The sequence below is a fragment of the Prionailurus bengalensis genome, chromosome B2, assembly GCF_016509475.1.
Source record: "Prionailurus bengalensis isolate Pbe53 chromosome B2, Fcat_Pben_1.1_paternal_pri, whole genome shotgun sequence".
In the NCBI taxonomy this organism is placed as follows: Eukaryota; Metazoa; Chordata; class Mammalia; order Carnivora; family Felidae; genus Prionailurus; species Prionailurus bengalensis.
The window spans coordinates 8,242,269-9,395,701 of record NC_057349.1 but is presented as its reverse complement, the minus strand read 5'-3'; the positions used below and the strand labels follow the sequence as shown (position 1 = coordinate 9,395,701).

General features: G+C 42.1%; 3 protein-coding genes and 1 pseudogene across 8 annotated transcripts; 2 read left to right on the top strand and 2 right to left on the bottom strand.

Moving 5' to 3' along the window:
- Positions 1–13,239: 13,239 nt before the first annotated feature.
- Positions 13,240–118,444, bottom strand: MBOAT1 (membrane bound O-acyltransferase domain containing 1). 4 transcript variants are annotated; one of them, XM_043590717.1, is made up of 13 exons: positions 118,154–118,444; positions 59,660–59,805; positions 58,379–58,456; positions 52,654–52,749; positions 39,665–39,720; positions 37,158–37,212; positions 35,492–35,675; positions 32,927–33,119; positions 27,452–27,555; positions 24,516–24,580; positions 21,676–21,808; positions 19,376–19,527; positions 13,240–14,414 (listed from the first exon to the last, which is right to left on the bottom strand). In XM_043590717.1, exons 1-13 carry the CDS (start codon positions 118,247–118,249, stop codon positions 14,288–14,290), a joined length of 1,485 nt encoding a protein of 494 aa, XP_043446652.1. In that variant the 5' UTR covers positions 118,250–118,444; the 3' UTR covers positions 13,240–14,287. The 4 variants fall into 4 exon arrangements, with proteins under 4 accessions (XP_043446652.1, XP_043446656.1, XP_043446654.1 ...); XM_043590721.1 differs by lacking the exon at positions 118,154–118,444 and adding an exon at positions 103,229–103,402; XM_043590719.1 differs by lacking the exon at positions 118,154–118,444 and adding an exon at positions 60,768–60,998.
- A 182,185-nt stretch (positions 118,445–300,629) lies between these two features.
- Positions 300,630–376,750, top strand: E2F3 (E2F transcription factor 3). Its single transcript, XM_043590716.1, has 7 exons — positions 300,630–300,911; positions 363,350–363,461; positions 365,024–365,225; positions 366,726–366,884; positions 369,863–369,977; positions 371,681–371,816; positions 373,096–376,750. The coding sequence occupies exons 1-7, from the start codon at positions 300,894–300,896 to the stop codon at positions 373,356–373,358; spliced, it is 1,005 nt and encodes a 334-aa protein (XP_043446651.1). The 5' UTR covers positions 300,630–300,893; the 3' UTR covers positions 373,359–376,750.
- Positions 376,751–416,202: 39,452 nt separating this feature from the next.
- Positions 416,203–1,075,463, top strand: CDKAL1 (CDK5 regulatory subunit associated protein 1 like 1). Of its 3 annotated transcripts, none has more exons than XM_043590714.1 (16): positions 416,203–416,309; positions 417,117–417,160; positions 435,910–436,084; positions 437,445–437,557; positions 529,469–529,553; positions 593,067–593,163; positions 609,600–609,648; positions 643,916–644,036; positions 723,003–723,106; positions 817,727–817,893; positions 851,607–851,752; positions 912,576–912,756; positions 953,979–954,041; positions 1,039,679–1,039,762; positions 1,042,671–1,042,835; positions 1,074,351–1,075,463. In XM_043590714.1, exons 3-16 carry the CDS (start codon positions 435,915–435,917, stop codon positions 1,074,534–1,074,536), a joined length of 1,731 nt encoding a protein of 576 aa, XP_043446649.1. In that variant the 5' UTR covers positions 416,203–416,309; positions 417,117–417,160; positions 435,910–435,914; the 3' UTR covers positions 1,074,537–1,075,463. The 3 variants fall into 3 exon arrangements, with proteins under 3 accessions (XP_043446649.1, XP_043446650.1, XP_043446648.1); XM_043590713.1 differs by having other exon boundaries at positions 416,227–416,332; XM_043590715.1 differs by lacking the exon at positions 417,117–417,160 and having other exon boundaries at positions 416,217–416,309.
- LOC122489186 lies at positions 612,234–615,372 on the bottom strand (annotated as a pseudogene).
- Positions 1,075,464–1,153,433: the final 77,970 nt, after the last annotated feature.

The window sequence follows — 1,153,433 nt, the reverse complement described above, 5'->3', positions numbered from 1 at the left end:
GTTTACTAACTCCCTAAGTGTCCAGTTCCAATACTGTATTTGGAAACCACTGGACCAGGTGAATGATAGAGTTACCTTCAACTTTAAAATTCCTGGTCTCTCTGAAAACAGAGGTGCTTCTGCACTTGTGAGATGGATTTGGAAGATCCACTAACTAGCTGGGCGATCTTGGGCAAGTTACTTCAAGTCTCTGAGCTTTGGCTTCCACATTTGCAAAAAAGAGAATGAGAATACCAAGTTCTTGGAACTGTAGGAGGTGACATTAGATGGGATGGGAACCCACAGTAGTGCTAGCTTTCATCTTCCTAGCATCTGGTAGGCAAACTTGCAGAAATTTAGGAATTAGACAAAAGCTTAGGTGGGATGAGCTTTCTCTTTGTCAATACATCTTCTCCCGGGCCTCATGAGGTCATTTACTGAGTGTGGGACCTTTACCAAATATCCTTCCAGATGGGGACTAGATACCCCACTACTGCTCTGGACAACTGTGAAAGTACAGCCTGCTGCCCTGGGTGGTCACTGCATTAACAAGTACTGATATGCTGCAAGGTCAACATCTAATTTCAGGACAAGGGCAAGCTCGATTCTGACAGACAGGACAGGACTCCTGGACATGAGGCTGGAAAACAGCAATGTTGCTGTGCTGGGCGGCCATCAGGCACCATGAAATGATGTGCTCCAAACTTATAGGAAAACAAGGGTGGAAGGCAACCAATCACTGAATAATTGTGGATGCTGGGGTTTTCCTGGACACTCTTACCTGCAGCCTTTTTTACCTGCCATACCTAACAGAGTACCAAGCCCATAGCAGACATAATAATAGTTAAGAAATTAAGTGAATGCTAGGACACCTGGGTGGCTCAGTTGATTGAACTTCTGACTCTTGATTTTGGCTCAGGTCATGATCCCAGAGTCATGGGATCGAAACCCATGTCGGGTTCCATGCTCAGGATGGAGCCTACTTAAGATTCTCTCTCTTTCTCCCTCTCCCTCAGCCCCTCTCCCCTGCTCACACTCTCTCTCACTCCCTCGTAAAAAAAAAAAAAAAGAGAGAAAAAGGAAAGAAGTGAACGTGTTCATTAATGGATCAGACAGATGGATGGATGAGGGATTTTAGGCTATGTAAACTGCCTGAGTGGTTATTTCACGTAACAGACTTTCTGAATCCCCTGAGAACACAAACCTTTATTTCAAAAACTCGTTCTGAAAACCAGAAAATATGTTTCCCAGTGTAAAAGGGACTCCATCAAAACTGTCAGTTGCAATGATGCATTAAACTAATTCATTCGATACTTCATTCATTCAACAAACTTACTAAATCATTACATAGCAGGCATTATGCCAAGTGCTGAAGGCAAAAAGAGAAATAAAATGTGGTACCTTGAAGGGGCTGAGCACCTGGTCATTTTTTTTTTTTTTTTTTTTTTACTTCCTATGTGGTTCTGTGCAGCCAGGGTGGACAAATATTGCCTGGGATAGCTGTCTTCCCAGAGCCTGCATAATAATGGAGGGTGCACCCACACCAGTTCTCAGACCACCTGCCAACCCCTCTTTCCTCCTCCCCATTTCCCAGTCTTCCCAATTTCCATCTTTTTCTCCCTTAAACTGTAAAAATGTCACTGAATTATTTATTGCTTTTTGCAACTATTGAATAATGGTTACCTTAAAGAGAAAAAGAACCCCCCCCCAAAAAAAAAAAACATTTTAGACTTGGCTTTTTGAAAAACAAACTATGAAATGGATTTTTTTTAATTTTAATTCCAGTGTAGTTAACATACAGTGTTATATCAGTTTCAGGTGTATAGTATAGTGATTCAACAATTCCATACGTTACTTAGTGCTCATCATGATCAGTGTCTTTTTTAATTCCCTTCACCTATTTCACCCATCTCTCCACTCACCTCCCATCTGGCAACCATCAGTTTATTCTCTCTAGTGAAGAGTCTGTTCCCTGGGTTATCTCTTTCCTTTGTTCATTTGTTTCTTAAGTTCCACATACGAATGAAATCATATAGTATTTGTCTTTCTCTGACCTATTTCACTTAGCATTATACACTCTAGATCCGTCCATGGTATTACAAATGGCAAGATTTTACTATTTTTATAGCTGGATAATATTCCATTGTATAAACATACTACATCTTCTTTATCCATTCATCAATTGATGTACACTTGGGCTGCTTCCATAATTTGGTTATTGTAAATAATGCTGCTATAAACATAGGGGAGCATGTATCCCTTTGAATTAGTGTCCCTGTATTCTTTGAGTAAATACCCAGTAATGCCATTGCTGGATTGTAAGGTAGTTCTATTTTTAATTTTTTGAAGAACCGCCATACTGTTTTCCACAGTAGCTGTACCAGTTTGCATTCCCACCAACAGTTCATGAGGGTTCCTTTATCTCCATATCCTCATCAACTCTTATTTCCTGTGTTTCATCAGGACTAAAATCTGTCAGATTTTAGCCATTCTGATAGGCGTGAAGTGATATCTTATTGTGGCTTTGATTTGCTTTTCCCTGATGATGAACGATGTTGAGCATATTTTTGTATGTCTGTTAGCTATCTGGATGTCTTCTTTGGAGAAATGTCCGTTCATGTGTTCTTCCCATTTTAAATTGGATTATTTGCTTTTTGGGTGTTGAGTTGTATCAGTTTTTTATATATGTTGGATATTAACCCTTTGTTGGATATGTCATTTGAAAAGATCTTCCATTCAGTAGGTTGCCTTTTAGTTTTGTTGATTGTTCCCTTTGCTATGCAAAATATTTTTATTTTGATGTAGTCCCAATAGATTGTTTTTGCATTGGTGGTTCAGTGGTAGAATTCTCACCTGCCAATAGATTGTTTTTGCTTTTGTTTCTCTTCCCTCAGGAGACATATCTAGAAAGATGTTGATACAGCCAGCATCAGAGAAATCATTGCCTGTGTTCTCTTCTAGGATTTTTATGGTTTCAGGTCTCACACACACAAAAAAAACTGGAAGTATCACAATCCCAAATTTCAAGTTATATTACAAAGCTGTAGTAACCAAAACAATGTGGTGCTGACACAGAAATAGACACACAATGTGTAATGGAACAGAATCAAAAGTCCAGAAATACCCCCACAAATATACGGTCAATTAATCTTTGACAAAGGAGGCAAGAATACGCAATGGGAAGAAAGACAGTATCTTCAAGAAATGGTGCTGGGAAACTGTATAGCAACATGAAATAGAATCAAACCTGACTACTTTCTTACACCATATACAAAAATAAACCTGAATTACTCGGCAATCAAAAAGAATGAAATCTTGCCATTTGCAACTACATGGATGGAACTGGAGGGTATTATGCTAAGTGAAATTAGTCAGCCAGAGAAAGACAAAAATCATATGACTTCACTCATATGAGGACTTTAAGAGAAAAAACAGATGAACATAAGGGAAGGGAAACAAAAATAATATAAAAACAGGAAGGGGGACAAAACAGAAGAGACTCATAAATATAGAGAACAAACTGAGGGTTACGGGAGGGGTTTTGGGAGGGGGGATGGGCTAAATGGGTAAGGGGCACTAAGGAATCTACTCCTGAAATCATTGTTGCACTATATACTAACTAATTTGGATATAAATTTTAAAAAATAAAATTAAAAAAATACTTAAAATGTATGTCTTTTAAACTGAAAGCTCATTGATCCAAAACTGTTTAATGTATTTTTAGGACAACTTGGATCTATAAGGCAATAGAAATAGTTCCAACTTTCCATCTAAACTTTGGTCCTAAATTGAAACTTTTTCTATGTATGAATCGTTCTCATGGGGAAAATGCTGCTATTCACCCTTCTAGGAGTTGTCTTTTTAGTACAAGAACACCTCAGAGATATTTCAGATTTAGTTCTAGACCACTGCAATAAATACTCTAGTATCTATTGCAAATATTGCAATAAAGTGAGTCAAATGAATTTTTTTGGTTTCCCAGTGCATATAAAAGTTACATCTACATTATGCTGTCATCTATTAAGTGTGCAATATTATGTAAAAAAAAAAAAGAATGCATACCCCTTAATTAAAAATATTTTATTGCTTAAAAATGCTAACCATCATCTGACCTTTCAGCAAGTCTTAATCTTTTTGCTGGTGGAGGGTCCTGCCTCAATGTCTTTGGCTCTGGACCGATCAAGGTGGTGGTTGCTGAGGTCAGAGTGGCTGTGGCAATTTCTTAAAATTAGTCATCAGTTAAGACTGCTGCATAGATTGCTTTTTCATGAACACTTTCTCTGTAGCTTGAGATGCTGCCTCATGGCATCTCACCCACAGTAGAACTTCTTTCAAAATCAGGGTCAATCCTCTCAGAACCTACACCAGGCGTAGATTTCATTTCAAGAAATCAAATTCGTTGCTCCATCCCAAGAAGCCAACTCTCTGTCCATTCAAGTTTTATCATGAGATCGCAGCAAGTTTATCACATTTTCAGGCTCCGCTTCTAACTCTAGTTCTCTTCATGTTTCCACCACATCTGCAGTTACCTCCTCTACAGAAGTCTCAAACCCCTCAAGGTCATCCATGAGGGTTGGGATCAACTGCTTCTGAACTCCTGTTCATACTGATTGTTTTGATCACATCTCATGAATCACAAGGGTTCTTCATGGTGAGTCCTTTCCAGGTGGGGTTTTTTTTTTTTTAACTGATTAATTTTTTGTTGAAGTATAGGTGGCATAAAATGTTACATTAGTTTTCACAAATGTAACATAGTGATTCAACAAGTGTATACAGTATACAATGCTCACCACCAGTGTAGCTACCCTCTGTCACCATACAATGTTATTACCATTGACTCTACTCCCTGTGCTGTATCTTTCTTATCTCCATGGTTTATTCATTCCATAACTGGAAACCTGTGTCTCCCACTTACCATCACTCATTTTGCTTATCCCCCCACCTGTTCCATTCCTAAAACCTTAAGTTTATTCTCTGTACTTATGGGTTCTTTTCTGATTTTTGTTTTGCTTTTTAGATTCCCACATAAGTAAAATCATATAGCATTTGTTTTTTTCTGACTTATTTCACGCAACATATACTCTGTATACATAGCCATCCATGTTGTTGTAAATGGCAAGAGTTCACTCATTTTTATGACCAAGTCAGATTCCATTGTATATATTCATCCATTCAGGGTATATAGCCATATTTTATCCATTCATCTATTGATGGGCATTTGGGTTGCTCCCATATCTTGGCTTTTGTAAATAATAGGGGTGTACATCCTTTTTTTTACGTTAGTGTTTTCATTTTCCTTGGGTAAATACCCAAAAGTGGAATTACTAGATCATATGGTATTTTTATTTTTAATTTTTTGAGGAATCCCAATGGCTGCAGCAATTTACATTCCTACCAACAGTGTACAAGGGTTCTTTTCTCTCCTCATTCTTGCCAACACTTGTCATTTCTTGCTTTTTTTATTCTAGTCATTCTAACTTGTGTAAGATGCTATCTCATTGTTGTTTTGATTTGCATTTCCCTGGTGACTAGTGATGTTGAGCAGCTTTTCATATGTCTGCAGGCCAGCTATAAATATTCTTTGGAAAAACGTCTACTTGGGTCCTCTGCCCATTTTTAAATCAGATTATTTGGGGTTTGGGGTATTGATTTGTATAATGTTTTAATATAATTTGGATATTAACCTCATCAAATATATCATTTGCAAATATCTTCTCCCATTCCGTTGGTTGTCTTTTTGGGTTTTTGATGGTTCCTTTGCTGTGCAAAAGCTTTTTGTTTTCATGTAGTTCCAATAGTTTATTTTTGCTTTTGTTTTGCTTTCCTGAGAAGACATAGGTAGAAAAATGGTCTAAGGCTGAAATCAAAGAAATTACTGCCTATGTTTTCTTCTAAGAGTTTTAGATTTTCAGGTTTCACACTAGGTCTTTAATCATTTTGAGTTCATTTTTGTGTGTAAGAAAGTGGTCCAGTTTTCATTCTTTTGCAGGTAGCTGTTCATTTTTCCCACCACAATTTACTGAAGAGACTGTCCTTTCCCTATTGTATATTTTTGCCTCCTTTGTTATTGATAATATAAGCATGAATTTATTTCTGGCTGTCTATTCTGTTTCATTGATCTGTGTATTTGTTTTTCTGCCAGTAAAATCTGGACTATGATGCTTCCAGCTTTTTTCTTCTTTCTCAAGATTGCTTTGACTATTTGGAGTCTTTTGTGGTTCCATACAAGTTTTAGTATTGTTTTTCCTAGTTCTATGAGAAATGCTGTTGATACAGTGACTCCATAGATTGCTTTGGGCAGTATAGACATTTTAACAATACTAGTTCTTCTAATCCATGAACATGGTATATATTTTTATTTGCTTGTATCAACTTTCATTTACTTAATCAGTGTCTTATAGTTTTTAGAGTATAGGTCTTTCACCACCTTCATTAAGTTTCTTCCTAGATATTTTATTCTTTTTGGTGCAATTACAAATGGAATTGTTTTCTTAATTTCCCTTTCTCCTACTTCATTATTAGTGTAATGAGATGCAACAGATTTCTTTATGTTAATTTTATATCCTGCAACTTTACTGAATTCATTTATTCCAACAGTCTTCAGATGGAGTCTTAGGGTGTTCTAAGTGTAGTATCATGTCATCTGCAAATAGTGGCCATTAGTAACATTTTTCTTACTAACTGATATGACTTACATTTCCTTTTCATCTCTGATTGCTGTGAATGTAACTTCCAGTACTGTGTCGAATAAAAATAGTGAAAGTAGTAGACCTTTTTCCATTGTTTCTGATCTTAGGTGAAAGACTGTTTTTCACCACTATGATGTTAGCTGTGGGTTTTTGTATATGGCCTTTATTATGTTGAGGTATGTTCCCTCTAAACCCACTTTAGTGAGAGTTTCTAACATGAATGGTTGTTGCATTTAGTTAAATGCTTTTTCATTGATTATATTTTTATCCTTCATTTTGTTAATATTGTGCATCACGTTGTTTTGCAAATGTTTAGTCACGCTTGCATCACAAGAGGTGAATAATCCATTGAATGTGGCTTGCTAATATTCTGTTGAGAATTTTTGCATCTATGTTCATAAGGGATATTGGTCTACAGTTCTTTTTTTTGGTTGTGTCTTTGTCTAGTTTTGATATTGGGGTAATGCTGGCCTCAAAGAATGTATTTGGAAACTTTCTTCCATCTTCTATTTTTTTGGAATAGCTTGAGGAGAATAAGTATTACATCTTCTTTATTAAAAACATTTTTTTAATGTTTTATTTATGGTTGACAGAGAGACAGAGCATGAGCGGGGGAGGGGAAGAGAGTGAGGGAGACACACAATCCAAAGCAGGCTCCAGGCTCTGAGCTGTCAGCACAGAGCCCAATGCAGGGCTTGAACTCACAGACCATGAGATCATGACCTGAGCCAAAGTCGGACACTCAACCGACTGAGCCACCCAGGGGCCCCTAAATCTTCTTTAAATACTTGGTATAACTCACCTGTGATGCCATCTGGTCCTGGACTTTTGTTTGTTGGGAGTTTTTAGGTTACTGACTTAATATGGTTATGACTAACTGGTCTGTTCCAATTTTCCATTTCTTCCTGATTCAGTTTTGGAAGATTGTATATTTCTAGAAATTTATCTGTTTCTTCTACATTGTTCAATTTGTTGGCATATCATTTTCCTTACCAGTTTCTTAAAATCCTTTTTACTTCTGTAGTGTCAGCTGTCATTTCTTTTGTATCTGAATTTATTTGGGTCCTCTCTCTTTTTTTTTCTTGATGAGTCTGGCTAAAGGTTTATCTATTTTAAGCTTATTTATTTTTGAGAGAGAGAGAGCACAAGCAGGAGAGGGACACAGAGAGGAGACAGAGAATCACAAGTAGGCTGTGCGCTGTCAGCACAGAGCCCAACATGGGGCTCAAACTCATGAACCCGTAAAAGCATGACCTGAGCTCAAATCAAGACACTTAACCAACTGAGAAGCCCAGGCACCCCTTTTCTTGTTCCTTGAGGTAGGCCTGTATCACTATAAATTTCCTTTTTAAAATGGCATTTGCTGTGTCTCAGATTTTGGCCATTGTGTTTTCATTGACCCATTGGTTGTTCAGTAGCATGTTGTTTAGACTCTACATGTTTGTATTTTTTTTCAGTTTTTTCCCATGATTGATTTCTAGTCCAATCCCATTGTGGTCCGAAAAGAGGAATACGATGTCAATCTTTCAAAATTTATCAAGGCTTGTTTTGTGGCATAACATGTGATCTGTCCTGGAGAATGTTGCATGTGCACTTGAAAAGAACGTGTATTCTGTTGGTATTTGGGGGATGGAACATTCATACATATCTGTTAAGTCCATGTGGTCTGTTTCATTCAAAGATACTATTGTTTTTTTTATTTTCTGCCTGGATGATCTATCCACTGATTTAAGTGAGGTGTTAAAGTCCCTGTCAGTTTCTCCCTTTCTGTCTATTAATATTTGCTTTATGTATTTAGGTGTTCCAATGTTTTGTACATAGATATTCACAATTGTTATATCCTCTTATTGGACTGATCCCTTTATCATTACATAATGTCCTTCATGGTCCCTCATTACAGACTTTGTTTTAAAGTCCATTTTTTCTGATATAAATATTGCTACATTGGTTTTTTACTTTGTGTCTTTAAATCTGAAGTGAGTCTCTTCTAGGCAACATATAGAAGGTCTTGTTTTTCTATCCATTTATTCACCCTATGTCTTTTAAGTGAACCATTTAGGCCATTTACATTTAAAGTAGTGTCTTTTAAGTGGACCATTTAGGCCATTTACATTTAAAGTAATTATTGATAGATATGTACTTGCTACATTTTGTTCACTCTTTGATTTTTTTGTAGTTTTTCTAAGTTTCTTGCTCTCTCCTTATGACTGCTGACTTTCTGTAGGTGTTATGTTTTTACTACTTTCTCTGTATTTTTTGTATATATATTCTAGGGTACCATGTGGTTCACATGTAACATCCTAAGTACATAGCAATCTATATTAAGTTGATAGTCCCTTTCTCACTCCCCACTCTACATTTTATGTATATGTTGTTCCATTTTACATCTTTTTATTTATAATTTTCTCCTAATTATGTCCTTTTATTTTCCATTTAAAGACATACCTTTAACATTTCACCTAAGGCCAGTTGAGTTGTGATGAACATTTAAAATTGCTGTCTGTCTCAGAAACTCTACCTCTCCTTCAATTCTGAATAACTTTGCCAGGTAGAGTATTCTTGGTTGTAGGTAGGGTTGTTGTTGTTTTTTTCCCTTTCAGATAGGCTTGGATTGTTCTGGGATGCTTTGTGACTGTATTACCTTGGTGAGATGGCTAAAGCTGTAGTTTGTGTGGACTAGGGGTGTCCTGGTATGTACCATGCTGGGGCCACCTTGGTGGGATGGCTGGGGCTGGTGTGGGCTAGGTGCCTGGGGCTCACTGAGGCAGTAGGCTGGTTAGGGTGGTCTAGAACGCTGCTCCTACCCATGCTATCAGGGTGGAGAAGGAAAGTTAACCAAGGTGCTCATCAGCCTCTGTGACCTCAAGAAAGTTCCATCAGCTCCCCTTCCATTTGGCAGTGTTCTAGGGCTAGCTCCTTTATATTCTAGTTGATCCTTCAAGCCATGGCTTTTTTTTCTGTGCCGAAGGGTATCTGCGGCTGGTATGAACTAGGCACCCAGGGCTCACTGAGGTGGCTGGCCAGTTGTGGTGCCCAGAACCTTCCCTCCATCTACACTATCATGGTACATGGTAAACATAAACCACAGTGCTCCCCAGCCCCTCTAACCTGGATAGAGTTCCAGAAGATCTGCTGTTTGGAAAAGGTCTAGGGCTGGATCTCCTCCATTCTAGTTGATCCTTCAAGCCATGGCTTTTTTTCTGTGCCCCAGAGCATCTGGGGCTGGTGTGGGCTAGGGTCCCAGGGCTTTGAGTCGGCGGGCCAGCTATGGTACCAGAACCCTGTTGTCATCTGCACTATCAAGAGGGAAGGAAAACAGTAGTGCCGGGTGGCTCTCTCAGTTAAGCATCTGACTCTCGATTTTGGCTCAGGTCCTGATCTCACAGTTCATGAGTTTGAGCCCCGCGTCGGGCCCCTCACTGGCAGTGCAGAGCCTGTTTGGGATTCTCTCCCTCTGCCTCTCTCTTGCTCATGCTTGCTTGCTCACTTGCTCTCAAAAATAAACTTATTTAAAAAACTTAAAAAAAAAAAAAAAAGGAAGGCGAACATAAACCAAGGTATTCGTCAGCCCCTGCAACCCGGAGAAAGTTCCAGAAACTCGCCAGCCATTTGCAGGGTTCTAGAGCAGTTCCTTTATATTCTTATTCTAGTTGCCCTTTTAAACCATGGCTTTTTTTTCTGTGCCCCACATCCCATCAGATGAATCTGCTCACGATCCCTCAATACTATTCCTCCCCACTGCTGTCTGCACCATTGGGGATGGGGGGTTCCCTTCATTGCCATGTCTCCCATCTCTCTTGCTGTTCTCTACATGGCTTCTCTTTACCTGTGCAAAACCTGCTTAGCCCCTAGTTCTTCTTCAGGAGGAACTACTCTGTAAATAGGTGTAGATTTGCTGTATCCATGGAGGAGGGGAGGAAGGGGGTCTTCCTAGGTCACCATCTTGGACGAGAACCCCAGAAAGTTTTCAGTTCACTTTGCCTGGATCCTTCAGAAGAATCATTATCTATAGCAGCTATACCTTAGCGGATGTATTAATAAAACGTAAAAATCAAAATTACCCCTTAATCCATGGGCTACAGAATGGATGTTGCGTCAGCAGGCATGAAAACACCATTCATCTCTGTCCATCTCTATCAGAACTCTTGGGTGACCAGGGGCACTGTCAATGAGCAGTAATATTTTGAAAGGGATCGTTTTTTCCCCAAGCACTAGGTCTCAACTGTGGGCCTAAAAAATTCAGGAAACCATGTTGTAAACAGATGTGCTGTCATTCAGACTCTGTTCTTCCATTTATAGAGGGCAGGCAGAGTAGATCTAGCGTCATTCTTAAGGGACCTAGCATTGGCTTCAGCTTGAAGTCACCCACTGCATTAGCCCCTAACAAGAGCCAGCCGTGCTTTGAAGCCATGCATTGACTTCTCTCCAGCTCTGAAAGCCTTACATGGCATCTTCTTCCAGTAAAAGACTGTTTAGCATAGCCACCTTCATTAACTACCTCAGCTAGAACTTCTGGAGAACTTGCCGAAGCTTCTACATCAGCACCTGCTGCTTCACCGTGAACTTTGATGTCATGGAGATGGCTTCTTCCCTTAAACCTCACGAACCAACCTCTCCTAGCTTCAAACTTTCCTTCTGTAGCTCCTCACCTCTTTCAGCCTTCATAGAACTGGAGAGAGTTAGGGCCTTGCTCTGGATGAAGCTTTGATGTAAGGGATGCTGTGGCTGGTTTGGTTTATCCAGACCACTAAAACTGTCTCCATACTGGCAACCGGGCTCTTTTGCTTTGTTATCATTCCTGTTTCACCGGAGTAACACTTTGAATTTCCTGCAAGAACTTTTTTCTTTGAAACACAGCTTGGCTGTTTGACGCAAGGGGCCTAGCTTTTAGCCTGTTTTCAACATGCCTTTCTCACCATGTCTAATCGTTTCTAGTTTTTGATTTAAAGTGATAGATGTGTGATTATTGCTCTCACTTGAACACTCAGAGGCCATTGTGGGGTGATTAATGGGCCTAGTTTCAATATTGTGTCTCAGGAATAGGGAGGCCTGAGGAGAGGGGGAGTTGGGGGAACAACTGGTTGGTGGAGAGGTCCGAACACACACAGTTCTCAATTAAGTTTGTTGTCTTATATGGGTGTGCTTCATGGCACCCTAAAACAGTCACAATAGTAACATCAAAGATCACCATAAGAAATATAAAATAACAAAGATGTTTGGAATATTGTGAGAATCACCAAGCTGAGACAGACACGAAGTAAGCAAATGGTGTTGGAGAAATGTTGCCAACAGACTTGCTCAACATAGAGTTGCCATTAATCTTCAAATCGTAAAAACAACAACAAAAAACGAGTATCTGCAAAGCACAATAAAGTGCCTGCACTGAATAAAGTCCCACAATAAGAAAAATGTGCCTAAGAGTCCAGCACTGTCTGACATAAGGCCTCGATGAGCCCAGATTCCAAAGGCCTCACTTTGACTCCATTCTGTAATGAATACTTGATTCTCAGCAAACACTGGAGGGACCAAATGGTCCAAGTTTGCCCACGACTGAGGGGTCAGTAAAGTCACTGGTACAACAGGATGGTCACCCTGGTGATCAACCCTCCTCTTGTTACCAAAATTCTTCTCTCAGAAATGAAGATATTTAGATACAGTGAAACTTGAATATAAATCATATTGCCAAGTTCAAAGACTTTACTGTAATATGGATTACTCCAAAGACTTTGGGCCCACGGTGACCTATATCATTTTTACTGGTGTGCATTTTTCTTGGTCTTGCACCTCTAAATGTTCCTGTTGGAAAAAGACTCTGATAGATTGTAAGTACCCATATCCCCTCTCCCCTAACATTCCTTGTGGACCAGCAAGGTGGTATTGCCCCAAGGTTACCTGGTTAAATTGGGGTGAGCCTCAAACACCGGCCAAAATGTGCTATTTCTTAACTTCCATTATCTTACATATAAGGCCTAGAGTTTAGGTTCTAGTATTCTCCATGAACACCATACAAACTCTTCAAGGGACAAGCACATCATTTCACATTTCATTGCCCTAAGCAGCAGCAGGGTACCTCCTGGAAATTACAAACTGTCCAAAGCTTTGGAATTTGGATTTTAATCTCTGCTCCTTCACTAACTCTGTGGCTGTGGGGGCACTTAGCAAACCTCCCCCTGATTCTCTGTTTCCTCGTCTGGGAAAGGGGGTTAATCCTACCTGCAAAGTTGGGAATGAAGATAGGAAATCAAACCAAAAACCAAAACCTTCCAAGTACCTGATGTAGAGGACAAACTGAACAGGTCATAAAAGGTCAAATTTTAAACAAGTAAAAACTGGAACTTTGTGCATTTGTTAAAACTTGAGAAAAACCTGAACTGTGTGCATTTGTTAAAACTTAGAGAAACACACAAATATAAGGCACGTGCTTCAGAAGGCTGAGTCACCCCTCACAGAAACAAAAAGCAATCATTCCATTCAGGAATGCTTCCTTTATATAGAAACACAGCATTCATTTGGTAAAAAACCAATTGGGGGCCATGTGATTGGAACAAATTCTCTCACTGTTACTTTAGGGTACACTGTTATAACATATAATTTATTATTATCAGTTTCATCATTTTGCACATTTAATACCATGTTTCTTTCTCCCACATAGAATATTATCCAATAGAAGTCCCCGAAAGGAACCACAGCACATTCATAACAAGGATAGAAAACGGTCCTCCATTTCTGCTCTCCGATACGATGATTCAACTAAAATCGTCAAATTTAATCAACCGCAAAACCAGAAAAGTGAAAATCAGCTGGTGTGTGTATCATAACCAAGATCATGAACACCTCCACGAAATGAGGTGAGAAAAATGCTGCTTCTTAACAAGCTTCTACGGAACTTTACTTTTTTAAAACAAATTACTTATTTAGAAGGCTTATTTATTCTGCCTTTGATGGTACAAACATTTGGGTGTTTTCTCAGGGCCATCCCTGGGCAAACAGATGGCGTGTGTGAAATGGAAAACAGTAGCCCTTCCTAGACTCCTGGAGTACAGGAGACTGATTTCCAATCTTGGCTCAGCTTAGAAGGAAAAAAGGGAAGAGTTCTATCTCTTGGGGAAAAAAATGCAGCCTACTTTAGGGCATGCCTGACTTTCCATCCACTCAAGTGTTCACGGCAAGTCCTCCTGGTTCTTTCGTGCCGGCTCCTTCTCCTCCGTGGTCTTCTGAGTGTCGTCACTGTGGTCAAAGGGTCTGGGGCTTCCCAAGGAACAACCATATCTGGGTATATTCTGGAAGATCAGCTCTGTCAGCAACCACCTTCTGCCTTCCGGAGCAGATGTATGGGCTCCCGTGGCTGGAAATGGTGCCAGAGAAGCAAAGACCCAGCAGCCCAGACTGCACGGTCTCTGGCACATTCTGCACATACCTCCACACCACTCAAATGTCCCAGGAAATACTAAATCAATTGGACATGGCTGACTTAAAAAGGCTTGATAAAAATTCTCCCTGCACTTAAAAAAAAAATGCACGTAAACATTGCTTCTAAGTCACTGGAGAACCCTTGAGCCTTTTGGTCTCAACTTTCCGATGTTTTGCAGTTTTACAAGCTCAGCTTTTTCTTGGAGGTATCAATCTTTTTTCTTCTTATTAACGGAGTTCAGAGTCTGAGGCTGCCTCTGAATATGAGCATGGGGTTTGACTGGCAGAAATAGTATTATCAGAAGACTTATGATGTGTAAATAAAAGTACATGGACCTAAAATAAAACACAAAAATTATATTTCGCACAAGGATGCAAATGGGAAAAGTCACATGGGTGTGATTACGTCACCTGCAGGCCAGCAAGTGAAGGCACAATTTTGGGCAGTAGCCAACCCGTCTGTATTCCAGTTTGCCTTGATCCACCCCAAGGTGGGGGGGAGGGGGCTCCTTCGGTAGGTGAGCAGGCCAGGGATGGACCAAAAGCATAGAACTGAACACAGCAAACCCATCAGCCCATCTACAGATAGATACACAGTACTGTCCCCCTGCCCTGATCAGACTAAGAGCATTAATCCCGTAACAGCCAGAAACCCCTAATGATTTGAAATCTAAGAACACACAGGACCCAATTCAAACCCTATACTCTGTTCCCTAGACACAAACGCACCTTACACTTTAACTGATATGCTCAAGTGTAAAGAGTTGTTCTTGTGTGTGTTAGGAGCCAGATGAATCCAGATTTTCAAAACCTGCTCTATAACTCTGAAAATCGCTTTCACCCAAACTAGTAAAAACAAGTGCTGCTTTTTCAGTCCGTGCATTTCTATTGTGTAAACGTGGCATTCAGCACACTGAGCACAATGTAGACAATAAATATCTGTAAATGCAAGTAATTAGAAACAGCTCACATTTCTACAACTGTTCTATAGCCTTTTGGAAAGGCTGAACTTAAACGTTCTCCAATGCTTCTGGAAGATCAAAGGAAAATAATGTCAAGAAACCCAGAACGGATTCATGTATCCTTCTCAGACACGTTGGAATCAGGTTAATTCACATATCCCCTAAATAAGTTTCCCTGAAAGCATCTACAGAATAGTCAAGAGTTCTAACAGAAGCAAATACATCTTCACTTATTCTTTCAATAAGCATTTACTGCTTAGGATGTACAAAGCATTAAACCAGGACCTAAAAAAAGGCAAAGCCCTTCCTTCCTTCAGGGGAATGGGGAACAACAGGACTATAGGAGTGAGGGTACCACAGATACCTCCCTCCCACCTTAGCTGGAGGACTTGGTCCAAAAGCCCCAAGTAGATGTCTGAAACTGTGAACAGTACTGAAACCTATATATACTGTTTCTCCCTATACAGACCTATGATAGTTTAATTCATAAATTAGGCAAAGTAAGAAATTAATAGAACTACAACCATGTACTTTAATAAAAGTCATGAGAATATGGTCTCTCCTCTCTCAAAATACAGTACAATAGTACTGTACTCACCCTTGTGATGATGGGAGGTGATAAAATTAGTAACATTAGGCTACTACTGACCTTTTGATCACACATCAGGAGGCGGATCATTTGCTCCCAGAGAGTAATTGTGGGTAACTGAAACCATGTAAAGCAAAACCGGGGATAAGGTGGCTCCTATAATTTAACCAGCCCCGGGCAAGTAAACAATTAGTTTATTGTCTAAACCAGGACACTGAGAGTGAAAAAGAGTTCTATAGATAGACACACTGGCTCAACAGGCACTCCAGCCACGCTTTGTTCTTGCAATTTCTTTAATCTTTCACATGTGGCCGTATCTACACTGGAACAGTTATGTTAGATTAAAGCCAATTATTTTGGAAGTCAAAAGGAAAATATTTCAATCCCCTCCCAAAGTTTAGTGACCTATTCTGCCATTCCATATTTTTCTAAAATTTTAAGAAACACTTCATGTCTTTATTATGGAAAACCTCAACATTTGTTGAGCACCCTAGTTCCGAACCAGGTACCCCAGATACACCGATGAATGAGGCATAGTCCTCACTCTCAAGGAGATGCTATCTGCAAAAGATGTCTCTACCTGGCATCCTTACACACTGAATTTAAGAAAGTGTCACTGGGGCACCTGGGTGGCTCAGTCGGTTAAGCGTCCGACTTCAGCTCAGGTCACAATCTCGCGGTCCGTGAGTTCGAGCCCCGCGTCGGGCTCTGGGCTGATGGCTCAGAGCCTGGAGCCTGCTTCCGATTCTGTGTCTCCCTCTTTCTCTGACCCTCCCCCGTTCATGCTCTTTTTCTGTCTCAAAAATAAAATTAAAAAAAATTTAAAAAAAGTGTCACTACTGGGGCACCTGGGTGGCTCAGTCAGTCAAGCGTCGGACTTCGGCTCAGGTCATGATCTTGCAGTTCATGGGTTCGAGCCCCTGTGCTGACAGCTTGGAGCCTGCTTCAGATTCTGTGTCTCCTTCTCTGTCTGCCCCTCCACTGCTTGCTCTATGTCTCTCTCTCAATAAGTAAATGTTAAATATTTTTTAAGTGTCTTCTACTTAAAGACAAGTTCGTGGATAAGGATTTGCCTTTCAAAAGGAGTTCCCAAAAAGGTCGAGCCATGGACCAAAGGTGCCCCAACCTTCCAATTCATGTATTGAAGCCCTAACTTCCCAAGGGATGGTATTTGGAGAAGTGGAGCTTTGGGAGGTAATCTGGTTGGGGGGTGGGCCCCGTGATGGGATTAGTACCTTTATAGGAAGATAAAGTGAAACCAGAGTGTGAGCTGCCTCTCCCTGTGTGGCTCTGCCACCCTGTGAGGACACGGAGAGAAGGCAGCTTCCGTAAACTAGGAAGATAGCACTCACCAGAAACCAAATCTGCCAGCACCTTGATCTTGGGACTTCCCGGCCTCCGCAACGAGGGAAATGTTTGTGGCAGAACTCACTCGGGCTATATTTAGTCATAGTATCCTGAGCTCAGACAGGTTCTTTCATAATACATTTAAGTGTTTACTTGGGATTCACAACTTAAAGATTAGATGGGAATTTAAAGCTGAGATGGGAAGTCACCATAGATTGAAAACCGACTAGACCTAAAAATAAAGCACATCTGAAATTTAAATGTTAAGCAGTGATGGAAGTGCGGGGAAGTGATTTGCATACAACTGCCATTCATTGCCAGTCACCGAAATTAGCCCCAAGTGAGGAACAGAGCTGGAATGCAACCAGACCCACCTCCGCTAAAAAAACAAAACAAAACAAAAAAAAAACCAAAAAAAAAAACCAAAAAAAACCCGCACATTCAATTTTCATTTCTTTCATCAGATTCAGTGATTCTCTTAAGAGATGCTGAAAACACTTTGTGAGATGCAGTCTATGATAGCCGTTGGCAACACGTGGCTGTTACAATTCAAATTAATTAAAAGTAGATAAAATTGAAAATTCAGTTCCTCAGTCACCGCAGCCACATTGCAAATGCTCAACGGCCACAGGTGCCGATGACTAACACACCGGATAGCATTTCTATCCTGTAGAAACTTCTGGACAGAGCTGATCTGGGCAGGGAATTATTGTTTTTGTAAATACGTGGAAATCTACTTGGGTGATCTGGCTTGGTAGCTATTTGCTTCTCTTCCTCTAGAGCCCCTGAGTGTAGGAATCAGCACACTTTAGTCGGTTAAACGCACGTTACCTCCAACACATCGCTATTTAGCATGATCTCCAACCAGTAACATTCTGCCCGAATAGCTTGTAAAGACATTTTTCGTGACTGCGCTACTGTTCTTGCTATAAAGGAACTCCAGGTCTGAAACTCAGGTCGAGGTGTGTGAGTTTTGTTCAATCACCCTCTCTGAGCTTCCACTTCCTCTTACGACAAACAGGGATACTGATAGCTACTCTCTCCCCTCAGCTCACCGCTATTTACCATGGATTCTCGGTTCTGCCAACACTCAGGTCATTTGGGGCTTCAGTGCCCAGAACCTCCTCCTAGCACAGGGGGCCTTTTCAGTGCTGTTCCCTGTGTCTGGAGCACAGTCCCTAGGGTGCTCCACCTGGACCATCACCCTCACATCCCCACACACACTATGTTTCGCTGCCCCCCATGCAGCCTCCAGGTCTTAGCTCGAACGCCATTGTCACCCAAAAGCTACCCTTGATGTCCGGTCTGAGTCCGATTCCTGTTACGTGCCCTCCTAAGTCTCGGTACCGATGAGGGAGCATTAAGGCAAGCTGAGGGCAAAGTGCAAGCCAGCACCCCCGCCCCCGCCCCGCCCCCAGGTGGGATATGTGCCATATTCCTCAGACACTCCTGGCCGCCCAAGGACCAAGGAAAGGAAACAAGCAGTTAATAGAGATCCCAGTCATGCGGGACGGGAGTCCCCCTCAGTTCACAAATATCGTAAGATGGCCTTTTTTTTGTAATTTATTATCAACAGACTCCTCTCCAGTTATCTCTAGACTCCGTTTCCTGGAGCCCCTGGTATCACCTTCCTCTCCATAGGGATATGGGGAACAAAGGCAAGAAAGAAATAGCAGGTAAAATTAAATTTCTTTACAACCTGCAGCCCATTGATAAATACTTGAGGCAAATACGGAGTCGAACATTTCCTCCAGGAACCCCCTCCCATCCTAACGTAAATGCCTTACTAGAGGAAAAACAACCTTTGCTTCACAATAGCAAGGCCTCAGGTATCCTAGGAGTCCTCTTTAGCAGACCAAAGGCCTTCTGGAGGCCTCCTTTTGACTCTACCTCCCCCAACTCCAGGGTATATAACTAGTCACTCTTCACAACCCCAGTAGAGCTGTTCCTGCCCACCAGTCCTGTCCATGTGCTTTGATAAAATCACATCTTGCAGCAAAGACATCATCAACAATTCTTTCTTGGCCATCAGCTACCAACCCCCACCAGTCCAAAACCTCATCAGTATCATTCACTCTGAGTACACTCTTAATGCCTGCTGCCTCTATCAAGCTATCCCCTCCATGGCACCAGGAAGGATTTCTTTGATTTTTCTCACCATTTTATCCCTCACTTCTAGGACAGTGCCCAGCAACCAGAAGGTATTAAATGGTTTTGAGCTGAACGCAGACATTCCTGCTGTAAGTTGACACATATTTCACATTTTGGCAGTTTCCTCCACTTAAGATACGTGGAAGCCATATTTAGAAATTCTTAATACTGATGGATTCAATTTGCCAACTCCCAAGCCAAACGCAGACAAGTTTATGAAGCGGCAATGGAGAACGACAGAAACTTACTTGTATAAGCTGATGGTTGGTTCAACTGCTAACATAACGAAGGGAGCAACGGTGTAGGACACGGCCAGCTGAGTGACCGCCCAGGTGACCACATCATATGCAACCTTGAGGGCTTTCGAGGAAAGGAAGTAATGTCTGTAGTTGTTCCTCATCTGCAAGCCAAGGAAGGCAGAGCCAGGGATAAAAAAATAAAAACAGTTTTTATTCCATGCATGGGGGGCAGTATACCTTGGGAACACAGGTGATCAAAAATGCCATTATGATTTTTATTATTGTAAAAACGTATTTATGTCCACTGTTGACAAGTGTTCAAAGAACTAAGCAAAAAAGAATTTTATCTTTTGATATCTCCCAGCGAAAAGCACTGTTTATAACCTTGGCACATATCCTCCCAAGCCTCTCGCTATGCATACACATCCACATTTATATTTTCACTGATGGCACGGATTTATTTTCTAGGCTATTTTTTTTTTTTAGGATTCTATCGAAAACCATATTCCATGCTGAAAATATTAATCTGTGATATAATATGGAAGAGCTAACTTTTCCATAATTAATTTGTAGGTCTTTTAATAAATGGGACTATATTTGCCTCCAGAAAGACATGTAATTCCCAGATCCAAGAACCAAAGGCACAGCTGGGACAGTGACTGGCTTACAGGTAGCTTAGCCCCAAAGCAGGAGAGGCTTCCTGGGGGCCTCTGGGTAAGCTAAAGACTCCTTCTTGGCGAGTTCAAGACAGTCAGAGCTCCACCCCCTGGGGAGCGTAAGCAGTATCAGAAAGCAAACTCCTGAGTTCCTTCTCCTGGGAATACTGTTCTATCAACCCTCTCTACCCCCTACCTACCTCATTTGTGAAAAATGTGTCCAGGCCACCCAAAAGAAAGGCTTTCCATAAATCAATGCTTTGATACCAGTTGAAATCACAGAGCTAAAGGCATTTTCAGGAATAATACTTTGGATATATAAACGAGCACAATTCCGGTCTTTGTTTTAGCTTGTCCTGGCCATCTGTTCTGTGCTTTTATAATGTAAGGGGTATGTGAATGGGAGAAAAGACACGGCGTTCCTTGTTTTCCACTTACAGATATGTGGCATATAGACGTTACTACTCATGCTGATTAGTGCACTTTTAAAATAATCAATTATTCTTGTTCACACGCATATTCCAACCCACATTCATCGAACTAAAACAGGTATTCTGCAGGGAAAGGACTCTTGCTCACTGCGGGATTCCAGTGCCTGAAACACTCACAGGATATATGAATTAAAGAAAGCATGAATAGCTATGCTGGGGCTCCTGAATTCACATCCAAAATACAGTTTAACAAATGTCATTAAAAATCCATGGCACCAGGGGCACCTGGGTGGCTCAGTCGGTTGAGCATCTGACTTCAGCTCAGGTCACGATCTCACAGTTCATGGGTTCGAGCCCCGCGTCGGGCTCTGTGCCGACAGCTGGGTGCCTGGAGCCTGCTTCGGATTCTGTGTCTCCCTCTCTCTCTGCCCCTCCCCTGTTCATGCTCTGTCTCCGTCTCAAGAATAAATAAACATTAAAAAAATTTTTTTTCTTTTTAATCCCTGGCACCTAAATATGGAAGGCCACAATCATTATCAAAGGTTGCGATTAAATCAAATGCAAAACTCTACTGCACAATCAGCACACCCTGATTTACAATTACTCACATACGTGTTCATTTCGTTCTTTACGGGCAGGCAGGGTTTGTGTTTCTTTAGCAGACTACTCTACAACCAGCACAGAGTAGGAACAGTCCAGGATGAACTGGAGGCTACCCAAACACATTCACAAAGAATTTCACACAAACTAACTTAATCGGATCAGGCATGAGCATGTGAAAAGTTAGAGTGATCTCTAACAACACAACTTTACTGGCTGCACAGACTTGGTGGATTGTTTCTCAGCTTACGGTAATGAAATGAGAAAATGAGTTGGGTACAAGCAGAACGAAGCCTGTGGGGCCTCAATTACGAAGGCATCGTAATTGGGAGACCGCTTAATGATTAAAAATGTTTTCATCTCTTAAGGTACGAAACATTCATTACTCCTAAAATTCCTTGTTTTGCAAATACCATCTATAAATAACAGAAAAAGAGTTAATCACTTGGTGGCCAAAAATTCCTATATATTGACGTATTTCTCTAAGAGGAAGACTTCTGTTGTGTGGTGAGTTTTCAAAGTATCGCTCCCATCTCCCCCACCTACTTCTGAGACCGGAAGGTAACACACATACGGGCATCAGATTATTGGGGAAAAGATCCTACAACCAAAGGAAGCTTACCGTTCTGGCTGCTACTGTGACAAGGGTTCCAGTTAAGAAGGTAAAATAGTATCCAGGGTAGACACCATGCCACAAGGCAGACAGGACAAAGGTTAGCACCGTGGGGTACCAGGGAACCCGCTCATAGCACACTCTATGAAGAGAGGAAGGTACAACAAAGCCATCAGTCAGAGGAGCAGAAACGTCTAACTACACTTGGGCCTTCAGACCACACAGAAATCATCTGACCCATGACGGATGGCGAACATGCCTACCCCTATCAGGGCTTTTCAATGCAATGCCAGCTGCCTGAGCTCCGTTTCCTGAATGCTACCAGACAGGGAATTCGTAGTCCAATCGTCTGGGGAGTAGAATAGGAAGTTTTAATTTTTAAATTTTTTTCAACGTTTTTTATTTATTTTTGGGACAGAGAGAGACAGAGCATGAACGGGGGAGGGGCAGAGAGAGAGGGAGACACAGAATCGGAAGCAGGCTCCAGGCTCTGAGCCATCAGCCCAGAGCCCGACGCGGGGCTAGAACTCACAGACTGCAAGATCGTGACCTGGCTGAAGTCGGACGCTTAACCGACTGCGCCACCCAGGCGCCCCGAATAGGAAGTTTTAAACTGCACGGAACTCAATGATCTGGGCCCCGTCATACGAGATCTAATAAAAGTCCAAGCGGTCACTCCACCCAGCAAGAGCTCCTGCCTCATAGAAGCACACTCCACCAGTGCCCTGATCTACCGGGAACACTTATGGATCAGTGCCACCGGCACTAGAACTTTTCAGATCAGGATAGCGTCTTTCGAAGTGGGTATCTTCCTTCGGTCAAAATGAATCCCAACCTGGCCTCCGTGCCATCTACCCAGCCAACGCTGCAAACCTTTTCATCTCTCTTGGCAAGGACTCCAGCACAAAATCAAGGTGTCGGTTACATGACTTTTCAGCACTTCCAGTGTCCCTTTGGATTTCAATCCACGAATTCGCTTTAAAGAGGGACACTGAGAGGACTTAGAAACTGTCAGCAAATACCCTGGAGATCTCGGACTTCTTGGTTGATTAAAACAAAGTGATGAGGGGCGCCTGGGTGGCTCAGTCGGTTAAGCGTCCAACTTCGGCTCAGGTCATGATCTCGCGGTTCGTGAGTTCAAGCCCCGCGTCGGGCTCTGGGCTGACAGCTCAGAGCCTGGAGCCTGCTTCACATTCTGTGTCTCCCTCTCTCTCTCTGACCCTCCCCGTTCATGCTCTGTCTCTCTCTGTCTCAAAAATAAATAAAAACGTTAAAAAAAAAAACAAAGTGATGGGGACTTTCTCCCAAATCCAATCTATAAATCGCCAGTGGCAGTATAAGGAAACCACTATGTGCTTTACTAAACAATAGAACCCCCCCCAAAAATAAAATAGAAATTCAAACAGTTAACACCAATCCAGCTCTGTATGGATTGTCAAACGCAACAGAAGTGAACCCAAACTAAGGACTATGGCTTCCTTGTCACACAAAGAAAGAGAATGCATTTGGGGAAAGAGACACAGAACCTATGTTTCTTTGAAATGGGCTAGTCTTCACAGGTATTTTTTTCTTACCCTCTGTATCTTTTTGTATGAATAAGATACTTTGTTTTCTAAAATGATTTTTTAATATTTGTTACATTTTTTATGTGCTCATTATGTATGTTCAGTCATCTTAGAACATAAATTCCCAATGGAGATATTGGGATTACCTGACATACAGAAATAGAGGTTTAGGGGCACCTGGGTGGCTCAGGTGGTTGAGCATCCGACTCTTGATTTCAGCTCAGGTCATGATCTCGCGGTTCATGGGATCAAGCCCTGTGTCACGTTCTGTGCTGACAGTGCGGAGCCTGCTTGGGACTCTCTTTCCCTCTCTCTCCCTCTCTCTCTGTCCCTCCCCAACTCGTACTCTGTCTCTCTCTCAAAATAAATAAACATTAGAACAAAAAAAGAAATAGAGGTTTATGCTCAATTTACTGGTAAAATTAATAGCAGCAGTAAGTACAAATTCCCAAAATTTGCATGTTCAGGTCAATTCTCAGATGGTGCTGCTTGAGTTTACTTTGGAGTGTTACCGTATATTGTCTCTTACCCCGATGTTGGGACCTACGAAAAATGCTATGTTATCGGAAACAGAATCTACAGCTTGATAGTTTCACACTCTTCTTGCACTCACACGATCGGAGTATTCGCTAGCTAGAGTTTTTTGCTTCAAGGATAGCACGTTACTAATTCCATATTAAGTAACGTTTCCAGTTTTGGAACGTGTGGGGAAATAAACGACAGAGAAATATGAACAAAAATGTGAGGTTAAAAAAACATAAATCTTCAAGGTGCCATCAAGCTGTTAATGCTAGGGATGAATGGAGATCTTCAGTGGTTTGATGCTGACATTGACCTTCCTTGACCTAATCTCCTATAGGTAAGAGGCAGCAAAACACAGAGGTTTAAGAGCCTGGCTCTGGAGAGAGTCTCTTTGGGCTCTTATCAAGTACTCATTAGCTGTGTGACTTTAAGCAAGTGTCCTAACCTCTCTGTCTCACTTTCCACATCTGTAAAGTGGAGATAACCACCATCTCCTATGGAACTGCCCTGAGAACTGCACGAGTGGCTGCTGGACAAGAAGGGCACTATTAGGTGTCTGATACACTAAAATAACCATGCTACGCCGTGACCCTCTCACATTATCTCCACTTTTCCATTTACAGGGCAGAGATGTTAATACAAAACAAAAGTGTCAGATGACCCGTTACTCCCGGCAGACTACTGCTCATCTGGCGACGCCCATCTAAACACATCCCAGTGCCACGAGCAATGAGGTCATTTTTTTTTTTTTATTTTTCTTACCGCTTCAGCCAAGTAGCTGTCTGAATATTCCAGTTTTCTAAGTACATTTTGAAACTTGTGGCAGTCTAGAAAGAAGAAAATAACACCTATCATTAGCTTCAAAAATTCCCCAAGTAATGGAAAGTCCTCCCCAGAATTTCCCTGGCGGCAGATTAGATGTGCATAGAGACGACTCCATCCAGAGAAGATCAGTGGTTCCATCCTACACAGTACAATTTCCTGGTGCTTAGACAGTTCGCTTTGCACTAAAACTTGGCTTGCAAAGTCTTCATTTCCCTCAAAACTTATTTTCAAATTATAGGAAAATTGAAGGAATGTCTTACAGGTTTTTCTCCCACTCTGGTTAAAAAAAAATTTTTTTAAGTCATCTGAGTTTAAAAACAAAACACTCTAAAGGGGGATTTGCCATAGGAAAAGTTTCATCATGTCGATTTAGGCTTTTCTGGAGACAACCTAAATTTAACTGTCATCTTTCCCTATGTGGCCATCGATACACTAGGTCAGTCTTGTGAAGTGATTCTGCCAAGAGCTGCACAGGTTCAAGGGCTTCCAGCTGGATTTAGAATAGGGAGAGATTTCACGCATGAAGGAGTCTCCATACAAAAAAAGAAAACAAACATCACCCAACTGGCAACGACACAGGTGCCAAGGAGAGAGATTCCAAAATACTCCATCAATTGGGTTTTCTCATTAAAAAAAAAAGAAAGAGGGGCGCCTGGGTGGCGCAGTCGGTTAAGCGTCCGACTTCAGCCAGGTCACGATCTCATGGTCCGTGAGTTCGAGCCCCGCGTCGGGCTCTGGGCTGATGGCTCAGAGCCTGGAGCCTGTTTCCGATTCTGTGTCTCCCTCTCTCTCTGCCCCTCCCCCGTTCATGCTCTGTCTCTCTCTGTCCCAAAAATAAATAAACATTGAAAAAAAAATTAAAAAAAAAAAAAAAAGAAAGAAAGAAAGAAAAAAGTCGTATCAAAGGCTGGTAGTAGAAAGCATGAAGCAAACTTACAAGAACCAGAATTCTTGGGGTGCCTGGGTAGCTCAGTTGGGTAAGTGTCTCTTGATCTCAGTTTAGGGCTTGATCTCAGAGTTGTGAGTTCAAGCCCCACATCATGATGCCTACTTTAAAACAAAACAAAAAACCAGAATTCCTAATAAAGGCAGAGTATAAGTGGCACTTTTTTTCTACGCCAGCCCTAAGGACATCTTGGGCCATACATTGGCCTAATGTAGTATGTTTGGAGGGAAGGTGAGAGATGGTAGGTAGATAGATTAGACAGAAAGATAATTAAATACATAAGTAGATACTATAACTTTTTAATTCAAAGCCCTAAGGGGTTTTATTTATGTTGTCTTTGGCTAATACAACGCTATATGTACAGCTTCGAAGTGCCTTAACTAAATCAGACTTCCTTGGGTTTCTTCAGCTCTTTGCTCTAGATCAACTCTACTGAGAATGCAAACTTCGGCTTTCTGGTTTTCTAATAAAGATGTGACTTAACAACTTAGCGCTTCACCCTGACCACACACCCACAACAGGAGGGCTGTGTTTTGGGCATACGGCTGAGGGGACTGGTGAGCAGGCCAAAGGGAGCTGCTATAAAGGACGTGCACCCGTAGCACCCCAAGGCAACCAGCAGTGATCTGAGATTTTTGAGGAAGCCAAGAACTTGAGTGGGAAAAGGGAATGAAGTCCCGATGCGACTCTCTCGGACGTCATCTGTATAGAAATGGGAAGCTTGGAGATGATCTACGCTGCTTTTCCAAGCATGACAAAGGTCGTACTGGAGGCTGCTGCTTGTCCATTAAGAGGAAGAGAAGCCTCGGGCATTAAGAAGGTGGAGAACATCGGCCATGTCCCCTTTTGTCCTGGTGTCCACCTAACAGGGAGCAGGCGGTCAGTCTCCACATCCCTGGTTTCTTGCTCTACATGCACATCCTCTTCTGCTCAGACTCTCCCGTGGCACCCTGCCTGCCCTGTGGTGGGTGGGAAACCAGAACCGACAGCAAATATGAGTCACCCGGCTAGAGGACCAACCCTTCTGTAGGTCGAGAACCGAGCCCTTACTCCCACTCAGCAGCCAGGAGGAAAGGCTGCTCTGACCGCTCACACAATGCCAGGAAAACCAGGAATCTCATGGCCCCAACAAGACCACCTCTGAAGATAAGGACATGTCGAGAACCGAACCGTGATCCAAGAACAGAGCCAGGGAAAGACCAAAAACAAACAAACAAACAACAACAAAAACCCACGCTGATTCGAGTGGCCTAAAAGCCACGTGCCATGACAACGCTTCTTAAAAGCAAATGTATTAGAAATGTTTCAAAAGGAACCACAGAGAATGCCTGCCATACAACAACCTAAACGCAGGAACTTCCAGTCTGTATTCTTGACTGAAGAAAGCAGAATGTGAAATGAGAGAAAATGACATCTGTACTTTCTGGTAGAAAGAACAGGACTGTAAACAACAAAACGATTTTCCTGGTTCCTTTTCAGATTTCTACACGTCATTCCTTGAGCCATGCACACTGTCAAGAAAGTAGGTTATCTTAAAAAAAAAAAAAAAAAGGTCCAAGGGGCTGCTCGACTTAGAATTCCCTGATCCCTGGGGCGCCTGGGTGGCGCAGTCGGTGAAGCGTCCGACTTCAGCCAGGTCACGATCTCGCGGTCTGTGAGTTCGAGCCCCGCGTCAGGCTCTGGGCTGATGGCTCAGAGCCTGGAGCCTGTTTCCGATTCTGTGTCTCCCTCTCTCTCTGCCCCTCCCCCGTTCATGCTCTGTCTCTCTCTGTCCCCCAAAAAATAAATAAACGTTGAAAAAAAAAAAAAAAAGAATTCCCTGATCCCTCGGACACTCTGAGGAAGAACTTCCAGGGACACCACACTCAAAGCAAATCATTTGCTCTATTTGCGACGGAAGCTTGATGCAAAAGCATAATAGACTCACCTCAATTTTCCAGATGTTTAGGTTAGAAAGCAGATCCCAACAGAAATTTCCATTCTTATCCACTCCGCTGAACCCAAAGCCCGCTGCATTATTCACCGCATCAGCTATGGTTTTTAAAACAACACATTAGGATATGGAACAAAAGTCACGTTGCTGCTTTATAAGATATTAAATGTCTGTCTAGCTTTAAGATTGAGAGAGAGGCAATGGTCTCTCCTTTGGGAAAGAAACCAACACAATTTAAAGGACCTGGTACCTTCATAAATCACAGAAACATCAGTGGTTCTTTGGTGGCCTTAACATTCACGGACTCATTTTTATTCATTCGCTAGCATTTAGTGAGCACCTGCGAATAATAAGAAGGCACTAGACGCTCACAGAACACAAAATGGAAGTAAAAGAGAAATGAATCAGAACAAAGCAGCAAGGATTTAGTGACCAACTTGATAGAAGGCGAGACAGGGAAGAAGGTAAACACACATCTAAGCTCAGAAGCAGAGGCCAGAAGAAACCGAGGACCCAGGGGACTCAGGCCCGAGAGTTGTCATTCAAGATGGCACAACGTGAACTGACCGCGTTAGTTCTGAAAGAGAAACCGGAGCTCATTCTGGACACATTCAGGGTGACGTGCCAGTAGGTTTCAGCCAGAGCTGCTGAGATACAGTTAGAAAAGCTCAGAACACAAGACAAAGAGCTGAGACAGAGAGACATGAATCTGGGGCCAGCAGCCACGGAGACCACACGTGGACCCCATTACCAAAGCGTCCTACCCACAAAGTCAGTCTGAGAAAACGCCCGTTTCCATCTTTATTTCACTTCACTGAACTGTAAGAAGATGTCCCCCTGCAGTGAGTGCAACATTTCTGATTCCTTAATTATGCAATTTTGTAATCAGATAGAGACCTGATGAAATCAACGTAGATGCCGACCAAGAGGCTGGTTTTCTCTTTTCACTTAGTTCAATTCTGTCAGACTATTTTCTTTAAAAAAAGAAACTTCAACACCCCGCCCCCCAAAATAATAGTCCAGATAAAAAATGGGCAGAAGACACAGATATTTCTCCAAAGACAACATCTAGATGGCCAACAGACACATGGAAAGATGCTCAACATCACTCATCAGGGAAATGCAAATCAACACTATAATGAAATATCTATCACCTTATTACTTGTCAGAGCGGTTAAAAAACACAACAAACACCAAGAGTTGGCAAGGATGTGGAGAAAAAGGAATCCTCATAGACTCCTGGTGGGAATGCAAACTGGTGCAGCCACTGTGGAAAACAGTATGGAGGTTGCTTAAAAAGTTTTTAAAAAGGCCTACCCTATGATCCAGTAATTTCAATACTGAGTATTTACCCAAAAAATACAAGAATACTGCTTCAAAGAGATACAGCATTATTTACCATAGCCAAACTATGGACACAGTCCCAGTATTCATCATTGATGAATGGATAAAGATGTGATATGTGTGTGTGTCTGTATACACACATACACACAATGGAATATGATTTATCCATAAAAATGAAACCTTGCCATTTGTAACAATATGGATAGAACTAGAGAGTATCATGCTAAGTGAAATAAGTCAGAGAAAGACAAGTACCATATGACTTCGCTCATATGTAACAAAACAAATGAGCAAAGGGGGGAAAAACACAAACCAAGAAACATACTCTTACTTAACTCTAGAGAACAAACTGATGGTTACCAGAAGGGAGGTGCATAGGGGGATGGGTGAAAAAGGGTCTGGAGATTAAGGAGGGCACTTGCTGATGTATGGAAGTGTGGAATCACTATCACACACCTGAAACCAAATACAACACCGTATGTTAACTCTACTGAAGTTAAAATAAAAAATAAGTCACAGTGCCGTCTTAAGATCTGGGGAGATCTTAGAAAAATCTTTCTTGTAGCTCCACTCATTCTTTTCTATAGGAGTTCGGGGCCAGCTCCAGAGTGACTTCTGAAGAGTTACTCTAAAGAAAAACAGCCCATTCTGGGTTCGTCTCCTTTCCTTTGGGCAGGGCTGATGACTGCTTTACCACCTCCAGGTTGGTCCTCTAGCCGGGTGACTGTGTTTGGCCTCACTGGGAAACGATCTGGCTTCTTTTAGAAGGAGGGAAGAGAAGTACTGAGCGCTGATAGGTCACTCTCCCAAGCTGACTGGATGGATACTCAGCAGACAAGGAGAAGAACAACAAAGCAAGGGTGTGCCAGTTAAGAAACGACTGGGTGTGCCAGTTTAAACGGGCGGGAAGACACTGAACGACAAGACAAAGAGAAGAGGGGCAGTTGGGGTCGGTGTTGGAGACTAAAACAAGGGCTGGGACCCGCAAGGCAGCCCCTCACTCAGTTCCTCCGCCCCCTCCGGTCTCATCTAAAACGCAGATTAACAACTTCTTCTCTTTCTGGTTCTCGCTACCTTTCCAGGATTGTAGAAAGCTCTCTCTCTACAGGTGTTCTCAGTCAGTGTTCCCAGCGGTGCGAAGATAGTGGCAAGGGTGAGCTCCGAAGGCAGAGCCCCTGGCTTCCTGCCCCCCCCATCGAGCAACACCCTGAGCGTATGGCCTCAGGAGAGTTGTCTGACATCTAGACACCCATTCCCTTGGGAGGAAATTGGGTAGAAGAATGGTATCGAGTTTAAAGCCATGTGGAAAGAATTAAACAAGATATGAGTGAGCACAAAGCACGGTGCCTTGCCTGTGGGCGCTCAAGAAATGTTAGCTGTTATCACAGTGTCCGTCTTGCCCAGGCTTAGTGATGCTAACATTCTCATCACGCAGGTGGTCAACAATGCCAGACTCCGAATGCTAGAAGGAATTCTGATCCCACAGCCTGAGCAGCTACGAGCCACCCCGCCAAGACAAATGAAGGACCAGAAATAGCGACTCTCGGATGCTACGTCTCTACAGAGGATGGGGGGACCTACCGGGTCCCCCTAGTGCATTCCGCCTCCTCTTAACCGAAGACTTGTTTTTGTCTCCAAGCGGAGGTGGGTGCTAAATTCACCAGCCCCAAACTGGCTTTACTTGTATTGCCTACTGTATGATCATAGATAAGTTGGATACCCATATTTTGGAGGTCGTGATCCTTGGAACACAGCCTGGGCTGAAGTTGAGTCTCGCTAATTAGTACTAATTAGCAAGGGAAAAACAACCAGGATCGTACATGAAGTCCAAAGAAAACAGCTTTAATTTATTTCACTGTAAACAGTAACGAGAAAACGAGGCTAACACGGTGCAGCTCAGCTGAGATCCATCAAGAGGCCAGCTTTAAGGATTAAATTTATAATCACGTATAATTAGTGCATCAATTATATGTAAATGACGTTTTAAGGAGCTGGATAAAACAATTATTTGGTAAAGCAATTTAAGCATTCCCTGTTACATTCTTCATTGCTTTTTTATTCGTAACACAAAGGTTAATTTCAGACCAGCCCAAGCAATCTAAACTAACAAGGTTCAAATTGAGGCCATACAAATTAATGAAGTGTTTCTACTGAAGCTATCAAAACCAGATAAAAGGAAGAGGGTATAGAAAAGAGCCAAGTCCAAAGAAAAAGCTGCCCACGGGAAAGACTACTTCTATACTCCCAGTATCTGGGGCACTCCCGAAAGGGCAGAATGACACCAGACACCCCGTTCCCTAGAACCCCCTCCCCACCCACAGCCCCACCAGCACAACCCACCTCGTGTTAGACTTTCCCCTATGAGGCCACGGACTGGCCTTTCTTTCCTCCTAAAGCAGGAGCTCATTTAGTCCAGAAGCCAGCCCGTAAGCCCTAGGATACAGAATACAGGAGAGGGAAAAGTAGGGAGGGGAGAGAGAAAAGGAAAGTAAGTGAACAAGCAGAAGGCAGAAGAGGGCGTGAAAGAGTATTAGCTCTTCCTCTCTCACTCATTCTCTTACACGCCCACGTGCACACACACACACACACACACACAGACACACCCGCAGGCTAGAGCAGAGTGAAGACATTAAGTAATTCACGTAGAAAACTAAGCCTGGTACTCCGAGCAGGGTTCACCATAGTATGCGTCACGCCTACCTACAAGAAATTCTCCTTCTCAAGCAACCAAACGACTACAGAAAGAGGAATAGGACTTTTGAAGCCCCAGCCCATATTCCTCGTCCCCTCTGTACTCCTCGCCTGGGGACAGCTCTCTCTGTGTCCTGCCTGGATGGGGTGCACAATTCTGTGCCCACACAACGTAACCATCTTGACCACAGACCAGGGCTCTTGTCCCCCCTTTGCGTTCCCCCGAGCACAGCACCCGGTCCTCGACAAAAACTCCCTGATGTAACCAAATAGGACAGACACAATTTCCCATGCTGCAAACTTGTTTAAGAGCCTTAAGTCAGATCTTTCTGGCCAAGTATTACATCAATACTGCACCGGACTGAACTTATCCCTGAACATCTCGACCTATGAAAATCATGTAGACCAGGGGCCGGGGAGAGGGAGGAATGAGGAGAATATTACTTTTTCTAACGGGTACAGCATTCCTGTTTGGGGTGACGGAAAACGTCCTGGAGACAGATGGTGGTGATGGGCGCCCAACACCGTGTATTTACTTAAGTCCAGTCTATTGGACGCATAGAGATGGTTAAAATCATAAATTCTACGCTATGTCTATTTTACCACAAAAAATAAAAATTCAGTAGCTACCAGCTTTAATTTGGAGATAAAAACTTGGGAGCATGAAATGAGAAAAAAGGAACTCAATTAAGTGCTATGCCTTCACCACGGAATATGGGCGAAGCACCAGGCACTGAGTTTAATCATCTGTTTCGCTTAATAAACCAAATCACCGCTCCCTGACATCAAGCCCCAGGTCACCCTCAGCTAAGAAGTCAAATTTCCCTTCCTGAAAGGGTTCCAAATGTGAACTAGACACAGCTGCCGTGCCTTATCAAAATCCCTTACCACGCCTGGTAAGTAAATAGGACTCACGGCCCACTCCAGCAAAGCTTTAAACTTTTCCAGTCTAAAATTGTTTGAAAGGAAAGACAGAAAAATCAAAGTAAGTTGAATTTTCTACCTTAAAAAAAAAAAAAACACTTGAAAAAAATCTTAACCAACCATTAAAGCAGCATAACCTCAATCAGCACGTGCATCGGTATATTATTCAAGCATGTATCCTGTATTATGTACAACCCAGAAAAATGGCCCGATGACCAGCTCATTCTGGAATTTTCCCCTAACTTTCCGCTGTACTGAAGGCCAGTTCTGACTGGTGGAGGAAGCTTCCAGATTTGGACATCTGTTAATAGCATTGAGTTTAAACGAGAGGCAGGATTGCTTTTCTCTTATCACGGGTGATTGAGTTTATGGATGGCAGGAGACAGAAGTGCTGCGCGATAAAATACAAAATGATACTGGCTCAGCCACCCCCATTACGTATTGAACTCTGTTTTGATTAGGTGATCCCAAATGCTGTTCTGTCATGCAGGGCCATTCCATCGAACATACCTAATGTCCAGGCAAAGTAATACTTGGGCTTCGAGGCTTGCATGACGATATACAAGTAGCACAGTCGAGTCAGAAAGTTCGCTTTATGAACAAACCAGTCATCAACCAGGCAGGTGACAGGGAAGGTCTTCGTGAGTGTCAAAAACAGAAGGAGAGACACCAAGGTCATGTACAACTTGCGGATCACAGCTCCCTGAAACAGTGGAAAAGGATCGGTGTAACCATTCAAGATTCCAGTATGAAGAAAAACAATTTGAGCAAGGGCACATTAAGAACAAAGCTGTTCCAAGAGCCGCTTTGGCAATAGGCCCTAGAAGGAGAGGCACGCCTAGGACACAAATTGGATGCTGGGCATATGGGCTACAAGTGAAGAAAGAACATACCTCTGACCCTTGAGGATTGAATGTATCTAAAATGGAAGACCATGATTACCAGCACATTCTACCAATAAAAAGTAGGCATCTTATTACCCAAAACATAAGGGAAATAACATTATAGGGTGGCAGTCTTCCATCAGAAAGAACCATTTCGCTTGTCTTCTACTTCTGTCACCAGCAGAGCCGAGGAAATGGGTTTCAGTCACCACAAGGACAGAGGCTTAGGTAGGAAGGATTCTGTGCCAGTTTTCAAGGGCCTGAGCCAGGACGTGAGCAGGTAATGGAAAGCTTTAGGAAGCCTTCCAGGATGGTTTACATGTGGTCTGCTCTGGCCCTGAGATGTGCTAGTGGTTTTTTGGCTTTTTTGACGTTTATGTATTTTTGAGAGACGGAGAGCATGAGTGAGGGAGGGGCAGAGAGAGAGGGAGACCCAGAATCCGAAGCGGGCTCCAGGCTCTGGGCTGTCAGCACAGAGCCCGATGCAGGGCTCAAACTCAAAAACCGTGAGATCATGACCTGAGCCGAAGTCGGTCGCTTAACCTACTGAGCCACACAGGGGCCCCATGATGTGCTAGTGTTCTAAATGCCTCTGGACCAAGTGATTTCTGTTCAGTTTCCCTGACATTCCAGGCAATGTCAGTGAACACCAATAGGATTCTGGTTCCCAACTTAAAAAAAAAAAAACAAAAGGGGGCCACTTTCTCTTTGTAATATGGGGACAGCAGGACGGCAACAGCACCTCCCTCAGCTTGAGGGTTAGGTGAGTGAGCGTCTGCAAGGCATCCAACGGCACCTGGCTCCCAGTCGAGTGCACGCCACGCTTAGCCACGATGATGCCAACACACTGGGGAAGCACCAGCTCGTGAGGGCCACCCTCTCCCACCGATGTGTCTTCAGCCAAAATACCACCTCCCTGCTTCATGCTCTCCGTGCACAAACATGCAAGAGGCTCCCTGGAGAGTGATGTTAAGACTCTCTGAGAATATTCTCTACGAGCACGTGCAACATAAAAGCAGTACTGTGCCAGACCCTGCCAAGAAACACCCGCGGGCACCCTGATGTCTCGTGGCCACGGTGACCTCACTGCTATGTTGTTTCGATGCCGCAGCGAGAGCAGAGACAGTGGACGGACCATAAACTGTCAAAGACCCGACAGCACCGAAACTCTCTGAAAACGCATGCTCCAGAAGTCACTTAAATTTTCAAATAATTAACTTTGCCTAGGTTGTAACATTTACAAAATATTTAACTCCAATCTCCCGGTTTTCTCCTCTTTCCAATGTTCCCTATTCCTTCAGCTAATTACAAACGTCCCTTAAATACAGGCCATGTGATCTGAATAAATGCAGCGTTTTTGTAAAGTTCAAGAAGCGATCCTATTGTTGACCACTTTGAAATGAGCAAAATACAAATTAAAATGAAAGTATTTAAAAAAAAAATTTTTTTAACGTTCTATTTATTTTTGAGACAGAGAGAGACAGAGCATGAACAGGGTGGGGCAGAGAGAGAGGGAGACACAGAATCGGAAGCAGGCTCCAGGCTCTGAGCCATCAGCCCAGAGCCCAACATGGGGCTCGAACTCATGGACCGCGAGATTGCTGAAGTCGGACGCTTAACCGACTGAGCCACCCAGGTGCCCCTGAAAGTATTTTTTAAAAAGCCATCTTAAACTCTCTCGAAGTCAATAAAACCAAGCTTTAAGCGTGCCCACGTAAAACTGGTTTCCCACATAAGAAGTGGGCTCTGAAATAAAAATCGCATTTATTCTGGTTCCCACCCCTTCCCATCCCCCCTTTCCCGATATTATCTTTGGGCTGGATATGAATTTCTATCCCTAAAGACAAAACACTCATAAATCCGAACGTGTTAACTAGCACAGGGCCGAGCACACTGTAAGCATTAAATATTGGCTGACTGACTAATGGACGAATTGCCTTAATATTTCCAGCCAATGAGCTCCTCTGTGCAATAAACATGTGGTGTTCCAACATGGAAAACCGCTGTAAATAAATACCAATACCGGTATTTTCAGTGCATAGGGGTGGTGGGGGGGGGGGGTTATTGGCCACGCTTTTTGGTGAACTGTTTGGCTTTTTAATTAGAACAATTACCAGTGAGAGTCAGCCCTGGAAGCAGAGCTCTATTTTTCTGGAGCTCTGCGTAAACACTCTCGGCACTAAAAACTTACAGTGGGAGAAGGCTCTGGCAGGCTCTGGAAACCTCTCTGCTTCCAGTTCACTTCCAGCAACTTCATGTGCGTATGTCTCCCCTCAATAAAGGCTATGTAATCCTTGAAATTGTTGCAAGGGCCAGCTATGACACTCATGAAGTTGAGAAGATAGCTTAAGTATTGCAAAAAGGAGGGCTTTACCCTGTGAAAATAAACAACAAGTTGAAGTCTTCGGTCTCTGGATTTTTCTTTTAGATCCGCAAGCAGGCCAATCCTAAACACAGGGGTTGTCTTTGTAGATTACCAGACGTGAGGTGGTCTTTCTGGGTTCCGTTTCTCTAAAAATCCACCCAAGCTAGAAACCTGGTTTGAAAGGGCAGGTTAAATCGGGGAGTGGCTGGGGGAAGGCGCAGCGCTCCGTGGCGCCCTCTGCTGGCCGGCTGCGGCTATGGACATGGAGGGTGAGGTCCAGGGTAAAGGAGGCTCTGAGGCTGGGAAATGTGCTTTCTCATCACCCTTGGTCGCCTAACAAGAGAAGAAGGAAGGTAATAAACATCAGGCAGGGTGGGAACCTGACCTAATGTTAGCTGCTCGAGATGCACTGAAATGGGAAAACTCCCTCCCGACTGCCAAAATAAATACAAAACAAATGATGGGTGGAACCAGTTTCCACTAGAAGAGGACACACAAAACCACCCCTGTGCAGCCTCTTGTCTGCTCTGGCATCCAGGCACGAGGTCCTGAACAACAGACAGAAGTAGCGGCAGGGAACAATTCTGTAGAGACCAGTTCTGGGTAGTGTTTTAATGGCATTTAAAAGGGCACGATGGTATTGTGGGGACAAGGCTCCCTAAAATGCCCCTGGTAACCCGTCACTGGAATATACCCTACAGCACCTATGCCCTCATAACACTGACCAGAGAGTTGGATTCATCAGTCTCTTGCAATGGGTCTCCATTTCTTCCAAGTCCCAATCCCTTCGTGTGAAAATGGGGCACTCCGTCTCCTGACCACCCAGGACCCTCTCTTCCTTACCCTGCCTCCTACAAGTCTCTGGCAGGAACCCTCCACCACCATGGCTGCACCACCTTCCCCGACGTGCTACGCCACGGGCTCTTTCCACTCCCCAACAATGCTACTCTCCTCCGTCAGTCTCCCTTCCTCTCCAACACCCACACCAGCCACAATCTGTCTTCAGCCTGCTTCCTGCCACCTGCCTCCCATCCCCCGGCCCCCAGTCCTCTCTGTCCAGCCCTTTGAGTCCGTTTCGTGCCAGCATTTAATCCTACTGACGGGCACCGACAACTCTTTCTTGAGGACCCTCTGACACAGGCCCCGTAAAAATAACTCGGTAATAACGGACATAACAACCTCCGTGAAGGAGAATCTTGCGAAACAAACAAAACTACAGATCCATTTACTCTCCGGCCCAGCAGCCCCGCTTCCGGGAATCTGTCCCACCATTATACCCAAACTTGTTTAAAATGACCAAGGAACAGGGTCATGCATCACTGACTTGTAAAAGCCACAGACTGACAGACAACCCCAAGTATCCATCAACAGCAGATTCATTAAACAGACAGTATTACCTCCATATAATGCAGTGAATATGCAGACACTGAAAAGAGGGGGATTTCTGGACACTGATACACCAAGGCCTAGAGAACATACTGTGAAAACTTACTTCACAGCAAGTCGATGTTGCTCAGCAGAGAGGTCTTCAGCTCTTCGACCTAATCCTATAAAAAAGAAAAAAGTTAGAAAGAAGATGTGTGAAGCAGAGAACTCATTCTAAAAGAGGCTTACAAAATTCATTTGAAGAAAGTGATTTATGTCATATTTCACTAATGTTGCTTCAGAAATCATAAAAGGGTCCTCCTCTTCCTTTTTTTTTTTTTTTTTTTTTTAATGTCCCGGATTCAAGAGCTACCCACAAATATGTGTGTGAGGAGGAAAGTCTCTATATGTTCTTGTGAAGAGGGGAGGATTCAGGGACTACTATTGAATCTGCAGTCTGTCATGGATCCCAGAGAAGCCCCACATCTCCTCCACTCCTTGCCAAAGTGCCTCTGGTTTCACCGGTACACGAGAGAGAGAAGCCGGCCTTTGCTGCCCGCACCAGCTTAAGTACCTCCCTGAGTGCACTGGGTGCAGACACCCAGTATTGGCTGAGAACATGGGTGTGGAATGGGGAAAGGAACAGGGGACTTTCCTCTTCCAAAAAACAGGAAATGGAAGCCTGAATGCGGGGAAAACACAGAAGAATTATCAGGTGATTATTCTTTTAAAACTCATCCAGGGGCGCCTGGGTGAGTCAAGTCGGTTAAGCATCCAACTTCGGCTCAGGTCACGGTCCCACGGTTCATGGGTTGGAGCCCTGCGTCGGGCTCTGCGCTGACAGCTCAGAGCCTGGAGCCTGCTTTAGATTCTGTGCCTCCCTCTCTCTTTGCCCTTCCCCTGCTCGTGTTCTGTCTCTGTCTCTCTCAAAAATAAATAAACATTACGAAGAACTTTTAGTAAAATAAAATTCTTCCATGCCAGAAAATCACCTTAGTGCTTCTCATAAAATTTAGATGTTAACTTATACTCAAACTGAAGTGTCATAAGTTGACTTTAAAACTGTATATTCAACTAAGACTGATTATGACCACCGATCACAGAGGCAATTCAGACACATGTCTAAAGGCAGGCAGAGTGTTTCTGAATTTTACTTGTTGCTCCCACGCACAAGAAAAAAAGAAACGGCAAACAAACATCTTGCTGCATATAAGGGTTGTTCCAGAAAATCGGGTATACTGAGAATGCTTTAAGTAGTAAATGTAGGCAAAAAGCCTATTAAAAAAAACAAAAAGGCAGTATTTAAAAAAAAAAAAATCACACTTTCTTCTAAGATCTCAACAATACATCTCTGGCAATCCTAGAAATTAAATTGATTTTAGTTATTGGTTTATGGTGCTAATATTAGTCTATAACCACTACCAAGTGGACTTTTAGGTACAAAAACATTCAGCAACTCACCCCCGTTTGCCCAGGACTTACCCAGTTTGGGTCCTAAAAGTCTCATGTCCTGGGAAAGCACTCAGTCCTGGGCAAACCAGGACAGATGGTCTCCCTAGAAAGACCCCATCCTTGGTATGAAATTACCCAGTTCTCTACACAGTGATTAAATTGCCAAGTATGAACTCGGAATACCCAGGGTCAAAATGAAATTAAATCGGTTCCCAAGCTTTAAAGAAAAATAAGACTAGCTGACAGAGATTGTAAATCTACTCAACCTGTTGGCACATAAAGAAGCTTCAACCGTCCGAAAGCGTTTGCCAGAGCAGTACAAATCCGTAGAATATACTTTTACTAATTGTACCTGACACCTCTTAAGCCCATATTAAAATCTTCCACCCGGCTGAAAGTGCTGTACTCATCCCCTGGAACCAGGTTTTAATCATGTAAATCACACTTTCTTGGCCATTTGCAGGAAGGGCATGAGCAAAGAAAATGTTCAGTTTTATACAATCAGAAGGTTCTTCCTTCTTCTAGGACAAGGGTCACGCTAATCTCATTAGATAATTTTCCAAGCCAAGCAAAAACAAAAACACTAAGCTAACAAAACAAATCCAGCATGAAAAACGATTAGCCAAGGGCACCTGGGTGGCTCAGTTGGTTGAGCGCCCGACTTTGGTTCAGCTCATGATCTTACGGGTTTGTGAGTTCGAGCTCTGCGTCGGGCTCTGTGCTGACGGCTCAGAACCTGGAGCCTGTTTCGGGTTCTGTGTCTCCCCCTCTCTCTGCCCGCCTCACCCCCCACTCACTCTCGCTCTCTCTCAAAAATTAAATAAACATTTTTTTAAAAAGATTAATCAGCCAATACTATTTTTTATTACCTTATGAGCACCTCAGATTAAACCAAAGAAAAAATCAACAGATTTAGAAATGAAGGGCAGAGCGCACCATACATTTAAAATGTGGTATAAGCAAACAAACAAAAAAAACCCTTCTCGGTATAAAGACTTCAGCAAATGTAGACGGCAGATTCAGCAGGAAAAGTGGTAAATAATAGCCGAGAAAGTAAAAAGCTTTGATTAAAGAAGCTTGCAAATTTCTAACAAGTTATAATAAGACCTGGACTGTGGATATAGTCTAAACGAAGGTCTCTGTCAGGCTCACTCTCAGAACCAAAAGGAGAGTTCTTCTCACCATCATGAACTTGGAATGCCAAGGTCGTGATCTTCTGTGTGACAATCATCAGAGGCCTAAAAGGAAGACAGAAGATAATCCATTGGCAGAGGGCCACTAGAAGAAACTTTCATTCTATTTCCCTGAATGGTGGTGTTTTATCCTGAAGGTTATTCAATAAAATACGAACGCACTGGATATGAAGAACACATTTTTATTTCCTTTCCAAATCACTTTAAGTAAGTAGATACAACAACACGGAACGAGATCACACCAGAAAGCCTCTCTTGCACTGTTACTCAAAGCCTAGAATTCCAGTACCGGCACCGACTACGTTGTCTGGAACTCGTTAAAAATGCAGACTCGTACACTTCGTTCCGGAACCAGAGAATGGAAACCTGCATCTTACCAAGATCTCCAGGGAACTCAGATGCACAGTAACATATGAGCAGCATCAGTTTGGGGGATACCTAAATCCAGTGCCCTGCTTCCGCCTGGATGAGGTACATATTCTGGCTTCTTCATTCTAGTATCTTCTGCCATGTGTTGTTCTAGTAAAGGCAATTCTTGCACGTACTTTTTCCGTAGTAAAAGATTCATTTGTAAAACGCAGCCACCTGTCCATAAACCGTTTAGTGACCAAAAATAACACCAATCCTAATCTGAAAAAAGACCTCAAACAAAAACTTGCCTAAGAAGTGGCGTCATGTCAACAAGGATGCCAAGATAATTCAATAGAGGCAAGAACAATTTTCTTAATTAGTGATGGCACAACTAGTCACATAAAAAAAAGATACAAAAGTAATTAAAACTGCATCGAATACCTAAATGCAGGCTAAAACCATAAATCTCTTAGAAGGAAACACAGACATAAATCTTTATGACCTTAGATTGGGTGATGGTTTCTTTTTTTTTTAATAATTTTTTGAGACAGAGAGAGAGAGAGAGAGACAGAGCGTGAGCAGGGGACGGGCAGAGAGAGAGGGAGACAGAATCCAAAACGGGTGCCAGGCTCCAGCTGTCAGCACAGAGCCTGGCGCGAGGCTCAAACTATGAACCAGGAAATCATGACCTGAGCCGAAGTCAGATGCTTAACCGACTGGGCCACCCAGGTGCCCCTGGGTGATGGTGTCTTAAATGCAACGCCAATAACCTGTAACTTCACAGGTAACAAAAGAAAATTATAGATTAAATGGGTATCATTAAAACTTAAAATCCTGTGCTTCAAATGACACACACCATCAAGAAAGTGAGAAGATAGTTCACAGAATGTTTTGACTACATGCGTAAATCACACATCTGATAAGGGACTTGGCACTAGAATATATAAAGAACTCTTACAACTCAATAAGAATAAGACAGTAATATAATTTAAAAATGGCCAAAGGATCTGCATGGACATTTCTCTAGAAAGGATATACAAATGGTAAGAAGTTGCTCTGGCCGAGGTATAAGCAGATGAAAAGATGCTGAACAATAATCAGCCATCAAAGAAATGCAAATCAAATCATGTACCCCTTCTCAACCACCAGGATGACTAGAATCAAAAAGACAGATAACAAGTATTGGCCAGGAGTTGGAGAACCCTCATACACTGCCAGTGGGAATATTAAATGGTACCTGCTACTTTATTTTTTATTTTTAATGTTTATTTATTTTTGAGACAGAGACAGAGTGTGAGCAGGGGAGGGGCCGAGTGAGAGGGAGACAGACTCTGAAGCAGGCTGCAGGCTCTGAGCTGTCAGCACAGAGCCCGATGCGGGGCTCGAACTCACAAACCATGAGATCATGGCCTGAACCAAGGTCGGACGCTTAACTGACTGAGCCACCCAGGCGCCCTGGTATAAGCTACTTGAGACAGTCTGGCAGTTTCTCAAAAGGTTAAACGTAGAAGCGCCATATAACCAAGCAATCCCACGCCTAGGAACATACCCATGAAAAATAAAAATACACTTACACAAAAACTTGGGCACACATGTTCAGAGCGACATTATTCGTAATAGCCCAAAGGGAAATAACCCAAATGTCCACCAACTGATGAATGAGTAAATGAAATGTGGTATGTCTACACAATAGAGTATTATTCAGCAATAAAAACAGTGAAGTCCTGACACATGCTATAATACAAATGGTCCTTAAAAACATTATGCTAAATGAAAGAAGCCAGACACAAAAGTCATATATTGCACGGTTCCACTGACATGAAATACCTAGGACAGGCAAATCCATAGAGAAAGGAAGTGTTGCCCAAGGCTGGGGCAGTTGGGAGGAAATGAGGACTGAGGGCTAATGCATACCGGTGTCTCTGGGAGGGTGATGAAAATGTCATATAATTAATTATGGTAACGGTTGCACTCTGTAAGTCTACTCTGTGAATACATTCAAAATCACTCAATTGTATTCTTCAAATGTTTTTTTAATCTTTAATTTTCTAAAGTTTATTTATTTATTTTGGAGAAGGTGTGCATGGGCGGGGCAGAGAGAGAGAGGCAGAAAGAGAGAATCCCAAGCAGGCTCCACACTGTCAGCGCTGGGCTCAGACTCAAATGGTGAGATCGTGACCTGAGCTGAAATCAAGAGTCGGACGCTTAACTGACCGAGCCAGGCAGGCATCCCTGAATCGTACTCTTGAAATGAGTGAACTGTAGGATATGTGAATTAGATCTCACCAAGAGGAAGTGGAGTTAGAATCCTCCCACATACTCACTCTTCTATGCATGTAAGGAGGCGTGCCATATGCTCTTGCTCAGAAGCCTTCCTGTCTCAACATTTTTCATTGATCCATTTATTTAAACTTATGAGTAGATGAGATGCCAAATTCAGAATGCCCAAGTTATGAGATTTGAGAGTCAAATCCGTAAAGTTACTGACTTAAAAGATGAAACTCAAATACCATCCATGTTGTATTTCAGTCAAAACCCAAAATAGTCCAAGACATGTCTGATGATGATTGGAACTCATGCTTACTTTTTGCAAAAATGCAAAACGCGGCACACACGAGCAACTACAAGTACAGGAAGGACGCAAAAAGGCTCCTTGATGCAGCCAACGAACTTCTGCAGAACAACGAGGCCTTAAAACTTGAGTTGTACTCGGATTTTCCACCGCTGAGAAGTGCGCCTTGTGCTGGGGTTTGCACGCACTCACCAGTAGCAGGCGCTGCCCTTGCATCCATGGGAACCATCCGGTCAACCTGAAATCAAGGTTTGAGTCCAGCGTGGTGGAGGCAGGGCCATTTCTCTTTTGTCCGATAACATTTTTCATGATTAAGAAATAAAAAAGATAAACAGGCCAACTTCTGGGGAAGATGCTAAAATAGGAGGATCCTAAGCTCACCTCATCCCATGGATACAGCCAGACAACAGCCACATCGGTGTAGAGGACCCAAACAAGGACCTGAAGACTGACAGAACTGGGTCACCACAGCTAAACGGAGAGAAGAGGCCACACTGAAAAGAGTAGGAAGTGTGCAAACACGGCTGGGAACCAAACTGACCCATGAGACTATCTGTGGGAAGGAGGGTCACTGCGAGCATGGAGAAGAGCGGACCCCACACCAGACACCGGGAAAATAAATCCCCCTCACATTCTGCTTTGAAAACCACAGTGGCTTAACGCCAGCAGTCCTTAAAACCAGCGGCACGTAACACCTAGAACCTTAAAAACCGGCAGGCTCAGCTCTGGGACAGCTGGAGCTTGATAGGAAACGGAGTCCTGGACCCTAAAGAGACAGCATGACAAACAGGCGTGCTGAGATACAGCACAGAAGCAGCAATTTGAAAAATACCTGGGGTATACTGTGGTATACAGGAAGGAGATTTACTAATCTCAGAGCGTGTGCTGGAGAGGCAGGGATCTTTAGGAGTCTTCTCCAAACACAAAACAGCTGGCGGGCGCCATTTCTCTCCCCTACATCCCTGCCTAAATAGGACACCGGTGGGAACCGGCTCAAATACTCTCCAATTAGCTTGGTAATACCGCACAACCCCCACTCTCCTGCCCCATCTAATCTGCCCTTGGCAGGAGTCCATCCAAAGCAGCCCCACAAGCTGGCATTGTGCAAGCAACTGCCACAGGGGCCAGCGCCACTCTAAGTGACTCCTGCCTTGGGGAGGCAGGTAGAAGAAGATAACCAGACACACCAGTTAGACTCTGGCCCCAGCAGTGGGCTGGGGCAGACATCGGGTCTGACTGCAGACCCCACACACCAACTAGAGCCTGTCAGGGGACAAAACAGGAAGAGCACCCTGCAGTTCAGTGTGACCACAGCTCTGAAAAATTCCTGGTCTGACCCGACTCAAGCCTGAGGTAGCCCAACTGGCCCATTAGACACATAGGGACCAAATCCTGCCCACAACGGGCAAAGAGAGCCATTGCAGACAACTGGTCTGAAGGCAAATGCAGCTCAGTCACAACAATAGGGTGCACTCAACACACAGAGGAAGCAAAACCATAAAGCACCAGGTTCTGGTGAACATGGGACACTGCACTGTAGGGCACTAAGGGACCCATTCTTCATAATGCCACCGCTTTCAACAGCAGGAGACACTGCTGACTTTCCTAGCACAGAGAAACAGACACAGAGAGTTAGACAAAATGAGACAGAGGACTATGTTCCAAATGAAAGAACAGGACAAAAATCACAGCAAGAGAGCCAAATGAAACAGAGGTAAGTAATATGCCTGAGAGAGAACTTAAAGTAATGTTCATAAAGATACTCATGGGACTGGAGAAAAGAGTGGAGGATCTCAGTGATATGTTCAACAAAGAGAAAACATAGAAATGAGCCAATCAGAGATAAAGAACTCAGTAACTAAAATTTATACAGGAAGGAATAAATAGTAGACTAGACTAGAGAAAGCAGAAGAATGGGTCAGTGAACTGGAGGACAGAGTAATGGAAGCAATCAAGCTGAACAGGAGAGAGAAAAAAGAATAATAAAAAATAAGAATAGACTAAGGGAACTCAGTGACACCATAAAACATAAAAACACTCACATTATAGGGGTCCTGGAAGGAGAAGAAAGAGAAGAGGGGGAAGAAAATTTATGTCAAGAAATACTGGGTGAAAACTTTCCTAATCTGGGAAAGGAAACAGAACTCCAAATCCAGGAAGCCAGAGAGCACCACCCAAAAATCAACCCAAGGAGGTCCACACCAAGACATTAAAAATTAAAATGGAAAAACATAGTGGTAAAGAGAAACATTTTACAACAGCAAAAGAAAATTATTACATACACAGAAACCCCACAAGGCTATCAACAGATTTTTCAGCAGAAACTTTGCAGGCCAGAAGGGAGTAGTACAATATATTCAAATGCTGCAAGGAAAAAATCTGCGGTTCAAAATACTCCATCCAGCAAGGTTATCATTCATAATAGAAGGAGAGATAAATAATTCCACAGATAACATCAATAAAATTGATAAACCATTAGCCAGACTCATCAAAAAAGAAAGAGAATTCAAATAAACAAAATCAGAATTGAATGAGAAGAAATAACAACCAACACCACAGAAATACAAAGGACTATAACAGAATATTATGAAAAATCATATGTCAACAAAATGGACAACTTAGAAGAAATGGATAAATTACTAGAAACATACAACCTCCCAAAAATGAATCAGGAAGAAATAGGAATTTTGAACAGACCACTTACCAACAATAAAATTGAATCTCAAGTCCAGGACCAGACAGCTTCATAGGTTAATTCCACCAAAGATTTAAAGAAGAGTTAATACCTATTATTCTCAAATAATCCAAAAAAATACAAGAGGAAAGAAAACTTCCAAATTTCTTCTATGAGGCCTGCACTACCTTGATACCAAAATCAGATAAAGTCACTACAAACAAAGAAAAAAAAAAAAGACACTACAAAAAAAAAAGAGAACTACAGGCCAATATCTCTGATAAACACAGATGCAAAAAGCCTCAACAAAATATTAGCAAACTACATCCAACAACATGTTAAAAAAATCATTTACCACAATCAAGTGGCATTTATTCCCAGAATGCAAGGGTAGTTCAATACTCACAAATCCATCAGATCAATAAGAGGATAAAAATCATGTGATCATTTCAAGATGCAGAAAAAACATTTCACAGAGTACTATATCCATTCATGATAAAAAACTCTTAAACAAAGTAGGCTAAGAGGGAACGTACCTCAACATAATAAAGGCCACATATAAAAAACCCACAACTAACATCATATTCAATGGTGAAAAACTGAGTTTTCCCCCTAAGATCAGGAACAAGCCATGGATGTCCACAAAAGGGTCCTACCACTTTTATTCAACATAATACAGAAGGTCCCAGTCACAGCAATCAGACAAAAAAAAAAAGAAAAAAAGGAATAAAAGGCATATAAACCAGTAACCAAGATGTAAAACTTCCACTATTTGCATATGTCATGATACCATATATAGAAAACTTGAAAGAGTCTACCAAAAAACTATTTGAACTGATAAGGAAATTCAGGAAGATCGCAGGATCCAAAATCAATGTACAGAAATCCGTTGCATTTCTATACACTAATAATGAAGTAGCAGAAAGAAAATTTAAAAATACAATTCCATTTACAACTGCACCAAAAATAACAGAATACCTAGGAAGAAATTAACCAAGGAGGTGAAAGACCTGTGCTTTGTAAACTATAAAATATTAATGAAAGAAATTGAAGACAACAGAAACAAATGGAAAAATATTCCATGCTCACAGATTGGAAAAACAAATATTGGTAAAATGTCTATACTATCCAAAGCAATCCAGAGATTTACTGTACTCCCTATCAAAATACCAACATTTTCACAGAACTAGAATAAAGAATCTAAAATTTGTGTGGAACCACAAAAGGACCTAAATTTCAAAAAGAAATCTTGAAAAAAGAAAAAGCTGGAGGTATCACTATTCTAGACTTCAAGTTATATTACTAAGCTGTAATAATCAAAATAGTACGGTACTGCCACAAAAATAGACACATATTTCAATAGAACACAAAGGAGCCCAGAAGAAACCCGCAATTTTATGTTCAATTAATCTTTGAGAAAAGAAGAAAGAATATGCAATGGGAAAAAGTCTCTTCAGCAACTGGTGTTGGGAAAACTGGAGAGCTACATCCAAAAGAATGACACTGGACCATTTTCTCACATCATACACAAAAATAAACTCAAAATGGATTAAAGACCTAAATATGAGACCCAAAACCATCAAAATCCTAGAAGAGAGTACAGGCAGTAATTTCTGTGACATTTTTCTAGACAGGTCTCCTGAGGCAAGGGAAACAAAAGCAAAAATAAACTAGTGGGACTATATCAAAATAAAAAGCTTCTTCACAGCGAAGGAAACCATCACCCAAACTAAAAGACAACCTACAGAATGGCAGAGAATATTTTCAAATGACATATCCAATAAAGGGTTAATATCCAAAACGTATAAAGAACGGATACAACGCCACACCCAAAAAACAAATAACCCAATTAAAAATGGGCAAAAGACACGAACAGACATTTCTCCACAGAAGACGTGCAGATGGCCAACAGACACATAAAATGATGCTCAAAATCACTCATCATCAGGGAAATGCAAATCAAAGCCACAATGAAATATCACTTCACACTTATGAACATGGCTAAAATCCAAAACACAAGAAATAACAAGTGTTGCCGAGGATGTGAAAAAAAAAGGAACCCTAGTGCACTATCGGTGGGAATGCAAACTGGTGCAGCCACTGTGGAAAATCATATGGAGGTTCCTCAAAAAGTGAAAAGTAAAATTACCTTATGATCCAGGAATTCAACTACTAGGTATTTAACCAAGGAATGTAAAAACACTAATTCAAAACAATATATGCACCCCTGTTTATTGCAGAATTATTTACCATGGCCAAAATATTAAAGCAGCCCAGCGTCCATCAATAGATGAATGAATAAAGAAGATGTGGTATGTACATATACATGCAATGGAATATTGCTCAGCTAGAAGAACGAATGAAATCTTGCCATTTGCAACAACATGGATGGATCTAGGGAGTATAATGCTAAGTGAAATAAGTCAGTCAGAAAAAGACAAATACCGTATGACCTCACTCCTATTTGGACTTTAAGAAAGAAAACAAACGAACAAAAACTTAAAAAGAGACAAACAAAAAACAGACCCTTAAGTACAAAGAACAAACTGATGGTTATCAGAGGGAGGTGGGTGTGGGGACGGGTAAAATAGGCGAAGGAAATTAAGACTATACTAATCATGATGAGCCCAGAGTAATGTATAAAATTATTGATTCAGTATACTGTACACCTGAAACTAATATGACACTCTACGTTAATTATACTGAAATTTTAAAAGTCAACAGAAGGAAAAATTTATGCATGTATAAGGAAAGAAAATCACTTTTTTTTCTGATTATGGTTCCAATTTGGAGACAGACATATAGGGAAAAATGAATAAGGGAAAACAGGCAGATGGAGATGTGATTAGGGTAGAAAGAACAATGCCACTCCCTCCAACACACACACACACACACGCGCACGCACACACACACACACACACACACACACACACACACAGAAAATCAGTGACTTCCTACAAACTCCGGGCAATTTACCAGAAGTGGTACCCATTCATCCATGTCTATTTTCCATATCAACTCCCACCAGAAAATAACCTGTCTTCTAAAACATTAAACAGAAACTCAATTTTGAACAACATTCCAATAAAACCTACCTAGTTTACCTCACTCTTTGGAGCTAGGGTGGTTAAGTTCTCTGTCCTGGTAAAACTGAGATGGGGCAATGATATAAAGTTGGCTGGCCAGGATCACGCCAGATCTGACATTCAAGGATCTTATTTCCTCCAACAGGTAATTTTAGATCCAAAAGAGTATATTTTGCATTTTCATTACTCTTTTCTTTATAATAAAAGTCCTCTTTTATTGTAACATTGTAATATTGTAATACTAATATATTAGGAAAGCAAAGAGTCAGGCAAGCCTAAGTTAGACAGGGTGGGAGAATAGGAATATGACAAACTTTCAATCAACGGCAACCTAGGCTGGGACTGCCATCTTGTACAACCAGGGGCTCCAAATGCAACGTGAACTATGCAACTAGTAGCCTTAACTCAGCAGCTGAGGAGCACAGGAGGCTCAGACAGTACTCCCTCATCTCTGTTGCTTCTGCCCCACTGGTAACCCCCACTCCCTGGATTACCAAAGAAGGAGGTGATGGTATGACAACTTCAGTAGAATGTTACCAAACTCCTATCAACTCTTCCAGCATCAGGAAGAATATGGAGGGCTCCAGAAGTCACAGCAAACAAAACAGATGGTTCCATCAGCTCCCCAGGACTACAACCAAGGGTAGCGGGAACTCTTCTCCACTTAGTTCAAAGTTCACCGAGTATCTGTTGGGAACCATCCAGTGGTCAATCAGAGTAGAATAGGCTTACCCTTCACATTAATCTTTCCAAAGTTGTAATCTCCACACTCTCGCACTCAACAATAACAGAATCATCAGTTCTCCATTCTAATAGGCACCCACCAAATATACTTACTTGGTAGAATTTATACTCATGTCTGGGAATTAAATTCCAAGTGACTATACTAGTTATCAAAGAGCTGACAGAAGCCTGAAGAAGCACGAAATAAGCAAATCTCCCTGCAGACATCACTTCTTTGCCCATATTATAAAACCCAATTATTTGCACATACTGAGTTGGTCAGGTGGAGGGGCCAGGACGTCATAAACCAAGAGAAGAAAACATTTCCCAGACAAATGATCATCTCTAGCAGCAAGGGGTGCAGACAAGTGATATTTCTATTATGCCCCAGTAAGGTAAAAGGAACACAAAGGCTATTGTTCTACTCCTCTAGACCATTTCACCATAATATGCATGCATATGCATACTTGCAAATATATTTAAGTATTATTTATGATTTCTCATTATAATCATATAAAAGAATAAAACAATTATTAAAATCACGAATAAAGACCTCCCAACAGAACTACTGTCTCAGCATTTTGATTATTTCCTTCCAGGCCTTAGTACGCATGTCCACGTTCATAAAAATGGGAATCTTTTTTTTTCTTTTATTTTTGAATGTTTATTTTTATTTTGAGAAAGAGCACCAGCAGGGGAGGGGCAGAGAGGGGAAGACAGAATCCCAAGCAGGCTCCATGCTGTTAGCACAGAACCCGAGGTGGGGCTTGATCCCATGAACTGTGAGACCATGACCTGAGCCAAAACCAAGAGTCAGATGCTTAACTGACTGAGCGACCCAGTCAGGGACTGAGCGCCCCTAAAAGTGGGAGTCTTAAGTCACGTATTAGTTTTGTGGATTTGATCTTCCATTGTATTGTAAGCATTTTCCAGTGTCCTTAAACATTCTTTGAAGACAACATTTTCAGTGGACACGTATTAGTACCATGATTTAATCATTCACCTCTTTTGGACCATTTAGGATGCTAACAGCTTTTCACTATTGACAACAGCTGAACACCCTTAGGAATACATTTGATTTCCTTAAGGTGATTCAATTCCTAGGAATTTCTCCTATCATAGAATATGAGCTTAAAAAAAAAATTCCTGCTTGAAATTTTATGGCTAAATTGCCTTCCAGAAGGGGACGGTACCAATTTGTACTCCCACTATCAGTGTATAAGCGTTCTTGTTTCAGACTGTTCTCAAAAACACACGGGCAACTCAAATTGCCAACATGATGGGAGAGCAATTAGCTGCCTGAATCAGCCGAGCCTGCAAAGAGGAAATGAGGGTTCTTCTTTCTGCTTCCCTCAGAAATATCAATTTGTACCCTTCTGGGAGCAAGACAGAAGAATGAGCTCACTTCCACACACTTCAAAGGAATCAAGTACCCGCTTTATTACCAGCCAACTGTTGAGCGTCCTGCAGGGGAACAGTAAATGTTCTGGTATTTTTAACAGCCCACATTCACAGAGAAAACACAAGGATATTCGCCACTAATAAAAGCGTGTCGTCTGTGGTATCCTCGCCATTAACAACAGTCCAGCCCACAAAAACCTGATTACTTTCAGAAAGTCAAATAAAATGCCACGCCCCAGAATAATTTAAAGTATGAGTTTAGCTGTTACTCCCAAGTTAAAAACATATATATGTTGTTTGGCACAAATGCTGATCTCCTCTAATCCCACTCAATTCCTGTCTGTGCTCTTATCCTAAAGACGTTTATAGGGGTGCCTGAGTGTCTCAGTTAAGGTGTCAGCTCAGGTCATGATCTCACAGTCCCTGGGTTCAAGCCCCGGGTCGGGCTCTGACAGTGTGGAGCCTGTTTGGGATTCTCTGTCTCCCTCTCTCTCTGCCCCTCTTCTACTCATGGCCATGCACTTACACTCCCTCTCTCTCTCTCTCCCCAAAAAAAAAAAAAAATTAAACAAAGACGTAATAAAGTATGTTAAGCTCTTCAGTTTGGAAGCATGCTACAAAGGGAACAGCTATCTCGTTAGGCTGTTTTAAAACACCAGGTTCAACTTCAAGACAGAACTTTAGGAGCACCTGGGTGGCTCAGTCAGTTGAGCATCCGACTTCGGCTCAGGTCATGATCTCACGGTTCACGGGTTCGAGCCCTGCATCGGGCTCTGTGCTGACAGCTCAGAGCCTGGAGCCTGCTTCGGCTTGTGTCTCCCTCTCTCTGCCCCTTCCCCGCTCATGTGCTCTCTCGCTCTCTCCCTCTCTCTCAAAAATAAACATTAAAATAAATTAAAAATTACGTTTAATGCTGTAACTTCCTGGCTGTATCATTATCTTTGTTGCTCCCGTATTTTCCACATGTTGCTAACGTGTCATTAAAAAGTAAAAAGTTGTGAACTTGTTTCAGAAAAACTCAACAACAACCGTGCTCCACAACATACAGGGAGGGAAATGCAGAAAGGAGACAAGTCAGAGAGAAACGTAAAATCCCAGGAACCCAAGGATAAGAAGAACCAATGCACGAAAGACCAAACCACAGTCACAGAAACTTCAGGACACCGGTCTTTGTGGCCAAAACCAACACTTCTGGCTTCCCGAGCCTCTTCAAGGTGGGACAGTTAAGTCGCAAAATTTGCAAAGTTCGCAGAACTGAGCTGTGAGTTGCAACACCTTTATTTCACTACCTCCCCTCCAATAACTCATGAAAGGAAGTGCAATTCAACCGGAGGGGAGACCCCAGGCTCTGCCTGACCTCACGCTGCTGCAGAGAACAGACCCAAATTCCCCAGGAAGGAACATGGTGAATATATAATGTGTTAGGAGGAATCACCCTGCTTCAGTGTCCGTTCCTCAAGATTCATAAACAGCTGTTCCTAAACAAACAGCGACAGAGTATAGAATTTTCACTTATCTGCCCACAGTCATCACCAGGTGACCATCAGGAGAGGGGTGGCCCAGCAGGTTAAGGCCAAGAAAAAACTTTTGCAGCCCAGCATGGAGACCCTTGCTGTGCTGGGTATTACCTTCAAGTCACTAGAAGCCTAGGGAATCTGGGGGAAGGGTCAGGACGGGAACCATTTATCAGCTGGGAGCGAAAATTTTCTGTATTATTAATTAGTAGGAGATAAACACCAAGTCCATGTTAAGAGCATTGTACCAGAGGACTGGAAACGTTTCCTTTAAAGAGGAAGACAGTAAATACTGTAGGCTTTGCAGGCGACATGGTTTTGTCATGACTATGCAACTCCACCGCTGTAGTGCAAGAGAGGCCAGAGACAACACGTAATGACCCGGTGCCCAGTTGTGTTCCTTTGGGACTCTATAGAAACAAGCGGCAGGACAGACATGGCCCACGGGCCATCGGCTGCCACCCCAACCTTACAACACAGCAGGGCCAACAGTCCTGCAGAGCAATCAAACCTTCAGCCCCAACCTCATTAGCACAGTCTTACCAACCGACTGAACCAGCCACCAAGGAGTCTCCTGTGCAGCCTTGATCTTTACAGACCCCGAGAGACGGAGTGCAAGTCTGCAGTTGGGCCCCCCCCCCAAATTAATACACTTACCCAGAAAAGTCTGTAGTGAGAATTCCATAGTGGAAGATGTATATCCGGCTGATGTGGCATATTGTAAGGTATCCCATTGCTACAAAGAAGGAGTATCTGAAAGCAGAAGAGAGAAGATCGGATGATTATGCGTGGCAGTAACACTATCGGCTTTCTCCTCTTCCTCTCCCTCCTTCCCCACATATCGTCAGTCACAATGTCCTCTCTGCTTGGACTGTAACCCAGCTGATCCCCTCCGCTCACTTTTGCATTTCTGCCTGGGACCCTTCATCTTTTCTCACCTGCACACAGCACCATGGAGTCACCAGGAGGGCTTTACAAATTGCCAATGCCTGGGCCTCACCCCTGCTATTCTGGCTTAACTGGTACAGGATACACCCAGCAGGTGTAATTTCATCGTGCAGCCAGAGCTGCGAAGCAAGAACCTGCAAGATCTTGCGCTCAGATTCTCCTCCTCAGAAACCATCGTGCCTACACAACGATCTTTGTAAAATACAAACCGAACCAGCATTATGCCGCCGACCCCTCCCTTCCTGAAATACTTTGTTCTCTTGGCTTCTCTTCTCCGTGATTGCTTCCCGCCTCTCTGGTTAATGCTTCCAAGGTTCTTGCTCAGCTTGTCTTCCTCCACTTACTCCTTAGGTGTGAGCATTCCCAGTGCCCTGCTGGGCACACCCCTGCCCAAGCCTGAGGCTTCAGTTACCACACACCAAGATCACGGCCTGGCTTCCTTCCGACACCTGCCATGACCACCGGGGTACGAACCAGCAACACAAAGACAGACAGACACACACACACACACAAACACACACACACACACACGTGCATCATTCAGAACATTCATCAATTTGTAATCACACATATGTGACATTAAAGAACAAAAATTCAACTGAGTAAACTTTGAAGATCGAATTATCTTTATTAAGCGATTTGTTGACCTGGCTGCACCCCACTTAGCAAATAGAGGGGTGCTCCGAGGAGTTGCACAAAATGGAAGGTTTTTACAGGAAGGAGGGTGGCACAGGGAGGTGACTAGGAAAAGAAGGGATTGTTTCAGGCAAGGCCACTTTCCCTTAGGAGGAAGGGTCTCCTCACGCAGATGACCTCATGTTCCCTTTGGGGGATGGAGAGGGCCCATGGGATAGACTCCAGAGGCCATTAGTGCTGACCAGAAAATTCCTGGCTGACTGGTTAAGACTTACATTTCTGGGGGAGTTTGAAACTGCCCTAAGCCCTAGTTTGGTGAGTTGGCCTACGTGACTCCATTTTGGGTCTGTGGTCTTCTTTTTCATAATGATCATCAAATTAACTGTTGTCTCCCTTACTAGACCATGAAGGCAAGAACTTCTTGTGTGTTTCACTCACAAGAGTGGCCTCCTGGGTGCTAGGTGAACAAAAACCAAATAAATATTATTTGTCTTAAAAGTCTCCAATGGCTCCCACTGTCCAGTCACATCAAAACTCCTAAACGCAGCAGGCGATGTGCTCCTGGACGGAGCTCTACCTTTCCCTCGTGGACTCCTCTCTGAGCACATCCCACGTCCACTTATGCTCAGACGACACCGGCCACTCTCTCTCCACAATTACAGCTTGCATTTCCAGGCCAGATGTCTTCTGCACACCCCTTCCTCTGCCTGCAACTGCCTCCTCCGTCTTCCAGCCTACCTAGGAACTGTCTAATTACCAGGTAAGGCCAAGCTCCGGGTCAGTCCCCCACACACCGGCTTGCTCCACCCCTCCCCTCCTACCCCCAGCACAATTCACTGTTCCGCTCCTGGTATATCTCCAGTGCTCCATGCCAACCTCATCATTATGATGCTGAAATTATATGCATGTGTCTGTTACGCCAACTCACCATGACCTGGAGCACCCCAACCCTTGGCCATAGAGGGGGTTTGTGTATGGTTAGCTGAAAGGCACTGAAAGGAGCACATTCAACATTTTAAATGGTGCAGGAGCCCATCAGAAACAGACATAAATTTAGAAGGTATAACACTGAAACATGGGTCATAAAACAGAGATGAAGCATATTCTCAAATTATATTGAAATTCACGAGTTCATGTTAAAATAACTCATGGAGACCGAATGGTGAGGGAAGAATCATAAAAATGCACTTGGTAGCAAGAGAGAGCCAGCTAGTGGGCGTGAAGCAGTTCTGTAAACTCTAAAGCACTACATAACTTTACGTTCTCTTTGCAAACAAAGACGTCCTGACACAAAATAAGACTTTCCCTGCCTCGGGTTCATCCTTAACCCTTTCCCAAACAGAAAGACGATGAACAAAGCAGGACTGAGAGAAAACAACTCCCTGAAGGGCTGAGCAGAAGCAGAATGGTGCTAGTTAGGCCCTTCTGCCTCCAGCCTCTGTGTTCTCTCTCCAGCCAGTTCGTGAAGGTCAAGGCAAAAGCACGAGGCAGATACAAAAGACAAATTCTCCCACGGCCCTCTTGAATGCAACCATACCTGCTTCCTCTTTCTCCTTCACAAGAGCTAGACCCATACCTTCCCCTGCCCCCCAGCCCAGCGAAGAAAGGGACTTCAGCTCAGTAGTTATAACAAGTACTGTGTCCCGAGACAACAGCACAATGCATTCATGCTCTGGACGCACCTGAAAAATCTAAGGAATCCAGGAGTGGTAGAGAGACTACGCATCATGTTCTGGAGACAGACCAACAGGACTTCAAAGCCCAGCAATGGCAAAGCTAATGTGGGAAGTTTAAATACTAGCTATTTTTTGAAGGAAGGATGTGGCAGAGACTGGGGCATGAGTGATGGTAACATTCCCCTGCTGACCTGGGTGGTGGTAACATGGATGTATTCATTTATGAAAATTCCCTATCTGTATACCTATTTACCTCTCTGAGCATTCATTTCTTCAACCTGTGGGGAGGGGGGGAGTCTGTATCCCAATTAATTGTCCTAGAGAGAATATATTTGTAATAATGACGTGAAGTATTAAATATATTACATGATATACTAAGTAAGAGTTTATAGATTCAAAATAATGAAACAGAACTATTTTCTGTAATGTTTTTGTTCTTATTTATGAGAGAGAGAGCGAGAGCATGAGCAGGGGAGGGGCAAAGGGGGGGAGGGCACGGACAGAGGATCAGAAGCAGGCTGTGCACTGATAGCAGGGAGCCCGACGCGGGGCTCAAACTCACAAACTGTGAGATCATGGCCTGAGCCGAAGTCGGACGCTCAACCGACTGAGCCACCCAGACACCCTGAAACATATCTACTTAAAAGAGCATGGCTTGGCACCTGGCACAAAGCAGGTACCCCAAAATTGGCAACTTATCATCATGTTCTCACAGAGGCGGTCTATCCTAGGAGATACAAACTATATTCTGCTCCAGTCGGTCTGGATATGATCAATTAACACCTGTGATTTCTGCCCAACACAGTGGCCTAGGAAGGAAACAGTTGGCACCCCAAGAAATCTGTAGACAAAGAGAAAACAGTATGTCTAGAAATCGGTTAACTCCCCATAGCGGCAAAGCCTGACCTTCCCCGACTCTCCCCAGCCATGTGACAGAACTCTTGTAACTGGCTCGGCAAGGGGAAGAAAACGATTCACAAAGAATCACGAAACCCTGATCCTGAAGAAACCTTAAGTTCAAACTATCACACACGCCACATTTTATAGGTGGGAAATCTGATGTACAGAGAGGCTGCATGACCCTTCTGAACTCACACTGCCAGAGAGAGCCAGATTTCCAGTCTCATGTTCTTTCCCTGCATCAATAGGAAGCAATTTCCCTCCGTCAGGAACCATGAACCACTCCCTCCTTCCGCAGTCCTGGCAAAGAAAGAGCTTGTGCTGGAGTCCTTTTTGGTCTTATGACCCGGGCCTCTGCTACCACAATATTACTGTGGTGGGACAGACACAGCCTGTCCGTAAACTGCTCGGCTCAGCCAAGGCTGGAGTGTTCCATTCCTGGCCAGAGGCTGACACTGGGCCCCGCACAGAACAAGCATGTGCATGCAGGTTCTTGACTCTCTGAAAAATGGTCCACACCGATCGGGATCACACGAGTGTGGAGAGAGCTGACAAATCACAATTTGTAAGGTAGTTAAAAATATGCTACAGAGATATACCCAATTCTTACTAACTGTTGAATGGCTTCCAAACTCAAGTTTGGGGAAAGCCAAACATTTTCACCGCCCACTGACAACGGCATTTTGTCATAATATGGAGCATTCCCAAAGCCCATTCTTACCAAATCAGAAATACAGATTTCCTATTTCCCTTCTGAAGGAGTGACACTATCCCTTTCAAGGAGGGCATTCAGAAGGAAGAGGATGGCCATTCAATTTTTCAGAACTCATCCAGACACTAAGTTGGGTGAAAATAAAATTTTAAAGCATACAAAAGTATTTTCCCTTAAAATTTTTTTCCCTCGGAAACAGGAAATTTATCGTAAGTAATTTACAAGATTATACATTAAAAAGTGAAATTTCAATGATTTGCAGAAGGAAAACTATTGTGCTAATAGTCTTATTAATCAGAGTTTTCAGGGAGCCTGGGTGGCTCACTTGGTTGAGCCTCTAGGGCTCAGAGACTCTTGATTTCAGCTCAGATCACGATCTCAGGCTCATGAGATCGAGCCCTGTGTTGGGCTCTACACTGGGCTCTATGCTGGGCATGGAACTTGCTTAAGATTCTCTCTCCCTCTCCCTCTGCCCCACCCCCACTTGCACATGAACTCTCTCTCTCTCTCTCTATTCTCTCTCTAAAAAAAAAAATCAAAGAGCTTTCTGAAACTAAAATAAGGCATCTGCTTTTTCAGGGAAGCCATCAGAAAAGAACTTACAACAGGACAAATGTCTTTTCAAAGGTATTCATTCATTCCGTAAATATTTATTGAGACTTTACTTGTGACAGATACTGTTCTAGGCTCTGTGGACACAACAGTGGACTGTGTTTTCACGTTTCAGTGTTACAGAAAGACAGAACGAATGCTGGGGTTTCACAAAGACCACAGGAAACACAGACAATGCTAAACAGATACCCAGGTGTCTGAATCGATTATCCAAGCACGTTGCCTTCAAGGCAGAATTAAGTTACTTCTCTACTTTCAAGTCAAAATATCACAGTAAGAATATTTCTTCCTCTTTTGACCGTTTTAGTATACATATTTGAAGTACACAAAGTTTTGACACGGGTCCACGCCTGGAAAGCCACAGCCAAATTCAAGATAACAGACATATCCGTCACCCCCCAAGTGTCTTCCTGCCTCTCCGATCCCTGTCACATCTCCCTGTGCCGCCCCACCCCGGGGAGCCTCTGATCTGTTCTCTGTCACTTCAGATTAGTCTGCATTTTCAAGAATAGAAATGTGTGTGGCTTTTCTAGAAATGTGTGTTCCTTCAGCACATTTACTTTGAAGATTCATCCATATCATCGTGTGCTATTAATCCTTCGTTCCCTTTTCCTGCTGAGTAGTATTCCACTGCGGTGACCATCTGGGCGGTTTCCAATTTGTGGCTACCATACAGCTGCTTCTCTTCTGACACGAGGGGCTTGCCACCCTTTTCACAAAGCTTCCTCTGACTGCTCCCAGCACTTAGGGCCCCCATGTCTCCTTCTGATATCCCAGAGAACTTAGGATACGCCACTTGTGACGGGCACGTGGGGCAAGTGCCCCTTGACCCTAGAAACACATTTCACAGGTCATGGGAAAAAACCTCACCTTGCACGGCTCACTCCCAGAATCTTACCTGTGAATAGTGGATACGCTTGCCGTGACCATGATCCCGTAGCACATTAACACCAGCACAAAAAGATGCACAGAGTACCTTTAAGACATCAGGGAGAGAGAAGGAGGAGCGTTGAGTATATTCCAAATGAACATGCCTACTGGACACGCACACTGTGCTCCGCCTATGCCCCCACCAGAAAGCACACGATCTGCTAAGTCATGTTTATGCAACAGAAAATACATCAAAGAGTTTTGCTCTGTGTGATTAAGGTACTAGACTAGATCTTGAAGCAGCAGGAGGAAGTCATGACACAGTCTGTCACCTGTGGTGCCAGTAATGTCAGGATCCATAAATGGAAGGCTTGCACTTTGGCACACATACAACTGAGAGTCCAGAAGAGTTCTTTCTCTCTTTAGAACTTTTTTTTTTTTTTAATTTTAAAGCACCAGGACCAAAACTGATCCTCACCAGATACCAAGACTTTTACCTGGTAGTTGATTCAACATACTCATCATCTTTTCTCAAATTTTTACTGAAGGAAGAACAGCAGTATTATAGTATCCTGAATGAATTCACAAAAGTCCTTAAGTTGTATTTCTCGAAATGTTGGTTCCTAAAACTCTTTCCCCGAGAAGTGCCACTCCCAGGGTACTTGGCCAGCTTATCTGGTAGAGAAAAGAGCCATCCGCAGGCTCTCGCTGTTGAGCAACGACTCACACTTCCTAAGACCAGCACTAAAATTCTTCTTCTACTTTACGCACAGGACTAACATCAATCATTATTGTCATGCAAGAAAAACACCAATATCTACAACAGGTAAGAAAGGTTCCTCATCCGGAAAATGAAACCTCATAGCATTCCACTTGCTTGACCCAGGGTAACATCAATGGAAGCACAATTTCTAGAAAAAATTCACCGAACTGACTTCTAATGGATAGTTTATTGGTTCTAGGTTCTTTACAATAAATGAGATTCCTAGAATATACAATAGTAGTGTGTGTGTATGTGTGTGTGTATACACATGTATATGTGTATGTGTATGTATATATATGTATGTGTATATATATATGTGTGCATATATATATGCGTGTTTATATATATGTGTGTATATATATGCGTGTGTTTATATATGTATATATGTGTATATATATATATGTATATATTAAAAAACAATAGGAGTATATATATATTTTTTTTACAATAGGAGTATATATTTCATTTCCTGCCCGGGAAATGCCAAGAATGTTGCCCCAACACACCCAAATGATAAATACTAGAATTTCTGAGGCTCATACTCACCAGCCAAAACAAAAGATGACAAAATAGATGCCAAAAATGGTGGCAAATGCGTGCCGGACATCGGGACTGGTTTTACCAGGACTTAAGTAGATGCGGAACCAGAAAGCGGCGAACAGGGCAAAGAGCTGACATGCTACAAAATTCACCTGTTTGGGGGGAAGAGAGAGAGAGAGACTCAAAACCTTTATTTATCCTTCTGCCTGTGTGCGAATTCTCTCCGGTCTTTTTGGATTTCCGCATCTGGGTGCATCTGCAACTTGGACTTTTTCCTCAGCACAGTGTTTGTTTAGAAAAGGTTCAGGAGACTGACCGGGTAACCAGGCCCTCATCTGATGTGAGAAGTGAGAAACCTGAGTTTCGTTCTCAAATTTTTTTTCATTTTTTATATACATATAATTTGTCAAGTTAGCTACCATACCATATAGTGTATACAGTAGGCTCTTGATTCTGGGGGTAGATTTCACGTCTAATTTTTCAAGACTAGCCAAGCTTGCTTTCTCACCCACAACACAGAGGGCTTTTCAATGTAGAGGGCCTGTGAGGTCAGTTTGCCGGGTCTCTTTCCACCGCATCCCCAGCGCTATCCTAAGATAAAGCACGTGTTCTGTAAGAGGCACAAATGAACTAAATCCGTGACGCGTCCCTCATGAAATACCTGAGAAACTAAAGGCTTCTCTCCAAAGTCATCATCAACTGTTTGACTCTAATTTTTCTCATTTTAACTTAACACCAAATGAAAAAAATAAAATAAAAACACATGAACACCAAATGAACAAGAGGACAGCTCAAGTTCAAGGACTGGCACTAAAAAGCCACACACAAAAAAGAAACACCCCCACCTTACACTTCCAACGCCACCCTATCCAATTATTTAAAATAGGCAACAAATTTCCTTAGAAAAGTCTCATTCATCTATCTCTCAAAAATATAAAATAACTCCCTGATACCCCGGGGAAAGACCGGCTGATGTAACACAAAACCCAAATGCATCAAGTGATGTAACCATTAATTACAACAGGAAGAGCGGTTCAAACTTTTCAGAGTGTTCGGAGGGAAAACTTAGCTTCTAGAAGACACTTAACGGAAAAGGGATCGAGGATATAAATACCTGAATAGAGCCTCAAATTCAGCCTCCACAGTTTCTCACACGACAAAAAACTGTAGCTGCTGGTGAAATTCATTAGGGCTGTCTCTCGGCGGGGGCGGAGGCAGCAACATTAGCTCCTCCTGAGCTCACTTTGTTTTCCCGATAAAAACCAAGACGACTTGGGGCCCCTGGTAATTCACAGGAAGACTTTTCAGAGAATCTTCTCTTTCGTTTTTGAAAACTGTGCTGAGTTTCCCCTCTGTTTGGAGACCACTCTTCGCGGACCTTTCCAAACACCGATCCCCACTACTGCCTGCCCTGGCTTTCTACCCTGGAAGACAGAGAGGAGGTGAACTGTGATTCTGGTCTGCATGATGCAGTCCTATCATTTCGTGTAGCCTAAATATGCCACCGCCAACTCTCTCTCTCTCACACACACACAATGGAGAGAAGAATAATCACCTTAGTGAGGGTCCAAATGTAAAAGAATTGGCAACTGGAAAGTCAAAGTTATGATCATCTGTAGGTGATCAATCACACGTTCTTTCATACTCTCGGCCACAGCAGAATACGGTCCCCCAGGCAGCAGAGCAGCTCAGGGGAAATTGGTTCCATTCCTTGAGGTTTGCCGGTAATTACCGAGCACCCCTGCACGTGAGGAATGATCCAAAGGGTAGATCGTGTTCTCACGTGCAGACCCGGGACCAGCAGCCGCAGCTGGAAAACCATCAGAAATGCAAATTCTCGGGGCACCTGGGTGGCTCAGCCGGTCCAGCGTCCAACTTAGGCTCAGGTCATGATCTCGGAAAAATTTTTTAGAAAAGAAATGCAAACTCTCGTGCCCCACCTGAGACTTAACTAAATTAGACCTTCCCAAGGTGGGTCCAGCAATCTGTGCTTTAACAGCCCCCCAAGAAATGGGGGTGCACAGTCACTTTGAGAAGCCCTGGGATACAGGAGAAAGGAGGCACGCTGCCTGCCTAGCAGACCTTATACTCTGAGAAAGGAACACAAGAACCCACAAGTAATTGTAAAGTAACATTAACATGGCTCGAAGTTAGTACATGATTATTATTCTCTTACGTTACACCCTCTTTAGATCCGAAGTAAATAATGAGAAGTTTCACAGTTAAGGAGGGATGAGACTCAGGCTGACAACTAGGAAAAAAACTGTTGAACTAGGTAAAAACTGAGGCGCGGGAGCAGTTAAAGACATGAAAAATACTGCTGCCTGGGGCACCTGGGTGGCTCAGTTAAGTGTCAGGCTTCGGCTCAGGTCATGATCTTGCGGTTCGTGAGTCTGATTGAGCCCCGCGTCGGGCTCTGTACTGACAGTGTGGAGCCTGCTTAGGATTCTCTCTCTCTTTCTTCCTCTCTTTCTCTCAAAATAAATTAAAAAACGTTAAAAAAAATACTGCTGCCTGGATCCTATCCCCAACCATTCTGACATAACTGGCCTGACATCAGGACTTTCCAAGGCGTTCAGGTGGTTCTGATATTCAGGCAAGATGGAAAGCACCTGGTTTAGAAGTATAATAAGAAAGACCCTCAGAGGCACCCAGGAGGAACTAGACTTTCTCATAAAGAAGAAAAGCACAAATAAACGAGAAGGAGATTGGTGAAGGTCGTGCGGCAGGGATGAGACAACAGATTTAAGCTCAATGGTCGTCACTCAGCCGGCCCAGGCATCCTCAGCCTCCTGAGAGTCTCATCAGCTTGGCTTGTCTTAAGGAAGGTGGGTCCTTCTAACCCACCTCCAAGGAAGAATAAGGCTCACTGTGGGGAAACTACCTCTGATCTCGTCACCCTCGTGATCGATAAGGAGGAAACAAAGACTCACTGGGCCACTGAAGCAATCTGCCCTTTTTCAGCCACCATGATCTCATGTGTAACGAACTGAATATCCTAGTTCTGACTCTCGGGTGTCAGCTGGGTGAGCTTTGGTAATTCATTGATTAATTCTACAAACATTGACTGGCTGATGCTCTGTGCCAGATACTGGGTACAGCGGGCAAGATATTGTCACTACCAGCAAGTTAAGAAAAGAAGACGTACATGCTCTGGGTTTCAATTGCTTTTTTCGGGGGGCGGAGGGGGGTTCCAAAACATGTGCTTTGGGAGACCTAGTCTGTAACGGTCTCTGATTCTAATCTAACTCAAATCCTTTCCCTTAACTGGTAGTGGTTAATGCCTAAATGCAAGACCCTTGGGACTAAAAGCTTCCTCCTACACACAGACACAACCCACACCCCCATCCTCTTCCCGGGAGTGAGTCATGGATGGCTGGATGAATGTTCCCTGGCAAACTGTTCCAAGGCAAAAGTGGAAACACACACACACACACACACACACACACACACACACACACACACACAGCAACACCACTCAGTTCTCGCAGGAGGCTCCTAGCAGGATTGCTTTTCAGCCACCAGATGTACATCTTAAAAGGCACAAGCTGAACCACAGTTAGCCACCTCTTCACATCCATTAGGATGGCTATTTTAAAAACAAAATAATAAGTGTTGGCAAGAATCAGGAGAAATCAGAACCCTTGTATGCTGCTGGTAAGAATGTAAGATGGTACAGCCACTGTGGAAAACAATATGGCGGTTCAAAAAATTAAAAATATAAGTACATATGATCCAGCCATCCCACTTCTGGGTATTTACCCAAAAGAACTGAAAAAAGGGTCTTGAAGAAAGATCTCTCCACCCACGTTTGTAGCAGCTTTATTCACAATAGCCAAAAGGTGGAAGCAACCCAAGTGTCTACCAATAGATGAATGGATTAAAAAAAAATGTGGCAAATAAATACAGTGGGATATTATTCAGCCTTAAAATGGGGGAAATTCTGGCATATGCTACAACATGGATGAACTTCAAGGGCATTATGCTAAGTGAATAAGTCAGTCACAAAAGGACAACTATTCTATGATTCCACTTAAATGAGGTACCTAGAATACAGTAGTTAAATTCATAGAGACTCAAAGTAGGACAGTGATTTCCAGAGACTGAGGGGTAGAGGGAACCGGCTTATTATTTAGTGGATACAGAGTTTCAGTTTTGCAAGATGAAAAGAGTTCTGGAGATGGGTGGTGGCATGGTTGCACAACAACGTGAATGTTCTCAATGCCACTGAACTATCCTATATGCTTAAAAATGGTTAAAATGGTTGTGTCTCCCTCTCTCTCTGCCCCTCCCCAACTCTCACTTTGTCTCACTCTCTCTCTCAAAAATAAATACACGTAAAAGGAAATGTTTTTAATGGTTAAAATGGAAAATTTCATATTTTGTGTATTTTATCACAATTTTTTTTTTAAGTATAGGCGGAAGCATGACACCAATTTCTTTGCATTTGCTACTTCTGCGGCCAACGGTGACAGGCTGCCATGACAACAGTTCTTACAGGAACAGAATGAGATCTTGGCTCCTTTCCTCTCTATAGGGCCAACAAAATTGGAGGCATTGTTTTTCAGAAATGCATCCCAAAGTGGATTGTATTTGATGTATAGGATCTGCTTCCAAATAACCTTGAAGGGATGGGTAGAGTGGACTGAGTAGAAATCAGTGCTTCTCAACTGGGGACGACTTGCCCCCCTCCCGGGAGACATTTTTGGTTGTTATAACCAGAAATGGTGGTGGGGGAATGCTCCTGCTATCTACTGGGTAGAGGCCAGGAATACCGCAAAACATCCTAAAAGGCAGAGGACAGCCTCCCACAACAAAGAATTTCCCGGCCCAAAATGTCCGTGGAGCCGCTATGAACAAATCATGGTATAGACGAAACAAGATTGGCCATGAGTTGAAAACTGAGTGCTGGGCACATGAAAGAGGTCATTCTACTAATCTCTCCACTTGTGTGTATGTTTGAACTTTTCCATAATAAACCGGTTTTAAAAATTACACAACTCTGGAAAGCAAATCACTGGCCTGGGATCATACAGATATTAAACTTTGGTGACTACAAGCAGCTGAAACTGAGAAGGCCTCTTTATCCAAACTGGAGAAACACTAAGTTAATAAAGTAATATACATAAGTACAGAAACAAACTAAAACAATAAAGGGATCACATCTTCCTAAATGGGGGGGGGGGGGGAATAAAGCCTTTTAGGAAATGCAAACCCCCGTTAAGAAGAGAATCAAATTACAATTACAAGAGAACAAAAGACCTACCTTCAATAATAATAATCAAATGCAGTACTTGATCCCATCCCACAACCAAGAATGGACTTTGTGGTTCCAAGAGTCTACACCAGAGCCAGAATACCCTGCTACACGACCAGGATCCACCACTTACTGGTTGAAGAGTTACACCAGCTTGCTGCATTTTGGCTCTTAGCTCATGTGACAGGGGTAGGAACAGTGGTACCATTTGACAGGATTGTTGGGACAAAAGAATATATAAGACTATTTGAAACAGTGCCTGGCACTGATAAGCACTTACTATTAATATCATTCTAGATCTACTAAGTTAACATGCAGACTGTGGGTAGAATAACCCTAACACCGTAACTACTGTTGAGCTATTAAGAGCCGGCGTCCCCAGTCTCCTCCCTGCTGCCTTTGTACCGATTCCCTTTCCCACCCAACGTTCAGGCAGCCGCCAGAATTTTCCATGTGTCCTTTCTTCCACAGGGAGAGGCAATGCAGCTTCTGACAAAGAGCCAATCTCTGGGTTTTCCAGCTCCCAAGTGGGGTTTTATAAACTAAAAGCAGAGATCAATCTGAATAAATCAAAGCGGTCTACCAATGTTGAAAAGATAGGTTTTTTTTTTCTTTTTAAAATTCTAAAAACTTGTCTTTATATAGATCAAGAGCAAAATGGAAGAATTTAAAGCACGAAGTTTCTACTACAATCGTGGAGGGAAGAAAAGTTCTTAATGATGAAAGGGTTATTTTTCTGCCCAAAAAAAGGAGATCGAGTTTGGCCAGTGCGTTGAAGGAGGGATTCAGCGGAGCGGGACTAGCAACTTGACATGGGGTGGGAGTGGCGGGGGGGGGGGGGGGGGGGGGGTTGACAGCAGAGGCGGTGGGACCTCAAAACTTGATGGGATCCTGGAGAAGTCCGGAGGAATGACACAGGTTATCACTGTTGGAGATTGGCTGTCTGGCTTCCCAGGATGCAGCCCTGGGAGATGGGCCAGCATTGCTTCCAGAAGGCCCAGAGGGTGATGAAATACATGGGTCCAGGGCATCTCTCAGGCCCCCCTCCCAGGCTCCAGAACAGCAGAGAGGCCAGCTGAGAACTGGTAGGCCCGAGAAGGTCTTGCGGTTGCATTCAGGAGAATGTTGAGTGTGAACCTGCCACCAGGAGCCATGGAAGATGCTGCAGCAAACAGCAGATAAACCAGCAGCAAGAGCCTAATGCCCAAGACCACAGGGAGGGGCTCCACTCAAGCAGAAGCCAGCAAGACCCCAACGGCACAGGGACCCGAGGCCCTCACCCAGGCTACAGAGGTCTGTAGACCCCTCAGGGCTTACCTGCTTCCCAGCCGTAGAGGGAGACAAACCTCTACCATAACCGGCCCAAACAGAAGGAAGCCGCTTATAACTGGCAATGTAGCGCGAAAGCTAAATTAAGTTTAGTAGGGACAAACTTAAAAGTTACAGTTTTTGCACATCTATCTCTGGCTGAAAATTTTCAGCCCGTCATTATCACCACGATTAGAGATGTGCACAAAAAATCTCCACAAAAAAATATTTAACTCTGTGTTAACTTCTCGAAGCAAGAAGAAGGGACCTAAAAGTTCAACAAAATTAGTAAAGACATTGGTTAACACATGAACAACTCAAGGACACACCCTGAATTATAATCCTTTTTGAAACGACTGTGGTACTATTTGCCGTAAGCCACACTTCCAACCGAATGGAAATCTTTTCGTTGGATGACAAAAAAGCAGAATGCTAAAAAAAAAAATGTTAAGGCATTATTTACAAGACAGAATGACATAAGATTTACCTAATCCTAGGACAAGAGGATAGTAATTAATGGTAAACCTATGCAACAGAACAGTATTCCAGGGATGCCTCGGTCGGTTAAGCCACATCATGACTTAGGCTCAAGTCATGATCTCGCGGGTCATGAGGTTGAGACTTACATCAGGGCCTGTACTGATGGCTCAGAGCCTGGAGCCTGCTTCAGATTCTGTGTCTCCCTCTCTCTCTGCCCCTCCCCGGTTCATGCGCACATTCTCTCTCTCTCTCTCTCCCTCTCTCTCTCTCTCTCTCTCTCAAAAAGAAATAAACATTTAAAAAATAATAATAAAATAAAAAAAAATAAAAGTGTATGTATGCCTACACCTGTGTTAAAAAAAAAACAACAGTGGCATTAGGAAAAAGGCAAACATAACACGCGAGATGGAATTCGGAGGTTTTGTCAGGGTGACGGGAATCTGAGCAAATTTTTTGCAAAAATTCTTTTACAATTTATAGTTGTAAATTCCACGTGGAATTTCTCACACACACCACACACACACGCGCGCGCGCACACGAGCACAATCATGGCAATCTAGGAAACTCTAAAAAACCTGTATTTAATTCGACTTATGCTAGCCTCAAGGCTGCATTTATTAGCACCTACCACAGCTAACTTTTAGGAAGGAGTTAGGCATAAATAAAAAAAAAAAAATTAACCTGTAAAAAGTTTCCTCTTAAAGAAAAACATGTCTTACAGGCAGTAAAATGTCAAGGGTAACAGTGTGGACAGCCAAAGAGAATAGAAATTATGTCCCATGATGCTCTTGAATAAACCCTTCACATTTAGAAGGAACATGTGCGGATGTCTTGACTTTGGGGCTGGCGTACCCCCTCCCGAGCAGAAAAGAAAGCTGTGCTTTCATCTGTGATACACAACAATATGCTGTGCACAATTAGAGTATTGTGTGGGTCCTATGCCTAAGGAAACAGCAGAGCACAGCGGTTTTGATCAGACTCTCAAAACGCAAGCCTGGCGTACCTCACGTTAACAAGAGCTCGGTTTCCACGGCTCTTGCAAGATTTCAAAGTCACGACAAGCAAATAAAACACATGCCCAAGGCTGTGATTCCCTATTTCACCAAAGCACAGTGAAACCGTACTGCAATGTTCAAGCGCACGTCTTCAATCTTTCTGCTGTAACGTGCTGCTGGAAAGGGGGTTTATTTGGGGATTTCTGTGCCTCGGTCTTCATATTCTTGCAACGAGCAACGAACTCTGCCAGGGGCGAGAAAGCACTGCCTTCCTCCTAATGAAGAGATGTAAGCAGTCTATTTTTAACAAACAGCAAATATTAACGGTCCAAAATTATTTCCTCCATGACAGTGGCTCAGCAATGAGGTGCAGGCGACTGTCCAGGCCTGGAATGTTTCTCTCAGCAACAGTGCCTTATATGTTCCCAGACAAAACCGATCTAATTAAACAATTCCTTATTTAAAGGCAAGCCATTCCCTCCTCCACAAACAGTGCTCTTTTGCATTGCCTCCTACGAATAAATGTGGCTGGGGGAGACTACAAGAAATGCTATTCCCTTCTGCACCACGGAACAAAAAGTGTTTGTGCCACACTCTTCAGCTACTTTGCACTTTCAAAGAGAGCCTTGTTACACTTCTGTTCCAACCTCCTTGGAATGTCAACAAGAAATGCTTTTTTTTTTTCTTACTTGTTTTTTAATGTTTATTTATTTTTGAGAGAGAGAGACAGGGCGTGAGCAGGAGAGGGGCAGAGAGAGAGGGAGACACAGAATCGGAAGCAGGGTCCATCCAGGCTCTGAGCTGTCAGCATAGAGTCCGACACGGGGCTGGAACCCACAGACCAAGAGACCATGACCTGTGTCCAAGTGGGACACTTAACTGACTGAGCCACCCAGGCGCCCCATAACATACAAGTTTTAAGTAATAATAATAGGGATGTATTGTGCATGTATATTTACTGAGCTCAACAAAACCCTGGCTGTTACTCTACATGCTTCACATCCATTACCGCATTTAGTCTTCTCAAAGAGCCTCACTGTCCCACTGAGGAACCTCAGACACAAGGCGAAGGGCCCCAGAGCCGTCAACCGCTGGGCAGCACCACGACTGGTTTAGAGACACTCAGCCGGGGGCGCCTACATGGCTCAGTCCATTAAGCATCTGACTTCGGCTCAGGTCATGATCTCGCGTTTGTGAGTTCGAGCCCTGCGTCAGGCTCTGTGCTGACAGCTCAGAGCCTGGAACCTGCTTCGGATTCTGGGTCTCCCTCTCTCTCTGCCCCCTCCCCTGCTCACGCTCTGTCTCTCTCTCTCACTCACTCTCTCTCTCTCTCAAAAATGAATAAAACATTTAAAAAAATATTTAGAGATGCTCAGCCATTGCCTACGATTGTCTCTCAAGATCTCGATCTTGTAGGGTGGTGGGGCTGGGGGTAGGGGCGGACCTGAATCAGGCTGCCAGGCTCAACATCCTGTCCAACAACTGTTCTCTGAGGCTCACCCAGACCTTTTCTCTGGAGTTTGTATACTCACATCAGAAGCTTCCTTCCCTCAGTTCAGAGTATGTCATCCAGTTCCTCTGGAGTGAGATAATGCCTCTATTAATTCTCAGGGGGAAAAAATCCTGCATTTTGGTTAGTTTAGACTTGTGGCTACCCTATGCTGTAAATATCATGTCATGTATTAGTTATGATTTAGAATGAAAACCCTTTAAAAATGAATTCCAGAAGATACAAGGGCAAAAAAAATGTTTATGCTGTTTAGCCATGGCAGACTGAAACCTTAAAATATGTGGGTGACATGTTTTATAAGGATCTGCCTCCAGCTTGCCTCCCAGCCCACAAATCATTTCCTTCTAATCCTCGGCCAAGGAGGCAGGGAAGACTGAATAGAATCTGGGACCATTTGAGGAGTGCTGAAAACACTGTCCACAAACACCCACCCGTGTCCTCTGGAGATGTGATCTCCCCACAAAAACCACCTCCATCGTTAGCCACTTGAAAGCGACAACAAAGGGGTTCCTGGGTGGCTCGCCACAAAGCGTCCAACTTTGGCTCAGGTCAGGGTCTTGCGGTTTATGGGTTCAAGCCCCACACTGGGCTCTCTGCTGTCAGCACAGAGCCCACTTCAAATCCTCTGCGTGTCCTCTCTCTCTGCCCTTCCCCTGCTTGCTTGTTCTCTCTCTCTCTCAAAAATAAATATTTATTAAAATAAAAGAAAGTGACAATAATAACACAATAATAATAACTAACAGCAGGACGCGTACATCACAGGCACTGCTCTAGGTCCTTCTGAGTAACTTCTTCAACATTCACAACTCTCTGAGGCTCTTCGAGGCATTCATTTTAGAAAAGAGGAAATTAAGTCGCAGAGAGGTTAAGAAATTTTCCCAAACGTCACATACCTCCCGGATCCTGCTTCCAGAGCCCATCTGCTTAGCCAACCATGCATGATTCATCTAAATCTTCACCTGTAATTCCAACATCTCATTCTCCAGGCAAGGAAAGGTGGAGACCAGAGATTGGCAGTGACTTGGCCGGGGTCACACAGCCACGGAATGTCAGAGCTGGGACGAGAACTAAGGTGTCTTGACCCTGGTCCAGTGCACCTGCCTGCAATCCTTTACCAGCCGTGGATGCGGGATGGAAGTAAGACAGGATGCAGGTCAGAGAGGACCATGCCAGGGTGAGGTCTGAGGGAGGAGTCCCAGACGGCCAGCAGGAGGAAGGGACACACACGGCAGGAGAAAGCACCACCACACAAGGAAGTGCAAGGTTTGGGGCGACTTTATCACCTTTGGTTTTCTTCTTATTAAGATATAATTGACATGTAACATATTAGTTTCCGGTGTACAAAAGAATGACATCTGTATATGTTATGAAATGATTACAATAAGTCCAGTTAATACCCATCACCACACATAATTACACACTTTTTTTGGTGATAACTTTTTTATAAGTTTGTTGTGAGAGACAGAGAGAGAGAGAAAGAGCAGGGGAGGAGCAGAGAGAGAGGGAGAGAGAATCTCAAGCAGGCACTGCATCGCAACACAGAGCCTAACGTGGAGCTTGAACTCACGAACTGTGAGATCATGACCCAAACCGAAATCAAGAGTGAGCACTGAACCGACCGAGCCACCCAGGCACCACTTTTGGCGTTAAGAGCTTTTAAGATCTATCTCTTAGCAACTTTCAAATACACAATACAGTACTGTTAACTACAGTCACCACGCTGGGTATTACATTCCCATGACTTACTTCTTTTATAACTGGTAAGTATGTACCTTTTAACACCTACACCCATTATGCCCAAGCCCCAGCCCCCACTTCTGGCCACCACCAATCTGTTCTCTGTTTCTATGAGTTCTGGGGTTTTTTTAGATTCCGCGTATAAGTGAGATCACATGGTATTTGTCCTTCATCTTATTTCATTTAGCATAAAACCCTCAAAGTCCATTCATATTGTCACAAATGGCAAGTTTCCTTTTTTTCCTGAAGTTTACTGATTTATTTTGAGAGAGAGAGAGAAAGTGTGAGGGAGAGACGGGCAGGGAGAGAGGGTGAGAGAAAGAATCCCAAGCAGGCTCCACGATGTCAGCACAGAGCCCAACATGGGGCTCAACCCCATGAAATGTGAGATCGTGACCTGAACCAAAGTCAGATGCCCAACTGAATAGGCCACCCAGGTGCTCCTATTTTCCTTTTTTATGGCTGAATAATATTCCATTGCATGCACACACACACACACACACACACACACACACAATTTTTTTTTAGTTTATTTATTTTTAAGAGAGAGCACAAGCAGACTCCACACAGAGAGCAGAGAGAGAAGAGAGAGAATCCCAAGCAGACTCCACACTGTCACCACAGAGCCCAGTGCAGGGCTTGAAATCACAAACCATGAAATCATAACCTGAGCCAAAACCAAGAGTCAAATGCTTAACCAACTGGGCCACCCAGGCGCCCCCACACACACTTTATCTATTCAACCACCAGTGGACATTGAGGTTCCTTCTACGTACTGGCTACAGAAAATGCTGCTACAACGAATATAGGGGGGGCACGTATCTTTTCCAGTTAAGAGTTTTCATTTCTTTTGGATAAATACCCAGAAGGGGAATTGCTAGTTCTATTTCTAATTTTTTGAGGAAGGTGCATACTGTTTTCCCCAGTGTCTGCACCAATTTACATTCCCACCAGTAAGGCACAAGGGTTCCCTTGTCTCCACAGCCTTGCCAACACTTATTATCTCTTATCCTTTTGATTCTAGCCATTATGACAGGTGTGAGGTAGTATCTCATTGTGCTTCTGATTTGCATTTCCCTGATAATCAATGATGTCAAACACCTTTTCATGTGTCTGTTGGCCACCTGTAGGTCTTCTTTGGAAAAATGTTTATTTCGGCTCCTCTGCCGAATTTTTAATCAGACTGTTTCTTGCTATTGCGTTGTATGTGTTCTTTATACATTTGGGATACTAACCCCTCATGAGATTTGCGGTTTGTAAATATCTTCTATTCCACAGGCTGCCTTTCGTTTTGTTGTGCAGCTTTTTAGTTTGTTATAGTCCTACTTATTTATTTTTGCTTTTGTTGCCTTTGCTTTGGGTCTCAAATCCAAAAGATCATTGCCAGACCTACGTCAAGGAGCTAACTGCCTACGTTTTCTTCCAGGAGTTCTATGGTTTCAGGTCTTAGAGTCAAGTCTTTAATCCATTTTGAGTTAATTTTTGTGTATGGTGAAAGCTAGTGGTCAAGTTTCATTCTTTTGCATGTGGCTGTCCAGTTTTCCCCCACCATCTATTGAAAAAACTGTCCTTACCCATTACATACTTTTGACTCCTTTGTTATACGTTAATTGACCATATCCGCAAGTGTTTATTTCTGGGCTCTGTAGTCTGTCCCATTATTCTGTTTTATACCAATACAACAGTATTTATGATTACTACAGCTTTGTAATATGCTTTGAAATCAGGAAGCATGATGCCTCAAGCTTTGTTCTTCTTACTCAAGATTGCTTTCACTATTCAGGCTCTTTTGCCGCTCCGTACAAATTTTAAGACTGTTCGATTTCTGTGGAAAATGCCATTGACATTTTGATAGGGATTGTACTAAATTTGCAGGTTGCTTTGGGTAGTATGGGCATTTTAACAATATTCATTTTTCTAATCCATGAACATAGAATATCTTTCCATTTACTTATGTCCTCTTCAGTCTTTCTCATCAGTGTCTTACAGTTTTCAATGTACAGGTCTTTAACTTCTTTGGTTAAATATATTCCTAAGTATTGTAAATGATATAATTATGGAATTATAAATGAATTATTTTAATAGATCTTTCTGCTAGCTCATTTTTTGTGTACAGTAATATAACAGATTTTCGTACACTGATCTCATATCTTGCAACTTACTGAATTTGTGTACTAGTTCTAAGTTTTTTGGTTCAGTCTTTAGGGTTTCCTATATATGATGTCATGTCATCTGCAAATAGAGACAGTTTTACTTTGTTCTTTCCAATTCTAATGCCTTTGTATCTTTTTCTTGCCTAATTGCTTTAGCTAGGACTTCCAGTACTATGTTGAGTAAAAGTAGTGAGAGTGGGTACCCCTTGCTTTGTTCCTGACTTAAGAGGAAAAGCTTTTACCTCTTTGTCACTGAACATGATATTAACTGTGGTGTTATTATATTAAATAGCCTTTATTATTCTGAGGAATGTTCTCTCTATACCTACTTTGTCAATTTTATCATAAATGGATATTGAATTTTGTCAAATGCTCCTTCTGCATCTATCAAGATGACCATATGATTTTTATCCTTCATTTCGTTAACATGTTGATTGGTTTGCAGATGGTGAACCGTCCCTGCATCCCTGGGATGAATCTTACATGATCACGGTGTCTGATTTTTGTCATATTGTTGAATTGGGTTTGCTAATATTTGTTGAAGATGTTTGCATCTCTGTTCACCAAGAATACTGGCCTATAGTTTTCTTTTCTTGTGGTGTCCTTGTCTGGTTTTGGTTTCAGGGTAACGCCGGCCTCATGACATGAGTTTGGAAGTGTTCTCGCCTTTCTTTTTTTTTTTGGAAGAACGTAAGAAGAACTGTTATTAATTCTCCTTTTCAATGTTCAGTAGAATTCACCAGTGAAACCATCTGGTCTGGGACTTTTATTTGTGGGAAGGCTTTTGGTTACTGATTTTGGTTATGGCTTTATAATCTCGACCAGGGCCTGGGTATAGACAGAGATCACCACCAGAAGCAGGTATGGGGGGGGGGGGCGGGGTGTACATGTATAACATACATTCAATATATAATCTACGTAAGTGTGTTTATATGTACACGTGTGTGTGCACGTGCGTGTGTGTGTGTGTAATTTTTCACGTGACCCAAATCACCCAGCTGGGTCTGCAGCTGCCTTCTCTCAACTGGGTTCCAGAGTGAAAAGTAACCTCCACTAAGAGTCTCCCACCACCTACAAGGTTATAGGACACAATAACAACATCTGCTTCACAAGATTGTAACGGGCACTAAATAAGAGGTGAAAGAACCTTGTGTATTAGGTGAGCTACAAACTGTCCGGCCAGCTAACGAACTGCCACACAGACCACTTGCTGCTGTCTGCCCACGACTCAACTACCGCACAAGACCCCTCTTCAGTCAGTGACTCTCAACACTAAACACTGGAATCAACCAGGGAGCGATTTTTTTTTTTAATTTTTTTTTCAACGTTTATTTATTTTTGGGACAGAAAGAGACAGAGCATGAACGGGGGAGGGTCAGAGAGAGGGAGACACAGAATCGGAAACAGGCTCCAGGCTCTGAGCCATCAGCCCAGAGCCTGACGCGGGGCTTGAACTCACAGACCGCGAGATCATGACCTGGCTGAAGTCGGACGCTTAACCGACTGCGCCACCCAGGCGCCCCGGGAGCGATTTTTTAAAAAACAAAAAATAGAAAGGACTGATTCTAAGGCCCCACTCTGACTCTGGGGCGACAGGTGTGGGGGAAGGCCAGTCATTTTAGTTTTTTTAAGGTTCCTGGCTGATTCTAATGTGTCGCCCAGGTCTGAGAATGAATCACAGCTTGAACTTACCATATTGCTCACAGGGAGGGAACAAGCAGTTTAATAAGCGTACTTTAGGGGCACCTGGCTGACTCTGTCCGTTAAGCATCTGACTTCAGCTCAGGTCATGATCTCACGGCTCGTGAGTTGGAGCCTCACGTCTGGCTCTGTGCTGACAGCTCGGTGCAGCCTGAAGCCCGCTTCAGATTCTGTGCCTCCCTCTCTCTCTCTACCCCTCCCCAGCTCGCACTCTGTCTCTCTCTCAAAAATAAATAAACATTTTTTAAAGTTTTTTTAAATAAAAATAAGTGTATTTTAGAGTAACCAAAGATTTAAAATCAGGCATAAAATAGACAAGAAAATTTTAGGCTATTAACAATTATCTGGTGCAAGCTTCTCATTTGGTGGATAAGGAAACTGGCTCATGGGGGGAAGAAATGGGGGGACTATGGCTGGAGGTTCCTAACTCTCTAGGCAGATCTCCTTCCGCCTTATAAATGGATTCAGAACCCCATGCCCTGTGCGACTTATGACATCCTTATTGATACGTCATTGACCTATGCGCTGGCTGACTAACTCTGCCTATGTTTTGGCTCCTGGCACTCACCACCCCATCACAGAAGAGCTTTCTCAACTGGCAAAAGAACTACTCAAAAGGTCCAGCGCACTGTATACCTCACTCTTCTCGGAAGGTTTAAAAATGAACAGGAAAACCAACTGGTTCATACAAAAGGAATGAAAGGCATCCAAACGAATCAAACTACTATCCTCCATTGTGAGGACTCAATGAAACACATCAAAAGAGCTTTAGATCCTTCTTCCAGGCATCCAGCAAAACTACACCTGAATGAAGTCAACTGAAAGATGTCATGGTGGTTCCTTTTCATCCAATTTTATATTCCTATAAAAATTAACAAATGCTCATTTTAACAACTGAAAGATACAGAAATATACAGTGAGAAAAGTTCATGGTCCCCCCATCCCCAAGCTTCTACACACAACACCCACCATTCTCCATTTTTTAACACTTTTTTCTATATTTATAAAGCATACTCATACACATTGGTTTCTCCTTTTGTTTAATACAATCGTGACATAAAAATTACCCTGTAACTCAATGTTTCATTTCACAAAATACCATCGACATCTTTCCAAGTCCATTCACGTTGAGCTAGTATGTACTTTTCAAAGCTGCGTGATATTCTATAACATGAGTTGGAGTGAGAATGTTTTCTATTTTCCACAGAATGACTTCCATAGAAATAAGATGATTTCCACAGAATGATTTCCACAGAAGTAAGATAATTTCCACTCCATTCCCTCAGAGGGAAAATATGAAAGGTCTCCACCCTGACCGGCTCAGTCCCTCCTCCCCCGGGAAGAAGGAATGACTTAGCCACCTGCTGAATTTGAGAAGAGACACTGAGCATGGCTAGTCAGGCCTTCTGGGATCTCTCTGTGGGGGCAGGTCTGCATTTAGAAAGAGCCTTTCCTGCTCTATGCTCTCTGCCTTGTCCTTCCCCGGGGGTCTTGTATGGTTGCCCCGCTCCCAGTGATTGCGGGGGGGGGGGGGGGGGGGGGGGTAAGTCAGTCAAGGGTAAAGAGATAGGGAATCTGTTGTGGTTAATCAGCTTTATCATTAATAAAGATAATATTCTGATCTCCCTCTGGCTGTCTCTTGGGTTTTCTTTCCAAGTTGGTCCACATCCAGGAGGGAAGCAAAGGGTCTTCTTAAGCTTTCCAAAACTTCAATATTATGTACGTGACATAATTTCCTCAAGCACTTTCCAACTTCCAAGTGGTTTCCAGGGTTTTTTGGGGGTTTTTTGGGGGGGCGGGGGGAGGGGGGCACTGCAAATAGCACCATAAAAAAAAAGTCCTTGTACATATACTTTATGTACTGGGTATTTTATGTTTGTAAGATAAATTCCCAGGAGTTCAGTCAAGTGGCATATTTATTTAAAATTTTAATAAAGATGACCAGAGATTTTCTCTAAAAGTTGAAGCCATGTTTTACTCCCACCATCATATATGTGTATGTGTCCTTCACCCCTCACCCTTGGCAGCCAGCACTGAATGCTGTCAATCTGTTTAATTTTTTCAATCAGATGGAAAAACACTGGTATCGTGGTAACTCAATTTACACTTTCCTGACTACTAGTTCAGCACCTTTTCATTTATTATTGATCTTTGGCCAATGACTTTATTGGCCAACAGATTAACATTTTTAAGTTATTTGCTATAAAAAGGGAGAGTACAGATGAATTCATACAGATGAATTAAGCACACAGATTTAATCAATAGTGACGAGAGCCAGAACAGAGTTATAAAGAGCACAAGCTGTGAAGTCAGACTGCTGGAGACAGATCCCACCCTAACTCTAACCTCTACCTGGACCACCTTAGCCAAGTTACTTAACCTGTGTCTTAAATTCTTCCAAAAACTAAGGATGATAATACAGATACCCTCATACAATTAAGTGAGTTAATACATGTGAAGTGATTTTGCACAATGCCTGTCCAGCATGAAATGCTCAGTGTGTACTAATCATTTTTTTTTCCCATCAAGCTGTTTTCAAACAGTAGCAAGGAGAAAAGCTCAAACGTACTAATTATAGCTGACCAATTTCTCTACACATCCTTTAGTAGAAAGCATATAAATGATGAAACACCCCCACCCAAAAAATCGCTGCTGGCCTATGAAATGCATAATATGCTCCTATATAGTCAAAGACCTTTCCCAGATGAAAAGGACAATTAGCCCATTCTTTTGGGGCGCCTGGGTGGCCCAGTCAGTTAAACATCCCACTTCGGCTCAGGTCACGATCTCACAGTTCGTGGGTTCCAGCCCCGCCATCGGGCCCTGTGCTGACGGCTTGGAGCCTGGAGCCTGCTTCGGATTCTGTGTCTCCCTCTCTCTCTGCCCCACCCCTGCTCATGCTCTGTCTCTCTCTCTCTCTCTCTCTCAATCTCTCTCTCTCTCAAAAAAAAAAGAATCAAATTTACATTTTTTTTCAAATTTCATTATTTATTTTAAAATTCTTAGGCATACATTCAAAATAGAATTAAGAGACATAAGCCCAATCAGCATGAAGCATGAGTCAATCATAGGATACCATCGTGTCACCTTTCTTAGAAAACAGTAACTGGGGGCGCCTGGGTGGCGCAGTCGGTTAAGCGTCCGACTTCAGCCAGGTCACGATCTCGCGGTCCGGGAGTTCGAGCCCCGCGTCGGGCTCTGGGCTGATGGCTCGGAGCCTGGAGCCTGTTTCCGATTCTGTGTCTCCCTCTCTCTCTGCCCCTCCCCCGTTCGTGCTCTGTCTCTCTCTGTCCCAAAAATAAATAAACGTTGAAAAAAAAATTTAAAAAAAAAAAAAAAAGAAAACAGTAACTGTACCCACACGCATGCACGCGTACACGCACATGTTGCATTTGGTTGTTTCACGTCACTAAGGAGGCAGTAAGTACAAATAGCATCAGTGTTTTCCCAGTGGGCAAAGTGGGGAGGTTAAATAAGGTTATTTAACGCGAGAGAAGGAAACAGATTCCCAACTTGCCTCTCTCCCCAACAACCTATGTTGCCTCCTACACACACACAAAAAAATCTGACTTGAACAACTTCTTTCCTGGTGGACTTAAGTAACAACTTTACCACTCTAAAGACGATACCCTCCATAGACATGGACACTTTGCTGTCACCCATAATATTACTTGCTATTTAAGATGCTACTCTGAGCGACATCTATGGGGACAATGGAAAATGCAGAACCAGGACTGTATGTATTTTCTTATGCAATACCCTAGGGTGTGACCAATTATCTGAGCGTGTTATGCAATTCTCCAAAGTCGCACGACAGAATTAATTTTTTTCATTTAGTTTACACCGAAAATAGAAGACATCACCATTTACCTTTTACAAAACAGAGACCTTGTGGGGCCACAGGGGATACGACACAGATATCACAATTCCAAGAGTGGAGAGCCGCAAGGGCTGCTGGCCCTTGTATAACGGGGGACCGTGATAAGAGGAAAATCTGTGATTTTGCCTGGTCCCCAGGAATGAAGCTATTTTCAGCTCCTATTATGTAATCATGTTCTCTAGAATATGTGTTTGTAACAAAAGGGAAACTTCGATGTGGACTGAGACTCAAAGAAACCATGCATCCTACTTAAAAAACAACAGCAATACCTAAGCCTACTCAACAGCAAACTATACACAGTTTTCAAAGGTAGGAAACAAATCGCCAGCTGTAAGTTAAAAAATATTTTTCAAGTAGTCAGCAAGCTTTTTTTTTTTTTTTTGGTGCCTATTAATTCTTCCACCTATACATTCATAGAAGTAAAGGAGGGGAAAGGGAATTTATTTTAAAAATTAAACTCCAAAGAATCCTTAAAATCACCCTCCAATTGTAACCTCCCCATCATGCCATAAACCAGGCCATATCCCTAACACTCCACAACTGCTTGCCCAAGTCACCACCATGTCCTTGTTTGTCAAAGCCAAGGAACCACATCCAGTCTTTGTCTACCTGGAGTACATTTGGCACTTGTACTTTATGGCCTCTCTTCTTTTTTTATTTATTTTTTTATTTTTTTCAATGTTTGTTTATTTTTGAGAGACGGAGAGACAGAGTGCAAGCTGGGGAGGGGCAGAGAGAGAGGGAGACACAGAATCCGAAGCAGGCTCCAGGCTCTGAGCTGTCAGCACAGAGCATGACGTGGGGCTCGAACCCACAAACCACAAGATCATGACCTGAGCTGAGGTCGGAGGCTCAACTGACTGAGCCACCCACATGCCCCTCTATGCTCTTTCTTCTTGACTCCCTACCACCACATTCTCTTGGTTGTCTGTACCTTTCTGATCACTCCTTACCTCCTTCCTGAGAGCTGCTCCCCTGTTGCCCATTCCTGCTAAAATGGTGCCCTTCCGGGGGCCATCCCAGGCCAGCTTTTCTTCTCATGCCACATTATATGCCAAGGGGCCGCTCTCATTCCTGTGCCTCCAATACCAGCTGATGACTTCCAAATCTTTTTCTCCCGCCCAGATGTGCCCCCTGAAATCACAACCATCCCACACCTACTGGAATCAATGCTTAGATAAGCCACAAACACCTAAATTTCCGTAAGCTCCCAACAGAGCTCATCACCTGCCCCCTCCATCAATTCCTCTTGCTAGGTCTCTGATCTAAGGGTGGGACCCTTCGACCACCCAACTGTTCAGGCCAGAAACCAGAGAACTCCACCTCTCTCTTGCATACCCTCCAAATAGAATCAATCTCCTCACTCTATTAATTCTACCTCATAAATCTATCTTTAATCCATTCGTTCCCCTCTCCACATCCACCTTAATTCAGACTACCATTCATTTCACCTGGACAACTTCAACAGCCATTTACTAATCTCCCTGCCTCTGACCTTGCCCAATTCTCCCTCCCCTCCTCCTCAGTCCTTCGGATCTCAGCTTAGAGGTCACCTCCTCCAGAAAGCCTTCCCTTCTGCTGCTCCCACGGCACCTTCAGCTTCTGCAATCACATCACTCCTCGTGCTCTGTTATTACTGGACCAATAGCTTCGAGAAGGCCACATCTATCCTTTTGATCAATGTACACACAGCGCCTGCTATATATTAGGTTCTCTATAGTGCAATGAATGAATGAATGAATGGCATGCTAAGGGCAAGGAGTTAAGTGGTCAGCATGTCAGGAGAATAAGAAAAGGTGGGTAAAGAAACGCAGGGCAGAGAAGAGGTAAGAGAAGGCTCTGGAGACTATGTTTACTCTTTATTCTATAAGGAACATAGTTTCAGACCTCTGCTAGGCATTCAGAAAATGTTTACTGAAAGACATTTTCAGATGCAAGAACAGACTGTTTTGGAGCCTTCAAGGATTCCAAGTGTTACTTCTTTAAATAATCGAAGTTATTTCATGTACAGCGATTTAGATGTGATTGATACAATCCACACCCAATGGTCTCTCCCGAATCTAACCTTCACCCCCAACTGCAATGGGAAACAATGCAGTTAAACCTCTTAATCCAAACCCAGCAGCATCACCGACAGCAGGAAACTCTTTTACATTCTTTCACACAAGAAAAACAAAAGAGAAGATAATAAATATGCTGTGGTCTCAACTACTACGAAAAACTGATTCCTAAAGATGGCTGTTCTACCTACGAAAATCGAAGAAATGTCTATGGCCTTGCCTTCTCCACTTTTGCTCTTACTACCAAACAGAACGTGAAGTCAGCCTTATTCACCTTTCTAAATCTTAGTTAGCAAGTGCCCTCTGCGCCTAAGTTTCAGTTCCAAAAAAAGTCAAAGGCAAACGACAATAAAAAGTCCTGTAAACACCTAAGTGTAAAATACACATATGCATATATGACCTTGATATATGCATACAGATCATCAGTAGTGTATTAAACAAACATTTCAACATAAAAAGATACATAAAAACATAGGAGGGGGCAGGCAAAAAGGGCAGAAATATATGAACACGGTTTAGCTTCCTCAGAGGGACTCTGAAGAAAACACACGTTCCTCCCCACGTCACACAAAATTGGAACTTTAGAGTCTCTGAGTATAGAAAGCTAGTATTTTCTAGACCTCGGCTCCCACAGGAGCAAAATACTTCTGAAAGTTCATCTAAAATTTAAATCTTAAAATTCCATAAAATAATCACGGAGACTGAAACAGGTTTTTACAACATACTACGACTTAATGGAAACATGTCACCCGAAATGATTAATGACTGATTTTGGAAAATATCTGAAAGAGTCAAAATACATTTGGCTGTTCACAAACAGGAGGACACGAGGGAGATTTAAAACTCCGCTTGACTTAGAAAGAGACAGACCAGAGATCAGACAACTGTTGAAGTCTAAGTACTCTGCACAGAGCTAGGCAGCGCCAGTAAATATTTTGGAAATCCTGGGTTTAAAATACAGAGAAATGATAAAGACAAAAATGTTGGGGAAAGGAAATAAATAAGAAGGGAAAAGACACAAAGGATACCGTAACAGTCGCTTCTTACGATGCCACTACAGAACTCGGATGAGATATCAGAATCGACGGCACAATTGAGACTCTGGACCAAAATCTCTAATTGTTCTTCCAATAGAATGTGAGGGTCTCGTGGACAGAAACCTACTGCCTTGTTACCCCTTGGATCCTGGCACCCAGTACAGTGCCTGGCACGTAAGTATTTAATCTCTGTAGAATACGTGAATGGAAAAATACATAAAGAAGAAAACTGAAATAAATCTAAGGGAGAAAGGGGGACTGCTCAGCTGCAACAGGCATCGCTCGGTGGCACCCACAACTGGGGGCTCCAAAGAACGATCCCAGCTAGTTCCTGTTGCTTTACGGTAGGTCACGTGCTATTTGGGTAACGGCAAAATTATATCCGGGCTTTACTGACTGGAAGACTGTTTCTTTTTTTTTTTTTTTTCTCTAGAGTTGAAAAGCCAAGACAATTCTACCCTGGTGCTCTTACCATTCCAGCCACCTCTTCTCAATGCCCAAGGGACAGCCCTCCGCAAACACAGCGTGGACCAGACAGAGGTGAAGCCTCTGCCTTCCTCATCCCGTGGGCCAAGCTCCAGAGGCTGCCTGGCTGACCCCAATGACCTTGAGCCAGGCATTACTGGGGCCTCAATGAACTCTGATGAAAAGCGCGACTAATAGTAACTGTTGGGTTTTCTGTAAAGGTTTATATGTTTTACATAAAATACAGGGTTTGAAGGAACCTTTAAAAATGATAACACACTGGGGCGTGTGGGTGGCTCAGTCAGTTAAGCGTCCGACTTCGGCTCCGGTCATGATCTTGTGGTTCATGGGTTTGAGCCCCGCGTCGGGCTCTGTGCTGACAGCTCGGAGCCTGGAGCCCGGATTCTGTGTCTCCCTCTCTGTCTCTGCCCCTCTCCCACTTGAGCTCTGTCTCTCTCTCTGTCTCAACAATAAATGTTAAAAAAAATACATTTTAAAAAATGCTAGCACACTAACTGAACAAATCTGTGATGGCACTAACTGCAACTCTTACGGTACATTCCAGATCCATCGTGGTCCAAGGAATACGTACATGTGTGTGCAGCACGCCTGGATGTCAGGGGACCATGTCCTCCAGGTGGTGGGGTTACACTTGCTCTTGTCACAGATAAAAGGTGACCTTCAGGATACAGTGCAAAGCTGGTGGGTATGTGTGGAGACAAACGAAGACACCAGAGGGGGAAGTGGGGAAAATAAAGTATCAGGCGCCTGGTGCCCAGGCCACCAATCTATAGACACTCCAGACAGCCACTGCTGTGGCTGGACTCGCGCACAGCACAACTACACTGCTGCGGGCAGCCTGGTGAATCGGGCTCAGGAAGGAAGAGCTCCTTCTCATGAGTCGCTTCAAGAAATCACGGGTACCTGCAAACAGTTCCACTCACAGGACCCACACAGAATAAAAATAATATCAAGGGCACCGGGGTGGCTCAGTCAAACATCTGACTCTTGATCTCGGCTCAGGTCACGATCTCACAGTTGGTGGGATCAAGCCCCGCGTCAGGCTCCTTGCTGACAGTGTAGAGCCTGCTTGGGATCCTGTCTCTCCCTCTGTCTCTCTGTCCCTCCCCCTGCTTGCACGCACTCTCTCTCTCCAAATAAATAAACTTTAAAAAATTAAAATAAAATAAAAGTCCTTGAATTTCCATTTTCCTGTCTGACATGATGGGTGCATGGCAGGAAAGAGGTGGTAATATCCAAGAGAGGCAAATTAGTTCACCCTGGATAGATTATTTACTAAGACAGTCGAGAGAGTTATAGCAAAACCACTGGCTGTTGAGTTCTGAAACACAGAAGGAAGACTTCCATAGGCAAGCAGGGGAAACAGAGTATCAAAACACCTTCCCCTCCCCTAACAGCCGGCTCCCTTTAAGAGGCCCCAAAACACTTTTCCTTAATTAATGAAAGTAATATAGTGAGAAAGGCCCAAGGCGAGAAACTATCTTTAGCACAAGACACTGTTTGTTTCCTCTTAAGTGGAGAATTTTAAGTTTAGGCTCTTCCATGAAATTTTTATTTTCCTTTATAAAAGAAAGTCTAGAAAAAAATACTACCTGCTGGAAAATACATATTCACTTGCAACACATTTTAAGCAGCCCTACAGCACTGTAAGGGTTGTCTGCAAAGAGTTCTTCGGAACTGGGTTGTGAGGGCATGTGAGTTTTTGGTTTTGTTTTAGGATTAATACGCTGCAGTGTTGGGGCACGTGGGTGGCTCAGCTGGTTCAATGTCCGCCTTCGGCTCAGGTCATCATCTCACGGTTCATGGGCTCGAGCCCCGCCTCGGGCTCTGTGCTGACTGCTCGGAGCCTGGAGCCCGCTTTAGATTCTGTGTCTCCCTCTCTCTGACCCTCCCCCAATCACACTCGCTCTCTCTCTCTCTCTCAAGTATAAATAAACATTTAAAAAATTGCTGTTAAGTAAAAAATTTTTTCAAAACTATGCTGCAGTACTGTGGTAGAAAGCACAGCCAAGATCCAAATTTTGGACTCACACACTGCTTACTACTGTCTTCATCTACGTAATAGACATAACCCTACCACTTAGGGTAATTGTGAGGTTTTAATGAATTAATATATGTAAAAATCAATACTTAGAATAGCTCTGACAAAAGCTATCTAAGGACTAAGGGCTTATTATTAATTATTTTTACTTCAGAAATAGCTTTATTTATTTATTTTTTTAGAAACAGGTAATTTTTTCAAAGGTGAGGATTTAAACAGAAAATACAACCTGAAGGACATGAGAGCTTTTACTATCAGCCTTTACTCCATTTCAAAGATGATAAGGAGGCCTGGCCTCATAATTACTAATTTTAAAAATGGGCTGAACTGGACAGTTTAACCAAGTTATTTCATACATATTAGAAACACTAAAAAATTTTTAACCGTCGAACCTGCCATCAAGAATTACCTGCCCACAGTCACCATCCAGATGAAAACACTAATAAAGACCCGAACAGCTGGTCTTTCAACAATTAAAAAGTCACCTTTCTCCAGGGCGGCTGGCCTCTGAACTTCAGGAACTTAAATATTTTCTCCCGCTTCATTATTTTAAGTGGCAAACAGTATCCCTGCCTTGGGATACTCTAAAAACCAATACATCTACTTAAATTTCTTTGTTAATGTTTGTTTATTTTGAGGAGAAAGAGACAGAGCATGAGCAGGGGGAGGGGAAGAGAGAGAGGGAGACACAGAATCCCAAGCAGGCTCCAGGCTCCGAGCTGTCAGCACAGAGCCAGACGCAGGGCTTGAACTCACCAACCATGACCTGAGCTGAAGTCGGATGCTTAAGAGACTGAGCCACCCAGAAGCTCCCAAATACATCTATTTAAAAAAATCCACCACGCTATGTAGATATGGACAATAAAGGAACCACAATGGTTTTTCACAAAACTTGGCAAATGTTTCTAAATACCCTAAAATGCCTGCTATCGCTAAAACTTCACATTTTCTCATTTTTGTTTTGTTCCCTCCAAGTGCAACTGACCTCCCCCCACCTCTACCATGCCACCTCACTTCCCTCCTTCCCTTCCCTCTGATACCAGATTGTCTAAGTCCCTGATGGCAGGAATGACAGCTGGGCAGATTAGCTGGCATGGAGTGCCACTCAGGAGACTCATGTCCTGCCAGCACACAGTTAAGCATTAAAGGGATTCTATCTCAATATGGAGGGAAATGTCCTCTGGGTTTTATGTATAACCTCCCAGTCCTATAGAGTATATACTTTAGTTTTTGCAATGGTGTAAACTTTAAAAAGGAAATCTACTCACTTTGCAACCCCATTAAGCCAAGATGCCACTTCCTTTCACCTGTTGTGGTTTTTCTGTTCTGTTTCCCATGTGAATTGCACCATTCCACACTACAAGGCAGAAGTTACTGCCTGTTGCCACCAGTTCTCGAGGGTATAAATTCTATGGGGAAGAGGAGGCTGAAGGGTACCCACGCATAATGAAACAGGGAAGTTCCTAAAATCTGTACATAACGTGCACACAGTCATGACTTGCTTATTCGATGAATCGACTTCTAGGCCACCTCAAATGACACCATCTGCCTCTAGAGAAAAAGCTGGTCTTGCTCTGGCTACCTACTACTATGAAGAGTCCATCGCTGCAATCTTTAGCAAGTAGCTAATGCCACAAAAACATGCCAGGGTTAGAAAAGCATCACAGAATTCTGGGAAGTAAGTATTTAAAACTTAATAGTCATTTTAGATGTGATGGCCCTTCCAAGTGCACCTGGCATCAGAGTCAGGTTGTCCATTCCCCAACCCTGGGCTGAACGCTGCCTAGCTCTGTGACAGGTTCAACGTGGGATACAGCAACATCTGTTACCTGTGGAACATCAGGCAACTCCTGTCATCACTGAGGACCTAATAAGGTTTCTAACTGGTGCCATCGGGAGGTCATATCAATGATCCATGAGTTCCCTTCTAACTCAGAAATTCTTTTTTTTTTTAGGATCTAACTCAGAAATTCTTATAAACATTAATAGTGCCTTGGCTGTGACCAAATGACTTAGCCAAAGAGAGCAGGCAGATTGGCACCTGCCAGTTAATGATTAACTGATTTACTTCATGTGAACTCACTGGTAACCACACAAGACAGCATGGGAAATTCATAAATGGTACTGGGTGGTGCAAGGTTATCCCACCAGCCACTCTTCCTCCAAGTTCAGCTCACCAAACATACACTGGGTGTCCAGTTGGTAAAAGACACCTGCCAAGAGTTGGATTAAAAAAAAAATTATTATAGATACATAGATATAGATACAGATATAGATATAGATACAGATATAGATACAGATATAGACATAGATAGATATAGGATCTCACCCTCCCTCTGGCAGTCATGGCAATCGGCTCATGCTGGCCAACTGCACCCACCACAGCGTGTGATGTGGCCAAAGTATCTGTGGATGGGTCATCTCTGCTAGTAGACTGTGTCCTCCTTGAACAAAGGAGCCCTACCCAGTTGACCTCTGCATTGCCCAGAAAACACACTCCTTGGGCTGTCTCAACAAACCTCCGAGGTAAAGTGATGTCCTCCAACCCACTTCAGTTTTCCCCCATAGTCCTCTCCCAACCACATCCCACTACCCTTGGTCTCCCCATCTCCCCAGATGACCTGTCCATCATTCCCCACACGGCCCTGCAATATTCCATCTTTGTTCACTCCCATCATCTCTCTGAGACACCCCAGCACACACTCTCTGACACACCCTCAGGGGCAGCTCCCTAACCTCTTCCTGCTCCAATGAACACCACTGGCTGTGGATTGTGTACACCCCACTCTCCCACCGTCACAGAATCGGCTCCTCTAGTTTTTTGGCTAACGAAACTCAAGAGTTGTCTGTACTTGGTGTATCTGCCAACAAAATTCCACCCTGAATTGTCTTAAACATGGTGTGAATTTCTGGCCTTTAAATATGGCATCCACTCTCCCTCCTACCATTTAACAAATACCAATTATTTGGGTTGGTTTTTTTTCCCATTTCAAAACATAGAGTATATCCATGGACAAGTGAATTTAATGAAAACTTCATTTAATAAATGGCATCTCTTATGTAAACTCATAAAAGGTTTTCAAATTAGAGGTATAGAAAGGCTTCATTAGAACTTTTTTTTTTTTTTTTTGCAGTGAAGAAAGGTAATTTATTGGTATGGCACCACCCAGGAGAATGGGGAGCTAATGCTCAAAAGTCCCAGAATCCCTGATGGCTTGCAAGTGAGGGTTTTGGTTTTTTTTTGTTTTCTTTTTGGTTTTGTTTTTTTGCGGTTGTGGTGGTTGTTGTCTCTCATCATGATAAGTGTACTCTTTACTCCCCATCCCCTATTTCATCCATCCCCCTACCCACCTCCCCTCTGGTAACCATCAGTTTGTTCTCTAAAGAGTCTGTTTCTTGGTTTGTCCCTTTTTTTTCCTTTGCTCATTTTTTTTGTTTCTTAAATTCTACCTAAGAGTGAAACCATAGGGTATTTGTCTTTCTCTGACTGACTTATTTCACTGAGCAGAATACTCTCTAGCTCCATACATGTTGTTGCAAATGGCAAGATTTCATTCTTTTTTATGGCTACGTAACATTCCATTATATATATGTCACTTGTTTTTTGTTTTTTTTGTTTTTTTTAGAGAGAGCAAGCAGAGGAGAAGGGCAGAGGGAGAGAGAGAATCTGAAGCAGGCGACACACTTAGTGCGGAGCCCAGAGCACAATCCCACGACCCTGGGATCATGTCCTGAGCTGAAATCAAGAGTCAGATGCTCAACTGACTGAGCCACCCAGGCACATAAATTAATTATTCCATTAATTTATGTGTCCATTTTTATGACAGTACCACACTGTTTTAATTACTACCATTTTGTAATACAACTTGAAATCTGGAATTGTGATACCTCCAGTTGTGTTTTTCTTTTTCAAGATTGCTTGAAGGTCTTTCAAGGTCTTTTTTCATTCCACACAAAATTTCCAATTGCTTGTTCTAGTTCTGTGAAGAATGCTGTTGGCATTTTGATAGGGATTCCATTAAATGTGTAGGCTGCTTTGAGTAGTATAGACATTTTAACAATATTTGTTCTTCCAACCCATGAGCATGGAATGTCTTTCCATTTCTTTGCATCATCTTGAATTTTTTACATCAGTGTTTTATAGTTTTCAGAGTAGACATCTTTCACCTCTTTGGCTTATTCCTATGTATCTTTTCTGACCATAATGCTATGAAACTAGAAATCAACCCCAAGAAAAATTCTGGAAAGAGCACAAATACATGGAGGTTAAATAATATGCTACTAAACAATGGATGGGTCAACCAAGAAATCACAGAAGAAATAAAAAATTACATGGAAACAAATGAAAATCAAAACACACCAGTCCAAAATCTTTGGGATGCAGCAAACGTGGTTCTAAGAGGGAAGTTTATAGCAATACAGGCCTACCTCAAGAAGCAAGAAAAATCTCAAACAACCTTACATCTAAAGGAGCTACAAAAAGAATAAACAAAACCAAGCCCAGCAAAAGGAAGGAAAAAGTAAGGATCAGAGCAGAAAGAAATGATACAGAAACTAAAAAAATAACAGAGTAGATCGATGAAACCAGGAGATGGTTCTTGGAAAAGATCAACAAAATTGATAAATCTCTATCCAGACTCATCAAAAGAGAGAGAGAGAGACTGCGCACAACAGAGGACCCAAATAAACAAAACTGCTAATGAAAGAGAAGAAATAACAACCAACACCACAGAAATACAAACAAATGTAACAGAATATTATGAAAACCTATATACCAACAAATTGGACAACTTAGAAGAAATGGATAAATTCCTAGGAACATATAACCTACCAAAACTAAAGCAGGAAGAATAGAAAATTCTAACATACCCATTACCAGCAATGAAATTGAGTCAGTTATCAAAAAAACTCCCAAAATACAAAAGTCCAGGACCAAATGGCTTCACAGGTAAATTTTACTAAACATTTAAAGAGTAAATACTTATTCTTCTCAAACTGTTCCAAAAAATAAAAGAGGAAAGAAAACTCCCAAATTGATTTTATGAGGCCAACATTACCCTAATACCAAAACTAGACAAAGACGCCACACAAAAAAAGAGAACTACGGGACGGTATCTCTCATAAATATAGACACAAAAATCCTCAATAAGATATCAGGAAACCAAATCCAACAATGCATTTTAAAAAACCATACACCACAATCAAGTGGAATTTGTTCCTGGGATACGAGGATGGTTTAATATTTGCAAAACAATCAACGTGATACATCACATCAATAAGAGAAGGGATAAAAGCCATTTATCAATCACTCCAATAGATTCAGAAACAGCATTTGACAAAGCTCCTGAGCAAAGTAGGTTTAGAGAGAACTTATCTCAACATAATAAAAGCCATACATGAAAAACCCACAGCAAACATCATACTCAATGGTGAAAAACTGAGTCTTTCCTCTGACATCAGGAACAAGGCTACTCTCACCACTTTTACTCAACATGGTGTTGGAAGTCCTAACCATAGCAATCAGACAACAGAAAGAAATAAAAGGCATCCAGACTGGTAAGGAAGACGTAAAACGGTCACTATTTGCAAATGACATACTATTATATATAGAAAACCCTAAAGACTCCACCAAAAAAACTATTAGAATTGATAAATGAACTCAGTAAGATCACAGATATGAAATCAATGTACAGAAACCTGTCACACGCCCACACGCTAATAATGAAACAGCAGAAAGAGAAATTACGAAAACAATCCCGCTTACAGGTACACCGAAAACGATAAAATATCTGGAACTTAAAATTTAAGAATTAAAGTTTAATGTAGCCAAAACTGAGTTTAATGAGACCTATAATTAAAAGAGAATAAAGTAGCAAATGATTACCTTGGGCCAATCAGCTTTAGGCAGTGCTAACAGCATGCTAAAAATAGAAACCAGGTGGATTTATTAACCTTGCCTCTTGCCTACCTGTCAGCCGCCAAAGTACTTGCCTGTTGGGGGCATTTCCCACCTGGGTGGCTGCTGCAGATGAATTATGAGTGACACTCTGGCGACAAAAGAGGCCTCCCTGGCCACTGTTGTGGTGACGCCTTCCTCAAGTTCCGCCAAAGACAAGTGTTGTCAGAGCCTCCAAAAAGGGAGAGGACCGTCTCAGCTAGAGGAGGCATAATATTCTGGCCCGTGTCAAATGCCCACCATGCAACCTCTCCTTTCCTCTTCTTTTTAAAATGTATTTTCCTGGGGCACCCGGATGGCTCAGTCAGTTGAGCATCCAACTCTTGATTTTGGCTCAGATCATAATCCCAGGGTCATGGGATCAAGCCCCACATCTGGCTCCGTGCTGAGTATGGAACCTGCTTGAGATTCTCTCTCTCTCTCTCTCTCTCTCCTCTCTCTGCCCCTCTCCCCTGCTTTTGTTCTCTCTCTCTCTCTCAAAAAAAAACCAATAATAAATAACTAAATAAAATGTATTTCTTATCGCCTCCCTTCTGTCCTCTCCTTCTTCCCACCCCACTTATTCTACTTTCTCTTTCTGGCCTTCTCTCTCCATCTAGTCCTCCTCTCTTGCACGCTAAAGTGGATCCAGACATTTATTCAATTGAACAAATAATCCCACAGAGCTTGTGTGGGTTCAGGCATTGCGCTACATGCCACACTTGGTAGGAAAACAGCAAGCGCCTTGGCCCCCGCCTTCTTGAGAAAGGGGTGAAGCGAGGCCAACAGACAACTCAAGCGAGAGGCATCGCTGATCCTCACACATGGGAGACACAAACCTTATGAGCATCAGAGAGAGCTCACATCTGCATGGGAACGAGAAGTTAAAGAAGCAGTCATGCTAAGAGGACACTGAGCATGTAGAGCACAATTAAAGGGCACAGGTACATATATTTACCATCTCGTGCCTTGGATTACTAGGAGATTATTTTTCAGCCACAGTGAATTTAAGGAAGGGATAGCAGCACACGCAACTTCTCACAAACAAGTTGGTGTGATAGGATATAGCCTAGATTTTGAGTCAAAGGGACGTGGATTTAAGTCCCTGCTCTCTTCCACAGACCTGGGTGACCCTGAACAAATTACTCCAATTCCTCAGTCATAAGACGGTAGTATCGACCTACTTTTAGGGTTGCTACAAGAATTTGAGTATTTACTCAAACCAAAGGTTATTCAAACCTTTCCAGGCCAATAACCTTTCCCCCTGGGCCCACACATAATCAAAGACTTTTCCTTGCTAGAACACTGGGCAGAAACCCTCTCCATTTTCTCCTCCCCTCACTCAGTCTGCCCAAGGGAGGGTATGATTGACACTAGGGGGACCTTTGCTTCCTAGAAGGGAGGGAGCAGTGCCTTCAGAGTCTGGACTCTCTCCTGAGATGCCTTCCTGAAGGCTGCTCAGTCTTCCACTCCTCTTCCCACCATGGGGCAAGCCCCCCAGGCAGCTGCTCAACCTGCCACTGGGATAGATCAGCTCAATCCAGTTTTGTGGGAGCTTTTCGTTAGCCCCAGAGCCATACTGACATCTCCAGTTTAGCTTTCCCGGTATCAAAGCTGATATCCAGCAGCCTGAGACCTAGGAGTATTTCTCAATTGATTCACAGCCCATAGGAAGGGGTGAAAATGGAACGAACCCTCACATCCCAACCGTTATTGTAACTCTGGAACATAATGGAGAAGTTATCATTGATGGAGGAAAAACTCAGAAAACACAATGGAAAGGACTGGTGCGACATTTACCAAAACAAGTTGACATACAGCACTCTTCAGTCGTTGAAAGTCCCCTGGCCTTATCATTCGCTCCTCTCCAGAGAGGTGAGGCTATGACTACAGCCAAAGAGAATTCCCTGTCCTCGCTCCCCTTCGTTACTCTCTCACTCAAGGTATCTGGCAGGCAGCCCTGTCCTTGAGGCTGGAATGTAACTAAAATAAACGATAATTTAATCCACGGTACTATGACCTACCCGGAAAAGATAATGTGTTTACAGAAAGGGGAGGTCTGCAAGGATTCTACTAAACAACAAAAGAAAAAGAAAAAAATTTTTGAGTACGTGAATATGCTATGGGTGAACAGGTACCACAACTAGGTGGCCGAGGTACCAAGTATGATGCAACTGGGTCCATCTGACTAACATGGCTCGATCACCATGACCATGATGCCCACCCAACTGACTCCCTTTACTTCTGATTATACTTGCCATTTGTAGGAAAAGTTTCCTACATGGGATGTGAATGGAATGACTACCCAACATCAGGATTTCTGCCCTGCGTGTCAATTGTATTAGCCACAGTGAACGGATAAAAAGGTATTCTGTTTGGTTGGCGTCCATCCCTGAGTCCCATCAAGTCTAAGTGCCCCAACAAAAATCAAGACTCTAGACTAACTAGCAAAGTTAAGAACAGGACCCTGAAGAGCTATGACTCCACCAAGTTATTGCTGTTCCCCAAAAGGCTTGCCACCGGCTCCAAAACCTTTGCCATTACTTGCCCTAAAATGGAAAGGTACTTTAGGAACGCCGGGGGTCTCCAGCCAGTAACTCACAGCAAGATGTGCAGGAAGAGGGCCACCGGTGAGGGCATGCTAGGGGGCTGTTCAGGTGCTGGCACTGACAGGAAGTCCAGCCTGGCCGGCAAAAGCCGGGCCTGATGATCACAGCATCCCCGGTCATCCTGCAGACGGTCATCTTGCAGGGACAGGAGGAGGATGGGACACTGTCTGCAGTGAAGCCATCCACAAGAAGTGGACAGAGACTAGCTAGCAGCAACCCAGGGTTAGAAGCCCATGCTGGCAGAAAGGCAGACAAGGCAATGCCCCCCCTGGAAAGCAGGACCCTTGTCACTTAGCCAAGGCTGATGGCCGGGCCTCAATCGCTAGATGGTAAGCAGCCCCCATGTGTCTGTAATTATTTGTTTGTGGGCCCATATTCTGGCTAAGTTTGAGTTCTCTACAGGCAAAGAGGAAGTTTTACTCATCTTTGTAAACCTAGCACCTAGGACAGTGCCCAACAGAGAAAGAGCGGTAACCTGCCCAAGGCATCCCAGGCAGTTAATCCCAGCTCAGTCCTGGCTCCCTGCCTTCACCTGCTGCTTCACATCAATAAGTGATTGGGAGGAAGGAAATGGGGGTGAGAGGGCTGGCATTCGCTGGAAGCTTCAGCACCCACAGGTACTCTATCTTCACCACCCCTCCCTGCCCCCAGAACAAGAGTCAAAAGCTTTTCCATGTGATTGAAGACAAAATCAGCTTTTCTTGATTTGCATATAAGTGAGACCATACAGTATTCGTCTTTGTCTGACTCATCTCCCCTAGCAGAGTGTCCTCAACATTCATCCACGTTGTCACAAATGGCAGGATTTCCTTCTCTTTTGGGGGGATAATATTCCACTGTATGTATCTTTACAGTGGAATATATATATATATATATATATATATATACACATGTATGTGTGTGTGTGTGTGTATGTGTGTATATATATATATATATAATCATTATCCATTCATCCATCAATGGACACCTTGGTTGTTTCCATGTCTTGGCTATTATGAATAACGCCACAATGAACATGGGGGTGCAGTTATCTCTTCCAGACAGTGGTTTGATTTCCTCTGTGTATATACTTGGAAAAGGGATTGCTGGATCACAGAGTAGTTCTACTTTTAGGATTCTGAGAAATCTCCATACTGCTCTCCACAGTGGCTGCACAAGCAGGTAGTCCATTTTCAGTGGTGCTTCCGGTCCCATTCCTATTGTCCTCACCCTCCAGTCCTAAGCACTTAAAAACCCATGTGCGCTGATTTTTGTCACCATTCCTAAAACCCAGGGTGAGGGAATGAGAAACAGAATGTGAGGCTAAGGAGGGGAGGGGAGGGGAGGGGAGGGGAGGGGAGGGGAGGGGAGGGGAGGGGAGGGGAGGGGAGGGGGGAGTAAAGGAGGAGGGAAGACAGAGAGGGAGGGAGGCAGGCTGTAGTGGGACTATGTGGAAAGATAAGAGCTTGATGTTTGGAATAAGTTTACTGCACAAGCTCTTCCCCGGCTGGCCACTGGCCTGAATCAGGACTCACAGACACCAGCCTAAACTCCCACGGCTTTGAGGCAGGGCCCTGGGGCAGCCCTTGAAGAAGGAGCACAAACAAGAATATTCTATCAAAGGCACATCGTAAAGGGGTTTAAACTCTAACTGGGTCTGGGACTTAAGAAAACCACATGAGAAAAAAGTCACTGACTTCTGAAAGTACATAAACTAACCAGAAATTGAGAAGAAAACCACAGAGACTAGAGTTATTCCCAATGATCGATTTCTAGTTAATGAACGAGTTCCACATTTGGAAATGTGGAAAGAAAAGGAGAAGCCATTCAGCTTTAAGCAAAACCTTGCGACGTGTAAACATGGTTATAAAACTATTTACCAAGTTGTTTGGAAACACTGACTTCAAACTTAAACATCTTCCGGATAAAAATAACCTATGTTTATTCCTCTGAAACATCTCTGGCCATCACAATTTGCTCATTTCAGATATCAACCATAAAGTCCTCCCAAGGACATAAGACAGGATTCCTAGGGCGTCTGGAATGTTTCAACATCAGCAACTCCATTTGCAATAACCATTTAATTCAAAGGCCTAGCCTTCTTATCGTGGGCACATCTTATTAATTCTGAAGTCGCGAACAAGGTAGTAAGCATGCCACAGGGGAAATTGGAGACATTGGTATGAGACAACCAGTTCTGGCACTAGCTAGCTGGGTGTCCTTGGGCAAGTGATCTAATCTCAATGAGCCTAGCTCTGGTCTACCAAATGAGGACGGGAATAAGATTGTCATTAGGATAATTCTGAAAATCCCATGACAAAATTATATGTAACATATTTTTTGCACACGGCCAAATGGCTCCTCCATGCACACTTAATGGGGAGTGTTCTCCAGGTTGAGTCTCTGCTCTGGGGTCCTGCAGAGCACCCCTCTCCTTCTCACTTCTCCTGTGAAAACAGTTCCAGATTCCTATTTTTACAAATTTAAAATAACGTACAAAACCAGAAGAGACTCAGCAACCTCCATCTCCAACGCAGACGAGAAGAAAGAAAAGAGAGTCACATCACTAAGAGGGAGACTCCTGGATTAATTCATACAAAGCAATAAGCAGAAGCAGAATCATTTCCATTGGTCAGGGCAAGAAAGGAAGAAACTTAACAGAACGCTGGTTTTCTTCCTACATTTAAAAGTGAAATGGGAACACCATATGGAGCATAAGAGGCCACCCTGAGAACCTGAAGAACACCCAGAGAAAAAGGACGCGGGGGGTATTCAGACACGCCTTGGAGTTGAGTTGGAAGGAGACATGGCAGGCTAAGAACAGTAAACACATGCATACCCGCACACACGAAGGCTGGCTCTGCCTGAGAAATAGTAAGTTGCCCGATCACCAGGGGAGACTGAAATTCCCAAGTGCGCAAAACTTCACAAGTCCCTCAAGAAGCCAATGCTCAGACGAGCCTTCACACAGTACTCAAGGCTATTTACGCTCTGGAAAGTCACGCTTCCTCCTCAAGGCAGCCAGCATATCCCCAGCAGCTCCTGAACGGTACATGGAATCTTTAAATTCCTAAGAGTCCCAGACAAGGACTTCTTAGGAAATTCTGACTCCGAAGGATCAAGGGTGGGACCCAGGCATCCCTGGGTTTCAAAAGCCACCCAGATGGTTCTGATGGTGACTGCTGGTTAGGAAAGAGTGCCGTAGACCACGGACACTCTGGACCACCGCGGATGCCTTACGCCTGTTGGATGTGCCTTTCGGACACACTGAGCCCAATCCCAACCTTTTGAAGCTCCCATCCACTTCACTCTTTCTGAACAATAAACACCGATAAATTAGTTTCCACATTTTCACCCAAAATCCAAAGCCAAGGCTATTCAGCAGGAGCACCCCACCTTCTTCCCATCTCCACGCTGAAGCGAGTCAAGTCCATCCCTACCTCCTGGGTGGAGGGCGGACCTTCTCTCGGGGTCCTCAGCTGACCAGGGGTTTGACCTCATCCCTCCCGACATTCAGTCCACTCTGCACCACCACGTCTGTCAGCTTCTTCTCCCCAGGTTTCAACTTCACTGCTGTCTTCAAACAAGGACAACTCCCCTCTGTCTTAAAAAACAAAACCAAACTCCCCTTGATCCTTCCCGCCATTGTTTCTTGTCTCTCTTCTTCAAAGTCCCCAGATTTCTCTCTTGAGTGATCTACACAGACATCCATTTGCTCCCACCTCGGACCCCTGTAACACCCTCCCTCGCCCCTCCCCCATCTCCAAGCTACTCGGCTCAATTACCTTTTCCTGGCTCCCCAATGTGCACGGTGCTCAGCAGGATCACTCGCCAGGGCAAACTGGGTCTCTGTGGTCTCAGGTCACCCCCTCTGCCCGCCCCCAAGTTCACACCTTTTCTGGCTTCATCTGCCCCCAGATGCCAGTGATCTCCAAACCTCCAACTTCTCAGCTCTGATGGCTCACAGCTCGCTTTCCCTTCAGGACATGTCCATTTTGAAATCCTGCTCTCATCTCAACGTGGCCCAAGCAGAAGTCACATTGTAAGTCAACCTCTATTTCCAGTTTCCTCATTCCTGTCAAAAGTAGTCCCATTTGCCAAGATACTCAAAACTCCAAGTGCATAACAGCCCCGTCTTCTTCCTCTTCTGACATCTTCCTCTGCAACCCTATTGGGTTCACAACTGGGTGAGCCACAAAGTAACCGCCACATCACCCGTCATCTTGCACAACTACGTCATCCCTATGGGTCTTGAAGCTCTTTCCTTTTATAGATTTTAAATGCCAAAATACTAGGGCTGTTAAAACACACACACACACACACAGATGTAAAATTTTAAAGTTTCCTTCACCCTTCCCAATAATCTGGATGATTATTGTGAGGGTCAAGGCCACTGGGATGAGACCACTAGCTACATTTTGGTAACTATCATTCCAGAACTAAAGACAGAGAGAGAAAGAAAGAGCATATTGATTTTTTTTTAATTTAAATGGGAGATGGAATCATAATATACATGCTGTTCAGCAACTTGCTTTTACTCAGTGTGATAGATATCTTTCAATCTGCCTTCCTTCTAATATTTGTATATGGTTCCATTAAATAGCATAATTTAATCTGTTCCTCTACTGCTTAACATTTAGAGATCTTATGATTTTTTTTTTTAATTTTATTTTAAAAAGAGAGAGAACACAAGTGGGAGAGAGGGTAAGAGCTGGAGAAAGGAAGAGAGAGAGAGAAAGAGAGTCTCGGGCAGGCTCCACACTCGGCACAGTGCCTGACACGGAGCTCTAACCCACGACCCTGTGATCATGACCTTGAGCCAAAATCAAGGTTCAGATGCTCAACCAACTGAGCCCCAGACATCCTGGGCTCTCATGATCTTTAAATGCCTACTGAGAAACTTTGCTCCTCAAACCACTGACTTATTTGGCAATTAATACTAAAACAAGAATCACGTGGAGTGGCAGCTGGACATGAAACAGAACTCAGGACATGCGTGTAGGGACGTCAGGAAAGGAAGGGTGTAGTTCCTGAAGACAGGCACCATCATCATACAGCCTCTGCTTGAATCCTGCCAGGGATGGGGACTCGTGAACTCCACTGGTCATCAATTCTTTTATCTACGCAACTCACAGCAATAAGGAATTTTTGATGAATTGAAACCCACCTCCCTAAAGCTTCTGTCCCATGAGTTTAACTCTGCTAAGGACACAGAATAACTATATTCTTCAAATATCTGAAAACTGCTATCCTATCATTCCTAAGGCTTTTAACTTAAATACCCCTTCTTCCTCAACAATCCTCATATGAATTAGCTTCCTGCTCACCTTCCGTCAGCTATGCCTCAGTTTTCCAGTGTCCTTCTTAAAAGCTAACAGCCTTGGGGAGCTGTGACTACACCACACAGCGTGATCTGCTGTGACCACCTGCTCTTGTACAGGAGAGCAAGACGTGTCTCCTGGGTCACTGTACCCCACTGCACAAGCCAAATGGGGCAGCTGCAAAATTGCTTTGTATTCTATCTAGTTCATTCCCAGATTTACCAAATATTCCCCTAATGATTCCTGCTTTGAGGCTGTGCTCCATACCCTTAGACATAAAATACAAGAGTGGATAAAAGTCCAGGGTTGGAACCCTAAATTCCTGGGTCAAAATCCATGGGATCTTACACAAGTCACATACCCTTCCGTTTTTTTCCGGGAAAATATTATCTACCACATAGGGTTGCGGTGTGGCTTACACGAGATCATTCGTGCCGAGTGTTTAGCACAGCATATAGGAAGCACTCACTGTAAAAAGTTTTATTTAACGCTAGATAAGCATGACGACCAGAAGCTGAAAGGAGAAATAATGCCATAAGTTGGAGTAAGTATACCTATGGCCCACACTCCCTCGGGAATCAAGCTGCATTTTCCTTTCTATCAGAAGAGAAAGAACTTGTATCTTTTATATACCCAGCTGTCTGATAAATAAGCAAAAAAACTGTGTCTCACTGTCTGCTTTAGAAGACAGCTGATTTTCTTAATATTCCCACATGCAAAGCCATGCTGGTAGCTGTGAACACACCCCAACTAACAACCCCAGCATTTTCAGATGATAAGTAATGTTTACCTGATAAGAAGTTCTTTCACACTTCCTAGGTACACGAAACCTACTCACATATCAGCTTAGATCTCACGGTCAAAAAAAAAAAAAAAAAAAAGCTTTCCTTCCACCCGTCACCGTATCTTTACTCACTCCTCCCTCTGCCCCATCTTTTCTGCCTTGAAGTACCCTAAATTCCTTCCTCCCCAGCACCTGCAACGGCAGGTCTTTTCTTCCATTCACCAGATATTAGCCGAACACCACCCACACCCATCTCGCTGAAGTTCTGTGCTGTGACACTGGCATCCCTATTAGATTCAGAAGTGTGATGGAGCTGGCGATGGGGAAATGACAGCAAATGACACCTACCTGTTTCCTGACCGGTCTGCAAACCCGTTCCCAGGGGATCACCTACCTCACCTGATATTCACAACAACCCCTCACTGTAGATATTATTGGCTTGTTTTACAAACCAGGAATCAGGCTCAGAACGTCTAAATAGCTTGTCCAATACGTGTCTAATAAATACTGGCTCTCAGCTTAGAACCCAGCTCCCCCACCTGCTATTCCACCTTTGTTTCTACTCCCCTAGAGCCAGGTGAGTTCACAGGACAGATCTCAGAGGGAACCCCAAACGTCAATTGCACAGCGTGTGTCTAAACTCCAGTCTCCTTTTATACAGCTAGCATTCCATCGTTCCTTATAAGATTTTTGCATGGATTCTTGTGGCTTCATCGATATGTGCTGTTTGCATGGAGAAGTGAGTAGCAGAACAGCATTTCCAAGCAGGAACTATCTCAGTGAGCAATGGGTGAGTGCATGGAGAGCTTGGTTTGGGGTGGTTCTATTGTCTGATGTTACAAGAGAAATATTTATCTTATGAAACAACTATTCATTCGCTAAAGTCACCTGATTTGGAGCCTGAGGAGTCAGGATGAACCAAAAATCCATCCCACCTTTACTGAAAGTGACTTAGACACATGCAAAGATGTTCATAAATCGAACCTTACAGTAAAAAGTAATTCTAAAGCACGAACATGGACCAGCAGAACTGCACGTTTTCTTTCCATGTTTCTGACTAGGAAATTTTCTAAAAACATACTGGTCCCAACTTCCATTTCTGACAATATGAGGAGTTCAACGTTCGCAGTGACAGCACAACTAACAATCCTACTTTAAATACAAAAAGCATCCGGGTGGGGGGATGGGTAAAAAAGGTGAAGGGGATTAAGGGTACACTTATGATGAGCACCGAGAAATGTACAGAACTGGTGAATCACTATACTGCACACCTGAAACGAATACAACACTGTATATTAGTAAGTAAAAAAAATGAAAAGCTGGGGTACCCGGGTGGCTCAGCTGGTTAAGCCCCCAACTCTTGACTTCAGCTCAGGTCATGATCTCACAGTTCATGGGATGGAGTCCCGAATAGGGCTCTGTGCTGACAGCAGATTCTCTCTCTCCTTCTCTCTCTGCCCCTCCCCCACACTTTCTTTCTCTCTCTCTCTCTCTCTCTCTCTCTCTCTCTCTCTCCCTCCTTCTCCCTCTCTGTTTCTTCCTAACTCTCAAAATAAATAAAAACTTTTAAAAAGCCTGATTTTTTTTAATGTTTATTTATTTTTGATAGAGAGCGTGAACAAGCAGGGGAGGGGCACAGAGAGCGGGGGACAGAGGATCTGAAGCGGGCTCTACGCTGACAGCTTCAAGGCTGATAGTAGTGAGCCCAACGCGGGGCTTGAACCCACAAATCACGAAATCGTGACCTGAGCTGAAGCTGGATGCCCGACTGACTGAGCTACCCAGGCACCCCGAAAAAACGCATCAGTTTTTAAATAGACCTTATTTTTTTAGAACAGTTTTAGATTTACACAAAATTACAAAGACAGTACAGAGAGATCCCACACACCCTGCAGTTTCCCCTTACATCTTACATCGTATGGCAATTTGCCACAGTTAACGAACCAATGCTGACACACTAGTATTAACTAAAATACATACTTCATTCAGATTCCCTTAGTTTTTACATAATGCTCGTTTTCTGTCCCAGGATCCCATCCAGGAAACCACATGACATTTCATTGTCACGTCTCCTTAGGCTCCTCTTGGTTATGACAGTTTCTCAAACTTTCCTTGTTTTTGATGACCTTGACACTTTGAGGAGTACTAGTCTGGTATTTTGTGAACTCCCCCAACTCATGTTTGTCTGAGGTTTTTCTCATAATTAGAAGAGGGTTATGGGTTTTGGAAAGGAAGATCGCAGAAATAAAGTGTCACTTTCCCCACACTGTATTAAGGGGAACATACTACCAGTAAAATTATCACTGTGGATCCTGACCTTTGTCACATGGCTGAGGTCATGTTTGTTAGGTTCCTGCACTGTACATTTACTCTGCCCCACCTTCCCTTTCTACACCATCCTTTTGGAAGGAAGTCACAACGCACAGCCCACACTTGCAGAGTGGAAAGTTACACCACCCAGTATCATCTGGAATTCTTCCGCAAGGAAGAATTCTTCTGCAAGGAGATTTGTCTATTTTCCCCCATGTATTCACTTATTCAATTATTTTATGTCAGTAGGAACTCACTGATGCTCATTCTATACTTTGGCTTATCATCGATAGATGATAGACCTATAACTTCTACTTCTTGATACTCCTACAATTGAAGCCTTCTTTACTTTGTTGCTCAAATCTTTCCACCTCTAGTCATTCGGACCTCTTTCAGTGGGCTCCTATGTCAATTTGACACATTCTCACCACGAGCTTTTATTCTGGTTTTGGAGAAAAGTACCAGAAACCAACATGTGGGTACAGGTGTCCTCACCGCTAATGGAGTGTCACTGCCTGCAGACCCTTTCAGCTGAAAGCACAAGGAACTATGTGTATACACTAACTCTGGAATATACACACATCTATAAATACTCCTACGTGCAGCCATCTATATTTGTTAAGCTAAACATGAGCTCATATTGCCACGCTTGATCATTTTCATGCACAGCTGAACTGGTGGGAAAATTCCTCAGAAGCCAGAAATGCAAGAAAGCAGAAATCAGACGTGTAGGATATCTGGCATGTGCTCCAGACAGTCCAGAGCTTGGGCACCAGAGACCAGGCAGGCAGGCTGAGAACGGAGAGACGGGAGGAAGAACTGGAGACTCGGCAAAAGGTGAAGACGCGTCTTGAAGTCAGGACTGCTCCGTAAGTCCTGAAAGGCAACGGCTAACTAGGGAAAACCGCCCTCCCCACAGCCAAGACAGTGGGGTGTGTGTTCATAGGGGTGCGACTCTCGATGGAGAGCCGAAACGTGCAAAGACTCCCATGAGAATGAGAGTTTGGAGGCCTAAATTTACATGCCCTGTATGGCCAAAAAAAAAAAAAAAAAAAGTCCAAAGCAGAAAGTACAATTTAAGTGAGCCTGGATTGGGAATACTCCCAGGTGTCCCGGCAGAAGGGGAACCCAAATGTTTTTTAAAAGGGCTGCACTCTAAATCCGGGTCTCAAAATATTCCCACAGTTAAAGTACAACAGGGCAACGACGCATGAGCACCCAATCAAAAATCACCAAAGACCCTTGAAAAGTGAAGAAGCCAATCACAAAGACACATATTATATGACTCCATTTACAGGAAACAGCCAGGATAGGTCAGTCTATAGAGAGAGAATGTAGGTTAGGGGTTGCCAGGGACTGGGAGGGGCAGACACGGAGAGGCAGGATTTAGGAAGAAACAGGAACTGCTAATGACATGGGCCTTTCTCTGGGGTGGGGGACAGAAATGTTCCAAAATTAGCTTGTGACAATGGTTACACAACTCTGTGACTATACTAAAAAACATTTTGAACCGTATACGTTAAATGAGGGAACTGTAAGGTACAGGACCCTGGAATAAAAAGAGCGCGTGAATGGAAAATTTGGTGAAATTCAAAAACTCTGGAATTTATTTAATAGTTATATATTCGTGTTGGCTTTTTGTCATTTTGACAGATGTACCACGTACGATGTTGACGCTGGGGAAAACTGGGTGAGGCATACATAAAAACGCCCTGTGCTATCGTTACAACTTTTCTATAAATCTAAAATTATTCCAAAACGGTAAGTTTTTTTTTTTTTAATTACCAAAGAATGTGACCCATCTATTACGAAGCAAAGGGCCATCTTTAAAAGATGTGCAAGTCTTTTCTTAAAATACTGCTAAGACCTTGGTACCTTTCACTTGAGTTTATGAGGGCTGATTACAAAATAATCCAACAAAGGCCACCGCATTCAAGGCCTTTGTGGGGAAACGAGGTGCCTTAGTGGTACACCCCACTTATCGTCACCTACCCTGCATTTTAAGGTCTTCACTGATGGCCCTCCATGATCTGTGGCTTTGGCTATCCTTAGTCACTTTTTCACCTGAGGTTATTTCCTTCTGTGTAGCAAACTTCACGTGATTGTCAAGTTCAATTGTTCTTAGAACCATTTTCGTTGCTCTTTTCTACCTTCTCCAATTCTTCTGGAAACTGCAACAGAGGACCAAAGCTAGACACGCATTAGTCTAATAAAAGTTTCAAGGCTGCCAAGTACACAAGCTCTGGCTTTCCAGCTCTCATGCAAACTTATAAGGGGTCAGTTTCGAAATAGTTTCATAGCCTACTACCTGCCTTAAAATTCTCTCCGCGGTTTCAGCTCTCAAAGGGGCACACTCATAATTCCTCATTCGTTGGTATGAAGAAATTGAGCCCCAACCTAAATCCTGAGGAAATGATTTTTAGTTTACGGCCACATTCTGCCCTTCCTTTAACCTAAGATAGCAGAACTGGCAATCAGATAAAGATATGTCTAAAGATGCTCTAAATGCTTCAGTAGAAAGATAAACACCACGTAAGTCAACTTCAGTTTTGCAGCTTAGTAAAGCGAACTATAAAACTGAGGTAAATGTTAGCTCAATGAGGCTGAGATTACAAAAATAAATGTGAAATAGTCTACCACTATACTCTTTTGTAAACTCCACCATTACATTAAAAACAAAAAATTAAAAATCATTTTGTCCTTTCCTCCACATAAACGGACTCTCGGAATATAGTTTCATAGAAATGTTGGTTTTCTCCCCTTCCGTGAAATAATCTGCAGGCAAATGAACATGCATTGTTTGGAGAAGAATGGAGAAGGGAAGAAAAACAGCTCAACAAGCCCTATTAGACAAGAAATAGCCACGCTGCTTTACATGATCTTTTTTCTAGAGTAAAGCACCCCAATTCCTAAATTCTGATTTTACACTAAAAAAGGGGTGCAGTGGTCAGGGTCAGGCCACCCCAAGATGGGGCCACTTTGGCATAAAGACTGTTTTGACTTAAAAGCAATCCAAACTGCAGATGCAGAAAAATCTCCTTCCCTCCCCCTCCACTGTGTAAATTTACATTGGAAAAGACAGCTAGTATGAGAAAGAGAGCTATGAACAGAGATTCCTCTTTACTGAAGAAATGTATTTGCATAGCAGGACAACCTTTGTTTTCTAAACATCTCCTCACCTTCCTGCTAATGGTCATCCTCCCCTTTGTATCTCCAGATCTTACCCCTCTCCTTAGCTCAGGAGGTCAGAAAATAAGCTTTATGTGGCCTGAGTGTCTTCGGAATTTTCATGTCTGTGCGGATTCCTCATACATATGCTATTAGATTTGATTTTCTCCCGTTAATCTGTCTCATGTCAATTTCATTCTTAGTCCAGCTAGAAGGACTCTGAAAGTCATAGAAAATTTCCTCCACCTCAACAGATGAAAGAAGAGAGATGATTCCAGAACCCCAAAGGCTAACTCAATTCAGCCAACATTCACCAAAAGGCACACATTACATTTGCAGAAATAAAAAAGTAAAATATACATGTAGAATCCTATTACCTACAGCCACCAAAAAGTGGAAATTAAAGAGTCTTGGTTTGTGGGCTTTATCTTCAAAAAGTGTTTCTTTACAGGGCACCTGGGTGGCTCACTCAGCTGAGTGTCTGACTTCGGCTCAGGTCACGATCTCACTGTTCATGAGTTCGAGCCCCATGTCGGGCCCTGTACCGACAGCTCAGAGCCTGGGGCCGGCTTCAGATTCTGTGTCGCTCTCTCTCCTTACCCCTCCCCCACTTGCACTCTGTCTGTCTCTCTTTCAAAAATAAATAAACATTAAAAAAAATTTTTTTAATAAAAAATTTTAAAAAACAAAAAACAAGCCTTCCTTGCTATTATTGAAGATTCTGGAAAAACAGAATTTTAGGGCTGAACAGGTTTTCAGCAGATGGGCATACCAAGAGTTCTGAAGAGGTACAGCTGACACCAGTTAGAGACAGAGCCATTTTCATCCCTGGGACTTGAGGATTGCAGGGGTCTTTAATATTCTTATACCTCAGTCCAGAGTGGATTTCTCTCCATGTGAGGGGAAACTGGAAACAAACCCCAATTTCTCTCCCCACCATGTGTGCTACTGGAAAGGGACCTCGGTGCTCCCCATTGTTAAGCAGAAGAGAGCAGACCCAAATTGGGAGTCACTTATGCTAAGCCCCAATCGGCAAAGACTTAATACCTAGCCTAGCTGTAGTTTTGATTACCCAGGAACGTAAAAAAATTTTTTTAAGTTTATTTATTTCAAGAAAGAGAGAAAGCGAGCAAGCAGGGGAGGAGCAGAGAGAGAGGGAGAGTGAGAATCCCAAGCAGGTTCTGCACTATCAGCACAGACCCCAACGCGAGGCTCAAACTCATGGGGCTTGAACTCATGAACCATGAGATCATGACCTGAGCTGAAATTCAGTCAGGTACTTAGCTGACCAAGCCACCCAAGCGCCCCCCGCCCCCAGGAATATAAGCTTTAACTAATCAGCTCAGAATTACCTGGTCAGCACCAATGCAATAATCCCACCAGAGAGACTGTTCAAGTCCCCTTAGGAAGGGGACCTTGCCTGGAACAATGCATTCTTTGCTAATAATTTCCTTTTTCCGCACCCTTTTTGCATTTAAAAGTCTTCCCTTGGGTAGCCAGTTGCGTGACTCTTGATATCAGCTCAGGTCATAATCTCACAGTTCACGGTGTCAAGCCCCCTGTTGGGCTCTGCACAGCCTGCTTGGGATTCTTTCTCTCCCCCTCTGTCTCTCCTCTCTCTCTCTCAAAATAAATACGTAAACATTTAAAAAATGTTTCCTTTTCTACAGCTTGTCGGAGCTCCTTCCAATTGCTAAATGGGGTGCTGCCCAATTCATGAAAGGCTGCATAAAGCCAATTTGATCTTTAAGTTTACCCAGTTGAATGTGTGCTGTTTAATACCACAGTCCTCGGGAATGAGAACATAGGAGGGGGCGCCAGCGTGGGAAGCCCCGTCCCCGACCTCCTCTCCCACCATGACTGGCACCCCATGCTCTTGCTAAGGGCCAAGGCAGTTCCTGGAAACAGAAACAGAACTCTCAGAAAAGGCGGAAAGCAAGTCGAATGTCACAGGAGCTCTGTATATACAGATACAAATCACTCCTAGGAGACACTGCTAAGTTAAAAAAAAAAAAAAAAAAAGGCAAGGAGTGGAAGAACTGTCTACTCTCAGAAAAACAGACAGAGATTCTGCACACACGTATGCACAGCCCATCTCTGAAAGGACGTCACTGGCTGCCAGTGGGGAGGCGATCTGGGCAGCTGCAAAGGGGCAGGGGGAGTGTGGGACGGGACCCTTCATTATATCCTCTTTTCTGCCTTGTGCTTTTGATACTAAGCATATAAGCTACCTAGGCAGAAAACTAATTTTTTTTACTGTACTTTTACAATATAAAAACCACAGGGGCGCCTAGGTGGCTCAACTGGTTAAGCGTCCGACTTCGGCTCAGGTCATGATCTCACAGTTTGTGGGTTCGAGCCCCGCGTCGCGTTCTGTGCTGACAGCTCAGAGCCTGGAGCGTGCTTCGGATTCTGGGTCTCCCTCTGCCCCTCCCCCGCTCATGCTCTGTCTCTGTCTCTAAAAATCAACATTTAAAAAAATTTAAAAATGAAGTAACATAAAAGCCACAAAATTAATTTCAAATAACTTTTAAAATTTAAACAAATAAATAAAATTAAATAAAAACAAAGGGTAAAACATAATGCCAGAAAAAAAACACAAAAAAAAAACAAAGCAGTTTTAACTCTATGACATTCATAATGAAACCACTTCATGAAATTTCACAGAAGGACTTTTGAATTTAGCCAAAGTTCCTCTAGACCTAGTTCCTCTAGGCCTTAGCAACCTTCTGTTGTCTACCTTTGCTGACAAATTAGAGCTACAGAATGATGAATGCGACAAATCAGGGGCTGGGAGGAGATGAACTACAGTCTTTGTGATTTTAATTACTTGTTTGACCTCAGAATTTAGAACCACGGGGACAAAAACTGTTCAAAGGTTACCCCTCCCTCGATCTTTCTCACGTTAGACCTGAGTTCTGTGCTGGTGTTTGGTAAACAAGCCTGCGAATGGACTCTTTGTAATAATAAGATGGTTGGGAAACCCCCAGCACTATCAGCCCAGAAATCTGAATTCAACACTTAAAACCGCTTTCATGCTGTTATGGGCTTTGAAAACCAATTTGGAGTCCGATTGATTACTAACGCATAAAAGACGAACCGCTGACAACTTGAGGAAGTTGTAACCACAGCCCCACTGTTACAAGGAACTGGATATCTGATTCACCAAGGGCACGTCTTCGGGAGAACCAGAAAGCACATTACAAAGAGGTCAAAGAGTTCATCGTGGGGGAGATGGTCACATTTCTTAAGCCCAAAGGGACAGAGGTCTTTTCATAAAGCACATTTTTCAGCTGTACAAACTACCTGAAGGTAACTTTTCCCACCGAGTATTACACTGATCCTTGGCAAAATTGCTAGAAATAGCCATTAATACGACCACAGCAAGTTTCTCCTTTATCTTGTTTACTGAAAGGGTTGACTTACTTAAAATAGAAAGCTTCTGGAAGGCACACAACCAAGTTCTGTTATTAAATTACACATACTGAATTCCTTTTACAAGTTGCTACTACAAAACATAATTCCAGATTGTCTCTCCTTAGAATCTTTTTCAGAAACCTTTCTTTATAAATGTGATTCGGAGGCCATGCTGCAAAACACTTGGGTATAGGGCATCTTTTACACACGACACCTGATTGTAGGCTGCTGCGGGAAACTTCCACATTTTGCCCACACAAATCTGAGAAAACGGGCCCAAAACTGATATTAATAATCCCAAGGAATGCATACCTCAACCCCACATAATACAACTGGGAATGGAGAATTTAAACAAGCCAAGGCTAATTTCAAACTATCAGCAACCGGGCCCTTCATTAACTTTCCAATCAGATATCAGGCCTACGAATCTGAAATGCAGGTTCCAAGTAACAAACAGACCTAACCAGTTGGTAAAAAGAGCTGGCTCCCAAGTCCCACTGAATTTACTCATTCGTTCCGATGCAAGAACGTAAATAAAATTCCGGTTCAACAAACATTTATGAAGTTCCTGCATTGTACTCAGCACACCGAGATGACGAAGGTTCACCCTCAGTCACTGCCCACGAAGAATGCTGGTCTTTTCTCCAATCGAGTCTCAGTAGCTTTGCTCAAACAGCTTCCTCTTCCTGGAAGATTCTGCAGGGCCCATCTGGCCCCAGCCCAGCACATTCCCCTTCTCGTCCTAAGGCCGCAGCTCACAGGGCGGCTGCAGAGGCCTGGTGGCCCCCGGGTAGTGGCACGTGCAGGGACTCCCTGAAGCATGCAGCACGTTGTATTACAAGGGTTCACATGCAATACAGTGGTTGAACAAGCGCGTATGGGTTTGTCGCTGGATTAAGGTACACCCTAACCAATCTCCGCAGCCCCATTCCAACCCAGTTATTTGGCCTCCCACAGTCAGGCAGGGCAGAAAGACCAATTAATATCTAAGACGTAAGGTAAGCCCCGCAATATGGTATGCAAAATCCCGGGGAGAAACAGAAAAAACGAAGGGACCTGTTTGCCCCTGGAGCGGAGGGAGACAGCAAGGCCAAGGTTACAGAGAGCAGGTGGAGATGAAACAGGAAATGAGAACTGGGAAGAGGACGAGGTTCAGACAGAGAAGGAAGAGTGTAGGCGGAAGCTGGCAGGTGCGAAAGGCACACGGCATTTGAGGCATAGGAAATAAACAGTCCCCTGGGATGACAGCACGGTGCACAGGGAAGCAAGTGGTGGCTGCCATACTTCCTGGAAGCACAACAATCAGACAGTCCTGGGCTCAAGTCCTGCCTCTGCCCCTTTCCAGCCTCTGGGCTGCCGGCAAGGCACTAAAGCCCCGTAGGCCCACTGCTTACATTGAAATTTGCGGCATAAATTTCAATGCTGTCACACCCGTTAAATGAGATAATGTACGCAGAGCAGCTGACTGAAGGCCTGAGAGCACATGCACTCAATATAGAGAGCCGCCGGTATCATTAAGCCAGAAAGGTAAACTGAGGCCAAGCTGGGAAGAATCCACTCTTGTTCCATGACAGAAAGGTTAAAGCTCCAGAACCCACTGGGCCTCTGCTTAAAATGGCAGGAAGTATGTGGTCACGCCTGCACATTCTCTGTCCTCTCTTCAATTATTGTCAAGTTAAGCCACCAGATTGCGACACCAGTCAGCATTTTCCAGACGGGCCAGCCTACCTCCTGGACTCACCCAGAGTCCCCCCAGATGGAGACGGCTCATTCTCTTACTCTGTGTGCACAGGCTCCCTCAGGGCCACGCCATGGGGCAGTCCCCAACTCCACCAGCCCTGCCCTCTCGACTCTATGGAATTCACAGCCTTGCCCTCAACACATCTTATCGCTTGGTATTCGCACACTGTTTCTGCAAGTTGAGCAATCTCTTCGGAACCACAAAGGAACTTTCCACCACGTTTCTGTGCAGCCCCAGGAAACACTGCACTCCATGGTCAAGGTCGGTCACTGGCCACAGGCTTATCAGGACTCCGGGACCCCAGGGGCCCACGCCCACTGCCCAGAACCCTGCCATTCATTCTGATTCCCATGCCCAGCCACCAAGCTCCCCTTTGTCAACTTGCAGCCATGTGCCGCTCGGACTTCCTCCTCCTCCGTGACTCATCGTCCCATGCAGACCTCCTTCCCTCTGCCGACCTCCTCAAAGCCCTCCCTCTGCTCTACCCCAAACCCCAAACTGCCTTCCCAGCTCTCTCCCTTCCCTCCCAGCCTTGGTGGAGAACTATGTGCCAACAGGTGAGCAGAGACAGGAGCATCACTACTTTTCCAAATTCCCCTCCCCTTTGCTGCCTCAGCCCACTTCTCTTCCACCATCCTTCTAGAAAAGCTGTGCTCCCTCCAGACTCAGCCCAAACTCCTCCTTTTATGAAGTGAGATGGTACGTTGGTGGGATTGAGCCCCATGTCAGGCTCTGCACTGGCAGCACAGAGTCTGCTTGGGATTCTCTCTCCTCTGTCTGCCCCTCCCCTGCTCGCACATGCGTGCATGCTGTCTCTCTCTCTCTCTCTCTCTCAAAATAAACAAACAAAAAAATGAAGTGAGATCATGCACGCAGAGCAGCTGACTGAGTGCCTGACAGAGGGTGGGTCTACCCTCTCCGGTCTAGCCATATGCTCTCGGAATCTACCAGCCTAGAGAGCTCAGTTACTGCCCAGCCTTTTCCTCCGCCTCCGGCTCACGTCCCAAGTCTACCTGCTTCAAACTTTGGGAGGAAGTCTGCCAGATCCCCCCCCCCAAGTCCACGGGGGTGGCTGGCTAAACCCAACTGTCACCCCTACCATACAACCATACCCGGACTGTCATCACTGCCCCGAACAGCTTCTCTAGGAATCTTCCACTCACTAGGCCAGCCCCCACCTGCCTCCTTTCCTCGGCACCTACCCCTCAGTCCCTCCAAAACTCTGGGTGTGTCCCCTCCCTCTCCCATCACTTCCAAGTACTTGTCGGCATCTTTCAACACCCCTTCTTCTTAACTGCCTAGCAACCCTCTCTGCAAACGCCCAACGGTTTTACTTCTGCTCCTAGAAGGAGCTGCTCGAAGACAAAAATCGCATATTGGCACAAACTCGTGCCTCTCAAAATTTGTGGTTTTCAGCCCGTCGATTACACTCAGCAGCCCGTTAAATGGACCGTGCACACCCCCTTCTCCACATCCCAGAAAGACAACGCTACGCCTTCTCCCATCCTCAAAGGCCCGCCCTCCTCCGTCCCTGCAACCTGCGGCCGTAGGACTCCTGCCCTGCTCCATGAAATTAAAATCTTCCCACACCTCATGTCCGTCACTGTCTTCCCTTTGATGGTAGCACTGGTGCCCAGCTTCAGCTGGCCGGAGAATCACCTGGGGAGCCCCTCCCCCCCAACATTTGACTCACCAGTTGGGGCCGGATTCCTGAAACGCACATGTCAGTAGATTCTGAAGAATGTCCAGGCATCAAATTTTACGGTAAACCCGTCTCTGACAAGGATCTACAAATTCCAATCCTCGGCCAATCCCAGCCCACTGCCCGTTTTCTGTGTGGCCTGCCGGCTAAAACAACGTTTTTTCTCTTTTTTAAGGATTGAAAATAATCGAAAGAAGAAAATTTCCAGACACGTGAAAAATTATACAAAACTCCAATTTAAAACTTTTTTTAAACATTTATTAATTTTTGAGAGACAGGGACAGAACAGGGGGGAGAGAGAGAGACAGCGAGAGAGAGAATGAATCCGAAGCAGGCTCCAGGCTCTGACTTGTCAGCACGGAGCCCGACATGGGGCTCAGGCTCATGAGTTACGACATCATGACCTGAGCCGAAGTTGGACACTTAACCGACTGAGCCACCCAGGTGCCCTCGAAACTCCAGTTTACAAGTATCCGTAAATGAAGTTTCCTGACAATGCGGCTACACCCAATTATGGATTCACTATGTATTGTTATTTATTCTACTTTCATGCAATGGCAGAGCTGAGTAGATGTGATGGGCTGCAGGGCCTGAGGCTGAAGATACTGACCGCGTGGCCCTTTATAGAAAACGTCCGCAGAGCTCCAGTCTGTAGGACGAGGTACAGACACGCCAGAGCCCATCGGCTGCCTCGTGACGTGACCCCTGCTCTCTTCCCCAGCCTGGACCCTGCGGTCCACTCACAACCTGCAGCCCACAACCCACTTCAGCGGGTTCTCAGCTCCCAGAACTGAGCGATTTCACTCGTCCACACCTATGCGTGTGTTCTTTCTACCCACTTTGCCTGCTAAACTCCTCCTCATCCTGCAAGACCGAACACGTGCTACTCCTCACCTGCCAGAGGCTGACAACCACGCCTTGTCCCCTCGCAAAGAATAGATCTTCCCCTCCACTCTGCTTGATTAATTGGGATCCCAGTGTGCCGTGCGGAGCAGTGGTTCTCAGACTTCGGGGTGCCTCAGCGCCCCAGGGAGCTCATTAAACCACCCAGGGCTGTGCCTGTCCCCCGAGCAGCAGATGGGGACACTAGGCAGAGAACGGACATTACTTTTTATTTTCTCGTTTATTTTTGAGACAGAGACAGCATGAGTGGGGGAAGGGCAGAGAGAGAGAGAAGCGGACAGAGGGTCCGAAGCAGGCTCTGCACTGACAGCAGCAAGCCTGGGGCTCCGACTCACGAACCGTGAGACCACGACCCGAGCCAAAGTCGGACGCTCAGTGGACTGAGCCACCCAGGCGCTCCTGAGAATGTACATTTCTCACCAGTTTCCAGGCTGATACCGTTGGTCCAGGTCACTGCACATGAGCAACACCGGTTGACGTATGTGTCCCTGCCTCACCCAACAAGATTTTTGAGGATGGGCCCTATTTTATTGCTGTTTGAATCATCACAGCCCAACAAACCCCGAGGAATTCTTGGGGAACACGGGAGAAACTCAATACTTGTTGTCTGCAGTCTAACCAAATTATTTTCCTCCTGTTTGCCAATCATTTTCGACATCAGAAGAAGGGGGTATCAAGGGGAGTGCAGACCTGACTTTGCAGGAACTACTGAGGCCCAAAAAGAAAACTAAAGTAGCACTCTGCAGGGCTGATGTTCTCTGGCCTGCCATATGCCCACACCCATCCTGAGCTGGGATGAACTGGAAAGTCCCAAGGTGAAGAGCAGATTGTTCAAGTTAGAAACCCAAGGGTACAGCCTGGAGGCGGCATCAGTGGGGGGTGTGGAGGGGGTGGGCCAAGCAAAGGACCCTTCTCCCAACAAAGGCTGATCTGCTGTCCACTTGGTTGTAAACCATGTTAAAGGTAAATAGTAACTTCTACAGGAATCCAACATCTCCTATGGCTTTGCCTTCTCTGTTCCACCAGGGCACCATCTACAAACTTCTGTCAGCACCTGCACAAGTCAGTGAGTACACAGTACTTGTATACTTACATGGGTCCTTTGTCTCCTCTACTGGTGTGCAAGCCCTTCCAGGACAGGGGCCTTGATGCTTTTTAGCCTTGTATTTGTACCACCTGGCCAGGTACCAGGCACTAACAGCATTAAATAAATATTTAATTGGTTTAATACTGACTATGGAATGTGAGCTGAGCTTTTAACCAAGGGCAAGATCTAGATAAGAAGAGACTTGCAGGTTGGGCTTTCCAAGATTGGACAAGGGAAACAACCGGTGACTAAAAGCTCCAGGCAAGTAAAGAAACCTCGAACCTCGCGGTCAGAGGCCCCGGTGGAATAATCGAAACTCACTACTGGAATCACCATTCATCAAGAATGCCAGGTCTTTAGAGCTGGTCTTCATTCACCCAGCCTTTTAAACTATAACACAAGCTTATGTTAATTGTCCTAAACCTTTCCTGCTTCAATCTCAAGATCATTTCCTGGATTCTTATGTCCTGGTCTATTTTTCCCTTGACCCTTTTTCTGATTAGGTTGGGGTTTGGGAGGGGAATGAAAGCCAGGCAAGGACTTCTAATTCAACAAAGAATTGCTACTTTATGCAAAAGTATACAAAGTCTGGTAGGACAATCGATAAAAACAGCCTTGGCCCCCAGAGCTCCCCACCACCAGAATGGAAATTCCTTATAGTCAGGAAACCATTTCTTGCTCAGCTTTCAAAACTCCTTTCAAAACAGGCGTTTTAACAATTAACAACATTGATATCCAATGCATCACGCAATTAACAACATTGATATCCATCCATCATGGTGGTTAAATCAGTCTTACAAACTGTGACAGTTATGTTTAGTTTAGGGGCACCTGGGTGTCTCAGTTGGTTAAGCATCCGACTCTTGACTTTGGCTCAGGTCATGATCTCTGGTTCTTGAGTTCAAGCCCCACATCAGGGGGAGGGGGGAGGTGACAGCATTGAGTCTGCTTGGAATTTTCTCTCTCTCTGTCTCTTTCTCTCTCTCAAAAAATAAATAAATAAGCATTTAGAAAGAAAGAAAGAAAGAAAGAAAGAAAGAAAGAAAGAAAGAAAGAAAGAAAGAAAGAAGGAAAGAAAGGAAAGCCACCCTTAGTTTAAAGGCAGATCAGGTCACATTCCACAACGAAAACCAAGTGAAAAGGAAACAAGCAGATGACTTAAAAAATAAGACAAATACTCATCCTTTGTTCCCTGATTCACTCTAAATGAGGAAGAAAAGTTCTTACCTAATTTATCCCGGGCAAGTGAAGCTTTATATCTAAATAATCCTACTAGCTGTCGGCGCTCCACACTTGCTATACACAGCGACCCACTGTTTTAGAAATCCAATTTTCACACACTCACCTGTGACACACCTGTGGAGGGTCCTACATCATCATCCATTTCCTACCCTCTGCATCTGAATTCTTCTGTACTCTACTTGTTTCTAATTAAGTAAGATGATTTTACATTTAACATCTCGAGGAAGATGTCAGACTAGTAAAGTCCCTGGAAATTAAAATAATAGACGTTTCCTCACGATTGATCGCCCGCAAGCTTCCCTGGGGAGTTAACAGAACAGATAAATGAAAGAACCAAATGAAAAATGAGTTCTTCACTCGCGCAGTAGAATGCTCAACAGATATTTTAGGTTTTTTGCAAGTAATAAAATACCTGACACAGGGACACCCAGAAGCCAAAGACATTCTCAGATGTACGTTCAATGCAGAAATTACGAATACAAGCGTGAAATGCTATGAAATGCTAACACGGGGAGGGGGGAAGAGTCAACGTCTTCAGATGGCCTATAAGGAGCTATTTAAGTAACACAAGGGACATGTTTTGTCACCTCTAGCATATTGCAGGCCAATAAAAAGCCACTCTCCGGTGGGACAGAAGCAAACATTTATTGAGGACTATTCTCTTATTCCTGGATTGTCCTCCACCTCTGGCTCTACCTTTCTCTTCCAAGTTCTGTGCCCAGAGTGGAGCCCCTGCAGACCGCATCACCCAGGCACCCCAGGCCGTCACCCTTAGATGTGATCTGACCACTGCGGAGATGGGCAAGAGACGGAAGGACTGTGGGTGGAGGGAAGGAAGGCTGAGGCTCTCTCTCTCTCTGCTTCCGCCTGCGGGGGTGGATACAGCTCTCACTGGGCAACAGTAACAACACATCCTCCCCCTTCCCCTTCTGCATCCAGGTCTTAGTACCTGAACCTCCGCCAGTGGGTCCCTTAATGCTGCCCACATCCCTCCATGTAGTTCATTAAAGTGTCTCCACCGCAACCCACTGAGTTGAGTTTCCTGCCAGGACCCTGTGTGAATGAAGGACCTTCCTGATGTAGAGCATGTTATATCTGCCTAAACTTTCTCCACTCTAAAATGCAGATTTTTTTTTTTTAAAGAGAGAGAGAGCGCACAAGCAGGAGAGAAGGGCAGAGAGAGAGAGAGAGAGAGAGAAAGAAAGAGAGAGAATCCTAAACAGGCTCCATTCTCAGCAGAGAGCCCAACACGTGGGACTCAATCCCATGGGCCTGACATCATGACCTGAGCTGATCTCAAGAGTCACACAGTCAACTGACTGAGCCCCCCGGGTGCCCCCAGAATGCAGAACATATTGCCATTTCCCCTTTTACCCATGGGGGCATTTGGAGCTCTAGGCGGCTGAATGCCAGCCAGCAGTCACAGAAGCACTCACAAAAGAAGTCTGCTGGCAGAGTAGGTCAAGTCTGACATCTAAGACCTTAAAAAGGCCTTGAAAGGGTGAGGGAGAGGGGTGCCCGGGTGGCTCAGTCGGTTAAGGCCCGGACTTCAGCTCAGGTCATGATCTCACACTCCGTGAGTTCGAGCCCCGCGTCTGGCTCAGTGCTGACAGCTCAGGGCCTGGAGCCTGCTTCGGGTTCTGTGTGTGTGTCTCACTCTCTGCCCCTCCCCCACTCCCTCTCTCTCTCTCTCTCTCTCTCTCTCTCTCGTGCGCTCTCTCTTAAAAATAAATTAAAAATAAACATTAGAAAGTGTGAGGGAGAAAAACACACCAAGCTTCCAAATTCTCAAGCCACAACTTAGCCTCAAACCACATTATTTATGGTTTGCGATTTTCATCAGGCCTTAAATAAGTGAGCTGGGGCATTGCCCTATATGTAGTTCTTCCAGCAAGAGTCACTCAGATGTGACCCTGCTGGAAGGTGGCGGGGCCATCCAAAGATCAAAGACATCATGGGGTGGGGGGTGGGGGGTCCTTCCTTGCCCATGGCCCACTTTTCTTTTTCAGTTTATCCCAGAAATCCCCTTCTCCCAGCCTTAAACATCCTCAAGCCTCTTTTATTCTTGTTTATAAATTAAAAACAGGGTTCCTCTGACAAACCCAGGAGGCTGGGGATGGAGGCAGATGAGTTAAAAAGCACCTAATATCGTACCAGCACCTCTCAGTCATAACTTGTCAGGGTTCCTTAACTATCCCTTTCCATACGAAAATGCTCCCCAGATTCCTCTCTCTAGCAATGCCAAATAACTTAAAACAGAAAATGCAACTAAAATAAATTCTGACGGGGGTTGGGGCTGGGGCTGAAGGGTAAGTACAAAACACATTCCGCTTAAGGAAAGTCAGCTATGAGTTATATAGCAGTTTCAGGGCAAAAGAATCTGTTAGTATCTCTGCCTTTGCCTAAGTCCCTGGGACTCTCCCATCTTCATTACAAATCGAAGACTGATTTACAAAAGCACAAGTTAGCATCTAATACCGCCCCCGATTTGTTAACTTTCTGGATTTTGCAACTGATGAGAAGGCAAATGGCCACAGGAGGTGGAGCTCTGAATCAGATCTTTGGAGGCAGCCAGGTAGAAGGGTGGCTCAGTAAACAGTATGTGAATAAGGCAAATGTCCAGGTCTCACTTCCTCATTGCAGAAGGAATGTGAGTGGAGAGGGCAGCAGGTATACTCCCGTTTGAAGAAGAAAAAAAAAAAAAAAGAAGAAGGGGAAATAAAAAAAAAAAGATCAGTAGTGAAAAGCAGAGGAAGAAACCTGGGGCAAACCTCGGTATGAAACTAAACTAAGGTGAATGGGCGGTCCCCCAACACACTTCATTCCACTTAAATCAACATATATTTACTGACTCTCCACGAAAGACACGGCAGATCTAGCCTGCAGCACCTGCAGACACAAGAAAATGAGTAAGGCAGCCTCAACCCTCAGGCAGATTTCCTACGAGGAATTATATTGTTCTTTATTGCCATTTTCAGTTTTAACGGTAGCAGACAGTTCCTGGACAGTCCAAGTAACTTCTCTGAGCCTCTCTTCTCCCACTATCCTAACTCACTCGGGAGCCTAGAACCTCAAGAATGAACCCATTGGATAAACTGGAGCCCCTTGGGAAACCATGGCAATCTTGTGTAACTCCTCCCTTTCCGATGGACATCACACCTGGCACAAAATAACTGTCCCTCTGATCAGGCAAGTCTCACCACCCAAGTCTAAAACCCAGGTGTCTGTTCAAGCAACAGGCTGCAGAAACAGACCAATCCGGCTTATCTTTTAAGGACAGAAATCTAAATTAAAAATAATCAAGCTTCGACTACACGGATGGGAAAAAAACAAAACAAAACAAACACCTGATTCATTTATCAGAATACCTTAGAACTTCGTGACAGGAAACGAGGCAACCCAAAACCTCAAGAAGAAAAAATATATGTAGCATCTGAACCCGTCTTTCAGGGTATACCGATTTTTTTCACACTTCGAGGACAAAAACGTTGTCAGTAAAAAAGCCCACCTGTCGAGTCTGTGGCTGTGAAATCTGCTATAGGGGCTGGGGGTGGGGGGGAGGACCGTCGGTGGCTAACGGGTGCCCGCAGCCCGCACCCCCCGCGGTGGCCCGGGAGGAGGGTCCCTCGCTGCGCCCACGCCCCGGCCGCCCGTTACCTGGTCCAGCGGGATGCCCAGGAGCTCGCTGAGCGGGTGCAGGCAGGTGGAGCCCGTGGTGCGGTACGAGAGGCTGGACGGCGGCTCCGCTGCCATCCTGCATCTTCGGGAGGCGGCTGCCCCGGCCCCAGCCCGCGCCACCCCGCTCCCCGTCCCGCAGCCCGAGCGCTCGCGGGCCGCTGCCCCAGGCGCGCGCGCGCGCACGGCCGCCTCGCCCGCGGGGACCGAGCCACCAGGCCGGGGGCCGCGCGAACTCCCGGGGCGCAACCTCGGCGTTGGCGCGGCGGCCCCGGGGCGCGGTGGGAGGGCCGCGCCGGGCGCGCTCCGCTTCCCGCTGCCCTCCTCTCGGCGCTCATTGGCCCGGCCGCCCGGGACGGCCCCGGGAGGAGGGAGGGACGGAGGGAAAGTGGGGAAGCGGAGCGCGGCCCCGAGCGCCGCCCGGCCCGCCCACCGGGCCAGAGCCCGGGCCGACCCGGGCGAGGGAGAGCGACGCCGGCGGGCGCCGCCGCCCTGCCCTGCGGCCGCTGGCGGGCAGCCCCGGGGGCGGGAGGCGCCCGTCCGCTTCCTTCTCCCGAGCTCGCCGGCCTGCCTCCCCGCGCCCCGCAGAGATCTCCATCCCGGCCACCCGGGCGGGCGCCTCTCCCCGGGGAGCGCCCCGCGCCCCACCCTGTTTTGGTCTCGCTGCAGCCTCGGCTTCCTCCCCGCCCCCCTCCCAGTCCGCGCGCTGGCTAACATTTCCTGCGCTTTCCTTTGGAGCCTTCTCGTTCCCAGTCCTTGCTGCAAAGGGTTAATCTGCTAGGGGCTGGAGGCCCAAGGAGACACCACCCCCCGCCCCTCCCCCCCACCGGGCTGCAAACCAGCGCCCCGGAACCCAGGCTCCCTCTCTTCTCGTTCCTCTGCGCGAGACCCCGAGCCGTGTCACATCAGCAAATGGAGGGATCCTTTCCCCCCCATCCCTTTGGCTGGGGAATTCTTTTACCTCTGTAAGAAGCGGTGCTTCTGTTACGTTAGTGCATTCTGATACACGTTTTCACGCACGTGTTCTCAAAAGGGAGACACTTCGTCTCTGTCCCCAGAGGGAGCCAAACGTATCACGGGCACTCAGAGAATGGTTTCAGTTGATTAATCGGTTTGGAGAGTCCGGAAAGCCTTGAACTGCTGTATGCCGGCTGATGAAGCAAGCTTTACAGGAAAGCAGCGCTCTGAGCTGATGGGCATAATAAATCCAGGGAAAAGGGAGCTGATGCGGACCCCCAGGATACACGGGGAAACCAAGCCCAAACTTCTGCATCAGCAGTTTACCTGGGAGTTGTTACTGAGCCAAGGAGAATCCAAACGGGCGGGCAGGGACGTTCAGGCAGACGTAATATTGTTGTCAATGTGGCCTCCATCTTCAAATTCACCCGCAGGCCTGCCTGACAGACACTGGCAACAACTTCTCCCCAGCTGAGCCCTCACGCTTGCGTTCTCCAGGGGTTTAATCACCAAAGAGCCACCCCAAACTTTGTAATGCCACGCCAGAGTTTCTCAACCTATGATCCCCCATTCAGGGGTGGGAAAAAAAAAAAAGTCTCTACCTCCACTCCCCTGCCCCACGGAGATGTTATAGGAGGTCATTAACAGCAGATGACAATCTCTGCTTTATTCACACCACACCCACATTCACACTCACAGAGGCACTAGGCTAGACAGGTTCAACGGATATCACACGGTTCTGGAAACTGACCAGAACTGAAGCTGTGTTCCTCTTACCCTGAGCAGGATGACAGCCTAAGGGAGGTGGTTGAGGGCAGAAGGGGCTTGGAAGCCTGTTTAAAAAATAAAAATAAGTAAAATCAATAAAATCAATACTTAGATGTGAACTCCCAGGAAGGAAGAGGAGGCCAGTTTGGGTGGTATTTATGAAGCGAGTACTCAGACCACTCATAATCTTCTACAAACAAATCCATGCTCCTCAAGTTCAGAAAATGGGTCTTTGCACTGGCATAGATTTAAAAAGAAGAGTAGGGGTGCTGGGGTGGCTCAGTCGGTTAAGCAGCCGACTTGGGCTCAGGTCATGATCTCACAGTCTGTGAGTTCGAGCCCCATGCTGGGCTCTGTGCTGACAGCTCAGAGCCTGGAGCCTGCTTCGGATTCTGTGTCTCCCTCTCTCTGCCCCTCCCCCGCTCACACTCTGTCTCTCTCAAAAATAAATAAAATTTAAAAATTTTAATAAAAAATTAAAATAAAATGACAAGAGTAGGCATCTACAGATTTTCTTCTGCTCAGCAAAACACAGGTTATAATCTAGTCTAAAATTTTCCCTTAAAAATGCAGTAACTATGCTCAGATCTTGAAAACAAAATGTTACAGGACTTAAATCTTAACAGTTCTATTCTAGTGATACTGTAGTACAATTAATGCTAAAAGAACGATCAGGTGCAATATCAAGAGAATGGAATAGCTCCATGATTGATTAATCAAACAGGCTACTAAAGAATGGACTATAATTCTAAGACGTATGAGAGATTCACCATAGACACGTCACTCCCCTTTCCTTCCCATTTATCTCTGTTCACATCCTCTGTCAACTGTAGATTTGTAATAATTATTATTTGATATATTAGCTACAACTTTACAAAAGTTGTTTCGTTTATCAGTGACAATAGCCCATGTGGCAGTTACTATAATCAATATTTTACAGAGGAGAAAACTGGAGTTTATTTTTCTTTAATATTTATTTTTTGGGGGAGAGAGAGAGAGAGAGTCTGAGCACGGGAGGGGCAGAGAGAGAGGGAGACCCAGAATCCTAAGCAGGCTCCAGGCTCCGAGCTGTCAGCACAGAGCCCAATGTGGGGCTTGAATTCATGGGCTGCGAGATCACGATCTGAGTCAGCGTCAGACGCTTAACTGACAGAGCCACCCAGGTGCCCCGAGAAAACTGGAGTTTAGAAAGTTAAGCATCATAGTTGTGTTAAGGGAGGTTAAGCCAAAAAAAAAAAAAAAAAAAAAAAAGTCTATCTGATCCAGAACCTGGGCTTTCAGTCATTATCCACATTGCCTTCTCTAAAACAAAGCATTTCTCTATCAAGAGGCCCGCCCACACATGTGACACGGGCCTGTCATTCCTGTGGACAGAAATTACCTTTACTGTTCAAAAATGAGATGGCAGGGGTGGTGCCACAGGCAGTCAGCCTTGCCTGTGTTCTGTCTGCAGAAGAATGAGTCTCGATGTCGAGATCACTTGTTTAATCTCCCATACAGAGCCATGCTCAAATGGTGAAGGCCAGACAAAAAGACCTGGAAATCTTTCTGGCATGTTTCAGGAAGGCAGCATGATACTATGGACTGATAGAAACTCAAGACCAGTCACATGAGTGGCCAGAACCAACCAATGCTTCTCAAACAACAAAACTGAATTCAAACAGTCCTCATGGGGCACCTGGGTGGCTCAGTCGGTTAAGTATCCACTCTTGATTTCAGCGAGGGTCATGATCTCATGGTTCATGAGTTCAAGCTCCACATCAGGTTCTGCACTGACAGCACAGAGCCTGCTTGGGATTCTCTCTCTCCCTCTCTCTCTCTGCCCCTCCCCCTGCTCTCTCTCTCTCTCTCTCTCTCTCTCCCCCTCAAAATAAATAAATAAAACTTAAAAAAAAAAGAAATTAGTCACTGATAACTGAATGCAGAAATAAAGCCTGCTGACAAAACTCCATCAGCTAAAAATACTCAGAACGATATTTATAAACATGATTTTGTACGACTTCTAAATGTCAGGACTGGAGCCTAAAACCTAGAGGAGGCACAGATTAATTAACAAACTAATTAACTCTTCTCAGCTGAAGCTTCCCTTTTACGAGCTGACATTTTATTTTTAACTTTAGTCTTTTGGGAATGAGAGCTTCCCCAAATGTATCCCTGCATACTTAAGTGGACTTAGCGATCACAACTGAATTTTTATTGGTGAGTCGGGCATTACGGTGAATAAGAACCCATTCCAAAATGCAGCAATGTCTCTGAGTCCAATGACGCATCAAGGGTTTGTCCTCGCCCTACATTATACCCAAAGAAGTAAACTTTCTCAATTATTGTGTCTACTTTCTACTTTTTCAGTCTTCTCTTCTGCTCTCATATTCTGGTTGTCGCTGCCTCAACCTGCCATTTTGATTCTCCTGTGATCTTGTGAACTCCATAGATTGCCTTCACGAGGCTTTGGCTGAGTGCCAAAGGAGTTCTTGAAGAAGTGAAGTATTTCAATTTTAAGCAAACCCATACTGTCTATCTTGGATATTCAAAGTCTTCCCCCCCCCCCCCACCTTATTTCCTGCTTCTTTGGCTATGTTCCAAATACTCCTGCCAAAGAAGTGTTCTAAGAATGATAAAGTGTGATTGAAGACAATACTTGAGGCTATCTGGTTATGGTAATGCTGTCAGGATTCTCTGGTTGGCTGCAGTAATAAATAAATAAATACATACATACATAAATACATAAATGAATGAATGAATGAATAAATAAATAACTAAATGCCAGGTAGGACCTAGCCCAATGGCTGGAGCCCTTGGGTGTGCTGAGATGCTTGGCTCCCACTCTCTCCATCCCCCACCTCAGCCTCACTGTGGGTGTCGCTGCTCAGGCTACTGTCATCTCAGGCCTCAGCGAACTCCACAGCATTAACCCAGTCCTTCTGTTCATCTTGGAGACCATTTGGAATCTCCCTCAACTCTTGAATTTTTCACCTTCCTCTTCCCCTTTCTGTTCTGTGCCTGGCCCAATGATAGTGCCAAGCATAACCATATTTTGGAATGAGCAGATAGATGGTTCCCTGGCAGTCAGTGCAGCCAGCGGGACTCATGACTATCTCTTTTCTTCCAGTTGAAGTCCTCATGACCCAGCTTGTTGTTTGGAGCCTCTGAAGCCTTCGGTCAGCACATTAGGCTGGCCAGCCCTAAATGCTGACAGTACAGTGAAGTCTGTTATTTATAGAACCGAAGTAGGTATTTGCCCCTGTCCCCCTAGTTCTATTCCTGTACTCCTAATGTGCCATTTCTGCAACTTTAATTTATTTCTAAACATTTTCCCATCATTATTGGTCACTTCTCACAGAATAGCCTGTAAAACAAGCTTAGATTTTCGCAAAAATATACTAGTAGGCCATCAAGTCAATTGTCAGTCTCCAAGAAAGGGACACCAAGCTTAGTTGACCACAGGATATCTTTTGTGTACAAGATGCAATCTTCCATATTAGCACTCCCCAGATTCACGTGGGAAACAGTGCTTTCTCTTGTGAAGACTGACTCAACATTCAGCAACTATGTATTCAGGAGCCATTATTTATTTATTTTTTTTATTTTTATTTTTATTTTTTTTTTTAACGTTTATTTATTTTTGAGACAGAGAGAGACAGAGCATGAACGGGGGAGGGTCAGAGAGAGGGAGACACAGAATCCGAAACAGGCTCCAGGCTCTGAGCTGTCAGCACAGAACCCAACGCGGGGCTCAAACTCACGGACCGCGAGATCATGACCTGAGCCGAAGTCGGCCGCTTTACCGACTGAGCCACCCAGGCGCCCCAAGGAGCCATTATTTATAAAGCACTATTCTAGGTGCTTGGAATACACATCAACTACACACAGACAAAAATCACTGCCCCCAATAGAGCTTACATTCTAGCAGGGGAAGACATAAAAAATATTTAAAAAATAATATGAATATGCCAGAAGATGATGAGTACATAGAATAAGAGTAGAGCAGGGTAAACAGAGTCTACACATTGACGTATTTAATGGGGTGGTCAAGGTAGGCCACGTTGAGAAAGTCACATCTGAACAAAGATTTGAAGGAATCTAAGGATTTCTGGGCACAGAACATTCCAGAAAGAGGAACTGTCTAGAGCAAAGACACTAAGATACGAATAGGCCTTGCAGGGTGGAGAAACATCAGGCTGGCCAGGAACTCTGGAGCAGAGTGAGTGAAAGGAGAGAGAGAAAGGAGATGGGCCAGCACAGTGTGGGGAACAGGCTATGGGGACCTTGGAGGCCATTATCACAACTTCTGCTGTTTCTTTGTTGCAATGGGGAGCCATTGCAGGGATTTGAGCAGAGGAGTGTCTATACTCTTTAAATAACCATTCCTGGGGTGCCTGGGTGGCTCAGTCAATTGAGCATCCAACTTTGTCTCAGGTCATGATCTCACGATTCGTGAGTTGGAGCCCCGCGTCGGGCCCTGTGCTGACAGCTCAGAGCCTGGAGCCTGTTTTGGATTCTGTGTCTCCCTCCCTCTCTCTCTCTCTGTTGCTCCCCGGTTCGCTCTCTGTCTCTCAAAAAATGAGTGAACCCTACTCATTAAAAAAAAAAAATTTAAATAACCATTCCCTTTTCCCCCTCCCTCTAGCCCTTGGTAATCACCATTCTACTTTCTATTTCTGTGAATTTGACTGCTTTAGGTATCTCATACGAGTGCAATCACACCATGTTTGTCTTTTGGTTACTGGCTTATTTCACATGGCATAATGTCCTCAATATTCATGCATGTAATAGCATGTGACAAGATTTCCTTCCTTCTTAAGGCTGAACAATATTCTATTGTATGTAAAGACCACATTTTTCTTTTCATCCATAAGTGGACACCTGTTTCCTTTGCTATCGTGAATAGCGCTGCTGTGGAAGTGGGCATGCAAATACTCTGAGATCCTACTTTCAATTCTTTAGTGTATATACCCAGAAGTAGAGTTGCTGGATCATGTAATAATTCTATGCTTAATTTTTTGAGGAACCATCATACTGTATTCCATAGTAGTTGGGCCACCTTACATTCCCACCAACAATGCACAAGGCTTCCACTTTCTACACGTCCTCGCCAACACTTGTTACTTTCTGTAGGGTTTTTTTTTAATGTTTTTATTTAGTTTCGAGAGAATGCAAGTTCGGGAGGGGCACGGGGTGGGGGGCAGACAGAGGATCTGAACCAGGCTCTGTGCCAACAACGGTGAGCCTGATGTGGGGCTTGAATTCATGAACCACGAGATCATAACCTAAGGCCGAAGTCAGATGCTTAACCGACTGAGCCACCCAGGTGCCCCAGTAGTTGTTTTTTTTTTTTTTAACGTTTATTTATTTTTGAGACAGAGAGAGACAGAGCATGAACAGGGGAGGGTCAGAGAGAGGGAGACACAGAATCTGAAACAGGCTCCAGGCTCTGAGCTGTCAGCACAGAGCCCGACGCGGGGCCCGAACCCACGGACTTCGAGATCATGACCTGAGCCGAGGTCGGCCGCCCAACCGACTGAGCCACCCAGGCGCCCCTGTAGTTTTTTTTTTTTTAATAGTAGTCATCCTAATGGGTATAAGATGATAGCTCGTTGTGGCCTTGATTTGCATTTCTCTGATGATGAGTGATGTTGAGCATCTTTTCATGTGGTTGTTGGCCATCTGTGTATCATCTTTACAGAAATGGCTGTTCAAGTCCTTTGCCCATTTTTAAGTCAGGTTATTTGCTTTTCTCATTGTTGAATTATAGGTGTTCTTTATCTACTCTGGATATTAACCCCTTCCTTTTCAGATATATGATTTGCAGTTATTTTCTCCCATTCCATAGGTTGCTTTTTCACTCTGTCGATTGTGTCCTTTGATGCACATAAGTGTTTAAGTTTGATGTGGTTCCACTCATCTCTTTTTACTTTGTTGCATGTGCTTTGGGTGTTATATCCAAGAAATCATTGCCAAGTTCACTGTCATTAAGTTTTTACCTTATGTCTCCTTCTAGGAGTTTTTCAGTTTTATGTTTCAGTCTGTAATTCATTTTGAATTAATTTTTGGTTATGGTGTCAGATAAGGGTCCAGTTTCATTCTTTTGCATGTGACTATCTAGTTTTCCCAACACCATTTGTTGAAGAGACTGCCATTTCCCCACTGAGTGGTCTTGACACCCATGTGGAAGATCATTTGATCATATATGCAAGGGTTTATCCAAATCCCTTTATTTTGAATGTAAAATACTGAATTTTCTCTTTGCTTACCAAGTTCTTTAAAATCTAGACCATAAAGGGGCTTAATTATTTTCCTACATAAAGATAGTTCTCTCTCTGAGATGAATTCTCCTGCCAGCTATGAAAATGTTATGTTCTTTCCCACTGTCACACTGTGTGAACCAGACTACCATCATCTTGGACAAATCTACCATGATGGCCTTTCTGTGACCTGAAAACTTCTTGAGCGCAGCGCCCCTCACCCCACATTCTTTCCTTTTGTTTAACCACATCCTTAAGCGCTCCCTAGGGGCAAAATGTCCTCCATCCACCTCGGAGATACACTATGACATGCACCTGTTCTCAAACATTCTCCTCCTGGATGCTCCCCGCATGTATTTCCAGCCTCTAGGGCTATAAAAGTAGGTCGAGCAGGGGTGGTCTTGCGAAGATCTACTCCTGTTGCACAGCCCAAGACATACTTCTGTCCGTAAGTCCCCTTAAAAAACCATTTCTCGGGGCGCCTGGGTGGCGCAGTTGGTTAAGCGTCCGACTTCAGCCAGGTCACGATCTCGCGGTCCGGGAGTTCGAGCCCCGCGTCAGGCTCTGGGCTGATGGCTCGGAGCCTGGAGCCTGTTTCCGATTCTGTGTCTCCCTCTCTCTCTGCCCCTTCCCCGTTCATGCTCTGTCTCTCTCTGTCCCAATAAATAAATAAAAAACGTTGAAAAAAAAATTAAAAAAAAAAACATTTCTCACAAAGCTGGACTTATTGACTTTGTCCTTCAGTCTTCCAGCTCCTTTGGAGGTCATTTTGCACATATCTCCCGTTCAGGGAACACACGCCTATTGATGGCAGGCAGGCCAGGTCTGAGGACCCGGGGGCGGGGGGGGGGGGTCCCACAGGACCAACCAAGAGGGTCCTTGGCTTCGCACAGGATGGAAATCAAGCACGAGCCAGAAGGAGGCAAAAGAGTTTGTTGAAGGAATAGAGAGAATACAGGTACAAAGAGAGTGGGAGACTCATAAAGGAAAGAAGGGAGTCTTATCTTTGTTTGGGGTCTGGGTGTTTTTCCTGAGGACAGTGATCTGGTGTCTGTATCACCTCAGGCATCCAGGAACCAGAGGCCCAGGGGGCCTTTGTCCTTGGAGTCAGGGTACCTCGGAGTGAAGACGTCCAGTGTCAGTGGTCTAGAATATGCATATGATGGCTTCATCCAGTCATTCTCACCTGATCCTTCTTTAGATGTCATCTGTTTTAAAGACATCATTAACTCCTTGCCCCTTATAAGGAGGACATACACTATTTGCATTATGAGGCATATTTAAAGTGGGGTAGGGGTGCAGGTCCTAGCAAAAATGGAAGCAGAAAAAGGAGCCAAAAGCAGATTTTTATGGAGTCCTTCAGCTTCCTTGTGTCACTATGAACCCAATCTTCCTGGGCTGCAGTTTCCCTGTGTTTGGGGTGGGGGTGGGGGGGTGGCGGGGGGGAGGAGGGAAATAAAACTGCCTGAAAACATGGTAGATTTCCAAAACTACATTTATAGAAAGATATATCGAATGTATAAATGTAATTATATATATATATATATATATAATTTAAATAAAAATAGTCAAGTAAAGCAGGTATGCACGTTCCCTCAACCCATTTTAAGAAACAGAACATCAGGAATACCATCAACACTGCTCTTCAAATGGAGACGCAACCCCCCCACCCTTCGCCTTACCCCTCCACCCCCACTCAGGTACATAAGGAGTTTCTGGGGGTACTTAAGCACCTACCAGTTTCAGGAAGTCTATTTCTCGATACCCAAATCCCATATATACTCTTCCTAAAGCCAATTTTCCTGAGAACTCTTGAGTTCACAATAATCCTTCCACGTGACCAGAGCACCCGTGGCAAATCTCACAGTGGACCACCGTCCAGGGGTGTGAACCCTCTCATTCCAGATAGCCAGGTCTCCTGAAGGATTAAGCAAGGTACTGTAAACCCACAGAGCTTGTGTTGTTTCCCATTTTGTACGTATGTCTGTTAAGAGTAAAGCATACATTTTAGAAATGAGTATTTTAGCTCCTGTGGAGATGTGCTGAAACCAGATCTATGACGGTAATAAGGAAGGGGAAGAAGCAATGGTGATTTTTACCTCTTTCTTCCCTGACCCATTTTCAAAGAATGGGGAAAGGTCCCAGGAGGCCAAAACAAAGAGAACATGGACGAGCAACATTCAACACTAAAAACTTGGGCTTTTTTTTTTTTCATATTTAAAAAATAAGCATTTATTTTCAGCTATTCTCAATATTCTCTCCTAGGCTGTGTCATTTGTTGGAAATAAAAACATGTGGATCAGCTGAAGAAGTAGAATGATTCTGATTCTTTTCAATGTAACTGGAATGTTTTCTAGGACTGCCAAAATTTTCAGGATAACTCTGGGAAAGATCCAAAGATAAAACTTTTATATAATTTTGTTCCATTTTGGTATGTGGTACTGAATGCAGTAATTAAAATCTATTTTAATGATTATATTATTAATTTCCTCCTCTTATTTCATCCCATAAAATGCCTATAATTTTTTATCTCCTGTTTTTTTTTGTAGCAACCTTTACAGCCAACATAGGGCTCAAACTCACCACCCTGAGATCAAGGGTCACATAATCCACTGACTGAGCCTGGCAGGTGTTCCTCTATCTTCTATTCATAAAAATTTTTTTAATTTTTTTAAATATTTATTTATTTTTGAGAGAGAGACAGAGTGTGAGCAGGGGAGGAACAGAGAGAGAGGGAGACCCAGAATCTGAAGCAGGCTCCAGGCTCTGAGCTGTCAGCACAGAGCCTGATGCGGGATTCGAACTCACGAACCGTGAGATCATGACCTGAGCTGAAGTCGGACGCTCAACCGACTGAGCCACCCAGGCGCCCCAATTAATAAAAATTTTTAAATAAATGAACTGGTGGTCCTACCAGCTCTTACCAGTATAAACCCTTGTCTTCACTAAAAGCATAGAAATAAGATCAGGATTCTTATAAACAGATGTATTTCTAGGAAATTTCGCTTTTTATATTAAATGATTATCAATATTTATAACACACTTGAGTTTGATCAAGTGTATAGTAACAATTGTAAAACATAACTCCATCTAGAAGAATTTTTTATCTTAGAGCCTTATAATGTCAGGAAATTAGATGCATGTCAAGAATTACCTTTATATGCGTTTTGTTTGGGAAAATCTGAAAGGTAATCAGCAGAGGACTTTCAAGCATACAAATGTATCAGGACAAAGGTTTGTGAAAGAAATAGAGGAGAAATAGGATTCGAAGAGACAAAAGGGAAGATTTACACCTTTTTTTAATGTTAAGAGTTTGTTCACGTGTGTTTGAAACCGTTGGTTGGTGACAATATCAAATTATTACCATTTTATATTCCACTGAGTACTTTTAAAAGCAAGATATAGCAGTTTTATTTTAAAACGTCACTGTTTACCACATGCTCTTTGCAACTCTCTCAACTTATAATGGAAAACTTTTGACGTTCACTTTAAAATGTAGGAGTAAATGCATGGTTTTTCAAAATTCTTTTCGGAAAAAAGTGAACAAAATATTTGAAAGCCAATGCCTTAAGAAGCCCCGTGTGCCCCCTTCTCAGTGCATCACAAAGGTAACAATTATTTGAATTTTATTTGTTTTAGTTTTATAGCTTTATCTTTTTTTAAAAAAATTTTTTTAAAGTTTATTTTTGAGAGAGAGAGAGACAGAGCACAAGCGGGGAAGGGGCAGAGAGAGAGGGGGACACAGAATCCGAAGCAGGTTCCAGGCTCTGAGCTGTCAGCCCAGAGCCTGATGCAGGGCCTGAACTCACAGACTGCGAGATCATGACCTGAGCAGAAGTTGGACGCTCAACCAACTGAGCCATCCAGGCACCCCTATAGCTTTATGATTATTATTTTTTAATTTGAGTATAGTTGACACACACTTAGTTCCAGGGGTAAAACGGGTGATTCCACAACTCTGTATGTTTTCTGCTGCACTTGTAAATCTTTCTTCCTTCCTTCCTTCCTTCTTTCCTTCTCTCTTTTAAGTAGGCTCCTCACTCAGCACAGAGCTCAATGCAGGGCTTGCACTCACGACCCTGAGACCGTGACTCACTCAAGACCTGAGCTGAGATCAAGAATTGGACGCTTAACCCACTGAGCCACCCAGGTGCCCTGCAAATTTTCCTTTTTTACATTACCTGCCCTGTTTGCTGCAATTTACTCTTGGAATTGATTCATCATCTGACAAATGGCAACCTTTAAAATTTTTATTATTAATTTGATTTATTTGTATGAAGATTCTTTTGAGTTTTCTATATAGATAATCACATCATCTTCCTAAAAAAGTTACAGTGTTTTCCTCCTTTCTTAGCGTGCTATTTCTATTTTTCATTATCCTATTGAGCAGGCTAGAACATCCCGGTACCTGCATATGGGGTTTGATAAGACAAAGTCCTCCATGAAGTGCCTTTGGGGGGTAGTTAACACATCAAGATGACACAGTAGGACAGGACATATGACATATGATGGGATAGTTCGTATAAAGTATATGGAAACTACACGAGGCCACATTTAATTCCTTCTTAGTAGAGTCTAGGTCCTGCTAAGCGCATACCATTGCAGCAGAAAAGTGTAAATTATATTCTGCTGACTTAAGTCAATTATATAAATTCACAAAGTCTTAAGGCAGGTAGAATGTTGTTTTTGATGTGAGCGCTTTAAAAAACCAACAACCATTTTACCCATACATTTATTCAATGTATATCATAACACTCTTACCCAACATTGTCTCAGATCACGCAGATATAATGAAGCACAGATCGACACAGTCTACTCTCAGTCATCAACTGGAGGAGGGAGAGGAACTGTGCTTAAACAGTGAAAACATGGGGCACGCCTGGGTGGCTCAGTCGGTTGAGCATCCGATTCTTGGTTTCGGCTCAGGTCGTGATCTCAAGGTTCCAAGGATCAAGCCCTGTGTTGGGCTCTGAGCTGACAGCAAGGAACCTGCTTGGGCTTCTCTTTCTCTCTCTCTCTCTGCCCCACCCCCACTCACATGTGCACGTGATCTCTCTCTCAAAATAAATAAATGAACTTAAGAAAAAAAAACAGCAAAAACACTGTGTCAACTGATTCTTCTAAGAAAATAACCAACATATGGGGTTCACATGTAGCCCACAACAGACAAAGTGGAAAAAACACATTGTCTAAAAATGTTGCTCATGTTGAGTTAAAACCTGCCTTTCTGAAACTCTTAACCACTATTCCTAGTTCTGCCAAAGGAAAGAAAATGATAAAATATATTTTCTTCCAACTGACCTCAGTTAAGGTCTGTGTAAAGTTCCCCTCTGCCCCCCCCTCCTCCTCTAAGCCTTTACTTTCTTGGCTAAACTTCCATTCCTTCAATAATGTTGTGATTTTAAGATCTCAACCTATCCTAGCCCCCTTCCTCCTGAGACCGTGTTCTTTGTCCCTGTGTTATTTAAAACCCATTTCGCAAAACTGAAAATAATCTTCTAAGTGAGACATGGCCAGTTCAGTGTAGATGGGACCTATCATCAGCTTTTTCTAGGGGTTAATAATATCCCTGCCGTATAGAAGTAAATTTACATTTCATTTGGTTCCTCAGTATAGAACTAAGACTTAATATTATGTATTTCAGGAAACCAGATCTCAACTAAATATGAGTAAGAATGTCCACTAAGATCCTTTTCCATGCAAATAGCCGTAGGCCCTGTGTCCCAATCCTATACCGATCAACTGGCTTTTTTAAATCATATTTTCATTTGTTTCTTTTAGTTGCAAGGGCCAGAAATCTCATTTCAAGTATCCTTTCTCAATGAAAACACACAAACAAAAAACAGGTCAGAGATTTATTGTCTCACATAACTAATTAGTCAGATAACTGAGAAAAATCTAACAGTAGTCGCCCGGCAGACACATCTAGATCTAGGGTCTCCGTGTTTTCAGGACTGCTCTTCTGCATTGTCTAAGCTTTGCTTTTCTCTAGGACGGCTCCAATTCTTGGGCAAAGTTCCCTTAAGATGGCAAGATGGACATCCTCTCGGTAACCCCAGTGATTCTGTCCTAACAGTAATCCCAGGACTGAGTCTCACCGGCTCCGGAAGAGTCACTTGGTCTCCCCTGCACCCAGCAACGAATGCACCACTCTGATTGGCCAGGCCTGTACCACGTGCACATCCGTGGAGTTGAGGCTGCATTCACTGCACTCAACACAGATTGAAAGTGGAGGTTAGGGGGTGGGGTGGGGTGGGGTGGGAGGAGAAAAAAAAAGTGGGAAGAGTAATTTTCCGAGCAAAAAAATTAGGCTTCTCTTACCAAAAGAAGGGACAATGGATATCAGACTCTTAATAAAAACAAATGCCCACTTTAGCTCTAAACTTCAGATGTATTTATCCCTGTTAAGTTGAACTCATTTTTGTCATTCTCAAATTCATGTCTCTTCACCAACTAGCTGCCCAGGTTTGGTTTAATTACTCAACTCCTTTGAGTTAATTTGTTGATTGCAAAATGAGGGAGAGGAGGAGGTGACAAAAATCACTGAAACTAATTCCCTCATTTCCTGAGACCTATGTTAAGTGACTGGAGGAAAACAACACTTTAAAATGTATTGTGGGGGGGCGCCTGGGTGGCGCAGTCGGTTAAGCGTCCGACTTCAGCCAGGTCACGATCTCGCGGTCCGGGAGTTCGAGCCCCGCGTCGGGCTCTGGGCTGATGGCTCAGAGCCTGGAGCCTGTTTCCGATTCTGTGTCTCCCTCTCTCTCTGCCCCTCCCCCGTTCATGCTCTGTCTCTCTCTGTCTCAAAATAAATAAACGTTAAAAAAAAAAAGAAAAAATTTAAAAAAGAAAAAAAAATTTTAAATGTATTGTGGGGAGAGGGGGCACCTGGGTGACTCAGCCGGTTGAGCGTCCGACTACGGCTCAGGTCATGATCTCCCGGTCTGTGAGTTCAAGCCCCGAGTTGGGCTCTGTGCTGACAGCTCAGAGCCTGGAGCCTGCTTCGGATTCTGTGTCTCCCTCTCTCTCTACCCCTCCCCGCTTGTGCTCTGTCTCTCTCTGTCTCTGTCTCTCTCTCTCTCTCAAAAATAAATAAACATTAAAGAAATTTTAAAAAATAAATAAATAAAATAAAATGTACTGTCAGGGTGTCTGGGTGGCTCGGTGGATTAAGTGTCCGGCATCAGCTCAGGTCATGATCTTGCGGTCCGTGGGTTCGAGCCCCGCGTCAGGCTCTGTGCTGACAGCTCAGAGCCTGGAGCCTGCTTTGGATTCTGTGTCTCCCTCTCTCTCTCCCTCCCCCCCCAAAAGTAAATAAGCATTAAAAAAACTTTTTTTTTAATTTTTTTTTCAACGTTTATTTATTTTTGGGACAGAGAGAGACAGAGCATGAACGGAGGAGGGGTAGAGAGAGAGGGAGACACAGAATCGGAAACAGGCTCCAGGCTCTGAGCCATCAGCCCAGAGCCCGACGCGGGGCTCGAACTCCCGGACCGCGAGATCGTGACCTGGCTGAAGTCGGACGCTTAACCGACTGCGCCACCCAGGCGCCCCAAAAAACTTTTTTAATAAATAAAATATATTGTCAAATGAAAGCAACGATAAAATTAAAATTCCTGTGGCTATACGGTTTGTCAAATATGCTGGCTCCCTAGGAATCCCTAAATTAAATTCCAAAAATCTTCATCAACTGTCTACTATCAATTAATCAGCAAGTACTCCTCTGAATGCAAAAAGGCTCTTGGGATACGTTCAAGAGAGGAATTCTGATTTCATAATTGCAAATGATTGCCAAAAGAGGTAGAGATGGGAGGTGGCGGGTGCAGTGGGGGGGGGGGTTGGTCTAAAGAAATGGTTTCAATTGCAGGCTCTATTTAACTCAAATTTTGTAAACGATATTCAGGAAAGGTGAATGAAGGAAGCAACCAAGCACAAACAAAATCTGACATTGACCTGTAAGAGGTAACAGGAAGTCCAAAATCCAGAATCATTTGAGGCCTGCCCTGTGAGACATGGCGTGGGGTGGAGAAGGAAAACATGGGCCCTTGGATTCAGACAGAACTGGAGGCAAAGACCAGCTTTGTACTTACTATTTGCTGGTTTCAGGCATTTGAGCAACTTGCTGACCTATCTATTTCCTTATCTGTAAAATGGATATAATGATCTTTTTCTCAAGAGAATGGGATTATATCAAATAAAGCTGCTGGCACCAAGAATCCCTCAGTAGGTTTCCCTTCTTTGTCCAACAGGCCTGACCTTAAGAACACTGTTACCAATCGCTTGTCCGAATTCATGGAGACATTCACTTGATATCACAAAGGACATGAAATGAAAAGAATAGGAACTGGATGAAAGTCGGAGGCCAGAAAGGTTTCTCACTACCTTGCTATGTGATCTTTGGCATTTGTTAAACATTTGAATCTGTTTCCCCACTTGTAAAAGCATCGTTTAAACCGGTGGTCACTCAAGGGTGCCATGATTAGATGTGCAAGTGGTGAACTCCACCTAGGGCTGCTTTGAAGGGGGCGCCCTTCACTTGGGAGACATCCCGGATCCTTCAGACATGGTGAACAATTTTGTGAACCGTGGCAACAAAGTGCCTAGTGCTACCAAACTGGCACATTGTCGTGACGATTTTCCAACCGAGGAAAGTAAAGTACAAACCTTGAAAAGAGGTAGTCTTTTTTCCCATTTGCACAAAAGCACTTTATAGGCTAGCAGGGTTCGTGTGGCTATTTATTCCAATTAACTCCAAAGACAGACTAAAACTAGTACATAGAAACCGGGGAGACGACTGTAACAACAATCGTTTGGAAGACAAAATGAGTGGAGTGAGCTCTCTGTCACTCAGGGTATTCAGGAAAAGGCTGACTCACCATGAATGATCTACCAGAAATCCTTAGATCAAGTACAAGCTACGAACGAGCATTTCTATAGGAAAGAGAATTCACGTTCACTAAGCATCAGCTATGTGTGGGTACTGTGCCCCAAGTACACATACTGTTGTCTCACTAAAGCCTGATGAGAGTCCTTCAAAGTTTGTGTCATTATGCCTGTTTTGAAGATGAGGAGGTCACGTAGCTTGCCGAAATTCTACAAAACTCCTAAGTGGCGATAAAGAAACTGTCAGATTCTATTAGTTTTCTATCGCGGCTGTAACAAATTACCCTAAGCTTTGTGGCTTTGAGCAACAGATATCTTTATCTTACAATTCTGGAGTTCAGAAGTCCAAAATGAGTTTCACCCAGCTAAAATGAGAATGTCAGCAGGGCGGCCCTCCTTTCTGGAGACTCCAGAACATCTACCTGCTTGCCTTTTCCATCTTTTAGAAGCTTCTCACATTGGCCGTGATCCGTGGGTCCCCTCCGTCTTCAAAGTCAGCAATGGCCGGTCAGGTCTTTTTGACATCTGGTCACTCTGACACTGACGCTTTTGCCTCTGTATGTCGAGGGATCCTTGTGAGTATATCAAGCCCACCCGACTAATACTTTTCAGCACACCCGACTAATAACCTTAATTCCAGCTGCAATCTTAATTCACAGGTTCTGGGAGTTAGGATGTGCACCTAATATCCTAGGTTTGGGGAGGCCATTATTCTATCTGTACAGACTCCCAAGCCCATGCTCTTTCCTTTACATTATACCTCTTCCTGCTGTTATCTGTAACATCCTTCTCCATTCTCTCTTTTTTTAAATAAACTCTACCCCCAACGTGGGGCTCAAACTCACCATCCCGAGATCAAGAATCGCGTGCTCTACCGACTCAGCCAGCCAGGCGCCCCCATCCTTCTCAAATCTCAACGAAGCTTATGGAAAATAGGGTGAAAAAAAAAAAATAGAAGACGCGGTCCCTGCTCTTCAGGAGCTTCCGGTGAAGTTGGGACAAGACCGACTTGCATAAAGTGCAACGGCCAGTTTGGGCCTGTGAGTGACAAAGCCCACAGCTGTAACTCAGTTTCCCAAATCTCTGGCCGTGGAAGTCCCTGTGCTGCTGTTTAGTCCCGTCACGGCTGTGCTCATAAAAACAACTCTCTAAATGTCTCGAAGGTAAATGGCGAGGGCATGGAACTGATTCTGGGGCTGGGCAGCACAGAGAAAGGGATGTCCCATCACTGCTGAGGAAGTGGCAGGGGGGAGCCACAGAGGCAGGTGGAGGGGGCGGCAGAAGAGGAGGAGCAGAAGAGGCAGAACAACACATGTGTCGGGGAAGAACCATCTCTTAGTGGGGACGCCTTCTGGGCCGGCCAGAACCTGGAGCCCCTCTAGTGACATTTCAGACAAGAAGCCGGCTTCCGTCTCATTCGTTGTGAGGGTGGCAAGTCCAGAAGAGGGGGGACATCCATGAGCACCGAAGCGGTCCGCCACACTCTCAGTGAAGTCGTGAGAAGTGAGAAAGGAGGATTGTTAGGGCAGCTGAGAGAACAGAGAAGTTTCCATAGGACAAGCAGCTGGAGAGAGAATGGGCAGCCAGGAGAGACTCTCACCACTGTCTTCCGTAAAGGAGGACATGCGGTGACATATGGTAGAGGTCCTCAAAGCCACAGGACGTGCAGGACACATTATCAGACCGGGGCTACTTCAATGGAAGATTCGGGAGAAAGGCGCTGTGAACCGAGCCAATACGAATATGTTGTGACTTAAGATGATATAAACTGCAGAGAAGCACTTTTAAATAAAACTTCAAAGAAGTTTTGTTTTCCAGGTAAACATTTGGGCCTACACTACCACCTACCTCATAAATAATTACGTTTCTTTAAAAAAAGAAAAAAAAAAAAAAGAACAACAACGCGGACTTGAGGTCTTTGTGTCAGAAAGGCTGGAATTGGGGACCAGGCATCTTGGTCTTGAACAAGGTTCTCTGCGGGCGTGAAAGTGAGGCCTGTGCTGGCAGGTGGCCTCGTTTCCTTGGCCGTGAGAGAGAGTCACCAGCAGGGGAAGGTAATGAACTGGGGCAAGAGGAAGGAACCGTGAAGAAAAAGACTTCTGTTTGCCCTCCTGGGGCCACTGCAGAAAGCAGCCTGGAGAAATGGATGTGTTGTCACAAACATCAACTTTCCCCAACTGTTTTCACACCCAAACTCTGGTGGTGCCAGCTACGCGGTAAGCTGTTGGAGGTAGACAAAGGGCTGTAATGTGCTCTGAAATGGTATTACTTTAATATTTCTGTCATTTCTATCGGTACGAATACGTATTCATTGTAGGGGTGGCTAGAACCTTTAAAGAGAGCAGATATCCCCTCAAGCATATATTCACTAGTCACCGGTGGCCGCTCTAAATTATAGGGAGATTGTAAGAAATGTAATAACGGCGATGCTCACTGGACACAGCTAAAACGTTTTTCGGTTAAAATAACAAAAACATGGTGGCTCAGTCGGTTAAGCGTCCCACTCTTGATTTCAGCTCAGGTCATGATCTCACGGTTTGTGGGTTCAGGCCCCACATCGGGCTCTGTGCTGACAGTTCAGAGCCTGAAGCCTGCTCGGATTCTCTGTCTCCCTCTCTCTGCCCCTCCCCCACTCATGCTCTGTCTCTCAAAAAGTGAATAAAGGTTAAAATAAATAAATAAAATCCTTTAAACCTTCAACACGTCTTCTCATCACCACCCGCATGGAGGGAAGACTTTCACATTCTTACACTGCACCACGCCTGTCTCGAGTATTTGCCTCAAGCAGGTATAGCCACAGCAGCACCAAAGTCTTGTGTGTGTGTGTGTGTGTGTTGAAACCAAGTGAGAATGCTGTGGCCAGAGAGCAATTCTTTCCATTCTTTGGAGCTTCATCAAGATTAGTTGAGATACTTTTTCAAACCGAGGCTTCCACCTCCTTGGATGAGCGTTTATTCATATTATTTATTTATTTATTTTGAGATAGAGAAAAAGAGAGCCTGAGTGGAGGAGGGGCAGAGGGAGAGAGAGAGAGAGAGAGAGAGAGGGAGAATCTTGAGCAGGCTCCACGTTCAAGGCAGAGGCTGATGCTACTCTGACACGGGGCTCCATCCCACGACCACGAGATCATGACCTGAGCCAAAATCAGAGTCAGATGCTTAACCGACTGAGCCACCAAGGCGCCCCAAGGATGGGCACTTAATAGAGACTACTGTACCAGGCCACTAAGTGATTCCTATTTCTCATTTCACTGCTGTACATTTCATTTCATGATCCATTTCCTTCGAAGATCCCACCTATTCTTCAAACTTTTAAGCCAATGCTTGCTTGAGTTACACACTGTCCAAGAATAATTTTTGTTTAGATGTGTCTAGCTTTAAACCAAAGTTCACAACCTTGGCTATGCATCAGAATCACCTGGCCGGGGTGGCGGGGGGGGGGGGGGGTTGGTGTGGGTGTCGCTTTTATAAATTACTGAGGCCAGGGCTCTATTAAAGACGAAGTGAATCAAAATTTCCTGAGGTGATCTCTAGGAAGACATAAACAAGCTTATTCTAAAACTTATATGGAGGGGCGCCTGGGTGGCTCAGCAGCTTTATCATCCAACTCGTGATGTCAGCTCATGGTTGGTTTGTGAGTTCAAGCTCCACATCCGGCTCTGCCCTGACAGTGCAGAGCTTGCTTGGGACTCTGTCTCCCTCTCTCTCTCTCTCTCTGTACCTCCCCTGCTCACTCTCTATCTCTCGCTCAAAAAATAAATAAAAATGAACCTTAAAAATAAAATGTACACGGGAAAGGCAAAGGCCCTAGAATAAGACAATTTTGGAAAAGAAGAATAAAATGGTAGGACTCACTCTACCTGATATTAACGCTTCCACAGCTACAGTAATCGATCAGTGTGGTGCTGATGCAGGGATGGGGAACAGAAAAGAAAACCTAGAAAATAGGCCCACATAAATATGCCCAACTGGTTTTTGACAAAGATGTTAGAACCACTCAGTTGAGAAAGGACAGCCTTTTCAAGAAACGGTGTTGTAGCAGCTGGACGTGCATAGGCAGAAAACAAATCTCAGGCTACATGTCATACCTAATACACAAACTAACTCGAGATCCATCACAGATGTAAATATAAAATACAAAACTATACAACTTTTAGCAAAAAAAAAAAAAAAAAAAAAAACAAGACCAGAATCTCTTTAGGACCTAGGTCTCAGTGAAGAATTCTTAGAGTTGATGCCAAAAGCATGATCCATAAAGGAAAAATTGAAAAATTGGGTCTCATCGAAATCTAAAACTTTTACTCTGTGAAAGACACACATGGGAGAATAAAAAGACAAGCTACAGAGTGAGAGACAATATTTGCAAGCCACAGATCTGACAAAGGAGTTGTTTCTAGAAGGTACAAAGAACTCTCAAAAATTCGTGATAAAATTTAAATTTGAATTTAACAATCCACATTAAAAAGTGGGCAAAAGCCATGAAGGGACATTTCGCCCAAGAAGATATAAAGGTAGTGAATAAGCACATGAAAGGATGTTCAGTATCATTAGTGATTAGGGAACTGCAACTTAAAAAATTTTTTTTTCAACATTTATTTATTTTGGGGACAGAGAGAGACAGAGCATGAACGGGGGAGGAGCCAAGAAAGAGGGAGACACAGAATCGGAAACAGGCTCCAGGCTCCGAGCCATCAGCCCAGAGCCCGACGCGGGGCTCGAACTCACGCGAGATCACTCGAGATCTCCCGAGATCGTGAACTCCCGGACCGCGAGATCTTGACCTTGCTGAAGTCGACGCTTAACCGACTGCGCCACCCAGGCGACCCGGGAACTGCAACTTAAAACCATAAAATTGTGCTACACACTTATCAGAATGGCTAAAAAGAAAAAAAATAGCGACACCACCAAATGCTGGCAAGGATGGGGAGAATCTGGATTACTCATACATTGCTGGTGGAAATGTACAGCCACTCTGGAAGAGCGTTGGCAGCTTCTTATAAAACTAAACACACACTTGTCAAATGACCCAGCAATGCCACATTTGGTCATTTGTGCCAGAGAAATGAAAATCAAGCTCCACACAAAAACCTGTTACGTGAATGTTTACGGCAGCTTTATTCGTAACAGGCCCAAACTGGAAACTACCCAAATACACCCTCCATGGGTGAGCAGTTAAATAAACCGGGGTACATCCATTCCATGGACCGCTAGGGAACAAATGTTGATACGTGCAACAGTTTATATGATTCTCAAGGGAATTATGCTCATCTCAAGATGTTACGTACTGTATGATCCCATTTACATAACATTCTTGAAATACCAAATTATAGGAATAGAGAACAGATCAGTGGTTGCCAGATGTTGGGGGGGGGGGCGGGGAGTGGGGCTTGTAGGGACGGCACAGTTCTGTATGTTGATTGTGGTGGTGGTCACATGAATCTACACCTGTGGTAAAACTGCATAAATACATACACACACACACACACACACACACACGCGCGTGTGTAAACCTGAAATCTGAATATAGTCTGCAGAGTGACATTTTCTCGGAATTGATATTGTTCTACGGTGATGCAAGATAATCACTGGGGGACGCCGGGTGAAGGGCACCTGGGGCTTCCCTGTACTTTTTTTTATTTTTTGTGCAGTTTCTTTTATTTTTGTGCAGTTTCTTGTGACTTTATAATTATTTCAAAGTGAAGCTTGGAAGCAAAAAATACATAAAAGCACACTAATAAAATACTGATGCCTGGGCCCTGTCCCAGACCAATTAGATAAAAAAATCTCCTGGGGTGGGACAGTACATCAAAATTTTTAAACCCACTCCAGATGATTCTAATGGGTGTTCAGGGCTGAACCATCACTTAAAGCAAGCACAGATTTCAAAAATATGTAAATTAGAAGGTGATAACTTGCTTTATAAAGAATATTTGCTCTAAAATACAAAACTGGGGACACCTGGGTGGCTCAGTCAGTTGAGCATCCAACTCATGATTTCAGCTCAGGTCATGGGATCAAGCCCCATGTCTCAGCTCTGTGCTGAGTGTGGAGCCTGCTTAAGACTTCCTCTCCTTTTCCTTCTCCTTATGACCCTCCCTTTCTCGTGCTCTCTCTCTCCCATCTCTCTCTCTAAAATACAAATTTTTTAATCAATTAAAAAAATAAAAGATACAAATAAATTAAAAAACAAAATTGACCAACCGTGAGTCCTGTAAATCACTCAGGAAGTCCAATTTGCACATTACCTTTTAGGAACACATCTATCTATTGTTCAGGCTGAACACGTGCCCGGTGATAAGGAAATACTGCCATAAAGACAAATGAGTAGTTTTAAATAGATATGTCTCTGCAAGTGAGTGTTGTCCTTAGTGGTCATCTTTGGAAGCATCACCATTATGATGGCAGTACTCCAAACAGGATTAGAATCTGTTTGCTCTAAAGCCCCAGACCATGCCTACCATTCACAGAGCCTGGGGCAAGAGTTTAAGTTGAGACGCACATATCGTATGGCTAAATAATTAAAACTTATAAATCAAACTTACGGTTGAATAAAGTAGGTCCCATCCTTCTCACTTGACAAATATACCTTCATAATAAAAGGCGGGGGGGTGGGGGGAACACTATGTGAAAGTTTTGGATTTTGTATGGCTGGAAGTCAGCAAAATATCAAAGGCAACTGAGTTTAATTATTATTTCATAAGCTTGGATATTTTGCTGATGGGTTGGCAAACTTGGACGGGTAAAACATTAAAACATATAATTTATAAATTATTTATTTCAGAACATTTCTTTTTCTTCCTATCAGTAAAAATCACTGGTTATGTTGTACTAATCAAGATTTGCACATCATTTGTGCTGTATTGATGGTAACAACTTAAAAGATTAAAAAACGAAGTGAATTTGCAATCGAGGTATATGTAATTTAAATGCATTTTCATAAAAATGTAAAGTAACAAATTTAAAAACTAAAGTTATTTATATATATACTTTCCAAAGAAGTCATTTTTTCCCCAAACTTTTAAAATCATCTTTTGATATAAACGGCAGATTACAAATTATAATTAGCGAATACTAAAATTTAAAGCAAATATTTGAAGTTGCAATTTTTTTTTGAGATTTTCATTAAACGTTATTAAATATTTCTAAAAATAAAGCTACTCACAGTGTTAGTCTTCAATGTCCATTTGTAGCTACTATCAAACATTAGAATCATACTTCACACACGTTACATCGAGACCTACACATACATTTAAAAGTAACACGGGGCACCTGGATGGCACAGTCAGTCAAGCGTCCAACTCTCGATTTCGGCTCAGGTCATAATCTCAGGGTTGCGGGATCAAGCCCCACACTGGGCTCTGCACCGGGTGTGCAGCCTGCTTAAGATTCTCTCTCTCCCTCTACCCCTGCCCTGCTTGTGTGCATGCGCTCTCTCTATAAAAACAAAGAAAGAAAAATAAAAAAAATAAAAGTAACATGAATCGCTTAATACTTAATATTGCAAAATCATTCTCAGGCACCATGAACTGCCTCCTCGATCACAAGTAGTAACATGAAGACATGGGTGAAATAGACAGACGCTAACTGGGAGATGATACTTCCTGGAGTAAGAAACCATTGCATTCAGCTCTCCAAGACAACGCATTGGACTCGCTTATTGATCTCTGTTTTCTTGTATTGAGCACATCCCCTGCTCCAAACCCGCTGTCTCCAGAGCAGTGCAGGCAGCAGTATAAACCCACAGCATTGGCGTTTGTCTTTGGTTTCAAAGACATCAAGGGTATTGCACAGAAATTGTCCAGAAGTACTTCCCTGGGGCCAGAACAAAATAACTCGTGAGGGCAGATGCTTTAAGGATGTGAGTTGTACTGCACTGTGCTTGCTCTAGACCCCGAGTGATCGACGGTCCACCTGCTCTTTTCTTTTTTAATGCGTGTGTCATCTATGCAGGGCCCTCTAAGTCATGGGCCAATATCGGGACACTCCCTTACCCGGGACTAAGGGCAGTATGGCACCCATCGCATAATATAAATCTCACTTTATTGTTTTTAATCTCAATTGTGCGTGTGACCCATATGATTACCAAACTTAGTTACCATTCTGGGCTCAAAGTAATTTTTACTCTAAAAATTACGCCTGCCCACAAACAGTGGTCTTTTACCATGGAAAGATTTCCAAAGAATATGCCAGAGACTCAAAAGGAGAATCCCAAACAGTTTGAACAAGGGGAAGCGTCCCTGGAAAATCGGTGTAAATCCTCAAGGTAAAGTGTCACAAAATTAAAATAGGGGTGCATTTATTATTACACACCACGCACGCGTAATCTGAAAACCTTATCTTGAAAGCTCACAAGTGCCCAGCCACTGCCTTGCAAAAACCGGATGAGGCTCAGAAAGCTTTGGAGGAGACAGGGAGGTCTGAAGGTTATTACAAACTGGGGCTTGAGGATAAAGAGAAGGAAACAGAGCTCTGAGAGATCTAACCACAGACACAAAGCCCATCAGAGAGGCATTCAGAAGCAGGGGAGGGGATTTGTATGGTGATGGCTTGGGGTGACCAAGTGCCCTCACTGAGAGACGGACAAGCAGGTCAGACGAATGGACCACAGCCTGAGGTGTCCACGCATGCTAGAAAACAGCCCTCTCAGGAGAAGGCAAACACGAGGACAAGATAGATTACATCCAAGTTGGCAGAGACTAGGGCTGAGCTCACCGGGAGGCTGACAGTCACGCTGGAAAAGACGACTGATTCAGAAGCCGAGCTGAAATGCACCACAGAGTCGTGTCTAAATGCAGAATGCCAGGCCAGACTTAACCCCACCTCCTTCCAGCACTCAGCTGCCCTCTGCAGACTTCCCCTGAGCCTACACGCCCAACACTGCTCTTTCAAGCGAAGGCTGACCTTTACCTGGAAGGCTGCTTTCTTCTCTGCCTCTGGTCCCAAATTGTCTGTGCCGCCCTCCTCAGAGATCCCAGCTGGGGTCTGGGCCGAACACGCCTGGGAATAACATGTAAGGGAATGTGAGCAGCAGAGAAGTGTCTTTAAAAACACGTGATGTGCACATTTTGCAGTTACCTTTATTGACGTTCTGTGTAAAACGTTCCAGATCATTCTACAGCTCTTAAACTGTATCTAAGCACTTCTTCAATTTAAGAAGGTAACTTTCCAGCCCTAATGCATGCTGGCACCTCTCTCCTTATCAGAGCCGAACATAGAAATTCCATTGTTTCATACCAAGCACCACCCAAACCAGGAAGATGATTCCAGAAGGAGTCTGCACACCTCAGAAAGAAAATCCCCAGGCTTACAGCATCTGAGGGCACGTTTTTAAATTGTTGGTTATCCTCCAGAATCACTGTCACCTCCAAGTGACTCAGCCAAAAGCAATCCACATAGTCTCAACTTCCTGGAGCCTTATTTGTTTAGTTTGAATTGTATTCATTCTTCGGTTCACATCACATCAAAGGCCAGACAGTCTGCCTGCATTATTTAGAAGGGGGCAAGCCCAGTTTCTGCCAGTGCACCAGCCAAGAACCTCTGGCCCAGAGCTTTACTGCATGAGAATAAGAGTCACCAAACTTGGCTGCGATAACAGTATCGTTCTTCAGCAGGTGATCTGAATAGATAAAACAAAATAGAACATAATTTTAAATGGTAATGTAGGTTCAGGAGACACTGGGTTAAATCAAGTTAAAAAAAATTTTTTTTTCAGGGAGCCTGGATGGCTCAGTCAGTTAGACCTCTGAATTTGGCTGAGGTCATGATCTCATAGCTCGTGGGTTCAAGCCCTACATCAGGCCCTGTGCTGATGGCTCAGAGCCCGGAGCCTGCTTTGGATTCTGTGACTCCCTCTCTCTCTGCCCCTCCCCAACTTGCACTCTGTCTCTCTCTCTCTCTCTCAAAATAAATAAAAATTAAAAAAAATTTTTTTCTTACCACATATTGCAATGCTTTCATTTTTTTAAATTTTTTTAAGTTTATTTATTTTGAGAGAGGGAGTGAGTGCATGCAAGCAGGGGAGGGGCAGAGAGAGAGAGGGGGAGAGAGAGAGAACCCCAAGCAGGCTCCACGCTGTCAGCACAGAGCCTGACATGGGGCTCGAACTCATGGACCGTGAGATGATGACCCGGGCAGAAATCAAGAATCAGATGCTTAACCAACTGAGCCACCTGGGTGCCCCTGCAATGCTTTCAATATGCTAAGTTACATTGTGAATCTCCAATAAAGAAATAAAATACTCATCACCTCCAAAACTTATTGGACCACAAACGCTTTTTTTTTCTTTTAGAAACACCTGCTTCATATTCTCTGGAACTCACTTTCGGAAGTGCTTCTCAATAGTCGTACGATGGAGACAACACACGTGCATTTTGTTTCACGTAACCGCTTTTTCATTTTTCTCTGCCTCAGCAAATTGCAATGACCGTTCGCTGTGAAATTGGTGATCTACCTCTTTCCAATATGCTTTTCAGCCCTGTTCCAGTTTTAACACTAGCTTCTATGGCTCTACTCCATTTTGCATCAGTACTATGTCTTCATTTTATTTCATTTTATTTTTTTAAGGGGAGGGGGAGAGGGAGAGAATCTTAAGCAGATTCTCTTCTCTAGCAACATGGAGCCCCACGCCAGGTTCGATCCCACAACCCTGAGATCATGACCTGAGCCAAAAATCAGAGTCAGACGCTTAACTGACTGAGCCACCCAGGTGCCCCAATGCCTTCATTTTACACTTAAAAGTCTTCCACACTTAAAGATCTGCTTCTTAAGAGTCTCAATGTTTAATAGAGGGTGTAAGATTTATACACAAGTAACTATAACATCGACTGCGAGAAAAAAATGATTTAAAGATATTGTAATTAAGATAATAATATTTGAAGGTACTGACCAATTATGATTCACTTAAGCATCACTGTAACTTGGGCTTTCTGCATAAAATATTCAAATAAACACATTGCAGTGTTACACTGTACAGGTAAAAAGGAATTCAGCTTGACTCCATCCACTGACCAATTAGATAGGTGATGTATTTATGTTAACATTAGATGATACATACTCACACAATGCATGCACAACACCACAACGGTAACCTATGTAATGCAATGTTTAAAGTGAAATACAGATCTGCCAAAAATGGTAGACTTGCATTTAATAGGAAAATAGTTTATACTGCTTCAGTTTTTTACGGTAAAATGAAACTTAATTAAAATTCATTCTGGCTTAGGTCGCCTGAGTGGCTTAGTCAGTTAAGCATCCGACTTTGGCTCAGGTCATCATCTCACCGTTTGTGGGTTTGAGTCCCACATTGGGCTTCGTGCTGACAGCTCAGAGCCTGGAGCCTGCTTCGGATTCTCTCTCTCTCTGTCTCTCTGTCTCTCTCAAAAATAAATAAGATTTAAAAATTTTAAAAAATTCATTCTGGCTGGCTCAGTCAGAAGAACATGAGATTCTTGATCTCAGGGTCATGAGTTTGAGCCTGTACATTGGGTGTAGAGATTACTTAAATAAATAAAACTCAAAAAAAAAAAGGATGACAAATACACTTCCTCCATTACACTGACCTTATGCCACGTACACACCAGCTAGTAAATGCCGTATCGGGTGGCAGGTAAAGGGGGGCTTCTCGAAAGATAAGGGAGACCTGCACACCTGAGGCGACGCTTGTACACTGATGTGGATGGAGAGTGGGTTCCACACAATGATGCACAGTGTCCCCAAATGTCCCCAAGGAGATATGAGGACATAGGATCCAGAGGGACCAACTTGGAGAAGAGGAGGGACATCTTACTCCAGCCCTGAAGCTGCCACTATGGTCTTCTGCTATGTTTCCATATACCCCACCCCCATCTCTAAAGAAAGTCCTTAGGGCACCTGGGTGGCTCAGTCGGTTAAGCGTCCAACTTCGGCTCATAGTTCATGAGTTCGAGCCCCATGTCGGGCTGTGTGCTGACAGCTCAGAGCCTAGAGCCTGCTTCGGATTTTGTGTCTCCCTCTCTCCCTGTCCCTCCCCTGCTTGTACTCTATTCTCTCTCTCTCTCTCTCTCTCAAAAATAAATAACATTAAAAAAAATTTTAAGAAAGTACATAAAGTAAGATTAAAGTCTCCAAGGATGAGCATGAAGAAAGGGGAGGCAGTCTGGGTTATTTTAAGAGATCATAACCTATGACAGCAGACAGATCGGGGTTCAAATCCTGTCTCTACTGTGGACCAAGTGACTGTTGTCAGGTTACTTGAACTTCTTAGCCTATTTCCTCATAATCAAAACACGGAAGAAACTCTGTATCTTAAAGAAAGGTGTGAGTTAAATAAAATAATGCACACAAGGAAGGAAATGCTTAGCATAGTAACTATCTCATTAGAAGCACCCAGTGTTCGGATATCAAGAACACTCCTCACCTAGATTACAAATTTCGCTGAAACTATACCTGACAGCTATGAGGACACCCAAGCCTGGCCCACAATAAATCGTATTCAGCAGAATCAACTCACAGAATACTAGTGTTGGGCTGAGAACATCCTGGAAGATTTGGACACTTTCTGACGTGCTTTCCCTCGACCACCATGTTTTTAGGCAAGGCCGTCTTCAGCTCAGTCTCCTGCCCTCACCTAAACCACACTATGAGACAGAAGAAGGCAGTTATAAGCAAAAGAGGGTCAGGGATCCCAGTTTAGGATCCTACAGGGCTTCCTTCCCTGTATCTCTGAAAACCTAAACTCGACATGAAATTTCACACAGTAAATGAGAGGTCTGGCGGGTGGGACACCTTTCCGAGACCCTTGGAAAGGCATTCTTTGGTTCCCTCAGAAGGGGCCCAGCAACTCCCAGCAGTGAGGAAACCCACTCTGAGGGCGGGGGAGGACCCCCATCTTTCTCTGCCCCGCCCCCACCGCGTGCCTGCCCACAGCACTGCCACCAGCAGCAGAGGCCTTCCTGCCTCTCCAAATTTTCCACTCCCACTGGCCGCTTTCCTTACCTCCACTAAGTGGTGGGAAGTTCTAGTCACTCTCCGGTGTCACTTCTGTGGTGTGGTATCCCCAGCGGTGACTCAAAACGCCCCTATCAGAGTGGGTGTGCGGAACGATCTGGTGACTTATAAAAATGATCACGTCTTCCTAAAGCCCGTGGGCAGGGGCTTTATCCTGAGACGTTCCCAACAGACAATAAAAGAGGGAGAGCAAAATACCGGGCTCTTCGTCACCACGATCGTCATTGTTCTCATCTCCCCCACGTTTACTTCGGATGTTTCGGAAGCAATATAATATCGCAGATGCGGCTGAAGTCCTCTGCGTGCCTTTTCTCGAAGTTGTGGTTATTATGATTATTCTTTTAACTTAGACACGAGGCTGTGAGCACAGTGATAATACATCTGAAGAAGGCCTTCAAAAGTAACAATTTTCTTCTCATGTTGCTACCGGCTTTAACCTAGTTGGTCTTAGAGCCTATTTCCCTTCTCACTCGTAGTGCATTTCTTTTTCATTGTTCCAAGAAACTCAAAACCAGAATCAGAATTCTCCAGGGTGTTGGGTTGTGAACAACAACAACAAAAACATCTAAAATTGCTTTGAAATTCTGACCTGCCTTCAGTCTAAGTAATTTACGTTTAAAACGCGCAAAGACGTCATGAAGATCGAATTTCACCAGATATTTGATTCTATATTTTATGTTCCCATAGGACAGCCATTTAGAGCTGTAAATATCCCTGCAAAAACAGTGTGGCCCTGGGGCACCTGGGTGGCTCAGTCAGTTAGTTGAGCGTGCGACTTCGGCTCAGGTCACAATCTCATGGTTGGTGAGTTCGAGCCCTGCATCGGGCTCTGTGCTGACACCTCAGAGCCTAGACCCTGCCTGGGTTTTGTGTCTCCCTCTCTCACTCTGCCCCTCCCCTGCTCGCGCTCTCTCTCTCTCTCAAAAATAAATAAACATTAAAATTTTTTTTTAAAAAAACAGGGTGGCCCTTGCTCAATTGAATGTCTTCCTATTCAACTAACTTTTCATTCATTTCCATAAAAATTTGAATGTTTACTTATGTACCAATTCATTCAGATTTACATAACGCAAGGCGCAAGCTCAGCAAATGTAATAACTATATATTTTTAGTTATTCATTACATTTTAGTTAGCTTATAAAAATTTTTGCAGGTGAGAAGCCTGGACCAGAAATTCAAAAGCTTTTTTGTTATTTTCCAAGGGCCCATTTGGAAAATCCAATTTTCCTCATCTTTCCTGCTCATTAATTCAAATTAGTCTTTGATAAAGCGCTACCCCCATTCTCAAAGAAGAAAACCTCCAGGAGCATGTGCTCTTTCCCCCCACCTACAGGCCAAAAAGTGAAACAGCTCATGATCTTTGCAAGTTATTTTTTCTCCCCAGAACTCTTAAACCTCTTAAACTGTACTAAATTCTCTTATTTTCTTCCAATACAGGAGTGCCTGTAACACTTTGTACTCCTGGTCATTTCTTATGACATTCTATCTTCTACGACAGTTACTTGTGAGCAAGTGCTATACCCCCTTTTAGGCTCTGGCTATCTTACGGGGCAGGTCTGATTGTCACCCATTGATCTTTCATAGCACTCACTCCGTGTTTTTACACAGAGAAGAATGAATGAAGAAACAAATGACCACGGAGGCAAACTTATCAACTTGGGGCCAGATTGTCATTCATCCCCCTCGGGTCTTGGTTATACAAGCAAAGACGGCAATTGTAAGAAAATGCTCCCTGGCAGCACGGGGTGCAGAAAGGTGGTGGAAGGTATGGCGGGAGTATGGGACAAATGTGACCTTGGGGATCAGAGTCTGGCTTTTCCAAACCCTAGTCAGGAAATCATTGGCCAAGTGGCATTTTCTCTTAGCCTCGTTCTCTCTTTCTCTAAAGATAACAATACCTACCTCACAAAGATGTGTGAGTATCAAGCGGCATAGCACAAGAGAAAGTGCCTTGCTCTCGTAATCAATCAGTAGTAACCACCATGATCGTTCCTGGGGAGGGCGCTTGCCCGTGGAAAGACGGAAGATTGAGACTCCAGGTCTGATTCCTCCACAGGCTGAGTATGTCATTCACCCTCTCTGAGATTCCCTTTTCTCATTAGTCAGATCGAAAAGTTGTATGTATAATCTGTGAGGTCTCTCCCGGCTCTGAGACTTAGAAAATACATATTTGACATATGAACTCATTATCATGCTATATCTGAGTTAAGGAACTCCATAATTCCCTTTTTTAAGAAAAATAGCAGCATCGTTGACAAGTTTATAGTAACTACAACTTCTAAGTTTTGTTTCCCCATGAGAAAATTAAGGATCTGACTTAACAAAAACAAACTTACCCATTCAGAAAACAGTACTTAATTGTCTTTATATACGACACCACCATCCATTAAGCATATTTTTGCTTCAAAATGAATGGATGAGTAATGCCTTAGTGGGTGTTTGCCAAAAGTTCCATGAATAATAATACATATTCACTACTAGGTTGGATGCTCTATAGACAGCCAGCTTAGCCTTTTCTTTTTCTCCCCAAATTGGATTTGAGTCACTTACATGATTCATACCTTGAAAAAAACAGGTTGAACCTGAAATTGCCCCAGCAGGAAATGATCTAAGTAAGGAGCACAGTACAAATGGAAGGGAGATGTCCCCCTCCAGAAAAAAAGAAAAGAAGATAGTTCTTCTTATCACTTGCTAGTTCCCAAGATGAAATGAGAAAATGCCAGCAAGTAGCTTTATTCTCATCTCTCTGATTACATTAGTAGAAACAGTAAAATCGGATGCGAAGTCCAGAGTAACTAAATCCCCAGGATCCACGGGGCACATTTTTTTTAGGCATGGCTGGCCTCCCCACTCCACCCTCAGTTGAGTCATTCAACAGGAGATAAGCCCAGGGGGATGAGTTGACATTCTGTGGGCAAAAAGGCACATACCAGGATTCGGGGAGATCCAGACCACGTCTTGACCCACAAAGAAACACTGATGTCAGACAGGGTGATACCAAGGGCAACAGCTAAGAGAACCATTGGATGAAGGTCAAGGTGATACGGGGCGAGCAGGCCTGCTGGCATCCTTCACAAGGAGGAGCACAATGTATGGGCGACATTGAGGAGGGAGGCCTGACATAAGGAGTCGATGGGTTTGCTTGTTGCAGAAAGTTTGCCAAGTTGAAGAAATATCCTGAAAGGTAAGAGGATGGTTTCAGTTCCCTGCTTCCAATATCCTCTCTGCAGCCCAAACTTCCAGTAACATCTGGCAGCCACTTTGGCTATTTTCCTGTGGATGATGGCATAGCCCGTGTTTGTCCAGAAGCTTATAAATACAATTATTCTAGGGAGGTAGACAAGACACTCTGGGAGAGAACACTGTTAAATAGGAGTGGGGTGGTCTCAGCCTTCGTCAAGTGCAAAGAAGTAGCCTAGTACTCACCCTATGATGTGGGCCAGATAGGCTCCTATCCTGGATCCCATACTTTAGAGCGTCCACTCTTGCTCTTCTCTAGACATGCCCTCCCTTCACGGCCAAAGGGATATACCAAACGGGTACCCGTGACCTCTCATCTAGATAACACTCCAGGTACCCAAGATCCTGGAATTCCCTTAGGACCCTGAGCCCCCCTTCCAGGGCCTGTACCGGCCTCTTCTCTGGGTCTGGCCCAAAGGTGGAAACCCCACTCCTAGCCCTGCAGGTGGCCATGGCCAGCTACTGGGGAGGTGGCAGAGGGCGGATAGAGCTTGTAAGTGCAAGGCGAGGGTGTCCACATGCGCCATGTTCCACAAAGCCCTGCCGTCCAGGATGGAGCTGCTGGTGGGAAGAGAAGAGGGGTGGCCCGGGAGAGGGCCTGGCCCGGGAGTTGTGGGCATACAATACTAAGTGGTCCAAGAATTCTACATTTGACCTTGCCTTCTGATCATGAAAGTACACTTGTCGATATAGAAGGATAGAACATACTTTGTTTAGCAAGTTGTTAGCCTGGCTTATCACTTCCAGCCCTATGGCATGTGGGCCTCTATTTGTATGCTTTTCTGGGCCCTGCAAATGTTGGAAGTGGGGTGAGTACAACATGTATTTCAATCCAAGGTAGATTACTTATTGCTTTTATGATAACAAGAGCAGTATGACTTTGGTCACTGGTGGAGGGTTGTTTTGTGTGTGTGTGTGTGTGGTTTTTTTTTGATACATATCAATTTTTCAGTCTGTCAAAGAGATTGCTGTGTTCTATATCCTAGAGTAATTTTTAGCCTCATGTCAATAAATCTTGACAACACCAGAATTTGAGGCTATAGTTTTTAGTGCAAAGGAAAATTAAGGCGTCAGGTTGGATTATGGTTTCAAGAAGTTACTCCAGTGACGGCTGCTCATTTTATTTAAATCTGTAAACATTTTTTTCCTAAGAGTCTTTATAAAAGGAACTCATGAAATCTGAGTGTTTAGCAAATTAATTAATTGTCTGTATTTTGATTTATTTTAGAGAGAGCCCTATCAGAATATTTAAACATCTTTAATTTTTTTTTTAATTTTTTTTTCAACGTTTATTTATTTTTGGGACAGAGAGAGACAGAGCATGAACGGGGGAGGGGCAGAGAGAGAGGGAGACAGAATCGGAAACAGGCTCCAGGCTCCGAGCCATCAGCCCAGAGCCTGACGTGGGGCTCGAATTCACGGACCGTGAGATCGTGACCTGGCTGAAGTCGGACGCTTAACCGACTGCGCCACCCAGGCGCCCCAAACATCTTTAATTTTAAAAAAATGTTTAGTAGATCTACGTTGGGCTGTCAGGCTCACTTGCCTTGCTGCCTTGAGAATCATAAAAATACCAAATAGACGCTGAAGTCTTGTCAAATGCATCCTGACACAGTACAGAATTCTGGTTTATAGTCTGTTTCTAACACCGTTTAAGGTGCTTAGTTGCCAGGAAACCTTGTTATCACAGGATCCTGCCTGTGCTCCCGTCCCAACAGCAATCTTGGGCAAAGGCATCCTTGTCAATGTCAGCAACCATGAATACAGATGTTTCAAAAGTCTTTGTAAAAAGGGGGTAGAATATATTTGACTTTTCTTAGTTGCATCATCATATTATTTGGGCTTTGTACATTCCATTAATGATTTGAAACAAATATTAAATTCCATCGTCTTATTGGTTTGATCATACCAAGTATGATGGTAAAAGAACATCCTAAAAAGAACACAAGTTCAGGGGCGCCTGGGTGGCGCAGTCGGTTAAGCGTCCGACTTCAGCCAGGTCACTATCTCGCGGTCCGTGAGTTCGAGCCCCGCGTCGGGCTCTGGGCTGATGGCTCAGAGCCTGGAGCCTGTTTCCGATTCTGTGTCTCCCTCTCTCTCTGCCCCTCCCCCGTTCATGCTCTGTCTCTCTCTGTCCCAAAAATAAAAAAATTAAAAAAATAAAAAAACGTTGAAAAAAAAGAACACAAGTTCACTCACTATCCAGAGGAGATGCTTTAAGGACAATTCCTTTCCAGTAACAAACATCCACAGCCCAATCCAAAGTCTTCGGACGGAGGGGACAGATCCCCGCTCGCTTGTCCCCTTCCAGAGGAGTGCATGTACCCTCGGTAAATCATTCCATTCAGGCTGTTCTTCATTGGCCTCAGGTGCTACGTTGCTTTTATTCTCTCTGCAGCCTCCCTTGGCTGCTAGTTGCCTTGCCTCACCAGTGTCATGGCAAGCTGGCACTTACTTCCTGACTGATGGAACACAGTCATCACTGTCACAGCAGCACAACAGACGCTTCCCTGACAATGACATTTCTCACCCTGACCCTGCCGGCCGTCACTGATTCCACCACCACTGCCTCTGTTTGTTCTCTCACCATATTAGTTATGTGGAGAAGCTGGGAAAAGCAGGAATATCTGGGCTCTAGACTCCCTGTTGCCCAGTGCAGATCCTTGACATGACTCTTTCTCTGGAGCAGAAGGAGTCAAGGCAGCTGTCTATCTATCCTTCTACACAGATGGGCTGGACGCTTCCATTCACTTTCTCTGATCGGGAAGCTACATATTATCCTCTCCTTCAGGATGGGTTGGTATTTTTTTTAGCATCTTCAAGTCCCTTACCATGAGACTTGTCTTTATCTCCTTATTTCTTGTCCACAAGGGCAAGGGACTTGCGCACCCACGAGGGTGGGGATCATCTCTCTCTTGCCAACTATTATGTTTCTAGCACCTGTTCCTGCCACATGATAAATACCCTTTACATGTTCCTTAAACCAAACTGAACCTGAAAGGCTTAAAGCAAAAACTGTGCAGGTACCTTTCAACACTACAGTGTCTGCCCACTGACTGTCTTCCCCAGGCTTCTGCCATCTTCCCAGCCCAACCGCCCCAAGTGATGATCAAAGAAAACCTCTTATCACCCAGGTCTTCAGGCTCAGCCTGCCAAGGCATATGCAGCTTGTTCTGGGAGGCTGGGTTGTATTTAGTCTTCGTGCCTGAGATTTTAAAACAGCTACTCTCAGGGTGTGACTAGGAGAGGAAAGGAAAGCATGTTCTGTTTGGATTCCCAAGGGACACGGCACACCCTCCCTGCTGGGGAAGCCAGCCTTCCCATTGTAAGGGTTTCAGCCTTTAAACTACGGTCCCACTGCATCTACTCACCTGATTTGGTTGGCCGGTAAAAACAGAACCAGGAGAGACAGGGTTACTACAGAAATGGTATAGAAGAACAAAACACAGGAGAAGTATGCTTCCACGCTCGTTCTTAACTCTTATTCCAATGAAGACATAATTAACTACGCTATAACTTTATTATCCTCTAACAGAGGATAATTCTAACTTTCCTTCTGACATTTGGCATTTATAGGTAATACTACTCAGAAAAATTCTTATCTGGGCATAAGATACGACTCTACCCACCAAGGCAAGCCCAGCCATCCCGCCACTCTAAGGAGATATAGACAGGTCCTTGTTTGGGGCCACAACTGCCATTGGCCAAATCATCATGATTGTTTATAAATTAGCCTCTTTGACAAAGAGCCTCTGTGGGTCAGGCTGCCCCCTCCTAACAACCTCAGGCTCAGCCTTGCCTACGGGGCTTAGAAACCAACAAGTTGCACCATGTAAAAGATTTCGTAAGAGGGTACTTCGAGTTTTTCTTTTGCGATTCAACTTGATGTACTATAGTTCACAAGAAGGAAACTAATGATATTTCCTCACTGACAATTCATTTCGATATAATTCAGCGTTGTGATGAAGCCAGAGAAAATGGATGAGATTCTACTGAGATGGATGGAAAGACAGGGACCCTCAGGTTGTGGTTCCACCAATATTTCCAGAGTATATGGCTGGCCTGATGCTAGGTGGTAAGAATATAAAATCACACAGATCGTAAGAAGACATGCACCCTGGTCTCCAGTGGCTAATAGTTTAATGTGGGGAAAAGGCTCGAGTAAGCCAGCAAGTACAGCAAGTTTATCTGGCAAATGTTCTGACAGAGCTACATTTGGGTAGAGACGAATAGTCGCGGCACAAAAAAAGACATCCAATCAGATGGGGAGGTGGTGTCAGGAAATACTTCCAACATAAAAAACAATTTTTTTTAAAGGGGGGGCACCTGGGTGGCTCAGTCGGTTGAGCGTCCGACTTCGGCTCGGGTCATGATCTCGCGGTCCGTGGGTTCGAGCCCCGCGTCGGGCTCCGTGCTGACGGCTCAGAGCCTGGAGCCTGCTTCGGATTCTGTGTCTCCCTCTCTCTCTCTCTGCCCCTCCCCTATTCGTGCTCGCTCAGTCTCTCTCTCGCTCTCTCTCTCTCTCTCTCGAAAATGCATAAATATTAAAACAATATTAAAAAAGGGAATACTTCCAAGATTTATGCTTAAACTGAATCTTGAAGGCCAAGTATGATATGGAGAAAGTGAGGGAGGAAGGAGAGAGCAAGGGCATTCTGGGGAGAGGCCCCTGTACATGCAAAGGCACGGAGGTACAGAAGCTTGGATATGTCTTCAGAACTGCAAATACGGCTAGAGAAATGGGCAGGTTGGGGATGCTGGAAGGTGGGACTAAGGACATGTCTGAAACTGGACCATGAAGGACAAGTAGATTAAGCTCAGTTTAGAGGATCGCAGATTGGATTAAGCTGCCCATTGTACTATAGACGCCAAAGAGGACAGAGAACATATCCTCCTTGTGTACTTCTGTTTCCTCAGTGCCTGGTACATGGTAGACTCAACACATGTGTGTTGAATAATTAGATTAATTAATTAAATAAATCCTATCACTGGGAAGGGAATATATTTTTATCAATGAGAAGAATAACTTGTTTATAGTAGCATATAGTTACTGATGAATGAAGACAAATGATTTAAAATAGAAAAGAGGGGCGCCTGGGTGGCTCAGTCGGTTAAGCGTCCGACTTCGGCTCAGGTCATGATCTCGTGGTTTGTGGGTTCGAGCCCCATGTCGGGCTCTGTGCTGACAGCTTGGAGCCTGGAGCCTGCTTCAGATTCTGTGTCTCCCTCTCTTTCTGCTCCTCCCCTGCTCACGCTCTGTCTCTGTCTCTCAATAATAAATAACCGTTAAAAAAAATATTTTTAAGTAAATAAAATACGAAAGAGACATTAAAGATAAACAATTTTTTTCTTTTTTAAAAGATGAACAAAATTGACCAACCTTTAGCCAGACACACCAAGAAAAAAAAGAGAGAGAATGCAAATAAAGAAAATGAGAAATGAACGAGAGGACATTACAACTGATACCTCAGAAACACAAAGGATAAGAGACTACCATAAAACAATTATATGCCAAAAAATTGGATGACCTAAAAGAAATGGATAAATTCTTAGAAATATACAATCTTTCAAGACTGAATGATGAAGAAATAGAAAATCTGAAGAGGCAATAACTAGTAAGGACATTGAATCAGTAATCCAAAAGACGCCCAACAAACAAAAGTCTAGGACCACTGGTAAATTCTACCAAACATTTAAGGAGGATGAAAACCAGCTCTTCTCAAACTCCTTCCAAAAACTGAGGAAGACAGAACACTTCAGAATTCATTTTACAAGGCCAGCATTATGACCTTAGCCGGCCGGTCAGGAAATGTTTCTTGCCACCAGCTCCAATGAGTCTGTCACCTGGGTCCTCTCCATCTCCCAAAGAAAGATGAGGTCATCTGCATGATAAGACACCTTGCTTTTGGCCTAGCAAACAGCCTTCTCTGGAACAATCCTTTTCTTGTACTGATAACCTTCTTGCGCCTGTGCCCTGTCTATAAGAACCTTCCATTGTGTACAACTCCTTGGGGTCCCTCTCTACTTGCTAGACGGGGTGCTGCCCGATTCAGGAATCATTTAATAAAGCCCGTTAGATCATCAAACTTACTTGTTTGAATTTTGTTATTTCACTGATTTAGTGGCAGTGACGGCATTGGAAGCAAACTTCTAAGCAGCATTGGGGACAATGAGAAACACAAGAATGGTACCTGCACACTCTGAGTGCCCTGTCTTTCTCACACTTTCTGGGGACTAGTCTTAAGCTCCTCTCGGTCTGAATTCTCCTTTTTGGCATTTGAGCTCCCAATCTCATTGGCTTTCCTTTACAGAGTAGGTCAGCTTAAGCCTCAGTAAAGTCCCATGGGAATTGGTGGTGGTGCGTGTAGGGTCTACTTGGGTCAGGATGCAGTGCTGCTAATATATTAAGGTGCATAACTGTTTGTCTTGTTTTTGTTTCTTTGTTTTTTAAAATTTTTTGTAGCATTTATTTTCAAGAGACAGAGAGAGACAGAGCATGAGCGGGGCAGGGACAGAGAGAGAGAGAGGGAGACACAGAATCCGAAGCAGGCTCCAGGCTCTGTGCTGTCAGCACAGAACTGGATTGGGGCTCAAACCCATGAGCCATGAAATCATGACCTGAGCTGAAGTCAGACGCTTAACCAATGGAGCCACCCAGGCGCCCCATCGTTTCTTTGTGTTTTTAAAGTAGGCTTCACGCCCAGTGCAGAGCCCAATGCGGGGCTTGAACTCACGACCCTGAGATCAACACCTGAGCTGAGATCAAGAGTTGGACATCCAACCGACTGAGCCACCCAGGCGCCCCTGTGTGTCTTGTTTTGTGTAAATGACAGGCTATTGCTAGCAGGATCTCGGAAGCCAAAAAGCACAAAATCCGTAGGCACAGATCAAGCATTTAAAGGCTGTTATGGTGCTCCCCACCTCAAGAAGATTCCTGTGATAGGATAAATTGGTCACACACCAGGTTAGATTGATACTCCTTCACCTGCCAAACTCAAGAAAACTTCTTTACAGGGTACACTGTAATATGTGCACATCCCCAATCATGAGGCATACCCCTTTTAGGTTATTCGTTGAGCTTGGAGAAACCCAAAGCCTTAGCTAATGGTATCTTTAAGTTCTAAACAGTCAGCACACAGCTTTCCAGCACACCTACTTATTTTATGTCTAAGAACCCAAATCCCTGAAGTTAAATATCTTTAGCGATAGAAAAGAAATTATTAAAAATAACCTAGAATTACAGTGGCCATTATAGGGAATGTTCCAATTAGACAAGATTGTTCATTTAAGAAGTGCACTTAAAAGCGAAGGCTCTTAAATAAACAGAATGAGATGCCTACCTTAATTTGTATGCAGAAACTCCCAAAAAGCTTCCAGATGCCAAAATAGTCTCATCGAAAGATTCATAACAAAAGGCTAATGAAAGAATTAAAACATAAGAGGTACCTAAGACAAAAGGCTCTAAGACTGCTGGGTCCCAACTCCCCTCCATCCTTCTTGCCTGAGTACTCGGCGTACTTTCTGTCTGAAATGCCTTTCCACTTGGAAGAGACAATTGACCTTTTAAAATAAAATCACCTGACGTTACACGTGACCCTCCTCAGATATCTTTCCCTCCCTAGTCAAAAACTAACTAAGGGCCATAGTTAATTCCTTAAACCTAAGGAGAATCCTCAAAAGTTTCTTTAAAGATAGATTACCGCCTGAGCCCAAATGAGAAAGATAAATAAAAATTCACGTCATTGCTGGGGCATCTGGGTGGCTCAGTTGGTTAAGCGTCTGGCTCTTGATTCAGCTCAAGTCATGATCTCAGAGTTCATGGGATCAAGCCCAGGATAAGGCTCATGGAGCCTGCTTGGGATTCTCTCTCTCCCTTGCTCTCTGCCCCTCCCCCACTCACTCACTCTCTCAGAATAAACTTTAAAAAAATTCACATTATTCCTTCCTTTCCAAATCAAGACCCAATGGCTATTGATCTTTTTCTCTTGGGAATAGCTGTTTCTTCATTGCTCATCTTGTTGTACATTCTGAGAACATGGCTTGGCTTTCTGCCTGCCTCGGTTCTTTCTTTGGCTCTCTTTGGGAGTGGTTCTAGATCTTATAAAAATAGTATCTTTTACACCCTCTTTGAGGATGCCTCTTGGGTCCATGAGGTTGTTATATACTGCCAGAAATCTTTACTGTTTGTCCCAGCTAAAACCTAACAAGATATTTTTAAAAGAGTTCAAAACTCTGTAATCAAAAATCTGGCCATTTTAAAAGCTGACATTCAGAGCCTGATAAAAACAATTTTAGGCCTCTTCCCCCAAACTAAGTGTACCCAGAAAAAAAGAAGACTTTCTCATTGGAAGATGGATATATGAGTCATTTGATATGTTTCAGGCAACGGCCCAATTTTTTGAGAAACTAAAAACAGCCATCCATGTTTTAAAAATCTAGTCTTTACAGGACCAGAGGTGTAGTTACAAAAATAAGTCAAAGACCAATCCTCTTTACCAATTCCAAAACCTCCCTTACATATCTCAAAAACTTATAAACATTGTAAAAATTCTGTCCTTAAGAGAACAAAAGTCCTTCTAGAAAGTGCTTGCTTGGGGTGCCTGGGTGGCTCAGTCGGTTGAGTGTCTGACTTCGGCTCAGGTCATGATCTCGCGGTCTGTGAGTTCGAGCCCCACGTCGGGCTCTGTGCTGACAGCTCAGAGCCTGGAGCCTGTTTCAGATTCTGTGTCTCCCTCTCTCTGACCCTCCCCCATTCATGCTCTGTCTCAAAAATAAATAAACGTTAAAAAAAAAATTTTTTAGAAAGTGCTTGCTTTTCCTCCCCCTCCCCCCCCCATGCCTTTATAATGTAAATATACATACAGTGTTTTGCCAGCGTTTGGTCATCTACAGGAATTCTTTATCTAGCCCGTCTTTTTAAAATTCAAATTCCCGGGAGATAAATCTTATCAAGTAAAAAAAGGGGGGAAAGGCTTTTTAAAACTTGACCTGCCAAGAAAAAATACAAATCTTAAATGTTTTTGCACATTTTTTTAAAAGCATTAGCCATCTAGATCAATAACCTTAACTTATTCCATCTACAGAAAAACAAACTCAGATTTGGCATTCATAACTCGTAAATTCTGTACCTATTTCATGGCAGTAATTTTAAAATAGAAGCACAGAAGTAAAATAGAAGTATTTTTAAAATAAGGGGCACCTGGCTGGCGCAGTTGGTAAAGCACACAACTTTTGATCTTGTTGTTGTAAGTTCAAGTCCCACGGTGGGCACAGAGACTACTTTAAAAATAAAATCTTTTAGTAAACAAACACATAAAATAGAAGCTATAAATTCTGCACCTATCTGTATGTGTGTCTATGTGTGTAAATGTGTTTTCACCTCTGGATAGTATTGCTAAAATTAATTTTGAAAAGCATTCTATTTAGTTGGTTTCATGGCAAATGCTTGTAAGGATTGGGCATTCAAAAACTCAAAAAGATACAAACTAACCCAACTGCTTGTCAAATTCATGTGATCTGGAAAAATATTTGATACAAAAGCTAGCTTGAGATTGACGGTTTAATCAAAATGTTGGTGGGGGGAGAATCTCATCTGTTCTTCAAGACTCTTCTAGCTGAACTTAGAATCACATTGACATGAGACAGATTTACAGGAGAAAATAAAAATTAATAGTGTATGTCCAGGAAATCCACACAGACATGGATATTCTGAAAACAGGCAACAAGGCTTATGTGAGATAAAGAGAGGATTATGGGGTCCGAGGATACAAAGGGGAGAAAGACCACTAGCAAGAAGGTAAAAGCAGGTGTTTGGAAAACAAAGGTGCCATATTATGCAGATAAGTTTCTTAGGTAAAGAAGAATCTTTGTTAATAGCTCTCTACCTAGGAAAGCAGGTAGTTGAAGAAGAGGTAAGAACTCCTTCTGAACTTACAGGTTTTGACTGCTTCTAACTCAAAGTGATCTTTATGCCAAAGTGGTCCATCTTGGGGCTGCCTGCCCTTGGCCCCTACACAAATAAATATGCCTTTAGAGTTATTGACACTAAATATAAAGCTTTCATTCTACGTGAGTTTACTAGCCAAATAAGTTTCTGTTATCTCTTACATGATTTATCAACAAAAAATAATAGCTTAGAATGATGACTTTGTTTCATGTTTAATAAAGTTTTCCTAAGTAACCTAACAATAGTTGTCAAAAACAAGTACATTAAAAAACAAAGTTGTAGGTAAATTTTCCAAAGTGTGTAGAGGCCAAGGGTAGACCACTTCAAGATGGGCCACTTTGGCATGAACAATACTTTGAGTTAAAAGCAGTCAAAACCCGGGGCGCCTGGGTGGCGCAGTCGGTTAAGCGTCCGACTTCAGCCAGGTCACGATCTCGCGGTCTGTGAGTTCGAGCCTCGCGTCAGGCTCTGGGCTGATGGCTCAGAGCCTGGAGCCTGTTTCCGATTCTGTGTCTCCCTCTCTCTCTGCCCCTCCCCCGTTCATGCTCTGTCTCTCTCTGTCCCAAAAATAAATAAACGTTAAAAAAAAAAAAAAGCAGTCAAAACCCAGCAGATTCAGGAAGAGTTCTTTATCTCCACCATCAACTGCCTGCCTGTACCAGAAAAAGAGATATTAACAGAGACTCTTCTTTAAGAAACTTACCTGCATAGCAGCACAACGTTTTGTTTTCCAAATTCTTTTCACCTTCCTCCTCATGGTCCTCCTTCCCTGTGTATCCTCAGACTCCTACTCCTCTCTCTGGCCCAAGATGTCCTATTAGCCTCATGTTGCCTGACTTTAATGTTTCATATCTATGTAGAGTCTCCACATGCAGGAAACTAAATTTGATTTTCTCCTGTAAATCTGTCTCATGTCAATTTGATTCTGAGTACAGCTAGAAGGACCTTAAACGGAAGGTACAATTTCTTCCTCCCCAACACTAGTTTTCCCAAATCTTTTTAGTAACGTAAAATCTTAGAAGTTTTGCTAAGTTAAATAATGAGTTGAGTTAAATTCATTAAATATCGAAATCATTTCCAAATAAGACAGAATACTAGAAGACTAATTACTAAATATAGGTTGATCTACTTTGGGCTTCTTATTACAGAGAAACTAAAACTATTTGGATATGCTAATGTTACAATAAAATAAATTAAAAAGACATATGCCTCTAAATATTTTTACATGCATTCTTAAATTTGCAATTTTAAAAAATATTGATATAACAGACTGTTCCCAATTGCTTGGTTTTCCCTAGAAATCAAGATTACTAAGGGTTAAAAATTCTAATTAATATGTAATCAAAACTACTAAAAGTAGTAAGAGAAATATCTCCATATGCCAGGAAAATGAGAAATGATAGATGTAGAATAATAGTAACAACAATTTTGCCTTAAAATAAAGCTGGCTTAAAGTGAAAACAGGGCACCTGGGTGGTTCAGTCAGTTGAGCATCCAACTCTTGATTTCAATGTGAGTCATGAGCCCAAGGTCATGAGCCCGAGGTCACCTGGTTTCTCACCATTAAGTATGATGCTAGCTAGGGGAACCTGGATGGCTCAGTCAGTTAAGCGTCCGACTTTGGCTCAGGTCATGATCTCACAGTTCATGGGATGAAGCCCCGCATCGGGCTTTGTGCTGACAGCATGGAGCCTGCTTGAGATTCTCTCTCTCTTTCTCTTTCTCTCTCTCTCTCTCCCCCCCTCTGCCCTTCTCACTTGTTCATGCCCTCTCTTAAAAAAAAAAAAAAAGTGAAAACAGAGGACAAAATCAGAATATAGAAAAAAAATTTGAGATTTATAAAAAATGTTTTAAATTGTAATGTTTGGTCGAGCTGGCTAAAATTAAAGTAAGTTTTAATATCCAAATGAAGCTGGTGCAAATGTTAGCTAGGGTGTACTCAAATCAGAGGGCTGAAAAAATTATGAGCAGAAGGGAGGAGGAGGAAGAGACAGAGGCAGGGAAAGAATGTGCTTTCTTTGGCAAAACCAGCATTTCCCATCAAGGAGATGCCCAGTGAGGCTGGTTCATCGGATAGTGCCTCGCTAGGTGTGTCTTGCCTGGCAGCCCCTTAGGTGAGCCCGTGTGACTCAGTTTGGAGCTGGGGACCCGTGCAGAAGCCCCCCTGAGTCGTCCTGAAGTTACTTTAGCTCAGTATAATACTAAGTTTCTGCTCCTTTGGGCTGGGCTTTCTGCCATTCTTTGAACAGGTGATGTACGCACTGGCATGTTGACACATAGGCATGTCCAATTGAGCTGAAGTGCCCAAGTAATAGAATATGTGTCACTTCCTAAATATAGATGCGAGCCCCCATCCTTGATACACCGAATAAAAGCTGCGAGGGCTAACTTTGTGGGGAGACAGTGTTTTGAGAGCCATCTCCTGTCTTCCTACTTGTAATAAGTAATAAAAAGTTCTTTGCTTCCAACATTTCCTTGGGTTGTGTTCAATTTAAACCACCCTAAGCAGCCAATTCCTTGAGTTCAGTCGACAAAATTCAAGTTTGGTGTTCTCTTTGTTAAAAGAACAAAGTTTTCTTGGACGTTTGGTCTGCTTTTACTAAGGTTATATAAGTTTCTTTATCTTTTAAATATTAATTTTTATAATGATCTATGATCCTATTTAGATAAGTGATTTAAAACCTTTTCTGATATTTTCGACAAACTTCCCAAAATCAAATCCTAACAACAACAAAATGTCTTTTGCATCTGGAATATTCCAAAAGATTTGTTAAACTAGTTAGGCTTATTTGATATGTAAATTACATTGAAAATATTATCAAAGAAATAATATTAAGCCTTTTAAATGTTTTTTTTAATTTTTAAAAATGTTTATTTATTTTGAGAGAGAGAGAGAGAGAGCATACACATGAGCAGGGGAGGAGCAGAGAGAGAGGGAGAGAGAGAATCCCAAGCAGACTCTAGACTATCAGTGGGGGAGCCTGCCGTGAGATCGTGACCTGAGCCAAAATCAAGAGTCAGACACTGAACCGACTGAGCCACCTAGGCGCCTTTCTATTAAACCTTTTTCAAATTATATTTGTAAAATCATGGTACATATACACAAAGTCTATTCCGCTTCTACAAAAAACTGGCTTCTCATTAGCAGACTTTTGTTATCCTAAAACCACTGTGACACGGCAACAGTCCATTTCGGGGAAAAAAATAATATAGACAAATATTGGTTGTAAGTTCAATAAACAGAGCCGTGAGAAGCCCGAGATCATCACTTGGTTCTTCTTGGCTCCCTGACAAACCTCATTTATTGGTCTTTGCATTCCTTCCCTCACCAGAGTACACTTAAGACGACTCCAACTATGAATAGACATTGGTGTAGAGACGTCTACGAAATTTTAACACCTGCATCTGAACTTAATTAAACTGCCATTTAGTATGAGTTGTTAATATGTTCCTGTTATTGTACATGCATTTTCTGGATGGGTTAAAGCCTTTCCTTGTCATTAGGTAGGTTGATGTCCTCACAGTAAAAAAAAAAAAAAGAAAGAAAAGAAACAAAGAAAGAAAAGAAAAGAAAAGATCGAAAATATTGTTTCCCAGTTGGGGTGTACTTTCTACCATCCCCAGTGATCAAGGCAGCACACCCACCCCACTGGATAAGTCATGTGAGTCTTAACAAAAACCTTGCAAAACTCTTGTAATTCTAACGGTATACAACCTTCTGCTGATCCGTTATTGTCCCCTGCTAGCATGATGAGCTACTATAGGTCTCTAAGGTTTTATGCTCAAGGTTGTCACCAACAGGTTAAGAAGCCTTCTCGGATCCTAATTCAAAGGAATCTGTCGGTCACAGTCTAGAGCCTGGTGACTAGTATTCTAAACTATCATCAGAGATGGCACTAAAAGGGAGCTTACAATGTGCTCCTGACCACTGACACTGGCTGCAGAACTAAAAGATGCTGGAAGCTTCCAAATTTAACTGACAAGGGAGAGAAGTGACTGACATGGAGGTAGCCTGCTTCTGTCAAGATGCCAGATCAAGACTTTATCCTTTAACTCACCATAAAATCCTTTCTCCTTTTCCTTTTCTTTACTCTGACATTTGCCTAGAAGGATGGCTTCCTCATCTCCTAGGCCACTGCTAAGCAGAGGTAACCTCTTTTATTTCAGGCTAGGAAAAATTCTAATTGTGTCTCTTAACTTTTCACAAGCAAAATAAGACATCTCATTGGTCCCTCCCCTAAATTCCCATTGTAGAGTTAAAAGGGACACTTCTTTGGGCAGGTCCCTGTTTCCCTGGTTAGGGATAAATATAAATGAAGCTCTGATCAGTTAATTCTTAAAATCATTACAAACTAAAGCAACAGCAGCCCAATGAAAGTCCTTAGACTCTCTGGCCAAAGTTGTTCTTGGTAATAGAATGTCTCTTGATTATCTGTTTTTTTAATGTTTTAATGCTTAGTTATTTTTCAGAGAGAGACAGAGTGCGAGTAGGAGAGGGGCAGGGAGAGAGGGAGAGACAGAATCCAAAGCAGGGTCCAGGCTCTGAGCCATCAGCACAGAGCCCAATGCAAGGCTCACACCCACAAAACACGAGACCATGACCTGAGCCGAAGTCAGACACTTAACCAACTGAGCCACCCAGGCACCCCATGATTATCTTTTAACTGAGCAAGGAGGTGTCTGTTCTGTGCCTGACACCACGTGCTATGCCTAGATTAATGCTTCTGGGGAAGTTAAAATCCAATTACATAAGAACAACCTGCTTGGTTTTAAAAAGTGACTCCTTCCAGGAGGCATTTCTTTGACTTATCTGATTTTGAAAGGTTTAAGTCTTGGGGACCATGGCTCTAAAGTGCACTCCAAAAAAAAAATAAAATAAAATAAATAAATAAATAAATAAATAAAGTGCACTCCAAATATTTGAAGTTATCCTGCTTAAAGTAATCATAATAATCTCCCTGGTGCATTGTATTCTCTCAAAAGCTTTAAATGCAATTTTAGTCACTAACCCCCAAGCAAGTGATCTCCCTAAGACTGAAACATCAAAAGAATGAAAAAATAATAATGATAATAATAATAATAATAACCAACTTAAAGAATGTGAGCCAGAAGCCATGACTTATGAATATCACAGAAGCTAAGTAAAAACCCATAGATACCACAGAAAGGAACAACAAAACCGAACTAGAGTGGTATCTGAGAGTGGTCTTAATGCTTTAAAATTTGATCACATCTCTCAGTTAAGCTGAGAATCTGGTCAAAAGGAGGGAATTGTTAAGAAAGAAAGAAAGAAAGAAAGAAAGAAAGAAAGAAAGCAAGCAAGCAAGCTGTGGGCCAAATTGGTGTCACTTAGACTGAGTCCCAAACATCGACTTAACACCCAATGTAACTACAGTTTCAACCACCCCCACCCCCCCAAGAAATGTGTCCTTAACTGGTCAGGCAGGAAACTTGTCTTTCCATCAGCACCGATGAGTCTGTCACCTGGGTCCTCTCCATCCCCCAAAGAAAGATGAAGTCATCTGCATGATAAGACACCTTGCTTTCCCCCCCCCCCCCCCCCCCCCCCGAGCAAATAGCTTTCTCTGGAACAATCCTTTTCTTGTCCCCACCCCTGTCTATAAAAACCTTCCATTGCGTACAACACCTTGGGGTCCCTCTCTACTTGCTAGATGGGGTGCCACTTGATTCATGAATCATTTAATAAAGCCAATTAGATCTTCAAATTTACTTGTTTGAATTTTGTTCTTTAGCAGCAGTTAGTCAAGAAAAGAAATAAAAGGCATCGGAATTGGAAAGAAGGAAGTAAAACTGTCTCTATTTGTAGATGACAAAATATTTTATACAGAAAACCCTGAAGACTCTGTCAAAAAACTATTAGGACTAATAAATGAATTCAGTAAAGTCGCAGGGAACAAAATCAACATACAAAAATCAGTTGCATTTCTATACGCTAACAATGAACTATCAGAAAGAAAAGTTAAAAAAAAATCCCATTTACAATTGCATCAAAAAGAATAAAATACTTAGGAATACATTTAGTCAAAGAGGTGAAAGATCTGTACACTGAAAACTCTAAGATATTGATGAAAGAAATTAAAGAAGAGGCAAATAAACGGAAAGATATTCCATGCTAATGGATTAGAAGGACGAATATTGTTAAAATGGGCATACTACTCAAAGCAATGGACAGACTTGATGCAATCCCTATCAAAATTCCAATGGCATTTTTCACAGGAATAGAGCAAACACCGTTAAAGTTTGCATGGAGCCACAAAAGACCCTGAGTAGCCAAAGCAACCTTGAGGAAGACAAGCAAAGCTGGAGACATCATCCTTCCTGACTTCAAACTATATTACAAAACTATAATAATCACGGTAGTATGGCATTATATGACTTCACTCGTGTGTAGAATCTAAAAAACGAATAAACCAACAAAAAGCAGCATCAGACCTGTAAATATAAAGAAAATTGATGGTAGCCAGAGGGAAAGGGAGCAGGGGTATGGGCAAAATGGGTGAAGGGGAGTGGGAGATACAGGCTTCCGGAAATGGAATGAATAATCCCTAGAATGAAGAGGCGCAGCAGAGGGAATCTAGTCAGTGATGTTGTAACAGCTGTATGTCGATACAGGTTGCTACACGTGTGGGGAGCACAGCATGATGTATAAACTTGCTGCATGTTTATAAGCTGTACATCGGAAACTAATAACGTTGTGAGTCAAAAAAAATTAGAATATAAAACAGAAATAAAAGGATTAACAGAGACACCTGGGTGGCTCAGCTGATTGAGCATCTGACTTCGGCTCAGGTCATGACCTCATGGTTGGTGCGTTCGAGCCCCACATTGGGCTGACAGTGCAGAGCCTGCTTAAGGTTCTCTGTCTCCCTTTCTCTCTCCCCCCTCCCCTGCTCACGCTTGCCCTCCCCCCTCAAAAATAAATATACATTTTTAAAATTTTTTTAAAGAAAAAAGGAATAACAAAACATTTCTATGAGATTTCAAAAAAAAAACCAACAGTATGGTATTGGCATAAAATAGACACATAAATCAATAGAATAGAATCAGGAGCCCAGCAAAAAAAATCTACATACATATGGTCAATTAATCTATGACAAAGGAGACAGGAATATTCAATGGTGAAAGGACAGTCTCTCCCACAAATGGTGTTGGGAAAACTGGGCAGCTACATGCGAAAGAATGAAACCGGACCACTTAAACCATACACAAAAATTAACTCAGAATAAAGATTTAACCACAAAAGGTGAAATCAAAACTCTTAGAAAAAAGCATAGGCAATAAGCTCCCTGACATAGGTTTTGGTGATGATTGTTTTGGATTTGAGACCAAAAGCAAAGTCAACAAAAGCAAAAACAAAACAAACAAACAAACAAAAAAACAAGTGGGACTACAGCAAACTTAAAAAAGTCTTCCTTCATACCACGACATAATAATAGGCCCTCTTTAGGGATTACTCTGTTCTTGACTGATTTAACTGCCTTCAGCAACTAATTACAGACCCTAAATGCTGAGAGGTTTATCTGATTCATATATCTCTCATTTAAAAGTATATGAAGAATTACTTGAAAACTCATGACTACAAATGCAACAAAAAGATTAGTTGAGAATAATGAAGCCATACCATGGAATTATTAACTATAGACATATAAATAGATAGACATATAGATAGATAGATAGATAGATGATAGATAGATAGATAGATAGATAGATAGAGTCAAATACATATAATCCCTTCCCAATTGTAATTTGCTCCCACACAAAGTTTTAATGCATGGAGATTTATTTATTTATGAACACATTTTCAACTAAGATAATTTTATTTCCAGTGTTAAAATGTGTATTAAAAGTTGTGATTCCTAGGGCACCCGGCTGGCTCAATCAGTGGAGCATGTGACTCTTGATCTCAGGGTTGTGAGTTTGAGCACCACGCTAGGTGTAGAGATTACTTAAAAAAAAAATCTTGGGGCGCCTGGGTGGCGCAGTCGGTTAAGTGTCTGACTTCAGCCAGGTCACGATCTCGCGGTCCGTGAGTTCGAGCCCCGCGTCAGGCTCTGGGCTGATGGCTCAGAGCCTGGAGCCTGCTTCCGATTCTGTGTCTCCCTCTCTCTCTCTGCCTCTCCCCCGTTCATGCTCTGTCTCTCTCTGTCCCAAAAATAAATAAACGTTGAAAAAAAAAATTAAAAAAAAATCTTAAAAAAAAATGATTCCCTCTATCAAGGAAGCTTACAAAGAGAGAATTAAAGGCAGAGAAAAGAAAAAGGAAATAAAATGAGTGACACCGAGCATAATACCTGGTATAGAGAAGAACAACAAACAGTGTTTGCTGAGTTGGACCAAGATTTGTTGGACATAAAGATTTGTGTGATGAAATGAAGAAAAACATTAAGAAAGAAGAAAGAGAGAAAGAAAGAAAGAAAGAAAGAAAGAAAGAAAGAGAAAGAAAAGGTTAAGGAAAAGTGAACACACTATTAGGCTTTAGAAATGTATTGTTAGGAATGAGAACTCTGATGGGTAAAAGAGTGTCTGATGGCAAATTGATTAACATGAAGCCAAGCCACCAAGGGCAAGAGGAGCCATTGTTTCAACATGGAGGGAGGCTGTTCAGAATTATGGACCCAACCAGGTCAAGTAAGCTAAGCAAAGGTCACACAGCTTTGTCCACTGTGGGCTTTCAAGTGAGGCTTTATCTCTGATAAAGGACTCTACAGTAAGTTTATTTATTTGAGATAAGAGGTATTGGATCATAAAAGAAGGAAGTGAGGAAAACACTCAGATTTGGAAGCCTGGAAAGACCCAGGGAAGCCTCAGAGCCCCACTGAGCATCTTCTAGTGAGCAAGGTAATGAACAGAAAACAACTTCACAGACCTCGTGGTCTATAAAGGGCATGGAAGATATTATGAAAGGTGCCCTTGTTTAGTGAGTTGTCTTTATGGTTTTATTGTGTTAGTAATAGTGACAACTAAGCATTCACATTCCAGGCTTGTGTTAAGGGTTTTACATATCAGTCATGTAATCCTGTCAACAAACCTATGGAGTTGGTCCTATTATTTTTTTCATTTTATAAACAAGGAACCTCATGCATACAAAGATGGCTTGGCCAGTAAATGGTGGAGTAGCCATTTGAACCTAGTCGTCTGACTACACGTGCACACTCACATACTCCAGGGTGGGGTTCTCATGGTAAATGACCATCCCTCCTGAAAGGTTGTGTGACTGTCAGAGACTCGACGTAAGGGCTGTCTAACGGAAACACATCCGTGGTCACGTCTGTGCTAAGCCACTATCTGGTACAGAAACTATTCACTCTCACCCAAACAAGAGAACATGATCCAAGCTGGGTCAACAGAGAGCCCACCTCCCAACTACAGTGACAGTCCAGGAGGTAGGAGTCAGAATCCAATCTGGACAGTCTGAGCTCTTTCCTAGGATCTTTCCAACTGCAATCCAGTGATGAAAGACATCTCTGGTTACCAATCTTTCAGGATGTGACTCTGGCACCTGCTGAAGGCCACTGTTCCTACTAAATAAAGAATGCCCATTGTCATCAGCAGAGAAGGAAGCTTAAGTGGAGAAGATCAGAGAGAGACAGAGAGAGAGAGAGGAAGAATGCACTGGGTTCTTCAGATAGGTCACTCTGTTCAACCTTATTTGGGTTCATTTTCTGTCACTTGTTGCTCCAGGTGTCCTACCTGAACACTCATTCCTCATTATCCAACTCCATCCACCTCCGTCCGGGTTCTTGGTCAGCCGCTGAGGTGCTTCTGAACCCCACACAGACCACAGGCTATGCCAATCCACATCCCGTGCTGATTCTCATCTGTCTACACCACACTATCTGCATTCTGATCCCTGTATCGGAGAGGAGATTCCACTCACTTGTACCTGCTGTTTTCAAAGTTTGGCCTTTCCAGCACACATGTTTTGTATTCATATGGCCCTATCTCTAGATATCCCCATTTGAATCGCCACCGCACAAGGCCAAGGAAATGGGGAAGGGCAGGACATGCTCCAAAACTTGGGTGCTTTTTCTTTCCAATGATGAAAAGCCTTAGTCCTTGTCTTTAAGCAGAAAATGAGTATGTTACAAGTAAAAGGTAGCAGGGAAAATGTTTCCCTGGCAGTGTGTCCCTCTCTGATTGATAGTCTCTGATTGTCATAGCTGGGGTTAAAAACTAGCTACCTTCTTCAGAATTTTGTTTTTTAACTCTTCTGTTTCCACCACTTGGGAGCCACAGTGTGAATAAATATTTCACCTACAACACACGATTGATTAGCATATAAGCAGGTCTTCTTACCCTCAGTTTATGTGCTGGTAGACAACACTCTCTCTCAACATATACACAAAAATCAAGGTCTCGAAAGTATAAATTAGTGAGTCGAAGACAACAACCAAGAAAAGTTGAAGCTTAACTTACCAGTATTATTTCTCACTGTAGTTTTGAACTAAGAGCTAAATCTTAGATGTCAGCCAAGTTCCATCTCATTCGGTTTTGACTCTTTCTTGTATGACTTTGAACACAGTGGCCTTCTCATAATGGAGACCATGTCTTTAGCTCAAGGTGCAGGGTTCTCCACAGGAACACAGCAAGCTCCCAGTCCTTCCCACTCCTGGGGGCTCTGAGGACAAGCCTGCCCAGCAGTCTGGAGAGTGATTCCATTTTCTGGGTGATCCAGGAGAAAAACCTCTTCTAATAACTTAGTTAAGCTCTAAGTCAAGCAGTCTTTAGTGAGAGCCACCTTCAGGACCTTCAGGAAGGAAACTAATGCCAGTGGCAACAGAGGAGGCCAATGTCATGAGGGTTAGCTGCATGAAAAGCTTTAAGTAAAATTGCACAATGGGAGAGATTTATCTACCCTCTTCTCTTCCTTCTGGTCTCTTCTCCACTCCACCTATTTTATTCTAATATCACCAGTTATGGCACCCCTAGACCTGCCATTCATTCATTCCTACATGTTCATATTTATTCACTCGATAAGCACATATCTTGGGTACCCACTACGTACTAGGTGCTGTTGTAGGCAGTGATGATATAGCAGTGAATAAACAAAGTTCCTGACCCTTATGGAGCTTAGATCCTGGCCTTCAGGGAGCTTATATCCTAGTGGTGGTAGATGGGAAGACAAATACATAACAGATCAAATGTTGACTAGTGCTGTGGAGAAGTATAACTAGGTTAAGGGCGACAGCGGGTAAGTCTGTGTGTGCTATTTTTAACTTTATTTTGACTTATTTATTATTTATATTCTTAAATTTCATTTTTGGTTAGAGGAGGTCCTACTGAAAATGGGATATTTGGGCAGAGATACAACAGAAGTGAGAGGGCAAGCCATGTGGATACGGGGTCCTGGGGTAGGAAGTCTTGGCCAGAGGAAATCACAGAAGCAAAGACTGTAAGGCAGGAGAGTGCTTGGAATATTGTGGAAACAGCAGGGAATCAGTGTGGCTGTGGTCCCACGGGTGGGGGGGAGAGATGGGAGAGGAGGAGCAGGTCAGATCCTGATGGCAGGGGGGGAGAGTTTCAGCTCTCTTTGTTTGAGATGGTAGTTGCCCGAGGATTCTGAGCAGAAGAGTGACAGGAGGTGACATCCGCTTTAGCAGAATCACCTGGTCTGTGGTGTTGAGGAGAGACAGAAGCGCCCAGAGACAGGAGCCAGGAGATCAGGGGGAGGTCGCTACCTAATCCAGGCACAAGACGGAGATCATGTTGAAGATCTTGAGAAGTAGTCAGATTTTGGTTACATTTTGAAGGTAGAGCCCATGGGATGGGCTAATGGAGGAGAGAACCATGCATGCATTATTCTGGTGAGATAATAATTACTATGGAGGAGGTTTACAGCACACAGAAGAACCATGAGAGAATTTGTGCCTAGATCTTGCTAACGTATTAAGTTCTACACTGGGATAGAAACTCTACTTAACACTGTGACCTAAACTTCTAGGGAATGGCCTGGTATGTAAAAGGTGCTCAATAAACGTATATTGAATTGAATTCAGTTGAGGAAGTCAGGAAAGGCTTCGGAGGAGAACGTTTTTGAACCGAGACTGAAAGAATAAAGGAGGTTTGTAGGTGACGCATGTGCCATGGGCTAAATTTATTAACAATCCTGACACCTCTCCCCTCTCCCAAATTAAAATCATCTCTCTCTACGTAGTATAAATTTGGGGAAGGGGCAGAGGATTTAAATCACAGATCTCAAAAAAATTAAGTACGTATCCAAGAAAGCGTTAAGAGAAGATGGCAGAATATATTTTTTACCTCGGGTTTAGGAAGAAGTCCATGGACAAAACCCAAAGTCATAACCATAAAGAAGAAAGTAATCTCTTGGGTATATGGAACAAAATGGCCAAAGGGAAAAGATATTTAGACTCTAACTGAAAAGGGATATATAAAGATGTCTAATAAATCAATGAGAAAGAAATAACTACATATAAAACGAGCAAAGGATATACCATGTCAGTACCCAAGAAGGAATTCCAAATGGTAAATAAATAGGGACAGATGCTCAGTTATTGGTCCTCAGGCAGATGCAAATTTATACAGCGCCATTTCCCACCCATCAGACAGGCAAACATTAGTTTGGTCGTACCAAGTTTTGGCAACAACCCCCAACAGCAGAGACTCATGATTCGTTACTGATAGTGTGCCACGGGAATTCTGGAACCCAGTTTGGCAAAATCTCTCATAAAGCCGAATAAGTCACCCCTGTGCTCCAGCACTCATATAACCTTAGAGAAATTCTACAAAGATTTGCACAAGGAGACACGACCCATAATGCTGGTAACAGTATTAAGAAAAAAATGAATCTGACATGCCCGGAATATCCAATAGTTAAATGTGTAAATAAACTGTAGAGTTTCTAGGGGCGCCCGGGTGGCGCAGTCGGTTAAGCGTCCGACGTCAGCCAGGTCACGATCTCGCGGTCCGGGAGTTCGAGCCCCGCGTCGGGCTCTGGGCTGATGGCTCGGAGCCTGGAGCCTGCTTCCGATTCTGTGTCTCCCTCTCTCTCTGTCCCTCCCCCGTTCAGTCTCTGTCTCAAAAATAAAAAATAAATAAATAAACTGTAGAGTTTCTATTTACAGGAGGGTAGCCATCTAGATGTTCTAAAAAGTCATCGCACTGAAAAACACTCAGATACTGGGTCGATTACCAAAAATACTTTTTAAATGCACTGCTAAGTCGTGAAACCTAAAAGTAATCTCCGGCCCCCGCCCCCATCCCAGAAAATAAAATGCACAAGTTTCTGAAACTGGAGAAGTATGAGAATACAAAAGTTGGGACTTGCTTGGGGACAAACGTTAATTCCAGAAATGTAAAGCTTTGAGGATCGGCCAACAGCCAGCAGCCTCGGGCCCAGGATGCTAGGCCACGGTCTCTCAAAGGTAGCTTGAAGGGTTCTGAACCTGGGACCCTCCACACAAATAAATCTGGGACCTTGAGCAGTCCCTGCGCTCTGTGAAAGTGCAGACCAGAAGAAACACTACTCATAGCAAGGAGAGTCGACAAGAAAATCTATCTCCTAAGAAAAAGGGGGAAAAAACAAAAACAAACCCTCCCATAAGCTTATCTACATGCAGATCTGGGCTTTTCATTTAAATATTTGTACAGATGCTAAATCACAAGTTGAAGAATGAAAGGAACTGGTCCCAGGTTATACTACCACCCCAAATCAAACTAAACAAATGCAGATCCTCTTGGAAGGAAAACATCCTCCTACCAAGCCTCCCCAAATTCCCACAGATTAATTTCGGTCAAATATGAGTTCAGAGTCAAAATGCATGAAACACCTGAGGGAGGGAACCCCACAAACAAGAGTCAGTGGAAACAACAAACGAGGGGCGCCTGGGTGGCTCAGTCAGTTAAGCGTCCGAGTTCGGCTCAGGTCATGATCTCGTGGTTCATGGGTTCAAGCCCCAAGTAGGGCTCTGTGCTGACAGCTCAGAGCCTGGAACCTGCTTCGGATTCTGTGTCTCCCTCTCTCTCTGCCCCTCCCCTGCTCACATTCTGTCTCTCTCTCAAAAGTAAATAAACATTAAAAAAATATATAAACAACAACATGGATATGTCTTAAAACAATATGCTAAATGAAATAAACCAGACTGAAGGACTCCATACAGTTTGATTCCGTTTATATAATATCCGGGAAAGAGCAAAAGAAGAAGGACACATCAGTGTTTGCAGAGAATGTGAATGAAGGGAAGAAATTTAACTGCAAAGAGGACTAAGGAATTCTTGGAGATGATGAAAACATTCTATACCTAGATTGTGGATGGCTGATGAATTATGCATATTTGCCAAAATCCATAGAACTTCATTTTTTAAAATTCTTTTTAACATTTATTTATTTTTGAGAAACAGAGAGAGACAGAGTGTGAGCGGGGGAGGAGCAGAGAGAGAGGGAGACACAGAATCCGAAGCGGGTTCCAGGCTCTGAGCGGTCAGCACAGAGCCCGACACGGGGCTCGAAGCCATGAACTGTGAGATCATGACCTGAGCTGAAATCAAGAGTCAGACACTTAACTGAGCCACCCAGGCACCCCACCTAAATTCATAGAACTTTAAATATAAAAAGGGTTTTATTGCATTTATATATTATATATAATATTATATATATTATATTATATTATATTATATTACATTATATTATATTATATTATACCTGACTTTATTTTTTTAATGTTTATAGAAGGTGGAGAAAACATCCAGAGATAAAAGACAGATCACTGTAAAGGAATTAAAATTATGCTGATGGCAGACTTCTTAACAACAGGAAAATCCAGAAGACCGTGGGGAAAAAAAATGCTCAGAGAAAATAACTGTCAGCTAGAATTATGTATTACCCCCTAAAAAAATATGTTTTGCAACTGAAGGTAAAATAATTTTCAGATTTAAAAAGTACCACATGATGTGGTATATATATATATACAATAGGATATTACTCAGTGATCAAAAAGAATGAAATGTTGCCATTTTCAACAATGTGGATGGAACTAGAGAGCATTATACTAAACGAAAGAAGTCAGAGAAAAATAAATATCATATGATTTCATTCATATGTGGAATTTTTTTTTTTTCAACGTTTTTTATTTATTTTTGGGACAGAGAGAGACAGAGCATGAACGGGGGAGGGGCAGAGAGAGAGGAAGACACAGAATCGGAAACAGGCTCCAGGCTCTGAGCCATCAGCCCAGAGCCTGACGCGGGGCTCGAACTCCCGGACCGCGAGATCGTGACCTGGCTGAAGTCGGACGCCCAACCGACTGCGCCACCCAGGCGCCCCTCATATGTGGAATTTAAGAAGCAAAACAGATGAACATGAAGGAGGGAAGGAAAAATAAGATAAAAATGACACATTCCCTGCACAAAAGACAGAGGGAGATTCTTAAATATAGAGAACAACGCGAGGGTTGCTGGAGGAGAGGTGGGTGGGGGATGGGCTAGATGGGTGATGGGCATTTAGGAGGGCACTTGTGGGGATGCGTACTGGGTGTTACATGTAAGTTTTGAATTACTAAATTCTACTCCTGAAGTCATTATTACATTCTATGTTAACTAACTTGGGTTTAAATAAAGTTTAAAAATTAAAAATAATACAATAAAATGTTAAAATAAAATAAAAATAAATAAATAAAAAGTACTAGAAGGAATTGAGAGATACATGTGAGCAACTCCGCAGGCTGACGCCCCCCCCCCCCACCCAGCCAGCAAAATTCGTTGTTTTTTTTTTAAACTAACCATTTAAAATCTCTAGAAATGGACCAAAGAGGTACAGCAACAAACAAACAAACAAAGACAAAAAAAAAAAAAACCCATATACTCAAGAAAAGCTACTAGAATTCAGAAAGAACCGTGAGATTCTATGGTATTTGAACACAGCCTCCTTAACCTATCCCAGCTCAGCAAGATGGGAACTCCCCTCCAGACCTGCGCCACCAAGCACATGGAGCTCACTCTTGCCCCAGCCCCCAGCCAGAGGGCTCCCCTCCCAGGGGAACAGGATGTCAGCGTGTCTCATGCTGTCCCCAGCTATGTGTAACTGAAGCAAAGTTCTAGACAAAAATGATTGAGAAGTGAGGCTCTCTTCTTCTACCCAAACCCGGTTTGCGGGGTGGAGGCCCCACGCTGGGCGTAGCGCTGCTGAGAATACTGGGACCCCGGTTGCCTTTGACTCAGCTCTTAAGGCAGCAATTCCATGCCGGGACGAGCTAACGACACTTGGGGCTACCGTCCCCCCCTCCACCACCAAGAAGTCAGTTCTCAAAATGGGAGCGTCACTCCGAGAGAGGCAAGCCATTGCCGCCAACCCTTTTATCCAGAGCCAGCCTCAGAGATTTGCAGAGAAGCAGGCCATAAAACAGATAGCTCTTAATCTCTTCCTAAAGGTACTGCGGGGGGGGGGGGGGGGGGGGGGTGACGGTGGGGGTGGTCCGGAGCCAACGACCAAGAAAGAATTCTTGAAGACACGTTTTTGCAAAAAGAGGTTTTCTTAAAGCACAGGGACAGAACCCGTGGGCAGAACGGGCTGCACTGGGGTTGTGCAGAGTGACTGGTTATATACTATGGAGGTGGGGGAGGTAAAGTCAAATGGGAGGCCTCCAGAAGGACTTTGATCTGCTAAAGGGGACTCCAAAGATACCTGAGGCCTTGCTGTTGTCACCCTAAGGTTGTCTCTCCCTCTAGCAAGGCATTAACATTAAGATAGTAGGCACTTCTAGAGAAACATTTTGCTCTGCCTGCCTCAGTATCCGTCCACGGGCTGCAGGTTATAAGGAAATTTAATTTTACCTGCCATTTCCTTTTTGTTTTTGTTCCCCAGATCACTCTGGAGGGGTGATGTTGGGGTTCCAGGAAACTGAGTCTACAGGTTTCTGGAGACTAGGCTTTCGATAAGATTACCTTTTTCTTGTAACTTACTAAGATATTTGCAAACTGATAGAGACTCCTGTTCTGTATGACTGTGATCTCTATCAGTTAACCATTTGTTTCCTTTCCTTTCCTTTGTTTCTGGGCAGCCAGCAGTGCCTGAGGAATATCACACATATCCCATGGGGTAGGGGCTGTGCTAGCTTGTACTTTGTCCTCAGCCTGCCTTATGCTCCTTCATCAAAACTATCAGAACTAATAAATGAATTAAGTAAAGTTACAGGACACAAAATTAATATACAGAAATTGATTGTGTTTCTATACACCAATAATGAGCTATCAGAAAGACATTAAGTGGGGCACCAGGTGGCTCAGTCGGTTGAGCGTCTGACTCTTGATTTCGGCTCGGGTCATGATCTCTCAGTTTGTGGGTTCAAGCCCCACACTGGGCTTCATGCTGACAGTGTGGAGCCTGCTTAGGCTTCTCTCTCTCTTCTTCTCTCTCTCTCTCTGCCCCTCTTCTGCTTACTCTCACTCTTTCTCAAAATAAATACATAAACTTAAAAAAAATGATCAATAGGTAAAAAGATACACACACACACACACACACACACACATACATACATACTGTGGAATACTACTCAGCCTTAAAATAGAATGAAATCTTGCCATTTGCAATAACATGGATAGACCTAGAAGGTATTATGCTAAGTGAAATAAGTCAGGCAGAGAAAGACAGATAGTATATATGGAATCTAAACAACAAAACCAAAAACTAAACAAAACAGAAATAGACTCATAGATACAGGAAACAAACCTTTGGCTACCAGACTGGGAAGGTGTTGAGGGATGGGCAAAATAGGTTAACGGGGTTAAGAGGTATACACTTTCAGTTATAAAATAAGTAAGTCATAGGGATGAAAAGTATAACATAGCAAATATAGTCAATAATATCATAATAACTTTGTATGGTCAAGGATGGTAACAAGACTTATTGTGGGGATCATTTCATAACGTATAAAATATTGAATCAAAACACTACCAACATACACAAAAAAACCCAAGTCCAACTGGTTTCCCCAATGAAATCTATCAAACATTTAAATAATTAATATCAATTCTTCACTGTTTTCCGAAAAAAAAAAATAGAAAAGAAGGGAAGATTTCCCAACACATTGTATGAATCCATTATTAACCTGATACCAAAACGAGGCAAAATATCAAAAGGAAAGAAAACTAAAGACCACTGTGATGCCATGATTTTGAATTTAAAAATCCTCAACAAAATACTAGCAAACCAGATCCAACAATATACAGAATGAGTGATTCACCATGGTCAAGTAGGATTTATCCTAAGAATGTAAAGTTGGTTTAACATCTAAAAATCAGTTAATGTGATACATCATATCAATTGAAAAAAAAAAAAAGAAACACAAGATCATCTTAATAGATGCAAAAAAAGCATATGACAAAATTCAACACAATATCAGAATTAGGGGGAAAAACTCAATAAATTAGGAAAATAAGAGAACTTTCTATACCTAATAAAGGGCATCTATGAAAAACTCAGCTAAAATTACACTTAATAATGAAAAACTAGGCTTTCCTTCTAAGATCAAGAACAGGACCAGGATGTCTGTCCTCACCACTCTACTCAATACAGTGCTGGAAGTTCTGTATTATTATCTATTTTGAAGCGGGGGAGAGGGGCAGAGAGGGAAGGAGAGAGAGAATCCCAAGGAGGCTCCACACTGTCAGCACAAGAGCCCAAAGCAGGGCTTGATCTCACAACTCATGAGATCATAACCTGAGCCGAAATCAAGAGTCAGACGCTTAACCAACTGAGCCACCCAAGCGCTCCAAATTCATCATTTAAAAAAATTCTTTTATTTACTTTTTTATTTTTTGAAAGAGAGAGAGAGGTGGGGAGAGGCAAAGAGAGAGGAAGGGAGAGAATCCCATGACCCTGAAATCCCATGACACAGGGCTCAATCCCATGACCCTGAAATCATGACCTGAGCCAAAATCAAGAGTCAGACACTTAGCCAACTGAGCCACCCAGGTATCCTGTACTGGAAGTTTTAGCTAGAAGGTCTACCTAGTTCCAGGTAAGAAAAAGAAAAGGCATCCAGATTTGAAAAGAAGACGTAAAATGATCTCTTTTGGAAGATGATATGATATTGTATATAAAATCCTAATGACTGCACTAAAACCATATTGGAGCTAATAAATGAGTTCAGCAACGTGCATAATACATGATTAATATAAAAAGTCAACTGTATTTGTATGTTATTGCAATAAATAATCGGAAAACTTAATTAAGGAAACAATTCCACTTACAATGGCATCAAAAAGAATAAAACACTTAGGAATAAATTTAATAGAAGAAGTGTAATACTATATTCTGAAAAGTACAAAACATGGTTGAAAAAAATTTTTAAAGATCTAAATAAACGGAAGAACACCTGATGTTCATGGATCGGAAGACATAATATTGCTAAGACGACAACCCTCCCCAAGTTGATCTATAGAGTCAATGCAATTTCTAATAGAATTCCACCAAACTTGAATTCATAAGTTGATTCTAAAATTTGTATGGGACTATACATCACCCAGAATGGCCAAAACAATCTTGAAAACGAACCATAAAGTTCAAAGCCTCACACTTACTGATTTCATAACTTAATCAAAGCAATGATAATTGATACCATTTTTACAGCATAAGAATAGACATAGAAATTGATAGAATAGGGGTGCCTGGGTGGCTTAGTCGGTTGACAGTCTGACTTCAGCCCAGGTCATGATCTCACAGCTTGTGAGTTCGAGCCCCATGTCGGGCTCTGTGCTGACAGCTCAGAGCCTGGAGCCTGCTTCTGCTTCTGTGTCTCCCTCTCTCTCTGCCCCTAACCCACTCTTATTCTGTCTCTGTCTCTCTCAAAAATAAATAAACATTAAAAAAATTTAAAAAAATCTAAAAAAAAAAAGAAAAGAAATTGATAGAATAGAACTGAGAATTCAGAAATGAAACCATGCAACTATTGCCAACAGATTTTCAACAAGGGCACCAAGACCATTCAATGGGGAAAGAATATTCTTGTTAGCAAATGATGCTGGGACTACTGGATAGCCACATGCAAAGGAATGAAGTTGGACCTTTATCTCACAATATACATAAAAATTAACTCAGAATGAATCAAAGACCTAAATGTAAGAGCTATGACTGTAAAATTCTTAGAAGAAAATATAGGAGTAAGTCTTCATAACCTTGGATTTGGCAAAGGATTCTTATATAGGACACAAAAAACGTGAGCAACAAAGAAAAAAATAGGGTAAATTGGAGTTCAAAAAAAGTAAAAAACATTTGTGTTTTGAAGGACACTATCAAGGAACTGAAAAAACAATCCACAGATGAGAAAAAATATTTGAAAATCATATATCTGACAAGGATTGTTTACCTATAATATATCAAGAATAGTTAACAAGCCAATTTAAAATTGGGTGAAGGACCTAAATAGACATTTCTCCAACAAAGATACACACGTGGCCAGTAAGTTCATGATGAGACACTCAACATCATTACTCATCGAGGAAATGCAAATCAAAATGACAATGAGATACCACTCACAACCACTAGGGGGACTAGAATCAAAAAGTCAGTAACACATGTTGGTGAGGTTGTAAAGAAATTAGAACCCTCATTCACTACTGGTAGTGTGTAGTTATTTTGGAAAACAGTCTGCCAATTTCTCAAGTATTTAAATGTAGAGGTATCATGTGACCCAGCGATTCCACTCCAAAGGATATACCCAAGAGAAATGAAAACATGCCACATGAAAACTTGTACACAAATGTTCATAGCAGCATTATTCATAATAGCCCAAAATTAGAGAGAACCCAAATGTCAATCAACTGATGAGTGGATAAACAGAATATAGTATACCTTTAGAATGGAATATCGTTTGGTCATAAAGTGGAATGATGTGCCGATATATGCTATAATATGGATGACCCTTGAAAACGTTTAGTTAAAGAACCCAAATACAAGATGCCACATATTGTGTGATTCTATTTAGATGAAATGTCCAGAATAGGCAAATCCAAAGAGATGGAAAATAGATTAGTGGTTGCCAAGGGCTGAGAGAAAAGAAAAATGGGAATTGTATCCATTTCATAACAAATTACCACAAACTGGCTGGCTGAAAAGCCACATAAATGTATTCTCTCACAGTTCTAGAGGCTAGAAGTCAGAAATCTAAGGAGCCATACTCCCTCTAAAGACTCTAGGGAAGGATCCCTCCTTGCCTCTTTCTAGCTTCTGGTGGCTGCAGGCAATTGGGGGCATTCCTTGGCTTGTAGCTGCATCCTGTAAGGTGCCACCACCTCCACATGGCTTTCTTCTCTGTGTTCATCCCTATGTGCCTTCTCCTCTTCTTAGAAGGTCACTAGTATTGGATCTAGGATCCATGCTAACTCAGTATGACCTCATCTGAACGAATTATATGTGCAAAGATTTTATCTCCAAATACGGTTGCATGCTGAGGTTCCAGGTAGACATGAATTTTAAGGAACACCATTCAACCCATGATAGGGAGTGCCTGCTAACAGGTACAAGTTTTCTTTTTGAAAATGCCCTAAAATTGACCGTAGTGTTGGCTGCATGTATTTGTAAGTATATTAAAAACTACTTAATTATATACTTTAAATGGGAGAGCTATATGGCCCATGAATTATATCTCAAAAAAATGTATATCTAAAAAGCAAAAAGAATTGATTCACCAAACTTTCAGTAAAGGAACTTCTTTTTTTTTAATGTTAATGTTTATTTACTTTTGAAAGAAAGAGACAGAGCGTGAGAGGGAGAGGGGCAGAGAGAGAGGGAGACACAGAATCTTAAGTAGGCTCCAGGCTCTGAGCTGTCAGCACAGAGCCCAACGTAGGATTTGAACCCACGAGCTGTGAGATCATGACCTCAGCCAAAGTTGGATGCCCAACCAACTGATCTACCCAGGCACCCCTCAGTAAAGAAACTTCTAAAAGATGTGCAGAAAGAAGGAAAGTGATCCCAGAAGGAAGATCTGAGATGTAAGAAGGGACAGTTAACTTGAGCTGGAAGTTAAGTCCCTGAAGATCACGGACTTTATTTTCTTCACTGCCTTAGTCCCTAGACTTATGGTAGACCCTATATTCCCTAGAGCTAAGAATATGTGTTAGATAAATGGTTGTCGAACAAATTAGTAAATAGGGGCATAAATTAAAATAAACATTTTCATTAAATAACAACATCAAATTTTTATAATTAAAACAAATAACCAGTTCTCGGAAGATGGAAGAGTAGGAGGATCCTGAACTCATCTCCTCTCATGGACACAATGGGATAACAGCCACATCGGGGCAACTAACTTTGGAAATACCTAAAGACTGGTGGAAGAGACTTTCTACAGTTAATCAGAGAGGCCACATTGAAAAGGGGGCAGAGGGGCGCCTGGGTGGCGCAGTCGGTTAAGCGTCCGACTTCGGCCAGGTCACGATCTCGCGGTCCGTGAGTTCGAGCCCCGCGTCAGGCTCTGGGCTGATGGCTCAGAGCCTGGAGTCTGTTTCCGATTCTGTGTCTCCTTCTCTCTCTGCCCCTCCCCCGTTCATGCTCTGTCTCTCTCTGTCCCAAAAATAAATAAACGTTGAAAAAAAAAATTTAAAAAAAAAAAAAAAAAAAAGAAAAGGGGGCAGAGATGTGGTTAGGAACCAAATCCCTGGCAAGACTAACCACAAATGGGAGGAACACCACAAGCACAGAGAAGTAAGAGTATCACACCCCATATCAGGAACCCCAGGAACAGAGGACCTGTACTGGGAAGATGAGTCCCCACGTGTTTCGGCTTTGAAAACCTTCAGGGCTTCACTCCTTAACTTCACAAATTTTTATAATCCGTGGGGCTTAACTCCAGCTACTTTAAAAATCAGTGGGCTTACATTCAGGAGAGCTGAAGGCAATAGGAAACTAAATCCCTGCCCTTAAAAATACAGCATAGAGGGGCATCTGGGTGGCTCGGTCAGCTAAGCATCTAACTTCAGCTCAGGTCGTGATCTCATGGATCATGAACTTGAGCCCCATGTCGGGCTCTATGCTAACAGCTCAGAGCCTGGAGCCTGCTTCAGATTCTGTGTCTCCCTTTCCCTCCACCCCTCCCCCACTCACATTCTGTCTGTCTCTCTCTCACAAATAAATAAACATTAAAAAAAAATTTAATACAGCATAGAAGCAGCAGTTTGCAGAACACCTGGGGAATACGAGATGGGGATTTATTTACTAATCTCAGAACATGTGCTGGAGGAACAGGGATCTTTAGGAGACTTCTCCAATAACAAAAGAGCTCATAGGTACCATTTCTCCCCTAACCCCACCCCCAGCCTAGCTCGCCAGACACTTGTGGGAGCCAGAACAAACACTCTCCACCTATCCTGCTAACATCACATGCCCCACTGCTGTGTTCGCCCGTGGATCCACCCCATCGAAGTCACCCCGCTCTGTAGGTATCCCTCCAAAGCGACTCCTGCGCAGCATAGGCTTTAAGCAATGTCACTAGGGACCAGTGCCACTGCAATGTGACTCCTGCCCCGGCAAGAGGGGAAGATAGCCACACATCCCACTGTGCCCACAGTCCCAGCAGCTAACCTTATAGATGCCAGTACAGACAAGGTGCCTTACCAATCAGTGTGACTGCAGCCCTAGTAGACAGACTGGGGGCAAGCATCTGATCTGACTGCCAGGCCTGCTCACCAGTGAAAGTCTCTGGGTGGACAAGGCAGGCCCGTGTGACTGCAGTCCTGGCAGATGGGCTGAGAGCAGGCATCTGGTCTGACTGTTAACACCACCTAACTACAAGCCCATGGGCCCAAATAGGTCCCTAAACACCACAGGGACCAACCCCTACCCGGTGCTCCTACAACAGGCAAAGTGAGCCATTACAGCTGAGTGAACTAAAGGCAAACACAGTCACAACAGTAGGGTGCATACAACACACATAGGAGATACCCCTGAAGCACCGGGTTCTGGTGAACGGGGAACATTGTGCTATCAGGCAACACAAGACCTCTTCTTCATAAGGCCACTACTTGAGATGTAGCTGACTTTCCTAATACATAGGAGATGTAGCTCACTTTCCCAGTACACAGAAACAAACACAGAGAATTTGACAAAATGAGGAGACAGAGGACTATGTCCCAAAAGAAAGGACAGGGCAAAACCACAGCAAAAGAGCTAACTGAAATGGAGATAAGCAATATGCTTGGTAAAGAATTCAAAGTAATTACCATAAAGATGCTCACTGGACTTGCAAAGAGAAGAGGTCCTCAGTGAGACGTTCAACAAAGATATAAAATATAAAAAAAAGGACCAGTCAGAGATGAAGCACTCGAAAACTGAAATAAACAACACCATAGAGGGAGTCACAGCAAATTAGAGGATACAGAAGAACAGGTCTGCAATCTGGAAGATGGGACAATGGAAAGCAATCAAGCTGAAGAACAAAAAGAAAAAAAGACCAACAAAAATGAAGAATCGGTTAAGAGAACTCAGGGACACAATCAAGCATGATAACATTTGCATTGTAAGGATCCCAAAAGGAGAAGAGAGAGGAAGAGAGCAGAAAATGTATCTGAAGAAATAACAACGGAAAAGTTCCCTAATCTGGGGAAGGAAACAGACATCCTGACCTAGCAGGCACATAGATTCCCCCAACAAAATTAACACAAGGAGACCCACGCGAAGACATATAATTACTAAAATGGCAAAAAGTTATGAGAATTTTTTAAGTAGCAAGAGAAAAGAAAACAGTTATATGCAAGGGAAATCCCATAAGGCTGCTGCTTTTTCAGCAGTCGCTTTGCAGGCCAGAAGGAAGTGATATGATACATTCCAAGTGCTGAAAGGGAAAAACCTGCAACCAAGGTTATCATTCAGACTGGGAGAGAGAAAGAGTTTCTCAAACAAAAACTAAAGGAGTTTATCACCACTAATTCAGCCTTTCAAGAAATGTTAAAGGGAATTCTTAGAGTGGAAAGAAAAGGCCATAATCAGGAATAAGAAAATTATGAAGGAAGAAAATTCATAGGCAAATGCAAACCTATAATAAAAGTAGTTGATTAAGCACCTATAAAACCAGTATGGAGGTTTTAAAAAAGCAAGAAAATCAATTACATTCACATACACACACACACACACACACACATCTCCCTTAGTCAAGAGATTTCCAAGATAAAAGGATATAAAGTATAACATCATGTACATAAAATGTGAGGAAGGAAGTAAAAATTCGGTGCTTTTACAAGGGGTTCAAACTTACCCATCAACTTCATATAGACTGCTATGCACAGAAGACATTATATATGAACCTAATGGTAACCACAAATCAAAAACCTATAATGGATTAAAAAAATAAAGAGAAAGAGAGAAAGGAATCTAGTCACAACACTAAAGAAAGCCATCAAACCACAAGGGAAATGAGCAAGAGGAGAAAGAAATAGAGAAAAACTACAAAAACAATAGTTTTTACCATTGTAACAAAATGGCAATAAGTATATACCTATCAATAATTGCTTTAAATGCAAATGAACTAAATGCTCCAATCAAAAGACACAGGGTGGCCAAATGGATAAAAAAAAGCAAGACCCATCTATATACTTCCTACAAGAGACTCAATCCAGGCCTAAAGTCACATGCAGATTGAAAGTGAAGGAATGGAAAAGCATTTACCATGCAAATGGAAGCAAAAATAAAGCTGGGGTAGCAATACTTATATTGGAGAAAATAGACTTTAAAACAAAGACTATAACAAGAAACAAAGTAGAACACTACATAATGATAAAGGGAACAATCCAACAAGAGAATATAACAAATGTTAAGTATATATGCACCCAGCATGGAAGCACCTAAATATATAAAGCAACTATTAACAGATGAAAAGAAAGAAATTGATTGTAATACAATAATAGTAGGGGACTTGGCACCCCACTTACATCAATGGATGGATCATCCAGACAGAAAATTGAAAGGGAACAGGTTTGAATGACACATTAGACCAGATGGACCTAACAGATATATACAGAACACTGCATCCAAAAACAGCAGAATACACATTCTTTTCAAGTGCACATGGAACATTCTCCAGAATAGATCACATGTTAGGCTAAAAAACAAGCCTCTGTGAATTCAAAAAGACTGAAATCAGGTCACACATCTTTTCTGACCACAATGGTATGAAACTAGACATCAATTACAGGAAAAATTCTGGAAAGATCACAAATACACGGAGGCCAAATAACATTCTGATAAATAATGAATGAGTCAACCAAGAAATCAAAGAGGAGATAAAAAAAGATACAGGGAGACAAATGAAAATGAAAACACAATGGACCTGGGGCACCTGGGTGGCTCAGTCGGCTAGGCATCCAACTCTTGAGTTAGGCTCAGGTCATGATCTCATGGTTGTGAGATTGAGCCCCGGGTTGGGCACGATGCTGGATGTGGAACCTGCTTGAGATTCTCTCTCTCCCTCTCCCTTTGTCCCACCCAACTTGTACACACATGCTCTCGCTCTCTCTCTCTCTCAAAAAAAAAGTAAATAAATAAAGAAAAGAAAACACAATGGTTCAAAATCTTCAGGATGCAGCAAAAGCAGTTCTAAGAGGGAAGTTTATAGCAATATAGGCCTACCTCAAAAAGGAAGAAAATCTCAAATAAACAACCTAACCATACACCTAACGGAGTTAGAAAAAGCAGAAAAAACAAAACCCAAAGATAGTAGAAGGAAGAAAATGATAAACATTAGAGCAGAAATACATGAAATAGAAACTGAAAAAACAGTAAGACAGATCAATGAAACTGGGAGCTTGTTCTTTGAAAAGATCAACAAAATTGATAAACCTTTAGCCAGACTCACTAAGAAAAAAAAGAGAGAGGACTCAAATAAAATCAGAAATGAAAAAGGAGAAATAACTACCAACATCACAGAAATACAAAATATTTTAAGAGAATATATTTTTAAATGTTTATTTATTTATTTAGAGAGACAGCATGAGCAGAAGAGGGGCAAAGAGATACGGACAGAGACAATCCCAAGTAGAATCCACACTCTCAGTGCAGAGCCTGATGTGGAGCTCAATCCCATGAACCAGGACATCATGACCTGAGCCAAAAACAAGAGTCAGACACTTAACCGACTGAGACACCCAGGTGCCCGTTAAGAGAATATTATGAAAAATTACAAGCCAAAAAATTGGACAGCCTAGAAAAAAATGAATAAATTCCTAGAAATATATAATCTTCTAAAACTGAACCAAGAAGAAATCAAAATTTTGAACAAACCGATTACCAGCAATGAAATTGAATCAGTTAACAAAAAAAACCCTCCCAACCAACGAAAGCCTAGGACCAGATGGCTTCACAAGCGAATTCTACCAAATGAATCCTACCAAACATTTAAAGAAGAGTTAATACCTATTCTTCTCAAACTATTCCAAAGAAGAGAAGAGGAAGGAAAGCTTCCAAATTCATTGAAGCCAGCATTACTGTCACACTAACACCAGATAAAGACACTACAGAGCAATATCTCTGATGAATACAGATGCAAAAATCCTCAACAAAATATGAGCAAACTGAATTCAACAATACATTAAAAAAAATCATCCACCACAATCAAGTGGGATTTATTTCCAGGATGCAAGCGTGGCTTAAGAGTCTCAAATCAATCAACATGAAACATCACATTAACAAGAGAAAGGATAAAAACCATACTGTCATATCAATAGATACGGAAAAAGTACTTGACAAAGTACAACATCCATTCATGATAAAGACTCTCAACAAACTAGGTTTAGAAGGCATGAACCTCAACATGATAGAGGCCACACGTGAAAAAAACCACAGCTAATATCATGCTCAATGGTGAAAAACAGAGCTTTTCCTTGAAGATCATCAGCAAGGACGTCCACTCTCACCACCTGTATTTAACAGGGTACTGAAAGTCCTATCATAGCAATCAGACAACAAAAAAGCAATAAAAGGCATCCAAATCCATGAGGAAGAAGTCAAACTTGCAGATGACATGATTTTTATATAGAAAACCCTAATGATTCCACCAAAAAAACTGCTAGAACTGATAAACGAATTCAGTAAAGTTGCAGGATACAAAGTCAATGTACAGAAATCTGTTGCATTTCTATACATCAATAATGAAGGAGCAGAAAGAGAAATTAAGAAAACAATCTCATTTATAATTGCACCAAAAAGAATAAAATACCTAGGAAGAAACTTAACCAAGGAGGTGAAAGATCTGTTCTCCAAACACTATAAAATATTGATGAAAGAAATTGAAAATGACACAAACAAATGGAAATCTATTCCATGCACATGGATTGAAAGAACAAATATAGTTAAAATGTCCATACTACCCAAAGCAATCTATAGATTTAATGCAACCCCTATCAAAATACCACCAACGTCTTACACAGAGCTAGAACAAACAGTCCTGAAGATTTGCGTGGAACCACAAAAGACCCCGAATAGCCAAGGCAATCTTGAGAAAAAACAAAGCTGGAGGTATCATAACCGCAGATTTCAAGATACACTACAAACTGTAGTCATCAAAACAGTATGGTACCGGCACAAAAGCAGACACACGGGTCAACAGAACAGAATAGAGAGCCCCAAAATAAACCCATGCATATCTGGTCAATTAACCTATAGCAAAGGAGCCAAAAACATACAAGGGAAAGACAGTTTCTTCAATAAATGACTCTGGGAAAACAGGGCAGCAACATACAAAAGAATGAAACTGGACAACTTTCTTACACCACGCATAAAAATAAACTCAAAATGAATTAAAGACCTACATGTGAGGCCTGAAACCATAAAACTCCTAGAAGGAAGCATAGGTAGTAATGTCTTTTACATCAGCTATAGAAACATGTTTCTAGATCTGTCTTCTCAGGTAAGGGAAACAAAAGCAAAATTAAACTATTGGGAATACACAAAAACGAAAAGCTTCTGTACAGTGAAGGAAATCACCAACAGAACAAAAAGGCAACCTACTGAATGAGAAAAGATATTTGCAAATGACATCTCTGATAAAGGGTTAACATTCAAAAAATATAAGGAACAGATACAACTCGACACCCAAAAACCAAACAATCCAATTTAAAAATGGGGCAGAAGACACGAAGAGACATTTGTCCAAAGAAGACATACACATGGCCAACAGACACATGGAAAGATGCTCAACATCACTCATCATCCAGGAGATGCAAGTCAAAACCACAACAACATATCACCTCATACCCGTCAGAATGGCTAAAATCAAAACGCAAGACACAACAAGTGTTGGCAAGGATACAGAGAAAAAGGAACCTCATGTACTATCGGTGGGAACAGAAACTGGTACAGCTGCTGCGGAGAACAGGAGGTGCCTTAAAAAATTTAAAATAGAATTGTCATATGATTCAGTAATTCCACTATCAGGTGTTTACTCAAAGAATACAAAAACCCTAACTCAAAAAGATCTATGCACGCCTACATTTATTGCAGCATTACTTAAAATAGCCAAGTTATGTAACAAATTAAGTAACCCGCGTGTCCATCGATAGACGGCTGGATAAAGAAAATGTGGGGTACAAATACAATGGAATATCATTACTCGGCCAAAAAAAAAAAAAAAAAAAAAAAAAAAAAAAAAAAAAAAGAATGGGCTCTTGCCATTTGCAACAACATGGATGGAGCTGGAAGGTATAATGCTAAGTGAAATAAGGCCGAGAAAGACAAATACCATATGATTTCACTCACATGTGGAACTTAAGAAACAAAACAAATGGACGAACAAAGAAGAAAAGACACAAACAAAACATCAGACTCTTAACGATTGGAATAGACTGTTAGTCGCCAGAGGGCATGGGGCAGTGGGTGAAATCGGGAAGGGGATTAAGAGTACACTTTAAGGGGCGCCTGGGTGGCGCAGTCGGTTAAGCGTCCGACTTCAGCCAGGTTACGATCTCGCGGTCCGTGAGTTCGAGCCCCGCGTCAGGCTCTGGGCTGATGGCTCAGAGCCTGGAGCCTGTTTCCGATTCTGTGTCTCCCTCTCTCTCTGCCCCTCCCCCATTCATGCTCTGTCTCTCTCTGTCCCAAAAAATAAACGTTGAAAAAAAAAAAAATTAAAAAAAAAAAAAAAAAAGAGTACACTTTAAGTGGTGAGCCCAGAGTAAGGCACAGAATTGCTGACTCATTATATCGTACCCTTGAAACTAATATAACACATACGTTAACTACACTTCAATAAAAAACAAATAAACAAGATAAAACATAGAGTAAAAAAAAAAGCACATAAGCTGAGAGTGTGTTCAGAGAGCAATGAAATGTTCTGGAATTTTTCAGGCATAGGCTGAAGACATTAATTTTGGACTTTGTAAATTAAATATGCACGAAACTATTTCAAAAGGAACAATTAAGAGATAAAGAGGGTATAACTCCTAGCTAATTGAGCAAAAACTTGGGAAAAAAGAGAAAGGGATGGTCAATTAATCCAGTAGAATTCTGGAAAGGAGGCGAGTACATAGAATGCGCGACAATTAGAAAGCAAAATAAATGAGTCGACAGGAAAAAAAATCCAAATACATCAGAAATAGATGTAAATAGATAAAATCTTCCATTTAGCTATTTTTTAATGTTTATTTATTTTTGAGACAAAGAGAGAGCATGAGCAGGGGAGGGGCAGAGAGAGAGGGAGACACAGATCTGAAGGAGGCTCCAGGCTCTGAGCTGTCAGCACAGAGCCTGACACGGGGCACAAACTCAAGAACCACGAGATCATGACCTGAGCTGAAGTCGGACACAACCGACTGAGCCACCCAGGCACCCTGACAAAATCTTCCATTTAGAAGACATTATTACAGCAGCTTGGAAACAAACCCAGCTAAACTCTACTTAAAGATACACATCTTAAAGATGTATATATAGAAAAAAAAAATGCATATAAATGCACACACCTTTAACCCAAACCCTAAAAACCCTAAAACCAAATGTGTTTCCAAATTCAGGTTAGTTTTAATTTCAGAAATCCGTATCGGTCATAGCTTATATTTTACATTACACTCTCATTGGGGTTTGAGGTATCGCCTCTTAATCACACACAGTAGTATTCCGAAGGAAACATAAATGCTCACACTAAGAGAATAAGACGATAAATAGCTTCACATCAGCATAGAACAGATTTTGCTGTCAAAGGAATCACAAGAAAAACTTGTTTTCCGAGCTCTTTGGTTTTCAGAAGGGCAGATACGTAATTACAGATTTAAACCAAGCACATTTTAGCTCGAAGAACTCTCATACCTGTGGCAATGTTGAACAAAACAGGCTCCAGGGGCAAACAACATTATTAGGGCAACCAAACAAGGATCTTTTTTAAAGCTTCAGTGTACCAGGAAGATGTAACAATCCTAAATATGTGTACACTTACTGAGACAGCCTCCAAACATAAAGACAAATGGGCAGTACAATAAGGGCGATTTGTTGTACGCCTCAAATAATTCTCAATTTATTATACCCTGTCTATCCAGTATTTTAGTGTGTGTCTTGTCCCAACCGGATTACAATAAATCAGGACTGAGTGGGTGTTTTCATGGAGGAATGACTTCCCAGTTGAAAGGCGCTAAGTGAGGCCCTGTATGCTCATGACCTCCTTTGACCCTACAACATGGGGCTTGGTGTCTCCCTGTGGCAACAAGGGAGATGGAAGAATTTGCCCAAAGCCATATTGCTAAGTACCAGAGTTTGGAGTCAAACTTAGTTCTGCTGGACTCCGAAGACGCAGGACCTTTTCAGTGTATCATGAAATAAGCCCGAGGCATTGTCCCTTCATTTATTGGCGTTAAAACGGCAGCCATGACATAGGAGAATTAAAATCGGGACAAGGGATCTCTATATACTATCTGTTACCATTTTCCGGGAGGCATATTCTCAAGCATCCATGCGTGAGAGACACAAGGATTTGCACAATCTTCATCCTCCTGCTTCTCCCCAAATCTTGCCCTTTTCTCCCTGACCTTAGGACATCTTTGAAACGAGAACTCGCAATCCCAAGACATCCTGAAATTTCTCAGCATGACATTCATATCATGCTTTTAACAAAAAAAAAAAAAAAAAAAAAAAAGCGAATTGTTTGGGTAAAGGACGAACTAATAATTTAAAATGTAGAGACTTTTTAAACCGATTTCACATGTTTTTCTACTCTCATTCACCAATTCCCCTCCATAAAATGGAGAAACTAATCATAACTAAAATCGGTCACAGTAGCAGCCGTTGGCATACAAACACACAGTGAAAATAAAGGCTAGAAATAAAAACGGCGTGTTTGCCCTTATGGTTAAAGAACACCAGAGACCAACCGACAATTACCAGGGATAGAGATCACAGAACAATCGCGACAAAACTCCCCTCATGGCTCACATGAACGGACGGAGACGTGCAAACTCACCGTCCACCGCAAGAGGGCGCGCGTCCAAAGGGAGTGAAAGGTCATCCTGCCCTAAATCCGCACCGGAAGAGTAAATCCCTGTCCAAAGGGGTTAGGAATATTTTTATAACCGGGGCCTGCTGCCAGAGTTGATAAAGCAAGGATCCAAATTAGGAGTTTCCTCCAATACTACCATTGTGTTGTCAATTGCATTTCTATAATGAATTCTATATAAAGAATGGTAAATGCGCCTGTCTGTATGGTAAAACAGAAACCAAATGAATTGTTCCCATAGAACAGTTCCAGTAAGTGTCAGCATTAAGTGAATCTCACTTTTGGCGGACTTGGCCAAAAACTGGCGGGTAAAGAGGATTCAGCCTGCACTTCCCCTTTATAAAGGAAGGAAGGAAGGAAGGAAGGAAGGAAGGAAGGAAGGAAGGAAGGGGGGAATGTATGGATTTAAACCTTGTATCGCTTATAAACCACGGAAGAGTGAAAACCTTGAGTTCAAATTCCAGTTTTATTATCTTTCGAAAGTATGCACGGCAGCTGTCTCGGCCTGTCTCTCTGTATCACTGGTACAGGGTGTCGCTCGGATATCTCAGTCCTTCAAACGGCTTCAACTGTCAACTCCGCCCTGCAGATCTGATCTGTCTACCAAGAACCTGCAACACGGCCAGGTACTCACCAGTGAGGAGGCGGTGTGAGTGTTCATGGGCCAGATGCAGGCTTTGGGGGCAGGCAGTTCGGTGTTTGGACACCGGCTCCACCTCTTACTGGCTATATGGAACCTTGGGCTAGTCTTGGAATCTGCCTGAGCCTCTGTTTCCTTATCTGTAAAACGGGAATGATAATAGGACCTACCCCAGAGGGTTAAGTCTTCAGTGAAATAAATAACGTAAACCAGGTGGTAAAGTGCTTAGTCCCAGCATGTGCTCTGTACATGTTCATTATTATACTTTATTTATTCACAGATATTTACTGAACACCTACGGTGTACCAGGTACCATTCTAGATGCTCGGGATGCATCCGTGAGCAAAACGGGAATAATCCCTTCCGCTGTGGGCTTGCATTCTAGCAAGGAAAGGCAGACAGCAAACAACAGACATCCCAAGTAAACAACGGATGCTAGAAGGCGAGAGCTAATACGTGCTAAGAAAAAGAAAAGAAGTAAGCAGAAAACCAGTTACCGTTTTAAACAGGGTGGTCAAGGTAGGCCTCATTTAGAGGTGCGGCTTAAGTAAAGAATTGGAGGGGGTGTGGCAGATACCCTGGAACTATGGGGGCGGGATGGGGCGGGGCGGCAGGGCGGAGGAGTTCAGGCAAATGAAACAGCCAGTTCAAAGGTTCGGCTGCAGAAATACGCCTGGCTTATTCCAGAACAGCAAAGAAGCCCGGGGCTAGCTGGAGCAGGAAGAACATCCGCACCCCCAAATGGCCCGTTCTCACATCAAGCTACACGAGGTCCAAAGCAAAACTCAGACTCTAACATTCGTCCAAGATCATAACTTGGAAGTCATTTTTTATGCCTTCTCCCCTACATTCCTTACGTGCTATTATTTTTTTTTTAATTTATTTATTTTGGTGTCTTTAGATTTACCCTTTTCTTTCCATCTCTTGCTGTCCTAACACAGAGAAAGGTTACAGCTTGGCCTTAAGACTAAAAAATGTATGGTGCCCTTCTTTGTAAGTTGCAAAGGTCTGTGAAATGTTACGAAGCTGGGGGGGGGGCGGGTTCTCGATTTTAGGTGTCCCTGCTCTGTCCCTCAGCACGTGTTTAAGCTGCCTGGCCGTATCCACAACTGCCTTGCACCTGTCTGAATACTTACCACCCACTTTACTTCTAGGTTAGTTCAGTTTCTTTTTTTTTTTTTTTAATTTTTTTTTTTTTAACGTTTATTTATTTTTGGGACAGAGAGAGAGAGAGCATGAACGGGGGAGGGGCAGAGAGAGAGGGAGACACAGAATCGGAAACAGGCTCCAGGCTCTGAGCCATCAGCCCAGAGCCTGACGTGGGGCTCGGACTCACGGACCGCGAGATCGTGACCTGGCTGAAGTCGGACACTTAACCGACTGCGCCACCCAGGCGCCCCAGGTTAGTTCAGTTTCTTAACTAGTCTCCCCCTTCAGTATCTACTAGCTATAATCTGTACAGTGCAAAACTTTCTGATTGACCTTTCTAAGATGTTACATTCATTAGTCATCTCTATACTTAAGGACTCATAATGACCATTTATTACTTACCAGATAAAGTCTAAATTGCAATGCCTGTCCTCCTAATTATAAACAACTTGACATCAGAAACTTAGTTTTAAACTTCTATTGTAGTCCAAGAAATGCTTAGCATGGTGAGTGATACATTACTGAATTGATTGGAAAAGAAAGGGAAAATTGAAAGAAAAGATAAAAAAGCGAACTTTACATAGTGCCAAATTCTTTCAGTTCTGAGGGCCATATCGTGTGTGTGTGAGTGTGTGTGTGTGTGTGTGTGTGTTTTAATCAGGTTCCTTGAGGTATAATCTACATACAGAAAGACTTACTCCTTAACGCGTATATTCTCTGAGTTTTGACAGATGCATATGGTTGTGTAACTACCATTGCAGTCAAGATCTAGAATGGTTAGAGAGCACTCTAAAACATTCCCTTGCACCTTTGTGTTCAACCCTTCCCTCTGCCCCCGGAAATTATTGATCTGTTTCTCTCTTGTTCCTATACTTCTCTCCTTTTCCGCATGACACATAAATGGATTCATCCAGCTTCTTTCACTTAGCATAATGTAATTTGAAATTCACCATGTAATTTGAAATTCACCATGTTGTTATGTCGTTGCATGTATCAATAATTTGTTCCTTTTTCCATGGTATGGATGGACCACAGGTTGTTTATCCATCTACCAGCTGAAGAACATTTAGATCGTTTCCAGTTTGGGGCAATTATGAATAAAGTTGATATAATTGTACAGGTTTTTGTGTGAGCATTTGTGTTCATTTTTTTCTTGGAAAATACACAGAAGCAAACCCGTCGGCGTGGGGTACGCTTACTTTTTAAAGAAACACCAAACCGTTTTCCAAAGTGGCTGTAACCATTTTTCATTCCCACTAGCACTCCAGGACGGTTCTAGGTGTTCCAGACTCTCATCAGCACTTGGTATTGTCAGTTTTTTTATTTATCATTATTTTATCAAGTCTAACAGGTATATTTCACAGTGGTTTTAATTTGCATTTCCCTAATGACAATGTGCTTGCTTGCCATCTGTATATTTGGTGAAATGTCTATTCGAATCTTTTGTTCTGTTTTTTAAAGGATTTTTTTTTCAACGTTTATTTATTTTTGGGACAGAGAGAGACAGAGCATGAACGGGGGAGGGGCAGAGAGAGAGGGAGACACAGAATCGGAAACAGGCTCCAGGCTCTGAGCCATCAGCCCAGAGCCTGACGCGGGGCTCGAACTCACGGACCGCGAGATCGTGACCTGGCTGAAGTCGGACGCTTAACCGACTGCGCCACCCAGGCGCCCCACTTTTGTTCTGTTTTTAATTGCTTTGTTTTCTTGTTACTGACTTTCGAGAAATCATTGTCATTCTGGATACAAGTCTTCTAACAAATATATGTTTTGCAAATATTTTCTCCTAGTCTGTAGTTTGTCTTTTTTTTTTTTTTAATGTTTTAATGTTATTTATTTTTGAGAGGGAGAGAAAGAGAGAGAGGGTCAGGGGCAGAGAGAAGGAGACAGAGAACCTGAAGAAGGCATCGAGCTATCAGCACAGAGCCGGATGCAGGGCTCCAACTCACAAGCCGTGAGATCAGGACCTGAGGTGAAGTCTGATGCTTAACTGACTGAACCACCCAGGCGCCCCTGTGGTTTGTCTTTTTAAAAACTGCGTACAATGGAACTCATATTGGTGTACAATTCTGAGTTTTAACACATGCACAGATTCTTGTAACCACCTCCACAAACAGGATACAGAACATTCCAATACCCAAAAAAATCCCTCATGTTCTCCCTTTGGGCAGACCCTCTCCCCAACCCAATCTCTGGCAACCTGTTTCTGTTCTATAGTTTTGCTTTTTTCAGTATCTCGAATAAATGAAATCTTATAGCATATAATCTTCTGGGCCTGGTTCTTTCACATAGTATAATGCCGAACAGTAGTCTGTTACACGGATGTACCACAGTTTATCTACCCGTTTGCCCACTCAAGGACATTTAAGTTGTTTCCAGTTTTTGGTAATAAGGATTTTTGGAAAATAAATTCAATGCTTATGATGAATAAACACAAAATATCAGACACTCTTGAAGACAACAGATTGAAGCAACATTGTTAAGTTTGAGAAAATCAGCGAAGAAGGGTTATCAGCAAAGTGGACACAGAGACCATCATGGGACCAACTCAGGATAATGTACCCTCGGGGAACGAGGGGAACCCAAAGTCTGCCCGAGGAGCAAGGTGAACCAGAAGAACAGTCCAGGTCGGGGCACCTGGGTGGCTCAGTCGGTTAAGTGTCCAACTTGGGATCAGGTCATGATCTCGGAGTTCGTAGGTTCAAGCCCCGCGTCGGGCTCTGTGCTGACAGCTCAGAGCCTGGAGCCTGCTTCAAATTCTTTGTCTCCCTCTCTCTCTACCCCTCCCCCACTCATGCTCTGTCTCTCTCTGTCTCAAGAATAAATAAATGTGTGTGTGGGGGGTGATGGGTATTGAGGAGGGCACCTTTTGGGATGAGCACTGGGTGTTGTATGGAAACCAATTTGACAATAAATTTCATTTAAAAAAGTTTTTACTATAGACAGAAAATAAATAAATAAATAAATAAATAAATAAATAAATGTAAAAAAACAAATTTAAAAAAAAATCCAGGAAAATAGTCCAGGTCAACACAGGACCCTGGCTTGCAGTTAAATGATGCAAGAGAACTATTGGTAACATTATGAAGCTACAATTACATTAAACATTTTCTCAGAGTTTTATAATTTCTCTTCCCTACTTCTCAGAAAGCATTAGAACAATAATGAGAGGTCTGTGCCAGAACAGCTAAAACCTAAATAGGAAAGAAAGTTCAGGGGGCGCCCGGGTGGCCTAGTCTATTAAGCGTCAGGTTCAGTTCATCTCACGGCTGTGAGTTCGAGCCCCGCGTCAGGCTCTGTGCTGACAGCTCAGAGCCTGGAGCCGGCTTCAGATTCCGTCTCCAGTCTCTCTGTGCCCCTACCCCACCCACAGTCTGTCTCTCTCCGTCTCAAAAGTAAATAAACATTTTTTAAAAACGATGTTAAAAAAAAAAGAAAGTTCAGAAGCCTGTTGAGGAAGAGAACAAGGAAAAAGTCCAGCTGAGAACCTAAAAAAAAGATGCTTTTTTTGTTCTCTGAGCTTCCCCTATATATTCCAGGGGTGGGGAGAGAGGAGATAATTTTAATTTTTTGGTTGTTAGTTGGAGGAAATTCAGTTTTTTTTGAGAGGAAAACTTTTTCCTGTCACTCAGGAAATTCTCAGATAAATTGGTCACATAATTTTTTTATTTTCATTTTTTTTACATTTATTTGTTTTTGAGAAACAGTGAGACAAAATGTGAGCAGGGGAGGGGCATAGAGAGAAGGAGACACAGAAGCCGAAGCAGGCCCCAGGCTCCGAGCTGTCAGCACAGAGCCCGACGCGGGGCTCGAACCTACGAACTGTGAGATCATGACCTGAGCTGAAGTTGGAAGCCCAACCAACTGAGCCACCCAGGTGCCCCTCGCATAATTTCTGATATACAAGACCCATAAGAAACACTGAATAACATCATCAAAACAACAGTTTTGCGAGAGATGTGAAATTTTCTTCAGAGGAAAGTGCCTCCCATCTACCTTCAGCGTAATCTGTCGGACCACAGCAGGTAGGAAATTTTGATGCATTCACATCTAGTTTCTCAAACGTGGTCGGTGCTTTCACCTGGATCAAAATCTGTTAGGGCTGGGGCGCCTGGGTGGCTCAGTTGATTAAGCGTCCAACTTCCGCTCAGATCATGATCTTGTGGTTCGCGAGTTCAAGCCCCGTGTCGGGCTCTGTGCTGACAGCTCAGAACCTGGAGCCTGGAGCCGGCTTCGGATTCTGTGTCTCCCTCTCTCTGCCCCTCCCCGACTCATACTCTGTCTCTCTCTGTCTGTCTCTCTCAAAAATAAATAAACATTAAAAAAACAAAATCGCCTGGTGCTATTTGACACGTGCAGATCCCTAAGCCCTATCTCAGACCAACTAAATCAAAACTGGGAGGACAGGGCCCAGGAACCTGGGACGTGAAAGTCTGAGAAACATTTGTAGAGAAAAGTACGGCTGCTTTTAGGCCAGGCAAGACTGCAGAAACAGCAACGGAGAGATTTAAGAAAATGAATAATTAACATGTCCTTCAAACTGCTTCTCTGGATATTAATTGCTTCCGCTGTGCTTTTTGGCAACCAATTAAGAGCGGAGATCTTCGGTAAGTGCCCGGGGTGCACACCTTCTCTTTATTGACTAGACCTTTCTAATTGAAATACTTTGAAGTGTGTTTCCCTGCAAAAGAAGTTGCACGGCGACTCCTCTCTGTAAAAACTCTTGGTAAGCATATTAATAAAGAAAAGATGTTGATCACATTGTCGTTTCCATTGGTCCAATCTGCTTGAAGCGTGTTAGCGCTCTGTTAGTGTCTGCACCGTCCATCACAAATGAGACATAAACACAGACCAGGAGGTCCTTGGCTTGGAAACACCTTGCCTGCCGCTCTAGTTTACATGTGCCTGAAAGTCATAAACTGCAGTTCCTAAAAATACTCTCAGGTCTAGATTGTGCTCCCACAGTCAGGGGAGGTGACCGAAGTGTTAGACTATGTTTCATGAATCTCCTTATTGTTATTTCAGGAAACCACTAGAGGATTTGACCATTTTCTCTTTAAAAGCAGCATAAATAGAAGAGGCTAACCGGCGAGACGTAAGTGGAAGTTTCAAGGCAAAAAACATATTGCATTTATCTTTTAATCCCACTTATGCTTAAATCTAACATGTCCCCAGAGATCCGGATATACATATACTTCCTAGGAGAAGATGCCAGCCCGTGTAACAATACCCACGGTCGCTATCTGTGCCTGGCAGCAAATAGCATTTGTTAGGGCCTCGTGGGCATGTGTGAAACCCTGGATTGTTTACAAAGCCTCTACAAGAGTTTACATTTTAGGGGGGAAAAAAATAACACCAGATTAACATTGAAAGATGTGTTCAAATAACTTGGATTTCTAAAACCCAACAGAACAGTAGGACGAATACTTCCATCGAAAACACGATATGGAACCTCCAATCCATAAAATTTAAAAACACCGTTTTGCCTATCAGAATGCACAAAGAAAATCAATAACCACCACCGTTGTTTGCTTTGGAAAGATGGGAGAAACAGAACAGATGAACGTTATAGTTGATTTACTGATTATATTTAACTTTCACTTCTGTTTAACCCAATCCTTTTGGTCTCGTGGGCTGAAAATTTCTGATTGTAAGTTTCTCATTCAAGACCACCCGTCCCTCCTGTCACCCATCCCACCTTCAACTCTCAAGGAATGTATTTCCTAGAGGAACTTTATGATCTACGCTCTCATTTCTGCACTGTACATGGTATTATGTATACATTCAAATACATACTTTGTGATGATTGCCCTTAAAGAGCTTTGGTTTGGCCGGTTACCCTAACACTTTGCATGATTCCTTTCCAATCGTGCAGTTGATAATAGTTTGCAAGTCCCCTCAGCGTTCCCCAATTTTTAAACATTAAATCTTTTAGACTCATTCTGGGCCATTTCCTTTTCTAGTCCTTGACTCTTTCTCGAAATGACCCCTTTTAGTTCAGCCAAATGTAAACAAAATGGAATTTTAGCTCTGCTCTTACAAGAGCTGTGTTTAGACTATGATTTGCTTCAGGCCAATGCTTTTCAAAGGGAAGATTTTGATCTCCGGGAATCCTTGAAGGTGAAAGATGCCAGGGATCGGGAAGGCGGATTTTAAAATGTATATATTTATCATTCATAACTTATGTGAGGGAAGAGAAAAGGATTTAGATGCAAGTAAAAAGCATCTAAGCATGGTGGGCCAGTTGCGTAATTCAAAAACGCAAAATTGCCTTATAACTCATTAAAGTGTTTATTTATATGCCCATCTTTTTTCAAAATGGATGTGATTAAATGATTCCATTTATATGAAATGTCTAAAATAAGCAAATCCATTGAGACAGAATGTAGACTGGTGGTTGGCTGGGGCCAGGAGGTGGGGGTGGGGAGAAGTAGGGAATGGCTGCTAATGCTACCGGGTTTCTTTTTGGGGCAATGAAAACATTCTAAAATTAGATGATGGTGATGGTTACACAATTCTGGGCATATACTAAAAAACCACTGAATTGTACACTTCAGAAGGCTTAGTTTTATGGTTATGTGCATAATATCCCAAGAAAGCTGTTATTTTTAAAAACAGATTTACATAGTTCCCTTCCATCAACTAGAAGATGATAAACAATCCAGTAGAAAATGGGCAAAGGATGTCCTGGAAGGTCACCTAAGAGGAAACACAATTAGACAAGCAAGTATGAAAACAGAGTATCACCAGTGCTTGGGGAAAACGCAAAACAAAACAACAATGGGATATTTCAGCCCATTATGTTCGCAGAAATGGAAACCATTCCCGGTGAGAGCAGGAGGTAAGAGTGAGAATCTCATACAGAGCTGGCAGGGACATAAATTGTTACAACACTTTGGAAGGCAATTGGACAACCTCTCAAAGCTAAGAATAAGCATAGCCCCGTGGTTCCATTTCTCGGTGCCCTCTCATGCACCAGGGCAAAGATATATATGCACAGGGACATCCATTAGCATTGTCTGTAATAGGGAAGAATGGAAACAATTCAAATACCTATCAATAAAGGGGTTGAGAATTAACCTATAGTGCATATATATGGGATACTGTATAGCACCAAGTAAGTAGATTGGATTCACCGGAGGGGTGGGGGAATGCATTTACAAAACACATGCACAGGATTTGTCTGAAGGGAGGAGGAATAAGAAAAATAAGACTGAGCTAAGGGTTTTATGCACAGAATGAGGTTTGGCTCACCTGCGAGCACTGGGTCACATCTGACTCGTTTACACACCAATGCAAAAAGGGAAATCTGATCAATTACAGAATTAGACTGTGATGGAAAAATATACATACAACTATTCCTGACGCTAAAATCGGAGAGAAATTTCCTCCAGGGTTTTCAGGAAAAGGCCACCACATAAAGTGGGTAATAAGCAATGTCCTCACTGTCATTGTCTTGTCAATGGAACTGTCATTTCCGCAAAGACAAATCCCAGTGCTGCAATCTCCCAGTGTCTGGCTTTATCGGAAGACTCGTCTTTGAGAGCGGGGAATCGAAACTGGGGTGCTGAAGTATTCTGCTCAGCCAGCCCGGTGGTCAAAATTTTAAACCTGAATGACTTCGGTGGGACATACACTCCTTAGAACAGCACCACTGAAGAGAACTTTCTACAATGATGAAAATGTTCTATATCTGCCTTGTGCAGTATGTTAGCCAATAGTCACATGTGGCTACCTACTGCGTTCATGAAATGTGGCTAGTTTGATGAAGGATCTGACTTTAAATTTTATTTCATTTAACAAGTTTTGATTTAAATAGTCATGCAGTGATCCTACTGCCCAGGACTGTACAAGAGGAGCTCTGGAAAGCCACGCCCCCCACTCTGTCTATTAAGCTCCCACACTCAGCATCAGGAAGTTGTGTTATGTGGCCCCTGGGGGTGTTTTCGTTTGTAACTCGTGTTTCAAAGCACTGTGTCTCGAGGAAAGGACAGATTATAATTTTATTGTATGTCCACCTTTGTTCATTTATTCAATAAATACTCTTTCCACTGGGAGGTAGGTAGTAGGTCCGTGTCAGACACAGCATCTACCGTGTCAAGGGCAAGAGTGAGGTAGGACAGCGCTTAAGGATGGCCACGCATATGGTAGGCAAGGCAAGGTCCGGGGGAGCACACAGGATGGAGGTGTTAGAAACCTAACCTGAACTTGGTGGGCTGAGAAGTGTAAGTCCTCAGGGGAATTAACAATAAGCACAAGTCAGCTGGGGTCGGAGGTCAGTTCTCAGAAGAGGAAACCACGCGGCCTGTTGCAAGGATTCAAAGAAGTTCGCTAGAAGTCAGAAGGTGGATGTGGGGACTTTGAGAGTTGGGCGAGGACTACACCGTGTGGGATGTTTGAGCCACGTTCACCTGATTTCGGACTTGGTCCTGGTGGCGGTAGAAAACCACTGAGAAACGTTAAGGAGAGGTGGAGGTTCCCATCCTCCGCCATTGAAAGAGACCCACAGAAATTACTCCATGATCCTGCAACTCCACCTCTGGGCGTCGACCCAAAAGAATCAAAAGCAGCGGCTTGAAGAGATCTTCATCCACCCACGTTCACAGCAGCACCATTCACGCATGTCCGCCAACGGACGAATGGATGAACAAACGCTATACACGTGCAGTGGAATATTATTCAGCCTTAAAAAGGAGGGCAGGTGTGAGACGTGCCACTACATGGAGGAACCTTGAAGACATTACTGCTAAGCGACCACGTCAGAGACAAAAAGACAGATGTTATCCAATTCTCCTTATATTAGGGACCCAGCATGGTCAGATTCACAAAGACAGAAAGTTGAATGCTGGGGAGGAGAGAATGGAGGGTCAGTGTTCAACAGGGACTCATGAGTATTTAATGAGTTTCAGCTTGAGAAGATGCAAATGTGCCAGAGACGGATGGCGGTGATGGCGGCACAGCAGTGTGACAGTGTATAAGGCCACTGACCTGGACACTTAGAAGTGGTTAAAATAGTAAATTTTAGATTATGTGAATTCTACCACAATAAGAAAAATGAAACAAATCCTCCAAAGCTATGCAAAAGCTTACTAACTGATCTCGCTGTGACCATTCTTGATCCTTTACAGTTAATTTTCTACACAGCAAAGGTTATTTTGAAACCTCAGTGTGGGGGCGCCTGGGTGACTCAGTCGGTTAAGCGTCCGACTTCAGCTCAGGTCACGATCTCGCGGTCCGTGAGTTCGAGCCCCGCGTTGGGCTCTGGGCTGATGGCTCAGAGCCTGGAGCCTGCTTCCGATTCTGTGTCTGCCTCTCTCTCTCTGCCCCTCCCCTGTTCATGCTCTGTCTCTCTCTGTCTCAAAAATAAATAAACGTTAAAAAAAAAAAAAAAGAAACCTCAGTGTGGGCACCATGTTCCCTCCCTTTCCCCCCCACCGCTCCCCCCCCCCCCCCAGAAATTTTTCAGTGGCCAGTCAGGTCTCTAGTAATTTGGTCCCTTGTCACCGCCGGGGCCTCATGTCCACTCTGCCCCTGTTTCTCTCCACTGACACTCCACTGGCTTCCTTACTGCTCTTTGAATTCACCAAGCAAGCCCCTCCCCCCCTCCTCCCAGGGCTTTCTCACTCTGGAACATTCTTTCCCCTGACAATCACCTAGTTTGCTTTTTCACTTCGTTCCCACCCATTATCACCCTGCAAGTATCTTCCTTGACCACCCTATCTAAAGACATTCCTCTCATGATTTTCTTTTCAGCACTCACCCCATCCATCGCTTTAGTAATATATCCATTTGTCCATTTACTTACAGACTGCCTCTTCTGTAATGTAAGTTCCACAAAGGCGAAGACTTTATTTTGTACACTACCGAATCCCAGGGACTGGAACAGTGACAGTCCTGTAGAAAACATTCAATAAATATTTGCCGAGTGAAAGAATAATTACATTTGCGTTGGAGGAAGATCATGTGAATGGCTCGCAAGGCTAGGACAAACCAGCTGGGTGACTGCTGTGGCAATCACATGAGAGGTCAAGTTGGCCAGGATGGTGGCAGTGGGGGCAGAGAGAGGTTTAGGGACACGGATACGCAGAAGAGAGAATCAAGAGGCTGAATGGAGAGTTCATTCACTGAGCTAGAAAACTCAGGAGGAGCAGGTCTGCATGAGAAGTAGGTACCATTCTCAACCACGGAGGCAGTGCCTGGGTGGCTCAGCCAGCTAAGCATCCTATTCTTCGATTCTGTTCAGGTCATGATCTCACAGTTTTGTGAGTTCAAGCCCTCTGTCAGGTTCAGAACTGAGAGTGTGGAGCCTGCCTGGAATTCTCTCTCTCTCTCTCTCTCTCTCTCTCTCTCTCTCTCTCTCTCTCTCTCTCTTCTTCCCCAATTCATGCAGTCTCTGTCCCTCTCTAAATAAATAAACAAAATTTTTAAATAAAAGCAAATAAAATAAAGAAATTCCTGCAGCGGATTATCCCCTAAGAGACGCTCGGGGGTCAGCTACGTACGTTCAGCAGAGAGATCTAAGCTAGAAATGTCATTTCAGCACTTCTTAAGTAAAATTTTGTGCAAACTGGCTCAATTTTAATCGATGATATCCAAACCATAAGCCGTATATTCTGTACTCCATCTGATTAGTCAATTAACGTTCAGCCTTCAGGGGAACCTCATTTTCCTTCATATTTAAAACAAAGATTGCGGAATCCAGCGTCATCGTTTCCCGTATGTGGAAATAAAACCCCACAGACACTACTGACTTGCCTACGGTCACACAGTTGGACAGTGGCAGAGTCAGAAGTAGACTGGATCTCCGCCTCTGCTGCGTCAGTTGTTCGTAATTATGCACAACTGTTTTGATTTCTGTTTTGGTCTATCCTTGGAAGGACTCCTTCAGAATCTCTCATCACAGGAAGACAAATGCCATATGATTTCACGCATATGTGGAATGTAAGAAACAAAACAAACGAAGAAAGAGAAAAAGAGACAAAAAACCAAACCCTTCACGGCAGAGAACGTACGGGGAAGGGGGGGGGGATGGTGACACAGGTGAAGGGGATTAAGAGAACCCTTATCAGGATGAGCACCGGGTAATGTCTAGAAGTGTTCAATCGCTGTATTGTACACCTGAAGCTAATACAACATTGTATGTCAATTACACTGGCATAAAAATATAAACAAATAAAATGCGCAAAAAACCCTGCTCATCATGTCTGCACTGAAAAGAACAAAGCTATCTGGATAGCCCCCAGGCACACTTTACTCCACCCAGCGAAGCTATTGACAGACACTGAGTTTTCTCTTTTTCACAGTTCAGCACAGTTTACCTCCCGGTTAAACATGTGGTAGAACTGCTTGAGAATAAAGATTTGATCTCAAGAATTCACATCCCAAAAAAGTATAGCCATTTGTGCCTCTAGATATAAGGTCCAGGCTTTCATGCCACCCACAGACTCCCCTTGAATGAGTTTATTTCATGGAAAAGCATTATTAGATGGTGTCCCCAAGGACCAAAATTTAGCAGCCAATCCCTACAATGCAAATCTTACATTAGAGGCAGAATAAGGTATCACATCAATGGTGATAGTCAACCAGCCAAAGCTGGTTGTTTTTCTCGCCATTCTAGCAACTAACTGTGGCAGATTCATGGAATGGGTACCCCAACCCTTCCCAACGTCTTCTCCTTGTCCCCTCTGGCTATACATCCTTCCTTGCAGCTGGAGGCATCCGAATGACCCAGTTCAGACCCAAGAAGCAGAAGCAGAAGCCTTCCCAGGCAGCTGCTGGAAAGCTGGCATGCCCCAGTTCCCCGTCTCCTTTCCCGCCGAGGGGCAAGATGGCACACTATAGCCATTGCCTTGCGTTTATGAAGGAAGGGGCCAAGGGCACCACCCTGGGCAGACCCTGTCGTGTCTAACTGCTGAACCAAACCCACCAGCTCCACATTACTTATTGCGTGACAAAATCATTCTTTTTCTGTTTAAGCCACAGTAGATGTATTTTCTGTTTCCCACATCTAAGTGCAATCGTAGCCAAAATACCAATGAAATAACTCAACTTAAAAGGATTGGGGGACGGGATGGGACAGATCAGAATATTTGTAGGTAGAGCCCAGTTATATTATAATTTATATATTGTGTAAAGATATAATATTTGTGAAGCCTCCAGTTTTATATGTTTTTATATACATATTTTATATATATAATATTTATGGCTGGGGCTGTGTTTTTTTATATATATAAAATAGTCCTCAGCACCGCCTCTCCCAACTGGGAACTACTTGTATAAGTTTTTTCTTAATCAGTTCAGTTTTGTAGCCACAATCTATGAGAAAAAAAAAAAAAAAACGAATACACTCATGATAAAGACCTTCAACAAAGTAGGTTTAGAGGAAACATACCTCAACATAACAAAGCCCACAATGAAAAGCCCACAGGTAACATCCTACTCAATGGGGAAAAACTGAGAGTTTCTCCCCTAAGGTCAGGAGTAAGACAAGGATGTCCACTTTCATCACTTTTGTTCAACATAGTTTTGGAAGTCCTAGCCACAGAAATCAGACAAGAAAGAGAAACAAAAGGCATCCAAATTGGTAAGGGAGAAGTACAATTTTCAGTATTTGCAGATGACATGATACTATACATAGAAAACCCTAATTCCTCCACCAAAAAACTACTAGAACTGATAAATGAATTTAGTAAAGTCACAGGATACAAAATTAATGCACAGAAATCTGTTGCATTTCTACACTCTAATAATGAATTAGCAGAAAGGGAAATTAAGAAAACAATCTCACTTAAAATTGAACCAAAAACAATAAAATACTTAGAAAGAAACTTAACCAAGGAAGTGAAAGACCTGTACTCTGAAAGCTGTAAAACACTGATTAAAGAAATTGAAGATGAGGGGCACCTGGGTGGTTCAGTTGGTTAAGTGTCCAACTTCAGCTCAGGTGATAATCCCACGGTTCGTGAGTTCGAGCCCCGCGTGGGGCTCTGTGCTGACAGCTCAGAGCCTGGAGCCTGCTTCGGATTCTGTGTCTGCCTCTCTCTCTGCCCCTCCCTTGCTCGCACTCTGTGTGTGTGTGTTTCTCTCTCTCAAAAACAAATAAACATTAAAAAATTTTTTTAAAAAGAAATGAAGATGACACAAACAAATGGAAAGATATTCAATGCTCACAGATTGGAAGAGTAAATATTGTTAAAATGTCCATACCACCCAAAGCCATCTATACATTTTATGCAATCTCTATCAAAATACCAATAGAATTCTTCACAGAGCTAGAAAAAATAATCTTAAAATTTGTATGGAACCACTAAAGACCCCAAATAGCCAAAGCAATCTTGAAAAAGGAGAGCAAGGCTAGAGGTATCACAATCCCAGATATCAAGATATAGCTGTAGTAATCAAAACGCCATGGTACTGGTACAAAAATAGACACATAGATCAATGGAATAGAATAGTAGAGCCAGAAATAAACCCACAATTATATGGTCAATTAATCTTTGACAAAGCAAGAAAGAATATGCAATGAGAAAAAGTCTCTTCAACAAATCGGGTTGGGAAAACTGGACAGCTCCATGCAAAAGAATGAAACTGGACCACTTTCTTACAATATATACAAAAATAAACTCAAAATTGATTAAAGACCTAAATGTGAGACCTGAAACCATACAAATCCTAGAAGAGAGCATAGGCAGTAAGTTTTTTGACACTGGCTACAGCAACTTCTTTCTAGATGTCTCCTGAGGCAAGGGAAACAAAAGCGAAAAGAAACTATTGGAACTACATCAAAATAAAAACTTGTGCACAGGGAAGAGAATAGTCAACAAAACTGAAAGGCAACCTAGAGAATGGGAGAAGATATTTACAAATGGCATATCCAATAAAGGGTTAGTATCCAAAACATATCTAAAGAATTGATAAACTCAACACTCAGAAATGAAATAATCCAATTTAAAAATGGGCAGAAGACATGAATAGATAGTTCTCCAAAGAAGGCATCCAGATGGCCAACAGACACATGAAAAGATGCTCAACATCACTCGTCATCAGGGATATACAAATCAAAACTACGGTGAGATCTCTCCCTATGCCAGTTGGAATGGCTAAAATAAAAAACACAAGAAACAACAGGTGGTGGTGAGAACTCGGAGAAAAAGGAACCCTCGTGCACTGTTGGTAGGAATGCAAACTGATGCAGCCACTGTGGAAAACAGTAGGGAAGTTACTCCAAAAGTTCAGAATAGAACTACCCTATGAGCCACTAATTGCACTACTAGATATTTATCCAAAAAATATGAAAATATTAATTCAAAGGGATACATGTACCCCTATTATCATAGCACTATGTATAATAGGCAAATTATGGAAGCATCCCAAGTGTCCATCAACAGATGAATGGATAAAGAAGATGTGGTGGTGGCACAAAAACAGACACATAGACCAATGGAATAGAATAGAAACCCCAGAACTAGACCCACAAACGTATGGCCAACTCATCTTTGACAAAGCAGGAAAGAACATCCAATGGAAAAAAGACAGCCTCTTTAACAAATGGTGCTGGGAGAACTGGACAGCAACATGCAGAAGGTTGAAACCAGACCACTTTCTCACACCATTCACAAAAATAAACTCAAAATGGATAAAGGACCTAAATGTAAGACAGGAAACCATCAAAACCTTAGAGGAGAAAGCAGGAAAAGACCTCTCTGACCTCAGCCGTAGCAATCTCTTACTCGACACATCCCCAAAGGCAAGGGAATTAAAAGCAAAAGTGAATTACTGGGACCTTATGAAGATAAAAAGCTTCTGCACAGCAAAGGAAACAACCAACAAAACTAAAAAGCAACCAATGGAATGGGAAAAGATATTCGCAAATGACATATCAGACAAAGGGCTAGTATCCAAAATCTATAAAGAGCTCACCAAACTCCACACCCGAAAAACAAATAACCCAGTGAAGAAATGGGCAGAAAACATGAATAGACACTTCTCTAAAGAAGACATCCGGATGGCCAACAGGCACATGAAAAGATGTTCAGCGTCGCTCCTTATCAGGGAAATACAAATCAAAACCACACTCAGGTATCACCTCACGCCAGTCAGAGTGGCCAAAATGAACAAATCAGGAGACTATAGATGCTGGAGAGGATGTGGAGAAACGGGAACCCTCTTGCACTGTTGGTAGGAATGCAAATTGGTGCAGCTGCTCTGGAAAGCAGTGTGGAGGTTCCTCAGAAAATTAAAAATAGACCTACCCTATGACCCAGCAATAGCACTGCTAGGAATTTATCCAAGGGATACAGGAGTACTGATGCATAGGGCCACTTGTACCCCAATGTTCATAGCAGCACTCTCAACAATAGCCAAATTATGGAAAGAGCCTAAATGTCCATCAACTGATGAATGGATAAAGAAATTGTGGTTTATATACACAATGGAATATTACGTGGCAATGAGAAAAAATGAAATATGGCCTTTTGTAGCAACGTGGATGGAACTGGAGAGTGTGATGCTAAGTGAAATAAGCCATACAGAGAAAGACAGATACCATATGGTTTCACTCTTATGTGGATCCTGAGAAACTTAACAGGAACCCATGGGGGAGGGGAAGGAAAAAAAAAAAAAGAGGTTAGAATGGGAGAGAGCCAAAGCATAAGAGACTGTTAAAAACTGAGAACAAACTGAGGGTTGATGGGGGGTGGGAGGGAGGGTAGGGTGGGTGATGGGTATTGAGGAGGGCACCTTTTAGGATGAGCACTGGATGTTGTATGGAAACCAATTTGTCAATAAATTTCATAAAAAAAAAAAAACTGAGAACAAACTGAGGGTTGATGGGGGGTGGGAGGGAGGAGAGGGTGGGTGATGGGTATTGAGGAGGGCACCTTTTGGGATGAGCACTGGGTGTTGTATGGAAACCAATTTGTCAATAAATTTCATAAAAAAAACCAATTAATTAAAAAAATAATAAATAAAATAAAATAAAATAAAAATAAATAAAAATGTCAGATGTAGGCTTGGGAAAAAAAAAAGAAGATGTGGTGGGGGGGGTGGCGTGGTGTGGGAAGGTGGTGGAATATTAGTCAGCCATAAAAAAGAAAGGGATCTTGCCATTTGCAACAGCATAGATCGATCTAAAGGGCATAGTGCTAAATGAAATAAGCCAGTCAGAGAACGATAAATACCACATGATTTCACTCATATATGGAATTTAAGAAACAAAACAAAAGAACAAAGAGACCAACAAAAAAGCCGACTCATAACCATAGAAAACAAACCAATGGTTCCCAGAAGGGAGGCGGGTAGGGGGATGGGTGAAATAGAGGAAGGGGATTAAGAGTACACTTATCACGATGAGCACGGAGCTGTGTATCGCATTTTGAATCACTATATTGTACCCCTGAAATTAATGCAACACTGCATGTTAACGATACTGGAATTAAAACAAACAAACAAGAAAAAGAATGACATCAAAAATAAAAGGAAAAAAAAATCCTAGAACGTTGGTATACAAAGACAACTTCCATACACATGAAAACTCTTCTAATTCGGTGAGCTCCGAATATCACCAAAAGATGGCAGAAAATATCCTAGGAGCATGAAATCATACAAAGCACGAGAGACTCTCGTAGAGAATTTTGTGAAGCTCCATAGGGCTGCACCCCCCGTGACTAAGTGCTGAGGAGATTAGGGGAAATCTGCTTAGTCCAACCAGGACTCAGGCTCCACTCCTGTCCTCACACGACCCTGTAACAGCCCATTTCCTCGTCTGTGCGGTATGTGAAGGCCTCAGCTGACTAAGCAATTGCAAGCGCTGGGCTCTGTTGCTATTAGTGCCTTGGCCACATCCCTGTAAACCATCTGCTGGCTTCGCCTGCATCCATCACTCTGCAAAGATCACGGTGCAGTCTGTGCTGCCACGCCGAGGCCAAAGCTCCCTGATGGACAACGTGAGTCAATTCAGAAGTCGAGATCTTGCCAACGACAGGTTGCCTCTCAGATCATCTGCGGTTTTCCTCCCAGTCTTACAAATAACGTTGATAGAGGGCCTTTGAAATCCGGGGGCATTTCCTCAGTTCTCCCAACTTTGCAGGAAACCGGGGCAGATGTCTGAACAATATTTTGTCATCCTTCTCAAATTTACCACGAGCCCAGGAAACACTGTGAAATGGGTGAGGCTGGCTTTCTCTGACTCTCTGTCCCTGTGAGAACATCCCTTACCACCCCCAGAGCTTCCTCTTCTCCCAGCTGCCACCTGGTGACGCTCCGCCTTGCCCAGAACCACCCTCTGGAAGGTCTATAGGCATGGGTTCCCCAGTCATCTCCCACATTGGGGAATGGGACACCTCACGAATAAGCTAGGCTAGACTTAAGGTTTTATAAAGTCCACGCACTGGTCCTTTAATAACCAAGCTGAACCCAAAGGAACAAACCCGGTGATATTATTTGGGGCACCAGTGATGGGCTGCTGGAAGAGGCGGTACGTGGCAACCCCAGCCCCAAGCAAGCTTAGACCCAGCTCGCCTCCATTAGGGAACCCCTGCGTTCTCGCTCTTCTGAGACGTTTTGATTACTCCAACACTTGAAAATAACAAGAATCTAATCTGTACATGTTTTGTTTGTCCTCTTTCTACTATCTGCTATTTCTTAAATCATCTCTGTTTGTTGATCACACAAGTCAGAAAATGGTGTCTGGGGCACCTGGGTGGCTCAGTCGGTTAAGCGTCCGACTTCGGCTCAGGTCATGATCTCATGATTTGTGAGTTTGAGCCCCGCGTGGGGCTCTGGGCTGACAGCTCGGAGCCTGGAGTCTGCTTCGGATTCTGTCTCACTCTGTCTGCCCCTCCCCTGCTTGCACTCTGTCTCTCTCATTGTCTCAAAAATATATAAACATTTAAAAAAAGAAAGAGGAAAGGGAAGGGGAGGGGAGGGGAGGGGAGGGGAGGGGAGGGGAGGGGAGGGGAGGGAAGGGAAGAAGAAAGAAAGGAAGAAAGAAAATGGTGTCCATGTGCTCTTGATAGAAATCAGAGAAGCTAGTTAAACCGGTTGACCTGTGCCATACCACCATAACCACACGTGGGAATACTTTTTGTCAAAACAAGCCAGAAAAGCAGCCTGTTGGGTCACTTTCCTTCAGATCAATGGTTCTCTCCAGTGGTCGCTCAAGGTCATCCAGCTGGTCTCTCAGAGCATGGATTTTCTCTACTATGACCTAGTCTGTATTTTTGTTTCATGAATGAATTTCTTTGTCTCTTTGGCCTAATACAAATGAAATAAGGAACACCTGGTTCTTTTCTCACTGCATGCCTCACTCGACTCCCCCACCAATTCTGCAAATTACTTTTTTTTCAGTGGTTCTTGGAGGCTGGCAGAGTAAGCAATCTGTTGTGCCTCTGCCCTGTTGCAGTGGCTTCTGAAGGAAAAAAAAAAAAAGCATGACAATGACAACAGCAATGTTCTGAGTACTTCAGCCCGGGGTCATAACTAATCTCAAAAAGTCCTTATAATCACAATCACCTCCCATACCTTCTGCTAGATCTTTTGGGTCCTTTAAAGGAGCCTCTAAAATCATGGGAAGTGTATTCCAAGTAATTTAAGAAAATAAACTTTACACCTTTGCAAAAATAGCCCGTTGGGAATTACTGGTGTCAATTTCCAACCCCCCACAGACTGCCTGGTGTGAATTTCACCTGTGGCTTGTTAGTGCCCTGGGGCTTGATTAAGGGCAGCCTGAGAAGTAAACAGAAGGCTTGCAGAAATATAATTAGAAGGGAACCCCTTGTCCCAGGAGTGTTTTTCTATTCCTTCCTTGCTCTCTGTACAATGGACTCCAAGCCTAAAACTGCTGCTTCTTAGAAGAAACCCACCAAAGAATGGGCAAATGCACTCTTGTCTGTGATGCAAATCGGGTCCATGCTGTTTGATCCTATGGGATAAAAACAAACCAGTGGGGGAACAAAATGCATTACCCGGCCTGCTCTGTCATGGATGGAAGGCTGCATTTTAGAGGCCCTTCTATCAGGTGGTGGCCCTTCAGTCTTGCTGTGTGCCCTTCTCTCCCCCTGTGTTTTCCTGGTGAGACTTCAGAGGAGGTCTCTGCTCTTCCAAGCACAGTGATCACCTCACGCATCAGGGGTGCCAGCGAGGACTGGCCCCAGAGCCATGTCACTATGTCTGTGTCACACCACTTGCTTGTGCCTGTAAGACTCACTTGGAAATCTGCAAGGGGGAATCTCTGTTTCTTTCTCTGTCTTTATCACAGCCTCTTTTCCTATTCTGTTGCCGATGCTGTCTCTCTAGTTCTGCTAACTTCCATCAGGCTGCCAATTCCTTCCCACAAAGCCATATGGAATTACAACCCAATGCCGCACAGTTGGGATGTGGGGACCTACTTGTCTCATGCATCCTGTCTGTACTTTGATAAAATGCGAATCTTTGAACATCATGAAATGATGATTACCTTTTAGTGTTACATGTTCAAAGGTCAAAAGAAGTATGGAGGGAGAATCTGATCCAGTTTCTTTTTTTAAACTGTAGGCTTCCAATCAAACTAATGGGATCGCATAGTGACTTCGTGTAAGGAGTAATTTTGCATTTATTGCCTGCTAATCCAGAGGGAAAAAAATAGGGGGAAGGCAGTGCTAGAACACAGCAAATTCTCTCAGGCTTACCACGTTCCTGCAGTGACTACTTTGTTAGGTAAATGATGTCCCCAAATGCTTTAGGGATCAGAAAGGACAAAAATGGATCAGTCAAAAAATATCACTCCCCTGCCAACAGTTTTCCTTTGACTTCTGGAGGGAACTGGACCCGGTATTGATTTCGTGACACATTTTTTTAAAGCTAGGATCAAATCATTGCTGCTCACAGAATGTTTGAGAAGTAATACAAAATATCTAACAGTATAATATTTAGAGGCAGTGTTGTCTGGTAGAAAGAGCAGACCAGTGGGGCTGTCGACTGACGTGGGTTCAAATCCTGCCTTGGTTGTCCACCAGCTCTGCGAACATTTTCTCGTGTGGAAAAAGAAGAACAAGAGAATGTTTGTGAGATGAAAATGGCTCTGTGTACGTAAAAGAGGCTAGCCTAAATAGTAGGGTCCCCGACTTGGGACCAGAGCCTGGCACTGTTATTTACCAGCTACGTGACTTTGAGCAGATTGCATAACCTCTCTTAGCTTAAGTGATACTATGCTACATACCTTATATGGCTGCTGTAGGATTAAATTAGACTCTGTACAGGGGTCAGCAAACCTTTTTTAAAAAAGCAAGATAGTAAATATTTTCGACTCTGAGGACCGTATGGTCTTTGTCACAAATACTTAACTCTGCCTTTGTGGCACAAGATGTTTAAATGAATGGGTATAGCCCTGTTGCCCTAAAATTTAGCTCACAAAAACAAATAATGAGCAAGATTGGTCCAGAAGCCCTAATTTGTCAGTTCCTGATGATAAATGATAACATTCTAATAAGGAACACAAACTTTGTAAAAAAAAAAAAAAATCTCTTTTTGAGTAATCTCAGAGCACCCGGGTGGCTCAGTCGGTTGAGTGTTCGACTTTGGCTCAGGTCACGATCCTATGGTTCGTGGGTTCGAGCCCCACATCGGGCTCTGCGCTGACAGTGCAGAGCTTGCTTGAGATTCACTCTCGCTCCCTCTCTCTCTGCCCCTCCCCTGTTCATGCTCCCTCTCTCTCCCTCAAAATAAATAAACACACTTTAAAAATTTTTTTCAAAAATAAAAGTAATCTCTACACCCAACGTGGGGCTTGAACTCACAACTTTGAGATCAAGAGTCGCATGCTTTACTGAGTGAGCTAGCCAGGTGCCTCAGAAACATAATCTTTTCAAATGAAGGTAATTGATACTAGATGAGAGCTGAAGGAAAATATTGAAGATTCCGATCTTTCCCGCAACATCAGTGTGTTTTTATACAATTACTCCACATTAGATATCCCTATGAATTCGATAAGCAATAGTGCAGGTCATTTCTTCTGACAAAATCCTTAAAACACATACACACAGGGTTGCCTGGGTGGCTCAGTCGGTTCAGCAGCTGACTTCAGGTCAGGTCATGATCTCGCAGTCTGTGAGTTTGAGCCCCATGTCAGGCTCTGTGCTGGCAGCTCAGAGCCTGGAGCCTGCTGCCTGCTTCGGATTCTGTGTCTCCCCTCTGTCTATTCCCCTCCCCACTCATGCTCTGTCTCTGTTTCTCAAAAATGAATAAAACGTTAAAAAATTAAAAACACACATGCACAGTTACAATTTCTGGGGTAAAAAGAAAAATATGGCAATAACAAAAACAAAAAAGACAAACTTCCAAAACTACAAGCAAGTCTAAATTGAAAAAAAATTTTTTTTAATGTTTATTTATTTTTGAGAGAGACAGACAGAATGTGAGTGGGTTAGGGACAGAGAGAGAGGGGAACACAGAACCCGAAGCAGGCTCCAGACTCTGAGCTGTCAGCACAGAGCCCGACGCAGGGCTCGAAGTCACGAGCTGTGAGATCATGACCTGAGCCGAAGTCGGATGCTCAACTGACTGAGCCACCCAGGCGCCCCTCAAATCTAAATGTTTTAACAACAAAAATCAAATAAGAAGAATGACAAAACTGAAGGGGAAGGCAAAATCACAGAAGACAAATTATGCACAATGGTGGGACCGGCGATACTCCCCAAAGATTCCAAGATGAGAAGAAATCATCTGATACTAATGAGGCTAAGAGAGACAAAGAAGAGCGAGGCTCATAAGTAAATGCTGACACAACAAGACAGCTCCATGAATTGGTAAAGAATAGAATTAATGGAACATTGATGGTCCACAGAGAAAACAAAAATCACAGCTAAATAATACAGCAATTGATAAGAATAAAAAATAAAGGGCAAAGCTAAAATAAAGACTAAGATCCAACTTAATAGTAAAAAAAAACCACTAAATAGACAAGACCATAATGGAAACCACTGTGTGTCAGACACGGCTAGTCACCAATCCCTTGTGAGCCTTGAGGGAATCATGAGAAAGCCATATGCTGGGAGTAGAAGGAAAAGAGACAGAACCTGGGTACTTACTGGGAACCATGACTGAGGACATTATAGAGCTGACAGACCATCCCAGGACTGCCTGCCTCCATGCTTCTCAGCACACGAGGAAAATAAACTATATTTGGTTATGCCAGTGGAGTTCAGTCTCTTTTACGTGCAACTGAATATAACCCCTAACTGATGTTCATATATTATCATATCTAGGATGCCATAGAGTGTAAGACGCACCATTATTTTGTGCACAGCTTACTAAGAAAAAAATATTGCCAACTATACTATAACACAATGCTGTGACAGCCCTATTAGATATGTGAATTGTTCATACCTCTCTTTCCTGCTTTGAAATCTCTTTCACCTGTTCTGAAGGATTTTCCAGCCTTTCCTGCTTATGCATTCCATTATAAAAGGAATGATAAGTGATCCTTTTACACATAACTCAGTGACTAACCCAAGGCTACTTGTGGGTATCTTCTTTTCTGTTGTCCCACAAAGCACTTGGTTGATGCTTTTCAAGGCCACTGTGTATGGTTGTGTGGTCTTTGCTTTGCACAAAAATACCTGACCAAGTGGGGTAAAGGAAGGCCGAATCTAGCCCAAGCTCTAATATTCTGGCACGTGGCTCCCACTAAAACAAGAGAGAAAAACCTATTGCCTGGAGAGGGGCCTTTTTCTGATTGGCACAAAAGTTCAGTGTGTATTCACTGCAGCCTTTGAACTGGGGATATGGTAGAAAAAAGGAGAGACATGGTTCCTGACTTCCCAGCTCTTGAAGTCTTGTGAAGAAGAAGGACAGCAAACAATGATGTGTGAAGATGGGGGTGAAGGAGAATATCCAAGCTCTGGGAGCACAGGACAGGGCCTAGAATGGGTTCAGATTTAAACAGCCATCAACTTAACACGGACTGCCATATGCAGAAGAGGTTTTACACACAGCTGATAATAACCACAAACCAAAAACCACTAATAAACATGCAAAGAACAAAGAGAAAGAATCCAAATATACCACTAAAGAAAATCAACAAAGCATGAAAGAAAGACAAGAAAGGATTGGAGAATATCTCTAGAAACAACCAAAATACAAGTAATAAAATGGTAATAAATACGTATCTATCAATAATTACTGTGAATGTAAATGGAGTAAACACTCCAATCAAAAGACATAGGGTGTCAGAATGGGTAGAAAACCAAGGTCCTTCTATATGTTGCCTATAAGAGACTCAGTTTACCCCTAAAGACACCTGCAGATTCAAAGTAAGGAGATGGAGAAGCATTTATCATGCACATGGATGTCAAAAGAAAGTCAGAGTAGCTGTACTTTAAAACAAAGACCATAAAAAGAAAAAAAGAAGGGAACTATATAATAAAATAAATATTATATAAAAAAAATAAAATACAACACAACAAGAAGATATGACAGTTGTAAATATTATGCCACCAACATGGGAGCATCCAAATCTATAAAACAATTAAGAACAAACATAAAGAAACTAATAGATAATTATACAACAATAATAGGGCACTTTAATACCCTACTTACATCAATGGACAGATGTTATAAATAGAAAATCAGAAAGGAAACCTTGGCCTTGAATGGTACACTGGATCAGATGTACTTAACAGATATATTCAGAAAATTTCACCCTAAAAGAGCAGAATATACATTCTTTTCAAGTGCACGTGGGACATTCTCCAGAATGTTCTCCATTCTCCAGAAGAGATCACATAATAGGCCACAAAACAGGCCTCAACAAATACAAGAAGATTGAAGTTATCCCATGCACCTTTTCTGACCACAATACTATGAAACTAGGAATCAACCACAAGAAAAAGTCTGGAAAGACTACAAATACATGGAGGTTACGTAACACAATGAATGGGTCAACCAGAAAATAAAAAGAGAAATTAAAAAGGGGCACCTGGCTGGCTCAGTCATTAGAGCATGTTGCTCTTGATCTTGGAGTTGAGAGTTCAGACCCCACATTGGGCCTGGAGCCTACTTCAAAAAGGGAGGGGGGATAAAAATACACGGAAACAAATGAAAATGAAAACAGAAAAGTCTAAAACGTTTAGGATATAGCAAAAACAGTCCTAAGAGGGGGGTACATAGATACAGGCTCACCTCAAGAAGCAAGAGAAATCTCAAATAGACAACCTAATGTACACCTAAAGGAGTCAGAAAAAGAACACCAAACAAGGCCTAAAGCCAGCAGAGGAAGGAAATAATAAAGATTAGAGCAGAAATAAGTGATATAGATGTTAAAACAAAACAAAACAAAAACACAACCAATAGAACAGATCAATGAAACCAGGAGCTGGTCCTTTGAAAAAATTAATAATATTGATAAACCTCTAACCAGACTTATCAAAAAGAAAAGAGAAAGGACCCAAATAAATAAAATCACAAATGAGAGAGGAGAAATAACATACACCACAGGAATACCAGCAATTATAAGAGAATATTATGGAAAACTATATGCCAACAAATTGTACAATCTAGAAGAACAGGTAAATTCCTAGAAACACGTAAACTTCCAAAACTGAAACAGGAAGAAATACAAAACTTGAACAGACCGATAACCAGCAATGAAATTGAATCAGTAATCAAAAAACTCTAAAAAGGTGGGGCGGGGAGGGGGCAACCTGGGTGGCTCAGTCAGTTCAGTGTCTGACTTCCGCTCAGGTCATGATCTCGTGGTTCATGAGCTCAAGCCCGGCGTTGGGCTCTGTACTGACAGCATGAAGCCTGGAGCCTGCTTCAGTTTCTGTGTCTCCCTTTCTCTCTGCCCCTCTTCTCTCTCTCTCTCTCTCTCTCTCTCTCTCTCTCTCTCTCAAAAATAGACATAAAAAATATATAAAAGAAAAAAGTCCAGGACCAGATGGCTTCATAGGTGAATTCTACCAAACATTTAAAGGAGTTAATAACTCTTCTTCTCAAACTATTCCAAAATAATAGAAGGAGAAGGAAAACTTCCAAATTCATTCTATGAGGCCAGCATTACCCTGATACCAAAACCAGATAAAGACACCATAAAAAAAGGGAACTACAGACCAATATCCCTGATGAACATAGAAGCAAAAATCCTCAACAAAATACTAGCAAACTGAATCCAACAATACTTTGAAAAAAAAAATCATTCACCGCAATCAACTGGGATTTCTTCCTGGTTTGCAAGGGTGGTTCAATATTTACAAATCAATCAACATGGTGTGTTGCATTAATAAAAGAAAGGATAAGAACCATAGATCATTTCAATAGATACAGAAAAAGCATTTGACAAAGTGCAACATGCATTCATGATAAAAACCCTCAGTAATGTAGGTTTAGAAGGAACATACCTCAACATAACAAAGCCCATATATGGAAAAGCCACAGCTAGTATCACCCTCAATGGGGAAAACTGAGCTTTTCCTCTACAATCAGGAACAAGTTAGGGTTGCCCACTTTCACCACTGTTATTTAACATGGTACTAGAAGTCCTAGCCACAGCAATCAGACAAGAAAAGAAATAAAAGAAAAGAAATAAAAGGCATCCATATTAGAAAAGAAGAAGTCAAACTTCCGCTATTTGCTGATGACATGATACTCTCTGTAGAAACCTGAAAGACTACCAAGAAGTGTGAGAACTGATACACAAGTTCGGTACGGTTGCAGGATACAAAAGCAATGTACGGAAATCTGTTGCATTTCTATACCAATAACGAAGCAGCAATAATGTAAATGAAACCATTTACAATTGCACCAAAAATGATAAGATAACTAGGAATAAGCCTAACCAAAGAGGTAAAGACCTCTATACTCTGAAAACTAGAAAACACTGATGAAAGAAATTGAAAATTACACAAACGGAAATACATTCCATGCTCATGGATTGTAAGAAAAATATAGACATTATAGACATTATTAAAATGTCTATAGTACCCAAAGCAATCTACACGTTTAATGCAATCCCTATCAACATACCGATAGCATTTTTCACAGAGCTAGAACAATCCTAAAATTTGTATGAAACCACAAAAGACCCTGAATAGCCAAAGCAATCTTGAAAAAGCAAAGCAAAGCTGGAGGCATCACAATTCCAGCCTTCAAGTTGTATTACAAAGGTGTAGTAACCAAAACAGTATGGTACTGACACAGAAATAGACTCACAGATCAATGCAACAGAATAGAAAACCCAGAAATGAACCCACATTTATATGGTCAATTAATCTTTGACAAAGCAGGGAAGAATGTCCAATGGGAAAAAGACAGTCTCTTCAACAAACGGTGTCGGGAAAACTGGACAGCAACATGCAAAAGAATGAAACTTACAACATACACAAAAATAATCTCAAAATGGATTAAAGACCTAAATGTGGGACGTGAAACCATAAAAATCTTAGAAGAGAACACAGGCAGTAACTCCTTTGACGTCAACTGTAGCAATGTCTTACCAGATATGTCTCCTGAAACATGGGAAACAAAAACAAAAATAAACTATTGGGACTACATCAAAATAAAAAGTTTGTACACAGCGGAGGAAACAGTCAACGAAACTGAAAGGCAACCTAGCAAATAGGAGAAGATATTTGCAAATGGCATATCCAATAAAGGGCTAGTATCCTAAATATATAAAGAACTGATACAACTCAACACCCAAAAAATGAATAATCCGATTTAAACATGGGCAGAAGACATGAACAGACATTGTCCCAAAGAAGACATCCAGATGGCCAACAGACACATAAAAGATGCTCAACGTCACTCATCAAGAGAGAAATACAAATCAAACCACAATGAGGTATCACCTCATACCTGTCAAAATGGCTAAAATGAAAAACACAAGAAACAACAGGTGGTGGCGAGGATGCAGGAAAAAGAAACCCTCTTGCACTGTTGGTGGCAATGTAAGCTGGTGCAGCCACTCTGGAAAACAGTATGGACTTTCCTTAAAAAGTCAAAAATAGAACTACCCTACGATTCAGCAATTGCACTAGTAGGTATTTCCCACAGACTACAGAAATCCTGATTCAAAGGGAGACATGCATCCTGATGTTTAAAAAAATGTTTTTAATGTTTATTATTTATTCTTGAGAGAGTTAGAGAGACAGAGCACGAGCAGAGGAGGGGCAGAGAGAGAGGGAGACACAGAGTCTGAAGCAGGCTCCAGGCTCTGAGCTGTCAGCACAGAGCTCAATGCGAGGCTTGAACTCGTGAACCACAAGACATGACCTGAGCCAAAAATCGGACACTCAACTGACTGAGCTACCCAGGCGCCCTACACCCTGATGTTTATAGAAGCATTATTTACAATAGCCAAACCATGGAGGTGGCCCAAGTGTCCATTGATAGATGAATGGATTTAAGTAGGAGAATGGCACAAACAGATTTGTGTTTCAGAAGGCACCGTGGCTACACTGTGGGTAATGGATAGTCCATGTTAGTTAGGAACCTGTCGCACAGCCCAAGTATGACATGACAGTGGTGTGGACAGGATTAGTAGCAGAGGGGGTGGAGAAAAGTGAATACACCTGAGAAATATTTAGAAGGTACAGATGGCAAAGTAATGTTAGGTTGGCTTCTGGAGACAAAGAGGCAGAGTACCAGCTGACAAGAGAAGTGGGTAGATGGTCACATCATCTACCAAAGTAGGGAAGAGGAGTAGGCATGATTCAGGGACACAATATTTCCATTTCGTACATGGTGAGTTTGAGGGACCCACGATGCCCAAGGAGACCCATGAGAGCTTCCCACTTCTCAGCTGCCCACCTCCCACCATACTCCGCTCACCCATTTGTCTCCCTTCCTTGTTGCCTTTACTCCTGAGCTTGACGCCTGCCTGCTTGGTCTCCAATTCCCATCAGAGGAAGCATATAAAGTTTTTAAAAAAGAAGCATAAGAAACAAGAAGGATTGATATTGTAATCCTCCCTAGCAAAGACATTTAGCAATTTAACATCAGAGTCTTAAGGCATCCGCTTAAGTTGGATTATGTCCCCTGGACCAGAGGTTCTCCAAAATGATGGTTGGTATTCCTCTTGTAGCAGCTGATCAAAGTCCATCTCCAGGGGGATCTTTCTCAGAAGATGGCAAGAGAGAGAAGCACTGAAAGATGAATTCTAACTTCTTTCCTTAGAGCCACCAGGGGTCCCACTTACCCGGGTAGATATACCACCACATAATGGAATTAGATCCATGATTGTTACATGGTGTTGAGTTGTGGAACCCTTGTCTAAGGAATCCTTTGGTCTAGAAATGGAACCTGAGATGGAGATTCTTGTGTGAATGGTTTGTGGAGGAAGTGGTCCTGGGGCAGAGGAGTGGGGGAAGCAAGATAAGGCAGGGTGCAAACACTGAATAAGTCATGGTCGCAGCTGGACTCTGGCTTCAGCCTCATCCCCAGGGAGCCCAGGGGCCAATCTACACTTCAGAGTCCAGCACCGGCTAGGCAAGTGGCCAGCCTTTTGTATCCTATCAGTTGGCCATTGGCTGAGGGCTGCTGAGTGGCTCCAGGCAGCCCCATGCTGAGGGCAACTCTGCGGACAAGAGGGCAGCTGTGGGTCAGAAGCAGCCTAGGTTCACAGGCGCTGGGGGATGGGTGCACCAGGCCTGGAAAAGAGAATGTAGACAGAGAACCGATGGCTTTCTTCAAATAAAATCTTACCCAGAAGCCTGATAGATGTAAGGGAAAACACACACACACACACACACACAGCTGAAAGATGGCACCTTCACAGAAAACTTTCTGACTTCTTATCACCCCCAGGAAAGAAAGCTCACCTGTTTGTACGAGAAACTTACAGAAGTAAACACCATGTTAAATAATTAATGTCTAAAAATGTTAGAAAAGTAACCAAATTAGATAAGATCATCATCACCATCATCATCACCTCAAGAAGATACAGAGTTCAAAGCACACTTTTTAAAACCCTATGAATGGGGGCGCCAGGGTGGCTCAGTCGGTTAGGCGTCTGCTTTTGGCTCAGGTCATGATCTCACGGTCCATGAGTTCAAGCCCCGCGTTGGACTCTGTGCTGATGGCTCGGAGCCTGGAGCCTGTTTCGGATTCTGTGTCTCCCTCTCTCTCTGACCCTCCCCCGTTCATGCTCTGTCTCTCTCTGTCTCAAAAATAAACATTAAGGGGCGCCTGGGTGGCACAGTTGGTTAAGCGTCCGACTTCAGCCAGGTCACGATCTCGCGGTCCGTGAGTTCGAGCCCCGCGTCGGGCTCTGGGCTGATGGCTCGGAGCCTGGAGCCTGTTCCCGATTCTGTGTCTCCCTCTCTCTCTGCCCCTCCCCCGTTCATGCTCTGCCTCTCTCTGTCCCAAAAATAAATAAACGTTGAAAAAAAAATTAAAAATAAATAAATAAAAAAAAATAAAATAAACATTAAAAAATTAAAAAAAATAAAACCCTATGAATGAAAGCAAAAAAGAATAGCAAAAACAAAAATACATTTTACAAGGAGATACAAAAAAAAAAAGGAGTAAAACTACCTGAGTTATTGGACTCAATGAATATGGAGTTAAAGATTTGTTGAATTGAACACACGGAACTGAATAGCCTCCCCAAAACATCATAAACTGGATGTTTAACTTGTTAAATTCATATGTTGTAGTCCCAACACCCAGGACCTCAGAATGGCACCTTATTCGGAGGCAGGATCTTTAGAGAGGTAACAAGTTAAAATGAAGGTTAGGATGAGTCCTAATCCAATCTGACTGGTGTCCTTATAAAGAGGAGAAAGTTGAACCCAGATGCACACGCAGAAGGAAGACAATCTGAAGAGACGCGGGGAGAAGACAGACATCTACAAGCCAGGGAGAGAGGCATGGAACAGATTCTCCCTACAGTCCTCAGAAGAAATCAACCCCACCGACACTCTGATCCTGGACTTAAGCTTCCAAAACTGTGAGATAATACATTTCTCTTGTTCAAGGCATGCAGCCTTTGGGACTTTGTAATGGCGGCTCCAGGAAACCAATACCTCTTAAGGAACATGCTTGGGGCAGTACCACAGAAGGGGTTGACATGGTTTGCCTGTTTGATCGTAAGTAAGAGTGGCTATCTCATTGTCCGATTTCAAAGTGAAACGAATAAAGTCGTTATATAATAATAAAAGGTGTCATTAGCAACAAAAGCCTTAGAACACCAGAACACCATGCAAGGAAAAAAACAGGCAGAAATTAGAATTGTACTTTGAAATGTCAATGTTCTGCATGACAAATTAGTAGGACCTGGATTTAATGAAGAAAGTATGGAGTTGATGAGTATAATAAATTAGGTGGAATTAACACACATGTGGAACCATAGAAGAAGTTAATACATTTTTTCCAGTGTAAGGGGTCATCAGAAATATCAGTCAAAGAAGGCACAAAAAATTTCATTACGTGAAGAAAAAAAGAGGGGTGCCTGGCTGGCCCAGTTGGAAGAATGTGCAGCTCTTGATTTCAGGATCATGAGTCCGAGACCCAAGCTGGGTGTAGAGATTACTTAAAAAAAAGGAAGATATTTTTACATACTACATTCCCAAAATAAAAAGGAGTGCAATTTGAAATAAAGGCAATAGAAGAATTGATTCAAATTTTATTTTTTTTATTTATAAACATTTTAATGTTCATTTACTTTTAAGAGAGAGACAGAGAAGGACAGAGTACAAGCAGGGGAAGTGCAGATAGAGAGGGAGACACAGAATCCGAAGCAGGCTCCAGGCTCCGAGCTGTCAGCACAGAGCCCCATGCGGGGCTCGAACTCACGGACCGCGAGATCGTGACCTGAGCCAAAATCAGATACTCAACCGACTGAGCCACCCAGGCGTCCTGAATTGATTGAAATTTTAAACTAATCTCTTAAATAATAACCTACGTCAGATGAAATCTACTACATAATTCCAATATATATATTTTATTTTTTAATGTTTACTTGTTTATTCTTGAGGGAGAGCATGGGCATGAGGAGGAGAGGGACAGAGAGACAGACAGAGAATCCCAAGCAGGCTCCGCACTGTCAGCACAGAGCCTGATGCAGGGCTGAACCCAAGAACCGCAAGATCATGACCTGAGCCGAAATCAAGAGTCGGATGCTTAACCGACTGAGCCACCCAGGTGTCCCTCCAATGTATTTTAAACAATATATTCTCACTGTATAATACACACACATGATCAACAATATATAAAGTTGTACATACAGCTGACAATTATGTAAAATATACACAAGTAACTGCATCAAAATAATCATAGTTGTCTTTGGTTTCTGGGACTGAGCTGTAATTTTTCTTATTTTATTAATTTTCTAAATTATCTGCTTTTTTTTTTTATTTAAAAAAAAATTTTTTTTTTCAACGTTTATTTATTTTTGGGACAGAGAGAGACAGAGCATGAACGGGGGAGGGGCAGAGAGAGAGGGAGACACAGAATCGGAAACAGGCTCCAGGCTCTGAGCCATCAGCCCAGAGTCCGACGCGGGGCTCGAACTCACAGACCGCGAGATCGTGACCTGGCTGAAGTCGGACGCTTAACCGACTGCGCCACCCAGGCGCCCCAAATTATCTGCTTTTTAAAAAGAAAAAAATCATGAAGAGAAACTAAAGAAATGGAGAACTAATAAACTAAGCATAAATAAGGCAGAAAAGGAGCTGTAAAATCAATAATAGGTTTGCTGACAATTTTTGAGAAGTATTAATCATCGAAATAAGAGGAAAACCCACACTAGCAATATTCAGCGTGAGAAAAAAGCAATTACAATATGAGCCAAAGTTTTTTTTTTATTTCACTGAAATGGAAGAATATTCTTTTCAACTATATGTTAAAATACTTGATAGCCAAAATGAAATGGACGAGTTTTCTAAAAATATAAAATATATAAGCAAAGAGAACTAGCAAGAATGTAGGCTTTCAATCCCATTGGCACAGGCTCCTGGAGAACATCTCAAAAGGTTTCCCCAGAACCTCTTTAAGAAGAGGTCTACGGGGGACGCCTGGGTGGCTCAGTCGGTTGAGCGTCCGACTTCGGCTCAGGTCATGAACCGGTTTGTGAGTTCGAGCCCCGCTTCGGGCCCTGTGCTGACAGCTCAGAGCCTGGAGCCTGCTTCAGATTCTGTGTGTGTGTGTGTGTGTGTGTCTGACCCTCCCCCACTCTCACACTCTGTTTCTCTCTCCTTCAAAAATAAATAATTTTTATTTTTATTATATATATAATAAATATATAATATATTTATTAAATATATATTAAAATAAATATAATATATATAATATATATAATAAATAAATTTATTATTTTTTATTATTTATAAATAAATAAAAAAATTTTTTTTAAAAAGAAGAGGTCTACAGGCACCAATTTTCTGTTATTCCACCTTTGGGTGAAAAATTAGTGAGAGGAGATGATTTATTATACCAGACTTATTATGGTTGAGGGGAAAAAGGCCGCCAGAACTATCTAGAAAAAAAAATAGGAAAAGCTGTTACAACATAATGAAAACAAAGGAGGAGAAAAGTCACCTGGCTTTGCCAGTCTTTCAACCAACAATTAATTCTATCACGTGTTGTTTCAAAAAACCAAAAAAGACAATACATCTCTGAACTGATTTCATAAGTTCAACATGGATTTGTTTCCCTAGCCGAAGGCCAATATCAAAGAAGAAAATTATAATTATCAGCATAGGTGCAAAGGAAGAAAGGGAGAAAAGAGGAAAGAAATGGAGGGGAAGAGTGGAAGGGAGGCGACAAGGGAGGAAGTGAAGGTAGGAAGGAAGAAAGAAATGAGGTCATTCCCAGCATCTAAAGACACATTGTCACCAATGAACAAGGTTTATTGACACGGCTGCAAGGTTAACATGACACATAGAACACTATCGAGGTGATTCATTGTATTAACAGCAAAGAATAAGGATCACATAACAGTATAAATAGATACAAATCTGATTAAATATAAAATATTTTCTTGGGGCGCCTGGGTGGCTCAGTCGGTTAAGCGTCTGACTCCCAGTTTCAGCTCAGGTCATGATCTAGTGGTTTCATGAGTTGGAGCCCCGAGGCGAACTCTGTGCTGACAGTGGGGAGCCTGCTTGGGATTCTCTCTCTCCCTCTTTCTCTACCCTCCCCCAGCTCATGCTGTCTCTGCCTCTCTCAAAATAAATACATACAACTTAAAAGATACCATAAAATAAAATAAAATATTTTCTCAGTTAAAGGGAATTTTTCTTAATTTGATAGATCGCATATTTAAAGTTGACGGTAACTATCACACCTAATGCAGAACATTAGAAACGTTCAGCTTAAAAATAGGAATATGCCAAATTTCCCTTTGTCATGAATCTTACTTTATACTGTACTAGACAAGCTGTCCATCACTGTTTTGTTTTGTTTTATTTTAAGTTTATTTACTTACTTTGAGACAGAGAGGGAGCACGGGAGGGGCAGAGAGAGAGGGAGAGAGAGAGTCCTAAGCAGGCTCTGCACTGCCAGGACAGAGCCCGATGCAGGGCTCAAACTCACTAGCGGTGAGACCATGACCTGAGCTGAAATCAAGGGTCGGACGCTTAACCGACTGAGCCACCCAGGCGCCCCAATTGTTATTTTAAATAAAATCAAAGAGATGCAAATATAGAAAAAGGAAAAAATAATATATTACTTTTTATGAAATAAGTATGAGCCTCATGAAGAAGCAGGTTATGGTGAAGATCCGTACATATTAATCAAATTGTCATGAATTAGTGACATACCTTAAAAAAACAAGGAATGGAGTAGATGTAGCAGGCGTTCGCTCTAAAAACCAGAAAATAATGATGACCGAAAAGAACACAAAACAGGAAAGGAGTCATTATTTAATGAATATTATTGGCACAACTAGATATCAATACAAAAATTATGTGAATGACGACCTCTGGTGTACAATGTAATAAAGCCTATTTTAAAAAATTAACCTGGGGTGCCTGGGCAGCTCAGTTGGTTGAACATCCAACTCTTGATTTGAGCTCAGGTCATGGTCCCAGGGTTGCGGATTGAGCCCCACATTGGGCTCCATTCGAAGCATGGAACCTGCTTAAGATTCTCTCTTTCTCTCTGCCCCTCCCCACCACGTGCACTGTCATGCTATCTCTTTCTCTCGCTCTTGCTCGCTCTCAAAAACAAAAACACAAAAAAACAAAAAACTTAACCCATGAGAGTTTGATAGCTATGGAGGGTTGGTACTCACTATTTGCAATCAAAGATAAGGTATCTGAAGAGATGAACAAATGGCCTGAAAAAATCTAGCAAAACAATACATACAAAATTCACGGGCTTACCATTCGTTATGGAAATCAAAATTCAAATAACTCTAGGATCCACCTTTTAAATTAGCTAAAATTGATCTATAAATAAAAATCTGGTACATCAGAACGATATGCAGAAAGGGATACTAACAACGGCTGGTAAGCTATACAGTGGCATTTCCAGAAAGCAATCTGACAACATTTAAAAGCATTATGAAATTGTTTTGCATGTTGACAAAATAGTCATGACTTGGAAATATGGCCTCATTTCCCTCAACCCCCCAAATATTTTTTTTAATTTTTTTTAACGTTTATTTATTTTTCAGACAGAGAGAGACAGAGCATGAATGGGGGAGGGACAGAGAGAGAGGGAGACACAGAATCGGAAGCAGGCTCCAGGCTCTGAGCCATCAGCCCAGAGCCCGACGCGGGGCTCGAACTCACGGACCGCGAGATCGTGACCTGAGCCGAAGTCGGACGCTTAACCGACTGAGCCACCCAGGCGCCCCTCAGCCCCCCAAATTTTAAAAATAATAATTTATTTACGAATGTTCATGACAGCACTTTACATTTTTTTCATGTTTATTTATTTTTGAGAGACAGAGAGTGAGCAGGGGAAGGGCAGAGAGAGAGAGGGAGACACAGAATCCTAGGCAGGCTCCATGCTGTCAGCACAGAGTCCGAAACAGGGCTTGAACCCACAAACCGTGAGATCATGGAAGCCAGACGCTTAACAGACTGAGCCACCCAGGCGCCCCTGTAACAGCACTGTAATAACAAGATATTCCCAACAGCCTGAATGCTCCACAGTAGGGAGATGGTCAAGCAGAGGCTGGTCAATGCTATGGGGGTCACCTCCTTTCTCTTGCAAGCCCCTCTCTCCAGGAATGACCACACCACCCCACAGTAACCCAAGAGAGAAAACTAAGACTTCTTTCTTTACTTTATTCCAGCTCTTCCCCCACGTAGAAGCCTCCTAACTGGTCTCTGCCTCCAGTGCCCTCCTCCTCCAACTCATTTTCCTCAGTGGTGCCAGGGTACTGACTCTGAAACTTGAATCTACTCCTCCCTCTCCACAATTGCCCATAAAAATAAAATCCAGGGGCACCTGGGTGGCTCAGTCGGTTAAGCATCCGACTTCAGCTCAGGTCATGATCTCACGGTCCGTGAGTTCGAGCCCCGCGTAGGCTTTGTGCTGACAGCTCAGAGCCTGGAGCCTGCTTCGGATTCTGGGTCTCCCTCTCTCTCTGCTCTTCCCCTGCTCATGCTCTGTCTCTCTCTCTCCTTCAAAAATAAATAAAAACGTTAAAATTTTTTTTAAAAAATAAAAATAAAAAAAATAAAATCCAAACAGCATAGCAACCAAAGACCAAGATCTCACCCTACCTACCAGTGTCTTTCTTCCCTTGCACACACTGCATTCTCTAACCATCGGGATGATTTTCGGTTCGAGTCCATCACGCTGTGGACAACCCTGTGCCCCTTTGCCTAGAATGCCCTCCCCGACCCTCCTGGGAGACACTCCTCATCCGTTAACTTTAATTTAAATTTCCCTACAAGCCCTTCCTGATATAGCAGGAAACGCATGCGCTTCAGCTCAGATATGTAAAAATCCTATGTTTATCTTCTCTGTATTCCATTATTTCTGCTAATGACAGGAGCAGTAGAGTGGAAGCACCCAACTTGCCAATGAAAGGTAATGCAGTCTCTTTAGGTTTCAAACCAATGCCTTCATGGGGCGCCTGGGTGGCTCAGTCGGTTAAGCATCCAGCTTCAGCTCAGGTCATGATCTCACAGTTTAAGTTCGAGCCCCGCATCGAGCCTGCTTCAGATTCTGTGTCTCCCTCTCTCTCTGCCCTGCCCCCCCCATGCCACGCTCTGTCTTTCTCTCTCTCAAATATAAATAAACATTAAAAAAAAATAAAAAATAAATAAAGCCAATGCTTTCAGGAAGATATGGAAGGTTCCAACTCCTCATCAGACGATTTCTTTCCTTTCAGAGGAATTCATACAACCCCCAGCACTTGCCAAGATGGCACCTGCATGCAAGGAAATATGGGAGGTGACATACCTCCGTCTCCTCCCTACATGTGCTGAGACGTCACTCGCCTCAGTAGGCTTCTGGATGTACTGAACTGGTAGCTGCTGAGATATGGCTTGTCCCATTTGGTTTTTTGGATGCTATGAGGATACCAGCTGCAGAAATCCTTGACCTCTGGCATTGTCCCCATGTTCTGAAGCCGCCTCATTCTCAGCCCAGGGGACCTTATCAGTTCCTTGGATTTGGGGCCCTTTTAACAGCCTTTCTCTGAGGCACGTGAAGTGTCTGGGTGTCCTCGGTGCCATGTGCGGTTTGCGGGCCCCTGGCCACTGTCTCACCCTCATAAATTTAGACCCATCCTCTGCCAATGCTCTTCTATTGTTCTTGCGCCATATTGGACGTGACGGTGTGATGAACTGCCCCCAAAGAAACAAGGAATCTGCCCCAATATTCGCGGTTGCCACAATACTGCCTGGCTATCCCGACACCCTTTGCCATCTCTGAAGACAGAGTCCAACACTCACCGCTAAACTTTTGTCCTCCTCCTCTCCTCAGTGCCTTCTCTTAATGCCGGAATGCGTTTCTAATTCCCCTTCCTGACTTACAGGAGTTGTCTACACCAGTGCTTCTCAAAAGTTGGTGTGACTATAAATCACCTGGGGATGCTATTAAAATGCAGATTCCAGTTCAATGGTTCTGGAACAGGGCCCGAGAGTCAGCATTTCCAACAAACTCCCGAGTAACGCCAGCCAGGCTAGCCGATGGACGACCACTCTTGGAGAAGCAAGTCTGATCAATCATCAATCACTGGATTGGATGTGCTTCCCCCACACCACTCCCCTGGGACAACAATAGCAGACAAGGTACAGGCAGAGAAAATAGGTGAGCAACGGGGAAAGAAGTCGGGGGGTATCTCACAGGTTCTCTCTCAGTCACGCTGACGGCCACCGCTGTTTCCTCTCCCACCTGAACCCACTGCTTCTCCAAGACTCATATGCTATCCACACTTCAGCCATGACTTCTGTATTTGATTATATGTGTTTCTCCCTAACTGCACTATAATTTTCTTGAAAGTGTACAGCAGAATTCCCAAACTGGTGGTGACAGGCTGCATATGGCCCCACAGATGTTTTGTTTTACCATTACAGTGTTTTTAAAATATAGGAGTCGGTTGCCAAATGCAAAGCGCCGATTCTCAACCCCAACTGCACGCCACAATCTCCTGGGAACACTTTCCAAAAAACGTCACTGCCTGAGTCCTACCCTCTTAGCGATTCTGCTCTAATTGGCCTGGGAAGGGTCTGAGACGTCAGAATCTATGTTTAAAGTGCCTTTGATTCTAGAACCGTTTGAGAGTCACAGAATTATTGCAGATAGTACTAAGTATCCTCTTACACCACACAGCCCGTTTTCCCTCTTATTGTCTTACATTTCTGGGGTACGATTGTTACAATTAATGAACCGCATTAATCCAGTATTACTATCGAATGCCGTGCGTTATTCAGACTTCCCTCGTTTTTTCCCTAGTGATTGTTTTCTGTCCCGGGACCTCATCCAGGTTACCATGTCACATTTAGTTGTCATGTCTCCTTAGGCTCCCCTTGGTCATCGTGGTTGCTCAGACTTACCTTGGTCTTGGTAATCTTGCCAGTCCTGAGGAGTACTGGTCAGGTATTTGTAGAATGCTCCTCACTTGGGATCTGTTTGATGTTTTTCTAATGATTAGGCTAGAGTGCTTTATGTTAAGATTTCTGGGTTATTCTAATGTCTAGTTAGTGTTTAAAAAAATCATTGATTTTGAGGCTCCTGGGTGGCTCAGTCGGTTGAGGTCGGCTCAGGTCATGATCTCACAGCTCATGAGTTCAAGCCCCATGTCGGGCCCTGTGCTGACAGCTTGGAGCCTGGAGCCTGCTTCAGATTCTTTCTCCTTCCCCCCCCTTTGCCCCTCCCCCACTTATACTCTGTCTCTCTCTCCCCCTCCCTCTCAAATATAAGCAAACATTAAAAAAATTTTTTTAAATAATTGATTTTAAGAATGTGAAGAGTCCTGGGGCCCCTGAGTGGCTCAGTCGGTCAAGCGGCGGACTCCTGATTTCAGCTTAGATCATGATCTCGTGGTTCGTGAGGTCAAGCCCCACATCGGGCTCCATGCTGACAGTGCGTGAAGCCTGCTTGGGATTCTCTCTTTCCCTCTCTCTCTTCCCCTCCCCCCACTCGCACTTGCTGTCTCTCCAAATACACAAACTTTAAAAAATTAAAAAAAAAAAAAAAAAAAAGAACGTGAAGGATTCACATGAAAGCTTAAATTCTGGCTTTTGACATGTGGAAGGTGTGAAAACTGCAGTTCTTCCCAGAAACAAACAACCGGCAGTGAGAAGGCATTGCCAGCACCCACCAGCTCGCCACAACCCGCTTCCCTCTTGTCAGCCCCAGCCTAAAGCTTAACTTCATGTCTTCTGCAGGGCACCTAGTGCAAGGCTGACACAAAGCATGCCCTGAATAATGCTGATCAAGTAAATAAGTAAATGAGCAAGTTCCTAAAGGAGAAGACACGCACACAGTCACCGAACATGGCAAATTTGTGGATTATACGACCAGCTGACACTATTGGGGCAAATATTGCCCACTGATTTACTCAACATTTGTTCTAACCTCCTTACAGGAAGGATTTTTATAGGAAGTGAGACTCCCTCACGGGACAGTAATCCGGGCATTCTCACTTTGCCAAACTTGCAAGGAGGAAAGAGGTCACAGAAGGAGCCTACCCAGGGAGAGGGATTTTTTTTTTTTTTTCTGGCAAGCAGAGCGGTGGAGACATTTGGTTATGCCGAGACCCGGAGCATCCTGATTGGTGCAGAGACAGAGCGGTCTGGGGGTCTCGAAGCAGCAGCCAGCTAAGCAGGCCAGTCCTGCAGTGTGGCTCTGGGACTTGTTCCCTACGCACGGCCTCCTCAAGCCCGATTTTTCATCCTCCCAAGAATGTCTCCACAAATCTACGGGATGAAGTCCGTGATCTTCTTTTACTTGGTTTGATACAATAATTGGTCAGAGACTGCTAATTGCCTAGCCAGTATTCATTGTCTTCTTCACCAACTCCTACATTTGGGAAGTGTAAATACGTCATGCTTTAAAAACATATGTTCTATTATCGCCACGTTCCCTTGCAGAACGAATGGCCAAGGACATTAAATGGAAAGCTTGGCCCAGGGTTTTCGGGAAAGCTCTTTCAAGGCGTCTCCTCGGCTGGCAAGTACTCCTCCGTCCTCTGTCCATCCTCCGACTTACACGTGATCTTTTTAGCACCCGCAGGCTCTTGTGAAGGTGGAAGCCACATGCTAAGGGTGGCAGAGAAGAAAGCCAGGAGGATGCCAGATATCGATGCCGTTGTGGAGCTATCTCAGCCCTTGACCACCCACCTCCAGCCTTCTTATTCTGGGAAAGACAAACAAAATTGTCTCACTTAAAATATTGTTTGTGGGGGTCCCAGCTCCTACGAGTTTAAAGCAGTTCCTTAGTAATATAAATATAACAGAATGGAATATCCAGCCAGAAATTAAATGTTTTGAGGGCTGTAGCTCTAGGGAAAGGGGTACTGAAAAGTCACCTTGGCCTTTTCATGTGCCCAGTCTAATCTCTTTTGAGCCACCAAAGTATCTCTCTCCACCTTCAGAGCCCGTTGAAGATCTCCAGATGCATAGGTGGGTTGCCAAGCTAAGAAGGTGAAGGATAGCCCTAGAATCTGGCAAAGGGATTCCAATCAGCCCTTACACATTTTTCCAAATCCAGACAGAGCCCTGGGGGAGACACTGAGAAAGGGAAGCCAGTGAGGGTTCCGGATTCATTTGCTCACACAGTGCTTCCTAAAGATTCATGGTGCATCTACCTTACGCCATGGAACCGTCTAGGCATTGAGAGCAAGCAGTGAATGAAAGATCATGTCTCTGTCCTCAAGGAGTATGCACTCTAGTCGGGCCTCTGCGAGGAAGCTGAGCTGTGCCACAGAATCAGCTGAGAGCAGGTGCAGGTGACAGCAGAGAAGCAGAGAAGAAATCTGCTACCTGACCTCAGCCAGGGAAAGTGGGAAAGTGGGTCTCTCCCAAGCCAGCCATCATGCTATATAGTCTACCCTCCCTGCTGGGATCCCAGCTGGACACGTGGCCCATCAGTTTCCCTGTTACCATAGAGGTCACGGAGAAGAATTTACTCTGGGGAAAATAGCCCTCGTACTTGGGGAATGGAAAAGGGTAAGTTGGGGCCCACTGAACTTGAAGAAGGAAAAGCAGAGGTCTGGTTAGAAATTTACAAAACCTGGGTTTTTAGGGGTGCCTTGGTGGCTCAGTCGGTTGAGCATCTGACTCTTGGTTTCGGCACAGGTCATGACCTCACAGTTTGTGGGATCGAGCCCTGCGTTGGGCTCTGCGCAATCAGCCCAGAGCTTGCTTGGGATCCTCTCTCTCTCTCTCCCTCTCTCTCTGCCCCCCCGCTCACGCTGTCTTTCTCAAAATAAATACATAAACTTTTCTTAACAAAATGTAAAAAGTTAAATTAAAAAAAAAACTTTAAAAATCTTGGCTTTTAGAGACAGGATTCAAACAATACACATAATGATTCTAACCATTTATTTCGTCATGAATGTGGAATGGGGCAAGCAGTGTGCCAGGTCCCGTCCAGTCTTCACAGGAACCACACAGAGTGAGCTATTATCTTTCTTTAAGACTGTGATGAACGTTCACAGAAGTTAATGATCTTGATTGGGTGTGGTAAGAAATCAAAATAGATCCGTCTGACTCCAAGGTCACATTCTCTCCGCTTCACCGTTCTGCCTCCTCCACGCCAGCCTCGCAAAGACGGACGTCGTGTCCTAGAGAACATCGCCAGTCCTTATCAAGCAAATCTTGCAAATCTAAAACGCAGCTACAGAAGTCGTTCCGCAGGAACTGTTGCCGAAGGGTGCAGTAGACTGTCCAGCTTGCAGGAGGGCACAACGGCTGGATGGATCCAGGAATTCACTGGTTTTCAGTAGTATGTCCAAGATTATATCCAGCCATAAGAAATGTTTGACAGCTCAGTAAGTCATGCTTTATTGTTAGCGGTCGTCATTTACATGACATATTCTTGCCTTGGGTGGGGGGGGCTTAATGCCAATTACCGCTTCCCTAAAGAAAGAAAAATATTTTCTCTTGTCATTTTCAACAGCACAGCCTTTCACTTGCCCATAGGGTCTTCGGCAATCTCCAGCATTTCCCTTAAGGGAAATGCACAGACTAGGGGAAAGTGGAGAAAAAAGGAGTCGCCAGAAATTCTTTCCAGACCACTGGACCCTCCTAGAACTAATTAGCTTGAGGCATGCAGGAAGAGAGAATGAATGTCTTATGGTCAGTAGGAGTGTAGGCTAGTCACCAACTGTTCCCCTCCCCAGGGCGCGGGAACATCCTCCCCAGGCAGAATCAGCTGCTCCCTCTGCTGTACCCCCCACGCTGGGAATGTGACTCTAAATTTGCACTAACCATAGGTGTGCAGCCTCAGTATCAGGCGTGATGTCTTTTCATTTATGGCCCTGTATCAAAATTCTTTCAGTGTTGGTGGCAAAGGACATAAAAACTAATCCAAACTGGCTTAAGCCAAGGAGGAGTTAAAGAAAAAGGAAACCATTGGCTCATAAAATGGGAAAGTTCAGGGTTAGTGCCAAACTGATTTGGCCCGAATCCAGAGGTTCTAATGATATCTTCAGAATTCCATTTTTCTCCATCTTAGCGCTGCCTCCCACGATGTAGGTTGGGTGCTCTGTGGTGGGTCCTGGCAATTCCAGCTGACTTCATTCTTGCTGCTAGAAATCCCAGGAGAAAAATGTCTTCCCAGTGCTTCCCTCTTAAGTTCTGGGTTTTTTTCTGATTGGAGGAACCTGAGTGACTCAGCCATCTCTGAACCAATCACTAGCCATGGGGACTCAGTGTGGTGATTGGCCAGCCCTGAGGCACCTGCTCTGTGCCCAGAGGTGGGGGTAGAGACTCTCTAAACCATGTGGCCTGAGCAGGGAATGGCTCCCTGAAAGAAATTCATAAGGTTATTACCAGAAGAAAAAGTGGATTGGATAGTAAGTGGCCAGAATAACACAGGATCCTCACTGCCTAACACGGCACTTGGCACATAGAAGAGCTCAGAAGTCTTTACTCAATTTATTGTTGAAGGAGCGGGTGCTGCCTGGGGCAGACTTGGGCTTGGAGCAGTGCCCCGCCTCCGGCACCCCGTGGTATTGGTGAGTGATGCCCGTCTTGGATTTCTTTTCCCTTGGCTCCTCTCCTCTGAGGTCTGACTCAAGCCCAGTAAGATGCACATGATCCCTGATAATTTCCCCTATCTCCACAACACACCTTCTATTTTCCAATCCTGACCAGTCTACCCTCTTTCCACCGAGGTAGAGCTCTTTACAAGGCAAAGCCCATTGCCTGGTCCACACAACTCAACTGGACCTGAGCTGTCCTGAGTGAGTCACTAATGGGGATGGGTGCACTGCCCAGGATGGAGGACAGGAAGTAAAAAAAAAAAAAAAAAATGCCAGACCTGAAATTTTATCTTCTAGATGCCCCACTCCATCCTTTATCCCAGCAGTTCACGGCCTCTTTTCCATAGTTTATCTGGCTGATATCCCGAGAGTAGGACCAGTGATTTTTCAAGATGGCAGCAGTTTGTGTTTCAATAGTTACAGCTGCACTGAGAAAGTTTCATCTTAGAGTACTTTACTAATTGACCAAAAAATATCATGCCCTGGAAACAGGAAGTCAGTAGCTACGCCCTGTAGAGCGTCTGTGAGAAGACACTTATTTCTAGGCTGCTGTGGTTTTGCAGGCAGGGTTCCACTACTCCCTCCAAAACTTGCAGCTGAATGAATCTCCTTATATTATAAAACTCATATGCCAAGTTAGCGTAACAGGATGCTAGCAATCCTCTGTATTTTCCTACAATAATTAATGTTTCCTACCTTCCTAATCAATGCACTCGTTGAAATTTTTACACCATGGGGCACCTGGGTGGCTCAGTCTCAAGAGCGTCCAACTGTTGATTTCAGTTCAGGTCATGATCTCACAGTTCGTAAGATCAAGCCCCCCATTGGGCTCTGTATTCACAGCACAGAGCCCACTTGGGATTCTCTCCCTCCCTCTCTCTGCCCCTCCCCCACTCACTGTCTCCCTCTCTCTCTCTCAAAATAAACAAGTAAACTTTAAAAACCCTTTACATTGTATATGGGGTGCCTGGGTGGCTCAGTCGGTTAAGCGTCCGACTTCGGCTCAGGTCATGATCTCGCGGTCCGTGAGTTCGAGCCCCACGTCGGGCTCTGTGCTGACAGCTCGGAGCCTGGAGCCTGCTTCGGATTCTGTATCTCCCTCTCTCTCTGACCCTCCCCCGTTCATGCTCTTTCTGTCTCTGTCTCAAAAATAAATAAACATTAAAAAAATAAATAAAAAGTAAAAAACCCTTTACATTGTATATAACAATGATTGATCGTTATCATAAAAAGTGTGCTCTGCAAGATAAAATATCCAATTTCCTATTTTCACCACCCGTACCCTTTTAAATAAACTTGAAATTGAACACACTAAAGGTAGACATGTATTCCAGTTCAGGCAACATGCACGAACCTTGGAATAACTAATAAACTTTTGATTTCTTTTTTTTTTTAAATTTTTTTTAACATTTATTTATTTTTGAGACAGAGAGAGACAGAGCACGAACAGGGGAGGGGCAGAGAGAGAGGGAGACACAGAATCCGAAACAGGCTCCAGGCTCTGAGCTGTCAGCACAGAGCCCGACGAGGGGCTCGAACCCAAGATGTCACAAGCTGTGAGATCATGACCTGAGCCGAAGTCGGACGTCCAACCGACCAAGCCACCCAGGCGCCCCTAAACTTTTGATTTCTTATGCATTACAAATAAGAACCTGAAGAAGACAGTGGGGGAAGTATTTACCTAAGATAGGGAAATTTGAAGAGTGCCTGATGATCTGTCTTAGAATGTGACTTCAGCACACCGTAGTCAGAGGCCACTGGAGGTGAAATATGGCGTAGCTTCTAATAACAGATGTATTCCATGTCTGTACAGTGCGTTTCATCAGAGCATTTTGTAACCCTTATCTCTGTCATCTTTATAACCACAAGGGGAGTTAAGTAGGCGGTCAGTGACTCCATTTTACAGATAAAGAAATTGAGGTACAGAATAATCGGGTTTCTCAAAGTCACATACATCAGAGAAAATGCTGGAAGTGAAGTCCACTTTTAATTCTCAGCCAGTCCAGAATTTCGCCTATTCGTACTTAGAGAAGCTAAGACTCACCCAGCTTGGTTATTAACCTTTATTCTACACACTGTCGCTCTTTGTGTCTTCCTTGAACTCCTGTTGTTTCCTTCCCGGATGTCAATTCTCTTCCTGACACCAGAATTCTGTTTTCCTGATCCTTCGTTGTCTCTCAGTATCAATCGGTTTCCTGTTTGTGTTTCTGAAGCTCATGAGTGCATTTATATTACTAGCTAAAAGACATGAGCCAAAATTCTTGTGACATACATTGAAATGCAGTTAAGTGGGTAAGTGTAGCACAAAATGTTGCAAAATCAAAACACAAAGGTTTATGGGTGCCCGGAGCACAGGTTTGATGCGAGTCAGCACTGTACCTACCCTACCTCGATGTAAGCCTAACTTTGAGAAATTTTGTTTTCAGCCAGTGTTAAATAGCTATTAATTTCCCAGGAGTGTAACTTCCCTTAGGGGTTATAGTGAAACGTCTTTACAGTACTCTGTCACGGTGAGGCAAGAGAGAAGTTGAATCTTGGGGTTTTAGATACGCTTTTGACAGGCAATGAGTAAAATGTTCACAGTGATGCCTACGGCTTGCACTAAATACCACAAATTCTTTCTTGATCATACCATTTGTTCTTAAACATATCACAACTTCCAAGAGGGCAAGCATTTCTCTTTTTTTTTTAAGTTTATGTATTTATTTTTGAGGGACAGAGCGAGCGAGCAGAGGGGATGGGCCGAGGGAGAGGGAGAGAGAGAATCCCAAGAATCCTGCACTGTCAGTGCAGGGGCACAAACTCACGAACAGTGAGATCATGACCCAAGCCAAAATCAAGAGTTGGATGCTTAACCAACGGAGCCGCCCAGGTGCCCCTGGAAGATTTCTCTAGCATTAATCGCCTTCTAGGATGTAGAGTCTTCTCAGTGCTGTCTCCCTAGTCAAAAATGTATCATGAAAATCAAGTTCTGAGAATAAAGAATCAATATTTGATTAAACCTTTGATAAGAAAGTACAGCATGTTGCTTAGGAGAAAGAGAGGGTGCTTCATAAACACGTGGATTCAGAGCTTAGCTCTGCTGCCTTAAGAAAGTCACTTGGTTTCCTGCGCCCGTCTCCTCACCTAGGAAGCGGTGCTGATGATAACCACTTCCTGGCGTCCAAGCTGAAACAAGATGAGGTATGGCAAGGGCTTATATTCAACGAATAGCAACTATTTGAAGGTATGTTTAGAAACAAATAAGGCTGGGGCGCCTGGCTGGCTCAGTCAGCAGACCATGCAACTCTTGATCTGTGGGTTGTGAGTTCAAACCCCATGTTGACTGTAAAGAATACTTAAAGGGGCGCCTGGGTGGCGCAGTCGGTTAAGCGCCCGACTTCAGCCAGGTCACGATCTCGCGGTCCGGGAGTTCGAGCCCCGCGTCAGGCTCTGGGCTGATGGCTCGGAGCCTGGAGCCTGTTTCGGATTCTGTGTCTCCCTCTCTCTCTGCCCCTCCCCCGTTCATGCTCTGTCTCTCTCTGTCCCAAAAATAAATAATAACGTTGAAAAAAAAATTTTTTTAAAGAATACTTAAAAATAAAAAAAAGGGGGCACCTGGTGGCTCAGTTGGTTGAGTGTCTCTTGATTTCGTTTCAGCCTGCATTGGGCTCTGTGCTGACAAGTGAGGACCCTGCTTGGGAACTTCTCTCTCTCTCTCTCTCTCTCTCTCTCTCTCTCTCCCCTTCCCTCCCACTTTATCTGCTCCTCCCTACCTCAAAATAAATAAATAAACTTTATAAATAAATAAATAAATACATAAGGTTATTAATGGCCCGTGTGTGAGTATTCAAGGCGATTTGTCGATGATGATTGGTGACAAAGGGACCTCTGCAAAGTGCTCTGTTCATATACATTGGTATATATCAGGCACTAAGTAGCAAGTGTCCGTTTCTAATTTGAATGAGTACAGACAGTCTGGTTCTCTAGTCTGCATGTGGTAGATCTTTATGCTTCTGTAAGAAATGAGAGAATTGATTTCCTATCTTCGCAAAGAGGAGGGAGACAGAGTGCCTTCTACACCCTCCGGGGTCACAGAAAGGTGGTGGTGTATCTTTGAAGATTAGAGAACTGCACTGGTCACCTTTTTTTAAATGGAAACTCTTTGTAGGTGGGATGGAATTCAACTTAACTATTTTTGCAAGTGATCTAATCTGAAGCTCCAGGGTTAAACTGCACACATGCACACAAACACACACACACAGACACACACACACACACACACACACCCCTCTAAACACTGAACTAGCATTGAAGCTTATTTTTTTTAAGTTCATTTATTTATTTTGAGAGAAAACGAGAGGAGGAGGAGCAGAGAGAGAGAGAGAGACAGAATCCCAAGCTGGCTCCTCACTGTCCGTGTGGAGCCAGATGCGGGGCTCAAACTCACAAACCCATGAAATCATGACCTGAGCTGAAATTGAGTTGGGCACTTAACTGACTGAGCCACCCAGGTGCCCTAGTGTGGACGCTTGTTATGTGTCATTTGATAGCACTGTGGCCTCAGACAGCTGAGCCACAGGGGTGTGGACACAAATGTATCCAAAATGTATTTGGGTGTACATGAGGGCAAAACAAGTCAACTAGTATATATTAAACAACAACTTTGATCACGGTATTGAGTTGGATGTGGTTGGAAATGCATTAGAAGGGTCTAAATTACACCCATCTTTTAAGGCCTGACTCAATTACCGTGGCCTCTAAAAGCCAACCAACAGAAGAAGATCTTTCCCTTCTCTGACTGTCCATTCTATGTATTGTTTACCAAAAGATTTCATGCTTTTCGTGGCCATAACTCTACCGAGGACAAAAACCCAGCAGAAGCCAAAGTGGAAACCAGATCTAAGCGGAGGGACTCTGGTAAAGTCCTTGTCTGTCTCACGTACTTGGTAGTTCACTGACATACATTCATTGTCTTTTTTTTTTTTCCTGATTCTTGAACATTAGTTACTAGATTACAAATTCCTACAGGGCAGAGATTCAGATGAGAGACAAGAGAAACAATGAGGGCTGGGAGTCAGGAGATGGAGGTTCTGGAGCCAGCACGGCCACCAGCCAGAACTTGCATACGAGCCCGCTCAGCGTGCTGAGCCTGCAAAGGCCAAGCTAGGCCATATATGAGAAGTGTGACGTAATTCCCAGGTTCTCCCGAGGCTCCTGCTTTACACTGGCTGTAGACCAGTTAAATTATTTTTAGGACCCTTTCACTCTCAAAGTCTCCCAATTTGGATGATCAGTCATATGACCTCTTTACATATAAGGCACTTTCCTTCCGTCCTTCCTTCCTTCCTTGCTTCCTTCTTTCCTTTCTTTCTTTGTTTTTTCTGTTTTGTTTTTACTGAAGCACTTTATGTTCCTTACCCAGCGACGCTTTGCTGAGGCCTAATGTTCTCACACGACAGTAGAAAACCAAAACTTGTTGTCATCTCTTAAAGAATTGAGAACTATGTACAAAAAAAAAAAAAACAACCATGCATCGATTAAAAGGATGATAAACTTGCCGTTGTAAATGCAAACCGTGTTCCAACTCAAGGCAACTAACAACCCACGGTGTTCTAGAAGGAAAACATTGAGTAAGAAAGGAAAGTGGGTCCTAAGGCTCGGAAATTCCCAGCCCCGTCAGACCAGCAAGACAACTGGTTTAGGACTCTTGTCCAGTCTCTAGAGAAATCCTGAAATAGCTCTTATACATTAATACCCCGCATGGATCAGAACCTGATGGTCTTGCAGATTCTCAAACCAGTGGATTTCTCTTCCATACACATGTTCTCAGCCTCACCCATGAAGCGACTGAGACACATGTACCAAGGGTTTAAATCCAAGATATGCACGAGGTATTGAACATACATCAGGGAAGCAGTGAACTTGGATACAAGGTCAAGATCAGCAACAAGCTCTACCATCCGGAGCCGATATCAGACACAAACTTCAAGGACAAATGTCTTTTCAAAGGCTTATTCCAGGTATAAGGCCACTTGTTGATTCATGATTCTGTTCTGTGCTTACCCCGCCCACTCACCCCCACCCTAGGACCCAGCACAGGGCTAAGGACACAATAAGAACTCAATAGACATTGAATTAGGTCGGCATAAAACACACTTATGAACCTAAAGGAACTCCTGAATCCTGAGTTGATGTACACTATGAATTCAGGAGATGATGTACACATATGAAGCCTCTGGAAGTCTCTAGAAGCCCGTGTGTGGAGCTGTGCCCCGTGCTGCAGGCAGTCGGTCCCTTCATAGCAACTGGATTTTAAATATCAGAGCCGGGGAGAGAGGCCAAGTGAGGAACGGCCAGGACCAGACAGCAGACAGACTGGTGCGTGGAACACACGATCGGGGCAACAGGGGTGACAAGGCAGGGAGTGTCAGGGAGGCAGGGGCTGGGCCTGGCTGGGTGTCTGGCCAGCTGGCAGTGCTCCGAGGGGGTGGGGGGCATTCGGCAGCACTCCAAGCAGGCAGTTGGTGTTAGCGAGGTCCGTATGTGGACGGACTGACAGCAGTGAGGGCAGCGTGGTAGGGAAAGCCAGGTGTTGGGTCCTGGCAAGCCCAGGCAGTCTGTAGCTCTAGAGAAAGGGGGTCTTGGGGCAAGAACAGGGCACAGCAGTGTAGGTGGGGACTCTCTGAACGTCGGGGGAAAGTGGGCACTATAATTTGGGCTGATTTGGCTACTGGGCATGCTAGAAGCTCCATGGTGGGTGAGCACTGGAAGAATGAGCTGAAAACTGGCAATAGCCAAGCAAGAGGGATTAATGTGGTTTTGGGCATGGCCCCAAGGAGAAGAACTGGCTGTCCGAACCACAAACTAGGGTCTGACATGGGTTGGTTATAGTGTTCAAATCTGCCAGCAGGAGGCTGATCCCCACCTCCTCTGATAGGCAGAAGCCAGGGAAAAACACGGGGGCAAATCCCACAAATTATGGTAGATCACCGGGGCATGGACGTCGTCCCCAGCCGTGGTTACGGTAGGTGAAGCTGAAGGCAGAGACTGGGAATCGTGTGACATCTTAGAGAGTGAATCCAAAACAGGGTCACAAAACAGGAGTTTGACTGAGAATAGGTTTTAAGTTAAAGAGCCCAATGGGAGTGATTTCACTCATATGTGGAATTTAAGCCACAAAACAAATGAACAGAAGGAAAGGGAAGCAAAAATAATATAAAACAGGGAGGCAGACAAAACCTAAGAGACTCTTAACATAGAGAATGAACTGAGGGTTGCTAGGGGGGTTGTGGGTGGAGGGATGGGCTAAATAGGCAAGGGTCATTACGGAGGACACTTGTTGGGATGAGCCCTGGGTGTTATATGTAGGGGATGAATCACTGGATTCTACTCCTGAAATCATTACTACACTCTATGCTAACTAACTTGGGTGTAAATTTAAAAAATAAATACGTTAAATAAACAAATAAACAAACAAACAAACAAATAAATAAATAGCAAGCCCCATGGGAGATCACGAAATTATGGGAAAAAGACGTGAAAAGTGGGAAGTCGGGCACACAGCACATCTCTCATAGCAATTTCATGCCACAGTGCAAGTCCCTATGGTAGCTTTACCTGGAGCAGTCCCAATGTGCACTGACATACACGTGCTGGAGCCATTTAAAAAGGAGCTGATGGCTCAGGCAACAACCATCTCCAGGTAGAGATCATGAATGCAGTCAAGCCGGAGGCTTCATGGGTCACAAGACTACATCTAGCAGCTGGAAGGAACAGGTGCAGCCTTGGGGGGCAGGAGGTAGGCAAGCTCTTGGGGCAGGATGTAAGGGTCTCAGTGAAGTAGACTGGGGTCACAGTGAACTTCAGTCCCAGGAATAAAAATCAGGGTCGAGGACAGAAGCAGACAAGGCACACGCACGCGAGGCAAGAAGGGAAGCTTGAGCGTGTTGGACCTACCCAAGCCCTACCAAATATCGGCCAGCATGGCAAGAATGTGTGGTGGTGGAATCTGATGTATACTCTGGACTCGGACTCATGGGGGTCTTAATCTTGATCCCACCACTTGCTGGCCATGAGATCGTCAGCTAGTTAATTAAGATCTCTGAGTTGTGGTTGCCTCATCGTTAAGATGGGGATGACAACATGCACTTAGCACAGTCGTGAAGATTAATGACGTAATGTATATGAAGCACCACGCTCTCTCGGTGCCTACCACCATTACAGATGCTCCATAAACAGAACTATTACTACCATTAAGACTCAATCCAAACCACACCTATAGGGAGGAAGGCAAATAGAAATTTAATACGCTGCCAGGCTGGCCCGGATTACCAAAGGGAATGGGTGCTGCTCAGCCTGCAGGTTTAAGAGCTGGATGGTGTTGAGAAAGGCAGGAAAGAGGAATGGGCTTGGTCCTATGGAAAAAGTGAGGACTCGATTTCTAAAAACAGGAGTTCAGGGGCACCTGGATGTCTGACAGTTGGGGGAGGGTCTGACTCGATTTCAGCTCAGGTCATGATCTCTCACAGTTCTTGACTTGGAGCCCTGCATCAGGCTCAGCAAAGACTGTGCAGAGCCTGGTTGGCCTGCTCTCTCTCCTTCTCTTTCTGTCCCTCCGCTGCTCGTTCTTGTGCTCTCTCTCTCTCAAAATAATAAATAAACTTTTTAAAAAAAGAGTTCAGGTTCAGAGAAGGACCAACTATGAGGTGTTGACTTACTGGCCTCAATTTCCAGCTCAAGAAACACTGAGCCTACAAGCAGGGTCCAAACAATCCTTGCAGAAAGAAGGAAGGGACGTGGGATTAGGCAACCAAGCAGCTCACTACGCTGAGAACCCCCGGATGCTGTCATCCAAAAAATATCCCCTCTCCTGAATGCAGGATCAATGGTACCTAAAATTCCACCATTACATGTTTTTTTCTTTGAATTGAATATCCTTCTCCCCAGGCATAACTGTTGAAAATGTAAGCATTGCAGGGGGCGCCCGTGTGGCTCAGTCAGTTGGGCGTCCGACTTTGGCTCAGGTCATGATCCTGCAGTTCGTGAGTTCGAGCCCCACATCGGGCTCTGTGCTGACAGCTCAGAGCCCGGAGCCTGCTTTGGATTCTGTCTGTCTGTCTGTCTCTCTCTCTCTGTATCTCTCTCTCAAAAATAAAAAAGAAAGAAAAATAAACCAAGCATTGCAGGACTTGGAGCCCATTGGGTCACTCATAATTCATATACACAGGCCTCCACCTGCTGAGAGCCTGCAACTCCCCCAGGGACTCACGTGGGCACTGGCCTTCCCCAGACATGGGGCATCTGTGGCAGCCGGCATGAGGAAAGGAGAGGGAGCATTTTTAGGACTATGAAGCCTTGGGAATGAACCAGGAAAAGGTGGGAGCTTACACAGTGTTTGTCTTCTTCTTTCTGCTGACATGGGGGTTTCACGGGAGCTAGTTTATACATCCAGTTCTTTCCGTGGAACCGAGGATTCTAAGCAGGAAGCATGGGGACTACAGGCATCTAGGGAAGATAGTCTAGAAGGGTAGGAAGAAGGACACTGCATGCACAATTTCCTCTTCCTGGGGCCCAAAGCCCTGGGACCTTCTTCCTTCGGTCTCCAGACTTCCCCAGAAGAAGCTAGTACCCGCACGCGTTGGACATAAGGCTGGCTAATGCAGCTTTGAACTTTGAACTTAGGCACCAATAGTACATTGGAAAGGTATGTGTGTGACTGGCTTGCAAAGTGTTTGACCAGCGCTGTGGGATGTATGGCGGCCCCTAGCTGACTGGGGCTCCCGAGCCCTTAAAATGTGGCTGGTCTGAACTGAGACGTGCCATTGGTTTGATTTGAAGGGCTCATGACAAAAGGGAAAAAGAATGTAAAATGTCTCTTTGATATTTTGGGCGTTGGTTACATGTCAGAATGATAAGACTTGGGATATGTTGGGTTAAATAAAACAGATTATTAAAAGTAATTCCCACTGGGACACCTGGGTGGCTTAGTCGGTTAAGCATCTGACTCTCGATTTCAGCTCAGATCATGGCCTCACGGGTCATGAGTTTGAGCCCTGCCTCGGGCTCTGTGCTGGTAGTGCAGGGCCTGCTTGGGATTCTCTCTCTCCCTTTCTCTCTGTTCCTCCCAGCTTGTGCTCTCTTTCTCTCTCTCTCTCTCTCTCTCTTTCTCAAAATGAATAAACAAAAACATTAAATAAATTTTTAAAAGTGTCCTTCAAAGAGAATGCTTCTTCTCCCTTGCCGGACTTAAAAAAATTTTTTTTCAACATTTATTTATTTTTGGGACAGAGAGAGACAGAGCATGAACGGGGGAGGGGCAGAGAGAGAGGGAGACACAGAATCGGAAACAGGCTCCAGGCTCTGAGCCATCAGCCCAGAGCCTGACGCGGGGCTCGAACTCACGGACCGCGAGATCGTGACCTGGCTGAAGTCGGACGCTTAACCGACTGCGCCACCCAGGCGCCCCTGGACTTTAAAACATAATAATAAATTTAAAAAAATAAAAATAAAATTCATTCCACTTAATCTTTTTTACTTCGTAATATGACTACTAAGCATTTTCGATTCCGTATGTGGCTCACAGCATATTCCTATTGGACGGTGCTGTTTTAAGCAAATTGATGGGTCCATTTGTTCAAAGAATCCCAGCTCCTGAAGGTCCAGCCACCCCCACTGTGGTTTGTCAACTGGCTGGGGACCTGACCTCTGGCTGATCACAGAGGAGTCAACTTCTGTGCTGAGAGGGAGGGTGATGGCTTTAGGCGAAGACAATTGAACATTCCCTTCATCCCTCATGGGATCTGTTAGGGAACTCTCGTCTCTCTTCTTCCCAGACACGTATCCTCACTTCGGCAGTAGAGAAGCTCTCCTCGTCCTTCCCCACCCCCGTCGCCACCTTATGGTTCCTCCCTTTGTCGAGAGCCAGAAACTCTTAACTCCCTGTGTTCTTCCCCAGCTGGCACCATGGAGGGATGGGGTCTCTGTGAAAGCTTCTTGAGCTTTTCTGTCTTAGTGAGCTCTGAACTCCGTGTTGAGATCCTCTCCTCTAGATCAAGACACCTGTTAGGGCTCTACCTCTGACAGTAGAAAGTTCGTCCCTTAGTAAGGACACAGCTGCACCTCTCTCTGTAGTCACTCAGTGCATATTTGTATGACATCTACACGCCCAGCACTGAAGAGAAGAGCTAACAGAACCGACATCTGGCTCTGTCTGCCACATTTGATGAGCCCCTGGCTCCTTCCTTCTGGGAAAAACTTGCTTCACGTGGCCCCTACACATGACTTTATCTTATTTCTTCCCCTTTTTACTGTCCAGTCCTTCATCCTCTTAACTAGCTCCTAGCGGCCCTGATCTCTGAGTATTGGCATCCCCTCAGTCTGCAGGCCTTGTCTTTTTAATTGTCACCAAGTCCCCACGTTCTCGCTCTGTTCCAATGGCTATAAATATAATCTGTGCACTGACAACAGCCCCTCTTCGTGACTTGGCCTGGTCCTAACCTCTCACTTGGACCCCAGACTGCCATATCTGTCTCTCTCTTCAACATTTCCACTTGGATGTCTCATGGGCATCCCCAGTATCACATACCCAAAGCTAAATTCTGGTTTCTCCTCCAAAATCTGCTCCAACTCAGAATAGGGAGAGAATGCATCCTTCCAGTTGTTCAGGTTACAAGAACATTGGAATCGTCCTCGACTCCACTTCCTCTCACATCCCACTCCTAGTGTGGCATCGAACCCTATCAGCTGTACCTCAAAATATGCCCACGTTCTGACCATCCTCCTCATCTCAGCCCTACCCCTTGGGTCGAACCACTGTCTTCGTATATGCGGGATTCTTGCACCAGTTTCCTCATGGGCCCCCCCCCCCTTCTGTTCTCCTTGCCTTTCCAGGCTGTCTATTCTCAAGTCAGAAGCCAGGGCAACCCTTGAAACATGTAAGCTGTAGCAGATGGTTCCAGTGCTCAGAGCCCTTCAACAACTTCCATCTCTCTCCAAGAATTTATTGCATCTGCCAGGCCAACCACGTTCTGCCCTGCTGTCTCCGGTGCGGCCACGGCTTTCCTTAAGCACCTGGGCCAAACGGCTCCCATTTCTGAGTCTTTGCATTTGTTCTTGTCAGAAAACTCTTCTCCCAGACATCTGCCTGGCTTGCTCCCTTACTCTCCTCAGGTTTCCGCTCAGATGTCACCTTCTCCAGGAAGCCTTCCCTGACCACCTCGTTAAAAGCAACACTCTATTGGGATGAGCACTGGGTGTTGTATGGAACTGATGAACCATTAGCCCAAAAACCAAGAGCACAATTTACACTCTGTATGTTAGCCAATTTGACAGTAAATTATATTTTAAAAAATAATAAATAAATACATAAATAAAGAGACAAACTATATCCAAAAATAAATTAGGGGCGCCTGGGTGGCTCAGTCGGTTCAGCATCCGACTTTGGCTCAAGTCAAGATCTCGCAGTTTATGAGTTCGAGCCCCGCGACAGCTCGGAGCCTGGAGCCTGCTTCGGATTCTGTGTCTCCCTCTCTCTCTGCCCCTCCCCTGCTCATGGCTCTGTCTCTCTTTGTCTCAAAATTAAATAAAACATTTTAAATAAATAAATAAATAAATAAATAAATAAATAAATACATACATACAAGAAAAAGCAGTGCTCTGCACCAGGCTGTTATATACCCTCATCCTGCTCACTTTTTTCTCTGTAGTGCTCATCACCACCTGGTACGTTGTATATTCACTTGCCCATTTATTACATGCCTCCCCCAGGAACGGGAGCTCTGTTACAATAACGATGGCACCTTTTCATTCATTGCTGTCTCCCAGCACCCGGTACGGCCCCCGACACATTGCGAGTGCTCAACAAATACTTGTTGAGTACGTGAAATCAGAGAAATGGTTTTCCTTCAAGAAGATTAGAAGATTACGAGACAGCCACTAAATAAGTGCCAGAGTAAATACATGTCATTGCAAACGGTAACGAGTGCTTCGAGGAAGCTAGCTGGCCCAATGATGGAGGACCTACTTTAAATAGGGTGGCCAGAGAGGATCTTCTGGAAAACAATGACGTTGAGGGCAGGATTAGAAGGATGAGGTAGGACCAGCCCTGCCCATGTTGGGAAGACCATTTGGAAAAACAAACAACAAACAACAAACAACAAAACAAAAAACAAAAACACCCAGCACATCCAAAGATCCTGAAGCAGCACCGAGCTTGACATCTTCAAGGAAAGGGGGCCGGTGGGTGGGTAGTGAGAAAAATGATAAGAAGTGATCTTGAAGAGGCATCCAGAGGCCAAATCCTACACGACCTGGTGGGCTGTGGTGGGGATTCGATCTTACTCACGGTTTTTTTCTGAGGCCCAACATGTTAGTAACATGTGGAGGGCAATGTCTGAGGTGGCGTCCAGAGATGGCATTTAGGCACCTAGACCATTAAGTGAAGCTTCTGCATGAGGCTTCTCAGTTAGGAATGGAGTGGCCTTTGCAAGGAGAGAGCAGACCGGTCCTCCAACAGCAGGCTTCTCCCTCTACCAGAAGCAGCCCTCAGCTGCTCCAGCTCTTGTTATCTCATCCCTCTTTGATTACGAAGCCAGTCTGAGTGCCCACTATGACAAAATACGGGGGACATTTCCAGTCCCATCGGCCTTGTCTCCATTCTCTTCCCTACATCCTCACACCTGCCCCGGGCCTTTGCCCATGCTGTTTCCCTGGAAAGAAATACCCCGTGCCTCATCTGCGTAGCCAAAACCCAGCTCTACTCCTAAAACAACCACGAGGTCAGATTTATAAGCCAGAGTCATGATTTTAAAATTACTTTGTTGATTACTGCAGTAGGCTGAATAAAGCCTGCATCCCCCAAAAAGATACCCGCACCCTAATCTCCAGAACGTGTGGCTGTTACTGTAGGTGGCAAAAAAGAAGATCTCTGCACGCGTATGAAATTAAGGATCTTGACATGGGGACATTATCCTGGACAATTGGGATGGGTCCTAAATGCAACCACACGTATCCTTATGAGACAGAAGCAGAGGGTGAAAACACACACACAGAAAAGGGGAAGGCGGTGTGATCGTGGAGCCAGAGACGGGAGCGATACAGCTCCCAGCCAAGGAGCAGCAGCCTCCAGAAGCCAGAAGAGGCAAGATTCACCCCTACAGCCTCCGGAGAGACAGGGGCCCAGCTGACACCTGACCCGGTGACGCTGATCTCCGACTTCCGGGTCTCCGGAACTGTGACAAAATAAACTTTAGTTGCTTTAAACTCTCACGTTTATGGCAATTTGCTACAACAGCCACGGGAAATTAGTACGTTTGCCTTGCTCTCTTCACCTGGGCCTCTTGTCCCTCAGGCCCTCACCGCTTCCCGGTTGGTTATTTCTGGTGAATCGCTACGGACCCCTGTCCGCCTACGCCTCTTGCTGCTATACCCACGCATATTGATGGCAGACGACTTCACAGGTCTGTGGAGCTGTTTTCTTCTTCCTGCCCCCTTCATCCTAAAGCCACATGATCAAGCCAGCCAGTCGCCAGGAACATCTCCAGGGCGACCGTCTCGGCAGGCCCGGGCTAGCTGGGAGGCTAGTTCAGTAACCCGCAAGTGAGGTGATGGGGTGTGGGCGAGTGGGTGGCTGGAGCCAGTGAGCTTGTTTTGTTTTTTGTTTAACTTTGACAATGCCAGGTGCCGGCGAAGAGGTAACAGCCAAAGTCTCTGGGCATGATTGTCTTGTCCCCAAGGCTCTGGGGACCTCAAATGAGAGGTGGGAGCCAACAAGACCCAATGGCGAATGGCTCCAGGGGGTTGAAGAAAACAGAAACACCAGGTTTTACACTTAAATCGCTGGGGAACTGAATAGTAGTGCTATACAGCAGGACGGGGGAAATTAGGAAGCAACGTACGTTTTGGAGAGAAAATTATTAATTATTTATTCAAAACGTTGGGCCTTCGGCAGGTGCAAATGACCACAGGAAGGTCGTCTCCTGTGGAAAGTCCCTTCCCCAACTCCGGTGTTACTCTTCCACCCCCCTCACGTCTGTGAGCTCCTGAAGGGAGGAGATCATGCCTTACTGTATCTCCAGCACCAAACACACACCAGTAGATGCTAAATACATCCATTTTAAAGGAATTAATGAATGGAATTGGACTCAGAGAAGAGGTGCAGGCTGGAGAGGACAAGCTTGGAGGATGCAGGCCGCTTTCAGAGGTGAGAGTTGAAGCCTTGAGAAATAGTACAACTGAGGCGGGTGGCCGTCCGATCTGCCGTCGGTTGGATGCCACGATAATAGGAGGCAGTGCTAGAGAAGGACAGTCAAAACACTGTTTTTTGTTTTTTTTTTTTAAATTTTTTTTTTTCAACGTTTATTTATTTTTGGGACAGAGAGAGACAGAGCATGAACGGGGTAGGGGCAGAGAGAGAGGGAGACACAGAATCGGAAACAGGCTCCAAGCCATCAGCCCAGAGCCCGACGCGGGGCTCGAACTCCCGGACCGCGAGATCGTGACCTGGCTGAAGTCGGATGCTCAACCGACTGCGCCACCCAGGCGCCCCTCAAAACACTGTTTTTAAGATTTTATCTTGAGGGGCGCCTGGGTGGCGCAGTCGGTTGAGCATCCGACTTCAGCCAGGTCACGATCTCGCGGTCCGTGGGTTTGAGCCCCGCGTCGGGCTCTGGGCTGATGGCTCAGAGCCTGGAGCCTGCTTCCGATTCTGTGTCTCCCTCTCTCTCTGCCCCTCCCCCGTTCATGCTCTGTCTCTCTCTGTCCCAAAAATAAATAAACGTTGAAAAAAAAAACAACTTAAAAAAAAAAAAGATTTTATCTTGAAGCGATCTCTGCACCCAGCGTGGGGCTCAAACTCACAACCCCAAGATCAAGAGTCACGTGCTCTACGGACCGAGCCAGCCAGGCGCCCCTGGTAAAGCACAACTTTAATCTTTGGCCTAACATTCAGGTGTCAGAGATCATGATGATCAAATAAGGAAGAAGACAGGAGTCTGAGACATTGCCATCCATCCAGGGCTTTCACAAAATGAAAAGTAATTTTTCATTTGCCAGTCAGTTCAAGGTTCACTCACCCTTATCACAGTTGTCACGCAGCATTATAATAGGCATCAGTCAGGGACATAAAGGTATTCTGCGTGTGACGTGTCTGACTTCTGGGTACTGGTAATTATATTTTATGCCATATCAAAGATCTGGTCTACAAGGAATATACTTTTTTGTTGGGTATCGCTACTCTTAAAAAGCTGCTAAAAGCGTGGAGCGTGCTTCAGAATGCATTTCGGGGCACCTGGGTGGCTCAGTCAGTTAAATGTCCACCTCCTGATTTCGGCTCAGGTCATGATCTCACGGTTCATGAGTTCAAGCCCGGCATCGGGCTCTGAGCTGACAGCACTGAACATGCTTGGGATCCTCTCTCCTCCTCTCTCTATGCCCCTCCCCTGCTCTCTTTCTCTCTCTCTCAAAAATAAATAAACTTAAAAAAAAATGCATCTCAAGTATGATTGTAGAAGGCTGCCCCTTAAATTTCCAGCAAGATCTTTGTTTTACTTCCTGCCAGCATCAGGATATGGGGGTCAAGTTCTTCTGAATGCCAAGAGATAGATAATAATCCTGGCTGTTTTTTAGACACTGCTCTTACCTTCATAGCCTGGACCTGTAATTGAATTACCCTGGGAATTTTATGACATATTGATTGAACCTAATTAAGTCAAGGACCTGCTCTCTATTATCTGCCTTTGCAGCCTCTACACAGAACTATTCGATTCAAACAACATTTACTAAGCTACTAAGTACAAAGCCATGTGCTGAGTCTCTGCTAGACACAGAGATAAATAAGACAGAGTCCCTGTCATCCCCAGTCCTGGAGCAGTTAGCGTTTATATACAGATACTCTTGCACAGGAAAACTAAGATAAATACTGTAGAAGAAATGTGGAGAGCCATCACGACATTTACCATTAATTATTGGGTTGAGATGGTAAAGATCCAAACTATTTGTTTGAAATAGTATTGCCTCTATCTACAGATTGGCAAACACTTGTTCTTAAAACAGGCCATAAGGAATACTGACTCACCTGGTCTTCTGTACTTCAGTTACTTCCTTCATAATTAACCCTGACACGTCCTCCTGGAAAGCGTCATTCCTCCGCTTCTGGATCCCTCGTCTGAACGTACACATTCATCACCCCAGCGGGGGTTATCTCCTAGGGAAATGCAGGAACGTCTTTAGGAGGACCCTGGGTAGCCTTCCTTCCTTTACTTACAGAATCCCTGGTGCACATCCTGATTCCTTGATGTCCGGTCTGACTGCTATGGTTCAGCATTCCCGTGTGTGGCTCTCCCAGCACCTTAGCGAAGACTGTGTGGTGCTGAGCTAACACCTGCCCAGCTCCTTCTTCAGGAGACAGACTACTGTTCTTACATGCCTGCACCATGGCCGCGGCTATAAGCCAGGCGTTCAAGAACTGGATGAAATCACCTTTTCAAACAGACATCAATCTACCCTCACTTTAGAGAGAAAATTATGTTTAAGGAAAATCATAGCCATGTTTGTAGAATACCGTTTTACATAATCCTGTCAAATAACTTCCAGGTAAATGGCACCTGGTTCGATACATATTTCTATGTGTGTATCTGTGTGTGCATATCTTAATGCCTATATGTATATAATATTATATATATTCGATGTGTGTATGTAAACTTGTAATTTTAAACTTCATGGTTATTTTCAGAAGCTGCACCCGCAATTAGAGCCAAATCCAATCCAAGTAGGCAGTAAGTGCTTTGATTGCATCACACAGACTTCCAGACTTCAACTGTATGTGTGGTTAATTTAAAAAGAAATTACCATGCTTTTCTCCACATATTAGCCTGAACAAGTCACTTACCCTAAATCTGAGATACTTTTGCAAAATGGCAAATCTGCCCTTCTGAATCTTCAAAGTGGTTATGAGTAACAAATAGAATGATGTTGGGAAAACCACTTTACATGAAACAAGGCAGTCAGGATGATTATTAGTCAAAAGTATCTTCTGGACCTCTGGGTCTTTCCTTTGCTGTCTGGCAGCCACCAGGCAATTTAGCTATTGTTGATACTGAGGGTGGACTTCTTTGTGTCTTTCCGTTAAAACAACTCATGGTCTTGGACCCCAAACATCTCAGTCTGTAAGTTATTCTACTCAGGAAATTCTAGAACCTGTCATTTCTTTTTTTTAAAAAAATTTTTTTTCAACGTTTATTTATTTTTGGGACAGAGAGAGACAGAGCATGAACGGGGGAGGGGCAGAGAGAGAGGGAGACACAGAATCAGAAACAGGCTCCAGGCTCTGAGCCATCAGCCCAGAGCCCCACGCGGGGCTCGAACTCACGGACCGCGAGATCGTGACCTGGCTGAAGTCGGACGCTTAACCGACTGCGCCACCCAGGCGCCCCAAAACCTGTCATTTCTTCAAGAAGGGTTTTATTAAATGTTCCCCTGTGCCCGGCATAGCAATAGACCTTGGAGATGCTAAGACAGATAATTCACAGTCCCTGCATATAAAGGGCTTGGAACATAGCCGAAAGAAACAAATGAATGAATGCAGTAAAAATTTTATAGGTGCCATATAGAAGCCTGCACAGAGAACAAAGAGCAGAGAGGAGGGAGTAGTTGAATCTGGCGTGGGCGGGAGTGTGACAGACCTTGCTGACTGCCTACCTAACAGTCGTGCCTTCCCCTCCCCACACCAGCTTCCACTAAATAGACTTGAAAGTCAAATGCTCTCTTTCTCACCCTCCCTACCAACTAAGCGCACATGTGACCTAGATGGGTTCAAAGAGATAAACTGCACCTTTGCCAGGTGGTTTCTGTGAAAGTGTTGCTTTCTTAATAAAAGGGTTCGTGGTAGATTGTATTTTTCAAAGACGGCCACAATATCTCCCACCCAGTGTGCTCTTCTTAATAACACGACTGTAAAACGCCTCCCATTAAGAGACAGAATCAATGTCCTCCACCCTTGACCCTGGAATGAGTTTATTTTTAGTCTTAGCCAACAGGGTGCAGTGGGAATGGCACTGTGACATATGAGGGTAGATCATGAAAATGCTATGCGTTTCCACCTATTCTTTTGGTATACGTGCTTCTGGAAGCCAGCAGCCATGCCGTGTGGAAGCCCAAGCTAGCCTCTGACAAGAGACCTCACGGAGAGACTGTGTCTAGATGTTCTGATGACAGCACCATGGAGGTCCCAGCCAACAGCACCAACCACGAGACACAGGAGGCAGGACATCTCTCAGTGACGGCCCATGACTGAATCGAGACTTCAAGTGTTCCCAGCTGAGACTTCAGACATTGTGGAGTGGGACAATCTTTCCCCATCTAGCATTCCTCTTTCTCCCTTCTTCCAGCCTTGATTCTAGGAGCTGAGCAGGGTGGGAGTAGGGGAAATCTTACAACCATGTGATAAAAGCATGATGTTGAGCGTGACGTTGTTGATCTGTTAAACCAACACCTGCAACTGTCTATCTCCAGACCTCCTAGAACGTGAGAAAAGTTAACACACCCTTGTGGGTCTAGGACACCGAATGCCAGATTCTCTGTTACTTGTAGTTAGAAGCACCCCTAACTTACACATGTGATCCCTGCTGGTAAGATCTGGTGGGTTCGTGGGAGATTAAAATTTGATTTAAAAATGCGGATGTCTATCTAATCAGAATAAAAGTAGACATAGCAATTGTAGCCTGGCCTTCTGAGAAGTTTGGCTGTGAAGGAAACAAGGGAAATGAATTGGTGGCTACGGGGAGCCTATGGGCAAATTTTATAGTCCATAAGGAAATACCTAGTAAAGCCATAGAGATTAAAAGCAGGAAACAGGGGCACCTGGGTGGCTCAGTCAGGTAAGCGTCTGACTTTGGCTCAGGTCATGAACTCACAGCTTGTGAGTTCGAGCCCCACGTCAGGTTCTGTGCTGACAGCTCAGAGCCTGGAGCCGGCATCGGATTCTGTGTCTCCCTCTCTCTCTGCCCCTCCCCCGCTCATGCGCTCGCTTGCTCTCTCTCAAAAATAAACATTAAAGGGGGCGCCTGGGTGGCACAGTCGGTTGAGCGTCCGACTTCGGCTCAGGTCACGATCTCGCGGCCCGTGAGTTCGAGCCCCGTGTCAAGCTCTGGGCTGATGGCTCAGAGCCTGGAGCCTGTCTCCGATTCTGTGTCTCCCTCTCTCTCTGCCCCTCCCCCGCTCATGCTCTGTCTCTCTCTGTCCCAAAAATAAATAAATGTTGAAAAAAAAAATTAAAAAAAAAAAACATTAAAAAATTCTTTTAAAAAGAAGTTAAGAGAATAATGTCAGCAATGATTGTTACAGTTCAACCCTGTTCTCGCCCTCTCTGTCTTCAGCTAATCTCAAAGACTCTCTTGGGAATTTTTAAAACAGAGCTGGCTTCACGGGTGTGCAACCTATAGATTCACAAGGGCCTCATGCTTAGAAGGTCTCCATGTTTGACTTAATGCTCTACAGTTTCTGTGTTGAAAGTCTTAATACATTTTGAACAAGGGGACTTGTTTTCATTTTGCACTGATTCCTGCAAATACATAGACGATCCTGCCTAAGAAAGTTTTCTGTTCCCGGGGCGCCTGGGTGGCTCAGTCGGTTGAGCGTCCGACTTCGGCTCAGGTCACGGTCTCGCGGTTTGTGGGTTCGAGCTCCGCATCGGGCTCCGTGCTGACAGCTCCGAGCCTGGAGCTTACTTCCGATTCTGTGTCTCCCCCTCTCTCTGCCCCTCCCATGCTCATGCTCTATCTCTCACTGTCTCTCAATAATAAATAAACGTCTAAAAATTTTTTTCTTTTAAATAAAAAAAAGTTTTCTGTTTCCATTACCCACTCATATGCAGTGCTAAGAAACAACTCGGACTTTTATTACCCATGGATCTTTAAGGGCAGTATATTCTGTTTTTATGCAACATGGACACATCCTCAGACGGCTATCAAGTCAGTGGTCTTTTCCAGGTGGGGAATTTTCCAGCCCCGTGGAATCCGCAGAGACTCCTACAGATCCTTATTAAAACCCTGCCAATTCAGGTCCAGGGGCCCTCCGCCCAGCACCTGCACCAACACGGTTAAATGTGCTAGCAGACCTGGGAAGCAATTCCTCAAGAACTATACCACCTGTCACCCAGATGACCGGGCGGTTTAGTGGCCCACGGCGGACTAATACCTTCCATATGACCCGCTGAAGTATTCCTTCTGCGGCAATTATGAATCCTCTCGTTCCTCCTCCCATCTACCCCGGAACTACAACTGTACCTGTAGAATAAACTCCGGGTCAATCTTGGGGACACACTTCATGGAGCAAAGGCTTGGTATGAAGTCTCTAAACACTGCAGCCAGTTAAAGGGGCTCCTCTACAGATGGCATGACCTTCGTTGCCACACTCTATCTTCAACCTGAGTGTAGTTGACATGTAATGTTACATTAATTGCAAGTGTATAATACAGTGATTCAACAATTCTAGACATCATGCCATGCTTGCCACAAGGGTAGCTCCCATCTGGCATGTTACAACGTCATTGACTATAATGCTGTTACAACGTCATTGACTATATTCCCTACGCTGTATCTTTTATTCCCATCACTTATTCATTCCACAGCTGGAAGCCTGTATCTCCCACTCCCCTTCACCCATTTTGCCCATCCCCCCACCTACCTCCAGTAGGTAGGCAACCTCCAGTAGGTAGCCTCCAGATGGCTGTGGCAACCATCCGTTTGTTCTCTGTATTTAATGGCCTGATTCTGTCGTCTGTTTATTCGTTTGTTTTGTTTTTTAGATTACACATGTAAGTGCACCTGTAAGGTACTTGTCTTTCTCTGCCTGACTTCTATTTCGCTTAGTGTAGTACCCTCTAGGTCCATCCATGTTGTCATAAATGGCCAGGTCTCATTCATTTCTATGGCTGAGTAATATTCTATCGACGGACACTTGGGCCACTTTCATACCCTAGCTAACGCAAATAATGCTGCTGCAAACACAGGAGTGCAGGTATCCTTTTGAATTAGTGCTTCTATTTTCTTTGGGTAAATACCCAGTAGTGCCTATCATGTTCCTATTTTGAATTTTTTGAGGAACTTCCATACTGTTTCCCACAGTGGCTGTAGCAATTTGCATTCCTACCAATAGCGCACAGGTGTTCCCGCCATACTCTTTATATTTTCTCTCTCTAGCCACCCAGAGCACTTCAGGATGTCTCCCTGGGGTCATGGATAGCTAAAAAGAGTCAAGCAAGTGATTCGATCAACTCTCACTGCTGTGGATTACCAAAACCCCATTCTCTCTTTCCTGTCTACACCGAGACTGTCAGAACCTGGGACTTCAGCCACTGCTCCTCACAGATACTCCGTGAAGTGGGGCCAAAGGGACAACAGAATGTTCTGTGAAGCTGTCATTTTCAAGCCATCAGGTATGTGCCACATCTCTAGGTCGAGAATTCCGGAGGCAGAGTTCGCTCCCTTTATAGATACAGTCATGGCGACCGGGTTTCCAATCAGCTGAGTGGCGGGCCTACCACAAAACCCAGGCAATTTCTTAAAAACCAGGAATGGGAGCAGGGGTTCTGTTGGTTACAGTCAGGGTTCGGGGACGTAGCGAGAGGGCCTGCAATGGGTGCCCGTGAAGGTGTCCATGGCCGTGTCACCCCAGAAATAAAGCAGCAGACTACTCCCAAGTGCCCTCATCCTCCACCACTGGGTGGTTGGGGAGCTGGGGACACACACCACCTGACCGGACCCTAACTGGCTCAGGGACTGGTTGCGGGGAGGCACACAGTCCCTTCTGGCAGGCAGAGGTGGGTGCTGCTGACAGACGGGGCCGGTGAAGGCGGGAGCTGACCTCCTCTCCCCTTACCTCTCCTGTGCTGAGAGAAAAGGCCAGGACGAATTTATGTTTCCACTTTTATTAGCAGGGCTCAGTAACCATTAAAAAAAAACAAATCTAAGCATTTGTTTTTAATTACAAATGGAGAAGTACTTAGCAGGAAAGCAGAAAGCAGAAAATGGAATTTTATCCACCCAGAGGAAAAGCTGGTAAAACACACACACACACACACACACACACACACACTTGGGTATTTGATATATATCTGTGTATCTTCAGGACCTATTTCTGTGTCCACGACTGAGAGGCCCCGTGGTTCAGTGCCTGCATATCACAGCAGCCTGACATAATTTCAGCCCGAATACCTTGAAGAGGCATGTGGCCCCAGGCAGACTTTTCCAAATCCCATTGTCCTTTCCACCCACCATCCCACAGGCAACAACGGCTTACCTCTCCTTTCTCAAAACCCTGCACAAAATATCCTCCCAGCCCCAACCACCATGCCTCCCGACTTTCTCCCCCTTTTCTTTCCCTCTCAGCTCCCATCGCAGAAGCCCAAGAAGCTTCGTCTGGCAAGGCAGGTCCTTCCACAGAGAATGAGGGAGAAGGGAAAGAGACCTAGAGGCCACGGTGAGAATTCTTTGCAGGGGACGACAGGGAAAGGCTGAGATTGTAGACACCGGTAACCATTAGCTTGTCTTACATGTGCAAGTCCAAAAAAATGCATGGTTTTCTACATCAGCAATATTCTAAAATGTAATAATTTTGAACAGCTTCCTGGTATTCCATGGTATAAATAAGCTATAATTTCTTTAACTGAGCCGCTAGTAGTTTATATGCAACTTTCACATAAGGTCTGTGATAAATTTCACTGTTGCTTAAATCTTTACATATATCCTCAATTACTGACTGAGGATAAGTCTCTAAAAGTAGGGATTCTGATGCATTAGTTAGGATATTTCGGGCCACATGTGTCACATGCTGTGACTTAATTAACATACATGTATTTTTATCTGGGATAAAGTCAGAGCTGGTATGGTGATTTTGCTCTGTGATGTCAAGGACCCGAGTTCTTTCTATCTTGTGGCTTTGTCTTCCCTAGACAGTGCTCTTGTCCATATGATCTGTATTCCGGACAGCAGGACAGAAAAAGGGGGTGGACGGGGAAGCAAGAGACCTTACATCTGTCCTTTTGCAGCTCAATCTGGAGGTCACCACATCACCTCTGCTCTCAACCCACTAGCCAGAACTTAATCACATGCTCATTCTTAGCTGTGGGGGAAGCTGGGAATATAATCTTTATTCTGAGTAGCCCAGCTAAAAATTTTATTACCATGGAAGAAGGCATTAATGAGCATACATATTTTTAAGGGTTTTGATATATGCTACCTTATCGGTCTGCAGAAAGACCATAGCAATTTATATCACCCTTGCCAACACAGGACATTTTAAAATACCTCACCAAATTAATAACTGAAGAAAATGATCGTTGTGCTGTTTTATTTTGCATTTTCTTAATTCCTGGTGAGGTCTGCGCCATTTTTTCCTGTTGAAATACATCTCAAAAGTGGCTTCAGCAACTTATCCTAAATGCAGAGCGAAGAGGGAAGCCCAGATTTCAAGATTATAGAGTCTCAGTAGGGCACGCCAGCTTGCACCCATCTTCCAGGTCTGTTTTGTTGCAGACAATTCCAATCCTGGTTCTCAGGGGTGGTCCTTTTTTTTCTTTTTTTTCCCACCAGGTATGGACCTACTGTTGCCAAGTAGGTCTGCCCTTGGGTTTTATTATTTCAAAGACTTTCATGGCGCAGGGAGGCGGCCCCTTTGAAGCTAAGGGGGAATTGGGGGGGAATTACTCCACTTGAAAGGATTGTTCCTTCTGGGAATTCTAGTTAAACTGAGTTCACTGTTACCTTTGTTCATTTGGTGTTACAGCTCACCCAGGAACCCCAGTCCTAACTCAGTCTAGATAACCTGTTTCGGGGCCACAAAAACTCTTTGCTGGGTCTGGGAGAGGTTCGCTGTATCTGTCAGATTATGCTGAGGTAATAAACAGTCCCAAATTTCACTGGCTTAAAACAACAAAGTTTTTTTCATGTTTACATTCCTGTCTATCTTGGGTCAGTGTGGGGAACTGTGTTCCAAATCACCCTTATTATGGGACCCGGGCTACCAGAATGTAGCCTGTGTACAATGTATACAATCTGGAACATGGCCGGTCACTAACGTAGAAATTCACGCACTTGTTCATAAAGACTTTCTCAGGAGTGACATACGTTACTTCTGCTCATATCTTATGGGCCGAAGCAAGTCACATGGCTGCTTTTGACTGCAAGGGGGAGGGAAGTACAATTCTACCATGTGCTCTAAAGGCAGAGAACCAGAAATACTGGGGAGTGGCACTAATGACCACTGGACTCCTGCTCCCATGGAAGTGGGGGGTGGGGAGTGTACTTCCAGAGTTACCTTGGGTGGCTCCCTAAAGGGGTCTGTTTCCCATGGTCCTTCTGAACCTGTAGTCTTCTTAAAGACAAATCTTGCCCTACTTGGTTTGGATCCCCAGCAACTGGCACATCTCTTGACACATGGCAATTTCTCAACAAATATTTATTGAACGGGGAATGAGAGGGAACACTATGCCTGGAATAGCTTTTATATTAAAAGTACTGGAGAGCATCAGGCCAAAATGCTAGGGAGGGAGGCCCATTGCTTGGGGACATGAAAGGAGCCAGAAATAACATGTTCATGTATAACTAGGAGGTGTGGATGAAATGGTGGGCGGCTAGCCAGAATGCAAGGATATTGACCCGCCTTTCTCACCATCACACACCCAAGCCCGTATCACCTTGACTCACCCACTCCCAGTGTGTCCGAGTCCGCGTGTATATCAGCTTAAGTTCCAATTATCACACAACACCAAGTGTGTCCACACAAACATGCACACACCTCCACCCAGCACTAGCTGATTATAAATGTCCTGTTCATTCTTAAAAGAAGCTTGGTAATAATCACAACCAGCTTGAAAGAAGCAAGAATGAAAAGCCAAAAAAGTTTCCATGACTTAACTCTTCGTGGGCAAGAGGACAAAAACAAATTCGCTATGTTTTCTCTCATTAATCTTGTAAACTAAACAAGCAATACGTGTTGCGTTAGTAAAAAATAATTTTGTTGCAAGCCCCCGAATCAATTCAGGCTAACTTAAACCAAAGACAAAATGAACAGAAGAAACTGCATACCCCTAAAAGCAAAGTAACTCCTAAAGCCTCAAGAAAGACAGAAGCTGAGAAGCCTGGGTGGCTTGGTCAGTTGAGCGTACAACTTTGGCTCAGATCGTGATCTTACGGTTCATGAGTTGGAGCCCACGCCCGGCTCGCTGCTGGCAGCATGGAGCCCACTTCAGATCCTCTGTGCCTTCCCCCACTCACACTCTGTCTCTCAAAAATAAACAAACATCAAAAAAAAAAAAAAGAAAGAAATGCAGAAACCAAAGTTCCAAAGACTCTTTTTTTAAACCTTGCCAACAGATGATACAACTCCACAAACCATCCTATGTACCTGTGTGGAGATTCAGATGCCAGGAGAGTATCTGACTGGCCAAGTTCGGATGATATATATCCACTTTTACCCTGGGTGGGCTGGGGAAGGGCCAGTAGGAAGGGAGCAGGTCTTAGTTCCCAGGACGTCCAAAATCACATGGACTGAAGGCAGGGAAGTTACCCGAAGGGATGGACACTGATGAGTACAAAAATAATAGATGCTTATGGCATGTGCTTATATTTTTTATGTAAAAAATTTTTAAGTAGAAATGTATTCCCATTACAATTCATATTCTGGTATATAGCCTTCCAGACATTTAGCTAATCATATAGAATTTTTTCCTTGCAAAAACTAAGCCATACTGTGTACCCTACCATGCAATTTGCCTTTTTATCCTACTTAAAATACCTTGTGGGAGCCCCTGGGTGGCTCAGTCAATTGAGCGTCTGACTTTAGCTCAGGTCATGATCTCGCAGTTCATTAGTTCGAGCTCCGTGTTGGGCTTTGCGCTGACAGTGTGGAGCCTGGAGCCTGCTTCAGATTCTCTCTCTCCCTGCTCCTCCCCTGCTCATGCTCTCTCTCTCTCTTTCTCTCTCAAAAGTAAATAAACATTAAAAAAAAAATACCTGGTGAAAACTTTATATAAATAGTGACAAGATTGAAATATAACTTTTAATTCAGAGAAAGGAGATTCAAATGAATTGTAACCAAAGATAGTGACCAGTAAACTAGTTAATCAATGTTAGAGTAGGAATTTTGAAGTCATGATTCCTAGACTTCGTGTCCTACCCATGAACAACTACTATCAGGATATCTGATTTTTTATCTCACCATCGGTATATCTATCTGCATACATACCTATCCATTAGCTAGTTACCTACTTATTTAACTTACACATTAAGTTATGCTCCAGTAACAAACAATGCTGAAATCTCAGTGGCTTCTTAAGTGTATTTCTCTATCCTGCTACATGTCTGGTGCAGGTTGGGGACACTCTGCTTATCCACGCACTTGGGACCCAGGGTGACAAAAGCCCATTTCAACCCAGCAGTAGAACAGAATACCACAAAGCACACCCCATTTCCCAACGCTTCGCCCAGAAGTGACACATCTTCTCACTTCTGCTCACAACTCATTGGCCAATGCAAGTCTCACGGCCAAACTATCACCAAGGCAGCGATCCTACTATGCGCCCTTACCATGTCTCCAGAAGAGCTAGAATATTTGTGAGTGGCAAGTAGCAAAGATGACCCTTGGCCTCTTTGAGTTTATAAACAATCTAGTAGTCAAAATTGGGCTGGGATGGAGAATAAAATCTTTCCCGATTTGCAAATCCTTTAAGAGGATCAAATGCTTTAACCATATTACTCTGAGTTTGCATCATAAACCATTTCCCTTTCTATCCTAAACTATATTTCGTCTCTCCCTCTAATCCTCTGTTCATAGAACATCAAACAAAACAGAAAGTAAAGACGTCGACAGCTGGTGCTGGTAACTCCCGCGGAAGACGATTTTGTGCTATGTTAAAAAGCCCAATGGTATTAATTCTAGGTAATCTAAAACAAAATAGGAGTAGTTTTGATTGCTTAAACTGTTTTTAAAACTATCCTAAGGAATTTAATATTAATATGAGAGCACTATTATCAGTGAGTCAGACCAGGAGACTATTACGAAAATAATACTGGTAATAATATATACCTTTGAGCCAGTTTATTTCAAGTGTTGCCTAGTGAATATAGTAACTGATTAAATGTTTGAGATCTTTTTATTTTTTTTAAATGTTTATTGTTTATTCTTTAAAGAGAGAAAGAACCAGCACGGGGGAGGGGCAGAGAGAGAGAATCCTGAGTCAGGGCCCCATCTCACGAACGGGGAGGTCATGACCTGAGTGGAAATCGAGAGTCAGACACTCAACCCACTAAGCCACCCAGGTGCCCCATGAGATCTTTTTAAACAAGTAATAGATTATATAGATTATGGGAAACTGTAGGGGCACCTGGGTGGCTCAGTTGGGTGGGCATCTGACGTCAGTTCAGGTCCTGACCTCACGGTTCATGGCTTCGAGCCCCGCATCGGGCTCTGTGCTGACAGCTCAGAGCCTGGAGCCTGCTTTGGATTCTGTGTCCCTTTCTCTCGGACCCTCCCCAACTTGTGCACACACTTGCTCTCTCTCTCTCTCTCTCTCAAAAACAAATAAATATTAAAAAAAATTTTTTTTAGGTTTATAGGAAACTGTATCCGGAGCCACATTGCATGGTGGGACTCAGCTATATCATTCGGTTACTTTTATTGATGGGTCCCAAGGGGCTGTAGCCCGGGGGGAAGAAAGATGGCATAGGGTATCACCGGAGGCTCACCTGAGCCAAGGACAAGTTGGGGACAGCTGGAACCGAGTGTACAGTCATCTGACTTAGGATCTCATCGTCTCACTGGTAAAGGTGCAGCAGACGTGGAGGGAGTGACAAGGGAGAGATGACAGGACTCCAGGGACAGCGGTCGGCAGAGCAGAGGACTCCCTGAGGCCCAGGGAAAAGCGTATGAGGACCCGGGCATGGAAGGATCTCTGCCCATGGAGTAGCGGAGGAGGATGTGTTCTAGGGAACAAGCTAGAAAGCCCGACCGAAGAACCGAAGTTCATTGCAGAGGAAACTCTTAGCTGGGGGTTGGGGGCTGGGGTTTAGCTTCCTGGTGCTGTCTTCCGCTCACTGAACAGACAGGGAAGGTGCAAATGTCCTGTGCCACACACACTCTCTTCCACAGACAAGTTCTCCCAGTCCTAAAAATGGAGGGGACAAGGGTGAGGGAAGCGGCATGGACCGGGCTAAACTGGATTCAGAAAAACGCCGCCAGTCCCGCTACTGTTTAGTCCATCCCCCTGTTGGAGCCCAGAGGGTGTACGTTTGGTGATATAAATGCAAGTTTTCATCAAGTCAGCAAGTATTTTCTCAGTTTAATATAACAAGCAAATTGGTTAAGAGTCACAATTTTTTTATTGCATCCAATAAATCAGATTTTTTTTTGTAATTACAAAAGCAGTACATGCAAATTGCAGAAATTTTTGGAAAAGCAGAAAATGCCAAAGAAAAAATTTTAAGGGCTCATAATCTCACTGCTGGGAGATAGTTACCGTTAATATTTAATATGTTTCCCTCTTGTCTTTGTCTATGCAATTTTTAGCAACTTAGACTTTTTTAAACATTTTCGATTAAATTTATATACAAAATGAATCCTACGTTTATCACTTTAAATTTAAATATGGACACTTACCCTGTACTAAAAATACTGGCACTGTCACATGATCTTTGTGGTTCACCAACATTTGTTTATTCTTTTTCCTATTGTGAGTCATTAAGTTTATTTCTAGGGGCGCCTGGGTGGCTCAGTCAGTTAAGCATCCAACTTCGACTCAGGTCATGATCTCATGGCTCGTGGGTTTCAAGCCCTGCGTCGGGCTCTGTGCTGACAGCTCAGCTCGGAGCCTGCAGCCTGCTTTGGATCGTCTCTCCCTCTCTCTCTGCCCCTCCCCTGCTCGCACTCTGTCTCTGTCTCTCTCAAAAATAAACATTTAGGGGCGCCTGGGTGGCTCAGTTGGTTAAGCATCTGACTTTAGCTCAGGTCATGATCTCAAGGTTCATGGGTTTGAGCCCCACGTTGGGCTCTGTGCTGACAGCTCAGAGCCTGGAGCCTGCTTCGGATTCTGTGTCTCCCTCTCTCTCTCTTCCCCTCTCTCACTCATGCTCTGTTTCTCTCTCTCAAAAATGAATCAACATTTAAAAAAATTTTAAAAATAATAAACATTTCTTAAAAAGTTTATTGCTAATATTTCATTATTGTAAATTATACTGAAATATATATATATATATATTTGCACACAAAACTTTGTTCACATTTCGAGTGATTTCATTAAGATAAATTCCTCGGAGGTAAAATCTGGGTCATAGACATAAACACTGAGGCAGTTCTGACTCATGATTCCCCCAGGCTCTCTGGCACTCTTCCCATGGAGCGCTGGGGTCTATTTCCCTTCTCCTTGGATCTGAACAGACTTGTGACAACACGAACCAACAGACTGAGCAGAACTGATGCTGTGTGACCTCTGAACTTCGATGGCCACAGCACTCGCATTTGGAGCCCTGAGCCACCACAGTGACAACCAGACGACCACAAGGCCACCAAGCCGAGAGGAGGCCAACCCACGTGGAGGCCCAGAAAGGCACCCCCGGAGACAGTCCTAAGGCCAGTCCAGGCACCAGACTTGGGACTGAACACACCTTCAGAAGATTCCAGCTGCCCAGCTTTCAAGCATCACCTGCTGAGGCTGCACAAGTCACAAAACAGACTATCCATCACTACATTTTTTTTTTAAATGTTTATTTTTGAGAAAGAGAGAAAGAGAGAGAGAGAGACAGAGTGTGAGCCAGGGAGGGCAGAGAGAAGGAGTCACAGAATCTGAAGAGGCTCCAGGCTCTGAGCTGTCAGCACAGAGCCCGACGCGGGGCTTGGACTCACGAACGACGAGATCATGACCTGAGCCGAAGTCAGCTGCTGAACCGACTGAGCCACCCAGGAGCCCCGTTTTGTTTTAATAATAAAATGGTGTGTTAAGCCAAGTTTCTGGGTAAGTTTTCATGCAGCAATAGTAACTAGAACAAACATTTTCAGGGTTCTAGATCTATCCTGTCAGACTGTTTTCCGGGCCTCTTGGCACACCGTGGCCTCCCACCCAGATCTTACGAGAGCTCCCAGCTCACCGCACATTATCCACACTGACTGTTCACCTCTTGTTTTGTCTTTTAATTTTTGAAATGCTTATTCATTTTTGAGAGAGAGAGAGACACAGAGTGTGAGTGGGCGAGAGGCAGAGAGAGAGGGAGACACAGAATCTGAAGCAGGCTCCAGGCTCTGAGCTGTCAGCACAGAGCCCGACGCGGGGCTCGAACCCACAAACCGTGAAATCATGACCTGAGCCAAAGTCAACACGTAACCAAGAGAGCCACCCAGGCGCCCCTCTTGTTTGTTTTTAAATTGTTACTATGGAAAACGAATATGCACAATAGTGAGAAAACGGTATGCAAACCAAACGCCCATGTGCCCATCACACAGCTTCAGTGCTTCCCACTTTTATTTCAACTCTTACCCTTCCCACTCCTATCTCTACCAGCAGAGCGGTTATATTTCTACTTCACTCTTCCTCAATTAAAGTATATTTGCTCCCTTGGTCACTGAAGACCATTGCTGGAAATAGCTCAGTGAGACAATCAACGACAGAGCAGAAAAGGTCAGAGCTACTGCATATACCAAAGAGTTACCATGAGCGAGGCACCATTTCGTTGAATTTCCTTTTTTTTAAGTTTATTTATTTCTTTAAATAATCTCCATGCCGAACACGGGGCTCAAACTCAACGACCCTGAGATCAAGAGCCATGTGCTCTACCCACTGAGCCAGCCAGGCGCCGGAGTTGGGCACTGTTTTAAAACCCATCACCTATAATCACTCATTTAAGCTTCACAGAAACTCTAACAGGTAAGAGGAATCATCATCATCCCATCTTACAGATGAGGAAACAGAGGCACAGGAAATTAAATGACTTGCTCCAGGCTGCACAGCTAGCTACAAAGGGGTAGAGACAGAAGTGGAACCCGGGCAGTGCTTCTCCAAAGCAGGCTCTCATCACTGCTCTTGAGAGAGACTAACTTCTGCGACTGATTAGAGCCAGTCAGTTCGTACGGCATAAAATGATTCTCTGCTCCACCATTACCCCGGTTACCGGAGAGAGATTTGAAAGCTGGAGATAATACATGCTGCCATTTGACCAGATGGCTCAGACCAGACGGGTTGCTGGTTTACGTGTAGGGCCCCGGAAAGAAAAAGCCAGGCCAAAAAAGAGACAAATGTGGCATAGCCTAACAAGGTCAAGGTTCCTACTGCATATGGAGTAGGTCTTGTTCATATTAAAAGGGAAAAATACGACTTCTGGATTACCATGGAGCATGAGGCTGCCTCAGAGATCATTCCTCAGGAAATCATCGGAAAAAAAATAACAGACATTCACGAGCAGCAGTCAAATGAGGGAAGAAGCATGTTCCGATACCATAAACCTCAAAAAGGTGGTCCAGGAAGGACACAAGACATGGGAGCCAAGCATGCCGGCATCTTGGGAGGCTTGCTGACCTCCCCCCAGCTCCTTCTTGCAGGGGTCACGAAATGCTAAGCACTGGCATCAACACTCAAATCTGCAAAGAGCCGGTCTGTGTGGTTATCTTTATCTTTTCTGATTGCAGGGAAAGAAACTCGCTGCTGGGGAGAAATTGGGTGAGACATTCCACTGGAAAGCCACGGATGGGAAAGCTTCAAGGGCCACCTTCTGAATTGCAGAAGGGATCCCAGGCCTGTGGAAACGGAGTCCAGCAGGTGGAATGAACTCTCTGAAATAGCAACACGCACAGAGCTCGGGGTTTCTGATGAAGAGGGCCCACAGCCGCAGCTGAGCCCCCCTACCATGCCCACGGGGCGCAGAAAAATAGGAAACACCCAGCCTGCCAATTATAGCACTTTGGGGAAAACAAACTGGTCTCAGATAAGGTGGGAAGGCAGTCACGAAGTCACCCACACTCCATCAGAGCAAATAGGGGGTTTGACGGAGCTGCCCGAACTTGAGCAAGATGAAAAGAATCAGCCCTGGCAAGGAGGCACCGGTGCCTGCGGGGCTGGGGGTGGAAAACAACAGAATCTGATAAAAGACACACACCACAGCCTGCATGAACGCTTAACTCCAGGAAAAGAAAGAATCTCCCTTACCAAAGTCTCAAGGACAAGACAGAACTGCCCAGCGATCCACAAGAGAAGACCACAGACAACAGGGATAGAAAGAAAAGAGCAAGTGATAGGACACCCGTGTGAGACATCCTCTTAAGGCTCAGCTCAGGACGGCTGAGACCACATTCCTTTGTGTGGTTCAAGCTCCAGCCTTAGGAACCTGGCTGAACCCTTCCGAGAGAAGGCAGCTATTTGAGTGCCACTGTAAATAGGTACCAGGTTCTTTTAATGGATTAAATCGTTTAATCCTTAGAGCAACCCTATGGGATAGACACTACTATCACCCCATTTTACAGCTAGGGAAACTTCGCCCAAAGGCACACAGCTAGCAAGATGGTCGGGATCCAGATTCTGTCCTCTTATCTATCGTACTATTCACCATCGTTTACTCAAAGAAAGAAAAAAAAAAAGTTTTACTCTTCCTCTAGATCTGGAGAAGCCCATTTTGTTTACCAGGTAGAACTCACCACAGGCTGCCCTGCCTGGAAGAAGAATTCTTTGATTTTCCTCTCCACTCCCAGAGTAGCTGGGAAGGAGCAAGGGGCCTGCCATGTGGTCACATTTTTTTTTGCGCTAACCTTACTTGACATGTAAATAACCAGTTGAAATTAACCTGATTTCTATTAAGTGTTCAGCTCCGTCTCTTAGGTAAGTGAAAATCCCTTCACCAACAGGTTTGGCTTCCTAGGCTGTAGACTACACCCATACATAAAACACCCACACGGGCACACACAGCTTGCAGCAGTGTTTTAACACAGATACAATTATGACTCACAAACAAGCATGGCTGGAGCATAAAGCACTCAACCAGAAGTTACATAAGCATGGATGTCATTAGATGTCATTCTATTAGAGCACAGTAACATGATGCATCATGGACTGGAGATTCAATTAACAGAAGGCAGAATAGGCCATTTATTGTAATGAATTCCTGAAGGGGGGATCCGTCTTGTAATCACTAGTTTACTGTGGGGAGTGTAATATTCCACCAATTAACCATAAGCTCAATAATAAGCCCAAATATTGCTTCCAGAGAGCCATCTGGTCTACAAACCAGTGATTTAGAAGCTTTCTATCTGGACTCAGTGTCTTGTGTTCTAGAGCTGGCTACCCTTAAATAATTCACACATGTGAAGGATGATGGATTTTTTTTTTTTGATAGTTCCAAGAAAGTGCCTAAGTTGTATCAAACTCCGGAAAGAAAGGCAAAGACAGGACGTTCAGCTCAGGAACTGGAGGGAAACATGAACCATCTACAGCATGCAGGGCAGCAAAAGCATTTGGCCCAAATGTGACATTCTTCTTCCTATTTAGGCCCTCTATCTTATTTGCTTCTTGATCCTTTTCTAAATTTTTAATGGAAGCATGTACAGAAAACATGTAAGAAGAGGAAGGGTAGAAGTTGATTATGGTCCTACCACCAATGACTTATGACGTATAAATATGTATTGTTATTATGATTATGTATTATTAATATGATTGCTTTATCCATGGCACACCCACCTGCTGGTTCATGTAAAGGTGTTAAGTATGAAGATAAAAAGGTGGGGAGTCCAAGTGCCCTCATAGGGAGGGTAGTGGCTGCAAGCTATATGGGCACAGGTAGAACTCCCTCCCCAAAGCATGTAGGCTTGGTGCAAGAAATGATCTCCCGTCCTGGGAGCCTCTGGGGCCATCCCTGAGGCAGCCTTGAGTGTTTAGATTTAATTTAGAGCAAGTCAGTAAGAACTACTACTATTTAGAAACATGATGGGTCTATAAGCACGTTAGGCGTGCACGTGTTTAGGGGACAGAAGATGGAGGTACACCCGATTGCCAAACTCACCATTTCACTATCTTGTTTAAAACTGTACAACTGCTGCCCATCATCCAGGGACACTATGGGACCCTAAGTGCCCAGCGATGGAGAAATGGGTAAAGAAGATGTGGTACGTACGCACAATGGAGTATTACTTAGCCATGAAAGAGAAGGAAATCTTGCCATTTGTGACAACATGGATGGATCTAGAGGGCGTTATGTTAAGTGCAGTGTCAGAGACAGATAAAGACCATTGATCTCACATGTGGAATCCAAAGAACCAAGAACAAAACCAAAACACAAGCACAGTGATACAGAGAACAGAAAGCAGGGGCGGGGGTGGGGGGGGTGGAGGCAAAATGGTGAAGCAGGTGAAAAGGTAGAAACTTCCAATTATAACGTAAATAAGTCATGAGGATGTAGTACAGTGTGGTGACCATAGTTACCGCATTGCACTTTTGAAAGGTGCTGAGAGAGTAGATCATAAAAGTTACATCACAAGAAAAAAGTGTAACTACGTACGGTGACCGATGTTAACGAGGCTTACGTCGCAATCACTTATGTTTTACACCTGAAACTAATGTTATAGGTCAATTATATCTCAGTGAAAAAAATGGCCTATTTGCTGCCCATCATCCATTAGATACAATTTATATGGGCCCTCCATCATCCAACCTCTGCCTTCCTCTTCAATACGGCCTTAGCGCCGACTTCCCCAAACTCAACAATGAACTTCATGAGGTTCCAATCACACTATTTTATTTCTCTGTATCTCTGCTCTTGCCCCGTTCCTAAACCCAGCCTCGCCCAACTATCTCAAACCCAAACTTTAGGACTCATCTCCACCTTGCTTTCCCCCAAAAAACTTATCTGATCCTTCCAGACTAGATTCCCACCCCCCCCCCCCCCGCCCCGCCCCAGTACCTTGTACACTGTAGGGTTTTTTAAATCATGCAGGTAAAATACTCAGAATAGGGCCTGGCATATAGTAATCACACCAGCGTATGCTATGCAGCTACCCCATCACATCCCATACTGTATCAGAAGCACCTGTTTTTATTTCTGTTAGCTACTGATCTCCTTGAAGACTGACAGGATACCTTTTATTTGCCCATCTGGGTCCACTCTACCTTTCTCCTTCCCGCTCGGCTCCAGGAGGCTGGCATATACACTTCACCAAGTGGCTTCCTCCCCGACTGGCTTCCGAGTGATTGGAAAAGGGCACCGTAGGGTAAGGAGAGTGAGGTCAAGGTATTGATTCCCCAGCTCCCTCCTTGCTAGATTGCCATCAGCTGACTAATGGCTTCAGGACTGACTTCAGCCCTTGACTGAAGACCACAACGTCAGGAAGCATCTCTACATAGCTTGCTAGTCCTTCTTGTTCTCCCATGTTCCAGCAGCCATACCTCCCCGCCTCACCCATGTCAGGGCTCAGGATACACATTCCCACTATCACCAGCCTCAGGGGTCTACGCTATCCCATGTGGTTTCCCTAAACTCTGACTACGTTCTCCTCAAATGACCCAATTTGAAGCTCCGTCTATCTTCTGCTGGGGTCCTAACTGCTACGAGGACAGATTCTTATGTGTCTCCGGAGCCTCACATCCAGCACAGCGCTTGGCATACAGAAGGTGCCCAATAATGGTTAAATGCATGAATGTGTCATCTTGGCAGTGTGCCAAAGTCAGGCCCAGCTATGTCTGAGATAACAGAATGTGGTGGTAATTAGCTGAACCTAGGCTCACGGGGAGAGAGAAGGAGGTGCTTCCAAAAGCACAGGTAGGGAGGAGTCTCATCAGACTGACTCATACATAATTGATTAGGACTAGAGAAAAGAGAATAGGGTCTGAATCTTCCTGGTGAATCTAAAACGGAAGTTTGCCTTTGGAATGTGAAGAAGAAACAATTGATGTGAAAGATAAGATATGGAAGATACAAAAAGAATTGTCAGGGGGGCGCCTGGGTGGCTCCGTCAGTTAACTATCCGACTCTTGATCTCTGCTCAGGTCATGATCTCAAGAGGCCGTGAGACTGAGCCCCGAGGGCTCTGTGCAGACAGCACGGAGCCTGCTTGGGATTCTCTCTCTCTCTCCCTCTCTCTCTGCCCTTCCCTGTTCATGCTCTCGCTCTCTGTCTAGCAAAATAAATAAATAAACTCTTAAAAAGAAAAAAGAACTGTCAATTAACAAGGAAAGTGGAGTTGACGTTAGGGGTTTTTTTGTTTGTTTTTGGGTTTTTTTTTTTTTTTTTGCATCTTCACATATTTATGTCAGGGCAATAATTCTCTGACTTGGATGCACGAATGGAATTCAAATAAGCATTGTACTGAGACTTCCCACGTGTCAGGCATTGTGGTAGGATCTGGAGTCCTAGGAATGATTGAGACACGATGTCTATCCTTGCAGAGAGAGGAAGATGAACACACAACCAGGTCTTTAAGGCCACCTGGGAAGCATCATAGTCTGTGGAGAGTGCAGACAGACACAGGAAGGGTTACCCAACCCAGTCTGGAGGAGACAATGTGAAAGAAATCCAGAAAGACGTCCTGAGGAGGTGAGCTCTGAGAGGCGTCCTGAAAGACAGCCAGGTGAAGAAGGGCAGCCTAGATTAGGGTGTAATTACAGCCAGCAGATGACAGTGTCAAAGGGGTGAGAAGCCCAGGACACACACACTGACACCAAGCCCGAGATTCAAACACTACGGCCTCTTTGGAAACTGTTGTGTTTCACCATAGTTTTCATTACAAAAGATAGCATCAAACCACTTTATAAATAATCCAAAGAAACCAAAAGAAGCTTTCAGAGTGAAAATAGTCTGCTTTTGCCTTACTATCAACCCCCCTGTTCTTCAGAGGTAAATCCCACTAGCGTGTAGAATAACATTTTGGTATATTAATCAGTGTGGTTCTGTCCTCAGTACTCGCTGTTGATATTTCTGATGGTTTTTTTTTTCAGGTTTTTTTTTCACTTTTTTAGTCATACTCCCGACATACACACACCATTAAAGCAAGACTATGAGGCAGGGGCATTACAGGAATCAAGATGGCACATGGCCCAAGCTGTGAATTCCAAAGACCTGTACTGAAAGTATGCTTGGGAACCCCAATTCTTGATGGTATGTATCAACATCAAAGCCCTGGCATATTTGCAGCATAAACAGCAGCCTGGAAATCGAATGCATGAGGAAGCCAAGTTCTTCGCCACCAGAGATAGCTAGGAAGTGGAGTAACGGAAGGGACGTGACATGACAGAGGGTCTGTGTGAGTCAAGATGAGGGCAGGACAAGAAGCAACGCCTCATACAAGAGGAGAGTCCACCCTCCTCCCTAGTGAGCAGCAGAGCCACCGGGGACCAAGGCAAAGTCTGCAGAGGGCCATTTGAGTAAGCAGAGCCAAGGAACACTTTAGTTGCTCTTCGGGTTGTCCTCCGGCAGGGACTGTCTATAAACAGCAGCCAGTTGGACAGCCATCAACTGTCCAGCGGATATGGTGGCTGTTCATGCCTTAGAACCTTGCTCTTTCCAGAGGTTCAGGTCATTTATAGACCCCCAAGATGGAGCCAGGATACATAAGAAGTGTTGATGTGGTAAAGCAATCCTCTGCATCCACACTGGGTGGCCTGAAGACAGCCAGCTCGAGACCTCTTTACCGCCTGGCAGAGGTGACCACAGCCCAGTAGACATTTGTACACAGGTGCAGATTATTGTTCAACACCCATTGGTCATACTATGTAGACTATTCCATGACTTAATAGTTTTAACTTTCAGCACCTGGACCAGTTTGGGCAAAGTAAGTCCCCAATAAATATTTGTTGAATAAATGGGCAATCTAGGAGTGATCTTTCCATGTAGAAGGTACAGACTTCCATTATGCTTTTTAAATGGCTGCACAGTACTCTACGACATGAGGCAATCTATTTAACTATTTTCCCACTGAAAAACATTCTGGAAAGTATTTCTGTAGGTTAGATACAAAGTACAACTGCTGAGCCAAGTACATAGATTTTTTGATAGATATTGCCAAACTGTCCTCCAGTAAGGATATACCAATTTATACTCAGCAAAGTTAAATGATATGATAGCAAATGTTGACTGAGAGTTTACGTTACCCAAGGCAACTTCCCAAATATTCTGCATGGGTTGCTTAGGTTATTCTTTAAAACAGCCCTTTAAGATAGGTATTTTTTGTCATCATTTCACATTTTAGTTAGAAATGGAAGCATAGAGAAGTCAAGCAACTTGACCGAAGCCATGGATTAGTGGACTGGACTCCAGAGCATATGTCCTTAACCATGTGCCTCTCTCAGGAAGGGTATCTGTTTTCCCACATCCTCAGTGATAATAGGGGATTATGCACTCTGTCCATCTCTTATGAGATAATGTGGGTGAACATACGGGATGAGCTCAAACGTGGACGTAAAGGATAAAAGATTAGAGAGTTGATTCCATGTGGTTACTCCTCTAGTAGACCCAATTTTTACTATTTTTGTGACTAAACAAAAAGTTCTAATGTTCTTGCTGACAGCGTGAGAGTATCAGAGAGGGATCTGAGCAGCAGACAGCAGAATCCACGCTAGCTTATTTCAACAGAAATGGATTTATCATTTGCTATCTGGGCTTACAGAATTTCCAAGAAGACCAGAACCGAGTTTGGTGGCCACACGGCCAGGAACAACGCCACTGCGAGAGATACCCAACCACACTAGGCGCCTGTCTGATGCCAGGAAACCTCTTTTCTGCTGCCTGGAGCAAGGGGCATGACGCAGGTGTGTTGGCAAGTCCTGAAAAATCAATCTCCACTGTGGGACCCTAGCTCCCCGTGGGCTGCCGCCTCATGTTGTTCACCCCACCTTCCGAGTCTCTCGTGGACGCTACTTGCAGAGGAGCCTGGGAATGGATCGTCAGCTTGCTAGCTTCTGAGGTATAATCCAGAAGGGTTTGGAGTCCTACACAAATGGCAGATCCTGCTACGAGCACACGTACTTTTTCTCCCTAAGCATTCAATGAAGTTTTGCCCTCTGTGAATAAGGGGCGGGGGAGGTGATCTATAAATATCTTTATTTTTCCTGTATTTTCACTTTTGCAATTTGTCCTGAACATGAGGGCAAGGCCATGAGTGGCTCCAGATGGGAAGAGAACAAAGAGTGGAAGTGGACCAGTGAAGATTTAACATCCTCAAAAGAAGATCATCGATCGCCTATTAATATAGATGTAACAATGGTGGCTGTTAGTGGCATTCATCCTCTCCCCACCCCCCAGAACTGACTTCTGTGCACTCTCCACCATCCCTCCTGTCTGCACGGCTACTATAGGACCTTTCTGATTCATGCATTCTCCTTAGGAGTCTTTCACAACTACATTTCCCCCACCAAATGGGACTGATCTAGGGATGGGCACCTGACCCAAACTAAGACAATGAGTGCCTTGACTGGTAGCTTTGAATTTGTGACTCAATTTGTGGAACCCAGAAGATATGTAACTGAAGTGCCATTGGCAGACCTGTCTCTTGCATGTAGAGGAGGAAGCCAGTCTGCACTGAAAGAAATGAAGCCAACCCAAATGAGGAAAGATGGTCAGACAGAGAGTTCCAGGAGGGTTTGAGCTTCTGGTTCAAGTGCTTCCTGAGACTCAACTGCATTACGGCCTTCTTGTGACTTCCCATATCTGACCAAGTTTAAGACACCATCGGTTAAGAGATGCACCACCTTGTTCGCATGTATTTTATGTAAATACACTTGCAATCAAACCATAATGTGCTATCAAGTGTTAGACTCATCTTATTTCAGAGATATTTTTAAAAATTGTAATGCAAATTTTAGAATCAATGAAATAGTTATTCAACTCTTCCTTGGAGTCTAAGCAAATTCAAGTTGGCTTGCTTGAGTTACAATCACAACTAATATATTATGGACTTACATAAGTGAGTGTAAGGCAAAGATAAGTTCTGACCCGGGAACATGAAAAGGATATGGAAGTAAGTATTTCTTAAGGGAAAACTTATTTCATGCAAGCATCATAAAGAGCATAAATTACCCTGGAAGTAATTGCGATCACCGGTGTCTTCGATGTCCTCATCTGCTCCTCCCGTGTTACTTAGAAGCACCGTAGTGACCCATCTTGAGGTGAAGAATGACTTACAGTAACAACACTTTCAAGCAAGTCAATGAAGGTGTTTTCCTATAATTATTATTCATAGATACAATTTTGAATATTGGTTAATATACGTGAGCATCTTCTCAACGTAAAAGTTAGAAAGTCCTCAGAACGATCCTCCTAATAGAATTAAATTGTTTTGTAACAACTAGTGATGAATGAGTGATTCAAACTGAAGAAAGCTTTGAAACTCCACAAATAAGCAAACTCTTCTTTGGTAACAAAACAATTTGGAAACTCAGATTTACCTTCATCAGTGCAGGTCAAAGAGGTCCTCTCTGAAGGCTAGGGAAATTTACAAACTATTAAAGATGGTTGCCCCGCCAAAAGGAATTTCTGGAGCTAAAAGAGAATTCATTCTTACAGATCCAACTGTCCCGTAGCCCACTTTTACTTTAAATTTGGCTTGTGGTGTTGCTGCAGCCGTAGTGTGAGCTGTGAACTTGCACAGTGTGCCAGATGGCAGTGGGGAGCCCATTAGGTATGCATCACACATCCCGATCAAAACTGAAAGAAATTATGCTCAGATTGAGGAGAGACACTCGAGAGTAAGGCAATGATTAGAATTTTCTGTATTTTTACAGAAGATTTCACATAATCATTGTCCATAAATAAACTCATTCTTATGATCCTGCAGACCCAAATCTGGGATAACTTCCAGAGGAGCTCCTCTCGTGGTTTGGGTCAGAACGTGCACGTCCTCATGATATTCATTAGAGAACGCCATAGAACTGATGCCCTTTCAAGGTTATCTCGAAGAGTCTGAGACTCAGAGTGGAGGCTAATGCATTAAATGTTGTGCCTTTCAGAGGAGGGCTGTTCTTTGATAGGTACTGGAGAGGAAATAGAGGAATTCAGTTACAAAGGAAGCTTATTAGAATCTTTGAGAGAACAGGCTTGATGAAAATAAATGGGAAATGCAGTGCACAAATACTGCTGATAGGAAAAGTCTAAGTAGTATTTTGAAAGGGGCTGAGGGACCCAAAGCGTATAAAATAACATTATCTGATTGTAAAGTTTATCATCTCTGAAATAAGATCTAAGATTGTGTTTGTCGCTGAACAAAATCATGAGATTGTACCATAATCATACATTCCCAGTTATCTGCGGAGTAGAAGACATTTATATTAGGGCTTGTTCTGATGTACTCTCGGGAGAAAAGAGCTTCCTTTTTGTTGCTTAAGGAGAGACCATCACTGTCAATACGTCCATGGAAGCCAGTCCCAGCTCTGCCCTGAGTTGCCTTTTTGGCAAGGAGTAAACAAATACGTTTTTCTAGTTCTCGGTTTCCCCATCTATAAAATAAGGGGGGGGGGGAATTCTCGTCTGTCCCCACCCACTGGGATGCTGTGAAAACAAATGTCAGAAAGAGACATTTCAAAGGGGGAAATCTCTGTCTCAGATGAAGGGAAGAAAAACAATTCTTTTCTGCCCTATCCCCAAATTTTCTGCGAATGCTAGACTAAATAGTGTGAGTCTAACAGTCTTTGGAGTCCAGAATCATCTCTGAGGGGAACCTGGAGGGCTGCAGACAAGCGGCTGCAATAGCAAAAGCACGGAAAATAGTGTTGGTGCCTAAGGTGAACGTGGCCCTCCAGTTGTGAGGGATAGGGGGTGTGTAGACTCCCTGTTCTTGTGAAGCATGCGGTCTAGTGCCCAAGGGAGCCCTGGAACTGCACTTTCCAAACCTGCCTCTGCATCAGGATCACCTAGGAAGCTTCCCCCAAAACACCCAGATCTGCCTCTCCCCAGGTCTAGTGAATTAAAGCCTCTGGAATGGAGACGGTAGACTGGCAGAGGTGATTGGAAGACATCGCTGGGCTTCCCATTTGAACTTGACTCAAGGGTGGCTCTGCCATTATTTATGTTCAGCAAGATGTTGCTTGAACAGAGAATTCAACTTCTAAAGCAAAACAAAGCAAAACAAAACAAAAAAACCCTTTGATTTAAAAAAAACCATAGGTCTGATGTGTTTCCTCAGAAGCAGGAAATTATTTCCAGAGTTTCTTTCGTCCATTCAACAAATACTTATTGCACGCCCGTTGTGGCCCTAGGGTCTCATAACAGTCTACACCCATTTCCAACGTGGGGGAAAAGGAGTTCAGCCCCCACCCCGTCCCTACTTCAGATGCCCATGGCGAGCCCAGCTTGTTACCTGTGCTTCTGACCAACCAGCTTATATATACATTGGAAGTTCCAATGACACCCTCCTCGGGTCTCATTAATTTGTTAGAGTACCTGACAAACTCAAGGAAACATTTTACCTACTAGAATACTGGTTTATTATAAAAGGGTGCAACTCAGGAACAGCCAAACAGAAGAGATACTTAGGGGAAGGTGTGGGGAAAGGGCACAGAGCGTCCATTCCATCTCCAGACCCAGCATTCTCCCCACATCACATCTCCATGGGCTCACCAACCCAGAAGCTCTTTGGTTTTCTACGAATGCTTCACTACTTAGTCATAACCGATGAAATCATTGGCCATTGGTGACTGATTCGACCTCCAACACTTCTCCCCACCCCAAGGTCAGGGGGTGAGACTGAATAGGAGCTCTGCACCAGAAATGGGGACGAAGACCAAATATATATTTCTCATTATAAAGAAAAGGACAAAGTCCCAGTTCTTCTGAAGCTATCATCAACATAAACTGAATATCCAGGCCCGCAGGTTGTGTTTTTCTAGGTTTTATTCTTTAACTGAACCAGATGTTCTTCTCAATTCTACACATTCTTTCTTACGCCACCCCCTTCCACCACCCTTTCTTCCCTCCAGAAAGTCATTTCTATTTATTTGCAAACACAGATTTTAACGTCTGCTCATCTGAAGTATATTAGTCCCTGCATATCTCTGCCATTGGTTCTGAACCAGGCAGTGCATAAAGCAAGTACGTCTGCATAACATGTGCTTGTTCCCTGGCTTTATTTCCTTCTGTTTTATATTCGATATGACAGGTCAGAAATATGTCTCAGAGCAGGATGTTTATATGTACATACCTTAAGTAGATATGATTTGATGGGCGATGTGGACGTAATCAATCAATCGACAAATATTTACGGAGACATTCCTGAATGTATAAAACAATGTCCTCATTCCCAAGAAGCATATCGAGCTTCCTGTGAGGGGCAACTCTGAAATTATAGCAGAGACCTACCCTCTCCCTGCAGTCATCTGAAAAAAGAAGGAAGGATTTTAAAGGTGAAGGGCAGATTATCTCCTCTTGTAGCCCAAAGCCAAAATGATGACTGCCACATAGTGAATAGTTCGACATCAGTGTGTGTGTGTGTGTGTGTGTGTGTGTGTGTGTGTGTGTGTGTTGCAAGAACAGAACTAGTGGGTTCCTAGAGGGATAAACTCTTCACTGCTCCTGGTGGATATCTCACCAGCTTTGGGCAGGATGAAAGTGGTTAGCTCTAGATAAAATCAATAAAAGGGAAGGCCGTCCTCTGTCCTTTTCACCTTTGTTTTTCCTGCTCCCTCTCAGCTGGGCTTTCTCATTAGCACTGACTCCCATCTTCCTGGTCCCAGAACACTGTTACTCAAGGCCCCACTGTGCATCCTCCCTCCTTACCAGGATATGAAGGTAGTATTTGTACCCACCCCCACCTCCACTCATCTATAGGGTGGTTCTACTTGCTCCTTGGTGGATGGACCTTTATTCCTACTTGTTCCAGAGCATCACTCCTAAAGCTGGCTAGCCCAAGGGAGAAGATGACCTTCCTATAGAGAGGAGGACCACTGTCCAAGTAAGAATGCGGTCCAGGTAAGAATGCTGTCCATCTAAGGACATTATCTACATAAGGACATTGTCCACATAACAAGTCTACTGGTTTCCCCAACAACATTCCAAGCTCTTATTATTGTACTTTCTTTACCACCAAATTTAGCCTCTCCAATCCAGATTCTTTGAAATTGCTGGTAAATTTTAGCAGATCAAGTAAATGATTCCATGCAAACCAGCCAATGGGACAAGAGTCACAGAGAATTTAAACACTCATCTTTTGTCTTAGGTGTCTGAATTATTACAGTCTCTAAAGACAATCTCCCCTCCTTTGTTCTCTAGCGCTAAGAAATGACTCTAAGGGGAGGAATTTTAGGTTAGGGTAGTAAGGATAGAAGATATATTAAAATTAGAAGGACCTTCACCTCATACTATTACATATAGGTCATCCCCAGCACAAAACTAGCTCAATGAAAAAAATTCAGCCACCTTCTTAAAGGTTTCTTCTGCAAGGAGAGAAAAAAATGCTTCAAGCAGCATTCATGTTTTCTAAATTTTCTACCAGAGTTTAAGTTGGAAAGGTTCTCATACAACAATAATGTGTAACTGTTTCTCTGTATGTTTCCAACAAAATAACTTCAGAGTTAAAAAAAAATTTATAATAGAATCTTGAGGGATATAACTTCAGGGATTAAATATTGACTATTTGCTCTTAAACCAAGGACATATTGTTTTTCTTTGACCTCTTAAATCCTCATTGAGTAACCAAAAGATAAAAATCGTAGTATTTCTGGCATTTCAGAAAAGCTTCTGTTTTGTTTTGAGCAACTTAAGATATAAACAGAAAATGTCATTCTGACCAAAAGCCTATGATCATTTTTTTATGAAGAAGTTGTTAGCAAAGGCATATACCTATGGTATGTAGAATTTACCTGGTATATTGGTGTCCTGGGACTGCTGTATCTTCATGGCTTAAAAACAACAGAAATTTATTGTCTCACAGATGCTAAAGGTCTGGGATCAAGGTATTGTTGGGACTGTGGTCTTTCTTAAAACAGTAGGGAAATCCTTCCTTATCTCTTCTAGCTTCTGGTAGTTTCTTGGCAATCTTTGGCATTTCTTGGCTTGTAGCTACATAGTCCAATCTGTGCTTTCATCGTCAGATGACATTTTCCCTGTGTCTCTGTGTTTTCATATGACCATCTTCTTATATGACCACCAGTCATATTGAATTAAGGGCCCACTCTACTCCTGTGTGACCTCTTTTTTAGGGGGACACAATTTAACCCACAACACTTGGAATCTGTAATTTTGTTTGAGAATGACTTGGAAACCCGGTATTGTTTTCTGGGGAAACTGGCTACTTTGAAAGTGGTCCACTTTCAGAGCTGTGTGGATAGGCCACTGGGCTCCCCTTTAGAGTGGCATGGGTTTCAGAAGGATCCTTGAATCAAGAGTGTGAACATCTGAGTCAGAAACTCAGCTTAGCCATCTAGCACGTATGAGACTATGCTTGACATTATATCTCTGTAATCCTCTGTGTTAGAGAGGGTAAAAATACCTAGGTTTTTCAGAAGATTAAAGACGCCAATGTATTACAGAGGGCAAAAGCACCTAGTCTAGCTGTGTATTGTAAACACATATATTTTAAAAATTCTTAAACAAAGTATGTACCCATATATTACTTGTAAAGTTAAAATATTTTAATGTAAAAGCATAAGGCTTTATAATCTATGAAGTACTCACAAATTCAGATGTTTTTACATTTGATAAATCATATCCAATGTCTTAAAATCTTTAACATTCCATCCAAAGTGCCTGCCACTCATCTTAGATTCCGTTTGTGCAAATTAGTGGCATTTCAGGCAACTGTCCATCACACTGCTGTGGTTCCACATTCTACCTCTTTCTTTTCTTCCTCTTGCCTTCTACCTTTTACATTTGCTGTTCTTTTACTTTTCTTGTTTGTTTCTCTGAGGGCTTCTTCTCCACCCAAGGGCATTCCCAAAAGCACCAGGATGCTCTAATCCACCTGCCCACATACAAGAACATGTACCGTACAAGAACAGGACTAGTGAGTACCTAGGGGGATAAACTTTCACTTTTCATCATGGATATCCCTCCAGTTTGGGGCAGGATGAAAGCAAGGTCAACTTTAGGCAATACTAAATGAAGGGAAAGATGGCCCTATGAGTTTCCAAGTATTAAAAGCAAAGACTTAACTAAAAAAGGCTTGCTGGACAGGCCTGAGTCACAGTGCCACCCCTCGAGTGGGGGTAAAGGGGCTCAGCTTCAACTAAATCACAAGGTTCCTGGCAGCAGGCAAAACAGCAGATGCTTTCTGTATATCTATACGTGAGTGTCACACACATATAAACCCACATACATCATTTATCCAGCAGACATTTACTGAGCAAGTACAGCGTGCTAAGTACCGAGAGACAAGGTTAACTAAAGAAAAATATCTGCTCTGAAGACGTCCACAGTTTCATGGAAGAGAAAAAAAAAACCAATAAGAAAGTAATAGATTACCATCATAATTCACATGCTGTGGAAAAGAGGAGACATCTACATCTGCCTGGGTAGCCTGGTCTAATTCACTATGATATCTTACTCAGATCAGAGGTTGGCCAACTTATCCTGTGAAGGGCCAGATACATATGTTCAGCTTCATGGGTTCAACTGTGTTGCAATGACTCAACTCTGCCCTTGTAACCCAAAAGCAGCCATAGACGATATGTAAACCAATGGGCTTGACTATGCTCTCATAAAACTTTATTAACAAAAACCAAGCTTTGAATTTGATTTACTTTTTCATGTGTCGTGGGATACACTCTTCTTTGGATGTTTCTTCAACCATTCAAAAGTGTAAAAAGGATAAAAATCATTCTTAGATCACAGGGTGTATAAAAACAGACCATGGGCCAGATTTGACCTGGCACATGGTGCGCTGACCTAGATTATTGCCATAGTCCCGGCCCCTCCAACACATTCCTCATTCTGCGGCCAGGAGTCCTTCTTAGACCAGATCTTATCACGTCATACATTGTCTCAATGACTTCTCGTTGCCTTTAGGATAAATTCCAAATGTCTCCATACTGGTTTATAAGGTACTCCACAATCCCCTGCTGAACCACTTTCATTTTTTTCAAGAGGCCATGCATTCATGTTCCCTGCTCCCATGCTATATTACCTGAGCAATTCCTATTCATTCCTCTATTTCCTCCTCCAGGAAGCCTTCCCTAAATTCTCGCTAAGCCCAGGTGAGGTGTCCTTCTGCAGTGCTTTAAGAGCCTCAGGTATTGCCTCACATCACGGCACTTATTATGTATGATTATTAAATATAGCTATCACTATGTCATTATTACTATTCCCTACTTGCGAGTCTCTGTCTTAAGCTTGATCAAGACAACCAACCTCTAAGTTTATCTGCTTCTCACTTACAGCCGCAGTTTCTAAATTGGAGTCTGACACAAAGTACATGCTCAGTAAACACTCTCCGGATGAATGAAAAATATTGCAGGGGGCGGGGGATATGATCTGAGGAATCTACACGGAGGAGGTGTTCCCTGAGCTGAGCCTTAAAAGATGAGTAACTGTAGAATTTTGACAGACAGTGATGGGCATTTTCAAGCAGAGTAACAGCTGTAGCAGTAACAGAAGTGGGAGAGACCATCTGAGGAACTTCAGGCAGTTTGGTATGGCTGGAGTCTTGTTGCCTGTCGGAAAATGATGGGAAGTGAGACGGGAGAGAGAACCTGAGAAACTGTAGGCTAAGATCAGGAATTCAGTCTTAATTCCTCAGGTCACGGGGAGTCTCAAAAAGACAAAGTTTGTCAGATTGATGTTTTAGCAACTTCACTTAGATCTCATTGCCCAGTAGATAGTCTAGATCCAATTAAAGTGTCTGAGAGAAAGTAGACAAGATCATTTTGGCAGCAGACCTGGCTGGAGTTTGATGCCAATTTCACATTACGAAATAAATTCAGATTCTGCAGCAACAGTTCACAAAAGAAATAAAGACACGCAAATCAAGGATATGTTCGTGAAAACACAGGGGAAGTTTCATACTTGAAACTCAGGAAAAATGGCCAAGTCGGAAATACAGAATTAGAAAAAGTCACAGCCTCTAAGTATATGTCATCTGGTTCACTAGCCCACATGTGCCTTTTTTTTTTTTTTTAACATTTATTTATTTTTGAGAGACAGAGAGAGACAGAGTGCAAGCAGGGGCGGGCAGAGAGACAGGGAGACCCAGAATCTGAAGCAGGCTCCAGGCTCTGAGCAAGCTGTCAGCCCAGAGCCTGACGCGGGGCTTGAACTCACGAACCATGAGATCATGACCAGAGTGCAAGTCAGACGCTTAACTGACTGAGCCACCCTGGTGTCCCCACATGTGCCTATTTAAATTTACTAAATGGATGAAGGGGGTCAGAAGGTAAACATTTCCAGGTATAAAAGAAATAAGCCATGGGGATGTAATCTATGGCATGGTGACTATGGTTAATAGCACTGTGTTGCAAAAAATAGATCAATCTTAAAAATTCAACTTAATTAATATATTTTCTAAATTTACATGCTAGTTAGCATATAGTGCAACAATGATTTCAGGAGTAGATTCCTTAATGCCCCTTTCCTGTTTAGCCCATCCCCCCCACTCCCTCCAGTAACCCTGTTTGTTCTCCATACTTAAGAGTCTCTTATGTTTTGTCCTCCTCCGTTTTTATATTATTTTTGCTTCCCTTCCCTTATGTTCATCTGTTCTGTGTCTTAAAGTCCTCATATGAGTGAAGTCATAAGATTTTTGTCTTTCTCTGGCTAATTCCACTTAGCATAATACCCTCCAGTTCCATCCACGTAGTTGCAAATGGCAAGATTTCATTCTTTTTGATTGCCGAGTGATACTCCATTGTATATATACACCACATCTTCTTTATCCATTCATCCATCAATGGACATTTGGGCTCTTTCCATACTTTGGCTATTGTTGATAGTGCTGCTATAAACATGGGGGTGGATGTGCCCCTTCAAAACAGCACACCTGTATCCCTTGGATAAATATCTAGTAGTGCAATTTTTGGGTCGTAGGGTAGTTCTATTTTTAATGTTTTGAGGAACCTCCATACTATTTTCCAGAGTGGCTGCACCAGTTTGCATTCCCACCAACAATGCAAAAGAGATCCTCTTTCTCTGAATCCTCAACATCTGCTGTTGCCTGAGTTGTTAATGTTAGTCATTCTGACAGGTGTCAGGTGGTATCTCATTGTGATTTTGATTTGTATTTATGTGATGCTGAGTAATGCTAAGCATTTTTTCATGTGCCGGTTGGCCATCTGGATGTCTTCCTTGGAGAAGTGTCTATTCATGTCTTTTGCCCATTTCTTTACTGGATTATTTGTTTTTCGGGTGTTGGGTTTGATAAGCTCTTTGTAGATTTTGGATACTAACCCTTTATCTGATATGTCATTTGCAAATATCTTCTCCCATTACATTGGTTGCCTTTTAGTTTTGCTGACTGTTTCCTTCACTGTGCAGAAGCTTTTTATTTTGATGAGGTCCCAGTAGTTCATTTTTGCTTTTGTTTCCCTTGCCTCCGGAGACATGTTGAGTAAGAAGTTGCTGCAGCCAAGGTCAAAGAGTTTTTTGCCTGCTTTTTCCTCCAGGATTTTGATGGCTTCCTGTCTTACATTTAGGTCTTTCATCCATTTTGAGTTTATCTTTGTGTCTGGTGTAAGAAAGTGGTCCAGGTTCATTCTTCTGCATGTTGCTGTCCAGTTTTCCCAGCACCACTTGCTGAAGAGACTGTCTTTATTCCATTGGATATTCTTTCCTGCTTTGTCAAAGATTAGTTGGTCAAATGTTTGTGGGTCCATTTCTGGGATCGCTATTCTGTTCCATTGATCTGAGTGTCTGTTTTTATGCCAGTACCATACTGTCTTGATGATTACAGCTTTGTAATACAGCTTGAAGTCCGGGATTGTGATGCCTCCTGCTTTGGTTTTCTTTTTCAAGATTGCTTGGCTATTCGGTGTCTTTTATGGTTCCATACAAATTTTAGGATTGTTTGCTCTAGCTCTGTGAGGAATGCTGGTGTTATTTTGATAGGGATTGCATTGAATATGTATATTGCTTTGGGTAGTATTCACATTTTAACAATATTTGTTCTTCCTATCCAGGAGCATGGAATATTTTTTCCTTTTTGTGTGTGTCTTCTTCAATTTCTTTCATAAGCTTTCTATAGTTTTCAGTATATAGACTTTTCACCTCTTTGGTTAAAAATTCAATTTATTGATCATAGTAAGCTACATTTCCTACAATCATTAGCCACATGTAGCTAATGGCTACTGTATCTGACAGTACAGAATTATAGAACATTCCCATTATTGCAGAAGGTTCTATTGAACAACACCATCTAGACTGTGTTGAAATTACAGTTAAAGTCAAGACTGTTCAGGAAGTTCCTCAAAAAGTTAACCATAGAACAGCCCTAGTACCTAGAAATTCCACTACTGGTTATGTACCCCAGAGAACTGAAATCACGGACTTGAACAGATATGTGTAGGCTAACATCACAGCAACATTATTTACCATATCTAAGAGGTAGAAGTAACCCCGGAGTCCATCAATAGACAAATGGATGAACAAAATGTGGTATATACATTCAATGGAGTATCATTCATCCATAAAAAGGAACAAAACTTTGATATCTTGTACAACATGGATGGACTTCGAAACATGTGAAGGGAAATAAACAAGACACAGGACAAACGTTGTATATACTACTTGTACGTGGTACCTAGATTAGTCAAATTCGCAAAGGCCGAAAGTAGCATGGTGACTACCAGGGACTGAGGGAAGGAGGGGGGGGGATGGGGATGATTATTTAATGGGTACAGAGTTTCTGTTGGGGATAATTAAGAACTTTCCGGTATATATAGTCACAATGGTGACACAACATCGTATGTGTTTGATGCCACTGAACTGTCCACTTACAAGTGGTTAAAATAATAAATACTGTGTTATATCTATTTTACTATAATAATTATTTTAAAAGTATCATCCAGGGAGAATGTATAGAACAGGAGGAGGAGAAAGCTGAAAAGAGATTTTTAAGAGAATAAGTAAGAAAATGAAACCATCGAAGAGTCCCACAAAGTCAGGAGGGTCGAATGGGAAACCAGAGGGAATGCTGTCCAGGAAACCAAGGCGGAAAAGAAAAAGCAATTTTCTAGCCACGCACCCATTTGTGATGTGCTACAAACAACATTCCCTATCTAAAGCCCCACAAGAAAGAGGTACAACCAGACTACCATGTATGCAGAGGCAGCTTGTATTCCTCTGCCTCCTCCTGTTCTAGATCTCATGGGAGTCACTGCCTAAGTAAAATTAAGTATCTTGACTCCACTTCTCCCTCTCAGCTCATGTTTTCAAGTTCTAGCTGATAACCTGGAAAGAAAACAGCTCATAACTTTCCTTACCCTTAACGCTTACAGAAATGTGTGCTTGCATGGCATTGTTTTCATGACAATCCAATGTGGTGGAGTCAAAATAAATTTGATTAAAAGGAAAGGTAAGAGGGGGGCACAGGGCGCCCGGGTGGCTCAGTCGGTTGAGCGTCCAACTCTTGATTTTGGCTCAGGTCACGATCCCAGGGTCATGGGATCAATCCCTGTGTCGGGCTCTACGCTGAGCATGGAGCCTAAGATTCTCTCTCTCCCTCTGCCCCTCTCCCCTGCTTGCTCTCTCTTTTTCCTCACGTAACAATAATAAAAAAGGGGGGGGGAAGTAAGGGTGTTTACCCAGAGAATACAAAAAAAACCCACCTAATTCAAAGGGACACATACAAGGGCGCCTGGGTGGCTCAGTCGGTTAAGCATCCGACTTCGGCTCAGGTCATGATCTCACAGTTCGTGAGTTCAAGCCCCATGTCGGGCTCTGTGCTGACAGCTCAGAGCCTGGAGCCTGCTTCACATTCTGTGTCTCCCTCTGTCTCTGCCCCTTTCCTGCTCATGCTGTGTCTCTCTCTGTCTCAAAAATAAATAAACATTAAAAAAATTAAAAAAAAAAACAAAGGGACACATACACTTTTATGTTTACCACAGTATTATTTACAACAGCCAAACTATAGAAGCAGTCCAAGTGTCCATCAGTAGATGAACGGATAAAGAAGGGGTGTTATTACGCACAATGGAATATTAGTCAGCCATAAAAAATGAAATCTTGCCTTTTGCAACAACATGGATGGAACTAGACAGTATTATGCTAAGCAAAATAAATCAGTGAAAGAAAGACAAATACCACGTGATTTCACTCATACGTGCAATTGAAGAAACAAAGGAGCAAAAGTGCAAGAAAGTGAAAGCGAGAGACAAACAAGAAACAGACTGTTAACGATACAGAACAAACTGACGGTTACCAGAAGGGAGGGGATGGGGGGGGGATGGGCGAGGTAGGTGATGGGGATGGTTGCGTTACCGTATTGTACGCCTGAAACTCCTATAACGCTACGTGTTAACCCAGCAAAATTAAAATTAAACCCTAGAAAAAAAGGAAAGGTAAACCTGAAGATGGTGATGCAGCAGCATTACTCTTCAATCTCTCTTTACCCTCGCATGAAAACAGAAAGGACACCTAGATAGGAAAACCAGAAACCCACGAGCGATGTCGATGACAAAATTTGGTGACGGAGCAACGCCGTGAGTCTCAAAATACAAACGAGTGGGAACAAACCACCAACAGCAGTTAGGAGCTGCGTGGTACCAGCACCTGCGTCTGAGAGAGAAGGAGAGAACAGAGTAGTGCCTGAGGCCCCAAACCAGGAGAAGCCCCCAAAGAGCCAGGAGACCTTCACGGGGCTGCGGGCGGGGTGACATGGCAATGGCAGCTACCCCCCCAGGAGCAGCTGAGAGCAAGAACGCTGGTAGGAAGGTCCGGAGGGACCGGAGCCGGCTGGCCTCCCCATCTCAGGGCTCCCCTCTGAAGATAGGAGACCCTGAGCCGGGGATGCTGGGATCAGATCAAAACCGACCAGGACAGGGACAAGACAGAAGAAGGAAAGGGAAGGTCTAGGCTACGGGTGGAGGAAATCTCGGGAAGTGAGCCGCCATTGTCACGACAACCATCGAAGACGAGCTCTGTGAAGAGGGACAAGCGTATCCGAACCCTTCTCATTCTTCAAGACGAGAAAGCGATTTTCACATACAGAAAAGCATGGAGGACAAATATCGCGGGAGTGAAAGAAAATGAGGAGAGCGGATGATCGCCAAGATCACAGAACAAGGGACAAAATGACATCGTGTGCCTCGGGTTTGCCAGAGGAATCAAACCTGAGTCTGGCCGGTACTGCGGATCCAGCTGCAAATCTGCAGGAAATGCAGGAGACAGAGGAACACGGTTAACGGCACCAGGAGTGTGCCTTCTGCCAAATTCAGGTCCTGACGTCTAACGGCCCAAACTCTTTGAAAGAGTTCCTGGAGCTGCTGTACAACAAATGACCACACGCTAGGTGGCTTAGAACAACAGGAATCTATTCTCTCCTAGTCCTGGAGCCCAGAAAGCTAAAATCAAGATGCCAGCAGGGCTGTTTCCTTCCGAAAGTTCCTGACGCAGAATCTGCTTCATGTCCCTCTCCTAGCTTCTGGTGACTGCAGGCAACCCTTGGTGTGCCTTGTTTGTGGGCCCGTCACTTCATTCTCTGCCTCCTGCTTCCATTTCTCCTCTCCTCTTGTAAAATAACGGACATTGGATTTAGGGCTCATCCTAACCCAAGGTCATCTCATCTTGAGATCTTTACCGTAATTATTCTGTGAAGGCCGTTTTTCTAAACAAGGTCAGAGGTCTAACTCGAAGGTTCCAGTGGACATAGGGAGGGACCCCCATTCAACTCACTACATGCTTCAAGGTAAACTGTAAGGAAAATAAAAGGATAGAAAATGAACCATAGATTAAAAGAAACTTAGGGGTGCCCGGATGGCTCAGTTAGCTAAGCGTCTGACTCTTGGTTTCGGCTCAGGTCATGATCTCACAGTTTCGTGAGTGCAAGCCCCGTGTCGGGCTCTGTGCGGACAGTGTGGGGCCTGCTTGGGCTTCTCTCTCTCTCTCTCTCTCTCTCTCTCTCTCTCTCTCTCTCTCTCTTTCTCTGCCCCTCCCCCACTCGCACTCTCTCAAAAATAAATAAATAACCTTTAAACAATAATAACAAAAGAGACTTTAAAAACATACCAACATTTTTTTAAATGGACAAGATGAAACTACAGTTCCTAAAGATGCATATTTGGGTGACAAAACTTTGAAAAAAACAAACAAACAGGGAAGTGAAGACTAAAAACATCAAGCTAATGGTTACTTTTGGTGGGAGGCAAGGGGCTGTGACATGAATGGGACTTCAGATCAAGTTCCAGTTCGTGACCTGGGTGGTGGTTACAAGGGTGTTCACCTGATAGTAACTCATTAATCCACACATTTGTGTTGTCTGGTTTCTGTGTCTGTACTTTTTGTTTCAATAAAAATCTGTATTGAAGAGGCAAGGAAACACACACACCTTTGAGATCATACCTTTCTTTTCCACTCATCTAATTTGTCTCCATAGCATTACTTGTTAAGTGACCAGGCAGAGCTTTTGTAAGAGGCAATTTGCAATCACAGTACAGTCTAAATAAATGCTTATGCTAACAATGGTAACATTAGCTACTCAAAAGATACTACCTACAAGGGAATTTTCTATGCCACAGTTGCCTAAGAAGCCAGTTTATAGGGCAGAGATTGCTAGGTCATGGATGGATGCCCGTGTGGCTTTCTCCAAGTGCGTTCAGTGGACCACCTGCATCACAATGGTCGTATTTGTAAGGCACATCCCTGGACTCCAATCAGAGATACAGACTCAGTAGAGGGGATTGACGACCATGGTCTGTGCCTGAAGTTCATCCTAGATTTATTTAAAAATGCAAAAATTCTATCCAAACAGTACCTTCCTGCACAAAGAGCTGAAGACAAGAAACTACACAGGTATCTAAGCCACAATCTATAATAAGTATAATGGTCAATTTTCTAGGATAAGCACCTAGAAATTTTGTTATTAGTGTTTGATGTGGTAATGGCTTCAGGACACGTTCCTCTTCCTAACCAGGAAGATAAAAACAGAGAAGCTTATTTCTCTATGGGCAACTACCTGAATTGCACTACAAGAACCTTAAATTCTTAAACTAATCTTCTCCAGACCCTAAAATTTAAAGCCATACACTCTAAATCCAATGTGGTAACCAGACTTGCTTGAACTGGAATTAGAGGCACAATTTCATTTATTTTTTTTCTTTTTAATTTTTTTTAGTGTTTATTTCTGAGAGAGAGTGTGAGGGGGAGAGGAGCAGAGAGAGAGAGAGGGAGACAGAATCCAAAGCAGGCTGCAGGCTCTGAGCCATCAGCATAGAGCCCAGCGTGGGGCTCAAACCCACCAGCCACAAGATCATGACCTGAGCTGAAGTTGGACGCTTAACCAAATGAGCCACCCAGGCGCCCCAAAGAGGCACAATTTTAAATGTTAGATGTTCCAAAGATTTTCTGGGCTTACGATCAGTTTCTTTAATTTCCTGAACCTACAATTTTTTATCTGAAGACTTAATAGTGAATTGCCACAAAACTGTTTAATACGACTGTTTCCTGGATATCATATATATCGATCTTATGGATGTTGGCAAAATTGTATTTTGAAATTGAAAATGAAGACTTTTGGGACACCCGGGTGGCTCAGTCAGTTAAGCGTCTAACCGGCTCAGGTCATGGTCTCATGGTTCATGAGTTCGAGCCCCGCATTGGGCTCTCTGCTGTCAGTGTGGAGGCTGGAGCCTGCTTCAGATTCTCTGTCTCCGTCTCTCTCTGCCCCTCCCCCACTCGTGCTTTCTCTCTCTCTCAAAAATAAACATTAAAAATTTTTTTTAATTTTTTTCAATGTTTATTTACTTTTGAGACAGAGACAGAGCATGAACAGAGAGGGTCAGAGAGAGGGAGACACAGAATCTGAAACAGGCTCCAGGCTCAGAGCTGTCAGCACAGAGCCCGACTCGGGCCTGGAACTCATGGACTGTGAGATCATGACCTGAGCTGAAGTCGGATGCTTAACCGACTGAGCCACCCAGGCGCCCCAAAAAATTTTTAAATAAAAAAGAAAACAAAGACTTTTAGAAAAGATTGTAACATCAAACTTTATATATAAAGTACCAGCGTGTGTGTGTGTGTGTGTGTGTGCACATACGCGTGAATGAATAGGAATTTAGTGCTCGTTATATTAACTGGCAGGATGAGAAGGGCCACGAAGATGACAAACACCCAACAAGGCATTTAGACACAAGAATGGCAACTCCAGCTGTAGCTAGAAAAGGAAATAATGGAAAGAAGTCCAAAGTCATACAGCTGACTCTGGTTCTCCATCTCTAGGGCTTGAAGAGATTACCTGGAGGGTCTTGTTAGATAAGATTCTTGGGCTCTGCCTCAAAGGACTCTGACTCCTTAGGTGTGGGTAGAGCTCAGGAATCTGCATTTTTATAAACTCCTTAGGTTAAGTCTGGAACAAGTCATACTTTGAAAGATCTTCAACGGGGGTTACAGCCCAGGCTGACACTTAGTGTCACTGGTGTCCAGCAAGGAACGGTATCTTAGTGGCACCACAAAACAACGTGAGTAGCAGCTAAGAGGTTTGAGACTCAGGTAGGCAGGCTAACAGACTGCATTAGTTCCCCAGGGCTGCCATAATAAATTACCAAGCTGGGTAGCTCAAAACAGTAGAAACGTATTCTATCCCAGGTCTAGAGGCCAGCAGTCCACAATCTACAGGTTGGGCGCGGGGGGCTGCTCCCTCCAGGGGCTCTGTGGGAGATGCTACCCCTTGCCTCTTCCAGCTGCTGGTGGCGGGCGGCATTTCTTGACTTTCATTCCAACCCCTGCCTCCGTCTTCACAAAGCCTCTCCTCCTCTCCTTTCCTCTGGGCGTCTCTTGTAAGGATACAGGTCATTGGATTTAGGGCTCACCCACATCATTCGGAACGCTCTTACCTTGAGATTCTTGACTCAATTACATCTGTAAAGATCCCTTTTTCCAAATAAGCTCACAATACAGGTTCCAGAGATTAGGATAAAGACGTGTTTTTGGTTTTGGTTTTGTTTTGGGGGGCCACCATTCAACCAGCTACCCAGGCCAACTCTGCAACAACCAGCTGTTGGGGGCGACCGTCAGAGCAAGAGGAAGGCGAGAGCTGTCTGGCTCTTGTGCTGGATGAGCCTAACCTTCAAGGGAAGGTCAGGAAGGCTCAGACTTCGGAACCAGCCAGAAGTTAGCCACTAACAGATGAAGTGGGTAGTGGGATGAGCGGCGGAGCTCACTTTATTTTATTACCCGGAACTTCTGAGTCAGGATGCTGTAATCCCTACTAATCAGGACACGACCGTGCTCCCACTCTGGGACAAAGCCACGCTGCCGCAGCATGTGGATGTCCAGGGACAACAGGAAGATTGGAGGCTGGGAGTCAGACTGGACGACACAGAACTGCAAACCGCACCATTAAGTAGAAGCATAAATAGCTACCACTTACTGAGCACCTGGTATATGCCTGGCACTTCACATTTATTATCGCCTCTTTTCATCGCGACCTTGTAATATGGGTCCTGCAATAGGGGTTCCCACTTACCATAGGAGAAAACAGGCTTTTAAAGATTAAAGTTATAGAACCAGTAAGTGGCAGAGCTATAATTTAACCCCACATCACTCTGGCTCCAAAGCCCATTATCTTTCTATGAAAACATGCTGCCTCTCCGCAAATCAATAGACCTACCTCTAATTTTCGCGTCTCGTTTTCCAACACCTTCTCTTCTCTCTTCGGACCCTTCTCTCTACCACTTCATCCTGGGGTTCACCCCATGTTGCCATGTCAAAACGTTTGTTTTCTACCAAATGCCCTGCATTAAAAAATATAACTTGGCTAATGTAGAATAAGTATTTCAAGGCTTTCTAAATGAGAATCACAGGTGTGGCTCTGGATTGGGAACGTTTGCTCCTTTGTGATTGGGCTGTATTCATCTTGGCGTGACCACCCGTGGGGAGCTCTAGCAGGGATTTTGGCGCTCAGTTCCAAATCCGGGGCTTGTCTCTAATCTTAGAACTGCGGGTCCCCTCTTTCCCACCACCGAATGCGTGCCACCAGTGACGTTTTACAGGTGGTATTATCTGAGTAGTTACAGCACTGGATTCCTCAGCAGGGACCCACAGTGGAAAGCTACAATGATGGAACAAGGTCGAGGAAGCTGCTGATAACACTACGCCTCTCGTCCAACCAGGAACTGATGCCCTTCGAGTACCACCTAATCTGCCCTAAAGGTTTTATGAAGTTTTATGAAAGAGCATCCATGGATGTTTGAGTACTAGGCCGTGTCCTCCACTAGCTTGCCTCCTTGCGCACCTGAGCCAGGGGCAAGCTTTAACAGTACTTTTTAGCTCATTCTGTTTCAACCTAGGTAACAGGACTGAAAGTTTTAAGAAAGTCCTAGCCTGGACTGACAGATCTAGTCAGGCCTTTCCTAAGACTGAGTATGTGAGTTTCTGTAAATTCTTATTATTAATAACAATAATAAAGTTTTGCAGATGGGCTTTAAGGATCTCGGCCCTCATCACCCCCTGAACGCCAGCTTAGCAGCTATTTTGTACAATTCTCAGCGACTGGAATCCTAAACGATGACTAACTGACGGGTACACCTTTCCCCACAATCCTGCAGGCGTTCCTTTTCCTGTCCTGTCTCACAGAAGCAGTCTTCAATTTTAAGACCCAAGAATAGTTGGCATCAGTACAGAAGTCCGTTTGACAGTAACTTAATAGACTTCTGGTGACAAATTCTAGTTTACTAAAAAAAAAAAAAAAAAAAAAAAAAAAGAAAGAAAGAAAGAAAGAAAAGAAAAAAAAAAAAAGAAAGAGAGGGAAGAAAAAGAAAAATCTTTTAAAATGTTTCCGAATAGGTCTGTGTCGTTGCGTTTGCTTTTAGTCAGAGAACTTGGTACGAAACCGAGATTGTAAAGCGCTTGGTGGTGCCTGGGCGTGCAGCGTTTGCTGGGAGCAAGACGTCATCGTGGGAAGCGTGTACTTCTTCGGATTACTGCTTGGCGGATTAGAAACCTGCAGATCAGTCCCAGGTTAGCCTTGATTAACTGCCCTGGGTGCTTCTGGGCCAGTGGGGGGCGGGGAAGGGAAGGGGGGTGTCTGCCGGACTCAAAACCCATACTCATGGTAAGCTTTCGCTCAAAACATTTCAGAGTTTAATTTTTACTTAAACCCAGTCCCGGCTAATAATGAAGCTACCAGGAATCATCTGGAATGCTAACTAAACTGGTGCCCGCAGTCACGTCAGTCGAACCTTCTGCCCCCACGATCCCTGTCTGCCCACATGCTTCTGTCTATCAGGCTGGGCCTCGGGATCAGCTCTCGCGGCGGCATTGGTTGGATTTCAGGAAAAGAGAAACCCACGATTTAAAGGGCTCAGTTCCCACCTGCCAGGCATCGTCCGCATGGTCCAACTTGCCTTTGGAACATATTTGGGAGAATCTCCAGCTTTCGTTCATCTATTACACTGACTGGCCAAAGGGAAGAGAATTCCCGCAAGTGTCCCCTTGGTCACCTTGACAATTTCTAAAAGCGAAACTTGCGCTCCAGACCGGATTGACACTGAGTCTGCGGGGCGCTGAGCGCCTGCCCAGGTCAGCAGCCCCCGCCCGGCGTGCGGGCGGGGACCGGGCGGAGCTTGGACAAGGCGTGGCCTTCCGTGGGAGAGAAGGAAAGGCTTTTGCCCCACCTCCTAAAGACCCTGCTCTCCCTTAGCCAATCAAGGAGGTCTATGCAAATGAGGCCCCTGTCGCCCCGGTAACCGTGATGCAAGACAGCCAATGGAAACCAGCCAGCCGCGGCCCTGCGCCACGATTGGGACTTAAGTAAGGGGCTAGAGGCCCAATGGGCTGTGGGAACGGTCCTCGGCGGGTTGAAGGGCGGGGATATGCAAATATGGTTTGAAAAGCCGGCGGGAAATCTGAGTTTCGCGGGAGGACCTTGGCGCGTAAACCGTATCCCTTCATTCATTGTCAGCAGCAGCTTCCTGGAGCCATTTTTCAGCTGCCGGCCGCAGCACCCGGGCTGCCGCCGCCGCCTCGCAATCCGTTGCATCGGCCGCCCCCGACGCCTCCATCCCCCCTCGGGGCCCGATATCCGTGCGGCCGGGACCCTCCTCTCTCCAGAGCCCCGATTATTTTTGGCCCCCGGTGCCCGTGCGGTGCGGAAAAATAAAAAGAAACGAGACAGAAGGGGCTCGGAAGCGCCGGGCGGGGAGGAGAGAAGGAGGAGAGACTTGGAAACTCCGACTGCAAATAATAAAAGAAATTGAAAACAATACATTAATATACCATAGCAATAAAAAGAGCAGGAGCGAGAGATGAGAAAGGGGATCCAGCCCGCCCTGGAGCAGTACCTGGTGACCGCCGGGGGTGGGGAGGGGGCGGCTGTCGTCGCCGCCGCCGCCGCAGCAGCCTCCATGGACAAAAGGGCACTGCTAGCCAGCCCCGGCTTCCCCGCCGCCGCCGCCGCTGCCGCCCCGGGCGCGTACATCCAGATCCTCACCACGAACACTTCCACCACCTCCTGTTCCTCTTCCCTCCAAAGCGGCGCCGTCGCCGCCGGCCCCCTCCTCCCCAGTGCCCCCGGCGCGGAGCAGACGGCCGGCAGCCTCCTCTACACCACGCCGCACGGACCCTCCAGCAGAGCCGGGCTGCTGCAGCAGCCACCAGCGCTGGGACGCGGCGGCGGCGGCGGCGGCGGCCCTCCGGTAATGCCCTCCGGTTCCCACCGTCCCCAGCCCGGGCGGGAGGTGGGCTCGCACCGCGCGGGGTGGTGGGCGCGCTGCGGGCCGCCCCGGGACGGCGCAGGGCCGAGCGTCGCGGGCCTCGGCGGCCGCCCCTCCAACGGGGCTTTATTGTTAGCCTCGTGCACTGCCCCCCTGCGCCCGGAGGTCGGGGGGCTCCGCCAGGCGCGCGGGGCAGCGGGGATCGCCTTGGCGCGGACCACGTCAAACACTCCGAAACTTTTCGCGGTCCCCCCTTCTTTTCCTGCACTTTTCCCTACCCCCACCCTCCCTTCCCCTCCAACTCGAAGCTTCCTCTTTCTCGGGCGTAGGAAGGGGTCACGCCCCGGATGGAGAAGGGGGTGGGGGGGGAGGGAGTAGTGAACTGGGGAGTGGGGGACTCTGGGGGCTGGAAACCGGGGGGACAGTTGGGGTGATCGCCCCACCCCCTCCGCCGGCCTCAGAGGCCCGCTGGCGGCCGGGGGTCCCTGAGGCGTGCTCGGGGCGCAGGGGCTCTGCCAGGCTGCGCTTGACACATTTTGGGATCTGGAACTCCCGGCAACAAAGGGGTGGGGGAGGCGGAGAGGGGCGGCGGGGGAGGTGGGGCTGGAAGCTGGGTGCGAGCTGGGGCGTGGGCTGTCTGGGCGCGAGGGACCCGCGGGCAGGCGACCCGGCCTGGGCGCATCCTGGCGGTGGCAGCGGCGGCGCCCGCGTGGCCCGAGCGCCCGGGCCTTCCTCGCCGGGCCCCGGGCCTGCCCTTGACCCGCCTCTCCCCTTGCCCCTTCCTTCCCCGCCCTGTCCCCCTCCCCGCCCCCCGGCGACGGAGGGCGGGGGCAGCCGTGTTCCCGTCCCGCCGGCTGGGTCTGTCCCTCTCCCCGGGACCCGCCGGTGACGTTTCGCACACGTGCGCGGAGGACGCGCCTGTGACTGGGGAGGAGGCGGCGGCGGGAGGGGGCGCTGGAGGGGGAGAGGGGGGCACCCACTTCCTCCTGCTCGCCGGCTCCCTGGCCTGGGACGGTCCCGGCGCCCTCGCACCCGCCCCCGGCGCGGCCACCCTCCCTCTGCTCTCCCTCACCCCCCCCCCTCACCACGGGCGCCCGCCCTCGCCCGGCGCCGCCGGTCTGCTCGGCCCTCCGGGCCCCCTCTCCAGCCGGCCCCCCCACCTCCCCCGGAGCCAGGCTGGTTTCGGAAATGCCCTTACAGCAGCAGGTTAGTGACCGGGACGGCTCGGGGGCTGCCGCCGCCGCGGGGGGCACCGGATTCTGTTAGGGGCTGGAGCCGTGGGGGTAGGCGGTTGAGCGGGGTTTTGGAGTGGGAACGGGGGGTTGGGTGCTTGAGGGAAATGAGTAAGCAAGAAAAATCTAAGTAAGTAAATGCCCCGGCCTCCGGTTCTAGGAACCTCGGGCCGGGAGTGTCCGCCCCGGGGGGTGGGTATGGTGTTTACATGTATCTTTTTCTAGGGGGCCGATGGATGGGCGATTGAAAACCGGAGGGGGGGGGGCTTCTCGCCAATGGCCGAGTTGAGCTCTGTTTTCTGTCTTCTTCCCTTGTGCTGGAGGGGGAGGGGGGCGGGTCAGAGGGTAGGGTGTCTGTAGGATTCCCAGGCCACCCGCCACCCCCTCCCTTTGTCCCTGTAATTTATAAAGCGCCTTTGAGAGATGATTTAGGTCAGTATGCGGCTTCTCTTTTTGTTGATACTCGAAAGAAGTGTGGCCCGGAGGTCTCTCCCCTTTCTCCTCTTTCTCCTGCATTCCCTTCCTCCATGGCTCCTGTCTTCACCCTCGTGGTGAGGCTTGGCCCCCACGAGGCTGGCAACCAACGAGAGTCAGATAAATGGTTGATAAATACCAGTCGTTGACCTCACCTTGTGTCAGTTCCAAATGGGTTTGTTTTTTGGAGAATCAAGATTTTGCAGGGGTCTTTAAGAAAGTCAGCACATAGGCAGCACTTGGGGAAATGAGACGGGTCTTGGAATAACAAAAATTTCTTATTCCCATTCTCTTTCCAGTTTCTCCCATGGCTGGGTCTTAACTGCTTTCCAGCCCCAGAGATACTTGCTGAGGATGTGTGATAGTCTCAAAGAAGCTCCTGGTTTTTAGTGACAAGGGTCTGCCAGCAGGGGGGAGATAGAGTTCAGTACCTACTTAGACACACTGTATCCAGTATGCTGGATCTCAGTCACAAGAATATTCCATGCTTTTGGCGTTAAATACTGTTACTTGACCTGACCTAAACATGTTTGGATATATTTTAAGCATATTGGCCCCTTACACAGTCGTGTTACTATATCATAAACTTAACCGGAAACAACCAGCTATTGACATAATTCTTGCATTGGATTCAGACTTATGGGAGAGTACTTTTGACAATGGAAGTTATGAGACCACCACCAGATTGCTGGTGGTTTTTTGTTGTTGTTGTTTTGTTTTTTATTTTGACTCTTAGCCTGATCTTGGAGCCTCCAAAACTTGTCTAGCCAAACTTCCCTGGACTTCATTGTATTGAAAGTGTAAAAATTATCCTCACTGGCTTCCAAGTTCTTTCAAAACTTTATCTTTTTTGCCATGAGATTATTATTCCAAAGTCATGGGCATTGAACGTGAAGTGTGATTTTCTTCTTATCAAAATTGTATTAGACTGTGATTCCAGTCTTGAAATTTTGTTGATCTTCTTTCCCTAAACCGGGAATGACAGCATGGGGATGGCTGAGTGATTGGCTGAGCACAGAGACCATTCAAACACTTTGTGTCCAAGAAGAGGTTGAGAATTCTGTTCGGGAGGCCAGAGTTGCAGACCCAGCTGGTTCTAGTTCTCAAGAACATCTAAGAACTTAGCAGGAGCAGATCCTCACCTTTTGGGGAAGAAAATAGGAGTACTACCTTCCTGGCCAAGTCGCCTCTTATCACTTACAGGTTTCGTGCTCTTAGGCAAGTAACTTAATTCCTCAAAACAGTTTTCCTCTTTTGTAAAATAGGAACAACAGCAATATTGCCGTTCGGGTTTTTTTGAAGGGTTAAATATGAGAATCCGTGTAAAACGCTTAGCATAGTGCCTGGCGAATAGTATAGATGCCCAATAAAACTATGATCCAGAAATATTACTTCTTTTATAACTTAGAGCAATTGTATGGGACCTCGTGTACAGCCCTCCTTTGTTGACATGTGTGAGTAAAATGGTTACGAGTTTTCTAAAGGGATAGGTCATTCCTTATACCCAATTAGTCTGGGTTTTTAAATCCACAAAACATGGCTGTCCCAGCAACGGGTAAAACGGGAGCATGTCAGTAGGACAGGAGTATATAGAGATGGTGTTGAACTGCCTGAGCATGATCTTGTGCCTTGGGTCGTGATAAATTTAGATCAACTCATCCCCACTTTTTTTTGCCTGGGCTCCGCTCCTCCCATGACGCCACGGACCTGCTAACTTTTGGGTGCAGTCTGTGTGTGGTGGCATTTGTAGGACTGAGCTGTCCGTCGTCACCAGGTCAGAGGCACGCTCTAGGTAAATTCGTGTTCAGATGGTGAACTGTTGGAAATGGAAGAACTGTAGAGAACCACAGAGGAGCTATTTTCTGGAGCAGAAAGGACTTCATCATTTTCTCCCTCGTGGATGAAATGATTTCATCCAAGGCCTAGAAAATTTGGGATATATTAATGCAAGAGACAGTGGCCTTTCACATCTGATTTAATTTAATCCAGTCACAGCAGCCTGCTGATTACACTTTGGGAAAGAACCCACATGCTTGAAATTTCTGTGTAAGAATGGAGGAACCATAGACCATGTATATAGCCGGGACTGGTTTTTTTCCTGTGCAAGTATAAAAGAAAAATGCTGGGTTCCTGTGGTTCTATACTCAATAATCTTGCTTCTGCTGAGATACATGATTGATGCCAAGTTTAAACTAGGAGAGAATTTTTAGTCGCTACATACCCCAAAATGGAAGTTTTAATATAATGCGGTGCCCAGACGCGGGCAGTGCAAATAGCTCCACTATAATCAGTACCAAGGGCACCACTCTAATCATCCTCTGAGACAAAGCACCCTCAACTGTGGCCCTGTGAGCTAAGGAACCCAAGCTTGCAAACAGGGAAGGATTTTTTGTCGTTGTTGTTGTTTTTCTATAAGTCGTCACCTTGGAAGAGTAGATTCGGAGATTAATGCTGCTCTGTGTAAAGCTGCCTTGAAAACAGAAAATAATACTCAAAGCTTAGACCTGAATAAAAAGCAGCACCTGCAGATTTAGAGGCTGTGAGGGGAAAGTTGCTTTTATTCTTGTTTTTCAGAGGTCTGATGCAGTAGTTTCCTTTTAACTCTTCTGTCTTTATTGCCTCCCTAGAGATCTACCACCCACCCCTTTAACCCCTTTCCACAGGACTGGGATCCATTTGGCAAAGCTTCAGATAGTCTGCGTTCATTTTCTGGCTGGTTTTCTGATTTCATGGGATTTCCTTGTCTTCCACTTAGCTGGGCCAACCAGCTCCCGTTCCTTTTTGAACCACCTATTTTCCCACCAACGTTTTGAAACCAGGATGAGTGAAAACCAACACTGGCTCGCGCTCATGATACCCAGTCCTGTGTCGGTGCCCGCGAAATCACCCCCAAAGTGTGCGCAGCACAGAAGTAGATTCCGGTTCTTAATCAGATTCTCTGTTTCCATTCAGTTTTTAAAAAGGAACTTTTCCTGAATTCCTTGAGGTAGGAAGTATGCGGTTTAATGCATATTTTCATGCTTGTTCTCAGCTTAAAAATTGTGTTGTAGGGACCATAGTTACAACTGCTAAGAAGCCTTTTTTTCTACTAATCATTTTTCATGGGACCAGGAAGGGACAATAACTGGGAAAGCAGTAAATATAGGAAACCACTAACGGTATCTCCTTCCTCCTACTCTGATCCTCTCGTTGGCTTCAAAGAGTGACTTGGAAAATGTATCTTAACACCAAGAAAAGTTACACAACAGAAGGGCTTGGAAAAGCAACAGCAGAGATGGGGACGGGAAGCTCGTGTGTGTGTGTGTGTGTGTGTGTGGCGGGGGGTGGGGAATACAGAGGGATAGTGCACAAAGGTTTGCTCCAATAAGAAGGAAATTGGTTTATTTTCTGTTGTCACTTTCGCTTCAAACACTTCCCTCCCTCCCCCCTCCCCCCACAAAGCAGTGTGTTTTTAGAACTAGAAGAATGTACAGGTTACAAGATTGCATTCTCAGCCTTCCCCGAGCCCTAACGGGGGGCAGTCTTGGGGCCATGGCGGCCACAGTCATCTACAAGACCGCTTTGAACAAGAAGAGATAACGCCCATTGGTTGCCAGAGTTTATCATGAGGCCCGTGCGCTGTGCTTTGCTGGGGAACCTGAGCAAAGCAAGAAGCTACTACTTAGATTTGTAAACTAAGGCAGGGGTTTATGTCAGCTGGAGGGTGATGGGAGAATTGACAGCTGATGGAACAAGGAGAGGATAAAAAGAAAAGTTGACCCTTGAACAGCTTACACACACACACACACACACACACACATACACACAGAGTAAAAAATCTGAGTAGAGCTCTTGACTCCCCAAAAACTTAACTACCAGTGGCCTACTGTTGACCAGAAATAACACAGTTAACACATCTTTTGCATACATATTGTTCACAGTGTTACAATAAAGTAAGCCAGAGAACAGAAAATGTTATTAAGAAAATCACAAGGAAGAGAAAATACACTTAAGAGTACTGTAAAAAAAAAAAAGAAGAAGAAAAGAAAAACCAAAAAAAAAATCCCTCATACAAGTGGACCCGTGTAGTTCAAACCTGCGTTCAAGGGTCAACTAGACTCTACCTCAGTCTGTTTTCTGTTGCTGTGGCCCAGCTGTCTGGGGCTATCTGTAGGGTCTAGGCAATATTCTTATAACTTGACAGTCTCTAAGACTAATGCTTTAGGTTAGCATAGGCAACAACTGACAACTCCTGAGGTCTTGGTGTGAGTCATAACGCTGAGAGCTGTCTGACCCAATCTGCTTCGTTTTGCAGGTGAAGAAATTAAGCCCCAGCGGAGTTCAGTTACTTTCCCAAGGTCACAAGCTAGCTAATGGCAAAGCCAGGACTGAAACTGGAGACTTTGAATTCTTAGAGGAAGCCTCATTCACCAAGAGAAAGTTAACCGCGTCTCATGTGCTCTAGATGGGGAAATTGGGATGTGTAGAAAACTCCCTTTTAGGAGTGGTGACATTTTTTTTTTTTTAATGGGCACGCATGGAAGTGTCTTTTGAACAGTGGGTCTTGGAGTAACAACCCATTCTCAAAGATTCAGGATAAGCAAAGCTATTTTAGATGTTAAATGAAAGGGAATTTTTTTTTTAATTTTTTTTTTTTTAATGGAAGGGGTGACTGGCTTATATAAAACATAATATTTTTAACGTTTTGTTATTTACAAGTTTGTTCTCTGTGTACGTGACGTTTTCTGGCACTTAAAAGGTGAAAGATGGACTTTACAGAGAATAGAACCTAAAAGGATTTCTGAAACTTTGTTCAGGACAGGGGCACACCGTGGAGCTCTGGTACTGGAAGTTCTATCCTGGGCCATCCGCACCCTCAGTGGCTTGGAGTGGCTTTCACAGGTCCCCAGGTACTTGGCCGGTGACGCTGGATTAGATGCTCTTCCTGCAGCAAGACTTCTGGTTTAACAAAGTGACTGGCCTGTTAATTCTTGGCAGAGGAAGCCACCGTCCCCTAAAACCCAGAACTAATTTCATTAAAATGTCTTCTTTTACGCGTGGAACCGAGAAAGCTTAAAAATAGAATCCCTTCAAGCCCTGAAGCCTAAAAGTGAAACATAATCTGAGGTGGCTGTGGTTCCTCCACTCGTTAGGGGCTCGGATCTGTGGCCTGTCTGTAATCCCCAAAACAGAGAGGGGCCGTGGATAGAGATGGTCTCCCAGCCAGCGAGCAGGAGGCAGCACGATGCTGGCAGTTGTCATCAGTGAGACTCCTTTTCCCAGAAGAATGTTTCGGTAAATGGAGCCCGTCTTTCAGGGAGCAAGAAGCTGAATGCCCTTGGTCCTCCGGGCCAGCTCCTCCTGCCTGGCTCCCCTGGAGATCCTTTTGGCTCCTCCGGCATGCTCCTGCCCGAACTTGCTGAGAAGGGCTTCTCCACGCTCTGGTTTTCATGACCCCAAGTGCTGTGGCTCCCGACGCCGGAGTGAACTCCTAGCCTTTTGGGCTCACCCCTCCTTTGCCCTCTGCCATTTCTACTCCAAGGCTCTAGAGATGGAAAACCAGAGCTGTAGCCCCATGGCCCCAAACACCATCCCTTTTGAGCCCTTCTGGGTCTGGCAGGCCTTGGGAGAGAGGGGGGCCCATGCGTACAAGACCTCACCCTCACCTAAAAGATGAAAAGTGAAGGGTCGGACGATGGAGTCTGGAGCCAGAGTGCCTGAGTTCTAATTGTGGTTCCACCTGCCGGCTGTGTGGCCTGGGGCTTACCACCTGCTCTGTGTCTTAATGTCCTCACCTGTAAAATGGGAAGATCGTAGCACCTACCTCCTGGGGTTGGAAGATGGACCACCAGCCTGTGTTCGTTTAAACCCAATTCCGCCTCCACAGATGGCGGCGATGGGCAGGAGGGGTGAGGCACGGGGCTGCTTTCTCCTGACGTAGCTGTTCGGATCTGTGGCTCTTTATAAGCTGTGCACTGACTTGGGAGAAGGAACAGAAAAATAAGCTCCTTATTACAATAGAACTAGCAGTAGTAACAGCATCGTGACTAAAATCTTTATTTCTGTGATTAAATGTGTTAATAAAGTTGTACTGTTAACATGATTTCACTTTTGCACAGTAAACCACGGCTTAAGATTGAACGGCAGAAATTGGGGTGCCTGGGCGGCGCGAGGCCCCAGTGTAGGGGGTAGGAGGGGAGGGCTGTGTTGCTCTCCAGAGTCAGGGAACCGGCCTCTGGGCCTCCGTTTCCCCTTCTCAGCTTCCTCTCGACCCTCGATTTTTGTGTTAGGTCTCTTCTTCGCCCTCATCCCTCACCTCTCCCTCTGCCTGGCTTCTAGAAGGATGCCAGAATTGCAGCCTTCACTGGCTGCTTCCGTGACGTACTAAATTAATTACCACCTCGTTCGAGGTACGGTGAAACCTCGCCTTTCCCGTTCTGCCTTCCCTTCCTCCCAGCTCGGGTCTGACCTGGCACGTGAGAGGCTGCAGGTGTCCCTCTGGTGCATTCACTTGCTCGTGGGCTCTTTCTCCTCCCACTCCGCCTGGCCTCTCTTGCCGCCCTCCTCACCGGCCCATCAAGTGCACCTGCCTGTAGCCCCATCGTCGGTGCCCTTGACTCCCTCCTCCAAACCTGCGAGCTCCAAGAAGTCGGTCTCGGTCGGTCAGTGGTGTTTTCATCCTGTACGTCCCCACAGTGCCTTCGACCCCGGAGACTCAGATACTTGAGAGGCGTGCGTTCGTTAGACACCCGCAGTGTGCCGGCCCCCCGGGTCCGGTTGGGGATGCAAACGAAGTGTGAGGTGTGACCCGCCCACTCGTGAGTTTACAGCCTGTGTGGGGAGACAGGCTTTAAGCACAAGGTGATTGGCAAGCAAGACTAAACAGGAGTCAGGAGCGAAACAAGGCTCTTCTAGTCCTCGGTTGTGCGGTGCGGAAGAGGACGAGCCCGCCGGCCGTGAGAGCGGGGAGGCCTGGCTCCCGTGGTCAGCAGGCTCGGGGCACACGAGGGTGCACACCTGGGTCATCTGGGCATTTCCCCAGAAAAACCCAAACTCGGGCTCCGCCCAGATTAATTAGAACCTGTGGGGGTGGGATCCCCACATGGGTATGTGTCCCAGATCGTTCTGTGCATTCTCAGGCGGAGCCCCGGTGCTAGGTGCAGACAGAAGATTGAGGAGATTGTTCAGGGCTAGGGAAGCATCCCAAGGCAGAGGTAGGGAGTAGAAGACAGGTCACAGACAGAGAGACCGTTTGGACTGAAGGAGAATAGAACCTAACGTTGGATATGTTGGTAGAATTGGTCGAGAATAGAGATTGGCCTTGGTAGGAGGGTCAGGCAGGGAGTTCCCTGCGGGGTTAGTGGGGTGGGGATCGTGATGTGCGGGCTCTGCTTGAACAAAGAAGAAACGCCCTATCAAGAGGGGGCCGTGGGACCCAGCCCTGGGCGAGGTCTGCCAGAGGGTAAGGCAGGCCCTGCCTGCTGCCCGTCCTTCAACCTTAAAATGCCAGAAACCTACCAGTTTTAAAATGTTGGCTCGATTAAAAAGGAAAATGTGCAAGCCAAACAAAATAGGTCTCTAGGACAGATTTGGCTTAAGGGCTACCACTCAGCAGTCTCTGGTCTATGGGATAATAATAGCTAATGTTTATCGAGTGCCCGCGTGTATGGAGGGCACCAAATTGAGTGCTTCACGCACATTAGCCCACTATCCGCATAACAACCTATGAAGTGGGCATTATCATCATGCCTGTTGACGTGGGAAGGACTCGACAGCCAGGGGTTAGGGGGCCGGCTCAGGGCCCCCCTGATGAGTGGGGCCACCTAAACCTGGCTACAAAGTCTCCGCTCATTCCTGGATGTTCTCCTCCGTGGTCTCTGACGCTGTATTCATTCTACGGTAGAGACTCGAGACACCCGGCAGAAAGAAAGAACCCAGTGTTTCCCCGAGCTTCCCTGATAATAAGAATGGCCCGTGGCACTCATTCCACGCGCCACCTCTACCCTCTTCAGTGAGAGAAATACCGAGATCTGATCTCCCGGGACGTTGGGCAAACACCGCCGTGGGTCGGGAAGCACGGTTCTCCGAGCTGGAGCCGGCCGCAGAATCCGCGCGCTGGCGTGAGGCTGGCCTCCACTCGCGCCTCGGTCGGCGGGACTAGCCCGGAGGCCCCGGGGAAGTGGGGCAGGTGCACTGGCACCCGACGCCCGCCCCCTTCCGGCGTCCCTATGTCCCCGAAGATGGGCGCAAAGCGGGCGAAGCGTGAGGGGGCTCCGGAGGCCGGAGGACCTCGGTCGGGAGCGCCGAGTGGGGGCTAATGCCGCACCGAGGCCTGCAGGGAGCAGGTTACCGAGGGGACAGAAAGCCAAGAAATCTCCCCGGGAAGGGAACCGGGTCACACCCTCTAGGCTCTGGGCGCCGTAGGTTGAACGAGCCGGAAGGAAGACTTCAGACTGTCCGCGGGTTTCAGTCCTGGGGCTGCCGGGACGGCTGCGGCGGAGCGTGGCCTCGGTGAGACGGTTATTTGGTAGGAGTTGGTTGTGAGTGACGCCGGAGGCCGTCCAGCCTTCGGAGAGGCGAGGGCGGCGCACTGGAAACGTGGTTTTGGCAGAGAGGTCATAGTGCAAGGCTTGATGAACGATGGCGAACCAAGAACTGGTCTCCCTAACTTCAAAAAAAAAAAAAATTAATGTGGTGCCACAAAAACCTTTGTGTTGTTTTCACTTCTCGCTGTGCAATATGAAAACGAGACAGATCCATCAGGTTGATTTGGGGGATCGATACTGTCAGGGCTCGCAGAGACGAGCCATCAGATGTTATTTATTACATGCTTTACCAGGTCCGGGCCTGGCTTCTGGCGGCTTCGAGAAAGCCAACGGTTTGCAACCTGTCAGAGCCCAGAGCCAGCTAGAGAGTGAGAATACTGTGCATAAAGAAAGGTCACATAATTCCGCCTTGAACTAAGATGGCTCTTTGGACCGTGATTTCCTAGGCTCTCTGATTTTGCTGGTTACAAAAACCAAAGCAACAACAACAACAAAACTTGAATTTTCTCCGGCTCTCTCACATTAGCCTTTAAAAATCAGTCTTCGAGTACTCCTCTGGAGGAAAGACTCCCTCTCTTATTCTGTTCCTCCCTGGCTCATACTCTGTCTCTCTCTCAAAAATAAATAGAGATTAAAAAAAAAAAAAAAAAGACGATCAAGGTTGCCTCTGGACATTGCCACATGTCTCCTGGGGGCAGAATTGACCCCCACCCCCGTTGTGGACTAGTGTACCAGACCTTGAAGAAAGAGCAGAAACGGGGAATCACGGAGATGCGTCTTCTATATAAAGTGTACATTAACATTTTGAAATAACAGTAGAGACTTTCAAAGCACATGGTTTCTCGTAGCTGGACTTTAATTTTGGCATGCCTAACCCCCGGTGGAACCCCGGAGCTGTGCTCACCCTCTTGGTCGATGATACAGAGAAATCGTGCTGTGCACAGCCTGGTGAAGCTCTGTCTGGTTTATGGTCGGGCATGCTGTGAATCGGCCACTCGAAGCTTCCCTGTCACTTGGAGAAGAAAGGATCAAAGTCTGCAGTTCAGGGAAGGCCTAGGAAGTGTTGGCATTTATCATTTACTTACCTGGGTGATTAAGACAGACCCGCTCAGGACCTACTTCTCGGCATGGTTGTTGATCCCAGCGGGACCACGTCGTACTTTGATGATTTGGGCACACCACTACCCTCCCCCCCCCGGCCCCCATTTCCCTCACCGGAATTGGGGTTCCTACCTCAGTCCCTGGGAAGGTTGAATGCCATAATGTGTGTGAAGTGCTAAACGCGCTAAACCCTGAAGTGTTTGCTGTCGTTGCCTATCTGACTGTCGAGAGTGGTGCCTTCATCGTTAAGTAGAGCTTGCCTTCCAGCCCACATCAGCTCTTAGCAAATAAGGTGAAGTGGGTTAAGAGGTACAAGTTTCCAGTTATAAGACAAGTCAGTCACCGGGAATGTAGTCAATAATATTGTAGTCACTTCATATGGTGACAGATGGTCACCTCACTTACTGTGGTGAGCATTTCGTAAGGTGTATAATTGTTGAATCACTATGTTGTACACCTGAAACTAACATCATACGTGTCAACGACACTTCCGTTAAAAAGAAAAATAACAACAAATGCGCAGGAGAAAATAATCGTAAATGTATATATCAAAAAAATTAAAAAGGTGAAAATTTTTAGAAAAATAATGGCAATCGTCTGTGGAGATTGAAGAAACATCTGTTAGTGTATTATTAAGAAACTAGCAGAAATGAATCAAATTCAACTGAGAAGCATTACTTGGTACGAAATACTCAGTAAGAGAAGAAATACGTAATAAACATTATTCATCATATGTAGTAATTGTGCATTCCAAACATTTTGAAATACACCAGTCAGCCGGGAAATTTATATATTGTTGAAGACTAGATTGAATTTATAAATTAAGGGAAAAAAAATTTTTTGCACCGTATTTATTATCGTTTGCAAGTGACGATATTAACTGTGGTACACACAGAAGCAGATAACAGAAATAAATCCGTTCTACCTCCTTTTGAAGTGCCACAATTTGTTCCTTTTTACTAACCTAAAGAAAATGGATGCAGAATTAATACTGTAGTTCAGACTTCCATTCACACCCGCGTACTAAAACATGGAAAATCTGAGTTTTGAATGTTCAGAATTAGATGCTTCGGAAGGAATATGTGGGTCATTTACCTTGGATTCTAAAGAAGCGTCGACAGGGCGCCTGGGTGACTCAGATGGCTAAGCATCCCACCAGCTCAGGTCGTGATCTCACGGTCTGTGAGTTCGAGCCCCGAGTCGGGCACTGTACTGACATCTCAGAGCCTGGAGCCTGCTTCAGATTCTGTGTCTCCCTCTCTCTCTGGCCGTCTCTTGGCTCACACTGTCTCTCAAAACTAAACGTTTAAAAAAAGTCATTTTTAAAATAAAGCAGTGTTAGGCTGCAGGACCAGAAAGACCTGAATATGCCATGCGGAGGGCAGCTGGGCAGCCCTGGTGTGGACTCCCAACATTTAGCTGCACCCGGGGGTGTGTGGAGACCTTCCACCTGCTCACAAGAACCACCTGTGCTCCTCTCTCCCTAAGTCTGCAATCAGTGATGCCAGGATGGTAGCTTGTAATGACCTTGGTGGAAGAATTTACACCAAGGAAAATGGCACACGCAACAAATTAAGGCTTTTTTTTTTTTTTTGCCCCTCCCAAAGATCTGGTTGTGAAATACTTAAAAATGTATTCTGTTGTGACCATGAAAAAGAAAAAAAAAAACTGTTAGCGGCCTGGTGCGAATGCGACCACTCTCTCTTGCCCACTCCCACCCACGTGGGCCAGTTTCCACCACGGAGCCTACGGATTCAGTTGACGTACCTAGTAGATACGTACAGCACACCAGGTACATGCCAGCCCCCGTTCCAGACGCCGGGCACCCAGCAACAGACAAAATTCCCTGCCTTTGTGTGGCTCAGGTCGCAATTGATAAAGATTTTGCCACGTAAAAAAAACGCAGCCTTGTCTTATCTTCGATGGGTTCTGGTCTGGTCTCTTAGAATAGTGGTTCTTCAGTATGTGGTCCCAGACCAGGAGCAGCACTCGGGAGCATGTTAGAAATGCAGAATTTCCAGTCACACCCAAGACCCAAAGAGTCAGTAACTCTGGGGGGGTGTGGGGAGGGGAGGGGAGCAGCAGTAGTAGGTTAAACAGCCCCTACCCCCAGGTCATTCTGGTGCACCAAGTTTGATAGGCACCATTTGAGAAAAGATCCCTCTCAGCGTGAAAGGGCTGGGGGAAAGCTAAGGCCTTAGCTGTGCTGCAGTGTTGCTTCTAGAAGTGCAATTCTAGTAACAGAGCTTATAAGCGATAGTCTTGGGTGTATCAAGACAGTTCACAGCTGGCAGAACCCCTTGATCCCTTCCTGCGCCTGGCGTCCCTCCCTGAAACCAGAGGACTCCGGGAGGATCCTGCACGCCAAAGCCCAGAACTCGGTAACAGAAATTCTTAGCCTTCTTTGGGCTTTTCATCATCCAGCAAACAGGGAAACTGCTTCCCTCCCTTTTCTCCAGAGACTGTTGACATGTTTGCCTGACAAATATTTTCCTCCTTTTAATTCCTTCTCTCTTACGGCCCTCTTGTCTAGCACCATTAAAAATCTTTATAACCAAATTGCCAGCCAGATGTACAAGACTTATCTGGAAGTGAAATGGTCAGTCTCCTCACATGTCTGGTAATTTGGGTATTTAAAGATATTGTGAGTAGCAGATGAAATGAGAGACCACGGGAAAGCATCCAGCCTGGAGCTGGGCACAGAGTGGCCAGCCACTCGGTCACTGTCTGTGCGGTTCCTGTCCCCTAGCCCCGATAAAGGCCTTAAACAGATACCACGCTTCTTTGTGCGAAAAGCTCGTGACTACCCACAGTTTGAATGAGTATGAAGAACCATCGTATAAATTATAATCAAAATCACGGAATCAGAAATTCTGATTAGTTATGACTTTTATTTACAAGTGTAATTACACTTAGAAACTAGGGGGGAAAAAAGGTGTTAACCTGATTCTTTTTTTCCGTGAAGAGGAATGAAAAAAAAAAAAAAAAAAGACCCTAATCAGAATGGCAGAAATTTTTCACTTCTGCACCAGCCCAAACCCTGGTCTGCTCCTAAGCAACCTAATTAAGTACTACCATGTTAAAAGGAGTGTTTGGGACGGAACGATAGTTTCTTGTGATGGAAGGGCTGTGTCCTGAAATGCATGTGGAAGATTATGTGGCTTTATTATGGCCCAGGTTCGTCTTGGTGGTTCTTCTAAAAGCGTCTCTCTAGCTATCTGGTGGGCAACTCCACCCCCTTTCCGTCCACCTTCAGCCAAAACAACTTCTGGTGACCGTGACAGTTAAGTTGGCCATTTGTGGTTGATGAGATTACAGAGGTCGAGAAAATGAGGCAGGCGGTACTCATTTCTTGCTTCCTGCTTTGCTGAAGAGTGTGAGGGTCAGCCTTTCTAAGCCCGTGACTTCCGTCTGACGTTTGCTGCTCTGTGTCACAAGTGTGGCCAAGGTGTGGCCCTTAAAACGTCCGCCACCTCTGAAGGTCTAGCATGACTCAGCTACTGCCATCCTTCCCCAAACTAGCTCTGGGTGTGGTCCTCCCGTCTTGCCTTACGGAGTAAAAGAAGTTAGCAAAGAGCCATGCCATCTGTGTACCGTAGTTGAATTTTATAAATATTTTTTAAGATGGATCTAGACACACATTGTCCCATTTGACCATAACAAGTGGCCACGTGAAGAGCTCTTTTGGGTCTTGCTTCACCTTTTGCTGTTAATACAGGACTAATGGTGTTGAAACGGTCAGCCCGTTGGCTGCCCTTTTTAGGTAAGGTAGGTCTCCTTCGATTTGTGCACCTAAGAGAAGAGATCTCCGTAGGAATACATGTTGGCCCCAACTTGGTGTGATTAGGAACCCGGATCTATTGCTCTGGGGGACTTTTTTGTGTTGTGTAAGGGTTCTGAAGACAGCCGAACCAGGATGCGAACTTCTTAATACACCCCAAGAAGTGTAACTCACGGTTACGGATACTGCTGTTGCCTTCCATTCCCAATCAGATCGGCAGGTTATGAGTGGAGCCAGGTTCAAGGTGAACGATTCTGTTAGTGTCCAGCTGTAATAGCTCCTCTCTGGGGCATACCTGCAGAGGTGGGGCTTCTGCTGGCTGTTGAAGGGGCACCGTGGACACTGTCATCTACTCAGGTGCCCACTGAGGACTGTTAAGAAACAGTGACTTCGTTGCCTTTTTTTTTTTATTCAAAAAAAATTTTCTTTTTGATGTTTGTTTATTTTTGAGAAAGAGTGTGAGCAGGGGAGAGGCCGAGAGAGAGGGAGACACAGAATCCGAAGCAAACGCCAGGCTCCGAGCTGTCAGCACAGAGCCTGACTCAGGGCTTGAACCCATGAACCGTGAGATCATGAGCTGAGCCAAAAGCAAGAATCAGATGCTTAACCACCTGAGCCACCCAGGCGCCCTTACCGTTTTTGTTGTTGTTAAGAAAATACTTGTTTTTAGTACATGCTTGCTTATTTAAAGAAATCAAAGACCGTCAGTGGAGTAAAGTTTAAAATACTTGGTCCTCCCACCTAGTCCTGCTTCCCTTCCTAGACGTAACCACAATAACAGCTTGGCCTTTCCCTTTTTTGTTAATTTGCAAATACATGTTTTATATGAAGGTGCAAATTGTGGCTTGCAGTTTGTGCTTAGCAAGCCGTTGGACGCATTTCCACCCTGGTCTTCATTCTGTCGTGGCTGCACTCTGCCCATTATATGGATTTGTCAGAATATAGTTAGCTCTCCTATAGTTAGCTCTCCCCATGCCATTGTGGTTTCGGTTATTTCTAATTTTAACTGTCCTTATACATGTTTTTGTACACCTGCGTCTTTCCATAGGTGACATTTTTATATGTTGAATGCCTGTCACAGGGCACAGGGAGGAAAATGCAGGTAGATGAGGCCAGATCGCCCTCCAGACAGGCCGAGCCAGTCCTGTCCCCATGTCCCCACTGCCAGGGCGGAGCGGATGCCTGGTTTCCTGTACTCTTTCCAGTATTGGATAACATACGTCCTTTTATGGCTTTGCTAGTGATGCTAAATGATGATCTCTGATTTTTAGTTTGTGTTTTTCTTGATCCTTGTTCCCACCATCACTGCTGCTACTGTTACTGCTCCGGACTGATGTTTATCCCGTGTATTTATGTGCCAGGATTGTTTCAGGCACTTCGCATGGAATTTACTGATTTTGAACTTCAACATCCCTCTGAATTTGGTACGATTACTGTCCTCACTTCACACACATAAATGTAAACATCTCTGACCCGATTCGTATCTCTGTGACTTGCCTCTTTGAATCCTCTACCGTTTTTGTTGACAAGGCTATTTATAACTTTCCTATTGAATTATTGGTACTTTTAATGAGTTTCAGATATTGGACTTTCTCTGGTGTGTGCATGCATGTGTGTGCCTAGTAAATACTTTTTCCCCCTCTGTGATTTTTCCATTAATTTTATCTATGAAATATGTCTCTCTACCAAAGTTCTGCTCTTTTTTTTTTTTTAAGTTTATTTTGAGAGAGACTGAGACACTGTGAGTGGGGGAGGGGCAAAGAGGGAGAGAGGATCCCAAGCAGGCTCCACCCAGTCAGCAAAGAGCCCCACTTGGGGCTCTGTCTCAGGACCAGGAGATCATGACCGGAGCCAAAACCAAGATGCAGACACTTAACCGACTGAGCCACCCAGGCGCCCCCATTTTTTAATATATAAAACTACAATCTTAATAGTTTATGAAGTTGGTGGCTTGTTTTGGGAGGGTCTTTCCTAATCCCTAAATTATAACAATACTCTGTATTTTGGGGAGCCTAAGCATCTGACTTCAGCTCAGGTCATGATCTCACGGCTCGAGAGTTCAAGCCCCACGTTGGGCTCAGTGCTGACAGCTTGGGGCCTGGAGCCTGCTTCGGATCCTGTGTCTCCCTCTCTCTCTGCGCCTCCCCTGCTCGTGCTCTGTCTCTCTCTCTTTCTCAACAATAAATAAACATTAAAAAAAATAACAATACTCTGTATTTTCTTCTCCTGATTTAATAATTTTATTATTTTGATCTTTCTTAGTCTCCTTGGAAAGGGGTGTGTGTGTGTGTGTGTGTGTGTGTGTGTGTGTGTGTTACAGATCTAACTTTGTATTTTTCCTAGATGCATAGCCAGTTATACTAGGGCACTCTGTTGAATGGCTCAGCCATTCTCAAGACTCATGATTTTGAAATGCCACTCTTGGGGCACCTGGCTGGCTCAGTCGGTACAGCATGAGACTCTTGATCTAGTTGTGAGCTCAAGCCCTACACTGGTAGTAGAGATTACTTATTAAAAAAAAAAAGAGAGGGGCGCCTGGGTGGTGCAGTTGGTTAAGCGTCCGACTTCAGCCAGGTCACGATCTCATGGTCCGTGAGTTCGAGCCCCACGTCAGGCTCTGGGCTGATGGCTCAGAGCCTGGAGCCTGTTTCCGATTCTGTGTCTCCCTCTCTCTCTGCCCCTCCCCCGTTCATGCTCTGTCTCTCTCTGTCCCAAAAATAAATAAAAACGTTGGAAAAAAAAATTAAAAAAAAAAAATTAACCCTAAACCCTCCAAGTATTAAAAAAAAAAAAAAAGAGAAAAAAAGAAATGCCACTTTAGTCCATGAAAGAGTGTGTGTGTGTGTGTGTGTGTGTGTGTGTGTGTGTGTGTACATGCACGTGGATCTGTGTTGGTTTCATTTTGGACCTTCTACTCCGCTCCACTGATACCTATGTTTTCTCCTAAGAAAATAGCACACTGCTTTAAATACGGTAGCTTTATAGTATGTTTTGCTGTATGTAGGGAAGATCCTGCCCCCTCTCCTCTCATACTTGTGGTGTTTTTTTTTTTTTTCTTCCATTAAAATTAATTTTCAACATTGTACTTTCTTGCAGTTTTGCAGCCTGGGGCTCTGTCTCCCCATCCACTGTGAATTTAGGGCAATAAACGTACCGTCCGCCTATTGGATGGTTTTGTACACCAGAAGTGGCAGTGAGCGTCTCACATATATTGTGTCATTGGACACAGCAGCCCTCAGTCTGTAGATGAGAAAAGTGAGGTTCAGTGCTCACGCACTTTGTCCCAGGCTACACTTCCAGACGGTCAGTGAGAGACGCAGGAGTCCAGACCAAGTGATTCCCAGCCTCCTTTTTAACCACGATGGTAGCCAGGCAGGGTTTCCCCCCCCCCCCCCCCCGCCCCAAGGTGTTTCCAGGGCCTTTGTCTGGGATGGGTTATCAGGTGTCTCCATGTCCGACGGGTGGTCAGTGGCATTTATAGAGCGGGTACTGTGTGAAACGGAAGGACTGACAAGAGCTCTCCTGAGGACTCACATCTTGGGGCAGCAAGGGTTGAACATTTCAGCCTTGCTAAGGGTATCTGTTCCCATTTAGGACATGGGTCAAGGTGGGACCACAGAGTAGAATACAAAGGAGAGGGGAAAGAAATGGTTCAGCAGATGCTTCTTAGGCCAGAAGTTTAGCCGTCCCTCAGCTCTGGGAGCAGCAGCAGGACCGGTGTGGAGTGCAGCCCTGGACCTTCTGGGGCGTTCTGGCGGGAAAGGCCATAGTTACAACACTGGGAGCTTCTAGCTGTGTAGCACACGTGCGAACACAGCACACGTGTTAGCTCTCTGGCGGAGGAACAAAGGTCTTGGTGGGTCTGGAAGCCCGTGGCTGGAGAGGAGCATTTAAAACTGTGTCTGAATCCGTCTACCTGCCAGGCTAAGCTTTCCCTTTGCAGGGAAGTTGCCCCTTGATTCGATTTCTCTCGGATGCCTCCTGTTCTTGAGGGCGAATGTCAGGAAGGTAATTTTCTTTGGAGAACTTCGAAACGGCCTCCCAAACACCCGTCCAGCTGAGCGCCCACCGGGAGCCTCAGAAAAGTAATCCTGTTTATTAGTAGGAGTCTATTGATTCCGTGTGTAAAATGGACCCAGAGGCCTGTGACAATGAGTCCATTTGAAATTATAATTTAAGACATCTAACAGACTAGCTGCACTGAAATACTCCTCCAGAATATAAATGATGAGATGCTTAGTGAATTTCTCATGTACACGTAATTAAATTGGCAATTGGTAGGTCAAGTTTGTTTTCATATCCCAAATCACTTCATTTACCTTTCCTTCAGCAATCACGGGTGGTAAGGGTGGGAAAATCGCCACTAAATCTTACGGGCCTTCCTAAAAATGTGTCATTGTGCCTCGTCGTTCATTTATTTGTTTAATCAGCCCGCATTGCCTGACCTCATGTTAAAAAACAGAAGGCACCTCATCAGAGAAGTCTCCTCTTGCACTGCATAAACTACAGTCTTAATTTTGTGAAAGCTGGCAAGGTTTCCTTCCAGATTGAGAGGTAAATGTATAATCACTTTATTATTTATATAGCACAGGCCGCACGGCCTTGTTTCTTATATCTGCAGTTATGGCTGGTGCTCCTTCCCAGACCTCCCTGTGCCAGTGTCTCTCTCTGATCACCACCCAGTGTCACCCTGGGACTGTGGCCACAGGTGGGCCTGCCCGGGCAGCGCTGGTGGTGACCGCCATGCTGGAAACTGTGGTGTCCTGTCCGTGGCTTCACCTCGGCTGACCTGGTTTCTCTGTCCCTCCCAGGCCCAAAGCTTCAACTCTGCCCACTCAGGTAACAGTTTCTGTCCACATTTCCTTTAAAACGTATTTTCACTTCTTCCTTCCCACCCACCCCCCTCAATACAACGTGACCCCGGCATCCTGGGTTTTTCCATTCTTGACAAATGATATGTCCACTGTAACTGTACCTCCGCTGTGCTGATATCTGTTGAAATTAGACCCAGAATCTAAATGTGGCTTCATGAAACGGTGGGTGGGACATTTTTCTCTTGGAATAGTCTGTGGTCTTCTGGCCCCCAGACCACCCGACTGTGCCTTCTCTGCTGTGATGTTGGGGGAGAATGGGGTAACAGGTGTCTGGAAGTGATTTAGAATTAAAAGTTCTGTATAAGGTGCGGCATTGGCTGTTTCTGCATCAGTGATAAATTAGAGAGATGTTCACCCTCCCCAGGCCATAGTGACCCAAACTGCAAACTAATTACATTTCTCACAGAAAAGGAATCCAGAACCTCCCTAGGTTTGCTCCGACAGCCACTTCTTACCCTGATGAGACTTTGTTACCCAAAGATTAAACGTTTCATTTCGGCTTCATGGACTGAGTTACCGAAACACTTTGTATTTGCTCCTTTTTCTCTTAGAAGTTTCCAAAGCATAATTTGGTCCAGAAAGTACGGCAAAACAGGCAGGTGACAAACGTGACTCTGTGCTGGAGGTGAGGGCCAGAGTGCGCGGTGAATACTTCACCCGGAACACGGGGGGCTGTGCAGGAGGGAGGGTTTAGCCAGGGCCTGGGCCGCGGCAGGTTTGCTGTGTGGTCAGACTCAGGGCGCCTGACATCTGGCAGAGGTCACAGCCTGGCTAGACAAGGTCAGTTCTTTGACCTCTAGGCTCCAGATCCCTATCTGTCAAAATGCAAGTGATCTTCATAGCCTCCTTGTACTCAGACCTTCGGTGATTTTGTCCACTAAGCCACAGGCACCCAGCACCGTGGCCCCTACGTCTTTGGGGGCCTCGGGGAGGCTTCGCTGCTCCAGGTGGCGACGCATCTGCCACCGTACATTTGGAGCACCCCTGGAGGTGACTCAGAGCTTGTGCAAGGAGGGAGCCCCAGAGTGCCAGTCACCTCCCTCCCACCACTCGCCACACCCCTCCCCTGCCAGACTTGATGTCTCTGACTTCTCCACTTTTCAAAGTCCTAAGGGTTAATTATGATGTTTACTATTTACACCGACGTTCTTGATAGTGCTGTTTCAAAGTGAGTGGCACCAGTTCATTTTCAAGTGTGAGTAGATCTCAGACTCAGGGCGTGGTTCTCCTGGCCTTTGAGTTGGGCCCCGGCTCCAACGCAGTGAGCCTTAGGTGAATGTTACACTCGCCCAGAAGTCGCTGAATATCATGGCTCACTGGTGGCCAGGACTTTGGTCCTTTCCCTCCCACAGCCCAGTAAACCGCCTTCAGGTTCTTGCAACAGTTCTGAGAAATACTAAGAAATGTCATTTCCAGGTGAGGAAACAGAATGAAGGTCAGAGGCATTTAGTGACTTTCTTTTTCCCTCCAAGCTGAGAGAGGTGGTTAAGGGGTTGGACTTTGGAGTTACTTAGGTTGAAAATCTCATGAGCTTTGGGAACGTGGGCAAGTTATTTCACTTTTCAGGACCTCTCCGTTCTCTCATCCCCAACGTGGAGCAATGAACGACCTACCTCCCAGGTTTGAGATGGAGGGACTGAATGGGAATGCATGTGTGGATCACAGAAAGTGATCAGAAGGGTTAGCTCTTACTCTGTATGGCGAGCAAGTTGGAGAGACAGGTTAAAGACCGGTCTCGGGTCTAAATCTCCTTCGTATTAGCCTACAACAACTATCTGTATACAGAGATGATAGATAGACCTATTTATTTTTAATTATACTCTACATATATTCAGGACCATTTTGATCAGCATGGCTTCAGTGCAGATTTTGTTGGGAGTTCTCTCTCTCTCTCTTTTCCTGTCTTGCCCTCCCTCTTTCATTATTCTAAGCCCAGCACTGGTATTTTAAAAAATTGCTGGAACTCAGGACTGTACAATTGCCAAGGAAAAGAAAAAGCCGAGACACTAAAGGTTCTCTTTGGCCAGGGGATCTCAATGGGGGACAATTCTGCTCCCATTTTTGGTTGTTATAACTGAAGAGAGGGAAGGAGGGAAATGCTCCTGGCCTCTAGCAGGTAGAGGCCAGGGAACGCAATTAAGCAAACAGGAAAGTGCCCCCTTCCCCGCCCCCCCCCCCACAACCAAGAGTTCCTGGGCCCAAAATGTCCATCGTGCTGAAGTTTAGAAGCCATGCTCTCAGGTGATGCTGTCCTCCCATTATTGCAAAGTCCTAAAAATTCCAGGACCATTTTCTCAAACCGTAAGTGGAGGAGGAAACTGGAGAGGAAATTGTTTAGTTCTTCCATAAAGCTTGAGGTATAGGAAGCTTCCAGATCCAGTCAGAAATCTTCTCAACAGCTTTTTGCGCATGTGTCCCCCCTCCCCATCCCCAGTGCCGTTGATACATTTAATTTTTGTGAGCACTAAGTAAACAGTGGCAGGCTATACAAAAAAAAAGTTCTTACTTTTTTAAATTGCTCTTTTTCATACAAATAATACATGAGTTTTTGTTCTTAAGCCCCTGATTTCTAGGGGAACTTGAATCATTTGTTTTTGAACTTTTATTTCTTCCATATTGAGCTACCCTAGTTGTTCGCATGAGCCATCACTTCTAAAAGAATCCTGTCTGTTAGAATAGCGGCTTGTTCTGACTAGTCATGCTTTGAATGGTCTGCCGTAGTTTATCAGAGTTAAAACAGGAAGTTCATATTTTAAATAGAAATTCTACTTTTAAATTCTAATTTTGCTAATTTTCCATTCTGGAATATTAAGAGGGGCAGGACTGCCACATAAAACATAGGATGCCGAGTTCAATTTCAAATTCAGATAAACGACAGAGGCTTTTAGTGTAAGTATGTCCCGTGCATCATTTGAGATATACTTATGATGAAAATTATTTGTTGTTTGTCTGAAACTACAATTCAGTTGAGTGTTCTGCATTTTTATTTGCTAAATCTGGCAACCCTAAAGATAGGGCTCAGAGGACTGGAAAATACCAGGAAATACCACTCATGTCTGGCATCTCCCTGCATAACTTTATCTTGGATGTTGGACTTTACAAAAGTGTTCAATAATAAATCTCAGGCGACTGTTTGCCAAAAGGAAAGAGAGAAATTTCTGAGGGTAATTTAGAAACTTTGTTCTGCAGTCACATTCCTTGGTCTCTAAAGGTGGCTCGAATACGAGTTAGAAATCTCTTACCTGATGTACAGAAGTGCCCTGTATTTGACCTAAAAACTCGGTTCCGGAGGCGAAAACTGGACGGGAGAGAGAATCCTTTTTATGGTTTGGCTTCCAGGCCTTACCTGAAACTTAAGTGAGAGTGTAGAGTATCTAAACTCACTCTGTTTGCATCATTGGTAGGTTCATCTTAGAGCCCAGAGGCCAGTTACAATAATGGGAACAGGCTGATTGTAAAAGAATTAGATTAGCTTTGGAAAATAGCAAAACAAACAAAAAAAAAGCCCAACCCAAGTTCTCATTAAAAATATAGAATTTGGGGCGCCTGGATGGCTCAGTCGGTTAAGCATCCAACTCTTGGTATCGACTCAGGTCATGATCTTGGGGTTTGTGGGATCGAGCCCCGCATCAGGCTTTGCACTGACACTGTGGAGCCTCCTTGGGGTTCTCTGTCTCCCTTTCTCTCTGCTCCTTCCTCTCTCTCTCTCTCTGTCTCTCTCTGTCTCTCAAAATAAATAAACTTTTAAAAAATTTTTGCAAGAGTCTGCTGACAGTGAGCATGCCCCAGTGAGTGTCCCTCACCATTCTCTGGTGACGTCCATGTTTACCTTCTGGGAGGAAAGTGGCCGTCACGGATGCCCATCTTCACATATGTGGCCTCAGAGTGGCTCCATCACAGACTCTTGCTGCCTCCAGCTGCCTTATCCACGTTCTTGCCTTCTGGAGGAAGAACCAGCCCGTGTCAGCTGAGGTCAAGTAGCTGTACATCCCCTCTGGTCCCACATGACATCGCTGTGGCCTGCCTCTCTTTGCAGTCCCCTGTGATGGCATTGGCCAGTGTCAGATTCTCCTCCCCACTCTGATATCTTGCTTCAGGTGAGTGTAGTATCACTTTTTGCTTCCTCCCAAGGAGCCTCTCTCATGCCACTGTGCACACACGCTAACCTACGAGTCGAGGGAGTTACCATCCCTGGAGGCGACCCTGTGCCCTTTGGGAATGGAAGGAAGCCAGTGGATAAATGTCCCTGCCTTCTAGAACAATTCTGGGGGGGGGGGGCATTCTGCAGGCCACAGCAGAATCGAGCCCCTGTGATCCATAGCCATGACCTGGTTCACACGCCCTTAAATCATGCACCTGCCTCCTGCTCTCTGCTCCCAAACTCCTGCTTCCCGGGATTGCTTCCAAATAAACTACCTGCACCCAAGTCCATGTCTGGGTCTCTGCTTTGGGGAAGTATCTAATTTGAGACACCTGTCCTATTAGTTTGCTGGGGCAGCCATAACAGAATGCTGCTGAATGGGTGGCTTAAACAGCACATTTATTTTTCATAGTTTTGGAGGCCAGGAAGTGCACGATCAAGGTTGGGTTTAACCAAGGCCAACAAGGGTTGGTTTCTTCCAAGGCCGCTGTCCTTGGCTTGCAGATGGCCGCCCTCTTGCTGCCTCTTCACACGGTCCCCTGTGCGTGTGCGCCCCTGGTGTCTCCCTGTGTGTCCAGATCTCCTCTTGCAAGGACACCGGTTTCTATGGACTAGAGCCCACACGAACAGCCTCATTTCAACACGGTCTCCTCTCCGAAGAGCCTGTCTCTAACGAGTCACATTGTGAGGTATTGGGCTTAAGGGCTTCCACATGCACATTTTGAGGTGGGAACAAATTCAGCCCCTAACACCCGTGGAAGAAGAAAAACTCAATCTAGGATACAGGCTACCCCGTCATAGGTCTCCAATTTGTAGCTATTTTCACAAAACCTGTGTGTCTTGTCTCCCGGAGGGCTTTGGAGAGGTGGATCTGTGAACTTGGAGGGGGATAATGACGTTAGTTGGCTGTCTTTAAATTTACCTAGCAGGCTGTGTCTCCACTTCCACCCCACACGTTTCTGGAGAGGGCGACGGCGAGGCAAGGGTGTCGCTAGCCTAAAGGAGCTTGCAGGCTGAATAGGAAGACAAGACTGTTAGACATACATCAGCAGAGGCCAAAAGTCTGTTTTAAGACCAGCTGTAGGATGCAGACCGTGAACTTGGAAGTTCAAAGGGAGTTCAGTGTCCTGTCACTAAAATGGTCAGATTATTAGAGGTATGGTTGAATTCGTTGATTTATGGACCATTCACCCTGAAACCCTGTGATGGAGAGCACGCTCTGGCCTGGGGTACGAGAAAATGCGAGACAGAAGGAAGAAGGGAAGGGTCCGTGAGAAAGGAACACAGCCTCTTCCAGGGTCTGGAAAGAGGCCAGAGGGTTTGTGTGTGGGAGGGGGAGGGAGTAGTGAACCCGGTGTGGTATGGTCAGGTGTGATGAGGAATAGGGAACTTTTTGTATGTTGGAGCCTCGGGCCCATCGCACAGAAGTGCTTAAGGAGGATGGACTGGGCGGCACTGTGTAGGAGGGGACCCGGGGACCCGGGGACCCGGGGACCCGGGAGGAGAGGAGCACTCCGGAGTAAAAGGAGTCAGGAGGTAGGAAAGGCCTGTGCCGAGAAGGTTCTTCCTCCTGGAACGGCCCCGTGTCTTCCCCTGCGACCCTGGCTCCTTCCTTGTCCTCACAGACCCCGCTGACACTCCCGAAGGGCCCTTGCCACCATCCAGTCCCCTCCATCCTGTTTCCGTGCTTTGTTTTCCTAACACTTATCACCATCTGAAGTTAGCATCGTGTGGCCGCCCAGTGCCTAGAATGGTGCTGCCTGTGCAGAGCTCCAATGGTGCAGAGCTCGCTAGGCGCTCTGCGGATATTTGCTAAGGGAATGAAGAGGTTGAAGTAGGCTGGCCATCGGTGGACCGGCTGAGATTTGGAGTTTGGAAGGTCACCCGGTAGACAAGTCAGACTTATCTATTGAACCGGCTCAAACATTTACTGAGTGCCTGTTTTGTGCTGTGCCTCGAGCTCATCAGATCTCAGGGGTCATGGATGAGTAGGACCTTATGGGGATCTTTGTCCAGCGCATGGTTCTTTTTTCAATCAATTTTTTTTTAATGTTTATTTATTTTTGGGAGAGAGACGGCGCAAGAGGGGGGAGAGGCAAAGAGAGGGGGAGACACAGAATCCAAAGCAGGCTTCAGGCTCTGAGCTGTCAGCACAGAGCCCGGCACGGGGCTCAAACTCACGAGATCATGACCTGAGCCGAAGTCGGACACTTAACTGACTGAGCTACCCAGGCGCCCCTATCCAGTGTGTGGTTCTTAGCCTGGGTCCTGATTGGATTCTAGATCATACTTATTTATTATTACTCCCTTCTAACTGGAAGTTAGCATTTCCTTCCACTATGAATCCACATTCCCTGGAGCCTGCTTCGGATTCTGTGTCTTCCTCTCTGCCCTCCCCCGCTCACTCTCTGGACCTCTGTCTCTGTCTCTCTCTCTCTCTCTCAAAATTAAATAAACATTAAAAACAATTTTTTTTTTAATGACAGTGGTTTTTTTATACCTGCCACTGAATCTTTTTATTTAATGCATTAAAAAAAAGTACAAAGATGACTGTATTATAAATTTCTTTTTAATGTTTTGAATAGCCATGTTTCAGTACAAAGTGTTTCCTTTGTAATCCTATGTGTTTTGTTTTAGGTGCATAAAAACATGAGTCTGAGAAGATACCTATCTGTAGTTTCACCAGAAGGCCTAGTCCGTGGCACAGACACAAAAAAAGGTTAAGAGCCCTGGTGGAATTGTGTAAAAATAGAGGTCCTATCACCTTGGCTTGTATTATATTAGTGAAGATTCCTATCAACAATGATCCCATTCCTTCTCTGGGCCTATTGATTGCTTTTGAATCTCTTTCTCCTTTTCTCCACCCGCTCCCCCCACCCCCCCCCCCCCCCAACCCCCTGGTCTTTTGTAAATTTTGGGATGACTTTCTGTGAAAGATTCTTTCTGGTTGCCAGAGGCACTCGCCTGGTCAGGACTGTAAGAGGCTGTTACAAGCCTTGAAGATTGAGCGCAAGATCTCAGGACAGCTGGTCAAAACAAGCCCGTCCTGCCTTGTGGGAGGGACAGAGGTTTCCAAATGATCTTTTGGTTAGGATCTTAATTAAAAACAGCCTAAATTCACTGCAAGAATTTATGAAAGGAAAATACCCGGGAGCACGTCCCTGTTGTGGTATAAAGAAACGCTCTTGGGACACCTGGGTGGCTCAGTCAGTTGAGCATCCGGACTTCGGTGCGGGTCGTGATCTCACAGTTTGTGAGTTCGAGCCCTGCATCAGGCTCTGTGCTGACAGCTTGGAGCCTGGAGCCTGCTTTGGATTCTGTGTCTCCCTTTCTCTGCCCCTCCCCTGTTCATGCTCTGTCTCTCTGTCTCTCTCTCAAAAATGAATGAACATTAAAAAAAAAATTTTAAAAAGAAAGGAGCACTCTCGTGGGGGCGATCAGGAGGCTTGACTTCTGGTGAGCTTGGCACAAAGGAGCCAGGAAACCTCCGACTGGTTCCCTCTGTTTGTGATTCATCTAACTAGGGCATGGAATGGTCACTAGGATCTAAGAATCTCTGAACTTGAGGACACTGTGATTTGTGGCATAATTAGATGCAGTTTATACTGTGACGTCAAGGTGTCGGAAGAAAATTTACAAGTAATGCATCTGTCTCACTTCTCCTGTGCCGCTTACGTCGTTAACCCACTGAAAGCATCTAAATGCCTCAGTGGATTTGTCAGCATCACCCCAAACACATTGCTTGCTCTTTCTCTACAAAGTCTGTAGAGAAACACTGGTTTCTTCCAGAATGCCTTTATTAAGTTTAGCTCTTGTACCTTGGAGCTTCCCTTCTTTGTTTCGTTTAAGACCAGAAGGGGGTCTGGGAGCTGAATATCCCTTTCCTGCCCACCTGCCCCATTTACTGCCGCAAGCTCTCCAACGCTTGATGTGAACACTGGTGATTACACCACGGGCAGCACTGAGCAGAGCCAGTGGCTTCTTTCTGCCCTTCCAGATCAGCAAAGGTACAGGCATAGAATCAGAGCCAGGCAGATGAAGAGGGGGAGGGGGAGTCTAGACAGTGACCAGTTCCAGGCACAGGCAATGGAGGGATGAGTACAAGAAATGGCGCCCAAGAATAAGGCGCCCGAGCCACAACAGTTGGCCCCCTGCCGTGGATGCCCTGCGCAGCACGGGTGTGCAGAGGGGTGTGGCCTTGGATGAGCGAGGTGGTGATGGACCATTTCAGAGTATTTCATGGTCGTTTTTATTTGTTCTTCCCACTTTGAAGTCGGTCATGGTGTATCCATTTTACAGAGGAAGAACTTGAGAGCTGGGTTGGTTATAACTTGTGTGTAAAATTAACAGTGAGCCCCAAGTATGTGGTAAGTTGAGTGTTGCTTGGCCTTTGATTTGATAGTGAGACCAGCCCACTGGAGTGTCATAAAAGTAGAAGTTTACCAAGCCAGTTTGTTAAAAAAAAAAAAAAGAGAGAGAGAGAGAGAGGGAGCAATGAACATTACTAAAATTCGTTGAATTGCTGAAGACCAGAATTATAAAGGGATATAAGAAGTAAGAAAAATGGGCTCCTTTTGGTTTTTGAGAGCAATAATAATAATAATAATAATAATAATGGCTATTACTATTAGAAGTCTTTCCTTAGTCTCCTTTTGCTCTCCGCCTCCCCAAAGATAATTTTGTCAAACTCAGATTGTGTATCAGAGGATTGTCTTCATAAATAAGGAGTGTTTGGGTTTTTCCTATTATGGTAAAATGAAGATTCTAGATCTTCCTCTTTCTCTGTACATTAGATGCTTTCCCGCAGTGGTAGCCGCTTTTCCCCGCCTCTCTTAAACGAGAAAGTACCAGAAGGAAGAAAGCAGGAAAGTGAAGGAAACACGTGGCCCATAATTTAAGCCCTTGAATTCGAGTAAAGTTCAAACACAGATATGTATGAAAGTGTGACAGTTAAGTCCATTTAGGGACTGGGAAAGCCTTTCATACCTTTTAAAACCTCAGAGGTCAGTATTCCCGCGTGGGGTGTACTACTGAGAAATAGAAGTCTCTTGGCTGGACCTAGCTTGTGTGGAAAGTAAAACGTGTCATTGCCAATTACAGGTGATTGGTGATTTTGAATAGAATTTATCAGCGTTTGAAATGGCATCCATTTCAAAGGAGTAGTGTTTGTCTCTAGGGAAGATGATTCTTATTCCAGCTTCCACCACCCTTGATCTGTGTGAAGAGTCTAACAATTGATGCGAATCAAGTTTGGAAATGCAACTAACACAGTCACCTCCAGACAACGTTGAATAATTCTAAAACTGTTGTCTATTGCTTACCTCTTCTATTGGGCAAAAGTTGGTAAAGTGCATTTTAGCCTACCCTGTTCCTGTAGAGTTAGGGAGGGCAGAGAGCCATTGACTTGGAAAAGTTTCTAATATCCAGGAGGAGGAAAGAGAGTTAACACCAAACTCTGAGTAGGTGTGAACAGAAAAAACTGAGGCCACTCAGTTTTCTAATCAGCCTGATGTTGAAGGGATTTAGGGGTTCTCTGCTCAGTCTTTACTGATTAGGAAACTGAGTCTAGAAACAATCCCTCTCGCCCAGGGTCAGATGGAACTCGTGGAAAGCAGCCTTTGTCCCACTACTTTCCTGCACAATCCATATCCTCAAGCTGTGCCTGGGTATAAGATTTATTTAATGGCATGTGTTGACTCTAAGTCTGTCCGTGATGTTGAATACCACAGATTTGACTGGGTAATCTGATCTTTTTTATTTGCGTTAAGTTAACTTGAGCCTTTAGCACGGCGTGATGCAAAGGGCACTCAACTTGGACCCAGAAGCCTTGGGTTTAAGTTTCAGTTTTGACATTAGCTCTGCTTCAGCAAATTCGAGGGCCCTGCTTTCTTAATCCATACAATGGGAATGACACCATTCACCCGACTAACCTTACACAGTTGTGAGGAGTAGTGGCGGAGGGCCTGGTAAAAAAGCACAAAGTGCTATGTAAGCGTGAGAGTTAGTCTCACACTTTGGTGATAAGCTAAAAGGCACACTTTCAAATTTTGGCGAACTCGAATCTGCATAATCTTGCAGATTCTTTCCCTATTTTTACTCTGAGTGCTTTTTTCCCTTTAGAATTTCTTCACACGAAGCGTTACAGCATCTCTCCGCATGCGAGCCTTGTCTCAAGGTGTATGAATTTAAGGCATTCCCCCCAGTATCCTTTGTCAGTTTGGGCCTATTGGAAATTTTCGATACTCTACTCAGGATACGATGACTGCGTCCTACAAGAACATAAGACACTTCGGGATGTGTTCACATTTAACATTGTGAAAATCCAAGCGTGCTCTTCACTGGGGGAAAATGGAGGGTTGGGTACAGTTCGTGATTCTCCTCACCTGGGCACAGCCTTAGCAGCACAGATTGGAAGGAGATTTGGTAATTATGCTCTTTAGTTCTTCTGCGAATATAGCCAGTCTGGGCAATTTGGGCCCCAGAGTGAATTTTTAGGCATGGATTATCTGGTTAAGTTAGCCAGATAATTGCCAGCTGTCTCCTCTGCCCTCTGCTCTGTAGACCCCGGCCTGAATAATTGTCTTCTACTTAGTCATGCGAGCAAGTTGCTGGTTTCCATTTTCAAACAAAAACGAACGACATATTAGGATGGTATTTTAATTGAGCTATTTTTGCTGCTGATTCAAAAATACTCCACCCCATCTGGAGCTGCCCAGATCAGGACCCGTTAATTTAGTTGATTTGGAGGTGGGGGGGGGGGGGGAGCTCCCTTGTTGACTTGGGGAAAGACTTAGATATAATGGGGTTCTGTGAAACATTCAAAACTTATCTCAAATTCTGACCAAACATTTTTCTTCTACTAATTTTCCTAACTAAATGGAAACTCCAGCTGTATAAATAATGATTTTTGTTTGGAAATATTTCTTCCCTCGTTTTTAGAACCATCGGGGGAATTAAATTATAAATAAGTAGCAGCAAAGAACTGCTCTGTCAATGTGGAACGGAATGCAAAATTGCTCAGATTTTGATCTGAGTTCTAGAATGTAGAGACCACCCTTTAGCATGGGTTGACAAAGCAAGCTGTCCTTTGGGGAGGAGGAACAGGCTTCTTACTCACATGTTCCTTTTTGTTTGTGTCTTTATTTCACGTCTTAGTGTATTTGCTCATTTCTCTGTTGGATCTGATTTTAATAACTGCAGTTCCTTCCATATACTCATAACTGATTACAAATGCAGTGACGTGTCCTTCTGCAACCTTTTAAGAAAGGAAAAGGAGGAAAAAGAAACAAGAGAATCCGCATTTCATTGACCTCACAAACCGTTGTCTTACTTAAGCATACATAATGGGAATGCTTAAGCTTATGACCAGCACTGATACTTTTCTTTCTGGATGTGTCGGCTTGGATTCTACATTCCAGTGGAAAAGGCACTGGCCCCTCAGCCTAGCCACGGTGCTGTGCATACCCCATTATCTCCGCATCTCCCGGTCCCTTCGCCGAACTTCCTTGAACCCCCATTACTACATACCACGGATTTACCCCATGTTAATACCCTATGGACTTCATCGTAGTTTGAACTCCTCTTTTGTTTGAGGGAATTGTTTTTACTGTAGCCTTGATTCCGCGAGTACTTAACCCAATGCATGTGTCGTGACAGGCATATTACTGCCAAAGAAATCATAATTATGTAAATCGGTTTTCTAGAAAAGTCACAATAACTTAGGTTAACAGTGTCAACATTATCTGACATTGAACTTTTTTCCAGAATTACTCAATGGAAACAAATGGCCGCTGTAAATTTTTACCTTGGCCCCTGCCTACTTCTGATCAAGGCATTTATAACTAGCAAAGCATATCCATCGGTCCAAAGAGGAGAGGAGAAAATGTGGCACCCGAGCTGGGGAGAGTGAATGATTCACTCACAGGCACTTGGGAGTCTTGGCCCCTCTTCGGTCTCCCTGGCTCATTGGTAGAGAGGCAATGAGACCAGTAGAAAAAGTCCACTTTTCCTACTTAGGATTTGCTCTGCTTTCTGGAACCTACTAGGGAAACTGGAGTTTTCTTTCCACAATGATCTTGGGGTGCCTGGTGGCTCAGGTAATGATCCCAGGGTCATGGGATTGAGCCCCACATCAGGTTCTGCACTGAGTGTGGAGCCAACTTAAGATTCTTTCTCTCTCGCTCTCTCTCTCTCTCTCTCTCTCTCGCTCTCAGCCCCTCTCCCCCTTTGCATGTTCTCTCTCTGTAAAATTAAAATTAAAAAAAAAATTCAAAATGGTCTTAAGTGTTGGTAGTGACAGTCTATGTGAAAACTCATAAGCATGATTTCTTTTCCTTTGGAAGGGGAGGTCACATCCTGGAGCTACCAGTGGAATGAATACAGGACCAAGGATCATAAACCTCCTGCTTTAAGTCTGGTTTCCAGATTTATTGGAGCCTCCTTCTGCCAGGAGTAATTTCCGTGGCCAAGGAGAAGGAAGGGTGATCAGAGAGGCAGGCGTGGGAAGACCCTGCAATCCAATGTAGACAGGCAAGGGAGGGGACCTGCAGGGGTGAGGGCCCCCTTTGAGAATCCTTGCTTTGTTTTATTGTGGTAAAATACATATAAAACTAATCACTTTCAGATATACACTTTGGTGACATTAAGTACATTTATAATGTGGTGCAACCATTGCCAGTATCCATTTCTAGATTGTATTCACCGTCCCTAATAGACACTCGACACTCATTAAACAATAACTCTGCACTCCCCTCTCTTCCCAGCCCCTGGCAAGCCCTGTTCTACTCACTGTCTCTATGAATGTGATTACTCTATGTGCTTCCCGTAAAGGGAGTCAGAGTATCTGTCCTTTTCGTGTCTGTCTTATTTCACTTAGAGTATCTTCAAGGTTAATCCCTGTTATAGCAGGTGTCAGAATTTCATTCCTTTGTTTGCTTGTTTAAGTTTATTTACTGAGAGAGAAAGAGAGAGAGAGAGAGAGCACTCATGCATGCAGGGGAGGGGCAGAGAGAGAGAGAGAGAGAGAGAGAGAGAGAGAGAGAATCCCAAGCAGGCTCCACACTGCCAGTGCAGAGCCCAAAACAAGGCTCAAACCCACAAACCGTGAGATCATGACCCAAGCCAAAACCAAGAGTTGGGCGCTTAACCTACTGAGCCACCCAGGCACCCCAGAATTTCATTCGTTTTTATCAGCTGAATAATATTCCATCCATCTCTCCATGGGTTGTTTCCACCATTGGGTTACCGTGAAGAAAGCGGCTATGCACATTGGCATAGAAGTATCTGTTTGAGTCCCTGCTTTCAATTCCTTTGAGCATAGACACAGGAGTGAGATTGTTGGATCATATGGTATGTCTGTGTCTCACTTTTTGAGGGACCACCCAACTTTTCCACAGTGGCTTTGCCATTTTACGTTCCCACCGGCAGTATGCAAGAGGGAGATTGGGCCCCTCTGAAGGTCCCCCAACCCTGATTTGCTCACCAGGCCTCATTCTCTCCCATGAATGACTGTTTTTGCTCTCTGGCGGGTTGGCTTTGGTCGGGGAGAGGGGCATTTTTGCTTTGCCCTTTACTGGTTGAATATGGCAGCCTGTTTAGGAGGTGCAGGAAGGCTTCCTGTGGCTGTGGGGTCCGAGTGGTGCTGTTTGTTCGTGCCTGTAAAGGGAGCCAGCATTCTGAAGTGCGTTCACCCCGCCTCCTCCAGAAACAGTCTGCCTGGGAGTCTTTTCATTATTCTGGTAACCGGCTTCTTAATAGCTGCCGGTTCATCTAAATGAAAAATTTATCTTGTGCTGCTTACCAGAGGAAAGGCTCCTCACATGTCAGATATTATTTTACCAACTATCTTGGAAACTTCTGTCCTGTTTTATTTCTTAAAGTTCAGAGTTATTTGAGTTTCTGTAACATTCAGCTTTTTATGCCTTCTTATCATCACGTAGTAACAATCAATGAAGCGGAGTTTAGAATTATTTGAAATGCTGCAGCACCTTCAATTGTATGTGTGTTTGTGTACATGTACATGTACATACCCAGACACGATTCCTTTCATTGACCACTGTAGATAAAGCTTTTAGTTAACATTTAGGCTTCTCGATTCATCATTTTTATAGAAATTGCAAATCTCTTTTACTTAACCTCCGAAACATTTGTGTGAAGCAGGTGGCTCACGGACACCATTACCTTCTTTTGACAGGTAAGGGAACCCGTGTGTCAACAAGGCGAGTCGGACTTGCCCGAGAAGCCCCACTGGGGTGCAGTGTGGGAGGGGCAGTGTAGACGGGACAGCATTGGAGCTCCCCTAAGTGGGAGCTCTCCACGTGCAGAGATGTCTGCTCTCTTCTCCGGGATGTCTCTCCACAGACATGCTCTTCTCTGGACCTCGTTCTTTTTCTCTTCATAGACTTACCGTGTTGGATATGTACACAGATGCCCGGCACCCTAGCTCAAAGCTTCCCCAGACCATCAGCAATTCCCAGAGTGTCCACTTTGTCCATCTGAAATCCCCAGCTTGGCTGTTGACCACATTCCCTGAAAACTGTAGTGCTTCAGGTACTGCGTCTGCCTGTGGGGATTCCGGTAGCTTTATTGCCAACGGGAATTAGGTGACAGTTAAGTGCATACGCCGATATTCCGTGTCTCCCATCAAGTTGAGGGTTAATTCTTTTATTTACTTTACTTCAATTTCCTATCACTATTTTATCATTGCTTAGCTTTCAGAATGATAGAACACTCTTCCCGGCTAGATTTGGTAAGCTTTTTTAGAGGTAGAAATTGCATATTAGGGTCTCGGTGGTGTCTCCTGCACTCTGAGGTCCACCCCACACATTTATGATTTGATATGGTGCATTTAAGCAAGGAGATTTTTTTATTAATGTTTATATATTTATTTTGAGAGAGAGAGAAAGAGCACAAGTAGGGGAGGGGTGGGGAGAGGGAGGGAGGGAGAATCCCAAGCAGGCTCCACACTGTCGGCACAGAGCCTGATGCGGGGCTCAATCCCACGAACCGTGAGATCATGACCTGAGCCGAGATCAAGAGTCCGATGGTCAACCAATGGAGCCACCCAGGTGCACCTAGGTGCACTCATGATTTGCAACAAGCTCAGTCTTTGTGAAGTACATTCATTCGAATCCTTGAGACGCCCCATTTTTTCAGTAGAGCTTCACAGCTGACACCTCGAACAGACGAAAGTCTTGTCCGTTTCTTAGTTCCCTCACGGAAGGAGAGCACGTAGCATCTTCTGGGATCCCCAGTGGGCCGTCCACCTCCACCTGAAGTCACGTTGTGGACCTGTTCCTCTGGCTTCTGTTGTATGTCAGTTCCCTGCCGCAGGGGTGTCCAGACCCCAGAGCAGGAGGGCAGCGTGCAGGCGGCTGACCCCACATCCCCACCTGGAAGCAAGGTCCTGGGAAAAGAAAGGTTACGTCAAACAAACAAGAACAACAACAACAAAACAACAGAAAACACATTTCCTTAGCCATTCAAGACTTTACTATAATTTTTTAATGTGTATTTATTTTGAGAGAGAGCACAAGCCTGAGTGGTGCCGGGGCGGTGGGGAGGGGCAGAGAGAGAGAGGGAGACACAGAATCCAAAGCAGGCTCCAGGCTCCACACCATTAGCACAGAGCCCAACGCGGGGCTTGAACTCATGAAACGAGAAATCATGATCTGAGCCGAAGTCGGTCACTTATCCAACTGAGCAGCCCAGGCGCCCCAAGACTTTATTGTTAAGTCTTGGGAAATGTCGCAGAGTCCGTCCAAAGTTTGCAGGAAGTCCCCCCCTCCATCCTGGGGGTGGATGGAGGGTATGTGGGACTGGGCTGTGGACCCTTGGCATTAGGACCGCTGGGCTTTTGTTCTGAGGCCAGGTCCCCAAGGGCAGGAGTCACACTGAGCCCCAGTCGGGGTGGGGAGTGGGCCGCAGGTCACAGGGAGGTATTCCTTTTGTGTAGGAATCAGAGCGTTTCCTCCATTTGCTGAGACCTACATTTCTTTTATGCCCACACGCATCTTACCGTTGGTCTCTCTGCATTGGTTTATAAAACCGTGGTACAACTTGCAGTCGGTAACTTCTGCAAGAGCCAAGGACCTTATTTTCACATCCCTCTCGGAGACCAATCGGGTATTGGAAAGACAGGCTCGGGTCTCCACTCTGCCGCTCTCTAGCAGACGTTCAGTTTTCTCATCTGTGACTTCGAAGTTTGGGGGGGATGAAATAACAGTGCCCGGCAGGGCAAATCTGACTCTGAACAGAGGCCCAGCACATACTAACGCCAGTCGTTTTGCCAAAAGGGTAAGGGCTTACAGCTGAGGGCTCGCGCAGCACCTGCTTGACAGGCATAGATGGCTCTTGTGTCTCAGCCCAGGCGGCACCGAAGGTCGGAAGCATTCGGACAAGGTCTTTGCTGACCCCTGTTTCTGGACCAGGAAATGAAAAATGGGATGGGTCACCCACCCTCTGTATTATTTTTGCCTGGATAGACAACACAGGCAGTTAGAGGGAAACTGAGAAGTTAGAAGTTTTCAAACAGATAAATCTGATTAATAACAAAAAAGCCGTTTCCTGTAATGTCACTGTTCTGCTGCACCTTTATAAAGAAATGCGGCCACCTCGGACCCAGAAGATGACAGTCTTTTAAATTGTCTTTCTTGGGTAATATCAGGAGGCAGTGTAATAAGTTAGATTAATGGATTAGCTTGCGTCTTCTTGTCGGGCAAAATAGGTTGGTCCACAGAGCATAGAGGAGAGAGGAACCTCCCCGTGATCCTGTTTAATGTCACTTTGAAGGGAAATACGACCAGGCAGTGCCTGGTGTCCTGCAGCTTTTGACAGATGTGGGGGAAGGGCACCGCCTCTCTTGTTTCTTGCCCAACGGACAGATGAGCTAAGCAGTACTGCATTATTGTGTGTGTATGTGACACACACACACACACACACACACACACACACACACACACAGGCAGAGCCAATAAGTCTTGCCATTTTGCTTTGTATCTGACAACCCACCGCCAACCCTCAGCACAGAAATGTAATCATAACCCCAAGCTACCGCTCTGTGTGTTTGGGCCTCTGAACTCAAACAGGGCCTGGAGGCAGTTCACCAATGCACCGGATTGAGACCCACAACCATCTTCTGGGATTTTTTTTTTTTCCTTCCCCAGAGCGTGAGTGATTTGCACTGATCCGGTCTCCAAGGATAGGGGGGACAGGAGGAAATAGAGAATTTATTTTTTATATTATGTCATCTTGTGCCGAGACTGCTGTATAATCAGGAGCCGGAAATCTAAAGGATTAGGCTGCGAAGTCACTTTGTGCACGCGTTGGGTTACAGCACATCCATTCGCTGTCAGCAGTCACCCACAGAAGAACCCACAGTCATCGACATAATTTGTGCTTGCCACTACACTGGGTTTTCAAGTGACAGAGGCTGCTGTCTGAAGCAAGGCCCCTCGAGCTCCGGTCTCTGCACCGCCCGAAGAGACCTTTGCGAGACCGCCGCCTCTCGGGGCTGAGCAGATGGAGGCCCGGAGAGGGGACGTGACTTGCCCAGGGTCACACAGTGAGTTAGGTCGAGGACTGGAGGACTGGTGCTTCTGGATGCTCTGTCTCTGGGTCTTTTCCACTTGACTTCCTGGTGATACGCTAGCTAGGATTTTACTCCAGGGTCATTCCTGAGAGTTGATGGGAAAAGTTTTTCACTCGTCCCTCCTCGTTACCTTTTTCCAGGTGGATCCCAGGTGGTAACTCTAGCTAAACGGAGCAGAGGATGTGCAAAGCTAGTTTGCGTGGTGGGCTTTTTTTGGTTGGGTTGTGTCATGAGTGCTGTCCGTGCACGAGAAACACACCAGGGCTTGGAAACACGTCCAGAGGAATGATAATCGGCTCTCCAGGGAGTTAGTGCAGACTGGCATGTTCCCGGCCCACTGACAGATGTCCTTCTGGAAATCCCGGGCATCGAGAGGCATCGGTACAGGGGAGGTCAGCGCACCGGTTTTCTTCTGTTGATCTGTGGCAGACAATCATAGAACTGAGAACTCTGGAGCCTTGGCATGTGCCCAGAGTAAGTTAAGTGCGTGTGTCTTTATTTAAAAGCATATTTTGTGGGGCGCCTGGGTGGCTCCGTCGGTTGAGCATCGGACATTGGCTCAGGTCATGATCTCGCGGTCCGTGGCTTCAAGCCCCGAGTCAAGCTCTGTGCTGACAGCTCAGAGCCTGGAGCCTGCTCCAGATTCTGCGTCCCGCCTCTCTGTCCCCTCCTCTGCTCACGCTCTGTCTCTCTCAGAAATAAATAAACATTAAAAAATAATTTAAAAATTAAAAATAAATGTAAAAAAACTGTCACATTTATATAAGGTTTATATTACATTTTTGCAAATTTTCTATAACAGTCTAAACATAGGGAATGACTTTAAAAGTATGATGTTTTAGGAACTATGTGAAAAGCTGACATCTTTTCTGGAAAACATGGAGGTACCGAAAACCCTCAGTTATTACTATGACTAATTTGTGTGCCCCATGTGGTGTACTTTGTACAGTATCTAAAGGTGTTGCCTCATCTTTGGGTTAGATAAGACGCAGGCTTGAGACGTGGGGGAAGGGTGGATTGTATTTCTTGTCTGATCTGGGGAATTGTATATTCCTGAAGTCCACAATCGGGCGCTGATGTTGACTGCTTATTTATTAAAACAAAGGTGGGGGGAGGAAAGTGCCACAAAGTGAAAAGCATTCTGGGGCTAACATCTGAGCTTCACTTAAAAGCATGGGCTCCAAAGAAATGTAAATTCATTGGCTTAATTGGAAGAGGGTATTTATAGAAATTGAATGATCCAGTAAGACTAAAAGCCTGGCTTCTTTGATCTCCAGAGGCCTGCTGTAGTAAATGCTGTTCTGAAAAGCCCTTGCATGTAGAGTGGACTTTGCCATCCAGTGTCTGGCCTCCCGGAGGTCAATAAGTTTGGCCAAGCCCTATCACTTGACTGGTATTTACTAACTACTGTGTGTGTGTGTGTGTGTGTGTGTGTGTGTGTGCAGTGGCTTTGGATCGTGCTGCAAACATGCAGAGAAAAAAATAAAAGTTCACGTACACCGAAGTTTCTCATTTATGACATAGTTGACAAGTTGATTTCAATACCTATTATAAAGGAACTTTTATAAGAAGGTACGCTTGAAAATCTTGCTCTCAAGCCTGTTCCCACCCCCCACCCCCCAGCACTGTCCTCCAGTACCTTTATAGGTCATCGTTTCCCATAGCTTGTTGTGAATTCTTCCACTGTTCATGCAAATTCAAAAAATTATGTATTTTTTATTTTTTGTCTTTTCTTAGAAAAGATAGCTATAGGTTATTCTCCACCTCGTTTTCACATTTAATGATACACTTTAATGAGTTTCCAGAACATACGGAACTGCCTGTTATTTTTTATATTCTGTTGTATGGATGTGCCATGGTTATTAAATCAGTCTCCCATGAACAGACTCTTGGATTCTTTCAGCCCTCACCTGTTACCAACAAAGTGGCACGCATATCAGTTCGTACAGGCGCAGGTGTTTCTGTAGTTAACTGCAGGATGGAGTGGAATTTTGGCCAGAGGATGTGTGCGTGTCAATTCGTAGTGGTGTTGATTGCCTTCCTTAGGGCTGTGTCCTTTTGCACTCCTACCATCACCCATTGATGACCAGGAGGTCATCACCCATTTGGTTTTTTGCCAATCTGATATGCAAAATAAAATATCGATACGGTTTGAATGTGCCTCCTTTTTTTTTTTTTTTTTTAAGTGTGAGGTTGGGCATCTCCTATTTAAAGCGCATTTGTTTTGTTTTTTTGCAAACTGTGTGTTCTTGTACTTATTCTTCTATTGGTTTGTTGACCTTTTTCTTATTGGTTTGTAGGGCTCTTTATATAATAGGGAGGTTAATTAGTTCTGAGTCCATGATATGATCTCCAAAGGCTGTTCTCAGTTTGTCATCTTCTTAGTCTTTGAGGTTTTGTGTACCCCATACAGACATTAATTTTCATGTAGCAAGGTTTTTTCCACTTTTTTCTTTTATGGCTTTCAGACTTTGAGTCTCTTAGAAAGCACTCCCCATTCGTGGATTCAAGCCCCACGTCAGGCTCTGCGTCAGGCCCCGCGCTGACGGTGCAGAGCCTGTTTGGGATCCTCCCTTTCTGCCCCCACCTCGCGCACTCTCTCCCAAAATAAATAAATAAACCTCAAAAAAATGAAAGTATTCTCCACTATTCCCCTCCCGCACACACATAGAGAAGTTGTCCAACTTGCGTGTATGTTTTTTGCAGAACTTCTATGGGTATTTTTTTTACATTTAAAGATTGGCTCCATTTGAGATTGAGCCTATGTTTTGTAAAGTAGGCTTCGACATTATTCTTTTTCCAGATATAACTCAGTGGCCCCAACCACTTAGTTATAAAGCCCACCTTTGCCTCCCCTTAAATGCCACATTATAAACATTTTATAAGTGAAAAATAGCCAGTATTCCCTTGTGAAACAAACCATGGGTGAATTATTTTCTGGAAAGAATGTTTGGGTCCTTCTCTTTTAAGGCAGCCCTTCCACTTGCTCCTCCGAGGGTGACGTTTACTCATGAGTGAATGAATAAAGTTAACCGAACTCCTCCTAGGAGGAACTTGCTGTTTAGGAGAATGATAACATTTTGCCTCCTGGCATCTCGAGATCCTAAGACAGGGCCTCATTTTCTCAAGGTAATTTGTCTCTTGGTCACAAAGCCTGAAGCAGGGCGGAAACATTTCTTAATGCCACTCAAGAATCACGCCATTTGCGAGCCCTTGAAAACGGGGGTTCTCCGTGTGGTTCCCAGGCCAGCAGCCTCTGCGTCGCCTGGGAGCTCATCAGAGAGGCGAATCCCCATCCTCCACCCTCAGATCAGAGACCCTGTGTGGTGGCGTGTAAGGAGCCCTCCAGGGGACTCTGAGCTTGCCCAAATTTGAGAGCCATGGCCTTACAAGTTATATTTAGCCTCTTAATGGAAAATTACAACCCTGTAGTTCTGCCTTCTAGGTGGATAGGGTTTGGGCCTTATCTTCTTGATACAGAAACATGTAAAGACTCGCCCCAAACAATGTCTGTCCTTTGACGGTGGTGTTCTTTGAGTAGAAAGCTCCCCTGGGTTTTTCCAGAAGTCCCAAAGATATCTCAGGAATACTTTGGGCTCGAACATCTGACATCCAAAATTCTGCGATTGGGTCAGTGATTCCCTTTGTCCTATAATAAAAAACCAGCAAAACTGGTTTCTATAATATGCTAAGAAGTCTTGGAGCATTGAAGACTTGTCTTACCTCTACAAAAGCCTCATTGTTCCCTCTCGTCCTTTGCCCCTCTGCCTTTAAAAATAATTTGATATCAGAACAGAATACATATTTACCCCTGATGACTGTCGGCCACACCATAATTGTGCTTATTTATATTTGGCAGGTTAAGGCGGACTTCCCATAAACAGCAGCGTCTTTTGGGCCGAAGGGTTCAGCTTACAGCTGTGATTCTGACACCCGCTGGACTTTAGAATCAGCTGGGTAGCGTTTAAGAACCCTGCCACACAGACCATACCCATCCACCTAAATCAGTATCTCAAGGGTGGGGACCCAGGCATCGGACTTCTGAAAATTTCCTAGTCCGTTCCCGGTTTGAAAAGCAGGACTTGTGACAAGGACTGTAACCAGGAGCAGATACCACAGGCGAGAAGGTGGTCCCAAAAATGACAAAGGCAATCAGAACGAGAAATCTGTAGTTGAAATTGCAGCTTGCTTGCAACTTAAATCACCTCCTCTTTGGGTGACTTTCTCATCTTCCAAAGAGCCCATTTCTCTCTGCATCCTCTGTATTTCATTGTAATACACTTGCTGATTTTGTTAGCAGCTGGCAAAGTGACAGGGGGTCCGGGTCAGCATCGGGCTTTCCCAGTGGCTCTGCTTTGATGCATTTAGCAGGTTGATTCGAACCCCCTTTGGAAACTTTTGACCCCCAGAAGCATCTGCTATCTAAGCCACCGTCCTTTTTAGACCTTTTCCCACCTTTCTGCCATCAGATAGTGTTTTGTCCACAGCAGTGGTTAACTCTGCCTCCTAGAAGCCCCATGATTTTATTAACTGACCCCCTGCTGCACAAGTTTCCTTGAAGGGAGTCATAGTTGGCTAAAAAGGGAGATAAGGATGGAGTACAAAACTTTCTAAGCATCCTGGTTTCCCTGAAGACAGGGCACAGCTCGTAATAAAGTAAGTGTTCTTTCGTGGTGGCCCTGGGGCAAGGGTGTCCCAAACGCTTTTGACCAGGGTGCCATTTGGTCATAAACCATGTGGTAATAGGGTGGGGACAGAAAGAAATTCTCTCATCCCTTTTACGACTCCAGTCAGCTCTAGAACCAAACCCTTAGGAGCCCAAGGGAAGAGCTCAGGAAGGATCCGAAGGATCTGGTGGGGAAGCATGTGCCTTAGCCACACCTCAAGTTGAACAGTTGCAGGAGCTGGGGAGGGAGCTTTGTGTTTGGCTACAAAGTCACAAATCAAGAGACCCTGGATATTAAATTTTTGCTTAGGATCCTATGATGTTGTTTTTTTTTTTTTAATTTTTTTTTTTGAATGTTTATTTTTGAGAGAGAGAGAGAGAGAGCACGTGAGTGGGGAAGGGACAGAGAAAGAGAGACAGAGGATCTGAAGCAGGCTCTGTGCTAACAGCAGACAGCCCAGCATGGGGCTTGAACTCACAAGCTGCGAGATCATGACCTGAGCCAAGTCAGATGCTTAACTGACTGAGCCACCCAGGCGCCCCCACGATGGTGTTTGGAAGTATATTTCCCTTACCTTGTGTTGGTAACTGTAAATCAAGTCAAATATGTCTGGTGAACTTAACACTTTCCAGGTGCTGGTCACTACACGCTGGGGCATCTTGCTCAAAGCTGGTACACACAAATGAACAAAAGAGGTGAACTTATTGGTGGGTGAGGCTTCAGAGACTCTCAGGGATTCTTCTGGTCTTCTGTTCACTTTGTACGTGTGAGCAAACAGACCCAGGGAGGCTCTGTGTCTTGACCAAAGTTTCTTGCCATTACTCTACAGCCTGCCAGTTTAAAAAAGTGTTTTTAAGTTCTAGTTTGCAAACTGACTAAAAGAGCTATATACTAACAGGGTGGAAATAACACTCATTTTAATGTATCTGTCCCTAGAGTTTATTTTGGTCGCTTTTGTAAACTGCTCTGAGAGTATCATCATAAAAAACATTCTCCTAAGTTGGAACTTGATTCTAAGAGTCCTGTCTCTCATGCTCCCTGATTTTTATGAAGTGACTGTCTACACATGCATGCATTTTAGTAAAGCCATACAATCAGTGTATGAGTACAAATAGAAATCAGTTTTGTAAAAGTCTGTCAGTCCATTAGTTGAGAAAAGTGCCAACGTAATTACAAGATTCATTAATCATGTTTAATAAAACTATCGGGGCTTTTCCTTTGGATTGGTTAGTTTTAGTTTACAAAGCTAATGTTCTCAGATATGTAAGCTTCCGATGATCTGTAGAGATCTTGAAGTTTTATTTATCCCACAGATAAGTATTTGTGGGGTTTTTTTTTGTTTTTGTTTTTTTTACTAAGTAGGTACTTGTTTTGCATTGGTGATGATCAACTGCAAAATAGTTAAATTAACACTGGCCATGGGAATCTCTAGATGGATTCTCAGGTGAGCCCTCACGTGGCGTCCTTTGAGCAGGGTTGTTCATCAAGAAAGCAATGCATTTCAGGTTTATGAACTCACTTTGCCCACAGGTTTATGAACTCACTTTCTGCCCAACGGGAGAATCCTATGTATATAGTGGCTTCAGAGATGAAGACAGTCTCTCCTTCGTAAACCTCCATCCCTTGCCTACATCTGGAAATAAGTACAGATTAGGGAGGAATTGTTCTCCCAATCGTCAGGTTCAAGTGGAGTACTTCTTGAGATCCTTATGTCTCTGTTTGGTCGCCCTATTAACAAGTATCTGTTGAGGTAACATCGGATGCCTAGAACCATTCTAAGGTACATAGGCTAGAGTTGGAAAAGGTAAATGGCTAGGAAAAAACGCGCTTGTGAAAAAAGGAGGCAGGCTTTGGAGTGGCCACCTGTCTGTATGCACCACTCATTCGTGTCCCCCGAGAGAGCTCGTGAGCTCCATGTGAGCTTAAGACCCTATTCAGACAAATTGTTGCTTTTCCTGTAATCGTGGAGCTGCTGGGTGGAGTCCGGTCCTTGATAAACTTTATCGTTTGTTCTTGGTTTTATTATTAAAGGTTAGCATTATCAACATCCCTTTCCTATATCGCACTAGACCAGCCTTTTTTTTCAAAACTCGTTTAAAGAACATTTTCCTTTGTCTACTTGTTCATTGAATTCAGTATCCCAAAGTTTGTATATCTTCAGAGCTATTGTATCACCACTACTCCATCCTACATTTTTCATAGCGTTTATTCCTAGTGTATTCTTAGGATCTTCTTACATGCATTTGGAAAATGAACACGGTTCATACACATTCAGTAACAATCTCTGCCGTAGGCCTTTCTAGTCTGACTTTTCTTCTTTGGCTCAAAGGTAGTGGCTCATTATAAAGTAGAAAGTAGCCGGGGTGCCTGGGTGGTTCAGTAGGTTGAGCGTCCGACTTCGGCTCAGGTCATGATCTCACAGTTTGTGGGTTCGAGCCCCATGTTGGGCTCTGTGCTGACAGCTCCGAGCCTGGAGCCTGCTTCGGATTCTGTGTCTCCCTCTCTCTCTGCCCCTCCTCCACTCATGCTCTGTCTTTCAAAAATAAACATGAAAAAAAGGAGACAAGCCAAGATCTTGTCCTGAACCTTCCGTGGGTAAGTCAGAGGCTCCTGAGTCATGATATCTATCAGAATGCTTGCCCAGGTTAGCCCAACAGGGAGTTAACACCTGATTTCTGTATCAGAACCTGGGGGCTCATAAAATCGCAGGATGTAAGTGGAGGAATTTGACTCCTTTCAAAGAGTGGTAGCTTCTGTTTTGATGGCGGTCTCGCTTTGCCCTTACGTCAAGAGGATGTCACAGCACCTGGGTGTCCCAGTCCGTTAAGTAGCCGACTCTTGATTTCGGCTCAGGTTATGATCTCACGGCTCGTTTGTGAGCTCGAGCCCCGCATGGGGCTCTGCGCTCAGCACGGAGTCCGCTTCAGATCCTCTGTCTCCCTCTCTCTGCCCTTCCCCCACTCATGTGCACTCTCTCTCTCAAAAAGAAATAAATGTGAAAAAAATAAAATTTAAAAAAACTTAAAGAAAGATCAAGAGGATCCATCTGTGTGTTCTCTACGTTGAGGGGTCTTTAAATCCTAGAACAAGCAGAAGCAGGCCCGACTAGAGCGGGACTCACTGAAGCCAACACAGCCCGTGAGCCCCCCTGCCTACCTACCTGGCCTGGTCTGGCTCCTCTCCGAACCCTCCTCCTGGACCCATTCTGTTTCCTCCACTTGAGAAAGCTCATGGGTGGTCCCTTTTGGAGGTAAATTTCTACTCCTCAGTTTTACGACAGTTGAAGTCTCATCCTAGGGCCAACACGTATCTTATCAGTGTAACTGTATTCACCTGCCTGGGACTCCATTCTATCCTTCAAACTCTGGGAGATTTCTCAACCTCAGGGTCATAGGCCTGTTGGTAAAACCCTCCATGACAAAGGGGCAAAATTTGCTTCTATGTGGAGCTACTGCTTTTTTAATATTCTGTTTCCTGGAAACAGGGCTCTAGGATGCTTCTCTGGAAGTTATTGGGAGAAAAACAATGGAGATAATGGAGGGTCCATCATCTGCCCCAGTCTGGGTGTTTGGGGGTGATTCTCCCACCTCTAGAGCTGCTTAATCCTTTATTTACCTTGTTGAGGGTCACATGAATTGGGGTTCTAAGTCAGATTTTCCACAGTTGTTTTGTTCTTCAGTGATCCCACAAGGAAGAGCCCCAGCGAGAGCAGTGAACTCGCCGGGATTATTGGTGGGGACTCACTGACCCAAGTGACACCAGCTATGAAAACCAAGTATCACTCACACCAGTAGATGAAGAGACTGTTCTCAGTCCTCCAGTTACCAAGACGCTATGTGAAATATGCTTCTGAATAGTCAGTGTGTCTGAGGATTGATGTCACTATGTTTACATTAATTTTTTTTTCATTAAAACTTTTCATCCTCAGGACTTAAATTTATTTTGTAACTGGAAGTTTGTACCTTTTAATATCCTTCACCTATACATTGATTTTTTTTTTTTTTTAGTACAAAGACATTATCATCTTAACAAGTTAAAGGTTTGTTAGAGGACCCACTTTTCTGTAATTAAAATAATCTACAGTTGACCCTGTGCAGATCAACTCTTATGTGGGTTTTTTTCAATATAGTATGGCACTGTTAAATGTACTTTCTCTTCTTTATGATTTTCTTAATAACATTTTCTGTTCTATAGCTTACTTTATTGTCACAGTATAGTACATAATACACATGATATACAAAATACGTGCTGATCAACTGTTTACACCATCATTAAGGCTTCTGGTCAACGGTAGGCTATTGGTAGGTAAAGTTTTGGGGAAGACAGAAGTTAATACGCAATTTTTGACTGTATAACAGGTCAGTGCCCCGACCATTTTGTTCAGAGGTCAACTGTATATGAAAGTACACAGTAAGCACTGGATAAATTTTAGTTTTCCCTTCTAAAACTTTGGGAGTTACCAAACTACAGGGAATGTGTAGAGAATTGATACTATAGAAACAGCCAATAATTCTAAAATCTGAAGGCTCCCTTCCTTCCTTCCTTCCTGGCATCCATTCATTCTTTCATTGACCTTTGTCCTTTGCCATTCTCCATGGAGGCCCCCTGCACCCTAGCCCCCAGGAGCCCACCCACCATCTAAGAACTTCTGGCCTAGCTGGCCCCACTCTTCCTACCTTTAACTTCCGGTTCCTCTGATTTCTCATAATTTCTTTGGTGCCTAGGCTCTTATTGTGTTCTTAACATGTGTTTGTATTCTGTTTTCACGAATTTAAAATGAATTACAGAGACACTGTATTCTGGCACACCTTCCATCAGTAGAGGGCCCTGCCTTCCTCCAGCCTTTATCTTCCTCTTCACCGACAGACTTCCCTCGAGGCCTTCTCTATGTATCTGTCAACAGTGGCTGTTTTTGGAGACCATACTGCAATACAGTTCTGACTTGCTTTTTTTTTTTTTCTTACTAGATAAAGCCAAAGGTGGACCTCACTGTAGAATACTGTGGCCTCATAATGTTCTGCAGTGTGGGTGTATATAATATAGAATGGTTTACCTAACCATCCCCCTGTTAATGGACAATAGACATTTAGGGATGTTGCTGTTGTTGTTGTTGTTGTTGTTTTTTTAAGTCCCCCCTCCCCCATTAAATATAATGCTATAACAAACATCCTCATATGTATCTCTCTCTGCATGTTTTTAGTATTTCTCTAGGATGAATTGATTTCCTGAAGTACGGTTGTGGGTCAAAAGGTGTTTATGTGTTTAAAATGTTAATAATTTTGCCAGATTACCCTCCAGGTGCTTGGTCACATACCCATAATTCTGTCTTTCCAGCTGACTCCTACTTGTTTTTTAAAATCAACTATGTGAAACATTTCAGATACAAAGGATAGAAAGAATAGCATCGTGTGGTGACATCAGGAAATGCAGTTGAAGATTTTTGTTTCCTCCCCAATTGCTTTTTCTCTTTTTTCTCTGTATTTCCTGTTTCTCACATACTTTTCTGTATATGGCTTGTGTGTGTATACTCATATTATATATGTAGTACCCTAAGGCTATTTAATAAGGTCTTAACTGTTTTAAAACTTTATGTAAGGACACCATGTTCATTCTGTGGTGTTTTTTGTTTTTGTTTGTTTTGTTTTGTTTTGCTCAGAATTTGTGTGATTCATCGATGCCAATAACTATAGCCTGGTACAATTCTTGTTTATGCTTCCTTGTGCATATGTGCAGGAGTTTGTGGTGCATGCTGAGGGGTTGATGGTTTTCACTAAGTACGGATAAAACTTTTTTCCAGGGGGTTTACAGCCCCAGCTAGTGCACAGCACTAGCAAGATACAACAGTTTTGCATATTTGCAACACCTGGTATTTTCAGACTTTGCAATTTTTTGCCAATCTGATGAGTGTGAAAAGATTATTTATTTTAAATTTACATTTCCCCGATTATATCTTTTACTATTTTGACCATTTAGTGCCCTCTTTTGGGAATTGCCTCTTCTTATCTTCTGTTTTGCTCGGGTTATATTCCTTTTTCCTACCAGTTTCTAATCCTATATCTTTTTTGGATAATAAATTCTTAGGAGGCTGTGTGCATCACACATATCTTCTCATAACCTGTCGCTTGACTTTATTGTGGTCTTCTGATGACCAGAGTCAATTTTAATGCAGTTTTTCACAGGTATTATTTGTGTGTCTCTTTCTTGTTTAAGAAAAAAATCAAAGCCAAATATTTCCTTTGTTTCTTCTCATCACTGTAAAGTTTGGTCCTTTCATTTAGATCTGAAGTTGAATTTTGTGTGTGGTTTGAGGTAGGGATCCACTTTTATTTATTTTTCTTCTTAGATAAATAATTGTCCTGGCACCATTTGTGAAATAGTCATTCTTTGGTATCTACACTTGTGGTGAGCATAGCAGAATGAATGGGGTTGCTGAATCGCTGTGTTGTACACCGGAAACTAATGTTGTGGTGTGTGCCAACTGGACTTCAATAAAAAACCAAAAACATAAAACAAACAAAAAACAGTCATCCTTTCCAGCAACCTGCAGTGCTCCATTTGTAATACATGACATTTCCAGGTACATGTGGAATTGTTTCTGGGTTTCCTGTTCTGTTCTCTTGGTCTATTTGCCTATCCCTTTGCCAGTACACATTTCACTCATTACTGTAGTTTTAGCATACAAGTCTGGATATCCGGTAGGGCAAGTCTGTCGACCTTGTTCTTCTCTTCAAAGTTGTCTTGGCTGTTCTTGGCTCTCTGCACTTACCCCTACTCATTCTTTAGGTATGCTTAAGATTATACCACTTACCTTATGATAATACGGTTCCATTTCTTCCCTTCTTGCTAGTATGCTAGTATGCTAGAATATGCTAGTATTCTGCATTTTACTTATACCTATGTTATAAATTCCACAATATAGTTTACTATTTTTGTTTAGTCATTTGTCTTTTACAGAGATTTAAATATAAGGGGGGAAGAAGTCACATATTTGCCATGTAGTTACCATTTTTGATACACTTAATTCATTTGTGTAGATCCATATTTCCAGCTGGCATCATTTCCTTTTGTTTGAAGGTCTTCCTTTAGTATTTCTTCTATTGTGAGTCCACTGGTTAAAAAAAAAAAAAATTCCTTTAGCTTTTATATTGTGGGAAAAGTCTATTTGCCTTTGGATTTTGAAAGCTATTTTTGCTGGGTATGAAATTCTAGCTTGATAATTTACTTTCTTTCAGTTTTAAAAAGATGCTGCTGTACTGTCTTCTGGCTGTATTATTAAAAATGAAGAATCTCAGTTTTATTTCTCTGTCGCGTATTCCTCCACCCACCCCCACTAGCTTTGGAGATTTTTCTATCAGTGATTTTGAGCAATTCGATTGTGATGTGCCTTATTACAGTTTTCTCCAGGTTTTCTTGTGTTTGGGATTCATTGAACTTGTTGAATCTATCAGTTTAAATCACTGATCCCTCCACTTAGCTTTTTTAACATGTGGAATGCAGTCACATTAACTTTTTTTATGTCTTATCAGCTGGTTCTGCCATTTGTGTTGGTTTTAGGTCAGTTTTGATTGATTGATTTTTCTCCTAATGTCATTATGGTCATATGTTCATGCTTTCTTGGAAGCCAGGTAATCTTCAGTTGGATGATAGTCATTATTGGGTGCTGGACACTTTTGTATTTCTGTAAATATTCTTCAGTTTTGTTCTGAGAGGCAGTTAAGTTTCTTAGGAAGAGTTTGATCTTTCAGCTCTTGCTTTGTAGGATGGGACCAGAGCAGCATTTATTCTAGGGCTACTTTTGCCTCACCAATACAGCAACAGCCTTCTGAATACTCTACCTGTGCCTCTGAATTATAAAGGCTGCTTTTTGTTTTGGTTTTTATTTTTTTTCTAGTTTGTCTGCTAGAAACAATTGAAAGAACAGTGTGCTCACAATTTTATAGTTCTAGGCCCTATGGGAGCGCTAGGCACTCTTTATTTTTTATTTCTTTCAGGCATTTGTTTTTCCTGGCCTTGGGTAGTTTCCTCACATCCATACACTGTATTCTGCCAAATTCTCAAGAGGGACCTTCTGAAGACTTCCAAGATTCTGTCTCTGACCAGTTCTCTCCTTTCAGTGCTCTGTCCAAGTTTAAGCTACTTCGACCTCCGTGGACTCTCCGCTTCATCTCCTCAACTCAAGGAATTTTTGGCCTCCACCCAGGTTCCTCCTTACTTTGTTACGACCCAAAAACTCCCAACTCTCATATACAGGAATTTAACTTGACCACTAAATGAAAGTTGAGTGAATGGGAAAGTAGCACCCTTTGATCTTCGAGTCAGTTGTACAAGCATTGGATATTCCTGACATGACACAAGGCTACCAGATGTCTGCTTTCTGTTCTTTGCAATACTTAAAGTAACACTTTATTACGCTAAGAGGAAGTTCTTCATTTAGTTCTTAGGTTCATAAATCTTTCAAAAGTGCTCTTACTTCTTGGAGTCCATTTATCATGCTCCTGTATGGGGACAGTTTGTGAAACTATGTCCACCCAGGACCAAGTGTCCTGTCCTTTAGAACCATGGTAGTCATTAAACACATGCTGTTTTCCTGAGATTTAAGATGCTTGCACTGTGCTGCAAGCCATTTTACCAACTACATTCTGAAGTCATTCTCTGTGAACTCACTGGTTGAGATTCAGAATAGTTACTCTGATGTTTCTACAAGAACTCAACGGGAGAAATTTTTTTGCCGAGAGATTTTTTTGGTACAAGTCATGAAGAAATTAAATTAATATTATCTAAAACTGTTGTGTCAAACCCATAGTAAGAATTTGTTTACAGCTCTTCATTAAACCTATAAGTTATCTCTTTAGCTATAAATCGTTGAGGACGTAAAAAGGAGTATCTTTGTGTGTTTAATTGTCATTGTTTTCTATGGATGGGATGAGGTTCAGCTATTCAAATGGACAGCTCAAATTTGCTTGTATTTTTAATACCTCTTTTTAGTCCTTATGTATAACACCAAGCAGGACAGAGACATAATTCCATTATCCAAAAACATGATTGGCTTATTTCATAAAATCTCAGTATTTGGTGTGAGCAATGTAAGTATCCTTTAATAAAAAACATAAATTATAGGAGGATAATGGTTTATTGCATGAGTCCACACACTGTGACCCATGGGCCAGATCTGGCCCCCGGCTTATTCTGTAAATAAGTTTTATTGGAATACAGCAAAACCCATTTATTTATGCATGATGGCTGCTTTCCTGCCACAGAAGTGTTAAAGAACTCAAACAGGGCCGTGTCCGACGAGGTCTAAAATATTTACTACCTGGCCTTTTGCAGAAAACGTCAACTCCTGGTGTATTCCTTTGGTACTGAAGTGAGGTAAAATCCTAAGACCAAAAATGAGGAGTTGAAAAGGAACATCAAGATAAACTGAATAGTACTCCATGTAGAGTGTAGACCTGAAAGGGAATAATTAAGCTTGAGCATTGTGTGGGGGATTCAAAACCTTTTGCCCTCTCCATTTGAGAGACCACAATGGTTATTATAGAAAAGGGCATCCCAACATTTTTTATTATTAAAAATCTTGCTTATTTCCTCTTATTTCATTTGCATGACATTAAATCTGTGTCATTTATTAACCAGGCCCTTCTCTTGGGCTTCTTATTCATTTACTCTTAATTTGGTATAGATACAGACTTAATCTGTAAAAGGTTTTTAGGGTTTTTTGCTTTTTAAGATCAGTATTCAATTATTGGGGTAGTTGGGGCGCCTGGGTGGCGCAGTCGGTTAAGCGTCCGACTTCAGCCAGGTCACGATCTCGCGGTCCGTGAGTTCGAGCCCCGCGTCAGGCTCTGGGCTGATGGCTCAGAGCCTGGAGCCTGTTTCCGATTCTGTGTCTCCCTCTCTCTCTGCCCCTCCCCCGTTCATGCTCTGTCTCTCTCTGTCCCAAAAATAAATAAACGTTGAAAAAAAAAAATTTAATTATTGGGGTAGAGACGGGTAGGAAGGGTATTAGGGCTCCTGCTCCTCCTCTATGCAAAAGAAACCAGTGCCTTTGTGATGGAAGTGCCTGGCACCATGCCTTACATATGGTGAGTAGTCGGTATCACGTGCTCATGAATGAGAATTAAATACACAGACACATCTGGTTCAGAAAGGCAGATTGTTGGGGCGCCTGAGTGACTCAGTTGGTTAAGGACCGACTGTGGCTCAGGTCATGATCTCATGGTTCGTGGGCTTGAGTCCCACATTGGGCTCTGTGCTGACAGCTCAGAGCCTGGAGCCTGCTTCGGATTCTGTGTCTCCGTCGCTCTCTGCCCCTTCCCTGCTCAAACTCCGTCTCTGTCTCTCAAAAACAAATAAACATTAAAAAAAAAAGTGTGTGTATATATATATATATATATATATATATATATATATATATATATAAAGAAAGGCAGGTCGTCAAACACAGTTTTCTCCTTTCCCTTGAAACCCTACGAAAATAATAGTAAACAGTTTGTCATTGTTGTTTTTCATTATTCACAATGAGAGTGGGGCTTTTAGCAGACCAGATCATTGGGCAGATTCCTGGAAAGCAGGGAAAGGATTGAGGAGTAGCGGTCAGTAAAGTAGAACAGGAAGCTATGGCGGAGAGAGCGTGGGTCTGCCTTGGAGAGCCTCAGGAGTCACAAAAGCAGAGGCAAAAAGGATGTTCCCATGAAGGACTTCCTTTAAGTAGGAAAAGAGGACAATGGAGAAAATAAACAGGAAACAAAAGAAAACTTCAAAAGAAGCAATTAGTGGTGAAGGAGACGCTCCTGGTCATAAAGAACAAGATGCTATAAAAAGGGATTGATCAGAGAGCAAAAGCAAAACAAATACTCTTGGAAATGAAAAATCTAGTTGCCCAAACTGAAACAAAACAAAACAAACAAACAAACAAAAAAACGTAGTGAATGGAAGTTAGATTTGATGTAAGGGATGACAGAAAATAGGAGCTTTAGAGGATCCCTCTAAGAGGAATAGGAATTCCCAGAAAATGAGAGAAAACGAGAGGGGATGATTTACAACATAAATATTTCTTCTAGCTCAAGGCCAAGCCCGTAGCTTCTAGGAGCCCAGGAGTCCCTCACACAGTGAGTGAGAAAAGTTGCACACCTGAACAGATGTTACGAAATTTTACAATAAATGGAAGATAGGCCAGGCATCTCTCAGAGAGGTTAGAAACCCAGTAGTTCCAAGGGAATGAGGATCAATGGCCACAGGTCTCTCACCATCAACACTGGATATAAAAAGCACTAGAACAGTGGCTTCTGAGTGCTGAGGGCAACCCTTGTTCAGCCTGAAATTCTTTGCTTACCCAGCCTATCGAGTGTGAGGATGAAATACACATTTCAGATATACAGGGACTCAAACGTTCCCTTCCATACTACTCTTCGGATGTGTCCCAGGAAAGCAGTCAACTAGCATTGGGCTCGGGAAACTGACTCTGTCGCAGGCAACAGAAGGCAACCCCAGCTGACTTAAGCAGCGAAGGAATTTATGGAAGGATATTGAGGATTAGAGAACCAGGCTCGGAGGACAGGCAGGAACCAGCAAGGACAAGCAGACAGAGCCACAGCCAAAATGTCAATCCACAGAACGAATCCAGTGGAATCACAAATCTAGTGATTTCTTCCGGGCTCCAGCAGCCATCGCCAGCCGGCCCGCTGCTCTGCCAGAGCCCCTCCGGGTTCTGGGTCTGGAGTGGCTGCATGTGTCTGTCCTCCCGCTGAGGTAGCAGGACTGGTCCAAGCTCTGGGGAAGCTGGGAAAGAGCACAGGGTGTCCTCTACTTCCATGAAAGAAGGGCAGCTGTGCCTCCCGCATAGACTGATCAAGTGGGGAGTTTCCTAAGCCTGGGTGGGAAGGTTCAGAGGCTGGGCAGTCAAATAAAGGGACAGATGTCCCCTTCAGGCTTCCACACTGTACAGTGAGTGGAAAATCACAGAATGACAGCTTTGCAACAGGCGCACGGAACTGTCCGTCTAGGGTCTAGACAGCAGGAGGTCCAAGTATTTCAGGCAGGAGAAATACTGGGGACTTGATAGAATGGGTAATACAATGGAGAAAAAGATGTGACGGATATGAAAAGGTGAGGTAATCTTCGGTTGGATGATAGTCATCGCTGGCGGGCTGGACATTTTCATCCAGAAATAGCTGTGCAAGCTTATTCCTTACAGATGCAGAGGTGACCACCAGGAGAAAGAATAAAATTGATTCCCCTGGGGAGGTAGCCATTATAAGCTGCCTGAACTAGTGGGTTTTTAAAAATCATGTGCATTAATTTCTTTTTAAATTGTCTTAAAGTATTCTGTTTTGTTTTGTTTTGTTTTCTAAGTAGGCCCCATGCCCAACTTGGGGCTTGCACTCATGACCCTGAGATCAAAAGTTGCATGCTCTACCAACTGAGCCAGCCAGGCACCCTGTCTCAAATTCTTCTTTTTTCTTTTTTCTTTTAATGTTTATTTATTTTGAGAGAGTGACAGTGTGACTGGGAGAAGGGCAGAGAGAGGGAGAGAGAGAATCCCTAGCAGGCTCCACACTGTCAGCACAGACCCCGGTGTGGGGCTCGAACTCATGAAACCGTGAGATCATGACCTGATTGGAGATCAAGAGTCAGACGCTTAACCGACTGAACCATCCAGGCGTCCCTCAAATTATTCTTAAAAACAAAACAAACGTCTGTAGAAAGGGAAGCAATCACCAGTTCATCAGTAAATGGCTTCGATTCCAGAAGTTCTGCCCTTTAGAAACATTCGTATGTATGTGCTTAGATTCCCAGACCAGTCTGCAAACACAAATTATAGTGAAGATATCCTAGATCTGTAGTTTAAAAATAAAAAAAAAAAATGGCCAAGTTTGGGGGCGTTCTAGGTACCCAGTGATGGGGAAATTTAGCTGGGGCAGGGAAGCATGGGAAGGAGCACGTCTGAGAGAAGAGAGACTACTACTCTCCACTGGTGGTGGCTGGGATGCGGGATTTAAGGGGAAATCTTCACCAAGATAAAATGCACTCTTCTTGTTTCCACACGCCTCCGTCTGCGTTTCTGTTCAGTTCCCCAGTTCCTGGGAGACAATTCGCTTTCTGATTAGGCTTTCTCACCTAATAGCTCATAGAGACGCTGCTCCTGTCAATTCTGAACTTGACCTGGCTGAGGAAAGCCGGGGAGGACCTTAGAGCTCTTCATCCTGGGTAACTTCATCTCAAGGAAAAGGGGACACTGAGTGTGGTTTATAACCACATGGCACGGAAGGGACTGTGATGTGGCCCCTTCTTCACCCTCTGCACCCAAGCCCCTCCCTACTCACCAGCACCTCTGAACCAGAGTTCTGGTTCAGCCCCTCCCAAGTCCCTGTGCTTCTGCTTATGCCTAGACAGCCTTCTGGAGATCTGACACCCAGACCTTTCTCTGCAGGACAGAGCCCCTTGCCTTCCAGGATGTGGCTCAAACACCGCCAGCTCTTTCCACCCTCTCCAGACCTCCACCATCTTCTCCATCCAGCCCCCCTTCCTGCCTTCCTGCCCCCAGCCATGGGCTCATTGTGGCATTCTTCATGCATTTCCCATTATTTGCCTGGAGCCTCTCTTATAGCAGGGACCACCATGTTGCCTTTATAATCACCTGTCTGTGCAGGGCTGGGTACACAGCAGGCACTTAATAAATATTTAATGGATTTTAAAATGGTAGCCAGATTGTGTTAGTATGTAGTCACAGCTGGAAACTGGGAATTCCTTTCTTGAAATCCTCCTGCCCTAACCTACTGACCTAAGGATGGCCAGAACCCAAGTGAGATTCATCTGTGGTCTGGTCTCAAACTAGAGATTCTCTCCATTTGGATCATTCCGCTAAGGAGCTTAACCTGGCCCTCGTATCTTTTTTTTTTTTTTTTTTTTTTTTAATTTTTTTTTCAACGTTTTTATTTATTTTTGGGACAGAGAGAGACAGAGCATGAACGGGGGAGGGGCAGAGAGAGAGGGAGACACAGAATCGGAAACAGGCTCCAGGCTCCGAGCCATCAGCCCAGAGCCCGATGCGGGGCTCGAACTCACGGACCGCGAGATCGTGACCTGGCTGAAGTCGGACGCTTAACCGACTACGCCACCCAGGCGCCCCGGCCCTCGTATCTTTTTAGCCTCCATATTTACTTCTCTTCGTCCTCTGCTCGAAACGTCCTGCCTCGTCTTTGGCCATGAAACAAAACGTATCATGGATCTGGTTCTTTCCTTTTCCCAGGTCTCTTATTAACGGGGGTAAAGGGAGTTTATTTTAGGGTTCGGTTTGTGAACGACAGCAGGCCGTGCCTTTTTCTTGATCTAATTCTTTTCCTGTGGCTCAGCCAAATGGTAGATAAGAACACCACTTCCCTCCCCGCCGTGAGGGGGGATGCCCTTCTGTTAGTATGGCCCATTTCTGCTTTGAACTCATACCATACCTACTGAATGGTACAGAAGATTTTCAACAGTCTAAAAACCAAACCAGCAGCCTTCTTTTGTTTAACCTCCAATGGAAATTTTTGTCTTGTTATGCAAGAAACCCATGATCACTTTTAAACGATTTAGAAAGAAGAAAATAAAATCACTGTAATCCTACCACCCAAAGATTAATACTCTTAAACGATTTAGTGTATAGCCTTAGATATCGTTTCTTCCTATGTGTACAATTTCCCTACAAAAATAACATTTTACATTCACACCTACTTTTCTTTTAAACTTACATATATAGATGCATATCATTAATTGCACAACCTTCCATTATATAAATGTACAATAACTTACTGAACTTTTCTTCTGATTGGGCATTTATGTTGGACATAGGTGGAAAAATATAAATATTCAAGAAAACAGCTGTGCTGTTTTAAATAGACAAATCCTAGAAACAACATCAATGTTCTCAGAATATACTCCAAAGAATAGAATTGCTAGGTATAACTTTAGTATGTATAAAGACACATTGCCTTCGGGGCGCCTGGGTGGCTCGGTTGAGCGTCCAACTTCGGCTCAAGTCATGGTCTCAAGGTTCGTGAGTTCGAGCCCCACATTGGACTCTGTGCTGACAGCTCGGAGCCTGGAGCCTGTTCAGATTCTGTGTCTCCCTCTCTGTCTGCCCCTCCCCTGCTCACTCTCTCTCTCTCTCTCTCTCTCTCTCTCTCTCAAACATTAAAAAATTAAAAAAAAAAGACACATTGCTTTGTCAAATAAATCTTACAAACTATAAACATGAAGTCATTACCCCATATTTAATTTTACTTCTCAGAGATAACCTCCATTAACATTTGATGTGGGTCTTCCTCTATGGATACATGGAAAATTTTAGAGCGAAGTCTATATTTTATAGTTTTTTTACCCTTATAAAATCTTCAGATGTGTCCTTCTGCAACTTTAATTTTTCCCCCATATGTTTCTTGAAAATCTTCCCAAATATGTAGCGATTAGTCTCCAGCATATGTATGCGTATGCATGCACACGTATGTGTGTGTGTATATATATGTATATTCCACATACATACATACAAACCTTACAGGTTTGTGATGTCAGAGCTTTGTGCCTTACCTGCCAAGAGACTTTGGGAATTTATTCCTTGGTTCATTCAAAATAAATAAGTGAATTTGTCTGAGTGCATGCCGTGTGCAAGGCTACTTGAGAGCTGAGCTCATGGTCCAGGGAGGAAGCTTGGAGCATACACGTGCGTTGTGATGGCAGTCAGGCCGACACGTGCGTTGTGATGGCAGTCAGGCCGCGGTAGCCCAGAAGTTGCTATGGCAACAGGAGGGCCATTTCCATCAGTCCAGGGAGGTCGTGGGCTCAAATCCTGGTATCTATGACTCACTAAGGTAAACCCTTTCCTTCTCTGCCTCAGTGCAAGGTGGGCATAGTGATACCCACCCCACAGTGCCATCATGAATGCTTACAGTAGAAGAGTGCTGACTATCCATTAGCAGGTATTTGGTTAAGTAAACAAGTTGTGGCATATTAATGAATCCGGCATTATGTAGCTATGAAAAATAAAGTCATCCTGTGTTAATAAATGCATCATTGGTGTACAGTTTTTTGTAAAGTGCAATGGTCTCTGTATACATACTTATATTCACATAGATTGTCTAAAAGGAGATCAAAGGAACTTAATAGTCTTGCCTTTGTGGAAGGGGATGGGATCAGGAGTGGGAGAAAGAGTTGCTTTCCTCGTAGACACATTTGTGCTGTTTGAATTTCCATATTCCTTTTATTGTGTAAAGGAAAGTTTTTTTTAAAGTCATGAATAAAATAACTTGGGGTGCCTGGGTGGCACAATCAATTGTCCAACTCTTGTTTTTTTTGTAATTTTTTTTTAACTATTTATTTTTGAGAGACAAAGTGTGAGCAGGGGAGGGGCAGAGAGAGAGAGGGAGACACAGAATCCGAAGCAGGCTCCAGGCTCTGAACTGTCAGCACAGAGCCTGACGCAGGGCTCGAACCCACAAACAGTGAGATCATGACCTGAGCTGAAGTCGGTCACCCCACCAACTGAGCCACTCAGGCACCCCGACTGTCCAACTCTTGACTTGGGGTTCTCTCTCTCTCTCTTGATAGATAGATAGATAGATAGATAGATAGATAGATAGATAGATAGATCTGTCCAGACCCCACTCATGATCTTGCGTGCTGTCTCTCTCTCTCTCAAATAAATAAATAAAGCTCTAAATTTATCATAAAGTAAAATGGCATCAGTTTAATATAACTTTTCAAATATTTTCATGTGGCAGTTTTTCACAATCCTTAAAGTGGTTATAAGCATGGGTTTGGAGTAGGCATATTTACTGACTGCGGGATCTTGGAAAAGTTATTTGAGCATTCTAAACCTCCGTTTTCTCCCGTAGAATGGGAAATAATAATAACAACCACCTTGTAGGGACGTTGTGAAAAGGAGATAACATAATCAAGTGAAAAGTAATTGCCATGGTGCATGATACATTATGAGCACTCAAATATCCCTTGAGTTCTAGCTAATGCTAGCATGCTAGATCTATCAGGACTCCAGGCTGCAAATAATGGTCACCGAAGTCAGTTTTCTTCTACGGAAAAAGGGAATCTGTTAGTTCATACAAAATGGAAGCCTTGGGTAGACCTGCCTTTGGTCATGGCTATTTCTAGCACCTCACTTGAAGGCATTGGGACTCAGCCTCTCCAGCTCTTTACTTCCATGTTGGCTCAGTTCCCAGGTAGCCCCAGGCGGACTTCCTACTAATAACTCCCAGTGAAAAGAACCCGGTACTTTCCCCATCGTTTCTAACAAAAGTCCCACACTGGCCGATTCTCCTGCTTTGATCATAGGCCCATTAGCCAAGGGATACTGGAATACGCTGATTGGTGGGCCCAGGTTACAAGACTCACCTTTGAACCCTCGATGGGAAGGGCCAGCCTAAGATGTTGAGCAGTGTCAGGGTTTTTGCTCATTAGGCTTAGAGACAAAGAAACCACCTGAACTAAGAATTGTGGAGAAGTTTCTTCCCCGAAGGCAAAAATAGGGTCCACAGATGCCAGATGGGCAGAAACTATGGTTGTTCCCCCCCGCCCCAGCCCACTGCTTGGCTGCCTGACAGTTATTACTAATATATATATAATTTTTTTTTAATTTTTTTTTCAGAAATTTAACATTACAACATCTTAGTTTGGGTTGACGTTCTAAAATTAGCACCTACTTCATTTATAATAAAAGCCACACTTGGTAATACCTCAGAAAGATGCCACGTGGGCGATCTACGTAACCTCTCTCCCGTCCAGCCTTTATTCCTACTTGGGACCAGATGGCTGGGCCTTCCGCTGAGCACCAGATAGATGAGTTGCTTTACTGATAGGGGCCATGTGATATGAAGATCTCTTTATAAACAGAAGAACTCAACAGTTCAGGGAGATGGTCACACTCATAAGAAACAAAAATTGAGCTGATGGGAGAGAGATTTCCATCTGTCCTGGTGTGAGCAGAGACCACCCGTACTGTTTAAAACCCCCCATGTAGTTGTTTGTTTGTATGTGTGTTTGTTTTTACCAAGCACGTGCGCCTAAATTTGTTAAGGTAATGCTGCTCCATGATGTATCAAATGTTCAGCCAGCTCTTTCCCCAGAGAGATTCCAGTTAGTGTGCCCGTCCTCAGGTCTGCGACCTGTAAGTCCTAAGGACTACTGTGTGTTCATCTCAGATCCAGTTCAGCCCCTTCCGCTACAGCGCGGAGGAATGCTAACAGGATAGGCTGGCAGAAACGTCCATCTGGAAAAGGAAAATGACGCAGTGATCACCTCTCAAAGCCTGTCACGTCTACTCCGCAGGAATAGCTCGTGTAGCCGATATGACCGCCCCCAATTTCTACCCTCCAGGAGGATTTGCTGGGGCTGCCCTTCTTCCTCAGCTCATTTCTTTTTGGCGTAGATGTATAGGCTTGGTGATCTATCCCCTTAGAGGCTGAGATCTCATAGATTGTGAGGATTCTAGGACTTAAGGATTCTCTGGCAGTAGCAGTGCCCTTAAGATTTAGTAGCTTTTCCATCAAGTATTTAGATTGGTTCAACTCTCCAAAGTCACGCAACCAGCCTAGTCCTGGTCCTTGAAGTTAGATCTCCGTTTCTTAGCAACAGATCTCTGGGAATTTCCCCAGCCTTCAAGCTTACTGCTTTCCATGGGTCTTCGCCTCAAAGCAATTTGGAACAGTAGCCTGGATGGGGGAGGGAAAACTAATATGCCCCCAGGCCCCTGGCCAGTGAGCAATTCTTTATTGTGAGTGTTCAGGAAGAGTTTACAGACTTAGGAGCCCAAGAGTTCTGGGTCTCCCATTTGACTCCCTGCTGGGGACCTTAACATGGAAAGAATACAGCGGTGTACCTCTTGGATGGCTCTCTGTGGAGAGAAAAAGCCTCCGTAGCAAAGCTGTTCCCCTCTCTACTTCTACGTGAGCCTCAAATGGAGCTTGCCTCTATCAGTGGTAACGTCCTGCAGGCCGCAAGAAGTGACCCACCCACCCTGCCGCTCTGCACTGAGGCTCTGATTGGCTAATGCCACTGAGAAGTCTGGGGAAAGACCAGCTGTTGTCCCCAGCATATGACTTGATTCAGAGTTTTGAGTGATGGCCTTAGACCCCATTCTCTCCGTGTCTTCACTCCACCTTCCCCTCTAGAGCCTCTGTTGTCAGGTAGTTTCTGGCTACTGTCAACCTTACTGGGAAGGCACAACCCCTTCTTGCCAGTGGTTCCAGAAAAATTCCTGAGTTGGCCTTTGTTCACCCAGGTTTGGTCATGTGCCATCCGGCCCAGTCACTGTGGGGGAGGGGAGGATGGAACACAAAGATCAGGCAGGCCCAGGTCACCTGTGTGCACAGATGTGCCTGTGCTGGCACAGGGAGGGGGGTGCTCCCCAGAGACAATCAGAGGCTTTTACCTAACGAAGAGAGTGTTTGCCAGGCCAACCAAAACAACAGGCCCACACGAGGATTTGACAGAATATTTGGGAGGGGAAGATGAAGTTAAGAAATTTACTGAACGTCGTTCCTAGTCCTTGAGAGTGAACTTCAGCCCAGCATTGCCCAACAGAAAGATAACACGTGGGGCGCCCAGGTGGCTCAGTCGGTTAAGCGTCCGACTTCCGCTCAGGTCATGATCCCAAAGCTCGTGGGTTCGAGCCCTGTGTCGGGCTCTGTGCTGACATCTCAGAGCCTGGAGTCTGCTTTGGATTCTGTGTCTCCCTCTCTCTCTGCCCCTCCCCTACTTGCGCTCTGTCTCTCTCTCAAAAATAAATAAACATTAAATTTTAAAAAAATAGCATTTTTCAATTATTTTTATTTTATTACTTAATTAGTTAAAAACAAACATTTAATTTAAAAAAGGAAAGCTAATATGTGCCACAAATGCAAGCCACATAGTAAAAATATATATGAAACAAAACAGGTGAAATAATCATTTTAATACTGTCTGATTTAATAATATTTTAGAAAGCCAAAATATCATTTTGGCGTGTAATCTATATAAAAACAGTTGGTGATGGATTTTGCCCTTTTGGGGGGTGGCACGTTTTCAGAATCCAGTGTGCATTTGACACCTAGAGCACATGTTGATTCAGATGAGCCACACGCGGCTGTGGCCACTGTAGCGACCGGAACGAGATGAACTGATCACTTTCTACAGAGAAGCCGGGGAAGCTCTCACTTCTGTTTCTATGTCGTGAGGAGTTCTGTGAACTTGTGCATCTCCTCCTTAGGAGGATCTGCCCCAGAAATGAGCCTAGAGACACATGGCCCTGTGGGGTGTCCAGTCGGTACCATTCCTGTCTGGACACCTGTCACACCCAGACGTTGGCACACAATAATTACTTACTTCAGTGATCTGTCTCCTCTCAGACTCTACGCGCTAGGGAGGCAGGGACTCTTAACCTATCTTGCTTTCCCCTGCGTGCCCTAAGCCCAGTGCCCAGTCCGTAGACACTAGGTGGATGTTTTTGTAATGAAATTAGATCAAATTAAAAACTTGAAGACCTCCACGCGTCAGGTGTGATGACAGAACTGGAGACGGTAATACCAGGGGCATTTGCAGTATTTGTTATTCCGGTGAATGACCATTTGTAGTCTGTGACTAGTTGTGTTACTGTTCAGTCACTCTCGCATTGAATATAAATAGAGAGAGTGATTGAACACCTACAGAAACCCAGGCTCTGTGCCAAGCACTAGGTATACAAAGATAAGTGGGAAACGGTCCCTGCCTTAAAGGAAATGAGACACAGAGAAGTAAAATAACCCTTCTATGCAATAAGTGGAGGATACAAATAAACAGAGTGTTTGCGGGAGCACAAGGAAGGGGGTCCTGCCCAGATTAGAGATGAGGTCGGCGGCAAAGTTTTGCAGGGGAAAAGTGAGTTTATGTTCCGCGATGCCTGCTGTCGTCTTAGTGTCTTGCCCCACGCCTGGCACGTATGTTGAATGAATGAATGGATTAATGAGCGAGCGAGCGAACAAACAAACAAGGTGGCTCCTGATCCTAATCCTAAAGGACCACTGGCTATGTCCTCCATCTGATGGGTAATCCGTGGCAGGTGAAGAGAGTTGACGTGATAGCCCAGCCCCCGGAGCCAGAACCTGGCTATGGGGCGGGCCAGGGCCCCGCGTGCGGCAGAGCAGAGGCCTGAGAGCTGGCAGGTGCCCGCAGCCCTTGGCAGGGACAGGTCACAGACAGCCCCGCTCCTTGTGATTGCCCACGTGCCCAGTGACCAACGCTTGTGGTTTCACATTGCAGGCCAAGCGAAGGCTGGAGCTGGGAGAAAGCGGTCATCAGTACCTCTCCGATGGCTTAAAAACCCCTAAGGGCAAAGGAAGAGCTGCACTTCGAAGTCCAGATAGTCCAAAAAGTAAGGATGCTCTCATCTCATATTCTCCTTGGTGTGGGCTTCCCACCTTTCAAAGCTTGTGGCCGAGAGGATGCCAAGGTGTGAATAACGCTGGCATGTTGTGTCCTTTTTCACCTCTCTGTTCCTATCCAGAAAATTAAATACAGTGTCTGCAGATGCCCCGCAAAGGGTTTCGAGTCACTTTGGGACCTGAATACTGATTTGGGGGGGGGGCGGGGGAGCCTCTTTGAACGTGTGTGGTTTCACTTTTCCACTTGGAATACAGGTTCTTTGTATTCTGTACAAATTTAAATTCTATACCATTCTATAATCAAATTTAGTTTTAACTTCCCTTAACAGACATGACTTTGGAGAGCAGGCTTAACTGGGGCTAGACAAACCGCGCCAGGGTCGGGGATGTCTGCGCCAGCCTGAATCTCTCTAACTCAGCGGAAGGCAGTGTAAGAATTGACCGACACTAATACACTGCAGCTAGTTTTCCTTTCCATCGATTGCTTTTTCTGGGAGAGAGAAAAAAGTAGGTTGAAAACAGCTAAACAGTCCTTTATGTGTTTGGCATTTAACATAGATCCTAAATTAGACTTTGTTCGCTCCTCTCATGGAGTTTATGAATGAGGCAGTCCACAAACGGTGTGTAATGCTCAGCGAAAGCCTTGACCTGGGCACCTGTGAGAGAGTAAACACGATATTGAATAAGGACATTGCATTCAAGAGGGATGGGGCGATTCCACTGAAAGGCAGTTTCAGTATTCTTCATCCACTTGAAGCATTATTTGAAAAAGTGGTGAATAAGTCACACACACACACACACACACACACACACACACACACACACACACAGAGGAGTCTGCAAAGCCAGTTAAATTGAGTCTGTCTGAGCCCATCGTGAAACGCTGGGGAGACTTTTCAGCCTGGCCCCATCAGGTTAGGCTCCCCAGGTGCTGCTCCCCTGAGGCTATCACGCTTTTTCATTAATTCAACAGATATTGTTGAACACCTACTATGTGTGGGATTCTTCACTAGACCCAGAGAGTAGGGGAAGCCAAAGTAGAAACTCCCAAGAAATTCACAGTAAAATGCTTTATAATCAAACAGGAACTTGTCCTGTCCCTTCCTTTTCTTTTTCTTTTTTTTTTTTAATGTTTATTTATTTTTGAGAGAGAGAGACAGAGTCAGAGTGTAAAACAGAGAAGGGCAGAGAGAGAGGGAGACACAGAATCCGAAGCAGGCTCCGGGCTCTGAGCTGTCAGCCTGGAGCCCGATGCGGGGCTCAAACTTGTGAACCACGAGATCATGACCTGAGCCCAAGTCGGATGCTCAACCGACTGAGCCACCCGGGCGCCCCCTTCCTTTTCTAATAAAGCAATTTCATAGCTTTCTGTAACTTACCAAAACACGACGGCAACAGCTTTGCTTCAACACTAATACTTGGGCTGCAGCGGGAAAGAGGGCTTGCCTACCTGCAAAGAAACCCTTCATTTCTTTACCTCTCCCCCTTCCCTGTCCCCCCACCCCCACCCGCTCGGCTTTTGTTTTTCTTTAAGCTCCAAAATCTCCCTCAGAAAAAACACGGTATGACACATCCCTTGGTCTGCTCACCAAGAAGTTCATTCAGCTGCTGAGCCAGTCCCCTGACGGGGTCTTGGATTTGAACAAGGCAGCGGAGGTACTGAAGGTGCAAAAGAGAAGGATCTATGACATCACCAACGTGCTGGAAGGCATCCACCTCATTAAGAAGAAGTCGAAAAACAACGTGCAGTGGATGTGAGTACGAGCCACGGCCCCGGTCCCAGGTCTCACTCCATTTCCGCGGTCCCCTTCTCCCCGCCCCTCAAGCAGGTCCTTTGTCAGAAGTTCAGAGCCTCTTTGCACAGAGCCCTTCTCTTTAGATACTTTCAGACGAAAAGCTTGATTAGCCTCAAGCCGGGGGATCCTGGGATTCAGTGGGGGGGGCCTTCAGATGTCAAGTAAGATGCCGTTCATCTGCCGTGGCGATGCCCACGTGTGTGCTCCCGTGGCAAATCTAAAGGCTGCTCACGCGTGTCGTTGGCTCGTCTGTAACAGGCGTTTGGAAGTGAGCGACCGCTGTGTTAACACATCCGTGTGTATACACCATTGCCACATTGTCCTTAGCCGTGGCTCGACCAGCAGGCCACCTCACTTTCTGAGTAAACTGAGGCAAGACTTAGTTGCCTCGGTTCCTTCTGGAAAGCAGGGATGTTAACACTTGCCACCCACACGTGTGATTACATGTATGATCATGCCGCTCGTGAATTATTAGACGGGGCGCCTGGAGAGCCTCTATTTTAGAAGGAACTTTGAAAGCGTTGTGGGGAGGAACCAACCTCTTAGAGGGTAGCTTTGGAAAAATAGTACCTCAGACACGATAAGATGAGCGGGTAACTTTTTGTACTTTTTTGGAATTTTGTGACGACTCGGTGACCCATTTTTGGCCTGTTGGGTAGTGGCCTTTGTTCTCCCATAGAGCACACGGATCCGTTCCCTTAACCTCCTTTTCCTTGTCGGTGGTTGGTATAAGGCCCTCAGAAACTGCCTAGGTCTTTTGTACTTTTCGGATGATATTTTGTTGAATTTTGAACCACTCCTCATCTTTTCTTTCAAATTTTTCTCGCTATGTCTCGCCATCCTTCTTCCCCCTCTCTTTCTCTTTCCCCCCAGGAGGCATGTGGCAGGGAGGAGGCCCTCTTTTCGCCCTTTGAATTGGAGCCTTCTGAAGAAACAGGCCTCCTCTGGAGAAAAGAAACCTGAAAATAGCAGTGTTGGATTTTGGGTTGTTGTGTTTTGTTGTTGTTTTTTTTTTTCCCCACTTAGTTTCTATGGTGTGAGAGGTGAAGGACAGTGTGGAGAAAAAAAAAATAGGTGTATAAATGCTCTGATTTTAACAATTGGCTAACAAGCAGCGTGACCTTCTGTGTCAAGAGGAGACATTTAGGGCCGCCTGGGTGGCTCAGTCAGTTAAGCGTCCAACTTCAGCTCAGGTCATGATCTCACGGATCATGAGTTTGAACCCTGCGTTGGGCTCTGCACTGACAGCTCAGAGCTGGAGCCTGGTTCGGATTCCGTGTCTCCCTGCCTCTGCTCCTCTCTCTCTCTCTCACTCTCTCTCAAAACTAAATAAACATTTTAAAAAATTAAAAAAAAAGAGGAGACATTTACTCAAAAGACCACTTCTCCCTTCCCTCCCTTCCACCCCGACCTCTGGTCCCCCCAGCAGCCATGATGAGTCTGTGTTTCGGTTTCCAGGGGCTGCAGTCTGTCTGAGGACGGGGGCATGCTGGCCCAGTGTCAAGGCCTGTCGAAGGAAGTGACCGAGCTCAGCCAGGAGGAGAAGAAATTAGATGAGCTGATCCAAACCTGCACCCTGGACCTCAAACTGCTAACCGAGGATTCAGAGAATCAAAGATATCCTTTGTGTCACCTGTTCCTTGGGGGTTAGCGCCTTCTAGATTACATCGAGAGTTGACAGGCTGACTGTTAGGCACAGGTAGAATTTTACTCTGGTTTCACCCAAGTCCATGTATATGTGTGTGTGTGTGTGTGTAAATCCACTTATCTTGGTTTTAGGACTCAGTATTTATGGAAAGATAGTCACTGGACAGTATCTTCTCCTATCTATTTTGATAGCTGGGTGGTGACTGTGGTTTTGGGGTTTTTTTTGTTTTTTTAAGCATGTTATTTATGTGTGGTTGGGACATATGGACACACTCATAGCGTAAGGCAGCACTATTATAAGACATGTAAGGTGTCGGTGTTAATATTAATGACAACACCCAGCAGATTCATCTTTGGCTCCCCAGATTTCTGGTGGGCGTTAGCTGTCATGTTGGGGTTCTCACATTCTATTTTCTTTTCATCAGATATTGGAGCGATCGGAATTTGTTGAATCTGTCTGGGCTACAGCTGAAGGAATAAAGAGAGTAGAGAAAAACCACACAATAACTTCTCCCATGCGTTAATGCTGATTCATAGCACCAAGATTTCAGAAGCACCCCCCGCCCCGCCCCACACCGCCCCCACCCCCACCCCTGGCCCCAAGGCCTGCAACATCTCAATTTATCCATTCATCTACAGACATTAGTCTCTGGAAGTAAAATTTTTTAAAGCCAGTTCTTGTCAACTGGCTGACAATCTGTTGGCCATCATGGGAAAACTTACTGTTCATCATCCCCCCTTCCAGCAAGAAGGGAGAAAGATTACTTCATTATGTTGACAAGAAGATTTTGCAATATTCTCAGTTTCTAGAAGAAGACAAAGCCAATGTTTTAAGACACCCCATCTCTAATCTGCGTTCCCCACTTGTGATCATTCCACATTACTCTTTATGGCTGATAAGCTTCCCCTTGGAGGGTGTGGGGACATATATTTTCCAATTCAGGCAGTATTTTGCTACTGTGATTGTTCGCTTTCTGTTGACCGAAAGATTCATGTTGTCAGCTGATGATTAGTGACATGGAGAAGAGGTGTGATGATTTGAACCCCCGGTGGTGGCCAGAGTGGGTTTATCAGGAAAGAACGCAAAATAACTCTAGTGGGGCTGCTTCCTTCATTGTTTAGTCGGGAGCCCCGTGGAGGAAGAGACGGGTGGTTGTCCGTGATTGACAGCTCTCTGCAATGTGTAGCTTACGGTATGGTCCCCTACATTAGCTTTCTCTGGGGCCATTGTTCCGGAAACTGAAAGCTTCCTTGCGGGGAGCTGCTAACCCAAAAAAGCAAATTCAGGAGGGAGCCACAGCGGAAGTACTTTTAAATTTGTAAGATTAGAAAATGCGTTTGCACAATTTATTTCAATTCGCCACTCAGTTCCGAATGTGGTACAGCTTGTTCACAAATGTGTTGAAACTTTCCTTCCTGCAGCATGTTGAGTAATTGTAGATGAGTTTTTAATAAGTTCTTGTCACACAGCTTTTTTTGACAGTGGGCTGTGGAATAGGTACCTGGCTGTCAGTTCCCCCAGCGTTCTCGGTAAAAATTCACAACAGTCAGTTTGCTTCCTTGATGAAATAAATGGGGACCTAAGACCTGGACTCCCACGTGAGCTTGTCCCATGAAGCTCAGCACCGAATTAGCCGTTGTCTGAACCGTTCAGACTTAAAGAAGATAGTCTATGAAGATGCCCCTAAAACGATATACAGATATGAAGTGAATGTGCTTTACTCTGCACAGTACGTTCCTTAGCTTCCTTCAATTTCTAATAAAAGTCCACTGTTCTAAGAGACATTTCCTCCTGGCTCTCTAAACCCTATTTCTGTATTAAACATGTCAGATCATTGACTCTATGTGCTGTATTACATTACCTGCAGAAAGGCCTTCATTGAGTTGTGATTTGCTGTTTTATCCTAGGCATTTTTTGTGGGCTAACATAAAAAATGCAACAGGCTAGAAGACATTGTACATTAATTATGTCACTCCGTGTGCCTTATAGAAGAGAGCTACGTGAGTTCTTTTACTGCCGAGTAAGAACGTGTCTCTCTAGGCAACTCGCGTGAATACTTTTATCATGTAGTAAGTACCATATTCTTTCATGATATCCTCTCAGGTTTGCCTGCCAGGGCACTCAAAAGAATTGTTCAGTGAGTAGAAGTCATTAGCAAGGGTACTGAAATACTGTTGGCTCTGTCTTCTAACGGCAGTGTTTCTCAAGTTTGTTCAGTAGCAGAGCCTTGGGAAGCTGCTTTTCTCCTCCTTGTGAACACTGAAATATTGACAGTTAATAATATCCTACAAAGGATGATTTTTGTAACGGAGAAATAATGACAGTCTTATCATTGGGCAGTGTATAATCACCCACAGCCCGGGTGCCCTTAAGAATACGGGCTGTCTGCCTGAGCAGTCTTCTGAATTCTTCCGCCAAAAGATCCGTTTGCTACTCACTCATTCATTTGGGTGGCTGCTGACATTTGCTAATAGTCAAGCAGCAGATAGAAGTTACCGGAGTTTCAGAAAATATATGGGTATTAGAACTTACTTTTTTTCCCCCCCTGTAAATTGGGAACTGCCATCACTCAGTTTGAGTGACAGAACACTTTTCACTGAAGTGTATGGAATGTCTGTGCTCCAGAGGAACCTGGCTAGGAAATCCCTGAACAAATTGGGTTTTGGTTTTCTTTGGGTAGTTTAAGTATTCCGTTTCTGTATTTAATATTTTAAGTAGCCATGGGCTTTTTAGAAATGGGCAGGAAAAAACTGTATTTGTCTTGTGTAGAATATCAACCAGAAGATTCACGGGAGATCCCATATATTTAAAGATCTAGACGGAGATGCTGATATATTCTTCCAAGTCATAAAATACTTTATAAAATTTTTCCTTGCATCTGTTCTTTTGTCTTCTAAATGGTTACATCTGAGGCAGTTCACTGGAAGATTTCCTTAACACTCCCTACGTTAGCTTACGTTACATATCAAGATATTCGAAAAATTAGTGGCCTTAAAGACCAAACTGTTATAGTTGTCAAAGCCCCTCCAGAAACAAGACTTGAAGTGCCTGACCCAATAGAGGTAAGGAGATAACATCTTTGTTCATCTGCAGAGATCTTTCTGGAATGCTTGAAGTTAAGGAATCGTGGAGTCGTGGACAAAGGGTGTATCCTCTGAAAAACTGGATACTTCTTTCCCATCTATTTTACTTAACCCGAACTTTAAAAAACATTTCAACAGTTCATTATGCATGGAGTCCCCCAGAAATCAAATTTAACATAGCAGCATTGAACTTGGTATATGGCTCCCTGTCCCTCTTGTACTTTCTGTTTCTCTATTATCTGGTGGTTCTGACTGATTTGAACCGTTGGGGAATTTTATGTTGATTGCCCTGGACCCACCAGGAGTAGAGGCATTAATGCTTTAATGTATCTCCCCAATTAAAAAAAAAAAAAAAAAGTAACCCCCCCAACATATCTTAGCACATTTTCAGAATTTATCTTTTATAACATGTTTACTTTTAAGAAACCACATAAGGCTGTGGCTGAATTGATAGACTAGAATATTAGAAGAAAGTAGGGAGCATGTTTTTCTGATTAGTTTCAGATAATCTTCACTAATATAGGCCGGGACTGTAACTATAAGATAAAGAAATGTAGCAAAAAGGAAATGCATAGAAAATAAGAGAATGAAATTTGCAAGCTCCCATCTAGGGTACAGTTCTCACCTTAAATGATATTAATAGCTCTGTGACCCAGATGAAGAAGAATTTTAGATGTTAGTGTGCCGTATTCTCTTATTAAACTCTGCTCCTATCACGTAAGAATGCTATTCATCCAGTGGTTATTAAAGTTCACATGAAAAAGCCCTGCCAGGGGCATCTGGGTGTCTCAGTCGGTTAAGCGTCCGACTTCAGCTCAGGTCATGATCTCGAGGTCTGTGAGTTCGAGCCCCGCGTCAGGCTCTGTGCTGACAGCTCAGAGCCTGGAGCCTGTTTCAGATTCTGTGTCTCCCTCTCTCTGACCCTGCCCCGTTCATGCTCTGTCTCTCTCTGTCTCAAAAATAAATAAACGTTAAAAAAAAGAAAAAGCCCTGCCATATAGGAAAAACAACATGGAAATACTGTCTATGGAATATTTAAAAGACCTTTTAATAGTTTGCATAGAAGCAGTATATTTAAAGAACACAGTTCACCTCCTCTAGGGCAGGGGTCAGCAAACTTTTTCTTTAAAGGATCAGGCAATAGGGCGTCCGACTTCAGCTCAGGTCATGATCTCACAGTTCGTGAGTTCGAGCCCCACGTTGGGCTTTGTGCTGACAGCTCAGAGGCTAGAGCCTGTGTACCCCCGCCCCCGCCCCTTCCGCACTCATGCTCTGTCTCTGTTTCTCAAAAGTGAGTAAACGTTAAAAAAAAAAAAAAAGTTAAAGGATCAGGCAGTAAATATTTTTGGACTTGTGAGCCATAAGTCTCTGTTGGGACAACTCAACTGCACGACTCTGCCATTATGATAGTATGAGGGAAAAAAAAAAAAAAGCCAGAGGCAATCCATAAACCGTGGGAATGGCATGATTCTATGCCAATAAAACTTTATTTACAAAGCCAGTCGATGGGCTGGATTTGGCCTTCGGGCTGCAGTTTGCTGGCCCCTGCTTTTGATCGGAGTGGGCTACCAGTGAAGAAGCAAAATAAAGAATGAAAATTACCCTTACTTTCCATTTTTAGATGATAATTACTGTAGCTTTCATTTTTCAGTTTGGACTTTTCTCACTTCTTCTGTTTATAGAGCCTACAAATACATTTGGCAAGTACCCAAGGGCCCATTGAGGTATATTTGTGTCCAGAAGAGACAGAAACACACAGTCCAATGAAAACAAACAACCAAGACCACAATGGGAATATCCCGAAACCCCCTTCCAAAGGTAAAAATCCAGCTTTTTCATTTGGAAACTATGTTAAAAATGAAGGTGATTGGAAGGACCCTGTGTCAGAACCACACGTCTAGGCAAGAAATGAAAACTTTTGTTATTAAACGTTTTTAAGGTAACTTTTTTTAAGGCATTGGGACTGGTTACAGAATAAAATAATGATCTTGAGCAAATGACTCCTCCACCCTCGAATGGAGTCCCTCAGGCTTTTGCAATCAGAAACCATTTGCTTAGTGTTTTAGAAAACCAACTCAAGTGCGGAGTGAAGCTGTGAGCTGTTGGGGTGAATCATCAGCGACACTGAAAGGCAACAAGTTTGGAGAGAAAAGCCTTTTGTCGACAGAAGTTGTAACTGAATTTCCACCCTCCCTCCCCGACCCCAGTGTGATGGGGACAAGACATGGGAGGAATAACCCCGGGGGGAGTCTAAGTTCTCCCCTCTTTTCACAGACTGGGGGACGTGTATTTAATTTTTCTTCCTACCGTTTCCCAGTATAGCAGCAAGAATAGGAGTGATTTACGTGAATAGGTTCTGATCTAATACTGAGCAAAAAACAAAAAACACAGCACCTCAGAGGGTAAAACGAAAGACCCCCCCCTTTTTTTTTCAGAAAAGAAATTCAAAGAGGATATGTCTTATTACATGTGTTTTTAGAGGTATCTTTAAAAAGTTAGTTGAAAAAGGCTAAGTTAAAATCAGTGAGCCCTACCAGGAAGCCAGTGTTTCACTATTGATATTTTGTTTTGTTTTTCCTTTAAATAGTGACTAACTGGGGGCACCTGGGTGGCTGAGTCCGTTGAGCATCCGATGACTCTTGATTTTGGTTCAGGTCATGGTCCCAGGGTCGTGGGATCAAGCCCTGCATCGGGCTTCATGCTGTGATGCGTGTGGAGTCTGCTTAAGGTTCTGTCTCTCTCCCTCTGCCCCTCTCACCCACTCAAGATCTCTCCCTCTCAATAAATAAATAGTGACTAACTGATAGCAGAACAAAGTGTTGGAACTTGTTAGCCTGTAATCTTTGAAATGACTTGTAGTCTCGTTTGCTAACAGTGGACGTTTCAAAAGATGAATGAGTTAGACCAGAACAGAGAAAGGCAGCCCGTCGCTGTGAACAGTTAGCACGAGATGGTCTGGACCGCAGTGTCGTTCTGATCAACCTTAGCAGAGGGCGCATGCTCTTATAACAGTGACGTGCATATTCTTCTAAAAAGTCGATTCGATTTGCTCCTAATTTATTTTTCTGTTTCCCCCATTTCTTTTTCCCCCTTTCAGACTTGGCTTCAACCAACTCAGGACATAGCGATTGTTCAATTTCTATGGCGAACCTTTCTCCTTTGGCCTCCCCAGCCAACCTCTTACAGCAGACTGAGGACCAAATTCCTTCCAACCTGGAAGGACCATTTGTGAACTTACTGCCCCCCCTGCTCCAAGAAGACTATCTCCTAAGCCTTGGGGAGGAAGAAGGCATCAGCGATCTCTTCGATGCTTACGATTTGGAAAAGCTCCCACTGGTGGAAGATTTTATGTGTAGTTGATTATGCATTGTGTGAACTCCCCTTATAAACCAATATTTTTTTATTATGGAACCAGAACATCTGTCATGCAGTGTTGTCCCTTCCTGCCTTCTTCCTCCGAGATAGTATCATGAAGTAAACTACAAACTTCAGAACAAAGCTGACATTTTAATGAATTTAAAAAAAAAATTTTTTTTTTCGTTTATTTGTCTAAACGCACAGTCGCAGGCGCCCTTGGGAAAGCCCTGCTTTGCCCCAGGCTCCAAAATCTCCTGGATGCGTCAGCAAGTGAGAAAATGTGCAATCAGGTGTCTCTCACCCGTATTTTTCTTCCCCCACCCCCTTCCCGGATTGGCTTGCTGTCCCTGATGGATGGGCTGTCGAATGGGGTCTGGCCACCTGGCCCACTCGAAAACAGCAATCTTCCTTAATAGCATTTCAAGCCGTGCCTTCTCCGCAGAATGCATGTCTTTGGGGTCTGCTAATATGGAACGGAACGGCAGGAACTGTAAACTTGAAGTCATGCAAAAAGTATGAAATGGATTTCTTCAGCTCTTCTTAGGAATATTTAAATTACTGTCATAATTCAGTGTAAGCTATGGACCGCGTGTCCCGCCAGGAGGTCGAGAGAACCCGCACAGCCTTTCGGATGAAGAACTCTGTTTTCTACTATCTGTTGCAGATACAGAGGAACCATAGTGTTCTGCCACTCGAAGCTGTTGTGGATTTTCCTGACTCCATTAACCACTCCCAGTCCCCCGCCCCCAACGTATTTGTCAGTTTAAAGTTGATTTGTAGCAAATGCTCACTTAGAAGTTCTTTGTGGATTGTTTTAGGCTTTTAAAAAAGAATTTTTTTTTTTTAGCCGCCATTGAAGCATTCCTGTGGCACCCATCACCATTTCAATTTAATTGTTTACTTTGAAACGGTTTTTTGCTCATTGGAATGATTTAAGCAGAGGTAGAGAACCTCTACTGATCAGAGCATCTAGACGCGTGGGACTGCAGGTGTAACAGCTTTGGCAAGAAGCACCAACCCCTTCTCGCTTCCCTTCCTGGGAGCGAGGGGGTCCTGGGGCTCGCAGACACCGGTGGCCCATGCGAGAGGAGAACCAGGTCAGATGACAGAGCAAGTCCCAGGGAGCCGCAGGTGTGGATCCCTCCGTCCTCGGGCTTCCCTCCTTCCCCCCCTCCCCGGGCCCCGAGAGTGGGGCAAGGGCTCTCTTACACTGCACTCAGGGAGACCACTTCTCAGGATGGGGTCAGATGGAGAGGCCTCCGGGGACAAAGACATCCCCGCCGTGTGAGTGGCATTCTGTGGGCATTCACTTAACGCTGGCGAGACCGGGGCACCCCCCCCCCCCAATGCCCAGGGGGGGCTGCAGTCGTCCTGGCCAGAGCCCGGTCCCCTTCCTCCATGAAGGAGTAAAGTTGAACCAAGGGAAGCCGGGAGGTGGGAAAAGAAGCGATAGAATGCCGGGGCGCCTCCCGCTTTACTCTCCGGGGATGGTGTCCCCCAGTTGCTGGAGGCTTCGTGTCAGCCGCACATCCTCCCAGGTACGTCCAAGAATGGCTTTCCCGTGGGCCCCGGGAGCGAGCCTTCTCCCCCCCCTCCCCTCCCCCCCCCCCCCCCCCCCCCCCCGGGCGGTGGCCTGGTACCTCAGATCCATTCCTTGGATACTGAAGACTGCAGGAATGAGGGAGTCACATAAGAAACAAACAGAAAACAAAACCCTCAAGATGAAACAAACGGTTAAATTGAAATGCTCTGTGCCTGACGCAGTAGCACTCGATTCCTGTGTTGAAGTGACTCGAGACCATCCCTTGGGAAAAACACAAAACAAGACAAAACAAAACAAAACAAAAAACCACGAAAGCCCCAGCCAGTTTACTCTAGGTAGATTTCCACAATATGCAAAGTGGTGGTGGGGTCAAAACAAATGACACCAGCACTTTAAACTCTTTGTGTGGGTATGCGTGGGTGTATGTTTGGGAAGGCAAACAAAGGTGCAGATTATCCTCGTTTTTTCTTCCTCGGCCTCCGTCCCCAGCCTCCTCCCTCACACACACTGGATTTGGTACAAATAGCGGTGTGGTCCGTGATGAAGCCTTGGGGTGGGGGAGGGAGGGGGAGCTTTGTGTCAAGTGCCTACTGGAAATGCACTGTGGGGTGTTTTCCTGTATGGGAAACCGTTTATGCCAAGCTTTCCCCCATTTCCCATATTTATCTCATCTGGTTAGCTGCCTCTGCTCCCAGCTTTGTCTCATTCTCTTTGCCAGCTGCACAAAGCTGATTTTTTTCCAAAGTCTAAAGACTGAGCTCACCTGGCTAGGTTGCTGTGTGTTCTGTTGACTTTCTCGCGAAGCCTTTGCGTGATGTAATGATGCCGTATTTATTGTTTTTAAAAGAGAAAGGAATACTAATAAGTCTTAAAGAGTTCCTTCACGCGTAAGATTTTTTTTTCCCCCCAGTTAGTGGGCTTAACTGGTGTACCTTAATTAGATGTCCGTGCTGTGTTCCATTTGCATTAGTCCTTTTCTTTCTGACGTAGTATCTGGCGTACCCAGCGGGTTAGTACTACGGTATTTGTGTTACTTTAAGTACTGAGTCTGCAGGTTTTCTGGTACCATTGAGTTGCTGCTATTAACGCTCACACATGAAATGGCTGAAAGTTACAAGTGTGCAAATTATGACTGCGTGAGCCTTACAAAATAAAGTGTATAAAGGGCAACACATGAGCTGTCAAACAGTGTTAGGTGTGTGTTCATATGTACAGATCTGTGCATAGCGGTCGTTTTATTTAAGTTGATATGTAGTCTACTCACATTTTCATTATCTAGCAATTTTGTACAAAAAAAAAATAGCAATTAATTTGTAAACACTGCCAGAGTATTTTCTAGCTGGTTTGTAATTTTTTAAGAGTGTCATATTGCGTTTTCGTTTTTCGTCGTGGTTTCTGTTTCCGTTTTCGTTGTTTTCGGTGTAGATCTGTAAATAAAACTGCAGTATTTAAAGCTTTATCTTTCAGGAAAAAGAGAGTAAGAACTCGAGGAGTGCATGACAGCCTGTGTGTGAGAGGAAGGGTCGGAAGGAAGATGGCTTTGCAGTGGTATGGCAAGTCCGATTGTGGGAATTTCTTTTCCTACGGGGTACGTGATTTTGTCGAAAGGAAGTATCTCTCCCACAATTGGGAGTAGGCAAACTACTAATCGGTTTAGCTTCGTGTTGTATGCTAGTTTAAAAAAGAAAATATGTAATATAATGTAAAAAAAAAAAAAAGCTTTTATGATGGATTTTGTAAATAGATTTGTTACAGGGTAAACCTGTTCTCTAGCTGTGATCTTACCACTTCAAATGGGTGTAATTTGAATAAATTTTGTATGGTAAAGGATCAATAAAATGATTTTTTTTTTTAAGAGTTCAGACTTGTAAATGGCTTTTCTTAACACCATCTCGTGTTCCTATGTTAACTTCAGTTTTGGGGATGCGCTTTAACAAGGGGAAAGGTTGCCCAGAAGCTGAAGAACGTCACACACCTTACCCTTTATTTGGGACTTGGGGAGCACGGGACATCCTTTTCGAGCACCTGTAGTGTGCTTAGCACTTAGAACATGCTGTCCCTCTGGCCACCTGCAAAAACCACTTCCAGATATTGAAGGATTTTTACACTATGGGACAAGTCCAGTTTTATTCATCATAAGAAGTATGAAGCCAAAAGATTTTAATTCTCAAGATGGATAATTACCTCCCTTGTCCAAGATTCTGTATCTCTTGTAATACTGCCTAGGAGCAGGTTAGGAATTTTGGATGGCCATCTTATTATTATTATTTTTTTTAATACTTATTTTTGAGAGAGAGAGGGAGACCCAGAATCCGAAGCAGGCTGAGCTGTCAGCACAGAGCCCGCCATCGGGCTTGGACCCACAAACGGCAAGATCATGACCTGAGCCGAAGTCGGACGCTTAACTGACTGAAACACCCAGGCGCCCCATCTCATATCCTTCATGCTCAGCTTATCATCTAAACTCCCCAACTGTTGTGTCTTGTACATATACACACGCAATCAGTCAATCAATACACAAGGGTATAAAGTTCAAAAACAAAACCATTCCTGCCCCTTCCCCCAACCTATTCACCCTAGAGGAAACCACAATTCTCAATTTTCTGATGCATATCCCTCCAGTTGCTTCCCAGGCAGATATACACGGGTGTGCACGTGCATGTGTATTTTAACATAAATCCTACCACGTTCCCTCATCTGCAGCTCCTGTTGTGTCCTCGCTGTAAATTCAGCCGTCTTTCCAAGTTTGTACTTACACACCACGTTCACGCTCTTCAAAGCCTGCATAGCATTCCAGTGGTTAAAAGTGTATTTAATAATTTTGTTTACCTAGGTAATTTTTTAAATTTACTTTTAAATTTTTATTTGTTTGTTTGTTTATGTATTTATTTTTAAATCGACCTCCAAGTTAAGTCTGCAGATTTTCTGGTACCACTGAGTTGCTGCTGTTAATGCTCACACGTGAAAAAGCTAAAAGTCACAAGTGTGCAAATGATGACTGCAGTAATGATTTCAGGAGTAGATTCCGGTGATTCATCCCCTACATATAACACCCAGGGCTCATCCCAACAAGGGTCCTTAATGCACCTTACCCATTTAGCCCATCCCCCCCACCCCTCTAGCAACCCTCAGTGCATTCTCTGTGTTTAAGAGGCTCTTATGTTTTGTCCCCCTCCCTGGTTTTGTATTATTTTTGCTTTCTTTCCCCGATGTTCATCTGTTTTGTATCTTAAATTCCACCTACGAGTGAAGTCATATGATTTGTCTCTCTCTGACTGACTAATTTCACTTAGCATAATCACCTCGGTAATTTTCTATTGGAGAATTTGGAAATCTATTGGAGATTTGTGTTCATTTTGCTATAAAGAATAACATGTTAAGTTTTATTGAGTACTTACATTGTGCCAGGTACAATTTTTTTTTATGTGGTAAAATACACATACCACAAAATTTAACATTGGTGACATCTGTACATTTACAGTCTTGTGCAGTGAGTTCCAGAACATTTTCAACATCCCAAAAGGAAACCCCATGCCCGTTACCAAACCCCATAGCCCTACTCCCAACCCCCGGCAACCTCTCATCTGCTTTCTGTCTGCACGCGTTGGCCTGTTCTGGATATTTCCTATAAATGGAATCCTACAATAAATGGCCTTTCGGGTCTGCCTTTTCTTCACTTAGCACAATGTCCTCAAGGTTCCTCCGTGTTCAAGCCCTTGTCACTACTTTCCTTTTATGCTTGAGTAATGTTCCGTCGTGTGGATATGCCACATTTTGTTTATCCATTCATCAGTTAATGGACATTTGGGTTGTTTCTACCTTTTGGCTATTGGAATGCCAGATACTATTTTAAGTGCTTTCTCTGAGTGCTCTCTGTTTTCTCAAAGCATACATCACTAGCTAAAGTATGTATCTGTTATTTCTCCGCTTCTAGAATGTAAGCTCAGTGAGGAGAGGAACTTCATGTTGTTCTCTGCTGTGCCCCCAGTTCCTAGAAGAGTGACTGACATATAGTAAGCACCTAAGCCATATATGAGTGAGTTATTCCTGTTTTGCAGATGAGTCTGGGGTTTAAAAATGTCACAGGGGCGCCTGGGGGCTCGAGTCAGTTGAGCATCCAACTTCAGCTCAGGTCATGATCTCACGGTTTGTGAGTTCGAGCCCCCGCATCAGGCTCTCTGCTCTTGGTTCAGACCCCACCCAGGGTCCTCTGACCCACCCCTCACCCCTACCGCACCCCCACCCCTGCTCTCTGCCCCTTCCCTGCTCTCATGCTCTTTCTCTCTCTCCCTCAAAAATAAATAAACATTTAAAATATCTAAAGAAATAGGGGCGCCTGGGTGGCTCAGTCAGTTGGGCGACCGACTTCGGCTCAGGTCATGATCTCGAGGTCTGTGAGTTCGAGCCCCGCGTCGGGCTCTGTGCTGACAGCTCAGAGCCTGGAGCCTGCTTCCGATTCTGTGTCTTCCTCTCTCTCTCTGCCCCTCCTCCGCTCATGCTCTCTCTCTCTGTCAAAAATAAATAAAACATTAAATTTTTTTTTAATCTAAAGAAATAAAAATGATACAAACAAAACAAACACAAAGAGCCCAAAGACAAGGCAGTGTTGTGGTGAGCTTTTCGTCTGTGCTGTCTGTCCTCTTTTTCCTCAGTTTGTACCTTGTACTGGACTCTCCCCCCCCGCCGCCCCACATTTTTGCATTTCATCTGCTTTAGTTCTTGAGTCCCATTTTCCCAATTTGGTTGTCTGACCTGTCATCCACCATAGCTGCTACCCTACCCAGGCGCCTCCACATTTGGTCAGCAGCTACTCTGTACTCAAGCCAGCGGTAAAAGCTGAAAAAAATGATACAAAGATATAGTCCTTCCTCCAGGTGAACTGTTGAAGGCAGGGGTAGAGGATCTAGGGAATAAAAGAAGAATTGCCTGTATATAAAAGCAGTTGAAAAAATGTAGACAAGATACAACTAAATCAATTGTGTAGGGCTACATCCTTTTTTTTTTTAAATTATTTTATTTTAACGTTTATTTATTTTTGACAGAGAGAGAGACAGAGCATGAACAGGGGAAGGGCAGAGAGAGAGGGAGACCCAGAATCCAAAACAGGCTCCAGACTCTGAGCTGTCAGCACAGAATCCGATGCGGGGCTCGAGCTCACAGACCACGAGATCATGACCTGAGCTGAAGTCGGACGCTCAACCGACTGAGCCACCCAGGCGCCCAGAGCTATGTCCTTTTAAAAGGTGAATATAGGGGCACCTGGGTGGCTCAGTTAGTTGGTTGAGCGTCCAACCCTTGATTTCAGCTCAGGTCATAATCGTGGGGTGGGGCGATCCAGCCACGTGTCAGGCTCTGTGCTGAATGTGGAGCCTGCTTAAGATTCTCTCTCTCCCTCTTTCTGCCCCTCTCCCCCACTTGTGCTCGCTCTCTCTCTCTCTCTCTCTCTCTGACATAAAATAATAAAAGAATAGAATAGAATAAAATAAAATGGTGAGTATAGGGCTGGGATGTGTAAATATAATTCAAAACTTTGTCTGAATATTGTTTTAGAAATGGAGTGTCCTCAAGAGAATTTAGAAGCCAGTCTCGGCAATATTAAGAGATAAAAAATAACAGAAAAGCTCATTGCATTCCCTCACACGGTGTGTCCATGAAATCATTCATTGATTCATTTAGTCACGAAGGATGTCAGGCGCTGTTGTAGTTTCTGGAGTCCAAATAGAAAAAGGCATAGTTCCTATCCGCAACAGGAAGCTTAGAGTCTGGTTGGGGAAGAAACATGTTTTAGCTGGAAGTAAACAGTGGGGGCCAGATCTTAAATAAGCAATTTTTCTTTCTTTTTTTTCAAAACTTTTTTAATGTTTATTTTTGAGAGAGAGATGGAGCGTGAATGGGGGAGGGGCAGAGAGGGAGACACAGAATCCGAAGCAGGTTCCAGGCCCCGAGCTGTCAGCACAGAGCCCCATGTAGGGCTCGAACTCACAGACCGTGAGATCATGACCTGAGCCGAAGTCAGATGCTCAACTGACTGAGCCACCCAGGCACCCCAAGCAATTTTTCTTTCTGAAGCCATATTTGAAAGACTGGGAACAGCAGGTGATTAGAGGCAGAAACAGAAATGGAGGGAGGCCGCAGCCTTCCTACCCAATAGCTTTATCAAACAAGATTCTGACCTGGGTAGTGTGGAGCCAATCCCCAGTCCCGGGCCCGGGCCCGTGCATGTAGGTGCAAGAGGGTTTGTAGAAGATTGCCCAGGTAAGCATGACTCAAACATGAATAAACCAATGGATTCATTTTCTAGGATCTCAGGAACTGGGGAGCCGCCACATAGACCTGGACTGCAACCCTGATATCATGAAGGAAAACGACAAGTTTAAACGGTAGGTGATGCACTGAGACCTTTAGTGAGAACTCGTGCGCTGGCTATTGAGAATGCGTCCGCCAGGAGTCCGTGAGGAGTTAAAAGAAGTAGCATGTGTAGCTGCCAGTTGGGATGACCTAGAGAATGCACAAAGAAGGCTTTTCATTGTGCCTTTAAGTCCAGGATGGGATGGCTGAAAGACAGAGCGATTTATGAAACTGTTCTGAAATGTCTACAACACTAAAAATTACAATTATGCTTTTCGTGTCTGTGAAGAGTACTGTCGAAAAGTTCTGGAGTGCCTTATGTTGCAGTGTCTGCGAAGGGCTGTGGAAAACAGGGGGATCAAAGTCCCGCGTTACCAGGAGTGTGGCTCAGGAACAAACACTAGAAACTCCAACAGTGCTTCCTTTGGGAGGTTTCAGGACTTGGGTATATACCGCGTAACTGGATGGTTGGAACTAATTCTCGGGGAGACCGTGGCGGTGTCTCCTCTTTCCTACACCCCCTTCAGGGATTGCCTGCATACAAGCCGGCAACGCAGAAACATGGGTATTAGAACCCAGGGAGTTAAGAGACACAAAGCAAACCACTAATCAAGCCCGTGTTTTTCAAGTCAGACAAAGCCACGTCAACTGGTGATGATAAAATCACAGAATTTGAGCTGGAAGGCCACCCCATAGCAAGGAGCTGCTTTCATCATGTGACGGTTTAGCGATCAATTCTTTTTTCATCATCAAAAAAAAAAAAAAAAGTCTCCAGAATCCTAATCCAACAGTCTCTCTGCTATATCCATAAGGTTTCTCAGTTCTCAGACACGCACGGAAATCTGCCTCTTCCTAGTTTTAGCCCTGGAACTGGAGCCCAGCTGTCATGGTTAATTCATCATTTTGAATTAACATAGCTTCTAGAAGTTCCCCATCCAGATTGTCCACTAGCAGCGTAATCTCTTCTACTCTTCCACACCACATTTCAGAGGCGGCCGCTTCTACATAGGAGGTTCCATTTCCCCCTTGAAAGACTCAGTCATCTCTTCCTGTGCAGACCGCTTTTCAGCTTCAGAAGGCTTTCAGATGGCTTTTTCCCCATGAGCAAAGTCAGGGGCATTTGCCTCAGCTGAAGCCTAAATTATGCTATGTATTCCATCCCTGCATAGTCCTCAGCACTGTACAGGGCTTTGTAGTATACAAAGCATTTTCATATGCCTTGTCTGTTCATCTAAAGCCATTTGTAACTGACGCCAACAACTCCAGAAGTCACTTATCAAGCTAAAAATGTCGGAACAGTATACGGGCAGTGATGGAAAGCGAGGAAGAAAAGCATTTAGCTGTAAGCCACACTCTGGAGCCCCAAAGAGCAAGAAAGAATACTGTTGTTCCACAGGAGTGACCTGAAATAATGACATTAGTAAATGGAAATTAAACCATGCCAGCAAAGAGATCATGTTTAAGGGGATTAGGACTGAGAATGGAGGTTGTGTGTATTCAGAAATGGAAGGAAGCAGGACACCCAAGATGCTTGGAAACAGCCACAGCTGAATTCTGTCCTTGGCAAGAAACCAAAGAATGGGTGTTCCTTTGGTCAAAGAGAAGACCATCTTTGTTGACTTTGCAGTTGGGTATCTGTTAAGGGGATTAAATGAGTGCTGAAGACAAGGGCAGGCACAGGGCTGTACCAAAGGAAAGGAGAAAATAGACAGTGTGGAAATAGTCCTATTACCTGGTCCTGGGGAGGAAATAAACCAGCAAGTGGGGGCAAAAATTAGTCATAAGGGCAGAACAAAGAACTGGATAGGACTTCTGCCCTGGCAATATGGCAGACTAGATAGCCAGGAAAGCCTCCGGTTAGAAAAGATCAAGATTGCATAGAAAAAAAAAAAAGAAATTATGTTGTTGTTTTGCTGAGATTACGGGAAATTCCCAATGGCCAGAAGAATAAAAAAGAAAACTGAGCAGAAAAGAAAGACTGAAGAACACGCACAGGGGACGACAGGTGTGCCTAAAGACAGACAGCGCTTTAATTGCCAATATTGGTGCTGCAAATGAGGGCAAGAAGTCTTGGGCCAACAGAGAAAGAATGAAGTATTGAACCTCAGACTGCCAGATTAAGCCAGAGAAATTGGAAGAAGGCTCTAATGCTTCAGGTGATAGTCATCTCCCTGGCTTTCAGCAGAGCAAAATCCTCTCTGGACGGGTCTTTCACGTAGGACCACAGACTTGATGCTCCCACATGAGCTCACAGTCAAAGATCATTGGATACATAAGGAAACTAACCAGCATCAGTAGCAGAAGCAGCAATGATCAGATTTAGACCTCAAAGGTACCGAATATAAAATGAATATACATGAAATGCTTAAAGAAATAAAAGATATCAAAAACATGAGTAAACAGTAAGAGATGATCAAGCTAAGGAGGTCATTACAAACTGGAAAGTAAATCTGACACAATTACCAAGAATGTAGCACAGAGACAAAATGAGATTTAATATATATATATATTAATCTATATATATAGATCTATATTATTATATATAGATAAATATATATGTATATATATATATATATATAAGTGTATATATATTAAAAGATAGGAGGGATTGGATTATTTTTTTCTGTAAAGAGCCAGGTAATACATGTTTTTGGCCTTGTGGATCTTAAGGTCTCTGTCAAAACTACTCAACTTGTCTGTGCAGCATGAAAACACCCCTAAACAGCATGTAAATAAATGAGCATGTGTATATTCCAACAAAACATAATGATTGATTCTAAAGCTTGATATTCGTGTAATTTTTACTAGTCACAAATACTATTCTCTTTTGATTTTTTTCAGCCATTTCTTTTTTTTTCCAGCCACTTAAAAAATGCAAAAATTGTGTGTTGAGCCCGACCGCAGATCTAAGAGAATGCTGGCTATTAAGAAATGCAAGCATTTTGGACTAGGAGGCGATAAGAAGAGAAAGGGCCAGGTGATGCGGATCTAGGCTTCCTATTTTGTTTTACTTTGAAGACACTAAACTCTTGAGGTTATGTTCACTTCAAAAAATAATAATAATAATATTTAAAAATACGTAAATAAAGCAAACATTGTTTTTAGCTCACAGTTGTACAAAAAAAAAGGTGGTGGGTGGTTTCTGGTCCAACATGGATAGCGTGGAAGTTGTCTCTCCTGTCCTCGCAGCAAGAAAAAAGCTGAACAATGTGAAAATCAACAACTCTCCTTGGATTCATCAGAGAATTGAGATCCAGGACAAACCCCTCCCCTGAAAACTGTATATATGGAAAATGAGAGCATGTCTGGAGCAGAGCTGGCCCCTGGAACCAGCAAGTAGTATGAAAGTCTAAATTTTTAAAAAATGTTTATTTATTTTTGAGAGACAGAGACAGAGCACGAGCAGGGGAGGGGCATAGAGAGAGGGAGACACAGAATCCGAAGCAGGCTCCAGGCTCTGAGCTGTCAGCGCAGAGCCCAATGCGGGGCTCGAACCCACAAACCGTGAGATCATGACCTGAGCAGACATCGGTCGCTTAACCGACTGAGCCACCCGGGTGCCCCATGTTGTGTGAAAGGCAACATGTCTAGAAAGCAATCGGCTAACTGTTGGGGTCTGAACGTTGAGGATAAAATCCCCTGAGGACCCTGTCTCAGGAGGAGCCCTCACATGTACACCAGTTTTTCCTTCAGGACCTCCACCAGGCCCTCAGAGGGAAGATCTAAGAGTATTTCCTTCATGCTTCTAGCAGGGGGAGGGGGAAACTAGCTATTTTGAAATATGCCCACAGTGTTTTGTTCTCCTAAACAAAGGCCCTCGAGGAAAACGATTTTGCCAGATATTAACCCACATGGATTTGGTCAGAGCCTAAATGATGTGGGGAAAAGGACATACCCAATTCCAATGACTTCTAGTCTTCTTGCCCCAACAGTCGCAAGATCACGACATGAGCAGAAACTAAGAGTCCGATGCTTAACTGACTGAGTCACCCAGGCGCCCCTAAAATTTTTGTATAGAGAAGTACAATTGATATTCTAATAGAGGAGAAAGACATAGAATCATACAAAATGTTCAATTAAAATGAGAGAAGAGAAAAAAGTGGAGGACAAAAGAAAAAATACTGAGGGCAGCCAAAAGACAACAGTAACAAATATGGTAGATATATTTTTTTCAAATATAGTAGATATTGTTTCAACTACTATCCATAATCACTTTTAGTGTCAATGGTTTAAATACACCAATTAAGGGGAGTCTGGCTGGCTCAGTCAGTTAAGCATCCGACTTTGGCTCAGGTCATGATCTCACAGCTTGTGACATCTTGGGTTCGAGTCCCAAGTTGGGCTCTGTGCTGACAGCTCAGAGCCTGGAGCCTGTTTCTGATTCTGTGTCTCCCTCTCTCTCTGCCCCTCTCCCGCTTGTGTGTTCTCGCTCTCTCTCTCTCAAAACTAAACATTAAAAAAAAAAAATTAAATACACCAATTAAAAGAGACTCTCAGAGCAGATTAAAAAAATAAGACCATGTGTTATCTATAAGAAATCCTCTTTAAATATAAAGACAGATAGATTAAAAGTAAAGAGGCAGAGAAAAGATATACCAGGCTAACACTGATCAAAACAAAGCAAGAGTAGCTACATTAATTTCAGACAGAATGGAAAGTTATCAGCAAGGAAAGTTATCAGGGATAAAGAAGCGCATTACATAATGATAAAGAGGTTAGTACTCCAAGAAGTGTAACAGCCCTCACTGTGTATGTGCCTACCAGCAGAGTGTCAAAATATGTGATGTAAAAACTGATAGAAATGCAAGGAGAAGGGGCGCCTGGGTGGCTCAGTCAGTTGAGCATCCATCTTCGTTCGGCTCAGGTCATGATCTTATGGCTCGTGAGTTCAAGCCCTGTGTCGGGGTCTGTGCTGACATCTCAGAGCCTGGAGCCTGCTTCAGATTCTGTGTCTGCCCTCCCCTGCTCATGCTCTGTCTCTCTCGCCTTCAAAAATAAATAAACATTAAAAAAAAAAAAAGAACTGCAAGGAGAAATAGACAAACCCACTATTGTAGTTGGGGAATCCAGTACCCCTGTATCACTAACTGACCAGGCAGAAAATCATTCAGACACAGCTGAACTCAAATGAACCATTAGTAAGCTAGATCTAGTGAAAACCTCCAAAAAATCTCATCCAACAGCAAGCTTACATGGAACATTCACCAAGGTAGACTACTTTCTGGACCACAAAACACATCTTAAGAAATTTAAAAGAACAGAAATCAAACAAAGTATGTTCTCAGACAACAGTGAAATTAAATTAAACAGTGAAACAAAACATATCTTAAGAAATTTAAAAGAACAGAAATCAAACAAAGTATGTTCTCAGACAACAGTGAAATTAAAGTAGAAATCAAGAACAGAAAGAGAGGTAGCAAACCCTCAAATACATAGAGATTAAACAACAGACTTCTCAATAACACATGGATCAAAGAAATTTCAAGAGAAATTTTTAAATGCTTTGTAATAATCACAAGTAAAAATGTAATTTACCAAAAATTGGGGGTTACAGCAAAAGCAGTGCTTAGAGGGTAATTTATAGCATTGTATGCATATATTAGAAAAGAAGACAGATCTAGAGTAAATAATCTAAACTTCTACCTTCGTAAACTAGAAAAAGAAGAGCAAATTAAATACAAAGTAAGCAGAAGAAAAGAAATCATAAAAATTAGAGCTGAAATCAATGAAACCGAAACCAAAAAACTTTATAGAGAAAAGAAAAGAGAAGAAAAGAGCATAGGCCTGAATGGAAAATACAAATCTATAAACAACATGAAGATGACATAGAAGACAATCTAGGTCATCCTGTGTTTGGTAATGATTTTTGACATGCGACACCAAAAGCACAATCCACGAAAACAATTCTGATAAGTTGAACACAGTTTGATGCAACCGTATTGGTGCCTCATACTTAGGTGGTGAGTTGACGGGTCTTGTTTTACTGTTATTCATCAAAACTTTCGTGCTACTATCTATTACCACACAATTTAAATTTTTTCTTTCCTTTTTTAAAATTTTTAAATGTCATTCATTCATTCATTCATTCATTCATTCATTCATTTGTTTAGAGAGCACGACCCAGGACAGGGAGTGAGAAGGAGAGAGAGAATCCCAAGCAGGCTCTACACTGTCAGCACAGAGCCCAACGTGGGGCTCACGAACCCTGAGATCATGACCTGAGCCAAAATCAAAGCCGGATGCTCAAGCGACTGAGCCACCCAGGTAACCCCTAAAATTTTTTTCTTAAGGTTGGGCCCCAAAATGCCCAAGAAGGAGACAGGTAAGGGTTTAACAGGCTCTTTGATGGCAAACTGGTCTTCGGAGTACCAAATGTGATCTTTTCGTCGTTTATCATATTGCTAATTAATTATAGAGGAATAACGCACCGCAGGTTGAGGTCATCTTTTTTTTTTTTTTTTTTCTTGCTGTGCACTGCAGGAAAGGCCTCGGACTTAGAGGTAAAACTCGAGAATTGGGTAGCATAAAGAGAAAGGCAAAGCTTTACAATTCATTTTTTTTTTTTAAGCCAAGAAACAAATCAGAAAACAAAAAATTCCAAAGAGAAGCAAGGAGAGAGAAAAAGGTCATTTTGCCGCACCAAGACCACAGAGTGCTTTGCTTAGCTCTTCTTTGAAGTGCTGATGTGTGCAGACAGAGTGCCAGGAACCGCCCTTGATAAAAACTGCTTTTCCTCCAGGCCCCTTGTCCAGCTGTGTCCAGTCACATCTCAAAGGCCCCGGGCACGACTTGCTCCTAGGTAGGTGACAACGGGAGACAGGCTGATGAGAGCAGGGGTCTCCGCTGCTCCTGTGCTATGTGCCCTGCAGCTTCCATAGTTCATTTCATGCAAATACCGGCGGGGAGGGGAGACCTGGAGCGAGGAAGACCGTTCGGAGCCGTGTTGCTGCTTTGCTCCTTCTTGCCTCTGTCTCGCCTCCATATTCCCTGGCTCATTTCCTATCATCTTTGCTTTTCTCTTAGTCCTTCGCTCTCTGAGGCCCACTGTGTCTCAGGCTATCACAGCCTGTGCGATCTCGGCTTGGATGCACCTGCCCTTCACCGCGCGTCCGCTAAGCCCAAATCCCCTCCGACCACCCAGCGCTAGTATTTGGCATCGCGGACCTTACTCTTCCCGATCTGGCTATCGCAGCACGCACCTCATGGAAGAACAGAGACGAAGCAATATTCTATTAAATATTTGTGGGGGCGCCTGGGTGGCTCGATCAGTTAAGCGTCTGACTCTCGGTTTTAGCTCGGGTCGTGATCTCGCATGGGTTCGAGCCCTACATGGGGCTCTGCGCTGATAGCTCGGCGCCGGCTAGAGATTCTCTCTTGCCCTCTCTCTCTCTGCCCCTCCCCCTTGCATGTACATGTACGCTTTCTCTCTCTCTCAACATCAACAAATAAATTAAAAAATATATATATTTGTGGAAACAGGCACCCAACTCCGTTTAAAACCTTCCTTTGGACTCTGCTCCTTTTTACCCTATTTATTGTACTTTGGGGGAAGATAAATATACCTCATAGATACTTTTTCATCTTTTGATTATTTAGCCTCTTAAAATTACAAAGATACTCTTCATGGGAAAGTGACCAACTTTTTTCTCTCCTATTTCTTTTGGCAATTATTTGGTATCACGGAAATAGTACCAACCTTTTAATGGAATTCTACATCATTTATGAAAGCTTCTCTTAGTTTAGGATGATTATTTTCCTTACCAGGGCAAGGGAGTGACATAAAAGCAAAGGAAATGGAGACCATCCTCTGGCCTCTTCCTATCACTTAAAGCTGCCACACCCAGGGCCGCTTACTTGCAGGAGGCCCAGTGAGCATAATGTGGAAAGCCTCCACTCTCAGGGATAAGTTTTTTGTTTTGTTGTTGCTGTTTTCATATTCTTGAGACCGAGATAGAGAACAAGCAGGGGAGGGGCAGAGACAGAGGGAGACAGAATCCTAAGCAGGCTCCACACTGTCAGTGCAGAGCCCCACGTGGGGCTCGAACCCACGAACCGGGAGATCATGACCTGAGCCCAAACCAAGAGTCGGATGCCTAACCTATTGAGCCACCCAGGTGCCCCCACAGATATTCGGTCATGAGATCATGACCTGAGCCGAAATTAAGAGTCAGACGCTTAACTGACTGAGCCACCCAGGCACCTCCAGAGTTAAGCATTATAATAAAGTTTCTGTTGCTTCAGTGATCAAAAATAGAGTAGTTTCAGTGTAACCTCCCAAACATAATTATACAGTGGCATAATTAAGGAGACTTTCCAGACTATTTGGGAAAATTCTAATGCTGCCATGTTTACTGCAAAGATTCAGATATCATTACCAAGACCCTTCTCCTGGCTCTGTTTTGGCTCTGAGTGGCTCTTTCTTACTTTGGCTCACTTTCCATCTCTACCACCACTAGACAAAGGGCCTCTTCTAGAAGTCAATGTTTTTAGAGATCTGAGGAAAACAGTATACATTTTAACATGGTAGAAAAAGAGCAGTTTAAGCTGGTTTAAAAAAAAATGCCTAGAAGTATTTTAACAATATATTGCAGCATCGAGCACTTGACTCACATTAGGCTTTGAATGGTAAGAGATTGATATGTGCTGAGTTTCTCCTAAAACGGTAAACAGGAATGCCAGAATGGAAGGGACGTGGGGATCAGATCATATGATGATTCTTAAAAATATATCAACTGCTCCTTTCGTAATCATTCAAACTGAAAGATGTTGATCTTGATTCTGTGAAAAGTAGATCAAGAATATTTCAAGCGTTTGCTTCCTTTCCTTACTAATTCATAGTCTTTCCATACAGTGCTGTTAAATAAAATACTCTGGAAAACAAATTAGTGAGGGGAACCCTTAGGCACTGCTGGTGGGAATGTAAATTGGTGCAGCTGCTATAGGAAACAGTATGGAGGTTCCTCAAACAATTAAAAATAGAACTACCATATGATCCAGCAATTCTGCTTCTGGGTATTTATCTGAAGGAAATGAAATAACTATCTTAAAAATATATATGCCTCCCATGCTCACTGTAGCATTATTCATAATAGTCAAGACATGGAAATACCAGAGTCCATTGAGGGATGCATGGATAAAGAAAATGTGATCTACATTCAGCCATAAGAAAGAAGGAAATTCTGCCATTTGCAACAGCAAGGATGGCATTTGAGGGCGTTATGCTAAATGAAATAAGTCAAATAGAGAAGGACACACAGACAGCAGAGTGGTGGTTGCCAGGGAGGGGGGTGGGGAGGCAGGCGAAATGGGAGAAGGTGGTCAAAAGGTACAAATTCCAGTTATAAAGTAAATAAGTTCTAGGGATGTAACGTACAGCATGTGGACTGTAGTTAAGTCACAAAACAAATGAAAAAAAATTAATGAGGCAATTAAGAAATGAAAAAAGAGGCACTTGTCTGGCCCAGTGGGTAGAGCATGTGGCTCTCTCTTGATCTCAGGGTCATGAGCTCGAGCCACAGTTGGGCATAGAGATTATTTAAAAAAAAAAAAAAAGAAAGAAAGAAAAAAGAAAAAAAGGTAAAGATAACATGTAGATAGCAATGAGATTAGTGTGCTGATGCACCCAGGGCACTATTTGGTAAAAAAGAAACACTAATTCAATTCCAACATTTTTAGGTCCAACACGAAGAGAGAATTATGATCAGTTACATGATTCAGGATTTATCGGATAAAACAAGCCAGGACTCATGAGAAGCCCTAGCTATTCCTTGGTTCTAAGATCCTGAAATCACCATTTCTCTGAGAATCTTCATAGAAAGAACTCTGTTTAAATGTAGTAAACATCAACATTTATTCAATTGGCACATTCTTTTTTTTTTCAAAAAATGATTCAATTTCCAAAACTGATTCAATCAGCAAATTATTATTTGCTTATTAGTTAATAAGCAAATTTTTATTGAGCATCTATAACGTGCCATTAATTTTCTGTAATAGCTTGGCTGGGCCATGGTGCCCGGATAAGTGGTCGGATCATATTCTGGATGTTTCTGCGAGGATGTTTGTGGATGAGATTAACATCTAAATGTGTGGACGTTGACTAAAAGCAGATTGCCTTCTGCCATGTAGGTGGGCTTTGTCCAATCAGTTCAAGGTTTGAAGAGAGCAAAAGACTGGTCTATGTATACATGGATATACACATTCTTTTGGTTTTGTGTTCTGGAGAACTCTGACTAATGCAGCATTAGGTAGTAGAAACTTTTCAGTGTCTGTCCATCCTCCAACTGTCAAAGCTCCCTAACAAACTATAGGGTCACAAGTGGGCCCTCTTTTATTACACGATCCTTACTTCCTAGACTAAGCTGATTGAACACAGTCTCTTCCCCAGGAACTGGAATGGAGGTTAAGAGAAATTAGTGTCTGTCTCCTGAATGGAGGAGATGTAACCATTCTGGAGGGCATCCTCCCCATGCACCGAGTAGCAGAGAAAGTCACAGCAATTAGAGAAGAGGAAATTCCAGGTTGAGGGAAGCAGGGATAAGAGAGAGAGATGAACGAGTTCCACATGCTTCCAGAAGCCAGCTGCCCGGGAATTCTCTTTATAATAAATTCTCCATTGCTTAATTGGACTTGAGTTTGCTTGTTCCTACTACTTGCCACCTTAAGAGCCTAACGAATATGACCTAATGTGTTACACAATGTGTCGGTCACTAAGGATACGGAGATAAAAAAAAAGGCTTTGAATGCCACATCCCCACCCCACTAACTCCCCACCAAAAAATGACGTGGTCCCTTTCTGTAAGAAACCTCTAATACCAAAGGAGAGGTACACATGAAAGCAGATAAATCCCATACAGTGTAACAAGTAAAGAAATATTTAATGTTGTCCGACTTGGAGAAGAAAATCAAGAACAGGATGCCTAGGGGCACCTGGGTGGCTCAGTTGGTTAAGCAGTTGGTCTGACTCTTGATTTAGGCTCAGATCATGATCCCATAATTTGTGACCTCTGTCAGCATGGAGGCTGCTTGGGATTCTCTCTCTCCCTTCTCTCTCTGCCTCTCCCCCACTCTGTTTCTCCCTCGCTCTCAAAATAAATAAATAAACATTTAAAAAACAAGAAACAACAACAACAACGAAGAAACAAACCAGGATGACTGGTTTAAATTTGAATTTCAGATAAACAAGGAACCATTTTTTAGGAGAAGTGTTCCTCAAGTATTTTATCTGGCGACCTCAGAGGTAGAGCGCATACAGATGTCAGAGAAAGGGGAAGCTTGACCCAAAGTGAGGTGTCTCAGAAGTACTGTTGCTTTTAGTCAGTGAGTTGGTTCATTGCAGAAAAGAGTGCTTTGGGTTGAGTTTTGAACGATAAGTAACAGTGCAGATAAAGAAAGGTGGTAAGAGTTTTTGAGTGAGAAAGAGAAAACCACAAGGCCAAAGGTGTGGAAGCATGACACAGCAGTGTGCGTGTAGGAAAATTCACCATCTTGGTGTTGCTAAAGCTGACAAGCTCCAGGCAATGAGATGAAAAAATGTCAGTAAACATATTGGGATTAAGATACCATGCTAAACACAAACAACGATTTCCCTTCCTGTGCATAGGCCTGTTGGAATGTCAGGAAAGATATGTTAAAAGCAGTAAGTCATGACACTAAAAATCTAGAAGGGCTGTAGGCAGCAGATAAAAGAGGTGAAGAATTCCCGGAAAATAAAACACCAATAGCATCAGATTAGCAAAGAAATCACATAGAGAAACTATAGCCAACACACAGAGACAGGAGAAAGTTATGTCAGTAATATCTCAAGGGTAAGAACAGATTTTCCTAAGAAACCCCAACTTCATGGTCAATAAATAGGAGAAAAGGGAAGAGCCTGGATGCATCATTATGACAATGATTGAGAGACCTGACCTGGAATGGGAGGAATGGTTGGATTTCCCTCACTGCCCCAAGTACTAGGCAATTGTTTGCTTCCAGAATAAAGTCCTGAGGATGTTTTTTGCTAACAATGGCCAGGAAGGGTCAGAATTAGAATTGCCATATATATTTGGATCAGAAAGCAAAGAAGGAGCCATTGGTGACTCCAGACATTGGCCAAGACTATGGTGGGGCTGGAGGTGGGGTGGGGATTCCAAACTAAAGTCATGAGCACTACTCTATATAAAGAGAATTGTGTTTCAGGAGATAGGTAGAGAGTCCCAGGTAAGGGGAAGCTGCCTCTATAACCACAAAGCAAGTGTGCACTCTCTCTCTCTTTCTCTCTCTCTCTGTACTTCTGTATGTACACGTGTGTGTGTGTGTGTGTGTGTGTGTGTGTATAGACATGTGTGTGTATATATATATATATATATATACACACACACACACATATACACGTGTCTATATATACAGACATATATACGGATATATATATGTGTGTATATATATATACACGTATATATGTGTGTGTGTGTGTGTATAAAATCTTTCTAGCTTGACAAATACTCCTGCATAACAAAATATTTTAAAGTATCCAGGGGTGCCTGGGTGGCTCAGTCGGTTGAGCGTCAGACTTTGACTCAGGTCACGATCTCGCGGTTCATGGGTTTGAGCCCTGTGTTGGGCTCTGTGCTGACATCTCAGAGCCTGGAGCCTGCTTCGGATTCTGTATCTCCCTCTCTCTATGCCCCTCCCCTGCTCGCTTGCTCACTCTCTCTCTCAAAAATAAATAAACTTAAAAAAAATTTTTTTTTGAAGTATCCGGAGCCATGGTTTTGCAAAATATCGACAATGTCTGACTTTAATTAGTATTGCACTTGTCTGGATATTCTGTTGATGTGTGAGGAAAAAAATTTCAGAATTCATACATTAATATATATTTATTCCGTAACATTTCTTTTCCTTGACCATTTTAATGAAATCACTAGCCACATTGTTACAATCAAGATTTTTACATAATTTGTCTTTTATTGAAAGTAATTACCCGAAGAATTAAAAATAAAATGTAATATTTAAAATGTACAAAATTTAGGGGTGGCTGGTGGCTCAGTTGGTTGAGTGTTCAACTCTTGATTTTGGCCCAGGTCATGATCTCACGGTTCCTGAGTTCGAGCCCCTAGTTGGGCTCTACACTGACAGCGTGCACTCTCTCTCTCTCTCTCTCAAAATAAATAAGTAAACTTTTTTTAATTAAAAAAAATGTACACAATTTATATTGCTTTTATCAAAATGTTTAAATTTAAGTAAACGTCAAAATTATTTTTCATACATGTTTTCAAAATGCTATTTTTGGCATGCCTGGGTGGCTCATACAGTTAAGTTTCTGACTCTTGATTTCGGCTCCGGTCATGACTTCACAGTTAATGAGTTCAAGTCCTGAGTTGAGCTCCACACTGTCAGTGTGGAGCCTGTTTGGGATTCTCTCTCTCTCTCCCTCTCTCTCTGTCCCTGTCTTGCTCTCTCTCTGTCTCTCTCAAAATAAAAGTGTTTAAAATTTTATTTCAATATTGTTAATTTTTAAATGAAAACACTAACAGCTAGTTTTTACTGTCCATCTATTTGCCAAAAGTAAGAGTCAGCATTGTGCTACATGTCTATTATCGTCTGTTAGTGTACAAATTTAAAAGTAATATGAATTATTCAATATCGCAAAATTTTATTCAGCTGTCATGTACAATTGTTTCAAATATCGAGCTAAGTCAGGAGAACCTCCAGATCCACAAAGGCAAGCAAGAAAATGGATGCTCAGCCTTCTTGGAGAATAATTCTTCATTATGTAAGAAACTATTGCATTCATCTTGAGAGGAAGGATTTGTCATGATAATTAATTTGTATTTTCTCTTCCTTCAATGATTCTGCCTCTCAAATCCTCCCTGCTGAAACAATACCTACTTCTCAAATCGATAGGGCACAACTCACAAACCTTTGTGTCATTTGGACAGGATTGTCTCTTTTTCTTTCCAGGTCACAGACGTGAGCCGAGGAAAGCGTTTCTCTGGGGTTTGAGTAGTGTTAGCACGAGAGTGTATGTTTAGGGATGCACATCTCACTGTTCCAGAACTGAGTGCCTAGCATGAGTGGAAATGGCACATATGTGTTCTTTAACCATGTATTTTTGTGCAGAGCCTTTTATGTCCAGCTCTCAGAGTGTGAATGCCCCCACACTTCACCTTGTCACGTTATTCAACCCTCACCTACAATCACCAGCATCAGTTTTCTATGATCAAAACTTGAACGCACTGATAGGTGTGACCAGAGAGCCTCATTTGGGCATGGAGGTAAGCGGTTTCATGTAACAGCAAATATTGACAAGAAAGAAAAAATAAAACAAAGCAAGAACCACCAAACACCTAAGAAAAATCAACACTGCGAAAGAGACACCAAGTGGAACAAATAGAAAGACTGACTCCAGGGGCGCCTGGGTGGCTCAGTTGGTTAAGTGTCGGACTTCCGCTCAGGTCATGATCTCAGGGTTAGTGAGTTCGAGCCCGGCGTCTGCGTTGGGCTCTGTGTTGACAACTCAGAGCCTGGAGTCTGCTTTGGATTCTGTGTCTCCTCTCTCTGCCCCTCCCCTACTTGAGCTCTGTCCTTCTCTCTCTATTAAAATGTAAAAATAATAGTCATAACAATAACAGCAAATAATGATGGATGACACTTACTGAATTTCTACTTTATGCTACTTATGATTCCATTTCATTCTTTATTAAAAAAATATTTTTAGCATTCTTTTATTTTTGAAAGAGAGAGAAAGGCAGAAAGAGGGAGACAGAGGATCTGAAGCAGGCTCCATGCTGTCAACACAGAGCCCTATGCGGGGCTTGAACGCATGAACCGTGAGATCATGACCTGAGCTGAAATCAAGAGTCGGATGCTTAACCAGCTGAGTCACCCAAGCACCCCAACCATTTCATTCTCTAAACTAACTACACCTATTGTTCCCATTAATGCTCTGAGCATTTTGAAAAATGCATACTATTAGTCTCTTTTGACAGGAAAAAAAAAATCTGAGGTGTAGCCAGGTTAACTAAAACTCACAGGCAGTACCCTTGATAAACAGTGTTATTGTCAGCGTAGCAAATAACTTACCAGGATTGTTCTTCATAGTGCCTGCTTTGATTTACTGCTGCCTAACAAAATACCAAAATGTATTGGTTGAAAGCAACAATGAATGTTTATCACACCATTTCTGTGGATCAAGAATGTGGGAGTAGCTCAGTTAGGTGGTTCTGGCTTGGGATGTCTCATGTGGTTGTAATCAAGATGTCAGCCAGGGCCTCCCACCATTCGTCCCCACAGGGGAGAGAGAGAGAGAGAGAGAGAGAGAGAGAGAGAGATGTCAGCCAGGGCAGAAGTCATCTGAGAAGTCATCTGAAGGCTTGACCGGGACTAGAGGATCAACGCCAAGATGTTGCACTCTCATGGCTTGGAACACTGGTGCCGTGATTGGCAGGAGGCCTCAGTTCCTTCCCACGTGGACCCCTTTGTAGGGCTGCTTGACTGCCCTAATGACGTGGCTGCTGCCTTCCCCAGAGCGAATGATCTGAGAAAGAGATGAAAGTTACCACATCTTTGATGTCTTAGCCTCAGGAATCACACACTGTCATTTCCTCCACGTGAGTGGGTTATACCCATCGACCAGATTCCGTGTAGGAGAAGAATGTAGAAAGGTGAGCATCACTGGGGTCATCTTGGATACCAGCTGCCGCATGTCTCTCAACTTGACCTTGTGGCATTCAATCCCAGCACCTTTCAGCAGTGCAGACTGACTCAGCAACTCCGATTTAAGCCACGGATAGATTTTTAGAGACAAGCATGCGCTCCATACCCTTAAGGCAACCCTTTATTAATATTGTACCTGTCAACCAAGCTTTAGTCAATGTTGAGCATCAGGAAATGTGACACTGTCATCCGCAACAACTTCCCTGAGGATAATAAACCTCCCTTGATGGTTCACGGTATAGAAGGCCTAGCATAGCTGATCTCGGTCTACTTAGAAACCTCTACCCAGGCCACTGTCTGTGCATTCATTCATCCCAGTCTTTCTTACACATATTCCCACCTCAGAGCGTTTGAAGTTACAGGCGTCTCTGCCTGGAATGCTTTCCCTTGCTTCCTCCCACTCTTTCTCTCCCTTGGCTTCCCATTCTGGACTGCAGCTTACTTGTCATTACCTCAGAGAGAACGTCCCTGCTTACATGGGACTCCATGGGAGCAATGGCCTCTCATCCTTGGGGTCCCTGAGCTATGTTCTGCCATGAAGCAGGAGAAAAGTAATCTGTTCTACCTGAGGAAGGCGGTTACATTAGCACTCTCTTGGGGGAAGAAAAGGCACCATTTGTTATGGTTGTCATGAATAATCAAGACAATTATTGCTACCGTTTGTCATGTCTTAGATAGCAGTTGTGCCCTAGTCCTTTTGTCCTTCAAGAATCCACTTGCATAAAAACAATAGTGAGTAAAGGGGACTTTACTAAAGATGTCAAGGGAAGAACAAGAAGTAGACAGTCTGAAAAACAATCTCCCTTAGATATCCCTGTTCCAAAGGAACGTTCTTTGCTGCTCTGACAGAGATCTTTCCTCCACGGTTGTGCCGTATGCTTACTAACTAGGTCTTTGGAAGGTGGGAAGGGCTCATTTGTAGAGTTGCCAAGTGCTGTGGTATAAATATTCTCACCATGGTTAATTTCACAGCCCAAACACAGAGCTGGAAGAGATACCAACAATCAGCCCTAGGAAGCCAATAGGTACAGCTCAGCACATCCAAACACCCCTTCAGCACCGACCTCTTCAATTCTTTGATTCTTCCTCAGATTTACCCCATCTTTCAGCTCCTAACCGTCAAAAAAAGCAAAAGGCCTTCCATTAGCAGGATTCACCCTTCCTAGAAGGCAGTATATTTTGATAATAGAGTGTGACTCTTGGGGTCTTGGGACAAAGAAACCTATCAAAGTATTTCTTCTAAACTCATGTGCTAGAGGGGCACCTAGGTGGCTCAGTCGGTTGAGTGTCCAACTCTTGATTTCAGCTCAGGTCATGATCCTAGGGTCGTGGGATCGAGCCCTGTGTCGGGCTTAAGCTTCTCTCTCTCTCTCTCTCTCTCTCTCTCTCTCTCTCTCTCTCTCTCTCTTTCTCTCTCTCTCTCTCCCTCTGCCCCTCTCCCCTGTTTGAATGCTCTCTCTCTCTAAAAAATAATAAAAATAAGCAAAAAAACCTCATATACTAGATCCCAGAGTAATTTAAGAGAATGTTATTTCCTGTTTCTCCTTATACATACATCATCTCCTTTATCATCGTTGTAACTGTCATTGGGGATATTATTACCTAATTTTCCAATGAGGAACTTGAAGTGGAGGGATTTTAAGTGACTTGTCCAAATTCATTGAACTAGGAAGCGTATACTAGGATTTGAAGCTAGCATTGTCTGAGTCCATGTCTGTGCTCTGAATCCTTACCTTATGTTATATGCACCTGTGAACCCAGGCTGTGTCCTAGAGATCTGACTGGGGAGCACTGGATACAGTTGTTTCTCTGTTAACCACACAGCCTTCCCAGGATGTTGCTGGAGAGTTACGGAATAAATGCTATAACTTCAAGGAACAACGTGAGGTTTTGTTTTTTTTTTAAGATTTTATTTTTTAAGCAATCTCTGTACCCAACGTGGGGCTCAAACTCACAAACCAGAGATCAAGAATTACATGCTCCACCCCTGAGCCGGCCAGGTGCTTCCAAAGTGAGTTTTAAATAAGGAAATTCATAAAACATGTTTTTAGCATGTGTCAACAATGCACAAAACACAGAGCCAGGTAGAGTTGTAGATATACACCTAGGACCTAGGGCTTCTTCAACATCTATAGAAAAGAATTGAGTAAGCTGCTTTAGGCCAAGTCTTACGGGGTGCTTCATGTGGGGGACAACCCAGGAGATCAATGTTGACTATACCAAACTTTACTATGCCAGGTTGGATCCTTTGAAAATAAGTTTGCACTACCTAAACTCAGTTTTTGGTGGCTAGAATCCATTTACCCTTATTTTAATAACAATTCTTTTTTTTTTTTTTCAGTAGGCTTTATGCTTAGCATGGAGCCCAATGTGGGCCTTGAACTCACAACCCTGATATGAAGACCTGAGCTTGGTGCCCCCAGTGTCTATTTTGTTTGGGGATATCTTTCCTCCCCAATTTTCAGTCCAGATGCTCTAGGTGGTATTTATTCTGTGTCTTACTTCCAAAGGGTTCATTTCGGGTGAACTTTATGGTATATGAATTATATTTCAATAAAGCTGTTATTTAAAAAAACAGAATTCTTGAGGCTCAGTCTGGCTAATTAGAATATTACATTCTCCTGGCCAGAGTGAATGTGTTCAGGGACAGTTATGTAACCCAATCAAGATAATAAAAAAGAAATGAGACTTTTGCTGAGATTGTTGAAAGCACACCTTAACAAATTTTTTGACTGAATTGAACTGGGAAGATGATTCTACAGTCATCTTGTTACCTCCTGGAATCAGAGAACAAGCCCAGCTTTCTCAAGACAAGACATTTAGAATGGTATTTCCTGATGGCATTTTTGTTTAACTTTCCTCCCAACCCAGCCTTTTGAAGCGAGATCTTAATTAAGACCTTTCAGTACCATAAGCCAATACCTTATCTTTGTTTAAGCCAATTGGGGTTGTGGTTTTTGTTATTCGCAACTACAAAGAAGTCGTAAATGATGACACAATTCATACCAAAATGGGAGTGTAAAAGACACTCAACTATAGAATTATCTACGTTAAGATAGTTCCAGTAAGAGTGAAGACCCGTCTTTTCTAGACTGGAAAGGTGGTGACTCTTCTAACCCTTAATATAAGGTAGGGAACAGCTGGTCAGATGACTAGGATGTTGTTTGTTTGTTTGTTTGTTTGTTTGTTTAGACAGAGAGAACACACAAGCAGGAAGAGGGGCAGAGAGAGAGAGAATCTTTTTTTTTTTTATGTTTATTTATTTATTTATTTTAAGAGAGAGAGTGCGTGGGGGAGGGGCAGGCAGAGAGGGAGAGAGAGAATCCCAAGCAGGGATTCTAGGTTCCCTGAGACAGAGGGAATCTTATGCATTGTCCACGTGGGATTTGATCCCACGACCCTAGAATCATGACCTAAGCCAAAATCAAGAGTTGGATGCTCAGGGCACCTGGGTGGCTCAGTCGGTTAAGTGTCCGACCTTGGCTCAGGTGATGATCTCGTGGTTTGTGAGTTCGAGCCCTGTGTTGGGCTCTGTGCTGACAGCTCAGAGCCTGCAGCCTGCTTTGGATTGTGTCTAGCTCTTTCTCTGTCTCTCCCCCTCTTGTGCTCTCAATTTCTCTCAAAAATAAGTAAACATTTAAGAAAATTAAAAAAAAAAAAAAAGAGTTGGACACTCAATCTACTGAGCCACCCAGGCGCCCCTGATGTATTTTATCTTGGGACTAGGACTATTTATTGCCACAGGATGGAATGTTAAAAGATACAGTGCAACAGCGTAAGAATTTTAGGGTGTGTTGGCTGTTTCTCATGGCCGATCTTCTGGTGCTCCATAAAGGAGGGCTTAGGTTGAAAGCGGCTCATCTGATATCTAAGAGTGAGAATCAGTATTTTTAAAACACCCCTGATCCCACAGGTCTCATCCAACCAGCTGCCTTAATGTACTTCTGCCTGACGATGTGGGCAATTACCAATTACAAAAATGTGGCAGGAACACAGGCCTGGAGCAGATTAGCCTCACCTACCTGCCCAAGAACATTTTGAATTTCTCAAGACAGATGTAGAGATGAAGCCATTAAGCTAAGGGTTGTAGAAGAACAGAGCACTGGAGCCCCTGCTGCTGAGAAACAGAAGCCCAGAGGTCCAGTTCTAGACTCAGCTCGTTGTCTGGCTTTGGTTATTAGCTCAGAGAAGTGCCCGGAAGCAAGCGCTAACTAAACTCCAAGTCTGGCAAAGAGAATAGTGATTATTTCCCCTCTAAGTCTCTGGTCGCACCATTAGTAACTGAAGAGGTGCAACCTCAGGAAGGGAGCCCCTCCCCAGAGTCCACCTCAAATGTGGCCTTGGAGGAGACGGGGCTGTTTTGGCCAATTCCTTCGCTTCCAAGATTGGGAACCTTGCCATTCCTGTCTAGCGGTGTATGATGCACGCTATGGATTGTGAGACAACTATATACTTACATTGCCATTCTTCTTTCTTCCAGAGAAGGGTTGATGGGGGCTGGGTAACAAAAAGAAAGAAGATGGACAGATCACTACTCCGCTTTTATTCTTGATTCTGTTCCCCTGATTCTTTGATACTGGGTACAGGGTTATGTCGGCTCTAGTCTATTGGAAAGCAGATGCTGATGAAGGTAGAAATGAAAAAAGTTTGGGGCGCCTGGGCAGCTCGGTCGCGTAAGCATCCGAATTCGGCTCAGATCATGATCTCGTGGTTCGTGGGTTCAAGCCCCGCATTGGGCTCTGTGCTGACAGCTCAGATCCTGGAGCTTGCTTTGGATTCTGTGTCTCCTTTTCTCTCTGCTCCTCCCCCACTTATGCTCTGTCTGTCTCTCTCTCTCTCTCTGTCTCTCAAAAATAAACATTAAAAAAATTTTTTTAAAAGAAATGCAAAAATTTATTAGGGGGTGGGGAGAGAATCCACAGGATTCTCAGCATTATGCTACTCTAAAAAAGATTTCTCAGGAGTAATGTCCGTGAAGGATAAAGGGGGAGAAGGTTGGAGTGAGTAGGCAAAGCCTTCAGTCGGCAATGCAGATCATACAGTCTCAGTGCAACGGATGGCTGGAGAGCACACTTACGGTGGTCTGCATTGCATGGAAATGGCTAGGTATGAATAAACCCCTCATGCTAAATCATCGCCCGGGAGGGTTGCCCAGGAAGAACATGGCCTCGGCCGAGAAACAAGGTGGTTCCTAAGGTGCAGCTCATGAGGCTGTTGGCCAGCTGCACTCTTCACAGCTGAGCGGCACGTTCTTTGGTGAGAGCAGACCTTATGGTTGCGCTTCCGTGGCCAACAGAGTCTCGGGTTCTCTCATTACCCCTATTGGGTATGTTTCTGCGTGCCTGTGTTATTTTTATCGTTTAAGTCGGGCTTGGCTGGATTTTACGAAGTCACCCAGAGAACTTGGGCAAGTTTTTCCACGGAGCAACCAGACCGAGTTTGAGTTGTCTTATTTTAAGGATGGAGTGCTAGTGTTTTGGTTGCATATGGTATTCCAGTATGGAAGTGTGGGCATGCTTTAAAGCATATGTATGGGAAGAAGGTGTGTGGGAATGTTGAGCTGCTAAAAGAAATGAATTAAATAGTGAAAATCCGTTTTGCTACTCAGAACCCATTCAACATTCCTCTAGAAAAGTATCCCAATTTTCCTCAATGAAACCATTCTGTGCTACACCAGGAGCCCAGATGCTAGAGAGCACTTATCCACTCTTGCCTCCAGGGGTGGACATGGTCAGCCTTAGCCAATCAATGCATTGCATTCTTCTGGGCCATAGAGATAATAGAAAGAGCCACAGCAGACCCAGCCTGAGCCAATGATAGGCAGTGAGACCTTTTTTTGGGGGGTGGGGGGAGGGGGTTGTTGGGTGAAAAGTAAATTTATTTATTTTCTTTTGGACTTGAATCTGGAAATTGTCCTTGAAGCTAATGACAGCCATCTTGACACTAGAGTCTGAGAATGAAAAAGAAGTCAAGAAGAATGATAGAGTCAAGAGGTTGAGAGAGATGGGTGCTGGCTGGAATTATTTAAGGCTCTGAACCCATTTTTACCTGAGGCATGATCCCTGCTAAGATTTGAACATGTTTTACTTAAGAAAAGTTGGTATATATACATGCATTGTATATACACATTTGTATTTACTTTTATATACACTATCATATATTAAAAACATGTTTATATACTGAAATCTCCAATTCAAGTCCCATACCGCAGGGTTCATTCTTATTTTCCTGTTTAAGTCATCTCTAAACCCAGCGTGGGGCTCAAACTCAAGACCCTGAGATCAAGAGTCACATGCTCTACCAACAGCCAGCCAGGCATCCCTTATTTTCCTGTATATAATTCTCTTATTTGATAGTAAAACAAAAAAACCCAAAACAAACAAACAAAAACTTGGCTCCTGTTATGATCCATATATTAACTTATAGGCTTAATCCTCCTGTTTGTAGCCAATCTTTCATTGTGACCCCCATGTCTCCTCCCGTCATACATGCCCTACTCACCCCAGTTGAAATATGACATCATCCCCACCTTAGCAGATGCTATTTTTACCATGCCTAGGCTCTGATACTTTGCACCAGGCTGGTACTGGTGCTGGACTATGTGGATATCCTTTGCACCCAACTCTGACTCTGACACCCTACACTGGGTCACCACTGCCGACTAGTATCCATAGTATGGATGTGCTATAGTATAACCATTCACTTATGGAAGGTAACATTGGTTATTTCCAGTGTGGGGTATTACAAATAAAGCTATTGTGAATGGTTGAGTATGGTGTTTTTTATGAACACAGGTTTCATTTCTTTGGGATGAAGGTCCAGGAATGGGATTGATGGGTCATACAGTAAGGGCATGTTTAATATTTTAAGAAATGGCCAAACTCTTTTCTAGAGTGGCCCCACCACCTTATGCTCTTGGTCTAATGACTTTTTCACCAAGTTGTTCAGGAAGGGCAGGGCAATGAAGGGGAGAGAAAGGAAGAGAAGGGAAGGAAAGAGGAAAAGGAAGAGTTAGTAATAAACTATTACCTATATTTATGTCCATGTCTAATTTCCTTAGTTTTTTCTTTTTGTTTTTTTGTTTGCGTTTTTGTTTTGTTTTTATTTATTTTTGAGAGAGCACAAGTGGGGGAGGGATAGTGAGAGGGGGACAGAGGATCCCAGGCAGGCTCTGTGCTGACAGCAGAGAGCCCGATGCGGGGCTCAAACTCACAAACCCTGAGGTCATACCCGAGCTGAAATTGGCCGCTCGACCGACTAAGCCACACAGGTGCCCCTCTAATGTTTTCTTTTGATCTGGATTTCTGCTTTTACCCCTTTGACACATCATTTACATTTTTATTGCTAGGTGTTATTTTCTTATAAAAGCACTTTTTACCTGTTTTTTTTTTTTTTAGCGTATTCTTAACTATTTTCTCCATTAAAAAATGTAAGAGCCAGGTTATTGACGTAAAATATGCATACAGTAAAATTCACCATTTTTCACGTACAGTTCTAAGAGATTTGACAAATGCATGGAACCATGGAACCACCACCACTATCAAGATACAGAACATTTTCAACACTTTAAAACATTTACCTTTGCCTTTCTTTCTTTTTTTTTAAGATTTTATTTTTAAGTAATCTCTATACCCAGTGTGGGGCTGAAACCCGTAGCCCCAAGATCAAGAGTCACAGGCTCCACTGACTGAGTCAGCCAGGTGCCCCTTCTTGTATGTTTATCATCAACCCTTTCCTTCCCCCAGTTCCTGTCAATCGATGATCTGTTTTCTGTCCCTGTAGTTTTGCCTTTTCCAGAATGTGATAGAGATGGAATTATATGGTATGTAGCTGTTGAGGTCTGACTTTTTTCACATAGCATAATGTATTTCAGATTCACCCACATTGTTGTTTGCTTTAGGGATTCATTCATTTTGCTTGCTGAATAATATTCCATTGTATGTATGCATCATGCAGTAACTATTTACTGGTTAAAGAACACTGGACTGTTTTTCAGTTTTTTCTGGTTTTTTTAAAACCGAATTTGATGAACATTTCCTGATTTCTATATAAATTCTGTTGCAGTATTAATCATTTCCCCTCATAATTTTATCTTCCTTTTGATTTGTTTGCCATAGATGCCTTCTTGTTTCTAGTTATTGTTTTTTCTCTTTACTGTGTTATATCTGTCATCTGTTCATTATGGTAATTTCTTTTAAAAATCAGCTTTTGATTGTATTTGTCAAGTGCATTTTCAGATTCTAATTTACTTACATGTGTTTTAGTTTTATTTCACTCAGGGTTTACACATTTTCTAAGATCTTAAATTGAATGTTTATTGAGTTGTCTATTAGTAATAAAATACTTTAAAGGCATGAATTTTTCTTCTGAGAAGAGTTTTTCTGCATTTCAGAGCTTTTGAGAAGTACTTTGTTATTGTTATTTTCAATGAATTACATAATAACATTGCGAGTAGGTATTGAAGTCCTTTTAATATTATTTTAAAATAGACTTTTAGTGTGTTCTTAATTTTCTCCTTAATAACTCTATTATTTAGGAAAACTTAAATTTTTTCATGTAATTAAATTTTTTGTTTTATATTTGCATTATTAATTTCTGTTTTTATCACAAGTGATGGCCTAGAGAGCATTTTGTATGTACTATAAATAAATAAAGGTCTACTTCATTTAATTGATTCCAAATATCAATTAATTCTATATTTGAAGATGTCAGGACCTTTGCACAATGCTTCATCCACTCCGTCTCTCATTATTGACACAGGAGAATTAAAATCTCCAATATAATTTTCATCCTGTCAATTGCCTGTATTTCTAACAAACACATATACACCAGGGCTTTGCCACTTGGTTCACGTTCCCCTCTATCTAACTACTGCCAGTCTCCTAGGCAAATTGTACATTCCATTTCTTACTGCCAGAGTTCCTGAACCTCTACTCCAACTCTTCCTTCCTTTCCACAACCTCATCCTGGACCTTGTTACAGTTTGGGACCCTTCTACCTTTGGTAGCTCAGTTTCAGACGACATCATTTCTCTCAATTCCTGACTCCCACAAAGCAGCAAACTCATTTAACCCTGTCCTCCAGCTCCCCAGTCTTTCACCTTCTTCTAGTTGGGTCTGGCCACTTTGGATTCTCTTTCTTCTCAGATCCCACTTGACCCTCCTTTTCAGTCACTTCAACTTTACTTTCATTGGTACCTTTAGTTTCCTTTCCCTCTACTCTATCTGTCCCACAAATTCCCAGCCCTGGGTCGACATATTCATCTACCTTCCCTGCTACTTACCTTCAGAGACTGCAGAATTATTAAAGATTCTTGATTGACAAGGAGAAACCAACCGGGACTAGCTTCAAAGAAAGAAACTAGCATGAAGATTCAAATTTGTACCTTCAGAGAATCAAAGGTCAAGAATGTAGCCTGGCTTTGAGAGGACTGAAATCAGGACTTCTGTTTTCATTTTTCATCTCTGCTTCTCTCTTCCTGATTGCTTCTTTCTTCTACAAGGTTTTCTGTTCTCCCATAGTCACATGGAAGCCCCCTAATATACAGTTCTTCTGTTGAAGAGATGTCAAAACTGATACAGGGCTTTCTTAGTCTCAATTTCAAAATCATGGGGAAAGAGCTCTGATTGGCTCAATTTGGGACAGAAGTCTACTCTAGATCCATCAACGAGGGCCAGAAGTGCATGGTCATATTTTGTAAAAATGGCAGTTGGTGACTCCTAGTGGGTGACCATGTGCTCATCCATGAGCCTATGTCCAGGAAGGATAGGATATGCTGCTGAGCCTGGCCAGAGTTTTATGTATGCATGAAACCCAGTACTATGGTCAGAGGAATATAAGGTTCTGATTGAACTGGTCTTACTTGCCCACTAGTAGAGGCTGAAGTAGTCATGGAATTAGAACCACAGGGAATTAGAGTAGGTTCTTCCGGCTAAGGAAAAACAATGACTATCTGCCATAGTTGCCAAATGATAGATAAGGAAGCTGAGAAACTTCTTGGTGGTTAATTGCCATCTACTTATTACAAATGTAATTTGTGCAGGGCCAGCCTATGAGCTAAATAAGGTTTTACTCAGTATGTTTTCACTGCTTTATTTGAAGTTAAAAAAAATTAGAATGTTCAAATTTTCCACGTTCATGGCTAAATATGAATTTTATTGAAATTTTTGAAAAAGAAAGTCAAATATAAAAGACTTGATTATTTTGGATTAACTACTGCATTGTTTCCCCCCATTAGTTAAGGTAATCAACAATCAAATCAACTTATAAAACATCTTTTAAATAAACTTAAAAAAATAAAAGTAAACATATGTTTCTTTTGTATAATAATACATCATAGTTATATAAAAACAAAACTTCAAGGAGTGTAGTTTTGCTTTGAGCAAATTCATTTAGGATATGAATTCTGCCTGTATTTATGCATAAAGTAATTAAATCTGCTTTGAAAATAAATATTGTAATTATTCGCTGAGTGCCTTTTTACTAAACATTTTTTCTGCCTCCTTACAAATCATTTGTTGAGAAATCATAGAGGATAAATATAAGAACACAACAAAAAGTAAGACAAAAAAATATTGTCTCCTTTATTTTGTCCAGGGTTAGGTTTTCTTTTTCTCTCTCACTTATTCTCCTTGAATGAACAACAACCCCAAAGGGGGTTTTGAGAAATTTAGAATTACCAAATCATCTCAAAAACTGAGTAAAACAAAATTGAATACCCCTCTTCTTCCTCCCCTCTTGGGTATTTCAACTTAAACTTGGTTTCTCTTGCAGCCTCAGAGAGTAAAATTCTCATAAAATCAGGCTCTGTTCTGCTCTCTGGCAGAGAGAGTTTCTGAATAGCAAAGCACTCTGTGGCCTTTGTTATTTCTACCATTCACTCTCAGAGAGATTCGTTCTCGGGGGAATTGCAAATCTCTGAATTTTCCCGATAGATTTATCACTAGTAAGAAAATATTTGGAAAGAAGCCAGTGAGAGATGTAGCTAAAAGAGAGCATTAATGAATGCATTTTTTTTTTTTAACAAAAGTCACAAATATCCTATGGTTAAAGAAGAAAAAAAAGATTTTCTCTTTCCACATCTTCCTGGAAGTGACCACGTTCTGATACTTGCCAGTGAAATAGATTTTTAGCATAATATTTTAATTGACTTTTTAAAAAGTTTTACTTATTTATTTATTTAATCTCTACACCCAGTGTGGGGCTCAAAGTCACAACCCTGAGACCAAGAGATCATGTTTTTCTGACTGAGCCAGCCAAGCTCCCCTATTTTAGTTGATTCTTTTCTTTTTTTAAGTTTATTTATTTATGTATTTTTAAATAATCTCTACCCCCAATGTGGGGCTCAAACTCAGGCCTCTGAGATCAAGAGTTGCATGTCTTCCAACTGAGCGCACCCCTTGTTGACTTTTGATGGTCACTGCTAATGAACATCTCATTAGAAGGCTCTAGGTTTTTTTTCTTTTAAGTCACATTTTCTTAAGTTTGAGTTTTAAAATAACATTAGCCAGAAGCATTTGAAATGTATTTAAAATGTTGGGGGGAGGTGCAGAGGGGTAGAGGGAGAGAGAGAATCCCAAGCAGGTTCCACACCTACTGCAGAGCCCGATAGGGTGTTCGATCTCATGACTGTGAGATCATGACCTGAGCCGAAATCACTAGTTGGATGTTTAACCGACTGAGTCACCCAGGTGCGCCTGTATCTGATTTTTTAAACTAGGTGAACAACCTTTATTTATTCTCCAAATATTTATATTTCAGGTCCTATGATATGATGCTTAGAAAATAGTCGTGGTCTTTCCCCAGGAATATCATTTCAATAATTTCTACCTCTTTGTACTATAGCATCAATTTCTCCATCTCCATGGGATTGTTCTTAATTAGCATAGAACAATCTTATTTCTCCTATCTTCCAATAACAGTCCCTCTTTATTTTTTAAAAATGTTATCTTTATTCCAGTATACTTAACACACAGTGTTATATAAAGTCATTCTTTATCAACCCACTTTCTCCGCTGCTACAGTCCAATATTTCTGCTGCCCTTTGCAGCAAATCTGCTGAGTTGTCCATACATGCTGTCTACAGTTCTGTTCCCTCCTTCACCCTTAAATCCACGTCATTTACCTTCTACCCACACCATTCCACCAGAATTGTCCTTCCAAGTTGCTCAATCCAATGATTAATTTTCACTCATCTTACTTGACCTATCAGCATCACCTGACACTGTTGATCACTCCCTTCCCTGTGATGCACCTTCATCATTTGGCTTCTGGAATACCATTTTCTTCCTACTTTGCTGGTTGCTCTTCCTCAGTTCTCTTTACCGGTTATTCTTCTCCCTTACCTTTTATTTATTTTTATTTTAAAAAATTTTAAATGTTTTATTTTTTTTACATAATCTCTACATCCAATGTGGGGCTCAAACTCACGACCCCAAGATCAAGAGTTGCATGCTGTACCTACTGACTGAACCAGCCAGGCACCCCTTCCCTCATCTTGACATTGGAGTGCACCAGCCCTCAGTCTTTGGTTCTCTTCATTATTTACATTCCTTCTATAGCTAATCTCATCTAGTCTTTTGGCTTTATATGCCAGCTATCTGCCAATGACTCGCAAGTTAACATCTTCAGCCCAAACTTCTCCCCTAAACTTCAGAATCATCCACGAACTGCTGAATTAACAGTCCAGTTGGATGTCTAATAGGCATCTGGAGTTTAAGAAGATTAAAACTGAGCTCCTAAGGCAATGACACTCATTAGTAATGAGCATACCTAGTATTCATATTGGGTTGTGAATATTATTTCTTACTAAAAGGAACCATGACTCCTTGAAGAATTGGCTGATTTCAAGGGGCAGAGAAAGAGCAGGATGAGCCTGGAAAATCTTGTGGTTCCAAAAAATAAGAAGGTGCTAACAAACAAACAAACAAACAAACAAACAAAGCAGACTTGTCAAAAGAACACAAGCCATCCCAAAGACCAATGGCCACATCTGGGATAATTGAAGCAACAAAATAATGGTAGTAATGGGTTATAAACCATAGAATAAAATCTATATCTATGAGTTCATAGTAATATGAATAAATAATTGGACAGATAAATAAATGATGGGAAGGAACAGCTCATCTAATAATAAAAGTAGAAGGAATGATGGCAATGGAAAATTATCATTTGGCAAACACCATAGTATTAATTTTTGCTTACAGGAATCATTAAGGCATACTAAAATTAGTGGATGAATACATGCTGAGAAACAAGACACTTATACAATCTCAAAGTGTCTTCACACAGGCACTTACTAATAACAAAGGGAAAGAAAGTAACTTTCCATTGAAGAGATCAAGTGTTCAAAGTACATCATGGGTAATGAGACATTTCAACATCAGGTGCCTCTTTGATGTGACGGGCGGAGAGGGCCACGACATCACTTCTGTGGTGGTACTTCTAATACTTCATACCTGAATTTAATCATGAGGGAACAGCAGACAAACACAAATTGAGGGGCATTTTACAAAATAACTGATCAGTATTCTTCAAAAGTGTCAAGGGCACAAAAGACAAAGAAAGAATGAGAAACTGTCCCGGATTGGGACAGTTCATACTACCCAGAGTCAATGTGAATTTCTTGGTGTCGATGATTGTACTTTGGCTATATAAATGTTAACATCTGGGGCAGCTGGGTGAAGGTTATGCATAAATTCATTGTACTATTTTTTGCAACTTTAAAAAGTGTTGAAGTTATTTCACGTGATTTCATTCACTCTCTGACCTCCTTTCTTATTATTCATGCATTTACACACTCACTCCATTCAAACCACTCTGATCTGCCTGCCATCTCTTGAACATGTCAGGTGAGCTCCCTTTGCACTGGCAGGACCCCTTTTCCCTGAATGCTCCCCCCACCCATCCATCCCCGCCCCCATTCCTTGGCTAACCTCCTCGTCTTTTTCAAGACTTTGCTTAAACATCTTTTTCTCAATGAGCCTACTCTGACCACCATCTTTAAAAAAATGCCAGACTTCCCTCTCAGTTATCCCTAATTTGCTACAAATTTGGGGCCATTTTTTATCAACTTTGAACACATATAAAATTTTTACTTATGTCATTTTTATTGTGTATCATCTATCGCTACCAGCTAGCATATAAACTCTTAAGAGGGCAGGTTATGGTCTTTTTTTTTTTTTTTTCTCTGAGCATTCAGAACAGTCATTGTTAGGGTCGCCTGGGTGGCTCAGTCGGTTAAGCTCAGAGCCTGCAGCCTGCTTCAGATTCTGTGTCTCCCTCTCTCTCTATCCCTCCCCCACTCATGCTCTGTCTCTCTCTTTCTCTCAAAAATAAATAAACCTTAAAAATAATAGCAAAAGAACAATCATTGTTACTCAGTATACAGTATATATACGTATTACTGAAAAACAGAAAAAACATATGCTTCTTTCCGGCAGCTATTTATAAGTAATCAGGGAGTTAGACAAAAGATATAAATTACTATTTTTTAAATCGAGACACTATGGGAGCACCTGGGTGGCTGAGTCGGTTAAGCATCTGACTCCTGGTTTCAGCTCGGGTCATGAACTCGTGGTTTGTGAGTTCCATCCTGCATTGGGCTCTGTGTTGACAGTGCAGAGTCTGCTTGGAATTCTCTCTCTCCCTCTCTCTCTGCCCCTCCCCTACTCGCTCTGTCTCTCTCCAAATAAATACATAAACTTAAAAAAAAAATCAAGACACTATGTAAAGCTAAGAAGTTTAGGAGTACTCTTTCAGTTGCAAGTCAAAGAAACCCAGTCAAGTTAGTTTAATAAATAAAAAGGGGGCATTTACTCATTCACAAAATTCAACAGCCCGGAAGTAAACATAGGTAAGCTGGATTTAGGGAGGCTCACGGTCATCCTCAGAATTCCCTGATTTCTCCCTTCAACCTTCAGATCTACTTTCGTCTGAAACAGCTTGAGCCCCAGGCAGGTGATCTCCACCTGGTAGTTTCCAAAGCTCCAGCTGCGGGTTCTGGGGGCTGACTGAGAGCAAGAAATTCGCCCCCGCCTAGCGTGGGTCACCCGCCCTGTGGCTCCGCTGCTCTGGCCTGGCCCACAGGCACAGCCCCCACACCACTTATACGAAGGGTGGAAGAATCAAAAGATAAAATTAATTATAGAGTTGAGCCAAACCTATTTGTGTAACCCGACAGAATACATATGGCCACTGTTGGAAGTATAGCACTCTGACCTCTGGTGGTTAGAAGCCATGGAGAAAATTCAGCATTAGTTCAAAGACCACAGCAGTTTAAAAAAAATTTTTTTTAAATGTTTTTATTTATTTTTGAAGGAGAGAGAGACCGAGGATGAGCTGGGGAGGTGCAGACAGAGAGGGAGACATAGAATTTGAAGCAGGCTCCACCAGGCTCTAAGCTGTCAGCACAGAGCCTGATGCAGGACTCCAACTCTCAAACTGTGAGATCATGACCTGAGCCAAGGTCAGACACTCAACCGACTGAGCCACCCGGGCGCCCCTCTAAGATTTTATTTTTAAGCAAGCTCCACACCCAATGTGGGGCTGGAACCCATAGCCCCAAGATCAAGAGTCACAGGCTCTGCCTTTTGTTTTTCCTCTTCACTGTTTTCATCTATGTGAATTTTTGCATTTTTAATGACAGCATATAGTTTCTTTCTTCTAAAGTGTTCATATAAAGTTGTTAAAAAAAGACCAAAATAGGACTACTTAAGCTTCAGTTTTCTTCTCTGTAAACAGAGCATAATAAAAGAATAGTAATGGTACTACTAATTTATAGGATTACCTATAGAGTTATTGTGATGAATCTGATAATTCAGTGAGGGCTTAATGTGGTTACTGACACACACTTCTAAGTTCTCAAAAACTGTGAGCCTTTACTATTATTTTATAGATTCACTTGCATTTTTAGTGTCTTTGTGCACACAAATTGGCTTGTCTACCACCAAACTTTTTTTTTTTTTTTTTTTTTTAACTAGGCTTCATACCCAGAATGGAGCCCAACGTAGGGTTTGAACTCACAAACCTGAGGTCAAGACCTGAGCTGAGATCAAGAGTCTGATACTTAGCCGACCAAGCGACCCAGGTGCCCCACCACCAAACATTTACAAAACATTTAATATTACATTATGGGCTGAAAAGCCAGTAATAAGTGTCTATTCTTATGAAGTTGATAGTCTAATTTGAGACTCAAAGCAGAGAGATTTAAACTTTATAAACACAATGTGATATATACATATGATGGAATGTTATTCAGGCTTAAAAAGGAAGTCAATTCTGACGCATGCTACTATATTGACATGTTTGAAGACATTATGCTAAATGAAATAAGCTAGATACAAAAGGACAAATGTATGATTCCACTTATATGAGGTACCTAGAGTAGTCAGATATATACACTCAGGAAGTAGGACTGTGGTTGCCAGCAGCCAGCTGGGAGAGGGAAAGGGAAGTTGTTTAATGAGTACAGATTAGTTTGGGAGGATGAAAATGTTCTGGCGATGGATGGGGTATGGTTGCCCAAAACTGTGAATGTACTCGATGCTACCGAACTGCACATTTAAAAATGGATAACATGGTAAATTTTATGTTACGTACATCTCACCAAAACTTTTTTTTAAGTATTAATATAAAGGAAAATCAAAGTACTACAAAATAACAGACCAGTAACTATAAATTATCAAGTGCCGTTTGAATTTTATTCATCAAATGTGTCTTTATTTTTTGAATAAGTAGTACATGTCCATGGTACAAAAATAAAAGTTACAAAAGGGAATACAGGAAAAGCAAATCTTCCTATAGTCAACATATACATTTATATACGTATATATTGCAATAACTATACTCAGACACTGTAAACACTGTTGAAACTTTCTTTTTCCGCTTAACGATGTCTTGGGTAGTACATTAAAAGCAACCTTGTTCTTTTTTTAAAAATTAAAAAAAAAATTTTTTTAACGTTTATTTACTTTTGAGACAGAGAGAGACAGAGCATGAACAGGGGAGGGGCAGAGAGAGAGGGAGACACAGAATCTGAAACGGGCTCCAGGCTCTGAGCCATCAGCCCAGAGCCCGACGCGGGGCTCGAACTCATGGACCGTGAGATCATGACCTGAGCCGAAGTCGGACGCTTAACCGACCGAGCCACCCAGGCGCCCCTTAAAATTTAAAAAAAAAATTTTTTTTTTCAACGTTTATTTATTTTTGGGACAGAGAGAGACAGAGCATGAACGGGGGAGGGGCAGAGAGAGAGGGAGACACAGAATCGGAAACAGGCTGCAGCCTCTGAGCCATCAGCCCAGAGCCCGACGCGGGGCTCGAACTCACGGACTGCGAGATCGTGACCTGGCTGAAGTCGGACGCTTAACCGACTGCGCCACCCAGGCGCCCCAGAATTTAAAAAAAAAGTTTTATTTATTTATTTTGTGTGTGTGTGTGAGAGAGAGCGAGAGAGCATAAGGCACACTTGATGTTTTTAAAGAGCTGTATAGATACCATAAATGTATTTAACAAATCCCCACTGAGAAGCCAGAGAGGGTTTCTGTATTTTGTTATTACAAGCAACATTTCAAAGAATCATCTGGCACATACGTCATTTTGTGTAACTGTGAGCATTTCTGTCAGATAAATTCCTAGAGGTTTGGTCACCGGCTCTTCAAGTGATTGATGTTAAAAGCACCCCCCCCCCCCATTCCCATTTCCCCATTCCTCGCAGCCAACGAGTCCATTCAGGTTTTCAATATTTATTCATGTCTGAAGTGTTGTCCTCAAACCCATCCTCCAGAAAGAATAATCTGCTCAGACACTTTCGTGCTACCTAATACATCCAGGATAAGGTCTAATATCTTTATTTTGGCAAACAAGGCTCAGCTTCTGGTCCCTGCATTTTCTCTATCAACCCTTCTGTACCTTCATCACCCACTTTAACTCTTTTTGCTGATGTAAGAGTTTACAGTTTCAGGCCTCCATGCATTTGCTCTTACTATCTCCTTGGCCTGGCCTACCCTCCTCCATTTCTGTCACTTCTGTTGTGGGGAGTCTAGACCCCCTCATGCAAAAAGAAGAACCTCCCCCTTGGGCTCCACTGGTCTGCGTGCATTCATCTTCCTCAGCCATTGCTCTTCTCCACCGAAACTGTATCTGTGGAGGAGCCTGAAATAGTGGTAGGGGCTTGTCTCTTTTTTTCCTTTCTAGTTCTGCAACCAGCACAGTGCTTGAGATCATGTGGTGTGCACTCAATAAAGTCTCTTTACCTGAACTCAGCTAGATCTTGGGGGGAAAGGTGTGGAGTCATTCATCCATTCATTCATTCAAGGTATGCTGATGGAGAGGCCATTAAGTGCAAGATTATGTGCTAGGCAGTGGGATTACAGTAAGAGAGATGGGACAACATAAACATGCAATTCTAATTCAGCTGGGTAAGGACTGCAGAGGACTCTAGGTCACAGTTTAGATTTTTTTCATGGAAATGGTGAGCAGAGGGTGGTATTGTAATTAGAAGGAATCACACTAGAAACAAAGCTCATGATTTCTGACTTCTTGCTCATGGCGAATTGTCTTCATTTTTGAAAGAGGAGATGCTCTTCTGGTAAACAAGGTCAAGCACAGTGTCCTGGGTAAAACATAATAACGTGAGCTAACACTTACAAGGGAACTAGGTCAGAATCAGTATACTCCACGAAAGTTCTCTTTCTCTGCTAAACTGCCTTAATATTTGGCGCTACACTGTCTTCTAACGGATAAAAAAAAAACCCCTTCTTCCTTGGTGTTAAATGATCTATATTGTTTAATCAAATTGTTCTTTGTCCTATTCTACTCTCCTTTCCAGTATGACCTCATTTCACAAAAGGTTGAGGAAGCAAGTAAAATGAAATGAAAATAGCAGGTTCTTTCAGAGTTGAATTCAGCACAGAGGATTGCCACTACTAGCAGAGTAACTTTAGGCAAGTACTTACACTCCCTGTTTCCCCTTTTGTAAAATACTACTACTACTACTACTACTACTACTACTACTACTACTACTACTACTACTACTAATTAATAATAATAATAATAAATGCTAAGAGCTTAATATGGTGCCTGACACATAGTAAGAGCTCAGCAGAAGATAGCTGTTAAGCGATTCTAAGAACCTGAGATTCTGGCGTCTAATTTCGCTCTTGCAACCAAAAAAATTCTAACTGTAATCTTTACCCAAGCAAGTTAGACCTGAACTCGCGCTTTCAGCGATGAGGCAGTTTGCCCTCTCCCGGCCACCGTCTTGGAGCATGCGCAAATAAACGTGGCGGGACGTAAGTGTCATGGCGAGCTCCATCTAAAGTGTTTCCCGTATCCGCAGAACGGCGTGTGGATCCTCTCACTTTGGACTGGTGTGTTATTCCCTGACCTCTGGGTAAGGGTGGCGGGGGGATCAGGGTGGGGCGGAGTGTGGCTAGAGCTCCTTTAATGGCGGAACCTGGTTTCCCCCGTTTCGGCCTTTCTCGGGCCGTTTGCTGGCTTGTTTCGTAGTTGAAACGGGACTTGCCAGCTGGGGTCAGGGAATTGGGAGGCGGGGAGCGCTGCCAGAAGTGAGGACAGAGTGGTTGGCGTTGCGTGCTGCAGGGCTGCGAGGAATATTTAAAGGAACTCGTCCCTTATTGTCAAATCTAATTTCATTCGTTTTCCCGCTTGCGCTGAATTTGTGTGATGGATGGGGACGAGGCGTTCGCAGTTCGGTAGCTTTCACAGAGCTGTACCTCAAGAATTGAAACAGAAGTTGGCCGGAAGAGCCAGTGGCTTGATTTTTCACTCTTGTTCCCTTTTATACTCCTAAAACCTCTCTCTGAATCTCGGGACGCCACGTGTTTTTCTGGTGGAAGGTGATCTGGATACGTCCCTCACTGCCTAATCCCTATTTTGTAGTTGGTATTAATTGAATCACGCAGACGTGTTGTAGTGCTGGGCAGTGTTTATTACTGTGGCCAGACGCTGGGTCACCATCGTGGCAAATTCGGTGGATGTAAACACACCTGACCCAGTCAGTAAGGAGGTGGAAGTAGTGTGGAACATCATTAACTTGGCTGTAGAAAGCTCTCTTTTATGACGTCTAATCCCTTTTAAGTAGTTTTAAAGAGCCCTTATGTGGTTTTGTGAACTTGTTGGGAGCTCGCTTTTTCTCATGAGTTTTTATTTTCCAGACTTCTCTTTCCAGAGGATTTGAGACTGATTGCAGATAATCAAGGTACTTATTTATTTCAAACCTTCTATGCTTGAATAAAGTGTTCCACATTGGAATGTTCACAAAGGCAGTCTAGCGTCTCAGTAATGCTGTCACCATCGTTATCTGGAAATGCCATCGTCTCCATATCATGCCAGATCAGTAAATCTAAGAGACATTTTCATTAATTTCAGCCTTTTTTGTACATTCAGCAGCACAGACCTTGTTGGCCTCTTTGACATGCTGTCTTCCTTTGCCTTCTATCCCCTACTGATTTTCTCCTTTTCTGGTTGCTGCTTCTTAGTCTCTATGATAGGCTGGTTGTCTTCTTTTTGGCAGTTAAATTTGGAGTTCCTCAAGGCTTGGCCCTGTATTCTTTTCTCTTTCTGGATGATCTAATATATATTCATCTTTGCCAGTGCTGTTGTTGTCATTATTGATTTTAGCCATCCTGGTGTGTATGAAGTGGTATCTCATTGTGGTTTTGATTTGCATTTCCCTTATAGGTAATGATATTGACATCTTCTCATGTGCTTATTGGCCATCTGTATACCTTTGGAGACCTGTGTACTCATCTCTTTTGTCATATTTTACATTGGGTTGTTTGTCTTTTTATTGTTGACTTGTGTACTCACTGTATTCTGGTACTAGATGTTTATCAGACATGTAATTTCTAAATACTTTCTCCCGTTGTATGAGTTTTCTTTTCACTTTCTTGCTGGTGTTCTTTGAAGCATATACATTTTTAATTTTGCTGAAGTCCAGTTTTTTTTTTGTTGCTTGTGCTCTTGGTGTCACAACTAAGGAAGGAATAATGCTTAATCTAACATCACGCAGATTTACATCTATATTTTCTTCTAAGAGTTTTATTGTGTTCGCTTTTAAATTTAGGTCTGTGGTCCGTTTTCAGTTAAGTTTTGTATGTAATGTGAGGAAGGGCTTCAGCTTCTTTCATTGCATGTGGATTGTTCTTTCCCCCCGTTAAATTTTTTTTTGGCACCCTGGTTGAAATCAGCTGATGAGGTAGTATATTTTTGATGAACACTCTCGATGGTTTTTATGAAAGAGTAACTCTAGGATAAAGATTTTCAAACTTTAGTGCACATCAAGATCACCTGGAGGCTTGTTACAGATTGCTGGGCTTTACTCAGAGTATCTGATTCAGTAGGTCTGGCGTGGGGCCCGGGAATTTTCATCTCTCCCGAGTTTCCCAGTGGTGCTAATCATGCTGATCTGGGAACCACGAACTATGGAAACTACTGGTGTAGGACTTTGGTTCACAATGTGGTTACACATGTAAGAATTACTAGAAGGTTTAAAAAATAGTATCAATCTCCAGGCTCTGTTCCCCCATTTTTTTTTTTTTTTTTTTAAAGTAATCTCTACTTCTAGCTTGGGGCTTGAATTCAAGACTGTGAGACCAAGAGCTGCATGCTTTACCTACTCAGCTTGCTAGGTGCCCCTGTTCCCCTTGATTGATTGAGTTGCCCTGGGGCTCAGTTGCCCGTAGGTTTCAAAAGCTCCTCAGGTGAATGCAGTGAGCACTCAAGCTTCAGAATCTGTGTCTTTCCCTCTCTCTGCTCTTCCCTGTTTGAGCTCTCTCTCTCTTTCTGTCTCTCAATAAATAAACGCTAAAAAAAAAAAAGGTTGAGAATCTCTGGGAGAATGATGGTTCTCAATCAGGGATGTGTAGTGGAATCATCTGGGCAAGCTTTAAGTTAATGTCCTTATATTCCACTCCTTGGAGATTATAATTCAGAATGGGACCTGGGTATTTGCTACTACAAAAACTCTCCTAATAAATCTCAAGTGCAAATAACACTACTATAGGATATTGCTTTATATATTTTTCCTAACATTTTCAGTATCTCCCTTTTCACTGACGATTTATATTCCCTTCATCAAACTTGAATTCCTCAGCCTTTTGAGAAAAAAACTGTATGATCTGTTGTTTCCTTTCAATGTTGTCTTGTTTCTTTTTAGTCTCAGACTTTCATTTCCTTCTTACTCATTTACAAATTTCTGAGGGCTAACGGTTCTACCAGTTTGTTGGAAGGAAAAGCTTTACAAATAGTGATGAGATGGTTCAAGTCCTTATGCAGCCAGATTTACGATCCTCTGCTTTATATTTGTTCTCCTTTGTTTCTCTAAATTGAATTTCTAGAAATGGAATTGGTGGATCACAGGATATACTGTATATGTCTTGGGGAGCCTGGGTGGCTCACTCTTGATTTTGGCCCAGGTCATGATCTCATGGTTTGGGAGCTGGAGCCCCATGTTGGGCTCTGCGCTGACAGCATGGAGCCTGCTTGGGATTCTCTTCTTTTTCTCTCCACTCCCTTATTCATGCGCAAGTGCGTGTGTTCTCTCTCTTAAAATAAACATTTTAGAAAAGGGTATATATGGTTTAAAGTTTGATATGTATTGCTAGGAAGACTTCCGGAAATAATAAACCAGCTTTACCATGCTTTCGGTCAACAATAGGGTTTTGTCCGTCTTTTTTTTTTATCGGTGGGGTAGACAAAAAAATAATTTATTGTTTAAACACTCACTATTAGTGTGCTTGAGCATTATTTCCAGTGCTTATTGGCTATTTGCATTTCTTGAAGGCCTGTTTTTCCTTTGCACCCTCCCCCCCCTTTTTTTTCCTGGAATATGTTTATTTCTTCGTATCACATTAGACTTTTGCGTTGTTTGGGCTTTGCCAATGAGGCAGAACTATAGTTGGGGGGGCTTGGCGTTGAGGCCTGGCTTCTAAATGTAACTCTGTTGGTGTGCACATCTTTTTGCTTCTTTGGATTTCAGTTCTATAAGATGAGAGGCTTAGCAATGTTTCCTACTCCCCGTACTGCATGATGTTGTATGTCTCCTCTCCTCTTTCTTTCTCCATTCCTTTCCCTTCCTTGAATCAATACACAGGGCTATATGGGGTGTAAAAAGTGTAATTAAAAAAGTATGGCTTTTAATGTGTCCTTTAATTCACAGTCCTTCACTAGTTCTTTAGTAACATTTGAAGGCAGTACCTGTCTTAGCCTTTCTCATTTAGCCTCTTTATTTCATAGACTAACAGTGGTAGAAGAAACTCTGAGGGTTATTAGGTGTTTGCTTTAGATCCCAATCCAGTATAAGAAAGATGAGCTAAATTTACCTTACGCATCTTATTCATTCATTCATTTGGTCAACAGATACTGTTTGTCTGCTCTGTGCTGGGCATTGTTGTAGGCGTCACAGAGACAGTGGTGAAAACGAGGTAATGCCTTTTTTGCTGATGGAGGTGACACTGTGGTGAGAGAGATGGAGTTCTGTTCTGCAGTTACGGTGTCAGGTTAGAGGTCAGTGTGAGTGTGTGTGGATGCTTGGTCTCTGTGTGGTTGTCTTCGATGTGGTGGTTAGGAAAGGTCTCTCCCAGGAGGTGTCATTTGAATAGAGAAGTGGACAGCAAGCCATACAGCTATTTGGGGGATGATATTCCAGGCAGAAAAAAAAGCCAAGTGTGGAGCCCTCAGAGTCAGAAACTAGTTTGGCATACTCACAGAATATGGAAAAGGTTTAGTATAGTCGGGACAGAGCGGGTAGCCTCGGGCCGTCTCTTGTTAGACTGGGTCATCTACAGTAAAAAAAAAAAAAAAAAAGAAATTAATATATTGAGAAGCTGCAATGTGCTAGATGTAGTTTGAGGCACCAGAGGGGATAACACAGTGGACAGAGCACACAGAAACTTTTACCTTTGTGGAGTACATCTTCTAGTAGAAAGAGGTAGATCTTAACCAAGTAATGAAAACATCGAAGCAGGTATGAGATGCTGTGGTCGAGGAACAGGGCGGGGAAGGGGAGTAGCAAGTGTGTGTATATGTGATGAGGTGGGAGTTGCCTGGGAAGATTTCACTGGTGGTCTCTGAGCAAAGCCCTGAGGCATCCAGGCAACACTGAGACCCTGGGATGAGGGTACCTGGTGGCTGTGAACTAGTAAGGAGCCCATGTGTCATGCAAGGAGAAGAGGGGATGGTAGGAGATAGAGGCAGAGAGGTGACAGGAGGCCGATTATGTAGGTCCTTGCAGGTCTTTGCGCTGATTTTGTTTTTTTTTACTCTCAGAGGGAATACCATTGGCAGGTTTTGATCTGAAGCTTGAGATGAAGTTAGGTTTTAAAGGATCCCTGGCTCCTGGGCTGAAAATGTCCTTTGCGAATTAAGGATAGTAGCAGGGAGACTACCTATGGCAGTAATCCACGCAAGAGTGGATGTTGGTTTGGACCAAGAATGTGGCAATGGGTACAGTTAGAAATAGATTCTGAAAATATATTTTATTAGTTAAAAAAATTTTTTTTTGATGTTTATTAATTTTTGAGAGACAGAGACAGAACATGAGCGGGAAGGGTTAGAGAGAGGGAGACACAGGCTCTGAAGCAGGCTCCAGGCTCTGAGCTGTCAGCACAGAGCCCGATGCGGGGCTCGAACTCACGAACTGCGAGTTCATGACCTGAGCTGAAGTCGGCCGCTCAACTGACTGAGCCACCCAGGCGCCCCAGAAAATATATTTTAAAATAGAGCCAGCAGGATTTTGTTGGTGCATTGGATGTAGGGTGAAGGAAGGAGTCAGGGATGACACCACGATTTTTGCCTGGAGCAGGTACAAGGTTGGGATTGCCTTTAAATGAGATGGGGAGAGTTGTGAGAGGGTCTGGTGTGATGGTGGTGGTGATGACGGTGATGTGTGTGAGATGATGGTGGTGGTGGTGTGCGAGGTGGCGGGGTGTGATGTGGTGGTTGTGTGTGCGGTTGGGTGGGGAGAGTCAAGAGTTCTGGTTTTGACTTAGGTTTGAAACAACTATTCGACATTATCAGGCAGGGGTGTGGAATTGAGCACGCAGCTGGACATTTGAGTCTGAAGTTCAGGGGAGGTCTGGGGGTGGTTATAGAAGCATCTGCAGTTGGTATTTCAAGGTCATGGAACTAGATGAAATCGGATGGGGTGGTCCCCAGATTCATGGGGGCATTTCGACGTTGGGAAGTGGGAGAGAGGAGGAGGAGCCAGCAAAGGAGACTTGGGGTGTGGCTGACGTGGTAGGAGAAGATCCCACAGATCGTGGGGTCCCGGAAGTCAGGGAAGAAAGTACCGTAAGGAGAGAATGGTCAGTATGCCAAGTGCTGCAGAGAGGGTCCTATAAGATGATTGAATATCTATGATTGTATGTATCTTGGAAGTCACTGACATCACGACAGGCAATTTTGGTGTAAAGGTGGGGGTGAAAGCCTGGTTCATGAGATAATGGAGTGGGGGGGTGGGGGCAGAGATCAGAAACTATACGTGTCGACAGCTCTTGCAAGGTATTTTTATTTTATTTTATATTTTTTGAGTATAGTTGACCCACAATGTTACATTAGTTTCAGGTATACAACTTAGTGATTTGACAGGTTTATACATTATGCTATGTTCACCACAATTGTAGCTACCGTCTTTCCCATTACTTGGCTTATTACGGTGTCATTGACTGTATTCCTTACGCTTTTGCTTGTCTTCCATGACTTATTCCATAACCGGAGGCCTGATCTCCCAATTTGCCCTTCTCCCATCTTGCCCAGTCCCCTACCACCTTCCCCGCTGGCAACCATCAGCTTGTTCTCTGTGTTTATAGTTCTGATTCTGCTTTTTGTTTATTTATTTATTTATTTTTTAGATGGAATTTATGAGTAGAATCATATGGCGTTTGTCTTTCTCAGGCTGACTTATTTCACTTAGTGTGATACCTGCTAGGTCCATCCATGTTGTCTCAAACGGCACAATGTCATCCTTTTTATAGCTGTGTAATATTCCATCGTGTGTGTATACTGCATTGTCCTTGTCCGTTAGCCTACTGATGTACACATAGATGGCTTCCATGTCTTGGCTGTTGTTCATAATGCTGCAGTGAACATAGGGCTGCACATATCTTTTCGAGTTAGTGTTTTCGTTTTCCCTGGCTAAATACCTGATAGTGGAATTATTAGATCATCTATTTTTAATTTTTTCAGGAACCTCCATACTGTTTTCCATGGTGTCTGTACCAATTTACATTCCCACCAACAGCACATGATGGTTCCTTTTTCTTCACATCCTTGCCCACACTTGTTGATGCTTGTCTTTTTGAGTTTAGCCATTCTAACAGGTGTGAGGTGATATCTCTTTGTGATTTTGGTTTGCATTTCCCTGATGATTAGTGATATTGAGCATTGTTTCATGTGTCTGTTGGCCATCTGTATGTCTTTGGAAAAATGCCTGTTCAGGTTTTCTGTCCATTTTTAATTGGATTATTTTTTTTCTTTTTGGTGTTGAATTGTAGTTTTTTATATATTTGTGTTAACCCCGTATCAGATATATCATTTGCAGACATCTTCCCCCTTCAGTAGGTTGTCTTTTTGTTTTGTTGACAGTTTCCTTTGTTGTGCAAAAACATTTCATTTGACATAGTTCCAGTAGTTTGGTTTTGCTTTTGTTTCCCTTGCCTTTGGAGATGTATCTAGAAAAATGTTGCTTTGGCTGATGTTAGAGAAATAGCTGCCTGTGTTGGCTTCTAGGATTTTTATGGTTACAGGTCTCACATTGAGTTCTTTAATCCATATTGAGTTTATTTTTATGTATGGTGTAAAAAAGTGGTCTAGTTTCATTCTTTTATGTGTAGCTGTCCAGTTTCCCAGCACCATTTATTGAAAAGACTGTCTTTTCCCCACTGTATATTCTTGCCTCCTTTGTCATAGATTAGTTGACCATATAAATGTGGGTTTATTTCTGGCATCTCTATCCTGTCGTGTTGATCTATGTGTCTGTTTTTGGGCCAGTACCATACTGTTTAATTATTACAGCTTTGTAGTACCTCTTAAAATCTGGAATTGTGATAACTCCAGTTTTGTTCTTCTTTCTCAGGATTGCTTTGGCTATTTGGAGTCTTCTTTGGTTCCATACAGATTTCATTGTTATTTGTTATGGTTTTGCAGAAAATGCTTTTGGCATTTTAATAGAGATTGCATTGAATCTTTATTAAATTGCTTCGGGTAATATGGATATTTTGACGATATTAATTCTTTCAGTCCATGAGTATGGAATATCTCTCCATTTGTTTATGTCATTTTCAGTTTCTATCATTAGTGTCTCACAGTTTTCAGTGTGAGACCCCTTTGTATACAGGTCTTTCTCTTTTTTCTCTTCTATGATTTTAGTGTAAAGAAATGCTACTGATTTCTGGTATCCATTTTGTGTCTTGCCACCATACTGAATTCGTTTAGTACTTCTAGTAGTTTTTTGGTGGAATCTTTAGGATTTTCTGTGTATAGTGTCATGTCATCTGTGAGTAGTGACAAGCTTAACTTCTTCTTTACCAATATGGATGCCCCTTGTGTCATTTTCTAGTGTGATTGCTGTGGCTGGGACTTCCAGGACTATGTTGAGAGAAGTGGTGAGAGTGGATGTCCTTGCCTAGTTTCTCACCTTAGAGGGAAAGCTCACAGTTTTTCACCATTGAGGATGGTGTTAGCTGTGGGTTTTTCATATATGGTCTTTCTTATGTTTAGGTATGTTCCCTCCAATTCCATTTTGTTGAGAGTTTTTATCATGAATGTATGTTGAATCTTATCAGATACTTTTTCTGTATCTATTGTGGTGATCATATGATTTTTATTCTTTGTTTTGTTGATATGGTTCATGATGTGAATTGGTTTGTGAATATTGAATCATCCTGGCATCTTAGGAATAAGTCCCATCTGATCGAGGTGAATGGTCTTTTTAATGTATTGTTGTATGAGGCTTGCTAATATTTTGTTGAGGATTTTTGCATCTCTGTTCATCAGGAATATTGGCCTGTAGTTTTCTCTTTCTGTGGTGTGTTTGGTTTTGGTATCAGGGTAATGCTGGCCTCATAGAATGTATTTGGAAGCTTTCCTTCCTCTTCTATATTTTGGAATAATTGGAGGAGCATCGGTATTAATTGTTCTTTAAATGTCTGATAGAATTCACTGGTCTTGTATTTTTATTTTTTGGTAGTTTTTTGGTTACCAATTCAATTTCATTACTTGTAATCGGTCTATTCCTTTCTTTTTTAAATTATCTTTTTTTTTTTTTTTTTTTTTTTTATTTGAGAGAGCGAGAGAGAGAGAGAGAGGATGTTAGTGAGGGAGAGGTAGAAGGAGAGAGAGACAGAGAATCTCAGGCAGGCTTCATGGTCTGCGTGGAGCCCAACACAGGGCTTGATCCCATGACTCTGGGATCATGACCTGAACCAAAATCAAGAGTTGGACACTCAACTGACTGAGCCACCCAGCCTCCCTAGTTTATTCAGATTTTCTATTTTTTCTTGGTACAGTTTTGGAAGATGTATGTTTCTAGGAGTTTATTTCTTCTAGGTTGTTCAATTTGGTGCCATATAATTTTCATAGTATTCTCTTATAACCCTTTGTATTGTGATACGAGTTGTCACTTCTCTCTTGTTTCTCATTTATTTGAGTCCTTTCACCTTTTTTTCTTGATAAGTCTGGTTAAAAGTTTTTCAGTTTTATCTTTTCAAGAACCAGCTCTTGGTTTCATTGATTTTTTTCCTATTGTTATTTTAGTCTCTACGTCATTTATTTCTGCTCTAATCTTTATTATATCCTTTCTTCTACTCATTTTGGGCTTTGTTCTTTTTTTAGTTCCTTTAGGCATAAAGTTAGATTGAGTTTTTTGTTTCTTGAGGTAGGCCTATATAGCTATATATTTCTCTTTAAGGACTACTTTCTGTGTGTCCCATAGATTTTGGACTGTTGTGTTTTCGTTTTCATTTGTCTCCATGTATTTTTAAAATTTTTTCTTTGATTTCTTGACCCATTGGTTGTTTAGTGGCATGTTGTTTAGTCTTCATGTGTTTGTGTTGTTTCCAGTTTTTTTCTTGTAATTTGTTTCTAGTTTTATACCATTGTAGTTGGAAAAGATGCATGGTATGATTTCAGTCTTTTTAAATTTACTGAGGCTTGTGTTTATGACCTATCCTGGAGAATATTCCATGTGCACTTGAAAAGAATGTGTATTCTGTTATTTTGGATGAAATATTCTGTGTATGTTATATCCATCTGCTCCAGTGTATCATTCAAATATATTCTTTCCTTACTGATTTTCTGTCTGGATGATCTATCCATTGATGTAAGTGAGGTGTTAAAGTCCTCTACTGTTGTATTACTGTTAATTTCTCTCCTTATGTCTGTTAATATTTGTTTTACCTATTTATGTGCTCCAGCGTTGGCTGCATAGATACTTACAGTTGTTATATTCTCTTGCTGGATTGATCCTTTTATCATTATGTATGTAATGCCAGTGCCCTTTTTTGTCTCTTTAACAGTGTTTGCTTTAAAGAAGTCTATTTTGTCTGGTAAGAGTATTAGTACCCTGGCTTTTTTTTTTTTTTTCTTCTTTTGCTTCCATGTGCATGGTGAATGTTTTAGCACTCCTTTGCTTGTAGTCTGTGTGTGTCTTTAGATCTAAGGTGAGTCTCTTGTAGGTGATGTACAGTGGGTCTTGTTTCTTTTGTTTTTTTATTTTTTTTAATTTTTAATTTTTTAATTTTTATTTTTTAACGTTTATTTATTTTGAGACAGAGAGATTCAAAGCATGAATGGGGGAGGGTCAGAGAGAGGGAGACACAGAATCTGAAACAGGCTCCAGGCTCTGAGCTGTCAGCACAGAGCCTGACGCGGGGCTTGAACTCACGGACCGCGAGATCATGACCTGAGCCGAAGTGGGCCGCTTAAGTGACTGAGCCACCCAGGCGCCCCTGTTTTTTCTTTTTAAACATTCTCTGTGTCTTGGTTGGAGCATTTAGGCCATTTACATTTAAAGTAATTATTGATAGGTGTGTATTGCTATTTAAAAATTTTGTTTTCTGGCTGTTTTGTAGTTCTTTGTTCCTTTCTTTTGCTCTGTTTCCTCGAGATTTTGTTTGGCCTTCTCTCTCTTTATTTCTTGTGTATCTATCATAGGTTGAGTTTGTGGTTACCATGAAGTTCATTCATATATAGCATGCTAAGTAAAGAGCAGTTCGTATTAATTTGATGGTCATTAGGGGTGCCTGGGTGGCGCAGTCGGTTAAGCGTCCGACTTCAGCTCAGGTCACGATCTCGCGGTCCGTGAGTTCCAGTCGGGCTCTGGGCTGATGGCTCAGAGCCTGGAGCCTGCTTCCGATTCTGTGTCTCCTTCTCTCTCTGCCCCTCCCCCCTTCATGCTCTGTCTCTCTCTGTCTCAAAAATAATTTGATGGTCATTTGAGTTCAAACACATTCTAGAAAAAAACAGAGACGGAAAATCTTTCTCCTTTTTCTTTTTCGCCTTCTCTTTTTACTCCCTTCTGCACATTTTCTGTATATGTTGTCATATTTTGCATCTTTTTCTTATGTCTAATTGGCCATTTCTTTTCCACTTAAAGAAGTCCCTTTTACGTTCTTTGTGAGGCTGGTTTAGTGGTGATAAACTCCTTTAACTTTTGTTTGTCAGGAAAACTGTTTCTTTCCTTTCAATCTGAATGATAATCTTGTTAGGTAGAGTATTCTTGGTTGTGGGTTTTTTCCTTTCAGTGCTTTGAATATATCACGCCTTGCTCTTCTGGCCTGCAGAATTTCTGCTGAACAATCAGCTGATAGCCTTATGGGGTTTCCCTTTTAGGGAACTTTTTGTTTCTCTCTTGCTGCTTTTAGGATTCTCTCTTTTTTAACCTTTGACATTTTAATTATTATGTGCTATGTTGTGGACCTCCTTGGGTTCTTCTTGTTTGGAACTCTGCTTTTTGGACCCGGATGTCTATTTCCCTCTTTAGATTAGGGAAGTTTTCAGTTTTTACTTCTTCAAATAAGTTTTCAGAACCTTTCTCTTTCTTCTGAGACCCCTGTAATGTGAATGTCTGTTTGCTTGATGTTATCCAAAGATCTCTTAAACTTTTCATTTTATAAAAATTGTATTCTCATTGCTGTTCAGCTTGTGTGCCTTCCATTACCCTTTGAGATTGCTGATATGTTTTTCTGCATCCTCTAACGTACTGTTGATTCCTTCTAGTGTGGTTTTTATTAGGGTTGTTGTATTCTTTATGTCACATTGGTTCTTTTTAATATTTTCTATCTCTTTCTTGAAGGTCTGACTGAACTCTTCCAGTCTTTTCTCTAGCCCACTGAGGACCTTTACAATCATTGCTTTAAATTCGTTATCAGGCATACTGCTTAAATCCATTGCATTTAGTTCTTTTACTGAGGCTTTTTCTTTTCTTTTATTCTTTTAGAACATATTCTTCTGTTTCTCCATTTTGCTTAACTTTTTGTGTTTGTTTCTATGGATCAGGCAAAATGGTTATTTCTCCAAAAGTTGAAAGACTGGTCTTGTGTATGGAGACCCTATGCAGACTGGGTATGCTTGCTGACTTGTGCTGGCTGGAGCTGTGTCCATATGTGCTTAGTTACTCCTTTAACTGTACTCTTTTAACTTTAGCTGTACTCTTTCACTCCTTTAAACTGTGGCTTTTTAGGGACACCTGGGTGGTGCAGTCAGTTGAGCGTCTGACTCTTGTTCTTGGCTCAGGTCATGATCTCACGGTTTGTGAGTTCGAGCCCTGCATTGGGCTCTGTGCTGACAGTGTGGAGCCTGCTTGGAATTCTCTCTCCCCCTCTTGCTGTCCTTCCCCGACTCATATGTATGCTTGCTCTCTCTGTCTCTCTCTCTTTCTCCCCCAAATAAATTAATAAACTTAAAAATTTTAAACCATGGCTTTTTTTTTTTTAGTTTTTAAATGTTTGATTATTTTTAAGAGAGAGAGAGAGAGAGAGGACACAGGCAGAGGAAGGGCAGAGAGAGAGGGGGAGACCAAGAATCCAAAGCAGGCTCCAGGCTCTGAGCTGTCAGCACAGAGCCCAACGTGGGGCTCGAACCCACGAATTGCAGGATCGAGACCTGAGCCGAAGTCAGATGCTTAACCTACTGAGCCACCTGGGTGCCCCCAAACCATGGCTTTTTAAAGAAAGATTAAAGAAAAAAGAATTTAAAGAAGAAAAAATAATAAAAGGAGAAAAGAAAAAAGAGAATAAGGACAAAACCAAAAAGAAAAACATAATAAAGAAAACAAGACAAATTTTAAAAAGTTAAAAAAAACCCAGTAAAAATTAAAACACACATAAAACACAGAACTGTAGCTTGTTTTCTTTGCCCCAGTAACCTAGGACGGCTGGTGTGGGCCTGTGGGTCCTGGGCTTGCTGAGGTCACAAAGTCCCTGTGATGACCGCTCCCACCAGTTACGTCATCCAGACCCTTCAGTTTCCGTGTTGGAATCTGCCTCTGAGGGCAGCCAGACCCTTCTACGGTCTGGTGTTTTGACGTGGAGAGGGAGAGAGCATTCCCACACTTGGTCCACCCTTTCAAACCGCGGCTTTTCTTCTAGGGCTGGTGTGGGCTCGCAGACCCTGGGCTGGCAGAAGGCACAGTCTGTTGGGAGAATTGGACCTGCCTGTTGTGGTGCCTGACCCTGTTCCAGTCTAGGCTTTTTAGGTGGGGTGGGAGCATTAATGTGTCGTTCTCCGTTCTCCAGTCCCTCTGTCCTGGCGCTTTCCTGCAGCTTTCCTGCAGCTCTTCTGCTGCTTGGCGGAGGTCTGGCGTTGCCTCTCTTATATGCTAGTTGCTCTGTTAAACTGTGGGGTTTTTTTCCTGGGCCCAAGGACAGAAGGATCTCCTGGTTTCTCAGTACTGTCCTTCCCCACTGCAGTGCACGGTGTCGGGGGTGGACATTCCCTTTGTCACCGTATCTCCGTCTCTAGCTGTTCTGTCTTTGGTTGTTGTGTAGCTGCTCAGTCAGCCCTCAGTTCTTCAGGAGGAATTGTTCTATTAATAGGCGTAATTTGGTGTGTTCTGTGGAGGAGGTGAGTTTCAGAGTCTTCCTACGTCATCCTCTTGAATAGGAACTTGCAGGACTTTTTCTTTCTTTTTTTTGTTGAGTTTTTAAATTTTTTTAATGTTTTATATTTGAGAGAGAGAGCGAGCGAGTGAGCACGAGCAGGGGAGGGGCAGAGAGACTGAGACGGAATCTGAAGCGGCCTCCAGGCCCCCAGCTGTCAGCACAGAGCCCAACGAGGGGCTCGAACTCCCGAGCAGTAAGGTCATGACCTGAGCCTAAGTGGGACGCTTAACTGACTGAGCCACCTAGGTGCCCCTCTTTTTTTGGTTAAGTTTTTGTTTTAATTCCAGGATAGTTAACATACAATGTAAGATTAGTTTCAGGTGTACAGTGAGTGATTCAACACTTCCACGACACCCTGTGCTCAGCACATGTGCTCTCCTTATTCCCCATCTCCTGTTTCACCCGTCCCCCACCCGCCTGCCCTCCGGGAACCATCAGTGTGTTCCCTAGCATTAAGAACCCGTTTCTTGGTTTGCCTCTTCATTTCTTTTCTTTCCTTTTGCTTTGTTTCTTAAATTCCATGGATGAGTGAAATCACACGGTATTTGTCTTTTCTCGGGCTGACTTGCTTCGCTTAGTATAATACTTTCTGGCTCCATCCACATCATTGCCAAGGGACAAGGAGTGTTTTTTTAAGGGAGAGAAATGTGAGTGAGATAGTACATGGAGGAGGTGGGTTCAAGATAAGGTTTTTGTTTTTTCAGTGGGAGAAATAGCAGCATGTTTGTATCTAGGCAGTAATGATTGAGTAGAGAGACGGTGACGATGCCGGAAGAGCGGCCACTGCTGGGCTTCTGTGCTTGAGGAAGTCAGAGTGGAAGGGCTGTTCTTGGGAGGGTGGGCTGTTCATTCATAGTAACATTGCTGGGCAGAGTCCATGGACCATCTCCCTGTAAAAGAAGGAAGTTTTCCATGTGTGCAGAGTGGGGGAGAGGATCTGAGGGCCTGCTTCACTCAGGCCTTCTGTTTTTGGCACCATCTTTAGCCTCATGAAGAGGAGATCTATGAGAAATTAATTTTCAGAAAATTCCTAAGATAAATGAGTTTTAGTTTCTTCACTGCAGTTTTTCAGTCTTTGCCCTAATGCGTACTGGCAGTCTGTAAGGAAGCAGAATTTCCTGAATTTTTTTGACCACAGAACGATTTTTTCACTGGTGGATGGTCTTTTAAATAAATAGAACCCATTGCAGAAAGACTAACCTGGTTCATTTTTCCTTATCTAGTTTGCTGAATTGGGCAGGGCTCTTGTTTGCAAGAGCGGAAAACCCAGTTTAAACTCATTTAAGCCACAAAGGGAAACTGACCGGCTCACATGACGGGGCAGAGCAGGGCTTTGAACCAGGCGCGCAGATAATGTCAGTGTGGCTCTTTCTGTCTCCAGCTCATGTTAGGCTTCATTCCCTAGGTCGTTTCTGCCCTGTGGCAGGCAGCATGGCCCCTGGCATCCGCAGGCTGACGTCCTCCCCCACCTTGGCCACTTCAGTGGGAAGGGAAGCCACCTCTTCTGTTGGCTCTGGCACACAAGTCCTCCTGATGATCCTCATGGTCTGGGCTTGTCATGTCCAAACCTGAACCGGTTATGGTGGCCAGGAAGATGGGTTACTCTGCAGGCTTGGGTCACGGGCCCCATTCCTGTGTCTAGGGAAGGAGGAGGCCTGTGATTGACCACCTCACCTTGACCATGTCCTATCCTTGTTAACTGTAGCTCAGCTGGTCTTTATCAGGTTAGATTATTTCTGATCTTTTGTTATGACTAACGATGTAAAATTGGCTGAGCTTTGAATGGGGGTTGGACTTACTGGGCATAATTCGTCCCAGTTGTAAAGACCTCACTGCAGTAAAGGGCACAAAAAGATCCTGCCTGGAAAGCTGGTCTGTTAATTGAAAGCTGTGCATGGAGAGATGGGGATCTGGCAGGTGGGAGAGGGGAGATTCTTTGGAGGGGCCTGAGAGCAGCGGAGAGTATCGGGATCCTGACACTGGTTTGGGCGACCGGGGTGAGGCACCGTGGTTGTCGCTATGTGAAGTCCGCAGCAGAGGGCTGCTCAGGCCACGGGCTGGGGCTCGTTGGCCTGGGATTGTTGTTGATCTTGGGGTGAGCGAGCTTCCGTGTGCTTCCTGGCTGTCTAAAGGGAGGGCGGTAACACCACCAGAAGCACGAGTTGTGAGTGGTCAGTGAGGTGACGCGTGAAGCACTTGTTTCACGCCTGGACGTGGTAGAAGTAGCAGCCGCACTGTCAGTAAATGTACTCGAGTGTACATTCCTTTTTCTTCCCAGGTGATTTTCTCCCCCCTTAATCATTGTATTTTAACATAGTTACAGATTTCCTTACAGCAGGAAAAGTTGTGTGGATATGCTGTATGGCTGGTCCAGGTTTCCCCAGTGGTAACGTCTTGCAAAACTGAGTATCACACCCGGGATACGGACATTGATCTGGTCAGGACGGAGGACATTTCCATCTCCCCAAGGACCTCTCCTGTTGACCGTGGCTAGTGGCCTTCCCTTCTCTCCTGCCCCATCCTCTCCTCAATCCCTGGTGACCTCTGTTGTGTTCCCCATTTCTGTAATTTTGTTATTTCAGGCTCAAGGATGTTATAAACATGTAACCATAGAGCCCGTAAGCTTTCGGGAGCGGCTGTATTCACGGCAGCATGATTCCCTGGAGATTCGTCCTGCCTGTTGTATGTATCAGTGGTACTGTTCCTTTTTTTTTTTTTTCCTTTTTTTTTTTTTTTTTATCGCTGAGTAGTATTCCCTGGTGCAGCCGTACTGCGGTTTAGGGCATGTGGGTGTCTGCAGGTTTTGACAAAGCAGTTGCTGTAAGCATTTGGGCTTAGGTTTTTGTGGAGATGGAAGTCTTTATTTCTCTCGGATAAACCCTCAGAAGTAACATGGGAGTTCCATGGTTAGTTTTTTAAGAAGATGCTGAGCTGTTTTCCAGAGTGACTGTGCCGTTTTATATTCCCCCTAGGATTGTAGGAGTGGTCCAGTTTCTCTGCATCCTTGTCAGGGTTTAGTGCTGTCACTGTTTTTTTTTTTTTTTTTATTTTAACCATTCTGATAGGTGTGTAGTGATACCTTATTGTGGTTGGAGTTTGTTTCTCTGGCGGCTAGTAATGCTGTGTGCTACTTGCCTTCTTTCTATCCTCTCTGGTGAAATGTCTTTGTCTTTCATCCATTTTCCAATTGGATTTTTTAAAACTGTGTTTTTTTTTTGTTTTTTTTTTTTTAATTTTTATTTTTGGGACAGAGAGAGAGACAGAGCATGAACGGGGGAGGGGCAGAGAGAGAGGGAGACACAGAATCGGAAACAGGCTCCAGGCTCCGAGCCATCAGCCCAGAGCCCGACGCGGGGCTCGAACTCACGGACTGCGAGATCGTGACCTGGCTGAAGTCGGACGCTTAACCGACTGCGCCACCCAGGCGCCCTAAAACTGTGTTTTGAATTCTAGATACCAGTCCTTTGTCAGATAAGTGGTGGTTTGCAAAAATTTTCTCCCACTCTGTAGCTTGACTTTTTCTTTAACATTTTTTTTGATGTTTCTTTTCACAGAGAGAGAGAGGGAGAGGGAAGGAGAGAGAGAGAGAGAGAGAGAGAGAGAGAGAGAATGGGTGGGGGAGGGGTTTATAAGCCTGATGTGGGACTCGAACTCATGAACCATAAGGTCAGGACCTGAGCCAAAGTCAGACACTTAACTGACTGAGCCACCCAGGCGCCCCTGTAGCTTGACTTTTTATTCTCTCTTAAACAGGTCTTTTGCAGAGCAAAGGTTTGAAATTTTGATGGTGTCTGGATTGATTAATTTTTCTTTTTATGGATCATGCTTTTGGTATCCGGCCCAAGAATTCCTCACCTAGCTCTAGGTCTAGAAGATTTTCTCTTACAGTTTTTTCCTAAAAGTTTATAGTTTTACGTTTTACATTTAAGTTCATGATACATTTTGCATTAATTTTTGTATAAGGTGTGAAACTTAGATTGGGGTTCAGTTTTTGTCTGTAAATGTCCCATTGCTCCAGCACTAATGGAAAGGTTATCTTTCTTTTACTGAATTGCTTTTGTACTTTTGTGAAAAGTCGCTTGAGCATATTTGTGTGGGTCTCTTTCCGGTTCTCTGTTCTGTTCTGTTGATTCATACTTCTGCTCACCCACCAACACCGCACAGTCTTGATTATTCTAGCTGTATAATAAGTCTTCAAATCGGGTGGCTCAATTCCTCCCACTCTTCTTTTTTCACAATTGTTTCAGATATGTTACTTTTTTTTTTTTTTAAACGATTCCACATAAATTTTACAACAATCTTATCTATGTCTACAAAACATCTTGCTTGGATTGTGATAGGAATATAACTGTAAACTTGTACATCAGTTTGGTCTTGACTGACTGTGGTGGGGTGGGGGTTCCTTACTGTTTGGTCGGCTGGTTGGCAAGTCCAGGGTTCCTACATGGCCTCCACTGGTTCTGCCCTGGTGGGGTAGGGTGGGGTGCCTCGTTACAGCCTCATAAAAGTAGAAGTTAGGAGGTGGGACTGTAGTTTTGTGTTTTGTGGGGCTTTGTTTTGTTTTATGGGGTAGAATGGTTGTCTAAAAGTTTTGTCTTGCTAGACTGTCCCTTTTCTGGTTCTTTGAAAAGAGAACAGGTTTTTTTGGGGGGTGCTTTTGTTGTCTGTATCTGTTGGCAATTCTGGGTTACTGGCTTCTTCAGCTCCAAGTCTGGGATAGAGGAGGCGAAAGAAACCCCAAGTAACTCACCATTGTGTTGTTCCTTGGGTTCCAGGGTCCCCGGTCAGTCTGCCTTTTCTCTACCTCTCAGAGTCTTCTGATGTTTATTTTATATATAATGCCCATAGTTTTCATTGTACTTAGTAGGATGGATAAGGAAGAGGACATCTGTTCTATCTTCCTGAAAGCCATGTCCACATTTTCTTGTCTTAATGATAAAAATTTTGAACATTCAGGAAAGTAGAATAGGATAATGAACACCAATATAAGTGTCTTAGATTTAAGACATGTAAGGTTTTCCTGTATGTCTTATCCTATTTTTATTGTTTTAAAGTAAATTATAGACATATTTAACGTCCACATATTCAATATTAATCTCTAAAAAGATTTTTAAAAAACTTTGTTTGAGAGAGAAAGAGCGAGCATGCGCGAGTCGGGAGGGGTGGAGAGAGAGGGGGAGAGAAAATTCCAAGCAGGCTCCACGCTGTCAGCAGGAAATCTGACATGGGGCTCGATCCCATGAATTGAACTGTGAGATCATGACCTGAGCTGAGATCCCAGACGCTTGACTGACTGAGCCATGCAGGCGCTCCATAAAAAGATTTTTAAAAAATAATGAATAAAAAGTAAAATCACGTTTACGATGTCAGAAATAAGATTTTTAAACATGAAGACAATACTTTACATCAGTACTTTGTATCTAATGATTTACAGTAATATCCTAATATTATCTAACACCCACTTCATATTCTGATGTCCGTATTTGTCCCCAAAATATCTTACAGCTGGTTGGACAAAGTGACGTAGAGTCAAGAGCATGAATTGCATGTAGTTGTTGTGCTTCTAACGCATTCACTGTGAATAGTCTCTCTTCGGTTTTTTTTCTCTGTGAGACTGACTGTTGAAGAAATAGTTCCAGTTGAACCTTGGGATGTCCCATTATCAGTAGGATTTGTCTCATTGTTTCCTTGTATTTTTTTATCTTTTGCGTTTTCTGTAAACTTGAAGTTAAATCTGAACTCTCTATTGGATTCAAGATCAGCAAGAACATTTCGTAGATGATCCATGTGAAATAGATTTGTGAGGGACTCATATGCCTCTGTCGTTTATTACTTTTTTATGTAATAGAGAAGATGCCTTCTGCCTCCTGTGATTCTCTCCTGGACGACATAGAAGATATTGTGTCACAGGAAGATTTAAAGCCACAAGATAGGCATTTTTCACGGAAGCATGTTGTTCCAAAGGTGCGAAAGCGAAACACCCAAAAATATTTGCAAGATGAAAACAGCCCACCGAGCAATAGGTAAGCTCTTGTTTTGAGATTATATTCAGCATCCTACCAAGGAAGAAACTGGTGCTACTGATACATACTGGTATATATCAGTGTGTGTGTGTGTGTGTGTATGTGTATATATGTGTATATATGCATATATGTACATATATATACTCATATATATATGTACATATATATACTCATATATATATGTGTATATATATAGGTGCTGTTTCTAAAAATCTTTTGGAGAGGAGATATTTTATTTGGTTTTAAATTTAGCAAAGTAATTGGTTAAAAAAAAAAAAGATGTCAGATGGCATGTTTCTTGAAGACTGGGTCAAGGACAGTATTTGGCATAAATATAGGAAATGCTGCCCCTGCCCCATATCTGTGTCCGCCACCCCAGGATCTCTTTGGTATCTCTGTAGTTGGTATGTAATTTTGTGTTACTTCCAAATGAGGCATTTTACTGCATTTTGAAATTCTTATGAGACTGGTGGTTTGGGTATTTGATTTTTCTTAGCAAATTTACAAATACTTCTGGATCAGCTAAAGGCATTGGCACAAAAAAATTATTGTGTCATTTATCATATTAGGTCTGTTGTAGTTCTGTGAAATTGTAATACAGCCTAGCCAGAAAGGATTATGCAGTTGTATAATTTTAACATGCTTATATTTGTTTAGATAGTAAATTGTTGAAAGTTTTAATGCATTTGATGGTTTTATTTGTAACACTTTTTAAAGTCTGTGAATTTAAACTTCTCATATTTTAATGACCGAAGTTTATTGAATTTGCTCTGAATATGTCTTTAAGGTAACTTCTATTTAAATTTAAATTATTAGTGCAGTCTGAGTTGAACGACTATTTTTCCCTTTCTAAAAATATTACATTTTTATAACTATTTTTACATATGGAGTACTTTTAATTATGCTGTAGGGTGATGGTTTTTCTGTTTTGATTCAGTTATTTGTAAGTTATAAAGATTGTATTTGTTATATAGGAGTCAGTGAATGGGTGATGTCCTTAGTTTTTCTTTATTTGCTTCTCTTGCTAGAACCATTTTGTTTGCTATTGTTATTTGTATTTACCTCTTTAGGAGTTTAACTTAGTGATAGTACTTTAGTACTGAAATTAAAATGCAGAGAAAAGGGAAATATTTATATGGAGAGAGTCATAACTTAGGTTTCTGTGATTATTTTACTTTGATTTTAGACTTTTGGTATAACAGTTGATTATGGATTAAGTTGGTGCGTTTCATGAATAGATTGCACATGGGTTGCCGTGAGCGTATTTTTGCATAATATGCCCAGAAATCGAGTGATTTTGTTCTAAAAAAAATTCCTAAATGAGACTTACTTTTTTTTTTTTTTATTGATTGTTTAATAGCACTATTCCAGGCATACAGAAAATTTGGATGCGAACATGGGGTTGTTCTCATAATAATTCGGATGGAGAATATATGGCTGGACAACTAGCTGCTTATGGATATGAAATTACAGGTAATGGGATCTATAGTGTATTTTATTGGTTAGGTTTTTCAGGGCTGAATTCTTTAGAGATATATATTTTAGCTTCAGCAGTTAAAGTATATTTTAGCATGACTTAATGATTTTAAGGCAAAACAAAATGATAACTCTTATATGTTGTCTAGATAACTATAGATACATTATTATACAAATACTTTAAAAAAACTACTTTGAAATAAATTTAGACTTACAGAAAAGTAGTAATATGACAGTTTGCATATGTCCTTTACCCAGTTTCCTCTAGTACTGACATCTTACATAATTAAGCTAGAATTAATAAACTAGGAGGTTAACATTAGTGCAGTACTGTTACCTAAACTGCACATCTTGTTTGATTTCTGCCGGTTTCCCCACTGACGTTCTTCTGTTCCAGGATCCGGTCTAGCATCTCACTTTACATTTATTTGTAATGGCTCCTTAGTCTCCGCCAGTTGATAGTTCCTCTCTTGTTCCTTGTCTTTTATGTCTATAGACTGCTGAGGAAAGCTGATTAAGAGTTATTGGTTGTTTTGTAGAATGTCCCTCAACTTGGGTTTGTTGGGTGTCTTCTCCTGATCAGAATCCGGTTATGTATGCATTCTTGGCAAGAAGAGCACATTGAGTTCTCAGTGCATCATATCCGGGAGTCGATAATGAGTTGATATGTCTTATAACCAGAGGGCCACGTCTGCTAGACTTCTCCACAGTCAAGTTACCGTTTTTTTCATTGTAATTAATAGATCTCCTGTTTCCCCCCAGCATTTCTCTGCTAGTTTCAGTGTCTGAAAATTTGTGTCCATGGATCGTGTCTGCAGCAGTCATTACTGTTTGTTAAATGGTGATTCACTGTTTCTTCCTTTCTTACGCTTATTAATTGGAATTCTCCTGTAAGGACAACCCTTTCTCCCTGGTTTTATTTACATATATTGACATGGATTTACATGCTTGTTTGTCGTTCCTGTGGGTTGTAGTCCAATACTGTTGTTATTTTGCCGCTCGTCTGTTCCAGTTTGGCCGTAGGACCTTGTCAAGATGGCTCCTGTGTTTTCTCAACAAGCCCCCCTTCTTTCTATTGTCTGCCGCCACAAGATGTGCTCGTCTCATATTTTCCCTTCCCCAGCCTTGGAAGCAACCATTTTTCCAGGGAGTCCTGATCCCTTTCGGTAAAAGAATGGTGTTTTGAGCCAGACGAGCTTTGTGGGCAGTAGGTGAGCTCATTGCCACTGTGAAGTGTCCATGTGTCTAGGAGCTGTCAGTGGACGGAGCTAGGAAGTATGTATATGTGGAAACCGGCACATGTCATGTCTACATTACTGTGTCTGTCAGCATGTATATTGAATGGGGCCATGATTTGATATTTTGTGACAGGCACTGGCCTGGTGCCTTATGTATGTCACCTTGCTTAGCCTTTGGGAGATGTGGAAGTATTGGCATCCTGACTTGACTATACAGACGAGAATGGAGAGGTTGTGTCCTACCTTAAATCACGGACAGTGAAGTCTCTTGTCACCCCAGAACACTGCTCTTGACCACTGTTGCCTATGCCTGTGTGATTGGCAAAGTCTTAGCCTCAAGATGGCCTGTGAGGATATGGGAAGATTGGAAACTTCTTTCCTAGTGGTGTTTCCTTCAGCAACTCAATGATCCTAATGTCTTAACTCTGAGTTTTTGATAACTTGTCCTTTAGACCGCAGAATCAGCCTTAATAATTTTGTTCTTTAGATAAAAGTACTCAAAATGTGTTTTTAGAATGATTTCTCAAAAAAATAAAAGGATTATCCTTCTGGATTCGTTAGTAATTTTTAGTATAAGTTACATGGGTTTGCCTTGATACATTCTGATGGTGAAGAATATTAAGACAATAGTCTGTAAGATAATTTCCTAAAACATTAAAAAAAAAATGAGTTTGACTTCTCCTAGGTAGTGTTAAATATCTAACACATTGTAATTTTAATTTTAGTCCATTAGAATTTTGTATTTGATCTTATTACAGTACTGTTCTAAGTGATAAAAAGTAAAATAGTCCTGATGCATTTACACAAGAATACCAAGTTTTGTTATGTATATCCAGCTTTAGCCTTTTTTTAATTTTTAATTTTTTGCTTTAAAGAGAGATTGCATGTGAGAGGGAAAAGGGGTAGAGGGAGAGAGAAAATCTTTTTTTTTCTTTATTTCTTTTGAGGGAGAGAGAAAATCTTAAGCAGGCTCTGTGCTCAGCGTGGGGCCTGACATGGGGCTCGATCCCAGGACCTGGGATCATACTTGAGCTGAAATCGAGAGTTGGATGCTCAACCCACTGAGCCACCGAGGTGCCCCCAATTTTAACTTCTTATTTGGGAAATAGTAAAAAGGGAGAATAAATTGAAATTTGTTTCTCTTATTAATGTGGTGTACTACTTTTATATAGTTTCATTACTTGTATGTATTTGTACTAACTTTATGTCCTGTTGATTGTCCCCACTTTAGAAATTTATAGTCTGTGTTTAATTCTAGTCTGGCTTGCCTGTAGTGGACTATAGAGTCCCTTTTCTCACTGGTCAGGTGCTGTAGGCCCAGAAAGTATGAACAATAGTAGCTGCTGTAAAACATTTAGAAAGGAAATCTCTGGGGCGCCTGGGTGGCTCAGTCAGTTGAGTGTCTGACTTCGGCTCAGGGCATGATCTCGCATTTGGTGAGTTCGAGCCCCATGTCGGCCTCTGTGCTGACAGCTCAGAGCCTGGAGCCTGCTTCAGATTCTGTGTCTCCCTCTCTCTGCCCCTCCCTCTCTCATGCTCTGTCTCTCTCAAAAATGAATGAACATTAAAAAAAATTTTTTTTTTAAAAAGAAATCTCTACAGATTTTATACTTATATTAAATATATGAGATGAATGATGGGTGGATTGTTTGTGCTAGCCGTCGTCTTTCATTATTGTGGAATAGTGGGAGTTTATATAAATTATTACTGCTAAATAATTTTAAATGTTTTATTAATCAAATATAGACCTAAAATGTTTTTTTAACTGTATAATTGATGCAAAATAGGCATAAGATATAGATCATGTAAAATGAACACCGAGATTACTGAAAACAGTATACAATAAATTCGAAATTAGCTCTCAGTTACCGGTAGTAGATATTTTTACTATTTGGAGACAAGAGAGATTATGTGGGTATATACTGGAAATTGCTTTTAACTGTGTGAATCCAGGAATATAATTATTCTATAGTAAAATCTCAAAGAGGCTTACTCAGAGCAGTTAACTCTTGTTCATTGCTTCTTTCAGACCCTTTTTATTTTGAGAGAAAAGGTGGTTCATAACTTACAAAATAGTGCCTGCTAGTTTTTCATTTCAAAGAATGAAGCCTACTGAGGAGAATTGATGTCATTCCCTAAAATTCAGAACGGTCGGTTGCATCATGGGTACATGGATGCATGTATACAGTTAGCGTCATGGAAAAGGGTGAAACTGTCCCTATAGACACCATGGCTTTTAAAAGAAATATGATTTGAATGCATACATTCCACGAGTGTTGTTTCTTCAAGTAAGCAGTTTCTGTAGACTGAACTTTTTTCCCCCAGTAAGGCTGCCTTTGGTTAATGTTCTTGGATTATTTCTTTGGAGATGTTGGGAAAGTATTTTCAGTGTCCTCATTCGTGGCAGATCTTCATTATCTTCAGAGTGCATTTAAGGTTAGAATGGTCACAGGTCATTTGAAGCCACTAAGTAATAAATAAAGTATGTGATATGATGTTGAGCCATGCTGTTTTAGTTAAAAGTAAGGCATTTTTTATCTTAATTGATTCCGAAAACTGTTACAGAAGAGTTTTCAAAAATGTTTATAGCAGCGATATGTACGCTTTTTGGATCGCTTCAGACTCTCACAACTATAATTTCATCAAAGAATTCATAACCAGTTGCTTGTGAATTCCAGTAGTGGAATAAAGGCATGGTCTCCCAAGGTGATGACTTTAGGGACAGCTCTCATTTAGGTAGAGCTGTATTAGAGATATTTTAGATAGAGCTACATTGGAGGGAGAGAGAGATGCTGGAGAGAGACGTTGTTTACTTTGTAGCTGTGCTTGCTGTGAATGAAAGTAGCGTGTGCTTTTTCGTTTAGTGGAAAAAAAGTCCATTGCAAGGCCCTCGACTGAAGTTTTAGTTCATAGACAGATGAGAATAATGTGAGTTATATGTACGGAATATTTGTGATAAGCCTACATAGTTCAGAATAGAGTGTTTAGCTTGGGTGCCCCCAGTTTCAGAGAAATCATTTTTATTTCATTTCACTTTTTTGAAAACAGTGCATGTGCATCGTATGTGTATGAATGTGGGAGTGGGAGAGAGACTCTTAAGTAGGCTCTGTGCCCAGTGTGGAGCCAGACACAGGGCTCAATCTTGTGACAGTGAGATCACGACCTGAGCCAAAGTCAAGCGTTGGACACTTAACCAACTGAGCCACCCCGGTAGTCCAGAGAAATGATTTTTAAATTAGGTTTTACAGTTCTTGATAGTTCCTTTGTATATTTGTATACATTTATTCATTCAGCAAGTGTTGTCTGAACATGATGTGTGTTAGCTGTGGTGCTAGGACATATGAAGACATGAAAAAATGAAGTATACATGGATTCCAGCAGGTGAGAAATTCATTGTTTTTTGGCAAAGGAAAAGCCTTCATATCGTGTGTTACATCTTAGAAGCTGTTTTAGTAAGTGGCCAAGCTGTTAATGTATTTTAGGACCTGCTTTATTAAAAGAGCTTTTACAGTTTATATTTTAGAAATGCTTTGTGATAATGTCAGGTTGGAATAACATTTATTTATTTTTTATCAGGCTAAGTGTACTCTTTCATCCTCATCACCTATTTCACCTATCCTGCCACCCACTTCCCTTCTGGTGACCATCAGTTTGTTCTTTATAGTTGCGTCTGTTTCGTGGTTTGTCTCTTTCTTCCTTTTTTTCTTCGCTCTTCTGTTTTGTTTCTTGAATTCCGCATATGAGTGAGATCATATGGTGTCTTTTTCTGATTTATTTCGCTTAGCATTATGCTCTCTGGCTCTGTCCATGTTGCTGTAAATGGCAAGATTTCGTTCTTTTGTATGGCTGAATAATACTCCACTGTAAGTATGCACCACCTCTTCTTTATCCATTCATCATTTGATGGACACTTGGGCTGCTTCCATAGTTTGGCTTGTGTCAATAATGCTCCAATAAATGTAGGGGTACATGTATCCCTTTGAATTAGTGTTTGCATATTTTCTGGGTACATACCCAGGAGTGTGATTATTGGATCATAGGGTAGTTCTGTTTTTAAGTTTTTGAGGAACCTCCACATTCTTTTCCAGAGTGGCTGCACCAGTTTGCATGCCAACCAACGGTGCAGGAAGGTTCCTTTTTCTTTCCATCCTCGCCAACACTGGTTGTTTCTTGTGTTTTTGACTTTAGCCATTGTGATGGGTGTGAGGTGATAGCTTATGTCATTTTGAGGTGCATTTCCCTGATGATAAGTGATGTTGAGCATCTTTTCATGTATCTCTTGACAGTCTGTATGTTATCTTTGGAGTAATGTCTAATCATATCTTCTGCCCATTTTTTAATTGGATAATTTGTTTTTTGGGTATTGAGTTCTATCAGTTCTTTATATATTTTGGATACTAACCTTTTATTGGAAATATCATTTGCAAATAATCTTATTCCATTCTGTAGGCTGCCTTTCAGTTTGCTGATTGTTTCATTTGCTATGGAAAAGGTTTTTTATTGATGTAGTCCCTTGTTTATTTTTGCTTTTATTTCCCTTGCTTCAGGACATCTATCTAGAAAAATGGTGCTATGGCTGATGTCAAAGAAATTACTGCCTGTACTCTCTTCAAGGATTTTTATGGTTTCAGGTCTCACATCTAGGTCTTTCATCTGTTTTGAGTTTACTTTTGTGGATGGTGAAAGAAAGTGGTCCAGCTTCATTCTTCAGTGTGCTGCTGTCCAGTTTTCCCAGCACCATTTGTTAATGAGACTGTGTTTTTCCCACTGGATATTTATTCTTCTTTTGTTGAAGATTAGTTGACCATATAATTGTGGGTTTAATTTCTGGGTTTTCTGTTCTGTTCCATTGGTTTATTTGTGTATATTTATGCCAGTATTCTACTGTTTTAATTGCTACTGCTTTGTCATATAACTTGAAACCTGGAATTGTAATACCTCCAGTTTCATATTTATTTTCCAAGGTCTCTTTGGCTTTTGGGGGTCTTTTGTGGTTCCACACAAATTATAGGATTGATTCTAGTTCTGTGAAAAATGCTACTGGTATTTTGATAGGGATTGCATTAAAGCTGTAGATTGCTTTGGCTGTAGCCAAATCTGTAGATTGGTTTGGACATTTTAACATTTGTTTCTCCAACCCATGAGCATGGAATGTCTTTCCATGTCTTTACGTTGTCTTGAATTTTTTTCATCCGTGTTTTATAGTTTTCAGAGTACAGATTTTTTTTTTGCCTCTTTGGTTAAGTTTACTTGTACATACATTATTGTTTTTGATGCAGTTGAAGTGGGATTTTTAAACTTTGTCTGCTGCTTCATTATTAGTGTGTAGAAATGCAACAGAGTTCTCTACGTTGGCTTTGTATCCTGTGACTTCATTGACTTCATTCATCAGTTCTGGTAGTTTTTTGGTGGAGTCTTCTGGGTTTTCTCTATAGAGTATCATGTCCTCTGCAAATAGAGTTTTGCTTCTTCCTTACCAATTTGCATGCTTTTTATTTCTTTGTGTTGTCGGAGTGCTGTGGCTAGGACTTCCAGTACTATGTTGAGTAAGAGTGCTCAGTGAGCACATTCTTGTTTTATTCCTGATCTCAGGGGAAAAGCTCTCAGTTTTTCAACATTGAGTATGATGTTGGCTGTGGGTTTGTCATATATGGACTTTATTATATTGACGTATGTTCTTTCTAGACCTCCCTGAGAGAGGGTTTTTATCATGAATGGATGTCGCACTTTGTCGAATGCTTTTTCTGCACCTGTTGAAATGATCACATGATTTTTATACTTGCTTTTATTGATGTGACATATCATGTTGATTGTCGATTGTTTTCTGAATATTGAACTACCTTTGTAACCCAGGAACAAATTCTACTTGATTGTGGTGTATGATTTTTTAAAAATATATTAGTGGATTCATTTTGCTAACATTTTGTTGAGGATTTTTGCATCCATCAGAATATAACATTTTAGGTTTGAATCTCCTTGTAGAAATAAGTAGTAGTTTATATGGCATAGGAGATAATATTAGAATTGAATGTCTGAAGTATAAGCATATTTCCTGGACCTGGTCGTTTAACTTGAAATAGTTTTTTAGGAGCGTCTGGGTGGCTCAGTCGGTTGAGCATCCAGCTTCGGCTAAGGTCACCATCTCACGGTTTGTGGGTTCGAGCTCCACATTGGGCTCGCTGCTGTCAGCACAGAGCCTCCTTTGGATCCTCAGTCCCCCTCTCTGTACCCCTTCCCGGCTTATGCTCTCTCAAAAAACAAAAACAAAACAAAACAAAAGAAATAGCTTTAAATTTTCAGAGAGATTAATGGGATATGTTAGATTCATCTATGCAGATGTTTGTGTCAAGAATACATTCAAGGGCCACACTTGAGGGTCAGTAGAATTTTAAGGACATTAAAGCTAGATTTTTGTGTTTGTACTTGGAGTTTCTGGAAATCACATTTGTACAGAATTAAAGTATGAATGCACATCAAGTTTCTTTGCCTGTTTTTTGTCTGTTTTAAGAATTGGGGTGCCTGGGTGGCTCAGTTGGTTGAGCGTCTGACTGGCTCAGGTCATGATCTTGCAGTTTGTGGGTTCGAGCCCTGCGTCGGGCTCTGTGCTGACAGCTTGGAGCCTGGAGCCTACTTCGGATTCTGTGTCTCCGTCTCTTTCTGCGCCTCCCCCACTTGTGCTCTGTCTATCAAAAATAAATAAAATGTAAAAAAAAAAAAAACAAAACTGGTTATCATGACATTTCACATTAATATCTTGAGCTTATATATATGTGATAAAAGATATTAAGATAAGTAGACTAATCGCTTCTCGGCCTTTTGGCTAAGATCAAGTGAAGATAAGTAGACTAATTGTGTGGGATTCTGAAAAAGCAGACCTCCACCTTCGTCTCAATGAAACTAAATGAAAAGTTTATATTTTACTTCTCTTAGAATTAGTCAGGGGCACCTGGGTGGCTCAGTGGGCTAAGCATCTGAGTTCGGCTCAGGTCATTATCTCACGGTTTGTGAATTCGAGCTCCGTGTCGGGTTTTTTTGTGCTGACAGCTCAGAGCCTGGAACCTGCTTTGGATTCTGTGTCTCTCTTTCTCTATCTCTCTGCCTCTCCCTCGCTTGTGCTCTGTCTCTCTCTCCAAAAAAAAAAAAAAAAAAAAAAAGGCACAAAATATTATGTCACCTATGTGAAATCAGGGTTTTTGTACACATTTCCAGGCAAGGGGGTTGAATTGGTTGAAAGTGTACTGTGTTAGGCATTTCACAGACGTTATTGCAAATATCAGATGGAATAACTTTGGTGGGAGGTGACTCCATATTTTAAGACCAGGAGATTGAGGCTGGGAGAAGGGAGACGTGATCTATACACCTTCACCCAACTGATGTATGCTAGAGTGGACCTTGAGACATGGCTGCTGTCAGCACAGCCTCTGCTCCTGTTATATTGTGTAGTCTCTCAAACTTGATACTTTATTTTATTTTTTTCTTTTTCTTTTTTTTTTTTTTGAACGTTTATTTATTTTTGGGACACAGAGAGACAGAGCATGAACGGGGGAGGGGCAGAGAGAGAGGGAGACACAGAATCGGAAACATGCTCCAGGCTCTGAGCCATCAGCCCAGAGCCTGACGTGGGGCTCAAACTCATGGACCGCGAGATCAAACTTGATACTTTAAAGGCAGGTCAGTGTGGAAACCTATTATTAGGTAGGTTTTACTGGGTGTTTTTTATTTTTTATTTTTTGCTGTCCAGCATTTTAATATTTCTCCTGCACGACTTTTAGGACTCTTTTAAGTGCAATACTGTTAGAAGGCTGGTTTTCTGTCTGTCTGTCTTTCTTCCTCTTTTTCTCTTTCTAGAGGTGAGAGAAAGGGGGGATACGTACCACTGGAATCCATACCGCAGGAGTATGCTCAATTTCTTAATTTCAGTGCAGTGGAAGTAAGCTGTTACTTTAAAGATGGCACTGGGAGCTGAGAGCCATGTGGCCCGGGTCCACCTCCTTTATCATCAGTGTGAAGTCACCCCCCAGGGGGAACATAAATATGACATCATCATCTTTTTGCTTTTCTGTTTTGATCAACAGCAGTAATTACCTATGTGCATTCGGGCTTTACCATGTGCTGGGCCCAGGCCAAGGACCTTCTCTCTGTTCCCTCATTTAATTGTCACAGTAATAGGGCAAATACTGGTGCTCCGTTTCCAGAAAGATTTTTTTTTTTTTTTTTAAATTTATTTTTGGGACAGAGAGAGACAGAGCATGAACGGGGGAGGGGCAGAGAGAGAGGGAGACACAGAATCGGAAACAGGCTCCAGGCTCCGAGCCATCAGCCCAGAGCCTGACGCGGGGCTCGAACTCACAGACCGCGAGATCGTGACCTGGCTGAAGTCGGACGCTCAACCGACTGCGCCACCCAGGCGCCCCCAGAAAGATTTTTTAAAGTTTTAGTTGGCACGCATGTTGCGTTAATGTCAGCTGTACAGCTTAGTGATTCGATGGCTCCCTGTGTCCCGCTGTTCTCAACACCAGCGTGGCTCCCACCTGTCACCATACAACGCTGTTACAAGACCATTGACTGCGTTCCCTATGATGTGCCTTTCCTTCCTGTGACCCACTCAGTCCTTAATGAAGCCTGTATCTCCTCTCCCCTTCACCCATTTGCCCCTCTCCACAACCACTAAATAAAACACTCGATGTTTCTGTTCTAGAATCTCTAGTGGAACTCATCAGCTTTCTTAGTGTACAACTCTTGCCTCTTTATTTTTTTATTAAAAAATTTTTAAAAAATATTTATTTTTTGAGAGAGAAAGAGAGAGCCAGCGTGAGCAGAGGAAGGGCAGAGAGAGAGGGAGACACAGAATCTGAGGCATCTCCAGGCTCTGAGCTGTCAGCGTAGAGGTTGACACGGGGCTTGAACCCACAAGCCGTGAGATCATGACCTGAGCCGAAGTCAGACGCTTAACAGACTGAGCCCCCCGGGCACCCCCACATATACCTCTTTAAGGTAGCCTTCTTATTCCTTAACCATCACCACTGCTGTTTATATGTGTACAGTGTGTTATAGCTCATAAAACATGTTCATGTCTGTTGCTAATTTTATATAGATAGTACCTGAAGATAAAAAGAGAACAAAGACTTTGTTTACCAGGCTTTTAAAGAATTACTTAAAAATATCCTGACATTTAGGTTTCTGACTTAAATTACACATACTGGTAACGAGTATTTACAATGAGGTATTAAGTTATGTGCTGAATAGGACATTTTTCTAAGTGTTACCTAGAGTTTCCTTGGAGGAATTCTTTATCCTGTAGCCAAAGGTGATGCCTTTTATCCGAAGATTCTGAAGTCTGTCTGGAAATTATAGTGAAAATAAATTCTGTTCTGATGATTTGCAGACTGTAGTACATACAAGGGTTACCATCAGCTTATGGATATAGTTGAATCTTAGCGTTATTCTAAAGCTCAATGTTAAATGTAGGGTTTTTTTTTTTTTTTTAAGAGGAAAAGGGGTCTTTTGCACATTAAAATCGTAACTATATCTGTTAATCTGTTAACTTTCCTTCTCATGTGGGCATTTCAGGCTAATTTTATAAGCTTTAACTTTTTATATGTATCCCGTATGCTGGAAAACTATAGGCTTAAGGTAATTATTTAAAAGAACTTCCTCACCTTTCCAGTAATTTGCAGTTTTACTTTCCCTGCCTGGTTACTATGGACATATTCATGTATTAGGTTATTTGCATGAACCACTAGGGGTATTCTTCATAAGTCTTAATATTTTTTGGTTATTTTTGCCAATATTCACATAGAAAGTTGAGAATTCTAATGGCTGACTTGGTATGAGGGATCTGACAGCACAGCGTCTAAGTCAGGATGTGACTTCAAAAAAAAATAAAGGAGACTTCCCCTATTCTGGAATGGATGACTGTTGTTATTGGAACGCAGAGCTGTATTCTTTCTACCGAATCTCCAAAAAGTTCAGCTTTCCAGGGTAGGAGACAACAAAACCGAGCAACTCTCAGTGTTAGGATTTGACACGAGAAAGGAATTTGGAGAGAGCTGAGTGTGAAATGAGACCTCCAGGCACAGCCTATTATGTATCATGAACAGTGGGCTGTTGATTGGAACCGTAAATGTCCGAACTAGACAGCCTCTTTTTGACCTGACCTCGTGTTCTAGGAGGGTGAAATTTTGGAATCCTGTGCTTGGTGTTCTGGAATGGCTGGCTTGAGCTAGGAAAAATTGTCTTCTGATCTCAGAAGGAACGGAGTAAAGATCTGACCTTCACACATTTCCCTTTTGTTAGACAGTGGACTGGGAATGCCAACAAAGTAAAAGACGCACTGATCCAAGTTGGGGAAGAGGAAGAGCAAGCCAAAGGAGTTAAAACAGGATTTTGAAAGTGGGAGTAGCTGAGAACTGATTTGAAGAGAATTAAAAGTGTAAGAGAAATTAGCGCGTGTGGGGTGCGTGTTTGTTGTACGTACATATTGACGAAGAGACTCCATCACTTGGAAGGATGTGGACAGATGGAACGGAAAAACCATTCATATGTAATTTAGTCTCAAAAATGCTTCACTGTGAGGGCCATTGATACGTATAATTGATTGCTGAATGTTATGTATAACTTGTCCCCTCTAGAAGGTTATGTCCCCTGAAAATGGAGCCCAGTGTGTGTACCTCTTAACGAAAGCATTGTGGTGAAGATACTGTTTAGCTTACATGGCATATTGTGATCAATGTGTGTCCTATAACTTTTTTAAAATTTTAAACAAATTTAAAGTAGTATAACTTAGATTTTATTTACCCGTACTGTTTACTCATTTTACCCAGAGGGTCTTGTAAAGAGGTGGTCTTCATTTTAAAATGAGTCCAGGACGCCTAATTACATTACATTTCATTACGTAGGGAATTATATTATGCTTTATATTCTAAGAACTGAATAGCATTCTCTGCTCAAGTCCCTGAAACTTTAAATTTTTTTTTTAAGTTTTTATTTATTTTTGAGACAGAGAGAGACAGAGCATGAGCAGGGAAGGGGCAGAGAGAGAGAGGGAGACACAGAATCTGAAGCAGGCTCCAGGCTCCGAGCTGTCAGCATAGAGCCCGACGCGGGGCTCGAACTCACAGACCGCGAGATCATGACCTGAGCCGAAGTCGGATGCTCAACCGACTGCGCCACCCAGGTGCCCCTAGTCCCTGAAACTTTAAATTTGATATGCTAACAGTTTCTGATGCTTCCATGAAACGTAACATTTCAAAACGATGTTTTTAATACATTTTAACAGGATGTTGGGACTCCTCATCACTGTGATAAAAAATAGAACGCATGCTAATTTTTATGATCTCTATGTTCTAGTGTTTTTTTCCCTTCTTTAAATGGGGCATGGAGATCTTCAGTTTCTGTTAATTTTCCTCTTGTTGGCCCAAGAATCTCTTTCATTACGTGAAGCACAAAAACTCCATGTGTTTGAACCAACAGTTTACTAAGTAGCAGCACAGTCACTCGTTTTGATCTTGTACTAAACTGTGGATTATCTATACAGATTAAGTAGTGACAACTTTTCTTTAATCCCAGATATTATTTCCCTTATTGAGAGTGAACGTGCATGCTTGATTAGAATCTTCGCCTTTTAGACAAATGAAGAGAAAGTCTAGCTCACTCTTGTGCGTTCTACAATGTATTGGTGCTAGGTCATAATTTTTCTTAGCCTGATCTCACATCTGAAGTGAAATACCAGTAATAGTTAAAAACTCCTGTGGTAACTTATTTTGAAAAAAATTTAAACTCTTTCTCTCAGTTTTCTTTGTAGTAGATGTGGGAAAGGTTTATCTTTTTAATTGTCTTTGGGAACTTGAATATCCTGTTTCCTTCTGTTCCACTTTTGAATTTTTTTTTTTAATGTTTATTTTTGACAGAGACACACACACACACACACACACACACACACACACACACACACACACACACAACATGAGTGGGGGAGGGGCAGAGAGAAAGGGAGACACAGAACCTGAAACAGGCTCCAGGCTCCAAGCTGTCAGCACAGAGCCCAACGCGGGGCTCGAACTCACGGACCGCGAGATCATGACTTGAGCCGAAGTCGGACGCTCAACCGACTGAGCCACCCAGGCGCCCCAACATTCTGTTCCACTTTTGGCCTGACCTTTCCAAGTTACTTAGACTTCTTGTCTATATAGCCTCTTGTCTATATGTTACTTCTTGTAACATGTAGGTGTTACTAATACTTCATGTGTAGTTGTTTTTTTGTAAACAGACTACTATGAAGTGCTGAATTGTTTTAAGAAGACTAGTCTTTAGAATTGCTGCTGTTCTGGTATTAAAAATTTTTTTTCCCTACTTTTAATATTTTAGACTTTTTTAGGAGAGAAAAATCAACATAGGCTAGAGATTTTCAGAAATTTCATACTTGCTTAATTGTTGTTCAATGATTCACATTACCTTTTGAGATTTTGTAAAACTGTTTTTTGGATAGTGTATTCAGAAATAGTCTGCTTAAGTTTTAGTTTTCTCTTTCTTTCTCTCTTTCTCTCTCTCTCTCTCTGTCCCTCCCTCCCTCCCTCCCTCCTGTCCTTGCCTTTCTTTCCATCTTTCTTTCTCAAGGGTAAATGATAAGTTACCTGGGAAGCTACACTTAAAAATCTGTTTTTTGTGTTACTGTTCTTGACTTTTGGGAAGAACCTTTTTTTGAGATGTTGACACTTGAGTGTGTAAAATAGTGTGGGCTCTTTTGGGCCTTTAAAAATTTAGTGAGTTTGGATTAAAGATGTGATGTATTTTTAGCTCTTGGACAATAGATGGCAGTATTATATTACATGATCACTGCCCCTATAATACATATGAAAAGTGATTTTCATGTTACAAATAGTCCTCTTATAAAATTATTAGAAGTTATTAAATTTGTTAACACCTTATTTTTTCTGATTTACTACCTTTAAAAGTGTGTAGTAGTGTTTATATAAGAATTGGACAAGTTGACCTTCTCGGAGGCAGCACGGATCCTGTGCAATCTGCTTGCAACATGTATGCTGGAGACCAGATGTGAAATGACTCATTCACCGACTCATTGCTTGACATCTCCATAGCTCTCTTGCCCTGACTGTGCTTGTCCTAGAATGTGGTGGTTGCCCTCTCGCCCACGGGAGCCTGCTAAGGTGGGAGTTTTTGCCTTTGAGGACAAACATTTGTTACCTCTGCCATTACGTCGCTTGCGTACTTTCTCAAAACGAATCTTTGCGTGAGATGCATCTTGAGGAGCCCATTAATCCTCAAATCTGTTAACATATTTAAGGTTAATGAGGCTTAATGTGAAATGAGAAGGCAGTAAACTACAGCCCTTTAAAATTTCCCACCGTTCCCACTTGACCCACATGTGTTTGATGGTTAATTTCAGCGGAAGTGATTCGAATGTCTGGGCAATCTGCAGACTTCCTTCTGGTCCTTCCTCTATTGTAGCCTGGTGCTTGTCAAATTTAAGCGTTGGTAAGAATTTTTGTACATAGATTCATGCAGGTGATATATATGGGTGACTTAAGGGCCTGTTTGTGTGTTTGTGTGCGTGTGTATAACAGTCGTGACTCTGCATATTAGATCAACCAACTTGATCATTTCGATCCTGATGCCTGTATTTACCCTAAGTCTGCTTGCACTGCTGCTGGTATGTTCCCCTGGCTTAGAGGCAGAGAGAAGTCCCTCTGTTAGTTCCTTCTTAGGGTAATTTGTCTGTTTCCCATGTCTCTCCCATAGTGAGTGAGTTCCTCCTATCTTAGCCATCTTTACCTTTGACATCTCAGAGACAACTGTCACTTAATTTTTAGGAGCAGACAGTAGCCCCTATTATCATTGGCTAGACTGTAAGACCCGGCTATGGCCATGGATTAGCTGTATGACTTTGGACAAAAGACAGTGTCTCTACTTCAGTATCTGTCTGTACTTAATGAAGACAACAGTAGTTTTCCCCCCAAAGATTAAATGTTAGCATGTGCCAAGTGTTCAGTGGATTATCATTATTACCATTAAGCACAGGACCTGGCACAAAATAGGAATTCAGGTGTTCTTTTAAGTGAATTAGTGAACAAATAAAAATGATATTTTGGCTATCTCGAAGTAAGTTTATTAGTCTTCTCTATATAGCAGAATAAAACTTTAAAGTATATTCTAAAGGTTAAATAAATTGTGTGTGTGTGAGTGAGCGAGCGAGCGAGAGAGAGAGAGAGAATCCTTTGAGTTTTCAGTACAATCCTATTTCGGTGTCTGTCAACTCCAGTCTGCATAGTCTTGGCAGGTCTTGGATAAGATCCTCATACTATCACTTTTCCTGACATGGACACTACAAATTATATCGAATCAGAAATCTAATTTAATCCATCCTGATGAAGCTGCAAGCAGTAATTGCCTTCAATGTAATGGGATTGGATTCAGTGTTAGAAATGCTGATGTTCCCGGGGCGCCTGGGTGGCTCAGTCGGTTGAGCGTCTTCATCTGCGCAGGTCATGATCTTGCAGTTTGTGAATTCAGGCCCCGCCTCAGGCTCTGGGCTGACAGCTCAGAGCCTGGAGCTGCTTGGCATTCTGTCTCCCTCTCTCTCTATCTCTGCCCCTCCCTTGCTCACACTCTGTCTCTCTCCCTCTCAAAAATAAACATTAAAAAAAAAATGTTGATGTTCCCTCAAATCTAAAATTTGGTTCTCTTTATTTCCAAACGTTTGTGTGTATACAATGTGAGACTTGTAGAGAGACACCAGTGACCTTGGAGTGCTGCTTGTATTCAAATGCTGAGTTCCTCGTGACAGTTGGTAAGGGTGCAGAGTAGAAGGACGGCAGTGAGAAGGGTACTTTCTCCTCCTTTTCCCCCTTTTTGCCCGGAACTAAAGCAGAGAGAAATAAAACTAAGGGCCTTCAAAATGGGCTTTTTTCATCCGTTCCGAAATAGAGGAAAGAAATTAAGAGTCTCTAGAGAAGATGCAGAATGTTGTTTACCCCTGAGGGTGAGCATTTAGCCCTTGTAATATGGCAGAAGGCGCCGTGGGGTGAAGGGAAATCCTTCTAAAAAGCCTACTCTTAGCGTGTTTTGACTTAATCCTTCCCTGTGAGTCATTTTTAGAAGTAGCTCAGTTTACCAGCTTGCACGCCTTACACTTGAATACGTCGTGAGTAAGCGGTGAGGTTGATCCACGGACTGCGTTTGTGCGCTACGGTCTGACTTGCGCTGGGTCATGGGGTCGTGTTCCATCCTCTGCTGTGACTCTTTCAGGTGTTTCTGGCAACCATTTTAGCCGCCATCTTATTAGCCGTTGCCTTGTCGCTGTCTTTTTAATTGAGTTGCTGTAATTTAAGATGGAATCCTATTAACTGTGATTTTGAAATCTCTGTCAAGAGCTCCTTGAGTGAATTTTGAGGAAAATTCATGGTAACACACGAATCAGAGACAAAAAATCATTGGGAATATTTTCTGCTTTTCATGTGACAGCCGAGTTAGCTACCTTAGAAAAATAAAGGAAGGGACTGGTGGTGGTGTTCTAGAATACATACGTTATAGTCTACCGACACCGTACAGGAACCCGTTGAAAGATGTGAAAACAGAAGACATTGAAAATGGTATACAAACCTCTAAATAGGAGGTCAAATTAAGGCAAAGAGTCTTTAGGGAGAGTATTTGAAGCTTTTCATTTCCATCTCTTTTGCAGTAGCTTTTAATCTTGTGATTTAGGTGAGTTGCAAATCAAGCACAAGCCATAAACAAAGGCTTTCTTTCCTGGGGCAGGGAGGGGGGAAACGGGGCTTTGCAGTTTTGAGTGAAGGTTGATGTAGTAGCATAGAGACAGGAAGGATACTGTGTTAGGTGAAGAATTGTTGGTTGTCGTGTTTGTGGTATGTGAGCTGCAGCGGGAGTGTAGTCAGTGTTTGTGCGTTCTTCATGTAGGAATTTAAACCTAGATTTCCAAATGTATACAGAAAACATTGTAAAAACAAGAACTGTTTTGCAAAATTTTACACAGCGTAGAAACGTGTGCATTAATTGTGACACCGGATAATTCTAGGATTTGACTTATTATATGTTTTAGGAATTCATGTGGGAATATAAAAACCAGCAATTTCGAGCCGGTGATGGCTCAACCATTCTTAACTGAGGGATGTTTGGATCAGTCATTAAAACTTTCTGAGCCTCATCAGGTCTTTTTTGTTTTTTCTTTTTTGTTTTCTTTTTAATGGAGTGATGTACTACAAACCTCATGAAATTGAAATGAAGACATGTAACCATGAGGTAATGTTCTAGTTCTTGAAAATATTTATGACTTAAAAGACAAATAATATGCTTATTTATTAGGCTTTAATGTTATTAAACTGTAAACCGATGGGCTTTGAATTCCTTGCTATACTCTTTTCATCTGTGTTGCATTAAAGATGTTTTTGTACAATTTAGAAGCCCGATTCCTAGATATACCAAAAGGTGGCACTGTTTACCTATGTCTTAATATTTTTAATTTGCTTTTTGATGAGAACATGTGTTGGATGTTTTATCTGGAAATGTATTAAATTGAGGTTATATTTTTTACATTTAATTTTCTGTTTTGTAAATGGATCTTTAATTCACGCAAGGTTTACTAAGACCAGGTTTCATTTTTACTTTGAAATGCCTTGGAAATTCAGATATTTAGCAGTCAGTTTGTAGATATAAACTCCTGTATAATCCAGTATAATTAATAAAACCTTGTATTAATGTGACAGCTAATGTTTCATGGAAAACACAGTTGCTTTTGTATAGCAGGAACCATTAATTTTTTTAAGCCTCTAAAAACAATCCAGTGATTAAAACATAACAGCCATAAATAAATGATTTGTGTGGCTTTCAGGTCACACCACGTAGGTTTATCCATTCTGGAATGTTATTTTATGTTAAAAGTACCTTTGAAAATTTAGCAAAATCTGTCATTGCTTGAATTTCCTGCTGGCAGTAATGTGATGAAAGGGGAATCTGGTAGGTTCTGTGAATAGCTTCTCAGGTGAGAAATGCAAAAATTAGATAATAGGAATGTGATTTGAAGTGAGGATTTATATGCAGCAGGATGTGGTTCATACACTTCCCATGCAGTTAGGTGAAAACCTCCTGATTGTTCATTCATGGAGCATAATGCATCCAACACAGTGTACGACCCGAACAAGAGAATACGAGGAGGTTATTTTTATGTCCAGTCAGAGCTGTCTGTCCTTGGTTTGTAGCATAAACAGAATTTGTCAATAATTTTTACTGGAAGTGGAAACGCACAACACACTTCTGTTACCAATATTAGAAAAGGTTTGACTCTTGTTTGGGGGCAGGGTTAAATCAAAGGCAATTGGGGGTGTGCTTCCATGGTTTCCTTCATTTAAAACTAGAACATGTTTCAAGTTAACATGGCTTGTACATTTCAATTTTTGTTAATTTTCCTTAAATACCACTTTTTAAGGTAGAAGCCTTAGAAATATAGAGTTTGCCTCTTTTTCCATTAAAAAAAATCTTATAACTCTGATGTGACTGTTTCAGTTACTCATTGTGTGTCGTTTAGGGGAAGTGAGGACACACATGGCAGAGGTTTGTTTTATGTTCATGAGAGTGTATGTGCTTGTATTTAAATGTTCACTCTTGTTGCTGCCTTTGTTGATGTTAGTAATATGATACATATGTGATTTGTCTGATTTGTTTAAAAATGCATAATTAAAGGAGGATTTGATTATTCAACAACTGTTCCAGTAGCTAAAGACTATTATTTAGATATTTTCTTCCAGTATTTGACAACTGTTGTGTGAGCTATGAATAGTATGAAAAATAGAATGAATGTACTATGACACTTTAATACTTCAGACCCCATACTCTTAGGATACTATTATTGTAGAGATTAGAACACCGTGTTTTCGTTATTTAAAATAGTGAGAAACTGATCTACTCTTTCCCCTTGTCTGCGTGTGTGTGTGTGTGTGTGTGTGTGTGTGTGTAGATGTAAAATTCTGTGGATTTGGTAAATGACAAAGGTTTATTTTTGAAAATGACTTTGTGTTTTCAGATTTTTATAAGGAAGTTAGAAAAATGTACTCAGAATGACTTCTAAAAAAAACCCTCAAATAAAACAATTTGTGAACAACAACAACAACAACAACAACAAATAAACCCTCTATTTCTGCAAAAATGCAAAATGGAGAAAGACAGCTAAGTGTCCCCCAAATGGTTTACACAGAATTCCCCTTCTCCACCCTGCCCCCTTCCCCGACCCCACCGCACCCAGGCTCTCACCATAATTTCAGATTTGCTTCTCAGGGAAGCTGACATAGTAAAATGTGATGTTATACAACCAGTACTTTTCCTGCAAATAATAGTTGTGATTAAAATAAATCAAATCAAATAGCATTATATATTTGTTATGAAAAAAGATGTATCCTGCACAGTTTATCTGGTTCCTGTAGATGCCTTATAATAATGTGCTAATTTATGCTGATGATCTTACCTTATGACACTTCTGTGTGGCCTAGATATGTTAATATGTTCCAGCTTTTTAATTTCAGTAATCTGTGTTGGTTGAATATGCTTGTTAGTCCATGGTACCCCTCACCAGTCTGTGTCAAGGACTGGAAAAGAACAAGAAAATGCATCTCTGAATAATTTTCTTGAAGCATGCCTTAGTAAGGGAGGAAATTATAAAATAGACATAATTTTAAAAAGACTGTCACATCTGAATATTCACTGAGAGTAGTAAGTACTCCAAATACTGTCAGCTTTTAATTAGGAGAGTTGGGTCGTTGGTATTATTAAGCAAGGCCTTATTAGTAACCTTTTGATTTAAAACAAAATTAAAAAAAATGTCAGTGAGAAAATATTACAAGAGAAATAGATGTCATAAGCACTTTTAAAGAAGTAAACCATTTTATTACAGCTTCTTTTCTGTTCTGTTCTGTACACTTCGAGGGTTATGTGTCTAAAAATCCCCGTGGTAGGAAACTACTATTATGTGGTTGAGAATTTCAAGACCTTGTGGTAGAAAAAGGGGTAAGGATGATCAAGACCTAAAACATATGGGAGAATTAAAATACTTTCAAAAAATTTCTTAAAATAAAAATTTCAAAGAAGGAAAATAAAAATATTTATGACTTAAATTAAATTTATTTATTTCTTATCCTTTTTCCCAGAAACTCTTGATAAATTATTTTTATCCTTTCTAGAGAAAGTACTTATCCTAAGAGGGGTTTTTTTACTTGTATTTAGCCCTTGATCTGCAAGTGTAATGGTCCTTTATCTTTGCCTTGAAATTGGGTCTCACTATTTTTGGGTCTCACTTTGATCTGAAAAACACTGATCAATTCAAATGTCTGAAAAACCTGGGGTAATTTTTAAATTAGCATGTGTGGCATAACTGAATACATAGTTCTCAAACCTCTCTGAGCCTGTGATTCCTAATCTGTAAAATGGGTTCAGGGGCTGTTGAGAAAATTAATAAATGGTTGATAAGGATTGGTATTATTAGGTATTAAAGAACATTCATTTTTATATAGAAATGTTTTAAATTTGGATCTCTGAAACAAACTGGAACTTCAGTTTAAATATGCGCTTAATTCATTTTAACCCACTTGGTTTTGTGTGTCTCTCTTGTACACCTTTCTGATGCTAAAGTGTTAATTAGGAAATGAGGCAAAATAGGATATTGAGGTAACATATGATAGTTGGCTTCTTCGGGGAACCAGCAAGACAGAGTGGAGTGATTTCATAGAAGGAAAAGGGATTAGCAGTTGGAAGATTTGAAGTCTTGCTTCAAAGGTGACATTATTAGGGAACTTACTTACCTTTTTTTTTTTTCAGTGAATTTATTTTTTATTTTATTTTTTTACTTCTCATTTTGACATTTTGACTGTTTCCAGAAGTATGAGGGATGGGTTGTGTTTTTTCACATACTTTGGAATTGGTAAAGTACTATGTTAAGAAATGTCAGGTGTGAATCTTTAAAAAATTTTTTTTTTAATGTTTATTTATTTTTGAGAGAGAGAGAGAGAGAGAGAGAGAGAGAGAGAGAGAGACACAAAGTGGGAGTGGGGGAGGAGCAGAGAGAGAGGGGGACACAGAATCTGAAGCAAGTGCCAGGCTCTGAGCTGTCAGCACAGAGCCCGATGCGGGGCTCCAACTCACAAACTGCAAGATCATAACCTGAGCTGAAGTCGGACACTTAACTGACCGAGCCACCCAGGCGCCCCGTGAATCTTTTTTGAACACTTCTAACTCTGCCCCTCCGTCCCCTCCCCTCTCCCAGTCAGGCTCTTCCTTAACGCAGTCTTATGACCGAGATGGTCTTTATCTCTGCTTATAGCACTTACTAGATTCTGTTGGAATTACTTGTTCACAACTCTCTCTCACTCTGTCCTATTAGACTGGACTTGAGTACAACTTTTCTATTCATATGACCTCCTATCATATTTGGCCTATAATGAGCACGCCATGTTGCTGAATGAATTCATATCTATATTTGTCTCATTCATGAGAAACAAGTAAAATGTACTGAATGATTATGTACAGAGTGGTTTCTCATTTGTGTTGCCCTTCTTTTTACTATTAGGTGTAAATCACTGATCATTTCTTACCACCTGAAAGAATTAAATGTCGCATTTTTCTAGTTCAAGTAGTTCTTTTGTAAGTTTTGGGGACTTTTTAATGAGCCTGACTGCAGTTAACGGCCTTATTTGTGCTTTACAAATGTTGTGATTCATGGGGACTGTAAGTGTACATTTCTTGCTTAAAGTGCCTAAATAAAATGGGCACATTGTTCTTTGTTAGTTTCTTCAATTGGTTCTTTTCATTTTCCTGTTCTTACTGGTGATACCTTAAGGCATCTGGCCAGTGTTGAGTATTTCTTCCTGACTCATCATTCCTTCCGCCACCTGCCAAAGAAATGCTTTTTCACTTTGGTCAAGAACATTTGGAGTTAGATTTCATTGTGGGTATAGGTCATGGGCCATCTGATAAGTCTCAGCATGTCATACTAATTAGCATTGACTGCCAGCCACTCGAATGCTTAATTCTGGTGCTATGCTGTTTTAAACCTAAGGTATTATAGAGGATGGAGAAATTCTTTATCTGAATATGAAACTAGCTACCAAATTTGAAGGTTCTTCCTCCACTCCCATTACAATTTCCCTTTGTGTGAAGTTCCAGTAGATTGCATTAAGTTGATGTTTATTTAATCTTTCAGGGCCATTAGATTTTTTTCCCTTAGGTATATTTAAATCACCCCCTTTTGAGATAATTTAGAAAAGAGGAAGTTGAGGGTTGGGAATTCAAAAGGAAGAAAAATGGCTGATAGGTCCTATGGTAGAGGTTTTAACCTTTCAGCAGGGAAGACATTTCTGGGCCCTGGTATTTGCCATCTTGTGTCTGAGAGCCAGGAGGAAGTTGAGATCTGTGTTGGAGTGTTCCTGGGACTTTGTGGGGCCCCAGAAACATAGAAATCTATTCCAGTAAAAGAACAGAATCGGTTGGACTATAGATACAATGAAAACATCTTAGAATGTATTTTATCTGTTACAAGTCAAAAGAAAATTTTCTCACATTTGAATGAAACTGTAGAAGATCCTGAATTCTCTGAATTCAGGGAGATCCTGAATTCTCTCAAAAGCAGAGGATGGTTAGCAGCCTTAAAAATGCAGTATTCGTTATGAACTGAGAGTAGAATGTCACTTAACAGTCCTTTCTTTTGGTGTGATATCTTTACTGCAGTAAATTAAAAACTTTTTTGATTGGGGCTTCCATGGATTCTTTTTCTCCTTTTGGTCTCCCTATTCTGTCCTTCTCTGAGATCTTAAAATTCCCTCCAAATAGATTCTTCTGCTATGGGAATTTTAAAAAATTAGCCCCCTGATTGGGAAGGGATTGCGTCCCGTCTCTATTTCCATAAGGGGGAACCTACGTAAATCTCTAGAAAGTGGGTTGTGTTGATCTCAAAGAATAAGTACTATAGGTGGGAGAATGAATAAGAAAGAAGTTGGTGTTAGAGTGCTATCTGTTGAGTTAGCCACTGGGAGGTTGACCATCTTGCCTAGTGATCTTAGCCAAGCCATGTAATATTTCTGAGCCTCAGTTTACTTCTGTTTTATAAAGTGAGCGAGCTCAACTCTAGTCTTTGCTGTTCTTCATAGATTCATTTTTTCAGTAGATCTTCACCAGGTGCCTGTGGTGCTGTGTATTCAGCAGTGAAAAAGACAGATATGGTCTCCTCCCCGTGAAAATACTCCTACTTCGCCTGTCTTTGTTGACCTGGCCTTCTCCCTGTTCTGCCCTTATCTGGTAATTGGGTGGATAATGAGGAAATGAAGCAATGTGAAATGATTAATTACAAATTTGGGGGCCCCGTCTGCTTTTATGTACAAAGTGAATCAGCGTTTTTGGGAGGAAAAACACACTTGCACAAAGCATAGCTTATGTACGTTAAAAATGTTATTAAAATGAAGAATTATCTGCTAGTGGAAATAATTGGGTGACTTGGGAGGGAGAGAAATGAAGGTCTGAGCTGGAGAATGATCCCACTACACTGTACCAGGTACAAACACAGAAGATTTATCCCTGATGCCGAAAAACAATTAAAAAGTATTTGAGCTTTTGGTGGTGGGGGGTGGTGGTGGGGGGTTAGTTACTCATGCTGTTGTATATGTTGAAGGTCAGATATAATTTTTTTTTTTTTTTAATCTGGGGCAAAAACCTGTTTGGTATGTCAGCCTTTAGTCTGGAGAATTGAAATTTATTGTCTCACCAAAGTGGAAAATAATTTGAATGGAGTTAATAAAAATGGAAGGAGTAACATTTTACTTCATTGAGAAATACGGCGAGGCATCCAAAATGAAGACAAGTCCGTCTTGGGCTTCAGGGCTTAAAACGATCCTCCAGTGTGTGTAGGTTGGTTCAAGAGCATTCAACTCTGTTGGAGGCAGCCAGGTTAGCGGTGTATAATTTAAAACTCTGACTTCTCCCAAGATACTGATGAAAGCAAGTAAATTTATTGGTTATTAGGTAGCAAGAGTAAGTTCAATTTTCTCCAGACTTGGCGACAATTAGAGGTTGGTTCTGGCATATCTAATGCTTAAGTTTCAAGGCTCCCTCTATTTGAGAGCTGTTTTGGGGAGATAACCTTGTAACACATACATTTTAATGAGTTCATTACTTTGACCACTTGCTGAAGTAGAGTTGGAGTGACTGCTGACCTGGAGTGAAGGCCCGCGTTCAATATTAATACGGCACGTCCGCATCCAGACAGCAATCTTTCATTCTGACATGCACATAGTCAAAGTAAATTAATGTTCAAAACCCGAACACTTTAAGTTCAGCCAGTGTGTGCATTCCATAATAATCCTTCAGAAGCAGTTTACACAGAAATGCTGAGTGCTTTCTTATACTTTATTTATCATATGTATGGGTCCACATTGCAGTATTTGTAACAAGATTTACCCGGTGCTATTTTCGTGACTCCTTCGTCTTGGGGTGGCTAAAGAAATTAATTATTTTAGGATTTAGTCTGTGCATGTTTTAAATAAAATGGCACTCTTTTTATATATTCATGCCTGGTAAGACAGTAGCCTAATTTCAGTTATATTATTTTTAGATAATTTTTATTAAGCTAATTCCTTATTTTATCTCTGCTCAAGAAATCACAAGTTTTTGAAAGTGTAGTACTAATTTTTAATAAGCTAGGCCTGGAAATAGTGTGCATCTGTGGCTATCTCTGTAACAAGGGTACTGCTGGAGGATTTTTCTTTCCTTACGTACCATTTTCTAACTTGCTCTTATTGGTGGAAAAAACATTCATGGCAGATGTAGTAATGGGGAAATTATATTAACATTTAAGTATTAAATTAGCTTTTAGCCAGAGTCTCCTACTAATATGATGACATTTAGTAAGTTCAGGATTTTAAGGACCACGTGGCACAACACTCATTGTTACACGTTTCCTGTTTGCCTCTTAAAACATGTTAGATCTACTTTTTCAGACTGCAGATTTCCATTGTGGATTTCAGCGCTGTTACTATTTTCCTTTGCCTGTCAATGTTGGTTATTCACGTATCGGGAGTGTGTGTATGGCGACCATGATGAGAATGCCATGCGGTCGTCGCCATGTATATAGCAAGCTGGTTTTCATAACACTTTTTACAGTTTAATTCCAAAGAAACATCTACCTATTAGCGAGCGTATTTCAACTGGGGAGTTTTCCATTCTCCAAAAAGATGGCAGATGAAAGTGAACCTAATACGTGTTTAAAGAAAATACGCTGCACTTAAATTATATCATCAGCATGACGCTTTACAGTTTGTCTTAGAGTTATCTTCAGTGCCATACTTCTGCTGTAGAAAATCAAAATTAGATTCCTTCTATGATAGAATTTATTTTCTGTCCGGAAATAAATAGAGCATTTGGTGTAGCATATAGACCATCAGATAACAGCTGTAAGACTATGTTTAATATGTTTACAGTTTCCTGAATCTTGGCCGTCCCTAACAGAAAAATCGGTGCTTTACCCCTGGTACAGTGGATTGAGATCGGATTTGGAAACGTTGTGCAGAGAACACCCATTGTTTCCACTGAATGATGTGTGCCCTACGGAGGTGAACTTTTTGACCCACTGCTCTGCCAGGAGTAATGGATTTACACTGATTTGAGCGTAGTCTCTCACTTGGTCCCGTTTTCAGTTCTCATGTGTGATGACCGGCTGGCAAAATTAAACATCTGCTTTGTGGCTGTGGAAGGCAGCATAACTCGCTGGCTCATGCTTTAAAATTGACAATGCGGGCTTGATTAGTGCTATGTTATCACCACCTGTATTAACTGGCCGTGGATAAATTGTCTGTGTCATATGAACATACACATTTTTGTTCAGTATGGGGACTTTTTGTCCTCATGGAAAATTTCATAGAAGCTTATGTGAGCGTGGATTAATTAGACAATCAGCATTTTAACACCACCTCCCCACCCCCAGTCAGAGACTTTGTGAGTGGTTTCTACAACAAGAGAATATATAAGAGATTGCATGATTGAATCTTTTATTTGTGATCTGATTTTAATTTGCTTACTTTTATAATTCTTCCGCAAAACCCAGCCATATTGCACCTCTAGAAAGATCAAGGAGTTTAGCTGGAATGTGTACACATGTAGGTTTTTATGGAGACGTCTGTACATCTGTACAAACACACTGTAAAATACGTGCATTTTGCTGAAGTAGTAAGACCTCTTGGGAAGGGAGAGTTGCTATGGAGTCCTCAGAGGTGTTGGGCTATTTCGACGGAAGCAATGCCTGTACCTCCACTGATAGAAATATGACGAGGCAGACATTTTCTTTGGTGAAAAGTAGTGCACAGCAGACTGTGAAGCTCAGCTTCTTGTAGCTTTATGGACTTAGTTCAGAGGGCTGGTTACTGAGAGCAAAATATGTGCATGATTACATATAATCAAGGTTAATTTTTATCAAGGGTCACCATGTTTTCGCTATGGTCTGACAATCATGACCTACATTAAAAGAGCCCTGTGGGTCTGTCTGGTATATTTTTGCTTGATGTCTGGGTAGTTTATTTCAGATGCTTGTCAGTTTCATTATATATTATCGTTTGGGGCTCTTGCTGGATCTTCAGGTATACCATAAAAACAGTGCTATTTGCAATTAGGTTGTCGCGAGGGAGCTTCTGTTTTATGGTGTGTAAACATTCTTTAATCTTGAAGGATGAGTAATTTGGGGGACATTTTCCATTTGGTTTTGCGTTGTATTCAATTGATGGAAGATTTTTAAAATGGAATACTTCTTAGCCCTACAACTGAGGTTCTGGATTTGGGTCAGTTAATCCAGTCTTTAGTTCGTTATTCTTGGGGAAAATATTTTAGAGTTTTTAATTCAAATGCATTTTCCTTGCTTAAGAAAAATCCAGATGAGCAGTTTATTTCACAACGTAGCAACTGAGTAGGATTTATAAAGACAGAAATTTACAAATATTTCCTCCTTTTGCTGGTACAAAGGGAATGGTGGGCAGTGTTTAAAAACCATGTGAGTTAGGACATTTTGGTAACTCAAAGACAAAACTTAATGGCTGTTAAAACTGGCTATTTGATTTTATAGTTTTGAAATCATATTTAATTTTAGCCACATCTGTCTTGGTAGTTTAAAGGATAAACAGTTCAAACAGTAAGAAAAAAGCAGTTTATGTTTTGTCAGTTTTCAACTTTAGATATCAGTAAATCATTGCTGTAGCCTTCTTTATCTTTTGTTTGCACAAAAAACCTGTTAGAATTATGTCTGGGGGGACCATCTGCTGTGGTTCCCAGTCTTGTCAGTGTGATAAGGGATAAGCTGTATAAACAGGGGCACCAGAAAAAAAAAAAAAAGAGAGCGAGAGAGATTGAGAGGAAAGCAGGCTGCTTTTAGGAAGGAAAAAGTCTGATGTGGATTTAATTTTACAGTGTAACCTCAGAAAGTCATAGGATTTTGCTCATAGTCTATCAGGATTGACACTTTCATATATTTATTTAGAAACCACAGGTCCAATGGTTTATCTTCACATTAATATTATACCCCCCTTTTTTTTTGATTATAGGGTTCCTGGTTTGGAGGTCGAGCCTTTAGAAGTTATTTGAAAATATATCAGTATAGCACTTGACATTGCAGTATTTTCCAGATTGTCTCTTTAGTTTTTGAATTCTTTTTTCTAGCTATTAATTTTTTTCTCAGTTGAATCCTCAGAAGTCATCCTTTTCCTTTTTCATTTGCAATGAGGTCACGGTGCTTCATAAGGAACAAGCCAGTCATTTCCATGGCAACGCACTCTATCAAAACATCACAAATCTGTCTTGTCCCTTACCTTTCAACTCTCAAGTGCAAGAAGTGTGTAAGCAGCACTGTTGTTCGTATAACATATTCGATTATAGCAGGATTGCAGAAAGGAGAAGAAAATCAATTAAAATAAGTTAATTTCAAAAGTACCTTAAAATCACTTAGCTATATATATACGTGTGTGTGTATATAATTTGTTTTATATTAAAATATATTTTATATTAAACATTTTTTTTAAGGTGGAAAATAGAGATCTCAAAAAACTGATCTGAAGAGTGGTCATTTAGCATTAGTGAAAGAATAATAAGTAACTGAGCTGTGTGGTACATATGAACATATTACACAATTACTTCCATCATGAGACGTCCACCTTTGCTTGAAGGCTTTAACACGTTCCCATCAGTCATTTTGGCTTATGGCAGTGTTATTTTGGCACAGTAGTGGCACCTTGAACTTTAAATGAGTTCCAGAATTTTTTTTTTTCCTATTAGGAGATGCTAGTGAAATGATGGGATTGCAGTCTTTGAACATCGCGGATTTGAACTGGGCAGGTCCACATATACCCAGATTTTTGTTTTTGTTTATGTTTGTTTATTTTTGAGAGAGACAGAGCGTGAGTGGGGGATGGGCAGAGAGAGAGGGGGAGACAGAATCTGAAGCAGGCTCCGGGCTCTGAGCTGTCAGCACAGAGCCCAATGCGGGGCTCGAACTCACGAACCATGAGATCATGACCTGAGTGGAAGCTGGACGCTTGACCAACTGAGCCACCCAGGTGCCTCTGGTTCTCCCAATGTCTTTCTTTTCTTTTCTTTTTAAAAAACTTTTTTAGGGGCGCCTGGGTGGCGCAGTCGGTTAAGCGTCCGACTTCAGCCAGGTCACGATCTCGCGGTCTGTGAGTTCGAGCCCCGCATCAGGCTCTGGGCTGATGGCTCAGAGCCTGGAGCCTGTTTCCGATTCTGTGTCTCCCTCTCTCTCTGCCCCTCCCCCGTTCATGCTCTGTCTCTCTCTGTCCCAAAAATAAATAAACGTTGAAAAAAAAAAACTTTTTTAATGTCTTACTCATTTTGAGAGAGAGAGAAGGAAGGAGGGAGAGAGAAAGAGAAAATGAGTGGGGGAGGGGCAGAGAGAGAGGGAGACACAGAATCTGGGGCAGGCTTCAGGCTCTGAGCTGTCAGCACAGAGCCTGATGTGGGGCTTGAACCCACGAACCGTGAGATCATGACCTGAGCCTAAGTCAGACGCTTAACCAACTGAGACACCCAGGTGCCCCTACTCAGATGTTTTCTGATATGTATAGTACAGCACAGTAAGTGTATTTTCTCTTCTTTATGATTTTCTCAATAATCCTTTCTTTATTCTAGCTTACTTTATAGTAAGAATACAGTATATCAGCAAATATGTGTTAATTAACTGTGTGTTATTGGTGAGGCTCCTGAAGTAGGCTGTTAGTAGTTACGCTTTTGAGAAGTCAAAAGTTAGATGTGGATTTTCAACTGTGCAGGGGTGATCCCCCTTAAGGGGGGATCTGTGCCCTCAGTCTCTGCACTGTTCAAGTGTCAGACTGAACTTGTTTTTTTATTTTTATTTTTTATTTATTTATTTATTAAAAAAAAATTTTTTTTTCAACGTTTATTTATTTTTGGGACAGAGAGAGACAGAGCATGAACGGGGGAGAGGCAGAGAGAGAGGGAGACACAGAATCGGAAACAGGCTCCAGGTTCTGAGCCATCAGCCCAGAGCCTGACGCGGGGCTCGAACTCCCAGACCGCGAGATCGTGACCTGGCTGAAGTCGGACGCTTAACTGACTGCGCCACCCAGGCGCCCCTGAACTTGTTTTTTTATAGGAGAGCAATTGATCATAATTCCTGAAAGTTTCATCCTCTTTAAGATCAAGTATTATGGAGTATAATAAAATTAGTTTTTAATAATTAAAAAATTTTCCAGAATACATTTTCTTGCCCTGTGTGTATGTTGCAAACTTTCCATGGATTGTTGGCATGCGAAGATGGTAGGTACACTTTGCAAGGCTTGGTGCTTGCTATTTGCCTGTGCTCCCTGCTGTGCACCTGCTTGGTCCTTGAAGAGCCTCTCAGTTCTGCAGAGAGGAGTGGGCTCATCTGACTTGCTCCTCCCCTTTGGCTGTTGGAAGTTCGGACGCAGGCATTTTCTTGTCCCTGTCTGTATGTGGCATGGAGCACATGTGCAGTAAGTGTTTGTTGAGAGAATAGTGATCAGAATGCATGCAGTCAGTTATTGGTGATAAACTGTATTTTTCTGTGGCAGAGCCGTATTCTAATTTTTTTTTCCTGTGTGTGTTAACAATGAAGTTGGAATATGTTCTCCGTAATCATTTTGTATCTGTTTTTATTTCACAGTATGGTTTGGTACCTTGGGCCCATCCCCTTGTGCCTGCCCAGGCCTCATCCTTAGCCATCACAACAGAACTCCTAAGCCCATCTCTTCCCATTTATCTTCACTTCTGACGAGCTAACATGTGGCAATTCTGAGCTATCTGTTGTGGGAGAAGTAGCTGGTGGTGTGGAAGGTTCTCAGAGGCTGTAGACACTGTGTGATGGACTGCATTCAAGTGTTTTAGTATGAATTATTTGATAGAGAAAGGGATTAAGAGAATATGATAAGGAACAGCTCTACACTCCCTACCCAGATTCAGAAATAGAGCAGTATGGATACAGCTGAAGCTACCTTCTGTATTGAGCGGAGGATAGGTGGGAGATACTTTTCATTCTCCCTTTCTCCCTCCTCACTCCAGGAAAGCTTTGGCTGGCAGAGGAAATCTTGCTCTCTTCCGCTTTCACAGTACCACCCCAGGCCCATGTGTATTCTTGAACCTGCCAGTGTGTGACAGCCATCTGTTGAGATGTCTGCCACCTCGACCAGGCTGGGCTTCAACTTTGTGTTCCCAGCACTGTGCACATGGCTGGGATGGAGTAGGTGCTCATTAAGTGCTTGTGGCATGAATGAATGAATGAATGAATGAGTGAATGAGTGAGAATGAGTGAATGAGTGAGTGAGAGTGAGTGCATGAATGAATGAGTGAATGAGTGAGTGAGAGTGAGTGCATGAATGAATGAGTGAATGAGTGAGTGAATGAATGAGTGAGTGAATGAGTGAGTGAATGAGTGAGCGAGTGAATGAGTGAGTGAATGAATGAATGAATAGGTACAATTCTTTTCTAGCGATCACCATTTCAGCGTAGGATTCTGTTGAGCAAAACGATTTCCTTGTCTGGCCCATAGTTATAGGGCCTTGCTGCGCTCATTTGAACAAATTGAATTAAACATAAAATCCTGTAGAACAGACGCATTTACAAGTCCCTGCTCACACAGCTGCTGGTCTCTTTAATAAAAACATTGCTGTTTTGATTGAGCATTCATAGTCTTTCTTTTTGTTAACTTTGTTAGTGTCGTGGTGTAAGCAGGGTCTACAGACCGACTCCGAGATGAGTGGAGGACAGGCCAGTGATGAGAATTGTGACCGTGGGAGATGGTGAGATGGATGTTAAAGGGGCAGAGAGGAAACAGGTTTTATTCTTAGGTGTAGTTTTTTTTTTTTTTTAAATTTTTTTTTTCAACGTTTATTTATTTTTTTGGGACAGAGAGACACATAGCATGAACGGGGGAGGGGCAGAGAGAGAGGGAGACACAGAATCGGAAACAGGCTCCAGGCTCTGAGCCATCATCCCAGAGCCTGACGCGGGGCTCGAACTCCCGGACCACGAGATCGTGACCTGGCTGAAGTCGGACGCTCAACCGACTGCGCCACCCAGGCGCCCCTCTTAGGTGTAGTTTTAATAAAAAGAATAAATATGTATACTTGTCCTCCCTGGACCATAACTTGTAAGTCTTTGACTCCATATTTCTCAGGCAATTACTCTAATCTTCCCTGTCCTGAATCACCCGTGTATAATGTTCCTACTTGAAATTACCAAGAGTATATATAGATGTATTCGTTTTTTTAAAGTTTTAAAAAATTCGGGCATGATTTACATCCAATAAAATATACAGGTCCTAAGTGTTCAGTTCAATGAATTTTTTCCCCCATTATATGCATCCATGAATGCCTCACCCCCAAAGAAGATAGAGAATATTTCCATCAGCCCCAGAAAATTTCGTTGTGCTGCTTTCCAATCAATCTTCCCTTCCGTTTTCCCTCTGCCAGCAGCTACTTTCCAATTCTGCCCCCTCTTATTTGTGGAAGTCCTGTAATCGGCATCACATGGTGTGTATGTCCCCTTTTGTTTCTAGCTGCTTTCACTCGAGATGGTTTTGAGATTCATCCGTGCTGTTGCATGTGTAAGTTTCATTTTCTTCTAACAACACAAGTGTATATACATCAGCAACCAAATACAAATTTACTTTTACCTTAAAGGTGAGAAATGGAGGAGTGCTTTTTCAGTTTTATTAATTGAGTTCATGACAACAGCTCACATTTATGGAACAGCAGCCCCTATGCCAAGTGTTTGACCTGCATTATTTTAGTCTTGTTCTGCAGTGATCTGTTTACTAAGTTCTTTGTGGCAGACGTTTTTGGTGAAAGTCTTGAGATCTGATGAAGGACTTGATGTTTGCCAAATGAAGCTGTCCAGTGCTGTGCAATTCTGATTGTTTTCCTCAGGACTAACCACTGTTTATGGCAGGGATTGATGAGCTGAAAGTGGAAGGGCATTGGAGAAGAGACATTGGGGAGAAAAGCACTGTGGTAGTTCACTTCAAAGAAACAGCCTTTGTACGTAGGGCTAGTTATGTTGACATTTTCAGAGATGCTTATAACAATGCAGTGCCCTTGTGTGTGTTCAGAATTCTGTCCAGCCTTGGATTTTTGTGTGTAGATTTGTTTTACTTGCTTACATAATACCTACTGTGTTCCAGAGACTCTCCTAATAACTGCTTCACATATGCTAATTCTCATAACTCTGCAAAGTACAGATTTTTTTCTGTAGAATCCCCGTTCTGCACAGGAGGCCACTGAAGCACTTAGAGAATACAGCGCCGGGCCACAGTCACGTAGGCGGGAAGAGTGGAGCTGAGATGGTCATCCAGGCAGGCCGATTTGAGGGCTTTCCCCACCACCTTGGGTGCCCACATTCCTTACTTCTTCTTGATCCTGGTGATGATGCTGCAGGGGGACCGGGAGGGGGGTGGGGGGGAGGAAGGGTCGGGGGAGGGGCGTGTGTCAGCAGGGCTGGTCGGGATTGATAATGTCCAAACAGATGCAGTGTAGTGACTGAAGCTTACTTTTATGACTTGTAGGATTCAAGAAATAGGTCTTGAAATTGCATAGTTTTTTGTTGTTGTTGTTGTTTTGTGCTGGGGAGGATATTTAGGAAGGAACTATTCATATTTCGAATCTGCACAGTAATAGAGTGAGCACTTTAAGCCTCAACAAAACTAATCTTGGAGCCAACATTGTGCTTATTTGAGGCCAGTGCATATAGCGGATCGATGCCTCTCTGTGAGTTGTCTGTAGACCCTGGGGGTGGGGGACTTACCAGATTTATTGCAAGGAACGTAGTATGTGTTGTGTTCGTCATTGGCAGTCGGAAGTATTGTATCACCATGTGAGGGGTCCTTGTGCTCAGATGGAACACACCTGCACTAGGTCCTTGACATTTGTGAAGTTAGCATTTGGGGTTTCAGTTATTTTTGAGCACCCAGAAAGTCCAGGACATTTAGTAGTTTGTTAGGAGAATATCAGTTTAATACAGCGGTGGGGTTACGAGAATGAATAAAAATAATGTATGCAGAAATCAGCTGTCAGAAGACTGGAGCATAAATACTAGTCATTTGGCTAGTGAGTGAGTCTAGCAGAGGTTCCTGTGTGTCGGTTTCACCTGGGATGCTCAGGAATTTGGGAAGGTCTCAACATGTCCATTACCGTGTCAGGAGGGCACTGGTGTTGCTGTCCGTGTCTGTGCAGGCCTGCGAGGCCTCCTCCCTGGACTTGGGCCTTCCCTGTTACTTTGTTCTTTTGTCCTTTATGGAGAGGTTACCCTTGACTTCTGTTTGGTCTTTAAAGCTGAAGTTCCTTTATATTATCGACTCCCCTCCCCAGGCTGTAACAAAGGCTGTTAATGGCAGTCACCTTTCTTAGCTATGGGTTAAACATTCTGGGATGTATTCTTTTATTGCTGTGTCATAACCCTTGTGTGTCTCCCCTCAACTCACGGTGAGGTTGGTTTCACTGACACTTTTTCTACCTTTTACTTTATTTCTTTACATTTTATTATAAAATTTTTTTAATGTTTGTTTTTGAGAGAGGGGGAGAGAGAGAGAGAGAAAGCGCACACAAGCAGGGGAGGGGCAGAGAGAGAAGGAGACACAGAATCTGAAGCAGGTTCCAGGCTCTGAGCTGTCAGCACAGAGCTTGACGCAGGGCTCAAACTCTTGGACCATGAGATCATGACCTGAGCTGAAGTTGGATACTTAACCGACTGAGCCACCCCAATTTTTTTTTTTTAATCTTAAAATACATTATTAAAATCTCTGGGAGAGGCTGAGATGTTTTTACAGCTCAGCCTCCAGAGCCTCACTCAACCCTTGATGCATTAGATCACTTTGCCTCCCACTAACTTGGGGCAGTGGCTGTTGTGAAAAAAATCTTGAATGGGGTTATTGTCACACACTTATTGTTTTTTAAGTTTATTTTTGAGAGAGAGGGAGAGAGTAGGAGCGCATGCGTGAGCAGGGGAGGGGCAGACAGAGAGGGAGAGAGATTCCCGAGCAGGCTCTGTGCTGTCAGCCCTGGCAGGGGCTGGGGTTGGAGGGGGGTGGTTAGGTCTGCTGTGAGGTCATGGCCTGAGCTGAAATCAAGAGTCTGATGCTTAACCACTGAGGTGCCCCCAACACTTGTTTTTTAAGTTAGACTTCCATTTTTACTGTGCTTTACTGTAATTTGAAAAAATGGGTTATCATATATTTGTATTTTAGCAAAGATACCGTATTATCCTCTCATTGGTAAAGGTTGCTTTATTTTATTTTATTTTTTTTTCCAGTATATGAAATTTATTGTCAAATTGGTTTCCGTACAACACCCAGTACTCATCCCAACAGGTGCCCTCCTCAATACCCATCACCCACTCTCTGCTCCCTTCCACCCCCCATCAACCCTCAGTTTGTTCTCAGTTTTTAAGAGTCTCTTATGCTTGGTAAAGGTTGCTTTAAATACATAGTTCTTTGGTAAAGGGGTGTTATTCCCATATACTAGTTCCTAAGATACGTTGTCTGTGTTTGGTTTAGTAAGAAGCCTTACAATTCTTTGAATTTCATAAGGAGCCGTTTTCATGGGGCCTGTTGAGTGTATACTTACCATGTAAAAGACACCGAGTTAGATGCTGTGGGGGACACAGAGATGCAGCTCTGTTCTTCATTCTTTTTCTTTTTCTTTTTTTAGAGTTTACTTATTTTGAGGGAGAGCGCATGCATACACATTGGGAAGGGACACACTGGGGAGAGAGAGAGGGAGAGAGAGAGAGAAAATCCCAAGCAGGCTCTGCACTGTCAGTGCAGAGCTGGGCATGGGGCTCGATCTCACGAACTATAAGAATATGACCTGAGCTGAAATGAAGTGTTGGACGCTTAACTGACAGAGCCACCCAGGTGCCCCTGTTTTTCATTCTTATAAAGCAGTCATCCTTTTAAGACTCTTGAAGGGTGTTAAGCTAACGGTTTGTGCAAACCAAATACAATTGCTGTTGTTAGAGGTTAGGTAAATATTTGAAAAAAAAATGTTCTGTACTGTGTGAAAATCTTAATTTATCGCAGCTCTCATTAACCTTTATTTTTTTAAAATGCTGTTCCTTGTGAAATGTAGGTATTAAAGAGATCAAAGTAATATGACAGCATCATTAATGATGGATGCTTTAGCAGGCTACAGAATTGAACAGTAGGAGATTTACAGCCAATACAGAGTGCCTGTGGTAATCGTTAAAGTATGATCTCCAGTTTCGGTATTATTTTACATATCTATGATTTATAATAAATACTGTGAAATTGCAGGTTTTGCCTTTTGCAGTAACATACAAGTCCGTAAATAATGTTACAGCCTTTAACACGCTAGTTTTTGGCTTAGCAGTTCCTGGTAATATCTGGGCATTTTTCTGAGTGCTTACATATATTAACTTCATGCTAAGGATTAAGCATGGTTTTCAAAAATGAATGCTAAATCCTTTTGGAAAAACACAGCAGGGCTGTCTTCCAGACCCTCGGTTCGGAAAGCCCAGTCCCCACCTCCACCCGTTGTTAAAAACAGAGAAGTATATTTTCAAAAATAAACAGCAAATTCATAATTACTTTTTGCAGAGGAAGTGTTTTCTTCACGTATCTGACCCACAAAATACTGTTTCATTCACAAGATGTTTTACAGAGACCTTTTCACGTATGTGAAGTAAATTTTAACATGTTTAACTATTGAACATAGCGGGGATACGGTGCTATGGGATGAAGGAAATAATTTTAAAAATGAAAAGATTTGGTACTTATTTTTATTTTTTCAATCACCACATGGGGCAAAACATGGATGATCCCACTAGACAATGACCCTGTTTTCCTAGTGAGAAGAGAAACATGTTTGATTAACTGCAATATATAAACTTCGGGATGAAGATGAAATTGTCAAATGAAATTGTCAAATATGCTTATATTTTGTGAATTTATGTACGCATAGTTAAAATTGCATCCTATGAAATCATTTTAAAGTTGTTGCTTTTCCAGGTTTTCCTCTCTAGAATCACTTTTTGACTTGTCTGACACAGTTTTCTAGACTTCACTTCCATTTGATGTGTTTGGAATTCAGCATATCTTGAATCCATCTGTGATGTGGTCTCTGGAAATTTTCTCCCAGGCGCCTGTTCTCATAATTAAAGAACAGTTGGTTTTGTCTTTACTCCTGTAGAAGCGTATATGTTGATCTCTACAGTGTACCCATTTATTATAATGCTTTTAAAAAAATTAATCTTTGAAAGGCTTGTTACTGTGAAATGCAATACTTGCCAGTGTGAAGTTACATCCCTAGGAGTTAAATCAGGGTTAAATCTCACTGCAGCTGTTTTTACTGGTTCCAGTGACTTCTCTAGGCTTCAGAGACCCTGTTGCTCAGGGTAGTATCTTCTCCAAGTGATGGTCTGTTATTCAAAATAAGGGAATGGAGAGAGTAAGGCTCCTGGTAATAAGGAAGATTTTGCATAGACTTGATTGGAAATATGAAACAGTTCCGTGTTTTCTGAGGGATAATTTTTTGGGGGAAAAATAAACTGTGCCTTACATTTGAGCATTTGCTTAGTAGCCAGCAAATCTGTCTCAGGGAGTATAGGTAGGTGGTAGTTTAGCCCATTTTTTCCCTTGGGATCCTGTGACCATTGCATACTGCTTTTCCTTGCTGTGAATTTAGCTCTTTTTACCTGTTTCTTCATTTTTACATTTCTCTGTTTCATATTTTCTTGTTAGAATTTTCCCCCCACTTTAGTCAAATGAAGAATATTTATCACTATTGATGTCTTCAGTGTCATAAATATCTGTAACTCTTATTTAGAGGTGAGAGTGATGTCCTGATGGCTAAGAGTCTACCACATTGACCTCCAGTACAGATTGATGTGTTTCTGGAATGAATGTTTCAGTGATTCTTGCTTGCAGATTAAACTTTAATATTTGATATCAGACCTGTGTACTGTTGAAAGATAAAATACCCTCTTAAAAATATTTGCATGGTAATCTAAAGAACAAAAACATTTAGTAGGAGTGGTGGTAGAAATGTTTCCAGGATCAACACTTGAATGCTATGGAAGAGCATTTTTTTTTTTTTTTTTTTAATGGCTGGCAGGTGGCAGAGTTGAAAAACAGGTTTTTATAATGGAAATGCTAAGAGTGTTAGCTGTAGTGGTGTGAATGGTATTGTCACAATAGATATAATAGATGTGTTGCATTATCTTATCTAATCAGACACTTTTGTTAGAAAAAGCTCTCTTCCCCATTAGTTTCCCCTGTCTATTGGGAGAATGGTTCTTTTTGAAATAATTTTAGCTACTCAAAAAATTGTTGAGAGGCTAAGGATTTTTTTTTTTTAATCTTGGTCAAATTTTAACAGATTTAATAAGCCTAAGTGTATTTTATTAAAAATACTACTTTAAGCTAGGAAAGTAAGTGTAGGAAACAGCCCAGATGTATTCTGGATTAGAGGATATGACTTTGCCCCTTTAATGAGTATCAGTAATGTTGGCAGTGTTCTGTTATTTTTTTTTTAATGTTAGTACTCATATTTCACATTTGATTTGTTTTCAGTATCCTTACTCTTAGCAAGGGGCTCAGGAAATTGAATTACATTTTGTATATTTAGTTTCTAATCTCATTCTTATTTTAAAAATCCTTACAATTTCTACAGGCTTTTGTACATAGGGACCTGTAGTATCTGTAAGTCTGGGAGGCTAGGAGGGAAATACTACACAGGAATTGGGTTTGATCCGTGTGGGGAAGGTGCTCCATCGACTGCTTAAAGGAAAAGGAAGTCAATTATATGCTAAGAGTATAACCAGTTGGTCTGTTCTGAGTAAATAGTGTCTGAGGGGGTCAGTCAAAATCAAGGTGGATAGTTGCCATTTGGGGACTTTAATCCAATGGGCAGGAAGCACTTTCTGCCCATGTGGGCCGGACACGGAAACATGCTTCCCACCCTATCCAAGAGAAGCTGGGTGAAGAGTGGGGACGGGTGGGCTGTGGTTGGTGGGAACCGCAGTGCCTTTTCTTCTGTGAGGTGTACAGAACGGACCTAGTAAGCCCTCCCTGCACATGTCAGGGTGGAAGCTCCGCCCCCTGGGTAGTTAGGCAGTTTGAATGTATTTGTTCAGTGGAACTCTTGAATGATTTAATGTGTGCCAGTGCCAGTGCTAGAAGTCCGCAGATGACCAAAATGCAGCCTGTTCTTCTGAAAAGCCATCAGTCCAGTGAAGCTCACAGCTACTTAGAACCACTGGAAGAGAATACCTTCGTATGCCCGGTACCCAGTCTACCTGCCTGCATGGATTTGCTTCATGAGCCACACTGTGGTCCCTCCACGGCACCCGATGAGTGGTCCATGCTCCTGAGGCCAGCTCTGTCACTTGTCCACTGATCCCCCCTCACTGCTCCAGGATATTGTTGCTGAAGTTTTCTCCTTTCTCTGTGGATTATCTCCCCTCTTTACTGCGGGATTCCTATCATCAATCATGCTGTGATATATCCTATCTTTTTTTTTTTTTTCCAGTTTATTTCTTAGAGCACGGGAGCAGGGGAGGTGCAGAGAGAGAGGGAGAGAGAATCCCGAGGAGGCTCCACACTGTCAGCGCAGAGCCCGATGCAGGGCTCAAACTCATGAACTGTGAGATCATGACCCGAGCTGAAATTAAGAGTTGTATGCTTAGTTGACCGAGCCACCCAGGCGCCCCATCCTATCTTAAAATGATCTTCTTTCACACCATATTCCACTCCAACTTTTACATTTTTTTCTTCCTTTTTTGTAGCAAAACTCCTAAGCAGTTGTTTATACCTGCCGCTTCCCCTTCTGTCTCTAATTTACTCCAATCAGGCACCTTTACTAAAATTGCTCTTGCCAAGTTCATCAGTGACTTCTGTAAGGCCAAGTGCAGTGGTCACTTCTGAGTCCTTGTCTTACAGTCTTTATCTGTCAACATTTGACATAGCTGATCACTCTTTCCTCCTTGAAATACGTTTTTACCAGGCTTTCTGGATACCAGTCCCTCTTGGTTATTAGCTCTTTTACCATTTCCCTGGCTGCTCCTTCAGTCATCCTTGCTGGTTCCTCCAGCAAGGATTAGGGTATCTAAATGTTGGAGCCCCCAAGGCACTTTGTTTTACTTCTCTGCCTGGACTCACTCATTTGGAATTTTGCAGAGCTCCACAGCTTTGAAGTACTCTGTATGCACACAGTTCCCAAATAACATTTTCCAAATCCAATCTCTCCTTTGAGCCCTGGACTTTCTGCCTACGTATCATCTGAATTTGAATTTTTAATAGGCATGTCTACTCAACATGTCTAAAAGTGCTAATCTCCCCCTCAGATCTGCTCCTCTGTAGGCTTCCTATCTCAGTAGAAGGAATCTGTGTCTCTAGCTTGGGGCAGAATTTGGAATCAAGACTACTCCTGTTTCCATGTCTCACATAGAATCTGTCAGCAAACTCTGCTGGCTCTACCTTTAAGACATATCTTGGGTCCTGTCATTTTTATCACCTGCATTTAATGGGCACCACCTTGGTCTAATTCAGCATCATCTTCTTGCCTAGATTATAATAGTTGCCTGATTTATCTTTCTCCTCCCCACCCCTGTATCTGTTTTCCACTTAAATTCTTTGAATACCTAACCAGATTATTTCCCTCTTCTCAGATTTCATTCACAGTGCTAGCCAGCCAATGGAATTTTCTGCAATGATGGCCATGTTCTGTTTTGTACTAATATGGTAGCTGTGGCCCTATATGGCTGTTAAGCACTTGAAATCCAGTTAGTGCAAGGGGGCAACTGAATTTAAAATTTTATTTAAGTAATACAGATTTTTTTAAATGTTTATTTATAGTTGGGAGAGGGAGAGAGAGACAGAGTGTGGGTTGGGGAGGGGCAGAGAGAGAGGGAGACAGAGTCTGAAGCAGGCTCCAGGCTCTGAGCCATCAGCACGAAGCCCGATGCGGGGCTCAAACCCACGAACCATGAGATCATGACCTGAGCCGAAACTGGACGCTTAACCAACTGAGCCACCCAGGCGCCCCCAAATTTTACTTAATTTTAATTAATTTAAATATAAATAGCTACAAGAGTGAAAGCCAGTTTTTATCATGACTTGAGAGGTATTAGGCAACCTGAAGCCCTCACACTTCTCTGACTCCATTTCCTGCTACCACTGTTCCCCTAATCGTCTTGCTGTTCTTTGAACATCCTCAAGCATGTGTGAATACTTGCTGTTCCCTCTGCTTGGAATGTTCTTCCTCCAGGTTCCCTTATCTTGGGTCTGTGCGCCCCTGTTACCTTACCAGAGAGCTCTTCCCTGACCACCCTGTGTAAAATAGCACCTTCCTTCACTTTCTGTCTTCGGCCTTCTTTACTTCCTTTGAGTGTTGGGCACCAGCTGACGTTCCTCATCTGTTTCTTCCCCCACGAGACCGTCAGCTGCAGGAGAACAGGAGCCTCACACGGCGATGCTGTTGTCGCCCCGGAGCCTAGAGCAACTGCCAGCCTGCAGTAGGCACTCGGTCAGTGTTTAGTAATGGATAGTGGTTAGAGTCAAGGTGAAACACTTTGGTGTGTGGATGAAGACTTCTTGTAGTTACAGAGGAAACAGTAACCCCATCACCTTCAGGATTTGGGCAAACTACAGAGAGGCGATGAAGTTCGAATTAGGCCTTGACTAGGCCTTGACTAGAAATGTGTCTCATGTTAGTAGAGAGATTACAGTTACGTGACTTACCTTGTTTTTAGTTGTACCCCGTTTTAAATGATGCTGATGTTTAGAACATGAATTCTGCCGTGTGGTCGGCACTATGTGGGCCCTGTTGATGCGAAGAATAATAAGTGAACGAGTTGCCCTTGCTTCCTTCAGGGAACTCTGAGTACCGGATATGATAACGTATAGTGTCTGCTGATGGGAAATAAAGTGGTAAAAAGTTCACGTGCAGCTCTACTTCCTTTAGCGTTGTAAATGGTATGTTTAACTATTCAGTAATGAGGAGATTGCTAGGTAAAAAATGTATCAGTGGAAATGGGTGTTTGCTTCCATCAGCCCCGCAATGACCGTTCCTCCTAGTACTTGATTTGCTCCAGGTTTTTGTTGAGAGGGATCAAATTTTTTCCCTCCCACCTCCCTCCTTTTTTTCATTATTTCATTTCTGCAGAAAGCTGAGACCATAAAATGTCATTAATTGTCGGTAAAATTTCAAAAATTACAAATCTGAATTGTTGAGATTTTCATTTGGAAAGAGAAGTGCTAACCAGGTATGTATGATAATTTTGGACTGCTCCCGAAGAGACACTGTATGAATACTTGATGAGCTTATGCTGTTAAATTCTAGTAGAAATGAACTTGACACTGTGCCTTAGTTCCCTTTTCGTTATGGGTTGTTGTTCATTTAGGTGTTGTGGGTGATACATGAGCTTTACAAAATTACTCTTTCTTTTCTTCAACCCACGGAGTATGTTCTTCAAAGCCACCTTCCACATCCCTCCCTCACCCGAGAAAATTTGTCTTTCCTCCTTGCCACCTGTGTTACTCTTCCTTCTTTGAGCCCACCTTTGAATTTAGGACTTGTAAAATTATAAACGTTTATAAATGTTTGATCTCTATGTCCATGGAACAGCTTTAAAAATCTTCTTTAATCTCCAAGATGAGGCAGTCAAGAATAAGGCATCTTCGATTACAGAATCTCTTTGAAGTTTTCTTTCTATTTCAGTTTTTCCCTCTAGCGTTTCTACTTTCAGTGGCTCAGAGGTGTTTTTTTTTTTTTTTTTTTTTTTTTTTTTTTTATTAAAAACATTTTCCCCCTTTTGCTTAGGTCTTTTTGGCAGTCATTCAAAAATTCAGAGGCAAAATTAGTAAAATTACACTTAGAGTTTTGTTTATTGTTTTCAAGCTCTGCTTTTCTACTTAAGATAGTTGTGTGGGATGGAAAGAGATCTCCTTTTAAAATATTTTCATCCATTTTACATTTTATTGCTGCTTCTTGTAGGTATAATAGTTCTAAGAATGACCTGTTACGTTCCTTGACTAGAGTACAAAGCTAAAATTAAGATGTCCTGAGTATAGTTTAGCTACTACCCATTTTTGTTTTAAAGGATTATATATTTAAGTTTTGAAATGAAAAATTGCAAGTCTTAGAATGTGGACTTTTATTTTGTGGTTTTACATGAATCAAAGTCTTGGTTCAGGCAATAATATTAAAAATATCAGTACAGAAAGAGGGTTATCTTGTTACTTATTTCATTCAGGTTGTCCTTTGTGAAATTATTGGTGGTCTTTTTGTCTTCCTGAATATCCATTCTGCTATGTTGAGAAATTTGCTTTGCCTTTTGTTATCAGATTCACATACTACGAATGTTCAGGCTAGATAGCATTAGAGCCATTAAATTACATGTATCACAGCATCTTGTGTATTTACATTGGGCTTTTACTTCAGTGGTGGGTTTGCTGTTTTCTCTTTTATACTTAATATTACACACACACACACACACACACACACATACATTCATGCTAAATAGAAATAGTTTCAGATTGCCTCCCATTTGATTTTAGATGTAATCGAAACTCTTAGTGAAAGCCAATGAGATTGAAAGGCTTAACTTTGTGAGTAGAGTTTTTTGTTTCTTTAACTCTGTAATTAATAATTATTGTTTCTCAAGTTTCCTTTGGTGGGTATTCTCGTGGAACATTCTAGGATCCTGTAATACTCGTTGTTTGATTAGAAAATTATTCATTACCTGCCTCCCAGCTTTTCAGGAGAGCAGGGCCTCCTAATTGACATTGGTGGGATTGAATTTCAGGACAATAATATAATAGATAAATAATAGATGAAAAATACTTTTTAAATTATTATATTGGGTAGTTTTTCTCTTATTTCAATGAAATATTAAGAATAAAGTCCACATTTATATTTTTAAGTTTCACAGAGTTATTTGTTGACCGTAGAATTGCATTGCTTTATATTAAGCATTAGAGACGTGTTATGGGAAAGCAGGTAAGAGTGTGTGTGGTGGTACCAGACTGCATAAAGTGCAAGAACCAAGAACCATTTCATTACTTGCTGTGTGACCTTGAGTAGGTTGTTTAACCTCTCTGTACCCAGTTTTCTTGTCTGTAAAGTAGATAATGATACCTATTCTGTATGGCTGTTATGAGTAAGAATAAGAATATTCTTATGAATAAGAAATGAATTTAAATTATTTAAGATAGAAGTGTTTAGAAGGATATTGGGAAGAAACGATATAATGGTACCAGACAGCTGCCGCCATGATTTCGTTAGTGTTCGTTTGTTCGTATTGGCAAATAAGTCTGTGTTTGAATGCTTGCTTTGCCATTTAATAGTTATGTGACTCTCCCGGATTGCTTTACTTGGAGTCAGATTTTTCATCCTGAAAATGCAGATTGTGTAATGTACCTAATAAGGTCATCATCAGGATTAGAGATGGGGTATGTAAATGACCTGCTATGGGCAGAGTAGGGGTGCCATAACTTTACTCATAATACTTATAGTTTTTATATTTTTCCCCCTTGAAACCCCTGCCTGAGAACTGTTTTCCTCTTTCCTTGTAATATTTAACTGTGCCTTACTAAGTGGGTGTCTAGAGAGTTTCTAGGAGGAGGAACTCTTTTGGGATTCTAGGGCTTTAGACCTGAGAAAAATAGATGTCTCTTAATTGCAGGCCATGAGAGAAACATGGTGGGGACCATTAAGGTTCCACCACTGAGTGTTAAAACAGGATGTGAGTGCTGAGCCAATGTTTTCTTCCTCCTCCGTCTCCTGTCTCCTTCTGTCTGCCCGTTAGTATCTGTTGCGAGTGGTTATGGTGGTGGGGTCACGGTCCACACGCTGTAGTGCCCGTGTAGGAATTGCAGGCCTCTGCTGGAGAGTGTCGGCGCGGGGCTCCCGAGAGCTGCGTAGGCATGGATGGGTTCACAGAGCTTCAGAGGCATCGCCGGGAAGATGAAGTTGAATTTCCTTCAATTCTTATGTTTGTAATGGTCATAGTTACCAAAAGCATCGGCATAATTTGGAATCCGGGGAAGGCTGTGCTGTGGGCCAGCTTTGTAATAAAGTTTGCTGTTGCTAAGGTCACATACTGATTGTCTTTTTGCCAAAAGGCAAAATTGTTCCTAAACTGAAACCTCAGCCTAACTGAGCCTAATAATGATTTTGAAGGCTGTATAGTGATGACAGAAAAATAGGTTAAAGCCATTTTTGAAGAGAAAATACATTTGAACTTTTACATTAAGTGTGTGGCATGTGCTACATGTCTGACCCAACTTGCTAAAGCAAGTCATTAATGACGTGACCTCCTGTCATGAGCATAGACACATGTTTTAAATTCATAAAGGACAGCCTACTGAGAAATGTCTATTGTGTTCATTAAAATATACATATGAAACTAGAGTCAAATTAAACATTTCAAATAGCCAATTTTATCAACTCTTAATAATTAATTAGCTTTTAGCATTGAGGATAAAGGTAATTAAAATAGACTTACTATATGCTATACAATTTCAGCCTCAGGAAGATGAACAGGGACATTTATTTTTCATATACTTAAACAGTGGCCTTTCTACTCCTGTTCTCTCAGGGTTTGTATATAACAAAAGAACTTACTGAGGTTTTTTTTGTTGTTGTTATTGTAAAACTACAATTATAAAATATATCCAGTGCTTTTTAGTTTGCCTCAATTTAATTGCAGCCTGTTGGAAAGTTAAAATTCTGTCTTCAGCTTCTGCAGTTCAGTAAAAAAGTATTTTCTGCTGTGGTCACATTATTTTATTTACATTTTTATTAATTTGATCTTGAGAGTGGTTTATAGCCTCACATGGTTTAAAGTACCTAAAATATAAAAAGATTTACAGGCAAAAGTTTTGTTTCTGTCTGAGTACCTTCTTTGCTCAATTCTTAGATCCTCTCCAGGTAAAAACACTAGTTTCTTGTGTATCAGGCCATGGTTTCTAAAAATGCAAACAAATGCAAATCTGTATCTTTATTTTCTCTCCTTTGTTACATTTTAAAAAGTAGAAGTCCAGGAATAATAAATAAGGTCACAGGTAGTAAATGTTAGACCTTAGATAAGACCTTGGAAAGAACAAAGTCACAGTATTTTTGTACCTGGAAATCAGTTCCTTCAGTTATGTATCCCTCCCCTTCCCTGTTACTTCAGGTGGAGTATACCTGTTTGCTTCGTCTTCAGAAGAGAAAGTTCCTGGAGAAGACCTACCCTTTCTGGAACTGTTTCTGTTTGACCCATCCTATGCAAACTTACTCACTCATGCAAACACTGGATGCTTTATACAAATATTACCACCTGTACTTTTTATTTGTGTTTCTCAAAGGAGTTTTTGGTAAAATTTGCATAATGACTTGGGTCATTTAGCTTTGTGTATTGTTAAGAGTTCATATGCCGTGGATAGGAAAGATGATAGCGTGTAGCAGGTACAAAGCTTCTGCGACAGGCAGCGTTCTCAGGATAACTCTGTTTTAGGTATTTAAATCTAATTTGCATATTGGATCGACACCTATGATTATTAAACCTAACTCCATTTACAGTTGATGAAAATTTGCATAAAATTGGTCTTGATAGCTTAAGGTAAAGTGAGCAAATGTTAACTCCCTGTGTGCAAGCCTCCAGTGTCATGGTGAAAAATTAATCTAAGCGCATTTGGTATACTGATAATCTTCTCTAGAAATTAACTGTGCTATCATGTCAGAACGTCAGAAACATGCCTGACAGTTTGCCTTTCTGTACTGGAGATGATGGGTAGTATATTTCGCATCCTAGCAGCTGTGCGGGATCACATTCTCTCTGTATGAATCTCATTCTTGGTAGGCACGGTATTCAGGAGGATCTTGTGTGTAGCTTGTGACTTGTTTTATGATTTTGAAAAAAATTCCAGTAGTTTTACTCATTTTATGTTGGTTCTTGCTTTATTGTAGGCTTTCTTTTCTGGCTTTAACTCGTAACTTCCCAGTTATTTGGTCTTTACTTTTCTTTTTCTTTTTAACTTGTTTGCAGAAGGGGATTCTTCTTATTAAATACTGTGTGGGTGAATGCATGTATAATGGTTTACTGGGAACAATGAGTGGGTACAAACCTCCTTTTCAGGTGAAGTTCCTGGCCATTTACAAAAAGGCTGATTACTTCTTAGAACACTGATTGCCTCAGATTTGCAAAAGCAGAGGAAAATCACACCTCTTATTTCACCTTTCTCCATCTATGGTTAAACTTCCTGTAATTATATCGGTAAGGGTGTTAGGCCATTGATTAGGCCTCTGTATCTGAACAGTTTGATTCTGTCAATTTCATTGAAGTCATTCTTCTTTGTTAGGACCTCAGGCTGATACCACTTTCAAGCTGGTGACTGAACAAACATCAGTCCTTAAATAATATTAATTTCTAGGGGCATCTGGGTGGCTCATTCAGTTAAGCGCCTGGCTTGCTTTCAGCTCAGGTCATGATCTCACAGTTCATGAGTTTGAGCCCCGCATCAGGCTCCATGCTGATAGTGCAGAGCCTGCTTGGGATCCTCTCTCTCCCTCTCTCTCCACCCCTCCCCTGTTCACACTGTCTGTCTCTCTGTCTCTTAAAATAAATAAATAAACTTAAAAAAAAATGAAAAAAAAAATACTAATTTCTATTAAATTTTTTCTTTTGGGGCACCTGGGTGGCTCAGTCAGTTGAGTGTCTGACTTCAGCTCAGGTCATGATCTCATGGTCTATGAGTTTGAGCCCCGTGTCGGGCTCTGTGCTGACAGCTCAGAGTCTGGAGCCTGCTTTGGATTCTGTGTCTCCCTCTCTCTCAAAACTAAATAAACATTAAAAAACAATTAAAAAATAAAAATTTTCTTTTATAAGAGTAGTCTATGCCTTTTAAAATAAGATTTTAGTAAGATAGTAATTAATACTCAAGATATTTAATTTTACTAATAAAGTTTTGATTGCCTTAAGCAAATCTAATGTTGTACAAAAAAACCTGGATTGAGAGTATATATTTTTAAACGGTACTTACAAATTGTGTCTGGCTAGCGAGCACCCTTAGTACATTTAAAGTATTAGATTTGTAAAATTCACTTTAGGTACAATGTTAGATTAGGATGTGTGTTATATAAAGTAAGGCATTCCTCTGTGAAATCTGGCATGTTTTTTCGTTCCCAGATTCTGTGGTGTGGTGAAAAATAAATAGTCACGTCCTTAGTCTGATTGATCCCGGATCCCTTGAGGGAACTGGCAATTTCCCTTGGATGGCATTGCTAAATTTTCAGGTTTCTCTCTGCATTGTTCTCCCTGTGGCCAACACTTTGGTTAGATTACTGAAAAAAATCAGTGTTACTGATAAATGCTTTGTACATAATTCCAAAAGTCTCAGTACTTCTGAGAAAGAGCAGGAACACGTAATTAAATGCAAGTGGTGGCAGCTTGTTTAAATTTGAGTTAATGTAGATTAACCCACTTGGAGCAGCACTGTCAGGGGAGTCCATAAAGATCATAATGATGCTTGTTTTTGCTTTTAGGTAAAATAATGCTTGATGATAATAAGGTTTTTTGTTTCTTGATGATAAGGTGTTTTGGTTTATTTTGGGAGAGAGAGCATGTGTATGGGGCAGGGGCAGAGAGAGAGGAAGAGAGACCATCCCACGCAGGCTCTGGGCTGTGCGTGCAGAGCCTGACGCGGGGCTTGGTCCCACGAACTGTGAGATGGGGACCTGAGCTGGACGCTTAACCGACTGAGCCACCGAGGTGCCCTGAGGATAATAAGTTCTCATGAAGTTTTAACAAGAGATTTTTTTGGAGGGAGAATGGTAGGTGGTGACTAAAGTTTTGCGTTGAATGAGCGGAAGGAAAAAAAATTAAACTGAGAGTTGATTTCTGTGTGTCCTTGGAGAATAAGGGGTCTGTGTTCTCAGAGCTGCTTCTCTGGTGGTGAGCTGGTCGTGGATCGGGGTGAAGATGATGATACAAGCAAAAATCTGGGAGGGCCAAGTACTGGTATACTAATAACGCAAACCTTAAAAATTTTCCATGCATCGCCCTGTTGAATTGTATTCGAGGGGAAACACTCTTGATGGCGCTTCCCTCGACTGCATCTTGTAGCTACGAAAACCGAGGGCTACGTAGAATGGGGCACCTTCACCTTTGCCAAGTTACTGAACTCATTAGTGGCGGCCTGGAATCCAGATCTTACTTGCTCGGCCTGGCACCTTGTTCTTCACTCTTCTCCTTCCCGGTTTATAGCTCATACAGAATTTTTGCTGGGTTACCAGATGGTTAGGTATGATTGAGACAGGAGGTGGGAAGACCTGATGCAAAAATTTCTTTCACAGTTTTGCTGCAGACCGAGGCTGCTGACCTCCAGTTAACCGTAGTGTCTAATGTGACACTCAGGGCTTGCTGTAGAAGATGCCCTGTGCCAAGAGGTTTACGTGCACCTGACGTGTGATTCTCAGAAGCGATCTATGCGGTGGGGAGCATTGTTTACTATTTCGGGGATGCACAAGCGAAGTCTTAGGTGAAGTAACATGCTAAAAATACATACCTACTGAGTGTGGGAGCACAGATTTGAAATCTCATATCCCATTCTGCTTCCTCCTGTGTGTCATTTTAGCATATAAGGCAGGGCCTTCGAACACATCCAAAGCCCTTTTTAACTCTAACACCCTGGGACCCCTGGATTGTAATTCTTTTTAAAAAAGATTTTCTTTTGAGTTACGATGTGGTGAGTTAGCTAATTGGATTTCACTCTAGAGGGGCAGACTTCTTCATGTGGTAGAGTTCATTCTGGAAGGTCTACCAGCTCTTAGAAAGAAAGAATTAAAGTTAGCTTTGCCATTATTTGGTCCTCAGGATTTCAGGCTTCTCCCCACTGGCCAGTGATTTCTTTCTGTAGTGGTTTTGAGCCATCTTTAACATATAATTGTAGTCCTTTGAGGATGGGTGGCCAAAGGCTAAGTTACCCAGTTTACCTTAGCTTGGAAAACTGGAATGCATGCCTCCCTCTTGTGTTTCCATAGTTTCCATAGTCTTTCTCTGGGATTCCTCAGAGATTACTGATAGGTCCAGCAGCTGTCCCTGCGTCCTTCTGTCATTACCCTGGGATATCAGTTACCTGGGCTGGATTTAGAACAGTGAGGCACTTAATTCTTCTTACTCATCTTGGCCTCTAATCCCCTTTAACCATATTTATTGTGTTCTTTTCTAATCTGAAGGAAATGGTCACATCCAGTTCCTCAAGGCAAGGAAGAAAAAGTCACTGGTAATCTTTTCTCCGGGGCTCCTTTATTATTTGGGACTATAGCCCTATCATAGTGATCAAATCTCAGAGGGGTGTAGATTTAGGGAGTGGCATCCATCTGTTCCCTACTGTGTTTGGGAACACGGAGGATATTGTGAGCAAAGGTGGTATTCTGTGGTTCCCCGCCCCCCCCTCACCTTTTTGGTCTTCTCCCTATTATTTGTCTGTGGCATCTACCGATAAGAGAGTCACAGTGCAGTTCTCAAGGAATTTGGGGCAAATCTATGTCCTCTTCTGCAGATAATGATTTTTCTTTTGAGAAACAGCTCGTGGCTTGTGTTGGGCCTCGTTTGAGACTGAATACCCAGTTGTGAGCTATCCGGTGACCATGTGGCTTGAGCTTCCCCTCATGAATTGGGTGTTGTCTGACCCATTTTGCCATAGAGTGGGAATGAACAGCCTCACTCTGGTACCACGTGGAGACAGTACGTAGGAGGCCAAACTTGGCTGGCCCTGGAACATATAGTTAGGTTATATGAGCAGGTGGTTCAGAAACCTTTGAGGCCAACTTCTGCTTCATTGTTTCCTTCAGACCGTGCCTGTAGCCTCCTGGGAGTTGCTTATGACCAGTTGGGCAAAGAAGAAGAAAACTTGAGGCTGGTTTACAAATGAGTCTGTATGACCTGCTGGTATCGGTCGAAAGCAGATATTGCAGCGCTAAAGCCCCATTCAGGACTGGCCACGGGTGATGGTGATGAAGCGAAATCCAGCTTGTGGGCAGAACTTTGAGCATTGTGCTTTTTTGCCTCCTATATTTTGAGTAGGAGATGACTAGAGATAAAGATCCATGTTGATTAACGGGCAGTGGCTCATGTTTTGTCTGGATGGTCAGGGACTTGGAAGGAAAAGGATCTGAAGATTGGTGACAAGGAAGTCTGGGAAAGAGGTGTGTGGATGGACCACTGTGAATGTCCATAGACTGTGAAGATTGTATCCCCTGTGAATGCCCATCAAAGGGTATCTACTGTGGTGGAGACTTTTGCTAATGAGGTGGGTGTCAGTCTCTTTCTGTAGTCACATGAGGGCTTACTCAATGGGTTCATGAAAAAGTGGCTGCATTGGCAGGGCTAGAGAGTTCATGGTTCAATAATATGGACTTTCCCTTAACAAGGTTGACCTGGCTAATGCTATTGCCGAGTGCCTAATCTGCCAGTAGAGAGTGTAACATGGAGTCCCTGATATAGCCCCGTTTGCAAGGGAACCAGCCAGCCATCTGCTGGTTGTTGACTGCATTGGACCTCTTCCATCAGAGAGAGGGCGAGGATGTAGCCTCACCGGGATAGGCACATATTCTGCATGTGAATTTGGCTTTCTTTACCTGTACCTATAATGCTTCTGCTAGTACTGCCTTCTGTGCCTTCACAGAGTACTTTATCCACTGTCCTGGCATTCTGTATTGCATTGCTTCTACTCGGGGACTGACTTCCACAATAAGGAAAGTGTAGAATGGGCTTACGTCCTTGGAAATTTATCGGTCTTGCCATGTACCCCATTATGTGAAAGTGGCTGGCCTGATTGAAAGGTGGAACAGCTTACTCAGTACTTTGTTACAGCACCAGTCGAGAGACAAAATCACGAAAGAATGGGGTCTTGTTTTACAGGGCGCAGGATATGCTTTGAATTATATGGTGCTGTCTCTCTCATAGTCAGAATTCATGGTTCTGGGATTCAAGGGTTAGAAGTGAGTGTTTTTTCTCACTATTCTACTTAATAACCCACTTGCAAAATTTTGCTGCCTTGTCCTGAGAACACTGGGTTCTGCTGGTTTGGAGATCTTCGTCCTCAAGGGGAGTGTTTCCACTAGGGGGGACACAACAGTGGCTGCATTGAACTAGGAGATGAGACTGCCCCTTGGCTCTTTTGGGGTCCTTATGTCACAGAACAAACAGACAAAAGAAAAAGGCTGATTTACTCGGTGGAGTGATTGATCCTGATCACCAAGGGGAAATTGGGTTATTGCACAGTGGAGTCAAGGAGACAAAATCTGGAATTCAGGAGGTTTTCTGGAGTACTTTTGAGTACTTCTGTTCCCAGTAGTAAAGGTTAATGGAAAACTACAGCAGCTCAGAAAGAGCGGAATGATTAATGACCCAGATCTTTCAAGAGTAAAGGTTAGGGTCATTTTGCCAGGTGAAGAACCCACTGCAGCTGATTCAGTTTAAACTCTAGTGTATCAGTTTGGGTCTTTTTTTTTTTTTTTTAAATCTTGCAGGTCTGTGCTTAATTTTCTGAGCATATGTAATTTAGTTATAATAATTTGTTAATGTATTTATGTTCTAATTCAAACATCTCTGTTAGTTCTGGGTCCATTTTGATTTACTGATTTTTCTCTGCGTTGTGGGATTTTATTTTCCTTGTTTTTTTTACGTGCCTGATAATTTCTGAGTGGGTGTTTGACATTGCAAATATTACCTTGTTGGCTGCTGAATAGGTTTCTGTTCCTGTGAATATTCTTGATCTTTGTTCTGGGACCCAGTTAAATTCCTTAGAAGCAGCATTTCAAGAGCACCTGCTGGGGAGTCTCTGGAATTGATCATTCTGAGCATGAGCAGAGCCATGGGTTCTGTCAGGTCAGGGCTGCTACTGAGGCATTACCCTTTGGTACCCTACCCAGCATTCCATGAATTGTGTTTTCCTGTCTGACCGGAGAGAACAGACATTACGTATTTCCAGCCCTGAGTGAGCGCTGGGCACTGTCCTCTCCATTCTTTTGATGTCATTCTTCCCCTAACTTTGGGTAGCTTAATCACAAGTATGCACTGATCAAGACTCAGGTGAGTATTTAAAAAAAATTTTTTTTTTACAGCTTATTTATTTATTTTGAGAGCTACAGAGACAGTGCGAGAGGAGGAGCAGACGGAGAGAATCCGTAGCAGGCTCTGTGCTGGCTGATGTGGGGCTTGAAGTCATGAAACTACGAGATCATGACCTGAACCAAAATCAGAGTTGGGGTCTTAACCGACTGAGCCACCCAGGCGCCCCAAGACTCAGCTGAGTATTTCAAGAGTACCCGCTGGAGGTCTCTAGAATTGCCTTGCTGTGTAGCTCACTTGTCTCCAGTACTCTGTCCTGCAAACTGTGAACTCTTCACTCTTGTCTTCTCATTGTGGAGTTCTCTGGACTGTCTCGGTCAGCTGCAACGGAGACTGGAAACTCTTTCAAGGCAGTAAGCTGGGGCAGTTGTAGGGCCCACCTGAGTTGTGTCCCCCTTTCAGGAGTCATTGTCCTTCACCGTGTGATGTTCTCTGTCTTAAAAACTGTTGTTTTATATATTGGCACATTTTTTTGGTGGTTTCAGATGGGAGCTTTTAGGATCATGTTTTAGACAACCTACTTGTGTAACGGTGAGCTAAGATTAAATAAAACCATGTTGATTATTTAGAAAGTTAAAAGGGAAGCTTTCATTTCAGCATAATGGGAGCCTGTTTTTAGTAATGTATAACCACTTTATGATACAATATTTCATTTTTTATTGAAGATTTGTGTCTCTTCAGACTTCTTCCTTGTAAGTTGTAGAACAGAGAAGAGACAAAGCAGATAAGATTGACCTGATTGCCTCTGCGGGTTTGTGTACACGGAGAAGCTGAATGTGTAGAATTTCAAGAAGGTAATAGAGAAGTCTGGGAGCAGTTTATCTGAGCACCAAAGAATCGTTTGTAAATAAATGCAGATTGAGAAAAGCAAAGAATGAAAAGAGAAGCTTTTGAAGCACAGTATGCCAAAGTCTTGTCATAAGGATATATTTCTGTGTTTGTCATTTATTGATTTGAGGTCTGCTTACTGTATGTTGGAAAATTTATCAGGGTGAAGGAGTTGATCCAAAAATGCTACAGCAAAGTTGGATGTGCAATGGGAAAGAAAGTAAACTTTCATGAAACTTTTCACAGAATCTGTTTGAATTCTGGGCAAAACTAAAACTGTGTGTCTCACACTGAGGTTTTGAAAGTTGTTTGTATGAGTTTTATGAAGTGAGGTTTCGTTTATTTGGCTTCTGTTTGCCTTACGCTGTGCCCGTGCTTCACGTGTATTATCCTATCTTGTCCTCCTGACCAATTCTGTGAGGTGTGTGGTGTTAATCTAGTTTAAAGATGAAAGCTTGGAGGTTTATAGGCTTTGGATAGTTTGCTTAGGGTCAGTGCTAAGGAAGTAGATAGGGACCACGCCTGGGATACTGGCTGCTAAGCATCTACTCGATCACTCATCAGTGCCTGGGTTGTGTCTTTGTAGTTGCTTTTTCTGAACTTTTCTTAGGTTATTTCTTTCCTTGAGTTAAAGAGCAGAGACTGAACTGAAAGTAGTTCTTAGGTTATCAGTTTCTGTTTCGAAGGAACAGGGAAATAGACCGTTACAGGGAAGTAACGGAAGTAGAGACTGACTGGCCTGTCTCACCTTGGTTTTGCATTTTCCCGATTGCTCTAACATCATGTTTGTTGAAGTGCCTGTACATATTGTTGAAATGGTCGTGTTTCTAAATAAAATTGTTACATATTTTAATTTATCTTTTTTTTTTTTTTAATTTTCTTTTTCAACGTTTATTTATTTTTGGGACAGAGAGACAGAGCATGAACGGGGGAGGGACAGAGAGAGAGGGAGACACAGAATCGGAAACAGGCTCCAGGCTCTGAGCCATCAGCCCAGAGCCCGACGCGGGGCTCGAACTCACGGACCGCGAGATCGTGACCTGGCTGAAGTCGGACGCTTAACCGACTGCGCCACCCAGGCGCCCCTTATTTATCTTTTTAAAAAACAATTTAATGTTTATTTTTGAGAGAGACAGAGAGAGAGACAGAGTGCGAGAGGGGGAGGGGCAGAGAGAGAGACACACACAGAATCGGAAGCAGGCTCCAGGCTCTAGGCTCTGAGCTGTCAGCGCAGAGCCCGATGTGGGTTTCAAACTCATGAACCGTGAGATCGTGACCTGAGCCAAAGTTGGATGTTTAAACTGATTGAGCCATCCAGGCGCCCGTAGTATTGTTACATAATTTTAAATGCATATTTTAATCAGTTAATTATGCCTTCTTGTTAAATGATCCATAGGCTGTTGTAGGTTTTTATCATTGGATGGCACTTGGAACCATAATGTTAGTATTCAAGAAGAAAGATTCAGAGTACCTCTTTCTCTGGTAAAATCATCTGATCTCCAAGCACGGTTTAAATAACACTATAAAAGTAGGGCTCTTAGGAGAGGGGTGGTGGCTACAGGTGTTTGGCCCTTTTTTCTTGGAGTGAGAGTGGTTAGAGGACCCAGAGAACACATTCAGTATCTGGGTGTGTGTGCTGGTGTCTTGCTGTTTGTTTCAGTCTGTTGCATTAAGAAGAGTGTTCAGTAACGGTGTGCGGAGGCAGCTCTTCCTGGATGGCTCCTGGTGCTTCAGATCTAGGCGTGTTCTGTTGTTCCTGTTGTAAACCAGCATACGCATAGTAGATTCTAAGGTACCGTTGTTCCTGTTGTAAACCAGCATACGCATAGTAGATTCTAAGGTACCGTTTGGACAGATAGAAGTGTCCTGAGGGAAAGGAAGAGAGAAGTTCAAAGCCTGCCATGTAAGTGATCATGACTTCTAGCAGTGTCAAAAGCCTGTGGCCAAAGTTGAGAAAGTTCTTAGACTAATAAAAACAACGTTCATTAATGGTGAGATTGAAATCGGCATATTGTGTACGTTTGCTTTCTCTGGTGTACCCCCGTATGTTTTAGGAGGTTGAAAAACCATTTAAGAATTTGAAGGTCTGTTCCTGCTTTTTTAGCACTTTTCAGGTTTGTTCCTGGTTCCAAGTTAGTATCAGTGTGTACAACTGCATCGTACTATGTTTTCATCTCCCCAAAATAAACAAGTCAACAAAATCCAGTGTGTTCCATGCTTGACAAGAACACTGTTTTGTTGCTGACATATGGTTAGTCATTAGTTGTATTCAGCACTATACTTTCCTCATTTAATGGCACCATCTGTTAAAACTATGACTGATACCAGTAGAGAGAGGAAGCCAATTATTTTTTAGTTTGCGAGCATGGAGTAAATGAGAATGTGCCTGAAGTTGCCTGCAGTCAAGTACTTTACAACTGGTTTAGTCAAACAGTTGGAACTAGCGCTACCTTGGGAAACCAGATCTGGAAAGAACATGATAATGCTTGTTTAGCGCCTTTCTCTACTCTTACCAAGGGTAATGTTTTATAAAGAATAAATAACACATAATTAAGTTATTCAAAAAGATTTGCACAATGTGCTTGTCTTTAGTGCTATCAAACTACTGGTGTTTGTGGTTTGTTACTGCAGCTAGCATAATGAAAGTTGGAAAAGGTGTTTTTGCAGTGAGGCACACAGCTTTACAAGAATGATTTTTCACAGGCTTTTGGATTTGGGACGATTTTGTACTAATAACATAAACCAAAATTATTAGACATTTATAATTGGTTCTTTTTCATGTCCGTGGCCTTGTGTGTGTTGTGCAATGATGTTTTGCATTCCATGTATAGGAGTGCAGCATAATTACTGGCCTTGCTGGGGTGTGGGTAGTTCTTCACAGCCTCTGTATGTGTGTGTATCTGTGTGTGTGTGTGTCTTAGTAGGTGTGTCTGCTGTCATTTTTTGCTATCTCTGCCTGAGCTCTTAAAACACTTATTTTGGAAAAATAGTTTTGACTTGGAAATTATGTGTGGTTGTCCTCTTTACCCACCCTTCCTGCCTAGAACTCATTATAGGACCAATAACTGATACTCAGAGTTTTCCTTCCCTCTCTCTCTCCTTCTTTTTCTATTTCTCTGTTCTGTGAGTAAATCTTATCCACACGATGAAAACAAAAATTAACAAGATACCAAAGGGAAATATGTCAACAAAATTCAACTTTGACTTAGAATCTGTCTTGAATAATTGTGTCAGAAAAGGTCTCTGGTAGTAAATTCTCTGCTCATGCATGACTGAAAATGTTTCCTCTTTGTTGGAATGGGTATAACTTCCTAGGTTGAAATCATTGTTCCTCAGATCTTTGAGGCTTTTCTTTTAGAATTCAGTCTAATAGGTATGGAGTCTGATGGCAATCTGTTCTTGTCTTTCTCTGTAGTATCTTTTTTTTTTTTTTTTTCCTTTTTAGAAAAATGGGTAGGATCTTAACTTTAGCCTCAGTTTGAAGTAGCAGAAGGGTATTTCCAGGTGTGGATGATTTTTCAGTTACCATGTTTAGCAGTCTGTGGATTTTCATTGAGAAGGTTCATGCCTGACTTCTAGGAAACTTTTTTATTTTGTTCTATATTTCCATACTTTTTATGTTCTCTCTCTCTCTCCCCCCCTCTCTCTCTCCCCCTCTCTCCCTCTCCCTCTCCCTCTCCCTCTCCCTCTTCCTCTTCCTCTCTGGTATCCTGTTATATATGGTAGCCTATATGGTACCATATAGTAGTGTGGTACCCTAATAATGGTCATATGGTACCATATGGTAGTCCTCTATGTCTTTTAACTTTTCTCTCATATTTTCTGTTTGTCTTTTTGCCTAACTTCCTGGAATGTCCTTGATAATGGTGCATTAAAATATACATAGTAGTGGTTAATTTTAGTGCATATTTAAAGATCAATATGTGCATTAACTGTACTTAAAGAAATATGTATTCAGCACTTCATGCTTTCATGCAGATTATTAATCTTGCTTTTTTATATATACATTTACATCATATTAATTGTGTATACTAGGGTGACCATCTTTTTATTTTATCATCAGTAACTTTCTGGGCTCATCTTTTATGCCTCTCTGGAATTTCCCCACATTTCTCTGCTATAGATTGCCATCTTTTGACTACTTAACTGCCTTTTACTTTTGTTGTCTCCTTTCTGGCAGAGAAAGTGCATTAGTTCACATCAACCCACCCCAGAATAATTTTCTTTCCATTGTGATGATTTCATCTTCTTACTTCAGTGCAGAGAAGAATTGCTGGCAAACTATTGTGTCTTGGTAATCTGGACTATTAAATATGACGGATAGAGTTGCTAGCTCTTAAGATGTAGAAGGGATCCTAATGTCCTCAAGGAGTGCAAATTAGAGATGAAAGATTATTTTAAAGTGATAATATTTGCAGGAGGCTAATTCTTTCGTTAGTATATTTTCGGTAGGGAGGGCTTTTTCTATGACTCAGGACCCAGCACATCTGTTATGTATTTCAGTTTAAAATTGATGGTGTATGTAACCAAGACTTATGTTTACAGTTACTGTTGTTCTTTTGGATCAAACTAAGAATATTGGAAATTTTTTGAATGGATAATTTATTCACGTGGTACACACTTCTAAAGGAACCAAAGGGTAAACAGTAATAAGACCCCATCCATCTGACCCAGCTACCAGATCTTTCTGGAGAAACCCAGTATTACAATTTGTCTTTCTATGAAGAAGGATATAGATTTATAAGAATAAAGGTATATATACAATCGCACGCATGCACACATATGTGTGATTTAGTGATCATTTAATACCATTTCATTAGAAATTTCCTTATTCTTTTTTTTAAAAGCAGTAGCGTATGGATGTAAGATGATTTATTTAGCCAGACCTTTCATTCTGGACGTGGATGTTGTTTCTGTTCTTGTCTTTGGCTGCTGCCCACGTCTGTGCTGCAGGGGTACCCACATCTCTGTGTGTGTGCACCACTTTACACATGTATAGGTATAACAAGAATAAATACCGGAAGTGTGATCACTGGTTTAAAAGGTGTATAAATTAGTAATTTTGACAGATGTTGCCAGATCTTTTCTGTAGAGATTTTACTAACTTATACTTCCATTACCAGTGTCTGAGCTTGTTAGTTTCCCTAGAGCCTTGCCAACATCAAGTATTATCAGACTTTTTTTTTTTTAAATCTTTGCTAGTCTGATGAATGAAAAGTGGTATCTCAGTGTCTTTTAATTTGCATTTCTCATAAGAGCTATCTTTATTTCTTTTTCTGTGACCCATCCATATCCATTTGTTATTTTTCTGTTGCATGATGCTTACTAATTTGAGGCACTGTCTCTTTGGGAAAGTAGCCCTTTGTGATAGGATTTCCTGATTTGTCTCTCTTGGTTGTATTTGTCATTTATGGTTGCTTTGGCCATGAGGAGAGCAATTATTTTTTATACAGTTGACTTTATGAATGTTTGGTTTTTACTTCAAGGTGATGATCATAATTCTCTGATTATTTCTGCTGTTACTTTACTGGTTTCATTTTTTTTATATTTAAATTGTTGAGCTATCGTCAATTTATTTCGCTTTATGTGTGATTTGTGGACCCAGCTCTTCCCCCCCCTTCTCAATGACTAACCAGTTCTTCTGATACCATTTATTGAGTCATTTACCTTTTTCCTTTGATTTGAAATGCCACCTTTACCACACAATAAGTTCCTATACTCTCTTTTCATATTTAAAAGTTATGTTTATTATAAAAAGCTCAAAGAGGCACACAGGAATAGGGAATAGGTGAGTGAGCTCCGTGTAACTATCAACAGACTGAATAATTAAGATTTATTCCCTTCTCTTACTCTGTTTTTGCTGAGGAATTTTTTTTTTAATGTTTTTATTCATTTTTGAGAGAGAGACACACACGCAGCATGAGCTGGGGAGGGGCAGAGAGAGCGGGAGACACAGAATCTGAAGCAGGCTCCAGGTTCCGAGCTGTCAGCACAGAGCCCGATGCAGGACTTGAACTCACGACTCATGAGATCATGACCTGAGCTGAAGTTGGATGCTTAACAAACTGAGCCACCCAGGCGCCCCTGCTGAGGAGTTTTAAGACAATCCCAGATACCATGTCATTTGACCCTTATATCACTTCTGTATGCAGCTCTAACATTCAGGACATTTTAAAAGTTAAATTAAATATTTGACTTTTTATTCCAAATTCAAGAGAAAAAGCTTTTTGGGGCTGACATTCGGTGTTGCTGCATTCTTATTAATTAGTAATCAGTTGCTTCAGAAGGGTGATGCCATAATATTCTTTTAGCTGTTTTAGCGTTGTGTCCTCATAAAGCTTTCCTCCTGCACTTGTCTCTGTGTAACCTGGGTATTACAAGGTTTTATTCGTGTAGAGGTGTCCAGTTGACTTCACTAGTGGGTCATATAACGAGGAGTCTTGATGGAGGCTTCAGGAATCATAAAATTGCAAACAGTGGTTACACAGAGCCAAATGTATAGATGGAAGCAGAAGAATGATAGGCAGTTCAGGTATCGCCTAATCTATTTTTACTGTGTAATAGAAGGCTTCATGTTAGAAATTAATATCCTGATTAAATTCATGACTGTTTTCTTGAGAATCAGGACGTAGGGCATATGTCCTGTCTGTAGAATTGTACCATTACAATTAGTGCTCAATTTCCCATTGTCAGTTTCATGTGAGAAAATACACTTCCGCGGTGCCAAGTGGGCACAAACATTTTACACGACTATACATTTCTGTGTAGTTTATATTTATCAATTAGATTGCACGTATAATATATTTCCTTTCAGCTTGATCATCTTAAAGCTGAGCTAACCTCATAGGGCTTGTTCTTGATAATTCTGTTATATCCTCAGATTTGTTCTCCAAAGACAGCTTAAAATATGGTTCAAATTTTTGTGCATCTATTAAACTCTTTTGAAAATGAGAAATTATTTTAATTAAATAACCTTGGTATTCACCGGGATACACCTTGCAGTGATAGAAAACTAATACAGATTTTAGTTACCATTTGCAGAATTTATAAAACACATTTGGCTGGAAATTTCTCATTTTTTGAACAATTCCACAGGTCCCTGATTTTCTCCTGTTTTAGTGTGTTCATATGCCTGTTAAATTCTGTTACTGTCTAGTGAGTCCTGTTGATATTTGACTGGTTAGGTCTTCCTGAGTCCTGCTGTTCCAAAAAATGAGCTGGGGAGGTGGTTTTTTATTTCCTTGATTTTTACTATCTACTCATTTGAATGAATTGCAATAAAGTTTCCATATCCTGCTTTAGCTTTTAAATATCCCCCTAACTTGCCATAGCAACTTCTTTCTAGATGTGTCTCCTGAGACAAGGGAAACAAAAGCAAAAATAAACTATTGGGACCTCATCAAGATAAAAAGCTTTGCACAGAGAAGGAAACAATCAAGAAAACTAAAAGGCAACCTACTGAATTGGATAAGCTTTTTGCAAATGACATCTGATGAAGGGCTAGTATCTAAAATGTATAAAGAACTTATAAAAGTCAGTAACAAACAACAAATAGTCCAATTAAAAGTGGGCAGAATACATGAATGGACATTATTCCGCAGAAGACATCCAGATGGCCATCAGACACATGAAAAGATGCTCAACGTTCACTCATCATCAGGGAAATACAAATCACAACCACAATGATACACCACCTCACACCTGTTAGAATGGCTAAAATCAATAGCACAAGAAACAACAGGTGTTGGCAAGGATGCGGAGAAAGGGGAACCGTCGTCTTACACTGGTGGTGAGAATGCAAACTGGTGCAGTCACTCTGGGAAACAGTATGGAGGATCCTCAAAAAGTTAAAAGTAGAACTGTACTGTGATTCAGCAATTGCACTCGGAGATATTTACCCAAAGGATACAAAAATACTGATTTGAAGGGATACCTGTCCCCCAGTGTTTATAGCAGCATTATGTATAGTAGCCAAATTATGGAAACAGCCCAAGTGTCCATTGATTGATACAATGGATAAAGATCAGGTGTGTTTGTGTGTGTGTGTGTGTGCACGCACGCACACATATTTAGTGGAATATTTCATACACATACTTTTACAATGGAGTATTACTTGGCAATCAAAAAGAATGAAATCTTGCCATTGGCAATAACATGGATGGAGCTAGAGAGTATTATGCTAAGTGAAGTAAGTCAGAGAAAGACAAATACCATGTGATTTCATTCATATGTGGAATTTAAGAAACAAGATAAGAGAGCAAAGGGGAAAAAGAGAGGCAAACCACGAAACAGACTCTTAAGTATAGAGAACAAACTGATGGTTACCAGGAGGAAGGTGGGTGGGGGATGGGTGAAGTAGGTAACGGGGAGTAAGGAGTATACGTGATGAGCACCGGGTGATGTGTGGACGTGTTGAATCACTATATTGTACACCTGAAACTAATATAACACTGTATGTTTACTGGAATTGAAATAAAAACTTAAAAAAAATACCATAAACTGGCTTAAAAAATAAGTATCTCCTTAAATTCTGTGTGTGTTCAACTGACTTGAAATCTTTTAATGGGTGATTTACTAGAAAGCCAGTCATATTTCTCTTCTTTGACTTGAATAAACTGTTAAAGAATCATCTTTTCTCCTTGTGTTCGAAATAAGCAAATTATCCGTGGCAAGTTTACTCAGTTTTCTCATGTTAGCACTTCTCATTATTATTCTGGTAGGTTTTCAACCTTATTGTTAGTTCATATGTGCTGGCTAAATAGGTAAAACCAAGTTGGGCTTATTTCCCATATGTAAAATCTTATTTCCCATATGTAAAAAACCATAGTTTATATTTGAGAAACAAAAACCCCCTCAATCCATTGGAGGGAGATGATAAAATCTGGAACAGTATTAACCAGGCAGTATGTATTTAACTAGATAGCTAAAAGACCTTGTGTTTTTATAAATTTAATTCTTTTATAAATTTAGAACTGTTGAAAATAATTATTTTTCCAGATTGTTTTAATTTTATTTTTATTTATCTATTTTTTTAAAGTAGGCTTCATGTCCACTCTCCAACCCAATGCTGGGCTTGAACTCACAACCCTGGGATCAAGACCTAAGCTGAGATCAAGAGTTGGATGCTTAATCGACTGAGCCACCCAGGTGCCCCTATTTGTCCACATTCTTAAAGAAAATTATTTACTTCTAAAATATTTTATTTTTATTTTATAAATAATTTATAAAATATTTTATTTCACATGGGGCTTGAACCTATAACCTAGAGATCAAGAGTCGCAGGCCGTACCAACTGAGCGAGCCAGTCTCCCCTCTTGAAGAATTTTTTTTTTTTTAAGTTTATTTTGGGAGAGAGAGAATCCCAAGCAGGCCGTGCACCATGAGTGCAGAGCCAGATGTAGGGCTCGAACTCACGGAGCTGTGAGATCATGACCTGAGCCAAACAAAACCAAGAGTTGGACGTGTAACTGACCGAATCACCCAGGCACCCCCCTCCCTTGAAGAATTTTTAAAGAATTTAAGTGTTTGTACCAATTGTTAAGCTTCTACAGTGTGCTAGTTCTGACCTATAGCAACTTTATGTAGATTATGTTTAGTCCTGGTGACAAATCCACAGATACTATCCCCACATCATAGATGAGGAATGTGAAGTCCAGAGGTTAAGTGCCTGACTACTGTCCCATTGCTAGTATGTGATGGAGTGAAGATTTGAGGCTACATTTCTGAATACGAAGTCTTCCCCCGCACCCCCCTCCCCAACCCTGCCACCAAATGTTCATGGATACTGTATTTCCTAAGGTCTTACTCATGTTTGAAATTGTATTTTTCTAAAATAAAAATCGGGTTCTATCAATGAGATGTTTGCAGATTTTCTTACTTTCCTTTTCCTCCTCATAGTATTGCTTTTGGATTTTGGATGGCTATTCTGGGCAAAGGGAGTGAAGAACAGGATTGGGTTGACTATCGAAATATTTTGTTTTCCTTTGCATTTGTTTACCGTGCTTCCAGGTGACATTTTTCAAAAGTTTATAGATTAAGTCTGGCCTCTTCCCACATTAGAACACTTGTGTTTTTCTTTGCTAATTTTATTTCTTTTGTTTTAGTTCGTTGCGGTTTGAAAAACAGGTTTGTGCTTCTGTATTATTCTTTCACTTTGGTCAACACGTTTTGCCCCCAGAGTTCATGTCTACTCTCCCTTACTGCCTCCTCAAGTTTACTATTTACAGTTAAGCACAATTGTAATATAGAAACGTTATCTTAGCTTTTATCTAATACAACTTTCATTTTATAAAGAAACTTTTAGTTACTGTTTGCATTAGAAACTGATATACTGAGGGGCGCCTGGGTGGCTCAGTCGGTTAAGCGGCCGACTTCAGCTCAGGTCATGATCTCGCAGTCCGTGAGTTCGAGCCCCGCGTCGGGCTCTGTGCTGACAGCTCAGAGCCTGGAGCCTGTTTCCGATTCTGTGTTTCCCTCTCTCTGCCCCTCCCCCGTTCATGCTCTGTCTCTCTCTGTCTCAAAAATAAATAAATGTTAAAAAAAAGTTAAAAAAAAAAAAAGAAACTGATATACTGATACATATGTGTAGTTTTTTTTTACTATTATGAAACCAGGAAACACTTGGACTTGCTAGGCTTCTTTCAATAAAATGTTTTTGTGCTTAAGGATATTTGAGGGGACCAGTTATATTGGTTTTGTATGGAATTTTGGGGGAAGAAAAGTATATTAAAAAGTTTTTTTTTTGGAGGGGGTAGGTAGTGAGGCAATGAAATATAAACCTGTATATTTCCATGGTATATAAACTGTTGTAGTCAAGTTTTCCTTGCAGAAAGCCCATTCACTTTTTAGTAACAGAGTTTAAAGTTATAGTGAAATCTATACCCTTATTTAATAATTTCTGAAAAATCTCAAGATAATCAATACACAAGCTGACTTTGTAAGATAATCAATACATAAGCTGACTACATAAACTAGTAAGTTTATGCTGTGATCCATTTGGAATATGGGGAATGGGATATCATATAACATAGCTTGCCAGCTTAGACTTACTTTATGTCCTTAACATTATTCAGTGTATTAATAGTTTTAAAATGGGATCCTTTACAATACACTTTACCAAACGCAGGGGGAAAGGGAAATTGCTATGTTGTGTTCAAATCTTGTTGAAAGAAAATCTGTTGCTGTAGTTCATAGAAGAAGTAGTGTACCACATCAAAAATTTTTCATTCCTTGCGAGATGCTTGCTATTTATGTTTCACAAAGTAAAATCAAGGGGGAGGTTAGTTTTTTAATGGGTGGGTTTTGTTGGTTTCTTAGCCATGGTGACTAGCATAAAGAAAAATAGTACTATGTAACAGACCCTTATTTTATTACTGAAATGTTTTGATGTGCTTTTAAATATATTTGACAGCAGTGGTGATGAAGGTGGCAGAGTTTGTTTGCAAGTATCTTCTGCTATTATGAAAGTTGCCTTTTAGTTTTGTTGATGGTTTCCTTCACTGTGCGCCATCTTTTTATCTTGATGAGGTCCCAATAGTTTATTTTTGCTTTTGTTCCCCTTGTCTCAGGAGGCATATCTATCTAGTAAGAGGTTGCTATGGCTGATGTCAAAGAGGTTACTGTCTGTGTTCACTGTATCTGATAAGGGGTTAATATCCAACATATATAAAGAACTTAAAAAAAACTGAACATGCAAAAAACAAATAATCCAGTTAAAAAATGGGCAGAAGACATGAACAGATATTTCTCCAAAGAAGACATCCAGATGGCCAACAGACACGTGAAAAGATGTTCAACATCACTCATTATCAGGGAAATACAAATCAAACCACAATGAGATATCACCTCACACCAGTCAGCATGGTGAAATTTAACAACACAGGAGACAACAAGCGTTGGTGAGGATGCGGAGAAAAGGGCAACCCTTTTACACTGGTGGGAATGCAAACTGGTGCACTCTCGAAAACAGTGTGGTAGTTTCTCAAAAACTTAAAAATAGAACTCCCCTATAATCCAGCAATTGTTCTAAGCATTTACCCAGAGGATACAAAAATACTGATTTGAAGGGATATATGTACCCTGTTGTTTATAGGAGCATTATCAATAATAGCCAAATTATGCAAAGAGCCCAAATGTCCACTGACTGATGAATGGATAAAGAAGATGTGCACCCCCCCCACAGGAATATTACTCAGCCATAAAAAAAAGAATGAGATCTTGTCATTGGCAGTGATGTGGAAGGAACTAGAGAGTATTGTACACGAAATGAGTCAGAGAAAGACACGTACTGATGATCTCACTTGTCTGTGGAATTTAAGAAGACAGATGAACGTAGGGGGTTAAAAAAAAAAAAGAGGCAAACCAGGAAGTAGAATTTTAACTATAGCAAACTGAGGGTTCCTGGAAGGGAGGTAGGCGGAGGGATGGCCTAAATAGGTGGTGGGTATTCAGGAGGTACTTGGGAGGAGCACTGGGTGTTCTGTGTCGGTGATGAATCACTAAGGTCTACACCTGAACTAATATTATGCTGTATGTTGACGACCTGGAATTTAAGTAAAAACTTGAAAGAAGAAGGTTGCAGCGTCTGGAGCTAGATTGCTAAAGCCAAATTCCTGTTTTACCATTTGGTAATGTGTGACCTTGGTCAAGTTATGTAAACTCCAGTTCCTTATCTGTAAGGTGAGGATAACCTGTCTCATGGAATTGTAAGGATTGAATGAATTTATGCATAAAAAGTTCTTGCAGGCTGGCACAAAGGAACATGCTTAATATGTGGTAGTTACGATTATGTATGTATATTTAGGGAATATTGGCTTATTGTGCTTTTTTGGGGCAACTGGAGAACCTTTTACACGCTGCTTATTGTGGAGTTCTTTTCTTGAGACGAGATAGTTGTAGTTTGGGAGACTTCACTACCTCATTCAAGGGGTCTGTTTCCAGTTTACGAGTAGGTATCTGGTACCACTTCAGGGGTGACCGCTGAGATGAGCTGGTGGTCCGCTCTCGGCAGAGACCATTCTGCAGGCGTGTGTAGAGCTGAGGTCCACGGGGGCACTCCTGCCACCCCACACAGCCCTTTACTCCCCATCAGAGAACTCATTAGAAAAACTCCACAGGTTTTCGCTGGTTTTTGCCCAGACTCTTCCTCCTTCCTGCAGATGCAGCTCGTTATCTTCTGACCCAGAGGCTGGCTGGGCACTTACCAGGGTGTCCAGTTACTTGCCTCTCCATCCGGTGTATACAGTTCAGAAGACCTGCCTTTGATGGGGTTGGATCCCTGCTTCCCTTCACCACCTTGCTGCCACCCTGAGACTCCCACAGACTCCTGAAACTGGGCTGCGATCTCACAGATTAGATCCGAGGGCTAGAATTAATTTAAAAACATCCATTTCCACCAGTGAAGGAAGTACTGGGGAGGAGAGTGAGACACACAAATTTGAGAAGTATTTCAAACTGTAAGATTACTTAGTGCTAAATTTTTTTACATAAGCTTTTGTATTTCATTCTCTATAGCACCACGTTTCTTCAGAGTATATGGAAGCCAATTTTTGGTTTGTTTAATTGAATTTATTATATTCACATCAACAAATGGTATTAGAGTAGGGTAGGTAGAGAATAAAAACTCTCATTCTTTATAATTATGATTTTGTTAAAAGCGAATTTTGTCTTTATGCTTCTATGTTTTTTGGCATAGATCTGTAATTATGGTTTATAAGATATTCTCACTTCCTCTCTTCCTCTGTTTTCTGAGTAGTGACATGACTTCTCAGAATACTTAACATACTTAATACAAAAAGAGTATTTGTTTTTGCTCTGGTTGCAAAAAGATACAACAGAAGGATTCTGGATAAAGATAGTACAGATCGTTAAATCCTAGGAAAAATGATTCTGTTTTACTTGAAGAAGGTATAAACTTTTGGTAAGAGTAGACCATAGATGAGACTAGGATCTTTTTTGTGTAATTGTAATCTAGAGATAGTTACATATTCTGTGCTATTTCAGCAAACTTGAATATATTGTGAAACTCTTAAATTACTTACCTGGGTTCTCTTGTCTATCAAATATAAAAATGGCCGTGAGAGGAAAATTTACTGGTAAATGAAGTTAAAGTGTTCAGTGTGGATGCATCTGTCTTACCTTTTCTGCGTTGGTTACTTGGACACGAATTCCAGGGGTATGTGCATTAGGCTAGTATGTTTCCTTTCCACAGTCCTCACCGGGGAAATATGTGAAATTCACGAAATCAATTGAAAAGTTTTGAATGTCTTTGTGGCTTATGACAAATTCCTAAAAACTAGGGCTTTCTGAGTTCCAGTTGTATAGGTAGTGTATAAAAACTCAATATATTGCTATAAGGTACAGTTTAATAAGCTTTTAGACATATTTGGTTCACACGTGTTCTGTGTATTTTAACCCTCTTAAGTGATTTGTAATATTTAGATCTGTTTTCCCTATGGGGTTAGGTAGAAGTAAGGTCTTTAGAGTCAATGAATTGCTTCTGCGTAAAGCTCAGCAAAAACAGATTTTGCTGTAATGAAGATTTTGAAATACCTTCTTAGAAGGAGATGTGGACTGTTAACGTTAAAATCAAGTCGGATTCTATAAAATTGTAATTGGGAGGCTCTATATGCCTTTGACCAATTTAAGCTTATCAGCCTTTCTTCTTGGTTTATCCTTAAAACAGTAGCCCTATCTCTGAGACCTGCCTTAATTGTGTTCCCCTACCCCCAACCATTAAAATCAGATTTAGGATTGATGTTTTCTTTGCTGTCCTTCTTTTGGTTGGGGGGCTTGAGGATGTGGTTTGAGTATGCTTTATTTCCTGTACTTCTTTTATTTTGTAATTATTTAATCCATACCCCCCACCCTTCTTCAACTCACTGAGTTAGCATGGGCTCATTCAGAAGCCTCTTTACTGCATTACTTCTCCCCCTCCCCTCCAACCCCCCGCCATTATATACCAAATTGAACTTCATTGCCTCTTACCTGTTGTTAGGAGACAGCACTTCCCGTCAGTTGCATTTGGCAAATAAGTTTCTTGCTAGAAATTCAGCTAGATGGCATGATGCATAGTAGACACTTTAAAATACATGTCGAATGAGAGAAAGGAACTGAGGTCTTGAGAGGTTAAGTGAAATAATACACGGGAGCATTATAACAGATACTATCAAATTGATACTCAATATGAAAGTACTCTGAGAGGCTCCAGAAATATTAGGTACAACAGTATTAGAAATATTAATATTCATGTAATAGTAAATCACTTTTTCTATTTTAAAAATCTATTATGAAATAACATACCCTATATTAGTTAGGGATAGTATTTATTTATTATAAAAATATTTTTTTTTGAGAGAGAGAGACGGAGCATGAATGGGACAGGGGCAGAGAGAGAGAGAGAGAGAGAGAGAGAGAGAGAGAGACAGACGGAGCACGAATGGGGCAGGGGCAGAGAGAGAGAGAGAGAGAGAGAGACAGACAGACAGACAGACAGACACAGAACCTGAAGCAGGCTCCAGGCTCTGAGCTGTCAGCACAGAGCCTGATGCGGGGCTCAAACTCACGAGCTGTGAGATCATGACCTGAGCTGAGGTCGGATGCTTAACCAACTGGGCCATCCAGGCGTCCCTGGGATGCTTTTTATTGTTGAAGTGTAATTGGCACACGTTGTTACGTTAGTTTCAGGTGTTCAGCATAGTGACTTGACTTCTCTCTCCCTTATGCTGTGCTCGCCACAAGTGTAGCTACCATCTGTCACCATGTAACACCACTACAAGATCATTGACCTGTGGCATGTATCTTTGCTGTACCTTTTATTCCTGTGACTTACTCATTCCATGATTGGAAGCCTGAACCTTCTGTTTTCCTTCACCCATTTTCCCTACCCTCTCACTCTCTTTCCCTCCAGCAACCATCAGTTTGTTCTGAATATTTATAGGTCTGTTTCTGCTTTTTGTTTGTTTTGTTTTTCAGATTCCACCTATGAATGAAATCATGCAGTGTGTTTGTCTTTCTGTTTCTGACTTATTTCACTTAGCATAATACCCTCTAGGTGTGTGTATATAAATGTATATACACACACACACACACAGATATGTACACACATACATAGTTAACTCTTTGGTTTTTTGAATTCCACATATAAGTGAAATCATGTAATATTTGTCTTTCTCTTTCTGACTTATTTCACTTAGCCTAACACCCTGTAGGTCCAACCCCCCCTCCCCCCCATCTTTATCTGTTCATCTATTGGTGACACTTGGGCGGCTTCTATTGTTGGGCTGTTTGTACATAATGCTGCAGTAAACATAGGGGTGCATGTATCCTTTTGAATTAGTATTTTCTAGGGATGCATTTTATTGTATGTAACAGAGGCTTAAACTCATGAGGGTTTATTTTTCTCATGAAAAAAGAAATTTGGAGGTCGGTGTCTGTTGACATTGGTTTAGCAGCTCAACAGTGTCAGGGCTGTTGTTTGGTCATTTTCTTGGCCTTTCCTTCATGACTGCGAGGTGCTGGGGTCATTACCTTTCTGTTTGAGGCACCGTGAAGGGGCATCTCTCTTCATTTTACATTTAAGGAGACCGGAAGCCTTAGAACATCACTTCATTTTTCCGGGAAGCCGAAAGCCTTTCTCGAAGCCTTGCAGGCCAGCCAACGTCCCCTTAGGTGTTAAGGACCAGCTGTTTCACGTGGCCACCCCTCACTAGAAGAAAGGCTGTGAAAAGGAGATTTAGCTCCTCCAGCCTCTTAGTAGAGATGGGGGAAGGGAGAAGGAGTTTGGAGATAGGGGTTGGGTTCGCTAACGAACAATACCTACAAAAGCGACCACTCTGGCTAGTCAAAATCCAAACAGATCCTTTTTCTTGTGAAAACATTTTAGGGAGTTACAGTCACCAGCTTTCCAAGGCAGTCGGTACCTGTTCTTAACCATGTCTGCATCTCCCTCTGAGTCCACGGTGTCTGCTTGATGCACAGCTTTCTGCATTAGGTTTGGTCTTAGCTCGTTCTCTGGTGACCCTAAAGCTAATCGAGAAAATCTGTGCTCCCGGTATATCCAGTAAAGTACTCCGGATAAAGGAACAGGATAACTGTGAAGAATCCTCCCACTTAGAAAACGGGAGAGTTAGAAACAACTGGCATCTGGTATACAAGCACAGGATACAGGGGAGGATGTGAATGTTGAAGGTTTCCTGTTAATGGCAGTAGATTAAATTCCTAGTTGGCCAGTCTGTTGTTTACATTCCCTGGAAGGATCTCCCCCTAGTCACGATTTGTTGACTACCATAGGTCTATAAGAAGTCTTGAAATCGGGTAGACCAGTTCCTTCCACTTGATTTTTCCTTTTAGCTATTTTAGGGAGTTTTCCATTCCATATAGATTTCGGAATAAGTTTGCCTGTGTGTGCCAGAAACCTTTCTGGAATTTTGGTAGGAATTGTGTTAAAACTTACAGAGCAGTTTGGGGAGAATTCACATCTATACCCTGTTGAGTCTTCAATCCAAGAACATGGTGAGTCTCTCCAGTGAAGGTCTTCTGTCCGTTCTGTCAACAAAATTTTGTAATTTTCAGCCTACAGATCCAGCACATATTTTCTTAGATTTATACCAAAGTGTCTCATTTCCTTTGGAGCCATTGTAAGTGGTATTGCTTTTTTGATTTTGATTTCACTGGTTGGTTGTGAGTATATACAGATGTGGTTGATTTTTGTTTGTTGATCTAGTCTGCAACTGTGCAGAATTCACTTATTACTTCTGGGGTTTTTTTTTGCAACTACCTTGGGATTTTCTACATAGATAATCATATTATCTGCAGGAAAGAGACAGTTTTCTTTCTTTCTTTCTTTCTTTCTTTCTTTCTTTCTTTCTTTCTTTCTTTCTTTCTTTCTCTTTCTTTCTTATTGGTATGCATTTTGTTTCCTTTTCTTGCTTTACCATGCTGTCTATACCTTCTTGTATTACATTGAATATGAGGTGAGATTAGACATCTTTGCATGGTCCCTGATCTTAGGGGTCAAGAATTAAGTCTTTCACTGTTAGGTATGATGTTGGCTATAGGATTTTTGGTAGATGTCCTTTTTTGTGTTTGAGGAAAATACCATTTTCCCCTACTTGATGAGTGTTTTTAGCATTGAATAGGTGTTGAATGTGTTATGGATATTTAAAAATATTATGAAGGAAACTGGGTTTTTCTTTTTTAATTGGAAATAGGGTAGCATGTGAATAGTAAAATGTTAAAGCCTGAATGTTATCTAATATATATAGTACTAAAGGCATCAAATATTATTGGCTCTGAATCAACTTCACTTATTTCTCACTTACAGGGAAAGATTTATAAAAATCATTATATGTGAATATTCTTTGTTTCTCTTTGACTTTTAAAATAAATATTCCCTTCAGCACTAAAAAACCACACGTTGTCAATATCTTTATTGGTCCTGCCACTGACATTGTTTCCTATGAAGGAAAAAATACCTCCATTGGATAGAGAGTCCTATTCCTTATTTTATAGTGCTTTCCATTCTTTTGCAATTTTTGTGTGTGTGTGGCAGCTATATCTTCTTATATTGCCAAGCAGCCTGCCTATCCGATCACCTTGTTTCAAAAGTAAAACAAAACAAAAAAAAAAGAAAAAAAAGAAAAAACGATGTTTACAGTAAAGTTGCAGAAAGAGCATTACTGAAAATCTCTTTTTCTTTTTAAATTTTTTTTTTTCAACGTTTATTTATTTTTGGGACAGAGAGAGACAGAGCATGAACGGGCGAGGGTCAGAGAGAGAGGGAGACACAGAATCGGAAACAGCAGGCTCCGAGCCATCAGCCCAGAGCCCGACGCGGGGCTCGAACTCACGGACCGCGAGATCGTGACCTGGCTGAAGTCGGACACTTAACCGACTGCGCCACCCAGGCGCCCCTGAAAATCTCTTTTTCAAAACCATTTGCGAAGAAGCTGTTCAGTCACTGCCTCATCACCCCCAGATTCTTTTTTTTTTTTAAATTTTTTTTTTAATGTTTACTTATTTATTTTGAGAGACAGAGTGCACAAGCTGGGGAGGGACAGAGGGAAGGAGAGACAGAATCCCAACCAGGCTTCACACCGTCAGCACAGAGCCCGACGCGGGACTTGAACCTACAAACCATGAGATCGTGACCTGAGCTGAGATCAAGAGTCAGAGATACCCAACTGACTGAGCCACCCAGGCGCTCCACCCCCAAATTCTTTAGAGTCTGTTTTCTGCAGAGTTATTCTTTTACGAAACCACAACATGACCATCCAAAAGGGGAACCAACACTTGGGGCGTCGCTGCCACCTAATTGTCAGACCTCGTTCACGTCGTTCACTTGAGTGCCCCTTACAGCAAGGGGACCCACTGTGTGATTATGTTTTGCATTGAGTTGTCATGTCTCTGTAAGACTCCTTTAATTTGGACCAGTTTTTGTCTCTTTCCTTGCCTTTTCATCTTTGACGTTTTTGAGGAGTGTTGCCAGTGATTTGAGTGATTGTCCCTTGATTTGTGTTTGTCTGGTGTTCCTCACGAGCAGGTTCAAGTTTTGCATCTTTGTCAGGAATATCTTCTGGAAGCGATGCTGTCTTCCTCTCTGTGCATTCTGCCCTGTGGCACTTGACTTTGATTTGTCCCGTTATCGTTGATGTTAATTAACTTTGATCAATATGTTAAGGTGATGCCTGCTGAGTTTCTATGCTGTGAAGTTACTTTTCACCCTTACTGTGTATTTTGTGAGATGGTGTTTTAGGAGTATGTAAATTCCCTGTTCGTCATGAGACCTTTGACCTCCCCGGGACTCTTACACTCTTGCACCTCGCTGCGTTTTTACAGGGATGCCTGCTTTCCCCTCCTGGATTCCGGCACATTCTAGGCATGCTCCTCTACAGCTGCACGGGGCCATCCTCCTGCACGTGTACCCACAGCCCTCACCCTGTTTATGCTCTGACAACAGGCACTGCCCCATGTGCATGCCCTCGTCACTTCCTTTGGGTTTGACACCCCATGCCAGGCTGCCCTTTGGCGCACATGCCCATCTCATTGTAGGGTAGCCCCGACAGCCCAGGCGGGGCCATCCCCTGTGGACCTGCCTGTCTCGCTGTTCTCAGGCTCTGAGGCCCTGGGCTGGGCTGCCTGCCTCGCTGAAGCTCGCCCTCTGCTCGGACTGTGACACCTCATGTCAGACCACTGTCCTTTCTCACCATCTCCACCCTCTTCATTTCTTGGGCACTGATGCCCCACGCCTTCCTCATCCTGCTTGTGCCCTGACACCCTCTTCCCTGTGGAGGGGCTCTGGTGTTCCTCCTTAGACCACCCCTCACCTTCCCCTAGTACCACTACCTGCCTGGTTCAGCCCCACCGAATGGCTTTGTGGTGAATTGGTTGTAGAGAAGGGTAGGGAGGGTAAGGGGAGCTGTTCTCTTGGTAGTTCTATTCTTTTAGTTGTTTAAAAAAATTTTTTTTTTCTTAAAAAAAATTTTTTTTTTAACGTTTATTTTTGAGACAGAGACAGAGCATGAACGGGGGAGGGTCAGAGAGAGAGGGAGACACAGAATCTGAAACAGGCTCCAGGCTCTGAGCTGTCAGCACAGAGCCTGACACGGGGCTCGAACTCACGGACCGCGAGATCATGACCTGCGTAGAAGTCGGACGCTTAACTGACTGAGCCGCCCAGGCGCCCCTTAAATTTTTTTAATGTTTATTTTTGAGAGAGAGAGAGAGAGCTTGTATGTGTGAGCAAGCAGGGGAAGGGCAGAGAGACAGGGAGACACAGAATCTGAAACAGGCTCCAGGCTCTGAGCTGTCAGCACAGAGCCCCATGTGGGGCTTGAACCCACGAACTGTGAGACCTGAGCCGAAGTCAGATGCTTTAACCGACTGAACCACCCAGGTGTCCCTCTTCGTAGTTATATTCTTAATCAGTCCTGTTTGCTTTCTCACCCCTCCTTTCTACTTTGTAGCTCTTTTCACAAGGAGTGGCGATCGTTTGTAACATTCTCAGTGTAAAATTCATTTTTCTTAGGGAAAACTTGGTGAGTATAATGCATGAATAGAAATGCGTGTGCAGAGTTTAGTTGTTTTAGGCATCGTGAAGGAAATCATCCTTGTGCATGGGAGTGGAGACAGCCCACATCAGAGCACCTGTCCTCAGACGGGAAGTCGGTAGTGCACGTTCAGAGTGTTTCAGCCCAGCCTTTAGAGCCAAAGATCCACCCTGGCCCTACCTCCTGGCTTCCCGCTTATGACGCCTTTCTGCAAGTCACGACATTTTTGTATGTCTGTTTCCTCATCCCTAAGATGGAGATCATAAATAACTTACCTCATGCGACTGTTGGGGAGCTCAGATGAGATAATGTGTTTAAAAATGCTTTGCAAGTGGTAAAATGCAATGCAAATGTGGTTATTTAGTTCTAATTTATTGCCTAGTCAAATTGAAATCTGTAGGAAATTAAGTCAAGCATTTTAATTGCACTTGTAACTTCTAGGCAAATTCCCTCTGATTCATAAGGCGGAGCGGAGGTCAGCATAGTGTTTGTTCTGTGCTGCTGCTTTTGGTCCATTGTTCTGTCGCCATTACTCAATCAGGCAAACACACCTCTTTTGAAGTCCTGCCCACTCACTGTGCCCGTGTGACATATTTCCGTCTTCTTGATGGTTTTCACCCCTGCCGTGCACCCGTCTTCCTCACCCCATTGCTTGCTGTCTGTCATCCTTGGTGACATCATCATCGTTGACCTTCCAGGAGTTCGTTCGTGCACTTACCGTCACTGGTGGCACAGCTGTGCATGGCGTGTATCTCCGGATAGGCGTCTTCAAGTGAACATGTCTCGTGCCCGAGCTACACCCTCCTTCTCTGACCTGCATCTGTGCTACGGGGGTCACTATTTCTGTCCCCTGTCTAGGTTAGAAATCTTGAATTCTTCCCCCTGTCATTTCCCATGTCTAGGCAGCTACTAGCTGTTTTATTTTTACAAAAATCTCTTTCCTAATTGAGCCTTTGTTTTCCCATAATTAATTAACAGTCTACCTTTGGCCCTTATTACCTAATCCCTGATACTTTGAAACAACCTCCTTCAAGGCTAGCATTAGAACCTTAGCTTGTCAGGTCCAAGCCTGGGCCGCTGCTGAGTAATTGGATGAAGGCTTTCGGGGTCTGAGCCAATTCTCCGGGGAGCCAGTCCTCAGATGAGCTAGTCAGATGATAGAGAACATGGCTCTAGAGCCCCATAAGAACCTCCAGATGGTAGAGATCAGGCTTGAGGAAGAAGATCTGCCTTCTCAGGCCCAAGGTTGTGTGAAAGCCTCTGGAATCCAGGAAGACCTGATCTCTGGGACAGACTTCCATTATCTAAATAGCTGCTGTTAACATTTTGGTACATTTCCTTCTAATCTATTTTTAATGCATAGAGTTTTTTTTTCTTTTACTCTTCCCATAGTTATTACTATATGCATAAACAGCATAGTACCTATTACGTGAAAGTAAACATTTTCCATGCTATTTTTGTAAGTGTAATTTTTTAATGGGTATATAGCATCCCGTAAGATTGTGTGGTCTTTGTTCCTTTTAGAACAATAAGCTTCCCCGGGAGAATACTGGATTCTCTGTCAGAGCTTGACAGCAATGTCTCCTGAAAGTATTTTTCTAGTGTTAACTTTTGATTGCTGACATGAACTAGTCTGTTGCCTCTCATTTGGTATTGATGCTTGCTCATTAACAGGACTTTCTGTGTCCTTGATTTTTGCTTTTCTGTCCTTCCTTACTCCCTCCCTCCCTCCCTCCCATCCATCCATCCATCCATCCATCCATCCATCCATCTGCTCATCTACCCACCTACCCACCCACAGTGAGAGCATATTCTCTTCTAAGTCCTAAGTCGTAAGTTGGGCTCTGGGGATTTAGAATGGATGGTCCATTGAGGGTCTTATCCTGGGGGAGACGTATGTATGAATCTTAGCTAGGATGTGCCATAGCTAGTCTGGGCACAGAGGAAGCAATGCCTTACTCTTTCTGAAGAGGGTAAGGAGGGCCTCTTAGGGGAGGTGACATGTGACGGAGTTGTGAAAGTTGAGTACAAGCTTGCTGGGGGTAGACTGTGGAAGAGACATCGAGGCAGAGGGCTCAGAAATGAGAACTGTGATGCTGTGGCTCAAGCTCGTCTCTAGTGGGGTTTTTTGGGTACTTTTATTTTTAATTTAATTAATTTTTTTAAGTAAACTTTGTCAGAATTTACCATTTTTTAAAACAGCTTATTTAGGGGCGCCTGGGTGGCTCAGTCGGTTAAGTGACCGACTCCGGCTCAGGTCGTGATCTCGTGGTCTGTGAGTTCAAGCCCCACGTCGGGCTGTGTGCTGACAGCTCGGAGCCTGGAGCCTGTTTCAGATTCTGTGTCTCCCTCTCTCTCTGACCCTCCCCTGCTCATGCTCTCTCTCTGTCTCAAAAATAAATAAACATTAAAAAAAAAAAAAAAGCTTATTTATTTATTTTGAGAGAGAGAGCCTGCCCAGTCAGGGGAGGGGCAGAGAGAGAGAGGGAGAGAGAATCCCAAGCAGGCTGTGCACTGTAAGTGGAGCCTGATGTGGGGCTTGAACTCACAAACCGTGCCATGATGACCTGAGGTGAAATCTAGAGTTGGGTGCCCTGGTATTATTTTTTAAATATTTTTATTATAGCTATCCTAGTAGATGTGAAGTGATATCTCACTGTAATTCTGATTTGCATTTCCTTCGTGGCTAATGATGTTGACCTTCTTTTCATGGTTACTTGTTTATCTTTGGAGAAATGTACATTTACATCTTGTGCCCATTTTTAATTCGATTATTTGTCCTTTTATCATTGAATTGTGATAGTTCTTTATATTGTCTCTAGTTTTTTGAAGCAGAATTGAGACTGGAATACATTATTTTTGATTTTGTCACTAGAAAATGAATCAATCAAAATAAATTTGAAATTACCTACACTAAATGAAATTTAAATCAGAAAAATAGATTTGGAGTTAGAGGATATTAATTTTAACAGGTGGTAACATTAATACATACCACAAATCAAATTCAAGTTAAATTATTTTAGTCGTTTAAGATAATTTTCTTACCTATGTATATTAGCGTCAGATAACTAAATATTTCACTCCTTATCACAAGCTGCTGTGACAGATGAGCAAGGTTTTTAATAGTTTCTTCTTTCCCAAATAGTTCTCTAAGGCAGTATTGTTTCTTCTCTTTGTTACTACTTATTTTTTGCCTGAAATTGGTAAAACTTATCTGTAATTTTAGAAATCTTGAAATGGCTATTTTGGGGATATTATTTATGAATATCTGTCCATCAGTTGAACAATTATTGGATGCCTGCTAGGTAGACATACAGCCAGCTTGTTTTGTTTCTCTCTAGGGGTCGCATTCAAAATATCTAACGTTTTTGTGGCATGGACATTGACAGATCAGAATGGACACTGGCCTTAAAGTACTTGACTCAGCACATTGTTTCATTATTTCATTCAGCGATCTCTGATGTTCTTCTTTGCACTTTGGAGTCTAGCAAACCTAGGTCTCGTCCGTAGCTTTATGTTTGGCATGGATCTTTCCTGCGTTGGCAGTTTCCTCTGGGTATTTTTCTTTGGATTACCAAATTGGTCATCGTTTTGATCCAGTAAGTTTGCAAAGTTAAAACCCAGAGGTAGCTCTTGTATTAAAGATGATACTCAGGGTACAATATAAACTTCACTTCAAGGAGATACTTCTTTTTTTTAAAAATTTTTTTTTTCAATGTTTATTTATTTTTGGAACAGAGAGAGACAGAGCATGAACGGGGGAGGGGCAGAGAGAGAGGGAGACACAGAATCAGAAACAGGCTCCAGGCTCTGAGCCATCAGCCCAGAGCCCGACGCGGGGCTCGAACTCACGGACCGCGAGATCGTGACCTGGCTGAAGTCGGACGCTTAACCGACTGCGCCACCCAGGCGCCCCTGAGATACTTCTTTACTCTAGAATTTGTCCTGGAAATTGGTCATTCGCAGCAGATGACTCCACTGATATGTGCTAAACTATTGAGAGTTCGTATGTCATTCTGAATGAAAACCAGATGCTTTGCAATTTTGGTAGTGAGTGGTTTTTTCAGTTATGATTTGCTCCTTGGCTAGATAGAACTCTTTTCAGCATATTGCTGTAGAAATACTTGAATGAGGAAGGAAAGTTCCCCTAGAATACTTGAATGTAAGGTTACGATGGACCATCTGCCCTGGAAAGCCATCCTGGCACCGTTCCTGGCCCTGGCTCCCTGCTGGCGGCCTCTGCCCCTCCAGCGCGGACTCAGGCAGCCCTGTGTCACCACAGTCCCCAAACTCCGGCTTTCTTTTTCATCCGCTGCATCGGGTCACCGGCGTGCCCCACCACATCAGACGGGGTCGTGAACACGGTGCTGAGAGCACCACCCAGGACTTACTGGACGAGAAGGAAGAGGGTGGAGAGTGGAAGGTGCGTAGCTGCTAGTGGGAATGCTAATGAGGAAGATGGAGAGCAGGAGGCCTCCGGAGAGGTGGGCCAAGAAGGGGAGGGGCGTGAGGGCAGCAGGAGGATGGAGGTGGTTCCGGCAGAAGACGATGAGGAGGACGATGTCAACACCAAGAAGCAAAGACTGATGAGGAGGACTAGACAGGGGGACAGAAAAGACCGCTGTGACCTCCACTTCTTGTCCCAGAATCTGAACGTGGTCACGCGTGAGTAGAGGGCCTGCCAGGGACAGTGCCTGTCGAACGTGACACCGGCCTCCGCCCGCAGCCAGGTCTACGGCCTGGCTTTGCCGCAGGGGAGGGAAAAAGAACCCATGCTCCCACGGCCCTGCTCTTTTCCTTAAAAGTACTTTAAAAAGGGAAATTTGCGTTTTGATTTACATTTTATATTTTCGTTCCTCTTGTGAGGGGCCAGCCATTTTTAATGACCTCAGAAGATCGAACCAGCTTACAGCCTTCTCTGGTCCACTTCTGACTTGACTTGTGCTGTGACCGTGTTCATTATGCTGTCAAAGGAGAGAAGAAACCTGGTAAAAAACAACAGATCTTATTCCCAGCATTCCTATAGCTTTTTGTGTATGTATTTAGCTGTACTGTAAGTAGTTGGTTTTATGAGGTGGTTAAAAAGGCCAAAGGTAAAAAGTTCCTTCCTTCCTTCCTTCCTTCCTTCCTTCCTTCCTTCCTTCCTTCCTTCCTTCCTTCCTTCCTTCCTTCCCACCTTCCCACCTTCCCACCTTCCCACCTAACTACATTCCCTCCCTCCCAGCTGCTGTTTATTTTTTGGGTCTGTTTAAGTGTGAAACATTGTTCCACAATAAAGTGGAATTGTATATTGCTGAGTTCTTAAAAAAAAAGATACAATTGCATTTTTTAATAACTCTTTTTTTTGTGTGTAGTAAATGATCAATAGTGACTTATTTTCTCCCTTACCAAAATGTGGTTTCTACTAGCTGCCAGTAGTATGTATCTAATTAACCCAGTTTTCAGTGATCCAGGTGTACAGATTACCCATGACTGTTAAAGCAAAAGCTCTTGCTTTCCTTTGGTTCCTTGAGAGTTTTCTAAGGTGCCTAATTGCAGCCATAGGGAGGCAGGAGACTGTCCCGGGGGTCTGGGGAGCATCCTGATGCATACAGGGGTGATGGCAATGGACAGAAATATACATTCACATTAGTTTGGAGGTGAAATCCTTCGGGAGGGGTTGGATGTGCTGCAGGGGATGGTGATGGAAAAGGAATGGTTAAAGGTGACTGTCCGGTTCCTGGTTTTAGCATTTGGGTAGATGGGCCCTTAATAGAGATGGGAAGGACTGGAAGAGGTAACACTTAGTCGCTTGCGTGTTGGCTCTCAGCTACGATCTGCCGACTGTCCTCCGTCCCGGTCTGTATTGTGTGGGACTGCATTTCGCAGTCTTCTTTACCTTTCGGCTTTTGTGGGTAGGAGTGGCCAATGAGAGGCACTGAGGGAAGGCTGGAGGATTGGAATGGGGAGAAGGTAGGGCATTTTCCTCCCTCTCTTTTTGCTCCAGGTTGTGTCCCAGGGGACCAGGCAGTTTCATTCCTGTGGCTCAGCTCCTACCAGACAGCAACTCCCTCGGGCAGCCCCAGCTCCCGTCGGACAGCTCCAGCCTGAGGTGTAGCCCCTGCCGCATGATGGCAGCTTCTGTCTGGGCTCTTACAACCCCACCTCTTCTGGTGGGTCCCTCCAGCCTTTAGGCTGCTGATGGTTTCTTGCTGTTACTCACATCCTGGTTGCTCCCCCGTTTCCTGTTTGGTGTCTTGGCTTTTCGATCGCCCATGGAACCACATTTCTATATTTTTCTAAAATGTCTGGAGTGGTTTCCTCGCTAGAATGAACCTGATGAATACAAGGGTGAAAATTTGAGAGTCCAGTTTCAGAAATGGTTTTTGTCAAGTTTAATATTTCTGTGATGTGTTCCACTGGAGATGTTATGGGTGAACTGGATAGTGGGCTCAGACGGATGTCTGATCTGAAAGTATAAATTCGGGTGTTGTTGCTCAGCATAGTGGTAGTATTTTAGACCATGGGAGGACGGGTTGGGCTCATGGAGTGAACAGATGAGAAGAGAACCAAACTCTAGGACGTCAGGAGGTCTACTCATGGAGGGCAGAGGGGGAGGGATAGGGGGGTCGGGGGGTAAGAGGAACGGGAGTGTCGTGCTGTTGACACCGACAGGAAGGGGGTGTCGGGCGGCTGCGTCATGCTGCTGCAGCGTGTGGCGTTAGGTTGGTGCAAAAAGCGTTCTTGTGAGATGTTTGGGAAGGGAGTGAAGAAATGGGAAGATAGCAAGATTCAGACAAGCTACGGTTTTTATAATTGCTTTTTTTTTTTTAGTTTGAAATGCTTAGTTTTTGAATATGCAAGGAAGTCTTCCTTTTCCCTTGTCTCCTGTAAACCCCATTTCTGCTCCCTCCATCCAGTTCCAGCCGTTGCCATTTATTTCTGGCACCCGTCCCGACACTTTGAGGCAGATGCAGGCGCTTGTGATCACGGAGTCTAGATTTTACCCCGCGGCCCCAGTGGTAGCATACCGTGTGCATATTTTAACATCTTCTTCTTGGGGGAATGTGTCCTGGTGGTCTTCCCGTTGTAGGATTTAGAGGCCAGTCAGTCATTCTGCTTCTTTCGTGAGCAGCCTTATAGCAGTCTCCCTTCCGAATGTACTTGGAACGCCTTTAACCAGCCACCTTGTACTGTTGCAAATAACGCTGCAGTGAATGACCTTGCACGTGCATAAATACGCTTGTAAGTAGGCTAACTCCGTAGACGCAGGACTTCTGGGTCAGAGGATACGCCTCTGCCCCTCGAGTGGATGTGGCCCGAATCGTGTCCGTAGATGCTGTGGTGTTTTACGCTCCCACTGGCACTGCCCGAGAGTGCCGGCTTCTCCATGGCAGCGGCAGCACGGCGTGTTGTCAAGCTTTTGACACTCCAGTAAGTGAAGCACGGCGCGCTTGGCTTTTCTTCATGCGGATTTAATTTTCATTTATTTCAAGATGGGATTGGGGCGCCTGGGTGGCTCAGTCAGTTAAGCGGCTGACTTCGGCTCAGGTCATGATCTCTCGGTCCGTGAGTTCAAGCCCCGCGTCGGGCTCTGTGCTGACAGCTCAGAGCCTGGAGCCTGTTTCGGATTCTGAGTCTCCCTCTCTCTGACCCTCTCCCGTTCATGCTCTGTCTCTCTCTGTCTCAAAAATAATTAAACGTTAAAAAAAAAAAAAATCAAGATGGGATTGAACGTCTTTTTGTACGGTGAAGACCCATAGGTGTTTCCTTTTTGTGTGAACTCTTAAGTTCGTATTCTTTGCCCCCTCCCTTTTTTTTTTTCTATTGGAATTTATTCTTCTGAATTTTTGAGTTTTACTCATGAGGCCTGTGGGCCCAAAAGCTCAGAGTGGCGGGAGTAAGAGCCTGCAGGGTACGCCGATGCTCCGTGGTTCCGGACGGAGGGGTGGCGGCTGGATCGTGAAGTGTTCGCCCGGGTCCGTTTGGTTCGTACATCGACCCTTACTTTATGAACCTACTGAATATACAGAAATCAATGCCCTGTTAGGGATTCCTTAGATGCAGTGACTTCTGAGCCAATTATGTGTCAGGATCAACAGGGCAATTTAATTTGGAAAGATGATGGGGAATATTCGCAATGTTCTCTCCTACACAGTAAGGCAAAAGGGTCCGTCCTGCACTCTGATTTTGATTATGACCAGCCCTCCTTAGCTGTGTAATTAATTTTCAGTAGTTATTGGTAGAATTTTGCCAGCTTTTATTTCTCATTTAAAAAAACCCCTTCTTTTCCTTTCATACACTAAACAGAGTTCAAGCTGACCCTTGGCTTCATCTTATTTCTGTGAAGCACTCAGCGGGACTCGTTTTAAAAGAACAAACTTATTATACGAGCAATCTCTAAGGATAAGTGCTTCCCCGTAGGAGCTCCTATGTTCTGCTTCGCTCAGAAACACACTGAAGAGTCCCCGATACTCTACAGGGGAGGGTCACTTCTTGCTCTGAGTGTTTCAGACTGGGAACTGCCTGGAGACGCTCCGTCTCTTTCTTTCATTTCTGCTCTCCTTCTCTCTCTTCTTCTCCCCCCTCCCCCCTCCTCCCCCCCCCCCCCCGCCCTGCTTATTCTTCCCATCCCCCCCCCCCCCACTCCTCCACCCTAGCTGGCTGAGGGCAGAATACTTTCTCACAGATCATTTCCATTGCTTTTGTAAAACCGATTTTGAAAACATGGTTACTCCATTCTGTTTACACAGCCCCTACGGAGAACAGTGAATGGAACAGAGAAGAAAAAAATGAATCCGCTGACCAGAACTCTCGTTTTGCCTTTTATTGGTTTTTAAGAAATTACTTTATAAACATGCACCTCAATGGTGCTTTTAAATTCTCCTCCTAAAGCATATTCTCTGACTGTGTGGTAGGCACCCAGTGATTCGTATCGCATAAATAAACTCCCTGGGTATGGTTAAGCGTAATGGACATTTAAACTGTTTGGACTTGCCTTCCAGAGTTCCATAGTAAAGAAACTCCCCCAGAAGGCTTTGGGGTTTAAGGCAGTCAACTTTTTTCCCCCTCTTTGTTTTGTTTTTAGTGAGTTTTTATTTGTATCATCTTAACTGCCCTACTTAAATCTATGAATAGAGCCCTCTCCCTGTCCTATGCAGCTGCTCTGGTGGACTTTCAAATGGAACAGTCGCGGAAGATAAATGTTTTGTTCTGAGTGGTGCTGACTTGACCCGTGCCCATCTCTTCTGTGATGCCGCCATTGTGCGGAAGCCTGCAGGGTGAGAGGAGCCGGGTGGCTGTGAGAGTCAGCCTGTGCCTTGGACTCAGGATCCGGCACTCATTATTAATTCTCTCTCTATTTGCATGTCTCCTACGGATTACAGAAGGCCAAGAGCTGACACGTTCAGGATCTTGGAAATTTTGGAAATAGCCAAGCGGTTCCTTTTGAAGCCTGATTATTAGTCTTCTTAGAAATACCGTGAGGCAGTCTTACAGCCATGCAATACTTCTTTGTTTTGTTTTTAGATATTGTCTGTATTATTTTTGATCAAGAGGCAAAAAGCCACTAATGAGGCATTCTAATTTCCTTAAGTTTATAGTCTCTGGAGTCAGTTTGTCTGGATTTCTAATCCTGCCCCCCACCCCCCCTTGCTGTGTGATTATAGGCAAGTTACTTTTCCTTTCTAAGTCTTAGATTCTCTCTCTAAAATTAGAGTAAAAGTGAACCCACCTCAAACTGGGAGGATTAAGTCGGGAAAAAAATGAGTATGATATGCTTGGCTCATTCCACTCGATGCACAATATATACTCAGTAATGCTAGTTATTAGCAGTACTGCTACTCAGATTTTTATTCCTTTAGGCTTAAAAGGAATTTATCTAGCATATGTAAAGAAATAGTTTAGAGAGAGTAATGCTTTTTGATTAAAACAAATAGTAGTTTGTTTCTCTCTCCTCACACTCAGAGTAGGTGGTGTGTCAATGACCGTCATTTCCTTGGTTCAGTGAGTACAAAAGCTTTTAGCCGCGAGGAGAGAAGTCCCTCAGAAAATGTATGTCGGGTTACTGTTTTCATGATGGGTCTCAGCAGGAAAATAGTTTTTATATTCTCACCTTAAAATGAAAGAACGCTACTGATTCTAAGCTCTCTGGAAAAGGAAACTTAAAAAAATTTTTTCTAAAAAGCTTTGATTCATTTTCTTAAATGAAAAAAACAATAGACACTTAAAAAAATTGAAGTAATACAGATGGATATAAATTAAATATTAATGTTTCCTGTCTCAGGATGAAACTCTATACGGTTATACAAGTAAGGACCATAAAAACAGAAAAGAGAAAGACCATAAAAGGAGCGTATGAACACCTCACTCCCAAGGACAAACACCTCAGTTTCATGTATGTGTTTTCAGAAATGCTCTTTACTTAGAATGGAATTTGCCTTAAAAATTTTTTTTCACGTTTGTTCATTTTTCAGAGAGAGAGAGACAGACAGACAGACAGACAGAGTGTGAGCGGGGGAGGAGTAGAGAGAGAAGGAGACACTGAATCCGAAGCAGGCTCCAGGCTCTGAGCTGTCAGCACAGAGCCCAACGTGGGGCTCGAACCCATGAACCGTGAGATCATGACCCGAGCCGAAGTCAGATACTCAGTTGTCTGAGCCATCCAGGTGTCCCTGGAATTACCTTTAAAAAAAAATTTTTTTTTAATGTTTATTTTTGAGAGAGAGAGAGAGAGAGAGAGAGCGAGCAGAGGAGGTGCAGAGACAGAGGGAGATACAGAATCCAAAGCAGGCTCCAGGCTCTGACCTGTCAGCACAGAGCCCAATGCGGGCTCAAACCCATGAACTGTGAGATCATGACCTGAGCCGAAGTCAGACGCTTAACTGACTGAGCCACCCAGGTGCCCCTGGAATTTCCCTTTTTAAAAAACAAATACAAGACCTGCCCTCTGCACCTTCCTTTTCTTTCACCTGATGATTTAACAAAGATAATTATAAAATAGCATTTATAGCTTTATCTTGCTTTTTAAGCTGAGTGGTATTTTAACAGTAGTCTCATTTATTTTCACAGTTTCCTTATAATGGATATGTAGGCTTTCTAGGTTTTTTGCTTTGTCAGTAATGCTTACTGAGATTTGTAACATTGATTACTTGTCTCTCTCTATGTATGTTTGTATAGGTGTACGTGTGCATATATGTGTGTGTATAAATACACACGTGTGTGCTGCAAGTAGCGCAGAAGCGTGTGTCAGAGAAACCCTAATGCACATTTAAATTTTTGAGAGCAGTTCTACATTGCATTCCAGAGAGTTTCATCCGTGTAGACTGCCATCGGCAGTGAGGCGTCGGTGTCCCATTTGCTTTGCTAGCACTAGGTAGTGTCGTAGGTTTTAATAGTTTCCAATTTGAAATGAGAATATAAGATCTTACTTCATTTTGCATTAAAAAAATTTAGTGAGATCAGTGCATATCAAGATAAATTCCTAACAGATCAAAGATGTACATGTAAAACCTTACGTGTGTTAGGAGAGGACATTGGCAAACTCCTTAGTAATCTGGGAATAGAGGAATCTTGTTAATTATGACTCAAAATCTAGAAGTAATAAGAGGAGAGGTTGATGAATTTGTTATCTTAGAAATAAAACTACATGAAGACGGTCTGTAAGAAAGTAAAGTGACAAAGTGGGAAAGAATACTGGAGTATATCATCGACAGAGAATTAATATTCCTTGTGTGTATTTGTGTATATTAGTAATTAAAACAAGATAAAAATGTTTAGCCTGAGTAGGGGGGGAATGGGCAAAAAGACATGAACAAATGGAAAACATTAAAAAAAATTGCAAACAGCCCTTAAATATATGAAAAGATGCTGAGCTCCTTCATAACAAGAGAAATACATACTGAAACCTCCCTGGGACCCAGCTTCCCACCAGATTGGCATAAGTACAGACGTTTGATAGCACGCTGTGTGGGGGTTGATGTGGGTCAACGGGCAGTCTCACGCATTGCTCATGGAAATGCAAGGTGGTGCATCCTTTATGGATAGGAATTTCAAAGTATGTAATGGAACGACATAAAAGTTTATCCCTTGACAGCAATGCCACTTTTTGGGGCTTGATTCCGAGGGTAATCTGGGAAGCATACAAAATGATACAGGCACAGTGCTTTCATTGCAGCCCTGTTTTCAGAATGAGAGACTGAAAATAATCAGATCTTGACAGCTAGATCCCATCTGGCTAGTCTGAAGCTGGTTCCCTTCCAGACCAGTCCTGGTGTCCCGGCTCTGGCGTTGGCAATATTTGACTTCTGTGTAGATGATTTTCAGCTGCACGTCAGGCGTCGACTGCACTGGAGGCCACATCTCAAGTAGCAATCTTTCTTGGATCCTCTCCAAGCCTGTGCCTCCAAGCTGGCTGCCTTCTTACTGCCTTTCCCTTCCTGGGTTCATTCTAGCCCATCTACCTAGTCCTTCTTTCCCCAAGTGGTCTTCTCTAGCTGCTGCTCCTCCTCCGACACTGGAGGTGTTGGTGACTAAAATGCTCCGATGGAGGCAAGACTGTAAGGTGTTAACTGTCTCTTTGCAGACATTTAATCTAATAACCAAGTCATCCACTAGCGGTGCCATGTTTGAACGTTGACTTTATTTTGGGAGATGGGTTCCTGGAAAGGCAGTTCTTCTGGCATTTCTTGATTCTTCTAGAAGGTGGACAGCGATAATCTGGTTGATTTCTGTTTCTGATGCCATTCACTCCTACCCTGCTAGTGTTAATGTTTGAAGTTGGCATGTATCTTCAAATTGATAAGACCATGACTACAGTTTTCTGCCCCTCTTGAAGAGCTGTTACACAGTTGATGGTGTTTCTGACAGTTGCTGGCATCTTAGAACCCAGAAAATGTGTTTATAAGGGGGCAAATCATGTGGAATCTGCATTCTTTATGGGCAAATCACTCCCATTTTGTAGTGAGTTTTTTTCCTGTGTTAGTTGAAAAAAGGGGGGGGGGAATCTTTGAATGATTGTGGGTTGGCACAGAGATACAGAGATTCAGAAACCTTTCTTTAACTCTTAGCATTTAACATAATTGATTACCCCTTTTTCAGATATTTTCTTTGGATTTCTGTCACACCATGTTTTCTGTCTTTTATCCTCTTATCTTGCGTGCTGTGCCTTTTCAATGTCCTTGTCCCTCTCACCTTCTTCTCCAGACCTTGAATGACCTGGTGTTCTGCCCTCTACTTCTTTCTCTCTCCTTTCTCTTTTTCTCCTGTAATCTCGCCCATTCCTGTAAATTCTGACATGTTCTGTAGGGTTTTGATTCTGCTATTTGTCCAGGCTGAAAGACTCCCGCGAGTTTTGGTTTCTTTTATACCAATAGCTGCTCAGTATTTCTAGTTGGAGATTTAATAAGGATTTCAAACAAAGCACGGCCCCCTAAAACCCCTATTGATTCTTTTAGTCCCCAAATCTCTTTTTTCCAGGCTTTCCCCAGCTCAGTAGATGGCACCACAAACAACTGACGATCAGGTCCAAGTTCCTTCCGTGTGCTGAGGAATCCTACTTGATTCCTTCTTGCACCATTCCCGTCTCACCTACCCGTGAATTCTTTTGATTCTACCTCCGAAATAGCCCTCCTCCATTTACTTCGTGCTTTTGCCATCGCTGTAATCCCCGTCCAGTTTATGCCGTCCTTTTCACTTAGTCTTAGACCAGTGTGTCAGCTTCCAGCTGGGTTTCTGGACTTGACTTTTTTCCCTGTTTGTAGTCTTCACAGCACTTCTGGAATGGGCTTTCTGAAGTAGAGATGAACTGTTTGAAACCCAGTGGTGACTTCCCGTTACGTTCACAATGCTGTGTCAAGTAACGATTGGTTTCTGCCTGCCTCTCTGACCTTTCTGTCCCGACTTTCACTGTGTCCAGTCACACTGTTCTCTCTGGTACTGGAACGTGACAAGTTCAGTCTTGTCTCGTGGCCTTTATTTTACACTTGCGGTGTTTTCTTCTTGAAATGCTCTTTCTTCTGGTCTTTGCATGCTAGGTTTCTTTTGTCACTTAAGTCTCAACTCAGATTTGAGTTGAGGTCTCTGAGACCTATTTTGGCCAGCAGCCCCCTAATTATTCTTTGTCTATTACTCTTATTCTCTTAATATCACTGGCCAGTACCTGAAATTACCTTGTTTTCTGTCTTTTTTTTTTTTTTTTTTAAATCAGACTTCCTTCTCAAGACTTAAACTCCTTGAGGGTAGAAACTCTTTTCACAGCCATATCTTCTGTTCCTAGAATGGAGCCTGGCACATAGTAAATCCTCATTGTGTTACTGTTGTGTACTGACTGATTTGTGCTTGTAAATAGTGTGTTTTGATAATATTAAGTAAGATGTACTAACACAAAACTGAGTTCAGAAATAATTGGATAAGAGACTCTCGTGTTCATTGGAGAAGGGACATTGTCTTTTGAGGGGTGGTTAAAAAGTTGCGCAATTTTGTAGGCATTTTGGTATATTCATCGGGTTCCTGTTCATTGCAGTTAGATCATTGAGCGTAACAGTCACCTTATTCTGAGAGTCCGTACATTCTGCCACATTTCAGACGGAGTGGAATAATTTGCCTTATTTATTGCTGGAGTTCTTCTTGAGATGGCTTTTGTTGCAGTATGTAGGGTGAGAGATGGCTTTAAGGTGGCTGAGTAGAAGAATGTGCCATGATACAAAAGCTGGCATCTGGTGCAGATAGTTCTGTCTTTAGGTGTTTGTTGATTTTAGATAAATGCCTAGCCTTTATTTATTTATTTATTTTGTCATTAGCTAACAGACATCCATGACCTTTACTTATCTGTATAATACATTGCTTGGAGTTTAGGATTGTCTTTAAAATTCACCATTCCCCCAGTACATACTTAATGGGTATCTCCCATGGACCAGGTGTTGTAATAAGTGTTGGGGGTATAACTGTGAATAAGATCAGGTCTCAGCCCTAAGTGTTTGTTAAACAAATTGCTGAAGCTTATTCACGAACATGAGTCTCGCCTTCAGAGCTTTAGCAGAAAGGCGGAAGTGCCGTATGCATGTGGTTCCGCGCTAGCGTCTTCCTTCTCTCTTCTTGAGCCTCCTGGCACATTGTTCAGTGTTGCATGGGTGTTTGAATGTTCATTCTGTGCCCATCGCTGTATTAAGCCCCGGACGTTCAGAGGGCAGCAGATAAAAATGCTGTCTTCAGTATGTCTTACGTAGCAATGAAGACAGGCTGGGGGGATGAATTCTTTTCATACGGAATGTGAAGTGCGGGAATAGTCTTGGCGCAGTCTACCATGGGGTGCAGAGAAGACGCATCTGCGGACCTCAGGCTGCACCTGAAAGATGAGTAGGAGGTAGCCAGGTAGGCAGACGAGTGAAGCAAAGATACTGTAGCCCGCTAGAGTAGTGCAGGCTTTAGCAATTACAACCGGTTTGCTGTGGCTGGAGGGACAGATGAATGTAGGGAGAAATTCATACTGAAGATGGGGAGGTAGCTAGATCTGGAAAGGCCTTGATCACCACTGGAAGTCATCAGACGATTGGTATTAGAGGGAGGTCTTTCAGGCGGCATCGTGGAGAATAATTAGGAGGGGACACGGGCAGGTAGGTAAATACTCATCATTTCTGACTTTGAACAGGGAAGTGACATAACCAGATTTTTAAAGTAAAAGGTCACTCTGGCTGTTGGGAGGGAAAATAGACCATGAGGTGTGGGAGGGGGATACGGATGGAAGGAGTGAGACAGGGAAGGAGGGATCGTAGCCTTCAGCTGATAAACAGGTAGAGGCACCTTGTCTTTAATCGATTCAAGAATTTTTTGGTCTGGTGTCTATAAAAATATTTCATCTTTTTTATAATAAAATATTTGGGGGAGAAAAAGTCTTTGCCAATTGGCCAGAAGCTTTGATGTGCTCGCCATCCCTTTGACAGAATGCTGTCACTTGAGGTTCCCTTCCTGGGTGGAGAATGTGCACACTGACATCGGCTTGTCCTCGTGGTTCTTCATGTCATTACACCTTAGCTTCTGGTATTCCAGTCATATACGTTGTGGGTGCTACAGTCTTCGATTTCGGATTTCTTTTTGTTGTGGGAGTCCTGTTTCGGTGTGTACGTCCTGTTAGACGGCAGGGTAGCCGCAATAGCATCAAACACCGTAGGCATTTACAAACTCGCTTCATAAGTTGATGGGTTTGGATTCTCGGTTGCATTGCCAGTGAGTTTGTCATCGTACGGGAGTCCCCCCTCCACAACCCCAGCCCTCATCGGCTGTTTCGGTGACCCGTGGTCAGTCACAGTCCAGCAGCAGGTGGTGCTCCTTGTGGCGTATTGCTAGAAGGTCAAGTAGTAGCCTAACGCTACGTCCCAGTGCCTGTGTGTTCACCTCCTTCATCTCCTCACGTGGACGTTTTGCCGTCTCACTTCGTCACTAGGGGAAGGGTGAGTGCAACACGGTGAGATACTTTTACAGAGAGAGACCCGTTCACATAACTTTTGTTGTACCATACGAGTATAATTGTTCGATTTTACTATCAGTTAGTGATTCTCTTACTGTGCCTGATGTATAAATGAAACCTTATCACAGATAGGTATGCTCAGGAGAAACCACAGCATCTATAGGGTTCAGTAGTGTCTGGTTTCAGGCATCCCCTGGGGGTGTTGGGACATGACCCTACCCAGGATGGGGGGGACCACATACATAACAATATTGGATCAAACTGGTGAGAGGCATGAAAGGCTCACTTTGACATAAATGATTAACTTTTTCAGGGAAGACAAATTATAGTTTTAACAGCATCTCAAGCTGCAGAATATTCAGTGTATGATATCTCCGCCTGGAAAATATTGACACGGTCCAAAAAGGGGCAGTTAACTGCATATTCCACTCAAGTGTTTGGAAGTTTTTAAGTAAGGGAAGAAAATGCTTATTTATACTTTTCACTGAAAAGATACAGCACAGGTTCTAAATTTTTGTATTTCTCACGAATACTTCCATAGTCTGTAGAGCAGTTAGGGAGCGTGATGCCGTTGACAACGTACCTGACTGTCCACTGCGTCTGTCACCGTGCTGTTGGGGTAAGCGTTTGAGTGATTGTGAATGGTTAAATGTGATACTGAAATTTCTTTTTTATATCTGTTTTTTAATAGAAAATGCATCAGACGCAGATCTATGGCTCCTGAATAGTTGTACTGTAAAAAACCCAGCTGAAGACCACTTTAGAAACTCCATAAAGTAAGTGGAAGCTGTTTTTTCCCTGTTTTTAAATAAGTGAAGAACTTCAGGAAATCAACTTCTAAAAAATTCCCTAATAATAGGGGTGCCTGGGTGCCTCAGTCGGTTAAATGTCTGACTCTTGATTTTGGCTCAGGTCCTGATCTCTCCTGGTTCGTGGGTTTGAGCCCCGCATCAGGGTCTGTACTGACAACGTGGAGCCTGCTGGGGATTTTCTTTCTTCCTCTCTCTCTGCCCCTCCCCTGCTTGTGCGCACTCGCTCACTCTCTCTCAAAATAATAAACCTAAAAAAATAAAAAGTTCCCTGATTTTATACATATATATAGTATATTTATAATATATATTCATATATACATATATATACATGTATGTAAATGTATACATATATATGAAATTTAGTATGTATCAAAAAAAGTATGAATTGGAGTTTTAAGATTATACTGTTTTGACTTTACGTGATAAAGAATGTAACTTTAATGTGGACTTTTCCCGTGGGTGATTTGAATATTTGTTGAGTAGTAATGACGTCTTCTTCTCAGGGAACCCAGTCTACACTTGTTGGATCAACTCAACACAGTCTTTCCCTCTTTTCTCTTTCCTGCCCATTAACATTGTTCTCGATACTAACGATGCCTGGCCTTGAGGGGAGTGAAGTTCAGTGGAGGAGAAGGGCATCTAAGTCCTTCTTTCTTTTGTTCCTTCACGTTCAAGTGAAAGAAGTATCCTTTTGCATATGTGCTCTATATCTCCTCCTGTTCACCTTCTTGGAAACCTTGGTTTATAAATTATGTCCTCCTTTTCCTATATTTTCAGTGTCTCTTCATCTCACTGGTGCCTTTCCATGGGTACTGAAACCTCAGGTCTGATTAGTCCCAGGGCCCCCTTGTAGCTATCCCTGCCCGGGTCTCATCGGTCCCCGGGGCCCCCTTGTAGCTGTCCCTGCCCGGGTCTTATTGGTCCCGGGGCCCCCTTGTAGCTATCCCTGCCCAGGACTCATCAGTCCCATGGCCCCCCTTGTAGCTGTCCCTGCTCTGGTCTCATTGGTCCCGGGGGCCCCTTATAGCTGTCCCTGCTCGGGTCTCATCGGTCCCGGGGCCCCTTGTAGCTGTGCTGCTGCTTTCCTTCTTGTCTTTCCAGCCAGACTTCTTACATGCTCCACCTCTCCACATCCCGTTCATACTCAGCTCCTGTGGGTTTTTCTGTCAAATACATCAAATGAAATATATCAGACATTTATGAAACATGTACAGTTTACATAATAATAAACATAGCACCTATATAGGCAACCACTCAGTGTAAGAATTACAGCATTGCCAAGACTTTAGAAACCACCACGTGTCCCTTTTTTGTATCCTATCCCTAAGAAGTAATCTTTACCTTGACTTTTGAGTTGTTCCCTCACTTTTATTAGTAAATCCACATTTAGGAAGAGTATAGCCCCAAACAACGTGTGGTTTAGCTTTGTCCTGTTTTGAACTCCATTTGTTGGACTTACTGATGTTAGAGATTTGCTTCTTTTCTTCAGCAATAGGATTTTAGATTTATCCATTTGATGGATATAAAATAACTGGTCCTTCTTACGTTTCACTGGATGGATTTGTCACCGTTTGTTCATCTTATTATTGATCGAGTACTGAGTTTTCCCAGCGTTTTGCTTTTATGAACACTATTGCTCTGAACATTGTGAACATGTTTTCTGGGGCACACGGGCAAGCGTTATTTTAGGATACGGACATAGGAGTTGACCCACTGGGTCACAGGTGAATGTGTATTCAGATGTCAGTAATGTCAGACTCTTCTTCCTGAATGGATGTACCAGCGTTCACTGCCTGCCGTAACGGGTGTGCGCTACGTTCTTGCCAGTTCTCCATATAGTCAGACTTCTAGGTGTTTGCCAGTCTCGTGGGAGAGGTGATGGCTCACTGTGGTTTTAATTTGCATTTCCTTGATTGCTAATGATGTTGAGCATCTTTTTATATGTTTATTGGCCATTTGGGTCTATCTTTTTTTGTGAAATGGCTTTTTAAATATTTTTTCCTGTTCTTTTTTTTACTGTTTGTGGGAATATATTATATGTATTCTCTATACTAATCTTTACATGTTGTATAGGCAGCAGACATCAATTGTAGCTTTTTTTTCCCCACTTCCTTTAATGGTATCTTATGATGAAGAAAAATTTTGGATTAAAATTTATTTTTTTCCTTTGGGTCTGTGCTCTTACTATTTACGAAGCTTTTCTTTACCTCAGAGTTAAGGTATTCTGTAATATTGTCTTCTAAATGTCTCCTCTTATACTTTAAGTTTATAATCTATCTGGTGTTAATTTTTGTTGTATGGTACCAGGAAGGGGGTCCAGTGTCCTTTTTTCCCCCCATGTAGAAAGTGAATTTTTTTCAATATCATTTACTGTTTTTTAAAAAAATCCATTCTTTTCCTTTTGTGTATGTATTACTCACTCTGATGTTGAGTGTCCATAGATGTTTGGGTCTGTCCCTGGGATCTCTGTGTGGTTCCATTGATCTCTTTCTTTCTTTTGGTGCTGTTCCACACAGTGATTGATACAGCCTTATATTAAGTCTAGATATTTGATATCTACCAAGAATATCTTGGCTTTTCTTTGCCCTTTGTCCTTCCACATAAATTTAGTATCAGATTCTAGGTTCAACAAGGAAGAAATACTGTTGAGGTTCTGATTGTGATAAGATTGAATCTCATGGTGACTTTGAGAGGAGAATTGGCATCTCTACATTTTGAGTTTTCCAGTCCACGAGTAAGGTACCTGGGCCTTCTTTGACTCTCCGGGAATGTATAATTTCTTCGTATAGTACCTGTACTTGTTTTAGATCTTTCCCCTTAACAGTGTAGGGACAACCACATTATTCCAATATCATTTATTATTATATAAAAAAACATGTTATTTCTCCTTGTACCTGTACAGTATTTATTTTTATACTACTGTACAAGGTATTTTATTTTATTATATTTTATTTTTTTTTTCAACGTTTATTTATTTTTGGGACAGAGAGAGACAGAGCATGAACGGGGGAGGGGCAGAGAGAGAGGGAGACACAGAATCGGAAACAGGCTCCAGGCTCTGAGCCATCAGCCCAGAGCCTGACGCGGGGCTCGAACTCCCGGACCGGGAGATCGTGACCTGGCTGAAGTCGGACGCTTAACCGACTGCGCCACCCAGGCGCCCCAATACAAGGTATTTTAAAAGAACTATTTTTCTAGCCATGTTTGCTCCCTTGGTCTCTCAGGATTAATTCTTGCAGCACTGGGAAGGATGGTTGGGCGTAAGGACAAGTATAGCTCAGGAGTCCATGGAGGGCAAGAGTTGCAATAGTTTAGGAGCCGATGACCTCATCTCACATGGAGGCGCTCGGGTAGGGAAGGAAGGAGTTGACTTAAAAAAGAAGAATTCTTTATCCTTTCAACATTGATGAGTATGACTCTAAGACCACTGGCTAGAGTATAATGGGGAATGCCAGACGGGGAGTTCAGTTGGAGGGAAGACATGTTTTGGTTTGGAACAGGCTGTATTTGAAGTCACAGCTATAAATACTCTAATAAAGTGATGATCCTATTTGATCTTTATTGAGTGCCTTCTGTGTGCTGGGCACTGTTTGGAATGCTTTGCCTCAGTGGGATATCACCTAGCTTAATTTTTGCAGTCTGTCACTGAGTTGTGGCTTACAGCTTTATTCCGCTTTTCCAGATGAGGCAGCATCTGTTTTCCAGAGGAAGTTCTGTAAGGCCGTTCAGTTCCCAAATGGTGCAGTTGGGATTGTAACCTAGGCAGTCCGACTGGAGTCGCTGTGTTCAGTCATTTTCTTACTGTGCCCCCCAGATAGAGCTGTCAGGGAAGCGTTTGTAGGACTCAGGCAGTCATCAGGGGGACCAACACTAAGAGACAGAGTTTATACTTTTTGCACAGAAGTGATAGCTGAATGTGATGGTATACTCAACTCAGAAACTACAGGAGGAGCGGGGGGTGGGGGACCACTTGCACTGCGGTGGGGAACAGAGGAGGGTGGTGGAGATGCAGGGTGGCGCGAGGGAGTGGAGTCACGGTGGGGAGCAAGCCGAAGATGATGATTGCCAGATGCTGCTCGTTTTCAAAGTATGCTTTTCATTTTATGAGAAGTCGGTCGTGTCCCCAGGTTATCTACTCTTTCCTTCTAGGAAAGGTAAATAAGATGTAAGGGTATTTTCATGCTGTGGATACCCCCTCCGTGCAGAACCCAGAGGATTTGGTTTCTGTGATTCTGTTTTGTAATGTAGCTAATGGCTGTGCTCCTAGACTGTTTGTAGACTCAGATATAACATGTGTCAGTGGGTTTTGTCGTATACATGGCTGTGTTGTGAATGTGGTTCCCAGGAACGATGCGGTGTTGGGATGATTAAATGAAGTCATCCCAGGAGAAAACCGTCTTTAAACACTGGTGGCAGCAAGCCCACTCCTTTAGTGCACTCTTCTGCTCAACTGAAAGAAAAACGTAAAAACAGTATTGGAGGTTATTAAGTAGTGTTGTTTTTTTTCTTTTAATGGCTTTAAAGGCTTTTGGTAATCACAACCAGTTCTTGTTAACATAAAGCCTATGCCAGTATTTGATTTGTTTCCAGAATAAATATAATCCGGTAAAAGACACAATAACAATGCTGAGGAAACGTCAAATTCAAGTGACATTTTTATACATGGAGAGACTCTCAGTGATGTCCTGCTTGTGTCAAGCCTCGTGCTTTACTTTGCTGCTTCCTCCCTTGTCGTCACTATCTCTTAACAGAGGATGGGAGATGAATACTTTACACACTCTGCTACACCTTGAGTCGTCTACACTCTCCTTTACGCACTCTGGTACACCTTGAGTCATCTACACTCTGTGCACTGTTACACCTTGAGTCGTCTACACTCTCCTTTACTCACTCTTACACCTTGAGTCGTCTACACTCTCCTTTATGCACTCGGGTACACCTTGAGTTGTCTACACTCTCCTTTATGCACTCTGTTACATCTTGAGTCGTCTACACTCTCCTTTACGCACTCTGGTACACCTTGAGTCATCTACACTCTGTGCACCGTTACACCTTGAGTCATCTACGCTCTCCTTTACGCACTGTGTTGCACCTTGAGTCGTCTACACTCTCCTTTGTGCACTCTGTTGCGCCCTCAGTCGTCAACACTCTCCTCCAGTCTCCTGGCTTTGTCCTTTCCCTTTCAGTGTCCTCTCTTGAATTCATTTTCTTTTTTTCTTCTTCCTTTCTTTTATTTTCTTTTTTTTTGATGATAGTGAGACGACATTTAAATTCAGGAGAGTCCAGTAGGTTTTTCCTTCTTCCTGTTCTGCTTCACTTAATCCCTTCTGCTCAAATTCAGAGATTTACAAAGATGAGCTGAGACCTATTTTTTTAAAAATCTAGATCTTGTACGAATAACGATTGCTTCACTTTGCCGCTCATTCCTGAATGTGATCATTTCTGATCTTCTGCTTTTGTTTCTCTCCCATTGTATTTTTGGTATTTAATAATTGTTTGTCTTTAATTACTCATCACCTCATATTTGTCTCTTGAGTCGCCGAGGCAGGAGTAAAGAGAGATAACTCTAAGGGATTTATCTACTGTCTTTTATGTTATTAATACCATTAATATTAAGATTCATGAATCATTGATCTCATTGATTAAAATCCATGAATTGTGAAATCCTAATGAGACAGTGGTAGACTGATTTTTTTTTCCCCCTGGTGGCGATGGTCAAACTTCACAGTATACACAGTATTGTAGGCAGTGTTATTTAATGTTGGTCAGAGAGAATGTGGCTTAAAATTATTTGAAAGTCTTCATTTTATAAGCTAGTGCTGATAATATAGCATTTGATCTTTAATTCGTTAATCTAGTTAATGTACCCGATGCAAAAGTGCACGTCTATATTAATCTGTAGGCTGTGCTGCTCAGTACTTTATACTGGCTCTCTTCTAGTTGATCTAATTATTAAGGTTTTACAGTGTTTGTGTTACTGGTATTCAGATTGATAAGCGAGTGGGAGTTTTAAGTAGCAAAAATGAAGTCGAGTGATTTTGGTGGGGGGAGGCTGCTTTCTGAACTTGAAATCTTAAATGCTGTTGCCTTTGCTGGTTTTGAAAAAAATCACTAATGAGCCCCAGGTTTTGTGATAGCAGCATATTGGATGTGTGCACTTTCCTCTTGAGCATTTGCTAGTTGCCCTGTCCTTGTTTTATTCATGACACCAGTTTGATTTAGACAATATGGCCTTTAACTTGAGGGGCTCTTGAAAAAGATCAAAAGTTTCAAAAAAATAAAATTTGCTCTTAATGAGAGTATCAAATAAGAAAACTCCTTTGGTTAATGCTTTATAGAAATGTGGGATCTTTTCTATGCCACCTAAAGGAGGTCATTCAGAGGCTGGTGAAAATAAACACATCTTGTGTGTTCTATATAAATGACAGAAAGAATAGCCAGCTTGCTTTGATCATATGGGCTGTCAACCTCTTTTTGACCTGGTGCATGATTAACCCAAACGGGCAGTGTGGTTTTAGCCCTGCTGATAGTGGATAGACCAGAGTCACTGGTTCTTTGAACCACCTTTGCTATAGAAATAAATGGTAATGTGGAAGGGAAGGTTTAGATATCTGAGTGAAATTACTTGAGAGAACAATTGGAAATTTAAGAAGGAATGAATAGAGAAGAAAACGGTTGAGACAGAGGCTACTTACTTTGTATAACATCTTTTTGTGTACAGGACAGCTCCTTATATAGCATTCTGTTGATAGAACACAGAAGTTATTGGATGGTCATTCCTATCATGAAGTCATTTTTTTGCTCTATGTAGATTTAACTTGGAGTTCTTCTTCATAAAGTTGGGGACGCAGCATAGTATTGTTTGAACATGAATTTGTACAATGTTTTAAAAAAGCTAACCTATTAAGAACAGAGAAATGCTTGGCCTTTCAGTTAGTAATTATCCAGTTTATAAAAGAATAAAAAGCTTGACTGATTGTGTTGTTAACCTAGATTCACTAGTAATCAGGTTATCTTTTGGAAGAGAAAATTAACAGTAGGTTTTAGTTTGGCCTTACAGAAGTTGTTCTGTGAAACTTAATTTTTGGAGCGCCAGGGTGGCTCAGTCGTTAAGCATCTGACTCTTGGTTTCAGCTTAGGTCATGATCTCACACTTTGTGAGTTCAAGGCCCGCATCAGGCTCTGTGCTGGCAGCATGGAGCCTGCTTGGGATTTCTCTCTCCCCCTCTCCCTCCCCGGCTTGCATGCTCTTTCTCTCAAAAAAGAATAATAAATAAGCATAAACTTAATTTTTAATACTGTACATTGTCTATTTTTTTTTTTTTTTTAGCTTTGGTGTTTCAATTTTGGCTTTTCTAGTTGTATGCAGTGGCTTCAGTTCATTGTCAGTTTTATGTCCTTAAACTGTCAGTGGCAGCTGCCTGAGTATAATTTTACCAGGCATAGTCTCATTGCTTCAGTTTTCCTTGCTCACCAGCACGTTTCCCTCCATATGGAATGTTAGTTCAAAAATAGTGGACTGTTTGACTTCGTATGTCCTGGATCAGCTATGGCCTCGTGAGGTTTTTGTCCCTGAACAGTGCCGTGCTTAGTATGAGCTGACATTTCCTCCTCCCATTTTCTCATTTCCTTCGCTTGTTCTGATACCGTCCGTGTGCCGATGACTCTCACATTTCTGTTTCTGACTCTCCTCTCCCCTTCCAGGATCCAGACGTGCATATCTGACTGCTTCCTGGACTTCTCTGTTGACATGACTCATTGACCCCTCCAGTCATCATGTGGAAACCCATGTTATGTACCTCACCTTCCCCCCGGCTCCCCCACGCTGGTGTTTGCACTCATGCTGTCTGTCTTGTTTGCTTGCACGGTCATCTTCCAGATAGTCTGTGAGTTTTCTTTGATTCTTTTCCTTCTAGAATATCTTTTCCTTTCTCCTTTTAACCTTTCTTCCTCCTCTTTTCTTTTTTCCTTTTTAAAAAAATTTTTTAACATTTATTTATTTTTGAGAGAGAGAGAGAGAGAGACAGAGACAGAGATAGACAGTGACAGTGTGAGTGGGGGAGGGGCAGAGAGAGAGGGAGACCTAGAATCCAAAGCAGGCTCCAGGCTCTGAGCTGTCAGCACAGAGCCCGATGCGGGGCTTGAACTCTCAAAACTGAGCCGAAGTGGGATGCTTAACCAACTGAGTCACCCAGGTGCCCCATCTTCTTTCTCTTTACTTTTGCTCGCTTTATTAGTATTTTTATTCCTAAGTGTTCCTCTTGGAACCGGCAGTGAACCACTGTGTTCTCTTCAGGAGTCGTCAGATTGCCGCGAACTAGACACATATCTTTTGAATGTAACCCTCTCCCTCCATTCCTGTTGTTAATGCTGTAGTTACCGTCCTCAGTATCTCTTGCTCATAATTTCACAGGAAAATTTTAACTTGTTTTCAGCTACTTTTCTGGGCCAGTCCATGTTCTCCTTTCCTTCACACCCCGTAGTGGTTCCATCCCAGCTATAGGGTGAAGGTAAAATTTCTTAGTGTAATAAGGTCTTTAAAAAAAAATCTTTCTTGCCTCCCTCTCTAGCTTGTTTTCTTGTGGCTCCTTAGAATTCTACTTTTCCCGTACATTATATGATTTTTTAAACACATCATGTGTTTGCACGTTTTCTTCCTTTCCCTTGAAAATGCTCCCCCTTTCTCCCAAATGCATGCGCGTGTGCATGTGCGTGCACTTGCGCGCGCACACACTCACACACCCACACACTCATGTAATCCTGCCTGGCAACCTGTTCTTTGTTTGGAACTCCTATCAAAGGCAGTATCATCTGGAAGGTCATCTCCCTTCTAACTGCCCCCCTTACCTCCAAGTTCCACCGAGTTAATCACCCTCTATTCTCTGCTACTTCTTTATCCCGTACAAACATCTATTGTTGAATATTACATTTTATTATTTGTTTACATGTTTGACATTCTACTAGATTGTGAGTCTTGAGGTCAGGTTATTGACCTCAGGAAAATTCTTTTTTTGGAGTTTCTGACCCGCTGACTCTACTGTGTAATGATCTTCCTTTTCTTGGGACACAGAAACCATTAATAGACTGCTTGTCAACTCTTCTAAGAATGGTCCCCCAAGGCCCTTGTGAATCTCTTGTTGGAGACAAGTCTGTATATTTGCAAAAAGGGGAAAGAAAATTCTAATTTTCGAATATCCTGTTAATGGACCTTCTTTTTAAGAAATCATGCTGTTTTCTTTTTATGTTTTCCTTGTAAACTAGGAAGAAACCTGCCCCATGTCAGAAGTGAGGTAGGAAACTTGTATTGGTCACTGTTGCTGCACGGTGTCTTTCCAGAGAGAGTAGGAAAGGGGGTAAGAATTCTTTTGTTTTAAATTTCAAGGTTTTGTTTAAATTACAGTTAACATACAGTGTAATATTGGTTTCACGAGTAGAATTTAGTGATTTACCACTTACATACAACACCCAGTGCTCATCACAAGTGTCTTCCTTAATGCCCATCACCCATTTAAGCCATTCTCCCACCCAGTACCCCTCCCGCAGCCCTCAGTTTGTTCTCTGCAGTTGAGAGTATGTTTAATGGTTTGCCTCTCTCCCTCTCCCTTTTTCACCCCGATGTTCACTTACTTTGTTTCTTAAATTCCATATATGAGTGAAATCATATGGTATTTGTCTTTCTCTGACTTCTCTTAGCATAACGCACTCTGGCTCCATCCGTGTCATTGCAGATGGCCAGATTCATTCTTTTTATGGCCATTCATCAGTCAGTGGACATTTGGGCTCTTTCCATAATTTGGCTATTGTTTATAATATTGCTATAAACATCCGGGTGCATGTGTCCCTTCAAATCAATATTTTTGTAGCCTTTGAGTAAATACCTAGTAGAGCAATGGCTGGATCATAGGATAGGAATTCTTGGAGTAGTCACTTGGTCAAGCTGGCAGAAGTCCACCTGTGAATGACAGGACTTTGTTCTTCTTGCCAAACTAAGCTGGGCCAACTTCAGGACCTTGACCATTGGCTCAATTGAAGCATCTCATCTTGAGTCAGAGGGTAGGAAAGAAAGGTGTAGATAAAAACCTGGTAATGTTTGGTCTAGAGTTTGACACACAATTGTAATTACTCGATACATATTTGTACAGTTAGGTCGAACTGATTCTTTTTGGGGAAGAGAGGTTAGCATCATGCTGTCTGTGCATCAGCAAGTCATTGTTAATGTATTTACTCTGGTTAAATATATAAATTATATAGCTATATTAATACCATGGCATATATTTTGCTTTTGAGTATCAAATTGTTCGGTTTCACCAAATGAGCAGGAAACAGATATACCACCGAATTAAAAAAACAAAACACAAATCCACACGGCTGTTGCAGGGGAGGAAGCTGAATCGTTGGTAAGGTTGACTTGAGAAAGGACGTTATGAGAGAGGTCAAATAGTAAGATGTATGTGCACGGGGATACTGGTACAGACCACATTTTTGTGGATACGTTGTTGTTTAGGGGTTAGGCCTTATCATCGTACCACGTGTGGATTTGTGCTATTCAAGTCCTAAGTCATGGTTCTGTTTAGTCTATTTTCTGTTGTTGCAAGGACTTTATATTTGGTTTTCCCCATCAGCGAGTCTGGGGTTAATAATGGTGTTGGAAGAACATGCTTTCTGGAAACATAAATGGAGAACTCTCTGTTGATTCCTAAAGATTTTGACCAGTTCCTCGTTACAAGGTTTATGTTACTTGTCCCCTAACCAAGGAAAAACATGGAGATGAATGGGAGTTCAGGGATATTGTTACGTGGTATATCCCAGTGAGAAACTTGATTGGAAATAAAGGAGAACGTGTATTTTAGTGATGAACTTCTTCTGGTAGACTTGAATAAGGCAAAATGAGGGAATAAACACAGTTGAAAGATTAGTCACTTACTTTGCAAATCAGGAACAGAAAAAGCAGTTTAGATGTAGTAGGTCATTTTAAAATGCAAAACTGAGTTTTTGTAGTTATCTACAATCTTTTTGGAGAATAGTATTTTGCATATTTCATGATTACTGTTACATCAACAGTTGCTTTGTTTTTGCCATTTTAAGCAAGAGAGTAAGTGAAAGAGGTCAGTGTATTATGTACTGGCAACAGCTGGCTGATAGCGTTGAATACTTACGTAATTAAATATATGTGTTGGCTGTTGTCCTAACAGCTCTGTAGGTGGAGGCCCCAGAAAGCATGCAGAAACTTGCTTTAGCAGGATTAAAGAAGAAATCAACATGATCTGGGCCCGTGCTTTCAGCCAAGAGTGATTTCCTATTGTTTTGGTTTCAAAGACATTCTACTTATTCTTGGTGTGTGTGTTTATACAACAGAGAAAAGGACTCTTGTGTATTTTTTTCTCTCCTTATTCTATGCTCTAAACGTAAGAAACATAATCTTTTTTAAATTTTAGGCACTCAATTGTTTAATAACTGAGAATAAATGAACTAAAAAAACATAGGACCTTTAAACCTATAAACAGGATATTAAAACATCACGTGTTAACTGTTGCTGTCCCTTGCTTATGGTTGCACTCAGGTTTAGGTGTGCTCCGGGCCACTTTGAAGGGTTACCTCGATTTTAGACTATATGAAGGCATGGTTGTCTGCAGTCATGGAAAATTGGAGAGAGTGGTTGTGAAGGGGTAACAGGATCCATAGGTAAAATGAAACTGCTTTTAGCTACTAGCCTTATCTGTGGAGGCAAATCCTATTCAAAGTGCCCTATGTTTATTTCTCTTACTGTTTTTACAGCTCAAGGGCTGAGGCCAGTCCTTAAGGCACTTTTGAGTACAGGCTTTGATGGCTGGATAGCAGCTCTGTGGGTTATTAGACACAGTGCTTGTAGACATAGTCCGGCATGGCTGTGTGTGGCTGTCCCATATGAATAATCCTGTATTTACCCATCTCTTGATGTGCCTGTACTCCGTTTCAAAGTTCCTTAGGGGTAGCCACTATGTGTTTTATCTGCATCCTGACACCTACTAACTGTGGTTGACCATGATGGTTGAACAAATGAATGAACCAAACCATACGTTTTGCTTTCTCTCTAGGTTTATCCTCCTGACCCCCACCACCCCCTGCCTCTGTCAGAACGAGAGTGTTCCCCTGTAGCTTTTCATAGAACTTTTTCTGTATCCCTGTTTTCTATTAGGTTGCCTTACTTAGAAATTAAGTTTGGCTGTATGTCCTAGAAAACTAAAAAAAAAATAGAGGCTTACATAAGATGGGGGATTTAGTTTTCTTCTCTAATACAAAGTCCACAGTTAGGAAGTTGCTGGCTTTGGTTTACCAATTCGAAAATGGAAGTGCCAGGTCCCAGCAGTCTTAGAGATCTTTCCATTATGGTGGAACGTTAGTGCTCCTCTGCAGCCATTATATGTGTTTTCTAAAAAGGAGGAAGTACCGAATGGGGGGACAGTGCCACTTGACTTTGTCCCTCCTTTAAAGGGGCTTTGTAGGAAGTCCCACTCAAAACTGTGTGCTTTATCCCAATGGCTGGAACCATATCAGATGACTTCTCTATTCATAAGGGAAGCAGGAAATATATTTTTATTTATTTCAGACTGGTCATTGTTGTTCCCAACAGAATTGGGGTTCTGTTGGTAGGGGAGAAAGGGAGTACTTTATCTGGGGGCTAACTTGATGTCACTGCTGTAGATGTAATCTTTGGGGCAAAATACATATTTTGTTTCTTATTTGTCTGGATCCCTGTATTAGATTATGTTCTCAATATGGACAAATGACCCTTCTTTCTCCTTTTTTCTTTATTAAGAACATTTAAGAAGCAGCATAGTTGCCATTTGAGAACTTTTTCTCTTTTTGCTTACCCGGACCTGTTTCTGATGATGTAACAACAAAATATACAGGAAAGAGCTCATGGCTTAGATGTTTGCACACACTAAGGCTAATGATAATGATGATAATAATGATAATGAGTAATTGAGATTTTCAAATACCTTCTGCTCCTAAGATGTACAGTTAGCATATTTGAAATGGAATCTATAAGGACAGTATCTCGTTGTTCCAGAGATTCAGTTTTATGATATAATAATTCTAAACCTGTTTTAGAAACTACAGAGTTTAAAAGAATTTAGTAGAAAACAAAACTAGTGGAAGACAAAAGTAGGGTCGAAAGTGGAATATCACGGAAGGTTTTAACCAATTGGAAGCCAGGTTGAGACTGAAATTCAGTCTATAATTAAATATTAGAAAATGTTATTTTATATAATTCTAAAAAGTTTGTTTCAGCTGAGAACAATGCTGCTTTTCAGTAAAATGGAAATTCAGTGTTTTACACCTGACATGAAAAAAATGGAGAATTAGAAGTAACCACTGAACATCTAACCAGTGGGATGAGTCCAATAAAACTTGCTATAGATTTTCTGTAGTTTGGTGCCATTGGATGTTAGAGGAAAGTTAAGGGTATCAAATTCTTCTCATGGAATGCACCCGAACATTGTGCAACAGTGCCTTTTTGTGTCCCTGCACAGATACACTGCTGAACCATTGTTATGAACTGCCCAGACACAGTTACGTCTTGATGGCCTATTCTTCAGTGTTTTTCTTCTTTGCTGAATGTGTGCGTGCGTGCGTGTGTGTGTGCGTGCACACGTGCGTGCTTGTCTCCTCAGTAGATACGTGGAGAAAGAAACTGACAGAATCACATGATAGAAACTGCTCTGGGAAAACTACAAATTAATGTGTATGTCAAAGATCTCTTTCACAGAATGTTTTAGAATCAACAGCTCGTCCTTTGTGCCAGGCTGTGATGTGTTTTCTAGCTCGTAAATTTCTTTTCTCTTATATGAGGGGTCAGATAAGAAAGTTTACGGCAAAAGTAAAAAGTTTAATTTGATGCTTTCCTTAAACACATGTCAATATTGTATGATAGTTACCAGAGAAAGATTTGTTTTTTCTTTGAATGAGAAAATGTTTCGAGTCAACGTATTTCATACTTTTTTTTGGTCATCCATGGTTGAAGCATAGATTAATTTACTGTTTTGACGTTTTTACCACTTTACTAAATAACAAAGGTTTTGGTATACTTGATCAAGTGATTTTTAAAAGGGTAATTAAAAAATATGAAAATAGAACTGATGGGTATTCCATTGAGCATATCCTGGGCACATGGCACTCTGAGTATTCTTTTCCTCTCATTGTCCTGTTGCCTAAGTAGCTTCAGTTAAGCATTTGAGCCTGAGAACTGGATGTCTGAGGAGAACACTGACATGGCTGAGACACCAAGTTTTAGGAACAAGGTTCACTGCATAATGGACATTAGAGGGGGAGCCTTATCTGTATTGCTAGGGATGAAGGAGAGGAGGGTCAGAGGCCTGGAATTAGGGGAGTCTTTCCTCTCCTGTAATCCTAGAGCAGTATTTCTGAACCTTTTCAGGCTCTGAGATCCTTTCGTATAACAAGTACGTTGCACTGTACCCTTTATTATTCTGAAGTGATATTCACAAATAATATAATTTACGTACGCACACAATAACAAATGACGGTGCTCTGAATACAATGTAAGGGGAGAAACCAAAAATTGGTAAGGTAATAGATACGTTTCAAAATGGAAATGTTCAGGCATAGAGGCACCAGGAAATGTAAGAGATGAATGTATATAGAATTACACTGAATGTGAGGGTAGTGAATGTGGCGTGACATCTGTGTGGCCTTAATGGCTTAAATGCCAAGAATGGCCTAATCCTAGTGATGGGCCTTTCTAGACCAGATGACGACTCTTGGTAAAGTTCTCAGTGCAGCAAAATGTGATTTTTTTCCTTCCCTCCATTTTCATAAAAGTTGGATTCCCGAATCTGCTTAAAAAAATGTGTTGTGTTTATATGTGAAATAGAGTTAGAATGTAGAAATTGTGAATATGTTTTTTACCTACATGAATGTTCAGAAGGACATTTAAAGCTCATGCAGGACGTGTGGACATTTTCGTGCCGGACAGACCTGTTCTTAATGAGAAGGAACCAGGCACCTGTGACTTCTGCCCACTGAGTGGCCCTTGCAGTCTCCAGTGTCATAATCACAAAGATTTGATTGGTTTCATGGCCTAATGATTTAAATTTCTGTGTAGCCTGGGAAACACCCAAATCAATATCTAGAAAAAGAAAACCCACAGAGGTTAAAAAAATATAATTTTATATCTGTATACATGATTTGTATTTATATAAATATCTAAAAAATCATGTATAAAATCATATATGTATATACACACACACATGTGATGTGACATCAGTAATGTCACAGGTCTCCTTGAATGAAACCACTTAATTGAATAGTTTCCAAAAAGTATGAGCAAGCAGTTTATGGAAAGGACATGCAGGTAAACATCAAAGAGTTTCATCCTTCCTGGTGGTCAGAGAACTGCAAGTTAAAATGAGATACTATAGGGGCACCTGGGTGGCTCAGTTGGTTAAGCGTCCCAATTCGGCTCAGGTCATGATCTCATGGTTGTGGGTTCAGGCCCAATGTTGGGCTCTGTGCTGACAGCTTGGAGCCTGGAGCCTGCTTCCTATTCTGTGTCTCCCTCATTGTCTGCCCCTCCCTCTCTCGTGCTCTGACACTCTCTCTCTCTCTCTCTCTCTCTCAAAAATAAATAAACATTAAAAAAAATGAAAAAAAATGAGATACTATATTTTGCTGAGTACGTTGGATCCCCTCCCCACCCCGCCCCATCCTAGGAGATCCTGTGCTCCTAAGATTGTGTGGAGATGTTTACTCCGATACATTGCTGGTACATTCAAATATATTTGAATTACTGCAGTCTTCTTGACTTAGCAGTTCTGTGTTTTGTGGCCCTCCCCTACAGATGTGAAAACACTTGTCTGCAGGGACAGGGATTTAATGATTCATTGCATCGTTGGTTATGGCAGCAAAAGTGTTACAACAGCCCTTAGACCTCCACTTTCCCCTGCCTTTCCGCTCTCCGTCCCTCTCTGTACTTTCCTCCCTTCCTTCAAAGGTATATCCTGGAATAATTCCTTGCAGGTAGATAGAAAGCTTCCTTATCCTTTCATTTATGGATTTATAGAATACTTTGTGCTCGTACTTATGGATTCTGTTGGTTCTATTTTGTGTACAAGAGAATTTTATTTAACCACTTACTGATGGACATTTAGTTTTTTTTTTTTCCTAACAATTGGCTGTTAAAAGTATTGTCCCTGAACATGTTTTGGCTGGGACTTCATAGAGTATCAAAATTTTTGTAACTTGCATCTCAAAATGATATACTTACTGAAAAGTTGCAAAAATAGCGCAAAGCTTTACCGTAGATCTTTCCCTCCACTTCTATAATGTTCGGATGTCTTACATTACTAGGATGCAGTTATCAAACCAGGAAAAAAATTCTGATCCGGTATGATTAACCCTTGTACAGATCTTACTCACATTTTGTCTTTTTTCCTCCTAGTTTAGGGTCCCACTTTGGGTCTCACACTGCTTTTAGTAGGCACATCAGCTCTCTTTCTGTTAGGGGGACAACTTCTCAGTCTGTTGTTGTCCTCATGACATTGGCACTTCTGGAGACTCCTGGTCATTTATGTTGTAGAATGTTGCCTAATTTGAGCTTTTCTGGTGTTTCCTGATGATGAGCCTCAGCCGTGTATCTTATCAAGCCTACAGGAGTGATAGATCCGCATCCTCGAGGGTCACACCAGCGGGGTTCTGCACATTGCCTGCATCTCTGTTGAGTTAACTCTAACATCCAGTAACTAGGGGTTAAACTTACTTCATTAAGGCGGTAACTTTTGCCTTTCTCCACTCACTGTGAAGTTATTATTAAGTATTTGGTGACGTTTTTGCTTGGTGATACTCTGTCATGCTTTCACCATTAATTTTAGCCACTGATTATTCTTGCCTGCAATAGTTAATACTATAGTATTTATCAGGTGGTGATTTTTCTCTTCCCATCACGCCGTCTACATTAGTTAATTGGAATCTTGCTGTGAGGAAGAGAGTGGACTCCTATTTATTTATTTATTTCATTTCATTTTACGGTCAAGGTTATTTATTCTGTGGGGCATAATCTCTCATTGTCATTATATTTTATGACTCAGAGTTTTAGGGATTTGGCCAGTGGAAGCTCCTTTCTGAACATGAGCTAGTCCAGGCTTATCTTGTCCTCTCCTTGCTTCAGTCCTGGATTGAGCCATTTCTCCAAGGAGTCTAGGTTCCTGTCATTGGTGAATGGTTTAAAGACACCTAATTTGAGCACTGGGTATGCTCTTTGCTACTGAGATGCCATCACTTCTAGGCAGTGTTAGTGGACAGAGTTAGGAGATGTATATAGGTGTACAAACATCTGTTTCTGTTTATTTGTGTTTATCTGTATCTGTTAAAGAGCATGAGGTCATACCAATCTCTTTGATTCTACTTCACCTGCAGGGGATTTATTTCTAGCCTTCCCGCCTCTTATATGCAACTCCATTCTGTAGCAGGGAGAAACACACCTCTCATTTTCCATGGTGTACATGTTACTTGTTCAGTCCTATGAAACGGGTAGCACAGTTTTGAATTCCTAACCCATCCTCCTGTGAAAAAGACATTTTGCTTACTAGCATATAATGTTTGAGCCCTTTTTTGTCTTTAATATTACTGTATGTAGTCAAAATGATGCTTTCCAAAGTTAGATTCAGTGTGGTTATGTTACTAATTTGTGATTCAATTAAGTTAATTTGAAGCCACTCATATTCCATTGTGGATTCTGCCCACTTCCTGTCTGGTTTTAATTTTTATTTTTTTTGTATTTTTGTTTTTTGGGTATGTGAAACATTAGCATGATTTTCAAAGGCAGAACTATATACTAAGTCATTTGCTGAGAGGAGGATCAGTGCCCTGTCGCCCTTTTCACCATCCACATGACTCTGTTCTTTTCACCCCCATCCCCCGGTCTCACAGTAACATCTGGCTTACTCTTCCTTTTTTCCACATACAAGCACCAGTCACGTTGTGAGTTTTCTATCATGCCTTTTGTATTTATTAATTGGAATTTTACTCAGGAGAACTGTTTTTTTTTTCTCCCTACTTATTTGTTGAATTATTTATTTCAGTATGGACTCATGGCCACTTATTCTGTGGGCCATAATCCCACAAAATAAATTACACCGAATTCTGTATGCAGAGTCCATGTACTTTTTAAAAATTTCTTTTTGTTTTCTCCTTAACTGATAGCATGCTCTAGATACTCTCTTATTCTGTAATAGAGCCTAGGAACTGTACATCAGGTGATGGAGATATTCCTTGCTCTTTGGTATGGCTGCACTAAGTACCTCACTTAGTGACCCTGTCATGGTTTATTCAAGTGTGTCCTGTGTGTGGACATTGAGGGCGTTTCCAGTATTTCGCACTTCCAAGTAGTGCTGTGCTTAGTTGGGTTTTACACGTGGATTTTTATGTTGTCATTAGTGTATCATCAGGATCCATTTCTAGGGTGGAAATGGCTGGCTTAAAGGTGAGTGCATATAGAGGTGTCACCAAAAGGGTGGTGCTGATTTGCATTCTGAATCGAGTCTATGTGAAACTTGGGCATTTCCACGGCCCCTCAAACAGAGCATTGTTGTTGTCATGCTTTGTTAATTCTACCGTTCAGCAGGGAGGATGGGGTCTCAGATTGTCATTTTCATCTCTCTCCTTCTCTAATTCTTTTTATATGTTTGGCCATTTTTATATCTTTGTTAGTTCACATCTTTTTCTTATTTCTTAGCAGTTGTCTCAGCGTTTAGGAGGGTTTTTTTTTTATGTGTCATGGATATTTGTCTATGATACATAGCACAGACATATTCAAACAGTTTTCCAGTTATCTTTTGACTCTGCTTATGGTGTTTTAGTGACATATAAAATAACTTCCATCATTAAATTTATACAATGTCTTTTTCCACTTTCTCCTGGATTTTGACTCCTAGTGAAGTCATAGACTTTCTGTACACTGAGAGTAAAGAGAGGCTCGCTTATGGTTTCTTCTAGTCCTTGTATGGTTTCATTCTTTGACATTTGCATCCCTGATCCATTTGGGGTGCATGCTTATGTGTGGTGTTGGGGTGCTGGTCTACTTTCATCCTGTCCAGATGGCTACTTAATTGTCCCAGCACTCTTTATTAAGCATTTTATCTTTATCGAAGTGTTTTTTAATGTTTATTTATTTTATTTATTAATTTTTAAAATTTTTTTAATTTTTTAAAATTTGCATCCAAATTAGTTAGCATATAGTGCAGCGATTTCAGGAGTAGATTCCTTAGTGTCCCTTACCCATTTAGCTCACCCCCCTCCCACAACCCCTCCGGTAACCCTCAGTTTGTTCTCCATATTTAAGAGTCTCTTCTGTTTTTTCCCCTCTGGTAACCTCAGTTTGTTCTCCACATTTAAGAGTCTCTTCTGTTTTGTCCCCCTCCCTGTTTTTATACTTTTTTTTGTTTCCCTTCCCTTATATTCATCTGTTTTGTCTCTTAAAGTCCTCATATGAGTGAGGTCATATGATTTTTGTCTTTCTCTGACTAATTTCACTTAGCATAATAGCCTCCAGTTCCATCCACATAGTTGCAAATGGCAAGATTTCATTCTTTTTGGTTGCTGAGTAATACTCCATTGTGTGTGTGTGTGTGTGTGTGTGTGTGTGTGTATGTATATATATATCCACATATATATATCCACACATATGTATATTTATACACATATACATATGTGTGTGTATATATGTGTGTGTGTATATGTGTATATATATATGTATATGTATATGTGTGTGTATATATATATATATATATATATATATATATATATACACACACCACATCTTCTTTATCCATTCATCCATTGATGGACATTTGGGCTCTTTCCATACTTCGGCTATTGTTGATAGTGCTGCTAGAAACATGAGGGTGCATGTGTCCCTTCAAAATAGCACACCTGTATCCCGTGGATAAATGCCTAGTAGTGTAATTGCTGGGTTGTAGGGTAGTTCTATTTTTAGTTTTTTGAGGAACCTCCATACTGTTTTCCAGAGTGGCTGCACCAGCTTGCATTCTACCAACAATGCAAAAGAGATCCTCTTTCTCCCCATCCTCAACAACATCTGTTGTTGCCTGAGTTGTTAATGTTGGCCATTCTGACAGGTGTAACGTGATATCTCATTGTCGTTTTGATTTGTATTTCTCTGATGATGAGTGATGCTGAGCATTTTTTCATGTGCTGGTTGGCCATCTGGATGTCTTCCTTGGAGAAGTGTCTATTCATGTCTTTTGCCCATTTCTTCACTAGATTATTTGTTTTTTGGGTGTTGAGTTTGATAAGCTCTTTATAGATTTTGGATCCTAACCCTTTATCTGATAATGTCATTTTCGAATATCTCCTCCCATTCTGTCTATTGCCTTTTACTTTTGCTGATTGTTTCCTTCGCTGTGCAGAAGCTTTTTATTGTGATGAGGTCCCAGTAGTTCATTTTTGCTTTTGTTTCCCTTGCCTCCGGAGACTTGTTGAGTAACAAGTTGCTGTGGCCAAGATCAAAGAGGTTTTTGCATGCCTTCTCCTTGAGGATTTTGATGGTTTCCTGTCTTACATTGAGGTCTTTCATCCACTTTGAGGTTATTTTTGTGAATGGTGTAAGAAAGTGGTCCAGGTTCATTCTTCTGCATGTTGCTGTCCAGTTTCCCCAGCACCACTTGCTGAAGAGACTGTCTTTATTCCATTGGATATTCTTTCCTGCTTTGTCAAAGATTAGTTGGCCATATGTTTGTGGGTCCATTTCTGGGTTCTCTATCCTGTTCCATTGATCTGAGTGTCTGTTCTTGTGCCAATGTTTATTTTTGAGAGAGAGAGAGAGAGAGGGACAGAGTGTGAGTAGGAGAGGGGCAGGGAAAGAGAGGGAGATGCAGAATCTGAAGCAGGCTTCAGACTGAGCTGTCAGCACAGAGCCCAACATGGGGCTCGAACCCATGAACTGCGAGATCATAATCCTGAGCCAAAGTCGGAAGCTCAACCGACTGAGCAACCCAGGTGCCCCCATACTGAGATATTTTGAGATGCCCCATTTATCATATATTACATTTCCAGATTTATGTAGGTCTAACTTGGGCTTCCTGTTTTATTCTGCCGGTCTGTTTGTTTACTTGTGTTCTGTCTGCTCTTTTTTCTATGGAAGTTTTATTTATGAGTTGATATCTGGTAGAATTAATCTCTCCTTGTGTTTTTTTTATTTTTCATGGTTTTTTTTTTTTTTTTACCTTGGTGTTCTTGTATGTTAGGTTTTCAAATGAACCTTACTATCACCTTTCTAATTCCATGACACAAGTAGTTGGTACTTTTACTAGTAAATAAAAGTTAATCATAAATTACCTTGGGGTGAACTGACATTAAAAAAAATTTTTTTTAATGTGTATTTTATTTTTGAGAGAGACTGAGAGACAGAGAGCAAGCGGGGGAGGTACAGAGGGAGGGAGACACAGAATCCAAAGCAGGCTCCAGGCTCTGAGCCTGATGCGGGGCTCGAACTCAAAAACTGCGAGATCATGACCTGAACTGAAGTCGGACGCTTAACTGACTGAGCCCCCCAGGTGCCCGGAGAACTGACATTTTGTGATGTTGATTCATCCTATCCAAGAATAAGATATGGTACATTGATTCAGTTCTACATCTGTTTCTTTTAGGAGTGTTTTAACCTTTTCCCCAATATAGGTTTTGGATATGTCTTGTTAATAAGTTTATTCCTGAGAATTTTATGGTTTTTATTGCTCTCTTAGATGCTTTCTCTACGTCTGATGAAGATTCTATTGTTTTTCCCCACATTGGTTATTGTTTGTGACTGTCTGCAAAGGCTATTGTTACTTTATATTTTTTTATATTTATTTTTATATTTTAACCGATTTTTATAATTGTTATTTTTTCTCATCAATTTTTGAAAGGATTTTCTAGGTGCACTGTCATTTCATCTGCAAATAGTTTTCTTCCTTCCTTCTTTTTTTTTTTAAACCAATTTTTATCTTTTATTTCTCTTAATTACATCGGCAGATGCCTGTAGTACAGTGTTGAGCAGTTTTGGATGTTGTGGATAATCTTACCTTGTTCTCTGTCTTACTGAAATGACTCTACTGTGTCTCCATTTAACTAAAAATACTGGCTTTTGGATTTTATGTATTTGGTCATGTTAAGAAACTATTCACAAATTTGCATTTTCTTAGAGTTTTATTGAGAATGGATGGTGAGTTTCATTGAAAGTTGTTTCAAAATTTTATTCCTCTTAGATGTATTAATGTCTTGTACATATTATTACTGGGTCTCCTAATACTGAAATAACCTTGCATTTCCAGAGTGAATTCCACACGGTGTGTTTATTTTTGTATTGTTGCATTGAATTTACTGTGCAAAAATACTAAAAATACTAAAAATATTAGCAGTGATATCCATGACTGGTAGTGGTCTGTATTTTATATTTTTGAACTGTCTTTATCTAGTTTGGTTATCTGTTACTTTGTTTTTCATAAAAAGAATTAGAACATTTTTCTTCATTTTCAGTACTTTGGAATACTTTATAGATTACCCGAAGTATCTGTCTTTAAAGACTTGGTAAGAAGTGAGAAAAAGCCCTGTGAATTCATCTGGATCTTTTGATTTTTGTGGGATGGCTTCTAAATAAATTTCTGTATAATTTCTATGGAAATTGGTCTACTTATTATTTTTTTAATTTTTTTTTTTTTTAATTTTTGGGAGAGAGCACAAGCAGGGGTGGGGCAGAGAGAGAGGGGGACAGAGGATCCAAACCTGATGTGGGGCTTGAACTCACAAACTGGGAGATCACGACCTGAGCCGAAGTTGGATGCTCAACTGACTGAGCCACCCTGGCATCCCTGGGAATTGGTCTGTTTAAAAAGCTTTCTTCTCTAATAGGTGAATTTTTTTTTTTTTTTTTTTTTGTAATATGTGGTCCTGTAAAAATGTATCCATATCATCTTGCCTTTCAAGTTTATTTGCATAGAAATCTGCAAAAGTGAGCTCTGTAATTTTAAAACAGTTTTTTGGTTTTTATGATATTTTTCCTTTTCATTTTTTATTTGGTATATTTGCATTTTTTCTTTTTTGTTTACTTTGTTCTTTTGTTTTTGAGCTAGGTATTTAACTCTTTTATTGTTTCATTTTTACTGATAACTGTTCAGTACAAATGTTCTTCTCACTGCTTAAATGTATTCCAGAGATTCTGATGCATCATGTACTCAAGATCACTAATTCTCTAATTTCAATCTGTATTTCCCTTTTCACCCAAGAGTTGTTCAGAGGAAGATTTAAAAAACAATTTTGAGATTTATTGCATTATACTCAGTATTGTTTGAATTTTTCTACTTTAAAGAGCTTACTGCTACGATACTTTCTTTGTGATTTATTATGTCATTGGTTTGTGTGAATGTTCAATGAATGCTCGAGAAGGTGTGATTCTCTATAAATAGGCATAGCATTCAATGTAGATCTATAGGGTGTACCTTACTAATTGTATATAAGCCTTCAGCTACATTTGTTTGTGCATGTGTATGTGCTTGATTTTTCTTAGGTGGAGAGTGTATTAAAGTCTCACATTCTCTGTACATTTCTTCTAACGTCAGCCTAAATTAAGAGGCAAAGTGAGGCAAGCTCAAATTACCAGAAATTAAAGTTGTCTGGGAATAGCAGAGGAATTACAGGTTGGCAAATGTATGCTGCAGCGAGCTGTAGGCAGGTTCTCCTACAGGGTGGGCTGTATTTATAGGCAAGGAGTGCAGAGAGGAGGAAGTCAGGCCACAGTCCCAGCAGTATGTTCATTGGTTTGAGGATCTGGAGAGATTCTTGGAGGCTATTCATTGGACAGGAGATAAATCTGTGTTTTCTGTAAATCAGGCGTTTACTGGAAATGTCTCTCAGCTCCCTTTTTCTGAGGGTTCTTTAGTGACATTCTCCATTTCACATCATCTGGTGCCATTTTTATTTTATTTTTTTGTTTATTTTGAGAGGGAGGGAGGGAGGGAGAGTGTGCATGCAAGTGAGATCAGGGGAGCATCAGAGAGAGGGAGAGAGGATCCCAAGCAGGCTCAGTGCTGTTAGCGTGGAGCCCGATGTGGGGCTCGATCTCATGAACTGTGAGATCATGACCTGAGCCGAAACCGAAGAGTCGGACACTTAACCGACTCAGGTGCCCCCATCTGGCTCCATTTTAGATTGAAATCCTTTCACCCTTGCAACTTGTGTTTAGTTTCATGAGCGTAGTTACAGCATTGTTTGGTGCATGGATATTTGTAAGTGTTAAAATTTCGTTGTCAGTTGTGGTTTTAGAATTAAAGTGCTCTTTTCATATTTAATCCTTTTGGCTTGAGTTCTGCTTTGCTCTCTTTTTCCTGTTACACCATTTATATCCCTTTAATTTTAGCCATTCTGAACTATGCTTAAGATATGTCTCTTGTATGTAGCATTGATATCTTGTTCCTTTGTTGATACTACTGGTAAATTTGGTCTCAAGTCTGTGGTGATAATTTTTAAGTATATGTTACTTGATATTTGCTGTGTTTCCCTATGAGATGTATACATATATTTTAATTAATAACCTGTTATTTAGGAACACTTTTATTATTCGGTGGTTACCTTTGTCTTTATACCTCTTAAATGGCTGTATTGCTCTGTTATATATTTAATCATTTACCCTTTGTCATGTTAGTTTAATGGTACCCTTTAACTTCTGACTTTTGGCAACCAATGAACTTATTTTTCTTTCTCACCTCCTTTCCCATTTCTTCACTTTTTTTTTTTTTTGCTTTGTTTGTTTTATCACTGCCTCTAACATTTGCACATTAATCTTCCAACTTTCAGAGCTTAACATCTCCACCTTTATTTTAATCTTCAATCTACTGTTATGTGTACAGATGGCCTTCTCACTCTTTTTGCTGAAATTTCCCTAGTCATTTGTTGGGTGGATTAAGCCCAACCTCTGGTAGATTACTCAAGAAGGGATAGTGATTCTTATATGTTTAAAACTGTTTTTAAAAGGCACTCATACTTGAAGGACAGCTTGGTTGGGTATAAAATCCATTATTCATACTTTCTTTCACTGAATTTCTAAAAACAGTGCTGTTCTGTTGTTGTCTTGCATTGTATTTTGCTTTAGACAACTCTGATGCCAGTTAAATCTGTTTGCCTCTGTTCATTATTTTATCTTTTTTGTTTGTTTGTTTGTTTTTTGAGATTTTCCTTATCTTTGAAGCCTAAGAGTTTTCTGTGTTTGGGAGCGATTGTTCCAGGTGCATTGACACTTTCAGTCTGTAGATTCAGATCTTCTTTTATTTCTGCAAATTTTTCTTGGATTATAGTTTATTTATTGGTTCTATTCCCCCCTCTTTTTTTTTTTTTCCTCTTTTGCTCAGACTCCAGTTTTAGGAATGTCATTCCTTCTTTCCTGCTTTCTAGTTCTATCACTTCTCTCTGACATTTTTTTCCTTTTTTCTTTATCTGATTTTCATTTTCTTGACTGTTTTGCTGCATTTCTTCAATACTCCCTGTTAAATTTTCATTAGAGTTTTAGAATGGATCTTTATATTTAGATGGGATCATTTTGGGGTAGGCTGGTCGGGAGGGCTCTTTGAAGGCATAAGTCTAACTCAGATGAGTTCTGCAGTATTTACTCATAGTCATTAAGAGACGAATATTCCATACATAGCAGAAAAACACTAAAAATTCTATTCTTACTAGTAACCACCATTCCATTTCCAGCTCTCTATCAGGCAAGACCTAGCTTATTACTAGGAATGGAACTTATACGTGGGTAATGTTTTTTTCTGTTTGGAACTAGATCCAAGGTGGTGGATAGAGTAAATGGATTATTTTCCAGTTAGTAACTTGTGGATATGAAGTCAAATGAGACTGAGTGGCATCCTTGTCTGTGGTCTACGCCACCTTGTAGAATAGACTACTATGTGGGGAGATCCTTTTAGCCAGTTTTTGAGCAAATGTTGCCACTCATTTCTTACGCATTGGACACTATGAGAGGCACTGGGGCCATAAACTCCGTCCTCAGCTGAAAATAAGCCTCTTGAGAGGAGATCTTTAAATAGAGTTCTATTCTGTGTTAAATGGCTTATAGGGAGACTGAGATGTAATTAAATTGCATCATTGCTGAAAGATGAATGAGTATTGCTGTTGAAATTTATTGGAGGAACATCTTTTAGAATATAATAATATTATCAATTCTGTTGAATTTTAAAACCTTTTTATTTTGGAATAGTTCTAGTCTCCCAAGTATTGGTGTTTTTTTAAAAAAAAATATGACATTAGGGGTGCCTGGCTTCCTGAGTCGGTAAAGCATGGGACTCTTGATCTCGGGGTCATGAATTCGAGCCCCACATTGGGCATAGAGATTGCTGAAAACAATATGACGTTATATTTGAAGTTAGTTTTCTTACAAATACTTGCCAAATGAAGAAAAAGTGAGGGTGAATTTCATGCCAGTAAACCACTGTTTGCAGTGTTTGATTCTTTACACTCCTTGCTTCAACCACGACTGTTCTAGAAGACTAGTCTTTTTTTAAAGATGGTTAAAACTAGGACAGGTTGTCACTTGTCTGGAATTGTTCTTTTAATAAGCAAGACTTCATGAAGACTGAATGTTGTCTGTCACTGTCTACGTCGGTAATTGTCTTTATTCTGATTGAAAGAAAATCTTTACTTCCTGCAAGTAGCTTTATATAGAAATCTGGCACAACAGAACACTTTGGGATCAAATCTCATGCCTTCAAAAGCATTGAAAAATGTAATTTAACAATGATTCTGTTCAGCAAGGTGAGGCTGTTTATAACAGGGCAGCATTTAAACCTGTGTTTCTTGTTGGCCCGTCTGCAAAGAGATAGCTTGTTTTGTTACCAGACAACATCGGGATGTGATTTTAAAGAAAAGAACAGTTTTTGATACTGATGGTACTGCTTAATACCTTAAGTGAACAGTCAGCATTTTGTGAGAAATGGAAAAACAGGTTAGGAAGGTGCATGGTTTCAGTTTGTTGCATCACATTGGTTGGAGATATTTCGTTCAAGCCTCTTTCCTGGTGGCCCACCTCAGCTCAGTTCTTTTTCGTGTTGTCATAATTGCACGTACAGTTCTTTGAAAAGATGGCCTCTCTGGGTAGACGAATCCCTGTAAGGAACGTTACAGAAAGTTGTTAAAATAACTCCTCTAAGTGTGATCTGGAGTCTGAACTGTTTCTAGGTAGCAGCTGACCTTTAGGAAATCCAGGGTGCTTATTTGTGTGTCTTCCTCGCTTCCCCCCTCCCCCCCCCCAACTCTGTCACTGGGCAGGCTCGAATCAGTATCTGCCTGCATCTAAATTTTGTGCTCTTTCCATTTTATTATGCTTTGCAAATTTGTTGAATTCCTCCTCTGTGGCTGACATTGTGTTAGAGGCCAGGCATTAAAAAAATACTGTCATTTACTTGATGGGAAAGACGGTATGCCCGTTACAGTTAAATGTTTCTCTGCCCCAGATGCGACCTTGATGGGACCAGAACCTGACCCTGTGAGAGTTCTCCCTTGTTAGCCGCTGCAGTATTAGCTTTGTCAATAGAGGGCGCTAGAGAGAAGTTGAAAGGTGGGAGCTGTGGGAGAACTCCTCTCTGGGTTCCTTTGCTCCTTCCTTTTTCCTTCCCTGCAGGAGCCTGCGGTGGGTGCGTGGAAGGTCTGGGGTGGCTCAGGGGACAGCATCGACCTGCCTCCTTTCTGTGATACTGCAGGCCACATCCCTCAGGAAACTCTGGTTCCGGCTGCACAGTTCCATTTGTACCTGCCTGATGTTCCATTCCTTCTCTGACTGGATAACATTGATTTTTTTTTTTTTTTTTTTTTTATCATCTAGATCTAATAGCACTTCTCTCTTAGAGTCTTCCTTAAACTTCCAGCCCCAGTTTCATTTCCTAACTTGTACTTCTTTAAAGAAGCCTATATGTGAATGGCGCCTGGGTGGCTCAGTGGGTTAAGTGTCCTACTCTTGGTTTTGTCTCGGGTCATGATCTCACGGTTCGTGAGTTCGAGCCCCGCGTGGGGCTCTGTGCTGACAGCTCAGAGCCCGGAGCCTGCTTCGGATTCCGTGTCTCCTCCTCCCTCTGTCCCTCCCCTGCGCACTCTCTCTGTCTCAAAATAAATAACCTTAAATAAAGCAGCCTATATTTACCATAGCTGTATTATCCTTTTAGAGCGTATTCTAATTTTTAGTTGGCTTGTATTTTTCTCTTCCTGAAAACTGCCAGCTCTTGCTTATTTCTGTATACCTGCTGTGTGGCATAGCCTCTTGAATGCTCCCTGAATGGATTTAAATCCTCTGTTGCACTCTTTACTGCTTGCTTCTGCCTAGTGAATGTTGTTTCTGAAGGAAAATAATAGCTCTCCTTTACTGAGTAATGGGCAAGGCATGTCTGCATACTCTGTCTTATTTAACCTTATTTTATTTTAAACTTGAGAAACAGGTGTGTTTAGAGGGGTTAAGTATCTTGCCCCCAGGTTTACATGGCTAGGAAGTGATGGAGTTGGGGTTTTTTTTTTTTTTAAACATGGGTCTGTCCCGCTTTAAAGACCCTTAAATGTAAAGAAGATGTTAAAATTCAAACAAGTTTTTATATGTTTCTCTCTCTCACTTTAAAAAAATTTGGTACGTTCCTAATGTTTATTTTCATTCTGGTTGGCCTAGCTCCATTAGAGTGTCACACAGTCCAGCATTTAACAAATTCCTGGTTTTATCTGTGCTTAGAGATGCATCTGTTCGCAGAAAGTTTCTTATGGGTAGTGTCTTGTCCTCTTCAAAGTTGGAATTAATAAAATGGTTCTTTCAGCTCTCACAGTTATTTTTAGGGAAAGACTATCGCAGAGGAAAAAAACCATAATGTCCGTTTTATGACTGTTGTATAATTCCACCTGGGGATAAATGGTGTTTTCCGAGTCATTGATTGTTGTCTGTTAAAGGTTTATGTTGTGACGTTGATTTTCCAAGTCATAGATACTTTATCCAGGAATCATTCAAAATTGAATGATAAGAAATACTGTTTTTATTGTATAAGGCTTGTGTTTTATAAAGCTAGTCTTAGTGTTAAATAGTAGCTGATTTTTTGAAATATCGTTGGTTGATCCATAGACTTCAAAAAATATATTTATTTTTTTATTTTTGAGACAGAGAGCAAGTAGGGGGAGGGGCAGAGAGAGATGGAGAGAGAGAATCCCAAGCAGGCTCCAAACTGTCAGCACAGAGCCCCACATGGGGCTCAATCTCATGACCATGAGATCATGACCTGAGCTGAAATCAAGAGTTGGTCGCTTAACCTACTGAACCACACAGGTGCTGCAATCCATAGACTTTTTAAACCGTTTTTCTTCCCAGTTATAAAATAGTAGCTTGCAGATGGTAGAACATTTGCAAAATACAGTTTAAAAGTCACCTAAACTCCTTATGTGGAAGTTACTATGGTTAATGTGTTGGCATATGACTTCCCAATCTTTTTTTTTTTCTGTACTGGTTTCTCTTTTACACAGATGAAACTGTTTTTAGTATTTTTGTATCCTACTTGAAAAAAAAAAACAGTTGAGTGAGTTACATGGTATAATACTAATTTTAAATGGCTACATAATGTTTCATCTTACAGATCTGTAATGTATGTACATTTTTTTTGGCCAGGGACTTGGATTTTATCTAGTTTGTCACTTACAACAATAAATATGTTATAACCATCAAATAAACAACATGTTTGGTTATATGTCTCTGTGTTCATCTCTGGTTATTATATATTTTGAAAGTAGATCAGATTCCCAAAGGTGGAACCTAAGTTCCACCTAAGTCAATGTGTGAGCTTTTTAAGAATTCAGGATACATTTTGTCTCATTGTTCTCTAGACAAAATGTATCAATCAGCCTCCTACCAGTTGTGTATCAGAGTGAGGGGGGAGATGCTTTTCCCTTCTGTGTTTTTGGAATTACAGATTTTGTCTTTGCTAATTTAATGGGAATTGGGATGATAGCTCCTTGTTGTAATATGTATTTCTTTGATTATCAGTGTAATTAACATGTTTATATTTACTTGGGTTTGTTACCATTTACCTCGTGTTTATTATAGACGATGTTTTTCAAGTGTACTCCTGTGAGCTTCTTGTATGTTGATAATCAAGTGTAAGAGGACTTTTAAAGTCAGGACTTCTTTACCGTGCTCATGAAAACAGTAATCAAGAATAAGTTTTACCTTCAGATCTTGAGAAAAGGTTATGCAGATCTGATGTGAATTCATTTAATGATATTACAATGTGCCCACCATTGTCTCCTTTAGTACTTTCATCAGCTTATTAAAAAAAGAAGTCAAGATCAAATATGTTTTTGAAATAAAATGAACTATTTACTTCTCCAAGGGAATAGACAGTAATGACTCGAATTCTTTAGGAACTACGGGTGAGTAAGATGCTTGATAACCACCCCAAGAGGTTTTGTGGTTCCCATTTGTGAGCTAGTGTTTGTTGTGCTGTCTCTTGTCTCGGGCTCTCTGCAGCTCTTCCCGAATCCTTGGACAAGTTCCTGCAGAAAATAGGCGTTCCTAGTGGTGCCCTCTGGGCCGGCAGATCGTGAGCAGGCCGCGCTGCGGAGCGCAGATGCGCGTGCAGATGGCGTGGTGGGGCCAGCCTGCCTTCTGCCGGGCCGCTGCTGGAGAAGGTGATTGATAATCCAGCTGACTCCGCATAATGGTCCGAGGCAAGGGGAGCGGGAGTCCCAGGCTAAGTGAAAGTCAGAGCTGGCGGAACAGACTTGCACACTTGATGTGATCTGCAGTCTTAGTGAACTTCCTCACCAGCACTCTTAGCCCCTGGCCTCAGCGCTCACCGTCTTGTCTCCTGGCCTCCTCTCTGGCCTGCATCTGCATTCAGAGGGAGGTGACAATCCTAGCTCTAGAAGGGGCTGGTCGCAGCCATCCTGAGTTAGAGGGGGTATTTGGATGCTGACATGGTGGAGCGTGGGCTCCGAGTCCGTGTCCAGGTGGCTGATTATGTGCCTCAGTCTTCCGTTTCTTCTCTTCCCTCGTAGCGGTCTCCAAGATGGGGTGTCATACCCAGGAGTCCATGGATAAGAGCACTGGTTTTGCTTACTGTCAGTACTAGGACCCTGGGACAGGTACAGAGGATTACTGTCTCCCTATTAGGAGTTTTTGTTGTTTTCTGTTTTTTTTTTCTCTAAGTCAGACTTAATAGAGTACATACAGCGGCATGAATTTGAGGACGGTTCACGCTGTTTCTTGGCCAGGGTTTTACTCTGAATTTAAAAATGTCAAAATGACTGAGGACTTCAGGAGTGGCTAGCCACATAGCATCAGTCTGTTATTTAAGCTCAGAGTTCTCCTGGAGTTCTCTTATCTGTTTTAGGCAGTTTTCTGTTTGGAGTCCCAAACATCAGGAGATCTTGTGAATTCTGTCTGCAACTAATAAATAAGTATAATTTGTGTCTGGTTTTCTTCACCTTCTTTATTTATTTGCAAGTTGTATTTTACGTGAGCACGGTAAAGGAGTAGAGAGAGAGAGACAGAGAGAGAGAGAGAGAGAGAGAGAAGAGAGAGAGAGAGGGAAGAAGGGAGGGAGGGAGGGAGGGAGGGGGAGAGAGAATCTTAAGCAGGCTCCATGCCAGTGCAGAGCCCGATGCGGGGCTCAGTCTCACGACTCTGGGATCATGACCTGAGCTGAAATCAAGAGTCGACCACCCAACTGACTGAGCCACTTAGGACCCCTTTCTTTACTTCTTTTAATAGCTTATCTGTAATGTCCAAAACCATTCTGGGCTTTTGATTTGGCATTCTGCAGAATTCCCGTCTGAGTCACAGAGGGGTGAGTTATTTTTTGGAACTGTGAGACCTCACGATTCTTATGGTTTGAAAATCCTGAAGCCTATGGTGAAAACCACTTTGGAAAGCTCACTGACCGGGAGTATCAGCTCTGAGACTTGATGGTGATGATCGTTGTTGCATCCCCCCCCCCCCCCCCCCCCCCCCGCAATTAGGACAAATTATTTTTTGAAGCTTCAAAAAGTGGTGGTGTTTTTAGCAGGCCAGAACATGAGTCGTTCTTTAGTGAAATCTGAATAAATCTGGAAAACCAGTATTTTGAAGGGTCACAATGAAGAGAAAGTGGGAGCTGCCAGCGGTGTTAAGAAGTTACAACAAAGCCAGAACTTTCCGCAGAGCAAGGGATCAGATCTCCGTGGCCATCGGAGGCTGTGGCCCTTCAGATTCCCAGACAGCCTCTCACTTGGCGTCCTCTCTTGTCACTTCCTTGACAAATATTTTAAGTGTGCAACTACTTATGCCTTTTCTGGTTAGTCTGAAACGCTGACCATCCCCGATAATTTATCCACTTGAGATAAGGTAATTCTTGTTACTCAGATCAGGTCACTGAAATCCCTGAGACTGAACGCGTAGAACTCTCTTCTAGCTCTTTGCCACATCTACCGTGAGAATGAACACCAGTCTCAGCAAGGAGACTGTCAGCATCACTCTGAAGGGCTGCACTGTTGTTGTGACAGGCCCCAGGGGAACCCTGCGGGGGGACTTCAGTCACATCAGTGTAGAGCTCAGTCTCCCTGGAAAGAAAAAGGAGGGGCTCTGAGTTGACCAGTGATGGGAAATAGTGTGAACAGTAGCCGATTCGTTCCTACCTGTAGTCATGTACAGAACGTGGTCAAGGGCCTTACTCTGGGCTTCTGTTACAGGATGAGGTCTGTGGATGCTCACTTCCCCGTCAACGTGGTTCTTCAGGAGAATGGTTTCTCCTGTTGAAATCTGGAATTTCTCAGGTGAAAAAATGCATCTCTGGGGTTCAGATGAGGCCAACGTGTTGCTTGTTCAGTATCTCAAGCCCAGAAAGATGAATTAATTCTTGAAGAAAATGACATTGAGGTGGTTTCAAACTCAGCTGCTTTGTTTCAGCAAGCCACAACAGTTCAACACAAGGATACCAGAAAATTTGTGGATGGCATCTATGTTTCTGAAAAAGGAGTTCAGCAGGCTGATGAGTAAGATCTAAGCCGTCCGGCTACAAAAATAGCAAGATGCTGGATCAATTTCAGACTTTGTGATACTTTAGACATGCAGTGAAAGCTGTATTGATTGCGGCTTTTTAAAAAAAATTATTTTTTTTTAATGTTTGTTTTTGAGACAGAGACAGAGCACAAACAGGGGAGGGGCAGAGAGAGAGAGAGAGAGAGAGAGAGAGAGAGAGAGAGAGAGAATCTGAAGCAGGCTCCAAGCTCTGAGCTGTCAGCACAGAGCCCAATGCGGGGCTTGAACCCACGAACCGTGTGTGCAATCATGACCTGAGCTGAAGTCCGAGGCTCAACCGACTGAGCCACCCAGGTGCCCCAGGGCTTTTTTTTTTTAAAAAAAAAAAAACAGAAACAAGTAACAGAACTCTCAGCTATTTAATCTTTGTGTGTGTTTTATCAAGAGAAAGAAGAACCACTGATTTCCTCTCTCCCAGAAACAGAGTGAAGAACTGGACAAATGACCAAATCATCTTTCCAGATAGATGTGTTTCTTCCAGGAGCAAATGTTCTGTACTTACTGCTTCTTCGTCAATGCATCTCTTGTCGATGTGCTCCTAGCACGACATGCACCTCTTTCCCATGACTTCCTGAAAGGTCAAGGCCACAGAAGTAGTATCGCCTCCTCTTGTCACGTCTCATCCATTTGATGAGGATGCTTGAAGTCCAGCACGAAAAGCTTTGCATAAGACCTAGTTAAACTTGAATTTGGAGGTGCTTACATCAGAAAAGTGCCTTGCTTAATTGACTTGGAAATAGTCCTGCTGGGCGCGAGTCTTGTTTGAGAACCCACAGCTACTTTCCTAGGAGCCCCGGTTTTGAGAGCTCTGGATGCAGGGAGAGCCTCTTCAGGTGCATAGAGGAGAGGAGTGGGCATCTCCACCTGTGCATCAGGATGCCATTCTCTGAGTTGTGCAGAGAAGCTTCACTCCCACATCTTGTGCATATTCTCCATGTTTCTATTAATTTGTTGCTGAGCATCAGCTGGGCAGAGGTAACAGGGGCCGTACTCATGTTGACGCCGTGGCTGGAGCTGTCCCTTCGCCCTTCCTCCAAACAGCTCTTGGAGGTAATGAAATGTGTCCTGAATCCTTGTGCTGAAATACAGAAAAACCAGAATGAAGGCCTTTTTCAGCGCTTCTCACCTCTGGTGAAAAAAGTAGGAAACGTTTTTAAGTCCCAGCTTAATGGAGAGCTGCTTCTTTCCTGACCAGTAATTTTGAAAGATGGAGTTACATGGTGTGTGTTTTTAAGGACAGTGTCTGGGCAAACATCAAGTTGTCCCCCGCCTTCGGAACTGGATGTTCTTATGCTTCTAGACACAATTTGATACTGATAGGAATACCTAGACTTGTTTCTTAGAAGGTATCTACGACATCTCGCCGCCCGTCCAGTGGCCCTTTAACACCTGGGCGTAGGGCTCCCTCTCTAAACCATCCTCCGGGACTCCTGCAACGATCAGTCCGTCCATGTGTTCGTGACTACACACGGTTTTCTTTTGGAGCTGAGCTCAGCTGTCAGGTGACAGTCGAAGAACACGGTGTTTCTACACCAGAGGGGGCTTCTGTGTCTTCGTATCTGCTAATTCAGGTGCTCCGTCTGGTTTCCTGACCGTCGATCCTGCTGCTGCTTCCACCATTTGTTTGTTCACCTGTTTGTTCTCTGGCTGTGCACATATGTACTTGGATTGCCATGCGCTCTGCAAGATGCCGTGCGCAAGCCTTCCTGGTTTCCAGTGATACTTTATTGCGGTGAAATATGCATAACGTACCATCGACCAATGTAACCATTTTTAAATGTACATTCAGTACATTCACATTGCATCACCACTACCCACGTCTCATCATCCCGAACTGGAACTCTACCCATTGGACAATGACTCCTGATTCCCCCCTCCTCCCAGTAATCCCAGTAATCCCTGTAATCCCTATTTTCTATTTTCTGTTGTATGAATTTGACAGTTCCACATACCTCAGATAAGTGGGTTCATTGATATTTTAAAAATAGATCTGAAACAGTCATGCCACGTTTCTCAAATTCATGGCTTAACTTGCCAGTTGAGTTTGTATTTCTTCTTGCAGCTGTGGCCCTGAAGGCACTCCTCATTGGCCAGCCAGGCGCCAGACAGAAAGACCTGGGGAGACCCCACAAATGATGGGCCTTCCTCCTTTTAATGAAGATTGATGCCGAGGAGTCCTCTGAAAGTGACATAGCATTCTTCCCCATAGTTGTTTATCTCTTGTGACAGCAGTATTGTGCTTACAAAAACGGGGAGGGTTTCAGGTTACTGGGCTGTTACCTATGCCCCAAGGCAAGGCTCTGAGAGTTCTTAAGGGTAGACTGGGAATTCTTTAAGAAATCAGGCAGCTAGGGGCGCCTGGGGGGGTGCTCAGTTGGTTAAGCATCCGACTTAGCTCAGGTCATGATCTCAAGGCTCATCAGTTTGAGTCCTGCGTCAGGCTCTGTGCTGACAGCTCAGAACCTGGAGCCCGCTTCGGATTCTGGGTCTCCCTCTCTCTCTGTTCCACCCACGCTCGCTCTCTTTCTCTCTCTCTCTTTTTTTCTTATTAAAAAAAAAATATTTATTTTTGAGAGAGAGACAGCATGTGAGGAGGGGAAGAGCAGAGACAGAGGAGATACAGAATCCAAAGCAGACTTCGGGCTCTGAGCTGTCAGCACAGAGCCTGATGTGGGGCCCGAACTCTCGAACTATGAGATCATGACCTGAGCCGAAGTCGGACACTTAACTGACTGAGCCACCCAGGTGTCCCTGTCTCTCTCTCTCTCTCTCTCTTAAAAATAAATAAAAATGAAAAAAAAAAAAATCAGACAGCTAACAGCATCTGAAATTACTGAAGGAAACAAAATCCATTCTTGAGAAAACAAAAAATGAGGAGTTAGCTGAACACCAAGGACCTCTTCCTTTGGTTGTCTCTAAAGCTAGTACACAGACATTTTTACTTTGAACTCTCTTTTTATCTCTGTCCTTCATTTCATGCTTGGATTAAGGGAAAAATACAGAGGTTTTATTTTTTTTAAGTGTTTTAAATATTTTAGCATTATTTAAATTTTGACTGGATAGCTCTAAAATGATTTCTCATGTAAGATCTATTAAGTTGAAAGATATTGTCATGAAATAAGAAATTATACGGCATTTGAATCGGTAGTGTAAACCTCTTATTAACTTCTTATAAGTAATCCATGATCCTGTCTGCCGCTCGTTTACTTTCCAGCTTTTCCCAGTCAGGCCCGGACTCAAGCAGTATGTGTTGAGGAATGTTGTGTATGATGTGAGCACCCATTCATAGTGTTCATTTGTAATAAATGACAACATGTTCCACGTTGGCTCGTGAGGATTAAAAAGAATTGCTGTGGGGGCGCCTGGATGGCGCAGTCGGTTAAGCGTCCGACTTCAGCCAGGTCACGATCTCGCGGTCCGTGAGTTCGAGCCCCGCGTCGGGCTCTGGGCTGATGGCTCAGAGCCTGGAGCCTGTTTCCAATTCTGTGCCTCCCTCTCTCTCTGCCCCTCTCCCGTACATGCTCTGTCTCTCTCTGTCCCAAAAATAAATAAACGTTGAAAAAAAAAAAATTAAAAAAAAAAAAAAGAATTGCTGTGTATTGCTGTATCAGAAGTTGGACTACTGAGGTGATAAATCTAAGCTTTGGCAGCATTTCCGGTGACTGTCTAGAACGTTATTTCCTTGTACCAGTTCACTCAGGATGAAGAAATATGCACCAAAGAGGCACAGAAGGAGGGAAATTGGTCCCTCTCTTCCAGGGCTGGATGAACTGGAAACTAGGTGACAGAGTACGAACACTCGTGTGAAGGTCCTGGAAGACGTGGCTGAAATGACTGACTTTGCTTAAAAAAAACAAAACAAAGCAAAACCAAACCCCACTGAGATGGACACATCATTCAGTCTTTAGGTAGAACGGTTTGTCATCAAAGAAATGCACCGTGCATCGTTGTTTGAAAATAATGGCTTCCCGAAGAAAGTTTTGGTGTCTGTTTTGGGTGAGATGTTTGAAGTGTCAAGCAGATTGTATTTCCTAATAGTTACGTTTCCAAACCAGATAAAATTGCATGTGGTGTTTAAGATGAAACGAGAAGGCTGCTTTTTCGGGGAACATACAAATTGTGTAACTCAGAGGAAAACTGATTTTAATCGGAAAAAAGCAGTAGTTGGTTGACTGTTGTTTTCTCAGGGCTATGGTTTTAATGAGTTTTGAGTCACAGATTATCTTAATGATCTTACAAAACCCAAGGACATCCTCCTCCTACTGGAAAGAGGCACATTCACAAACATGTGAAGTTTTCATACAGTTTCAGGTACATTTTTGGAAGGCCGTACATGGATATCAAGTTTGAAACTCTTTCTTCTTCTTCCTTCTTCTAATGTTTATTTATTTATTTTGAGAGAGAGGGGGTGGGGCAGAGAGAGAGAGAGAGAGAGAGAGAGAGAGGGAGAGAGAGAATCCCAAGCAGGCTCTGTGCTGTCAGTGCAGAGCCCGAGATGGGCTCCCACAACTGTGAGATCATGACCTGAGCTGAAATCAAGAGTCGAGGCTTACCCGACTGAGGCACCCAGACGCCCGTTGAAACTCTTTCTAGAAGGGCTGTGGTGAATTGACATAAGTCAGCTTTGTCATTCACAACACGTAGTTTTTGCCAAACAAGTTCAAGGTGGGGGAGGTACCTCTCTGCAAAACTCACCATATTCTTTTCACACAAAGATATCTGTTAATCATTCGCCAGTGAATCTAGCTCAGACAAATTAATACAGCTTGCTACGTAAGCTTGATGAACATTCACATCTCTGTGCTTTTAGGTGCCTTGACTACCACTCTGTGTGAAAGGTTTGTCTAGGCAGACACAATGACGTTTTACAAGTAGGATTCTGTTACCTTGATGTTCAACATTAGGCAACAGAGAATCCCCCTAAACTCATGACTGGGCAACAGGACTTTTAAAAGATTACGTTTTGGGAGCCGTCTCTAAGGGTAAAGGCTTCTTAGGCTGTGTTCATTCAGAAGTGCATAGTGTCGGGGTGACTCAGTCGGTTAAGCATCTGACTTCGGCTCACGTCAGGATCTCATGGTTCGAGGGTTTGAGCCCTGCATCGGGCTCTCTGCTGACAACACAGAGCCCACTTTGAATCCTGTCTCTCTGTCTCTCTGCCCCTTCTCTGCTCACTTTCCTTCTCCAAAATAAAACAAACAAAAAAAGTATGTAATGTCTCTGAATATTCTAGTCAGTCTTCATTTCTTGAATACTGTTGTTTTCAGTAACCGAAAATCGTGTTAGCAAGAATCCTGCCAGACAACAAGCTACAGTTTTTAACCAATAAAAACTCATTTAAGTGTCCGACTTCAGCTCAGGTCGTGATCTCACGGTTTGTTGGGTTCGAGCCCCGTGTCGGGCTCTGTGCTGAACGCTCACAGCCTGGAGCCTGCTTCGGATTCTGTGTCTGCCCCCTCTCTCCGCCCTCCCCTGCTCATGCTCTGTCTCTCTCTGTCTCAAAAATAAATAAAAAACAATTAAAAAAACCCCTCATTTCTGATATTTAGTATACTAATTAGCAAACTTAAGCTGTTACTTGAGATATTGATAACAGAAGTATTCATAGCAGCTATTTCTGGAATTGGGATTCTGGTTAGATTGCCCTGGTCTTTGTATTCTTGAGTAGGGCAACTGAATGCCCTTAGACTTGAAGTTTGAACTATACGATCATCCCCTATTTTATGCTCAAGTGTTTTATTTCATTTATTTTTTGAAGCAGTGCATTTTATTCTCTTTTTTAGATTTCATTTATTTTTGAGAGCGCGAGCACAAGCAAGGGGAGGGCAGAGAGAGAAGGGGAGAGATAGAGAATCCCAAACAGGCTGTGCGCTGACAGCAGCAGACGGGCTCAAACCCACGAACCGCAAGATCGTGACCTGAGCCGATAGCAAGAGTCGACGCTTAACTGACTGAGCCACCCTGGCCTCCCGATGCTCACATATTTTAAAGGAACAGACATTGTAACGGACAATGATTTATATTCTCTGTAGCAGTGAGGCACCGTGTTTCACACCCACCTGTTTTGAATCATTTTCCTGTTAGTCGTGGAGTTGAGTCTCACTTTCGTGTTGTCCCGCTGACCCTGTCTCATGGTGGGGTCCCCGGGCATCGCATCGTGTGTGGTTGCATATAGCGACTGATCGGCGAATTTTGGTGGAACGAGTGAACGTTCGGAATCCCCACTGAATACATTGTAGACAGTCTTTATATTTTTGAATACTTTGAGCTTTACAGAGAGGTGGCAGAGACAGAGTTCACGCATACGCTTCACCCAGTTTCCCCTGGTGGCACCTGTTGTGTCAGTGAAGCACCTTTGTGACAAGTGAGAAGTTCACATTGGTTCATTACTGTTAACCAAACACCGTCCTTGATTCAGATTTCGTTAGTTTCCCCTCGTGTCCTTGCTCTGCAGGAGTTCGTCTCGGGTCCTACACTGCACGTAATTCTCTGGAGTTCCCAGTATCCACTGGTCTGCTGTGGTTTCTCACACCACCCTCGTGTTTGACAGTTTGGAGGAGGACAGTTTTGTTGGAAGGTCAGCTCTTCTGTCGACTGCCCTTCAGTTTGGGTTTGTCGGATGTTTTCCTCATATTTAGACGAGAGTCATAGGTTTCTGGGACGAGGTAAAGTACCATTCTCGTTATACTGTATCAGAGGTACATAGTAAGCAATTTTATTTCTCACGTTTCCATCTCAGCATGGAGAGATGGGGAGAGCAAGAAGGTGGGATTTAAATCGGTCAGGTTTTGTGGTAAAGACAAATGAGGGAACTAATCGAAAAGAAAAATTTAAATTTATCTGGGGAAATTCAGCCCTTGGTATTCTTGTCATGTGTCACTTTGGAGGTTTGTGAGCTGGTAATATTTACTTTATATAAATGCTTGACTGATGTAAATCAGACAAATGAAAAGGCCAGTGGTTTATAGATACACATTAAGGCAATAATGTTTAGAAGTCTCTCGACCAGTTTTTGAAGTGAGAAAAATCCTTAATTGGATTTTTTTTTTCTTTTCCTCTGCTACTATGTTTTTCCCTTCCCTGTGTTCTTTTGCTTTTGGGTTTATGTTTTTCAAGCCGACTTAATGTTATTGAGAAACATTTCAAAGCATTTGTCACTGGAGTAGTTTATCCCTTAATTAATGGTGAGGCTGTTTTGCAGACAGGTGATACACTTTAATGTATTACAGAGAGTTGTTGGTTATTGATTACTGATGAATAAATTACTGCCATTTTTAATCATCAGAAAACTTCTTTTGAGGATAATTAATCAGATTCATGCATTTCTTAACCAGTGTAGGATTATCATCTTTTTTTAGTTACAAGAATGAACCTGCCTGCCTCTGCCCTGGGTAAATTCAGGAGAGAGGAGACAGGTTTCTAGGTTTGTATTTTGATCTTTACTTTTATTAGGCAGATGAAAAGTGTACTTGCTTAAAAATTACTTCAAACTGCCTTTCTTGTTGAGTAGGTTTTGAACTACCTGCTTGACAGATGGTGTTGGAAGTAATTACTGAAATCATGTGTTTACCTGCACGTGGACATGTGTTCACCAGATGCACCCTGATTACCCAGTGCTGCTGATTTCTTAAAGAAATATGCACCTTCTGGATAGAGTTGCATAACTTAGGAGAAAAGCTCTCTGCCAGCCAGAGCCCTCAGTCTCTCGCGGTTGCAGAATTTTGCAGAATCCATTGTGGTCAGAACCATTTACCTCTGGTAGAGTGGTTGGTGAGGATAGGCCATAGAAACACTTTTGCAACATTGTTTCCCTTTCCTTTTGATTTCCTTCCTCTACAGAATCATTTAAGAAATGGTCCTACCCCCCTATATTGTATATTTAACAGTAGTCCTAGTGATCAATCTTTTATTATGATGGTTATGGTTCAGTGTATTGTTGTATTATTTGTACTCAGTATTTTTAGAAATGCGTTTTCCAGATCACATGTTAAAGATATACTCATCCTTCCCATTTCTAAATTCTGATTTTGGAGGTCTGGCTTTTTGGATTAAGTGTTGGGTGTGTGTGTGTGTGTGTGTTTTAACAACTCATGGGTAATTCCTGTATTCGTGAAGATTGAGGATAACTGCTTTATTTTATTTATTAACCATCAAAACCTGATTTATGTTTTCCACCTCATTTCTCTTTTACTTCTGTTAAAAAAAAAAAGTTAAGAAAAAAGATAGTGCCCCCTTTTGAGCATGTATGCCTTGAGTGTTCAGTTTTGAAACAGTACATTTAACTGTCTGTAAACCCTGAGAGACAAGGAAAGTCATTGTTTGAAGATTTTGACAGGTGCAGAACTGTAATTACAGGCCTGGGCAGCACAGCAGCTGGCAGGCCTGACCTGTGACAGGTCTGACCTGAGTTAAGGCGCCTAAATTTCATGGCAAGCTCAGATTTGTTTTATAGTATGAAATCCACCTTCTGCCACAAAACGTTTCTACTGATTCAGACTAGATACCAGCTGCAAAGGGAGGCATAGATGCAGAATATTGAGAAAGAAAACTTGCCATTGAGCTACCTTTTGTATGACTTCGGGACCAGATGGAACTTGTATAGATGAATTCTAAAATTGATTTACACATCGACTGAAATAAATCACTCAACACCCAGTGGTACATGGCACTTACATGTGAGGAGGGTGGTCTGCTGGCTTTTTTTTTTTTTTTTTTTTTTTTTTTTACTTTTTACGTTACCTGTTTCTAAAACATTAAATTTTGTTTTAAATATTTATTTATTTGGGGGATAACTCAATTGGGGGAGAGGCAGAGAGAGGGGAACAGGATCTGAAGCGGGCTCTGTCAGCCTGTCAGTACAGAGCCTGATGTGGGGCTCGAACCCACGAACCACAGGATCATGACCTGAGCTGAAGTTGGACTCTCAACCAACTGAGCCACCCAGGCGCCCCTAAAACAGTTTTTTTTTTTTAGTCATGTGAGTATATCTGACTTTTGTAAAGAGTTATGTCTGAGTTGTATTTTTTTAGGTCTTCATAGAGAGTAAAGCAAATCTGTAATGAGATTTATCACCATCAGGTTCCGTTAGGCAGCCAGGCACCTTAAAAACACCAGCTTTGTTGCTGACCCGTAAAGTGTCCTGCTCATGGCCAGCAGTCTTCGCCTCCACACCCTGTGTTTTCCCCTGGAAAGCGGCACTTTGGAAAGCACAGGCTTTTGCTAGAGCAGAAATAAAAACACAGTGATTTGTGGGCTCAGTGTGACCCATAGACGAGTTTTCTTGCTTGTACAGTGTTTTAAAATTTTGACCGTTTCTCATTTAGGAATCTGTCTTTCTGGCTTTCCTGGAAGCACTGACGATGCACAGTCCCGGGCCTGCATTCCTGTGGGTGGGGGAGGCGAGTACCAGGTGCCCCTTTCCCGTCCTTTGGATTGCCCTGGTCCTTTCCTTCCTGCTGTTTGCTCGCTTCTGTTACCTGCCTGCACACGGCGAGCTGACGGCCCTTGTACTGGAAGAGGTGTGGGCTTAAAAGTGGACACACGTGAAGAGGAAGGACAACATGAGCGATTTCTGGACCGTTGATCCAACTAACGGGCTGGTTTGTCTCGTGCTCTGTTCGCCCCGTGCTCCTTCCGTTACTCCCCGTCATGCTTGCATTGTTTTCCTCTTCACTGTTATAAGAATTGAACTACTAGGAACTTTAAAAAAATAAATGCTTATTTACTTCGAGCAAGCGTGAGAGAGAATCCCAAGCTGGCTCCATGCTGCCAGCACAGAGCCCGCTGTGGGGCTGGATCCCATGACACTGAGATCACAACCTGAGCCACAGTCAAGAGTCAAACCTTTAACCGGCTGAGCCACCCAGGTGCCCAGGAACATAGACGGTTTTAAAGTTCTGGGCATCTCGAGAGTTAGGGCAGATCCTAGTAGAACGCCATGGTGGGTGACTTAAGTGAGAGCAGCACCGTGGTGCCCTTTACAAAGTGGACAAGAAGGAGTGGAAGGATCCCAGAGATTAAAACTGTTCTAGAAAGGAGAGAAGAAATGGGTCTCTTTTTCCTTCTCTTCATACTCCTGTACTGTTTGGTGTTTTGGCTCTGTGGTTTTTCTTTGTCTGATTAGGAGGAGAGAGGAAACCTGGGGAAGAGTTGAGTTTCATTTATCTACGAATCTCACTTCTACAACATATGGGGGGAAAACCACCCCCACTGCAGGTCGACTGGTGCATAGTGGGCTCATACACCGGGTCGGTCGGAGTTTTGTTGATTGAAATTAGTACAGAAGGAGTGCCATAGACTAGGAGTTGAGAAACGGTGGACTGGAGACAGATCTAGCTTGCTGCGTGTTCTTGTAAATAAAGTTTTATGGGACAGACACAGTTGCAACCATTAGTTTATATACCGTCTGTGGCTGTTTTCGTGTTAAAAGGATTGAGAAGTTGTGACTGATACCGTATGGCTTGCAAAATCTAAAATATTTATTATCTTGCACTTTACAGGAGAAAAAAATGTGATGATTTTTATGTAGAAGGTTATGTTCAAAAAAGAAGAAAAACAGCCCTTTTATATGGTGTAAGTTATTTTTGTTGAAAACAGGGAATTAGATGTGTGATTGATTTTCAAAATTAATATGGCTTTTTGGTGATTTTGCAAATGTTTTGTATAGAGTTATTGTTCTGTTTGAATGAAATGAAAATTTTATGCCAAGGACCTCAGTGGGACTATGATTTTATGATGTCATTTACAGCAGCTGTTTCTGGGGAAGATTATAATAGCTGATGGGAAGACATGAAGTAAGCACTGGATAGGTGTATGCTTGGTTGTTTAAGGAACAGTAAAGAGAAGTCATTGTGGTTGGTGTTGAAGGAGCCAGAGGGAAGATGCTCGGAGATGTTTTGTTTTCTACTCGGTGCATAGCTCTGAATATATATCAGAGGTGAAGTTCCACGGGACCACGCTAAATCCTTTATAAGTCTATATGACAACAGTTTAAAAGGAGAAAATAAGGGTCTGTGGAAGATGTCCCTAGACCAGAAGTCAGGAAATAATAGAGTTAATTTGCTCATTGTTCCTCAAATTAAATCTCACTTCTGTGAATCTCTTTGTGATTTACTCTTTCAAAATGGAATTCTACACGGTCCAGTCCAGTGCCCTGAGGCCTGTGTAAATTGTTGAATTTATGGAGTGCCAATACCCATTACAGGGTGGCCATCCAGTGAATTTGTAACAAAGAGTGTGAGGCTTGAATAAATGGGTCAGAAAGCCTGACTCAAACGAGAATAACAATTCACATTCAATTAAAATGTGCACAGCCTGCAATAATTTTTCATTGCACCAGGGTTAAGGAGAAAGTGGAAGTAGGAAGATAATTAATAGTTGTAAATTTAAAAGTCAGCTCTATTCCGAGTGTTAATTTTTTCCTGGAAGTGTTTTACAAAATGGTCAAGTTCCTGAAATTGTAGAAACACTGATCATGGTATTTATAATTGTGAGGCGTGCTAGGTAGCTGACCTCAAGTGTGAACTAATTAACTTAGGGCTTGTGTAATATGCTTTAGCAAAAGTAGATATTTAAAAATAATTGACTTGTTTTTTTTTTCATTTTACAAATGACAATATTTAAGGTGCTTTAATTTATTTTAATATCACCGAGCACATTTTTATGGTGATTCTTTCAACTTTAATGCAGGTAGGTATCAATAGATGAAACTTTTTTCTGGCATAATACGATCATTAGGCTTATTCACAAAATATATGTCTTATAAAGAACATCATCATTCACAAGTATTTTAAAGCTACTGTATTTGAAAGAGTGCAGGTTTTCGAAACTCAGCAGTTGTAATGATTATTGAAATGCCAAAGACGAGACAAATGTGTAGTGTTGGGAGAGGTATTTCTACTGGGAAGGCAGGCACCCACATGTCAACAGGTTGGGTTAAAAAAGTTCTTTTGCAAAGACTTGCTGGAATTAAGGACTCATTTTTCCTGAAGAGTAATAATGTTTATGGTAGTTTGATTTTCAGGCAAACCCAGAATGTATTAGGAATATCTATCTGTTTCATGCATTTTCACAGGACTCTGGTACTAGTTTTGAGCAGACCTAATTTCCAGTAAAAAGCTACAGATTTTCTTTCTCTTGGTGTACATGATTCGGCAGCATACTCCCTCTTGAGTCTGTTTAGGATTAAACACACTTTTCTGTTTGCTGTTTACCCATGTGGTGGGTAAGGTAGTCTGTGTTCATAGAGGAGTTGCTTTATGAGTTGGGTTTACAGGTGAGGCGGTGAGGCTCTTACTGACATCCTCAAACATGTAATCAGCTCTTTCCAGGGCAGCGAGTCTTACCCATGGGTCTCCACGCCCATGATTACCAGCCACAAGAAGAATGAGATAATGGGGAGGGCCGTGCCCCTGACCACCCATTTGTTCCCCATTTTCTCAGATGGTGGTTGATGGCGAAGGCTGGACACAGTGGGCTGGGATAGGTGGGCCCTCTCTGCTTCCAGCCCTATGGCATGTCCTGTGAAGATCCCTTTGCCTAATTCGGATGCTTCATCAAGGGATGCCCACCCCCTCACTAGCTGTGCCTGGTGTGGGGAGGCGAAGCTGTTGGGGCAGAACCTTGGCTGGAATGCTGTGTGGTGGAGGGGAAGGGGAGGAAAAATAAATCACTCAGTCTAACTTCTTTTGCTTTATTACGTTATGCTTCCCCCAGCCCCTTTCTGGTGAGTTTGAGGTAGTTTTCAGATGCCCGTGGGTTGACCCAACCTACTTCTGACTCTTCAAATTCTATGAAAAGTGTCCTACAAGACAAATTTTAGTGAAACTAGGCACACTTTTCTCCTTACTCCTGGCTTTATTTCAGATTCGTAGCATTTTACCTTTATTTACTCAGACCAAAGTATTCATTTAATTCAGCCCCCTCATTTTACAACAGAGGGAATGGAATACTCTCAAATAACTAAGTATAAATATATATGTGTCTGTCTGTGTTTGTGTATATTATTGATCTGTGTTATACAAGTAATAAATAATCCAGGAGTACAGCGTCTGTCTTACCTGCTGTTCTCTCTATGATGTGAAGCGATGAGTCACATGAGTAATTGTCTTACTTGTGTAAAGTACTTGGAAGACAGTTTCACTTGCATTAAGTCCTGTGCTGCATGTCATAAAGATGAAAAGTTTGAGCCATCTGTTACTTTAAAAAAAAACGCACAACAATTTACCCTGGTATATACCACCTGGTGTTTAACTAGGCCTGGGGATCTGTTCCAGTTCTAGCACTGCTTCATTGTACAAATATTGGGGTGAGGATGGGGAGGGTATGGTGATAGCTTCTGTGACTTGGGAAGGGCCTCTTTCACTGAGTCTCGAACAATGTTATTTGGATCATTGTTTTTTCCTATTGTGGCTTGCCTGTCATTAAAAACAGTTGTGTCTTAATTTTGAAAATTGGGTGTGAGGAGTAACATTACACAAAAACAACATTATACAATGATGGAGATAATGTTCTGTGCAGCATGATTTAATTTGGAGCCGTGGATGGCCACCTGCTGGGCCTTTGTTCTTGGGGCAGTCTGGCCGGTGGCCCCAGTGTTTTGGGTCTTCGGTTGGTCACGTGGCTGTTGAGATCTGCCTGGGTTAGTTGCAAGCCATTAATCTGGTAGCACAGGACGATGGGATATTTGACTGCTGGGTTTTTGAATTAAGAAAACAAATCCCTTTTAAAGCTATTATTCAGCAATCACAGAATGCTTTTAACATGTTGATAAAACATCAGAGTCTTTACATTTTATCTAGGGGTAGCCTATTCTTATCTACAACATAAAAAAAAAAATCCAGTACTATTTGGCATTATGGTAACTAGCTACCATATAGCACCTGTCTGCTTACCCACTGTGGTGGAGTTACCCTGTAATTCAGTGACTAACCTTGAGACACTTTTGAGAGTGACAGCCACTAATATTTATGCTAGGATAAAAGGTGAAGACAAGGACATATGGTCACTCTGTTTATAAGGCTTGGTCATTTTTTACTGTCCTCTGTGATCAGGAATAACCAAATATTCCATATGTATTTAAGGATAATTCTTATATTTAAATTGCATTAATTGTGGCTGATATGGTCCTTGAGACAGAGAAGGTACTCAAATCAATATTTTCAAATTGAATAAATGTTTACATTTTAAAAAATTAAAACTTCTGCCTAGTATCTTTAAAAATGTACATTTTAAAACAGCTTTTGCATAAGACTCTTCTCTGGTTTCCTGATATTCGGGTTCAGTCTCAGGCTTCCCTATAGTGTGATATTGTCTGTTGACCTATGATGTGAACTCTTAAATCACTGTAATACATAGCATCTTAAAAGGATGGGCAAGCACTTAAAAATTGTAGTTGCCTGTTCTATCTAAAATAATTTAAACTGCATACTAGTAGAGGGAGCCATTTGGTCAAGTGCTTATTATGACTTGTCCCAGTAACTTATTTACTTTTTCTTATTACTTGAAGTTGTGAAATGATTCATTGGCTACCTAGCAATTCCTTAAATTTCTTCTGAGAAAATAGGGCAGTCAATCCATTTAGTTGTCTGATAGTATGTAGAGATTTTCATAGTATGGAAAGATGGAGATTTCGGATGCTTTTTCATGCTCAGCTTTACTCTTGTGTTTATCACTTTGGACACTTTCAACAATGTTCTCTCTCTTCACGAGCCCTAATGCATTACACATAAGACATAGGAATTTCTCTCCTTTTTTAGATGAGGTAATAAAAAAGGTGTTTGTTGCCCATCTGCCCATCTCGTGAGATGGATTGGATTTAACTGAACCCTGAAATGTGGGTTGCAGTGTTGGGGGGTTTTGGAAGTCAGTTGTGGTTTAGAGGGACTCTGTGATGCAGGGCTGGGAACTTTGGTGTTTTCTTCTGGTCCACGGTAGGTGTTTTTAAGAGAGCTGTCAGAAGATCTTGGGTTCTCGACCATGTGAATTGGTTGGTTTAAACATCCCATTTGTCCTGGTCTCCCTGTTTCTAATATGAAAGAGTTGAAACACGCTATTTAGACCTCCATTTCTTTATCCTTTGTGTGTGCACATGTGTCCTGAGCGTTTCATAGGCTTGTTCCTTTTGTATCTTTCCCTATTGCTGTCTACCACTCTGGTCTGATTTCTTTCTCTTGATCTGTTTTTTTTCTTCTTGTTCTCAAGCCTTGCCTTTTTCACCTGAGTAAAAGAGTTCACAAAGTCTTCTTTATCTCTACCCTAATTGTTCCTAGTATTCAGATACTGGTCATGACAGAACTTGCGTGGGTCCCTCATGGTTTTTATACAGTAGAACTGAATTCACGATGAAGATGGTTATTTACTTGTTAATTATCTTTTCATTCTCTGTGGCAGGAGAAGCTTCAAGGGCAGGCGTGCTGTTTTGTTTACAGCTATATCCCCAGAGCCTGGAGGGATGCTGGGTGCCCAATAACTGTTTTAATAAAAAGAATAGATTAAAAAAATAAAAACAAAACAGTGAAAGAAAGGGACACCTGGCTGGCTCAGTCAGTAGAGCATGTGACTCGTGATCCTGGGGCCAAGCCCCATGTTTTTGGGGAGGGGGAGGGGAGACTGTTCTTAAAATAAAAAAAATTAAGAATAGAAATGCCATAGCTTTCCGATAGTTTACCAAATCAAATATTATTTAGGAAGAGTCATGGAGTTCCTTTGCTTTATAGAAACTGTCTTGAACTTTGGCTGGCACTTGAACCATTTAATTAGGGAGAAGTTACTTTGGAGTGATTCTTCATGTAATAACGCAGGTGTATAGTCTCTTTCCTTTCTAGCACTTGTAGTCCCTAGACTTGATTTGACTACTTTTATTAGTTAAGATCCTTTTTGTTGGAAGTAATAGAAATCTCAGCTGAAACTCACATAAGCAATAAAGAAGTGGCTTATTCTCACAAGTCTGAAGAAGGCTTCAGAGTGGGTTGCTTTAACTTGGTGTTGTCATAAGAGACCCAGTTTCCTTGGTTCTTTTTACTCTCCCTTTTGCTACCTTTGCTTCACCCTTAAAGCTTGTGCTTTCTGTGATTATGAGGACAGGAGTGGCAGGGGAGTCTTTATTTTCCTTGTTCGTATCTAGTTGGAAGAAGGCTGGCTTTTCTTCATTGAAGACCTGAGCAAGACTTCTTCGTGCATCATTGGTCCGAACTGACTTTGGACTGCTCTCCCTGAACACGGGCAGGGAGACGGAAGTACATTTGGCCTGGACTAATAATCATCTCAAGTGAAATAGATGTTGGTTCCAACTGCGCTGCTTACGAAAATCCCATGTGAATTAACCTTTATAAATACGTTTTTAAAGACTGTTGATTTCCTGAACTCCAAGATAAGACTTCCCAGAGTAATTAGGTTCATAACCAAGAGGATGCTGGGTAAAGTCAACATTATCATCATAATCACTTCATTAGGGAAATTACAGCATTTAAATTTAAAAACGTGACAGTTTTTGTTCTGTCTTCCCAAGTTTATTAAATGTGCCACATTGTTTTTGTCAAGTAGAAAGTAGGTTTTTGTCAAGTAGAAAGTAGAAATTGGAACTATGACTCCCCCTTAAGTGTGTTGGCACTGATAACAATTGATATGTTTAAATTATTTAAGTAAAATGAAATCTTGTTGACCGGAAATACCTGGAAAAAGATAAGTAGGACATAGTGAAGCTTACTAAAAAAAAAAAAAGCCAATATATAAGGTAACGTGCATCTGTTACCTTAACTTACTAAAAGGTTTCTGATTTACTTGGAGTTATGGTAATGGATTATTTTCATTTGGAGAAGAATTCTTAGTAAATGTCTTTACTAAGCAGCATGGAAGCGTTATGATATTGTGGAGGAAGCCCTGAATTAGGAGCTGAAACCCAAATTTCTCTCATTTTCCCACTGACACAGTAGAGAGGATGGTCTCAGGTGAGGTCACTCACCTGTCCTGTTGCGTCTCATCACTTCCAGGACTTGAGAGCAGTTGTGTACTCATCCATGACCGAGTGAGGTATCCCGGCTTGTGAAAATCTAATGGCCTACCACTCTCATGAAGTGGTGATACTGAGTGGAGATACTTTTTTGCTTCAGGTTTTAAAGTGAAGTAGTCGGGGTGCCTGGGTGGCTCAGTCGGTTGAGCGTCTGACTTCGGCTCAGGTCATGATCTCACGGTTCGTGGGTTCGAGCCCCGCGTCTGGCTCTGCTCTGACGGCTCAGAGCCTGGAGCCTGCTTCGGATTCTGTGTCTCACTTTCTCTCTGCCCTTCCCCTGCTCATGCTCGCTCTCTCTCTCTCTCTCTCTCTCTCTCTGTCTCAAAAATAAACAAAACATTTAAAAAATTAAAAAAAAAAAAGTGAAGTAGTCATCCTTCTCCTTCAGAAGGGAGAACTCTCCCACAGGCGTTCTGATTTCTGTGAGCACACCAAGTGTTTCTTTTTGCTTTAAATAGTGGAGACCAATGTGAATTCGTCTCTTATTCTTTTCCTTTAAGTTTATTTATTTATTTTGAGAGAGAGAGAGAGAGAGAGAGAGAGAGCGCGCGCGCGCGCTCATGTGGGAGGAGCTGAGAGAGAAAGTAGAGGATCCCAAGCAGGCTCCACACTGTCAGTGTGGAGTTGGATGCAGGGCCCAAACTCATGAACCGCGAGATCATGACCTGAGCTGAAATCAAGAGTCGGACGCTTAACTGACTGAGCCACCCAGGCGCCCGAATTCGTCTCTTATTCTTGTATTCCGTTTTCCAGCTCACTTCTCTGAACCTCATTTTCCTAGTTTGTAATGTGAGGCTCTCTCCCTTAACACTTAGATTCTTCTTGAGGGTTGCATGAGGCAGCACATGATGCCTGTGGAAGTTGCTCTGGAAAAATCTAAAGCAGAATAATTTCTAGAAACATGGACAGTGAGCTGCACAGGACCACCCCTTAGGCTCCCATCTTTTGTCTTATTGAGACTTTTGTCTCTCCCCTGCCGCCATTAGAGACTTAGGATAGTGACTTGGGTATTCAGGATCTTGATGTGTGGGGGTTGAAATTTGAACCCTATAAACTGGAGGTGAAAGAATGTATTGCTTGTTTTTTAATAGTTTATTATTCTAACATGCAAAACCCACAAACTTTCCCTTTTATCACCATTTTACAAGTGGATGTATGAAACAACTAGAATTTAAAATCGGAAAATGATTTTTTCCCTTAACATTTGTATTTGCTAATTTTCAAATCTACTGAAGTTTCTTCTCCTATCAGCTGGGTGTAAAAAAAATTGCACATAGATTGCAGCTTTTTGGGGGGGAGTTTTCAAAGAAATTTTACTTTTTTCTAATAAAAATGTAAATATTTGGAAAAGAAAACTTTTCTACTGATGTATTTGGTATTACCCTTGTGGAATTTTGGTGGGAAGTACTACTTTTGGGGACAGATAGTTCCTCCCATAGTCACAGACTCTTAGTGCCAGAATCGGCCTCAGGGTTCGTGTTGTTTTACCATTTTCCTGTCTGTGTGAGAAAATTAAGGCTCAGAGAGGAAGATTTGTCTTCCTGTCAGTTAGGGCACAAGCCGGGCCGCGAGTCGAGGTCTCTGGAGCGTCAGTTTGGGGTTTTGCTCCTTGAAGCGGCCTGCCTCTCAAAGCCCCGCTTGTGTTCTCAGGAAGAAGGGGTGCAAGCGTGCGTGTGCAGGGCGGCCCAGCAGACAGACCTGGGTCCTGGGCGCCCTCCGCGCTTTCGATGCTCCGGCCCACGCGGTGGCCGGCCGCCGCCACGTACAGCAGATGCACAAGTCCTCTTGGGGGCCTGTCTTTGAACCCTCACGAGCAATTCTGAATGACTGGGTCTTTTCCCTGTCGTTCTAGTGACCTGTGACAGGGATGGCCGGAGGATGTGTCTGCAGACCAACTGTAGTCTTCAGCTAACCGTGACATCCTGTTTATACACCATGGGTTAAAACCACTTTCATGTGGCTTCTGAGATATATAGGAAGGTTCACAAGACTTTAGAGACAGCTACCACAGTTGTACTTTTCTTCCCCTTTTTGTGGACTGGGAAATTTCTGGTTATTTAGCGCTACAGTATTTTTTTTTTTTTTTGTATTAGATATTTGTCTTCTGTTTAACTCCTTCATTATAAAATACGGTAAGAAGTTTAGAAACCACAGAGAAGTGTACAGGTTAGTGAATTATTTTAAGTCAGACATCCCTGTAGCTACCACCCGGTTGCTTAGCCACACTGGAAACCCTTCGATGCTTCCTGCCACGGCTGCAGCTTTCTCCCTGCGTCCACAAGTGACCAAGCGCTGCCTTGACTTTTGTAATAATCACTTCTTAGATGGCTTTATCACCCAGGTTTTCTGTTTAGATGATAAAGTTCAATCTTGCCCATTTTAAAAAACCTTGTATGTATTTTTGGAGCATATATATATATATATGTATATATATATATATATATATATATATTCACTTCTGTGCATTGGTAAACTGTGGAGTTACTTAAAGGAGAAATTGACTGATTTCAGTAGAATTCAGAGAAAAATTTCTGGAGGGAAATGGAACTTCAAAATTAGCCACAAACATTGCCTCTAACCTTTGTAATTAAAAAAACCCCCTGGGGCGCCTGGGTGGCTCAGTCGGTTAAGCCTCCGACTTCAGCCAGGTCACGATCTCGCGGTCCGTGAGTTCGAGCCCCGCATCAGGCTCTGGGCTGATGGCTCGGAGCATGGAGCCTGTTTCCGATTCTGTGTCTCCCTCTCTCTCTGCCCCTCCCCCGTTCATGCTGTGTCTCTCTCTGTCCCAAAAATAAATAAAAAACGTTGAAAAAAAATTAAAAAAAAAAAAAGCCCCCTGAGAAGGACCTGTTTTGTTTGTAAGGTAAAGCGAAATGGATAATTGATGGGATTATGTAGTTAAAGCAAACCAAATCTTCTCTCTTCTTCCTTAGCATGTATAATTTTGCATCCGGAATATTTCACACTTGCTACATTGAGATCGTTCAGTAACTATTCGTTCATTATATAAAACATCTTAATTGTGGCAGTCCTGTGTAGCATCTTCCTGTGCGCACACAGCTTTTCGGTCCTCCTGGTGACACTGAACACAGCCTCCGAGGCACCATGAGCACATTCTCTTCTCTTACGTGCCTCTCGGAGGGAGTACGTGGTCCCTTTTTGTGTGACTGCTGAACTTTCGTGTCTTCACAGTAGATGGTGGTGGGAATGAAGAAAACCTATTTTCTAGTGTATTACAGTATGGTTGCATGTGTTCACGTCAAATTGCTAAATGGCGAGTGCCGTCTGCTGGGTCATTTCACTCGATCGCTTCAGTTGATGTTGGTGTGAGTGATATTAGCATGATGGCAGCGTGAGTGTGGTCACATTTGTCCTTTGGCTGGCACTGCAGAAGTGGAAGCTTGGTGGCACTTTCTCCCACCCCCCACCGCCCACGCCTGCCCACCAGTTGTTGGTATTCGCGTGTTTTCACATAGAATGGGGGGGCCGTGTCTGTTTCGCTGAGGTTTTGCTTGCTGGAACTAGAAGTGAGCCCTGTCGCTCCAGGATTCGTCTGGGCCCAACTATGTTAGGTGCTCTTGTCAAAGAATTTTTTTTCCCTCGTGAAGTTATAAAGTAGTTGCATTTATTATAAATACTTTTCTTATCTGAGGTCAGATTAATCATAAGCAATAGCTGTATTACTTTTGTGAAGATGTAAATAGAATTGTATTTTTTACGAAGGAGTGAGGGAAGGGACAAAGTAGAGAGTTGAGGGGAAAGTTGTGCTGCTTATAATCAGTAAGAAAATAATTCTTAAGAGTATGATAGTAATTCTTATGAATTGTTTATTTGATCTGTGAGAGTGAAAATCATGTTAGGATTTACTATAAAATTCACGTGGAAATAAGTGGTGTTGGCACTGATCACATGTAGTTCATCTGATTGGATCATCTGTTTCTGACGTTGAAAAAGATTCCTGTTTAATGGTAGTTTTATTAAATTTTAAGAGACATAAACATGGCTGTTAATCACAACTTTAGTTAATGACTCATCCTAGTATTATTTCCTGGTCTTAGATGTTCTTTCAGAATTTACTGAATTGCAAGAAGGGGTTTTGTTTTTAAGTTTATTTATTTAGTTTTGAGGGAGGGAGAGAGGGGGCAGAGGGGAGGGGCAGAGAGAGAATCCCAAGCAGGCTCTGAGCTGCCCAGAGCGACTGAGCCAGCCAGGCGCCTCCCCGCCAAGAAGTTTTTTGAAAATGTATTCTAAGGTGTGTAAAGTGAATCACATCTAGGCATTGCCCTCGAGGAGCTCATAGTTTCGTAGGGGGAGACATGTCTGTTGCAGGAATTACAGTTCTAGAAGTCATTGTGGATGTTACAAATCATTTGTTGTAGGAACAAGTACATAATTTAGGACAGTGATTTTTCTGAATTAGCTAGTTCACTTAGAATATGTTAAAAATGAGTTGTTTATGGTGCCCTGATAATATTCTCTACCTCTTGTCCCTCCGGTGAAACCTCTTGATTATGCAGGAGTTAAAGCTTGCTGAAGCCCAGTTAAGGCAGGTTTGAAGAAAGTTTCTCTTCTCTTGCCTCTGTTCTGTAGATGGGGATTCCATATTCCATTACTGTATGGATTAGTCAAGGAGACAACTCTTACTTTTACCTGGGCATGAGTGTCTCTTGGTTAGCCACTTTTTATTGTATTTTAAATTAAGAAAAAAAAATTTTTAACGTTTATTTATTTTTGAGAGAGACAGAGACAGAATGCTAGTGGGTTAGGGACAGAGAGAGAGGGAGACACAGAATCTGAAGCAGGCTCCAGGCTCTGAGCTGTCAGCACGGGGCCCCATGCGGGGTTGGAAATCGTGAGCTGTGAGATCATGACCTGACCCGAGGTGGGGCACTTAACCGACTGAGCCACCCAGGCGCCCCTTATTGTTTTATTTTAAATAACAAAGTGCTTTTCTGTTACCCCCTCCAGAGGATCAGCTTTTTACATTAACTAATGCCTCTTTGGATAAGTGACTTTGAAAAAGGCACGAAAGGCTTGGAAATCTTGTTTAGGAACTTTTTATAAGTTTCTGGTATTTTTTCATTCAGACTGTGTAGCCAATTCCAAAATCCAGTGGCTCTCCCCCAGAAACCAGGTTGGGATCTAATGGTGCCCCAGCTCAACTTGTATTCAGGATGGACTAGAAATAAGCCCATGTGTGTGCATTTTCCTTCTGAACTTTGATTCCTTTAGTTCAATTTTTAGTTGGAATCAGAACTGTATACTTCCCTATTCGTTCCTCAAAATAAAACCTAGATTTCTGTTGTAATTTAATTTTTGTTTTTCTTGGTAAATGTGATAATTAAAGTACAATGAGATGTGCAAATTGGACAGTGAATTGAATAAATGTAACAGCTGATCTCTTTTCACTGTCAGTTTTTAAAGGTCTTCTGATATACTGATAGACTCTTGAGATTGCTTTCTTTCTTTTTCCATTTTCTTCTTTCTTTTGTTTTTTTCCTCTGTCCAAGGGTATTACCATCTAAAGTGTTTGCTATGAAGAGTGTCAGGATATTGATCTTAGGGGAGGTGAACTAACAACAGGTTTGCTTTTTCATTTTATGAAATGAATTCTCCATAATAGGAATACATCTGTCATAACTTTAGGTTACTTTTTGTGTTGGTCCTTTTAAGGAAGGAGTGTCTTACTTACTTTAATTTAAAAGCTTAACAAGAAGGAAATGATTGATTTGAATGGTAACTGCTGTGTAAGTCTTAAATGCAGTTTTAAAGGTGGTGAAGTATCATGTATATAGTGGTCAGATTTTCTGAGCTTCACTCCTCTTACTTTTTCTTGGATCTTGAAGTTACAAGGTACAAGTATCATTGAACCTTAAACTTCGTAATGTAGGGGAGGAAAAAAAAAACAACCTTTGTGTGTACTTTCTTAGGTTCATCCACTGGGGCTTGGGAATCAATCTGATAAAAGATGGATTAACAGGGGGGAAAAACCAAATTTAGGTATGCAGGGGTAGTTCATGAGGACACGTGACCTAAGGAGGAGGTTGCAATTTGGAGATTGTATGCCATCTTAACAAAGGGGTAAGAGTAGAGAGGAGCTGAGATGAAGGAGAAGGGGTTCGGGGTTCCTTGGAGAGAGGGAGTTTATGGTAAGGTGATTAGAAATACGTGGGAAATGAGGGTTGTTTAGTAGGGTTGGTTATGCAGATATGAGATGGTTTGAGTTGTCTCTGGAGTAGTTCTCTTCCTGATACTGGAGAGGGTGATGCCTTCACACATGGAGATTTATGTTCTTCATTTAACCCAATTGTTGGGGGGTTGGGCTCTTTTCCTGAGCCTGCTATTTCTTTTTCCTTTTTTCTTTTTTAAGTTTGTATATTTTTAGAGAGAGAGAGAGAGAGAGAGAGAGTGAGAGTGTGCATCAGTGGGGGAGGGGCAGAGAGGAGGAGAGACAGAATCCCAAGGAGGCTCTGCACCATCAGCACAGAGCCCGATGTGGGACTTGAACCCTGAGATCATGACCTGAGCCCAAATCAAGAGACATATGCTTAACTGACTGCACCATCCCGGTGCCCCCTGAGCCTGCTGTTTCTTAATTGCTTTTTGCTCAAAATAATCTTCTTGTCAAAGTGCTGCATTTTGCGGTGGCATATTCTGGCCCTCTTCAATGACTAAACAAAGTTCTGGGTGACTTGTAGCATTGTACCAGATTTTAGGAGGCTTACTTAACCTTTATTTGAGCCTGCATTAACGTCTTCCTGTTTGAACTCAGAACACTAATATTCTTTTGAAGTAATTCATCAAAAATCCTAGTATTAAGGTATTTTTTAATAACATACACAACATGTTAGTATAGTACTACATGTGTATGATTTATATACAACTGTATGTATTTATGTATCTGGGTTATCGCCCTCTTTTTTATGCTGATGAGTTCTTCGATTAAAAGTTTTGGTGGCCACTTGATATCTGACGAGCCTCTAAGCATAGACTGCACACACATTTCATTAACGAATTTGTGAACATCATATATATATCAAGTGAGGCTGTTGATGGTCATCATTTATTCCAGAGGTTTCATAGATCCATTGTGTAACAGTTAGAAGTGGCGGTGGGTGAATTGAGTAGACAAGCTAGAAATGACATGTTGAGAGTTAAGAGCCAACACAAAAGGAAGAGAAGAATCCATCTGTGTGGCTTCCCGAGATTATTTATCACTGGGCCGCACGGCCTTAAGATCTTGGTAACCTTTGGCTACCGACATCATTATGTTGACGCAAAGGGCAGTGATGGATGACTGTCAGTTCTGTCTTTACCTTGGGCAAGCTATTTCATCTTTCTGAGCCTCTGTTTTCTCTTTTATAAAATGAAATCACAGGGCTAGAAAGTTTGGGGTGTCTCTTACAGATGTGAAATTCTCTGCCTGCAGTGCTGAAGGCAGTCAACTGCGGGTACAGTTGGAGTCACCATATTTTGCACCAATAGGAAATGCAGGCGTGCCATACAAATATTTTAGAAACATTTCCTTTGGAATGGTTACCTATTTTTTTGACCATACATGGTTTGGGATGTAGGCCAGTGTAGGGGATAAGGCTTCAGGAGGTGAAAGAAGGCAAATTTGGGTGAATAAGTGGGAGCTAATTAACGGGCAAAGACAAGTGTTCAGTGATTAAAAAGGCAGACTTGATGGGGTTTATCAATCTTGAAAATCACCATCCAAATGTGTATTCAAATATGTAACTGGGGATAGATACCTGCAGACATTCAAGTCCAGAGTAACTGGGGTTTCGTCTCATGATCGCGAGACTCAATGTTATTTTAACTAAACCTAGTTACGTCACCTGGAAAGCTAGCTTGACATGGCATACATTTCCATTGCTCGAAAACTGAAGCCCCAATTCTGTAAGACAATTAAGCACCCCTACTATCTGGTTTCTAAAGCTAGTGGCTTAAAAGTTGTATCCAAAGCACTAAAAGCCACAGGTTTTTTCTCTGATTCAGAAATTCAGCATCAGGACTCTTGGGCAGGATAACAGTAAGTCAGTCAACAGCAAGTCCATTCCCCCAGTTGTTTTTCCAAAAATTGTAGAATAATTCCTAATACATCTTGTTCTCTTGCATTCAGTCCGTCAGCAAAATCCGCTACCTGTACCCGGAAGAGTGCCCAGGTTCCACCCACTTTTCACAACCTCCGCTGCTACCTCCAGGAGCATGTCTGCCCGGTCTCCTTCCACCTCTGTCCCCTCATGGTTTACTCTCAGCACAGCACTCAGAGTGATCTTTGTAAAGCGTGTGCCAGAACAAAGCACCCCTCTCCTCCTTCCTCGACTGCTTGTTCCAAAATTTACAAGAGGCATCATGGTTGTTGAAGTATATCATGCATACAGATCCTTATTTGCTGAGATATTTTTATGTTTCACATGGCTACATGTCTAACTATAAATACTTCAAATAGGTGTTCCCTTAAATATTTGCAGAGAATACTCAACATGCAGAGACTGAAGACTGTGCTTGCTTTGTACAGAAACAGATTGATTTGACTCTCTTTTTAGTGCTGTTGTGTGGAAGTTTTTATGAGTATATCCATGTGCATTTAGAAAGGTGAAAGATTATGGGGCACCTGGGTAGCTCAGTCGGTTAAGCATCCGATTTGGCTCAGGTCATGATCTCATGGGTTCAAGCCCCATGTTGGGCTCTGTGCTGCAGATTCTGTGTTTCCATCTCTCCCTCTCTCTTCTGTCAAAAATAAACAAACATTTAAAAAAAGTGAAAAAAAAAAGAAATGTAAAAGATCAGATATATATCTAAGAAATACTTTTTCATGAAAGAGAACTTTGGTTGAAGACCGAGTCATTATTAGGAGTATTGTATCGATTAAGCATCACATCGAAGGGGAGATGGGCGTAATAGGAGAAAAGAACACGGAGAGAGAAGCAGCATTTCCTCCCTGCCTGCTTCTTGTGAAGAACTGTGTTTTTCTTGATTTTATTTCTTGAGTGTATTACTCTGCTATGAGATCGTTCACAAAAAACAGAAAAACAGGAACTGTCAAATACTGTTTCTACTTTGAGGACCTTCGGTACATTATAATCCCCATAAATTTCTGTGTGGTTTTAATCAAGAAATGTTTGCTCTAATTTTTATTACACGATCGAAACCCAAGTTGGATTTCTATTCTGAGATCTGGTGTGCAAGGAACAGGGGATCTTGGGTGCCCATCTGAGCACCAACTCAACGTGTGAACATTGGGCTTCAGTTACTGCATCTTCTTGACTCTCAGTTTTCTCATTTGCGAAATAAAGCAAATGATACTATGTGATCTTTATTTTTTACGATTTCTGTGAATTTTAAGGTTCTGAACAAATTATCTCTTGTATTTAGTAGTTGACAGAAAAGAGGGAAAGGTTTCTTTATGTTTTCTGCATCACTCTAGTGCTGTAGTCAAGGATATGTCTCTAATTTTAGAAGTGTGTTTCAGGAAAATAAGGATGATTATAGTGAATTAGTTTTACATGTAATTTTTATTTTAATTAACATTTCAAGGCTATCTAAAATGAAAACATGGAAATTCATGCTACCTTAAACTTTCTTAAGGTATTATTGTTACCAACGTTCATATTTTGAAGGATAAAAGGTTTTAAAAATGTGTCTGTGCTGAGTACTTTCTAAAGAAATTGTTTTATTGGCTTTTATTAACCGGAACAAAGCTCACTAAACAAAAAGAACAGGATGTAAGAAGGGAATGTTTAGAACAAGAGGACTCAGAGAAATTGTATTCAAGCCTTTGCTGCTTTATTTGGTCACATATAAAATGAGGCATTAACATTCCATAATGGGGCTGTGATTTTTGCTTTGATTCTAATTCTGGTCTACCCTAGCATTTTGAGTCCAAATTCAATAAAAGCATGAAATAATATTCTAAATAAATCACTTGTTCAAGCATCTCTGTTTTGAACTTTTCCTCTTAATTTTCTGGTGTTGTGCTTACTCCCTGAAAATCAGCCTTGGACTGTTTTATGACCTGGTTTAGTGTTTATAATGTCACTGGAACATTTTCCCTGGATTGTTGTACATATTGGCTGTACGGTTTTCAAATGTTACAGAGCTAACTGCATAATGGTTAACCCGATGAAGTGCCGTGGGAATGCCGTGTAAGTGCTGATCCTGATGATTATTGTTGTTAAAGTATAGGTGTTGGTGGTGATGTTACCTCCTTTTTGTTTTCCACACTAGTATTTTTATCCTGTGGAAATGTTTCTATAGCTCTAAAGAGCCTTAAAGTTTTGTACTCAACCAGATTGTCTCCACACCTTTCGGGACTATTCTATCCAGGGTTACCAACCGTCACATTAGCTTCATTCCCAGCTGGCTGATTTGAATGTCTGGAAACCTGATAGGCATTCGTGGAACCTCAGATTAAGTGTGTCCTGTGTGAACTTGTTGCTTTCTGTTCCAGTCCTCAGCCAGCTGCTTCTTTGGGCCAAATCTGACCTGCTTCCTATTTTTGTAAATGAAGCTTTATTGGAACAGACACACACACACACACACACACACACACACACACACACACACACATGTAATGTTATATATGATTGCTTTTACATTAAGGTGGCAGAGTTGAGACTCTTCCAACAGAGACCTGTGAGTAGCAAAGGCTAGGGTATTTACTCTCTAGCTCTTTATATAAGATGTATGCTGATCCCTCTTAGACTCAAAACCTTGGCATCACTTTGGATTCCTCCTTGGGTTTTCCCCAAATATATTTAAGAGGAAAACCCATCTCCTTTCCTTTAATCTTTCTTTTTTCAGATCTTTCACCTGCATTCAGGTCCTCACATCCTTTAGCCTAGAGTATTAAATAAATTTCCCCACCTCTTGGCTCCTTCTCCCCTTATGTTTCATTTTATGTCTTGCCATCAGCATGATGTTCCTAAGATTTGGTGCCACTCTTTGTCCGCTCTGCCACCAGAACACTTCCCCATTCCCACTAACTTCAATAGAAACTCCCCAGCCTCTCCCTTAAGGTTCCTTCCGTAATATAAGCTTTGCCAGTCTCCCTCATACAGGAATTCTGTAGTGTAACACTTTCCTCTGACGGTCTTGTCTTCGTCCATGCGGGAACAGCCGCCTTGGGCTCTCTGGCTCCATTTTCCACCTTCTCCTCCTACCGTCTGCCCTAAAAACCCCCTCAAGTTTGTTTGGAAGTGTTTACTGTGTGTTTCTGTCTGCATATTCCTTTTCCCTCCCTGATACATATATGTATAGCCTGTGCCTCTTTCTTCACTAGTGGCATTTTATTTGATGCTGTGTTGTTGATGTCCTTTTACGTCTCATCCGTTATAAACCAGAAGCTTGTTGAGTGCAAAGTGCATGTGTTCCCTTAAACTCTCAACGTCATGTCTTAGGCGTGCTTAATAATTAAGTAATTGAGTCACATTATAGGAGGCAGGCCTTCTAATTTGAATGTAATTATTGGTGACCTCCCAGACTCCCTTGGATGTTTGCAGTGATTCTGGGTGTTAGAGGGAATTCTTGAGGAAACCAGATGTCACTTCCTCATGTAGATTGTTAATGTTAATGGAAAGATTTTTTTCGTCTGATAAGGTATTTCACATTTACCGCAAGAAAAATGTTTGTGTGCGGTGATGTGTATGGTGCTGATAAACACAAGTAGAAGCAGCAGGCAGAGCCAGGCAGGAATTCTCTTGGATGTGGTAAGCAATCTACCAAACTCAGATTTTTTTGATTCCGTTAACACGTTCCCCCCAGCCCCACCCCCACGATTCCAAGAGGAAAAATTATACCAAAGCACTCTAATAAGTTATTGAAGTGAAACCCTTACAGATGATGTTAGAATAGTCTTTTACACTCTGCTTATCCGTTCATTCAGTCATTCCCTGCATTCCTCCCGGAAGGTTTTGATGCGGCTGTCAATTCCAGATAGCTGGTTCTGTTAATCCCAGGGTTTTTGGGGGGGCCTCCTGTTCTGAGTTTGTTCTCTGGAAAAAGTTGAGAAAAACAAAACAATGTGCCAGGTGTAGAGACTTTTCACTTCACAGTGGTATGTTCCCGAAACTGGGCTGCTGATACCCTTAACTTCCTCAAATGGTTTTAGAAACAGAGATTGCCAGGGGGCGGCCAGGAAGACAGTTTGGTGTATAAAGCGTAGTACCCAAGCATGTGGCAAAAAGGGAAAAAAAAAAAAAAAAAGGAACAAAGCATCACTATATTCCAAAACCCACACACTTGAAAAAGAATTAAAGACTTGAAAATGTGATTTTAATTGGGCAAAGGACATGCATAGTTTCTAGGAAAAGATATCCGCTCTGCTGGGTTCACCACTGTTTTCCACTGTTTTCTAGCACATAGTCAGTGTTTGCTGTATACACGCATGTGAGATAAATGAGTAACACAGATGCATAAAATATATCCCAACCTTCTTCTAAGTAAAGAAATGCTTCATAACTGGAAATGTATGCCTTTGAATCGGCATTTCTACTCTCTGGAATTTATTCTAGGGAAATAATTAGCATAGATTTCACATTTATGTTTCCATAATCGTGGAACACTTTCTCAAATACTCAAAGATGTCTATCTGTCCATCCACATGTATATGTACATATGTTGTTAGCATAAGTTAGCATAAGCACTTAAGCTTATGCGTAAGTCTCCAGGGAACAAAACTGGGAGATACATGAATTCCCAGGATAGAAAGGGTATTATACCTTCTATTTCTTTAACTTTTGTTTGATTTTTTTAAAAGTATATTTTATTTTTATACTGATCAAAAGACTGAGAAGTTACAGAATGAGTTTTAGGTACATTTTCATTAGTAATTAAAATAACTTATTTGAATGGCTAACTTGTCTGTCTAGAAAGTGTGTTTTTTTAAGTTTGTTAATTTTTAGAGAGAGGGAGGGAGGGAGAACAAACGGGGGAGGGGCAGAGAGGAGAGACAGAATCCTAAGCAGCCCAGAGCCCAATGTGAGGTGCAGACTCCCGGACCGTGAGATCATGACCTGAACCGAGATTAAGAGTCAGAGAAACTCAACTGACCACGCTGCCCAGGGGCCCCTAGAAAGTGTGGTTTGTAAGAGTGCTTTATATTCTTGAGAATTCTGTGGGAGTACATTTTTTGGTTTTGTATTGGGACGGTAACGAAAGACATTATCAGGTTGGAGTGCTGTTGTGTCCTTTAATGGTGTGATCAATGGATGCACAGTTCAGAAGTCTTACAGTGTTTTCTTGCAGCGGTTGTAAGAAAATCCAGCTTCTTGGTAGAATGGCTTCTTATGATTTGGAGAACTTATATGCACTTACATCAGTTTCCAAGGATATACTTGTGAGCAAAAGAACGACACTGTTTTTCTCTTCATCTTTCTAGAAAAGCTCAAGAGGAGAACAAGAAAATTGTGCTAGCTGGATGTGTTCCTCAAGCCCAGCCTCGGCAGGACTACCTTAAAGGACTGAGTATCATCGGGGTAAGCTTGTACCTGACGGGGAGGACAGAAAATCCTAGGTTGTTGAAACACGTGATAGGTCCACATTTGATTTGCTCTTTCTGTGTTATTGACAAGCTCTGTTATGCTTCCGACTACCTGTCAACACACTTCCCCTGTTGCCGCTGAAATTTTGTCATGTCTGTGTAACTTTTTCACCTTAGCACAAAAGAATGTTCCAGATTTTCTTGTTGAAAATACCAAACATTACGAAGCCATAGTATGGGATTTAGGTCCATTACTAACCCCTGGCCTTTGTCTGCCTGTCCCGTGCTGCGATTTGCCATGGTGTACGTATCATTGTACTTTTCCCATCCCACGGACCCATGTGTCATCCCTCCAGTACACGGATGCCTTTTTCTGGAACGCCCCACTTCTGCTCCCTCTCACATCATGACTGCAACATGATTCGTCCCATTCAGCCTCCTCTGACCCCTGCGCGGCCTTCCGCAATCCTGTGCCTCAGTTCCTGGGTCGCAGCTCACTGTGTGGTTACCTGTCATCTGCTCTCTCATCGCAGCATTCCACAGAGTTGTGATTTTACCTTGACTCTGAGAATTTTTTGATTAAGGCCACCTTTCTACTTAAATCATTAACTTTACAGGACAGCTTTTCAGTCTTTTTTAAAACTCTAACCATGTTACTTCAGCCTTTCCCATGATGCCTGACATACAGTAGGCACTCAATAAGTGCTTGGTGACCGGCTGAAGGAAAGAATCTTCCTACTGTATTTTGGTCATTGGCATGCCTTCTTCCCTGTGGGGCACTTAGCATTGTGAAGTCAGGACACTTCCTGTCTGTTCCCTCTCTCATTCTTTGTGGCCATCACTGTTCACAAAAGGCCCAAAGGTAGCTGGCCTTCAGTCGGTATTTGTGACCACATGGTGGTACTTCGTCCTCCTCACCACCCTCCAAGGGCTGTACTCAACCTGCTCAGCAATCTTCTTTTAAAGTAGGCTTTGTTGATTTTTAAAAGAAATATAAAAATTCAGTATGCGCATAAAAAAATCACATGAATAATTGGCACCTGGAATGAGGTTTATTGGATTTTTATTTATTTTCTATACTACTGACAAGTTTTGTTTTCTTTTAAGATTTTATTTTTTTAAGTAATCTCCATACCAATGTGGGGCTCGAGCTTAAAACCCCGAGATTAAGAGCCGCACGCTCCACCAGCTGAGCCAGCCAGGCGCCCCGTTATCGACAACTTGTTATAGTGTGTTCTCAGTGTAATGAACTTGTTTTCTGCTGTCGAGTCCTTGCCCCACTAGCAAATTTAATAATCTGTGAGCAAACATTCTCGTGTTAAACAGAACCTGAATGTTTGAGAAGTTTAGTTTGTTTTCACCATTTGTCTGTTTACTTTATGATTTCTCCTGGTTTAAGGGATGAAATGAATATGGACTCCCAAGTTATGTTTTCAGGTCAGACTAACTTTCTCCATAAACATAGTCCTGCTGTGTTAGGGAAATAGGAAACTCGTTAGAATTCGGATTCAGAGATGGAACGTGGCAAAAACATAGGATTCCTCTTAGATTTCACCTCAAGGAATTCAGTTATCGGAATAGCATAATTTCTTTAGTATGACAAAGCCTCTTCTCTGTGTACAGTTTGGTACCATTTTCCTGAACTCTGCTGTGTGCAGTGATGGGCTCAGAATATGTTAGGAGGTAGGGGGGATTCTAAGGGAGGATGCCCGGTGCCGGCAATGGGGAAGATTATCTCAGGGGTGGTATCGTCTCATGGCTTTGGCGACTAACGTCTCCCCCTTCCCCATTTAGTCCAGTATCTTTTGCGTTCTGTTTCCTAATCGCGTTTAATTACCTCAGAAGTTCTTAAGACTTACTTATTTTGCTCCTTTATGAGAATGGAGAAATAAGGTCACATGTTTTAAAAAGGGAATACAAGGAATATTCATAATTCCATCCCTGAAACACAGTAAGTATAACTTTGCTTATCCCCTTCACTTTTTTCCCCTCATTGTGTCCCTCGTCTGTTTTTTAATGTAAGCTCTGTGCCCAACGTGGGACTTGAACTCATGACCCCGAGATCAAAAATTGCATGCTCTACCGACTGAGCCAGCCAGTCACCCCACCTTTAGACTCGTGCACATTTGACTTACCGTAATCTCCAAACCATTTTTATCCTTATGTCTCCATGAGCTTTTAAACCACTTTAAATCTTGTGCTCTCTTCGGTATTACATGTACTAAACCACTTTAAATCTTGCATTAGCACTCTATTGAAGGATATGCCATCATTTACTTAACTATTCTTGTTGGATATAAGGGTTTTCTAGTTTTTAGGAAGCATACATCATATATCGATGTCCACAAAGGGCTTTTTATTTTAATTGCAAGTCAGTATAGTGTGAGAAGTTTCCGAAAGTGGATTCACACTATTGGTGACATTGTTTGAGTTGTAAGTTAATTGTGTCTTCAGTAGTTAGTGTTCCAATGAAACTATGAGATTCGACTACTCTTTGCAAACATTTTTAGAGCAGTTGTTAAGTGGCAGCATGTATATAACATGTATCATAACTGACTGTATATGAAAACCTTGTCCATAAACTGAGGGTTGATGGTGGGAGGGAGGGAGGGGTGGGTGGGTGATGGGTATTGAGGAGGGCACCTTTTGGGATGAGCACTGGGTGTTGTATGGAAACCAATTTGACAATAAATTTCATATATTGAAAAAAAAATTAAAATTAAATAAAAAAAAACAAACCTTGCCCATAGAACCTAAACTTTAAAAAATCTGGAGTAGGAAACCAAAATCATCTATAACTGGTGTTTGAAAAGACCTGTTTCTGAAGATAATTGTTAGAATAGCTACAAAAATAGAAACCTTCTGAGATAGAGTGAGTTTCCCTGAAATAAAGAAATGAATTAACTGATTTATACAAAGAAAAAAATTCTGAAGTATAAAAAAAATATGAAGATGTTTAAGTTCATTGACTCAATAGGAAACTAGTTTTTGAGGGTGTTTGGGATTGTATTGCTCAGTTGATTTACAGACCGAATGAAAACTGATATTCCTTAACAAAATTCCCCTTACAGAATATCTGTGATGGAAGGGCTTTAATAGAAGGGGAAGAAAGAAGCCTTGTAACTGCAGTAGGTGTTTTTGTCGTCTGCTAGGATTTGTCTGTGTCACTGTGCAATACAGGGAGGACGTGTTGATTCTTTCGACCAAGTGATTGAAATAAAAAGCTGCCTTTAAGTGGGGATCAGTGGGTGAGCAAGCTACTTACTGTACACCTGAATTAAAAGGGCACGTTATCCTCGTGTTTGCAAGTACTCGTGGAGTAAGCAGTTAGGAAGATATGTAATATTTAAAAAGGATATTACTACTGTTGTAACGTGTGAATTTCCATCCGTATCACCCTTTAGAAATGGTGCATTTAATTTGTTTTCATTATCAGAGATAGCGATGTAGTGAGGGCACTTAGTTATCAGTTGTTTGACCCCTGAGTGTTTTATTGTCATCTCTCCTACTGTCTCCTGAAGCGATCTAGTTGTAATTAATATTATTTATGTGGTGGTGAATGAAGAGAAGATAACAGAATATATCAAAACCTACCAACCTCTGGGTCCATAAGAATGTATTTCAGTGGAAGTAACCTCTAAACTGATCTCATTCTGGAGCACAAAAATGTCTAATTTTTTTACATTGGGAGAGGAGAGAGAACAGATTTGAAAACATACATGTCTTAGATAAAAAAGTCTTTTTTTTTTGTAACCAAAACTTGTTTCATAGCATGATTAAATGAAATGTATATTTTATATCTAGAATATATGTATTTACAGGTAACCAGTATGGAATCAGGATCTTTTTAATAACATTTTACCTGACAGTGAAAAATTTTCTGTCCCCTGGTGGGGGGGGGGGGATAGTTATGGTTAGCCCATCCACCTTGGAATGAGTTTTCATGCAGTGCCCCTCTTGTGATACCTACTGAATGCTCCTTTCCTTCTCTTCAGCTCATGTATTGTCAGGAAAGTTTCTTTTAGATTAGTCAACCAGAAAGTAGACTGTGCTCTGTTAAAATCTGGTAAAAAAAAAAAAAAAGAGCAGACTTCAGGATTCCAGGATTTTCAAATCACAGGGGCCGCCCCATCATTTTTCTCCAGCAGGTACTTACTGAGAGCCTGTTGTGTGGCAGCACCTGGAACAGGTATGCCGCCGCATGTACGATTATCAAAGATCACTTCCCTCGTGGAGCCTACGTTTCAGTTCTTGGATAACTGGTGTGAGCCTAGAATGTCTCTTCCCCAAGAGAATGTGGTGGGATGGGTTCCTAAGACCATAGGGAGATTGATTAGTCAGGAACCTCTTGGTAAGGCTCAGGTGTACTTTGAGAAATATACTTTGTGTCCGTTAGTTAGAAGTTGTGTTAAGAATAGGTACATGAGGGGCGCCTGGGTGGCGCAGTCGGTTGAGCGTCCGACTTCAGCCAGGTCACGATCTCGCGGTCCGGGAGTTCGAGCCCCGCATCAGGCTCTGGGCTGATGGCTCAGAGCCTGGAGCCTGTTTCCGATTCTGTGTCTCCCTCTCTCTCTGCCCCTCCCCCGTTCATGCTCTGTCTCTCTCTGTCCCAAAAATAAATAAACGTTGAAAAAAAATTAAAAAAAAAAAAAAAGAATAGGTACATGAAACAATATTTGCTTGAGTTCTTCTTCAGGCAGTGTTATCTCTCCATTATTGCAGTTATTATTTATAGGCGTGACGTTTATTAGGAGGGTTGGTTTTGAAATTTTTAGGAGGGAGCATGTTTACAGAACTGTACATTTTGTGTTGATTTTCTGTGCTAATTAATAAACAAGGACTGCATTTGAACGTGGTGTTGATTCATTAGGCTTATCTTTGTAGTTGTATACTATCTCTAGAAATCCTAAATAAAATGTGCATTTTAGGTTATAACATTTGGAAACATGCAGTTCATAGCAGGATATATAACTTGATGTTGAAAATTTGTAAATGACAAAACTTCCTGATTTGCCAGCTGTGAGCCCTGCAGGCAGGTGCACACTTTTCTTTGGATAGCTGAACAAAAATGTTGTTCAGCACAGGTGTCCACTTATCTCAGGGACTATTAACCAGGTTGATTTGCAGTGGCTTAAACATCTTTTCAGTCAGCCTGCCCTAATACTGAAAAGTGAAACAGCACGATGAATATTTCCAATGTGGACACTTTAATTTTGAAAATTACGTGTATAAATACAGCAGCATTTGAAAGAGACTCTATCTGAGAATATTTCTGTCCTATATCTTATTGCAAAAGGTAAATGAATTCATGGAGTGGAGCAAAGTGTCACGGTAATAGCGGCATTGGTATCGAGGGCAAAGCGTGAGAAATTGTGTCCTTCTGGTTTGTCTCTGCTTCAAAGATGTATTTCATCTTGTTATATTGCTTTTTTTTTAACTTTAATTATTGAAAAGGCAGTATCATACCAGAATGACATGTAAATTTAAAAGGCCATTCGTGTTTGTGCCTTTGTTTTCATTTCTTTTGTGGCCTCTTGTAGTTTTTCCTGTATGTGTGTATATTCTTGCGTCGTTCACATATTTTAAGAAAGTAGCACATATTAGTAGTTAAGAGTGTGGATTCAGGAGCTAGATTGCACAGATTCGTATCCCTGATGCACCACTTACTTATTAGCTATGTGGCTTTGTACAAGTCATTTCACCTCTCCGTGCCTCAGTTTCCTCCCCTGTAGACGGGAGGTAATAATAGAACCTAACTCTGAGTTTTGTCAGGGTTAAACCAGTTAATACGTGTAATGTGGTGAGCACGGTGCCTGGCACTTGGTAAATGCTCTGTCTGTATTAGCTTTATTATTATTATTTCTTTAATTTTTTTTTTTTTTTAATTCACTTAACTAATAGAGTCAACATCGAGCAACATACGCTGTGCCTGGAGCAAGAACTCTTTGCTAGAGATACGGAGCTGAATAAAATGTCTTTCCCCTGAAACCTGTGAAATCTGAAGAGAGGCAGAAATAATCATGATGAATACGCAGAGGCGATAAAGTCCCCTGTGGGGACACACGTTGGATGGAGTCGTCCTACACTTGGGCCTCAAAGCCAAGAGTAGTGATTGGATGGAGAGAGGAGAAAAGGCTTTTAGCAGAAGCCACAACAGTTCTAAAGAAGAACATGTGGCCTTACGGGTGCCTGGAAGGCAGGGGACTAGCAGGAAGTGTAATTCAGAGAGGGTAGTTTAAGAGGTGTAGTTTGGAGGAATGCAGATGAGGAATAAAGAGGGCCCTGTGAAGGTGGAGAGAACGGGTTTGCATTGCACGAAGTGCTCAAGTGAGACCCAGTAGGACCGGGGGAAAGACTGAGCAGTAGCACAGCCTGGAAGAAGTGACACTTATTATAACGAAGCGGTATAATCGAGTGGTTGTTTCTCTATGCCCTGTACTGGCTATTTGTTCATTATCTTCTTGTATGTTATTTATACTGGTCCTTTTTCTTGCTTTAAGACAGATTCATTGAGGCATAATTAACACATAGTGAAATTTATCTTTGATGAAGTGTGACAAACGTACTCTGTTGTGTAAGCACGATCACAGTTAAGAAACAACATTTGCATTGCACCAGAAAGTTCCCTGTGTCCTCTTGTAGTCAACCCCCCACCCCGCAACCTAACACACATACCCACGGTCCTTGGCAACCGTGGTTCTGATTTGTCTTACAGTTTTGCCATTTTCAGAACGTCCTAGAAATGGAATTACATGTTACTTTGTTTCTTGCTTTTTTCACTTCGTGTAATGCCTTGGGTATCCATCCCTGTTGCTGTGATTATTACTAGTCCGTTAGTGTTTGTTATGTAGGATTTTTTCACTTTATGGGTGGACAGTTTATCTGCTCACCAGTGGAGGCAATTTGTGTTGTTTACAGTTCTGGGCTATTAAATAAAGCTTCTGTGAGCATTCATGCACGGATCTGCGTGTGGCACTGTTTGCACCCTCTCGGGTACCCAGAATGGTATTGCCTAGTCATATGGTAAACATCTGCTCAGCCTTTCCAGAAACTACCAGAGTATTTTCCAAAACTGCTGTACCCTTTCGTTCTGTAGCAGCAGTTGACTTGCTTCGCATCCTGACCAAAAGTTGGCATTGCCAGCTTACAATCTTAGCAGTTGTACTGGGTGAGCTGTGGTAGCTAATTGTGGTTTTAATTTGCTACTCTCTGTTGAGTGATGATGTTCACCATATTTTCATGTGATTATTTGCCATCGCTGTGTCTTTGATAAAGGGTTGAAACCTTTTACCACCTGCCCCTCTTTTTTGGTGACCTTGAGCTAGGAAACTATTTCTTAGGATGCCTGGGTATGCACACGCATACTCACATGTGCACACACACGGACACACGGGCACACATGGGCACACACGGACATGGACACAACTGTTTCTTAGGACTGAAAGAAAAGAAATTGATAAATTGGACTTTATCAAAAGTAAGTACTCTTGCTTCTCAGAAGATGTTGTTAAGGAAATGAAAAGGCAGGCCACAGACTGGAAGAAAATATCTGCAAATACATGATCTCCTAAACAGTTTGTATCTAGAATATATAAAGGACTTCTACAACTGAACAGTAGGAAATCAGTCTCTCTTAACATGGGGGAAAGATTTGTCTTTTTATCACTTTTTATTGCCTTTAAAAGTTTTGATATAGTAGAAACTTGAAAATTTGGATGGGAGTAGTGATGAGTGGATAATGAGGTTTGAAACTTAAAATGTATATTCCCAGGATCTCAGAATAGGTCTGATAAAGTATGTATTTCTGTCTCTTTTAAACCCCTTCTTTTAAAGTAAGAAAAGGATTTATTCAACTTTTTAGTTTATTTGTTTACTCTGATGGACCCTCCTTAGGGCCAGGGACTTTGTTTATTATTATTTTAGATTTTTAGGTATTTTACATTACTTTCAGTGCTTATTAGTATAGCATCTAGTGAATGTTAAATACAAGGTATGCATTTAACTCAATTTTTTTCTGTATTGTTCTCTTTTTCCTGCAGCATTTATCTTTAAATTTTTCTTGTCCCGTTTTATGCTCTCATATTGGCCTCTTAATTAGTGCATTAGTTTTGTATGCCACATGACAAATGACCACAAAAATGCTTAACACGACGTGTACTTACTATTTTATAGTCCTGGAGATTGGAAGTTGGACGTGGATTTTACTGGACTAAAATCAGGGTGTTGATACGGCTGCATTGTTTTCTGGAGGCCCTGCAGGAGACTCATTTTCCTTGCCTTTTGCAAGGACTTGTGACTGGTGGCCCATTCTTCCATGGTTCAAGCCAGTAGTGACTTCTCTCTCTTACCTTTTTATCATTGCCTTTCTCTCTAGCCCAGAAGGGGAAGACTCTCACCTTTGAAGGACTCCTGTGAGGAGATTGGGCCCATATTAGGTAATCCAGGTTAATCTCACCATGTCAAGATCCTTAATCTCATCACATCTGCAAAGTCCATTTTCCAGGGAAGGTAACATTCATAGGTTCTGGGGCTTAGGAGGTAGACATCTTTGAGAGGCCCGTATCCTGCCGATGACACATATACCATTATTTATTACCTGATGTTTTACATCTCTAATGTGTATTTGTGTTTTGGTTCTATTACTGCCCTCTTTTTAACTTTAGTGTCACTTTAAAAGTAATTTTTTACTTCGTAGTATTGTCCAAAATAACGTGTCTCTATACAGTTGTGTTTTTAGCATGTTGAGTTTTGTCATAATTGCAGAGTTGTTTTTTTCCACCAAAGAAAGTTTTAGGGGTATTTTCATTGGATTTAAGAGGAAGAAGTTTCTGGTACGATACTGATTTTGCTTGGCATCCATCTAGCCTGGCCTTATCTGTCTGATAGTAATTTTTATGTCTTACTGAGTGTTAGTCACTCACTAGTACCATTCAGGTGGAAAATACGCTTTTAGTGATGTGTGGAATGTGCTGCCATATCAACTTCTGATGAAAGGACTATTTCTGCCATCGGGGAGAAATTTTTCTCAATGAAGAGATGCAAGAAGATAAAACTATGCCAGAAAATGAGAAGGTTTTGTTGAAAAAGTTAAACCACACGTAGTGTCCACCATTCTTTGGTGTATCTCATTAGCAAATTTGTTCACAGGCTTGTGAATTCAGTGATCTTTCTAGTAGGGTTGGTTTAGTGACTACTATGGACTTCCCCACATTTCAGAGGTTTGGACATTGAGCTGTCTTGCAAAACCATGGATAGAGGTAGGGACTTTTCCTTCACAACTTGGAGAAAACTTTTGGGAGAAAAATGCCTTTTGTTTTTGTTTTTGTTTTTTTTTTTCAAGAGAGAAGTCCATATTGACCTTTAACCTATCAGATGCTGATTATTGAATCAGACTCCCCTTATGGTAAAAGTGAGAAGTTTTTTATAGTATAGTTCTTAACAGAGAAAGAAAGGCGTTTTTTCTTTTTCTTTTTTTCTTTTTTCTTTTTTTCTTTTCCTTTTTCTTTTCCTTTTCCTTTTCCTTTTTTTTTTTAAAGGTTGATAGGGTGTATAGGTGATTTTGAAGTTTTGGTCTGGTATTGGTATTTTTAATTAGAATGGTAATGACAGGACAGGTTGTCCTGGTTTATTTACATACAATCAGTTAAAGGAGACAATGAGAGAGTTCCTTTGGATCTGTGTGAATATGTACCTATAACGTATTCACCTTTTTTCTGAAAGGATTTGAGGTGCCTCGGGATGAAGTCTAGAAATAGTAAAGCCCCAGCCAGATCCGTGCAAGTATAAAAGCACTCATACCAAGTAATAGAGAAATATGGGTACCTTTTCAATAGAATTAGCCTCAGTGCTGCTGTTGAGGGGGTTCTCTTGACCCCACAGTGACGTCCTTGTGCGAGCAGAGTGGGATCTGAACAGCATAGCATTTGGTACAGCGTTTCACCGGGCCTCCCCCACCCAACTATCTGACCGCCTCCCCTGTCGCTCTGCCCCTCACTCACCGCCATTTTGTCTCTGCCCTGGAGGTTCACATTGATGCTCCTGTCATATGGTTCAGGTCCCAGGGTTAGTGCTGCCTGTTGAGACGTTTACTGGACCACCGTGGCAGAATTGCCCTGTCTACTTCCTGCCACTTCCAGATTTTATTTTCTTCGTGGTATCTGTCATGACAAGAAATGAACATTTCCAGTTGTTGAACGTGTTTTGCCCCCCGTCCCCTCCCCATTAGAATGTAAGGCCCATGAAGCAGGGACTTGTATTTTCCACCATCGTGTCCCCAGTTGCTAGACAGTGCTTTGTGTTTAGCTGGTGCTTAATAGATACTTGTGAAGTGAGTGCATGCACGCCAGTGGTGATTTGTGGGCAGAGGTTGGGGGAATAGTTGTTACCGGGGTCTCTTGAAAGTCCAAGTTCAGTCGGGTGGCATTCTGTGATCCTTTAGTGATGGCCTCCACGTGCATAGGAAAAGGAACAGTCATGAAACGTACCACCCACGTCCCGTGTGCCACTCCCGGATGAGATCTGCCAAAAACACCTGGCCAGACTTTCGCCGGGTACCCTTGTGCCTTGGTTCCTTTAGCCTCCGAAATAACAGTAGTACCTCCTGCCTAGGAATGTCTGAGGATTAAACGTGATAGAGCATGTGATGTGTTAGCGCAGAGCCTGGGACGTGGTAATTGCTCAAGAAATGTTAGCTGTCACTGTGCCATTACTAGTCATTAACGTACCTCGTGGCTCGTTGTTCGGGCAAAAGCCGCTAGGGCAAGAGCCGCTGACCTCCAGACGGTATCAGCCTGCTCCCTGACGGGACTTTTTTTAAGCCTGGCTGGCAGAACTGTGTCTGAGGTGTGTCGCGAATTGCCGCAGGTTGGGTGGCTGGCCGAGCCACACTCTAAACCTGCACTTTCTGGTGTGACCTGCCAATAGCTGCATCTGACTGTTGGAGTTAATTCACGTTGAAAGCTGGTCGGTCCCAGTAGCCACACTTCAAGTACGCAGTGACTACAGGGGGCCGTTGGCTGCCACGTTGGGTGCCACAACATAGAAACGCTTCCATCGGTGTAGAGAGGTCTGTCGGACGGCACCGCTCTAAACGAAGAGCACTTTGATTTGCTTTAGGTGACTTTGTGTAAGTTTATTTCTTCCGTGTGTGTTTAGTTATAAATTTGGAGTAGTTCCTAATAGCTGAATAAAATATTTTGATGGATTTCTTTTAAAAGTTCTGCAGCAGAGTGACTCGTTAATGTTATTTATGAATTGTTTGTTCACTAACTCCTTTCTTCATTGTCGACAACATATGGAGTCAGTAATAGAACATACTGCATGCCTTTTTTTTTTTCCTGTATATTTATAACTAAGTGCCTGAAGGACACGAGATACTGTTTTATTTATTTTATTTGAATTATATGCCAGAAACTAAGCTCTTGTGTATTCAGGGCTACAATTTATAGTATTAATTAAGAACAGCTTTCCTTTTCTCTCCAGAATGAATTCAATATATTCTTCATTACCCTACGTGGATCTTGAGTTTGTTCTCTCGTAATTGTTTTTTCTTCTCTCCCTGCCTCCCACGTGTTGGTGGTTTTTGTTTTTTGGCCTTCTAACTCCCCTCTCCCATTTAACTGCTTCCCCCCAACCCCCGTCTCTTCTCTCCCTTCCTTCTCTGCTTCCCCTTCTTTCTTTTTGTCCCACTGCTTCCTCCAATATCCACCTCACTAGAAATGGAAGCAACACAGTATTTTCTTTAAATCGCTCACTGAACTTTCTCCCTGCGTGTTTGTAATCAAGTGCTGTTTTTATTTTCTTAATGTTTGGTAGACGCTTCTTTTTCAAGTTCTAGAGGCCCTCCACGCACCTAGTGATTAAATTATGTGTAGGGAACATTGATTTTTCTGCCATAAAGCAAATGGAATTAAGTCCTTCTTTGAAAAGATGAGACAACAGGGGTGCCTGGGTGGTTCAGTTGGTTAAGCACCCGACTTCGGCTCAGCTCATGATCTTGCTCCTTGTGAGTTCGAGCCCTGCGTCCTGCTCTGTGCTGACAGCTCAGAGCCTGGAGCCTGCTTCACGTTCCGTCTCCATCTCTCTGCCCCACCCCGGTGCACTTTCATTCTCTCTCTCTCTGTCTCTCAGTATAAAATAAAACATAAAAATAAGATAATATATTTTCAGCTGTGTACATACATTCAAGCAAATTCTGTGCGACTGTCAGCATAAACAAAAATTCTCTTTATTTGTTCAACATATACATACGCACACACATATATTTTAAACTTTTATTTTGACATAGTTTCACACTGACAGGAAAATTGCAAACAAAAGGAATTACCATATACCCTTTACCCAGATTCTGCAAATGTTAATATTTTAATACATTTGCTTATAATTATCTTTTTAAAAAAATGTATATATACATTTCTTTCTGATTCTTTGAGAGTAAGACATAGACGTGATGCCTCTTTACTTCTGAATACCCGTATATTTAAAAAATGAGAGGGGCGCCTGGGTGGCGCAGTCGGTTGAGCGCCCAACTTCAGCCAGGTCACGATCTTGCGGTCTGTGAGTTCGAGCCCCGCGTCAGGCTCTGGGCTGATGGCTCAGAGCCTGGAGCCTGTTTCCGATTCTGTGTCTCCCTCTCTCTCTGCCCCTCCCCCGTTCATGCTCTGTCTCTCTCTGTCCCAAAAATAAATAAACATTGAAAAAAAATTTTTTTTAAAAAAATGAGAATATTTTCATACACTCTTAGAGTATAATTAGAAAAATCAGGAAATTAACATTGGTACACTGTAGGCTTACGTGAAGACCGTATTCAGCTCTTGCCGGTTGTCCCAGTAATGTCCTCGATAGGAAAAGAAAAAGCCCCATATTTGAAGTTGCATTCAATTCTCAGGTTTCTTTAAGCCTCCTTTAATTGGGAATATATATCCTCACTTTTTCCTTGAGGTTCATGACCTTGGTATTAGAACGTTTGACCGCCGTCAGCCTGTATTATTATTATTATTATTATTATTATTATTATTGTAATAACAGCCTTTTTGAGATATAATGGGCACAGCATACAGTGCTGTCATGAAGCATGTATAATTTAATGATTTTTAATATATTCAGAAGTACGCCACAATCCACCAGAGTCAATTTTAGAATATTTTCAGCACTCCAAAAAGAAACCCAGCCCTCCCTGGCAGCTTCTCTCATTTCTTTTACTGCTGTTCACAGGCACTCAGTGATCTACTTTGTCTCTGAAGATTGTCCTATTCTGGCCAGTTCATATACATGGAGTCATACAGTATTTGACTAATTTGGTCTGGCTTTGGATTGGCATAATGTTGTAGCATATAGTATTCCCCTCTTTATCCATGGGGCGGGGGGATGTATTCCAAGACCCCCAGTGCATACAGAAACTGTGGCTTGCCCTGAGCCCTATATATACGGTGTTTTTTTTTTCCCCCTATACATACATACTTATGCTAAAGCATAGTTTATAAATTAGGGACAGTGAGAGATGAGCAACAATTACTATTACTAAAACAGAACAGTTATAGTCATATGCTATAATAAAAGCATAATGTGATGTAATGTATTACGTAATCTCATGCGTGAATGTGATCTTTTTCTCACACTATCTTAATGTACTGTACTCATCCTTCCCATTGTGATGATGTGAGATGATAACATGCCTACGTGACGGGAATGACATGTGCACCGTGACGTAGGATTAGGCTGCTGCTGACTTTCTGATGATATGTCAGAGGGAAGGTCATCTGCTTCTGGATTGCAGGTAAATGAAAACCGTGGAAGGTGAAACTCCTGGTAAAGTGGGGACTACTGTCTGTTACGGTCCCCTTTACGGTTTAATGATATTTCATTGTATGGATGTTTACCCTTTTGTTGATGTCTTCATCAGCTGATGAAACTTGAGTTGGTTCCACCTTTTGCTTATTAGGAATAATGCTGCTTTGAACCTTTGTGTACTAGTTTTTGTGTAGGCATGTATCTTCATTTCTCTTGGGTGTATACTAAGGACTGGAATCCTGTTGCAACTCTGTTTAACTATTGGAGTCTCTGCCTATTTTCCAAAATGGCTGCACCCTTTTACCACATTCCCACTAGCAATGTAGAAATGTAGAAACGTTCCAATTTCTCTGTATCTTCGCCTACACTTGTTATTGTCTGCCCTTTTGATTATGGCCGTCCTAGTGGGTATGGAGTAGTATCTCATTATTATAAAGTATATATAATATTAAATTTACTCCTTTAAGTATTTGTTTTTTTCGTTATTGAGTTGCAGGAGCTCCTTATGTATTTTGGATGCAAATCTAAATCCTGTCGTGTTTATGATTTGCAAAAATGTTCTCCCATTTTCTATGTTGCCTTGTTACTTTCTTGATGGTGTCCTTTAATGTACCAAGAGGTTATAATTTTGTTTTATCTTTTTTCTTTTGTCATTCATGGTTTTGGTGTAACATCTAAGACACCAGCGTCCAACCTAAGGTTCACCTACGTTTATGGCTGTTTTCTTTTAAGAATATTACAGTTTTATCTTACCCTCAACTTTTTAATGTTTTAACTGCTTCTTCTACAGGTTATTCTGACTCTCTTTCTCAGTCCATGTGCTTCCGGGCTGGGTGCAGTGGTCCCTTTGAGCGATTAGGTCTCCACCTGCGTAGGAAGGCTTCTGTGTTTTCATTCCACCATTGGATCATCTCATCTTGCATTACTTTTATTCTCTGTCTTGTATCCTCATCTGATACACCCACATTCACTGGGAAATTTGACCAGCTCGTGTCTCCTCTTCTTTCTATCCATCTGTCTGTAGAGTAGTCTCTATTTGCTGTCACTGTTTTTTTAGTTATGATTCATTACTGCTGAGCTCACTGCTTCCCCTAAGTTCATCGATTCCCTCATTGTTAAATCAGGCATACGCATTCCAGTCTTTATGTTAACTCACTATCTTCGTACCATTTGACCCTACTGGCTGCTTTCCTCTTCTTTGAACTCTGATATTTTGACTTTGATCACATTCTGTAAGGAAGCCACATGAATTCTCTTCATAAAACCAGAACCTGGTGGTTCCAGCAAGGCAGGTTTGTTTGGGACTAAAGATCCAACAGAGATTTACTTTGCCTTTGGCAATTTCTCAATAATTATTGCTACTCCTACCACTATGCTGGGCTGAGTGGTCAGAAGCAGAATCAAGTTCAGGTGTGTTCTCGCAAGTCTTTCCTTATTTCCTGTAAGACACTGAGGCCAATGGAATATTCAAAAGAGGGTTGCCATTGCACTTTCATTAAAGTCTTTTTAGAAGGTTCTTATCTCATTTGAGTTCATTGCAGCATCTTTGTATAATGGTGAAAGAAATAACGTAAGGGTCCATCAGTTGGGGAATGAATGAATGCATTATGATAGATCTCTACATGAGATACTAGGCAGCTAGTAACATAAATGAAGTAGACCTTATGTATTGATGATGTATAGAGGCAGGATTGTTGTTTTCACTCTCATCTATCTGTGTACCTATTTATCTCAAAATTTATAAGGAAAAAAGTACAAAACAAAGCTATATGTAAATATTCTGTACTGACAAATGTCTTGGTATCTACTTATTGAACTATTATGAATGATATTATCTTAGGAGAAGAAATGGAGGGTGTAGGTTGTTACAGGTTACTTTATTTCCTTTTTGCATTTCTGATTTGTTTGAATTTTTTCGATGAGCATGTATTCTGTTATAAAGTTGTAGCTTGAGGATTGTGCAAGGTGTAAGTAATATCAACTTATGATGTTTTCCTTTTTGACTCTCTCCCTTCCCTTAGCTTCTTGCAGGAAGTACAGTCTTTGCTTTTTTCCATTTTCCTTCTACACCCTAGCCACTCTTAGAGTCCCCTTTGGTTCTCTGAGATGCACTCTTTGACTTTGTATTCCTTTGACCCGAGCACAGCGCCTAGCACATGGTAGACATTCATTAAGAGGTGTTTCAGTGTTAGAGTAATAAAGCATAGAATAGGGGGTAGATCTCACTACCAGCATGTCCTTTTGCGTAGGTTGTCATTGTGTGCCATTTTTCTTGAAGAGTGAAAAGAAGAGAATGTGTGTGTGAAGAGACATGTTTTAATTAAACTTCAGTTTATGTCCCTGGATCTGTTGAGTTGATGTTGATAGGCTATGCTAACAGAACGCCAGGAGGTTCATTTAAATGTATTATTATTTCTTCAATTATCATGGGAGGACAGGAGAATGGTAATTTCATACTTCACTGTAACATAAAACATTAATACACAATTTTTTTTATAGTATCTCCAAATGCATGAATTAAAGGAAACCTGAGTTCGTGGGCTTAGAAAAATGTGTTTCATTGACTCAAGCAGAAGGGTCAACACTAATTAATGTTTCTTGTCTCATGTAAATAGCTTATCTAACCATTTGTTTTCTTTTCAGGTTCAACAGATAGATCGAGTGGTAGAGGTTGTGGAGGAAACCATTAAAGGTAATTGTTGCGAGTGGGATAAGCAGATGTATACAGTAGTCCCCCTTTGTCTGCAGTTTTGCTTTCTGGATATGGTTAGCCACAGTCAGCTCATGTCCGGAAGCAGATGGTCCTCCTCCTGACTACCATCAGAAGGTCAGTGGCAGCCTGACCCCTCATCACATGCCTGCCTCGTTCACCTCGCGGCTCATCTTACCATCATAAGAAGAAGGGCGAATACGGGATAGGAAGACATTTTTTTTTTTTTAATTTTCAAATGTTTTGTTTGTTTGTTTGTTTGTTTTTGAGACACACAGAGAGAGAGAGCATGAGTAGGGCAGGGACAGAGAGAGAAAGGGAGACACGGAATCCGAAGCTGGCTCCAGGCTCCGAGCTGTCACCACAGAGCCCGATGCGGGGCTCAAACTTGTGAACTGTGAGATCGTGACCTGAGCTAAAGTCAGATGCTCAACCAACTGAGCCACCCAGGTGCCCTGAAAGTAAGATACTTTGAGAGAGAGAGACCATATTCACATAACTTTTATTACAGTCTGTGGTTGTAATTTTTCTATTTTATTATTATTGTTGTTAATCCCTTACTGGGGCTAATTTATAAATTCAATTTCATCAGAGCTCTGCATGTGCAGGAAAAAACAATACATCTAGGGTTTGGTACCATATATATATATATATATATATATATATATATATATACACACACACACACACACACACACACATATGGATATATGGAGATATATATCTCTATACAGATATATATAGATATATAGTGTCAGGCATCCACTGGGGGTCTTGGACCATATCCTCTGGCTGGTAAGAAAGGGAAGCTACTGTATTGTTTGAACTATATTATAAAAATATCACTGGGGCGCCTGGGTGGCGCAGTCGGTTAAGCGTCCGACTTCAGCCAGGTCACGATCTCGCGGTCCGTGAGTTCGAGCCCCGCATCGGGCTCTGGGCTGATGGCTCGGAGCCTGGAGCCTGCTTCCGATTCTGTGTCTCCCTCTCTCTCTCCCCTCCCCCGTTCATGCTCTGTCTCTCTCTGTCCCAAAAATAAATAAACGTTGAAAAAAAAAAATATCACTTAGTTAACATTTATTTAGATATAAAGTTGTAACATTTTGTCCTTGACTACTTCGTCCATTGACCAATCTAATGCAGGAGGCATATATCTGATTGGCTTATAAATGAGTCAGGTCATAATCGTTTTTTAATCTCATTTTTATTTTTCAGCAAAATGGGTTTTGAGTTTCAGATCAGGAAGAGATAATTTAACCAATTTTAAGATAAGGAAATGATTTATGTGTATTTTTTTGCCGTTTTATTTAGATATAGTTGATGTTATTTGCAGGTTTTTATATCACCTAATTGGTTGTAGTTAATGATTTTTAAAGGTACTTTTGGGGTGCCTGGATGGCTCAGTCGGTTGAACGTCTGACATTGGCTCAGGTCATGATCTCACAGTTGGTGGGTTCGAGCCCCGGGTCGGGCTCTGTGCTGACAGCTCAGAGCCTGGAGCCGGCTTTAGATTCTGTGTCTCCCTGTCTCTGCACCTCCCCAACTCATGCTCTGTCTCTCCCTCTCTCAAAAATAAGCAAACATTAAAAAAAGAAAAAAGAAAAAAAGGACTTTTAAGGGCCCTGGGTGGCCTGGTTGGTTCAGCGTCCAGCTCTTCTTGGTTTCTGTTGAGGTCATGATTTTACAGCTTCGTGGGTTCGAGCTCCACATCAGGCTCTGTGCTGGTGGTTTGGAGCCTGCTCCTTCTCCCTCTCTCTCTGTCCCTCCCTCACTCGTGTGGTCTCTGTCTCTCTCAAAATAAATTTTAAAAACTTAAAAAAAGAAAGTACTTTTAAAAGTAGTATTCAATTTTGATACTGTCTTGTGTATAATTTTTGTAGTTACACTAGAAAATAGGATCATGCTTTATTTTGTTAGTCACTGTTCTTTGAACCAGATTCCTTTTGAAGTCACTGAGAAATAAATTATCCTCACTTATATGGTTTAATTTTTAAATACTCATAGTCTATTTTCCCCTTTTAGATTAGTACAAATAAAAACCAATAATATAATATTGAAATATTAAATGAATTGAGCTTTTTCACTTAAAATTTTAATTGTTTTATTACAAGTGGGGATTGTGTGTTTAAAAAAAGAAAACACCGCTTTCACCAAGTTGAGATTTTAACCCCATAGTTTTCCAGCTGGCTTGTGTCTGCTACCTTCCACATGCTGTTCCTCATTTATTTTGACTCATCGATTTATTAGATAACCAGAGAATAGGAGAATCAGAGTCTCCCTGAATCTTCTTTGAAATTTCAAAATAAAATGAAACATCATGATTAAAAAGCAAACCGCATGCCCACGTCCCGTTTTGAAGAATGCAGAAACAGAAGTGCTGGTGTGTATTGTGCAGGTCAGGGGGCAGGCTGGGAGGGACAGGCTCCGTGGGACAGGCGCTAAGCGCATCATATGCCTACGCCTTTCATCTTCACAACAGCCCTGTGAGGTGAAGTGGCTATAAATATTCTCCCCATTTCTTGGTTGAGGAAGTTAAGATCCAGAGGCACACGGCTGGTGAGCGCAGTGTTGGGATTTGTATCCAGGCTGGCCTCCTCTTTTGCCTGTGCTCCTAAGTGTGATCCTGCATCCACGTGACTGTACCCTGACTTCCCTGACCTCTCCCGCTGGAGACTCACTGTGTTAGCGGTTCTTTGATTGAGCTTCTGAAAGCAGTGCTTCAGGATGCTTGAGGGTTTAATCGCCTTACTCATCCTCTGTCTTAAGTACCAGCTGCATACTGGCCACTCCATATATGTACACATACATATGTATACGTATATATACGTATACATATGTATGTATGCCATGTATGTATACGTATATATATGTATATATGTATACACACACACACACACACACACACACACACACACACACGTATTTTAATTAATGGCGATAAAGATAGCCCAGAAGAAAATGTATGTGACCTGGGGTGTGGGTGGCTTTTGTAGATGCAACAGCAAAGGCTTGATCTGTGAAAGAAAGAACTGACAAGCTGGACTCCATTAAAATTAAGAATTTCTCCTCTGCAAGAGAAGACTGTCAAGAGAGTAAGAAGACAAGTCAGATACTGGGAGAAAATGTTTGCAAAAGATAAATCTGATGAAGGAATATTATCTAAAATACATAAAGAACTTTTAAAGCTCAAGAGTAAGAAAATAAAGTACCCAGTTAAAAAAATGGACTAAATACCTCATCAGACACTTCACCAAAGAAGATACATGGATGGAAAATAAGCACATGAAAGATGATCCACCTCATGTGTCATTAAGGAAATGCGAGTGAAACAAGGAGATACCACAACACATTTACTTATATGGCTAAAATCTGGACCGCTGACAACCCCAAATGCTGATGAGAGTGCGGAATAACACGAACTCTCCTTCATTGCCGGTAGGAGTGTGCAATGGTGCAGCCATTTGGGAAACCAGTTTGGCAGTTTCTTACAAGACTAATGTACTTTTAGCATATGATGCAGCAACCATGCTCTTTGGCGTATACCCAGAGGACTTGAAAGTTTGTGTCTGCACAAAAACCTGCACACAGATGTTTATAGCTGCTTTATTAACCATAATTGCCGAAAGTGCAAGCAACCAAGATGTCCTTCCGTGAAAGGATAAACTGTGGTACATAGAGGCAATGGGATGGTAACCAGTGCTGAAAAGAAATGAGCAATCAAGTTATGAAATGGTATAGAGGAAACTTCAATCTCATTACTGAGTGAAAGAAGCCAATCAGAAACGGCTACACATTGGATGATTCCAACTCTGTGGCTTCTGCAAAAGGAAAAAACAGAGATAGTAAAAAGATCAGTGTTGCCAGTGTTGGGGAAGAGGGGAGAGAAATGAATAGGCAGGCTACAAAGGAATGTTTTAGGGCAGTGATACTATTCTGTATGATACTATAGTGGTGGATACATGGTGTTACACATTTTTCCAAACCCGTAGGATGTTTAGTACCATGAGTGAACTGTAATTTGGTCTTTGAGTTATAATGATGTGTCATCATAGGTTCATTGATGTAACAAATGTACCATTCTGGTGGAGGATGTTGATAACCAGGGACAGCTTGGTGGTGGGGTGGTTGGTATATAGGAACTCTGTTCTGCTCGATTTTGCTGGGAATCTAAAACTGATCTGAAAAATAAAGTCTAATAAAAAAACCCCAGTAATATTGTGCTCTGAATGTGGTCAAATGGCTTGCAGGGGTATAATTTCTATAGGAAATCATAGAAGGTAAAGATAAAGTACGTTTTTCTATAATGACAATACTTGGGGCACTGAGTATGTAGGTTTTCTACACAAAACAATTTTTGTTATTTAAATATCACAAATCATTTTTTTTATTTGTCACCATTAAATGTCAGAGTTTTAATTTTAGTATATGTGCTGCCGAAGCGAGCACTAAATGTCAGAGTTTTAAACGAGATTCTTGGACCAGGGGCTCACATTCCATCAGCTTGTTCAACTTTAGCACTGGTGTCATCCCCAGGAGCTTTTCCAGAACCTTCACCATGAAGCTTAATCAGTTTTACCAGTTCATACTTCCCAATGCTTTTTCAGCATTTTTACTTTTCTGACAGAGACATCATGGAGTGGGTAAATAGACTGACAAGCCTTTTCTGATGCCATTTGGAGTCTATTTATCGACCACTCTTCTCAAGTCATTTGTCTGTACCTCTTGGGTCATGACTTCCATAATCTTTTTTGGAATTTGGCAGACCTATTGGTGCTTAGCATAAGAGGTCTTCTGAATATGATTGTTGCATTTTTAAGTAAAATCAACACAAAATAGATGAAGCAAATGACCATTCCTAGTCATGGCATCAATGTGAGCTTCAGTCATGGTCTGCCATTTTTGACCATGGAGCACCATTTGTCAGTGGTAAGATCCATGCCATGGAACTTAGACAGGAAGTTTTTGCGCTGAACATCCTCAATAATTAGCTTGAATTTTCTAAATGTAACTCCATTGTTCTGCATATCAGCAAGGCTCACTTCTCAAACACTGTCTTGGAGGCCATCAGATGCAATTTCAATTCCTTGAGTTCTTGTGATTAGTGTTTTTTCCAATATTTCTTAAAAAAATTTTTTTTTTTGGGGCGCCTGGGTGGTGCAGTTGGTTAAGCGTCCGACTTCAGCCAGGTCACGATCTCGCGGTCCGTGAGTTCGAGCCCCGCGTCGGGCTCTGGGCTGATGGCTCAGAGCCTGGAGCCTGTTTCCGATTCTGTGTCTCCCTCTTTCTCTGCCCCTCCCCCATTCATGCTCTGTCTCTCTCTGTGCCAAAAATAAATAAACGTTGAAAAAAAAATTTTTTTTTTAATGTTCGTTCATTTTTGAGAGAGAGAGAGAGAGAGACAGAGCGCAAGCAGGGGAGGGGCAGAGAGAGAGGGAGAGAGAGAATCCCAAGCAGGCTCCAGGCTCCAAGCTGTCAGCACAGAGCCTGAAGCAGAGCTCAGATCCATGAACTGTGAGATCATGACCTGAGCCAAAGTGGATACTTAACTGACTGAGCCACCCAGGTGCCCCCTCCAATATTTCTTCTATTGAACATAGTTGGTGTTTTTACATCCTACCAATCTTTCTTAGAAAATGGATTAGCCACTTTCTTCTTGCCTCCCTTTTTGCCCCCTTTCATAATGCACTTGTTTTTCCCAACCACCATGGTGTTGCTCAGGGAATCAAAAGGGCTGTACTGAGCAGTTTTGACATGAACTGTCTGGAGTTAGTGTAGACCTCATAGGCTAAGGGCTCAGTTTCATTAGACTACCCACCACTCTAGATGTCCATTGTAAGAATTGTCACCTATACTTCTGACCAACTGTAAATTTGGTTCCCATGACCCCCTACTTAGGTTTGATGACTTGCTTATAGAATTCAGGAAAACCTTTTACTTATTATTACTGGTTTATTGTAAAGGATACAACTCAGGAACATCCACATGGAAGAAATGCACAGGGCAAGCTATGTGCTAATGGAAGTGGAGCTTCCATGCCCTCTCTGGGTATGCCACCCTCCCAGCACCTCAGTACATTCACCAACGTGGGGGGTTTCTGTGGAGTCTACATTACCTAGGCATGATTGTTGAAATCATTGGCCAGTGCTGCTTGAACTCCCAAAGTGTGGGGTTGGGGATGAAAGTTCCAACCTTTTAATTACATTGTTGGTTCCTTTGACAATCAGCCCCCATCCTCTTAAGAGTTACCTCATTAGCATGAATCCAGATATGGTTGAAAAGGGCTTATTAAGAATAACCATAAATGCTCCTCCCACCCTTATCACTCAGGGAATTATAAGAGTTGTAGGGGCTCTGTACTAGGGACTGAGGATGAAAGCAAATATATACTTTCTATTATATCACAGTATCACAGAAGGCCTATCACCTGTAGGTTGAGTTGACTGGATATGGCCTCTCACTGAAGAGTTTTTGCTTGAGTGCATTTGTTGGGGAGACTGAAATCAGATTTAATTTGAGAGTTCACAGCCAGGGATGAGTTGAAGATGAAGTTGATGGGGATGTTCATTGGCAGATTGACTTGAGGGTGGCAAGGCTGATGAATTAAGTATTAGTATTGCAACAGGAAAACTTTAGAGATGGAAGAAATAATTTTGGTAGGTGCTCTTAGTTGCAGATAAGGAAGGTGAGCTAGGGAAGGGGTCAGGTGACTCATCTGAGATCTCCTGGTTGATGGAGCTCTGGACCTGTCAATGAACTTCTGTTTTTCACTTTCTGTTGCCAGTATTTCATTTAGAAAGCACAAGTTGGTGAAATATTGTGGCATTTGTAATAGCTAATTAGTTCTGGGTTGACTTTCAGCAGGTTACTTTCTTTTTTCAAAAATATTTATTTTTGGGAGAACGCAGGTGGGGGATTGGCAGACAGAGGGAGACAGAGGATTTGAAGTGGGCTCTGTGCTGACAGGCTGACAGCAGAGAGCCCGATGTGGGGCTGGGACTCATGAACCGCGAGATCACGACCTGAGCCGAAGTCAGAGGGTCAACCGACTGAGCCACCCAGGTGCCTCTCAGCAGGTTAGTTTTCTGAGGCTCAGGTTTCTTAGTTCAAAATAGAGAGGATTAAATGGATATGCTTTTTTAGATACCCAGGACATACTACTGGATCAAGTTTTGTTACTGTTTCTTACTACTTCCTTAATACTGAGGCTGCTGGAATCATCTAACTGCTAGAAGTGACTCTTCTTCCAGTCTGACTGTATACACTGCTGCCATTATCCTGGGATTATTTTACCTTCCTGCATGTGTACCTTCAAACTGTGACTTCTTAGTGTGATCTTAATTATCTTTTATTCTACCCTGTCATTTTCACTTTTTCTTCCATTGATTCCATATATACACCTTCTGCTCCAGCCAAAATGTGCTGTTTGATGTTCCTGGTATATTATTTGTAGCTTGCTCTATGTTTGTCTTGGGGTCCTGCATGAGTGGATAACTTCCGTTTACCCTTACAGACCCATTCTGTACCTTGACGTGTGCCCAGAGAGGCTGACCTGTGTATGTATTGCATCAGTAGGTTCCTTACTGTTTGGTATCTAATTGGATTTTTCCAGCTGGAGGTCGGAGGCTTGACTAGAGTGTGAGATGGGAGCATTTGTTAACACTTCCTCACTCTCTTCTTCTCTGCTTAGGCTGGTTTTGTGCTTCCCTCAACTGCGGCCACAGATCCTGCCAGGTGGCCCACTCTCTTCATCTGTTTCTCCAGGTTCTTCTAGTTGTTCCCTTCCTTTGCGTTTTCAGGCCCAGGGGTGGGAACAGCACCCCATTGTTGCAAGCCTGAGAGTATTGCATTGTCTCTTGTTGGTTTTCCTAACCTTGCCAAACCTTAGTAAATAGTCCCTTTATTAAAACCTCTTCAATTATGCAGTGTACCATCTGCTTTGCTGGGACCCTGATTGATAAATGCTCCATGGAGAAGCAAGTCTTTGCCCAGAAAGGCCAGATGGAATACTGCCTGACAAGAGGATTGTGCCATAACTGTCTTGTTTCCACATTTGATTCCTGTTGGGCTCTCTTCATATGTCTTCCTTGAAGGGAGTTTGGACATACAGCCTCTGCCACAGCCTGTTGGCATTCTTCTTACTGCTTATGTTATACCAAGTAATGTTTTAAAAAATGAATTAATAAGCTACATTGATGCCCAAAAGCATTTAACTATTATAATTAACATAAAACCATATAAAGCATATTCCATTTATATCTGTCTTGGTTGGAATGAAATGGAAAATTTCAAGTTATTCTGAATGAATCTTCACTATTTTAATAGTGGCCTGAAAATTCCATCCGTTTATAGCGTTTACTTTAGGAGAAACCAGACTATAATGAATTTAGGATTTTTTCCATATCATCTCGGTAATTCAACAAGGTATATAACTGATTCTGAGAGAAGAAGTACAGTGTTTGAAGTATTTATATTTATTTATTTATTTTAAAATATTCATGTACCTTAGTCTTGGTTTACATGGTCGTTAAAAAAATTTTTTTTTTGTATGAAATCTGTGAAGGGAATATAAATCTGTATTTCTTCTGATATGTGTTCATTAAGTCCTCCAAACAAATAAAGAATCCTTTAAATTCTTCTCTTTGTAAAGGTAGTCTACTGGATAACGTAAGACAAATGATTGCAAATAAACATTGCCTATTGAAGTTAGAAAAATGTTTTTAGTATTAAGTCATGTTTCTTCCCCTCTAATATGAGAGGCCTCCGTTGTTAATAATACGTTTGCTGGTATTTCATTCAGTCTAATTCCAAATGCCTCCAGTGTTGGTAATTCAAGACTTTCCCAATATGGCACAATCTGCAAGTTTAATTGATTTTCCGTTTCCCTTAACTTCTCAGTAATTGATGCAACCTTGGATTAGACTGACCTAAATTCCCAGGGTACTTCGCCAAATAGCTCCTCCCTATTTAACACATTGCTCTTCAGTGTGTCAGATTTTGTACTTTGCATTTGATACTAATTCAAAGTATAAACTTGTCATGAATTGAGACTGGAAGGCAACACTATTATATCAAGCATGGTTTTTATCAGTGTTAATAACTGAGTAACCTCCCAAAAGTCCCGTGGAGATTTACTTGAGGATGTTTTCCAAACTTAATGAGTAAGTGAATTGAGCTTGGATACGTAACATGGCCCATCTGGCATGGTGTTGGTTGGACCATAAAAGCACATCTACTTTTTTCAGGGGTTTCCAGTAAAATCATTTTATTCATTTTCAAAGTATGCTTTCAAAAGGGACACTTCTGTGCATCCTCTCAGTGTGTGTAATCGCTGACACAGTTATATAGTTGGAATGTGGTGGAAAATGTTGCACATTGGTTTTATATATTGGAAATACTTCTCAGTCTCACTGGTATAATTAAGTGATAACTTCTATCTCGTAATAACTAAAGAAGTCAGGAAATTATTGCTGTTGTTTATTTAGTTTTTTTTTTTCCAATGAGCCTGTTTAAGTTTATGTACCTTGTTAATAAGTGGTTATAGTTTTGCAATCATTGTATTTTGCTACCTTCTTAAATGAGTCAGTTTATGTTTTTTCCTCTCTCCCCCTCTTTTGGTCCCCGAGATTAGCAATAGGATTTTAACTTATTTGTTCTCTATCCTTCCATGTCCATTATTTCTAGAATGGATATTTTTTATCCATTGTATCTTTCTTAGCCTTTTCCAAATCATAATAGTTTTCAAAAGATGAATCGGGAACAATTCCTTATGGTCTCCAACAACAAAGTTCTACCACGAGACTTTAAGTTGGTTTCTCATGTCACTTTATTTTGTAATGGCTGGTTTGGAATAATGACTGGAAAGGACCATCTATTAGAGAAACCACCATGTTGTATCTTGTCTGTATTTTTCTAACTTCATTAGCTAAATTATCAGTTCTATTTCCAGCCACACATACATAGTTGAGCAGCCCTAGCTGCAAAGTATCCAATAGATGCTGATAAGGATCTTCTTTAAACATTATAAATGGTCATGTTGACCGTTTTGAAAAAAATGAAAATCTAGTTAAATAACTTTCATTTTGTCTAATATTTTTCTGCCGTTAAAGCTTTTAAAACTAAAATAAATGCTTTCCTGTGCCCCCCTGCCCCAGGTGGATTCTGCGATTTTATGATACCTTCAGAATTGTTTTATATGTTTTTGGTTTGTCTTCAATTACACTGCTTTAGTGTGTTCATCATGTATATTTCCTTTTCTGTTCAAAGACTCATTTTCTTATGGTTTGAACCCACCTTTCTTTATTAACAGAATTAATTTTTATGAAGTCTTGGGTATTTCATTAACTTTTGTTTCTTCATTCTGGTGGTAGGGCTACATGGGAGGTACATGGGGTTGAATAGTTTGTTAGTTTGACAGTCTTACCGGAGTTTTCACATAATAACACTGTTAAAATGGTTCAGTGGATTTAATTGTTCAAAACAAGAAAGGAAATTACTTTGAGCTTGAACCTCTCAGGCTTCCCATGACCCAACCCTCCTATTAGTGGTCCCACTGATCTGTCTGCGAAAGTAGCCCTGTCCTTCCTTGTTTAAATATTAACAAGGAGTTGCCTACTGTGGAAATTGGACTTACACATTAACTCTTGCAATTTTGTGTTTTTTTTTTTAAACACAGGTGGGACCATGTCTCTCCTTTACTTCCGTGGTGTCCCCCCCCCGCCCCCCACTACCTTACCTCACTCAGAGTAAAAGCCAAACCTGTACAGTGGCCTCTAGGGGTCAGTATGAGCTGGTTCACCTGCAGTTTCACTCCTCTTCCCTCCTTCAACTCTGCCCCCTTTTCATTCTGTTTTCGAGGCATTAATCTCTCTGATGTTTCCCTCCCCCCCCACCCTTCCAGTTTTATGGAGAGATAATTGATGTACATCACTGTATAAATTTAAGATGTACAGCATGATGGTTTGATTCCTATATACTATGAAATGAATACCACACTGAGTTCAGCTAACCTGCACCTTCTCATATAGATACCGTCAAAAGGAAAGAAGGAAGAAAAGAACAAAGGGGAAGATTTTTTGCTTTGTGATGAAACTCTTAGGATTAACTCTCCTAACAGCTTTCCTGTATGCCATACAGCAGTGTTAGCCACAGTCACCGTGCTGCGCTTTACATCCCTAGTACCTATTTATCTTCTAACTGCAAGTTTGTACCTTTGACCGCTTTCCCGCAATCCCCCTCTTCTCTCCTTCACCAGCCCCCTTACCCGTAGTAACCACAGATCTGATCTCTTCTACTATTAGTTTGGTTTTCATTTCCTCTTCCTTCCCTTCTCCATGCCCCCCACATAAGTGAGATCACACAGTATTTGTCTTTATTAGTTCAGCAGAATGCTTGCAAGGTCCACATGTGTTACTGCACATGGTAGGATTTCTTTACTCTTTTTTGTGGCTGAATAATATTCCATTGTGAATCTAAAGCACAACTTCTGTATACATTCATCCATTGATGGATACTTAGGTTGTTTCTATATTGTAGCTGTCATAAGTAATATTGCTTTAAATATGGGGTGCAAGATATCTTTATGAGTTAGTGTTTTAATTACCTTTGGATATATTCTTGAAAATGGAATTGCTATATCATATGGTAGTTCTATTTTTAATTTTTTGAGGATTCTCCATAAATGTTTCCCATAGTGGCTGTATCAGTTTACAATCCTACCCGCAGTACACAAAGGTTCTCTTATCTCTACAGGCATACTATCATTTATCTGTGTGTGTGTGTGTATGTGTGTGTGTGTGTGTGTGTGTGAATGCTTATTCATTTTTTGAGAGAGAGAGACAGAGCATGAGTGGGGAGGGGTAGAGAGAGAGGGAGACACAGAATCTGAGGTAGGTCCCAGGCTCTGAGCTGGTCAGCACAGAGCCTGACATGGGGCTTGAACTCATGAACTGTGAGACCATGACCTGAGCCAAAGTCAGATGGTTAGTCAACTGTATCACTCAGGTGCTCCTATCTCTTGTGTTTTTGATGATGGTCATTCTAACAGGTGTGGGATGATATATCATTGTGGCTTTAATTTGCTTTTCCCTATTTACTAGTGATGTTGAACATCTTTTCATGTACCTGTTGGCCTTTTGTATATCTCCTTTGGAGAAATGTCTCTTTATGCCCTCTGACCAGTTTTTCATTGGGTTGTTTTTTTTTGTTTGTTCTGTTTTTGTGTGTGTGTGTGTGTGTGTGTGTGTGTGTGTGTGTGTGTGTTTACTATTGAGTTATATGAGTTCTTTATGTGTTTTGGATATTAACCCCTCAACAGATAAGATGGTTTGCAAATATTTTTTTCCCATTCTGTAGGTTTCCTTCCTTCCTTCGTCCATCTTTCCTTCCTTCCTTCCTTCCTTCCATCTACCCTCATTTCTTTCTTTTCTTTTCTTTTCTTTTCTTTTCTTTTCTTTTCTTTTCTTTTCTTTTCTTTTCTTTCGATGGTTTATTTTGCTCTGCGGGATTTTTAGTTTAATGTAGTCCCACTTGCTGATTTTTGATTTTGTTGCTTGTGCTTTAAGTGTCATATCCAAAAATCATTGCTAAGACCCATGTCAAGGAGATTTGTTCCTATTTTTTCTTCTAGGAGTTTTTTAGTTTCAGGTCTTTAATCCGTTTTGAGTTAATTTTTGTGTGATGTAAGATGTGGGTCCAGTTTCATCGTTTTATGCATAAATATCTAGTGATCCCAGCACCATTCATTGAATAGATTGCCTTTTTTTCCATTGAGTATTGTTTGCTCCCTTGTCAAATATTACTTGGCTCTATAGGCATGGGTTTATTTCTGGACTTTCAGTACCATACTGTTTTGATGACTATATAACTGTGTAGTATAGTTTGAGACCACGAAGTAGGATACTTCCTGCTTTATTACTCTTTCTCAGGATTTCTTTGGCTATTTGGAATCTTTTCTAGTTCCATATAGATTTTAGAAGTGTGTTTCCTACTTCTATAAGAAAAAAAATGCCTCTGTAATCTTACGGGGAGTGCACTGAATTGATGGATGGGTTTTGTTAGTATTGACATTTTAACAACATTGATTCTTCTAATCCATGAACATGGGATACCTTTCCATTTATATATGTCTTCTTCACCTTATTTCATCAGAGTTTACAATTTCATTGTAGAGGTATTTTTTTTTAAGTTTATTTATTTTTGAGAGAGAAAGAGAAGGCATGAGAGAATCCCAAGCAGGCTCCACACTGTCAGCGTGGAGCCCAATGCCAGGTTCAAATGCACAAACCATGGGATCATGACCCCAGCTGAAGTTGGACGCTTAACCGACTGAGTGTGCCTCCACTGTAGAGATCTTTTCCTCCTTAGTTAAAATTATTTCTAAATACTTTATTGTTTGTGATGCTGTTGTATATGGGGTCAATTTTTAAAATTTCTTTACAGAAATTTTGTTCTTAGTGTACAAAAAATGTTACTGATTTTTGCATGTTAACTTTGTATCTAACAATTTTACTGAATTCATTGATTAGATCTGACATTTTTTTTTGGTTGAGTCTATAGGATTTCTATATATAAAAGTATGTCATCTGAAAATAGACATAATTTTACTTCTTGTTTTTCAACTCATATATGTTTTATTTCTTTTTCTACTTTGATTGCACTATGTAGGTCTTCTAGTAGTATACTGAATAGTAGTGGTAAGAGTGGGCACTCTTGTCATGTTCTTGTTCTTACAGGAAAAGCTTTCCTCCTTTCACCATTGAGTATGATATTGATTGTGGGCTTGTCATGTATGACCTTAATTGTATTGAGATATTTTCCTAATTAAGAGATTATGTGCCTAATTAAGAGAGATATGTGCCTAATTAAGAGTTTTTAATCATGAAATGATGTTGAATTTTGCCTAATGCTTTTTCTACATCTATTCATAGGATTATATGATTCTTTTATTGTATTTTATTAATGTGATTTATCACAGTGGTTAATTTGCTGATGTTGAGCCATCCTTGCACACTAGAGATAAATCTCATTTGATCATGGTGAATAATCCTTTCAATGTGCTGCTGAATTGGTTGTCTAGAGTTTCATTGAAATTTCTTGCATGCGTTCATCAGGGATATTGGCCTATAGATTTTTTTTTTCCTAGTAGTATCTTTTTCTGGTTTGGTATCAGGATACTGTTGGTTTTATAAAATGAGTTTGGAAGTATTTCCTCCTCTTCAGTTTTTGGAAGAATATAAGAAGGATTTATTTTAATATTCTTTAAATGTTTGGTAAAATTCACCAGTAAAGGCATCTGCTTCTGGAATTTTGTCTGATGGGAGATTTTTGATTAGTGATTCAATCTCCTCACTAGTAATTAGGCTATTTAGAATTTTTCTTTCTTCCTGATTCAGTCTTGGTAAGTTGCATGTTTCTGAGAATGTTTCCATTTCTTATAGGTTGTCAGGTTTGTTGGCATTTAATTGTTAATAGTAACCTCTTGGGATCCTTTGAATTTCTGAGATATCAGTTGTAATTTTTTTTAAGTGTTTATTTTTTGAGAGAGACAGAACTCAAGTGGGGGAGGGGCAGAGAGAGAGAGAGACACAGAATCTGAAGCAGGTTCCAGACTCTGAGCTGTCAGCACAGAGCCCGATGTGGGACTTGACCCCACAAACTGTGGGATCATGACCCGAGCCGAAGTCATGCACTTAACCAACTGAGCCACCCAGGTGCCTTCTGAAATATCAGTTGTAATGTCTCCTTTTTCATTTATAATTTTGTTGATGTGGGTCCTTTTTTTTTTTTTTTTTTCCTTCCTCTGGTTAGTCTAGCTATGTGTTTGTCAAGTTTGTTTATCTTTTCAGAAAGCCAACTTTTAGTATGGTTAATCTTTTGTTTTTCTCTTCTCATTTTTAATTATTTCTGATCGAATCATTATTTCTTCTAATGTTAAGTTTGGGCTTTTTCTAGTTGTTTAAGGTTTAGAGTTAGGCTGTTTATTTGGGATGTTTTTTGTTTCTTTTTTTTTTTCTTTAAAATTTTTTTTTCAACGTTTTTTATTTATTTTTGGGACAGAGAGAGACAGAGCATGAATGGGGGAGGGGCAGAGAGAGAGGGAGACACAGAATCGGAAACAGGCTCCAGGCTCCGAGCCATCAGCCCAGAGCCTGACGCGGGGCTCGAACTCACGGACCGCGAGATCGTGACCTGGCTGAGGTCGGACGCTTAACTGACTGTGCCCCAGGCGCCCCTTTTGTTTCTTAATGTAGGTTTTTATTGCTATAAACTTTGATTTTAGAATAGAATTGCTTTTGCTGCATCCCACATGTTCCAATATGTTTTATTTCCACTTTAGTTTATCTCATGAAGCTTTTTTATTTTCTCAATTTTTATCATGATTCATTGGTTCAGGTGAGTGTTGTTTAATTTCCATGTGTTCGTGACTTTCCAATTGCCCCCTTGTTAATTTCTAGTTTCATACCATTGTGGTCAGAGAAGATACTTGGTGTGATTTCAGTCTTCTTGAATTTGCTAAGACTCGTTTTGTGACCTAACATGGTTTCTTCTCTTAAGTGTTCCACGTGCACTTGAGAAGAACGCGTACTCTGCTGTAGTTGCGTAGAACATTATGCATATATGTTAGGTCTGTTTGCTTATAGTGTTGTTCAAACTTGCTGTTTCCTTATTGATACTCTGTCTGGCTTGTCTATCTTTTGTTGAGAGCAAGTTATTAAAAGCCCCCAACTATTACTGTATTATTTTTATTTCTCACATTAGCTCTCTGATATATAAAATATATAAAACTTTTTGCTTTATATATTTGGGTACTCTGTTAGGCATATAAATCTTTATAATTCTACATTTTTGATGTATGACCCCTTTGTCATTTAATAATGGTATGTTTGGTCTCTGCCATTGTTAATTTAAGTCCATTTTGTCTGATACAAGAATGGATACTTTTATTTTTTTTAAGGCTAAAGTGAAGTCTCTTATAGGCAGCATATTTTTGGATCTGTTTGTTTGTTTTTGTCCATTCAGACATTCTGTGTCTTTTGAATGGAGAATTTAATCCTTTTACATTTAAAATAATTATTTTTGGGGACATCTGGGGGGGGCTTAGTTGGTTGAGTATCTGACTCTTGATTTTGACTCAAGTCATGATTTCATGGTCATGGGATCGAGCCCCGTGTCAAGCTTACACTGGGCATGGAGCCTGCTTAAGATTCTGTCTCTCCCGCTTCCTCTGCCCACTCAGGTTCATGCACGTGCTCTCTCAAACTATTAAAAAAAAGAAAGGAAATAAAATAATTATTGATAGGCAAGGATATACTGTTTCCATTTTGTTAATTGTTTCCTGTTGCTTTGGAGGCCTACTGTTCTTTTGTTTCTTACTCTGTTTTTGTGTGTTTTGACATCTTTTTGTATCAGGATGCTTTGGCTTCTATATCTTGGTTTCTTGTGTTATTACTACACAGTTTTCCTTGTGGTTACCATGAAGCTTACATAAAATATTGAAAACTTTTAACACTCCATTTTAACTGATAATGACTTATCTTCAATAAAATTTGTATACTTGACACTTCTATTTCTTTTCCCTATCATATTTTAGGTTATTGCTGTTAGAATTTACATGTTGTGTTGTGTGCCTAAGAAGAAGTTGTTGTACTCATAGTTAACATAAATTTATGGTTACATTCCTCTTGTTTTTTTAACATTTAGAGTTTTAAGTGAAGTATTGCATCACTGTTACCATATTGCAGAGTCTAACTATGACCTACATTTACTGTCTGTTATTAGTGTCATTTATCTATCTTTTTGTGTTTTTATGTTAATTAGTGTTCTCTTACTCCCACTGAAAGAATTCCCTATAGCATTTTGTCTAATGCGGGTCTGATGGTAATGAACTGTCTCATTTTTTGTTTGTGTAGGAAAGTCTTTATTCCTTGTTCTTTTCTGATGGATGGCTTTGCCAGGTACAGAATTCTTAGTTGAAAGCAGTTTTCTTTCGACATTTTCAGTATGGCCTCTCAATCTCTCCTGGCCTAAAAAGTTTCCTTTGAGAATATTATGGGAGTTCCCTTATATGTAACTTCTCTCTTTTCTCTTAGCTGCTCTTAAATTCTTTTTTTGTCTTTGATTTTTTAAGTATGTATGTATGTATGTATTTATTTTTTTTGAGATAGCAAGTGGGCATGTGCTCCCATGAGTGGGGGAGGGGCAGAGAGCATTCCTAGCAGGCTCTGCAAGGTCAGCTCAGATTGGGACATGAGGCTCTATCTATCTCCTAAATCTTGAGATTGTGACCTGAGCCAAAATCAAGAGTTGACACTTAACCAACTGAGCAACCCAGGCACCCCTGATTTTTAAAAATAGTTTAATAATAATGTGTAACCCTCTTCTGGTTCAACTTACTTGGCGTCTTTTGGACCTCATTGATCTGGATGTCCATTTCTCTCCCTAGGTTTGGGAAGTTTTCAGCAATTTTTGCTTTAAATTTATGTTTTGTCCCTTTCTGTTTTCCTTTTCCTTCTGGAATTTCCATAATGGAAATATTGTTTCTTTTCACTGTGTCCCGTAATGTGCATAGGCCTTCTTCACTGCTTTTTATCCTTTTTTCCTTTTTGCTCCTTTTGTAATTTCCAATGTCCTAGGTCTCTGATTTTTTCTTCTGCATGGTCAAGGCTACTTTTGAAACTCTCTCTCTTGAATTCTTCAGTTATTGTATTTTTCAACTCTGGGATTTATGTTTGTTTTATTTCCACCCTCCCCCTTTTTTTAGTGACTAAGGAAATTAGTGCACATATATAAACACTGTTTCATTTTTTTAAATGTTTATTTATTTTGAGAGGGAGAGGGAGAGAGACAGAATGTGTGTGAGCGGGTGAGAGGCAGACAGGGAAAGAGAATTCCAAGCAGGCTCTGCGTTGATAACGCAGGGGCTTGATTCCACGAACTATGAGCTGAAATCAGGAGTCAGACTGTCAACTGACTGAGCCAGCCAAGTGCCCTGTGTTTGCTTTTTCTTAACGGGTGCTGTTTCCTTGTAGAAATTCTCCTTTTGTTCGTGCATTATTTTCCTAATTTCATTTTTCTGTTTTCTTATAGTTAACTTCCTTATGAGGCTTATTCGCAAATTTTTGTCTGACAGTTCATAAATGTCCATTTCTTTAGGGTCAGTTATTAGATCTTTATTAGTTTTCTTTGGGGGTGTCATAATAACCTGACATTTTGATCCTTGGTTTCTTACATTGCTGTCTGTACATTTGAGCAGCAGGCCTTTGCTTCCATAGTTGACACGTTTCCTTTGGCAGAGAGAGTTCGTCCCCAGTCAGCTGAGTTTGGGTGTGTGGGTGTGTTTGCTGATAATGTCTTTGGGCAGTTGTGAGGCCCGCTATTCTGATCGATTTTTGGGTGAGACAACTCTGAGGATGGAGATGGGGGGCTGAGAACACGCGGATAGGACTTGGCTTGGTTATCTACCCAAATGAGGCATCTGTAGGAGGGGCTCTGTTGTTGCCTCAAGTCTCTGGTAAGGCTTACTAGGTTATAGATGTGGCTGTGAATTAGCTTCACTGCTCCGGCAGAGGGCAGAGAAGGGCCTAGGACATCTATAGCTCATTGCTTGGGGCCCGAATCAGGCCCGAGTGGACAGTGAATTTGCTGGGCAGGTAAGCCCACCGATTTTGCTCTGCAGGTGGGCAGAGCCCTCTGTGCTGTATTCTGTGTGCGACTGTCATTTTTCACAGGGCTTTTGAAGGGGCCATGCAGCTTCCGTGTGGCCTGGGTAGTTTCCGTGGTTGGACAGGCTGAAGCTATATTCAGCAATGAGAAAGGCTGTGAATTAGGTTCCCTGCCCAGGCACAGTGGGAGAAGCAGCTCTAAAACCGGGAAAGCTCTTTGTTTTTTGCCTCAATTCGAGCTGACTCGCAAGTTCCTGGCTGCGCAGAGACTGGCTCTGCCCCACAACCTCTGGGGTCTTCCTGCCCTTCTCTTGGCTCAGGGCTACTGGCCTCATGGCTTCCAGGTCTTGTCACCAGCCCGTCTGTTCAGGTGGGACTGGGAGGCACTCTCCATTCCAAGTCAGTACCTTGCCTGGTCACGGGCAAACTGGATCTAGGTTCTCAGAATCCCTCATTTGAGGTCGGGAATTAGGTCGACCCGCATGCACGTGGTCCCCTTGCGCAGTGTGCTGCGGAGTTGGTTCAGTAGGTGAGCATAGCTGCTTTGTGGAATTGCTGCGTGGGCATTGAGGGTATGAATTCGGGCTGCCAAAATTCCTGGTCGTTGTAAACCCCTGGCCCCCCTTCTCTGTCACAGTCAAGATTCCCTGGGACTGGGCCCCACAGATTGTTCAGCAATCCCTGTGGTGTGAGACCAGAGTAGGGGCTCCCACAAATGACCCACGATACGGGGGAGGTTGGTTGACCCCTCGGGGTTCTCTTTAACCACTGGAGATATGAGAGGCTTGGGGAACCTCTCCTCTTGGTGCTGTGCTGAGTGAGGGAGGGACAGTGCCGTCAATGTAAGTCAGTCTCTTACCTCTTAATGCAGTCTGGCTTGGTCTTTGATGTGCATTGGGGTACTTCAGCCCCATATTCTAGAATCATCTCAATGATTTCTTGCTCTCGAATGATTGTTAGTTGTTCTCGTGAGAGGCAGTCAAGTCAGGAGCAGCTGATGTCGCCATCTTGGTGACGTCACTTTCCCACTCTTGCAAATCTTTGTAGTGTCTTAGCAGATTGCAGGAAGGTCACACCACAAATATTGTTGAAGTCTCTAAAAGTGTATATAGTGTTGTAGTCTAGATTTGGTGACACCATTCATGCACAACAGGTTTTAAGTTTGAGCATCCTGATTTTTCTGTTTGAATATTAATCATTTTTGTCTCAAGTATTTGGTGTTCTCAGGTATACCAATTTCTGAATCCCAAGGTTCTGATGTCTATTTACTGTAATAGGATTATTGAGCAAAATATGCCAAGGAGATGAATTACTCTTCTTTTGAAGCTCTCATAGAAACATGGCAAATTAATACAGTTTTTAAAAAACTTGAGGTAAAAAATTTTCTTCATGTGATGTTCTTTCTTTAATATGATTAACTTTTAAGAGAATCAGCATGGAGCACACCACTTTTATACCCTGCATGCATAGCATATGTGCTTTATATTCATCCGGAAACATTTTAATCTTCATTTAAAGAATATGCAGTTTTTGGTAAAATGTAGGGAGAATCGTTGAGACTATAAACTTAAATAATATTAGCAGCTCCATTACATTTTTCACATAGAAGAGGGTGAAGTTGTAGGTAGGTTAATTGTGCTATTTTTCTGTTTTCTTAACACAATAGTAAGCTGTATTGGTAATTCTCCATTAGTACTTTATGGCTGGCTTCCATAAAAACGGAGATATAAAGTGGAAACCAGTAGAAATGTAAAGTAGAAGCCAGGTCATGTTAGAGGTGTATTAGAACTTCAATATCCAAATAAAATATATGTAAAAATCATGATCACCCTTGAGAAATGTATTAAAAAACATATATATAATATGTATATTATATATATACATACATATGTATATATATGTATTATACATACATATGTATAATATATACGTATATATGTATGTATAATATATGTATATATAGTCAAATGAAAGCACTGGCAAGTTTATAAGTCAGATGTGAGCACACAAAAAATTTAAATCTGATTTTCTCTTTTTCTTAAAAATTTTGTTTGACAGGAACATTGATTTAATCAGACAGTTGTAAGATGTCGTTTGTTAGGTAATGCCGTCGACCTTTCCCTGGAAAACCCAATATCGGTGATCACTGGCACAGAGAAAGCTGCTTCTCGACTTTAACATTTTGTATATAATGTTTGGAGATACACAGTTTTGAAGTTCATTCTGTAACACTCTACAAAGCATGTACCATATACATAGCAGTTCTGAGACTGAGAGAATAAATATCAGTTTCCTGTAATTATCAGTTGGGTGGGGGGAAAACTCATGTGCAGAATCTCCAGTTGGAATGTGAACTATGCATGGATTTTTAAGAAGAAGTTTATCAGTACTACTGGCTTATAACAAACCCTACCTTGTATTGAACACTAAGGTTGTAGTAATTGAAATGTTTTTATGAAAGGGGGCTTCTGACACATGAGATCTGTAACTCCCAATGTGCAAGTGCACCATTCCTTGACGTCCTGCTGCAGTTGGCCGTCGTAAGGGGTAAGAATCCTGGATTGAGCATGTGATGAGCTGTGTTGAAATATCTCGCTCTCCTGTTAACAGTGTCCTGTTTAGAAATGCACACAACCTTATTGGTTCTGTTGCTTGAGTTGTTAATGGTAAGACGTGGAAAGTCCCTTCCACTCTGAAACTCTGGCGGTGTTTGAGTCTGTAATATAACACCGACTCTCAGAGTCTGTGGTTAGGATGAGATACTGACATTTTGGACAGTGATCTCTAGCCAAAGTTTTTAGAATGTGAAAAGCTTTTTCTCGCATCCACATATCCTTCTGCCAGATTCTACTTTTTCTTTCCCTGTGCCTCCCTACTTAAAAAAATGAGGTTGAAATGTTTGCAGTGGACCTACCATGCATTTTGCTTTTGCCAATCTCTGTATTCTGGAGTGAAGAGGGTCTGGAATTCATAAAGCACAGTTCTCTGACTCATTTGCCTTTACCTCATTCATTGTAATGGCATCCTGGGTGGTGATGGACAAGTGTACTTCTTGCTGTTGCTTAGGAGTTTTCTGCTTCTTTGAAGCAACTTTCATTTCTACCCTGGGGCATGTTTGTTTTCGGGACTTTGAGACAGGCTGCTTTAGTCTTGACGACTAGGATTGCTGGAGAAAAAAGTAACTTGAGAGAATTTCATGTAAGGTGAAAACATTACCTGGAGCAGGGATTCTCAAGGGTGTTTGCCGAGAGGGGAATTGCTTGCTGAGAGGGGAATGGTGGCTGAGAGAGGAACAGCTTGCTGAGAGAGGGAGCTGGCAGACTGGTTTCTCAGAACTTGGGGAGGCTGAGGGTTGGAGGTTCTGCCATATGGCCCTTCACCTAGATTCATTGCCCTGTTGCAGCCTGGCAAGGATCCTGTCACTCAGGTGTCCTGGGCTGGGAAAACAACACCGTTCTCTAGGCATATATGCTGATATTTACCCAGGATCCTGTGCAGTTCCTGGCACGACTGCTTACACTTTCTTCCTCTCCCCTCATATTCAGGAAATGGTATCAGGATGCGAGTGAGCGATTTAAGAGGAATGACCTTGAATCTACTTTAATTTATATATTTAAAAAAATCACTCGCAAATTTGATTATCATTATCTGTGCAATTATTTGTGACCTATTTCCTAGCCCTCCAGAGCTTAAAAAATAAATGGGATCTGACTTTAAGTGTGTGAAAGTTTTGAAAATCTCCTTTGCTTTTTGCTTTTGGAAAACGTCATTAGGGCCATAGATCTTGATAGGATTACAATTGCATTAATTACAGTAGCAACCGTAATGAACTTCTCCCTCGCTCTGTGTAGCTTACCCTTTCTGTGTGCGTGAATTCATCTGTACTCTGGATCACACAGCCAGGCAGCAGTGTGTTATAATGCGAACCCTCATCCTCCAGTCTCCTGTTCTTTACTTCCTGTTAAGCTGCTTACCTTGAATAGAGGGGAGTGAGAAAGTGAGGTGCGTGTATTACTTCCTTTCTTCGCGCCTATTGTCGAATGTCACTGCTCACCCATTTCTGATTCCCTTTCTTAATGTTGCCTTAACACATTTTGTTCCTTCACGTTTCTTGGCTCCTCAGTGATCAGTTTTCCTCCTCTCCTCCCTCACTTTTACAAGCTATCCCATTTTGTGCCAAAGGGGTTTTTTTTGTAAGGAGGGCTTTTTTTGTTTTGTTTAAAAGGAAAAAAAAAAAAGCCTCTGAATAGAATATTTGAGTCTTACCTTGCTTTAAAGGTGCTTAATTTAGGAAATGAGAGAATGGAAGTATACCTTAACTGTAAGAAGCCAATAAAAAGTTGATCTACCCAATAAAAAGCTAATGAAAAGTTTTTACAGGGAAAATTCTCTTGGGTGTGTTTATTAGGGGTAATTTTCGAAGATTTTTTTTTTTGAGATACACTTTATATAGTTTTCATTCTAAAATGGTTAGGTCAGGAAAATCCTTCCATGTTTTTTAAGGATATGGGCTGTGATTTCTATCTCAATTTTGTATTTAGCCTAGATAAATAATGAAGCTGTAAGCAGGAGGATTTCGATGTAGTTAACTTCCAGTCTTTAGTACTTCATAATGAACATTAATTGTAATTTCCTAAAATTAAGTTTTAAAACTAACGTTTGATCGCTCTGAATTGGAACTAAAAATGTGTCTCAAGCCCATATAACTTCTACTTCATAAACCACACTTAGAAATATTTTCATTTTTGAAGGTGTGGTTTTTCACAGTGGGGCTCCTTCATGCCAAGTCTTAATAAATCTTTCCAGTGAAATCTGCTTTTAGCGATAGGCTCTTAACTAGATTGGTTTTAAGAAGTGGAAAATGAGCACCGAGCAGGAATTCTAGCAAAAAAAGTCGCCTTGCTGTGTTGGTAGTGTTATGTCCAAGTGTACCGTGAAATACGCATAATTGTGTATTTGAGTTGTATGACGCTTGCCCAGCACCCCCACACCTGGCCACCTCTCTTTGAAGCCTTTCCTCATCTTTCTTGGGAAAGTGGACCCTCTTTCGTGGTGTCCCACTGTTCCTAGAAACACCTGTCAGACCTTTTCTGACACTTCATTCCAGGTACTTGTTTGCCAGTCTGTTTTCCTCGGGACCTTACATCGCTTTGGGACAGAAGTCAGTGTGGTGACTCAGGACAGAATAGGGTTTTTGTTTTTGCGTGTGGGAGAGGTAGATATTGGAAATCTTTGTGCATATTTTGGAAGCATGTAATATTGATAAAATAATATTTCATACATCTTAAAATTTTTTTTATGTTTATTTAGTTTTGAGAGACAGAAACAGAGCCTGAACAGGGGAGGGGCAGAGAGAAGGGAGACACAGAATCCAAAGCAGGCTCCAGGCTCTGAACTGTCAGTACAGAGCCTCACATGGGGCTTGAACTCATGGACTGTGAGATTATGACCTGAGCTGAAGTTAGATGCTCAACTGACTGAGCCATCCAGGCACCCTTTTCTAAGTTAGTTTTGGAGAGAGAAAGAGAGAGAGCACATACGAGCAGAGGAGGGGCAGAGAGAGAGAGAGGGAGAGAGAGGGAGAGAGAGGGAGAGAGAGGGAGAGAGAGGGAGAGAGGGGATCTGCAGTGGGCTCTGCGCTGACAGCAGAGAGCCCAATGCCAGGCTTACACTCAAAAGCCATGAGATCGTGGCCTGAACTGAAGTCAGACGCTTAACTGACGGAGCCACCCAGGCGCCCCTCACACATTATTTTAAAGCTCACCTGTAACATGGAGCTTTTGTTTCTGTTGTGAAGACACATGAAGGTATTATGATACAAAATGCACATCTTCTTTGTTTTTCTTATCCTTTTGTGCTTAATACATTGTCGTCATTTTCTAGAAAGGCAATGCTAACGCCTGTCGCAAGGGGCTGAGGACTACGAGTGGGTCAGTGTAAAGCCAGCAAGTAAGCCCCCGGTGCCCTGTTTCCTACCTTCTCCCATTTAGATTGCCTTCAGACGGCCACAGTGCAAGTAGGTATGTTCAACTCATGATGAGAGGTGAAATGCAGACAAAGTGTGCTTCAAGATCCATAGATGGGACAACTGTCCAACTTACTCGGCTTCCGGTCTCTCTTCTGTCACACTCTGTGGGGGCTTGAGTTGAATAATAACAGGCGAAAACTTGAAACTTTCATTGGTGATTCAAAGTGGGACTTTGAACTGCAGTGTTCAAAAGTTCATAAGGGGCTTGTGGCTTACAAGTTCCTTATGTCTGTATTTTACCGTTCTCATTTCCTAGCGGCCTGAATGCTGTGTATTGTAAGGTCTGCGATTTCTGCTTTCGTCGCCTGGTGCAGTGATTTTCCAAATGTAGGTTTGAGCGTGAGCAGTGATTAAGTTCTGTATTGCTACCATGGATGTTTACATGCTGAAACTGAAGCATTCATAGCTTTATTGCCGTAAATACTAAAGCCTTGGAGCTATTTAGCAAATTATAGTTCAGAAGAGCCTAGGATAGCAAGACAGTCAGTGACCTAAGGAGTTCATTTAAGGGTTCTACTAATGTGGAGTCACTGACATGGGACTGCCTTCTACTCTTGAGCGTTTTGATGTACGCTTGATTTACATTTGGAAAAATGAATCGGCACTACGCAAATCTCCCACTGTCATAAAAAGTACATCCGCTTGTAAAGGATTTAATTAAAACATAAAATTAAGTGCTTATGGGAATTTGCCCCCAGAAGGTGTTTCCATTAGGGTAAGAAGACATTTTGCTTATGTGGATTATTTGTTTTGTGTGTCTTTTGTTTAATGTGATGACCTTAAACTAATTGTCATCATCAGTTGTGCCAGTAATGCTGGGAAAATGGAAGAAAAAACTGTCTTAAAAAATGTTCCATTGCAGCGAATGCTTTCATCTTTCTGTCTTACATAGTTCTAGATCATACATAAAGTTTACATTGTTGTAATTACAGTGTAGGAAGGAACTCTTTTTGTGCACCAAGGTGTTAAATAATCCTCAGACTTCTAGGGATTTGCACTTTGTATTATGACCTTATCTTAGCTTCCTCTCCGACTCACCTGCGTGTCGGGTAAGATGCAGGCTTCTTTACACCTTGTCCCCCTCTGGAATACACGCTGGTAACTGTGTGCCTCCATAGGCCCTCTCCGCCTCTGTTCTGATTCACGCTTCGAATTCTGCCTCTTAGGACACTTGAGTCTTACTGTTCTTTCCTTATTTTGATATCTTTTTCTAGGTGTCATTGTTCTAGTTAACGTTTAAAGTTTTCCTACCTATTCGAAACCTTAAAAGCTAAAATTTGTGCTTGAATTGGGATGATTTTGGGTGTGTGAGCCCCTTCTGGCCCTTTGTGCAAAGTTTTCCAGCTTAGGTGTGGTACAAAGCTGCTCCTTCCACTTAATCACACTTCCTAGTTTTACTTCGCTTTCTTCTTTTAAAATGAAATCATTTCAAGGGAAGGTCACACTTGAGTGTGACTGTCCAGTGGTTCTTTCTTGTTGGAGTGGTGCCTGCCTGTGAGGAATGACGTTGAATTGAGCAGAGTCACATTTCTGGCCACATTTTTGTTTTTCTTCATGATGAAGCAGTTAAAAGTGCCTGTGCAGGGAATGTCGAGTACGAACTCCAAACGTTTTGTAGAAGAACAGATTAAATTGAGCGTTCCTTTGTAATAGTCTTAAATAATATTCAAATGGATGTGACTACATTTCCGTAAGTGAGAATCGGTGTCTGCACTACATTTATTCTCTTTTCTTTTTGCTGGAATTTTCTGCCAGTCTTCTCCTAGCCTCTGCCCCTTGCATCTTGGTGGGTTGCTTCACCAGGACGTTTTCCAGCAGTCTGACCCAGAGCTTGGGGTTCAGACAGGTCTATCGAGTGGGTAGTTAATAGGACTGAATTTGTGTGAAGTGAGAGCAGTTTGGCACGAGACCTCTCTGGTGGTGGTGGAAGGTGGGCGGTCACACATGAAGGAAACGAGGGCCTTTGCAATTAGATGGGGTGAATAAAGTATGGAAGGGAACTCTGGCTGGTTACGGAGCCTTTAGAAGAACAAGAGAAGTTAAAGAGGGGGAAATACACGATCGGGGTCCACATTGCCAGATCACGGGTGCTTCTGTGATGTGTCATGATATTCCAGAGCTAATTTGTGACACCCACTTGAGCTGTGTGAGAACCAAAGGAGAGAAGATTGGTTTGTGAGTAGAAATGTAATTTAATTAGTAAGTATGCATTTGGTAGGCAGTCCTGTTGTCTGTCACTCAGTTAAAAGATGTGCTTATAATCCAGAGGCTCATCCTTTTCTATTTGTAAATGACCATTATAATTGCCATTCTGACACGTTGACAGGCTGTCTTTCTAGTATCCACGGGTAGAATGTTTCCCCTTGATTTTAATAATGTTTTCAACATTTGGCACTGTGGGATTTGGAAAAGACGTTTCGCTCTCGAAGATCCGTAAACAGCACTGAATGTTGATTGAGCTAATAGAGCACTTACTGTACATGACTGTTTTTCTCCCACATAGATTTTCTCAGTATTATGAATTTACAAATATGCATGTAGTAGTGGATTAAATTTAAAAATTAGCTTTTGGTTCAAAATTTGATAACGTGTAATTTTAGCCAATAAAATGGTTTAGTGGATTCGATCGAATGTAAAAACCAGCACAGAATCAAGGTTTTATAGCTGATTTAAAAATAACTGCTGAAAGCCTCAGGCTTGAAATTAAATTTGGTTTTAACAGGGCTGAATTTTATGTGACATTTGTAACAACGTAGGGAGATGTTTATTAAAGATGGTTAATAAACTCACTGAGACACATTTGACCATTATTTATAGGAGATGAAATGTAAATTTACATATAAAATGGAAAAGATAAAAGATCTCAGAGATTGTGACTTTGAGTGTGTCCCATTCTACATGTTAAGGCAGTTTGGTTTTTGTTCTTATCCTCAGATTAAAATTGCTTATCTCTGTTTTAATCACTTCACATCATTATCACTGACTCCTCAGTGGTCTCCTGTTGCCATCTGTAGATCTGGTCACACTGAGGATTATTCTACCGATCCGTTCCTGTTAGTTCCTCTTATAATTTCGGAATAGACGTGTGATTGAAATAATGTCAAAACTGGTATTTTCACACTCCCATTTTTCTTTCAGACTCTGTTGTCCTGATTTCCTCCTACCCCTTTCTCTCCTGTCTAGCCACAGAGGGTGCTGAAATTCACAGTAGTCACAAAATAAACCAGTATTCCTTGAATGGCTCTTCTTTTCCCATCGTGGTGTGAGGCATCAGTGGCCAGAAGGGATCACACAAAGGAGCAGTGTGTGTTGAGTGTGTAATTGGGCTCCTTGCTCCATGGTCCCTTCATAAGTATGGTGTGTTCATTTCCAACACAAATTTTCCCAAATTTTCCTTTTTTACCTTTCATATCTTTATTCCCTGAGCCTGTTTCCCTGTTCCAGACCCCTTGTCTCTTCTTCTTTTCTTCCCAAAGACATCCCCTCCAGTTTATTCTTTAGCCTGTCAAGTTTCAGTTTATTTTAGATGGTTATAGTATTGATAACCACACATAGAACAGGTAATGATTTGCAGTGTATGTTTTTATTCTGTGGTCTGTGGATTCAAGGAAATAATCTGAAACAGCAGCTCTGTTTGCAAAAGGATTCTTAAAAGAGCTGGTTTATAACAAGTAAAAGTTTTATTCCTCCAGTCCATTAAAAAAATATTGTTCTGTGGTTAAATTTTCTTTTTTTCATCTTTGGCTGGGTATAATGAGGGACTTTTATATTATTTCCTACTTTGTCTTCAGTGTACTATATTTTTCAATTAAAAAAAAAAAAAAAACCCAGGCTATTGTTAGTTCTCTCGCTCTTTAATGAATCATTGGATTGGAAAATAACTCATTATATAATCAGGCAGAGATATGTTCCTTTATTTGCATGTAGATAGTGAAGATGAATAATTTATCAAATGTTATTAGCGCAGGCTGCGTATTACTGAAATCTCAGCAGGATGTAATGGAATTTGTCTCGTGCTAGTATGAAGATAGCATGCCCTTGCCTAGTCATTATTGAACTTGTGGCATCTCTCAGCGAACTATTATGTTAGCACTCCACTCTTGCACACCTCTTCATTAACTGGACTTTTGATTGAAGAGTTGAACTTATCTTGAAAATCTGAAATCTGGCATGCCAAATGCTTGCTTGACTCTAGCTATGTTTTTACAGCACAGCAAGAATTTTCAGAATGAATGAAGGACTTAATGTTTCTTATTAAAGTGATTAGTGCAAAAAGGCTGTGACTGATGGTTTTATTACTTCTGGTCATGAAAAGCTGTCTGTACAAGAGTCGTTGAAGCAATGTATTTTTCTGAAACGAAGGGTGATGGAACATGTATATAATTGCCTTAGAATCTTATGCCTGTACTAATTATGTATTTGAAGTTATTTTAAATGATTGCTTTGAAAAAGTTGGCTTTGATTTGCTTATGGCATGATTGCACGGGGAGGTCAACAGATCTCACAAGCAACAGTGAAGCTGGACAGTCAAAAAAACAATCCCAGCACTCTGGAAATTGACTAAAAGTTTTCAGCAAACTGAGAAGTGTTTCTTCCCGAAAACAACTGAACTTTGGGTAAGAACAGTGTGAGTCCATGGCATTTGTGCCTGGGGCTACTCCCATTTTCGTTCCTCAGCTCTTCTAGCAAGGTTGTTCAAGGCAGAACGGGCTCTGAATACCAGGGGCTTTGCTGCTGCTTCCAGGACAGCTCAGTGGATTTGAAGAACTCTCAGTTAAAGTGGAGATTTTGATGGCAAGCGACAAGGGAGCGTGTGTGACTATACCTGCCCGAAACTGTGGGACTGTTCTGTGTGGACAGGTGGACTAGCCCAGGGATTTAATGGGGACTTGTGGAAGTGATTGGAGGCTTGCTAAGTCCCCATAGATGGTTAGTTGACCTGAGGTTGTGCACTTGCACAGCAGAGACAGGAGTGGCCCCACCACCCACACGCATCTGCCTGCTGGAGCCTGCATGCGTGTCCTGAGAAGGTGGCAGAGAACCTCAGAAAGCACAGGAGGAAGAAAAGGCCGGGGGAAGCGCACTTGGAAATGTCCCTGACTCTGAATAACCTCACTGGCTCATACGCAGTTCCATCAGCAGATAGAAATCTTAAAGGTTTATAGGGTTTGAACGAATGTGTAACTAGTCTTTCCTTAATAAAAAGGTATGCAGATACAGGGTTGACCCGGAGGAAGTCAGGCTTGGTGGTGGGGGTGGTGGAGAGCTAAGAAGTGACATCAGTAGCCCTTCCTTGTAGAAGAGATAGACTTAATAGATTTAGTCCAAGTAAGCTAAAACAACAAAAACAAACAAACAAAAAAACCAATCCCTGGTGGGGGGAACCCGAATGGAGAATGTCAGTATATAATCTAAAATGTTCTGTATTCAACAAAGTATTATGATTCATGCAAAGAAACTAAGTATAACCATATTCAGGGGGGAAAAAAGTACACATTATCTTTGACCAAAAATGTTGGATTTGACAAAGACTCCCAACTACTAAGCGAAACCGTGTTAAAAGCCTTTAAGGAGGAGTGTCTGGGTGACTCAGTTGCTGGGCATCCGACTTCGGCTCAGGTCACGATCTCACAGTTTATGGGTTTGAGCCCTATGTTGGGCTCTGTGCTGACAGCTCGGAGCCTGGATCCTGGATTCTGTGTCTCCCCCTTTCTCTTTCTGCCCCACCCCCATTCACACTGTCTCTGTCGCTCTCAAAAATAAATAAAAATGTAAAAAAAAAAAAAAAAAAACCTTAAAGGATGATGACATTGACTTGAATGTAGAATCACAAACAGAAATGATAAAAAAGAACCAATGGGAAATCTGTAGTTAAAAAGTACAATAACTGAAATAAGATGTTCATTCAAGAGGCTCATTTGCAGGTTAGAGATGGCAAAAGAAGAACAATTAGTAAATTTGAGGATAGATCAATAGAAATGATCCACTCTGAATAACGAGAAAAATCACCAGGAACTCGAAGACCTGTGAGACAACATCTGGCACACCAACAAGTATGTCATGGAGCCACAGAAGAAGATACAGAAAAAATGCTCCCAATTTTTTTTTTAAAGCATTACATGAAAACTTCCCAAACTTGATAAAAAAATTACTTTATAGAGCCAAAAAGATATGTGAACTGCATGTAGGAAAATCACAGTGATCCACACTTACATACATCATTGTCAAACTGTTGCAAAAGAGAGAAAAATCTTGAAAGTGTAAGGCAGAAGTGACACATTATATACAGAAGAACAACATTAAGATTGACAACTGACTTCTCAGAAGCAACAGAGGTCAAAGGTGTGGAGTGCTATGCAGTTGACCCCCGAATGACATGGTTTTGAACTGTGTGGTCCACTTTGATGTGGAGTTTTTACAATACAGTACTGTAAATGTATCTTCCTCATGCTTTTCTTAACATCTTCTGAAGCTTGCTTTATTGTAAGAAGTACGTAATACATATAGCATGTAAAACACTTGTTGATCAACTGTGTATGTTATCAGCAAAGATTCCAGTGAACAGTGTAAGCTATTAATAGTTAAGTTTTGGGGGGAGGGGGAGCCAAAAGTTATACATGGATTTTCAACTGTGTGGGGCTTGATTCTGCTCAAGTCTGCATTGTTCAAGGATTAGCTGTATTCACTGCTCAACGAAAAAGCTGTCAACTGATAATTCTGTGTCCAGCAAAGGTATCTTTCACAAATTAAGCAAAATAAAGACTTGCCCAAGTAAGCAAAGAATCTGTTGCTAGTGGGTTTCCTTTACAAGAAATAATAAAGAAAGTTCTTCAGGCAGAAAGGAAGTAGTATCAAATGCTACGTTGAATTCTTAGGAGGAAACGAGTGCTAGAAATGGTTAAATATGGTGGGTAAATATAAAGTCCTTGGTAAGTCTATATTTTTCCTCTTTTTAAAACTGTATAGTTGTATGAAACTAATTACAGCACTGTTTTGGGATTTATGCAGCTCTGTGTTAATATGTGTGACAGCAATAGGACAGAGAAGGAAGATGGAAAAGAAATGGCACTTGGACAATTGAATCCATATGAAAAAATGAACGGAGCCCCTTACTACACACAAAAAGTAAAAAAGTGGATCCTAGACTTAAAGATAAGAGCTAGAATACTATGACTTTGAGAGGAAAATATAAGAGAACTCTATGTGCTAGGGCTAGGCAAAGAGTTCTTCCATAGAACGGTAAGAATATGAGCTATAAAAGAAAAAAATTGATCAAGTGCACTTCGTTAAATTGAAGAACATTTACTTTTTTTTTTTTAATGTTTATTTATTTTTGAGAGAGACAGAGACAGAATGTGAGCAGGGGAGGGGAAGAAAGAGGGAGATACAGAATCTGTAGCAGGCTCCAGGCTCTAAGCTGTCAGCACAGAGCCTGATGTGGGGCTCAAACCCATGAACCGTGAGATCATGACCTGAGCCGAAGTTGGATGCTTAACTGACTAAGCCACTCAGGCGTCTTGAAAAACATTTACTTTTTAAAACATAATATCACAAAAGTGAAGCTATAAGCTACAGACTAAAATATTTAAAAATCACGTCTGAAGAGGGTTTGTAAGCAGAATAAAGAAATCTTATAACACAATAATAAGGTAGTTACTCCAATTAAAATATCGGCAGACTTCTAGAGTAGACATTTATATCAGCAAACGTTCTCCAAAGAAACAGCCAGTAGTAGTGTGTGTGTGTGTGCGCGCGCACGTGTGCACGTGAGTATGTGTTCAAAAGAAATGTATTAAAAAGAATTGGCTCATACCATTATGGAGACATGATGGAGATTGAGAATTCCAAAGATATGTAGTTGGCAAGATAAAGACCCAAGAGCATTTGTGTGGTTCCAGTCCAAGTCCAGAGGTCTGAGACTCAGAGCTGGTGGTGTTAGTGTCAGTCTGCACTTGGGCAGAAACAAGACCCAAGAAGAGCCTGTGTTTTAGCCAGAATCCCAAGGCTGGGAAAGAACAAGGACCCAGCTCAACAGTCAGTCAGGAACTGTTCCCTCTTAGCTTTCTTGTTCTATTCAGGCCTTTGATTGGTTGGATAAGGCCTAGCAGTGTTAATCTGCTTTACTCAGTCTACTGATTCAAGTGTCAGTCTTTCCCAGAAAGACCATTGTGGAAACCCAAAATAATGTTTGGCTAAATGGCATTCTGTGGCCCAGTCAAGTTGACACATAAAAATTATTACATTTACCAAGCAAGACATACATTTGGCTAATGTAAAGGCACATGAAAAGGTGCTCAATGTCATTAGTCATTATGGAAATACATAATTCATTTGAACCACAATAATAAATTACTTCCCCCTAGGATGGCTATTGTCAAAAAAGTTACAGTGTGAGGTCTTGGTGACAATGTGGGGAAGCTCAAACCCTCATACGTTGCTGGTAGGATATAAAATGGTACCCCACTTTGGAAAACCGTTGTTTCATACAAAGGTAAGTATAAATTGACCACATGACCCAGCAATTCCATTCCTAGGAATCTATCCAAGAGCAGTAAAAACATATGTCCACATAAAGACTTGGACGTGAATGTTCCTAGAAGCATTATTCTAATAGGTATTCATTGGAAACAGTTCAAACATCTACCAGCTGGTCAACAGATTAACAAAATGTGATATATTTTGGAATGGGAGCAAGGGTGGAGTACAACTAAGCTTGGGACAATTTGGGGGGTGATGGAAATGTTCTAAAACAGGGTTTTGTGAAGACGGTGCAGTTGTGTGTGTTCCTTTAAAAGTCATTGAGTTGTAGACTCGTCATGGGTGAATCTTATAGGATGTTAAAGTTATAAAAAGTTACAGAAAATACTCTGTGTAATAGGCAAAGGACAAAGTAAACATGGAGAACAGTAATTGGAGAATCTGAAGGGGATGGGAATTCTTTGTACTGTTCCATATTTTCTCAACTGCAATTCAGACTTTCCAAGTTATAAAAATTTTTGACTCTTAGAAATAGTCTGATTGTCTTTTGTTATATTAAAAAAATCAGTTTAAAAACTTGTGTTTGTTTTTAAAAAAACCAACCTTAAAGTGTCATTTTATCCCAGCTTTTTAATTCTTTATTTCTTGGATTTGCTGTTTGCTCTCAGCAGATAATCTGCTTTTGCATTTTTTTTAATCCCCCAGCGGTACAGTTGGCTGGCAGGCACAGTGCTCCGTGAGCCCTCCCTGCTTCATCCACGCGTGTGGTTGAGGCTTGAGGGCGTGCCTACCTTGCGGAATGCCATCCTGAGGGTATTTTTGGTTCTGTCATCTGTGCAGTAGAAAAAGGTGCAGATACTGTAGGCAAAGCACTTTTGATGGCAGGGTATGCACACAGCTGTTTTTCTCTTTGGCATTATTTCTTAGGACAATGATCATATCTTGTGTTGTTGTTTTTTTTTTTTTTTTTTTTGGTGTTTGTTTCATAGAGGAAGAAGGTAAATTAATACATTTATTGAGAGCAGTAAATGAAAGTGAAGTTCTGTGACCCGTGCTAATGTGTGTTTATATGCTTTGTTTGAAGGTCATTCTGTGAGACTATTGGGTCAGAAAAAGAATAACGGAAAGCGGTTGGGTGGAGCGCCATTGGATTTGCCAAAGATCAGGAAGAATCCACTGATAGAAATCATTTCCATCAATACTGGGTAAGTGTCTCTCAAACTTGCTCATAAAATATTCAGTATACTCCATCCACAAATTCAGGTTTTTTTCCTACCGGACATGTGACAGAGTAAAGCAATTGAACGTTTTCATGGGGAAGAAAAATCAAAAATCTCTAAACCACATGAATGTAGTTCCCGCTAAAAGATGTTCCCAGGGTATAAATTACACTTATATTTCAGGAAGAGTTTAGGTTTTTGATTAATATTATTCTGACTTCTTTTTGGTAATAGACATGGATTTCGTTTTCTAGCCATGCACCCGGGTTAAAATATTTTTTAATAGAGTGTTTTGGGGGTGCCGTGTGGCTCAGTTAAGCGTCCAACTTGGCTCAGGTCATGATCACGCAGTTCATGGGTTCCGGCCCTGCCTCAGGCTCTGTGCTGTCAGCACAGCTCATCGAGTTATATGCTTGCAATGGGTGAATCTTACAGGATGTTAAAGTTATAAAAAGTCATAAAAAACATTATGTATGTAATCGGCAAAGGACAAAGTAGACCTGGAAAAACAGTAATTGGAGAATCTGAAGGGGGAGAATCTGTGCTGACAGCTCAGAGCCAGGAGCCTGCTTTGGATTCTGTGTTTCCTTCTCTTTCTGCTCCTTCCCGCTCGTGCTTGCTCTCTCTCTCTCTCTCTGTCTCTCTCTCTGTCTCTCTCTCTCAAAAAATATATAAACATTAAAAATATTGTTTTTTAAAAGAGTGGTTTGTTGTTGGAATGGTTAACATACCCAATCATCTTTGGTTTTTTTTTTTCAATAGGGTTATAAGTAAATAATACCCAAGATACTAATCATGGTTTGATTAATAATTCTCTGAAATACATGTTTGAAAATGTTGCCCTTTTGAGCTTTAAACTGAAAACGAGCATGGTAACTGAATATTAAGCACTCTTAATTTCCACATCTTTGTCTGAAGTTCTTCTCCCTTACTGTAACTCTTGGTGAGCCCATTCGTACTTGGTTTTATTTGCATTTACTGAATCTGCAGTCAATGTTAGTGTAGTCTGAAAGTCTGATGAGGCCAATTCCCTCCTCCATTCATAAAACTTCCTCCCACAAAGGCAAGCTGTCCTGCTCCTCTTTGAGTTCAGCTTTCTTCCTTCCTTTCTAGAATGGTTTTCCTTGTCCTTTGCTTCCTTCATGCTGCTTCCTGTGGAGAGCAGGCGAACTTGTCTCTTGCTTCTCCATCATTTTCTACGTCTCTCTTAGCAGTTGCCTTCTCTTCCTCCCGCACAGTTACAGCTAATGTTGTTGGTCATCTTTCCTCTAGTTTTACCACCTTCTGGTTAACCCTTCCCGCCGCTGCCAAAGATCAGGGAAGGTTGAAGAAGTCATTTGGTTTCTCCTAAAAGGCCCCATGGGGGTCAGTTTCATTTGACTTGGTGAGTTTGTCCTGGACCAGCATCTGGCCTTTGGGGTGGAAGTTTCAGAAACCTGCATTCATCGAGCTCATAGAGTGATTAAATCAGAGTGGAACAGTGAGAAATGTAGTTATCGCATTGACTAGAGTATCTAATCTATTCTCTCTTTTGAGCCTGAGTCAAATTATAAACATAAGGCTGTTTGCTACTCCCTCTGTCTCAATTATTCTCCTTCCTTCAGATATTGCAGGTTTTTCTTTTTATTCCCGATTTCCTGCATAAAACTCCCATATCCCTACATTCCGTCCTCCATATTTGCCTTATTTTCCTCTATAACACTTCTCACTATTGAAACATATAGGAGTTCGTTTATATTTTAATTGTCTCCCCTCATCGGTGTGTAATGAGCTCCAAGATAGTGGGGAATTTCGACTCTTATCTACCACTGTAGCCTTAGTATACAGAAAACTGTACACAGCAGGGATTTAATAAATATTTACTTGCTGAATGAATGAATCATTGATTTTTATAATTTGAAAGTTTAATGGGTTTATGCTAAATTCTCTTCACAGTACAGATGGCCTTGCCAGTTGGACAGTAATACTTGGAGTTTGCTAAGCATGCTTTCTCCCGAACAATGCCTTTTAGAAGGGCAAAGTCAAGTGTTCCTGAGAATCTCTCTCTTTTTTCGGTAGAGAATTGATCAACACCTCTTTGCCAAGACAAATTTCTTTAAGTGTGTTGATGGTTTAGGGTCTTTGAAATGCTCTCATATTTAGATCCATTTGGTCTCTTCGGGGTGACTTTGCAGCTCTAGACGACCTACTGAGTGTTGCTTCTAGCTGTTTGTTTTCGAAGATGCTTTGTTTTTCTAGTTTCTCTGTACTTTTTCATTTTGTCACTCCCTGCTTCACCCTCCCGTGTTCAGTGACACTGGACTACTCGACATGCAAACTCAGGGTTCTCCTCTGTCTCGGCTGCAGGCCCCTGTGCATGCCATCAGGTGTGCCTGGCACGTCTTAGCTTTCCCCCGCTCATCTGGTTGGCAATCCTTCCCTATGCAGTTACGTGCTTTTTTGGGGGGCAGGGGTGGCTTCTTCTTCCTCTTTCCATGACTGAGCTGAATACATCCCTCTTTCCATGGTGCATTTACCACGTTCCCTTGTCTCATGGTTATGGTACCTTCACACCGGATAGTTTATATTTCCCAGTAAATTGTAAGCTTCCTGGGCTCTGAAAGCATTTCAGATATCGTTATATTATTATCTCTGAGTTCGGTGTCTAGTACAAAGTGAGTACTCAATAAATATTTGTGAATACATGTTTTAAGGCCATCACTAGTTTTCACTGCTGTAAGAAATTTTAAGAAGTTTGCTTTATTTTATTTTATTTTATTTTATTTTATTTTATTTTATTTTATTATTATTTTTAATGTTTTTACTGATTTTTGAGAGAGAGCGAGCGTGTGAGAGAGGGAGGCATGGAATCTGAAACAGGCTCCAGGCTCTGAATTGTCAGCATAGAGCCCGACATGGGACTTGGAGCCACGAACTGTGAGATCATGACCTGAGCCGAAGTCGGATGCTTAACTGACTAAGCCCCCCGGGTGCCCCTAGGTATCCACTTTAAGTGGCATTATGTTAAAATTTTTCACATATTTGGAGTTTCCCTTTTCTTGGATTTATTATTTCTTAAAATGAGGCTACCTTGTAAACTTTTTAATCCAGCTCCCTGGATATTGGCTGTCACTGTGTCACTTCCTATCCCCGATTGCAGTATAGAACTCACCCTTAGTAAGTAAATTAGCACATACGCCCCGCATGTTAGGAGAAGTCAGTCAATCTGTCTCCAGTTGAGAGAAGGATTTCTAACCTTCCTTTACTACTAGTCACTTTCCCGAATCAGGTGTGGCCTTATCATCTGCTCTCCGGTGAGAGCATCCCGTGAGCATTTGGCACAGTATCACTCTTAACATCTTAGCTTGGATTTTATTTCTGACCTCTGGTGGAGCTCATTGCTTTTTGTTTTGTTTTGTTTTGATTTTTTTTTTAGCTTACATTTAAATGTTTTAAAAGCATTCTTCCCATAATTATTTCTTACAAGAGAAAATGATCCTTCTCATCAAAATCTTGACAGAGTTTTTTATTGCTTTCAAATTAAATAAGGACATATTAAATTTTATATCAGTTTTTCATTTGGGAAAAAGCTCACATTTGCAACACATTTTATTGTATGTTAGTAAATTGTTGAGGTTACTAATTAGAGTCTACAGAATTGTTCTGATTTCTTACATTTCTATAGAAGTATAAGGAGTACATTAATTGCTTAACCAATGAAGAAGTTAACATTTTCAGGTCTTGCCAGATTCTGGGTGATCTGAGAGAAGATTATTTATTTGAGAATGCCTTTTATTTATTTCTTTTTTTTTTAAATTTTTTAAAGTTTATTTATTTTGAGAGAGAGAGTGAGACAGTGTGAATGGGGCCGAGGGCAGAGAGAGAGAGAATCCCAAGTAGGCTCCATGCCATCAGCACAGAGTCCGATGTGAGGCTGGAACTCACCAACTCCGAGATCATGACCTGAGCTGAAATCAAGAGTCGGATGCTCAACTGACTAAGCCACCCAGGCGCCCCGAGAATGCCTTTTATTTCTTCAATAATGTTTTATCTTCTCTCCTAAACCCTCTCTCCAGTGTTTGCTTACTCCTTTTTCGTTATATTTGTTATGTTGAGTATATAAATGTTGGTCCACATGATTCATTGTGCGGTTTTCAGTGCTCTTCTAGTTTTCTGAGCTGAGCTGTTTCAGCTTCACTGCCGCCTGTCTTAAAAGCTCTTATTTCCAGACGGTCTCTTGGGTGGTAGAGACTCCCCGCAGGGGAAACGTGAATGGCACATGTCTGTCAAATACGGTGATGAGATAGCTATGTGGATGTGATTCCGAAAAACAGGTGAGAATGAAGTTAACGATGATTGCTAATGCATATTGAGTGCTTCATGTATGCCAAGCACAGTGCTATGAAATGTATATTCTTTCCTATATTTAATCCTCAAAACAGCCTTATGAGATTTTTTTTTTTAATAAATGAACAAAATAAAGTGCAGAGAAGTTAAGGAACTTTAGTTGTCATGTAGCTGGTGGTTAAGACCAAGACTTACCTATTAAATCCATCAGATACTTTTGTGGGTTAAGAGAAGCAAGGAATCCTATCCAGTGTAGTTGGCAGAGAGGGATCGTTTGGGAGCAGAACAATCTTTGCATTATAGAGACTTTTGAAATGGGCCCTGAAAGACAGACAGGTAGAGTGTGAAATTACATATGGAGGTGTATTCAGTTTCAAATTACCACGAACTGGCTGGCTTAAAACTACACACATGTATTATTTTATAGTTCTGGAAGTCAGAAGTCTAACACAGATCTTTTTAATGCTAAAATCAAGGTGTTGGTTGGACTGTTTTCTGTAGGCTACTGGAGAGAATCCATTTACTTCCTTTTTTCGGCATCTAAAAACCACCCATTTTATTTGCCTATGGTCCCCTTCTTCCCTCTTCAGAGCCTGCAACATTGCATTTCTTTCTGTCTTTTTTCCCTCGTCTCATTTCCTCCCACCCTGACTCTCGGTCCCACTTTTAAATGATTCCACAGTAACCACCTGGATAATCCAGGCTACACTCTCTAATTTAATGTCGCCTGATTAGCAACCTTAACATCAGCTGCAACCTTAGTTCCCATTTGGCATGCAAAGTTCCAGGGACTAGGATAGATATGATGAGAAAATTGTAGGGAGAGAAAAGAATGAACAAAGCCATCTGAGTGGACCATGTAAGTTGTTGGTGAAGAAGACAGTTTTCTCCAGGCAGTCTGGTGTTTCCAGTGTATGTAAGGAAACGTGGGATTAAATCATCATCTGTGTGAAAAATCGAGTTGCCCCAGGGTGAGAAATTACACTTAATTCAGTTGGTAAAGGAGAGTCACTGAAGTCTAGAGCAGCGGTGAGAAGTAATCATAGCTGCGCATCAGGAAGATGATTCTGGTACCAGCTGATAATGTGGGTTGGTGTTGGAAGACGGGTCCAGGGAGACTTCTTCTGAGGCCGTTACAGCAGCCCAGCCAGCAAGGAGTGAGGGCCTGAGTGGTAGTTTGAGGAAAAGCATGGATAGCAGAAATGTGTCATAGTTAAAAAGATGGGCTTTGCTTGGGGCTCCTGGCTGGCCTAGTCAGTTAAGTGGCCGACTCTTGATTTCGGCTCAGGTCACGATCTCACAGTTCGTGAGTTCAAGCCCCACATTGGGTTCTGCTCTTACAGTGCAGAACCTGCTTGGGTTTCTCTCTCCCTCTCTCTCTGCCCCTCCCTTGCTCTCTCTCTTTCTCTCTCTCTCTCTCAAATAAACAAAAAAAAAAAAAAAAGAAGAAGCAGATGGGCTTTGGCATACTCCACTGGAGTTGTTTGTAGATGTCGATTTGGGCTTTGCCAATCATGGTTGGAGATGGCAATACAAAGCCCCCAAAGACGCCTTAGTTGGAGAGGCATGAGTGAGTGAGGTCACTGAAGGTGAGTGGTCGCTGTGTGTGTACGGGAAATGGGAGGAGTCCTCTATGAACTAGAAGTAGGCAGAGACGAAGGTTTATGAACATGGTGTGTCGTACTATCAATTGCTTCAGGCCCCTTCCAGAGAAAAAATGTTGGGACAGGGAGCTGTTTCAGGGGAGTAGGAAAATTAGAAACCAGATTCAGAATTAGTTTTGATCCAGGAAGATTACTCTTTTGAGGAGTTTAACTATGAAGGAGAATAGAAAGATTCTTCTGTCTGAGCCTGTTTAGAGGCAGAGGGGTAAGGAGGAGAAATAAATTGGCGGGAGAAGCTGGTTCAGCAGGATCGTGTGTACGGATGGGAAGGTAAGCCTTGGCAAGGGGGTAGGACACTTCTGTGCCTCCCTGGATATAGCAGTGAAGGATGTGAGTAAGTCAGAGTGTAGAACTTAGTTCTTTTTCTTAAAGGTCTTGACTGGTTTATGTGTTTGTTTATTCATTCATTTTTGAGGGAGAGACAGAGAACGAGTGGGGGAGGAGCACAGAGAGCAAGGAAGACAGAGAATCTCAGGCAGGCTCCACACTGTCAGCTCAGTGCCTGATGTGGGCCTTGAACTCAGAAACCATGGCAATCATGACCTGAGAAGAAATCCAGAGTCTGACGCTTAACCCACTGAGCCACCCAGACGTCCCGGATCTTGGCCAGTTTCACGTACGGACAGTGTTTCAGTTCTTTCATGCTAGCAAGTGAACTAGGCAGCAGTGTGTCAGTGTTCTGTCCCAGTACGTTTTAGTTACTGCACCACAATCCTGTGATGGCCCTGACTTGGGGTACAGCCAGTTCTCGATTGCAATTCCAGCCCCGTCCCCAGGACTTGTCAGTGCCCTTCGTCCCTCCCTTCCTCTCCTTGGTGTTGGTGTCAGTTGTTCGCCTACACTGTGTATTTTCTACAAACCACAAGTTACATCTCATGATAGATTCTAATGAAATCTCCAGCCAGAAATAAGCCAGTATCTTAGGTAAAGATAAAAATTTGAAGATTCATGTCAGAGTGTTTGATTTTTCTCATTAAATGGTGGAATGGAGTCATAGTTCTGAAATAACAATATATGGAGATTCATGTAGTTCTATGTGGGCATATGAGGATATTTATGTAGATTTAACAAAAGGATCACTCCCGCGCTGTAGTCCCTATCATACGGAGTCTACGTGTGTATAAACAAAGAAGTGAGCTGAGGTTGGAAGGCTCCGGTTTTGTTAGAGGACCTCATTTGTGTGATTGCCTTATTTTTTCCTTAGTACTGAGCATGGAGATGGAACCTAGGTAGTGTAAAGAAGAGAGGTAAAAATTGGGAATTGGGCCATAAAGAAAATCTGTGCCTCATTTTTGCCTTCCCTGTCACCTGCTTCAAAGTCATCAGTTTTGACAATTTCTTGGCAACCGTGTTCTTCCAAAGCCAAGAGTTGGACGCTGGGTAGCAGTTGTGATAGAAGTTGTATCATCGTTTAGGTACTACTATCAGATTATCCCTAGTTTGAAGGGATAATCCTCCCCTGGGCTAAACACATCTGAGAAAATACTGTCTGACCCTGTAATATTTTACTGATACTTTCTCTTTTAAGATTTATCTCATTTTTCTTATTACTTGCCATCTGTCAGACATAAAATGATGGTATATGCGAACCTTTAAGGGGGGGATCTAATTTTCTTTGAGATTATGTACTTGAATTTATTATCATTTTTTAAAGTATCTGTTACTTTTTCCCACCTATAACATCATATCTTTGTGAAAAAAGCTAACTTGTATGTTTTCACTTTCTTTCTCTAATGTCCAGATTTTATCATGTCTATTCCAGTGCTGGATTCATAAGTGTGCTCAATGTTTGAATGAATGAATGAATGAATGAATGAATGAATGAAACAATGATAATTTATTGTGTATAAGTGAAATTATTTTTAGAGAAATATAATCACAGTAACAGTTCTTTTTCTGGTTCTAATGATTAAAACATGAAATAGTATTAACTAGACATAATCATAGTACGTCTGAAAATAGAACTATGCTGAGCTTACCACATTACTAGGTATTGTGTTAGGTGCTCTGATACATACAAAGGTAAACATTTCCCAAGTCAACAGGTAACTAACATTGAATGGACTAATCCAAAGCGTGCAGCTCTAAACACGGTATTAATTGCAGCTCCTCTCTGGGGAAGATTTGGATCTCTTTCTATTCTATATTCTGGGGAATGCTTTTAGATCTCAGCATGACTGTCTTTCTAGGGGCTAAGGGAACACAGCAGGGACTCCTTAGACCTCTGAATTTTTTTTAAAAAAAAATTTTTTTTTTTCAACGTTTATTTATTTTTGGGACAGAGAGAGACAGAGCATGAACGGGGGAGGGGCAGAGAGAGAGGGAGACACAGAATCGGAAACAGGCTCCAGGCTCTGAGCCATCAGCCCAGAGCCCGACGCGGGGCTCGAACTCACGGACCGCGAGATCGTGACCTGGCTGAAGTCGGACGCCTAACCGACTGCGCCACCCAGGCGCCCCTAGACCTCTGAATTTGAGCTGTGGGTTACTCAGACATTTTCTTACTGCCTTTCTGTGAGATGCTGTGGCAGCAACACAGTTAAAAAGTTTCCATGGCCTTGGACATCAAATAAGACTACTGCCATCATGAGTACTTGGTGGAAAACAGAAGCAGCAAGTATTATCTTTTTATGTTACCCTTAAGTTACAGCTTTCAGAAAATTACATTGCGTAAAAAAAAACACAAAAAACAAAAAAACATTTTTAGAGGTATTTAATTAGAAGTGCTCTAAAAAGTTTTTAATTAAGGTTCCAAGGAGATCCTGTTAGCAGTTTGAGTATCTGTGGTTTCACACTCATACTAGGGTGAATCTTTTTAATATTGTGGGAGAATAAAATTTTGGAAATCTTATCATCTCTTCGAAATGACTGCATATTTTAACGATTTGTTGAGTTCTTATATCTCAGCATCATGTGAAGAATAAGCTGTTATTTTTGTAGTTTATGCTAGACTGTTGTTCAAATGTCCTGATTATATAAATCATGGCCGCCTTCTGATGGTGCTGTCTTGAGAAAGCTCCTTCAGCTTCGGTGCCCTCCTCAGAGACAGCTGTTAGAAGGTCCTAACACCTCTCTCTTCCAAGAGGCAGAATCCCAAGATAAAACACTTTCCAGAAAGGATTTGGCGGACTATATATAGTCATTCTCTAACATAAAAATTGTGGGTCAGTATTGGCTTTTTATATATCCGCACTGATGCTGCGAATCAGCCTAAGCCAATTTTGTTCTGTACAACTAACTCTTAGGGGTTTTTTGATCGACAGCAGTCGCTACCAATAGGGATTAGTTGTTCCTTATAACCCAGCTGTCAGATTATAATGAAAGCAAGTCCCAGTCCAAAACCTGTAATAAGAACTTATTAAGCAAGCTGGCACAGTCCAGCTGTTCTTGTAAGCTTTGTGAAGTCCTATCTCTCGCTCCTTTTGGGTGATTAAATCACACCTTGCGTGAAAGGTTCGCTGGAGCCCGATGAGACAGCATGGCCAGCTTCCATCCACCAGAATCCGCTACCAGTGTCCGAGCGCCGGCTGAGTAGGGGCCAGGCCAGAACAGTCTCCTTAATGTTCAAAGCCAGGGCTACAAAGTGTGATTCATGGACCAGTGCTGGGTCACCAACTACTGAGAGCTGGTCTGCGACAAGTGTAGAAATTGAGAGCAATCATTTTAGAAACTTTTAAAGCCGTTTAACATTGCTGCAATGTCTTGGAATCCATTTTCATTGTATTTCATAAAACTAGCGGTTTATAAGAGGTTGGCAATCAAAATCCTCGTCTGTCACTGTAGTTTGAGAAACACTGGTCTCAGCCATTATGTTGCAGGATCCTTCACCCTGTTGTGGAGAATATTTAGCCAGTCCACTTATCTTGAGTGCCACTGATGTCGCTAATTAGATGCTGTTTCTGCTGTCTTTTATGCTAGTAGCTAACCACTTGTGCTTACTATAGTAGTTAAGCACTACTTTTACAAATGCAGATTTATTTCTGTCATTTATTATGCTAAGTTGCAAAGCCTCTTCTGTCCTCGGAAGATAAAAAGCTAAAACATTCCCGTAATCTCTAGAAGGTAGTCTTTCTGATTAAATAACTAGAAAAGAGAGACTTTTCTTAGAGTTGTAGCTTAAAATGACTCACACATTTTATATAATGCTCTCTATGTTAAATTCTTTCAAAAATAAACTATTGTAGTCCTAACGTATGGTTTCCACGAAACTTGAAGCTAGAGATTGTAACCGTTCTTTTAGCATGTCCCCACGATGAGCAGAGAGCTGTTATTTTTCTCTTCTTCTGTAAACTTAGGGAGGCCAGGAACCTATGTCTTGATCAGGAACCTGGAATGTGACTCCGACTTATTCTGGAGAAGGCACTGGGGTCTGTGGCACGTTGGAGAGAGCGCTGCACTTGGGTCTGGAGGCATAGACAGTTATTTTCTGGCTTTGTGACTCAGGTACATTAGAGACCTCTTAGAATTGATTTCTTTTCTCATGTGGACATGTGCTGCCTACTACATGTGTCACCTGACTTAGTATGGGTACTTTAATAAGTGTTTTCCCTAGAATTTTGATGTTGTTTTATCCTCCGCTCTACCAGCATTCTCCATGACTCCTTCTCCTCTTCTTTTCTCTTCTTCCTTTGTACTATTTATGCAAGATAGTTTCTGGTACTAGGATTTAAAGTTCGGAGCTTGTTCAATTCATCATCATCTTATCAATCTCCTACTTCACTCATTCAGTGTTAAGTGAATGACAAACTTTAAAAAAAAAGTGAGGGCGCCTGGGTAGCTCAGTCCAGTAAACATCTGACTCTTGGTCTCAGCTCAGGTCTTGATCTCAGGGTCGTGAGTTCAAACCCCATGTTTAAAAAAAAAAAAATTAATCTTCTTTTCCCCTGTAGCTTGTGTCTTGCATAAATTCACTTCATAAATATTTTAGTATTTTAGTGACAGCAGTGTTACTTAAATGCAGAAAATTTTTTTCTGGCTGGAGTATAATTCTAATTACTTCTCTCTTGCAATAGATGATTGTTTTGTAGAAAAAAAGAAAATGATAATTTGGACTATGAATGAAGTAAAACTTACTCAAACAATTAAATGTGTGAAATTGAAGTATTTATGGCAATTTTGAACTTGTTACATTTTTACTTTTGTCCAAAAACTAGCTGTCCTGAAATTTGCAGCTTTTTTGATATTTTCAATGAAATCACCAAATAACTTTATTTCCACTTAAATACATAGAAATGAAATTTTAAAGTGATCTTATTTTTAGTGGATTATAAAACTGTATTTGGGAAAGATCATTCATAAGAACAGTGGATGGCACTGTTGGTTCATACCCGCGAAGTAATTATCACTAAGGAGAACTTTTAAATGCTGGTTAATAAATGCCTTTAAACAAGTGGCCCAGTTAAAAATTTTAGGCAGTATTAGAATGGGGATTTCACCTCCAATTTTGTAAATTCTTCTTTATGTAATCATTATTTTATATAAACTTTGAAATGAATATATAACTTTTTTAGTAATGATATATAAAGAAATGGTTGGTTTTAAAAAATCCTTTCAAATTCTAGCATGTACCATTCTCCTAACTAAAAAGTATATTTTGCTTACCGCTTTTCTGATTCAACAAAGCTATTTAACTTGAGGAAGGGAGAATAAAAAACTGAAAATTTAAAGAAACTCAAATTTATGCCCAGCATTAAGGGAACCTTAGATTGCAGTTGAGTGGTCCACGCTTTGTTCAGGTTAGTTCGTAGAGTCTGTGGTGAGAGGATGTACATTAATTTTAAATAGTTATAGATGCTTTCACAGTTTTATAAAGTTTCTCTTTTTTTTTTTTTTAAATTTCATGTGTGGAAGTATCTTATGCTTGTTCATTAAGAAAACCAAAGAGCCCCCAACTGGACATTTATTTACTCAAGATATGTGGTTGAACACCTGTTAAGTGCTGAGGATAGATAGATGTGTTCATTTGGTATTGGCATCTGCCCTTGAGAATCCCACAGGAGAGTGAAACAAGCACAGAACAATAATAACATTGTGAGTAGGACAGAAAGGGTGTAGACAAAGTTAATTGAGGACCACCAATGGATTGTTTGGATGGATTAGGTAGGGCTTCCAAAGAAAGTGGGTATTTAGTCTGAATGTCGAAATTTATCTCCTAGGTGGGTTCATAAGGCCATCTAAGCAGGTGGGGAATCACCCAGACAGTGGTTTTGAGTTGTCTCACATAGGGAATGCACACAGGCTGGGCCCTGCACAGGGAATGATGAATTGGTAAGTGGTGGTGTTTCGGATGAGGGTCTAGGAGAAGAGGGGTAAAAGAGGTGGCTCGAGATTGCTTAGGTTCAGACCTTGGCCTCATCATTTCATCATTTGCTGTGTGACTGTGGGCCCTAGAGTTTTCAAGAGAACGGGCTGCCGGCTGGAGGTTTGGAAGAGTCTAGTCGTGCACTTGTCAGGTGCCTCTTAAGGTGCATTAAGTTCATCCATTGGAATGAGATTTGAATTCCTTGTTTTGATGGTTACCATTTGGGACTGTTAAATCATACAGATTTAGAGTTAGAGGACTACTGGATTGCCTGTCTTTTCTTCTCCCCTTCCTTCCCGTTCCCGTTCCCGTTCCCGTTCCCGTTCCCGTTCCCCTTCCCCTTCCCCTTCCCCTTCCCCTTCCCCTTCCCCTTCCCCTTCCCTCCCCTCCCTTCACCAGTAGTTAAGTAGGGTGCATGAAAGTGAGTGGCCCTGGGAAGGGCACTTTGGGAGTGGATGATTGGCTGTGTCCAAAGAGCTACCATCTGTCAGTTTTCCTGTTGCTTCAGGAAAACTCATTTTCCAACCCTTATCGGGAAGGGGAAAAGCCTCCAAAACTTGTCAAGTGCAACTTTAATTAAGGATAATTGGATACACACATGATTGGGGATAAAGTCTTTTCAGTTTTTTTCAACACGAAAATAGTACATATCATATTTATTTCAGAAATGACTTGAAAAAATTCTTTTTGCTACATCTCAGCATGGTAGCCCTGGTTGTCTTATTTTTTCTAACCCTGACAAAGCAGAATGTTTTGTTTAGCTTTTTAAAAAGGCAATAGTGCATGTAGTTACGACCTCATTTACTTTATCTGATGAAGCAGTCTCTGAGGAATGTCTCTTTTTCTGTAAATTGACGAAGGAACCTGGATTTAAGGCAAGGTCATTTTTTAAAGTCCTGCTTTCTGTTTCCAAACAACGTATGTGGCTTTGTGAATTGTAATGTATATTTTATGGTTCTTTTTAGGTTCTCCTTGAAATGGCTATTAATAGTGAGAGGTGATGTGGGTTTAGGAAGATCTTTTTACCTTGTAAAGGACATTTTATGTGTTGTTCCATTACTGTTCTTGAGGAAAACGTAAACTGCCTGAAATGGGATTTTTAGTCTGTTCTCTTCCTCCCCCAACTCCTTTCCCCATTTTTGATGTTCTCTGCCTGCCCACGTGCCTGTACAAATTTATGGCAGTGGTACGTAACGATGGACTTTTTTTTTTTAACGTTTTATTTATTTTTGAGACAGAGACAGAGCATGAACGGGGGAGGGGCAGAGAGAGAGGGAGACACAGAATCGGAAACAGGCTCCAGGCTCCGAGCCATCAGCCCAGAGCCTGACGCGGGGCTCGAACTCGCAGACCTCGAGATCGTGACCTGAGCTGAAGTCGGACGCCCAACCGGCTGAGCCACCCAGGCGCCCCAACGATGGACTTTTTTTATTTAGGACCTGTAGCACCTTGTGGCTGGAAGATAAAAAGATTGGTGGTCTGCTTTATTTATTGGTTTGTTCATATCTTCATTGTACTCATTCACTCATTTATGCAACAAATATTTTCAGGATATCCGTATGTATCAGATACTCTTAGTGCAGTGACAGAAACGAGGCTTGCTTATTTCATCCCTGCCCCTGAGAGTCCCAGTCAGGTTTAGTTAACTGGTAAATAATTCTGTTTTGGTTTTCACGGAGTATAATAACGGTCAGTTCTTTTTTATTACGTGTGTGGCTTAGGGTTGTGTACCTAGAAATGACCACAAATACAGAGATTGTATAAAATAGGACTTGTATAATATATGGTGACTGAAAATGGTCTTGTCCAATTTCATGTTCAGCATGTGGGATGTGAGAGCTGGTGGGACCCTCTTTGGTAATTGATTACCTTTGAGAATTCAATCACCGTGGTCACCTGCTGTCCTCACTCTGGAGTTTGGGCAACACATGATTCTTCGAATGTTGATGTTCTGATTACTTTGTTAAACTCAACGCTCTGATTTTACTTCCAAAGGGTGAAACTGTTAAGACCCCTTTCTGTTTTACCTTAATCTCTTTCTCATTCTTGTTTCTACCTCTTAGGTTTATTTGTTTATTTTCCTAACTTAATTTCCAATTATATGCAACGTAAGAAGCAAAGCAATAAAAATAAAGACGCTGTGTCAATAGCAGCACTGATGTTGACATGTTGAACTGATAAATGGAAACAAGACGTCTGTCTGTTTCAGATTCCTTGGGACGGAGGGCTCTCGGTGCTGCTGCTGCGAGGTTCAGTCGTGTGCAGTGAAGCCTAGTAGAGGGTCCTCGGTGGCAGGATATGAGTCCCTTACCTTTAAATTCTAGTGGTAGGTTTTCCTAGGTGAATGATGGAAGAGGGCATAACGTGGGTGTTTCCAGGTTTACTTTGTGTTTGATTTTTAAGTTGCCTTCTTCTTTCACGCCATAATTTAAAATTGTGCAGTGATCACGACAGGAGGTTTTCCAGATGATACTCCACAGTGCTTTGTAGCAGCAGCATCACTATGCTTCATTTCTTAGTTCCCGTCCTTAACCCAGTGTTGCTTGACTCATCTCTCAGTGGTTTCTGGACGACTTCAGTTGAGTGATGCTGCCATATCTGTGTTTCCTGACTTAACTTGCAGTCTCTTTATCCTCTTTAAATCGTTACTTAGTCCACTATTCTTCCATCTTTGTGTATCCTGTGTATCCACAAGGGGCCATACCACCACTGTGCTGTTTTCTTGTTTACATCTGCTATAGAATGATTAGTCATGTGTGTGTGTGTGTGTGTGTGTGTGTGTGTGTGTGTATTTTTTAAATTTCTTTTCTTTTAATAATTATTGTTAGAGAGAGAGAGAGAGAGAGAGAGAGAGAGAGAGAGAGAGGCAGTCACAGAGAGAGAGAGAGGGAGACACAGAATCCGAAGCAGGCTCCAGGCTCCAGGCTCTGAGCTGTCGCCACAGAGCCCGATGTGGGGCTCTAACCCATGAACCGTGAGATCATGACCTGAGCTGGAGTCTGACGCTTAACCGACTGAACCACCCAGGTGCCCCAGTGTGTGTTTTTTAGAGTGATCATTGGAAGAGTCTTTTTTCCTGAATTTAGATATACTGATAACAGCCAAAAAGTAACTTTAGTAAAGCTAAACAAGATATCTATTCCTTTCAGAATACAGTTCTTCATAAATTTACCCTCGTCTTTTTATTTTCTTTTCTGATGGTTTTAACTGCAATTACCGTTAGCATATGTAACATATTCTACAGCAGACCTTGAACAAGGCAGGTTTGAACTGCACATGTCCACTTGTATGTGGATTTTTTTAAATTAAATACACATACAGCTCTGTAAGTGTATTTTCTCTTCTTTGTGATTTTCTTAATAATATATTTTTTCTCTACCTTAATGTATTGGAAGAACACAATATATAATACACATAAGCTACAAAGTATGTGTTAAGCAACAGCTTATTTTACTGGTAAGGCTCCTGGTCAACAGTAGTTAAGATAAGGCTCCCAGTTAACAGTGGTTCAGTTTTGGGTGAGTCAGAAGTTTTATGTGGATTTTTGACTATGCAAGAGGTTGGTACCCCTACCCCTATGTGTTGTTCAAGGGTCAACTCTATACTAAAAAGCATAGATTTTCAAATATATTTCATTTGGATGAGTTAACAGAAGTGGAATTATGTCGGAGTTAAGAACCATTTTATGGGTCTTGGAATATAAACTCAAATTCTTTTCTACAGGCATTTTTTTTTTTTTTTAAAGTAGGCTCCACCTTGGGGCTTGAATTCATGACCCAGAGATCAAGAGTCTGCTGACCGAGCCAGCCAGGCGCCCCTCAAATTGCTTCCTATAACATTGCCATTTATAGTGCTGACAATGAAGAAGATGCCTATTTATTCCACTATAAAAATTGTCCCCATTTTATGGAAACTGAGGTTGAAGAGATTAAATAATGTGATACCGTCTTAGCATAAAAGTAGCTAAAAAGTGCAGCCTCATGTACTCAGTGTGAGAGGCCATTTGGCCTCGTGTGAGGAGTGTGATTCTGGTGTGGAACTGCTTGGGTCCGAACCCTGGCTCCACTGCTTATTGTGTAACCCTGCATACGTTTTTTTATGCAACAGTTTTCATCTCTCTGGGAATATTAATAATAATAACAATATCTGTTTCATAGGCTTGTCGTGAGGATTGAGTATATCTGTGCATTGCTTAGGATAGCATCTGGCAAATCAGTAATTATAAGTGATTGCTGTTAGTATCATCCTCATTAATTAGATTACGTTCTCTTTATCTTTTTTTTTTTTAAACCCCATGTATGTTTATTCCTTCTTTCTAAAACAACGTAGGCATTTTGGGTAATCAGGTTAGTGGACCACTCAAACATTTGAGTGAGTGAGTGAGTGAGTGAACGAATGGATGAAATAATGCCTGGAACCCACATCTTTGACTTTTATGTAATTGTGACGTTTTATTACAAACCTCCTCATTTTGGTGTCGTAGGTGAGAAAGAACTCTTTGAATTTATTTATTTATCTTAAAGTTTAAAAAATTTATTTAGAGAGAGGGGGAAGGGCAGAGAGAGAGAGAGAGAGAGAGAGAGAGAGAGAGAGATCGAAGCCCAAGCAGGCTCCACGCTGTCAGCGCAGAGCCTGACCGGGGATTCGTTCTCACAGACCGGGAGATCATGACCTGAACCGAGATCAAGAGTTGGACAGGTTCAATTGACTGAGCCACCCAGGTGCCCCACAACTGGTTGATTTAAATAAATCTACTGCAAATAGGTGGATTTGTCCTTTGTAACATTTCTTTGACTAATGTCTAGATTACTAGAGTAACATGACACCTTGCGTCGTGGGCAGCAGGTTGGTTTAAGCTCTTCGTGAATGAGTTGTGCAGCCTGAGATCTCTCGCCAACTAATGAGAATGGTCTGAGGCCTTTCTTACAAAAGATGGGGCGGGGGGGAGAAACCCTTTTAATTAGAGATAGACTTTGCAAAACTATTTAATAAGTTCCTTTATTATTTGTAGCCCTGTGGCCAAATACCAACTGCCCACACACCTTCTTAATACAAATCTATTCTTGGATTAATTAAAAACCCTTTTGGCAGATTCATATATTCAGAGACTCTTGGAGCCGGAAAGGATTTTAGAGATTAAAATTTTTCTTTTCATAGATGATGAAACTGAGGCCCACTGGGCCTAACAGCCCAGAGTTCGGTGGCCCTGCATATCGCACTCGCTTGTAGGAGAACTGGTTTGTGACAGACAGAAGGAGGCTACTCTGACAGGTGATACATCTTCCCCTTCAGGATTGTAGAGCTTGGCGGAAGGATTAGAAACTTTTGTGGTCTGGAGACCTCATAACAGTGATACCGTATGTTAGCTTGTGTTGAAGTATATAGGGGTCAGAACAGCAGAAAATGGTATCACGTGGGCCATTCATGCTTTGGTGAAGGAACAGTGGAACACAGCGAACTTATGTTTGTATTCAGTGCCTTGAATTAAATGGGATAAAGAGTCTATTGTGACTTAAGGCTTTTCTTTTGATGTGTGAGAACCGTCACAAAACTCTAGACTTTGTATCTCCTTGTGTTCCTCTTCTGTTCACCCATAATTTGCCTTTCCTGCCTGTATTTCTGGTTCTACTCTTTACTTTTTTTTTTTTTCCCTAAAGGCTTGTGTGTTTGTGTCCCTAGCACCTAACAGTGACTGGTATATGGAAGCTTTCAACAAAAAAGTTTTTCAGACTCAGTTTCCAAATGCTAGGTATGTTTTCATTCAGAATTTTCTCTTGCTGTTTGTTTCCTCAGTATGTATTTCAGTCTTTCTCAGGCTGTGCTCTTTGAGAGAATGAAGTCTGAACTTAACACCTGAATGTTTGATGGCATTTACTGTATAAAATGAATTCGCTTCTTCCTAGGCTTCTAGATTGGTAAATATCTGTTTATCATCCTTGGGAGATTAGAAAATAATCACCTAGATTATTTTTTGTGGTATTTAATTATCTTGGAACGCTGATTGAGAAAGCCTGATTTATTCGCTTTATCGGACTTCTTAATACCCTTCTTCAAGCTTACTTTCCTAGGCAGCGTTGTCACTGATTGACCTCATTTTGATGTCCGTTGTGTATTTTCCCCACATTTCCTTACGTCGCATAGACTTATTTTTTACTATAGGTTGTTGCTAAGTTTGCATTATGTTGCATAAGTTACAGTTGGCTTGGCTTATTCTTTAAAGAGAAATGCAAGGAATAAGTGTATAAGAGAATTCTGACATTGCTGTATTGTTCTCATGTCAGGCGTACACTACTTGAACACCAAACTTGCCATTGCTTGTTGGGTTTGTATGTGAGACATGCTAGCACCATGGCCACACAAGTTCCAAGGGCAAAGGAAGGAGACTGGGACGAGTAGATCAGAGTATGGTTAACACTGACTCGGCCACCACCACTGACCCTGTTTTAGGCATGGCATCTAAGACTGGCAACCATCTGAGTTCTTACTTCCAGAGGAGTCCGTGTTAGATGTGGTAGGGCACAGTTCTATGAAAATAAAAGAAGAAATAAAACCAAACCCGTTCACAGATGACATGATTATCTACATAGAAAATCCCATGGAATCTACAATGAAACTGGAACTTATGAGGGAGTTTGGCAAGAATGCAACCTCAAGCCCACAAAAAGCAATTGTGTTTCTATGAACTAGCAATGTACTATTGGAAACTGAAATTAAAAAAAAAAAATTTTTACATCCGAGCTCCAAGAAAAATCACTACAAATTGTATTAGGATTTGTATGATGAAAAATACACAGTGGGAGAAATCAAAGAAGATCTAAAAAAATATAAACATGATGTTTATGAATTGGAAGACTCAACGTAGTGCAGGTTATCAATTCTTCCCATATTCATCTCTAGATTTAATTTCAATATAAATTATGGTTGGATTTTTTTTTTAGTTCTGGCCAAGCTGATCCTAAATTTTATATGGAAAGACTAGTGAACTAGAGCTATCTAAAATAGTTTAGAGAAAGAATAAAATTGGAGAAATCACACCACCCTAGTTTATAACCCATTCTAAAGCAACAACAGTCAAGAGAATGTGAAGGGATAGGCCCAGAAGTCATTGGAAACAGAACAGCAAGTGCAGAAATAGACCTCCACAAAATGGCCAGTTGACTTTTGACAAAGGCACCAAGTCTGTCCAAGGGGAAAACATCAGCTTTTGCTGGAGTGGTAGTTATCCATGTGGAAAAAGAAGAACTTTGACCTAAACCTCACATATATGATAATTCACCTCGGAATCAGTGATCCAAAAGTAAAATTTTAAATTCCAAAAGTCGTAGGAGAAAACACAGGAGAGGATCTTTGGGATCTGGTGTTAGGCAAAGAGCTCTTTGACATGGTGTCTAAAGCATGGTCTGCACAAGGAAGAAGGATGGACGTCACTAAAATGAACATATGTCGCTCTGAGAATGATGCCATCAAGAGAATAAGGAGCAGGCTGAACACTGGGAGCAACTATTTACATACCCAACCAGGGGGTAATATCCAGAATAACTCTCAAAACTCAGTATTCATGTTCAGTATGCAAACCAAAAACCCAGTTAAAAAAACGGACAAGAGGCTTGAACAGACACTGAGCTAAAGATGATATTCCAGTGGCAAAGAAGCACATATAAAGTTTTTCAGCATCGTTACTCTGCCACTAGTCACATATTAGACTAGGTAAGATTATGAAATACTGACAGTCCCAGGTGTTGGCAGGGTTTTGGAGCATCTGGAACTCTTACATGGTGGGGTAAAATGATACAGCCACTTTGTAAAGAGTGTAACGTCAGCTTACCATCTGACCATTAATCCCACTTGTGGGTCTGAGAGAGGAGAAGACTTCATTTCATAGGAAAACGTGTACACGAGTGTTTCTAGCAGCTCCTCTCCAAATCATCCCAAACCAAAAACAGTTCATACGTCCTTCAGGGGGTGACTGGATAAATAAGCTGTTATATCCATTCAGTGGGTAGTGAGCAATAAGAACACGAATGAATGATTGCTAACCTAGCATCCTGGATGAATCTCCAAAGCGTGATGCCAAGTGAAGAAACTTAGTTCAAAAAGGTTATGTACTGTATAATTTATTTATATGACATTCGAGAAAAGAGAAAATGATAATGATGGAGAAGAGACCAATGATTCCAGTGCTTAGAGGTGGAGGGAGAATGAGAGAGGGGATGTAAAGGGAGAGCGGGAAGAAATGTGTTGCGGTGATGAGGTTCTTGTATCCTTATTACCATGGTGCTTGCATATATCTATTCTATATGTGTGCTATAATTCACAGAACTAAATCGTATACACCCTGCAAGAAATTCATTGTAGAAATTACCATGTGGCAGTTAATTTTAAAAATTAATTGATCCTACAAAGAAAAAAAAATGTTAAATGTTTAGGTGGAGAACCAGGGGAGGGAGATTGAAGTTTTTGGAAAAAAAAAAAAAAAAGTGTAAACTTGCATCTAAGTAGGAAGCGAAGTCGTCTGGACAAAGAGGGAGGTGGGTCTGGGACTGTATATTTGAGAAGAACATAGTTTTGGAGCAGCCTCTGAGTTTAAATGAAGCCTTACTGCATTTGTCCTCGGCAGTGAATGGAATATTGTCACCTCAAGGTAATAGGAGATGAATAATAGGACAGTGAAATGGCAGCTTTTTGTCATGATTTGATTTATTAAATAAAACTTTTTAATTGCCTGCTGTCATTTCCCATTAAAGAAGACTCTCTTTCATTCTGGCGGCTCCTGCCAGTCACCATTTGTGGGTCAGAAGACAACTTGCAGAAGTACTGTCTTGTTTGCTGCTGGAGGTGAGAATGGAACGGATGGAATTTGGTCAGGACAGAGATGTCAGTCACAGAGGAGACGGTTTGGCTTACGACCAAGCCGATGTCTATGTGTCTCCGTTGCCTCTGTGCACACGTGCACACCAACCTTGCCACTTCTGCATAAAGGAAGAAGTTGTTACTGCTTTGGAACTGGTGCCTATAAAATTGCAAAAGTTGGGGCACCAGCCTGGCTTGGTGGGAAGAGCATGGGATTCTGGATCTCAGGGTTGCGAGTTCGAGCCCCATGGTAGGGGTAGCGATTACATACATACATATATAAATACATACATACATAAATACCACTTTGTTTTATTTTTATTTTTTTTTAAATGTTTGTTTATTTTTGAGAGCGACGGAGAAAGGATGCAAGTGGGTTAGGGGCAGAGCGAGAGGGAGACACAGAATCCAAAGCCGGCTCCAGGCTCCGAGCTGTCAGCACAGAGCCCGACGCGTGGCTTGAACTCACGAACCAAGAGATCATGACCTGAGCTGAAGTCAGATGCTAAACTGACTGAGCCACCCAGGTGCCCCCATAAACACTATTTTAGAAAAAGCAGAAGTTTATAATCACTTGTTTAAATTTGAATTTTTTTGTTTGAACAGATACTGTAAAATCAGGTTCTCATATTCACCATGTGATCATCTTAAACATATTTTGGAAGAATTGCCAATCTCCTTTTGCAGAGGCTATGAAAACACAAAATGGTGGAAACCCAGTCGCATGGATCCCTTACGGCCTCTAGGAGCATTCAGCCGTGCTGACACTGTGGGACTAGCATGTACCTACCAGACTGTCGCAGCTGCAGTTTTTTTTTTAAATCAAATGATCACAGAAGCTTTATTTGTAATAACCAGAAACCAGAGTCATCTCACTGTCCACCACCAGGCGAAAGGACAAATTGTGACACAGGCATACAAAAGAGTACTACCCAGCAAAATAAAGGACTTAGCTTTTGACACCTAAAAAGCCTGGATGAAACTCAGGATAACTGTGCAAAAGAACTCAGACAAAACCATTACACATGGCAATATACCATCTACATAAAATTAGAGAAAATGTAGACAAGTCTATATTTAAAGAAAGCAGGTCAGCGGTTACCTAAGGCAGGAGGGTCCTGGAGGGGGAAAGGGAGGGATCACACAGGTACACAAAAAAACTTTGTCTTTATTGCAGTGTTATTTTCTTAAATATGTGAAACACTTCTCAAACTACTATGACTGGTTTCTTTAATCCTTTTGATAACTGATAGAAATTTAAACATGTTTTAATGATACCACTCTTTTCTCCCTTTTTCCCCTAAAAAATTTTCAGTGTTCCCCTGCCACCTTAGCATCTTCCTGAAAATATAAAGGAAAGAAAAATCAGAAGGGACAAAAAAAGGGAAGAAAGTGAGGAGAGAGTATAAGCTAGATCCCATTTTGCTAGGAAGAGGCTACCAGAGAATACCTTCATTTGGCTTCCTTGTTTTGGCCGTGTGTGTGTGTGTGTGTGTACATGCATGTGTGTTCATACATGTTCTATGGAAGTTTGTGTAGCCAAGCCTCTTGGCAGTTATTGGCACATGATAGGCACCTAGGGCTGATATCTGTGGTTTTCTTTTGTGAATCATCTAACTTCACACATTAACTGACTTCACAGATAACTTTCATAAACTAGTTTGTGCTCTGTAATGTTTGTCACATGGTATATAAGTAAGGGAATGGAAGGTACAATGTGGAAAATTACTGTTTCAGGCATTTCAGCCTGACTGGTTTATCAACAGGGAGTTACTAGTGTCATCCTTATAAATAGCTTATCACATAATAAACCTACATCTTTGAACACATTTTGGTCGGAGATTTTCTTTTCATCAGAGAAAAGAGAAGGACACAGGCACATACCTGTTTAAATGCTTTTGTATAGTTTGGAGCGTGTGGGTGGCTCAGTTGGTTAAATATCTGACTCTTGATTTTGGCTCAGGTCATGATGTCATGTTTGTGAGATCAAGCCCCACATTGGGCTCTACACTGGCCATGGAACCTGCTGAAGATTCTGTCTCTCCTTCTCCTGCATGTGTGTGTGCTCTCTTTCATAGATAGATAGATAGATAGATAGATAGATAGATAGATAGATAGATAGATAGATAGATAATACATAAGATAACACATACATACATACATACATACATACATACATACATGGATGGATGAATAGTTTCATGGGGTTCACAGAATCCTTGAAATCTCTGACTCTATATCCTTAGAGATTCAGGGACACATATTAAAAACTGACTTAGAAGGTGATATTTATGATGTCCTTCCTCTTCCACCTAGTCCCTATTTCCTCTGGCCAGAGTTTTAAGCCCACAGATGATCCATACTTTTCACTTCTGAAGGTTTGGTTCATTGGGTAGGCTTGCCTGTGAAAGATCCTCGCGGTTTCCTGTCAATTTTCACCACCAGACACAGGAATACAAAAGGTGCAGTAGAGAGTCCCTTCCCCCCCAGGTCTCCGCTTGTCCTGTCCCTGTGACAGGAAGGCTCAGTCTCCCTCGGCTAATACCACCCCCTTCTCCGTGCATTCCCCGAAAGCATCAGGGGCTTGGCTGGGCTTCAGTTTAGTGGACACACTACCGTCACCCCTGGTGGAGTGACCCTCTGTAGGTATTAACTCTTGCAAGTTAATTCGGACTCACAGGGAGTTTTTTAAAAAAACGGTTGAAGTGGGTCATAATTAGGGGCACTGCCCCACTGTTATCTCTGGGGGTCCAGATCTGTGTTTGAGGCAGCGAGGGGAGTATGCGCCACGTCCTGCAAGATGGGCCTTTAGGCTTCCTTACGAGGATCTGCAGATGCCGCCTCAGCAGCCTGGTTTACATTGTCCCAAAATTTTATTATGAAAACGTCAAATAGCAATGTTGCACAAATTTTATAGTGAACACCATGAAGAGTCTGTCATTAACATTTTTTTAAAAATTTTATTTATTTTGAGAGAGTTTGTGAGCCATGAGTGGGAGGGGCCGAGGGAGAGGGAGAGAGAGAATCCCAAGCAGGTTCCAATCTGTGAGCGTGGAGCCCAACACGGGGCTCAAACCCATGAACCCCAAGATCATGACCTGAGCCGAAATCAAGAGCCAGACCCTTAACTGCCTGAGCCACCCAGGCACCGCATCATTAACATTTTGTGATCCTTGATATTTACTCTTCTCTCCATTTCTGACCATCCATCACTTCATCCTGTCTTTTTCAATACATTTCAAATTAAATTGCAGACATTAGAACACTTCTAAGTGCTTCATCAGACATGTCATTAACTGGAGGTCAGTATTTGTTTATAGTTTTTACATAAAATTTAGAAACAATGGGTTACGCACATCTTACAAGCGCATTTCCTCAGTTTTAACATAATACACCTGTGTAACCCCTATCTGTTAAAAACTGTGCTTAGATATTATTCACATAATATTCACAATACAAATATAGTAACCCCCTTGCTTTATAGGAAAGTGTTGCTAAATATTCTGTATTCACTGTGTCAAGAAAAAAGCTATAGGGGCACCTGGGGGGCTCAGTTGGTTAAGCATTTGGCTTCGGCTCAGGTCATGATCTCGAGGTTCATGAGTTCAAGCCCCATGTCAGACTCTCTGCTGTCAGCACAGAACTTGTGATCCTCTGACTCCCTCTCTCTGCCCCTCCCCTGCTTGCATGAGTGTGCTCTCTCTCTCAAAAATAAACATTTTTTTAACTTTTATTTATTTTTGAGAGAGAAAGAGAGACAGAGCATGAGCAGGGAAGGGGCAGAGAGAGAGGGAGTTACAGAATCTGAAGCAGGCTCCAGGCTTTGAGCTATCAGCACAGAGCTCGACGCGGAGCTCGAACTCAGGAACTGTGAGATCATGACCTGAGCCGAAGTCAGTCGCTTAACCGACTGAGCCACCCAGGCGGCTGTAAACGTTTTTTTAAAAAGCTGTAAATTTTTCTCTCTCACTCTCTCTCCCCATGGACTGAAGGAAATGATAGGTTATTTTAGCTAGTTTTGTGACGTCATTCTTAACTGTGTTATGGACTTTTAAGTGTGCTATTACACAACATACTTTTAGTAAGGTATTTTCTTTAAAGGTATTTTCTTACTGCTGTAGTACTTGCTGTCAGTCCTTAAATAGTATGAACGAGTTATCTTTAGCAAATAATTTTCTTCATTTTATTTTAAAATACTGAAAACATATTCGTGTTTTGTACACAACATCCTATACATCCTATATCATAAACAGCAACCAAATGAATAAATAGAAAGAAGAAAAAATTTCTTCCTGAAACACTGTCATGAGGAAGATAGGAGAAGTTTTATATTCAGGATAAATAACTGTTGGAGAAAGAGAAACCGAATGAGAAGCAAGGCTCTTCAGTGTAGAATACGTTCCTGGTGCATATGGGATCAAGAACATAGGTGGAAGCACTTAGAAGGATAAATTATCCTCAGAGGCAGGAGGGTATTAGGAAAAGATGAACTAATTTCAATTTTTCAGACCTGTTTTGGGGGGGGCGCATAAAATGTGATACTTAGATCCTTTATGAAATGATTTCCTAAGATCATATTTTTATTCTGTTCTGTTTATGTTTATTGTATTCTGTTACATCTTTGAATAGAACCATTTTATAATGACCACAAACTTGGAAAATACCTTTAAAATTTTCTTTAATGTTTATTTATTTTGGAGAGAGAGAGAGAGAGAGAGAGTGAGCGAGCGTGGGAGGGTCAGAGAGAGGGAGAGAGGGAGACACAGAATCTGAAGCAGGTTCCAGGCTCTGGGCTGTCAGCACACAGCCCAACTCGGGGCTCGAACCCTCGAACTTCCAGATCATGACCTGAGCCGAAGTCGGAAGCTTAACTGACTGCGAGCCACCCAGGCGCCCCTGGAAAATACCTTTAAAAGTTTAGGAACTGCAACACCCTATTACGACTATCCTGAATGCGTACTATATATCAGCTACAGTGCTAGGCGGAAGAATGCACTGCTGGGTGAAGAAATGTTGTGAGTTGTCACAATTCAGGAAAGAAATACATAGCATGAACTCGGAGGCAAGAGGAAATGGGACTGAGAATTTAGGTGATTGGTCAGTTCAGGCATTAGACAGCTGCAGCTTGCAGGCCAAATCAGCCACTGGCTTTTTTGGTACAGCCTGTGATCTAAGACTGGCTTTCGCATTTTAAAAAAATTTGGGGGGGGGGGGGAATCATAATATTTCATGACACATGAAAGTTACATGAAATTCAAATTTCAACCAACATAAATAATGTTTTGTTGGTGTGTGTGTTGCCAAAGTGAGCACTAAATAAAGTTTTATTTGGAAACAGCCCTAATCACACGATATGCATTGTTGTTGTTGTTGGCTGTGACCGCGTTTTGCACCGTGGTGGCCGAGGTGAGCAGTTATGCCAGAGAATACACGTGGTGCCGTGCAGAAAAGAGTTAATGCAGAAAGTCTTGGGTTGTAGAAGGGCCTAGCTGGGGCTCGGGGCATGGAGACTGGGACTGACCCTTTTGTGGCATCCGTAAACGTGGCTGTCGACGTCTGCGTAGGTTGATTAAACTGTGGTTGTGACCTAGTCACTGTGCCTCCGTGACCAGCCCCGAGTGCAAATTCTGCAGGCTGCGTCTGGAAAGGCTGCCCGAGGCTGCTGTACTGCCCATGGGAGTTCCTAGATTCCTCTGCCAGAGAGAGGAGGGCGCTCCGTGCGGCCCCTCCCGGGAGGATGGCCGTGAGAAGCCGCACACGATTCCTCCAGGCTTCACCTGCTGCGTCCTTCTCTCCTGCTCACTGGCGTGCGAAACCGTAGCCCTGAGTGCAAGTCTCCGGAATCCTGTGAGTCCTTCTGCCCGGTCAGCTGCCCAGTGGGTGGGTGGTCTCGGGTGCCCCGAAAACAAGGGGCCGTCAGGAAGAGAACGGAAGGTACAATGCTCAGCACGTGACAGACTGCAGTTATAACTAATTCAGCAGTGTTTTGAGTAGACCTAGAGTGCTTTTTACAGTTTTTACTTTATTTTTTATTACCATCATTTCCAAACAAAAGAAGACAAAAGTGTGCTTTGAATGCCTCACTTTTAAGGCACAGCGGAGTGTGAATGACATTGTTGTCCAATTAGATGGCAAAGCACTGGTTTTATTTTCTGCAGTGACGCTCTGTGCTAAAAGAATACAGTCTGCCTTGCCATTATCAGACTCAGCACTCATCATAGTATTCCCAGTTCCCAGAAAAGCAGCAGGTAGAAATATTAGACAATTCCAAATGGAAGATCTGTGTATAGCAGAATTGCTTTACAAAAGTCACAAATGAGGAAGGCGCTACAAACTAAATTGTCTCTGATCGGCACTTCTGTGAGCCAGGCAAGAACTCCTTGTCAATACTGACGTAATTTAGCGTGTTTGTAGCAGCTGGAGAAGCGTGTCCAGTGAGAATAAACTTGTTTAGTATACACTAGGTGAGGGCGGTTGCCCAATGAGTGGAGAACACGAGGAGCTGTATCAGTAGTTAGTTCAAAAACTGGAGAAATGATTTCAAGTGGTTTTCTTTGGCTCTGGATTAGTCAGTAAATGTGTCCAGGATCATTCAGTTGTCGATTAGAAGAGCCAGCGAGGAATCGGAGGTGGTGGAAGGATTAGCTTCTCGGCATGGCCTGTGTGGAACGATTACAGGTGGGAATGTTTACAAGGAAATGAGAAAAAAACCCCACGGATTCAGTACAAGCTGAAGTGGAACCCGCCAAGATGTGTTGCAGCTGGTGATGGTGAAAATATGTGCGCAGGAGAAACCTTAGATTCACAGACTGGGAAAATACAGGGTGTTCAAAACGTATAGCTGCTTACTTTTTACCAGCACACACTTTGAGGAAAATACCTGAGTGTGTTTCGTGTCGAGCCAGTTCAGTGGTGAATTTCTTTCTTCCTTTTTTTTCTTACAAATTGAGCTTTTCTTCTGTGACTTTTCGTCAGAGATTAAAGCTAGAAATCTGGACTTGCCCTACTGCATAGCAGTTGGTGACTTAGCAGTGGCAAAGTTGTACCGTGATTTTTTTTGAGGTTGGGGCTGGAATTGAAATTAAAAAAATTTTTTTTAATGTTATTTATTTATTATTATTTTAAAAAATTTTTTTTTTCAAAGTTTTTTATTTATTTTTGGGACAGAGAGAGACAGAGCATGAATGGGGGAGGGGCAGAGAGAGAGGGAGACACAGAATCGGAAACAGGCTCCAGGCTCCGAGCCATCAGCCCAGAGCCCGACGCGGGGCTGGAACTCACGGACCGCGAGATCGTGACCTGGCTGAAGTCGGACGCTCAACCGACTGCGCCACCCAGGCGCCCCTGTTTTTATTTATTTTTGAGAGAGAGAGAGAGAGAGAGAGAGAGAGAGAGAGGCAGACAGACAGAGTGTGAGCTGGGGAGGGGCAGAGAGAGGGAGACACGGAATCCGAAGCAGGCTCCAGGCTCTGAGCTGTCAGCACAGAGCCAGACGCGGGGCTCGAACTCACTAATTGTGAGATCATGACCAGAGCCAGAGTCGGACGGACTTAACCAACAGAGCCACCCAGGCGCCCCTGGAATTGAAATTTTACTGAATGAGAAGAGCCACTCTCACCTGCTCTTACTGAACACTAAGAGGCTTTGAATTAGTTTCTGCTAAAGATTTGATGATATTTTTTAATGAAATTAAAATGAAAAGTTGTGGGCGTCTCGTTGGCTCAGTCGGTAGAGCATGTGACTCTTGATCTCAGGGTGGTGAGTTCAGACCCCAAGGTGGGTGTGGAGCCTCCTTAAAAAAGAAAAGTGCTAAAGGGACTTCTGTGTGAAACTCCTACTGTAGGAGAGTCATTTTGATAGCAACTAATGTTTGCATCACAAGTAATGTTGGGCTACTCTCCACGCTTCACGTGCTGTCCAAACTCACACCAAGAATGTGCTCTTCATTCCTCCCCAGATTGGTAGCAGATCCGTTTTCTGAGCTCAAACTGCAGTTAATTCTAGCAGTGTGTTTTGGACCTCAATGCCAGAGTTGAGGAAACTTCCATGCTTGAACATCTATTTAAGTGTGCAGAATGGGACTCCCCCCCCCCCCCAGCCTTCATTGGAAGTGATGAATCTGCATTGTATCGATGTGATCAAAGACAAACATCAAGAGTAGAACTGTGTGGATGCCTTCCAAGTGATGAATTTGCTCAATTAAATTCGCATGCTATCAGTATTTGCCTTTACCCATCTGTGTGAAAAGACGTTTTCAAAGATGAAATAAGTAACATCTCTTCGTCTCTTCATGTATCAGTATTAACAGATGAATATTTGTAACCAACTCTGATAATGGGGGCCATTAACTTTGAACCCAAATTAAGCAAAATATTTTCTGTCACAAGGAAAGAATTACATTCCGCTTCTTAGGAGGTCCCAATTACAAGAAAATTATATCTGTTATTAATACCTTTTGAATTTTGTCAAAAGCTTCAGGAGATTCGTTGTCTTTCATCATAAAAGTACATACATAACAACTTTGATATTGCCTTTTGGCTTGGAAGGGCTGGCCTGGAAAAATGTTTACTTTCTGTGCCTTTACAAAGAAAGTTTGCTACACCTTTGTTAGTTGATTGAATGTGGAAAGGGGTGGTGGTGGTGATGGAAACAGCGAGAGATGATGCCCACGGTTTCTGGCTGGGACATTGTGGTACTGTCCCTGCAGACAGGGAGTTCCAAGGAGAACTGTGTGTGAGATGACTGTGGGATATTTTCAGCAGCCAGTTGAAAACCGGGGTCTGACTTTCAGGAGAGAAACTGGGGCGAGATGTGCTGTCATCAGGAGAAGATGGTAATAGAAACCTTGGGTGTGGTTTCTAATGTAGTCTGTGTTCCTTCAGAAAATGAATCCGTTTTCCTCCTGTGTTTTCTGTTAGGAAGCAAGACTCATTTTTCGACGAGTTCGTAAATACAGACTGGTCACTAAGTAACTTTGATTTCATACTAAGGGGAATGTTGCACATTCTCTTCTTGACTACATGATAACGTTCTCTTTCACTGTGTGTAACTTTAATTCTGAGCTACGGTACTTGAAGTACAGTCCACAAGGTCCTTTTTGAAAGCAAAAGCATACATGCATTTTGGCTGCATCAGTGTTGCTTGCAGAAACCACAGTGTTTTTATCAGGGGGAAAGCAAAAACTTGTTTACAGTGGAAAGCATAACAAAATCTGTGATCTTTTTGCCTGAGGGCTCTTTCCAAAACAACTTACTGTACCAGACATCTAAGGTCAGTATTTCCTAATTAAGACGATTCAGCTGCAGCTGGGGCTCCCAGTCCTAACCATCACTCATAGGGCTGTCCTTACATGCACGCACGCGCGCGCGCACACACACACACACACACACACAGACAAACACACGTACGCTCTCCTTAATACATTGTACCTTTCAAGTTACTAGTTAGTATCAGGAGGCTAGGCCTTTTTAGCTTAAACTAATATGAGAGAGAAAGATGTTTCATTTCATATCACTAATAATTTTTACCTGTTTTTTTTTTTTTTTTTTTTTGCCTTTTTCTGAAACCAGATTTGGATATCCAACATGACAAATAGGTATATCTCTTTGTTAGCCAGCTCTGAGCCGGGGATTTAACGTGTCGGTATTTTACTGTATTAGTAATGACTTTGTGTCTGCCGTATATGGGGGATAGGAACATTGGCCTGAGGAGGCAACATTCTTCTTTCCGTTCTTGCTTGTTTTCATCAGAGTGCTTCATTCTAGTGAATGCTCAGTAAATATTTGTTCGTTTGAACTCAATTAAATGAGCAAATTGGAGGGTTAACAGTTGAGGAATAAATACATTTAGAAAGGAAGCAACACTTGAAGATGAATTGCTCTAGTTCTTGAAGAGTGTATTGAGTGGCAGAAATTGGGGATTGATTGGGCTCATCCTTTTTATTGTATTCTTAGCTGATTTTTTTTCTCTTTTAAGATATGTAACTCCCTGGAGAAAGATATTTTTAATTTTGTGGTCTTATGAATAGAAATTGCTCAGGAATGTACACCACGTTTCATATTCCAGTTTTATAACATGAATAAAACTTAATATAGGAAAGGAAGCATCCAGTCAGTTTAAAGATGTATGTAAACTTATGAGTGGACACATTCTTTATTTTGTATCCTGTTTTTCTACCTTTTAGCGTTTCACATTTCCTTTATTTTTTTAATTATGGGGAACTTCAAACAGAAGAGAGAGGCTAGCATAAGGAAGCCTCAAATGTTCACCAGGCTGCAATAATTATCAACTTTGGAAATACATATTATTTTATCTGTCATGCACCTTCCCCTACCCCTTTCCTGACTCAGCACAACTGGATTATTTTGAGCCAGATTCCAGAGATTGTATTATTTAATTGGTAAATACCTTAGTCATCTATTTCTAGAGAAAGAAATCTTACTCTTTTTTCTTCTTTCTGTGGAGGGGGAGGAAAAGGGAAAACGAGAAACCAACCCAAATACCACTGTCATACCTAAACTAAAATTAATAGATTTTCTCGTTATCAGCAAATGCTGTCAGTCTGAAAACTGACAAAACAGAGCTGATGCTCTTTTTCATCCTGCCCGCCCCCCCCCCCCCCGCCCCCACCACCTTTACAGTCAGCTCTTTTGAATCAGGACCCGGAGGGGAGCCACGTATTCCTTTCGGTTGGTATGTCTACACTACCGCATTGTTGGTTATGTGTCCCAGGTTGGCCATCAGACTCCAGAGACGAAAATGACGTTAAATACCTCTTTCATTTTAATGCACCGAAGGACCCAGGGCAGAAGATGTAGCAGTTCCAGCATCTCTGTCTCATCAGGAAGCCTCGCCTGCCTGCCCTAACGTACAGGTGCTGTTAGCTCTTCTCTGGAATGAGCCTTCTGTCTAAATGCCACGGGCCAGAGTCACGATGTGCAAAGGCACCACTTTGACACAGTGAAGAGCCAGCCTTGATTTGTCACTAAATTTTTAATTTCTTTTAATGTTTATTTTTGAGAGAAAGAGACAGCGCACAAGCAGGGGAGGGGCAGAGAGAGAGAGGGAGACACAGCATCTGAAGCAGGCTCCAGGCCCCGAGCTGTCAGCACAGAGCCCGACGCGGGGCTTGAACTTGGAAACTGCCAGATCGTGACCTGAGCTGAAGTCGGACGCTCAACCGACTGAGCCGCCCAGGCGCCCCTTCGCTGAAGTTTTAGACCACTGTATTAAGTGGGACCAAGACCTACGTACCCCTTCACAACTTCCTCAATCCAATGACAGTTCTCTACAGCAGGTGAAGCAGACACCTGCTGGGTTTATCTTACCTCTGATGTTTCGAAGGATACAAGTGTGAGAAGAGGGACACTGAAGAGATTCCCAGGGAAGTCTGCATCAGCCCAGGCCAGTGCTAACTTTATATTCACATGGTCCCTTAAGTATTTTTTCATCTGTTGTTTGGTTTTTCTATTTCTCTCTCTGTCTCTTTCTTTCTCTGTCTCTCTCTCTGTCTTCCTTCCTTCCTTCCTTCCTTCCTTCCTTCCTTCCTTCTCCTCCTCCTCCTCCTCCTCCTCCTCCTTATTATTGATTTTAGGAGATCATTTCACTTGTCCTGGAGCTTCTCATATTCCAGAGTCTTCTGATTGCATCCTCACAGTGTTATTTAATATATTTCTTTATCCTGAGTTTCTGCTGCAAAGTGGAAATTGGATCTAGGACTTGATCAGAGTTCAGAATTTTGGCAAGAATGCTTCATAGCAGGTAGTGTGTCCTACTTGTTGCTTCATATCAGAAAGCTCACGTCTAGTCATCTTACTTCTGGTAATCTGTGCTATTTTAGTTCACTTGGGCTGCTGTAACAAAATAGCACAGGCTGGCCAGTTTATACACAACAGAAGTTTATTGCCCGCAGCTCACAAGACTGGAAAGTCCAAGGTCAGGGCACCAGCCAGCATGGTCACGTACTCGTGAGGGCATTCCTCCTGATTTGTGGCCATTGGCTTCTCTCTCTATCCTCACATGGTTGAGGAGCCAAAGTTTTTCTCCGGGGCCTCAAAATTTTGAGACTGATCTCATTCATGAGGGCTCCAGTTGCTTTCATTTCTTCTTGGGTAAATGCCTAGGAGTGGAATGGTTTGCATGGATGGTACCATTTTATATTTCCACTAGCCTTTGCTGCGGGCCCAGTTCTGTATTGTTGCCAACACGTGATGTAATCAGTCCCTTTGAGCCATGGTACTGGGGATATAATTACATCTCAGTGTGCTTTTCATTGTTTTTTCTCTCGCGACTGATGATGCTGAATATGCATGTATCTTTAGGTCAGGTGCCTACTGAAATATTTTGTGCTTTCCTATTAGCTTGTTTGGCTTACTCTTGAGCTCTTTGTGTATATGTGTGTATATATATATAAAGTTAGGGGCTGTTTCCTTATCGGACATATATTTTGCAAATATTTTTCATCCATTATATGTCTTGTCTTTTTATTTTCTTAACCTTGTGTTTTGAAAAGCAACAGTTTTAAATTATGATGAAACCTACTTTATCATACTTTAGAATATAATTTATACCTTTTTGTGTTCTAGTTAAGAAATCTTTATCCAATTCGAGGCTGCTAACATTTTCTCTTTTCCCCTAGAAATCCTGTAATTTACTTAATTCATTCATTCTTACATTTAGGTCTACTCTGCGTGCATTTTTGATTCATTTTGAATGTTGTGTGCGGTAAGGGTTGAGGTTCATTCTTTTGGATGTACAATTGTTCTGGCACCATTTGTTGCAAAGAGTCCTTTCCCTTTGTCTTGGAATCTTTGTCAGTAATCAGTTGATAGTGTATGTGTGTGTCTCTTGCTGGATTACCTATTTTGTGTCACCGATATATGTGTCTACCTTAGTGTCAGTTCCACACTGTGTTGATTGGCGTTGCTTGAAATCGCATAGCTTGTCTTCCAGCTTCTTTCTTCTTTTGCAAAGTTTGTTATGCTGTCATAGTTCATTTGTATTTTGATACGTTTTAAAATAATCTTTTCAGCTTTTAATTAAAAAAAAAAAAAGCCCAAATCAAATTGTAGTAAGTGTATAGATGATTTTGGGAGCACTGACGTCTTTAAATATTGAGTTTTCTAATCTATGAGCATGGTATATTTTTCTGTTTAACTAGATCTTTAATGCTGATAGTGTTTTGTAGTTTGATTAACAGATGTTGTATGTCTTTTGTTAAATTTTCCTTTAAGTATTTTAGTGGGGGGATAGTATTATAAATGGTATTTGAAAAAATTTCAACTCTCAAATGCTCATTACTGTTATAAAAAACTTTGATTTTTGTATGCATCCTGTCATCTTGTTAAACTTACTTAGTAGGTCTAGTAGTTTTTTGTGGATATCTTAGAATTTTTTATATAGATAATTCTTTTGTTGGCAAACAAGATGGTTTTACTTGTTTTTGGTCTCTGTGCCTTTAGATTTTTTTTTCTTGGTTTATTGCATTGGCCAGGACTTCCAGCCTAATCTGGAATAGAAGGATAAGGATGCTGGCATTATTCTGATCTCAGGTGGAAAGTATCAGTCTTTCACCATTTAGGATAGTGTTAATTGTGGGTTTTATGTGGTTGAGGAAGTTTGATTCCATTTCTGACTTGCTAAGTATATTAATCACACATGGGTGTTTAGTTTTGTCAAATGCCTTTTCTGCATTTATGCACATCTCTTCTTTTTTAGTCTTCTGAACTTAACATGTTGAATTATATCAATAGATTTTTAAATGTTAAACCACCTTTGCTTTACTGGTATAAATCCCACGTGGTTATGGTGTATTATAATGAATTTTTGGATTCAGTGTGCTAAAATTTTGCAGAGAATTTTTAAACCTGTGTTCGTGAGTAATTTTAGTCTGTAGTTTTCTTGAAATTTAGCTTTTATATCAGGGAAATGTTGACTTCATCTTTTTTATTGGTAGTGTTTAAGTAGTTTAAATGTAATGTGGTTATTGGTGTGTTGGATTTCTTGTCCCATTTTGCTGTTCAATTCATCCCATGTGTTTTGGTTTCTTTTTTCCTGGTCTCCTGCCTTCTTTTGTGTGAAATGTGAATTTTCATTATTCTGTCTCTTTATTTTGGTCCCATTTTCTTGCTAGTTACACTATAGTTTACGATATTTATATTTGAGTTAATACAATTTACTTCCAAGTTCTATCACTGCAGATTTAAGAACCTCATAAGTGGGATACTGTTACATCCCCCTTCTTGATTCAGTTGTCGTCCTGCATTTTATTTTTTTCTGTAGCCTGCGTTATACATACGATTTCCTGTCACTCCATCTTGTCCAGAAACAAAAAGTCTTTTTGCTAGTGTTTTATTTAGCATTTTTTTTGCATTGATATTCCTGAAAATGGTTATAGCTTTCTTTTTTGGATTCTTTGTGAGCTTTTGGAATTATTGTCATGTTTATTTAGTAAGAAAAATATCAGATAATTATCTTGTTTCTCTGTTTTTAGGAATAGTTTATATAGAACTTGTAGCATTTAATTTCCTGAAGGTTCAGTAGAGGAGAGGGTGCTTTAGATTCTCTGTCTGTTCTAGTAATGGATTTTTTTTGTCTTCCTGTCTTTTCTGGGGTCAGTTTTGCTAACTTGTATTTTTCTAGAAAATTACCCATTTCATCTAGATTTTCAAAATCATTGACATAATTTTGTGCAAAGTAGTCTCTTATTTTTAAAATTGTTCTCTGTTTTGATGGTTACTTCTTCTGTGTCCTTTCTAATTTTGTTTTTCTCTTTATGCCTTGGTACATGATTAGTGTAGTTTTTTATAGGCCTCTTTATTGGCTTTTATTCTTATTTTAAAAGTAAAAATGTTTATAGAAAAAAGGCTTAGAAAATTTGGATGAAGCACAAATAATAGGATGAAAATCAGTGACTCCACCACGCAGAGATAGGCATTGTTAACAATTTGCTGACATTTCATATGTTGCTATGCATATTATGGCTTGTTAATTTAACACAATCGAGATCAGTTTTCTACACACGTACTTGTATTAGTTTCTTAGGGCTCCTATAACAAGTGGCCACACACTGGGTGGCTAAAAATAACAGAAATTTATTTTCTTATAGTTTCAGAGGCCAGGAATCCAAAATCAAGGCTGTGGAGAGGGCCACACTCCTTCTGAACGTAACTCTAACCTCTGCATTCATCTTAACATGGCCTTCTTTCCTCTGTGTCTATGTCCAGATTTCCCTATTCTTAAAAAGGCCACTAGTCCCTAGATGAGGGCCCATCCCCATCTGTCTGATCTCATCTTAACTTGATTATACCTGCAAAGATCCTGTTTTGCAATAAGAACCTTCACAGAATTTGAATAGACATGGGTTTTGGGGGTACACAGTACAGTATTGTTATGTTCCCTTCTGATTAGTTCGAGGCCTTCTTTGTACTTTCATTTCTCTCCAGGAATTTTAGGGTCTGCTGCTGAGCGAGAGAAGAGCATCGCTAGAGTGTGTCAGCACTCCGAAGTGCTAGCGGCCAGCTAGCCTTGTGGTTGAGCCATAAACACAGATTACCATCATTACCTAACAAAGCGTCATCATTGAAGAGAGAAGCAGAGCTTATTACATTTCTTTAGAGCTCACTTCTCAGTTAATTTTAGATGAGGATGCTCTTTCTCAGACCGTTCTTCAGAATTATTTAATTGCATCATAAATAAGTGAATAGAATGACAGTGATATTTTTACAACCCAAATTAAGAATCATAAAAAAGCAGGTGGCGTTAATAAAACTGTATCATCAGAACACTAAAAAACAATTTTTAAAAAATGGTGGTGTGAACGTTTTATTGGTGGTGGCGGTCAGTTTGATCAGCAAACCATTCAGGACCCTTTTCATGACATCCACCCCTGGTTCTCACATTGCTTGTGACACTCTCTAGTCCTGTTCCATGCTTCTTTAACAAGTGTCTTTCTGCCGTCCCTGCTACTGTCCCTGTATGTCTAGTCGATGGCTGTTCCTTGTGATGATGAATTAAGAAGTACTTATGGCCATGGCTTTTTAACACTTTGCATTTTAATTGGTCTAAATATGGGATAGTGGGGAGCAGGGGGTGGGCAAGGACCCAACAGTCTTTGAAGATACTGTGTGTGATGCACTGTGTGGTGCCTTATATGTTATTTTTGTTCAGTCCGCCAAACTGTCTGAAACGTAAGTATTATACCGGCTTTAAATACCAGAAACATTGATAGGCTTGGAACTAGAATTTAGGCCTTAGTGTCCACAATTTTGCATACAGCTCTATTTCTTTTTATTAACATATGTACTTACAGACTCCATTGTAAAGACATGTATAAACATCCTCTGTGGAGCCTTGTATAAGGCAACCTATTTTTAAGAGTCGAAGTGGAATTTTTCTTAATTAGTTTTTTCCTTTTAATAATTTAAATTCTCAAGTCCTACATGAGCTATTTGTAGTAATTATAGGTCTAGAAAAGTTCTCTATTTGTCAGAGGGTCAGGGAAGGTAGATGTCACGCTCCTTCTTAAACTAGTTTTATTTAATGCTACTTAATTTGTCTTATGTTATTGGATCAAATAATAGGGGTCTACCTAAGAAGAATTGACTCGTCGTTGTTTGAAGGGTAATACTGATATAAAGTTCCCCTTCATCTCCAGCAAGGACACAGGCCCACCCTTTTTCTTTTTTTAATTTTTTGAGTTTATTTATTTATTTTGAGAGCGGGGTGAGGGCGAGAGGGAGAGAGAGAATCCCAAGCAGGCTTTGCACCACCAGTGCAGAGTCTAATGTGGGGCTCAAACCCATGAGCCATGAAATCATGACCTGAGCTGAAATCAAGTGTTGGACTCTTAACTGATGGTGGCACCCAGGCGCCCCCAACACACCCTTTTTCTAATCAGCTTGTGACCCAAGAAAGCACAGATTTATTATTTATTATTATTATTAAGACTGTTAAGGGTTTTTATGCTTTACAACATCAAGGGTCTTAACCATAGAGCTTTTGTGAAAAAATTGCTTTGTGTTACGGAATGCTTTATGAAAATAATGGAAGATTAGATGAACATGATTATAACCTGAAGTGCCTGCCTCTCAAAGACACTTCCTGTTCCTGAAGAAAGGTCTTTTACTCTTTTCTGAGCCTTGCTGCCCTACTCTCCCATCCCCATAAATCCTCTTTACCGAGGGCCATTTACGTTATTGTTGCTGTTGTGGTGTCAGTTTTTCCCAAACATGCTCTCCTCAAACAAGTGACTCATTTCTACGATGATGGCTTATTTCAGAATCTTTCACAATCTCTTGTTTGGTCCTGTGGGACCACATGTGCTGTCACAATCAAGGGTCAGATGATAGTTTCTGATAACATGTATCAACTAGAGTTAACAGTTGTTAACTGGAGCTGACAATTTCTTCACCTGAGGAGTGTTTCTGAATTGAATCCTGTAAGCTGTTCTAATGATAGTAATGTCGTGTGTCTTACATTTGTGCCTCTGTCATTACTCACATACGATGGGGCGATAAACTAAAAAAAAATTTTTTTTGCATTATCAGATGGTCAGTATTACAAATAGCAATCCAGTATCAACCAATTATCTTTTTTTTGCCTGAGTGTTTTATATTTAAGAAGAGGGTAAGGTTCTCTTCATTAAAATTGAGCTAATGCTACTTTTCTGTCTCCTATAGGCGAAATCAATTACTTAAAGACAATTATAGATCTATCTTATGAGCACTGCAAGTAAGAGTGAGTACGTAATTCCCCATTCAGGGCATCAGCTTTATAAGGTTTCATTCAGAATGAAAGGGTAGGCTGTATTGGAACAGCTGTGGGACATTTACGTAAACATTGAAGAATTCATAGTAAAATTCTTAAAAATATGTTATGCTGTACCAGTGTGTGTGTGTGTGTGTGTGTTTGTGTGTGTATAGAATATATATTATATATAAATATTACATATAACATGTTACATATGTATAATATATATGTAACATGTGTTTAACATAACATGTATAATATATAATACATATGTTATATATAATATATATTTACATATAATCTATATCTATAACAAATATATATAATATGTAATATATATTATATAATATATCATTATAATGTTATATAATGTATAATATCAATATATAATTTATGTAATTAATATATAATATATAGAATATAATATGTATATATTATGTATGTATATTATGTCTTATGTATATATGTAAATATTGTATATTATATATTACACATGTAAATATTATATATATATATATATATATATATATATATATATATAAATGTGCAAGTGTGCTGTTGCTGTGAAATCACAGCGAAATGATGCAGTACGATAGGGAGTAGTGAGAGAGCTCTTTTGTCCACCCTCTTGTGACATATTTTGATTATTGCATGTGTTTAAGATTTTGGTTTTATAGAATGTTTTAAAAAAAATCTCTTCATTATCTGTTAGTAACTGACATAGGTGTGTTTTTTTCAGTTCGTGAATGATGAACAGGCTTGGTTGATTTATGCTTTATATGAAAAGAGCCATTTGGTTGAATGAGTTACTTACTCTTGTTATTCAGAACGGTTTCTGATGGTGGTTTTCAAATGGTGTTTTCCATTTTCCCCCTTGTGTGTAGCTGGCGTACATCATGGCAACGTTTGATTTAAAGGTGTGCTGTCTGGTTTTGCCATGTTTTGTGTGCCTAAGATGTTTGGGGTACGTATCTCTTACCTATGTGAATGGGTTTGGAGGAGGTGGCAGATGGCCTGTTGGGCCGTACTGTGAAGGTTGTGGAAGGCAATGGGCAGGCATCTGTTTCAACTGGGTAGGCAGTAGAATTTGAGTGCATTTCTTGAGTGTCTGATAGGTGTGCCTTGTAGGTTTCTTCAGACTCTGAGTCTCTGTGAATATAATGATTTTTAAATTTTTTGCAGAAGTGGCAGTGCATCAATTGACATTAGCAAATTTATTTTTGGTTTTATTAATTTAGGACTCACTCTGTCTCCTGTATTCCTAGTGGTCAAACTGATGCCTAAACTTTGCTTCATGCCTTTAGTTAGCAGAAAACACCCACCTAGCTAGATGCCATGATAAGGTGACCAGGTAGGCAGGCACGAAGTGGTGTAAAAACCATGACATAACATTCATCTTAGGCCATAGTGAACGTTTTGATCACTAAACAAATGAGACTCTTCTATATTTGAAAATACAAAGTGTGAAGATGTTTTACATGCGTGTGAGCATTTTCCTTCATGTTCTGCTTTACAAATGGATTTCTATTATGGAAACAGGAAGGTAGTAGCTACGATGTCGAAAAATTTTAGTTCTCCTTCTTTGTTCAGTATTTAAGAAGGTGTCTTATGGGCCCCTTCCTCGGGTAGAGGCGTCACCTGCACCTTTCGGTGATGCCTGGCACAGGATGGAAGCGGCCGAGTACCCCTAATCACCCCGCCTGGAAGAGGCCTTCTCTACCTGGGGGACACCACTGCACAGGGCCCAGTCTAGCTTGTAGCCTTTGGTGGGGGCCAGTGGATTCCTTTTGTTTGTGCTTGCTTTCTCTCGGTGCTCCCCAGAAGCGTGTCACTGGCCTAAAGCCATGTGGACAACACTGTCCTCTCTCATGGCTCCTCACAAGCCGGGGTTGCAGTGGTGCTGGCAGAAGAGGGTGTAGGCTTCTGACTCTGATCACACCTCCTTTCGCTGGTGGCGGTCACTTCAGTACATTCAGTCTGGTTGAAGTTCGGTTTTCGGGCCTGGAAGCCGTGCTGCTCTTAGTGGCGATGGTGATGGTGGCAGTGGTGGTGGTGATGGTGATAGAGGATGAGGGACCTTTGCCCACTGTTGGTGGGACCGTAACTAGGTGCAGCCACTAAGGGAAATAGAATGGAGGTTCCTGAGTAGATTAAAAATGGCACTATGATGCAGCACTTTAACTCTGGGTGTTTATCTGAAGAAGGCAAGATATGGAAATAACCTGAGTGTTTGTGATGAATGGATAAAGAAATTGTGGTAGAGATCTATCATGAAATATTACTCAGGCGTTCAAAAGGATGAAGTCTTGCCATTTGTGAAGACGTGGATGGACCTCGAGGGCATCATGCTAAGTGAACTAAGTCAGACAGAGAGAGAGACCATAGTGTATGATCTCTCTTATATGTAGAATCTTGAACAACAACAACAACAACAACAAAAGCTCATAAGTGCACAGAACAGATTGGTCATTGCCAGAGGGAGAGGAGTGGGAGAAATAGGTGAATGGGGTATAAATTTATTCTACAAGAAAATAAATAATAATGAGTACCTATGCAGTTCCAAGGCTTTTCTAAGTAAGTTACAGGTATTAACTTGTTTATTCTTGCTAGCAGCATTGTGACATTGGGACTCCAGTTATCCTGAATTTAAAGAAGAGGCAAAGAACGAATAAGGGATTTATTTGCTTAAAGTCACGACGATAGTAAAATACCAGACTGATGTCCCCAACCACAAGGACAGCCAGCTGCTAAGGTGACTTGGCCCCATCTATAATGCTTACATTTATTATTGACTTCTGTCTTTCCAGTCCCACAAGGACACGCCTTAAGAGGCTACTGATGAGGAGTGTGGGCCCCAGTCTCCAACCGTCTTAAACTCAAGTTCTGGCTTGGTGGCGTGGTCGCCCTTTCACTGTGAGCTTGGGAAAGCTCGACACAGCAGCCCTGCATTCATGCCTCCATTCCAGAATGTGCACTGACAGCCTACTGTGTGCCAGGCACTGAGGTGTGAGGGATGTCACACTGGGGACAAAATCCTTGTCTTCATGGAGTTTCTTTTCTAGTGAAAGAAACAGACAAACGGGTAAACAGAAGATACCATGACAGTCGTAGGAGAGTGGTGAGTGTAATGGGGAAACTCCAGGCTGTGGAGATGTAGAGGTTACAGAAGGGGCTGTTTTGGACAGAGGAGTTTTGGGGGCAGCCTGTGAGGTCGTGCTCTTTGATCTGAACTATGAAGATGGAGAGTGAGCCACGCGGGTGTCTGGGGAAGAGCATGTCAGGTAGAGGCGGAGGCCCTAGATGGAAGGTGCATGGCATGAGCCTCAGGGAGGCCTATGTGTGGGTCTACTGCTTTTGCTAACACGTAAGTTATATAGTTTGTAGTGTGGGTGCAGGTGTGTGAAGCCTCTTGATTCTCTGTCAGAAACACCATGTTCTTCTGACCCTCATTGATCATGTAAATAGATGGCTTGACACTTCTAAAGGCCCTGCATTAGTTATTGCTGTATAACATATCCCTGCAAACATAGCCACTAAAAACAGCATTTGGTTATTACCTCACCGCGTCAGAAAGGCAGGAGTCAGGGCCTCGTTTAGAGTCATCTGAAAGGCTGTGATCATAGTTGTGTCTATGAGGGCTGAGTTCTCTCAGAAGGCTTGACCGGGGAAGGGCCCCCTCCTGAATTCTCATAGTTGTTGAGAGCATTTGGTTCCTTACAGGCTGTTGGATTGAGGTCCTCAATTTCTTGCTGGCTGGCAGTTGGAGGCCACCCTCAGTTCCTTGCCATGTGGCCCCCTCCAAATACTGATTTACAACGCGGCAGCTTCCTTCTTCAGAGTTATCAAAGGAGAGAGTTTCCTTGTAAGACAGGTGTTATTAACACAAGTGACATCCTAACATCTTTGCCATATTATTGGTTAGAAGCAAGTTAGAGATCCGGCTTACCCTTAAGGGGAAAGGATTACAAGGGCATGAATACTGGGAGGCAGGGATTTTGGGGGCCACTGTACAGTCCGTTAGCAAGAGGCCCATACGAATAACTGGAGCCACCCGTTGGGAATGCTTGATATAGTGTGCTTATCTCTATTTAACAAAACTCTTCGCTGTTCGGCGCCTGGCTGGCTCAGTAGAGCATGCGAGTCTTGATCCCAGGGCTGTAACTTTGAGCCCCATGTTCAGGGTGGAGATTACTTAAAAATAAGATCTTTTTTAAAAAGCTAAAAAAACCCACAAAAAACTATTGAGTGTTAAAATGCTATGGGTGTTTGATAATTAGTAAAAAGAAGCAAGGTTTTTAGCTCCTCCAGGAGATAAGTTGTAACTAATTAGGAATTCCCGCTGAACTTATTTTTCTATTTCTGTCTCCTACCAGCTGTTCTTCTGAGTAGGGCGGAGACAGCACGGGTCAAATCTTGACCTCTTGATCAAATCTGAAATTGTTGATTCCTTCTTCCACCTTTAATCCTCTTTTCCTTACCTTCCCGGCAGCCCCTCCTGTGGTTTGTCTTCTTCCTTCGCCTTTGTTCCTTGCCATTCTCCTCTTCTGGAACATTTTCTGTTTCGCTGTTGCAGCTTAACCTCTTTGTCTTCTCCACGTCCCTTTTACATGCTCAGTAAGTGTGTGCTGACCATGTCCCCTAAAAGGCAGGATGCCAGGTTTGAATTTGACTTAGTAGGCAGAGGTTTTCAAGCTGGGTTCTGATGAGATGGCAGGGTTCTCAGGGGCTGTAGGTGACAAGGTAGGTAGGCGGATGTAGAACTGTCACTCGCTGCTGCTTGGCGAAGGACCTGTTACTAGTCTGAGACCAGATGCATACAGAAATAGAGAGTCCGTGCTGAGACACCTTTGATGGGGTTTTACGTTTGTTTTTCTGGTTTTGGTACTTCAGTTGGAAGTAATACTACTTTGTGTCATACCCTATGCCTTTATGACAGCTCTCATGGACTTTTAAAGTATGGCTTGATTCTTGCTGGCAGTACCTGTGACATGAACACATATCCCTTAGTAACAGGCTGTATTTACAGGCTGTATTTGCTGTAAATACTTGAAAAACTGTTGCTGACAATTCAAGGCTAATTAATGAATTTTTGGATGGTCCCAGTTTATTGATAACCCAAGTTGATTATTAGTTGTTACTTAATGAAACTATTGCCAAATGGCACATATGGGCAGGCAGGCTACAGACAGCCCGCCTGTTCCTCTGCAGTCTCTGAGATTTCTTTGTTGGCTTTGTATCTCCTCTCCGTTCTGTTTTGTTTAGATCATTTTTGGAAGATTAGTACATCACATCACATTACGTTTTGGGGAGATGACTTTGTTTTCTACCCAGAGATCAACCTGAATTTGGTCCTGGAAGAGGTGTTCTCGATACATGTGATTAGATAATGTCCTCTTCCAACAGAATCCATATGCAAATAGATGTAGCATCCTTCGGTCTTACCTGCAGTCTTTCTCCTTCGATGTAGAAACCAGAGTTTTGAGCAAGAATTTTTCCAAATGGAAGCCGATCTCCTAGACCAGTGGACTCAACCTAGTCAGCTTGAGGAGAGAGACGTTGGCCTCCTTGAGTTCGTGTAAATAAAAATACAGGGAGGAGGGGAACCTGCTGAATGAATCCGGTCAATGTGACAAAGAGCTATTCCTGTAAGATATTTTGTCCTCTGACTTATAAAACTTCCTTTTTGTTTTTCTCTCTTGCTTCTTTTGTGAAACTTGCTATTTTCAGGTGTTTTGATGTTTGGGGGAAGTTATAAATGGAATTGTGTATTTCAGAGAAGGTCAGGCTTAGGAGTCATCACTCATCACATGCCTATCTCTCTTTTTTATTTTTAAACGGCACACGAGTGTCTGACTTGCACATGGTATTTCTTGCTTGGCAGGCTGGTGCCAGACTCCGTGTCTTTTGTTTTTAAGAGATAAATGTCTGGTGGTTTTTGTTTTGCCGTGAGACACATGTGAGTCATACGTATCATGAACCAAGTCCTTCCCCCAAACCTCTAGTTGTTTTGGACAACTTACCTACACTTCATCATCTAGAAGCTAATTTATTAAAAATTCCAATTGCATGTCCATTTATAAAAGTTCGGTTAGTCATCTACACTTTATCGTCGATATAATCATTTCTTGACCGAGGGAACTACCAACCCTGTTGGCACTAACTTTGTTTTTGTGCTTGCACGTTGATCGTAAACTTAGAAAAAGATTAAAAATGAAGATGTAGGCCTCAGTCTCTGTGACTTCCTTCCTTCTTGGTCGTGGATAGCACCAAAAATCTAGATTTTACTAGTGTGTTTAATCCTGTGAATGACACTCTCTAATGCAGTCGTTAGTGTTTTGTTAAGAAAGCAAACAATACTATGATCAAAAAGAGACTGAAATATTTTATATTACATTATTGAATAACTTGCTCAGCGTTATCAAAATGATCTTTATTTTCTCAGCGTATTATGACAGGTACTATGTGTGACAGTTAGAATGGATGGCAGAGCCGGACTGTCCGGGATTTATGTATTATCTCTACCGTTTAACTGGTTCCGTGATGTTTGAGATATTTGTCAAACAACTGGGTCTCTCCATGCCTTTGTTATGTCTTTGTAAAATAGGGAATAATAGTAGTACCTACTTCACAAGGTTGTTTTCAGGATTAATTTAATTAATACATATAAAGTGTATATGTGAACAGTGCCTGGCATTGCCTACAGGTACACAGAAGTCTTAGCTATCATTGGTCACCTTTTTGATTGTCTAGTTTTACAAAGGTTTGTTAATAACAACAGAAATGTATTTACCATATATTAAAAGTATGTACTAAGATTTAAGTGTTTTTAAAACTAAAAATTTCCAGTAGAAAGCTACTTTTTATCTATAACTCTTAAGAAAGAACAGTTGGATTGAAACACTCCATTATAGGGTTTGTTGCAAAGCAATGTTTTAAAACAAAAACAAACTTAAAAAAAAAAAAAAAGTCTGTCCATGGAGTTGAATGGGAGACTCAGTGATGTGGTTCTGCCTTTTTTTTTTCAGCATTTTGTTCTTTTAACATTTCCTAAGTTCCTGATTGAAAAAATAAAGACAGGTGATTTTCAACAAAGTAGCTATGTCGTCTTTATATGCCTTATATCTAGAACTTAAGTTTGTTTTTTTTTTTTTTTTGACTGTGGACATACTTCCATATTATTGTTTTAAATAGTCTTTTTTTTTTTTAATTGGGAACATTTCCTTGAACATTCACATAGAGTATCAAAAGAAGTTTTTGTTTGTGGTTGGAAAAAAATGTCTTTAACCTGCCAACAGAACTTAAAATTGCATAAGAAAATGGGTGTTGATGCAGAGGAATGGTGTGTAGGCAGCAGATCTCTTGTTCTGTCTGAAAACAGTGATGAAATACAAACAACCAGTGTGGAACTGCTGTTGCTCTGTTTCAGTGTGGGAAAGACAACTTCAGAGGAGGAGAAAAACTGCTGTTTTAATGCTTTTATTATATTTTAGGCATGGGACTTTGTTGGCAAGCATTACAGGGATCACAGAAAGCTGAGATCTATAAAAAGTACTATGGTGCCTGTTTCAGTCTGTTTATGTTGAACTTTAGCAGGAGTTTGGGATTCATTTTTGATCTTTAAGTGCTCCTGTGAACTCTTGAAATTATTTATAGAACTTTGCTTTTTTTTTTTTTTTTGAAGCTTTTATGATGCCTTGTTGTCATTAACCAGTGTTTTACTCTTTTGTTTTGGTTTTGGTTTTTACTGTAGCAAAATATACATAACATAAAATATACCGTTTTAACTATTTTTAAGTGTCACATTCAGTGGCATTAAGTACAATCCTATTTTTGTGCAGCGGTCACCTCCATCCACCTCTAGAACTTTTTTATGGTGCCATCCTGAAACAGTGTATCCATTAAACAATAACCCCCAGACCCCCCTGCTGTGGCAACCACTATTCACCTGTCTGTCTTATGAACTTGACTATTCTAAGCACCTTATGTAAGTGGAATCATATAACATGTGTCCTGGTTTGTCCATGTTTTATCAGAATTTCACTTTTTTTTAATGTTTATTTCTGAGAGAGAGAGAGAGAGAATACAAGCGAGGGAAGGGCAGAGAGAGAGGGAGACACAGAACCTGAAGCAGGCTCCACATTCTGAGCTGTCAGCACAGAGCCCGACGTGGGGCTCGAACTCACGGACCGTGAGATCATGATCTGAGCTGAAGTCGGACGCTCAACCGACTGAGCCACCCAGGCACCCCCAGGATTTCATTTTTTAAGGCTGAGTAACGGTCCTTTGTATCTGTATACCACATTCTGTTTATGTGTTCTCCCGTTGATGGGCAATTGGGTTGTTCTACCTTTGGCTATTGTGAATAATACTGCCATAAACATTAGTGTGCAAATATCTGTTTATGTCCCTGCTTTCATTTCTTTTATGTGTATATTGGAATTGGAATTGTTGGATTACATAGTAATCCTGTGTTTAATATTTTGAGGAACTGGCATACCGTTGTCTACGGTAGCCACACCATTTTATACTCCCACTGTCTGTAGAATCTTGTGGTGTGTGTGTGTGTGTGTGCGCGCACGCGCGCGTGTGTGTGTGTATACAAGAGTCAGTCATAAGATTTCATCAAAAACTCAAGAGTGTGATCTTTGTATTTGGTCTTTAACAGATTCACTTCAATTCCTGCATACTTAATACAATGAGTAGTGTAGTATAGATATTAGTTATATTAGGTCTATCCACTTGTTTTCTCATTCCACTGAAACTTCTGTGGGTTGATGAAATGCAAGGAGTTACCCTTCAAGTTTAGTTACATGTGTTAACACCAAATAGGTAACCATCGTTAGGTAGAGTCTTGTGTTCAAGTGTCTTGATAAACAGTATTCGTTCTCAGGCTCAGAAGATCGAGATGTCAAAACACAAAAAGTAGCCTTCAATTCTGAACTGAGTAGGGTAGCAGATTGGCATTAATAATTTTGATTTCTTATCTGTACAGAAGAGATTTGGCTTGTAGGCCAACGACTCTACTGTGTGCCTTTCAGTACTTGGAGAGACTATTTTCAGTGTGAATATGATAATGGATTTCTTTATGTAAATAGATGTTTAAAATAGGTTTCTGGTCTATTTTAAAATGGATTATTATCAATCAACGACATTATCATAACTTGAATTTTTTTCATCTAACTTTAGAATGATGACTAGCAAAAATATAGTAGAAATATGACTCGTTTTCACTTCCTTCAAATAAATAAAATAAACCCAGTGACAGAAGTCCAATATTATGTTTTGTCCTAGATCCCCATAACACTTTAAAATTATATGAAGTTGAGCACGATAATATGAGCTACTATTCAAGATTCTCTTCATTCTATTTTATTTCTTAAGGCAGAGGATTTGTGTCATAAAGGAGTTTCCTTCCTTCGTTCCTTCCTTCCTTCAACTTCCTTCCTTCCTTCCTTCCCTCCTTCCTTCCCTCCCTCCCTCCCTCCCTCCTTTTTAAAATATGGAACACTTGGGGCGCCTGGGTGGCGCAGTCGGTTAAGCGTCCGACTTCAGCCAGGTCACGATCTCACGGTCCGTGAGTTCGAGCCCCACGTCGGGCTCTGGGCTGATGGCTCAGAGCCTGGAGCCTGTTTCCGATTCTGTGTCTCCCTCTCTCTCTCTGCCCCTCTCCCGTTCATGCTCTGTCTGTCTCTGTCCCAAAAATAAATAAACGTTGAAAAAAAAAATTTAAAAAAAAAAATGAATTTTAGAGTCCTGTATTTTGGAACCAAATTTAAAAATCCAAAACTGGGGCAACTGGATGGCTCAGTCGGTTAAGTATCTGACTCTTGACTTTGGCTCAGGTCATGGTCTCATAGTTCGTGAGTTTGGGCCCCCACATCGGGCTATGCTCTGACAATGCAGAGCCTGCTTGTGATTCTGTCTCTTTCAATCAGTCAATCAATCAATCAATCAACCTCTCACTCTCTCTCTCTGCCCCTCCCCCCTTTCAAAATAAATAAAGAAACATTAAAAAATCCAAAACAAACTCTAACATAGTAAGACTGCAATAAAAGAAGTTGCCCCTCCCAAATGGAGTGATGCTCTGACACCCCACCTCTTCTCTCATCTCCTTTCATTCAGGATCACTTTGTGGGTATGACTGGGGCAAATCTCAGCACTGTCTTTGGGCAGGAGAAGAGGTTGAGAACAACCAGTACTGAAGTATTAGATTACATTTTAGAAAACCTGGTTTTTGTTTCTTCAAGTCAATTAGCTGAATCATTCGGTCTCCATTTCTTACTCATGTTTTTTTTTTTTTTTTTAATTAAAAAATTTTTTAAAGTTTGTTTTAAAAGAGAGAGCAAGCAGGGGAGGGGCCAGAGAGAGGGGGAGGGAGAAAGAATCCAAAACAGGCTCTGCAGTGTCATCACAGAGTCCGATGCGGGGTTTGATCCCACAAACCGGGAGATCATGACCTGAGCTGAGATCAAGAGTTGGACGCTTAGCTGACTGAGCCACCCAGGTGCCCCTCCATTTCTTGTTTGTAAAATGTTAGACTTGAACTAGAAGGATGTACTTTTTGAGGGGGTGTGGGGTGTGTGTATGATTCTGGAGTCTTACTTAGCAACACTCAAACTTCAGAAACCCAGGAAATTCCCCCAGCAGTCTCATAGAGTTTCTATAATGTCCTAACCCTAGAATTCTCTTCTAGTTCGAAGGAAAGGACTGTCTATCTTGTGAACCTCAAAATCTCCCAGCACAAGGCATTTCTCACAGTTGGCACCTAGAGAGAATGCAAATGCATAGAAAATTATTCAGATTAAGGAAGGTACAAATTGTCATGGCAACAAACACTATTTAATTGGTTCTTTGAAGCTCTTAATGGGTTTGGTGGCCCTATTCGTTATGTGGATCCATACATTTTGACTGTAGATCGTAGAAATCCTAATGATAATGAGATACAGTGACTTGTAGAACTCAAAGTTAGGAGATACACCTTAATCCGGTGGTGTTGTCTGCATTTTTTTGTGATTTCTTTGACTCTATCTTCCTTTGGCTTTAGCCTTAAGGTCAAATGGTCTTTAGTTCATAATCTGTAAAAGGAAGGGGTAATATTTTAAGAGACTATTTCCCCCAAACTCTCAGTGTATTTCATTGAATTTTATCCTTGTACAAGTATGAACTAATTCTTGGTTCCTTGAGAAAGCCGTGCATTAATTGGCTTAGGTCTGAGTTCCTGGGCTAACCGTTTATGAGAGGAGGAAAGGAATTACTTCCCTTTGATTAATCATGCCCTAGAATACTCTAGAATTGAAGACACAGTGAGTTCATCTTGACCTGAGAAAGGAGGATGACAGGAGGGAGGGGTCCATTCTTGAACAAAACCAGTATTCTTTTAGGACATGGAATGGGACCAAGTCCAGGGCGGGGTATACCAGCGTGTCCCGTCATTCACCCCCATTTCCACTCCCAAATAGCCGTATACATTTTTCCTCTTACGCGTGTTCTTAATGAAAATTTGCCCTTAGATGAAACGCTCTCACTGCCTCCCCAAAAAAGGACTTTCCAGGCCTCATCTAGTTCCAACAGCAGGATCTTTAGTGATGTATTGTCTTCTTTCTCAAATCTGAGGGAGCATCTCATGGTCTTGCCCCCTGTGGCTAAAGAGTAACGTGTCTATCCATAGTGCTCAAGCCAGCCCAGGGAGATTGCAGTAGACGTTCCCATGTTTAAAGGGGGATACTGGAAAAGTACACACAAGGATCAGTGATCACTCTTTCCTAGTCCAGGAGAGCTGAGTGCCCCTGTACTGGGAGAAGGTTAATTTCTTAGTGATTTTTGTCTCTGAGAGTGTCTCCTTTTCCCTGGTCTCCCATGGCCTCTCAGGGGTGGCCTTTGAGAAGGACTGAACGACCATTGGAAACTGCAGCTGCACTAACTCTCTCACCTCTTGTGGGGAATTGGGAGGGAGGGACCTCAGGTTGCCTCAGATCTGCGGTTCTCAGTGTGGTCGGGACCAGCCACATAGCAAATTATGGGCTGTCACCCCAGACCTAATGACTCAGAACAGGGGCTCCAGTGGTATGTCCTTCAACACTACCTCCCAAAGCATCAAGTGCGCTTTCTAGTTTAAGAGCCATTGACTTAGACGTTTAGCGTTTTTTTTGTGGTTTCTTTGGCAAATCAACTCCCTTAAAACTAAGTGGGCTACTAGTTGGTTTATGGTCAGTTCGATTTGCAGGAATCGTAGTAGCAGAGACCCTGCCTGGTCATTGTCTCTGAGCCTGTCAGAGCCTGCTCCTGCCCTGTCTTGGCCTCTGCTTGTTCCCTGTCTTTGTGCTGCACCTTAATCGCACTTTCACAAGGAAGTGTATTGTCATCTTTGTTAGGCACGGGTATGCCTGTTAGAGGGAGGTGCTTGGGAAAGGACCCTTGTGGGGGTAGGGCAGGTGGCTTCCAGGCTCCATTCTGCTCTCCTGGGAAATTTCTAACTTCACAGCCTCTGTTTCCGCTAGCATGGCTTTTTGGTTGGTTGGTTGGTTGGTTGGTTGGTTGGTTGGTTGGTTGGTTTGTGTCTGAACCGTACTGGAGTCCACATTACTGAACTTTGAGCTTTTTTGGGTTATAGAGGTGGAGAGGGCCTCTCATATCAAAGATCTGTTTCTCCCCTCTTTGCTTTCAGCCTGAGCTTATCTTTATCTAGGCTACAGGAAGCAGGCAACACATTTCTTCCGTCTTCATTTTTGTACCATTTACGTTTCTTTTTCTTGAAGCAGCCATAATAAATACTTGGAGCAGATCGTGAGATTTAAGGTATTGGCTCTTCGGTTAAGAGTGCTGATGTTAAACTCTATCAGAGTTAGAAACTGGTGCCACCAACAGATGGGAAGCAGATAAGGAAAAGCAAGTCCTTTCTCTCCTGTCTAGCCTTTCCATCTCCCGCTTTTGACCCATGGCCTCACGGGGTCAAGCTGGCAAAACATGGAATCCATGGAACAGAACTCAGCAATAAAGAACAATGCACTGTTGATACGCTCTACAGTATGGATGAAAGCGGTCAGACATAAAGGAGTGTACACCTTATGAGTCTATTTATATAAAACGCTACAAAACTAGTTTATCATGAATACTAATGGTGAGAGAAAGATGGGGTTCTGGCTCCTGGGCTGGAGAGGTGACAGACTGGATGGAAAAAAACCAAACGGACACAACAAACCTTCGGGCTTGATAATTTCACAGATACATTCGTTTATCAACTGTCATCAAGGTGCACATTTTATTTTTCAGGGAGAGAGAGCACGTGTGCGTGCAGGGGAGGGGCAGAGAGAGAGGGAGACAGGGGCTCCAAAGCGGGCTCCGTGCTGACAGCAATGAACCCAATGCAGGGCTCAAACTCAGGATCCGTGAGATCATGACCTGAGCCCAAGTCGGAAGCTCAACCGACTGAGCCACCCGGTGCTGCAAAGTGCATCTTGTAAATATATGCAGTGTACTGTATGTCAGTTTTATCTCAGTAAAGCTAGTCAGATTACTAATACATTTCTCCATTACAATAATGCAGATGAAGCAAACAGTCTCCCCCTCCAAAATAAAACAAACCAAAACAACCCCTCGAATCTTCGTTACTGTAAGTAAAAAAGAGGTGGGTGCCTACACTCTTCCTGGCCCTTAATTAGTCTGCGTCCTGTAAATTCTTCCAACTTGCGTCTTCTTCTCTGAAAACCAGAGCCCCTACCACCTGTCTCAGGGATACCTCCCAAGGAGTCTGTGCACATCAAAAATGAGGTGAGAGAGTGTGTTATGTGAGTTAACACCATTCCTCCTCACGAGATCCCTCCTCCTGAGCATTGAAAAGATCCTTCAGGAGCTTCGATTTGGCCTCCTTTTCCTTCTATATAGATGCAAGGAGAAAGAGTATATGTCCCACAGATACGCTGTACCTGCATTTTTTGGTAGTGAGTTAGTTGGGTAACTGTGTCATTAATTTGAAGCTGTCTTCAAGAAATGGCAGTGGGAAAAGATACGTCTTGAAGCAAATCAGGCTGATGATGTGTGGCAAAGGCTGTTTGATTTTCTGAGTTTCAGTTATTCTGTTACCACACATGTAATAGATTGGTATATTATAAAAATATTTTCTCAAAAAAACCCCACAAAAAACAAAAACAAAAACAAAAACAAAAAAAACAAAGGCCGGGGCACCTGGGTTGCTCAGTCAGTTAAGCGTCTGGATTTCAGCTCAGGTCATGATATCATGGTTCATGGCACTGAGTGTTGAGTTGGATTCTACACTGACAATGGGATGCCTGCTTGGGATTCTCTCTCCCTCTCTCTGCCTCTCCCCTGCTTGTACACACACGCTCTCGCTCCTCTCTCTCTCTCAAAATAAATAAATAAACTTGGAAAAAAATAAAAGCATCAAGAGGTAATCATATCTAGAAACTCACCTTTACACTACAGCTATCCCGTGGCAAGTTGAATGAGACAAGAAAGAGATAATCTTATTCCTGGCGTAAATACTCCGCTGGAGTGTGCATCTGGTGACTAGTGACTGTTCAGGGTTTATGGCTGTTTCATGTTAACATTTTTGTAGCTGACAAGTGACTTTTTTTTACAAATAAGAGAAAAAGAAAGTGGTTGAGTTTTTCCAGCAATGAAAGGATCCAAAAATGTCAATAGAATTTCTTTGAGAATTGACCGTGTGTTATATATGTTTTAGTTGCTTTTACTGATATCTTTCTTTTGTAGTGATGAAATCTAGATGACTTAGGATTCACCTTTGGTCATGGATATCAGGAGATACCAGTGGAAGCACTGTGCGTTAGCGTGGCAGTTTGAGTCTATCTTGAAGCAGCATGGTCTGGGGCGTCTTCGTTTCAAATCCTAGTCCCACCACTCATTAGCCTTTAATAAATTACTTAGTCACATTCTGTCTCAATTTCTTTATCTGTAAAAGAAGGGCAGTAACAACGCAGACCTCATGAGGTTGATTAAAAGGGCTCTAATATATGTAAAGTGCTTAAAATAGTGCCTTCCATGCAGTAAGCATTGTGTAACTATTGGCTTACTATTTATTACTATGCCAGCAAGAGCGTTTTATTTTTAGGACTCCATACTCGGAAAGATTTTTTTTTTTTTATACGGTGTATACAAATTGAGCATTTAAAAAAAATTTTTTTTTCAACGTTTATTTATTTTTGGGACAGAGAGAGATAGAGCATGAATGGGGGAGGGGCAGAGAGAGAGGGAGACACAGAATCAGAAACAGGCTCCAGGCTCTGAGCCATCAGCCCAGAGCCCGACGCGGGGCTCGAACTCACGGACCGCGAGATCGTGACCTGAGCTGAAGTCGGACGCTTAACCGACTGCGCCACCCAGGCGCCCCACAAATTGAGCATTTAAACATGAATGTTTGTCAGAATGGAAATAGAGTTTTTGGGGAAAATACAGTAAGGCTTTTAACACTTGTTAGCAGGTTTGTCTTCACAAGAGTTAAAGCAATTTTCACTCCTATCAGCAATCAGTAAGCCTCCCTAGAAGTGGTATTATTAAGCCAAATTAGAATGTCTTTCTCTAAAAAAAAAAAATCTTAAAATGAACCCTTTTTCCTGATTTAATCTAGGGGGGAAAAGTAAAATAGGATAGGAGGTATTTGGGAATATAAGGAAGAATTATCCTATGCAATCTACTGAAAAACAGGAAGAAAAACCATTTAAGGGTAGGCAAGGGATCTACTCTGGGAAATGCCAATAAACAGCTTTCCTGTTAATTTGTTTCATACTGTTTGGGACCTATGGGCATTCAGGCACCTGGCTTGACCTATAATATTTGGATAAACCGTTGTACGTATTGCATCGGTTGATTCTTTTTTAAAAAAGGAAACATTCCATACCTTGGTGTTTGCCTGTATATTGAGGTTTACTGGGGAGACAGAGGTGTCCTACGACTTACTTTGGCCTCCTTCGGAGGGCAGCTTCCTTAGGGTTATGACCCGCCTTTTGGGAAGAAAGTTCTCAACTGGTATATTATTCATCTTGAAACTATTATTCTTTACTGTTCCTGTTCCAGTTCTTACATTTACGTTATTCCCTCCGTCTGAGGTGTAAAAATCCCTTTTGTGTCCTAATGTTTCTGAGAAACAGCATAATAGTTCTTTAAAAAGGATTAAATTCTATACTTAATAGGGGTAGCTTTTCTCTCTCCCTCTTCTTGCCCCAATAAAGAAAAAAAGGAGCTGTCACTGAATTGAGAGGGAATCCTACAGTCTTTCAAGGAAATACGGTGTAATATGTATGAAGGAGAATTGCACCAAAATATTGTGCAAGAGGCCTGAGTGGGAGACGCTTTCCTCCCACGGAGGTTTGGGTGGGACAGTTGGCTGTCCTTTTAGGACCTGCTAGTTCCCTCATTTTATCTCCAATAACTGATTGTTGTTGTGATCCTGCCTTAGTTTATACTCTCTAAAAGCTAGAGATGGACAATTGAATTTTACTTAATTTAGTGCTAACTAGAATTGAAATATTCAAATTTGGAGAATTTGTTGAAATTGGTGGGTAATTGCATAAATGCTTAGGCGTTACTTTTCCATTTTGGCTTAAAACACCTCCTCTCTCTTCATTACGTAATTACACCATTATTTGACCCAAACAATTTTAAGTTATTTTCCCACACAGATTAGACAATTATCTGACTTTAGCTTTCTAGTTTCAACACGGTGGAAATAAAAGATTTTTTTTTCTTATCCCAGGATGTTTTGACCCATGTTAGAACAATACCTCTTATCCTAGGCGCCAAAATGTGGTACCTGTTACAAGTTATAGAATTAACTTCAGCTAGTGTTTCCTGTGAGATTTCACCCTGGCAGACGTCAGCCTCCAGAGCCACTGAGGAAACAAAAACAATAAACTCTCCTTGCTGATATTCCTTTACCTTTTAATATATTCTGAGGTCTGTTATTCAGGGCTTGTTGTGGTTGTTGTTGATACATTCATTGCGAAGCCTTCAGGAGGTTAACCCCGAGGTAAGTCTTGGCTACAGATCACTTCCCACATATTGTCCTTCAGAATATTTGGAAGTGAACGGTGTGCCTGGGTGGCTCAGTTGGTTAGCCATCCGATTCTCGACTTTGGCTCAGGTCATGATTTCACAGTTCGTGGACCTGAGCCCCAGGTTGGGCTCCACGCTGACAGCATGGAGCCTGCTTGGGATCCTCTGTCTCAACCTCTCCCCTGCTCGTGCTCTAAATAAATAAACTTAAAAATAGTAAACTTAAAAAAAATTATTTGGAAGTGAAGCTTTAGCGTTCCTTAGTTCAATAGCAGTTAAATGTTAACTGTTAAGCCACAGGAAGTAAATAAAATGTTGTTTCTGATATCATTATGTAAATTTGCCTTCAGCTTTGTTACACGATAATGATACTACTTTTTACACGTACAGATTCCTTGGTTCCATGCTTGCATGTTCTGATTCAGTATGTTTGGTAAGGAGGCCGGGTATTTGTACCGAAAAGTCAAAAACCCAAACTAAAAACCAAAAACAACTAACAAGAAAAACACCCTCCAAGATGTTGAGAACATTTAATGGTGGAAATGGGGAAACTGTGTGTGTGTGTGCATGCGCCTGTGCACTCACACATGCTTGCTTGTATGTTTGTGCTTTTTATACATCCACTTGGCTATATATATATTTAAGTTTACTTCGTTATTTTGGGAGAGAGAGTGTGCATGTGAGAGAGGAAGGGGGAGAGAGAGAGAGAGAGAGAGAGAGAGAGAGAGAGAAAGAAAGGGGGGGGAGGGAGGGAGGGAGAATCCCAAGCAGGCTCCATGCTGTCAAGTTCAGAGCCCGATGCCGGGCTTGAACTCATGACCAAGAGATCAAGACCTGAGCCCAAATCTAGATTAGAATGCTTAGCCGACTGAGCCACTCAGGTGCCCTGAAAGAATAGGTCATATATATTTGTTATTTACAAATACACATGCCTTGATGTGATCACATATGGCTATTCAGGATTAATACACACAGTGGGTAAATAAAGTCTACTGTGGTAGGAGATACATAATTGCCTTCAGGGGCCCTATTTTGTTTTTAGTTTGGCTATTCATAAGTTAATTCATGTCTGTAGTAGAGTCACGTTGTACCTGTCTTCCACCTTTAATGGTCAGCCAGCTATTTTTGCTTTGCTAACAAGTATAATTTGGTGACTGTAAGTATCTTTGGTGCTGTCTTTGAATGGTGCAGATAGTAGCTCAGCATTAATCTTTTGTACTGGTTTCATTGTTGTATGAAACTAAAAATAGCATTGTAGGTGGGATAGAGGAAACATTTTGGGAAACTGTGTGCTTTATGGTTGACAGAATGTCATCATCTTCCACCATGCTATTTTGGTAAACTCATTAAGAAAACAGTTGTTGCTAGTAGGGGTGTGGGACTTTGTCTCCCAGGGAGTGAACCACTAGCTACAAATAGAACATACTGAAAATCCAACTGGAATTATTACTGTTACTATATTTCTATATGTATCAGTTGGTGTGTCATCTGACTCAGGATAATATTCAGTGAAGCCTTTTTTTTTCCTTGCTATTTTTTATCTGTATGTCTTCAGTTGTAAAGATTATTATAGAAATGTAAGGAAACTTAGATAGATGACATAGAATGATCTGCAGCAGTGTTTTTGTAGACCAGCTTGGTTTTTTGCTGGTTGCTGGTGAAATGAGAGATAGGAGGAAAATCTAGTGAACTTTTCCTGAAGGTAAATATGTGATCCTTCGTCATGACACTCCTACTATTTTAGTGTCAAGATAGACTACTTTTAATTAAAATAATGACAGTACAGAGTGGTTTAAATTTTTTTTTTTTTAATGTCTTGTCTCCATACTGTTTTCCAGAGTGGCTGCACCAGCTTGCATTCCCACCAACAATGCAAAAGAGATCCTCTTTCTCTCCATCCTCAACATCTGTTGTTGCCTGAGTTGTTAATGTTAGCCGTTCTTACAGGTGTGAGGTAGTATCTCATTGTGGTTTTGATTTGTATTTCCCTGATGATGAGTGATGTTGAGCATTTTTTCACATGTCGTTTGACCATCTGGATGTCTTCTTTGGAGAGGTGTCTATTCATGTCTTCTGCCCATTTCTTTACTGGTTTATTTGTTTTTTGGGTGTTGAGTTTGATAAGTTCTTTACAGATTTTGGATACTAACCCTTTATCTGATATGTCGTTTGCAAATATCTTCTCCCATTCTGTTGGTTGCCTTTTAGTTTTGCTGATTGCTTGCTTCGCTGTGCAGAAGCTTTTTATTGTGATGAGGTCCCAGTAGTTCATTTTCGCTTTTGTTTCCCTTGCCTCCAGAGACATGTTGAGTAAGCAGGTGCTGCTGCCAAGGTCAAAGAGGTTTTTGCCTGCTTTCTCCTCCAGTATTTTGATGGCTTCCTGTCTTACATTTAGGTCTTTCATCCATTTTGAGTTTATCTTTGTGTCTGGTGTAAGAAAGTGGTCCAGGTTCATTCTTGAATTAGATTAGTTGGCCATACGTTTATGGGTCCATCTTTGGGTTCTCTATTCTGTTCCATTGATCTGAGTGTCTGTTCTTGTACCAGTACCATACTGTCTTGATGATTACAGCTTTGTAGTGTAGCTTGAAGTCTGCGATTGTGATGCCTCCTTCTTTGGTTTTCTTTTTCAAGATCACTTTGGCTATTTGGGGTCTTTTCTGGTTCCATACAAATTTTAGGATTATTTGTTCTAGCTCTGTGAAGAATGCTGCTATTATTTTGATAGGGATTGCACTGAATATGCAGATTGCTTTGGTAGTACTGACATTTTAACAATATTTGTTCTTCCTATCCAGGAGCATGGAATCTTTTTCCATTTTTTTGTGTCTTCTTCAGTTTCTTTCATCAGCTTTCTTTAGTTTTCAGTGTATAGATTTTTCACCTCTTTGGTGAGATTTATTCCTAGGTATTTTATGTTTTTTTGTGCAACTGTAAATGGGATCGATTTCTTGATTTTTCTGATTTCTGTGTGTTGATTTTATATCCTGAAATTTTGCTGAATTCATGAATCAATGCTAGCAGTTTTTTGGTGGAATCTTTTGGGTTTTCCATATAGAGTATCGTGTCATCTGCAAAGAGTGAAAGTTTGACCTCTTCCTGGCCGATTTGGATGCCTTTTATTTCTTTGTGTTGTCTGACTGCAGAGGCTAAGACTTCAATATTGTGTTGAATAACAGTGGCAGGAATGGACATCCCTGTCTTGTTCCTGACCTTAGGGGGAAAGCTCTCAGTTTTTCTCCAATGAGGATGATATTAGCATAGGGTCATTCATATATGGCTTTTATGATCTCGAGGTATGCTCCTTCTGTCCCTACTTTCTTGAGGGTTTTTATCAAGAAAGGATGCTGTATTTTGTCAGATGCTTTCTCTGCATCTATTGAGAGGATCATATGGTTCTTTCTTTTATTGATGTGATGAATCACGTTAATTGTTTTGCAGATATTGAACCAGCCCTGAATCCCAGGTATAAATCCCACTTGGTCGTGGTGAATAACCTTTTTAATGTATTGTTGGGTCCAGTTGGCTAATATCTTGTTGAGGATTTTTGCATCCATGTTCATCAGGGAAATTGGTCTATTTTTCTCCTTTTTAGTGGGGTCTCTGTCTGGTTTTGGAATCAAGGTAATGCTGGCTTCATAGAAAGAGTTTAGAGGTTTTCCTTCCATTTCTATTTTCTAGAACACCTTCAAGAGAATAGGTGTTAACTCTTCCTTAAATGTTTGGTAGAATTCCCCTGGAAAGCCATCTTGGCTCTAGACTCTTGTTTTTTGGGAGATTTTCGATTACTAATTTGATTTCTTTATTGTTTCTGGGTCTGTTCAGATTTTCTGTTTCTTCCTATTTGTTTTGGTAGTGTGTATGTTTCTAAGAATTTTTCCATTTCTTCCAGATTGCCCATTTTATTGGTGTATAATTGCTCCTAATATTCTATTGTTCTTTTTATTTCTGCTGTGTTGGTTGTGATCTCTCCTCTTTGATTCTTGATTTTATTTATCTGGGTCCTTTGCTTTTTCTTTTTGATCAAACTGGCTGGTGGGTTATCAATTTTGTTAATTCTTTCAAAGAACCAGCTTCTGGTGTCATTGATCTGTTCTATTGGTTTTTTTTTTGTTTTGTTTTGTTTTGTTTTTTTGGTTTTTTTTTTTTTGGTTTCCATAGCATTGATTTCTTCTGTAATCTTTTATTTCCTGTCTTCTGCTGGTTTTGGGTTTCATTTGCCATTATTTTTCCAGTTCCTTAAGGTGTAAGGTTAGGTTGTGTATCTGAGATCGTTCTTCCTTCTTTAGGAAGGCCTGGATTGCTATCTAATTTACTCTTATGACTGCCTTTGCTGTGTCCCAGAGGTTTTGGGTTGTGGTGCTATCATTTTCATTGACTTCCATACACTTTTCAATTTCTTCTTTAACTGCTGGGTTAGCCCATTCATTCTTTATAGTAGAATGTTCTTCAGTCTCCCAGTATTTGTTACCTATCCAAACTTTTTCTTGTGGTTGATTTCGAGTTTCATAGTGTTGTGGTCTGAAAATATGCATGGTATGATCTCAATCTTTTTGTGCTTACTTAGGGCTGATTTGTGTCCCAGTATGTGATCTATTCTGAAGAATGTTCCATGTGCACTGGCGAAGAATGTATATTCTGGATGAAATGTTCTGAATATATCTGTTAAGTCCATCTGGTCCAGTGTGTCATTCAAAGCCATTGTTTCCTTGTTGATTTTTTGATTAGATGATCTGTCCATTGCTGTGAGTGGGGTGTTGAAGTATCCTGCTATTATGGTATTACTATCGATGAGTTTCTTTATGTTTGTGATTAATTGATTTATATATTTGGGTGCTACCACATCTGGTGCATAAATGTTTACAATTGTTAGGTCTTCTTGGTGGATAGACCCCTTAATTATGATAGAATGCCCTTGTGAATCTCTTGATACAGTCTTTATTTTAAAGTCTAGATTGTCTGATATAAGTATGGCTACTCCAGCTTTGTTTTGTTGACCATTAGCATGATAGATGGTTCTCCATCCCCTTATTTTCAATCTGAAGGTGTCTTTAGGTCTAAAGTGGGTCTCTTATAAACAGCATATAGATGGATCTTGTTTTCGTATCCATTCTGTTACCCTGTGTGTTTTGATTGGAGCATTGAGTCCATTGACATTTTAACATGAGTACTGAAAGATACGTGTTTATTGCCGTTATGATGCTTGTAGAGTTGGAGTTTCTGGGGTGTTCTCTGGTGCTTTCTAATCTTTGTTGCTTTTGGTATTTATATATATATTTTCATCTTTTCTCCCTTCAGAGAGTCCCCCTTAAAATTTCTTGCAGGGCTGGTTTAGTGGTCACCCACTCCTTTAATTTTTGTTTGGGAAACTTTTTATCTTTCTATTTTGAATGACAGCCTTGCTGGATAAAGAATTCTTGGCTGCATATTTTTCTGATTCAGCACGTTGAATATATCCTGCCACTCCTTTCTGGCCTGCCAAGTTTCTGTGGGTAGGTCTGCTACAAACCTGATCTGTCTTCCCTTGTATTTTAGGGACCTTTTTTCCCTTGCTGCTTTCATGATTCTTTCCTTGCCTGAGTATTTTGTGAATTTGACTATGATATGCCTTGTTGATGGTTGGTTTTTGTTCAATCTAATGGGGGTCCTCTGGCCCAGTTGGGCAGGGCTCAGTGTAACAGCTCTGTTCTCCACTAGATGGCGCTGCTAGCCTACTGGGATGGATTGTTGTGGCGCTTGTAGGTGCGTATGCACATGCGCGGGAGTGGTGAAAATGGCGCCACCCAGCTACCCAGTCTCTAGTATTGGAACTCTGTTCTTCCCATCAACAATTGTGCACCCGTCCTTTGTCTTCAGCTTTCCTCCACTCCCCACTTTTTCACTGTCCGTGACCAGGCCCCAGGCAGTACCTCTCTCCCAAGTTTTGTCTCAGATGTGGCTTTTTTCCCCGGCTCCTTACTTCTGGGGGACTGCGGCTTTGACCCGTTCTGCCCCTCTGCAGGAGGGTCTCACTGAGCAATGGTCGAATGTCAACTGTACCCAGGAACTCTTGCTGGACCCTGCTGCTGCCGGTGCCCCAAGACTGCGGCCAGGTGCCAGCCCACCCTAGACAAAGTTCGTGAGACAGTGTAGCAGCAGCTTTTCAGGGATTATGGAAAATCACAATACACATCTGGCACCAGGCTTCATCCTTCACAACCTTGTTCCAATACCAGTGAATGTGGCCATTTTTCTGGGGTCTGCTGGGGCCAGGTGGCCTCAACAGTCTCTACCAAATGTCCTTCCAGCAGTGGAACTGCTTTTCCCCGTGTGGCCTGAGAACGTCCGGATCCCTCTCTGTTCCTGGGGATTTGCCCTTCCCACCAGAGCACCACCAGGTATCAAGCTGTGGAGTTACAGACTCTACGCTCCCCTTGTTTACAGTCTTAATGGAATTTAAACCCTCTCCTTTCTCCTTTCTCCCTTTTTAGTTTAGTCCCTGTGGCTGTTTCCAATTTTCCACTTTCTCTCCAGCTGCTTTTGGGGAGGGGTGCTTTTCCCATATCTCCCCCCTCCCCTGTCTCTGTCCTCTCTCTGCCAGCAAAAGCACCTCTCTGCCCTCCGTGGCTTCTCTGTCCCCAAGTTCACCTCTTTGCACTGTGTACATGCTGAATTCTGTGGTTCAGGTTGTGCAGATTGTTGTGTTAATCCTCTAATCATTTTTTTAGGTGTGCAGGATGGTTAGTGTTGGTCTGGCTGTATTTCATGGACGTGAGACACACAAAAAACTTCCATGCTGTTCCCAAGTGTGTGCATTTTAAATTTGACACCTCAGGGTCTGGGAACTGCAGATGGAAAATGTATAGACAGGTGCATTGAAAATGGATGGTTTGATGAATATTCTGGCTCTTTGATTTCTTTTACTGGCTAGTAATATTTGGCATGGTGTACACATTGTATTGTGTTTATATCCTGTGTGTGGTCCCTGGGCCTAGAGTGCTTAGGCTTGGAGGTTCCGTTTCCTGTTCCCAGCTGCCTGACCTTGAAGACGAATGAGCTGGCTGATCCTTTGGCTTGGCGAGATCCATATTATCTCCTTGGGACTTCTCCATTCCCGACTTCCCTTTCCCTGCCTCATTGTGTATTGTGCTGGATTTCTTTCCCGGAAGATCCAGTTGTAAATGCCAGCTCACCTTTTTGCTTAGCCCTGCTTTTGGCTCTGTAACCAGGTATTGGCTTGACAGCTGGTCTGGTTTATTATGAAATCACAATAGCTTTGAGTATCGATACTCTAATTGTATACAACACACTGTGTGAAATGTTATGACATTCAGTAAAATGAGTAAAGTATATACCTGTTCCTTAAGTAAATTCTAAACCACATAATCATGTATATGGTTTTCTTCCTTTTTTATGTTGTGGTAAAATACACATAATGTAAATTTCACCAACTTAACTAGCTTTTAAGTGTACAGGTGACTGGAATTAAATACATTGACATTTTTGTGCATCCATCCCAACATCCATCCCCATAACTCTTTCCATCTTGTAAAACTGAAACTCTGTACCCCTTAAACACTAACTCCACATTCTTCCCTTCCCACAACCTCTGGCAGCCATATTAGTGGACTCCATACAGCATTTGTCTTTTTGTGACTGGCTTATTTCATTTAGTATATAATGTCGTCAGAATTCATCAGTAGTGTAGCATATTGCAAAAATTTTCTTTCTTTCTATGGGTGAATAATATTCCATTGTGTTTTCCTTCTCTGTCCATTTTTCCACGGACACTTGGGTTGATCCCAAATTTTAGCTATTGTAGGTAATGTTGCTGCTATGAATATGGGTGTATAAATATCTCTGAGACCTGCTTTCAGTTCTTTGGGGTATATACCTAAAAGTAGAATTGCTGGGGAATTCTTTTTTAATTTTTTGAGGAACTGCCATATTATTTTCCATGGTGGCTGCGCCATTTTCCATTCCCAGCAACTGTACACAGGGCCCCAGTTTCTCTGTATATTCGCCAACATTTACTGTTAGTAGTGGCCATCCTAATGGATTGTCGCTGTTGTAATGGGTGTGACATGCTATTTTATTGTAGTTTCGATTTTCATTTCTCTCATGATTAGTCATGTTGGGTATCTTTTCATGTGCTTATTGGACATTTGTCTATCTTTGGAGAAATGTTGCAGTTCTCTGCCCATTTTTGAATTCGTTGTTGGTTTTGTTGAGTTTTAGAATTTCTCTGTATATTCTACCCATCTCTTATCAAATATATGATTCGCAGTTACTTTTTTCTGATTCTGTGGGTTGTGTTTTTACTCTGTTGATAGTGTCTTTTGGAGAAAAAAATAATTTTTTAACTTTTCTTAAAGTCCCAATTTATCTGTGTTTTCTTTTGTTGCCTGTGCTTTTGGTGTCATATCCAGGAAATCATTGCCAAATCCAAGGTCATGAAGCTTTTGTTGTACGTTTTCTTCTAAAAGTTTTATTGTTTTTGGTCTCACATTTACCTTTCGATTCAATATTGAGTTAAATTTTTTATATGGTGTTAGGAAAGGGCCCAAGTTCATTATTTCGCATGTGTATATACAGTTTTCTTAGCATGATTTGTTGAAACAATAGTCTGTATCTCATTGAATGGCCTAGGCACCCTTGAGAAAAATCATTTGACTGTTTATGTGTGGGTTTATTTCTGGGTTCTCTATTCTATTCCATTGGTCTGTATGTCTGTGTTACACCAACACCATACTGTTTTGATAACTATAGCTCTGAACTCAGTTGTGAAATCAGTAGTGTGAACTCTTTAGTTTTATTCTTTTTCAAGTTTGTTTTGGCTGTTTGGGGTCCCTTGAGATTCTGTTTGAAATTTAGGATTTTTTTTTTTTTTATTTGTGCAAAAAACCTCATTGGGATTTTGATAAGGATTGCATTGAGTCTATATATCACTTTGGGTAGTATTGACGTTTTAACAACAATCATCCAATCTGTGACCATGTAGTGTATTTCTATTATGTCTTTTTCAATTTCTTTCAGCAGTGTTTTGTATTTTTTTTAAGTCTTTCACCTTGGTTAATTGCTAAATATTTTACTTTTTCTTTTTTTAAAAATTTTTTTAAGGTTTGTTTATTTTTGAGAGAGAGAGAGAGAGCATGAGTCGGGAGGGGCAGAGAGAGAGGGAGACACAGAATCTGAAAGAGGCTCCAGGCTCTGAGCTGTCAGCACAGAGCCTGACGTGGGGCTTGAACTCATGGACAGTGAGATCATGACCTGAGCTGAAGTTGCACGCTCAACCGACTGAGCCACCCAGGTGCCCCAATATTTTACTTTTTCTGATATGGTTGTAAATGGAATTATTTTTGTAATTTGCTTTTCAGATTTTTCATTGTTCATGAAATATAACTTTTTTGTATATTGATTCTGTATCCTGACACTTTGCTGAATTAATTTGTTCTAAGTTTTGTGTGTGTGTGTGTGGGGGGGGGGGGATTTTCAGGATTTTCTACTTAGAAAATCATATCATCTGTAAACAGATAATTTTACTTCTTCCTTTCCAATTTGGGTGCCTTTTGTTTCTTTCGCTTGCTCAGGCTACAACTTCCAGAACAATGTAGAATAGAAGTGGTAAAAGTGGATATCCTTGGCTTGTTCCTAACTGTAAAGGACAAGATTTCAGTTTACCTGGAGTGTGATGCTCACTGTGAGTTTTTCCACTTACGGCTTTTATCATGCAAGGAAGTTTTCTTCTATTCCTAGTTTGTTGATTGTTTTTAGCACAAAACGGTGTTAAATTTTGTCAAGTGCTTTTTCTGCATCATTTGAGACAATCATGAGTTGTTTTTTCTCCTTAATTCTGTTGATGTGGCATATTATATGGGTTGATTTTTGTATATTGAACTATCCTTATTACATTCCAGTAATAAATCCCACTTAGTTTTAATGTATAATTCTCTTAATGTGCTAATGAATTCTGTAGCTAGTATTTTGTTGAGGACTTTTTGCATCAATGTTTATAAGAGATACTGGTCTGTAATTTTCTTTTCTTGTGGTGTCATTGTCTAAATCATAATGCTGCCATTATAGAATAAGTTAGGGTGCATTCCCTTCTCTTCAGTTTTTTGGAAAAGCTTGAGAAGGATTTGGTATTCTTTCTTTCTCTTTTTTTAAGTTTATTTAATGATTCATTTATTTTGAGAGAGAGACAGAGAGAGAGAGTGAACACATGCATGCACGTGTGAGAAGGGAGGGGCAGAGAGAGAGAGGGAGAGAGGGAGAATGGGAGAGAGGGAGACAGAGGGAGAGAATATCCCAAGAAGGCTCTGTGCTGTCAGTACAGAGCCCAACTTGAAGCTCTATCTCACGATCACGAGATCGTGACCTGAGCCCATATAAGAGTCCTGTGCTTAACTGACTGAGCCACCCAGGCATCACAAGGATTAGTATTCTTTAAATGTTCGGTAGAATTCATCAGTGAAGCCATCAGGTTTCAGGCTTTTTTTGTTAGGAGATTTTTTATTACTGATTCACGTTTTTGGTACTCACATACCTATTTAGACTCCCTATCGCTTCATGACTTGTTCTTGGTAGGTTTTGTGTTTTCAGGAATTTGTCCATTTCAACCGGCTATCCAGTTGGTTGATACACACTTGTTCATAATATTCTCTTATAATCCTATATATTTCTTTTGAATTGGTAGTAATTGGGGTTCCTGGATGGCTCAGTCCATTAAGTGTCCAACTTCGGCTCAGGTCATGATCTCACAGTCTGTGGGTTCGAGCCCTGCGTCAGGTGCTCTGCTGACAGGTCAGAGCCTGGAGCCTGCTTCGGATTCTGTGCCTCCCTCTCTCTGCCCTTCCACTGCTCACTCTTTTTCTCTCTCAAAGGTAAATAAACTCTTAAAATAATAATAATTTAAAAAAAGCTAAAAAAAAACTAGAATTAGTAGTAATGTCCCACTTTCATTTCTGATTTTAGTAATTGAAGTCTTTTTCCTTAGTCCATCTAGCTAAAGGTTTGTCAGTTTTGTGGATCTTTTCATAGAACCAGGTTTTTTTGTTGATTTTCTCTGGTGTTTTTCCATTCTCTATTTCGTTTATGTCATCACTCATCTTTATTATTTCCTTCTGCTAGCCTTGGTTTTAGTTTCTTCTTCTTTTTTTCTTTTCCTAAGTTCTAAAGTTGGGTGTTGATATGAGATCTTTATTTTTTTTGTACGTGTTTATAGCTCTAAATTTTCTCCTTAGCGTTGCTTTCTGTGCCTCCTGTAAGTTTTGGTATTTTGTTTTCCTTCATCACTGTGTTCTCCTTTTCCATTGGTTGTTTAAAAGTGTATCGTTTAACTTCCACAGTTCTGTGAATTTTCCAGTTTTGTTGTTGATTTCTGATTTCATTCTTTGTGTTCAAAGAAAATACTTTAAAATCTATGGAGACTTAATTTGTGGCCTCACATATGGTCTGTCCTGGAGCATGTACCATGTGTGTTCTGTGGCTGCTGATAGAGTGTGCTGTTTGATGGCTTTTATGGAGAGTGCAGTATTAAAGTCTCCAACTACTTTTGTACAACTGTGTCTTGTTTCAATTCTGTCTATTTTTGCTTCATATTTTGATGGTGTGTCACTGGGGTATAAATGTTTATACTTGTTTTATCTTCTTGATGTATTGAATCTTTTATCAGCTTATCATGTGCTTCTTTGTCTTTTATAACTTTTTTTATTTAATGCCCCTTGTATCTGATATTAGTATAGCAACCCCTGCTCTCTGTAATTGCCTGAATATTTTGTTCCATCCTTTTACTTTCAAACTATTTGTTTCTTTGGATCTAAAGTAAGTCTCTTGTAGCCAGCATATAGTTGGTTCATGTGTTTTTATTAATTCGGCCAACCTCCATCTTTTGATTGGAGAATTTAATCCATTTGCATTTAAGTTAATTACTGATAAGGAGGGACTGACTTCTGTCTTTGTGCTGTTTTCTACATGCCTTATACAGCTTTTGCCCCTAATTTCTTGCATTACTGTTTTCCTTTGTCTTTAGTTGATTTTTTATAGTGAAAATTTTAAGTAACTTCCTCATTTCCTTATATTTATATTTTATATCTGTTTTCATTATGGTTACCATGGAGATTGCATTCAACATCCTAAGATTATAACACTAATTTGAATAGATACCAGCTTAACATCAGTAACATACAAAAACTGTTCTCCTTCACAACTCCAGCCCCACGTCATTTGGTTGTTGATGCTGAATCCCTCTAGTGAATTTCTCATTTTTCTTAACTGTACTTTTCAGCTCCAGAATTTTTTTTTTTTACTTTGTGTTCTTTTATTGACATTACTATTTTTTATCCATTGTTTTCTTTTTTTTTAATTAAAAAAAGTTTTTTTTAATGTTTATTTTTGAGAGAGACAGAGAGAGTGCGCATGGGGGAGGGACAGAGAGATGGAGACACAGAATCCGAAACAGTCTCCAGGCTCTGAACTGTCAACACTGAGCCAGATGTGGGGCTTGAACCCATGGACCATGAGATCACGACCTGAGCTGATGTTGGACGCCCAACCGACTGAGCCACCCAGGTGTCCCCCATCCATTGTTTTCTTGATTTTTACATATTTTAATTATTTTTTGTAACATCTTTAAAACAGCTTTTTAAAAAAATGTTCATTTATTTATTTTGAGAGAAAGTGCACATGTGTGAGCGGGGAAGGGCAGGGAGAAGGAGAGAATCCCAAGCAATCTCCATGCTCAGCATGGAGCCCGATGCGGGGCTCTATCTCACAACGGTGAGATGACCTGAGCCAAAATCTAGAGTCAGATGCTTACCCAACTGAGCTGCCCAGGCACCTTTAAGACAGTTACTTTGTTTATTATTTAAAAAATTTTTTTTCCTTTTTTTTTCCCTTCAATATTTGTTTATTCTTGAGAGAGAGAGACAGAGTGTAAGCAGGGGAGGGACAGAGAGAGAGAGAGACACAGAATCTGAACTCAGTCTCCAGCTGTCAGTAGAGAGCCTGATGCAGGTCTCGAGCTCATGAACTGCAAGACCATGATTTGAGCCAAAGTCGGACACTTAACCGACTGAGCCACCCAGGCGCCCCGAGACAGTTGTTTTAAAGTCTTTGTGTAGTATATCCACCATAGATCTCTTTTAGGGACAGTTTCTGTTGATTTGTATATATTTTTCCTGTTTCTTCGTATGCCTTGTGAATTTTTTTCAGCCCCTAACGTTTGAATCTAATAATTCAAATGGAAATCAGATTCTCCCCATTCACAGGTTTGTTGTTCATTTGTTATTATTTATTTTTTAATTGTTGTAGGCTCTGTTTGTGCTGAGAATCAGCCTGAGGTGGGAACCTAAGATCTCCGTTCTTTTCTGATCCTTCTTCTGGTCGTATGTGGTCACTTTCTAATTTGCACATACACGGAGTTGTTTCTGAGTGTCCTAATCTTTAATATCTGCTTCCCCATAGGGGAAAAAGTGAAAAATGAAGGGAGAAGTAGGGACGAGGAGTCTTTACATCTTCCAGCAGTCACTGCAGTTCAGCTGGAGAGGCGGGGACTTTGAAAGGTGTGGGGAGGTGCAGCAGTGTCTTTTGCCTCCCTGATAGGAAGCAGCGATGGGAGCAAGAATCCTGATAGCCTGAGGGCAGGGTCCTCCCCCGCACCCACATGCTGTGTGCGACCTGTCTCTGGGTGAGGCATGGGTAGGGTGGGAGCTGCTACTGTGCTACCGGCTGACCTTATCCGCAAGTTGCCGTCCAAAGTTGTGGGCCTTTCTCAGATACCAGAGTCCTGAAATTGTTACATGACGCAGATTGTGCCAGTGCAGGTTTTTATCAAGGTGAGGAGCCGGGTTCCTGGAGCTTCCCAATCCAGCATCTTCCTAGAATCCTCTCCATCCATCATCATGTTTTCTTATGCAGAGTAAGTTGCATCTTAAGAGAAGTAAGGTACCATCGGTGACAAAGGAGTTTCAGGTGAGATAGGTTCATCTTTCATCGAATCTGGGCAACCTCCCGTAAGGTTCTTGATCTTTTTCAGCCTCAGTTTCCTCTCTGAAAGTTAGGGATAGTAATACTAATAGCAAGACTTCTGGGAGGATAAGCGAAACAGTGTAAAATGCATGCTTGAGTGTCCAGCATTCAGAAACCATCTTTTACTGTTATTAGCACCAACCTCCCCCAAGTGATTTTAAAGGCTGTGATGATTTTTACGCAGGTCAATGGCTGATGGTGATAAGGGTAATTCTTTCAGGTAAAGTGATGGAGAAATAAGAGTATCGTTTAAATATGTTGGAACAACTTTTTGAAGCAAAGGATGTGGCATAGTGGTTGATGGAGGTGGAGTAAGAGAAAACGTAGCCGAAAGTGTTTTTGAATTCGGTATCAGTAGGAGAAAGTTGGACTGCTGCCACCTGCCCCCCCGCTTTTTCAGAACTAAAAGCAGCTTCAGAAAGGGAACAGTTGAAAGAGACCGTAATTATTAGAGTAAGCTTTTGGATCTGGGGGGAGAAGGTAGAATCGGTAACCCTGGTGGAGAGATTCATTTTAGGTTGGAGAGTTCCTGGCCATAGGAAGCTTAAAGAATTTAAGATTTTGTGACTATATTTTGTTAGTTTCTAAGTACGTTATTTTTCCTTTGTTCAGGATTTTGATCTTGGCAAACAGGGATCATATTATCATTTGAAGATCTAATCAGATCCTGCTGATAGAGGAGTATCTCTTACATTTGTTTTAAAGGATCAAAAAGTTTGTCATACATCTGGAAATATTTTTAAAACCAAGATGAGGGCTCCCAATATTTAACATTTCCTGAGTTTTTGGTTTTTTTCTTTGCTTCATGGTACTTGAATATGGAAGGATGTGGCTGGCCCCCAGTATGATTTTTGTAAGGTGTAGCTCTGTAAAGGGCTTATTATTTTGTACAATTGAAGCTTTGAAGAATATTGTACTTTGTCAACTGATTACAAGTAATAAGGTTCTTGAGTGAAACAGAATATGCTGGTTTGAAGTGGTAATGTCTGAGTCTACAATAATTTTAGCGTACTTAAATTTATTTTTGACCCAAAAGAGCAGAGAGAAACAGAATTCTGAGTCACATGGGCTTTTATTCTTCCCCCACAAAAAAAGATATCAGTACGGGTTTTTAAAAGTGTAACTCTGATTTTTAAATTATTTCAGAACTTGTGATATTTAAAGATGCTCTTTAAAAGAAAAAAGTGAATACAGTAAAATTTTTAGTTTTCACTTGCTTTGTGTGGTTTAGGTATCAAATTTGACATTTTGTTATGCATTTGAGCCCTTTGAAATATTTTAATTTGTGACAATTGTTACTTCATCTCTTCGGTTTCCATACTTTAAAAATTTTCTGCCACAGATGCTTTTGAGGAGTCAAGAGTTCTGCTAAATTGAATGCCCAATCTGTCTGTGCTTTTGAGGTGTTTTCGTTCCTTCCTGGCCTGTGGCCAGATGACCACCTGTGCACAGATCAGTAGGTGTGGTGACCCAGCTGTGTTATTCTGCCATGACAGTTGTGGTCTCTCCGGGATTTTCCATCTTCCTTGGACGGCCACGGCCATTTCTTTCTGGCTTTGGCTTGCACCAGTCGGCCTTCAAAGATCTTTTGTTTTCTGGCAGTTGAAGAAATTGGTTGGCGTTCTTACCTTTAGACAATTATTTAATTGTTTACAGATAACTGAAAGTATCTACCAAAGGTTTCTAATGATGAATCCCTTTATTTTGTTGGAGCTTTGTCATGTCGAAATGACTGGTCGTTATAATTCCTGGTGATAGAATTGTTTTTAACCCAAAGAGCGTCAAAAGCTCATTCTTTCTTTTTGGATTTTTTTGTTGTGCGTATTTTTCCTGTGTGTTATGACAAATCTCCCTTTTTAACTGTAAGGCATAGTAGATTTAATGCTTGAGATCGTGCTATTATAACGTTCTTGGAGAAATATGCTTTATTGAAATTTTCACTTTATCAAAATAATACAGAGCATTGTTTTGATAACTGCAGATAAAGATGAACCTATCTTATACAATATTGAGTTTAGAACTTCAAACACATATCACATCAACAATCCTAATTAACCCCGGGGGAGCAGTTTAGTGAAGAATATTTTGAATTCTTAATGTGACATTTATACTTACTGGCTTATTTTGATTATTATAAATGTTTCCGAATATCACCTGGTTTTATTAAAATGTTTTAGTGAATTTTCATGAGTGAGTTTTCCATGGGGGTTACATTTCCACCTTTCTGAAGTGAGCCAGTAGGAAAATATGACTTGGTTTCCGCAGTTGATTTAAGCCAACCTCTCAGCAGCACATCTGGTCCATAAAGTTAGGTACACCTGGAACATGGATAATGCATAATTATTTCCTCACAGAATTGTTTAGAGCAGTCACATTAGACAACCAGTGGCCGGCACTTAGTGTTCACTTACTAGGTACAGACACTGAGTCCTTTACATGTGTTAATTCGTTTATGTTATAAATGTTTCAAATGCGCGTTTCCCTTTCCTTCTTTTCTGTCTTCCTTCTCCTTCAGGCGGGTGTCCCTCGAGAGAGTTACTTTTAAGATACAGCCCAAGTCAGAGATAGTAGTAGCTTTTATTAAGATTTGCCACTTCAGGGGCGCCTAGGCGGCTCAGTTGGTTACGCCTCTGACTTCAGCTCAGGTCGTGATCTCGTGGTGCATGGGTTTGAGCCCCGAGTCAGGCTCTGTGCTGACAGCTTGGAGCCTGGAGCCTGCTTCAGATTCTGCGTCTCCCTCTCTCTCTGCCCTTCCCCCGCTAGCTCTCTCTCTCTCTCTCTCTCTCTCTCTCTCTCTCAAAAACAAACATTAAAAAAAAAAAGTTTCTCAGTTTCATTTATGGAGCTCTCCATTGGTGATAGAAATAAGGGAAAGGGGTCAGGTCAGGAGACTCGAAGTAGTATCAGGAGGTCCAGAGAGCAGACCCCCGGCAAGAGCGCTGACTGACCCAGATGAACGCGCGTCGGGGGTGTAACCGGGGATGGAACGGTAGGGCCTGAGCATGTCTTGGTGCCACTTGAAGAGAAAGGCAGAGAGGACCCGAGCAGTAGAATATAAAAAGATGTGGCAAATCACACGAGTTGACACATTTTGCCCCTGAGCCAGTAGGAGGATGAAAAACAAAATTTGTAAACAGAGAGGAGATAACTGGTGTGGGCTCGTGGATGAAAAAGCAGCTTAGCCTTAGGTTTCCAAAGGATAAAAGAGAGACACACATGTTTTAGAGAAATAACTTCGTGTACAGGGCCATAAGGACTGGCCACATCACTTGTACGCCATGTCAGCTGGTTGATGGTTTATTGCTTGCATCCATACGTAGCTAGGATGTTTGACACACATTTATTCTGGGGAGTCAGATTGGTATGGAAACAGCATGAAGTTCGAAATTCAGCAGGCCTTGAGGCGCCTGGGTGGCTCGGTCAGTTAAGCGTCCGACTTTGGCTTGGGTCATGATCTCCAGGTTCACGGGTTTAAGCCCCACATCAGGTTCTCTGCTGACAGCTCAGAGCCTGGAGCCTGCTTTGGATTCTGGGTCTCCCTCTCTCTCAGCCCCTCCCCCGCTCATGCTCTGTCTCTGTCTGTCTCTCAAAAGTAAACAAACATTAACAAAATTTAAAAAGAAAGAAAAAGGCCATTTGGCAGGCCTAGATTTGAATCTCAGCTATAACATGTCTTGAGCAAGCTACTTAACCAGACTTCCCCCCTACCTGCACTCAGTTTTACTGAGACATAGTTGACATATAACATTTAAGCTCAAATTATGCAATGTAATGATTTGATATATGTATATATATGAAATGCTTACTACAGTCCCTTTAGTTAACCTATTTCACTTCACATAATTCTTTTTTCTTGTGATAAGAGCTTTTAAGATCTAGCTCTCAGAAATTTTCAAATATATGATACAATAGTGGCAATTATAATCACCATTACACCTGTGGAACTTAAGTATCTTAGAACTAGAGGCTTATACCTTCACATTACCTTCACCCGTTTCCCACCCACACTCCCCATTTCTGGGAACCACCAGTCTCTTCTGTGTTGCTAGGAGTTTGTTTTTGGGTTCCACCTATAAGTGAGGTCATACACTATTTGTGTTTCTGTCTGACTTACTTCACGTAGCATAATGCTGTCAGTGTTCATCCATGTTGTTGCAAATGGCAAGATTTCCTTCTTTTTTATGGCCGAATAATGTTCCATTGTGCATGTGTGTGTATATATATATACACACACACACACACCATATTTTTTATTCATTGTGTTATCTGTCGGAGAAACTTAAGTTGTTTCCATGTCTTGGCTCTAGTAAATAATGCAGTGAAAATGAGCGTGCAGATACCTCTTTGAGATAGTGACTCCCTTTCTTTTGGACATATACTCAGAAGTGCAATTGTTGGATCACGTGGTTGTTGTATTTTTAACTTTTTGAGGAACCTCCGTACTATTTTTTTATAGTGGCTGGACCAGCACTGGCCACCCACAGTGGCCAAATATTTCCTTTCTTTTGTCTACATCCTTGCCAACACTTGTTATTTCTTGTCTTTTTGATAATAGCCTTTCCAAAAGGTGTGAGGTGATATCTCATTGTGGCTTTGATTTACGTTTTCTTAACGATCAGTGCTGTTGAGCACCTTTTGAGGTACCTATTGGCCATTTGAATATCTTCTTTGGCCATTTTGAATTGGATTATTTGTTTTCACTGTTGAGTTCCTTATATATTTTGGGTATAAAGCCCCCATCAGATATTATGGATCTCTTATTATGGAATGATAATCAAATATTTAAATGACTTATTAGGAATTAGATATGTGGTTTGAAAATATTTTCTCCCATCTTGTAGATTGCCTTTTCATTTTGTTGATTATTTCTTTTGCTGTGCAGAAGCTTTTTAGTTTGATGTAGTCCCACTTGTTTGTTTTTGATTTTGTTGCTCTGCGTAAGTATCACATCTGAAAAGTAATTGCCAAGACCCATGTCAAGGAAGTTTCTTCCTGTGTTTTCTTCTAGAACTTTTATGGTTTTCTACAGTCTTACACTTAAGGTTTCAGTCCATTTCAAATTAATCCTTGTGAGTGGTATAAGACCGTGGTCTTGTTTCATTCTTCTGCGTGGGAGCATCCAGTTTTCCTGGCAACATTTATTGAATAGACTAACCTTTTCTCCATTGAGTATTCAGTGAATCAAGTACTAGTTGAGTGTATACACATAGGCTTACTTCTGGGCTCTTCATTCATTTCCATTAGTCTGTTTGCCTGTTTTTATGCCAATACCAGGCTCTTTTGATCACTATGCCATTGTAATCTTGTGTGAAATCAGTAAATGTGATGCTTCCAACAATGTTCTTCTTTCTTGGGATTGTGTTGGCTATTAAGAGTCTTTTGGAGTTCCACACCAATTGTAGGATTGTTTTCTTTTTCCTTAAAAAATGCCATTGGATCTTGATAGGGATTATGTGGCGTCTATAGATGCTTTTGCGTAGTATGGACATTTTAACAATATTAAATCTTCCCATCCATCGGCATAGGATATGTTTCCAATTATTTGTGTCTTCTTCAGTTTTTTCCATCAGTATCTTATTGTTTTCAGCGTATACGTTTTTTTTTTACCTCTTTGGTTAAATTTGTTTCTAAATATTTTATTGTTTTCGGTGTTGTCATAAATGATATTTTCTTTATTTCTTTTTCAGATAAATTTTTGCTAGTGTATAGAAATGCTAGCCTTTTTAAAAAAAAATTTTTTTTTCAACGTTTATTTATTTTTGGGACAGAGAGAGACAGAGCATGAACGGGGGAGGGGCAGAGAGAGAGGGAGACACAGAATCGGAAGCAGGCTCCAGGCTCGGAGCCATCAGCCCAGAGCCTGACGCGGGGCTCGAACTCACGGACCACAAGATCGTGGCCTGGCTGAAGTTGGACGCTTAACCGACTGTGCCACCCAGGCGCCCCAATGCTAGCCTTTTTTGTATGTTGATTTGGTATTCTCTAACTTTACTGAATTCATTGATTAGATCTAACACTTTTCTTGGTGGAGTTTTTGGGATTTTTTTTATGTGTATAAGATCATGTCATCTACAAATGTAATTGTACTCTTCCTCTCCAATTAAGATGCCTTTTATTTCTTTTTCTTGCCTAATTACTCTGGTAGGACTTAAATCACTGTGTTGATGGGAGTACCATTCCTATTTAGAGTGGATAGCTTTGTCTTGTTTTTGACCTTAGAGAAAAAACTTTGAACTTTCACCATTGAGTATGATGTTAGCTGTGGACTTTTCACATATGGTCTTTATTGTGTTGTGGTACAGTATTCTACACCCAATTTGTTGAGAGTTCTTATTATGAATGGATGTTGACTTTTGTCAGATAGTTTTTCTGCATCTATTGAGATAAACATATAATTTTTATCCTTAATTCTATTAATGTGTTGTATCACATTTATTCATCTGTGTCTGTTGAATCATCATTGTTTCCACGGGATGAATTCTACTTGATGATGGTGTATGATCCTTGTAGTATATCGAATTTAGTTTCCTAGTATTCTGTTGAGATTTTTTGCATCCTGTATTCATGAGGGATATTGACCTATAGTTTTCTTTTCTTGAAGTGTCCTTATCTGGCTTTGATATCAGGATAATACCAACTTTGTAAAATGAGTTTGAGAGTGTTCGCTCCTCTTCTGCTTTTTAGAAGAGTTTGAAAAGAATTGGTATTCATTTTTTTTAGGTATTTGATAAAATGCAACAGTGAAACCATGTGCTCCCGTGCCTTTTGATGGTAGGATATGATATGATCTCTTTACTTATTATTGATCTATTCAGATTTTCTGTTTCCTCATGATTTAACTTTTGTGGGTTGTATATTTCTGGGAATTTGTGTGTTTCTTCTAAGATTGGCCAATTTTTGGCCTGTAGTTGTTCATAGTATCTTAAGACTTGTATTTCTGTGGTATCAACTGTATTGTCAGACAGTTTTGAAGTAGATTCTTCATCTGTAAGATGGAGATAGTAACATTCAACTCTAGAATGATGAATGAGATAATGTGTATAAAACATCTAGAAAACTATCTGATGCTTAATCAAGGCTAAACAAAAGTGAGTTAGTCTTGGGGCGCCTGGGTGGCTCAGTCAGTTAAGCGTCCAGCTTCAGCCCAAGTCATGATCTGGCGGTTCACAATTTCGTTCCTGGCATTGGACTCTGTCCTGACAGTTCAGAGCTTGGGAACCTGCTTCTGATTCTGTGTCTCCCTCTCTCTCTGTCCCTCCCTGACTCACACTCTGTCTCTGTCCCTGTCTCTCTCTCTCAAAAGTAAATAAACATTAAAAAAAATTTTTTTTTTAAAAGTGAGTTACTTTCCTAGGGAGAGGCCAACAATAATTTTCTCTTTTCCCTTCTCATGAAACAGATGGGAATTCAAAAGAGAAGACCGATAGCAATTGGGAGACTAGAATTTGTGCTAATAAGAAAGAGGCCATGATCTGTGTTTTATCTAAAAACAAAACAAAACAAAAAAATGGCTTAAGAAGAAAAGAGGGTTAGTTTTTTAAGATTATATAATTGGATAAACAGTAAAAATGATTTCAAGTGTATGTGTTACTTAAGAGTGCCATGCAGGGGCACGTGGGTGGCTCAGTCGGTTGGGCATCTGACTTTGGTTCAGGTCATAATCTCATGGTTCCTGAGTTTGAGCCCCGTATTAGGCTCTGTGCTGTCAGCTCACAGCCTGCTTCAGATCCCTTGTCTCCCTCTCTCTCTCTGTGCCCTCCCCACTCCCCACATACTCTCTCTCAAAAATAAGAAAACAATAAAAAAAAAAAAGTGCCATGCAAAAATTACCAAAAATTAAGCATTACATATTTGGCCGCTGAGTACAGTGATTCATATATATTTATAGTCAAATATTAACAAAATTACACATTGGTCAGGTTCAATTATTAAAAGTTCAGTTTTCCTCATTTTGAAATTTTAAAGCATTTATGTGACGATGGTGTTTTAAACCATGCTACTCATTGTAACAGTTGAATCAATGAAGTTTCTTTTTTTTTTCGTTTGGTTTTGTTTGGTGGTGTTAAGCGTTTTTGGTGTAGGACTGTTTTATTATGTTGTAGCTATTTCTTTTATTTTTTTTTAAATTTTTTAAATGTTTTTATTTATTTTTGAGACAGAGACAGAGCATTAGCAGGGGAGGGGCAAAGAGAGAGGGAGACACAGAATCTGAAGCAGCCTCCAGGCTCCATCGATGCGGGTCTTGAACTCACAGACTGTGAGATCATGACCCGAGCTGAAGTCGGACGCTTAACTGACTGAGCCACCCAGGTGTCCTGCTGTTTCTTTTATAATAACAAAATTTATTTAAATTACATTAAAAAATTATGAGAGTAGAGCCAACATTTTAGTTTTTCAAAGATAATTCTCTATCATGTCTACAGAATATTGGGATTTTTTTTTTTTCAAAACTAATATGTTCTTCTCCTTGTTTACTTTCTCTAATATAATCTTAGGGAGTATTCATTGGACTTGTTTTAATATTCATTTTTTTCTGACTTCAGGAGTGAAAAATACTGTCTTAAAATTTCTAAGGCTATGGTGTATTTTTTTGTGAGAATGCTATGTTGCCTCTTTATTCTTATATCATTAGTTACATGAATATGCATTATCATTTATAAATAATACAGTATACATAAGCAATACTACATTTTTATTTTTATGATGGCCAAGCAATGTCAGTGGTTTAAAAAAATCTTGAATTTCTTTTCATTAATCATTGTAAGTATTTATAAACTTTGTTCCTCATGGATATGTTCATTTGAAGATAATACTATGTGATTTGTACAACCATTTTTGAGTAGTTGAAACTTAAAAGAATTGCAAATTGAAATTTCTTTGCCTGGTGGAAATAAGTATGAAGTATGCCATATAAAGTGGCACATGTCACTAAGCTACCATTTTGGTGTATGTTTTGGGTGTTTTTTTCCCATGCTAAGTATGTACTGACTTTAAAAATTGGAGCTTCATTTATTGCTATCATTTGAACAGGTGTCTCAATGCTTGTACCTACTGCAAAACTAAACATGCCAGAGGGAATTTGGCGAGTTATCCAATTGATGAACTAGTCGATAGAGCCAAACAGTCTTTTCAAGGTAAGAGTTTCTAGAATCATGTGCTCTTTGACCACTCTTCTGTCTCCGTATGATGTATCTTGAACTTTTTCACCCATTTTCACTTAATAGAAAAGACAAAAAAAAAAAAAATGATTGACCATCTGAAGTGTGTTAAGACTTTTGTGGACTGAGGTGAAATACTTTTCAAGATTTCTGCCTCTTTCTTTGGTAATTTTTGGACCATTTAGAAAATTGAGTAAGTGTTTCCAGGAGTGTTGGAAAAGGTAGATTCTACTATCAACTAATAAAGTTAGCCCTCTTTATCTGCAGGACTGTTGGACCAGTGCAGAATGGCACTGGTAGAGAGTCCTAATGAGAATAATTCCTTGTGTGGGTGGCCAGTTACTTCTGAATCATCAGTTGCTGGAAAATGTGATTGTTTAGGTATCTCTCAGCATATAATAAGACTTATCGTTAACATGAGTCACGGCTGTGTTGATACATAACTGCTTATTAAACCATAAACTCCCTCTTTTGTCTTTGTTTATAGTATGTGTGTATAACATTGGTGTTTCTTTACGCCCAGCGTGATAGAATCTATTGTCTCATAATCTTGTGGGTTAATAGTTATTGGCGATGTACTTTCCCTTTTAACACGTAAGTCAAATGCTGCTTTTAGTACACCCTCAAAGTCATAGTATGAGTTCTTTATTTAAATAGTACTTTAAATAAAGTGAGCGTTTTTTTATTTAATCTATGTAAAGCTTTTGTCAACGTGAATTTGGAATGCTCTTTGTAATAGAAAAGTACCCTTGACTGATTAACATCTAACAATTTTTTTTTCCTTCATTCACATTCCACTTGTATTGAACAAGAAATAAAAGGCAACACACCGGCTCTTACCAATATTCTGTTTCAGAGCCAGGTAATTATCTTATCTGAAGAAGAGTCTCAGTGATTGTCTTCTGTACAACACGACTATGTTAAGGCTTTTTCAGAAAGGGCATAAATTTGCACAGGAACTTAATCTACTTGAAAAACGATGCCTTTGCTGGTATTCTGAGTTGGTGTTTATTTTTCCCCACATCTGTCAGATAATGGGGATATTAAAACTCTATGGTGTGTCCACCAAACACTGCAAATTGGTAGGAGTATGATTTAGTTCTTTCAAAGGACTTTTCCAACATTATGCGTTTCTAACTGCAACTAAATATAACTGGAAAGAATCTTCTCATTTTACTCTGACAATTTATTTTACAAACGTGAAACTGTTCAGTCACCATCTAGAAGTGAATGTATTCCCTTGGCTCCCTTGTATCTATCCCCCACCTATAACCTATACTGACATTTTGACGTGATTGCTTCGTGACTCAGCATGGACACGTTTATGTATTACATTTGACTTGAGGTAAAAACCAGAAAGGAATAATCCTAGTTTTTATAAACTATAGAATTTTGCTAAAGATACCCAGCTCAGCTCTCTGACACATCTTTAGAAATGCCCCCTGAGCAATACAAGTACGGTTGTGTGACTGCTGCAGACTTTAGTCGTCACTGACCATTGTCACATCCAAGTGGGTTGGCCAGTTATGGTGAATGTTTCAAAGTATATGTCAGAGGTCAGCAGTGACTTAGTGTTTATTTATAGACCAAGTATTAGAAGAGATTTACTTAGTATTGCTTTCATCCACATGAGTATGTGTGTGTGTGTCTGCGTATGTGCCTTTTGGTTCCTGACCGTGGAATGTTGCCAGTGTAACCTTTTTCTATTGTCTTCTACCTGTATAGTAGAGTCGAAACGGAATGCCACTTTCTGGACTGGTGAACTCATTTGGTTGACGTACGGTACTCTTACTAGAATATTGAGATCATAACTTCCTAGGCAAGCCAGTGTGGTTAGGAAAACTTTGAGTCATTAGCTATTTGATGTGCTTTGCCATAGGAGAGTTGGAACTGGAAACAGTGTTCTGCTGCTTACCAGCCCCTATGGTCTGAGGAAGGTACTCGGCCCCTCCAAGCCACGGTTTTCTCATTACTGTGACACTTAGCGCTGCTGGTAGTTAGAATTCCATATAGCTTCTACGAAGTAATTGCCTGGGTTCTTTTTATGAAGCAGACATGTTACTTAAACTGAAGGAATTTAAAGTGAATCCAAGAAGTCTAATTTTGAGTGAGAATATTGGAACATCTGTAACAGACATTAATGGCTAGAGTCAAAGGACAGGTTTTCTTTTGCTGTTAAAATATGTTTTATGAAAAACGTCTCTATAAATAGAAACTACTTAGTGTGACAGTTACCTCTCGTTCCCTTAATTTGAGAAAAGCAGATTCATGCTGAGGATGGCCTTACAGTCTTTTTCCACTCCAGGAACTGTCCGTTGCTAACTTACATTTTAAACACACTGAGTTAGTTCATTATCTTTCTTTCTGCAGAAGACGTTGGGATTTTACTGATCTGACAGCATTTCTGTGTTTGAGCTTTAGAATTGTAAAGCATAATTATGAAGGTAAATATAATAGAAGAAAAACCTCTTATCTCTGGGACTCTTGCATATTTAGTTCTTTAGTAATCCAGGTGTTAGGAATATTTTTTGAGCTAGAACCCCTGAAATTCTTCACTACACCATTATTCAGTGGTCCTGTGGTTTCCCAAAGAGCTAAAATTATACTGACTATACATTTCGGCTGCCAAAAAACGAGAAAGAGAGCTCGTTGAATTTTGAATGGATAGCATTAAAATCAGAATTACTTATATTTTAAAATAGAAACTTTACCTTTTACCCCCCAAAAAAATACATATATATTATTTAGTTTATATTTAGTTGGTTTCCTAGCTTTGTGTGGCTTTTTTTTGTTTGTTTGTTTTTGTTTTGTTTTGTTTTTCTTTTTCTCTCATCCTGGTCCCCTTGATATTTTCACCTTCTCAACATGTTTATCATTTTTGTGGCCAGTTCTGAAAAGAAGATTTATCAGGTAACGGCAGCTTCTTAATCTCATTGTTCTAACAGACTTGGGACACCTTCCCCCTCACCTCCTCATCCGTGCTGAGATTTAGGTTTTAAAAATTCCTAGACATCACAGTCTGGGGGGACTGGGGTTTGACGTGGTTGCATTTTAGATATCTAGAAAAACATGTCAAGCTATGACCAGGACTTTGTTGGGGCCAGAATGAATTTACAAGCTAGTGTTTTCTAGGATATTCGTATTGATTTTTCTCTAGCAGGTAATCAATCAGTTTGAGTTGTGTAAGTGATGGCGCAAACCTTTTTAAGTGTGCCGGGTGAGTGGTGTGGAAACAACACCTTTCACTGCCGTCTCTGGAATCAAAATGTGGAGATGATGGATGAGCTATTTTTATAGCTATCGCGTGCTTTTCTAGATCTCATTTGTGTGTCGGTACTGTTTTTTTCTTCCTCATAAATTTAAAAAACCCTCGCAAGAAAGTGGCCTAAACCTGTTATGGAAAGGTAAATAAATTGAGATGAAATATTCAAAGCAGGGAGAAAATTTCTTGGTGCTCAGTGATTTTAATATTCCTGTTGAAATTTTTAAAAAATGAATTCTGTTTTATTTGAGACTTGCAGAGATACTGTCTGCTGTGTGTAGGATTAATTATAAAATGCAACTGGAAAACATTACTTCCTGACCTTTTGTATAGGAAAGGATATGAGCAATATTTGATTTTTGGAAGAATGAACTTAGATTGTTGAGTTACAGCGTATATCAAGCCACATTTATCTCATCACCTTTAGCAATGACTACTATATATTGATTTTGATCAGAGATCAAAAAAGAGATCAGTAATTGCATCCTGTTAATTTATGTGGCAGTTATGAGCGTCTCTTTTATTCCTTTATCTTTTCATTTGTGCCATGTTCAAAGAGACAAATTTCTTTCTTCCATAGGATTAATAATGTTAATTTGAATGTTATCCATTTGGAGGATTTTAGGCAGCTTACATTAAATGATGGAGCATGTAACGGACCCTGAAAATAAAAGCTGTATAAAATATGTTGTGTTTACAAAAAGGGAAAGTAAGTCTACTAACTGGTGAATCCTGGCTCTCCAGAAGAATAAGGAAATATGATTTATGTACTTTGACATGAGTGTGAAAAAGGAAGTATATAGTTTATAATGTAACATATACATGTTTGAGGCTGTAGACACTAAGAATTATGTTCCTTTCCTAAAAGACATTGAATAATGTAATAAAAATCCTTTAGCTGGTAATATATAGAAATGCCAGGTATAGCCTCTACATGGTGTTTTCTCCTGTTGCTTCTTTAAGAAAACCAAAGTATAATATTAAATGGTAACTTTACAAAGAAATTTTAACGAGACACCTACATGCCACGTACATAATACATGTAACTTGGTAAGGGGACCTGATGCCTAAACAGGTATTTGTCCGATATCTGATCTAAATAAGCGAGGTTAATCACTTTGATTTTGAAGAAAGCTAGTTAAGGCTGTCCATGGCAAAGCAGAGTGTAATTTACCTGGCCTCTGCCTCTTCAGATCTCTGAGTTTCTAAGTCAGCGGGGTTCAAACCTTTTTTTAGCAATAAAGGGAATCCTTTCTTCAAATGAAATTTGAAAAGTAAGAGCCAAGGTATCATGGTTGAAGCAGAGGTGAGGCCCTGTTTAATGAGCCCTAACCTCAGAGTCTTTCCTCAGAACATTTAGAATCCAGCTGAATAGTCTGGTGTACAGGTTTTCCCCGCTTTCCGAAAGTAGAGCATCCCTGTGAAATATTTTGAAAGCCCAAGGGGCGTAGAGCAAAGGAGCAGTTACCATTCATTCGTATGGAAAAAACTTTGAGTATTTCCCAGACCCCAAAGATAACCTCTCTTAGGTTTTTTTGATACCTTAGGACACATCTTGCCAGTAGGTCCACAAAATAAGCTAAATGAGCTAAAGCACAGAGGCTCGCAGACATGGTTCAGAGCTGTGGCCGCGTGGTGCTGAGATGCTGAGCGTGGTCCCCAGGGGAGGAGCTCCGAGGGGCCACCCTCGCTGCCCAGGCTGCGCTCTGCCTCCTCCTTCAGCGGCGTGCCGCGAAACATGCTGATGCTGTTTTCACTTTTCGCCTTTTTTCATAAAAACAAAAACCTCTTTGGATTCCTTTGAGTTAGCGGAAAACAGGTAGCAACATGAGTCTTTCATAAAAGCAAAGTGGCCTAAATGTAAACTTGAGAACAATGGGAGATGCCTGTGTTCCTCAATATGCCAATCCAGGTGTGGCAGATGTTTTCCTAAAAGGGCCGGGTGGTAAGTTCTTTAGGCTTTGTGAACCCTAAGGTCTCTGTTGCAACTTCTTTTCCGCCCTTGTAGCATGAAAGCAACCACAGACAATACATAAATGAATGGGTGTGGCTGTGTTCCATTAAAGCTGTATTTGTGATTGGCATTATGGATGAGAGGATTCATTGGTCAGCTTTGGGGAAAGCTAACTTAAAGAAATGAGAGAACAACTCTCTATGGCAGAACTTCCTGTTGTTTCCAATATGCTAATATTTGCCATAAATCCCTGTGAGAGGAGGATGTGGTCTTTAGGGCCAGAGGTTGCTCTCAGGTCAATCAGTGTTCTCCGTCTGGCTGCTCGTTTTAGTCACTCGGCAGTTATAAAACCAAAACCAAACTTCTGTCTGTGTCCCCTTGCTGGCAAGTGCACCACGCTTCCTGTGGACGGGTGGCCCTGCATTTTCTAAGGTACAGGTCCCTCTAATGTATACCTGGAGCTGAGAACTAGGATTGAGAACCATGAGTTTAGGCAATGTTTGCTGGAAACTGTAAAACAAACCGACCCTTTCCACCTCTGTTGAGAGGGATCTTGAAGAGGAAACCCTGGCCAGTTAGTAAGGAATGAGCTGAGTTTGGGAGGTTGGAAGGACGGCCCAAGCGTTGTGCATTTGCTGACATCCTGGAGTGGTGTCAGAATCCTAAGGTGCTTATTTAAGTTTAAAGGGTACATTGGGTTTTGTTATCCCCAGGGTATCACAAAAGGGTCAGCTGGCATTTACTGAGTATATACTGTGCTGTATTAGCGACTAAAAAGATGGAAAGAAAAAAAAAAAGGCAAGGTTCTTGTCTTGTAGGGGCTCCTCCTAGTTTATATTTAAAAAAATTTTTTTTAATGTTTATTTATTTTTGAGAGAGAGAGACAGAGTGTGAGCAGGGGAGGGACAGAGAGAGAGAGGGAAAGACACAGAATCTGAAGAGGCTCCAGGCTCTGAGCTGTCAGCACAGAGCCTGACACGGGGCTCCAACTCACAAGCTGTGAGATCATGACCTGAGCCGAAGTCGGGCGCTTAACCAACTGAACCACCCAGGCGCCCCATCGTGCTCCTCCTAGTTTAGAAGGACAGGGTGGCAGGTTGGGCTGATGAAAATTAAAGTACGCAGACCAGGGAGCAGGTCTTCAGATAACAAAAATCACCGAGCCTTTTAACATAAATAAGCACCTTTGGATTTTGAAAACTCCCATCGTCTGTCTGGGGCTGTGTCCACAGATCGACCACACTTGCGTTACCTGCCCGCCTTCCCTGACCCTGGGCCCCTTTCCCTGACCAACCAGCGTTTCTCCTCAGAATCCTTCTCAGCACAGGGCTCTTGTCAGCCACCGCCGTTGGAATACACTCAGTATCCAAAATCGAATGTACTTGCCATTCTGAATCTTGAGGTTCATGTGATGCTAGAGGTCCGTGAAGGGGAGAAAACGAGCAGTGACACCTGGACTGAAGTCACTGTTAGAACTATATAGCTGTTGTTTTTCCATTCATCCAACAAGTATTTACCAGCATTTGTCAGAGACAGTTCGTGTTTTAGCTGGTGGGCACATGGTTTAGAAAAATGGGCGTAACAATACATTATTATCATCAGCCTTTGATGACTTCTGCCAGGAGGCCCCTGGATAAGGTTTGCTGATAACTGAGCAAACAGCTTATTTTGCTGGGAAACAAGGATGCGCTTTGAGGCTGTTCAACAGAACGGCATTTGCTCATAACTCGCTGAATTTTCATACTTGAGGGTGCATCGTACAAAGTACGAAAGTACAAAGTAGAAAGTACATACAAAGTACGATCCTGTGCAAAGCACAGGAAACTGGGAGCTTCCAGGAATGCCTTTTTATATCCCTCCTCAGGAAATCTAGAGTGTAATCAGTCCCCCACTGTTATCGGTGAGTTTTATTTTATTGCTCCATTGTGTTCTGCGAAACAACTTGCAAATACACAAGTGTAGAAATGTATGTAAAATAACGAGACCCTGGGAAAACCTGAGAAAAAAGTCCAGTGTCGATGTGGAGTCGTAACATTGAAGGTAGGCCGTGGTCACATATGCAGTCGAGACTCTGAACTTCTTGAGATCTTATTGTCCATAAGGAAAAGAACGACAGCTTGGCCTTGGATTTGGAGATTTTCCCCTGGGAGTCTGTGTGGAGCCGACTGAGAGGTGTAGTACATCTCCACAGTGTCCCCTTAACACTCAGATTCGCATACTGGTTTCTTAAAGTTGCATATTTTTGACATTCCTTGTTAAAACGTAGAGCCGAGCCCTGGAAAGCCTAACACTCTGAAAGGCTTTCTGGGGAGGCTAAGACAATACATCCCCAGTAGCTGTGACTCTGTGGTGACTTGGTCCCCCTTGTGAGTCCCGAAGCTCGGGACTCCATGCACCACAAAGGAATCCCACAGGAGAGGCTAACTGCTTAGGGGTTTGTGTACGCTCGGTTGTCCTGCAAGATGGTGCATCGCAGTGCCGGAAGAAGATACGAAAATTGGTGTTGACTTGTATATTCTCACCCTTTGGCTTTGTCTTTTGCCTGCATTTCATATTGTACAGAATAGACCAGCAGTGCAAAAATGCATGAGTGTGGCTGATGATCTGCACCTGTGGTGGCACATTCCTAAATTTTCCGATTGGAGAAAGTGACTTTTCAAAATGTGGAGACCATGGATTTAGAGGAACACACGGCCCATCTCGCAGGTTAAACGTAGCTGTTCCAGCCAGACATTTGGTCTGAGTGGGGCAGCCGAGTTCTTTGCTCTCGGTCATGGTCCGTAGGGGCCCGTACCCCGTTTGGCTTGAGTGCACATCCTTCTGTTGTTGAGGTCAAATAGGCAGCTGATGAAGTCGATGTCGTTTGGAGGAAAACTAAAGCACCTGAAGAGGACTCTTGCCCTGCGCCTCTGCTCAGAGACAGACTCCTTCTCGTCGTTAACACCTTTCCCCTCTCCTTCCATCTGAGGTCGAGGCCGGAAGACTGAGCCCAGAGAGTGCGGGGTCGGGCGCGTGTGGCAGCGCATAGTGGTTTAGTAGGTGCTCAGTAAATGCAGAATGAATGTCTGATCCTTGAATTGACGACGCCTTATGAAATTCCGTATGTGACTTGGAACCAACAATGAAAATGTAGCCTGGAAAAACTAAATTTTACAGTGAGCAGGAGATGCTGCTTAGTTTCAGCAGCTCTTCAGGCACAGTTGAGTACTGTGTCCTTACAGCACAGGCTTAGTTTTGTAACACCAGCTATTTAGTGGGGGTGAATTTCCAGTATTTGCAACAGAGAAATAATTTACTTTTGGAAATTATTTCCTGATAGTTAACGGGTACCTACCATTTCACTGAGTATTTCCACTTAGGCGCACATTTTCGTTATAAATAACTATATATTTGCATTGAGGGTTTATTATTATTATTATTATCATTATTATTATTATTCTTTTACTAAACAGAATTCTGCAAAAGATGTTTGGTGACGGGGGACAAAAGTTAACCAAAGGTTTGCTTTCCCCGTTTGAACTGAGGCTGATCTGTCTCTGGGATCGTTTTGGTGAACTTTAAAGGCTGCAAGTTAGTTTTGGAAGGTTGTTTAATGGAATTTTAATAGCCTTGGAAAGATGTGAAAAGTGATACTGCTACCTGGTGGTTTGTAAACCTGACCTTTGTGAGATGTTTTCTGGGCAAAAGTACTACTTTGTGATGCCAGTAGCTTTTATTGATTCTCCGGAGTCTGCAGTTTTCTGACACTGGCTGTCAATTCATTCCAGCTGAAAAATTATTAAATTTCTTCTCTGGCTTGTGTGGATATTAAATTGCAGTAAACATACTTGCACAACGTCAGGTATGGCAAGCATAATTTTCTGCATGAAAAAAAAATATTTGTTAGTGGGACCTTGGCTGTTCTACAGAGGTTATAAATTTCTGAACTTCTTTTTTATTTGTTGCTCTCAGTAATATTTATTTCTCTTGGGGAGTTCCAGCACATCTCTTGGTATTTGTAATGTAAGAAAGAAAAGTTTGATTTAGATCGCCGTCTTTAAAAAATAAGCCCCTTAGTTCATCTTTTCTGGTTCTGTCAACAAAAGAAGGATGAGAACCTGGGGGGAATGGGGCTTAACCCGTGAAAATATAATTGGGGAAGAATGGGCACGATCTGGTGGAAGAATGAATTGAGTGAATAAGGGAAAGGTGAATGAATAAGATGACCATACACTCTACATAGAGCTTTCTGATTTGTTCAGTTCTAGTTAGGAGGGTGAATGCTGGCATGATAGTAATCATGTATAGAAGCGGATCTCCAGCTTTACTGTCTCTGCGGATAACCCTGGACCTCTGGGGTATACATTTAAATTCAGACAGGTGGCCAGATTCCCAATTCAGTAGGTCTGCCCTTGGCCTAGGGATTTGCATTTTCAAATGAATCGTTCAAGATGACTCAGACGCATGTGGTAAGGACCACTTCTAGAAACTTCTATCTAGAAAACTTTCTTGATTAAATAACTATACCAAGTCATTGAATCAAAATACTCAATGGAAGTGGAGAAGAAACCTACATTTATGTGAGGAGATAAATAAAAATCTGCTCTGTTTTTCCCCACGTAATAGATGCCGGGTGTGGAGCCGTTCCATTCTTCCCATGCCTGGCCTTTCATCAGATTATTGTGTGGAGCTTAAAAATGCAGATTCCTAGGTGCCACTTCAAAAGATTCAGATTCTGTGAGCTAGGCTAAAGCTGGGGAATCTTTATTTTAAGTTTCATGGGTTTGGGATTCACCACCTAGATTTTGTTTGTGGTCTAGTTCTGTTTGATGTATAAGTTTGTGTTGATTTTTCATTCTTCAAATATTGCTTTTTGGTGTAGTTTGAGTTGAGCCTTTCAAAGCAGAGTATCACACTGTCATAATTAGAAGAACAAAAGGGCATTTAACTTTCATTTTAGAAAACAAATATATGTGTATCTACTGTGTATCAACATGACTGAAGTAATTAGCTAATTTGTTTTTACAGGTACACAAAGAGTATGTGCATTTGTGTAGTTTGTAAATTATCTTTATTTCCTTGAGATAAGATGTGCCTTTCTTTTTCTTTATCTGAGAAGAATAAATTTAAGAAATGCTAAATCTATATGGTAGTTGCAATTTCTCTAGTTTGGAAAGCGCTTAATTCTTATATACTTGCATGATGGAGTATTACACAGATGTGAGTGTTAATGTTTACAAAGTTGACAGTAACCTGGAAAGTGTTGTTTCATAATCATGTTAAAAAAACATGCTGTAGATGTCCTTTACAATCACAACTATTTTTAATAAGCAAGCAAAAATAATTGAGTACAGAAAAAGGAGAAATTAAACCAAGATGTTACTTTCATTGGAGAGACAAAGAATGTATTAAAATTTTTTCTGCTCTTAATATTTTCTGTAAGTACATACCCCTTTAGACTACAAAAACAAAACCTAGACCTCAACTTCATTTTTAAGGAATTGCATATTTTAAATTATCAGAGTTTTTCAGTGTAGAAAATTAAATCACACGTATTTGAAATAGAGTCACTTTTTATTTCCTGCCTAAGATACGGGAAACAGAAATGTGACTGTTTGGAACAGTTGTTAAACTGAAACTTATTTGTACCTAACTTTGGAATTGGTGGGTTCTGTTTGACCATAGAACAGCCTGATATCCTGAAGATTTACTTTCCACAAATAATAAACTATGTGTAATGAAGACTTCTTCAGGAGAAATCTGAAAGCTGTGTGGCTTAACCTATTCTGTTTCCTGCCCAGCTCTGTGGTTGAAACTGCAATTCTCTGAACCAATCAAAGAACAGGCTAGGGAGGAAACCTCTGCAGTGGTCTTTCACCCTTCACTTTCAGATGAGCACAAGGAGGACAGGGGACCTCCTAAAGCTCCCGCTCACTCCTGTAGTTCTCTTAACCACTGTACTCGGCTTCTTCTGTTCCGTGGAACAGCATTAAGAACATCTTCTTTGAAAGACAATTCAGAGAATATGGGGGGAGAAAAGACACGTGAGTAGGAGAAGTTTAGGGAAAGGAAGGTTGCCGGCCAGAAGACTAAGTGGTAGCTTCTTCAAAGAGGAGAGACTTGGGTGCGCGGAGGGTAGTTTGCATTTGGGAGGAAATCCGATTGAATTTGGGATCAAAGCCCAGAAGGCCCATGTGATCTGGCTGCATTCTCCACTCCACACTCCTCTTATCCTGCTGTCTCTCTAATGTGCTGTCACCCAACTCTCCTTCCTTAGTTCCGTAACACAGCGCTCACTCTTCCTCTTTGAAAGGGTTTACCTGTGATCTTGCCCGGCTGTCTCTTTCATGTTAAAGTATCAGCTTCAGTGTGACCTCTTCACGGGGTCCTTCTTTGACAGCCCTGTTTAAGGGGATCTCTTACTTCTTCATCTCCGTCATATCGCACGTTTCCTCCAAAGCACTTAACTTTTGCACTTCATACCCAATTGTTTATACATTTCTTTACTTATAGTTTGTTCTGAGAAAGTAGTGAGGTTGCCTGTTCTATTCATCCCTGGACTCAGAGTTTGGCATAACGTATGACCTATCGTAGGCACATAGTAAATACTTGTTGAATGGATGCATGAATAAAAATTATACATTAATAGAATTCTATTTAGAACTATTTAAAAACATTTTTCTTAGTGAGGCATGCTATTTCTTCCTTTAAAGTTTTTTTAATTTATTTTTGAGAGAGAGAGAGAGAGAGAGCGTGAGCATGTGAGTGGAGGAGGGCCAGAGAGAGAGAGAGAGAGAGAGAGAGAGAGAGAGGGGGAGAGAGAGAATCCCAAGCAGACTCTGCACTGTCAGCTTGTAGCCTGATGCCTAGCTCAAACTCACGAACCATGAGATCATGTCCTGAGCTGCAATCAAGAGTTGGATGCTTAACCGACTGAGCAACCCAGGCACCCCTGCTATTTTCTTTTTAGAGCAAAGTATAAACGGCATAAACTGTATATATGGGTGTGTTGTCATCTTATTAGGAAAAACACATTTGCTTTTTCTAAATACCCTCCCAGGCGGGTGTAAAGTGACAGGATTCAACGGTAGGAGTAGAGACAGTAGCAGTATTTCATGAATCGTGTCTGATAAAGGATTTGTGTGTGCGGGCACATGTGTACCAGATATGCAGAACTATCACAGCCCAGAAATGTGGAACACAATGTTCAAACTCAGAAGGGTTGCCCGTAAAGTCATCAAAACAAAAAGATGGGAGTTGGAGATCAAAGCCAGAGTATGAAACCAGAAAAGCGGAGAGAAAAACAAACCCAAGCACATGGAGTGTAAATGGGAGAAAGTCCAAAGTAGTTAATTAGAAAGGGTCGTATGACTTGCCACTTGCAGTGTGTTGTTGGACTTGACTCGGGGTTTAAAGACTGCATGTACAGTGGACAAAGCCCACTTTTGTCACAAAACCTATTTGAAGTGTTTAACAGTTTGCATTTTCTTCTCCCTAATACCATGTGGATAAACTATTGAAACGTTCTAGTAGACTGTTACTTGGGGGGGCCCCCACTGAATCACACCTTTAATATTCATACTTCGTGTAGATAGACACCTTCCCACGTTGGCTGTCAGCGTGGCCACCGTTGACTGGCTTTGGCCAATGGAACCAGGAAAGCATAATGCAAGTAGACTTTGTCCTGTATGCTGGGGCTTGTTTTTGTGGAAAGTTGCTTGGAGCCCTGAGCCACCTTGTTAGGAGGTCCGACTACTCAACTGGCAGTATCGTATGGACAGAGAGATGGATAGCCATCTTCTAGCTTCCCAGCTGAGACTCAGACATGCGAATGAAGAAGCCATGTTGAAGGTTTCAGCTACTACATTGATCAAAAGCTAAGCCTAGCCCAGATTGCAGAATTGTAATAATAAATTATTATTTTAAGCCACTAACTTAAAAAAATTTTTTTTTTTTTACTGTTTATTTTTGAGAGAGATAGAGACAGAGGTGAGAAGGGGAGGGGCAGAGAGAGAGACAGAATCCAAAGTAGGCTCCAGGCTCTGAGCTCAGCACAGAGCCCGACGCAGGGCTTAAACTCACGAGCCATGAGATCATGACCTGAGCTGAAGTTGGACGCTTAACCGACTGAGCCACCCAGGTGCCCCTTAAGCCACTAACTTTTATAATGCAGTGTGTTGTACAGGCATAAGTACGTTGTGGTAGATATTTTTAAGAATGTATTTTAATATAAAAATTGCATAATACCTTTATTATATTTACAACACCTTTTAAGATTAGCCAGCTATATCCAGGATTGCTTTTCATTAAGCTAAATATGGTGGTAATAATAGGATTATGGTTTAAACAATTACTGGTTTATGCTGGGAACTGTTAAGCATAGAGAGAACTAAAAATCAGCCTCATAGTTTATAATGTACCGTCTAAGATGTTAGCCGTTATATCACTGGACGATAAGACCAATGATTCAGATAATCACAAGATTCTGTGGCATTTTGGTTAAGAACAGAATAGGTTAACTGCTGTTTGTGTAGTTTGTTAGTTCTGTGGCCTTGAGGAAGCTGTTTGGTTTATTCTCTCTCAGACTCAGTTTTCTGATCTGATCAGTAGGGGAAAAGCATACTTATTAGATAATCAGCATGAATATTAACCAAGAGACTGTAATGGTAAGTCTGATACTTTGAGAATACTTAATAAATGGTCACTAATACCATATTGTTCTTGATGATACAATAAGCGGGCAAGAAGGAGGAAGAGGAGGAGAAAATAAATCGATACCTAAGAAAGCTGTCTTGCCATTTTAGTTTTGTCTTTCTGATTGTATTCTCTGTGTGTGTGTTCATACACCCGCCTGCCTCACATGCCTGTGCTTGGGCTGCTTTTCAGAAGCGACACTGGACCCTACATGTGCTTCTCCCATCTTGAAGTGCATGCGAGTCACTTGTGCATTTCGTTAACCTGCAGGTTTTGTGTCTGAAGGTCTTGGGTGGGGCCTGAGACCCTATTTTAAGCTCCCAGGTGATGCTGGTGTTGCAGGTGCTTGGAACACAGCAAGTAAAAAGGGCCTGTAGGATGAGAGGGTATTCCTGACCCTCACAATCCTCTTCAGTCTCCTCTCCAGCCACCGGCTCTCAGCATTATGTACCATATAATTTGTTCTTCAATCACAGAACCTTTTCTTCAGACATCCACGATAGTGTCTACGAGGTTTACTTAAAGGGGTTTGTTTCCATCTTTTACCCTCCACCTCACCTCCTCTGAAATAGCGACTGCATGAATCTCGCTTATCTGTACATCACAATTAATGTTTAATTAATGTGGTTTGCATGCATGCACGCATGCCCTCCGATTCTTGTAAGTGCAGACTGGAAACTTCATGTTTTGCCTCACCAAGCGCGAGCAGTGAATGCTCACAGAACCCTGCAAGTGTCCGGCTATGGATCCTGGAGTTTGAAGAAACAGTCAGCCAGTGCCCGTGATTGGTAATGAGGGAGAAAGATGGATTGTTCACAGATGTGAGGTAATTTACAGAGGATAATGCGGATTGGGCAGTTAAAACGACTTTTTTTTGTGTGTGTGTGAGTATTAATGTATACCCACACTATATTATATTAGCAAATAATGGCAAACTAGAGAACATTTAAGATAAAATGAATGCCTTACATAGGAAATGTGGAAGAAAACTGGAACGAAAAGGTATTATCTTTGAAAGGTTTTCTTTGAACAACTTGGGTCGCTGCATATTGTATACGAGCAAATTCATGTCTTTTTACGTCTGTGCTTACTCTGGTTATATCTAGGCTTTATTTTTCAGACTTGAAATAATTTCCATGTAACAGACTGACCTTCATTTACAGTTGTACTGACTTGAAGATATAATGTACTGTGTAATTAGTTTTAGTAAAAAGAAAGGAGGGGGGATGGTGGGGTGGGAGAAACTTGGCACTGTTAGGTAGAGAATAAATTGAATCGATTTTAAAAATAATGTCTTTAAGTATATTAGCCTAGCATTCAAATGTTTCCAATTCCAATTTGTATGATTTCTGTAGCTAAGTTCTCAAGTAATAGGTGCTCTTTGCAAATTCATAAATATTGCAATTAAATGAAAATTATACCACCCATGAATTTGGAAATTTTGTAATGTTTTTGCTCAGATTGATTAATGTTTTGCATTTTACCGTATATTTCTTGGCTTACAATAATGACATTTAAAGTAGCTTACTTTGAGTAAATACAAGAGATTGGTTGAGATTTTTCCCCAGCACATTAGCCAAGGTTAGTGTGCAATTTAATCTTAATTGTTTTTGTTATTATTTATTTAACAGACGTTTGTCAAGTACCTATTAAGTGGAGGATTTGTGATGATGAAATGCTGTATACATTTCACATATTCTGTAGTGGATGTTAGAAGGTAATTTGTAAGTATGGCTTGATAACAAGTTAAAAAACAAATATGTGTTTTTCTTCACTAAAACACAACTTGCTGAATTCTAAGGTGCTACTTAAAGATGAATGGCTTGTTCAGAATAATTTAAGTAAAAGGAAAACTAAGTAGAAACTCAGACCAATGTATTTTAGGTAAGACAAGATGAGTTTTCAAGTTGGGTGTCAGCTAATTGTTGACATCTAATCACGTATTCAGCCGCCATATTGCTTTTCATTCTTAAACATGGACTCCAGGAAGCAAAATGGCTATCACCATGTAAATAGAAATTCATTTTGTGTGCTGCAAAATATTTATTCTATTCTACCACCAGAACATAAAATGGACTCTTTGCACATCAGTGGTTTTATTCCCAGTTTTATTTTCATTCTTGTGACAGTGATTTTTTTTTTCAGTGAATGCAAGTGTGATTCTAAATATAATTCAGATGTTATGCCGTTTTGTGGGCCCCTGTATTCATAAAATTGTCTACGAAATGGGCACCAAATAATTTTCTTTGTGCTTTTACATCTGGCCTTTCCTCGTTACTTTCACCTGGTGAATTATAGGTGCTGGTGCTCTTGTCCCTGTTTTACTGAAGCACAGAGAGGTTACAGTGCACATCTGAGCAAGAGTACTGAAATGGCAACTTTCTGATTGATGGGCCAGTGCACTTCGCATGATAGCATGCTGCCCCTCAGGGAGAATGTTGTCCTCAGATAGTTGATATTGCAAATGCATTGCCTGCTATAGTGCAGTTTAGTTTATTATGATAACTGGGGTCATTTCATCAGTTGTGATCATTTTGAAGGAAGCCCTTAGTGGTATTGCAGTCATCACGTTCTTGGATGGTGGTACCGACACAGTTTGCAGGTCTTCAGTTTCATTGGCCGTGACTGTTTCAAAAAGATTAGATACCTGTTAAGAACAACAGAATGCGGAAAGTCAGATCCAAGCAATAATTTTGGGCTCTCGGAACCTTAAGATACTAAGAGAAAGGGTTTGAATGTTTGTTAGTAAATAAGACTGTATTTAAGTACATTCATTAAGTAGTTCAGTAAGGTACATTTAAAACTAACTCTGCTTAATTTGTAAAAATACTTCTTTTCAAGTTTGGAGATTAAAAATGTTTAAAAGAACATTATGGGACGCCTGGCTGGCTCAGTTGGTGGAGCGCGTGATTCTTGATCTCGGAGTCATGAGTTAGAGCCCCGTGTTGGGGGTAGAGTTTACCTGATTAAAACCATAATAATTAAAAAAATAAAAGAAAATGCTGCATTTCATATGTCAGAAATATACAAGAGTCTAGTAATGATGTTAATGGTACAGAAAGATCAATTCTGCTCCGTGTACCTTTGAACCTGAGGCTTGGGATCCGTGAAGACACTTGAAGCTCCAGTGTACCCATCAGAGTAGCTTGATTGCCTAAAATCTGTGTTCCCTTCATGCCACAGACCGTCATTGGGTGTGCTGTGAATGCGAATTTGAAATGTATTTGCGAGCCAATTCCTATTTTTTTTTTTTTAATGTGGGTTTAAAAAAATGGGTTTATAGCCAGACCGGGTACCTCAGAAATGCTGAGCAAATCCAGTTCTTCCGTTGCCAGTTGTGCCTGGTTTTAATTTTAAGCAAATTGCATTTGTGACCGACTCTTGTTTTGCTTTACTTTCTGAGAACCCGTGCTCAAAGAAAGAAAAAATAAACCCACTTTTGTTCCTGGTTTATTTGCAAACCAGGTCAGACGCCCTTGATTAGCTCTCAGTTGGAGGATAATTTGAACCTTGACAGATTGAACCCAAACAGCAGGGTTTCTCTAGTCTGGCCAACAGATAGAAAAAATAAAATAAAAGCTAATTCCAGTTCACAAGCATACAACAGGACTGAATAAATGTGCAACTGTTAATGAATAGCTATTTCAAATATTTACAAAAGGCTCAAGGAAAAAGAAAAGATTAGCATCTTAGGCAGCTGTTCTAAGGAAAACCTATTAAAAATAAACATGATAAATGATGCTTGAGAGCTAATATATCTGTCAAATATCAAATACACTCAAAGAAAAAAAAACACCGTTTCAGGAAAACAACAATAACAACAACAAAAACCAAAGACTCTGTTGGGCAAGCTCTCTTGCTTTGTGGTTGACACCAGAATTTTTTTCTTACTCTTTTAAATTTGTCTCTTCTAATCATGGAATATTCATACAGATAGTGTTTTATAGATTGTAGGTCATGGGTAAGTGAATGGAATCATTAGAGTTGTGTCTGTTGTGATTAAATTGGTTAGAAACTTGAAAATTCATCCATATATCATTTGAATGAAGACATACTGTTAATTGTTATTTTATGGGATTGCAGATGATATAATGGTTTGAATATGATAGTAATAACATTTTAGCATCATGGCAAGTGTGCTAGGAAATGCTACATAAAAATGGAAATTATTGCCGAGGCAGTGAGGTGTTGGCTCCCAAAGCTGATTATAGGCATAGTCACTATTGCCTGCAGGGTTGGTATCAGGCCATCCTAGCTTCTTCATGGAAACAGTCTTTTTTTTTTTTTTCTCACTTTAACTAAAATTAAAGCAAACTGTATTTGCCACGTATTGGTGACTTGTATAGTGGACCTTTAGCATTCAAGACTTACCATTTGTGTTAACTGTTTCTTGATAACTTGAAAATCTGTGGAAAGAAGCAATTTGAAATTTCTGAGGCTTGAATTTGTATTTGAATAGCTGTATTCTGAGACTGGAGTGGAGATCAAGTCATTTGTCTGCTCAGTGAGTGTAGCCAGCACTTAGAACTCATATCTCAGGGTAGTGTAGAGTGAGCCTCTTGTGGGTTTTTTAGTTGTAAATTACTAAATCTTTGTTTTATGTCCGAATGTCACCGGAAGGAAAGCCAGTTAATAACATACAACCTTTGTGAATTAGGAGATTTGTGGATGGTAAGGATCTACTGTATTAATCATTGAATGTTTGAAAAGTTTAAAAATCCTTAGTTATTTTGATTTGAGGTTGTTTCTAATCCCGTTGTTTGCAACAGTGGGATTCTTTACCAGGAGTGTGGGTCATTCCATGAAAGTTCAGAAAGCACGTTCATCAGCTTAAGTGTGTTCTGTGTAAAGAGGGACGTCAGTGGTGCAAATATTAAGCAATTCGGTCATGATGTCAACTAGAAGTCAGGCCGATTGTGTGGACTGATGTGTTAGTACACCCACTGTTTCAGGCTAGTTTCAGCAGGTGTGTGGCCGTCTGGAGCCCTTTCTGGGGAGGATGCGTATTGTCAGGGAGACCGAGGTGAAGGTCAGCAGAGTCTTGGGACCTGAGGGTTGGGCCCTATCCCGTTGCTCCCACCTCACATCCCATTCCTGTGCAGGGGCACACTAGGCCTCAGCAGTGTCTTCGTTGATCCATTTCCTCTGTCCCCACGCAAATGGGCAAGATTGAGCACTCCGTTATTACCTATCACATGGAATACGCTTTAATCACCATTAATTCATTTCTGCCCACTAATGGAGAGGTTAGAAAGTGGAAGGGAAATGACTAAAAAAACATAAAACTGATATATAGAAGGGGCATGAATGAGTAAGGAGTAAGTAAGGGATAAGGAAGAAAGCTAGCCAATTTAGTCTTGTATGCCACTTGTGGCTTCTGTGTAGCAAACAATGTTGTTCTTATATTTCTGTTTAATTCTTCGAAATACACACACACACACACACACACACACACACACACACGAGGGGAATTACATTATGATTTATCCTTACCGGAAGAGCTGCATCAGCACTGTTGATATTTTTAATGATGACTTTCTATTTCTGCTGTGTTGAAAGGGCACTGAATATCACCCCCCGTTCCAAAAGTGGCTTTAGCGAGCCCTGAAAGGGTCTGTTTCTTATTTGGAAAATGGTTTGGTTCGGGCTCCATTGATAACGCTAAGTTTTCTTGCTGTTGTACAGTTATATGAGACCCTTAAACTTAGACTCCCTTTGTAGTTCATCATTGTAATTTACACACTGGGTTGGTACATTCTCTTCAAGACAGTTTGTCTTGTGCTTCCAGCTGCTCCCCAATAGCCATTGTGCTGAATAAGCACTTACTTCAGTCTGTCCTTGATACAATTAATGCAGGCATCTGCAGAAGCGGCGGCCGCAGCGGCAGCTGCAGAGCCTTATGGAAGCCAACTTGTGCTTAGCATTGTGATAAAAGAAATAGTTTTGAGCTGGAAGCTAATGTTGGCTTATTTTTAGCATAAAAAGAGTTGCACCTGCCAGGGCTAGCAGAGGACTGAGGTTTGTTGATTACACGTTCTTGTTAGTGCCATTGTTATTGGTAAAATGGGGATGATGTCATCCTTATCAAACTGAATTGGCACCCTGCAGAGTGACAAATAATTTACCCTCTGTGGTTTTATCAGCATGGGCTGCGTGTTAGAAGCTCCTAGAGTGCTGAGTTTTCACAGTTGAATGCTATGGAACTGCAGAGGTGTGTGAAAATGAAAGGGATTGATACTTGTAATCAGTGCACATAGTAATGGCCAAGGTGTAATGAAACATAAGTGCACATTTAGGGTAATTACGCTGCCACCAGGTGGGGCCCTGGGGCTTTGCATGTATAGAAGCTGCTTGAGGTGGCGGGTGTGCAGCGAGGACTCCTGCGGCACCATCTGGTAGATTCTCATTTTCTCATTAATTCTTCTGTCCCCTAAGTCTGGGCTACATTGACTTTGAACGGCACTTCATCTGTTCAGTATCTCATCTCGTTTTGGTGGGGAGTTGCTTTCAGTGGTGGTATTGATATGATGTAACTCACGATCTCAGCTGTGTGAAATATATTAAAACAAACCATTCAGTTGATTTTTTTTTTTTTTTTTTTTTAGTAAAACTGGCTGGCTTAGTAATGTCCACATGACCATCTCATTCTAAATGTTTCACCACTTATGTTGTTATTTTAAGTAAAATAGTTTGAAAAGCCAAACGCACCCTGTCCTCCAAGACAATTTGTAAATAACAGCGCGATACATACCCAAAAGAGTAAACAGTGACAAAAGTGCATTTTCTTTGGTTGTTTTAAAAAAAAAAATGTATGTTTTATGTCTCTAGGCCGATTTCGTTTTTGCCTCGAATATAACAAAAACTTATTTTTCAGTCAAGCTCAAGCCCAAGAAATCATGAATATACGTAACATCCCTGAGCCGTGCACCAAAGACTGTTACGGTAGTTTCTAGAGAAAAGAATAAGAAAATGATATTCAAGGTTGTATATTTTGGAGGAAAGTAAAATGCTTTAAGCCTGCTAAATTGATTTTTATGAATATTTTCACATAATGTTAAGAATAATGTAGTTAAGGTACCTATCGGGATGTTTATAGTTCACAAATGGCTGCTTTCTTTATTAATACAAATATTAAGATCATGGAAATTTTTAATGGAATCTATAGTATATTATTTGTATAACGCAAATAGTAATAGTAAGGTGACATCTGATGGACACCTTTTTTACGCTCCGTATTTTATAGCAGAATACAGCATGTCAGAATAATTTGGGCCATCTTCTGGAGCCTGTGGTTGCATTTAGTTGCCATCAGATTAGTGATTTCACAATCTCTTTCATAAACACAAAATAGTATTTGTGCAGTCTGAGTGGTTCTTTAAGAGCTTTGTATAAACAGTAAAAATACCCCTACTAAAAATTTCCACCGAGAGAATCCCCGTGCATCTTGTCATTTTATTTCCACGAATTTTCCTAAAATGGAAATTGAGAGGGGAAAAAAAACACATTAGCTTCTTCCACAACCGACGCGAACGCCCCCAGGGACGTCCCGGGAGCGTCAGAGTCGTGGCCCAGAGGCCCGAAGGGCTTTCCTGTCCGCGGCTGTGCTGCCGTCTGGCAGCCTGGCGTCCACACACGTCCACCTCCGTGATGGGAAGGAGTCAGAAGCGGTGTAGCGCGTCAGGAAGCCCGAGTACTTTCTCCTCACGTTTCCCTCGAGTAAGGTTCCTAAAAGATTCCTAAGGTGGTTCTCGCTGTCCCCTCCTTTCTGTCAATGTCAGTTCACTTAGGGCAGCCAGTGAGTGGCAGAAGGTAGTGACAACTCCGGACTTCTTTCTCGAGAGGGTCACTTGATTATGATCTGTTGCATCGTGTGGTGATGGACAGGAAGTATGCCAGCAGCGCTTGATTCCTCTCCTGGAGGTGACTCGTTCACGCTCGGAGCATTAAAATACCAGGATCTCTTTTCTTTTCCTCATGCATTCAACAGACATTAGTGAGATTACCTATTTCCCAGGCTGTGAGCTCAGTAAAGGCCTAGGCGGTGAGGTCACACTTGTTCGAGTCCCGGCTTGGCCACGAGCCAGGTGTGTGACTTTGAGCAAGCAATTTAACCTTTCCGAGTCTCAGCCTTCTCCTCTGTAACCTGAAAATGCTTATGCTCTGCCTTGCATAGATTGTGAGAATTCATGATAATGTCTTCCTATCACAGGGTCTGCGTGTGGGCACTCAGCAGATGGTTGCTGCTGTTAGGGTTATTTTTATCGACAACTATGATTAAGCATCTATGCTTTAATATTTAGTTGACAGAAACTATTACACAGGAAAACACAGGAGGAGGTCATTACCCTGTATTCTCCAGTACTGCCTGTTCCTCGAAGGCAAGGACGGGCATACACCTACACAGTGCCAACATAGTTACTAGACTTGAGATGCCAAGCGAAGGGCACTGATGAATTAGGAGAAATACCTATGTAGTGCTTCTCATGATGACATTTTTAAATGCATAAAAAGATACACGGGATTATAAGAAAACAGACTACACTGAAATAGCATTATCAGTATACAGAAAGCACAGTTTTGTGATACGATAATATATGTGTTGATCAATACATTAAATAAGATGCAGCTGTGTGTTCTAATAATTGTCAACATTTCATGTTGATATTTCAAACAGTTTCAAAATATCTGGAGTAACTAATGTGATGTGAAACTATAATTTCTTATGGACAAAATCATAGGTGCTGAAGATTCCTATAACTTCTTGCATACATTCATAATTGTAGAAATGCCAAATTTTGGCAAGAGATTAGTGAAAACTGATGTGTGTGTGTTTCCCATCCAGATTCCGACATTCTTCCCCCTACCCTCATGTCTGTCCAAGAATACGTTCAGGTTTCTGGAGCCAAGATAAGAAACTCTTGGTGGAGTAGAGATAACTTTCAACTTGCCTTCTTAATGAAGGCAAAGATATACACAACAAGGACAGAAGCTAATAAATGCACAAACCAGCAGGTTTGTGTTGTATTGGCCGTTGGCCAAGACCCCTGGTTGGTGGGCCCTTCAATTCTACCTCTGTTGATCCCCTCCTGTAAGATTAGCTATGTCTTAAAGTTTTATACAAAGTAGTTCCTTGTTACTTAATTATGATTGAAAATATACTTACTGTTTTACTTCAGTTAGAATATCAATTTTGTATGAAATATCATTTCCTCTTAAGTCTCTCTGTTGTGTCAGTAGTAAGTCTATCTGTTGGGTCACGGGTCTGTAACATTCCGTTAGTTTACAGTGGATCTGTCCCTTGACCTGTGAGTGGAGAATGCTTAAGAACATGGTAGGTTTGGAATTATTTTTTTTAATGTTTTTTAAATAGTTTTATTTTTGAGAGAGAGAATGTGAGCGTGGGAGGCCAGAAAGAGAGGGAGACACAGAATCCCAAGCAGGTTCCAGGCTCTGAGCTGTCAGCACAGAGCCCGACATGGGGCTTGAACCCACAAACCATGAGATCGTGACCTGAGCCAAAGTCGGACACTTAACCGACTGAGCCACCCAGGTGCCCTGGTTTGGAATTCGTGAATAAAGTGACCTGAGATGCAGTATATGTCTAAATCAAAATGTTGATTTTAAAGGCTAATTCATTACTACAGCTTTGTTTATCAAAATTGTCCTCAGAAGTACGTAAAAATAACAGTAAGAATCATCAGAGTGCAGAGAATGGTGCTGGTTTATAGAGGAGAAGTACCTTTAAGCTGAGTTTCAAAGGACGTGTAGGATTCAGGGTACCTGAGTGACTCAGTCATTTGAGCATCTGACTCTTGGTTCTGGCTCAGGTCATGATCCCAGGGTTGTAGGATCAAGCCCTGTGTCTGGCTCTGTGCAGAGCATGGAGCCTGCTTAAGATTCATATTCATTCTCTCCCTCTCCCTCTCCCTCTCTCTCTCTCCCTCTCCCCTTCCCTCCTTCCCTCCCTCCCTCCCTCCCTCCCTCCCTCCCTCTCTCACCCCCCCCACTCCTGCCCCTCTGCCTCTCTGCTTGCACACACACGTGTGCACTCTCTTAAAAATCCAAAAACAAACAAAAACCCCCAAAACAAAGGATGTGGTAGGATTGGGTAGATGGCAGTGTGGCAGGGGCACCCCCATTGTGGCTGGAGAAATAACACGAGCAAATACTGAAAGAGGTGGGTGTGCACGTGTTAGCCAGGAGCACCAAGCTGCGGGGATCACTGGGTGCATGGCAGGATGTGCTGAATTCTATAAAGGCCGAATTGTGGAAGCCTTATGTCCACTGCTAAGGAGCTTTACCCTCATTTTTTAATTACTGGAAAGAAATCAAGGATATTTTAGAGTATGTATTTTGAAAAATTCGAGGATGAGAAAGCACACACACAGTCACCAGTGACTGAGACTTGTAACCTGAATGCCTGGAAAAGGTCGTCTCAGTGATGGAAACTGAGATCCAAACAGGGGCAGCTGGCTTTAGAAGAAAGGAAACTGTTAGGCTTGGGCTTAGTGTAGCGTTGGAAGTCTGTAGAAATTTATGGCTGTCCATTCCTAATTCTCATCTGAGTCTGTCTTTAAAAGTTTAAGTTTCGGGTACCTGCTAGCTCAGTAGAGCATGCAACTCCTAATCTTGGGGTGTAAGTTCAAGCCCCACGTTGGGTATAGAGATCACTTAGAAATAAAAATTAAAAGTTCAAATTTACATGAAAATTTGGGAGTCAGACATTGGAGCAGACAGCTGAAAAGGTGCCAGCTGTTCTGTCGGGGCTGAGTAGGATTAAGAAAGTATCATCGATGTGACAATTAGGAACTCATTGGTCATCTTGAACAATTTCATCCAAGTCATCATTTCCAGACTTCAGTGTACATATCAATGACTTGGGAAGCCCATCAAAAACAGACACATAGACCAATGGAATAGAATAGAAACCCCAGAACTAGACCCACAAATGTATGGCCAACTCATCTTTGACAAAGCAGGAAAGAACATCCAATGGAAAAAAGACAGCCTCTTTAACAAATGGTGCTGGGAGAACTGGACAGCAACATGCAGAAGGTTGAAACTAGACTACTTTCTCACACCATTCACAAAAATAAACTCAAAATGGACCTAAATGTGAGACAAGAAACCATCAAAACCTTAGAGGAGAAAGCAGGAAAAGACCTCTCTGACCTCAGCCGTAGCAATCTCTTACTCGACACATCCCCAAAGGCAAGGGAATTAAAAGCAAAAGTGAATTACTGGGACCTTATGAAGATAAAAAGCTTCTGCACAGCAAAGGAAACAACCAACAAAACTAAAAGGCAACCAACGGAATGGGAAAAGATATTCGCAAATGACATATCGGACAAAGGGCTAGTATCCAAAATCTATAAAGAGCTCACCAAACTCCACACCCGAAAAACAAATAACACAGTGAAGAAATGGGCAGAAAACATGAATAGACACTTCTCTAAAGAAGACATCCGGATGGCCAACAGGCACATGAGAAGATGTTCAGCGTCGCTCCTTATCAGGGAAATACAAATCAAAACCACACTCAGGTATCACCTCACGCCAGTCAGAGTGGCCAAAATGAACAAATCAGGAGACTATAGATGCTGGAGAGGATGTGGAGAAACGGGAACCCTCTTGCACTGTTGGTGGGAATGCAAATTGGTGCAGCCACTCTGGAAAGCAGTGTGGAGGTTCCTCAGAAAATTAAAAATAGACCTACCCTATGACCCAGCAATAGCACTGCTAGGAATTTATCCAAGGGATACAGGAGTACTGATGCATAGGGCCACTTGTACCCCAATGTTCATAGCAGCACTCTCAACAATAGCCAAATTATGGAAAGAGCCTAAATGTCCATCAACTGATGAATGGATAAAGAAATTGTGGTTTATATACACAATGGAATATTACGTGGCAATGAGAAAAAATGAAATATGGCCTTTTGTAGCAACGTGGATGGAACTGGAGAGTGTGATGCTAAGTGAAATAAGCCATACAGAGAAAGACAGATACCATATGGTTTCACTCTTATGTGGATCCTGAGAAACTTACCAGGAACCCATGGGGGAGGGGAAGGAAAAAAAAAAAAAAGAGGTTAGAATGGGAGAGAGCCAAAGCATAAGAGACTGTTAAAAACTGAGAACAAACTGAGGGTTGATGGGGGGTGGGAGGGAGGAGAGGGTGGGTGATGGGTATTGAGGAGGCACCTTTTGGGATGAGCACTGGGTGTTGTATGGAAACCAATTTGTCAATAAATTTCATAAAAAATAAAAAAAAAAGAGCAAAAAAAAATGTAGATGTGGGAACTCTTTATCACAGGTATCTAGGATGAGGGCAGGGCCTAGAAGTCTGCTTCTGTAAGCACCAAGGTGATGGTGGCAGTGATAATGATAATAGTGACTGAGATGTGTATCAGAGGGAGAGAGAACGAGAACTGAAATACATATGCCAGTTACGGTTGTATGTCCATTATGGTTATAACCGCAGTCTCCTAAGAACCCTATGAAGTACATACTCTAATTTTTCTATTTCAGAAATGAGAAAACAGAATCAAAGAGATGATAAATAACTTGCCCATATTTATGTAGCCCGGAAATTGTTACTGTGCAGCCCATGATCTTGACCTCTGTGTTACTCCCAGTGGGTGCCAAGAATCAGCACCTTAGAGCAGGGCTGGTCGGAGGTAGGCACAGGAGGGCTGTTGGTCCAACCCCCCTCCCCCACTCCATATACCAAGGCCCTTAGTCATTGTATTTATTTCCGTACATGTTTTAAAAGGCATTGCTTTGTTTCATGTTACAATTCTTGTAACACCGTTTTGACCTTGTGTAATTTTTAATATTGTTTGAACCTTAAAAAATGTAAGTGACCAGGAGTCTCTTAACTTCCAAGAGGCCGTTGGTGAGTGATTGCAGAGGAAGCTGGATTGTGGTGACAGGAGTAGCTAGAGGGAGGTGACTGGGGTTTGGAGGTTAGGGAGGAGTGGCCGGTCCAGAAATCTATGTAGAAAGCCCTTAAGGGTGGCCGTCCCAGGTGGGGGAGCTGTGGTTTTAAAACAAACACACTGATTTCCCTGGGAGTTATGTTTATTTGTACTGCCTTGAAGGGCATTGGGCCCAAGATGCAGAAGGAAATAATTGGGGTTTGGAGTGGCGTCAGGGGGAGATTGCCAAAGCCCTAGAGAAGCTACCCTTTGGTGCCCCCAACCATGGAGAGAAGAACAGAACAGATATGGTGTGGTAAATGAAGAAATCCTGTGATGGGAATAATACTTTCACTTTAGGGGCTACGTATGTGTGTTTCTAGATGACCAGGAAGTAGATTTTAATTTCCCCGGAGAGATGGTTCTCGTATGATGGGAGAGTGGTTTCAGAGGAGGTGGGAAGGGACAGACTGTAAGGTTAGATGAGCCCAGGGGCAGGGACGCTTCCTACTCTCACACAAAAAAGGGGAAAGGAGAGTTCAAGTAAAAAAAAAAAACAAAAAAAAAACCAAAACCCCAGAAATTTGGAAGTGATGGGAGGAAGTTTAAAGACGTTCAGAATGAATGGTTCTCTAGCTCCCTTAATGAGTAGCTAGCAAGGTCATCGCCCAGGAAGCCATGGGGATTTGAGGAGAATGGTTGTACATCACTCGATAATTATATGTCTTTGTAGACCTTTGAAATTGATAAGAGAAAAAAATAATAGAAGCTCTTAGAATAGGTTTCAGTATTTACATTTAAAACATTTCATCTTCACTATTGTTTGTGAGTTGGGGGGGGTTGGAAGACTGTTTCCAGGAGGGGGCAGCAGTGCTATAAGCATTTTATTTGGGTTATTTCCTTTCTCTGTTGACTTGGCTTTTAAAAATCAAGTCATAATGTGTTTTCTGTCTCTGTTACCCTAACTAATGAAAAAATACAACAGGTTTTATAAATCTATTCAATAATCTTACAATTTATTAATTTATTAGTTTCACATTACTAAACATAGCAATTGTGGAAAATGCAAAGATACTGAAAATTATCCTTATATGTAATAGTTATATTTGAAAATTTTTGATTTGATTTGGCCTAATTTTGTCCTTCTCTGTGTGTGGCTTGTATAGTAAGAAATTAAAAAAAAAAAAAAGGCTTACCAGCTTAAATAGCTTTTAAAATATAAACTGTGGGAATATAGGACTAATTGGGCTCGTTGAAAGAATGTTTAACATATAAACATTAATTTTTATTGAGCACAGACTGAATTGAAAAGGCTAAACTTACATGTTAAAATAATTTGGCAATCTAACTGCAGATTCAAAATTTCTGAAAATGTAAATAAATTAAAATGCAGGCAGTGTTTTGCCATCTGTAATGAATTAGCATTCCATTTTTACCAGCTGCTGCTGGGGTTTTTGAAGCTGACTCAGGATCTAAACACACTGGTGGGTAGCTGCTGATAAATGTACGAGCCTGCGGTTTCCACTGACAAGGCTGCACTGGTGGTTAGAACAGGCTTTGCAGGCTTAAGTAGTACGGATTCTTCCACCGAGGGCAGGAAATAAGGATGTATTCTGCGTACAGATGTTGACGGCACAAATGAGGAGGGTTTGCTGCTAAGATGTCGGAACATTCAGGATGCCACTGCTGTTGGGCGTGGGGTCATCCTCGAAGGAAAAAACTGGCAACGGTCTCTTAGCTAGCAGACATATTTTTTGGCTCTGTAGTAATATTTGTACATTGCTGGGAGATTTTATACTCTAGATTAAGTTCCTTACTATGTTTTCTTCCTGTGTTTCATTTCTAAGGCTTTTTCATTTTTGAGCATAGAGGAGATAATGACTTCCTGTAAGGAATTTGAACTTTGAAGTCAGACATACCTAGACAGGAATTCAGGCTCTCTCACTTGTTAGGTGTGTGATGTTCTCCAACGGATTGCTTAGTTTTCCTCATCTGTGTGAGTTTTCCTCATCTGTGACGGAGGGATAATACCTACTGCTAGAATGGTTAAGACAATTCATACTCCATGGAGAACCACCTCAGTCTGATACTGTTCTTATAGCCCTGAAAATAAGTACATGAAGGGAGGGGCAAAAACAAAACAAAACAAAACACCAGTGGCCCATTTTTGGTCACTATACATTGCTGAGGGAATAAGGCTTAAGCAGGTGATCTATTGATTTCCCATACGATGATAAGATCTGTGATACCTTGAGTAGTAACTGAGAAATAGATGTGAAGGCTTACACACTGTGTCCAAACGGTAGTATGTTCATTTCACAGATAGGAAAATACCTTTCTTTTTAATATGCTTTTATTCCACTTTTTTTCCCTTGGTGTAGACTTATCAAAAGAACAGAGTTTTAGGGAAAGAGTTTTGTTTCAGAACTGAAACATTTTGGTATCCTTCCATTGTCAGTGTCATGTAAACTCAATATATTCTGATTCTGTAGGTAGTAAGAAAGAGATCTGGAAGGTGTGTGTGTGTGTGTGTGTGTGTGTGTGTGTGTGTGTCCGTCCGTCCCTCATACCTCTTTATTGTCAATCTTCTTCTCACAAATTAGACTTCCGGATGTTAAAAATTTACATTCTAGCCAAAGCCAGCTAAAATCAATACGTGTATTCAATCAACACATTGATTTCGTGTATAGCGTGTCGTAGGTGTTGGACGACATAGTGGTGAGAGCATGACTCTGGCCTCATGGAGCTGCCATAACGATGGGGTTGGAAGGGAGTTGATGCGGACTGTTGTCAATTCAGAACAAGCAAGCCTCACATTGTGATGTGGTCCATGCTGTGACAGGGAAAACTTGTGTGGTCAGGGAAGCTTCCCTGCAGGCAGTGGCACAAAATACGGAACACTTTACCAAAACTGTATTTGTGGCAACAGTTATGACTCAGGGATAGGAAAAATGCCTCAGGTGTTAAATGAGCATAGAGGTTTTTGATTCTGACAGCCCGTGTGTGTTACATACAAACCTTTGCAATCTTAAGACCCGACCAAACTTAAGGAATTTTTAGTCAATTATGGTGAAAGTATCCTGGGAGTTTTCAGACCTCTCATGGTCTAAAATCGCTGTCCTGCTTCCCCCATCACAGAATTGTCAGGTGTCGTCACAGGCTGACCCGGGACCAAGATGTACCTATCTGGCCATTACCCGGGCCAGCCTGAGCTCACTCCCCTAGGGCCAAGCCCTGTGTCATTGATTTGCTAGTGACTCACCATGTATCACTCCAGCTGGCCCTGACTCTGCTTCCTTAACTGTAGATCAGTGTGAACTCAGAGAACCTGTTTGTGACCCTAAATTGGTTCTGTGTGCATTTCTTAGTGTTACTCATCCACCCATGACTCATGGCTCAGTTCTCATTTTCAGTGTGTGCGTTAGGGTCAATCTTAATTGAGGCATCCTTCTCTTAGAAGCTGACTCTCTTACGTTGTATTGACTCAGCCTGGACTATTTGAAGTTGTGTGTTTGCTTCTGTATGGTTATAATCCTAGCTTCTCAGCCTGGAGATTTAGGCCGTTTGTGGTCCCAATTTCCAGCCTTCGTCCTAACCACGTCACTTCCTGCTGCTCCTGTCCCACTCACCTACGTGTACTTTTCCCATGTGTGTGTGTCAGGCTTTTCTACCAAGATGATGGATCTTTGTTGCCCTGGTTTCCTTCATTTTTTTCAGGCCAAGCTCAAAATTGCCACATTGGGTTTGCATCTCTTGCAGTGATTTCTCCTGCTAGAAATGTCTCCCTATCTGACCCAATTCCACTTTGCCTTACAGTTAGTAGTGTTATGTCTTGTCACCGCTACTAGACCATTAGATGATGTTGTTGGTATCCCATATCGTATCTCATTCATTTAGATTGAGTTAAGTTTCGCTAGTGGAATGCAGTGGGGGCTCAGACTTGAGAGACAGCAGACAGCAGCCCTCTCTGTGCTGACCCACCCTGCCTCTGTTCCTGTGCGCAACAGCTTTTACACTGTGGTCTTTGGACTCCTTCACCGTTAAATCAATAAGTCTTTAAAGCCAACTGTAACAACCCTATGTATTGATTTATTTTTAAACAAATCTCTCCCACCAGTGATGGTTTCACCACTGAGGGGATAGGGAAGTACCTGCATGGTTTTAAGATTCATGTTCAAGTGGACTCTCTTCCCATTTCTGAGGAGCCAGAAAGCCGCTAGCACCGCTGATGAAGCCAGGCTCCCTAAAAGCAGCAAACGATTGGTAGTAGGAGGAAGGTGGAGTACAAGTCTCCGACTGGGTATTTTAGAGCATTGGTGCTCCATGGTCAGGAGGAGCAGAATAATACACCTCTTGGGTTTAAAACTGCTCATATATGATTTTTAAAAACTCAATTAATATTTCCTGTCTGTTACATATAAGGCACTTTAGCAGTTCTTAGGACCTTTAACCTTCAGAGCAACTTGTTTGGGCAAACATTTATTCCTATTCTGATAGATGCAGAACCTGAGATTCAGAGAGTCACGTGGGAAGCAGAAATGTGTGTCGTGGGGGCAGATTTACTGTGGTCTCTACTGAGTGTTTGGAAGTTTAAACTTCATTCTCCGTCAGCACTTCCTTCCTGTCCTCCTGGATTTCTGAGACTTTCCACCTCTGACCACCTCTGACTTTACTTCCCTCTCTGGTGGTAAAAGTCATCCCGGATTCCCTGAACTTCTGGTTCTTATTCTGTTCAGTGATCCCTGCTCTTTGCTGCCCGCACCCCGGAGCAGTGTTTGGTAAGAGAATCCAGCCTACCAAAACCAAGAGGACGACCAAGAGTTTATGGAGAGCCTTTTCCGCACAGTCAAGGTTTACCTCTAAAAGGTTTACCCTGACTGTTCGTTTTTTAATTCACTATGAAAATTTGATACTGATTATCTTTTTTCTGTTTCCGACCTTTCTTAATATTTTGTTTCACCGAAAGGGTGCCTGGGTGGCTCAGTCGATTAAGCATCCAACTTTTGATTTCCGCTCAGGTCGTGATCTCACGGTTCCTGAGTTCCAGCCCTGCGTGAGGCACTCACAGTGCGGAGCCTGCTTGGGATTCTCTCTCTCTCCCTCTCTCTCTCTGCTTCTCCCCTGCTCGTGTGTGGACTCTCTCCTCTCTTTCTCAAAATAAATAAACTTAAAAAAATAAAAAACATGCAAAAAATATTTTGTTTCACCGAATTTTAAATCTGCCTGCCTCTTCCTCAGCTTCGGGCCTCTCGGGGTGTTTATGAGTGGGATTGTCTGCCATGTTCTCACCATTATCCTCCTGTCAGAAGACATTGTTTTGTGTGCCAAGATAGTAGTTTACGTTTTTTCAGAGGTTGTGACTTTAGTAGTTGGGTTATTTTATATGTAAAATATATACATATGTATATATACACACACACATCCATACGTATATATGTATATGTATTTAGAAATAAATTTTGTGTTTTACACATCACCCAAAGAAGCAGTCAGGCATATTTTATTATATTGGCATTTCTATAACTAATCCACTTCTACATCAACGTGAAGAAGCTTGCCAAGGGCTCCAGAATACTTAGAGTAGGAATGTGAGGTAATACTAAGCAGTTCTACATATGTTTTTTTAACCCTATCAGAGAAACTAAATTCTTCTAGTTTTTACAATATTTCACTGTAAAACCAAGATGGCATCAATATATTATAATAATACTGATTTTCTGTTATATATACATTTCTCTGTGGCCTATAACTAATGCAGTGTATACATTAAGCTCCTGAATTCATATGTAATGTGGGTCTGAAAACATATTTGAAAGTTGATTATTCATTAAATAGACCAGTGCTCCCCCATCCAAGTGTGATCCTAATCCAGCAACATCAGCATCTTGGTTCTCAAACTTTAAGGGACATCATGATCACCAGAAGGACTGGTTAAAAACACAGATCGCTGGGCCCCATCCCCAGAGCTATGGCCTAAAGCTTGAGTATTTGCATTTCTTTCAAGTTCCAAGTTGATAAGGATGCTGCTGACCCGGGACTACAAGAAACCTGAAAAAAGACCTTTTCTCCATTGGCATGTGATTTCCTTCTTCACTTATAAGCGTATATTCTGTATATATGGCATGTAAATTTATAAACCTTCATTTTTGATTCTGTATCCTGTAAATTCCTTACGAAGGCTTTACTGTTAGCATACTCTTCTTGTGAATGGACTCTCCTTTTCTGTTCTATTTTCTAATTTTATCACATGTAGATGGGCAGGCTATTGATTTTGCTGTATTTATGTAGACACTTGATTGAACTTTCTTATTAATTATTAATCCTATAGCTTTTTAGCTGATTCGTTTGGGCGTTCTAGGTAAACAACCATATCATTTCTGTTCTTCATTTTGATATCCACTTGTAAAATGGCTCTCCATGAAATGTTTTTCCTATCTGCTAGCGCGTTGCTGTTACTTTTTTGTTTTTGTTGTTACGGTTTTATTTCTTAAGTCTGTCCTCAATTCATTTTTATGTAATCTCAAATCTCCTCTTTCTGCCTCTAAAATGAACTTTTTAAAAAAATGTATGCACTGTAGAAGTCATTCCTTTTGGAAATTGTAACTTCCACTTCAGCCAAGGTCCCAAACTGTTGTACCTTCTGCAGAAATGTTCTCCTTGTCACTTTGTCGTCAGACCCTCTTCTCACTGCAGGCCCTGGGAACCACAAGTTTGTTTTCTGTTCTTTTCCTTTACTTTTGCCTTTTCCAGAATGTCCTGTGAGTGGAATCATGCAGTATGTAGCCCTGACTGAAGAGTCTGACTTCTTTCTCTTGTCATAATGTATTTGAGATTCGTCCATTACTGTTGCCTTCTCATTCCTTTTTATTGCCAAAGAGTATTCCACAGTATGAATGTACCACAGTTTGTTTATCTGATCGCCAGGTGGATGAAGGGCCTTGGATTGTCTCCAGATTTTGGTAATTATGAATAAAGTCATTATAGACATTTGCATGCAGATCTTTGTGAGAACACTTCCAAGGTAGTTTCTGCTTTTCTTTACCGGTTTTCAGTTTTCACGTAGTCTCTATTTATTGTGCTGTATTTTCTTTTCATAATGGCTTCCTCTGATTTCTAGAGTTAGTGCCCGTTTCTGTGTTGTTATTAGGAAGAAGTTTCAGAACTGAAAGAAAAATTTCTGAATTTAGACTCCATATTGTGAGAATTAGTCTCTTGTGTTACACTCTGATTTTTCTCTTTTGCTGATGAAAGTTTTATATGCTGTGTGTTCTTTTGGCTCATTCTTTGGAGGAGAAAAATCTACAATCATTTGTGAGGTATGGACAAAATGAGATAGTTCAAATATTACATGAGTTCTGGCACAGATTGGCGTAGGGCTTCACCTATGACTCCTCCAAAAGAACCTTCCCAAATCCATGTTGTAGGAAACGACAAAACCCAACGGTCAGTAGGTGGCTGGACGGGAAATGGAGCAGTGAGGAAATGAATTGGAGCTACAGGCATGTGCCTCTTCTCACATTCCTATGAACGTATTTTTCCATTTGTTGGATTGGAGTCAAGACAAGTCTGACCAATTCCAGGCATCTGTCCCTTTCTCACATGTGGCAGGCAGAGTTGAAATGTGGTCCCCAAGATTTTCACCCTCTGTTCTACATGCTTTATGTAATTCCCTCCCCTTGAATGTAGGCAGAATCTGTGAATATGATGACATATTCCTCCAGTGTTTTTGTAGCCACTAGCCACATGTGGCTGTTGAACATTAAAGCATGGCTAATGTAGCTGAAGAACTGAATGCTTTTATTTAATTAATCAGTTTATTTACTTAACTATAACTAATTTAAAAATAAATAGCCACATGTAGCTAGCTAGAGCCAGCTGAAGTTGATAACAAACTTACTGAAATATTTGGAGTGAAGTGTACTGATGTCTGCATCTTACTTTGAAATGCATGAAAAATGAGATGGACAGTTATGTGGCAAATAAGTGTAGTGAAATGTTTATTGCAGAATCTAGGTGGTGGTTATATGTGGTTCATTGTAAAATTATTTCAACTTTTACTGTATATTTGAAAATTTGTATAATAACACAATGGGAAGAAATCCTTAGAAGGATTTTACTGAAAAATCAATTACACCCTGTGAAGAAAGTCCAAGACCAATGGCTTCACTGGTGAATTATACCAGAATTTTTTAAAAATTTATTTATTTTAAGAGGGAGAGAACATGACTGAGGGAATGGGGGAGAGAATCCCAAGCAGGTTCCATGCCGTCTGTGCAGAGCCCGACATGGGGCTCAGTCTTACCTGAGCTGAAATCAGGAGTTGGACACTTAACCGACTGAGCCACACAGGCACCCCATGAATTCTGCCAAACGTTTACAGAAAAATTAACACCAATCCTTCTTAAACTTTCTTTAAAGAGTAGAGGAAATAACTTTTTCTAACTCATTCTCTGAGGCTAGCATTACCCAGATATCAAAGCCAGATAAAGACATTAGAAGAAAAGAAATTACACACCAATTTTAGGAATATAGAGGCAAAAATCCTCAGCAAAAATACTAGGAGATCAAATTCCGTAGTATATTGAAAGGATTATACACCATCACCAAATGGGACTTATCCCAGGAATACAGGGATGGTTAAACCCCCGTTTAACCAAAGTTAAACATAGAAAATTGATCAGTGTAATACACCTAGGTATAGGAATAAACATAACCAAGGAGGTGAAAGACCTATACTCTGAAAACTATAAAACATCAATGAAAGAAACTGAGCATGACCCAAGCAAAAGGAAAGATATCCCATGTTCATGGATTGGAAGGACCAGTATTGTTAAAATGTTCCTACTACCCAAGACAATCTACGAATTTAGTGCAATCCCTATCAAACTACCATCAACATTTTTCACAGAACTAGAACAAATCATACCAAAATTTGTATGGATCCTCAAAAGACCCCAAATAACCAAAGCAATCTTGAGAAAGAAAAACAAGGCTGGAAGTGTCACAATTCCAGATTTCAAGATGTACTATAAAGCTGTAGTAATGAAAGCATTATGGTACTGGCACAAAAATTGGCAGAGATCAGTGGAACAGAGTAGAGAGCCTAGCAATAAACCCACGCATACATGGTCAGTTAATTTATCACAAAGGCAACAAGAGTTTACAGTAGGAAAAAGATAGTCTCCTCAACAAATGGTGCTGGGAAATCTGGACAGCAGCTCGATGCAAAACAGTGAAACTGGACCACTAAAAACCAGTTGTAGGTGACAAGGGCAACACACAAAAACCAGTTGTTTTCTATGAGCTAGCAGTGAATAATCCAAAAAAGAAACTGAGAAAGGAATTTCATTTACAATAGCATCTAAAAGAACAAAACATTTGGGAAAAAATTTAATCAGGGAAGTGAAGGAATTGTACACTGAAAACTTAATACTGAAAGACCTAAATATGGGAGATATTTGTGTTCATGTATAGTAAGACTTAATATTAAGATGTCAGTATTACATCTTATTCCTTATTACAAATGGCCACAAAAGACTTAAGAATGTTTATAGCCAGTTTATCCATAAATTTTATCATAGCGGTCTACAGATTCAGAACAATCCCTATTGGTATTCTAACAGTTACTTTTCCATAAATGGAAAAGCTGATTCTCAAGTTCACATGGAATGGCAAAAACAAACAAAACCCCCTAAACTCAAACAGCTGAAGCAGTCTTTAAAAAGAGTAGAGTTGGGAGACTAACACTTCCCAATTTTGAAAGCTGCTATAGAATCACGGTGATCAAAACAGTGTGTATCTCCATAGGTATGGATATATAGATCAATGGAATATAATTGGCATTCCAGAAATAAACTCATATTTTATGGCCAACTAATTAAAAAAATTTTTTTTTAATGTTTATTTATTTTTGATAGAGAAAGAGAGAGAGAGACAGAGCATGAGCAGAGGAGGGGCAGAGAGAGGGAGACGCAGAATCTAAAGCAGGCTCCAGGCTCTGAGCTGTCAACACAGAGCCTGACGCAGGGCTCGGACTCACAACCGTGAGATCATGACCTGAGCCGAAGTTGGATGCTTAACTGACTGAGCCACCCAGGCGCCCCTGTGGCCAACTAATTTTTAACAAGGGTACCAAGTCCATTCAATGAGGAAAGAATAGCCTCTTCACCAAATGGTACTGGGACAACTGATTTTCACATGGAAAGAATGAAGTTCGACCCTTGCCTCATGGTATATATAACATGAGTTAAAACAATAACGCTCTTAGCACAAAACATAAAGATAAATCTCCTTGACCTTGGATTTATCAGTGGAGACTTAGATATGTCACCAAAATACAAGCAGCAAAAGAAAATATGGATGTTGAAGTTGGACTTCATCAAAATTTAAAACTTTCATGCATTAAAGTACATTATCAAGAAACTGAAAAGACAATCCTCAGAATGGGAGAAAATATTTTCAAATCATAAATTTGATGAGTTTAATATCCACAATATATGAAGAGCTCCTACAGTTCAGCAACAGAAAGTTGACCCAGTTAGAACATGGGCAAAAGACTTGGATAGGCATTTTTTTTTTTTTTTGAAGAAGGTAAACCCATGAAAAGCTGCTTAAAACATTGGTCATTAGAAAAATGCAAATTAAAACCACATTGAGATATCATCTCACATCTGCTAAGATCGGTAGTTTTATTTTTATTTTTATTTTTTTTTAATGTTTATTTATTTTTGAGACAGAGAAAGACAGAGCATGAACCAGGGGAGGGTCAGAGAGAGAGGGAGACACAGAATCTGAAACAGACACAGAATCTGATGCAGGGCTCAAACTCATGGACCGCGAGATCATGACCTGAGCCAAAGTCAGAGGCTTAACCCACTGAGCCACCCAGGCGCCCCAAGATCAGTAGTTTAAAAAAAAAAAGGAAAATAACCAGTGTTGGTGAGAACATGGAGAACTTCTAACACTCAGACATTGCTAGTGGGAATGTAAAATGTGGGTCTTCCTTAGTAGGTTAAATGTAGAATTCCCACATGATGTAGCAGTTTTAATTCTGGGTCTATACCTAAAGGAATTGTAAACAGGTACTCAGGTACTTGTTTCCATGTTCACCGTAGCATTATTCACAATAGCCAAAAGGTGGAAACACCCTAAATGTCCATCAGCATATGAATGGGCAAAGAAAGCGTAGTGTATACCTACAACTTAATATTATTCAGCCATAAAAAGGAATGAAGTTCTGATAGAGAGTACAGCATGAACCCTGCAAGCATTATGCTGTGTGAAATGAGCTAAATTCAAAAGGACAAATATTGTATGATCCCACTTATATTCAGTGTCTACGGTAGACATACTCATTAAGGCAGTAAGTAGGTTAGAAGTTACCAGGGGCTGAGGGCGAGGGGAAGTAAGGAGTTTTTGCTTTGGATACACAGTGGCAATAATTGCACAATGGCATGAATGTAATAAATGTAATAAATGTCACTGAAGTGTAAAATAAGAATTAAAAACACTTAAAATGAATAGTCAAGCCATAGATTAGGAGAAAATATTTACAGTACATTTATTTGACAAAGGATTGGCATCCAATGATATCAAGACAAGTAAATTTGGAAATAGGCCAGGGGCGCCTAGGTGGCTCAGTCCAACTTCGGCTCAGGTCATGATCTCGCGGTTCGTGGCTTTGAGCTGCAGTTCGTGGCTTCAAGCCCCACATCGGGCTCTGTGCTGGCAGCTCAGAGCCTGGAGCCTTCTTCGGATTCTGTGTCTCCCTCTCTGTCCGCCCCTCCCCCGCTTGTGCTCTCTCTTTCAAAAATCAATAAACATTAAAAACAAAAATTAATTTAAAAATAATAAAATAGGCCACAGATTTAAACAGGTATTTCACAAAAGAAGACCTACAAATGACCAGTAAGTTCTTTAAAAAGTGTTCAGTATCATGAGTCGTCAAATTCTAATGACAAGAAGATACTGCTGTATATTCAGTACAATTGCCAGGATTTAAAGGATTGACAACACTAAACGTTGGAAAGGATGTGGAGAAACTGGAATTTTCATAGCGGGAATTGGGGTTCCCAACCAGTTAGAAAGAAGTCTGACGGTTTCTTATAAAAGTAGAATGTCTGCTTGTCCTGATGATCCAGCCTTTCTTCCCATTTGACTGAAGAGAAATGAAAACAAATGGCCACAAAAGACTTAAGAATGTTTACAGCCATTTGATCCATAATAGCCAGAGAAATAGGAAGTGGTGTGTGTGTCCCTCCACAGAAGAACGGATAAACAAAGTGTAATTTACTCACACAAGGGAATATTATTTAGCAATTAAAAGGAATGAATAAGAATAACCAGGATTTATCTCAGAAAACATGCTAAGTGAAAGAAGCATCACACACAAAATACTGGGTGTGATTCCATCTCTGTGAAACTCTAGAACAGGCAAGACCAATCTATGATGGAGAAGTACTCAGTATGTTTGTTGCCTCAGGGATGCGGAGGGAGAGGGAGTAGTGGAGATCGATAGGTAATAGGTTTACTTTTCAGAGGAGTGCTAATGGTCTGTACCCTGAGTTTTGGGTTGTATTTGCCGAAACTCCATTAAAATCTGTGCCTTCATTTTATGTAAAATTTGCATCAAATAAAGAAACTCTGGTTAATGATACAAAGAAAAAATTTATAAGCTTCGACGATAGTCACGCAGTGGCATACAACAATGACATGTGTCACGGCACTGTCACCACTGGCCTTGGGCAGTTACAGCCTGATGTTGTACGATGTACTCACTGTGTATGTGAATAACTAGCGCTTGAAGCTACATCTTGCTTGATGTTTCTTATTGCTTAATTATCAATTTGTAGAGTCTAAGCAAGATGCAGAAATGGTGTTTATGGAAGCTTTCCTTTCTCCAGAACTTCCTCTCTAATGACAAAATTGTTGGTGCCCAGATTGGAACATTGTGAGCAGTTGTTTATTTATTCTTAGATGTTTATTTATTTTTGACACAGAGAGAGATCACAGGAGGGGCAGGGAGAGAGGGACACAGAGGATTCGAAACGGGCTCTGCGCCGAGAGCAGAGAGCCTGACTTAGGGCTCGAATTCATGAACCGTGAGATCATGACTTGATCAGATGCTTAACAGACTGAGCCACCCAGGCGCCCTGGAAGCAATTGTTTAAAAAAAATAATAATGCTCAGCAATATATATGGACGAAATAGTGTGCAGTAGATAATCTGATATATTTTCAGGAATTAGAAAAATCACAGTTTTCTATTAATGTCCATTGCAACTTTGAAAGCAGTCAGACAGAAAATATAGTTGTATTCATAACCTTCTGGTGACATCCAAATTTTTCTTCCCTGAGCTCTCCAGTGTTTCTTTTACATTGCTCAAAACAAGAATTACCTGCAGTGTTGGTTCAAAGTTTATTTCCTACATGCTCCTCCTGGAGATTTCTGCCTCAGTGGGGAGGGTTGGAGATCATGTAATTTGTCCTTTTGACAAGTGCTTCAAGTAAATCGTATCAAATTGGGAAACGTTGCTTTCAGTTGTTGGTAAAGGTGTTAGACAAGAAGTACTCTTGTAAGCCTTAGTGGTGACCAGCAGTCGCTTAATTCAGTATGACAATAATAAAAGCAGTGTACGAGGAGGGCCTCGGTGGCTCAGTCAAGTTTCTCACTTTGGCTCGGTTCATGATCCCACAGTTCGTGGGCTCGAGCCCCACGTCAGGCCCTGTGCCGACAACTCAGAGTCTGAAGCCTGCTTGGGATTCTGTGTCTCCTTCTATCTCTGCCCCCACCCAATAAATAAACATTTCAAAAATTAATAAAAAACTAAAAACAATATGCGATGTTATTGAATATCAGTGACTGTTCCGGTCACTTTTGTCAATTCTGTTTGTATTAATTCCCCTGTTCATTGCTCACAAAAGTGGGAGCTGCTGTTATCTCATGTTACAGGTAAGGAAACCGTTCCAGAGAAGAAGAATGATTTGCCCTCAGTCACAAAGAAAGACAGTGACAGGGTCAGGCTTGAAACCCAGAGATTCTGGCTCCAGAGCCCCTGTCTTTCCTGGTAATTTGCTTGGCTCCAACACGGGTTAAGGGCGGGAAGGAGTTTGCTATAGTAATGAGGTGCGGTGGTGGTCCCGTGCCTCAGTCTTTCCTCGACTTACCTGCTTACCCGCTGTCTAGCACTTGCGATCTTGAGCTGCAGAGGGGTTGGAAGGCTTCGGCTTGAGCTCTGATGGGATCACTTGTTAGCAGGACCACGGGCCTGGTGCGGCCTGTTCTCGGCACGTCAGTAACGCTTCCGTGCTGTGCGGAACAGGGAAGGCGATGCCGCGTGGGGTCAGGCATCCTATCCTCCACTGCTTCGCTGCCCATCCTGCTTATTTCCCGCGTGGTTAGGGGCTCACCTCCTTGTAGGTGGTTGCCTGTTTTCCTTTTTAAAATTTGTTCTTACCCCCCAGAGAGGTTTTTCCTACTTTCCCTTTTCCTACTTTCACTTACTATATCCTTCGAATTTCTGTTGCTTTGTGTCTTTCCTCTTCGTTAGCATTTTTGTGACCTATGTTTCTTGTGTACCTCGGTTAAAAAGAATTGTTCCCACATCACCACCTATGAGGAAACCTTACCCAAAAGTTGAACTCAAGTTTGACGAAGTAATGCAGAAGACACGGGGACATGCTAAACTCCCCTTCAGGGATGCACTGAGTCAAGTCCAGATGTGTGAAACTTGACAAAATCAAAGACAGTTTCTTCATAAAGAAGTGGTGGGTGGGTCCGGGGGAAGGGGGTGGGGGGAGAGATGGTAGGAAGAAAAAGAGATGGATGGGTAACCTCACAGATGACAAGAGTTAAAAGAAAATTGCGGGGGCCCCTGGTGGCTCAGTCAGTTAAGCGTCTGAATCTTGCCTTCAGCTCACATCGTGATCTCACGGTTCATGGGTTCAGTCTCCACATTGGGTTCTTTGCTGACGGTTCAGAGCCTGCTTGGCATTCCCTCTCCCTCTGTCTCTCTCAAAAATAAATAAGTAAACATAAAAATAAATCCGTGGCAGGGTTAGATGTGGGGTGTGGGAGAGGGGCTGTGGACTGGTGGCCCTGCGTTCTAGTTTGTTGAAGCTGGTTGATGAGTACATGACAATTCATTATACTATACTGTCTACTTGTGTATATATTTGAAAGTTTTAAGGTAAAAAGTTACCATATGTGCTTATAAACCCTTCTTCATCTGCACAAACCTCCAGAATCAATCAGTAAAGCAGTTCTTAGTTGAAAATCGATCTAAGATGTTATTTCCCGCGTAAAGCAGTTCTTAGTTGAAAATTGATCTAAGATGTTATTTCCCGCGTACGAACTAGCCATGTCTCCCTTGGCCTAAGATTTGTCCCCATATTTTCTGACAGGGTCTTTCTAGACAAACCAGACTTTCAGGAAGCAGTTGCCTTAAGCATCTGTGTTAATAGAGTCTCATCATTTTGGGCACTTTGAGTGAAATTCAGCTGAGGCAAAGTCAAGTGGATGAGACTCTCCAGGTGTTCCACTAAACATCTGCTCTTGGCGACAGGCTCACAGAGGTCAGCCGTCCTGATTCACCGGAGTTGAATGTGAGGGAGCAGGTGTGCAGTCCTTTGCTTCTTTTGTCCTGCACCTGCCTCACCTCAGGTGAGGAGAAGCAGCTGTTGAAAGCAGAATAGCATTACCCTGTGGGTGGGTCTGGAATGATCCCAAATATGCAGCTCTTTGTGCGGCCTCAGTTTTAATAGCTGATATTTGGGACTTGGCATCACAAAAGGAGCACGTTAGGACATCTTAATCAGGTACTAAATTCTTTGGTATTCTGACTGGAGTCCGTAAGATAATCACGAAGCATTCAGGTTGCTGCCAGTGAGGCGTTTGCCGGCCTTTGGCTTGCCTCAGAGCAAAAGAACCATAGGGTTCAATGCACCTGCCTCGACACTGGTAACTCAGTGGCTCTTGGCATATTCAATTTCGATCTCATGCTTGTAGCAATTGTTTTTCAATAATTGCGATCGAGAGTAAAGGACATAGGTAATGTTGAGGCCGGATTATTAGAGTGGGGAGGGCCTGACCCTGGGGGAAAAATAATGTCCCCTTTAAAGCGGACTTGCCAAATCGCCTAATTTTGTGCCATGTACGTAGCTGCATTCATCTTTATTGTTTCCCGGGTTTTCTCTTTGGTAGTATGTAGATGCTGTAATGGTTCCAAGTACTTGACTTCTGCAGTCAGGTGAATCACTGTTGTCCTATTTGCTGAATCTGTATGACTTTGGATGAGTTATTTAACGTCTCTCTTAGTTGCTTGTCTGCAAAGTGAGGATAATGACTGAACTAACTTCACGGAGCTGTTGTAGGAATCAAATTAAAAAATGTATGGAGACGGCTTAGCGACAGGCCAAGTGCTACAGAACTGATGACGTTGACCGTGAGGAAAAGGAGGAGGAGGGGGAATGGTATAGTAGCATGTGAGCAAAAAGATTGGGTATAGAACTTTGAACATTTCTTACTAGAGCAGAAATGAACATAATTTCTTGCTAACAAATACAGTCTTTGTCAAAGCATTCAAGTGATGGGATCAGAAATGAAATGTAAATATGAAAGGAACATGTTTCAAACTCCTTGACATGTGATTGTGTACTGAGTACATTTTAATCAAGGGGAGAATTCAACTGTTGTCAAGGATATTGGTAGTTAATTTGCTTATTGGCTGTCTACTAAGTATTGAAAATGCTATTTTGGAGTCAATTTGATGATAAATTTGCAGATCAGGGTATTATTGAGCTCAACTATTTGATTCTTTAACAAAAATCAGCCTAACTTTTTCAGTAAAGTATTATTTTGTAAATCAGTATGGATTTTCAACAAAAATTCTTTTGTTCTTACCATACCATTCAGGTGGTCTTCCTAAATCAACAGTGATAAAATTGCTAGCATTAGAAATTTAGAGGGGCACCTGGATGGCTCAGTTGGTTACATGTCTGACATTGGCTCAGGTCATGATCTCCCAGTTTGTGAGTTCGAGCCCTGCGTAGGGCTCTGTGCTGACAGCTTGGAGCCTGGAGTCTGCTTTGGATTCTGTGTCTCTCTCTTTCTCTACCCCTCCCCTGATCATTCTCTTTCTCTCTCTCTCTCTCTCTCTCTCTCTCTCTGAAAAAAATGAATAAACATTAAAAAATTAAAAAAAAAAGAAATTGGGAAAATTTAGGGGCACCTGGGTGGCTCAGACAGTTAAGCATCTAATAACTCTTGATACTGACTCAGGTCGTGATCTCACAGTCTTGAGATCAGTCCCTGTGTTGGGCTCTGTGCTGAGCGTGGAGCCTGCTTGGGATTCTCTTCCTCCCTCTCCCTCTGCCCTTCCCTGTTCTCTCTCTCTCTCTCTCTCTCTCTCTCTCTCTCTCACACACACACACACACACACGCACACACACACACACACACTAAATAAAAAACAAACAACAAAAAAGAAATTGGGAGAATTAATCTCTGATTTTGCATTTTATATATTTTTTGCCTTTCTTCCTTCCTTCCTTCCTTCCTTCCTTCCTTCCTTCCTTCCTTCCTTCCTTCCTTCCTTCTATGCTTTCAAACATGCCATACAGAATTCTTCAAGTAGTTACATGGGAAAAAACACTAATGCCTTAAGTTTTTAAAAAGTCTTAAATTTAAACTGTTTGTTTTTTAAAGAATTGTGCATGATGACCTTCTTTGTAAAGGTTACTCTCTCTTTTGAGTCAGAGATTTTTCATTTAGGAAAGTTTGAAGAAGGTATTTTATTTCATATTTGAGTGTAACACATGTAGTAACTGACCCCACATTTATAGAGGTAAACCATTGATTTGCAGAGATGACAATTCTTTTTATTTTTACACCAAGTTGTGTACTTCCTAATTTTAGTTTTGACAAAAATAACACATAAAATACATAATGCAATAGAGCAGTACTGGTGAATCTTCCACAGAGAATGATCAAATGTTAGTATCGTCACGTTCTCTAGATGAAAGTCCCTGTCATCTCCTGTCAGGGTTTATTCTCCTGTTTCTCTGCCAGAAGTAACTGCTGTCAAGAATTGGGTGTTTATCTTTCGTGTCTGTATGTGTGTGTTTTGTAAGTTTATAACATTAGAAAATAGTTTCATACTCAAATATTTTCCTAACTTTTTTCCTCCCAGTCAACGTTTTGTGTTCTAGAACTATCCGTGTTGGTCCATGTATCATTGTAATAGCTGTAGTGTTCCATTAAATACATGGACACTTTGTTCACTCATCCGGTGATGGACGTGTGGGTTATTTCCCGTGACACACAGTGGAACTGCAGTGAACGTGGTAGTTACACTTACTGCCTTGCACACACATGTGCGAGTTACTTCAGGGTATATTATCTCTAAGTGAAATTTTGGGTTAATGAATATGTTTATTTTCAACTTTGCTGGATATTACCTAAATCATCTTATACAGTCCTTCCAGCCATGCGTGAGTATTTCCGTTTTCCCACATTCTTACTCAGCTATCCGCTTTTAGAATTTAGAATTACAAAATGTCTATCAGAAGGATGTGTGTTTATGCATGTAAGATGATACATACATATGCTGACATCTCAGAGCCTGGAGCCTTCTCCGGATTCTGTGTCTCCCTTTCTCTCTCCCCCTCCCCCTGCTCACGGTCTGTCTGTCTGTCTGTTTGTCTGTCTCTCTGAAATAAATAAACATTAAAAAAAAAATTTTTTTTAAGTGGGGGGTGGGGCACCTGGGTGGCTCAGTTGGTTAAGCGTCTGACTTCAGCTCAGGTCATGATCTCACGGTTCATGGGTTCAAGCCCCACATTGGGCTCTGTGCTGACAGCTCAGAGCCTGGAGCCTGCTTCAGAATCTGTGTCTCCCTCCCTCTACCCCTACCCCGCTCATGTTCTGTCTCTCCCTCTCTCTGAAATAAACATTAAAAAAATTAAAAATAAAGATGATACGTACATACATAGGTGACTAGACAGTTGATGCATTTGTTCAGTACGTATTTAACATCACTATGTTGATCATTTCCTGTAGGATACTTCAGAATTTTCTAGTAATGTCTAATGTGGGCAGTTGGGTGGGGGGGGGGGGTCTGTCACTTTAGCTTTAATTGCCACTGTTCGTAATCATTCCTGGAAAGAAAGGGAGTGGCTTTCCATAATAACCTACCCTCACGCAAGCACTACAGCGCCCACATACACATTCGGGTGCATGATTGCCTTGTGGAAATATGTGTGTCGTGTTCCTCTACTTTCTTGACCCAGTGGCTCCTTTGAGGAAGTTAAAAGTCTTATTTCCCTCTTTCAATCCAGCTTCTGAGAGGCTGCCGCTTGAAGTGTGGACTCCAGTATCGCGGGAAAATCAGCATTCTGGGCAGTGAGTGAGGGGGAGCACTGAAAGATGAAAATTAAGAGATTGGGATTTAGAAGTAACTTTTTTTTTGTAGTCATTTTATGAAATTTAAGAATGGGATGTGGGAGAATAGATAACACGGTCTCGGCAAAAACAATTAGTAAGTAAAATATTTACATTATGTCCATTTGGTATAAGATGCATATTTTTACAATTGCTTAGGTGAGTGTTTTCCACTGCTAAATAAAATAAAGAGTCGAGAATACCGTAAGTCAGTAACGAAAGCCATGGATTGGGTTTTGTGGCCGACAAGTAGTTGGTTTGATTTGTGAACTTATCAAATTAACATGGTTCTTTTATTTTTTACTTAACAGCCCAATTTAAGTTAGGCTCCTGTACCCCTGTTGGAGATTGAGACTACTAGATGTTACCAAGTTGGATACAGAGTGTGGGGGAGGGAGGAATCACCAGGATGATGATTCTCTAACTTTCTCGGAATAAACCTGTCTTCTCAGAGAGCTGTGGCCTCGGGAGTCTATATTATGTGCAACTCAATCAGGTTCAAATATTCCTGAACTCAGAGGCTGGTCTCAGAAATTATTTTTTACTCAGACCTGCTACCTCCAAAGGAAAATAAAAAGGACTTTAGACTTGGAACTTCTGTTGGTAGAAGTGAATTAAAGAAAAAAAAAATTCTGTTTGAAACTGACGTTTAATGGATGAGTATGTGATGTGACCTGCCAGGTAGAGTGCTGAGAAGTGGGGCTGTCTTGGCTAAATGTATCTAATAATTCAGAAACTAATTTTTAAGTTCTGTTGTTTTCAGGATTCCTACACTAATTACATTGATCTGAAATGGTCCCGGACGATTAATTTAAAGTGTCAGACACCCAGCTTTGCACAGGAGACATTCTCTTTATGGAAAAGATGACCTTCTTAGACCAAAACTAACCGAGATATAAAGGGTGAGCAAGGATGAAGGCGGGTACAGTATTTTCAGTCTCCCAGAGTCTGGAGAAAAGAGGGGGAAACAATGTAGGTTACTTTATATTGTTGGCTTGAGCCTTGGTTTCCAAGAAGACCCCAGTGTATATAGTCTGTATACCCTTTAATTAAAGACGAGTCAACTGTGGGGGACCTGGGTGACTTAGTCGGTTAAGCATCCAACTCTTGATATGGGCACAGGTCATGATCTCGCGGTTCATGAGTCTGAGCCCCTCTTCGGGCATGAAACCTGCTTGAGATTCTCTCTCTCTCCCTGCCCCTGCCCTGCTTGCACTCTAAATCAATCAATCTCTCTCTCTCTCTCTCTCTCTCTCTCTCTCTCTCTCTCTCTCTCTCTCAAAATGAATAAACATTAAAAAAAAAAAAAGATGATTCAACTGTGGAGATTTGTTCACAAATGAGGTGAGTCAGAAAGGGCCCTACAAGAAGGGCACTGTGTTTCCTGACCTCCAGTTGAAATGAAGAGTCCTCATGGGGTGGGAAGGCGCAGGCTTAGGGGGAATTGATCCAAGGGGCGGCTGTCCACCTTGCCCCAAACCAGACTGAGAACGAGGCCACATGTCATTGCCTCTTTGACCTTGGGAATCTGGTGCCAGATACAGGCAGGTACCTCAAACAGCAGATATCCACATTATAGGAAAACAAATATCTGTTAGGAAAGTGTTCCAAAAAATAACTTTTAATTTTGTGTCTCCTCCATACCAAATCTTTTATAATCAGATGATAAGTCAACTTTTATAGTGAGGGACAATCTTATCCCAATTGTTTAGGGAAAGAAATGGTGTCTCTATGCATAAAAAAAAAAAAAAGACTGGATTGAAATATCTAAGTGGTTATCTCTCAATAGTGGGATTTAGTTATTTTCATTTTATTTTTATTTATTTATTTATTTATTTATTTAATTTTTTTTTTCAACTTTTTTTTTTGGGGGGGACAGAGAGAGACAGAGCATGAACGGGGGAGGGGCAGAGAGAGAGGGAGACACAGAATCGGAAACAGGCTCCAGGCTCTGAGCCATCAGCCCAGAGCCTGACGCGGGGCTCGAACTCATGGACCGCGAGATCGTGACCTGGCTGAAGTCGGACGCTTAACCGACTGCGCCACCCAGGCGCCCCATATTTTCATTTTATAGTGTATGGACTTTTTTAATGGTGAGTGTCCATAGTTTTTTTCCCTATGATTAACGTGAATCAACCACCCCCACCCATTATAAAATAATTAAAAATACTTAGTTAAAGCACTTGGTGGTTTTGAGGCTACACAGTGGGAGGCTATGTTGGTGGCTGTTACTTTTTTGTGGTTTATTTATTCATTTTTCAGTTAAATGGTTTCATAACTAATACATCAATCTGTTGAAGATTGGATTATATGACTCAGTCAAGGTCCGCTGGATTGATGAAATTAAGTTTCCGAATCTATAGAGAATTCCATGAAAATGCAGCCGCTCTTTAGGGTACAGCCTTGTTAATCAACACATTTTTCCTCATTTACTTCCAGATGGGAAAGACTAGCCCAGCTCCTCTTGGATACGTTTTAGCCCGTGACACCTGTGTTCTGCAGCGGGGGACTTGGCGGGCTCCTTTTACTGTTTCACATAGTCTGAGCTTTGTTTCGTTCGCTTCTGCATGTCTCTGTCATTTTCTCTTGTTGATTCGTATATGTCTTCCTGTCCTGCTTGTCTTTCTCTGTATTGGTCTTTCCAGGTGCATTCTCTCTGCCCATATCTCTGTCTCTGTCTGTCTCTGTCTCTCTTTTTTCCTGCCTCTCCTGTTGTTCCTTTCTAGTCGGCATATTCCGAATGCAGTTTTTAGGCAGACTGGCAGACTGGACAAAAATGACTACAGCAGATTGACTTAGGTATGACTGTCATTCTGAGAGCGGTCTCCTAGTTAGGGTTTCCTAGGTTCTGCTTAGGAGCGAACTCATTTTTACACAAATGCTGTGAGTGTTCAAAAGTGGCCTACTCTTGATCAGTGGCTGTTTTCCTTGGCATTTGCAATCTAAGGCATGGAAACCCAATGTCTCTTCCTTAGTACTACGGATTCAGTAGGATTAGGAATACTTACTGAGAGCAGTGATAAACTAAACAGTATTTGAATGATATCATCATGAAAATGGTTGAATAAAATAATGTTTTGTAAAATCAATCATACATACATATTTTCTTACTCTCATAAACATAAGACTCTGTATTTAGAATAATCCTTTGATGAAACTCTTTATTAAACAATTTCCTCCTAATAGATGTTGGCTTAGAGTGACTTATGCTGAGTGAGATTAGATGTGGCTCCCAGAATTCCCCTTATACAAAATACTGGTGCCAAGGAGTACTTTGGAGACGATCTTACTCAACTCCACATTTTATTTGTATAGAAATTGAGAGCAAGAGAGGCACGTTCTGTAACCAGTGCATCCGATGCAAGCGAGACACGGTCTCCTGGATCCCTTCCTCTTCCAGTTCTCTGGCCGCCACATCACACTTCACCCTCCTCACGGCACGTTCTTTTCAGGGCAGGGGGCATCCAGCTCCTGTTACAGTGAATCTTGTCAACAGAATGACGCTGCTTTTCAAAACCATTTACGAGGGATACAGTGACTGCGGGTACCTGTTGTTCCATGAGTCTTTTACATTGCATTAATTTCAGTTGTATTCTCCCAATAACCCTTCGAGGTTGTTAACAATGTCAACATTTCATTGATGAGGAAACTGAAGCAAAGGCTTGGGAGATGTGGCCAACGTGACACGTTTACCTCTTATGACCATGCTGTGTTAGCTTTAAGCACTGATAGATTTTTTAATGTTTATTTCTTTCTGAAAGAGAGAGAGAGAGTGAGAGCAAGCATGAGCGGGGAAGGGGCAGGGAGAGAGGGAGACACAGAATCCGAAGCAGGTTCCAGGCTCTGAGCTGTCAGCCCAGAGCCCGACTAGGGGCTCGAACTCACAAACCGTGAGATCATGACCTGAGCCGAAGTCGGACGCTTAACCGACTGAGCCACCCAGGTGCCCCGGGAACAGTGTAAGTTAGACTTGACCTTCTCAGTATTCTAGTCCTTAAATGTTACCTGCAGTAACTTTCATTCACAGAAGCTTAAGCGTAAGCGGCCCCCTCCCCCTTCAATTTATACCCACATCGAATTTGGCATGCTGCTCAGACAGCGAGTGTTTGGCCCAGTACTCATGGAAGGTGGGAAGTAAACACGTACCTAGAATCACACCGAAGCAGTTTTCCAAGACAAGTAGGTAAAATGGTGCCATGACAACAGTTTTTTTATACCTTGTATTTAAAAGAGAGTCTCCCGAGTGCTGAAGTAACACACTCCCGTGCTGATCTCGCTTCTTTAGTAAATTGTGAGGAGCTCAAGGCTTCTCCCCTAATCAGCCCTGTGACATGGCCTCCCGTGTTTTCACTTTAAATATCGCACGCTCTGATGCCGTATGCAAATTAAAGCACCAGCACCGTGAGCAGATCTTGCTGGTGGCACATCATATATAGGGTGCTTGAGTGAAAAAGGCTGCTGTTAAATTTAATGATGAGGCTGAGTGTCATTAACTGTATGCTTATTCAAAGAGCTTTCCCTCTAAACATCTGCTCCCTTGTCAGAACTGTCACTTTTCAATAACACCTGTAGGGTAGAGTCATTTCCAACTTCCTCCTCATGGAATCCCCTTGTTTTCGCTAATGGATTTCTTGGTAAAAGAGGAAAACAGAAACTCTCTTTTTCATAATCTCGCTGTTGTGTCTCTGCTTGAGTCACATGCTGTAAAATGGAAGAAAACGGACAACATTCCTTAAGGAAATCACTCACGCACATGGGATAGAATATTTTATCATTGGTTGTAGTGGGTTTTTTTTTCCAGGAAGTTAAATATTAAAATTAAATGAAAAGTCATTATCCTGAAGGGTTTGTGTAATTTACAGTAGTGTTGGTTGCAGGCGTCTCCTGAAAATCGGTGGGGTGTGTGTGTCCTCCTTCATATTCCTTGCGAGGGAATGTCCATTTGGGCTCATGGATTAAAATATGAACATTGAGGTTGCCTTTGAAATGCAGAGACGACCGGCTCACTAGTGCCTGCTTGGCGTAGGTGGGTCTGAGGGAAGGAGGGCGGACTAGTGTGTGAACCGACTGCTTTCTCAGAGCTACGCATGTTAAGTAGCACTTGTAGTGTTGTACAGATAGGAAGGTGGGGTTTTTATTGGTGACTGTTACCTTTATTTGCAGTCTTCCCCTCCCTGGGATTTTTGTTCTAATACTTTTACTCGTGGAACATGTGTGCCACAAAAATGCACCAATCCTGAGGGTCTAGTTTCCTGATTTTCACAGTCTGAAAGCAAGAAACTTGGAACACAGAACCAGCACCGAGATTAAGAAACTGAGCATACCTGGCAGTTCAGAAACCAGTTTCTTCTGCCTCAGTCGCCCACCCAGAGTGACCACTGACCTTACCTGTAACACTCTGGATTAGTTTTACCTTTATAAATGGTTACAGATTCAGGATTTTGACCTTTATCCTAAGAACAATGGGAAGTTTTATCAAAAGGCTTGAGGCAGTGAAATGACATCATCTGATTTGCATTTCTAAAAGATGAGGACTGGAAGGGTGGAGAACATTTTGCTGGGGTCCAGAGGTTGAGTGGAGGGACCAGGTTAGAGGCTTATTGACGAAATCATGTGGTTGTTAGACCTAGTGCCTTAGCAATGAAGATGGAGAAAAATGGACAGATTCGAGACACACACCCATTAATGCTGAATATCTTAATTTTTATTTCAAAGGTTTTCTAAGGATATTAGTCTTTGAAACACTATCTCCTTTAATCTTGCCAGGCATCATTATTTGGAGATGTGTTCTCGAATAAAGTGCTGCTGGAATTGGTAAATGCACACTCATTACTTTACTCAGGCCAAGTTCCTTTGAGATTTTATAATTGAGCGTTAGTACTAGGCGTCGTCGTAGAAGTCTTCAGAGATTGGGCTTGATGTTCCCTCTTTTAGCCGTGCTGCTTTTATAGTGTCCTCATAGATTTATTGGAAGAGATGAGATGATTTCCTGTTCCTATATGTTTTAGTTTGATCGCTCAATCATGATTGTATTTTCCATATACTTACTTGCACCAGCAGCTGAGAAGAGAAAATTCTGGTAACAAAGGTGCTTCCGAACAGAAAATGGTTCGTTTGAAAGTGCTTATTACCACCACCCCCCGCAAGGAAGACATGAAACTTTAAAGTCCCTGTGTATTCATATCACAGTGCTGAGTTTGGCTTGCTTTATTTTGTCATGAAAACATAAATCCTTTTAGGCTTAGGAAATGTATACTTAGAAGTGACTATGAAGACAAAAATAGTAATGGGGGGCGGAAATCCTAGGCTAATCCTCTCACAATGGTGGTCTCGTAGGTATGTCTATCAGTCAAGGGGTCAGTCAGAGAACCATGACCACTGTGTGTTATGGGATACGGGATTCATTACAGGAATCGGGGCTTCCACCGGGTGGGGTGGCGGGAGCTGGGGGGGGTGTTGGTGGTGGGGGTCCAGGCGGGGGTCCGAGGCGCAGTGAGTCAGATGCCAAGCACGGTGGACGGTGAAGAGGAAGGTCTTAGAGGCTCTGGGGAGCTGGGCCCCTGCGGGTTTGCGAGCACACATTCGGTGGTGGGCCTCGGGCTGCTGTTGGTCAACAGGGTCCGCTCGTCCAGAGTCGCTGGAAGCAGCTTGGGGGAGACTGAGGGTGAGCCGGAACCGGCCGGCGTCTCTGCCTCTTCTGTCCCCACTTCCGATCAGGACGACCTTCGTTTAGAGTGTAGTGTAGTGCTTCTCTCCTGCTTCCAGATCTCCTGTGCTTTCCTCCCTGGGCTTTATCTCAGACCCACCCTGAGGAGAGCCATCTGAGGATTCTAGCGGGGCCGTTGGACACAGAACAAACCATCACATACAGAATCTGAACAGCAGGGGCTCCTAAAAGTTAGCGCTTCACGTACTGGAATTGTTGAATGGAGCCAAGAGAAAGGCTAATGTATTTTTCACTAGAAGGCAAACGACAGACTGGGTTATGTAAGATCAACTAAATAAGAATTGAATACTGTCTGTATTTATTAGATTTGGATGAATCTAAGTATAATTACTTGAAAATATTTAGTATCGATTGAAAATGTCATAAGATACATAGGAATTATAAATACAAATTTAACTGAATGATTACGATGGATCCCTTCTTGAATCTTCATTGGTAACCAAATGAAAAGGCACGCTCGACTAGACATCAGTATATGTAGATTTTCATACTGGCTGTGTCATGAACCAGCTATGTGACTTGATATAAATATTTAATTTTCCCGTCCTTACATTCTTTATTCATGAAGATGAAAAGAAATAATGTATGTGAACACTAAGCAGCATTGTACCATCTTCAGATATTCCCATGTCCTTCAGGAAAGAAAGGTTTCCTCCAATTAGCAAGAAGTTAACTTATATAATAAACATTTTTATTCTGAGCAACAATCTAATGAATTAGATTTACACATTAAGTCTGATTCCACTGAAATCTGTCTCAATGCAATTGTAATGTGACAGAATATTTTTATTAAAATTTAAATACTCTTCGGTCTCGGGTATTTTTCTACGAGGAGTCTTCATTTATATTTTCAGTGATAGTGCTGCAGTCCTAAGAATATTACTCACTTTTCTCACAGAAATTATACCCTTGGATGTCTCGCTACAGTATATCTGAATGGGTATTAGATGCTGGATCTGTGTTAATAAATTTTCAAACTTTCTGGTTGTTTCCCCCCTTGTTACTGCATCCTTTTCCCATAAAAGTACATGAAATAATAAGTCAGACGCTGTAAGTGAAAGTCCAAAAGCTACAGTTAGCTGTAGCGTGATGAAAATGTGCGTGTCTGTATCTCGTGTGTGATTTGTGTATATGATGTGATATATACACAATGCTCTTGTTGAATTTAAGCGTCCGTGGGACAGAGTTCAAATTACGCAGAGCTCAGAAATCATCCCCAAATATCTAATACAGGAACAGATTGGGATTAGGTAATCAGAATTGATGAAGGGACCAAAAACGGGTCAGATTGACCAAAGGATATATCACAGTTCAGCAGCTTTTAGAATGAAAGAAATCTTACTCACTACAATTAAGTTTTGTAAACGAATGACACTTTTCTTAAAAAGGCCTGTAGTCATATCTAAGCTATTATTTCCTGTGCTGTCAGTGAGATATATTTAAATGCTTTAGGTGCTTCATTAAATCAACTTAAAACACAGATTTTATTTTAATGTGGCATTTGCCCTGGTTTATGCTTGTTATATTTTTCCTCCGTGTTTGAAACATGGTTCAGTACTTTGAGCTGCACCCAGACCACCCACAAACTAGGTAGAGTTCTGCCCGCAGATTCCCCACTTTAGGGAGAAAGATGATCTCCCTGTGCCCGGGAGGCAGTGGGCACACAGTCCTGGGCAGGTCTCAGGCAGAGCCAAAGGCAAGGTCCCAGGCGGGCAGACCAGCAGCTCCTCGTTTCCTCCAAGTGGAGGACTTGGTCCCTGGCGCTCTGGGTTTAGCAGGCTTATACCTGGCAGGAAACGCCCAGAAGAAAACAGTCTGACTAATACCATTATCATACCCACTCCCAGCTCCCCGGGAGGTAAGCATTAATTACTTGCGGTTACCTACTCCTATTAACTACATCCTCATGTTCTAAATGAGAAAAATGTTTATTATTCTCAGCTCTTTATTTCTAGATTTTGTTTCTGTTTTATCATTCTTCCTTGTAGCTCTTCTAACAGCTCATCCACAGTCCTTTGTCCTCCTCACATCCAGTGTTTCCCAAATGTCTTTGGTAAGACTCAGCTTGGCTGCGGGTTAAACCTGTAGCCTCCCAGACTCTCTTCATGGAGGGTCTGATTCTGTGGGTCTGGGGTGGAGCCTGGGACTCTGTGTGCATAACAGGTACCACGGGTCCTTCTTGTCAGGAAAGGTTAGGCAGAGCTGCCTGACCTTGAGAGCCCAGCTCAGTGCGGCCGAGCACCAGCAACCCAACAGTGGGTAGAGAGCCAGCTTTAGTAAGTGAAAACACCAGAGGATCATGGGACATGTTTATGCTGAAGTTATTCATTGTTGCCTGAAACTCACACTTAACTGGATGTTCTCTCTGGCAGTCCTCCCTATGGGGAAAATAGATTTGTGTTGCAGAAACTACCATTTGAACTGGCACAGGTGTCTATAAATTAGAATTCTCTTGGACTAAAATGTAGGTGCCGCCTCAGACTCTTTAAGTGTCTCCTGATTTCCAAGCTCTTTTGATGAAGCATGGTGTAACGGGTTAGGTTGTGTCCCCCGGAGGTTCGTATGTTGAAGTCCTGAGCCCCAGTCCCTCAGAGTCTGACAGATTTGGTGATGCTGTCTTCACAGAAGTAATGGACCTTAATACAGTAGGACTGCTGTCCTTATAAAAAGGGGAATTTTTGTTGACAGACACGTGGCAAGAATGCCACGTAAAGATGGAGGCAGCTATCGGGGTGATGCTTCTGCAAGCCACGGAACCCCAAAGATTGCCAGCAACCCACCAGGGCTGAGGAGAAGTGGTCTCATGTTCTTGCTCACAGATCTTGGAAGGAACCAACCGTCCCAACATCTTGGTCTTAGAGAACAGGACTTTCTTTTGTTCATGCCAGGTGCTACTTTGTTCCGTTAACTCTGGAAAACTAATAAACATAGCCATACAGAAACTGGGCTGTTGAACTCTGTGCTTCGTGTGGACAATCTGTAGAATGTAGGCTAGACAAATTGCATAATCTCTGTTTTACAGATATAAAAGCAGAAGCTCAGGGTGATTAAATGACTTAGCCCAGCCGACACAGCATGTCCTTGATTAAGAGATGAACATTTACCAACATGTATGAACATAGGAATATAGAATATGCGGAACATATAAATACGGACTGTATATGTGTATAAATATTCTTAATGATAATCTTTGCAGGGTGACTATCATCTGCCAGATGCTCCGTGTGTATTATCTAATTTGATCATCAAGACAACCAGTGAGTTAGGTCCTATTGATCACCTCCGTTTGACGAATGAAAACTGAAGCTTCGTAAGAGAAATTGTCTTGGCACAACCAAATAGTATCTACCAAGGGGTAGAAGTGAAAATCGAGCCCAAGTCATCTGGTTCCAAGCACTGTTCTTTACTATCAGACAAGAGATGCTAGCTGGTGATATAACTCGACAAAAAACTAGATGAGAGAAAGGAGGCTATTGTGTTGGACTTTGTTTTTGCCCTAGAATTATATATTTTGGTGTACATGCTAATTTCACTTGTGTGCATGTGAATCAGTCATCTTTTATTTATACAGGGTCACCCAGAATGTCTTTAGTTTATAAGTTTTATCAAGAATTGAAAGAATTTGATACAAGTAAGGTTTTCATATTATTACAGACATTTTTGTTTATGCTCTCTGTGTTTTACCCTTGAACCAAAATAGACATAGTCAAATGTAATCTCTGGGTTTTATATTTTTATTAGTGCTTGCCCGTTTCCCTGAAGGATTGCTGGCAAGACAGTCTTTCTGACGTGTGGAGTAATAGGTTCTGCCTCCCTCTTCCTCCACTTCCTATATCTTCTCCGACCCCTGACATTTGTGGTGCAGACTTGTATTCCTTCGGGTTTTCACTGTAGTGTTTCTAATCCCGCATTTTAACAGTTAATGTTTGCTTACTACATTGGAAAAGGAGATTTCTCACCAGAGGTGATTTCTGGCCTGCAGAGTGTGTGGCTTCTGAGATTTATTATTTTTACAGGGTGGAGAAGTTTCTCCAGGCTATTTCTGTGAATGAGAGATCAAAGTCTGATGGATCTGACAACTTTCCTTTGAGGAGGACCACCCAATAGTCTGATAGTTCTTGTGTTTTTCTCCCACATGGTGATCGATGTCCCCGTGATCCACTGCCATCTGGTTCTGGAAGCGAATGAAGAAGCTCCCGTTTCTGCTGTTGGTTTTTACCAGGAGGCAGTTAGGCCATTTTATTATTATTTTATTCAAATTCATAAAATTTCCAGTGTTCTTCTCCCCCTAGCCCCCCACCTTCTATTCACTAGTGCTTATTTCTTTTTCCTTCATGTGAAGTGGAGTTCATTTAAACCGATTTGACTTTCCTGGCCTGGGTGGGGAAGCAGCAGGCTTTTTTGGACTGAGTCCTTAGGGAAAGGGCCAAGCTTCTCTTGGGGTGAAGTTGGTCCCCTAGTTCCAACAGATGAGTAGTTTTACTGGGGAAGTGGTCTGTTGGTCAGGCCTTCAGTTCCTAAACGAGGTCAGACATGCAGGAGTCTAGATACATGAGCAGTGGGGATCCTGTTCTCTTTCAGAGAGAGCTGAATGAGGCAGGTGTTCAAGAATTAAGTCAGAGGCACCTTACGAAACCTGGATAGCCCAGTAAGCAGGAAATAAGCTGGAGACTCAAGTGGTCGAATAGGGGAACAGAGGATCAACCTTACTAGTAGGTTTCTGAAGACTCTCTGTCCATCTTCTCTTGTGGGGGGTGACTCCTGGGTTTCACCTAAACGTCACCCTCTAGGAGCATCTTCCGTGATCATCCTCTCCAAAGTAACACCTACCACCACCCGTGCTTCCATCTTTTCATTTCTTATCTTGTTACTTTTCTTCATAAGAATTTATCACAATATCTTTATTATATGTTTGTTCATTTTCTCCCATTGCCCCAGCCCAGCCTAGTATAGATTCCTTGAGCATTTGGGGTGAATATTTTCTTTATTGCTATGTTCTTAGTGCCTAGAACTTAACAGACACTGTTAATGACTGTCTTCTTGTCAGAGATATTAAATTTTTTTAATGTTTATTTTTGACAGAGAGAGAGAGAGAGAGAGACAGAGACAGAGACAGAGACAGAGCATGAGCAGGGGAGGGGCAGAGAGAGAGGGAGACACAGAATCCGAAGCAGGCTCCAGGCTCCGAGCTGTCGGCACAGAGCCTGATGCGGGGCTCGAACCCACGAACTGTGAGATCATGACCCAAGCGGAAGTCGGACACTCAACCCACTGAGCCCCTGAGGCGCCCCTAGATATTAACATTACCTATCTAGTCTGGCATCATTTTCTAAAACACTACTGTTTAAAGCAGGTTCTCAAAATACTCTGCTTCTACTGCGTAGAACGTATAAGCTTTTCTGTAGTTTCATGGAGCCCCCTAAAAAGTCTTTAGTAGTGTTTCCTTACGTCCTTAATGGGTAGATTTTCTCAAAGCTCGTGTACTACTCTGACGAAATTTGCCTATCGTTTATATATATAAGGTATTGCTCACCTCCAAACTCACATAATATGCCTGAACATGTTTTTTACTTAGTTTACCACAGTGAGTAAAATTGGAGATAGGATAGTCTGTTTTATCCCTTCTTACAGGTTGCTGAAATACTAATGGACTTTACAGTAAGTTGTTCTCACATCATATTTACCAAATCTCCATTAAATTCTTAATCCTAGGCTAGCCAATATGCAGATACCTGATAAATATACTCATTTATTACAAGTTGATTTCTATTTTGAAAATCACAGATTATTAACTATGGGGAAAAGAGTAAAAGGAAGTGATGAGGACAGACAGCCTTTCCTACTTCCCAGTCTTAGGGAACTGTATCAGAGTTGTCCCAGGAAGTGGAACTAGTTACACGCGCACACACACATCTATATACACATGCATACACACATATGCAGATTGGTTGGTTGGTTGATTGATTCTAAGGAATTGCCTCACATGATTGTGGACACTGGCAAGTCAGAAATCTGCAGGGCAATCTGGAAATTCCAGCAGGAGTCAGTGTTGCAGTCTTGAGTCTGAAGGCAGTCCGGATGCAGAGTTTCTTCCTCTCCTGGGAGCCTTAGGCTTTTGTCTCAGGGCTTTCAACTGATTAGAAGAGACGCACCCACGTTATGGAGGATAACCTGCTTTACTCAAAGTCTACTGATTTAAATGTTAACCACATCTAAAAAAATACCTTCACAGCAACGTCTAGACTCGTGCTTGACCAAACAGCTGTGTACTGTAGGCTAGGGAAGTTGACACCTAAACACCACAGGTAACATATGACCCTGTAGTCTCACTCCTGGGTATTTAGCTTAGAGAAATGAAGATTTAAGTTTACACAAAAACCTGTAAAGTAAGGTTCATAGCAACTTTCTTTGTAATAACTCCAAACTGGAAATGACCAAAATGTCTTTCCATAAGTGAATGGATATGCAAAGTGAGGTGTATGCATACAATGGATTACTGCTCAGAAATAAAAAGGAGCAAAGTATTGACATATGAAATGGTCTCAAGAGCATTATTGAGCATTGAGTTAAAAAACAAATCAAATGATTACATACTATGAGAGTCTATGACAGAATTACAGAAATGGAGAACAGGGTGGCCAAGAGTTAAGCATGGGAGGAGTCATGATTATAAAGGGAGAGCATGAGGGAGGTTTTTGATGAAGCAGTTCTGTGTGCTATTTTGGTGGCTACATGAATCTGTACATGCAGTAAAACTTACAGAACCCTCCCCCACCAAAAAACAAGCAAACAAACAAACCAACCCACAGTAAGTTCATTGACAACTGGTGAAATCCAAATAAGGCCGTATAGTTGAGTTAGTAGGATTGTAATAACATCACTTTTCCTAGTTTTGGTCGTTGATATGGTGGTTGTGTAAGATGGTATCATTCAGGGAATTCGGGTGAAGGGCTCAAGGGGACTCTTCTAGTTTTGTAACTTCTGTGTGAATCATGAACCGTTTCAAATGTTACAAGTTGTTTAAAAGGAAGAAAGAAGGACTGAAAGATCTTTAGATGTTAGTCACTGAAAATGGCAGATAGGTGGGCAGAGAGGCAGAGGGAACATGGAGTAAAAGCCTGAAGTTGTGGTGAACACGGTGGGTGGTGAAAGGCAGTGAGGAGAAAGGCTAGTGAAAGGGTTTTTTTGTAGGGAACCATCAGATGCAGAAAGTAGGGACTGTTGTAGAAAATCATGTGCTTCAGGCATTTGACACCTTATCTCCAAAGGACGAAATAGGGCGCTTCCCTGGGATTTTTCACAAGGTCCAAATCAAGCGGAATTTAGAAGGACATTTGTCTTTTAGGTCTGATTAATGGAAAACATGAAGCTGTGATGCTGTGCTTCTATAGAAGGGTGTCACTGAAGTCTTCTAAGAGCATTAGTCCGTTTGTGTCTTTTTAAAAATATACTTTCGGGGCGCCTGGGTGGCGCAGTCGGTTGAGCGTCCGACTTCAGCCGGGTCACGATCTCGCGGTCCGGGAGTTCGAGCCCCGTGTCGGGCTCTGGGCTGACGGCTCGGAGCCTGGAGCCTGTTTCCGATTCTGTGTCTCCCTCTCTCTCTCTCTGCCCGTCCCCCGTTCATGCTCTGTCGTCTCTCTCTGTCCCAAAAATAAATAAACGTTGAAAAAAAAAATACTTTCTATATACTTTCGTCCTAAGGTAGGTTTACACACGGTCACATAATTTTTTGAAGGGAGGGCTTCTGGTAATAATTCATACAGTGGGACAAACAATACAGTCAAATGTCTTAGAAGCAGCAGGCTTCAGTTTACGTTCATTGAACTGATCAGGAAGTAAACGTTTATAGTACCGTGTATATTTGCTGTATAATTGCTCAGAGTTACATTTTTACCACATGTTTTAGAATTTTAACTTAATATTTTTGTGACTTCAACAGCACATACTTGTTCCTCACAGTTCTGAAGCTACAGGTTCAAGATCCTTCCTCCTTGGCTTGCAGATGGGATTTTCTTCTGTGTGTGTTCACCCTTGGCACCTGTTCGTCTAGATTTCCTGTTGTAAGGACACCAGTCAGGTTGGATTCGGTCGAACCCTCAAGACCTCACAGTGACTCAGTCGCCTTTTCAAATGCCCTGTGTCCAGATAGTCACATTCCGAGGTGCTGGGGTCAGGACTTCAACATGTGTATGGAGGAGTGGGGGAGGCGGGCACAGTTCATCCCCTAACAACTGTCGTACTGTCTGCACGTACATGCTTTTTCTTCCCTCTCTCATTTTGTTTCTTTTTCCTGCCTTACAGTACCAGGTAGGGCTACCAGTAGAATGTTAAGTAGAAGTGGATCAAATATCCTTGACTTATTCATAGTCTCTTAGGTGGAAAATTATTCAGCTTCTCTCATTAAATATCACGTACACTGCAGTTGTTTTGTGAGTCATTCCGAAAGTAAGCCCTGTAAGTCAGGTTAAGAAAGTTTACTTCCATTCCTAGTTTGCTGAGTTTTGATCATGGATGGGGGATGGGCTTTTTCTGTATCACAATCTCTAGTAATATACTTTTTCTGAAATCTACTTTTTCTGATATTTTTATACCCACTCCAGCTTTCATTTGATTAGTGTTTATATATCTTTTTCCATCTTTTTAAAAGTCTTCATTTCTTCTTAGGAGACGTTTCAGGTTTACAAGAAAATTGAGAGGACGTTAGAACTGTCCCCACACATGCACAACCTCCCCCAGTATCAACATGCCCACCAGAGTGGTACATTTGTTACAACTGATGAGCCTGCATTGACACGTCATTATCACCCATATCGATAGTTTACATTGTTGTTCACTGATGGTGTACATTTGTGGATTTGAACAAATGTATCCTGATATGTATCCATCATTTTGTTATCATAGGAGTATTTTCACTGTTCTAGAAATCCTCTTTGCTCTTCTGATTCATCCCTTCCCCCATTTCCCCCTACCCTTGGCAACCACTTATCCTTTTGGCCTCTGCAGAGTTTTGCCTTTTGCAGAATGTCACCTGGTTGGAATCACGTAGTATGCAGCCCTTTAGGGTTGATTTCTTTCACTTAGTAATATGTATTTAAGTTTCCCACATGTCTTTTCATGACTTGATAGCTTATTTCTGTTTTGGGCTAAATAACATTCCATGGTGTGGATGTACCACAGTTTATTTATCCATTCACCTACTGAAGGACCTCTTGGTTGCTTTCTGGTTCAGGCATTTATTAATAAAATTCACGGAAACGTGTGCAGGTTTGTGTGTGGACACAAACAACTCCTTTGGTATATGCCAAGGAGCACAACTGCTGGTAATTGTATATTTAGTCACATGAGAAACTGCCAAACATATTTCCAAAGTGGCTGTACTATTTTTCAGTCCTACCAGCAGTGTATGAGAGTTGCTGTTGCCCCACACTGTCACCAGCATTTGGTGTTGTCCGTGTTCCAGATTTTTGCCACACTAATAGGCGTGCAGTGGTATCTCATTTATTTTAATTTGCATTTCCCTGATGATATAGGATGTGACACATCTTTTCATGTGCTTGTTTCCCATCTGTCTGCTTTGGTGAAGTATTTGATAAGGTATTTGGCCCATTTTCCACTTGGGTTATTTTCTTATTGTCAAATGTTGAGTTCTTCGTATGTTGTGGATCATAGTCCTTTTTCAGATATGCCTTTTGCAAATATTTTCTCCCAATCTATGCCTTCTTATTCTCTTGACAGTGTCTTTCACAGAGCAGAAATTTTTAGTTTTAATGACATCCAACTATCAGTGATTTCTTGAATGTTGTATCTAAAAAGTCATTGCCAGGGGCGCCTGGGTGGCTCAGTTGAACATCCGACTTTTGATTTCAGCTCAGGTCTTGATCTCGCGGTTGGTGAGATCAAGACCCACATGGGTGTCTGTGATGACAGTGCAGAGCCTACTTGGGATTCTCTCTCCCCCTCTCTGTGTGCCCCTCCCTTGCTCTCTCTCTCTCTCTCTCTCTCTCTCTGAAAATAAACATCAAAAAATAAAAAGACATTGACATATGCTAGGTCATCTAGGTTTTCTCCTCTTTATCTCTTTGGAGTTGTATAGTTTTGCATTTTACACTTAGGTCTGTGATCTGTTTTAAGTTTTGGAGAGAATGTAACGACTGTGTCTAGATTCGTTTTTTTGCAGGTGGACATCCTGTGGACATCAGCCCCATTTGTTGAAAAGACCATCTTTTCTCCATTGTATTGCCTTTGTTCCTTTGTCAAACATTAGTTGGCTAATTAATGTAGGCCTAGGGCTCTGTATTTTTTTTTTTAATTGCTCTTTTTATCTGTTCTGTTACTCATACTGCACTAACTTGACTCCTGCAGCTTTAGGAGGTCTTGAAACCCTCCCGCGCTGTTGTTCTTCTTCAGTTTTATGCTGGTCTTCTTTATCTTTTGCCTCAAAATCTCAGTACCATGTTGGCTATTCCTTATGTTGTGTTTCTGCATATAAACTTTGGAAACAGTTTGTGGGTGATTTGCTGGTTAGTCATACACATTTTTATTTCCAAAGTTTACTTGTTCATTGATGGCTGTGTTTTGTTTTGTTTTTTAAAATCTGACCTCGTGTCCTGTAGCATAGCTATGATCATATATTAGTTTCAGGAAGGTTTTTCTTTTGTCATTGATACTGTTGACTTTTCTACATAGACGATCATGTTGTCTGTGAACAAACGTGAACAAAGGTAGTTTTATTTTTTCTTTACTAATCTATATGCCTTTTAATTCCTTTCCTTATTGCATTAACCGGTAGTTTTAATATGGTATTGAAAAGGAACGGTGAGAGAATTTGCTTTCTCCCTGCTCACACGTATTTTAAAAGGGGTTGATTATGCCTTTCAAATATCAGAAGCTTTTACCTGATTGAAAACTTTCTCTGGGATACATGCTTGCAAAAGTATTATTTTTAAATACTTTTATTTAAAAATAAAAAAAGTATTTATTTTTAAAAGGAAATGAGAGTCCTAATCTTGACTGAATTAATTTGGGGAGGGGAAGATATAATTACAAGTTACATTTGGGGGACTGTACTCCAGAAACACACCTACCCGTTTTCTTCCCTAACAGGCTCATTCTTGCCCACACGGACACACACACAAAAGCACAAGGAAGAATAAAATGTGCTTAAATTATAATTTTACCTAGATATAAGGCACTGTGAAATTTTTTGTGTGTCCTAATCATTTTTAAGGCATAGGAATGCATATTGCTTGTTTTTGGACTTAAGATCGGAAGTGATAATTCTCTTACTCCCACTTCTTGGTCTTGTTACTTACTCATATTCCTGTGCCTACCTGCGGTTTACGTAAGGAAGGCCACATAGAGTCACGCTGTGTTATGGAGCATTAAGAAATAGTGATCAGCTCATCCTCATTGTGTTTATCCATATGTGACGGCTGAGGTAAGCAGGAATGCCGGTGCTTAGTTTTCATGAACATTCTTACACTCTCGTATCGGCCAGTAGCAATATTGTGTATATCGGATCCTGGAATTCTTCACTTTCTGAGTCAGAGCAAAGTGTTCATATTACAGAAGTGCTTTTACTTACACAAATGCTTAACGATGGCAGTGGTTTTCTGTGGGAACTGGGCAAAAACAAAATTGTCAGTAATCCTTGAGTTGCTAAAGGGGAAAGGAAAGGGAGGAATGAGGGTGACAGAATTAGCCAACATGTGACCGAAGTCATCGCAGGGTCTAAAGCTTCTTTTTTGCCTGTACGACTTGCGTAGGTTAAGGATAACAGGAAATGTCGGCACTGGGCAGTTAGGAACCCTGTAAAGTTTTCGTCTTCATTACTCATGGTGGACTTGAATCATGATTAGAGACACTGCTGTAGCCAAACCATATTTGTCTGCAATGTTTACAGTTTTGTTATTTGCTTTAAAACAAATGTCTCTTTTCCCGGATGAAGGGATAAAGACTATTCGTTTTCTTTATGTGGGGGTTTATGTGGTTTTAGCAATTAATGACCCTGTACGGTTGGCATTCGTTGTATTTTCTGGCTGCCCAGCACCTGTTGAACGGTCTTGCCATAATCTAGCATGTTCCCAACCTTGGGAAAACCACCTCCTCGAGACAGAGCTCAGAAAACTACCCTCCTTTGCCGGAGAGCCAGAAATGTGACCTAGGTTCCAGTAGCACCGAGCTCCAGAGTGAGCTGCTTGAGGATGGCATGTCCCAACCGTGGCCCCTTTCGTGTCAGTGGGAGTAGCAGCGTGGCGGCCTTCCCTCACAGGTGCCAGGGCTCCCAGGCTGTTGTTCTTGGGGCAGCAGAAACAGGGACTGCTTTCGCAGTAGGCCTCTTCGCTTTGTGTCATGCATTGTTCCTAGAAGCTTAATGTTGAGCTTCGTTCTTTTTTAAATTTTTTTTCACGATTATTCATTTTTGAGAGACAGAGAGAGACGCAGTGTGAGTGGGGGAGGGGCAGAGAGAGGGAGACACAGAATCCGAAGCAGGCTCCAGGCTCTGAGCTGTCAGCACAGAGCCCAACGCGGGGCTTAATCTCACGAACCGCGAGATCATGACCTGAGCCCAAGTCAGATGCTTAACTGACTTAGCCACCCAGGCGCCCTGAGCCTCATTCTTAATATCCTTTTAATAAACTCGTGTTCTGTGTGATTACTCAGAATCAGCTGCTGTTGCTTACAACTAAAAGCTGAAGGCTCTCCGTTCTCACCTGGCACCATGGAGCATCTCGTTGGGGCTCCTAGACGAAATTTGGTCTGGCTGTGTTTCAGTGACCTGTCAGGGCAGAGGGCAAGACCTACGCTCCAAAACTTGAGTGAATGATAGCGGTTTTTCGACTAGCCCTAGAAATGTAGGCCCATAACTGCGGAGTGGAGATTTAGTTCGAGATAAAGTCTGACCCTACAATGCGCTGAGGGTAAGGGATCAAAGTCATTGAAGTGATTAGAATTACTTAGACTCATGTCAGATTGACAAGTTAAAGTATATGTAATTAATTATTAGATGGTTTTAGAAGATTTTAGGTTTCAGTATCATTTTTTGATTCTGAGTTCCCTTTGTCCTATTTCTAAGATTGTAAGTCTTAAAAAGTTTCAGAGAATCAGGTAGTCAACTATATACAGGAGTGACTAAATCAAAATCATTGTTATTAGGATTATGTACTCCCATCCACAATTCCATTTGGTTACTATTAAAACAATGATACTAATTTTCTAATAGTTGGTGAGCAGCGTCCCTCAAGAAGGCACTTACAATGAAAATGTTCTTCCAGAAACTACGTACCTATGAAATTGTTATTCAGATACTCTTAGTTTAGCAGATTTATTCTCATATTGAGAATTTCACTTACCCTTTACGTAAAGAATTACTGACTCATTGATTTAGGAGTGTGGCAATCAGGAGGCAGTGTTACTTTAATAATAGAGTCCAAACTGCTACTTGCCCATTTTTCTTGAGATTCAGATGGCTGTCTTAGTTAACGCCCCTCTCATGTAGAACTGCAAGTTTCTTTCTCACAATTTCTTTTTCAAAAATAAAAAGATAATCTTAATAATAGCTTCCACTTATTTAGTGCTGACTCCAGTCATTGTGTTAGATGCTTTACATAAGTGATTTTTAAGCCATTCAACACCCAGCAAATAGTTTACCCGTATCTCGTGAAGAAAAGAGAGCTTGGGGAGGTTACGTGACTGTGCCCTCCAGGTCTGTTTTAAGGTGATGTTTCAGAGTAATTTTAAATGAAACCAAAGGAGCCTGAGGTGTGCTTCTTAGGAATCATTAATTGTTACTTATCCTGAACGTGATGGAGTCTAAGCAGAATGGCCCCATGGCCCATCCTCAGAGAATTGTTCTTAACCCCTGGACCACTCTGTGGCTTGATTTCACAGGCTGTTTAACTTGTAGCAGCCGGCAATGACTACTGAGAATCACTTCATTTCACTCCCTCTTGGTGAAGTAATTTTTCATAGATTTGAGTTTTACTTTCTCTGGTTTCCATTCTTCACACTCATTTGCCAAAACAGCAAATGAGTAAGAGAATGCTCTGTGGAGAATTTAAACCCCCTTTGACCAGTTTCTCCATAATTGCAGATAGCTCTACGATTGTCCTGTTTCAGGCAGCAGGAATAAGTCAAAAGTTTTCAACTTTTCCTTTCATATTGAGAGATGCTGGGCCCAATCTGCAACCAGAGGCCCTAATAATATATTTGTGTGCTGTAGCTGGGAATGAATTGCCTCAGATAGATTTTTCCAGAGCTGCGTACATAAAAGCACAGAATATTTTTGAATAAAGCATAACAGGATATTTGAACAAAATTCAAACTGGTTTTGTAGTGACAAAGGCAGACATTCTGAGGCGGTGCCAGAGAGAAGAATCCTATCCAACGTAGGCAAATCCCCTGGTGCTATTTGAGGGAAGGACTTTGTGTTTGAGTAAATCACTGCCCCGAGAACATTCAAAGGGTCTGCTGTAGTTGCCATAATTAATCACATATTCAAAATGCAGACACAAAAGGAAGCACCGTAAAAACTTTTTTTGTATTTTAGGCTACAAAGAAATCCCAGTTTTGAAGTTTTTCTTTCTTCACCCTCTTTCAGGATCCCCGAGGGCTGGGAAGTTGGTGTGGGAGCGAGGGAGGAACTTAAAACAGTGATCTCGCCTGAGAAATACAGGAGCCATCAAGAGGGGACAGCATCTGAAGGTTTTGAGTCTTTATATATCCAGGAGCGTGTGTGCACACTAGTCTGTGGAAAACGGCAGAGGCGAGCTGCTGCAGAGACAGAACGGCTTGGGTAAACTGAGGATGGCTCAGTTTCCATGTGGATTTCCGTGTTTGAGTCAAACAGTTGCGTGCTTTATCCCCCAGAACAGCAGTCTGCGGATCAGATTTGACTTAACACTGGACTGAGAAGAGAGAAGTAGGGGTTGGATCTCGGAGCTTCACTTTATTGAAGCGATAACTCTCCTGTAGGCAGCCTTTGTTCGTTACAAAAATGGGTTGTTTCAGTTAGTCGAAATAATGCAAGGAAATTTCCAGCATTTACCAGCTGGTTTGTAGTTTAAACTGCATCTGTATATCATTTTTTAAATATTTATTTTTGAGAGAGAGTGCATGCACAAGTGGGGGAGGGGCAGAGAGCGAGAGAGAAAGAGAGAGGGAGAGAGAGAATGCCGAAATCAGGAGTTGGCTGCTTAACCAACTGAGCCACCCAGGCGCCCCCGCATCTGTATATTATTTTGAGTTTATCTAGTAAAATGAATGAATACCCTAACTTATGTTTAAGGCGTATGTCTTAAGTTGAGCACTAGGCATGAAGAGTATTGGGTAGAGTAGTATTTAACTTAAAAATGTTTTGTTAAGGCAGATTAGAAGTTATAAAAAAAAAAAAGAAAAAGTGATTTTGAAAAGTATTTGGTGGGGAAAGCATGTTCCTAGAAACTCTTAAGTATTTGTTCAAAATTCTAATAAAGAAAATTGGTCAACATACTTGTTACGTTAAATAGTTAACACTCTAGGTTACATTATCAATACTGTATTAGTGATGTCCAGAAATGTACTTACTATCAGATATAATGTCACGACAGCAAAAAATTATAACATCTTGTTTAATCAATTTTAGGGTGCATTGATTTTTATACTTAAATGAGGATAATTTTACATCCAAATGAGAATGTACGTCATAACCATGGGGATTTCATACTTATTTGGAAATATTTTGTGTTTTTCCCCCTTAAAAGTACGTTTTGTAATGTACTTACATTTTTCCAGATTTATTGTTATATAATTGATATGTAACAAAAAGGCATTTTATAATGTTGATGTCTAAGGTTTCATTCTATACTGTAATCATCTTTTAAGTAAACATATCTATAAATCTTATAATGTAAGAATTGGGAAAATACTAGAACCCGCCCCAACCACTTGTCAAAACACTAAGCCATTGCTCTTGGTTAGTAAGTACAATGATCCTTTGAAGAATACCGCCAATCAGTTTTGTTTCTCTCTTTTATGTTCGAGTGATGGCCTCTATAAAAATGGGAAAGAAATTAACATTAGCTACCTAGAGATAAATGAAAGTCTTAACAGTTTCCAGTATGTTTTTACTGTAAGAATTTTAGGAAATTGAGTTCACACGTGTTGAAAGATACCCTACAGAGCTCCTTTAATCGCCCGAGGATTGTTTTCTACAGGTAATATCATTAGCTTGGAACAATAATGCATTTTTATTTAATAAATGGAATGGAAAGTATACAAAGGATACTGCTGCATGACATCAATATGGGATAAACATCAAGAGCATAAAAGATTCTAAATTAACTGTGGGTGGTTTTGTCAGAAATATCAATAGATACATAGTATGCTGAACCATATAGAGTTGTTTACGTAGAGAATTGAAGCTTGGCACTAACCCTTCAGGGGAAAACATCTGGGCAGCACCTCTCAGAAAAATGAAAAGAAATTGAAATTGTTTGACTGAAACAGAAGAATCTAGAGATGAGGAGAGGTACCAACTGTTCCGCATCTCTGTAAGAACAAGCGGATATTAACGAGAGCAGAAAATATGCAGGTTGGTTGTTGTGAAAGTAGCAGAAAGAAAAGGAGCGTCTTTTCTTAGGAATTTTGAATGCAATATATAATTGCATCTGATAATAATGGTATAGTAGTTTCCATGGGGGGTACATTCCAAGGTCTTCAGTGGCTGCCCGAAACCGTGGAAAGTACCAAACCCTAGGTGTACCCTGTTTTTCCTATGATAAAGTTTACTTTACGTATTAGGCATAGCAAGAGATCAACAACAGTACTAAAGTAGGACAGTTTTAACAGTATGCTGTGATAAAAGTTACGCGGATGAGGCATCTCTCTCCCAGGATGCCTGATTGTACTCTCATTCACTCTTTTGCTTGTGATGATGCGAGAAGACCACATGCCTCTGCGACGGGACAGAGGGAGGTGGGCGGCGGCGTAGGCACTGTGATGTAGCCTTAGGGTACTAGCGACTCTGACGGCGTGTCAGAGAAAGAGCCATCCGCTTCCAGACCGCGGTTGACGGCGGGCACCCGCAACCGAAGAAAGCGAAACCGTAGATGAGAGGGAACTTCGGTGTGGACTCAGCCAGTAAATCTGTACCGCGTGTCTCCTGCAACCTAGGCTAGTGTTAGGTGCTGATTCCTGTTTGAGTGCAAGATTGGACGAAACCAGGGACTAGATACAAGGTTTTCCTCCTGCTTCTGGGACGTTCATGAAAGTAGTTGGCAGGCTAAGTGAAACTTCTGAGAAATGGAAAACCCAAAAGGCACTCTTTGAGGAGGTAATGTACCAAGATGTTACACAGAGAGTCAAAAATAGAATGACTCTATAGACTTAGTCACCCTTTGATGTCAATTAAGCTGACCTTCACATCTAAGTATCTTGAATATTCCTTAAGAAATGTCAGGAGAAGCAAGAGAGGGTTAGCAATGCTGCTCATATTTTCCTTGTCATTATTTACCGTTTATTATGTACACAGTGTAATCCGTCAGCCAACTTTAATTTCATAAGCTATTCATTGTGTTTAAACAGTGCCTCTCTTGTATTAAATATTTATGGCAGTCTTTGAGAAGAATACATTAAAATGGCAGATGGGGGTCATTTTAAACATTTCCTTGATTGAAGGAAAGGGACCCCCTTGTGAATTTAGAGTCTGCTTTCAAAGAAAGTTCACAATGTCTGATAATAACCCAAGGAGGCAAGAATTCCACCAATTCCCAGCACTGAGATTTCAAAAAGCAGTGGCCGCAACCCGTCTTCATGCTTCAGCACCTCCCATTTTAAAACTGTTTGCAAGGGCACTGGAGAATGGTGAGCAAAAACGTTCACAGTTGTATTGCCTATTAATAATTCAATAGGAGTACACCACTTTTGCATTAATATTACCTTCTCATCGATTTGTAGCCACAGTAGCAAAAATAAAGGGAAAAATCAAAGTTTTGACCTGCGCTGGGCAGGAAGATAGGTCCTAGACTCTAGCATTCTGGAACTTGACAATTACATTGGGAGTCGTATCGTAGGTGTCCTGAAGGAGGGATGTGCTTTTTTGCTTTCCTGTTTGTTGTTCGCCTTGGTAAGTAATAAGCCTGAATCCGGGAACAGTAGTGATTTTTTTTCCCCCTCAGAGTAGTGTCTTCTCCTTAAACTTTAGAAGAACTGTACATCTTTAGTTACACGACCTTCTTTGGTAGTCACCGGAAAAGCTACTCTTTTTAATAGCTACTCTCTTTTCCTGAATATAAAAATTGAATCTGCGAATGCTTATTAAAATCTTGGAAGATTATTTATTAATCTTCATTTGTATCATTTGACTGTTGGTAGTTAAGATGCTTCCTTCCTAACCAGTCATATTCTGTTTTTCTCACTGAACACTTGATGTAAAAGGGAAATGAGTATCTCTGAAAGTTCTGTTTCAGAGATGGTTACTTTTTCTTCCTGCTTTTCCACCATATTTTTTAAGTTTTTAATTTTCATTCCAGTAATGTTAACTTAAAGTATTATATTAGTTTCGGGTATACAGTATAGTGATTCAGCACTTTCATGCAATTGGCCCTGTGCTCATCAAGACATGGGCACCCCTAATCCTCGTCACCTGTTCCCCCCCCCACCACACACACACACACACACACACACACACACACATCCACACCTCGGCAGTCATCAGTTCCTTCTCTGCAGTTAAGAGTCTGTTTCTTGATTTGTCAGAGACAGTTGCTTTAAGCATCCATTTCATTCATGTTTGGAAAGAGCTTTGAAAGCCTCAAGCCAGAGAAATTATGGCTCTTAGAGTACTTAAGTTACTTACTAATCAATAGTGACCATCCTTGGCTGATAGAGTGATTATTTTACAATTTTATGAAATGTATGGGTCTGTGCGGCTACCTTGAGCAGCCTGATAATTTCAGAGTCCCTTTAAACTTGTCTATTTTTCAGGTAATTGTTCAACAGTTAAGTGGGGAAGTGAAGAAACTGATTTTCCAGTAGTAAAAATTATGCATCTTTAGTTTAAAAAATGGTTCGTTATACGCACTGACTTTAGCATCACATTTGAAAATGTAGTTCAGGAATTTTTCCACAGATGTGCTTCTAAGATTCTGTGAAACCCCTGATATATCAAGAAATATGTTGTATGTGGCTTGCATTTAGAAGGGGATCCTTAACTTCCATCAGTGTCACAGGGAATCTCTAATGCAGAAAAGTTGAGCTAAATAGCCTGATCTAATCTCCTTATTTTCCAGATGAAGAACCCGAGAACCAGCAAAATCACATGACATTTAAAGTGAGGCAATATTGGAGGGACTGCTGTTAAAATCCTTCCTCCTACTGTAGACTGTCTCCGAGGTTTCCAATTTTCTTTTAGAATTTAGATGTTTTGAACCTAGAATTGAAAGAAGAATTATGAACCGTTTCCATACGAAAATTGAGTGAACCCAAAATACATATGAACTAGTGTCCGGGATTCCCGGTAACTAGGGCATATTGTCTCGAGTTCCATCTTATCTTGGGAATAGTATTTGTAGAAGCCAGCAAGTATTCACTCCGTCTTAGAAGTGAAAGTGATGCCTCCCACTGCCTCGTTTTAACCTGATGCGGTCGAAATGTAGCGTCTCCTCCTTGTGGCATTTGTTCGAATAAATCCTGGTAGTCCCAGACAACTTGGAGGGTTCCCAGTAGACTTTGAGAGAATGTTGACTTAAGGTCCAAACTTAATGGGATAACTTTCGTGAGCAGAAAGTAACGGCAGATGGCCCGAATGTGTGCAACCACTTGTCTGCTGGGTTTTCTTTGGGGACGGGGTACATAAAAGCACCCCGTTCTTCTGGCAATAAAGGCTGGCCTTCAGGGAAGAATAATAGTCTCCAGTGCAGTACGATGTAGGGGAAATGGAAGGAAGAACCCAGAGGAGCAGAGATGGTCCCCGGCAAGAGCAGAAGTAGGAAAAGTAAGATCTAGTCAAGGAGGCAGTGATTTTCTAACAAGGGTGGTTATTCGTGAGGAGGGAATGATGGCAGATGGGATGTTTCCTTTTACTCTTAATCTGGTTTAATCTGTTTTTTAAGTTTGTTTATTTATTTTGAGAAAGAGAGCCCACAAATGTGCAGCTGGGGGAGGCGCAGAGAGAGAGGGAGAGAGAGAGTCCTACGGGGGCTCCAGGCTGTCAGCACAGAGCCCCACACAGGGCTCGATCTCGTGAACCGTGAGATCATGACCTGAGCGGAAGATCAAGAGGCAGCTGCGTAACTGGCTGAGCCACCCAGATGCTACTTAATTTTTTAATAATCTTTTTGTATTTTGTATTAGTGGCAGTGTTGTTTTTTTTTTTTTTTTTGGCCTTTTATTTGGCTTATTCTTTTATTTCTGTAATCATCAAAGTAGGGGTTTTGTGGGAGTATTTTTTGTTTTTGTTTGCTTCTTTTTATAGCAGGCATGGCATGGGCTGATTTATTGTTTTTATTTTTACTTTTTGCCTGTGGACACCAGCCCTGAAGACGTGCCCCTGTCCACCTCAGAGGTCAGTGGCAGGTGTATTCAGGCTGTTGAAGGCTCCTTGTGTCACATCATCTAGGGACCAACTCGTGTCCACGTCTGCTCCTCAGAACTCCAGAATACAAGGAGCCAAGGCTCAGATTTGACACATTTTTTTTTTTTAGGGTGTCAGCTCCTGGTATATGAGTTTAGTACTTGTCTAACTACTCTGAAACTGTGTTTCTATTTCCTTTTAATTTTGACTCATTTTCATAAAGTTGGTTTAGAAGAAAATTTCTGTATCAAGTCGATTTGGACTTTCTGAGTCAAAAGTGTAAGTGATTTCTGGACTTTGCTTTTGACAAAAAGTGCCGAGAAAAGCCGCATTAAAACAACAAATCTAATTTTAAAAACACTTAATGAGTTAAAAAGTAGACTCAAACCAAACTAATGAAAGCTATTTAGGAAGAGTCAGTTGAAGTGGTTTTAAGCATTTATTTCATTGCTTTTTTAACTCCTTGACTGTTAACACTATAAATGTGAATTTGAGAAAAATTAACTTGTTTTTGAACTCTATAAAAAGTATTTTTTTTCTTTTAATTAACTTTATTGTTTTTAAAGCCCTGTATCAAGCTCTATTTCTGTGCTTGGGTAGTTCCCATTTGCAAATGGGGCAATTTCTGCATATAGGTCTGAACAGGCTATGCCACAATTATCCTTTTTATTGTAACTTTACTGACAGGGAAGTAGTTTTCTTCTCCAAATGGAAATTCCAGAGTAGCTCAAATGCCTTAGTAAACATATTGTCATTTCCAATTTCCAAAGGCAATGGCCCCTGGTCCAGCAGACAAAACCCATGTCAAGACCTGGAATGGGTCCACATCCCCTCATTGTTACTTTAGTATCTCGCATAATAATAACAGTTGCCAGCATTGTTGTTTACTCTGCACCGGGTGAATGGGAATTGTTTTGTGTGGGTTATCTCATGTAACCTTGACCTCAGCCCTGTGAGGTGTGAGTATAATTTTCTTCCATCTCAGAGCTGAGGAAATCTAAGCTCAGAGACATGTAGTTAACTTACCCAAGGTTACCTAGCGAGTAAACGGTAGAGCCAGAGTTCTTATACAGCTTGCCTCTAGAGCTTACTCTAACATGTTCCTCTGTGCTATCCTGATAAGCAGGGATATACTTTCATTAAGATCAATGTAATGTTTTCTAGTTACAACTCAGTTTGGAGTCACTTCAGCCTAGAGGAGAAACTGTATATGATCATTGGCCTCGCCCCAGGTCTCAGGTCCTGTGCAACCTGGAAAATTTTCCTGGAAAATCTGCTGTTGTTGAATTGTAACAATCCCAAGTCCCTACACCCATTTTATGGACAAGGCATGGGAGATATTAACGATCTCATGGCCACCGGCTGGTGGTCCTGGCTCAGGCTGTCTCCAAACAAAGCTGTTCTACCATTGGTGGGTGAGAACTCCTTGGGCCAGCTGCCTAAAGAGGGTTAAGTGCGATTAAGTTCTTTTTTTTTTTTTTTTTTTAAAGGTGGGGGTTGTATTTTTCTCAGTGGCATCCGATCTTCTTTAGAACACTTGCTAGGAAACGATTTCCTACCCACAGGAATAGGGGAACATTTTTGTTTTGAAATTTGCTCTTGCCTAGAAAGTTCATGTTTGAAGTATTTCCCTCCTTTCTTGCCCATCATCGCTTGCCTTCCCTTAGCAAATACTAGTTCAGTACTTACCACCTGCGGTAGCCACTGCAAGAAGAGCTGAGAGGCACCTACGTGAACACAACACGTTCCATCACCTGAAAGGACCTCCAGATGGTTTTTGCACAACTGCCGTGTTCAGCTTGCTTTGAAGTTCACAGATAAAGGAGCACAAGTTCACAAAATCTTCAGGGGGTGGATTTTGTAGTGTAGATTATCTGCGTGCATTCACTATGCACCTCCAATGTTGAGTTCTTTGTGCCGCAGTAACCCACACATAGCCGTAAGATCTCTGCCATCGTGTCCCATACCTCCCTCTCCCAGCTCCGTGTTTCTTTCTGTACAGCACGGTGACATACAGACCATTTGGCTCTGGAGCCTGTATTCCTCTTGGGGATTAATAATCAAGAAATATGAGATCGTAGTGTGAGTGTTAATTCAAGGAGGGAGCTTTAAAAGTCTTGTAAAGGTGTGAAATCTTTTTCAAAATCTCTTTTAGGATTTTGTAACTAAATGTATGTAAGTTGTTCTGTATACTCTCAGAGCCCTACCCTAGCATTTCTCTAAGTGTGGTTATCAGGACCACCAAGGTACATGGTCTCAGACATCTCAGACCTACTTCATTAGAATCTTGCCCACCCTTCTCCCTTGATTTTTTAACATGCTTTGGGTGATTCTTAACACATTAGCACTTGAGACCTAATTTCTTGTTGATTCTATTTGTACTTAAGCAGAAGAAATTCTAACTGCAGGTCAAAAAAAAAAAAAAAGGAAATTACAGAGGGATTCCTGATACCTTGTAGTCCCTAAAGAAAGCTTCCACAGATCTCTGTGAATTGAGTCGACAGTATGCCGTCTGGCCCAAAGACCTTCTACTCTTAAGAAAAGGGAGTTTCTTCAATGGCTGTAAGTAGGCCGAGGCTAGATCCCCCTCACTCCAAGTGCCAGTCTTGACAACTCTCACTTCTTAGAGAATCTAATTTCCCAACCAACACTAAAAATGTTCCCCTAAAGGGGCGCCTGGGTGGCTCAGTCGGTTAAGCGTCCGACTTCAGCTCAGGTCACGATCTCGCGGCCCGTGAGTTAGAGCCCCGTGTCGGGCTCTGGGCTGATGGCTCAGAGCCTGAAGCCTGCTTCAGATTCTGTGTCTCCCTCTCTCTCTGCCCCTCCCCCGTTCATGCTCTGTCTCTCTCTGTCCCAAAAATAAATAAATGTTAAAAAAAAATGTTCCCCTAAAAATGATGGGAGAGTGTTTCTACCTAGTTCCAAAGAGATGCCTTCTTCTGACAAATTCTTATATTCTTCACAAGCTCCTCTTGGGGGAACCGAGCCAACAGTGTTAACTTGTATTATTCACTTCCTATGAGCCAGACCCTCTACGAGATATTTTTTTGTGTGACTGAATTTAAATTATTATTGAATTTAATAGTTATGGGAAATTATGTGAACTGATTATTATTTATCCCCAGGTCAACTTGAGTCAGAGGAACTAGGAATCAAACCTTGGTTGGCCGAATTCAAAACTATATACGTCTTCCTAAGGAGAGACAAATAGAAGACCATACTTCCCACTTTAGGTCACAAAAAATCCATCCCATGAAACCACCATCTTTCCAACATAAAATCAGCAGAGTAGCACTGAATGAAAGGACTTTCTTCATCTATCCTGAAGGAGGGTCATCTCCTTTCTGAATTTAAGTGTCTACCCAAGAGAATATAGTGCCATTTGCCTTGGGGCAGTAAGATAATTGTTTGGTCTTTCCTTCTGAATCTTACAGGATTAGAATAAACAGAGGTGATGTTTATGTCAACAATGTTATTTAGCCAAAAGGTGACACTGTCAGTGTGAACCAATGCTTGATGGTTGTCGACTCTCAGAAAGTGATGAGATATTTATGAGCTAAAACTGGTTCAAAATTAAGAATGCCTCTGTAACTGTAACTTTAGCACATTCGCCTGAATGTTATAATGTATTCACTGTAAAGTCTAGAAGCCTTATAAATATATGACTGGCAGTTGCCTCAGGCAGAAATCTTTTACTGATGCAATGAGATAAAAGTAATTAAGCTACATGTAGACTGATGGGTAATTAAATCCATGTGAAGCATTTTGTAACTAATTGCTATGTTCTAATCACAGATTGCTTTCTATTTGTCAAGGTAAGTGTATATAATTACACAGTCCTTATTTTCTTTAATCTGAAATCATCCCAGTTGGGTGAATATTTTTAAGCACTCTGAGTCTTAGAATATTTGGTACATCTCTTGCATAAAAGTAATTTGCATATTTTATAATTTGAGGGCCTTTTATAGTAGAATAGCTTTTAGTGTCATAGCAATTCTGTGGTCAATAACGATTTCTACAATCTAGGTTCATTGTTCCATTTTTATTATTTTTCTTTAATAGTAAGGCTGGTGTGTTATTTACTGAATGCCAGTGTTGTTCAGAGCATTATATGGACTATGGTACTAATCACAGTAGTTTGAAAAGACCAAGGATCAAAAGTAGATTTAAAATAGAATATTTCAAGTAACTCTGGTAAAATAAAAAAATAAATAAAATAAATAAATAAATAAATAAATAAATAAATAAATAAATAAAATAAATAGCTAGCTAGCTAGCTAGCTAGCCAGCCAGCCAGCTAGCTAGCTTTCAGGGTGGGAGAGTGTGTATATCGGAGAGCAGTGTGGCCAAGATATGGCTATAACTGCTTGGCATATCAGAGCAGGTATGACAGGACATTTCTGGAATTGGGCCTGGAGGGCATTTCATCTCTTGGTGGGAGCAGAATTACAGATATAGACACCCAGTCAAAGCTTGTTTTGCTTTGTTTTTAATGTTTGTTTATTTCTGAGACAGAGACAGAGACAGAGCATGAGTGGGGGAGGAGCAGAGAGAGAGAGGGAGACACAGAATCAAAAGCAGACTCCAGGCTCTGAGCTGTCAGCACAGAGCCCAACGTGGGTCAAACCCACAGACTGCGAGATCATGACCTGAGCCGAAGTCTGATGCTTAAACGACTGATCCACCCAGGCGCCCCAAGCTTGTTTTTTTTTGTTTTTGTTTGTATTTTTTTAATGTAAGTTGCCTCTGTTGTTACATGATACTAGACAGTATGCTTTTTGGATGCAAGGCTAATTAATCAAGTAACATTGATCTTTTTGAAGGGTATGTACTGGCCATTTATCTTCTAGAACCTCTCTTAGTTTGGGTTTATGTGTCGTATTCATCTTTGTGTTCAAGGCAGAGTGCCTGGCACATGTTACTCAGTTAATATTTGTGGAATTACTGTGCGCAACATGTTGACCAAGAGGGAATCGAAGATCATTTTCTGCAGATTATTTTCATTTGTGAACTTCCTTTTCCCATTCTCTACTTGGATAGACCTTTAAGGCATGTTATAAAGTTATTGCAATTAAAAAAAAGTTTAATTCACTTTTTATACATACTTTAAAAAATGTTTATTTTGAGAGAGAGACAGAGCGAGAGAGTGCACACAGGGGAGAGCAGAGAGAGAGGGAGACAGAATCCCCAGCAGGGCTCTGTCCCACAAACCATGGGATCATGACCTGAGCTGAAATCAGTCATCGGGCGCTTAACCAACTGAGCCACCCAGGCGCCCCTGTATATACTTGTTATTAGATTAACTGTGTAACGTCTTTTTTTATTATTGCTAATGACTTTTAATAGCCCTGTAATTTGTAAGGAATATTCTTTAATTTTGGTCTTCTCTCAGTGATAACTATTCTGAGAAATACAGTTTTCTAAGGCTAAATTGTAATATATTTGATAGGGACCCAGACACTTTTCCCTCTCTTTATTGGCATATTTTCCCTCCAGCCGCTAAGGCTGTCCTTCATGGTGTGCGGAACTGGACTCTTCAAACCGCACACGAGACCTGCTTCCTGCCCCCTTACGTGGAACGGCGTGTTGGCAGCCTGCCAGCAATTTGATTCTTTTTCAGATATAAATGTGTGTTGATTCCTTTAGACACTGTATCTCATCCCATCGTTTCTTTTTTGTATTAGTGCATATGTATAACAATAAATATAAATGTAACATATTTTATCTTTGTTACATCTAAGTTTAATACCTCAAAAAAGTATAGAATATTCTTTGCCACTGTGTGCTGGCATTACCATTTTCAAATCGTCCCGACCACTTCCTTATGGTTATACTTGCCTATTTTGTAAATATTTAACTTACAATTTTTCTTTACATTTATTTCCTCTAATTGCCTTCCATAGCTGTGGCATCGGTTTTGTCTATGTGTGGGGAGTGCTTAGTAAGTACTGGCATGTAAGTACTGGCATGTAAGTACTTAGTAAGTACTGGCATGGCAGCCCCACGACCTTCTCAGAAGGTGGCCTTGTCTAATTGCAAATACAGTATATACCTTTTTTTAATGTAGTGTGTGAAACTTTTTATTTGAAGAAGAAAGTGTTTATTTGATGGATTTTTAAATAAAGTGATCGTTTTAAAAAAGCATTCTGAGGGGCGCCTGGGTGGCTCAGTCGGTTGAGTGTCTGACTTCGGCTCAGGTCGTGGTCTCGTGGTCCGTGAGTTTGAGCCCCGCATCTGGCTCTGTGCTGACAGCTCGGAGCCTGGATCCTGTTTCAGGTTCTTTGTCTCCCTCTCTCTCTCTGCCCCTCCCCCACTCGTGCTCTGTCTCTCTCTGCCTTTCAAAATTGAATAAATGTTAAAAAAATTTTTTTTAATAAAAAAACAAAAAAGCATTCTGACATTAGCTGCTTTAAATGAAGAAGCTTTACTCAGTGCTGAGGGAAATAGACTCTTGATTTGGATTTGACAAAGACTGGCTTGGGCTTGACCTACTTAAACTTTAGCTGAGGAGTCTGCAGTAAAGTTGGTAAGCTAAGGTTTCACATACGCAATCTCTTCCCCTGGTAACCAATACCCTGCTTCGATGTTCCTCCTTATTAACTCTTACTTTGAAATACAGACTCACAGTAATGTTGCGAAAGTAGTACAGAGTACCCTTCATCCTCCTTGCCCAAATGTTAATATCTTACATGAACCTCCTACAATGATCAATACCAGAAAACTAACACTGATATAGTACTACTCTGTAATCTGCAGACACTATTCAAATGTTACCCATTGTCCCACTAAAATCCCTTTTCTGGTCTAGCATCCAGCCAACTGACATATGGTTATCATGTCTCCCCAGTCTCTTAAACTCCAATCTGGAACATTTCCTTGTCCTTCTTCATCTTTCAGAACATTTTTGAAGGTTATGTGCTGGCCATTTATCTTACAGAACCTCTCTCAATTTGCGTTTGTGTGATGCTTTTGCATGATTAAATTCAGATTATGTATTTTTGGAAAGAATACCTCTGAAGTGGCGTTGGGCAGTTTTCAGGTCCTTGAGGTACATGATGTTGAGATGTCTCATTACAGATGGTTTTACTTTTTATCACTCAGTTAAGATGGTGTCTGCCAAGTTTCTCCCCTGTGAAGTTATTATTTTTCTCAGTAAGCATCTAACGGGGATAAACTTCCAGACTACGCAATTACCTTGTTTCTCTTCCGTTCTTACCTACCATCTTGAACATGCATTGATGATTCTTACCTCCAACAGTTATTACTGTGGTGTTCGCCAAAAGGTGATTTTTCTATCTTTCCTCCTACGTTTAGTAATTGCAATTATATTATCAGGAAGATGTCTGCTGTTTCATTTATTTATTTATGTAAGTATGGGCTCATGGATATTTATTTTATTCTTTGCTTCAAATTCCTTTACTATCATTATTTATATCATTGCTCAAATTGTACCACATTGGCCATTGGGCAGTGTCTCAGACACCATTCTGCTGCAGGAGGTACATCAGTGAACAAAACAGATGAAAATCTCAGTTTTATTTAGCTTTCATCCCAGTTGGAGGGGAGGTGGAGAGACAGTATAGAATAAGCATTAATTAGAAATAACTTATATAGTAAGTTAGAAAGAGATACTTCTCTCCGTTTTTGATTTTGCCTGTTCCAACCTCCTGCTGCATGCCCTGAGCAATTTTCTCTGGTGGATGCTGGTAGACCTCCTTGAAACAAACTATGAGGAGACCCTCTCTGGGACCTCCCTTTCTTCCATAACCAGCTGAAGTCACATGAAATAACACGAAAGAATGAGGGAATTTCCGATTATAGGATAAATAATTTTTTCATGAAGGTTTCGTAGAATATTTATTTCAGTGAACTCAGGTTGGAAGTATCCAAATGGTGTTTCCTGGGAGAGATTGCCAGACTTAGTACGGGTAAATTAAAGCATTTAAAAAACATAACCAGTATACTTAAAAGAATAATAATAATCTTGCTGTAATGGGCTGAGTTTGGGTCAGTGTAATTACCACAAGTACTCTTTTCCTTTTAAATCATTTCTCCACAGTTAGAAAATACCACGGTAATATGTGGTTGCAGGAATGGAGGGAAAGGTGGATAGTTTCCTTGTAATGGTTTCATGGAGAACTACCAGGGGATCGTAATGTTAGTTTTTATTAAATTAATGTGAGTCCTTTGGTGATGATATTTCATTTTTTCTCAGAGAAGAAAAGTTATGTAAATCAGACTTGGAAATTAGGAGCTTTTTAAAAGTTTCCTATTCAACTCATGTGCTGGTTAACAATAGACGAATCACATATCTTACCCATTTTCTTTGTTTCCTCATTTTAAAGTTAGGAGATAAATATTGGTTTACAATTGGAGGCAATTTGTAGATCTTTGAGTGTATAACGCTTGGGAATATTATTTTCAGTAAAAACCACATTATACTAACATATATATTACTACATACCTACTACATATATTTTAGTGGTGAAAGTTAAGGGTTCAAGGAGCTTTGAAGTATAGTTTTAAATAGACTAATGATCTTGGTAAATTTTGAATATTGTGAACTGTATAAAACGTGCAAGTCAATGATGACTTCAACATAACACACAAAATTATTATATAATTGAGATTTCTTTATGGTATTTTTTATTTATGAGCTTTACTATTTTTCAGTTTTCATTAAACACAGCAACACAATCAAGTAAGTAAAAACAAGCATAAGTAATGAAGTATAAAATATATAAGGTATAGCATTCTATCTATTAGGTTATTTAACTGAAGAATTTTTAGTTTTTCTTGGTCATTTAGGAGAAAGTATAATATTTTTGAGAAAGTAAAATTTATTAATAAAGTTCATATTCTTTTAGTTCTTCATTGTAGACTGTTCTAATAGTCTATATAACAGTGCTGTCCAATCAAAATATAATGTGTGCCATGTATATAATTTAAAACTTTCTAGTAGCCATGTTGAGAAAAGTAAAGAGATACAGGTTAAATTTATTTCAGAAGACATTTTAAGTAACCCAGTGTATCCAATGCAATCATTTCAACTTATAATCAATATAAAAATTATTCATATTTACTGTCTTTTTTCATGCTGAGTTTTCAGAATTTGTACACTTACAGCGCATATCAGTCTGGACTAATTATATCTGAAGTGTTCAAGAGCCATGTATGGCTGTCGGCTATCATATTGGATAGTGCAGGCTTAGACTCTTAGTGCATCTCATATGTTATTTATGCATTGTTTTGGTTTTCTTCAGTCATTTCTTATTTGTAATGCTACTAAAGCCTTTTTTCTTTGAGATTTTAGTTGGTACTTGTCATGTTGCCATAATTATAGTCAAAGTTGTATAGGTGTTGTCTTTGAGTCACTGAATTGGCATAAAAAGTATTATGTTCGAGTTCCTTCCTTGGAAGTTAAGAGATTAATTCTTATCCGTGCTCTCCTGCTGGTTATTGTATAACTTTGGGCAAGTCCTCTTAATCTTTCTGATCTTCAGAGTCTTTGTTTGTAAAACAAAGTGGATAAAGTCTTGCATTTTCTAACTAGACAATTGTGATTTTTACAGTTATCTTTTGTGTTTGTTATTCAAATACATTGATTAATTACGCTAATATGCATTGTGTTAGGCATAGTACCCCAAACAAAAAAAGATGTGATGGAATCTGTTTTCAGTGAGTGGCCAGTTGATAGACCATGACAAAGGAGAAAAGTGACCTTAATCTACTCTCCAGTATAGCATAATTAAAGTCTTACATCATTTCTGGGTACAAATTGGAGAGCCCTGAGTTGGAATAATTGGGGCAGGAAAAGGATGAGGTCAAGGGAGCTAGCTGTTGGTTTGCTGTTTTCACCAGTGTCACCAAACAACTGTATTTTATCTTTCTTTGAAAAGTGGAATTACTGATGGCAAGAAATTATCATTTTTTTACCCCCTGTGAGGTAGTATTTTTAAATGGCAGTCACATTTTCCCCTTAGGCTAGAGGAGAGTTTTTTAAATACTGAACATTAGCTGTCTAGATTAGCCTCACATAGCAGAATTTAATAAAGGTCATTGCACTTGATTATGCTTATAGAACCACTTAAATTAAGACACACTGACTTCATTGGTTGATTTAGCTTCTTTCAAGTGTTTTACAAAACAGAAAAAGATGGACTTTACTAATATTTATTTAATCTCAGGGACTATTATTTGTCATTCACATTTTAAATTATAAAACATTTCCAGAATGTATAAAACTTATCACAGTTAGAAACTAACACAGTTAAAAAAAATTACTAGATGTATCAAATTTTAACATTTTATGTTCAATTCAGATCTTTTTTTAAATAAATAATTGAAGAGAATATTGAAGCCTTCCTCCTTTGTGTATCTTCCCAATAATCCCATCAATAGTTCGTTATCATCCCCATCTCTTTCTCTTCCTTCTTTTCCTGTTTTCTGGATTGAGTATTATGATTCCATTTTCTCTCCACGAATGCCTTGTAAGCTATACCTCTGATTGATTGCTTGTAAGTTGCTCAAGCATTTAAATATACACGTTTAACGTACCACAACCAACCTTCAAATTTGGAAATAATTCAGTCATTATTTCAGGGAATTTAATTATGTGTGTGTTATTTGGCTTGGTAGTATTCTGCTCTGTCCATTCTCATCCTCAGCTCTTTCTCTCTTTGCTTCATTTTGAATATTTCATGTCACTAGGTCTTCAACTTCATCTTTAGAAGTTTCAGTAGGGTGTTTTTCTAATATCTTCAGTTTATTTTCTCATATTCACAATTTATGAGCACATGGACCACATTTACAATAGCTGTTTTAATGTCCTTGTCTGCAGATTTCATCATCTCTGTCTTTTATGACTCTGTTCCTATTGATTGTTGTTTCTCCTGGTTATAAACATAGTATTTTCCTTCCTGTCTGCATGCCTGATGGTTTTTGTTTGGATGGTAGGCGTTTTGAATTTCATGTTGTTGAACACTGGATTTTATTGTTTTCCTTTAAAGAGTTTGGACTTGCTCTTTCATAGAGTTAAGTTATTTGAAATTACTTTGATCTTTTGAGGCTTTCTTTTAAGGTCTGCTGGTTTAGGTCTAGAGCAGCTTCTGGTTTAATGCAAATTTTTCTCAACCATGAAAGCAAATAGCCTCCTAAGGACTCTGTCCAATCACTCATGTGTTCTAAAATCCTCCTTGGCTTCTAGGAACACAAATCGTTCTTGGTCCTACATGACTTCTAGGACTTGTTTGGCTTACAGCTTTCTTGGGGTTTAGTTTCCTCTCCTGCATACCCAGGTAGTACTCAGCCAGAAGCTTGAGGAGAGCTCTCTGCTGATCTTTGGAGCTCCATCCATGTCTGTGCAACTCTCTCCTCCATAATATTTAACCTGTACTATAGTTTTCTGAGCTTCAAGCTCTCTCTTCTCCACTCAGCAAGATCACTGGGCTCTTTTCACTTTCCCCCTTTCTGCACTGTGGCCTAGAAAATGCCTCCAGGAAGTAGGGGTGCCTGGGTGGCGCAGTCGGTTAAGCATCCGACTTCAGCCAGGTCACGATCTCGCGGTCCGTGAGTTCGAGCCCCGCGTCGGGCTCTGGGCTGATGGCTCAGAGCCTGGAGCCTGTTTCCGACTCTGTGTCTCCCTCTCTCTCTGCCCCTCCCCCGTTCATGCTCTGTCTCTCTCTGTCCCAAAAATAAATTTAAAAAATAAATAAAAATAGAAAATGCCTCCAGGAAGTAAGATGGGTAATCACAGGACTCACCTTGTTTGCTTCTCTCAAAAATCGCAGTCATGAACTGCCTGTAATTACTTGTCTGATGATTGTTGTTCCATACATTTGGTCAGGTTTTCTGGTTCTTTTTGCACTGAGGCAGTTCCTTTAACAGTTAACCCTTCATGTGTAGACATGGAAGGCTTCACTGTATTTTCTTTTTAAAAATTAAAAAAATATGTATATTTATTTACTTTTGAGAGAAAGAGCATGAGTGGGGGAAGGGCAGAGAGAGAGAAGGAGACACAGAATCAGAAGCAGACTCCTGGCTCGGAGCTGTCAGCACAGAGCCCAACGCGGGGCTCTAACTCACTAACCATGAGATCATGACCTGAGCCGAAGTTGGTCCCTTAACCAAGAGAGCCACCCAGGCGCCCCTGTATTTCCTTTTCATTAAAATTTTGTGTTGTTGTCAGTACGACCAGGTCCACAGTTTATACTGGATATTATACATTCCTCCACTGAAACACCTATTGGTAGATATAATTTTGATTGCCATAGCTTGGTTAACTTATAGAGTTGGTTATTGGTGTACATGTTATTTTATTGTAATAAATATTAAAATCATGCTTTATTAATAGCACCTACAAGTGTTTATAGTGCTTTCTTTTTCGAAATTTTAAATCGAAGAGGTAGCTGATCATTACGTCTTTGCTATATGGGGTATGTATCAGCTCTTCCTACTCTGATTATTCTTTTCTCCTTAAGGCACAACTACCAGCTTCTCCACAAAACTTTCAAACTTTTAAATACTTTTCTGTCATAGAATTGCCCCTTACCCTTTCATTACGTAGAAACGGTGCTCACCACCCCCACCTCCCCACCCACCCTTTTTTACTTTCTCTTCACCAGAAAAAAAAAAAAAATACCCGATCTCGATGATATCAGACCTGGAAAGGGCACACTTAAAACACTTACAAGAATATTTTAACTAACCCAGTTGCCAATTATAGTAGCTGAAAAGAGCCAAACTGTTCTGAATTATGCTATTTATCATTATAGTTACTTGGTGTGTGGTTAGTAGATTCTTGAGGGTGAGCCTATTTTTTTCTTTAATTAAGGAGAAATGAATTCTTCCTTTCCTTTTCCTGCCTCATAAGAGAGGATTTTATCTTACTTATTCTTGTTTGTCCTTCCTTCTGAAATTATAGCAATGATTCAAACTCTGAAGACTGTCTGAGTTTGTGGCACATGTTGGTTTGTTGGACATTAGTGTAAGTGATGCAGAATGAGGGCTCCTTCGTGATACTTCAACTCTGTTGAAGGGAGAAGAAACAGGAGAAGAGATAGGATACTGACACCACTTCCTTTCCATCCAGGTGCTACCAACTAAAAAGCAAAAGTGTGTTATGGTCTCAGATTCCTTTACTTGTTTCTATTTAAATTTGTGAGTCTGATTTCATGCATTTTGGTCAATTGTAATAAATTCTCCCTCCAAAAAAAAAAAAGTGAAAGAAAGGAATTTCTTTTAGACAGACTGGACATTGACATTATCTGTTATTCCTTTTCTTATTTCTTCTTATATACCAAATATAGTGATTTGAGAATTCTGAAATGGCACTGAATATTCATGCGCTTAAACATGAGAATATCTTAAAACACAGAGTTATTGAGAGCTCTCACTAGCAAGTATAATATACATATTGCATATTCATTGCGTATGACAGTGAATAGGTTATCAACATGTAATTTTTGCCTCCTTAGCTCTGCTCTGTGAGCTTGAACCTCTTGCAAGAACTTATGTCACCACTGGCTCCCATCTTATAATTCTTTTTCACCACGAACACCTCACTATGCCACCACGTCACCCCAACCACACTGACCTCTTTGTGGTTCGTTGGGAACTATAAACATGCCGAGGCTGGATCTTATATTCTCTCTGCTTCAAATGCTCTTCCTCCAGAAAGCTGATGCACGTGGCATACTTAACTACCTTCGTTCATTCAGGTTGCATGTCCTCTCGAGTCTTCCTCGGCTGTTCCTTGTCAAAAATAGTAATGTCCTGTCCCAACCAGTCTATCATTCATTCTTTATCCTGCTTTCAAACACCTTATAGCACTTACTTGTACTTGACAATGTATTATTTATCTTTTAGTTTGTGGTATCTCACTTGAATATATGTCGTGAGGTCAGAGACCCTGTCTTAAGATCTAGAAGAGTGTCTGGCACATAATACTACTCAACAAATACTTGCTACAAGAAGGAATGAATGAATGAAGGAGTGAATGGTGTTTTATTTGTATAAGATCTAGATATACACCTGATGCACCTTCAAACCGAATATAAGAATGTGCTGGAACATAGAAACCTATACATGCTGTTTAAGTACTTGAAATTATTAATTCATGAGTTGTGTCTTCAAAGTCAAATTTCCCTTATTGTAACTATAGAAATTCGGGTCCTATTTGTAGATTTGGTCCTTCTGAGAAGGACCTTTAGGACCCTAAAACATTAGTCATAAAAATTCTGCCCTTTTACAATTTAAGTTCTGTTTGCCTTTCATTCTGTAATTGAGTTCACTGACCCAAAAAATGCAAAATGCTTTGCTTCTAGTTTCCTTTATGCTCTAAACTCTTCTGTAATTCGTTAACTTAGTCTTGGAGTCTAGGTAAATTTCTATCCACCACCCTGATCACCTGATATTAATGTTTTCTGAGAACAAGATATTGTGTTGTAGGCATCTAGTTATTCTCTTTTTCTCTTCTTCCCACTTCCTTCCGTGTCTGTAATGTTTGTACTGTTGGGAGTTGAGCCTGTTGTGATTTTTTTTTTTTTTTTAGAGGCAATATAATATCTCCCCACATATCCTGCTAGAATATCAGAGGGCCCATCCATAGACACCGTGGTCTGTATTCCCTCCAGGGGTATTAGAAAAGCCCATATATGGAACAAAACACACTGTGGTATTAACAGGATAAACTTAATCTGCCTCTATGAGGCTTATTGCCAGTTTTGGAGCCTGGGGAGTCAGATGCCTTGTTTTCAGAAAGCGTGTCATCCTTTTGTGGTGTTCAGTTTGTTTTTAGCTTTCCATTATTTCCAGATTCTTACAGAAGTATGAAAATAAACAGGGTTCTCTCTGATTGTGACCTTTCAAAAGAAAGAAAACAGGTGTTTTTGTGTAGTGACAACATTATCAATTTGTGTTGACAACTTCTTTTCTGTGTAGCACTGTAATCACAGAGGTCATGATGCTCTGGAAATACTCTGTTAGCTCTTGTTATTAAAGCAATAAAAAAGATCATTTTAAAGTTTAATTGTTTCATGGATAACTGATCTATCTGAACTTACCTATGTGGGAAGTCTCACTTCTAAGTAAAAAAATAGTTTGTATTTACTTGCAGTGCTGTCCAGCTATCATGATAGGATTATAGGGAACTTTGTTTTTAAAAATGTTTATTTATTTTGAGAGAGAGAAAGAGAGCTCTTGTGCATGTGTGCGTGAGTGGAGGAGGGCGGAAAGAGAGGGTTAGCGAGATTCCCAAGCAGGCTCTGCATGGTCAGTGCAGAGCCAGACACGGGGCTCCATCCCATGAACCGCGAGATCATGACCTGAGCCTAAATCAAGAGTCGGAAGTTTAACCGAGTGAGCCATCCAGGCACCCTGATAATAGGGCTCTTTAATCAAGACTACTAATCTTATGTGAAGTTAAGAGACCGTGCAACGAACTTCACCACATTCAAGCTGCATTTCTGTATTGTCCAAAGAAAATTTAATCTGGCATTTCCTTAATGCTTGATACAGAACCTAGTATACTCCTTTGCATGCAGTCTATGTGTGTATATACATGAATATTCATGTATATATATGTTTATGTATGTATATGGAACCAAAATTTATTGAGTGCTTCCTATGTGCCATGCACTCTAGTAGGTTCTAGGCATCTGTGTATTAGTAAGATTTTTTCACCTCTTCCTGGAGATGCCTACATCCTCTCAAGGAAACAAACAAATCAGTCCTTATAATGCATCGTGATACAAAATTTTGCACCGGATGCTTGGGAGCACAGGAGAGGAGCTTCTAAATTAGTCTGGGTGATCAAGAAAATTTCCCGTAAGACTGTATTCATTATGCAAAGAAGACTGGAAGACATTTTAGACAGAGGGAACAGCATGTGCTGAAGCACAGAGGCCTGAGCTGCAGGGCCCGCACAAAGAAATACAGGTGACTCAGTTCTGTTACAGTGGGAGCTGTCCAGCATTCGGTTGGCCAAGAGCAGTGTGATTGTGTCGTGATTATGAAGGAGAATGTTCTTGGTCTTAGAAGATACATGGTGACATATTTAGATGTAAAGTGTCACAGTGTCTGCACCTAGTTCTCAGGGAGAAAACAAAAACCATGGGGTTTGTCCATGAGGAGAGCGGGAAGGGTGGGGAGCTCACCAATGTGGCAAAATGTTCCTGAGTCTGAGTAGATGTACTAATTCGATGTACTACTACTCTTAAAACTTTTCCGTAAATGTAACGTTGTTCAAAATAAAAAAGTAGCAGAAAACACCTTCGTGTCACTGGTAACTTTTTAAGTTTGCAAAAGTAGTATACACAGTGATATAGTTGAAGAATTGGGTAATTAATACCTGTTTTTTATGGTGGCCTATTCATTGGATCTTTAATGGTGATACATCATTGTTATATAAAAGATAGACATGTTATGGTGTTGTCTTTAATAATCTTGTTTTTCATTTTTATTTATGTATTTTTTTACTGAAAAGGGAACCCAAAGCCCTTGAGCATCGAAGGGACCAAACAAATTATAGTGTCTAATTGGCTATGAAATGAATAGGTTAACTAGGTATGAGGCTGCCTATGTATATTTTTATTTCGAAACATCACCTTTGAGTACATTTCCATGACCCTTCAAATGCTTAAACAGAGGGTCCTATTTATTTCTGAATTTTCTAAGATTTGCTTTAAGAAGAAAGAACCCATAACAATCTAATTAATATGCCCTGTCACCCTTAAAAGAGAGCATCAGCAGTTAAGAGCAGAGAATTGAGTACATATGAAATAAATACAACATAATGTATGTTTAATTCATTGTCCACGTTAGCCTTTGAAGATGGAGATGAAGTAGGGGAGGAATTGAAAGGAGGGAAAAGTCCAAGCTCATAATGTAGGGAACAGGACAGAAGGGAAGAGAGCACGCATTTCTGTGGAAGAAACACGGAGCAGACTTTGAGGTGACTTGTTTTTGTTTTTTTATTTAACTTTCGACCCTATTAATCACTGTTTACAGTTTTCATGTTTCTGTAGTCCTTACTTTTGGAGACTCTCCTCCCAGTGGAATAAATGAGATTTATTTGTATGGTAGAGATTTTCGCCGACCATAAAACAGGAGCCACTGGAGAACAAAAATCACTTCTCCGATCAGATGAAGTCAGTCTTCACCCATATTTTCATTTCTTACAATGGGGCTTATACACTGGACCAGTTATAATGAGTCATAATGTTTTGAAATTGAGTTTTGGCAAAGTTTGATTTTTCAAAAAGGGTTTTCTTTGTTGTGAGACTCTTTTATTGAGCATATTATCTTTCTTTTATTGTTAACCTCTTATGTCTTCTCCATTTTCGGTCCTCTGCCGTCTCAGATTACTGTGGAGCAGAGATCAAAATCCAGCTGTGGTGGTGGCTCTCCATTCGAGGGGGGGGGAGAAACAACAACAATCCTATGTGTTTCAACTATAGACTCATCAGGAATTACTTGGGTAGAATGATAATGGATTCTAGTAACTGGACTTTTGAAAGGATTTTCCCTGGTGAGACGCATTTCATTTCTTCCTAGTATTTGCTCTTTTTTTCCCCAGAAGTAACAACCACAAAAGGATGGTGGATGATCTGAAGAACCTAACATTCATTAGAAAAGGCAGAAGGAATAATTTAAGGAAAACAAACAAAAATCAAGATAGATGAACAGTTTTAGGAAAAAGTAAAATTTCTCCTCGATGCTTATGAAAAGCTAATTTCTGTCTCCCACTTTTCCACCTACCACTTTCTTTTTTTGTGTGTATTTATTTTTACAAGCCTGGGAGTTTTTACTGGGCCTTTACTTTTCTTATCTCCGTTCTTCCTGCTTGCGTCTCTTTTTTATTTTCACATGTTTGTGTTTCTGACATGTATTCATCAAAGTCCCTGCTACAGTGCAGACTGGGCCTATCTCATTGGGGCTGACATCATCCTCACTTGGAGCCAGCCCAGTATGCCTCTCATTCTGGTTTCTGAGGCTGTGTTCTTTGGCGCCCCACCCCCTCTGCCTCCACCCCCACCGATAGGCACGGTTGTGAAGTTCCCAGGGTGTCTGTTCATGTCCCCTTGCCAGCTCCTGGATAATAGCCAGCGTTAGATCCCAGAAGTTTGATGATGAACCCTTATCTGCCCTGAGCCTGAATGGATGCTGGGCACATAGTGGGTAAGGGCCTAATAAATGTTTGATAGACCAATAAAGAAATGAACGTGGAAAGGAGTATAGCTCGTAACTGAAGTCCTTACGGAATGAAGCTGTTTAGGCGAGCCCTGCTGTCCATAAGTGTAGCCAATTAAGTGTGCAGACAGAAGCGTGCATGTGTCCCCGTATCCATTAGTGATCGCAGACTGCAGCCTTCATTCTCCCTCGTGAATTCCTGTGCAAGCTGGCCTGGCAGGAACCGCTTGCACAGGGAGCAGTCCACATGACTGCCCAGAGACAAGGATGTCAGGCCGGGGATCCTGCTTCACCTTTAGTGGGAAATGACTTTCTGAATCCTCACGTCTTGAAGGATCAGAACTCATTAGAATTCTTGAAATGTAACCTTGTGAAATCGGACTTTCTCACTTCGATTAAGAGCAGAATCATCTTTGACAAATGTCTGGATCGAACTGGCAAGGCCCAGCCCTCCCAAAGTCCAGGCATCTCCCGTTTTGCACATGTTCTCTCATTGTGTGTTGAACCAGGTTGCTATTACAGAGAGCATTTTAGCAGCCTTGATCTTGGAGACATCAAGACCATTATTCCTGTTGTTGCTGATTTAGTGTTACAGCTGCTTCCTCTTTATGTGATTTAATTTGAAGTTTCAGCCCACCAGGGGGCTATTGGTCCCCACCTATGCGGCTTTAAGAGCTGGCTGCTGTTTTCTGCATGGATGTTATTTCCATTCCTATTCATAGTGATTTTCCCCCTTCTATATTCATCTAGCAACAGCAAGGCACTGTTCCAGGAACTCGCTCTCTCTACATAAGGCGTAACACGGAGCCATTTGGATGGAAAAATTATAAATTAAAATTATTCTGTTCATTTTAAAATATTCATATTGTGTTGCTCAAGTGCCAGTAACTGGAAAATCATGGATAATGTCCTGTTTTTATAACCTCTTTCAGAGTGTTTTAAAATCCGTTTATGTTGTTACTTAGCCATGTCTTTCCCTGGAGTGGATTTTGTGATAAGATTAAAAACAAACAAGCAAAAAAAAAAAAAAAAAGGTTGTAGGAGTCCAGTGGTTGATGGCATATGTGATATTAAAATAAAGATGATTCCACTAATTGCAACCCCTTATTCTTTTCAAAATAAAAGGGAAAATTGACTCCCATGTGCAGAGAATATTTATACAACTGTCAGACTACACAAAGGTAGCCTGTGAACACGGCAGAATGTTTCTTTTGAAGACAAAACCTTTTATTAAATGATTAAAACTAAGCAAATGTTTATTGATTTCTGGAACTGCACATTTACATTTAAGTAAAGAAAACCCATATATTCCTAGCACTACTGATTTGCAAATACTGAAAACATCTCCAACTTTTAAAATAGAGTTGGGCTTTTTGGTTTTTGGTGGGTTTTTTTTTGTTTGTTTTTTGTTTTTGATACCTCCTGTTCTCTATGCTAAGTTATTGATTCTTTAATTTCAGGAAAGTAAAATTTTATTTCTTTTCTTGTATTTTCTGTGTTGTGTGGGTGTGAATGAGGATGTGCCTGTCTCAGAAAGATAGACAAATAGAGAAAAGTGAACATGTTTTTATATGGTTTGGCTAGCATTTTGTTTTGTTTTGTTTTGTTTTTTTACAAAGTAAATCTATCTCTTACCTTAAGGAAAGAATAGTTATTGGAGATCTCAACTTCATGTCTATCTGTCCATTTCTGTGGAACGCATTAAAGAGAGGGAAGATCTTTACTCTTTCCTGTAAGTTTGTAAGTTCACATTTACCTAAAAGCCGTGTGTCTTATTTTTTGTTGCTCTTGGCTCGGAGTATTTAAATGTATTTTTGAAATTCTTCTCGTCTATCAGCTAGAGACAATTTAAGTGATAATTTGAAGGCTCTTTCTAGACATTTATATTTTCAGGTCAGGCTGTAGTATTTCTGGGCCTTGTGTATGTGCTGAGGTATGTTCTGAAGCAACAAATCACTTTAGCATGAGCAAATTTCACAGGGCTATTTGACTGTTGGTCTTAGCTTTGTGAGAATCGCTTGGCCTTTTAAAATAGGCTAATCCTTTAATCGAATATGCTTTCAGAAAGGTTCTGAAAACCTGGGTGGCTCCTGCTAACTCTGTTTTATTCATTTTAAATAATACTAGGTTATCCAGATGTGTTTCTTTTTGATTTTTGGGAGGATGTTATTGCAGGCCATAATATTTGAAGTCAGGATTCTTTATAGTAACAATGACAACAAAATATATATACATTGTCCACATTCTCCTCAAGTCTGATTGATGGAAAATAGGATGCCAGCTGTCAGTAAACAGGTTTTTCGACCCAAATACTTAGTTTATACAGCAACCAACTTCTTTGAATGCAGCAATGCAGTGCACTCTATTCTTAATTGAATAAAGAAAACAAATCGGAATAGTTACTGTAGGATAAATGGGTTGTCTCATAATTAATAATTTGTGAGTTAAACCTGAACCACACTTGACGTTTTTCTTTGGGCTGGTCACAGACTGATTAGTGAGTTCAGTCCTGCTAGTGCCCATTCTGTGGAGTGACCGTTTGAGTTCCAAGGCTTACGGTGCTCCATAAAATAGGTGTCCATTGTGATGGGATTGTAGCTCTCGTCCTGATCAAAGTGCTTTGGAGGAAGCCCGGTTGAACTGATTGGCTGTGAATGTTAATCACTCCATAGGACGCACTGATAATTTACAGCCTTGTTGTAACTCTCTGGTGTTCAGAAAATGAACTTAATAACCCAGTGCCACCACGGGGTAAGCTGCTTTTTCTCTGCAGTTGAATACCCAGAATGCCTGCATAATGGTGTTGAGTAATACTGCATTAAAAAGAGTGAGCAGCTGTATGATGAAGGAAACAGATTTGTTAATTATCTCCTTTGATTCACAGAGGGCGTCTGTGAGATATGGTTGACCAGTGAAGACACGGGGGCTTATGGCAGAGACATTGGCACCAGTCTCCCCGCACTGCTGTGGAAACTGGTCGAAGTGATCCCTCGGGGAGCAATGCTGAGGCTTGGCATGACGAATCCCCCCTATATTTTAGAGCATCTGGAGGTAAGGAGAAGCACCCCGTTTCCATGCTGACACAGACACGAACCAGTCCAGACAATGTGGCGGCATCAGCATCATCACATGGGTTACGTTGAAAACGTCTTGCATGGTTTTTGTTTTTGTTTTTGTTTTTGTAGTCCCACATTACTAAGAATGAGTTGAGAATTTCAAGTCCTCTTCTTTGTCAGTCTGCACACCCCGTTTTTGCTCGGCTTCTCCAGCGCTTGCCATCTTGTCAAAGTTCTTTGTTTCTTCTTTGCAGCTCTTCAGTCTTCCATCGCATAAATTTGCCTCAGTTCCCCCACTCGGTACCCCGGCCTGGTTCTGGGGTGCTTATACGTTGCATTAATTCCGCAACCCGTCGCAAACACGTTATCCGAGCTGCTGTTAGGCACATCAGGAAGGGGACTGGGCTGGAAGTCTGAGGATGTTTTAAATCTCCTCCCTTTGTCTGGAGATAGTGAAGGGATGGAATAGAAACAAAGAGCGACAGAGTTTGGTGTTCTTTCCCTTGATTCTTTTGTGGTCACTGTGGAAAAATAAGGGGTTGGGGTCATGGGGGACACCTGGGTTCACTTGTATCCCTTTCCCTGGGTCAGGTGCTCACCCTCAAGGAGCTTACCGTTAAGCTGGAAAAATGGGCATATGTACTGCTAGGTGGTATCTCAATGACAAACGACACGGTAAATATGAGCAAGAAACACGGACAGGCAAACAATCATTTAAATGAAAAAGTACATGCTAGGATCCATGACGGCTGTTTGAGAAATAAAATAATTATATCGGACCCAGAGTTATGGATAAGAAATCTAATAACTGCTGTAGGAAAATTATGTGCAAAGTATAGAAACAAGTCACTTATATTTTTATCGGTTGTGTTCTTTGCAGTTAGTTTGTGCAGAAAAATAACATTCCAAAAATCTAAAAGCAAGTATGGCTGCTGAAATTTGATGCATAAATCCCAATGAATATTCAGCAATTCAAAAGATTGTTTTCTGTTGATTTGCTTCGAAGCCTATACTTGTTGAAGTTGTGCTTAAAGAGCCTCCCTAATACTGAGAATGTGTTTTAGAAATTCTGAAAACAGATTTGGTAGCAGTCTGATTGTTAATTATAAATATTTAATGAAGAAATTTAGCAATTTCAATTTTGTTATTCACATATTTCTAGCCATATCTTTCTAGTAAAGGTATACGATTTATAGGTTAACTTTGGTACTTTGGACAGTGTGGGACAGTTAAGATTTGCTACTTAAAGATAAATTGCAGGCATGTCAATTTATACGTAACCCTTTGACTCAACACTTGAAAAAAAGCAAGTGGCTCTCTATAAAGATCAAACATGGTAACAGCTGTAGCAATAAATGTGAGGTTTTCAGTAAATGTGAGGTATACACCAAGCGATACGCTAGATGTGTGCATTAAGGAGAGTATCATCAAGAATTAAGGGAACCATAGTAGCTACAATCAGGGAAGTTCATGCATGAGGGGGGATATCATGTATTGGCTCCGAGATGACTAAATAAAGTACCTCTTGGAATAAATTCAGTACTTTAATTAATTTCAAGGTTGCAGAAAGGAACGGTACATTTATAGCAAATCCTAGTGCTCGATATCTAAAGTAGTGCTGTAGTTGATCTCCAGGTAGATGCTCCAGGGCAGTGTCTAAAAATCGACAGGAGGTGCCGTGAACATAGCTTTACACTTTACTGGGGAAAACACCAGATGTTTAGTTCATAGATTATAGTTAGAGTGTTAACAGGTTCTGATTGTCATGGTGTTTCCTTTTTAAAATTCTTGTCATGGGTGCCTGGGTGGCACAGTTGGTTAAGCATCTGACTTTGGCTCAGGTCATGATCTCATAGTTGGTGAGTTCAAGCCCCGTGTCAGGCTCAGTGCTGGCAGCTCAGAGCCTGGAGCCTGCTTCGGATTCTGTGTCTCCCTCTCTCTCTGCTGCTTCCCACCCCCTCAAAAAAACAAAAACAGAAACAAAAATGGGGCACCTGGGTGGCTCAGTTGGTTAAGCGTACAACTTCGGCTCAGGTCATGATCTCACAGCTAATGAGTTGGAGCCTCACGTCAAGCTCTGTGCTGACAGCTCAGAGCCTGGAACCTGCTTCGGATTTTGTCTCTGTCTCTCTCTGCCCCTCCCCCACTCATACTCTGTCTGCCTCTCTCTCTCTCTCAAAAATAAACAAACATTAAAACATTTTTTTAAAAGCATTAAAAATAAAATAAAATAAAATAAAATAAAATAAAATAAAATAAAATAAAATAAAATAAAATAAAATAAAATAAAATTCTTGCTTTAAGCGATCTATAGTGTTGGCCTTCCCTCCTATATTGTTATCTTCACAAGGCAAGGACTTTATCATATCCATGCCTGGATGTACCCTGTCCAGTGGTGGTTCAATAAGCAAGCAAATAGAGAATGAATAAAGGAATGTCCTTCTTCATAAAATAAATTATAGAGCCCACTCTGTAGCCTTGAACTTTCAAGTCTTAACATTCTGGTCAGAAGAGGCCACAGAAGATGGCAAAGTAAATGAACTTCAAGGGTGAAAGTTTATCCCAATGAGAGGTACTCCCTCCCGTGCACGTGATAAGCTGGGAGTAACCCAATCATATTGGAGCATACCAAGGGAGAGAGCAATCCAAAGGAAAATAGAGCAAATGAAACAGAGGTGTGCAAGAATCAAAGACCCATGCCATCTGAAAATAAGAGCTTTCAAAGTCTTCCTTTGACACTCTGACAGGGTCTTTTCACCTTGGCTTTGGTGGTTCTTCTCATCTCCTTGAGTGGGAGAGCCCAGAGCTTGCAGTATTCTCCAAACACATCGTCCATTATGTAACAGGCAAGATAACTGAGCTGCGGAGGCTTCTCAGGCTTCACAGGGTGAACTAGGACCTCTAGAAGAGGAGGCCAACCTGGGGAGCCTCAGCCCCTGCGGGCTGATACATTGTATGTCCCCATTTTCCTCACGGTAAGCCTGGGGTGTTCTGCTGAAATCACAGAACTTACCTAAAGAGAGTTCTCCAAATAAGAAAAAAAAGAGAAAACAAGACAAAAGATGGAAACAAAAAATAACACCAGTGAATGACAGACAGTGATGTCATTTAAAACTGTGTTGGTAAAAGAAACCCACTCTTCAAATAACTACTCAGATGCCTTACTGTCCCGACAGTAATGTTTCCTTGAGAATTGTATTTGTAGGACCACGCCTTCTTATGTTTCTGGAAGATGCTTCCTGCTTCAGACTTCAACTGTAGAGCGCTTCGCTGGGCTGTTTTCTTTCCCCACTGTTCCGTTTACTTCATATTCTCCTGACTCTTGGGTGATCTTTCTTAAAACCCTTTTTACCAGCTTGCTTGCTTGCTTGTTGCTTGTTGGTTTAAACTTAAAGAGGAAATCATTTAAGAGAAAATATCAAAGTTTCCATCATTATTTAACAGTATGATGTGGGGCCGCCTGTCTGGTTAAGTCAGTTGAGCGTCCAACTTCGGCTCAGGTCATGACCTCATGGTTCATGGGTTCGAGCCCCGCATAGGACTCTCTGCTGTCAGTGTAGAGCGCACTTGGGATCTTCTGTCCCCCTCTCTCTTTGTCCCTCCCTGCTTGCGCGCTCTCTCTCTCTTAAAAATAAATAAACATTAGCGGTACCCGGGTGGCTCAGTTGGTTAAGCATCCCGCTTCAGCTTAGGTCATGATCTCACCATTCATGAGTTCAAGCCCCATGTCACGCTCTGTGCTGACAGCTCAGAGCCTAGACCCCACTTTGGATTCTCTGTCTCCCTCTCTCTCTGTCCCTCCCCTGCTCGCTTTCTTTCTCTCTCTCACACTCTCTCTCTCAAAAATAAACATTAAAAAAATTGTTTTAAATAAATTAAATAAATAAATGAACATTTAAAAAATAATCTTTTGAAAGTGTGGTGTGGAAAAATAGATCTGTTGATATTACTTCTTATTTAGTCTCCATAGGAACAGAAGATGCATATTAGAGTTAGCATAGGGTCCACTTCTAAGGTTTAATCAAGAGTCTAGGGATGCCCCTGGCTCAGTCAGTAGAGCATTTGACTCTTGGTCTTGGGGTCATGAGTTCAAGCCCCACTTTGGATGTGGAGCCTACTTTAAAAGAAGTTTAGTATCATGTGTAACCCTTTATATAATAGATGTTGAATAAATGTGGGTGAATAAAAGGAAGGGAAGGAGAATTCTTAATCCTTAACAGGCAGGCAAGTAGTGATGTGTTGTTTGGAACATCTATAAGCCCTAATTTTAGCTTATTGCTGCCATAAAAAAATAATATGAGATTAATTTTAAACAATGATATAGCAAAGAGATACCTCAAACATATATACGTACACATATGTATCTTGGAAAAATACCCTGATTGAAGAAACATAATTATAAGCTTATGTATTACTTACTAAATATAGATAGGAGGTCAAAACAATAGATTAAAAAATGGATTGAAATCTATCTCACCTGGTCTTAAAGTCTGCAGTGCCTGTCCATTACCCACAGGATAAAGATACACTGTGCAGCTTGACATACAGCATCCTTAAGATGCCTTCTTCCAGGGCTTCCCCATTGTCTTGACCCCTTAGTACCCTGTGATGCCTCCTGTATACTGTGGGTTTTTCATACTCCTGAAATTTTTACTTTTTCTCATTCCATTCTTACCATGTGATGACAGTTGGTAATAATGAGTTAATCCGGGTCTCCTGGGTGTCTTGGTTGAGTGTCCGACTCTTGATTTCAGCTCAGGTCATGAATCCAGCCCCTTGTCGGGCTCCTTGCTGAGCATGGAGCCCGCTTAGGATCACCTCTCTCTCTCTCTCTCTCTCTCTCTCTCTCTCTCGATCTGTCCCCCCTCCCTCTCTCCCTCTCTCTCTCTCTCCCCCCTCCCTCTCCCCCTCCCTGTCTCCCTCTCTCCCTCCCCCTCTGCCCCTCTCTCCTTCTTGCTCATGCTCTCTCTTTCTCTAGAGTAAAATAAAAAAAAAAAATGAGGTAATCAGATGTGCTACTATTTGCTACTGCATGTGCTGGCTAGTAGTATATTGCCTCTATCATGGCAAATAAGAGATATTTTCCCTGTGTGTTTTCTTGCTGATTGATATTGCTAAGGTCATAACCCGTGCATATTCTTCTTGAATGAACTCTGACCTTCCAGAAAGCAGTGTGGCTTGTGAATTTGACCCCTCTTGAAACAGCCTATCTTAGTGTTGCCTTCCTGGTTGTCGGGAACCCACAGCTAAGGTATTATAATTCAGACAACATAATACACGTGAACCCAACAGGGCACAATGAGCTCAATGGCGGTGATACAATGGCTACCACTAATCAGACACCAGAAATAGCTGGTGCTTTTTTTCAAGACTGCATAATAATAACATCAGTGCAATTCATCAAGGGCTCGTTATTTTCAAGAAACCACGCTGATTGCCTTATACACATTATCTCTTTACCTTCTTAAAATAAGCTACCTATATAGCTTATTATTGGCCTCAGTTTATCGATTTAAAAGCCAAGTCTTAAAAAGTTTAATTATTGGTCAAATTCTATAAGTAGTTAGCAGCTGAACTGGTTTCGTATCTTGTCTGATTCTAAAATGCTTTCTACCACACTGCATCTTTCACAGAGTCTTTCCAAATGCTTCCCAGATTCCTTCCCTGCTTTGTCGGACTCCGTCCAACGCATCTCTGAGGGCTCACAGCATGGTGCTCTCCGATGATGATGACGTATTTACCTGCAAATCCAACAAAACTGTTGTCCTTTTTGGGGAGAGGCTGCCTTGTTCACGTGTTTGCTCTTCAGTGCCGGTGATAACATGCACCCAATGAACGTGTGCTGAATGGTGTGGTACCTCCACGTTCCTTGACTGCACGTCTCACGTCTGTTGAAGTATCTTCATATCCGTGCAGAGCATCTAGTTTTAGAAGACTTTGTGGATGGTTGTTACCTGTGTGCCTCACTTAACGTGTCACTTTTCTGTGAGGGGGTACTAGATGGTGAGGGAGAATCCATCCTGGGTGCAGTTTATTTCTTTGCCCTGCTAAAAGATCAGAATGTTAGGTAAGCTCTTTAGAACTACCTGGAGCAGATGAGCTCACTGTATGATTACTGAGTTTGTAGACTATCTAGCCTCTTAGCTTCTTTCTTCTCCTTCCTGCGTCTTCCCTTTCACTGATGTTTTCTAATCTCCATCAGAGAAGTCCGCAGTGGATGGTCAAGGAAGAGAAATTAAAATCAGGCAATTTGTCTTGTTTTTCATTTTATGGGTTGGCTGCTAAGGAAAAGATGTGAAAGCTGTTGACTGGTAAGGAATCTATGGATTTTATTTAAGCTATTCTGGTTCTCCCTGGGTTAGGAATAATTTAAAATAACCTTAAGATTCCTGTATGTCTTAAAATTGTATCAGACTTTTAGTACATCACTTACAGCCTGGTCCAGAGAGGGTAAGTTGATGGCTCTGGAGTGCAGATGCTTGTTATTAAGGACTTTCCTACGTTCAGAGTATGAACACATCAAGCTACTTATTCTTCCATTTATATTATTCTGTAAAATATCGCTAAAAATAGAGTTACATTCACAGGATACTATCCTACCTTTTATTTATCTTCAGTTAAAATGTGTAGATTTTTAAAAGATTTACATTTGGTGTATTTATGTTATTTAATTACAATGTTATGTAAGATATATCATAAATAAGTGATATTTAAAATGTTGCATCCGTGTTTGGTTGAGAAGTCTTGTAATCACTAACGAATCTGTTCTCTGCTACCCTTGATTTTTGTATATTTACTACTTCAATGATCTTATTAGTCTAACCTAATTGTATATTTATCAGAATTAATTTATCTGGTAAAAGACAGTAAATATGCCACATAGTAATTTATGAACATTAATTAACATGTTTGGCCTGGCAGACTTTTTAAAAATGCCTCCTAGTTTCAAAATAATGTAGCAAACTCAGTACTTGCTGTATTTCTGTTTCATCAAAGCAGAGCAGAATTTCCAAACTGAAGTCAGTAATTCACATGGGGACCATTAAAGTTATTTTTCCTTAAGGCTTATGCTTTTCAACATAATAGAAAAATATGCAAATAGACTTTGTGCAGTCGTATCAAGATATTTCCCCCCTTTGACAAATGGAAGGACAGGCTAGATGATTTGTTTTGAGCAAGGAAATGGAAAGGAGAAATCTATTTCTGCCATCCACAGTTAGCTTTGGGACGTCAGTGTGCAGTTTGATCTGACTGTTGACACCCGTTTTCTGGCCAGTTATAATCATCGGCACTTTACTTCATTCCTAACCTGGCTTTTGCGAATTTCAAGAGGTCAGTGACACCTCTGAAACTGGAAGCCAAAGTTTGTTACTGTCTGAAAATCTGGGGGTGGGGGGTGGGGAACCTGCATTAAAAATACTAAAAGAATTCATATCCAGAATAAAAAGTTGACCTGGCTTCCCCTGGAGCCTAATTCAGAGAGCCCCTCTGCAGGGGAAGATAAGGATGGAGGGCAGGCCCCAGCTCCCTTTGCCGAAGGACCTGACCACTTGTGATCGAAGATGAAATTAACTTGCTGCTCTGCATAACCATGATGGCGGGCCCCTCCCTACTTCCAGTTCTGTAGCCTCCGGGACATGCTGGGTCTGCACATCGGCAGAGTTTCAGTTGGGCCTCAGACACTTCCATCTCTGCCCACACCTGTGTCCCAGCCTGTTCGTTCCTGCGATCCTCATTTGTTCCCGTGCCAGGTTTCAGCCTCGTAGCTCCAGGCCTGTGTAAGAAGCCTAAGTTTTTCTTGAACCCAGCAGCCCCTCAGAAAAATTTCCATAGTTTATTGCTTCTTACTACAGTCTCAGTCTATAATATTCCGTCTGGGTGATTAAGCCTCACGATTACATGCAGACCCAAGGACCCAGAAAAGAAATGAACTCGTAAATAGATAGACGTGATCTCAACAGACGACTCTTTGTTGCTGCCCTCATAGCGAACAGACTCCAAAGGTTTCATCAGGAATTTTATTTATGCTTATTGTCCCAGGTTTTCAGGGGAAAATGAACTATTTTGTGGATGAATGAATGTTCCTCGTGTTGAAAGTATTGGCTACCTCTGTCTTCCTGGGAAGCACAATGGAAAATGCATTGTTTAAAAATTCTATTTATGTGGCCATCAATAATGTACAGAGGCCTACACTGTGGACTTCACTGTGGTTCTCATTTCTACCTTCTGAATTACCAGATAGCAGAGGTGAGAGTCTGGACCCACTGTGGAAATGTATATCATCAGATCATTTTTGGTTACCATAAGATGCTTTAATCGATGGTATAGTAAAAGCTATCCGTATTTCTCATTCTCTTATCTCATTTTTCCCCTTGCCATTGGCCTAAAATTGTGAAGATTGCTCATGAAATCCAATGACATGTGCATATTTATTCCCAAAAGAGATGATCATTTTCCTGAGAGGAGTACGTAAACGTAAAACACGTGTCATGACAATAAGTGAACGGGTGTCTGGGTGGCTCGGTTGGTTAAGCATCCAACTCTTGGTTTCTGCTCAGGTCATGATCTCCCACATTGGGCTGACAGTGTGGAGCCTGCTTGGGATTCTGCCTCCCTCTCTCTCTGCCTCTCCCCTGCTTGCTCTCTCTCTCTCTCCTTCAAAAATAAATAAACATATAAGAAAAAAAAGATGTTAAGTGAAAAGTCCCCAGCAAATGCTTTATAATGAAACTGATGCCATTGTCAAATATATGGAACCATGTGTCTATGTATATATATCTTTTAATAAAGCAAAATAGTTTAAAACATACATATGTACATACATAAACATACATTTATGAATGTACATATTAGAAATTATATAATTAGATATATATCTGATAGATATATATAATATGTAATATGTTATATATTGTATATATTGAAAATTATATACAGTGGAAATTATATATACTAAATACTTTCCAGAATACTTCTAGAATATTCTAGAATACCTAAGAAGCCTGGAGATTTACATATTTCAGTTGTGGGATACAAATATTCCCATTCGCTCTTTTTAGTATTCCTGTGTACATTTCAGTTTATAAAGGAGGGCATTAGATATGTATGTGGTTTAATTTGCATCTTAAAAGGCATTTCACATTGCCATTCCCCTGAATCCTTAATTTCACAGGAGTAGCTGAGAAGGCTTCCATGTCACCTGTCAAAATTAGTATAGTTCAAACTGCACAATACACCATCTGTGGGCTTTATCTTCCTCATTAATTTAGGAAGTCACTTATGCTGAAACCGTTGAGAAAAGCTGCCTTTGACTTTCCTTTATAAGCACCGAGAACAGCTAACACATAAGGCAATCAGTGGACATTCCTTTACACTTTTGTTTTGATTCCAGGATATTTCTCTATTGATTTCTTTGCTCTGATAGCCTATGAAAGGCTACCTTAGGCACTTGCTAATTCAGCACTTAGTAAAATGAAATCCTCATATTTTATATCAGGTGGGTAATGGAATTTTCAGATGATTCATGGTGTAGAACAGAAAGGTTGGTAATGAAGTTAATGGTTCATGGAATAGTAGAGTGACATTCTGCATATTTTTCAGAAAGCAAAGTGCAGTTTCTTAGTTTGCTGCTATTTATTTCTAGTTTACTAAATTGTGTGTTGCTTCCCGGTCCAGAATGCATCTGTTCTTTTTCCCCACATCTTCCTTTGCGTACAATAATTGGCGTGAAAATGTTAAGCTTTCCAGTTGAAGTCTCTAATTCTGTAATGTCATTTAACAGTAAATAATGATTGTGCCCTAATTTGGAAATGTAAGGGTTTTAAAGTTACTATTATTATTAAGCACTACTTTATCTGTGTGTTACATAGCAAAACTCTCAGGTGGATTTAAATGGGCATCAATAGTCCACGTGTGATGAACCATTTTCAGGATTAGAGGTATTGCACGTGGGACGGAGAAAATCAAACTGTAATGTTGAAAGTAATTTTGAATTAATTGTTCATCTATTTAAAGGGAAAAATCTATTCTGTCTCTTTTTATGGTATGTATTTTTGTGTGTTTTTAAAAATCCCTGGAAAGTTTGCCACGTGTAAAGCAATGTTTGATTACAGAAAATACTGTTGAATAAGTCTGTCTCTAATATATGGCAACAAAGAAATAACTCTCCTAACTACATGTTAAAATATATCTAGGGGCACGTGGGTGGCTTAGTCAGTTAAGCGACCATCTGACTCTTGATTTCAGCTTGGGTCATGATCCCAGGGTCCTGGGATTGAGCCCCACATCAGCTTGGAGTCTGCTTGGGATTCTGTCTCCCTCCTCCCTCCCTTCCTCCCTCTCTCTCTCTCTCTCCCCCCCCCCAATAAAAAAAAATCTATTACAAAATATAAATAAATAAAATAAATGTAAAAAGCAAACTTTATATCAACTCTTAATATACATTGCCATGTGCAGTATCAGCCTACATTCTGATCAACTGAAACTTAAAACGTTAATCTTTTAATTAATTTATTACTATATTTTCAGCCTTCCTTTTTTTTTCTCTCTCAACAAATTCTTGCTTTCTGTTCCTCTGTTCTATTACTGCCCATGTGTTAGTTTCTTAAAGTTGATGGAACAAATTACCACAAACGAGGCTGCTTGAAATAACACATATTTTTTCCCCTCACGGTTTTGGAGGCCAAAGGTCCAAAGTCAAAGTGGTGGCAGGCTTAGTTCCCTTCTGGAGGTTCTGAATTGGAAATCTGTTTTCTTTCTTTCTCCTGTGGTGGTTGCTGGCAGAGTTGGGCATTCCTTGGCTGGTAGACGCATCACTGCAGTTTCTATGTCATTCTTTGCATGGTCTTCTCCTTGTGTCCGAATTTCCTCTTAGAGGGACACCAGTCATCGAATTAGGGCCTACCTTAATTGTGACCTCATTTAAACTTGATTACATCCACAAAAACCCTGTTTCCAACTAAGATCATATTCACAGGTACTAGGGGTAATGACTCCAATATATCTTTTTTGAGACATGGTGCGATCCACAACAGCCTTCTTTTGTGGTGAACAGACATTCTGTAGTGTGCCGTTTTAATGCCCTTGTTTGATTTATATAAATCTGTGTGTGTGTGTGTGTGTGTGTGTGTGTGTGTGTATTTTCTTAGTGGATGCCTTCAGATTACAGTTAGTATCTTAATTTATAACAATCTATTTGACTTAATCCCAACTTTATACTAGTACATAAAAAACTTCACTTTTATGTATACCTGTTCCTTCTCCCCTTCTGTGCTATTGATATCATACAGATTATATCTTTGTACAAGGTATGTTCATCAGCACACTTCTAATTAGTGCTTTGTGCAAGATAAAAGCAAGAGTTGCAAATGAAAACCACGTTATACTGTCTTTTATATTTACCTTTATAGTTTTTGTTCCCTGTGCTCTGTATTTTTTCACATGGGATGTGGTTTCTGTCTAGTGTCTTTTCGTTCCAGCCTGAACTTTGTTTAGTCTTTTTCATATGGGTCTGCTAGCGACGTATTGTCTCAGTTTTTGTTTATCTGGGAATGTCTTAATTTTTTCTTCTTTTTTTGGAGGATGACTTCTATGGATCTAGAATTCCTGACTAATGGTCTTTTCCTTTCAGCCACACTTTTATGTCCTCCCACTGCCTTCTGGCCTCTGTCATTTCTGATTAGAAATCAGCCGTTAATCTTATTTAAAGCATTGCTGATACATGGTGAGCTGCTTCTCTCTTGGCGCTCTCAGGATTCTCTCCTTGTCTTTCAACAGGTTGATTGTGCAGTGCCTACGGATAGATTTCTTTGAGTTTGTCCTCCTTATACCTTCTAGAATGTGTAGTTTTTCTTCAAAGTTGTGAGACTTTGTGCTATTATTTCTTCAGATATTCTTTCTGCCTATTTCCCCGTCTCCTTCTGGAATTCGCATTATGTGTATGTCGGTATGCTTAATGGTATCCACAGACTCCTGAGGCACTGTTGATTTTTATTTTTATATTTATTTTTATTTTTCTCTTCTTGAGACCAGGTAATCTCAACTGACCTGTCTTCAGGTTTGCTGATTTCTTCTTCTGCCTGCTCAGATCTCCTGCTGAGCCCCTCTAGTGAATTTATTTCCATTCTTGTACTTTTCTTACCAGAATTTCTATCTGCCTCTTTTAATTTCTATCTCAATGTTGATATTTTTTATTTGGTGAGACATTATTCTCAAGCTTTCTTTCAGTTCTTTCTTTGTTTTGTTTTTTACTTCTTTGAATACATTTAAAATGATGATTTAATGTCATCCAGTAAGGGGGGACCCGGGTGACTCAGTCAGTTGAGTGTCAGACTTCAGCTCAGGTCATGATCTCGTGGTTTGTGAGTTTGAGCCCTGCATCGGGTTCTGTGCTGACAACTCAGATCCTGGAGCCTGCTTTGAATTCTGTGTCTCCCTCTTTCTCTCTGCCACTCCCCCGCTCATGCTCTGCCTCTCTCTGTCCCTCAGAAATAAACAAACATTAAAAAGTTAAAAAATAAATGAAGTCGGCCAGTAAGTACAACTGGGCTTTTGCCAGGACAGTTTCTATTGGCTGCTTTCTCCCCTGTGTTGTTTTGCATATTTTATAATTTTCTGTTGAAAGCTAGACATTTAAACAAACATTTAAATATAGTGTGGAAGCTCTGGAAATCACATACTCCTCTTTCCCCACGGTTTGTTTTTTTTGTTTTTTGTTTTTTTTTTTTTTTTAATTTTTTTTTTCAACGTTTATTTATTTATTTGGGACAGAGAGAGACAGAGCATGAACGGGGGAGGGGCAGAGAGAGAGGGAGACACAGAATCGGAAACAGGATCCAGGCTCTGAGCCATCAGCCCAGAGCCTGACGCGGGGCTCGAACTCATGGACCGCGAGATCGTGACCTGGCTGAAGTCGGACGCTTAACCGACTGCGCCACCCAGGCGCCCCTGTTGTTGTTTGTTGAGTGACTTTTCTTAATTCAGTAAAGTCTATACTTTTTGTCATGTGTGAACGGTGGAAGTCTCTACCCGATTAGGTTATCCATCAGCTGATGGTTAGAGATTTTGTTAAGTGCCTAGAACCCATCAGTCTCTGTCTTCAACATGGGAGAATGTTGTCGCATGTCCTGTCAGCTCAGTCAGGGTGCTTACATCTCTCTCTTAACCTTTATTTGCTGTTTGTGCAAAACTTGAGGTTTAGGTAGAGGTGAGAGCTGAAGGGCTTCTTAGGACTTCACTGAGCACATGCACAACCTGGACATACACATAGTCCTATGCATGCATATGGCCTTCTAGAATCCCCATAATATGTTAGGATTTTCCAACGCCCCCTCTGGACATCACATTCCCTGGCTTTTCCTGTTAAGCTTTTTGGTTTATTTATTGTTTGCCCTAACTTATTCACAGCCCCAGGCAGCCCTGATGTTAAACAATTGCAGCTGATTATTTTTGACAAATGCCCCTGGGAAAAAAGGCTATTTTCACTGGGTGAGTGCCAGGTCAGGTTAAATAAGCAAGCTGAGTGAGTAGAGTCTTCCATAGAACCACTAGACAGATCAGATAATGACAGTTTTCTTGAAACAAGGCTTTGAAGGAGCTCCAACTGTCTTTTGTCCCTTCCAGTGGCCGCCCGGCTGCTGCTTTTCACCATGATTAAAGGCTGTTGGTTTTCAAGGCTACTTCAGAGCTGGGGAGTGGGAGATGAGAAAAGGGCGGGTTTAAAATGCCTCATAGTTCTCTATTCTTACCAAGAGTCCTCCATTTTTCTTGAACAAAGGCTACCCAGATTGCTACAAGCCTTCAGTTAATTTCTAGAATTCTGAAAAAAGTGATTTTTGACCATTTTGTCCCTATCTTCATTGCTTTCATGGAGGAGAGGATTTTCAGAGGTCTTTACTCTGCCATTCCTTCTGATGTCCATAAATATTATTTATGCCTTGAAATGGACTGCCTGTATATCTGGCAGGCCATTAGTGCGTTGGGTCAGTCCATTTTCTTGCTTAATTTTTGTGTTCCGTGTCAAAGGTGCCGTCAATCACTTACGGTGCCATCTGCCCTCCTAACGCTTTTGAGGAGGAGCTCATGTCATTAGTAAGTTATTGACAGCCAAAGATCACTATTAATTGAGTCTCTCAGTGGCCTGTAACAAACATCACCCTCACGGAAAGCACAGAGATAAAATGTATACCTCATTAGACACTCGTAGCTCTGGGCACCACATAGAAGGTAATGTGGCATACATAGGCTGAACTTGACTGTGATGGTTGGTTGCTTCTCTCTCTCTCCCTTCGTAATTGATTCTTTTATTAGAAATCATATCAAATAGTATTTTGTTATTTCTATTCTAATAGATAATTCAACTTCCACAATCACGATCTTGTATGTTGTTGAAGTTGCAGTTGGTCTTGATCCATAAAAATGCTTTGTTTTCTTGATAATGATGCCCCTTCACAACACTGTCATGTTCCATCATCTGTGTAGTCTTGCAGAAAGCTTTGCATATCAATTGATTAGGCGTTTGTTAATCGACAAGAAGATGTTTGCTGTTGATGCAGATTTACTAAACTAAAAAGATACGCAACTGGCAACTAATAGCTATAAACTCTGGAATTTGCAGTAAGCCCCCAGAAAATACAGGTAATCCAGAGGTAGTTAACTCCAGGAATTAATGAGTCATTTAAAAATGTGCAGCGCATTGTTTTACGGTCACAGTACACACAGATTTTAAAATGCCTCGGTTGTATTCCCGACATTTTTGTTCAAATATCTTTGTGATGTTTTTATTTATTATTCTTCCAACTTGAACGGGTTGTGATTGTATTGAAGTGCTCACAGGAGTAGAAAAACCTGCACCTGGATCCGTGTTGTCATTAATGTGGCCCTTTTGTTGAGTCTCGAGTCTTTCTGAAAAGGGAACACCACTTTGAGGGGATTGCGCTAAATGAGACAGATTTAAAATTTCCATTTGGTTTCTAATTCTGAGACTTCTAAGATCTTTTCAGCGTCATTTTACTTGATGTAAGCTAAAACTTAGAAGAACAAAAATGGCATTTAAAAAGTGCCATTTCATTATCTGGTGCGGACTGATCATCTCAACACCTGGTTCGAAGTTTGCGTCATATGTGCGGAAGCCTTTGTCCATGAGGCCTGGCACACAAAGACTTCCTGCTTCTGTAACAAATGTGGGGACTCAGTTACCTTGACTTGCACCCTCCACCCAAAACCCGAGGGAAAGAAACATTCTTTTGGATCGCATGGCCCTCCGCACTCGTAAGTGCTTTTCATATGGCAAATAACACAGTGTGAAAGTGAAGCTGACAGAAAGCCGTGCCCCGAACATCTCTGTTGCTCAAGAGATGATCACTCTGCAGATGGACTCCACTTGTCCCCACACCTGTGGCCCTGGAGAAGCACCAGGGGCCGTTTTGGTGGCCGGCACCGTGGGGCTTCAGACACATTCCCTTGAGCACTCCCTGCCAACCACACCGGGCTTGGGGCGCACTCTGTGCCCTTAGTGAGCCTCTGTCTCTCGAGGCACCGGCCCCTCTTTGGTTTACTGTCAGGTGTACCGTGGAAGCCCCGAAGTTTCTTTAGTATTTCTCTTCTTCTCAAAGTCCTTGCTATTTCAGCAAAGCAGTTGTCAAAAGAAAACACGATAAACATAAACCTAGTTCTGTTCCCCTTTCTCTTACCACCGGCCTAGCCCACCTTCGCTTCTGTTCGTTTCTTCAGTTTCAGGTATATCTCCTGCTTCCAGCATGTGTTGCCCATGAATTAATACGGGGACCTCAGTGTGGTGTATCTTATGGGCCTCTGTTCTCTTGGCTCAAGCAGGCATTCCTGATTTTAGAACTCAGAGGCAGTCCTGAGTGTTGCTGATCGGCAGGTGTCGGGGCCATTCTTGGACATGGTCCCAGATGCAGTGCTGATTTGAAACTTTTACATTTCTCCAGGTTTTGATGCTTTCACTTATCAACAGGGGCATAATAGCAGTCACCCTGTACAAAGACTATTAGACAATGTACCAACAGTGCTTTGTGGGGTACTATATAAATGTAATATTTTGTTTAAGCCTGGGATACAGGAACCTTGCTGGAGCAATGGAGTCTTAATGAACGTAGAATGCTTAGGACAGTACCCAACACAGGAAGTGCTCAGCAGTTATGAGGTGGTGTTATTATCTTCTAGGTATTGTTATCTTCTAGGAATTTTGGTGGTATTATTATCTTCTAGGTATTGTTATCTTCTAGGAATTTGGGCATTTTACCTTTAAAACAATGCATCAGATCTGAAAGTACAGAACTTATTTTTCATTTTCCTGAATGAAGGTGGCTTTTGGATCAGGTGTTCCCACCTTGTAAGTATTTTCTCTTCAGAAACTTTGTGATTGACGGAGTGAATTGAATTCTGGAGCCCTCCTGGGGAAGGAGAAAGCTGTCTGTGGAGGGAGCAGAGTGGGACTTGTGAGGGCAGTGTGAGGCTCTCCAGGGGCCACGGTGGGAGGACTGGTCCCCAGGTGATGATGAGTCACTGTAAGCAGAGACCGAGGTATGCCAGTATTCGCTGGGCCTCCTCTGTGTTGCCGCCATCTTGTCCTTTGCCCAACAGCATGTCTGGGAGAGGCATTCGTGTTGCCATGTGTGTGGGGAGTTTGTTTCTCTCTGTTGTCATGTCAATACACCACATTTTTTCCCCCGCCATTCTCCTGTTGAATATCAGGATGATTTCTGGATTTCAGCTATTATGGGTAAAGCTTACACGAATGTTATCATTTGTGCCTTTTGGTGGACATATATGCTCATTTCTCTTGGGTTTACACTTGAGGAGTGGAATTGCTGGCTAACATGTGTTTGGCTTTAAAAAAATTGCCAGCCATGTATGAGTCTTGCCACTTTTCTCTTACATAGATTTTGAATGGGACATAATAAAGACCCTTCAACAAATGACCCAGTATTTAATCCTCCCCTGCGTGCGGAATTGTTTGGGATTGGTTGTGAGTTGCTGGCTTTTTCCAGTGTGTGGTTGATGCAATGCCTATTCAAGAGAATGAAAAAAATTGGAATACAGAGTTTTTATTTATATTAAATATATTTATACGATGGCAGAGTCAATAAGCCACACTGTGAGAATGCATTTTGGTGTAATTTGGTTAAGTCTGTAAAAAAAAAAAATTATTAGGAAACCTATCATAAATTTTAACTTGTAAGAGTTGTATTTAAGAAGGCACTCACTGTTCTGAAAACCTGAAGGTGTTGGTTCTAACCCTTATTCTAGCCCTGATGAACGGTGTGACCTTCCACAAATCCTACAACATCTGTTAAATCTTTATCTTTGCCTGGAAAAGGTAGTCTAGGAGAGCAAGCAGTTTGATCTCCTAGTTTTCTCATTCTATGACTTTTTAATAAGTCCCTTAAAGTTATTTATTACTTTTCACATGTCTAATTAATAGATTAATAATCTAATAAATTCATCTGTACTAACTCAAGGAAGAGAAAGTAGTTACAAACTCAAAGACATGGAAGGGAGTAAAATTTTAGACTGGGGAGACAGTATAGGGTTTACTAAACCCAGTGTATGTTCTCGAAATACTAAAAGCTTTACTGGCAGCTGCTTTGGTTTTGTAATGTATCACAGATGTGGCTACTCAGCTACTACGTAATCAGAATCCTAAAGGACATTCCACATATAATGTTGCAAAGGTTCAACTTTGGACTGGGTTTTGTAAAGTCAGCTTGAAACGGATTCAGCCAGTCTGTGGCTCTTCAGATCCTACGCTGATTCAGAGTCTCACATGTGGCTGGTGTTTTTCTTAACAGTTATTAGTAGGTGGCACAGTGTAGGAAAAAGGACAATCAGCTGTTTCTGTTATGATTAAAGGTTGAGTTTTCCCTTCACAGTCCTGCCACTTCAAAATTCGATTCCTTTATTATATCCAGATGGGACTGAAGGAGGCCTCATATTGTACTTTTTCATTCTGTAGAATATATAATTATATCTAGTAATACAAAATACCTTGTGAAAATAGAAGCAGGAAATAAATGTTACATTAGGCACACAGATGACTCTCAAGTTGAGCTGCATTTGAAACCACCCGGTTTTCATATTCTCTTTAGGCTACAAGTTAACTGTTTCATTACTGACTGATGCAATATGGTACATTTCTTTTGGAGTGGACTATGGGAATTTATCGTGTTGCACATTTTAAAGTTCAGTTAAAAGAAATGAATTTAATCATTTTATTATTGGTTGTTGATTCAGAGACATGAATAGTAAAATGTGCAAAATAGTGAATGTGGATTTTTTTTTTTTCTGGAATGTGGAGTTTTCATTTGTTTTAAAAAAATCTTACTTTGGACAGCAAAAGTGAGGTATGATTGAACACTACCATAGCACTTGGGCAGTGTCCTCTGCCCTTCAACGGATTTGACCTGTCATGTGAACGCCTTGTATCTTGATTATCTTAAGAAACAGCTTTAGGCACCTAGAATTTAGAAATAGTTATAGTTAGTCCTTTATATTTGAAACGATGACAAATATTTTTTGGTTAACTGTTCATTAAAATCTCTCCTGTATAAAAAGTAAGATATCCTTGGAGGGATGAATGGATAAAGAAAATGTAGTGTATGTAGATACAGTAGAATATTATTCAGCTATAAGAAGAAAATCCTGCCACTAGCAATACTCTGGGTAGATGTTGAGGACATTACACTAAGTGAAATAAGTCCAACAGAGAAAGACAAATACTGTATGATCTCACATACACGTGATATTAAAAAATAAAACAACAACAACCACAAAAAAAACAAGCTCATGGATAGAACAGATCGGTGATTGCCAGAGGGGAGTGGGAATGAGGGTTGAAGGATTTGGTGAAAGGGTGAAGGTGGCCAAAAATATAACCTTTCAGGGGCGCCTGGATGGCTCAGTAGGTTAAGCCTCAGACTCTTGATCTCAGCTCAGGCTCAGGTCATGATCTCATGGTTCATAACTTCAAGCCCTGAGTCAGGCTCTGTGCTGACACCGTGGAACCTGCTTGGAATTCTCTCTTCTCTCTGCCCCTCCCCTACTCGTTCTCAGTCTCACTCTCTGTCCCCCTCTCTCTTTCAATATAAATAAATAAACTTAAAAAAAAGCACAAACTTTCAGTTATGACTAAACAAGACATGAAAATGTAATGTACAGCATGGAATGTATTTATGAGAACTGCATTGTATGAGAAAGTTGCTGAGAGAGTAGATCTTGAAAGTTCTCACCATAAGAAAAAAAACTTGGTAATTACGTCTGATGAGGCATGTTAAATAGATTTATTGTGGCGATTATTTCACAATATACATAAATGTCAAATCATGATGTTGTACACCTGAAACTAATATAATGTTATATGTCAATTATGTCTCAATTTTTAAAAATGAGCTCAGTATTTCCTTGCCAAAGAATTACAACCTTTTCCTGCTTGGTTACGGAGTTTCAAAATCGGTGAGTTTCCCACCTTCGTCCACTATATCCGAGTAGTTGCTGTGTGTTTCTTACATTAGTCAACCCTTAGAAGTCTCGGACGCTTTGCCGTATCTACCTCCTACACGTAACTGCACTGTCGAGGTCACACTTTTTTCTTCCAAACCACAGTGTTAAGTGTGCATCTTCCAATGGCTGGACAGTATTTCTGGATAAAAACCAACTAGTAGGCGAGGGTCACTTAAAAACGAATCTATTTCCAGATCTTCATTTTTCATTTGTACCCTTTCCTAAAACTGATTTGTCTGTAGTGAAGGTTTCACGCTGGGTCTCCTGTCACACCTCCCTCTCACCTTTATCCAAACACCCTCAGGCCACCAAACAAAGGACTTCTGAAACTGCTTTTTTCAAAGCAAGGCATAAAGAGTTCCCATGCCTGCTTCCCTCACCATCCATTTCATCAAAGATTGCCGTCATAATAAATTTTTACATTTATGCTAAATAAATATTTATACTGTTTTGATGAATTGTGTACGAGGAGTAATTTAACAACAATTCGATTTAAAAATGTTCTTTAAAAATGCTTAGAGCCTTGAGGTCACAATGTTTTTATTTTAACATATACACAAATTTTGATACAGAGAAGGATGGTTAGAATCTATCAATAGAAGACTTTAAAGCTTAAAAATTATTAGATAAAATGCTGTGGCAGAATTAGAAAGGAAATTCAAAGTGGAGGGGAAAAAAAAGGATGCCAATTTTCCTATTTTTTATATCTCATTGAATACGTTTCAGAGTGTGATGTAACAGTTGTATTTCACAGTCCCATATTTGAAATATGCCAGAGAGTACATCTTCTGCAACTATTTAAACTCCTCGGGAAAGATTTCAGTGTCAATAAAAAATGTATCAGGTGGCTCGTGGTTTTCAGAGAATCATTTTGGGGTAATAAATACCAAGCAAAAGTTTCAATACCACTCACTTGTCTGCAAAACAAAATCCCACACCCTGGTCTGGCACTCTAGCCCTCCAGGACTCGGGCGCCTTCCCGGTCTCCTTTTCCAGTGGTGACTTTCCTCTCTCCCTCTAACATGTATCAGTTTTCAAGTAACACACTTCCACTTTGAGCAGACCTACTGCTTTGCCTAGAACGTGCTCTAGACTTTTCACCCTTGTTCAGATGTCACCCGCAGTCTGAAATGCAGCCCCCGCCCCACCTCCCAGCTACCCTGTTTACTAAAAATCCATCCATACTTTATCAACCCCTCCCCCGCCCGTCTTTCCCAGTGTACACAGAGGGTTAATAATTTATGTTGAGTCCTTAGAACCCTGTACCTTTACTAGGCAATTACCACAGACTCCATTCTCATTAGCCCCATGCCCCTACCGCATTCACCCACCACATCATATATGAAAAATAGTTGGCATCTTTTATTTAGCTTTTATTAGCAGCTAATTTTACCAGGGGGCAATGTATTTAAGTGCAACAAACTCTATTTTGGTATACACAGTTCTTATTTTGGCTTTTTCAGTGACCTGGTATATGCCTCTAAGCAAACATCAACTTTAGATACTTTATACCTAAATTTCTGCATTTTAAGCTTGAATGTTATACTCTTATGTTTTAAAGTATGCAGTTTAAAAATAAAAAATAAAGTATACAGTTTGACGATAATTTTTAGTAAATTTGTGTAGTTGTCCAACCACCACAATCATTCTTAAAATTGAGATATAATTGACATGTAACATACTAGTTTCATGCATTCAACATAATGATTCGATATTTGTATATATTGTGAAATAACCCCAATAAATCTAGTTAACAATCCTCACCACACATGCTTAAAATTTTTTTTTTCCTTGTGATGAGAACTTTTATGATCTGGCTTATTTCACTTAGCATAATGCCTTCAAGGTCCATTCAGACTGTTGGAAGTGGCAGGATTTCTTTTTTTTTTATTTAATGGCTGGATATGTTACTGTGTGTGTGTGTGTGTGTGTGTGTGTGCGCGCATGCAACAGTATATACCACATTCCTTTATCCATTCATCTATATAAAGTTCGTTTTCAAACTTCATTTAGGGGAGCCTGGGTGGCTCAGTTGGTTAAGCGGTTAAGCATCTGACTTCAGCTCCGGTCATGATCTCACGGTTTGGTTCGTGAGTTCGAGCCCCGCGTCAGGCTCTGTGCCGACAGTGCGGAGCCTGGAGCCTGCTTCGGATTCTGTCTCCCTCTCTCTCTGCCCCTCCCCTGTTTGTGCTCTGTCTCTCTCTCTCTCTTTCAATAAATAAACGTTAAAAAAATAATAAAAAAAATTAATAAACTTCATTTATATAGCCAGCAATTGTGGAAAGTCACTCAAAAGTCTATTAAGGAAAAAATAAAGTTAAACACCCGGATGGGAGAATCCCATTTGTTTTTAGCTTTTAATGAGTAGTTTTAATGTGTAATCCTTAAACCTCTAAAGTATTGAATTCTCCTTCCTTCATTTCACTCAGAAGACATTCCAGAGTGTTAATTTTACTCATGGGATGCTTGGGATACATTTCTTCATCTGGAACGTGTACTCCTCTTCTTGATAACCTTTCAGAGTAATTCCCGGTTCTTCCTAGATGTCCTCTGAACTGTGCCCTTTGGGTAGTTCTGTGGAGAGATTAGAGTCCTGTGAGGATGGGAACAGAGAAATGATTTAACATTAGATAGACCTTTCCCCTCCATCCTGGGTCACTCCAGCATATTCCGCATTTTGTTAGACTTACCTTTGACATAGTTCTTTCTTTTCCTTTCTGTCTTCTATATTCTCGATCTCTAGCGAATTTTGAAATATTAAGGAGAAGGCAGAGTACTTGATTTGGAAATCATTTTTCTCACCTAAGACAGAAGAAAATTCTTAGCATGTAATCTGGTGCCTTAGTATCTCCTGAACCATTGTTACCTAGATCCATGTTACTCCACTTCTGAAGGTGGGTAAACATAATGGGTTGATAATATACATTCAAGACCTGTTTGATCCTTGGAAAGATGAAGTACAAAGCCTGATTGTCATTTTGTTAAAGTAATTTCGTCCAATAAAAATGGCAAAATTCAAGATCTGAAAACACTTCTGTATCAAATTCTATTCTCATGAGGCAGAAACTTACAATAAAGGTGCAGCCTATTTTTTGCATATTTGTAGAGGCACAGGCTTTGACAGAAGATTTTGATAAAAATCTTCATTTTCGTCTCTAATTTGAAGAAATCTTATTTCAATCTCACTGAATTTTAACTTCCATTTGATTAAAAAATAACAAAACTTTGGGATGTCTGAGTGGCTCAGTTGGTTAAGCCTCCCATCTTGGGCTCAGGCCCTGATCTCACAGTTCGTGAGTTCGAGCCCCACGTCGGGCTGTCTGCTGTCAGCACAGAGTGGCTTTGGATCCTCTGTCTCCCTCTCTCTCTCTGTGCCTCCACCCCACCCCCACTCCAAAGTAAATAAACATTGAAAAAATTAAAAACAAAACAAACCAGTAAAAAATTAGCTCAAGTCTTAAAAGGTGAATTTGCTTCATGAAAGAGAAGCTTTTCCTGATCTTTATGTTCTAGACAGTCTGTCTGGTGCTGTAACGTTGGAGCCACGATGCTTAGAAAAGCAGCGGGTTAGAATAACAGAATATTCTGACGGGGTGTTCTTCGACAAGCCAGCCTACCCCGCCGTCACTGCAAATGCTTTCAGTTCAGCTCCAATTAAAGAACTGATGTGCGAAGCCAGATTTACCAAGTGAAAACAATCAAAGTGGAACCAGGAGGAACCAGGAGGAGCCCTGCCTTGTTGCCCTATAAAAATTATATACCCACTTATCAGTTTGAATTTAGATTTCATACTGCTCAGTAGCAAAAGACTGCAAAGATCCCATTTATTATCTAATTTCAAGTAATGTGATAGGAGCTATTTAATTTATGCATTTTGACACATTTGAAAAAATCCATACATTTCTAATAAATCTGATATAAGGAAAATAGGCAACTTAAAATTTAAATCCACTTTAATATATATATATATATAGAGAGAGAGAGAGAGAGAGAGAGAGAGAGATTTAAGTCTTGTTTTAGAGAGATCCCTCTTCAAGGCTTCTGTCCAGCCCCACGCCCAGAAATTATTGTTAACACCTTCATGTGAGTTAGTTTGTGCTGTTCCTCAAGAATAATTTTAGGTTTAGGGAGAAGCACACATTGGTCTGCAGGAACGATGCTTTTGTGAGGCACTTTTGATGCAGCAGTGCGTAGGGGAGGGGAAAAATCTTTTCCTCCACCCATCCTCGTCTCTCTGGGAGGGGTTCTCTCTCTGGGAGTGGCCGAAGACAGATTAGTGAGAGTAAAACAGAAGTCGATCAACAAATGCATCATCATGTGTGCTTGCGGAAGCACCTGACAGTCACCAACCCTGTGTATGGGACTTGAGTCTGTATACCATCCTGGGCTGAAACAAAAGGGATTTGGGGCTTTTGTGTGAGGGAGACCAGTTAAAAGAAGGTGGCCAGGAAAAGTAAACAAGGATTCCTTAGGAAGGTTTGCAATGCAGATCTAAGTTTACTTTTTGTCTCCCATGAGAATCGTTAAATGTTCTCCTCTTCCTGGTCCGAAGTGTCCATATTTGTATCTTTTTCTTTTTTCCAAATTTCCGTCTTTAAAAATGAAAATTTCCTTTATAAATAGAAATTGCCTTTTCAAAAGGAAAACAAAGGCCCTGTGTTTTGGTGCTTTTCCTGGGTCTGCTGCTTCTCCATTGCCTTTAACTCGAAATGTCTCCAATACCAAAGAGGTGTAGGTCTGGTGGCATATTCTGGTTCCAGGGGCAGGGTGCCAGTGTTTCCAATCCCGTTCTGCCAGTGTCCCTTGCGCAAGGTCGTTAACTTCTCTCAGTCTTAGATGCAGTAAAACTAATTCCTAATTTGTTCAGAAGTTTACATTTGAGGCATGTGACTTAGCACAGCCTCTAGTACATGAGGATGCTAACTGCTATATTTTTCACATCACCATCACTATTATTATTACTATAATTATTATTATTATTATTGTTACTATTAACTACTGCTGCTGCACCACTCATGGCATTGTGATTGCAGAGGGCTGAGAACGTTTTTTGGTGCCCCTGATAATCATTCTAAATAAATGACTGCCGATGATGCATGCTTTTAAGATCAAAGGTCTTGAAGATCTTTGAAGAGCTCCCTCGCGTTACAGTCCCTTTGGGAGTGGGGGAAGGACTGCCCGTCTGTCCCTCTCCTCATCTTTTACTTTCATTCCCATTTTTATGTTCTTCTTGAACAAAGAGATTTCTTTCTTATTTATTTTGTTCACTCTCTCATTGTAGCTCCCTGGACAACATTGTTCTAAGGGTAGTAACTTCTTCCGGAATGATGCTAAGGTGTTTTGCTGATTGTTATCTCTGATTCTCCTTTGTTTGTTGTTCCCATATTCAGATTTCTCTCCTGTTATGCTAATGTGGCAGCTTTATGAGCCCCTGGAGTGTTAAGTGCCTGGGTGATTTGGACCCTGCCTAGAAGAAAGGTTTTCTTTCATTTTGGAAAAAATTGAGCTCACAGGAATGATGTTTTGTTAAGGAATATTATTAGCTTAATATCTTGGTCTTTGAAAGTCATTTCACTTCTTCTAAACCCCCCTGGGTAATATCGGATATAATTTTATAATTTGATTGTTTTAAGATGATAATAAGAGTAATGTTTCTCTTTTTTAACAGTGATTGTTGTAACTATCAGTTTTTCCCATTCTATTTTTGTTTTCCAAAAATCTCAAAAATGAATACGTATTACTTTGATAATACAGGAAAATATTTTTTAGTGTTTATTTTTTTTAAAGTGGGTTTTTAAAATTATTTTATGTATGCTAATTACTTTATGCATCTTTTTTCCAAAGGTGTGTAACGAGCACAGCTTCATAAGATCTATAAACCAAATGTCTCAAGTGAACAATTCCCTCTTTAACACGATTTCAAGAAAGAATGTTACAATCGGTATACCTGATAAAAGGGTAAATAGGTATGGAAACCTTAAGTGGTCCCCAAGTGCATTTCTTATTTTTCTCAAATGTACTTTAAAAGATATAATCGATATTATTAGGCAAAAAAAAACCAAAAAGCGCAATTTATATAATAGGTTGGTAGATTATTGTACAAAATATACAGCTTTGTGTCTCAAGACAGTGGGATAGGTTATGTGTTACCACTTGCGGTTTGCCTGGAAAATTTTTATCCTTGAAGATTGAACTCCATTTGGAATGAAATCTTCTGTTGCCCATGTAACGAGTTAATTTCTTCCTCCCCTCTTCTCTCTTTGTAACTGATTTATAGTTCCATCCCAGTATTTATTGAAAATTGCTTAAAGAAAAGGACTTTGCAGGGGTGCCTGGGTGGCTCAGTCTGTAAAGCGTTGAACTCTTGATTTCAGCTCAGGTCATGATCTCACGGTTTGTGGGATTGAGCCCTGCCGTCCAGTTCCGCACTAACAGCGTGGAACCTGCTTAGGATTCTCTCTGTCCCTCTTGTGCCTGTGTGCGCCTTCTCTCCCTCCCTCCCTCTCTCTCTCTCTCCCTCTCTCCCTCCCTTCCTCAAAATAAATAAATAAACTTTATTTTTTATTTAAAAAAAGTTTTTTTAACGTTTATTTATTTCTGAGAGAGAGAGACAGAGCATGAGCAGAGGAGGGGCAGAGAGAGAGGGAGACACAGAATCTGAAGCAGGCTCCAGGCTCCCAGCTGTCAGCACAGAGCCTGACCCGGGGCTCGAACCCACAAACTGTGAGATCATGACCTGAGCCGAAGTCAGACACTTAACCGACTGAGCCACCCAGGCGCCCCTGAACATATTATTTTAAATGTCTCCAAAATGTTCTTTCCTTCATCCATAAAATGACAGTGTGGCAGTGGGATGCATGAGGTTATGCTGTATGACAAATGATCTCAAAAAATGACACTGTCTTATAATGACAAAAACGTATTTCCTAGCTCATGCTAAATGCCTGTCAGGGACTGACTGAAGCTCTGTTTGAGCTGTCTCTACGTTTGAACTTCGATCGTAGAAGAAGGGGAAAATTAGAGATGGAGAAACCCTGCTGTCCAGAAGTCATACCTGTCATTTCTGCCCACATCTCATTGGCCGTTCAAGTCATGTGGCTACTCCTGAGTTTAGGCAGAGATGGTAACATCCCCATAAGGAGGGAAGCCACTTCAGGAGATGAGGGGTCAGAGGAGATGCACATAGGGCCCACCCCCCGCCCTGTGCTCATCTGCAGAGGACGCAGTTTTGTGTGTGCACGTTTGTAAGATGCCCAGGAGTTTGCTGTCCTTCTCTGCATCCCCAGTCCCAGAAAGTTAGTTTCATGTTGACTAAATACTTGCTGTGAGCAAGTCCATACCAAGCAATTGTGACTGGAGTGATTAAACCACAAGAACATTCTTCTTAGTATGCCACCTAACACTTGAAACAGAAGTTACCTGAAGTTAGCCTTTGAATGATGAGACCATAAAGAAATGAGAAATATATCTTCAACCTCTGCCTCCCGGTCGCAGTCCTTAATTATTTGTGTCAGGTTTGAGAGAAGCCGATAGGACAGCCTTTGCTGAGTGCTTGGTGTAATCAGACTTCACTTTCCCCATTAAACCGATCAAGTATTGATTTGTTCTTTTAGTGTTTAGAAGACTCAGTGTTGTTTTGTTTTAATAGAAAACAAGGCAACTATATGTATATTGTTCGTTTGTTTTTTTAAGCTATTACCTGTTCATGTTACATGGTGTTTAAAACACAACAAATTTTACTGTGAGTTTTCCTCTTTGCCGTTTTGTCTTAAATTTTGCACAGTAAAATTGACTTAGTCATGTATGTTCAAGTTTTCATGAATTTTCACATACATACAGATTCATGAAACCATCACTACCACAGGATATAAAAACCCCCTTGATGTCTTGGTGACAGCAGAGCGGAATGATAATTATGAAATAGAACAATGGCAACATCAGTTGAAGACAAATGTGTGTGTGATTACAACTCTTAGCATTCTGACATTAGTATTCATATACATTTTTATCTTTGTAATGCAAAGTCTGATTATTGACGATGACCCTTGTAATGGTGAAGGAGCATTGAAGTCCTTTTAACATTTCTGTGAAGGCTAATTAGAACAGAGGGCTCAACTTATATTAATGCAAATACTGAAAACGTTAACTCTTTGCAGTTTGGAAGTGAATTTCCTGTTATAATTAAGTTATAGATCAAATGTGAATTAGAATCTGTTCACAATATCTAATCCTCCTCACTTGGGACATGCGGATTGGAAATGTTCTCTTCTTAGGCTCCCTCAATTGTCTTACTGCTGCTATTAAATGATAATTTATTTTTAGATTGCTGAGAGTAAATGTAGGTGCTGGTAATTCACTTAGTGGCTGTTACGGTGTCATTAATGAAGTAATGGATGACATATGACTCCGGTCTTATTTTATCTTGACTTACATGACTTTGGGAGTATTGAAGGTGACTCCGGAAATAGGATCTCCTAGAACACAGGCATTGCTGTTTTGACCTTTACCTAGAAGTCTTTGTAGGACTTCCTCTAAAATAATTCATGTTGACTAATTAATTGGCTCATCGAATCATTCGTTCATTCAACTATAACTTAGGTATTTAAGGGCCAGGCATTAGCGAGGATATGGGGAGATGCAGGGAATAAATAAGATACATCCTTGGGGTGTGAGCATGTATGGCAGAATTACAGGACAGGGAACTAAGTGCTGATAGGAGCCTGTACAGTGTGCTCTGGCATTGACAGTGGAGCACCCAGCTCCTTGGAAGAGATACTTAGAATAGCAAAGTATTGCTACAGCAGGGTGAGCGTAGAAGATGTTACGCCAAGTGAAATAAGCCAGACAAAAGGGACAGATACTGTAATGATTTCACTTATATGAGGTGCCTAGCAGAATAGTCAGGTTCATACACAGAAACTAAATGACGACTACCAAGGGCAGGGGGAGGGAGGCATGGGGAGTGATGTTTATGGGTACAGAGTTTTCAGTTTGGGATGATAAAGTTCTAGAGATGGGTAGTGGTGATGGCTGAATATAACATCATGAAAGCATGTTAATGTCATGGAATCATACATTCAAAAGTAGTCAAAATGGGAAATTCTATGTTACATATATTTTGCCACAATGAAACAACAACAAAAAAATAGGAACCAAAAAATGATCAGTTATACTCCCCACCCTCAGTTCTTCTCTTTTTAAGGGAAGTTTTTTTAAAGAATTTTTTAACATTCCCTCTCCATCTTTTGCATCTGTTGTAGTTTTTCCTAAAAAGATTTTATATGTAACAGCTAATCTCTGTCAGATTTATGCCATTAGATTGTGTTGCAGAAGTCCGTAAGTATGGATGAAACTTGCTTTACTACCTTTCAAGCTAATAAATATTCAGAACGTTTGAGGTACTTTTGTACGAAATGGCATATTTAATAAATTCTACATCCCTATATTTTATTTAATTGAAAAAAAAAAGCCTACGTACTTCAACATGAATGACCCTTGAGAACGTTATAAGTGAGAGAAGCCATTTCCAAAAGACTGATGGTTCTATTTATATGAATTGTCCAGAGTAGGCAATTTGTAAAGCCAGAGAGTAGACTGCTGGTTGTTTCGGACTGGGGGGAGGGGGTTGTGGAAAGGGGAAAATGGGAAGATTTGGGATTCGTTTTAGGGGGAATGAACCAATTCTAAAATTAGATTTTAGATGGCTGCACCATCCTGTGAATATACTAAAAAACACATAATTGCACACCTTTTTTTTATAGGTCAATTGTATGGCACGTGAATGATATCTCATATAAGCTTTGTTTGCAATGCTTAAACGAATGGTTTAATTTATCTTTTTTGAAGTTTTTTTTTGCTTTTTGCTTCCTCATATGTCTTAGGTTAGTTGAAAACAATGTAGCACTGTCAAGATTAGCTTTTTAAATATGCATATGCTTTCTAACAAAGCTACAACCTGAGCAGACTTTATGACTGGTAACCATAAATATGAATGCACAGACATCTGAATACAAGTATTAGTACATTTTGTGCACTCACACGCTGAGTGACTTTGTTAAACTGGTAGTGCACATATTTAAAACCAGACAGAATATGATGATTCATTTGATGACTGCAGAGCAACAGAAATGACACATTTCTTTTAAAGATGTACCCGTTATAGGATTGCTTTTAAAAATGGTCTGTTTTTGGAGCGCCTGGGTGGCGCCGTCGGTTAAGCGTCCGGCTTCAGCCAGGTCACGATCTCGCGGTCCGTGAGTTTGAGCCCCGCGTCAGGCTCTGGGCTGATGGCTCAGAGCCTGGATCCTGTTTCCGATTCTGTGTCTCCCTCTCTCTCTGCCCCTCCCCCATTCATGCTCTGTCTCTCTCTGTCCCAAAAATAAATAAACATTGAAAAAAAAATTTTTTAAATAAATAAATAAATAAAAATGGTCTGTTTTTGTCAAGTCATTACGTTTTCTTTGCTTTTTAATTTCATAAAAAAACTAACAAACATTGAGACGATTACCAGCTCGTGAAAGGAGAGCTCCAAAGAAAAGCACTGGGTGGAAATACTGTTTCATTGATTTGGTTAACCATTCTGTAATCCCTGCTTCTAAAGTAGTCACCGTCTAGATGTTAAGCAGCCTTGATACTTTAGCCCTTAAAGTGTAAGTGACCTTATATTAAAAGAGATACTGTTTCCATACTAGTTGCTACCACAGCTCCTCATACACACACCCCTCGTGTGCCCACATACCAACTCGCATACTTGCCCACCTACTCCGACTCACAGCCAGCTCAGAACTCAGGGTTTGCTCATGGCTGCCATTTTTTTGTTAGCCACATTTTGAACTAAGTGCCCCCCCCCACTTATTCCTTTGGTTAACCTGGGCCCCACATTTATAATTAATTTATAAATTAATTGCATTTATAAACTACTTGCCTAAGAAAACGCATTGTGATTCCAACCTAAAGCTGCAACTGATTTTTAGATATATAACCCAATGAGGAGGGGGTGCTACCTATGAAATGCCTCATTTTTACTTTATATTTACTTATATATTAACATAGAATTTTTCACTTCCAGAAATTAAGGCTGGCCAATCATATGTTTGTTTACCTGCTTGAGTCCAACCATTACTATTTGAACATTTGTCTTCCTATCAAACAGCACACACATTTTAAATCTCTTTCTATGGGTGCGCCTGGGTGGCTTAGTCGGGTAAGTGTCCAACTTCGGCTCAGGTCACGATCTCATGGTTGATGAGTTCGAGCCCCGCGTCGGGCTCTGTGGTGACAGCTCACAGCCTGGAGCCTGCTTCGGATTCTATGTCTCCCTCTCTCTCTGCACCTCCCCAACGTGTGCCCTGCCTCTCTCTCCCTCAAATGAATAAACATTTAAAAAAATTTAATCTCTTTCTATGTATGTTCATGTGGTTTTAACCCATATCTATATTTATATGTTTGGTTGTATACCTAGCAGTAGCCGTTGTGGGGATCCAACAAGAAGGGCAAGATAGTTATTTCCTCCTCTCAGAGAGCCTCCCTCTTGGAGATCGATGACCGTGGTGCAAGGTGGGACCAAGAAAGCACTTGGGTAACAGCAGGAGCAGTTGCTGAGGCATCAGAGAGGAGGAAGTAATCTCTGGCTCCAGAGAACCTGTGACAATAAGCTGAACCTTAGAAATAAGGGAAGAATTTTGAAAGGTGAAGAAACCAAAAGGTCCTTCACCAACATGCAGAGTTCTTGAGAAAAGGAATAGACCTAAAACCAGAACAGAAAATATCTACTCTGTCTCTTCGGGGTACATGAATCTGTGAAGTCCTGATTCTTTCAGTGGGAGAAATACAGACTTTAATTAAGGGGTAAGTTTATTTTTATTTTGTGTTCTGGCGCCTACCATTCTAAAACATTGCTGGGCCTGTAGCATGAAGCTGAGGGTAATTACTCGTGGGCCGTCTTACTTTGAGAGCCCACGGGAAAAACTCACCGCGTTCATCCTCCTTGTTTGCTATTAACGTTTCAGTTTGTAAGTTGTCATACTGCGACAGGCCAGTAGTTCACCCGGAGCAGGGTCCTGCTTGTAGCAGGCCACCCTGAGGGTTTCCAAGAGAAACTGCACGCCCCTTTCTGGCCCAAGGTCATGCTCGCTGGGAACCGCTTTCTAATTTATTTTATGCACATCAGCACAGGTTAAACCTCCTTCACTTACTAGTTACAGGGACCAGCTCATTGAAGCTATTCCCAGGTCCCCATTAATCTGGATGAAAATGTGTTACCAGGAACTTTAGAAACTATTCAAGGAAGAAAGAAGAGTATTAGATAAATTGGTCTGTTGAGGGCTTACATGTAAACACATACTGAATTATTTTATTTTCCCAGTATCCCTAGAAGGTGGGTCGGCCACTCTCCCTGTCTTACAGATAAGAAAACCGAGGCACCGAGAAGGAGAGTGAAATTTCATTCCCTGCATTATGTTCCTTGTTAAAGTGTCACTTTTTATCACAGTAGGTATGTTGAAGGTTGGCCAACGCAGGGTCCTGCCCCTTTAGGAAACACACACTTTTGTTACACTGTGGATCTTGATGTTCAGCCCCAAAAGACCTGGCCAGCAGAGAAGCACAGCAGAAGGCCAGCCTGTATGCGGCAGGGTGTGTGATGATTAGCGTCGCCTGACGCGGCCTCCTGTGCCGCTCGTGCTGAAGAGCCTACTGGCTGAGTACCCAGCCAAGAAACATGACAGTTTTGTGAACAGATAATATGTTAGGCATTCGTTTTTCTGTTGAATAAGAAAGTCTTCAACTCCAGCTCTAATGTATATGTCTCTATGGACACGTATCTAGCTGTCTTTCCAGATAGATAGAAGACAAGGTGTGTATACCTATTAATTTCTAGTAGAGGAAGTATGGATAGAACATTCCAAGGAGTCCTGTTATTTGGCTATTTGAATTTCTTGGTCCAAGATGATTTTTTTAAACGACTAGGCTGCTATTAAGAAGGTGACCGATCCGAGTCCATTCCTAAAAGCCCTGATGTTCACAGTTGGTGGAAAGAAAGTGGAGACACGCGGGGCATGGTTAATACATATGCATGACTGACCCCTAAAGAGCTAGGAGGTGACTCTACAGAATTAGCTGGCTCTCAGACTCCATAGATCCTCAAAATACTGTTGTAAGGACGAAATGAAATAACACATAGGAAAATGCAGTATTTCAAAAGCTAAAAATCACTGGTTGCATGCAGGTTATCAAGGAGCAGCAGCTCCTTTCTCAACATTTTTACTTCTTGGTCTCTTTGTACACGCCCTCTCCCCCTGCGCCCTCTTCTCTTTTCCTCTTCTCCTCTTCTCCCCCTTCCGCCAGGCTCCAGTTGATGAGCCAGTGGCAGGGGGCAGTTGGAGAAGGACTGAATCCGTCTCGTGTTCTTACTGCTTTCATAAATGGTCACATTCACGCAACTTTCCCTGTATCACTCTTTTCCCTGCCCACCTTTGTATCCTCTGAGGAATTTTAAGACACTCTCTGCGCTTCCTAATTTGCTTCGCTCCATTTTGCTCTACCTTTGCAAAATTGGATCATCTTCCTGTTCCTCCCTTCTTACACACTCTACATCTAGCTATCAGCCGGTCAACTGGTTAGCTTCATTGTGTGATGCTGTGTCTTTTGCATAGTAGATACTCAGAAAATACGTGTTCATTAACTAGCTGAAAAAGAAACAGGTGAGTTACATATTCCTTCTTCTCTTTCGGTATTAAAAAAAAAAAAAGTGTTGACTGGCCTTAAATTTGGAGGTTTTATCCAAGCCCACAGGATTGTAGAGCCTCAACTGTTTAACTCTTGGTGTTTTTCCTGCTAATGTAGCAAGGCAAAATAATAAAACTTCTTTGAGGCAAGGGAGTGTTTATTTTGAAAGACTCAAAAGTATCTTCCTCTTTAGGCATCCATGAGTTTACCTTTGTTTCGTCACCTAACAGAGACGATCAACATGAGGAAGCCACGCTTGCGTGGAATCCTCTGAAAGTAACATTAAATTTCCAAATGTCATCAGAGAGTATTGCCAGTCGACACTCACTTGAAGAGCCTGGGTGATTGGTCTGTTTTCAGCTGTGTTGATTTGATTGCCCTTGTGAGTGTTGATCTGAAGGGAACCATTACCTGATTCCTTAAAATGATTAATGTTTTCTCCTTCCATTTTTTTTTTTAAAGGAAATGGCAAAAATCCTTAATCATCCCAGAGTCTATGCTTTTCTGCACATACCGGTCCAGTCTGCCTCTGACTCTGTACTCACGGAAATGAGAAGAGAATACTGCGTGGCCGACTTCAAAAGAGTGGTGGATTTTCTGAAAGAGAAGTAAGTCTGTTAGTACTTAAGAAAATAACCATTTCTTTTTTTCTTTCGAAAGCATGTGGCAAAAATGCACTTATTGTAGCCACAATTAAAGGTACCAGAGGGAAGGCGAGAGTTTTGAAGCTTTCCGAGCCTTTAAGTTTCCTTAGGGACCCTTGATGTGGTTTCTTCTTATATCCACCTCCCATCTGTTCACAAAATACCATTAATTTGTGTGAGATTGCCACAGTCTGTCCAAGGTAACACGCATTGCAATCATTTTTCTGCGTGACCTCGTAGATGAAAACTGCGTTGGCTTTGCTTAAATCTCCTTTAATGTGGCTTTTTGAGGTTGTGAGCTGGGCCCGATGTGGAGATCGGCCAACTCATGTCACCGCGGAGTAGATAATTTTCTCCCAAGTAGCATTTTTTGAAGAGTATCTGGAACGTTCTTGCTTTTACCCGCTTATCCCTGAAGATCACTTGGAGAATTGTGATGTCTAAGGTGGTTTTGGGATTCTGTGTTTTTAAAGTTGAAATTGCTGTTGACCAAAATTAAGGCATATTTACACAATCTTAGACATGAATGATCATTTTGTTTCCACAGAAAACACTTGCAGCCCATAATTATATTCTTCAAAACCCTACTTCTCATCATCACCAAACGTTGACTGCCTTCTGTGATTATACAAGGCAGGAAATAGCAGGGCTGGCCAAGGTCATACGAAACCTTCTCAAGTCTGGGGCACTGCTCTCCCCCGTGGCGATATGTCATTTATCGGGGCGTATCTGTGGCATGCGTCTTCCTACTTTCCATAATTTTTTTCCATATTTTTTTCCTCTGTTGTTTCTCTTAATTAAGATACAACTTTTTGTTTCCATCTTCTTGTTTATAATTATATACCTTTGTACCATGTCGAAGTGCTACATGGGTATGATTGCTTTATACAAACTGTGAGCAGTTATTTTTTCCACCTTCAATTAGTGACTTATCCTGACTACATAGAAATCTTTTTAAATCTTTTTTCTTGTTCTATTTACTTTCTCCTTCCTCCCTCATCTTTCCTTTATGTCTTTCTAATTTTTTTTTTCCACCTCTAGGCATTTCTTGATTATCCTAACCACTAGAAATAAAGACCCTTGTGTGCATTCAAACAAACACAGCTAATTGTTCGAATATTCAAATCAGTGAATAGAAGGCATGTTTATTCTAGGATTTCGTAATTGTAACCGTTAAATATATACAGCCTTCAAAGTAGAAAGCAGAATAATGACAGATCTGTACCATCCATAGTACTTCCTGCTCTTGAACAGAATGGAGGTCAAGGCTGAAGTGTGAGAACTTTTATGTTAGGTGTCTGTTAAGTTCCCCTGTATCTCTCCTTTGCGTTCATTCTAGCTTATTGTAGGTAAACTTGCTTCCTGTGAGAGAGTCCTTTTGGGCACGTTGGCACTGGTGAATGGAATGTTTTCAAAATTGCAGATAAATTGTTGCACCTGTGAAATTTCTTGCCTCTTGCTTATTACTAGGGCAGTGGCAAATAATGTGTACGATTCATACCTGTTGCACAAGATTTTGCCAAGTGGAGACATGCATCCTGTTGTGCAGAATAGACTAGAACACTTTCCAAATAGTTTGTTGCATTAATGTGATTCAGTGAGGTTAAGGAATCAACACCTCTCTTTCTCCTCCACTTGGGTGAGTGCTGACTCAGTGGTTTGGGGAATTACTGTGGCTACCTAACTGGGCAACAATTTCACAATAAGTGCTAGCCTTTTATGTTGTTACAAAGGTGGCCCTCTTAAATCTGTTGCATCTTGAACAGTTTCAACAGCATCCATGAGGTGTAGAGAGGTGAAAAGACGATCACATCAAAGTGTTAGAGAATAGGCTCTTGCCTTTATTCATGGGTTAAACTCATTGTCCTTTTTTTGGATTCTGAATTACCCTGAGGCATCTTTGTAGCTTTTCTAGAACTACCCTGCTGTCGGAAAGATCCCAGAACGAAGTACTCTGCCTGAGGATCTCTAGTGTTTCCATTGCTGGAAATATCAGAGATCCCTGGAGAGGATATTGGAGATGGAGATCCCATCCCACACCCATCCATCCACAATGTCAATTTCAAGTAGTGTGAATCACTGAAATGGTAGAGTATGGGTCTAGATAACATCTCTGAAACGTTTTTTATTAAAACTCTGTGTTGTATATGTACAGCGAGGGCAGAAGCAACCTCGGTGTACAATTTCATACTTAGATTTTAACTTACGAGATGTATTGGAAAAATGTAGAAGGCAGACTGTATGGTGCCCTGATACAGAGAGCCGATGACTGAGAAAAGTTACAGGTACTCTTCAGAAAAAAAGAAGAAATCAACCCCCCACGACTAATCACGTGATCCTTGCATGGTTTTACACAGTTCATCAGAACCATAAAAGTGTGTATTTTGTCCCTTCTGCCCTGTTGCTTGTGAAGAAGCATACAGCACTCTCTCCTGCACGGACAGTGGGGTCCACCTGTGCTGCTTGGTGAAAACGTGTTTCCTGTCCTTTCGGGAAGGTCCACCCATCCAGGGAGTACTTTTCAACTGTAACAAATATTTAGAAATAAATGAAGTAAGGGGATTCTTCTGTGATGTTTTGCTTATTTTTCCCTGTAAAAACGAGATGGCTTTATGCCAAGTAGAGGAGGGCTTGTTGGAAATACCAAGTCTCAGGGATTTCTGTGGCACTGCTGGTCTGGATAATTGATCCGGCACAAATTGCTTTGTCCAGAGTTTAATCAGAATTCAATAAAATATTGTCTTTTTTAGAAGGAGGACCTCACACTGTCATTTTGCCATTTTGTGCATTCACAAAATGACTGTGACTTAAAATGACTTGTTTGGTGCTTTCCTCTTGAAGCTGCTTTTTAAGCTCCTCTATTAATGTCTTCTTTCCTCTGAAGCTTTTGAAGCCCTTTTTTTCCCCAGTGAGCCTTTAATAGATGAGAATCTTGATTTTTTTTTTCTCCATGAATATGAATCTTCTCATAAATTCATGTTACGAATAAGGAACGGAGCACATCCTAATCTGTCTCGCCAAAAAAAAATCCAATTTTTTAAAATTTTTTATTATTTTTATTTTTTTAACATTTATTTATTTTTGAGACAGGGAGAGACAGAGCATGAACAGGGGAGGGTCAGAGAGAGAGGGAGACACAGAATCTGAAACAGGCTCCAGGCTCTGAGCTGTCAGCACAGAGCCAGACGCGGGGCTCAAACTCATGGACTGCGAGATCATGACCTGAGCCGAAGTCGGCCGCTTAACCGACTGAGCCACCCAGGCGCCCCAAAAAATCCAATTTTTAAAACAACCTCTAGCATTTCAGACAGAAGTCCAAACTGTTTAAGTCTACCTGAAGCTACGGGGGCTTTTAAACTACTAATTCAGCGATATTTATGACTCCCTGTTTCTGAAACACAGGGAGGTGAAATCTCTTTAATTAATTTTCTTTACCATTGAAACCGGCCCATGTGATAGCTGGGAGCAGTAGAAGTTTACTTGTGAGCCAGCTTGAAGTTGATTCATTATTCTCTGCAGTTGTTTGAAAGTTGGCAACTGTTCTCCTAACAGCAGCTGGATTGGAGATAACCTGGTGGTGCTGGCACGTGCTGAGGCATATGGGAATTTATTAAATCACGCAACCTTTGCAAAGAAAAGTGTCTAAATTGCTTAATATACTAATTTAAAACAGCTGGTCATGAGCAGACGATCATATGACTTAAATTATTCTATTCAGATTTATTAATCCAGTTGGAAAATTAAGTTGATGTTTTTATATGAATGGGTAAGATGATTCCTTGAAATGTGTAATGGGATTTGGAGGGATACGGAAGCAAACTATACCACCAAGGTGCCATTCTGGTTTCAGAAAGATTGGTGTCTTTATGATTTTCAGTAAGTACCTCATGAGTTTTATTCCTTTTATTAATCGGCACTGAACTGGTTTTTCTGTTACCTTTTTAAGATACTGCTGGAATTTTTTCAAAAAGCATAAAATTGTATTTTTTCATGTTATTTTGAAAGAGTTAACTTCCTAATGAGAGGGTTTTTCACTTTGGTATGTTGAAGGTGATATACTTAGGGTTCCTAGGGCGTTGGGACCTTGGACACGGACTTTAATTGGGCCCCCCTCCTTGGAGCAGTAAACTCAATCACTTCCCCAACATAAAACCGTATATTCACATATATTCACAAAATGACAACACATAGAATTCTTCTCTCAGGCATATGTTCTCGTGCTGAGGAAAAGAATCTCTGAGTCCTCAAATTCACACATTAAAGTGTGAAAGAAGATGAAGGAATGTCCTGTTGATAGATACATTTTAAGACATGAAAGAGTTTATATATTAAAAGATCTCTTTGTTTCCACAGATTATTTTGTTGAAGGTCCAGGGGCCTTTTGGTTTATGTTAACCAGACCTTAAACCTGGGAGACCGGGTCCATCTCCCTTACCCCGTAGATGCATTTTGAATGAATTAACGACCAGTTATGTTTTCACCTGCTAGTTGCATAGATCTTAAGTCGTACCTTCCTGTAGCGTCTTTGTGTTGACTAAAAATGACACGGTATTATCCATTCTCGGAATTTGCCGTAATCATTTGTCGATGTGCTGTGTAATTCTGGGCCAATTCGTCATGTTGCTTGTAGAATATTAACCCTTTAGCATCGTGATATCCATTCGCACCCCCGAGTTGACTCTACCCAGAGATTGCCCAGTGAAATGCCATAGCCAGTAACCAGTGAGCACTCAGGATACAAGGGAACCTTTCAGCAGGGAGGACTCACCAGAGGGGAGGTACAGCCTTGCAGGGAAAGCTCTGTCCTGCCGTCTCTCTGCTGTGGACTCAGGCAGCAAAGGGGCAACGAGGGCACAGAGCCGGGATCACTTTGGCAGGTTGGTTTCTGTGAGTGAGTCACAGAGTTGTCTCACACTGGCCAGCCTATCCTGTGGCCTACTTTTCCAGTCTGTCTGAAGGGGGAAGACAAAAACGAAAACAAAATGATGCTAACTCATTAACGTCTTGAGTCCCATTTCTTTCTTTCGTTACTCCCAATCATCCATGTGTCCACACTGGAACACAGTCTGATGAAAGAACGTTGCGCTAAATTTGTATTTTATTCCGGTTTTTATATCTAGCTTTATTCCTAGTGGCTTGGACACCTGAGCAGCAATATCTGTCAGACTAGAGGAAAAGAAATTACGGAAAAAAAAAAAAAGAGAGAGAGATTCGGCAAGGACTAGGTAATTAAGTTTTCTTCCACATGCATTCCCAGATTCCCAGATGTGTTTCTATTCACTGAATAACTGCCTCCCAAATAATTTAGGCAAAATACTTCCCTCAAAGTTGTTTTCTGACTTTATTCCATCATTTCTAGTATCTTTAACTAGGTTGTTCTCTTGGGTGTCCGTGAGACCTTGTTCGCTATTTTATCTCTTGTCGGACCTCTTTTTGAAATAGTGACATTCTGTTGTCTTCCTCTCCCTCCCTTGCTACTTTTACATTTTTTCAAAAGAATGAATAAGCATTATTGGAACAGTTATATAGCAAGAAAACACTTTTTCTTTTTTTGACATGGTATTATATTTACATTTGGAAGATACTGACATCATGTGCTAAATACCGCATTATTATAGGATTACTCTACACGTGATTCATTGGTTTGAAAGTAATTACATCTTCTATTGGTGCTTTACATTTTCTGTCTAGCCTGGTCAGGAGAGAAATCTCAGCATTCCTAACCTCTGTCTACCTTCTATCGTTCCATTACAATGCAATCGTGTTATTCCTTTCAGAAATAACACGGAGAAGAGAAGCTTCTTTCCCTTAATCCTTTGTACATTCTCTCTACCTCAGTGTTTCGTTGTAAACGTAAGGGTCGAGTCGCATAGTATGATAACATGTACTGATAGTAAGCATTTTTCCTTTCATTGATTTTCATGTTCCACAGGGCTCACATGTTACGTCATGATGTAGTCACAGAAGTATGTAAGATAGGTATTTTTAGTCTCCACTTTATTTTTTTTTTAATGTTTGTTTAATTATCTTGAGAGAGAGAGCATACAAGCAGGGGAGGGGCAGAGAGAGAGAGAATCCCAAGCAGGCCCCGTGCTGTCAGCACAGCGTCCGACAAGGGCCTCGATCTCACAGACCTTGAGATCATGACCTGAGCTGAAATCAAGAGTCAGACACTTAACCGACTGAGCCACCAGGGCGCCCCTAATCTGCACTTTTTAAAGTGAGCATCAGAGTTCAGACTGGCTAAAAAGACTTGGTGAGAGCTCACAGTGATTTAATGCATAATAAAGTAGGTCTTCAGTTTCTACTGCACAGCAATCTTCCTAACAATAATATTGATCCAATCACTCATTTTTCTTTTATTTATCAGTTTTGTTCTCAGCTCTGTAATAAATGCAACAATATCAATACCAATAGTAATACTTAATATGGCGATAATAATAAAGCCAGTGGCTAATATTTTTAAGTTGTACTTTTGTGCCAAGCACTGCTCTAGGGCAGTGACATATGTTCGCTTAATTAATCCTTAAGTCCCAAGGATGTTAAGTAATTTTCCCATGGTCAGGCAATCACTAATCAGTGATAGAAACTCAGTGAAAACTCAGATCCTGTGATGCCTGAGCAGCTCAATCATTGTGCCGTACTGTTGTGCTAATCTAAGGCACAGTGCTCTAGCGATGGGAGACAGTAAGGTGGACTCGACAAATAATAATGAAGTAAAATTTACAGTGCTTCTAAGGGAAGGTGAGAAAGGTATGCATGAGTGTCAAGGATGGTGTTTTATCCCAAAACCTAATAGAAGAGGGAAAATGAGAGGAAGGAAGAATTTGGATAGAAAAAATGAGTTTGGTTTGGGACATACTGAATTTGCAATACCTGTATAGAAAATCCAGGGGAGATGAGAACTGGGTGGCTCAGTCATTTAAGCGTTCAACTCTTGATTTTGGCTTAGGTCGTGATCTCATGGTTCATGGGATTGAGCCCCACGTCAGGCTCTTCGCTGACAGCATGGAGCCTGCCTGGGATTCTCTCTCTCTGTCTCCCTTTCTCTGCCCCTCCCCTGCTCACACGTGCACTCTCTCCTTCTCTCACTCAAAATAAATGTTTAAGAAAAAAAAAAAGAAAGAAAAGAAAACCCAAGGGAGAGCCCCTGTAGACTATACAAAAGGTGGGCTAAGAGCCAAGGAAGGAGATGAGGATGTAGAGATACATGTTTGTGAGTAATTAGCTTTTGAGTGGCAGATGAAGCTGTGGGTGATGAGATCATCCAGCAGAAAGAAAATGGAAGGCTAAAAACAGGGGATTCCGGAAGAGTGGCATTTGGGTGATAGAAAAGGTGAAGGGATCCTGTGATGAGGGTGAAAAGGCAGGGTCAGGCCCATGTAGGGGAAGACGAAGGAGGAAATGGCACCATGGAAGCCAAGGGACGTAGCAGTTTTAGGAAAGTGAAAATGGTAAGGGTCAAATGCCAGCTAGAGTTGCCTCTTGGAAGCGGGTGCTGAGCTAGATGCTCTGGAGGAAAAAATAAATACTTCTTAGATTATTTTCTTTCCCCAATACCGTAAGTGCTCAAGAGCTGTTGAGATGTAGTTGTGTCTCTGTGGTCCTCTGTTGACTGCATGCCCAGTTCTGAGCACGGTGCTCAGTTTGTCCTCCTTGACCCCTTGACCCCCATTTTGCTACGCTGCGTGCACAGCATCCAGGGCCACAGGAGCAAGAGGCGGGGATAATACATATTGGCTGAATGCATGGTGTGTACTCTGGAACCAGAGAGGTTAAGGCTTAGAGTACTACCTCTCATGCTATTTTAATTAAAGTTCTCTTTTCGTAAACAAGAAAATCTCCTGTTCTTTGCAGAGAAACTGATCCATTCCCTTTGGTAGAACAGAAAACTCTTTATTCTTAAAGATTCTCTGTTCTGTGAACTCCTGCTGGCTTATAGCTAACAATAATTATAAGGCGATATGTATTCAGTGTATAATCTGTCGGAGGCAATGTGCTAGGTACCTAAGTACTTTATGTGGATTGACTCATTTAATTTTCACAATGGCTCATACCAGATGGGAAAATATTATTACCCCCATTTGACAGGTGAGGAATTTGAGGCACACAGCGACTTGGCCAAAGTTACTGTGCTGATACCTGCCAGAGTTCAGGTTCACGCTCCAGCCTGCGAACCTCCACGTGCTTTTCATTGCTGCTGTGGCATCTTGCCTTTCCAGATGGGGTCTTTTTTAAAAACATTAGGGGTGATCATAATTTTCTAATTGAGGGTTGCACTGTATTGTTAGACAGAAAATTTCAGATTACACATACCTTCTTCCAAAACTTTACTACACCTTTCTCTAGTCAGTATCCCCTCCCTTTTGCTCTCACTCCCCAAGCAGGTGGAGAGCCTCTGCATGACCAGATGGTAAGCTGTGTTTGGTTGTGAGCACAGGGAAGAAGAAGTACAAGGAGATAATGACCGGTTGATGTGTCACAACATCTCTAACTATGAACTGCAGAGTGTGTTCATCAAGTGTGTGTACAAGTCAAATAAAATGCTGTACTAATGGCGAGGTGTCACAGAGCTATTGTCCTGCGTAATCTGCTGTGTGGCAGAAACTTTGTGAGGCCTAATTTCTGTGTCCTATTTACCCTTCCTTCCTAGAACCAAATGTATTCGGTGTCCAGCTCGAACCCCTGCCCGTGAGCAGTCTCTGTTCCTAACACTGATCATTTCATCACTTGCTGCTGGCACAGGGGGATCCGTTACTCTGATTACTCTGACTTCCCATCCTCATCCTTATCATCGTTCTCTGATGGACGTTTCCTGAACCCTCATTATTATCTAAGACCTTATGTTCTTATCGAAACCCAGGAAGAAATCAGAGGAGCATAGCATATGCAGTGCGTGTAATTTGGAATGTTGTACTAGACTTGGCAGGATTATCTGAAAGGTGCCATCACTAAGTCAGCAGCAAACAATGGGAAAAAGAGAGAGTGATGTAACCCATCATTGTTTTTAAGGATTGAATTTCAGACTATTAGGATCTGACCAATTTAAATTCTGGAAACAGGACCAAAAAGTCCATTGTGAATTGATGTTAATTTCAAAGGAGCCAAAGACTTGCATTTATTCAACTAATATTTATTGGATACAGACTGTGTGTCAGACACTTGTTGGGTGTAGAATATTAAGAGCTTGGTAAAACCCGATGACTGTCTTCTAGAAAATGACATTCTTTTTTTTTAATGTTTGTTTACTTTTGAGAGAGATTTACAGACAGAGCACAAGCAGGGGAGGGGCAGAAAGAGAAGGAGACACAAAATCCGAAGCAGGCTCCAGGCTCTGAGCTGTCAGCGCAGAGCCCAACGTGGGGCTCGAACCCACGAACCATGAAATCATGACCTGAGCCGAAGCTGGATGCTTAACCAATTGAGCCACCCAGGCACCCCTAGGGACTGACATTCTTAAATCATGGTTAATATTATACACATACTTAGAGCCACTGTGTTTGGTAAGTATAGTAAAACCCCAGTATTAACTCTGGTATAGGGGGGCAGAGCTTCAGTGTTGATTATAGGCTTTCCATGGACAAGAAGGAAACACTGAATTACAGGTCTTACAGAAAACCAATCTCCTTTCTTTAGACAAGGATACTTTACTGGTTTGATTTTGTTGATGATATAAAATCTATAGAGAAAGGGTTTACCTAGATTACACACGTGTACATGTGTATATTTGTATGTATAAAAGTTATAGTTCAGTTGTCTGAAAGTGACAGAAGAAAGTGATGGCATAAAGAAAGTGGAAGTTTTTCAGTCATGTAAATGAGGTCCAGAGCTAGGCAGTAGAGCTGCGTAAAGTTCCAGCATGTCAGGGATACAGGATATAGCTTTCATCTCATGGTCCAAGATGGCTACTTAAGCGCCAGCGATCAAATTTACATTCCAGTCTGTAGGCAGGTGAGGGGCAAAAGAGGAAATGTGTTCTTCCCTTTTAAATACTTTCCCATTGTTACACATGTCACTGTGATTTTATCTAAATAGTCAGAACCTAGTCACATGTCTGCACTTAGCAGAAAGAAAGGCTAAACAATGTAGTCTTTAATTTGAGTGGCCTTGCACCCATCTGAAAACGTCGGGGTCTGCTGAAAATAAGGGCAGATGAGATAGTGGAGAACAATTAGTATTCTCCCACAGTCTCACTCTTTTGGCCACTCATTGCTATGTACAGAGTTGACCCACCCTAGCCCCATCCAGTTACCCTGTCCTTTTGTATATCCATGGTTTATGGTCGATGCTGTCCTTTTCAGAAGGTCCAAATGCAGCTGCAAAGTCTCCAAAGTCCCCATTTAAAATGGAGTAGAGGGGCGCCTGGGTGGCGCAGTCGGTTAAGCGTCCGACTTCAGCCAGGTCACGATCTCGCGGTCCGTGAGTTCGAGCCCCGCGTCGGGCTCTGGGCTGATGGCTCAGAGCCTGGAGCCTGTTTCCGATTCTGTGTCTCCCTCTCTCTCTGCCCCTCCCCCGTTCATGCTCTGTCTCTCTCTGTCCCAAAAATAAATAAATGTTGAAAAAAAAAAAAATTTTAAATGGAGTAGAAATAAGATCATAAATTTTTGAAAGTCCCATTTAATATTGGGGGAATGGGAAGCACCTATCAGCTATTATTCAGTGGAAATTACTGAATCCTGCTTTGTAGAATCATGACAACATTCTGCCCTAGCACTAAAGGACATTCTTTGTTACCTCATCTGAAGAACCGTGACATCCCTCTGGGAAGGGATGGACCTTCTAGCTGATTGTCCTGTATTGCTCCGGTCTGCAAGGCCATATCTGGGTTGGGCATTAGAGAGAATGCTGTTCTGGCTGGATTCTAATACTTCATGCCTGCTTCCTTCTGTTGCTGATTTCAGATCTGGAAGTTGCACAGATACGTACTCTGCAGACCATCATGGTACATCTTTTGCAACCCTTTTCCCTTAAAAATTTAGTATGCTTCTGATCTGTTTATTTCTTGTCAGTTCAATAAACAAGTGGAGTCAAAAGCATGTCTGGGCATAGCATTGAACCTGAAGACTCTATATTTTATTTATTGGCCTCTATCCTATTCCCTCCTCCCCCAACTCTGAATTTAGTGATGACTCCCTAGAGGCCATCTGAGATACTCCTAATCCCACTGCTTCCAGGAAACTGGGCAAGTATATGGCGCGGCACATAATCTGTCTTAGGTAGGGATGGCATTGTAGCCAGTTCCTATAATTGGTTTGCTTGGCTTTTGCAAACTTGCAGACCTCAAAATCACAGGATTCTCAGTCAATGTAGATTATAATTCAAGGGAGATTTTTCTTCAATCTCAGTTTACAGTTGGTCACTCCTAATCTGAGTTCTTTGTTGCTAAGAGCAAAAAGAAGGAGCAGGCTGATACTTCACATTCTGAAATTTGTTAGCACTTCTGCTGCTGTAGACTGAGCAACTATTGGTCTGTCTACTGAGGTTCAGCAGTTGACTCTTTGACCAAGTATTTTGCTAACATGTAACATTAATTAGCTTTCCAGTCTGCAGTAAGAGTTCTTCCTACCTGCTGCACAGCTAAACTAATGCCATCCTTCTAGGTACTGTTACTTGTAGAATTCAACTTTAGGTAAATTTTGTCTGGGCTGTGAATGACCAAAAACAAAAAATAATATCACAAATAAGGGAGGTGTATATTACTCCATCACATAGGAAAAAATATATTTAGTAGGTGGTCAGTCATCTGGTGCTGGTGAGACGTAGCAAGGACCCAGGATTCTGTCTTGGTGCTCAGCTATCCACGAGTTCTGTGTCGTGGTCCATGGTGGCTGCTTAAAATCCATCCACTAAGTCTGCCTAGTAGCTAGTAAAAAGGAGAAAGAGAAAGGTGTATCTCTCTCTCCTTCCCTGTCTTTACAGCTCATCTTGGAGCTGTATGTGACAGTACCACTTACGTCTCTTAGAGCAGAAGATGGCCATCTCGAGGTGCAAGGGAAACTGGGAAGTAATAGTGTTTCTTCCAGACGTCCGTGTATCTAGCTAAAAATCTGCTTCTGTGGGAGATGAAGGGAATGGAAATGGAGGGGACACCGACAATCTCTGCCACTGCATGTACTTTTAAAAAAATTTTTATTTATTTATTTGAGAGAGAGAGAGAGAGAGCGTGAGTGGGGGAGGGGCAGAGAGCAAGGGAGAGTTTCCACGCTCTCCGCTCACAGGGCTCGAACTCATGAATCGTGAGATCATGACCTGAGCCGAAACCAAGAGTCGGAGGCCTAATCGACTGAGCCACCCAGGCGCCCCTATGTGTACTTTTAAAAACATTCTCGTGTTCCAGTTTGAGAACTTCCCCTAAAGAAGAATTCAATTTGTAGTTCTAATTCTAAGCATCGAATTTTTTTCTCTTGGGTATCATACCTGGTTTTGCACATGAGCCGGTTATGGTCTTTAGTTTTTATTGTTGGTGGTGGTGATAGTGATTTCAGTTCTGACTTCAGTTTTTTAGCTTTGTATCTACTGACACAGCCTTATGAGCTAAACCATATTCGGACATATTATCAGTTGTTTTCAGTGATTATCAGAAAATACCATTTAATGAAAGACTTAAAGAAATGCCTGGGGCGCCTGGGTGGCTCAGTCACTTAAGCAGCCGACTTTGGCTCAGGTCATGATCTCGCGGTCCATGGGTTCGAGCCCCGCGTCTGGCTCTGTGCTGACAGCTCAGAGCCTGGAGCCTGTTTCAGATTCTGTGTCTCCCTCTCGCTGACCCTCCCCTGTTCATGCTCTGTCTCTCTCTGTCTCAAAAATAAATAAAATGTTAAAAAAAAAATTTTTTTTTAAAAAGAAATGTTACTTCTAGGGTTTTGGTTTTGTTTTGTTTTGTTTTCTTTTAATACCAAACAGGAGTCCATTTCACCACAGTTTTTTTCTTGTCCTCAATGTCCTTTTTGTATGCACGTGGCAATGGCCTCAGCCTCGTGGAGAGCATTTCTTGTGTTTCTGTACCATGTGGGGCATCTCCGTCACACTAGATCACAAAATACGTGCAAAGTCTTACGTGTATTTCTCCTGTGACCCTCCCCAGGTCTAGATGCCCAGAATGGTGGACGTGGCATTGCCAGAATTACTGAGCACTTTCATGTTACAAGAAATAGAAGAAAATGAACATTTTTCTTGTATTTGTCTGTGCAAACTTATTTCCCACCCGATATTTGCTCTGATTTGTGTGGGGTCCATGGCATGATGTGTCTTTGCTTTTATTTATTTTAAGTGTCTGAGAGAATATTCTTACAGGAATTTCTCCTGATAAATTAATCTATTCGGATCAATGAAATCAATGGTTTCTCATTAATAGGCTTTAAAATGAACAGATTTTTCTTCCTGTATTATTTAGAGAAAATTGGTTTTAGTCTAGCCATGTTGATAAGACCAAACATTAAGCTTTTTTTTTTTTTTAGAAAATACTGTTTTAATTGAACTGTGCAGTAATGACTCTTTTTCATATGCTTTCTCCTAATTTATTATGATTCAGTCTTTTTAATTGTATGATTGGAAAACACATTATTCTTCTGAGTTTTTTTTTTTTTTCTGGAAAAAAAATGTCATTGTCCAGTTTGTTCTAACTCTGATCAACTGTTCTAATGGGTTGTATTCTTTTTTCTCCATTTTAAACAAATTGTGCTTTCAAGAATCATGATATAATTAAATTTTAAAGAGTTTTTCTACTTAGAAAATAGATTACATCTTAAAAACTTTTATAGTATAATTCCCTGAATTTCACTTAAAATGATTAAAAAAAAGCTAAGTTTAATAGAAACCTCTTGAGAACTTTAAGTCTCCTGGTACACGGAGAGCTGAAAAAAAAACAAAGCAAACCCAAAACAACTATTGATTAAATTTCAGTGAGTTTTAAAACGATAAAAGACATAACATTTTCCAATTTTGTTGGCTAAAATAAATCCCCATTTTTTCCAAATAAAGAAAAAAACAACAAAAATACGCAAATTAACAGCCCTAGTGTAAAAATATTTACCCTGAGAGTCATGATTGTGTGTATGCATGTGTGTGTATGTGTATTAGTGCTAACTTTTTTCAAATAATATTTATATTAATTACTAATACTTGTTCAGCATTTAGAATGTTCCAGTCACAGGGTGCCTGGGTGCCTCTGTCATTAAGCGTCCGACTTTGTCTCGGGTCATGACCTCACAGTTCATGAGTTCGAGTCCCATGTTGGGCTCTGTGCTGACAGCTCAGAGCCTGGAGCCCGCTTCGGATTCTGTGTCTCCCTCTCTCTCTGCTGCTCCCCTACTTGCGCTCGGTCTCTCTCTCCCTCTTTCAGAAATGAATAAATATTAAAAATGTATACATTAAAATGTTCTGAGAAAACTTCCAAACTCTTTCTATGAAGCCAGCATTACCTTGGTTCCAAAACCAGACAGAGACCCCCCTAAAAAGGAGAACTATTGACCAATTTCTGTGATGAACATGGATGCAAAAATCCTCAACAAGATATTAGCCAACCAGATCCAACAATACATTAAAAAAATTACACACCACGACCAAGTGGGATTTATACCTGGGATGCAGGGCTAGTTCAATACCCACAAAGCAATGTGATTCATCACATAAATAAAAGAAAGGGCAAGAACCACGTGATCCTCTCAATAGATCCAGAGAAAGCATTTGACAGAATACAGCATCCTTTCTTGATAAAAACCATCAAGAAAGTAGGGAAAGAAGTATCATACCTCAAGATCATAAAAGTCACAAATGAACAACCCAATGCTAATATCATCCTCAGTGGGGAAAAACTGAGAGCTTTCCCCCAAGGTCAGGAACAAGACAGGCATGTCCACTCTCGCCACTGTTATTCAACATAGTATTGGGAGTCTTCGCCTTTGCAATCAGACAACACAAAGAAATAAAACGCATCCAAATTGGCCAGGAGGAGGTCAGACTTTCACTCTTCGCAGATGACATGATACTCTATATGGAAAACCCACAGGATCCCACCAAAAAACTGCTAGCATTGATTCATGAATTCAGCAATGTTGCAGGATATAAAATCAACGCACAGAAATCGGTTGCATTCCTATACACCAACAATGAAGCGACAGAAAGAGAAATCAAGGAATCGATCCCATTTACAGTTGCACCAAAACCCATAAAATACCTAGGAATAAATCTCACCAAAGAGGTGAAAAATCTATACGCTGAAAACTATAGAAAGCTGATGAAAGAAATTGAAGAAGACACAAAAAAATGGAAAAAGATTCCATGCTCCTGCATAGGAAGAACAATATTGTTAAAATATCAATACTACCCAAAGCAATCTACATATTCAATGAAATCCCTATCAAAGTAACACCAGCATTCTTCACAGAGCTAGAACAAATAATCCTAAAATTTGTATGGAACCAGAAAAGACTCCGAATAGCCCGAGCAATCTTGAAAAAGAAAACCAAAGCAGGAGGCATCACAATCACAGACTTCAAGCTACACTACACAGCTGTAATCATCAAGACAGTATGGTACTGGCACAAGAACACACACTCAGATCAATGGAACAGAATAGAGAACCCAAAGATGGACCCACAAACGTATGGCTAACTAATCTTTGACAAAGCAGGAAAGAATATCCAATAGAATAAAGACAGTCTCTTCAGCAAGCGGTGCTGGGAAAACTGGACAGCGACATGCAGAAGAATGAATCTGGACCACTTTCTTTCACCGTACACAAAAATAAACTCACAATGGATGAAAGACCTAAACATAAGACAGGAAGCCATCAAAATCCCCGAGGAGAAAGGAGGCAAAAACCTCTTTGATCTTGGCCGCAGCAACTGCTTACTTAACATGTCTCTGGAGGCAAGGGAAACAAAAGCAAAAAGGAACTACTGGGACCTCATCAAAATAAAAAGCTTCTGCACAGTGAAGGAAACAGTCAGCAAAACTAAAAGGCAACTGACAGAATGGAAGAAGATATTTGCAAATGACATATCAAATAAAGGGTTAGTATCCAAAATCCATAAAGAGCTTATCAAACTCAACACCCAAAAAACAATCGAGTGAAGAAATGGCTAAAGACAGGAATAGACACTTCTCCAAGGAAGACATCCAGATGGCCAACCGACACATGAAAAAATGCTCAGCATCACTCATCATCAGGGAAATACAAATCAAAACCACAATGAGATATCACCTGATACCTGTCAGAATGGCCAACATTAATAACAACTCAGGCAACAACAGATGTTGTTGAGGATGCAGAGAAAGAGGATCTCTTTTGCATTGTTGGTGGGAATGCAAGCTGGTGCAGTCATTCTGGAAAACAGTATGGAGGTTCCTCAATAAAAATAGAACTACCCTATGACCCAGCAATTGCACTACTAGGCATTTATCCATGGGATACAGGTGTGCTGTTTTGAAGGGGCACATGCACCCCCGTGTTTATAGTACTATCAACAATAGCCAAAGTATGGAAAGAGCCGAAATGTCCATCGATGGATGAATGGATAAAGAAGATGTGGTGTGTGTGTGTGTGTGTGTGTGTGTATTGTATATATACATATTGTATTTATATACATATTGTGTGTATTGTATATATATATATTGTATTGTATATATATATACATATATATATACATACACACACACATATATAACAATATATATACATATATATACAATATATATATACATATACATATATATACATATATACATATGTATATATACATATTGTGTATATACATATATATGTATATATACACATACAATACACATACTGTGTATTGTATATATACATATTGTATTTATATACATATTGTGTGTATTGTATATATACATATTGTATTGTATATATATACATATATATATATACATACACACACATAAATATACTATATATATACACATATATACATATGTATATACTATATATACATATACGTATATATACATATATACATATGTATATATACATATATACAATATATACATATATACATATATATATACACAATACACACACACATACAATGGAGTCTTACTCAGCAATCAAAAAGAATGAAATCTTGCCATTTGCAACTAGGTGGATGGAACTGGAGGGTATTATGCTAAGTGATATTGGAGAAAGACAGAAATCACATGACTTCACTCATATGAGGACTTTACAAAACAAAACAGATGAACATAAGGGAAGGGAAACAAAAATAATATAAAAGCGAGGGGGACAAAACATAAGAGACGCATAAATATTGAGAACAAACAGAGAGTTACAGGAGGGGTTGTGGGAGGGGGGGATGGGTAAATGGGGAAGGGGCACTAAGGAATCTACTCCTGAAATCATTGTTGCACTATATGCTAACTAATTTAGATGTAAAAGTAAAAAAAATAATAATAAAATTAAAGAAAAAAAAATGTTCCGGTCACTGTTCAGATTGGTTGGTTTGTAGAAACTCCTCTAATTCCTACAATAGCCCGGAGAGGCATGCTACTGACATCCACATTTTACAGATGAGGACGCTGACACACAGTCTGGGGTGAGTGTGGGTAGGTAGCAGGTGGTAGAGAATTTGAGTCCAGGTCACCTAGTCCTCCAGCTGGTGCCGTTTAGCTGCTGTGCTGTCCTGTGACACACACTGAGCTGTAAGTACTGCTCCAGCAGTGGCTTGTAGACCAGTGCCCCTCTGCAAACTTTTGGTCCCCGACGTACAAGGTTATTACTGAAATCAAAAGTGAGCACTTAGAAACTTTTAAAGTAATTCAGCATTCGTGAGACATCAAATTTACGATATGTTTTCAAGTAATTCATTTCAGTAGTTGTGTTTTTAAAATGTATCTGTCCATAATGAATTGGAGGGAATTATTTCTTAATCAGAAATCATTGAAGAAGCACCGCTCTAGGTAGAGTGCCGTTTATGGTGCTTTAGGTTCTTTTCAATTCATAATTTTATTTAGCTCTCACAATAACCCTGCAAAGTGCAAGGTGCTATTTTCATGTCTAAGGTTGAGAAACTAAAGATCAGAGAAGGTAAACATGTGGTAGGTCTGGAATTCAAAGCTTCATCTTGATTCTAGAAAATATAGAAATTAGGAACTTTTTTTTTTATTGTTTATTTTTGAGAGAGAGACAGAGCATGAGCAGGAGAGGGACAGAGAGAGGGAGACACAGAATCTGAAGCAGGCTGCAGGTTCTGAGCTGTCTACATAGAGCCCAACGTGGGGCTTGAACTCACAAACTGGGAGATCATGACCCAGGCCAAAGTTGGATGTTTAAACCGACTGAGCCACCCAGGCGCCCCCGGAACATTTTTTTAAAGATTTTTTTTTATTTTTTATTTTTGAGTAGTTTCCACACTCAACGTGGGGTTTGAACTCACAACCCGGAGATCATGACTCGCATGTTCTACCTACTGAACCAGCCAGGCACCCCCATATTGGAACATTTAATTGCCTATGTAAATCTGTTAAATTTTTTCAAGACCTTTTCATATTTGCCAGTTATCTTTATAAAGGAGAACTTAGACTGAATAAGTATTTTAAAAAATTTTTGAATACTCCTTAACCCTGAAGAGAATAATACAGCATGGTCATTTATTAGCCCTTTGTTCAGATATTATTTTTATTGCCACTCATGAGAGACAATTTTTAAAATGTGTATCAGCAACCCTAATTAGCAAAGCTTTCTTTTTACTGCTCTTCTGATTGTCATGGCAGAATATGAGTTAGCATTTCCTCAGTTTCCTCATCTGTAAAATAAAAAGGATTAGCTAAACGATTTTAAATTCCATCCTAACTCAAAAGTTCTGTGATTTTGTTCCTCTTTTTTTTCCTTAACTTTCTCTGGATGAGTTTTATTCTTTCCTACTTTTCAGTAATTTATGTTCTCTAGAGCCCTACCCGCACCACCCCCCCAGCCTGCATTTACCTCTGCTACCTCTGTACTTTACTGTCCCCATGGCCCACTTTCTCTGTAGAACCATCTCCCCTGCTGTCTGCCTCCACCTTCCCCACCCTCCTTCTGCTCCTTGATCGGCTGACCTGCTTGCTACTCACTCTTGTCAAATTCCTAAGTGTAGGAATTCCAGCAGGCAGCCTTCCTTCTTTAGTTTTCTTCTCTCTTATGTTGGCCAACCCCCCCTTCCTCCTTGACTGGCTTTCAGTTTCAGTCAGTCCCTCCCCCCACCTCCCTCCAGCTCTCCGGCCCCCTTTTCCCCCCTTCATATCCATCTGTCTGTCTTACCCAACTGGCTTCTGAATGAGAACTTTCCACTTGGGTGTCCTCAAGCATTCAGGCTCCACCTTTCCTACTTCCTCTTTCTGTCCCGCTCTTTACGGTAGGAAAAGGCCCCACTATCCATCCACCCAAATCAGAAGCTTTGTTTTGGGGAGTTTTTTTGTTTTCTGGGCTTCCTCTCACTTTCCTCCACCCAATCTAGTCTGCCACCAGGTCCCATGAATTCTATCTGCATGAGGACTTGTGTCTGCCTCCTCACCTCCTCTGTCACTGCCACGTTGAGGAAGGTCTTTTGTTTTTGTTGATGTTTTTTAGTTTATTATTTATTTTGAGAGCGAGATCGAGAGCAAGCAGAGGAGGGGCAGAGAGAGAGGGAGACAGAATCCCAGGCAGGCTCCACACTGTCAGCACAGAGTCCGCCACGGGGCTCAGTCCCACGAACCATGAGATCATGACCTGGGTGGAATTCAGGAGTGGGATGCTTAATTGACTGGGCCACCCGGGGCCCCTGAGGAAGTTCTCAGGGAGATTGTGCTGCCTCTGGAATCCCTTCCCTAACTCCAGGCTCACACCCTACAGTCCACACTTCACTTCATTGCCAGAAGTGTTCTTTCTAAAATACAAACCATACACACACACACACACACACACACACACACACACGTATATATTTTTTACAAAAATTCTCCCATAGCTCCCCCATTACTTCTAGTATAAGAAAGGATAACAGTCGCACCTGGGTGGCTCAGTCAGTCAAGTGTCCAACCCTTGGTTTTGGGTCAGGTCATGATCTCATGGTTTATGAGTCTGAGCCCCACATAGGGCTCTGTGTGGACAGTGAGAAACCTGCCTGGGATTCTCTCTCTCTCTCTCTCTCTGCCCCTCCCCTGCTCATGCCCTCTCTCTCTCGCAATAAATAATCTTTAAAAAAATAAAAAAGAATAACAAAGGCAATTATACCACTGACCACTGATTTATACTGTCAGGAATTTTGCAATCTATACTACATGTATAATCTCCTTGTAGTTAATCTCCATGATGGTGCTTAGCACGTTCTCTGTGCATGGGTCTCCCCACTAGAGACTCCCCCTCCCCCACATAACTTCATGAGGCTTTTCATGTGTATGTACCCTCAGCACCTAATACGGTGCCTAATACATAAACCCCTTACATCTTTGTTGGATGATTTCTGTTGTGGTCATCACAGGACTAGCTCATAGGGTGTGGAGAGTCTCCTAGAATCTTAGAGCAGGAAAGACCACAGGAAGGACAGAAGAGGTTTTGCTGGTCTGGGAAGAATGTAGTCCTAGGTTAGGTCAAGGGAGCCACAGGTCCCATTACCCAGCACAGCCACATCTCTCCGCTCCCTAGAAGGCATCGGCATCTAGATAGAGCAGGACTCGGGAATGGGCGGAAATGATTGCCTTCCTGGTTTGGCTATTTTGCAGGTAGCCAGCCCACTATTACAGCCTATAACTAGCAGCCCCACACCTGCACGCGCCATTTTTGAAGACAAAATCATTGTACGCCACAGAAGATAGTCTTAGAAAGTCGGTTGCCTCCCTAGCCCCGGTTTGTCTAATTCTTCACTGCTTACCCTTCAGTGAAAGACAGTGCTTATTTCGTTATTATTGGAAGACCACGTTCTCTCATGCTATCCATATTTCTTAAATTATCAGCTTTCACACAGCATGGTATATCCTGTGTTTAGGAGCAGAAACTGTTCTTTTTAATTCCTTTTCCTGGGTGTTTAATTTAAAATATATAACATTTAATGTAATCTCTCCGCTTCTGAGATGTTTTAAAGGGTGTAAACTGAGGTTATGGACACTTTGGGTCAGGTTACCATAGGAATTTGACATTTATATGAATAAGAATAATACCAAGAGTTACAAAAGCTAATATAGAATTGCAAGGGCTATCAAGCTCTATGCTTAAGGTCATAAATTGATTGCCAGCAGGGGTCAAACAGGAGTCTCTGCTTTCTCTGCACAATCTCCCTTGGGTAAGCCACTGCCAGGATTTGGTGCACCAGCAGAAAGGGCAGAGTGAATTTACACCTTCTTCCAATAAATTGCCGGAATATTCACTGCTTACGAGATCTGTGGATTAATAGAACTTCTATTTAGACAGCTAAACACAGAACCCAAGATTATTTTTCCAGAAGTAACATCAGCCAAGAGAAATAAATCAAGTAATTTCGTCAAGCATATGCGGACAGCCTCTGTTTGGTCCACACTATGTGTTTTAAGATAGGGTTTCATATTAGTGTTTTTTGCTAAAGGGCTGCCGAGAAAAATAAAGGAAAGATGATTCCAAATGTACTCATTTGGTGCTAATTCTCCAAAACAAAGTGCTAAAACCAGAGTTGGTCATTACAGTATAAATATGTATATGTTGCAATGGTGCTCATGTCTATTCATTTTTATGTTGTCTTAATAGAGTGTATTCTTATAAAAATGGAATTCTGCATGTTTATTAAGTATGGAATAAGCTTCTAAGTGCTATTTAAATATAAATAGAAGGATTGGCTACCTTTTTGCAAATATTATGACATTGGATGCTTTGGGTGGGTAAAGGTTACCTCTTAGGTCAAGCAAACATTTAAGGGCCTACATTTTGTTTTCAGGCATTACTTTTTATTACTCATTATTATTTTTCTTTGTGAAGGTAGGAAGTGAACTCTGTTCTGTAGTCCATTGTAGGTTATTTACATGAAATCATATCCACAGATAAACTAGCTGCATCTACTTCTGGCGAAAGGGAGGTTGTATCTGGCTCTGTTTTATCATCTGTCGTAACGCCTTGTTTGTTAGTCATTTTTTTTTAACTAATTGGTTCCTATTGTCACTATCATTGAGTTATTCCTTTTCTCTTCTCTCTCCGTTTTATGAGAAACTATTTCTACAGGTGCCTGTTTGTTATAGCACCATGAAAATATTACATTTCCCCCCATGTTTAGATCCCACTTGGCATTCTTTCTGCTGTCCCGTCCGGTGCTGTAGGAACAGGGTTCCTAAAGGAGTTTTGTTCTGCATTGGAAAACATACTGGAGGCCAGGCAGCATAAATATCAGTGATTGAGACGGTGATTAGATACAGGAAATTTAAATAATACCTCAGGAGCATTAGAAGTCACTCAGTGGGACACGGCCTGTGGCTCTGCTCTTGGGAGTGAATGACTGCTGTCTTGTGCAGTGCACATTATGGGGATCTTTAAAACATTTTTTTCTTACTCAATTAATTGAATATAGCAGTCGTTACCCATACAACAGAAAGCAGAATATAAGCTGTGAATGCCTGTTTTATAAATGGTTCATATGCCAGCAGGCCACTAGGAGATGCTAAATAACAATATGGCTATTTAATTTACTCGTTTCAACCTGCATGGAGGAAAGAATCGTAAAAAGTTGCTTCTAGCTTAATTTTAACCTTTTTTTTCAAACCATTGTATTTATACAGTAGCCATTATCTCATTTTTTTTTCCTTCTTTAGCCAATAGTTTATCTCCAAAGTAAGTAAGTAAGTATCTCCTTTCTTCTTTCACTCTTTCCTGGGAGGGAGGGAGGGAGGGAGGGAGGAAGGAAGGAAGGAAGGAAGGAAGGAAGGAAGGAAGGAAGGAAGGAAGGAGGAAAGCTAGGAAGGAGGGAAGCAAGGAAGAAAAGGAAAAGAAATTAAGGGATGAGATGTGAGAAAAAAGTTAAAGGATGAGAGTTTAATTAAAACAATAATGCACATGTGGCACTAGAAGACAGCTTAAAAAATCATAGTCCTGCCTGCCCTCATTTTCAGCCAAAGCCCAGAAAAGTGAATTTTTCCCCCGCATGTATTTAATGACAATGTTGGTCTCTGATTTTCCTTGGCACCATCCGGCTGCCATGAAAGACTCATTTTCTCAAAATGTCAGACATAAATATATGAGTTGCTCCTTTCAAAATGTCAGACAGAATTATGTAAGTTGGTTGGATTGAAGATAACCCCACATCTTCAACTAATTTCTGACTTCAACAATTTTTGACAGAAAGAAAGTCTAGCAAATTCATAGGTACTGTGGTGTTTAAAAGGAGGGGGAGGGGGAGAGGGAGGAGGAGGAAGAGGAAGAGGAGGAGGAGGAAGGGGAGGGGGAGGAGAATGCTCCAGCTTAAGGATTTTGTGAACTCAGCCACTTTGGTGGAGATACTAAGTGAGGTACTGTCATAATTTTCCTCCAAGCAAGAACTTTTGTGTGGGAGTAATCAAAGTCAGAGCACAGATAATCTATCGAGACTTTAATTTAACCCAGTAATTGAGAGCACAGGTGTAAAGTCAGATAAACTGGGATGAAATTCTCTCTAGCTTTGTGATGTTGACTGGGTTACTTAACCTCTCTGACCTTGGTTTTCTTATCTGTAGAATGAGGATAATAATGCCTCTCTCTTCAAGGCTGGTGGGAGATTTAAATGAGATAATGTGAATTAAGGTAGACGGGATGGTGCTTGGTACTCATTACATTAAATGATTGCTGGTCTTTTTTCTTCCAATAATAACAATGACAGCAAAAAACACACCTACAACACAGAACACAGTCATTAAGCAATACTTAAAAAAGTAGTTTAATACATGTTAGCTAGAAGCCAATGCACATGGCTTATATTTAATCTTAGATACCTAGAAAATCAGTTTGGTGGAAGAAAAACACACTGAAAATAGTTTTCTGTTTTATTTCCTTTCTGCAGATTTTTAAAAAATGTCTCCGTAGGTTAAAAGTATAGTTCAGTTGGCAGAACTCATCCAAAAGATTGGGAGAACAGTTACATATTAATCCGGGTCCATCTAAGAGTGATGCTATCAGTCGGGGTCATCAGGGTTGAAATTAGACATTTTTTTTTTTTCAGGACCAGAGTTATCATCACTATTTCTAGACTTTTCTTCCTTTATTCACTCCACACCCGAATTCAGCCCCCAACACTGCCAATCTGTTTGCTTCCAAATGTTTTATTTTAGTCTTTCCTCTTCCTTATAAACCTTTGCTTTCCTGCAGTTCCTCACAGTTCTTGTCACTGGTGCTCAATCCTATATGAAGTCCTTTCTCTTGAAGTGTCTTTGGGTGATAATACCCTTAAACTTCTTTCCTAAATAAAAGGAGCATTTGGTTGGGGTCTTTGATGCCTTAAAGGAAAAGAAAGAATGACAGAGAACAGGTTAGGGACTCTGAAGGGCCACCGTGCAATATATTTTGTTCAGAAAGAGATTTCGGGACCTGTCGCCCCTGAGCAGAAGTTGTATGTTTTTGTAATGGACCTACCGACACATCTTGGGAAAGCTACCAGTACATAGAATGGTTCTGATTCCCAGCACTGCCTCCCCTGTTCTTGGTCCCCAGGTATGAAATTTTGTCGCCCTGAAAGTCAGAATTAATTTCCTAATCTTCGGAGAGTATGAAACGTTATCTCCTTAGTAGGTTTAAGAATAAAAACATAAAAATGTTGTCTGGCATCGTTCCACAGGTACATGCCTAGTGCCAGAGGTAGTTGTGAGCGTTATTATGCTTAAGACTCTTCTGGCCGGGCTGCAGCCCAGAGTCCTGGGAGATGTAATCAGTTGCAGTTCATTCTAAACAATAGATGTTGGCGGGAACTCGGGCAAGTGGCACCCAAACTGTTGACTTAAGTTGTCAGGAGAGCTTGACTCATGGTTAGGGTTGACACTAGTTTGGGTCAGCTGGCTCAACGGTAAACCACTACCAGTAAACCAGGCTTCTTTGGTGCGTGAAGAGGGAGGGAAGGACCCCTCTGGCCACCTTCCCCCTCCTGCTCACAACAGCCTCCACAGCCTGGCTCTGAGGCTCTTTCTGACGTGTGCTGTGCTCAGACTTTAGCTTCTTCCTACCACTCCTGCACAGCCCCAAGCGGCCAGCTACGTGCCTCAGCGATCACCAGCGTCCCGTGTCCCTTCCATTCATTTCTGACTTCTCTTGGTGGTATTTAGCTCTGTAGCATTTCGTGGTTTTCATGGGAACTCACAGCTGCCCAATATATTTGAGGCTAGAGCAGGGCAGGAGTTACACTGCATTCTCACCTTTTGATTAGATCATCCAGGTGAGATCGTGGTTGAAAGAGTGATCTAAGGTTGAAAGCCTGAGGAGAAATGTGGGCCAAGTGTTAGCAGTTTGTTTAATGTGAGTTGTTTGTTTTTAAGTTTGAAGGTAAAAGTTTCTCAATACATAATTCAATTTTTTCTGCCCTTAGCCTTTGAAAATATGTAGGAACAATTTAAAATTTAGACACACACAAAAATCAAAATGTGTTACCCCTTGGGTACCAGTTAAAATGTGTTTACTCTGAGTTTGTTTCAGTAGGCCCAACCAAAGAATACCTTAATTTAATGGCGAAGTGCTATGAGGAAGTGAATCTCAGAGGGTAATCCGGCAGGGGGCGGGGGATGGCTATCACCTCACACCCTCCTATTACTGCCCGGCTCTGAGTCTCAGGAGACCTTGAGGGGCTGAGTTCAGACATGGATGCCCTTTTTGTTCTTGCTGTAAATTAGTTCTGGGCATGGAAAGCCAGAAAGCTCAAGCCTTTTAAATATATAAGTCAAGTTGATTTTCTTCTTTCATACCCTTATCAAGCTTCATACCCTTGTCTCTTCCCTGTTATAACTTGGGAAAGTCTTCAAATCATTTCAATGATTTGCCTCTCAGTTACAGATGCTTCCGTTTTCTGAGGCCTAGAACTTTGCCATCGAGAGAATGTCTGCTAAACGTTTCCCTGGTTCCCATTTTACCTTCCAGTTTAGTTTTCATTCATCTTAGAAGAGAGTGAAGATTTTTCGCGAGAATAGAAACAATCAGCGGAATGGTGCAATATATTTTTATTTACCATCGATCGTATCCATTTAGCTTTTCTGTGGCGAAGTGAGAACACATCCATCATGGCTCTTCCATCGTTTCCTCCCGTGGGATTCCCTGTAACAGCGGTACGTTAGTTCCTCACACGGTGTGACGTGGGAAAGGAAACTTAAAAATTGGTTTTCTGTGGTTGGCATGGTGTCCTTACATGAGGGAAACTGTCCTCACTTGAAGAAGGTCTCATGAATTTTAGTCTGTGGTGTTTCCTTTTATATTAATATGTATGTAAACAGTAACTTGGCAGTCATATTTTTACCAAGAAAATAGTAAGACATTTTTTCTTACGTTGATACTTGCTGGGTTTTACTTGACTAGTATGAGATGAGGATTAATTTGAGAGGATGAGTCACTGAAAAGTTTAAACATCAGAAGTAGTTTTCTTTTCCTGGGACAATGTATGGAACAGTTTGATACGTGACAGGAGTCTGTGTGATTTTAACATGCTAACACAACTCATTTATTTATACCTGCACATGGGAGTTGAGTGGTTTATAGAGAAATGTGTGAAATGCAGGATTTTTTAAAACGCATTTGAGGAAATCAAGAGAAAGGAGAAAATTAATGTAGAGATGACGAGAAAATAAGATGATGCCAATGGTGAAGTTATTATCAATAATATATCTCATCTAGTCACATAAGCTTACGTGACTTGCACTGCGTATTTGTCAACAGGCTTTTTAGAAGCCAGCGCAAAGACAGGAATATTATCAAACAATTTACACAAAGCATATAAGGTTGAAAAGTCTGTGCTCAGGAACATAGCTGATCCCTGATATTGAGAGCACAGCAAAAATTCTGCCTGAGACCCTTCTCATCATGTGTCCTGTCCTCGTCAGTGGCCCGGGGAAGCTCTTTTCGCTGGGTAAAAGGATGCCGGTCACAGTTCAGAAAAAGCCCAAGTACAGAGTCCTCCCACCATGTGGCTTCATGCAAGAATAAATTTAGACCTCGCAGATGGATAGAAGGACCCCACTCCCTGTGCCAGTCTCTGCCGTTACTCCCAGCTGTGTTTTCGATAAATAACGGATTGCAGAAAAGTTAGCGTTGTATTATCTGGACAATACAGGGAATAAAGATGTATTTTGTTGCCTCTTAAAGACAGATCAACAGGCTTTCACAGTCCCCTTGTCTGATAGAACTTCAACCCTTACAAACTTGACGTGAAAGAAATCCTTTTAAAATTGGTTCTGGTTAATTGTCAGTTGTACAATTAGTCACCCCGCTCTTTCCCCTCCCCAAAAGTCTTCTTTGCTTTTTGGATTATAAAGCTGGGCTGAGATAGTATCTTTTTATCACTGTAATTAATAGACACACTTTTCCTGATTATTCTTCTCTATATGCTTTTCTATGTATTTTCAGTTCGGTTTTTCTTAAAGTCATACTTGGCTGCTTGTGTTATTTTGTTTTGATTTGGCTTTACTTGTTTTATTATAAATTTAAGGAAGTTTTAGAGATATGTAAAGGTGGATGAAAATTCTTCCTCTTCTTCCTCTAAAACTTTCAGGGAATCCTCCCACCAACGCCCAACTTCTTTCCCATTTGGAGACATAGAGACATGGGTTTGTTTGGTTATTTGGAGGATGGGAAGGTAATGAGCAATGTAATGAACAAAAGGAATTGAACCTATTATTTTCTCTAGGGTCTGGAAACTAAAGTTTTTAGGGCATTCTTCGAATATTGAAGTGCTCTAATCATCCTCTTTGAAGTAAATAGTGAAATGATTTTATAAACCCCTGCCTCTCTTTCTAGCTGCAAAGAAATTCATCAAGAAGAAAGCAAGCTTCATTCCAGACTTCCTTAGCAGCTTGCTCATTTGTCTGCTTGCTTCTTGTTGGTTTATATTATGGACATAGAACAACTCTATAGAAAAAATACATATATACAGTGAAGGTTAATATTCAACTATATTTTTCTCTGAATTTGCCGCCAGGCACCTACCTATTAATTTCTATTCATTTTCCTTTCATCGTTATTTTGAATACACATTTCTGTGATTCTGTGTTGTCCTTGTATTTATCATTTTTTCAGAGCTTGTGTAAAACATTTCATTAAGTTTACATTCCCTTCTTTGCTTAGTTATTCCTCGTTGTTAAACATTTGGGTTGTTTTCAATTTCTATCATGTAAAAATTTGGCTAAGAATTCCTTTTCCTTTTTTTTCAGCAGAGAGCACAGAAGCAAGTTAAAATTCTCTGTATCTATTTGTAGCTAATATTTTAATGTGAGATAATGCAAAACTGCGATCCAGTACGGTGGTATTTTTCTGTTCTGTAGATTCACCGTAAGTAAATTGTGTGTCCTTATATATATTCAGAATGTCCTGTACAGTGTATCACTTTGGGAGATTCTTTTTAAATAGGCTGTGCAAGCATTTCTGTGGTTGGGCATCAAGAAATAAGTTTGTTGTGCGAGTCTTAATTGGAATCTCATCTTTTGAATGAAAGGAGTAGGCAACACAAACTCTAGCAGTCACTTTTGCTCTAAAATCCTTCATTGTAATTACTTGGAACATGTTTACTGTTTAAATGGTTATACATGTTTATTATTGTGTCTCTGCTGTTATGATTTATTCCTGGTCTTACCTCTAATTAATGCCGAGTCACAACCGGGAGGGCAACAACCCATGGTTTTATTATTCTTATGAAGAAAAAAAAAACAAGGCAGACTTTTATGATGCATTCTCCAGGAATTTATTTTGGAGAAAAGTGCAGCCTGCCCATGTGTGAAACCAGACATATATGCAGTCATAATTAAGATGCTATCAGAGAAAATGGTTTCATTTCTGGACACTTCTTTCTGTGTTGTTGGGCACGACCTTATGCATTATTTTGTCCCCTTCCAGTGATGGCTGGCAGTCGGCAGGTGTACTGTAACTCACCAGTGGGTTTCAGCCCTCTCCTGTTCTCTCTTTCTTGTTCTTCATCCATGTCATGAATGCCCATTGCTTATTTCTCCCAATTCTCAAATCTTCTGGGATTTGAGGTCTTGTGAAAATAGCTTTGCATTCCTTTGCTTCTAGTCCTGTCCGCCCCCCCCCCCCCCCCCCCCCCCCAGTGATGGCCCCACTGCTAGCCCCCTCCCTCCCCGGCTCCGTTGCTAACTCTGCCTCTAGAAGCCTGGCCTGAACTTACTAAAGGATCCTATCATTTATTCCCTGTTGAGCCCTCCTTGCCGTCCACATGTCTGTTTTCTTTTTCAAACTGTTCCTCCATATTCACACTAGCCATCGCCCATCTTTTCCCTCCATTTCGCTGGCTCCGCAGCAGCACGGGGCCTCCCAGCCGCCACCTCCACCCCCCGTCCCTGCCCTGCTCAGCATGCAGTGACATGCTGGCCATTTTCCACATCCTTCCTTCCCAAGGATGTGCCGCTTGTGTCTTCCGCCGGACTGAAGGGAACCCTAACAGAGAGGTGAGAGGAAGTTGCGTGTCGCCCGTGTTCTGGAAAACAGAATCGGTGGGGGAGGAGCCTGGGCAGAGTCAGCCGAAGGCTTTGGCCCACCGGTCTGAGGTGGAGATTGCTAGGCCCAGGGTGCTGAGTTAGGCAGAAATACAAGTGGGCTGCACACAGGAACTGAGGGTGAGGTGGGGAATCCAGGAAAGCAGCGGGTGGACCCAGAGAGAAGCAGGGTGGGAGGGCAGAGTAGAGTCGTGCCTGTGGTGCTGGTAGAAACCCACGGCGTGTCCGCAAAATATCTGGTCTGCACTACTGAGTGAACTTTCTCGTAGGTGTCTTTTCTGATTCTGACTCACCTCCCCCATGTCCACTGGGAGTTGGCTCAGTGCTGGGCAGCGTCGCGGGACTGGGGAGACGTTAATCTCATTTCACTGTCCCCACATACGGCTAGTCAGCTGTTCCTCTCAATTTGTAGGCTAAAACATAGAGGCTTGAAGAGGATTCAGACCACATAGCTTGGTACCAAGTACCTGCTAGCCTTTTTATCTTTTTTTAAAATATTTTAAAAATGTTAATTTATTTTTGGGAGAGAGAGAAAGCGTGCGAGTGGGGAAGGGGCAGAGAGAATCCCGAGCAGGCTTTGTCCTGCCACCACACACCCCGATGCAGGGCTCAGTCTCACGAACCATGAGATCAGGACCTGAGCCAGAATCAGGAGTCAAACACCTCACCGACTGAGCCCCCGAGGCACCCCTAGACTTTTAACCTGGATGTCCCACTGACGCTTCAAGCTCAGCTTACCACAGAAGCCGTATTCCCTTCACCACGCCAGCCTCATTGCTTTTGGGTTCTGTTCTTTCTCTTCATTGCACTTACGCTTTCAGAGTTCCTACGACTTAGGATGTGTTGACACTGAACACAATCTCTTCTTGCTCCCTACGTCCAGTGTCTAGCTCCTTGTCACAAACTCCTTTCTCTTTTTCTTTTTTTTTGTAATGTTGATCACTCTCTGAATGAACAAGAGGGAAGGAGATAAGAGGAAAGTAACAGGACAGAGTGCTGGGAGTCAGAGTGATGGATTGTTCTGGAGAAGCCCTGTTTCCTTGGAGATTCTCTTTGTAATCGGGCCTCCTATAGCCTAAGTGGGTTGATCTGTGGGTTGATTGCTGGAACTCCATGATTGTAGGCAGGTTGAAATATCAGTTTGCCTTTGGATTCCTTCTTTTGATTCTTTTCCCTGAATCATCTGCTGATACGTTGCGATGATTTTTATTTTCATTTATTTCGCAATAGGGAACATGAAAAAAAATTTAAGTACAAAGGGGATACACTGAGAAGTGAGTCTTACTCTGGCCACTCAGTTCTTCCTTCTCTAGGGTGTTCCTAACTGCGGGAAGAGTTGATTTAATTTTTCTTCTGGCACATTCTCTTTGCTTTGAAGCTGACAGAGAGGCCTGGTAGATGTCTAGTGCGTCCCTCATTCCATTCTCTATGTGTTCATTTTCTGTTACCATGTGACAAATTACCATAGACATAAAGACTTAAAACAACCCAAACTTATTTTCTCACAGTTTCTGTAGACCTCAAGTCTGGTACAGTAGGACTGGGTCCTCTGCTCAGGCTCACACCAGGCTGAAGTCCAGATGTTGGCTGTGTTCTTGTTTGCGGCTCAGGGTCCTGTTCCAACCTTAATGGCTATTGATGGATTTTATTCCCTTGCAATTGTATGACTGAGCTCCCTATATTCCTGCTAGTTGTCTAGGTCCTATTCTTGGCTCTTAGAGGCCACTCACAGTTCCCCCCGGGTGGTTCGTAGCATGGATGCTTGCTATCTTCCAGGCCAGCCAGAGCCCTTTTCTCTGACTTCTTTCATCAGCAATGGCAAAAGCTCTCTCTGCTTCTGTTAAAAGGTGTCTGATTAGGTCAGGTCCATCAGGATAATCTCCTTATTTGAAGGTCAACTGATTGAGACCTTAATTGTATCTGCAAGATCTTTTCGCAGCCAAACCTAGTTTAGTGTTTGGCGGAACGACCAGGAGAAGCTATCCACACACTAGGGCTGGGGAATTTGGAGAGCATCTTAGAATTCTGCCTACCATGCTCTAGCTCAGGCTTTGTCTTGGGCTTTGAGGGCTGGGCTTGGCTAGGAGATAAGGTGGAAAACAGCATGAGAGTAGAAGTCGGGATTGGAGGCGGGTGAAACCCAGTGAAACGGATTACTTCCATAACTGAGTCCACTCTGTGCTGTAGAGATCAAACAGAACCTTTATCTCCTGTGGTTTTATACCAAGGTCTAATGCCTTTCAGTGCACTATTTGCGCGGCTTTTGAATAGTATTTGGAAAATAGTGTAATGACCAAGGTTTCCTGAAGGTGTGGGGTCCGCTAGCCGTGCTTCCTCCAGTACCTGTGGTCACCTTTTTCTTTATTTGCCCAGGATCATCCTGGTTTAGGCCTGCCATCCTAGTGTATTTATTAATAGCACCCCACTTTCACTCAACAGTGTCTGTGTTTGGAGGATGAGTGTAGACACACTATCCATACCATTTAGGTTTCCACAAGTCCCATCTTTCTTAGCTGCTTCTTTCTATCATCCTAATGCTGTTTACACACTGACAACCCATAGACCTTAAGCTCACCCCATCACATCAGTTGTCAAATGAACGATGAAAGAAAGGATGATTAATAGTGTCAAATACAGTAAGTAGGTCAAGTGGAATTAGGACAGAAAATAACATTCATGGATTTGCCAGTGATGAGATCATTTCATTCACTGGGTTGGGGTAGCAGCCAGCTTATAGAGGATTTACCAGGAAGTTAATAGGGAAGCAGCAGCAGCAGCAGCAGTGATAGACTGTTCTTCCAGAAGCCTGGAGGGGAAGGAAGAAGGGAAAATATTTGGAACCAGTTAGGGAAAGGGTAGGGAGGAGTTAGGCAAGACAAGCTGAGTTGAATTGTTCCTTAGTAGAAGTGAGCCCCGGTATCAGGAAAAGTATGGCCATGCTAGAGAAAGAGGCAAGTATAAAGGACAAGAAAGCCCATCAGAAATTCTAGAAGAATGAAATCTGGAGCACAATTATAAAGGAAACGGCAAGTGTGTTCCTCAGCATCTGGGAGGAAAATACAGAAAATTAAACCAAACTACAGGGAAAAATGTGAGTGAAGACAAAATTCTGATGCTGCCAGATGGTCTCCATCTTCTGCGTTAAGGAGCCAGTGTTATCTTCTGTAACTCCTTGTTGGCTTTCTAACTCTTACTCATAATTATAAGTTCCCCAGCTTTACCTTTGAGCCATCATTGTTTTATCTCTAGAGATTTTTACATCCCTTAAGTCTTTTCAATAAAATATATATATGTATATATATATATATATATATATATATATATATATAATAAACATAAATGTCTGGAATCACACCTGCTTGATTTCAAATAAGTGGTCAATTAAAGCAGTTCATAGATGAGCTAGTCTGATGGGCTTTGTTTTACGGAGACGAATACAGTTTGGTAAAGAACACATGTAGCTTGATCCCAAGGCTGTTCGGTACCTAATAAAGCTAGTGAAATCACTGAGGAAAACATCTGTTTTGTTATCAGGCCACGACAGACTGCCTACAAGTTCACATGAAAGACTTGTCCGTGTGAACATAGGATCAGTTTCGTACAACTGTTCGTTCATCCAAGCAAATGTGGCCAATCTAATCTTAGGAAATTACTTCTGTTGTTATTTTTAGAATAAGCAATTTTGGTTCAACTTGATAAACCTGAAGAAATCAAATATGAGCAATTCATGAATGACATTTTCCCTATCTACACAAAAGGCCCAAGGGCACAAAATTTCATTTTAAGAATTTTATTTGTGAACTGTACACTCAATTGCTTTCTAAATCTTTTCATCTATAATTTTTGCAACATGGTGGATCGTCTCTGCATCACATGTAAATACATAATGTGTTTTACTGGCACTCATCTTAATGAAATAGAACAAAATCGAAATAGCATATTAACTTTTTGTATTGAAATCTTCTGTTATTGTTTGTGCATTTGATGTTTGTGCTTGAGACTCAATATGGATTTTGTTTCAGCATCTTTCTCTCCATCAACATCAATTTTAGGCAATCACAGGAACATATAATCACAGGAACATATCCTATTTAGTTAACATTAAATATTGCCTCAAGAGTTCTCAATGGGCAGAATTCTGAGGCCCATGATTGGAGATTGGGCTTGTTTAAAATCCACTGAGATTTTCTTTATGGAATTTTTCGGGGTAAAGCACGGGCAATCCGTGAGACAAGGCATATCTTGCCTAGCGTCCTGCTGGAAGCACCTGTGCTCGGATGCATTTCTTGACTATTAAAAAAAAAAAAATGCAGCAGCCATAGGTTTCCTTTTGAGCATAACTCACATGTGACAGGAAAACTTTACTTTTATCTGTATTTTAAACTATCAGAGTCATTAAAGAAGCATCTAATCTAGGGGTCAGCAAGCTTTATTGGTAAAGGGCCACATAATAGTTAGACTTTGTAGACCAAGAAACAAAATGAAGGATAAAATGTCTACCCTCTGTCTATAAGGAAAACAAATTTTTGCAAAATTTTTATTGATAAAAATATAATGTAGTGCAATATTTAAAATACAGAACTGGGGCACCTGGGTGTCTCAGTTGATCGAGCGACTCTTGATTTTGGCTCAGGTCATGATCTCAGGGTGGTGGGATCAAGCCCCCATGTTGGGCTCTGTGCTGAGTGTGGAGCCTGCTTAAGATTCTCTCTCCCTCTGCCTCTGCCCCTCTCCCCCTCTCACATTCCTTGTAAGTAAGTAGAGATAGATAGATAGATAGATAGATAAATAGATAGATAGATAGATAGATAGATAGATAGGTAAGTACGTAAGTACATAAGTACATAAGTACGTAAGCACGTAAGTACGTAAAGAACATATAGACCGACTGGTAAAAAGACCTACTTTATTTGGATAACATTTCACTAATTGGGGTTCGTGATTTAATGTTCTCTGTCATCAAAACCAGTTGCTAATGTGCATTTGTCAGTGCTGATGTATAATGAGATTTATGTATTTTTTTGAAAATGTCCTTTCATCACCCAGGTACGCAATGCCAAATATTGATAACAATTCACGATGTCAGTTTATCATGGCTTGAGCTGAACGTTTTTGTCACTCGCAAAGGATTTATAGAATTGTATTAGATCCTTTACTTGATATTTGCTTTTTATCAGATCAGTCACTTCCAACTGAAGGTTTGGTTGAAACTCCTCAATTACAGAGCTAAATGAGCTTTTAAATATAGACATTTCCTTTGCAGTCATACTGAGACCTGAAAAATGCTGTAGTTTGAGCTCAGAAAATAAATCTACATATTTGTGTGGGAATGGAGACCACACTTAACACTTTTAAGTTTTGACATAATGGTAAATGTGTAACAGGCCTTCACATTGCTTGTGATTTAAACAACCTAATTGTGAAAAATGACCTGACTGAAGTATAGGTTTTGCGTGAAAACATTATTTGCCATGTAATACTAGGTTGGATTCATTAAGAAATCTACCAAATCTATTTCAAAAGCTAATTTTCAAGACCATTCAGTGTTTGATAATGGTAGTTGAAAGTGGTTCTTCTCATAAAGAAAAATTTTAATGATCAACCCTGATCTCAAAAAATTCACAATATAACTTGGCCACTGCGAAGCCTTAGAAGTAAGTAGAGCAAGTCAAAATACTCTGCTTCTGTTTCTGACAAAAATGTGTGGAACTCATCAAAGTTAAGTGCCCAGGAGTGAATGAAGTTCACTGTGGACACTACCAGCTCTATCTCATGGAAGATTGAAATATTTCAGCAAAGCACCTGCATGAATAACGTCACAGGCTTTCATTTTCGGAAGCTTGTTGGTGTGTGTGTGTGTGTGTGTGTGTGTGTGTGTGTGTGTGTGTGTTTCGCACATAGTTTCAGCCGGCATCAGTTGCAACGCATCGTGGCAGATACCACTTCAAGTTGTAATGAGTTAGTGTTGTCTCGCAGTCTTTGAAAGTGTCCCTGCCCATGGTTGCTCCATGCAGACTATTCTGTAGAGGCTAATTTTGGGTCACTTCAGTTGTGGCATTGGCTCCACAAATGAAAATAGCAGTATTGGCAATATCTCTTGATTCATCAGAGCCACGGATCAGTGCCCAAAAGCATTTGTTTTCTAATTGACCGTCGGGTTTGGTCCCGATACCCTCAACGCAGTGTGGTTAGAACATTGTAGTGACAGGTGAGACCAGAGGAGTTGGATCATGACGGGCTTTACTTGGCTGCCGATCATAAAGGCTGGAGATGAGTCTTGCAGGACATCAGTTACTTGTTTTTGTTGTTGTTGTTGGACTTCTATTTAGTTTGTTTGCTTGACCTTGTAGTCCTTTATTGAAAAAAAATCATAATCTCAAATGGAAACCCAGTCTTTAACAGTTAAATCTGAAGTGGCTTCGGTTGAAGACTCAGGAGGCCTGACACCCCATAGGTCTGAGGTGCTGCTCAGGCCCTGTCCCCTTAGCCTTTTTTGCAAAACAGTCTGAAAGCCAGTGTTTTCAGCACAACTGAGAAACGGGTGGTACAATGGCGTACTTTGAGCAAAGGTAGGAGCCTGTCTGGTCACCTGTTATGTATTTGACCTTTTTTTCAGGTTTATTTATTTTGAGAGAGAGAGAGAGAGAGAGAGAGCGTGCGTGCAAGTGCGTATGAGCATGGGAGGAGCAGAGAGAGAGGGGAAGAAAGAGAATCCCAAGCAGTCTCCGTACCGCCAGCACAGAGCCCAATGTAGGGCTTGAGCTCACAAACTCTGAGATCATGACCTGAGCCGAAAACAAGAGTCAGATGCTTAACTGACTGAGCCACCCGGGTGCCCCTGAGCTAAGTCTTTTTAAATGTCTCATTTGATCCTCTTCGCAACATAATCAGTAGGTATCATTCCCATTTTATAAAATGAAGAAAAGATCCAATTATATAGTTATTATTATTTTTTTTTAGTACTGTTAATTACAAGATCTCAACTTTCTAGAATGGCTCAGCGAAACTTTCTGCAGTGATGGAGATGTTCTGTATCCGTGCTGGTGAAGGTGATAGAAAGTTGCTGGATGTGGTTATCGAACACCTGAAAGGTGGCTAGCGTAGATGAGGAACTGAATTTTAAATTTGATCTTACGTTTAATTCATTTTCATTTTAATAGCCACAGCAGATAGCATTTATTGTATTGGAAAGTTCACATTCTAGTGTAACAGTCTCCAAGTGATTCTGGGGTTTGTTTGTTCTCCAGTGATTCTGTCTCACTTCACCACTTGCTTTGGGAGATTATTATGTAGTTTGTCTTTCAATATTTTGTTAAATGTGTCACATATTTGATTCCACCTACTTCAACCAAGAAGTTGACAATCAGGTCTCAATAAAACTTACGTATGGGATTTAACTTTTCCTTCTTTAAAAGGGGAACTAATGAGTCGTTCACTGACTCATTAATATTTATTAAGCACCTCCTTTATGTCAAGCACTGAGCTGGACCCTGGACATGTAGCATGCCAGCTGGACACAGTCACTGTCCTCAAGGAACTTCGTAGTCCCAGTGGAGAAAACAGAAACAAGCAGCAATTACAATAGAATATCGGGCAACAGCAGTGTTGGGGAGTTCGGGAAAGGCACTGAAATAACAGCACAAGTCCAGGACATGTTTCCTGGAGGAAGTGCTCTTTAAGTAGAGGCCTAAATTGCGAGCAGGGGTTAGCTGTGCCGGACGGACTTGGAGGAGGAGTGGGGAGAGTGTTGTGTGTGTCATGAGTACAGGCTAGATAGAGAGTTGGGGCTTCAAGGAAGGGCCTGGAGTTCGGTGGGGCCGGAATGTGTGAGACTTGGAGCCTGCAGGATGCACTCTGTAGGGGTCAGCCTCTGGGGGGCACCGCGGGGCAGAGAGGGCAGGGCGCTGCTGGGGGCTGGGAGCGGGGGAGGAACAACAGAATAATTAGCACAAAGTATAAACCTAGAAGATATTTAGGAGTTTAATAAAAAGAAAAAATTTTTTTCACGGCGATATCACTGCACTTCTTGCTGGCCGCGCTTTCTTTCATTCCTATCCCTTGGTGAATTAATTCAGGCTGCGGAGAATTTTCTGAGTCTATCAGTGAGAAGAGCTGTTAGTCTCCACCTTTAAGAGACGAGATGTACTCTGAAAAAGCTGATCTCCTTTTGCATTTCAGAGGTGCTTTTTGTACAGGTCCGCAGTTCCTTTCTGAAACAGTCGTTCCTTTTTTTCTTCAGCTGCCCTCATATATTATGGTACCTTGAAAGGTTCGTTTCAAAGATGGCCAGTGTATAAAGTGTTTTTCTTCTGCTGGTTTTATATGTAGTTTTTACTTTCCTAATCAGTGGGTAAAGAAGCTATTAATTCTCTAGTGTATTTATTTAGCACTGGTTTAGGTAATAATACTACCTAAGAATGAGTATTCACAAATGTGTGTTGCAGACTTATTCTCACATTCAACTTCCTCGGTGAGAGCCGAGTCTGTAGAAGCAGCTGTGTAAAACAATATCCATCAATTTGATGGTTGCTGGTGATATCACTTCACTAGGAATTTCCCTCAGCAATTAGTTTTCTTCTCTTTCTGCTGTTCATCTTGTGGAGAATGGGCGTTACTCTTTGTATCGATAGTTTCTGAAAAGCCAAGATTCTGAAATTGGCCACGGCCGTCCAGGTGATTATGAAAGTTTATCTGTCAAGGTAGAAGAATAGAACATATTTGTGTGTTCACCTGACTTACGACGTCAACATATTTGTACCTGGTGCAATACAGAGACTGAGATCTGTACCTTCGTTACTTGTGTTTCTCTGTGTTTCATTTCTTGCTAAGCATTGATGGACGTCATAATTCGAAAAGGATTCAATTAATTGTAATTTTTGAAAGCTTAACGCTGTAAGAAATGGGATCAGAGCAGTGTTATGCCTGCAGAAATCACTCAGATGTTTTTTCTTAGGGAAATGCAAAATGTGGTTGAAACATGGGGGACTGAACCATACGAACCAATGTCAGTCAATAGACGTTCCATAGAACTTTCTCCGTTGTGACGTCCGCTTTTGCATTTTTTTCTGTCCATGCATGACAGTTTTAATGTTTTACATGGAGGAGTTGTAAAAAATTAGTTTCAGTGGCTGATTTTGTGCAGCAAACATTAAGTCAGTTCCCATGAACAGCCCCCTGGTTCAAAACCCTTGATAAATGCAAACTTTATTTTTAGTAATGACCTTTCGTAATGTGAGCCTTGATCCATTGAGATGCTGTTCACTTTTGATGCATCTCCAAATCCCTTTTTTTATGCATTTTAAATCAACACACGCTTGCTCTGAATTTATGCATGTGGATAGACGGAGATGTAATTTAAACACATCTGTTCAAATATGCATTTCAGATCAACTTGGTGCCGGTTCTCATAATACGATGGAGTTTTTGACGGGTATTATATCCCTAAAGTACACAACAGATGGTATTTATTAGAGAATGAATAGAAATGAAGTTTAAGGATGTTGAGCTTTTTGTCTTAAGTCACTCATTTTTTAGTCATAAAACAATAATGGTCTGACGTCCTGTGCCCCTATGTGATCATTCTTTGTGTGAGACTGTTTTCTTTCAGATGAGTGTCTCTCAGTCAAATTGAGATTAAAAATATCTTTTTGTTGCATAGCCACCATCATTGAGAAGACTCAATGAGAAAGAGAGAGAGTAAATAATAGGCATTAACAATTAGATACTAACTACAATTAATACTTTATAAGTCATATAGATAATGGATTTTAAAAGATTGAATAGCCTCACTAAAAATCTTCATTTACTCTTAGGAATATGTCAGTGCATAGTTCAGATTTATTAGAAGTTATTTTTATATACTGGGGTCATTATTTCAATGCCTAAAATAAAATTTCTTCACTCATCTTCAAAGCTTACCTCCCCCCCCCCCAAATCCTTGTACTAAGAATGACATGATATATCTATGGTAAGTTGACCTAAAAGTAATATTCACTGCCTTTCAGATTTACTATTTTCAGTTATGAGCTGTACTTAAGTGGTTGTCCTTTCAACAAATATAGAAAAATATGACAAAAACACGTACCGCTCTTTCCCTAATTCCTCGCCCCCCTTCCACTCTTCCACGCACTGCACCCCCATGCACCTTTATGCCCACACCTGCAGATAGGAAGCTGACAAGATTGCAGTTGCCCTTGTGCTGACGAACCCTTGATGGGAGACCAGTGACTGTTGCGTGGTTTTGAAAGTGGTAATAACAGGCTTTTAGCACTTATTTCTTTCTCCTGAATTTATAACACGAGGAACCATTTCCAAAGAGCTGGATCAAGGATAAGAAACAAAATCTATATATGCATGCTTTTTTCTTGCATTTGATAGAAGCTATATTCTCACATCCACAGTCAGAGGCAAAGAAGCCAGACCGACATGACTTGTGAGCTATTACCGACTTCTGCAGACACCACCACAAATAAGTCTTTTTCTCAGAGATTTAGACAGAGCGAGTGCAAAAGGAGAGCGATGATTTGTGAAGGGACCTGCAGGTATGTTAGTCAGTAATAGAAAACATTTTAAAATATTTGAAATAATATAATTGCTTTGCACCGGGAACACGTACATGAATAAAAGATGTGAGCAGGTGTCCTGCTAGTATGGAACCTCATGCTGTTGTATTTATTGGAAATATGCACGCCATCAGCAGATTTAAATTTGTAAAAAGTAATCGAAACAGAAGGCTTGAATAAAAACTCAGGCTTAAAAATCATGTAACTCCCTTAAACTGCATTTCCAATTTAATAAAATACAGTTCGTGCATCAAATTACCTTTCTATCTTAGATTTTTCACTGTAACCCTGAAAATCATACTTTTCTTGGTATTTCAGGTTTTTTGCACTAGCACAACATATAATCCTTGCCTGTAATGTTTGGCTTCCTGTTGCATAATCTGTGAAGGATTTTTGTAGCATTTAAAATTTTTGATTAGTAGAGTCCTGCTGTTTACTGTATCTCTGGGTTGTAATTTTTATGGTTAGTAGCATACAGATGTGTAATATTTATTATTATAGTCAATGTACAAAGACACATTTCCTTATTTCATGTTCATCAGTGAAATCGGTTTTAATACAATTACATGGATAACAGCGTTAACTTTATTTTTTTTTTTAATGTTTATTTATTTTTGAGACAGAGACAGAGCATGAACGGGGGAGGGTCAGAGAGAGGGAGACACAGAATCCGAAACAGGCTCCAGGCTCTGAGCCATCAGCCCAGAGACCGACGCGGGGCTCGAACTCACGGACCGCGAGATCATGACCTGAGCCGAAGTCGGCCGCCCAACCAACTGAGCCACCCAGGGGCCCCTAACAGCGTTAAGTTTAAATAAGGGAATGGTCACCTAGAATTTCCTTTGCCTTTTGGTGAAGGTGGTTTTCTTCCTTTTGTTTTGTTGTATTTATTTGTTTGTTTGCTTGTTTGTTTGTTTCACACTATTTTTATCCCTTTTATGTTTTTAACTACCAGGGAAAATTTAGTCAAAGTGCTCAAGTTTTAATCCATCTTAAGTCTACTGTGGTTTCCTCCCCAACATTTCTTATAATTTGGTCATCTTACTTATTTTTTAACCTTAAGCTTACTTCCTACCCACCCTACTCTACCCCCATTCCCACCATTCACCCCATCCCTGCTCCTCTACTAATGAACACATTTTGAGAACCTCACTATGCGTCAAACCCTGGGGAGATAAAAACTTGCTACAACCTGGCCCCCACCCTCACTGTACTTAGGGTCCATCAGTTACACAACGAATGCTTTTCTGGTGACGGTGGATACTCCATCGGTAGGTGTCTGAATTAATGGCCTGTTCTCCATCCTTTCTCTTCCAGGCTTCACATCTAGAATCCTACTGACTTCCTTTATTAGCAGCTCTACCGCTTTTCACCAACACATGCCTCCACCCAAGTCAGCTGCCTAATCAGTCACACTTTTGATGATTACACAGTTTGCCACGCTCCTTCCCCTCACCATCCCCAGTCTCGCTGTCCTAGCGAAAGCCATCATTATCTTGTGCCCTGTCATCTCTGTGTCTTCCGAGTCATCCTTAGGGTGCTGCTAGAATCATCTCACGGAGGCACAGCTTTCAAGCATTCTCCTCCCAGAAGCCTCTGATAGTTCCTTTTCGCCAGGCTTGTGTATGTTGTTCCTATCCTCCTCTTTAGCTGAAGTTCCGGTACTCCTCGTCATGCGTGCCCTGTCCTGTGGTGTTTGTTCCTTCTTTTTTTTTTTTTTTGCCGGAATGCCTTTGCTCTTGCTTCTCCTTCTGTTGAGAGTATTCAGGCACCTTTTCTCTATCTGTGCTGTTCCGTGTAGGAGCCATACGTGTTTGCTGAGCACGCGGAATGTAGAAAGTCCAAACCACCATGTGCTGTAAGTGTGATCTACATAGCGGCTTTCAAAGACTTCATATGAAAAAAAAGCGTAACATATCTCGTTAATGTTTCTATTGATTGCACGTTGAAATGGCAATAGTTCGTGCGTTTTTGGGTCACGTATTTTTAATTTCACCTCTTTCCTTTTGTCATACGACTGCTAGGAATTTTGCAGCTACATATGTCCCTTGCATTCTAGTCCTGCTGGACACTGGTGCCCTCTACCATCTGCCTGTGTCCTCTGAGCCCCTTTCGCGAAGGCTGCCGGTGTCTCTGTCCTCTCCGCATCGTGTTACTGTACCTCTTCTTTGCCCCGCTCTCGTAGCGCGTGATCACCGCGCCTCCGCTTGTAGTTATTTATGAGGAGGTGGTGTGGCCCTGACGTCAGAGCTCAGAAGTGGCCACCACGATGCCTGCGATCTACGTCACCGTCCTGCCGCTTACTGACTTTAGGTCCTGGGGCCGGTCACTCAGCCCTACTGAGCTTTGGTTTCCTTTCTGTAAAACAGCCACGATGTGAGTACCTACCTTACAGGAGCACTAAGGGATTAGTTGAGTCAGCATATGAGGAGCACTTAGAGCAGTGCCTGGTGCAAAATGCAACGGGGATGTTTTCCGTAGCTACTGATGTTACCGCTGCTACTACTGCTGCTTCCTGGTGGACCCCTGACGTGTCTCTGACTGAGATCTTCAAAGGCAGGGATGGCACCTTACCGTCCTGTGGCACGGGGCCACGACATGGGAGGTCCTCCTCCTGTGATATTGATGATATTGAATGTTGATTGGATGCATTGTCGATTTAATTGATGCTGTTGATTGTGTTGAATTTTCCTTGAGGAGCCATCACAACCCAAAGTGACTCCTCTGCCAATGTTAAAAAAAAACACAAAAACATTTAAGGTTCTTTCACCTTCCCCAAATATGTGTAATAGTGGCTCTTTATTCTATTTTCCTGTCCTCAGAGGTATATCCTAGGCAGTACTCATAGAAATATCTCCAAGACTGCCCTTCCTTCCTTTCATAAAGCATATTGGCCTCAGCGAAGAGCATGTCCTGTCTGAACGTTCTCAGCACTTGTCGCCCTCTGGAAACGGTTCTGCTCACTGTCCCTACCTTGGTGCCAGGACGTGCCTTCACGTTTCACTCTCCGTGTCATTTCTTTGTGATGTTCTGTTGCAGTCGGCGTGTTTGTGTTCACATTTCATGCAAGTGTCATCATGCGACCGAAGACAGTTCTTGTTCAAGCCTGCCTGGAGCACGTGACTTTGCCTTGAGGGCGACACGGCTTTGTGCGGGAGGCCTGTTGTTCCTGACTGTGCGGCCCTGTCTTAGACACTTAGCTGTGATGAGAGAGCCATCGGTTGTCTCTTGCCACCTGGGGTCTCTCCATTTACTCTCCTGGTCAGGATTGGTTCTGTGAGAGCTGTTTGCCGAGGGAAACTGTGTGCTGTAATTGGAGCTCTGAGGTGGAATATGAATTCCGATGACGTCACACTCTGTTCCGGTGAACGTCAGCGGACTCTGCGTTAGGAGGTGGCCGTCTGGGGCCCTGCGTACCCAGTCATGTCCTCAAATCTCTGCATTTTTTTCTTGTTGCTCCTGCCCCGCACCCCACCTGAGCCCTAATTTCATCTCCTTTGTGGCTCATAATGCCATTTATTCCACCACCCCTGCTTACCCCACGCTTCTCCCTTCCGTGGTATTGAACCTGACACTGTGATCACATCACCGTCTACCTCAGCCGGTGGCTGGGAATGACGCACAAGCCCCAGCGCACAACCTGTGCTTCTGTTTTCCTGGCCCCTTAGTTGGAGGTACTCGATGCGTGTTCGCTGCATTGAATCAGATCGTCTTTAAACCGCCCAGTAGACCTTGCCTAGGCCGTGTCACACTTGCTGCCAGCATTGCTGGTCACAGACGGAACTCTTCTTTACTGCTCTCTCTGACATCACAGCACCCAAATCTTTGGCGTGGGCTGTCCTTCCCGAGAATTATTCAGGTTAGCAGGTTGGAGAGGCAGCTGTTAGGGTTGGAAGCCCGACTCCTCGCTTGCCAAGACTTCCCCTCTCTAAACCTCTGCATGGGAAACCTATCACTCCTTCCTTCTCACAGGGTTGTTTGGATGTCCGTGAAGTAGTCTAGAAAAGGAGTATCAGCGTGTGACCCTTCGTGGGTCTTTGCAGCCATTACCTGCATCTGAATTACAGGCAAGACAGAGATGCTTTGGCTTCTGTGTCAGGCTCCGAACCGTTCAGGACCTGGTGTCGAGCATAAGCTGAATATTCCTCTGATTCTTTTGCCAAAAATGATGTAATCACGACCGCTTTCTAGACCTTGCGTGGCTTGGGACATGATGCGAAGTGTTAAAAATTAACAGGATTTCTTGTTTTCTCGCTGCCTGTCTGAGCCAAAGGCTAGTTACGTCTATTAATGTTTCTAGTCTCCTGGGGTCCTATCTCTTCCTCTCACTTTGGCACCACTGAAAATGTGTGTGATAAAATCTGAGCTGTCGTGAATCTTTTTGTTGGCTACTGGCACAGATAGGGTATTTGGTTTTTTTTCTACATTTCTTTTCACTGGCCGAAAGGATAAGTGCATGAGTATTGTTTTAACATGAGAGTAATAATTGGATAACTGAGGACCGAACGGGAAGATGATGCTAAGTGGGTGTTTTTGCTGCTTAGCCGTGGTGAGGTCATCTGATGGCACTCATGCTTCTAGATGAGAGCCTCAGAGAAGTTGCTGTGTGAGGATACCTGATAGTTGCCGTTTCTGAGAAGGGAGGCCTTTTGGAATAAGTGTATCTGGCACTGTTCATATTCTCTGCCCAACATGGGTGGAGGCAGTTTGTCGTTTAAGGTCACATGCTCTGAAAGCAGACAGGATTCAGATACAGACTCTGCTGCTGACTGCTGTGGGACCTTGGGCAGTTTACTTAATCTCTCTGTGCTCCGTTGCCACGTCTATAAAATGGGAATGTACTACGTACCTTGTGAACTGCTTTGAGGATGAAATGAGTCAGTATCACGCCAAGCACTGGCACAAAGTGCTCAGTAAGTGTCAGAGAGGCGGGTGTCACAAATGCCACAGTACGCATCAGCCTGACATGGAGTTCACGTACGAGTAGTTCATGAATGTTTTTTCCCCTAAACGACGACTTTAGGGGTTGCTGTAGTGTCCTGATGTCCCCTAATGTAGCGGCTTTGTTCTTGGGGTTTGAAGTGCTTCTTGGTTGCGGATCAGCTACCACCTGTGTCACAGCGATGCCCAGCATCCCACCACTGGTGACCCAGGTGTCGTAAGAGGCAGGCTGCCCCCCAGAGGGCTCTTGGGGCCTGCGCTGAGCTGGGTTACACACGATTGGGAAGAGCCTCAGAGTGTTCTCAGGATTGCTGGAATGTGTCTTAGGTGATACCGTGTGGCTGTGCCGACCACCAGCCAGGCCCTTGTGGAGGGTGGAGATTTGGGCCAAATGGGGACCCAATAGGCAGTGTCGTGGAAGGTGACGAGCCCTCCAGGTAGAAGCGGCAGCACCCACTGACCAGGCACATTTCATGTGTGTTTCATACGGAAGGGACCCGTGGCCACCTTTTGCCCCAGCAGCCCTCACAGATCTAGACTGTCCAGAACTTTGCCAAGAGCATATCATTTCGTCAGTAAACGATGTTTGAATGATGGGATTTATCACCTTCAAAAATAGAAGAGAACAACTGTGAGGCAGAATTAGAATGAAGCCTCCTTTTCCGTTTCGCATCCACCTTCAGCTTCCGGGATTCCAGCGTGAACCCCTTTCTCTGCAACTTTAAACGGAGGGTTGCAAATAAACTTAGGTCATTTATTGATTTGTTTTTCCAGGTCATTTAAAATAAACATCGATCTCCTGTCAGTATTTTAGTTATTTCTATAAATAGAAATATCGAAGGGGAAACAACTATTAGCTAGCTAATACCTTTTTTTTTTTTCCTTAGTATTCATTTGAGAAAGATGTCCTTCCTTGTAAGCAGGACAGGTCAGTACCAATGGCCAGGATCCTGGTACCAGTGGCCTGGACCCCAGTGAGAGGCTGCCACTTCCAAAGCCCCCTGCATTGCCTCTTCCCTCCCCCTGCCAGATGGGTCAAGGCTAGAAGTTCACCTTTAGGACTTTAAAGTAAAATACTATGATGGATATGAGATAAAACAGGAATTAATCACTAATGAGGAAAGCCTGTTGCCTTACTGACTTCATTCATTCATCCCCCTATCTTTTTTGCCCCATTCTCCCTTCCCCGTCACCTTTTAAGCCACTGAGCAGCTCTGTGTGCTGAACTGTGTGTGCTGTCCCATTACTGCTGAGTGTAGGGATATGAATATGACCCCACCCTTGACCTGCAGATACTAATGGTTTACTTGGAGGCGTAAGACAGGGATACATGTGAAAGGTACTGGGCAGATCATAACAAGGCCACCAGAGGTCTGAGGTGTGACCTTAATTGTGTGACTGAACTGAGATGCAGAAAGAAAATCAGGAGAGACTTCATCAGAGAGGTAGGCTTCAGGGGACGATTGCGCAGAAAGAGAGTACTCTGATTTGAGTTGTGTCAGTGCATATTTAGTGACCGTGGAAAAGGTTGATTGGGGCTGTATTTTGGAGAGTGTCATATGCCCACCGTCCTCATACTCACCCTGGAGTGTCCCTGGGAGTACTTAGAGCAAAAATCAGAGTCGTGGGCTTGGTTGGCTAGAGTCTCTGCAGATAATAAATATTTTTGGCTTTGTGAGTCATACCATCTCAGTGGCAACTGTCACAGTTACTCAGTTCTGCTTTTGTAGCCAAAGCAGCCTTAGACCGCATGTAAATGAGTGGGTGTGGCTGTGGTCCAATAAAACTTTATTTACCAAACAGGTGCTGGCTGAATTTGGCCCTTGAGCCATAGTTTGCCATTCCCTTGATATATGATATTTAGGGTAACCTGAATTGAAAACCAAACAAAATGAGAGTTCAAGTAATACGGAATAAAGGATATCGTTGTGAATAATATTCTACTGTGTTCTGATTTGGTGGCTTCTGTTGCATGCTTGCCCTCTCCGTGTGTATGTATTTTTTTCCGTATTATTTATTATGCTGCTACACGAATTGCATTTTAGGATGGCGTGAGTCTTGAAATGTGGAATCTCTGAGTGCCATTTCTTGATGATGACAACACTTCCATTAAAAGCAAAAATTTGCCTGATTTCTTACTTATGATGGGCCGAATATTAGAGCCAACTGCATTAGGACCATATAATTTTATAAATTATTCTCCCTGAGACCTGATGGCTAGCTGCCTTCCAATTGTGCTTTCCTATTAAAGAATGCTGTGATCTGGGTTTGACTCTCTAAAATTTCAATAAGTGGGTTTTTTTTTCAAACTGTAATTTTAAAAGATTTAAGAAACTTGTTTAACTTTATAGTTTTTGCCCTGTCCTGATATTCATTTAATTGGTTCTGCTAATGTGAATGCCCTTTCAAATATGAAAAAAATAAAGCAGGAAGGAAAAGTTGATTATTTCTGTAATTGGATTTTCTCTTGAATAAAATGATTTCGCCCACGTTATCTTTCTGACTTAAGGGATGGGGGTGGGGGGACCAGTTTTCTTTCACATTGTAGTCAGAAGCAGACAGAAGAAGGTATAGTCTGTTCCAAGGTATCAGAAGACCATATTGGTTTTGGTTGTAATTAATTACTGATGCTGAATATACTCTGGCCCCTGCTTTCATTCCCAAATCTAAATTTCCACTGTGTGCAAAATAATTCCATCCAGGAAGAATTCTAATTACTTTAGTAATTATCATCTTATCTCTAAATGGAATTCAGACATTTGCTGCAGTTTATGAATGTTGGAAATGTTTCATTTCCTTTTCACCTTGAATAACAGAAAAATACACATTACTGAATCTGGCTTCATTGAACCTTATAATTCATGTTACCATAGAAACAGAAAAACTCATATAAGAATTGTGTTAACAGTACTGTAGATAGTAAATACCTTCACTTCAACCAGCAATATCATAAAATGATTTTAATAACAGATGTGTAAAAACTCTTTGAGATTTAATATGGTTCCTTTTAAATATTATAACAATATTACTCAGTATGCTTACTTACACTTTTTAAAGCAATATCTTTGGTCTTATGTAAGGCTTTTGCTTATTCCAAAATATTTGCTATGGAATGCAGGCATAACGTTATGGGATAAAAAACTTACTTAACACAGTATTTACTTAATTTTTAGTTAACAGTAGTGATTCATTTGGTTTTTTGCTTGAAGCCAAACTGTATATTCATGATTTATCCTGGGTTTAGGAACATAGTGGATGACACTAAATTCTTTGATGTCCTCTGCGCCTGCTTGGCGCCCCTCCCTTTTTTGCGCCTTTTTTTTTTTGTTAACTACCTTTTTTATTCCAGAAACTAAAATTGTACCAAATTTAAACTAAATAAGCCATCCGGATTTTTATTTAGCATATTAAACGTAGTTTTATTGGGATGCCTGGGTGGCTCAGTGGTTGAGCGTCTGACTTCGGCTCAGGTCATGATCTTACGGTTCATGAGTTCGAGCCCTGTTTTGGGCTTTATGCTGACAGCTGGGGGCCTGGAGCCTGCTTCAGATTCTGTGTGTGTGTGTGTCTCTCTCTGCCCCTCCCTCTCTCTCTCTCTCTCTCTCTGTCTCTAAAAATAAACATTAAAAAAATTTTAAGTAGTTTTATTGATTTTGAAGAGAGGTAATAATTTAAAAAAAAAACCTAATTGCTACTACATTTTTTCTCAGAAAGAGGCTTTAAAAGGCTATCTTGGATTTTAAATATCACTTATAATTAGTATGTGAATTACCAGCAAATTTTGGCTGATATTTGAAAACTGTCTCTTCAACCAAATTAGATGTAAACTTCTCTCTAACATTCACAAATTTTGTGTTCTGCTTTGAAGAACATACATACTCATTTATAGGAATACATCTATATTCTTTGTATTCAGTGTGCAAACAGAGTTGAGGCTTTACTAGCCCTATCATCTATTACTGTACCCAAACACAATGTGGTTTGTGAAAATGTAACTTCATTAAGGTCGTAGAATAGGACACTGGTGAGTTTGATTGTTTCGATCTCGGCCCAGTTAGAAAGAAAAACTATGCAAGGGTTACCTATCAGAAGATATTTAGTACAAGGAACTTATGACATAGAAGTTAGAAGGCTGGAAAAGTAAAGGTGGGGAGATGAGATAACCAGAGGGTAATAATTACTGAAAGCAGTTGCTGCCAGGAGGGCTGGGGGAGCAGAAGGGCAGAGTTTGTGTTACTGGGTCCTGGGAGCACCGACCCCAGGGGTTGCCACCTCACCAGCAGGAAGTGACCACTTTGAGAGGCACCGAAGTTTCTCCCTGCTTCTGATCTCCTGTCACACCTTCTTTCTCAAGACCTAACAGGAGGCCAACTGCCAAAGGAATCAAATGTACTTTTTTGGACTTCTGGCCCCAGTAATACGATTAAAAGTAGATGAGTGTGAGGCTGAGATGTTAGTTAGAGTAACACCAGTTTTCATCATCTCCAAAATAATATAATAACTGACTGGGTGGGGCCCATTTTATATCGCTGACTTTATATTAGGTTAAACTTTATGAAATTGGCAGTAACTGACTATTTTTAATTTTCAAACAAAACAAATGAAACAGCAATATGTAACACAGCTTCCAGATTATACTAAACCTACTACTGCAGAGATGATGATTTCACTCATTGTAGTCAGATGAACCTTTTCTCTTAGGAAAAAAAATAAATGTCTCTTACATACACTGTGTCATTAGGTCAAAAGTTGCTTGTGTTTTTTTTTTCCCCCTAATAATTTTTTGGCTGATCCGAAAGCATTCATAGAAGTATCTCCTAACCTTATTTGGGTCACAGAAGACTTTTAGAATCAGAAGAAAACTGTAGTCACTTCTCCCTGAAATATACACATAAAAATTTGCATGCAATTTTCAGGAATCCACAGACTCTGAGAGAAGAAATTTTAGAATGGCATAAAGAAAGGGCTATATTGGCATTGGCATTTCTTTGACTTGTTGTTTCTTTACCTCTTACTCATGATCAGCATGCCTATCAGAAATGCATACTGCAGACACCCACCAACCTCTCATGAGTTTAACATCAGAAGAGTGATTCTAGGTACTTAATCAGTGAACACAAAAGAGAGGGATGGATGGATGGATGGATGGATGGATGGATGGACAGGTGGACGGACAAATGGATGCACAGGTAGACAGATATTTATTCATTTGAAGAGACTTCACCAAAGAGAAAATTATCTACAGAACTGCTCATGAAGCCATTTACTTTCTCAGTAATTTCTGAGCTGTTTTTATTTATTTATATTTAGTAGGTTTAAATTCTCAACTAGTATTAACTAGTTTTTCATTTGTGCACTTTCAACATAATTAAAATTCCAGAAACAAGCTAAGCAGTAGTATAATTCCTTCATTAGATATTTTAGGAATTTTGTCAAGCTGCACCACAGCCAGAATATTATTCACATCTAGAGCATTTGGGTTTTTTTTTTATACTTTACACATAAATCAATTCACCAAATGTTAAGGTCTTCTAATTTTTTTTTTCTGTGATAAAGAATATCAACCTGATCGTGTCATGCAAACTCTGTTTGTCTCTTACACTCCTCAGTTACTCCTTAGATCATTTTCTGCTAGTACCGATCTACGGCACAAAGTACAAAAGAAATGCGAGCAGCAATTATGGGCCATTGGTGTACTGAAAGGTGGAGGAGTCCAGGTTCAAGGTATTTGGTAGAGTGTTGTTGTTCCTCACTTCCGTTCATTCCTTAAGGGACACAGAAGCAAGTTGACATCTATTAAGCATCTGTGTGCCAGCTGCTATTATAAATGCTTTATATTCATCACATCACTTGATCTCTCAACAGCCCAGGAAGGGATGTGCTCTTATCCCCGTTTTGTAGAAGAGAAGGACCTGAGGCTCAGAACAGTAACAACACTTGTGAAAACGTGACTAGAAACCAGGGACCCAAATCCAGATTTAAAATCTCATTTCTTTCTACCGATACTGTTGCTGCTTCCTCTCTCTCAGCCATCTGGAGATAGGAATAATTATATCTACCTGCTTCTTGATGAGTGATGATAATGATAAAAACAAGAAAATACCTTATGAAGAATAAATTTAGCATATAGCCATTTAGGTTTGAAGTGCCTCCGTATTCATTGAGGTAACATTTGTGGAAAGAGCACCAACCAGGTGGAAAGGTTTGGGTTTGAATTATGATTCTTCCAGCAATGGCTTGGTGACCTTCGGTAAATCATTTAACCTTTGGAGACCACAATTACCCTCTTTAAAACACAATTCTGCAGATAGAGGCAAGTTTTACTTGCTGTAGTAAATTGCTTTGCAAATATTATTACTGAATATTTTTAACATAAACTCATGATCAGCCACTGCTTCTAGTACATCAGTTCAGTGAGCACCTCAGTGACGCGGGTGGAGAGAAGACTGCCGTATCATCTAGTGATTCTGCAACTCTGGGCAATTTACCACTCAATCTTATTTCCCTGAGGGTACTTTCCCTGTGTCTCCCAGAGGTTAAACTAGAAGTTACCTAAGTTGCTAACACATTGCCTGGCACTTAGTATCATCCAATAGATGGTAGTTGTTGTCATTTCTTTGACAGGGTTACAGTAATGATAGCTAAAACATAACAGGCAGTCTGTGGCTGGCACTGTCCATAGCAATTAGTACATGTACTACCTCCTTAATCTTATGTAGGAGTACTCTTACTCTCCCAGTTTTAGAGAAAAGGAAACCAAAGCCTACTAAGGCTAAGTAATTTGCTGTAGAGCATGCAACTCGTTAGTAAAAGAGCCTCTTAGTTATATACGCAAGGGGAGATTTTTCTCCCAGATACCCATATGAAGATGAGGGTCATCCAGAGGTACGCCGGTCTGTCTTTGTCTTAGTGACTTACGGCTTTTTAACCCTTATGCTGATGTATAGGCACTTTTTCTTTCTCAGCTCATGTCCTTTAAGATTTGTTGTTCAGGAGCGCCTGGGTGGCTCGGTCAAATCTGTTAAGTGTCCCACTCTTGATTTTGGCTCACGTCATGATCTCACAGTTTGTGGGTTCAAGCCCCATGTCAGGCTCCGCACTGGCAGTGCTGAGCCTGCTTGGGATTCCCTGTCTCCCTCTCTCTCTGCCCCTCCCCTGCCCCCCCCCACCTCAAAATAAATAAACTTAAAAAATTGTTTTTCATAGAAGTGTGAAAGTAATTTTAAAGCTGCTGACAGTTTTCTCAAATTTACTTGAAAATGTCATGCTGTTTCTCCTTAAATTTCCTTTTTTAGGATGAACAGAATGATACCTTGTTGTTGTCTGTTGGTAGCTGGGACATAGTCCTTCTTGCCGTCGTGCTCAGAACATAATTTCCTTTCGACCTTGACCTTACCTTTTTTATCTCTGCCCTTCCCTCCTATTTGGCCATGTTTAATTCTTTGGCTACATCCTGTCGAAAGTTCAGTTGTTAGGACTCTTTGGAAGAGAGTACCTAATGGAGGTTTCCTGCTACCTTTCTGTCTTCAGAAAGGCTTCCTCCCCACCCCACCCCACTTTTAACAGGTTTATTATGGGTATAATTTAGATACCATGCAGTTTGCACCTAATGTAAGTTATAGTTTGAAATTCTTAGTAAATTAAGAATTTGTGCAGCTATCATCACAGTGCAGTTTTAGAATGCTTTACTTACAAGAAAAAGTTTCTCAATGCCTACTTGGAGTGAATCCCTGCTCCCCCCCTGAGACCCAAGCAACGACTGATCTGTTTTCTGTCTAATTTTGCTTCTTATAGAAATTTCATATAAATGGAAATAAACAATAAGTAATCTTTTGTGTCTTCCTTCTTTTACTTCAGAATGTTTTTCAAGGTCCATCTGTGTGGTGCACGTATCAGTAATTGGTTCTCTTTTCTTTGTAGGTAAATTTTCATTGTTCATTTTGTTTATCCATTTACCAGTTGACAGACATTTGGACTATTTCCAGTTTGGGGCCATAATGAGGAATGTCACTGTAAAAATCCACATAAAAGTCTTTGTGTGGACACACGTTTTAATTTCTCTTGGGTAGATTGCTAGGATAGAAACTTTCTTAGTCACAGTAAGTGTTTCACTTTTTAGGAAACTGCCACACTGTTTTCCAAAGTGACTGCAAAGTTTTGAATTCCCACCTGCAACGGATAAGTGTTTCTGTTTCTCTAGATGTACATCAATGTCTGTTATTTTTTTAGTGTTTTTTTGTTTAATACAGCCTTCTCCAACTGAGTGTGTGTGCCATCTTAACACGGTTTTAACTTGCGTTACTCTGCAAACTAATGATGTTGAGGCAGCTTTTTATGCACTTATTAGCTATTCATCTGTTTTCTTCAGTGAAGTGTTGGTTAAAATCCTTTGCCCATTGTACAGTTATGTTGTTTGTCTTTTTATTAGTGACTCATATGAGTTCTTCATATATTTTGAATACAAATATTTTCATCACATACATGATTTGCAAATAATTTCTTCCTGTCTATGACTTGTCTTTTTGTTTTCTTTATGGCGTTTTTCCAGTAAGTCCAGTTTACCCAATTTTTTTTTTCTTTTATTGTGCTTTTGGTGTTAGCGTTCTAGCTAAGAAGTCTTCGCTGAACTCTATCGAGGACACAAAGATTTCTTCCCATATTTTCTTCGGGAAATTTAGTAATTCCAGTTCTTACATTTAGATTTAGTATTAAAGGACTTTCTGTGCATACCATAAGGTAAGGGTCCAATAAGTTCTTTTTGTTTGTTTGTTTACTTTGCGTATGGTATCCATTTGCTCTAGCATCGTTTATTGAAAACATTGTCTCTTGACCTCATTGAATTGCTTTGGCGGTTTTGTTGAAAATTAATTAACCATACAAGTATATTTGTTGAAAAGTAATTAACCATAAATGTATAAATGTATGGGTGTATTTTGGGGCTGTCCGTGTTCCATTGCTGTGTCTTTATCCTAATAGCACACTGCTGTGATTACTGTAGGTTTATAGTAAGTCTTTAAGTCAGGTTCATCCATTCCACCAACTTTGTCCTTTTTTTCTCTGGCTACTCTAAGTCCTTTGCATTTCCATACAAATTTTAGAATCAGCGTTTCAATTTCTGCAGAAAAATGTGCTGACATTTTGGTAGCAGTTGCATTGAATATGTGTAGCAGTTTGAAGAGACATGCAATCTTAACCGTAAAATATTCCAATCCATGAAAATTATATATTTTCTATTTATTTAGATATTCTTTAATTTCAGTAAATTTTAAGAAAATCTCTTTAAGTCCTGTTTCTAGAGTGTAGGTCTCAGACTTCCCAAATTTATTCTTAAGTATTATTTATGCTATTGTGAATGGAATTGTGTCCTTGGTTTCTTTTTTTTCTTTTTATGTTTATTTATTTATTTATTTTTGAGAGAGAGAGAGAGAGAGAGAGAGAGAGCAAGTGAGAGAGAGGCACAGAGGGAGAGAGAGAAAATCCCAAGCAGGCCCCACACTGTCAGTGTAGAGCTGGATGTGGGGCTCGATCTCACGAACTATGATATCATTACCTAAGCCCAAATCAAGAGTCAGACAGTTAATCGACCGGGCCACCCAGGTGCCCCGACCTTGATTTCATTTTCTGACTGTTCATTACTAATATAAAGTGTACAGGTGATTTTTATATATTCATCTTTAGCTCTGCTAAACTGGCTTATTCTAGTAGGTTCATTAGATTCCTTCGAGTTTCCACATACAAGGTCATGTCATCTGCAAAAACCTATATGCTTTTCTTTTTCTTACCTTTCTTGCACTGACTACAATCTCCATAATATATTGAATTATAGAAGTGGGAACAGAAATCCTTGCCTTTTTACTAATCTGAGCGGAAATGGATTCAGTCTTTTACCACTAAAAATGAGGGGCACCTGAGTAGCTCAGTCGGTTAAGCATCTGACTTCTACTCAGGTCATGATCTTGTGGTTTATGGGTTCAAGCCCCGCATCGGGCTCTGTGCTGACAGCTCAGAGCCTGGAGCTGCTTGGGATTCTGTGTCTCCCTCTGTCTCTGCCCCTCCCCCTCTCATGCTCTGTCTCTTTCAAAAATAGAATAAACATTAAAATTTTTTAAAAAATTAAAATTGGTAATTGCTGTAGGGGCACCTGGGTCGCTCAGTTGGTTGAGCGCCCGATTTTGGCTCAGGTCATGATCTCGTGGTTCATGGGTTCGAGTCCTGCATCAGACTCTGTGCTGACAGCTCAGAGCCTGGAGCCTGCTTCAGATTCTGTGTCTCCCTCTCTCTCTGTCAAAAATAAATGAACATCAAAAAAAATTTTTTTTCAGTGATAATTGCTGTAGACCCCTTATCAGGTTGAGATAATTTTTCTCTATTCTTTGTTTATGGAGAGTTTTTATCATGAATGGGTGTTGGATTTGTCAAGTTAGTTTTCTGCATTTACCGAGATCACCATGTGGGTTTTACCCTTTATTCTTTTAATAGGCTTACTGCATTAATCAAAATTTGTATGTCAAATTTGCATTCTTGGAATTAAAACTTGATCATGATTGGGGCGCCTGGGCGGCTCAGTTGGTTGAGCACCCAACTCTTGGTTGTGGTTGAGGCTGTGATCTCGCAGTTCTTGGGTTTGAGCCCCACTTTGAATCCCTGGTTGGGATTCTCTTTCTCTCTCTCTACTCCTCTCTCACTGACTCTCTCTGCTCTCTCTCAAAATAAATAAATAAACTTAAAAAAAAATAAAAACAACTTGATCATGACAAACAATCCTTTTTATATGTTTCTGTGCCCATTTTGCTAATATTTTGTTAAGTGTCTCTGTTTTCATAAAATATATTGGTCTAGAATTTATTTCTAATCTCTTTCTCTGGTTTTTATATCGACTGCTGCTGGACTTATAAAATGAGTTCCTTTTTCATCTATCTTTAAAGTAGTTTCTATAGAATTGGTTTTATTCTTTCTTAAATGTTTCATATAATTCACCTGTGAAGCCTTCTGGGCCTGGGTTGTTTCATATTGTTTTCTTTTGGTGGCAAGATTTTTAATTTCAAATACAATTTTTCTAATACATAAAAGGCTATTTTGATTTTCTGTTTCTTCTTGAGTCAGTTTTAATAATTTATGTCTTTTTTTTAAAAAAATTTGCTCATTTCAGCTTAAGTTTTTAATGTCTCTGCACAAAATTGTTCATAATATACCTTTAGTGTCTTTTTCTTTTTAAAGTTGGTAGCATCTGTGGTGCTTTCTCCTCCTTCATACCTGAAGCTGTCATTTGTTTTCCTTTTTCCTGTCAGTCTTGCTAATAGTTCAGTAATTTTACTGTTTTGTTTCAAATATATACCTTAACTTTCATTGATTTTTTTTTCTATTTTCTATTTCACTGTTTTTTTTTAAACCGTTATTTAATAATTTACTTTTTAATCCTACTTTGGGTTTGATTTGCTCCTCTTTTTTAGCTTCTTGAGGTGGAAGCTTAGACTATTGTGTTTACCTCTTTGTGACACAGACATTTCAAGTCATGAATTTCTAAGTACTTCTTGAAGCTGCATCCCATATATTTAGATGTGTTTTTACTTTTATTCAGAACTAAAAACTGTTTCTTGGGGTGCCGGGGTGGCTCAGTCGGTTAAGTGTCTGACTCTTGATTTGGGCTCAGGTCATGATCTAATGATTCGTGAGGTCAAGCCCCACTTCAGGCTCTGTGCTGATAGCGTGGGGCTTGCCTCCCCCACTCACACTCACTCTGTCAAAATAAATAAATCAACTTTAAAAAATATTTCTTTTAGCTACATGTTTGTTTATGCATAATAATTTTAATAGATCTGGTTCTTTTTTTGGTTATTTTTATTTCTTTCTCTTGAAATAAATAGAATGTGTGCATTAGTCTTAATTTTTCCACATATGAAATTTGAAGCTCATCCTTTTTCCATTTTTTGCCAGTAGAACACCAAATTGCAAGTGAAAGTCTTGAGATGATTAAAGTACAACATTTTAAGTGGTATTTCAAATACACTATGGGGTGTGTAAGTATGTGTTTATTTTTACTCAGGGTAAATAATTAAGTCTTAAAATATTTGGGACTCTCTTAAATCCTAGCCTCTGGCCAGCAAAGAGGTCATGCTCTCCTGATACCCTCCTGATTGATAGATTTGCGGAACTGATCATAGAACCACTTCTGCCACTGCCGATGTGTAATTAGAATATTTCTCATTAATTCTATTCCCAAGCTATTTAATGAACCCATTTTGCCGGTAAAAAGCTTGTATACGCCAGAAAAAAATAGTGGGTCAAAATGTACCTGTCAATTAAGCTAAGAGAACATTTTCATCTTTCTTTCAGACTTATTTTCTCATACTGCTATGAAAACATAAATATAGAAGGTCTTTTAAATTTTAAAAACATAGAATACCTAGTAATTATATTCATTAGGCTTACAGCTTTCAATACATATGTGGAAATGATCATTTTTAAAAATTTTAGTATTTTGAAAATTCATTGCCTTTCAAAAACAGCATTCGCTGGTAATTAGCATATTAAATATTTGGATTAATGTTCTATTTTACACTCCTTAAATTTCCTCATAGCCACTTAATTAATTTAGAAATTAGTTCACTTCAGACTTCCTTGATTTTCTTATGAACTGAAGAGAATTATTTACTAGGTAAATTAACAGTATAAATATGAGGGGTTTTTTTTTAAGTTGGTTCACCTAAAGAGCCAAATTATTTTTAAGAAACATTATTTGCATGTATAAAATTAACGTATAGATGAGCCTCATCTAACATTAAAGTGTAGTCTTTACTTTAGAAACGTTTTATAGGCAATCAGTTTATATTCTTACATCCTTAGAAACCAAATAAACTGTTTTTACTTTTATATACTGACTAACATAGGTCTTTTACAAATTCATAGTTGGCCTGTCCTCTCCTTTGTTATCAGTCAACTTTCTGTGTAGATTTTCAAATATATTCACACATTGGACATCCCCTTTTTTAACATTTAAGAGGACTCCTGGAAAGGTTTCTCTTTTCTCCTTCACTGTGGGCCTTAATGCCAAAGTAAGCAGGTGTTGCATAATACTGAGCTCAGCTATCCGGGGTCAAGGAGGATTGGGGGAGGGGGAATCAGTAAGGTACTTTCCTTTGGGAATACCCCATAGTCGAGTGCCAAATTCATTCCAATTCACAGCCTACGACAATAACCAATTGTCTTGGTTTCTACAGTATTTCACAGGCAGTTTCTAAGATTTTTTTTTTTTAATTTATTTCCTAAGGGAGATAGACTCTTCTCTGTCATTTCTGCTGTGATCTATTACTTACAGTTTTAGTTGTGGATTTCTTTTGTTCAGTAGTTATAAGTCAAGTGTAAACATTTGCTAATTAAACTTGTTGACATACTTTTTCTATTCAACATGCTTTTAGTAAGTCTAGAAAATGGTCTTTTTATCTACAGCTTACTGTCAAAACATGTTTTTTATGATTTTCAAATGTAATTTTGATAATCACCTCTGAAGAAGAATGTTTTTATATCACCATAAAAATCAAAAAAATTGCTTTTCAAATATGCTCTGTTTCATTTTTCTCTGTGCACATTATCTCTTTTTCTGTTTACCAACACAGAGAAAAGTTCTAGCCTTTGGAACTTACCTCACTAATTCAGGGTCAGCCAGATTAATAGCTGGATGAGACCAAGCAGAACTCAAGAAAGAAATATTTTAAAAAATCAATGCCATTCTCCTTCCACACAGGAATTAAAGTATTATCCAAACAAGATATGGAAAGCCAATGTTTTTATGACGCCATTTGTATTTCCCTTTCCTCATGGTTATATCCTTTGTTCTCTCTTATGCCCCCAAATATCTAATATATTTAAATGGGATAAACTGTTTTATTCATTCATATAGAACTACATGTAGGGAATAGAGAAATTGATATAGTTAGGTGTCTTTTGGTTTGTAATGTTTGAGGCTGTTTTTCCCGTTTTGTATGGATCGAGAGTAATATTGGAGCTTTGAATACTGTCCACGATATTTTGGTATTGTTATACTGTTAACACACAGTAGAATATTGTAGCACACTCTGGGATAGACTCCACCACAGAGAAAGGACATTCAAGATGTTAACATTTGGGCTCATCAAAAACAAAGGCAACTTGTTATCCAGTCAATCTCTGATGAGAAGCTTTTGATAATTTATTCTTAATATGAAAGGGCAGAGTCACTCTTTCTTGATGGCGAGTCTCAGCCATGAATGACAGGGAGCAATATACAAGAACTTGGAGGAAATGGAGAGCATTGCAGTGATCAGAGGAAAACTTATGAAAACCTTTAACTGATACCTTTAGGAAGAAGAGATGTTGCATCTCTAAAACAAATGATTAAGTGATAATATAAGAACATTTGCTAGACCTAAAGACCATGAGTGTCCCGACTGTGCCCTTTACAAAGATTTCATGCCTAATCCAAGGTCTATTATCATGAAATTTAAAAACATTGAGAAAAAATTAATATCCTAAAAGTTTTCAAAAAGAGTATACGGCGTATATAAAGAAGTTAAAGAGGTTTACATCAGAGTGAATCAGGACATCTCATCAGCAACCTTTCCAGGTTAAAAAAAGAAACAGTAGAAAATTCTGATGGCTAATATTTTTCATTTTGGAGGGCTGTGAACAGCCACACTATCAGTCAATTGTGTAGATTAAGACGTGTTCAGATTATGCTAAGACAATAACAGAATTTCTCTGGCATTCTTTTTGATGAAGCTTCTGAAAGAATGCTCCAGCAGAATTAATCAAGAATTATGAATATAGGATCAGGTAAAGGGCGGGGGGGGGGGGAAGAAAACCAAAGAGCAACTTTCAAGGACGACAACTGGTTCGTTATGAAAACAACACATACCAGAGAAAGTAGGAGTGGCATTTCCAGGGGGAAAAAATTGAATAAGTGAATTCTATACAGTACCTTGAGTGTTTAGAAAATAATATTGGTTTTTGATCGATCTGAGCTTGTGGAAAACATGGACACAGGTACCTAGAATAGGAAGCAAAAAAAAAAATTTTTTTTTTTAAAGTTTTTAACTCTGGGAAAAATTAAAAGGTGGCAAAAGAAAACATGATGGTAGTGTATACCAGTTGTCTGTGAGCAGTACCTTTGCAGTTAGGCTCCTGGAAATACGACTAATTTAACTAAAAACTGTGCAGTGATATTACTGAGAAGGATGGGATAGAGTAGTTTAAAGGGCTGCCTCAGTGGAGAAGCTAATAAGTATTGCCTGAAAATCAAAAATCTAGAAATAGCAGAATCAGCATCTATTTTAAAATACAGAAAAAAGAACAAAGAAACATTCAGAACAATTAAAAAGGAATGGCTCTTGAGGAGGACAGGGGCCCCTGTTGTCCATAAACTTTTAATATTTAGGACTCTCTAAAACTATTTGCTTAAATGTCCCTTTCCTAAAAATAAAATTTAGTTTCAAAACATAGGCATTTAAAAGATCGGAGAGGGTCACCTGGGTGGCACAGTCAGATAAGTGTCGAACCCTTGATCTTAGCTCAGGTCTTGATCTCAGGGGTGTTAGTTCGGGCCCCGTGTTAGTTCGGGCCCTACTTAAAAAATAAAAATTTAGAAAAGAAACTGTCAGAGAAATAGAATAATAATGGATGGCATTGAGTTTTTTTTCCATTTTTGTCTTGTTATTTTCTAGAGTTCCTGGAATAACTCTTGCCACAGATATTATCTGTGGTTTTCCTGGAGAAACAGACCAAGATTTTCAAGAAACAGTGAAACTCGTTGAAGAGTACAAATTCCCAAGCCTCTTTATTAACCAGTTCTACCCGAGACCAGGGACTCCTGCTGCAAAAATGGCACAAATTCCAGCACAAGTGGTAAGAGACTTCTCTGGCAAGGAAGGTGCTAGATTTAGCCAGCAGCTGTAAAAATGCAGCCCCGCTGTCTGTCTTAACCCAACTGGCTCATGGTATAACCTTGAAGTTAAAAAATACAGGGAGGTGGGGAAGGGAGGGGCGGTGTCTGGGTGGCTCTGTTGCTTCAGCATCTGACTTCGGCTCAGGTCATGATCTTGCAGTTTGTGGGTTCGAGCCCCGTGTAGGGTTCTGTGCTGACAGCTCAGAGCCTGGAGCCTGCTTCGGATTCTGTTGTCTCCCTCTCTATTTGCCTCTCCCCTGCTCGCTCACTCTCTCTCTGTTTCTCTGTCTCTCTCTCTCAAAAATAAGAAAACATTAAAAAAATAATTTTTTTTTTAAAGTTTGAGACCCAGTAATGGCAAACTGTTTTCCAGAATGCCTCAGAAATTAATGTTCTCAAAGTAACTTAGTTTCTAGATTTATTGGCTGAAATGGGAAAATGTTAATAAGCTTTAAGAGGAAGTCGTATGTTCTTAACTGAAAATTTTCTGTTTTGTTTGAAATAACTAATACAAAATTGTGCCCGCCCATTAATTTTCCTCAAAACTTACATGAAATACTAAAAGGAATAACCCAGAACTTGTTGTTTTTTCCATCATGCCATATGTAAATATCAAACATAAAACATACAGAGTTCTTATTTGAACATTTGGTTGAAAAAACATATTTTTATTTGTATATACAGATATATATTTTTAATATATTTTAAAGTCTATTTTCCCCAGTAAAACTGAAGTGACTATCATTCCTTGTTTTCTCAAAATTTTCTACCTTCTTATTTCACAAATTTCTGTGTATACAAAGGTAGGAAAACATTCTCCAGGTAGACCATATAATTTTATTTCTAACTTAATCAAAGAGAAAAGCACATTTCTCACCACAGTCGACTTTCACAACTATAAAAGTAAGTTGAATTAATCCATTATTTTTATATCTAAGTTACAATAGACTTTATTGCATTGCAAGACTTTCACAACTATAAAAGTAAGTTGAATTAATCCATTATTTTTATATCTAAGTTACAATAGACTTTATTGCATTGCAAGACAAAATTCACCTTTTTTGGTCTACAGTTCTTTGAATTCTGACACATGCATACATTAATTTAACTACTACCGCAGTCCAGGTGTAGGACACTTCCGTCAGCACCCTAAATATTCCCTTTTATTTTTTGTGGTTCTCTACTCCCTCCATCCCCTCATCTCTTGTCTTTATAGTTTAATCCATTCTTTTTCAAACTTTACCTCTTTCATTAATAAGGAAGTTTTCTGAGCTGTAACATGCCTGAAGACGTGTGTACAGCTGTACATTTCTCTAAAGTGGATACTTCCGTGCACCCTGCGCAGATCCAGAAGCAGAAAATTGCCAGCACCTCAGAGGTTCCGGTCATGCCCTCCCCGCCACCCTCTCCCTTTCCCCGACAGAAACCGCTATCCCTCGTTTTAACACCATACATTAGGTTTGACATGTTCTGTACTTGATGTAAAGGGAAGAATTCATCAGTGTTTGAATGTTTGGCTTTTTTTTTTTTTTATGTGGGGAATTCTTTTGATTGTTTCTGTTTTTCAGTAAAATTAATACTTGCCACATAGTCTTGCCTGAAGTTTTAAGTTAACTGTTCAGCATTAACAAGAAGTGGATTCTTCAGGGCGCCTGGCTGGCTCAGTCGGTAGAGCTTGTGACTCTTGATCTCATGGCAGTGAGTTCAAGCCCCACTTTGGGTGTCAAGATTACATAAAAACCTAGGCGGCTGGGTGTCTCAGTTGGTTAAGCGTCCGACTTCAGCTTAGGTCATGATCTCACAATTGGAGGGTTCGAGCCCCACATCAGGCTCTGTGCTCACAGCTCAGAGCCTGAAGCCTACTTCAGATTCTGTGTCTCTCCCTCTCTCTCTTTCTCTACCCCTCCCCTGTTCGTGCTCTGTCTCTCTCAAAAATAAACATTAAAAAAAAATTTACAAAGAGAAGATTATATAAAAAAAATCATTTTAAAAATGGATTTTCTAGTAAATTATAACACATTTAGCTTCGTTAAATAATTTTTCATCTTTCTCTTCATTGTTTATTATTATACAGTTTGGGAGGCTAATACAGCTATCTCAAATTTCACATCTGAAAAATCACTACATCTCTGTCAGGAGTTGAACCTATTGCTTATTGAGATTGTTGGTATTTATTTCAGGAATTGTTACAGTCTCTCTGATCTGTCCTAAAATAGTGAGGCATGAACTGTCCCTGGGTGCCCACTCTGCGCACCTCCCTCAAGCCCCCAATTTTCACTTTTTTTAAACAAGATTATGTTGCTGAGACTAGTCTGTTTTTGCAGGTAGCTCTTGCTCGTCTATTTTCATTTCTGTACAGTGTTCCACTGCGTGCTCGCTTAGCCACCCTAACGTGAAAAGAGAATTGGGTATTTTCAACATTCCACTGTTAGTATCGCAACTGAGGACAGGTGTGAGCATTCTTGTCTGTGACTTTTGTTTGACTCATCTACATAAACTTCAAAAAAAATTTTTTTTTAACGTTTGTTTATTTTTGAGAGAGGGAGAGACAGCGCGCAAGGGGTGGGGAGGGACAGAGAGAGACCGAGAAACAGACTCTGAAGCAGGCTCCAGGCTCTGAGCTGTCAGCACCCAGCCCTATGCAGGGCCTGAACCCATGAACCACGTGATCATGACCTCAGCTGAAGTTGGACACTTAACCCACTGAGGCCTCCCCTTGATACTATTAAAGTGACTGTTTTGCATTTTTTTAATTGTTCCTGCTATCTAAAAATATAGTTGATTTTAACATACTTATCTTGGGGCGCCTGGGTGGCTCAGTCGGTTAAGTGGCCGACTTCGGCTCAGGTCATGACCTTGCGGTCCGTGAGTTCGGGCCTCGCGTCGGGCTCTGTGCTGACAGCTCAGAGCCTGGAGCCTGTTTCAGATTCTGTGTCTCCCTGTCTCTGACCCTCCCCCGTTCATGCTCTGTCTCTCTCTGTCTCAAAAATAAATAAATGTTAAAAAAAAAATTAAAAAAATATATATATAACACTTACCTTTCACTGGTCAACTTTGCTAAATTGACTTAGTAATCCTAATAATTTTTCTGTAGATTTTTCTTCAGAGTTTTCTATGTATATAATTCTGTCATCGGCTGATAATTGCAGTTTTGTTTCTTCCTTTCCAATCCTCATAACTTTTACTTCTTGTCTTATTGCACTGGCTGGGACTTAATAGTATGCTGTTGAGTAGAACTGGCCATTTTCTCTTCTTCCCAAACTCAAAGGAAAAGTCTTCCGAATTTCTCCATTCGGTATAAAAGTTGACTATAATTTGGGGATTACAGAAGTTCCTTTCTACTCCCAATTTACCCAGAGTTTGTGTGTGTGAACACACAAGTGCACGCTTGCACTTGTTTTAATCATGAATGAAATTGAACTTAATCACTTTATCTTCATCTATGGAAATAATTATATAGTTTGTTTTAAGTCTGCTAATATTGTGAACTATACTGAATGCTTTCAGATGTGTAAAGCAACCTTGCATTCCTGGGAGAAACTTCATTTGGTCATAATGTATTACTTTTGATACATAATTGCAGTTAATTTGCTAAAATTTTGTGAAGAATTTTTACATATTTGTTCATGGAGGATTTTGACCTGTAGTTTTCAGTGGTATCTTCTTCACTTTGGTATGAGAGTGATGTTGGCCTCATATAATGAGTCGGAAAGTATTTCTTTCTCTACATTTTTCTGGAAGAGTTTGTATAGAATCTGTACTATTTCTTCCTTAGATGTTTGATAGAATTGTCTAATGTGGTAAGTAGAATTCCAAGATGGCCCCACAAACTCCTTCACTCCCCTCCCCTGCCAGAGTGCACACTCTAAATCTCACTGTGATCTCACTCAGTCCGATCTCTTTGATCAGCTTTGGAAAATGTCATCCATTCTCTCTTCAGGTATTTCTTGGACTCCATTCTCTCATCCTGTCTTTGGAGATTTCATTTATATATGTTAGCCATTTTGATCATTTTCCCCATTGTCTAAGCTATCCTTTTTTAATATTTTTCTTTCTTCGTTCTCTTTGTATTTCTAGATTTTTTTCTCCTCACCTGTTTTTTTTTTTTTTTTTTTTTAGTTTCTTGATATTTGCAGCAGTCGCTGGGCCATTGTCACGGTGTGGTGCCTGGAGAAACGCAGAGTGCCAGACGCCACCCCAGACCTCGGCAATCCTAGTCCGCATCTCCAAATGATTCATGTGCGCATTAGCGTGCATGAAGTGCTGTTCTAGTTCACTAAGCCTCTCTTCATCTGTTTTTAGTCAGCTGTCAAGCCCATCTATGGAATTTCTAATTTTAGTTAATTTGTTTTTTCTTCTAAAGAATAATTTGAGGGACGCCTGTGTGACTTAGTCCATTAAGTGTCTGACTCTTGATTTCGGCTCAGTTCATGATCTCACAGTTCGTGGGTTTGAGCCCCACATGAGGCTCTGTACTGGCAGTGCAGAGCCTGCTTGGGATTCTCTCTCTCTGCCCCTCCCCAGCTTGTACACATGCACACACATGCACGCATGCTCTCTCTCAAAAAGAACAATTTGATTTTTTTCTTCATGGATTTCAGTATTCTAGTGAAATTCGTCTTATTTTCCTTTGTATTTTTTTAACATTTTTAAACTCCGTTATCTTAAAGCTCATTCTGAATTCTCCAATATCTGGTTCTAATGTTGGTTCTTTCTGTTGTCTTTTTTTTCTTCTCGATTTTGATCATTTGTCTTTTGTTTTTTCCATGTGCCTGATCATTTTTATTCAATGGTGACCATCATTTGTGTAAAAAAAAAACAAATAAAATGAACCTAGAGATACTAGTCAGTGAAGTATCATCTTCTGGGTAGAATTAACTTGCATCTGCTAGGCTCTATGGTAAAGCTTGGTTATTTTGATTGATCTGAGAAATTTAATTGATCTGCAGAAAGTGGCTCCAAGTATGGAGCTTATGGGCTTCTCTCCTCTTGGGGATCTTGGTCCCTCAGGTTCTCACTACCTTGATAGTTTTTGATGTTGAAACAGGACATATTATACATTTTACTCACTTTTTCCAATTGTTCTTGGCAAGATTGCTGGTCTGATAGAAGCTAGTTTGCCTCAGCCAGAAGCAAAACTCATTACATAAAATCAGCTTTCAGGTGCTTTTTCTTTTCTGCTGTCTTTTACCTTTTGAACATAGCCCCTTAACATCTTCCTTACATTTTTAGATTTTAATAACCTGGTCCTGGTTTAGCAGAACCTTTTTTTTTTTCTTTACATGGTAGAGCAGTTTCAGGTTCACAGCACAGTTGTGAGGGAAGGACATAGAGTTCCCATATACTCCCTGCCCACACGTGCACAGCCTTCCCCAGTCTCAGCATCCCAACATCAGAGGGGTACCTTTCTACATGGATACATCATATCACCTACTTTTATGTGAATACTCCTTTAAATGAATACTAGTATTAATATAAATATATGCCAGTTTTAATGTTTTATAGTAGAGCTCTTAATAATGAACTAAATTATATGTATTTCTTAATCATTTAAATCACCAAGTGGATAAAGCCCGATTGAGTTTTGTATTTGCATAGGTTGGTGGGGGGCAGTTCTCCAGTCTTATTGCCTGCTGAAAAAAGAGTATAACTCACTTAAATTTATAATGGAAATAAATTAGGCAGTGTATTTTCATGAACAAGATAAAGTAAAATTTATTTTTCTCTTAGCTTTTGCAAGATGATTAATGTATAAGAGATTTAATAGTAAGATCACCTAAGCTAAATGAGAGCGACCTTAGACTTTTAGATGAAAGGTCAAATTTGCATGTTTTTATTTTCTTTTCGATTGAGTCTTCCTTCATTAGTCTTCATTAATCTTAAGTAACTCTAATAGTGTTTTCAAATTGTCACTGAGATTCTTAGTCTGCCTAGAAAAGGTCACTTAAGTTTTAAAAGTCTTTGGGTCCTTGTCTGTCAATTCCAGACTTTTTTCTTTTTAAGAAATTTTTGATAAAAAATAATGACGTTGGGATGAAATCTTTAAGAGGCCTATGACTTGAAGAACAATCTTGAGGTGACAAGAGTGGCTGTTGGAATGTTCATATTGGTTTGAAGTATTAAATTGTGACATTAAATCCACCTGCTTGCCTGTCTCACTTCTTGGAACCAGAGAGTAAGATCATGTCTTTAGATACATGTCAGCATAAAAGAATCATAACTCCCTTAGCTGCAGTTTCTAGAATATTTACCCTGAGGATAACGAGGCCATGGTACTCTTCTTGACTCAGCCCTGAGGAGTGTGGGTACGTGTGCCTGAGAGACGTAGAAGGCCACCTTAGGACAGACAGAGACAGCTTTGCTGAAACTGTTCCCAATAGGTTTCCCTGTCAGGGACTGAATTTTTGTGGAGGTATTCAAACCAAGGCAGGGTGGCCACTTGGAGCAAATGTTGGATGAGGAATTGTTCTTCAGTCACATACAGAGCTTATTCAGTGACACGTAACGGCTCTCCCAAATTCTAGCTGCGTAAGAGTGCAGAGCATACTTTTATTATTTTTTTTAATTTTTAAATGTTTATTTTTGAGAAAGAGAAACACAGAGTGCAAGTGGGGGAGAGTCAGAGAAAGAGGGAGACACAGAATCTCAAGTGGGCTCCAGGCTCTGAGCTGTCAGCACAGAACCCGACGTGGGGCTGGAACGCATGAACCGTGAGACCATGACCTGAGCCGAAGGTGGCTGCTGAACCGACTGAGCCACCCAGGTCCCCCCAGAACATACTTTATTTTAAAAAGCAAAACAGAAATATAGAATACAGCTTTGTCACTTTTTCTAAATATTTCTACAATTTTTTGTTGGAGTGCATCAAGTTGTCTTCATGGAAAGACACTTTTACTTCCTGGCACTTAGACCTTACTTCATAACATGATTACATTACTTACAGAGTCTCGTGTTTTCTTTCTTTTTTTTTTTTTGAATGTTAATTTATTTTTGAGAAAGAGGGAAAGTGAGAGGGAGAGAGTGCACGAGCGGGGAAGGGACAAAGAGAGGGAGACACAGAATCTGAAGCCGGCTTTAGTCTCTGAGCTGTCAGCACAGAGCCCGACGCGGGACTCTAACGAACTACGAGATCATGACCTGAGCCAAAGTTGGACGCTTAACCAACTGAGCCACCCAGGTGCCGCCACAGTCTCCTATTTTCAAATTAAGCTTTTTTCTTTGGGGGAAAGGTAAAAATGTTTTTAGGAGTCTTTGTACTCTAGATTGTCTAGTAGTCTTTATTCTAAACTGATTCCTAAACACACTTGGGGAGACTCTCCTTTTCTCAAGGCCCTTTTCCTTTTTACTTCTTTTATTGGTTTTTTTTTTTTTTTTTTTTGCTTTTACAAGGACTCTTCAGATTCTTCTGCAATTAATTGTATTTGATCCCACCACATACAGTTAATCTTTTAAATTCTACTTTTCTGGATATCATTTCTCTTTTGACTTCCATTTTGGATAGAGTTTTTAGCCTAACCCTAGTTTTGTTCTACGGATTTCAGATCACTTAACGGTACATCATGAAGACTGTAGTAACAGCAGGTTACTATATAGGTGATCTATACCCAGAGAGGAAGCTGGGAAACCTTCTACCTTGTGTGAGCTTTTATACAGATGGCATTCATTTCACAAATAGAAAATTGAACTAAATGATCTCTAAGACCCCTTGAAGTTCTTCATAATCTTTGATTCTCTCTCATATGGTTATAAAACCATAAACTATATTTTAAACTATATTTTAAAACTAGACTTTAAAAATCTAGTAGGTGCTTTCTTTTTGTAGATCATTGGTATGTAATCTGCATTTCCCAATCCTTCCATCTTTTACTTTGTTATGAATCTGAAAACTTTCTGTCTGTATGCTCAGTTAATTGACTGATGAGGACTACTAAAACACAATAATTAAATTAGTTGTTTATGGGGGCTCCAAATGGCAGCAGTGGGACCAGCTATGCTAGAGAGAATAATAGGCCCCCGAAGATACCCACATCCTGATCCCCAAACCCATGGATGTGTTACTGTATGTAGTACAAAGGCCCTCGCGCATGTGATTAAGTTAATGCGCTTGAACTGGCACATTGTCGCAGGTGGTGTGGGTGGGCTCTGTCTTCACAAGGGTTCTTGTGAGAGGGAGGCGTGAGGGTTAAAGTTAGAGGGAGGAGAGTGGAGGACACGCTCAGAGGATCAGAGCAATGTGCTTTGAAGATCAAGAAGGGGACCATGAGTTAGGAACGCAGGCGGTCTCTAGAAGCTGAAGAAGACAAGGAACAGATCCTCCCTTAGATCTTCCAGAAGGAACACAGCTCTGCTAACATCTTGGTTTTAGCCCATAAGACCCCTGAGACGTGTCACTTCCAGAACTGTAAGATCATAAATTTGTGTTGTGTTAAGCCACTAAGTTTGATAACTTGTTACTGTCACAGTGGGGAATGAATATGCCAACAGTGGGGTTGTTTGAACTGAGGGCATCGTCTAGCTCTTTGAGACAGGGAAGTTGATTGCTTTCAGCCTTTATGCTACCCAGAGTGTGCTGTGCGACTAGATGACAGCTGTTTGCTCCTAGATCTGTGAAAACTTACCCCGATGCTACCCACCAGGCACAGTAATCTATAGGCCTAATCATAATAACGTCCTAACAAAATAACAGTAAGAATTAGCATCCATTTAGCCATCAGTGTATGTCTGACATTGTTCTGAGCCCTTCGCGTGTATTATCTAATTTCATTCTCACAAGTTATTACGGTCATTTTACACAGGAGGAAACTCAAGCTCAGAGTGATGAGTTAACTTGCCCAAGCTCACACGGAGAGAGAAGGTCCTACCTTTCTCTCTCTACCCTGAGGCCATGCACTTCCTTCCAGTATTCTTCATGCGCCCACAACACCCAGCTGCTGGAGATCCCAGCGTGCACCATGTTCATTTCCTCTGCGTCAGGCTCCCTGGAGGGAGCAGCACGTGGAGAGACCTGGGAATACAGAAAACACGGGACATTTAATGAGCCTAAAGTGCTCAAAATGCATGATATTTAGGGCAGTAAGGCACATTGCAGTCTTTGGTTGGGTTTGGTGGGGTCTGCAAGTGTATGAGCTCCATGAATGAGCCAGGAGCCACAGGCAAGCCCTGGACAAACAAGGCCTTGTCAGCCGTGCTGGGTGGCCTCGGACTGTCCTGTGGGCACTAGGGAGCCCCTGAATAGCAGTTATCACGTGTTTGTTTTTGAAAGCTCATTCTGTGTGCCGTGCCAGGAAGCCCAGTTAGGAAACTGTACAAGGCAGGTTTAGAGACTAATAGGTGAGTTTAAGAAATCTCAAGGACTTATTACCGAGACCTTCAATCAGTATTTTTCTTTTGGACCTAATAACTGCAAGCATTAGACTTAGCTACATGTCAGCATAGTTATTCTGTGTCCAGTGGAGAATATTCATTTGCTGTACAGAAGGTCACTTAGTTGGCCTTTGATTGATTCCAGGCTCACGGACAAATATTGGTAGGCCAGAACATTTTCCAAGGACCCTTGAACATGCCACGAATTTAGGGCATTACATCTCGTTTCTGCCTTTGTTCCTGTTGGTGCTGTTGGTGTTCTGTTTCTTAATGGTCATGAGATTGCTCCCTAGACCAGGCCTAGGCCTCTTGTACTCAGAAGGAGAAATGCCAGACCCCGCCAGACCCCTACCCTTGTCTGTTTCCCATCCCTCCCCCCAACATGATTTTATCTCCTCCCAAACTCTGTCTACGTGGCAGTTACAGGACTGGCTTTTCCCGTGTAGCCTCTTTATCATCCTCTGTGTTTTTGTTCTAAGTGCCATAAGATAAGCTTATCGCCCGTGCGTGCGTGCGTGTGTGTGTGTGTGTGTGTGTGTGTGCGTGCGTTGTGAACTGTGGAAAACTCTGGATTTGGGGGCATTTGAAGAAACTGGAGCTCTGATTGGATCGTTCTTTTTTAAATCCTTTTAAAACTGAGTGCTTTTCCTTTTCCTCTTATCCCACTTTCACACTAAAAGAGTAAAGGAAACTGGTGATAATGTTTGGAGCTTTGAAGAATGTGAAAATGACAAGAATTGTTTAGCCTCAGTTGTGTGGAGGGAAATCTGCCACCGCCACTAATACCGTGGCCTTACCTATACTAGGAAGCCCTCTGGTTGTCTACCATCTTGAAATTGAAGTGTTAGAGAATTTACCAAAGGTGATTAATTTGGAGTGAATAAAAGCAGAATGTTTTGTCAAGGTCTCATGAAGGAAAGTAAGTGCTGTTTCTCAGAAGAAACTATTCTTGGGGGTATAAAAAAGATACATGGACATGGAATGATACAGCAGACTTATGCAGGAACTCGCCATCCAGGAAGCTGTCCAAGGGACCCAGTGAAACAAACACCTCAGGAAAGAGGTATCACTGGTGAGATCTTTATTAGTGTTCTCTGCCATAAGTGACTTTTGAAAAATAATCATGAAGGAATCATGATTCCTCTCAGCCTGACTCATTCATTCTTTCAGAAAACCGCAACCTTCTCTCTGTGTACCCTTGCTGCTCCCCTTAACTTTCTGCCCTCTGAATCTGACCTCTTGCCTGCCACAGAGCACTGCCTGACTTTTCATTTAGTCCTGATTGACGTTGATGAACTGAATTTCATTATCATGCATATATCAGTTTTGTGTGGTGAGACCCACAGGACAAGACATGTACTAGACATGTGTAGACTGTAACTCCAGGATGGAGCCATGTTTCTATGGAATTGTTTTTTGGTCAAGATGGTAAAGATAAGGCAAGAAAGACACATGTTTTTGTTGATATCTAAAGTCCTTTCTTATGTCCCTTCTGTTAATTACAAGCCGTTGTAAGAAAAAAATCAGTGATGAGTATATTTTGGAACCATGGTTTGTCTTGGTATTTCAGGTTTTGTAAAATAAGTCAACTTTAGGGCAACGAAGAGTCAGATATGATTTGAGAGCCTTGAGTTCGATGGTAACAGTTTTTTGTGCTTTTGTAGTCAGCTTATAGAAAATCATTAAACAAACAAAAAAACCAAAAAAACAACTTCTGGGATGCCTGGGTGGTTTAGTTCAGTTGAGCATCCGACTCTTGATTTTGGCTCAGGTTATGATCCCAGGGTTGTGGGATCGAGCCCTACGTTGGGCTCTGTACTGAGTGTGGAGCCTGCTTGGGATTCTCTCTCTCTCTCCCCACCTCTTCCCTGTGCATGCACTCTCTCTCTCTGTCTCAAAAAAAAAAAAAAATTTTTTTTTTTTGAGAAAAAATACCCTCATTTTGTTTCTTATGATTGTTTAATGTTTTGTTTTCCTTTTGGCATTTATTTTTGTCTTCTCTTCTGAATTTATAATTATGACAAAACAGTAGGAGGATATGGGATATGTCGTTGTAAATTTTTCTCTCAGATGCTGAATGGTGGTAGGTATTACGGTTGAGATGGACAGAGTGAATTTTCATTAAATAAAGAGAATATAAACTCTATCCTTTGGAAAGTCATCTTTATTATATTTTAGTCTAACTTTTTTTGATGGTGATTACATGCCTTGTTTTATGTAAGTTTCAGAAAAAATTGCACGGATCTACATAATTCTTTTATGCCTTTTATATGAACTTGATTTATTAAAATTGTAATATTCAATTTGAATTCACTTTTTATTAACAACTTTAGAAGTGAGTAGACTCTTTGGAGTAACTTCTACAGATAAAGAATCTTATAATGACCTATCTTATTTTTTTATCTTATTATTTTTCAGTGATAATATGGTTCATTAACAACTTCATATTTATAACCTTCAAAGGGACCTATAAGTGTAGTTCTAAGTAATGGAGCTAATATTAAATGCATATGTAGGTCAACACTATATATTTGGTAATTTAACATAACATGCTTTTTAACTCCTGCCTCTTGGAACCATGTTTATATCACAATTAAGGAGTAAAGTATCAAATATGAGCAGATAAGCATTCAAATGGATAAAATATACTATACTAACTGTGTCCTGATATCTTATAATCTAAGATGAATGTCCTGGTTCTTTCTGTTTGCTACACCCAATAACGTACCTGGATAGAAATGGTCTATAAAATGAGAAGTTATACAGGCAGGGAAAAGAAACATAGTCTATGCTTTTCATGCACTTTGTCTCAGGTTATTCTTCCAACAATACTTTTAGGTATTATTTTTTTACTTTGCAGATGAGCCCGCCGAGGCTCAAAGGAAAGCAGATTTGCACAAGATTTCATAACATTTAAGTGACAGTGCCCGAGATGTGGGTTCTTCTTTCTGACTCTGCTCCATGCTCTTATGAACCATAAAATAAATATTTATCCCAGAAATTCAAAATAATTTTAGAACATTTTGACCAAAAAAGTACTGGTTTCCACAGTTTTATTTTTCTATTATAGCAGTGAGTTTTTATTTATGGGTCCTAGAAAAATTGTCAACTTCTTAAAATGATTTTTAAACTTACAGAGAAGTTGTAAGAATAGCACATCTCCAGCATAGTGAGGCCTTCGCCAAGCTTCAACACTTTGCTAAATTTGCTTTCTCTGGAGAGTTGGCTAGACAGACATACAGACAGACTGGCTGATATTTATCCCCTGAACAATTTCAGAGTAGATTACTGCTTAATAGTTAGTGAGGGTTTCCTAAGAAGGAGGATCTTACATAATCATTAGTGTTGTTAACCTTAATCAGGGAGTTTAACATGGATACAATACTTTAACCTACAGTGTTGATTATAGTTTGTCAAGAGTCCCAGCAGCGTTCTTTGGAGTCACTGTTTTCCGATCTAGGACACAGTTCGGGATCAGGTCTTGACTTCGTTACCACATCTCTTTAGTCTCCTTTAACCTAGACACTAACTCAGCTTTTCTTTACCTTTCATGATATATTGACATTTTTAAAGAATACTGGCTTGGTGCTTTATAGACTGCCTCTCATTGTGGGTTTCATTTTCCTCATGAGTAGGTTCCTGTTCTGTGTTTTGCCCTCTTCACCTAAATACATGATGTTCTGTTCTCAGTATATCACATCTGGAGGCACATGGTGTTCTTTCGTCCTTGGTGGTACTAATTTTGATCACTGGATTCAGATGATGTCTGGTTTCTCCACCATATAGTTATCGATTTTTTGCATAAGAATTTTAACCCCCAGTATTTAACAGCATCATAAAGAAAAAAGAGGCCTTGAAAACTCAGAAATCTTAGGTGGCGTGGTTCACACTTTCCATTTTTTAGTGGGTGGACCTCCACCGTTACCTAGTCTAAAAGACTTCTCATTCCTAAGTTTGTGTGTGTGTGTGTGTGTGTTTTAAATTTTTTTTTAATGTTTATTTATTTTTGAGAGAGACACAGAGCACGAGCAGGGGAAGGGCAGAGAGAGGGGGACACAGAATCCGAAGCAGGCTCCAGGCTCCAAGCTCCGAGCCATCAGCTCAGAGCCCGATGCGGGGCTCGAACCCATGAACTGTGAAGTCATGACCTGAGCCAAAGTCAGATGCTTAACTGACTGAGCCACCCAGGCACCCCTTTATCTTAGTTTTAATTCATTTTAAATCTTTGAATTATTTCTAACAGTTTTTAATTCTTAGACTATTCTCTGTTTACACCAGGTACTTCAGAAGGAGTGTGCAGTGACAGGAGAACGTAGACTAGGAAAGGCAGAAATTTATTTCGTTGCAGTGCCTTGTGTGCTTACACAGCAGGTGGCACATGTACGGTTTTCATCCTCAGAAATGGAAAACTTGTGTGGGTCAAGAGGAGCTAGAAAAAATTGTGAGTGAAATCTCTTTAATTTTTACGGGGAATTCCTGGCCCTGAGTGAAACGCTACTCCTGAAATGCTATGATACTAACTCATCAGCTCTGTCTGGATATCACTGAGTGTCAGAGACATTCTGTTGGAATCAGAGGCACTGCAATGGCTCAATCACTTGAGTGTCTGACTCTTGATTTCGGCTCAGGTCATGATCCCAGGGTCGTGGGATTGAGCCCCGTGTTAGGCTCTGTGCTGAGCATGGGACCTGCCTAAGATTCTCTCTCTCCCTTGCCCCTTTCCCCTGTTTTCACTCTCTCTAAGAAAAATTTAAAAAATAAATTCTGCTGGAATCAGAAACACTTTCCTTGTATGCTACATCCCTTTATAGCCTTTCCTCTCAACCTCAGTTGTCAATGAAATCACAGAGAATCTCTGCAACCACTTTCTGGGTGTTTTGAACTTGTTTTGTTATGACAGTCAAATACAAAAATGTGAAGGAAGAATTCTACAGGTAAATTCCAGTTGGTTCTGTAATCAAGGACAAAAGCATGTGATTGATATTACTAGGGCCATAGGAAGTTAATGTCAAGTAGTAATGGATGGATCTCTTCCCAACTAACTTGATAGTAAGTCTTCACAGGGGGCCCCAGGAGCCCCAAAGCCCCCAGAGAACAGCTCTCTTCATTCTTCTTACCAACTTAACCCAGAATCAGTCAGATGCCATTAAAATGACAATCAGTGTGTTCTCTAAAGTTTTTAAAAGGTTATCCAAATGAATAATTTGTCAGGTACCTGAAATCCTATCCCAGTGAAGAACATAAAAAGCACTGTGAAAATATTTAATTTGCTTTTACCTTCTGATAGCAGGGGCAGATGGGAGGTGACACGGTGGCTCTCTGCTGATACTTCTCACCACCGTGCAGTGACCACAAAGTCATATGGATGGTAACGCCCCAAAATGTGGCTTTGGGGAGCAGTTGAAGTCTCTTGATCACTTTGGCCATCAGAACTACTGGTATCTTATTAAAAATTACCGTTAAAACAGCAGTTAGGATAGCATTAAGTAATATAGCTAATATCAAATATACCTACTATCAAATGATGACATAATATCAAATAGACTTCTGTATGCAAGGGACTGGACTGGGCACGGCACCACATATCAGGGTGACTTCTGAGCGTTCCTCACTCTCAAGCAGCGTATGATCCAGAAAGGAGGCGAAGGATGACATAAAGGCAGACTATACAAGGCAACGTGTTTCCACTGCTGTAAAAGTGATACAAAGGGCTGTTAAAATGCAGGGCCTGATGAGTGGGATGATTGAAGTCACTGTCAAGAAAAAAGGGGGATATTTAAGCTGAGCTTCTCATTGTACAAAACACATTAGGAGTGCAGTACGAGATGTTTCTAGAAAATGATGAGAAGTTTCGTCCTTCTAAAATGCAAGGTTTGCAGTGAATAATGGGAAGGATCCTTTTGGGAAGTGGTTTGGGGCCAGTCAAGGGAATTTTGACTCTGCAATCACACACACAACCTGGTTAGCCCTTGAGACCGCTCCTAGAGAAAGATCTCAAGCTGAGCTGTCAGAAGTACATCACCCGTACTCCGTAGGCAACACCCACCACGTTTGAGTAGAAGAATGAATGGCACAGTTGCAGCACGATTTCAGTAGTGCTGGAGGAAACGGATTAGAAGCCATATGTAGGATGCATCAAAATGGCGGAAGGCCTCAGGCAGGAATGGAGATGGTGAGGAAATAGTGTTGCCATGAGATCAAAGAGGTTGGCGGTGGATACAAGAATAGGCAGACGGAATGAACCAGAGAGACTTTGAAGGGAGAAGCTGGCGTGTACCTCGTGTGATGCTCACTGTGTACCTGACATGCCTGGTGCTTTACATACATTGATGTGTCTAATCTTCACAATAACCCTAGGTGATGACTGCTGTAATCCCTTTTTACATTTGAGGAAACTGAGGCACAGAGAGCATAAGTATCTTGTTCAAAGTCACACAGCTAGTAGTGGAGTTGGGATTCTTAATTTTTTTTTTAACGTTTCTTTATTTTTAAGAAAGAGAGAGAGAGAGAGCGAGAACATGAGTGGGGGAGGGGCAGAGAGAAAGAGAGAGAGAGAGGAAGACACAGAATCCCAAGCAGGCTCCGGGCTCTGAGCTGTCAGGACAGAGCTTGGCACAGAGGTCAAATCTCCCGACTGTGAGATTATGACCTCAGCCGAAGTTGGACACCTAACCGACTGACCTACCCTGACTCCGCTGGAGTTGGGATTTTTAAACCAAACGTCCTGGCTCTATACTCTGCTTTCCCAACAGTTTTCTCGATAATAAATTACAGTGGCCAGGAAGAAAGAAAACACAGTGCCAAAAATAAAGCTTTGAGAGACTTAATTAAAATACAGAATCCTTGATTTCTATTTTAAAGACAGAATTTTAGAGCCAAAATCTTCCTCATTTAAAGGCAAAGTGCCTTAACCAGGATGGCAACTTGAAAGGTGTAGGACTCTGTGTTCTCTGAGTCTTGGTGAGGGAATATTCTCGACCCAATGCCTCGTCCATGGTAAGGCCACAGTGAGTGAATGACAGGGGCCACAGGCAGACAGCAGTATTGCTCTGGCTGTACGAGGTGTATCTGTAAGCATTGAGGGTCAGGTTGTGGCATGGAGTTTCATCCCTCACCTGCCGCCCCACTATTTGCCATGTTTTCTTTCACCCCAAGACCACCTTCAAGTAAGCTCCAGGGCTTAAATTCTCCCTTGCTGGGCCCACATTCCTTTTATACTTTGACTTTTTTGGTAATCTCTGTTGGAAACAAGTGAAAACCAGAATGAAAACGTTGAGGAAATTTACAAAAGTTAAAAACCACCATAGTCCCTCATCTTCAACCCTTTATTTCATTAGGTCTAGGTGTCATTTTAAAATATACATATTTTTCAGGAAACAAAACATTTATGTACCAAGCATTGATTAGGATGGTTTCCTAAAGCTCTGTGGCCTACCGAGTCTCTTGCTTATTAATTAATTAGTATGGCGTTCTCTAATTTGACCACGTCTGTCTGCTTCTCCTTCCATAGGTCTTGTGGACTCTTCCTTTTCAGCATAAAGGCCTAACAAAACAAAATAGTATAAACTGCATGAAATTATGGGCCAACTATGCGCCTGGTACTCTGTCAAACCCTGAGCAAGTGATGTCAGACATCACTGGAAATAGAATGAGTGGGGGAAAACAGTTTTCTACTGAAACTCTCCTAGGGGAGTAGACTCTCTGTGGGTTGTAACTAGAACTTTGAGAAGCCACCTGAAATGAAGCTTCAGACTCCCAAAGATGTGCTTGTATAGCTGCCTTCTGAAGAGAGAGCCTAGGATGGGTATCACTGCCTGTGTCACTGTTTTCTGCTCCTTCCCATGTAGGTCTCAGCCGGTCCTCTGACAACGTCAGGTGTTTAAAGATCATTGACTTCCATGGTCACCAAAATAAGTAATTTGTAAGAAACCTTCACCTGTCCCTAATTCTAGATCAATGGTTCTTCACAGGTTTTGAGAATTTGATTACATGTGGTATTTACTATACACACATACATATGCACTCTTCCCAGAAAAACAACAGCAACAACAGCACAGATTTACCCGAAAATGTTAATATATTTTTGAAATACCCAGATATAACCATCCATGGCCTGTAGGAACCATGTGCATGGTGATTTGTATCACCTGATGAGCTTATTCCTGCCTCAGTTTATGTCCTGTCCACCGTGGGACAGCCACCATAGGACATTTCTCATAGATGGCCGACACCTACAGTGAATGTTTGTTGAATGAAAGGTTAAGTGCAGGCTGACCACATCATTGCTGATAAGGCCGGATAAAGACACTAACTTCCAGAAATAGGTTCATTTGTGAGAACAACACACAGTGAATATGCTTCATATAAACGTAACAGAGAAAAACAGATCAGAGACAAAGACAGTACTTTCAGAATCTGAGCTCGTGGAAATCTGGGACAGAATGAAACACAGAGCACTGTCAGATTAGTTCATCTGGCCCGAAGGTGCAAGAGAATTCAAGGGAGCAGTTTGTAAGTGGCACTGAAATATAGTGATCTGCAGGTGAAATCATTGTTTGGATGTTTTGTTGTTGCTATTACTGTTTAGGGTTTGGGGGGTTGTGGAAGTTCTCCCAGAATATAACCATCATTTATAATGGAAAAAACGCAGCCCAGCCCCAAACAGCCAAGTGAAAAAGCTATAGGCCACCACTTGTTTAAAAGTTCGGAACTGTGTTTATATTTCACGAATTTATTTTATTAATACTTGGCTGTACAACATGGTATTTGTTTTCAAAGTGAAACCATGTTACTAAGAGTCTTGAAAATCAATATGATACAAAGGAGTGTTAAGTGATCCCTTCTACACGGTCATCTGTGGATACTAAATCAGCACCATGAAGCTTTGTAGTATTTTGTGTTTCGGAGAGTTAAAAGTGTAGCATTTACTTTTCTTGATTTTTAAGGCATAAAACAAAAAAGATACACTGGCATTCTCGATGACGCCAGTAGGTAGTAAGTTGAATGTTCTAAAATTCCTACGCCTTAAGGAGATTCTAAAGGGAATTAAAAACCGAGCGGGAGATTCTTGATCTGAGTTACTACATCCACAGGCTTCAGAGGATCTGGAAACCAACTAAATTGTGTAGAAAAATGTAAGAGTCTGTACATAGTCCCCCCACCCCAGGGGAGGGACTCAGTTGGTTTTCATCAGATTCTTGAAAGAGATCCTTATTCCACAAAAGGTTAAGAACCAATTATATGGATTTAATGTCTTCAGTTTAAGAAAACAAATAAAAGGGCACCTGGCTGGATCAGTAGGTAGAGCATACAGCTCTTGAGCCTCGGGGTCATGAGTGTGAGCCCCACATTGGGTGTAGAGATTACTTAAGAGAGAGAAGAGAGACCTATTCAGCAGCAACAACTAATTAGGAAAAAAAAAAGGAAAAAAGGAATTAGAAAAAAAAAAAAAAAGAAAACAAGAACAGGCTGTTTGTGTGTGTATATCTGTACACACATACAAAAAAAACCTGTGTTTAAAAAACAAATTTCGGGGCGCCTGGGTGGCGCAGTCGGTTAAGCGTCCGACTTCAGCCAGGTCACGATCTCGCGGTCTGTGAGTTCGAGCCCCGCGTTGGGCTCTGGGCTGATGGCTCAGAGCCTGGAGCCTGTTTCTGATTCTGTGTCTCCCTCTCTCTCTGCCCCTCCCCCGTTCATGCTCTGTCTCTCTCTGTCCCAAAATAAATAAACGTTGAAAAAAAAAAACAACAAATTTCACCTGGGTAGAATTTACAGCTCTTAATCAACAGCTTTTAGTCAACACCTCGTGAATGTGGCAGCATCCCATCCAGCAGATAGAAGGCAGCTCTGAGGAGCCGTCCAGAATGAAAGGCAGAAGGAAGCGGGAACAAGGGAGTTATACTGGACAAGAATGCAGGTTGGTTCCAGGCTTACTTCCCCTCAGGAGATGGCTGGAGTCTAATGAGGCAGATGACCGAGACCCCGGGCTGCTCTGGCAATTCCCGATTGACTGGTTTAAGAGTACGTTTCTGGGACAGCCGGAACTCTAATTACATCTTCGTTTGGTGATGTGGGGCTTAGCATAAGTCACTCTGTTTGGGGCCTATTGCCTTTTTTTTTTTTTTTTTTTTTTTAGCACCTGTTTAATTGTTCAAATCATCAGTGTTTAGTTGTATTTTAATCTTGGCCTGGATAATTAACAGCTTAAAAATTTAACCAAAAATAAAATTTTTAAATGAACTTTTACTTTCTGGTTACTAGAAGGAATAAAATTTCATTACCGTAAAACACTGTGTTTTCAGGCCCAGTATTCCTTGGTAGGGCCCATGTCAGAGACCCTCCAAGCCTGATATAAGGGACCAAAAAACTGTACCTCAGGACTTTGAAACTTAATTGTCTCCCATATTAAACAAAATTTTTTTAATGTTTATTTTTGAGAGAGACGGACAGAGAAGAAGCAGGGGAGGGGCAGAGGGAGAGAGAGAGACAGAGAATCCGAAGCAGGCTCCAGGCTCTGAGCTGTCAGCACAGAGCCCAATGCAGGGCTCAAACTCACAAACCCTGAGATCATGACCTGAGCTGAAGTTGGAGGCTTAACTGACTGCAGCCCTCAGGCGCCCTCCCGCATTTTTCAAGTGTGGGATTAAAGTTGGGGTTTTTTTTTGCCAACCTTATGTCATCATGAGGACTGTCTTTGTGATCTTTCTTTTTTCTTCCTATTCATTCAGCAGATACCTAGTGAGTGCTCCTAGGTGCCTGACACTGTGGTGATGGGCAGCTTGGGTAAGGGCTCTCTTCTCATGGAGCTTACATTCTAGCTAGCGAGGGAAATAGCAAACAAACAAGCATCAGCAAAATACCAGAGAGTATGTTGCACGTTAATAGATTAATATGCTAAATAATGACTGGGTGGATCCTTTGTGTTGATCAGCAAAGACCTCTCTGCAGAGGCGATGTCTGAATTTTGATAAGGATGAGGAGCCAACCTTGGCTTTCACACAAAGACCTTCAGAACAGATGAGCATGGAGAAACAAAAGGGAAGGCAGTATGGCTGAAATCTCTTAGGAAATGCAGTAAGGCAAGACAAACAAGGGTCAGGGCAGGTCAGACTTTATAAGCCAGAGTAAAATCTGGGGAGCAGCATAGGCCGTAAATGTAATGCTAATTCTGTAAGGTTTGAAGATACTGGAGGGTTTTGGCTTTTCGTTTTTTGGTTTTTGTTTTTGTTTTTGTTTTTGTTTTTGCTTTTGAATTTTTGAAAATGTATAGATACAAGCAATTGAAATGGAAATTTCCATATGAACCGAAGCAGTGGTTAGAAATCATCAGCTTATTGATGTTTTCAGATGCTGCTCTACAGCATGAACGCCATCATCATTCTTTGACTTTACGGAGACACACATCTGGTCACTTATGGAGAAAGTTTACAAGGGTTCCATCTTTGTAACTATAGCCGAATAGACACCTGTTAAGTGTTAGCTTGTGATAAGATAATGAATACAAGTGATACTGTTGAACTGTTCCAGAGTTATGTTCGTGAGAACATACAAAGCACACACGTTGATAAGAGGAGCTAACGTTTATTGAGTGACTACTGTGTGCTGACACTGCCAGACATTTTGCTGACCTTTGGTCTGATCTCTGTCCTACGAAAGGGTGGCATGTACATCAAGGCTGTAGGTTAAGCCAAACTCTAAGTGCCAGCTTGGCCAAAGGGGTAAGCCCAACTTTGACACCTTCGATTGCTTTTCGTAGCTAGAACACTTGGTCCCTTCTGTCCTTGAGCACAGTCTTCAGAAAACACAGAATCTGTTGTGTTTGGGGAAAACAAACAAAAAAGTTGTAAATGCTACTTTCACAGTGCCTTTTGCTGATAGAGACTGATCTTATGCGTTACTCTTAAACAGCCTCCAGAACAAAGGGATGCTGTGTGTGTGTGTGCATGTGTGTGTGTGTATCTCTTAAACATGCACAAACAGAATACGTAAAAATAAGTTTTATCCCAGAATTCTTCACTCTTATACTGGGGGTTCTAACGTTAGATTATCACTTAACTTTATTCTTTAAAGTGATTGTTTTGAAAGATAAACTTCTAAAATTCCAGATGTGTAACATGTGAGCTAAGTGAATTAAGAGATTTTTTTTTTTTTTTAAGAGTACTAACAGTTGGTCAGAGAATAAGTTCGGCCTCAGGTTTGAACAGAAAGATCTAGATAGATCAAATTTCGTTCTCTTCCAAATCCTACTATATAAAACTACAGTGCAGAGGTTTTTATTACAGGCTTATTAACCTGCAAGGCTAAAGAAAACAGAAGAGGAAATAGCAGCAACAAAGCTGTGGTGGCAAGAAAATAGATGGATGGTTGACAGCGAGCTCACCTCCCTAGAGTATCCTAAACACCAACATGGCAGTGCAGAAGAGCCAAAACCCAAACCGAGAAGCATCCTTGAATGGCCCAAGAATCAGCTGGCACCTCTGGAAAGAGAACGAGGCAAGAAGGGAGAGGACTAAAATAAGGAAAAGGGTAAGAAGAGGTTAGATGTCTCCATTTCCTCCCCAACTCGGGCTTCCAGGCGATAGCCCCTCACTCCCTGACAGAAGACTGGAAGCTTGTTCTGAAGGGCAAACGTACAAGAGATCTTGAGAGAAAGAGGGCCAGTAGGATGTGCACGTGTACGTACCCTCATGCGTATAGAGAGAGAGAAAGAGGCAGGGAGGGAGGGAGGGGCGCTGAGAAGTCCCAAGATTTGTCAGCAAGCTGGAGACTGGGAGAGCCATCATATGGTTCTGGTCCACATCCAAAGGCCTGACAAGCAGCACAGCCAGTGATGTAAGTTATGGTCCTAAAGCTGATGGCTCTAGACCCAAAAAGAGCCAGTGGTACAGTTCAAGTCCAAAGGTCAGAAGAGACCTGTGCCCCAGCTCAGTCAGTCTGTCAGGAGGACTTGCCCCAGACTCAGTCTTCGGCTGATGAGATGAAGCTCTCTCACACTGGGGAGTACAGTCTGCCCTATTCAGTCTACCAGCTCCAATGTTAATCTCATCCAGAAACACCCAGGATATTTGGCCAAGTGTCTGGGTACCCCATGGCCTAGTCAAACTGACACATAAAATCAACTATCACAGGAATATATAAGAAGGTCCCTGGACTGGAAGCTGCCGGGCATGGCTGAGGGCAAGGGGGATTTGGTCCACGTAGATACGGATACCTCTTGCTCTCTTTGTTTCTTCATGCAGCTAAGGCCCTGGCATTCATGCCTGCCTTTACCTTCCCAGCAAGAGTTTAGAAGAGTTTTTTGGGAAACCCAGCCAGTCCAACACGGAAAAGATGCTGGCATAAGAGTTTCCAGAATTAGTCCAGCCAGGTCACTCTATAGTAAGGCCCATATTGGTAAGCACAGCCATAGGTAGGCTCAGAACTTTCCATCAGTTTTAGTCTCTACATTGGTCTCCTGGGGCAGCCGTAACAAAATACCACAGACTTGTGGTGGCTTCAACAACAGAAATTTTTATCTTACACTTCTGGAGGCTGAAAATCCAAGATCACGATGCTGACAGGGTTGGTTTCTGGTGAGACCTCCCTTCCTGGCTTGTAGATGACCTCCTTTCCACTGTGTCCTATCATGGCCTTTCCTCTCCTGAGTGCACAGTGAGAGAGAAGGGTCTCTGATCTCTCTTCCTTTTCCAGTCCCACCCTTACAAATTCATTACCCATAATTACTTTTGTTGTTGTTGTTGTTGTTGTTAGAGTAGGATTCATGGCCAATGTGGGCCTTGAACTCACAATGCTGAGATCAAGAGTCATATACTCTATTGACTGAACCAACCAGCCCCTCCCCTTAATTACCTCCTTAAAGACCTTATTTGTCACATTGGGAGTTAAGGCTTCTACATATGAATTTTGGGGGAGACAGAGTTCAGTCCGTAACAATCCCTTACCCTTAAACTTGAATAGGCAATCAAGGATTTCCAGAATCCTTTCCTTTCTGAGGAAAACCACCAAATAACAAGAAGGACTGGGCCAAAACCAACAAAAGAGGGGGGATCGGGGTGGTGGAGAAACAGGACTATTCAGGGAAAAGAAAACTTAAAAAAATATATCTTTGATATTCTCAGAGAAATGAGAAAAGGTATATTCATAACACAATATCAGGATACCATAAAAAGAATGATTTAGAGAACAAAAGCAATACTTAGAAATTAAAAACTTAGTAGCAAAATTTAAAAATTCAGTGAAGTTGGAAGATAGAGGAAATCTCCAGGAAACAAAAAAAGAAGAAATTACATAGAAAATAGACAAAGGGAGATTAAAGGACCAATCCAAGAGAGCCCAACATTCAAATAGCAGGAATTCCAGAAAGACTGAACAGAGAAGGGAGAGACTGTCAGGGAAATGATTCAAGGGCATTTCCTGTGTCTGAAGGACATGCCATGCCAGATGCAAGCAGTTACACTGGACCCAGCATTATGGATGAGAAATAAACTGTACATCAAGACAAGAGAGCATGTCTGGCCACATTTAAAGGATCAACAGTCAGAATGGCTTCAAGTGACAAGTGGGTGATGCCCTCTCAATTCTGAAAAAAACTAAAATGCTTTCTGTCTTAGAATTTAATATCTTACCAAAGCATCGTTCAGCATGTTCCTGCTCAGGAAGCTTTCTTTTTAAGTTTATTTATTTTGAGAGAGACAGAGTGCACGCACGCACATGCCAGAGGGCAGAGAGAGAGAGAGGGAGAGAGAGAATCCCAAGCACTCCACACTCAGCACAGAACCCAACGCAGGGCTCGAGCCCACAAACCGTGAGATCGTGACCTGAGCCAAGATCAAGAGTCGGACGCTCAACCGATTGAGCCGGAGACTTCTTGCCTGTCTGGGCATCATCAAAACAAGAGAATACACTAAGAGAGAAGATCTAAGATAAAGGGAACGAAACAACACAGAGGGGTGAACAGAGTCTGCAGGATGGCGGTGGAAGGGAGAGCCATTCGTCAGTACTTTAGAGCAACCAGACTCCCTCAGAGCAGGCTTGAAAGCTCTGGGAGAACCTTCTTCAAGAAAATGAAAAGGATACGTATTTAGTGGGAATTAGCTTCTTGAAAGTGATTTGGGTCAGTGGAGGAGAATTTGAGGTTGAATTGGTGATAAACACACAGACAATTAAGCAAATAGTAAATGAGGTGTTTTGTTTTTTTTAATTCCAAGGAAAATAAAATAGACAGGAAAGGACATATAATCATAGTTACGACACAGCTGAATTCCGACCGGGATGTGCGTGGTGTTGCTGTATTGGGCAGTGGGGGTGAGCAGGCAGGGCAGGGACTAGAAACTCACTTGCCATAGTGGGAAACCAGTCGATGGTATCTAGTGCTAAAAGTTTAGGGGCGCCTGGGTAGTTCAGTCAGTTTAAGCGTCTGACTTTGGCTCAGGTCATGATCTCACAGTTCATGAGTTTGAGCCCCACATCGGGCTCTGTGCTGATGGCTCAGAGCCTGAAGCCTGCTTCAGGTTCTGTGTGTGTGTCTCTTTCTCTGCCCCTCCCCCACTTGTGCTCTGTCTCTCTGTCTCTCTCTCTCTCAAAAATAATTAAAAACATTAAAAAAAAATTAGAGTCACCATGAAGACATGTTATTTAGCAATATGGTGACAAAGGAATATACCAAAAGAATAAACTCAGAGAGTCAAAGGGGAGTTACTTCTAAGGAAGCAGAAAGTGGAAAGGGAAGCTGGGAGACTGTTGTGCGGGTTGACCCTTTTAGATTCAATATGTGTTGCAAAACCAATTATATGAAAAAAACTGACCAGTCTCCTCTTCAGGGGGTTAGGATTAGCAGAGTTACTAAACACAGCAACAAACACATGGAGAATTCCCAAGACAAACACCAAAGCATACTCTCCAACCTGGAAATGTGTTGGAGGTACCCAGGAGTATAAGAGCTAAGAAGATGCTGTAATTGAAGGAGAAAGAAGTAAAAAGAGCACAGAGCGTTTTCCTACAATTAATAGGTTGATAAAGACCTTCCAACGTTGCTGTGAAATAAAAAAAAGAAGTGTATGCTTCTTGGCTCTTGGGGAACCGAGAAAGCCAGTAGATGGAGTCACTGCTTGAAGGAAGGGGGCTGATTGCTGATGAAAACGCACGGAGCAGATATTCAGTAAATATTTGAGTGAGCGAGTGCTTATCATTAAAACATAGTTGCGAGCACTTTGAAAATAGAAACCACTATATAAATGTCAAAAAAAAATGTGTAGACTCTGAGATTGATTAAAGTTCATTTAAGCATAACTCTTTTAAAATCATCACAGGCAGGCAGTTGATTGAGCTTTTTCCAAGGTACTCTTGCCATTTCGCATCCCAAACTTGCAGGGATGTTAGATCTGGAGGCCTTTTGTCCTTTTGTCCCCTCCCAGTGGAAAAGCAGAAGGAACAGGATATGCGCAGTAAGTGGATGGTGGGGTCCTTTCCTCTCTGAAGAGGGAAGGGAAGGAAAGAGGCAGGGAGGAGAGCCGGGCGCTTACGGGGAGGCAGCATCCTGAGGCCGAGCGGACAGGCCCGCGCTTCGCCTGCAGGCGATCTCTGTGGCAGACCCGGCCCCTCAGGGTGGAGAGGGAGTTTGGCAGATGGGACGGCGATGCTTCAGCTGCCGTGCAGTCTGTGGTGGTCAGCGTGGTCAGAGTACCCCATTTGGCCTGTTTCCTCAGGCCTTAAATGGTCAGGACGGTTCTTTGGAACCAACCGTCTGGGCATTTTTTCCTATTTGTGTGAATATGGGTTCATTTCTACGAAAACTTATATAACACGGATTATAAATAACTGGGGTTCTTTGAGGTGTTGGACTGGGCTCAAGGGAAGCCTCGTTTTTCATGTTCCTCCTGCCTTGCCCTCGCTCTAGTTTCATAGGCCCTCAGCCGTCACCCCTGCCCCCTGCTCCCACCCACTCACATACGTACCTGTGCCTTCTTTCTGGTGAGGACGGAGCCAGCCTCAGAGATTGTCCCCGACTAGCTGCCTGTGCAGGAACCTTGCTGTACAGTATGAAAAGGAATCCACTGAAGTCTGAAGTGTCATGAGGACGAGAGAAGGGAGAAGATTGAACTGTATATTAAATTGTCTTGTGGTTATCAAATAAAGACTCTCTGATCATAAAGGCCAAAGATAAAAAAGAAAATGTGTGTGTTCAATATACGGAACAAAAATCCATCTATTTTTGACATCGTATGCGAGGAGAAGATAGGTCAAAAAGCCCAGCCACCCCTGAAATGAATTTTAGACTCTCCTTATTGGTGTGATGGGGCAGGGAGAGATCTCAGTGATGGTGCATGGCTGATAGAAATGACTTTTTACAGTAGGTGCTAAATTAGATGTAGAAAGTAGGAGAGTTATCAACCCTACATTGTCACGTCTGACCTTCCAGGTCCCAGTCGTGGAATCATAATAAAAACGAGTCGTGGGTTTCTCTGGAGATGCAGCAATAACTGACATAGAACAGTTTTCAAGCTTCTCTTCAAATGGGGTGACACCAGGGGTTATGCAGGGTCATGAAGGAGGTGCATTGGTTTTGATCAGTTTTTAGAACTATACAGCAGCTTATCTGTAGGTCAGAGAAATTTAGTTTTCTCCATTCTTTTTTCATCATGTTCCCCCCCTGGGTGCTATGTGGATTAGCCTCTGGAAGCTGGGGTGAGGCTCTGAGTGTTAATAGAGTTCGCGCAGATCCAGACTGCCCAACTCTGTATTTCACGACGTTGGGCTTCCAAAAGCATTCTCGTGGAATGTTCGAGTCAGTAAAGGCACATTACCATCTCTCCACAAATAAGAGGAAGAGAGATATGTGATGACAGCAGAGAAATACAGACAGCTCCACCTTGCCTGTGTCATAGCCACCTGCAGAATAGTACTCTCGCACCATTCCATCTCGGATACGACTTCCTGTTGTTGCTTTTTGCTTAATTGTATACTTTGTCCCTACTAAAATAATTTATAGGTACCAGACATTATTATTAAGCAGGTAGAAAAAAGTTAAGCCATTTGTCCCCAGCCTCTCCCTAATTTCAAATAATTTATAACACAGTGAAACTGGAGACAAAAACATTGTAGGACATAGAAGCAGACCTGTGGCCCACACTCTTTGCTGGATCATGATAGCGGGAGGGGCTCCCAGAGTTTTAACACTGTAACTGCTGATTCTTCTAAAATACCACTGTGAGGGAAGTTATCTTGTCATGTGTTAAAGGAATGTTTTAAATTCTAAAAGCCACAGTGAGGAGCACCTGGCCGGCCTGTGTGTGGAGCAGAGCATGAGACCCTTGATCTCAGGGCGGTGAGTTTGAGCCCCAGGTTGGAGTGTGGAACCTACTTAAAAAAAAAAATAAAAACAACGGTGAAACCTCTTCATGCAGGAGTAATCACTAGACCGATGAGTCGGTCTGTATCCCAGTAAAACTATGAATTAGTCTAAATACCAAAGTTGTGTGAAAGAAGATTTTACAGGAATTAGATTGAAAGCTATTGTCTTTGCTTTGTCAAACTAGTTAGATTCAAAGTAACCAGAGGGAGGAGGAATTGGTGGGGGGATGATATTTATTCTTGTGTTATAAGGTGTTTGGGTATGTTACAAACCTAGTGTCTAATATATGTCACTTATCTGACTACTGATCAGTATATTCTGAAATGTTATTGATTGTTATATTTACTGATTTATTTTTAAAGTAAGGGTATTCCATGACATATAACTGTTGATGTTGTCCTTCCCTAATATTTTTCTACCCAGCAAAAGATACTGGATGCTGTCATTCCCCAGTCCTGTGTATAACTTGTCAGAGAAAGGGTTAAGAAAGCAGAGTCCCTTGGGAAACAAGTTTCGAATTCTGGAGTTTTTACAATTATCATCTTGAACTACATTTATAGTTATAAAAATAATTCCAACATAAAATAAACTTGCCTTTAATAATCTATGGAAGAATCATAAACAGGTCATTTATTGGCATAGCCACTTGGTGTGAGCAGTGTTTGTACCAAATATGAACACCCTGTATTTCTTTTTCACTCGCTCAGCAAACATATGTATTTACTGTGTGCTTGGTTCCCAGTTAAGCACACTCACTGTTTCTCCCCTCTAGTTTCTCAAATCCAGGGGCCTCCTCTGGCTTGCTTTCTGTCTCACCAGGGCTTAGTATGGTCCCTGCAACGTGAGGGACACACAGTAAATGTGTCAAATGAATGAATGTGTCATTCAATTAGTAACTAAGTTTTAGAGGTGGGAGAATGTATTTTTTATTTTTTTTAATTTTTAATGTTTATTTACTTTTGAGAGAGAGACAGACAGAGTGTGAGCTGGTGAGGAGCACGGACAGAGAAGGAGACACAGAATCCGAAGCAGGCTCTAGGCTCTGAGCTGTCAGCACAGAGCCCGACGCGGGGCTCGAACTCACAGACTGCGAGATCGTGACCTGAGCCGAAGTCGGATGCGTAACCAACTGAGCCCCCCAGGTGCCCCTGGGAGAATGTATTTTAGATGTAGAGGGTGAGAATAGAGACAGGAAGAGTTTGTGGGTGGCTCTTACGAGGAACACGAAGAGCCGCAGACTGGCTCCTCGCAAGGCAATGAGCAGGGAGTACTAGGAGGCCTCCATCCACACACAGTCTCCGAATCACTCAGGACACAAGCGAGCGACCGCATCAGTGGAGGGCAAAGGGTGGGCAGACAGAGGTGACAGAAGTTGAAGTGTTGTGTCATGAATTGAGATCCTGCGGGAAATTGGTGACCTGAGTGTTGGGTTTGAGGGACTAGACGGCTCAGTGAAGCTCAGACCCAAATACGAGGGACTAAGGGGATGGCAGTGTTTGCTGAGTGGCTCCCATGTGCAAGCAATTTAATAAAGTCTTGTGGATGGAAAAGGGCCTCCCCGATGACCAACACGCAGTTTCTGCTCTCCAGGAGATGCTGACGCACAGTAAGTGCCAAAGGTCTGTGGGAGCACATAGTTAAAAAGATTCTTTCTGGGGGCGCCTGGTTGGCTCAGTCGGTTAAGTGTCTGACTTCGGCTCAGGTCACGACTTCATGGTTCATGGTTCATGGTTTCGAGCCCCACGTCAGGCTCTGTGCTGACAGACAGCTCAGAGCCTAGAGCCAGCTTTGGATTCTGTGTCTCCCTCTCTCTCTGTTCCTCATCTGCTCATGTGCCCTCTCTCTCAAAAATAAAAAAGATTTAAAAAATTGAAAGAAAAAAATTCTGTCTGGTGGGTGGAGGTGGGGATCCGGCACAGAAGTAATCTTTGAACGGGGCTCTTCAGGATGAATGTAGTGCATGGAGATAGTAGGGTAGGCGTTCCAGGGCAAAGAGAACAGCGTGGGCAAGATGTGGGCTTGATAAAATGCAGGTCTGTCAGGAACGAGACGTTGTCTTTGGTGTTAGCCGGGAACCTGAGGCAGAGCCCTGATGCGGTACTTGGTGCTTGATTCTCTGAGCAGCTGGGCATCCTTGAAAGTTGTTAAAGGGGAGAGTGACCTCAGATGACCGTGCATTCGGAAGTGAACTCTGGCCTCTATTCAGAGGTGGGTTAAGCAGTGGCTCCAGACCGTGGCTTCACATTAGCATCACCTGCAAATGTTTGCTAAAATTCCAAATCCCGGGCTGTACCCCAGGTCGTTACATCGGAATCCGTGGCGAGGGGGTCCAGACATGGTCGGTGCAGCCGGGGTTGCGCATGAACGGTTTGGAGCAGGGATTGGCAAACTCTTTCTGTAAAGGGCCAGATAATAGATGTTTTTGGCTTACAGGTCACACGGTTTCTGTTGTAACACTTCTCCCCCACCATCGAGCGCAAAATCAACCGCAAACAACGCGAGAACCAATGAGCGTGGCTGTGTTCCAGTAAAACTTGATGGGAATTTGAACGATGTATGATTTTCACATGTCACCAATATTCTTGTCCTTTGGTTTTTGTTTTTGTTTTGTTTTGTTTTGTTTTGTTTACTTCAGCCACTTAAAATTGTAAAAACAAATCACAGACTATACACAAATTGGTGGCCAGGCCAAATTTGGCCTGCAGGCCATTTTCTGCCAGTTCTTGATCTGGAGGACGAAAACTGGACCCGGAGAGTCCAGGAAAGAAAATATTACTACAGTAATCCAGATAAGAAGTAAAGTTAACTCTCTTTTGTGGTCGTTAGAAGGTCAGACTGAAGATAAGTGGTATTGAATTGATATTTATAGCAGCTCATACTCTCGTGTGCTACTTCTGAGCGCCAGAAGTTCCCATACAAAGGAACCTTGAGTGAACCATTGTGTGGTATGTAGTATTTAGGACCCTTTGACTTCTTTTTAATTTTATAGGCGTTTTATTTATGTCGCAAGGCTGTTTCTCTTCTAACTGCTTGAAATGGCTACACATTTTGGCAACACCAATCCTACCATCGCAGAACAGTTCAGTCTCCTTCCCTTTCTCCTGTGCCAGGCACGCCTTTGTCGCCAAAGAATGACCTTTCCTTGCGAACAAATGTTCTCTTTAGAAAATAAGGTGAGCTTGATATAAGAAGATATGGCCACTGATATTTTATCAGCTGAATTAATGCGGAATTCCCTTTTTAGACTTTGCTCTAGCATGTGTTGCCTAGTTAAGGAGCTCCTTTACCACGCCCACTGTGAAAATGAGAGACCGGTTATCGCAGCCACAATTGCACTGAGGTTATTTGAGAAACCACAAAGCCAAAAAGAAAAAAAAAAGCGTTCCCTCTGATACCTGCTGTGCTTCAAAATCAGTGGTACGTCTCCACATTTGGCTGGTTGGCTTTTTTTGAATACCATTAACAATGGGTGAACTCACTGGCTTCCCTATTTCCTAACTCCCACTCTTTGAAGTCTGCTGTTTCCTCTAAGTGTCTTCTGAGACATGCCTACGCCGTGCCCTCCACTGTGGGGACTCCAGACTCTAAAGAACCTGAAATTCTCCTTGAATTTGCTGTAACCAGAAGCAGAGAAGGAAATTCAAGAACATAGACAAAGTTGGGTCATCTCTGTTACCTTCCAGATCGTAGTAGAAAGTAAGAGGTGAAAAATGTGTGTAGGCTTAGAGCAGCCTATTTTTCTTTACTTTCCCCACCCTCCTTACTGTAGCCATTTATCACAGAACACAAAACTATTACATACGTGCCTTATGAAGGAAAAGCAGATGAGATTCTGAAGAGTTTGTTTTCCTGAGTGTTTTGGGTGTCTTTGATCACCAGACCTATTTCACATCACTAATGTTTTTTTTTTGTTAAACTAATTTTGAATTCGTTATTTTAGATTCCAGGGACCTGTTCTTTTTTCTTAGTGATCTTGAGTGATTATTATCCTAGGGACTCCATCCAAATATGTCCAATATAAAGAGTGAGATTGTGATTGAGTGCTGATAACGTCAAGTGCTTTTAATTAAGCTTCTGATGTTTTATACATTGATAACAAAATAAAGTTTCACGTTTATTAAATTAGCCTCCCATTAATTTTTCAGAAGCACTCACCAAGGGAACTAGATATATAACAGTAGCCTATTCCCTGCAGCCAAAGCCTCGATGTGCCCCTGAGGAATTCCTGAAGAGAGTTCATTCTTGAGTCAAGGAAGAGGTTGGGAAGTAAAGCAAAGCTGCTGACGGAATATCGACATTAAGAATGAAAATGCTGTTTGAATTCAGAACCCAGAATGCCAAAAGCTGAAGGCCAGCGGGGAACCCACGTAGAAGACAGAGGCTGACAGCTAGGAGAGACCTCAGGGAGCATATCGGCTGGTGGTCCTCAACTTTGACCGCACGCTGGAAAACCCGAGAGCTTTCAAATAGATCACATCGTGCCAGTTAGCTCAGTGCCACTGGGGATCTAGACCAGAGCCCTGGTATATTTTAAAGGTTCCTCACTGGTTCCAACCTGCAGCCAGGGTTGAGAACCACTGAGAACCACTGGCCCCTCATGTCACGACGTCCAGAGCGGATTCCTCGCCCAAGGTCAGAGAGCTGATTTGCTGAGATGTTAACGTCCGTCTTCTCCTCTCAACTTCTTGCCTCCTTTATTCTGTATGCTCCCCGTGTGATCACATCCCCTCTTCTGCTTTATTAACTTACACCTGTAGGCTCATGACTCCCAGATCCATGGCCCCCATCTCTCTGCTGGCACCAAACCCTTATGTCTCACTCCCCCATTATCTCCCAAATGTATCACGGCCAGCCGCTCAAACACGTTCTGTTCAATCTGAATCCCCCACCCCACCGGCCACCCTCCACCCCTTACCCCCCAAAAACTTACTTTTTGCCTGGATTCCTCATGTCAGTGCAGGGAGCGCTTCCCTTCCCGTCGTTATCTGAACCTGAAATCTTAGAGCCATCCGCGTCCTTCCCTCTCTTGTGCTCCTTTCTAACCAGTCACCAAGAGCTGTAAGGCCTGCGCCCTCCCTCTTCCTCCATCCATCCCACCTCGTCGCCCCACCTAGCTGAACCTGGGATGGGGTGCTGTCCTTTCCTCCGAACCATTGCCACGTCCTGTCATGCCACCTTCAGCCTCTAGCCTAGCACCCGTGCTCCACCTCTCACACCATTAGGAAGCCCCTTCTGAGACCTAGATGTGATTGTCCCCTTTGCAACATTGTGTGCTCTAGTCCTCTAGCCATCTCTCTGATTCCACAGCACCACCTCCTTTCCTTTCTTTTCCCCGTGCGCTTACATCCAGCCTGCTTTCTTACAAATCGTAAATGGCATAATCTATCTATAGACTCCGTTCCTTTAGTTCTTTATCAAAACCTGAACTCTCCAGTAAGCTATAATCTTTTCCCTCTTCAACCAAATGCTGGCACGTTGCAGACTGAGTTTAATAAGCCTGGCACTGCCCGCGTCCTGACGACTGGAGCCTGGAGCCTGCCCCCGGCAGGAAGTGTGGTAGAAGGTCCCAAGGCAGACAGGAGACCTACCTTACCGTCAGACCACAGTTGTGGTTGCTAGCACCTTCACTTACCTCTTAGCATTTCCGAGCTGCTTCCATTCTTATCCCTGACTTTCATGTCCTGGGTATCCTTGCTAAGCCCTGTCCTCACTTAACTCTCCTAGTTCTTGCAAGTTTTACCAAGAACCCCTTTGACCCTCAGTCATTTGTTTTTAATCTTGCACATCTTGGCTGGTTTTTGGGCCCTTTTGCCTCAGGATGTGGTTCTCTGACTTCCCTACCGAATGCGTGTCCCCGGCAGGCACTAACTGACCAGTCCTTGTCCCCTGGCTTTTATTACATAGAATTTTGACTCCAGTCTCTTTGGGGATTTGTTTAGAACCTAACACTCCCAGACCCTGCCACCGTCATTGCTTTGTGCGCCTGTAGGACACAAAGGTCAGGCAGGGCCTGATGAGTTGTCTTGGCTACTTCTCTTCTGTTTCTCCTTGCCAGGGCTTAACTACTTCTCAGGCTCTGCCAACAAGGGGACAAGAAAAAATAAGTGGCTTTAAACTCTCCTTTCTTACCATATCAGTTGTACTTTGTTTTGAACCTGTGTTAGTGGTTTGCCATAGAGTTGGCAATACATAGTTCCAAACAATCCAAGCAAAAAAAAAAAAAAAAAAAAATCCAATTCCATGTCCTATGATACTACTGTAGGGGAGTGTGAGTACCTTATAATAATAACACAGTCATCTTTATTTCTTCCTGTCATGCCTTGTGTCATTGTCATTCAGTTCACATACACAGATCCATGCAAAACCAAGTACATTGTTGCTGTTACTGTTTCGAATAAACTGTTATCTGTTAGATCAGTTAAGAATAAGGAGAATAAAATTTCTTTTACCTGCACTTTTTCCCCCCACGTACTCAGTGCCCTTCCTTCAGATCCAGATTTCTGTTCTCTATCATTTTCCTTCTCTAAAGAACTGCTTTTAACGTTTCTTGCAAATGAGATCTACTGGCAACAAATTCCTTCAGTTGTTGTTTGTCTGAGGAGGTTTTTATTTATTCATCTTTGAGGGATAATTTCGCAGGGTACAGAATTCTAAGTTGATGGGTTTTTCTTCTCAGCACTTTGAATATTTCTTTCTCGCCTGCATGGTTTCTAAGATGTCAGATACAGTTCTTATCTTTGTTCCTCTATAGATAAGAAATTCCTCCCCCCACCCTTGGCCTCTTTCAGGAATTTGTTTTTGATTGACTATAATTTGAAAATTATAATAGGGGCGCCTGGGTGGCTCAGTCGATTAAGCATCCAACTTCGGCTCAGGTCATGATCTCACGGTCCATGAGTTCAAGCCCCGCATCAGGCTCTGTGCTGACAGCTCAGAGCCTGGAGCCTGCTTCAGATTCTGCGTCTCCCTCTCTCTGCCCCTCCCCTGCTTGTGCTCTGTCCGTCTCTCAAGAATAAATTAGAATAAGAATATGTAAAAGAATAGGTTTTCTTGTCATTGTCCTTCTTGTGTTGTCTGAACTTCCTAGATCTGTGGTTTGGTGTCTGACATTAATTTGGGGAAATTCTCAGGCATTATTGTTGCAAATATATGTGTTCCTTTCTCTTTCTTCCCCTTCCGATGACCCCATATGTTACACTTTTTGTAGCTGCCCCCACAGTCCTTATATTCAATTTTTTTTGAAGTTTATTTATTTATTTTGAGAGAGAAAGAGAGAAAACATGAGCCAGAGAGGGGCAGAGAGAGAGAGAGAATCCCAAGCAGGCTCCTTGCTGTATGAACCAAGAGATCATGAGCTGAGACTAAGAGTTGGATGCTTAACCGACTCAGCCACTCAGGTGCCCATGGATATTCTCTCTTTTTTTTTCCCCCACTTCAGTCTTTGTTCTTTTTTCATTTTGGTTTTGAGAATTCTGTTGATATGCCTTGAGCTCAGAGATTCCTTCTTCATCCATGTCCAGTCTACTGATGAGCCTGTCAGAGGCATTCTCCATTTCTGTTAGTGTTTATATTTAGCATTTGGGGTGGGGGGGATGAGTTTGGGGGAGGCTCATTCTTAGATTTCCATCTCTCTGTTTGCATTTTTCATCTGTTCTTGCATACTGTCTACTTTAGCCATTAGAGCCCTCCACATATTTTAAATTCCCAGTCTGATAAATCCAGCACGCTGCCATGTCTGGTCCTCAAGCTTGGTCCGTCTTCAGATTGAGTTTTTTTGTCACTTGGTATGTCTTGTAATTTTTCTCGATAGCCAGATGTGATGTGCTGAGCAAAAGGAACTGCTGAAAATAGGCCTTGAGTTACCTGGTGTTGAGGTGTGAGGACAGGGAAAGCATTCCAGAGTCCTGTGATTAGAGCTCAGTCTTTTAGTGACTCTGTGCCCCTGGACTGCAAACATTTTCTTAGTGTTTCCCTCCTTCCGTGGGTGGAACAGGATGGCTAAGTGGACTGAGGTTGGGTATTTCCCTTCTCAGGTTAGCTAGACTCTGGTAATACCCAAGCAGTTTAGAGTCTGGTTAACTGGTTTCCCCTGAGGGCAGGCCTTATTAAGAACGGAGTGTTCTGGCTGGTTTCACAATGCTGCTTTGTCCCCTCCCCATGCCAGAAACCACAGGAGATTTTTCTCCCATATTTACCGTGGGAACCTGGTTGAGCTCCTGGAGGTAAATCTCTCCGTGTCGTGGACCACCTGCTCCCGTCCCATGACTGGATCGCCCCCAAGCTCCTAATAGTCACCTGCCCTGAGCCTCCCACAATCTGTCAGTTACCCTTCCGGTTTTCCTGCAGTGCTGGTTCCTATGGCAGCCTCACACTGCAGGAAGCCACACCCCCCCGTGTCGGCTTCCTGGTCCCTCCCAGTTCTGGGGGCAACACTTTCTTCTGTTATTCCCTCCCTTATGCATCCAAAAAGAGTTGTTGGTTTTTCAGTCTGTTCAAGCTTGTTACTTGCCGTGAGGCCAGAGTGGTGACTTTCCAAGCTCCTTACGTGCGGAAGAGGGAAACAGGAAGTTACTACATTGAAGCCCAAACCTGCTCTTTCGGCTTCTTACCACTAGGTTTACTGAGACATTTATATCATAGTATCTACAAGTAGACACTGAGCACAGAAAACACGGACTTCGTGCGGGGAGCCCAGGAGAAGTTAAACTGGAGGATATTGGTACAGTTTGATTGGTTCCATAACCTCACCTTCCAAGTCCAGATTCTCATCATATGTGGTGCTTCTTTCAGATCTAACTCCTGTGTCCCCTTGATGAAAATGGAAATGATTACACTGTCTGGAAACCTGAACTGTTAAAAAAAAATGCTCCATTGGGGCTTTTAGTTTGGTGGTTGTGTCCGAAAAGGAGTTTAAACTTGGACACGAAAGGAGTCATCGGTGTTCTCTGTTCTTAGAGAGTGAAATACAAAGCAGTTTAGGAAATACCTACAGGTTGGGGTTCTCAGAAATCTACAAGCTTTACCACAGTTTCAGACTGCCTTAAACCCAGCTACCTACGCAGCCTGCAAGGCTCAGCACACAGTCGCTTGTCATCTCCCTCTCGTCTCTGCAGCCTGGACCGCAGGATTCGGGATGCAGGTGACGGGAAGGTGCCTCGTACAGTTGACAGAGTTGTTGGGCACCCTCGTTCTAAGCACATCACACACCTTGTTTGACATGTTTACTTTTTACACACCCGGAGAATTAGCAGGTGCTTGCATGACTGCGTTGTTTGTTTTAACAGGCTAAAAAGTGGGAGGTAGGTTAGACCCACACGATGATGCAATAGGAAAGTGTCTAATTATTCCATTTTTGGCTCAGCGTTCAGTTTCAGTTAAAAGTGCTGATAGCAAGGCTCAACAAGTCCTGTAGCCTAGTACCCTTAGCATTGTCTGCCTGTGAGAAACCGGCTTGCTACCAAGCACGGCCGCGCGTTAGCCACTTGCGTGTAAGATCTTCCATGTGGCTAGAATTTAGCAAAAGATCTCAGAGTTCCTGCAATGAGGCGTTACAGTGTGGACGCAGAAGGCTCTAAAAGCCCCATATCTATTTCCGCATGCTCAACGAGCCAACTTGGAATATTGTGTCTGCACATAGACTGTTCACAAGCAAAATCCTGAGAGCCAGACAGCTCATGGTTGTTTGGACTGGTATATTCATCCTGACGTGTCAGGGTGTAGGTTACAATTGGTCCTTGAACTGTCTTCATCGAGTGGAAGGAGCAAGGCTCAGGGTCTGGGAACTATCGCTACAAGTAGACGTGGTCCAAGGCAGAGATTCGAGATCTGGGGTGACTAACTGTTTCTGTAAAGGGCCAGATAGTAAATACTTGAGGATTTATGGGCCATGTGATCTCTGCTGTAACCACTCAACTCTGCTCTCGCAGCGTGAAAACGGTCATAGATGATACGTAAACAGAAGCGTCTGGCTGCGTCTCGGTAAATTTTTGCTTACAAAAGCAGGTGGTGGACTGGGTTGGCCCATGGGCCATCATTTATCAGCCCCTGTCCTGGATCCCAGAACGTACACCACTGGGCTATATGATCCTGACCTCATAGGAAAAGTAGTGGTAGTTTTCAGTTAACTGAACCAATACATATAACTTTCAGTACTCATAGCCAAGACTTCACTGTATTTGTATATAATGAGTTTGTTGTCAGAAAGAAAAGCATTTTTCCTCACTGGCTGCTTTGGGTGCTAATCCGAATTGTTATTTACTTGTCATTTATACCCCACTTCCTTCCCAGAATAATTTGAGGTAAAGGCATGTATAGATTTTAGCTGTCAAAATAGAGATATAAAACCAAAACCGCATGAAAAGGTCACACAAAACAACCTCTGAATATTCCATTTCCACCGGCCAACCCAAGCTAGTCGTAGCTCAGCCATTTGAGGACTGAACAGTCTTTTGGACACCTCCTAAATTGAACACTGATACGCTCCATATTTTGTCTTTCCTAGCATCATTTCCTTTCTGAAAAAAAATGTCCCTCCACGTTTTATAGTGAATCTTGTACCAAAGGAAATGTTAGTATCCGTCATTTTTCTTCTGATTGAAGCACAAGCCAAGAACTGTTACACAACTGAGTGGGTACATGGAAAGGACAGAGAAAATGAGAAGCTAAGGAAAACCTTGGTGGGCAAGCTACCTGTACAATACAGATTTTAGGGCTCTTCTAGAGCCAAGGGACTATTTCCAATCAGTTAGAGGCTCATCCTTGCTCTCCATGGAAAAGGAGTGTTGAATTACTTTAGAGTTTAGTGGTCAGAGGCCCTCTTACGAGGTGAACGGAGGAGTGAGGGTTTGGGCTGGCGGCAGGGAGGGATGACTTTTAGCAGGTGTCAGAACGTAGAAACAAAGCCGAGTGACTTGAAGGACTGGCAAGTGGAATTGTGTCCCCAAAGACAGTGCAGAAATAGGAAAGCTGGTCTATAGGAGTGCAGTGAGTGTGTACAAATGACTCTAGTGCAAGATCCTGGTTAATAGCAGATTCAACTCCTTAGCCAAGTGGCTGCAGAAGGTCATGTACGACCCAGGCCAGAAGGTCTGCTTACGTCACTGGCATAGGAAGGTGTGACGGACGTGCTCACGCAGACCCTGGAGTTGGAGGAAATCGGGAAGTACTTCCCAAGAAAACATGGATACCAGGCAAGGATTCATTCACAAGTGAAGACCGAAGCAGCCAGGAACCTGGTAGTCCGATTAACAACAGCAGAGGGGAGTCCGAAGCAGGGTGTGGGTTGGATCAAGGACAGACCGGCCATGCTTGTGCCAGAAATGTAAGATGCGGCAGGGGGCTAGCTATGGCGAACACTAAATAAATGTAAGAAAAAAATTAAAGATTTTTTATTTTAATGTTTACTTATTTTTGAGAGACAGAGCGTGAGCAGGGGTGGGGCAGAGAGCGAGAGGGAGACACAGAATCCGAAGCAGGATCCAGGCTCCGAGCTGTCAGCGCAGAGTCCAATGTGGGGCTCTACCCCATGAGCCATGAGATCATGACCAGAGCTGAAGTGGGGTGCTTAATGGATTGAGCCACCTTGGCGCCCCAAAGAAATAAATTCTATAATTGGCATCTGAGGACATGGTCGGTATCTGTCTTAAAGATGTTTTATCTGCTCTGTAAATTGAGAAGTAATTTTTGAGGTACCGAGCTGGTTCAGTCAGTTAAAAGTGCCTGACTCTTGATTTTGACCCATGATCCCAGGGTCTTGGGATCAAGCCTGAAGTCGGGCTCTGTGCTGACAGCGTGTGGAGGCTGCTTGGGATTCTCTCTCCCTCACTCTGCTCCTCCCTGGCTCCTATTCTCTCTCTCTCTCTCTCTCTCTCTCTCTCTCCCTCCCCCCTCCCCCCCCAAAAATAAATAAATAAACTTAAAAAAAAGAATTTCCAACTTTCGCTTCAATCCCTTCTCGTTCACTCTCGGTGAGACGGCAAGTTGGGGCAGCGTTTGGCCTCATCCATCAGGGTGACCAGCGTGGCATGCTATTTGACTCTGTATCTGTTCTTTGGTACTTTATCTTTTTTTAAAAAAATGCACACTGTCAAGCTGGCAAAGATGTTTGTGCAGAGGTGACCGTTTTATTAAAGAACTAAAATGAGTTACAGAAAAGAGTTCAGCTTTCAGAAGTTTTTGGATTTCAGTACCCCGTTTAAGGGGTTGCGGATCTGGCTACACAACTCTTTTAAGTTTGGCAGGGACAACTGCGGAGTGGAAAAAGCAGATTTTAGGGTAGTGTGTACAGAATGATCTCCTTTTTTTTTTTTTTTTAGTTTTTTTAATGTTTATTTTTGAGAGAGAGAGACTGACAGCATGAGAGGGGGAGGAGCAGAGAGAGAAGGAGACCAAGAATCCGAAGCAGACTCCAGGCTCCGAGCTGTCAGCACAGAGCCCAACACGGGGCTCGAACTCACGGACCGCGAGATTGTGACCTGAGCCGAAGTCGGACGCTTAACCGACTGAGCCACCCGGCAGTCCCAGATCCCCTTTCTTTGAAAGTAATAGTTGTCGATAAAAATATATGCACAGAAGATCTAGAAGCATACACAAAATTATCTGTGGTCATTATGGTGGGTGGACAGTGTGTGAGAAAACAATCTGCCTCTTACAGTCAACGATAATAGAGAACCCCACCCTCTCTCCAGGGTCACAGACACTGGGGGAGCAGGAGGTGGAGACGGTTCTCAAGTAGTGGGTTCAGCTTGAGAAAAACATATCATTAGAAGGTAAAAGAGGTTGTCTTTTCATAACGATATATGAGGCTTGTGTCATCATTATAGATGCTTACAGTTAAATGCCCGTCTAACTCAGGCGTATTCATTTATTCATTAATGTCGCAAATACGCGTTGAGGGCTTACTGTGCGTGAGACACCAGGCAAGGCACTTGGGCCATACAGCAGTGACAGGACAAAGGTGGCCTCCAGCATACAGCTAGAGGCTCAAGCAGACAGACCCAAGCTGTGACTAGGAAGCCAGATGAAGGTATTTTGTTTAAAAGGATGCCTAGCAGTGCCTAGTTCAGAGTGACAGCGCTTGGTATTACAGTGAAATTGCACACCCTCAAATGTGTTTGAGTTTTCTTCCGCTTCAGTTTTTTACTTCATTTTACTGAGTTGTGTGTTTAAAAATAGAGGGTTTTTTTTTGAGGATGATTCGTGTTTCAACTAGGAAACCTCTAGGAAAGGTTGCCTGCCTGGTCTGTGACAACCACCCACATAACCGTCAAGTGGCTTTCGTTTCTAATTGCATCCCTGTGTCCCAGGTTGGCACTGTGGCCCCTTGGTTTGCGCAAGGAAGAATCTCTAAACAATATGTTAATGCAGGTAGATGGGTAGAAAGACGGAGATAGGTAAGTCTGCATATAGATACATATGCCTGTATATATTTTTGCCACCTGTCCACTCAGATGTTTGTGTTTTCTTCCACAGAAAAAGCAAAGAACAAAAGATCTCTCTCGGGTATTCCATTCTTACAATCCGTATGATCACAAGGTAAGAGAAGTATGTTATTCGTGTATTGGATAGATGTCTTTCTGAACATAGAGCAGAAGTCTCACTAGTACAGAGCGATTCTGAAGTACATTTTCCGGTTGTGTTTACATTTCCATTTTAATTTGCCAACTCTTTATCTCTTCTGAGGAAATCAGAAAATCTTTATTTCCACACTAATGTCATTCTATTTTATTCACATTAAAATGCAGTTGCATATTGTCACTGAAATCTCAAAGTCGATGGAAAGACAGATCTGGGGGTATTATTTATTTTGTTGGGTTTTTTTTTTTTTCCCCCTTCCAAACACTAAAGTGATGCACTTGACTTTTGAATTGGTAAAGATCGTTGAAATAGGAACTGCCGACTGTTGGTTTTCCATTGCTCCTGGTAGAAAGTTATTTCTTTCTAAATAAAACCCCCAACAATGAGCAGTATATCGCATAATATCTGAAATACCCCCTGCCAAAAGTTTTGCCTTCTAGAAGACCAAGTAGCGTCACGACTCCTCCGTGTTTGTGCCCCAGCTTTATAGACTCATGGCCAGTCTTGCTTCATTTATATCCCATGTTCTGCGCTCCCCATATTTGAAGAATTCCCGAATATCTTTTTACTTATAAGCATTTCACCATATAATGGTAAAAGATAAGGGCTCTTTAAAACACACACACACACACACACACACACACACTTAACTGTTTCTGAAGAAAATGCTCCACACCACATCATCACAGGGAAATATATTACAAGATTTCCGAGACTTGTGCACAACTTCTATTTCATGTAAGGTTCCAGTAAATCTGTTAATTCGAGGTGATTTCAGAAGCGAACAAAAAATTTGCACAGTTGAAATGCTAATATAAACTTAAATCCTTATCTATGAATTTACAAGGAGACATGTGGCGGGGATTTTTTAACTAGCCAAAATAAGTAGTGTGAAAACTATTTTCCTCAGTTGAGAATACGGGAGAAGTCTGGATTCAGGAGGAAAAAATTGTGCCAGTTGTTCATAGAAGTTGAAAGATTTTCAGTAGCTTCTGGTGTTTCTATAGTGACCAGTTGACTTTAAGCACCAACAGTTTGTGAACGAGGTGTTTCTGCTTCATGTGACCATGGCAATATACGGTACTAAAAATTATATCATTTCAAATTACATTTTTCAAGTTAAACCAGTCGCTTTGCAGAATGTGGCAATTTGTTTGAAAGACATGGAGAGAGCTGGGAGTGCCTGACAAAGGGGAGAGAAGGTGCAGGCTGATAAGTAATACACCAGCAAAGGGAACGAGATTCCTGATGGGAAAGTTGCATTTTTTCTTTAAGATGAAGCCATTTAACATAAATGCAGCAGTGGGTAAAGTTAACATTTAAGAACAATAAAAGGCTGTGACAAATCCAAGGTTTTGCCTGACTTGTCTGAATTTTGCCCACTTCTAACATTTTTTAATTCACAGTGTAGGGAAATTCCATTATTCTTTTATTAGAGCTCTTAATGGAACTTCGCCATTTGCAGCCTCTACCGGCTTCCTCTTCATATCCTTTGTGGCATTGTATCAAAGTCACCTCAGATTATTTTGGCTTCCCTTGTGAAGACTTCATTCCTCTACAAATTAGTCACTGGGCAATGAGGAATTGAATATATAAATGCTAGATGGAGTGTTCCTTTTGATCTTTGCTTTCAGATCGGTAATAAATTATTGTAAGGAGCTAGACTGCTTGATGAGTGATTTTTGAAGTTCCAAAGGTTTGGCCTGTTGGCATCCTGCTGTATTCTGCATGTGTAGTGACGGAAAAGGGGAAAGTTTCCAGGCGGCTCCTGCCCCTTACTTGCCGCCTCCCTTTTCTCTGGGCTCCATCCAGGGCAAGTCTACCCTGGTCACATTTAACCTGGTCTCCTGTTGATGGGTGTTTACAAAGACTAGCATCACAGGGACTGAGTAACAGACACTGCTTTCTCAGTCTTAGAATGTACCTTTTTTCCCCACAAATAAAATACAAGGGGGTTGCCTTTCCAGTTACTTTGTCATTTTAATTACCCAGTTATATTCAAACAAATTAGCTTTCTAAGCAGATAGGTTTTAGCTAGAACATTTTGTAAGATGTGGTTAAGGTTGGCTTAAACACCTCCTGTTTGGTGAGATTTCTGTAGTGATCTTTGGGTTAAATACATATACATGCATTGTAAATGAAAGCTCGTATAAAATAAAATATAGGCTGTTTGCGATTTACTTTAAAAAAAAAAAAGGCAAGGCAGGGGGTGGGTAGGGAGGGTACAATAAGATTGGCCACGTGTTGATGGTTATTGAAACTGAATGATGAGTTTATGGGGGTTCATGATGCTATTCTGTATATATTTTCTTTCTACATGTTTGAAATTTTCCTGGGAGTGAATTTTGTGGTATTCCTTTCCTCTGTAGCTAGATTCCTTTTATTGTTAATTTTTCCCTTGATGTACATTTATACCAAAGTAGGAACACTCGGCGTTTCATTGGGTTCATCATGCTGAGTAAACTCAGCAATGCAGCTCATGTTCTAAAGTTGGCATGACTTCCTGGGGCTACATCCCAAATTATAGCGGGTCACCAAAATGATAGCCTTGCCCGCTAGAAACTGTTAAAACAGTTGTAATTACAAAGCGTAGTTAGTACAACTGTTCTGTTCTCAGTGAGTCAGTTACATTGCTCTTCTCTCCTCCCCGCCCCCCGCCCTCCTCGACCCAACCCAGATTGCTCCTGCCTGACCCCAGACACCGGAAAGTCACCGGGTTAAACAAATGTGTTGTTTGAGTGAGGCCAGGTGCATTTCTTAATCATACTCTGAAGCCATTGTTCAGGTTGTAAATGGTCAGTTGGTTTTCTCTTAAATGCTGTTGCAGAAACTAACAAAACTTAGAGCAAAATGTACACTCAGAATGAGTCTTAAGGAAAATACCTCATTTATTTTTTATACTCTTAAGACAAATTTTTCTGGAGACTGGAAGAATTTCATTTTGGACTATTATCTCTGGTTCCATATCCATTTTTAGAAATTGTTTTTAGTTCTTCTAATGCAGACATATAAAAAGGCTTAACCAAAGCTAAATCCCATTCATCTGTCCTAATAAAAGGGGACATTGGTAAAGACAGTCCAAAGTGGCAGGTAATCTGATTGCATTTTGTGCATGGGATGCTGTCCACTGTTATTTTAATAAACACGTAATAAGCATAGCTTGTAATTTCTGAAAACACCTCATATTACCTACCAGGAAAGGTTACAGGTCCGGAGGCCTTCGAGGTCACTGAAGTTGAATTTTTTCTTTGGATAAGTTATGGATAAGTAGAATAGGCTATAATCAGAACACTTTTCATTAAAACTGCATAGTACCATGTGCTTTCTGTCTTTGGCCTGAAAAAAGTATTGCCATGCATATAAAAGATCTCTCTCTCTCTCTCTCTCTCTCTCTCTCTCTCTGTATTTCCTTCCTTTTTTCTTGTTAGATTTTATCAGAGTTATGTGTTCAAGGGGAATGTCTAAGTTTATTACCTAAACACAGATGTTTATAAAGTGCTAATGTAAAAAGCTATCAAAAAATACAAAAATGCATGGAAAGAAAAAGTACAAAATTCTGTTTAAGTCTGTAGTGGTTTTTAACATCTGCATAGTTGAGTAAGTTTCTAAACATAGTTAATCTGCATAAATTAATATGCATTCCACCATTAAAAGTGAGTCTTTAACAGATTACCACTATTACAGTTTGTGTATTTTACGAAGTGGGCATCTCATGTGCTTTTAGTGACTATAATTATTTTAATAATTATCTACACTTATAAACATGAATGAATAGGCACACATGAGAAGAAACATTATTATAAAGCCATGTTGGTGGAGTAAGCTTTTGTTTTTTCTTTCTTTCTTTTTTGGTGACTAGTGTTATTTCTACAGACACAGATGTATATCAGTTAAACTATAAACAAATTCATATGTGCCCCCAAAACGGCTTTGTATGAATACGCTTGATGAGTTAGCGTATGAGTAGATAGAAAACAAACATTAGTGCTTGCTTCAGCCAGAGGCCTTTTGTGCAGGCTTCTCTGCTCTGTAAAACCCAGCTCAGAATCTGCAAAGTCTGCCAGTCAGGACTGTCAAAATCCATGTTTAGTTCTCTCTCCTCACCTCATTACTTCTTCAAGTCCCCCTGCCCCCCATCCACACACAGTCCACTTTTAAAAAGACTGTTTCCAGCAAATATAGATGTCTGGTTTCCCAAATCACCGTCAGCCCTAGCAGCAGTTACAAAGGGGGTGGTTATTGCTTCAAGAAGTCAGAGCTCCACTAAAACGTGGCGGCATAGTAAAAATGAAGGCCAGGACAAGGCCATAAAGACGCTAGGTCATTAACAAAGGAACTCTAAGAAGTGCAGCTGCCCAAGACCACTTAATTTGGACCCAGACACCCAAAGATCCCTGCACATTTTAGTTGTCCCAGAGTAAAACGATCAGGCCTAAAGTACATCAAGAAGCAGATGTTTTAAAATAGTAGAGATGTGTGTAGTCTATTTTTAGAAACAGTGACATTTTAAGGGTAAATATTATTTATCTTGAAACCTCTTAGGAAAGCTGGTTTCTGAAGGTTGGGCAAATGAAGTATTACTATAGAAAGTGGCTTAACAACAGAGAAATAGGAAAAGAGTGGTTAAACGTGTGTTGGTAGTTGGGTTAAAGGACCAAATGAATGTGTTGTGAGCAGGAAAAATGAGGGTAGAATCCATATTCCACCCCCCCAATCACTTATTTATATAATTAGATCCTGTAAAAATATTAAAGGGTAAGGTGTTTTTATCTTAACGATTATGCGAGGCGTGACTTGAATGGAATAATTGTAAGTAATATATCAGTACAATGCCTCTTTAAGGACAATATCAAATATACAAAAAAGTCCTGTCACCTATTTGCACAACCCCCACTTCCTGAGACTGCCTTAAGAACTGCTATTAATGCAAAGACATCTGGGAACTCATGTCGACTCCTGTACAGTGAAATAGTGTTTAATAAAAAGTGTGAAATGTTGTCCGTGGCTTCATGTGGACAGAAGCATACAGCAAACATTTATCTTCAAAGTCTTGGGTGGGGGGGTGGGGGGGAGTCTTGGGTTAAACCGCGATCCTTTCCTTCTTCCCTAAGAGACTGTTAGTCTCTGTGACGTCAAGTTTTTGTAAATGCACATAACCTACCTGAAGCAAAAGGGACAGTTTCACTTTAGAAATGCTGTGTTGATTTACATTTCTCCATTCATCAGATTTGTCTAGTGATTGAAGGTCACAAAAGTCACTTTCCCCAGCTCTTTATGTCTGAAGAATGGTGGCCATTTGACTCGGTCCCGAGGCAGCTACAGTATTGGCACGGCTTCATCATCCCCTGTGCTTTCAGTTCCATAATGTAGCAACAGAGTGCTTTGAGTGGTTCTTCTAGAGAGGGAGATGTGAATTTGGATCATTGCCTGCTGGCCCTGTTGAGCTTTGAGCTATCTGCTGTCTGGAAATAGCATATTCAGTTTTTAATGGATACGGCACTCTATGATAGCCAGATTTTCATGGCACATGCGGATAAAGAAACAAGTTATTGATTTGGCATGTTTATGCCATGCTTAAAACAGTTCTCCGCAGCAGATTGTCCAAAGCCATTTGTGCACTTAACTCTCTTCCCCATCTTTGGCAAAGACTAAAAAATGTTTTAAAAGTAATTTTAGGGATGTTGCTAAATATCAGGAACAATGGGATACACGTCTAATTGATCGCGTTGCCTTATTGTGGTTACACGTGCCGCACTTAAAACCGTGCTCAGGTTCCGGCCTTGAAGCCCAGGGAAGCGAGCACGTCGGTAAATGGGAAAACCATTTTCCTCGGCTCCAGAAACTCCAGTCCGAAGCCAAAGGACGAACTCAGCCTCAAAATAATGGACGTAACTAAAGAGCTCTCTTGGTATAAAATCTGTGCTTCCGTTTGTTAAAATGTCTCTCCTCTCAAGGTGATCGTGTAATTGTTACCAGAGACGCACGCAGAGTTCAGCTGGTTCTTTTACTTCAACGGTCAACATCCCTGGCTACCCCGTTGCTTCCTGATCTGTGCCAACCTGACCCAGAAGCATTTTCCTGGTTTTTAACCCTCCTCAGCGTGTGATTCAAGCCGAGTAACTCATCACGTTTCCTCGAGCCTACCTTTACCACTGTACCTTTGTGTTTCTCTCTTTTCCTCTTAAAGTGACATTAGATCTAAAAGTTAAACAGTTTTTTTTAACATGTTAGTTTACGTTGTTCCTCGGCAGGGATGGGTAGTACGGAAGCGTGTGCAAATGGCAGAGATTTTAATGTTGCTAAAATGATACAGCCATCACCCGATGGATGTCAGGATTCTGATTTGCCCGTCACCCTGGAGTTTGACAACGCGAATGGAATCTCAGTGGACCTATCTGGTTGGTGGTGGTGTTATGACTGTGATTATGATTACTACTCAACTATCTAGAGCGCACCCTGTAACTGGCACTCTCCTCATAGCTTTACACACACAAAACTCACCTACTCCTCATACCTTCTGATTATCCTGTTTTACAGGTGGCGAAACTGAGACATGGAGAGACTAAGTGATTGCTCAAGGTCACGTAGCTAGTAAGTTACAGAATAGTCTAGCTCCAGGGTCCAGGCCCATCACCCCTGCACCACAAGTAGCTGAAAAGCCACAGTGTAAGATGCTCCGATAAAAGGTAGATTGACGGCTCAAGCTCAAGGTCAAACTGGGCCTTCTTACCTGCCTCTCTCCTCTGTTCCCAGTCTAAATTTAAAGGTCAACTCTGGGACTGCCTGGGTGGCTCAGTCAGTTAAGTGTCCCGCTCTCAATTTCGGCTCAGGTCATGATTTCGCCGCTCGTGAGATCGAGCCCTACATTGGGCTTTGCGCTGACAGTGCAGAGCATGCTTGGGATTCTCTCTCTCCCTCTCTCTCTGCCCTTCCCCTGCTTGCACTCTCTCTTTCTCAAAATAAGTAGGTAAACTCTGTGTAGAAATAGATGTGTAAGAAGGAATAAGAGAGACAGAAGACAGAAGTAGGGGGAGACCAATGACCTCCTTGTAAAGCAGCCAAGCCTGTCCTAAAAACCACCACCTTCACCTTCACTCTCTCCCCACTCCCCCAGCCTCCCACACACCTGATTCAGGTACCATCAGCCTGGGGCAAAGTCATCTTGAATAAAGCTGGACATCAGAGACTTAGCGGATCGGGCGATGCCTGCACTCCGTTTCTCATAGAGCCCTGTCCAACTTGCTTTCTTGCCTGACTCCTCCCTATGGGCGTGGGGGCTGGGCAGATAGGCCTCACAGGGGTTCTGGCCAAAGGCTTTGGAACTCTTTAGGACCAGTACGGCAGGTGTCCATGCCAGAGAAACAGGGCAAGTCAGATTCTAAATCACTTGAGAAAGGTGGAGGAGAAAATCAACTGAAACCCTGACGCATAGAAATAGGAAGACGGCAGCAAGACAGCTTAGAAGCAGGTAGAACACTGTCCTGTTCCATTTATCAAGACATCAGCTGGCATTTGTGACTTCCTTCCACGGGCAGGTGGAGTCCTGGGCAGAAAATGGAAACCCCTCCACCTCTCCACCCAAACACGCTCAGGAATGTTAGTAACTGGGGAAGAGCAAAGTTCATAATGAAATCCTTTGCCAACATTCAGTATAAAAGTATTGATAAAAAATATCCAAAAGAAGATCTACATAGTGGATCTGTGTAGATGGTGGTTACTGTGTTTTCAACTTATTTATCAAACGTAAAAATACCTCCTAAAGACCTAAAAGTTTGTACTGCCATTGGTTGTATCCTGCCTCCACGATATTTACTACCATCAGGAAGAGACGAGGACAAGGCAGGGCCAGGAATCATGTTGTCCCAAGGGCTGGGGCACGGTACTACCCTTGCCTCCCACAGCCCCACTGGTCACCCCCTCTTGTCCTCTGTCATCAGTGTTTGTACCCTGCCCCGACCATGTTCTGTGTCTCGTCGCTGCTGTGCACTGTCATCTACCAACCTTTCCCACCCCCACCAGGACGGCACGCTATTCACTTGATACACTGGGGCTACCAGAATCAGCAAATGAAAATACAGGACCCCCAGTTAAATCTGAGTTTCGGATAAACCGGGAGTACTTTTTTCTAATACAGATGTGTCTCAGGCAATATGTGGGATGTATTTTTATTAAAAATGTATTCATTTATCTGAAATTTATATGCAGCTAGGTATCCTGTTTTTATCTGGCAGCCCAGGTTGCAGGTATATGACACATTTCGCTTGGGCAAATTGAGATAGAAAGGTGGAAAGAAAAGAAAACCCAACATGGAATGGAATTTAAAAGAATTATTTTAAAACCTCCGCTGCGTGTGTGTGACGGGCGTGGGGAAATGTTTACTCCTGTTCCTCATCCCATCCTTGTGTCACATGCCTGGTCTACTCTCAGAGGCTGACACCTATGTGAGATAGACTTTTGCCAACATTTACCATTTTAATTAAGAAGCTACAACTCACCAGGGGCACCTGGGTGGTGCATTTGGTTAACTACCTGACATCTGATCTCGGCTCAAGTCATGGTCTCACGGTTTGTGAATTCGAGCCCCACGTCAGGCTCTGGGCTGATGGTGCAGAGCCTGCTTGGGATTTTGTTTCTCCTTCTCTCTGCTCCTCCCCCACTTGTGCTCTCTAGCTCTCTCTCAAAATAAATAAAAAATTTTTAAAAACCCAGAAGATAAAACATGCCAGAGGAGAGGTGGGCGGGGGGGGGGGGGATGATAGGGGGATGGGGGAAATAGATGATGGGGATTAAGAAGGGCACTTGTTGTGACAAGCACCGGGTGATGTATGGAAGTGTTGAATCACTCTCTTGTATTCCTGAAAATAATATCACACTGTACGTTAGCTCACTGGAATTTAAATAAAAAAAGAAGATAAAACAACTTACTCATTTGACCTTAGTTCTCTAAAATCTTGTAACAACGTTTTAACCTGGGAAATCTAGAAAATAGTGTGGAAGACACAAACAGAAGTTAAATTAAAAAGTGCCCATACCTTTTGCCCCCCACCCTGAAAAGCACACTTTGTTTCTCAGCAATACATTTAAAAAAAATTATTTAATGTTTTATTTGTTTTTGAGAGAGGGACAGAACATGAGCAGGGTGGGGCAGGGTGGGGGGGCGGGGAGCAGAGAGAGAAGGAGACAGAGAATCGGAAGCAGGCTCCAGGCTCCGAGCTGTCAGCACAGAGCCTGACATGGGGCTCAAACCCATGAACCGTGAGATCGTGACCTGAGCCGAAGTCAGATGCTTAGCTGATTGAGCCACCCAGGCACCCTCTCGGCAATACATTTCATCATAAAATCTAATTAATGACTTCTTTGTAGCTGAAGTTATTTTTATTGAAATGTACCGAGAAACATTAATGCTAGTGATGTTCACAGCAACCAGTGTAGGCATTCACTAGAGAAATGAGGAAGCTGTTACTGCCTTTTTTTTTTTTTTTCTTTAGCTCTACTGCTCAAGTTTTAAGACTGTCGGGAGTCCCGTGATTGGTGGGCTGTGGGTTGATACCGTTTTTGGAATGAGCTCCCCAGGCCTGGCCTGTGTCTTCCTCAGCACATTATTTCAGTGGCTGAAAGGCCCCAGTGTGTGTGCCTCTCCTATGATTACCAACCTGCAATACAGATTCTGACTTGCACAATTTCCAGAATTTTGTTGCCAAAGAATAGTGAAATGCAAGTGTTTCCACAGGCCAATAATTCATCCTCTCAGGGGTTTTTGTGCAAGATTAAGGAGACAGGATTACAGTTAGGATTTGCAGTGTTTTTTCAGTGTATACATTAACACTCTTATCTTGAAGTTGGAAGACTAGAATGTTAGCATCTGGGGAAAAAAATAAGATAACCAGCTTCTCCTAATGACTGTTAATATTTTCCACTATTCAACACTACCTCTGGGTGCCTTTCAGAATTCCGGAGGTATTTTAAATGCACACTTGTCAAATAAAAATAAAGGAATTTGAAAAACCCAAATTCTTTTTAATTTACCTCCATTGATATGTGGAACATACATGGGTAAGAAAGAATATTCTACGTTTAATTACTGTAAGGTATAATAATCTAGCTACTGTGCATAGAACAGATCTCTCCAATTCACTTTAGGATGTTTTTCTTTTAAAGAGGGATGCTTTTTTAATTTTTAATGTTTATTTTTTTGTAGAGAGACAGTGTGTGTGTGTGTGTGTGTGCGCGTGTGTGTGCGTGCATGCACACACACACACACACACACACGCAGAGGAGGGCCAGAGAGAGAGGGAGAGAGAGGGAATCCCAGGCAGGCTCTGTGCCATCAACACACGGCTGTACGCGGGGCTCAAACCCATGACTTGTGAGATCATGACCTGAGTCGAAATCAAGAGTCTGGACACTTAACCCACTGAGCCACCCAGGCACCTGTAAAGGGGGATGATTTTAAAGCTGCTTGTTTGACTTTACTCTTGACTTTTTATTTCTTATCAACACTTTCTTCTTCAGATTTAGTTTAAAAGTTTCAGTAGGTGTATTTAAGGTTTTAAAGTGCCTTTCCCCTCAGCACTATGCCTGCCTGGGGCATTCTGATGTTCTCCCGGTTTGTGCAGTGTCTCCTGTGCAAGCTGATTATCTTCCTCTGTCCAATTCTTTGTGCCTCTGTTTTCTTACCAGTCCACTTTTTCACTTCTCCACACAATGTGTTAGATATTCTTGCCTTTTGCACTCCATTATGTTTCTGCTTGGGGGTATAATTCTTGGGATCTTCAACATGGTGCGTTCTGGTACTTTCCTGCCATTGACGATAGTAATGTGACAACTCAGCACGGGGGTCTGGCATCTCTTCATGTCTCCCTAAACCATAGGGCTGGGCACGCCTTTATGGCTCTTGTAATCCTGCCACGCCCCATCCCACCTCTACCTCTATAGGTAAGGAAAAGGCTCCTTTGTCCTGTAGGATTCATCCTTCCAAACCCAGTTTAATTTCACCTTCTTTGCATCTTTTCTGACGCACACAGGAAATCGTCCTCATGCTTCCACTCTGACGCACGTATGCTTTGATTATTTGATTTGCCGTGCTCTTAGAATCCAGCTCCATTCAGTAAATGGGAGTTTTTCCCTAGGGGACAGGCACAGTAATGGGGGTAAGATGCTTCTTATCCAACGGGGCAGTAGAGAGAGATGGTCACAAATACTGCACTTAATTACTTTGCCCTGTTACGTATTTACCATTGACACAACCCTTCCACTCTACTATGCTGTGACTATCACAGGACAGGGATCATGTCTTGTTGGGTTTTTTTCGCCTCTCCAGGAAAAGGCCCTGAATTATGGGCTAGAACTTAATGTTTTGCATACATGAAGTGTGTATATTTTACTTTTCTTTTGATCTGCATACCATAACTATGCAAAGCACTTACTTATCGACCCACAGAAAATGCAGGGTTAAAACCCAGTCTCTAAACTCCCAGTTTGACGCTTTGTCCATGTCACTACATAATTGGAATGTTCTGAGTAGTAATGGCCACAGCTGTAGGAGAATGTACTGAGTTTCTTCTTGGTTTTTAATTATAAAATTGATAATAAAATGCTGAATACTGTATTCAAAGAAAGCCTTCCTCCTAACCCTTACAGACCCCTGTTCCCCTCTCCAGAAGCAACCACTGTTTCTGGTTTTATATGTGTATTTCTAGAGTTACTTTTGCACATATAAGCACATGCTTACCTGTGTGTTTTTGTGTAGATACATGCTTTTTTAAATTTAAATGTTAATGTACTACAAATTCTTATGTTTCTTTTTGCACTTGATAACCTATCTTGGAGATAATTTCAATCACTACATAAAAAGCTGCCTTGTTCCTTTTTCAAAAAAAATAAATGTATCTATTCTATACCAGATGTTGACCACATTTAACTAGACTCTTACTGATGGATCTTTGGGTGGCTTCTGATCTTTTGATCTTACAGGCAGTGCTGCAGTGTATAATCTCACAAACATGTCACTTCATGTATGTATAAATATTAACTGGCTGATAAATTGCTAGAAATAGAATGGCTGTATCATACCTAGGTGTGCACATTTTAAATTGTGGTAGGAATTGCAAGATACCCACTAAACAAGATGTTCCAGACTACATTTCCATCAACAACGTAAAACAGTGTTTCCTCACACCCTCCCCTGTATACTATGTCAGCTAACATTTAAAATCTGTTCCTCTTAGGGAAAAAGTGGTATCTCACTATAGTTTTCATTTGTATTTCTCTTTTGAGTGTAGCCACTTAGTTGTCAGAAATAGTCACAAAAAAAGAATAATTTGGTTTTTGATTTTGCGTATTTCTACACTCAAAACTTTATTTATTTTTAATTAATTTATTTTTGGGAGAGTGCAAAAGGGGGAGAGGCAGACAGTGGGGGACAGAGGATCTGAACCAGGCTCTGTGCTGACAAGCTGTCAGCACAGAGCCCAATGTGGGGCCCGAACTCACAAGCCGCGAGCTCATGACCTGAGCCGAAATCGGTCACTCAACCGACTGAGCCACACAGGTGCCCCTACATTCAAAACTTCTAAATTCTAACTCCTATACCTACCAGCAGTAGGACCTTGCCAAGATACTTAAGGTTTTTTTTTTGTTGTTGTTTACCTCTTTCCTGTGTGAAATGAGCATAAAACTGTAAAACTATTAAGACTTGCCATTAATTTATAGAACACTCAGAAAGGAAAGAGGCATCGCCCATTATAATGTTGAGACACCATTGATTAGAAGACACTTCTCAAACTGAGAGATGCTAAAATGTAAAGAAATGTGCAGTTTGAAATTAGTGAAATTTGCCCGTACCTGCTTTATAGGACTGTCGTAAGGGTGAAATGGAAGGCTTCTAGAAGAGTACCCAGTACACAGTAAGTGCCTAATAAGTGGGCATTCTCAGTAACTGGTCCTCTTGTCATTATTGTTGTTGATGCAAACTTAAAGTCACTAGAATGTAAGAGGGATTTTGTCCGTTTTATCTAAATCTTTTTCTTCAATACCTAAAACAATGCTTGGTACAGGGGAGGCACTCTGTAAATATTTGTTGATTGAAGAAATTAACCTGTTTCCTCCTCCAAAACTCCTGCAGAAGTATACGTAGAAATCTTAATTTTTCCTGAGTAGCAGGTGCCGTGGCTGTTGATCTCAGAGTTCTATGGTCTTTTACTTCCTTCTGCCTACCCCCATACTCGCTCACACCTCCAGACCTTATCACAGACCTATGATTTCATCAAAAAACAAAACAAAACCCTGAGCCGCATGGAGCTTGGTGTAAAGCACCAACCTTTATTTATAAAACCAAAAACCTTGATAGAAAGGAATCTAAATTGAGGATATTGTTGGTATAGTTTCTTTTTTTTTTCTAAACACTAGTCAAAGTGTACTTCATGTAATCTGTATAGGTTCCTAATAAAAATCTGAGATTTGTGTAAGTCCTACATTTTAGAGTTTGCATTTTAGAAATACAATATACTGGGGCACCTGGGTGGTTCAGCTGGTTAAACATCCAGCTCTAGATTTCTGCTTAGGTCATGATCTCTTGGTTCCTGAGATCAAGCCCCACGGTACTGGCCCTGTCCTGACAACATAGAACTTGCTTGGGATTCTCTCTTTCTCCCTCTCTCTGCCCCTCCCACACTCACATGAGCATGCGTGCACTCTCTTTCTCTTTCTCAAAAAATAAATAAACTTAAAAAGAATACAATATAATGTTTTTACAACCGATTTACAGTATATCCACTACAGAAAGAGTAAAGAAGTTAGACCTGTTATTTTGAAAGTACCATATTTTGTTTGTTTGTTTATTTATTTAATGAGGGGGGGGTACAGGCAGAGAAAGAGGGAAAGACAGAATCCCAAGCAGGCCCTGCGCTGCCAGTGCAGAGCCCAATGTGGGGCTCAAACTCACAAACCCTGAGATCATGACCTGAGCCAAAATCAAGAGTCAGATGCTTAACTTACTGAGCCACCGAGGAGCCCCCAAAATACCATATTTTCTTCAATTGAGCATGAGTCCTGTGCAAAGCCTTTTCTTCCTCAAGGCTATAAAGATGTGAACCTCGGGATCCCGAAGTCTTCATTATGACATAAAGTAGATATCCTTTACACTGTGCTTTTTTGAAAAAAATTGTAACATTTATTTATTTTTTGAGAGGGAATGATAGAATGGCAGCTGGGTCAGGGCAGAGAGAGAAGGAGACACAGAATCTGAAGCAGGCTCCAGGCTCTGAGCTGTCAGCACAGAGCCCAACGCGGGGCACAAACCCATAAACCATGAAATCGTGACGTGAGCCAGTCAGATGTTTAATCAACTGAACCACCCAGGTGCCCCTGCTTTTTTGAATTTTAATATTTTCTCATTCCAGACAGATTAATCTGATAGACTTAGCTTTATTTAACTTGGTTACCGGAATTAGAATATTTTCATGCAGCATAGGTCTGTTTTAACCCTTCCAGAATTTAAAATGTAATATTGATTTAGTCACTTTTATTTATTTTTTATTTTTTTTTAAATTTGTTTTTAATGTTTTTATTTATTTTGAGACAGAGAGAGACAGAGCATGAATGGGGGAGGGGCAGAGAGAGAGAGGGAGACACAGAATGGGAAGCAGGCTCCAGGCTCTGAGCCATCAGCCCAGAGCCCGATGCAGGGCTCGAACTCACGGACTGCGAGATCGTGACCTGAGCTGAAGTCGGACGCTTAACCGACTGAGCCACCCAGGCGCCCCGATTTAGTCACTTTTAAAAGGGAGATGTGGGGGTGTCTGGGTGGCTCAGTTGGTTGAGTGTCCAACCCTTGATCTCAGCTCGGGTCTTGATCTCAGGGTCATGGGTTCAGGCCCCACATTGGGGCCTTAATAAAATAATAATAATTGAAATTTTTAAAAAGGGAAATGTGAAATACAGACTTTGAAAATGTGTTTTTATCAATATTTGTATGTACATGTATGTATATTAGATATATAAACATACGCAGATAGGTGTGCATGCCACGGCTAAAATAAAATCTCTGGCTAATATCAAGATTAGCTAGGATAACCTCATTCTCCATAAATAGCCCATGTTTTCCGGGTGATAGTATTTTCCCACCTTATTACTGGCCTTAAAATTCTTTAAATGGTTTCAAGTGTAGTCAGAAATTAAATGTGGGCGTTTTTACCGTAAATTGAGTCGATATCGTCCGAGGCAAGAGTCTTGTGGAAAATTCAGTGTATGCGCTAACTTGGTGTAGCGCGTCCCTGCTCCGGGGCCCCCGTGGAAGGAACAGAAGCACTCTTGCTCTTGTCCCAGAAAGCCCACGTATATCACAGACCCGTCCGTCTGCTGATGAGCGCGTCTGACTTCACAGTCCCTCCTCTCTCACCTACTTGAAGAAGAGAAGGCCAGAACCTGAAAGTTTGCTCACCGAAACTGAGGCAAACTTAATATCTCTACCAAATACTGTCACAATCTTCAGGGAGGCTTAAAGCAGCAGGATGTCATTCACTCTGTGCCCCAGCAGGTCCGCAGCTGCTGACACCCCAGGTCTGTCTATCAGCGATACCTCCGGAGGCCTGATCAGTGATTCAGCATTCCCTTTTGGTACTCGATAGGCTTCAACAAACATTGACCAGTTTTCCCTTTAGTCCCGACACGCACATATACTCATTTTTAAATAAAGACGAATGGTTTCAACTCATGGATGGAAAGTCTTATTCAAACGAAGTATTCATAGTAACAAATTTTGAGTATGTAACAGATGTGCGTTTCAAGCTTCCCTTGAGGATTGCAAAATGCTTACCTGAGTTTATAATTTCATAGTATCCGGGTAAGAAGTTCCTAACGCTATACGTGCATGTGAGTGTATGATCTCTACCAGGGTTCCTCACCCCTTCCCAGCCTGCCCCTCCCAGCTTCTCTGGATTACTGCTCACACCAGGGTTCTGTTCCTTGAGCACCTGCGGCCCCGCCCCTGCATCGCAGATGTCCAGGCAGCGGACTCCGGGGCATTGCTTTTTGGGTGGTGCCTCCACAGCGTGGGACTGTGCGGGACTGGTCCTCTTCTCTCTACGACCTTGATGCATATGAACACATCCTTCCAGCTTCTCCCTCTCCCTTCACCCACTACTTTTGGTTGGTCGTATTTTTCCAGGTCTATGTGTGTGATTCCTGTAGATGGGACCTCAGCGTCTTCGCTGCAGCTGCCCCGGGGCAGGCCTCTGGCCTTTTGCTCCTGGATCTCTTCCTCTGTCTGGGCGGATTTCTCTGTTTCCATCCTCACCGTCCTCCCAAACCCCAGTGCGTTCTCCCACCGCTTTGCTGGGAGTACTTGCAAGATGCAGTGCACGTTGTGTTAATCCCCCATGCAAAGTACTTTCACAGCCTTCGGTCACTTACAGAATGAAAGCCCCCGGTGTAAGGCGCTTTATGGCCGTTAGCTCCTTCCCTTTTCCCTTGAGCTCCAGCCCTACCAAATTATAAGCTACTGGTACTTCCTTCCCCATCTCATCTCTCCCCTTCAGAACGCCCTCTGGGAGGAAGACTCCTGTCTTCCTCTGCTGCCCACCTGCTCCAGGGTGAGGTGTCCCTTTAATGTGCTCCCCCAACCTCATTGTCCTTCTGCCTCCCCTGGGTGACTGTGGGCGTTTTGAGGACCGGTACTGTGTCAGTCGGGGATGTCACCCTGAGGGATTAGCACAGTGGCCAACACACAGTAGATGTTCAGTAAACATTTGTTTAAAGAACGAAGGTGATATTTTTCCGAGGTCTGATTGCACCTTACACAGGTACCCCTGAATGTGTGTTTCTCAAGCATCTTCAGGCTGCCGTGCACACGTGGTAAATTAAAAAGCTTGTGTGAACAAGCAGTGGTTTCCGCTGGATTTCCATCTGTCATAATTAAAACACGTCTTTTCTTTTCTACCAGTAATTTTCCATTTATATAAAATTCAGGGGGATGGTTGGCAAGCAGGGCATGCTTTCTTCTGAAGCTGTCCGAAGAGTGTGCAAGCGTCTCATGATGGAGTATGCCCTTCTGTCCCAGAGGTCCACAAGCCTCGTGGCACAGTAGGATCACCTGGGGTGCTTTATAATCTACCAATGCCTGGATCGCACAAGCCTGCACAACTTGTGTGTGTGTGTGTGTGTGTGTGTGTGTGTGTGTGTGTGTGACATTGCTTCCAGATGCTCCGAGTGAGATGATGGTCGTTGGCATCATGATAAAGTTATGCATTGCCACCTCAGCTGAGGCCTCAACGGTAGCCCTTTTCTGCATCTGCACACAGCCCCTCTTCCCATTTCTCCTGGCGCTTACCCTAAGCATTTATTACTTTTGTACCTCGCCCCAGCCTGTACTGTGTATGTGTGTGCGCACACACACGAATACACACACACTCTCTGCCCCCCTGTGAATTGGTCTTCTGTTTATACAGCTCAAACAGAATCTACCATTTTGAATTTCTAGTTTTACCCAGATTGTACTTAATCTGATAATGTGACCTGTCGTTAAGGATCCTCACTAACTTACTGGATATTTTATTTAGGCCTGTGGTATGAATGACCCAACTCATGCTGGCTTCAACAAAGAGATAATTCATAGTTTAGTGGATTCCTTAATTGAAATCAAGATAGGGTGGGGAATGGGCTAGATGGGTTTCAGGAGGGCACTTGAGCCTGGGTGTTGTATGTAAGTGATGAATCCCTGAATTCTATTCCTGAAACCAATGTTGCACTGTATGTTAACTAACTAGAATTTAAATTAAAAACTTTTTAAATAGGGGTGGCTGGGTGGCTCAGTCGGTTAAGCGTCCTACCTCGGCTTGGGTCATGATCTCACAGTTCGTGGGTTCAAGCCCTGCATCGGGCTCTGTGCTGACAGCTCAGAGCCTGGAGCCTCCTTCAGATCTGTGTCTCCCTCTCTCTCTGCCCCGCCCCTGCTCATGCTCTGTCTCTGTCTCAAAAATAAATAAACATTAAAAAAATTTTTTTAAATAAAAAAAAAACTTTTTAAATATGTCAAGGTAGATTTTGCATTAAACAAGGCTTGATTCAGAGCTCAAAGGCAGTCTTTGATATATCAGCTATTCTCAGGCTCACTTCCTTGGAGTTAGTGACTACTCTAGCCCCTCTCATGGTTCCTCATGCTACCAAGTGTAGAGGGGAGAACAGACCCTGTCCTGGAAGATGCAGCGAAGTCCCATCGACCCCGATTGATTTGGGTTGTGTGCACTTTACTGAAATCGGAGTTAGATTGACTTAAGCCAGCCAGGATTCTCACCCCAGGAGCAGGGGGTGCAATTTTGACCCACGTAAGCCACATCTGCTACCCGGTGAGGGAGGAAGCGGGGGCAGGGGTGTGTGGAGGGTGAGTTTCCCAAGGAATAAAGAATGACTACAGAAAAAGCAACCGGGGTGCCTGGTTGGCTCAGTAGGTTAAGCGTCCTACCTCGGCTTGGGTCATGATCTCTTAGTTCATGGGTTCGAGCCCCGCGTCGGGCTCTGTGCTGACAATTCAGAGCCTGGAGCTTGCTTCAGATTCTGTGTCTCCCTCTCTCTCTCTCTGCCCCTCCCCGCTCACACTCTGCCTCTCTCTCTCTCTCTCTCAAAAATAAATATTAAAAAAAAAGGCAACAAGTCTTTACAATAATACGAATTATCATAATATTGTCTATAAGGATTTCAGCAACGTTTGAGCAATGTGCTTTGAATTTGAAGTGTCACACACACATGTATAGTGAAATTGCTGGGTCATATTGGACCATTTTGAATCTCTGGTGAAGTGAATGCAGCAAAATAGTTCTATGTTCTGCTTTTTAAGCAGTATATTTTTATAAATAATGTAAGAAATCACTGTCATAGGATTTGTGAATTTAATACACACACACACACACACACACACATATATATATATATATATATATATATATATATTTACAAATAATAAGACTCATTGCACTGAATACCAGAAGTATGGTAAATAGAGTCTGAAGAACTGACTTCAAGTTGACATTTTGTCACTTGACTTTGGAGAAGCTATTTTCTCTGACACTAGTTTCGTTACCTGCTAGGTGCAGATAGAAGTCATACCTGTCTTCTCTGACAGTTACTGTATCACATGAGATAATGTATGTTAAAGCAGACAATAAAAAGGCCCAGTTAATTGTTATTGACTATTTCACTGCCCCATCAGGTCGAGTTTACCTGGTCAAAGAAAATGTCATTATAACGAAAATGTAATTCTGTATTGCTAACGCATTGCCTCTGTTACTTAAAACCTGTTTTGTTTTTATTTTTGTTTTTGTCTGAGGCCTCAGACAAAAGTCCCTAATGTATGTAAAAAGTCCCTAATAGTACGTCCTCGTACAAAATAAGAAGAACCGTGTTGTTCACCCACAAAATCTGAGTCATTGCTACAGTGGAGGATAAAAGCCAAGTCTTCTAGGGAGCAAAGGCAAATAGGTAAACAGCCAAGTGCACAGCTTTTGTTTTGTAATAACGGAATGTATTATCATTCAAGAGGAGTGACAACCTTTTCTTAAGGCAGATTTCTAAATAGAATGTATCCCATCCATCTTGCTGTTAAGGGGCATTGAACAGCATAACGGGCCATTGTACCATACAACTTGCAGAACTCAGTAAGCTTTGAAACTATTTTGGACAGTTTTCAATAGAGAAGCATTCTACCCAGGGTTTTAATCTGCCATTTTGTAGCTGTGCAACGTGGGCAATTTGCTTCACTTCTCTGAGCTAATCTCTAAAAGGGAGATTGAGAAAAATAGCGCCTACCCCCATAGAAGGAATTTAAAAAAGGAATATATGCTAAAGAGATGGGAACAGTGCTCTGCATGTAGTAAGTGCTTAATAAATGTTAGCTGTTACAGTTGTCTTTACAAACTCCATCAGTAAACACTTAGTGTTATAATTAGATATGTATAAAAGAGTATTAGCAGTGAAGTAACTTTATTGTGGTTAAAGCACATATGTGATTAGATACTAGAAAGTATCACCAGGGTCCTTCAACTGGATAAGAATCTAACCAGCTGGAAATCTAAAGGAGAAAAATGAAAATATTGTTCTGGTTCTCTCTGTGAGCCGATTAAATTTGTGTGTGTTTTTAAGTTGACTTACTTATTTTGAGAGAGACAGAGACAGCACAAGTCTATAGAGGAGGGGTGGAGAGGGGAGAGAGAGAGAAAGAAAGAAAATACAAATGAGAGAGAATCCCAGGCAAGCTCCATGCTCCAGAGCCCAACTCAGGGCTTGAACTCACAAAACTGTGAGCTCATGACCTGAGACCAAGAGTCGGATGCTTAACCAGCTGAGCCACCCAGGTGCCTGTGTGTGTGTATGTGTGTTTTAACTTTAAAATTGTAGAATAGCACTGAGGCAGTTCAAGATATCCTAACAGTTAGTGAAAAGCCTGTGGAGGAAAGGGTCAAAAAGCTAACTCACACGTGTGAACCCAAAGTGGACCTCCTGATTCACACTTGCCCTGACAGCAACCTGCACCTTCCAATCTGCTTAGATGCACGTCGACTCATCAGTACTACAGCCTGATTGACACGACCCAGCCTTCCCTTACATCAACAGGCTTGTCCTGCAGCAACCCCCACCCCCCCAAAAAAAAGACAGGGAGAAAAGATAGAATAATATCTGATAACTGATAACTCTAGATATGGCCCCAAATCACATTACCTTACATATGCCAATATATTGGTAATAGATGGATTTTTATGTTTGTCCCTTAAATAGTCAAAGTAATAGAGTCTGTATGTAGAATCATTGAGGGGCACCTGGGTGGCTCAGTCGGTTAAGCATCTGACTTCGGCCCAGATCATGATCTCACTGTCGGTGAGTTGGGTCCCGCATCAGGCTCTCTGCTGTCAGCACAGAGCCCTCTTAGGATGGTCTTCCCTCCCCCCGCCGCTCCTCCCCCACTCACTCTCTCATGCTTGCTCTCACACTCTCTCAAAAATAAACATTTATTTTTTTTAATATTTATTTATTTGGGGGAGAGTGTGAGTGGGGAAGGGACAGAGAGAGGAACTTAGGACCCAAAATGGGCTCCGCACTGACAGTTTGACAGAAGAGAGCCCAATGCAGGGCTCGAACTCACAAACTGCTAGATCATGACCTGGGCTCAAGTCGGACATTCACCCGACTTAGCCACCCAGGTGCCCCTCAAAATAAAAAACGTTAAAAAAAAATAAGACTCATTGAATGTTAGCACTGGAAGGGATTGTAAGGTCAGCTTAATACAGCCCCTTACTTTTTCGCTCTTTTCCATTTCAATATGGAAACCGAGGCCCACCGGAGCTAAGTTGCGCAGGCAGGTGGCTGAGGAGAAAACTGTACCTTAAAATCAGATTTGCTCCCTCCCCGTCTCCCAGGCCTTCCACTTCACCACAAGATATTTTTTGGTTTTCTGATCATTGTTGTTTGTGTGTGTTTGTGGCTATTGTGGATTTTCAGTATTTGCATCCTACAGAGTAAAAACACCTTTTATTTCCGGTTACTCTGCGACTCAAAACTCCGGTGCATCCCATCTGTTGGCAAACTGGGCTTAGCATTTTAAGCCCCCGAGGTTGATTTAAACTCGACTGGCTCAGCTCCATGTGACTTTCCAGGTTACTTGGTTTTGATCAGAGGCCAGGTATTCAGACCACAGAGGTTTGAGGGGTCTAGTAGAAGACAACGACCACTCTTGGGTTATGTGGACCCGTTGTGGATTTGCATCAAAGAAAGCAACTGCAGCTTGCCTGTTTCGCTCTTCTGCTGGCAGAAGGCCACAGAATGGGCCAGGCTCGTGGTCATTCCTTTACTCCCTGGCGGATAATCCCACACCCAGCGCCCGAGGAATTACAGCGGCGAGGGTTGGAAAACCAGGGTCGCAAGAGGAAGGTCGGGCAGAAGTCACCAAGTCGCCAGGATGAGAAGACCTGCCAGGGAGAACCGTACGTGATTGTCCTGTCACGGTCCTGTGGGTCTCTTAGCCGCGATTTTTCCCCCTGCACGAGCTGCCACACTGGAACGTAAGAAAGTGTTCCCGAAGACTGTTTGACAGTACAGGGTAGCCAGGGCTTATGGTACGCCAGAGTTCAATAAGCAGTCACAAAAGAGCCTTCAGTATAATGCCAACGTTGTGCGTCTGTGCTTCCGAATTGTTGACTTTTTATATGACAATTTCTATAATGTGGAACGAAGTAAATATTACTTTCCTTTAAACAGGCTGCGAGTAGGCCAGAGGAAATTTGGATGACTCTGGATTTTTTTCAAAATCTGGTTGGCTCTGATAATTGTTTTTTAAGTGTATTATCTGTTTTGAATATAAACCTCACTGGGGCGCCTGGCTGGCTCAATTGGTAGAGCATGAAACTCGGATCTCGGGTTGTGAGTTCAAGTGAGTCACAGAGATTACTTAAAAATAGGGGCGCCTGGGTGGCGCAGTCGGTTAAGCGTCCGACTTCAGCCAGGTCACGATCTCGCGGTCTGTGAGTTCGAGCCCCCCGTCAGGCTCTGGGCTGATGGCTTGGAGCCTGGAGCCTGTTTCCGATTCTGTGTCTCCCTCTCTCTCTGCCCCTCCCCCGTTCATGCTCTGTCTCTCTCTGTCCCAAAAATAAATAAAAAACGTTGAAAAAAAAAATTTTTTTTTTAAAAATAAAAAAAATAAAATCTTGCCATTTGCAACAATGTGGATGGAACTAGAGTGTATTATGTTAGACAGAGTAAGTCAGTCAGAGAAAGACAAATAGCATATGATTTCACTCATATGTGGAATTTAAGAAACAAATGACCATAGGGGAAGGGAAGGAAAAATAAGATAAAAACAGAGAGGGAGGCAAACCATAAGAGACTCTTAAATACAGAAAACAAACTGAGGGCTGCTGGAAGGGTGTTGGGGGGTGGGGATGGGCTAGATGGGTGATAGGTATTAAGGAGGGCACTTGTTGAGATGAGCACTGGGTGTTATATGTAAGTGATGAATCACTAAATTCTCCTAAAACCATTATTACACTGTATATTAACTAACATGGATTTAAGTAAATAAAAATATAAAATAAAATATAATCTTTAAAAATCAACCACTGAATTTTGGAAATACCATTCTTCACGGCAGATGAGGTCTTTTGGGTGTTCGCTCAATAACGTCTAGTTCTAGAAAGATGCATGGTTTCTGTATCAGTTTAATTTTGACTTTCTTGTTGAACCATTTAATGGTGTGTTTGCATATGTTTTGATCACAATTACTTTTCGCTCATACCATGCCTCTTCATGACTTTGGTGAGGTCCATGTTATTATATGTATTTCAGAAAGTCAACATGAGCGAGGCCAAAGGAACTTGATGCTGGCCTCCTCAGTGTTCAGGTTTCGGTAGAAGTAAACCAGATACACATTTCATGGGAGGGAGGTCCTGCAAGGAGCTGTCTTTTTAGGGTTTGCAACACTGGAAACAAAGACCATAAAATCTCAAAGGTTACTCTAAAATGCTATTGCTCAGTTCAAAGCATTGAGTTATTTATGTTAAATTTTCACTGATTTGAACTAGAGTCAGGGGAGACCAGAAACTCCCTTAATCACATCCTGAACCAAGAAGGCACAAACATGTCTGTTTCATACGTACCCCTAAATGAATGTAATGTCAGTTATTCATTCAGCTTGCAAATCAGAGTCATAATGTATGCAAGGTCTGAATTAAGGAAAAATATTTTTAAATATTTTAAAGGAGCACATCTCAAACTCAACCATTTCACTTAAGGTCTTATTTATGTTAATATGCATAGTCACTCCTGTTTTCATTATTGCTACAAGAGTAAAAAGTAGGCTGTTCTCTTTCCAAATTATGTCACATGTCAAGTTATACGGGCTGTAATATAATTTTTATAGTAAAGCAGAAATATCTTTAGATTTTTCCAAATACTCTTACTTCCATTAGCCTTTTATATTTGTGGGTTTAATGTATTATTTATCTCATTTTGGCTACATCACTCTTCTGGAAGAAGTTTGTGTTTCCTGGAATTTTCTCCTTTCCTGCATATCTGTTTATCTCCCAAAACTCCACAAAATCAGAATTCCAAATGGTATTTCAGTGACTAGTAGCAATTAGAACCTATATATTTGTTTTAATTTTTTTTCCTTAGGTCCCACGGCACATGGGGATTATTTAACATTTTCTAAGTACACATGATCCATTTACAAAGACAAAGCACTTTGTGTTTCTCTAGTTATTTTTATGTAAAGCTATTAAAGGAACAGGAAACATCTTGGACCACCCTTCTCCCTACAACTTCCCCAAAAATAGTCATTAGTATTAAACATAACAGATTAAAATTGTTTCCCCTAGATTCCGTGGAGAAAGGCTGCAAAGTAACACTAAAGCATGTGGGGTTATTTGTAATAAAGCCTGTGCAGGAGAAACAGGACGGCAGCTCACGTTGTCAGGCAGACCGTGGCAGCTGCTTTGTGACTACGTGGCATTGTCCCATGCTAAATCATATGGGAAATGGGTACTGTTTGACAGATACTGTCATCAGTTCAAACATTATTAAAAAAATTTAGAAGCTTCTAATTTTTTTTTTTTTTTTTTTTTTTTTTTTTTTTTAATTTTAAGGACAGGCTGTCTGGTGTGCTCAGGCTTTCCCGGCTCCGCTGCTCAGGGCTCCAGCAATGAATGTTCCTGTGCCAGATTTTTTATCTAGCCAAGCCTGAGCTACGACTTTTTATCCCAGTGGGACAGTGTAGCTATGTTCTTGGCGTTTTCTGCCTATTACCAGTTAGGGTCTGTGAACAGAATCTCCATTTGTGAGAACCTCATTGTGGATAGCACGCAGTGGTCTTTTCATTTTGATTGATGGTTCTGGTTCTGCACCATCTGGCTTCTGATAGGCTGCATTAATCATATCCTGAACTAAGAAAGTGTAGACATGTCTGTTTAATATGTACCCATACATAATGTAACGTTAGTTATTCATTCAGCTTGCAAAACAGAGTCATAATGTATGCAAGGTCTTTATATAGTAAAACATAAATATTAATATGCGACCCATTAATGCTGTTTTTACTTGTACTAACCTCCCACTAGTACATTTGTTTATGAAGATTGAGGAATTAAGAGACGGAGGACCATGTGCACATTTACATGAACATATATAATTTCGCTGATGTCTTGTATGAATTTAGAGTGACGTATGTCTGTAATACTTATCTGACACATATTTACTTTGTATATACCTAATTGCCTCTTAAAATACAGGTTCAATGCAAGGAGCACAGATTTACTTTTTCTCATGTGAACTGCTTGCATCAAATGTAGGTCATCTGTTTGCTGAGGTCGCTGGGGGTGTATGTGACCCTGCTCTTTTGTGCTGCCTCCGGCTGGGTCCACTTTTGACACAGTGTGTCCCCTGCTGTGTAATAACATCCAGAAAGGAGAGGAGAGGAGAGGAGAGGAGAGGAGAGGAGAGGAGAGGAGAGGAGAGGAGAGGAGAGGAGAGAGACAGACCGACCAGGACAGACAGGATAGGAATTCACAAGTCAAACAAAGTTTACTCCAGATTTAGGACCATCATACTTACAAGTAGCTTCAGTTTGGTTTTAGAAATTTGCTAGGACCTTCTCCAGTTAAGAGAGATTTAGTGTGCATTAATCATAATCCTTTCAGTACCTAGAAGAGGGAGGGTAAGGGGAGGGTAATTCTCATGGGAAGTTACCTTGTGCAAAATTGCTAGAGCATATTTCTTAAGGTAGCAAATTAAAACCATAACTTCGTAAAACACATTCTATGTTTTATTAATTATGTTTTGTCATAACAGCACTCTATTCCTCTGTGGTTACATCTTCTTGTATGTGCCCCAGATTCAAAATATGTATTTTAATGAATTATACTATTGAGGAATGAGCGACGATTAATGCTTGCGTGTTGCCGAATGCAAAATACAGTCTACACTGTAACTGTAATCAATCATGGAATAATGCATGGGACGCAAGGCAGATGATCGTAGTTTTTGCTGAGAAATAAGTAAATTACAGCTTCTGTTTGAAACATCACTTCAGTGAGGTTTAATTAGTCACGTAAGCACCATGAGCGGTACCAATAGTCACTCCATAAAATGTAACACATGGGTCCAGGCTGACACCTTAACAGTTTAAGATATTAAGAGAACATATATAAAGCTGGGAAAAAAATCATTTTAGGAGTAAAATGAGTAAAATTAAATATTCCATCCATTCATTTCTTATTTTTAAGGTATTTTTAGGTGTTTCACCCAATAATTTAGATCCCATTATTGCTTAATTCACCCTGTTCATTGGCTTTAAAAAAAATACATTCACTACCGAGAATTGACAAACTAGAGAACAGAAAGTCTGTAATAAACAGGGCTTCTGACCGTGAGAACACTGATTTAGTTCTGGCATCTGTAAAAAGTAGCGATTTTGCTATGAGAAGGCAGGGGTTCAGGCCTTCCCTCCACCATGTGACTAGTTGGGTGATGTTGAAAATGGGTCCAAACTGCCTGGCCTGTCTCCAGATTAACCCTCCTTCTAAGATATAATAGCCTTGGTGAGCTTTTTATCTAAAAAAAAGTCCTATCTTTAATAACCTCAGACCTGATTCCTTATCTTAAACATGGAGATCATCCCTGCTCCATCATTAAGGGTCAAAAAAGATGGCCACATGCGTTATACACTTTTAAATACTATAAAAATCTAGGTACTGTCATTGATTGAACTTTCCTGAATTTCTTCTGTTCTGTTCATGAGACTTTGCACTGGGATCCATTCTCTTTCTGTCACAGTAAATTGGAGAAGCAGTAAAATGATGAATACATGTGTTTCCTGCTGCTTAAGATCCTCTTCTTGTATAAATCCCCCCTAGAGTTTACGGCAGGGGCCGAACACTATCTTTTCCCCTGTACAGGACCATATGCTAGAGAAATACAGCATAATTTAATTTCCTTCTTTGGGCAACGTGTGAACTATTGGGCTGTGCTTCCTTAAAATTAAGGACATTCATTCTGAAGCTGGGACAGGACTGAAATGGGGCTGGGAGGGGGGACTTTTAAACCAGAACATTTTATTAGTTCGGGGACGCAGTGCCAGAACGACAGCTTTCAAAGGCCATGGCTCTACTTCCTCGTCGGAGAACGGGGGCCACGCAGGAGGGAGGGCACGAACAGATGGACAAGTTAGCGAACTAGACAACCTCTCCCTTCTTCTGCAGGTTGTCATTAGACTTGGATTCAAAGTGCACTGAACCCCCAGAACGATAAATACACCTCTTTCAAATGCATAAATACAAAAACATGTCATTTTAAAATCTGTAGCATTTTAATGAATCTATACTCTTGTGTCACGAATATATGAACACTTACATTATTATTGAATTTTAAGCACTTTTTAATGTTTCCAGCTTGTCTGAAGGATAATCAGACACATATGGTTCTCCAAATCCAGCAAAAATAACTTCCGTTCTAGACTGTATTTTGTGTTCCTTTTGACTTGAGGTGAAATCAGGTATCCCCTAAACACTGCACCTAGCATCAGAGAGCAGATTTTTGTGTCTGCAAACAGTGTAAGTCTTGCCCTGTTCCCAGCATTGTCAATGGGACTCAGTAGTCATTGTATGAAATTTGACAGAACTTCTGTTCATGTGATCGTTCAGTTACTGTATGCAGGGCACCTGGGAACCCAGAGCACAAGGTATTGTGCGCTCCCACGTGTCAACCTACTGTGTGTTGGGCAGAAGAGAAGCAAAGAGCTGGTTTTACTTCTAACAGTCCTACATAATGCCACTGATGCCGCTATTATTAATTACGCACAGAGATCTTTTAGAGGAACCGCGTTATAAAAGTTTAACTGAAGATCATTTGAAACTTTGAAAGCAGGAGGAAGTCAGTGCTATCATCACGCCTGAAAATGGTTACGGGAACCAAGACTAATTAATTATTTGATTCAGATAAATTTATTCCTCATTCCCCTCAGACCTAGAGATGCCCATGTTTCCCTCCCTAAAACATACATTTGGAGGTTTGTGTACCAATTCACCAAGGACATATGGCCCCAACTTACCTTCTTGGGTTTCATGTCTGACTTAAACTATAACCCAGAAACTGAGCACATACCTGTTCAAATAGCTGTCCAGTGCTTTGTCCTTAACAACACTGCACTGTTTTGACTCTATTTCAAATCATAAAGAGAATCCTGAGGAGTTACTTCCTAGCTATCTCTACTGCAATAAATGATTGTTAATAAGCAGATAAATGATTTGCCTGCTACTTTTCCCAAAGGCCTCCAAGGTTATTGATAGTCCAGACTGATGTCTACCATAGCTATGGCCTCACCACCCCACCCTTTCACGCTAACGCGTCCTGTCCCATATCTACAACCGTTGAATACACTGATTGGAATACAACCAGGAAACCACTGGAAGGCGCGGGAGGGTGGGACAGTCATGCACTATGCAGAGTTTGTCAGCATTAATGTGAACAAAAGGTCACCAAGACTCCTCCAACTTATTATGGGGAGAGAACATTTGCTTTTCAGAATCCCTGGTCTCATAGTTCACCTGGTATGCCGCAGTTGCACGGTTGCGAGCTGAAGACCGTGTTCCTGCCAAAACTATTTTTAGTAGCTAGTTGATAGTTGATAGTTTAGTAGTTCAGTTGATAGGTGATCAACCTGTGTACTACTAGCTGTGAGTTATTTCAGTTATTTAGTCTGCACTCGACCTTCACTGCCAAAGGTGGGTTTGTCCTGTAAAGAAAGGAACTACCCCTTCTTTCCTTTTCCACAGCCCGTTACTATATTCAAAAGGTAGTTACGGCATGAAAACGCCTTGGAATGATAAATATATGAGATATTCTTCTAAGTATATGAGATACTTATCTTTTGAGGGAGTCTTTATTTTTATGATTTGGGATTGTTTTAAATAAAACATACAAAATGTGAATTGGTTCTCTTTTCCAAAGCAATAACTCTTCATTAAGAGAACCTATTCATGGGGTAAAATGGCAGCATGATTGCTGCTTGAGCTCATCATTTTCAGATGGCAGAAACATGGTATAATGAAAGGAGCGTCTCTCAAATGGTTAATGTAACTAAATGTTGGATGGGGTGGGAAGCTGCCTGTCAGGATCCAGCGACTTACAGGCCGCGATGTCCATATTTTTCCCAGGAGCGGGAAGCCTTAACATCTTGGCTGCTCAGTTTTCCATTCCCCGCTTATTGTTCATAAGCATTTCTAGAAAAGTTCTCTGGGTAACAGATAACATGTGCCTGGTACCCAGCATTTTGTCCTTCCTTCTTCCTGTTTCTGATTCCAGTTGTATTCTTGCTGTTTTATTCATTTTCCCCTTCCTCCCTTGAACATTAGCAGAGCAGTTTACCAGGGTCATGTTTTTGTTTCAAATGACGCTTGTAGCCCTCCACCCCGAAAGATCTGGGTGGTTTATGCTTACCTGCATTTTGTTAGGCAAAAGAAAACAGTTCCTCCAAATACATTCAGTCGCTTGGCCATAGTAACCGGCACTACCCGGGGGGGGGGGGGGGGGGGGGGGGGGGGAGTTGGGCACGCAAGCGTTCATGTGAGTTTGTGGGAGACCATTCATTTTGTCATTTCAACCACAGGCAGCCACAACCCAGAGCTTTTGCAATGCCCATTCTGTAATGAACGTCATTTTATTTTCTAACACTTCGTAATCCAAATTTGCTAAGACATCTAGGTAGCATGGTGTGTATCAGAAAGAGCAGTTCAAGTGAACCTGGCGTGGAATGTGCATTGCCTCGTTTACCAGCTGCAAAACTTTGGGCACATTTCCTAATCTGTCTGACCCTCACATTTGTCATCTGGAAAAAAAAAAGGGGGAAATAGTATCTCCTTTTTGTGAGAAATAAACCTCTGCGAACAACTGATTCATTGTAAGTAAATACTCATAAAGTCTCTTACCCATTTCCTTTCCCTTCCTTCTGAACAATTACTATTTAATATGCTCGGTAGTCTAGACACTTAGAAATACTGAATTATTAAATATTTTCATGTTTTATTTCTCACGTCATTCCATGGCAGTTGAGAAAAATACATTCTAATGAAAACATACACACATCATGCATTAGCTCAGGCAAGCCCATTTTTATACATAAATTCAAAGTCAGATCCAACCCTGGAGAACATTGTGAAGTAAAGTTTGCCTCTTCCAGCAGTTGGTGTCTCCTTTACCCTTTGCATGACCTTTTCATTGCTGTGGCCTCGACAACCTCTTGCTGTCTCCAGTCATCCACGGTCAAGACCGCTTTCAGGAAAGAATGTGATAAACACTTCCATTACGAGATATAAATTATTGAGAAGGGTCAGTATGAGAATCTCCCCAGCTCTTTTCATTTTAAGACAAGAAAGAAGAATTTAAGCCCAAGTATTAACTACTAATTGTTGATTCTCACATATTAATGAATTTTCTTATTTTCGAACCTGCTTTTGGGAACTTGTCAATTCTAGTGTCCCCCAAAATTGTAACTTTGAATTGGCTTTTTCCCCCTTAAGACATTACTTTCGATGACCTGTGATCCCCATAAGGATCCACAAATCACTGGAAACTGTTCCCTTTGGGCAGAAGCCCATTACATTTTGTGACCAGGTAGTCCAGTAAAATGCATAGTGTTGTCAAGGAAGGGCATTGGGAACGGAGCAGAGGACGGCAGTTAGAGCACAGCTACTAGATGTAGGTATTTCTGTCTGTCAGTATCTCCTACGAAAGACGTAACAGAGCCGGAAAAAGTAGAGAAGAGCAATTGCTGCCTTCAGTGCAAAATCAGTGTTATTGTGCCTTTCCTTAAAATCTCCACTTACGGAAAGCATATGAAACACAATGAAAATCTTATTAATTATTACAATATATATTATATAGGCAAGAATATTTTTGTTTTTCCCAAGTAAGTTAGAATAGTACTTTCTCCAGAATCCCTAATAAGGGGAACACTGGGAAGACTCACAGGCAGTCGTCAGGGATCTCAGCTCCCTGCTGACTTTCTCTGTCTTTCCGTGTTGTACTCTGCCGATAGAGGATGTGGGTCAAGATGCAGGAAAGATCAAGATGTCAGAATAGAGAGGAATCCACTCAGTTGCTTGGTATTCCCATGAAACCTATGGATAATCCACCGTCAAACACTGGATTATATACCGCCTCACGTGTTTGCCTAATTATGTCTTAACAACCAGGCTAACTTTCTCATGGGTACAGACTCAATCTTACATTTTCAAATTCCCTGAAAGGAAACTAGTCTAGTAGTTGACATTTCGTGGGTTTTAAATAAACACTTGCTGAGTGGAATTGAATTGATAGTAAAGTTACTTACAGACGTCTGATGTGATTTTCTTTGGAAAAACCTTGGACATGGCTGACACGGTTTTCCTTGGAATACCGTTAGGAGAACACTTGATTTCAGGCAAATTGGTACCTCTGCCTCCTCCTAAGAGACTTGTCTGCTTTTGATGAAATCATCCATCTACCCAAGGTTCTCAACCGGGGTTGATGTCACCATCACAGTATACTGGAATTTCGTGGGCAGGGACCCGGGACGTTAAATCTCTCGAATGTGGCACAGTCCTTCACAAGCAAAAAATTGTTGTGCTCACAATACCACTAATACACCTCACCAAGAACCGTTGGATTCGTGGGGCACCTGGGTGGCTCAGTCGGTTAAGCGTACAACTCTTGGTCTCGGCTCAGGTCACAATCTCACAGTTTGTGAGTTCGATCCCTGCATCAGGCTCTGTGCTGACAGTGTGAAACCTGCCTTAGATTCTCTCTTTCTCTCCCTCTCTCTCTGCCCTGCCCCTGCTCGTGTGCTCTCTTGTCTCTCTCAAAATAAATAAACTTTAAAACAAATTTTTAAAAAAGGAACCACCAGATTGCTTCTGCCCCTCCTAATATTCAGACCTCCTGTTCACCACTACCCCTTGTACTGTATATTTAAGCTTCACTGAGCTACTTCTGGACCGTACCCAGCTCTATTTCTTTATCTTTGTAGATTTTGTTTCTTCTGCTTTTATCCCACTTTCTCTTCTAGTGAACATCTTCTAATCTCTCAGGACGCCGCTTAGGCACCACCTCCTCCAAGAAGCTTTTGCTGGTTTCAAACCCAGACTGGGATAAGAGGCACTTTTCTGTGTCTTCAAAGCAATTGTACTTCCCTCTGCCGTGACGTTTATCCCAATGAACTGTGGTTGTCTGTTTACTTTCCATCTTTCCCACCAGACTAAAAACTGTTTAAGAACAAGTTGGATGTCCTAGGAGCTCATCCAGTCCCTGACACATACTGAGCACTTAATCAAAATTTTTTTGAATGAACGAATCAGTGACGTTTTCAGACAAGAATGAGTTCATTTGGCAAATATCAGTCGTGCGCTTTTCATAGCTAGGAAGAGCCTCGGCACGAGGCATGCTGGGATATTGGCAACACTGACACCGTGGATGGAGGGAGGTTGTGCAGGGGTAGGCGAGAGTAAGGGGAAAGGATGGGAGATTATCCCTATGGTGGGGCTGGCTCGGGCTCAATCCCCTCGGTAGCTCTAAGGCCACGGGTGGGAAAGGGCAGTGGGTGGCCCTGGCCAGTGCGGTTCTGAGCACGGCCCCCAGACCCTGCCTGTCCCAAGGGAGACAACTGCAGAAGTGGGATTAAGATCTTGGAATCTGACAGAATAAGTCTCTTCAGTCTTTAATAAAAAGTCTTTTTAACGTTACTTTTCTAGTCACTAATTTTTATCGTATTTTAGAAGTGAGCTGGTTGCTGATGCACCTGAGATATTTGTCAGAAGAGAAAAGAAGAACAAAAGGCGGGAACATTCTTTTTGAAAGCTGGTCTTCACCCCAGCTTTTTGAGTGTCAGTGGTCGAGGATGGCAATGACCTTGTTTCCCACCAGATTCCAGACTGGGTGCTGAGGGAAGCAGGAACTTAACTGCTGATCCTTTCCTTTCTTTCCTCTGCTCCTGGCACAGGAAGGGCTAACGAGAGAGAGAGAGAGAGAGAGAGAGAGAGAGAGACACACACACACACACACACACAAGTGGTGAGGATGAGGGTCCCCGCTGACTGTCTCAAGTTCTGGGTAAGACGGTAGCCCCAGACCAGAGCTGCACTACCAAGCAGAAAACCCAAAGAAGCCGACTTGCGTGGGTCGAGCCTGCCTGTGAGAAGTGTCCGGAGAGCTCCACAGAGTTGGGGTGCCCAGTGTCCCACCTCATCCAGCAGGGTTTGTGGTAGCACAGCTAATTCTAGCACCTGCCTCCTAGTGAGCCAGCGGCCATCAGTGTACTGCCACTCCAGCAGTGATGGGCTCCAGAACCAGGCGAGGCCGGCTGGGTTCCTAGACTGTGCGCCGCCTTCGTGGCATTGGCCGCAGCTGAGCAGATTCTGGGCGGCAGTGGCCGACATGCCGAGGATGTGAGGAGCTCCGTGAGCGTGTTACAAAGACTCAGAGGCGAGCAGCTGTGTTGAGAATTGGAGCCAGAAGCTTAGGCAAGAACACAAATAATACAAATAGAACGTGTTAGGAGAAAAGGGAAGCACAAACTGTAGTAACTGTGGTCTTGAAGAATAAATATGAACTAGTTTGTGTGCAAACCCAAGCCAGAAACGTTATTTTCACAAAATTATTACGAGAAGTTTGACACGATAATGGCAGTGGTGCACTTATTGACTATTAAATAAGACACAGAATGGCCCTCATCAAGATTGTTTATGCGCAGCAGGGCTGAAGTGCCAATGAGCCAACTCATAAGCTTTACTTACTAGAGTTCTAACTAGGGTAGAAAAAATCCCTGCCAGACAGCACGTCCGCTTTGTTTGGAATAGAAGCATAAATACCTAATTTGCCTTGTTACGGAGAAGAATGCATGATCTCTGCCACATGTAGCTAGATAATCATTCCATCAGGCTCAAAATGTAAAGGACCTCATCAGTTTGCTGATTCGGCCTAATCCTTCTTCTCGGATGGTGAACCCAGGCTGTAAGTTCATATGTCATTTCATTATATTTCATCTCTTGAAGGCAAAAACACAGTTTTGCCAGAAGGTCAAAAGTAAAAGCGACCAGAAGTACACATAGGTCAGCGTACCGTGATTTCGAAAGTTAAAAACGCACACAGTGGTAAATTTCTAAAAGTTTGTGTCCCTATTTTGCGGGCTTATTTTTTTTTTTTCTGGTTAAGTGTTCTATCACGGGGGCGCCTGGCTGGCTCAGAGGAGCCTGCAACCCTTGATGTTGGCGTTGTGAGTTCTAGTCCCACAATGGAGGTGGAGATTACTTAAAAATAAAATCTTAAGAAAAAAGCCAGTGTTGTCTCATCCAAGCAAGTGTGTCTGTCATGATAGATGCGTCTCATGAAGGCAGGGTAGAACCACATAAGCCTTAAATATTTTTCATTAGAAAAGCTCTTCTGATAATTTTTTTGTCGAGGAAAAATCATGAGGATGACAACTTCACACATGAGTTTTTTGTTTGGTTCTCAGCAAAGTTGGCTTGATGTTATTTAAATTAGAAATCGACATTTTATTTTATTTTTTTAATTTATCGGGCTTTTACTTTTTAGCTGCTGTCTTGCCGGCCAACTGCCATTCTTTGCGAGTCGTCTCGGTTTCTTGATGTATTTGTAATAAACAAAAGCAAATACATTTTTATTAAACCATAAAAATGATCCACTGTGCACCCTGACGTAGAATGCTCATGTGCAGTATAATTGTTTAATACTGTTTTCTTTCCCCATTAAGTCAACCCGAGAGACTATTGATTGTGTCAGACACTGGTTCTTAATGCCATAATTCTCCAGACCTGTGTCTCCAGGGACTCTAGTCAGGAGGGTGATTGTGTAGCTGGCTGCTCTCGGTTGAACGCCCAGTGGCAGCCTGCCTGGAACAAGGCAGGTTGTAGAACAGTGCATCTCACTGTGCCGAATCGCCTCGTATTCTGGGAGAGAGGAGGAGCACTTCCTTATTTACAGCCAACTGAGGAGGGAGTTCGAAAGTGTAAAACACCAGAATTTTAGCAGGCACATTATGTGCAAAAAAAAAAATACATATATATATATATGTGTGTATACATATACGTGTATACATATACACATATGTGTATACATATATGTGTATATATATACGTATATACATATATGTATATGTATGTATATACGTATATACATATATGTATACGTATATATATACACATATATATATATCCTTCTGTACGAAGTTTTTAATTTACCCTAATTTCTGGAGCTGGGCCAGAATCCTGTTAATTACTTTGATTTATAGTACTTTACACAAAGCATTGTACATAAAACATCTTCTCACTATCGTGCCATATTCTCTTGAACCGGTTGGTCCCTTTCTGTGATCCTCAGTTCTCTGATGTGCGAAAATGGTTGCCCTGTTAACCCCACAGTCATGGTCAGATGACGTAGAGCTTCCTCAAGCATTAGGTGCTTTTCCTCCACTAGAGTGAGGCCCCGTGTGTTCAGTAACAACTGTTTCTGAGACAACGTCCATGTGGCAAGGACTGTCCCGTGAGCGGGGGCTCAGAGTCACACGCTGGCACCAGATTCTGAGGGCAGTTCGGACTGATCCACCTGTTCTGAAAGGTGAAGGAGGGGCACCTGGGTGGCTCTGGCGGTTAAGCGGCCGACTTCAGCTCAGGTCATGATCTCACAGTTTATGGGTTCAATCCCTGCATCAGGCTCTGTGCTGTCAGCACGGAGCCTGCTTGGGATCCTCTGCCCCCCACCCCCATCCTCCCCTTTTTGCTTGCTCTCTCTCAAAAATAAACATTTAAAAGTGAAGGAAATGAGGGGCGCCTGAGTGGCTCAGTTGGTTGCGTCCGACTCTTGGTTTCGGCTCAGGTCGTGAGTTCGAGCCCCCCATCGGGCTCTGCGCTGATGGTGTGGAACCTGCTTGGGATTCTCTCTCCTGCTCTCTTTCTGCCCCTCCTGCATCTCTCTCTCTCTCTGACGAAATAAATAAGTAAACTTAAAAAACTAAAACCAAACTAAAAAATAAAAGTGAAAGAAATGAGACGACGCAGGCTGGGGCTGAGGGGGAGGGGGAGAGCAGCGGAATGCCGTCACTTCCCATATTTTCTAAGACGTCCTGTTTTGAGTGTTCGTATTTGCTTTAAGACAGAGATTTGCACCATGTGGCTTCTGCTTCATCAGGTGTCCACAATACTCGTTGTGTTGCTAGGCGGGAGCACTGGGCGGTCCTGTCCCCTTAGGTTACCTGGAGCCTGGAACCGAAAGGGTTTACTGTCCTCCGTGTGCTTCTATGAGGTCTGCAGGCCCGAGGCGGGGAGCTTATCTGCACGCACAGAGGACACGCAGCCTGTCATTCCAAGCAGTCACCTTCTCCTCCTCAGAACAATGTCCTGGCTGTTAAAAGTGTGCAGACTTTCATGTTTGTTCTTAACGATGAAGAGCAGAAAGTCTATCAAATTTTTAAATTAAAGTAATACTGTAAATGTCTTCATTTACCGAACTGATCTTTTCACATTCAGAATAAATATCTCCTCTGTAGTACCTCTTAAAAAGAAAGGAGAAAAAAAAAAATCCCCAGAGCTTTGTAACATTATTATTAGAAAGGATGTATATATATATATTTTTTCTCCCGTGAAACTGTGTTAGCGACATCCCAGAAAACTGGAATTCTCTATTAACCCTTAGGTCAAGCATCCAACTTGACCCTCATCTCTTTTATTCCACCTCATTTATAAAGGAGCAGTTTATTCTTAACTTAATTCCTAGCTTCTTTTTAGGGAGCATTCAAAGCTAATCTCAACAAAGAATAGCAAATCAGACTTTGCAATCTGTGGTATTAGCGAATAGAATGAAATCAAGTAATTTTAGTGTTAGAAGGAATCCTGGCGCTCGTCTTGTCTAACCGTTTCGCTTTCCTACGAGGCAACCACAGCTGAGAGAAACTGTCTCTCCAAAATCACACGGCTGATTTGTGGCTGACCCTGTGGTTCCGTACCAATGACACTAGGCCACACAGCGGTATCTTCTAAGAGTTATGGAGGCCTCCAATGTAACACGTTTCATTAGAATAAATGCATGTGAAAACTGGCTTCGAGATGCTGCACTTCTCAACTGCTCGGGTCCAGACTTGCATCTTTCTGCTTAGTGGGTCTGCACCATGTGTCATAGGCGGTTGCCTCGTAAGAGAAAATTTATCACCAAATATTGCTTTGGGAGTCAGGGACCAGGCATTGGCCAGAGCTCCAACATGCACCTTCTGGGTCTTGGGTTTTTACCTACTCTGAAAGTAGAATAATAACAGGGCTGACATGACCGACCAACAGCTGCGTGGAGTACCATCCTTCCATAAAAATTACCCACAATATTGCTTATGTTCCTTAGCCCAGGAGGGAAAAAAAACAAACGAAACAAAACGATTTTGATCTCTGACCCTTAACCTTTCTAACCTGTCCTACCAATTCCAAGGAAGGCCCACCTGGAGCTCGTTGCCTTCGCTCTTAACCTTCCGAGTTTTGGAGTGAGGAGGAGAATATGTAGAAGCACTTGTAGAGCCTCTCGTGTATTCCTGGGAGGATAGTCTCGCTCTAGGATAGTGTCAAACTTACCTTCCTGTCCAGGGTTCCCTCAAGTCTCTGCCATTGTCCTCGCCTGCCCTTTCCCATCTGATGACCCAGGTCCACGTCTACATTTGTGGGAGCCCAGAGTTGCCCACGGCCCGTAAGCAATAATCACTGTGGATGCCGCGACCAAAGGCGCCTTGAGCAGGCACAGGCAGAGAGTCGATTGGGGGAAGTGTCAGTGCTCCACAGCCTGCCATCCAACCAATGGTTTTTTGCTTATGAGTGTATCACATGATCCAGGTGTGGACCGACGTGGGTTATTTTTCATGCATGAAGTCATTTTGTTGAGATGCTTCTTTTTTCCACCTTAACAGCTATTTCACATTTATTCTCATACTCTAATTAGCCGCATGACAGCTGACTATAAATATGTTGCTATGGATCAAAGTGCAGAATAAAGATCTATAGACAGCTCCCTACTTACAATGATTGTGTTTGACTTCTAACTTTCCTTTTTTTTTTTTTTTCAAGTTGTTATTTAAATTCCAGTTAGCTAACAAACAGTGTGAGATCAGTTTCAGGTGCAGAACCTAGTGGTTCATCACTTACATACGACACCCAGCACTCATCTCAACGAGTGCCTTCCTTCATGCCCCTCCCCCGTCTAGCCCATCCCCCACCCACCTCCTTCCATCAACCCTCAGTTTGTTCTCTCTAGTTAAGAGTCTCTTATGGGGTGTCTGTTAAGTGTCTGACTTCACGTCAGGTTATGATCTCGTGGTTTATGAGTTTGAGCCCCACCTCGGGCCCTGTGCTACAGTGTGGAGCCCGCTTCGGATCCTGTCTCCCCCTCTCTGTCTGCCCCTCCCCTGCTTGAGCTACTTCTCTCTCAAAAATAAATAAACATTAAAAAAAAAAGTCTCTTATGGTTTGTTTACCTCTCTTCTCCCCCACGTTCCCATACGTTCATCTGTTTTGCTTCTTAAATTCCACATATGAGTGAAACCGTGGTATTTTTCTTTCTCTGACAGACTTATTTTGCTTAGCATTATACCCTCTAGCTCCATCCATGTTGTTGCAAGAGATTTCATTGTTTTTTTATGGCTGAGTAATATTCCATTGTGTGTATGTGTGTGTGTCCTTTTGCTTATCCACTCCTCATTTGATGAACAAAGTCTGGAAAGCTTGGGTCCTCAACTTTATAGTGTATTGTTTTTCACTTTTATTCTATTTTTTTTATTTTGAGGGAGAGAGCGAGAGAACATGTGCGAGTGAGGGAAGGACAGAGAGAGAGAATCCCAAGCAGGCTCCGTGCTGTTAGCGCAGAACCTGACACAGGGCTCGAACCCACAAACCGTGAGACCTTGACGTGAGCCGAAACCAAGAGTCAGATGCTCAACCGACTGAGCCACCTAGGTGCCCCTGCTTTTCACCTTTTAGAAAGGCTTTTACGCTTTTCATCATGTGAAAAGTAGCACTACCACATGTATAACTTAACTCTTACCGGATTGGCCAATAGAGCGTGATGGGGAGCTCTGGGGGCAGGAGGCCACTCGGGAGGCCCTGAGAGATCAGGCCACAGCACAGAGGCTTAGAGGTCAGGACAATAAGAATAATAAAGCCTCGCTGGCATCTCTTTCCACTGTCAGTTTACAGGAGCCTTGAAAGTTATGTAAACCAAGCTTTTCAGTTTTTCAGTTAGGGCCACTATGACCACCCTCTCTTCCTGTGGTCACGTGGGATTCTGTCTTCACTTTAACTTGAGGAAAAGCTAATTATGGGTTGATTTTTGGAAAGAATGATTAATAATCACTTCCATTTGGTGGAACGTAATCTGTGGAGGCAACATTAATGTTTTCAGTACCTTATGAACAACATAAGGAAGAAAGAAAAAAGAAAACCCTGTGTACTCTTTTGCCACAAGCTATGATATTATTTAATCTTAATAATTAAAGAAAAACATTTTTATTCACATAATGTTACAATCATACCGCTAATACCAGCTTAATACTTTTAAACTAATTCATTTTCTCATTTGTGGCAATCGAGAAAGGTTTATTAAATCTAATGACTGTTTTAGGATTAAGTAGGGGAAAAGCATGTTCTAATTACAGGGATGGATAAAAGCAAATTAATTAACCAAAAACGTGTATTTCCTCCCTCATAGATGTCTGGTCAGCCATATCCGAGATGAACTTGGGGTACCTAGCTCCTGAGTTTTTTAATCATGTTTTTAGATTGCATTTTTTACACCATCTGTACCATTAACATGACTGTAATTTCTGTCACAGTTGGAAGCTTCGGTTAATAAATGTTTTGTTTTGGAGGGGGAGGGAAAGGCAGACAAGAAGGAAGTGTTTGTGAATGAACCTGAGGAAGAGACTGCCTTCACCCAGGGGCCATGAAGGGGGAAATGCTAATAAAAGTAATTGAAAATTTAGAGTGGACCTTCAGGCCTTTCTGAAGGTGACTGTATACGTGACAGGAAGAAAGTAAACCCTGGGAAGCTGGCTACATTCACTCTTTTAAGTGGGTCCATCGCATCTACCAATCCTGAAGTCCTTTGGAAATTCCGAATTGTGCGTCGCTAAGGGGCGCCTCGGGGGCTCGGTCGGTTGAGCGTCCGACTTCGGCTCAGGTCATGATCTTGGGGCTCGCGGGTTTGAGCCCCGCGTCCGGCTCTGTGCTGACAGCTCGGGGCCTGGAGCCCGTTCGGATTCTGTGTCTCCCTCTCTCTCTCTCTGCCCCCCCCCCCCCACGCTGTGTCTCTTTCTCTCAAAAATAAACACTGAACAAAAAATTAAAAAATCAAATGGCGCATCACTGAAATAGCGCATAGATACGTGTCTGAACCCCCCAGTTCAAATGAGTAGCAAGGATGCAAAGACTTGCGGCATAACCGCCCATTTACCGAACGGCACACCCTTCCAGCAGCAAGAAAGAAATGGGTGTTTGGTATTTGTATGCAGGGTCCACGGTGTCCTTACTTGTCGCGCTAAAGACCAGAACTCCTGATGATGCCCCGAGAGCACCTGTGCAAGCTTGCTCTCTCGGCCTTTGGTTCAGGGCTGTGTTTTCCAGCAGTGCCTTCTTCTCTACACAGCTCCACCACCTAAGAGAATAGTTGGGCTAGGCAGTGCACCGTAACGAAAGCCGTAAGTCTTCACCTGGAAAACAAAACCCGGTCAGGGCGGTGAGGGCAGGTCTGGCGCACGCCTCCGCCAAGTTTGCTTGAAACCTGGCTCTCTGGCATCAGTCAGCCGAGCGCTCTTATCCGTAGGACCAGTGACCTTGGAATTGATCAGATTAAGCATTCAAGTCAACTTAATATTTAAAATGCTTTCAGATAATTGCCACAAAGTCTTATTAGGTCCAGCAGCCCAATCTCAAGGTCGTCCTATCAACTTCGTCCTGACAGGCCCTCCGTATCCCGCTGCTGGCTTTCTTTCGAACTCACTCTTCACCAGACTGAACCCCGAGTAATGAAAACAGTCAAACTGCTCATAAAATGTCACATTACTATGAGAGCACACATTATTTCTACAGATATTTTCTGTCAGTCACTAGATCACTCCTCACAGCCGTGCCTGCCTGGAACATGCCTTAAAAAATGACAATCCCGTACTGTAAAGACTACTTGAGCAGTGAAATTTACTGATTTGTCCCTTTGATCTCAGCCCACAAAAGATACCAAATGTTACTCAGGAATAAATAAAACATTTATAGAAAAGGGGAGAAAAGGTTATATGCCTCATTTTGCTTATCAATGTCATTTCCAAGCCAACAATTTTATTAGGGGTAGGGGTATGGTGACGCTATTTTTAGTTTGTGGGGGAGAAATGTGACATTTAGAACAAATGTCATAGCATTTCTTCAATAAAAATCCATGCTGTCAGCCGCCTAGCTCTGGAGAATTAGAGAAAAGCTGTGCTAAATCAGAAGAGAAGCGACAATAACTTGACTCGTGGTTTAACCCCCTCAGACCCAGCCCCTGTGCGGATGGACAGCCGTAACAGTTGCTGTTTGTGCACAGAGCTCCGGGAAGCAGGCCTGTGTTTGCACAGTCGTTCTTAAAATCATCCGTGCTGCCCACCTAAGAAATGACCCTGTGCTCAGCCAGAGCTCTGTGACCTGTTTTGTTCAGTGACCCTTGAAGAGACACAGTTTTTTTCACAAACAGAAGAAGAACCCCCGATACCTACTAAAGTAACTATTCCAACGTGAAGGCCAGAAAATGACTTTATTGACTCTAAGCCGCAAAATAAACACTAAAAAAACAGTAGAGGGGAGCATTAATAGCATTTAACGTGGAAAGAAAGAACACGCCGTGAATATAGTTCTTGTTGCAGAACGTTTTGCCCTTATCTTTTTCACTTCTTTTGGCATCTCTTCACATCCAACCATGAAATTTCTCGGGGTTGTTATTTAACTTTTGAGGGACAAGCGCCATATCTTTGGTTTCTCTGAATTCCCCACGGTGCCTAGCACAGTCCTTGATAAAACTATTGAACAGTTACAGCATTGCTGTGAGAAATATGGTTCGTATCTTTTTTTTTTTTTAAGCTTTCTAGCTCTCCCTAGCATGCCCCCCACCCCCACCCCAAACCCACACGATGATGATTCTCAGCCTTTGCCATTCTCAAGGCTCGGATCTTACACACTCCAGTGGAGTAACGGTAATAGTCTGCCGGCAGTTACCCATGCCCTTCCTGAGGGTATTGTCCCCTTCGTTAAGTGAGAAGATGAAGACATCTGTGACCTTTTTTATTTGTTTTCAGGTTTTTTTTTTTTTGAAGTTCTTTCCCTCCCCCTTGCGTGCATTTGTAGTGCTTCATTCATGATCTTCTCTACCTCAGAAGAGGTTCCTCTCTTCCTTGACAAAGCTTTTGTCTCCTTTTTTTGGGGGGGTGGGAGGGACTCCTAACTTTCTGCCTGCAGGTGAGCATAGTAATAGTCTCCGGTTGAACCTGCTGCCTTCTCAAATTCCCATTAAATTGCTGAACATGAATGGAGCGCTCGGTAGGTAGCAGGTCTTGAGCAAGGGGATGGGGGGGGGGGGTGTGTCGAGTAAGACAGGGTCCTTCCTCTTCGACAGCTGACAGCTGCTTACTCAATGCGTAACCCGTGCTACGTATCACCTCCGCAAACACGCATCCAGCAAACGTTGCCTGAGTGAGTTCAAGTGACGCGGTGACTCCTAATGGCAGGGCTTGATCTCGAGGAGCACGTAGTGATGCTGTGGCCGAGAGCCCCTGCCAGCAACCGCTCTCACTTTGAACTTGTACTTATTTCCTGCTCAAAATTATGAAGTATGTTTTACACATATCCGTAATGCTTAATGCAATTTTTCTTCAATTACTGTGCCACCGTTTTGAAGGCAAAGACTGTTTCTGAAAGAATGAATTACTCTTCATTTTTCATGGTCGTTGCCCAACAGAGTGCCCGACACACAGGGCCACCTCGTGTGGTGTGCAGTCCCTTGGGCTGTACATCACTCAGCTCCCGGGGGCATCAGACACGAGTCAACCTCGGTGGCCTTGCGTCAGTGCTCAAGAAATATTTTTGTTGAGTCTTAATGATATGAGCAATTCGTGAAGCTTCGTTTCATTTTCTGAAATTTATTTTTAAATCCTTTCTCCTACTCTTTTTAATCCCCTGTAGTATATAAAGCCACGTGAATAATTCAGAAGTCGGTTCAGAAGTAGGTGATGTTTTGGAAATTCATTTTCATATGAATTAAATCCATGTGATTGAGTAATTTGTATATGCCCCCAATTATATTCCTAGCCCGTTTTTGCTACCAGTGTTTTGACATGACTTTTTAACACTTGGTAAGTATATTGACAACCTCATTGACAGGATGGAGGTATGTGATTTCTTTTTATCGTTCAGCATTGTCATTTCTAACGATGGCTTCTCAAATACAAAGAAAAATAATTGCTCCCGTATGGATTTAGTTAAGACTTTAATGAATTAACCTGATGTCATTTGAACTCGGATTGCTTCTGTCTCTATTGTGATAAGTCAGTGAACATATGCCAGATTTGTTCTGTTATGGCAGCTACGTAATCATCAATAGCAATATTTTATAATAATCATAATATAGGATGTCTCACTTCCATATTTGTGTGCACATAGTGAGGGGGAAGGGTATCATTCTCTCAGCCGGCAACAGAATTCCTCTTAGGCAAGGAAATAGCGTTGTTTAGGAAACCGTCCTGATAAACAGTTTCATGGACAAAGTAAGAACCTGAGGCTGTGAGTTAGAAGGAAACAAGACCCTAGAAGGTAGAACTAAGTGCTCTGCAGTAGAAAAGTAGAATTTTTCTCTCGGTATAAATAAGAGAAGGTGGTAAAAGGGAGAGAAGTAGTGGGAGAATAACTAATATCCAATTTTAGGCGGTTTGCATTTTTTCCCTGGGTGCACTTACCCACGAAACTAAGTCAAGAGACCAGAAGTTGGGAGCTAGACGTGACCTTGAGAACACAAGTCCCTTACCCCTTGATGTTTGAAGTCATTTGGAGAAGGGCACTGAGCTTTTGTCCATAAGACAAAATGTGGGAGGTTGGAGCCTAGAACTAAGGGGGCAGTGGGACCCCAGATGCCATCTGGATTTCATGCATACTCACGTCTGCCTTTAATCCCCAGCTCTGCCTTTTACTAGCCAAATACCCTTGGAAAAGATATGTCATTTTTCTGTGCCTACGTTTCCTCATCCATAAAATGGAAATAATACAAGTACATTTTCCCACTGGGTCATCTTAATGATGAAATAAACTAATGTAAGGAGTCAGAAAAACGCTTTCCATAATCACTGGATAAATGCTGCATATATCACCCATACTCTTGCCGAACACATATGATGGAAGGCTTGGGTTTGCTCTTTATGTGTATGCTTAAAATTTAATTACAAAGAAGGTAACACATGTAAAACCGCTCTAAGGAATCAAAATCGATTCAGTATCCCTTCCCTCTGACCCCTCCATTTCTCCCTTAAATGCAAAGTGTCTTATACCTCAAACAAATAAGTGGTGCGTGATTTATTACCTTTGTACCAATATTATGTATTTTAAAAGACCAAAATGTTATCCAAGTCTAGATGTGTTTTCCAATCTTTATACATTTGTTCCTTGAGAGAAGAAGTATGCTCTGTTTCTAAAGCAGACTCATTAGACATAATTTTTCTAATTGTTTGACTCTTATCTACATGAAATGGAAAAGTAGCATACTTTGTAGAAGCTGTTAGCTTCAGTGGTTGCTAAATGTAAAATATTAAAATGCAGGGATCGTGAAGTTATTTTGAGAATATAATTACTGTGTGTTCTGATTGCTTTCTTTTAAAACCTTTATGCCTTTTACTGCTGACCAATTTCAGTAGCCATTTACATTCATGAGGAGTGTTTGCTGTACTGATGATGATACATCGAGAAACTTAGTTCTGAAAAAAAAACGTAATTCACATCTGCATAATGTTCTAGAAAAATACTTTTTGCCAAGTAATTGCTTTATTTTACCTACTTTTTTCTCCAAAATTATTCTGCTTTTAACCAGTGTGTATATATGTGGGGGTGGGGAGTTAAGAAGCTATTGTATTTAATTTTTTTTTAATGTTTATTTATTTTTGAGACAATGCGAGAGACAGAGTGCAAGCTGCAGAGGGGCAGACAGAGGAAGGCACAGATTCTGAAGTGGGCTCCAGGCTCTGAGCTGTCAGCACAGAGCCCGATGCAGGGCTCAAACTCACGAACCGTGAGATCATGACCTGAGTCGAAGTCGGGCGCTCAACCGACTGAGCCACTCAGGTGTCCCAAGAAGCTATTGCATTTAATGTAGCATTTTCTTTTATAGTTGAGAGGGGACTTTTGAAATAAAATATTTTGTTTCACCTCATTTCAAGCTAGAAATAAAAAATAGAAAGCGTAGGGAGGAGAGGGGAAAAGTTGTGGCAGCAGGAAGGGTGAGGAACTTGGTTTGAGGAGCTGCTGAGAAGCCTGACCCTGCCCAGGACATCTCGTCAGTCCCAAGACTCCATTCCACCACCACCTGCCTTGCCCATCTAGCCATTCTCCATCCCCATGACCTCCCGTTTCTGCACTTTTTATGGTTTACTGTTATTCCTTCCTTCATTTTATGTCTTGATATAATGAAAGCTGTATAAGACCAAGGATTGGGTCCACTTGCTATGTCCCTAGTCTTTAGAACATTTAGAAGGTTTGGGGGCGCCTGGGTGGCTCAGTCGTTCAGCATCTGACTCTCGATTTTGGCTCAGGTCATGATCTCAGAGCATGTGAGTTCGAGCCCTGCATTAGGCTCTGCACTGGTAGAGTGCGCTCGCTCTCTCTCTCTCTCTCTCGCTCTCTCTCTCTCGCTCTCTCTCTCTCTCTCAAAAATAAATAAATAAACATTTTTTAAAAAGGACATTTAGAAGGTTAATGCATTTTGTTGAATGGCTTAGTTAATTTTCTTCTAAGTCACTTTGCAAGTGGCGACTCATTACGTTCAAGATACCTGTTTCCCATGTATTAGTACTTAGTACGTACAATCTGTGAGAAGGGCAAACTGACCATATCAAAGCCTTCCAAATGTACAGAGGCATATGTTATAAAGAAAAAAACCCGCTGATCTGAGTAAATATAAATATATGAGGATGTTCATTACAGCACTGTTTATGATAAAATTTTATAACAACCTAAATATCCAGTGATAGGTGACGAGTCACATATCCTGCATTCATATAATGTAATGTCATGCAGTCCCTGAAAATTGTGTTGAAGAAGAATATTGAATGTTGGAGGAAATGTTTATTGATAATGTCAAACATTGAAAAAGTATTACAAGATAACATATATACATGGTATCAATTTTATAAAAATAGTAATGATTATACATTTACTTAGAAAAAAGTGAGATTGGTAAAATATACACAATGATGTTAACAGTAGTTATCTGTAAGTGGCATAATTCCTGATTTTATTTCTGTGTGCGCCCTTCTGTATTTTCTTAAACGTCAAAAACACTGAGTGCTTTTGTAAAGAAGAGAGGGAGAAAGGGAGGTTTTCTAGCACCATTTGTGGAATGGTGGGACAAGCCCACGAGGAAGGAATGTAGGGAAAGGAAGATAGAGACAGGTCGGCTAGAGTGGCAGCCACTGAAGAATTTGTGCGGTGGGAGTGATCGAATGTAACCAGCTGGAAAGGTACAGAGAGATCACTTGACCCTGAGGAGCAAGATTGGTATGCCTGCCACTGTATCCGGCCATCTGAGGTAGACAGGAAAAAGAGCCCTGAATGGCTCGTAAGCTTTGCCAAGTGGAAGCCTCTACCGTCTGCTTGGGTAGGTTTCTAGCATAGGATTGAAGCACGTTTTAGCCATGCATTCCTTGGGCTCTTAGTATGTGTTTATTGATTTCTTTTTCTGCACTCTGTTCTTTGTTTCTGTGGTGATATTTTTAGAGACGGTAGGTGGAGTGGGAAGAAGGATGGGCTTTTGAGGTTGGCAGAATTCAGCACGCAGGAGTTTGAGCCCTACTCTGTAACTTAAAAGCTCTAAGACACTGGACACATTTGCTTTGATGTTCTGAGACGGAAGTGTTAAAATGAGGCGAATAACAGTCCCCTTGCAGGGTTTTAAACAAGATAAATGTATGTGAAGTCACCAACTCAGTACCTTTCACAATAAGACAACAGCCAGCCAGTAAGTGTTGCCTATTGTTCTTAAGATTGTCTTTTCTCATCGTCCTTGATTACACAAGCGTGGTGTATAATTGCAAAACCATATGCTTGTGTTGATGTTTCGTTTTTGCTTTTATAATTTTTTTTTTACTTTAGTTACGTAGAAGTAAAACCAAGTCAAAATATTCACCAGTAAAAGCACGCTGTTTTGTTGGTTCTCAGTCATCCTGACCAAAATCAGTAGTTTGGCGGTATTCCTATTTCATTATGACATCTACCAGTCACCTAAACTGGCCTTATTGAAACAAAACAGCCTTTGAAAATGCAAGCACATCACTCAGCCTTGTTATGGAAAACTGGGAGACACCTGGATGTGCCCAGGGGGACTGTGATTTCACTTCTCACTCCATAAGCAACATCCTTCTGTTGTGAATTAAATCTTCACAGTCGAAAATCTGTGTCTGCATGTGCTTGTTTATTTGGAAAAGAAATGTTATTCGGAGGCATTTTATTTGTAATCGTTGTGGAGCGATATGATGTTAAGTGAGCCTGATGCCGGTATGCTGCTATTTCCACATTAAGAGTCCTCGTGAGCATTTGAGTTTCTTTCTGGCTCTGCTGTCATTTATTAGGCCAATGGTCGAGCGCTGTTGTGTACGTATGTGTAAGTCTGGTGTTCTGCACAGGTGTGTAACATGTATGACTATTGCATACATTCTATACGTGGGTTGGTGTAGCTACCTGAGGATATGCATGTTAATGAGCCAGTTTCTATGTATACAAGGAGGTTTCATTTTTCGGGTTTCACCCAGCCCTACTTTATTCAGGAGGCAAATGCTCTTCTTGGATCTCACATCCCAAGCAGGGTTCAGCATCTGGAGAAGCTTAAGGACCCAGTGCATCGAATTATCCTGCTCAAACTGTTGTTTATTGTAGTCCATTTCGTCCTGTCCCATTCCAGGGACAGAAAGTCCAAGCTTTTCTTTGTTGCCTTCAGCTTTCTGCATCTGCAGGGATCCGACGTGCTGTGCTTGCTTTGCTGGAGGTGGGGGCGGGAGGGGCCCCTCATGATCATCATGAGATTGCAACCCCGGTAACTACAGGCACTGGTTAACCTGTTTGCTAAAGCTCGGGATGAGTCTATGCCCCTCTGTTTCCCTTTCTGGAGCACCCAGCATGTGCTCCACTTTATGGATATGTGTCAGTTCCTCATGTATTTCCATTTTCCTTCTGCTGAGGCTTGAGCAGTCACAAGCAAATCGTGAATGGCGGTATTCATAGAAGTATTGACAGTTTAAGTCTGGAAACGTAGTGTGAATTTCATCGCTAACTACAAATAATGCCGTCTAGAATCTAAGTGGTTTAATTTAGGTAAATAGAAATATTGTATCCTTTAAAACAGTCCAGAATAACCAAACATGCCACAGGGATTTCCCATTTAACTTTTTAGATCGTCAGCCTCTAACCTTGATTTTTTTTTCAATTAGAAACATTGGTGTACCTAATTAAGTATTTTTAGCTTTATATAATTGTAGTCCTATGTGTAGCTGCATGTGATCTGTCTTTCCAGGATAAAGTTTCATTGTGCCAAGAGATGCTTTCACTCCGAAGATACAGCACCACATCTCTTATCCAGAGAAAGGAAAATCTGCCAGTGAGCCGTACCACACTGATTACAGGCCAGGAAGCATTTGCCTGTTTCTACTTAAAACCGTCTCTGGCCTGGGCAACCCCCTTCTCTTGTGTGGACTATGGCAGTCATTTTCCAACTGGTCCCTCTGCGTTCATTCTAGTTCCCTCTCAGGTCTATTCACCTAAGGGAAACCAGCATGGTCTTTTAGGCCAACGAACCTGATTATATCACCTTTCTCCTTAAAGCTCCTCAACGGCTCTCCATTCCCTTTAGGAAAAAGGCCAAACCCTTTGTGTATGTGTGAGGCTGAATCTCTCCCCTGGCTCCCCCTGGCTGTCTCTGCCCCGGGCACACCTTGCCTTCTTCTGCTTCCCTCAAGCAGTGCTGTTCCTTCCCACCACGGGGCCTTTCCATGCGGTTTCCCTGCCCAAAATGCTCTTCTCGTCTTTCACCCCATTCGTACCTGGTCACCTTGCCAGTTGTCACCCCCAGGGCTTCCTCAGGCAACCTCTCCCAGGCTTGTCTGACTAACCCAGATCACTGCCGTATACACTCTCATAGCAGCAGGTGACGCTGCTCTTAACAGCCATCAGTTACCTACGTGTATGATGATTTGATCATAGCCATGACCCTTACAAGATCATAGTAAGCTCCCAAAGGAGCTTGTCCAAAGGACAAGGACCGAATCTGGTTTTGCTCACTGAGATCTCCCCAAAGCCCAGCCCAGTGCCTGACGTGTGGTGTGTACTCGGTGAAGTCTTTTAGACCAAGGCAGATAACCGTATCTGTAATATATTCTGTTTTATGAGAACATGTCCTCAGTTGCCCTGGTTTACACATTTCTCACAGATAGCCACTCTACACAATGATGCCTAATCCACTTAATGACCACTCTGCTGAGATCCTGCCTCCTGGTGTATTTGTTTTGTGTCTTCAGTGTAGATCCCCTGCTCCAGGCAGAGTTTGAGATTCAAAAATTTCCCTCTAGTTCCACTGACCATGGATTGGGTCTGAGGATATGTTTACATATACACAAGACACGGAGATTACTGACTTCCTAGCTACTCTTAAGAAAAAGATCTTTGCAGTGAGTCCTGACTATTTTCATATTAGTGTATTTCCAGAACAAGAGATGTTAAAACAAACAAACAAACAAACAAACAAACAAACAAACCCACTGTGACCCCACAGGTATAGGATTTGTTCTTGTGATTTGGGATTACTGTTTGCTTTTGTCCAATTGTGACAGTTCTCTGAGGAAGCACTCTGCTTATATGGGCAGGATGTAGCATATTCATGGCCTGCACATATTTTTGCAGACCCACGTTCAACTAAATATACATAGGTGCAAAAGCTTCAGTAACGACTGCTAGGAACCTTTTGGCTTTCAGATGGTGGGTGAGCTCTCCTACCTTTTTGTCTTCATTCCATCTTTTGCTTTTGGAGGGGAAGAACAATTTTATATTCGCTACCATTTTTTGGACACATGTATATTTTTACTTACACAGAGGCTAATTCAAGGAAATAGCTACTGGAAATTTAGAAAATGCAAATTAAGGAAAAATGAGAGTCAGTTTTAGTGCAGGAAGCCCATTTTGTCGTCTTGTGGGGGCGGGGTGGGAGCGGTCAAGGTAGGGTCAAGGTATATAGGGAGGATGACCTAGAGACATCCAGCCTTGTACACGTGTCAGCAGGGAGTAATTACCCTGTCCTTCTGAGTTAAAGACATTGTGGAAACCTTATATTATATGGGTCATCTTCCTTAGGTACTTGACAAGGCTACATTTTCCCCCCTCCAGAGATACTGGATAAGATTGACATTATCAGAATAAAAATAATCTTGCCTGCAATATTTTCCTAAACAGCAGCAGATAAGCAAAGACCATTTTCCAAGTAACAGTGACTTCCTGCTTCATTAAAAGATTATTTATGTTCTGTAGAAAGACAGTATTGAAATGGTAGTTCCAACAAGCAAATTGTGGCTCTCCCTCCTATCAGCGTAAGAGATAAACTGTTAGCAATAATAAAGAGATGCCCACTGAACTGAGAATATACTGTTTTGAGATAAAGAACTTTTTGGTGGCTTTAATCACTTTTTGCCTTCCAAGAGAACTTATCCACTTAATATATTTATAGGAGCGATCTGTGTTTTAGATTTGTAAATGTTTCCGAATATATGTTTTTAAATGTATACATAGAAATTAAATTTAGAGGAAAGAGTTTCAAAAACCACTCTTCTGTAAAGCTAACATATAAACTCTGCTTCTGCATTGCTTTCTTTATGGGCTTGGAGTAATTAAGCAGACATAATATAACACATAAAGGAATTTATTAGGCTTTTATTAAGGCTTGATCATTTGAGTTTCAGATTTTAAATCTCAAAGGGCTCATAATTGTCATTTTCTGCTAAAAGCTACATTTCGAAAGAAGTTAAGCTATGGTACTAAGGAAAGACGTGTTCAAATGGAAAGTACAAAGTGCTGTTTTCATTAATTCAGCATTTCAGTTCAAATGTCTATTGTGCCTATTGTGAGGCTTTTAATAAGTAATACAGACACAGCTTCCACGAGTCAATTTCTGCTGATATTTTCTTAAAACAATGTTAATTACAGGAAGCAGAGGTTTGAGATTGAGATAATGCCTTGATAGGAAAGGTCACATTGGTTTCAAACACCAAAAATGTGAGTGACTAATTTGCCAGACCAATTTAAATCTTAGAAAGGTTTTCAATTTGATTACTGACTCAAGAAACACACTCAGACAGTTCCAGGACTCAGCAGGGTGAATCCAGGAATGGTTTATGATGCTGAATAGCTGTCTTCAGGTTAAACACAGTGTCCTTTCTGTTTCAGCCTTTGTTTTTCAAATCCTGTCTAAGATGTATTAGTAAGTACAGTATCTTTGATTCTTGAGAATTTTTTTTTCCTGAATATTAAGTTGTTTGGTACTGAAATTCTTATGTCTGAGGTATTGAACTATACTGACCCCACGAAATTTTCTCAAATTTTTACCTTAAAAATAATCCCTGATTATGAACCTTAATTTACGATTCTAGAGTCTAGAGAACATCCAGAAACACTTCCCAGTGGTCAGGATGACAGATTGGACACACCTCCCATCTTTTCTCCATATTGGCTCCTCTAATTCCCTCTAAGAGTTCATCTCGTTGGGATCATGAAAGTGAGCGTTTCTTCAACAGAAGCAACATTTTAAAATTTAACAGACCCTAGACTTGAAAGCTGTGCCTTTGACTCAAAAGGGGGCTCCGAGATGCAAGACCCGTTCCACAGCTTTGTCCGGCGCCGGCCTTGGCCCCAGGACTGAAGTTAGATGAAATCTGCACAGTAGAGAATTTGCCCAAATGTTGAAAATAAAAACCAACCCGACATGGCTCAGTCAGGTTTAGCATCCTATCTGTAGCTTCCCTGCCTCTCGTTGACTCTCAAGGACCTGGAATAAGACTGTCTTGATGTCTCATGTACTGGTGTCGCCCTGAGCCCGTCTGTTGTAAGCCGTCAGGGCACGTCTACCTCGCACACAGAATGGTACTACACAAGACAAGACAAGACAACACACACACACACACACGCACACGCAGAATTTGGCCTTAAATCCATGCCTGCTGTCTGAAGCTGCAAATGGTCCTTTTGGCCTCCTTCCCTCTCCTTACTCGGTCCTGCCTTGTGAACAGGTCACTTGTCTTGAGACAACTGAAGATGAAGTGGTGCATTCTAGGCTCTGGTCTCATTGGCCATCTTCCCGGGGTCTGTTTAATCGCCTTCGCAGACAGCATTTCCTGCGCTGAGCTGGGTCCTAGCCTCTCGTGTTCCCAGTAACACAGGCACAGAGAGAACCCTCCGTGGTCTGGGGATAGAGTGAGTACCTCTGGTGTCTGGATTTCAAGTCACTGCCGTTCCCTCTTTCCTCATGCTTCTGTTCCACCCTATTCCCCTCTCTTCCTCTCACCAGTGAGCCCACATTCTCCTAAACCACAGACGTTTGCTGGGTGAAAGTCAGAAGAAGGTAGATGCAGTTGAGCCCCAGAGCAAATCTTATGTTCAGCTTTGTGGTCATAAAATGAAGCTGTCTTTGTCATTATTACCTGGGCTCCCTGCCCCCAGCTTCATGCCTCTACCTCTGTCTGAATTACAGACCCAGAATGATCTGTCCCAGCGTTCCTAAGTGTTGCACTATAAAATGCTGGTCCAGGATGATGTTTTTACTAATCGGATGTGAGAAAAATAAAGATGAATCTTCACTATGCAAAACACAGTAGATGGAATAGGGCTTAGCTTTGAATAGATTCACCAAAGATAGCATGGTGGAAAATGTGTATCAATAAATAGGGAAAATTTCAAACCTACTGTGAATTATTTGGAATATGGATTTTTTAAATAGAGGAATAATAACTCAGAAGAAGCAGAAGCCACTGAATACATGGTACTCCACTCTATATGCCTCACCTGTTGCTCCTAAACATCTTTTTTTTTTAAGTTTATTTATTTACTTTTAGAGAGAGAGAGCATGTGCATGCATCCAAGCCAGGGAAAGGGGCAGAGAGACAGGGAGAGAGAATCCCATGCAGACTCCACACTGTCAACAAGGAACCTGACGCGGGGCTCAATCCCACGAACCATGAGATCATGACCTGAGCTGAAATCAAGAGTCAGACACTCAACTGACTGAGCCAGCCAGGTGCCCCTAAACATCTCCTTTTTTTCTGCGTCAGTGCTGGTGTGTTGTAAGGGACGATGCTCAACTGCTAGGGGACTCTGAGTGTGTCCCTCACCCTCCAGGGGCCTCAGCTTTCTTCTCCGTGTCTTGGAGGTAATAATACCTCGTTGTTGTGGGGAAGAGATGTGATCAAGAAGGTGAGGGCGATGTGAAATCAGAAAAGCGAGTAGAGACCCTGGTTTTTCCAGCTGTGTGTCTACTACGGGCTGTTTTAAGCTTTTGTTTATCCTCTCATTTTTATGACTTTGTGTTTAGTCTTAGTGGAATATTTGAGCCAGGTGAGAAGGAGTTTGAGTCATAATGCTGTGGAATGTCAGTTTTCGAGTTGCTTTTCCAAAATACTTCTGCCAAATGTACTGTCAAAAGTGCCAGCTGATTGACTTAATTACTTCTCATGAAAGTGCCACTGAAAGTAACTGTCACCTATTCATGTGAACTGTGGAAGGACTATTTAGTAAATATCGAAAAATACTAAATTATCGTAGAAACAATGACAGCAACTAATTTATAGGAGCCATGAGGACCAGGAAAGGACCAGCAAAGGTACAATTACACAAAAAAATTTTCCTCGTGTACAGCTATGTCAGTTAAGTATTAAAGGTTCTTCCCGATAGTGACTCAAAAGTAATCTCTCTGTAGCTTCCGTATGTTCCTTGTGGAGCATCTGCTCACATGAGTTGGCTTTCCAGGCTGGTTGACGTCTTAGGACCCCGATAACGATCCCATCTTGCTTGGATCGCCAGTGCCCTTGGAGCTCCATGCCCTGGAGCCGTGAGGACCAGCCATGAGTCCAGGCAAGTGCAAGAGCCTCCATATTCTCTTCCCTGACCTTCCTTTGACACCGTGAGGATACCCACTCTTGGGTGACCACTGCAAAGCTTGCAAACTGTCGAAGTGACCGAAATTCCAAGTATGTCATAAACGGGTGACCAGTCGACAGCGTCTTGTCTGACATACTCTTCATAGCCAGTGTTGTACATCAGGATCGTCATCGATCCCACTCTATTTAATTTAATAAAATTCATGTAACATGGGGCTTCAGAAGCCTTACTCAAGGAGACTTGAGGACCTGCAAGCTGATGTCAGAATATCTGTCCGAGCATCCAAGGCCTTCTTTCATGTCATTCTACAGATGGCTTTGGAAGCCCTCGAAACCGCTGTGTGCTGATAATGGACTCTAGACACACATACCCAAGAAGGTAACTAGATTACGAGCAGCTCTGCACAATTGGCAGAGCTTTATTGTTGGACAGGAGGAAGCCTGAGGAGGGGTAGGTGAGATTGCAGGCTGCATTTGGGATGCCCTCTATGTAGCCCGAGAATGCAGTTGACCGCAAGGGAGCAAAATGACTAGTGATGTGAATGCAAAAGCAGAAAATGAAATCAAGTCGATTAGTGTGTTCTTTGGGAAGGTGCCGCACAACTTGTGACACCCGTGAACTCAGCCTTCCACTCCTGGTGAGAACCGGGTCCACGCAGGTTACATCCAGGCGCTTGAGCTGTTTCATCAGTGTTGTCGGGAAGGGCACTGGCGATCCAAGCAAGATGGGATCGTTATCGGGGTCCTCAACCAGCCCGGAAAGCCAACTCATGTGAGCAGATGCTCCACAAGGAACATACGGAAGCTACAGAGAGATTACTTTTGAGTCACTATCGGGAAGAACCTTTAGTACTTAACTGACATAGCTGTACACGAGGAAAATTTTTTTGTGTAATTGTACCTTTCCTGGGACTCGGAGCTGTTGTCTCACAAATCAGAAGATAATACACTACAACTAGGAAAAGGTGATCGGGGTAATTTCAAAATAAAACGCATACCATCTGTTCCTGCAGGCTAAAGGGATATTGTGAAATTCGCGGTAGTTTAAACAAACTATAAAAACAATTTCTTTTTTTTTTTAATTTTTATTGATTTATTTTTAGAGACAGAAAGAGCATGAGGGTGGGCTGGGGCAGAGAGAGACACACACACATACAGAATCTGAAGCAGGCTCCAAGCTCCCAGCTGTCAGCACAGAGCCCAACCGCGGGGCGCCCCCACAGATGCAAGATCGTGACCTGAGCTGAAGTCAGACACTCAGCCAGCTGAGCCACGTAGGTGTCCCAAAAAACTATAAAAACAATTTCTGAAGTATGCAGAGCCCAGGTAAAAAGCAGGTTTTTAGCAGTTTTCTGGTAACACATTTACCTCCGAACCAATGGTGCTTCAGTAGTTTTCTTTATCTCCCTCTTGCTTCGTACACCCATCTCTCTGTTTACCCCTCTCTTTTTCTCTTTTCTTCCTCTTTATAAATATTCTCCTTCAGCAAAACATAAATATGTAAAGTGTATTATTTTCTGCCCAAGACAGCCGATTCAATGTAGATAGACCTCTTAAGTTGTGAGACAGGTCACTCCAGCTCACTGCAGACTTGTGAGAAATTCTTAATTTTCACCAGATGAAAGGAATGCTGGAAGAAGCGAAATAAGATGGTCTGTAAGTCGGGGGCTCCTGGGTGGCTCAGTCGGTTAAGCACCCACCTTCGGCTCCAGTCACAATCTCGCAGTTTGTGAGTTCGAGCCCCACTTCGGGCTCTGTGCTGACAGCTTGGAGGCTGGAGCCTTCTTCGGATTCTGTGTCTCCCTCTCTCTCTGCCCCTCCCCTGCTCGCACTGTCTTTCTCTCTCTCTCAAAAATAAATAACGTTAAAAACAATGTTTTAAAAGATGGTCTACAAGTTGGACATTAAAAATATATATACAATTAGAATATTTTACAAAGTCCACCCCATGACAAGAACAGGGATGAGCAGATATTATAAATGCTATGCATCTGTGTCCCCACTGAAAACCTGTATAATTTAAAAAGTGATATTTACCGACTAGAGGAACCCTCGGTGGATTTGTCCGTTTTCTGACAGGATGAAGAAGAAAATGATAGAAAAGCCATCAAATGTTTGATGAATGTAGATGAATTCATACCTACCAGGGAGAGAAGCATAGTAATAGCAAGGACAACTAATGATCTCTGGGGCATACAGGTGAAGTTCAGTGCATGCTATCTGCAGCTCTGATAACATGCCTCAAGCATGCCATCAAGGTGATCACCGGGACCATATTTTATGTTAGAAAAGATGGTCCGATTAACTAGAAGAACGTCGAATATTATGTAATACTGGAGTTAGGAGGGAAGGTGACAAGGGTAGTTTTATTTGTCATCTTATTTCCTATTACCTACTCAGTGACTTTGTTTCCAGGTTTCCTTTCTTCTTTATAAAGTGAAGAGCAAAAGTCATGACACGGTTTCTAAAACATTACTGATGCCATGAACATCTTTCGGTGGTATTTTCATATGTAAGTAGGGAAAACCTCACACCATTTACAGAAGCTGAGAAAAGATAGAACCCTGACTTACCAGAGCAGATCACATTGCTTTTAGCCGACACTCTTCGGCTATGTAAGAGACTCCTCGCGTCGTTAATTATCAATATTCTTAAATTATCTTAATAAATGGAAAGCTGAAATAGTATTATAAGCAAAAATTATGACATGGGGAACAGTAGTTCTGATGATCCATTTGATTATGCACTTTTATTAGTAAGATACTTTAAAATAGGTTGTTTTCAATTTTATTTTATTTTTTAAGTAATCTCTACATCCAGTGAGGGCTTGAACTCATGACCCTGAGATCAAGAGTCTTATGCTTCACCAACTGATCCAGCCAGGCACCTACTAAAATAACTCTCATATAATTGTTTTTATTTTTATTTTTAGAGGGAGTGCACAAGCAGGGAGGGGAAGAGAGAGAGAAAGAATCCCAAGCAGGCTCCGTGCTTAGCATAGAGCCCGACACGGCGCTTGATCCCACCACCCTGGGATCATGACCTGAGCTAAAATCAAGAGTCAGATGTTCAACCAACTGAGCCACCCAGGTGCCCCTACATCATTGTTTTTAAAATGTTTGTTATAAGGGCGCCTGGCTGGTTCAGGTGGTGAAGCATACGACTCTTGATCTCAGGGTTGTGAGTTCAAGCCCCACGTTGGGTGTAGAGATTACTTAAGTAAATAAATAAATTTAAAAAATAACATGCTTATTATAGAATATCTGGAATTTTTTTTAAGAAAGAAAGAAAAAAATACTAATCACCCATAATCTCATCACCCAGAGTTAACCATTCTGACATTTTTGGTATATTTCCTTTCTTTAGACTCTATTCATTTATTTTATTTTATAATGCTGGCAGCGTAACTTATTTTTAAAAACCATATTTTGAGCATTGTTTTGTGTTAAGTTCTCAAAAACCTTTTGTAAATGGCTACAGACTACACCATTGAATGGATGCATCTGTTTGTTAACTATTCCTCTATTGTTGGACAGATTGTTTCTAATGTTTTATTATTATAAATTACCCCATAAGACACATCTGTATAGACACATTTTTTGTCTCAATGGCCATTTTATTTATTTATTTTTAGTTTTAAATATAATTTATTGTCAACTTAGCTAACATACAGTGTATACAGTGTGTTCTTGGCTTCGGGAGTAGATTCTCATGATTCGTCACTAACATACAACACCCAGTGCTCATCCCAACAAGTGCCCTCCTCAATGCCCATCACCCATTTTCCCCTCTTCCTCGCCCCTGCCCGCATCAACCCTCAGTTTGTTCTTTATATTTAATAGTCACTTATGGTTTGCCTCTCTCCCTCTCTGTTTAAAACTATTTTCCCCTTCCCTTCCCCCATGGTTTCCTGTTAAGTTTCTCGAATTCCATATATGAGTGAAAACATATAATTATTTGTCTTTCTCTGACTGACTTATTTCACTTAGCATAATACCTTCCAGTTCCATCCATGTTGTTAGAAATGGCAGGATTTCATTCTTTCTCACTGAATGGCCAGTTTATTTAGATATATTCCTGGAAGCACAATCATTAGGTTGAAGAGTACAGATATTATCACATTAAAGGGTTTGTGATAGATGCTACCAAATTGCTTTCTAGAAAAACTGCCCTATGTACACCCTCATCCCAGAGTAGCCTTCAGTTTCAAAGATTTTTTTTTCTTGGTATTGGTGAATGATTCTTTTAATGTGCTGTTGTATTTAGTTTGCTTATGTTGTATCCGATTTTTTGTTCTGCATCTATACTCAGAAGTAAGATTTGTGTAAGTGAGTCTTAATTTGGGGCGGAGGGGATGATTCATTTAAGAATCTCATCAAAACCGTGAACCTCCCTCTCAGAAAAATGAATCTACTGACGAAGTGCAACTTTTTTTTGCATATTTTAAGGGACCCTGGACCATCTCCCCTTAAAATATTGTTATATGAGACTAAGTATTTTAGATGGATTATTTCATTTAACCATCTACCTGGGGCATCACAGAGGAAAGTAACTCACTCAAAATGGTAAACCTGGAATTCAAAATCCAGGACTTGTCCTTTTTAGCCATGATATACACTATCTTAGGTCTTAACCCTTGTTTTTATTAGTCTTTCTTCATGTTACTTTTTTCAGTTGTTTCCAGTCATGGTGATGGTGGCTTCCTAAAATCTAATGGAGTAGTCGGCCATATTTTTTCTTTTTTTTGCTTTTTTAAAATTTTTTTTGCTTTTTTAAAATTTACATCCAAATTAGCATAGAGTGCAACAATGATTTCAAGAGGAGATTCCTTAGTGCCCCTTACCCATTTAGCCCATCTCCCCTCCCACAACCCCTCCGGTAACCCTCAGTTTGTTCTCCATATTTATGAGTCTCTTCTGTTTTGTCCCCCTCCCTGTTTTGATATTCTTTTTGTTTCCCTTCCCTTATGTTCACCTGTTTTGTCTCTTAAAGTCCTCATATGAGTGAAGTCATATGATTTTTGTCTTTCTCTGGCTGACTAATTTCACTTAGCATAATACCCTCCAGTTCCATCCACGTAGCTGCAAATGGCAAGATTTCATTCTTTTTGATTGCCGAGTGATACTCCATTGTATATATACACCACATCTTCTTTATCCATTCATCCATCAATGGACATTTGGGCTCTTTCCATACTTTGGCTATTGTTGATAGCGCTGCTTTAAACATGGGAGTGCATGTGTCCCTTCAAAACAGCACACCTGTTTCCCGTGGATAAATGCCTAGTAGTGCAATTGCTGGGTCGTAGGGTAGTTCTGTTTTTAGTTTTTTGAGGAACCAACATACTGTTTTCCAGAGTGGCTGCACCAGCTTGCATGCCCACGGCCATATTTTTTCTATGCTTTGGATTTGTTTCCTATAGCATTAGGTTATCAGTTTCTTAAAAGTGTAAAGGAGTTCATTGCTAAAAAATGTTCTTGCCTGGAGTCTTTGGAAAAAAAAATTTAAGTAATCTCTATACCCACTGTGGGGCTCAAACTCATAACCCTGAGATCAAGAGTTATGTGGTCCACCTACTGAGCCAGCCAGGAACCCGTTTGCCTGGAGTCTTTGAAGAAGAAATTGCTTCATAACCTTTTAGATTGCTTGTATGTATATTGGTTTTCTTTTGTGCTTTTTTCTTTTTGCATCAATTTTTGTAACACATCTCTATAATAACTACACATTACATCAGTTTTCTTTTTCACATTTTTTAGCATAGAGTTGTATGCAATATTCTCTTGATTATTAGCATGCCCTTTTTGTTCCCCATTTTGTCTTTCATCTTTCTTCCCCCATGATTGGTTTTGCTAAAGTTCTGTCTGCTTTATTTGACTTGTTGTTGTATAGTGTTTTGTTTTGTTTTTCTGAGATCCTCCCATTCATACACACACTTATACATACACAAATATGCCGGCATGGTTAATTGTCCGTATTTTTGTGTTTTTTATTCCTCTTTTTAATTGAATTCCTTTCTTCTGTGTTTCGTGGGGTATGACTATTCTTGGGATGATCATTGTTCTTATTTTTCTCATTGCTAAAGTGGAATATTTGTTACTTGTTTTAATCTTCTGAGTCTTAAAAAAACATCTTCTGAGTCTTAGTCTTCTATCTAATAGGTAGTATTTTGATCATTTTTATTCTCAAGTTGTCTTATTTGGAGTTTTTCTTTCCTCCTATATTCAGTGATTATTTAGAAAAGTGTATTTCATTTTAATTTGTGTTATTTTCATGGGGAAATTAATTATGAAGCTTTTGGGGTACCTGGCTCAGTTGGTTGGGTGTCTGACTTTGACTCAGGTCATGATCTCACAGCTCCTGAGTTCTAGCCCCGTGTTGGGCTCTGTGCTGACAGCTCAGAGCCTGGAGCCTGCTTCGGATTCTGGGTCTCCCTCTCTCTCTGCCCCTCCCCCACTCATGTTCTGTCTCTCCCTCTCTGTCAAAAATAAATAAAAACATTAAAAATAATTTTAAAAATATTATTAATTTTTTGGATAGTAGAATCCTAATTCCTTCAAGAAGTTTGACTGTTATAGGGAGAAATGAACATGTGTTGACACCTGTATATGAGAAGAGAAACCTGAATTTACATGTTAAATTCTATTCATTTTAGCAAATATTTATCGATCTCCCACAGTGTGCCAAGAGCTGTGCTAAGTAGTGGGAACACAGTAGCGTGAAAGGGCAGAAATAGTTTCTACTGCCATGAAAATTTTAGTCTATAGAAAATACATACAAGTATACAAACAATTACAGGAAATACAGTGGAATTAACTGAAAAAGTAATAAGATAATTGAGGATAGGGGCACCTGGGTGGCGCAGTCGGTTGAGTGTCCGACTTCAGCCAGGTCACGATCTCGCGGTCCGGGAGTTCGAGCCCTGCGTCGGGCTCTGGGCTGATGGCTCAGAGTCTGGAGCCTGTTTCCGATTCTGTGTCTCCCTCTCTCTCTGCCCCTCCCCCGTTCATGCTCTGTCTCTCTCTGTCCCAAAAATAAATAAACGTTGGAAAAAAAAAATTTTTTTTAAATAAAAAAAATTAAAAAAAAAAAAGATAATTGAGGATAAGCCAAGTATGAGATCCCATCAAAACTAAAAGTAACCAAAAAGAACAATTGAAAAGGACATACAGGTCAATGGAACAGACTAGGGAACTCAGAAGTAAACCCACACATATATGGTCACATAACTTATGACAAATGAAGCAAGATTATGCAAGGGGGAAAGACAGTCTGTTCAATAAATGGTGCTGGGAAAACTGAATGGCCACATGCAAAAGAAGGAAACGGTATCCGTATCTTTACACAAAAATTAAAGGGGATTAAAAACTTGAGTATAAGACCTGAAACCATAAAACTCCTAGAAGGAAATATAGGTGGGAAGCTCCTTGACATAGATCTTGGTGATGATTTTTTAAATCTGACACCAAAAACAAAAGCAACTGAAGCAAAAATAAATAAGCATGAATATCTCCAACTTTAAAAGCTTCTGCACAACAAAGGAAGCCATCAACAAAATGAAAAACAACCTCTTGAATGGAAGAAAATGCTTGCAAATCATATATGTGATAATGGGCTAATATCCAAAATATATAATGAACTCCTACAACTCAACTGCAAAAAGACCATTCGATTCAAAAGTGGGAAGACTATCTGAATAGACATTTTTCCAAAGAAGACATACAAATGGCCAACAGATACATGAAAAGATAATTAACATTACTAATCATCAAGGAAATGCACTCAAAACCATATGAGGTATTACCTCTTACCTGTTCAAATGGTTATTATCAAAAGGACAAAAAGTAACAAGTGATGGCAAGGACGTAGAGAAAAGGGAGCCCCTTTGTACTTTAGTGAGAATGTCAACTAGTTCAGCCACTATGGAAAATAGTATGGAGGTTCCTCAGGAATTAAAAATAGAACTACCCTATGATCCAGTGATTCCATTTCTAGGTATTGATGTGAAGAAAATGAGAATACTAACTCAGAAAGTAGTCTGCACCCCCATATTCATCGCAGCAGTATTTACAGTAGCCAAGATACAGAAACAACCTAGATGTCTATCAATGAACGAACAGATAAAGAAGAGGTTTGAGTGTGTGTGTGTGTGTGTGCGCGTGTGCGTGTGTGTGTACACATATATACAGACAGACACAATGGGATTTTATGCAGCCATAAAAAAGAATGAAATCTTGACATTTGCAGCAACATGGATGGAGCTCAAGAGCATTATGCAAAGCAGAGTAAGTCCGAGAAAGACAGTTACCATATGCTCTCTCTCTTATATGTGGAATCTTAAAAAACAAAAAACCAAAAACTACGCAGGCTCCTAGATACAGAAGACAAGTCAGTTTGCAAGGGAGGGGGGTTAAGGACATCAAACAGTAAAGAAATCTGAGGAGGTAACGGGTAATACATGAAACAAGACTTGTCATGAGTTCATGGTTGAAGCTGAGTGACACTAAATTGGGTTCATTATACATTCTTAAACCAAAAACAACAACTATAGTAGTTCCCCCCTCATATCTGCAGGGGGTACATTCCAGGACCCCCAGTGGATGCCTGAAACCACAGATAGTACCATATAACCAAGTTTTTTCCTATATACCCACACCTGTGATAAAGTTTAATTTACAAATCAGGCTCTGGAAGAGATTAAGGACAATAACTCATAATAAAATAGAACGGTCATAACCCTATATGTAACAAAAGTAATGGAAATGTGATCTCTCTCAAAATATCTTATTCTACTGTATTCAGTCTTCTTGTGATAATGAAAGACCAGCATGATGGGACGCAGTGAGGTGAAGGGCGTAGGCGCTGTGATGTCTCACTAGGCTCCTGCTGACCTTCTGACTTCCTGTTAGAAGGAGGATTATCTGCTTCCGAGCCAGGGTTGACCGCGGGTAACTGAAGCCCCGGCTCGGGGAGGGGGGGCCACTGTGCAGGGTTTACAGTGCAGCATAAAATTGGGTTGAATCAGGAGTGCTTCAGCTATTCATGGGGAGCTTCATGGGAAGCTTGGGTTTGGGGCTCCCTGATAAGGCCGAATGAAGAATTTGACAGAAAAAGTACCAACCTGGTGGTTAAGGAAAGCTGTGGAACCACTTCTTTTTAAAGATTCTACAAAATACACAGGTGACTTATGTAAGAGGGGAGATCCTGAAACACCCTCGGGTGATTTTCTGAGAGCTCGTTTTCTCTAAAAAGTAGACGCTGTCATTTACTGGAATTTGTAAAATCAAAACTATAAATTAGTTTCTCAAGGCGCCAGGGTGGCTTAGTTGGTTGAGCGTCCAACTCTTGATTTCGGCTCAGGTCATGATCCCAGGGTTGTGGGATCAAGCCCCACATTGGGCTCTGTGCTGAGTGTGGAGCCTGCTTAGGATTCTCTCTCTCTCTCTCTCTCTCTCTCTCTCTGTCTCTCTCTCTGTCTCTCTCTCTGTCTCTCTCTCCCTCTCCCTCCCTCTCCCTCCCTTTCTCCCTCCCTTTCTCCCTTCCTCCCTCCCTCTCTCCCTCTCTATCTCTCCCCCTCTCTCTCCCTCTTTGCCTCCCACCCTCCCTTCCTCTCTCCCCCCGCCACCCCCATGTGCTCTCTCTCTCTCTCTCTCTCTCTCTCTAAAATGAAAAGTTGAATTTAAAAATAAATTAGTTTCTCATAACTCTGGTTTCCCTTCTTTCCTCGTTCATATAATGCTTTACTAATCAAAAATTCAAAAACATTTCTACCTTGGCTGTCTTCTACCATCACTCCCTGATTATTATTTTTTTAATGTTTATTTATTCATTTTGAGAGTGAGAGCATGAGCAGAGGAGGGAGGGAGGGAAGGAGAGAGAGAGAGAGAGAGAGAGAGAGAGAGAGAGAGAGAGAGAGAATCCCAAGCAGGCCCCACACCATCAGCACAAAGCCTAACTTGGCGTTCTTTAATACATGATATATTTGTTTGCCTGCCTGAGAGACACGTAAGTACACGTTTTAATAAAAATATAGATAGATACATAGGTAGAAAAACATAATAGAAAAAGATTCATTCACAAAAGAAATTTAGCAAATACATATACCTATAGGTAAACCCAACAAAAAACCTACAAGATCTTCATGATCAAAACTGATTGTTTCAAAGAATATAAAACATATTTTATTCAAATTTCATAGAATTGTTTCAAAAGTATAAAATACATTTAAATTATGAAACATAACACATTCCTGGATGGGGCAATTTAAAATAATGGTAATGTAGGGGCACCTGCGTGGCTCAGTCGATTGAGCGTCTGACTTAGGCTGAGATCATGATCTCATAGTTTGTGGGTTCGAGCCCCGCGTCGGGCTCTGTGCTGACAGCTCGGAGCCTGGAGCCCGCTTCGGATTCTGTGTCTCCCTTTCTCTCTGCCCCTCCCCCACTCGTGCTTACTCTCTCTCTCTCTTTCTATCAAAAATAAATAAACATTAAAAAATAAAATACAAATAAAATAATGGTAATGTCAACTCTCTCCATGTTATTCTATAGAGTCTGTATAATCTTCATCAAAGACCCAGCAGGGTTTCTGGATAAATTTTACCTACAAAAGCAGCAAATGCTTCTGTATAATGAATGACATGATAAAAGATCAGTGGTAGAGACAGATGGTAACTACACTTACTGTGGTGAGCATGTCATAATGTGTGTAATTGTCAAATCACTGTTGTACACCAGAAACCAATGAACTGTGTGTCAACTATACCGAACTTCAAGAAAAAATGTAAGAGTTAAAAGATAAGCAACAAACTAGGAAAAAAATAATTGCAATAATTGTAATTCAGTAATTACAGCTCAACAGAAAAATGGACAAAGAGTTCAATAATACATATGAAAGGTGTTCATTTTATCTCACTGGCAATTAGGAAAGTGAAAATTGTAATAAAAATATTCACCTTTTATGCTAGCAGTGTTGTCTTTTTTCTTTTAATTGGTAATAGACAGTGTTACTGGGGGTGGGAAAGAAAGCCTATGTGAAAATCGTAAGTTTAAATATTCTTCCTTCAACCTAGTAATCCCACTTCTAGAGAAACACAAATGCGTCCAAAGAAGCAAGCGTTGTTGTTTTAATAGCCAAAAATGAGAAACAAGCTAAATGTCTATTAATAGGAAAGTAGTTAAATGAATTATGATATCTTCATCATATGGCCTCCTGTGCACTAATTTAAAAAAAAAAAACAGTGCTCGCTTCGGCAGCACATATACTAAAAAAAAAAACAACAGCCGTAAGTAGGGCTTTATGTGGTAACTTTCCCCTGAGAAAAGTGGGGAGCCATTGTAGGATTTTAAGTGGAGATGTGACGTGACCAGGCATATCTCTCTAGGTGGATTATGGGGAATGGATCAGAGCGCTGTCAGATAGAGGCCAGGTTCCCATGACGAGGCTGGGAATCCAGACACACAGTGATGGTGGCCCCGTGATATGGCAGAGCTGAATGAAACCGTTGTCATATAGGCAAGAACATTCTTATGTGGCAGTCCACTCTTGTCTTCCATTTTAATGTGCATTTGTTGAGCGCAAATTACTTTCCTAGGCAAGGATGATAAGACAGATTTCTTGACCATCTATTAGTAGATTAAAAGTATGAATCTAGGAGCACCTGTGTGGCTCAGTTGGTTAAGTTTCCGACTCTTGATCTCAGCTCAGGTCTTGATCCCTGCATTGGGCTTGGTGCTGGGCATGAAGCCTACTTAAAAAAAAAAAAAAAACAGAAGTATAAACCTATTGGTTTTATGAAGTTTGCTTTCCAAATGAGACCACCATCTCCCTGTTTGCAAACAGTGGAGCTCCCCTAGGGACCCATGCCAGTCTCTTGGTTTTGATGGTCAGGAAGCTCAGGGACAAATTCAGTGCTCACCTGCAGTGACTCTTAGGCTTGGTGTGTCCTTAGCTTCCACTTTCACCTACAGAGATTTAGTCTGTCATTTTCATTTTTTTGCGTGGTTTATGTGTGTCTTTTATTGTGCACTGATTATCCATTAAAAAAAAACCAACAGATCTGTTTAAAATTACTAATAAATAAAGGAGCATGCAACCACCCTCTTAGCTGCATAGTCCCTTTGATCCCTTGGTGACTTTAACGTTGTGATTTGACTTTCATCTCCGAAAGTCGTGAATATTCTATACTGGTTCAGCAAATAAGAAAGATCATTTTAACTCCAGAGCAGGCTACATGGTAGTTATCGGCTCCCCGAGATTAATTAAGCATCGGTAAAATCATTCTAACACTGTAACCTGACTTTAAAATTGAGGAGGCAGCATTATATGGTAGTTACGAACTCAGACTCTGGAGCCAGACCTCCAGGTCTGAACGTGGGCTGTGCCTATCACTTATGAGCTGGGAGACTGTCAGCAAGGGACTTGGTGCCTCTGGGTCTCAGACTCGTCAAGAGGAAGTTCCTGCCCCAATGAGGTTGTCTGGAGCATTGAACTGGCTAATATCTGTAAAGTGCTTGTATTTGTTAAGGAAAAAAAAATGAAGATTCTCTCCTAGCATACATCTTGGGATGGAATAGACCTTTTTTTTTTTTAATGTTTATTTATTTCTGAGAGAGCAAGCAGGGGAGGGGCAGAGGGGGAGAGAGAGAGAAAGAGACAGAGAGAGAGAATCCCAAGCAGGCTCTGTGCTGTTGGCACAGAGCCTGATTTGGGGTTCCATCTCACAAATCGTGAGATCATGACCTGAGCCGAAATCAAGAGTCAGGCACTTAACCGACTGAACCACCCAGGCACCCCAGAATAGACATCTGTTTTATTTAAGACTACGATAAGGGAAGCATTAAAGCTTTAAAAGATTTGGTTTTGGTTTTTCGTGTGAGTATACTTCTAAAAGAAAATAACCATTTTCTATACATCAGCCAGTTGCAAACCACAGATTGTTTATGAGTGTTCATGCTGATTAGTGTGGCTGTTGAAAGGCCGCACAGCAAAACACGAGGAAGTGAAAAGGCTGTCATCTAGAAGATGCGCAAGTCAGGCGGGGGGGTGTGCTGAATGGATATGAAGCTCATCTCCGCAGTGGTGAAGTGTTTGAGCTGCCTGGGAGTTTTTTGTGAATTATAGTCTACATATAGGAGTCAAAGTACCACTTGGATTTCTTGTGTGTAGCTAGCCTCCCATACATGAACAAATGATGACACACATGTGCTAGAATGTGGCATCTTTTTCAAAATTTCTTAACATTTATCCATTTTTGAGAGACAGAGACAGAGCATGAGTGGGAACAGGGGCAGAGGGAGAGGGAGACACAGAATGTGAAGCAGGCTCCAGGCTCCCAGGTGTCAGCACAGAGCCTGACGCAGGGCTCGAACCCATGAACCGCAAGACTATGACCTAAGCACTTAAGTGACTGAGCCACCCAGGCGCCCCCTAGAATGTGACATCCTAAGACACACGGGACGGCTGAAGCAAAGGATCTCTCTGCCCTGTAGTCTGCACATGTCTCCACAGGATGAAGTTCGTTTGAGAAAAGCAATCCTCACCATCCCTTGACTATTAGAGAAGAATTATGATTTTAGAATCCCCAGCTCTGCTGTTCATTTGAATTATTTACATAAGCAAGGCTTCTCCTTCTTAAATTAAAATCGTACTGAAATATGCTTTTTTAGACTTTTGGGTATTCTCAGTTAATTTAGGCAGTCTTGAACAGAATGAAAATCTATAAAATACTGCATTGTTTTTAAAGTTAGGCCTCTAACCTTTTACTTTAGAAGGTTTTTCCCCCCTCCACATTAATACACTGGCTTATTTCCATTTTTATGATGTTTAGTTTTTATATATCATGATAATTATTATTTTGATGCATTGAACATCACCCCCAGCCCCCACGCACTTCATTTTCTAGAGAGCCTGTTATAAAATACAAGGACGATCTACTCCTAGTCTGTAATGATTACAAATTTTTCATAGATTTGATTGAACCACCGAATTCTGTTTGGAAACTTGATGTGATTTTTTTTTCTACCCTCTTTTCATTAACTGCCAAAAAGGATACATGAGGCAAGTAAGTGTTTTGAATAAAACCAGAGCACTTGATTTACAAAACTAAAGGCTTGATTTAAAGAGTGTGATATGATCTTTAGCCTGGCTAGGTATTATTAAAGGTTTTCATCTGATCTTTTTTTTTTTTTTAAGTAGCAAAGAGATACATTATCTCAGACATGACTGCCGAATCTACTCAAACATTTGTTCTGTAAGGAAATTGAAGCATCATCACTTACTGATCCTATTTGATGATTTCCCAAAAAGATAATGAAAGCAAACACATAGAGTAATAGTTTACTTTTGATAAGAAGTGTTCTCAAAGCCTAGCAACCTACCCCGAAATGTTGAATAAATCTGTAGAAGTGAAATTTTTAAATGGATTCTGTTGTATTTTCACTGATATTTTCATGTGCTTTCTAACTCAAAGATAGTTAGATATGAGCTTCCCGCATTTTATAGATGGCGAAAGTGAATAACTTGTCCAAACAAAAGTCAGAACTCACTTGAACCCAACCTGTTTTCTCGCCCCTTGATACTCGGGGTCAGTCATTTACATCAGAAAATACACCTTAAGAAAGAAAGTAGCGACCCGTGTTGGGCAGCGGAGAAGATGAGCAGTGAGGACTGGAGGGACAGTCCTGTAGTATCCAAGGCAGGGGCAGTATGCTGGGGAAAGGGGGAGATAGATGAGAGGGGAAAAGGAAACAGCTGTGAAATTAAATTTCTTACCATTGCTCTGAACTACACCACAGTGGCTGTATGTTTCAGGATCTTCGTAACAGCATCATTTCCCAAAGCCCGCGCATCTGGTCTCCGTACATGTATTTCCACTGATACGTCCGTGGACGAAACACGGACGTGCTGTTAACGTGATGTGTGCCCTGTGTAATTCTGAGCTCAGAACACGAAGAGGAAGCCATGTTTTTAGCTTTTAAAACAATTTTATTTATTTTGAGAGAGTGAGAGTGCGCTCGCGTGCAAGAGTGAGGGAGGGGCAGAGAGAGAGAGAGAGAGAGAGAGAGGGAGGGAGAGAGAGAATCTCAAGCAGGCTCCACACTGTCAGTGCAGAACCAGACACGAACTGTGAGGTCATGAGACCTGACGCTAAATCAAGACTCAGCCGCTCAGCCGAGCACCCCCAGGCGCCCCTGCCACAGTTAGTTTTACAAGTTCAAAGACTCTTATTTGCCAGGATCCCTGTTCTCTTTTAAACTAGGACATGGCACATGATAGGCTCATTGGAAGGGAAGTGATTCCTCTGCTGTTAGCAGGACACTGTGTCTTCCCCCACCTCTTTTCAGGGTGAGGAAAGGGAAGATACCTGCTCAAAGTGTGGAATTTTCCAAGAGAGGAGAGGGTTCAGAGTGCCTGCATTGGTTGGTGGGGAGGTAGGGGGGGAGCGGGATGAGGGAGAATGGGAACAGAACAGAAACATTACCCGAAATAGGCTTATAAAACTAATTGCCCTGAATCAACAATTCATTATCATGGGTTTGCTTCTTCATAATGAGATGTTTCCTTCATTTATCAGGCTGGGCCTTATTTAACCTCAGGACTAAGGCTCCACAAAGTCAGGTACTGAAGGTGAAGTTGCCTAGTTAGAGGCAAGCAAGTACTTCCTCAGGGGGCAGTGCTGGTGTTTTCTAGGAAATGCTGGTTGGGGGGAGGGCAATGAATAATTAGCATTAAATCCTTTTTTTTTTTTTTTTTTTTTTTTTTTTTGCCTGCTAGCTTTCTGGCAAGCTGAAGAATTTGAAACTAATCATTTATTTATAATACCTCTTCATATTTTTTTTAATTAGGAATAAAATTTTATGACTGAATATTTTAAGCTATTAACTTTCACCTTCATACAACATTTTTATTTGCTGTATAATTCTGTTTATGTGTACTCCAAGTAATAGATTGCTATCACTTAGAATTTTAGAATATTCAAAAAAAAAATTATTCAGCGTCACCATTATAAACTCTGACTTCAACTGAGAACACATCAGTGGGCCTTAGTTTCGTGATCTATAGAGTGGGGGTGTTTGGTGAAGAAATAAAGGAAACCATTTCCTTCCCATAACGGAAGTAGGGATGATACCTGTGCTCATGTTGGTTAGTAGAAGTGATAGAATTAGATTGTCCTCATCTGATAGTTTAAACTGTATCACGAATCCTTCCTACCTACCTACCTCCCACCACCATTATTTGAAACAGTAAATCTGAGACCTTTAAGTTTTGTATCATTTGCCAGTCCTTGTGATTCCAAAGAATATATCACTAGTTATACACCACTGGGCTTGGTAAAATCCACAATTTACAGCTCCAAGGGTGTTTAGAATCCCTCAGCCTGTCTGCAATAACTGTTAAGAAAACTGGATTAACATTTTGAATTTTAAAACTTCTACCCACGTGCTTTTTTGCCTAGGCATGAATGATCCATGGGGCTACTGATTTGTGTTAACTAATTTTTCCTCATCTCGTATGTCCCCTAAAGAAACAAACAAACAAAGGCAACAAGTACATCTTCTGAACAACCTTTTGTGGTTCTTTCTTCTGTTTATGACCTGCTCTACAAGGAGCTCCCACACCGGCCTCTCTTGTTCCTCACACCTCTCATCTCTGGTGAAAGTCCGCCTTCATCTTTTACTTTTTTAAAAAGATTTTCTCGTTAGGCAATCTGCACCCGGCGTGCGGCTCAGAAGCCTGGAACGCACAACCCGGAGATCAAGAGTCTCACGTTCTACCGACTGGGCCAGCCGGGCTCCCAGCGTCCCTTCATCTGGCTGACGTCAGTCTTAAAGGCAGTTTTCTTAGCCTGCACTTTGACACTAGAAGCTCTGTATTTGACCTTGTAGCCTAAAACAGAGCAGGCAACTCTCGGGGACTGTTTTGAGAAAATATTTTCATTGTGTTCCATCTTTATTGATGAGTGAAGGATGGCAAAAATTACCTTTCCATCTCCCATCTTTTTCTGCTTTACTGTGTTGTGTGCTCACTTTTTTTTTTTCAAGTTTATTTATTTATTTTTTTTCAACTTTTTTTTTTTTTTTTTTTTGGGACAGAGAGAGACAGAGCATGAACGGGGGAGGGGCCGAGAGAGAGGGAGACACAGAATCGGAAGCAGGCTCCAGGCTCGGAGCCATCAGCCCAGAGCCCGACGCGGGGCTCGAACTCACGCGAGATCACTCGAGATCTCGCGAGATCGTGAACTCACGGACTGCGAGATCGTGACCTGGCTGAAGTCGGACGCTTAACCGACTGCGCCACCCAGGCGCCCCTCAAGTTTATTTATTTTGAGAGAAAGCGAGTAAGCAGGGGAGGGGCAGAGAGGGAGAGAGAATCCCAAGCAGGCTCCACACTGTCAGCGCAGAGCCCGACATGGGGCTCAATCCCACAAACTGTGAGATCGTGACCTGAGCCAAAATCAAGAGTCAGAAGCATAACCCACCGAGCCATCCAGGCACCCCTGTGTTGCCTGCTTACTACAGTACCTCTGTTTTTCTTTTTAAGATTTTTTTCTTTTTTTGGTGTTTGGTTGCAGACACCGAAAAAGTAGTAAAGAGAGGGTACGACATTGTGCAACTCAGAAAACACTGGGCCTGAGAGCTGGGAGCTCTGTCCTGCAGAGTAGCCTTGAGCAAGTTACTTAACTTCTCTGTGTTTCTGCACTTACGAGTTGGAAACAACAAGAGGATACCTGCGAAATGAAAAATAAGGGAAGCTTGTCAGCATGCCTCACAGGAGTGGTGCACTTGTAACAGTCAGTGAATTGACACATGGGTTGGGGAGGCTGTGTGTGCTTAGGGGCAGGGAGATGTGTGGGAAACCTCTGTGCCTTCCCCTCTGTTTTGCTCTGTAAAACTGCTCCAAAAAAATTAAGTCTTTTTAATAAAAATAAGTGAGGAACTATGTGAAATAAGATTCTCACAGCTGCTGTTTGTTACGGAGGTGGTAACTGAAAACCGCGTTTCTTCTCCAGCCCTTCAAATAAATTTCTGAATTAAATCCTTTGAGGGTAACCTCACAGATGATTTGATTTCAGTGTAGCAATGTTATTAAAAGTATTAACACATGACAGTATAACTACAAAAATATAACTATATACTCCTTAAAAATGCTGGCTCTTTCATTCATTCATTCAACAAATATTTATTGAGAACCTGCTAGGAACCAGGCATGGAGCTGGGCACCAGGGGTATAGCCACAAATAAAGGAAACAAAATCTCCAGTCTCATAAAATACAGAATCATGTGAGCTTTCATCAAGGTCATTTATTTCCCTTAGCATTTTTTAAGGTGTCAGCTTGCTCAAGGTGAGTAGGCTGTTTTGCCCTGCTGTAATGCCGTATGTATGAACTGTTCTTAAACTTCACACTGTTCAGGGTGCTGTTTTGTAGCAGAGAATTGTTTATTATTATGATTCTGATATGTTAATGAAGAGGTACTCATTTGCAAATAACTGTTTAATCTGTAATTAAAATCTGGCAGCTCTCTTAAAAATAAAGACAGTTAAAATGCGTAGTCACTGGCCTGCTATATTGAATATGCAATTGCAAAACATTAAGAAAGGCATATCGTATTTATCACTTTTAATGAATCTTTCACCCTGGTCCCAAAGTAAGCCCTTGATGGTATTCCTGTCATCCCGTCCATATGCTTCTGAGAGCATTAACTATTCTCGGGTCTGTGCATGCCTAAGTATAAAATCAAAATCTCTAGGGTTTTTTGGATCATATATAAGCAAGCTCTCTCTCTATATATATATGATATATATATATATATCTCCAACACATTATCATTACCATATCCTCATTAAGATGATGGGCCCCTGACCATATCCTAATGTTTGCTCAGCAATCTGAAATTCATGTATGCAAAAGGAATTTTTTCTTATCCTTTTGAAAGAAGAATGATAAATATTTATACAGCCTTAACTCTTTCAGGCAGGCATAGGATCATGTTTTAGAAATGACAAGAAGCTGCTGAGGATCTTTTTCAGCATAATTCATCTTTCCAATAGTTCCTGAACAAATGAGTTGTAGATTTATCAATATTGGACAGTTTTCCTCCTCTCTCCCCATTAAATATGCTTTGTCTTCCTTCTCTGAAATCCTTTGAGTCATGGCTTTGAAAAGGGAGCATAAGAGTTCTTTATCTCTACTTCCCAGGCAGGACTGTTCCAGAGGGCTGGGGTCGGCCCAGCAGGACTGCTGACCCGGGCTCCTGGGGGCTGGGATTCTAACTCCTCCCGCAGACTTGGCTTCGTTAGCCAGTTTAGCATCAGTCTAGACTAAATAGTCATGTATCTGAAGTGTTGCTTTCTCAAAGTTATTTTGCTCTGAAGCAGTAATCGGATAGCGTCACAAGACGGTTCTGTACGTAAAATTGGAAGTCTCCCAGCTGCTTGAATCAGCATCTCCGGTAGGGGCTCTAGATGGGGAACTGAGGGATGTGTCTCAGCTCACAGGGCCATCTTCTTGTAGTAGACTGAAGCAGGAAATTCCAGAATTTGCTCCTAGCGGTAACAGGGCCACTGTCAGCTGTATTACTAATAGTAATCAAACCTCTCCACATACATGCTGACTCCCCAAAACTAGGTTACTAACCAAAAAATTCCAGACTCCAGCCAAGTTGTTTTCATTGTTTCTTTCACGTGGGTCAACCCGATCCCCGAATTGTTACTCCCAGTCATTCTGCACTGGTCCTTGTGCCTTGGCAAACACGAAGCCCAGACCGTGCGTCAGCTCTGGAAGAGAGAGGAAGGAGCCGGGGGTGTTGAGACCAGTCCCTGCTGTCAGGCTGGGGCGGGCCACCTGTCCCAGACCCCGGGCCCAGCAGAACCCTGCTGCCCGAGTCACTCACTGCGGGACACCTGGCTGGCAGTCCAGCCTTCTCCATGGAACTCCTAATTTAGAAACACAAGGAATGGCCTTACCCGTTACTGATTTCAAATCCCCCTGTTTTGTTTTTAGAAGAGGAAACTGAGGCCCCAGAGGGAAATGACTCGCTCAGAGTCAAACAGCTAGTTAGGAGCAGAGGTAGAACTGAAGGCCTCTCGACTCTCTGATTAGTTCTTCTTGAGCTCTCATCCTTTTGGCTGGGGTCTGTCTTGGAAGGGAGGGAGACTGGAGGGGCGCCTGGGTGGCTCAGTCGCTTAAGCGTCCAACTCTTGGTTTCTGCTTAGGTCATGATCTCACTGTTCATGAGTTTGGGCCCCGCATTGGGCTCTGCGCTGGCAGCACAGAACCTGCTAGGGATTCCCTCTGCCCCTCCCCCACTCACCCCCTCTTCAAAATAATTAATTTAAAAAAATTTTAATTAAAAAAAAGGGAAGAAGATTGTACGAGTATACCCAGAAACCTTTGGTAAGACATAAGGCGGTAGATGAAGACTGTGGCTGTTAGGAGAAATCTAGTCACTGGGGATTTAAAATACAAACCTATTGTCCTTTAAAATACGAAGCGGCATAGAATTCCCGATAATGCATCATCATATTTGCATGCCCTTTTAGGCAACATTTTAAGGTGGAAATAGGCAAAGAAGTAAAAACAAAAAATACAAGGTGATCTATGAAACAGGAGAAATTCAGTGGGAGAGAGGATTTTTAAAAATCCACCCTACCTATAGGAAGGATGATGGAAACCAGCTTTTGATTGCCGGGTGGTTCACCATGCAGAGGACGGCCTTTTCGTATTTAAGTGCTATCCCAAGGTTTATTTTAACTGCTCACCGCCACGTGCAGTATAGCATTAAAGTGCCTTCCCCCAGGTCAGCAGTCTGTACTGTTGTTAATGGCTCCACTATTCAGGGTCTCTCAATTCCTGCAATATGGTAAGTTGGTGGCAGTCTGAAACATCCAGACCTACTAACTAGGTTCAGTAGGATTCTCTCAGCTACTCGGTGAGTTGGCTTTGGTTTCTGCTGTTTAGTCTTTGGTAACCATTGCGAGGTTCCTGTCTGCATACGTGATAAACGGCTTTTCCTAGAGCCACTCACAGACATGGCAACACTGGGGTTTAAGTAGACTATATAATATTGTGTTTGGCAGGAGAGGCCATTAGAAAAGAAATCAAAGCAACCCTCATAACTAGATTCCATTTTGAAAGGTGTTACTGACCAAGAAATAAAGCTCAGAATTGGCAATCGTTTGGATTAAATGACTGTGCCCTTTTCTCTTTCCTCCCCACTCAGCCCTTCCCCCAAAGTAGATTGATAGAAAGAGTACATGGGATTACTTGAAGCTTTCATCTTCCTTCGTGATCACTGTGGAAGAGGATTTTCTTTTTATTCTTGGTTTAAGTAGAATCTTTATTCCTGCTTTAAATTTCATATAAAAACTAACCCCCACCTGCTATACAAAAACTACCGTGTCCACCTGCAACCACAGTTTTTTAGGGTTGAATTTTATATATACTTTCTTCGTCGTGTATCACCGAGAGGAAATAGGGACAGAGGGTCGTTTTGAATCAGACTGCTCCCATTTAAGTTCCACGACATGCACGTGCAGGCGTGTGCGCATGCCCACAGCTAATGACTGGTTGCAATAAAATGTGGTAAAATTTCCGTTTACCTTCATCACCTCTGAGACGGTGAAGTAACATTAAAGGGGAAAAACAGAATAGACAAAGAGAGACAAATAGATCAATTTTCTTTAAATAAAGACATTTTAGGGGGGAACTAGCATTCATTTTTTTGCTGTTGTTGTTTTGTTATCATTGCCATTCCTCAGTATTCTATACCTATAAACTGCCTAGCAGGACTTGTATGTGCTTGAAGAAGCTGCACTTTCACGGCAGGAGAGGAAATCAGAATAAATCAGAGATGCAGGTGCACAGTAATACAAGTAGGCTCTTTCCCCTGCAGCCTGAATGCCTGGCCCATAAAGCAGAGGCTCTGGAACTGAGCTCTCAGGGTCTCCCGGAGCTAAGCCAAGAGGTATGGGGGGAGCGGGAGAGAATAATTGTTATTCAGTCTTCTTTAATGAGATGTATTGCCCACTGCTGAAAGATTGTGGCAGTGTCTTTTGTTATGCTAATTAGACACCATTAGCGCTTGGCTGCCTTTGATTTCTGCTTAATCCTTTCTGCTTCCTCAGCCTCAATCCTGGCTGGCAAATGGGGGAAAGATGGTGGGATATAGTGCATGTGTTATTTATTACTCACGTCTATGCAGAGTTCTTCGGTAACAGGGTCGGTAAGGAAAGGTTTATCTTACTAAAGGTGGTATGTATTTCGGACATTCATTATTTGGCTTTTTTAGAAATGAATTTGAGAATGCTCGATCTCTGCCTTTTTAGTCGAAACACCATTGTTTTGTTTTGTTTTTATAGGGCTGCTTTCGCAGCCACACGAAATGGGAAATTTAGATGGCCTCCCCTTGGTTGCCTGGATCTCCCAAAAAACAAAACAAAAACAAAACAAAACAAAACAAAACAAACAAACAAGCAAGTTGGTCCTGCCTTAGCTATGGGGGAGCCTGTGATGGACCAGAAAAACGGAAGCAAGAATAAAGATCAAAAAGAGGAATTTCCCAGTTCACAATTCCCACCTTTATAACTTATAGATATGTGTGCATTCTTTCCTAAAATTAAATTGTTGCATCTATATGATTACCAAAATTAAGAATGTTTGTGGTGAGTTAAAAAAATTTTTTTAAATCACCAGTGAAATGGATTTCTGTTAAATCCTTAAAAATTACATAATAATGGTCTCGAGCAGCCATGTCCAATAAAAATGTCCTGTGAACCGCAGATCGTGTTCTAAATTTTCTGGTAGCTACACTAAAAAAAGAAAGAAAACAGGTAAATTTTAAGAATATATTCGATTTGACTCAATCTGTCAAAAATATATGCATGTAATCAATACCAAATTCATGAAATAGTTTACATTCTTTTATTCATGTTAAATTTTTGAAATCTGCTGTGTGTTTTTTACTAGTGTGTATTTTACAACACCTCTCAGTTGGGATTTGCCACATTTTAAGGGCTCGTGGCCACTGTGCTGGGTGGTGCGGGTTTAGAGTTATTCAGTAACTCACTTGCCTAAAAACAATTGTCAGTATAAAATCCATTTTTCATGTGATGGATGAATATTACGGGCTGTATGACTCTGGCCATGTCACTTAATCTCTAATGAGCCCTAGTTTTCTCATCTATAAAATGATGTATTTGAACTAAATGATCTATTAATTCTTCCACCCATGCCAGCTCTAAAATTGATGATTCCAAAAATTCACATTTAGAGTCTGGGTGTACTAGAACTTATCCATCCTTGCCTATAACGTAGTGTTTGAAAAGAAGCCTTTCACCCCGGAGAAAACTGCAAGGTGTCGTGCAGACCAGGCCCGTACCGTTTTTCCTCCAAATGTCCGGAGCTTTCTTTGAATTCTTCTGAGTCTTACACTGCAGTCCTGTTTAAGAGAATGAAGTTACCTGGCTCTCAGCAGTCTTCAGGCAGTACTTCCGGAATGAGGTTCCGGAGGAAAGAGGTGAGGGCGAGTGGCAGGTAATCCCTGCACATCACTAGAATTACATAAACGCTAGATCTCTAAAACGCAGGGGCCTCTCTTTCTTTATCTGTCTCATCTGGCTAATTTATTGTGTTATCAGTGAAACAAAAATCCTAAAGAAACTTTCCTCCAGGAAAGGTGGTCTGTTAATTAGTTCTGAGCTGGTAAGTGTGACCATTTCTGTGCCTTTAAGAGAAGCTCATCAAAGAAGATTGACCCGGATGTGCTGAGGAATGACTGGGAGAGACCAGTGTGAAAAGATCAGGAAGGTGGAAGTGAATGGGATGGAGATAATTGTGCAGCCTTAGAATTGGACTATTAAATAAAAAAGGGTTCCACAGAATATCTCATAGTGGTCTCATTTAGTCATCCCATTAATAAGATCTCATGGATAGATATTACTGGCAACATCTGGCCTTGGGACTTGAGATAAGTTTTAAATGTTGAGCACTTTCCTATATTGCCTGGGCATTGTCGAGCTTACCTGGTGCAGGAAAAATAGATCTAACATACTTTGTTCCGGGTCTGCAACGAGAAAGGGAAACTCGTTCGGGTTTGTTAAGAGAGTGGATCTCATGTTCTATGTTTTTAACACAGTTTTTTTTGTTTCTGTTTTTTTTTTTAATTCCACAAAAGCATTATAGGTAACACCTTAGAATGTTCTAGAATACCAAAAATGTACAGGTAGGTAGTTAAAACTTGGTTGTTTTTTTGAATTGGAAGTTCAGTTAGCACACAGGTCTGCATTTCTAATGCTGGAAAGGGATCTGATTGGCATTTATCATGTAACTATTTGCTGTAGAGAATTATTTTAACCAGATCAATAAAGCACAGTTACTGTACTATGACTGTTGGCTCTCAGCCAGCAGGTGACAATAGCTCTGTTACTAAGAATGGGATTTTATCTCTCACTGGGAAGAGACTCCCTTAGATTGTCTTTTCTCATGGTAGAGTGGGCACATGGCTGGAAAAAAAACCCAGCCAGGGACTGAAGAAGACAGGGCACAGGGCTGTTGTTAGAAGAAATGTCACAGTCTGATTTGATTCAAGAGAACCACCTTGGGTCTGATCTCTTTATATTGCATCACTGCTTTTGCAAAGAGCCAAAAATTGTTTTTTGCCGTTTTCTTGCTGTTTCTTCTGAAACGTGAAGAAGGAACGATCACATCACAAAGATACTCAGGGTAATTAATGGATATGCATAGGTGAAATACTTAAAGGTATGGATATTCTACCCCAAGGGAACAGGTTTTTTCCCTATTGAATGTATTTTTTCCTACTAGTAAGTAGAGCTAAACAATATATGGTTTTTCACCTAGCAGATACCGCTTTGAAAAACTCTAATAGCGTGTATTTTCTGTCAGTGTCTAAGAGCCCGATATAAGTCAGCCCCTTTGAGAATAAACCGTCCAGCGTCTCTCAGGAATCTGTAAGTAGACCAATAAACTGATGGCAAGGATTTTGAGTATGATGGACTTGGAGTCTCATTACTTGTTTTCTGTGCTATCATCATTTTTGACACACATTCCTGTGTCGTGGCCCTTTCATTAGAGAATGGAACTGTTGAGTAAGGATGATATTAAATTTTAATGTTATTGCTATTATTACTGTCGACTGTTTTTACCATTAGTGTGCCTGGTTCTTTCATTCCAGCTTCTGCACGGCCAGAAAACAGGAGTGTGCATAAACAGTCAGGAAAATTACCGTATACCCTGGAGACCCGGCATCACATGCTCTGCCTGTTGTGAATGATGAATCAAACTGGAAAGGTTATCATTTTCATTAGCTAGGAGAGAACAAGACCACACTTTTCTCCAAGTGTAATTACAGTGGTTCGCTGGCAACATTACACTGCAGTAATTAGTCTAAAGGTGTATGTGAGGGCAGGCTTTTGCACAGACACTAGAAATATTATTTCAGAGTTTAGGGTCACAGCCTTGTGTTTAACATGTTCCAGGCAGCTTGGGGTGGGGGGGGGGGGGTGGGGGGAACTAATTTGACTGGAGCTAAAGAAAGACATTTGACATTTTCCAGAGTCATGCATTCAGAAACCAGTCAGGTAGAAAAACTGTATTTCGTTATCTACAAAAAACAAGAAAACAAAGAAAAATAACAAAAAACCCTCAACAGCTTACCTGCAGAAATGGAATGTTGGACTCTTTCATAGGATAAACAGAGATAATATTCAGGTTTATTAGGAATGGTATATAAATAATTACGAGAGCTTTTGATAGATGTGTTCTAATCTCCTTTTTCCCCCTAAGGCAACTGGACAGAAAAATTAACTTCTGGAAACTTTTTAGAGGAAACAAAATAATTACCTTCCTATCCACTGTTTCAGGAAATAAGTACTTCTTTTACAGTGGTCCTCAAATATATATTTGTTCTTTGTGAATGCTTTTTGGACCTTGAGCAGTTACACTGAAATATTGAGGTCTCTCTAACCTGACCCTCCAGTTAGGTTAGAGACTAGAATTGGAATTTCTTTTCCAAACCTTCTCTCAGGTTCTCTGTATAAAGTGAGATAGAAATGAGGGGTGGGGGGGGGGGACTAATAAAAAGAAATAAACTTTACATATAGTTTACACTTAAAGTCATATACAGGAGTTTCAAAGAAAGCTTTTACTTCTTCAAGTGCAGGAAATCCTTCATAAGTAACACTTCTTCCTGAGTTGCAGGGAAAAGTCCACATAGTCTAATGTCTTTGTTTAATGTTGTGTTGCTTGCCTGCCTTCAAGTGATTCTGTTCAGTGTCTCTCTCTAAATCCTGGAGGATTTAAAGCCCCGTAGGAACTTTCCAAGGACGAACGGAGACATAGAGCAGACTTGAATGAGCATTCACTCAGCAACCAAATTCTGTTGGAAACCACTGCTCTTCAATGCAAGCACGTGTTTCACGTGTGTCATCTGGGCATATGGTTAGAACTGATGTTTCTCACAACTTCAGGCACTTAGGAAAGTTTAAACATAGATGTGACACAAATAACACAGCTAGCCGATGATGTAACGTACTAAAAATTCTACCCCAAAATTGAATTTTAAAACCCTGCTTTTTGTTTGTCACAGATGTTTCTCTACCCAGGGGCAAGTCACACACAGCGGAATGAGATCTTTGACGTCGTCCCCTTTGTCCAGCTAGCACTTAAGTAGGAGGTACCAGGTAGCATGGCCTTCCGGTTCCAAGACTTCCTTTTCTGCTCTCTGTCCGAGCCACTGACCAAATCACCGCATCTCGCCGGCTCTTTCTGTGGAATCTGAGATTGTCAGACCTGCGTCTGGTTCTTACCTTCCTGGTCTATTTAGGGAACCTCTGCCTCTGTGGGTAAATAAATAAACAAATAACTCGGAGAACCTTTCTACCGGCCTTTCAACAAGGCCTGGAGAATTGTGCCTCTCGCGCGTTCCTTCACATCGGCTCTGGGAGATCGCCAGGAATGCAGGGTCTTGTGAGTCCTTGTTCTGTACCCATCCCTCGCTTTGGTGACACGGTCTGTGAAATGGAAGAAGAATGGTTTTACGAGACTGTTCTTACAATTCACTTTTCATAAAACATCGTTCTAAAGTTAGGTTACAATGGACCAAGTTCTGCACACCCTAGGAATACAGCTTTCTATGCGGACATTTGATGAATACAAGACAAAATGGGCCCACTTGCGAGAGCAGGTGCCAGGACTGACGACAGCCCCTTGTACGAATGTCTTCAAGGTCAGACTTGGTAAAAGGAATCTGAGTTTCCCATAGAAATCCTTAACTTCCCAGCCCAAGTTCCTAGATTCTCAAATGTTGAAGAAATTAGGGGCACCTGGGTGGCTCAGTCAGTTGAGTGTCCAACTCTTGATCTCGGCTCAGGTCATGATCTCATGGTTCATAAGATCGGGCCCCACCCATGTCAGCCTCTGCACTGAGAATGTGAGCCTGCTTGGGAGTCTCTGTCTCTTTCCTCTCTCTGTCCCTCCCCTGCCCATGTGCTCACTCTCTTTGTGTGTCTCTCTCTCAAAAGAAATAAGCTTTAAAAAATAATTTTAAAAAAATGTTGAAAAAATTAAACGCACATTTTAATCAACTGTATAGATTATATACCTATAAAGAAAATCCAAGGCAAAAGCGTTGTCTTTGTTAGGATTATAAAACAAGGGCTTTGCTGGGAAGATTTTGCCCGGCTTCTTTAGACTCATGTCACTAGACAGCTTTTTGAGAGACTTTGTAACTATTTCTTTGGTGTGCATTAGAGATCACATTACTTTAAGTGCAGCAAGAAAGTAGCTGTAAATTTGCAGAGGGCCATAAGTGTATATTTACTTTAAGGAAAGCAGGCCTGGGTGTAGAGTTCGTGTTTCCTCCATCGGAAAGCTCTTGGGCTCACCAGGCCCTAGCCTGCCGATCTACCATGAAGAGTGACCTAGAACTTTGGAACTGAAAGGTCCTTTACGTGTTATGACCCACTTCCTCATCAGCCTGACTCTCCTCTACCCACCTGCAGCCAGTTTCACCCACCCCTCCCTTTTGTGACAAGGAATATGAAAACCCAAAACGTCACATCTCTTTTATTTTAAAAAAATAATCTGCTCAGACCCTGTGTCTCCCCCCACCCCCCGCCCCAGCATCTACATGTGACCCTGTCAAACCTGTGGCAGCTAGTGTTTTTGAAAATCCCTCCCTGAGATGCTCTCTCCTAAGTTCCGCTAGAACTCTGCACCCCTGCTTCTCCCCACACTTCCAAGTGCCCCCTTCCCTCCTGTCCTTGCATGTTCCCCCCTTCTGGAAGCTGCCTCGGAACCACGCTTCGGGCTCACAATTTCACTGGCATGTTAATGTGCGCTACTGGTCACGATCTTTGTGCAAACATTTACTTTAACCTCTTACATATTCTTGATCGTTTCTTGAATAGCACAAGCCATCTTTGTGTTAAGTTCTTCTGCAGAAGACTGGTCTTAAGCCAGTGCCGTAACCTTGCATTCCTGTCAGTGATGGTGAGGTAGCCAGAGGAGAATATCAGAATGTCAGGTGAACGTAGATGTCGCAGAATTTCGGATGAGACACGGTGTATTCTCCATCATTCTCCGTCGGTAAAACACACGAATCCCTTCCAGTGGATTCTCTCTGCCTTTAGCACATTACATAGCTGGGCCGTGGCTGTCCTCATGGCCTAAGGATATCTGTAGCTTTGCCCTTTTTCTCCAGATTCCCTGCTTCCCTGCCCTCCCCCCACCCCAACTTCTGCCCCAGACCGGGACAGCCTTGCTGGTTGGCAGAGACATTCTTAAGGCAAATCAGGACAATTACCCTAAATCTTGTTTGTTATATATGGGTCCTTAACCATGCTGCGTTATCCTATGAGGTTGGGGAGAAAACAGTTGGAAAGTAGAGGGCGAGGCAGCTCACTTAGAAAAAGATTTGAGCCTTATAAGCAAACCCTTGGTCCATAAGTTCCCTTATTGTCACCAAGGCAAAATTGCCTCTTCGAGGGTGTCCCGCCCAAACTTCCCTCCTTCCTTGGCGTCATTGGTGTTTTTAAGGTTCCTTGAAATAGTCACTTCTCTTAAAGGTTACATTTGCTATTCACTTCATTGCACCTTCATTCTGTGTATCTGTATTCTGTATATCTTCTTTATGTATGAGAGCATTTATTATCGTTTTTGTTGGTTTTTTCAGGGGGTTGGGATAGATTACAGCAGCTTTTGATAAAAGTCCTAGTTTCTTAGGCTCATTTTTTACTAAGTATCTTCTGAGGAACTTTAGGAGCCTCACCAGTGAGACAGAATCTGTGGCCGGGGGGGAGACAAGGCAGAGATGTTTGCCGCCGTAAATCACTGCACGTAGCTGTTTCCCTGCATCCCTTTGGCGCATGATAGTTAAATACTCACCTACAAAGAGTTCTCTGATGGATGATCGAAAGCCTTTCCCTCTACTGTACAAACATAGCAAGCCTTTCAAGCTCTGTGTATGTATTGCTATCATTGTTAGTACCTCCAGGTAAAATAGAACAGCCCAGAGATGATGACTACAGCCATCCACATTCATACAAACAAGAGGAAAGAAGCAGCCTACGTTTTCAGTGACTCTGCAGTCTCATATTGTTGTTAATTTCCCAAAAACTTAACGTGAGATCAAGTGTAATTGCAGATTTCCTTAAGAACCATTGACAGATACTTATCTTAAGTTATAAGCAACTCACACTGTGAACTGTGTATAAACATTCTAAGTTTTCTTCCAGAAGAATATACTTCAGTGAAACCCAGTATCCATCAGTCTTTTTAAATAAACAGAGCCATTCCCATTCAACGCCGCAGTTGGGGAGACCTTCTTTTGTTGTGACTTGATTTTTAAAAGAGATTAATGTTGCAGCAACTTCCCATTCGTTTTCAGGGAGTGAAATAAGTCTTTGATAAGGATCATCCTCAAGACCTTACGACCTTTCGCTCAGGGGGCTACATTTTGAATGAGGTGGTAAAAAAGATAGTAAATTGCAGTGTGTTTAGGCATTGGCATTGTATGAGGGAGAGGGGTGTTTGGTGTTTTGTTTTGTTTCTAATTATTAGGTGGTCTGTTGAGTGCAGCTGTGTTTATGTTTCCTAAATGCTAACTGCCTGAACATGGTGACAAGTCCCTATATCTGAGAATAGGGACTGCTTTTTAAAAATCTTCTTGTCCATGTGCTTTAATAATGGAGGGTTGTCTTTATCAAGTAGCAAAGGCAAAAATAATTTGGGGCACAGTCATTCAATCCAGCTAGTTTGCTACATCAGACGTTTTGACAACCTTATGAAAAAAAAAAAAGAATTGATACTTTAAATGTTGCATTTAGCAGTGGAATAAACTTGGAAATGGTGGAAGTTTGTAGACTAGTCACATTTCTTTAACTGATGTTTTGGTTGATTTAACTTCTTGGTTATTAAAGATACACACTTAGATCATAAATGTAGATTGATCCTGTAGAGAATTAACAGTCCCATATTTTTTTTCTGTCTTTCTTAAAAAACAAACAAACCAGTGAGCATAAGGTCATGGCTTCAACAAAGAAGAAACAGTTTCTTAGGAGAGAGAAAAATGTATATAATCAGTAAATAGCTATACGAATTTAATCGGTAATTTCAGAATCATATGCAATGCGTGACATGTTTAGATGCAAGGACTTAATGATTAGTTTTTGAGGCATTTTCTTCAGTGTGACATCCGTCATAACTCAAATTAATGTTTATTACTACTCTTTACCATCGCGAAAATATTTTCATGAATTTGGATTAGAAGCAGCTTGTCCTGGCTTGTTTTGCAACTTTGCTTCAAGAAACAAAGTGATACTTATAAGACTTGTGTGTGTCTTAGACGCCTTAATTAACTTCCTCTTAGGTGGAAAGAGGAAGGTGAGTTTTGTTTCTTAGGTAAGAACATAAGATTGCATGCTATGTTCATTTTGTATTAGCGCATAGATAATAATGTCTTTCAGGAAAGGTGAATCAGTGCTTCCTGTATTAGCTGTTCAGTGAGTAGCGATCCGGAGTCTGCTTTCAGTCCGAGAGGACACTGCCTACTGATCCAGAACTCTTTGGGCGGGCAGTTTTCTTTGGGATTCTCAGGTTTCTGTCTTTACCATCCCTTTTTTTCTCCCCTTGTCTCCACAGATTGGTGAAAGACAACAAGTGTTAGTGACAGAAGAATCTTTTGATTCCAAGTTCTATGTCGCACACAATCGATTCTATGAGCAGGTGAGAGACACTTCTGCGTTAAGTTCTCAACGCTTTCTCCAAAGTGAGAAGGTCGTGAAGTAAACCACTTCAAGCAAAAGGAACTTCAAAGGGATGGAAGGTGGTAGAATCTTGTCACCGCAAGGCTGTTTTACAGCCTCCAGCTAGCTAGACTAACGGGGGCTATCTCGGTGGCTCCGTCTCCAAAACAACCTCCACAAAGGAGTAGCTGTGTTTTAGTCCTCATTACTCTTAGACGGGACCAGCTGTAGGCTGTGGGAGAGCTCGGGAGGCAGCTCCCCCTGCCAGAATTCCGCAGCCTGGCAGGGCACAGGGGAAAGTCCTGCCCGGAGAACGGGAAGGATGTCTGCACGGGCGACATCAGCCTGGAAGGGCCGGGATTTCCTCTCACGGTCCCAGCGCTCACTCAGGGGGTCGGTCGCCTGGTTGTTTTTTGAGTTGTGTTTAGTTTTAGTTTTTGTTTTTTTTTTTTTAATTTCCCCCTTGATAAGAATGCTGGGCAAAGGGAAAAGAGTCTGTTCCGTGGTTTCCACTCAAACAGTGTGACTGACCCTGGAGACCAGTATGGGGATCAAAACAGCTTCACTTTGAGAGTCGTCTTCGAGGGCCAGCTCGAAGGGCCCCCCACTCATGGGCTGCCCCCCCCCCCCCCCCAATGAGCTGGCCTGCCTTGCCGCCCCCGGAGCCAGCCAGGTTCCTGTTTCCGCACTTGGGACTCTGCTTCCCCCGGTGGTCCTGGGAAGGGCCCAAAAAGACATGGTGTCTCCCCTCCTACATGGGACACTGTCCCACGGGCCTAGGGATTTCGAGGGTCCCTCCTGGATTGTGTTCACTTGTCTTAATATCAAATGGGTTTTCCTACTTTTTTTGTTCCTTTCTCATCAGATGAAGAGTGAATGTTCTTTTCTGTGGCTCATGGCTGAAATCAGAGCTCGGGAAGCCCCTCAAGGCCGCTGTGGGCAAGTCAGGGAAAGGGAGGCCGGGGAGGCCGGCTGCCTGTGGTGCAAAGCAGAGTGGCAGGAGCTGGAGCGCCCCCCTCCCCCACCTCCCCCTACTCCCCTCCCCCACCGCACCCATGCTCCACATGGAATAACCCCACCCGGGGCCCCGCAGCCCCCGGAGACTTGGGAGGCTCCTGTCAAGGCCCCCGGGAAGCCTGTCCTGTTCTGTCCCAGGCCCGGCAGAAACTACAGCAAGGAGGTGTCCCCCACACTCCTTCCCCGTTTTCCATCTCATTAGTTGCCTCCAGAGAGCCGTTTTCCTATTCAGGCCAACCTGCTCAGCCCCGGGGAGGAACTCGATTGTATTTTTGGTCGCCTCTTCCCTCTCTTTTCTCTGCCATCTGGGTTTTTGCCTCAGCGGGGAACTTTTTTCCCCTTCATTTTAAAGGCAATGGCATGCCTCATTAGCTGTTTCCTCCAATTTAAAGCAGTCGGGCTTTTTCCAATTATTAAAACTGGAGGGGGAAAAAAAAAAAAAACACTGAGCCCTTCATTCAGATCAAGGCAGCAGATCAAGGAGAGTTATTTTTCCCCCGGAATAGCACCACATCTCTCAGAGACGGTTTACTCCAGAGATTTCCTTGTTTTATGAAAACCGATGTAAAAAGGCTTTCATATTCTGATACTGAAGCCTTGTAGTTCCTGGGCTTGCCGTGAGTCATTCAGCGCCCAGGTGACCTTTCTCCTACCCTCGGATGAAGCCGCATGCTCAGTGGTCATGAAAGAATCAAACCCGGAAAGACCGAGATCCCAGAGAAATTGGTTGGGGACCGCCAATGCCTCTGTGACTTGCTGGTGTCCACAAGGAAGTGTATCAAAGATTTCACAGGCGTTCTTTTTCCGAGTGAGATGCGTTCCAGCAGGGGAGAGCGTATCTAGATATCAAAGGATTGCTGGATTAGAATTTAGTCTATTTATTTTGGATCCCACCTTAAAAAGACTGGCACGCAGCTGTGGCTCTGAAATAGAAGCGTGAGGGAAACACACTGCGTGCAAACCAGCGACAGGTCCCCAAAGGAGCGAGGCATCTGCTCGAGGTAAACAAGTACTCTCCATCAGACACCTTCGACCGGCCGGCTGACAGTTTCCCGTCCACTCGAGCAGGGGATCCTGGATGGAGGTGGAACCTGGATGCATTTGATAACAGAGGGAAGGCAGGGAACAGGAACCCTTAGTTCCAGGAGTCATCCAGCCGCAAACACCAGCGTTTGGGATATTAAGAAGGCCGCTTGTACACGTTCTTGCCCTGCCTCCCCCGCCCCCAACCAAAGCACACGCCCACGCGCTCGCACACGCTCACATCCACATAAACGTGCAGGCCTTTGATTTGAAGCGTCTACTCAAGCCATTCTTCTGACAGCTGCCTTGGCAGGTATTAAAAATATAAGGCTTTCATCAGTGTTGTCTCCGTTTTCTTCATTGCCCGGGACAGCCAAGAGCAGAATATCAAAGGCCTGTCCAAAAGTGACTGGCTGATTGCTGGGGGATTTCCCGGGCCTGCCTACCACATGCCTCAGGACAGCAGGCATCCCGCAATGAGAGAGCATTGTCTGCCGCCCGGCAGGAAGCTCCTTCCAGAAATGCCTTCCTCGCCCGCGATCTCTAGGTCCTTGAGCAGCTGCAAGACGGAGCCTACTTGGGACAGGATCTCAGAGCGGGAAATAAAGGATCTTAGGGGACAAAATCTGAATAATACAGTGTGGGCTTCAGTTAACAGTGGCACATCAGTATTGGCTTGCTAAGTATATGTCTTACTAGTGATAGGACACTCACGCTAGGAAAACTGGGGGCGAGCTGTACAGACACCTTCTGCCTTCTGGGCAGTGATTCTATAGATCTGAAGCGGTTCTAAGATTTGATGTTCACTTAAAAAAAAAAAGATTAAGCCTTCTGAACTTTTTTTCAAGGTTTTAGTGCCAAAGGACCCCACATTCATGGGGAAGATGATCGAAGTGGACATTTATGAATCAGGAAAACATTTTATGAAAGGGCAGCCGGTATCAGACGCCAGAGTATACACGCCATCCATCAGCAAACCATTAGCGAAGGGAGAAGTCTCGGGTTTGCCAGAGGTGAGTAAAAAGACGCTTTCCTCTCTACCCTGCTGGCAAAACAGCAGCTGTAGAAGCACCGTGACTCCAGCCCACGTTTCCGTTATCGTTTGGAGTTCCCTTTTTATGCATGCATGAGGCTTTAATCCTTTCTGACAGATTGAAATCTGAATTAGGAAGATGCATTTTTGCCGATGCCTCTAGCTCTGCCCCTCTGCCTGGAGACGAATAGCTGTTTCTGCTTCCGGGCCAGAAGCGGAGGGCAGGAGGCAGTATTTTCAGGTGGAAGATGGAACACTGAGGACCGTCTGACTGGTATATTTCGGTGTCAGCAGATCCTGAGTGGAAGGGGGTGAGGAAAGGGACATTTTCGTGCTTTACAAAGCTGTTTATCGCACAGTCAACAGGCACCAAACTGTCCATCCGGTGTGTGCGGTTAGGGACCTTTCTGTAGGGCGTCCGTTGAGTATCTGCTTTGGTCACGTGGAGTGAAAATTAAACAATTTTTTTTCTTTCTATAAAAAAGTAACCTGACCCCTGTTTTATACCTTGGTGTAAATGTGGCTGTTTGCCAACCTCTCTCTCACATTTCATTGAGCTACAGTTGTAAAAGCTGATGGAGTGTGAAATGAGAATGTGTGTCACATTTCCAAGCATCATTTGATGTCCTTTCTCAACACAATTGTTAAGCACTCCAGAAAAAATACGCAGCCATGACTTCACATGCGGAAAAAGGGAGAGGTGATATTTATCTGACCGTACAATTCCACAGTTGTTTAAGTACGCGTATTATCTTTCCCCTGAAAATAAGTCACAACGGCATGTTAATTAGACTTTGAGAGTAGTGACAAAGAGGGCCCTCTTATCCCCGTTCTCACTTAACGTGGTGATGGACTCTGGTGTCCAAACATGAGTGACACCTCTCACGAGCCTGACAAGTGTCTACGCACAGCCATCTGACCGATAATGGAGTGACGCACACCAGCCTCTGTCACAGCCCCACCAACTGTGTGTCGTCCTCAACAGGGAGTGAACTCTAATACTGGATAAGCATAACCATGAATGCTTGCTGTTGTTAAAAAAAAGAAAAAAAAATCCTTGGGGTTTGGGATGGATGACCCGGAAGGAACAGTATAATCCAGAATTTAAATTTTACTGCTAGAGAGTCGGCTTTTGATGTGTTAGCTAATACTTTAGAAATTAAAAAAAAAAATTTGATGTTTGTTTATTGTTGAGAGAGAGACAGAGAGTGAGTGGGGGAGGGGCAGAGAGAGAGAGGAAGACACAGAATCCGAAGCAGGCTCCAGGCTCTGGGCTCTAGGCTCTGAGCTGTCAGCACAGAGCCCCACACGGGGCTGGAACTCACCAATCATGCACGACCTGAGCCGAAGTCAGATGCTTAACTGACTGAGCCACCCAGGTGCCCCAATACTTCAGAAATTTTTAAAGGAAGTTGGTCTGTGGTGGTTGTTGTTTGCTTTTCTACAGAGCGTGTATTACAAGGTTGACTTTAAAAATGGGGCGCCTGGGTGGCGCAGTCGGTTAAGCGTCCGACTTCAGCCAGGTCACGATCTCGCGGTCCGTGAGTTCGAGCCCCGCGTCGGGCTCTGGGCTGATGGCTCAGAGCCTGGAGCCTGTTTCCGATTCTGTGTCTCCCTCTCTCTCTGCCCCTCCCCCGTTCATGCTCTGTCTCTTGCTGTCCCAAAAATAAATAAACGTTGAAAAAAAAAATTTAAAAGTGCCACAGTGAGGGGCGCCTGGGTGGCTGAGTCGGTTGAGCATCCCACTCCTGATTTTGGCTCAGGTCACGATCCCAGAGTCATAGGATGGAGCCCCATGTCAGGCTGTGCGCCGAGCACAGAGTCTGGTTGGGATTCTCTCTCTCTTTCTCTCTGTCTCTGTCTCTCTCTGCCCCCCTCCCCCACTCACGTTCTCTCTCTCTGAATGATAAAATAAAAATAAATAAAAATTAAAAGAAAATAAATTGCCACAATGCAAAGGACTTCACAGCACGTGGCAGTAGGGGGCAAACTATTATCTCAAAGACTCTGCCGGATGTAATCCCATCAACGTGTGTCCCTGGAAAAGGACAGTGTTCGGAAACATTATCGTAAACCAAGAAAAGCAGTGCCCTTCTGTTAGTTCCTTAACTATACTGTTTCTTGCTAAAAGGGCAGCCCCGTTTAAATTCCGGGGGTGGGGGAGCAGGCTTTTCCCCTCTGCCTTCCTCCCTGCCTCCAGCCTAGAAAATGTGTTGACATCTGTTCCCACCGCCAGCCTCCCTCCACCCTGGGCTGTCCGAGATCCTTGCTAGGATGTGCTGGCCCTCCTGGCTTTCGAGGAGGAGTCTTAGAGTATGCACGAAACCAAAGGGTTTGGGATTATCAGTTTGGATGCTTGCGTCAAGAGGAAATCAGGCAAGTCTTTCGTTACCGTGTGCGACTTCCTGGACATTAATGGGCATAGCTTTACACTTCATTATTTGTCAGCTTTTAAAGATATGCCAGGCTCGGGGTCCAGAAAGCCTTCTTTAATGAATTTGTCCTGATGTTAGAAATGTTGTTGCTGATGGTAGAAACCAAAATACATTAGGCAGGAAGAGAACAACCTACATTTTTGTAGAATTTAGAAGTAGTTGGTAGAGGTGAAAACCATGCTTCGGGCACTTGGAGCTCTGTGAGCACTCGCAAAGGTGCTGGAACTCTCAAATGAAAACATCAGCTCACCTGCGTGGATGAAGCATGGCCTTGGGGTCAGACGGACCTGACTTTGCATCTGGACTTGCCAGTTTACCCGAGCCATGCAACTCCCAAGCTTAATTTGGAATCATAATGCGTGGGAATCATAATGTCTATCTCCTAGGGGCCGTTGGAAGGAATACGTTCTGGAGTGCCTGTAAACCACCTGATCCTGTTCCTGGAACATAGCACACAGCTACCAAATGGTTGTTTCCCATTTCCCTGAAATCTAGTTGCGTCTAGAAAGAGCAAAACTCTGAAGATGACCTGGTACTAATAATCGTGGTTTTGTTCGTTGTCCCAGCCGTTCTCATGCAGGACACATTTACGGAGGTCAGCGTGGGGGGTGCCTCTCTATATATTAGGATCATCTGTTCAGATCCAGAGGCCCAATCCCATCCGAATGGGTTTCTGCATTGTGTAGGCTTTCCTGAGTTTTTCTGGAAGGATGCCCCCTGCCATACACTTTGTAAAGAAATCCGGAAAGGTCAGAGCATTTAAAGCAGAACACTGTGTTAAAAAATTATTGTCCATAGTAAATGCATTACCCTAATTGAGAATTTGATAATCCTGTAAGTACTTGGCCCTATGCTACTTTGGAGTTGTTTTGTCTCATTTTAGGCCCTGTTGATGTCTTTTGATAAAACTGATGACAGGTACACAGACTGGGGGAAGAAACACAGACTGGGTGGGCATCGTGAGATCCAGATTATAGCCTTCTGGTGTTTTCGGTAACAGGCTTTTGTAACCTTCTGTATTATCACTTAATGTTCTCCGAACCTCGGTTGTCTCTGAGATTCTGTGATTGAAATATTCTACTTGACAAAAATGGATTGAATGAATGCCTACCCTGTGGCAGGGCTTTGAATTCTATAAATATTAATAGAAATCAGGCCTTGTTACTTTCAGATAATAATAGGTAAATGCTCACACCATGGTGGAAAAGGAAAGCGATAATAAAGGCAAAAGGTTGCTGTCCTCTAAGAAATTTTATGCTAGTGGAAACAGCGTATGGTAACATCTTTTTATGATTATTCCTGTCTTCTTTTCAGTTTGGTTGGAGGAAGAGAAGATTAGAAAAAGGGGATACGAAGGAGCCAAAATTAGTCTGATTGTTATTTGGGGAACATGGGGGCAAACTGCCACCTGTAGCCTAATAGAGAACATTTCTGAGTAGGTATCATTTGAAGGATAATTTCAGATAAAAAGGTTATATAATAATTAAAACAGTGGAAGGCGTCATGGAGTTCAAAGGGATAAATATAAATCAAAGAAATGGGAGATCATGAACTTTTTTATGGAAAGTATTAGGGGGCTTTGTTCTTAGGAGGAAGCAGGGGACACATATGCTTTCAGAGATGTTCTCGGATAATAATTCTCAAGTGTGGTCCCCAAATTTGCAGCATCCGCAAATCTGGGAACTTGTTAAGAAGGCAAACTCTCAAGCTTCAACCCAGACCTGGATTGGAAACTCTGAGAGCAAGACCCAGTAACCTGTTTTCTTAATAAGCTCTGCGTGATACTGATGCATGCTGAAGTTTGAAAACCACTCTCCTAAGAAAATAACTCTCAAGTGGGAAGGAGTGTTTGCTATTTATAACAGCAGTTTTAATATTTTAATGTAATCGTACCAAATTTTCACACTTCCAACTTCAGACAGTAGAGTGGAACAGCATCTCCATGGATGGAGAAGACTATCTCATCTACGTATTGATAATTCCTCAGGAGTGGGTTGTAAACACGATGGCGGGAGTATGCGCATGTCGCGTGCGTGTAGAGAGGAGGTGTTTAGTGAAAGGGGCCGGAGGCATAGGAACCTTGAGCAGAAGCACCGTTTTAAGATGTGAAGAGCATGGTTATTTTTGCCGCACTCCCTCATGGAAGCTAAATTTGTAGTAGCATGTCCTGTTCAATGTGATGATCTTTTTGTACCGTTGAAGTTTCCGTAGAAAGTTGCTTTGCTGTTCAGTCATTTCACCTGAAGAAAACCCGAGGGTAAACATGGCCCACTGTCACTTGTACCACATTCATGACCATGTGATAATACGAAAAATTATTTGAGAGCCATCACTGAAGATTAGGATCAATGAGTTGTTTTGTTTTAACTCTCTTAAGGAAAATTTTTATTAGAGAAAATTTCAAGCATACACAAAAGTAGAGAGAACAGTATAATAACCTCACATCCACATCACCCACCTTAAACATCTGTAACTTCTTTCTTCTACACTGAAAATACCAGGTCCCAATAACCCAACGTAAGTACTCATTGTTTTATCCTGTGATACTCATATAACTGTCTAATAATAATTGTACCAGTGCTATCACCAACACCATGATTACCGAATACGGAGTTTCGTTGTGGTGGCGGTGGTGGTGGTCCTAGTTTTGCAGCTGTTTTTGTTCATGGGTATATCCCTTGGGGGATGTACATGCCAATAGTCGTTTTAAAACTTGTTTTTGTTTATTTATTTTTGAGAGAGAGAGAGAGAGAGAGACAGAGCATAAGTGGGGAGGGGCAGAGAGAAAGGGAGACAGAATCCAAAGCAGGCTCCAGGCTCTGAGCTGTCAGCACAGAGCCCAACGTAGGGCTCAAGCTCACGAGCTGTGAGATCATGACCTGAGCCGAAGTCAGATGTGTAACTGACTGAGCCACCCAGGCACCCTGGCCAATAGAGGTTTTAAAGTCAGCCAAAATTGTTCCTCTCTGTACAGCTTTCCCAACAAATGGATGCTCCTTTGGGGAGCATTTGTTCCACTTTGCTTTCATTTTTTTGGGAATTTTAAAATCTTAATTTTGTTTTAAAATTATGTAAGTTACTTTACAAAATCAAATCTACAGAAGTATGTTCTGAGAAGTTCACCTTCTGTCTTCTCCATCCTGTTTCTTCTCTTACCTATTTAAGGAATTTTGTTTGTTTCAGTTTTCAGTTTGTTCTTCCCATGGTTTTTTGTTTTAACGATATAAACAAATACATGCACATATTTTTTGTCACCTCCTTCTTAAATTGTAGACACTTTCTCTGTTTTTCACTTGACAGTGTATCTTGACAGTTACTGCCTTAGCAGTGTATAAAAATTCAATGAATGTTTTTAATGATTTTTGTTAGGCTTCTAAAGAGAATACATGAGAGTTTATATTGCTCTCGTACCTAAGTTAAATAGTATCTAAATGAAACCCAACATCTTTTTGGTCGAAGAAAAGATAGGTGGAATTACCCCAAAGCCTCAAGGTAGCCAGAGAAACAGTAGGCCAGTCAGAGGTTAGGAATGGTCAGCCATGCGAGCACAACAAAGTCCAGAAGCCCAACACTGGCCGTGAGAGTGCATCCAGAAGAGAGGATGCTTTGGCCGATGGAGTTCAAAAACCCTGAAGACCATCCCTATTTGGAAATGAACACATCTAATTCCCTTAGCCTGGTACCATTATAAATTTGATTCATTTACTTCCCTTTGTGGAGTCCACATTTCACCAGGCAATTTTTCAACGTTTTTTATTTATTTTTGGGACAGAGAGAGACAGAGCATGAACGGGGGAGGGGCAGAGAGAGAGGGAGACACAGAATCGGAAGCAGGCTGCAGGCTCCGAGCTGTCAGCACAGAGCCCGATGCGGGGCTCGAACTCACGGACCGCAAGATCGTGACCTGGCCGAAGTCGGACGCTTAACCGACTGCACCACCCAGGCGCCCCCACCAGGCAATTTTTGATGATAATGTGCCTTCCTATACAAATCTGCCTACAGGAAGAAAATAGGATTATTCAGTCCTCTTAAGTGTGCTGTTAATAAATTGGCATTCTAGTTTTATATACTGGTCTCCTTTGTCCTGTCCATGTGGTCTTTTCTGTAGGTGCAGGACAGTTTCTGAGCTTTCAAAGTTGTGAGGCCAGCCCTGGGCCCCATTAGATCCCACAAGGCAACAAATGCCACCTCATGTGACATCTTAAGAGGCAACAAGGGATTTTTCCTCTCCTAATACTCATTCTGCCATTGGCTAAATATTCCGTGCCTACTGCTGTGACTCAAAACCAGCATTCGTGGAGTGCTTATTATGGACCAAGTCCTAGGCCAAATATCTTACCTGCACTCACTCATAACCCTGTGAGGAAGGTACTGTGATGATTCCGATTCCAGAGATAAGGAATCTGAACGTCAGTAACTCCATAAATAACTGAAGTCACAAATTCAGAAGGTGGGAGAGGCAAGCCAGGATTTATGTGCAGTTCTTACCAACGTTCAAGCCTGCGTTCTTGTTTTTGAATTGTTGTAAGATATACATGTGATCAGTCTTGCCATCTTAACCATCTTCGTGTACAGTTCAGAAGCGTTAAGTACTGTATATTCACATCGATGTGCCACGAATCTTCATAACTTTTTTCCAGTAAAACTGAAACTCCATTCCCGTTAAGCAACTCCTCATTCACCACTAGCCCCAGCCCTTAGCCATCACCATTCTGTTTCCGGTCTCAATAAATGTGACTACTCTGGGTGCCATACCTTATACAGGAGGAATCATACTATACTTGTCATTTTCTGACTGGCTTGTTTTACTTAGCATAGTGTCCTCAAGGTTCATCCACTATGAACCATGTCTCAGAATTTCCTTCCTTTCGAAGGTTGAACAATAGTCCATTATATGTCTGCACCACATGTTGTTTATCTACCTATCTGTTAGCGAACACTGGGGTTGCTTCCACATTTTGGCGGTTGTGAATAACAATGCGGGTGTGAATATGGTTATCCGAATACTTCTTTGAGACCTTTTGAGTATATACCCAGAAGCAGAACTACTGTATCATATGGCCGTCCTATTTTTAGTATTTTCCACAACAGCTGCACCATTTTGCATTCCTACTAACAGTGCACAAGGGTTTCTGCTTCTCCACGTCCTCACCAACACTGGTTATTTTCTGGGTTTTTTGGGTCGTGGCCATTCTGATGGGCGTGAGGTCAGGCCTGGGTCTTTAAGCCCAGGCTCGTACCACCTTCCCTTTGGAGTTGTGAGTCTCACTGATCACTTGTGGGCGGTAGTTTTCATATTCCAGTGCAGGCTCACACCGGATCCAGAGAGGGAGAAAATGGTCAGCGTTAACCATCTTCTCTGTGTTCTGTGAAAGATGGTATTCAAGTTACAAGTCTATGTTAGGAAGGCAGGAGAATACCAACACTACCACCGCTTGACCAAGGGTAACTAGTTTCACTTCTGGTGTTCTTTCTAACAAATCACTTGAGTCCTACCTTTTTTTTTTTAATTTTTTTAATGTTTATTTATTTTTGAGAGAGATGGAGCATGAGCAGGGGAGGGCGTGGGATAGAAAGAGAGGGAGACACAGAATCTGAAGTAGTCTCCAGGCTCTGAGCTTTCAGCACAGAGCCCATAGCGGGGCTCGAACTCAAAAACTGTGAGATCATGACCTGAGTTGAAGTCGGAAGTTTAACCGACTGAGCCACCCAGGCGCCCTGAATCCTACCATTACTAAGATTGACACGTATGAAGTCAGAGCCATTTTGTGCCTGGGAGAAAAGAGAAAAGAAGAAAATTCTCTGCCAATTCTAAACTTCTAAGTAGTGTGTTTTATTTCAAAGTTTTTCTCTTTCTGAGTTTATTCCTAGTAGCAAAGGATTGCCTTAAAGAAAGAAGAGGTAGGGTGGCTTTGTGAAAAGAGCTTGAGATTTGGAGTCTGTCGTGTTTGGGCTCAGTCTGGGCTTACATGTGCCTCTGCTCTGGTAGAGCGTCCTTGAATCACATTTTCTTCGTCCGTAAAAGGGACATAATTGGTTCACAGAGGATTAAATTAGATACTGTGGACAGAGTGCCTGGTACATAGTAGGTATATTAATATTTGATTAAGGGATTAAGTGTAATTTTAAAAATCAGTGATTTCCTGCCTCTTAATTTTTTTTTAATGTACTTTACTTCCATTCTACGTTATTGTACAGCAGTTAAGGACATTGATTATGGGGGTGCCTGGGTGGCTCAGTCCATTAAGCATCCGACTTCCGGTCGGGTCATGATCTCGCAGTTCGTGGGTTTGAGCCCCGCGTCCAGCTCTGTGCTGACAGTTCGGAGCCTGGAGCCTGCTTTGGATTCCGTGTCTTCCTCTCTCTCTGCCCCTCCCCTGCTCGCGCTCTGTGTCTCTCTTTAAATAAATGTTAAAAAAAAATTATAAAAAAAAAAAAAAGAATATTGATTCTGGATTCTGATTACCTGGGGTTGAATCCTTGTTTTTACCATGTACAAGAAATACGGCCTTGGGCATATTATTCTGCCTCTCCCCACCTCCACCGTCTCCTCTGTAAGCGGGGATGATGATAGCACCTGTCATAGGATTTACATAGAAATGGTTTAACGGTCAGTAAAGGTTGGCTACTCTTCGTATTATCATTATTAATTTGTGACACATGCCGAGCAATGAAGCAATCAATGAAGGTAAACATTGCACGACCTTCTGTCACCGCAAAAGTTGTAATCCTGAGCTGTGGATTTCCTGCAAAATGACGGATAGAAGTGGACAAATTCGGAGGCTTCTGCACCTAATAAGAATAACAACTCAACAGGAGATTCAACAGCAAATCATGTAGCATTGGCTGTTCCTCCTGATAGACATTTCTTTCTCTTTATGCCTCTTCAAGTTGCAGAGAGGGAAGGAGGCAAACCATAAGAGTCTCTTAAATACTGAGAACAAACTGAGGGTTGATGGGGGGTGAGAGAGAGGGGAAAGTGGGCATTGAGGAGGGCACCTGTTGGGATGAGCACTGGGTGTTGTATGGAAACCAATTTGACAATAGATTTTACGAAAAATAAATAAAAAAATAAAGGAGAATATTCTAGAACAGAGAGCACAACCTACCCTTCTGTTTCTCACAAGTGATGGGAAGGCTGCCCCCGGGGTGCCTGGCTGCCACCTGTTTCTCATCTGTTGGGACTTTGATCCCAATGATGGATTCACTTGAGCAGTTAGATAGCTCAGCACCAACACAGCCGACTGCCCACGGAACGGAAGCAGAAGGGTGGCGTGGTTGGCCTTCAGTGCCCGACAAAGGGCCAGCAGGATATTCAGGTGTCCTGAGTTTTATGTACAAACTACGTTATATTTTCAGAGCTCTGACCCTTACAAAAGCACTCTTAACAGTGCTTTCCTCTCCATCTAACATTCATTTCCAAAACCACTGAAGTGAAAGGGTCTATTAGTTCAGGGCCAGATCTGAAAGCACATGCAAACTGCATTCATGAGGTTAAGAAATGGCTTAATAATTAAGTTAAAACAGTTGAAAGTGGGTCTAATTTCAAACAGATCAGCTAACCGTGTTAGACGCGAATGAGGATATGTCCCTTCCTATTTTCCCTTCCACCCCTCAGATGTTGGCCCCAACCCCAAGCAGTTTTTCTGGTTTCTTTTTTTTTTCTTTTTTCCTTCTTTTTAAACTTTATAGAAGATTGAATTCTTCAACTGCCCATATGTTAAATTGGCGTCACACGCAATGAAAACCCTAGTAGGTTGGACATTCAGTCTGTTTCTTTCATAGTGCGTTGAACTAGTTTCTTCTGCAGACCCGTCTGGACGTATTTGGGTCTCACAGTCTAGAGACGCAGATTTTATCCCATGCTGCTGAGCTGTGTGAAGTACATTCCAGCTGAGCCGGTGTGGTTACGTCCGTTCAGGGCGTGTTCCGTAGGTCTGCGGTCCCTTCCGTGGGCCCGTTTGAGTGCCACCCTCAGACAGGAGGCTCAGCAGTTGGCTTGCGTTCCACTTGCCTTGCGCGGTTGCTGCTGTGGAGTGGCTCCTCCTGAGGCTCGAACCCGGGCTCGGTGAGGGCAACTGCATGCGTCAGGGAGCCCGCTGTGCCTTCATAACAATAGTTCCTCCTGTTTGGCGATCCTCTACCACGTGCGTGGTGGCAAGGCTTTTTCCCCGTATTACCTCAGTAGTATTTCTAGCCCGGGCCAGGGCACAGGGGCCAGCACACATGGACGCTGCTGTGCACAGTGACCAAGAGCCACCACAGGGGCAGGCACTGGCCCGCCCTCCCGACCCGCCGTCCACACCGTGGAAGGGAGGGGAAGGCACGGCGAGCTTGAGGTCGGAGGCATCTGGGCAGACGCTCAGAGCAAGGAAGGGCTGAAGACAAGAGGAAAGGTTAGTACCCCCGAGAGGAGACTGGTCACACCTAACAACATGCTGGTGATGCCTGGCTTCTCACGGTGTGTTTCAACATCAACTGACCGTAATATCATCTAGGATCGGACTAGATATCGGACAGGGAAATAACAAATGGGGCCCTGGCGAGGAGGGTTCCAGTCGGGGGGTTCTGGTAATGCTGCTCTTCTGGTGTGACCCCTTGTAGGCCAGGGTTGGGGTGAGGGAGAGGGTCCCGTGTAGGTGTACTGGCTGCCTGTGCAATGTCATTGCTCTCAGGGTTAAAGTTTTATGGGTGATTTTTACTAGGTCCCCAGTGAATTCATCTAGAACAAAAGGTATTCTTCATCATAAAAGCATCAAATGGAAAAAGCTTTCTTATGAAAACCAAAGGGGGTATTTCAGCCACACCCAAACATGAAAGGTCACGTAAGCCCCACCTCCTGTCCCTGCTGACAGGGAGGCAGGGAGACTCCAGGAGGGTTTTAGCTCCTGTGATGATTGGAACTTAGGTGTCCTGAACTGCTCTCTCATGCTCTCACTTTGACTACGTTACACTCCCTTCAGATGTCTTTCCCGTTTTCCTTGGTCGGCCCTTATCAGTGCCAGGCATGACCATGTGTCTCAGTTTGTCTGGGACCATCTTGGTTTATGCCTGTTGTCCTGATGTGATTAATAACGGTCCCCTCTTTCCACTCCCCAAAATGTCCTGGTTTGGATGATGAATTATGTGATCATCCTGTCAATTTCTAAAGTAGATCCAGTACTGTGTAAGTAAGCCCTGCTTGGGGTGCAGAAGTCTGAGATGTGGTCTCTTGCCCTCAAGGAGGAGAAAGTCTAGCTGGGAAGAGAAGATACGTGCATATTCAACAAAGTGTGTAATCTATCAAGTGCTAAATGAGAAAAATTGGAAGATAGGAAGCCTCTGAAGGTTGGAGGTATCAGGGGAGGTGGGGGTCACATTCTTTGTAGACAACAGAAGAGTGTTCCTCTAGTTTAAACAGGAAGGGGTCTGCAGAGGGGCACAGTTCCCAGGACTCTTGGAAGGGCTGGCGACAGGTTCTGCTGGAAAGACAGAAATGACACCGAGAGCCACATGGAAGCTGCCGGTGAGAAGCGTTCCCTCTGCCCCACCCTGCACCCGAAGGCGGGCGGACCCAGGCCCCGTCTGCTTCCCCGTGAAGCTTACCTCACACTCAGCGTCTTGCCACGTGGCACCTGAGCGTGGAGCCTGCCAAGCTTGCAGCCTAGGGACGGAGGAGGATGGGAGAGGTTCTTTGGAATCTGCATGACTACGGCAGAACGCTCCGTGTGGAGGCCTGGCTGTGCGAGGAGGCTGTTCAAACAATTTGGGCTCCAGAGGGTTTCGCGGACGTGGTGGGATTGGAACTGGACTTGGGGGGGCGGAGAGGACCTCATCAGGCAAGTGAAGATGGACGTTTTTCTCCATGTGACAGGAACACCGGTCAGGTGACAAGGCGCAGGAACAAATCTGGCCTCGTTTGGGCATCCGTGAGCCGCTGTGGGCAGTTGGGAGGCAGCAGAAAGTGACATTCGCTGTGAAGCGTAAGACCTCTCGGTTTGAAGTCGAATAGAACTCATCCCTAATACGTGAGACATACAGCCCACGGAACCAGCCCATGAGAGGTTAGGCTTTGCTTCCGTAACCCATGAACTCGGAGATCTCAGGCTTAACCTAGCAAAGTCCTCCTTCCTGCATACCCTGCAACACATCTAGTACCTTTTAGGGGGCAGTTCGCAATCAGGGATCGTCTGTAGCACACAGTCCTGGGACGCAGGTTGCTTGCAAGCAGAGGATGGCTGGGGAGCCCAGCTTTTTCCTGCCTCAGCACAGGAATCCCACATGGCGTTTCTGTTCACATCTACTGACCAGAATACTCACATGGCCCCACCTACTTCAAGAGTTTGGGAGGGACACCTGGGTGGCCCAGTCAGCTGAGCGTCCAATTCTTGATTTTGCCTCGTCATGATCCCTGCGTTCTGGGACGGAGCCCCCGTGCAGAACGTGCTTAGGATTTTCTCCCTCCGCCCCTCCCCTGCTCACACTCGCTCGTGCATGCTTTCTCTCTTAAAAAAGAAAAAATAAATGTTTGAGAAATACACACTTATGAGTAAATAAGGAGAAGATATGGGTGAAAACTAGAAGTTTCCACCATGACCTGTTGGAAAGTTTTTTAAGCGTGAGCATAACAGTAAAAGTCACCCATGTGAGGAAAAACGCCACCCTGTGTGTCCTGTGTACCCACCAGCCCCAGGCCCTAGCACAGCGCCTGGCACGTAGCTGGTGCTCAGTACGTATTTGTTGAATGAACTTGGCTTTCAGTGACATGCAAGCTGGAATGGATAGTTTCTCGACCAAAGACAGGGAAGTTGAGAATCAGTTACTTCAACTTAGGATACCTCAACTAAGCCAGTTTAGTTCAATGGCTAAAAAGATTCTACTCATGCCCCACAGTCTGTTCTTGGAAGTCATCTGACATCTCGATAAACAGATTGCAAAAGCCCCCTTTTAAACTGATAACCATCTTGCAAATTTAAGTTCTTTCCATGGAAAGTGTAGGGATGAGTACTTTAGAGCTGGGCATGCTCCTAACCACAGATTTCAGTTTGCTTCCCATTTACTTTCTAATGATGAAACTGACAGCCTGTTTCTCTCGTCATACTCAGAATATTGACTGTGAGATGTGCCTCAAATGATAGAGCCATGGAGATCTCTGTTTTCTAATGTAGTTTGAGGTGTTGTAGATTTAAAGGGTTTTGTAGAAACAGATTTTCTGCCCCTGTGTCTCCTCAATGCAATTCTATAATATCACTGGTAAATATAAACATTCGAGCCATATGTCAGGTCAACGCTTATCTGGTAGGAAGTCCACCAATAAAAATAGGATGCGGTGCCCTTGAGATTTGCCACCACTCAACAGAGAAATCTAAAGGACCACAAAAGCAAAGAATCATCGCAAATGTAATTTATCATGATCAACACTTTCCTTCCAGAAGCTCCTGGCTCCCAGGGCTTCTTTCTTGCAGACATCCATTTTGAAAGATTGAGTATCTCTTATGCACATGAGCTTTGGAGTCATACAGTGTGGATTTGGACTCTTGGCTCTGTTCCTTATTAACTGCATGATCCTTGGCTGGTCACTTACTCCTCCCTAGGTGTGTTTCCTCTTTTATAAATTGGGGGTAACAGAGTCTACTTGGTAGGGTGATTTTGACAGATGAGATAATGCATGGAAAGCACTGAGCACCACCTAGCACGTAGGAAGTAATTGATGGATATGCAGTGTGAAATTGGGGGCCTGGTGATAGTCCGTGAAGATTTATCTGGGCCTAGTTAATCAAGATGCTCCATGGGCATGGGTTATGTTTTGCCCAAATCACGTATGTACCATGAGAAGAAGACTTGGTCATTGGTCTTTTCAGACACATATATCACCAGCGACAGCATTTGTGAAGTCCGGTTGCCTAAAATACTTCATGATGATGATTTAAATTCCCCTTTTTCATTGACATTGAGTGGCTATTTCTTTTCTCTTATCCTGTCAGATGAGGTCAGTTCCTCTGAGCAATTACAGAACATCTATGGTCCAGGATAGTGTTATTTGCCATAGATCGTTTTCTTTTAGATATTCTTATAGGAGGGAATTTCCTCTTCTGTGTTGTACTATTTTATCTGAAAATAAACACAATCTGCCTAATTGGTCTCCCTGTTTCTACCCTCTATATAAATTAGATCGTGTCTCCCTTATGCTTAAAACTATCAAGGATTCCATATGACCTAGCATATGTACCCCAAAATGGAAAGCAGACATTCAAGCCAATACTTGTACACCAATATTCATAGCAGCATTACCCACAATAATCAAAAGGTGGAAAGATCCCCAGTGTCCATCAGGAAATGAATGGATAAACAAAATGCGATACATACACATAATGGAAATTTAATCATCCATAAAAAGAAACGAATTTTCGATACCTCTTGAATGTGGACACATCAGCTCTACTACCTTAGGAGGACCTTTCCACTTGCTGGGCCCTCTGCCTGGAAAACACTTCTCTTAGATGCCTATGTGACCCATCAGTCCTCTCCTTCATCAAGCGTCTGCTGAAATACTGCCTTATAAGTGAGTCCTTCCTGAGTAGCTCTCTATAAAATAGCTACCCCCACCATTCTTACTCCATTTTTCCCCATGGAAAATCTCACCAGCAGACACACCAAATATTTGTGTTTCTTTGTCTCCAGGTACTAAAATGGAAACCCAATCCCTAAGTGCTGAGATATTTTGCTTCATTCATGTCTTTGTATTTAATGTCTAGAACAGTGCGTGGCACGCCATAGCAAATGCTTAGGAGACGTCTGTTGAGTGAATGAATGAATGTGTTTGTGTTGGAGATACACATAGACATGGACATGGGCATAGACGTAGACATCCTTACTAAAAAGGATTGCAGGACCAAATACCTGGTCATCTTATACATCAGTGAACTATTGCCACTATAAATGCCTCATGACACAACCTTAGAGCCACTAGGCTCATGTCATCTGGGCTTGCTCAGACATCTGCAGTGAGCTGTAAGGTGCCTAAGCAGCTCGGGGCTTCTGGACCCGACGGGTAAAGATGGCTTCATCTGGGACTCCTTGAGTGAATCAGCTCTATTCTGCATGGCTCCTCCTTTATCAGGCTAGCCTGGCGTCTTCTCATGGTAAAGGCAGAGGAAGAAGAACAGAAAGCAGAAATACAAAAGTACTTCTCAAGCCGGGGCATGCATCATGTTTGATAACATCCCACTGGCCAAAGTAAGTCACATGGACAAGACCAGGGAGAGCGCTGTGAAGTGATGTGGCAGAAGGCGCAGACACGGGGAGTGTGGAGAGTCGGGGCCGTTCGTGTATTCAGTCTGCCACGCCCTGTGAGGTCCTGGCCTGGGTGCTGCTTACTTTCTCATCCTCTTTCTGTAGCCCCACCAGAAATCACATCCTGCTTTGACTCGAGATCTACTTCTTCTAGTTCTCCAACTCAGTGTCTTGTTTTTCGGTTGTGGTATTGGAAGGATGGGGACTAGTAACGACACAGAGCAAAACAACCCTCATTTTTCACACACAGCCTCCAGGATAGTAGAAGTTAGTAGAAGTTAAAGGTCTTCCCGTGGTCTTCTATTAAGGAAACCTAAAGGACTCGAGAGTTTGGATGGCGTCCTCTGAAGTGTACGTACCCAACAACGCAACATCGTCAACCTTGGAGCATGGGGTAGGCAGAATGAATAACTGTCTCCCAGAGCCGCCCAAGTCCTGACCTCTCTGTGAATGTGTTAGGTCGCATGCCCAGGAGGAGTTAGGTTGCAGATGGAATTAAATTTGCTAATCAGCTGGCCTTCGGATAAAGAGATTATCCTGCATTATCCAGGTGGGCCCAATACAATCCTGGGAGTCCCTACAAGTAGAAGGGCCGCAGGAGAATCAGAGGTCAGATCATCAAGAAAGCTGCCTTTGAAGGTGTTGGGGGGATAGGGGCAGGCAGAGGGCATGAGCCAAGGAATGCAGGCTGGAAAAGGCAAGGAAGTGGACTCTCCCCTAGCGCCTCTGGAAGTTGGACAGCATATGAGACCCACGTTGGATTCCTGAGCTCCAGAACTGTAAGATGATAAATTTGTGTCGTTTTAGCCATTCGTTTTCAGTCATGTGTTACAGCAGTGACAGGAAACGAATACAGGGACTGACTTTATCCTGTGGAATCCAAGCAAAAAGTGAGATGTGTACTGGCGACCGAGAGGCTGTTTACGTCTCCTCTATTTTCCACATGGGCCAGGAATTTTTTAAGAGGTGCGGGAAACACCTTCGCAGTGGAGAGGTGGAACAGGAGAAACGCTCAGGGGGAGAGGCAGGTTGTTGCTGGGGCCCATCAGAGAAAAGGAGGAGGTTGTGAGGGAGACACTTAGCTCACGTTCTCAGGAAGTCCTGGCCCCACAGCTCTGAGCCCCACCTCCTGGGGCTGCTTTTTCTACTTAGACCAACGTTTTCTCCTCCCCCGTCTGTAGCCCAAACCCTGCTAGAGCTCCTAACATAACATGTAAGCCAGGACGGAGACTGGAGTTTGGCAGGTAACATGCAGTGGTTGCCCTGGTCTGAGCGACGCACCTCGGAGCTGAGTCGGTGGATTGTCAGCTGTGTGTTGCTTCCTCTTTTCCTGATAACACGCTGCTGTGTCCCGAAGTAGCCTTGTTCGTGTACGTCATCACCAGCGGCATGTCGCGGGGGTCTGGGGTCTCTACATCCTCACCCACATTTGATACTGACAGGCTTTTTACCTTTGACAATCTAGTGTCTGTGAATCAGTGTCTCACTGTTTTTAACTTGTAGTTCTCTAATTACAAATGAGGCTGGCATATTTGTATACATTTGTTGGATTCCTTTATTTATTTAGATTTCCTCTTCGATAAGGAGTCTGTGTAAGTCTGTTGTCCATTTTCTTCTGTTGAATTAATACCTTACTGATTTTTAGGATTTCTTTATATTATAAAAGTCTAAAAGTTAGCTATCTAACTTTTAGACACGTGTCTTTTCTTAGTTTGTGGCTTGTCTTTTAACCTCTCCGTGGTGACTTTAGAATTTCATGTATTTTTGTGATCTAAGAACTATTTCCCTGCCTTGGGGGTTAGGAAGGTTTTCTGCCCATATTACCTGCATGTTTCTAGTTTTGCCTTTCCCAGGTAAATAATCTACCTGGAATTGATTTTTAAGGATGGTAGGTAGGGGTCAAATTTCATTGTTTTCTGTGTGTATAATCAATTGTTCCAGAAAATTGTATTGAAAGTCCATCTTTCCTAGTGGTCTGAAATGCCTGTTATAAAAATCACGTCTCAACACACATGTGAATCAGTTTCTAGCCCTCTACCAGGCATCTTGTTATGTTAGTTGTCTATTGCCGTGTGACAAATTACCTCAAAAATTAACACATAAAACAAACATTTATCGTCTCAGAGCTTCTGTGGGTTAGAAATCTGGGCACAACTCAACTAGGTGCCTCTGACTCAATGCCTATTATGAGGCTGCCGTTGGGGGTGTTGACCAGGAGGGTAGCCTTAACTGGAAGGTCAGCTGAGGGAATACCTGCCTCTAAGTTCATTCGTGTGGTGGTGGCGATTCCATTTCCCATGGGTTGTGAGACTGAGATCTTGGTCCTTGGTGGCTGTTGGTCAGAGGTCTTCTTCAGTGTCTTCTCACGCAGGCTTCAGCGTAGGGCGGCTCACAACATGATAGCCGGCTTTCCTCAGAGCAAGCCAGCAGAGAGTGAAAAACGTGGAGGCCACAGGTTTTTGTAATCTAACTTCAGAAGTGGAAGCCCATCATTTATGTCAAGTGCCATTAATTAGAAGCAAGTCAGATTCAGCTCAGAGTCAAGGGGAAAGGGAAGAGTTACACAAGGATGTGAACGCCCGAGGGGAAGATCACTGGGAGCCATCTTGGAGGTTGCCCGCCACACTTGTATAGCGATATAAATAATGAAGTCTCTTCCTATTAATCTTCGCTGTTATCTTAAGTGACATTTGGTAGGGCTGTTGTTTTTAACTTTTTGATAACTTTCCATATTCAAAATAGAAGGGGGAAATGAGAATGCCTTGGGATGGATTTTGGAACTTTGGAAGTGAGAGGAAAATGGAGATGTGAACTTTGTTCAGACGGCTGAGTTTAAATACATACCATGTAATTTTTCTTAACTAGTTTATCTGCATCTTCCAAGCTGAATCACCATCATGGTGATCTCTAGGAAACGTTTTACGTGTTAACTCATCGTTTACGAGATTCTTTGAGACAGAACAAAGCGCCTGCCATCGACTTTATTCCTTTCTTGCAGTTCATGGAACTCACTGATGCTCAAAGCATATTCCCAGTATCACCGAAAGTGCTTCTTAGAACAGGGGAGGGTTGCATGGTGAGAAGTTAGCATCACACACGACTTCTTTGTCATTTGAAACACAAATATCTGTCAACACACTCTCACGGTTACCTAGTGGGAAGAAATCCTTAGAAGTAATTATTTTGAGTTGAATTGCTTGCTTAAAGATTAACTTTCATACACCTGATTGTTCGTTTGTCAACACCCTCGTTCACGGCTTCCTGAGTACACTCCGTGGAAGGAGGGTTGGTTTGTGTTGTAGCTTAAGAGATGATTGGGGGCACCTGGGTGGCTCAGTCAGTTGAGCGTCCGACTTCGGCTCAGGTCATGATCTCGTGGTTTGTGAGGTCGAGCCCTGCATTGGGCCCTGTGCTATCAGCTTAGAGCCTGGAGCCCACTTCGAATTCGGTGTCTCCCTCTCTCTCTGCTTCCCCCCACCCATGCGCGTGCGCTCTCTCTCTCTCTCTCTCCTTCAAAAAATAAATAAAAACATAAGGAAGTCTTTCTGATCTTTTTTTTTTTTTTATCAGTAAAGCATCTGGGTCCAATTCACCTGTCCTGTCTTCAGCTTTGATACACCTGTGGGGCAGCCTGAGTTTGCATGGATTCTGATTTCTAGCCAGTATTTCAGAATAGAGGGGTTCAGACTTCCACTATCGTCATGAACATTGTGATTACTGACTTCATGATTTTAAGGGCGCCTCTTGGTTCCCTCTTTATTTCCACCCCCGTGTGTGTGTGTGTGTGTGTGTGTGTGTGTACTTCTGTATACATCTGTGGCTGACACTTAGTTAACAAAAGAGAGACCTACATATATGTTCTAGAGTAATTGCCAAATCGTGACATTGTAAATAAATAGCTTGGTTTTTAAGTGTGGTAAGAAAATCTTCTCACGATGAATAAGAAGTAAAACTGTAAGTGTCTCTCCCGCTAAGATGCCAGACCTCAGATAACATACCTTTTGGCAAAGCTTGCAACCTCTTGGTTTTTGTAGAACTAAAGAGGTTATATGTAAACAAATGACAAACACCACTGTTGGCAAAGGCTTTTACACTGTGTTATTCTAGATCCGATTCTTCTGCCCTCACTTCACCCACTGATTTTGGTAAATGTAACAAGCCAGAATTAGGCAAGTGTAAGGTATTAGAATGGAAACTGGGTGCTAAGTGAAAGATTGGGAACTTTAAAGAAGATGACAGAATTCAGCTAGAACCCCACAACTGTAGGGCTGAGAAGGAATTACAAAGTCTGGGCAGCCACCTGTATGCATTCCTTATTTTCAGGGACCGGGGCAACAGTTTACATTGGAGATACTTACATTAAGAGGTGCTTCCTGGGGTGCCTGGGTGGCTCAGTCGGTTAAGCATCCGACTTCAGCTCAGGTCACGGTCTTGCTGTTCATGGGTTCACACCCAGTGTTGGGCTCTGTGCTCACAGCTCAGAGCCTGGAGCCTGCTTCCGATTCTGTGTCTCCCTCCCCCCCGCCCCTCTTCCCCTTGCCCGCTCACACTCTGTCTCTCTCTTGAAAATAAACATTAAAAAAATTTTTTTAAGAGGTGCTTCCTTAAGTTTGTATTTTGGAATTAAAAGACAATCATGATAGAACTTTCAGATATGAAGATGATTTTGGATTTAAAGTAATCTTTACAGAATCAGATTTTGAGGTTCTTTTCTGACAGTATATTGCACCGCATCATGTATATTTTAACACGATTTGCTTGCATTGATCACATCTTTGGTTTCGATAGATTTTCTGCATAGGCCGTATGTTCAGGCTCAGTTGGAAAAAAACAAGAAGGTGCTTCTAAGCTCTAATTTATCTTGAGTTACGAGCCATCAAACATTTTTTCCTTCATCCCTGTTAACTTCCACTTGAAGCACTCACAGTGCCTTTGAGCCATGAGAAAAATTTACACATAATATTTTGAATCCATTAAAAGAAGTTCAGAGCTTAAGAGTTGTTTTCGTATCTCTCGAGTCGGATGAATTACAATCTCACAGAAAATAATAATTAGGTGATGGGTGGCTGCTGTGCTTTGATTTTTGGTATGATCATCCCTTTCTTTCATTTGCCTCAGTTCAAGCCAGGGGTTTGGACACCCTGAAAGAGAGGCGTCACCCAGACCAAGCAGAGGCTCATCAGAGCTCTCCCTTTGCTGAACGTCAAGGCAACATTATTCAGAATATAGTCTGAAATGCATTTGATCATACAGTACATAGTTTAATAATGTATCTTTGGCCCTATTCGCAAAACCTCATGTTTACTCTGCTGTCACCAAAACAAGATAGAAAACAAGATTGTAGTGATTTTGTGTGTGTGTGGGCATGTTCTGGTTTACGATTTTCCCTTTGCGATTTTAATGACCTGATAGCAATGACACATTTGAGGTGAGGGGGTGTGGGGAAAGTCATGTAAGAATAATATCTGATTCAGAATTGCCCGTGCCCAAAAGTGCTACAGGAAGGCTGACAGTACTGTGCTCTCATCATGTAACTCTGTGACAGAAGTGTTAAAAATGTAAATAGTCTCCCCCAAATAAATGAACAGGTGTAATCTCAGGTTTAATTTGTGGATCCAGCTACAGGCCAGTGTACTGATGGAGTATGCATATAATATTCTTTACAGACTTCAGGAACTAGAGAATACAAAGACCTTTGGTTCGGAGATAATCGGGGACTCAGAACGATAGGGTATCAAGATGCTCCCAGTTTGAGGCATTGTCTGGAGGAGCAGTGGAGAGAGGTAGCTTGGCACCCGTCATCCGCTGTATGTCCTCGTATCTGGTGATGACACGGGGCTCGGAGGGGAGGGTGTCTGTCAGTCGGAGGAAGGGAGCTGGCACGTGGAGGGCACCCTGGCAATACCTGCAGGTGTCAGGGACAGAAGAACTCCCTTCGACGCTGCGCTGCAAGATGGGAAGACAGGTGGCAAGTCTCTTACAGGGGTGTCTTTTATTTGAGCAGAACCAGACCAACTGTTCCTCATTAAAACACATTTTGCAGCACGTCCTAATGTGAGCAGATCAAGTGTGTGTGTGTGCGCGCGTGCGTGTGTGTGTGCGCGCATTCAGAGAAAATTCAGCAAGGTGCCATCTACAGGTCACACTTGAAGAATCTCAGCATGTGGTTCAGAACCGTAAGACAGGTAGCATGAAACGCCTCTACGAGACGGGAGGCTGGCTTTCCTGGAATGGCCATCTGTAGAGACACAAAATGTCACCAGTATCTCCATGAGATGCAGTAGTAAGCAAAATGGATGAAGTCTGCGGGTTGGAGTCTTGACCCAGACCGTCATTTTCTATGGAGCGCTTGGTTTTTCTTCCCATCGCATTATAAGGGCACCTGCGCTGCGTTACGACCAATGCTAAATTCACCATGACCGAAGCCAGGCCTCTCCTCTGCTTCGCCGGTATACCTGCTCTGTGTAAATTGGGCAAGCCGGGATGAAGTCCCGTGAACAGCTTCCCTGGGAATTGGGGAGGAAGAAAAGAATGCATACGGAATCCTCGCAGCCCTGCCGGCCACATGGTGACCAATGCATAAACGCTTCTCCTTCTACTTAGTGTCTCTATGTAGAGGCTGTCGTCCCCCTGACCTCCTGGATCCTCCTGCTTCTGGTTCTGTGGTCATATGTATTAATAATTTACAAATATTTTTGATAAAGAGGAGGAAATGCAGGAGAGGCCTCAGAACAGCACGACTTTCCATTGGAAGGCCAAGCCCACTCAGCTCCCAAGAAAAGGACAGGATGTTTGCATCTGTATAAAAATATAAATATAGAATGCAAAGGAACACAAGTATCTTTTCAGAGAACGTTAATCAATTACGTCCTTCAGGTCCTTCTCTCTTTCGGCTGTAAGAGCCACGAGTAGGACCAACGTGGTGGCTTCACAGGTCTGTGTTGGCAGAAGGAAAAGACCTCAGCAGAGGCTGAGTCCTGGAGCCCCCCTCTTCCTCCTCCAGGAAGCTTCACGGCCAGCCAGCCATGAAGGGAGGTGCCCTGCACCCCTCTTCCCTGTAAACGTGGACTGCACACTCGTGCAGCTAGTCGGCACTGCCTGCACTGAGCTCACCTGGTGGGATAATGAGAAAATGGGGATTCACACGTGCCAGCAGTGGTGAGCACAATAACGTACGCACACACACGCGCGCACACACAACAACCCACGTCCTGATCCCAGCAGCCTGTGAATGTTGCCTGACGTGGCAAAAGGGACTTCAGGTATGGGATTCAACTAAAGGTGGTGATGGAGAAATTATCCTGGATTATCCCCATGGCCCAATGTAGATCACAAGGATCCTCATCGAAAAGCTGATACTACTGGCTTTGGAAATGGAGGGAAGAGGCCACAAGTCAACGGATACAGGCCGCCTCTAGAAGCTAGGTAGAGAGCAAGGAAACCAGCGCCCCTCCCCCTCAACCCCCCAGAACCGCCAGAACAACGCAGCTCTACTGACATCTTGATTTTAGAATCGCTGACCTCCAGAATTGCAAGAGAATGAATGTTGCTAAAACCTGTGGTGCCTGGGGGGCTCAGTCAGTTAAGCATCCGATTTCGGCTCAGGTCATGATCTCGCCGTTCGTGAGTTTGAGCCCTGCACCAGGCTCTGTGCTGACAGCTCAGAGCCTGGAGCCTGCTTCAGATTCCGTGGCTCCCACTCTCCCTGCCCCTCCCCTGCTCGCGCTTTCTCTCTCAAAAATAAATAATAACATTAAAAAAAAACACCTGAGGTTTGGGGGCACCTGGGTGGCTCAGTCGGTTGAGTGTCCAACTCTTGACTTCGGCTCAGGCCATGATCTCAAGGTTTGTGGGTTCGAGCCCCATCTCAGGTTCTGAGCTAAGCATGGAGCCTGTTTAAGATTCTCTCTCTCCCTCTGTCTCTACCCCTCCCCAGCTTGCTGTCTCTGTCTCTCTCTCAAACAAACTTAAAAAACTTTTTTAAACCTGAGGTTTGCGGTAATTTATTCAAGTAGCAATAGAAAGCTAATATACCACATTCCTTCTCCACTGGTAAGTTTTTCCCCATTGCTACTATTTTATATTTATGCTGTGTGTATGGATAATGTTTGACCCCCTGTTCCATTTACCCAAGAATCTTATAAATACAAGAATAGGCACACGGCAGTTTGTATGGAAGACTGTCCGCACCTGTATAAAATGTGAATCCCCAGCACTGAGGAACAGGTAGAAATGCAAATACCCCTTCAGCTAGCACTGCCCCCCCTCCATGCTGGGCCAGGGCGCAATTGGAGAGGCCCCTTTCAAGGAGTATACACAGGATCACGCAGGAGTAGAGAGGTGCCACTGACGGGTGCCGTGGTGAGGGCCAGCCAGCAGGATACCCAGCCCCACGGAGGGAAGGACCTGAGTCCTCTGTCCTCTGGGGCGGGGCGATGGTTGAGAGAGCTTTTCCTACTGGAGGTCCTGTCTGACGGGGCCCTGGGAGAACAATAAGGAGGCAGGGGGAAGACGGTGGGTGGGGGGAGCTGGCTGGTTCAGGCTGGGCACAGAGCAAGGGCAAGAAGGTTGTATGTACCTCTGGGATCGACAGTGACTTTTTTTCCCTCGTTTTTAGATTCTTGGAAAAAAAAAGCTTATGACAAAATTAAATATCAAAGGAGAAAGCAGATGTAAAAATGGGCCCCTGGCACATCTGATGGCTGAATCCCGTGTCATAAATTGTGGAATTCGAGTTTCTTTTCATGTGTGAGATGGTTTTAGTTAAGAGCCGTTCCAGAAGGCTCATTCCACAGAGTAAGAGCCCAGAGGGGAAAAGATGCCGGAGCAAGCGAGGCACAGTCCCTCTCTTGTGGGTGAGTGCTTGAGGATGATACCCAAGGGCCGCACGTGTCCGTCTCACTTGGTACTTTTGCTCAGTGCTGGGGGAGGCTCTGGCCTTCCCCACGTCCCAAGTCCCACTGCTGGGCTGGGGTAAAATAGCCCTTTAACCAGACCTGTATCCCAGGCATCCACCAGGGCGCTGGGTGTGGTATTTTCCCCCCTTTCCACATCACCTAAAGGTAGATCCTGAGATAGCTTTGCCTCATAGGAGAGGTAGCAAGGCTTAGGGAGTTTCCACTGCTTGCCCAAGGTCTCACAGCTGCTAAGTGTCTGAATTTGGATTCGGTTGCTGCCCTGTCAGAATTCGAAACCCATGCTCATTCGTTACGCACCGTGTGTCCCCCGATGATGCGTAAGGGACAAAAGTAGCATAAATCAATTAATCGTATTTGAGAAATAGATAACATAGTGACCTTATCATTTTACAAAGAGAACATCTTCAGGCAGTTTGGTATTTGGAACCACAACCTACCACGGAACATTGTTAATCTTGAGTTTTATGTGCTCAAAAACTGAATATACAAATCTCATTCGATCCCTGTAACAACCCCGTGATGTGAAAATACTAATAGTACCTCCGTTTTTTTTAGGTGATTTTATGTGGAAACAGAGAGGATGAATCATTTGTCCCCAAATCCTCCGGTAGAGATGGGATTAGAGTCTGGGACCAGCGTACTTCCTGTCCCCAGAACTGGTGTCATTTGACATTGGTGCGTGCAGTGTGACCGTGTGTGGGGCTCTCTCCCTTCCCTAGCAATGCCTGGGTAACCGCCCAAGGAAGGGATAATTCAGGATGGACTGTTGTCACCATCTGACTAGACTGAGTTTTGTCTCTAAAGCCTTCGTTTATCTCCACCCGGTTGATCTGATCTGTAAAGCTCCTGAACATCAACGTTCTTTTTGTTCGGCTTCGTTTTCAGAATATGTACTTGGTTCTACATTCACAGATTTCTTACATTAATAGGATTTAACAAACTAGACTTTTGAAAACTAGTAGGATACGTTAAGAATTAGCAAATATAGGAGCGCCTGGGTGGCTCAGTCGGCTAAGCATCTGATTCTTGATTTTGGCTCAGGTCATGATCTTGCAGTTCGTGGGTTCAGGCCCCACATCAGGCTCTGTGCTGACAGCTCAGAACCTGCTTGGGATTCTCTCTCTTTCTGCCCTGCCCCCCCCCCCCCAATAAATAAATAAAAACTAAAAAAAAAAAAAAAAAAAGAAAGAATTAGCAACATGTTTAGAAATTAATCAAGGAAGCAGTGAGATTTACAAGGGGGGGAAGAGCCCATGTTAATCCAAGTTAACAGTTTCTCAGACTTGTCCTTAGTTTGTTATAACTGGATAAATATAAGGATCTTTATTGAACAAAGGTCACATCCTACCTCCTTTCAAATTTCTGTTTCAAAAAAGGCATTTGTAAGTGGAGTTTTATTTCTTAAAAAGTGTAAGTTTGAGAGGTAGTGTTTGTTTAGTTTTAGTAAGCAGTAAAATTTCTCATATTGGGTGTGTTGTAGTTTGAGAGAGAGAAGTGCGTCTTGAACTTCAAGAATTAATAAGCTTTGGTAATAATGTTGTTTTAAAGATTTAGTTCTTTTTATTTTTTTTGGAGAGTGAGCAAGGTGGGGAGGGGACAGAGGAAGGGAGGGGGAGAGAGAGAGAGGGAGATGGGGGGAGAGGAAGGGGGGAGAGAGAGAATCTTAAGTGGGCTCCACGCTCAGTGCAGAGCCCGATGTGGGGCTCAAGTTCACAACCCTGAGATCGTGACCTGAGCCAAAATGAAGAGTGAGACACTCAACCAACTGAGCCACCCAGGAGCCCCACTGACTTTTGGCAGTAATGTTAAAGAAGTTTAGGGAGGAATGGGACACCTGGGTGGCTCAGTCGGTTAAGCGTCTGACTTCATCTCAGGTCATGATCTCACGGTTTGTGAGTTTGAGCCCCACATCAGGCTCTATGCTGTCAGCTCGGAGCCTGAAGCCTGCTTCAGATTCTGTGTCTCCCTCTCTCTCATGCTTCCCTTCCCTTCTCCTGCTTGTGCTCTGTCTCTCAAAAAAATAATAATAATAAACATTAAAAAAATGTTTTTTTAGAAAGAAGTTTAGGGAGGGTTTGAGCCTTCTGTCTACTTTCCAGAACTATTGACCATGCTAAGTTTTTCTCTAAGTCACTTACACGCATTGTTCTCTGCGTGCAGTTGTGCACGCGCGCACACGTAAACTTTTACCTCACGATTGGGTATTGATCGTCACCTCACCTATAAACACTTTTTATTTTAACTGCGTTCTAGGAATGCCATGTTATTTCCTCTTCGTGAATGCTCCTTCTCACTGCGTAGAGGTCTGCTGTGTTTGAGCATCTTGGACTTGATGAGAAAGTCCTTCTGTTTCCTGTATTTTCAAGTTTCTTTTCTTTCAGTGCCACAGCAATAGTGACAGCTGAAATACGCAGAGCTCACTGCCTGCTGATTACTGTCTTCTGAGAAACCTTTTTTTTTCAACCTTATATTTAAAAATACATCATCAGACTCTTTTAATCAAGGTCTTGAATCGGTAAAAGGTGAAGACAATAAAAGACGCACAGTGCGGTAGACAGACTAAATCTTCCTTCTCCTGCTGTGTTTTGATCTGAGGGAGACTGGCAGGTGAGGTGGGCTTCCTGGAGCTCGTGTGCGATTCTGTGGTGCAGACGTGGCCACTAGGAACAGGAGGGTGGCCTGTCACCAGAGCACTTTATATTCTGGTGTGTTTGGTATGTGATGGGGGTGTTGGGGGGGGGGGGGGTTGAGTAATACCCAGGGGAAAAAATGGCTATGTTGATACAACTACAGCTGACCCACTATGGTCGTTTAATAAGTAACTTTCATATTTTGAGCAATTTTATGGCAAATGAGTTAGAAGAAGAAGAAATGTTGTGAAACTGTCAGAAGCCGAGGGTTTTTTTTCAGGCTGAGAGCACACGCACTGCAGCTTTGTGAAGCAGAATGTTTTATAAGCTCAACCAAATGCGTAAGGCTTTAAGACACACCTCGCCCTGCCCAGGTCAGCCTGACCCCTGCCCCAGCTGGCAGCAGCCATCACCAAGTGACAGCTCCTTGAATGGCAGGTGCAGCACCAAGGTCCAGCATTCAGAGCCTGGGGTGGAACAGAGGTGGATATTTCTAGAAGCTGGGAGAGGTTTCGTTTCAGAGCCTCTCTTTGAGGGCCCCCTTCCAGGGCCCTGTACTTAATTTTGTATTCATATTTTTTTCTTAAAAAGAAAGCTTCCGTCTCTGTGTTATCCAGATCTACTCCTGGGTGAGGGTGTCTGTGATCCTCCTGAGGTCGTACAGCGTGAAGCGTGATGGGGGGCTGCGTGCAGATGTGCACGGGGACCTCCACATTTCTCTGGGGGAACGGTCTGTAGTCTTAGTTATGGTCTTCTAAACCCAAACTGAAGAAGCGTTGATTTAATTTCTAGAGGCGAGGTTTTAGGATTCGTGTAGATTAGTTCCCTGAACACATCATAGGCCACGTCGGTTACCAGGGACACGGAAAGGCATCTTTCTGACCGGTTGGATCTCATCTGGATTACACACCCCCCATTCATTCATCCATTCATTCATTCATTCATTCACTGATTCACTGCTAAACATTTACTGAGTCCCTGCTCTATACCTGTAGTTGTGCAGTTTCAAGAGCCCAGAGGTGAGTTAGACAGCCTCCCTGCGTTGGAAGAAGTCCCATTGTTGATGTCATTGTAGTGCATCCATATGAGTGCTGTCCTTGAGATAGTGAGATGACTTTTATTTTTTTTTTTTATTTAATTTCAGTTTTGTTACTTTACTTTTAATTTTTTTAATGTTTAGTTTTTGAGACAGAGTGTGAGTGGTGGAGGGGCAGACAGAGGGGGAGACACAGAATCCGAAGCAGCCTCCAGGCTCCGAGCTGTCAGCACAGAGCCCGATGCGGGGCTCGAACCCACGAATTGTGAGATCATGACCCAGTTGAAGTCAGACACTCAACTGACTGAGCCACCCAGGCGCCCCAAGACTACTTTTAGTCAAAATAAAAGTTTGTCCACAGGTTCTTAACCCTAGCACATCACACAGAAAGCCGGATGCACAAGAGGATGGTCTTCTGGGGTGCAGGCAGGTTTGGGTGCACCTCTGTGCTCTGGCCGCCGCCCCCACTGCCTCGGGGGAGGAGAGCTCCATCTTTTGGGGTGCACGTCCCTTGTTGAGGGACGGACCACGCAGGGCATCAGCCCCAGGTACCTATGGGGCGCTGAAGTAAATAGCGATTCGACTGCCATTGGGTCGAGAGATTTATCCTTGTGGCTAACAGTTTCGGTGACTTTGCAATTAGCCTCCTACAGTCAAAGCAAGAATTGTTGCACATCCGTCACATGCAAGTATTAGGCAGTGGAGGCTGGATTGTAAAGGTGATTTTTTATTTCCCCATTCCTAGTCTTGGCACCTCTCATTAACTCATCTGAACACAGGTCCTGTTGGTTCTCCACCCAAAGTCCACCGTCCATCCTATCCATGCCTCCTGCCAGCATCCTAACGAAGGTGTCCGTCACCTCCCACCTCAGCTTGTCACTGGACCCTCTCCTCTTGTTCTCTCCCCTCCCTTCCACAGACCCTGCCCTTTCCTGCCTCTGTTCCTTTCCGGAACGTGCGGTTCCAGTGCCTCTGCTGGCCCGGCTGCAGCCCGCACTTCCCACGCAGAGGACGAAGGTGTCAGCAGGGGGTTCTTGGGGAGCTTGGGAGGAAAGAATAAGCAAAATAATGTGTGCTTCTGTGTATTTCTCCACGCGTTCTTCCACGGACATGCCTTATGCTGTCCTGCCTCTGGATCGCCCCCTCCTCCCCCTACTTTGTTCCTCCCACCCGTGCTCTTCTTCCCCACATCCTTCCCCTCCTCCCCTGCCCCCTCCCCCTCCCTCAAAATGTTGTTTCACGTTTCAGAAGGGGAGGCACCGATTCTAAAGCCTGTACACAAGGCGGAAATCTTCTATAATAGAATTAAAATTACACTTGACAAAACCAGAGCCATCTTGAGAGCAGCCAGGTGCCTCCCCCCCTACTCCTCTGCACCCCCAGGAAGAAGCATCAGGGAACGGAGACCACCTAAAAAGCAGTGTGGTGGTGGCTCCTCACTCTTCGTGCTCCTTCTAAGCAGGGCTTTCTGACCTGGTCCATGCCTGGCGCACAGAGAAAGTGGTAGTGGCTACACTGCCCAGCGGAGTAACGGAGGGAGCCGCATGTGGAGGGCCCGTCCCTCTGGCCCCCGAGACCCCTGCAGACCCCTCTTCAAGTTTGGGGCAGCCCTCCTGCAGCAGGGCCCCGGCTGGAAATCTCCACCCTGAGGGATACGTTTGTGGAATCAAATGGCTTCCACAGTTTGTCCTCTGTCCTTCTTTTGCCGAGTGGATGTGGTTGCATCCCTAAAAGTTAACGTTTTTCCTATGATTCCACTCTACGTAAACGTTATGCTTCGTGCATTCTGCCTTGATTCTCCATAAACGCACACTCTGTCTCGTATATGTTGTGTATAATCTGGAAAATCATCAATTTGGTCTGACACTTCCAGGAAAGGAAATGTGATTTCCCCATACCTAACTTGAGGCCATCTGGCCCATGGTGCATGTCTGAATGTGTCTCTGTTGAAGGAGTAACTAAGTGATAGCTGCTTCTTACATCAAGCTAAAAAGCTTCTGCACCGCAAAGCAAACCATCAACAAAACAAAAAGGCAACCTACTGAATGGAGAAAATATTTACAAATCATCTATCTGATATGTGATAAGGGAATAATAACCAAGATATATAAAGAACTCCTACAAGTCGCTAGCAAAAAAAACAATCTGATTATAAAGGGGGCAGAGGATCTGAGTAGATATTTTTCCACAGAAGACATACAGATGGCCGACAGGTACATGAGAGGCACTTAAACATCACTAATCATCAGGGAAACGCAAATGAAAACCACAGTGACACCTCATACCTGTTAGAATGGTTGTTGTATCAAAAAGGCAAGAAATAACAAGCATTGGCGAGGATGTGAAGAAAAGGGCACTGTTGGTAGGAATGCAAACTGGTGCAGCCACTGTGGAAAACAGGCTGGAGGGTCCTCAAAAAATTAAAAACAGAACTGCCATATGATCCAGCAGCAGTTCCTCTTCTGTGTGTTTATCTGAAGAAAATGAAAACACTAACCCCCCTGTGTTCACTGTAGCCTTATTTATAGTAACCAAGGTACGGAAACGGCCTATGTGTCCATCGGTGGATAAATGGATGAAGAAGATGTGGGATGATATATATATGTATGTAACAGAATATTATTCAGCCATAAAAAGAGGGAAACATTACCATTTGCAACAGCATGGATGAACCTTTAGGGCAATATGGTAAGTGAAATAAGTCAGACAAGGACAAATGCTGTATGGGCTCAGTTACATGTGGAATCTTTAAAAAAACAAAACAAGCTCATAATTACAGAGAACAGATGGATTGGGGTGGGGATGGGCAAATGCCCGAAGGTGGTTAAAAGGCGCAAACCTCCAGTTATAGTGTGAATGAGCCCTGGGGACATACTGTGCGGTGTGGTGACTATAGTTAACAATACTGAGTTGTATATTTGAAAGTTGCTAAGAGAGTAAATCCTAAAAGTTGTCACAAGAATAAAATTGTAACTATGCGTGGTAGTCGATGTTAACTAGACTTCTTGTGGTAGCCATTTTGGAACATACAAAACACGATGAGGTTGTACACCTGAACGATAACAATGTTCTGTGTCGGTTGCATCTCAATAAAGACAAAAAAGCTCCTTGTATAGGGACTCATTATTTGATTGACATCACAGTAGGGCTTGTTTGCATCTTTTAAATCTTTTTTTTCCCCCCTCTGTGTTTCCGTCTTCCTAGGAATTCAGAAATAGGCTTGGGAATCACCCGAGTTCAGTATCCCACACTTCTGCCGTCGGGCAAGACCTCGCGAGCTCCAGGATGGCCCTCCGCTTGCAAAATCTCCGTCGAGACCGTGCACTGAGGGTGTCCGTGGGCCTGGCTCTGTTGGCTCTTCTTCTTGCCTTTTTTTGTCAAAATCTCTAATGAAAACACAACTAAATGAAACATTGGAGAAGAAGAATAAGTTTCTAATTAAAATCTTCAATGAACAGAACAGCAATCACATCAGTACTCCAAGAGCCGTCATTTATCCTGGTCTCCCTGCCTCTGCTCCAGCCACACTTTTTAATGAGGCTGATTGTGTCTCTCGTGGAGTTGGGCCATTGGTTATTTGACCTAAAACCTACTAACTGTTGCCATGGCATATCTTTTAAATTAAGCTCCTTTTGGTTTATTTGCGGCAAGAAATGCAAGGGGTTGCATTTTCTTTCAACCTCTTGTCTTCAAGTCAGAACCTAATTACACAGTCATCTTTTCCTTGTGTGGGAAGAGTTTTGAATTTCATTAAACCTTTAAAAATGTATCTTTCTCTCTCTGCTTTGTTTGGAGTCCCGGTGCTACGAACATCTTATTTTTCACAGCAGATGTGTTCCTGAAAAGTTTATAGACAAACCTGCATTTGAAAGCAAGAATTCTTTTGGAAGGCACAGGGAGAGTCGCCAGTTCCAGGGCTCTCGGCCACGTTTTTGACAAGCGCAAGGAATCCCCACACGTCTTCAGCACCCGCAAACTTTCAAAAACGATTTGTCTAAAACCAGCTGTGCCCCTTTTCTGACGTTTCTGATCGGTGACATCAAATATTTATTTCTACCTGACATCACTGGCCTTTACTAAATACAGTGACTTATTTCACTTACGTGAAAGGAGTTGACTTATTAAGCAATCTTACGAACCTCAGAATTTAAATGTTACTTGGACGGTATGGAGTCACAGGGAAATCGGGTGCCCTCTGGTTACCATAGGACGCTTCGTCTTTAAACTCATACCCTGTTCAGCTCTTCTTTTTATGTCAAAATGTTTCAGCCTTTTATGTCTTTCGAGACATCCAAATAAAATTTAATTATGTCATCAGTTGGTGAGTTTGGAAAACAAAACCGGTGTCAGTACATTTCTCCAAACCCAGCATGTGCTTCTAAGAGGAAGTCAGGTTTCAAATGCGGAGGACCTGCCCGTGTCCCTCCCAGGGTCCCCAGCGGAGCATGCATTTGGGCTCACCCCGCGCGACAGCCTGGAGTCACGCGGTACGGGTCTTAAGAAGAACTTTGCGCCTGTCACTGACTGGAGACCAGAACGGTGCTCCTGTCCACCCCCCCCCTTCCCCACTCTTGCCCTTCCACTCCCCCCTCCTGCTGCATGCTTTTTCTTGCCTCCACTCCCCTTCCTTCAGTTGTCCTTTCCGTGAAAGCATGACGGCCGGCCTGTAACAGCCCCAGCGCCCCTCACCAGCCGCGGCGGGGATTCTCAAGAATTGTTTCAGCCACACAGGGTGCCCCCCTCCCCACTTCCACTGTTTCCTTCCCCCCAGCCGGGATGCAACCTCCTTCATCTCTTCGGTTCAGAAAGCATAAAAAGCCCTGCAGTGGGGACCAGACCGCACGTGATCTCGTTTACCGTCCTGGTGACCAGTTGGCCAGCGGGGTGGCTGTGGTCTGAAAATCCAGCTTGTGGTTTTTCCATGACGTCCTGCTGGAGGGAGGGAGGAGGAAGCGGGTGTGGTGGTCGCTGACGAGACCGTTCTCCTGTGGACAGGACGAGCCCGGCGGTGGGGGGGGGGGGGGGGGGGGGGGGGTTGCTGCAGGAGCAGGTTTGGACGGCAGGAAAGCTCTCACCTTTCCACATCCTCTCCTCCCGGCCCATACGGCTGCCGTGCGTCTCCCATCGGCCTGGAGTTCAGCCTGGCCTCGTGACCGGCGTTGGCCGTGGCCAAGGCAGTGGGAGCGGAAGGGTCGTGTCTTTGAGGCGGACGTGTTGAGCCGCCACGAGGGTGATTACAGGCACACGTGTCACGATGAGGTCCCCGAGGGAGTGCAAGGAGCAGGTGTAGACGTGCTAGACAGGTGTAGAACAAGAAAGGAACTTTTGTTGGCTTAAGCCACTGAGACTGGGAGTTGTCAGCATAGCATAACATAGACTGCCCCGATTCAAACAAAAAGTCAGCCACGGGGCCTCTGGGTGGCCAACTAAGGCTCACGCTTCTTGAGTTCGAGCCTCCGTCAGACTCCGCGCTGACGGTGTGTGGCCTGCTTGGCAGTCTCTCTGCCTCTCTCTGTGCCCCTCCCCTGTTCGTTCTCTCTCTCTCCAAAGAAAGAAAGAAACTTCAAAAAAAAGTCAGCCACGATAGGACAGTCGACTTGCAGTTTGTAAGCATAGCCCCTGTCGTGCCTATTTTCATGTTTGCTTTTAGGACCAAAGTCTTTTTTGGGTTTTTTAATGTCATCCCTCCTGCCGAAAAGGAAACTCTGAAGGGACCCGTCTCGGTTCATTCAGGCTGCCGTTAACACCACCGTAGACTGCGCGGCTTTTCACCAGCAGAAATCTATTTCTCCTGATTGTGTGGACTGGGAAGTCCAAGATCAGGGCCCTGGGGAGATTTAGTATTTCGTGAGGGCTCACTTCCTGCTTCATCGTCTGCTTATGCACCTCCCGCGGTAGAAGGTGGAGAGAGCTCTCCAAGTCTCCCATTTGTGAGGACTCCACCCTCGGGACCCATTCAGCTCCCAGAGACCCCACCTCCCACCATCACGCGTTTACATAAAGAAGATTTATTGATCAAGTTTTTTTTTTTCCTTTCCTTTCACTCCCTCTCCCTCTTTCATTCCATCTTCCTTGGTTCATCAAGTGTAAAGTAGTCATTAGGATCATGTAAAATATTCTTTGGTGAAAACTTTGCTCTGTTTCTGGGAAAATGTGTCTAAACATCAGATTCCCATATGTCTTTCAGTCAAAACATGCTTTTCTGCCGACTTCAAGCCAGGTTGAAATTTTTAGTCATAAAGAGAGGGTTGGAGTTACAAACGAAGCTTTAAGAGGTTTTATTATAAAACAAACAGAGAAGAAAGCAAAGGAAGGGAAAGAGGGAGGGAGGGGAGGGGAGGAAAAGAGAGAGAGAGGAAAGAAGAGAGGGAAAAAGATATTAAGATTTGCCTGGCCCCTGAGGCACCCCAGGATATTTTAAAGTTTTGAGGGAAACACCGACGTCTGTCACATAATGTGCAAACTACTCGCTCAAAATGGTTCAGTTTCAACATCGGAGTGTACGCTTTTTGAAGGTGCCACCCTTAAGGCTGGATTTTAGGCAGTTGCTGTGACAAAAAGCAAGTATCAAGTGAAAATGTGGAACAAGAACCACAGATGATTCTGTTTCAAGGTTGGAGAAGTTGTGCAGTGCCCCATAGATGCACAGCTTCCGTCAAGTAATTATGGTAAGTTTGGAATAAAAGAACTATGTATTTCAATATACTTGTATTTTTTCACACAGATTTTGTAAGATAGTAAGACACAAGTATGTACTAAGTTGTTAGTACCTACCTGCTTAGTAAAGAGGATGGTTAGCTGTTTCTTTTGGTCTAGGGGTGCCATGAGTCAAGAAAGCTTGAGAACCGGGGCGCCCTGGTGCCTCATTGTGTTGTGTCCAACTTCGGCTCAGGTCATGATCTCACGGATCGTGGGTTCGAACCCTGTGTCCGCTCGGTACTGACAGCTCGGAGCCTGGAGTCTGCTTCAGATTCTGTGTCTCCTCCCTCTCTGCCCCTCCACTGCTCATGCTCTGTCTCTCTCTCTCTCTCTGTCTCAAAAATAAATGTTAAGAAAAGAAAAAAAAAGAAAAGAAAGCTTGAAAACCTCAGCTCTATGGGGCAACCTTTTTGGGATCCATGCCAAATTTATATTTAATCTGGGGTCCTAATTATTTGTCAAAATATTTTTTTTAGTTTTTTAATTTATGAATAGCACGTGTTTGATGAATTTGCGCTTGCCTTTCCATCGAGCTAGCATTTATGGTGTTGAAACTATAAAATCTGAGTTAAGAAACCATAAAGGAGTCAAGGATCTGAACCAACTAGGTTCAGACCTCAGTACAAAGTGGAGGCAGATCGTTTAGGGAAAGAGCGTGAGGTTTTTGACATCAGCAGAAGTTCGGGTTAAGTTGCAGCCAGGTCAATTTCTGAGGCTCATGGAAAATAGGGACACGGTCCCACCGCAGGGTCATTGAAAGCTGAAATGGGATCACGTGTATCAAGTAGTACGTCCTTGGCACACACAGTTTTTTTCCCTTTTCATGATTACTTTAGCCATTTAAACATGCAAACCAGGGGCGCCTGGGTGGCGCAGTCGGTGAAGCGTCCGACTTCGGCCAGGTCACGATCTCGCGGTCCGGGAGTTCGAGCCCCGCGTCGGGCTCTGGGCTGATGGCTCGGAGCCTGGAGCCTGTTTCCGATTCTGTGTCTCCCTCTCTCTCTGCCCCTCCCCCGTTCATGCTCTGTCTCTTTCTGTCCCAAAAATAAAAAATAAAAAACGTTGAAAAAAAAAATTTAAAAATAAACATGCAAACCAATCTTATAAATAGGGCTAGGTGGTTTTCAATTCTGATATTAACTCACGACCACCCAAAAGAATTATATATGGAATAAAAAGATTCTTGCCTCAAGGGACTTAAGCTCTAATTCTAACAAATGCAGCAAAGGAAGAAAAATTCAAAGAAAATGGATCGCAGCTGTATTTGAGGAGATCAAATTAATGAACGGTGTGGGGCACAGATTTGGGTGGCCGATCTGAGATCAAGAAGGAGATTTTCTGCGGCCAAAGATGAAAAGAGCAAGCAGACTAATAGGAGACCCAGAAGTCATACCCTCCCCCACCCTGCCTTGGGGGTAAAAGGAAATGCAGACACTATTATTCTTCATTAGTTTTCTGTCAATTATTTCCTACCAGTACTGTTTCCTGGGGTTCCATAGCCAAAACATCCCAACTGTGTAGAGTTTGAAGCAAAGAGTTTCATTTGGCCTCTTGCAGTCCTCCTGGTTTATGGACATCTGAATGCACTTATGAATATTGATGGGCAAGTGCCCAGAAAAAAAAAATATGTAAATATACATATATATATGCATGCATATATATATGTTTAAAATATACACTTAAAAAATACATTTTACATTGTATTTTTAAAATACAATATACATTGTAAAAAATACAACCTTGGATCAAGGTCAGAGAAAACTTGGAATTCAGAAAAGCCTAAAGAACTACAAATTTTAACACCTAGGTTTATGTAATCTGCTTTTAATATGCCTACTTAATAACAGTAACTATAGATGTTATTCCAGACTGAGTCCAACATCCAAGCTTTTAACTTGTTTTTACCCCCAATTTCCATAAAAGGGAATAAGACACATGTGGTTTTTAAACAGAGAGAGAGAATTTCAAATAAATATAAAGCATGTTGTTTAGTTAAGACTTGTTATACTTAGGTCCAACCTTTGTGAACTAAAGCATACCATCCACATACTGTATGCATAAGTATTGAGGCTACTTACAAACCACAGCTTACTTTTTAAGTTGTGTTATCTCCCTCAGAGTCACTTTAGAATGACTCTGATGGCACTCACTCCTGAATGTAGTTCCTGGTGCTATCTTGTGAGTCTCTGCCCTTGCAGGATGAATTTGCGTGATGCCTTTACTCTTGCAGGTGTGATCTGTTTTGAAATAGCCAGAAGTAATTTAAACATCTGGTGAGTGAAGATTAGATTGAACTAAGTGTATTGGTAGGTGTCCCTGGGAAAATTCTTTTGTGGAACTCGGCCCTCTTAAGAAAATGCCTCGCAGCAGGACTTTCTTCCCTTAAACGCTAGACTCTCCCCTGAACAGCATGAACAAAAAAAAAAAAGTCCAGGAGCAAATGGATTCACAAGTGAATCCTACCAAACGTAAAAAGAATAATTAACACCAGTACTTCTCATCCACTTTAACAAAATGAAAAAAGGAAGGAATACTTTCTAACTCATTCTTTGGGGCCAGCATTACCCTGACGGTAGAGCCAAATAAAGAAAAGAAAATTGAAAGCCAATGGCCCTCATGAATATAAATGCAAAAATACTTCAAAAAATACTGAGCAGATCTGCAAGTTGATTTCAATGGCATATTAAAAGGATTATCTACCATGACCTAGTGGGATTCATCCCAGGAATGCAAGGGTGGTTCAACATAAAATCAATCAACATTACATATCACACTAATAAAATGAAGGGGGAAAAGAAACATTTGATCATCTCAACTGACACAGCAAAAGCATTTGACAAAATCCAGCACCCTTACATGACAAAAACCTCTTAGAAAACTAGGAGTAGAGGGGAAACTCCTCAACATAAAGGATATTTATGAAAACACAGCCCACACCATACTCAGTGGTGAAAGACTAAAAGTTTTCTCCCTAAGATCAGGAACAAGACAAGGGTGCCTTTTTTCACTGCTGCTGTAAAACATTGTGCGAGAGGTTCTAATGAGAGCTATTAGCCAAGAAAAATAATTAAAAGGCATCCAAATTGGAAAGGAAGAGGTAAAACTGTATTTGCAGATGACATGATCCCATGTATACCGAATCCGGAAGAATTCACGAGAAAGCTGTTAGACCTAATAAATTTAGCATAGTTGTAGATTGTAAGGTCAACACACACAAATCAGTTGTGTTTCTAGACACAGCAGCGAGCCATTTAAAAAGACGTCAGACAGCAATTCCATTTTCGATAACATCTAAAGAATTAAATACTGAAGAATAAGCCTAACAAGGGAGATAAAGACTTGCATGCTGAAAACTATAAACCATTGCTGAAAGGAATTTTTTTTATGTCTAAATAAATGTAAAGATATCCTATGTTCACATCTAGAAGACTTAATGTTAAAATATCAACACTACCTAATGCAAGCTACAGATTCAATGTAATTGCTATCAAAACAGCTCCCCCCCTTTGTGGCAGAAATGGAAAACCGGCCCTCAAATTCATACGGAATGCAATTGCCGAAACAATCTTGAAAAAGAAAAATAAAATTCAAAGACTAACAAATACTTAATAACTTCAAAACTGACAATATGGCTACAATAATTAAAACAGTATGGTCCTGGCACAAGAACAGACATGCAGATCAATAGAATGGAATAGAAATCCCAGAAAAAAAAAATTCACTTATATGGTCAATTGATTTTTGACAAGACCAGTAAAAAAGGACGGTCTTTTCAACAAATCGTATTGGGAAAACTGTATATCCACATACAAAAGAATAAAGTTGGACTTTTACCTTACTCCATATATGAAAATTAACTCAAAGGGGCTAAACGACCAACATAAGAGCTAAATTTATAAAACCTCTAGAAGACAAAACATTGGGGAAATTCTTCATGACTTTAGATTTGGTAATAATTTCATACGTGTGATACCAAAATACAGGAAACAAATAATTTGGGGCTTCATCAAAATTAAGAACTTTGTACATCAAAGGACACAAGAAAGCACAAAGCTATCAAGCTATCAAGAAAGCACAAAGCCTACAGAATGGGAGAGAAAATATTTGCAAATCCTATCTCTGACAAGAGATTAATAGCCAGAATATATATTACTCAACAACCCAAAATTAAACAACCCAATTAAAAGTTGTGTAAAGGACTTGAGTAGACATTTCTCCAAAGAAGATACACACGTGGCCAAGAAGCACAGGAAAAGATGCTCAATGTGCTAAGACATTGGGAAAATGCAAACCCAAATCACAGTGAGTTATTACTTCGTACCTGTTGAGACGGCTGCCATCAAAAGAAATGTTGATGGTGTAGAGAAATTGGAACCCTTACATGTTATTGGTGACAGTGTAAAATGGGTCAGCCACTGTGGAGAATACCTTGGCAGTTCTTCAAGATTGAAACCTGGAACTGCCATATGACTGGCAGTTCTATTCTAGTTACATACATAATCCAAAAGAGCGTAGGGACTCTAACGGATACCTATATACCAGTGTTCTTAGCAGCATTATGCACAGTAGTCAAAAGGTAGAAACAACTCAAATTTTCATTGATAGATGAATGCATAAACAAAATGTAGTACACAATGTTACCTTGAAAAGAAGTGAAATCCCGACAACATGCTATAACATGGATGAACCTTGAAAACATTATGCTTAGTGAAATAAGCCAGACACAGAAGGACTCATACTGTGTGATACCACTTCTAGGAGTTACCTAGACTAGACAAGTACGGAGATACAGAAAGGAGAATAGAAGTTGCCAGGAGCTGAGGGGAGGAGGAAAGAGGGAGTTATTGTTTAATGGGTACAGAGTTTATGTTGGGTATGATGAAACAGTTTTGTAAAAAGATAATGGTGATGCTTACATACACAAGCACTGTGGATTTATTTAATGCCACTCAATTATGCACTTAGAAATGGTTTCAGTGATCAATGTTTTGTTATGCTTATTTCGCCAAATTACAGTATAAAAGTGCACTGTGAATTTGAGAAAGAGTATAGCTAGATATTAAGAAATAAGCTCAGGTTGGGGTGCTTGGGTGGCTCAGTCAGTTAAGCGTCTGACTTAGGCTCAGATCATGATCTCATAGTTTGTGCGTTCGAGCCCCGCATCGGGCTCTGTGCTGACAGCTGGGAGCCTGGAGCCTGCTTCGGATTCTGTGTCTCCCTCTCTCTCTGCCCTTCCCCCACTCGTGCTCTTTCTCTCTCTCTCAAAAATAAAGATTAAAAAAAATTTTTTTTTAAAGTCTCAGGTCACATTTGTGAAGTTTTTTGATGCCAGTTTTGATGCAGTTCTAAGGAATCTAGACTTCAGCCGATAGTCAAGGAAGAGCCACTCCAGGCTTCTAAACAGACTTCTAAGCATTGCAGGCTCTGAAGAGATGCCTGTTTGGAAAGATACGCGTTGACAGCGTGGGGGACAGTTGGCTCTCCTGTTGATGCTCCAACCAGTGGGTTCTTCTGGTACCATATACGGACATTTTTGGAAATGCACAATGGAATAACCACTTTTTCAGGACCACGAAGCAAGGCTTCACCTTGAGTTTTTCATCTGCTGCTAAGCCACTACACTTGTCCATTTCCAGGAGAACTGAGAGCCTACCTCAGCTTAGTCAGCGGGTGGTGGTTCTTGTCACCGCTGTCACTGACAAGGGTATTGCTGATACCAGGGGTTGGTTGGTCTCACGCCTGTTGCTCTAACACATACCGCATAACCAGATGTGGGGAGCCCATCGTTATTTTAACAAAGAAAATGCCTCAATAAGAGGCAGCCCCCTATCTTTGTAGTGCAGCATCTTTGAACCTTAATCTTTGCTTTGGCATTTTCGCGTCCAATAGCTTCCGGGGTCCCAGCGACCGTATATCCTCCAGCACCTGCTACCTTCCCTGTATATCTGCTGTGATTCAAGTGAGTGACTCCAGCTTTCTGGTTTTGATCTTCTGCATCTCAGATCCTGTTGATACTCCTGTTTAGTGAAGGATTCATATGCTCTCTTCTCGATAAATTTATGTGAAGACTTAACCCAAAAGCCACCTGTGATAACCATCTCAGGCTGTGATGCTTAGAGAACAAATATTCCTGGCTTTTTGTCTTGTTTTGTTTGTTTGTTTGTGTTTTTGTTTTTAGCCAGTATGACTTCTGTAGCCCTACTTGGTGTCATTTGAGATATGAGAGAAGGGCTTCTGCTGCCCACAGACACCAAGTCCTGGCCCACTACCCTCAGTTCCAACCTTCACAGGAAAAGGCTAAGTTCCTGATTATTGGCCCACTGCCATATTAAAACGTGTCACATCTATGAGACCAGAAAAACTGGGCTATAATTTGGTCTCCGCTCCCTATTTTGGGTGTGAGTAAACCTGCCCATAGCCCAGTCTCTCTCCCAGGAAACAGTGGTGAATAGTCAATATCCTGTCTCATTTGGTTACAAGAGTGAAATCAGAAGTCAAATGGAAAATGAACCAAGAGACGGAGCTTATAAAGTCTGGGTCCCATCCAGTGGGAGTAAAGGATCTTTTGAAATTTACTTTTAAATTTTTACCTGGAGAGACATTCAGGATAGGTTGGATTTTGTCTCATTTAAGAGCATGATCTTCAAACCTTCGAAGGAACGTCTGTTGTGTCTGTCGTCCTTGACCACTTCCCACCTTTCCTGTTTTTGTATCTTTTTTTGTGTCTGACTCTCCAATAGTTTTTCTTCTCAGACATTCCTTCTGTATGTAAGATCTCTAACCTCATCTGCTCAGAACAAGATTCTAAAGTCTCCAATTAAGTTCCCTCTTCTCTCTTTCCCTCTTAACACAACACCCTCCAAGATGTTTGAAGTTAGAAAGGTCAAAAGTTCCAAAGCAGTCTTACAAAAGGCAGAAATTGGTCAGATGGCAGTCTAAAAAAATGTAATCTCATCAAACCAGATTGCCTCGGGCAATCAGAATTATACAAGCTACGAGAAAATCCAGTAGCTAAAAATGCTGCATTTCAGGTTGAAGAATATTTTTAATGCCTTTAGACACGTAAATCAAAAGGCAAGTTGGGGGGTGGGGGGGGGAAGCAATTTAACACCAGCTTTTCCTCATGCTGTGTGGCAGTCAGCCTGTCTATCCGGGGAGCTGTGGTAACTTCAATTAATATTAAAAGCAAAACCTGTGGCAACCCAACACTAAAGTCACAAATGTCAACTCCTAGAGACTCACCGCTGGCTGCCTTCTGGTAATCAATCTTAAACAGCCTCTGTTTCTCCCCAGTGTGGCAGACAATTTAAACTTTCGTACAGAAATACTTGAAATTTGAGTTGAGATTTAAGTAGGTTACATGGAAAGACGGCTCTTTCTCAGCGCTTGACAGAAGGAGATCAGTGTGTTTCTCTCGGCTTCACCGAGGACCTGGTTTTGCCTGAAATTGCCAGCGTGGAGAACCCTACAGATCAGCCTAGAATAAGGGCAAGAGGGGCTCATGGAAAGCATAGAGTTTGAAAAGACCCACTTATTTTATAGATGGAGACACTGAGGTTAGGAGGAGTTAAGTGACTTTGTCTGAGGCCATCTCTCTAGTTTGGAACTTTTCTAAACTGGCATCCCAAGTGATGTGTTTGGTGAAGAGATGCTTTGGGGTGGAACTCTGGACTTAACCTGTGTCCAGAAATGTGTCATCACTGAGTGCGTGTCTTAAGGCTCCCGTCACAGCTAAGAATATCTCTGCAGCCCAGTGCCAGCTTGGGTCAGAGGTGTCCCCTGCACCTGTCTCCATCCCCTGAGCTCTTAGTCCCAGTCCCGGAGAGAAGGCAGCAGGAAGAGGTTGGGGGTGGGAGTCTGGGGGCACTGTATGCGCACTGACCTAGACTGACTTTTGTTTCTCCACTGGAATGGGGTTATGGAAAGTTGAGTTATAGAAAGAAGCTTGAGTGGAATTTATAAGAAGGAATCCATACTCATCATACTGAGTTTATTGACTTCTTGTTACAACTGTGTTGTATTCTGTAATATACGGATCATTATCCTTGATTTCCGGAACCAGATCTGAAATCTCTGCCTTCTCTTCTCTGGATCAGTGCAGACCTTCACCTTTTCCTCCTAAGACTGACCCAGGGGCGCTGTTTACTCTCTATCAGGTTTGGTAGCTTTGATTGGGCCGGATTTTCTGCCTCAGCCTGTGACTCTTCAGTGCACACGGGTTATTGGCCATCCACTAGAGTCACTTACAGCCCAAGGTCCCGGAACGACCCAGTGCTCCAGCGGCTGGCTATGTCACTCCACGACTCTGTTACCATAAGCGCCTCCTTTCATTGTGCATGACTTTAAGAGAGAAAACATGCTAACTCATCCTCTACCAGTAGGGAAATTTCTCGACTCTTGGTAGTTGGGTTTAAGATTTATGGCCTTTGTGACTGGAGCTAGGCAGCACTCTCTGAGGCAATGAGACAATGAGTCTAAGCCATAGGAGCTGGATTTTCTGTTCTTCTATTGGAACAGGAACAGGAAGCCAATGCAAAAATCCAGGAATAGGAGGACCTGGAATGGAACAGAAATAAGGAGATGGGTCCCGGGTGACCACTTGGGAAGAAGCTGAAGTCACTGTAGTTGGCCATTATTGGTTTTAGAAATCTCGTTCAAGGGTTGGTTGGCACAAGAGTCAAGGCAAATAGAAGTAGTAGGCAAAAACACTTTTGATGTCTGTAGCCATAATATTACGAGTAACAGCCTCCTCTTGCTCACCTCTTCACCATCATGGCTGCCATTTATATAGAACCAGGTCCCTTCCCAAGCACTGTAAATATGTTAGCATATGTAACACCTTATGGCCATTCTGAAGAAGGAATGATTATTCTAGATGGGGAAGCTGAGGCACAGAGAGGTGACCCGTCAAGGTCACTAGCTGGCAGGTGGCAGAGCCAGGGTTATAAACCAGGCAGCCTGGTTCTAGAGTCCTGTTCTTAACCAGTGCACTTTACCGCTCTCAGGCTAGAGTCTGTGGGCCTGCAGTGTACCTTGGCTGGTGTCACAGAAAGGGGTGGGCAGGGCACTGGCAGACGTGCTGAGACCATGAACACAGGTAGCTAAGCTTTAGGAGATACTTAAGGCAATGTGAGGACACTGGGAGAAAAAGAATCCCTTCCAGAAGTGGGATGGAGACTTCTCAAGGGGAAGACAACTTGGCATGTGGTTGGCGAGTACTTAACTGTGTGCCAAGCAACTGTGCTTAGCACTGGGATGAAAGAAGCGAACAGGACAGACACCGTCCCTACCTTTGGGAAGCTCGGAGGCAGTTGTAATCCAGCTACTCGAGGTAGAAAATACAGGGAATTGTCTGAGCCCAGGAGGGACATCTAACCCAGACTGGGGAGGTCCACAAAGGCTTTCTCTAGGAAGGGTGAGCCCCGTAAAGATGGAGGCAAAGGATGCTAAGTGCATTGAAAGGGCACGGGCAGGTGCCAGGTGGGACAAGCAAGGAGTAGAAAGCAGATTGCTCCAAGGAGTTGATTTAGCCAGGCAGAGAAGTGGGTGGAGATGTGACTGGGGCGGGGTGGTCTTTAAGAGAAGGACCTTCCAAGGGCAGGTTTTCTCTGATCGGAAAAGTGAAATCTAATACTTGATATCTGCCCTAAAAATCATCAAATGAAGACAAGTGAAGGCTTCATGTGAATTTTCTGTCATGACTTAAACAGAAAAGCGGGGCACCTGGATGGTTCAGTTTGTAAGCGTCCAACTCTTGATTTCGGCTCCGGCCGTGATCTCACGGTTCATGAGCTCGAACCCCTTGTCCAGCTCTGTGCTGACAGCTCAGAGCCTGCTTTGGGATCCTCTCTCTCCCTCTGTCTCCCACTCCCCTGCTTGCACATGCACACACACCCTTTCAAAATAAATAAATAAAAATTTAAAAAACAAAAGGAAAACAATGCCACAAACTGTGTCTCTTTCCCTATAAACAGTTATGTTCAGCCCCTTCTTTTTCCTCTCTGACCGTCAGTAGCAAAAAAATTAATTTCAGAACCACTTAGGATACTTCGGAACCTCCCCCGTCTTCAGAAGTGGCAGAGAACAAGTCCTTCCCTTTGCAGATAATTTTCTCTGCCTCTCAATGTCTTGTAATCAGATGCGGTGGCTCCAAATTTTCTTTATTCCAAACATAGCCAGGAAGCAATTTCTCAGACAGTTTAACTTTGATGGCAGGTAATTTTAATCCATTGCGAACATCAACCTGACACGGACTTGCTATCTTCATTACTTTAATTACTCTTTTGGGCCACTCCCCGCCCCATCCATTCTTTCCAGGAAGGAGTGAATAGAAATTGGCAGCTTTCCTCTTACCGTGCCGTTTGGACCAGATTATTTTTTGCTTCACGATGGCATCATTTGGCTGCATACCTTAAGTAATGAAATTTGTTTGTGAAACTCTTTATCGTAACCAAAAGAAGAGAAAAAGTTACCTTTTTTGATGGGAGGTCACCCACCCCTGTCACACCGCTGTCTGTGCTGTTCTGAACAGCTGACAGTTGCTGTTAATTTACTTTCGCTCCCCAGTTCGACTTCCCATATGGAAAGCTGGAGTGATTTTTGAATAACAGCAAGTAATATCTGATGTGGCAGCGACTGGCAACTCTGACATTGAGCTCGGCCGTGGCCATTACCCAGGATTCCTCGCTTCTCCTGGAGAAGCAATTACAATTTCACAGGCTGGAATTAAAACTCCCCGTGGTATATGCAGTAGGGCACCCACACTGTCAAAGTGATTTCAGGCTGCTAATCTCCTGCCGGGGTGCGAGTGGAAATAGAGTTCCTCCTCATGGAAACGGAAGTCCGACAACTTTAAAACTTGGAATCTTTGATATGTTTGAATCTGCACTGAGGTCGGTGGGCACAGCCCCCTCCCAGCAGAACTGGTTATAGATTGCGGAAGATGGGTGTTTTCATCAGGATGGAGCTGAAGCTCAGGGTCCCGGGGAAGAAGAAGCCGTGCTCAGCCTGGAAACGAAAGTCATGGAAATGGGCCCCAGCCCCTGTACGGCTCAAATGAGAAGGGAAGGAAGGAGGGGACAAGTTCTGATCTCTAACACCGGGCAGGTGCACGTCATGGCCACTCCCTGGAAGGTCTTCTCAGAGGTCAGAGGGAACAGCCCCCGCTGTGCAAGGAGGAACCAGGGAGTAGTGTTTTTTAAGTAAGGCCAACATGGGGTTTGAACTCACAACCCCAAGATCAAGAGTCACATGCTCTACCAACCCAGCCAGCTGGGCGCCCTGAGAGTTAGAACTTTTTCGGTAGAGCTTTGGCCATTGGACCTGGGTTCAGATCCTGGCTTCTCTTACCATGTGATCTGACACAAGGGTGTTTAACCTCATGGACACAACTCCCTTCTGTTCAGTGGCACTCATGATACCCATCTCTCAGGGTTGTGAGGGGCCAGATGTGAAAAAGCTCTTTACAGTGGCCTATCCTTAGTGGACGCTGAATAAGGCATTAGCTGTCATCAGCCAACAAAAAGCTGTGTCCAATCTAGAACCCTCAGGAGTTTGTCCCAGCCTAGTACCCATGGCAGAATTGTTTATTCAGTACTTTGCCTCCAGTCAATTACTTCGCAAACTTAAATTTATCTGTTTTATTTATTTATTTATTTAATTTATTTTTTTAACGTTTATTTATTTTTGAGACAGAGAGAGACAGAGCATGAACGGGGGAGGGGCAGAGAGAGAGGGAGACACAGAATCCAAAGCAGGCTCCGGGCTCTGAGCTATCGGCACAGAGCCCGACACGGGGCTCAAACCCATGAACCGTGAGATCATGACCTGAGCCATAGTCGGACACTTAACCGACCGAGCCACCCAGGCGCCCATGTATCTATTTTAAAGGAAAGTTTTTAGGGGCACCTGGCTGGCACAGTCCTACTAGAGCAGGCAACTATTGATCTCATGGTTCGTGAGTTCAAGTCCAGTGTTAGGCTCTGCAATGACAGTGTGGAGCCTGCTTGGGATTCTCTGGCTCCCTCTCTCTGTGCCCCTCCCCCACTCTCTAATTAAATAAATAAATAAATGCATTTTAGAAAAGTGGAAAACCTACTTCACCAGCCATACAAACGTGGTTACCACTTAAAACAATGAAAAATAAAAAGTGTCCGAATCTACTTAGCATTGCTTGACGAAGCCTCTGGAGTGAGGTTCCAGCGGTCAGTTAAAAAAAACAAAACAAAACAAAACAAAAAAGAAGAGACAAACGATGGAGAAGTGTTAAGGCCACAGCCGTCCAGGTTAAGCCTTCCTCACCAGCTGCCCCACCCCACCCAACCCCCACCATACTTAGGGACCTGGTCCGTGTCTTAGGCCACTTGTCCTGTTTCCTGTAGCCTCACTCTCACATTTGAAAATGGAGATGCACCCAACAGAGAAGTGCATCGACCCCTCTGAGTTTTTCTTCATTTCATTCTCTGCACCCTGACATGAGTTTACAAGTGAAAACACAAGGGTGAAGCTCATTTTCTTTGTTTCTGGTGAAGAAATGTGTGACCCCCAGGAATGAGAGTTGGTAGTCATCCATTCGCACCCATTTCACCCCTGAATTTCTCGGTGGTTGGAGACCTTGATGGGGCACGGCCGGTGGAGGTTCCACCCCGGGCCCGGTGTCCTTCCCTCCTTCGCGAGTGCCCAGCTCTGCGATACAGGAACATGGAAGCTTCTCATTCATTTTCGTCTTGTTACTTTTGATCTGGCCGGTTTGGGAGAGGAAAATCGTGAAGTGGGGCTTTTGTCTACATCCACTAAATGACACCGTGTGAGTTTTTCAGCTTCTAGTCTCCTCTTATGAAAGAGTTCTGCTAAGTGTTCCCTACTCGGCACACGTCCAGCCCGGGAATGAGGAGACCTGTTTCAGACTCCATTTTTAACACTCTAATGAAATGATTGGCAACAGGCAGAAATCCAAGGCTAGCCTGAGGCATGCCACATCAGTATTCCTGGGACAGGAGCGGATTCAGATGCTGAGGAATTTGAATATCTCCTGCAGCCTCTCTCTCTTGCCCACGCTGTCACCTCTCGGAATGTTCTGGCAGCTCACGCACCCCAGGTTCCCACCAAGGCCGACCCCTCGGAAAGTACCATCTGCTCATTCTCCATTGTACCATCCACGGTCTGACCCCAGAGTGAATCCAGGAGGAGAGCATCATGGAAAGGGATGAAAGTACTTATGACATTGAATAAAAATTAGTTTTAGGAAGGAAAAAAAAGGTTAATAAAGTTGTCCGCAGGAAGGCATACAGAGACAAAGAAGTTGCTGAGATGAAGGAGGAAATGGAATGTAGTCCTTGGATTCATCTTTTACGTGTGGAATGATCACTTTACCATCCGGTGGTGTCTTGGGCCAGTGGTTTCAGTAAGTGGGGAGGTAGGGCACCTTTTATGTTTCAGCTTGTTTTTTTCTTTTTTACTAACCTAGTGTCAAATTACTCTCCAGACTTCGGAGAAGGCTTATTTATGTCAAGGAAGGCATTTATGCTGACAGTTATCGCCACCCTACTCCACGATCTGACAGATCTAATTGTCAACCAGAATAATGATGTCAGTGATAATCTATAATGTATTAAAATTCAGTCTGATTCTGGGGATTTAATTCAATTAGGCCCCAACAGGAGTTTTTCCTAAGTAAGGACTCTAGACCCGAGTTAATATAATCACATGAAAAATTCCCCTGTAAGGAATCAAAGAAGCTAATTTCAGTAAAATGTTGTGTAGGCTTATAAAATATAGTGTCCTCTAAATGCTAAGGGTCATTTATTACATTTTCCCTTGATCACACGTCATTTCTGTTGGTCACGGAGAAAATGGCTAAATGTAGAGCTCCAGTTCGCTCGCTGATGTTTCCAGGAGGTCGTGCGAGGGACCCTGACTTTGCCCTTCAAAATCCTTCCTCCTGATGGTTAGAATTCCACCTTGCGTTTTTAAATTGAGGTGAAAGTCAAATAACACAACATTAACCGTTTTAACGTGATCGTTTCAGTGGCGTTTACTGCATCCACAATGCTATACAACCACCGCTTCTATTTCCAAAACTTTTCCATCACGGAAACTGTACCCCTTATGCATGATCTCTTCCTTCTCCCTTCCCCCAGCCCTGGGAACCTCTGTCCTACCTTCGGTCTCTATGACTTTGCCCACTCTGCACACCTCATGGACGTGGAACCATGCAACATTTCTCCTTTTTTTGTCTGGCTTATTTCACCTGGAATAATGATTGTACCATGTATCAGAACTTCATAACTTGTACGGCTGAATAATATTCATGTCTGTGTGTGTGTGTGTGTGTACCACATTTTATTTATCCCTGTATTCCACTCATCTGATGGATATTTGGGCTGTCTCTCTCTTTTGGCCACTGTGGCTAGTGCTGCTAAGAACGTGCCTGTACACGTATTTGCTTGAGTCTCTGTTTTCAGTGCTTCAGGGTATGTACATAGAGTGGAATCACTGGGTCATATGGTAATTCTATGTGTAACTTTTTGAGGAGCCACCAAACTGTTTTCCTAGAAGTCCATCTTTGGCAACTCACTCCGTTGGATTATGCATTCCTGTGTCCTTAGATCTTTTTAACAATTTACTATAAAAATCTCCAAACATATTTGCAAGTTTGGAGTACAACAAATCTCATGTACCTGTTACCCATCTTCAGTAACCATCGGCCATGCGGCCATATCTGTTTGGTCTATTTTCCCTACCTGCTGCCTCACTTTTAAATTTTTGTCAGAGAATTTTAAAACAAATATTAGACATCATGTAATGTGTACTCCTAAAACTAGGGAGGGATATCTTCTTACATAACCGCAATAAAACTTACATTAATTCTTTAATATCAACCAATACATAGTCTATATGTCCCCCATAGTCTTAAAATACTGGGTTACTTCTGACTTGCTTGAATCAGGAGCCAAACAAGATTCACTGTATTTGATTCATTTATGTCTGAAATGTCCTTTAAGGTGATGTTGATCTCTTTCCTTTTCATCTATGTCACTGACTTGTGAAAGAAACCAGGCTCGGTATCTTATGGAATGTCCCCATTTGAAATGGACTAATTTCTGGGGCACCTGGGTGGCTCAGTCGGTTAGGCATCTGACTTCGAACTCAGGTCATGATCTCAATGCTCGCAGGTTCAAGCCCCGCATCGGGCTCTGTGCTGACGGCTTGGAGCCTGGAGCCCGCTTCAGATTCTGTGTCTTCCCCTCTCTCTGCCCTCCCCCGCTCATGCTCTGTCTCTTTCTGTCTCTCAGTAATGAGTGTTTAAAAAATTTTTTTTAAATGTTTATGAAATGGACTAATTTCTTCCTTGTGGTGGTGTTTACATCCTCTCGCAGAGTAAACATTCTATTTCTGCAGTAATGGCATAGTGCATTCATGAATAATTCGTGAGTTCTGGAAACTGAGTCAATATGAGTGTGACCCCCACCACCGGCCCTCCTCTCACACCTCACACCTCCAACAGCACCAAGGGAAGTGGGTTCTCGTCGCTAAGGAAAACTTATTATTAAATATGTCTGTTATTAAATATAGCACACATTTAACATATAAATGCCTGAAGACATTTATATCAGAATGACCAAAGGAAGACAATAGCCCTGTATCACAGATCAATCGCAGTAGACTCACAGAAGACCCCCAGTGGTCCCTGTAGCCTGTTTAGCAATTCTATTAGAAGTTTCTTATGCTGGGACGAAACAACAAATCCCAAAGGAAAGATATTGGAAAATGTGGAAATGCTCTGCAGAACGGCCAGTGTTCTCTCAGCCCTCCACAATTTTCTCCAGAATGTGCACCCTTTGAGCAGTTACAGGACAAATCATTCTGTCATCTGCACACTGTGTGAAAAAATGTAAAAATCCAAAGAGAAGGAAATGTGTAGCACACGACACCCACAAACGATAAACGCTGTCAAGGAAAAAATACATATCCAAACTGGGAAGTCCAGTAGAAGTTCTTGTAGCAAGCCATGACTTAGTAGACACCCCTGACTGGCTCTCCTGCCCCCTGTACGCCATGAAACAGCGCTGGGAGCTTCTGCGCAGCATGCCGGGACCTCTGCCCCCAAGAGGCACATGGGTTGTTCCCAAAATGACATTTTACTTATTATAGCTCTGTAATTTATTAATGCATATATGCATTAATTAATATATTAATTATATGCATAATATATGCATATTATGAAAGTGGAATGTGAGTTGGAAAAGAAGGAGATGTGTAGTCATGATTTTGTTGGAGACTAAGTTGAAAGTTTTGGAAAGCCGTGATATAGGTGAGTGACGGAATGTCTCGGTGATTGACAGAAATGGTGAGCAAGATACCTGTAATAGTGTAAAAAAACGTGCAAGGGCAGGAGGACCTTCCACCCAGATTTCTTTACCACCAGGGACCAAAATTCTCACTCCTCTTTAAAGAAACAAAAATGGGGGCGCCTGGGGCGCTCAGTCAGTTGAGCATCCATGTGTTGATTTCAGCTCAGTCATGGCCTCACAGTTGGTGGGATGGAACCCATCATTGGACAGTGGGGAATGTGCTGACAATGTGGAGCCTGCTTGGGATTGTCTCTCTCCCTCTCTCTCTCTCTCTGCCCCTCCCTTGTGCTCTCTCTCAAAATAAATAAAAGAAACAGAAGCTGGAAATTGAAGGTGGTGCTTATATATGTGGTTTATACAAGAAAGATGATTCCAGTCAGTAGTCTCATGACCGAGGAAAATGCTCTGGCTATTTTAAAGTCATTTTTTTTTTCACCTCAACTTTAACAATTAGCAAATAACTGATGGAGTGTGAGTGGAGTGTGCTTCTATAGTGCTTCCCTAGATGAACCAGAAGTAAGCACCCAGCATTCCTTGCTCTGAGGCAACGTTAAGGTACCCACAAGTTCATTATCCAATAAAATGGTTAAACTCAGGTCCCCCGCGGGCCTGCCAAAGCATTGATTTCCTCGCCTTGCAGGGTGTAGGGTAGGCCTGGGATAGAAGCGTGGGCTTACCTGGCTGCTTCATGCTGCCCATGTGCTGTGCCAATATTATAATTTTGTCTGTTTCTGTCATCTTTGCGTGTGTTGGTGTCAGATCGATCAGAAGGCCCTGGAGAGGGTGCTAAATCGACATGTGACGGACCAAAGTTGCTAACTAATTTTCGCCCTCATTCCCCATGAAAATAAATAGTAATCAATAGGCGGATTATGTTAATCAGTGTGGACAATGGATGCTTTATTTTGGACGTAGGTATATATTCAGTGTTCTTGTCTGAGTGTTCGTAACTAGCAAGGGTAAGCAGTCAGTGGTCTGGGGGAGTTTTACATCTTTATGTCCATGTCCCAATAGTGGAAAAGTTAGCATTGTAACATATTCTGTTGACCTTTGAACAATGAGGGAGTCAGGGGGACCGACCTCCCACATAGTTGAAAATTGGGTATAACTTTTTTTTTTTTAATTTTTTTTTTCAACATTTATTTTTGGGACAGAGAGAGACAGAGCATGAATGGGGGGGGGGGGCAGAGAGAGAGGGAGACACAGAATCGGAAACAGGCTCCAGGCTCCGAGCCATCAGCCCAGAGCCTGACGCAGGGCTCGAACTCCCGGACCGCGAGATCGTGACCTGGCTGAAGCCGGACGCTTCACCGACTGCGCCACCCAGGCGCCCCTCGCGGTTTTTTTTTTTTTTTCAACTTTTTTTTTAAATTTTTTTTATTTTTGGGACAGAGAGAGACAGAGCATGAATGGGGGAGGGGCAGAGAGAGAGGGAGACACAGAATCGGAAACAGGCTCCAGGCTCTGAGCCATCAGCCCAGAACCCGACGCGGGGCTCGAACTCACGGACCGCGAGATCGTGACCTGGCTGAAGTCGGACGCTTAACTGACTGCACCACCCAGGCGCCCCAAAAATTGGGTATAACTTTTAAGTCCCCAAAGACTTAACCGCTAATAGACTCCTGTTGACCAGAAGCCTTACTGGTAACATAGGTAGTAAATTAATACATATTTTGTATGTTATTTATCTTAGATATTGTATTCTTACAGTAAAGTAAGTTAGAGAAAAGAAAATGTTACCACGAAAATCATAGGGAAGAGAAAATACATTTATAATGTTGTACTGTATCTATTGAAAAAAAAAATCCGTGTATGAATGGATCCGCGCAGTTCAAACCTGTGTTGCTCAAGGGTCATATTTTATTATTTGGAGTATCTTAACAAAACCATATTCGTTATTACAAAGCTATAGTGTTAATTGCCTAGCAACTATTGTTCCTTCCTTAATTTATTAACTCATTGCCTCATCCCAAATTACCCACTCAAATAATTGTACTTAACAAACACTAATCTTATTTTTCTTCTTCCGTGAATGCATGCAGTATTTGAGCTCATGACAGCTTTAAAATATCTTTGGGGATAACTTTCAAATTACCAGTGGAGATTTGCTTTGAATTGCGATTCACTTGTCTAGGCAGAAAATTTATTTTGATAAGCTCTTAAGATTAATCAGATTCTCTAAAGTAAGTTTCCTTGGACATCAGAATTTATATTTTAGAGTCATACAGAAAAAGACCTAGGTTGGCATTTGCTATTACTGTCTAACCGTGAATTTTTGAGAAGTACTTCTTCTACCTACTTCCTAAAAGGATCTGGGGTTCTGGGGTCTTCACAATCCTCCAGGCGTTTTCAAAATAATGGACTTACTTCTTCTGTTCGTCACTAACTTCTTCCTAAGACTCTTCAATATCAGCACATTTCTGATGTCACGAGCCACAAAACACTAATTAAGGGAAAACGAGGCTGTCCGTTCACTGCCCATTCACATGAGGAAAACACAGGAGAGCGAGACCTGGGCTCACTGCCATCCAAAAAGACACGCCAGGACGGTCCCCTAACCGCTGTGAGCCTCTCCCTTCTCCCCACGTTGTCACTGACTGCAGCTGGCCATCTTGTTGTCAGAAAGGATTAGAGAAAAGGAAAGGATTGGAATTTGGGGGGGGGGCGGATTCCAGTTCACTGTTTAATTTCTATAATTGCTTTTGGAATTTGGAGTAACACACGGCAAGAGTAGAAGAGAGTATCTTAATGTGTCTCACTCCTCACGAGTAACTAATCAAAAGGAAGAAAGAGACCTACATAAGCTTTCTCATTTCCCCACGCACGAGAGTAGGCACTTTGCAGGAGTCTTTTCACTGAACATAATTGATCATCTTTAGGGTTATCAAAATTTGGAAATCGTTCACTACACAGAGTTGAGACCAGAACTACTAATATTGAAACCACGAAAAATGAAAGATGGCCACATTTTCTTTATGGAGAACGGTGAGCCGGGAGTGGCGACAGCCGTCATGCTGCGGGAGCACCTCGAGCGTCCAGGCCGGGTTAGGTGCGGGGGAGACAGTGGCACTCGCTGCTCAAGGGTGATGCTGCGTGGCCGAGAGCCCTTTGACCCTGAATCCAGCTCTGCTGTTTGCTGCCAGCCCGACCTACGGTGCGGGCCTCTCCTTCTCAGACCCTGTTTCCTCTGCACATGGGGATGGTTGTAATGTAACCTTCTTAGGACACTTGTGAGAGGCAGAAGGCGCTAGTGTGTCCCACGCACTTGGCACAGAGCTTGGCATATAGTAAGTGCTCAGTAAAGCTGCCTGTGTGGTCTCTTCAGGGGAGGGTAAAGCTTCTGCATGGGGACGGGGGCAGAACCCAGTCCCCACTGATGCAGGGTTCTTCTCACCCCCCGGGACAGCAGCCCGGGGCCCGGAGTCCCATGTGCTCCTCCCTGGTTACTGTGCAGGTTGGCTAGCTGACAGGAGGCTTGATAAAGCCCAGAGAAGAAACCTACAGTGGAGAGGAATTCCCATTACTCCATAATGTGACACTACTGTTTCCAAAGGGCCTGTAGGTAAGGAATCATTTCCTACACAGGCGGGATAACAAGACTGTCTTAAGCCAACTTCACCACCTAGTGGCCGGCACAAGAAGTTGTTTAAAAACTTTTCTGCCTTGGGGCGCCTGGGTGGCTCAGTCGGTTAAGCGGCCGACTTCGGCTCAGGTCATGATCTCACGGTCCGTGGGTTCGAGCCCCGCGTCGGGCTCTGTGCTGACAGCTCAGAGCCTGGAGCCTGTTTCAGATTCTGTGTCTCCCTCTCTCTGACCCTCCCCCGTTCATGCTCTGTCTCTCTCTGTCTCAAAAATAAATAAATGTTAAAAAAAAAAAAAGTATTAAAAAAAAAAAACAAAACTGTTCTGCCTTGAAATGTCCCCCCAAGGAAGGGTTCCTGTCCCCCTTCCTGACATACCTATAATTTCTCCTTCCTTTCTTCCATTTGATGGCATCTGTTATGTGCTAAGCTCCGCTAAGTCATCAGGATATGATGCAAAAGAGGCCTAGTTTCATCCTCAAGGAGCTAACAGCCTTCAGCGGAAAAGAAACCCACGTAAACGTACCATTGCGGGGGTGGGGACGGGGTAGAGAAATGTTCTGTGTTCAAAATGCATTCAAAGTGCGTATGTGTTCAAAGTTCAACAATAGTTTCACTTTGTTTTAAATATAATGTACACATATTTTGGAAAAGTATATATATAATATATATATGTGATATATATTATAATCATCTATAAATATATATGATATAAATACACATTTTGTGTATATAATATACATATAAAATGCATATTTCATGTATTATATATTACGTATATAAGTATTATATATAAAGATCTTTCCAGAATCCTCCATGACTTCCACTTAAATCTCATTAGTCACAGATACATCGCACATCCGCTCATAGTTTCGAGAAGCTGAGGAATGCAGGGTTTTAAGTTGGGCATACTGTCACCAGAGCAGCACGGGTGTTCTGTTAGTAAAGAAAGGGCGTTGAGGCTCCTGGGTGGCTCAGTCGGTTAAGCGTCCGACTTCAGCTCAGGTCACGATCTCACGGTTCGTGAGTTCCAGCCCCGCGTGGGGCACTGTGCTGACACAGCTAAAGCCTGGAGCCTGCTTCAGATTCAATCTCCATCTCCCTCTGCCCCTTCCTGACTCATGCTCTGTCTCTCTCTCAAATATAAATAAAACATTGAAAACTATTGTTTTTTAAATAAAGAAAGGGAGGGAATGTGGCGGTCATACAGGCAGCTGGCCGTGGATGCCAGCAATGTGCTCGCCGTGAGTCCCGTAGATCACCCAGGAGAATTCTTCCCATTTTGCGGTATTCCTTCACGTGTCCCTGTCTCGATCTGCATCATCTCCATCGTCTTTGTTTGATCCCATTCCTCAGGGCTGCCCCTGAGGAAGAGCTGTGTCCCTGAGCATCTCCCGGGGCACTGTGGCCACTGCCAGGTCCCATGCCAGACCCCTCACATCAGAACCCCTAGCCCTCGACCTTGGCTGCACTCTGAACCGCTGAGAAGATTTAAGAACTATCGATACCTGATGCGCCTCCTGAGAAAAGAGGTTATTGGTCTGGCGTGCCGCCCGGGCACTGGGAGTTTGCAAAGCTCCCCAGGTGCTCCCAGTGTGCAGCCAGCACTGGGAACCACTACATGAGGGCAGCTTCCTTTTTAGGGGAACAGGGGGGTTGGGACGGAGCCACTGTGGGCTGCCTTGCCTGTTCTTAACAGCTAGAACCGTAGAGTCCGTATCTCTTGGGCCTGTAGACAGGCCACGGAGAGGAGTGGAAGCTGTTCGGAGACAGTGATTAAGAAAAAGGAATAATTCCATCTTCATAGGCCGGCACAACACGAGTAACTGATGTAAGGGGTTTTCATCCTCCTTGGACATTTTTACATCTCCCGTCTCTTCTCACCCAACAGCTGGGTGAGATGTCACCTCTCGGTTGTGAGGAGTAGGGGAGGAGGGTGCTTGGGTGGGAGGAGGGAGCAGCCCTTCTGGGTTTAATCAGTTTCCTTCCTGGGGCCGGCCTGTGAGTCGTTCACACTCTTACTGGGGATTTTGTCTTCCGTGCATCCTTGCCTGTGTTCATACTATCCCGCTGATTCTGGAAGGGCAAAGAGAATGTGTTGTGCTCATGATCTGCCTGCTTTGAGTTTACGAAGAGGTCAGAACAAATACGAGATTATTTTTTCCACTCATCTATAATTAATAGCAATTAATAATTTAATATTATGGCTTCATTTCTGTTTGAGCTGGACGGTTTCACCTATGGCAGCACGTATCATTTCAGAGGACTTGTTAGTGATTTTGAAAATGCTTTTAAAAGCTTTTCCAGAGCTCAACCCTTGACCCAGAAGCTTGCTCATGGGTAGGCTAAGCTAAGGCCACTTTGGGAAACGGTCAGTTTTGCGGCAAAGACGAAAGAGAGAAGACTGGAGACCCTGGTAATTACTGTGAAAGGAAGTTTTGAAGTTGACAACCTAGATCTGGCTGTCAGAGTCCAGTGAAACCAAATGTAAGAAGGGAATTTTCTGGCTAATCCCCCACTTGTCACCCGGACGCATTCTGTACCCTCTGGTCCTTCTTAGAATTCATCCAGAGGCTTTAGAGATTGGAATATGAGAGTGAGTTTGTGATCAAAGTAGGTACCACGTATTAAGCACCTGTTTGTTTTGTAACAGGTGCTGTTCTTGGCCCTCTATGCACATTGTCTTAGGTAATCCTTACATCAGCCGATTTTACAGAAAAAGAATTGAGGCTTGGAGGAGTAAACTGACTTTGACTGAAGTCGTATAGCCAGTAAGTGACAGAGCCGGGATTTGAAACCAGGTCTCATGCTAAGGGATTCATTTAGTTGCCTTCTTTCTTCGAAGAATGAGGAGGAGGGGCGAAAAGAGAAGGAGGAGGGAGAAGAAATCTGGGAAGGGGTTACAGAAACGTTCAACCGCCCAATGTTTCAAAATATTTTCATCTGCTAACTCCTCCCCACTTCCACACCTAGATAGAGAGAGTCATTTCATCAGCCACAGTGACACGGGAGCATCGTAACAGGCCTTCTCTAGGTAGGAAGTGAATGCTTGAGCGTGGCTTCTGCCCCGTCGCCTCAGCTACGTGGGGAGAGCCCGTGGGGCCATAATAGACGTGCTGAACCCCGCGTAGACCCGTGGCCAGCTAGCACGTGTGCGGTTTTCAGAGTGATGACTGAGGCGTGGGCAGCACCTGTAAGCACAGAGTCGTTGGGGAAAGGAAGTAACTTCTGTTTGGGTCATCAGGGAGCCTCCTATTTTCGGTGGAATGATCAATGGCACCTGAGGTTTGGAAAAGTCGTAAATGTGGTCTCATCACTTATTTTTGTGGTTCCTCCCTCCTGACTCTCTTTGAATTCATATTCAGTAGGAACTTATTTAGCGCCTTCTGTGTGTCCAGCGTTCTCCTGGGCATTGGGCATATCCTGACGGTAATTTTCAAACCAGAAATTTATCCTCGGTGTATTTCTGTTAAAAAAAATCTTAACGCTAAAGGTGATTCTATGAATCGCTATTTGTTGCCGGTTGCTGAACCCGTGATGTCTAAAACACCTTAGCTCAGCATACGAAGTTCTACAAGCTGCCAATCTACCTTGCCAAACTAACAATCCTTTGCCAGTCATTTTGATGTAAACTCATTCCGATGCTTCTGACATTTTCATTATTTTCTGGGTTGTATTTGGTCCACTAATGGTTCTGTGCCTTTCCATATACAATGTCTCCTGTTCAGAATACATTTTCCTTTAATCTATGTGAGGCACTCCTGTTCATCCTTCAAAACCCTACTCACACATACCCCCCCATCCCCGAAAGGCCTTCCTGATTCTTTTTCAGACAAAGTGAGTTCCTCTAGCTTCTGTTTTAGCAACTCTGTTCACACTTCTACGACAATATTTCCTACTGGAATTTCTCTGCCAGTGGAATTCTCAGGAAATGCATGGTTCCAAAGGCTGGGACTGTGTTTCATTTATCTGTGTCTCCTTCAGGCCTGCCTGTCGTAGGAGTTTAGTAGTAGTTTTGCTCCATAAGTTAATAAAATTGTGCAAAATTAAAACTGTCAGATAACTCAGGTAGTGAGAGTGTTTATAAAGGGCGGGAGAGATGTTGGAAAAAAATTTCATTTCTAAACATGCAACATTTAATTATAGGTCTGGAGAGAGATGGTGAATATGAGGGAGATAGCTAGGGTATTTAAACATGTTTAAAATGAATATACTACACGGCATTTACAAATATAGAGAAATTCTAAGTAGAGCTGTGGTATGTAGTAACTCAAAATTATTTCTGGAGGCTCCATGGAGAAGGTCAATTTTAAGCCTATGCTTGAGAGGTGGGCAGGTCTCTTCAGTTGGTGGGAAATGGGCCCGGAAAGCCATTTGCACTGAGGAAAAAGCATGAATCCAAACGTGTGGCTAAGCTGACTGGCCATTGGCAGGTCCTCAGTAAACGCATGATGTGGCTGGAAATTTGGAGTATCCACCACACATCCCTTGTCCACTTCAGCATTCAACTAATTAAGAACAAACACTACGGGTCAAATGAGGAGCAGAGATCACAGCTTCGTCACCCAAAGCATGCCTTTCCTGAAAAACTGTGGCCATTGTGCCCTCCTCCACTTCCTTAACCAAAGCCTAACACCTCAACCCCAAATGGACTTCCCGCTCCCTAAGACTCAAAGCTGGCGGCTGGTCCCCCTCTCTTGGAGAGCCGGGTCCGCAGCAGAGATGCTCAGCCAGCACAGAAAGTCACAGTCACGTATGGAGCCCAGTCCATGAGCACAACACAGTGTGCTGGAGAGTGGAGGAGAGAACTTCGGCTCCCAAGGCTGCTTCTGGACCCCAGACCCAGGGCCCTGCACGAGAGGGAGAACCACGCAACCTGGAAGAAAGGCAGGCTCTCTGCCATCCTCACCAATCTGTGGGAGGACTTGAAGGAAAAGGGGGGACAGAGAGGTAGCTTCCTTCCTACTCTGGAACCAAAATGACCTCACCCACTGGTGCCACAGTAGCCTGATCAGATGTGCACACTTCTTTTTTGGAGAGGTGAGCCAGGGTGTAGAAAGAGGGGCCCACTGGCGTTCACCCCACGCTGTAGTCTCCCTGGTGGTAGGGTGGATTTTCTTCCCGTCTGCAGAAGTGGAGGTGAGAGGTGGAGTGGGTGTATCATTTCTGCAAAAGATGTGCTGAGCAGGTGTGCTTGGGGTGGAGGGCAGCTGTCCCGGGAGTGGCAGAGGCTGGTGCAGAATGATGAAGACACTGGGGCTGTGTGTGGCCTTGGGAACTGGAGGGGGGAGGCTGACTTTCAGACCCTTAGCTCTGGAGCAGCAGCCACGAGAAAGGGTTGATGTGTGTCTTGATGGCAGGATAGTCCTGCTTAGAGGCAGACAGAAGAGATGTTTCCGAAGGATGCAGCAGGACCCATCAGAGGGTTGAACGGGTCGGTCCTGTGTCAAGTCTGAAAATAGCCACAAGAGTCTGGGCCGGTTCCCCCTTTATCCAAATTTGTGAAGGATTTCCCAAATGTAACCTGTCCACAGGCCCTCCAATGTTAGCAGAATTATAGAAAGGACTGCAAGCTTCTGGAAGGGACTCAGAAACCAATAATCCCAACCCTCTTATTGTCCAGATGAGAAGACAGAGGCTGAGAGGGATTCCATATCAGCCTTAGTTTGAATACACTCTCCAAAACATCACACATGTCCACCTTCGTTCTGTGATGATTCTCAAGAAGATGATCTTTGTCATTTTCTAAAGATGTCAGGTTTCGGTCGTGGAACAAAAACCTTGGATTTACAAGCACACCTCTTCACGTTACAGCCCCTTTGGGGTTCATCACTGGCTGTTGAAAATTTAAGGTCACCTTGGTGTGAAAGAATTGTTAATGGGAGTGGGTTGTGCTAAGTTGAAGATCTGCAACCAGCTTCAGGAGCTGGTCAGCATCTTACTTTCACGACCTTGAAAGGCTGTTTACATAAAAGATAAGGGAAGGTCCAGCTCATCCGGCCCAGGGTACTCAGGAGAATTAGTGGGAGGGGCTAGCAGGAAGGAATAACAGGAAGGGGGACAGACTACTGAGACAAGGGGCCTACAGACAGAAAAATTAGCACTTTCTTTCTCCTAGAACTAACTCATGTCGCTAACGTGGGACCAGGTTTCAGATGGAGGACACAGTGACTTTCAACTATTATTTCCCATTTGGTACGTTGCCTTTTCACTTTGTCGAAGGTTTTTTGTTTTGTTTTGTTTGTTTGTTTTGTCTTTGCGGTACAGAAGCTTTTCATTTTTATTTATTTTTAATTTTTAATTTATTTTCTGAGAGAGAGAGCTCACGTAAGTGGGGGGAGGGCGAGAGTGAGAGGGAGGCAGAGAATCTTAAGCAGGCTTCATGCTCAGCACAGAGTCCAACGTGGGGCTCAATCTGACGAACCGTGAGATCATGACCTGAGCCAAAATCGAGAGTCGGACGGACGCTCAACCATCTGAACCACCCAGATGTGCCCAGTGGTTTTCAGTTTGATATAGTCCCACTTGTTTATTTTTGCTATTGTTGCCTTTGCTTTTGGTGTCAGATTCAGAAGAATCATCACAAATACCAGGGACAAAGAGCTTACCACTTATGTTTTCTTCTAGGAGTTTTATTTTTTCAGGTCTTACGTGCAGATCTTTAATCCACTTTAATTCATTTTCATGTATGGTGTAAGATAGTTTCATTCTTTTGCATGTGGCTGTTCAAGTTTCCCAACATTTATTGAAGAGACTGTCCCTTCCTCGATGTTCATTCCTTTCTCCTTTGTTGTAAATTAATTGACCATATGTACATAGGTTTGCATTCTCCATTCTGTTCCATTGATCTACGTGTCTGTTTTTAGGTCAGTACCATACTCTTTGATTAATACAGCTTTGTAATATAGTTTGAAATAAGGGGGTGTGATGCCTCCAGTTTTATTCTTTCTAAGGATTTCTTTGGATATTTGGGGTCTTTTGTTCCATACAAATTTAGGATTGTTCTGTTTCTGTAAAGAACTGAAGAACACCATTGGAATTTTGATAGGCGTTGCGTTGAATCTATAGATGGTTTCTGGTAGTATGGAAATTTTGACAATATCAACTCTTCTGATTCATGAACAATGGGATATGTTTCCATTTTTTTGTGTCTTCTCTAATTTCTTTTATCAATATCTTATAGTTTTTAGGGGCACCTGGGTGGCTCAGTCAGTTAAGCATCTGAATCTTGATTTCAGCTCAGGTCATAATCTCATGGTTCGTGAGTTCGGGTCCCACACTGGGCTCTGTGCTGATAGCACAAAGCCTGCTTGGGATTCTCTTTCTCCCCTCTCCCTCTGCCCTTGCCCTGCACTCTCTCTCAAAATAAATAAATAAATAAGCATTAAAAAATAAAAAGTTACAGTTTTCAGTGTACAGATCTCTCATTTCCTCAGTTAAATTTATCCCTAAGTATTTTATTGTTTTTGATGCTACTGTAAAGGGAATTACTTTATTTATTTCTTTATCAGATAGTTTGCTGTTGGTGCACAGAAATGCAACTGATATTTGCATATTCATTTTGTATCCTGTAACTTTACTGAATTTATTAGTTGTAACAGTTTTTGTTTGTTTTTCTTTTTTTTTTTTTTCAGGAGCATTTAGGATTTTCATATTCAAGATCATGTCATCAGCACACAAAGGCAATTTTACTTCTTTATCTCCAGTTTGGATAACTTCTGTTTCTCTTTCTTGCCCAGTTGCTCTGGCTAGGACTTCCAGAACTATGTTGAATAGGAGTGGTGAGAGTGGCAACCTTGTCTTGTTCTTGATATTAAGTAGAAAACTTTCAGCCTTTCACCATTGAGCATGATGTTACCTGTGGGCTTGTCACATAAGGCCTTTATGATGTTGCAGTACGTTTCTTCTATATCCGATTTGCTGAGTTTTTATCAAGAATGCATGTTGAATTTTGTCAAATGCTTTTTTCTGCATCTCTTGAGATGATCGTATGATTTTTATCGTTCATTCTATTATGTGGTGTAGCCCATTGATTGCTTTTCACATGTTGAACCATCCTTGCATAGAAGGGATAAATCACACTTGATCATGGTATACGATCCTGTAAATATGCTGTTGAATTTGGTGTGCTGGTAATTTGTTGAGGATTATTACATCCGTATTTATCAAGGACGTTGGCTGTAGTTTTCCTTTCTTGCAGTTTTCTTCTCTGACGTTAGTATCAGAGTAATGCTGACCTTGTAGTGCTGAGTTTGATAGTGTTCCCTCCTCTTCAATGTCTTTGAAAGAGTTGGAGAAGAATTGGTGTTATTTCTTCTTTAAATGTTTGGTTGGATTCACTGATGAAGCCATTTGTTTGGGGCTTCTTTTTTGGGGGGGAAGCTTTTGATTGCTGATTCAATCTCCTAACTTGTTATTGATCTATTCAGATTTTCTAGTTTCTCAGGATTCAGACTTGGTAGTTTGCATATTTCCAAAAACGTATCCATTTCTTCTAAGTTGCCCAATTTGTCTGTGTATAATTTTTCATATCAGTCTCTTATGATCCTTTGTATTTCTATGCTATCAGTTGTAATGTATCCTCTTGCATTTATAATTTCATTTATTAGGGTCTTCTCTTTTCTTGGTAAGCATAGTCAAATGTTTGTCAATTTTATTGATCTTTTCAAAAAGGAACTCTTAGTTTTGTGGATCTTTTTGATTACTTTCTATTCTGTTTCTTTTATTTCTGCTCTGGTCTTTGTTATCTCCCTCCTTCTGTTAACTTTAGGCTTAGTTTTATTCTTGTTTTCCTAGTCCCTTGAGCTATAAAGTCAGGCTGTTTATGTGAGATCTTTCTCCTTGCTTAATGTAGGCACACAATTATCACTGGAAATTTCCCCTTTAGCACTGCTTTTGCTGCATCCTGTCAGTTGGGGTATGTTGTGTTGTCATTTCATTTGTTTCAAGATACTTTTTTATTTCCCTTTTGATTTTATCTTTGACCTACTTGTTGTTCCAGTGTGCGTTGCTTAATTTTCACACACTTGCGAGTTTTCCAGTTCTCCTCTTGTTAGTGATTTCTAGTTTCATATCATTGTGCTTAGAAAAGATACTTGGTATGATTTCAGTCTTTTGAAATTTGCTGAGACTTGTTTCATGACCTTACATATGATCTGTTCTGGAGAATGTTTTGTGTGCACATGAAAATAAGTACATTCTGCTTGCTGTTGGGTGGAATATTCCGTATACATCTAAGAGGTCCTTTTTGTTTAAAGTACAGGTCAAGTCCAATATTTTCTTATTGATTTTCTGTCTGGATAAGCTATTCATTGTTGAAAGTGGTGTAGTGATATTTCCCATTATTACTGTATTGTTGTCCTTTACTCCATTCAGACCTATTAGTTTTTGATTAATATGTTTAGGTGCTTCAGTGTTGGGTGCATATATATTTAGTTGCTACATTTTTTTGATGAATTGAGTCCATTGTCAATATATAATGACCTTCATTGTCTTGTGTTATAGTCTTTGACTTAAGTCTATTTGTCTGGTGTAAGTATGGCTGTTCTTGCTTTCTTTAGTTTCTATTTTTGTAGGATATCTTTTTCTATCCCTTCATTTTTAGCCTGTGTGTGTCATTAAAGCTGAAGTGTATCTCTTGTAGGCAGCATATAGTTGGGTTTTGTTTTTTATACATTCAGCCACTCTGTGCCTTTTGATTGGAGACATTAATCCATTTACATTTAAAATAATCATTGCTAGGTACGGACTGACTGTTGCCTTCTTATTTAAAAAACAATTATTTTTTTAATTCCAAGGTCATTAACCTACAGTATTGTATTAGTTTCAGGTGTACAAAATAGTGATTCACCAATTCTGTACAGTACTCACTGTGCATCATGATAAGTGTACTCTTAATCCCCTTCGCCTATTTCACCCATCCCCCCATCTACCACCCAACTGTTGCCTTCTCATTAATTGTTTTCTGGATGTTTTGTAGTTTCTTCATTTCTTTCTTCCTCACTTTCCATCTTCCTTTGTGAGCTGATAGTGGTATACTTTGATTCCCTTCTTCTTTTTTTTTTTTTTTTTTTTTTTGAGAGCAAGAGAGAGAAAAAAAGTGCAAGCGGGGGAAGGGCAAATAGAGAGGGAGAGAGCATCTTAAGCAGGATCTGTGCTCAGCACGGAGCCCAGCTCAGGGCTCAATCTCATGACTGTGAAATCATGACCTGAGTCGAAATCAAGAGTCTGCCCCTTAACCGACTGAGCCACCCAGGTGTCCCTGCCTTCTTTTTATTTTGTGTTCTCTCGGTTGTGGTTACCCCATAGCTTACTTGAAACATCTGATAGAGAACAGTCTATTTTAAACTGATAACAACTTGGGGTGCCTGGGTGGCTCGGTCAGTTAAGTGTCTGACTCTTGGTTTTGGCCCAGGTCGTGATCTCATGGTTTTGTAGGTTCAAGCCCCACGTAGGGCTCTGTGCTGATGGTGCAGAGACTGCTTGAGATTCTGTCTCCCTCTCTCTCCCCCTTCCCCACTGATGCTGTCTCTGTCTCATCCAAAATAAATTTTAAAAGCTTCAAAAAATAGATCTGAAATAAATTAAAAACAAGATTGCCTTTAAAAAAACTAATAAACTGGTAACAACTTAACTGTGATCACATACTAAAACAGTACCTTTTTACTTCCCCTCCCCCCACATTTATGTTTTTTGATGTCATGAGTTATATCTTTTTATATTGTGTATCCATTGTGAGATTGGTGTAGCTATAGCTGTTTTTAATAGTTCTGTTCCTTACTCTTTTTACTAGAGTTAAATGGTTAGCACACCCCCATATTATAGTATTAGAGTGTTCTGAATCCGGCTGTAAACTCTACCAGTGTATCATCTATTGGATTGTATTTTTTATATGTTTTCAAGTTACTAGCTAGTGCCCTTTTGTTTCAGCTTGAGAATTCCTTTCAGCACTTCTTATAAGGCAGGTCTGGCTGCAATGAACTCCCTCAGCTTTTATTAGGGAAAGTCCTTATCTCTCCTTCATTTCTGGAGGACATCTTTTCTGAGTAAAGCATTCTTGTTTGGCAGGTTTTTCTCCTTCAACACTTGAAATATGTCATCCCATTCTCTCCTGGCTTGCAAAGATTTCTGCTGAGAAATCTGCTGATGGTGTTATGGGTTTCCCTTGTATCAGAGAAATATTTTTCTCCTGATGCTTTAATTTTTTTCTTTGTCTTTGATTTTAGACCGTTTTATTATAATATGTCTTACTGAAAATCATTTTAGATTGAAATTTTGAGGTCCCCTTTGAACTTCTCAAACTTGGATGTCTGAATCTGCCAAGTTTGGGAAGTTCTCAGCCATTATTTATTTAAATAAGCCTTCTACCCCTGTCTCTTATTTTGAAACTCCAGTGACGTATAGATTGTTTCTCTTAATAGTATCCAGTAGTTCCCATAGGTTTTCTTCATTCCTGTTCATTTGTTTTTGTTTTTGTTTTTGTTTTTCTTTGGCTCCTCTGACTAGCTAATTTCAAGTGATCTGTCTCTGAGCTCACTGGTTCTTTCTTCTGCTTGGGGCAGTCCGTTGTTCAAGGTCTCTACTGAGTTCAGTCATTGACTTCTTCAGCTCCAAAATTTCTGTTTGACTTTTTTATGTTTTCTGTGTTAACTTCTCATTTTTTTTCTTGTGTTGTTTCTTGATCTCATTAAATTGTTTATCTGTATTCTTTTATATCTCTCTGAGCATCTTTAGAACAATTATTTTGAGTTCTTTGGGGCAATCCCTGTATCCTTTTCTTCGGGATCAGTTATTGGCAGTTCACTGTTTCCTTTGACGAAGTCATATTTCTCTCCTGTTTCGTGATTCTGGGGCCTTGAGTAGGTGTCTGCACATTTGAAGAAACAGCCACCTCTAGCAGACTTTACGGACTGACTTCAGTAAAGAAAGATGTTTTCCTGTGGGTGTCATTGTGGTGGCGTGTGCCATGACACAGATTCTGGTGGGTCAAGGCACCAAGTGCGGGGATGTGTGTGGCAGCTCTGGGTCTAGGGGGTGTGGTACCTCGTCAGGTCGGGCCGCCGGGGTCCACAGCAGTCACAACTGCTTTGTCCTTGATGAGTGCTGGGGAGGGTCCAAAGAGGCTACAAGGACTGTTTAGGTCCCCAGCAGCATGTCCAGGTCTATCAGCTAGGGGTCAGGGCAGGCAGCGGTTGTGGCCAGAGCTAGCAGTGTGCACACGCCTGGCTGTAGGGGGGCGGCCCTGGGTTCCTGTGTGTGGCTGGTATACAGACACAAACATAGTGGTAGGGACCAGGGTGGACAGCAAGAACCAGGGCCATCTTCAGGCACAGTGTTGGCTGTGGGGGTGGCCCTGACTGTCAGCATATGCTACTATAGCTGCTGGTTCTTGCCATGGGAGCACAGCAGTAGAGGCCAATGTTGGGAGTCAATCAGAAGCATGCAGGTACAGAGCCAGAGGGACTAGTTGCAGGTAAGTACAGTACAGGCCTGTGACACAAGACAGGCTGGAACTGGGCTCACAGGTGGGCAGAGGTCCTGGCTGTCAGTATTTCCTCCTGCAGCTACGTGGTCTCCCCATGGGCGTGCACATGGCGGTGGAGACCAGGGACAGAGGTTGAGTCAAGGGTGCGCAAATGTTGGCTTGGATGGGGAGGGGATCTAGTTTCAGTTGAGGCCGGTGGTGGAGGCCAGTGACAGGAGACAGGGCTGAATCTGGGCCCACAAGCAGCCCACAAAGGAGGGGCTTTGGCTGTTGGTGTGCACGTCCATGGGGGCACGCCTGACAGCGGAGGCTGGTGATAGGAGTGAGGCTGTTGCAAGTGCAGGGTTGGAGGGGTTAGCCCCAGCACGCACACGGTGGTGGAGGTCAGCCACGGGGATCTGGGCTGGTATCTTGCATTTCTGCAGCTGCAGAGGCTTGAGGTGGCTGCTGGTCCTCACTGGCTCTGGTGGGGATGGGTGGGGAGGATGGTAGGAAGCCAGGAGGAACTCAGGGGGCTGGGGTCAATGAAAAGCAATACCTGTGGGGTGAAAACTAGTGAAATCTTTGGGGGGTTCTCATTGGGTAATTGGGGGAGGGAGAAAGGGTGAGAAGAAAGGAAAGAATGGCTCTAATCCTGTCCAGACTAGTAATCTAATAATAATGATAGGCAAGCTAGCATGTGCTGAGAACCAAGTACGTACAAGATGCTCTTCCTTTACAAATGTCAACTCATTTAATAATTATAATACAGTGATGTAGGTACAGAGGACAGAGAAGGGACTGGGTCCTGCATTCCCATGGTGGTGTCTGCATTCTCCTTGGTCTTTGCAGTGAAGTAGTTGGTCAGAGATGCTACCTGGCCTGGGACCCCCTGCCTGGCATAAAAATGGGTTTAGCTTTTCACCCAAAATGAAGGACCGTCTTTTTTTAATGTTTATTTATTTTGAGAGAGAGAGCGTGCATGAGTGTGAGAAGGGCAGAGAGATGGGGAGAGAGACAATCCCAAGCAGGCTCCACATGATAAGCACAGAGCCCAGTGTGGGGCCCAGTCACAACGAACCACAAGATCGTGCTCTGAGCTGAAATCAAGTCGGTTGCTTAACCAACTGAGCCACCTACGCACCCCAAGGACCATCTTTTTTAAAAATTAAGGTGACGTGGCATTATAATGCTCACAGACCCGTAGGATATGTTTGTGGGAAATGTGGACCCCAAATTTCTATTTCAAGCTAGGCTGAGGTAATAGAGATCTTCATCTGGAATTTAAGGATGAGGAATATAGCCTTCCTCTTGCAGAATTAATAATTCGTTAGAACCTGAGAGGTTGGAAGTCCAGGGAACAATGTCTTAGGATACTGAAGCATTTGCCAGTGAATGTCTGCCAGTAGAAGATGGATGTCAAATTTCAATTCAAGTATGTGAATAATAAGCCCCTTTGGCAAAGAGGCAGAGGCCACATGCATTCTTCATGACCAAACAAGAATACAACTGCTAAAAATTGTTTCATCAATGTGTAGTGCAGTCCCCTTGGGTGAAATTCTGGCTAGAAGAAGAGCCACTTGAGAAGGATTGGTTCACACCTCCAGGAATCTCGTCAGAGTCATTCATAACTACCAATTACACTGTGTCTTGTAGTTCTAAATGAGATATGCACAATGAGATGCAAACAAAAGCACTAGAATTTTAGCCACAAAAGAAGATTTATGCGTTTAATTAATTTGTGCACAGGGAGAAGGAACCCAAGTGTCCATCAATGGATAAATGAATAAACAAAACGTGGTCTGTCCATACAGCGGAATACGATCAGCTTTACAAAAGGCAGGAAATTCTGGCACATGCCACAACATGGATGAACCTTGAAGACGTTGTGCTAAGTGAAGTAAGCCAGCCACAGAAAGACCAATACTGTGTGATTCCACTCCTGTGCAGTACCAACTGCAAATTCACTGAGACAGGGTGGAGTGGTGGTTTCCAGGGGTTTGAGGAAGGCAAGAATAGGGAGCTTGATAGGGTGTTTCAGTTCTGGAGGCAGGTTACACGGCATCATGTAGATACTAACACTACTAAACTTTACACTTAAAAATGGTTATGATGAGGGGCGCCTGGGTGGCTCAGTCGGTTAAGCGTCCGACTTCAGCTCAGGTCACGATCTCGCGGTCCGTGAGTTCGAGCCCCGCGTCGGGCTCTGGGCTGATGGCTCAGAGCCTGGAGCCTGCTTCCGATTCTGTGTCTCCCTCTCTCTCTGCCCCTCCCCCATTCATGCTCTGTCTCTCTCTGTCTCAAAAATAAATAAATGTTAAAAAATTTTAAAAAAATGGTTATGATGAGGCGCCTGGGTGGCTCAGCCAGTTAAGTGTCTGACTTCGGCTCAGGTCATGATCTCACGGTTCACGAGTTCGAGCCCCACATCGTGCTCTGTGATGACAGCTCAGAGCCTGATTCTGTGTCTCCCTCTCTCTCTGCCCCTCCCCTGCTTGTGCTGTGTGTGTATGTCTCTCTCTCTCTCAAAAATAAAAATAAAAACATTTAAAAATTTTTTTAAAAAGGTTACAATAGTAAATTTTGTATTATGTGTATTTTACCACAATTTGAAAAATCACAAATAAATAAAACATTTAACCCATCGAAATCGAAATGTGCACTTAAAATCTTAATAACTTATTTGTGTGTGAAGGAAAATGCCTCCTAGAGCATTTCTGTAGCACCCTCGTAAGTGGTTTTAACACTTACATTTCTATAAACTGTGAAGCGCATTTGATTCCTCTCAAAGTTCTCTCCTAAGAGCTTAAAAAAAAAAAAAGTTATTCTACCTGAATGAGAAGGTCTGTGTGGAAGTTCTTTGGTCTTGGCTCAGAGAGGCAGTGAATTCAGTAATGAAAATCTTATGGGTTTTTAAAATTAGTAATCATTTCAGTTTTCTTGACCAATTGAACATTCATTGTTGCAACATTTGTACTGCAGTCCGTCTGTCTCCCTCTCTCTCCCCCCACCCCACCCCCCTCTCTCTCTTTCCCTACCTCTCTCTCTCTCCCCCCCCCCCCTTGGGTTGCTGGTCAACCAGTTGGCTTCAAGTTATTCCAGGGCCACACCCATCCCCTCTACTTCCTGCCGCATATCTGCCGTTCCTTTCGTAAGTCATGTCATGGGTCACCGGGCAGTTGGGTGAATGTGTGGGATGGCCACCCACTGTCAGGGCTCAGAATGCACATGCCCCATTAATGAGTCAGGGGATGAATGAGGCCTGAGGATGAACAGCACACCCATGTGAAGGCTGAGGAGTATTGCGGGCATGGAAGGAGGCCTCCCGCATCAGGTGCTAACTGTGTACCCCATCCTCACAATGCAGCACTCATGCTGGAAACGTCCAGCACCGACAGCTCCTCATTGGCCGTTCCTGTGGCGTCAACCTACCTCATCTCTCAGCAGGTGCCTGTAGGAAGGGTGTCTCCTCCAGACAACATCACCAGACGACTTGAAGCACTCTGCCCCTTTGATGTTCATCTCGGAGTTGAATTAAAGCAGTGAATTCTCTTCTTTCTGGGAGTATCCTGGCGTTAGAGAGATCTATTCCAACCCCCTGCCCGTTTAGATGAACATCTTTGAGACCCCAAGGCTTAGAGTAAGGAAGTATTTTTAGAGATGCTAGGCTATTCCATTCACAAGGGCGGTGTTAGAGCTGCTTTAACAAATTACTCCAAATCATGTGGCTTAAAACAACAGCAGCTTAGTCTCTCTCGGTTCTGGTAGCCAGAAGTTGACGTGTTGGCAGAGTCAACGTGTAACCCCTTGATTCTCTACAGGGGAACCGTTCCCTGCCTCTCCCAACTTCCAGCGGCTCCAGATATCCTTTGACTGGGGGATATAGATTCCAGTCTCTGCCTTGTCTTCACATGGCTTCCCCTGTGTCCGAGTCTCTCAAACCTCCCTCTGCGTTTCTCTTGTAAGGACACTTGCCATTGGATATAGGGCCCGCCCCAAACCCAGGATGATCTCATCTTGAGATCCTTAATTACATCTACAAAAATAATCTCTCTTCCAAATAAGATCCCATTCACAGGTTCCGATGCTCAGGACTTGGGCACTCTTCAACCCACTGCCGATGGACGTATTTCACCGGTGATGGGAGGTGAATGGCTAAAACCTCCCTGGAGCAGTGTTGGCCATATCCTGTTCTGCACTTCTCTGTTCTCTGGGCCCTGGGTCTCCCAACCTCAGCCCAGAAACCCAGGAACCAAGTCTCGTCCCTCCCCGCGCCCCTGTGCCCAGTCTCCCGCCTCCAGGCTCTCTCTCCCTTCCAAGCTGAAAATACACTTTTCACCACATGGGCGCTGAGAAGGGAAAAGCATTTTGCCAAGGTTACACATCGAGTTGGCAGAGGCGGGGCTGGGGTTCAGAGTTCCTGCTTCCGAATCCAGCGTCCTCTCTGAAATGGTTATTTTAAAATAGTATCACTGCGGCTATAAAGCACGGGGAGCAGAGCTTTCGAATGAGAACGTTGGGCTTCCTGCACTCCTGGCAGGCTTTCTAGGCTGTTTTCAAAGAAACTTCTCGGCCTGTCAACATTCTCACCAGCCCCTCTTACCTTCCGAGCGTCACAGGCACGACAACGTGCGGGCAGACGCGCTTCTCACAAGCTCCTCAGCCAGTAGCTCTGTCGGCAATTTTTCATGTCTCGTCTCCAAGGCATATGATGGCAGAGACTCTCCGGCAGCTGAGCCGCACGCTAGCTCTGTGAACTGGGCTGTCAATTTTTATTTTAATCCTCCTTTATTCACAGTTTGATTTCATTTAGGATTGGCCTCCCTTCCTGTTCAAATGCCAGGCCTACGGCCCCACACTCCCTGGCACAGCTAGATCTAGTCATCACTACAAAGAAAGAACTCTGCCCCTAGACTCTCGGAGGGGAGTTTGGCTCCCGTGTTAACTCAGTCTTCCTGGGCAGCTCTGAGTCCCGGGGCAACAGTCGGGAGAGAGCAACGAGGGATCCCTTCTTCACTTCCTGTTTCCTGGAACCACACCAGCTTGGAAGTGGTTTCTTTTCTTTTTTCTTCTAATACCCAGTTTGCTTTCCCATGTTCTTGAGGAGTAGGAATACACAGACCACGTTGTAGATCTCCGGAATGGTAGCCCTCGCGAAAAGGTTTTACGAGGGAGATGGTGAATATTCTGACTCTGGCCTTTGAGTGCTTATGAAGTCAGAAGATGCGTCCTTTGGTAAAAGGATTCATCTCAGGTGAAACACAAAGGCTCGGAGCTGATCCTTGAGCAAACGCCAAGTAGATATATGGTGTAGAAAACCAGAAAGGATGCCTTGGTGAGCATCCGGGACCGGCAGGAGCCCCATCTCAGCGAGGAAGGGCCTGAGTGCACCTTTCGGGCTGTCCCCTCCGTGAGCACCCCTGAACGTCATTCCCCTTGCAGCCTGTGTTCCCTGATTTGCTTGATGTAAACCCGCTCTACACGCCTGCCTCTTTGTAAAGCTCATTTGCAGTCAGTTTTTGCCGTCCTCATCGTCGTCGTGATTTTCTAAATCAAGAAGATTAAAGCCTAAGAAAAGTAGATGCAAACCTGAGATCAAGTTTGAGCTGACTTGAAAGCCCCCCTTTCAGGAATAGTTAGGGAATATGGTGAACTAGAACCACAGTGCTCAGTGCAGGCCCTAGCCAGCCGAGCAGAGGTCGAATGAGGTTCCGGTCTTCTGCTTCCCAACAGAGGGCTGGGAGCCAGAGTATGCTCCACCTCTGGGTGTACTCAGATTTAGATCAGGCGGGTCTATAAAAGGGGGACATGTAGATTCCTGAAGTTTCCCCCACTTCTCAAGCTCAAATATTATCCTCTCAAAGTCTGTCCAGGTTTCCTCACCATATATTCCAAGTCATCAGTTTCTTCTCATGTACAGCCGGGAATGGGACTTTGTACCTTTTCTGAGGCCCGTGGAAATGGCAAAATTGAGGCTCAGAAATGAAGAAATTTGCTAACACTCACACAGTCAGGGTGACTCACAGCCAGGACTCAACACTAGGAATTCCAACTGTATGGCCGGTGTCTTTTCTCTATGTGGGGGAAGATAAGAAAGCATTTTAGGTACACAGAGTCTGAGCTGCCAACATGGCACCCGTTTGGGGATACACAACAGGTAATAATGGGTCAAGGTGGAGAGAAAAGTCTAGGCTAGTAATGTCAACTTGGAAGTCATTTGCTTGAAAGTTATGAGGCCGATGTGAATGAGGGAAGCAAAAACGTGATGATAAACCCCGAAAAGAATCCCCCAATTTAGGGAGTGAAGGACAAAATGTGAGTAGGCAAAGGACCTAATAGGAGCAGTCAGAGAGGTAGGGAGAGAAACCAGTAAGGGCTAGTGCTGTAGAAACTAAGTTAAGATGGAGTCATAAGAAGAAAAAGTGGTCAGGATGGTTTCATTGAAGATATCAGTTTGCGGGGCATAAGACCCAAGAAGTGTCCGTTGAATTAAATAGCTAGATCTCTTTTCTGAGTTCTATACTTGTATACTTGACATGTTTACTTGACTTCCCAAAAGCACCTCGAGTTGTAGATTCATATGTCCTGAAGTTCTGTCGTCCTCTCTACACTCCAGTCCCCAAATCTGATGCCCCTCCACCATTCTTATTTCAGTGAATGTGTCTATCATCTATGGGGTTATCCCAAAGTAGCCACTGGTAACAACTTCTTCCTCACCTACTGCATACAATCCAACATCTTCCTAGCTGAAAGGGAGGCTGAGAAATTGGCCAGGGTTGGCTTGGACCAGGGCTTGGGAAATATTTTCTGTACAGGGCCAGGTAGTAAATATCTGAGGCTTTGCAGGCCATATGCTTTCTGTTGCAGCTCCTCTCATCTATCCTTGGAGTATGAAAACAGCCATAGACAATAAGTAAGTGAATGGGTATGTCTGTGTTCCATCACTCTTTTATTTACACCAGCAGGTGATGGGCTGGATTTGGCCCAGGGGTAGTTTGCCAACCTCTGGCTTAGATGAAACACCGACTCCTTCTAAGAGGTGGGCACACTGTCATTTCAAACAGTCCTGATTCTGTGAGCAAGAAGTTAGAGGAGACTGGCTCTCGGTGGGCCATTAACGGTGCCCCTCTCCTGGTCTGCGACACCCACGTCTCAGACATGACAACTGCCCCTCCCGATGGCCGGCAACTACAAACTATTGGAAGTCTTTGTTGAATTATGGAAGATGTTTGTTTCGTGTTTAATAAAGAGTGCAGTGGAATGTTTTTCCCCCTGACTATTGCCAGTAGTAGACAGTCACTGATCAGAGACTTTTGGCAAAGGGACTCGCTAATTCTACAAAACACCAAATTATAAAATTTCTAAACTGATGCTCTGGCTCTTGAAACTTGATGGAAGGAAGAGTAGGGCTGAAGGAGCTGGAGGCTGGGGGTGGGAGGGGGGTTGTAAGGCCAGAGCACCTGTGCTGGGGTATATGTTAATTTGTTTGGAAATATTTATCTATGCATACATAGATGGTGCACTTGATGAGTAACTATATTTGTGCTGCACTTACATGCTTTTTCTCTGCCTTTAATGCAATCAGTGCACATTATGGAGGCATGAATATGCAAATGTTGAATAAAGCTTGAATTTTTTAATTAAAAAAGCTAAATCAGGGGGATTATAAGCACCCAATTTAACATTTTTAAATATGAAATGAAATGTTCTCCTTCATTCCCATTCATTGCCATGGATTTTGTTGATATTCAGCATGGAACTTGATTATTTTATGCCTATCTGTTTTTAAAGGAGTTGGCATGGATTTTGGTGAGATCAAGGAGAGTTGGGGGGGGGGGGCTGTCTAAGGAGGGGAAGGGTAAGAGTGAGAGGGAGACGACTGTGTGAAGAATGACTTCTTTCCTGTCCTGCTTGATGTTGCTGGCACATGAAGCAGCTTATGGCTTGTATATTTTCAAAGAGTATCAGCATATAAATACTCCGTTGGGAATTAAATTTCCAAAAGGAAGCCTTTTCCCCACTCAATCTTCTCTTAATTTAGAAAAAATTACTTTTAAATTGATGTAACACAGCAGCTTATAACAGTTACATTATTCTCCCCCAGGAATAAATGTAGGCTTCTTTCTGTTTCCTTTTCACAGTGGCAAACAAATGCTCTCTCTTCGGGCTTCACCCTTTCTGAGAAGGAAAGGGAACCTCTCTACTGGCTCGGGGTTAGAGTCCACATTGCAATCGGTTGATTATTTATTAAACACTTACTCATGTGGGATTCAGAATAGTCCATAATTATATTACAGAGACTCATGCCAGGCTCCTTGGCATTTAGAATCTTCCATGGTCTAAGTAGCCGGGTGATCTTGGCCAAGTGGCTGGTCATGATATCAATAGTCATTATCCTTTCTAATTATGCTGCAGTTTATTCACAGTACTTCTGCCTGTGTGTCCTCGTTTAATTTGAAAACTGTCTCTGGGCCTCAGGAGGAGAATGGGTCACGCCCTTTTTAGGTCCCCTTTGGAGCTACCATTTTTGAGTTCCATAAGGTGTTTAAGTGGGGATTAAAAAAAGAAAGGGCTAGACTAATGATGACTGCCCACGTGTCACCCTAATTGAGATGCTAGTGTGAACAAGTAGTGGGAAAGCTAGTGTGCACTGGTGAAACAATGTTCAGTCCGTGCTCGCCAGTAAATGAACTCTCAGAATTTATAAAGCTTTCCACTTAGGTTTCCTGGTTTGGTCACTTTACAAGAGAAATCCCTCCTGTAGCTTATCTTACTCCTCACATTTTATACCAGTTCCATCGTCATAGTTCAAGACATGCAGTCTGAAATTCTCGAAAGAATGTGAAATTGTTTGAGGCACCTGGGTGGCTCAGTTGGTTAAGCGTCCGACTCTTGGTTCTGGCTTGGGTCCTGATCTCACAGTTGGTGAGATGGAGCCCTGCATCACACTCTGTACTGGCAGTGGGGAGCCTGCTTAGGATTCTCTCTCTTTCTCTCTCTCTCTCTCTGCCCCTTCCCCACTGTGTGCATGTGCGCTCGCTCTCTCTCTCTCTCTCTCTCTCTCTCTCTCTGTCTCAAAAAACATTAAAAAGAAGAAAAGAGGGGCGCCTGGGTGGCTCAGTCGGTTAAGCGTCCGACTTCAGCTCAGGTCGTGATCTCGCGGTCTGTGAGTTCGAGCCCCGCGTCGGGCTCTGTGCTGACCGCTCGGAGCCTGGAGCCTGTTTCAGATTCTGTGTCTCCCTCTCTCTCTGACCCTCCCCCGTTCATGCTCTGTCTCTCTCTGTCTCAAAAATAAATAAACGTTAAAAAAAAAGAAAAAAAGAATGTGATATTCTTCAAAGGCTGAGGTCCTTTCTACCACACTGGAGGAAATGAAGCGCTCAGTGAGTAACTGAATGATCTAATGAGTACTGACATCAAATTTGTAGCTATGACAAGATTTCAACGCATATCTCTTTATTATCTTGTCTTTTTTTTTTTTTAGTTTATTTATTTTGAGAGAGAAGAGAGAACCTGCATGTATGAGTGGGGGAGGGACAGAGAGGGAGAGAGAAAGAATCCCAAGCAGGCTCCCCACTGTCAGCGTAGAGCCTGAACTCACAAACCGTGAGATCATGACCTGAGCTGAAATCAAGGGTTGGACTCTTAACTGACTGAGCCACCCAGCTGCCCCTATCACACATCATCTTTTCTGATGGAGGTGTAGCAAGATATTACTTTGGTAATACCCAGTTTAAACTAACTGTTGATTTTATTTATACCCAAGTGAGGAAATATATATATATATATATATATATATATATATATATATATATATATATATTTTTTTTTTTTTTTTTAAATGTTTTTAAATGTTTCTTTTGGAATAATTTCTAGATTTACAGAAAATTTGCAAAGGTAACACAGAGAGTTCCCGTACCCCTCACCCAGTTCTTCCTAATGTTAACATCTTATGTTAACCATCATACATTTGTCAAACCTAAAAAGCCACTATTGATACATTACTTCTAACTAAACTCTAGACTTTATTTGGATTTCACCAGTTTTAGGAAAACATTTCTAAGTCTCAGATGTCTGAGTTTGTATATGAGGTCAGCTCAGCTGTTTCAAATTCTGTGAACCTGAGTTTATGGGATCAATGTTATTGGATCACAGAATGCCACATTAGTAAAGAATTTTAGAATCTACATAGTGCTTACACATTTTTTTAAACATTTTTGTTTATTATTGAGAGACAGAGCATGAGCATGGGAGGGGCAGAGAGCGGGGGAGACACAGAATCCAAAGCAAGCTCCAGGCTCCGAGCTGTCAGCACAGAGCCCAGCGTGGGGCTCGAACTCACGAACCGTGAGATCATGACCTGAGCCAAAGTCAGACGCTTAACCGGCTGAGCCACCCAGACGCCCCAGTGCCTACACATTTTAATGAAGAAGGCAAATAAGCTCTTTGGGGAAACTAAAATTACACAGGCCGACATAACTAGTTATACATAGCACGCTCTACCCAATGACTCCAAATGGTGGTCACTTCACCGTAGTGAGAAAGAATCCTCGTGTACAGATAATACACCCGTGCCACATCGAAATGAAAAGTTCCTTACGTTGTAACGTGTAGAAAGGTCCCAATTCTCACGGTCTTTTTAATCTACTCAAGGAGGAATTTTGTGGCATGAGCCATTGAAGAACAGACGGGTGGACTTTAAGAAAGGGATACGATTGAGGTGTATTTCCAGCTTGCGGTGCGTCCGCGGAGAAGTGAGTCATCCCCAAACCATCCGGGTTTCCCGGGGGGTAGGCATTTCATTTGGGCTGGCTGTGTGGATATGAGTTAATCCCAGGTACATGTAAGATGGTGTGATCTTACACGTCAACACAGCAAGGAGTGCAGGAAACACTCTGTCGACACGCATAACCGTGAGTCCGTCTACAGCTGATGCCTCTAAGCCATCTTATTGAGGAGCAGGGCGACCAGAATACATTTCGCCCTAGCAGTACAGATGGATACCAGGAAACCGAGCAGATGCATTGTGGCTAATCAGGCAGAGGCGCAGCAGGGTAACTGAAAGCTAGGATTCACATGCCTCTGTGAACCTTAATTAAAGAGCTCGGTGCCTCCTTTTGTTTTATCCGTTGCCAGTGTCTGGTCTCCTCTTGTGATAGTTTTTTGGGTTTTGTTTTTGTAAGTAACTATCCATTTGCTGTGAGAATCTAGTGGAGAGACAGCAGAGCGCTATGTCTCTGAGCGAGCAGCGTGATGGTCGTGGCTGCCCAAGAGTTAAGGAGATTCTGTTCCTGCAGCTGCAAACCGATGCTCGCAAGAGCCAAGCACAGAGGAGGCAGGAGAGGGTGGGAGGAATCCAGGCTACCTCCGAATTCATCCCGCGCTGTCTTACGCAACAGCCAACAGAAACCAAATGTACTTAAGGGAGAGAGAGCTAAATTATTGAGTAGACTCTTAACAGCAGGCGAGTGGAAAAGACATCTGCAGATTTGTGTTTCACGCCCCAGTAATAAATACAGTGTTGAGAGAAGAAATCTGTCCTGGCAAACGTGTGGGGGTGGGGACAGACTCTGCTAACAGGCTGGCTTTTCCACCTTGATGAGATTTGAGGCAAAGGTTGTTGGCTGGGTCCAGCGTTCTTCCATGTGAGCTGGAGAAGGGAAAGAGGTGGGAAAGAGATACTGGGACTTGTAAATAACTAGGTTTCCTATGGTTGGGAGATTAACCCCATGGCCATTCCAGAGAAGCCCTGAAGAAGTTGCATCCTGTGGAGAATGTATCTCCACGCAGGGGCTGGATTAAGGGGTCAGCCCTCAAGCTTCTTGAGGCCAAGAACAATCTCCATAAATGTTTCTTGGGCCTCATTTCATAGATGCCTCTCACTGGCACAGACTCACATATGTTGCTGGAAGGCCATGGAAAGAGATATTTCCTACTGGCACTTTGCATGGAAAGATCGATGGGTATCCTTGGAAAGAGCATTGAGTTAGGAGTCCGGAGTCCTGAGCTCTGTTTGCAGTCCACCTTTTAAAGAAGACACTTGTCAAAGGAACTTAACCTCTGTCGGTGTCGATTTCTCAGGACAATCCTATTTCGTGATGACAGAGGCTAAGGATGGGCTAGTCAAACTGCTGTGGGCTGTGTTGCCCCTTTACACCGTCATCATACCTTAACCGAGATAAATCCATATTTTTAGAAAACTATCTCATGCCACTACCCCCTTCCTTTATCCCCAGTGCAATGAACTCCAATTACGGGGATTAGACCAGAGGCATCTAGACATGAAAGTATTCAGATGGTTTGGGCAGTGGGCCTGGGTGTGAAATCACCCCTATTTAAAAAAACCCTAATGCGATGCCCCTTCAGAGCGTTGTGCTCACTCACTTATCGCTAAGAGCATACAATTCCAGTGACCAGGGCTCAGTGACCTCGTTCCTGCATCCTGCGGTGCCTGCGTGACCCCAGATCCCCACTCCTATCCCCAGGCCCTCAGACCATCTGGCTTCATATTCTGGATCGTGATATCGACCTCAGGTCTGCCATGTTCCGGTGACCCATTGGTCTCTTCCCAGTATGCTTCTCTGTAGAATACAATAGCTCCAAAATGGTGATAGAAATGAGTCTTGACATGTGTGGGTTGAAGCCTGGTGTTCAGTCAATTATAATTAGTAAGTTATTAAGTCAGGCCAGAAACAGAAGCATGGGTTGGTCTCATTGTAATCTTGAATCTCACAAGAGGCCAGCAGACACACTGCATGGGAGATTTATGCAGCCCACATTTGGAGAAACCCACCATGCATTTTCGCCTAGTAGAAAAAGACTGGGGAAGAAACCATCATGGCCCCCTTCTCCTAGTGTGGTAGCGGATTTTTCTTTAAAGCATTTATCTTTTGAGAGTACAAACTGCTGTATTATCCTTAGCTGAGTTACTTGTAAACCACAGAGTCTGAGGTTCATAAAAGAAACATTGACATTGTAATGAGTGAAGATTGATCAGTTGTAAATTGGACTGGTAGAAGGCACCTTCATTTTCCTTGAAATTAAATCTTGAAACATATAATTCCCCGTTCTCGATTTTTTTTTTTTTACCTATACTGCAGGTCCGCGTGCAATACAGGGTGGAAAGTATGGATGTAGATTGCTCATTTTGACTGGAGACACTAGTTGACTGGCCTAGAGGCTCTTAGGCTTCTGGAAGCCTTCATTCTGCAGCTTGTGTGTTTATTTAGGTTTATTGGGCAAGTTTGGGTTCTGGTTCGTTATATCCCTGCACCCACTATCATTCACGTGTCTCCAGAGGGCCAGTGCTGACAGGTTCTCAAGAGAAAATCTTGGAGAAGTGCACCCTGTGCGTTCTCATCAGCTCTGGAAGGGTGTTTCTTGCATTGGTTTGGGATTTGAGTTCTTCTGGGTGACTCAGCCTCGGAGGCTGCATGAGCACGCTGAATTTGCTCCAGGGCATTTTGAGAAGCATTGGGGTTAGAGAGCTGTTACAGCCCTTGCACTTTTTGCCTCTTGTCCTTATGATTCAGCCAGAGACAAAAATCTAACTCCCGTTGGTGGGTGCTATCATCTGGGAAGCTGAGGACAGCCCCATGGAGCGGTCATGGTCCACTGCTGGAGAAGAGTGTAAATGGCAAAGAGAGAAGCTAAAACATGAGAGCACACGAGTGCACCCTCAACCAGCTATCTTATCGTTGCACTAACTGGAAATAACCTTTTCAGCAGATGGGCTCGGGGGCATTTTACCTTCACCTCGGTACAGCGTTCCATTTGCAACCATGTCTGTCCGGGTGTCTCTGCTTTCTAATTCATTAGGTGATTTTTTTTTTTTAAGTTGATCAGTTAGATTTTGGCTACAAACACTCTGAATCCATGAATAATGTGACCGTCCCCCAGTGTAGGCCTCAGGATGCCATCACGGAACTTGAGACAACATGGAGGTGATGGAGCAAGGAACAGACTCATGACGAGTTACCCTTCACTTCTCCCTCCCTCACCCATCCCACCCAGCTCCCACACGGATGCCTTGGTGTATTGTATTGTATTGTATTGTATTGTATTGTATTGTATTGCATTGCATTGCATTGCATTGCATTGCATTGCATTGCATTGCATTGCATTGCATTGCATTGTATTTATTTTTTAAAGTTTTTATCTACTTAGAGAGAGAGAGCTTAGGCTCACAAGTGAGCAGGGAAGGGGCAGAGAGAGAGAGAGAGAAAGAGAGAGAGAATCCCACGTAGGCTCCACACTGTCAGCAAAGAACTCACAGACCATGAGATCATGACCTGAGCCGAAATCAAGAGTCGGATGCCCAACTGACTGAGCCACCCAGGCACCCCATGTATTCCTTATTTTAAATGCGGCATATTGGCGTTCTGCCAGAAAGGATGAATGTGACCACTGAAATGTGGTAGAAAAGAGCCGACCAGGCCCCAGGCCTCTGACCCCTCTTGCCCTTCCTACTGCCTGTCTTCAGTCCATATCTATGCCTGTCTAACCCCTTCTGACCAGATGCAATGCAGTCTCTTAGGAAATCAAGACCTCCAAGGCTTATGATGTGACTGTATCCTCGGGTTCTTTGGCTTTTTTCTTTCCTGATTCATTGGAAGGCCTTTCCAGCTTACCACCACAGCTGTCTTGAGACCCCCACCCCTTTTACAGATAGCTCTGGGATTCAGATTCAGAACTCAGGCAACCATCCTTGGCCCCCTGCCTTTGACCCTCTATAGGGACAGCACAGTCCAGAGTTGTTTTAAACGTTCCCTAAAAGCTTTAAGGACCAGCAGACAAAACTGTATGCATCTCTAAAATGGTTTGGAAAGCCCAGGATGGGGCTGATTAAGAGGAACTTGGCCATGGGGAGGTCAAGGTTCTTGGCTTTCCCTTAACTCAGCTGGTCTTTAATATCTATGATGCTTGAGATTACCCTAAATGGTGTGTTAAAACTTCCCCTTACAATAACTACACTATTGCAACTCCCAGATCTTGTCACACGAGCAGAGTGCCCATTTCTAAACCTTTCCCTTATAAATCTCTCAAATTCAAGGGTCTCTGAAGAGTTTCTGGGTAGTAAACAGAATCTCCTGAATCCAAACAGTAGCAGGTAGGTTAACCAGGAGAGCTCCTTAACTAGTTAGGGCTCTCAGATGGCTGTGAGTTAGCTCTTCATGGCAGAAGCAGTTAAAGCAAAAGCCACTGAGGAGTCTGTGGGGAAGATAAAAGGGTTTAATGGGCATAGACGTCAGGCAGCCTCTTAGATGGCCCCCAGGGACCCCACCTCCTGGTGTTCAGGCCCTTGTGGAATCCCCCCTTTTAAGTGCGGGTTGAACCTTATGACTTGCCTCTAATAAATAGAGGATGTAATGGGATATCATGTCTGATATTGTTATGGAACCAGGCTGGATTGCTGGAGGGGAACCACCAAACGACACTCAGAGATCTTGGCGGATCGGGGTTTTATTTCACACCAGCAGGCTCAGAGGAGATCCTTCTGCAGAGGTCTGAGTCCCGAGCACAAGCATGGGGAACAATTTATCATCGGTTACTTCTGCATTCCGCATTAGTAGTAATTTGGTGTATGCAGCAAGTGGGGCAGAAAGAAGAACCCGGAAGATAAATCTCTAAGCTGGGGACTAGAGCTTATGTTAGTCCTGTCGGCCATCTTATGGTGCATAACTTTACTTATTTTCCCAAAAATGCTAGTTTGCAAAAGATGGTGACTTCTGTGTTGTTTGTATTCCTTCTTTTGTGCTCTTCTTTGTTGGATGAAGTCAGCCGCCATATTGTGAGCTGCTGTGTGGAGAGACTCACATTGGAAGGAACAGAGGGAGGCCCCCGGCCAACAGTTCATGAGGACTGACTCCTGCCAACAATCGCTAGAGTGGACTTGGAGGCAGATTTTTCCCCAGTCCAGCCTTCAGATGACCACAACCTCTGTCCCCCCACCGGGATTGCGGCTTTTCGGCAACCCTGAGGCAGAAGACCCAGGTAAGCTGCACCCAGATTCCTGACGGTTAGAAACTGTGAGATTATAAACGATGCCGTTTCAAGCCAAGTTTTGGTGTCATTTGTTAGGTGGCGGTAGATAACTAATCCAGCATGTCGAATTGTTGACCTCTGGTATCCCTCCCAGACCTGGGATTTTACGAGTTCTCCGGGGTTAAAAAAAGGAATGAGGCTCAAAGGTATCAACTATATTGATGCCCACGTTGTTCTTTTCTTTCTCCTCTCTTCTTAATAAGCCCAATAAATAGTTGTGCTTATCTGTTGGGATTCATTTTTCCTTGCACTTCAGACTTGTCAGCTAGCTGAAATCTTATTAGGCTGGCCAGAGAAAGTGAACTAATTCAGGCAGGAATCTTCCGGGAATTCTAGGAAGTCCACCAGGAAAAGGAAGATACCATCTGGTTGCTAATGCAGCGTGCTTTGCATGTAAAATAGGACAGATCCCAGCTCAGATAAGCACTTCTGAGGTGTCATTGATTGCTTTCGGTCTCAGCAGCTCTCTCTAATCCAACCTGTTATTTTCACCTTTAGCACCAGGGCCCTTCAGCGCTGGTACCGAATCGTTCCTTCAGTCTTCTGTTTGAGGAGCTGCCATTATTTTCTGCATAGATATATTTGGGACTTAAATGCTATTGGGTCAGTAAAAGAACCACGGCGCTTTATTGTGAGTTGAGGAAGCCCAGGCAGGGTTTTGTCCCTGTAGTTCCAAAGATCTATTCCTCTGCTGGACCAGCCCACTGAGTTAATGTTTCGTATTAAGATTTCTAGTCTTCATTTCTAGGAACAGAGAGGCAAGTGGCATGCTAACGCTTGATGCTGCTGAAAGAAATAAAAGATGTAGTTGGAAATTTAAAAGGCAAATCTTAGCACAGTGAACCAAATTTCCCTTCTTTTCCCCACCGGGCACATGGGCACACTTGGCAATGATTGAGCAATGGTGTTTTTTAAACCAATAAAATGATCTAGAAGACAGGCCCTAAGGAGTTCAGTCGTGTGAAAAAATTGTCTTGTGCTCTGAGCATATCAGGTACCTAGAATACATTAGGAACAACCACGACCGCCTCTAAATAGTGTTCTGATTGTGAATCGTGACCAGCCATTTATCGTAGGAGCCGTTGTTCTCCCGGGATGGGGGTTGAGAGAGAATAAGGAAGTTGTAGGGTTCGCGATGTGTGGGGGGTGCCTTTACCATCTTGTCCCAGTGACCTGGTGTCTTGGGCGGTGTCAGCCACTGAGTGTGTGCTCAGCATGGTGATTCTTGAGTTGCGCTTACTTATGGGTTTCTATCTGCAACGATTTTCACAAAGCAGTGTATTCTATGTTTTCTATAACGTACCAAAGAAAATACATCTGAGAATATCAATGAGGAAATGGGAACCCAGAGGTTAAATCCTTTTTAAATATCGTGATAAAATATGTGGAACATAAAATTGACTATTGTGGCTATCTTGAAGGATGCGATCTAGTGGCCATTACATTCGTGATGTTGTGCAACCATTAACGCCGTCTAGTTTCAGAACTTCTCATCACCCCGAAAGGAAACCCCTTACCTATTAAGTAAGCACTCCCTGCCTTCTCTCCACCTCGCTGCTGGTAACCACTAATCTGCTGTCTCTATAGATACTTGCCTATTTTGTGTATTTCACATAAATGGGATCGTATAATATGTGACTTTTGTGTCTGCTTCTATCAGTATTTCTATCCCTTTTATGTCTGTTATCCATTGGTGGATATACTACATTTGGGCTATCCATTCATCAGTTGATGGACACGGGTTAAATGGTTTTCACATTAATTAACAACATGAACTAAAATTTTAAGTATCTACAACCAATTAATAGATTAATACTACTGTATTAGTAGTAATCGCTTCGACTAAGCTTCAGAAAGGGGCTATGTGTTTTAGCCAACAGATCGCAGGAATGGGCTCTTTTCTGAAAGCAAGATTCATGGTTCATCTTTACCCTTTAAAATGCTGACAGGCAGGAAAGTATTTGAAAGACGTGATTATCCTGAGAAAACTGATCCACTGAAAGCTGGAAGATATTTTTATGGGTTCTGGCATTGGCAGATTAGAGTTACGATGGGGAAGAGTTGGGCCCACTGGTTGTGGAGAGCTTTCTGGGAGGTTCTGGGAAGGAGGTCCAGGAGCTGTCTCCTGGGTTATGTGTGTATGTGGACTCACTTTCCCTCTGCCTTTCTGGCTAGAGTGTTGTCAATACTCATGAATTATCTCTACCTCAGGCATGCAAACAGTCATCCCCTATCAAAGACACTCCACGGGTTGGGGTTTCTGTCACTCCAGCGTTTCACTGTGACTCCCAGTGTTGCTGCTGCACCTGGCACCGTTGAGCTCAGAGGCTGGGATGGAATGTAGAACAGGAGTCCCCACAGCCACGGAGCCTGGCAGTAGGTCTGAGATGAAGAGTTTGGCTTTGCATGGGCAGAGGCATCTCTAACCCATGCTCACATGACAACGATGCTATTCTGGTGTGTAATTAGAAACCTTGGTTTGGAAAGGAGTAGGTTTAGAAATTTGTGAGGGTTGGTAGGTGTCACAGACCAGAGGAATGGGGGCACACTTAGTTCCGCAGTTTGCACAGGTCTGCACTCGTTTGAATCAGCTCAGCCTTGTGTATTTGGAGACTTACATCAGAGCCCCTTTCAGGATAGCTCTCAAACTCGTGTAGTTACATCGGAGGAGAAGAAAACGGCCAACTTTTTAAACTGGGGACATGGGAACATAGGTGTTAGTCATTGCATGATGATCTTTGTACCTTCTATAAATGTTATTAAAAGTCATATTATCTCCTGATTTTATTACAAATTCTTAAAATGCTCTACAGAAGCTAAGTGGTTGCAATGAAAATGGATAATAATTGCTTATACTTAAAGAAAAAAAGAGCCCATACCCTTAATGAGATCACTGTGTATACCACACAGCATCTGTTTGGTCTAAATGAGTCTAAATGAGTGATGCTGAATAATAATGTCCTGCATCCTCCACTGCTGCAGAGCCCAGATGTGGTCTGCCATTTCTGGTATTGGAACTTCTCCCTGGCCCACCTCTCCAGTTACTAGGACAAGATCCTACACTGGTTTATGTCTGCAAGTGAACATTGGATGGGTCAAAGTTGAAGTGATTCATGAACCTTGAGCGTGAGTTATCTACCTGTGCAGGATGGTTCTTGAGAAAAGTTGCCTCGTCTTTCTAGAAGGGTGTTATCATGCTACCTTAGTCATGCTAATATGTGGCACATCTTGGAGTAAATGCACATGATTAAATATGACTCTAAGTGTAAAAGGAAACTAACTTAGAATTTGGAACATGGTTAGTGCTCAACACATGATACTTATTTGAAAGCATCGGCAAAAGTCTATGTCAAGAGGCCTAGAATATTTTCTAGGTGGAAAAGATAGAAACAACTAAGCAATTTTCCAGGCTTTTTGGTACAATCTGCAAAGCATTTTTTTTTAAGTTTATTTATTTATTTATATTAAGAGAGAGAGCAGGGGAGGGACAGAGAGAGAGGGAGAGAGAGAGAATCCCAAGCTGACTCCGCATGATGGAGCCCAACACAGGGCTCAAACTCATGAACTGTGAGATCATGATCTGAGCTTAAATCAAGAGTCAGACACATAACTGACTGAACCACCCAGGCGCCCAATAAGAAACATTTTTATTTTTGACTGGGCCATGACCAAAAAAGACTTAGCGTGGTTCCATGTGGATTTTGCATACCTCTCATGGGGGACCTTCTGGATGGAGGCGAGACAGTTCAAGATAATTCTAGAGTCCATATCCTCATATAGAAAACTAAATCCTTTTCAACATCTCTGCCGAACGGGCGTCCGTCTACGTTTGAACATCTCCACTGGCAGGATCTCACTACTCTTCTTTGTAAAAATGAAACACCTGCCTCATCTGTACTTCACGCCCAGGAAGCCCACCCACTGACATTAGTCCTCCTCATCCTCAACCAGACCAAGTGCATGCTGGAGCGACTGCATTCCTAACAGATTGTTGGAGGAAAGTTGCCATAGCCTGTCACCCGGTGTATTGGGCCGCCATAACAAAATATCGCAAACTGGGCGGGTTGAAACAACAGACGTGTTTTCTTACGGTTCTAGAGGTTAGGCATCTGAATCAGGAGTTGACAAGGCCATGCTCTGTCTGCAGGTTCTAGGGGAGGATTCTTCCTTGGCTTCTGGTAGACCCTAGCGTTCCTTGGCCTGTAGATGCATCATTTCAACCTCTGCCTTTAATATCACGTGGCTTTCTCGCTCTGTGTGTCTGTGTCTCTTCCTCTCTTCTTACGAGGACACTAGCCATACAGGATTATGGGCCCATGCTACCCCAGTAGGACTTTATCCTGACCTAACTAATTACATTTACAACAACTCTATTTTCAAAGATTTTATATTCTGAGATACTAGAGGGTTAGGACTTCAACATATTTTGCGTAAGACACAATTCAACCCATAACGCCACTCAATCTATTTTTCTGTCTTCCAAAAAGGAACTCAGCCCTGCTGAGTGTCTAGAGAGAGGATGTGTCAAGAATTGTTAAGCACTAGGAGAGCTGTGAGGGTGTCACCTGGAGTCCTTACCTTATACCCAGCGGTATCACAGAAGGTTTTGCAAAAAGATACAACATTAATGATTAAATGATTGCCCATTGAGTGTTCTGATTTTATTCCCCAGGAGTTCTTACTAGATTTTCTTTGGTTCAATTTGAGTTGCAATGCTTCTGTGTTTCTCATTCTTTTCAAACTCATGTAATACTTCCTTATTTTATCCTCTGTGGATCCCCACCAGCTAAACCAGTGTCATTGAACTTGGCTTTTGGAGTTTTTGTCAATAAACATTAGATCAATGAAGTATGCTTTGCCAACTTCCACACATCAGGTCTCTATTCTGATGCCTTCTCCTGAGAGGGGACATACTATTTCCGCCAACCCCACCTGAGGATCACTGAAGTAGTATGTGCTGCTGTGAGGTAAGGAGCGGCTAGTGCAGAGATGGTTGAAAGACTTGCCCACATCCCCTTCTCTGAAGCTCAACCCAGTATTACCTCCCCTGTGTGAGGCCGGATGGACCTGTACAAGTTGAGTTAAGGTTGCTGCTTCCTAAGAGACAGTTGGTGGTGGGAGAGAAAGAGAGGGAGTTAGGCAGGAAATGGAGCGGCGAGAAGGGAAGACCGCCTTAATCTTCAGAATTGTCTGGATGTCTCCTGGAGGCCCTTGAAATGAGAGGCCTCCACCTTGATCACCTACATCTTGATCACCATAATTATCTGCCAGGCAGTTCTGTGGTAGGATTCTAGGTGGAGCAGAAAGAGTCCCAAATGGAGGTGGCGTGGGATACTGGTGACTGAGGAGGTCTAGAGACAAAGACCTCATTCGCTGGGTGGCTCAGAAATTTTAGAGTATCCCTGATTATGGTGTATCTCCCTCCCTTGTTTGTAGAGGGAAGAAGCATCACTTCCAGTTAATTACAGGCTTATCAATGATTGTCAACACCATTCACTTTCCTTTCTTAATGGAAATGGTTCCTTTTAAAAAAAAATTGTGAATTAATGAGTCAAATCTGTGCTTATTGGAATAGTTTCAGCAAATGCTGGTGAGGGAAAAATTACAACAGATTAATTATTACCACTATAATTCCACAGTTTTACCAACTCCTGGGAACATCTGCTTCCTTTAAGAGGGCTCTGCCCACACAGTTCTCAGCCCTGCACTGAGAGGTGGTTCACCCACTGCTTCAAGAGTCAAGTGTCCCTCTCTTTGAGTGAAGTGAGTTTTTTGCTGTAAGGAGAAAGAACTGAAGAGAAGGAATGAGGGAGGCAAGAAGGCTGAGAGCTGAGTATCCTATCCACTTCTCCTTTGGGAACTCCGTTTAAATCTTGGGCAGAAAGCATTGTCCAAACCCTCTGTCCCTAGAAGAACAGAGTAAGTTTGCCCCAGAAGAATTTGCTATGTTCTGAACACACTTTCAAGTCTCGGAAGCCATGTGCCATAGGGTGGACATGGCGGGCAACCTAGTGCATCAGCAGCTGCAAAGCCCCAGAATGGATCTCTACACTGTCCGCTGATTGCTTGTGACCACAACTTCCTTTGCTTTTTGTGATTAGCAAGACTTGGAACCCCCTGGCATTTCTCATCTACTAGAAGAGAATCAGCTAGACAGAACTGAATTTGAGTTTATCTGCTGCATTAAAATATAAGAACCAACTTGTCAAATTCTCTGAGAACTAATGAAAGGCAAATTATCATAATGGGGTCTCCAAGTAAAAAATATATGCATATATATACAGTACAAAAGCAAGCATGTGTATTACAGAATATTTAGAACATGTAGAAAAGCCCTAATGAGAAAATAAAACTACTTCTACTCCTAGTGATAACTATTAGCATCTTGGCATGGATCATTCACAAATATATACACACTCCCAACTCGAATTGTATTGCTCACACTGTTTTGTAACACGTCCCCCTGAACTATATTGTTCATGATTTCTTAAGGTGTTAATTACTCCTGTAGAACTGATTTTAAAATGATCACATTATACTTCATCGGGTGGCAGTGACATAATTTATCTAACTAATGTTCTAATTATTGGTCATTTAGCTTGTCTCCAGTTTTTCACTATGACACGTGATACCACAGGAAGCATCCTTGTGTGAAACCGTTAGTGCACATCCTTATCAGATAATTCCTTTGTTGTGTCCTTTTCCGTATTTTTGCTATTTTCTGGATACATGTGTCGTCACTTAGCAATAGCAATTTCAGGTTGAACTCATGTGTTATATTCAGGAAGCCCTTGTTTTATTTGCTCCCACCCATGAAACAGTATTTTCCATTTTAAAAGCACTACTTAAATTTAATAATTAGAATGAACTTTAAACATTGTCATATTCGTCTACAAAACACGCTGGAATATTCGACTGTGTATTAGTCTGCTCAGGGAGCCATAACACAATATCATAGACTGTGTGGCTTGAACAGGAGGTATTTATTTTCTTATAGTTCTGGAGGCTAGAAGTTTATGATCAAGGTTCTGACCATTTCAGATTCTGGAGAGAGCTCTCTTGTTGGCTTGCAGACAGGCTCTTTCTCACTGTGTCAACGCATGGCCTTTTCTTGGTTTGCACACACTCAGAGAGAGAGGGAAGGAGCTGTCTGGTGTTTCTTCTTTTTTTCTTTTTTTTTTTTTTCAACTTTTTTTTTATTTATTTTTGGGACAGAGAGAGACAGAACATGAACGGGGGAGGGGCAGAGAGAGAGGGAGACACAGAATCGGAAACAGGCTCCAGGCTCTGAGCCATCAGCCCAGAGCCTGACGCGGGGCTCGAACTCACGGACCGCGAGATCGTGACCTGGCTGAAGTCAGACGCTTAACCGACTGCGCCACCCAGGTGCCCCATGGTGTTTCTTCTTATTAGGACACTAGTCCTATTGGATCAGGGCCCCACCCTTATGACCACACTTGAACTTATTTACTTCTGTAGAGTCCCCGTCTCCAAATACAGCCCCGCTGCAGGTTAGGGTTTCAGTATATGAATGTTTTAGAGGAACACAAATATTCAGTTAATGACAAACTGAGATCTTAAAACTTAATTATAAGTCCTTATCTTTGTACAGTACTTTTTAATTTTTTAAGCACTTTTACATACATTGTCCCGTTTCATTTGAAAATGAGCCCTATAATCTTCAAATTTCCCTCATGTTAGCTTCTGTGAAAATTAGGGTCTTGTTTTTCCCCCAAGTAATGCATGGATATGGTTTTCAAGGTCAAATAATAAAAACCTTATAACAACAACAGTTGAAATAGTCCCTGTTCACCAGTCAGCCACCTCACCCCACCCCTCTTGGTTCAGCATATCGAAGGTAACTATGTTAATGCCTTTCGGCACATTTCTTCATATTTCTAAATCCTACAACTGTGTATTAAGTACCGTTGCATAGTAAGTTGCTGCAGATTTAGTGGCTTAACATGATATACTTTTCTTAGCTCATTATCTCCGTAGGTCAGGAGTCCAAGCACAGCCTTACTGTGTCCTCTCCTCAGGGTCTCACGACACCACAACCAAGATGTCAGCTGAGCCGTGTTACATTCTTGAGCTCAGAATCTTCTTCCAAGCTCACACGCCTGTTGGCCGAAGTTGTAGGATTGAGGTCCTCATTTTCTTGCTGGCTGTCCACCATGGCCTCCCCTCAGCTCCTCAAGGCCACCCAATGTTCGCTGCCACTTGGGCCTCTCACTTCTTTCGGCCTCTCTCTTCACAGACTTTCACCTGATTAATTCAGGCCCACCAAGGACAATCTCCCTTTTGTTTATCAAGTCAGTTTCTAGCCTCTCTTAAGAGGAGGAGGTATCCAAGGGCATCACACATTGAGGTCACCATAGAGTATCTGTATCACAATCTATAAAGCTAAACAGTAGAACTTTGGTTTGTGATCATTATTTGTTCCGGAAACATGTTTGTAATCCAAAGCACTTGTATATCAAAGCAAATTTCCCCATAAGGAATAAATACTAAGATGATTCATTCCACAACCCTAAGATATTCATATAAAAAACGATACCCGTACTGTAATATAACACAAAATCATAAATAAAATACAAAATATAAAGAAAAATAAATTAACCTGTATTTACCTTTGAAAACCTTCGTGGCTAGTGTCGGGAAGATAAGAGAGAGGAGGGTTATTGTGTAGGACGACTTTCACTGTCACTAATGGATGTTGACTCCAGTACAGTATTAATAAACTCTTGTCCTATGCTGTTTTTAGTGTAACTGGCAATAAGGCAGCAGAGGAAAGGGTCTTTGTCTGTAGGCAGCCTGACCTAGAATAAAGCAAAGCATTCCTAAGCTCACTCTTTCTGGAGAAGCAAAGGACTGTCCACAGGTGCTTGGAAGTAACAAAAAATACACTAGTGCCTATTGTGAGCGCCTTCCAACATTCTGAAAAATCACTGATTTCTGCCAAACACCGCGGCCCGAGACCCAGCATCCGAGCATGGGATTCGATCACCCACAATCTCGCAGCGAGTGAGAGAGAACGATTGCCTCAGTTGTGATCATGTGACATTCAGCGTCATTTACTACTTGTATTGCAAGATACGGCCCATTTATCAAGTTAAAATTTATTAGAAATGTTTGCTCGTCTTGCAGAACATTCACAGAACAAGTTACTTGCAATCCAATGTTTTACTGTATTTGATCAATCAATTTTAGATATTACTGAGTTCCTTTTGGGATCCATAGTATTTTAGCCCTTATGCTTCCTTTCCTCTCCATTCTCTTTCCCACTTTTAAAAAATTCAACCCATGTGTGAAACTTTAATATGTCATGTAAATTGTTGGTGGACATCTGTCATATTTTGTACCTGCAGAGTCTCCTTTGAACACTGTTGCTGTTTTTGAGGAATTACCTGCCTAGTGATTCCCCTCCCTGTCCCATCCATCCCTGGCAATTGTCCACTATCTTCTAGCTTCTAATATTGATTTTAGATGCCTGCTGCGTACTGAATTCATATGTGGAAGCCCTAACCCCTAATGTGGCTATATTTGGAGATACGGCTTTTAGGAGGTAATTAAGATTAAAGAAGGTCACAAGGGTGGGTTCCTAATAAAAAGAGGAAGAGAGAGACCTCCTTCTCTCTCTACATGCACAGAAGAACGTGAGGGCAACAACAAGAAGGTGGCCATTGACAAACCAGGAAGAGAGCTGTCACTGGAACCTGACCATGCTACCACCGCCATATTGGATTTTCAGCCTCCAGAACTATGGCAGGATAAATCTCTTTTGTTTAAACTACCCAGTCAGTGCTATTTTGTTATGGCAGCCTGAGCAGACTGACACAATGCCCAGTGCTGCTCTGACTCCTGCTCTTTTGGGTATAATGTAGATTCCCTTTTTAGAAATATTTAGGACCTGTTCTTTGTTTCTAGAGTTCTGAAATATGATAATGCATCTTGATGTGGGTCATTTAAAAAAAATTCACTCATGCACATTTTCAGCTTGAATGGGACTTTTATCATTTGGATGTTGGACATTCTCATCTAACCCTTAATTTTCTTACCTTTTATGTCCTCTTGTCCATCTTTATCATTTTGTGAAAGTCTGTATTGAATTTGCAAGTTTGGCTTTCATGTTTTTAACTTCTGGGAGCTCTTAAATGCTGATTATTATGATTATGATTAAATGGTATCTTATTATTTCATGCATGTAGTATCATGAAGTTTTCTTCTTTCTGCATTACTTTAATTTCCTCTGAGTTTTTTGGGGGGAGGGGTATTTATTTATAGTTTTCTCTATTTTGGATGTTTCCCTCAATAAATGTTGAGAAGGAGACCAGGGGCAACTTGTTTCCCATGCAAAACTCCAAACAGTTTCCCTGTGTTTATCTCCTATTGCATATGTACCTCCTTCATGCTGAAAAGTGATTATCTCTAGTACCTTTGCCAGATTTCTGAGATAATGAATGGCTTATTTCTCACCATGGCCATCCCTGCCAACATTTAAGTTTGAATTTTCCCTCCTCTGTGACATTGACCACTCCTCTGTTTTCTTTCTGTCTTTATCTGTTATTGTGTGAGTTATAGGTATCTTCTGGTTTCAGAACCAGAATTCCCTCATGTTTGGTGTTTTGGGGTGGTTCTAGGGATTACTTTCATGAGAAGGGGGCCACAAATCACCCAGGATCATGTTAGAATGTTCTTCCTACTTCCTTGGTGGGAGGGGCAGGCATTTTTGAGTCTCTTGTCCAGATAATGGAACTTGAAGCTGGGTGAGGGATGTTGCACGTCACACAGCAGATCGATGGATATAGAAGAAAACTGGAAAAACTCAACTCCCATCAAGGATTCTTCTGAAATGCAGAAGATGGATAACTGGTCTGTTTGGATTATGGAATTTCCCGTCTGATAATGCCCATTGCCTGTAACTAGTTGGTCAAAATTAGATTTCACGAAAACAGACCATTTTGATTACAATGTTAGAATTCTACAGCAAGGCATACCATGTGATTTGAAGTCCTCAAACTCCCTGTCAGAATGAATTTTTGTAAGCCATACTTGTTCAGCCTTTAGAAAAACAGAGAACTTGGCGATGTGCTTCTGGCCAGGACAGAGCAGACTGGAAATGACCACATCAGATTTAAAAATGGTAGAATGCTGCCCCTTTTCCAAGGCAATCAAGGTGAAGGCTTGCGTTCCCCAGTGGCCGCGGGGGAAGATCTGGAAGCTGGCTTTGGGCTTGTCCAGCATTCAAAATGGTGTTCTGGTTCCTCTCTCAAAGTTAGCGAAGGAATAATATCTTTAAAAAGGCTGAGTCATTTTGTGTTTGCTATTTACCGAACTCAAGACAGTATGGTTTGCATTAGCAGGACTTCTGCAAATAAAATTGTGTGGAAGGGATTTAAAACAATTCTCTGGCTTGTATGAAAAATGAGCCCACAATCCCTGGCCCCTCAGAGTTCCTTGTGGGAGTCCTAGCGTCAAGTGATCTTCTACATGCCTGGCGGATCTGTGAGCCAAGCAACATCTGCATTTTTTTAAAAAATAAACATTTGCATGTAGAACTGAGAATTTCTTCTTCAGCCTTTTTTTTTTAGTGCTAAATAGGTTGATTCATCATATATGCACACAAGCACTTAGAGAGAAATTGTCAACAGATTCAAAATACATATTTGAGGGGCACCTGGACAGCTCAGTTTGTTAAGCATCTGACTTTGGCTCAGGTCATGATCTCACGGTTCATGGGTTCGAGCCCCGTGTTGGGCTCTGTGCTGACAGCTCGGAGCCTGGAGCCTGCTTCGGATTCTGTGTCTCCCTCTCTCTATGCCTGTCCCCTGCTCACACCATCTCTCCCTCTCTCAAAAATACAGATTTAAAAAAAAAATTTTAAATACGTATTTGAGGAGATTTTGTGGTGATTTCTGTGTAACTATTTTGGAGCCAGGATTCTTCACTTTCGTTCCGAACATTTTGTGTTAAAGGAAGATTCCCAGTACCCCAGCTTACAGGTGCATATGGGCAAGACAGCTTTTTCCTACAGGCAGGACCCTCTGGCATGATTTGTAGGCACTCAGGAAATGTCCCTAGCTCTCCACATAGTTTATTCACAATATTACTCCCCGAGAAAGCCTTTTATTCTACATCTAGATATAAATTCTATACTTTAGCAAGATTTGGGAGAAGTAGCACACTGATAGAAATTTCCAAAGGCACAAATGTCCCAGACCCAGTTGCGGATCTGTATCTTAGGAAGGCAGTGACAGAGAGGAGGCACAGAAGATGTCAACGAAACAGGAAGAAGGGGCTTGGTTAAAAGGAGGATTTTATGGCGAGACAGGCAGTATGATTTGAAAACCACAAAGTGCTTAACTGTCAGATTCAATTTTTAGAAGCCCAAAGCCAGAAAGTTTGCAGAGACTAATGAAGGCAAACTTTGCCTACTTTTCAGTGCTGCTGAGGGCGATCCCCGCAGATGGACTGGGAACGGGCAACTCTCCTGTCACGCATGGTGGAAGGGCAGAATGGCACAGTAGCAAACCGGACCCTGAAGTATGGTTTCCCAGAACACTCGGTGAAGGCTGGGGTAGACGGGGCAACTCTCCTTTCTCCTCTGCCTGCACAGAACGAGTTCCTTGGCACTCTCAGACCTGTGAATGGGTTTCCTCATCTTGACAACATGGCTCTAATTGGAAAGAATGGGAGTTACATTCCTGGAAGTATTTGCTCACAAGGGGTTTCTAACAGTAACATAATATATTTCTTTGAGAGGGTATAAGAGACAGAAAAAAAAACCCCTTAATGTTCTTTGAAAGTAACGATGGTTGTTAAAAGTAATACTTTATAAGCGGAATTTCAACTTCTTTACAACCCAGGAGGAAAGATTCTGGGCCATGGCATTCTCCAGCTAAACTCCCTTTTATCTACAACATTGGTTCTTAACCTACATGATAATTTTTTTTTTTTAAATAAAAGCTCTTTCCAGGAAAATGTGTGAGTGCGTGCATGCACACACATACACTCCTTACTTATAATTTTCAGGAGCCTTTAACATTTTCATATGAAGACACTTGAGTTCTAGAAAAATCCAGTACCATAAGTTTGCATTCTGGGTCTTCCATTATTGGCCCCAAAGTACTTCTCCATTAAGGAATTATTTCTTTGAGACAAGATTGTGCCTGGACAGTATGTTGAGATCTAAGCCAAAAGGCTGTGTGATAGTCTCAAACACTGTGTAACACAAGATATCGTGGGGTAATGGGCAAAGCTCTGAAGTGGACATTAAGTTTTGTAACTTAACTAGTTTTGTAACTCCTCAAGTTATAACCTTGGAGAGAAAATATCATCTAGTCTTTTGGGGACTCCCTGGCCTCTGCATAATTCAGGATGGCTCACTGATCTCTTGTTTCTCTTAGCTCTGAGTTCTTAGACTTTATCATTCCAGGTTATGACCACCTCGCGTGGGGCCAGTCCCACTCCCAGGGATCACTTATTAGGCTACTTATGATGGGAGGACATTGCAGAAGATCAAAGCTATGGAGCCTGACCACCCTGTAGGGAGGCAGATCCAGGATGCATCCCCTTCAGGCCTTTTCTAGTTCTCTCTCTGCTTCTCTGAACTCTTGGCCAAAGAGTACCCAGTGACTTATCACCCGGTATATCCAGCATTTGCCTACTCCCTCTTGCATTTGATGCCTTTGAGAAGTGGGGTTCCTGCGTCTGACTCATTTATCTACCTGGCCCTCCAGTCACAAGCACTCTTGCCAGAAATGTCTTACCTGCCTGACTCACGTTGCCCTGTTCCTCTTGGCTGCTGGCTCCTATGGCCACCCATGTCTCAGTGTGACACAGAGACGTGGTCTAAGGACAACCGTCTCTTCTCAAGGACATCTCCCTTTCTCAGTCTGTGTGGGTTGCCACAACAAAATACATAGATGGGTGGCTTAAACAACAGATATTTATTTCTCATAGTTCTAGAGTCTGCAAGAGTGAAATCAGGGTGCCAGCATGTTGGGTTGTGCTGAGAATTCTCTTCCTGGCTTACAAATGGTCACCTTCTCACTGTGTTCTTACATGATGGAGAAATAAGGGGCTGTGGCCTCTCCCTTGTCTTCTAAGAATACTGTTCCCATCATGAGGGCACCACCCTTATAACCCCACCAAACTAAATCACCTCTCAAAGGCTCCATCTCCAAATGCCATCACGTTTTGGGGGTTAGGACTTCAACATACGAATCTGGGTAGACACAAACATCTAGTCATAACACTCTTCTCTCTGGCCGAAAGAAGACTGAAAGGGGATACGAAGTGACTTCGGAAGAAAAGAGAATTTGGGACATGGGTGGAAGATGAAAAGTAAGGAGCCTGAGTGTCTTTGGATTTGCATTCACCGAATATCTAAACTGCTTCTAATTTTAAGCTTCAGAGAACCTTTCGTGACCCTCATCCAAGCACCCTGATGAACATACAACTTTCACTGTGCAGCATCTAAGTTGAGAGGGGTGGTTTCTGGGGAAACGCTGGGCTTCATTTTGAAGCAAATGGAGTGGAGATGGCGGCAATAATGGAAATAGAAATTCTTACATTATCCTCCAGGTTCTCAAGGAACCACATACAAATTTCATGCATCCTCTGGCAGTGTTCTGGCTGGAGACAAGAGTCTGGTCCTAAACGACCAGAATGTAATCTCCAAATAATTTTGTCCTTAGCCTCCACAGAGCGCAGTGTTTCCATGTGGTCGCCTTTTTGACAAAGGTCAAGATGAGCAGAGACCACTGAGCACATTTCAAGAAGGATATTAGATTTCACTGGGGCCAGAGCTGAAAAGTGAGTTATTAGGGTTTTGTTTACGATACCCTCTGGCTCTATCCTTAATTAGGTGGAACTGATAAGCTTGATAAATTTTGAACTATTGCTTTCTGTTTGCCAATCACAAAATATTACTGTGTAGGATGTTAGTTATTTTCCGCATCAAACCCTTTCTGTTTTCCTGAAGATGTCATTAGTTTCCATTTCAATGGGCCTTTTGTTTAGAGGGAGAGGAATGTCCTTTTTACCTTTTTTAATTAAAGCACGTTGGTGACTAACATACAATTTCTTTAGACTTTCCTCTGAACCTCATTCTCTATTCTCCCTTCTCTTCAGGGCTCCAAGGTTTTGCTCTGCTAGGCAATAATTAGATCAAGCAAAGGACTCAGACACCGATAACTTCTTTCCAATTCTCACCAGCATTTCTTAGCTTCTATTTTCTTTCTCTCTCTCTCTTTTTTTTTCCTTTTTTCATTTGTTTTCCTTTCAACTGTACTAAGCAGACCCCACTGTCAGTGACCTCCTACCTACAAACATTCTATCCCTACTTGGAAATGGTGAGAAGCTATATCGGCAGTATTTTAAGGAACCCAAACCACCAGCATGACAGCAAGAGCAACAAAAAATAAATAAAAAGCAAACATGTATTTATGTTTATGAAGCAGTCGCATACATAGGTTTATACATACAATGAAACGGATATGGCATGTTGGAATATTTCCTTAGCAATGTTCTGAAACCATAATTATATCTTAATGAAATATATGGTCAAGTTCTAACAGGTCCAAGAATAATTATTTTACTCTTGTTTGGTGAATGCAAACTTAGACATCCAAGAGTTCTAATTATCCTACAGTTGAAACAGTTTGCACATAGAAGGATTTTTCCCCCTGGTGCGGTGTTCAGTATAAATTTAAGTCTGGGTTTAGTTGCTGCAGGTCGAAAAGATATCCTCCTGCTAACCTCCTCATTCAAAAATACCGAGGAAGATCATTCCAAGGAATCACACCAAGGAAATGAACCAGCTCATTGAGACATAAAGGGGGACACCTGGATTTTAGAACTGTACAACACATGAGACTACAAGAAATATCTGTGGGAAAGAAGAAGTCAGCAGTGACTTAAGGATGAGGTTCATGACTTGTAGTAAGTTACCTTCCAAACAGAAAAACGTGAGGCCATAGGCTGAGATCCTCTTTTGTTTCACACTGGAAGATTGCTTCTAAGAGGCTGCGTGAGACAATGGTACTTAGGTCATTTTTGGAAAAGTTTCTTCCCTTCGTGATTTATCTCAGAAATTTGATTTCTGGACAGTCTTTAGTTTCGGGATGTTTTCTGTGGTTATCACCTACGATAACCTACGATATTTCCTATGGCTGGGCCACTTCGTGGGAAGTAGAAGAGAAGGTTGAGGTAGAGAACATATGGGAAGAAAATAAAGCTGAGGGTTAGAAATAGCAAATATATGGGTAAAAATAAAAGACTGATAATTGTTCTCTTAAGTTCCTTAAAAGACATTTAAAATTGCATAGTGTGTCTTGTAGCACTGTATTGCTGGGTTTATGTTATACATACATGAAATATGCGTGGCAATAATAACAAAGGAGGAAGGTGGAAATGGAACTATAATGAAGTCAAATTTCTGTATTTTACTAGAATTTGGTCAGAATCAACTTGGAGTAGACTGTTCTAATTTGAGATGCATACTGTGATCCCCAGGGCAGCCACTAAGAAAATAGCCCAATAAGAGAGTTAAAATTAAAAAAAAAAAAAAAGGAATCAAAATGGCACACTAGAAAATAGATATTTAAGGGGTACCTGGGTGGTTCAGTCAGTTAAGCATCCGACTTAAGCTCAAGTCATGATCTCAGGTTCGTGAATTCAAGCCCCGCATTGGGCTTTGTGCTGACAGCTCAGAATCCTGAGCCTGTTTTGGATTCTGTGTCTCCCTCTCTCTCTTTGCCCCTCCCCCACTCATGTTCTATGTCTCTCTCAAAAATAAATAGAAATTTTTAAGAAATTTTAAAATTAACTAACACAAAATAAAATAAAAAGAAAAACAAAATAAAAAAAGGACCTGAGGCCTGGAAAACAAATAGCAAAATGGCAAATGTAAATCCAGTCAAATCAATGACTTTATTAAAGGTACGTGGACTAAACACCCAAGTCAAAAGGCGGAGATTCCCAGATTGGATGAACAAGCAAGGTCCGACAATATGTTGTTTGCAACAAATGAAAGGTACAAATAGATTGAATGTAAAAATGTAGGAAAAGATATACCATGCAAATAGTAACCATTAAGAGAGCTGGAGTAAATATATTAGTATCAGACAAAATAGACTTTAGTAAAAAATTACTAGTATGTAGAAAAGAATGATAAGATAATTGTAAATGATAGGGGCGCCTGGGTGGCTCAGTCGGTTAAGCGGCCGACTTCGGCTCGGGTCATGATCTCACGGTCCGTGAGTTCGAGCCCCGCGTCGGGCTCTGTGCTGACCGCTCAGAGCCTGGAGCCTGCTTCAGATTCTGTGTCTCCCTCTCTCTCTGATCCTCCCCCGTTCATGCTCTGTCTCTGTCTCAAAAATAAATAAACGTTAAAAAAAATTAAAAAAAAAAGATAATTGTAAATGATAAAATATAATGATAAAATGATAAAAACATCAATACATGAAGATGATACTACAGTTGATAAATGTATATATATCTAACACCAGTGGCCCCTCATCCATGAACCAAAAACTGAGGGAAGGAAAGAAGAAATGTCAAATTCAACAATTAGAGATTTTCATACTCCCACTTCAATAATTGATAGAATAGCTAAACGGAGAATCAGCGAAGACATTGAAGACTTGAACAACACTATCAAATTTGACCTTAATTGGGGTAAAATGGCATTTATAGAACTCCACCCAACAACAGCATAATACATATTCTTTTCAAATGCAAAAGGAATATTTTCCAGGATAGAGTATATGCTATATCAGAAGGCAAGTTTAATAATTTTAAAAACCATAACCATTTAACCATAACAGACTTAAAGTAGAAATCTATAGCAGAAAGAATTTGAGGAATACTGCAACTTATTGGGAATTAACACAATTATAAATAATACATGGATCTAAGAAGATATCAAAAAGGCAACTAGGAAATATTTGACCTGAGTGAAAATGAGAACACAGCATACCAAAAATTATGGATGCAGCTGGAGTAGTACTTAAAAGAAATTTGTAGGTTTAAATAACTGTGTTAGAGAAAGGTTCTCAAATCAATAAACGAAGCTTCCAGTGTAAACCAGCAAAAGAAGACCAAATTAAAACCAAAGAAAAGAAAATGAAGGAAATAGAGTAGAAATCAATGAAATAGAAAGCAAAAACACAGTAAAGAAAAATCAATAAAGTCAAAGTTGGTTCTTTGAAGAGATGAAGAAAATTAATAAACCTCTAGCCAGACTGACGAAGAGAAAAAGAGGGAAGGCTCACATCATCAAAATCAGAAATGAAAGAAGGGACATTACTGACCCTACAGAAATAAAAATTACAAATGGAATATAATAATTTCATGCCACTAAATTAGACAACTTAGATAATATGGACAAATTTTCAGACAGGCATTAATTATCAAAATTAACTTAAGAAAAAAGTAGAAAATCTGAATAGATATATAACAAGTAAAGAGACTGAAATAGTAACAAAAATCTTCCCACAAATAAAATCCCAGTGTCAAATGGCTTACTGGTGAATTCCATTAACTATTTAAAGATGAAATGATACCAATTCTAGATGAATTCTTTCACAATATAGAATAGAAAGGAACACTTCCAAACTCACTCTTTGAAGCCAGTGTTACTCTGATATCAAAGCCAAACAAAGACATCACAAGAAAAGAAAACCACACGTCAGTATTCATCACTAACATAGATACAAAAATCTTTTTAAAAAATTAGCAAAGTGAGTGTAGTAATGTCAACAAACAAACAAACAACAACAACAACAACAACAACAAAGATGATATAGTATGACCAAGTGAGATTCATCCCCAAAATGCAAGGTTGGTTAAACATCCAAAATCAAGCAATGTAGCATACCATATTAATATAATAAAGCACAAAAAAACCTCATATGATTAGTTAATGATAATCTCATTAAATGCAGAAAAAGCATTTATCAAAATTCATCACCCACTTATTATAAAAACTCAAGGAATAAAAGGGAACTTCATCAACTTGGCAAAGGACATATATGAAAAATCTACAGTTGACAAAATACTTCATAATAAACTGAATTCTTTCATCACTCCGTTTAACATCATATAGAGGTTCTAGCTAATGAAATAAAGCAAGAAAAAGAAATTAAAGATATGTAGAATGAAAAGGAAGAAATAAGGCTTTGTTTTTAGAGAGTATGATTCTCTATAGAAAATACTAAGGAAATTACAAAAACGCTACCAAAATTAGTGAGTGTGTTTAACAAATTTCCAGGATAAAAGATCATTATACACAAATCAGTTGGGGTTTTTTTATGTATTAGCAACAAACAATCCAAAAATGAAATTGGGAAACTATTTCATTTATAGTAGCTTACAAAAGAAGAAAATATTTAGGAAAAATATAAAAGAGCAAATCTTTTATGCTGAAAACTTGAAAAAAAATTGCTGAGAGAAGTGTAGGAAGACCTAAGTAAAGGGAGAGACATTCCATGAACGTGGCTTGGAACAATCAATATTGTTAAGATGAGAGTCTCCTCCCCCCGCCCACCCTCATCTGTAGATTCAACAATCTCCATATCAAAATCTCTACAGGTTTTTGTTTTTGTGTTTGAGTTTTTTGGTAGGAATTGGCTAAATGTAGGTGAATATGCAAAGGGTCTAGAACAGCCAAAACAATTTTGAAAAGGAACAAAATTAGATGATACACACTACTCAATTTTGAAACTCACCATAGAGGTATAGCAACCAAGACTGTACTCTTGGCATGGGAAGAGCATATAGATCAATGGAACAAAATTTAGTATCCAGAAATAATCTCTTTTTTTTAATGTTTGTTTATTTCTGAGAAAGAGAGAGACAGACAGAGTGTGAGTGGGAGAGGGGCAGAGAGGGAGACACAGAATCTGAAGCAGGCTCCAGGCTCTGAGCTGTCAGCATAGAGCCTGACACGGGACTTGAACGCACAAACCATGAGATCATGACCTGAGCTGAAGTTGGATGCTTAACCGACTGAGCCACCCAGGAGCCCCTGCAGAAATAATCTCTTAAGTTTATCTATTGATTTTGATAAGAGTACAAAGGCAGGTCAGTGGGAGAAAGGACAGACTTTTCAACAAATGTTGCAGGAGGAATTGGCAATTTTTGTCTTTTTTTTAAGTTTGTATTTATTTATTTTGAGAGAGAGCACACACATACATGAATGGGGGAGGGACAGAGAGAGGGAGAGACAGAGAACCCCAAGTGGGCTCCATGCTGTCAACGTGGAGCCCGACATAGGGCTCAATCCCATGAACTATGAGATCATGACCTGAGCTGAAATCAAGTTAGATGCTCAACTGACAGCCGCCCAAGTGCCTCAGCAATTTTTTTTTCTGTAGGAAAGAAGAAACCTCCACCTAAACTTTATACACACACAAATATGAACTTAAAATAGACCACAGACTTAAATATAAGATTTAAAGCTCTAAAACTTCCAGAAAAAATAGGAAAAAGTACAGAAAAAAATAGGAAAAGGTATTTTTGACTTTGGTTTAGCCAGTGGTTTCTTAGATAAATACCAAAGTTACCTTCCATAAAAAAGTCACCTTCCATTTTTTTTCCAAAAAAAATGGATAAATTGGACTTCACCAAAATTAAAAATCTTTACCCTTTAAAAGATACCATTAAGAGAATAAAAAGACAATGAGGTGCCTGGGTGGCTCTGTTGGTTAAGCATCTGACTCTTCATTTCGGCTGAGGTCACGATCCCAGTATGATCGAGCCCCACACTAGGCTCCATGCTAAGTGTGGAGCCTGCTTAAGATTTTCTCTCTCCCTCCCTCTCCCTCTCTCTCTCTCTCTCTCCCCCTCCCTCCCTCCCTCCCCCCCCCCACCTTCTCCCTCTCCCTCCCTCTTCCTTCCTGTTCCTCTGTCTCCCTCTCCCCTGGTCGTATGCTCTAAGATTTCAAAAAGAAAATAAGACAAGCCACAGACCGAGAAAATATTTGCAAATCTGATAGATGACTTGTGTCCACAACACACACACACACACACACACACACACACACACACACACGTTATATACATCATATGTAATCTTACTGCAAATCATATATTTGCAAATCTGACAGATTTTATATGGAATATGTATTTTAAAACTCTCTCATAGCTAAATAACAAACCCAATTTAAAAACAGGCAGATTTAAGTAATCATTTTACCAAAGAAGATACACCCTTGTGCACTTTTGGTGGGAATGTAAACTAGTTCAGCTACTATGGCAAACAGTATGAAGGTTTCTCAAAAAGTTAAGACTAGAACTACCATATGATCCAACAGTTCCACTTCTGAGTATATATCCAAAGGAAATGAAAACAGGATCTCAAAGATATATCTGTACTTCTGTGTTCACTGCAGCATTATTCACAAAGGACAGGATATGGGGAAGAATGTAAGTATATTTCAACAGAGGAATGGATAAAGATCATGTGATACATGCACACACACACACACACACACACGAAAATTATTCAATCATGAGAAAGAAGGAAGTCCTGCCATTTGCAACAACATGGATGGACCTTGAGAACATTATGCTAAGTGAAATAAGTCAGCCAAGAAAGGCAAATATTGTGTGATCTCATTTATATATGGACTCTAGAAAAAGCTGAACTCCTAGAAACAGAATAGAATGGTGGTTACCAGGAGTTTTGCCTTGGCGGTGGTTTTGGTTTTGGTTTTGGTTTTGGTTTTGGTTGGTGGTTGGGGTTGAGGAGATGTTGGTCAAAAGCTACAAACTTCCAGTTATAAGATGAATAAATTGTGAGGATCTAATATACAGCATAATGATTGTAGTTAATAATACTGAGTTGCATACCTGAAAGTTGCTAAGAGAGTAGATCTTAAATGTCTCAGCGCAAAAGAGAATTGGTAATGACGTGACGTGATGGAGGTGTTAGCTCATGCCCTAGTGGTAATCATTTTGTAATATACATCAAATCAACACGTTGTACACCTTAAACTAACACAGTGTTGTCTGTCAGTTATATCTCAGTAAAGTTGGAAAAGAGAAATCTCTAATTCCCTTTGTCTCTTGGTTGACTTTTTAAATGCTGAACGTATCTGAGGTTGGTTCTGGCACCAACCCTTATACTGAAGTAAGCAGAGTAGCCAGCCAACAGTGTTTCAAAATGTATTTGTGTAATTGGGTAATTGGTACTTATGCTGATGAAATACATTTAATTCCAACGGTAGATTTTCTTACAGAATATTCATCACCTACCCCCAATAGTTCATGAATTTCACTGCAGATTTTTAAAAATGACCTTTTGCAACTTGGTAGGAGAATATATTTCGTGGAGAAGAGGAGAGTTAGTGCTGCAGACTGTAACTGTTATCTTGTCCTCTGAATTGGTTCGAGCCAGTGTGGGCTAGCCAGGAAAAGATGTGTTGTCAGAAGCAAGAGTAATTGGCCTTTCTCTATGACTATTTAATGGGCTCTTGCATAAATGTGTATTAGTGTATCCAAATTAGTGTCATTTTTTTAGGCAGCAGAAATTTAGAAACTGAACCAAAGAAAGTCTATTACTTCCTTTGTTTTATAGAACTGAAACTGAACAGAATGGTTGATTATAATATAGCTGGTTTGCATGCACCAGAAATACATTTTGTTTGGCCCATTTCAAGAATAATGAGATTCTAGGAGGATTCCATTAGAATCTTGACAATGGCTTTCATGTACGAAATACATATACATATATTCTCTGCCTTGTCTCTTGTCACTCCAATGCACACAAATATATGATATAAAATCATAAGTCTGATTTTTAAAACACACACATGCTAGAAACTACATCCCCGTGACCTCTGTCACCTCAGCACTTTCTGAGCCTGTAAGCTTATTAAAACAATGTTGCTCAAACATTTCTGTTGCTCAAACCTATTCTGACTTTTTAAAATAAACAGTGCCAAGACTTGTCTCAGGATTTTTTTCAACAAATCTTTGCCCTAAGAGGGATGATTTGACGTTTGGAAACAAATGGGGGTCTTTCGGGGCCAAATTTGATGATCAAGATGGTCTATCAGGTTGGGAAATATAATTTTTAATTGAAAACAGAATACCCTAATTGAGTACTGAGGTTTTTACTGATGTGATTGACCAATTTTTAACAAATTGCAGTATCTGTAGATATCAGAGCACTGCTTTCTTTTTATGGAGATGGGTTTTCTAGTGACATTGAGTAGGAGAAATCTTTTAGTCTCGCAATTAATCACCGTGTAATTCTTGGGAATTATAAAAGTCACATTGTCAAACTGAGTTGAAATTTAGACACCCCGATGAGTTTTTCAGGATTCTTGGAGAGCTGGAGAGGGTCAGAGCCCTCCATCTGTGGGGAGCCGAAGCACTGACTTTCTCTTCCCTGCACTCTATCCTGTTTGGCATCGAGTGATCTTTTAAAATGGCGAGTTGGTGTATTCCCACTTTGACATTTTCATTGGTTCCCTGAAGTCCAAAAGCTCATACCTGTTGGCTTTATAAACTTGAGTCCTCAGTGGGGTCCCCAGAGTTCCATTTCTCCCCCTCACCGGCAGGAGGAAGACGTTTCACATGGACCCAGTGCCACCACTCTGCCTTCCTCCCTTCCAGCTGTGATTCTCTGCTGGTCAATCCTGTCTCTGTTGACATCTCCAGGTCTCTGAGAAGGGCTGTCATGGCTCACCTTGACTCTCCATTGCTGAGGGACTTTACCCCACAAATACCCTTTGTTTCCCATCTCTGGCTCTCACTCTTTCTCCCGCTGGAAGCGCCCATCTCTTTGAGAGGAAAGGACCGCTGCAGAGGAACCAGTCCTTAGTGAGAAAAATTTGCCGCCTTCCTTTAAAGCCCTCTTCCCCTCCATGGCACACAGATATTCTGGGACAGGTAGGGATGCCGCAAATGTGAACCTTACCCTGCATCCTGACCTGCACCTTTTGTCACGCACAATCAGTCACCTGCTTTAGCCCATTCCTCCAGGTTCATTTTTGGCTTGGTGATTTTCTGTCGGTGGCTGTCTGTTCCTGTGTCATCTGCCAGCTCCAGCCCTGATCCATTCCCAGGATCCATCAACCACGTTAGTGGCTGTTGACCCCCAGTTGTGGACAAGATTTGGGTCCCTCTTCGTGGGGCTCCTTAGCCCTTTTATAAAACAGTCTGTGACTATATAATTATTCCATAGCAATTAAGGAGACATTGACCAGAACGTACAGAAGGTGTTGGGTGTGAGTAGGGGGGTATCAGTTCTGTTCAGCCATGATATTGTTGGCATCGTGGTCATCTAAGATGTTTTGTATCCTGGCTCCTGTCTACCTCTCCAGGCCCTTCCCTTTCCCCCGTCCTTGAACTACCTGCATTTCTCTAACAGGTCATGCACTCTGCTCTCGTTCATTCATCAAAACAATATTTGAGCGTCTTCTGTGTTCTGAGCTCAAGAGACAGGATGTGACAGATAAAAGTTCCGGAGGGAGAGGGACGAGCTTACATTCCAGTAGGAGGCACAGAAATAAACTACTGCATAAACAAGAAACTACCAGATAGTGATGGATGCTATGAAGAAAAGAAAGCACATATACCAGGGACCAGGGAAGGCCTCTCTGAGGAAATGACATTTAAAATAATTTTTTTAATGTTTATTTATTTTTGACACACACACACACACACACACACACACACACACACACACAGTGTGAGGGGGGAGGGTCAGAGAGAAAAGGAGCCACAGAATCTGAAACGGACTCCAGGCTCTGCAGAGCCTGACGCGGGGCTTGAACTCACAAACCGCGAAATCGTGACCTGAGCCAAAGTCAGATGCTTAACAACTGAGCCACCCAGGCGCCCCAGGAAATGACATTTAATCTGAAATTGGAAGGACATCAGCTTACCTGGAGCGCCTCTTGAACCAGGACAGGGAGTTTGTGTTTTATTCTAAATGTAGGGGAAGCCGCTGGAGATTTTTAAACCAGGTGGCGGTGTGGGATGGTCTAGCTGCCCGACAGTGGATCTTAGAAGGCCTGAGTGGAGGCAGGAAGACAGGTGTGCTGGTCTGCTCAGGCGGTTTATCACAAAATAAGTGGACTGAGTGGCTTAAACAACAGAAAGTTACTTCTCATAGTCCTGGAGGCTGGAAGTCAAGACTGAGTTGTCAGCGGGCTGGTTTCTCCTGAGGCTTCTCCTTGGCTTGCGGATGGCCACCTTCTCCTTGAGTCTTCACGTGGTCTTTCCTCTACGTTTGTACCCCTGGTATCTCTTCATGTGTCTTAATCTCTTCTTGTGAAGACACCAGTCACATTGGATTAGAGCCCCTGAATGGCCTCATTTAACTTACGTAATTAAGGCTTCATCTCTAAGTGTAGTTACATTCTGATATACTGAGGGTTCAGGTTTCCATATATGAATTAGAGGGTGGAGTGGGGGCCGAGGACACAATTCAGCTCATAACAAGTTAGGAAGCCATTGCAGAGTCCAGAGGGGAAAGGACAGGGCTTCTGCTAGGAAGCAGCCTGGAGAAAGAACTAGATGGATTTGGGACATATTTTGGAGTAAAGTCAACAGGGCTCCATGGTTAGATACGGGCAGTGAGGGAAAGAAAGGGATCAAGGTGACTCCACGGGTTTTAGCTTGAGCCACTGGATGGACAGCAGTGCCATTTACGGAGAAGTGGTCTTCGTGCATTGTCTCCCTGTGGCGGGAATTGCCGCGGGGGCACCCCCACAGCCTAGCTGCCCCAACACCCACTCAGACATCCCCTCCTCCTCGTCCTGGCCAACTCCCGTTCCTTCTTAGAAACTTCAGTTCAAGAGTTACCTCCTCGGGGAACTCGATCCCCCCTTCCTCCCACCCAGTGGTGGGACATGGTGGGGGTCGCTCCTCCACACCCCTTAGCACTGTGTGTTGATGCCTGTACCGCCCGTTCGTGGTCGGTTTGCTTGCCGGTCTCCTCCATTAGACAGCGAGCACCGTGGCTTACTCCCCGCCATGTTTCAGGTCCTAGAACAGTGTCTGCACGTGGTCCACAGAGAAGGTTTGTTGAAATGAAATGAAGCTACTTCTGGGGTTTTAGTGGTCACCGTTACAGCCCCCATCTGCCTGTTGGCCACGGCGAATTGTGGCACTTGGAGGCTTTTCCCACTTGCCTCTTTCAGCTTGGACCATGACTGTGCTTTTTGGAAGGTGCTGGTGATGTCCATTTAAAGCGTGCATATTTAAGACTGCAACATCTAGCGGGTTGGGCTGAGTAGAATACACTGTGATTATTGTCTCGTTTCAGATGCTTCAAAGGTTTCTCAGGTCCTCGTGTTGGCTAGATCGAATCAGCGGGATTTTCTTTTCTTTTCTTTTTTTTTTTAATTTTTTAAAAAGTTTATGTTGAGAGCGAGAGGGGGGGGGGCAGAGAAAGAGTGAGAGAGAGAGAATCCCAAGCAGGCTCTGCACTCTTGGCACAGAGCCGGATGTGGGGCTCAAACCCACGAACCGTGAGGTATGACCCAAGCCAAACCCAAGAGTTGGACCCTTAACCGACTGAGCCACCCAGGCGCCCCCATATTCAGTGGGATTTTCCATCACCATTTTCTCAACCTTACTGGGATCTTGCAAGTCCATTCATTTGTCTTCACAGGGAGCTCCAATACAACGTAAGAAATGCTCACGTGATTCCTTTTCAAACAGCGCTGTCTTAACTCCCCCTGAAATATTATTTATCAGGAGGATGCCAAGTGTCCGTGGGGTGAGGCGGAGGGCACAGACCCACAGAAGAGTGAGCCTTGCTCTGGCCCCCGCAGCTTTCACACGTGGGGCGTATTGATCTGCACACCCCCATAGAAACCTACCAGGCCTGGGGCCCCCCTGGCCAGACCTGGAGACAGAGACTTGAAGCCAGGCAATCCGCTTCCGGTTACCAGAAAGCGGATCACAAACTGTCCGCGGCGCCCCCGCGGTCCTAGGACGCAACAAAAGCCCCTGCATGCGGGCCTCTCTCTGTTGTGCCCCCGCTTCTCCTCCCTCCCCCTTCCATGCCCTTCTCTGGCTCTATCACCTCCTCGCCTTTCCTCACCTCACTACCCCTCATCTGTCCCTGGCAGGGGAAAGAACCACGGAGGAAATGACCGCCTTGCACGTCACGTATTATCCG

What these genes read in the sequence shown, in the direction of transcription:
- MBOAT1 (XM_043590717.1), bottom strand. Translation starts at nt 118,249, where the DNA reads ATGGCAGCGGAGCCGCCGTCCAGCCTCTCGTACCGCACCACGGGCTCC. An exon ending in GGCATTCCAAGTTCATGATG is followed by an intron (nt 37,213 to 39,664) that starts GTGAGAAGAACT and finishes TCTTTTTTATAG; the next exon opens with GATTAGGTCGAAGAGCTGAA. An exon ending in TTACTTTGCCTGGACATTAG is followed by an intron (nt 27,556 to 32,926) that starts GTATGTTCGATG and finishes TAAAAACCATAG; the next exon opens with CTGATGCGGTGAATAATGCA.
- E2F3 (XM_043590716.1), top strand. An exon ending in GAGGATTCAGAGAATCAAAG is followed by an intron (nt 366,885 to 369,862) that starts ATATCCTTTGTG and finishes AACACTCCCTAC; the next exon opens with GTTAGCTTACGTTACATATC. An exon ending in CCCGAAACCCCCTTCCAAAG is followed by an intron (nt 371,817 to 373,095) that starts GTAAAAATCCAG and finishes TCCCCCTTTCAG; the next exon opens with ACTTGGCTTCAACCAACTCA.
- CDKAL1 (XM_043590714.1), top strand. Translation starts at nt 435,915, where the DNA reads ATGCCTTCTGCCTCCTGTGATTCTCTCCTGGACGACATAGAAGATATT. An exon ending in ATATTTTAGAGCATCTGGAG is followed by an intron (nt 817,894 to 851,606) that starts GTAAGGAGAAGC and finishes TTTTTTTTAAAG; the next exon opens with GAAATGGCAAAAATCCTTAA. An exon ending in CACAAATTCCAGCACAAGTG is followed by an intron (nt 912,757 to 953,978) that starts GTAAGAGACTTC and finishes TTTCTTCCACAG; the next exon opens with AAAAAGCAAAGAACAAAAGA.